Source organism: Homo sapiens, chromosome 13, assembly GCF_000001405.40.
Source record: "Homo sapiens chromosome 13, GRCh38.p14 Primary Assembly".
In the NCBI taxonomy this organism is placed as follows: Eukaryota; Metazoa; Chordata; class Mammalia; order Primates; family Hominidae; genus Homo; species Homo sapiens.
In genome coordinates, this window is record NC_000013.11 from 28680352 (window position 1) to 29763810 (window position 1083459).

Genomic DNA, 1083459 nt, shown 5'->3' on the forward strand with positions numbered 1-1083459 from the left:
CAAGGTAAGGGGGAAGGTGCTAGGAGCTTCTATGCCCTCTCCTGGCACACCACCCTCCGGACACCTCCACGTGTTTACCAACCTGAAAGTTCAGGGGTTTTGATAGAAGCCTCATCTTGTAGGTATGATCAATTATGAACTTACTCTCCAATCCCTCTCCCCTTCCTAGACGATGAGGTTGGTTGAATGGGGCTGTAGATTCCAAGCTTCTAGTCATGATATCACAGTCCTTGATTAAAATTTATTAATACTAAAAAGCATACCTAATGGCACAATCTAATTTTATATTAAGCCTTTTAATATATATGAGAACAAAGGAGTTGGTGGCTATTACCATCTGGAAGTGTTGGGGATTTGGTGTATAATTGAACACGCACACCACGGGATGGCTCTTGCACTAAACACAACTTTTCACTCTACAGAATGTAAATAACAGGCTTATTACTTTTTCTTAATTTTGCCCTTTACCATGGGTGTTATCCCTTTTTCTGGAGGACAGGGAATACATCTCAGTGCTCTTCTACATTGTGTTATTCCTTTGTTTATTTTATTTTTTAGAGATGAGGTCTTGCTATGTTTCCCAGGCTGGAGTGCAGTGGGTATTCACAGGCATGATTATAGCTCACCAAAGCCTCGAACTCCTGGGCTCAAGTGATCCTCCTGCCTTACCTTCCTGAGTGGCTGGGACTACAGGTGTACGCCACCATGCCCCCAGCTTGTTATTTCTTTGAATGCAGACATTCAAGAATGAGAAAAACGATCTGAACAAGTGCTTTTGAAAAATGGAAGAACTATGTGAAATATAATTCTTTCATTGGATTCTACAGTTGGATAAATGTGTTTATTCAAACACATGAAATATAAGTTAAATATAAGTTAAAATCAACTCATCTCTTCAGAAGTGTGGCCAGAGTCAAATTTAACCAAATTTTGACCTGCTGTTTCAATAAAACAAAAAATGCTGTGACACTTTGTTGGACTTACTTTCCTCATGACTTCAAAATTGAAATTCAATTTCCTTCATATACAAGAAATGCTTCATTAAGAACCTATACTTAATATGTTATAGATCTTTAAATATTCCTAAAGAATGAGAATATACTACTAGTTTTTGTTTTTGTTTGTTGTTTTTTGAGACAGAGTTTCACTCTGTCGCCCAAGCTGGAGTGCAGTGGCACAATCTTGGCTCACTGCAACCTCCACCTCCCAGGTTCAAGCGATTCTCCTGCCTCAGCCTCCCAAGTGGCTGTCTTTGTTTGTTTGTTTTGTTTTTTCAGGTTGAAAAAGTGTAATGGACTTTAAAACTTTTTTTTTTTTTGAGACAGAGTCTCGCTCTGTCGCCCAGGCTGGAGTGCAGTGGCGTGATCTCGGCTCACTCAACCTCCGCCTCCCGGGTTCAAGCGATTCTCCTGCCTCAGCCTCCTGAGCAGCTGGGATTACAGGCACCTGCCACCACGCCTGGCTAATTTTTGTATTTTTAGTAGAGACGGGGTTTCACCATGTTGGTTAGGCTGGTCTCTAACTCCTAACCTCATGATCCGCCCGCCTCTGCCTTCCAAAGTGCTGGGATTACAGGTGTGAGCCACAGTGCCCAGCCGACTTTAAAAACTTTAAAGATGAAAAATTAAGTTTTGAAAGTTTAGGATTTGCTTCCAGATTTGGAAGTTACTTCTGGAGCCAGTAGACCTGTTTTGTCAGCTGTACTTTGCTTTTTGCTGCTTTTCAATGTCTTGGCTTAATGGAGACAGGAAAAAGTTATATTGTTCAGCACTGTGACAAAATAGAGGTCACGGAGGATATGGCTTTGGGTCAGTGGAGGATCAGGTAGAATTCTGCTTTGACTTTTGCCACACTTTTGGAGAGATGAATTGATTTTAACTCAATACTTTTGTATTTTTAAAATTTCAAAATTAGAGAAAATCTAGAAGAATAATAACAAAAGCACCCATATAACCTTCATGTCTCTAACATATTGTCTTATTTCCTCGTGAGTAAATTCAGGAGAAACATTTTTGGCAGGACATCCACAGCGGTGGCGATGTCTGCTTCTTACTGCAGCTCATCAGGGGTCATACAATATCAGGGTGTCCCGCTTGCTGGTGATGCCAAGTTTGATCACCTGGTTAATGGGTGATGGCTATCAGAGATCTTTACTGTAAAAGTACAGTTTTCTTTTTGTAATCAATAAGTAGTCTGTGAAGCAATAATTTGAGACCTTGTGTATATCCTGTTCCCCAAGAACTTTTCACTGAGGTTTTAGTATCCATGGAAAATCTTTGCCCAAATCATTTATAACATGGTCATGGGGGTCAAAAGAGGGCTACAAAATCGTGGCATTCTTTTTCTACTTGTTTTGGCTGACAAGTTGTAAAGCAGAGTTTCCCCACATCTCTCTTCCTCTCCTCAAGTGTCCTTATGCACTCATGGATTCTTCTTAAATGCTTTAGAGTCTATTTCTACACAGTACCCTTTTGATGGCCTAAACCTAACCATTTTATTGAGCAGGACTTCAATTTGAAAATGACTGATGTCAAAATGTTAAATTTAATTTTAGCATTTTTCATTGTTATTTCAGAGTATCAAATATAATTTGAGATATTTTTGTTATCATAATCATAGATATTACGGCCAAAGAAATACCATGTTGGCCATAAGGGGAACAACTGCTGACCCTAACACTACCAATGTTCTGCCCATCACAGCATGAGCAAGTCGAGAGTGAGATCGGGAGTGGTGGTTCTTGCTCCATTCTGTGTGGTAGCTTTGAAGTAGGCACTAGGGTATGAAAATTTAAGAGAGGCTGGGCACGGTGGCTCACGCCTGTAATCCCAGCACTTTGGGAGGTCGAGGCAGGCAGATCGGGAGTTCAAGACCAGCCTGACCAACATGGCGAAACTCTGTCTTTACTAAAAATACAAAATTAGCTGGGCATGGTGGCGCACTGTAATCCCAGCTACTTGTGAGGCCGAGGCTGGAGAATTGTTTGAACCTGGAGCAGGCTAAGAAAGAAACCAGGAAGCAAAACAGCAGAGGGAGGCAGAGGTTGCAGTGAGCCTAGATTGCGCCACTGCACTCCAGCCTGGGCAACAAGAGTGAAACTCCGTCTCAAAAAAATAAATAAATAAATAAATAAATAAATAAATAAAATTTAAGAGAAGATAAGATGGAGGAAACTGATAAGGCACAAGGAGTGGTGCACATTTGTTCTTCTTAAACTTTTTACTATGGAAGTTTTTAAATATCCAGAAGTAGAAAAATACAACATAATCCCATGTCCCCATCATCTGTCTTCAATAATAATCATGTTTCATCTATATTTTACACCCATTGTTCCCCTCAATATTGCCTTAAAAGAAATTCTAGACATCTCATGTGTAAATATTTCAGTTTATAACACTAGCATAACCATAAAACTATTAACAGTAATTCCTGACAAATACCCATCGTTCAAATTCCTAATGGTCCAATAAGTGTCATATATAAATTGTGCCAATTGTCCAAATATATGGGTTCCACCTCCATCTCATTTTTCTTTGTCTTGCTAGTTGTTGAAAAAACCAAGTTGGTTGCTCTATAGTTTCCCACAGTCTAGATTTCACTGTCTGCCTGTTTGTGATAGTCTAACATGTTGTTTTCTTTCCTTAGTATTGCCTATAAACTGCTAGTTGAATCTACAATCTTGATAAGGTTCAGGTTCATTATTTTTGAAATAGTCACTTCATAGGTGATGTGTTCTTCCATAAATCTGCCTGCAGATAGTAGCTACCCACTCCAGGTCTCCCGCCCCTGCAGGCTTGGGAGTGCCTGCTCCTGCTGCCTGGCCTCTTGCTGCTCCCGGCACCTGCTCCAATTTCTGAGCAAAGTTGAGGCTGAACCTGGGTACTGTCACAACTCGGCCGGGTGTGCATGCTCAGGGTGGCAATGACATCCCACCCCCCTGCCACCTAGGCCCCCTCCAGACTTTGGGTGCCGACAAACGTGAGAGGGAGGCCAAGGTGGTGCTGAGGGTGGCTTGGCATGGGCCTGCAGGTGGCCCTCCGCACAAACAGCCTGGGCACCATGGATGACATGACTTACAGCAGCAGGACGCAGACAGGCTCCTGGGCAGAAAGGGGCGTGTCTCCAGTGAAGCCACACCTTCAAGTCAGGGATGGCCTGAAGCGTGGGGGCTGGGCTGTCAGTTCTGTGAGGAGTCTGCAGCCTGGATGGAGTAAGAACTTAATGGTGCTTTTTCTGGGCCGGCCCATGGCTGCCCATGGACCAATCAGCACACACTTTCTCCCTTCTGAAGCCCAGAAAAGCACTGGGTTCAGCCAGACTTGCAGAGGTGTAGGGACTACCTGCCTGCGGATAGGAACTACCAACTCTATATCTCCTCTCTGCTGAGGGCTGCACAGACATCGGGATAACCTGCCTGCAGATAGTGGCTACCCACTCCAGGTCTCCTCTCCATTGAGAGCTGCACTCATCCAGATGACCTGCCCGTGGAAAGGAGCTACTCACTTCGTGTTTCCTGAGAGCTGTACTGTCACTCAGTAAAGCACCTCTTTGCCTTGCTCACCTGCCAGTTGTCCACGTACCTCATTCTTTCTGGACATGGAACAAGAACTTGGGACCTGACAAATGGCAGAACTGAAAGATCTATAACACAAACAGGGCTGAAACACACCCCCCAACCCACTGGCCATGTTGTGAGAAGGAGAAGGAGAGAAGAGCTGTGGCCCTCTGGGAAGCCCAGACCTAAGAGCTCCCCGAGCCAGGGCTGTGATACCCTCTTTGGAACCCTGTGGTTCCTGGCATCTCCAAGCTTCCAGATGCCACCACATTTCTTGGATCCTGCAGTGGAAGCTACTTGCGGTATGCCTGGTCCAGCCACAGCCTCGCACAGAGCCAGTGCCTGTGCGGGTGCCTGGAGCTGTCTGCCCCGCCACAGCAGCCAGTGTGCCTGCCTGTGCACAGTGGCCAGACCCCGTGCTCGCTCACTCACGCACCCCTTGCCACACTGTGCCTGGCTTGCCCTTGGCAGGAATGGGATCTGGGCTGGTGGCACAAGCCAAGCGCAGCCTGCCAGGCCGAGTGGGCAGAATGAGCCCAGTGGGCCCAAACAAAACTCCCGCAAAGGCGCCACAGCCACAGAGGCTTCCAGCTGGAAAAGCGACACCCTAAGGATCCTGTGACAGTATAATTTGAAGTCCGGTAACTTTATGCCTCCAGATTTGTTCTGTTTGCTTGATATTGTTTTGGCCATGTGGGCTCTTTTTTGGTTCCATATGAATTTTAGGATTGTTTTTTCTAGTTCTGTGAAAAATGATGATGGTATTTTGATGGGAATTGCATTGAATCTGTAGATTGCTTTGGGCGGTATGGTCATTTTCACAATACTGATTTTTCCCATCCATGAGCATGGGTCATATTTCCATTTGTTTGTGTCATCTGTGATTTCTTTCCGCAGTGTTTTGTGGTTTTCCTTGTAGAGCTCTTTCACCTCCTTGGTTAAGTAGAGTCCTAGGTTGTTTGTTTGTTTGTTTTTTGCAGCTTTTATAAAAGGGATTGAGTTCTTGATTTGATCCTCAGCATGGTCATTGTTGGTGTATATCAGTGCTACTGATTTGTGTATGTTGATTTTGTAACCTGAGACTTTACTGAATTCATTTATCAGACGTAGGAGCCTTTTGGATGAGTCTTTAGGGTTTTCTAGGTATACAGTCATATCATCAGTGAATAGCGACAGTTCGACTTCCTCTTTTCCAAATTGGATGCCCTTTATTTCTTCCTCTTGCCTAATTGCTCTGGCTAGAACTTCTAGAACTATGTTGAGGAGAAATGGTGAAAGTGGGCATCCTTGTCTTGTTCCAGTTCTCAGGAGGAATATTTTCAACTTTTCCCCAATCAGAATGATGTTGGCTAGTTGGCTATGGGTTTCCCATATATGGCTTTTATTACTTTGAGGTAAGTCCCTTCTATGCCTATTTTGTTAAGGGTTTTTATCCTAAAGCGATGCTGGATTTTATCAAATGCTTTTTCTGCATCTATTGAGATGATGATATGATTTTTATTTTTAATTCTGTTTATGTGATGTATCACATTTATTGACTTGTGTATGTTAAACCATCCCTGGAGTGAAACTCACTTGATTATGATGTATTATCTTTTGGATGTGCTGTTGGATTCAGTTAGCTAGTATTTGTTTGAGGATTTTTGCATCTATGTTCATCAGGGATATTGGTTTGTAGATTTCTTTTTTTTTAAATGTCCTTCCCTGCTATTGGTATTAGGGTGATATTGGTGTCATAGAATGATTTACGAAGGATTCCCTCTTTCTCATCATTTGGAATAGTTTCAGTAGGATTGGTACCAATTTGAATGTCTAGTAGAATTCAGCTATGAATCCATCTGGTCGTGTACTTTTTTCATTGGCAATTTTTAAATAAATGATTCCATTTTGCTGCTTGTTATTGGTATGTTCAGGGCTTCTGTTTCTTTCTGATTTGATCTAAGAGGGTTATATGTTTCCAGGAATTTATCCATTTCCTCTAGATTTTCTAGGTTGTGCACATAAAGGTGTTCATAGTAGCCTTGAATGATCATTTGTATTTCAGAGGTCAGTTGTAATATTTCCAGTTTCATTTCTAATTGAGCTTATTTGGACCTCTCTCTTCTTAATCTCACTAATGATCTATCGATTTTGTGTATCTTTTTAAAGAATCAGCTTTTTTGTTTCATTTATCTTTTGTATTTTTTTTGTTTCAATTTCATTTAGTTCCGCCCTGACCTTTGTTATTTCTTTTCTTCTGTTGGCTTTGGGTTTAGTTTGTTCTTGTTTCCCTAGTTCCTTGAGGTGTGACATTAGATTGTCGGTTTGTTCTCTTTCAGACTTTTTGATGTAGGTATTTAATGCTATGAGTTTTCCTCTTAGCACTGCTTTTGCTATATCCCAGAGGTTTTGATAACTTGTGTCACTATTATCATTTATTTCAAAGAATTTTTAAATTTTCAACTTGATTTCATTGTTAACCAAAAAATCATTCAAGAGCAGATTATTTAATTTCCATGTATCTATATAGTTTTGGAGTTGATTTCCAGTTTTATTCCACTCTGATCTGAGAAGATACTTGATACAATTTCAATTTTCTTAAATTTATTGAGACTTGTTTTGTGGCCTGTTATATGGTCTATCTTGGAGGATGTTCCGTGTGCCTATGAGAAGAATGTATACTCTATAGTTGTTGAGAATGTTCTGTAAATAGCTGTTAAGTCCATTTGTTCTAGGGTATAGTTTAAGTCTGTTGTTTCTTTGTTGGCTTTGTCTTGATGATCTCTCTAGTGCTTTCGGTGGAGTATTAAGTCCCCCACTATTATTGTGTTGCTGTCTGTCTCATCTCTTAGGTCTAGTAGGAATTGTTTTATAAATCTGGGAGTTCCAGTGTTAGGTAAATATAAATCCAGGATTGTAGTGTCTTCTTGTTGGACTGATTCTTTTATCATTACATAATGTCCTTATTTGTCTTTTTTTACTGTGGTTGCTTTAAAGTCTGTTTTGTCTTATATAAGAGTAGCTACTCCTGCTCACTTTTGATTGCCATTTGTGTGGAATATCTTTTTCCACACCTTTACCTTGAGTTTATGAGTCCTTATCTGTCAGGTGAGGCTCTAGAAGACATCAAATATTTGGTTGGTGTATTTTTTTAAATTAATTCTCTGATTTTGTATCTTTTTTTTCTAATTCTTTTTTTTGAATTATAAGACTTTAAGTTCTAGGGTACATGTGCACAATGTGCAGGTTTGTTACATAGGTATACATGTGCCATGTTGGTCATTTACATTAGGTATTTACATTTACATTAAGTATCAACTCGTCATTTACATTAGGTATTTCTCCTAATGCTATCCCTCCCCCAGCCCTCCCACCCCCCAGCAGGCCCCAGCATGTAATGTTCCCCTCCCTGTGTCCACGTGTTCTCATTGTTCAACTCTCACTTATGAGTGAGAACATGCAGTGTTTGGTTTTCTGTTCTTGTGTAACTTTGCTGAAAATGATGGTTTCCAGTTTCATCTATGTCCCTGCAAAGAACATGAACTCATCCTTTTTTATGGCTGCATAATATTCCATGGTGTATATGTGCCACATTTTCTTTATCCAGTCTATCACTGATGGGCATTTGGGTTGGTTCCAAGACTTTGCTATTGTGAACAGTGCTGCAGTAAACATACGTGTGCATGTGTCTTTATAGTAGAATGATTTATAATCCTTTGGGTATATACCAAGTAATGGGATTGCTAGGTCAAATGGTATTTCTAGTTCTAGATCCTTGAGGAATCACCACACTATCTTCCACAATGGTTGAACTAATTTACACTCCCAACAGTGTAAAATTGTTCCTATTACTCCACATCCTCCCCAGCACCTGTTGTTTCCTGACTTTTTAATGATCACCATTCTAACTGGCGTGAGATGCTATCTCATTGTGGTATTGATTTGCATTCTCTAATGACCAGTGATAATGAGCATTTTTTCATAAGTTTGCTGGCTGCATAAACATCTTCTTTTAAGAAGTGTCTGTTCATATCCGTTGCCCATTTTTTGATGAGGCTGTTTGTTTTTGTCTTATAAATTTGTTTAAATTCTTTGTAGATTCTGGATATTAGCCCTTTGTCAGATGGATAGATTGTAAAAATTTTCTCCCAATCTGTAGGTTGCCTGTTCACTCTGAAGATAGTTTCTTTTGCTGTGCAGAAGCTCTTTAGTTTAATTAGATCCCATTTGTCTATTTTGGCTTTTGTTGCCATTGCTTTTGGTGTTTAGTCATGAAGTCTTTGCCCATGCCTATGTCCTGAATGGTATTGCTTAGGTTTTCTTCTAGAGTTTTTATGGTTTTAGGTCTTACATTTAAGTCATTAATTCATCTTGAGTTAATTATTGTATAAGGTATAAGGAAGGGATCCAGTTTCAGCTTTCTGCATATGGCTACCCAGTTTTCCCAGCACCATTTATTAAATAGGGAGTCCTTTCCCCATTGCTTGTTTTTGTCAGGTTTGTCAAATATCAGATGGTTGTAGATGTGTGGTGTTATTTCTGTGGCATCTGTTCTGTTCCATTGGTCTATATATCTGTTTTGCTACCAGTACCATGCTGTTTTGGTTGCTGTAGCCTTGTAGTATAGTTTGAAGTCAGGTAGCATGATGCCTCCAGCTTTGTTCTTCTTGCTTAGGATTGTCTTGGCTATGTGGGCTCTTTTTTGGTTCCATTTGAAATTTCAAGTAGTTTTTTCCAGTTCTGTGAAGAAGGTCAGTGGTAGCTTGATGGGGATAGCATTGAATCTATAAATTACTTTGGGCACTATGGCCATTTTCACAATATTGATTCTTCCTATCCGTGAGCATGGAATGTTCTTCCATTTGTTTGTGTCCTCTTTTATTTCGTTGAGCAGTGGTTTGTAGTTCTCCTTGAAGAGATCCTTCACATCCCTTATAAGTTGGATTCCTAGGTATTTTATTTTCTTTGAAGCAGTTGTGAATGGGAGTTCACTCATGATTTGACTCTCTGTCTGTTATTGGTGTATAGGAATGCTTGTGATTTTTGCACATTGATTTTGTATCCCGAGACTTTGCTGAAGTTGCTTATCAGCTTAAGGAGATTCTGGGCTGAGACAATGGGGTTTTCTAAATATACAATCATGTCATCTGCAAACAGAGACAATTTGACTTCCTCTTTTCCTAATTGAATACCCTTTATTTCTTGCTCTTGCCTGATTGCCCTGGCCAGAATTTCCAATACTATGTTGAACAGGAGAGAGAGGGCCTCCTTGTCTTGTGCTGGTTTTCAAAGGGAATGCTTCCAGTTTTTGCCCATTCAGTATGATATTGACTGTGGGTTTGTCATAAATAGCTCTTATTATTTTGAGATACGTTCCATCAATACCTAGTTTATTGAGAGTTTTTAGTATGAAGAGGTGTTGAATTTTGTCGAAGGCCTTTTCTGCATCTATTGAGATAATCATGTGGTTTTGTTGTTGGTTCTGTTCATGTGATGGATTACATTTATTGATTGGTGTATGTTGAACCAGCGTTGCATCCCAGGGATGAAGCCGACTTGATTGTGGTGAATAAGCTTTTTGATGTGCTGCTGGATTTGGTTTGCCAGTATTTTACTGAGGATTTTTGCATTGATGTTTATCAGGGATATTAGCCTAAAATTTTCTTTTTTTGGTGTGTCTCTGCCAGGTTTTGGTATCAGAATGATGCTGGCCTCATAAAATGAGTTAGGGAGGATTCTCTCTTTTTCTATTGATTGGAATAGTTTCAGAAGGAATGATACCAGCTCCTCTTTGTCACTTTGGTAGAGTTCAGCTGTGAATCCATCTGGTCCTGGATTTTTTTTGGTTGGTAAGCTATTAATTATTGCCTCAATTTCAGAACCTGTTATTGGTCTATTCAGAGATTCAACTTCTTCCTGGTTTAGTCTTGGGATGATATATGTGTCCAGAAATTTATCCATTTCTTCTAGATTTTCTAGTTTATTTGCATAGAGGTGTTTATAGTATTCTCTGATGATAGTTTGTTATTTCTGTGGGATCAGTGGTGATATACCCTTTATTATTTTTTATTGTGTCTATTTGATTCTTCTCTCTTTTCTTCTTTATTAGTCTGGCTGGTGGTCTATCTACTTTGTTGATCTTGTTAAAAAAAAACAGCTTCTGGATTCATTGATTTTTTGAAGGTTTTTTTTGTGTCTCTATCTCCTTCAATTCCGCTCTGATGTTAGTTATTGCTTGTCTTCTGCTAGCTTTTGAGTTTGTTTGCTCTTGCTTCTCTAGTTCTTTTAATTGTGATGTTAGGTTGTCGATTTTAGATCTTTCCTGCTTTCTCTTATGGGCATTTAGTGCTAAAAATTTCTCTCTCCACCCTGCTTTAAATGTGTCTCAGAGATTCTGGTAAGCTGTGTCATTGTTCTCACTGGTTTCAAATAACATCTTTATTTCTGCCTTCATTTCGTTATTTACCCAGTAGTCATTCAGGAGCAGGTTGTTCAGTTTCCGCGTAGTTGTGTGGTTTTGAGTGAGTTTCTTAATCTTGAGTTCTAATTTGATTGCACTCTGGTCTGAGAGACAGTTTGTTGTGATTTCTGTTTTTTCACATTTGCTGAGGAGTGTTTTACTTCCAATTATGTGGTCAATTTTAGAACAAGTGCAATGTGGTGCTGAGAAGAATGTATATTCTGTTAATCTGGAGTAGAGAGTTCTGTAGATGTCTATTAGGTCCACTTGGTCCAGAGCTGAGTTCAAGTCCTGGATATCCTTGGTAATCTTCTGTCTCATCAATCTAATATTGACAGTGGGGTGTTAAAGTCTCCCACTATTATTGTGTAGGAGTCTAAGTCTCTTTGTAGGTCTCTAAGAACTTGCTTTATGAATCTGGGAGCATATATATTTAGAATAGTTAGCTCTTCCTGTTGCGTTGATCACTTTACCATTGTATAATGCCCTTCTTTGTCTCTTTTGCTCTTTGTTGGTTTAAAGTCTGTTTTATCAGAGGCTAGGATTTCAACCCCTGCTTTTTTTTGCTTTCCATTTGCTTGGTAGATCTTCCTCCATCCCTTTATTTTGAGCCTATGTGTGTTTTAGCATGTGAGATGGTCTCCTGAATACAGCACACCAATGGGTCTTGACTCTATCCAATTTGACAGTCTGTGTCTTTTAGTTGGGGCATTTAACCCATTGACATTTAAAGTTAATATTTTTATATGTGAATTTGATCCTATCATTATGATGCTAGCTATTTATTTTGCCTGTTAGTTGATGCAGTTTCTTCATAGCATCGATGGTCTTTACAATTTGGCATGTTTTTGCTGTGGCTGGTACCAGTTGTTCCTTTCCATGTTTAGGACTTCCCTCAGGAGCTCTTGAAATGCAGGCCTGGTTAATGACAAAATCTCTCAGCATTTGCTTTTCTGTAAAGGCTTTTATTTCTCCTTCACTTATGAAGCTTAGTTTGGCTGGATATGAAATTCTGGGTTGAAAATTCCTTTCCCTAAGAATGTTGAATATTGGCCCCCACTCTCTGGCTTGGAGGGTATCTTCCAAGAGATCCACTGTTAGTCTGATGGGCTTCACTTTGCGGGAAACCCAGCCTTTGTTTCTGGCTGCCCTTAACATTTTTTCCTTCATTTCAACCTTGGTGAATCTGATCATTTTGTGTATTGGGGTTGCTATTCTTGAGGAATATCTTTGTTGTGTTCTCTGTATTTCCTGAATTTGAATGTTGGCCTGCCTTGCTAGGTTGGGGAAGTTCTCCTGGATAATATCCTGAAGAGTGTTTTCCAGCTTGGTTCCATTCTCCCTGTCACTTTCAGGTACAGCCATCAAACGTAGATTTGATCTTTTCACATAGTCCCATATTTCTCGGAGCCTTTGTTTCTTTTCACTCCTTTTTCTCTAATCTTGTCTTCTCGCTTTATTTCATTAAGTTGATCTTCAATCACTGGTATCCTTTCTTCTGCATGATTGATTCGGCTACTGAAGCTTGTGTATGCTTTACAAAGTTCTCATGCTGTGTTTTTGAGCTCCATCAGGTCATTTATGTTCTCTACATTGGTTATGTAGCAATTCATCTAACCTTTTTTCAAGGTTCTTAGCTTCCTTGTGTTGGGTTAGAACATGCTCCTTTAGCTTGGAGGAGTTTGTAATTACCCACCTTCTGAAGCCTACTTCTGTCAATTCGTCAAACTTATTCTCCGTCCAGTTTTTTTCTCTTGCTGGCGAGAAGTTATGATTCTTTGGAGGAGAAGAGGTGTTCTGGTTTTTGGAATGTTCAGTCTTTCTGCACTGGTTTCTCCCCATCTTTGTGGTTTTATCTACCTTTGGTCTTTGATGTTGGTGACCTACAGATGGGGTTTTGGTGTGGATGTCCTTTTTGTTGATGTTGATGCTATTCTTTTCATCTGTTAGTTTCCCTTCTAACAGGTCCCTCAGCTGCAGGTCTGTTGGAGTTTGCTGGAGGTCCACTCCAGACCCTGTTTGCCGGGATATCACCAGTGGAGTCTGCAGAACAGCAAATACTGCTGCCTTATCCTTCCTCTGGAAGCTTTGTCCCAGAGGGGCACCTGCCAGATGCCAGCCAGAGCTCTCCTCTATGAGGTGTCTGTTGGACCTTACTGGGAGGTGTCTCCCAGTCAGGCTACACGGGGGTCATGGACCCACTTGAGGTGGCAGTCTGTCTGTTATCAGAGCTCAAACACTGTGCTGGGAGAACCACTGCTCTCTTCAGAGCTGTCAGGCAGGGATGTTTAAGTCTGCTGAAGCTGTGCCCACAGCTGCCCCTTCCCCCAGGTGCTCTGTCCCAGGGAGATGGGGGTTTTATCTATAGGTCCCTGACTGGGGCTGCTGTCTTTTGTTCAGAGATGCCCTGCCCACAGAGGTGGAATCTAGAGAGGCAGTTGGCCTTGCTGAGCTGCGGTGGGCTCCTCCCAGTTCGAAATTCCTGGCGGCTTTGTTTACACTGTGAGCATAATACTGCTTGCTCAAGCCTCAGCAATGGTGGACACCCCACCCCCCAGCCAAGCTCCAGCGTCTCAGGTCGATCTCAGACTTCTGTGCTAGCAGCGAGAATTTCAAGCCAATGGATCTTAGCTTGCTGGGCTCTGTGGGTGTGGGACCCACACAGCCAGGCACTGGAAGGAATCTCCTGGTCTGCCGTTTGCAAAGAATGTGGGAAAAGTACAGTATCTGGGCAGGAGTGCACTGTTCCTCCCCGTACAGTCTCTCACAGCTTACCTTGGCTAGGAAAAGGAAATCCCCCGACCCCTTGCACTTCCCAGGTAAGGCGACACCCCACCCTGCTTTGGCTCACCCTCCGTGGGCTGTTCCCACTGTCCAACCAGTCCCAGTGAGATGAACCAGGTATCTCACTTGGAAATGCAGAAATCACCTATCTTCTCTGTTGATCCCACTGGGAGCTGCAGACTGGAGCTGTTCCTATTCAGCCATCTGGCTGGAAATCCCACTGTGTATCTTTTAAGTGGAGCATTTAGGCCATTTACATTCAATGTTAATATTGGGATGTGAGGTACTATTCTATTTATCATATTAGTTGTTACATAGATACTTTGTTTTTTTCACTGTGTTACTGCTTTATAGACCCTGTGATGCTTTCAGCAGGTTCCATTTTGGTACATACCAAGTTTTGTTTCAAGATTTAGAACTCCTTTAGCATTCCTTGTAGTGCTGATTTGGTAGTGGCAAATTCCCTCAGCATTTGCTTGTCAGGAAAAGACTATTTCTCCTTCATTTATGAAGCTTAGTTTTGCTGGATACAGAAATTAAAAAAAAGAAATTCAGGTGTGTGATGGAATAGACTTTTTTTTTTTGACTCAACACCACTTAATGAAGGAATAGATTTTGAATGTGCTTTTAGAATATTGTATAATGTCCTTATGTAAGATAATTCTAGACTCAAATATTTCAAGGAGCTGGATGTGGCTTAATACTTTGTAAAATTGGATTCACCACAGGCACACACTAAGTGAAATGGAGATGCCAGAAGTCCTTGACATAGAGTAGAGCATCAGTTCTCAAGCTTTTGTGTGCACCAGAATCATAGGAGGGCTTTTAAAAACACAGATTGCTGAACCCCACTCCTAGAGTTTGTGATTCAGAAAGGTTGAGTTGAAGCCTGAGAATTTGCATTTCTAACAAGTTTGTAGGTTATGGTAATGCTACTAAACTAAGGACCATATTTTGAAAGTCACTAGTATAGAAGAAAGAAATCAAATAACTTTGAGGGACAAGAATGTTGGAGTGCTTTGCCTACGTAAATCCCCTCTTCATTTGCTACCTGTCTTTCCCAAAAGGGTCAATATAATCTTTTGAACTTTATTGAGGTATAATTTACATAACACAGTATATTCATATATTTTGACAAATGTATATAACTGTATAACCAACATAATCAAAATAAAAAATATGTCCATCATCCCAGAACGTTCTCTCCTGTCACTTTTTAATCCCTGTGTCTCCTGCCCCAAGCCCCAGGCAACCCCTCATCTCATTTCTCACACTGTAGATTAGTTTGTGGGTTTTTTTTTTTTTCAAGAATTTCATGTACATAGAATCATACAGTATGTAATTGTTTTGTATTTGGTTTCTTTTGCTTTGTGTAATGTTTTTAAAACTCTTCATGTTGTTGAATATGTGAGTAATTTGTTTTTTTTTATTGCTCAGTAGTATTCACTGTATGGATATTTATATTTTGTTTATTCATCTATTGAAGGTTATTTGGGTCATTTCCAGTTTGGGGCTATTATAGATGAAGCATCTATAAACATTTATAGACAAGCCTTTGTATGGACATGTGTTTTCATTTGTCTTGGGGCAAATGACATAGGAGAGAGCTACTGCATCATATGTAAGTGTATGCGCGAATTTCCACTTGCTTAACGGTGTCATCAGCTCTTGGTATTGTCACACTTTTTAAACTTTAGCCGCTGTAGTGAATATGTAGTAGTATCTCATTATGGTTTTAATTTGCGTTTCCTTGATGACTGATGGTGTTGAACATTACTGTATTTTTTGTGTGACTTGTCCTTTCAAATACTTTGTCCACTTCCCCACACTCTTTTTAAATTTGTCTCATTGAGTTGTAAAAGTTTTTAACATATTCTGATTATTAAGCATTTGTCAGGTATATGTATTGCAAATATCTTCTGGAGTCTTGGCTTGCTTTTTTCTCTTTTTTCTTTTCTTACCTTTTTTTTGTTTGTTTGTTTTTGAGACAGGTTCTCATTCTGTTGCCCAGGCTGGCACATTCACGGCTCACTGCAGCCTTGACCTCCTGGGTTCAAGTGATCCTCTCACTTCAGCCTCTCATGTAGCTAGGACTACAGGTGCACACCACCATGCTCTGCTAATTTTTGTATTTTTTGTAGAGATGGGGTTTCATCATGTTGCCCAGGCTGGTCTTGAACTCCTGGGCTCAAACGATCTGTCTGCATTAGCCTCCCAGGATGCTGGGATTACAGGTGTGAGCCACTGCACCCACTCCTTTTTATTTTCTTAACTGTGTATTTCAAAGCAGAACATTTTAATTTAGATGAAATCCAATTAAGCTATGTGTATGTGTTTTACATCTTTGGGGTCCTGTCTAAAATCTTTGCCTAACCCAAAATTATGAAGATTTTCTTGTTATTTTCTTCTAGAAGTTTTGTATTAACTTTCATATCTTAATGTTGAGTCTTCTAATCCATGAACTCATATTTCTTTCCATTTATTTAGGTCTTCTTTAATTTCAGCAGTGTTTTATAGTTTTCAGCATACAGGTCTTGCACATATTTTGTTAAATTTATTCCTAGGTATTTTTTGTTTTTTGATGCTTTTATTAAATGGTTTGGTTTAACCTTAATTTTTTCAGTTGTTTGTTGCTAGTATACAGAAATACAATGATTCATACATATCGACTTTATATTTCACAACCTTGCTAAATTCATTTATTAGTTCTAGTAGTTTCTTTATCTTAATGAAGGTTCTTTAGAATTTTCTATGTCATATTATTTGCAGATAAACAGTTTTACTTTTTCCTTCCCAATCTATATCCCTTTTATCGCCTTCTCTTGCCTTATATCTAGGGCTCCCAGTATGGTGTTGAATAGGAGTTGTGAAACTGGATACACTTGCCTTATTCCCAATCTTAGAGGGAAAGCAGCCAGGCCTTTTACCATAAAGTATCATTAGCAGTAAGCTTTTAAAAAAATAAAATAGATGCCCTTTATCAGTTTGATCCCTAGTTTCTTGAGAATTTTTATCATAAACGGATGTTGAACTTTGATAAATGTCTTTTCTGCATCCATTGATATGATCGTGTGGGTTTTTTTCCCTTTATTCTGTTGATATAGTGATTAAGTAATTTTTAAATGTTGAGTCAGCCTTGCATTCACAGGACAAACCTCATTTGGTCAGTATATATAATCTTTTTAATATATTGCTTGATTTGTTAATATTTTGTTGTGAATTTTTTATTTACGTTCATGAGGGATATAAATTCATCATTTACTCTTCTTGTAACTTCTTTGGTTTCACATGAAGGTAATGCTGACCTCATAAAATGAGTTGGGAAGTGTTCCTTGCTTCTATTTTCTAGAAAAGCTGTAGGTAGTACTAATATGTTTATTCCTTAAATGTTTAGCAATGAAACCATTTGCGCCAGGTCCCATCTTGATCACACACAGCTGTGTCCATTTATTTATGTATGGTCTTTGGTTACTTTGTGCTACAATGGCAAAGTTAAGTAATGTGACAGACTGTATAATCCAGAAAGCCTAAACTGTTTACTCTCAGGCCCTTTACAGAAAATGGTTTCTAACCCCTGACCTAGAGTAGTGATTCTCAACTCTAGCCACATATTGGAATCACCTGGAGAATGTTTGAAAAAAAATACTGTCTGGCTCTCATACCTAGAAATTCTAATTTAATGTGTTTGAGCTGAGGCTAGGCCATTGGAAGTTTCAAAAGCTCCCCAAGTGATTTGACTTGGCAGGTTGAGAACTACTGGATGAGAATAAGAGTTGGTGTTATGTATTCATTTTACTTCCCACCCCAAAGCTGATTATTCTAATGTGCATTTAGGGTTGAAAATCAGTCATCTAGGGCAGTAGTTTCCAGGTCTGGATGTGTATCAGTCACCTGGGGAGGTTTTAGAAATACATTCCAAGACCTCACTGCAGAGCTACTGAAGCAGAATCTCTAGTACATGAGGCCAAGGATTTTTATTTTTACTAATTAATTATTTTATTTTTATTTTTAAATTCTTCAGATGGTTCTCATATGCAGGGATTTCTTTAAAAGAATACTGAACCCAGGCCATGCTATTCTATTGTCAAGATTCTTGGGCATTGAATGAGTAATTAGAAGATTATGAGAGGTGAAGCCAGCTGGACTTTCTGGGTCGGGTGGGGACTTGGAGAACTTTTCGGTCTTACAAGAGTATTGTAAAATGCACCAATCGGTGCTCTGTGAAAACGCACCATCTGTGCTCTGCAGCTAGCTAGAGGTTTGTAAAATGGACCAATCAGCACTCTGTAAAATGGACCAATCAGCAGGACATGGGCAGGGACAAATAAGGGAATAAAAGCTGGCCACCCCCAAGCCAGCAGCCACAACCCCCTCAGGTCACTCTCCACGCTGTGGGAGCTTTATTCTTTCGCTCTTCACAATAAATCTTGCTGCTGCTCACTCCTTGGGTCCATGCCATCTTTAAGAGCTGTAACACAGTGAAGGTCCGTGGCCTCATTCTTGAAGGCAGTGAGACCACCAACCCACCAGAAGGAACCAACTCTGGACACAATTATCTAGTGAGTATGGAAGTGGAGAAAAGGGATTTAGATGTATGAGGCCGTGCAATGCAGGCTGTGGACAATCCCATTGACTAGTCCTCTGTAATGATGAGAATCTTCATTTCTAGTAGATATGGTAATCTAACCCCCTTTGTACACTGCTGGATAACATGGAACATGTTTTTTCCTCTCTGGTTTCTCTTTATCTGGGCTCCATAAAGACCAGTCCTTCCATTAACATTCTTTCTTCAGATAATCGGGTTACATGATGGGAAATTAGATTTTTTTTTTTTTCATTTCTGTTTTGAGTCTATAGTTCCCCATCCCATCAGCTTGCATGGTTCTCTAGTCTCTTCAGCACCACATTTACTAATTGTCTCTTAGGCTAGACACTTTGGAGATGGCTAAGTTCATTTGTGCTACATTTTTGCCCTTGGCCACCTCAATCTAATCTCCTGATATACTTGCTACATCTCAAATAGAGTTTTTGCTCAAGTAATCATCTGTTAACCCTTCAACTGTATTACACAGTACCTCTTCAGTTCAGATGAGATGTGTAAAATCATGGAATGTTGAGCTGGAAGAGAGTTTATAGACCATCTTGTCTAAGCTCAAAAAAGATAATAATTATAGGCAGTTAGTTGGGTACAGTTTTTTGTTAATTTGTTTTTGATGAGTACATCATGCTACCCCTGTACAATTCTTGCTTTGGGGTTTATAATCTATTACTGCAAACCCTAGCTATGAAGTAGCTGGACTTCATTCAGTAGGGTGAAGTCCATTCATGTGTCATACTGATAGGCACTGAATAACCACGGTCCAGCCAAATCTCTGTGAGACTTATCTTCCTCTTCTGTAAAATGAGGAGAATGAATATCTACTTTATAAACTGTAAGATGCTTTTTGTTTTGGTTTGGGAAGAACCTTGGACAGGAAGGAAAACAAAAATGTATCAGTCAATCTGAGAATTAGTTATTACACGGGCTCCAAGCCCAGAAGATACTAGCTAAACCTAAAAGGAATGATCTTGGAAATAAGGATTTCTAGTATATTAAATTATGAGTGCTATTCACTAGTCAAGCAATCATTGATTTTCTTAAAGCCCTAAGCAATACTATAAAACAGAAGATTGTATCTACTTTCAAGAGATTACAATGAAGTTACTCATTTAGTTGCACGTTAGGGCATTTGTGTTATTATTTATGGTAACTTCGAAAATGGGAGGTATTAAAGGACCTATGAAAATACTGTAAATCAGTTTTAAAAGTGTATAAACTGGCATATTTTTCAATTTGTTTGCAAGGCTGGCTTAATGATTGGCATGATAACAGTGGTTACTCTCATAAGGCATTAAATATATAGCTCTAAATGATTTTTACAAGTAAAAATAAAATTTTGTAGTCATTTAGTTTAGTTCAACAAATATTTATTGAGGATATAATGAGTAATCAAAGGTTGTCCCAGTACTCAAGGCGATGATTGTCAGGTAGCAGAAACAATTACAAGTCGATGGAAAATGCTGGGATCGAAGTGCACACAAAGAGCTATGGAAGCCCTGTAGGGACTGGGGAGTGAGGAGGGATGTCAAGAAGGCTGCTATCCAGAAGAAGCAATGTTTCGACTGAGGCTTGAAAGTTTCAATGTAATGTGGGAGGAAGAGCAAATGGAACAGTGTGTGAAAAGACATGGAGGCATGAGAACACATGGTGTTTTTAGAGACCAAGGTGGACCTCAGGATGAGCGTAAGGCAGTAAGAAATGAGATGGGAAGGAGTCAAATCATGACTGGCTTGCTTGTTTGATCATTTTCCTATGAGTGACCGTGTTGACGGATTCAAATTTAAGGAGTACAAGATCGTATTTTAAAAATGCCCTTAGCAGTATTTATAATTGAACAAGGATAGACAACAGCTGGGTAAGAAAGACTAGAGGCAGAATTCTCAGCCAGGGATCATGGAATGTGAATATCCTTTTGCTGACACAAGGAACAAATGTTGGCTCCAAACATTAGTTACTTTATACCAGTATTAGCTGTTCATTCAGTTTTTTAACTTCTTTAGAGCAATTTTATTTATCATCTATTTTTTCCCAATTACCCATTACATATAGAAATATTATCATGCCTGTCACCGATGAAACATATTAAGAAAAGTGAAAAATACATATTCTTTAAAGTGCCTCCCTTTTAAGGATTTTGTATCAACAAAGCACTGATTGTGGAATTCATGTATAGTCTTCAGAAGTCACAGTATATAAGCTCCGACTATCAATAGCAGCTTAACAGGCTCTATAAAATAAAGCATTACCAAGTATAGGTAAAATCATACATATTTGAAACTTATATCATTATTTTCCTACCAATGAGTGATTCATCATAATTTTCATTATGCCTTCAAAATTATCCCTGAGAGAGGCCAGAAACCCATTCTGCTGATGAAGAAACTGAGGTAAAGATTTCTCTTTGGTCTCAGTGTAAGAGCCTGGAATATGTCAGAGAGATTATTGCTTTTGACCTTATCAAGTTTCTTGATCCCTCCTTACACCCTTAAGTTTTAATGTTTCTCTTCTAAGTCTAAAAGTGAGGCGTATTTGAAATTTGTTCTGTGTATTGCAAGTATATTGCATGATACGCACAAAGTGCTCAAAGTGCGTGGTACCACAAGAAGCTAAAGCCAGGAGCTGTCTCTCTGACTGTTCAGTTTAGAAGAAAAGATAGGTAAAATTGGTTCTCAGTGAAGCACTGATTGTGGAATTCATTTATAGTCTTCAGAAGTCATGGTATATGATATGTGCATTCATAGATTTTTTTTGTTTGTTTAAATCACAGTCACCTGTCTGAAGCATCTTCACTGGATTCTTCTTGTATAAGAAGTTCATAGCTTCCCTCATTCCAGCTGGTACACTTGACAACACTATAAAAGGAAACAAGACATTTTAAAGTTGAGATTAAGACAATACATAAATAAGTAATCTGTTTTCCAACTTTTTTTCCCAGTTACATAGCTTTTAATAAATTATGCAGATTATTAGGAGGAGTATCCTGGCATTTTGAATCCAGCTGACTCATGCATGGTGTTCTTAAAATAATTTTAAAACTGCATGATTTTTTTTCTCTTCTAGACCCCTAAGGTATCCCATCTGTCCCATGGTTAACTCTGTGTAGTCCACATAAACTAGTTATAACTAAAGCTATTACTGAAGTTCCTGTTCAATAGCTATAGCTGAAGCTCAGAAGCTTGGACATTTGGAGGTAAGACAGTATGTAATTTTGATTTTTAAAATATTGAGCAGTGTAAGGTTAAAAAAAAAGCTCAGAAGCCCATCTACTTTACCTTATTATTAAAAGGACAACTGCCTTTTATCTATCTGTTATAACAGAATTTATAAACATGTGAAGACTAAAATTAGAATTACCTATTATTCTACTCACCATGTATGCAATTCTTTTCTTTAAGTGTTATTTTCCTACTGTTTAAAAAAATCTGTTTTTTTTTGGTAAAGATGGGGGTCCCACTATGTTGCCCAGATTGGTCTTGAACTCCTGGCCTCAAGCAGTCCTCCTGCCTCAACCTCCCAAAGTGCTGGGATTATAGGTGTGAGCCACGGTGCCTGCTACAATTCTTGTTAGTTAAGTCATTTTTCATGAAATGGCTGTACCATCATTTACTTAAACATTCTCCCACTGTTGGACAGTTTGGTCACTTAAAATTTTTTTGCTGTAATTAACGTTTTTATATATCAATTTTTGACAAAATTACTCATTATTTGTTTAGAGTATGTTTCTAAAAGGAATTGCTGGATCAATCACTATGAACTTTGAAAAAAGAGCTTTTGATATATTCATGAATTGCTTTATGATACAGCTGAATAGTACTATTATCAACAATGTGTAAGATCAGTTGTCTCATGTGCTTACCAGCACAGCATGTATTGGTAATTTTGTTAATTCGATAGGTGAATAGTCTCTTTTTAAAAAAGATAACTAGTATAAATAACTTTTCATCAAAATTAGAGGAACTGCAAATACTGTTGTTCTCTGACACAGATCTAGGTATCAGAATTCAATAGAAACAATAAGTACTGAGCTCCTACTATAAGACATGAGCCAGCCCTTTAGGGAGTTTGCCATCTTGGCAGGATGCTTAACACCTGTGCTTATAGGCACTTTCCTCCCTAACTCAGAGCCTTACCCCAAAGTGCTTAGGAGAAAGCAGAGAAGGCCTGGCTTCTTGTGGCCCCATTGCCTTGATTCCCGTCACTGTGCTATGCTATCAGCCACATGAAATGCACAGAGCTCAGCAGAAACAGATTAATGAGCTCTTCATTAATGTGTCAAATAAATTTGCTTGGACGTTTCAGCAATCATTCATCTAGTTGGCTCACATTTTTTGTTAAATAGAAAGCAAAAAGAAGGCATAAATATTGCTTTTATATTTATGCTTCTGATCTATCCATTATATGTACTATTCATAAATGGAATTTTGTGCTTCTTTAATTTGAATATTTAAATTTAAAAACATTTAAACATTAACGTTTAAACAAGTCATTAAAACAAGACAAAGTCATTAAACAAGCCAACTCTGGAAAGAGAACTCAATAGTCAGCACATCCTATCTGCTTTTGTCATTTATACAAGAATCCATGTGAAAGTCAATCTCATTACAGCAATCTTTGACCATCAGGGGATATTGTACTCTGGGAAATCATAGTTTAAAGGTATACATCTCTAATTTTAGATGCTAATTTAATCAATGGTTTAAAGGTGGGGAGTTATAATGAACACAATCCTTCTTTTAGTTCTTCACCCATGTCACTCTCTTTTTCTTCCTAAGTCTCCCCAAATTATTGACAGATGCTTTCACGTATTTTTATTTATTTTAATGAGATGGGGGTCTTGCTATGTTGTCCAGGCTGGTCTCAAACACCTGGGCTCAAAATCATCTTCCCGTCTCAGTCTCCTGACTAGCTGAGACTTCAGACATACACCACCATGACCGGTTCTCTTTTTTTTAATTAAAAAAATTTATTTTATTAAAATATGAAACACTTCATGAATTTTCCTGTCATCCTTGCACAGGGAGCATGCCAATCTTCACTGTGTCATTCCAATTTTGTATATATGCTGCTGAAGCGAGCACTTCATGTCTAAAAGTTCTTGAGAAAAGCACGTTCTGAGGCAAAATTTCAACAGACCTATGTAATTTACTGGTGAGGTTAGGGAATTCACTTAATCCATATACCCTCTGATAAAATGATTAAAAATAATGACATACCATAGACTGATGGCTGGAAGTAGTAACAGACCAGCAGACAGCAGGAAAGTGAAGCCAGGGTACCAAGCAACAGTGGCTGAGTAAATTCCATTAAAAGTAGAAACTGCAGTGACTCCTCCAAGTGTTTCTAAGAAAGCAATACAAGCAAACAGGGTACCTGTTTGGAGTAGGGATAGAGAGAGAGGAAAAAAAAAAGGCAGAATTACAAAACAACAAACACAAACTAATGGAGACAACTGTTACTCATTGAAAACAGTAAACATGAGGGCACTGCTGGGTGAATGAAATGAAAGTTATTCCCTCAAAGTCCCTGAGAAGTCAGCAGCCCATTCTGCAGCTGAGGAAACTAAGGGAAAGGTTCTCCTTGGACTTGATGTGAGAGATGTTGGAAACTCCAAATAGCTGAGTTCCAGTGTCCACAGGGCAAAGCTAAAAAGACAGTGCAGCTGACTCTTTTGATAACTGCATGTCTCTCCTCTCTGCCACAGCCCCAGGCAAAGCCACACCTACCCCTGCTCTTCAGGATGCTGTCTCCCACCCTCCAACCCCATGCTAATCTGTGACACCTGAAAGCACAGGATGGCTCCTAACAAGCAATGCTTCCTGCAAGAGCCTTTTGAAAGGTAAAGAAAACCTTCTTATCTGTTCCTCAGTCTGGCAAGTGACAGCTGCAGACAAAGAGAGGAGATTCTTATACATTCTGCAACTGGAATTTTATCCCTCTTCAAAGTCACCAAAAAATCCCATCACTACTAGATTCTGCATGTTTGACTCATCAAATTAACCATCTTGTGCTCTAGTGAAGGTTTATGCCACAGTTTAATGTTAAGTGATTCTTTAAAACATATGTTTCCACCTTATTGCTTGCAACTGCCTCTGCCCTAAGGTGCCTTACAAGATGAAGAGTGGGGATTCTGCTATGGTCACACTTGCTATACACCAAAGTTGGTCAAGGGTAGGCCACTCAGCATTGTTCATGAAGTCTGCATGGTCAGTGCAAGCTCACAATCAGAGAGAAACAGACAGTATTCTACCTATGTTTAGTTTTGTCTGGAATCCAAGACCATGTCAACTGAAGAGTTAAACTTCCAAAAGACAGGCTGGCCATCTTCATGTGCTTTTCTTCCTCTTTGTCAAATTGCTCATCATCAGATATAAAATTTCATGACCATTTTCAGTCAGATTGACCTGGCTTTCTTGGTCTCAGTTCCTATATATGTAGCTTCTGCTTTCTGCAGATTTTGTCAACAAGTCACTATGCTTGTTCCCTACTTTGCCAAGTTTACTTTTCCATGAAAAACTGCAATGCATTTTTCTTACTGACAATACAAATCATGTAAATAATTGTGTTTGCTTGGACTGATAGGAAGGAAATGGCCAAGCTTGAGGGTTATCTTTCAAAGTTAGATATGGCTTATGTGTATATTCTAATTTTCCCCATGGTCTTCATCTTTTAGACTGTGTATTGATTTTTATCTATTTAAACTTTTTCATTTTATTGTACATATTCTCATATATTGCTTCAAATTATTCATTGAATGATAGGACAAACATTCATAAAACATACGTCTATCTCTGCAAAATATCGTGTGCTCACTTATGTGTCTTCTTTTGACTAAAATGAAAGCTTTGTCGATCTGCCTTGTACATCTGCCTTGCTCACAGCTGTATCCCTAGGGCTCAGCTGTCCGGGTGCATGGCAGACATTTAATAAATATTTGTCAAATGAATGAATCAAAGCTTAATTCAGGATCCCATTTACCAGTCATCAAGTAGCATGCAGACTTACTGCCTCCATGATTTATGATAATACATTAAGTCAGTTTAATTGGAAGGATGTTCTTCTACTTGTCTAACTACATTATTTTCTTTTATTTCTGATCTCTTTCTGCAGCCAGGAATAGTGCTATGGAAAACAGACTGCACAGTACTAGTTCTATTATGTAAGAGTTTTAATCTATTCTTGATGGGAAATAGGTCAGACACTGCACCATCTGTTCTGATGGAACCATACTATTATGAAGTAGCTTTAGCTTATTGCCCAACTTCTCTGAGCAGTTCGACTTGTTTAATAGTTGCCAGAGATAAAACAGGATTAAAGGATAAGTACAACTGAGTTCATCTTCTAAATTCTGTTTTTTTTTAATGCAATAGACCTCAAAAATCAAGTCTGTTTTACTGTCTCCCAATTTATAATAACAAGGAGTATATGGGTGATGCCCAGGTAAAATAGTCCAAGGCAGCTTCAGCTATGAGTTCACAGTGGTGCAGAGCGCAGAGATTGCAAAATAATTACCAGAATTCCACTTTCTTACCTTTCTTATTTAAGATAATAGAAATAATGAGAGCCAACTGAAAACTTCGGCAGTATTTCCCCACTCCTCTGATTATTTAAAGTGCCTAATATTTTCACAAAATGGCCAATTTAAATAATAATGAAGGATGCGAATACATTTAGTTATAGAAATGTTGACATCATCCAAAAGATTGTTTAGTTTGCAGTTAAGAACAAAGTAAGTATCCTAGAATAATGAAGTCACAATTCACAGTTACCGTAATTCAAAATAAGAAATGCCAAAATGTAAACATTTTAAAATATTACTATATTTAACAGTATGATATGACTTTTTTATTTTTATGTTTATTTTTCGTAGAGATAGAGCCTCCCTCTGTTGCCCACACTGCTTTTGAACTCCTGGTCTCAAGTGATCCTCCCACCTCGGCCTCCCAAAGTGCTGGGATTACAGATGTGAGCCACTGCACCTGGCGGAGATGACTTTTTAAAAGCCTTTATAAGGATATGAACAGACACTTCTCAAAAGAAGACATTTATGCAGCCAACAGACACATGAAAAAATGCTCATCATCACTGGCCATCAGAGAAATGCAAATCAAAACCACAATGAGATACCATCTCACACCAGTTAGAATGGCGATCATTAAAAAGTTAGGAAACAACAGGTGCTAGAGAGGATGTGGAGAAATAGGAACACTTTTACACTGTTGGTGGGACTGTAAACTAGTTCAACCATTGTGGAAGACAGTGTGGTGATTCCTCAAGGATCTAGAACTAGAAATACCATTTGACCCAGCAATCCCATTACTGGGTATATACCCAAAGGATTATAAAACATGCTGCTATAAAGGCACATGCACACGTATGTTTATTGTGGCACTGTTCACAATAGCAAAGACTTGGAACCAACCCAAATGTCCATCAATGATAGACTGGATTGAGAAAATGTGGCACATATACACCATGGAATACTATGCAGCCATACAAAAGGATGAGTTCATGTCCTTCGTAGGGACATGGATGAAGCTGGAAACCATCATTCTCAGCAAACCATCGCAAGAGCAAAAAACCAAACACCACATGTTCTCACTCACAGGTGGGAATTGAACAATGAGAACACTTGGACACAGGAAGGGGAACATCACACACCGGGGCCTGTCGTGGAGTGGGGGGAGGGAGGAGGGGGGAGGGATAGCATTAGGAGATATACCTAATGCTAAATGACGAGTTAATGGGTGCGGCACACCAACATGGCACATGTATACATATGTAACAAACCTGCACGTTGTGCACATGTACCCTAAAACTTAAAGTATAATAAAAAAAATTTTAAAAAGCCTTTATAAACTAAACCAAATATAAACAAAAATAAACTATACCTCTTGACAGCTCTATTTTAGCTCTAAGTCAAAGCAGGTAAATTTTTTTTCCCAATAGCTTTATTGGGATATAATTAACATCCCACAAACCTCACCCTTTTAAAGTCTGCAATTCAGTGGTTCTTAGTATGTTGCAGATTTGTGCAACCATCACCACTATCTGTGGAACATTTTCATCACCCCGAAAAGAAACTGTATACCCATAAGTAGTCATTCCCCTTCCCCAGCCCCAGTCAAGCCCTAATCAAATTTCTGTCTCTATGGATTTGCCTATTCTGCACATTTCACGTAAACAGAATCATATTTAAATGACAATATGTGGCCTTTTGTGACTAGCTTCTTAAATTTGGCATAATCATTTCATAGTTCATCCATGTTATGGCATGTAACAGAACGATATTTCTTTTTATTGCAGAAGAGCAGTTTGCTGGATGGATAAACCACATTTTGTTTACCCATTTGTCAGTTCATGAACATTTGCATAGGTTTCACTTTTTGGCTATTATGAATAATGCTGCCATGAACAAGATTTTATGTGGACATATGCTTTCACTTCTCATGGTATGTAAGTAGGGGAGGGATTGCTGAGTCATAAGGCAACTAACTTTCTGAGGAACTGCCAAACTGCTTTGTACAGCTGCTGCACCATTTTATGTTCCCACTCGCAGTGTATGAGGGCTCCAATTTCTCCACATCCTCATCAACACTTGCTATGGCCTATTTTATTTTGGCCACCCCAGCCCACTCTGTGGTTTTGCTTTGCATTTCCCTGATGGCTAATGATATCCAGCATTTTCATGCGCATATTGGTCACTTGTATATCTTCTATTCAAATCCTTTGCCCATTTTTAAATTGAGTTGTCTTTTTGTTGTTGAATTTTAAGAGTTCTTAAATATGCTGGATACGAGTTCCTGCTCAGACAAATATAATTTGCAAATATCTTCTCCCATTCTGTGGGTTGTCGGTTGTCATTTCACTTTCTTTCTTTTTCTTTTCTTTTTTTTTTTTTTTTTTGTATTTTTAGTAGAGACGGGGTTTCACCATGTTGGTCAGGCTGGTCTCAAACTCCTAACCTCGGGTCATCCACCCGCTTTGGCCTCCCAAAGTGCTGGGATTGCACATGTGAGCCACTGCGCCTGGCCTCACTTTCTTGATGTTGTCCTTTGAAACATAAAAATTTTTCAAAGGACAAACTTTGAATGAAGTTTTTGGATGAAGTCTAATCTATCAATTTTTCCTTTGTTCTTGTGCTTTTGGTGTCATATCTAAGAAACTATTGCATAGTCCAAAGAAGCAGATAGATTTTTACATAGTTTATATAAATTTTTCCATTTGTTATTGGTTTTCAAAGCAATCATCATCACATCATCTATAAACAGATGTGTGAATATATAGCTACATCTTATGAGTGAAAAATAAGAGGCCGGGTGCGGTGGGTCACGCCTATAATCCCAGCACTTTGGGAGGCTGAGGCGGGCTGATTACCTGAGGTCAGGAGTTTGAGACCAGCCTGGCCAACATGGTGAAACCCTGTCTCTGCTAAAAACACAAAAATTAGCCAGGCATGGTGGCAGGAGCCTGTAATTCCAGCTACTTGGGAGGCTGAGGCAGGAGAATTGCTTGAACCCAGGAGGCAGAGGTTGCAGTGAGCCGAGATCACACCATTGCACTCCAGCCTGGGCAGCAAGAGTGAAACTCCGTCTCAAAAAAAAAAAAAAAGAGAGAAAGTAAAAGAAGAAATATATTTTTAATTTATTGAATTATGTAGCCTTCTCCAGTATTGACTAAACTGGTAAAAATACAACAGCATAATTATGAATTATTCATAAATCAAATAAGTACATTCACAGCACCGGGCTAACATATGACATTAAAGAAAGTGCCAATGTCTAATAAGATTCATATGATACAAAAGGGAAGGAGGACAAGCCCATATGCCTGATATCTAACTAGTAACTAGTTCTCAATGGAAATTTAATTTTTGTCTTTGCTGCATCCTGGTTATTCTCTGCCTGCCCCTTCAACTGTTTGACTTTGTGTACCCTGCTCTGTGCTTTGGAGGCTGACCCCACAAATTATATGACTTGGACTTTCTTGCTGGCCCGAGTTCCTGCTGCACTTGGTTAAAAGGATGATGGGGGAGAAAGGTTATGGTGTTTCTTCTCTGCTTCCTATCTGGGGCATCTCTCTGGCTGCCTCGACAATGCCCACTCTCTATAATGGCCTTCATGAAAGTTTCTTGATTGAACCAGCTGAGTGGGGCCCCGTTTTCTGCCAGGACTCTGAGTCAGGCCCAGCTGTGACAGTTGTAGGGGCCAGTGTAAGAACATTATCAGAGGCCTATATATTATATTCTTAGGATTTAAAAGTGGTCAGTTATTTGAAATCTGGCCAACAAACTGTTAACTAAAATATATTATGCCTTCCTACTGTGAAAAATATCCCTTTGTAATGAATGATCTAGGAGACCCGCACACACTTAGGATTCTCAGACGTTTTCAGAATTCCACGTAGGAACAGGGTAGCCCAGGGTGAACTGGCCCTCAGCCCTTGGTGCCCAGCTGGAGCCCACCCCCATTCTGCTCTACCCCTTGCACCACCCTGCTCAGAAAGGGTCATTACAGGGTGTGGAACAGCCCCACCCTGTGATTCCAAAGTCCAGCCACACCCTTTAGAAGGAGTCGCCCCTTGGCTCCTTCCTTGGTCTACAGGTGAGCACACTGGGCACAGTCCACCCTCAGGAGAAGGTGGCTGAGGAAGAGGATCATCCAGGCCCTTACTGGACATAAGCCCAGAACTGGGCTGGGAATTGCAGGGACCCAGGTGGGCAGAGTTCAGTCTAGAAGGAAGGAGATGTGGTGAGCTCCCAGTGGGCATCTCCCACTTGGCCCTGAGAGCTCCTTTCTTCTTAGGGCGGGGCACGGCCCAGAGCCGAGGGAGCTCTCTAAAGTACAAGGCCCTAGGCAGGGGCTCCCTTGCAAGAGTGTAAGCCTTTCCCTCACAGAGCTTACCACTTTATTCAAAAGGAGATCCGTGCATAAAAAGGGCTGTAGAATATTCTGAAGCATTAAACATTGATTGTACACAGATTTGAGTTTGTAAAGATGGTAGATTCATATTTCTTAAGCAAATTAAACTCACCTTGTTCAGTCGAACGAACCACTTTTGACAACATGGACCGTAGAACAGAGAATGGCACAATAGTGAAAAGGAACGGCACCCTGGCTGTGAGAGAAAGGATTCAAAATCACTGGCTGATTCTGAAAGCTAATGGCCAATTTAAAATAGGAAACACTTTCACTCTGTCTAAATACTTCCTTTTCTACAAGCATCCTAACTCATTGTATCTAAAAATTGAATTAATTAATTGTAGAACTCTGTTTGATGAATTAAAGTAGACTATGGACAGGTCAGTTTAAGGTTACTTTACTCTAGAATTCTTATTCCAGTACAGAGAACAAGAGTTCATGTAATTTTTAGGTCTAGATCTATTTATATAATCTGCCGATTAAGACTGATCTGCTGGCCGGGCGCAGTGGCTCACACCTGTAATCCCAGCACTTTGGGAGGCCGAGGAGGGCAGATCACCTGAGTTCGGGAGTTCGAGACCAGCCTGACCAACATGGAGAAATCCTGTCTTTACTAAAAATACAAAATTAGCCAGGCGTGGTGGCGCATGCCTGCAATCCCAGCTACTTGGGAGGCTGAGGCAGGAGAATCACTTGAACCCGGGAGGTGGAGGTTGCAGTGAGCCCAGATCATGCCACTGCACTCCAGCCTGGCGACAGAGTGAGACTCCATCTCAAAGAAAAAAAAAAAACAAAAAAAAAAACTGATCTGCTTATTTTCCTAATTATATATTAACCTCTTATTTAGCAAATTGAGACTGCTAATTCATTTTTGTTTGTGCTTTTTTCAGACTTGGCACTCTTAGTGTTAGCATGCCTTTATTATATTGATTTATTTATTGGTAAACTGGTTCTTTATCATCTTGCCTGTTCATCTTTGTGGCAGAATAACTTCATAAACACAAATTACCTCTGGTCTTCAGTTATGACCCTTAATAGTCAGTAGTTTTAATTACATCATAAAATAGTAAAATATGACATTAGCAGACCACTTTACAATTCTCAAAGTGTTTTCACATAGATTAACTTACCTGACCTTGGCAGCTCTTAGGGAGACAGGGAGAAAAACTGGCTATTATTGAATAGTAGGGATTGTGCCAAGCGAGTGCTTGACAGCTACCTAATGTTCACTGTAATCCTCTAAATTAGGTAGTACCACGCCCATTTTACAGATGAGAAAATGAGGGCTGAGAGTAGTTCAGTAACTTGCCCAAGATCATCTAGTACTATAGATGGAAGTTAGGCCCAATTCTATTTGGTCACACTGCTTCCCTGCAAGATAGTAAGGGGTTAACACTTTTATTAGAGAAAAGAGTAAATTGGACCTTTCCCAGAGTCTCATTTTATAGTTCCACAGCCTTTTTCAATGCAGTATCTCATTTGAATCCTGCAAAAACAGTTATAAGGTAGGTAGTTAAGGAAGCAGTCTAATTTGCCAACCAGCAATTCATCAAAAATCAATTTATGAAATGGCCAATTTGCTGAAAGATCAATTTGCAAAACCTGTCTTTAAAAAATTTCTTCTTGAATATATTAAATTGATATAGTTTTTTTCTTATAAGTATTTTTAGTATACTTTATATCATTGTCCTAAATATTTTTATGGGAAGTAGTCTTATTAGCAGCATTTTAAGAAATCTTCACTTTAATGAAAGCTATATTGAAGAACTGATTCATAAGAAGAATGTTCCTCAAAACAATTTTGAGGCAAATATACACATTTGGGAAATTGTGGTTATTCAGTGGATTAAATTTTTAAAGTGAATTCGGCTTTTGGCTTATTGACTCCTGGCAAACTAGTTATTACCCTTTAATTGAACTAGAATGGCTTAAATAGAGGGCTTTAGATTAAAGTTTCTCCCCCAGTAGACTAAATTCATTTTATATGAATATCAAATACATAGTTAGTTCTAAAGCTACACTTGGAACTCACCTAAAAACATCATCAGTGTTGTACTGGCAAACGCGGTCATAGCCATTCCTGTCATCGTGGTAAAAATCCCAATGAAGGCCATATGAATATCTTCCATACAATAAGAAAAAAGCCATATTCCTAGGAAACTAGTCAAAAAAGAGGCACTACCCAAAGCTGATCCATAACCTATAAAAACTTCATTCCAGCAGAGTGGTGAATCCAATTCATAAAGGATAAAAATTGGGGCAATGCCAATTACCACAAAAAAATAAGTGATTACTGTAAAAAGTAACAAACAGAGCAAAAATCGTCTCTTACCAGAAGCATTCTTAAAAAGCATGTAAGTTCGGTAAAATAGGTTTTTGAAGCCTTCACTACATGACATAGTAACATTCTGAGATGAACACTCTTTCACTGGATCTCCGAGAAAAAATAAAATATAGATCAAATTAACAGCAAGAGACACAGCAATAATTAGAAACGACCACTCAAAACCTAGCTCTCTAATAAAATAGCCAGATGACAGTCCTGTTAGTCCAGTAACAAGTCCAAGTAGAAAGTCAATGATAGCTATTCGAATTGTTTTTTGTTTGTGTTCTTTACACTGATCAACTATATAGGCAAAGCAAGCTCCCCAAAATGTGGTATAATTGCCACAAAATGCACCAATGAAGGTAGATGCAATCAAAAGCTGGAATGGAAAGGCAAAATAGCAAAGCAAACAGAGCCAAACGCTGGTTGCAAGAGCACCAACGGAAGACAAAATCATAGGGAATTTTCGTCCGTAGTGATCACTAATAGACAAAAGTATGAATGTAGACACTAGACCAGGAATTAATCCACTTATGTCCATCTGCAGATTAAAACGTGACACTTTTTTCTGAACTTCCTGCAAAGAAATATAAAGAAGACAATGTGTTTACAGTAGTTAACACAACGTGTATAAAAATATCATGGTGCATATGCTTTTTTCCCTGTGGCCAGTAGGTTATGGGTGGGGAATCTCTGGTGGATGGGCGGGACTAATAGAGCTTACATTTTCATCCAGTTTATAAAGCAATGCAGACTGAGTATCCCTTATCTGAAATGCTTGAGACCAGAAGTATTTCCGATTTTGGATTTTTTCAGACTTTGGGATATTTGCATGTATATAATGAGATACCTTGTGGATGGGACTCACATTTAAACACAAAATTCATTTATGTTTCATATATACCTCATACATACAGCCTGAAGGTAATTTTATACAATATTTTAAACAAATTTGTGCATAAAACAGTTGCCATTGAGTACTTGTGTGTGGAATTTTACACTTGTGGTAAAGTGTGGTGATCAAAAAGTTTCAGATTTTGGTCGGGCGTGGTGGCTCATGCCTGTAATCCTCATATTTTGGGAGGCTGAGGCAGGAGGATCACTTGAGGTCAGGAGTTTGAGACCAGCTTGGCCAACATGGTAAAACTCTGTCTCTACCAAAAAATACAAAAAAAAAAAAAAAAAACCTTTATTTAGGGAGAGCTTGGCTGTTGCCCTTATTTTTTTTTTTTACCTATGTCTTCACAGATAGATTAGTGAGAAACATCTTCCTTTATTTACTAAATAAAAGAATTTAAAATAAGATAAAATTGAAAGAGGAGACTTACACTGTCTACAGATGGTAGCATACCGTGGCTGAGTGTGGTGGCTTACGCTTATAATCCCAGCACTGTGGGAGGCCGAGGTGGGAGCATCACTTGTGCCCAGGAATTTGAGACCAGCCTGGGCAACATAGCGAGACCCTGTCTCTAAAAATAAATTTAAAAAAACTAGGCCAGGCACGGTGGCTCACGCCTGTAATCCTAGCACTTTGGGGGGCCAAGGTGGGCGGATCACTTGAGGTCAGGAGTTTGAGACCAGCCTGGCCAACATGGCAAAACCCTGTCTCTACTAAAAATACAAAAATTAGCCAGGCGTGGTGGCGTACGCCTGTAGTCTCCGCTACTTGGGAGGCTGAGGCAGAAGAATTGCTTGAACCTGGGAGGCAGAGGTTGCAATGAGCTGAGATTGTGCCATTGCACTCCAGCCTGGGTGACACAGTGAGACTCCATCTCAAATAAATAAAAATAAAAAGTAAATAAAGGTGGTAGTATGTCATGACCTGAGGAGTAAGATAAACTCAACTTCCAAGGACCAAAATGACAATGACAGATGACATACACACACAGATTGGAAGATGTGTCAATCATTACACTAGTTACTTGATGGAAGAAATTTTGCATGATCTTAAAACATTTTTTGCTTGCCATTGCTCTGTATTTTCCAAAGTCAATATAAAAAGTGTGTGCCATTTGTATACTGGGAAATGCTAAGCTGATTTAAAAAACAGATGTAAACCGTTTTTAGTCATTGAATGAATCACTGAAGGCGATGGTGGTGCCTCCTGGGAAACAAAAATGTTCCTTTGTCCTAAGGAGCAAACAGAGAGTAGGCCACCACTCCAGCGTGGGTGGCAGGTGAGGGTAGGGGTGGTTTCTGGTTCCCAGAGGTCTAAGAGCACCAACTTTAAGGGAAGGGATCTAGAGTAGTAGGTTCTCTTGAATATTAATCCAATTAAGAAACAATAAATGAAAAAGTCAATTTGAAAATTCGGCAAAAATCTTTGACATGAGACCACTGCTGTGGGCAGTAGGGGGCTCTCAGCAGCTGGGCCAGGCTGGAGGTGGGCCAACACTTGCCCCCTGTATGGTTGCAGAAGCCACCAAGCTGGCTGGACCAAGGCCCGTCTTCCCTCAGTCCAAGAGGGCAAGAGCAGCAGACTTTCCCAGACATTCTTGTCCTCTCCTCCCTGGTCCCTCCCACTGCAACCAGGGGGCCTGCTCCTACAGGTCAGCCAAAAGAAAGCACAGAATCAAATACAGAAATTGATGAGCCTGTAAGAAGAAATTTGTTAAAGGATACAAAATTACAGCTAGACAGGAGGAATAAGTTCTGGTGTTCTGTAGCACCACAGGGTGACTACAGTTAACAGTAATATGTTATATAGTTTCAAATAGCAAGAAGGAGGGTATTGAATGTTCCCAACACAAAGAAATGAGAGATGTCTGAGTTGATGGATATGCTAATTAGCCTGATCTGATCACTATACATTGTATGTATCAAAACACCACTGTATACTCCATGAATATGTACAATGATTATCTGTCAATTAAAAAAATAAAATAAGACCGGGCACGGTGGCTCACGCCTGTAATCCCAACACTTTGAGAGGACCAGACAGGAGGCTCACTTGAGGCCACGAGTTCAAGGCCAGCCTGGGAAACAGAGGAAGACCCTGTCTCTACAAAAAAAAAAAAAAAAAATCAAAAATTAGCTGAGTGTAGTGGCACGTGCCTGTAGTCCCAGCTACTCAGGAGGCTGAGGTGAGAGGATCCCTTGAGCCTAGGAGTTCAAAGTTGCAGCGAGCTATTACCACGCCACTCCACTCCAGCGTGGGCAGCAGAATGAGACCCTGTCTCAAAAAGTACCATACATGCATAAATACATAATAAACAAAATAAAATAAAAAACACTTCAGGTGATTCCCATGTCCAGTCAAGGTTAAAAAACACTGTGTTAGAGGTTCCAGGATGGGATTCAAGTATGTATATTAACAAACGTCTCCAGAGCCGAAATCTGAAGAGCATCCCTGCTGTAGGACCCCAACTTTGAAACTAAGAGGATTTGTTAAACTCTATTCTGTTTATGTGTGTTTTTCTCAACCTAGAGAGACTCTGGGCTTCTCGGGTTCAGAGCCGTTTTGCTTATCCTTGTCACCACAGGATAATGTGTGATAAACATTTGTTTAATGCATGAATAAACACTTACAAAAAGAAACTGTGAGCCGATCGAAGCTTCTCACTCCCGGGAATGACCTAGGAGACATTCTTGAAGGGAGATAAGACCGCTGGGTGAGACTCAGGGCCCTTTTTTTTTATGACCTTACTCTACGCCAGAACCTTGATGTCTTCCAGGCTGCTCAGAAATAATCACTCCCAAGAAAACGTTTCCCATGGGAATGAGGAAATGAGTAAGATTAGGGATTGTGCCAAATTGCCTAACCTCACCCCAGCAAGGTTCCACCTGACACCTCGGGAAGTGCTAGAACCTTGCCTCTGGGGCGGTTTGCCATTTCCTCCTTCTCAGGCTCTTCTCCCAGTCACAGAGACTCACAGAGCCAGCAGGAGGTGACTCAATTCCTTTTAATTCATTTCATCTTTCACTGGGAAGGCAGCACCACTCCTTTACAATCACAAAATATCCCCCAGAAGAAGAGTTTAGAGTTTACAGGTGTGATTTGTTTTTGAGGCATTGTAGGAAAAAAAAAAAAATTTCCAAACCTGGATACTATCTCTTTGCATTTTGAAATGGTAGACTTTTGTCAAAAACTGCCCAAGGGACCAGGAGAATGGTGAAGTGCCTGCCTCCTGTTTTACACACAAAAAAACTGGGGAGATTGCTGGAGAGGGAGGAAGAAAGCCTCCTTAATATCTGGCTAAACATCTTTGGTGTCAACGGTGGGTACTCCCCACTCCAGATGTCCCCACACAGCTGCTCCTCAACACGTGAGAGCCAAGGCTGATTTGATACCACCACCAAATAATAAATGCTCCTCCACCCCACCCTGTGACAGACACTGGCTCACAATCTTCAGTGATGGGCCACTTTCTAGAGTCCCTGAAAGCTGGGACATGCAGAAACAGTAAAAGGATTGGGGAAGAATAGAGCAAGTGAGAGACAGAAACACCATGTTTCAGCCACCCCTGTCCACCAAGTAGCTCATTCCAGCCTGCCCTGCCCCAATTTTCAGACTTTTTTTTTTTTTTTTTTTTTTTTTAGGACAAAGCAAGGAGACAGCCACAGAAGAGATGACACTGTGGTGAAATTTTCCGAGAGAAAGGAGAAGAGCTAGTGTCACAGAGCAGGAGGGTGTTTTAAGAAGAAGAGGCAGATTTGAAAGGTGTCAGGAAACTTCAAATGAGGTGAGTTCCCAGTAAAGGCCATTAGGTTTGGGATTTAGGACTTTGATGGCCGCCCTAGAGAGACCAATGGATGATGAGTTCACGGTCCTCTTTAACTCAAAGCCCGGTATACATTCCCATTTTATTAAATACTATGGATATTGTAATTTCTTACCTCCTGGAATGCAAAAATTGGGCTGCTTTTGTTTTTTTCACACTCAGAAATATTGCTATCAGATGAAAAAGTGTAGTTGCCAGTTTCTTCCCATATTCTCCGATAAACATATTGCGTTGTCAGTGGACCGGTCAAAGTCATAGCAAATGCACTAAGGAAAATGGCAGGTTCTACAAATAAAATCTTCATATTGCCTGGGTAGGTAGCTGTATTCTATAAAAAGTGAAAACGGAGAAAGATCATCTGTCTCATCCCAGAGGCTAGATATTCAAAGATGGGTAAGTTTGAGCAATTTTGTGGAGTAAATGTTTAAACAAGCAAACTAGAGAACAGAAAAGGCAGTAAGCACTTTCTCAGAGAATAACTTTTACTTTGGAGTAGAGTACTCTGTAACAACCTGAGGCTGCCATGCTTTCCATTTTTATGAGTAGGACATTGTAGGACTCAAGCCGCCTTTGAGTCTTTGAAATCATAAACTGTCACCCATCTTGGTTAGCCAATGATCACAGTACAGTTCCCACACTGTATATTGCCAACTGATTTTTCGTAAGTTCAACAATGAGGTTCCTTTTGGGAAGCGACAGTTGCACAATTGTTATTGTTATTTTGCTGCGTATTAAAAACGGACAGGGAGGGGGCGTTTTAAAAAGCAGCTCCCAATCGAAAGGGCCTTATTTTTAACTCACCCCACGATTACAGTCTTCCTGCCAGGCTGGGTACAGGTCGGGCCGTGCCAGGGGCTGTCGCCTCGGATGCCCTGCGCTCGTGCGCGCCCGGGTTCAAGGGCAGCCTCTGGACTGGGGCAACAGAGGACGCGCCGGGGACAGTAACCTCGGACTACGCGGCCGGCGCTGGGGTGGGGAGAGTACTTTCCCGTCGAACTCGACCAAATTACGCTTGTCGGGGAGTCTCAAGCGTATTGTAAAGCAAACCTCGGCAAGCGCACTTCCGCGTCCCGAGTGACACCTGCAGGGTTCTCCGGCAGCCCTCGGCTTCCCCGCGGCCCTGCGGACCTCGGCCTCAGCGCGGCGCGGCGGGGCGCGGAGCAGCTGCTCCTTCTGCGCAGTGGACAATCGGCCAATCGGCGCCTCCGTCGGTCGGTCAGCGGCCCTGCCAGCGCTAGGCGATGACTCGGCCGCAGCCAGCTGAGCATCGCTGTCCGCCGAGGAGGCGGGGTCGGCTGCCGCGGCGCTGTCACTGTTCTACCCGGCTCTCCTGCGATTGGGCCCAGCGGTCGGTGCCCCAGCGGCGATTGGTCCACCCGGACGTCACTCTCCCCTGGAGAGTGGCTAGTGGATCGTGCACCCACCCTCGGAGGCCCGGAGTGGATCCCGCGCGACCGAGCAGCCACTCAGCACCGCTGTTGAGTGGTGGGCCGCGCCGCAGGCTCAACAGCTCTGGAGTTGCAAAGCATTTCTGAATCCGAATATCCTTTCTCATAGAAACACATAAAACAACAGTTGGAAAAGTAACATGTTTGGGCTGTAGCCCCCAGCAGGATCCCGGTCGGCCCGCAGAAGAGGGGAATGGGCGCAGGTGGAGGGCATAGGAAAGAGAGTGCTCAATGCAGAGTTAGCGGAGGGTTGGAATGTGGTCGCTGGCTTTTCCTGGGGAGGGGAGGGGGGACTTGGGCAAATCGTTAAATTTTCATGAACCTCCATGTCTTTATCTGCCACGTGGGGATGATAAGTCTTACAGGGTTGTCTAATTAAACACTCAGCATGTATACACAACACAGCCCCTGGACATAGGAGGAGTTGTCAGTGCTCTCCAACACACCCACCAGGAACAACTTGTAGTAAAAGAATTGAGCTACTACTTCTTGAAGCCAGGAGAAATGCATGCATGAGGAACCGTGGGGGCATCTCAGTAAGAAGGTGTTAGAATTTACTATGGGCTTGCGTTATGTGATTTTGGGAAGAGTTCAAGAAAGCAAGGCCTTACTCTGGATTGGTTGCTGTCAGGAAATGGCAGTAATTCTATGATTGGGTATCTTAATAAGTCTTATTTAGGAGTCAAGACTAGACAGAGGCTAAAGCCATGAATGATAAAGAAGCAACAGTCACACATATTTGTCATTTTTGTGGTTTAGACAGTGCCTAAATTTTGTCCGTGTTCAGACAAAATTATGACGTGGTCTTGTTTTTGTCTTGATCATGGTTACAGAATGCTCTTGTCTGACTTTGGTGTTCCGTGAAATTGTTTTCATTCGACAGAACACCATGGTCCAGAAAAGTTCTTAGCAACACCAAGGCCCAGCTGATAGTTCCAGCACCTGGATGTCAGAGCTGCTTTCTCTTCCTCAGCACTCCTTAAATGACAGTTGTGTCACTGAATGCAGAGTTAAACGTCTTAGGTTTGAGTCCTAACTGATACTTAGTAGCTGGTAACCTTGGACTTGCCACTTAATCTTACTTCCCAGCTTCTTCAAATCAGCATTTATGAAGCACTTGTTATGAGTTTCAAACAATGGAGCATGGATATTGGAAAGAAGATAAACAAACATGAGTAAGATACAGTTTGCAAGGAAGACATAATATTTTAAGTTGCAGTACTTTGTACTAAGTACTATATTATTCTAAACGGCACTTAGAAGATGTCCTTTTTTTTTTTTTTTTTTTTTGAGGTGGAGTCTCGCTCTGTCACCCAGGCCGGAGTGCAGTTGCAGGATCTTGGCTCACTGCAACCTCCGCCTCCCGGATTCAAGCAATGATCCTGCCTCAGCCTCCTGAGTAGCTGGGGTTACAAGTGTGCGCCACCATGGCCGGCTAATTTTTGTATTTTTAGTAGAGACAGGGTTTCACCATGTTGACCAGGATGATCTTGAACTCCTGACCTCAGGGGACCTGCCCACCTCAGCCTCCCAAAGTGCTGGGATTACAGGCATGCGCCACCGTGCCCTGCTGAAAATGTCCTTTCTTATGGGGCAAAAATAATTAATGTCCAATATACTTCCACGCTTTGCATTCCTACTCTTCCACACGAAGAAGAAAGCCAGGTCTTCTTAATGAGTTCTGCTGCTGATCGCTATGGTGACAACAGTCATTTTTTTTTTGTATTTTTTCAAAGAGAATTTTAATGTGAAAAATTAGCAGAGTTTCTGCCTTCACAATTAGAGTTTAACATGAGTCTTCCAGTGTTTTAAAAAGAACTGTAATATACGTAAAGCAAAATATTTTGGCATCATCTAGTGAAAACAGACAATGTGGTATTTTTTCAGCCATCTCATATAGTTAGGCCCTGAGTTATAATTTGAGATAAGTGATTCCTAAACAGAATGTGCTTTACAGAATGTGACCAATTATATTACTCCCAAGGACCTTGTTTCAGATTATATTAAAACCAGAGTTCACTGATCTCACATTTTAAAAAGAAAAAAAGTTTGTTAACTGTTTTAATCAACATAAGTAGTAACAAACATCCCTAATTGGATTCTAGAGAGGAAGCAGGGAGGGCCAGGCATGTGGCTCATGCCTGTAATCCCAGCACTTTGGGAGGCCGAGGCGGGTGGATCACGAGGTCAGGAGTTCAAGACCAGCCTAGCCAAAAGAGTGAAACCCTGTCTCTACTAAAAATACAAAAATTAGCCAGGCGTGGTGGCAGGTGCCTGTAATCCCAACTACTCAGGAGGCTGATGTAGACAATTGCTTAAACCCGGGAGGCGGAGGATGCAGTGAGCTGAGATCGCGCCACTGCACTCCAGCCTGGGCGACAGAGCGAGACTCCATCTCAAAAAAAAAAAAAAAAAAAAAGAGAGAGAGAGGAAGCAGGGAACAACTGAGCCAAAACAAAATTATCCCCTAAGGACTTGACTTTGGACTTCCACATAAATGTGACCTTGAAGACCTAGATACATATTTATCAGGTAAATATGTAATTATTTCGTAATTAGATCAAGATACATGAGCAGTTTTTGGCATTAATAATTACATTATTTTTAGGAAATCTTATCAAATATGGTCCCGGATCTCTTAATTTCCTATATTCAGTGATTTTAGTTAAAATTCCAAAGGATATTTTTTTTCTACAACATCTCCATTTCTGAGTATCATCATACCAAAAGAATTAGTATTCTCTCATTCAAGGCTTTAGATGTTCAATTATTCCCTGCCCTTCCATCCTCACCCACACAATAATTGCCCAGATAAATAATAACCTGAGGTTTCCAAGTATCTCACCGGGATTTTTATTCTTTATACCTTGCAGGACTAGTCCAAGATTTGAATACCCTGAACTTATTTGGCAAGAGCTAAGAGTACTCTTAAAATTACTACCTGGAAATTATATTATTTAGAATCTGCCAATTACCTAGATCCTCCTGAACAATTGTTTTACTAATGAACTTCCTGAAAGCACATGTATAAGTATCATAGCTATTAGAAAATGTTTCAAATGCTATTATATTTGATAGAACCATTCAGTTAACAAAATACTAAATCATAAACTGGCTTTTAGAATTACACACTCAAAAAAAACAGTACACTACAAGAGTTGTTTTGTACACTTCATTCTCTTCGAATGCCTTTGTGGCTTACAGTGATGATCACATATATTGGTTCCTTGCAACCTTTTTCATTTTGATCTTCGTTTGTAATGGATAAGTGGGTTTTCAGGGGTGTGAATCATAGTTGTATAATTCACGATGGGAAAATATCCATCAATGAGATCAAATTCATATAAACGAAGCATAGTGGACCAAATTGTCTTAATTTGAACATAGGCAAAATTTTCCCCAATTCAACGATGACACCCAGCTCCAAATGGCACATAGGCAAACTTTTCCCCTGATGCTGGGTTATCCTGTAAGTAGCAATCAGGATTAAAGTCCAGGCGTTCTACCCATGAGTCTTTAGGTCTTTGATTGACAGTGGGAGAAACACACACCTGATGTCCTGGAGGAATGGTATACCCTACCACAGTCTGAGGAGTTCTGGCCATTCTCATCATGATCATTATAGGAGGTCTAAGTCTTAATGTTTCTTTTATACAGCGATCAAGTAAATTTAGATCCTTGAGTTGGTCATAAGTTAAAGGAGGCAGATTCTCTCCACAGACTGTTTTCTGTTCTAAATAACATTTTTCTTGAAGTGTTTTGTCTCTGGCCAAAAAGAAGTCCATCCAAGCACTAGTAGTTGAGGATGAATGCTGCCCTGCCAAGAGTAATCCAATAAGCATCCCTGCTACTTCATCATCAGTCAAAGGACGCCCATCCTTGTATGTAGCATCTAGTAAAGTTTGGAGAATGTCATCAATTTTTTCTTGAGACTGTCTGCGTTTCTGGATTGCCTTATAGAAAATATCCTTGATTTCCCAATGAGCTCTGTCCCTGCATCTGAAACTAGGCAAAGGCAGCCAACCTGGTAAGAGCCAGGCTGCATGGCTGAAACCTCCATCCAAATCTGCATACAGCTGTGCTACCTTTTCATTGAGTTGACTTCTGATTTCCTTTCCATGCAAACAGTGGCTAGCTGTTAAAATTATGAGCTCAGAAAGAGCTTCAAACACATTTTTTTCTCCACTTTCTCCCCAACTCTGAAAGTACTCCTTTGTTTCTTTTTCTTTTTTTTTTTTATTATACTTTAAGTTTTAGGGTACATGTGCACATTGTGCAGGTTAGTTACATATGTATACATGTGCCATGCTGGTGCGCTGCACCCACTAACTTGTCATCTAGCATTAGGTATATCTCCCAATGAAACATGCTGTTTAAAGTGGGCTTTGTTAAGGCCACTTTTTAACATTTTCTTCTGCTCCAAGAAAACTGGATTAGGCACATCGTATGCAACTCCCTTCCCAAACACAGGTGTCGTCAGGTGACTGTAGACATCTTCTGCATTCAGGTCTTCATTTTTACTATTAAAAAGCAGCGCAGCAGCATCACTCCCCAGAAGGTAAGTAAATGTCTTGCCTACCATGGTAAAACTAAATACAGGTCCATACTTCTCATATGCATTTCTAGAAATTCAACTGGACTTTTCCCAAATGCTATGGCATGCCCAGGGAATGGAACTGGGGAGAAAACGTATGGAGGACTTTTCGCCCCTGCGGGCAGCTGGACCAAGTGGCCGGCGGCCAGACGGAACAGGTAGACCAGGCTGAGGGTGAAGGTGCAGGCGATCAGCAGCATGGACAAGAGGTTGCCTCCTGTCACCTTCTCCATCGCCTGGCCCAGCACCGACCCACCCCGCCTGCAGCAAGCCCAGCAACATCATCCCCGCCGCTGCCGCCATTTCACTTCATTGGAGACACTGAAGGCCGAGGTCGCCACCACTCCTCCTAATCGACGGAGCGAGAGAAGCTGGCGGATGGTTGTCCACAGGCGGCTCCGGCCCCCAGGTCTCCTACTAAACGACAACAGTCATTATGGAAGCCTTTTTTTTTTTTCAAGTAATATTAAGTGCTTGAGTATGTATCAAAGAAGCCTTGACTGTTAATTGTCACTCTATTGGGCACTGTGGAGTAAAAGCAATTCTAAAACCAACTACATGGAAACCATCAAGACCTGTCACTCCCGTTTCTCCACAGCTATTGTTGCTCCTCACAGGTTCCCACTCCAGCCTTCTTCCTTCAAAGACCCTGAGAGAAGAAATAAAAAATAAAAGCAAGTGTGCAAGGAGCAGTGGCCATTCACCAGACGTGATCTCCCTGGCCGTGTTTCTGAAACGTAGATCAAGAGGTGTATTCTTCGGGAAAGGGGTCTCCAGGATTTTGAAATTTTATATTTTCATTTAAATGACCTATAAATTTTAATGTTAGCATATTATGAATTGTTTTGTAATCAAGTACTGACATTTTATTTGTGTTTATATTTGTATTTCTGCTTATGATCACATTGGCTGCAAGCAGCCGTACCTAAATGATGTCAGACTAATGAGAAAAGAAGTGGACTAAATATGTAAATGATACGCCCAAACTAAGTGAAGACCAAACAATGTCATATCATGCTGTTCAAGAGAAGTTTCCATCGTATTTCAATAAGAGGTATGGTTGGGAGACTGAAGTCATTGCCTTACACACAAATAGACATACTGAACTCAGAAGAACACATACTGTGCTGGGCAGTGCCATGGTCAAATGGCAAAAGCCAAAGTGGAATAGAGTAGCTATGAGATTTTGTTGGTTTCAAGAAGAAAGTGGCTTGTTTACTTCTGATCAAATCAGCAAAGTAAGATGTGATGAAAAGACCTCAATTATACCAATTTCTGCTTAGTAGATGATTGTCAAAATGGCTCTGATAAGAGTAATGTGATACAACTCTAAGCACAAATTGTGGAAGGGAAATATGATCTAATCATATGACCTTGGTTAATAAGTTTCCAAAATAGGCCTCAGTAGGTCTTATCTACTTGAGAATTTCATAATCTGATGTCAGCCTTGTCTTTCTTGACCTCTGTTGCTTTGGATACTGTGAAACAGATTCCTCCTTCTGGAAATCTTTTCTCCCTTTGGGTTCCATAACCTGATGGTCTTCCTGCTACCCTGAGAGCTCCGTCTCGGTTTCCTCTGTGAGCTTGCTTCTCAGATGGTGCTGTGCCTCAGGCCCTATCTCAGCTCCGACCTTTTCCCAGTCAATTTCATATACACTTATGACTCAGCTACCATAAATATGCTGACCATTTCCAAATCTCTTATCTCAAGCCCACCCTCTTCTCTTGAACTTGACACCCAGAACTTCCTTTTATTTGTATTAACAAAAGAAAAAAAAAACCCAAACCCCATAAAACTGTATACTTTAAATGTACAAAGCAGATCTCATCTTCCTCATACATCTGATACCCTCTTATAATCTTTGTTTCAGTCAGTGACATCACCTATCCAGTTAACAGATACGGAGACTTAGGACTCATCCCTGACTTTTTGGTCATTAAATGCATTGCAAATATTTTACATCATAAATATAACTAGTATTATCTATACCTTTTTCAGGTGTGTGGCTGTAAGGAAAGTACATCCCTGGTTTTTTAGCATTCAGACCGAACATCTCTTTTTTGGCTTGGCTAAGGTGATGAGCTCTGTCTTGCTATTGGTCTATTGCTGAGTGGCATTTGAAAGTTGTTGAAGAGGTGAACAAAATGCAAAGCGATCAAGGAGTTCCCTTGTAAATCAGAACTCCTTACCCTTTCCCTCTAAGGTCTCAAGTTATTACAACACTTCTGATGGCCTGGGATGGTCCTAAGAAGTCTCAGTTGTCAGAAATGTACAATAACAGCCCTTAAGGAGGAATCCACCGTGTTGGTGGTGACAGTGGTGGTGGAGTTGGTGGTGGTGTCTTATCCTGGGGGAGGGTCAGTGAGGAACAGAGTCATGTGATTGCATCACAACCTGGTCTACCACCTTGGACCGTGGGGTTTGTCAAGAGAAATGGCTGATTAACTGTAAATGCAACTATCTGTCACTAGAGTTGTAACCAGGAACCCAGTGTCCTATGGTGTGGAGTACCCATTGCCACAACCTTTATGCCTGGGAGCTGAACATCTTGTTTCTGGTACCAGCCTCACCAGAGCAGTGGTTGGAACCTTAGGCAGAGTGACTAGACTTCTCAGTTTCTTTTCTGCGTAACGATAGTAAACAGGACTACCTCATTTGGACTAAGTAAGCAGCTGGAGGATTTTACATTTCAAGGAAGGAAAAGCTCAGAGAATGAAGAAGGCATTTCTTACAAGCAGTAGGATGGAAGCTCTAATTTGATTTATCTGTGTACTGACTTAAATTTGGCTTATTTCCTATAGCAGCAGGTAAAAGCTCCTAGAACAGGGGATGGCAATTGGTGGGTATTCAATAATGTGTGGATTTGAATCTCATTCTTGCTTAATCAGACACACCTCATACTATCTTTGAGAAATTATAAATGACAAGCCGGCCACCACTCCAAACTGACATTTCCCCTGCAGAAGAGTCAGTCCAACCTTAACAGGCTTGGGAATAGCAGGAAGAAAGGGTTTAAAGCCAGCAAGTAAATTAAATACCCATGCATGTGACTTCACAATATAGCCCTTGTTTAGAAGGTTAGCCCACCTGTTTCCACCTCCAGCTCCTTACCCTTATCCTAAGCCACCACTGTTTCTCACTTGCATTCCTCACTGTTTCCTACCTGGGCAATACAACATGATCTTCTTCTGAAACCATCAATGGCTTCCCCATTGAATTCAGAGTAACACTCAACCTCCTCACTATGACCTGAAAGACCCCTAAGGATCTGGCCACATCTCTCCTGCAACCTCAGCCCGCCAAAATCCCTCCCACGTCAGGATTGCCACACTGCTCCCTCCCTTCCTTTAGGTGTAGCTGAAATGTCACCTTAAAGTATTCTCTGACTGTCACACCCAAAGCAGGAAAGTGCTATTCTCTAGCTCGATAACTTCTTGTTTGATTTTTTTTTTAACACTTCACATTCTATATTGTTTTATATTTTTGTATGTTTGCCTTTTTTGGTCATCTGTGCCCTGTACTACAATGAAGCTCTGTGCATGCAGGGACCATGGCTGACTCTTGTATGACTGTGTCATATCTAGAATTGGGGCTGGCATGCAGGAAATCTTAGTCAAATGGATGAAATGAGGTGGTTTTGTTCAGTACTCCCAAATTATGGAATTATACACCTAATCTACCCTTGGGAACCACAGAGAATAATTGTTTGATGCATTTGTTTTTTTAAGAAGCTGAGTTTATGACAATAAGCTCTGTCTGGCTGAATCACTTAAAATACATGTGTACCAGAACATTCAGCAAACTATCATGACAAACAATTTTGAAATATGATATGTAATAACAGAAATGGAAAAGGTTTTATTTATAAAACCAATCTAAAATGTGTCACTCCCAGACTAATTGTAATTCTATCTGAAATTTCATTCTCAACCAGAAAGAGGGACAAAAATGTCCAACCTCACTAGTAATCAAATAAACACATACCAGGATAACAATTAAGGTATAATCTTTCATGTTCAAAATGAGCAAATAGTTTGTTTTTAAGATAAAATTAGCTTAAATTACAGTAGTTTGTGCCTATAATCCCAACTACTTGGGAGGCTGAGGCAAGAGGATCGCTTAAGGCCAGGAGTTCCAGACTAGTCTGGGAAACATAGTGAGACCCCATCTCTCAAACAAAACAAAACAAAACTATATGTGTGTATATACATACATATATATGTGAACATATATATTCATTTGGCCAGCCTGAAGTAAAATGAACAAAATGTCATATTTTGCCAGTAAAAAGTGAATTGGTAAAACTTTTTTCAGAATCATAATTTAACAATATACACTAAAATCGTTATACATTGTCTGCTCAGCAAGTCTTACTGATGAAATAATAGAAATTTTCATAGCAATTTAGCTATTTAGATTTTTATCTGGTTGTTTGTAATTTGAAAAAAATCTAAATATATACCAAGATATAACTATAACTATATATATAAAAACCATGTGTTCTGTGACATGGAAAAAAAGAAGATATATATATATATATATATATATATATGATAATAGGGGAACAGTGCATACATATAGTTTTATGTTGAGAAAGGCCATTATATTATTTTCGTAGAATATTTAATTATAAGGAAAAATTTTCAGGTCATGATATTGAGTGAAAAAAAGGCAACAAAACATATTTGGCATAGCACATCCTAATTTTTAAAAAATAAATACATGTATAAATGCATAGAAAAAAGCCTATTAAGTAATATATCAAATGGTACTAACAATTGTCTCTGAGGGGTAGGATTATTAACAATTTTTGTTTGCATATTAAATACCATAGACAGTATGACTTTCTATATTGTCCACATTTTTAGTAATGAATATGTATTAATTTATAACCAGAAAAAGTTTAACCAAAAAGAAATGAGAGGAAAACAATAGAACAATTACATGCAAAGTCATTGCTATTTGTTAAAAAGCTTTAGTTTCCTAAAACCTAGAACTTCTCAAAGGTTGATATTTTCCAAGTGGTTCTACAAGCTTTAACGTTGAATCAGTAACCACATGGCAAAGTGACCTTCTGGGACTGCCATAGGTAGCCCAAGATAAGAGGATAGTGGATGTTAACTACTCACTAGCAGTCAAGAGTCCTTTATCTAGAAAAGTAGAGTCAAGAATGGAGAAATAACTGTTCTGAAGTACAGGGAGGAACTGAGGGGAGCTTTTGTACTGCCTGGATCAATCTATTTAAAACCAGACTCAGAAATCAGTAAGACTCACGGCAAGTGGAAATCTGCTAGTCCAGCCCTCTCACCCTACCCATAAGAAAACACAAGCCACAGGTGAAATGACTGTGTTATCCTCCACGGAACACATTGCCCTGACCTAGGCCTGTGCCCTAGGATGGAGTCCTCCCTGGAACCCAGGCCCTGCTACCACCCATCTGTCCACCTTTGTTTTCCTAACAGAAAGTGGAGTTTTGTTTGTTTGTTTGTTTGTTTTTGAGACGGAGTTTCACTCTTGTTGCCCAGGCTGGAGTGCAATGGAGCGATCTCGGCTCACCACAACTTCTGCCTCCCAGGTTCAAGCAATTCTCCTGTCTCAGTCTCCCAAATAGCTGGGATTACAGGCATGCGCCACCACACCCAGCTAATTTTATATTTTTAGTAGAGATGGGGTTTCTCCATGTTGGTCAGGCTGGTCTCAAACTCCCAGCCGCCTCAGGTGATCTGCCCACCTCGGCCTCCCCAAGTGCTGGGATTACAGGCGTGACCCGCCGCACCCAGCCAGAAAGTGGAGTTTTTAAGGAGCAGTTTAAGGAGGCAGTTAAGAAGCTTAAGAAGTTTTGAGAAAGAGGAGCTCAGATTGCTGCTCATGCTGCAGGAAGGTAAACTGCCCTCTCTTATCTTTCCACTCCTACAGCTGCTCCCATGTTACTCAGTTTTTACCACTGGTGTCCTCGAGGTCACTGCACTGCCCAGGGTTATGAAAACAGGACAGTCACCAGCTCAGGGAGGGAGAACTGCGCCCTTGGTTATCTTTAAATTAGGGGAGATGGAATTTGTCTGGTCAGCATTCATTCCAATTCTGATCAATTATGGTTCAGTTTATTTCATTCTCCCTGCAGCCCTGATGATAGATAGGTTTGCAATATGCAGGAAAGCTGTAGGTAATCAGAGTGGAATCTATAAGTATTTCCTGCCATGGAACTTGTAAGAAAAGGAAAAAAAAAGAAAAAGAATCTGCAAGTATTCAGAACACAACTAAGCAAAACGCTCCAATTTTTCTTTTCTTTTTAAAAATTATTTTATTTGGCCAGGCATGATGGCTCATGCCTGTAATCCCAGCACTTTGGGAGGCCGAGGCGAGTGGATCACGAGGTCAGGAGATCGAGACCATCCTGGCTAACATGGTGAAACCCCGTCTCTACTAAAAATACAAAAAATTAGCCAGGTGTGGTGGCGGCTACCTATAGTCCCAGCTACTCAGCAGGCTGAGGCAGGAGAATGGCGTGAACCCGGGAGGCGGAGCTGGCAATGAGCTGAGATGGCGCCACTGCACTCCAGCCTGGGTGACAGAGTGAGACTCCGTCTCAAAAAAAAAAAATATTTTATTTATTTATTTCATTCGTTTTAAAATAAATAGAGACAAGATCTCACTATGTCGTCCAGGCTGGTTTCAAATTCCTGAGCCCAAGTGATTCTCCTGCCTGGGCCTCCTAAAGTGCTAGGATTACAGGCGTGAACCACGACACCTGGCTGTCTTTTTCTTTTAAAAAAAATTTCCTTCCCCAAATAATCTGCTATCCCACAGTATTCCCTATCTAGTGTTCCACAAGCTGTGGCTATGATGGATTTTCCTGAAGACTCGAGAGTCAGTTTCCTAGGGCTGCGGTAACAAAGTACCACAAGCTGGGTGACCTACACAGCAGAAATGTATTCCCTTCAGTTCTGCAGGCCAGAAGACAGGAATCAAGTGTCACCAGGGTTGGTTCCTTCTGGAGAGTCTGAGGGAGAATCTATTCCATGGGCTTCTCTTAGCTTCTGGTGGCTGCTGGCGATCCTTGACATCCTCTGGCTTGTAGCATCACTCCAATCTCTGCCTCCATCATCATAGGCTATTCTCTCTGTGTGTCTGGGTCTCGGTGCCCCTCTTATAAAGACACCAGTCATATTGGATTGGGGCCCACTCCAATCCAATGAGGTCCAGTATGACCTCATCTTCACTCATTATATCCTGTAATGACACTATTTTGCAAATTTTTCAAATGAGGTCATATTCTAAGATACTGGGAGTTAGGACTTCATCATACTTTTTTAAGGACCATGATTCAACCATAATACCCTACATCTTCTATATCTGCTTTCTTTCTTATTTGATGGTTTACTAAGGGCAGGGAAGCAGGAGTGTTCCGCCCAGGTACAGACAACAAGAGGCAATTGTCTGTAAAGGATGTATAAACGTAATAAAAATGACTAAAGGATCCTCTGCTTTTTATTATCTACTTGGGCCAGCAGTTCTAAACAACATCTGTGAATAAAATAAGCACCCTCACCAAATCTGTTAGTTCTAAATAATTGCTGTGTGCGGTAGTTTAAAAATATATATAGAAATTTTTCCATACTCTTCCCTTCCAATTCCACTCTCTTGAATGTGGGCTGGACTTAATATTTTTCTTTGGTAAAAATTTATTATTTTTATTAATTGCTTTAAACTCAAGAAGGAATCAAGCAAACAAGCATAAAATTAAGTATAACAATAAAATTATTTTTAGTAATTACTGAAAATAGTTTTGTTGTTTACAGCCAAGGAGGCGTGGAAGAACGATTTGGTATGGTTGTCAAATATGCTACGCATTATGCCACTGCTTTTACAGCATTGAAACTTGAGACTCAGAAAGAATTCTCTGAGACAGTATAAAATTTCTAGTATCTAAGGAAGACCACCACATTTTCTTCATCATGACTCTTTCTGATGTCAGAGAGTTAAGATCATCTAAAGACTGAAATTATATCCCTCCTTTGGCTGATGAAAAATTTCTTGAGTACCAAAGATTTCTTGAGTACCAACTATGCGCTTAGAACACATCTATGGACAAAACAGACTTCTGCCTCGTGAGGGTACCTTCTAGGGAACGGAGACAGCACACCAAAAGGTTAGAAGTAGCTGAGCAGGTGGCTCACACCTGTAATCCCAGAGACTTTGGAGGCTGAAGTGGGAGGATTGCCTGAGGCCAGGAGTTTGACACCAGCCTGGGCAAAATAGTGAGACCCCATCTCTTAAGAAAAAAAAAAAAAAGGTTAGGGGAAGAAAAAGTCAAAAAAGGACCTGAAGGATGGGCATGCTGAGGTGGGTTGGAGTGGGCGGGCTGTAGGATTACGCAGTTGACTAGGGCAGCTCTCACTGAGGAGAGAAGCTTGAGCAGAGACTTGCCGGAAGCCAGGCAGTTTGCCATCCAGATAGCTGGGAAAGCATTCCAGGAAACAGACCAGTGAAGGTATGGCCTGTGTGGATGTGTACCTAGCATGCTGGAGGAAAGGCAAGGAAACCAATGAGGGCAGGAAGGAGAGGGGAGACACTGCCCAGGAAGAGGGCATAAGCTTGGATGAGGCAGCTCTCTTCCATGGGGGAGTGCCTGTAGACCAACTCAGCTGAGAGCCCTAAGGCCCACACTCCCAGCAGCTGGGAAATGAGGCTTCAGCCCTGAAAAAAGTCTCAGGGCACCACTCCCAGCATCCCCTACAGAGCTGGATTTATAGGAGTCATTCCATTTGGATAGGGAATTAAAGGAGTGTCCAGGTTTGGAAGAGAAATTATATTTAAGAGGGGAGCAGGAGCGGTAGGAGCGGTGGCTCATGTCTGTAATCCCAGCACTTTGGGAGAGCGAGGCGGGCAGATTGTTTGAGGCCAGGAGTTCGAGACCCGCCTGGAGTAACATGGTGAAACCCAATCTCTCTAAAAAAAAAAAAAAAAGAAAAAAAATTAGCCAGGCATGGTGCATGTGCCTGTAGTCCCAGTTACTCGCAAGGCTAAGATGGGAGGACCATCTGAGGCCGGGGAGGTCAAGGCTGCAGCGAGCCGAGATTGCGCCACTGCACTTCAGCCTGGGTGTCAGAGTGAAATCCTGTCTCAAAAAAAAGAGAGAGGTCACCCTCCTCCTCATCTATATCCTATAATTTCTTGCACAGCCTATTCGTTATCCTTAACGCAACTATTTAATTATTCTACACATTTCCTGGGAGTGGAGGGTACACCCCCGGGAAAGCCATTGTTGGGTGTGGAGTTAAGATGCCCTTGGGGTCCCTGCGCCTAGCTCAGGGCTATGCCGACCATTCTGGGCCCTGCATTTAATGTGCCATCAGTTTCTACTCTCGTTGTCATTGACTTTTCTGTAGCCTCCTTTAATTTAAACAAACAAACAAAAAAGCCAGGCATGGTGGCTCACGCCTGTAATCCCACCACTATGGGAGGCCGAGGCGGGTGGATCACGAGGTCAGGAGATCGAGACCATCCTGGCTAACACGGTGAAACCCCATCTCTACTAAAAATATGAAAAATTAGCCAGGCGTGGTGGCGGGCGCCTGTAATCCCAGCTACTCAGGAGGCTGAGGCAGGAGAATGGCGTGAATCTGGGAGGCGGAGCTTGCAGTGAGCCGAGATGGTGCCACTGCACTCCAGCCTGGGCGATAGAGTGAGACTCCATCTCAAAAAAAAAAAAGCATTTTTTTTTTTGAGACAAGGTCTTACGCTGTCACCCAGGCTGGAGCGCAGTAGTGTGAACATGGCTCTCTGCAGCCTTGACCTCCCAGGCTCAAGCAATTCTCCCACCTCAGCCTCCCCAGGGACTGGGACTATAGGCACATGCCACCACCATGCCTGGTCAATTTGTGTATTTTTTGTAAAGACAGGGGTCTCACCATCTTGCCCAGTCTGGCCTTGAACTCCTGGACTCAAGTAATCCCCTCACCTTGGCCTCCAAAGGTGCTGGGATTATAGTTGTAAGCCACCGCACCCGGCCTGTAACCTCCTTTTATTACTACAGATCAATTCTGCTTTGGAATTCAGTATTCTTGCTTAACCCTGCCTCCACCCACCTCTCCTTCTACTTTTACCTGCTATACATGATCAATCCCATATACCAGACTTACCAACTGGGAAAGTACTGTTCTCCAGTGAATTAAGCACTGTTTGCCAGGGATTCTAGGTTTGAGGAAAAAGTAAATTTGAACACTTCTAATAACTCATCCAACTCCAAAATGTTATGGTATTAAGTCCTGAAAATGACACTAGGTAATGTAACATACAGTTATGGACTGAATTGTTTCCCAAAATGCACTGGTTTAAGAGCTTACCTCAAATGTGACAGAAATACTTGGAGAAGGGCCTTTAAAGAGGTAACTAAGATTAAATGAGGTCTTTAGAGTGGGTCCTAATTCGAGAGGACTGGGTGTTCTCATAAGAAGAGGAAGGCAGGCTGGCATGTTGGCTCACACCCGTAATCCCAGCACTTTGGGAAGCCAAGGCAGGCAGATCACTTGAGGTCAGGAGTTTGAGCACAGCCTGGCCAACATATATGAAACCCCATCTCTACTAAACATACAAAAATTAGCTAGGTGTAGTAGTATACGCCTGTAGTCCCAGCTACTTGGGAGGCTGAGGCGCAAGAATCTCTTGAACCCGGGAGGTGGAGGTTTCAGTGAGCCGAGATTGTGCCACTGCACTCCAGCCTGGGTGACAGAGCAAGACTCTGTTTCAAAAACAAAACAAAACGAACGAACAAACAAGAAAAACAAAAGAAAAAAAAGGGAAGAGACACCAGGGGCTCGTGTGCACAGAGGGAAAGAGGACAGTGAACAGACAAGACATCCCTGCAAGTCAAAGTAGACATTTGCAAGCCTCAGCAGAAATCAAACCTACTGACACCTTGATCTTGAACTTTCAGCCTCCAGGAGTATGAGAAAATAACTCCAAAGGGCCATCATGGCCCCAGAGCTCCCTGGAGGCCCCCTGAGGCCTTGGTTGTTGCTGCTTCTCCTGTGGCCTTCACTCCTCTCAGGCGTCCACCCCAGGGCCTCCTCAGTGCACTTCCTGTGCCCGTAACTCCATCTTGGAGTGGGCTTCTGGGCTTCCTAGGAACCAGACCTATGACACGCCCTCTACCTTTCCATATTTCTCTTCCGGGGAAGAACATTTTGACAGCATATCAAGAAGGTGCCTCTTACTATTACAGCTTCTTTGAAGTACAAAACTTAAAAAGTGACTCATACTGGAGGGTATTTGGGTGGAGGTTAAGGGGTCTGAATAGACGTTTTCATAGGCCCTTTTTATAGGACTTGCCTGTTCTAACTCACTGTCACCTGATAGTTCTTCCTTAAATAGTCAGAGGGCTTAGAGGCTCAAATAAAAGCAAAAATTACATGTCATGTGCCCAATTCTGTTGTTCTCAGGCCAAATTTAGCTTCTTTCCCAAGCTTCCAGAAGCCCCAAACAGTTTCACTTTCAACCTGCTTACCTTTCTTGTACAAACTAAGAAAAGATTTGGGGTCATCACAATTTTCATTTCATTGCAGAAATGAAAATGACAATGGACTGAATTTTTTTCTTTTTCTTTTTTCTTAAAGTAGAGACAAGGTCTTGCAATGTTGCCCAGGCTGGTCTCAAACTCCTGGCCTTGAGTGATCCTCCTGCCTCAGCTTTCAAAAGTGTTGGGATTACAGGCATGAGCCAATGGAGTGAATTTCATTGATAATTTACTCTTTACCGAGCATCTATTCTCTGCTGGATACTCTACCATGAAATACAAAAAAAGGTAGACGAAAAATCCTTGCTCTAAAGTGATTGCAAAACAGACAGGTGAATTATATTAAACAGAAACTTGTCATTGTCACTGGAGACATGCGCAGAGGGAGGCCATTGGCCATTTTAGAGAGGACCTGATGATGGCAGCCTTGCTTCTGGAAATCAAAGTGAAGTCCAGGTCTTGTGACCCAGGGGAACGTGAGCCATGGGAATCTCTCATCATTGACATCAGATAAGGACCTGTAATCATTTGTTCTGACTCTGCAAGACTTAGCCTTGAGTGAAACGCAGGAGAAGGCTGCATCTCCAGCTGCCTTGGAGCGAGGTTTCCCACACCAATCTTAGTGTGGACTGTGGGGCGGAAACCTCTTACAAATTGAAAAAGTCTTTTGAGCTCTTCAGAAACAGATATGGCGTAAACATAAAGACTATGTTTGTGATATTCATACAAAATGGAGTAACACAACTCCCAGTTGTTCCATTTGTACCAGCAACTGCTATTATTCACGGAACCTATAGCCTCAAAAAAATGTTAGTATATTTATGTCTGTCTCGTTTCCTCTAGGAGTCCTATGTCCTTAAAAAAAAATCACATTGAGCCAAATATGTAACTTAGGTAATGAGTACAGGAAGCGCTCAAAGATTTAGAAGAAAACCTCCTCAAAACCACATAGAGGAAAAACACCAAGATTTAGCTGCAGAATCCATCTCCTGCCTTCTGTCAGCTCCTAGGGGGACCACAGCTCAGCAGCATACATTGTGTCTCTACTCTTCTCTGGGAGTGTCATCTACAGTGAAATGTCAAAGGAGAATTAAGCATCAGGCAGAGATTTATATGAAGCCTAATACAAGACCATATCTTGTACTTGGTATGAATTTTGAGACAGTTCTGAAGCCAAAACTCTGGAGGCTGTCACTGGGCGATGCCAGTTTGCATAAACCTACCATCACTTTCTCTTGTTTTTGTCAAGGGTTACGGCTTTAGGGTATGGGGATGTTCTAGAAGTCCACTGGGGCTTCTTACTAGCACTAAGTGTGATTTGGGCTGAGTTGGGCTACATGCTTGGAAGTCAACTTAAAACTTAAAGAGATCCCACAGAGACTATAAATTAGCCTTTCACTTTAGGATTCCCTAAAGTAACTACAATTCTGGCATGGGATTTGAAGTATGAACTAGATTTGTCCAGCAAACTCAAGACTGGCTGATTGGTTATGTATGAGCAGGTTCAGAACCCTCCTTTGGCATGCTGCATTGACTTAGATGCCTTTAATCCACTTGCACTGCTTTACAAGTCAACACAAACCTTCCCTAGTATTCCCTAGGTAGTGTCTGGATCTTTGTAATGTACTCGACATACACCTTTGACAATTTTATACTCTGTTGAAAATAATTTCAAAATACATCCAATTCTTTTTCATGACTTACATTTGTCTGTATGTCCTTTGTTATTAAAAGTTATTTTCAGCCGGGAAGGTGGCTCACGCCTGTAATCCGAGCACTTTGGGAGGCTGAGGCAGGCGGATCACGAGGTCAGGAGATCGAGACCATCCTGGCTAACACGGTGAAACCCCGTCTCTACTAAAAAAATACAAAAATTATCAGGGCATGGTGGCGGGTGCCTGTAGTCCCAGCTACTCGGGAGGCTCAGGCAGGAGAATTGCTTGAACCCAGGGGGCGGAGCTTGCAGTGAGCCGAGATGGTGCCACTGCACTCCAGCCTGGGAGACAGAGCAAGACTCCGTCTCAAAAAAAAAAAAAAAGTTTCTTTCTTTCTTTCTTTCTTTCTTTCTTTCTTTCTTTCTTTCTTTCTTTCTTTCTTTTCTTTTCTTTTCTTTTCTTTTTTTTTTTTTTTTTGAGACAATTTTGCTCTTGTTGCCAGGCTGGAGTGCAATGGCGCCATCTTGGCTCACTACAACCTCCATCTCCTGGGTTCAAGCGATTCTCCTGCCTCAGCCTCCCGAGTAGCTAAAATTACAGATGCCTGCCACCGCACCTGGCCAATTTTTTGTATTTTTAATAGAAACGGGGTTTCACCGTGTTGGCCAGGCTGGTCTCGAACTCCTGACCTCAGGTGATCCTGCCTCGGCCTCCCAAAGTGCTCATTACAGACATGAGCCACTGCCTAGCCTATTTTTTTTCTTTTAAAAAATGTTTATTTGTTTGAAAGTCATTCAAGAAGTGATTTTAATTTTTTTTGGAAGGTGGGTACTTTTTAACATCTAGGGGAAAGTAGACTTTTCTGCACTTTGTAGTAAATTCTGTGAGAAGGTATGAGTGCAAGCCATTCATTAAATGATGCCTAATGAAAATAGAGGCTAGGCTAGGCACAGTGGCTCACACCTACAATCCCAGCACTTTGGGAGGCCAAGGCTGGAGGACCGCTTGAAGCCAGGAGTTCTGAGACCAGCTGGACAACATAACAAGATCTTGTCTCTACAAAATTTTTTTTAAAAAATTAGCCTGGCATGGTGGCATGCACCTGTAATCCCGGCGACTTGGAAGGCTGAGGCGGGAAGACTGCTTGAGCCCAAAAGCTCAAGGTTGCAGTGAGCTGTGATTGTGCCACTGCACTCCACCTCAGGTGAAGGAGCTCATCAATTGACATTCATGTCCCTATACTATAGTTTTCTTTGAAATTTACAATTTCATGTACATACACATATGCTCATCAATTTATACATGTCTCCACATACACAATGTTAACACTACATCTTTCGTATATATACACATACATATATTTAATAACTACATCTTTTTTGTTTTTTGAGATGGAGTCTTGCCCTGTCACCCAGGCTGGAGTGAAACGGCGTGATCTTGGCTCACTGCAACCTCTGCCTCCCAGGTTCAAACGATTCTCCTGCCTCAGCCTCTTGCGTAGCTGGGATTACAGATGCGTCCCTCCATGCCAGCTAATTTTTGTATTTTTAGTATAGATGGGGTTTCACCATGTTGGCCAGGCTGGTCTCAGACTCCTGACCTCGTGATCCACCCGCCTCAGCCTCCCAAAGTGCTGGGATTACAGGCGTGAGCCACTGTGCCCGGTCACAGCTACATCTTTTATATATGCATATTTATCTGGTTCTACATGTGTATTTATATAATGTCTATTTACATCTATAAAATCAAATGATGATTGAGAATAATCGTGTTTTTGTTTTGTTTTGTTTTGGTTTTTTTGGTAGAGACGGGGTCTCGCTCTGTCACCCATGCTTGTCTTTAATTCCTGGCCTCAAGCGATCCCCCCACCTGGCCTTCTCAAAGTGCTGGGATTACAAGTGTGAACAATTGCACCCAGCCAGACATCGTTTAATGTTGAATTTGAAGTGATCTGTTTCCTTAATTGCTAGTTTTAAGCTACATTAAACAAACTGGGTAACTACTTGTGTGAGCTCCTTGGGACAATCACTTCTCCAAAATCTACTTCTCCCCTTAGACCTTGGGATTTTCTTAACCATCCCAGAATAGGGATCTCTATCCTGCTGAGAGGAGAAGCTACTTTTCACTTTCTAAAGCCTTGTGCACTCTCAAAGTAAAAAGAGAGAGGTGATAGAGAAAATCTTGAGGTGCTTGGGATCTCTGACAACTATGCCACCTCCTCGCTGGGAATCTGCAAACTGAGTGGAAAGTAAAAGGGAGAAGGGGTAGAGCTGTGGTGGCGGCTGCTATTCACCAGGGCCAGGGTCCCCTGAGGGCTGGGCTCCAGCTTGGGCATGCAGTGGTGTACTCAGAGTATTTAACACCAGGTGTTTTCTACACACAAAATTACTTCCACTACTGGTCATGTAATAATCAGTAATAATCATTATTCTCTCAATTTAAAATGATACATTTTAATTTTAGAGATATTATTTAGTAAAATATTTCAGGTATAAACTAAAATTGCAATTGCCAAACCAAAAAATCACACTTCATAGGTGGCACTCAGTTTCACTCTTTTACATTTTAAGCACACAAAAAGTTCCAGCTGGGTGAGGTGGCTCACACCCGTAATGCCAGCACTTTGGGAGGCTGAGGTGGGAGGATTGCTTGAGGCCAGGAATTCAAGGCCAGACTTGACAGCGTAGTGAGATCCTATCTCTACAATTTTTTTTTTTTCCTAAAGCCAAGCATAATGGTACATACCTGTAGTCCCAGATACTGAGGAGGCTGAGGTGGGAGAATCACTTCAGCTCAGGAGGTCAAGGCTGCAGTGAGTTATGATCATGTCATTGCACTCCAGCCGGGGTGACAGAGTGAAACTCTGTTTCAAAAAAAAAAAAAATTCCAACTGTGTTAGGGTTCTCTAGAGGGACAGAACTAACAGAATAGATGTATGTATAAAGGAGAGTTTATTAAGGAATATTGACTCCCATGATTACAAGGTGAGGTCCCACAATAGGCAGTCTGCAAGCTAAGGAGCATGAAGCCAGTCCAAGTCCCACAGTTGAAGAACTTGGAGTCCGATGTTTGAGGGCAGGAAGCATCCAGCATGGGAGAAAGATATAGGCTAGGAGGCTAAGCCAGTCTAGTCCTTCCACGTTCTTTCGCCTGCTTTTATTCTGGCTGTACTGGCAGCTGATTAGGCTGTGCCCACCCAGACTGAGGGTGGGTCTGCCTTTCCCAGCCCATTGACTCAAATGTTAATCTCCTTTGGCAACACCCACACATACACACCCAGGATCAATACTTTGCATCCTTCAATCCAATCAGGTTGACACTCAATATTAACCATCACACAAGTCATCACATAAAATGATAAAATCAAAGTATTGCAAGTTCTGCTTCTTCATCTTCACAATCACTGCACTCTCCTCATTTATTTCAAATCTGCCTTAGTCTCACTCTATGGCCCAGGCTGGAGTGCAGGGGCACCATTTTGGCTCCCTGCAACCTCCACCTCCCAGGTTCAAGGGATTGTCGTGTCTCAGCCTCCCGAGTAGCTGGGATTACAGGCACCCGCCACCATGCCTGGCTAATTTTTGTATTTTTAGTAGAGACGGGGTTTCACCATGTTGGCCAGGCAGGTCTCAAACTCCTGACCTCAAGAGATCCACCTGCCTTGGCCTCCCAAAGTGCTGGGATTACAGGCGTGAGCCACTGCACCCAGCATTTTAAACAGAGTAGGAGATGGTACCACAGGGTTGGAGCCAGGTAATGGGCTGGAAGCAAACTTGAGTGATTCCAAAGTGTTACCAATTTATTCTGAAAACACCTTTCTGTGGATGAGTCCTGGTAAGCCAGAATCACTGAGGATTCTCCAGAGTAACTTCTGTAAGTGTAAGACGATGATTATGAGAGAATAAGTAATTCAAGTGTGTTAATTGGAAACTTACATATGTACTAGTAAAACTCACCAATAACTGCAGCAATTGTTTAGAACTTACACCACAAAAAGATTTCTCAGGAAGGTGCATTTTGTGTAGAATCGCTAGTACCATTGGTTTTACGATTTTTTTGTATGTGTGTCTACTTGTGATGCATCCCCTGTTGCCTACACGTGGCTCCCTCTCCCACTGTTCACTCTCTTCCTCAGGGAGTGGGAATCTGGACTTGGAAGATATGGACGTAGTGTTGGTGTATGACCTTGAGAAATTGACCAGTATTGTGGTTGCTGACTTCTTAGTAAAATGGAAATGATGACACTTCTCTGCTGACCTCACATAGCTGTCACAGAGATTCCAGAACTATGGGCCTGAAACATGATCTACATATGCTAATCTGTACTCAGAGCCCAAGACATTGCAGTTTGCCACAGTAAGAGCCTCTCAGGCTCGTCTTGGGCATTCAGGGTGCACCTGCTGCTTCTGTCTTCCAGGATGGCTCCTCTCTCTGTCTGCTTACTGAACACAGTGTGGGCATTTCCCCAGCTTCTGGCTTTGGCTCTGGGCTCCTCTCACTTCCCCCTTTTCTGCCTCTTTTCCTCCTTTCTTTCCCTGCTGAGCTTACCCACTTATTGCTCTTACTAATTAGCCCAGCAACAGCTCCCAAATCCACCCCTCCCATGAATGCCAGGCCAGCATTTCCAACAGACTGCTGTCTTCTGTCAGTCAGATGAACAAATTCAAAAATGGAACCTTCTATCTCTTCCCCTTCCACTTCACAGCAGCATCCTCCCCTGAATGTCCCACTTTTGTAAACTGAAACCCTGTCTTTCAGGGACCCAAACCTGAAACATCAGAGTCTGCATCACACTCTCTTTTTATTAGTCCTTACACCCAAACAGAAATGAATGACAGTGGGCAGAGGGGACAGCTGTGGAGGAGCCATGGAGTCAGCTGCCTGGATTCAGATCCTGGCTATACCATGTCTGACCTTGAGAAAGTTTTTTTAACGTCTATGAATCCTAGAGTTTTTGTTTGTTTGTTTGTTTGTTTGTTTTAAATAGGCAGGGTCTCACTCTGTTGCCCAGGCCCAGGCTGGAGTGCAGTGATGTGATATTGGCTCACTGCAACCTTGGCCTCCCAGGCTCAAGTGATCTTCCCGCCTCAGCCTCCTGAGTAGCTGGGATTACAGGCGCATGCCACCACGCTCAGCTAATTTTTGTATTTTTTTATTGAGATGGAATTTCACCGTGTTGTCCAGGATGGTCTTGAACTCTTGTGCTCAAGCAATCCGCCTGACTTAGCCTCCCAAAGTGCTGAAATTATAGGCGTGAACCACCGCACCCAGCCTTAAAAGTGAGTTTTAACTAGTATTTTTCCATCTCCTACCTGAAAAACAGTCACTGAGATAATAATTTATTTTTTGTGTAATGTCCTTTCCCTTTAAGGGGTATTGAATAGTTTTTTAAATTATTTTTTAAAATCGTGGTAAAACACACAGAACAAAGTTTATCATCTTAAACATTTTTTAAGTGAATAGTTCAGTGGCATTGAATACATTCACATTCTTGTGCAACCACCACCAGCCGTCTCCAGAACTCTTTGTATTTCCCCACACTGAAACTCTGTACCCATTGAACAGCTCCCTATTCTCTCCTCCCCAAAGCCCCTGGCAACTACCATTCTACTTTCTCTATGTGTGAAGTTGACCATTCTAGGTACCTCATATAAGTGGAATCATACAGTATTTATCCTTTTGTGACTGGCTTACTAAACGTAGCATAATGTCCGCAAGGGTCATGCATGTTGTAGCATGTGCCAGAATTTCCTTCCTTTTTTTTTTTTTGAAATGGAGTTTCGCTCTTGTCGCCCAGGCTGGAGCGCAGTGGCGCGATCTTGGCTCACTGCAACCTCCACCTCCTGGGTTCAAGCGATTCCCTTGCCTCAGCCTCCCGAGTAGCTGGGATTATAGGTGCGCACAACCACACCCGGCTAATTTTTGTATTTTTAGTAGAGACAGAGTGTCACCACGTCTCTGAATCAGGCTGGTCTCAAACTCCCGACCTCAGGTGAGGAGGTCAACCCACCTTGGCCTCCCAAAGTGCTGGAATTACAGCCATGAACCACCGCACCCGGCCGAACTTTCCTTTCTTTTTAAGGTTGAATCATTGCATGGATGGACCACATTTTGTTTCTCCACTCATCCTGTCAGTGGGCCCTTGGGTTGCTTCTACCTCTTGGCTATTGTGAATAATGCTGCTAGGAACATGAGTGTGCAACTGTCTCTTCGAGTCCCTGCTTTCAAGTCTTTTGGATGTACACCCAGAAGTGGAATTTCTGGATCATATGGTAATTTTATATTTAACTTTTTGAGGAACTGCCATACTGATTTCCATAGCGGCTGCACTATTTTACATTCACGCCAGCAATGTACAAGGGTTCCCCTTTCTCCTCATCTTACACTTAATTTCTGTTTTTAATACAATTTTTTTTAAATATGAGGAATTAACTAGGTTTAGTCAGTGTTTCTCTAAACTTATTCTGAAAATCACTACTCAGAATCATCTGGAGGGGCAGGTGCTTATAAAAATGCAGACTCCTAACCCCACCTCAGACCAAGTAGGACCCCTGAGACTGGGGTCACAAAGTGTGATTTTGTGTGTGTGTGTGTGTGTGTGTGTGAGATACAGGGTCTCACTCTGTTGCCCAGGCTGGAGTGCAGTGGTGCCATGACTGCTCACTGTAGCCTCCAACTCCTGGGTGCAAACAATCCTCCTGCCTCAGCCTCCTGGGACTACAGGTGTATGCCACCATGCCCAGCTAATTTTTAAATTTTTTGTAGAGATTGGGTCTCACTGTGTTGCCCAGGCTGGTCTTGAATCCCAGCTTCAAGCGATCCTCCTGCTTTGGCTTCCCAAAGTGCTGGGATTACAAGCATGAGCCACTGTGCACGGCCTGAAGTGTGGCTTTTAAACAAGCTCCTATAGGCACTACCGCATTCACCCACAGGAAGGCCTCCTGCAGGTGGGGTTCTGGACATTATTAGCTGAGGGGAAGAGGGATAGGAAGGGGAGAGGAACTTCCTGGCCCCCTAAAGCTCCAGCACATAGGAGAACTCAAGCCACAGTCATCAGGATAATCTCATGTGTATTCAAAAGACACAGAAATTAAAGATTGCAATCATCCATATTGTTTCATCAAGTCTTCAGTCTTTTCAGTCATGATCTACCAAAAAAATCAGATCGAGGTCTGGAAGCATGACATTTTTAGCTGAGGAAGTGCTCTTGATCAAAAACCAGATTTTGACTGGCGATACTCAAGTGAAATACCCTATTATCAGCTTCCTACAGATCTCACCAGAGCCATTCTCAGGCATTAGGGAAGCAATCTCCATGAGGGCCACTTCCCCGGCCACAGCGCCTACTGTGAGATGAGTCATGCCTTTTGTCTTGTGCCTGGAATTTGGGGATGTTTATGAAAAGTTGATGTAAATACTAGTCATAATTCCTCTCTTCACAGATTCTTTATTTCAGAAAGTGAGTATTTCATCACGTACAAACGTCATATCACTTCCAGCTCCATTGCCACCTGGAAATGTTCTTTCTACTGTTTTACTAGGGATTATTTAAAGGCTGTTGGGAACCCTCCAGAGAACACAGTTTCTGGGATGTCATCAGTAATATTGAAACACACATTCACGTCAACTGTACTGTAGGGGAAAAGGGATATTTTTCCTTCCCATTATGGCTGAGGCCCTTACAAGAAAAAAAGACAGATCAATAAGAGAAAAGCATCCAAGTATGTTTGATATAAGTTTTACATGATGCAGGAGACTTTATAAGGAAACGAAGACCCAAAGAAACTAGTAGACCTGTGTATTTTTTATGTTCATTTTGATGAAGAAGTAGATAGTCATGGAGAAGTACAACTGAATAAAAAACAAGTATGGTCTGGTGGTAACGCAGTGCGAGGGGAACTCGGCAGAGTCTGTTCAGATTCCTCTCTGTGGTCCTGTGTCTTCAGAGATAAGGAAGTTCCTTTGCCTGGGTAGAGGGAGGGCACCTCTTGAATAACAGTCTTAGGTCTGCCTTCAGGGGAAGGCCTGAGACGCTTTTGCTGGTGCTATGGCCTGCTTCAGGGGAGAAGAGCGAGAGGAAGGTGAGAAGGACCTTCCTGTTGCTGTTGTCTCCAATGCCAAGGTGCCATGTTTTGGGGTAGTATGTTTTGGGGTTGTGTGTCTTGAACCCCATCATTAGCAATTTTATCTTTTGAGGGCCGAGTGGAGATTCTTGAGGTTAAGAAGTAAATGCTAATGAAAAGCAAAGTATCTTTTTTTTTTTTTTTGGCAGGTTCTCGCTCTGTGGCCCAGGCTGGAGTACAGTGGCACGATCACAGCTCGCTACAGCCTCAATCTCCTGGGCTCAGGTGATCCTACCATCTCAGCCTCCCAAGTGTCTAGGAATACAGGCACATGCTGCTATGCCCAGCTAATTTTTTAATTTTTTTGTAGAGATGAGATCTTGCTATGTTGCCCAGACTGGTCTCCCAACTCCTGGGCTCAAGCAATCCCCCTGCCTCAGCCTCCCAAAGTGCTAGGATTACAGACTGAGCCACCATGCCTGGCCCCAAAGTATCTTTTTAAATGCAGCCTCCTTGAGTTTGAGTACAACATCTATTTACTTACTTCATTTAAATTCTCAAAGCAGATGAGACATAATTAACACATACATCATGATGACATTTCCCATAGCACAATAAAACTTAACTTTCAAATTAAGCCACTCTGCTATTGAACATTAGCGTTTTAAGGTAAAGCATGATGGTTCATACCTTTTAAAAAAATAGAGAATGGGTCACATCAGCTTTCTCCCCCGGTGGCATCTCTCGGCATTCTACTGAATCCCTCAGACACAGGCACGAGAGTAGCCCAGATGAATGTACTCAAGCAGGACATAGTCCAGACTTCCCAGCTAGTCTCAAACAAAACAGCAGAATAAAAACCACAACATCCCATGGAATTTCTGTAAACAGACATAATGTTAAGCAAATGGCCATCTAACCTATGTGGTACTTGGCCAGTTGTTACAGGAAAGGGGTCCTGATCCAGACCCCAAGAGAGGGTTCTTGCATCTCATGCAAGAAAGAATTCAGGGTGAGTCCATAGAGTAAAGTAAAGCAAGTTTATTAGGAAAGTAAAGGAATAAAAGAATGGCTACTCCATAGACAGAGCAGCCCTGAGGACTGCTGGTTGCCCATTCTTATGGTTATTTCTTGAGTATATGCTAATCAAGGGGTGGATTATTCATGCCTCCCCTTTTTGGACCATATAGGGTAACTTCCTGACATTGCCATGGCATTTGTAAACCGTCATAGCATTGGTGGGAGTATAGTAGTGAGGATGACCAGAGGTCACTCTCATGGCCATCTTGGTTTTGGTGGGTTTTAGCTGGCTTCTTTTTTGCAAACTGTTTTATCGGCAAGGTCTTTATGACTTGTATTTTGTGCTTACCTCCTATCTCTTCCTGTGACTTCGAATGCCTTCACCATCTGGGAATGCAGCCCAGTAGGTTTCAGCCTTTTTACCCGGCTCCTATTCAAGATGGAGTTGCTCTGGTTCACATGCCTCTGACACAATGGTGATGGAGAAAGGAAAGGGAGTTAGAAATAAAATGATCGTTTTTATAGAGAAACCCAGTCCCTACAAACAGCATCCTGTTTTTGGGAAAAGCCCTGGGGGACAATGCCATAAACATTTCCCTCTCATTTTTCTTCCCATATTTCTGGTCCTGCCTGCTGCTTTATTTCACAAAAAGCATTAATTACATTTTGTCAGGAGTGAAAGGTCATTTTGTGCTGGTGGCCTGGCATGGAGAATATCAGGGACTGTGGAAATTCAGTGAGTCAAAGATGAAGGCGAAATTGATAGCCTGGGAAAAATAAGTGTACTGTTTATGGAAGTAAGCATTTAAAACTGATTTTTTTTAAAAAAATTGTACTTTTAGGAGCTATGGGGACATACTGAAATAGACTTACCCTTTTTAAGTACAGTTTCATTCATATAAACACATTGTTTTATAAAGGCTTGGAAGCAGATGAATTAATACTTGGGCATTTGGCGCTAATTTTACTGTTTAACAAGAGAGAGAAGGCAGGCTGGGAGGAGCCTGGATTCTCCTTTGTTCTGTTCATTAGAGGGCAGTAGCAATGACTTCTTTCACAGAGGATCTAAAACTCTGGAGAACAGGGTCTCTCAGATTTTAATGTGGCTGCATATCACCTGGGGACATTGTCAAATGTAGGTTTTCATTTAGCAGGTCAGGATGGTGCCTCAGATTCTGCATTTCAGACAAGCACTGGGCATCGCTGCTATTGCTTGATGGAAGGACCACACTTTGCACTGTGCTGTCTTGTTGTAGCATTACTGAACAAGTTGAATTTGCACCTCATTAAAATGACACTTGTGCTAAGAAGCAAACAGGTGCTTTGTATCCTCTTAGAGCTGCAGAGCAGAAAGCCCTGAAGGACAGGAAGACCAGGCCTTCTGGGCTGTTAACCTGCTTGGCTCTCTTATCAATTAACTGGAGTCCTTGTTTGGTTTGAGACTTAAAAGTGTGCTTTATACTTTCCAGTGAGGTTGCAGAGTGGAAACAAGGCTTGGTATGGATGGTTGATGATTCAACAGCTTCTCAGACACATTAGTGTTCCCCTTTTATTTTTTCTTTCTTGAGATGGAGTCTTGCTCTGTCACCCAGGCTGGAGTGCAGTGGCACGATCTTGGTTCACTGCAACCTCTGCATCCCAGGTTCAAGCAATTATCCTGTCTCAGCCTCCCAGGTAGCTGGGATTACAGGCCACCATGCCCGGCTAATTTTTGTATTTTTAGAAGAGATGGGGTGTCACCATATTGGTCAGGCTGGTCTCGAACTCCTGACCTCAGATCATCCACCTGCCTCGGCCTCCCAAAGTTCTGGGATTACAGGCATGAGCCACCGCACCTGGCCAGTGCTCCCATTTTATAGAGAAACACAGTCCCTACAGGCAGCGTCCTGTTTTTGGGAAAAGCTCTGGGGGACAAAGCCATAAACATTTCCCTTTCCTTTTTCTTCCCATATTTCTGGTCCTCCCTGCTGCTTTATTTCACAAGAAGGATTAGTTAAATTTTGCCAGGAATGAAAGGTCATCTTGTGCCAGTGGCTTGGCATGGAGAACACCAGGGACTGTGGGCATTTAGTGAGTCAAAGATCAAGGCCAAAGCCATGAAGTCCCATGTAGAGAGATTGCTACCAAATCTCAAAATCTGCCAGCACTGAGCTTTCATCTTTGCATAAGATCATTTTCTTTATTACTGGATGTTCATAAAGAGTCACAGGGCTGTGGACAAAATAGTCTCAAGTATTTTCTCTTCCTAAAATTCAAATATACCACCCTCTCTGTGACCTCGAGACCCATAGGCATCTGGCAACTTCAGGATCCAGTTGCAAGTTCTTAAACTGGAAACAGCATGGCAGGTTTCTGTTGTCCTTGTCTCTGTAGTCATTGGCCACTCACTGCCAGTTCCATCTGGCCCTTTCCCCATGTGCACATATACCTACTAAAACATTACCAATGTGAAAAGATAAATTGAGGCGCTTTAAAATCTTAAAGGGTGTATTTGTCTTATTCATAAACAGGGAGCTCCCTGTTTGTGGGGCTCTTGCAGTTTGGGGCTCTGGCAAAGGGGTAGGGGTCAGAGGTGGGGGAGAAGTCTTTTACAAGACCAGTTCACTCAGAAGCAAGACAAAAAAAAAATACTTGATTTGTTGAAGTACAGTAATAGCGTCATTTGGATTATTCCAGTGAAAAGTCCCTGGTTAGAGGTTGGTTGGTGGTTTCTGATTGGTTAACCCAACCATTGACATTGAGTTGGGTTCTGGATTGCTCACCTAGGAACCCAGGGCATGGGAGCAACCCCAACTTAATGGCCTCCTAATTAATTATTATTATTATTATTTTTTGAGACGGACTTTCACTCTTGTTGCCCAGGCTGGAGTGCAATGGCGCGATCTCAGCTCACTGCAACCTCTGCCTCCCAGGTTCAAGTGATTCTCCTGCCTCAGCCTCCCGAGTAGCTGGGATTACAGGCGTGCACCACCACACCCAGCTAATTTTTGCATTTATAGTAGAAACAGGGTTTCACCATGTTGGCCAGGCTGGTCTCGAACTCCTGACCTCAAGTGATCCATGTGCCTTGGCCTCCCAAAGTGCTGGGATTATAGGCATGAGCCACCACTCTCAGCTCTAATTAATTATTTTTAACACCTGTCATCATTCTTGAGTCCACTTTATGCAGGTCTTTAGTCTGAGGTGCACAAAGTTAAAAGGGGCCATTTTTGGTGACCCCATGCTTCCATATTCTAACATCCAATTTCCTTTACTCAATGCTATTTACTCAATGTCATAGTCATTAGGGCCACACTTAAGTGAATAGTGCAGTCTTCCTTTATCCTGGGCACATACTGCTCTGGCTTAGATGTGGTTTATCCCCACCAAAACTCATCTTGAAATTTGATCCCCAACATGGTCGTGTTGGAGGTGGGGCCTAATAAGATCTCTCTTGAATAGATTAATGCCCTACCAAAGGAGCGAATGAGTTTTCTCTCTCCACGGAATGAATTAGTTCCCACCAGAGTAGTGTTTGTTTGTTTGTTTGTTTGTTTGTTTGTTTGTTTTTTAATGAGACACTCTCACTGTGTTGCCCAGCCTGGTCTTTAATTCTTGGGCACAAGTGATCCTTCCACCTCAGCCTTCTGAGTAGCTGGGACTACAGGTGTACACCCTGTGAGAATGGGTTGTTCAAAAAAGTCTGGCTTCCTCGGTTTGTCTCTCTTGCTTCCTCTCTTGCCATGTGATGTTTTTGCACATGCTTGCCCCCTTCCACTTTCTGCCATGAGCAGAAGCAGCCTGCGGGCCTCACCAGATGCAGCTGCACAGTCTTGAACCTTCCAGTCACCAGAACTGTGAGCCAAATAAACCTCTTTTTAAAATAAATTACCCAGCCTCATGAGCTTAGACATAAACTAAGTTTGCATTTTGTTGTCTTTTTAAAAAATAAGCATATCATACCACTTGCTTTGGCCAATGAAATGTGCGTAGAAATTATATGAGACTTCCAGGAGGCAACATGAAGAGCCTGTGAACAATTCTGTTCTCATTCTTCCAGCATCGTGGGAGCATTTACCTAAGGGGACCCTCTGTCAGCCCATCAGAGTCCTTGGATGGTTGCAATGAGAAGAGTGCTCCCATCACCCATGAAACCTGTAATTCACACTGCATGTGGTCTGTGAGCCTTGAATAAGTGTTGTGTTAAGTCACTGAGGGGTGTGTGTGTGTGTGTGTGTTGGTGTTACAGCAGCCTAACCTATTTTATTCCAGCAAATCCACTGGCATCCAGCTGGTGGTGTAATCAACCATCTGTGAGTATACTGCCAGGAAACTACCCACTGGCATAGTCTTTATTTTCTATTGTAGTGTGGGGAGTGTTTAGGAGGGGGTGAGTTTTTCCAGGTTAAGGAAACAATGATCATAACCACCATGAGACATGATTTCCTCATCTTCTCAAACAGCTGGCAGTTCAGTCAAGAGCTGGAATGAATTCTTGTGCATGGTAAGGACTCCATAAATATTTGTTTATTAAAAAAATTGACGTTAACTGTCCACAACGCATTACTGCTCATTCCTCCAACACCTCCCTCAAGGGCATGTAGATACTGGATAGAGACCTAGCCAATCTTCAATGAGAGCTGGTAAAAGACTGCCAAGTATAGTTAAGCACAGAGTCAGATAACACCCTTCTGTAAAAGGAGGATAAACTCAAGAGCACAGGGGCTGTGTTTTGTTTGTTGGTTTGTTTTGTGGGAAGAATCAGGTACTTGACAATGTGGTGTTTTATTGTTTCTGTTCCACTCGGTCATTAATCTGGATCCCAGGCTGGTGCAGAAGCTCAGGCATTGTTTGGCTTTTTTCTTGTCAAGGCCCTGCCAGTTCTTCCAGTTCTTGACTTTCTGACCCGAATCCTCCCCCACATTTTCTACTCACCACATCTCACTTCTACTGCTATTACCAGGAGCTGGTAATGACAAATCTGGGCTTCACGTGGGCATTTTCTGCCATGCCTTTCTTCAGTCCTTCCTGAACTTGAAATTAATGTGAATAAAGAAAATACTCATTTACTCATTTTCCCTATTGTTTAACATTGTTGACTTATTTGCATAGAGTGCAATTCAGAAACGACACACGGCTGGGTGCAGTTTGGGACCAGCCTGGGCAACATGGCAAAACCCTGTCTCTACAATCAATATAAAAATTATCTGGGCATGGTGGTGTGCAACTGTGGTCTTAGCTACTCAGGAAGCTGAGGTGGGAGGATGGCTTGAGCTAGGGAGGATGAAGCTGCAGTGAGCCAAGATAGATTGTGCCACTGCATTCCAGTCTAGGTGACATAGTGAGACCCCGCCTCCAAAAAAAAAAAAAAAAAAGAAAGGGGAAAAAGGAAGAAAGGAAACGACATAACGATATATGTAAGACTGAAACTTTCTTGCTGCATGAGATATGGTATTGTGAAATGATTCAGATTTTGGCTTCTGAGCTCAGATTGCCTAGGTCCAAATCCCACTCTGGCACATAGCTGGGTGATCTTGGACAGCTCCCTCAGCCTATTAGTTTCTTCATCTGTAAAATGGGATGCTGATCGTGTATCTTTCATTGGCTATTGCTGTGTGCATTAAATGAGTTAGTACCTGTAAAGTCCTTTGAAAGGTGCTTGGGACATTGCAAGTGTTAAAAGCATTGTACCCTGCATAGGCCAGAAAGAAGGCATCAGAGCAGAGCCGACGGTACAGGCCATGTTGTCTGACCACATCTGTGGCCTCAGGCAAGGAAATGTCCTCTCTATGCTTCTGTTTCCTCATCTGGCAATGGGGACAATACCAGTACTTCCTTCAGAGGAGTTTTGTGAGGCTAAAATGAAATTGCATGTGTAAAGCTCTTAGCAAATAGTGTTGGCACATACAAAATGCTCCGTTGATACCAGGTATTTTATTATTATGATTTAAAAAATTCTCTGCATTTAAAGAAATCTGCCACCTCCTTTCCAAACACCCTATACTTTCCTCTTCTTTTGGAAGTATTCCTCTCATAGTTTGAAATATTTAATTCTTGATGTTGTCCAGTTTTTCTTTGAAGGGCTAGTTTCTTTGATCCAGGGAGATGCAGCATTTATGTTGGCTGTCAACAGGGCAACGCCCAGGAATTATTATTTTTCTAATGACCTAACGTCATTTTCCAGAAATTCTCTAAAAAACAAACTTCTTCGGGGACAAAATAAATTTGAGACTTCCATTAGTTCTTGCAAACACTTTATAACCCATCTCTCAGATGCTAACATTTTCCTGCGCATTCTGACCGGGTGCCAGAAATCCTATGGCTCTGACATCTAAAATGAGGATTGTTTGGCTGTTCTCAGTACATTCTATTTGTTCTGAGGTATATTTTGTACTGAAAGTTTAAAGGAATTACCTTGTATCTTATATTTAGCCTACCGTAACTTGTTTTTCTCTTCTATATATTTATTCAGGTTTGTTTCCTACTTTATTTTACAGTTATCACAAGGACACTACAAAGTCTCTTTTGTGAAATCGCCAAATGTTTCAGAATTCAACAGACATTATTAACTGTTCTTTCACCCTCCAAGAAACTCTACATTCATCTCAGTTCCCTGTATTGAAAAAGTCTCTGAAAAAAAGTATGTGGACATTTATTTATTATGAGGAAATCAGCATTTCTATTTATCTCTTAATTATTATAACATTTAATCATATTTGTTGGTTCAAGGTAAGTACTAATTGTGCTTCTCTCAAAGTATGAGCACTATATTTCTTCAGAAATAATGCTAAGCCTAGACAACAGGGCAAGACCCCATCTTTAAAATTTGTTTTTCTTCTTTTTGAGACGGAGTCTCGCTCTGTCACCCAAGCTGGAGTACGATAGTGCGATCTCAGCTCACTGCAACCTCTGCCTCCTCGGTTCAAGCAATTCTCCTGCCCCAGCTTCCCTAGCAGCTGGCATTACAGGTGCCCGCCACCACGCCCAGCTAATTTTTTGTATTTTTAGTAGAGATGGGGTTTCACCATGTTGGTCAGGCTGGTCTCGAACTCCTGACCTCAGGTGACCCACCCACCTTGGCCTCCCAAAGTTCTAAGATTACAGGCGTGAGCCACCACACCTGGCCAAAAAAAAATTTTTTTTAAGTTAGCTGGGTGTGTTGGTGCACACCTGTAGTTTCCAGCTACTTGGGAGGCTCAGGCCAGAGGATTGCTTGAGTCCAGGAGTTTGAGACTTCAGTGAGTGACGATGGTGCCACTGCACTCCAGCCCCTGGGCCACAGAGAGAGAGAGACCCTATCTGAAAAAAGAAAGAAAAAAGAAAAAGAGAAAGGAAGGAAGGGAGGAAGGAAGGAAGGGAGGAAGGGAGGGAGGAAGGAAGGAAGGAAGGAAAAGAAAGAAAGAGAAAGAAAGAGAGAAAGAAAGAAAGAAGGAAAGAAGGAAAGAAAGAAAGAAAATATTGATGGCCAGAGAGAGAGAGAGACCCTATCTAAAAAAAGAAAGAAAAAAGAAAAAGGAAGAAAGAGAAAAAAAGGAAGAAAGAGAGAAAAAGAAAGGAAAGAAAGGAAAGAAAGAAAGAGAAAGAAAGAAGGAAAGAGGAAGGAAAGAAGGAAAGGAAAGACGAAAGAAAGAAATGCTGAATGTTACAGATATTGACACAGACATTCCTACATTGGAATGCATATTCCCTCTGGGCTTTTACAGTTAGGGAAGTGCTGAGTCACTGCCTGGCGTACTCACATGCCTGTAGTTTATAAGCCAGCCACATGCTGGCAGAAACAGTGTAGAACCAGTGGGCCATGTGGACCTCTTGCCACCCACAAGCAAGGCGGGTGACAGGGCAGAGAGCTCCTTAGCAGTTACTAGCAATGGCTCGCTTGGTTGAAATAATTTTTTGAAGCTTTTGACAAATAATATAAAGATTACTAAGAAAGCCTGGCGGTTTGCAGCAAAAATTATTTGCTTGGGCAAACTTTAGTCAGGCTCTGGAATCTTCTCCTAGGGCCTTCTATGCACTTCCTTGTAAAATCTAGTTTTAGCAAAGAACCCTGCTAAGTCAGTTAAGCAAGAATCCCCCACCTACAATATCTGATCACCTTCATGTCTGATTGGGTTCTTCTCCCTCCACCAGCCCCCAGGCGATGTCTGGTTTCCTGGCCTGTCTTCAACAAGAATCCTGTTGTTGGTTTAGCTAAAGTCTTTCTCAGTCCTGAAGTTCCCTCTTAGTGATTTTCCCTCCACCGACCCCCACCCTGCTCCTTGGCTATACATTCCTACTTGCTCATGCTGTATTCAGAGTTGAGCCCAATTTCTGTCTCCCACTGCAAAATCTAATTGCTTGGTGGTCCCTATACCTATAGCGATGGTCCTGAAGAAAGTTGGCCACACCATGCTTTAACAAGTATCACTGGGTCATTTTTTTCTGTAACAGTGACTACATCACATGGCCTCTGACAGTCGCCGGACTCCTTAGAAGGGAGCTCAGGAGAAAGGGGAAACACAGGGCAGCTGGGTTCACTGGGATTAGGAATAGAAGCAGCGTGCTGGGCATCTAAGGGCAAAGATGAAGCTGGGTATGTAATCTACCCAGGAGCCTCTGTGTAAAATATGAAAGAAGAAAGACATGCCAGGGAAAGGGTGGAGCCGGCTAAAGGCCATGGGAAGTTGGACATGATGGCGTGGGAGAAAGTAACTTTAAGAAGGATGCATTGAGATACAGCGGCAGCTAGCGTATTTTGATAAGCAGTCTGATATTTGGGAAGATAGAGTGTACGTGTTCAGGAAGCCACAACTCTGCACGTCCATTCGAGATAGACTACCCGGTTCCTCAGGCCCACGGCTCCGAACTGCCCCCGTGGATGGTGCTTCGAGTACGCCTCCACCAGTGGGCAGTGTGGTCCACGAGGATCAGGCCATTCTAGCCAACGGTAGGTTCTTCCTGTGGAGCCCTGAGCAAAACGGGACGGTTTGAGAAGGGTTTTATTTCTGGGTCTCTGTTCTGCGGTGTTCGGTGCCTTAACTGGATGCCCCCGCATCCCAGAGCCAGCCGGCCATCTTCTGCAGTGATGCTGTTCCCCGGGGGAACGGAGCCCAGCCCTGAAGCTCAGCCGCAGGAACAAACGCCCTGGCTCCTGCGTGCCATTTCTGCCCTCTGCTGCTGCAGTGGCCTGAGGTCTTCGGATGGCCGCCTGCACTCCGCCTCTTCTTCCTGCCGCCTCCTCTCCTCAGGCCCTTGCTTCAAAGTCCTCCTCCCCTTCCTTTGCGCTGATAACATCGAGCAGAGCCGGCTCCATTTCTGGGCTTTTTACTGCCTAACTGATCCTCTACACTGTGCTAAGGAGAAGCTATTTATTTTTTTCTCAGGAAACCTCAATATCTAGGTGGGAAAGGGCAGGTTTCCTGGAAGAGCACTTCTAGAAAGAGCACCCCCTCCTAAGAAACAAAACAAACTTTTAATCTAGGTACTTCCTGTTTCCTCCGTTTAAAGCACTCCCCCATCTGGCCAGAGCCTTGTAAAAGTACTTCAAAGACTCAGCTGGCCGGGTTTGGACTCTAGGCTTTTTCCTTTTAACTCTTTGTGGTTTACTTTAATTGGGCTTTTAGTTGTCCTACTAAATGGTTTGTGGCTATTAAAGGAGCAAGGTTATGAAATCCTCGTCAATTCCGCTAAAACTCTTGTACGTATCCAATCTTGACGCATATATTATGTCATGCAGAGGGGAACACGTGGTGTGTCCAGATGTTACTGGGGCAAAAGGCACACAGTGGATGCTGGGGTCACTTGTAAATGTAAATATTTATATTTATTTATTAAAATTTCCAAAATGCATACCCATTCCACTTTACTTGAAAAATTATGCTATTTTCTATTTCTCCTTGTAGTTATTCTCCTTGGGAGGCACAAACCATGATGGCACATAAGAGTCTCAAGACGACCAGGCTGGCCAACATGGCAAAACCCTGACTCTACTAAAAATACAAAAGAAAATTAGCTGGTGTAGAGGCGCAATCCCAGCTACTTGGGAGGCTGAAGCAGGAGATTTGCTTGAACCCGGGAGGCAGAAGTTGCAGTGAGCTGAGACTGCACCATTGCACACCAGCCTGGGCGACCCAGCGAGACTCTGTCTCAAAAAAAAAAAAAAAAAAAAAAGAGTCTCAAGATTAGGGAATCACTTCTTAGATACAAATGTTGCTTTTTTTTTTTTTAATTCCACTTTATAAAGTGAATCTTTCTTGGAGGGAACATGTGACGGAACTAGCCATCAGGTAAACCTCATTATAAATTAGTCTATTGGAGATTGGAAAGATCTTGAAAAGAGACATGAGAAAGGTGCACCTTTATGCACCTGGGCAGATTCCTGCCTCACAGCGCCTCATTTTCCTGTAGAAAAGTGGGAAGGATGACTATCTCACAAAGGTTGAAGATCAAAATCCAAAGGAGATGATGAATGGGACAGTGCTTCATCAAACTTGGATGCGCTAACCAAAGGTCAAGGCTATTATGGTTTTAACAGCAGCAGAGGAAAGAGGAGGCTGGAGAGAGGAGAATGAGCCTGGGAGTTCCACACCAGCCTGAGCAACATAACATAGAGACCTTGTCTCTACAAAAAAATTAAAAAATTATCTGGGCACGGTGGTGCACACCTGTGGTCTCAGTTTCTTGGGAGGCTGAGGTGGGAGGATTGCTTGAGCTCATGAGATTGAAGCTGCAGTGAACCATGATCACGTCACTGCACTCCAGCCTGGGTGATAGAGTGAGAACGTGCCTCCAAAAAAAAAAAAAAAAGAATAACCAAGTTTAACAATTTCTGTGGGGTCTTCATGTAAAGTCTTCATATAAAACTTAAATACATTTATATGCTTTTCTCTTGTTAATCTGTCTTTTGTTACAGGGGCCTCAGCCATGAACCTAGGATGGGTAGAGAAAGATATTTTTCTTCCCCTACACCTGTGTTCCACCTATTCATTCCTCCCTTCCTTCTCTCCTCTACTCTCACTGATTTTTTGGTTACTATTTTTAAAAACATATAACATGAAAGATACCATCCCAACCATTTAAGTGTACAGTACAGCAGTGTTAACTACATGCACCCTGTTGTGCAACAGACTTCTGAAATGTTTTTAATCTTACAACTCTAAAACTCTACACCCACTAAACAACAATGCTTTTCCCCCTCACACCAGCATCTGGCAACCACCATTCTATTTTTAATTTCTAAGAGTTTGACTACTTTAGATACACATATAAGGAGAATCATGCAGCATTTGTCTTTTCTTGACTGGCTTATTTCTCTTACCATAACATCCCGACAAGTTTCATCCATGTTGTAGCATATAACATGATTTCCTTTTTTGAGGCTCAATAATACTCCTTTGTAGGTATGTACAACATTTTCCTTATCTGTTTGTTCATTTATAGACATTCAGGTTACTTCTGTATCTTGGCTATTATGAATAATGCTGCAATGAATAAGAGTGTGAAACTATTTCTTTGAGATCCTGTTTTCAGTTCTTTTGGAGATATACCCAGTAGTGGAATTGTTGGATCATATGGTAATTCTATTTTTAATTTTTTAGGAAAACTTGATATCGTTTTCCATAGTGACTACACCATTTTACATGCCTACTAACAGTCCACAAGGGCTCGAATTTCTCCAAGTCCTCACCAACATCTGTTGCTTTCTGTTTTCCTGATAGTGGCTATTCTAATAGGCATAAGGTAATAACTTAATGTAATTTTGATTTGCATTTCCCTAACAATTAGGATGTTAAGTATATTTTCATGTGCTTGTGGGCCATTTGTAGTTCTTCTTTGGAGAAATGTCTATTCAAGTCTCTTGCTCATTTTACATCAGGTTATTTGCTTTTTGTTGTTATTATTGAACTTAGGGCTTCTTTATATATTCTGGATATTAATCCTTCATCAGATACATGGTTTGAAAATTTTTTTTTCCATTCTGTAAGTTGCCTTTTCATGCTGTCAATTATTCCCTTGCTGTGCAGAAGTATTAAAGTTTGATGTAGTCCCATTTGTCTATTTTTGCTTTTGTTACCTGTGCTTTGGTGTCATGTCTAAGATCCTTGTAAAATCTAACATCATAAAGCTATTCCTCTATTTTTTGTTGTAGAAGTTTTATAGTTTCAGGTGTTATATTTAGGTCTCTAATACATTTAAGTTAATTTTTGTTTATGTTTTAAAGTAAGGGTCCAACTTCATTTTTTTACATCTGGATATCCGGTTTTCCCAGGACCATTTGTTGAAAAGACAATCTGTTCTCCATTGAGTGACTTTGGCACCCTTGTCAAAGATCATTTGAGCATATATGTGAAGGTTTATTTCTGCATTTTTCTGTTCCTTTGGTCTATATGTCTGTCTTTATGCCAAAACCATACTGTTTTGATTACTGTAGCTTTGTATTCTGTTTTGAAATTAAGAAGTGTGAGGCTTCCAGCTTTGTTTTTCTTCTTCAAGATTGTTTTGGCTATTCAGGGTGCTTTGATATTTCATATGAATTTGAGGACTTTTTTTTTCCATTTTTGCAAAAGAGGCCATTGGGATTTTGATAGGGATTGCATTGAATCTGTGGATCAGTTTGGGTAGTATGAACATTTTAATAATATTAATTTTTCCAATCCATGGACACAGGATATCTTTCCATTTATTTGTGTCTTCTTTAATTTCTTTCAGCAATCTTTTGCAGTTTTCAGTGTACAAATCCTTTGTATTTTTAAGTTTATTCGTATTTTTTTCTTTTTGATGCTATTGTAAATGGGATTGTTTTCTCACTTTCCTTTTTGAATTGATTATTGTTTAGTGTAGAGAAACACAATTCCTTTTTGTATCCTGCAACTTTGTTGTATTTTAAAATTACTTCTAATAGTTTTTGGTGGAATCTTTAGGATTTTATACATATTAAAATATATCATCTGCAAACAGAGATTTTTACTTCCTTCTTTCCAATTTGGATACATTTTATTTATTTTTCTTGCCAGATTGCTCTGGCTAGGAATTCTAGTGCTACGTTGAATAGAAGTGATGAGAGTGGGAATCTTGCCTTGTTCCTGATCTTAGAGGCAGTTTTTCACAATTTCTATGGTGTTAGTTGTGGCCTGTTTACATATGGCCTTTATTATGTTGAGATAATTTCCTTCTCTTTCTAGTTTGTTGGGTGTTTTATCATGAAGGGTCTGAATTTTGTGAAATGCTTTTTTTCTGTATAAATTGAGATGATTGTGTGGTTTTTTTTGTCCTTCATTCTTTTAATATGGTGTGTTACATTGATTGATTATCATATATTGAGCCATCCTTGCATTCCACAAATAAATCTCACTTGGTTATGATGTATAATCTTTTTTTTATGTGTTGTTGAATTTGGTTTGATAGTTTTCATTGAGAATTTTTGCATCAATATTCATCAGGGATATTGGTCTGTAGTTTTCTTTTCTTTTCTTTTCTTTTCTTTTCTTTTCTTTTCTTTTCTTTTCTTTTCTTTTCTGAGTCTGAGTTTTGCTCTTGTTGCCCAGGCTGAAGTGCAATGGTGCAATCTCAGCTCACTGCAACCTCCACCTCCTGGGTTCAAGCGATTCTCCTGCCTCGGCCTCCCAAGTAGCTGGCATTATAGGCATGCAACATCATGCCCTGCTAATTTTGTATTTTTAGGAAAGATGGGGTTTCATCATGTTGGCCAGGCTGGTCACAAACTCCTACCTCAGGTGATCCACCCACCTCAGCCTCCCAAAATGGTGGGATAACAGGTGTGAGCCACCACGCCCAGCCAGTTTTATTTTCTTATAGTATCTTTGTCTGATTTTGTTATCAGAGTAGTGGGGTCCTGAAAAAATGAGTTTGAAAGTGTTCCTTCCTCTTCATTTTTTAAAGAAAAGTTTAAGAAGAATTGGTGTTAATTCTTTCTGAAATATTTTGTAGAATTCTCCAGTGAAGCCATCTAGTCCTGGGCCAATGTAATTTTTTGATATTGGATAATGCAATGTGTCTACATTTAAAAGGTCTCTCTATACTATTGAACTAAATTTTCCAACTGACCAATGAATGATGTTATAAAATCATGCATGGGCAAAAGAGTCCTTCAAAGTGCAAGATAGACCAACGAATTTTAATGTAACAGAGTATAAAAAGTTCATTCATATAGTTTCTTTTTCTTCTTTTTTAGCTTCTACCTTGCTTGCTCTAATATATAGTTTAGTATCAAAAAAGTTTAGTATCCAAAAAGAATACCCAGATTTATCTGAAAAGACTATTACAAATTATTCTTTCACAATCACCTATTTGTGTGAGGCTGGATTTTCTTCATGTACTTTAACCTGAACAACAGATTATAACGGATTGTGAAAACAAGGTATTGTAATGTTGAAGAAGGCAACATTACATGCCTGTAATCCCAGCACTTTGGAAGGCTGAGATGGGTGGATCACCGGAGGTCAGGAGTTCAAGACCACTCTGGCCAACATAATGAAACCCCGTCTCTACTAAAAATACAAAATCAGCCAGGCATGGTGGTGCATGCCTGTAATCCCAGCTACTCAGGAGACTGAGATAGGAGAATGACTTGAACCGGGAGGTAAAGTTTGCAGTGAGCCAAGATCATGCCATTGTACTCCAGCTAGGGCAACAAGAGTGAAACTCCACCTCAAAAAAAAAAAAACGTAAATAAATAAAAGTAAGACTTAAAAAACCCTTGCCTAAAAAGTGTTGTCAAATAGAAACTAACAATTTATTCTCATCTTTCTGTAATGCCACATGGCTCGTGTTTGTGTGTGTGTGTGTGTGTGTGTGTGTGTGTATGTGTGTGTGTCCATTCATTCTTTTGCCCTTGTTATCTTATTACTAGGCATATAGTCTAAGAAACAGATTCTAAGGAATACTAAAAGACCAATAGGAAATTCAAACAAATATGTTTATCATAGCACAATTCATAATAGTGAAAAATTGAAGCAACCCAAGTAACCAATGAATAGCAAATGTCAAGCAGACAATAGTACATCAGTATAATAAAACACAAAGTAACCATGAATATGGAAGTCTACAGATGATATTTAAAAAATAAGCACACATAATAGTTCATAGTATAATCATTGATTATTCTAACACTATAAAAATTCATGTTTGAATATAGATCAGAATGAGAAATATTTTAGTTAAGTAGATGTTTTTTTTCCTTAAAGTAGTTATGTGCACATTAACATTTATAAATGACAGACAACCAGTGCAAGAATATTAAATTCTGGATACCAGAAGGGCACACAAACAGGCAAGGTGAACCATTTTAGTGTTGGCGGAGGCCTCTCTGTCTCCACTTTGGCCTCCCATTTCCTCAAAGTCTGGCCAGGGGGAGTAGGAGGGCAGTGCAGTTGTGGGGGTCGACAGGCAAAGGCACTGACTGGGGTCCATGAAGAGGAGCAGCAGAAGTTGGGGCACCAGCCAGGGATGCTTGGTTGACTTGGCAGTACATCAGACTTCATCTGGTCTCCCTGCTTCTTCTTGGATTGGCGGGGCATAGGGGTTTGCAATCCAACCCAACCAGATTAATCACACATTTATTGAGTGCCTACTGTGTACCAGGTACTCTACTAGGCCTTGGAACCAAAGGTTGACTAAGACATGGGCCCTGCCCATAAGCAGCTCTCAATCTAGACGAACATAGCCAGATATCAGGCAATCTCTATGAGCCGTGAGTGCCTGAAATGGGCAGGCACTGATATTTTTAGATACTTGAAGACAAGACATCCTGAAAACCCCCACTGATGAATAAGTTTCAAAATTTTTAGAATAATTGACTCAAGCTGCTCACAGGTGGCCCTGCATCTGTGTCTCAGTGACTCACTCCATTCCAGAGCACCTCGGATGGAAGCCTTTGAAGAGGCTCAGAAGGGGGAAAAGACCAATGCAAACCAAAACAGCAACAACATAAACAGGGCAGCTTCGTCACAAATTGTATGACCTTTTGGAGGAAGATGAATGAAAATAATTCTGTTTCTGAAGGGAAATGTGATGATTTGTCTTAAAATTGTTGTTCATCCTGCAACAACAAAAAAATGAAGATAGTGCCAATGAAACTATTTCAAGGTCATCTTTGGGAGCCTAAAAATTGATGCACAAGCATGGAAGCACACAGAGCAAGGAGAGAAGTCTGGGTTTTAAGCTCTTCTCTACTAACTAGCTGTGTGGCCTGGGGGAGCCACTTCCTCAATTCCCTGTTGTCAAATATTATCTTCCTCACTGGAGAATTGTGAGAATACATAATATGGGATTGTGAACTGTAAAACAGAACAAAAGTGTAGAATGGCCATTGCAGTAGCAGAGCCTATAAAGTGTTCTGTAGTGATGATAAAAGCAATGGTCATCTTTCCAATGCTGTTTTTCCTAAGACTCCTTGCATGCTGTTACATAAAATAGCTCAAACCAAGCACAAAGCTTTCAGTAAGCATTTTGGACTCTGCCCTAAATTCTAATTAATCCTGAGTCTTGGCACTTGGAGGGAGTGATTCCAAGTTTTCTGGGTGAAAAGTAGAACAAACTCATTAGCAAGTGCCAGATATGGTCCTCAACCCCGTCTGGTGTGGTTTGCTAGAGGGCGCTGATGATATTTCTGGTGTGTTTGATGCTATGAAGAGAGTTGTCATTAGGAACTCCTGCCCAGGTAACAGAGGCTGACACCTGGAATGCAGATGCAACAGGAAAGATGAAGGCGGGATGAGGTGGTGTTGGAGGGATGGGCCATGCTAGTGACTCACTCACTCTGACATCCTTAGCAACCTGGGACATCCCAGTGAGGGCAATAGCTGCCTGGGGTCTCCCAGCCCCTCAGTGTTGTAAATAATGCCACAGGTCTCTGAGGAGGAGCGGGGAGGGGAGGGTAAGGACTGTCGAAGCAAACTGAGAAGTCAGGAGCTTGTCCCCGTGCCGACTCCTCTGTCCATGCTGGCCTAGACACCCACAGCCTTCCATGGGGCAAAGGTTCTAGAACCAGGAGTGTGGCAGCTTTGAGCTCAAACCTTCTACTGGTGTGTGCGTGTGTGTGTTTTGTGTGTGTGTGTGTGTGTGTGTGCATGCGTGCACGCACGTGCATGTGCACGTGTGTGTAGGGGCCTGGTACTCACGGGAATCCAGTTAGGAGACTAGGCATTGGCTGAGAGGAGCTCCAGAGTGAGGTCAGCATGCCCAGTCTGCCCAGGGTGGGCAGAGGTTTCAACAGGCTGGGCAGCAGCCTGAGAGCCTGGCAACAAGTCCTGACGGGGAACAAGTCCAGATGCGGCTCCAGAACAGGCCCTGAGACCTGGGCCAGGCTGAGAGGGGAGACGGGAGAGGTCCTCTTTCTATTCAAGATAATTTATAAATTTCCAAATTCTTGACCGCATCATTCCAGTTGTAATGTGCATGCCCCCAGAAGGTGCTTAAGGTGGTGTTCTTCAAGGGACAGCCCCCAGATGCAAGCATCAGAAGCACCCGGATAACCCCGATTAAAATGTCTACTTTGATTTTGAGGGTGTAGGGTGGGGCTCAAGCATGCGCACTTTAAACAGGGACTCCAAATGCTTCTTTTTGCATAAAGACTCCCCCTGCAGATAAATATCTTAAATGTCAAGACAGGAAGATGGGCAGATATTTTTTGACCTAGCTTTTCAGTATTCCTCAAGTTACACTATATTAGTTGTTTACTCCATCAAACCTTGAGAGAAAAATATGTTTGAGCATGGTAGAGAGTTGCATAACATTTCTCATTTCCTTTTCCCTTCTCATATTCAGTGCAATTCCTGATTTTCCAGTGAGAATTCCTAGCTTGGAGTCATGGATATCACCTGCCCCACCTCCGTCATCTCCCAGCAGGAAACAGAAACTTCATCATCAAGCATGTATTAGTTTTCTACACTGTGTAGCAAATTACCACAAACTTAGAGGCTTAATGCTCCCCGCCATTTATCATCCCACCATTTTCATGGCTCAGGAGTCCAGGCACGGCTTAGCTGGGGTTCTGTACCACAGGCTGCAATCAAGGTATTAGCCAGACTGTGTTCTCATCTGGAGCTCAGAATTCTCTTCCAAGCTTTCATGATTGTGGGCAGATCTCACTTCCTTGTGGTTATAGAATGGAGGGTCTCAGCTTCTTACTTGCTTGTGGCTGGAAGCCACCATCAGATTCTAGAGGTGCCTGTAGTTACCAGTCACATGGTCCTCTCCATAAACAGTCCACACCATGGCTGTTTGCATCTGAGACTAGCAGGAGAATTTCTCACTATACAGGCAGCTAAGACGAGGTTTTATGTAATATAACCTAATCGAGGGAGTGAAGGCACATCAGCTTGGCCGTATTGGTTATGTATTAGTTGGCCAGGGCTGCCATGACAAAGTAACACAGACTGGGGGGCTTACACAATGAACATTTATTTTCTCACACTTCTAGAGGCTAGAAGTCTGAGATCAAGGTGTCGGCAGAGTTAGTTTCTCCTGAGGTTCTCTCCGTGGCTTGCAGTGGGCCACCTTTTCCCTGTGTCGTCACATGGTCACCCTCTGTGTGTGTCTGTGTCTGAATCCCTTTTTCTTTTGCTTTTTTCTTTTTCGAGATGTAGTCTTGCTCTGTTGCCTAGACTGGAGTGCAGTGGCATGATATCAGCTCACTGCAACCTCTGACCACTGGGTTCAAGCAATTCTCCTGCCTCAGCCTCTCGAGTAGCTGGGATTACAGGTGCCCACCACTAAGTCCAGCTAATTTTTGTATTTTTAGCAGAGATGGGGTTTTACCATGTTGGCCAGGCTGGTCTCAAACTCCTGACCTCAAGTGATCCACCGTCCTTGGCTTCCCAAAGTGCTGGGATTACAGGCATGAGCCACTGTGCCCAGCCTGAATCCCTTTTTCTTATAAGGACACCAGTCACATTGGATTAGGGCAAACCCATATGGCTTCATTTAACCTAAATCACCTCTCCAGAGGTCCTATCTCCAAATACAGCCACATTCTGAGGTACTGAGGGTTAGGACTTCAACATACGAACGTTGGGGGAACCCAATTCATCCCATAACACAGAGTAATGTGGGATATATGAGAAAAGAAAAAGTGCGGTAAATGCGACAGTAAGGAAAATACAAGATGCCTTGGGGAAATTCCTGGGAGGATGGTCAGATCCAGACTTAGGCCAGGGTCAGATCCAGAATTTAGCCTTCCTGGAGGAGCTGAAATCTAAGCTTGGACATGAAGCATCAGAAACAGCTAACAGGATAAAGAGGGAAGGGACCAAGTGTCCAGGCAAAAGGAATAACATCCTGACAGTTAGGAATGATTTTAGATTCAAGTAAGAGTATATCGCATTGATTAAAAGTGACTTGAAGCAGTTGGAGTCTATTTTCATCACATCCTAAGGAGGTGGCATAGGAAACTTCTGGCCTTGGTTCAGCAGACTGATGTCAGGTGGCACCCCTGTGATTCTCTTGGCATGTTCCTTACAGTCACAAGATAGCTATTCCTGCCTGATTATCATTTCTGTGTTCAAGGCACAAAAAATCAGGGAAAGTTATTAGCAATGTCTATCCTTTTAATCAGGAAAGCAAAACCTGTCCTAGAAGCTTCCAGGAGACCATGGCTTAACTTCCATAGGTTAGACAGTGTCACAAATGGCTCCCTTAGCTTCAAAGAAGGCTGAGAGCAGGAGTGTTTTGCCATCCCAGACACTGTTGTGGAAGTGGAAGGGAGATAGAAGCTGAGAGTGAATGTATCAGTCCATCAGGGTGGCCATAAGCATTGAAAGGGCTGAGTGTGAAGGAAAAAGCCTTGTTTAGTGAACTGACAGTGGTTAGTAGAGTCAGAGGATGGACTCAAGTGGGAGAAATGGCAAGTGTAGGGATGGGGTCATGAAGGAGAGATTAACAAGTTTGGATTTTTACCTTGAAGACCTCAGAGGATGTCCCAGTTATCTATTGCCATGTAATAAACTACCCCAAACTTAGTGGCACCAAACAGTGACCATTTTGTTATGTGCAGATTCTGTGAGTCAGGAATTCTGACAGGCACAGCAGGGATGGCTTGTCCCTGCTATATGGTATGTGGAGCCTTAGCTCAAAGACTGAATGCCTGGACATGGCTCAAGTGGCTGGGGACAGGGTCATTGAAGACTTCTTTACTCACCTGTCTGGCGCCTGGGCTGGGATGGCCTGAAGGTTGGAATCAACTGGGCTGTGAACTGGAGACCACCATGTGGCCTCTCCATGAGGTTGACTTGGGCTCCTTCCAGTGTGCTGCTGGGTTCTGAGAGTAAGTGTCTGGAGACTGGGCATATCAAGAGACCCAGGCTGAAGCTGCAAGGCTCCTTCCACCCTAGCCTTGGAAGCCACAGAGCACCATTTTGGTTCTGATGCATCCTCTTGGTTATGTGGAAGCCATTCAGAGGCAGCCCAGATCCAAGAGAAGGTGAATTAGCCTCCACCTCTTGAAGGGGGAGAGGCAAGATGACATTGTAGAGCAGCATGTGGATGGGAGATGTGGCAGCCATATTTTGAAAAGCCCATATGCCCTCAGGGGTGACTGAAAGGTTTTAGGCAAGGGTAATAAGTTTAGACTGTGCTTTTAGAAAAATCATAATGTCTGTAGTTTGAGAACTAGTTGGAATGGTCAAAGACTGTAGGTGGGGAGATGTGGTAGGAGGTTGGCCTCAGTAAATATGGTAGGTGTTGCATCTGGACAGCCTGGAGAGCTATTTTGCAGGTGGAATCACCAGGACTTAGGACTAAGTAAATGAGAGGTTTGAGGGAGAGGAGGAGTCAAGGTTCAGGATTAAGCAGCTGGTAACCGGTGCCTTTAACCAACACAGGCACACAGGAATAGGGCAGATATGGGAGAAGACAGAAGGCTCAATTGTGAACATTTGACTTTTGAGTTTCTGTGAGACATCCAATAACAGTTTTCTAATCATTGGTTATATGGGTTTAGTGTTCAGAAAAAATTTCTGATCTAGAGATATTGATTTGAAAATCATTAATTTAGAGTCAGTAATTGAGATGTTGAGAGAAAATGAGATTTACCATGGATAGAGTATAGAATGAATGAGAAAAGAAATGAGGGTAAACAGAATTCTGGGGGGCACCAACATTTAAAGTCCAGGGAAAGAAGTCTATAAAGGAGGTAGGTGAGTGGTCAATGAGGTAGAAGAATGTAGTAGGTTGATAATAGCTTCCAAAGATAGGTCCAAATTCCTAGCATGTTACCTTATTTGAAAATGGGTGTTTGTAGATGTGATTAAGGTAAGGATTTTAAGATGAGGAAACTATCCTGGATTTATGGATAGACCCTAAATGCCATGACAAATATCCTTATAAAAGAGAGGCAAGAGGGAGATTAGATATGCACAGAAGAGAAGGTGATGTGAAGACAGGGACAGATTAGAGTGATGTAGCCACAAGTCAAAAAATGCCTGGGGCTACTAGAAGCAGGAAGAATCAAAGAACAGGTTGTCCCTAGAGCCTTCAGGGGGAAGATGGTCCTGTTGACACCTCGATTTCAAACTTTTGACCTCCAGAACTGTAAGAGAATAAACATCTGTTGTTCTAAGCCACTTAGTTTGTGGCAATTTGTTACAGTGCCCCTAGGAAATTAATGAAGATGGAAATCAGGACCGTGTAATACCATGGAAACCAAGGAAGAGAGGATTTTAAGAGGACGAGTGGTAAATTCATTTAACAAATAGTTTTGGGAATACTGTATGTAGCAGACCCTGTCCAAGATGCTGAAGATGCTGTCCTCATGAAGCTTACATTTATTATTATTATTATTTTAAAGTGAAAACGAGCATATTAAGAAATTAAAGGAATAAAAGAATGGCTACTCCACAGGAAGAGCAGCCTTGGGGGCTGCTGGTTGGCTATTTTTTATGGTTATTTCTTGATTAAATGCTAAACAAGGAGTGGATTATTCATGAGTGTTCACAGAAAAGGGTGGACAATTCCTGGAACTAAGGGTTCCCCCAACCTTTTAGACCATATCGGGTAACTTATGGCATTTGTAAATTGTTATGGCACTGGTGGGAGTGTCTTTTAGCAAGCTAATGCATTATAATTAGCGTATAATGAGCAGTGAGGACGACCAGAGGTCTTTCATTACCATCTTAGTTTTGGTGGGTTTTGGCCGGCTTCTTTACCACAGTCTGTTTTATCAGCAAGGCCTTTGTGAGCTTACCTTGTGCCAGCCTATCTCATCCTGTGACTTAGAATGCCTAACCTCCTGAGAATGCAGCCCAGTAGGTCTCAGCCTCATTTTACCCAGCCGCTATTCAAAATGGCATCACTGTGGTTCAAACACCTCTGACATATTTCCCCCTTCCCTTTTACAAGGGAACCCTTAATCCTAAGGGTTGTAGAGAGACAAAGATCCATCTTCTGTAACTTCTTCAGGCTAGAGAGGGGTGATGATATTCCTGCCTAACTGTTAGGGTCTCTTGTATTCAGGGTAGAGAGGAGCTCAGTCAGAAAGCATGGGTGTGTCGAGGACTGCTCATAACTCTTGAGTTCCAACAAAAGGTGATATCTGGAAGATTAATAATTGTCCAATTTAAGAGAACATTGAGTAAGCTTATCCTGCATTCCTACACATAGAGTACAGCAGCAATATATTTTACAAGAGTAAAGCAAAATAAGTAAAACTATCCCAAATAAACTAAATAAGAACGCTTTCCATGAACTGGGTAACTGTTGGAACCAAGCTGATATGGGGTTGCTAGCTGATTCCAATATGTGTCCAGAATTAGAACACTAATCCAAATTGTTACATTACCAATTCCTCTGACTTATTCTGAGCTGCAGTCAGAGATCACTGATTGGTTCACAGGAATAAGCAGGGTCAGTCTAAATTGCAGGAAAAAACAGAAAAACAACTAATTGGACTATAATCTAATAACAAGTGTACCATAGTTTTTGAAATGTATTTTTCCTCTCTTCAGTCTTCCATTTTTACTAAAGACACATCATGGTAAGATCAGTTTGCTTTATTATTCTTGGCCTGATTATTTGCATAAAGTGCAGCAAAAATAAGTATTTTTCACATAAGCTTTTAAAATGAGCTTTGATGAAACTTTGTTCCATAGAGGAATCACAAATAAAGACTTTTTTTTGAGAGGTGCAGTCTTGGCTCACTGCAACCTCTGCCTCTCGGGTTCAAGTGATTCTTCTGCCTCAGCCTCCCGTAGGTGGGATTACAGGCACCCACCACCATGCCTGGCTACTTTTTTGTATTTTTAGTAGAGATGGGGTTTTGCCATGTTGGGCAGGCTGGTCTCAAGCTCCTTATCTCAGGTGATCTGCCTGCCTCAGCCTCCCAAAGTGCTGGGATTACAGGTATGAGCCACTGCGCCTGGCCAAAGACTTTTTTTTTTTTAAAGCTGAGCCCACCATGGGTTTGTACCATAAATTCCTCTGCCCTTGAGGTCCCAAGATAACTGGGACTTTCAGAAAGTGACATTCTTTAATTATCACAGTTCAGAAAGCCTGTACAGAGACTGTGCAGACAGGTATGAGGCCAGGTTTCCCAAGGGGCTTTTATTGGCTCTATAAGTCAAATTTGATTCCTTAAAGAAAAGTATACCATTACAGGAAAAGCCTTGCTAAAATAACCAGTTTCTCAATTGTGTCCTATTGCAAAAGAAAACAGATTCTTACTGCATTTATGTAATTAACTATATTGCCATAAGTTAAGAATACTCACAAATAGTTTTTAAATTCTGAAGAAATCAGGTAGAGAGAAAGAAATATGCTCCAAATTTTGTTCACTCAATTGTTAAAAGCTGTCAGTAGCTCAAAAGAAAAGTTTCCTTGACTCTGAAAAACAAAATGAAGGATCAGCAATGTTTAAAGCAAAAAGTCAAAAAGATTACTTCAGTCTTCCATTAGTTCAGTCCATACAGTTAACTCCTGTTCTGCTTGACATTCATAAGTATTACAGTTCTCCATGAGAGTCCTCAAAATTTTTTCTCCATTCTAATGTCACAATCTCCAAAGTTATCAGAAACCTGCTTTAAGAACACCTGTTAAAGTCCTATAGCTGTCTTTAAACCACCTTTTAAAGAGGATTACAACAAGACAACAATTGTGGATGACACAACATCTTAGTTAGGACAGCCAATATTAAAGCCATAAATGACAAGAAAATTTTGGTTACTTCTGTGGCATACAACAATTTTACATAACAATCATAAACATTAATAACATACACTAAGTCATATCAGAATTATAGGAATTTCCCATAATTTTGGAACACACACCAATAACATATGTATACAAATAAACCCCAAAGAAAGCCTAACACCATTTCATATTTGACAATGTGTTTCATATTTGACAATGTTTCCTGTATGATTTTATGCCAAATAAGCCAAATATGTCATTTTTGTACTTTAGGGGACTTAATACCTAAAAGATTAATTAGGTCAGAAAAGACAAAATTTATTTATTTTTTTAACTTTTTATTTTATTTTACTTTAAGTTCTGGGATACACGTGCAGAACGTGCAGGTTTGTTACATAGGTATGCATGTGCCATGGTGGTTTGCTGCACCTATCAACCCATCATCTAGGTTTTAAGACTGGCATGCAGTAGGTATTTGTCCTAATGCTCTCCCTCCCCTTGCCCCACAGCCCCTGACAGGCCCCAGTGTGTGATGTTCCCCTCCCTGTGTCCGTGTGTTCTCACTGTTCAACTCCCACTTATGAGTGAGAGCATGCAGTGTTTGGTTTTCTGTTCCTGTGTTAGTTTGCTGAGGATGATGGTTTCCAGCTTCATCTATGTCCCTGCAAAGGACACGAACTCATCCTTTTTTATGACTGCATAGTATTTCATGGTGTATATGTGCCACATTTTCTTTATCCCGTCTATCATTGATGGGCATTTGTGTCGGTTCCAAGTCTTTGCTATTGTAAATAGTGCTGCAATAAACATACATGTGCATATGTCTATAGTAGAATGATTTATAATCCTTTGGGTATATACCCAGTAATGGGATTGCTGGGTCAAATGGTATTTCTGGTTCTAGATCCTTGAGGAATCGCCACACTGTCTTCCACAATGGTTGAACTGATTTACGCTCCCACCAACAGTGTAAAAGCATTCCTATTTCTCCACATCCTCTCCAGCATCTGTTGTTTCCTGACTTTTTAATGATCACCATTCTAACTGGCATGAGATGGTATCTCATTGTGGTTTTGATTTGCATTTCTTTAATGACCAGTGATGATGAGCATTTTTTCATATGTTTGTTGACTGCACAAATGTTTTTTTTCTTTTTTTGAGAAGCATCTATTCATATCCTTCACCCTCTTTTTGATGGGGTTGTTTTTTTCTTGTAAATTTGTTTAAGTTTCTTGTAGATTCTGGATATTAGCCCTTTGTCAGATGGATAGACTGCAAAAATTTTCTTCCATTCTGTAGGTTGCCTTTTCACTCTGATGATAGTTCCTTTTGCTGAGCAGAAGCTCTTTAGTTTAATTAGATCTCATTTGTCAATTTTGGCTTTTGTTGCCATTGCTTTTGGTGTTTTTAGTCATGAAGTCTTTGCCCATGCCTATGTCCTGAATGGTACTGCCTAGGTTTTCTTCTAGGGTTTTTATGGTTTTAGGTTTTACATTTCAGTCTTTACTCCATCTTGAGTTAATTTTTGTATAACGTGTAAGGAAGGGGTCCTGTTTCTGTTTTCTGCATATGGCTAGCCTGTTTTCCCAGCACCATTTATTAAATAGGGAATCCTTTGCCCACTTCTTGTTTTTGTCAGACTTGTTGAAGATCAGATGGTTGTAGATGTGTGGTGTTATTTCTGAGGCCTCTGTTCTGTTCAATTGGTCTGTATATCTGCTTTGGTACCAGTACTATGTTGTTTTGGTTACTGTAGCCTTGTAGTAGAGTTTGAAGTCAGGTAGTGTGATGCCTCCAGCTTTCTTCTTTTTGCTTAGGATTGTCTTGGCTATACGGGCTCCTTTTTGGTTCCATATGAAACTTAAAGTAGTTTTTTTTATAGTTCTGTGAAGAAAGCCAATGGTAGCTTGATGGGGATAGCATTGAATCTATAAATTATTTTGGGCAGTATGGCCATTTTCATGATATTGATTCTCCCTATCCATGAGCATGGAATTTTTTTCCATTTGTTTGTGTCCTCTCTTATTTCTTTGAGCAGTGGTTTGTAGTTCTCCTTGAAGAAGTCTGTCACAGCTCTTGTAAGTTGTTTATCAGCTTAAGGAGTTTTTGGGCTGAGATGATGGGGTTTTCTAAATATACAATCATATTGTCTGCAAACAGAGACAATTTGACTTCCTCTATTCATATTTGAATACCTTTTATTTCTTTCTCTTTCCTGATTGCCCTGGTCAGAACTTCCAATACTATGCTGAATAGGAGTGGTGAGAGAGGGCATCCTTGTCTTGTGCCAGTTTTCTAAGGGAATGCTTCCAGCTTTTGCCCATTCAGTGTGATATTGGCTAGGGGTTTGTCATAAATAGCTCTTATTATTTTGAGATATGTTCCATCAATACCTAGTTTATTGAGAGTTTTTAGCATGAAGGGGTGTTGAATTTTATCAAAGGCCTTTCTGCATCTATTGAGATAATCATATGGTTTGGTCATCAATTCTGTTTATGTGATGGATTACGTTTATTGATTTGCATATGTTGAACCAGACTTTCATCCCAGGGATGAAGCCGACTTGATCGTGGTGGATATGCTTTTCGATGTGCTGGTGGATTTGGTTTGCCAGTATTTTATTGAGGATTTTTGCATTGGTGTTCACCAGGAATATTGTCCTGAAATTTTCTTTTTTTGTTGTGTCTGTATTAGGTTTTGGAATCAGGATGATGCTGGCCTCCTAAAATGAGTTAGAGAGGAGTCCCTCTTTTTCTATTGTTTGGAATAGTTTCAGAAGGAATGGTACCAGCTCCTCTTTGTACCTTTCATAGAATTCAACTGTGAATCCGTCTGGTCCTGGGTTTTTTTTTTTTTTTTTTTTTTCTGGTTGGTAGGCTATTAATTACTGCCTCAATTTCAGAACTTGTTATTAGTCTATTCAGGGATTTGAATTCTTCCTGTTTTAGTCTTGGGAGGGCATATGTATCCAGGAATTTATCCCTTCTAGATTTTCTGGTTTATTTGCATAGAGGTGTTTATAGTATTCTCTGATGGTAGTTTGTATTTCTGTGGGATCAGTGGTGATAACCCCCTTATCAGTTTTTATTGTGTATATTTGATGATATCTCTTTTCTCTTTCATTAGTCTGGCTAGTAGTCTCTCTATTTTGTTAATCTTTTCAAAAAACCCACTCCCAGATTCATTGATTTTTTGAAGGGTTTTTATCTCCTTCAGTTTTGCTCTGATCTTAGTTATTGCTTGTCTTCTGCCAGCTTTTGAATTTGTTTGCTCTTGCTTCTCTAGTTTGTTTAATTTTGATGTTAGGGTATCTATTTTAGATCTTTTCCGCTTTCTGATGTGGGCATTTAGTGCTATAAATTTTCCTCAAAACACGGCTTTAGCTGTGTCCCAGAGATTCTGGTACGTTGTGTCTTTGTTCTCATTGGTTTCAAAGAACTTATTTATTTTTGCCTTAACTTCATTATTTACCAAGTAGTCACTCAGGAGCAGGTTGTTCAGTTTCCATGTAGTTGTGAAGTTTTGAGTCAGTTTCTTAATCCTGAGTTCTAATTTGATTGCACTGTGGTCTGAGGCTGTTTTTTATGATTTCTGTTCTTTTGCATTTGCTGAGGAGTATTTTAGTTCCAATTGTGTGGTCGATTTTAGAATAAGAGTGATGTAGTGCTGAGAAGAATGTATATTCTGTTGACTTGGGGTGGAGAGTTCTGTAGATGTCTATTAGGTCCACTTTGTCCAGAGCCGAGTTCAAGTTCTGATTATCCTTGTTAATTTTCTGTCTCATTGATCTGTTTAATATTGACAGTGGGGTGTTAAAGTTCCTCACTATTATTGTGTAGGAGTCTAAGTCTCTTTGTAGGTTTCTAAGCACTTGGGTGCTTCTGTGTTGGGTGCATATATGTTTAGGATAGTTAGCTCTTCTTGTTGCATTGATCCCTTTACCATTATATAATGTACTTCTTTGTCTTTTTGATCTTTGTTGGTTTAAAGTCTGTTTTATCAGAGACTAAGATTGCAACCCCTCCTTTTTTCTTGAGATGGAGTCTTGCTCTGTCACCTAGGCTGGAGTGCAGTGTTGCGATCTTGGCTCACTGCAACCTCTGCCTCCCAGTTCAAGCAATTCTCCTGCCTCAGCCTCCTGAGTAGCTGGGACTACACATGTGTGCCACCACGCCTGGCTAATTTTTTGTATTTTTAGTAGAGACAGGGTTTCACTGTGTTAGCCAGGATGGGCTTCATCTCCTGACCTCGTGATCTGCCCACCTCAGCTTTCCTAAGTGCTGGGATTACAGGTGTGAGCCACTGTGCCCAGCCCAACCCCTGCTTTTTTTTTTTTTTTTTTTGCTTTCCATTTGCTTGGTAAATATTCCTCCATCCCTTTTTTTTGAGCCTGTGTGTGTCTTTGCACATGAGATGTGTCTCCTGAGTACAGCACACCCATGGGTCTTGACTTTTTATCCAATTTGCCAGTATGTGTCTTTTAATTGGGGCATTTAGCCCATTTGCATCTAATGTTAATATAGTTATGTGTGAATTTGATCTTGTCATTATGACACTAGCTGGTTATTTTGCCTGTTAGTTGATGAAGTTTCTTCATGGTGTCGATGGTCTTTACAATTTGGTATATTTTTGCAGTGGCTGGTACCAGTTTTTCCCTTCCATATTTAGTGCTTCCTTCGGGAGCTCTTGTAAGGCAGGCCTGGTGGTGACAAAGCCTCCCTGCATTTGCTTGTCTGTAAAGGATTTTATTTCTCCTTTGCTTATGAAGCTTAGTTTGGCTGGATATGAAATTCTGGGTGAAAATTCTTTTCTTTAAGAATGTTGAGGCTGGGCACGATGGCTCACACCTGTAATCCTAGCACTTTTTGAGGTTGAGGTGGGCAGATCCCGAAGTCAAGAGATTGAGACTATCCTGGCCAGCATGGTGAAACCCCATGTCTACTAAAAATACAAAAATTAGCTGGGCATGGGGCACACACCTGTAGTCCCAGCTATGTGAGAGGCTGAGGCAGGAAAATCGCTTGAATCCGGGAGGCAGAGGTTGCAGTGAGCCAAGATCGCACCACTGCACTCCAGCCTGGGCGACAGAGCGAGACTCCATCTCAAAAAAAAAAAAAAAAAAAGAATGTTGAATATTGGCCCCCTTGGCCCCCACTCTCTTCTGGCTTGTAGGGTTTCTGAAGAGAGATCTGCTGTTAGTCTGATGGGCTTCCCTTTGTGCATAACCTGACGTTTCTTTCTGGCTGCCCTTAACATTTTTCCCTTCATTTCAACCTTGGTGAATCTGATGATTATGTGTCTTGGAGTTGCTCTTCTCGAGGAGTATATTAGTGGTGTTCTCTGTATTTCCTGAAGTTGAATGTTGGTGTGTCTTGCTAGGTTGGGGAAGTTCTCCTGGATAATATCCTGAAGAGTGTTTTCCAGCTTGGTTCCACTTTCAGGTACACCAGTCAAACGTAGTTTTGGTCTTTTCACATAGTCTCACATTTCCTGGAGGGTTTGTTCATTCCTTTTCCATTTTTTTTCTCTAATCTTGTCTTCATGCTTTATTTTATTAAGTTGATCTTCAATCTGCGATATTCTTTTTATGCTTGATCAATTTGACTATTAATACATGTGTATTTGTTCTCGTACTGTGTTTTTCAGGTCCATCAGGTCATTTATGTTTTTTTTTTTAAACTGGTTATACTAGTTAGCAATTCGTCTAACCTTTTTTCAAGGTTCTTAGCTTCCTTGCATTGGGTCAGAACATGCTTCTTTAGCTTGGAGGAGTTTGTTATTACCCACCTTCTGAAGCCTACTTCTGTCAATTCATCAAAATCATTCTCCATCCAGTTTTGTTCCCTTGCTGGCGAGGAGTTTTGATCCTTTGGAGGAGAAGAGGCATTCTGGTTTTTGAAATTTTCAGCCTTGTTGCACTGGTTTTTCCTCATTTTTGTGGATTTATCTATCTTTGGTCTTTGATGTTGGTGACCTTCAGATGGGGTTTTGTGTGGACGTCCTTTTTGTTGATGTTGATGCTATTCCTTTATGTTTGTTAGTTTTCCTTCTAACAGTCAGGCCCCTCTGCTGCAGGTCTGCTGGAGTTTACTCCAGACCTCGTTTGCCTGGGTATCACCAGCAGAGGCTGCAAAACAGCAAAGATTGCTGCCTGTTCCTTCCTCTGGAAGCTTCGTCCCAGAGGGGCACCCCTGAGATGCCAGCCTAAGCTCTCCTGTATGAGGTGTCTGTCAGCCCCTGCTGGGAGGTGTCTCCCAGTCAGGAGGCATGGGGGTCAGGGACCCACTTGAGAATCAGTCTGTCCCTTAGCAGAGCTCGAGTGCTGTGCTGGGAGATCTGCTGCTGTCTTCAGAGCCGGCAGACAGGAACGTTTAATTCTGCAGAAGCTACACCCATAGCTGCCCCTTCCCTGAGGTGCTCTGTCCCAGGAAGATGGGAGTCTTGTCTATAAGCCCCTGACTGGGGCTGCTGCCTTTCTTTCAGAGATGTCCTGGCCAAAGAGGAGGAATGTAGAGAGGCAGTCTGGCTATAGCAGCTTTGCTGAGCTGCAGTGGGCTCCGTCCAGTTGGTACTTCCTGGCAGCTTTGTTTACATTGTGAGGGGAAAACCACCTACTCAAGCCTCAGTAATGGCCAACGCCTCTCCTCCAACCAAGCTTGAGCATCCCAGGTCAACTTCAGAGTGCTGTGCTGGCAGCGAGAATTTCCAGCCAGTGGATCTTAGCTTGCTGGGCTCCGCGGGGGTGGGATCCGCTGAGCTAGACCACTTGGCTCCCTGGCTTCAGCCCCCTTTCCAGGGGAGTGAACAGTTCTGTTTCACTGGTGTTTTTGGCGCCACTGGGGTATGAACAAAAACCTTCTCCAGCTAGCTCGGTGTCTGCCAAAATGGCCACCCAGTTTTGTCCTTGAAACCCAGGGCCCTGGTGGTGTAGGCTCCTGAGGTAATCTCCTGGTCTGTGGGTTGGGAAAAGTGTAGTATCTGGGCCGGAATGCATTGTCCCCCATGGCACAGTCCCTCAGGGCTTCCCTTGGCTATGGGAGGGTGTTCCCTGACCCCTGCACTTCCCGGGTGAGGTGATGCCCTACCCTGCTTCATCTAGCCCTCCATGGTGTGCACCTACTACCTAACCAGTCCCAGTGAGATGAGCAGGTACCTCAGTTGGAAATGCAGAAACCACCTGCCTTCTGTGTTGATCTCACTGGGAGCTGCAGACTGGAGCTGTTCCTATTCAGCCATCTTGCCAGCCACTCTGCCTTTTCTTTCTATAATTCTTTTATGAGCTAAATGATAGGCAATTTCCCCCACAGTCTAGGGCTTGTTTCACATTCTCCTAACAGAACATTTTGAAGAGGTTATGTTCTTAATTTTAACCATGTCCAATTCATATTTTTTCTTTTATAGACTCTGTTTTCTAAAAAATATTTGCATAACCCAAAGTCACAAAAGTTTTTCCTTTCTTTTTTTCTAAAAGATATAAATTTCTAGGTTTTACATTTAAGTTTATGATCTACTTGCGTTAGTTTTTGTATATAGTGTGAGGTGTGCCTTGAATTTTTCTTTCTTTTCTTGCTTAAGGATATGCAACTCATTTCTATTTTTTTAAAATAATAAAGACACTATTATTTAAAAGAAGAATAAATATTTATGCAAACTGTGAAAGTGGAGGATATGCCTGCCTCCTGTTCCCAGGGAGAAGGCAGAAGTGGGCGGGCAGGGGAAAGGTAAGGGTTTTGAGAGCAACACGGTCTCTTCAGTGTGGGCTCCACAGGCTAAGGAGAGGCGGGGCTGGGGCTGGCAGAGCAGTAAGCTGAGACAGTGGGAAGTGCCCTGGTGGGGTCAGTGGCTCCTGTGGGGGTAAAACAAGGGTCAATAGGATGAAGCAGTCTGGAGGCTCAGGAGAAGGTGGCAGGGCCCTGACTCTGAGCCCGGCTGCAGGCTGGGTGTGCTCAGAGGTGCATGGTCTCCCCTGGGCGGCTCCTTGGTGTGTAGGAAGGCCCAAGACACCGAGACATTGCTGCACCTACTCCTAGAGCTCCCGCGGTGGCTCTGCGACTGGGCTGTGGCCGGGGTACTTCCTGCAGTAGGGCAGGCGGCAGGCTGGGGGAAGGCTGCTTCTCCTGGAAGACACTGTTGCTGGAGAGTGGAGGCTTCTTCTGAGCGGCCCAGGCCTGGACACAAAGGCGGGGACCTCTCCATGTCTCCTGATGGGCTTGAAAGCTGATAGCCTGGGTGACGGGCTCTGCTTGGTGTCTGGGACCTCAAACCAGAGTGGCTCGTCGAATTTCCTTTTTCCCTTGTTGCACTGGCTGAGGGCCTTCAGCATGGTCTCCCTGGCCCAGGGAGCTGGGGCCTCGGGGGGAGGTGACGCTTGTATAGGCTCCCCTCTGTGCTCCGGCGGGGCGATTTTCACGGTCACCAGGCTGCGGACGGGCCGGGGGTGCTGGGCCTTCCAAAACCACCGCTTCATGTAGGCCAGGTGAGCCTCGGAAAAGTCTGGCCCAGTGAGGCTTAGGAGTGGTGGCCTGTTGGGAAAGCACCTCCAGGCCTCTGGGACCATCTCTCTCCGGGTGCGGGCATAGTCCCAATCGAGAGGAGCGGTGGGGAGGGGCCGGGTGTGGACCCCGAGCTTCCCATGGACGTAGACAACTTTGCAGCAGTCCTGGACCTGGGAGCGGAGGACCGGCCTGGACGGCGGGGACCGGTGCTTCTGGGCTCGGGGCAGCACCCTGGCCCGGGGCCAGCCCAGGAACCAGCTCAGGTAGTTGCCCATGACAGCAGTGCAATGGTCGGGACCTTCTGTTAGAAATTCGGCTTCCAGAAGTTTCCGAAGTCTGCCGCCAGGGCCAAGTGTGCTGAGCTTGGTGACCGCTGGCCTCAGGACGCTACAAAGCGCGCAAAACATCGCGCGTTGGGCACCCTCTGGCCATAGGGTCCCGCACGGGCCAGGACGGCACCTCGTGGAATCGGGGACGTCACAGGGCGCAGCTGCAGTGGGGGAGGGCAGCACCCAGACGATCTGGGAGACCAGGGAAGCTCAAGCCTCCGTCCTTCCCACTGATGGTCCCAGTCACTTGGCTCTGAGCAGAGGGGCCCAGCAGCTGCCTCTACTTTTGTGCCTGACCTTTCAAGGTAGAAGATAGAATTTCTGCCAGGTCCTGAAAACTGCAGATGCCTGTTGACAGAAGGGTGCTGTCTTTGATCAGTGTGAAAATGAACACAATACACTTGGATGCTCTTTCAAGGAAAAACAAATCATTTACTCATATCAGTAAAGGTGATGTGTGTTTCATTCTTCTAGGATGGATGTTAATGTCACTTTTTGCAATTTTGCTCTTAAGAAAATGGAGTCATCAAGTTTTGTTTTAGGACTGGCAATGTTGATTTTATGTGGATTTCCTATAATTTCCAGCCTTCGTATATCCATGAATAGATTGTCTATCTCTGAACATTAATGTCATTTCTCTCCTTTTGCTTAATTTATTTTTAAGAATTATTTCAGTAGTCTTTTGGGGAAAAGGTGATGTTTGGTTACACATGTAAGTTATTTAGTTGTGATTTCTGAGGTTTTGGTGCACCCTTTGCCCCATCAGTGTACCCTGCACCCAATGTGTAGTCTTTCATCCCTCTCTCACCTCCCATCCATTCCCCCAAGTCCCCAAAGTGCATTGAATCATTCTTATGCCTTTGCATCCTCATAGCTTAGCTCCCACTTATGAGTGAGAGCATACGATGTTTAGTTTTCCATTCCTGAGTTACTTCACTTAGAATAATGGTCTCCAACTTCATCCAGGTTGCTGCGAATGCCATTATTTCATTCATTTTTAAGGCCATTTAGTATTCCATAGTACGTTTGTACCAAATTTTCTTTATCCATTCATACGTTGATGGGCATTTGGGCTGATGCCATAGTTTTGCAATTGCTATTTCTGCTGCTATAAATGTGTGTGTGCAAGTATCTTTTTCATATAATGACTTCTTTCCTCTGGGTAGGTACCGAGTAGTGGCATTGCTGGATCAAATGGTAGTTCTACTTTTAGTTCTTTAAGGAGTCTCCACACTGTTTTCCATAGTGGTTTGTACTAGTTTACATTCCCACCAGCAGTATACCAGTGTTTCCTTTTCACCACATCCATACCAACATCTATTTTTTTTTATTATGGCCATTCTTGCAGGAGTAATGTGGTATCACATTATGGTTTTTATTTGCATCTCCCTGATGATTAGTGATGATGAGCATTTTTTCTTATGTTTGTTGGCTATTTGTATATTTGAGAATTACAAATTGTCTATTTATGTCTTTAGCCCACTTTTTGAATGGGATTATTTGTTTTTTTCTTGCTAATTTGTTTGAGTTCCTCATAGATTCTGGATATTATTCCTTTGTCAGATGGATAGTTTGTGAAGATTTTCTCCCACTCTGTGGGTTGTCTGTTTATCTGCTGATTATTGCTTTTACTGTGCAGAAGCTTTTAGTTTAATTAAGTCCCAGCTATTTATCTCTGGTTTTATTGCATTTGCTTTTGGGTTCGTGGTTATAAAATCTTTGCCTAAGCCAGTGTCTAGAAGGGTTTTTCCGATGTTCTAGAATTTTTATGGTTTCAGGTCTTAGATTTAAGTCTTTGATCCATCTTGAGTTGATTTTTATATAAGGTGAGAGATGAGGATCCTGTTTCATTCTTCTGCATGTGGCTTGCCAATTATCCCAGCACCATTTGTTGAATAGGGTGTCCTTTCTCCACTTTACGTTTTTGTTTGCGTTGTTGAAGATCAGTTTGCTCTAGGTATATGGCTTTATTTCTGGGTTCTCTATTCTGTTCCATTGGTCTAGGAGCCTATTTTCATACCAGCACCATGCTGTTTTGGTGACTATAGCCTTATAACATAGTTTGAAGTCAGGTAATGTGCTGCCTCAAGATGTGTTCTTTTGCTTAGCCTTGCTTTGGCTATGAGAACTCTTTTTTGGTTCTATATGAATTTTAGAATTGTTTTTTCTAGTTCTGTGAAGAATGATGGTGGTATTTTGATGGGAATTGCATTGAATTTGTAGATTGCTTTTAGCAGTGTGGTCATTTTCACAATACTGATTCTACCCATCCATGAGCATGGCATGTGTTTCCATTTGTTTGTGTCATCTGTGATTTTTTTCGGCAATATTTTGCAGTTTTCTTTGTAGGGGTCTTTCACTTCCTTGGTTAGGTGTAATATACTCCTAAGTGTTTTTTGTTTGTTTGTTTGCTTTGCAGCTATTGTAAAAGGGCTTGAGTTCTTGATTTGATTCTCAGCTTGGTTGCTGTTGGTGTATAGCAGTGCTACTGATTTGTGTATATTGAGTTTGTATCCTGAATTCATTTGTCAGTTTGCTGAATTCATTTATCAGTTCTAGGAGCTTTTAGGATGAGGCTTTAAGGTTTTCTAGGTATACCATTATATCAATGGTGAACAGCAACAGTTTGACTTCCTCTTTACTGATTTGGATGCCCTTTATTTCTTTCTCTTGTCTAATTGCTCTGGCTAGGACTTCCAGTACTACGTTGAATAGAAGTGGTGAAAGTGGGCATCCTTGACTTGTTCCAGTTCTCAGAGGGAATGCTTTCAACTTGTCCCCATTCAGTGTAATGTTGGCTGTGGGATTGTCATAGATGGCTTTTATTATCTTAAAGTATCTCCTTTCTATGCTGATTTTGCTGAGGGATGCTGGATTTTGTCAAATGCTTTTTCTGTGTCTATTGAGATGATCATGTTATTTTTGTTTTTAATCCTGTTTATGTGGTGTATCACATTTACTGACTTGCGTATGTTAAACCATCTTGCATCCCTAGTATGAAACCCACTTGATCATGGTAGATTATCTTTTTTGTATGCTGTTGGATTCCATTAGCTAGTAATTTGTTGAGGATTTTTGCAACCATGTTCATTGAGGATATTCGTCTGTAATTTTCTTTTTTTGTGATGCGCCTTTCTGGTTTTAGTATTAGGGTGATACTGGCTTCATAGAATGATGTAGGGAGGGTTGCCTCTTTCTCTATTTTTTGAAATAGTCTCAATAGATTGGTACAATTCTTCTTTGAATGTCTCACAGAATTCAACTGTGAACTTGTCTGGTCCTGGAATTTTTCTTGTTGGCATTTTCTTTTTTAAATTACTATTTCAATCTTGCTGCTTATTACTGGTCTATTCAGAGTTTTAATTTCTTCCTGGTTTAATCTAGGAAGGTTGTATATTTCCAGGAATTTATCCATCTCCTCTAGGTTTTCTTTCCATGTTTAGTGCTTCCTTCAGGAGCTCTTGTAAGGCAGGCCTGGTGGTGATAAAATCTCTTAGCATTTGCTTGTCTGTAAAGGATTTTATTTCTCCTTCGCTTATGAAGCTTAATTTGGCTGGATATGAAATTCTGGGTTGAAAATTATTTCCTTTAAGAATGTTGGATATTGGTCCCCACTCTCTTCTGGCTTGTAGGGTTTCTGCAGAGAGATCTGCTGTTAGTCTGATGGGTTTCCCTTTGTGGGTAACCTGACCTTTCTCTCTGGCTGCCCTTAATATTTTTTCCTTCATTTCAACCTTGGTAAATCTGATGATTATGTGTCTTGGGGTTGCTCTTCTTGAGGAATATCTCTGTGGTGTTCTCTGTATTCCCTGTACTTGAATGTTGTCCTGTCTTGCTAGGTTGGGGAAGTTCTCCTGGATAATATCCTGAAGAGTGTTTTCCAACTTGGTTCCATTCTCCCTGTCATTTTCAGGTACACCTATCAAATGTAGATTTGGTCTTTTTACATAGTCCCATATTTCTTGGAGGTTTTGTTCATTCCTTCTTATTCTTTTTTCTCTAATCTTTATTTCAATCTCGCTTTATTTCATTAAGTTGATCTTCAATCTCCGACATCCTTTTTTTCCGCTTGATCAATTCGGCTATTTATACTTGTGTATGCTTCACGAAGTTCTTGTACTGTGTTTTTCAGCTCCATCAGGTCATTTATGTTCTTCTCTAAACTGGTTTTCTAGTTAGCAATTCATCTAACCTTTTTTCAAGGTTCTTAGCTCCCTTGCATTGGGTTAGATCATGCTCCTTTAGCTGGGAGTAGTTTGTTATTACCCACCTTCTGAAGCCTACTTCTGTAAATTCTTCAAACTCATTCTCCATCCAGTTTTGTTCTGTTGCTGGGGAGTTGTGATCCTTTGGAGGAGAAGAGGCATTCTGATTTTTGGAATTTTCAGCCTTTTTGCTCTGGTTTCTCAACATCTTTGTGGATTCATCTACTTTGGTCTTTGATGTTGGTTATCTTTGAATGGGGTCTTTGAGTGGTTGTGCTATTCCTTTCTGTTTGTTAGTTTTTCTTCTAACAGTCAGGTCCCTCTGCTGCAGGTCTGCTGGAGTTTGCTGGAGGTCCACTCCAGACCCTGTTTTCCTGGGTATCACCAGCAGAGGCTGCAGAACAGCAAAGATTGCTGCCTGTTCTTTCCTCTGGAAGCTTCATCCCAGAGGGGCACCTGCCAGATGCCAGCCTGAGCTCTCCTGTATGAGGTGTCTGTCGGCCCCTACTGGGAGGTGTCTCCCATTCAGGATACACGGGGGCCAGGGACCCACTTGAGGAGGCAGTCTGACCATTAGCAGAGCTCGAACGCTGTGCTGGGAGGTCCGCCGCCCTCTTCAGAGCCATCATGCAGGGACGTTTAAGTCTGCTGAAGCTGTGCCCACAGCCACCCCTTCCCTCAGGTGCTCTGTCCCAGGGAGATGGGGGTTTTATCTGTAAGTCCCTCACTGGGGCTGCTGCCTTTTTTTCAGAGATGCCCTGTCCAGAGAGGAGAAGTCTAGCAGTCTGGCCACAGTGGCCTTGCTGAGCAGCAGTGAGCTCGGCCCAGTTCAAACTTCCCAATGGCTTTGTTTACACTGTGAGGGTAAAACCGCCTACTCAAGCCTCAGCAATGGCGGACACCCCTCCCCACACCAAGCTCGAGCATCCCAGGTGGATCTCAGACTGCTGCTCCACTGGGAGCAAGAATTTCAAGCCAGTGGATCTTCGTTTGCTGGGCTCTGTGGGGGTGGGACCTGCCAAGCCGCATCACTTGGCTCCCTGGCTTCAGCACCCCTTTCCAGGGGAGTGAACAGTTCTGTCTCTCTGGAGTTCCAGGCACCACTGGGGTATGGCAAAAAGAAAACCCTGAAGCTAGTTTGATGTCTGCCCAGATGGCCTCCCAGTATTGTGCTTGAAACCCAGGGCCCTGGTGGGGTAGGCACCAGAGGGAATCTCCTGGTCTGCAGGTTACGAAGACCACTGGAAAAGTGCAGTATCTGGGGCAGAATGCATGGTTCCTCTGGCTCAGTCCCTCATGGCTTCCCTTGGGTAGGGGAGAAAATTCCCTGACCGCTTCACTTCCCGAGTGAGGCAATGCCCCACCCTGCTTCGGCTTGCCCTCCATGGGCTGCACCTGCTGTCCGACCAGTCCCAGTGAGATGAACCGCGTACCTCAGTTGGAAATGCAGAAATCACCTGCCTTCTGTGTTGATCTCGCTGGGAGCTGCAGACCGCAGCTGTTCCTATTCGGCTATCTTGCCAGCCAAATGCTTCCAGCTTTTCCCATTCAGTACGGTATTGGCTGTGGGCTTGTCGTAAATAACTCTTCTTATTTTGAGATACATTCCATCAATACCTAGTTTATTGAGAGTTTTTAGCATGAAGGGTGTTGAATTTTATCAAAGGCCTTTTCTGCATCTATTGAGATAATCACGTGGTTTTTGTCATTGGTTGTGTTTATGTGATGGATTATGTTTATTGATTTATGTATGTTGAACCAGACTTGCATCCTAGGGATGAAGCCGACTTGATTGTGATGGATAAACTTTCTGATGTGCTGCTGGATTTGGTTTGCCAGTATTTTACTGAGGATTTTTGCATCGATGTTCATCATGGATATTGGCCTGAAATTTTCTTTTTTTGTTGTGTCTCTGCCAGGTTTTGGTATTAGGATGATGCTGGCCTCATAAAATGAGTTAGGGAGGAGTCCCTCTTTTTCTATTGTTTGGAATAGTTTCAGAAGGAATGGTACCAGCTCCTCTTTTTGCCTCTGGTAGAATTCAACTGTGAATCCATCTGGTCCTGGGTTTTTTTTTTTTTTTTTTTTGGTTGGTAGGCTATTAATTACTGCTTCAATTTCAGAACTTGTTATTGGTGTATTCAGGGATTCGACTTCTTCCTGGTTTAGTCTTGGGAGGGTGTATGTGTCCAGGAATGTACCCATTTCTTTTAGAATTTCTAGTTTATTTGCGTAGAGGTGTTTATAGTATTCTCTAATGGTAGTTTGTATTTCTGTGGGATCAGTGGTGATATCCCCTGTATCATTTTTTATTGTGTCTATTTGATTCTTCTTTCTTTTCTTCTTTATTAGTCTGGCTAGCAGTCTATCTATTTTGTTGATCTTTTAAAAAAATCAGCTCCTGGATTCATTGGTTTTTTGAAGGGTTTTTTATGTCTCTATTTCCCTCAGTTCTGCTCTGAGCTTAGTTATTTCTTGTCTTCTGCTAGTTTTTGAATTTGTTTGCTCTTGCTTCTCTAGTTATTTGAATTGTGATGTTAGGGTGTCAATTTTAGATCTTTCCCTCTTTCTGATGTGGGCATTTAGTGCTATAAATTTCCCTCTAAACACTGCTTTAGCTGTGTCCCAGAGATTCTGGTATGTTGTGTCTTTGTTCTCATTGGTTTCAAAGAACTTATTTATTTCTGCCTTAATTTCATTATTTACCAAGTAGTCATTCAGGAGCAGGTTGTTCAGTTTCCATGTAGTTGCAAAGTTTTGAGTCAGTTTCTTAATCCTGAGTTCTAATTTGATTGCACTGTGGTCTGAGAGACTGTTAGGATTTCCATTCTTTTGCATTTGCTGATGAGTGTTTTAGTTCCAATTATGTGGTCGATTTTACAATAAGAGTGATGTGGTGCTGAGAAGAATGTATATTCTGTTGATTTGGGGTGGAGAGTTCTGTAGATGTCTGTTAGGTCCACTTGGTCCAGAGCTGAGTTCAAGTTCTGAATATCCCTGTTAATTTTCTGTCTCATTGATCTGTCTTGTTGACAGTGGGGTGTTAAAGTTTCCCACTATTACTGTGTGGAAGTCTAAATCTCTTTGTAGGTCTCTAAGAACTTGTTTTATGAATCTGGGTCCTGCTGTATTGGGTGCATATATATTTAGGACAGTTAGCTCTTCTTGTTGCATTGATCCCTTTACCATTATGCAATGCACTTCTTTGTCTCTTTTGTCTTTTTTGATCTTTGTTGGTTTAAAGTATTTTATCAGAGACTAGGATTGCAACCCCTGCTTTTTTTTTTTTTTTTTTTTTTTGAGACAGTCTTACTCTGTCACCTAGACTGGAGTGCAGTAGTGCGATCTCGGCTCACTGCAACCTCTGCCTCCCAGGTTCAAGCGATTCTCCTGCCTCAGCCTCCCAAGTAGCTGGAACTACAGGTGCATGCCACCACGCCTGGCTAATTTTTTGTATTTTTAGTAGAGATGGGGTTTCTCTGTGTTAGCCTGGATGGTCTCGATCTCCTGACCTTGTGATCTGCCCGCCTTGGCATCCCAAAGTGCTGGGATTATAGGCATGAGCCACTGTGCCCAGCCCAATGCCTGCTTTTTTCCTTTTGCTTTCCATTTGCTTGGCAAATATTCCTCCATCCCTTTATTTTGAGCCTATATGTGTCTTCGCACCTGAGATGGGTCTCCTGAATACAGCACACTGATGGGTCTTGACTCTATTTAATTTGCCAGTCTGTATCTTTTAATTGGGGGCATTTAGCCTGCTTACATTTAAGGTTAACATTGTTATTTGTGAATATGATCCTGTCATTATGATGCTAGTTGGTTATTTTGACCATTAGTTGATGCAGTTTCTTTATGATGTCAATGGTCTTTGCAATTTGGTATGTTTTTGCAGTGGCTGGTGCCAGTTTTTTTTTTCCCCCCCACATTTAGTGCTTCCTTCAGGAGCTCTGGTAAGGCAGGCCTGGTGGTGACAAAATCTCTCTGCATTTACTTGTCTGTAAAGGATTTTACTTCTCCTTTGCTTATGAAGCTTAGTTTGGCTGGATATGAAATTCTGGGTTGAAAATTCTTTTCTTTAAGAATGTTGAGGCTGGGCGTGATGGCTCACACCTTAATCCCAGCACTTTGTGAGGTTGAGGTGGGCGGATCATGAGGTCAAGAGATCAAGGGTATCCTGGCCAGGATGGTGAAACCCCATCTCTACTAAAAATACAAAAATAAGCTGGGCGTGGTGGCATGCACCTGTAGTCCCAGCTACGTGAGAGGCTGAGGCAGAAGAATCGCTTGAACCTGGGAGGTGGAGGTTGCAATGAGCCGAGATTGTGTCACTGCAGTCCAGCCTGGTGACACAGCGAGACTCTGTCTCAAAAAAAAAAAAAAAAAAAGAATGTTGAATATTGGCCTCCACTCTCTTCTGGCTTGTAGGGTTTCAGCAGAGAGATCCACTGTTAGTCTGATGGGCTTCCCTTTGTGCATAACCCGATCTTTCTTTCTGGCTGCCCTTAACATTTTTTTCTTCATTTCAATCTTGGTGAATCTGACAATTATGTGTCTTGGGGATGCTCTTCTCGAGGAGTATCTTAGTGGTGTTCTCTGTATTTCCTGAAGTTGAATGTTGGTCTGTCTTGCTAGGTTGGGGAAGTTCTTGTGGATAATATCCTGAAGAGTGTTTTCCAACTTGGTTCCATTCCCTCTGTTACTTTCAGGTAAACCAATCAGACATAAATTTGACCTGTTCACATAGTCCCATATTTCTTGGAGGCTTTGTTCATTCCTTTGCAATTTTTTCTCTAATCTTGTCTTCATGCTTTATTTCATCAAGCTGATCTTCAATCTGATATCCTTTTTTCCACTTGATTTGACTACTGATATTTGTGTATGCTTCACGAAGTTCTCATGCTCTGTTTTGCAGCTTCGTCAGGTCATTTATGTTCTTCTCTAAACTGGTTATTTTGGTTAGCAATTCATCTAACCTTTTTTAAGATTCTTAGCTTCCTTGCATTGGGTTAGAACATTCTCCTTTAGCTCAGAGGAGTTTGTTATTACTCACTTTCTGAAGCCTACTTCCATCAGTTCATCAAATTCATTCTCTCTCCAGTTTTGTGCCTTTGCTGGAGAGGAGTTGCAATCATTTGGAGGAGAAGAGGCATTCTGGTTTTTGGAATTTTCAGCATTTTTGTGCTGTTTTTTCCTCATCTTCGTGGATTTATCTACGTTTGGTCTTTGAGGCTGATGACCTTTGGATGGGTTTTCTGTGTGTGGAGGTCTTTTTTGTTGATGTTGATGTTATTGCTTTCTGTTTGTTAGTTTTCCTTCTAACAGTCAGACCTCTCTGCTGCAGGTCTGCTGGAGTTTGCTAGAGGTCCACTCCAGAACCTATTTGCCTGGGTATCACTAGCGGAGGCTGCAGAACAGCAAAGATTGCTACCTACTTCTGCCCCTGGAAGCTTTGTCCCAGAGGCACCTGCCAGATGCGAGCCTGAGCTCTCCTGTATGAGGTGTCTGTCGACCCATGTTGGGAGGTATCTCCCAGTCAGGAGGCACAGGGGTCAGGGACCCACTTAAGGAGGCAGTCTGTCCCTTAGCAGAGCTCGAGCACTGTGCTTGGAGAACCCTCTTTGTCAGGATCCACTGCTCTCTTCAGAGCCGGCAGGCAGAAATGTTTAAGTCTGGTGAAGTTGCGCCCACAGCCACCCCTTCCCCCAGGTACTCTGTCCCAGGGAGATGGGAGTTTTATCTATAAGCTCCTGACTGGGGCTGCTGCCTTTCTTTCAGAGATGCCCTTCCCAGTGAAGAGGAATCTAGAGAGGAAGTCTGGCCACAGCTGCTTTGCTGTGCTGTGTTGAGTTCCACCCAGTCCTTAACACTGTGAGGGGAAAACCACCTACTCAAGTCTCAGTAATTGTGGACGTCCCTCTCCCCACCACGCTCAATTGTCTCAGGTTGACTTCAGACTACTGTTCTGGCAGCAAGAATTTCAAGCCAGTGGTTCTTAGCTTGCTGGGCTCCGTGGGGGTGGGACCCGCCAAACGAGACCAGTTGGCTCCCTGGCTTCAGCCCCCTTTCCAGGGGAGTGAATGGTTCTGTCTTGCTGGGGTTCCAGGCACCACTGGGGTATGAAAAAGAAAACTGCAGCCAGCTCGGTGTCTGCCTGAACAGCCGCCCACTTTTGTGCTTGAAACTCAGGGCCCTGGTGGTATAGGCACACAAGGGAATCTCCTGGTCTGCAGATTGCAGATATCATGGGAGAAGCATAGTATCTGGCTGGATAACACAGTCCCTCACAACTTCCCTTGGCTGGGAAAGGGAGTCCCCCATCCTTGCCCTTTCCGGGTGAGGCAATGCCCCACCCTGCTTCTGCTTGCCCTCTGTGGGCTGCACCCACTGCCTAACCAGTCCCAATGAGATGAACTGGGTACCTCAGTTGGAAATGCAGAAATCACCCGCCTTCTGTGTTGGTCTTGCTGGGAGCTGCAGACCAGAGCTGTTCCTATTCAGCCATCTTGCCAGATCCCCCAAAGACATAATTTATAATTTGATTTTGGAAAGTTTGTCAAATCTCAAATGTTTAAATGCTTTATATTTTAAAGTAGAATTTCAGGTTACCGTAAGACATTCATTTAGCCAAAACGATAACTTAAAATTTTTTCAAAGGCAAAAAACTTTAGTCATTAATAGAGGGAAGACAGCTTTCAAGTTTTATGTCTCTTTTCTTTCCCTTCTTTTTTCTACAGTTTATTCAAAAGGCAAACAAAAATCTTTCTTTTTTTTTGATATTACATGAAAATCTTGTTCAAGAGAGAAAGCCAAATCTCATCCTTGCATTAGTGTGCTATTGATTTCAAAACCAGTTCTTAATAAAACCTTATAGACAAATCTATCCAATCTTAATCGGTTTGACCATAAGGTAAGACACCATAAACCTTTTGTACCCCTTTTCAAATTTTTGTGAAAGAGAAGATCAGTGCTCTATGAAAAACCCATTGTGCTTTTATTCCAATGTTCAATTTATGGAAAAGCTGAATAATACCCCTTTAACTTCAGCCTGTATGTTCACACACAGAATTTATTTTACAAGATTAATTTTTCGCAAACCTTCCACAATGTGCTCAAACCTTCAGCTTTATCTTATCTAACTTAAAACAATTCTTTAACCCTTTAATCTAGGCAAAAGAAAAAAAATCCACATTCCCATGGCATGTTATAATCTTTTACCAAAAACACATTTCGCTTCCCTTATACACTCTGCATGTAAAACTTTTCTTATTTCCCAAAGATTACTTAAGTCACATGAACTAAAAGGCATTACACTTTTTACTTTTCTGACAAAATATTTGATTTAAGCACTTATTATTTTTAAACCAATTAATCAAAGCTCTTTCTTACTACACACACAACACACATAAATACACAGACAGAAGATCCAGTGCTTGTAAGATTTTTCATTTGCCAGTTTCTTAATTGGATTACTGGCTTCAGGGTGGAGCCCTTGGAGGAACAGGGCCAGGAAAGCATGCAGTTTCTATGGTCTAATTAGCAGGCACAATTGGAATGCGAAAACAGAGCCCCAAAATTAAGGGTTCCATTTTAATACCGAATCCTGGATCCCTCAAAGAGAAATGCTACAGAACAACAATCCCATGATTTGACCGTGCATTTCATTGCAAAGCAACCCAAAGCCCATCAGCCCATTCTGTGATTAGCCCATCCCCCATGGGAGTCTTATCTCTCAGTTGGGGGTGGGGGGAGTGGAGACCTTTCCATAACTTCCAGGTGACCAAGAGGATGCTTCTCTGATCCAAACATGCAAAGAGCCGAGTATCCCCCCATAACTGCCATTAGCTATCCCCAAAACTATATTTCCTACATAGTTATTAGACACCAAAGCTCTCTCATAATGCGAAGTAATTTCTGATACCCCCAAAAGTCAAAACCATCAGTTAATGCAGTGCAGAACAGAACAGAACCTTAGATTTTGAGAGGGCTCGATCCACTTTTAATTAAGTTGACCTTTAACCATCGCGCTTTTTAAAGAAAAAAAAAGTTTTTAGATCTCTTATTACCCAATTTTAACCATGCCAAACTGCCAATATTTCTGATTTTTAAACTTTACCAAAGGTTAACTCCCAGGTGAAACCAGTAAATCTGAACGAAGGCTATGACTTAACCACGAATGCACCAGGTCAAGCTCCCAAGGACATAAAACAAGAAGAGAGGGAAACTTCATCCAGTTTTTTTCGTTTGTTTCGGGGACCTCCTACCAGGAGTTTCACCATGTGGTCTCTGGGCAAGACAGTCGCCCTGAGTAACAGAAAAGATAGGAAAGGGAAAGGAGAGAAAGAGAGAGAAAGCATTACCTGTGGTGAGGTGGGGAAGGCGAGCAGCTCAGGGAGGCCAGAGAAAGACCCACCCATTGCAGCAACACTGAAAAGTTCAGGTGGCCGCTTGTCAGTCGTGAAGGGATCTTTTCCAGCAGTCCCATCTGCTCTCAAGTTTCCCCTTTTAGGTAATTCTCTCTGCAGGTGAGCATCTCTTGTTATCCAGTGGAAATCTTGCCAGCTGTATGGCCTTCAGCAAGTTGCCTAACCCTCTAAGCCTCACCTTCCTAATTGGTTAAATGGAAGACCAAAGTAGTACCTGTCCCGGGGGACTGTACAATCACATAAGAAAATGTGTGCAAATCACTTAGCACAGCCCATGCCTGATATGCAGTAGACGGTCACTTCCCATCAGCTATTATTAATGAGCATCTCTGTTGGGGCTTGTGATGTAAGACACAACTGGCACTTCTTCTGTAATACAAGTCTTTACTCAAGATCATCTCTGCAGTTTACTAAGGCCTCCATAGCCCCAATAATTAACATTTTGTTTATCTCATATGAGGGAGAAGGGGAAGAGTCTGTGCGCATCTTATTGTTCTTATGTCTTCAATATTCACCCAGTTATCTGTTGTCAGCAAACACTGGTCATGAGCATCCTATCAGCACAACTCTTCTCCTCCTTATTGTTTATCTTCACTCCTTTTAATGGAGATTAGTTTTAGGTCCACATTAAATCCACCCTGGATTTGATAGCAGGTACAGAAATGCAAAGTCATATTTATATGGATCATTTCCACTCAGTTACTTTTGTCCCTGGCTTGCTGGACTGGGAGGTGAGTGGTGTGGGAGGCATTACTGTGACCACAGCAGCTATATCCCCTCTCCAGAGATTTACTTGCTCTGAGGAAGAATGAGCTGAACCATCAACTCTGTCACAAGGGCCTCTCCACCCATGGCCCACCTGCTCAACTTTGAGGCTAATTGGGCAGGAAATATTACTTGCACTTAGTTAATGAGGATCAGATTTTAAATACCTCTGTAAGACTTTTCCCCCTTTTCTGACTTTGTGTTCTTAAATGAGTAGATTAAGAAATCTTATTTATTTAATTTATCATCCCTAGGTACTTGGCATTGACAACTGGATTATTATTACTATTATTAAATTTTTTTTTTTCATAGAGTCAGGGTCTTGACTTGTTACCCAGGCTGGTCTTGAACTCCTGGGCTCAGGCAATCCCCCTCCTCAGCCTCTGAGTGTTGGGATTGTAGGCATGAGCCACTGGGCCCAGATGATAACTGTATTATTTAGGGAATTGGGTATCAGTCATTCATTCAACATATATTTCTTGAGAACTGCCCATGTTACAGACACAATTCTTGATTCTGGAGTTCCAGCAACAAACAGGGCAGACAAGATCCCTTTCCTGATAGAAAAGGGTGAGAGGCAGAAAACAGACAAGAAAACAAATATACCAGAAAATATCAGGCCAGTTGTACCAGGTATAGATTTTACTTAATAACAACAGAAACTGGCTTTAACAAAAGGCAAAAGAAGGATTTTACTGGGAGGATACAGAGTTGTTCACAGAATCAAAGAAAAGGCTGAAGAACCAAAATTTGGAAGTTCCAAAACCAGAATAACTTTGAACATCTAGGAAACTAGAAGTGACTGACTTTCTTTTTAGGACCGCACTGGAATCAATGAGCTCCTACTAGTACTTCCTCCTGGGTCAGGATGCCAGAAAGAGAAAGAGTGAGCAGTTGGTTGGTCTGGCTTCAGTCACTTAACCGACTCTTGGCCAGAGTAAGACATACCATGTGCATGAGCAGTTTCTCCATCTCCATCTCCAGTGGAGAGAGTGGTAATTTTCCAAAGCCAAACTGTTTCTCAGTTGCAGAAGAAGAAATGGATACTGAGCAGTCAAAAAGGACAGATGTCCCCTGATTTTAAGGCAGTTTACATAGAAGAGGCTTAGGGGTTTTAGTTTTTGCAGGTGTTCAAAAAATGGGTGTGATTTGGTTTGCATTAATTAAATTCACCTGGGTTTCAAGCAAGCAAAAGGTGATAAACCCATAGTTCCCTAAAGTGGTGAGAATAGAATTGAGAATTTAAGTTTAGTAATTTTGAGAAAGACATTGGTAAATTGAAATATATCAAGGGCAATCAGGTAATCAGAAGGATCTGGAAAACTTTATCTATGAAGAGTAAAGAAACTGCTTTAAATACTTTGGAGCCTCTGAAAGAAATATTAGCTGTCTCACTATTGTCATGTATTCTAAATAAGTTAAATAGTAAGCTTCATTCCCTCTTTAAATTTAATTTATTATAGAATTTTATTATGTCAAAGACTTCATTGTAGAAATTACTTTAAAATAGGTATTTCAAACTGAAAATTTGTTATTTCTGAATTTTTGTTTATGCTTCTGTAAAATGAATTTGAACCAGATCGCCTTTGGAGTCTCTCCTAGTTTCAAAATTCTGTGTTCTACAAATCCTCTCATTTTTACCAATCTGTTATAAAGCAACTATGTTGTAAATAATAATATTATTAACATGGTACTTTTGCTTGCCAAAATGTATACTATAATATTTTTGTTTTTTCTAACAGTGTTAAATTAATCTTCTTAATCTCCTTTTAAGTCAATAAAAGTCAGATGGAATTTCTTCCATTTTAGAGATTAGGAAATGAGAAACAGTGGTTCATGACAAGGAGAGGATACATTTCATTTTGTCTAGTGACCCTGAAGTGTATTATTCTTGTCCCTTTTGTAATCATTATACATCTACTATTAGATAATCATGTATCCAAAAGTTATCTGTGGTGCAAAGTCTACTTGGTTACTTAGTTGTGGCAAGGTTTTAAAAACAGTTAAAATAAAACTTGAGCATAGGAACTTGACGATAAAATCTAAGATCTTCATTTCAAGGGGAAGAAACAATTAGAATTTGGAATTTAATTAGGAAAACACAATTAAAGGGATGCAGTGTCTATTCTCCTGCTGAATATTAAAGTTCAACACAAAGGCAACCCTTACGTGAAATGTAGTTGTGGCTAATTAGCTGCGGTAATGGGCTGGAACAAGTGACTTGTTCACAGATAGACAATGAACTCTTCAGCGGCCAGAGATCAACGATCATTTAGGAAGCAAATGCTTAGAATCACATGGCTTAGAATATGCTTGTCTGGTGCAATGTTTCACAATACATAGTACACTCCCTATGTTTTCTCTCCATATTCGATATGCAACTGCTAAGAAACATTATATGCTTGGCCTTATTAATAAAGAATTATTGATATGCTAACCCTGAACTGAAACCAAAGCAAAGCGGACTGATCTCTGGAAACAAGCTGAGTAAACTCCCAAGGTCTTGGGCCACTAAGTAGAGTTGCTAGAGACAGTAGGTCTCTTCTGCTGCCTCCTGACCTTGAATATAAAACTACAAGCTCAGGTTGCAGACCACATGTTCAGAAAAGAATGATCTCTGAAAACAGCACAGGATAAAACTCAAAAGAGCCTTGGGTCTTGTAGTTTTGGCTCTGCCACTATGAGCTGTGTGACGTTCTGTAAGATCTTTACTTCTCTGGGCTTTCTGTATTTTACCTGTAAATGGCATGATTAAGTCACTCTCTAAGGGTGTTATAAAAATATCACAGCTTAGGAGATGGGAAATATAAAGATACTATGTGAAGCTGGCATTCTTTATTAGGGCAAATCTGCAAACAAGTAAAGAGTTCTTTCCTGTACCAGCCACTCAGTGACTTACTTACTTAAGTCCTGCTTGGTAGCAACCCTGTCCTGGTTCTTCCTTGGTCTCATTAGTAGGCACCTTGCCATCAGCCAGTAGGTTATCAAGACATTTATTCTCACTTCAACATTTGAGTGTTTACACATACTAGCAGTGGTTCTAGGAGCTGCAGATAGTCATGAACAAAAAAACTCCCCCACAAATCCTGCTCCCATGGACAGTCTATTATTAGTAGTAGTAGTATTTTTGTAGAGGCAAGATCTTGCTATGTTGACCAGGCTGATCTGGAACTCCTGGCCTCAAGCGATCCTCTTGCCTTGGCCTCCCAAAATGCTGGGATTACAGGCATGAGCTAAGGTGCCTTGCCAGACTGTCCAGTCAGAGCAGATAGACCAAAAGCAATCAAATAAATACACAAGACATCAGGAACGGATGATATGCGATATGAGGAAAAATAAAGCTGGTTAAAGGGTGAGATGTGCCTGGAGGGGGTTGCTATTTTAGCTGGAGAAAGCGTCCCTGATCTGAATGAAGGGAAGGAGGGGTCCTCATAGTCTCTGGGAAGGAGCAGTCCAGGGAAGCACACAGTTAAGGGCCCTATGGGAGAGCAAGCTTGGGTGTTCCAGGAACGTGGTGGAGATCAATATAGCCAGAGCCAGCAGGCAGAGAGGAGATTCTGTTCCTGATGGTAGTGAGCATCCCGGGGTGTAACAACCCCTTCTCTTCCAGGAACTAGAAAGCAGGCAGGTGACAGCACAGTCTGGGCTTAGGTGTACCAGCTGGTTGGCGTTGGTTAGGCTCAGAGAGTAACCAACCCTCTGGACAGGTGTGTGGCGAGGTACGCCGGCAGGGCCCCACGCTCTTAGGGGCCCCCCAACTTGGGCTTCAAGGCTCCATGGACACCATCTTGAAATTCTCAACACAGTTATCCTTCCTTTTGTTCTGTAAGTGAAGTCCGGGACAATGGGGCTTGTTCCCCAGGGCCTGGAGGCTCGGCTCCTGTGCGGTCCTGCCTCCTGCCTCCTCCCCACCTCGCGGACTTGGGTCTGGGTCACCTGTTCCTGCTCCTGCTCCTGCTCAGAACTGCTGCTGCCCTTCATCCTGAGAGGCCCGACACGGTGCCCCTGCCGCCCTCCACCAGACGGGCAGGGCAGGGTGGGGGCAGGGCCAGGCATGACCCTCTGCACGCCTAACCACAGGGCGGGCCCTTGGTGCCCTAAGGGTCTGTCCCCAGCCTGCCAGCATCTCTGTGCGTGAGGGAGTGTGACATTAAATAGCAAACAAAACATCTGGACAGGTCAACTGAGAGAGACTGCAGAAGAAACGCTTTTTTTCTCTTTTTTAACAAGGGACCCGCATTTCCATTTTATGCTTGTCCCTGGGTGATCTTCTTGACCAGGAATGATGTCACCCACCCCTTGGCCGCCGCTTTCTCTCCGTGGACCTCCGGTGAAGTTGGCTTTTTTTTTTTTTTTTTTTGAGACGGAGTCTCCCTCTGTCGCCCAGGCTAGAGCGCAGTGGCGCGATCTCGGCTCACTGCAAGCTCCGCCTCCCGGGTTCACGCCATTCTCCTGCCTCAGCCTCCCGAGTAGCTGGGAAGATGGCTTTTAAAGCGGGTGAACACTCTTGCACTTTCCCGTGGGGGCTGTTGCCCTCTGCTGGGCAAACCAGGAATTAGCTCTACCTCAAAATCTGTGAAGAAAATGCTCCCTATTCCAGTTTCAAAACCCAATTTGAGACAATGGTTTGAGCATCAGTTTTCTCCATCTGCACTTTTGAAGGCTGCTGCAGATTTGAATAGCCAGTTCTAAAGTGAATTACCTTGTAAGCAGGTGACTTTTGCTTAAAACCAAGCAGTCACAAACTTTAGTATCCAGATCTACCATGTAAAGTACAGCAGAAACACAACATGTTGAGCAGTTGGTTCCACTGTTGAATTGTGCCATCATATAACCTTGCTTACTGTGTGTGAAGTATTCTTCATAATCTTTAAAAGTTATTGGAATGGGCCTACACCTTAATGGTACTTTTGTTCAGGGCTTAAATAATGTAATCAGGCCAGGTGCGGTGGCTCACGCCTGTAATCCCAACACTTTGGGAGGCTGAGGCGGGCGGATCACGAGGTCAGGAGATCGAGACCATCCTGGCTAACACGGTGAAACACCGTCTCTACTAAAAATACAAAAAAATTAGCCAGGCGTGGTGGTGGGCGCCTGTAGTCCCAGCTACTCGGGAGGCTGAGGCAGGAGAATGGCATGAGCCCGGGAGGCGGAGCTTGCAGTGAGCCAAGACAGCACCACTGCACTCCAGCCTTGTCGACAGAGTGAGACTCTGTCTCAAAAAAAAAAAAAAAAAAAATGTAATCACTCCCATTTCCAAGTTCTCAACATGTGGTGACTTTTAATTTTATTGGACATAGGGAGAATTACCTGAGAAATAGTACTTTAATGATTTTAAGGCATAAAGAATTTTATATTTAACCATTAAATCACGGACTCTATGATAACCTTTCTTTTCTGGCAATGATGGTACCAAAACCATAGGAAAATACTCTGTTAAACCTGGTGGACTTTTGCTGTCTTTTCCCTATTTCACTCTGTGTGTGTGTGTGTGTGTGTGTGTGTGTGTGTGTGTGAGAGAGAGAGAGAGAGAGAGAGAGAGAGAAATTGTAAAGCATAAGTAAAAACTGAAAGATGGCCAGGCAGTGGCTCATGCCTGTGATCCCAGCATTTTGGGAGGCTGAGGCAAGTGGATGACTTGAACCTCTGGAGTTTGAGACCAGCCTGGGAAACATGGTGAAACTCCATCTCTACAAAAAAATACAAAAATTAGCTGGGCATGGTAGTGTGTGCCTGTAGTCCCAACTACTCAGGAGGGTGAGTGGGAGGATCACCTGAGCCCACTGAGATTAAGGCTGCAGTGAGCTGTGATTGTGCCACTGCACTGCAGCCTGGGCAACACAGGGAGACCCTGCCTAAAAAAAACTGATGAAAGATGAGCTTCCTCTGTGTATAAGCACAGGAGTGTGATTTACACCACGGAAGTCCCTGTCTAGACTCTACTGTGTGCTAAGCACAGTGGCATGCGCTTCATACATTTTGTCTCATTTAGCAACATTGCAAGGCAGATATTGTATTTCCCGTAGAAAACTGACAATCAGTGAATTTAAATAATGTGCCCTAGGTTGTTAAGCTAGAAACTGATATTTTGCCCTCAATGCCAGATCCACCTGACTCCAAAAACCCCTGTTTTTCCACTGTGCAATGTGGTTGCCTAATGAATGATTCTAACCCTGGTTAGTTTTGTAGAGAACTAAAGCCCTAAGCAGGTGTTCAGGGGAAGAGCTGGACTTGGACTCCATGTTTCCTACCCTAATCCAATTTATTAAATTGCTAGAATAACTTAGCTTTAGGAAGTGGGGATGATCCTTTAAAATTCCCCCTTTCTTATCTCCTATGTGGTGTTTGGGTCCTCCAAAAATTATCTAGATTGAGAGATATAAAAGAATGACCATTTTGGCCAGGAGTGGTGACTCACGCCTGTAATCCCAGCACTTTGGGAGGCCAAGGCAGGCGGATTGCTTGAGCCCAGGAGTTCAAGACCAGCCTGGGCAACAGGGCGAAACCCTGTCTCTACCAAAAATACAAAAGTCAGCCAAGTGTGGTGGTGGGTGCCTGTAATTCCAGCTACTCGGGAGGCTAAGGAAGGAGAATCACTTGAACCTGGGAGGTGGAGGTTGCAGTGAGCCAAGATCACACCACTGCACTTCAGCCTGGGCTACAGAGCAAGACTCTCTCTCAGAAAAAAAAAAAAAAAAAAAAGAATGACCATGTCAACAACAGTTGAAGTGGATTATATATTGATCTTGGTCTAACTGTTCTGGAGAACAGAAGCTAAGCAAATAGGCCACCCACTTTAACATCAACCAGTGTAACCATCCAATGAGTTGATCAATCAGCCAATATTTATTGAGCATCTCCTATGTGATAAGGACCAAGATAGGTATTAGACAACTGGAAATAAATAAGGCATGAGGTCAGCCAAAGGGGACGAACAAACATGTAAACAAAAGTACATTGCAATGCAAGTTCTACACACACACAGCTACGGGACTACAGAAGGAAGAGCAACAGATTCCACCTGGGAGAATGGGGGAAGGCTCCCCTGACGGACACTCACCCATGCCAGCATACCTTCAATATGGAGAAGCCATTTGCATGACATGTTTCTAGTTCTTTTAACAACAAAGTGTATATTCTTCCATTCCAGATTGTACAGGCAAGAGATTTCATAAGATAATCTAGAAACTGGAAATAGTAAATTTTTTTGAAAGCAGCTTCATTATTTTGGCTAATAAGTAACAGAGATGTGAATTACTATGAGGTTCTAGTAAATTTAGATTCTCTAGAGAAATTGGGCAGCAAATGAAAGCTTAATTTCAACTTGGTTAAACACAATGTAATTGGAATAGTTGCACTTTGGGAGGCTGAGGCGGGCAGATCACGAGGTCAGGAGATTGAGACCATCCTGGCTAACATGGTGAAACCCCGTCTCTACTAAAAATATAAAAAAATTAGCCCGGCGTGGTGGCAGGCACCTGTAGTCCCAGCTACTCGGGAGGCTGAGGCAGGAGAATGGCGTGAACCCGGGCGGCAGAGATTGCAGTGAGCCAAGACTGAGCCACTGCACTCCAGCCTGGGCGACAGAGCGAGACTCCATCACCAAAAAAAAAAAAAAAAAAAAAAAAAAAAAAAAAAAAAAAAAAAAAAAAAGAATTGGCATGCTAATTTAATTAAAAACTTAAGCCAGGTGCAGCGGCTCATGCCTGTAATCCCAACACTTTGGGAAGCTGAGGCAGGAGGATCACTTGACCCCAGGAGTTCAAGACCAGCCTGGGCAACAAAGTGAGACACTGTCTCTACAAAATAATAATAATAATAATAATAAATTAGCTGGGCATGAAGTCTGCTGGTTACACTGGAGGCTGAAGTGGGAGGATCACTTGAGCTCAGGAGTTCAAGGCTACAGTGAGCTGTGATTATTCCACTGCACTCCAGCCTGGGTAACAGAGCAAGACCTTGTCTAAAGAAAAAAAAAAGAAAAAAGAAAAAAATGAAAACAAACATGTCAGTTAAAACGGCAACTACTTGTATAATCTTAATGAGTTTTCAATTTAAACATTTTCCAATTAGAAATAGGATTAATTTTAGGGCTTTCATATGTATTATATTTTGAAGACTTCTTTAAAAATGACATAGGCTGGGCACGGTGGCTCATGCCTGTAATCCCAGCACTTTGGGAGGCAGAGGCAAGTGGATCACGAGGTTAGGAGTTCAAGACCAGCCTGACCAACATGGTGAAGCTGTGTCTCTACTAAAAATACAAAAATTAGCCGGGCATGGTGGCATGCACCTGTAATCCCAGCTACTCAGGAGGCTGAGGCAGGAGAATCGCTTGAACCTGGGAGGCAGAGGTTGCAGTGAGCCAAGATCGCACCACTGGACTCCAGCCTGGGTGACAGAGTGAGACTCCGTCTCAAAAAAAAAAAAAAAAAATGACATAAAGAAAATTAAAGTCAAGCCACACTCAGGAGAACATATTTTAATACATATCACCAACAAAGGATTAGTATAGTGCATACGCAATGATCTATAAATCTGTAATATATGACCACACAATTGAAAAATAGGCAAAAGAAATGAACTGGTATTTCACAAAACAGAAAATATGTATGGCATATAACCATAAGAAGAGATGCTGTGTCTCACTAGTAATCAAGGAAATACCAAGTAGAACCACAGTTAGATATTTTATACCCACTAGATTGCCAAAATTTAACAACTCTTACCATATAAAGTTTTGAAGAGGATGAGAACAAATGGGAAATCTATATTGCTGGAGAGACGGGACATTGTGCAGCCACATTAGAAAAATGTTTGGCATTATTTTGAATACTTTTTTGATACACGAAGCGACTTTTATGAGATGTTCATATGGATTCATATTAACCAAAACTAGAAACAACCCATCAGGGAAATGATGGATTATTGTATAGCAGAGAAAATGAGTTGACATCAATTGTGTGCTACAACATAGATGACTCTTAGAAACATTATACTGAGTAAAAATTGCAAGTTGCAGAACCTTATTAAGGATGATACAGTTTTTATAAAGCTAAAAAGAAACATCACAAGATATTATTCAGTTATCCATACATATGTGATAAAATTATTTTAAAAGACAGAAAGAATCGACCTAAAATTCAGGATGAAGGTTATGTTGGGGGGTGGCATGAGGAGGAGGAGGCGAAGGGAATGGGATAGAGGAGGAGCCCATTAAGGGATGCAGGCCTTGGCTTGGGTCATGAGTTCATGTGTTATTTTGTTTTATAACCTACATATATGTTACATAAATTTCTCTGTATTTTTCAATGTTATATTAATATGATGAATGATAAAAGAAATTTGATATGATTTTTATTGACCAGATTTGCAAGACTTTTAAACGGAGATTAAAATAAAGGTGAAACAATAGGCTTTCTTGTACATTGATGTTAGGAGTACAAATTGGTGCAGTCTTTTTAGTTGAATCTCTCTCTTTACACACAACACACACACAGGTGTGTATGTGTATATGTGCATAATATGCACATACATATATGTATGTATATACAATCTATTATATATAGCCATAAGTATGTTAACTTCTGTATCCCAATAATTCAATTGTGAGGAAATAAAGGCTTTAAAAAACCTGTAGTTAAAAAAAGATACAATTAGTGAGTTCTTTTTCACGTCAGGGAATTGTCACTTTCCTTCCCTCTGCCTGGAAGACAGTGCTGGAGACTCACAGCCAAAGTACATACTCAACCCTTCCAAGTTTTTATCGTAGGATCTTATTTATTTTTTCCATGGTCCTTGCACAATCTGAAATTGCCTAGGATGTGAATTTCCTAAGTACAGAGACTATGTGTGATGTGTTTACTGCTGTCACACTGTGCTGGCACAAAGTAGATGATCAGTGAACACCTGTTGAGAAATGAATGCCTAGGAAAAAAAAAGAAAAGGACTTTCTTGGGCCAAACTGGCCAAAATATGGAAGGCTCAAAGGAATATAAGTAATGTGTGTACCAGCATTCTGCAATTTTACAATCATATTCAGATTTTGGGGGTTAATATTTACTACTTGGCAGAGAAATGCCTTTTTGAGATCATAGGTAAAATGCTAGGGGATTGTCATTCTGCTAAGAAAGCCTCTTGCAAGGTCTTCTGTGATGAGGACTTTAGATCTTTAACATAAATAACAGGTAGGGAAACATCAGAAAAACTAGTTTGAATAGATCAGGTTTCCTGAAAAGGATTCTTTGTGTGCTCTACGGCAAATTCTGTGGTAAAATCCATGTGTACACTTTCCAATAGGCTTTGCCATAATAACTAAAGTTTAATCCACTATTAAGTATATAAAAAAAGCAAAGGGAAGCAAATAACATGTTTTTTAAAATACGGAATTTTAGTTATAGCCCTAAATTAATGTCATATTCCCAAGGGACTTATAATGCATTTGAAATTTAAATAGCACAAAGAGGGTTGCAGGCATTTTATTTTACTAATGTTTTCGCCACAGCAAACATAATTGCCTGGGGGAATTTACCACAGGTCTAGGGACAGAATTTATGATTTTGTTTCATTTCCCATAATTTTTGCCACTAGAAAACAAAAAGCAGAGCAATCTCAAATCTCAGTAAAAACAGACTTTCAAGGCAAACTTACAAAAGGAGTGTGCATTATTGAGACAAAAACAGCCAACGCAGTTTATGCCTTTTTTTTCTTTAGGGTGTTAGCTATAGTACTCCAAATTGTAACCAAATTTTAGAAGAACAAAAAGAAGTCCTTCAGCTCTTGAATATTAAAGCCAAAAGTAAATCATAGGCCATTTTCAAGAACGGTAACCAACTATGTAATCTACATTGGAGGAGGCGGTGTTGATGGTATTTAGTAACTGCAGGCAATGTGTCATGAACCCTGCTAAGGGAGGAAAGACAGTTAAGGCTGGCTCTAAGCAACACGGCCAGAAGCTAGAGTGGTCTGCCTTTGGGCCTTTGGTTGTTCTGTTCCATTTTCCCTGCTCAGGATGAAAGGATTACCATTCTCCCTGGAACCAGGTTGGTGGTGGCAAAGCAGCAGCGGAAGGATGAGGAGAAGCTGGGCGGTCCTGAGCCTCTGTATGTGGAGCAGGACTTATGGGGCACACGTACCCAGGAGCTGGGCAGTGTGTTTGAAATGGGGAGGTATGGCTCCCCATCACTGGATGGAGATGCCTGCACACACACCCCCAGCCTTACGCAGATCCAGGACAAAACGCCTAGGAAGACAAAGATCCCATTGATCCTTGATGCCGTGGGTGCTCTTGTGAAAATCGCCCCTTTGCCTTCTATATTATTTCAATCCCTGGTTACGTTTCTAAAAATTATGGTAAAATACACATAAAATTTACCACCGTAACAATTTTTAAACAGTGTTAAGTACATTTACATTGTTGTGCAACAATCACCACCATCCACCTCCAGAACTCTTTCCATTTTGTGAAACTAAAACTTTGTACCCATTAAACATCAACTCCACATTCCCCCTGCCCCCAGCCCCTGGCAACCACCATCCGACTTCTTGTCTCCATCAACTTGACTAGTCTAGGTACCTTGTATGAGTGGAATTGTACAGTATTTGTCTTTTTGTGACTGGCTTATTTCATTTAGCATAATGTCCTCATGGTTCATCCATGTTGTGGCATGTATCAGGATTTTTTTTTTTTTGGCTGAATAATATTCCATTGTAGGGATAGATCATATTTGGTTTATCCATTCACCCATCAGCAGACACTTCGTTGCTTTTCCCTTTTGGCTGGTGTAAATAATGCTACTATTAACATGGGTGTGCGTATATCTGTTTGAGTCCCTGCTTTCCATTCTTTTGGGAATATACCCAGAAGAAAAATTGCTGGAGCATATGGTAGTTCTGTCTTTAGTTTTCTGGGGAGCCTCCACACTGTTTTCTTCAGTGGCTGTACCATCTCATATTCACATCACAGTGCACAAGGGTTCCATTTACCTTGCTTCTGGTCACATTTTATGTGACTGGAACACGTCTGCTTCATTGTAAAGAATACTATCACATCTGGTTACTTTTTTCTCTCTCCTCGAAAGCATCCATCTCATGTCAATTTTTTTCTTATCAACAGCCCAAGTCTCAGTGTGGGTTTTGTTCTGGGAGTGCAGAGGACAGCCAGGTCACCAAGAATATGCCTTAATGTTTATAATTATCATAAATTATATATGTATGGCATTTTTCAGTTTATAAAACACACTTGCATTTATTACATCTTTGATTCCTGTCCTACAAGGGAGGTGACACAGTTTTTCTTATTCCCCTTCCTTTTTGATGGAGAAACTGTGCCTCACAGAAGCTAAGTAACCTGCTCAGGTTATATAGCCAATGTAAGACCAGAAAAAATATCTTCTGGCTTTGACATATTTGGTGCTTTTCCCATCCCACTGTGAGACTTCTCAAGCCAACTCCATAGACACATGCACAGAGACTAGTGTGGTTATTCTCCTTCCAGATTTAGAGAGACTGCATATTCTAGGAAAAAAAAAACTCCTGACTTAAATACTTTAAAATACTATAAAATATCCAATGAATAGCTGTGATGGATGCTGCTTGTGAGATCTCTGCAAATTCCCTTGGTCCCACTGTTTGTTCCAGCTGCTGTTGCAGCAACCGATTTCAAGAGGCTTAGACCAGCCTCATGCCAGTGTAACCAGGCAGTACCCTCACCTTGATTATGCCCTGTGGATCTCTCGCTTTCCTCCCTGAAGAATCTCTGGCATCATGGCATGGGGTACCTGTAGACACTTCTCATCTCTCACACATGCACACTCTAGCTGAGTGGGTGAGTTAAAACTCCTGCACCGCCCTTGACCAATAGAAAATGGAAGCCAGTGGCTAAAAGAGTGTCCCCTTTCATCTCCCAGGAGGATATTTCTGAGACGCATTTTTTAATCTTCCCCAATTTAAATCTTCTAATTTAAAAGTAAACTTTACTGTGGAAAATGCAAACTTGAGGAGGGCAGAAAGATCACACACAAGGCTGCCACTTCACACCTGGAGGGTTGCACAGCGGCTGGGCAGAGGCGCTCCTCACTTCCCAGGCGGTGTGGCCACCAGAGGGCGCTCCTTATGTTTCAGACGGTGCCGCCACCAGGCAGAGGTGCTCTGAGATGCGTTTTATAACATGTTCTTTCAAAGGACCTGGAAAGATCCGATGCCATTCACCTTCTGAGTGGCCAACTCAATAAAGCATCCAATATTTTACATGACCTCCTTCCATGTTCTACAACTGCCTTCTATATAGCTGCTTTTTGGGATCATTTACCCAGTAATCTACTTGAACATGAACTTCCTCTTACACCCCCTCGTTCTCTGCTTTTAGGGCAACCTGTGCTAAGACAGTTCTAGAAGTAGCTCTGGAAAACAGCCCCTCAGGATGGGATTTTGGCTGGATCACTTTCCAGTCAGACAGCAATAAGGACTCCATTGCTAGCATACATTGAGAGTGATAATCCTGGTACGCAGTGGCACCAAAATTAATAAGATTCTCTTGGCCGGGCGCAGTGGCTCACGCCTGTAATCCCAGCACTTTGGGAGGCCGAGGCGGGTGGATCATGAGGTCAGGAGATCGAGACCATCCTGGCTAACAAGGTGAAACCCCGTCTCTACTAAAAATACAAAAAATTAGCCGGGAGCGGTGGTGGGCACCTGTAGTCCCAGCTACTCGGGAGGCTGAGGCAGGAGAATGGCGTGAACCCGGGAAGCGGAGCTTGCAGTGAGCCGAGATTGCGCCACTGCAGTCCGCAGTCCGGCCTGGGCGACAGAGCGAGACTCCGTCTCAAAAAAAAAAAAAAAAAAAAAAAAAAGATTCTCTCATCTGATGGATTAGACTGAGGCAAAAATGGAAATGAAAGCATTGAGATTTGAAGTATGTTTAAAATGTAACAGTTTGGGGAAAATAATTATAAGGATTGTGGCAGAGCTTCCCAGGAGACTGATGGCACAGCCTCAACTGGTCTCCCGTGTCAGAATCAGGGCTCTGATACAAGACAAGAAGGTCCTGAGGTCTTGGATAGGGATGTTAGGGCTGACAAGCCTGAGTATTTTGAATCCCTAGATTTCCTTGAACATCTGGGCTGGTAGAAGCAGGTCATTCCCTCTTGCTAGAGGAGAGAAAACTCCACTTGCTTGATTTCCTGTGTAAATATCACCTAAGGCTTATGCCCCATGACGTGGTGTTGTGCTCTTCAAGATCTGCCCACGTGGTCCCGCCATTGCCTCCATGCTGGTACCCAATGTTGGCTTTCAGCTCGGCCTGAGCAGAAAAATACAGACCCTCCTCCAGGAATAAGAAGCTTATACATACACTCACAAACCTGCATGCCCACACACGTATATACATATATTTTGTGGCAAAACCTTCTCAGGTATGTGTGCTAACCTATTGGCTAATGTGGTGCTGTGTGGTCAATAGCTAAAATATATTGGTCCAAGAACCACAGAACAGAAGAAGGAGTAGGTCCTCTCATCAATACTCCCAGTGACCCACTCATAATGTGTGCTTCCTCTGAAACCTTGGACTTTGCTGGATTAGAGGCTCTGATCACTGCAATAGTTCCAAAGAACTTGAAGGTACAACTACCATCTGGTCACTTTGAGCTTCCCATGCCAATAGACCAGCAGGCAAAGAAAGTAGTTATTATTCTGGCAGGAGATGTTGATCCTGGTTATCGTGAGGAGCTACAATTGTTGCTGCGCAAGGTGGGCAGGAGTATGCCAGAATGCAGGGGAGTGCTTCCATGACCAGCAACAGCAATGAATGGGCAATTGAAGAGGTCATGGCTAAACAGAGACAAGGCCACTAAGGGGCCAAGCCCCACCTGACAAGTAAACTAGCCTGGCCAAAGTCTTGGCAGAGGTAAAGAAAATCTGGAATGGAAAATAGAGGAGGAAAATGTTCATTATCAGTTACCTTCTAGGCACCAGGCACAACAGAAGAGGCTGTAGCTTGGTCCTCTAACCCACTGGTATTAAGGCTTTTTAGAGATTACTGCTGGCTGCCACTGAGAATGGAACTATTTTACGAATTGAGTTTAGTAGGAAGCACAAGAGATATGAGCGACGCAAGGAGATGTATCTGTGATGCATTTTATAAGAGCCCAGCAAGATCAAGCATAAGTCATCTGGAGCAGTGGCTAACTTGATAATGAATTTTAATATTGTTTTTCCCCCCTTCACTCATGTCTTTTTGCTGTTCCCTGGGATCATTTCCCAAATAAATTACCTGCACATAAGATTTTGTCTCATGGTCTGCATTTAGGAGAACTCAGGCCATAATGACACATTTAAATGCATAGCTAAATTCACAAGAAAGTAAGCCAGGCACTAAAAGAAAAAGAGAAAGATGAGGCCAGAGTGGTAAGTAAGTGGGTACAGTACTCAATAAATAGATGACCTATAAACTAGGGTTTTGATGTTTTGTGGGTAGAAGATTAGATCTTTGGTTTCTACAACCGGAGATGTCGGAGCTAAAATCTCTGCATAAAGCCTTTAAGGGCTGCATCATCAGTAAAAGTGTGGATTATAAAAAGACCAACCCATCAGTAAAATGAGTCCAGGAAAAAAAAAAGATCTCTAAATAAACAATTGCAAATATATTAGGAAATATCCCACAGTGTGAGAGTCAGCAGAAAAAGTGTTACAAATTGATATGGTGTAGATCTGTGTCCCATCAAATCTCACGTTGAATCCCCAATGTTGGAAGTGGGGCTGGGTGGGAGGTGATTGGATCATGGGGGTGGATCCTTCATGAATGGTTTAGCACCATTCCTTTGGTGCTGCTCTCATGATAGTGAGTGAGTTCTCACAAGATCTGGTTATTTAAAACTGTGTAGCACGTCCCCGCTCTCTTTCTTGCTATTGCTCTGGCCATGTGAGATGCTTTTCTCCCCCTTTGCCTTCTGCCCTGCTTCTTGAAGCTTCCCCAGAAGCAGAAGCTGCTATGGTTCCTGTACAGCCTGCAGAACCATGAGCCAATGAAACCTCTTTTCTCATAAATTACCCAGTCTCAGGTATTCCTTTATAGTAATGCAAGAATGGACTAACACAGAAAATTGGAACCAAGGAGTAGGGCATTACTATAAAGACACTGGAACATGTGGAAGTGACTTTGGAATTGGGTAACAGGCAGAGGTTGGAAGAGTTTGGAGGGCTCAGAAGAAAACAGGAAGATGAGGGAAGGTTTGGAACTTCCTAGAGACTGGCTAAATGGCAGTGATCAAAATGCTGATAGAAATATGGACAGAGAAGGCCAGGATGAGGAGGTGTCACATAAAAACGAGGAACTTATTGGGAACCAGAGCAAAGGTCAGTTTTGTTGTCTTAGCTGTGAACTTGGCTGCATTGTGCCCCTGCCATAGGGATCTGTAAAACCTCGACCTGGAGAGTGATGATTTAGCCTTCTGGTGGAAGAAATTTCTAAGCAGTAAAGTATTCAATATTTGTCCTGGCTGCTTCTAACAGCCTATGCTCATATGCATGAGCAAATAAATGATCTAAGGTTGGAACTTATATTTAAAGGGGAAGCAGAGCATAAAAGTTTGGAAAGTTTGCAGACTGACCATATAGAGAAAAGAAAAGCCCATTTTCAGGGGATGAATCCAAGCAGTCTGTGGAGCAAGCATTTGCTAGAGAAATTTGCGAGACTAAAAAGGCAAGTGCCAATAGCCAAGACAAAGGGGAAAAGGCCTCAAAGAGGACTTTTGAGACCTCACATTTCAGAGACCTTGTGGCAGCCTCTCCCATCACAGGCCCAAAGGCCTGGGACAAGAGAATGGTTTAGTGTGCCAGGCCCAGGGACGTGCTACCCTGTGCAGCCTGCTACTGTGTGCAGTCTCAGGACACTGCTCCCCATATCCCAGGCACTCTAGCTCTAACTCCAGTTGTGGCTCAGAGGGGCCCAAGTGAAGCTTGGGCCATTGCTTCAGAGGGTGCAAGCCATGAGCCTTGGTGACTTCCATGTGGTGTTAAGTCTGTGGGTGCACGGAATGCAAGAGTGGAAGTTTGGAGCTTCTGCCTAGATTTAAGAGAATGTATGGAAAAGCGTGGATGTCCAGAGAGAAGCCTAATGCAGGGGTGGAGCCCTCATGGAGAACCTCTATTAGGGCAGTGGGAAGGGGAAATGTGGGGTAGGAGCCCCACAGAGAGTCCCCACTGGGACATTGCCTAGTGGAGCTGTGAGAAGAGGACCACCATCCACTAGACCCTAGAATAGTTGATCCATCAAGTGCTTCCACCCCGCACCTGGAAAAGCCACAGGTGCTCAACGCCAGCCCATGAGAGCAGCCATGGGGGTTGAACCCTGCAAAGACACAAGGGCAGAGCTGCCCAAGGCCCTGGGAGCCCACCTCTCATACCAGTGTGCACTGGGTGTGAAACATGGAGTCAAGGAGATTATTTTGGAGCTTTAAGATTTAGTGACTGTCCTGCTGGGTTTCAGATTTGCATGGGGCCTATAGCCCCTTTCTTTTGTCAGAGTTCTCCTTTTTGGAATGGGAATATTTACTCAACCCTTGTACCCTTATTGCATCTTGGAAGTAACTAATTTGTTTTTGACTTCACAGGCTCATAGGTGGAAGGGACTTGTCTTGTCTCAAATGAGACGTTGGACTTTTGAGTTAATGCTGGAATGAGTTAAGACTTTGAAGGACAGTTGAGAAGGGATGATTGTATTTTGCAATGTGAGAAAGACATGAGATTTGGGGAGACTGGCTTTGGATCTGTGTCCCCATCCAAATCTCAAGTGAAATTGTAATCCCCAGTGTTGGAGGTGGGGCCTGGTGGGAGGTGGTTGGATCATGGGGGTGGATTTTTCCATGTATGGCTCAGCACCATCCTCTTGGTGTTGTTCTCATGATAGTGGGTGAGTTCTCACAAGATCTGGTTGTTTAAAAGCATGTAGCACCTCCCCCCATACCTCTCTTTCTTCTGCTCCTACCATGTGAGATGCCTGCTCCCCTTTGCTTTCCACCATGATTGGAAGCTTCCTGAGGCCTCCCCAGAAGCAGAAGCCACCGCATTTCCTATACAGCCTGCAGAACTATGAGCCAGTTAAACCTCTTTTCTCATAAAATACCCAGTCTCTGGTATTTCTTTATAGCAGTGTGAGAACAGACTAACATGTACATTTAATGTGCTCTTCCAAAATTTGTATGTTGACATATAACATCCAAGGTGACGGCATTTGGAAATAAGGCCTTTGGGAGGTAATAAGGTCATGAAAGTGTACCTTTCATAAATGGGATTTGTGCCCTTATAGGAAGAGACATGAAAACTAGATCACTATTTTTTCACCATTTGAGGATATAAGAAAAGGCTTTAGCCACCTGCAAAGCTGAAGAGAACCCTCACCAGAACCTGACCATGCTGGCACCCTGATCTTAGGTTTATAGCTTCCAGAGCTGTGAGACATATGTTTCTGTTGTTTATAAGCCATTGAGTTTATGATATTTTATTATATCAGCCTGAGCTGATTAAAACAAAAGGCAGGCCGGATACGGTGGCGCACGCCTGTAATCCCAGTACTTAGGGAGGCTGAGGCGGGCGGATCACGAGGTCAGGAGATCGAGACCATCCTGGCTAACATGGTGAAACCCCATCTCTACTAAACAAAATACAAAAAAAATTCTCTGGGCATGGTGGCAGGCACCTGTAGTCCCAGCTACCCGGGAGGCTGAGGCAGGAGAATGGCGTGAACCTGGGAGGCGGAGCTTGCAGTGAGCCAAGATAGTGCCACTGCACTCCAGCCTGGGTGATAGAGCGACACTCCGTCTCAAACAAAAACAAAAACAAACAAACAAAAAACAAAAAGCAAATAATATTATTAGACCCTTGAGGGCTTCAGGTATTAGACTAATCAAATGTAAAAATTAAAAAAAAAAAATCCCAACATGTTCACTAAAATTAAACACCAGTTTCAAAATATGAGAAAAAAAGAGATTATAAAATGGACAGGCATATTTGAAAAAGAACTGACTGAAATGAAAAAAGAAACTATAAGAAATGAAAAAGAACTAAAACGAATGTCAAGACAAGTTTAAAATGGGGTAAACTGATGATTAGGCATTACAGATTTAAAAATTAGTGAAATGGGCTGGGCGCAGTGGCTCACACCTGTAATCCAAGGACTTTGGGAGGCTGAGGTGGGTAGATCACTTGAGGTCAGGAGTTCGATACCAACCTGACCAACATGGCGAAATCCCTTCTCTACTAAAAATCCAAAAATTAGCTGGGTGTGCTGGTGCAGGCCTGTAATCCCACCTACTTGGGAGGCTGAAGTGGGAGGATTGGTTGAACTTGGGAGGCAGAGGTTGCAGTCAGCCGAGATGGAGTCACTGCACTCCAGCCTGGGTGACAGAGGGAGATTCTGTCTCAAGAAAAAACAATTAGTGAAATGGAATAAAGATGTGAAGAAGTTATCCAGAATGTAGAGGGAAAGAGAGAATGAGAGACTAAGACAGTGGGAGACAGAAGGGAACAGAGAGAAAAAAAGGAAAATAAGAAAAATTGATTAAGGGACATGGAATAGAATAAGAAAGTACAACGTGCATTTAATTGGAATTGCAAAAACATACAATGGGGAAAATCAATATTAGAAGATAGTATTAGAGAGTTTTCCAAAATTGATAAAAGACAAGAATTCTTAGATGTAGGAAGCACAATAAACCATGAGCAAAAGAAAGAAAAATAAATCCACACATAGACACAAAGAGGCAAACTTTGAAATAACCAAGACAATGGGAAAATCTTATAAGCAAACATAGAAGAGATAGATCACTTCCAATGGCATAATTGGATTGGTAGCTGACTTCCTAGCAGCATCACCTGAAGTCTGAAGACAATGGGAAAACATTTTCTAAAAGCTGAAAGAAAAGTAATTGTTAACTTAGAATTGTAAAAGTGGAAAACTATCACGCAAAAATGAAAATGAAATAAAGACATTTTTAGAAATACAAACTGGAGAGTATTTCTAACCAATAAACATTCACAAAGGAATTTTTGATGATGCACTTCCAAAAAGAAGGAAACTGATCCCAGAATGAAGATCTACGATTTAAGAAGGAATGATGAGAAAACACTCACTATAAAATAGTAACACTCACTATAAAATAGCCTAATTCTCAAGGTAAAAGAACCCCACTAAAATATTTCCTGATATAATGTAGAACAGGTGGAGAATCATTGGTGTATAAGTGCTCAAAAGTTGTTTTTTTTTTGTGGGGGGAGACACAAGACGTAAAAAAATTAGAATTTGGCTGGGCTCAGTGGCTCACGCCTTGTAATCCCAGCACTTTGGGAGACCGAGGCAGGTGGATCACCCGAGGTCGGGAGTTTGAGACCTGACCAACATGGAGAAACCCCGTCTACTAAAAATACAAAATTAGCCAGGTGTGGTGGTGCATGCCTGTAATCCCAGCTACTCAGGAGGCTGAGGCAGGAGAATTGCTTGAACCTGTGAGGTGGAGGTTGTGGTGAGCCGAGATCGCACCATTGCACTCTAGCCCTGGGCAACAAGAGCGAAACTCCGTCTCAAAAAAGAAAAAACATTAGAATTTCCAGTTACTACATGTTACAAGTTTAAATATAACTACTGGGAGAAAAAAATATAGTGTATAATTTTTAAAACAGAGAATAAAAAACAATGGAAAGTTTCCCTTAGTCAATCCAAGGAAGGTAGAAAAGAAGAAAAGATGCATTGAAAAGCAGGACCAATAGAAAGCACAAAATTGTATGGCAGAAATAGGTTCTATTATATAAGTCGTTGAAATGTTTTAAATGGGGCAGATCCACAGGTTAAAAGATAAATGTCGTCAGACTGAATAAAAATAACCAGATATTGCAAGCTTACAAGGAACATACCTAAGAAAGCACAGAAAGGTAAAATGATGGAAAAAGATATATGCCTCTTATTTACCAAAAGGAAGCTTCTGTAGAAATGCTTACAGGAGAAGAAAATATATTTTAAGGTAAACAGTTTTAAGGAAAGAGTCACTTCATAATTATAAAATATATTTTACCAAGAATATATAGCATTTCAAAACTTATTTGCCTCTAGTAACGTAGCTTCAATACATATACAAAGCAGCAGCTCACAGGATTGCAAAGAGAAATTAACAAATTCAGCATCACAGTGGGGGATTGTAATACTCTCAGTAATTGATAGCTCATGAAGACAAACTCAGAAAAGATAGACTACTTGGATGAAAAAAATTAAAAAGCTCAATCTAAAAAGTCCAATGTAGAGCCCTACACCTAAATTAGAAGATACACATTCTTCTCAAGAATGTGCAGTATTTTTGAGTAGGCCGCAAAGCAAGTGTATATCTATTTCAAAGAATTTGTATCAAAAAGACCATGTTTTCTGGCCACAATTAAATTAAATTAAAAATAGCAAAAAGATATCTAAAAAAGCCTCATGCATTTAGAAATTAACACACTTCTAAAATAATTCATGGGTCAAAGAAGAAATCACAACGGAAATTAAGAACTTTATAATTTAATGATATTGAAAGTACTGTAGCTAAAAATGTGTGGGAAATATATATGTGCAAAAAAAGACAGGAAATATATATGTGCAAAAAAAGATTGAAGAATCATGAGCTAAGTTTTCAATTTGGAAGTGAGAAAAAGAATAGAATAAGCCCAAAGAACATAGAATAAAGGAAAAAATAATAATCAGAACAGAAATTAGTAAACTTGTAAAGAAAATACAGTAGGGTCAACAAAGTCAAAAGCTGGTTCTTTAAAAAGACAAAAAGGAGACAAACTTCAGGCTTAATGAATTAAGAAAACAAATATTAAGAAAAAAGTCACATCTAAACAATATTAGAAAAAAATGGCTGTAACTATAGAAGTAGCAGGTATTTAAAACGAGTAAGAAAATACTATGAAGAGAGCACTGCAATGACGATATATATATATAAACAACTCCATGCTAGTTGTGAAGGATACAGAACTGTCCCTTAAAGGAAGGACTCGCCTCAGCTCTTGGCAATGCTGTGAGCAGATTGTCTTGGGCCGTCTACTCCTTGTGTTTGCCTCACCTGCAGAGAGCCCCCTCGCCCAAGAATACACCTTCCCTGGAAAGTCCATAGCCAATGGTGGATCTGGTAGGGACATAGAGACCTTAACCATTCAGCCCACCCTGGGACAATTCTGAATGAGTCCTACATGTAGCAGTGTGCATGTAAATGTTTAATAACGGGCTCCTTTAAGGAAAACATCCTGATTTGCAGTGTTTGCTAATTTCTGTGGTGAAAATACATCCTCCATAGATGGTTTCAAGCTACCAAAGTAGTATCACTAAATGTGAAGTTGGGAATAGATGCAAAATAGTACACTACTACATAGTATTTCCATCATACAGCTATGCCAGTGGTAAATAAACTCAACACTGGCCAGGGGGAGGTGGCTTACACCTGTAATCCCAGTACTTTGGGAGGCACAGGTGGGAGGATCGCTTGAGATCAGGAGTTCGGGAGCAGACTGAGCAATATAGCAAGACCCGGTCTCAATTAAAAAAAGAAAAACAAAAAAACCTCAACAGTGTACTTTACTGCTCATGTAGTAATTAGGGAAGGATGAGTTTTGAGTATTCACTTTGTTTTCAATAAATAAATGTAATTGTAGGTTTATATAATTTAATCTTTAATAATGGCTGTTTTAACAACCAATTCACAAAAATTTAACAAGTGATGCTCAGGAGCTGGTAGGAGCAGGCTCAGCACACCACTCTGTATGTGCTCCAGGACTTCTTGTGGTTAGGACAGCGGCTTTGTTGGACTTGAATCATGGTTCAAACTCTCCCTCTGTCCAATCCTGGCTCCCATCCCTTCCCAGAGGCCCTGACCCCTAATACCTACCTTGCTCTCTGGTACATCAGTTGGCTACCCAAGTGTTATTCATGACTTGCAAACGCCACTCTATTCTTTCTTCCTCAGGCTTTTCCCACTGGCATTTCATCATTTTGGAATTTCACAAGGCAGATGCCTCTGTTCTACCCACATGCTCCTCAGTCTAGTAAGGCCCTGGGAAAAGGCTCCAGCAGACACCTGTGCTGCCCTGCACATCTCCTTGGCTCCCTCTCAGCCATAGTTCTGATGGGTGCTCCCTGTGAGTTGACAATGTCTTATCTCAAGGATGCGGCTATGGGTCACTCTGATTCTCTGCCTAGAGCCTTTTCTAAAGCACTAGGCGCCTTTGGGAGTTAAAGCTCCACAGGCAATTCCAATCAATGGAGAACAGGAGCCCAGAGGGTAAATGCTCGGCCCTGTGTCTTTGAAATGACCATTGTAAGCTCCTCAGAGATCCAAGTGGTATTATGTCCTTGTGTGCCTGTTACATATAACAGTGGCCTTGAGAATATACTTTTAAGTTGCCTTTCATACTTCTCTGTCTTAACATCTCAATTTCATCATTCCTGCTTCCTGAGATCACCTTCAAAAATAAACTATCTAGCTGGGCGTGGTGGCTCACACCCGTAATCCCAGCAGGATTGAGAGGCTGAGGTGTGTGGATCACGAGGTGAGGAGTTCGAGACCATTCTGGCCAACGTGGTGAAACCCCATCTCTACTAAAAATACAAATATTAGCCGGGCACGGCGGCGGGCGCCTATAATCCCAGCTACTCAGGAGGCTGAGGAAGGAGAATAACTTGAAGCCGGGAGGTGGAGTTTGCAGTGAGCCGATATTGCACCACTGCACTTCAGTCTGGGCAACAGAGCAAGACTCTGCCTCAAAAAACAAACAAACAAACAAAAAACAATAACAATTAACTATCTGTATCCAAGTCATTCTACCAGTCTCTGCTTTGGGAAGGAATCTACACTACGATACTTGATACACTATGATACTTGCTGATCATATATATATATATATATATATATATATATATATATATATTTAATTCAAGAGAACATTCTACTCTTCCTTTCACAGCTTTTTTTTTTTTTAATTTAATTTGGCTGGGCGCGGTGGTTCATGCCTGTAATCCCAGTACTTTGGGAGGCTGAGGCGGGCGGATCACTTGGGGTCAGGAGTTCGAGAACAGCCTTGCCAACATGGTGAAAACCCATCTTAACTAAAAATACAAAAATTAGCCTGGATATGGTGGCATGCACCTGTAATCCCAGCTACTCGGGAGGCGGAGGCAGGATAATAACTTGAACCTGGAGGTGGAGGTTGTGGCGAGCTGAGATTGTGCCACTGCACTCCAGCCTGGGTGACAGAGTGAAACACCATCTCAAAAAAAATTAATTTTATTTTAGATTCAGGGGGTACATGTGCCTGTTTGTTACATGAGCATACTGGAGATTGGGCTTCTAGTGTACCCATTACCCAAACAGTGAACACTGTACCCCATAGGTAATTTTTCAGCTCTCGCCCCCTGCCCACCCTCCCCTCTTTTGGTGACCCAGTGTCTATTATTTCCATCTTTATGTCCATGTGTACTCATTGTTTAGCTCCCACTTATAAGTGAGAATGTGTGGTACTTGGTTTTCTGTTTCTGAATTACTTCACTTAGGATAATGGCCTCCAGCTCCAGCCCATGTCACTGCAAGAGACATGATTTCATTCTTTTTGATGGCTGCATAATATTCCATGATGCATTAATATATGGACCACATCTTCTTTATCCAGTCAACTGTTCATTGACATTCAGGTTGGCTCCATGATTTTGCCATTGTTCTTTTCACAGTTTCTAAATACAGCATAACCAACTGTTAAAATAAGACTTATCTTGGAATGCTGCCAGGTGGGCCAATAGATAACTATGACAGTTTGGGACCTCTGAAAAGCAGATGTCAAGATAGGATTAGATGTGCCAAAATATTTTAAAGAAAACACCTGTGCAGGATAGTGCAGGAGGGAGAAGGAGCCTGGCATGCAGGTGAGGAGTGCCTTCTGACTGCAATACAGGTCTGACACTTGTGAATGGAGAGAGGGAAGGGAAGAAGATTGGGTAGGAAGAGCTCCAGACTGCAGCACATTCTGAGAAAGCCCTGGTAGGGTGGTAGGAATTCCAGAGCAAAGACTGCCCACTAGAGGCAGAAAGGGCATAGCTCTAGCGCTCTCACCATGTTCCGTTGTGAGCTGGAAACAGCTGGGGAATGTGTGACCTTGGTATGAGCTCTGTGGTGGATCCAAATGTGTGACAGCTGAAGGCTGTCAGTTGCTCAAGCTTCCAAGATCTCAGGGGATCACCTCCCTCCATGCCACCACACAGATAGGTATCCCCACACATAAATCCATATAAATGGAGGTATTGGACCATCTTTGTAGGATTTGCTAAGTTGGGGTTCTGCCACCTTCAGACCAAATTGAAGGAAAGGAGAGAGCAATCAAGGGAGAAGATGAGAACGACACGGTGCTGACAGGGAGAAGGAGGACCCACCCACTTCATGCAAAGAAAGGCATGCTTCCAAAGAACTACTTGGAGAGCCTGGCATGTGTCACCTGGAGTGTGGGGACATGCATGAACCCAGAGATGGCTGAGAAGCTTCAAGGAAAGAGGCCGGTCAGAGTTACCTGTGACCAGAGAAGAAGAAAAGAGAACTGCAGTGACAGTGGCCTGCACTTCTATAGCGTGATGGGCCAAATGCCAGTTGGTGTCCGTGGGTCAGCACGCACGTGGTGGAAGGTAGCTGGGACTGACTGCCAGGGCATGGTGCCTTGCAGAGGGCCTGAATGAGGCTGACCACCAGTGAAGCTGAGGCTGAAGTTGCAGGGTCAGAACCCCACCCTGCCCAACTTGAGAAACCAGTGTTTTTTTTTTTTTTGAAACGGATCTCGCTCTGTCGCCAGGCTGGAGTGCAGTGGAGCGATCTCCGTGAACTGCAACCTCCACCTCCCGGGTTCAAGCGATTCTCCTGCCTCAGCCTCCGAGTAGAGGAGCCTAGAGGCATGTGGCACCATGTCCAGCTAAACTTTTTGTATTTTTCATAGAGACGGGGTTTCACCACGTTGGCCAGGATGGTCTCGATCTCTTGACCTCGTGATTCATCCACCTCGGCCTCCCAAAGTGCTGAGATTATAGGCGTGAGCCACCGCATCCGGCTTCTTTTTTTGACAGAGGCTTGCTCTGTCGCCCAGTTGGAGTGCAGTGGCATGATCTCGGCTCATTGCAACTTCCACCTCCCAGGTTCAAGCAATTCTCCTGAGGAGATGGAATTGCAGGTGCACGCCACCACACCCAGCTAATTTTTGTATTTTTAGTAGAGACAGGGTTTCACCATGTTGGCCAGGCTGGTCTCGAACTCCTGACCTCAAGTAATCCACCGGCCTCAGCCTCCCAAAGTGCTGGGATTACAAGCGTGAGCCTCCGTGCCCGGCGGTGGAACCCGTCTTCACAGAGCTAGCTGGGGAGAACACAGAAGCAGGAAGCGAAGGTCGTTTTCCTCCTCCTTGCAGGCTTCTGAGCTTGGGTCAGGTTGGGGTCTGGTGGGTGGTGGGAGGCTAGTGGGGAAGGCTTGAATGGATTGCGATTAAAGTTTTGATTTGGATTGGGCTGGACTTTTTATTATCAGCAAATCTGACTGTTTATGAACACCTGAAAGTGACAGGAAAAGCTATGAAATTTGCCCCAGATTCTTCCAGGGGAGAAGGGAGAGCTTCTGGAATAATTTTTAAAGACAGTGGTCTGAAAAAAAAAAGTGCCATTTCATGATTTCCCTTCACCAAGTAGTCCAGTTGGTTAAAAAAAAAAATTAACTGTCATAAAGTATTGGTTAACACAGTGGTTTGGAAAGACATCCCCTAAAAACAAAAAACGCCAACCTAAATAGTGCAAAGACCAGCAACATCGTTTCATCTTTATAATGGTAAATGTTTATTCCATTGCTGTTTGAATCAGTCTGCAGAAGTCCTCTGGTTTCGCTTGCCTTTTCAAACCTCCAGGTGCACCGCGTGAGGGAGTCTGAGCATTTCAGGTAGGACTGGAAAAAGGTCTTTGAGAAATCATTAATTAATCTATTTACCTTACCATAAGAGCAGTCAAGGCTCGCTGGAACCCCTCGGACAGTGGGGAGGCACATTTGGTGCTCATTAAACATAGAAATAAGCTTGCTTCTAGAAAGAAACGCCTGCCTTTTGCGCAAATCTTTTCAGAGACTGGCTTTGGGCTCCTATGAATCAGGCACCCTAGCGTCCTCCAAAGTTCTTCCCGATGCTGAACCCCAATGCCTCCTGCTGCGCCTAATTCGAAGCGGCTCCCTCTTCTGTTCTGAGCGGAAAACAGCGGAACCCATTCCTGGAGGCCTGCCCTGGAACGGCCAACTCATTCTTACTCCTTTCTCCTGGGGTCCGATGCTAGGGCACCACGGTGACCAGCCGCGCAGCGGGCAGCGGCCCGCGCCGCGCCCACCGCCTGCGGAGGCTGGGTCTGGGTCTGGGTCTGGGGCTGGAGCTGGGGCTGGGGCTGAGGCGGGAGCTGGGGCGGGGGCGGGGGCTGGGGCTGGGGCTGGGGCTGGGGCTGGGGCTGGGGCTGGGGCGGGCAGGCGCGCGCGCAGGAGCGGGCGCAGGGGCCGTCGGCAGAGGGCGCTACGGCTCCCGGCTGCGGAGCTGCGACGCGGGGCGCGGGGCGCGGAGCGCGGGCCGGGAGGAGGCGCCTGGGTCTCGGCGAGTGCGTCTCCGGGCGGCCGGGAGGGGGTGCGCGCATCAGCTGCCCCGCGCCGCCTACCGCTCGGGCCCGCTCGCCGCCCGGCCACTGTCACCGCGGACGGCACCTCGCGGGCGAGGCGCGCCGGCTGCGTGGCGCGCTGCGAAGGTTGGGCTGGGCGGCCGCCGGCCCCGCGGCTTCTCTTTGTCCAGGCGAGGCGGCTGGAGGAGCAGCCGCGGCCGCGGCGGAGCCGGGAGCGCCTGGGCGTCGTGCGGGCGGCTCCGGTCCCCGGCTGCGCCCCGGCCCTCGAGCGGGGGCGGCGGCCTGGGCGGTGCCTGCGCCGAGGTGAGTGCGGGGGCGCGGAGCGGAGCGCAGCCGCGGCGCGGGCGTGGGCGGGCAGAGGTGATAGCGAGCGCCGGCGGCTCCAGGTGCGGGGGCGCCCCTCGCGCTCCACCTGCGCCGCCGCCGCCGGCTCTCAGGGCAAGTTTATCTCCCCCCTTCTGCGGAAACCCTTGACCGCTTAGCGGAGTACAGACCTGTCGGTAAATAGAAAACTCGAGCTGGAGAGGAGGAGGAAGCAGCGTGGCGGAACCCGGCCCGAGATGAGCGTCTCCGTGAGGGCAGTGGTGGCCTCTTGGACATTACATCTTTCTTGGCTCTTTTTGACCCAGGTGAGCGAATCCTCTGCTGCGCGGTCCGGTGGGGTCGGCTGGCTCTGCTGCCGCCCTCTGGACCCGCCGGAGACAGGTGAGCGGAGTTGGGGAGCGCGCAGCCGGGCTCGGGGCAGCGCCGGGCTGGTTCGGCTTCTCGTCTCCAGAGCGCTGATGCTTCCTGCCCACATCACCTGCTCTGGCTTAGGGACTGCAGCTCTTTTGGCACCTTCGCTTGCTGCCAGGTTCAACACCCACTGCTTTAGAGGCGTTGGTAGGTTAGTTAAGGCGAGTTCTCCCCTACCCACCCCCAGCTTTGGATAATTTGGTCTGAGTCTTCGTCTTAATTTAGTATGAGTGTGTTATTTCCTTCAAGCTTTATAATGGTAAAGCAGTGAAGCGGCTTGCTACATCCATTTTTTTTTTTCATTCTGTGCCTGTGCACAGAAGGAATTACAGGCACACAAGTGATGTTACTACCATTCTATTTTAAATACAAACACGGAAAGAAGTACTCTTGGCAGGATACCAAAGGCGCCTGTACTCTCTGTTATATAAATGCTTAAAAAAATTTGCTCATTGGTAAAGTTATGTGTGATTACCAGAGCACCTAAGAAGAGAGTGTCATGCTTTTAGTTTACTTGGAGATAAGCAGTGGTCTTAGCTTGAGGTACCCTTTTAAGATAATATAGGACCCTATATTAAAAAAGTCATTAGGTATAATTGTAAAGCATTAAAAAATTGGTTTTGTAAAGTCTATTAGGAATTGGTGAGAATTCTTTGACTACTTATTGATAAAAAGATCCTACATGTATACTTTCTAGTTTTCAAACTATTGAATGATTTTATTTTTATCTCTGATGGAAACTTAGTAATTGTGAGTTGCCAGTTATTAAAGATGTGTCTCTCTTTCCCTTCCCTTTCCCCAGGCCCCAAAACCAGTACTCACATTTATGGCTATTTTTTTCAGGTAAAAATACAAAAGTAGAAAACATCAGATATACTGATGGCTGGGAACAGCCCTTGTCCCTCCTCCACCCAGTATTCTGTTCTAATTGGTCTGGGCTGATACCTTGATACCTGTAATGTTAAAAAGCTTTCCTGGTGATTCTAACGTGTAGCCAGGGGTGAGACCCATTGTGGAGCATTGTATTGTCACTTTCTGTAGCCTATGGTGTTGCTACAGTGGTTTAAGGTAAGTCAAAAATACGTTGTTAGAAACATGGGAAGAAAAAAATGGTATTGGAAAGGGGACACATCAGAGAATTACAGCATGTAGACTTTTGTGTTTTGTCTAAATGCTCTTTCTTGATTTTCCTGCGAAGAGTAGTTGATGTTTATTAGGGACCCATAATTCCATGTAGAATACTTACGGGAATCTTAAGTGATATATTTCATTTGCAGAAGTACCAATGAAAGTTGAGTAGTAGTGGCAGGATATTCATTTATGTTTACACGGTAAAGTAAGTCATAGGAAAGATTATTTTCCATATCAAATTAAAAACTTTTACTATAAACTAGTAAATTAAGTGCAAAAAGTTTTTATTGTTTTTAAGGTCAGAAAGAAACCTGGCCTCTGAGTCAGTGTTTTCTGTCTCCCTTATGTAATCCCAAATATCCAAATCTAGGAGCAGATCTTATGGATGGTTTATGAAGGCTTATGTAAGAGCTATGACTGTGCTTTTGGTACTCCATTAAACTCCCTGTTTGGGCTATTACATAATTGACACGGAACTAGACTGTTAAAGCCAAAATCCAGGAGGATGCCGAAACCCACTCCGGCATACGCACTTTTATAATGAATTGCTGTTGCCAAATTGGAGGGAACAGCAGGGATGGTGGTTTGTGAAAGAGAGGTAAGAATAGCATCTGGGGGATTGATGTAATAGAAGACTGTTATGCTTAGCGATTTTCTAGAGATTTGAATGCTGTGGCAGAAACCTCTCTAGTCCTTTCTATCTCCAGCAGAGGCAGATCGACTGGGGAGCTAATGAACCTAAGCCTCAGGTCCCTCCGTCACAGAGGCTTCTTTGGAGCCCTCTGGGAGGGGCACTGGCAGTGTGTTCATGTGGTCATCCCTGAGTTTGTATTTGTACTTTTGGATTTTTTTTTTAAATAAGGAGAGTACTCTTTCTATATTCCCACCCCCCAATTATATAAACCCAAGGTTCCACAGACCCTGAATCTATCCCTGTCTTCAAACCTGTGTTCAAGTATTAACTTATAAAATTGCCTATTCTTAGTTTAATTTTTGTCATCTGAAAAGATGAAAAAAATCTGTACAATATCATAGTTGACTTGCTGAGAAAATGCAAACTGCTATAACCTAGGGCTGTATAGAGCCACTGAAATCAGGCACATACCTGGAGAACTAGCTCTTTGCCTCGTGATCGCACACACATGGGATTGTTTTGGATCAGTGTGTGAGCTGGAGGTGGAGAAGAGTGGAAACGGGTTGGGGAAGGGAGGAAAGTGGGTTAAAGCTCTTCCTCCTCTCAGAGGCAGGATGCCAAGGGGAAAGGAAGGAAAACTATTGAAAGATGCTTCATTAATAAAATGTTAATAGGAACAGATAGCATCAGCTCCATAGGAGATCCTTCTGTAAGCTCAGGATTGGTCTCTAATACGAATTTTCAACAGTAAGCAAACAAACTCATTCCTCGAAAATATCCTACAGGAAACAAATGCAGGTTTGGAAGGACTAGATGAGTATCTGCTTGTTCCCATTAGCAGTTTTTATGAGCAAGTGGGAGGCTTATAATATCTACCACACACATGTTTGAAACGAGTTGTTGAAAAGAGTCAAGGAGTTTCCCCTTTTCTCTGAAATGATTTCTACTTCCTATGTGAATTTGGATGCCTTTAGATCTTATCATCTTGACCCTTCCCACCAACGGGTATACCTTGTCTATCAATTACCCATCCATCAGTCATCTATCTACCATCCACCCACCCATCCACAGAGACTCTCTTTTTGACCAAACTTTAGTCAGGCTCCCCTGAGCCCTCTTCTCAACTGGGCCTCAACCTTGGCCCGTAAGAACTGCAGCTTTCAACACAAACAATTTTGTCTGTGCTCCCACCCTCCAACGGATTTGAAAACACTGTAGCATGGTGTATTAGCCTGTTCTCACCTTGCTGATAAAGACATACCCAAGACTGGGTAATATATAAAGGAAAGAGGTTTAATTGACTCATATAGTTCAGCATGGCTGGGGAGGCCTCAGGAAACATAGAATCACGGTGGAAGGGGAAGCAAACACGTCCTTCTTCACATGGCAGCAGGAGAGAAAAATGAGCAAAAGGGGGAAAAACACCGTATAAAACCAGCAGATTTCATGAGAACTTACTGTCGCGAGAACAACATGAGGGTAGTTCCCCCATGATTAAATTACCTCCCACCTAGTCCCTCTCATGACACATGGGGATTATGGGAATTATAATTCATGATGACATTTGGGTGGGGACACAGCCAAACCATATAACATGGCATCTAGCAGCCTAAGGCCATGTGTCTGGGATCACCCAGCCTCACTTGCATTCCTACCTAGAAAAGCTCAAGGCTGCCCCAAAGAATTTATCTTTTGTTCTAGCCCACACAAATGATAATAGGCCCCTGACTTTCATTTTGTTAGATCGTTTATTAAAAACTTACAATTGTAATTCTTTCTCTGTGCCTTTGAGATATATGTGTATCTCCTACCACCTGGAGTGTCTTCCTCAGTGTCTGTGAGCCATTCCTTTGAAGTGTAATCATCAGGGAGGATAGGGCTCTGTCCTCTAGTCTCTGTAGATGGGTAGGAGCCTAACTTTGACAAGTGCCATTTAGCAGTCACAGATGGCCTAGTCTCATTGGCAAGCCCCCTTGCCTGATTGCTGTAATGTTCTGTGTCCTTGACCCTGCTTGAGCCCCCACACATTCTCATTTCTCCTCCCTACTTCCTTATTCTCCCTTTAAAACACCCAGTCACCTCTACCTGAATTGGAGTTGAGCTCAGTTCTATACTGAAGTCTCTTTCTCTCACTGCAGTTGTACTGGGTAAAATCTGTCTTTACTGCCTTTAACCAGTGTCTAGCTTTTTTTTTTTTTTTTAAACACCATCCAACAAAAAAGTTTGAGTGTCTCCATAGGCCAGGCACTTTTACATATTAGGTATAGAGCAGCAAATAAAACAGACAAAAACTGCATCCTTGAGGAACTTACAGTGTAATGGAATGAATCAGATGAGGTTAAGTACTTAATATATCAGGTATGGATACTGCTATGGAGAAAATAAATCAGAGATGGGGGAGCAGGAGTGGGTTATGGGGAATTGCTATTTCAAGTAGTGTGGTCAGGGAATGCCTCACTGAAAGGAGATGTTGAGCAGAGCCCTAAAGGAGATGGAAGAGTGAGCCACCTGACCAGAGTGCAGCTGGCATTTGTGGGGAGCACAGGGAGGCAGCTGCAGGCCGCAGTGGGGGAATCTCATGCTCATGGCCAGCTTTTCCTCATGACAGCAGCCCCATCCCCCACTCCAGCCACCTGAGGCTGCCCACGAACACTGGTGTTGTTCTTGGGGCCTTAGTGGTATGGTGGCTTGGAACTGAGGACCTCTCAGGGCATCGGAATCCAGCCTAGACCATACCTGAATAGGAGTAAGGAATGAGAGTGTATGTTTTCAATGATGGCTCCCACTGGTTTGTCATAGGAAAGAGGCTGGGGGCAAGCTCACTCCAGCCTGGATTCCCTGCAGTCACCCTGGGAACAAATGGAACTATGATGTATAAAAGATGTGGACAGTGGAAACCACACGGCTCTTTCTCGAGGAATGTCTTAATATCAGGAACCTAGAACAACTTTCTGATTTGAACTGAGCCTAGAGAGAATCCCCAGCTTAAAGGGAACTGGGGTTGGTTAGGGTTTGAGGAGGGGAAATTACTCAGTCATTGACCGAGGCTCCTGCATGCCCAGATGGCTGCTCAACATCTGCTAACCAGAACAACACACACACACACACCCCTGGCAACAGGCTGTCATGAATTTCTCCATGGAGAAGGTGAAGAAACCATTGGGGAGCAGCAGCCAGGGCCTGTCTGCTGGTTTTTAGTTACAGCCTTTCTATACTCATGGGGACAGGGGTATGGAACCAGGATGGGATAGCTGTTTCATTTTTTAAGCTGTTAGCTTGTAACCATTTTAAACTCTCAACAACCAAAACACAAATCTCTCATATAGAGGTTCCTTGGATTGTTTGCTGGTGGGTAGGGAGCATCACAGCAGCTTGAGTGAGCATATGCAGCTGGCATTGGGGAGGTGGCATTTATAGGAGTCTGGTGTTCCTGACTCTTCTCTGTGCCTGTCATGACTTCATGTGGTCTCTTACTTTGCAAGCTTCTCTCACGTGCCCTATTGTATTTGGAAAATGGGGAACTTAAGGTCATTCCTGGGTATTTGATACTCCTCTTTAGCTTTTGTAAGTGGGCCTTCTTCTAATTGGTTGTATATATTCTATATGTTGGTTGTATTACATATAACCAATAATTGATATATAGAAAGCTATTCTAAAATGTAATGTAACCAAGCACTTTTCAAGCTCTTATTAATTATAACCTTGTTTTGTGGTTATTTTCCTTGGATTTTCCAGATAGATGGTCATATCATCTGCTAAATAAGTAAATAAATCAATAAATTTAAAATACATGGTTAGATGAATGAATAGATAAAAAATGATTACTTTGGTCTCTTTATTTCTATTTTTTATTATCAGACTAGATAGAAGACGAGACTGTTTATCTGTTGAGAGATTTTAAAAACAAGATTATTGTATTTCAGCCAAATGTACTTCCCTTGTCCCAGAGAGGATAGGCTATATGATCTCTGAGGTCCTCTCCTTATTAGTCTTTTTACTCTGTTTACTGTAGACCCATTGTACCAGTATGTTCAGTTCCCATAGAAAAACAAAAGAGTGTTTACACACAGTCATTATAGATAAGCCAGCAGTGTGTGTGATTAGGGCCAAACCAGTATTGATGATGGCCTGATACTGACTTTAGAAAGTTTGACTCACCTTGCAGAAATGAAAAGCCAACATAATGCATTAGCGTCTATGAAGACTGTAATAAGGCAAATACATTTGTCCAGAAACAGGCTGATATTGATACACTGATTTTAAGTGCTTTTCCCCAAAAGTACAATAGAGAAAGCCAGGAATATATAGCCTTGGATTACAATAAATGATAATAAAACAGCAGAAGCAAATAACACTTAATAGGGAAGTTTATTTTCCACACTTCATCAGATTGCTACTGCAGAGTACTAGTCTAAAAATTTAATATGAACACTAGCTCTGTAAATACGGGAGAAGTAATCTCAAATCATCCTGAATTAATTATCTTTGTGCTAAGCTGTTTGACATTACTCATTGAAAATAGCTTCTCAAGACAGGCAGTATTTTTCTACACACAAATAATTGTGTTCTCAGGTTGGAAATGTTGCCACATATTAAGCCAAACACATTTTTTTGCTTCTAATTCTTATATTACTATCAGTTTATTTCAGGGAAAGTTAATTTGAGAATTGAAATCATGTAGCAGAATAATTTTGGTTGAAATTGATGTTTCTAAGCCTGATGCATTTTCCATTAGTGTTACATGGTATCATTGGAAGTTTGTACAGTGAACATGCCAAACATTAGGTTTAGTTTTCTGAAGACTCTAGCAAGTATTCTTTTTTTTTAAATCCACATTGTATTAGTTTAACTGGCAGGTAGTAATTAGTTTTATATTGAGTGAGCTAATTTGCCACTACTAGCAGATTTTGAAGTTATTTTAATATAAATACATTGTCCTCTACCCCCAAACTTTATACTGAAATTTTTCTGCTAAATTTTAGGATTATAATTTTGATAATGGCCCAGGATATTGGAATAAAATATAAATGTGAGTTAGCATTAATATCTCAGTTTAGAGAATAACAATAAAAGCAGGAATGTGACCTGCAGCCACATTTCTTCAGTATCGGGGGAAATTCAGCCCCCAATATTTGACGTGGGTCCTTTTCTATTTTCCCTAAGTATTGGCCGGTCTGAGAAATAAAGGGAAATAGTACAAAAGAGAGAAATTTTAGAGCTGGGTGTCTGGGGGAGACATCACATGTTGGCAGGTTCCGTGATGCCCCTCAAGCCGCAAAACCAGCAAGTTTTTATTAGTGATTTTCAAAAGGGGAGGGAGTGTACGAATAGTGTGTGGGTCACAGAGATCACATGCTTCACAAGGTAATAAAATATCACATGGCAAATGGAGGCAGGGTGAGATCACAGGACCGGGGTGAAATTAAAATCGCTAATGAAGTTTTGGGCATGCATTGTCATTGATAACATCTTATCAGGAGACAGGGTTTGAGAGCAGACAACTAGTCTGACCAAAATTTATTAGGCGGGAATTTCCTCGTCTTAATAAGCCTGGGAGCGCTACGGGAGACTGGGGCTTATTTCACCGCTTATCCACAACCGTAAAAGACAGACGTTCCCAAAGTGGCCATTTCAGAGACCTCCCCTTGGGAATGCATTCTCTTTCTCAGGGGTGTTCCTTGCTGAGAAAAAGAATTCAGCGATATTTCTCCTATTTGCTCTTGAAAGAAGAGAAATATGGCTCTGTTCTGCCAAGCCCACAGGCAGCCAGACTTTAAGGTTATCTCCCTTGTTCCCTCAACATTGCTGTTATCCTGTTCTTTTTTCAAGGTACCCAGATTTCATATTGTTTAAACAATTTGTGCAGTTAACACAATCATCACAGGGTCCTGAGGTGACATTCATCCTCAGCTTATGAAGATGACAGGATTAAGCAATTAAAGTAAAGACAGGCATAGGAAATCACAAGAGCATTGATTGGGGAAGTGATAAATGGCCATGAAATCTTCACAATTTATCTTCAGAGATTGCAGTAAAGACAGGTGTAAGAAATTATAAAATTATTAATTTGGGGAACTAATAAATGTCCATGAAATCTTTACAATTTATGTTCTTCTGCCATGGCTTCAGCCGGTCCCTCCGTTCGGGGTCCCTGACTTCCTGCAACACTCCAGGGTCAGCAGTAGAGAGAGGCTAGTTGAGCACTTGCCTCAGGTACAAAATTTAAGGGACACCAAGACACTTAGTAATACAAATAAATATTTTATGCATTTTAGAAAATCAAGATTAATGCAAAAAATCCATAATGAACAAAATATCAAAATTTTAAAGGAAGACAGGATCAGTATTACTGAGTTTTCCTTTTGTGTCAGGCTCCAGTTTGGTTTGTAATAGCACTGTTACTGATCCTATCTATAAAGTTTTAATATTTCGTTCATCATGGATTTTTTACATTAATTTTGATTTCCTAAAAATATTGCATTAATATATTATTTATCTTGGAACACATCTGAATTATTGGAGTAAAGACATTCTGAAAAGTCTCTCCTGCACAATAACAATGAAAGCACTGGCAAAAATATCAAAATAAACCATTTTAGAATGGTGGAAATTAACGAAGGGTTTATAACAATCTGAGGAATATTTATTCAAGAAAAAGGACTGAATCTCAGTAAGAACAGTGAACTTTGTCATTTTTAAACTTACCTTATTCCCATTCCTTCATCCGCAGCTCCATTGTAGCCTTCAAAACTAATAGCCTAAGTCAGGCACAGTGGCTCACACCTGTAATCCTAGCACTTAGAGAGGCTGAGACAGGTGGGTCACCTGAGGTCAGGAGTTTGAGACCAGCCTGGCCAACAAGGTGAAATGCTGTCTCTCCTAAAAGTACAAAAAAAAAAATTAGCCAGGCATGGTGGTGTGTGTATGTAATCTCAGCTACTTGGGAGGCTGAGGCAGGAGAATCGCTTGAACCCGGGAGGTGGAGGTTGCAGTGAGCTGAGATTGCGCCACTGAACTCCAGCCTGAATGACAGAGTAGGACTCCGTCTAAAAAAAAAAACAAACAATAACTAATAGCCTAGAAGCCACTGAAAGGGACAAAACAGGTTTAGAGCCCTCTAAGATCCCCAGTCTCAGAAAATTGTCACTATATGATTGCTCTAGAAGCTTCTTAAAAAACTCCATTCTCAAAGCTTGTTTTGCAGAGCCCTGTGGCATTTTTGGAAAACAATCAGCAGTAATTGTTTAACCTCTCAGCTGCCTGAGGCAGTGACACCAGTTGGGGTTAACAAGAGGTTAACCAAAAAACTTAAAAGGAAAAATTGGAAAAGGAGCTACCTATGGGGGCTTTAAAAACCTTTGATGTAGTCTTTGGAATCTAGAAGTCCCATGTCTGTATGTCCAGGAAATACTTAATAAGGCCTTAATCTGTCATCTCAGACTAACAATGAGGCTTTGCATAAGTAAAGTAGGAAGAGAAGACTAAGAGTTGTAAACTACCTGCTGGAGTGTTAAAAGCATGTACCCCACCCCCCAACACGCGTAATCCCTCAGCAAAGACAGAAATCTCTGTACCGTCATTAGCTGACCACTGAAGCTAGACTTCAGCAGCTGCACATGATAAACAAAGTAGACTTTACATAATTAGTCTGGGAAATAGCAATAGAAACAATAGTAGCAACAAATATAACAACAAACCTTTATGCAGAGTGGAATCTTATTTCTAGGTTGCCATATTTTTTTAAATCCAGTTTTCAACATAAAATTTCCACACACACAAGCAGTAGCATATGGGCCATAACAGGAAAAACAAAAGTATCCCTGAGAAAGTCCAGATACTGGACTTAGTAGACAAACATTTTAAATTAGCTATTATAAATGTGTTCGAAGAGCTGAAGGAAACCTTGTCTGAAGAATTAAAGTAGAAAAATGATGTCTCTTCAAATAGAGAATATCAATAAAGGGGGAAATTGTTAAAAAAGGAACAAAATAGAAATTATGGAATTGAAAAGTACAATGATTGAAATGAAAAAATTTACTAGAGAGGCTCATCAACAGATTTGAACTAGCAGAAGAAAGAATCGGCAAACTTGAAAATAAATCAATTGAAATTATATACTATGAGGAACAGAAAGTCAAAGGAATGAAGAGAAATGAACAGAACATCAGATTTATGGGACACCATTATGAATACCAACATATGTATAATTGAAATCTCAAAAGGAAAAGAATGAGAGTAAGGGGACAGAAAGATTACTTGAGGAAATAATGGACAAAAACTCAAGCAGCAAGAGAGAAGTGAGTAATCATGTACAGAGGATCTTCAATAAGATTAACAGCTGACTTCTCATCAGAAACTGGAGGCTAGAAGATAGTGGAATGATGTATTGAAAATGCTGAAAGACAAAAAAACTGTCAATCAAGAATTCTATATCCAGCAAAACTATTATTCAAAAAAGAACAAAAGATTAAGATGTCTCAGAAAAACAAAAACAGAGAATTTGTCACTAGCAGACTGTCCCTACAAGAAATATTAAAGGTAATCTTTCAGTTTGTAACTAAAGGACACAAGTCAGTAACACACATCCACAGGAAGAAATAAAGAGTAGCAGTAAAGGTAATTATATAGGTAAATATAAAAGAGTACAAACCACTAAGAAAATAACTAAAAAATGTAAAAGAAACGGAATGAAAATGATATATTGAAAAATATCTATTTAACACAAAAGAGGGCAGTAGTGGAGGAACAAAAAGACATCAGACGTAACACAACAAATAGCAAAATGGCAGATGTAAAATCCTGCCATTTTTAGTTTTTACATTAAATATAAAGGGACTAATCACTGTAGTCAAAAGGCATAGGTTGGCAGAATTAATAAACATGAAATAAACATGACTCAACTATATGCCATTCACCACACTCACTTTATATATGAAGACACAAATACTGTGAAAGTAAAAGAATAGAATAAGATATAACCTGAACATAGTAATAAAAGGAGAGCTGGAATGGCTATACCGATATGAAGTGAAACAGATTGTAAGTCAAAAATTATTGCAGAAGACAAAGAAGGTCATTACCTGTTGTTAAAGGGATCAATTTCTCAGGAAGTCAAATATGAGCATGCATGTATTTAACAATAGATCCCCTAAATATGTGAAGCAGAAACAGAATTGAAAGAAGAAATAGAAAATTCAACAATAGTATTTGGAGATTTCAATACACATTCCCTCCCTCCCTCCCTTCCTTCCTTTCTTCCTTCCTTCCTTTTTTATTTATTTATTATTTTTTTGAGACAGAGTCTCACTCTGCTGCTCAGGCTGGAGTGCAGTGGTGCCATCTTGGCTCACTGCAACCTCCGCCTCCTGAGTTCAAGCGATTCTCTTGCCTCAGCCTCCCAAGTAGCTGAGACTACAGGTGCATGCCACCATGCCTGGCTATTTTTTTGTATTTTTTTTTTTAGTAGAGACAGGCTTTCACTATGTTGGCCAGGCTTGTCTCAAACTTCTGAACTCAGGTGATCTGCCTGCCTCAGCCTCCCCAAGTGCTAGGATTACAGGTGTGAGCCACTGTGCCTGGCATCAATACCTCATTTTCAAAAATGGGTTGAAACAGAAGATCTTATTTTCTTGCTGAAGATCAGCAAGGAAATAAAAGGCTTGAGCAACTTTATAAGCCAACTGGAATTAACAGACACCTAAAGAACACTTCACCCAGTGGTAGCAGAATATACATTGTTCTTAAATGCCTGTAGGAAATTCTTTAAAATAGACTATGTAATAGGTCACAGAATAAGTTTCAATGAATTTAAAAGGGCTGAAATAATACAGAATATGTTCCCTGACCACAATGGAATGATATTAGAAATCAAGAATAGAGGGAAATTTCAGAAATACAGAAAATGTGGAAATTAATATACTCCTAGTGGATTAAAGAAGAAATCAGAAGGCAAGTTAGAAAATAGTTTGAGAAGAATGAAAACAAAAACACAAACTTCTGAGATGCAACTAAATCAATACTTAGAGGGATTTTTTTTTTAGCTGTTAATGACTGTATGAACAAAAGAAAGATCTCAGACCAACAACCTAACTTTACACCTTAATAATGTAAAGAAAGAAGGGCAAACTAAATAAGTATGCTAAATATATAAATATATATAATATGACAATATATTAAAATTGTATATATTTAAAATTATATATTTATATAAATATAAATAAAAATAAGTACACAATGTAAACTATAGTAAGGACTAGAACAGAAGTAAATGAAATAGAGAATAGAAAAACAATAAAATCAATAAAAACAAAAAGTTGTCTTTTGAAAAGATCAGCAAAATTTACAAATCTTTACCTAACTGACTAATAGAAAAAGAGAGAAGAATCAGTTATTAAAATCAGAATAAAAGAAGGAGAATCACTACCATTTTAGAGAAATAAAATAAGAACATTTTAAATAAATTTATTTCAACAAATTATATAACCTGAATGAAATGGGTAAATTCCCAGGAAGACACATACTACCAAACTGACTCAAGAAGAAAGGGCAGATCTGAAGTGACCTATAATGAGAAAGGAGATTGAATTAGTAATCAAATATTTTTCCATGAAGAAAAGCCCAGGCTGGGATGGCTTCAACGGTAAATTCTACCAAATGTTTATTTAAAGAATTAACAGCAGTTTTGCATAATGTTTTTCAAGAAGGTAGACAAGGAGGGAACATTCTTGGCTCATTCTTTAAGGCCAGTAGTACTTTGATACAAAAGCCAAAGACATCACAAGAAAAGTATCGCTGTTATTCTGTATGAATACAGATACAAAAATCTGCAAGAAAATACTACCAAACAGAAATCAGCAACATATAAAAAGGTTTGTATACCGTGACTAAGTGGGATTTATCTGAGGAAGGCAACTGGTTTAACATCTGAAAATCAATCAATTTAATATACCATATTAATAGAATAAAATACAGAAACCCCATAATCATCTTAATAGAAACAAACAAACAAAAAAACCACTTGACAAATTCAAACAGCACTTCATGATAAAAATACAAAACTAGGAATGGAAGGAAACTTCCTCAACCTAATGAAGGGAATCTATGAAAAACCCACAGCTAACATCGTACTTGTGAAAGACTGTTTTCCTCTTAAAACAAGGAACAGGCAAGGATGTCTACTGTTTTCACATTTATTCAGCCTAATACTGGATGTTCTAGCCAAGGCAAGGAAAAGAAAGAAAAATCATCCAGATTGGAAAGGAAGAAGTAAAATTATCTCTTTGCAGATGACATGATCTTGTATGTAGAAAATCCTAAGGACTGTATACACAGACTGTGAGAACTAAAAAGTTCAGTAAGGTGGCCATATGCAAGATTAATAAAAGTCAATTGTATTTCTCTGCACTTACAATTAATATGAAAATGAAAATTTCCATTTGTAATAGTATCAAAAAGAATAAGATATTTAGGAACAAATTTAACAAAAGACATTCAGGACTTGTACACTAAAAACTGCAAAACGTTGTTAAAAGAAATTAAAGATAATGTACGTAAATGGAAAGACATCCTGTGTTCATGGACTGGAAGACTTAATATTATTAAGGTGACAGTGCTTCCCATATTGATCTGCAGATTTAATGTAATCGCTATCAAAAACACAGAGGTCTTTTCCTCCCAATAAATTGAAAAGCTGATCCTCAAATTGATATGGAAATGCAAGGGACCCAGAATAGTCAATGTAATCCTGAAAAAGCAGAACAAAGTTGAAGGAAGCACAAGTTCTAATTTCAAAACTTAACACAAAACTACCGTAATAAAGACAGCATGGTGCAGGCAAATTATATCCTTATAGATCAGTGGTATAAAATTGATCCATAAGGCCCAGAAGCAAACCCTTGCATTTTTTATTAATTGGTTTTCAAAAGAGTGACAAGATAATTCAATTCAAGAAAGAATGAATGATCTTTTTAATAAATGGTGCTGGAATAACTAGATGCCTATGTGTAAAAGGATGAAGTTGGATCCTACTTCATACCATATACAAAATTAACTCAAAATGGATTATTGACTTAAATGTAAAATATAAAACAATAAGTCTCAGGAAAAAAAGTAAGAGTAAATCTTCATGATGTTGGATTAGGCAATATTTTCTTATATGTAACAAAAAGCAGGAGTGACGAATATATAGGTTAGTCTTAATAAAAATTACAAAATTGTTTCCTTCAGAGGATATCATCAAGAAAGAGAAAAGACAACCCAAATAATGAGATTAATTTTTTGAAAATTATGTATCTAATAAGGATCTTGTATCCAGAATATATAAAAATGATTTCATTCAGCAGTATAACTTTTTGGGGGTGATAAAGACAACCCAATTAAAAATTCAACAAAGGATTTGAATTGACATTTTTCCAAAGAAGATATACGAGTGGCCAGTAAGCATATGGAAAGGCAGTCTACATTAGTCATTAGGGAAATGCAAATTAAAACCACAATAATGTATCACTAAGATGGCTAAAATTAAAAAGACAAAATTAAGTGTTGGTGAAGATATGGAAATGTTGGAAGCCTGGTACTTGCTGGTGGGACTGTGCAATGGTACAGCCATTTTGGGAAACAGTTGATAGTTACTCAAATTATAGGCATAGAGTAACAACATGACCCAGAAACTCTCTTCCTAAGTGTATACTCAAGAGAATTGAAAACTTACATATCCATATAAAAACTTGCACATGAATGTGTACATAGGAGCCTCAAACTGGAAACAATCCAAATGTCCATTAACTGATTAATAGATAAATAAGATATGGCTTATTCATACAATAGAATATTATTCAGCCATAAAAAGCAGTGAAGTACCGATTTCTGGTACAGATGGCTGAACTTTGAAAGCATTTTGTTAATTGAAAAAAGCCAGACACAAAATACCACCTGTTATATGATTCTGTTTATATGAAGTATTCAGAATAGGCAAATTCAAGTGACAGAATGGATTACTGGTTGTCAGGGACTGGGCTGAGGAGGGCTGTGGAGTATCTGCTAATGGTCTGGGTTTCTTTGGGGGGTGATGAAAATGTTCTGGAATTTGATAGTGGCGATGCTTGCATGACCTTGCGAATGTGATAAAAACCATTGAATTGCACCTTTTAAGATCATGAATTTTATGGTATCTGGGCTACATATCAGTAAAGCTGTTATTTAAGAAATTGTTTATCTTCATTTCTGAGAGTTTTAGTTCCCCCCAAGGCAGGTGCTCTGCCTTGCCCTGGTCCTGCTCAGATTTCAGTAAAATATCTAGATTGGAAGATTAGAAACCTGAGAAGTTACATGTGAAGTGCCAGCAGCTATGGTAGAGTAGAAACTTAGTGGCTCAGTAGAACTCTGAAAAAATATTCTGTGAGCTTTTCGTGTAGGGACAAACTCTGTGTGTTTAGCAGGGCCATGCTGTTCAGCACTGCAGTAGTCTTTGATGCTCTGGCTCTATGTCATTCGGAAAGGCTAAATTATGCTTAGCATCGTGTTAATGGGTTTATTAATAAGGAGGAGTTAAGGTACACTTTATAGGGTATATTTCTGTTCAATAGAAATATAATGTGAGCTGTATATGTAATTTTCTGTTTTCTAGTACCTGCATTTAAAAATCAAAAAGAAACATGGAATTTAATATATTTTATCTAACCTAAAATATTTAAAATACCATTTTTCATGTGGAAATATTTTACATTTTTTCATGTTGAATCCTCAAAATAAAGTATTTCATACTTACAGCACGTCTCAGTTTAGGCTAGCCACATTTCAAGTGCTCATTGGCCACCCCTTGCTGAGTGGCTACTGTCTTGACAGTGTTAAGAGTGATTTTCATGAAAGTAGATGCAAAGCTTTCAGAGACACAGCATGGTATACTGGTTTTGAGTTGGATCCAGATTCAAATTCTAGCTTTGGCTGTAGTGCTGCATTTATTTATTCTTAAAATATTTACTGACATCTGTTCTCAAAAAATCATAGTCTGTTTCTACATAGGGTCAGTCGTATGAATACTGGAGAGAAGTATCATGTTTTATTGTGCTAATTATTGCAAGACCCAAGGAAGGGAGTGGTCAGTTCTATCTGGGAAAGAGTTGGTAGTGGTCAGGAAGGGCTTTGCAAAGAGGAGAGGCCTGAGCTCCATCTTGGAAGAGGAGGTAGATGAGGACAGAGGCATTCTAGGAGGAGGCAGGAGCAAGGGCAGGGAGGCTTGCAACAGCACTGCCCAGGAGATTGCTTATAGCTTGGTTCACATGGAGCAGGAATGGGTGGTTGAAAGGGTGGTGTGGCTGAGCTGGAGCTGAGGGCCATGTTATTTGAGGGCACCTACAAGGGGCTTTAGAATGCATTTCATATTAGGCAGTGGACACCCACAGAAGAGCTTCAAGAAGTAAGTGATGAGGTGGGATTTGATCTTTCTTGTGTTGTTACCTTGGGCAAGTTATTGACCTTTCAGATCTGCCCCCCTTAGTCTCCTATTCTGCAACATTGGGTGATTGAAATCTACTCAGGCTGTTGCTATGAGGATTAAGTGAACTAGTATGTGAAGCATACCTGATGGTCCAGCTCAGACTCCTGCTGAATCGAGAGACCGCTTCTCTGGTAGTGTCCATCTGTTGCCCTAGCTCCTGTTCTTCATTGTAGTTGTGCTCCAGCAGTACCCAGGGAAAGCTTTCAAGAATATAAATTGTTGGAGCACAACAATCAGCCTCAGGGTGGTGTCCAGGAATCTATGTTTAACAAATCTATGTTTAACAAATTCTCTTTGTGGTTATTATGCAGCCACCTGTTTCGGGTTTGCATACCAATGTGCAGAGTTCACGTCCTCAACTCTTATCTAGGATTCTGGGCCATTCGGTAACATCAGCTCTTCCTACCTCTTACATCAGCTTCCGTGTACTGTTTCCTGGCCGGTGGTCTGTAGACCCTAGTCTGATCACAGTTGGTAATTACCAGTGGCCTAGGGCTACTCTGTTTGAGGTTGACCAGTTGGTTCTTAGGTGGCTCTTCATAGATTGGCCTCATTGAAATGGTACCTGACATCTTCTACACATGTATATATCTACTTCACAGACTTTAGCCAGTACTCCTTAATTTTGTTCACACTCTTATTTAATATCTGTATTAACATAAAGTCACGTTCTAACTCCTTTCCACAATGTGAAGTATAATTCCAACTTGTCTGTTAATTCAGAGCTGTTCTATTTGCAGCTCTTTATCTATGACCATACCCATTATAATAATAATGACAATTTTCTTTTTTTTTCTGTTACAATTAGTACTATCACTGCCATCATTGGTACATTTACCTTCAACCCTGTAGTGGTCCACAGTAGATCCAAATATCTCTGTTTAAAGGGGAAAGTCGCTATTGGAACAACACAGAGTGCCTCTGAATGTCAGATTTACTTTGCTTGCATTTCATTTCATGGTCTTATGTGTTTTTAAGATTCTGATTGGATGTGAACAAAATGACAGGTTTCATCTAGCATGTCAACTTTGACTTCGTCACCACCATTCTGTGACCATGTCACAGAATGCTGATTTTAATCTTACATCTTATCCTCACATAATTAATCTAAAAAATAGGGAAAGAGAAATGGGTGGCACTAAAAGGAGATTAAAAAGTTTATTTTGCAGCTGGCTGCTCTTTCATGCAAAAACAAAACAATTTATAGTAGGCTGCTGATTTAATGGGTCTCCTAGTGGGAGGGAAAATTATTTAAACCCTTTGTTATTCCTTCTCAGAAGAAAATGCACTTTGGGAACTTGTGAATTTTCTATATCTGGGGTACCCAAATGGCCTTGATTCCACTAGCTTTTACTTCCATTAGTGTTGTGCATGCTTCGAATTAACATTGTGTTGGGGTGGTTGTGATGCTGTTGTGCTGGTGGTGGTAGTTGTGGTAGGTCCTAAAATAGATGGGTTACTACATTTATTACAAGACAGAAGTAAATGTTCCCTTCATTGCCCCATGGACTTGGGCTTGGACCTGTGTGGGATGCTGCTCCCTGGCCATGCCTGTCCTGAGCTAGTGGGCAGCTCTTCCCCACGCTTCCCTCTGCATCTTATTCCTGCATCCATCTGCCCCCTGCATCTTGTCCCTCGCTTGCTCTTGCCTGCTTTCCCTTTCACCTGCCCCTGTTAGAGATCAGCATGCTCCCTCTCACCTTTTTGTCTTCCAGCCCTCAGCTTTTCTTTCTGTCATATCTATGCTCTTGGAAAAGAGTCTTATGTTGCAAGGGGGAAGCCGAGGGGGTTGGAAGTAATTGGGGACTGGGTGGGAAGAAAGAATTGAAAAGATACACATAAGCCCTTCCAAATGCTGGAGCTAATTCCTTTCCTTTCTTATCTTTTAGATACCATTGATGGTAAGTTAGAATGGAATCAGTTACTCATACCCAAACCATTGTTGCTCAGAAAAATGATGTATGTTGAGCAATAGGTAGTTTAGAAAATGTAATTGTTTCATAATCACTGGGGTTTTCAATCCTGATTTTTTTTTTTGTTTGGAAAAATTATGAAATTGCGATATGTGTAGGTAAAAAAATGGTTGAGTATCAGCAATTTTGTATAAGTCAACCTAATAATAGCAGGCATTCTGTGGTGTCTATGCCTCCACATTTGGGAGGAAAATTTGTCTCTTTTCTACCACTAGCAACTAATCTTCCTGTTGGACAATTTAGAGAAGAGAGTAATTTGCTGATTTTTTGAATTGAAATTTTCTTAACGATTTAATTAATATTAATGTTGTTAATACTGTAGGATTCATAGCTACTCTGGTTTTTTATTGCTTCTGAATTAGAAGAAAATAAGCATGACAGTATAAATTTGGTACACAATATGAAAATTAAGATCTACAAAATGGACGTGATTATTCATATATCAGAGGTATTCTTCCCCTGACAAAAGCTCTGTCTTAAGTCCTTAAGATACTTCATTTATATGGTTTATTTAAGAATCAGTTTTCAGATCATTAACTACTTGAGGGATTAATATAGAAAGAAAACTGAAGTCATGTAATCCACTGAGGATTAATCTGAAAATAAGATTAAGTATCTCTAAAATCCTAGACTCAGCTAATGGAAAAAATGGTGAGTTGATGAAGCAACTCCAATTATGAAGAGTTTGTGGTATAATTGTTGCATAGATTCAGGGACTTCTGAACTAACTTTATGTTTTGGTGAGAAGACCTATTATAATAAAATTACTGTTAATGCTTTCCTGAATCTTTCTCCTTCTAAATTTTCCTGTATCTTTTTCTTTTTAAGGTTTCCACAGCTGGATTGTTTACTAGGGCCAATTGTCACCAATGGCAGTAAAACTCATTTTCTGGGGAATAGGGTGAGTTCATGTGGATTTCTACCTGATTTATTATTCCATTCTATTTGGGCCTGTGATTGTCTCTCAAATGTTGTTTACTTCCTTATACTCAAGGTAAATAGCTGGTGGTAGTTTTTTTTTTTTTTAAAGTGATATTATTAATGAAAGAAGTCAATGAAAATAAATTATATGAAAGCTTAATTTTTTTTTTTTTAAAGCTGTGAGGAATCTAGTTAGATATTGACTGAGTTCAAGTAACGTGTTAGTGATTTTAAATTTGTAGGGGGTGTTTAGAATTGACACCTCTTACTTAGTAGTAATTAATCTTCAGTAACAAAGGGTCATGTTATTGTTAGCATGTGTTTAGTAATATTAATGGACAGACATAGGACATGAGCTTTAAGTAGGGGATGTGCCTGATAACTGAAGTTACTGAGAGAAGACGACCAGACTGGGAGGAAAAACGTGAATGCAGTGCAAACAGTCCATTAAACTAAGAGCAGAAGCTTTAGTAAACAGCCAAGACCACAGAAAGCTTAAAACATTTGAGGGAAGCTTTTCTGAGGGCTGCTGCTAGCCCATATGACGCTTTGTGCAAATTAGACAAAGGCACCCCTCTGTAAGACATTCACTTCCATCTGATGGGAAATTATTCAGCTATACTGATTTTTAGAACAAGACATTTTATTGCCATGTGCTGGAAAATTGTAATATGAATAATCAAATTACCCATCTTTAAATCAGCAAAGTTTTAATAAAAATACAAACAACTTTTAAACGAGTAGAGAGATGCTCATGATGAGCCCGATGCCTCCGTAAACATGGTGCTCTTCCACAGTGCACAACCTGAGCAACTGGGAAGTTGGCTCTGCCTTGTTGGGATTCAACTCATGATAGACTCTAAGGAAGGGACACTTTTTGTTAAGGTCTGGTCATAGAGGACAGAAGATAGAAACAAGAGTTTGAGGTTTGGCTTTGATTAGAAACTTGGGTGGCTCAAAAGAAACTTACCAGAAGCACAGTAGCTGTAGGTTTGGGGTCCCAAAAGGGTAGCCTGAGCTTTTTAGGGCTAAAACTGGGAAAGAAACACCTAAACTGTGCTTTAAACTAAATTTATGACTGAGTTTCTGCCATGTGGTGATTTATAGTATGTGCTTTCAGATTCGCCCTACTTTAATCATGAAAGCTTCATTCTATAGACCACCACCTGTGTGATGTCCTTGTTCTCAAAGACGATTTAAACTTGGACTGTTTTTCCCAGTAAAAGAGATTTGCTTTCAGAATGTCGAGTGTATTCATAATGGATGGTTCTTCATTACTTACAAATTTTTGTAATTAATCTTCTGATGAAACAAAAAGCTATGATGTTGCTGTTAATGTGTATTTGATAGATATTGGTTGACAAATGCAGGCTAAATGGGATGTGGCAATACTTTGGGGCCAGATTTAGGGGCTACGGGTGGAGTATGTGACTGGTGATTGGAAAGTTATTGAGGAAATTAGAACAGATAGGGGAAAAAGTCATAGGGTAAGTAGGTGGATGTGGCAGTCATGGTAGTTGGAGGCATGGTGAAAGTGGTGCAGGTTGTGGGGTGGTGAGGATGGTGGTGGCCGCTGGAGCGGCCGGAAGGTTGGTAGTGGAGAGCTGGCAGCTGCCACTGTGGCGCTGAAGACACATGAGAAGGAAGAGATGACATGTGGAAAAGATGCCATGCTGTGGACACAAAGTATGTGGCCTAAGTAAAAGCTTTTGGTTTCTTGGGTGCTGGAGACAAATTGACAAGAGGGATATTCAAGGGGCCTCCTCTTTGTGGTGATGCAAAGTTAGTTCTTTGTGTGTGTGTGTGTTTTTTTTTGTTTTTTTGTTTTTTTTTTGATACGGAGTCTCACTCTGTCGCCCAGGTTGGAGTGCAGCGGCGTGATCTCCGCTCACTGCAACCTCCGCCTCCCAGGTTCAAGCGATTCTCCTGTCTCAGCCTCCTGAGCAGCTGGGATTACAGATGCGTGCCACCACGCCTGGCTAGATTTTGTATTTTTAGTAGAGACGAGGTTTCGCCATGTTGGCCAGGATGGCCTCGATCTCTTGACCTCATGATCTGCCCGCCTTGGCCTCCCAAATTGCTGGGATTACAGGCGTGAGCCACCGCGCCCGGCCAAAGTTTGTTTTCTTATTGTATCATTTACCCCCTTCTCCCCCATTCCCCTCTATGTGTATGGTGGAGGATTTGATACTCTGAATACAGAAGCACAGAAACATGATCGATTACAAACACCATTCATGAGATTTAGTGCAAAAGGCCCCAGTGTTGTTTACATCTAAAACGACCTCTCCTCTGCTCCCCCAACACACAAATGATCTATGTTTTGAAGAAAAAAATGTGGATTTTTTTTTTAATGAGTGGAGGAAGCAGAAGGAAAAAGGGAAACCAGATAAAGAAGACTTAGATCAGTTAATTCCTCCCACCCCTGCAGTTGTTTAGCTGTCTGTTCTACTTTGTGGACATTATCCTTGACTGTGGAACACCAAGGGGAGTGAGAATATGAAGACACTTTGGATCTGATGTTTGGCAGCTGTGATACTGAGCTAATAATTTTGAGTTTCATGTTTCCTTATCTTTCAGTAGAGAGAATGATATTCCTTATTAGAAAACACAGACGGAATATTTGTGAAAACACTGGCTTAATGAATATTAAAATGTAACAGAATGATAGGTTTGATGATGATCTGGTATTCTCACTGTCCTGAAACTTCATGATTTTTGGATTGAAATAATTTATCGCTGTATGGTCCACATAGTTGTCCTCATTATTTTAAAGAAGAGATCCTTTATGATGATTCTGTAAAGATGTATATACTCTGCAGCAAGAGAGATTTAGGATAGCATAGCTTTTGAAAAAGGGGAGTTAGTGGGTTTTCCTGCAACGAATGTTAGATTAGGTATAGAGCACCATGTGCTTGATGTGTGCTTAATGGGATGGAATGACTTTACCCTGTGCAGATGCTAGTAGCAGCCACATACAGTGGGTGCTCCTAGTTCAGTACTGTGCTGAGCCCAACACTCATTATCTCAGTGGCTCCTTAGAACCCCCTCTGGGACAGGTGCTGCCATGGCTCTTATTTTACAGCTCTGAGAGGTGAAGGATGGAGCTAATGTAGCCAGACATGCCTGTTGCCACTAGGCTTTCCAGTCTCCTTGGATCCGGACTGGCTCTACTCTTCAATGTCTTTTTCATTTCTCAAATACTATGCATTTTAGACCAGCCTGTCTCATCCCCCAGAGCTGCTTTAAAATTGAGCAGAGAATTCTATCATTAGAGGACACCAGCTGAACAAGGCCAGGGGAATCCTAGAACTAAATTTGTGCCACATAATGAGATGTGAGGGGATTGTTGGTTGCAATTGGTTTCCCAGAGACCTGAGAGATTCCTGAAGGTTATTTTTTTTTTCTACATGTGATTCAGAAGTATCTATATCATTGAAATATCCTCAGATTTCGAGAATGTGAAGGAACCCAGCGGTGTGTACATCTTATTTTTCTGCTTTAAAATTATCCTCAAGAATAGATTGGAAGCACCGGGGTCACAAAGTCTGTTTTTTGAGGCAGGGTAAGGTTAATCCTTTCCCTAATTCATCTTTTTCCTTAGGCAGAAAACACAGGAGGAGAAAAAAGACCAAACACATGTTAATATTTAAATTCATAGATCCAGAGCCCAGAATTTTAGTATGTTGGTTATTGGGATAAAGGGACTGGTGGATTCAGTAAATGTCACATGGGCAATTCTCTTAAGATGATAGAAACCATATAAGCTTCTTTGTTGTCCTTTATTAAATGATGCATAAGACTGTGCAATTTACCCTGCACCAATCTCTTGTATGTACTGTTATGTAGCTGCTGTAGCCAGGAATTAAACCTGTGATCTGTTTGATATGAGGCCAGATTTTATTAAACTAGGTCATCAGGGCACACACGGGGGATGGGTCATGCTGGCACTGTGTCGTCTTTGGAAATTAACTGGGTAAGCATGCCAGTAGGCAAACGAAATGGCTTTGCTTCTGCTATTAGAAGCAGATAGCGGGGAGCTGTGTAATATTTGAACATGCATCCAGTTAATGAGGAATTACAATGAGAATCCTGGAAAAGTTCCTGTGATACTCATATTATGTCAAAGGAGTTCATCATATTTGAAATTATCACAGGAATTACAGAATAATTCAAAATGAATAGGTAATTATTCAAATGTTGTATGAGTTATTGCTTCAATGTGCACATTCTTAATACAATGTGGATTTCTGCCCTCTCCTTGTAGAAGCACTGAGAACCTGAGCTCACATCAGCCATTTGGTCGTGATTTCCTGGGGCAGAAGCTGGGGAGTTTGCATAGGGAGATCATTTATAGTTCTTTTGAAGGTTGAGTTTGGTTTTGTCTAGGAGATAGGAGAATGAATTAAATGACATTTTAAAAATGGCTTTTTAATGTCTGCTTTTGCCTGAAAGGGATTTTGTATTTAATTCTTTGTCATATTTATGTAGTTGTTATTCATTGTACTTAGCGTCCAGATTTTTAAAATGCTGTGTGTGTGTGTGCGCGCATGTGTGCGTGTGTGTGTATTTAATGTTCAGTTGCTAATATGGGGATATTTCTCTTAGATGCCAGGATAGGAGAAAGGCCTTTTCAGAAGTACTCGTCCACCCCACATGGCTTGGGGAGCAGCTTTGGCACATAGGGAGGGAGGAAGGGGTCTGCAGCATTTGTGTGTGAGTGTGTGTGTGTGTGTGTGTGTATGTGTGTGTGTGAGAGAGAGAGAGACGGAGTCTAACTCTGTAGCCCAAGCTGGAGTGCAGTGGCATGATCTAGGCTCACTGCAACCTCCGCCTCCTAGGCTCAGGTAATTCTCATGCCTCAGCCTCCTGAGGAGCAGGGACTACAGGCGCACGCCACCACACCCATCTAATTTTTTTGTATTTTAGTAGAGACAGGGTTTCACCCATGTTGCCCAGGGTGGTCTCGAACTCGAGCTCAGGAGATCTGTCTGCCTTGGCTCCCCAGAGTGTTGAGATTACAGGCATGAGCCACCATGCCTGGCCAGCATTTTCTTTTTTAAAATTTTAATTTAATTTACTTGTTAATTAATTTATTTTTTAGAGACAGGATTTCACCTTATCACCCAGGCTGGAGTGTGATGGTGTGATCATAGCTCACTGTAACCTTGAACTCCTGAGCTCAAGCAGTCCTCCCATCTCAGGCTTTTGAAGCTAAGACTATAGGCAAGTGTCACCAGGCCTGGCCAGTTTTTTTTTTATTAAATTTTTGTAGAGATGGCATCTTGCTGTGTTGCTCAAGCTGATCTCAAACAACCATCCTTCTGCCTCCGCCTCCCAAAGCACTGGGGTAACAGGCGTGAGCCACCGCTCCTGGCTAGCAACATTTTCTAATCTTTCTGCTGTAAATTTCACTTGTCACTAGAATGTAAACTTCACAAGGGTGGGGATTTTGTCTGTTTATTCACTACCATTTTCCTGACACTTTGACCAATAAATGCCTAACATGCATTGGACACTAAGGAAATGTTTCTGGAATGAATGAAGCCATTTGAAGCTTGTGTCTCTGGGAAGTAGAATTCTTTTTCTTTCATCTCAAAGGAAAACAAATTTACCTAGTCTTTTGCTTATTCTTTCAGCAGCACAGAGACATATTGAGAGATCAAGGAGAGACACTTCATTTAAGAAATTGGAAGGAAAAAAATTATCCTTTATGGTGTAATACTTATTTAATGGAAGGACTGGCTTCGTGGTAGAGGTCCCTGTTATGTTCCCTCTCTGTTTTGTTTGTTTTTTTTTTTTAACCTAGACAACTTGCTATACATGTTGCTCAGAATAAGAGGGTACGTAAGTCATCAGATAGCCACAAAGAAGGACGATGTAGACTTTGGTGACACTCTGGGTCATGTCTCAGCTCTGGCATTTTTTAGTGTGTGACTTTACTTATGTTACAGTTTCCTTACCTTAAAAGGGGATGGTACCTGGCTTGCAGCTCTGTAAGGATTACATGAAATGAGAAGGGAGAGCACTCAATAATATAACAGTGCCTGCCACAAAGTAAATGTTGCTTCTCACTTCCAAATGAAGCCTCATTTAAGTCTCCTTTAAGAACTTGACATTACTAGACTTGCTAATTTAACTGCTTTTCTTAAAAACATATATGCAGTCTTTTTCTTAAAAAAAAAATATATATATATATATATATTCCTCCTTCAGAATAGGGCATATTAAACAGAGTCCTGTAAGAAAGTAGAGCTGCTTGAGTTATAGCCTGGCACTGTGGATCGTGTTTAGGCATTTACATAACTGCACTGATCTGAACTAGTTTGTTAATGAACGAACATTTCTTAAATATGGAACCCACGTGAGAGACCACGGGGGAAATCTAAACTAAGTTTTTGAGGTCTCCCAATCCAGGGCAGCTCTCTCTTTGGAGTTTAAAGGAATCGTCAGGTCTCTGTAATAACTAAAGAACACGAAAGAATTATATTGAAAACACTTGGCTAATTATAAGTTCTAAGAGGCATTTCAGTTCACTCAAGCGTTTTAACATCCACCAGGACATACAGATACACTTCTCAGTCCATCAAGTCAAAAGCTGTGTGTGTCTTTTAAATGTTTTAGTTGTAGTTTTCTTCTTTCCTCTTTAGGAGAAATTATCAGGGCAGGTTAATCTCCACAGACTATTATAGATGTGCAAATAATATGCCACTTACAGTGCGTTTTTAATAGACTGCTTGTCAGAAGAGCTCATGTTTTCTTCTGCTTCATGTAGAAGCAGTTCTTGTATATGCATTCAGAAAACAAAGTAGTCTTTCATTTAGGAAGAAAATGCCCTCTTAAAGAAACAATGAATCTTAATAGAAGAGGGTATCAGGACTCATCTTCCTTCTCAAAGGCAAACATAACAAAATTGATAGTCTATGAAACTCACTAATTTGTCCTAGCTCCGTCGCGATTTTTCATACCTCATGCATCCCTGTACCTTGTATTATAGTTATTTGTGAACAGACATTATTTCCTTACTGGGCTGTATGCTTCTTCAGTGGTGTAATCCATGTCTTATTCATTCCCAATATTATTTGGCAAAGTGTCTTACACGTAATGGGGATCCATAAATACTTGGTGAATCAATGAGGATTTTCTGAGCAAAGTACAGAGGGCTGGGTTCATTGTTTGTGGTTCTCATAGTTTTAATTGGGGGTGATGTGGAAGAGTTCATGTCCTCGTCAGGTTCCTGCTGAGCCAGTGTGCTGTATTGTATTTAGGATGGCAAGAGAAGCCTGCCAGAAAATCACCTAAGGTAATTATTTTTGACAAAGTGGGAAGATATTCAAATAGGCATGAACAATATAGAGTTTCTGACAATAAAGTCAATATCACTTGAGGTTTTTTTTTGGTTCCTTGGATTCTTCTTGGTTCCAGTGCAAATGAGAAGGTGAGGATGAGGGTGGAGTATAAGTTTTTGCCTCCCAGATAGAGGGACACAGGGCATAGGAGCTCTGATTTTGGATTTCTCAGTGCAAAGGAAGAGGGAGGGGAGTAGTCCAAAGGCAAAGGCAAGAGGATCTCTAGAAATGGGGCTCAGTGGGATGTCAGGCCTGGATTCGTCTAGAGGACACTGAGGATAACTTATTGTGATTTTGTACCTCTCCCCCTTGCCTATCAATTTCCGCTGCATCCTCTGTCTTGTTGTGGCTCTGGCAAATTGATAAGGAGTTGGCAGGGTGGTTTTGCAGGGAAGGCCTCATTTCCTTTCCTGTGTGGCCTAGTTCTTCCATCTGTGACTCTCTTGATAGCATCTTCCTAGACTTTGTTTCATCTTGGCTTTTTCAGCACCTCCCGGGCCCATCTCCTGGCTGGTCTCAAGTCTTGCTAGGGCACTGTCCAAGGAAACCATGCAGCAGCCCTGAAGACTGATGCTGTCTCAGAGTTATACTTCCTGATGCTGGATGGACCTCACATAGATGCAGCCTCTGGGCGCCAACGTTATGCAAAGCTCAGACTTGGGAGGAGAGCGGGAAGGAGGGGAGTAGCTAGGCCTATTCACTGTCACAGGTGGGCTTTTACCAGGGCTTTCTGCCTTGGCCAGGCTCAGCCCTCCTGTCATCTGACCTCACTATACACTTATCTGCAGGATAATGCCCCGATTTCTTAGCAGGAATATAAGACCTGTCCCACACTCTATGTTTTATCCACATTTCCTGTCACACCCTCCTTTTCTAGTTCAGGGATATATATATATATATTGAATGCCTGCTTTGTGATAATCACTGTGCCAGATGCTGAGAACGTCAAAAGGAATAAACTTTGGTTTCTGCTTTCCAAGAATTTACTATCTTTCCAAGAATTTACTATCTATTGGTATAGCCCAATATACAAACAACTTCAAAAAAATAGTTTAAAGGAATGTTAATGGGGAAACACAGAGGTGGGACTCACAAGCCCCTTTTCTCCATCCTTCCTAAGCCACTCATGGTTCATATGTATTGGGGTCAGCCAATATTGGTTTGATTGTGATGTTTTATATCTGTAGTATTGTATGACAATAATTGCTGTTCTGAAAAATAGTGTTAGATACCCTAAGAATGATAATAGTCAAAAGGATTACATTATACGATAAATAATAAAAACAAACTTGTTGGAATGTTAGTGGTACCTGGTGTGTGAGTGGTATCTAGTGTGGTAGGAAGAGAGATGAATATTTCAGAAGTATTTTCAGTAACAAGGGGTGTGATTATTGAGTTTCAAAGAAAATTAACTTAGAAGAGTCTTTCAGTAAACATTCCCGTTATCACTTTATAATAATAATTGATATTTCTAGCCCCACCCTATTCCCTGCCAATCCCGCTGCTGTTGACGAGGAGATATTTTTGGCTCGAATGGTCTCGATGTCAACCTACAAGGATTTGCCCACTCTCCCAGTGGACATTTGGCAATGTCTGGAGACATTTTTGGCTGTCATAACTGGGGACACTGTGCCACTAGCATCTAACAGATAAAGGCCAAGGATGCTGCTCATCATCCTGTAATGCATAGGATAGTTCCCCACAAAGGATCTTACCACCCCAAATGCCAGTAGTGCCAGAGTTGAGAAACCCCAGTCTGGATGAATAGCCTATATTGCTGCATGGTCTTCTTATAACAGCCTTGTTATGATTTAATCCATCAGATGAATAGTTTCGATGATCACTTAGCATGTTTTGGAGAGCTTTACTAATGTATCCCCAGTGTCTAGCACAGACCCTGTAACCTAGTCCACAATTCATATGTATTTGTTTGTTAAATGCATAAGTGCATATATTCCTGAAGATAGTAGCATTTTATTTGTTTTCCAAACACTCCTCTTGTACTTTCAGAGTTAGATAAATGGAAAATATGTGCCGGAGTTTATGAGAGTTATTTCAAAGATTCAAAGCAAGTGTTAGGTCAGTAAAAATAAGACACCTGGATCTCTAAGAGGGAGAAGATAGAAAGTTATCAACTCTAGCATCAGCTTTTTTGCAGAGCTGAACAGGCAAAAACACAGCAGAAGTTCATGAAAGCCCAGTTGGTCTACAGCCACAGAGGAATATGCTCTAAGCAAACAGCTGCACCAAAAAGCAAACTCAACACAAACCTCTAATAGGAAAATAAGTGGGCATCATACAGAGTCCTTAGAGGAACTAGAAACTGAGCTTCACAGCAGCACTACCTGAGGCTAGGGGCACAGACAGATATAACTACAGCCAGCTCAGAAATTACCTTGCACTGCCCCATGGACGCCATCTGTGCTGGCTTTGCTGGGAAAGCCAAGTGCTTGACTTCCCAATTTCTCTCTCACCGTTTTCCTGCTTGAACCCTTTGCTCCAGCCAGACTTTCCTGCTTCTCCTCTAAACATGCCTTGTGCTGCCTCTCTCTCATTGCCCATGACGTTCTTCTGTCTAGAATGCTGTTTTCCCTCTCCTCTCTACCTCTGAGTTTTCCAAGACTCAGCTCAAGTTCAGCAGCCTGTATGAAACCCTTCCCAAGTTTTTCCTGCATAAAAAGTCTTTAACAATCTTATTTGGCCCTCTCTTACCCCCTCCAAATCCAGGAAACAAGGTAGTGTCATGTTTTATCAGATTCCATTCTATAGAAACCTCAGGTGCTTCGAAACGATGAATGGGACAAATGCAGCTTTTCATGGTTGGTGGAACAGGCCGTAAGGATGGGAGAGCATCTCCCTTTGGTTCATCAGGGCCCACTGGATGGACGCCTGTCACAGGCTGTACACAACAGTCTGCTCGTTGGTATAAGGTCCTTTGAAGGTTCTGATAGTACTTACCTGGACAAAGAAAGAGACCTGAAGGAGTACTTTTATATTGTCCGCAAACTCAAGAAATAGACAAAAATGTAAATGTCATCCTGACATTAGACAGATACATTCCCCTCTGTATAGGGCCCCATCCCAGTTTTTGGACAGCCCTGTTTTCTCAGGGTTCAGATACAACATGGAAAGTGTGTGTGTCTCTTGTTGTGCTCTGATCTTGGCTCGTGGCAAGTTCAGGGAGAGGGGCCAAGCTTGGCTAATTGGCCAGCGACAGCCCTGCTGGGCTAGGCATTCTGTCAGTCTCACCAGGCACCCTCTCTCTAGATTCAACCCAGAACTTTGCAATATTGTGTAGAATTCCCAGCAGCAGTGAGTTCTGATCAACTCTATTTACAAGAGCAATATTAAAAACATAAATTGCCCAGAGGGTATGCTTAACATTAAGGTGTTAAACAGTAGAGGGAGAAGGGACTTGTGAAAATGAAGTTTAATTTTGATACAGAGAACTTTCATTCTTTGTGCAGGATGTCTTAAGGATGTCTCTAAACCATCCTGGAGACTGGTCTTTAGACAGTTGATTCATTTTCTAGCAAAACTCAGACAGATATATTAAAATTAAAATCTCATGGTGGGTATAAAATTTCATTATTATACCTGTTCTTATTACAATCACTTGTTTTCTATTCATATGAGATCATTGGGTAGAGAAAATTTACCTTGATTTTTGCATTCAGAATTCAGTTGCCTGTTTACCATGGTTTCATTTATTTTTAGATGAAAATTTCCCCTTTTTGTGTGCAGCTGAGTGTATCTCTCGTTTGCCAGAAGGGAGGGGAATATCGCTGTTAAATGAGGATGATCATTTATTTGCAAGTTAAAACATATTCTGAAAAGGATGGAAGCTTGTTCTTGCCTGAAGCTGTTTGTTCTGTGAGGCTTTGAGGTGTCTCTGAGGGCTGTCTCTATGCTCTATTTTGTCTTGTTTCTTAGCAGTAAAGCCTTTACTTATGTTGGTATAGGAAGTAGAGATAAGTGATAAAAATATCTGGAGTGGACCTAAGAGAAATAAGAGATCTGTAACATTCACATAATTCAAATGCAGGCCTGGTGATTCTGAAACATTCAAAATTATGTTTTTAAATGCCATTATGTAAGCACATACATTTGTCCATTGACCGTGATGGAATTCATTGTAAGTGACCAGTGGTTCCCAAAGCCATGGCATTGGCTGATCTACAAAGAAAAGGAATCAGAGTACCTGTTTCAAAAACAAATCATCACATGTATATGCAAATAATTAAGAAAACATGTACTGAGTGACTACAACATAGTGGGCACTATGCAGATGTCAGAGATACGAAGATATATATGATATGGTTCTTGCCCTCCAGGCACTTAGAGTCTAAGAGGAAATATAGATGAGTATAGATCCGGTACTTCTGGTACCTGCTGACAAGGACTCTGACCAGGGTCCTGAAGCACGCACAGTTCCAGAGGCCCTCCTTAAAAAATATACAAAATTACTAAAGGAGCACCTGGTAGAGAGATGAATGTGTATGTTGAAGGGGCTTGTGCAAGTGAGGATCCCCGAAGTGTCAGTTTCCGCCCCGGCCCTGTGGGATGTATCTGAGTGGGTAGGAGCACTTGAGCAGGACTTAGCGCCCAGCTTGGCCTGGGGCACCGCTTCCTGGAGCGGGTGGCATTGTAGGTGTGTGCTGTTTCCACTCTTCCCTCCTGGAGTCTACTCTCCACACAGTAGCCAGCGTGAGTCTTTAAAACCTAAATGAGATGATAGCACTCTCATGTTCACACTTGCTTTCCATCACACCGGGACTTGAACCCCACATCTATCTCCCTCCCCCTCGCTCCTGATGCCTCCTTGCTGTTCTTAGACCTTCAGTCACTTTCCTGTCTCAGGGGTTGCACTTGCTGTGCCCTCTGCTTGCAGGATTACTCCCTCCTATTTAGCACAGGGCTGGCTCTTCTCCACCTGCTCAAATGTCCGTCCTCAGAGGGGCCTCACCTGATCACACTATCTGGTGCCCCTCTGTGTTCCCTGCCCTCTTTATTCTGACTTATTTTCTTCAGAGCATTCTCCGTACATTACATACTCCTTTGTTCATCTGTCTCTCCAGTTGGATTGGAAGCTCTGGGAGGATGACTGTATGGCTCTTATTCTCCGTTATTTCCCCACACCTTGGATGGGGTCTGGTATACAGGAGGCACTCATTAAATATCTGTTAGAAAAAAAAGTGAGTGAAACTAATACAGACATGGTGGGACAGTAGCTGGGAGGTCTGTCTTCAACAGTTTGTGAAAAGGGAGGCTAATGGTCTTCCAGGACTCTATTTTGAGAGGCTAAAAATATATTTGTTTCTGAGCAACACTAACTTACAGAATTTTAAAATTCCTTGGAAAAAGGCTGGGCACAATGACTCATGCCCATAATCCCAGCACTTTGGGAGGTCGAGGTGGGTGGATCACCTGAAGTCAGGAGTTCGAGATCAGCCTGGGCAACATAGTGAAACCCCGTTTCCACTAAAAATACAAAAATTAGCCAGGTGTGGTGGCACACCCATGTAGTTCCAGCTACTCCGGAGGCTGAGGAGGGAGAATTGCTTGAACCTGGGATGCAGATCACGCCACTGCACTCCATCCTGGGTGACAGAGCGAGCCTCTATCTTAAATACGTACATACATACATACATCCTGGGTGACAGAGCGAGCCTCTGTCTTAAATACATACATACATACATACATACATACATAGCGAGCCTCTGTCTTAAATACATACATACATACATACATACATTCATTCATTCATTCATTCCTTGGAAAAAACTTTCATGCAAGATTCCTATGGATGGATGGCATCTGATGATCTGAAAAAGGTCTGAGATTGTATTCTAATCAACAGTTACTTAAATGTTCTGTTGTCTTAAATGCCTTCATGTTGGATCTGGTTGGAAGAGATTTAAATCTCGAAAAGTGGGAAAGGGAGGGGACAGTTCAATGTATGAATGTGTGGTAGGCGGGGAGTTTAATTTTCAAGAGGTAAAAAGTCCCATCTAAAATGTTTTCTCCACTGATGATATATTTGTTAACTTTATGAAAATGTATTGATCCTGAAAGCAGCAGCACATTGAATTGTTAAAGTGATCTCTTGTTCTCCATGTTCCTACTGGTTACATATTCCTCTTCTCTAGAACGGCAGTGGCCGGAGTGGATGCCTTGGAGGCTCCTAAAATTCTGCTGGGGGTGGCTGATGAGACAGAAACTAAGGTTTTATTATATTTTGCTATAAGGACTGACACAGATGGCCTCACTTGGGCAACCTGTAAGGCTCTGAACCGAGGTGTCTTGAGGCAGCTGGTGGAAGTTCCATTGTGTGGAGTGGAAACAGTGACACCTTCATACCCTTGTCCTTTTTGCTGCATATGTGTATGGGATTAAGTAGATTTACAAATTACATTATCTAGTTATAACCAAATTGACCTTCACAAAATACAGAAGTGGCTTAAAAACCAGAGATTGACCATCATGTTAAAAAGTAAAAGTGCAAATGAGCATCAAAGAGGTGGCAGAATTTATATTCCTTCTGCTACTGTTTGTGTGAGAATTGCCTTAGCCAAATAAAAACAGATGATAACTTAATACTACTATATAAGAAGTTGGCCAAGGAGTTCAAGATCATCAAGAAGATTATTTGAAATATGGATTCATAGCTAGTATTATAACAGTGTATCTTGTGCTATCTGTATAGGATGGCTTGTTATAGTAGTTACTGGTCAGAATACATGTAATCTACAATGCATGAATAAACAAGTACACTTGTATTGGGGGATGCATGCTCAAAGCTTCTTACAGTTAGGGGTGTCCACTCAAGAAAGCTTAGTGTCCACTGCTTGAGGGACTTGCTATTCAAAGCGTGGTCTGCAAATGAGGCATCAGCTGGGAACCTTTCGGAGATGCAGAATCTCAAGACTTACCCTAGACCTCTGGAATCATAATCTGCATCTCAACAAGAATCCCAGGTCATTTGTATGCACATTACAGTCTGGGAAACACTCCTTTAGGGAATATTTTATAAGGATGCTGCTTCTGTGCATCTGAAACCAGGAAGTCATTTCTCTCCACAAGAAATTGTGGAACTAAAGATGTCTGATTTTTACTTCTAGTTATGTTGCTTACAAACTTGGCCTTGGGCAGCTTAATGACCTGCTGAGATTCTGTTCCCACATCTGTAAAACAGAGACAACAATCCTTGCCTCCCAGAAGATTTATAAGGGTTGTCTGAATGTGAAGCCCTCTCAGGAACCACCGTTCAGTTTTGCCTTTTCCCCTCTGCGTTGTTAGTCCATGAACACATTGAGGGAGGGATAGCTCTTCTCTATCTTTGTATTTCCCAGCACAGAGATCTTTAAACTTTTGCTCATGTACCTCTTAAAAAGCCTTGAAAAATAATATATACCCGCCCATTTTTAAAAGTTCCTTTGGTTTATCATAAATTTTAAAAGTTACAAAGTAATCCCTAGGTTGTTGTAAACATTGACATTTAAGAAATAAAACCAGCTATATTCCGCTTTTCAGTCTAGCCAGTAGAATCTGATCACTGGGTAATTTGAGAGGCTCTCAGTGGGAGGAGCCAGAGAATGTCTTCCCTCCCACTCTCTGACTTCCGTGGCGTGTCCAGTAGCAGCTTAGTATCCTGGCAGTTCTAGCTCCCACTGGATGGGCTCATGGTGGTTCCATCTCCCTCCTGGGGATGCTCTGGTGACACATCCCCTCCTTTTGTCCCTTTAGCTCAGGGGTGGTGCTAGCTTCCAGCCCTTACTTATCTTGGTGTTTCTCCGAGGTTCCCAGCTGGTTTACCAGCTCTTCCTTCATTGGTTTAGTCAGTTCCCTGCAGTAATTCCCTCTGTGCCAAATAAAGTAGACTCATTCTTTTTTGGTTAGATCCCAACAGATAAATATACCAGTTTTTATTGATATGCCGATACGAATTGTGCTTTTGTCACTGGAAGGTTTTTTTTTTATTTTAATAGATTATTCTTTAGTAGCATAATTCTATCATCTCACAGGCACTAGTCATTTTTTTAAATTAAATTAAATTTTAAGTTCCAGGATACATGTGCAGGATGTGCAGGTTTGTTACATAAGTAAACGTGTGCAATGGTGGTTTGCTGCATCTGTCAACCCATCACCTGGGTATTAAGCCCAGCATGCATTAGCTATTTATCCTGACGCTCTCCCTCCCCCTAGACTGCCCCACTACTGACAGGCCCCAGCGTGTGTCGTTCCCCTCCCTGTGTCTGTATGTTCTCATTGTTCAGCTCCCACTTATAAGTGAGAACATGTGGTGTTTGGTTTTCTGTTCCTGTGTTAGTTTTCTGAGGATAATGGCTTCCAGCTCCACCCATGTCCCTGCAAAGGACATGATCTCATTCCTTTTTATGGCTGCATAGTATTCCATGGTGTATATGTACCACATTTTCTTTATCCAGTCTATCATTGATGGGCATTTGGGTTGATTCCATGTCTTTGCTATTGTGAATAGTCCCGTACTGAACATACACATGCATGTATCTTTGTAATAGAATGATTTATATTCCTTTGGGTATATACTAGTAATGGGATTGCTGGGTCAAATGGTATGTTTGGTTCTAGGTCTTTGAGGGATCACCATCCTGTCTTCCACAATAGTTGAAGTAATTTGCATTCCCACCAACAGTGTAAAAGCGTTCCTATTTCTCCACAGCCCTGCCAGTATCTGTTGTTTCTTGACTTTAATAATCACCATTCTGACTGGCATGAGATGGTATCTCATTGTGGTTTTGATTTGCGTTTCTCTGATGATTGTCACTGGAAGGTTTTATACCGCACATCTATGTACCCTGGAAAGATTCAGGATGTGTGAGGGGTATTCTTCTCTTTAAGAAACAGAAGAAGGGTAGTTGTGAGAGAAAAGATGTTCCCAGGCAGAACAATTTTAGGAAAAAGTACAAATAGAATATAAGGTTCTGTAAACTAATTCCCTTAAAATGAGCACCTTTGAAATGTGTCTGTGTGCTCCAGTTTGAAGACTGCTGCCTTGCAAAGCTGGACACATTGCACATTTAGGCACACTAAGTATTGTTTGAGTAAACGGATGGCTGCATATGTAGGGAAGTCCCAGATTGTGCATAAAATCTTTTTTAGCAGTGGTGAGGCCCAAATGCAGCCAACAATGTGGGATGCATGCTCAGTCTGACACATCCTGAGACTGCAGTTCATAGCTGGTCAGACTGGGTGTCTCCGAGGGCCTGGCGCTTGGCTGAACAGATAGAGCCACTGGGAAAGCAGGCAGGATCTTGGAAGCCCAAGCGATAATGGGCCATCAGCTGGAAACAGGGCTTCTGTTGTCACTTTGCCAGCAACAACAGCAGTGGTGCTGATGTTTGCAGTTGTGTGCATCTGCAAATTTGCAGAACTCTGCCGCTTATCTGGGGAAATCTCTCTGACAGATTTGTTTACGGAATATCAAGTTGTGCATTTACGGCTGGCTAGCCAACAAAACTGAAAATGGCCTAAGGAGGATTTAAAAAATGACTACTTTTCATTGGCTGTAGAACAGAAGCCTCCCTACCCCGCCAAAATAAAGAGTCCTATTTCGCATCTTTGTTTGCTTTTTGCTGTGATTTTGTTAAGTTGCAGTATATCCGTACAACCTCTCCCACAAGAAACTCCACTAAAACTCCAAACCAAAAAAGCAAGACACTTGTGCAGAGAGAGACTCCTGTCATTTATAGTGTTGCTAACACAACTTCGTAGCCACTGAGTCAAAACATCTGAGCGGTTGCGCACATTCACCCCAGACACTCTAAGGAAGTGAGGAGCTGGTGTTTCCTGAAGGGGCTGATTGCCCATTTGCCTGGTTTACCTGGCAAGGGAAGACCTCGGCATTGAGTGTATTAAGACAGGTTAAATTTAATTTACAGTAGCTATTAATACTGTTTCAAAGAGCCATCTCGAGTATAGAATGGGTGGCTTCTTACAGGGAATGTTGTACCAACTGAGAAAATTTATGAAGATGATAGATCTAGAAGACAAAGGCAAGCCTTCTTAAATGTAGAAACTTGACCATCCAACTAGTGATTCGTCTTTTTAAAAATCTGAAAGGCTAAAGTCATAGGGTCCGTGAACTTCCTAGAGGGATGGAAGATCAGAGATCAGTCTTTAGGAAGATATCATGTGGGAAATGGAGTAGAGACTCAGATAAGAACAAAATTGGCTCCTGAAAGAAAAGGTAAAGATACTGCACACGTGGAGTGGGGTATCCAGGAAGAAAGAGGGTTTTCATATCAAGAGGCAGCAAGTGCCAGAGAACAGGCTGCCTTTGGGGAAAAGGCAGAAATAGATAATTAATGGTTTTGAAAGTCAAACTACAGAACTGCCCTTTTCAAGTGTTTTAATAAATACTGAAGGGAATGGAAATACATTTGACATAATATGGAAGCAGTGAAGGACATGTTAATGGAACTTTGATGATCACTATGTAAGAAAGTACTTAGGGAATCAGAATATAAACAAATCAAGGTCAGGAGAGATGCCTACTTATGTTCAAGTTTGCTCCAGTGTTCTGCGCAGAATCTTACCTTACGGGTTCACTTCGGTATTTCCAGCATTACCCATCATCATCTATCCATCCATCTACCTTTCCATTCTTTCCAGAGATCCTTTTGAGTCTCTGCTACATGCCCTGAGTCCTGGACTGGGCACTAAGAACACTGTAGTGTATAAAGCCATGCTTGGCCCCTGCTGTTTTAAATCTCATTAAAAGCACAAGTGTACGATTGCAACAGCACTGGGTACCATGCAGGAGAGCAGTGTGGTGCTCTGGATATAAAGTAGAGGGATTTGACCTAATTGAAAAATGAGAAGGAAAAAGCCCTTGAGTGGGAATGTGCCTTTCCCTTAGAGGCTAGGTCTTCATATGCTTGGGAGTTTCAGGATGTGTAGATCTTCCCTTAAGTTGAAATTATCTTATAGGAAGGATTCTTGAATGAAGGTATCTAGGATTGAAAGACTTTTCTACCTTGCATCAGATTTTTAGTTTATGTAAGTGTATTATACTGGGGTTATGGCTCAGGAATTAAACCCATGTCTAAAGAAAAAAGCATGGAATTGCAAATTTGTCTTTTTCACTGACCTGCTGGAGAAAACTATATTAATTGCATAGCAATTAATAGTTGGCTGAGTTCTTTCATATAGTTATTTAAACTTGTATCTCTACTCTGTCCCTGGCTCTCCTTCCTCCCATTCTTCATCCACTACCTCCCAGGCAGGTAGGACAGGCAGAACATTGTTGTCATTATCTATGGCAACATCAAATGTGTTTTGAAGGTTTGCTGCATTGGAAGTTGACAATAAAATTACAGCACGTGCCCACCATCTATCCCCCACCCTCAAACTTAGCACTTAGAGAGGGGACATATACTTTAAAATAGAATGCATTAATTTCTCCAGAGGCATGTACAAGGCTTGTTGGAATATGAAGGAGGAACCCCTAATTCAGACTGTTGTGTGGAGAGGGGACAGGGAGTAGGGTGTATGTTTGTCGGGGAGCTTCCTGCAAAATCTGGAAGAACAGGGAAGATTTAGCTGGATGAGTGACAGAGTGGGTGGGGATGAAGTTCAGATAAGGGGTGAGCTTTGCCAGATGAGGAAACGGGACACCTAGAGTTGAGGCCAGATCTGTCAGTTCCTTCTCCAGTGCACACTCCCTGAACTGAGCTGCCACTCAGGTGGAGAGAGGAGTGGGAAACGGTAAAGACAGCCAATAAGTTGGGTAACCCAGGAAGGGAAGCAAGAATAATTTGGTAGCAGGAGACGGCAGGTACTCAAGACAGGCTGCTTTTTGGGAAAGGGGCAAGTAGATAATTACATGGGAGGCCCTGTGCAGTCATCACATTTGCTCTCTCCATAACATCCTGAATTAGGTGTTGCTAGCTGCATTTTACAGAAGGAGAAGTTGAGGCCTAGTGGGGCTAGAACCAGGTTGGACTTGACCCTGTGTTGCCCTGTTCAGTGGTCAGTACTACAGGGGTGGCTGGGGCCCAGTGGGAACTGTGGGCTGCTTGTGGCATTGTCCCTGGTTGGATGTCTGAGGACAATCCCCATAGTGGGCAGGCATGGCTGGGTTCTTCAGAGATGTAATGAACAAAAGAACTTTGGGGACTAACTCATGGACCTCATCCTTGCGGTCCAGTGACTTCTGTGGAAAAATGTGTTTACATCCCCATTCGTAAGCTGGCCCTATCTGAATCCTCCTTTACTTTCTAGGACTGGGGAATTAGGCATGTGCTGGCTGCTTAGGCCCTGTGTGTGTGGGCATCTGCCAGCTTTCTAAGCTACAGTAATGAAGGCTCTCATGACTTTGCAGAACTCAGTGTCGTGTAGAGTAGAAGTATCCATTATTAGACTTAAGGACAGAGGTACATTTGTATTTTTGCAAAACATATTTAACTTATGCAGGATGATGGGGTAGACCATCCTGTGACTGATTTAAGAAAGGCTGTGTTTATTTAAGGAGCTGCACAGAGAAACATACAGGAGAAAGGGTAGAATATGGGAGATTTGTATGTTGTTCAGGGACAAAGTTTGTGAGGGATGACCAGGATCCACAGACGGGGGTGGGTGGAGGCCCTTCCTGTAGCATCTTCCCCTGAGGCCTGACGAGAGAGAGAGAGGCAGATTGTAGGGTTTTATTTCAGAATTAATCTTACTGATCAGTACACTCCATCCTGCCTACTTTCATTGCAGAACCTTGTGCTTGGGTTGAGGCAGTGTTGAAAGGAGGGATTGATTTATATTACATTTAGTTGTGATCAGTTAGACAAAGTGGTAGATAATCTTTGGCAGGATGGATTTAGAATTTGCTTAATTGCCATGTGCTATGATGTTCTGCCATCTGCAGGGAGAGCTTCCATTTGGAGATAAAATCAAAATACAATTTCTAGATTTTATTGAGGGTCGTCCTCCCTTAAACAAATACTGTTGTTTCTTTTTTCCTGATAACTATTTTCATTTTCTGTGAAAACATGCAAATGACTCAATTGCTAGAGGAGAAATGAGGCAGCATTTCTAATAGTCACTCTTTTGCCAGCTTTTTGTAGGAATCAGGTTGTTTGACTTTCTTCCCCCTAAGAGGTTAGTATCTGAAGTGATGTGAGCAGAGAACCCCTGAGATGTCAGGTACCATCACCAGGCCGGAATGTGGGATTTGGAAAGGAGACCTAGGTCTTGGCTTTTTCAGACTCCTCATGTGAAACCAGTGGAGAAATCCAGTGTCATGTGGAAAATGCGGCTAGGAAGGGGGCTATCTGGCCTTCAGTCAAGGCAGTGGCGGCAGTGGAGTGCACCTTAGCAAAACATCGCCACATGCTGCATGTCAGCCTAGTGGGGGACATGCACGAGGCTTATCCCTGGATGTTTGGAGTCTGACTGACCGCACCCTCCTTGCTCCCATCCACCTCAGATGTTTCCCTGTGTGTGCTGGATATTGGAGGAACTAGGGCAAGTCATTCTTACAGTGCTTTCAGAGAAAATTCATATATATGTCAACTCTCCTCCTGTCACGCTCAGTTTTTGCAAACACTTGGGGTTACATGTTTGGTACAGTGTGACAGTGTATGTCCCTCGTTTTGCATTGTACCTGTTGTAGGGCTGTGCTGGACACCCGTGGCTTGGCCTGAGAACAGAACCTCGCCAGTGTCAGGCAGACAGTCCCTTGCTAGTTCCATCAGTAACAAATGCTGTTCTTATCATGATGGTAACCAGTCTGTTAGGGAATCTTATCAGCCTGCTGGGGAGAGCCAGCAGGCAGAGATGGTTAAACATCTGCAGGGCAGGGACCAGGCTGGTAGAGGGCAGGGCAGCTTGCTGGACAGTGTCTCTGTGGGACCCTTACAGGGGCAGTTTCCCAGTGTTGTGGCATTAAGTAGAGAAATTAGCCCTCTGGAGTTAGGATGGTACGTACAATGGGAAGTCCTATGTGATAGAATGTAATACTTTTAAAATGTTCGTGTGAGAGTATATAGATTAATTGTCCATTTAACAATGATTGCTGGAGTTAGAGAATGAATCACAGGTAGTCAGCACATCCATGTTAATCTCTGCAAAATTATTGCTCTGCATGTAGTTGAAGGCTGTGGGGCCCGACAGGCCTGGCATGGGTACAGTTCTGTCATTTAATGACTTTGTGTAGGCATGTAGCCCTTCTGAGCCTCTGTTTTTTTCTTTTTTTTTTTTTTTTACCCTTAATGGTGTTAACATAGCCCAGGGATTGTCTTGAAGATTAAACGAGATGATTTTGCATGTATGTGAATAAAGAAGCAAAATGCCTGGCATTTAGCAGTCAGTCAGTAGGCAATAGTTGCAGTTACTTTAAGGCCACAATGTAATCTTTGGGAATATTTGTCACCAATCAGGAGTCTAGGGTCTTTGTTCAGTGGTGTTTTTACCGAGCCTACAACAGTGCCTGGCACATGGTAGGCACTTGGTTGGTACTTACTGGCTGTGTGGAGCAATAGGGAAAGTGAGGCAGATATTCCCCGTATCCAGCAGCCTGAGGAGTGCCTGTGTGAAAGGGAACTGCTCTGGAGGCGTGAGTGGAGGTGGCGACCCTGTGGAGTGTTTGAGTGGGAAATGCCCTCCTGTGCCTGGTTTCCCTGACCCGTCCCTAAAGATTCCCTGGGAACCCCCATACGCTCCTTCCCTTCAATTTTTGCTGCAATCTTCTACCCCATATATACCCAACTCCCAAAAATGTGTGGGAAAGAAAACCCTTTTTAGTTTTCACCCTTAACATAGGAGAGAGAGAGGCTAAATTTATAAAGGAACTTGGAAGCTGACCCTAACACATGCATGTGTGTATACCCCTTGTCTATAGATACCCCCTTGGCCTCACACATGAATAGAAAATGTGTGCATGACAAAGGAAATAGCACAGATCAATCTGAATGGGCTTATTCAACAATATTGTCACATGGTTGGTTTGAAATTTGGGAAACATTTATGTAGGCTGATACCTGATAGGATATACCCAAATTCTGCATGATTACATAGTAAATTAACAGCAGGAACGCAATCAAACATTAGAAAAGCCAGAAGAAAACAGAATTTAAATGGCTGGGCATGGTGGCTCACGCCTTTAATCCTAGCACTTTGGAAGGCCGAGGCGGGTGCATCACCTGAGGTTGGGAGTTTGAGACCAGCCTGGCCAATATGGTAAAACCCTGTCTCTACTAAAAATTCAAAAAAATTAGCCAGGCATGGTGGCGCACACCTGTAGTCCCAGCTACTTGGGAGACTGAGGCGGGAGAATCACTTGAACCTGGGAGGTGGAGGTTGCAGTGAGCAGAGACTGTGCCACTGCACTCCGGCCTGGGCGCGGCAGAGCAAGACTCCCACTCAAAAACCAAACCAAACCAAACCCTCTACACACAAGTTGTTGATTGTAGCTTTATTTATTGTAGTGGAAAATTGGAAACATCTTATGTGCTCAGAGATTGGGGTATATTCCCTTGGTGAATTCTCCAGTCATTGAAAGTGATCATTTTGAAGATTATTATAACATAAAAAATTGAACATGATAGTAAAGGAAAAATTAGAATAAAAATTTTATATACAAAATGACTTCAATTAAACATGTATGAAAAAGAAGAAATACATCATAATAGATATTTCCCAGTAGAGTCATGGTTTTGTGAGTGATTCTTCCTTTTCTCTATTTCCCAAATGTGCAAAATTTTTGTTGTTTTATATTTTCAGACATTATATACTTAAGTGATTACCTTTAGTCTGCTGAGGGAGATCAAAATGAAGAAATTATAGAAAATGCAAACATTTGAAAATAACTCACATGCTGTCTCATCTTTTGTTTCGAAACATTCCAGTAATGTGCAGGAGAGCTTTGGTGATTAAGCTTCATCTTTATCCAGAGAAAGTTATAACAGAGCCACAAGCTCATCAAATTCAGGAACTTTCTTCTGCATTCTTTCCTACTTCTAGCTTTCCTTGTGTTTCCTAAGCAGTTGGCTTCCAGGGCTCTCAGAAGCTGGTCTACAGGCTTTGTCCCCAGGAAAATAGATTGTTCCTTATTAAAATCCAGACGCTTTTCTGTTTCAAACCTTTCAGGTCCTCTGCTAGCCTCCCACTCGGTTACAATTTGTTGGTTCCCACCATGAGCCTTTATATAAAAACACACAGTGTCATTAAAGGTGTGTCAAGCCTTGTCAACGTTCTCATATAGCCCGAGGCTGAGGAATTCTGGCCTTAGACGTAAGAGGGTATTAGTAAACACCGTTTCTTTCTGCTCCTTGCCTGCGAGTGAGCTTTGTATGCCTGTCTTCCTAGGTTTGCCTGGAGGAGGCTTACCAGTGAGGAAAAAACACATCTTAGCAGAAGAATGTCTCACAGGTGCTGCAAAGTGCTTCCGCATTCTTCTGAAAATAGATGTTTTTAAAATTTATTTTAAAAATTAATTTATATTTTTGTATTTAAAAATGTTTTTAGAGATAGGATCTCACTCTGTCACCCAGACTGGATTGAAATGGTGTCACCTTTTCTTACTGCAGCTTCAAACCCCTGAGCCCAAGTGATCTTCCTGCCTTAGCGTCCTGAGTAGCTGAAACTACAGGCATGCACCACCACACTTGGCTAATTTTTATTTTTTATAGAGATAGGTTCTCACTATGTCACCCAGGTTAGTCTTGAGCTCCTGGGCTCAAGCGATCCTCCTGCATCAGCCTCCAAAAATACTGGGATTACAGGCACGAGTCACTGCGCTCAGCCCCAGATGTGTTTTAATATAAGTTGATTTTCAGTCCTCTGCCTCTGTGCTGTTGCTTTTCTGGGATTCAGAAGCTGTGGGCTAGGAATCACTAATTACATCCCTGCAAATTGGGTTCTCCTCTTCTACCCCTTTGCCTACTTGAAAATCTATGAAGATTCATTCAGGTGAATTTCTAACCATCTGTACCTCCTCCCCTACACATTAGCAAACACAGGATGCTCCCTTAGAAACATACCAATTGTGAGTTCATACTATAAAGGTTGTTAACTACATGCTCATCATAGCAAGTATGTTATAAGGGTCCATGAAAAATAAAAGGAAAGTGGGATTGTTCTCTACCCTATTTTATGGGGTAGGCAAGGTTGACCTGATTTCAGGATATCATGTTAGGCCATAGTGTGGGAATGTGTTGTGGCAAGAGACTGACACCTGCAGCTCTTGAAATTCTCAGGCCTCCTGGCTCATCATGTCGGTGAGGGAGGAGCAAATGAACAAATTTCAAACAAGTCATAATTAACAGAAGTTAAAACACATTAAATTAATAGCTGAAGACCATGAATTTAAAAACCCTATGATGATAGCTTAACAGTGGCCAAGCTAAATTAAGAAGGTTAAAAAGGTGTGGGCCTGAGACTGTGCTTGATCAAGAAGTTGTACGGTTTTAAGTTTACTAAACAAAAATACCCCACTCAGATTCTTCACACCTAAAATGCTAGGTCATTACTTAGTTCTGTTGGGCATTTTCACTTCAGTCCTCCCTTGGGGAAAAATTGGGTGTTTTCCCAGAGAGGGAGACCCATACATTGGTGACTGGTAAATGTGAACCTTGGTTCCAAGTCTGTGATCACTAGCTTATTTTCATGAGTATTGTCCTTTTTTGTTTTTTTAATATTTGATTTTGCTCCCATATACATAATTGACAGCTTTCAATAGTTGATGTTTTTTGTTTAGTAGAGACATAGCAGCTCGCTCTTGAAGAATATGAAACCATATTTGTACTTTTGACTTAAAGTTTGAAATAACATCTAAAATTCTTTCAAGTGACTGCAAATGCATGTGTGTCTGTGTATATGTGTGTGTGTCTATGTGTGTGTCTGTATGTATGTGTATATGGGGGTGTGTATACACACACGTGTGTGTGTCTATTCAGCTGATCTACCTGTCTGGGAAGTAGATGACATGTATGGCTCCTACGACCCTTGAGATTCTGGTTGAGTAGCTCTGGGCTGGGGTTCAGGATTCTGTGTCTCTAATAAGCACTGTTAAAGATTGGGCTGCAGGTGGTACAGAGGTCCATGATTTAAAGAAACATCGCTTCAGAGTAATGAGCATGGTGCTAATGGAGTCCTTTTTATTTTCATGGTGGTTCTAGCTCTTTCCCCAGTTCTTTGGGTCAGGCCTGCACTCATATGTCAGAAGCAAATTAAAGTGATAAAACACCCAGAAAATACGAAATCATCATATTAAGTTGGCAAATTGCCATGCTTTTCTCAGCCATTTGTGCTTCCAAGCGTGACTTTATGATTCCTCTGTAAGTGCTTGATAATGAGAGGCCGAGCTTAGTTATGCAAATTGTTTTAGCATCAAGTATCCATCATGGGCTGCACATTTTAAGCAGGGAGAAAATACAACTTGTCCTGTGTAACAGTCAGGGCTTTGGCTGATGGTGGAATCTTCTGCACCATGGATGGATTATGGCTTGTCTGGGGGTATTTCTCTTGAAATTAGCCCATTGATTGAACCAGCAGAGAAGGAGCAGTATTATTGGGAGCCAGCTATCGGGTTTTCCCTATGATGACATTCTGGGTTGACTGGCCACACTAGAGTCTCTTGCAGGCTCAGCTGTTGCAGGTCTTTGTAATTGCTTTTCTCTTATGATTTCCTTGATGAGTGAGACAAACTGTTCTCTGGAAAACAATACTAGAATCAAACCATCTGAGGCAGTTGGAGAAATCTGCCTAGAGTTTGGATTTCTACTTTTCTTCATTTCAAAAGCGAATAGAATGTTTTTTAGGTTTCTCACTTGTCTGTAAAAGGCCAAGTATTCATACTTGGGGGAGGGCTGTTCACTGATGCTGTATTTAAATTTTCATGAGGACAGGATTTTCGTGCCTCCCTGGGTAGGTGGTTCTGATGCTAATTAGCGAGAAGGTGTTTGCTCTATGCATGGGAGCACATGTGAGCACGGAGCTTGTGTCTGGTACGACACGGTGCCACATTTCTGGTGCTGATTACTGCACTATCTCGTTGTTTTGACCCTGTGAGCTTAAATGTCAGTTGAACCATGGATCACCATAAGCTGTTTGACTTTTTCTTCTCTCTTGTGAAATTCAGGTATCAGAGCATCCTTTTCCTGACTTTCAAGTAGTTGGTAAGCACAAATGCTTATACAGGTGTCCACGGAGAGCATGATAGTAGCGAAGAGCTGTGTGCCGCCTCGAGCTTCTTGTTGTGTGGTCTTTGTGCTTTTTATTATTGGTGCTTATGGCATCTGTGCTTCTTGGGTTAGAAATATTCTGTATCTAAATACTAAAATGACTGATTCTTGGTTTTAAGCCAGGTTTCAGAAGTTATTCTGAAATGGTTTGAGATAAATACTTACATTTATTATGAACTCTTTTCATGTAGTTATCTTATCTTAAAGATGCCTTTGTATAAGATTTAGAGCACGGTTGCCAAGAATGGGTTTTAGATAAAGTATATGTAATTTTCATGTTAACTTGTAGTAGTTTGAATTCAGCCTTTATTTTTGGTTGAGTACTAGACAGGTTCCTCTGTCTTGTATTGTTTGATTAAAGGATGCCCTTCTGTATATGTCTACCATACCTGCATTTTAAAGTCACTACATCCTCCTCGAAATATATATATTTAATAATATATTATGAGGATTGACTAAAATTATAAAATGAATTTAAAAATTCTGATAAAGTTTTTAAGGACAGCAGTAGGATCGTGAATAAATCACAATGCAACATCTTACACTTGCTACCTCAAGTAACTGTTTAAGTTGCATAAATAATTCCTAAATCCCTGCTGAACCATAAAAACATTAGGGAAGTTTTAAATCATACTTACCCTATTTCACTGGCAGTTGGTAGACATGGAAGGGTGGAATCATGGTGAGAGAATGTAAGCTGGTCTAATCTTGTGCAAGAGAGTTGCCAAGAATGGCAACATTTTTAGCTTCTGAAGGAAGGACCTGTGCTCTTTAATGTTAAGCAAATACTTCTATCATTCTTACTACTAAGCAAAACTTGCTAATGGCTTTAGCCCTTGGGAATATGTAACCAAAGCTCTTTTTTTCTTCTCTGTTTCCCCTCATACTTGATTTAATATAGATTTTTAAATGTAAGAAAAAAATTATAAGAAAAAATATGGAGAAGAAGGCATTGTATTAACCAATAATACAAAGTGAAATTTCTAGACCCACTGAATGTACTAGGGGCTTCCGGAGAAGAATGTAATTTAGAACCTCAGTAAATCTCTTGAGCAAAGTTTCACTGCTGGTTTTCTTTTCTGCCAAATATCAGCTTGTATTGCTTAAAACATATCCAAGGGAGGGAAAGATTAAAGCTTTTCATATTAGAAGACTCACATGTTTAAACTCTATTACAACTCTTAATCTGTGGGTATGGGTTTTCTTCTGTAATAATAATAAGAATATTGGAAGTTACTATATCTAGCAGAGAGTGCAGCATTTTATTGTAGGTCATGAGTCTAGGCAGTGTGACTTGGCTCAGCCATCATGAGGATGTTGGCAGCTTTCACACCTGCATCCCGTGCCTACTGTTTGCCAAGTGGCTGACTGTTGCAGCTCCTGTTCTTTTTTCTGAAATACTGTACAAGGATCCAGGGCAGTGATTGCATTGCTGAGCCTTTTCTGCACAGCCATCATCCCCAAGATGTGTTGCTTGCTCAGACTCTAGGGCCCTGATGGTTTAATGTCCTGAGATAGCTGTGATTCTTTGGGAATCCTGAAAACACCATCACAAATAATTAGACAATTGCATTGTTTCTTGTCTACTTCTAAGGAACTCAGAACACTTTCTGGTCAAATCATTCATCTTTATCTGCTTATAACAAAGATGAAGGGATTACAGGGCTGCTTTAAAGAAAAAATGGGAGGAAAAAGATGTCAGCAGCACTTTCTCACCAATTCAGAACCTAGAGGATTTTGGATGTGCATTTTATCCTATTCAGGTGAAAATTCACATCGTGATATAGTAATTCATAATTTATTACCTTATAATAGTGTTATTCTTCGTGATAGGTTTATCCATCTGTTTCTTGCCTTGGAACCTTTATTTCTGCAGTGGTTTAGCTCTCACCCTGAGTTATCAGAAGTATCATAGTCAGTGGCAACACTGGTGTTTTTTCTTCGTTAGTAAGCTCTTTCTCAGCCTGCTGGGTTGGCGCCACAGCCTCCATGTTATATTGCAGATTCTGGTCACATCTGCCCAGGGTGTTCCTTTTGTCCAGTTTGTGTCTGTTTATGGTGCTCCTCTCGACGGACTTTCATCAGCAGGAGAATTCAGGCCTTACAAAGGGAGGGATGGGAATAGATGAATGCATCCTTAGATTTTTGGATTTCAGGAACCAGATCTTCCTGGGAAAACTACCCCAAATTTATTTTGACAATCCAGTGGTTTTAAAATAGCCTCAGTATCACCTGCCACCATCAGTGTCATTCTCTCCACGTTTTGTTGCCCATAGTTCATAAAAGAAAAGACATTTTAACTCCAGAAAAGCAAGAGAACTATAATTTTAGACTATCAGTCCTTTAGAAATGGAATAAATTCAGTTTTATATAAGGTCCCTATCTGCCATCTTTTAAACATTTCACCGTAGCCTGAGTGATAAAAAGTTCATGTCAGACTAGACTTTGGGAAGCATTGGGCTGAGTCAGATCCCTTGTGCTCCTCTGAGTGATCCCATTCCATGGCTTGTGTGTGTGCAGGAGGTTCTCAGTCTCCCTTTACTCTTAGGTGCAAGCACGAAGGAGAAGGTTGGCGGACATTTAACTTGTATCCAGAGCATTGCCAGAAACTTCTCTGGGATTTCTTTTGAAACCACTCACCTGTAATGTTTACACAGGGTTGATTTGATAATCTGCACCCCATTCACAAAGAAGAACCATTTGGAGCTGTTGAAGAGTTCTTTGAAATCTTGACCCTGGCTTCCACTCCTACACTCGTTGGACCTAGCTCTTTTAACCTGCTGTGGGTTTCTGAGTTCTTAAAGCTAAGTAATTAAAGTTGGCTCTCTCAGGTTCCACTGAATTTAACTAGATAACTCATTGTTCAAATGACTTCACATTGACCTCGATCATAGGGCCTTTTCAAAGCAGTTAAATGCCAAGTCATTTTTACCGTTATTTAAAGTAATTCTACAAGGGATAGATTTTGGTCCATTTGTAAATCAGTTATTATTATGAAGAAAGACTCTTTTTCCTTTCAGGAATATTCGTAAAGCTTTGTTAAAAGTAGGTAGTAAAGGCCAGGCACAGTGGCTTATACCTGTAATCCCAGCACTTTGGGAGGCTGAGGTGGGTGGATCACGGGGTCAAGAAATAGAGACCATTCTGGCCAACATGGTGAAACCCATCTCTACTAAAAATACAAAAAATTAGCTGGGCGTGGTGGTGCGTGCCTGTAGTTCCAGCTACTTAGGAGGCTGAGGCTGGAGAATCACTTGAACCTGGAAGGTGGAGGTTGCACTGAGCTGAGATCACGCCGTTGCACACCAGCCTGGTGACAGAGCGAGACTCTGTCTCCAAAACAAAACAAAACAAACAAAAAAAGTAGTAAAACCAAAAGCGAAGTGAGCAGACCCCTATATTTTATGTGTCTGTCTTCTGTGTAATACATAAATTTTTGTTACTGTCAGATATTTAAATTAAGATGTTAACTTTTAAGTGGATGCAGACTCTTAATTTCTTTCTTTTTTGAATGTTATGTATAAAATTCTTTTATATGCATTTTCTGTATTTTTAAAGTTGACAATAATAATTGCACATATTCATGGGTATGGGTCATACAGTGATATTTCAATATATATCATGTATAGTGATCAGATCGTGGTAATTAGCATATCCATCACTTCAAATATTTATTGTTCCTTTATACTGGGAACACTCAATATCCTCCTAGGTATTTGAAACTATATAACACATTGTTGGTAACTATCAGACTCTGATTTCCTCATACATATTAGTAAAAAGGTGTGTGAAATAGTATTAGATTGAAAATTAATGAAATTTTTACTTTAAAATACCTTAGATCTTAAGAAGGAATCCCAATGAAATATCTCTTACTGTTTCAGTAGTAAAACAACAACAATCTTGATATTATATTCATTATCCACCTGGCTGGACAAACGGCTTTGCTTGGTAAGGCAGGCAGATGACAGAGTATGGGAGGGGGAAGGAGACCCATTGGAGTGGGACTCCATGTCACAGCCTCTCCTATCATTTTTTCAGTGAAGTTCTCTGGTTGGCCCATTCCCCATCTCCTTACATTGACTGCCCAGGTTATGGATATCTGTGCTTCTGGTGGTTAAGCTTGTTGATTAGTTGATAATTATTTTGTTTGATTAAATTTGCAGTTGATCAGGTGTGGTAGTTAGAAAAGAGTTTGTAGGAGCAGGTCCTGAGAGAGATAGTAAGTTGTTTTGAAGCCAGAGACTAACTTGGATAGTCTGGCTGGCAGTGGAAGAACTGCAGAGCTATAATTTGTTTAAGTATGGGAGACCAGTAAAGTCACTGGACTTGTTGATTTTCTGAGAGGAGAAAGTGGATTGCTTTGAAATCCCCCTCTCTTCCTCCTCCCCATGAATGACACCCAGTTGTTCAGTTTTAGTTCTTGCCACAGCTTGCACATGGAAAGAATTCTGCCTCTATTTATAAATTTATGTCATAATTTCTATCATGTTCTAGTTGCTTTTGATAGCAAAGGAGGGAATTTTGGTGCATCATTATCAAATATCTACTGAGCACTGGGCTAAGTGTTGGGAATAGAAAGGTATGAGAGACATGGCCCCACCTACATTAATGATGTAACACATGTTTATTAAGCACCCTCAATGCTACAACTACTGTCATGTGCTTTATCTTGTGTAATCCTTATAGCTTCATGCCAGATAAGTTAAATAAAATTAATAGGACACAGTATTTATTTTTAATTTTTATAATTATTAAATATTTCTTAACTTCTGGAAGAAAGGACACAGTGTTGGTAGCACTGACCCACAAGCCCTTCTATCTCCTTATGTTATTTCAGCTGGAGTGAAATTTTTATGTAAGTGGGAGGGGAAAGAAAAAGCTGGAAGGTTTTGACGTGTCCTAGTTATGAGGAGCTTTTCATGTCAGGTGTGGGCATCTGGACTTTATTCTGGGATTATAGTGGCTCAGTGAAGTTTTTGAATAGGGGCTCATAGTAATGAGCACTTATTTTATAAGATGATAATGGATAGGAGAGAAATAGAAGAATGAGAGAGAAATTACAGTGGGCATCTGTTTCAATGAGATTACATTCATTCATTTACCCCATAAATGTTGAGTGCTTACTATATACCAACTACTCTATTAATCACTCAGGATATAGTAGTGGGCAAAAAAGACAAAACCCCTGTCCTTGTGGAGCTTTTATTTTAGTGGTAGGAGTCAATCGTTAACAAATAGTCATGTGAAAATATTTTATGTAGTAATAACTACTATTAAGAAAGTACAGCAGGATAAGGAGATAGGATTGCTGAAGTGGGGGGATTACTTTAGAGTGGTTAAGGAAAGCCTCTCTGTAGAGTTGACATTTGATCAGAGACCTGTGTCATGCAAAAGAGCCCACCATTCCAATATCTCAGGGGAGGAGTGGCCCAGGTAGACAGAAAAGCAAGTGCAAAGGCCCGGTGGAGGGATCAAGGATCTACAGACTGGTGAGTTTGGCCAGACCAGGAGGGAGGAGGCCGAGAGGGAGGCAGGAGGCAGATCACAATGGCTTGGGACCTCATGCTAAAGGATGGAGTTTATTCCACATGTGGCAGGACATTGGAGCTTTGTAGGAAGAGAGGGAAGCATGTGAGCTGACTCATGTTTTAAAATGTTGACCATGGTTATAAGTGGGTATTAGACTGTAAGGAGCCCAGCTGGGAGGCTCCTGGAGAAGGAGTCTGGGTAAGAGACAGTGGTATGGACCTTGGTGCTGGTGGCTCAGTGGAGGAGGAGTGGATAACTTAGAGGATGTTTTAAAAGATATGTTGATGAATTCATGGGGGGTGTAAGGGAAAGAGAGGAATTGAACAGCACTCCTAGGTTTTTGTCCTGAGCATTTGAGTAGATACGATGGCTTTTACTTCATTGGGGGAATACTTGGAGAATAATAGGTTTTTGGGAAAAAACCAAAAGATTTGTTTTGGATAGACTGAGATCCGTATTAGGTGTCTTGGTTCATTTTGAGTTGCTATAAAGGAATACCTAAAGCTAGGTAACTTATAAAGGAAAAAATATTTATTTGGTGCATTATTCTGCTGGATGGAAGACTGGGCATCTGGTGAGAGTCTCAGGCAGCTTCTCCACATGGTGGAAGGTGAAGGGGAACTGGCATGTACAGAGATCACATGGCAAGAGAGGAAGTAACAGAGTGGGTGGGAGGGAGCTGGTTTAGCAATCAGCTCTTGTGGGAATGAGTACAGTGAGAACTCACTCACACATTGCCTCCTCTCCCCGGGGAGGGCATTAATCTATTCATGAGGGATTTGCCTAACATCTCCCATTAGGCCATACCTCCAACATTTGGGATCACATTTCGACATGAGGTTTGAAGGGGACAAATATTCCAACTATAGCCATCCAAGGAGAGAACTCTGGGGCATAAGCAATGTTTGATGAGATTATGGCTGAGAATTTTCCAAATCTGATGAAAGATATGATAGATTCAGGAAAATTACAAACCTCAAATACACAATTCCTTCAACAGACTAACAGTAAATCTGACAGCTGACTTCTCAGGAGAAACAATGAAAGTTAGAAGGCAATGAAATGATGTCTTTAAAACTAAAGGAAAGTAACTGCCAAACTAAAATTCTATAGCCAATGAAAATATCATTCAAGGATAGAGGCAAAATAAATATATTTTTAGACAAATGAAAACTGAAAAGCTGTATTTCCCACAGACCCAAATGGAAGTGTGGAGATGTGGGATTGAATAATATATTTCGGTGACACATGTTTGAGTTCCTTGAACATACCATGGGGGAAAATTTTCTTCCTGCCAAGAGTGTTTGAGGCACATTCTGTTTACTCTGTCTGATGTTTTTCTCACATCTCTTTGAGAAGTTAACCCACTCTCATCATTTAGATAGAAGCACAAATGCCACTTCCCTGAAGCCTTCTCTGAACCCTGTCTAGTTTAGAACTAAGTCAAGTCCTCTTGTAAAGGGTGTCATAAATATCCAAATATTACTAGAGTGTTACACACAACATTGAATAGGGCAGTTACCATAACATGAATATTTGTGAACTGACAACATATAAAATTAGTTCCCACTCAGACTTTTTGCCTTAACACTAGTGTTTATCCTGTCAGTGTCTTGTATCCATTAATCTCTAGTGGATAGTTGGATGTTTACAATAATGCAATACAAATGGGTTTCAAAGTAAAATCACACATATTGCCAGCTATGCAGAATTTCTTGAATTTTGGTGACAGTGATGTTGAACTCCTAGAATCACATGCATTGGTAATGACTGGTAAAGATCTGGCAGAGTTATTAATAATTGAAGAAGCCAGAGTGGACATTTAATAGACAATAATTTGGAAATTAAAGAATTACAAAGAGGCTTTTGGGAAAATTGATTATTTTTACAAAATTACTCTTTTATAATCCTGTAAAAGTTCCAAGTGACAATAAGTATTTTGTGTTATACTATCATTTGGTAATGTTATCCTGCTCTCTAATCAACACTTGATTAATATTTTCATTTTAAGAATGATTTTCTTAAATATTCTTAAGTGTTGGATGAGATGAACTTAATTTTTTCTTTTTTTGAGATGGAGTCTCGCTCTGTCGCCCAGGCTGGAGTGCAGTGGTGCAATCTCAGCTCACTGCAACCTCCGCCTCCTGGGTTCAAGCAATTCTCTGCCTCAGCCTCCCAAGTAGCTGGGATTACAGGCACCCGCCACCATGTCTGGCTAATTTTTGTATTTTTAGTACATCTTGGCCAGGCTGGTCTTGAACTCCTGACCTCATGATCTGCCCCCCTCGGCCTCCCAAAGTGCAGGATTACAGGCATGAACCACCATGCCCCGCCACTTAATTTCATTTTTAGCCATCTTTCAAGATAAACTATTCAATTTATTTAATTCAGTATAATAAATCCTACAAAAACTTAATAGCTTAAAACTATGGGAATCTTTTGTTGTCTCTCATGGTTTCTGTTAGCCAGGAATTCAGGAAGGACTTGGCTAGGTGGCTCGCTTTTAGGATCTCTCAGACAGTTGTAAACAGCAGTCATCTATAGGTGTGGCTAGGCTGGAATGGCTCACTTATATGGCTGGCTGTTGGCTTGGGGCCTCAGTTGCTTCCCATGTGTGTCTTTCTGTGGGGCTGCTTGAGGGTCCTCAAGGCATGGTTGCTGGCTCCCCAGAGAGCAAACCGTCCAAGAGGCCAAGGTAGAAGCTGCAATGACGTAACATCAGAAGTCACACTGTCACTTTTACCAACTTCAGTTCACACAAGGAGCAACCCTAGTTCACTGTGGGATGGAGCTATGTAAGGACAGGAATACCAGGAGTCATGGATCATTGTGAATAATCTTGAGGGTTGGCTGCCACATAAGTTATCCTTTCTTTTTCATCATTTATTATGAAAATTTTGTTTTGTTTGAAGTAGATTCCCTCTAAGAGGTCTTGATTTGGTATCAATTATCATGAGAGAAGTAGGATCTCCTACACCAGTCTTTTGTTCATATTCTTACCACAGTTGTAGTTCATGTATACTGATGGAGGTATTTTGTTGTCTCCCCTTTAGAAAAATGGTTTGTGAAGGCTGGTCCAAGGCAGCACCAGCTAGCACAGTACTTGGTACATAATGGATGTTCAGTAAAAATGTGTTAAATGAATGAATAAACAAATCTAGTAGATAAGCTATTGGTTCTTGATTAGAGAACCTCCAAACTTAGATAAAGCACCAGATAGCACAGTACTTGGTACATAATGGATGCTCAGTAAAAATGTGTTAAATGAATGAATAAACAAATCTAGTAGATACTGTTGGTTCTTGATTAGAGAACCTCCAAACTTAGATAAAGCACCAGCTAGCACAGTACTTGGTACATAATGGATGCTCAGTAAAAATGTGTTAAATGAATGAATAAATGAATCTAGTAGATGCTATTGGTTCTTGATTAGAGAAGCTCCAAACTTAGATAAAGTGGATTTGTTTTTTGTTTCGTTTTGTTTATTATCCTGGCTATGCCCTTACATTGCTGTTGTAGTCAACCTATGTCTTCAGTGTTCTGTATTCATGTTAATGTTTATTTTTAAAAGAACTGTTAGTATATGTGCTGTTGTGGAAGGGAAAAAACAGCCCACATAAGTAAATCTGCACTGTTGAATTGTATGGATTTAGCCTCTTCCCAGGGAGAAAGTTATTCAGCTGAATTCTGTAATTGATCATTTGGTGTTTCTCAAGAATATTGATGACCATTTTCAACAGCTTGGGATGAGTAAGGAAGATAAAATTATATCTTTAAATAAAAAATGGTTTCTATTTATTGATGTTAAGGATATATGGGTAAGAATTATTCTTACTAAAAAGACAACAGTTACTTAAGTGATCATTTTGTAGGTTTGCTATTTGTAATGTTCTAGAATTTGTTTTATTCATGATTTATTTTGTCTATTAAAACCCGTTTAAAATTTTCTTTTAATTTAAACATTGATGAGACTTGGCTGGGTAGCGGAATGCCAGAAAGGGCCAAATTCCTGCAGCTGCCTGCACACCATTATTCTGAAATGCTGCTATTTAAATGGCTTAGCTAATAGCTGAAACATGACTCTCTGAGGAGGGTGGTAGCTCCTCTAATTTTCTGCCTTTGCCTCTGCCTTTCTTCTTTTCCTCTTCTTGGAAGTTGTATACTGAGTGTTAGTCAGTGCACAATTTCCTTATGGATTCCCAGTTGGAGATGAGTGAATACCCTGGTGAGTTGTGGACACAGCATCACAGAGAGCCTAATACTGAATATTGGGTTGGGGTCTGTGTTCCTCCCTAGATTAGAGATTCTGAAGCAAAGAGACCATGTATAACCTTCAGAGGTTGGTTTCAGATGTTTACACAGCATATCCAGTAAAGATTGGTTAAAGAATGAGATTTATTGGCACACATAAATATGGACACTGAGCAGTACGGCAGGGTTCCCGCATGACATCATCTGGTGGGTCCAGATTCATTTCCATGTGACTGTCCTGGCTCTCTTCTCCACATCCCCAAGCCATCCTAAAGATGGCTGCAGCAGTTCCAAAACTCTCTTCTCAACACACCGTCTAGAAGAAGAGAGAGTTGTTTCTTGAAAGCTGCAGAAGATCGAGGAAGATCTTTTCCAAAAGTGTCCATGAAAGTTATCACCCTCTTTGTGGGTCTTTGGCCTAGGTTGGGCCACATTCCTGAACCCATCACTAGTGATGAATATGGAATTACCCTTGGATCGGTCAGACCCACCCATGGAGTGAGGGGAAGCACTAGAGGAGAGGTGAATCCCTGAACAGAATCAGGGTTTCATTAGGAAGGAGGGAAAACACGCTGGGTAAATGATCAAACAATGTTCCTTATCCTCTTTGTTATGTCCCCCATACTTAGAACAATCCCTGGCACATAATAGGTTGTTGATAAATATTTATTAAATTAATTTTTTATCTTCTGATTTAATTTCTGAGTTCTATGATTGCTCGTTTCCTGAGAGATAAACATTTATACGTTGCTTATTGTCTACTTTTAAGTGAACTTTAAAAAATACTTATTTAAGGCTGGGTATGGTGGCTCACTCCTGTAATCCCAGGATTTTGGGAGGCCGAGGTGGGCGGATCACGAGGTCAGGAGATCAAGACCACCCTGGCTATGATGAAACCCCGTCTCTACTAAAAATACAAAAAAAAAAAACAACAAAAAAATACAAAAAAAAATTAGCTGGGCGTGGTGGCGGGCACCTGTAGTCCCAGCTACTCAGGAGGCTGAGGCAGGAGGATGGCATGAACCCAGGAGGTGGAGCTTGCAGTGAGGTGAGATCGTGCCACTGCACTCCAGCCTGGGCGACAGACTGAGACTCCATCTCAAAAAAAAAAAAAAAGAAAAACAGAACTTATTTAAGTAGCCCGTTGTTATTTCGCTATTAATGGAATTATTAAAAATAATTTATAATAAAACAACTTGGTAGGTATATATTCAGATAACTTTGCTTGCATATTACAGTCCAAGGGTTTATCCTTAGGAAAACTAAGAAAGGAAATCTGATTCATTATTTATAACTTGTAAGACAGTAGAAGTATAACCGAGAATGTCATATTATAGTCATGGCATATGGTAGGAGCCATAAAACCTCACATTACTCATCGAAACTTGTTCAGTTAAAAGAAGTGAATTTGGTGTGAGATTACTATAAATCCTGTGACTAACGTAGTGATGATGATGCTTTGTTAAATGAATCCATAAGAAGATACTCAGAAGCTTTCATGCTGATCCATAGTAATATGGGATATGTATATTTTATCTCTTGATGCCATAATCTGTAATTAAATTCTTCTATTGCTGGTGCCATCGTTGGTTTACATTGTTGGTTTAAATTTATGTAAAATAAATTTAGCATCTGGATTCCTTAGCTGATTCTCTATGCTGGTGTTTATTGTTCTGCAAGTAGTTCAGAACTCAGAGGTGCTGGCTTGTTTGTTTTATCATATCCGAAAAATGTGTTCTTTTGCATTTGGAAATGAAGCTACTGACCTCCTGAGTTCAGGGCATGGGCTGAGGTATTTTCTTCCATTATGATGCCAAGTTGAGCGTTTGAGTAGTGGCTGGTGGATTAGGGTGCATGCTTTGTAATCTCTGTAGCTTTAATTGATGTGTATGAAGATCAAACTTTTTGGTGACGTTTAGTCTAATTTGGTGACATTTCGTCTAATGGCCCCAAATACTTTCAAACATTGAGCTTTGTGGCTTAAAAAAGAATATATATATATATGTGTGTGTGTGTGTATATATATGTATATATGTGTGTGTGTGTATATGTGTATATATGTGTGTGTATGTGTGTACACACACACACATACACACACATATACATTTTTTGTTTTTTCTTCAACTCTTAAGTCCTGGGGTACATGTGCAGTATGTGCAGGTTTGTTGCATATGTAAACATGTGCCGTGGTGGTTTGCTGCACAGATCAACCCATCACCTATGTATTAAGTCTTGCATGCATTAACTGTTGTTCCTGAGGCTCTCCCTCCCACCACTGTACTTATAGGCCCTAGTATGTGTTGTTCTTCTCCCTGTGTCCATGTGTTCTCCTTGTTCAGCTCTCACTTACAAGTAAGAACATGTGGTGTTTGGTTTTCTGTTCCTGCATTAGTTTGCTGATAACAGCTTCCAGCTCCATCCATGTCCCTGCAAAAGACATGATCTCATTCCTTTTTATGGCTGCATAGTATTCTATGGTGTATATGTACCACGTTTTCTTTATCCAGTCTATCATTGATGGGCATTTGGGTTGATTCCAGGTCTTTGCTATTGTGATAAATGCTGCAGAAAACATACATGTGCACGTATCTTTATAGTAGAATGATTGCTGTTCCTCTGAGTATATACACAGTAATGAGATTGCTGAGTCAAATGGTATTCTGGTTCTAGATCTTTGAGGAATCGCCACACTGTCTTCTGCAATGGTTGAACTACTTACACTCTCACTAACAGTGTAAAAGCATTTCTTTTTATTTGCAACCTCACCAGCATCTGTTGTTTCTTGACTTTTTAATAATTGCCATTCTGACTGGCATGAGATGTATCTTGTTGTGGTTTTGATTTGCATTTCTCTGGTGATCAATGATGTTGAGCTTTTTTTCATGTTTGTTGGCTGCATGAATGTCTTCTTTTGAGAAGTGTCTGTTTGTGTCCTTTGCTCACTTTTAATTTTTTTTTCTTTTAAATTTGTTTAAGTTCCTTGTAGACTCTGGATATTAGACCTTTGTCAGATGGATAGATTGCAAAAATTTTCTTCCATTCTGTAGGTTGTCTGTTCACTCTGTTGATAGTTTCAAAAAAGAATATGTTTTCCTTAAGTGCCTGCTGGTGGATAGGAAAACTCAAGTGAGAATGACCTTTTCCTCAATCATTTATGAAACCAGTGGGAAGCAATTTAATTACTACCCTCTTTTAATGAACCTGAACGTAAGGTCATAGTATGTGGTAGGGCAGGGCCTGGTGGGGGGGCTCCATTTTACTTTTTAGAAGGTGTATTTCATTGGTTGCCAAGACTTCTGACCTATTATTTTGTGAGCTGGTTATGTGAACGGCTGATGTTGAAATCTTGACCTGGGGCCTCTCCTTGTTTGAAAATATTCTTGAAACATCATTGCTGTAAATTTGAGAGAGTGAATTTCTCCTGAATAGGATATTTTGCTCTATCTGCTTTAAGAGAGAGTTTTAAATGATTTCCATCAAATAATAAAGCCCCTTGATGATCTAGCAGAGGTTGCAAATTGATGGGAGGGAAAACTCTCTAAAGTGAGGTCAAAGAATTTCCTTTTAGGGTTGAGTGTGCAACTGATACTGATATTAGAGATGTATCTAAGTGTGATTGGCACAGTTACATGGCTTTCAGGGTCAATGTTCAGTAACCCAGGTAGAAGTGGTTGAATTGATCCAGGTCAGAGAGATAAGGAAGCAAGAAGTTGAGGGTATTTGTGCTAATAATATCTGAAGTCGTGAGGTTGAGGCAAAGAAATAAAGCTAGAAAGGACCTGATATATTGAGAGAAGACAAGAGATTCAGCTACTGAAATACTCCATTCACCATTTCATTACGTATCTTGTCAATTTTTGTTGATACTTCTTTTCACCAACATGTTGTCTCACTGTTCTATTCAAAGCATTTTGGTTAATAATGTGATTTAAGGAAGAAATCTGTATTCATTATGCTGAACTCACACCAACTCTCTGAAAAACATGAAAAAAGCATTTACTGTTGGTGAAGTTGAAATCTCATTTCCTTCCTGTCTACTGGTTATTGTTTCTTATTTGCATATCACTCCAGGCTAATGAGGAAAAAAATACATTTTATTAAGATCAGAACAAATCAAGCAAGGTCGATTCCTGAATATTTATGAAACACAGCAGTAAATGAATAAAGCAAAGCATGAATCAAGTTTGTTGTTCTATCTTGGATTTTGTGAAGTGGAAAAGGAAAGTCCAGGACTCGTGGTAAACAGTGGTGTATTCATGCTAACAACTTAGATGGTAACACAGTGTTTATCCATCAAAAAGCAAAGGTTATAATAAAAGGAAAATTAAACATTGAAGATCAATGTACTTAGAAAAAACAAGTCATAATGTAACATATGCATACTTTGGAAAATTTGGGAAACTGTAAAAAGGAAAACCTAGTCATCACTAGTCACACTACTCAGCTGTAACCACAGGTAATATTTTGAGTATACCAGATTTTGTTTTTCCATGTACATATTATTTTCCTTTTATTAAGTGTTAGGGATTATTTTTAGTAGGTTTCAGCTATTCCTGTCACTTGAAAAGATGAGGCAGACACGATTTTACCCATGGTTAACAGTACAGCATGGTCTCTTTTTGAGAGAAATCTTATAAAAGGTGGAGTTCTAGAATAGATTATAGTTAATCATTTGTTTTTATGAGTATTTTTGATAGAACTATGTATGTAAATATGAGGTGTTTATGGAAACACAGAGGACCTAGAATCACCAAGATACTTTTGTTTTCATTTCTTTATTTTTAATTTTTAGACTTGGGGGGTTTGTTACGTGGATATACTGTGTAGTGGTGAGGTTTTGGCTTCTAGTGTACCCAGCAGCCATGTAGTGGACACTGTACCCAATAGATAATTTTTTAAGCCCTCACTGCCCCTGCCTCAACTTGGAGACCCCCAGTGTCTATCGTTGCCATTGTTATGTCCATGTGTACTTACTGTTTAGTTCCCACTTGTAAGTGAGAACATGCGGTATTTGATTTTCTGTTTCTGAGTTATTTCACTTAGGATAATGGCCTCCAGTTGTATTCATGTTGCTGCAAAGGACATTAGTCCGTTCTTTTTAGTGGCTGCATAGTATTCCATAATGTATGTACCACATTTTTTTTTTCTATTCAGTCATCCATTGATGGACACTTAGGTTGATTCTATGATTTTGCTGTTGTGAATAGTTCTGCAATAAACTATGAATGCAGGTATCTTTTTGATAAAATGATTTCTTTTCCTTTGGGTAAATGCCCAGTAGTGGGATTGCTGGATCATATGGCAGTTCTATTTTTAGCTCTTTGAGAAATTTCTATACTGTTTTCCAAAGGGGTTGTACTAATTTGCATTCCTGCCAACAGTGTATGAGCATTCCCTTTTCTCTGCATCCTTCAATATCTGCTGTTTTTTTTATCTTTTTAATAATAGCCATTCTGACTATTTAAAAATTATAGCTCATTGTGGTTTTAATTTGCATTTCTCTGGTGATTAGTAACGATGAGCATTTTTTCATGTTTGTTTACCACTTGTATATCTTCTTTTAAGAAATGGCCAAGACAGTTTTGAAAAAAGATGACAGTTTTGAGGACTTACGTTACTGAATATGGCCGTAGCCAAAGGATGGACATAAAGATCAATGGAACAGAATAGAAAGTCTAGAAATGAGCCTACATATTTATGGCCAATTGGTTTTTGACAAAGGTATCAAGGTATTGCAATGGAGAAAGGATAATCTTTTCAACAAATGGTGCTAGGACAATAGGATATCCATGTGCAGAACATTGAGTCTTCAATCCTTCCCTCACACCATGTGTACAAAAATTATTTCAATTTTTTTTTTTGAGACGGAGTCTTGCTCTGTCTCCCAGGCTGGAGTGCGGCAGCATGATCTCGGCTCATTGCAACCTCTGCCCCCTAGGTTCAAACAATTCTTGTGCCTCAGCCTCCTGAGTAGCTGGGATTACAGGTGCATGCCATCCACCTGGCAAATTTTTATATTTTTAGTAGGGGCAGGTTGGCCAGGCTCATCTCAAACTTCTGACTTCAAGTGATCTGCCTGCCTTGGCCTCCCAAAGTGCTGGGGTTACAGGTGTGAGCCACCACGCCCGGCCAAAAATTATTTCAAAATTGATCATAGACCTAAATGTAAGACAATGTCTTAGATATAACACCGAAAGCATGGCCCATAAAGGAAAACATTAATAAAACAGACTTTTGGAGCTTGGTGCAATGGCTCACACCTGTAATCCCAGCAACTCAGGGGCTGGGGTGGGAGGATTGCTTGAGGACAGGAGTTTGAGGCCAGCCTGGGTAACAGAGTGAGACTCTGTCTCTACAAACAAAACAAAACATTACCTGGGTGTGGTGACATGTTTCTGTAGTCTCAATTACTCAGGAGGCTGAGGCAAGAAGCTCACTTGAGCCCAGGAGTTTGAGGCTGCAGTGAGCCATGATTGTGCTATTACACACCAGCCTGGGTGACAGGGTGAGATCCTGTCTCTAAAAAATTTTTTTTTAAATAGACAATCAAAACTAAAAACTGCTTTTCAAAAGACGTCATAAAAAAATGAAAAGGCAAGCCACAGTTAGAAACTTTTGCTCTAAAAAGCAAAAAGAGGATGAAAAGACGAGCTACAGACTGGAAGAAAATGTTTGTAATCCATACGTCCAAAAATAGACAGTATCTAGAATATATAAAGAACTCTCAAAACTCAGTAATAAAACAATCCAATTTGAAAATGGGCAAAGACATGAGCAGACTTTACAGACATTTCAGTGAGTAGGATATACAGATGGCAAATAAGACACGAAAAGATGTTCATATCTTTACCCATTAGGGAAATGCACATTAAAACCACAGTGAAATATCACTGCACACCTATCAGAATGGCTAGAATAAAAATAGCGAGAATACCACATACTGCTGAGAAATCAGAAATCCTGGATCACTGATGTATTTCTGGAGTAATGTAAAATAGTACAGCCACCTTGGAATCCAGTTTGGCACTTTCCTGTAAAGCTAAAAATGTACTAACTACACAACTCGGCAATTGCACTATTGAGTATTTGTTCCAGAGAAATGAAAACTTATTTTCATACATGAACCTGCACGAAAGTGTTCATAGCAGCTTTATTCAGAATAGAAAAATAATGGAAACCACCAAAGTATTCTTTAATGAGTGGATAAACAACTGTGATACATCCATACCATGGAATACTATGTAACAATGAGAAGGAATGAGCTGTTGATACATGCAGCAACTTGGATGGATCTCCAGGGAATTATGTGGATTGAAAAAAAGCCAATATAAAAAGGTTAAATACTATATGATTCTGTTAACATAACACTTTTGAAGTAACAAAATTATAGAGATGGAGAACAGATAGTGGTTGCCAGGGGTATGGAATGGGGGAGGGTCTGGCTATAAAGGGGTAGCAGGAGGAGGCAGGAGATTTGTGGTGATGGAGCAGTTCAGTATCTTGATTGTGGCCATGGTTACATGATTCTAACTAAACATGTTATCAGATTGCACTGAAGAGATGCTTAATATCACTAATCATTAGGAAAATGCAAACCAAAATTGTAGTGAGATACTTCTTCACACCCATTATAATGGCAATTATTTAGAAAGTTAGGGAAGTTAGGGAAATAAAAAGTGTTGGTGAGGATGTGGGGAAATTGGAACTCACGTGCATTGGCTGGGGGGAATGTGAAATGGTGTAACTGCTATGGAAAATAGTATGATGTTTCCTCAAAAATTAGAAATAGCTGCTATATGATTTAGCAGTTTCACTTCTGGATATATACTCCACTTCTGGATATATAGTCTGAATGGAAAGCAGGGATTCAAATAGATATTTGTACACTCATGTTCATAGCAGCATTATTCACTTTAGACAAAGGTAAAAACAACCCAAATGTCCATTGATGGATGGATGGATAAACAAAATGTGGTATATACATATGATGGAATATTATTTAGCCTTAAAAAGGAAGGAAATTCTGACCTATGCTGAGGTATGAACGAACCTTGAGGACATGATGCAAAGTGAAATCAACCAGTCACAAATGCACAAATATTGTATGATTCTACTTACATGAGGTACCTACATTAGGCAAATTCATAGAGACAGGAAGTAGAATGGTGGTTGCTAGGGGCTGGGAGGAGAGAGGAATGGGTATAGACTTTGGCAAGATGAACAGAGTTCTGGGGATGGATGGTGGTGATGTCTGTACAGCAGTGTAAATGTACTTAATGCCACTGAACTGTACACTTAAAATAGTTTAACAGCTTAATTTTAAGAGTATTTTACCACAATAAAAATTGCATAGATCTACACACATGAGTACACACACGGCACACACATATACACACTTGGGAGCGGGGAACGGGAGTGAGTGCATTTGAAGCTAGTGAAATCTGAATGAAGTTTGTAGATGTACCAATGCAGTTTTCTGGTTTGATATTTTACTGTAGTTAAGCAGGGTGTTCTCACTGGGAGAAGCTGGGCGAAATGTACATAGGACCTTGCTGCATTTTTTGTTACTTCCTGTGAATGAATGTATAGTCATTTCAAAATAACACAAATAACACATTTTTTTTGTTTATTTTTGAGACAAGCCACAAATTTTCCTGGTATACAGGAAACAGAAAAAACTAACTGCAGTTATTGGGAAAGTTTACCAATTGTTGGGAGAGTTTATCATTTTGTCAGCGTCCTCACCTGTGTGTGTGTGTGTATAAAAATTAATTGCACCTTTTAAGTTTTTTTTAAGGTAAGGGTCCACTTTTTGAAATTTATCATCAATCATTTTGACTCCTGGTCATTAATCCCCCCAAGTAAATAAATAAATTTCTGAATGGTAGCTTTATCTTAACAGATTTGATTTGGGTGTTTTAGGAAAAGCATCATTCATACTTTGCTTTTTATCTTGCTCTGCAGTGATTCTATTTTGTTTTATACATCATCTGGTAAACATTAGTGAGAAAGTTTGGCGAGAATACAGACATATGTGTTCAACTAGATTTAAAAACGTTCTTGGCAACTCGATACCAAGAGGTCAGCAGGGAGGAGTGGCTGGGCAGGGGTTACTTCTGTGGATAAAGGGAAGGAAAAGAAGCTGACACTGATTGTCAACATTTATGGAAACCTGTTCTGCAACTACTGTTGTACTTTTATACGTGCCTTATTTAGGGGGATTAAGTGTTCTTTACAAGGGAAAATTGAAGCCTGGAAACACTGAGTACCTTTCCCAAGGTTAGACAGCTGGTGAATGCCCAAGTTAGGATCCAGACTTATTTTGGAGAGGCATCAAAGTATGGAACCATGAGTTCCTGGGGTCAAATTTAGGAAGACGCCAATTTTACTACCTTTGTTGATCTTTAGCTCTGGATGGCCATGGTTTATAAGCAGGAAGTGTTTACAACACATGCTTGTATGGACCAATCTTAAAGGTGAATATTCAACACTATTTCTGAGAGTGAATAGCTGTTGATTTGATATATATCCAACAAATATTTATTGAGTTTTTAATTATCCCAGGCAATGTTTTAGGGACTGAGGATATAGTAGTGGACAAAACAGATCAAAATCAAGGAAAACAAGTAAAATATATGTTAAGATAGTGATAAGGTCTATTGGAAAACCTTTAGAAGGGAAGGCTGTAGGATGTAGTGCAGTGGGTTGATATTTCATCAGGGAGAGCCTCACAGGGTGGGTGACACTGGGCCACCTGGAGGCAGTGAGGCTTGTGGAGCAGTTGGGGAAGGGCATTCCCGATAGAGGGAATAGTGAGTCTCCAAGCCCCAGATTGGAATGTGCCTGGTGTGGCACAGAACAGCAGAGGCCAATGAGTCTGGGCAGAGTTGCTGGTGGGGAGAGGGGTGGTCAGGAGTGAGGTCAGAGGGATGTAGGGGCCATACCAAGAAGGGCTTTGTAGGCCATTGTTAGGACTTTTGCTTTTACTTTGCGAGATGGGAAGTGGCTAGAGGGTTTTGAGCAGAGGAGTGCTGTCATCTGACTTAATTTTGAAAGGATCACTCAAGGGGTTTGCTGAGAAGAGATGGAAGGGGGCCAGCAGGGGAGCAGGGAGGCAGGTTCAAAGCCATCACAGTAATGCAGGCAGGAGATTATAGAGACCTGGGTCTAGGGTTAGTGGTGGAGGTGGGGAGAAGTGGTCGAAATCGGATTTTACTTTCCAGGCTGAGCCCACAGGAAGTGCTGATGGATTAGCTATGAGGTATGAGAGGAAGAGAGGATTGAGAAGGACTGCAAGTTGTTTGGTCTAAGTAGGGAAAGAGATGAAGTTGTGAATGCTGTGTGTTGAGATGGGGAAGAGTGTGGCAGGGCAGATTAGGGGCTCAGTTACGGATTAAGTATGAGAGTGCTAAGGGGAAATGTGTGTTGCCTATGTGCAAATCATCATGGTAGCACTTTTGAGCAGACAGAAGTGTAAAATACTCTCCAGGAATGTGCTCTCCAGAAACTCACTGATAAGTAAGGGGGGATAAAGTATGCACAGACTTACAAAGTACACGACGTTTATGGATGATAAACCATTCATTCATTCTCACCATTGAGACCAAAGCTGCTTCAGCACTTCAGATGCAGAATGATGGCCATGGGCACAGCAGTTTAGGATTAGGTGAACTGTGATGAGCAGTTGGTGCTTTTCCTTGATTTTGAAGCGCCTGTAGGGCTTGGCAGGTTGGAGCGCTAGGAGGCCAGTGTCTCTGGAGTGGTGCAAGGTACAGAGCAAGGTACAGAGCTAGTGCAAGGTACACAATAAATTGTGTTGACAACGTGAGGTTCGAGTTGGAGATCAGCGGAGGTTAAGGTTGGAAGTACATCCTGCTTGAGGAAGGCTCTGGGTGCTGGCTAAGGAAGTTGGCCTTCATTTTGTGGATAATTGGCCATGATTGAAAGGGGTTGATTTGGGTAGTTGACCTGATTGAACTACTGCCTTGGGAAGTTTGATCATTCCCTCAGGTTTCTTAGAAGTAGGCCTCTTTGGTGTATAATCATGCTTATTCTCTGGGCAGCTTTGACATGGCTGACTGCTGTCTTCCAGATACCCTCGCCCCTTTCGGCTCCCTGGACGCTACTCGTTTCTGACGCACCTCCCATGTCTCTGACCACAGCTGCCCCATCATTGACTCAGGAGATACTTAGTGAGAGTCTGCTCTGTGGCAGCCCTCATGCTGGGCACAGCGGGTGAGGCAGGCAGGGTCTAGTGGAGAGCAGACATTCCATAAATGGTCACACACACCACTGCATGGTTTTGGGTTTCCTAAGCCCTGGGAAGGGAAACTACAGAGAACTTAAATAAGGGCTTTGAAGCTGAGGAAGAGGCTTGTAAGCTGAGCTCTGGACTTCAGTGGGCCAAAGGGAGGGAGGAAGAGCATTCTGGACCTTGCAGGCATGTGCCAAGGTGGGATGACCTTCATGCACTCGGGCAAGAGCAAAGGCCCATATGGCTGCACATGTGAGGAGGGTCCCTTGAGGTCTGCTTTAGGACCTTTTTCTTCTCCCATGCCACTCCCTGGGGCTATCATCTCTTCCCTTGATCTCAGCTATCCTCTGGGCAGTTAGTTTCTCTTCTTACCTCCTTCATGACATCTAGACTGCCTCTCTGTTACCTCTGCCTGGAAGTCCCAAAGGCATGGTTAACTTCCTCTGTCCTAAACTCTAAGAAGTATCTTCCCACTTTGCCATTTCTACTTTCCTTCAAGCTTTTCTCCTTGTCTCAGACACCTTTTCTACCTGCTGTTGGCCATCCAGTCGCATAGCTCTAGTACCACTCTTCTGTGAAACCTTTCCTACCTGTTTATTCCTGCCTGTCTCCCTGGCAGAACAGTTTAATCCTGGGACCCTATAAAACACTGTTCATTCCTCTCTGTCCATTATTTGTTTGAACTGTTGACTATTGTATATTTGTCTGAGTTCTTAATGGATTGAATGCTTCTGAACCATGTATTGCTGGGGCTTTGCATGATATTTGGGTCTCAGAGTTTTACTAAATAGCATTTTATGAATACAGTAAAAATAGCTATTGAAACACTGGTAAAAATGTTTTAAATAGGACAGTGAAAGTAGAGAGAACAGAAAGAGTGATGCCTCATACAGAATGAGAATATATCAGATGGAGAAGACCCCATCTATCTGGTTTTCCTCTTGGCATCTTTTTTTTTTTTTTTTTGATAGATGGAGTTTCGCTCTTGTTGCCCAGGCTGGAGTGCAATGGCATTATCTTGGCTCACCGCAAACTTTGCCTCCTGGGTTCAAGCGATTCTCCTGCCTCAGCCTCCTGAGTAGCTGGGATTACAGGCATGGGCCACCACACCCAGCTAATTTTTGTATTTTTAGTAGAGACGGGGTTTCTCCATGTTGGTCAGGCTGGTCTCGAACTCCTGACCTCAGGTGATCCGCCTGCCTCAGCCTCCCAAAGTGCTGGGATTACAGGCATGAGACACCGCGCTCGGCTCCTCTTGGCATCTTAATCAAGGGATGCTGTTGATTATTATTCTGCCTGCAAACCCCATATTGATCTTGTAAAATCTGAAAAACAAGAGATATTTCGAGAGAGAGAATTGGTCCCTTGAGATATTGCAAGCAACCTTTGGGTTGCATCCTTTACATTTAGAATTGCATTGTCAAGTGTCCAGGGCAAAGGGTAAGGGACAACCCAAATCATTTGGAAAGATTAAAGGATAAGAAATAAAATTGTATGCTAGCATGAACCATCCCCTCCACCCCTCTCCCAGGAAAAGTGTAATTGATATTGAAGTTCCGACAACCAAGTATCTACTTGGAAGTAATTAGCATTTACCGAGGGTGCTTCATAGAATCCATTTGTTTTAATTTCTTTTTAATTCCTTGTGATGATGGTGGTGACAGGTTCATTGTTCATTTGTTCTCAGCTGTTCCCTGGAGGTGTAGCTCTTCACCTGCTCCTGGTTCTGTGTGGCAGGCTTCAGAAAAAAAAGAAAGGATCTCATGTTGGTTCCATTGAAGGGGAAAAAAAGTTGGAGGCATTTCGGGTTCACTTACTTGCAAAGATGAATTAAGATAAGCATTGCCTACCCCAGAGTAATTAAACTCATTTCCACAGTAGCATTTTCTCTTCTGTGCTCGTGTCACGCTTGCAGGTACATGTTCATTATTTCAGACTTTCTAATTATAGCAGTCATCACAGACTTTGGTGAGCTACCTTGTCATTAGGTAATAACTCTCTGTGTCGTTGGGCTTGCATCTGAAGTTGTGATGAAGGGGAAGTGTGCACTGAGCATGGGTGTGTCTCTTTTTCAAGGATTCCACGTGTTCCCTTGGTTTCTGTATCTCTTGCAAACACTTATAGAGTGGTGCTTTATGACGCATGCTGAAATATGCATTTCAAAAGAAGAGGGATTTTTTTTTCCTCTTAGAAGGTAGCCATGCCTGGGGAAACATGGACAAAACACTAAACTCTGAGATGCTCTAATTTTGTGATTCTAAGTGATTCCATAATAATCAATAGCAATAAGGGTAAGAGTCCCTAAGAGTAGCAATTAGAGACCCAGGCATGACCCCCATAAGCTCCCACTTAGTGTATGCATGTGTTTTCTGCTCTTAAGTGGAGTTTGGGCATGAGAGGGCAGATCTGTTCCACTGTAATGCAGGTGTGTGAGGCTGAGGTGAGGGGATGCAGGATGTGGGGTGCCCCAGTGATACTCGGTTAAGGTCTTGGCTACATTTGTCCACACCTGCATTCCAGTGTTTGTTTTGGAGGGCATAGCAAGAAAGTTTCTATGCAACATAGCAACTTTTTATTAGACTGTAAAGTGCAGTGTTGTCCCTGGAACATCCTTATTTTGGCAGTGTAGCTTCACTTGTGATGGTTTGTACTCCATGATCACAGAACTGCATGAGTTATTAGAGCTCTCAGTGATTACATCATAATTCTATAAGATGGCTCGGAAGGGACCTTACTGAAACATCTAGACAAGTATGTTTCAAACACCAGTGATTTGAGTGTTATTATAGCCATGCTTTTTGCTGTATATAAGAACTACCATTATTAGTTACGTCTCTCTGGATTCTATCCTGTTTGGCTTAGCCTCATCTGAAGCATACTGTTTGGATTTGATAATGTTGCAGCTAGGACTCTGGAGCCAGACTACCTGGGTTCAAATCCTGGCTCTACATCTTCCTGGTGTGGCAACTGGGAGCACGTCACTACATTTCTTTGTGTCTCTGTTTCCCTGGGTGCAAAATGGAGACAATAATAATCTCTGTCTCCTAGCGTTTTTATGAGAATTAAATGAAAAAAGTAAAATATTTACAGTAGTGCCTAGCACATAGTAAGTGCTCACAGAATGCTAGTCTTCTTAGTTATATATTTTTATATATAGAAATATGCATAAAACCATTGAAATAAAAAGTTACTTTCATGCTACTTACAATTAGATTTTATTAGTGGGATATTTTTATGCTACCTAAAATTAGATTACATTTTATTAATGGAGTATGTATTTTTCTGTGAGAAGCATTGATCCTGTCATCTAGTCTCATGGCTTTTTGGTGTTTAATTGTTGCCTACATTGCCCTAGACCGAGGCCTCCAGGGATTCCACTTCATTTGAGCCAGCTGTGTCTGTTAGAATAGCTTTTCATGGGGCAAGCTCCATGGCTTCCTTCCATCCATTGCATTTTACCCTTTGACATCAGAGACCAACTCTAATCTCTCTTCTCCATTACAGCCCTTTGCATAATTGAAGAAAGCTGTCATGTTTCCCAGAGTCTCCTCTTCATCAGCCCTACAAAGTGTCAGTTTTCCCCTCTGGACGAGCCCCTGCCTGCCTTGCTTGTATAAGTCAGCCCTTTGCAGGGAACGAAGCTATGGGAGAAGAGATTTGTCTGAGGACATGTGGGATACGTTTTGCTTGTACTAATTAGTGCTCGTAAATGCTATGAGCACCTGGAAGCTGGAAGCAGCCAATGTCTTCTCAGATGCAAAAGTTGCAGGTGGAACCAGTGGATCCAGCCAGTATCCCTGTAAAGAGCCAGAAACGGTAATTTAAAGAAGGCTTGGAAAACTGGTGCTTGTGGTTGCCTCTTGAAAGGGAACTGGGTGGCAGGTGAAACTTACTTTTCACCATCTACTCTTTTATGTTTCACATTTTACACCATACAATGTATTGCCTATTCAAAAAATCATACACACACATATTGAAAAAAGGCAGAATCGTAGGCCGTTGAACTGAAAGGCATTAAAAAATAGTATGAGGGAGGAGCTTTGTAAATGTTAAGTTCCTAAGGGAACAAAAAGATAATAGGGGCAATGTGCTGAAAGGAGAAGATGAAATAAATAAGAATAACAACAGGCTGGGCACGGTGGCTCATGCCTGTAATCCCAGCACTTTGGGAGGCCGAGGTGGGCGGATCTTGAGATCAGGAGGTGGAGACTACCCTGACCAACATGGTGAAATCCCATCTGTACTAAAAATACAAAAATTAGCTGGTTGTGCTGGTGCGTGCCTGTAATCCCAGCTACTCAGGAGGCTGAGGCAGGAGAGTCGCTTGAACCAGGGAGTCGGAGGTTGCAGTGAGCCGAGATCACGCCACTGCACAGAGACTCTGTCTCAAAAAAAAAAAAAAAAAAAAAAAAGAATAACAACAAAGGACAAAACCTTATCTCTAGGCTTTTCCCTTCCCTGATATACTCTATTTGGTCTAGCTTCTCCCCTAAGATCCGGCTCAGCTGCTATTTTCCCCGGGAAGCCCTCCTTAACCCTCTAACCCCTTCACCAGCCTGGCTCTAGGGCTTCCCTTCCTGTTTCTCAGCAACTCCCACAGCCTTCTAGGCTTGTAAGAGTCTACTTAATACAGATACCATTATTCATTTACTTCTCAGCCTTTTTCACTCCATATTCCTGGACTCCTTGAGGGATGGACTGTCTCCTTAGTATTTATATACCCTGTGTTATGTCAGTGAGATGCCCGGCATAGTGAATGCGTGGGATGTATCTGTACTGAATGATCACATGTGTGCGGGTGGCGCTTGGGGCTATGGGTGAGGTATAGGAAGGCTTCCTGGGGCAGCTGGTGCTGGAGCCATCCTGAGGTCTTGGTAAGCATTTGCCAGGCTGAGAAGAAAGAGACAACCCCCTGGGCAAGGTGAACAGCAAGTTCAAGGGCACAGAGGCATGACTGAGGTTATCCTTTTAGAACAACCCATTCTAAAAGAAAAATGTTTTAACCCAAAACACACCTAACATTTTATAGCAAGACATACCTAATATTTACCCACATTATTAAAAAAATTTGTGCTATTTTGCTTTTTAATTTTTACTTCAGATTGAAGATGACTCTGGGTTCATTGAGTGCATTTTGAATCACCTGGTGGGGTTGGATGAGAGGTTATCTGGATTGGGCATTTTTTCCTTCTTGACACTTCTCTTTCTCTCCTTCTCATTCTTCTCTTTCCCTTATCTCCTGATTTCTGTAAGAATCTACTATGTAAAACACATTGCCCAGCATGTGGGGGACCTTGGTGAAGAGCTTATGGCCTTGCAATGAACCTCAGGTACAAGACTCTAAAACAAGGCAGAAAGTGATGCAAGCCACAGGAGAAAACCTGTTGGTGTCTATGAGAGTTCACAGGAAGGAGGACTTCTTTCCAATGCAGAGAAGACCAAAGAAGTCTTCATGGTGGGAATGATTTTTTTTTAGCATGTGGAATTTAGATGTGAGGAGTCTTGGGGTGGTAGGCATTCATTGGGGAGAAAACAGCAGAAGCAAATGTCTGCAGACAGGATGGCCTTCCACATGGTTGGAGAGGAGGAGCAGCAAGAAATAACCTTGGAGGGTTCATTTTCAGGTGTATATGGAGGTTCTTACTGCAAGTGGAGAAGTTTGGACTTTCTTCTTTAGGTAGACGGGAGCCAGTGAGATTTTTGAGCATGCAGTTGATGTATCAGAGCTGTAGGCAGAGTCAGGTGTCCTAGCCAGACAGAAAAACCAGCTTGAAAAGCTATTTATTAAGCCAGCTGGGAAGAGGTATTCATGTAGGGAAAGAAAACCAACAAAATCAGAAGGGAAAGTAGTTCTGGCACATGGTGCTTTGACGAGATCATTAAGGATTCATTCTGTCTCCAGTTTAATACAGAAAGTGGCACAGGGCAAACATAGACGGGAAGTGGCCAAGGAAACAATAAGAATGATGTGATCTTTTCCTGAGTGCCGAAGGTAAAGCCATTGGTCAACTGATGTGATTTGTGGTTAGAAGAATCTTGGAGCTGCCAGGCACAGGCTATATTATTGGTTCGTTATGTACGTTTCTATTGGGATTGGAATGTCTAGTAATTATCCTAAGGTTTCATCATGAGTAATTCTGAAACTTTCTGAAATATAGGAACAGAAGCATCCCATGAAGATACTGTGCTTTGCTGGTTCCCTGGAGGAGCTGGGATTTTAGCAACATCAGAAGCAACATTGAGATACCCTCCACGTGGTTTTTAAAGCTACAGCTGACTAAATGAGAAGACAGGTTAAACAGACATTCCATATGAATAGAACATGATTATAATTATTCTTATCCTTGAGTTGTGAGTCTTGGTTTCTGTCATGTGCAGATTTGCAAATTTTTATGACTCAAAGAAATATGTTGTAAAGCTAGGCACCAGATCGACATTGTTTTGGTTTTGCTAAAGATTTGAGATTTTGCATGTACAGCAAGTAAGTCACACTTTGTTTTATAGTGATGGGCAAAAGGCACATAGAGTGAGTTTGTTGTTGAGAACTTAGAGTTGTATCATTTTGCTCTTCAGGGTCTGCCAGGCTATCCCACGCTGTTTAACTTCCCTCTTCATCTCTTTTTCTGCTATGGACTGAATTGTGTACCCACTCCACCTTCACCCTACAATTCATATATTGAAGTTCCAGCTCCTAACATGATGGTATTGGAGATGAGGCCTTTGGGAAGTAAGTAGGTTTAGATGAGGTCACATGAGGGTGGGGCCTCTGGGATGGGATTAATGTCCTTATAAGAAGAAGGAGAGTTGGTGGGGGGGGGGGAGAGAGAGAGAGAGGGGGGGGGGGAGGGAGGGAGGGAGGGAGAGAGAGAGAGAGAGAGAGTGAGAGTGAGAGAGAGAGAGAGAACAGAGCTCACTGTCTCTGCTATGTGGGGACACAGCAAGAGGTTGACCATCTGCAAGCCGGGAAGGGGGTACCCTCACCACAAACAAAATCTACTGGCACCTTGATCTTGGACTTCCATCCTCAAGAACTGAGAAAATAAATTTCTGTTGTTTGAGCCAGCCAGTCTGTCCACTCCGTGGTGTTTTGCTGTGGCAGCCCAAGCTGACCAATACAGTGCTACCATGTGCAAAACTTAGGACAACTGAGGGTTTAAGGTCATGTGTTTATTACATAGAAATGCTATACCATTCCTTAGACTGTATTATGTAATGCATTTTGGCATATAAATGTCTGATAGAGACAGGCCAAGATGAAAAACTGGGGTGGGTTTGTGTGACAAATTTTGGTAAAGGGTAGGGCATACTTTGCTTAAGAATCAGTAAAATCTTTGCAGCCAGGGAAAATGTATGCTCTAAGTATGGACTCTTGGAGCCTTTTGTGTGTTTTACTAGCTTCATGTAGAAATATAGAAGTTCTTGGATGTATAGTCAGATTAATGAATTGGCTAATTTATGATTAATATCAATTTTGGGGACCACAGTAGCAATAAAAGAAGTACGTAAGATGAAACAGTTTAAAACAGAAAAAGGATTAAAGAATGTATTTCGAAGATCTCGAAATCCATCTGTCAGTTTTAGCTCTTCTAAAAATCATTTGTTCACAGTGGCTGAAGGCCAGCCTCATATATGCCAGGTTATATTTAGAAAAACAAAAGGGGAAGGGGAAGCTCGTATCTATTTGTGGAAGTAGTCCCAGCTATGTTTTTATACCTCCCAGATCCGAAATACAGTGGGACTCCCTTAGAATGCAGTTTCATGGGCCTCTGAGACAGCATCCCTCTTGGAAGAGAGCATGTCCTCTAAGCATTTTATTGTACTAGGCTGATATAGTGGCAGTATTTCATGGGTTTTACTTGACTTGTTTTTCATGCTAATTTGTGTAATAATGAACTGTGCTTGTGATGGACTTTTAGGATGTAGAAAACTATTTTGAGGAGTTCTGTAAGTCAAAAAAATTATAGTTGAGTATTGTGAATTTGGAACCACATAACTCCCCAATATTAATTCAGACAATTAGAGAGTTACATTCATTCTTTTAGATTAAATAGTATTATTAGATAGTGTGTATCTACCAGGCATAGTTCAAGCAGTGGGGAGATTTAGTATATAATCTTTGGAAAACTTGTGCCCTTAAAATATGGTTGACCGTCTGTAGGTCCATGAAGATGAGTATTAAGTTCTTGGGAAATCACAATAACTGAGTTGTTCATTGTACACACATCTGCACCAGTGCCATGGAAACTGCAGAGAAGCAGTAGCCCTCCACTGTTGGATATGGTAGCCACTAGCACCAGTGGGAATTTAAATGTAAATGAATTAACGTTAAATACAATGCAGAATTCCATTTCTTAGTTGCACAGCCACATTTCACATACTCATTTGCCAAAACAGCTAGTGGTAATTCTGTGAGATGGTGCAGATGTAGGATATTTCCACCGGCTCAGGAAGTTCTATTGGATAATGTGGTGTGGGAACATTTTTTTCTGCCCCTGATTAATTTTAAATCTATTTTAAATCTGGAATAGAAAGATGTGCAGAAGGAGAGGATAAAAGAAAACATAATTAACATTTTTATCGGCAGTGTCTCTGGGCAGCATGTGATTGATTATTGGAGTAATTGTATAGATAATAAATAATACAAGATGTTAGACTGAGATGATTAGGGAAGAGTTGTAACTTTTACTGGATTTTCAAATAACCAGTGGGATTCCAACAGCAGTGATGAAGTGGGAGGCACTCTATAATCAATGTGCAAAAATCACAAGCATTCTTATACACCAATAACAGACAAACAGAGAGCCAAATCATGAGTGAACTCCCATTCACAATTGCTTCAAAGAGAATAAAATACCTACGAATCCAACTTACAAGGGACGTGAAGGACCTCTTCAAGGAGAACTACAAACCACTGCTCAATGAAATAAAAGAGGATACAAACAAATGGAAGAACATTCCATGCTCATGGGTAGGAAGAATCAATATTGTGAAAATGGCCCTACTGTCCAAAGTAATTTATAGATTCAATGCCATCCCCATCAAGCTACCAATGACTTTCTTCACAGAATTGGAAAAAACTACTTTAAAGTTCATATGGAACCAAAAAAGAGCCCTCATTGCCAAGTCAATCCTAAGCCAAAAGAACAAAGCTGGTGGCGTCACGCTACCTGACTTCAAACTATACTACAAGGCTACAGTAACCAAAACAGCATGGTACTGGTACCAAAACAGAGATATAGACCAATGGAACAGAACACAGCCCTCAGAAATAATGCTGCATATCTACAACCATCTGATCTTTGACAAACCTGACAAAAACAAGAAATGGAGAAAGGATTCCCTATTTAATAAATGGTGCTGGGAAGACTGGCTAGCCTTATGTAGAAAGCTGAAACTGGATCCCTTCCTTACACCTTATACAAAAATTAATTCAAGATGGATTTAAGACTTACATGTTAGACCTGAAACCATAAAAACCCTAGAAGAAAACCTAGGCATTACCATTCGGGACATAGGCATGGGCAAGGACTTCATGTCTAAAACACCAAAAGCAATGGCAACAAAAGCCAAAATTGACAAATGGGATCTAATGAAAGTAAAGAGCTTCTGCACAGCAAAAGAAACTACCATCAGAGTGAACAGGCAACCTGCAGAATAGGAGAAAATTTTTGCAATCTACTCATCTGACAAAGGGCTAATATCCAGAATCTACAATGAACTCAAACAAATTTACAAGAAAAAAACAATCCCATCAACAAGTGGGTGAAGGATATGAACACATGCTTCTCAAAAGAAGACATTTATGCAGCCAAAAAACACATGAAAAAATGCTCATCATCACTGGCCATCAGAGAAATGCAAATCAAAACCACAATGAGATACCAGCTCACACCAGTTAGAATGGCAGTCATTAAAAAGTCAGGAAACAGCAGGTGCTGGAGAGGATGTGGAGAAATAGGAACACATTTACACTGTTGGTGGGACGTAAACTAGTTCAACCATTGTGGAAGTCAGTGTGGCGATTCCTCAGGGATCTAGAACTAGAAATACCATTTGACCCAGCCATCCCATTACTGGGTATATACCCAAAGGACTATAAATCATGCTGCTATAAAGACACACACACACACATGTATGTTTACTGTGGCACTATTCACAATAGCAAAGACTTGGAACCAACCCAAATGTCCAACAATGATAGACTGGATTAAGAAAATGTGGCACATATACACCATGGAATGCTATGCAGCCATAAAAAATGATGAGTTCATGTCCTTTGTAGGGACATGGATGAAGCTGGAAACCATCGTTCTCAGCATACTATCACAAGGACAAAAAACCAAACACCGCATGTTCTCACTCATAGGTGGGAATTGAACAATGAGAACATGGACACAAGAAGGGGAACATCACCCACTGGGGCCTGTTGTGAGGTGGAGGGAGGGGGGAGGGATGGCATTAGGAGATATACCTAATGTTAAATGACGAGTTAATGGGTGCAGCACACCAACACGGCACATGTATACATATGTGACTAACCTGCACATTGTGCACATGGACCCTAAAACTTAAAGTATAAAAAAAAAGAACAGGTTGAAGTTTTGTTTGGGGGGCTGGGGAGTGGGCAGTATAAGATGTGTTTGATGCAGGAACAGCTGTATAATTTGGAGGACCCAGTACAAAATAAAAATACGGGGTTTCCTGTTAAAAAATTCGTAGGTATTTGTAGTCCATGACAGAAGAGCTTTAAACCAAGCACAGAACCCTTCCAAATCATGGGGTAGCATGGCATGGTTTAAAGGCTGGTGAGTGAGCCAAATTGGCTAGGTTCTGATGAGTTCTGAAGGTGAGTAGTAAGAGATACATGGCCAAAAACACTATCACAACCTAAAAACCTTTCTTGTCTCAGCTTCACCATATCAGAGCATGGTATGTTCCTCGTGGGTTGTTGTTTGGGGCCAGAGCCCTGCTCTTTCCACAGTGGTTTGTCTTTCCATCCTGAACATCACACCGAAGATAGCATTATTTTTCTGAATCCATTGTAAAGCAAGAGTACATGATGAACTACCGTATCCCTGCTGATTGTGAACATTATCTCTTCAAATAAAATAAATGATGTGGTTTAGAAAGTACCATCTGAGTGCCACACTAGCTGGGGGCTTGGCATTCATTAGTTTGTTAGCTGACAATTACACCAGAACTTTCTCTTTCATTTTGAATGTCTCAATGGGAATCATTACTGCAAATAAAAAAGCAAAATAGAAATCATTGTGGAGACATTAATATTTTTATTTTAGACATACTTAGCAAATAATATCATGTAATGGGCTGCGAATTTTTGGCATTTAAATGCTGATTTCACATGAGCTATGATGTGTGGATCATCTTTAGTTAAATGTGTGATTGAACTGTGCATAGTGTTTGCCTGCCATATGGGTGCTTAAGGAAAATAAAATAACACAAAGACTCGATGAAGATGCGTACCTTTTATTTGGCAAATAATTCAAATTCCCTTTCCTCCCACCTTTTTTCAGTGTCTACCACAAACCACGCTGGCTTGGCAAGGAGGATGTCTCAGTTTTTCTTCTTCAGGCAATAAATACATTTACCCTTGACATTATTTAGTTTTCTGTTTTGAGGTAATTGTAGATTCACATGCAGTTGCAAGAAATAATAGAGATCTCACGTACCGTTTTCCTCAATAATAATATCTTGTAAAACAATAGTAAAATATCACAATGTTAAATCAAGTTTAGCCTGAAACTGCCTCCTTACATATTTTAAGTTCAGCCAAAAGATTTCTCTGTATATCGTGAACTGTAACCTAAATGAACTTGTAAACAGAGTGTAGCCAACTCTTGTGCCAATCACCAAATTTTGGCCAAAGGTGGCCAGCTGTTCAAATAAGGCAAATGCGAAGCTGTAAGAAATCGAGCTGTTTCTTTTTCTTTTTTTTTGAGACATAGTCTCACTCTGTCGCCCAGGCTGGAGTGCAGTGGCGTGATCTCGGCTCATTGCAAGCTCCGCCTCCCAGGTTCACGCCATTCTCCTGCCTCAGCCTCCTGAGTAGCTGGGACTACAGGCGCCCACCACCACGCCTGGCTAATTTTTTTGAATTTTTAGTAGAGACGGGGTTTCACCCTGTTAGCCAGGATGGTCCCGATCTCCTGATCTTGTGATCTGCCCGTCTCGGCCTCCCAAAGTGCTGGGATTACAGGTGTGAGCCACCATGCCCAGCACAATCCAGCTGTTTTTATATCTGACTTCCATTTTCTCTCTGTCACTTTCTTTTTTCTGTCCATAAATCGTCTTCTACCACATGGCTGCACTGGAGTCTCTGAACCTGCTAACGTTTTGGAGGCTGCCCGATTCATGAATTGTTCTTTGCTCAATTAAACTTTTTTAAATTTTATTTTATTTTACTTTTTTTGAGATGGAGTAAAAAAGTACTCCATCACCCAGGCTGGAGTGCAACGGCAGGATCTCGACTCACTGCAACCTCTGCCTCCAGGGTACAATCCATTCTCCTGCCTCAGCCTCCCAAGTAGCTGGGATTACAGGCATGCACCACCATGCCTGACTAATTTTTATATTTTTAGTAGAGACGGGGTTTCACCATGTCGGCCAGGTTGGCCTCGAACTCCTAACCTCAAGTGATTTGCTCACCTCAGCCTCCCAAAGTGCTAGAATTACAGGCGTGAGCCATTGCGTGCAGCCCCAGTTAAACTCTTTTGGCTAAAGTTTTTCTTTTAACAACGATTACAATATTGGCATTGATACAATCCACTTACCTTGTTCAGATTCTCCCACCAGTTTTACCTGTAGCTGTGTGTGTGTGTGTATGTGTGTGTGTTCCATGCAGTCTAATCAGTGTGGGTTCATGTATCACTACCACAGGCGAGATTCTGAATTCCTTCACCACCAGGATCCCTCATGTTGCCCTTTTATAACCACAGACACTGTTCCCCCAACCTGCTCTCTGCCATCATCCTTAATCCCTTGCAACTGCTGATCTGTTCTCCATTTTTATAATCTTGTCATTTGAAGACAAAATAAATGTAACAATACAGTGTGTAACCATTAAGATTGACTTTTTCCCCTCAGAATAATTTCTGAACATTATTCCAAGTTGTTGTATCAATAGTTTGTTCCCTTTGACTGCTGAGTAGTAGTAATGATATAGAGGTACCACAGTCCATCTAAAGGACATCTAGGTGGTTTCTCGTTCTAGGCTGTCACAAATAAAGCTGTTACGAACATACATTGTATTAGTTGACTAGGCTGGCATAACAAAGCACTACAAACTAGGTTAGACAACAGACATTTAGGAGTTCAGCATATGAATCTGGAGTGTGAGACTCAATTCAGCGCTTAACATTCATGTGCAGGTTTTCCTGTGAATATCACTTTTCATTTCTCTGGAGTAAATGCCTAAGACTGCAGTTTCTCAGTAGTATTGTGATTGCATGTCTAGGCTTTTAAAAAAGTGCCAAGCTGTGTTAGAGAGGCTGTACCAGTTTACATTCCCACAGTACAAGTGAACCTGTTTCTCCACATCCTCAGCAGCATTTGGTGGTGTTGCTATTTCCTATTTTTGCCATTTTGATAAATGGTATCTTATTGTGATTTTGATTTGCATTTCCCAAATGAAGAATGATGTTGAGCATCTTTTCTTGTGCTTATTGCATCTAAATATCCTCTTTGGAGAAGAGTCTATTCATGTCTTTTGCTCATTAAAAAAAAATTTTTTAAGTCTTGACTTTTGAGAGTTCTTTATATATTCTGGATAGTAATTCATTTTCAAATATGTGGTTTGCAAAGATTTTCTCCCAATGCGTAGCTTCTCTTTTTATCCCCTTGACAGCGTCTTTCACTGAGCAAAACTTTTTAATTTTGGAAAAGTGCAATTTAATGTTTTCTTGTATGGATTATGCTTTTGGCATTAAGCCTAGGAACTCTTTTTGTCTAGCCTTAGATCCCAAAGATTTTCTCCTATTATTTTTTAAATAAAATTTTCAGGTCTCACATGTAAGTAGTCCATGATCCTTTTTGAGTTAATTTTTGCAATAGGATATAAGGCTTAGGTTGAGGTTCTTTCTTATGCCTATTGATACACAACAGCTCCAGCACTGTGTGTTAGGAAGGCTCTCTGTCTTCCATCGAATTGCTTTTGCTGTTATCAAATATTAGTTAGGCATATTTTTGTGAATCTATCTCTGGGTTCTCTGCTGTGTTCCATTGGTCTGTGTGTCTATGCCTCTACCAATACCATACTATTTTGATTACTGTAGCAATAAAGTAAGTCTTAATAGATAGAGTAGTTCTTCCTATTGTGTTTTTTCCCAAGATTATTATGGTAGGGTTTGTGCCTCTTCATATAAATTTTAAAATAAGCTTGTTCATCTGCAAACAAACAAAAACCTTGATGGGATTTTGATGGTAATTGCATTAGATTAGTTTGAGAATAATTGACATCTTTACTATGTTGAATCTTCTATGAAAACAATATGCCTTTTTATTTAGATCTTTGATTTCTTTTATCAGAATTTAAAACTTTTCAGCTTGAAGTTTCCGTATGTGTTTTGTTAAGTACACACTTAAGTATTTCATTTTTTGTGGAGAGATTATAAATCTTGTGTTTTCGATTTTGGTTAATACTTGTTCTTATAAGCATATAGAGACATGATTGATATTTACATGTTGATCATGTGTCCTGTGAATTTGCTGAACTTATTATTTCCAGGAGATTTTAAAAAATAGTTTTCTTGGGAAATTCTATGTAGCAAATTATATGCAAACCAGGATAGTTTCATTTTTTGCTTTCTAATCCAAATGTGTTTCTTTTTCTTGCCATATTTTGCTGGCTAGAATTTCTAGTACTATGTTGAATAAAAGTGGTGAGAGTGGATCACCTTAACTTGCTCCTGATCTTAGGGGAAACATTCAGGCATTAAGAAATGCATTTCACTTAAATATAATGTCCCCTGTAGGTTTTTTGTAGGTACTCATTCTTGAACAAGTTAAGGAAGTTCCTCTTTACTCCTAACTTGCTGAGAGTATTTGTCATGAGTGGGTGTTGGATTTTGTAAAAAAAAAAATTTTAACATTAATTGATACAATCTTGCTTCTTTAGCTAATATATATAGTGGATTACATTGATTGATTTTCAAATGTGGAACCAGCCTTGCATACCTGGATTAATCCTAGTGTGTGTAATTCTTTTTATACACTGTTTGACTCAATTTGCTAATATTATGTTTAGGATTTTTTGTGACTAACTTCATGAGAAATATTGATCTGTGGACTGTCTTTTGTATTATCTTTGTCTGGTTTGGTCAGGGTAATAGTGGCTTCTTATTAAATAGAATGATTTGGGAAGTGTTTTCTTATTTTCTGTTTTCTGGAAGATATTGTATAAAATTAGTGCTAATTCTACTTTAAACATTGGTGGAATTCTCCAGTGAAATCAGCTGGGCTTGGAGATTCCTTTTTGGGAGGTTTTTACCTGATGAATTAAACTCTTCAGTAGTTTATAGGGCTGTTCAAATGATTTCTTTCATATGGATTGAGTTGTGGTAATTTGCGGTTTTTGAGAAATTGGACCATTTCATCTAAAATTCCTTCTATTTGAAGAACTTCCTTTAGCCACTCTGTGAGGATAGGTCTTTTAGAAATATATTATTTTAGTTGTTCTTCATGTGAGAGTGTCTTTATTTCCCTCTTTATTCCTGAATGAGAGTTTTGCTGGATAAATAATTTGCAGTTGACAGTTCTTTTCTTTCTTATTTTATTTTATTTTACTATTATTATGCTTTAAGTTTTAGGGTACATGTGCACAATGTGCAGGTTTGTTACATATGTATACATGTGCCATGTTGGTGTGCTGCACCCAGTAACTCATCATTTAGCATTAGGTATATCTCCTAATGCTATCCCTCCCCCCTCCCCCCACCCCACAACAGGCCCTGGTGTGTGATGTTCCCCTTCCTGTGTCCATGTGTTCTCATTGTTCAATTCCCACCTATGAGTGAGAACATGCTGTGTTTGGTTTTTTGTGCTTGGGATAGTTTGCTGAGAATGATGGTTTCCAGCTTCATCCATGTCCCTACAAAGGACATGAACTCATCATTTTTTATGGCTGCATAGCATTCCATGGTGTATATGTGCCACATTTTCTTAATCCAGTCTATCATTGTTGGACATTTGGGTTGGTTCCAAGTCTTTGCTATTGTGAATAGTGCCGCAATAAACATGTGTGCATGTGTCTTTATAGCAGCATGATTTATAATCCTTTGGGTATATACCCAGTAATGGGATGGCTGGGTCAAATGGTATTTCTAGTTCTAGATCCCTGAGGAATCGCCACACTGACTTCCACAATGGTTGAACTAGTTTACAGTCCCACCAACAGTGTAAAAGTGTTCCTATTTCTCCACATCCTCTCCAACACCTGGTGTTTCCTGACTTTTTAATGATCACCATTCTAACTGGTGTGAGATGGTATCTCATTGTGGTTTTGATTTGCATTTCTCTGATAGCCAGTGATGATGAGCATTTTTTCATGTCTTTTGGCTGCATAAATGTCTTCTTTTGAGAGGTGTCTGTTTATATCCTTCGCCCACTTGTTGATGGGGTTGTTTGTTTTTTTCTTGTAAATTTATTGGAGTTCATTGTAGATTCTGGATATTAGCCCTTTGTCAGATGAGTAGGTTGCGAAAATTTTCTCCCATTCTGTAGGTTGCCTGTTCACTCTGATGGTAGTTTCTTTTGCTGTGCAGAAGCTCTTTAGTTTAATTAGATTCCATTTGTCAATTTTGTTGCCCTTGCTTTTGGTGTTTTAGACATGAAGTCCTTGCCCATGCCTATGTCCTGAATGGTATTGCCTAGGTTTTCTTCTGGGGTTTTTATGGTTTTAGGTCTAACATGTAAGTCTTTAATCCATCTTGAATTAAGTTTTGTATAAGGTGTAAGGAAGGGATCCAGTTTCAGCTTTCTACATATGGCTAGCCAGTTTTCCCAGCACCATTTATTAAATAGGGAATCCTTTCCCCATTTCTTGTTTTTGTCAGGTTTGTCAAAGATCAGATGGTTATAGATATGCAGCATTATTTCTGAGGGCTGTGTTCTGTTCCATTGGTCTATATCTCTGTTTTGGTACCAGTACCATGCTGTTTTGGTTACTGTAGCCTTGTAGTATAGTTTGAAGTCAGGTAGCGTGATGCCTCCAGCTTTGTTCTTTTGGCTTAGGATTGACTTGGCAATGCGGGCTGTTTTTTGGTTCCATATGAACTTTAAAGTAGTTTTTTCCAATTCTGTGAAGCAAGTCATTGGTAGCTTGATGGGGATGGCATTGAATCTATAAATTACCTTGGGCAGTATGGCCATTTTCATGATATTGATTCTTCCTACCCATGAGCATGGAATGTTCTTCCATTTGTTTGTATCCTCTTTTATTTCATTGAGCAGTGGTTTGTAGTTCTCCTTGAAGAGGTCCTTCACGTCCCTTGTAAGTTGGATTCGTAGGTATTTTATTCTCTTTGAAGCAATTGTGAATGGGAGTTCACTCATGATTTGGCTCTCTGTTTGCCTGTTATTGGTTTATAAGAATGCTTGTGATTTTTGTACATTGATTTTGTATCCTGAGACTTTGCTGAAGTTGCCTATCAGCTTAAGGAGATTTTGGGCTGAGAAAATGGGGTTTTCTAGATATACAATCATGTCATCTGCAAACAGAGACAATTTGACTTCCTCTTTTCCTAATTGAATGCCCTTTATTTCCTTCTCCTGCCTGATTGCCCTGGCCAGAACTTCCAACACTATGTTGAATAGGAGTGGTGACAGAGGGCATCCCTGTCTTGTGCCTCTTTTCGAAGGGAATGCTTCCGGTTTTTGTCCATTCAGTATGATATTGGCTGTGGGTTTGTCATAGATAGCTCTTATTATTTTGAGATACATCCCATCAATACCTCATTTATTGAGAGTTTTTAGCATGAAGGTTGTTGAATTTTGTCAAAGGCCTTTTCTGCATCTATTGAGATAATCATGTGGTTTTTGTCTTTGGTTCTGTTTATATGCTGGATTACATTTATTGATTTTCGTATGTTGAACCAGCCTCGCATCCCAGGGATGAAGCCCACTTGATCATGGTGGATAAGCTTTTTGATGTGCTGCTGGATTCAGTTTGCCAGTATTTTATTGAGGATTTTTGCATCAATGTTCATCAAGGATATTGGTCTAAAATTCTCTTTTTTTGTTGTGTCTCTGCCAGGCTTTGGTATCAGGATGATGCTGGCCTCATAAAATGAGTTAGGGAGGATTCCCTCTTTTTCTATTGATTGGAATAGTTTCAGAAGGAATGCTAGCAGCTCCTCCTTGTACCTCTGGTAGAATTTGGCTGTGAATCCATGTGGTCCTGGACTCTTTTTGGTTGGTAAGCTATTGATTATTGCCACAATTTCAGAGCCTGTTATTGGTCTATTCAGAGATGCAACTTCTTCCTGGTTTAGTCTTGGGAGGGTGTATGTGTCGAGGAATTTATCCATTTCTTTTAGTTTTTCTAGTTTATTTGCGTAGAGTTGTTTGTAGTATTCTCTGATGGTAGTTTATATTTCTGTGGGATTGGTGGTGATATCCCCTTTATTATTTTTTATTGTGTCTGTTTGATTCTTCTCTGTTTTCTTCTTTATTAGTCTTGCTAGCGGTCTATCAATTTTGTTGATCTTTTCAAAAATCCAGCTCCTGGATTCATTAATTTTTTGAAGTGTTTTTTATGTCTCTATTTCCTTCAGTTCTGCTCTGATTTTAGTTATTTCTTGCCTTCTGCTAGCTTTTGAATGTGTTTGCTCTTGCTTTTCTAGTTCTTTTAATTGTGATGTTAGGGTGTCAATTTTGGATCTTTCCTGCTTTCTCTTGTGGGCATTTAGTGCTATAAATTTCCCTCTACACACTGCTTTGAATGTGTCCCAGAGATTCTGGTATGTTGTGTCTTTGTTCTCGTTAGTTTCAAAGAACATCTTTATTTCTGCCTTCATTTCGTTATGTACCCAGTAGTCATTCAGGAGCTGGTTGTTCAGTTTCCATATAGTTGAGCAGTTTTGAGTGGGTTTCTTAATCCTGAGTTCTAGTTTGATTGCACTGTGGTCTGAGAGACAGTTTGTTATAATTTCTGTTGTTTTACATTTGCTGAGGAGTGCTTTACTTCCAACTATGTGGTCAATTTTGGGATAGGTGTGGTGTGGTGCTGAAAAAAATGTATATTCTGTTGATTTGGGGTGGAGAGTTCTGTAGATGTCTATTAGGTCTGCTTGGCGCAGAGCTGAGGTGATGGGGAGAATGGAACCAAGTTGGAAAACACTTTGCACGGTGTTATCCAGGAGAACTTCCCCAATCTAGCAAGGCAGGCCAACATTCAGATTCAGGAAATACAGAGAACGCCACAAAGATACTCCTCGAGAAGAGCAACTCCAAGACACATAATTGTCAGATTCACCAAAGTAGAAATGAAGGAAAAAATGTTAAGGGCAGCCAGAGAGAAAGGTCGGGTTACCCACAAAGGGAAGCCCATCAGGCTAACAGCAGATCTCTCGGCAGAAACCGTACAAGCCAGAAGAGAGTGGGGGCCAGTATTCAACATTCTTAAAGAAAAGAATTTTCAACCCAGAATTTCATATCCAGCCAAACTAAGCTTCATAAGTGAAGGAGAAATAAAATACTTTACAGACAAGCAAATGCTGAGAGATTTTGTCTCCACCAGGCCTGCCCTAAAAGAGCTCCTGAAGGAAGCAGTAAACATGGAAAGGAACAACCGGTACCAGCCACTGCAAAAACATGCAGAATTATAAAGACCATTAAGGCTAGGAAGAAACTGCATCAACTATCGAGCAAAATAACCAGCTAACATCATAATGAGAGGCTCAAATTCACACATAACAATATTAACTTTAAATGTAAATGGACTAAATGCTCCAATTAAAAGACAGAGAGTGGCAAATTGGATAAAGAGTCAAGACCCATCAGTGTGCTGTATTCAGGAAACCCATCTCACGTGCAGAGACACACATAGGCTCAAAATAAAGGGATGGAGGAAGATCTGCCAAGCAAATGGAAAACAAAAAAAGGCAGGGGTTGCAATCCTAGTCTCGGATAAAACAGACTTTAAACCAACAAAGATCAAAAGAGACAAAGAAGGCCATTACATAATGGTAAAGGGATCAATTCAACAAAAAGAGCTAACTATCCTAAATATATATGCACCCAATACAGGAGCACCCAAATTCATAACGCAAGTACTGAGTGACCTACAAAGAGACTTAGACTCCCACACAATAATAATGGGAGACTTTAACACCCCACTGTCAACATTAGACAGATAATCGAGACAGAAAGTTGACAGTTCTTTTCTTTCAGCACTTAAAAAACCATTGTGTCACTTCCTTCTGGTCTCCATGGTTTCAGGTGAGTAATCTGAATTGTGTTTCCCTGTGGGCCGTCTGTTATTTATCTTTGGCTGCTTTCAAGATTTTTCTTTGTATTTAGTTTTGAGATGTTTAATCGTGTTGTGTCTTGGTGTGAATTTTGGGGGGTTTATCCCATTTGGAATCCACTCAGTTTCTTGATTCTCTAGATTTATGTCTTTCACCAAATTTGGGATATTTTCAGCAACTATTTCTTTCTTTGTTTTTTTATTATACTTTAAGTTTTAGGGTACGTGTACACAACATGCAGGTTAGTTACATATGTATACATGTGCCATGTTGTTGTGCTGCACCCAGTAACTTGTCATTTAACATTAGGTATATCTCCAAACGCTATCCCTTCCACCTCCCCCAACCCCACAACAGGCCCCGGTGGGTGATGTTCCCCTTCCTGTGTCCATGTGTTCTCATTGTTTAATTCCCACCTATGAGTGAGAACATGCAGTGTTTGGTTTTCTGTCCTTGTGATAGTTTGCTGAGAATGATGGTTTCCAGCTTCATCCATGTCCCTACAAAGGACATGAACTCATCATTTTTTATGGCTGCATAGTATTCCATGGTGTATATGTGCCACATTTTCTTAATCCAGTCTATCATTGTTGGACATTTGGGTTGGTTCCAAGTCTTTGCTATTGTGAATAGTGCCGCAATAAACATACATGTGCATGTGTCTTTATAGCAGTGTGATTTATAATCCTTTGGGTATATACCCAGTAATGGGATGGCTGGGTCAAATGGTATTTCTAGTTCTAGATCCCTGAGGAATCACCACACTGACTTCCACAATGGTTGAATTCGTTTTAGACATGAGTCCTTGCCCATGCCTATGTCCTGAATGGTATTGCCTAGGTTTTCTTCTAGGGTTTTTATGGTTTTAGGTCTAACATGTAAGTCTTTAATCCATCTTGAATTAATTTTTGTATAAGATATAAGGAAGGGACCCAGTTTCAGCTTTCTACATATGGCTAGCCAGTTTTCCCAGCACCATTTATTAAATAGGGAATCCTTTCCCCATTTCTTGTTTTTGTCAGGTTTGTCAAAGATCAGATGGTTATAGATATGCGGCATTGTTTCTGAGGGCTGTGTTCTGTTCCATTGGTCTATATCTCTGTTTTGGTACCAGTACCATGCTGTTTTGGTTACTGTAGCCTTGTAGTATAGTTTGAAGTCAGGTAGCGTGATGCCTCCAGCTTTGTTCTTTTGGCTTAGGATTGACTTGGCGATGCGGGCTTTTTTTTGGTTCCATATGAACTTTAAAGTAGTTTTTTCCAATTCTGTGTAGCAAGTCATTGGTAGCTTAATGGGGGTGGCATTGAATCTATAAATTACCTTGGGCAGTATGGCCATTTTCACGATATTGATTCTTCCTACCCATGAGCATGGAATGTTCTTCCATTTGTTTGTATCCTCTTTTATTTCATTGAGCAGTGGTTTGTAGTTCTCCTTGAAGAGGTCCTTCACGTCCCTTGTAAGTTGGATTCGTAGGTATTTTATTCTCTTTGAAGCAATTGTGAATGGGAGTTCACTCATGATTTGGCTCTCTGTTTAAAACTCTCAATAAATTAGGTATTTATGGGATGTATCTGAAAATAATAAGAGTCATCTGTGAGAAACCCACCGCCAATATCATACTGAATCACAAAAACTGGAAGCATTCCCTTTGAAAAGTGGCACAAGACAGGGATGCCCTCTGTCACCACTTCTATTCAACATAGTGTTGGAAGTTCTGGCCAGGGCAATCAGGCAGGAGAAGGAAATAAAGGGTATTCAATTAGGAAAAGAGGAAGTCAAATTGTCCCTGTTTGCAGATGTCATGATTGTACATCTAGGAAACCCCATCGTCTCAGCCCAAAATCTCCTTAAGCTCATAGGCAACTTCAGGAAAGTCTCACGATACAAAATCAGTGTGCAAAAATCACAGCCGTTCTTCAGCAATTGTTTCTTTTTATTTTTTAATTTTTGTGGGTGCATAGTAAGTATATATATTTATGGGCTACATTAGATATTTTGATACAAGCATGCAGTGCATAATAATCACATAACAGAAAATGGGGTATCCGTTCCTTCAAGCATTTATCCTTTGTGTTACAATCCAGTTATACTCTTTTATTTTTAAATGTGCAATTAAACTATTACTGACTGTAGTCTGTCTGTTGTGCTATCAAATACTAGGTCCTACTCTTTCTATTTTTATTTTATATCTATTAACCACTCCCATTTCCCTCCATCCCACCCGTTACCCTTCCCAGCCTCTGGTAACCATCTTTCTACTCTCTATTTCCACAGGTTTAATTGTTTTGATTTTTAGCTCCCACAAATAAGCGAGAACATGTGAAGTTTCTCTTTCTGTGCCTAACTTATTTCACTTAACATGATGATCTCCAGTTCCATCCTTCCATTCTTTTTTTGTTCTTATTCTTTTTTTGTTCTTATTTTTTTCCCCACCTTTTAAGTTCCAGGGAAGATGTGTAGGATGTTCAGGTTTGTTACATAGGTAAACGTATGCCATGGTGGTTTGCCGCGTAGATCAACCTATCACCTAGGTATTAAGCCCAGCAGTCATTACCTGTTCTTTCTTTTCCTGATGCTCTTCCTCCCCCCAGCCCCCCAGCAGGCCCCAGTTTGTGTTGTTCCCCTCCATGTGTTCTCATCGTTAAGCTCTCACTTATAAGTGAAAACATGCAGTGTTTGGTTTTCTGTTCCTGTGTTAGTTTGCTGAGGATAACAGCTTCCAGCTCCATTCATGTCCCTGCAAAGGACATGATCTCATTTCTTTTTATGGCTGCATAGTATTCCATAATGTATATGTATCACATTTTCTTTATCCAGTCTATCATTGATGGGCATTTGGGTTGATTCCATGTCTTTGCTATTGTGAATAGTGGCTGCAATGAACACACATATACATGGCTTTTTTTTTTTTTTTTTTTTTTTTTTTTTTTTTTTTTTGAGATGGAGTCTTGCTCTGTTGTGCAGACTGGAGTACAGTGGCGTGATCTCGGCTCAGTGCAAGCTCTGCCTCCCAGGTTCACACCATTCTTCTGCCTCAGCCTCCTGAATAGCTGGGACTACAGGCATCTGCCACCACGCCTGGTTAATTTTTTGTATTTTTAGTAGAGACGGGGTTTCACCGTGTTATCCAGGATGGTCTTGATCTCCTGACCCCGTGATCTGCCCACCTTGGCCTCCCAAAGTGCTGGGATTACAGGCATGAGCCACTGCGCCCTGCTTTTTTTTTTTTTTTTTTTTTCAGATGGAGTCCTGCTCTGTCACCAGGCTGGAATGCAATGGCACGATCTTGGCTCACTGCAACGTCCACCTCCTGGTTTCAAGTGATTACCCTGCCTCAGCCTCCCAAGTAGCTGGGACTACAGGCACGTACCACCATGCCCAGCTAATTTTTTGTATTTTAGTAGAGACCAGGTTTCACCATGTTGGCCAGGATGATCTCCATCTCCTGACCTCGTGATCCACCCGCCTCAGCCTCCCGAAGTGCTGGGATTACAGGCGTGAGCCACCTTGCCCGGTCATATTTTTATAATATAATAATATATTTTCCTTTGCGTATATACCCAGTAACGAGATTGCTGGGTAAAATGGTATTTCTGCCTCTTAGATTTTTGAGGAATTGCCACACTGTCTTCCACAATGGTTGAACTAATCTACACTCCCATCTACAGAGTAAAAGCTTTCCTTTTTCTCCACAACCTCAGCAGCATCTGTTGTTTCTTGACTTTTTAATAATTGTCATTCTGACTGGTATGAGATAGTATCTCATTGTGGTTTTGATTTGTATTTCGTGATGATCGGTGATGTTGAGCTTTTTTTCATATGTTTATTGGCCATATGAATGTCTTCTTTTGAGAAACATCTGTTCATATTCTTTGCCCACTTTTTAATGTTTTTTTTTTTTTTTTTTGTAAATTTGTTTACATTTTTTGTAGGCCCTGGGTAGTAGACCTTTGCCAGATAGATACATTGCAAAAATTGTCTTCTATTCTGTAGGTTGTCTCTTCACTCTGATGATAGTTTCTTTTGCTCTGCAGAAGCCCTTTAGTTTAATTCGATTCCATTTGTCAATTTTTGCTTTTGTTGCAATTGCTTCTGGAGTTTTTGTCATGAAATCTTTGCCCATGCCTGTGTCCTCAATGGTATTTTCTAGGTTTTCTTCCAGGTTTTATTTTTTTAATAGTTTTGAGTTTTACATTTAAGTCTTCAACCCATCTTGAGTTAATTTTTGTATATGGTGTAAGGAAAGGTTCCAATTTCAAATTTTTTGCATATGGCTAGCCAGTTCTCCCAGCACCATTTATTAAATAGGGAACCCTTTCCCCATTACTTGTTTTTGCCAGGTTTGTCGAAGATCAGATGGCTGTAGGTGTACAGTCTTATTTCTGAGTTCTCTATTCTGTTCCATTGATCTATGTATCTATTCTTGTAGCAATATCATGCTGTTTTGGTCACTGTAGCCTTGTAGTATAGTTTGAAGTCAGGTAGCGTGATGCCTCCAGCTTTGTTGTTTTTGCTTAGGATTGTCTTGACTATATGGGCTCTTTTTTGGTTCCACATGAATTTTAAAACAGTTTTTTTTCTAATTTTGTGAAGAATGTCAATGGTAGTTTAATGGGAATCACATTGAATCTTTAAATTACTTTGGGAAGTATGGCCATTTTCATGATGTTGATTCTTCCTATCCATGAGCATGGATTGTTTTTCCATTTGTTTGTGTCCTCTCTGATTTCCTTGAGCAGTGGTTTGTTGTTCTTCTTAAAGAGGTCCTTTACTTCCCTTGTTAGCTTAGCTGTATTCCTAGGTATTTTTATTCTTTTTGTAGCAATTGTGAATGGGATTTCATTCATGATTTGTTTCTCTGTTTGCCTATTGTTGGTTTATTGGAATGCTAGCGATTTTTGCACATTTTTAAAAAAAATTTTGTTATTATTATACTTTAAGTTTTAGGGTACATGTACACAATACCTAATGCTAAATGACGAGTTAATGGGTGCACATTGATTTTTGTATCCTGAGACTTTGCTGAAGTTGCTTATCAGCTTAAGAAGCTTTTGGGCTGAGACGATGGGGTTTTCTAGATATAGGATGATGTCATTTGCAAACAAAGATAATTTGACTTCCTGTCTCCCTGTTTGAATACCCTTTATTTCTTTATCTTGCCTGATTCCCCTGGCCAGAACTTCCAACACTATGTTGAATAGCAGTGGTGAGAGAAGGCATCCTTGTCTTGTGCCAGTTTTCAAGGGGAATGTTTCCAGCTTTTGCCCATTTAATATGATATTGTCTGTGGGTTTGTCATATATGGCTCTTATTACTTTGAGGTATGTTCCTTCAATACCTAGTTTATTGAGAGTTTTTAACATGAGGGAATGTTGAATTTTATTGAAGTCCTTTTCTGTGTCTATTGAGATAATCATGTAGTTTTTGTCTTTAGTTCTGTTTGTGTGATTTATTACATTTATTGATTTGGATATGTTGAACCAATCTTGCGTCACGGGGATGAAGCTAACTTAGTTGTGGTGGGTAAGTTTTTTGATGTGCTGCTGGATTTGGTTTGCCAGTATTTTATTCAGGATTTTTGCAGCGATATTCATCAGGGATATTGGCCTGAAGTTTTCTTTTTCTTTTGTATCTCTGATATCTAGTTTGGTATCAGGATGATGCTGGCCTCATAGAATGAGTTAAGGAGGAGTCCTTCCTTTTCAATTGTTGGGAATAGTTTCAGTAGAAATGGTACCAGCTCTTCTTTGTACCTCTGGTAGTATTCAGCTGTAAATCCATCTGGTCCTGGGCTTTTTTTTGGTTGGTAGGCTATTTATTACTGCCTCAACTTCAGAACTCATTATTGGTCTATTCAGGGATTCTGTTTCTTCTTGATTCAGTCTTGTGAGGGTGTGTGTGTCTAGAAATTTATCCATTTCTTCTGGATTTTCTAGTTTATGTGCATAGAGGTGTTTATAGTATTCTCTGATGGTTGTATTTCTGTGGGGTCAGTGGTGATATCCCCCTTATCATTTCTGATTGTATCTATTTTATTCTTCTCTCTTTTCTATTAGTCTAGCTAGCAGTCTATTTTATTAATTTTTTCAAATAACCAGCTCCTGGATTTATTGGTTTTTTTGAAGGGTTTTTTGTGTGTGTGTCTGTATCTCCTTCAGTTCCACTCTGATCTTGGTTATTTCTTGTCTTCTCCTAGCTTTGCGGTTCTCTAGTTCTTTTAGTTGTGATGTTAGGAGTTTAATTTGAGATGTTTCAGCTTTTCGATATGGGCATTCAGTGCTATAAATTTTCCTCTTAACACTGCTTTAGCTATATCTCAGAGATTCTGGCATGTTGTCTGTTTGTTCTCATTAGTTTTGAAGAACTTCTTGATTTCTGCCTTAATTTCATTATTTACCCAGGAGTCATTCAGAGGAAGGTAGTTTATTTTCCATGTAGTTTTGTGGTTTTGAGTGAGTTTCTTAATCTTGAGTTCTATTTTGATTGTGCTGTGGTCTGAGAAACTGTTATGATTTCACTTCTTTTCCATTTTCTGAGGAGTGTTTTACTTCTGATTGTGTGATCAATTTTAGAGCAAATGTGGCAATGATAAGGATACATATTCTGTTGTTTTTGGGTGGAGAGTTTTGTAGATATTTATCAGGTCCACTTGATCTAGAGTTGAGTTCAGGTCCTGAATATCTTTGTTAATTTTCTGTCTCGATGATCTAATATTTTCAGTTGGGTGTTAAAGTTTCCCACTATTATTGCATGGGAGTCTAAGTCTCCTTGTAGGTCTCTAAGAACTTGCTTTATGAATCTGGGTGCTCCTGTATTAGGTGCAAGCACATTTTGGGTAGTTAGTTCTTCTTGTTGAATTGAATCCTTTACCATTATGTAATCCCCTTCTTGGTCTTTTTTATTTTTATTTTTTTAATCTTTGCTTAAAGCCTGCTTTGTCAGAAACTAGTATTGTGACCCCTGCTTTTTTTTGCTTTCCATTTACTAGGTAAATTTCCTCCATTCCTTTATTTTGAGCCTATGTGTGTCTTTGCATATGAGATGGGTCTCTTGAAGACAGGATACCAATGGGGCTCGACTCTATCCAGCTTGCCATTCTTTGTCCTTTAAATGGGGCATTTAGTCCATTTGCATTTAAGGTTAATATTGTTATGTGTGAATTGAGGATCTCATTCTTTTTTAATGGCAGAACAGTACTTCATTTTGTATGTGTACCATATTTTCTTTATTTATTCATCTGTTGATGGACACTTAGGTTACTTCCAATCTTGGCTATTTTGAGCAGTGCTGCAAGAAACATAGGAGTGCAGATAGCTCTTCAATATACTGCTTTCCTTTGTTTTGAATATATACTAAGCAGTGGAATTGGTGGATTGTATGGTAGCTCTATTTTTAGTTTCTTTGAGGAAACTCCAAACTCTTCTCCATAGAGGTTGTACTAATTTACATTTCAACCAACAATGTATGAGGGTTCTCTTTGCTCCATATCCTCACTAGGATTTCTTATTGCCTGTCTTTTGGATAAAAGTCATTTTACCTGGGGTGAGGTAATATCTCATTGTAATTTTGATTTGCATTTCTCTGATGATCAGTGATGCTGAGCACCTTTTCACAAGCCTGTTTGTTGTTTGTAAGTCTTCTTTTGAAAAATGTTGATTCAGGTCTTTTGCCCATTTTAAAATCAGATTATTAGATTTTTTCCTATACAGTTGTTTGAGCTCCTTATATATTCTGGTTATTAATCCCTTTTCAGATGGGTGGTTTACACATATTTTTCTCCGATTTTGTGGGTTCTCTCTTCATTTTGTTGTGTTTTGTTTGCTGTACAGAAGCTTTTTAACTTGATATGATCTCATTTGTCCATTTTGCTTTGGATGCCTGTCCTTGTGGGTTATTACTCAAGAAATTTTGCCCAGGCCAATGTCCTGGAGCATTTCCCATATGTTTTCTTGTAGTAGTTTTATAGTTTGAGGTCTTAGATTTCTAAGTCTTTAATCTATTTTTATGTGATTTTTGTATATGACAGAAGATAGGGGTTTAGTTTCATTCTCCTGTGTATGGATATCCAGTTTTCCCAGCACCATTTATTGAAAAAAAACTTTTTTCCCCCATTGTATGTTTCTGACACCTTTGTGAAAATGAGTTCGCTGTAGGTGTTTGGGTTGTTTCTGGGTTCTCTATTCTATTCCATTGGTCTATGTGTCTGTTTTTATGCCAGTAACATACTGTTTTTGTTATGATAGCTTGGTAGTATAATTTTAAGTCGGGCAAAGTAACTCCTTCAGATTCATTCTTTTTGCTCAGGATAGCTTTGGCTATTCTGGGTCTTTTGTGATTCCACAGACATATTAGCGTTGTTTTTTCTGTTTCTGTGAAAAATGTCGTTGGTATTTTGATAGGGGTTGCATTGAATCTGTAGATTGCTTTGGGTAGTATGGGCATTTTAACAACATTGATTCTTCTAATCCATGAACATGGAATATCTTTCCATTTTTTATGTCCTTTTTAATTTCTTTCATCAGTGTTTTATAGTTTTTATTGTAGAGATCATTTACTTCTTTGGATAATTTTTAGATGTTTTATTTTTGGCTATTGTAAATCAGATTGATTTTAAAATTTCTTTTTCAGATTGTTCAAATACTGGCTTTTGTATGTTCATTTTCTATTCTGCAACTTTACTTAATTTGTTTATCTGTTTTAATCGGATTTTTGTGGCGTCTTTAGGTTTTTTTCAAATATAAATATGTCATCTACAAACAAAAATAATTTGACTTCTTTCTATCCAATTTTCATGCTCTTTATTTCTTTTTCATGTCTGATTGCTCTAGCTGGGACTTCCAGTACTATCCTGAGTGACAATGGTGAAAGTGGGTATCCTTGTTGCATTCCAGATCTTAGAGAAAGGCTTTCAGTTTTTACCCTTTCAGTATGATACTAGCTGTGGGTGTATGACATACAGCCTTTATTATATTGAGGTATGCTCTTTTTATCCTCAGTCTTTTGAGGGTTTTTATCATGAAGGGATGTTGAATTTTATCAAATACATATTCAGTATCAATTAAAATGATTATATGATTTTTGTCCTTCATTCTGTTGAAATGATGTATCACATTGATTCACTTAGGTCGAACCATCCTTGTATCTCAGGAATTAATCCGACCTGGTCATGATGATGATCTTTTTAATGTATTGTTGAATTTGGTTTGCTAGTATTTTGTTGAGTATTTTTACATCAATTTTCATCAGAGATATTGGCCTGTGGTTTTCTTTTTTTGTTGTATCCTTATTTGGTTTTGGTATCAGGGTAATACTGTCCTTGTAGAATGAATTTGGAAGTGTCCTCTTATCCTCTCTTGTTTGGAATAGTTTGAGTAGGATTGGCATTAGTTCTTCTTTAAATGTTTGATAGAAGTCAGCAGTGAAGCCACTGGGTCCTGAACTTTTCTTTACTGGGGGACTTTATTGCAGTTTCTGTCTCATTATTTGTTATTGGTCTGTTTGGGATTTGGATTTCTTCATGGTTAAATCTTGGTAGGTTGTGTATGTCTAGGAATTTATCTCATAGTAGCCACTAATGATTCTTTGAATTTCTATGATATCAGTTGTAATGTCTTTTTTTTTTCATTTCTGATTTTATTTGTTCGGGTAGTCTCTCTGTTTTTCTTCATTAGTCTCGCTAAAAATTTGTCAATTTTATTTATTCTTTCAAAAAACCAAGATTTTATTTCGTTGTTCTTTTGTATTGTGTTCTCCATTTCAAATTCATTTATTTCGCTTTAATCTTTGTTATTTAGTCTACTAATTTTGGGTTTGGCTTGCTCTTGCTTTTCTAGTTCTTTAAGCCATATTGTTAGGTTGTTTGTTTGATGTTTTTCTTCTTTTTTGAGGTAGTTACTTAAAGCTGTAAACTTCCCTTTTAGTATTGCTTTTGCTGTATCCCATAGGTTTTGGTATGTTGTGTTTCTATTACCATTTGTGTCAAGAAAATTTTCAGTTTCCTTCTTAATTTCTTCACTGGTAATTCAGGAGCATGTTGTATAATTTGCATGTATTTTTTATAGTCTCCAAAAGTCTTCTGTTATTGATATTAAGTTTTATTTATTTTCGAACGCTGTAAGACTTGTTTTGTGACATAACATATGGTCTATTTTTGAGAATGAGCCATATGTTTAGGAAAAGAATATGTATTCTGAAGCCTTTGGATTAAATGTTTTGTACATATCTGTTAGGTTGATTTGATCTACAGTGCAGATTAAGTCAGATGTTTCTTTGTTGATTTTCTGTTTGGAAGATCTGTCCAGTGCTGAAAATGGGGTATTGAAGTCTCCAACTATTATTGTATTGAGGTCTATCTCAATCTTTAGCTCCAATAATATTAGCTTTATATATCTGGGTGCTCTATCACTGGGATATTTGTAAATGTTATATACTCTTGCTGAATTGACCACCTTATCATTATATAATGACCTTTGTCTCTTCTTACAGTTTTTGTCTTGAAATCTATTTTATCTGATTTACTGGCTCTTGTTCTTTTTTGGTTTCTGTGGACATGGGATATTTTTTTCCATCCTTTTATTTATTTTCACTCTGTGTGCATCTTCATAGGTGAAGTGTGGTTTTTTTGTGTGTGTGGGGAACAGATAATTGATTCTTATTTTTCTTGCATCCATTCAGCCACTCTGTCTTTTAATTGGAGGGTTTCATTTACTGACATTTAATGTTATTATTTATAAAGTAAGAGCTTACTCTTGCTATTTTGCTGTTTGGTTTTTGTTTTTTGCTTTGTGGTCTTCCTTCTTTCCTTCCTTCCTGTCTTTTAGTGAAGGTGATGTTCTCTGGTAGTATGATTTAATTTCTTGCTTTTTAATTTGTGTGTATATGTTATTTTCTGATTTGAAGCTACCATAAGGCTTGCAAATAATATCTTATAGCCTATCATTTTAAACTGATGACAGCTTAACACTGATTGCATAAACAAACAAGCAAAAAGAAAACTAATAAAAAACTTTATGTTTTAACTGAATCCCTCCCATTTTTAAACTTTTTGTTGTTTCTCTTTGTGTCTTATTCTGTGTTGTAAAGTTTTTGTAGTTATTATTTTTGATTGGTCCATTGTTTAGTCTTTCTACTTAAGGTAAGAGTAGTTTACACAGCACACTTAGAGTGTTAAAATATTCTATGTTTTTCTGTGTGCTATTACCAGTGAATTTCATACCTTCAGATGATTCATTATTGCTCATTAATGTCTTTTTCTTTCAGATTGAATAACCCCCTTTAGCATTTCTTATAGGACAAGTGCAGTGTTGCTGAAATCACATAGCTTTTGTTTGTCTGGGAAGGTCTTTATTTCTTCTGCTTTTTTGGTGGATATTTTTTGCCAGATATACTATTGTAGGGTAAAAGTTTTTTTTCCCTTCAGCACTTTAAATATGTTATGCCACTCTCTCTCGCCCTGCAAGGTTTCCACTGAGAAGCCTGCTGGTAGACATATTGGAGCTCCATTTTATATTATTTATTTTTCCTGCTGCTTTTAGGATTTTTTTCTTTATTTTTTACCTTTGGGAATTTGATTATTAAATGCCTTGAGGTAGTCCTCTTTGGATTAAATCTGCTTGGTGTTCTATAACCTTCTTGCACTTGAATATTGATATATTTCTCTAGGTTTGGCAATTTCTCTTATATTATCCCTTTGAATAAACTTTCTACCCCTATCTCTGTCTCTACTTTCTCTTTAAGGCCAAAAAACTCTTAGATTTGCCTTTTTAAGGCTATTTTTGTAGATCTTGTAGGCATGCTTCACTGTTTTTTATTCTTTCATTTCCTCTGACTGTATTTTCGAATCGCTTGTCCTCAAGCTCACTAATTCTTTCTTCTACATCAATTCTGCCCTAAATAGACTCTGATGTACTCTTCAATATGTCAATTGCATTTTCAGCTCTAGAATTTCAGCTTTGTTCTTTTTAATAATTTCAATCTCTTGGTCAAATTTATCTGATAGAATTCTGAATTCCTTCTCTGTGTTATCTTGATTTCTTTGAGTTTCCTCAACACAACTAATTTGAATTATCTGTCTGAAAGGTCACATATCTCTGTTTCTCCAGGATTGGTCCCTGATGCCTTATTCAGTTTGTTTGGTGAGGTCATGTTTTCTTGGATGGTCTTGATGCTTATAGATGTTCATCAGTAACATTGATGAGTTAGGCATTTATTGAGTTAACATGTCTGGGCATTGAAGAGTTAGGCATTTATTGTAGTCTCACAGTCTGGGCTTGTTTTTGCCAGTTTTCCTTGGGAAAGCTTTCTAGATATTCAAAAGGACTTGGGCCTCAAACCCAATAACACTGTGGTTCTTGCAGACACATAGAGGTGCTGCCTTGGTGGTCTTTGATAAAATCGGAAGAATTCTCTGGATTCCAGGCAGAGTCTTGTTCTTTTCCCTTACTTTCTCCCAAACAATCAGAGTCTCTGTGATGAGTCACCTGGAACTAGGGGTGAGGGGACACTGTGCCCCTTGGCTACCACCACTGGAATTGTGTTAATATGGACCTGAAGCTGGCACAACACTGGGTCTTTCCCAAGGCCCACTATAACCACTACCTGGCTACCACCTATGTTTACTCAAGGTCCTATAGCTCTGTGATCAGCAGTTGATAAACCGAGCTGGGTTTGTGTCCCTTTCTTCAGGGTGGTGAGTTTCCTGATGCCCTGAGTGGGTCCAAAGATGCTGCCTGGGAGCTAGGGATTAGAGTCAAAAAGCCTAGATATTTAGTTCTGTTCTACTGCGGCTAAGCTAGTACTCAAACCACAAGACAAAGTCCTTCCTGCTCTTCCCTTCCCTTTCCATAGGCAGAGGAGCCTCTTCTTGTGGCCACCAGCAACACCACCACAAGGGAGTTTCTCTCAGGCCACCACCGGTGTTCTCTTAAGGCCCAAGGACTCTCCAGTCAGCTTGTGGTGAATGCTGCCAGGCTTGGGACTCACCCTTTAGGGCAGTGGGCTCCCCTCTGGCCCAAGGCAGGTCCAGAAATGCTGACCAAGGGCCTAGGCCTGCACTCAGGGACCCCAGGGGCCTGCTTCATTCCCTACTCCACTGCAGCTGAGCTGGTACCTGAGGTACAAGACAGAGTCCCTTTTACATTTCCCCTTGTTTTTCTCAGGAGTCTTAAACCATAGCTCCCACAGCTGAGAATTTGCTTGGTTACACCTGAAGCCAGCACATCTCAGAGCCCAAGGCCCATGGCCTATCACCTGGGTATGGCTGCTGGGTATTTAGGGCCCAAGGGCTCTTTAATCAGCAGGTGATGAACCTGCCAGGGCTGGGTCCTTGCCTTCAAGGCAGTGGTTCCCTTTTGGCCTATTCTGTCTCTAGAAATGTCTGTTATGAGCTAGAGCCTCATGACTGCCTGGTGCCCTATCCTACTGTGGCTGAGCTGGTATCCAAGATGTAAGGCAAAGTCCTCTTTGCTCTTCACTTTCCTCTTTTCAAACAGAAGGAAGGGGTCTTTTCTGTTGCTGTGAGCTGCACTGCCTGGAGTTGAGGGAGGGGTGGTGCAAGCACTTCCTTAGCCACTCTGTCTAGTGTCTCTTAGGTCATGTGCCACCCTAGTCTACTGTCTCTAAGCCCAGCTCAGCATAGGCGTTACCTATGAATTGCAGTCCTTGTGTCCTAGACTGCCTTTCAAGTTCACTTTGGACCTTAGAGCATTTTGGCCTGTGCTAGTGAGGCTTGTTGAGAAACTCAGGTTCCACCTGCTGGGATGGGTGGTTCCTCTCTGGCTAAGTCTGGTCCAAATGCTCCCTGTGTGTGTGGGTGCTAGCTGAGCCCAGCATGTCTTTGCTCTCCAATATAACAGGACAGCACTGAGATCAAAGTAAAGTCTCATGATTACGGTGCTTTCCCTCTCCCAAGTGCACGGATTTCTCCACACCATGCAGCCACTGCCAGGGGATGGGGGAGAGGTGGCACAAGCACAACCTGGCTGGTTGGTGTCTCAGTAGGGCATGTGATGTGGTTTAGCTTTGTGTCCCCACCCATATCTCATGTCAAATTGTAATTTCCACGTGTTGGGTAGGGACCTGGTAGGAGGGGATTGGATCATGGGAGCAGATTTCCCCCTTGCTGTTTTCATGATAGTGAGTGAGTTCTCATGAGATCTGGTTGTTTAAAAGTGTGTAGCACCTCCCCTTTGCTCTCTCTCCTGCTGCCATGTGAAGATGTGCTTGCTTCCCCTTCACGCTTCCACCATGATTGTAAGTTTCCTGAGGCCTCCCTACCCATGCCTCCTATATAGCCTGTGGAACTGTGAGTCAATTAAGCCTTTTTTCTTTATAAGTTACCCAGTCTCAGGTATTTCTTTACAGCAGTTTAAGAACAGACTAATACATTGTGTGGCCCTGCCGAGGCCACTGGCTCTGAATCCAGCTCAGCACTAGGACTTGCCTAGGAATTGCAGTCCTTGTCACCTAGATTTCTCTTTAAGTTTACTTAGGGTCCCAGAGCCACTTTAGCCTGCACTGTCAAGGCTTGCTGGAACTCTGGCTCCATTTGCTGGGATGGCTGATTCCCATCTGGCTATGCCTGGTCCAAATGCTCCCTCTCTGGGTGGGCATCTGCTGGGTGCGCTCCTGTTATGCTTTCTGCTGTGACAGAGAAGCATTGAGTTCAGTTTAATGTCCCCCAGTCATTGCGCTCTCCCTCTCCCAGGTGCGTAGATTCTTCAAACCAGGCGGCCACTGTCAAGAGATGGGAGACGGGTGGCATTGGCACTTCAAGACTGTCTTTCCTACCCCCCTTCAGTGCCTCTTTCAGTGATATGAAGTTAAAACCAGGTACTATGAGTGTTGATTTTTGGTTGTTGTGATAGTGCTTTTTGTGTGTAGTTAGTTAAAATATGGTGTTTCTGTTGGGGGAACAAATCGTGTAGACTTCTATTCGGCCATCTTGCTCTGTTCCACCAACATTTCTTAAAATACTCTTTTAGCCCACTTTCCTTTTCCTTTCCTTCTGAAACTCCAGCGATACAAATGTTGGACCTTTTTCTGTTGTCGCACAGGTGCTCTGTTCCTTTTTTTCTGGTTTATCTTTTCTCTATTGTTAAAATTGGGTAAATTTTATTGATTTGTTCTAAAGTTTATGTATTCTCTCCTTTGTCATTTCTGCTTCCTTATCGATCCCCGAATTAAAACAAATTCTGCTGTTGTGTTTTTCCTTTTTATTTGTTTTATTAGAATTTTTAATTATTTGTTGAAACATTTTTATCATGACTGCTTTAAAATCCTTGTCAGAGAATGCTAACATCCGATTCATCTCAGTGTTGGTGTCAGTTGTCTTTTCTCATTCAAGATGTGATTTTTCTGTTTCTTGGTATGATGATTGAGTTCTGATTGTGTTCTGGACATTTTGGTTATTCCATTGGGAGCTTCTGAGTCCTGTTTAGATCTTCCATTTTAGAAGGCAGTCACCCTGTATAAGTTTAGTATGCAGGACCTGGCCTACATTTGTGGGTTGTGATTCCAAAGATAATTTAATCTTTAAGACTGTTTGGTGTATCTCATGCCATTGATGCTCCCTCTGGTCCCTGCTGGTGCTGGCCGATGGGGTGGAAGTAGCTTCCCACAGGCCAGGACGCCTTGCCCCTCTAGACGGGGAAGACTGTCTGCTGACCATAGAAGAGTCAGTGAGGCTTTCTGTGTCCAGCTGCTTGTTGTGTTGAGATCTCTCTTAGTGGTGCTGTCCAGTGCTTCTTGATGGGATAGGGGAGTCTTTGGCACCTAGGAACATAGCAGCTTCCCAACCTAGTTCACTTGTGATGAGCTCACCTTGCCTGTGGGGTCCTAGAGCACCTTCCAGGCTGGTTACTTATTGTGGGAGGATCCTCTTGCCGGTGCTGCAGGTCTCCCTGGTGCCTGTAGGTCCTTAGGGTCAGACCCTGGATACTTTCTGTGGTAGAATTCCCCTTGTTAGAGCTGCCCTTCTCCACCCTCCCCACCGTGATTCTCAGTGGAGGTTAATACTTTTTCCCAACTGGGAGCAGAGTGATTCCCCTAGTCACTTATTGTCTGCAGGAATCCCCATCAGTCCCAGTGTGGCTCATATGTATTGTCAGTAGGATTCCAGTTTGATTCAGGGGAGGAATGAGTCACTTCTCTTGCTTGGTTGAGGATCAGAAAATGGCAGGCCTGGGTTGCTTTCTGCTTTTGGGAGGGGGGTCCTAAGCCACCGTGCTGCTTATACAGTCCTAGGTAGGTCCCTGACTATTCCACCATTCTCTTTACACCTTTCAGAATCCTGCTTTGGCTAACTTTTGCTTTATTTCCAGGGTTTATAGTTGTACTTAGCATGGAGGAGCAGGGAAAAGTGAGTCTGTGCCGTTTTATTCAGAATTGTGTATTTGTTGCTGAGCTTTCATTACCTTTCTGGATTTGTTTTCATTTCCCTTGTCTTGAAAAGCTTTGAGAATGATCCTGCAATCAAGCAGTATCCTCCCGCTCTTGAGTACAGATGTACAGTGCTCTGCTGTGTCTGGCCAAGGTCAAAGTCCCAATAGGCTGAATTAATGTTGCTGGTGTGGAGTCATGTCATTCCATTAATATAAAACAAAAGTTTAAATCTACGTGCATAGGGAATAAAGGCGGGGAGCTGCTGCTGCCCCTCTGTGTGGATGATGCACAGAGCTGGCACTGCCCTTTCCTCTCTGGCTGTGTGACTGTGGTCAGCGCTTGTCCCGGCTGATGGGGAGGGTTCTGGCCATCTGGCCTCCCAGTTTCAATCCCTTGAAGCAGTGCCCAAGACCCTCAGTCAAGGAACTATCTTTGGATTGTCTAGAGGTTATTCCTGTATTTTAGGCACTGAAAAGGAATGGAAAAAGTGTGGAAATCACTTTAAGATTAGTGAGTATTAGTAGAGAAGCAGATGAGATCTCTACTAGATGGCGGTTTTTCCTTTGGAAAAGGGTACACACATCGCCTTCTGCTTGGAAAGATAAACCAGCATCAAATTCGTCTTGTCAGGCAAGATGTGTTCCATTAGTAAGACTGATTCCGTTGTACACTAAATTGCAAAAGAAATAATTTAATTCCTGCTCCCTGTCTTAGATCCTTTCTCTAATGCTAAGAGGACAGTGAGATGCCCTGTTTGCCTTTAGGCCGTGGAATGGTTTGGGTTAAGCAAGGCAGTTTTGGATCATTTCACTTTTGCATTTTACCTAGAATTGGAATGTTGCTCTTAATTATCTGACACAAGAAGCTGTTGATCATTTCTATCTTGCAGGAGTCAGTGGAATTTAAGTTTACTTAAAGAACTTGAAACATTGATTCTGGTTCTCCTCATGTAATGATTGAACAATTAACGAATTCCTGGTTAAGTTCCTGTATTTTTCTGTTTTATGTAGGACTAATATTTTCATTGAGTACATGAAAATGAATTTGATGCTAGTAGATATGTGGACATGTAATCAATTTAAGTATTTTAAACTAATACTTGATTATCCTTTATGAAGAAATACTAATCATTAGCTACTTTTAAGCAGTTTAAACATTTACTAAATTTCTAGTACTATCTTTTGAAAATCTTAAGTGCCATTTGATTGACTTGGTGGGGCTCACATTTCTCTGTGGAGTGGTCACATTGGTGAGAGAAACTCTACCTCATGGTTAAGGACCCAGGGCTGAGTTCACTACGTGTGTTTGTATCCTGGCTGTACCATTTACAAACTTTGGGCCGTGGGCAAGTTAACTCACCTCTGGTGTCTCAAATTCCTTATATACTCACTGGGGAAATACAGTACCACTGTACGAGGTATTGTGAGTACTCAATGGAACAATATATGCAGAGCATTTAGAACAATGCGTTGCTTATGGCAAACACATAATAGCTGTTAGCGTTTCTTGTGGTGGATGGTTGCTCTTATTATGAAACCAAAAGAAAGTAGATATGACTATGGGAATTAGAATACACACTTAAAAATAAAACAACCTTGGCATTGGTATCTATCACCAGGGTCTTGAATACCCTGTCCTAGTAATAAAAATGCTGTACGCTTATATTTAGCTTGAGGCAACGTTACCCTGTTTGAATGAACAGTGCTTTGCTTCAGCCTCTTCTGATCACCCCCTCTTCCTTATTTAATCCCAAGGATGGGAATTTTCCTCAGCTTCTCATTATTATGTTCTTCATGGCAGTCAAATTGGAGGCAAGCTATTGAAGACACAAATCCCAAGCTAATCTGTTTCCAAAAGGTATGGACTTAAAAATAGTCTGCATTTGTGTTGGGTAATTTTGTTGTACTTTGTTATTAAGAGAAGATGATGTTAATACCAGATGAGTAATAAAAAATCAATTAAAATCCTTTAGGGAAATTAAAGCGCTGACAAATTCATAATAGCTTTTCTGGTTGTTAAATGAGGTTGACATGGATTAACAATTGGTGGTGGACAGAAATTTGCTGAATTTACTGAAGTATATACCCATTAAAATGACAGCTGTGTCTAAGAGCCTGCACCAGGGCATTTAGTTCCAGGACCTGAGTGTGAAGGAGAGAGCTAATCAAATAAGACAACTTGTACTTAATTTTAATTAAGTAAATTCCCCGTCACGTTTTAATCACATAAACTCAGTCATGGGTACTGCAGGAGAAAGAGGCCAGCCATTTTATTGTCTAACTCTGATTTCTTTTTCAAACTTATTTATTAAAAATAAACGTACAGGCTTAATTTTGGTAGTTGATTGTGCATTCTGATTTCATCTCTTTATTGAGAGTAGTTTATCAATCATCTTTTCATTATTAGAAAATTTTCCCATAAATCCCCACAAATCATTTTTATAAAAATGTATTTAAAATTATATAATACAATTTGCTATGTAGTATGTAATTTCATGCAAGGGACTTGTGTCAGTGAAGTTGTTTAGTTGCTGAAATAATAATAGTTAAAAAATAATGAATTTTGAAGACCATTAAAGCCTTTTTATTTTGATGTGTGTTTGTTCTTGGATTTTTTGGCCAATGTGGGCATAAATGGGACTCTAATATTTGTTAGTTTGTTAGATTCTTGCTTCCCTGGGGAGTCAGGTGCAGAAAGGTAGCACAGCATCAAGATTTTGTTACACTTGTGGGATATAACCAGGTGCTATAGCATTTATAGTAATCAGATTTTCTTCTACTTAAACGTACAGTGTGTATAGCCTAAAATTATTTTTTTGGTTGATGTAAATAGAAACATAATTTATGAATTTTGCAGCAGCCTATGACACTTGATTCAATAAACACTTTTTATTCATTGCTGTTTGCAAAATGCTGTGTTCAGCACAAGAAAGATACAAAAAATAGCTTGTATTTGCAGTGCTTTGGGGGTTTGAGGTGGAAGAATCATTTGAGGTTGAAGGATCATTTGAGGTCAGGAGTTTGAGACCACCCTGGGCAACATAGCAGGACCCTGTCTCTAAAAAAAAAGAAAAGAAAAAATTAGTCAGGCATAGTGGCATGCACCTGTAGTCCCAGCTGCTCAGGAGGCTGAGGTGAGAGGATGTCTTGAGTCCAGGAGTTGGAGGCTGCAGTGAGCTGTAATTGCACCACTGCACTCCAGCATGGGTGACAAAATGAGACCTTGTCTCTTAAAAAATGAATTACAAACAAAATGCCTGCTTTTAAGTTCTCTACAATGGAAGAGATAGACAGCCAAGCAATAATCCTAGAAAATCAGTTCTAAGTAGAGATAAAATTATTTCAATTGATGTTATACACAGAAATTTACAGATTCAATGAAATCCCTATCAAAATACCAGTGACATTCTTCACAGAAATAGAAAATACAGTTAAAAATTTATATGTAACCACAAAAGACTCTCAATAGCCAAAGCAATCCTGAGCAAAAAGAAAAAGCCGGATGCATCACATTACCTGACTGGAAAATATACTACAAAGCTACAGTAACCAAATCAGCATGGTACTGGCATAAAAACAGACACATAGACCAATGGAACAGATAGAGAACCCAGAAATAAAATCACACCTTTACAGCCAACTCGTTTTTGACAAAGGTGCCAAGAACACACAATAGGGAAATAAATGGTGCTGGGAAAACTAGATATCCATACGCAGAAGAATGAATCTAGGATTCCTATTTCTCACCATATGCAAAAATCAAATAAAAATGGAATAAAGACTTAAATCTAAGACCTGAAAGCATGAAACTACTAGATGAAAATGTTGCATAAATATAGCAGGACATTGACATGGGTAAAAAAAAAATTTTGTGTAAGACATCAAAAGCAGAGATAACCAAGGCAAAAACAGACAAACGGGATTACAGCAAGCCAAAAAGCTACTGCATAGCAAGGGAAACAAGCAACATAGTGAATACATAACCCCCAGAATGGGAGAAAATATTTGCAAATTACCCACTTGACAAGGGATTAATAACCAGAATATATAAGGAACTCAGACAACTTAATAGCAAAAAACAAAATCCAATTAAAAACTGGGCAAAAAATCTAAATAGACATTTCTCAAAAGAAGACATACAAATGGCCAGCAGATATATGAAAAAATGCTCAACATTACTAATCATCTGAGAAATGCAAATCGAAACCCCAATGAGGTATCTCACTTCAGTTAAAATGGCTTTTATGTAAAAGAAAAATAATGCTGCGGAGAATGGGGAACCCTTATATGCCATTGGTGGGAATGTAAGTACGGCTACTATGGAAAACAGTGTGGCAGTTCTTCAAAAAACTAAAAATAGAACTAACATATGATCCAGCAATTCCACTCCTGGGTATATATCCAAAACAAAGGAAATCAGTATATCGAAGAGATATTTGCATTCCCATGTTTACGGCAGCATTATTCACAAAAACCAAAGTATGGAATCAACCTAAGTGCCTACTAATGGATGAATGGATAAAGAAAATGTGATATATATGTATATCACCTGGAGCCCCACAGATATGTGTGCGTATGTGTGTGTGTGTCTGAAACACACGTGTACACATGCACACATACATATATACACACAATGGAATATTATTGAGTTACAGAAACAAATCCTGTTATTTGTAGCAACATGGTTGGAACTGGAGGTCATTCTGCTAAGTGAAATAAGCCAAGCACAGAAAGGCGAATATCACATGTTCTCCCTCATACGTCAAAACCAAAAATGTGGATCTCATGAAGGTAAATAGTAGATTGGTGGTTAACAGGAGCTGAGAAGGGGTGGGGGAAGGGTGGGTTGAAGGAGAGGTTCATTAATAGGTAGAAATGTACAGTTAGCTCAAAGAAATAAGAGCTAGTGTTTGATAGGCCAGTAGGGTGACTATAGTTTATTATAATCTATTGTACATTTCAGGATAGCTAGAAGAGAATAATTTGAATGTTTCCAGCATAAATAAAAGACAAGTATTTAAGGTGGTAGAGATCCCAATGACACTGATTTGATCTTTACAAATTATAAGTATTACATTATCACATGTACCCTGAAAATATGTACATCTATTATGTATCAATAAAAAACATAAAAATATTTCACTTGAAAAATCTGAGAAGGCCTGAAACTTGATATTTGAGCTTGGCCTGAAATATGAAATTTGATGGGTAGGAAGTGGCTGGAACCATGACTTCAAGCAGAGAGCCAGCTTGAGCACCGCTATGAAGGGGAGAGTCCACACTGCATTCAGGGAATGACTGGAGACCTTTGGCAAAATCCAGGGTGAATGAGGGAGGACTTTATTTAGTAGGGAATGAGTCCGGAAACCTAGGTTTATTTACCCAACAGCAAACACTTCTTAGCACCTGCTAAGTGTCAGGTGTGTGCTGCCTGCTTGGTCTACCTTGGTGGTCCTGGCAGTCACAGCCCCTGCTCTCAGCAAGAGCTGAGTGTCTGGAGGGGACCCCACTGTGTAGTATATGATCATTTTTGAGGATGAGAGTTACACAGTCTGGCAAGTGTTTTAAGAAGAAAACTCTGGTGACCTGTGGAGGGGAGGGTTGGATAGAGGAGGTGGGGCTGAGGCTGCAAGGAGGGAAAGGGAGGCCTGAGGACATGGAGATGTGCAGGTGAGGAGGAGAGGGCAGAATCCCAGATGGCACTGGGATTTATTTCCAAAGGTCTGGCTCAGTCATGAGACATCTCTTTTTTATGTGATAACTTTTTCAAGAAAAAAATGTAGGCCACAGTCTTTCATTTTCCCTTCTTCAGAATTATTCTTTAGCCTCACATAGTAAAATTAGGTATGCTCATAATCAAAATTATCTTTTAAATAGAAGATTCTCTATCAGAAAAATGATGTTATGTTTTCGCCACTAAAATGTGATTGTTCAGGCATAATTGGTCATCGGCAGCCTCGAGGCAGCTCTCCTACCATTTTTTCCAAAGGTAAACTGAGCACCTTCCCCAGAAGCTGCATGGTGGGACTGCCCGGGTGCTTATCTCTGGGTCGGCTTGTGTGTGGTGGGGTGGAACCCTGCCTGTCTTCCTCTGTTCCATTGGGCTGGGAATGGGAGCCAGGCATTGGTCCTCCATAGCACTTCTGTTTCCTTACTGGGTAGATTTAAATGTGTGGGTCCCTCTCTTTTGGTGTGAATAGAAGGTAGAGGAAAAGTGTGTAGAACTCAGTGCATAGGGCAGTGGTTAGCATTTCAACAAGAACATCTCACATATCTAAGATTTGTTTAGCTCTTCAGGCACTGATAGGAGGTTTTAATAAGATCAATGATTTTTAGTTTAATTGGGTACTTTCCTTGTTCCCCTGGTAGAATCCCACCTGGAAAATCTACTATAGCAGAGTAGAATTTGGAACATTTTTTCTTGGTCTGATACACTTAATGGTGGTTAGTGTTAGTCCCCAGCACACCAGAGGGAGGACATTCCTATTAGTAACCCTAGAGCTGTTACGTATAGGATTTGTGGGGTATTGGGATGGGTTGAAAAAAGTACAGGTAATTGCAATAACTCCTACTAGTGGAGTTGAGAATAATTGGCCTTTTATAGCTGTTTGTTTTAGAAGAATTAGAATAGTGGAGTGGGCAGACCTGGAGTCAGGTGGACCTGGGTCATGGTTTTAACTAACCATTCCATGACTTTGGACAGGTTCCTTGTTACAGATTGAATCATTGAGCCTAGTTTTTCACCCTCTGTTATGGAATTCTGTTCCCTGGCCCTGGCCTCACGCTCATTGGAGCACACTTCCTTGACTTTGGGCATGGCCCCGTGACTTGCTTTGGCTGATGTCTGTATCCTCGGGTTCTGCATCCGTGGATTCAATCAACCACCAATTGAAAATATTTTTGGGAAAAAATAAAAAATAGCAATACAATGATAAAAATAATACAAATAAAACAAAATACAGATGATATGGTTAGGCTTTGTGTCTCCACCCAAATCTCAACTTCCCCAGGTGTTGAGGGAGGAACCTGGTGGGAGGTGATTGGATCATGGGGGCAGTTTCCCCCATGTTGTTCTTGTGTGAGTGAGTATTCACAAGATATGATGTTTTTATAAATGTTTGGCAAGTTGTTCCTTTGCTTGCTCTCTCTCTCACCTGCCACCCTGTAAGATGTGCCTGCTTCCCCTTCCACCATGATTGTAAGTGTCCTGAGGCCTCTCTAGCTGTGTGGAACTGTGAGTCAATTAAACCTCTTTTCATTATAAATTCCTCGGTCTCCAGAAGTTCTTCCTAGCAGTGTGAAAATGGACTAATACAGCATAATAATGACTGTTTATATTGTATTAGGTATTTTTTTATTATACTTTAAGTTTTAGGGTACATGTGCACAACGTGCAGGTTTGTTACATATGTATACATGTGCCATGTTGGTGTGCTGCACCCATTAACTGGTCATTTAGCATTAGGTATATCTCCTAATGCTATCCCTCCCCGCCTCCCCACCCCACAACAGTCCCCGTTGTGTGATGTTCCCCTTCCTGTGTCCATGTGTTCTCATTGTTCAATTCCCACCTATGAGTGAGAACATGCGGTGTCAACCTACACACATCTTCCCATATATTTTAAATCATCCCTGCATTACTTATAATACCTAATGTATTATAAGTACTGCAGGTCACCTCTGTGGTGAATATGCATACATTCCCATTTCATTAGTTCAAATTGACTAACAGCCATCTAAGCATGAAGTCAAGGAATCATAAGTCATTTTCCAACAGAGAATCCCATATAAGCTGCAGCTCACTGACCAATGGCTATTCTCATCTAGGAAATGGTCTCCCTTGAGAGGCAGCACAGAGAGTGGAAATAGTAAGGTCTTTGGAACGGACAATTGTGTGACCTTAGTTAAATACCTTATGACCCTGAGCGTTTGTTTCCTTGTTTGCTGAATGGTGGGAAATAAGGTTCATCTTAATGTATTAGGTATTGTAAGTAATGCAGGGATAATTTGAAATATGTGGGAGGATGTGTGTAGGTTACATGCAAATACTACACCATTTCATGTCAGAGACTTGAGCATCTGTAGATTTTGGTATCTGTGGGGGTCCTGGAACCAATACCCCACGGTACTGAGAGACAACTATATTAGCAAATGTGATGTAAGAGGAGGCTTGATTCTACTTGTGTGCCTGGGCTTGTGCTCAGGTGATTCAGGCTCAATAAAAATGTGCCCTGGAGTTACTGTCCCTTTATCCAGGGCTCCACGGGGTGAGAAACGGGACAGACCTGAACCCACCTCAACCTGGAGCCCTGCAGGTGAGTGCAGCCTGGACCAGCTGAGCTTCAACCCATGTGCAGACTCATATGTGAGAAAAATAAATGTAGTTATAAGCCACTGAGATTTTGCATTTGTTATGTAGCATTGTGGTAATAGAGAACTAACACTGTGCTTGTCTTCCCTTCTGTAAAACAGGAATCTGATCTTCCCACAGGGGGTTCTGTTCTAAGGCTTAAAATAAAATAATCCTGTTAGTGCAGTGCTTGACTCTTAGAAGATGATATGATATAAATAAATTGCAGCTATTTTAAATAATGAAAATATGGGATATACATCCAAAATAAAGGGCATAGTTTCTGCACAGAAGGGAATTAGCCAAATAAAGAGGAAAAAAGGTAAGGTTCTCACATTGTGTTGTGTGTCTCCTGGAAATTTGTTATTGTTCTGAGTGCTTTCTGTTTACTCATTCAATGTATATATTAGTGTAGGTTCTCTGGAGAATCAGAACACACACACACACACACACACACACACACACACACACACACACAGATTGATTGATCTGTTAACTTATCTATTTATCAGCATTGGCCCACATGATTGTGAGGGCTGGCAAGTCTGAGATTTGTAGGGCAGGCTGGCAGGCTTAGAAACTCAGGTAGAGTGGATGTTGTAATCTTCAGTCTACAGTCTGCAGGCCAGGAAGGCTGGAAACTCAGGCAGGGTTTCTCTGTTGCAGTATTGAGGCAGAATCCCTTCCAGATTGGGAAACTTCAGTCTTTGCTCTTGAGGCCTTCCACTGATCGGATAAGGCCAACCCACATTATGAAAGGGTCATTAGCTTTACTTGAAGTCAATTGATCATATGTGTTAATCCCATTAAAACAATACCTTCACAGCAACATCTTGACTGGTGTTTGGGCGCTATAACCTAATCAAGTTGACACTTAAAATTAACCATCACAACATATATTAATGGGGTTGCCTGCTCTATGATTGGGCGGGCCCACAGTGATGACATGATATAGACTTTGCCCTTGTGGGGCTTAGCGTCCAGTGACTGTTGTTTTGTTTTATCCTTACAGAAGCCCTGTAAAGATGAACCTTATTTCCCACCATTCAGCAAACAAGGAAACAAATGCTCAGGGTCATAAGGTATTTAACTAAGGTCACACAATTGTCCGTTCCAGAGACCTTACTATTTCCACTCTCTGTGCTGCCTCTCAAGGGAGACCATTTCCTAGATGAGAATAGCCATTGGTCAATGAGCTGCAGCTTATATGGGATTCTCTGTTGGAAAATGACTTATGATTCCTTGACTTCATGCTTAGATGGCTGTTAGTCAATTTGAACTAATGAAATGGGAATGTATGGATATAAATTTTAATTGCAACAAATTCTGAAGGACTTTATATGTGCACATTTTATATTATCAGATTACACTTCCCAGGAGTGGAGTTAACAGAATTAGTTCTCACTCTCCTACCAACTACCACAATTAAGTGAAGGCTCTTGCCAGAAAATAAAGTAAATCTATTGTACATGCTTGTAAACAATAGACAAATTGCGTAGTGTAACACAAAAGTCAGCCTAATGTTTGTACATGGTGGAGATATTGATTAGTTAAAGTTTATTTCATGTATCCCTACTATTGCATTGGGTTTTCATATGTTTCCTTCTTCTTCTTGTGTGTTTGTTATTCTTATGTCTGGTTCCAGTTAATACTTCTAGAGAAAAGTTCACTTTTCTAGATTCACTCACTGTTACATAAATAAGTGTATAAGGGCTTAGGTACTGTTTACTAAAGGCCATCTCTGTGGTGAATATGCTGTGTGATTTACTTTATTTTTATTTTTTTACCTCGGAGAAGTTCTCAGAATGATATGCTTTTTTAAACGTTCACTTTATTTTATTTATTATTATTTTTTGAGACGGAGTTTCACTGTTGTTGCCCAGGCTGGAGTGCAGTGGTGCAATCTCAGATCACTGCAACCTTCCCCTCCCGGGTTCAAGCGATTCTCCTGCCTCAGCCTCCTGAGTAGCTGGGATTATAGGCATGTGCCACCATGCCTTGCTAATTTGGTATTTTTAGTAGAGATGGGGTTTCTCCATGTTGGTCAGGCTGGTCTTGAACTCCTGACCTCAGGTGATCTGGCCGCTTCGGCCTCTCAAAGTGCTGAGATTACAGGCATTTACTTTTGTATTCAGTTATAACTTATATACACTAAGCATACATATCTTACATGTATAACCCAATGAAATTGACACACATACAATACTGTGTAACCACCATCCCCATCAAGTTATATAATATTTCCAGCACCCCAGCAGCTCCCTGGTACCCCTGCCAGCCCTTTCCACCCGTAGGTGACCACTTGTTTCATCTCCATAGCGTTTTTTTTTTTTTTTTTTTTTTTTTTTGCCCATGCTTCTTGTTTGTGCAGATGTAATCATTGATCAGGTGCACTTGTGTGTCTGGCTTCTTTTGCTGTACACTGTCACTTCAGCACATGACATTTTGTAGTTCTTTTCTTCATTGCTGTGAAGTGTCCTATAGTATGAATAGCCCACACTTTATCCATTCTACTGTTTAGGGACATTCGGGTTGTTTCTAGGTTTTTCAGCTATTCTGCATGATGTTGTTATGAACATTTTTGTCCATTTCTTTTGTTCTAAACAGGAGTAAAATTGCTGAGTCATAGGATGTACATATGTTGAGTTTTAGGAGAGATTGCCAAACGTATGTTGAGTTTTAGGAGAGAATTCCAAAGTTTTTGCAAGTGGTTGTACCAATTTACACTACTGTGAGCAGTGTTTGTACTTCTACTTGTTCTACATCCTCACCAAAGCCTTTTTTTTTTCTCCTTTGGTTTTGAAATATTGCAGACAAGTCCTCTGGAACACATTTATAGTTCCATTATACACATATGTATAAGTGACTGTACTGACAGCAATAATGATTACATGCTGTCCTCTCGTGGTTACTTTCTGGGATTATATGCTGCTCCTGGCAAGCCCCATCCTTGAGTCTCCATGGATTATTGTCTGATGAGCCTGGTCTTAGGGCACTACCCAGAAGGAAAGCAAATGCAATTATAAACATTTTAACTCAGCCTCAGGGTGCAAACATTCCAAAGACCAGGCTCATTTTTTTTTTTAAGAGACAGAGTCTGTCTGGGTTGCCCGAGTGCAGTGGTGTGATCATAACTCACTGCGGCCTGGACCTCCTGGGCTCATGATCCTCTTACCTCAACCTCCTGAGTAGCTGGGACCACAGGCTTGTAGCACCATATCTGGCTAATTTTTAAACTTTTTGTAGAGATGGGATCTCGCTCTGTTGCCCAGACTGGTCTTGAACTCCTGGCCTTAAGTGATCCTTCCGTCTTGGCCTCTCAAAGTGCTGGGATTACAGGTGTGAGCCACCAGGCCTGGCCCAGACTCGTTTTTTGAGGCAAGATTTTGTATTAGGGAAATAAAGAGGTACTCTGAATTGAAATCATGCCTCACCATGTTCTTTTACAGGCCCTGAGCAGGAGGGACTTCGTTAGTTGCCATGATGTTTGCATGATTATGTGATGTTAGCGGGAAAGCAGGTGTCATGCCAGCATGCTGGTACCTTTGTCACCTCGAACTAGCACCCCCTACCCCTGCACCCTAAGCCTTTGAAAGTCAACTTGGTTTATAAGTTTTCTTCCTTTTACAATTGTAATATGGATTTATTTTGACTGCATGTTTTACTTGGAGATAAAAATGCTTTATCTGACTTTAATCCTGACCTAGTTTTACAGGGCCTTCAATTGCTCCTTATCTCTAGGAGTCTCTAGGGGTGCCTGTGGCTCACAGCTAAGGCAGCGGTGGTGCTGGCCTCTTTGCTTTCCTGCGGTGCCTGTGCCTTTTGGTGAGCTCGTTGGATGGGACTGAGTGTCTGGTGTGGCTTGGGGGAAGAACATGGAGTGCCTTCCTCTGGAACCTGCAGCTACTCCTTCCTGGCTTCCCCTTCCACCTCAGTACGGAGAATCTGTCCTGTCTGGCAGCGTTGGAGGAGGGCGTGTGGGGTGTGACAAGTTAGCCTTTTTCTCATCAGGCATTTCCGGTGTCCCCTGAGGCTTTGAAACCCAAAAGCCAAGAATTGATTGGGTTGTCTTCTGCTTTCTTCTGAGATGTTGATCCTGAAGAGATGGTGCCGAATGCTCAGTTGCCTGAATGAAGACCTTGTGGTGGAGGAAAGTGTGCAGTGGGCAGGGGAAGCCTGTCTGTTAATATTCAAAATGGTGTGTGGCTTCTGCTACTTGGGAGTTCCGGTTTGTTCCTTTGTGCTGTAACAACATGATGTGACCTTCTGTATGGGATGTACTTTTTACTTCTTAAAGAGAACTGCTGGGGTTGTGGAGGAAATAGGGGCAGAATTTGATTTGAAGGATTATTAGGGGAGTCAGTTCTTGTGGCTATAGACTGAAATAACAGTGATGCTCAGAAGGAGGAGGGTGATTTTGAGAGGTGAAGCCAACTGGACTTCCTGGGTCGAGTGGGAACTTGGAGAACTTTTCTGTCTTACAAGAGAATTGTAAAATGCACCAATCAGCACTCTGTAGCTAGGATTGTAAAATGCACCAATCAACACACTGTAGGTAGCTAGAGGTTTGTAAAATGCACCAATCAGCACTCTGTAAGATGGACCAGTAAGCACTCTGTAAAATGGACCAACTAGCACACTGTAAAATGGACCAATCAGTGCTCTGTAAAATGGACCAATCAGCAGGACATGGGCAGGGGACAATTAAGGGAATAAAAGCTGGCCACCCCAGCCATCAGCGGCAACCCGCTGAGGTCCCCTTCCACACTGTGGAAGCTTTGTTCTTTCGCTTTTCACAATAGATCTTGTGCTGCTCAATTTTTGGGTCCCTGCTCTCTTTAAGAGCTATAAGCGAAGGTCCCTGGCTTCATTCTTGAAGTCAGGGATACCAAGAACCCACTGGAAGGAACCAACTCTGGACACAGTTTCACACCGCCTGATGGACTTCCTAGCTCTCTGTCATGGCTGTCATCCTGGCACAAAGCCCAGGTTTCTGGCCACTTTGGGACAGTGTAGGTGGGTCCTGCGTGTCCTCAGAGCATAGCCTAGAGTGTCCCTGAGTGGGGTGCAGTGACCTTCTTGGTGCCATGGTTTCTGTTAAGGGGACAGTGACTGGCTCCTGTGGCTGGTGGGGCCAGTATTTGGGTCAGCTGACCTCTAGGTCTGAAGACAAAGACTTGAAGAAGGAAGACACTGAGCCTAATAGGCCGGAGCTTTGGTACCCTCACTCCTTTAAAAGAAGAGCAACTTATGGAGATTCCTAACCACTGACCCACACTTTCCCATTTATCCAGAGGTCCTGCATGCCTCGGAATGAGGATGCTTCCCTAATCCAATCCCTTGTGCATGCAGGCTCCTGAGAATATAACAAAGTGTAATTTATTGTTAAACATCGCTGACTTTATTAAAAATGTCTTGGCCGGGTGCGGTGGCTCACGTCTGCAATCCCGGCACTTTGGGAGGCCAAGGCGAGCGGATCATGAGGTCAGGAGATCGAGACCATCCTGGTCAACATGGTGAAACCTGTCTCTACTAAAAATACAAAAATTAGCTGGGCATGGTGTCGCGTGCCTGTAGTCCTAGCTACTCAGGAGGCTGAGGCGGGAGAATCACTTGAACCCAGAGGTGGAGGTTGCAGTGAGCTGAGATTGTGCCACTGCACTCCAGCCTGGTGACAGAGTGAGACTCTGTCTCAAAAAAAAAAAAAATAGTCTTTTTGATTTCCTAAAGAATTTGCTAAAAAAGAATATATATAGTCTTATGATTATTGTTGTGTTAATCAGAATGATAAGAATATTTTCTTGCCCTCTTTCAAATCAGTAGTGGATATATACTGCAAAGAAGGTTAGATTTTTTAGGGGTTATAGTCTGGAGGAAACATTTTATATTAAAAATAATTTTGCCTAATTTTTCTTGCTTACTAACATGTGGTACCCAAGTATGAGATGCCCCCAAATTCTCTGTATGGGATCTTTTAGTTTTAGAAATAGAAGGGAACTTATTGGAGAAATTGAGATTCACACAGGCACAAAAAGGACAAATGTTTTACTTTAACTCTACCAGTCACCTTCCTTACTAAAGACTAAATAAGCCAGCGAGTTAAGTGCTTCGGGCGTACTGAGACTTTAAATTTAAGACATTGTAAGGCATATGAGATAGCTGTATTTACTTTAAAATGAGAATCCATAAAAGTGAACATCGTTTAATACTGTGCTTTTCAAATGAACTCTCTGCCCTTAATAGCATAGGTATGTGATAGTAGGTGGACTGTGCAATCAGATTTCTACACTTGTAATTTCTTCATTCTGCTTCACATTTCTAGACTTTTCAGGAATTAACCAAAGTAATCTGATACTTCAGCGCTGTAACCACTTTCTCTTCTTTGTTGAGCAAGTCTATTTTTGTATTTCCATTTCAGTTTCCTCTCAAACTTTACAATGTTTCGCTTTTTACATTGAGCTTTCCTAGTTCTTAAGCTCAGTTTTCTCTTTTGGGCCGGAAATTTGGGTTGCTTCTGCCCAACTGCTGCTCTTCCTTGTATTGAAACATTGTGTCTTTCCTGTCAGATGCTAACTTTTAAAAGCCAGTATCTTTACAGCCACTGCAGAACGTTTTTAGTGTGGGAGCAACAGGTAGCTAAAGACTAGGGGCATTTTTAACTGGAGAAATAAAAGGCTAAATACTCAAGACTGTTTGTTTATATTTTGTGTGTAAAAGGGAATTTTCATGTTTTAATTTGTGTAGCATATGTCTCTGGGGCTGAATTGCTTTTTGCAATACTAATTGTTTCTGTATTTAGGCCTAAGGAAAGTTTGGGTAATATTTAAGAAGCATCAACAAAACAGTTTCCAAATGTTTGCCATGCTACATAAAATTGAGTGTTTGCTTTATGCTCCAAAATAATTTTTCATTAGTTATTGGTTCAGGATCAATTTTTTGCTATTGCAATTTTTCCAAATAAAATTTTAATTTTAGTGTTACTTCTGGAGATGGTGGACTGGTTTCTTGCAAACCAGTTCACCTGCTGAAAAAACTAGGAAAGGTGAAAAACAAACAAAAAAAAAACTAAGAGAACGTAAGTGTCTTAGTCCGTTTTCATGCTGCTAACAAAGACATACCCAACGCTGGGTAATATATAAAGGAAAGAAGTTTAATGGATTCACAGTTCCCATGGCTAGGGAGGCCTCACAATCAATGGTGGAAGGTGAAGGAGGAGCTAAGTCATGTCTTACGTGGCGGCAGGCAAGAAAGAGCTTGTGCAGGGGAACTCTCCTTTATAAAACCATCAGATCTCATGAGACTTACTCACTATCATGAGAACACAATTGAAAGACCTGCCCCCTTGACTCAGTTACCTCCCACTGGTTCCCTCCCATGACACGTGGGAATTACGGGAGCTACAGTTCAAGATGAGATTTGGGTGAGGACACAGCCAAACCATATTAATAAGCCAAAATAACACAGAAACCTATGTTTGTGCAGTCATGTTCACAGCAGTGCTTAACCACAGCCAAAAGGTGGAAACAACCCAGATGTTCATCAACAGAAAAAGGGGTAAGTGAACTGTGTTGTGTACATATGATGGAATATTATTAGCTATAAAAAGGAATTAGGTACTGATACATGCTACAGTGTGGCTTAACCTGAAAAAGATGCTAAGTGAAAGAAGCTGGAAATAAAAGGTCACATATTGTATAATTCCATTTATATGGAATATACAAAATAGGTAAATCCATACAGACAGCAAATTGGTGTTTACCAGGGTTTGTGGGGAGAAGGGGCGTGGGAAGTAACTACTTAGTGGGTTGGAGGTTACCCTGTTACTGGAGTTATCAAACCCAGACTTTAAAATAACTTTGACTACTATATTCAGGCAATTAAATAAGATGGAGAATTGGACTAGAAATAGAACTATAAGAGAGTAGAACTGGAAACTGTAAGAGTATAAATATTCGAATATTAAAAAAAACAGAAATTGAGAGTTCAATAGTGAGTTTAAGTACAGATTAGATATAGGTAAAGAAGGAAATAGTGAACTAGAAAATAGATTAATGTCCAGCTGAAGCATGGACATAAAAAGGAATTAGAAAACTACGCCAAACAAATCATGAGAGACACATGGGACATGGTAAAAAGATCTGTGGTAAGTGTATTTAGAGTTCCAGAAAATGAGTGGGGGATGGAGGCTGGGAGGAGAGAGAGAAGTAATGTTTGAAGAGATAATGTCTGAAAACATGTACCATAAAAACATTAACCCAAAAAAAGCTAGGGTAACTATACTGTTACCATCTAAGTTAGACTTTGAGGCAAGGATCATTACTGGACATAAAGAGGGAATGATAGCTATACTAAATATGTAGGTAACTAATAGATTACTACAAAGCAAAAAAAAAAATTCAAAATCATAGTTGTAGATCTTAACACCTCCTCTTCAGTCATTGTTAGAACAACTATACCAATAATTTTCCAACTTTTTGGTCTTAGGTCCCCTATACACTCTTAAGCATTTTTGAGGACTACAAAGATCTTTTGTTTATGTGGGTTATATTTATATTTACTGTATTCATTAATGTGGGTATATTCTGTCTATATTTACTGTATTTACATATATTCTGCATATGCTTACTGTATATATGTGTTTATACACTGTAATGTATATGGATAATACACTACAGGAATTTAAGTTAGGAATTTAAAAACATTTATGAATATAATACGTAAATATTTAGAACAATAACAAATCAAGACATGCTTATGTTAATTTCTATTTTATAAACAAAAACTTAAAAATATCTTTTTATATTTTTGCAAAATTTGCAAAATTTGTCTTAAAATTTTAGTATTTTATATTTTTAAATATTTTTGAAAATTTGGTGAATGTTTAGCTTAACAGAAGATATAGCAATAGAAGACAACATTTCTGTTTTGATATGTTATTTTGGTTGACGTATATGAAGAAAATTAGCTTCACAAAAGTGTATAGTTAGAAAAGGAGGACTATTTTAATAGCTTCTTCAATCATTGTGAATATTCTTTGGTACATCAAACTTGGAAAGTGGTAGTTTCTTAAGCTTACCTGCAAAGTAGAATCTGGAATTATACCGATGAGCTTTTAGTGCTATATTACATTAAAATTCATTGGGCTATCTTGCACTTTAAATTATTTTTTACTAGTGCATGGTTTTCTAACACTATGCATTGGTCATTTGGAAAATATTCATTCACTGAGTTATGCAGATCTTTCGTCTTTCAAATGTTGATGCATTTCATTGTATGATATAAAAACTCATGAACATCAATCTCATCAGAAAATATTGGACTACATTAAAGTGAAGAATTGTTTATCAGGAAAACATCACTGAGTATGAAATGGCAAGATAATGATGAGAAGGTATTTGTAATACATGAAAGTAACAAAGATCTTACATCTATAATATTTAAATAACTCACTTAAAGCAGTAACAAACAATTCAATAGAAATATCAGCAAAAGAGTTGACATGCACTTCACAAACGAGGATATCCAAATGGCCAATAAATAAAGATGCTCAACCTCATTAGTCATCAGGGAAATGCAACGAAACCACAATGAGATACCAGCACCCTGCCACTCCCCAAGAATTACTGGAATTAAAAAGATGAAAATAGCAATATTGACAATATTGGAGAATATTATAACTCATACTCTATTGATGGAATGTGTATTTGTACACCAGTTTGTAAAGCTGTTAGTTAAATATTATTTGCATGCCTTATAGACTAGTAATTACATTTTTAGGAATATAACTAACAAATATGGCACATATTAGCATCAAAAGACATATACAAGAATGTTCATGGGACCAGTATTCCTAACAGCTCCAAACTGGAAACAACCCAGATGTCCTTCAGTAAGAGAATAGATCAGCAGCCTGTGGTGTATTCTTACAATGGAATCCTATACAGCAATCAGTAGAGCTGTTGTTACATGGTGACATGGATACATCTCAGTGTTGAGTGAATGCAGCTAGACACAAAAGAGTAATGTAGTATATGATTTCAGTTTTTATCAAGGTCAGAAACAGGCAAAACAACTCTGGTGTGTTAAAGGTGAGGTTAGTGGTTATCTGTAGAGAGGACAGCAGGGAGGAGGGAAGATGGGAGAGCACACAGGAGGCTGCCAGGGTGCTGGTAATGTGCTGTTTCCTGATTCCAGTGGTAGTTTCATTAAGGTGTACTTCATGTTGATTCATTTAATTATTTAATCATTTTTCTGTATATTTTAATAAAAATTTATGAAACGATATATTAATACTAAGAAAAAATGTGAGTTAGAAGGTTACCATATCCTTATCACAAAAAGCTTGAAAACATAGTTAAAAGAACACAGTCCCTCAAGCTGACATTCCTCTGGCATTATGCTTAGTATCCCTTCTCAGACATTCCTATGAATGTGATCTGGGGCAAGTTGCTTAGTTCCTTAAGTTCCTCATCAGAAAGCTAAGGAATGTAATAGTGCTTATTTCATATTGCTATTTTTAGAGCTAGTTAGGTAATATATGTAATGTGCCCAGCATAGTCTTCGGTTCATAATTAGCACCTTAAATTATTCATTGGATAAACATTTACTGAGTTTCTGCTCGTGTATCTGGCATTGGGCTAGTGATGGTGATACCAGGAAAAATAAGACAAAGTGAACCCCATCAGGATTACTGTGCTGTCTAACCTGGTAGTCCTTAGCCACAGATGGTAATTAAATGAAAATTAAACAGTTCAGTTTCTTAGTACACTAGCTGCATTTCAAGTGCTGAGTTGCCAAATGTGGCTAGGGGTGACATGTTAGACTGCACGTTTACAGAACATTTCCATCATTGCAGCAACTGTTTCTGGACATTGTTGGGCAGGGCAGGCGATGGGTGACAGAGGTGGGCATTGCAGGGTCCTGGTAGAGAGGTGAGACTTGAGCTGCTCAGAAAGAGGAATTTTCAGGTGGAAGAATGAAGAGTTGGCCATTCCAGTTGAGTGAAAACACAGTGAACCAGGGCTTTGAGCTTGACTCAGCTGGAGATTGTAAGCAGTTCAATATGGCAAGAGCACCGGATGCATAGGGAGGAAGCTGGAGGGGTGGCTGGAAGGCACAGTGGGCCTGGGCTCTGGAGGGCAGGGAATGCCACATTGAGGAGCTATTCTAGGGGATGCTCAGGAGTGCTTTTATCCATTACTTGCTTACCTCTTAAGACTTAATGCTTCTTTTTAAAAAAATCAATTTACTTAACAAAAATAAAACAATCATATTTGCTAAAAATATTTTTTCCTAGTTTTTTGTTTGCTTTTTTTTGTAGTGTATTGGTGTTAGATTTTTACGTAGGCAAGTCTGTGGTTTTTTTAGAATTTCTAAGCATAGAAGATGTTACTTCTAGAGACTAATTTTCTTTTTTTAATATATAATATACATATTTTGGGGGTACATGGGATACTTTGATACAATTTGATACATTCATATAATCAGGGTAATTGGTATATCCATCACCTTAAATATTTATCTTTTCTTTATGCTGGGAACATTTGAATTATTGCTTTCTAGCTATTCTGAAAGTATGACAGATCAATGTAAACTATAGTCACTTGACTGATCTATCGAATACCAGGTCTTATTTCTTCTAAGTGTATAGAGAAATTTTCAATTCTGTTTTATTTTTTTCTACACTTTTATTTTTATATATTTAAGTATAAAATGGTGTCAGGGTAACTTCTGTGTGCTTCAAATGGATTGTCTAAATTTTAGGTATAGATATTACAGAGTGCTAGCTAGTAAGTCCCAACCATTTGTTCAATGTTTCCCATTCTTTGTGATGAATCCTTTGTGGTCTTGTATATAATGACATTTACTTCTGAGTTATTAGTTGTATTCTATTGCTCTTTCTTATGGTAATGTAACATTGCTTATTTATGCCACAACATTTATTAAGTATCTGTGTTTTGTAAATTAAAACTTGTGATGACTTAGTTCCTCTTTTTATATTTGAAAATTGGAACTCATCCTTGGGCTGTGGGAGTGGTCTGAACAGGCTAAATCACACAGCTTGTCATCGAAGTCCACACTAAGCACTGTATTTACTATAAACACCATTCGTGATAGGTACATCCTTTTTCTCTTTTACTGTCTTATAACAAATTTGTATTAAGGGGCACAAGTGCAGTTTTGTTACATGGACATACTGTGTAGTGGTGAAGCCTGATCTTTTAGTGCAACCATCACCCGAATAATGTACATTGAACCTATTAAGTAACTTCTTATTCCTCACCCCCTCCCACCCTTAAAACCCTTCTGAGTCTCCAGTATCTATCATTCCACACTCTGTGTCCATGCATACACATTATTTAGCTCTGAGTGGTGAGAAATGCAGTATTTGACTTTATGTTTCTGAATTATTTCACTTAAGAAAATGGCTTCCAGTTCCATCCATGTTGTAAAAGACATGATTCGTTGTTTTTTATGGATGAGTAGTATTCCATTATATATATATATATACACCACATTTTCTTTATCCAGTCGTCTGCTGATGGACACTTAGGTTGATTCCATATCTTTGCTATTGTGAATAGTGCTATAATAAACATACGAGGGAAGGTATCTTCGATATAATGATTTTTTTTTCCTTTGGGTTTCAACCCAGTAGTGTAGAGTATTTGGGTAGATACCAGTAGGTAGTTCTATTTTTAGTTCTTTGAGAAATCTCCATACTGTTTTCCACAGAGGTTGTACTAATTTACATTCCCACTGGCAGTGTATAAGTGTTTCCCTTTCTCCACATCCTTGCCAACATCTTGTTATTTTTTGACATTTTAATAACATCTGACTGGTGTAAGATGATATCTCAGTGTGGTTTTAATTTGCATTTCTGATGATTAGTGACGTCCAACATTTTTTCATATATTTGTTGGCCATTTGTATGTCTTCTTTTGAAAAATGTCTGTTCATATCCTTTGCCCACTTTTTAAAGGGGTTATTTGTGTTTTGTTGTTGTTGTTGAGTTGTTTGAGTTCCTTATTGATTCTGGATTTGAATGCATAGTTTGTAAATATTTTTACTTACTCCATAGGTTGTCTCTTCTTTCTGTTGATTATTTCAGAATTGACTATATAGAAACTTTATAGTGTGAGTCCCATTTTTCTATTTTGTTTTTGTTGTGTTTGCATTTGAGGTTTTAATCGTGATTTCTTTGCCTAAGGCAATGTCCAGAAGAGTTTTCTGGTAGGTACTCTTTTGAAAATGTATGTAGTGGTCTTTTAGGACTCTGAAAGACAGCTTTACCTCATGGATGATGATGTATTCAGTAGTGCATTTAGCACACAGCTATAGATATGTAAAAGGGAGTTTGTGTAGCAGTGTTGTAATCTTTTAAACTTCACAGTTATATAGTTTAATATAACAATGGTAATCTGTAAGTATTAGCTATAGGAAAAAGTTCTCTTACTGACATTTTGTTAATTGGAAGACTCAGAAAGCTAGAAGTAACTAGCATGTAGAAGGCCCTTTAAATTCACCAGTCTAGCAAGCATTTCCAATGGTGCTTTTACTTTTCCTGGTATCTCTCTTTCTGTCTGCGTGTGTGTGTGTGTGTGTGTGTGTGTGTGTGTGCGCGCGCACATACCTGCGTGCAAGTGTGCATGTACACACACACATGTGAGTTCCTGCTAAGGAGTGGGATTGAGGGGTGCAAGGGAATAGGACTTTTGGAAGCTGAGGTAATTCACAAATGTAATTTTTCGGTAGATCCTAAGGAAAAAGTCATGGCATAGGTGTTTGAGGGAGATGGCTTGATCAGCATCATAAATGCTCATCAGATATGCCCAATAACAACAACTATTATGTAACATCATCCTGGGGGTTCCTATGATCTTCCTTCAGGCATATCAACATGGATAGAACCGAAAGTTGTTTTTCAGAGGTTGCTTTAAAGAATAATTAGTAATTTTCTCAAACAATTTGAAATTCAGATATCACTTAGCTTAGATGGACTGGCATTCACAAAAATTAGACAACAGGGTTTTTTTTTTCTTTTTGTGGAGATGGGGTCTCACTGTGCTGCCCAGGCTGGTCTTCAATTCCTGGCCTCAAGTGATCCTCCTGCCTTGGCCCCCCAAACTGCTTGGATTCCAGGTGGAGCCACCACACCTGACCAGTCACCAGTTTTTAACTCTTGCTCTTCATTCATTTGATGTGAACTATTTCCATGTAGAAGTCATTTTCCTTTGTAGAGAGCTTTAGCATTCCCAAAGCACCTTTCATATTTCGTATATGATGCTTACAACATACCTGTGAGGCAGGTATTCACATTAGCCACAGTTTACAAACATTACAGCCCAGATGTAGAGAGTAAGAAGGGCCCCCAGGAAAGAATATTTTTACTTAACTGTGCTCTTTATTGTGGTTGAGTTCACTCTCCTTACTGTGGCTTACATAAGATTTTATATTACTTTATCCGACTGCCTCAATTTGAGCCTTGAATTTACTAATTAAAGTTTTACTGGGCTTTTATGTTTTGGCTGTTAAGAACTGCAGCTGAAAAGAGTGTCGCTGCTTGAAAGCAGGGGATGCTTTCAAAGGTCTGGTGCTTAGTAGGTGCTTTGTGATGGCTGTGCAACCTGGAACTGAATTAAAGATTAGGGGCTGGACCATTGCTTTGGAATGCATGAGCGAGTGTTTACTTTAGAAAAGAATAATGCTTGAGAAAGCATTTAAATTGAATTTTATACTTTTCTTTTGATAGACATTAACTTTTTTGTATTAATACCTCAATATGTTTGCGAATGACATATTCATTTACACGGGGTCTTCAAAGTGTCTACCAAAGCCACATGAGATCTTTCGGCTTTTGCAAAAAAAAATGCTTATTGCTGTTAATGGAAACAAATTATAAGCGAGCTCCTCTTTTAGACCCAAAGCAGCTTCGTAATTATAGGTATTGACTTCACCCCACTCAGTATGTAAAGAATCTAACTGTAGCACTTGTATCTCCAACACCTTTCAGGTCTTACCCAGTGCTAGTTAATTCACATTTAAAATGTTACACTTAAGGAAAATATAAGTCATTTTTTAGTCTAATTTTAATTTTCATGCCTTTCCTCAAAGAAAGGAAAATAAGTAATTGTGTGTATGCTACTCTTTCTTTGATAAATATTTGAGGATGCTTTTAGAAATAGAGCCCATTAAAACTTTTTAATACATGGGATGTTTGGCCACATGGTTATTTTTTGTGGTTGTCAATTTCAGTGGCTTGCTTGAGACTGTAATTGGTTTTAAGTATGTTGTTTATGCTTTGAAGGAAATTTTCTTTAGAAATTCAAACCAAAATTCACAGGTTGTCTTTTTCTTGTTCAAAGATGACAGATCATTTTCAGAGCTAGCATATTTATGCAATCAAAAATTACTGAACACGATGTAGCTATTTTTCACTAGCAAAATAATTTTGCTGTTAATCTGACTTCCAAAATCTAAACTCATTTAGGGTAGGAACTTTGTGCCTAAGTGTTCATTAGCCAGCTGTTTACTCACTTGTGTGACTTCTGTATTCCTCCAAGCAAATAATGTTACCTCAGGTGGTCGATAAATGTGTTTTCAAATGATCCTAAATCACCTACATAATTTTAGATAATCTCTCAATTTTAAGAAACTAAGGCTCAGGCCCACAGGTAGAAGTTACAGGAGGCATTTATTGGTTCTGTATAAGAAGGAGCTTTATAATCCTTTAGGGCTGCTAAAAAATAGAATGGACTATTTTGCTAGGCAGCGACATTCTCTGCATTTAGAAATATGCAAGCAGATGGCAGGCACCTGCCTGTCTGAAGTTCTGTGCGTGAGGTTCCTCTATTACTTAGAAAATTAGTCTTCTTGATTTCTAAGATTTTTCCCCCTTATTCCAATATAGGTTATTTCTACCCTCTCATAAAATAGATGCTTGCAATCTGTTGAAATATCAGAGGAGGCTTAATAACCGTGTTGGCAACATATTCCAGAGCACCGTGATGGAGTTATAATGTATGGTAATGTTCGCATTGCTTGTTTCACAGGTATGTGTGTGGCAGCAGGGGAACAGGGGTGGGGAAAGGAAACAGCATGTCTTGGGCCCCCATATGGCTGTATACACTATAACAGGTGTCCACTCCCCCGGTCTTATAAACTCAGTTCAGATCTCAAGTACGGGTTGGTGGTCTTCCCTACTCCCATGTTGGGTGTCCAGTGGGTCCCCCTTTGGACTTAAGGTTGTTCTGGGAGGGCTACCAATTTGTAAATCTCAGAAGTTGCTTAACATCTCTGAGCTTCATTTTTTCTTTTACCATATCCAGTGTATTTTATATGTAGTATATAAAAGGGAACATGTGTATGTAGGAGAACATAAATGTTTAAATTTTTTTTTCCAAATTAAGAAGAAACTTGTTTTTCAATCTTTGTTGCACAGAAAGGGATTCTTTTGCTCATTTTATGGGAGGCTGACCCTCCTTAGGGAAAATAAACATCTCTTCTCCCGTTCATTGAGCCAGGCTTTGACTTTGAGCCACAAGAATCGGTTTTTCTGTTGTGTATGGTTTGGGCACCAGTTTAATGGGCAGCTAGTTTACCCTGAATGGTAGCCAGTGGCCTGCCTTGGGGCTCTGGCTTTTAGAATGCTTTTGGGTTTGCTTACTTGTTTCCAGCTTCTCTCTGTTTCCAGCACAGTTTCTTACCATTACTTCGCCTATCTTGCTATCTTTTAATTACAATATCCAATTCTCATAATGTTTTGAAAATATTTTAATTGTGGTAAAATACACCTAACATTTACCATCTTAACAATTTTTAACTGTATAGTTCAGTAGTGTTAATTAAATTCACAGTATTGTGTAACCAATATCTAGAACTCTTTTTTTCACCTTGAAAAACTGAAACTATATCCATAAACAACAACTCCCTATTTTCCTCCCAGCCCCTGGCCACCACCATTCTACTCTGTCTCTATGAATATGACTGCTCTGGTACCTTATGTAGGTAGAATCATACAATATTGATCCTTCTGTGTCTGGCTTATTTCACTTAGCATAATGCCCCCAAGGTTCATCCATGTTATAGAATGTGCCAGGATTTCCTTCCTTTTTAAGGCTGAATGATATTCCACTGTAAAGATATACCACATTTTGTTTATCTGTTGGTGAACACTTGCACTGCCTCTGCATTTTGGCTATTGTGACTAATGCTGCTGTGAACATCCATGTACAAATATTTCTTTAGGACTTTGCTTTCAATTCTTTTGAATATGTATCCAACCCAGAAGGGGAATTTCTGGATCATGCAGTAATTCTATTTTAAATTTCTTGAAGAACTGCTGTACTATTTTCCACAATGGTTGCTCTATTTTACATTCACAACAGTGCACAAGGGTTCCAATTTTTCCACATCCTTGCCCACACTTGTTATTGTCTGTTTTTTGATACTAGCCATCCTTATGGGTACCCGGTGACATTTTATGGTTTTGATTTGCAATTTCCAAATGATTAGTGCTGTTCACCATCTTCATATTCTTGTTGGCCATTTGTATATCTTCTTTGGAGAAATTTGTATTCAAGTCCTTTGCTCATTTTTAATCAGGTTATTTGTTTTTGTTTGTTGTTGAGCTGTGGAAGCTCTGAAGGGCATTCGGGTATTAATCGTTTGTCAGATATGTGATTCGCAAATGTTTTTTCCCATTCAATAGGTTACCGTTTCACTATGTTAATGACAATTTTTGATACATAGAAGTCTTTTAGTGTAGTCAGATTTACCTATTTTTACCTTTGTTGCTTGTAATTTTGGCATCTGTCCAATAAATTCTTCCAAATCCAGTGTCATGAAACTTTTCTGTTTTCTTCTAAGACTTTAGCCTTACATTTAGGTCTAATTTCGATATTGTTATGTCTCAGGGAATAGGGAAGCCCAAAGCGAGAGAGAAATATGGAAAATGACCAGTCAGTGGAGCAGTCAGAACAAACATATTTATCAATTAAGTTTGCCATCTTATATGGGCATGGTTCATGGTGCTCCCAAAACAGTATAATAGTAACATCAAAGATCTCTGATCACAGATCACTGTAACAGATATATTAATAATGAAAAAGTTTGAAATATTGTGAGAATTATCAAAATGTGACATGGAGACATGAAGTGAGCACATGTGCCATTAGAAAAATGGCACCGATAGACTTGCACGATGCAGGGTTGCCACAAAGCTTCCATTTGTAAAAAACACAAAATCTGTGAAACGCAATAAAGTGAAACTCAGTAAAACAAGGTGTACCTGTAAAAGACATCTAAATTGAGAAGGAAGTAAAATTATCTATTTGTTGATGCAATGATCTTATATCTAGGAAACCCTAAAAACTCCACTTAAAAATTGTTAGAACTAATAAATTCAGCAAAGTACCAGGATGCAAAAGAATCACAAAAAATCAGCTGCATTTCTGTACACTAATAATGAACATTTCAAAATAAGAAAATTCCATTTACAATAACACCAAAAATAATACTTAGAAATTAACCAAGGAGGCAGAAGACTTACACACTGAAAACTATTTTGATAGAGATTGCATTAAAGCTGTAGATTACTTTGGATAGTATTGACATCTTAGTAATATTAAGTTTTCCAATCCATGAACACGGAATGTCTTTTCATTTATTTGTCTTTTAAAATTTCTTTCAGCAACATTTTATAGTCTTTCACCACTGAGTATGGTGTTTGCTGTGGGCTTTTCATATGTGATCTTATTATATTGAGGCAGTTTCCTTCTCCTCCTAGTTTTGTGAGTGCATTCTCTTAATTAAAAAAAATTAAAGTCTTGAGGCTGGGTGCAGTGGCTCACACCTGTAATCCCAGCACTTTGGGAGGCCACAGTGGGTAGATTACTTGAGGCCAGGAGTTTGAGACCAGCTTGGGCAACATGGTAAAACCCCATTTCTACTAAAAATACAAAAATGTGCTGGGTGTGGTGGTGCACGCCTGTAGTCCCAGCTTCCTGGGAGGCTGAGGCACGAGAATTGCCAGAACCCAGGAGGTGGAGGTTGCAGTGAGCCAAGATCACACTACTGAACTCCAGCCTGGATGACAGAGTGAGACTCTGGCTCAAAGAAAAAAAAAAAATTTAAAGTCTTGCATTTTATCCCAAGCACGATGATTAGGAAACCAAGATGAAGCATCTGACTTGGTATGATATCTGTTAGTAGGTGATGCCAGGTGACAGAGCTTCTGGTACTGGCCAGGGCAGGGTGGCATTTGTTGAAGGGCAGGGCTGGTGATAGAGTGCCTGTGTGCAGCATGCCCGCATAACCCATCTTTGTGTGGAAGTGCACCAGTGGCAAATGCCTGGATGACCTTTGAAAAAAAATTCATGATGCATATTTTATTTCCTGTCACAATTATTACTGTTTCTCCTTTTCTAAAAAAGAAAATTTCTTTATTTGATACTTTTAGTTACGGAAGTAATATATATTTGCTTTACTAAGTGAAGCAGCTTGGTACAAAGATACGTAGGTAAAATTAGTGATGTAAAGCTCTTTCCAATCCAACACAACTCCCTGAGACAGTCAGTGTTAACAACCTCACACATAACTTTCCAAAACATTCTTGCTCCATCAAATATATGAGCTCATTTGTACATACACTGATATTCCATTTTTATTTGAACAGAATAATATTTTTACTCATTATTCTGCAATTTGCGTTTTCAGTTTAACAATGGATCATGTACATTCCTGCAAATTAGTAGATGCAGATCTAACTGCATCTCTTTTTTCCTAATATCATATGCATGGGAATCATACACATATTGGGTGTTCTTTCAGATTTTTTTCGTTTTCCCTTACTTTCTCTTCTGTCATCTTATCTCTCATCATGCTTGGTAACCCACGTGAATTACTTGGTGCATATCTTTTTATGTTTTCCTCTATCCCCAGGTAACCATATGTGAACATATAAACATAAGGGGTTGAGAATATTTATTAACTTTTATTAAATGGTATATTAAACACACTTTTCTGTATCTTAGTTTTTTCATTAAACAAAACTTCGTAGAAGCATCTCCAACTCAACTGGCCATAGCTCACATTCATTCTTTTATGGCTACATACTGTTCCATGGTATGGACCTCTTATTATTTATTCAACTGTCACCTTTTGTTTTCTTTTTTGCCATTAGGAATAGTGGTATAATAAACGTATTTGTACATTCTTTTTGTACTGGTATTTTTACTTTAAAAAGTGTTACAGTGGGATCTCATTAAAATGTACCTTTAGCAATAGCTATTGCCAGATTGCTTCTAAAATTTTTTTAACAGTTGCCATTAGCAATTTGTGAGAATGCCCCTTTCTTGACATCTCTGTTAGCAATAAGTGCTAATCTTTATGATTTTTGCATCTGGATGGAAATGTTGAGTTTGAGCAGCTTTCTATACACTTGGTCTTTTTGTTCTTGACTTTGCTGGGAATTTCCTATTCATTTTTTTTTTTTTTGCACATTTTTCTACTGAGTTGCTTTTCTATCAACTAAGAGCTCTAGGCTGGGCGCAGTGTCTCATGCCTGTAATCCCTGCACTTTGGGAGGCCGAGGTGGGTGGATCGCCTGAGGTCAGTAGTTTGAGACCAGCCCGGCCAACATGGTAAAACCCCATCTCTACTAAAAATACAAAAATTAGCCGGGCATGGTGGTGTGCACCTGTAATCCCAGCTACTTGGGAGACTGAGAATGGAGAATCTCTTGAAATCTGGACGTGGAGGTTGCAGTGAGCCGAGACCAGGCCATTGCACTCCAGCCTGGGCAACAAGAGTGAAACTCTGTCTCAAAAGCTCTATTGATATCAGCATTTTATTTAAAAATGTTTATTGCAAATATTTTTAGGCCTTTTATTTGTCTTTCAACTTTGCTTGTGATATCTTTTGCTTTTGCAAAATTTTAAAATTTCCATATAGCCAAATATGTATCTTTAGTATTATGTTTATATGTTTTGTGGGATAAGCTCTCCATGCATTCCTAGGTTGTACATATAGTCCCCTCCCTAGATTTTCTTCTTAAGAGCCTATTGGCTTATTTTTGACATCTAGCCTTTCCTTTTATGTATTTTAGTAAAATTACTTTGTGTAATTTTTACATATGGGGCAAGTAAGAGGACCAAATTAATTTTGTTCCAAATAGACAGCCAAAGGTGTCAGCACCATTTATTTGAGTCCCAAAAACATACTGAAGGGGGCGTTAAGGCTTCCCTTGTCAGATGTTAAAACATACTATAAGGGCTACTATAATAAAATCAATGTGATAGACAAATGTGTCAATGGAACAGAATGGAGACTCCAGAAATAGATCTCAGTATAAGTAAAAGTTTAAAATATGACAATGCGGTATTTAAATTCTGTTGTTAAAAGAGTAGTATATTTAAAATATATCTACTTTTTAAAAATTTCAGGGGAAAAAAGAATTTGCAGAGTGTGTTCATTTTTATCAACAATGCAGATAAATATTCATGGCATTTGCGAATAAATTCCACAGAAAAATGCAGAATCTTTGCTGAAGAATTTCTCAGTGGCGGCTCATTTTGGTGTATTTCAGTGACTGTGACAATGACAGTCAAGTCATTTGCTGACCTCACACCATAAGTGCTGACAAGTCTGAGGGAATATCCCAGTGGGTCACTTCTTAATTTCAAGGCACTACAGATGACACAGATGGTACAAGATTAATTACCTAAAAACAAAAGAAAATTGTGACCTTCCATTAGTTTCTTCTCTCATTAGTCCATGCACACGGGGCATTTCCTAACCGAATGCAGCTGGGCAGAATTAGGAGGGAGGGTGTGTTCCTTTATTCAGGAATGTATTCATAGTGGCCCATATGGGGAGTGGGTGTGGGCAGTGCTAAGAGATTCTGAGGAGGAAGGTGGTGGTGTGGGAGCATCATTGAAGTGGAGCCGTGAAGCAGAGGTAGGATTTTAACAGGTGGAATGGAAAAGGTGGCCTTCCAAGAACGTGTGTGACATAAGCACACACGCATGTGCAATAGTTTGGTGAAGTGGATATGTGAGGAGAGAGGGGAATGATCAGGTTAGGAGTGATCAGCCCTACATGATCAGAGGTGGGGCCTCCAGCATGGGAGACTTACGTATAGGGCTGAGTTTGTTTTGGAAAGGTCACTTCGAGGGGTGGTTGGAGTAGAGTCCATTCAGAAGTCTCTTCATAACCATGACCTTATTTGGCCTGTGCTCTGTTGACTGCCCCCAGACAGTTACCATTTACTGAGCAATTCCAGATGCCAAGGTTCATTAGGCACTTCCCATGCAAGAACACTGTGGAGTCAGCAATCGATCCTGGTCTTACAGGTAAGAAAACTGAGTAACGAGACCAGTTTTCACTGGGTTATGTTTATTGGCAGAGCTGCTATTCAGAGTCTGGTCTGATAGGATCCAAAGACTTTGCCCTTTCTAACCTATGACACTGTCTTTTACCCACATGTTACATCTGCGCCCCTGCCACCTGCCCACAGTAATACCAGCCTGACATTGCACGATTTCTGTGAAGTTTTGCGTAATGCAGCTTGCATTATGGTTAATGCACCCCATGCATAATTGAACTGACTTTAAAGAATAAAATATAAATACAAACTAAAAGCAGATTTATAAGTATCTAGAGGCAGCTTTTGTGTGGTACAGCATTTAAGGAAAGCCTTTATCTTGTTGTCAGCATATTGCCACATTAGCCAGAGCCAGCCAGATGGGAATGTGGTGGCCCACTTAGGTCCTCTTTAATTGCTCACTATAAATAGCTTAATGATGCCGCCATAAAAGGTCTCTGATGTAAGTGAGGGGCTCAGTGTGACCCATATATGTGATGGTTTTCTAGGTGTCTGTGTCTGGGAAAATGGATGGCCGTGTCTGAGATGGTTTTCACTGCTGAAATGAAAGCTTCATTTGTAAGCCAATCCTTTCTTACTCCCCCTCCCTTCAGATGCCATTGTCTCCCTCATTCCTTTCTGCTGTCATCTATGGGGAGGTTGAGGTTGACACTTTATCACTCTCACATGCCAGATAGAATTCCAGCACCCACTTGACCTGGCACCAGGGAGAAGTGCCTGCCTGAGCCAGTCCTGATCTAAGAGGGGCCACTGCAGGCCTTCATGGCATGCCCCTTTCTGCTTGGACCATCATGGGAACTTTAGACACCTTGCTTTGCTCCAGACATGGATGAATTTTCTTTTTTTAAAAATTTCCAGAAGTTATTGGGACACAGGTGGTATTTGGTTATGTGAGTGAGTTCTTTAGTGGTGATTTGTGAGATTTTGGTGCACCCGTTACCCCAGCAGTATCCACAGCACCATATTTGTAGTCTTCTGTCTCTTGCCCCCCCCCATCCTTTCCCCCAAGTCCCCAAAGTCCATTCTGTCATTCTTATGCCTTTGCGTCCTCATAGCTTAGCTCCCACATACCAGTGAGAACATACAATGTTTGGTTTTCCATTCCTGAGTTACTTCACTTAGAATAATAGTCTCTAATCTCATAGACATGGATGAATTTTCTTGATTCAGTCACAAGATCATTTCCGCCATGGTTGTCACTAGCTTTTTTCAGTCCCCACCCTCACCCTCACTCCTATCCCCAGCACCGGGTAGGAGTCTCCCTTAAGGTTCTCGCCTGCCACAGGTTGTAGATGGTGCCACATCAGTTCAATAGGGCGGCAGCAACCCAGTGCTCCTTCTGGTCTACCTGCTCCACCCCCACTGGAGGTTGGCTTCCCACCTTTGTATGAAACATCCCAGTAAAACTTGGTTGGCTTCCCCACCAAAGCCTCTTTTTTCAAAAAGGATAGAATCCTGTAGAATTGGAGATATGAGAGGTCAGGAGGGTTGCACTGAAAGCAGAGGGGGCTACTGGGTAAAGACCATACATAATAAAGACCCAAACTTCAGGGGAGTGTGTATAGCTGGAAGAAACAAAAACACCAATGAAACAAACACTGTAACTTGGAGGATTAAAGGGAGATAGAGGGAGTGAGGGAGCAGTGGGAGGCAGTCCTGGGGAGGTTGTATGGATAAGCTGGTGGGAAGGAAGTGTGGCGGGGACAGAGGGAAGAAGGCTGCCCTAGAGATGGGTGAGCTGGCGGAAAGGAAGTGTGGCGGGGACAGAGGGAAGAAGGCTGCCCTAGAGATGGGTGAGCTGGTGGAAAGAAAGTGTGATGGCGACAGAGGGAAGAAGGCTGCCCTCGAGATGGGCGATCTGGTGGGAAGGAAGTGTTGGGGGACAGAGGGAAGAAGGCTGCCCTAGAGATAGGTGAGCTGGCGGGAAGGAAGTGTGGCAGGGACAGAAGGAAGAAGGCTGCCCTAGAGAAAGAGCAATGCTTTCATAGTCTGGAGCTTGCACCTGCCTTTCCACATGTGCTAAAAGATGTATCACAGTGTACAAAGAGCTCTGGACGTGGAGATAATGGTTGGATTCTCACTGGAATAGAAACAACTTGGTACTTTGGCCCATTAGCATGGGTGCTAATCAGTTGGTGTTAGTGTCTGGTATCCTTTCCCTTTATGAAGAGGTGATCTTTTCCTTACACATAAAAAAATTAATACCAGTGATGACATTTGCCATTCATTCAATACCCATGTTTCCTTTGCACCATGGTTCTTCTCTCCAAAGTTTATCATAAGTCAGTAAAGCGGGGGATACTTTCCTTATTCTATTACATTTTGGTCTTCTGTATCCCTTGGTTCCACATTAATGGATTCATCCAACTGTGGATTGAAAATATTCAGAAAAAAGGAGGATTGCATCTATATTGAACATGCACAGACTTTTTTTCTTGTCACTCTTTCTTAAATAATACAGAATAACAACTATTTATCTAGCATTTACATTGTGTTGGGTATTACTAGTAATCTAGAGAGGATTTAAAGTATACAGGAAGATGTGCTCAGGTTAGATGCAAATACTATGGCATTTTATGTCAGACACTTGAGCACCCACAGATTTTTGTATCTGGAGGGGGGGGTCCTGGGACCAATGCCCTGTGGATACTGGGAGATGGCTGTATTCAGGTAACTTGCCAAGGCCACAGAGGTGAATTTAGAACTCTCTGATTCTAAACTCACACTCTTTCTTGGGAACCACGTCTTTTCTCTCAGAAGCACAGATGTGCATGAACCCTGCAATATGATGCCAGGAATTGGTTCTATTTGCTATGGAATTCAGGAATGTAGCATTCTATGTTTTGTGATAGGCATGGGATAGGAGACATGTGACAAAACTGTAAGGTGGACCTTTAATGAATTACTAGCCTAGACACCTTGAAAAACCACATGCCTGGGGCATGGTCTCCGAGCACAGCCATTTTTTTCTGAAATGAACAGGTGCTGCAACCCGTTGTGCTGGAATTGTCAGCGTTGGCTGTGCTCTAACAGTAATAAAGTAAGAAAAAATGTCCAAGTGCTTATTAGGCATCTGAATTTAACTTGTGCCTCCTGCTTAATTAGCATAGTAGTTTGGAATCCTCAGCTCCCAGCCTATCTGTGATCTCCGGCTGCCCCGGATAGTGGGTTTGTAGAGCCACCAGGCGGAGGGCGTTTTCCCAGCTGTCTGTACTTGGCGTGGGCTGCCTGTTTTCCCGCAAGCCTACTGCTTGCTTGATTTATCTTTATTAACGTAAAATGAATCTATAAGTACGGTGGCACTGCATGCTATTTAAGATCATTTATATCCAACTTCAGCTAACTGAAGATGGTGAGGAAAATATAAGTAAGCCTAAAGGATGTTGGAGCAGCCTAAATTGATGTTGGGAAATTTGTATATGAAGTGAAGAGTCTGTTATTCTTAGTCTGTTTACTATTGTTTAAAAATATCTCCAAAAGATTTGACTGTCTGGTGTCTCAGGCTGCACGCTGGTAAAAGTAGCAGATTAAAAGGTGTGGAAATTCTCTGGAGGCAGCCACATTGACAAGAGCTAGAAGTAGAAAATGGAACAGGCAATTACAGGAACTTCCAAAATTGGGTCAACAGGTCCCATTTAACATGACAGCAAATGGAAGAGTGCGCATCACATAGCAAACTCCAAGTGAATCTTTTGGAATAAAGAAAGCTGTAGCTGTGGATGTTTGCATCGTTGAGCTTGTCAGCAAGGTTAAATTCATTTCAGTGGCCTGTGTTTCAGAAGGATAAGGCAATGCATAATTCACTTTAAAGCTATGTGTATATTTAATATTTAACAAATTTTTAAAAAATTAGTATTTAAAAAAACAAGCTGGACTTATGCTTCTGGGAAGAGGGTAGGCTTCTGAGAATATAAGTGAATACTCCTAGGCAGACCAGCTAGAGACCTCAGGACTTGAGGAGGAACACAGTGGTGGGGGTCCCTGGGCTTGCTTCTTGCCTCATCTGTCTCAGAGTGGGAGCAGAAGCAGCTGGTAACCCAGAAGAGCCCATGGATACAGAGGAAAAAGCCCCAACAACAGCCGGCTTTCTCTAGCCAGAAGACCAGGAAAGGAGCAGTTCAGTAAGACAGGAAACTTCTCTGATCACCTCTCGACTCCAGCTGAACACCACGGAAAAAGTGTGCCGCCACTTCCACCTGTGCCGGTGAATGTCACATGGAGAGCCTAGGCTCCCCATCTTCTGAGATTGTAATGACCCACTGCAGTGGTGTCAGAGAAGGCCCAGTGGAGAGGCAGGACTTCATCACCCCACTAGCAATGAGGTCGCATACCCCTTCCATGGTTCAGTGGAAGCCATATGGGGAGCCTGGACTTCTAGCCCTGTGTTAGTCTGTTTGCATGGCTATAAACTGGGTAATTTATAAAGAAAGAGGTTTGTATGGCTCATGGTCTGCAGGCTGTACACAAAGTATTAGTGTCAGCATCTGCTTTTGGTGAGGGCCTCAGGAAGCTTCCACTCATGGCAGAAGATGAAGGGGAGCTGGTGAGTCACATGGTGAGAGAGGGAGCAGGAGGGAGAAAGAGGAGGTGCCAGGCAATTTTAAACAACCAGATTCCAAGTGAACTCATAGAGTGAGAACCCACTCATTATTGCTAGGTCAGGACCAAGCCATTCATGAGGGATCTGTCCCCATGACTCAAACACCTGCCACTAGGCCTACCTCCAACATTGGAGGGTACATTTCAACATGGGATTTGGAGGGGACAAAACGTCCAAACCGTATCACACCACCTGTCAGTAATGTGATGGTGCAGCCCCCTTCCCCATTTCTTCTGCCAGAGCATTATCAGTTTAAAGGAGTCAGCATCTCATAACAAATAACATAATATGCAAAATGTCCAGTTTTCAATAAAGAAGAATTTGTCATACCAAAAACCAGGAAAATCTCAAAGCTAATGAGAAAAGACAATCAATAGATACCGATATTGAGGTGACAAGTGTTAGAACTATCTGACAAAGATTTTAAAACAGCCATTATAAAATTGCTTCAATAACACACAAAAAAATGCTCAATGCCATTAGGAAAATGCAAATCAAAACCACAATTAAATACCACATCACACCCACTAGGATGGCTATAATAAAAAAGACAGGTGATAAGAATGTTGGCAAGGATATGGAAAAGTTAGAACCCCCATAAATTGCTTGTGGGATTATAAAATGGTACAAAGAATTTGGAAAGCAATTTGGTGGTTCTTCAAAAAGTTAGATATAGAGTTATCATATGACTCAGTAATTTTAGTCCTAGGTATATATCCAAGAGTGTGAAAACATACATGCACACAAAAATTTGTACACAGATGTTCATAGTATTGTTCATAACATTCAAAAGTAGAAACAATACAAGTGCATACACAATATATCCTCATACAATTGAATGTTATTCAGCCATAAAAAATGAGGTATTCATTCATACTATAACATGGATGGATTTTGAAAACATTATGCTGAGTAAAAGAAGCCAGACACAGAAGGTCACATGTTGTATGATTCCACTCAAACATGAAATGTCTAGAATAGGCAAATCTATAAAGACAGAAAATAGATTAGTGGTTTCCAGGGACTGGGGAGAAAGGGAGATGAGGAGTGACTGGTGATGGGTATGGGGTTTTATATTGTGATACAAATGTTCTGGCATTAGGTAGTGGTAGTTGTTGCACAACTTTGTGAATATACTGAAAACCGCTGAATCATATACTTCAAAAGGATGAATTCTATGGTGTGTGAATTATATCTCAATAAATATACACAATGTTTCAAAAGGAAATTACAGGCACACTTGAAAAAAACGAAAGTCTCCACAAAGAAATGGATGATATAAAGAAAAACCAAATGGACATTGTAGAACTGAAAAATATAATAAATAACTCAATGGATGGGCTCAACAGAGGAATGGAGGAGACAGAGGAGAAAAAATCAGTGAGTTGGAACATAGGATAATAGAAATTATCTAAACAACAGAGAAAATAAATTAACAGAACATCAGGAACCTGTGGGACTCTAACAAAAGATTTTTGTTGACATTCATGTCATCAGAATCCTGGAAAATGAGGAGAAAGAGGATGGACTTAAAAATTACTCAAATAGTGGCTGAAAACTTCCTAAATTTGTTCAAGATAGAAACTTTCAAGAACTTTAAGATTCAAGAAACCGAGAGAATCTGGAACAGGATAAATCCAAAGAAATCCACACCAGAACATATTCTAATCAAACTTGTGAAAACAAAAGACAAAAAATGTTGAAAGTAGCATCATAGAAATGACACCTTATCTATAGAGGAAAAACAATTAGAATGACATTGGATTTCTCATCAGAAAGTGTGGAGAGCAGAGCAAAGTGAAACCTAGACACATTCTATTGTACTCCGTTATAATTACTTCCATCAACTCTTCCTTCCCACCATTTGGCTACAGCTTAAAATTTTAAATGATAAAACCTCTGATTATGAAAATAAAATTTAATTATTGATAAATTGGGATTAACATAGCTAAAATGCAAATCACTCATAATCCTACCACCTGGAAATTTTGTCAAGTTTTTCATGTGTTTTATATCCAGTCTTTTTATTGTACACTTTACAAAACTGGGATCATCTAAGATACGTAGTTTTGCAGTGTACCTTTTCATTCAACTTTGGATCATGTGAGTTTTTCCACTTTGTTAAATAGTCTTCTAGGACATGATTTTTCATGGTTGCATAACATTCCATACTCTGAGGGTAAAATGATTTATGTTTGGTTATTTTGGTGGTTTGCAAATTCTTGTTATTTTAAATAACACTCCCATGTCCATCATTGGTTATCAGTCTTTGGCTGTACCTCTGATTATTTCTTAGGATAGGATTTTGGGAGTAGAATTCTTGGATTGCAGAGAATAAATATTTAAAAATCTCTTTCTATACATATATATTTTATATACATATTTATACATATAAAGAGATTTTAAAATATTCTCTATATACATATAAAATGAAGATATTTAAAAATATCTGAAAAATATACATTTTTCAGATATTTTTAACAAATTGTTGTCCTGAAAAATTGTACTAGCTTACATGATGGGAAAAGCGTGTATGTGTATATATATGATTCTTATAAAAATATCAAATGTACTCTTCCACCAGTCAAGTCAAGAGTCTAGATGTGTTTTCATCTCTCTTCTCTCCCCTCTCCCACACTGTTCCTGGCCCCAACTCCTTGATATTTCCCATATTATAAATTTCTGGAATATTGGTTTTAGAAAGTTCTTACTTTTTTTAATAATAAAATTACCTAGACAAATATAAGTTTACTGGTATATTGGCTGTATTCTCTCCTGAATTGCAGCCTTCAACCTTTTGCAAGGTTTTTTGTTTTATATATCCTCTAGGTATATCTTTAACATAGCTTTGTAGATGGCAGGTCACTCTGAGGAATTAGTGGAAATGAAGTTTCTTTAAAAGAAAACAGAAAAGCCAGTTTCCTGTTTGCAGCTGGTGTATGCCATTGGCCATCCTAGCTCCTGAAACTCTCAAGATTCTTTTGTAACCTTTTTTAGGTCTCCTTTGCCTCAGTCTTAGATTCATTATTATTTTGTGGGCTTAGTAAACCAAGATTTGGGAAGGTTACAGAGTCCTCTCTACCCAGGACTTGTTCTGGGTGTCTCAGAGGTGCTGGATTTAGAGCAGTGTGAGAACTTCCAGAGCCTTGTGGACACTGAGTCTGTGTGGTGCAGTCAGACCAGCCCTGATCAGTGTCACTTTTGGGACTGGTGGGCCAAGCTTGCAGGAGAAATGCCCTGAGAATTCTGATGGGTCCTCTATCCTGCACCATCAGTATCCCCCCTTTCTACTCTATCATTTCCAAACAACTCATAAACATACTGTAATTGAGCCTTCCTTTCTTTTTTGTAGAAGTTTATATTTCAAAACTCATTCTTTTAATTGAAATAGAGTATCTGCAGCTGGGCGCAGTGGCTCATGCCTGTAATTCCAGCACTTTGGGAGGCCGAGACAGACGGATCACGAGGTCAGGAGATCGAGACCATCCTAGCTAACACGGTGAAACCCCATCTCTACTAAAAATATAAAAAATTAGCCGGGCGTGGTGGTGGGCGCCTGTAGTCCCAACTACTCGGGAGGCTGAGGCAGGAGAATGGCGTGAACCCTGGAGGCGGAAGTTGCAGTGAGCTGAGATCGTGCCACTGCACTCCAGCCTGAGCGTCAGAGCGAGACTCCATCTCAAAAAACAAAAACAAAACAAAACAAAAAAAGAAATAGAGTATCTGCATATGTGTAAATAATGCAAAAATTTTATAATCAAAAGTAAATGTCCCTTTCACACCAGATACCCACTTTCTTTCCGTGAAGACAAAAAATGGTCTGTTTAAACACAGCATAAACGTGTGTGTATATGCACATGCATGCCTATATATAGTGTATCTCTGTGTATGTGTATGAGAGTGTGTGTGTGTGAATATATCCTTTCTTTAAAAACAAAACCAAAACCCCTTTCTTGGCTCTACCACTTCTTTCATCCATTTCACACAGTCCCCTATGCAGAAGCACTTTTTGAAAGAGTTGTCTGTGGACGCTTTCTTACCTTCTCCTCATTCCACTCCAGTCAGGCTTCCATCCCGTCACTCCATGGAGACTGCTCTTGTCAACTTTACCAGAACTTTCATTTGGCAGCTGCAGTGGTCACTTCAGTTGTCATCTTATCCTTTCACGACCTTGGCACAATGGCATTCACCCTCCTTCTTGAAATGCTCTTTCCCATCTCTTGCCACTCCTCTGGCTTCACTGCTTCCCAGTCTCCCCCCAGCCTGACCTTTGAATGTTAGATTGTCCTGCAGCTCAGCTGTGAACTCTTCATCCTTCGTTTCTACTTTCCCCATAAGTCTTCCCCAGGCCCTTGCTATGAAAATGATATTTCCAAAATTCTAACCTCTAGCCCTAACCATTCCACTGAGCTCCAAACTTATTAGGCTAATTGTTTAATTGATACCTGTACTTGGGTGTCTAATAGGGGTCTCAGAATTAACATTGCCAAAGTAGTTTTCCTAATTCTTTCCTCCCCAACCTGTTCCTACCTGGTCATCTGCAGTCTAGTAAATGGCAATACTGCTGACTCTGCTGCTAAGTCAACAATCCTGGCAAGTCCTATGACCTCTTTTTTCAGAATGTCCTTGCTGTCTTTCCTCACTGCTCCTACTCTAGTCCAAGCCACTGTTCCTTCTACCTGTTCCTCTCATCTGGTCTTTATTCTGTGATTAAGAGAAATTTGAAAATGTAAATTGGATTGTGTCATTCCTTGCACAGCTTAGAATAAAATTCCGACCCATTAACACCACCAGCAGCAACGCATCTCTATTTGTCAAACCGGCCAGTCTTGTCTTGTTCACTGGCACAGCCACTGCACCTAAACACTGCCTGGCACTTGAGAGGTACGCTGAATTATGAAGGATGGTGATTGCAGGTGTGTCTGCAGAGTTGCAAGTGACATTGGGGATAAACAGATCTGTTGCTGCTTTTTGGGCATTGCTTTGGGGACCTCAAGTGAACTGGGTCATTGTTTCAATGAACTGGGTCAGTGTTTCAGTCTGTCTGAGCTTTAGTCATGTACAAGAAGCTTTTTTGTGTTTTTAATGCCTGGGTCTTGGGTTAGAAGAACCCTAATGCCCAAAGTCCCATCCATACCTTGTGGTGATGGCTGGCCTTTCTCGATTGCACATTTCTGAACAGCATCTCTGCGTTCCCGAGCTCAACTCTGCTCATCTTGGCAGGGTCTCCTGCTGTGCATGTATATCTGATAGTCCCATATGCTCCCTGTTTTGATGGGGCTCCCATTTTAGAAACATGCGGTTTGTGTGCGATTGCTCCCTTTAGCTGATGAGCAGCGCAGTAATTGCAATCACCCCATGGCATATGTGTGTCACTTTCCATTTTGGTAACATAGTGGAGAGAGTCTCTTGTTTTAACCCGTGTTGTCATAATGAAGTTCACACGGATGGTTGTGATTTATGATCTCTCTTCTAGCTCTTCCTGCCAGTGGCACATTTCTTTATAATTTACAAAGTTCTTTCAATAGCCTCATCGTATTTAGAGCCTCCTGAGGTAGGCAGAAGTGGTAGCAGGTGCCCCATTCAACACAAGGGGAAACTGCGTGGAAACAAGTGGCCTCTAAGTCACTTGTTTAAGTTCCATCGTTTGTAATCAGTGGGCCTAGATCTTGAATCTCAGTGTTTGGATTCTAAAGGGGGCTTTCTGGCATTTCTCATTCCTGTCTACACGGTTTTAGGTGTGCAGTGATTCCTTTAATAGGTTGTAACACTGGTTATGAGAGAGAACTGCCTGGAAGCCTCTTTGTATTGAATGTTAAGAATTCAGAAATGTGTGCCTGAGCGATTGGTTGTATTAGAGCTCTTCAGAGAAAGAATCATGGAGCAAATAGAATGTATACGCTATATATGTATATATGCATAACATACACATATATACATATATGTGTGTGTGTGTATATATATGATAAGAGAGGTTTATTTTAAGGAATTGGCTCATCAACTGTAGGAACTAGCAAGTTCAAAACCTGCAGGGTAGGTGAGCAGGTCAGCGACCCAGGAAGGGCTGATATTGCAGCTCAAGTCCCAAGTCAGTCTGGAAGCAGAGTTCCTTCTTCCTCTGAGGACCTCAATCTTTTTCTCTGAAGGCAGTCAACTGATTGGATGTGGCTCACCCACATTATGGAGCATAATCAGCTTTTCTCAAACTCTACTGATTTGAATGTTAATCACATCTAAAAAAATACCTTTACAGCAACATCTAGATGGATTTGCCTAAACAACTGGGCACCATGGCCTAGCCAAGCTGATGTATAAAAATTAACCATCACACTGGCTAACTAAACAGTGCTCAAAGTGGCATCTTTACAAAGAGATTTCTGGAATATCTGGTAAAAATGAAATGTTTATATTTTCCCTACCATTGTTAACCAAATAATAATAGTGAAATAAAGTAATAATGAAAAGCTAGAGCCTTTAATCACGGGGTTATTTTATGATACCCTCCAAATAATACTTAGCAAATTAAAGATATGACCTCCCCCTCTTTTGCATTAGCACCAACATTGCAAAAAAAATGATTAATTCCTAGGAAATTCTATAGCAGCTTGCAAGAATAGATTCTAATTATCATAGCCTTTTATTTTAGAGACTTGTTTAAAGATATTCAGTTTATTTGCACATTCTTTGCTTTGGAAATACTTAGATTTTGCACAAGTTCTTATTAGATAATTTTCTATTCATGTTTATGCCTAATTCAAGAATTGGCTATCGGCTGGGTGCAATGGGTCACACCTCTAATCCAAGCACGTTGTGGGGGCTGAGGTGGGAGGATGGCTTGAGCCCAGGAGTACAAGACCAGTATGGGCAACATAGTGAGAACCTTTTCTACAAAAAATTAAAAAGCAATTAGCTGGGCATAGTGGTACATGTCTGCAGTCCCAGCTACTTAGGAGGCTGAGGCAGGAGGATGGCTTGAACCTAGGAGGTCCATGCTGCAGTGAGCTGTGATGGTGTTACTGTACTTGAGCCTGGGAGACAAAGTAAGACCCTGTCTCAAAAAAAAAAAAAAAAAAAAAAAACAAAGAACTGATTATTATTTTTTGAACATTTCTCAAACTGGGAAGGTTTAGCGTTGCAAACCTGGGCTTATACTCCATGAAAATAATACCCATTTTGAAATATTAAGGAAGTTTACAATTGTACAGTGTTTCTTGATTTGAGGGATAATCTTCCTCAGAGGAAATTTGTACAAGCTGAATTTATTGAGAATAGTAGCAAATTTTCCCTTGATTAAGTGTGGTAAATGTGAGTATATCCTGACCACTGTTACCACGATCTGGCAGTAATAGTACTGCGATAGCAATTTCATACACTGGACATCATTAACTACCTCATGAAACTGCCTACAAGACTTACCAGGCACTATACTTGCAATGTGTGAGTAAGTTCAAATAAGTTCTTGCCACCTTAATTCCAGCAGGGGGAGGAGTCATATGGAATGGTCAGTAGCATCATTGAAGATGAGTATTATACAAAATAAATTTAACTTCTTTTGCTTTGAACATGTAGCACACCCTGGGCCTGACTACTATATTAATATTCCTTGTGCACCATTTTACTATTTATATTGCCGGGGGGAGAGGCATTTCTGAAATGATCTACTCATCAGGAACTTTCCAGGAAGGTTAAAATTAACAAAGTGTAATTATAATTTACTGCATATTGGACTTACAGTGTGTCTTCTACCCCACCTATATCCCTGTAGTCTTGCCAGTAAGAAGAAATAAAAAAGCTCTGGTCTGTTAAGAGACTCTTGATTTACCCAACAGAGAACGTGCTGTAGGAACTAAAGCATCTGTGCTGTTATTGTCATCATCATTGTCATGGAAAAGCTTCTATCAAGTTGTTGGAGGCCATTCTGAATGTTATTCACCAAAAGTACTGTCTGCTTGGGTCATAGCATTAGACACTGGTGTCAGTGGAGGCAGGATCTTGATTTAGAGCTCCGTGGCCCTTCTCATTTCCCCCTTCTCAAGTCAGCCACCTCACACACACATGCCCTTGTTACCCAGATGACATGATCTGTGCAAAAATTCATCATCCCTGGAAGAAGTAGCCCAGCATATGTTCCAGGAGCCATGAGTCTGTGTATATAGAGAGAGCCATTTGTTTCATATGGAGTATATGGCTGTAGTTCCTGTGTGTTATAAATATCACATAAAAACATGTATGAACGTGAAAATGTTGGAGATGTGGACAGAACTACACCCTGTTATTATTTCAATAGCGTTTATTTTTATAGTTCTTTAAATATTGTTTACACAATTGAAACATGCAATAGATAAAAATTATTCATGATGTCACCATTCAGAGATATACCTGCTAACATTAGACTGCAATACCTTCCAGTCTCTCCAATTTGCCTTTTGCTGCATGACTGTATAGAAAGTATCTGCAGTAGTGATTCTGATTTTTTGAGGTATCATTGTGTCTCATTTTTTTCATAAAAGTTAGTTTTAAAAATTTATTTTTAACGTTTGCATTTTTTAAATTATTTGGATGAACCAAAATATATTTCATACTGTGAGGCTGGCCAAAGTACAAAATAAAGGCCCACATATCATATGCTTAGGTATTTAAAGGTATACATTGAGTTAACAAAGTGTTAAATAAAATGTATTCTGTTTCCCTACCTTGGCAAATACGTCATTGCAATGGCAAAATTTTTAAAAAGTGTAGTTATGATTTTTATATCAGTGAATATCAGAAAAATGTCAAATGATTGAATTTATTATTTTGCACTATTATTAAATGCAGAAAATGGGCCAGTTTTGTAATTAAATCTTGATTTAATAAGGAATCTAAAGTTCCTGGGATTTCAACTTAACAGGTTAGAACTTGGACTGGATGAGATACTTTTCTTGTTCAATTTTAGTGTTTTGCTCAGTAATTCAATCTTCATTAAATAAAAAAATTTTCATGTCCTATTTATGAGTTTTATATGACTCGTGCCTTACAGAGCCTGCTCACTTTTAGTTTTAATAGTAAAAATTTTAAGCAGATTGCTTCTTTGAAGATTTTTAACTTTTTAAACTTTGTCTTTTCTGAATTCTACTTTCATAATTTGTTTCTAAAACATTCTTCACTTGTACTCATTATCATGTAAAGGATTAAAAAGTAGTGAAATTTTATTCAAAGTATACTAAAAATGTAAATAAAAGTAAATGTGAAGTTTAAAATATTAAAAACTTTCTCTTCAAAATTATTCAAAAATTATACAGTAAAACTAAAAGGCAAAATATAGACTACAACTGATGATATCAAAATTTTAAATAAAGTTGTTTTTATAAAGCTGCAATTTTTTGTATAATTTTGTTAATTTTTTATTTAGAGATGGGATCTTGCTCTGTTGGCCAGGTTAGAGTGCAGTGGCATGATCATGTCACACTGCATCCTTGAACTTCTGGGCTCAGGTAATCCTTCCACCTTAGCCTCCCAAATAGCTGGGACCACAGGTGCAAGCTACCGTGCCTGGCTAATTTTTGTATTTTTTGTAGAGACATGGTTGAACTGTGTTGCCCAAGCTGGTTGCAAACTATTTTTTTAATTGCCAAAGAATAATTATATATATTCATGGGATATACAGTAGTGTCTCAACATATACAGTGTATACTGATCAGATCATTAGGGTAATTGGCAAATCCATCATCTCAAACATTTATCATTTTTGTGTTGGAAACGTTCAGTATCTTCCTTCTAGTTATTTGAAACCATGAAATATATTATTATGATGATTATTATTTTTGAGATGAAGTTTTGCACTATTTATTTTATTTATTTATTTATTTTTTGAGACAGAGTCTCACTCTGTCACCCAGGCTGGAGTGCAGTGGCGCGATCTTGACTCACTGCCACATCCGCCTCCCGGGTTCAAGCCATTCTCCTGCCTCAGCCTCCCAAATAGCTGGGATTACAGGTACGTGCAGCACCACGCCCAGCTAATTTTTGTATTTTTAGTAGAAATGGGGTTCTACCATGTTGGCCAGGATGGTCTTGATCTCTTGACCTCATGACCTACCCACCTCGGTCTCCCAAAGTGCTGGGATTACAGGCGTGAGCCACTGCGCCCGGCTGAAGTTTTGCTCTTTTTGCCCAGGCTGGAGTGCAATGGCACAGTCTTAGCTCACTGCAACCTCTGCCTCCTGGGTTCAAGCGATTCTCCTGCCTCAGCCTCCTGAGTAGCTGGGATTATAGGCGCCTGCCAGCATGCCTGGCTAATTTTTGTAATTTTAGTAGAGACAGGGTTTCACCATGTTGCCAGGCTGGTCTTGAATGCCTGTCCTCAGGTGATTCGCCTGCCTTGGCCTCCCAAAGTGCGGGGATTACAGGTGTGAACCACCACACCTGGCCAAAACCATGTAATATGTTATTGTTAACTATAGCCATCCTACAGTGATAAAGAACACTAGAAGTTTAATAGTTAGAAAATTTAGTTTTATTTTTATGAAAATGATTTTTAAAATAATTCCAGTAATACCATTGTCTATTTGTCAATGTTTAGTATTATGCTTCATGCATGCTTTGTCTAGATCTTTATATGTACAAATGTAGAATAATATAAATTTTTTATATTGTAAAACATTCCTCAGACACCATTGGAACTTGTGAATAATGTGAGCATCTCTAGAATAGGGGTTGGCAACCTATGGCCCATAGACCACATCTGTCCTGCCACCTGTATTTGTGAATAAAATCTCACTGGAACACAACCACCATCGTTCATTCATGCGTTGTCTCTGTCTTCACACTGCAACAGCAGTTTAGTTACAACAGGGACTGTGTGGCCTGCAAAGCCTGAAGTATTTGCTCTATGGCTGTTCGTAGAAAAAGTTTGCATCCTTCTGCTCTGGAACCATAAATTAGAACAGGAAGAAAAGTAAGAAGATGAAGGCTTGACCTTACTGTGAAACAATATCTTTTATGCAAGAAATGCTTACATTTGTGCTCTCTGAGAAGAAAGATTTGAAAACTTAGTTTTCCCGGCCCTCAGATGCCATATTCCCCTCCATCCCCCTCCATCGTGGCAGCAGCACAGCCTGCAAACCTATACAGTGTTCCTGTCATATCAGGGCCATGGAGCAAGAGCTGTATAAATGTGTTTCTCCAGAGCATGCACATTGTCAGTGACCAGAGGAGACGCCGCACTCAGGGTTATAGGGTCCACCGTGCTCATGCTGAGGGCAGGATCCAGTGTGACAGAGGCATCCACGTGGTATTTTATCCTGTGGATTTGTGATTTGCAAGAGCAGCTAATGCAAACAGGTGTAAAAGCAGTACTCGATAGTTATTAAATCGCCTGTGTTTTATTCTAAATGTTGCTCACAAATCAGTATTATATGCTCTTCATCCCTGGAACACACATTGAAAAATCGTGCCAGAAAGTAGAGATTGGTGTTGGATTTGGGATTTTTCAAATACTATGGGAAAGCTTCTTCATTTCAGTCACTTGAAAACATTTTAAAAATATCTGGATTTAGAGTATTTTAAAAAATAATCATAATATCCTGACTCATTACTGGTAGTGTTGTTCCCTTGATATTGGTGACTTAAAGCCAGCTATATGGTTGGGGGCCACTGAAACACAGCAAAATGAGCTGTTTCACAAGGAAAACAAATGGTATGATTTTGATATGGAACTCCATGGTCTGGTGAGCCAAGTACCTAGGATATGTCCGAAGGAATCCTCAGGCTCTCATTTTGAGAAATAATCTGAGTACCTGTTCTCTCAAGCTGAAAAAGAAATTGTAATGAAGAATTCAAGTTAATAGGTGAGAGAAATACTATACCCATTAGGACTTCAACAGTAAGAGCTATATAAAAATGGAATGGGCCACAGTGAACAAATATGGAAATAGCAGTCCCATTTATGGATTTTATTTGCATTATATAATGGGGTGCAGACATTACATTCATTGCTATTACCACTAATAACAGCACCACCTTACGTTTTCATAATGCTTTCTATTTTACGCAGGGCTTCCCACACACTTGAGCTCGTTTACTTCTCATATAAACATGTGAGAAAGTGTAGACAAAGAAACTGAGTTTCAAAATGGTGACAGCACTTACCCAAGGTCAGAAAGCTTCCATGTGGCCAAAACAGGACACAAATTGAGATGTTCTTGTCCCATTTTTCATGTTTTCTGCCATGCCAAAGCTTGCCTTGTAAATAAAGTAACCGATGCAATTCATGTGCTGCATGCAAACAGCCATGCTGGACAATTCATGGTAACACTGATTTAAAGTGCTAATAGCCAAGGGTGAAAACAAACATATGATTTATGGCTTTAGTATTAATGAGAACTTTCAAATTTCACAAGATATAGATGGCATTGAGTCTGGGGGTGTTAAAACTCTGCACGCAGAACAACTATTGAGGAGAAAGAAATATTTTGCGTAGATCAAAGCCATTTTGAATACTTCTCAGCATCTTAGATCTGCACAAATAAAGCTGTATTTGGAAGGTGAGGAGGGTGGCAGGGTCCACACCCTGGGTGGGGGAAGATGCAGCCCTTGGCATCACAGCAGTCACAGGTACAATAACAAATGGCTTCTCTGATAAGTGACTCTCCGGTTCTTCCGGGACACTTGACTGCAGAAAACAGTCAGCATTATTAACCTAAGAAATAATTGGTCCCCACAATGTCCTTCTGCACTGTGTTCGCAGGTGGCCCTGTGAGGAGTCAGCTAAAATCATGCCTGCTCAGCACCAGGCAGCATTCTCAATCACCGAAGCTTCAGAATAAACAGTATGCATTTGGACCTAGGACCTTTTAATGTTCAGAAACCCAAAACAATCTTAGTTTCTCAAAGGGTCAAATTGTAAATAATACTGAAAGCACAGCCACTTAGGTTAGTTTTACCCTTTGGCCCAAGGTACAGTAAAACCTAAATACTAATGTCGCAGCCCCGAGTTCTGAGAGCTGCAGGGTGTTTGAGAATGGCTTTCCCGTTCTTCAAAGCTCAGTTCCTGTCTTATGGGAGAAAGTGTACCTTGAAAAGGTAATTCTTTAAAAATTACTTAACAATTTTTGTTTTGTGAATTATTTAAACACAAAAACACAGAAAATAATTCACCTTTATGTACATCCACTTCTAAGAGATGCTGATTTTTTTGCATTTGCTGCAGACTTTTTAAGAGAAATGTTCAGGCAGAGATAGTTAAGCCCCTATCTAAATTCTTTCCCTGTGCCCCTTCCCCCAATAAAACTGCTAGTCTGAGTAGATATGAACATTTCCTTGCATGATTTTATCCTCTTATTATATATGTATATATCAAAAAATATATATAGTTCTATTTTGTATGTTTACAGTGGACATACACTCTGTATGTAGCTTGCTTTTTTAGAAAAAAATCCCTAGCATTATTTTTTGAGATTAAAATAGATTTTATTTATTAACTGCTGTAAATTTATTAGCCTGCTCTATGATATGAATAGGAAGTTGGATGTAAAATTTAGTTTTTCCTGTCTGCTGTTGATAGACACTGAAATTATTTAAAATTTTTCACTCTTAGCAAGAGTAATGAAACAACACTTCTGACAGGTAACTCCATGGACATGAGAGGTATCCTACAGGCTGTCTTGAAAACTGTCATTATTGCATATTATAAGGGTAAGTTTTGTTTAGTTAAACTTTTTTCCATTAGATGTTTATATATGCAGGTGCACTGGGCTGTGATGTAAAATATATTTCTGAGGGTCATAGTGAAAAACTGGAAGCTGCCTCACTAGGGCATGTACCTAAGACCTACTGTTGGGTCACAGGATATATGCATCTTCGGCTATCCTGAATGTTGCCAAACTGCTTATGAAAGTGACTGCATCTTATTTGCAGGGCTCCCTCCTATTTTACCACATTTTAGCACTAGGCTTTTGTGACAAGGGTTTCTAACTGTAATCATAGTTTGCTTTTCCCTATTGCTGGTGAGGCTAAGAATAAGTCAGTTCTAAGTGTTAGAAATCCATTTATTTGAAGGTTTACATTTTGTAATTTTATCACAGTATTGGATAGTCACAAGAAAAATAAAGCATGTGGAAAGGAGAGGCTGGGATCTTTCTAGGTTGATTGGAAGAAGGCAGGCGAGAAATAGCTAATATTTTGATACCTGATGTTACAGACTTCAGCCTTAGAAAACGACTAGAATTGATGGTGCTCTCTGCTGTCGGGTATGTGATGTGTTGCACTTAGGGCAGAGGGTGAAAATGTAGGTGCCTTCAGCAGCCTGTGTTTTTATGTAAGTGAGTAAAGCGTGCTGGGTGTAACATGTTTGCACATTTAATGCATGGAACAGTTCTTCACTCCTTCAGACGTATATTCTCTCTCCCAATTTTCTTGTTATACTGCCCTCTTTGTCTTTTATTTTCTGTCTTTGATGCTTGTGTGGACGCAGAGAGCTAACTGGACGGTGAGTAGTTTCTTATGGTAAGTTTCCGTGGTGGGCTCTGCAGGGACAGCTGCAACTCTGCTCTAGGGGAGTTTTGTTTTGTGGGAATTAGAATCCAATGTTGCTAGATATTTTTATGCGTTTTCCAAGAGAAAGTGGAAATATTTTTAAAAATTAATTTAATCTTGTGAAGTCTCTTGATTTAGTTTTTAAAATACTGAGCCACGTTTTTAAAAACACAGTTTGGGCCAAACAAACTGTATCTGAATTTAGACTGTGAGCCACTGATTTGAAATTTCTATGTTAAGGGAACAGAACTGTGAAATGGCTAAGTTTTTAGAAATCATGAACACCAATGTTGATTCCTTATGACCTAATTTGTCATTTTGCTTGTTTCCTCCTGGGTGTGTAAATGAGTGCTGAAGGAGCTGTGAAATTCTGAATAATACTCATTTGTCTTTGCTCCTCAGCACTTAATACAAGGCTTGTTATATAATAGGTTCATAATAAATGTTTGTCCAATCAATGCATAAATGAATGATGAAAACATACAGCTCCTGTTCCTTTAGAATTGAAAATCTGAGTTAAAAAACATACTTGCTGTTTACCAGTTTTGTGTTATTTTCTCGGGGCTAATAGTAAGAGGAAATTTCTGCTGTGCAAGGCTTTTCCACATGTCAAATCCTGACAGTTTTACTGTTCACCAAAATGCCACATAGCTAATTCATGATTTATAAAGAAAGCTCAGCACATTAATAGATTAGATAGTCAGTAGAATGAATAATAAATGGCAAAGCTATGTATACAAAGAAAATATGCATAGCTCTTGGAAAATCATATAATGAGGGTTGGTCCATCTGGAGCCTTTTCTTCCTAGGGGAAATGTAAGGATCGAGTGATAATCCTTCAGTTATAAAAGAAGAAAATGAAGTTCCATATGGGTATTTGATCAAGCCCAGGAAATTGCAGTGCTGAGGAAATTCTAGAACAATTAAGGCTCTTCCGCACTTAACCCAGTAGGCAGCCCGATTGGATCCATGGCAGCAGAATGCTATTGAAAATGTTAGTGTGGAGTGGGTAGGAATTTGATCATGATCCTTTCCATCCCTAGCAGCCAGAGCCATCAAAGTCTTATTTTAAGTCTCTTGATTCTAAAAATCACTTCAGAGCTGTCCTTAGTTCTCCCTGCTTCCCGACTTGCTTCTGCCTGGCCTGGGCCACAGAAACGCGGCATGGTCAGTGGGGTCTTTGCCCGGCCCTGAAGTCCTGTTAGAGTTCTCCTGGTCCCGGCTCTGACTCTCCACAGTGGCTTCTTCGGCAGTTTACTCACTGGGCGTTTCCAATCTCGCCTGCGGCAGCATCGCCCTCCCCTGCGGCAGCATCGCCCTCCCCTGCAGCCCCCTGCCTTCAGCACTGTAGGAAAACCCATCAGAAGACCACCTTGACAGTGTGGTCAGTCAACCAAATGTCTTTTCTCCATCCTTCCTCTCCTTCTGGACATAATAACATCTGTTGAGTGCATTCCATTTGCCAGACACTGTTGCAAATATTTGATGCATTTTATCTCATTTAATCTTTGCCAGAAACCATGAGGACAATATTATTTTTATCCCTAATTTTTGTGGTGAGGAAACTGAGGCACAGGAACATGTTGATTATCTTTGCCTTTTTGAAACTCAGCTTATTTTTTGCTTTCCATACCAGTTCATTTCAGTGAACATTTATGACCTACTGTATTTCCGTTATAAAGATGAGCAATGCAGGATTCCTTCCCTCTTGGAGCGTACAGTGGAGGAGATGAAAAATTCCACTGTGACAAGCAAGGGAGGACTGAGGTGGGCACAGGCAGCAATGAAAGGTCATTGTCCATTCTGAGGGATAGAGACCACTTCCTGAGGGAGGTGGTGGCAGAGCTGCCTTGGAGGCAAAAATATAAAAAATAGGCAGGTGCGGTGGTGCACATTTGTAGTCCCAGCTACTCAGGAGGCTGAGGTGAGAGGATTGATTGAGCTTGGGAGGTCGAGGCAGCAGTGAGCCATGATTGCACCACTGCACTCCAGTTTAGATGACAGAATGAGACCTTGTCTCAAAAAAAAAAAAAAAAAAAAAGAAAAGAAGAAAAAAAGAATTAGAGAAATAAGATGGGAGGGTGTTCCAGGAAGAAGGCACAGCATGAGTTGAGGCAGAGAGGTATGAAGCAACCTAATGTTGTATGAGAACTGCAAACAGTTTGATATTACTAAATTAATGTGATGGCAATGGGTGGAACATTGTAGGAGGCATGTATAATGTGCTAATGAGCCTGGCTTTCATCGAGTAAGTAGTAGTGGCTGTTTTATTTTAAGCTTGGAACAGGTGTGGACTGGAATATAATTCAGTAGATTGCAGTGCATTTTGGAGGATGAATGGAGGGGAAGGTAAGAATCAAGGGAGATCAATTATGTGGCTGTTGTGATAGTCCAGGGAGGGATGAGGAGCTACAGAATAAAGCCATTTGGAAGTACAGTAGGAGGAGATGAGAGAATGGATATGAGAAACATTTAGAAGTTAAAATAAGTAGGACATTTTTTGTAACAGTGATTGGCAATATCTAAATGGGCTGTGGTGAGGGAATGATTATATTATATGTATACTAGGGTGCATGATCAGCTGTTAGGAAGCATCAGGAAGCTTTATGTAAATGGCATGGATGAATTTGAAACATTGGAAGTGAATGGGAGGAATAAGATACAAAATAATCTGCATGCTATGCTAATCATGACTGTACAAAACAAATTTGCATAGACTAACTCTGGAAGGATGTGTGAGTTATCTCTGCAGAGGACAATTAGGTGGTTGGGGGAAGGGATAGAGAGAAGGGGCTTAGGTTTTATGATATACCCTTCCCCCCTTTGAGTTTGATGCCATGGGAATATATGACCTCTTTTTATCAAATCTCTGCTTGTGAACTGGATATGGGGAGTGAAGGAGAGGAATTAGTTGTACATAACCCTGGGTTCACAAATGCAGGTGAGGGAGTAGGTTTATCTGGTGGGGTCATTGCGGGGGAGAGGGGATGATGAGTCAGTTGTAGATACATTTTTCACAGTGAATTTAAGTATGATTGATGAATCGCATCCTGGTGTCTCTTTTTCATTTAAAATTATTAAAAGCATTATTTTAAGGTATTTCAACCCAATTGGCCTTTATTTAGACCAATTTTAAGAGAGTAGGAATTTTAGCTTAGGAGAAGGAATAGGAAATCTTTTCAATGACCAGAACTCAGCAGTTATAATCAGCTGCTAACAGGTTCAAATGACTTTGGGAAATAAACTGGGAAACTTACTACCTTTTATATTTTTATGGGAGACTATTTTCTCAATTCCCAACAACTTCCTCCTAAACTTTCTGTAATATAACCTACGAGGTAATTGGTTTTCTTATGTGCTTCTTATTAAGCAATTATCCGACAAAATAGAGTTTTGTAACACACATTTATAGGCTGTTAGTAGCTTCACATGTACATCAATCATCATAATGTTACTTCGCTGTATTATCAGGTGGAGATGAAAGCCTTTATGATAATCAAAATAATTTAAAAATTTTCCCTTCACTGGGGTGAAGACAGAAAAAAAAATATTATTAAAAAGCCAGCACTCTACTAATTTGGTTTTCAGCTGGTGGAGTCCAGGATTTATTCATTTATTTTTAATAGGAAATTCAAGTCTTAACTCACCTAGAAAATCATCATCTTTGCCTGTTTAATGTTTTCAGTTTTGAAATACTAATTTACAAACCTAACCTCTCTCAGCATCACACTTTTTGCCAGCTGTAATACATACACTGTCTCTTTCCCGGACTACCACAGCCCCCTGCAAGAGATTTGTAGCCATGCCATGGTCACAAAGATAGAAAAATGACTTATAATTACAGTACTGCACAAAGTACATGACATTGCTCTTTGAGATAGAATTTATCTGCCAAATTAAAGAACTGTATTTTTTTCTGCTACATTTACCTTGCCACATGTGTTCTTTCTTTCTTTAACCACTTTTATTGCACTTGACATTCATTAGAATATATTAAGAATATAGAAAGTTAAGTGAAATAGGCAAGTGTCTCAACTACCTAGTGGTGAAAAATTTCCCCCTAGATTTAAGATCTTCTTACATCAAAAGGATTTTTCTAGTTCTACAAAACAGTTCATTGCAATAGACTAAGCCTTGACCCTTCACTTTGTAGAGACAGTTTTGATTAGGGAATAGGATAGAATATCCAGAGAAGCAGTCAGGAATGCAAACTTTGACTATTAGATTAAGCAACATAAAGGGCATAAACAACATCATTTGCAGGAAGAAGAATGAGAAGGGGGATATCATTTATACACTGGTTTCCATTTTAAGATGTAGAAATAATATACCTTTCCTTATGTAAACTCTTACAGTGTTCTTATCTGCTTAGCAGGCCATCTTTGTTATATTAGAACTCAAACAAGATAGTGATCTCTAATTCATTGGAAATTACTGTGATGTGATGGTTGTGATTATAGTTTGTTTTAAAATACAGATTTAGATGTACTGCAGGTATGTATGTCCTGTAGAGTGTAATTCCTCATGATAACATCCTTTTGTTGTAAGACAGCAGCACATCTGTGGGCCCCAGTGACCTAACAGGCTGCATTCATGGCTCTGGCCTTGTGACGACGGGTCAGTGGACTCTACACTATCTGCCCAGGTCTTGCCAGTGGTGCTATCAAAGGCTGTTAGGCTCTGACAGCTAAGATTGGTGGAGTACAACCAGCCAGTGAGGCTCTTTCCTGGGATCTACCGCTCCATTTCACTCAATATGACCTTCCCAAAATGACTGTCTCTGCATAGGGTTGTGGAAAGCAGCCCCGTGGATCATTCAGAAGAGAGGCAAGTCCCCTTCTACACTCCTCAGAGACATCTGTAACCTCTGCAGTCAGACATTGCAAAGAGTTCCAGTGAACATTTTAGAATAACTACCAGATTCCAAGTGGTTTCCTTCAGGAGCTGAAGTTTGGAAGAAAGCTTGATTGAGAGAAACTTGTTTTAAGTAGGTAGCGTGACCAGCCACAGTTGAGGACTTAAACAAAACTCTTTGTTAGGTACTCTGTGTTGAGAGGTCTGACTTCCATGGCCAAATTGTTATTGATTTCTATTTATGCTTGTAAATTCTACCAGAATGCTGCCTAATTAGAGCTGCTCTATTATTTTTCAGAAATCATTGTTATAAACAAAAATTATTGAAAATTAACAATGCCTTTTCATCCTGAAAACCATTTCAGGCCCTTTCCATTTTTAAGAATAAAATTATGGAAATTAAAGAATATACTGGATTTCTTTAAGGTGTAGAAATCCAGCATATACTTTTCTCTTGCTTTTCTCATCCTAAAACAACCCTTTGTTTTTTTTCTAAAAAGATTTAGTTATATTATCTTGAGGAAAAGATTTAGAAATAACAAGTTTGAAATTAATAGAAGAGTTAAATGGTAAAACATGTAGTCACCATGAGTTTAGGTTTTTGTTGCTATCTTGGAGTCAGTTCCATGAGGTCTGAAGTGATTCCCAGGTTCAAAATGGAAAGGGAATCTGGGAGAGTAAGAGGCTCTGATGAGAGTCTGAGTTTAGTGCCTCAGAAGATGCCCAGTTTCCCAGAATACACTGCAGCATATCTTAACGTTAGCATTAAATGTTAAATGCTAACATTTAATGTACACATTGAAATGATATTACGATAATGTTTTAAAATTTGGAGCAACCTTTTTTGGGGAGGGGGACTTTAAAATGATTCAAGTTATCAAGAACCAGTGCTCCCTTAAAAGAAGTAAACATAACACCCAGAAGAGAATTAGGGAGGTACTCTCTTGCTTTTGGGATGACATGTTTAAATTTAAAGCAAATCATCAGAAGGAACTTTCTTATGCTTAGGCCAACTACATGATGCGTTTTGAAAAGGAATAATTAGATGATGAATTTTGAAAAGGAAGTCACTTTCCTGATACTTGAGGGCTTTTGAATACATTCATTGTTTAAAAGGTAAATGTATTGATTTTGTGAATATCGAAAATAAATTGATTACAATAGAGTCCATGCATTAAACTTGGCAGTTCTTTTCCCAAGAATGTTTCCCCCTAGTTTTTCTTTTTAATTAATTGTTTTTGAATAGGTAATACATTTGTTTACATTGTTAAAAAAGTTAAGAGAGACATTAGAAGGTATGCTTTGAGAAGTTTTACTGCCAACCCTGTTTTCGTTTGCCTCATCCCACCCTTCTGCCCCACAGGCCAACATGCTAGTTTCTCTGTATTTTCCCAGGATCTTTGGAGGCAGTTCTTTTTGCAAATATATGTTGTGCTTCTCCCTACTCCCCTTTTTACATAAAAATAGCGTAGTATATATGTTGTCCTTTGTTTTCCTCACTTAAGGGTACATCCTAGAGCGGTTTCCATTATCAGAAAACAGGGAGCTGCTTCTTTTAGCTCACGGGGATGGCTACTTGGATTGTTTCCAATGTTTTTCTTGTACAAACACTGCTGTGATATTTTATATGCATGTATAGGAATATCTGTAGGATAAAGTCTCACAAATGAGATTGTTGGATCAATATTTGTAATTTTGATAGATGTCAGGTTATTCCTCAGAGTGTTTTTGTCGTTGTTGTTTGTTTGTTTTTTAGAACAGAATTTTGCTTTCTCACCAGGAATGTTTGAAGGAAACTATTTTCCTGTGGCAAGCATGGCCATGTAATTTTTTTGTCTGAACCGTGACACTTCTGAGAGTGAAAAGTGGCTTATTAATAACCACACTAGGGCAACAGGCATAAGCCGGGACTTTGCCAGGTAATCTGGGACATGTCTTGACTTAATGTTAGCTTTGCTGACAGAATATGCCATAAGACTTTCCGATTTTTCTCAGGAGACCTTGAATGGAATTAAAATTCAAAAGTAATCCTTTAATGAGGCCAGCCTTTAAAAGTGAAGCCACTGATGATTGCACAACAGTATGAATGTATGTAGTGCCATGGAACTGTACACTTCAATGTGATTAAAATGGTAAATTTCATTATGTATATTTTACCACAATATAAAGCATAAAAGTTAAATAAAGATACTACTAATATATGAACCCACATGGATTAATCTCAAACAAATTAGATAAAATGAGAAAAAGGAAAAAGACAGTCTCAAATGCTACATATTGTATGATTTTATTCATAAAGATATTCTGGAAAAGGTAAAACTATAGAAACAGCAAACGTGTAGGTAGTTTCCAGGGGCTGAGGGCACAGGGAGGGTTGACTACGAAGGAGCTGGAGGAAATTTTGGAGGGTGATGGGACTGTTCTATATCTTGACTATGGTAGTAGTTACAGGATTTTGTGTGTTTTTCAGAACTCATAGAAGTATACACTTAAAGGAGTACATTTCGCTGCATGTAAATTATAGCTTAATAAAAGAGAAATGAAAAAAGTGATGGAAAAAAGTAGAGTTCCCAGTATTGTTTCCCTTGAGCTCTGGGAAAGATGTCTTGCCTGGTCTGGCTTCTCTTCTGGGCAAGGGCAGCATGAGCTGAGTGGCGCTTGGCAATGGGCCTCCTGCCCAGTGACCCCTGTGCCACTTGCACTTTTCTAGCTGTCATCGGTGGCCCTGCCGCTTCAGGAAACTGTGGTACTCTAACGCTTCATCTGGCCTGTTTTAGGGATCTTGCAGATGCTAAGGTCAGGGGTTCAGGATGAGTGCGGCCCACCATTGTGTCACCCCGAGGCTCAAGTGGGTATGAGCGTATCTGGTTCCGTTTCACCTGGAGGGAATGGGGAAGCCTGATAATTGCTTCCGAGTGCCCCAGCCTTTCTTGAATGCCCTAGGGATTCGCCCTTGTTTCTTCGTGGCATAGGGAAAGGATTCTTACATGGTGAATCAATCTTGGCTGTGACAGAGGATGCCAGTTAATGGCCAATGTAAATGTCTGCTGCATCTGGACCAAGTAAAAAGAATGTTTAGATGGGCAAGAACAGAAGGTTCCACAGGTAAGTAGGGTGCAGGGTCAGGAAGACAGTGAAGACAGATGGAAAAAGGCACATTCTCTGGGTCCAGGATGGGAGGTGGATGCGAAAGTCAGCAGAGGTCAAGAGTCAAAATCAGAAGAATGCTCAACATCACTAGTCATTAGGGAAATGCAAATCAAAGCACAGTGAGCTACTACTTCACACCTATGAGGATGGTTATTATTTAAAAAAAAAAAAGAAAATAGCAAGTGTTGATGAGAATGTGGAGAAATGGAAACAGTTGTGCACCATTGGTAGGAATGTAAAATGCTGCTGCTGCTGCTGTGGAAAACAGTATGGTGGTTCCTCAAAAAATCAAACATAGAATTATCATCTGATCCTGCAATCTCACTTCTGGGTTTGTATCCAAAAGCAGTGAAAGCAGGGACCGAAACAGGTATTTGTAGACCTCTGTTCACAGCAGCATTATTCACAATGGCCAAGAGATAGAAGCAACCTAACTGCCCACTGACACTTGGATGAATGGATAAACAAAATGAGGTCTGTACATAACAGTGGAATATTATTCAGCCTTGGGAAGGAAATTCTGACACGTGCTACAACATGGATGAACCTTGAGCATATTAGCGTATTATGTTAAAGGAAATAAGCCAGTCATAAAAAGACAAATACTATGTGATTCCATTCAGATGAGGCACCTAGGGTGGTGAAATTCATAGACGAAAAGTAGAAGGGTGGTTGCCAGGGGTTGGGGATAGCAACATGGGGGAATTGTTTAATAGGTATAGAGTTTTAATTTTGCAAGGTGAAAAGAGTTCTGGAGATGGATGGTGGTGATGGTTGCAGAACAATGTACTTACTGCCACTGAACTAGTGAATACATTTTAAAATGATTAAAATGGCAAATTTAATGTTTTGGATATCTTACCATAAAACCATAATCTTAAGAAAAATTCAAGGGGTGTGAGCTAAAGCCAGCAGGTTTTTTACCTGCAAATCCGAGGCAGGGTGGCTGTCATCTCCTTCAGGTGAGTGTGAACAAGGCACCTATGCAGTGGGTGATTCCTCACACAGAGGTCCCTGGCAGGTCCACCTCTCTATCGCTCCAGAGTGGCCCGACTTCTCTCATATGCCATCACTTGCATGACCATCAAGCTAATCTGCCTGCTACATGCATTGTCATTCACTTACAGTGACCATCTTCTGTAACTTCTGTCCAGGACAGTGGCCAGAAGCCATGTGTGGCTGTTGTGCACTTCCAATGTGGCTCATCCAAGTTGAGGTGTGCTGTAAATGTAAGATGCACACTGGATTCTGGAGCCTTAATCTGAAAAAATATATGATGTAAAATACCTTGTTAATAATTTTATATTGATAGTATGTTGAAATAACATTGGGGTCAATGAAATGTATTATTAAAATTAATCTCACTTGTTTGATTTGAATTTTTTTGTTGTGGCTACTAGAAAATCTAAAATTTCATGGATGGCTTTCATTGTATTTCTGTTGACTAGCATTTTTCTGGAGCAGCAGCACCATCTGAAAATGTGTTAGAAATGCAGATTCTTGGGTCCCACCCCAGGCCCTTGGAACCAGAAACTCTGGGGATGGAGCCAGCAATCTGTGTTTTAACATCTGCTCAAGTTTGAGAGCCAGGGCTCTAGAGCACTCTGTCTCAATCAGTTTAACAACTACTAACACTAAACTAACAGGCTGCTTTATCACTGCTGCCAAGCACCTTGACCTTTAATCACAGCTTACCGCAGGAAGGACTGACTGCAGGTGCAGATTAGCACAGGCACTCGCAGCTGTTTGGGCGCTCTCTTGCTTTGCTCTGGATTCTCTGTCTCTCCACTCTCTGCTTATGTGGCTTCTCACCCACTTTGTTTCTTTACCTGTTTCCAGCTCTATGTTCAGTGGGCTTGACAACAGATTCCACTTTCCCTTCTCCTCGCTCCCTGGGGACAAAGGGAGTCCTTCTTGTCAGTTTCTGCTACTTGATGCACTTGAGTTAAGGACGATAGCTGAGCACTCATGTGAACTTTGCTGAATTCTGCATCGTGTCTTCATTTTGCTCAGGCAGGAAGGGAGGGGAAGATGTGAAGAATTAGGGGAAGGGTGCTAAATTATCATTGGTTTTGGAAATCTCATGCAGTTGAGAATCTCTTGGGAAAAATGAGACTCTAAATTTGTTCCTCTCTCCTTCTACCCCTCCTTTCCTTTCTTCCTTCTGGGGGAAATTTTGGTTTCTTCCTAGTATCCATAAAAGGGGTCTTTATGAGACTTCTGCATCTGGTTTTGATGAGACCAGATGTGTTTGAGCAAATCATTCACCTTCTCAGTGCTTCTACCTCCTGGTCCTTAAGGTAGAATTAACGGCTTCCAGTGCTGCATCACAGCTTGCAGCGCACTCTCTGTCATGGAGTGAAGGTCAGCGTGCCTACGATAGAGTTGTTTGGAAGCCCCGTTCTGGCACTGACATCTGATGGAGCTGTATTTGGGCTCTTTTCGAACCCCTATGACGTAATTTGTCAAATGAGGATAAAGGAGATCCTCAATACTTTCTATAAAACCATCTGGGCCAAATATGTGCATGAATTTGCGCTTCAGGTTTTAAGATTGTGCCTGTGTTGTATATAACATGACATTCCTAAGGAAGGGCTAGGGCAGCGCCCTGTATCAGATACGTTATTTCTGAAGTGAAACATGGGCATTCACACTAAATGAGATTTCTCAAAAAGACTATAAATAGCTTCATACATTTGGGTTGTGTTTTCCTGTCAAATGAGTTATAAAAACAACCTCACAGCTTTTAGATCTTTTGGCATTCAGGATAATGGATAAGGGATTGTGGACTTTGGTAGTGCCTGTGTTGTCTGAAATAACAGAATAAACCCAGATTAGCAAATGTGTGGCTTTTATTTTGGAATGGCTGAGGAATGCCCCAGATTAGGAGAAGATTCCAAAGAGCTGATTCATGTGTCAACCTTTTGGAGTTGGTATTTTTGCCAACAACCTGAGAGAACTATATGTCAGTGTCCAGAAATATATATGGACATTCCCAGATATCGGAGCTTAATGTTAAGATTTTAACATTAAGACAGAAAAAGATTATCCAATTCAGACATATCTTTGAATCTGGCTGTATATGCATGCTACACAAAGTTTTATTTCTTTGAAAGCAGAACACAAGGTAGTTGCAAAAATCCACCACAGTGTCATAGGTTCATTGTGATGACTAAATGGGATACTGTACTGAAAGCAGTTAGCACAGAGTTTGGTCTTTAAAAATTCAATAAGTGATAATTTGGTATATTGTTATAATAACTGGGGATGTTAATAAGTAGCATTGTCTGTTGTCATTCCAGTTATAAATGCATTTTATCAAAATTTGTTCCTTATATTTTAAAATATTTTAGCAATCGAAGAAATGGTATTCTTTTTTTTTTTTTTTTAAAAAGCTTTATCTTTGGTTTTTCTCTGGTTTTAATTCAGTGCCGTTGTTTAAGTCACTTCACCTCTGTGATGGTTAATTTTATGTGTCAGCTTGCCTAGGCCACGATGCCCGGATATGTGGTCAAAGATTATTCTGGATATTTCTGTGAGGGTATTTTTGGATGAGATTAACATTTAAATTGAAGGATTTTGGGTAAAGCAGATTGATCCTCCATGATGTGGGTGGGCCTCATCCAATCAGTTTTAGGCCTGGATAGCCCTCTCCTGAGCAAGAGGGAAGTCTGCCTACAGACAGCCTTTGGACTCCAACTGCAGCATTAGCTCTTCCCTGGTTTCCAGCCCGATGGCCCACCCTGCAGCTTTTGGACTTGCCAGCTTTCATAATTGTGCGAGCTAATTCTTTAAAATAAATCTCAATCTCTTTCTCTCGAGCTCTGATGAATGGACCTCTCTTGACCTTACTTGGTTTTTCTTCATTTATAGAAACGGAACATAGGAGATGATGGCTTCCAAAGTTTCCTTTAAGAGTGTGAGAAGTTATTTGGGTCTGAAGCAGCATCTAGGATGGCCCAGGCTTGGGTGGTTGGGAGGATGGGGGCAGGAAGGAGAATGGGCCTTGGGAGCGGGCATAGATGGCAGGCTTAGTTGGGAGCTGTTGGGGCCTATGGAGATCCATATGGAGGTGTCCAGTACACATCTGGATGACAGTGGTCTTGAGGGTGATGGTGATTCATGGAGAGGTGTTAACAGACACAGGATGTAAGAACTTGCCTGCTGTGTAGAGCAGAGTCCCTGATGCATACACTAGGTGGGCACTGGCTTCCTGGCTTCAGAGCCCAGAGGGAAACGCAGCAGCTGGGACTCCCACTTAGTTGTATTAAACATGCTACCTCCAGTGTCCTGGAGACTGTGGCTGCATGCCTGCTTTCTCACCAGATGCAAAGAACTAAGACAAAACAACTCCTTAATGTTCACCGTGTCCCCTGATGAATTTTGGGCTACTCTCCCGAGCATAGAATCCTCTAACAGCACCAGGCATCAAGTTTGGCTGAGATCTGTTCCTGTAGAGTCCAAGTCTTAGATGGAGGCTTGAGCTGGAACAGCTTGGTATTACTATTCCCTTTGTGAATAGTGACAATGTTAATAGCTGTGTCTGCTGATGTGTGTTCAGTGTTCATCACTCCAGAGCTGTGCTATCCACTAGGGAGCCACTGGTCCCATGTAACTATTTACATTACAATTAAAATAATTAAATTAAGAATTTAATTATTCAGTCACAGTTGCCACATTGCAAGTGTTCAGTGGCTGCATATACCTGGTGGCTTCTGTATTGGACACCACAGATGTGGGACATTTTCATCCTCACAGAAAGTTGGCTGGACAGCCATGCTCTAGTCCAGAGCTTTGTGTACATTGTTATATACTCCCATGGTGTTTTGGAGTGGGAATTATTATCCCCAGTTTGTAGATGAAGATGTTGGGGCTTAGGCTGAATAATTGACCCCAAATCACAGTTTTAAGTGACAAAGCTGGGAACTCAAAGCTGGACCCCTCGGACTCTCCTGGAGCTCTGGACTCGTCCACTGGATCTGGACTTGTCAGCCTACAGGTGGTAGTGAGCCTTGAGTGTGCAGGAAATCTTCCCTCCCTGTGGCAAGAGGCAACCCTGGGTGAAAAGATGGAGAAGAGTGGAGACACACAGAGGGTGTGGACAGAGGCTCCAGAAGGATGCAGCACATCTAGTGCAGCACAGAGAGATCGAGTCGCATTGCACAGTGGCACCATGAGGTCATTGGTCTTTGCGAGGGCTGTTTCAGCCTACTAGAGGGGGAGAAAGCTGGATATCACGGCTTTGAGGAGTAAATGAGAGATGAGGGAGAGGAAGGAGATGGGGGTTGGGCAGCTAGAAAGAGACATGAAATGAAAAGACAGGACACTTTTAGGCTTGAGGAAGCTCGACCCTATTAATAGACTAAGGTAAAGACTGTGTGGGAACCAGGCTGGAAGCAACTTTGGGGTGGGGGCCGTCCCTGAGACACATGCCCTGCCTGGAGGGGGCCACCACCATCCTGTCCCAGCTGATTGCTGCTGGGAGACCATATTAGCTTTCTGTTGCCAGAGTCCACACATCTGGATTTTTATGTGAAATGTGCCAAATTCTAAACACGTTTAAAATAACATGTGTTTCCATAAAAAGCACACATCCCGTTGCAGAACAATGTGAATGTCTTTAATGCTGCACAACTGTACACTTAAGAATGGTTAAAATGGTACAATTTTTGTGTTTTTTACCAAAAAACAAAAAGCACATACCACTGGGCCACTTTGGCACACAAGCTGTGAGTTTGTGACTTCTGGGCTAGGGGAATAGATCCTGCATTACTCTCTGCCTTGGCTGTGCAATAGAATCCTAAACCCCAGGCCATACCTTGGAACAATGAAGTCAGAATGTCTGGAGGAGGGACCCAGGTAGCAGAATTGTTTAAAATGAAAAAGTGATCTCATTTTACAGCCAATGTTGAAAAGGTGAAATAATTAGCAATTAGGATAGAGACAGGAAGAAACAGCATAAGAATCCATGTGTAGGGAACTTCTGTTTCTGGGACTGGAGGGACAAAAGTGAGGATGTATATGGATTATGCTAAATTAGGGGTGTGAGGATACCACAGCAAGATTAATGGAGAATTTCATGATGTCCAAGACTTGAGCTCAGCTATTCTTTAACTTTTCTAGTTGCAAAGTGGGAATGATATATGCACCTACCTGGCTATGTCATCATGTCTTTGTGCTTCTGAAAATCTGTTTGTTCCCGGGGAATTCATTTTGTACAGATGTGTTGTAAAGCAAAAGAGTCATACTCATTAGTGATAATCTTCTAGGAATTACTTTACTTTTCAATTTCTATCCCTACTGTTCTACTAGAGAAGTTATTAATTCATTTTGGAGAAAACAGAAAATTAGAGAAATGGATTTGTGAGCAAACAAATCAGGAAAAACAATGAAATCTAAATGTATACAGCCACTAACAAAGCTTTTAGTAAACTGAATGTACAAAGTGTTCACTGAGTATAGACAGTTATTTCAGAAAATGTAATTATCCCTTTTAACACGAAAATGTTAAAAGTCCATTAATTATCAAATATTCAAAGAGTTGCCTTTGGAGTAGACAAAGACCTGAGGCATTCTTCAGAGGAAGCATTTTTATTAAAGAAGAGATTATTTATGTATACTAAAAACTAGAGAAGGCTTTGAATAATTCAGGGGGGAAATAAAGTTCTATTTCCCCCCTGAATTTAATGTAGCTTGAAGTGATGTAAGCTCATGTCTAAAATATTAGTTTAATATGAGAACAAGCCTCTTTCCAGCAGGAAGATGTTGCTCATTTAGCTTTCCTTGTAAGCAAAAGCAATTGTTTGTAAACCAGCTTGGCTGCACTTTGAGTCAATTGGTTTTGGACTAGCTTCTAATCAAGAGATGCAAATGCTTTCTTGTCAGCAGTTTCATTGGCTTAGACCTGTCTGCTGAGGGAGATTTATATTGATTCCTGATAACTTAAGATGCTCTGTTGGGCATGCTTTATAAAATTTGTGAAGCTAGTGGAGTGCTGGGAGCTGAGAATCTGTTGATATGTGAAAGAGCCACAGAGTCCAGGCAGGCTCAGGAAAATGGTTGCTTAGTAATTTGGGCATTTGCAGATGAATTCTCATCTTACCCAAGACCCAACCAGTGAAAGGAGCTTATGAAAATGAGGCCAAGATAGTGACACCTTTTTCGATAAGGGATACATGTATGAGGAAATTTTAGGGGAGCATATGTAGTTCAGACATACAGCTAAGACACTGAATACAAAATTGGCCTCATTAACAAAGTCCCTTGCCAGCTTCCCAAGCCCAGAAAAATATCCCTCAGCAATCTCTAAGAAGGAGGAGGTCGCAGGTTTGAAGAGGCTTAGATTTGACTTGTTGGGGATGGGAATGGAGGAGTCTATGAATCTGGGTCACAGTTTGGTGAGGGTTGGGTCTTCTGCTCCAGCAGTCCTCTCTACAGGTGTCCACAGGGCCCACAGGAGGCTGGATGGGGAGGATGAGGGTGGACGGCAGCCACCTCACTCCTTCTGCTGGGGAGACAGTATGAGGGGTGAGGATGGGGTGAACAGGGAAGCACATGCGAATCTTAAAGAGAGCCAGCTGCTGCATGGGACTGCAGGGCCATGTATGCCAGGGTGTCTCATTCTCTAACAAGTCAGGCTTTGGGCCTTTTTTTTGTTTTGTTTTGTTTTTTTTTTTTTTTGCAGAATTGCCTGATTTGTGCATGTTGATAATGAGTTCAAATCATGACATTGTGAGGGGCAAATAAAACACCTATGAGGGTCAGATTTGGCCTGTGTGCCTGGCCCCTCTGCCCCCTACCCTACTTTCCTAACCAGGGCTTATATGGAAGGAGGTAGTGGAATCTTCGGCTGCCTGGGAGGTGTTGTGAACTGGCAGGAGGATGTCTTGTGGATTGGGGCTTCACTGAGTGAGTCACTCATTCAACATGTATCTATGAATTGCTCTGTGCCAGGCACAAGATGTTTTGGAGGTGTGGGGAATTACAGGCCAGGGAGATGTTGGAGGCCTGGGACTTCGGAAGGAGCTGTGTTTGTGGAGTGACTCTTTTCTATGCAATTAGGGACAGAGTCTATGTGAGAGGATGGGGGATGGTATTGGCAAGTTCAGTCCTGGTTGGAGAGTGAAGGACTTTACAGTTGCTCAGGAGTGTGGATTTTGCTCTAAGAGTGAGAGGTGAAGCCAGCTGGACTTACTGGGTGTAGTGGGGGCATGAGAACTTTTCTGTCTAGCAGAAGGATTGTAAATGCACCAATCAGCACTCTGTAAAACCACACCAATCATCAGTCTGTGTCTAAAGGATTGTAAATGCACCAATCAGCACTCTGTAAAAATGTACCAATCAGCAATCTGTGTCTAGCTAAAGGATTGTAAATGCACCAGTCAGCACTCTGTAAAAACGCACCAATCAGTGCTCAGTGTCTAGCTAAAGGATTGTAAATGCACCAATCAGCACTCTGTAAAATGGACCAATCAACACTCTGTAAAATAGACCAATCAGCAGGACATGGGCGGGGACAAATAAGGGAATAAAAGCTGGCCACCCCAGCCAACAGCGGCAACCCACTTGGGTCCCCTTCCAGGCTGTGGAAGGTTTGTTCTTTCGCTCTTCAAATCTTGCTGCTGCTCACTGTTTGGGTCAGCACTACTTTTATAAGCTGTACCACTCACTGCGAGGGTCTGCGGCTTCATTCCAGAAGTCAGCGAGACCACGAACCCACTGGGAAGAACAAACAACTCCGGATGCGCCACCTTTAAGAGCTGTAGCACTCACCACGAGGTCTGCGGCTTCATTCTTGAAGTCAGCGAGACCAACAACCCACCAGAAGGAATAAATTCCGGACACAAGAGCAAGAGGGAACCACTTAGCAGAGAACTGTCGTGATCACATTCGCATATTTACAAGCTGCTGCTGCTGGGCAGAGAAACAACATGAGGCAGGGGACCCAGTGCATGCTTGAGGGCTAGACTTTTAAGAATTTTTGCTCATTTAAGACTGCTGCTATGTTAAGGTATGCAGTTAGGGTCCCTGCTGCTCTTGATCATGTGGGATAGAATGTGAATAAACATCACAGAGTCAAATGTGTGTAGGTTAGACTTGTCTTCCCTGTCCAGCTGTTTTCTTTATTTTCTTTCCATTGAGGTAGTGTACCAGTTATGAAACTCAGGTTTGTCTCTTCAATTTTTTTTTTTTTTTTTTTGAGACGGAGTCTCGCTCTGCCACCCAGGCTGGAGTGCAGTGGTGCGATCTTGGCTCACTGCAAGCTCCGCCTCCCGGGTTCACGCCATTCTCCTGCCTCAGCCTCCTGAGTAGGTAGGGCTACAGGTGCCCACCACCACGCCTAGCTAATTTTTTGTATTTTTAGTAGAGACGGGGTTTCACTGTGTTAGCCAGGATGGTCTCAGTCTCCTGACCTCATGATCTGCCTGTCTCGGCCTCCCAAAGTGCTGGGATTACAGGCGTGAGCCACCGCGCCCGGGTGTTTCTTCAATGTCTTTAAAATTTAATTTAATTTAGACTGTGAGCCTTTTTCCTGCTCTGGGCTGGCAGGAGCTTTAAACCTGGCTACTTCTTATCCTTTTTCCCTCCTTCCCCTTTGTTTAAAGGTCCTGGGTTGGAGGCAGCACCCAGGTAGTAGAGACATCCCTCTGATCCTGTGTCTCAGGTCCACAGCAGTTACCTCTGAGATGTCAAGGGTTTCTTAGGATCAGCCAGTGTGATTCTGTCTCTGTACCTGGGAACTTGTGCAATCCTGGAGCCCAGCCTAGGCTTGGCTGAAGCTGCTCCTCCCTTTCTAGGCTCAGCTGGCTTTGAGAGCAGCCAGCACAGAGCCTGCCTACCTCTAGGAACTACAGTCTGCTCCTTTGTGGGCCTGGGAAATTTACTTTGGGGGACTCTCTCAATCTCCCTTCTCTTCTCTGTAGTTCCCACAGTGACACCTCTTCTGGCCTGAAACTTTTTTTCCCCTCCATGGGCTGAAGCATTTGGAAACCAAAACCAGGAAGGGAAGTGTCTTAGCAGCAACTCCTCCTCTGCAGTCACAAAGCTCCCCAGGGAATCATGGAGCCTGCCTGGGGGAGGTAGATGGAGAAAGGGAAAACAGAAGAAAGACATTGCTATTTCAACAAATGTTTTTTCCATGGTGGCAAGTTGATATTAGTGTTTGGTTTCAGAGCCAAAAGACAGCAGATAAGAGGACTGCCGGAGGGAGGAGGAGGTGAAGGAGGGAACGAGCACTTGCCTAGTCTGAGCAGCCTTTTCCAGCTGGTGGGGGGTAAGAAGAGATGGTTTTGACGGCTGCACATGGACTAGAAGCAGGGAGATTTACAGCATTGCATACTGTGAGCATATCCCACACTTGCATACTTCCAGGAAGGTACTATTGACTATTTCCTTAATAATTGTATTTTCAGTGGTTCATGGCCACTTCCAACAGCTTGGGTTATGCCTGACCATTTCTAAGACTCAGTTTGGCCATCCCTCGCATGCTCCCCTGGGCCCTTGGATAATGAGTCCTAGTTGCTCATATTTAAAATTTTCTTTTTATTGTGGTAAAATATACACAACATACAATTTTCTGTCTTACCCATTTTTAAGTGTACAGTTTAGTGGCATTAACTACATTGAACCATCACCACCATCCGTCTCCAGAAGTCTTTCATCTTGCAAGACTGAAACCGTCCCCGTTAAAAAACTTTCCATCTCTCCCCACAGCCCCTGGCAATGACCATTTTACTTTCAGTGAATTTGGTGACTCTAGGTACCTTATGTGAGTGGAATCATACAGTATTTGTTGTCACCACCAGTATGTGTTTTTTCATTGATCTTTTTCTCTTAGCAACATGTCCTCAAGGTTCCATGTTGCAGGATGTGTCAGAATTTTCTTCTTTTTAAAGGCTGAATAATATTTCATTGTATGTATATATCACATTTGTTTATCCATTTATCCATAGGGGGATATTTGGGTTGATTTCACATTTTAGCTATTGTGACTAATGCTGCTGTAAACACAAGTATACCAATATCTCTTTGAAACTCTGATTTCAATTCTTTTTGTGTATACCTAGAAGTGGGATTGCTGGATCATGTGGTGATTCTAATTTTATTTTATTTTTTGAGGAATTGCCGTACTGTTTTCTCTAGCAGCTGTACCATTTTATAATCCTACCAACAATGCACAAGTGTTTCAGTTTCTTTACATCTTAGCCAATACCTGTTATTTTGTTATTCTCCTGTGCATTGTCTGTTTACTCTATTGATAGTTTCTATTGCTGTGCAGAAGCTCTTTAGTTTAATTAGGTCCCTCTTGAGGGAAGGGTGTGTCCTAGGTTTTCTTTTAGGATTCTTATATTTGAGGTCTTATGTTTAAATCTTTAATCCATCTTGAGTTAATTTTTTTATCTAGAGAAAGGTAGGGGTCCAGTTTCATTCTTTTGCATATGGCTAGCCAGCTATCCCAGCACCATTTATTGAATAGAGACTCCTTTCCCTGTTATCTTTGTTGACTTTATTGAAGATGAGATGGCTGTACATGTGTGGCTTTATTTCTGGGTTCTCTATTCCATTCCATTGGTTTGTGTGTCTATTTTTGTACCATATGTTACTGTCTTCTTTTTTGCTTGGTTGATTTTCTTTGTAGTGAAATATTTTAGTTTCATTTCTTCTCATTTTCATTTATGTATATTCTATAGTTTATTTTAATGTTTATTTTTATTTTTATTTTTTATTATTATACTTTAAGTTTTAGGGTACATGTGCACAACGTGCAGGTTTGTTACATATGTATACACGTGCCATGTTGGTGTGCTGCACCCATTAACTCGTCATTTAGCATTAGGTGTATCTCCTAATGCTATCCCTCCCCCCTCCTGCCACCCACAACAGTCGCCGGTGTGTGATGTTCCCCTTCCTGTGTCCATGTGTTCTCATTGTTCAATTACCACCTATGAGTGAGAACATGCAGTGTTTGGTTTTTTGTCCTTGGGATAGTTTGCTTAGAATGATGGTTTCCAGCTTCATCCATGTCCCTACAAAGGACATGAACTCATGTTTTTTTATGGCTGCACAGTATTCCATGGTGTATATGTGCCACATTTTCTTAATCCAGTCTATCATTGTTGGACATTTGGGTTGGTTCCAAGTCTTTGCTAGTGTGAATAGTGCTGCAATAAACATACGTGTGCATGCGTCTTTATAGCAGCATGATTTATAATCCTTTGGATATATACCCAGTAATGGGATGGCTGGGTCAAATGGTATTTCTAGTTCTAGATCCCTGAGGAATCGCCACACCGACTTCCACATGGTTGAACTAGTTTACAGTCCCACCAATGGTGTAAAAGTGTTCCTATTTCTCCACATCCTCTCCAGCACCTGTTGTTTCCTGACTTTTTAGTGATCGCTATTCTAAATGGTGTGAGACGGTATCTCATTGTGGTTTTGATTTTCATTTCTCTGATGGCCAGTGATGGTGAACGTTTTTTCATGTGTTTTTTGGCTGCAAAAATGTCTTCTTTTGAGAAGTGTCTGTTCATGTCCTTTGCCCACTTTTTGATGGGGTTGTTTGTTTTTTTCTTGTAAATTTGTTTGAGTTCATTGTAGATTCTGGATATTAGCCCTTTGTCAGATGAGTAGGTTGCGAAAATTTTCTCCCATTCTGTAGATTGCCTGTTCACTCTGATGGTGGTTTCTTTTGCTGTGCAGAAGCTCTTTAGTTTAATTAGATCCCCTTTGTCAATTTTGTCTTTTGTTGCCATTGCTTTTGGTGTTTTAGACATGAAGTCCTTGCCCATGCCTATGTCCTGAATGGTATTGCCTAGGTTTTCTTCTAGGGTTTTATGGTTTTAGGTCTAACATGTAAGTCTTTAATCCATCTTGAATTAATTTTTGTATAAGGTGTAAGGAAGGGATCCAGTTTCAGCTTTCTACATATGGCTAGCCAGTCTTCCCAGCACCATTTATTAAATAGGGAATCATTTCCCCATTTCTTGTTTTTGCCAGGTTTGTCAAAGATCAGATAGTTGCAGATATGCAGCATTATTTCTGAGGGCTGTGTTCTGTTCCATTGATCTATATCTCTGTTTTGGTACCAGTACCGTGCTGTTTGGTTACTGTAGCCTTGTAGTATAGTTTGAAGTCAGGTAGTGTGATGCCTCCAGCTTTGTTCTTTTGGCTTAGGATTGACTTGGCAATGAGGGCTCTTTTTTGGTTCCATATGAACTTTAAAGTAGCTTTTTCCAATTCTGTGAAGAAAGTCATTGGTAGATTGATGGGGATGGCATTGAATCTATAAATTACCTTGGGCAGTATGGCCATTTTCACGATATTGATTCTTCCTACCCATGAGCATGGAATGTTCTTCCATTTGTTTGTATACTCTTTTATTTCATTGAGCAGTGGTTTGTAGTTCTCCTTGAAGAGGTCCTTCACATCCCTTGTAAGTTGGATTCCTAGGTATTTTATTCTCTTTGAAGCAATTGTGAATGGGAGTTCACTCATGATTTGGTTCTCTGTCTGTTTTTGGTGTATAAGAATGCTTGTAATTTTTGCACATCGATTTTGTATCCTGAGACTTTGCTGAAGTTGCCTATCAGCTTAAGGAGATTTTGGGCTGAGAAAATGGCGTTTTCTAGGTATACAATCATGTCATCTGCAAACTGGGACAATTTCACTTCCTCTTTTCCTAATTGAATACCCTTTATTTCCTTCTCCTGCCTGATTGCCCTGGCCAGAACTTCCAACACTATGTTGAATAGGAGTGGTGACAGAGGGGATCCCTGTCTTTTGCCACTTTTCAAAGGGAATGCTTCCAGTTTTTGTCCATTCAGTATGATATTGGCAGTGGGTTTGTCATAGATAGCTCTTATTATTTTGAGATACATCCCATCAATAACCTCATTTATTCAGAGTTTTTAGCATGAAGGGTTGTTGAATTTTGTCAAAGGCCTTTTCTGCATCTATTGAGATAATCATGTGGTTTTTGTCTTTGGTTCTGTTTATATGCTGGATTACATTTATTGATTTTCGTATGTTGAACCAGCCTCGCATCCCAGGGATGAAGCCCACTTGATCATGGTGGATAAGCTTTTTGATGTGTAGCTGGATTCCGTTTGCCAGTGTTTTATTGGGGATTTTTGCATCAATGTTCATCAAGGATATTGGTCTAAAATTTTCTTTTTTTGTTGTGTCTCTGCCAGGCTTTGGTATCAGGATGATGCTGGCCTCATAAAATGAGTTAGGGAGGATTCCCTCTTTTTCTATTGATTGGAATAGTTTCAGAAGGAATGGTAGCAGCTCCTCCTTGTACCTCTGGTAGAATTCGGCTGTGAATCCATCTGGTCCTGGACTTTTTTTGGTTGGTAAGCTATTAATTATTGCCTGAATTTCAGAGCCTGTTATCGGTCTATTCAGAGATGCAACTTCTTCCTGGTTTAGTCTTGGGAGGGTGTATGTGTCAAGGAATTTATCCATTTCTTCTAGATTTTCTAGTTTATTTGCATAGAGGTGTTTATAGTATTTTCTGATGGTAGTTTGTATTTATGTGGTATTGGTGATGATATCCCCTTTGTCATTTTTTATTGCGTCTATTTGATTCTTTTCTCTTTTCTTCTTTATTAGTCTTGCTAGCGGTCTATCAATTTTGTTGATCTTTTCAAAAAACCAGCTCCTGGATTCATTGATTTTTTTGAAGGGATTTTTGTGTCTCTATTTCCTTCAGTTCTGCTCTGATCTTAGTTATTTCTTGCCTTCTGCTTTTGAATGTGTTTGCTCCTGCTTCTCTAGTTCTTTTAATTGTGATGTTAGGTGTCAATTTTAGATCTTTCCTGCTTTCTCTTGTGGGCATTTAATGCTATAAATTTCCCTCCACACACTGCTTTGAATGTGTCCCAGAGGTTCTGGTATGTTGTGTCTTTGTTCTCATTAGTTTCAAAGAACATCTTTATTTCTGCCTTCATTTCGTTATGTACCCAGTAGTCATTCAGGAGCAGGTTGTTCAGTTTCCATGTAGTTGAGCAGTTTTGAGTGAGTTTCTTAATCCTGAGTTCTAGTTTGATTGCACTGTGGTCTGAGAGACAGTTTGTTATAATTTCTGTTCTTTTACATTTGCTGAGGAGTGCTTTACTTCCAACTATGTGGACAATTTTGGGATAGGTGTGGTGCTGAAAAAAATGTATATTCTGTTGATTTGGGGTGGAGAGTTCTGTAGATGTCTATTAGGTCTGCCTGGTGCAGAGCTGAGTTCAGTTCCTGGATATCCTTGTTAACTCTCTGTCTCGTTGATCTGTCTAATGTTGACAGTGGGATGTTAAAGTCTCCCATTATTATTGTTTGGGAGCCTAAGTCTCTTTGTAGGTCTCTAAGGACTTGCTTTATGAATCTGGGTGCTCCTGTATTGGGTGCATATATATTTAGGATAGTTAGCTCTTCTTGTTGAATTGATCCCTTTACCATTATGTAATGGCCTTCTTTGTCTCTTTTGATCTTTGTTGGTTTAAAGTCTGTTTTATCAGAGACTAGGATTGCAACCCCTGCTTTTCTTTGTTTTCCATTTGCTTGGTAGATCTTCCTCCATCCCTTTATTTTGAGCCTATGTGTGTCTCTGCACGTGAGATGGGTTTCCTGAATACAGCACAATGATGGGTCTTGACTCTTTATCCAATTTGCCAGTCTGTGCCTTTTAATTGGAGCATTTTGCCCATTTACATTTAAGGTTAGTATTGTTATGTGAGAATTTGATCCTGTCATTATGATGTTAGCTGGTTATTTTGCTCGTTAGTTGATGCAGTTTCTTCTTAGCTTTGATATTCTTTACAATTTGGCATGTTTTTGCAGTGGCTGGTACCAGTTGTTCCTTTCCATGTTTATTGCTTCCTTCAGGAGCTCTTTTAGGGCAGGCCTGGTGGTGACAAAGTCTCTCAGCATTTGCTTTGCTGTAAAGGATTTTATTTCTCCTTCACTTATGAAGCTTAGTTTGGCTGGATATGAAATTCTGGGTTGAAAATTCTTTTCTTTAGGAATGTTGAATATTGTCCCCCACTCTCTTCTGGCTTGTAGAGTTTCTGCCAAGAGATCAGCTGTTAGTCCGATGGGCTTCCCTTTGTGGGTAACCCGTCTTTTCTCTCTGGCTGCCCTTAACATTTGTTCCTTCTTTTCAACTTTGATGAATCTGACAATTATGTGCCTTGGAGTTGCTCTTCTTGAGGAGTATCTTTGTGGCGTTCTCTGTATTTCCCGAATTTGAATATTGGCCTGCCTTGCTAGATTGGGGAAGTTCTCCTGGATAATGTCGTGCAGAGTGTTTTCCAACTTGGTTCCATTCTGCCCGTCACTTTCAGGTACACCAGTCAGACGCAGATTTGGTCTTTTCACATAGTCCCATATTTCTTGGAGGCTTTATTCATTTCTTTTTATTCTTTTTTCTCTAAACTTCTCTTCACGCTTCATTTCATTCATTTGACCTTCCATTGCTGATACGCTTTCTTCCAGTTGATCGCATCGGTTACTGAGGCTTGTGCATTTGTCACGTAGTTCTTGTGCCATAGTTTTCAGGTCCATCACGTCCATTAAGGACTTCTCTGCATTGGTTATTCTAGTTATCTATTCGTCTAATTTTTTTTCAAAGTTTTTAACTTCTTTGCCATTGGTTCGAACTTCCTCCTTTAGCTCGGAGTAGTTTGATCTTCTGAAGCCTTCTTCTCTGAACTTGTCAAAGTCATTCTCTATCCAGCTTTGTTTTTTGCTGGTGAGGAGCTGCGTTCCTTTGGAGGAGGAGAGGCACTCAGATTTTTAGAGTTTCCGGTTTTTCTGCTCTGTTTTTTCCCCATCTTTGTGGTTTTATCTACCTTTGGTCTTTGATGATGGTGATGTACAGATAGGTTTTTGGTGTGGATGTCCTTTCTGTTTGTTAGTTTTCCTTCTAACAGTCAGGACCCTCAGCTGCAGGTCTGTTGGAGTTTGCTGGAGGTCCACTCCAGACCCTGTTTGCCTGGGTATCAGCAGTGGTGGCTGCAGAACAGTGGATATTGGTGAACCGCAAATGCTGCTGCCTGATCGTTCCTCTGGAAGTTTTGTCTCAGAGGAGTACCTGGCCGTGTGAGGTGTCAGTCCGCCCCTACTGGGGGGTTCCTCCCAGTTAGGCTACTTGGGGGTCAGGGACCCACTTGAGGAGGCAGTCTGCCCATTCTCAGATCTCAAGTTAAGTTCTGGGAGAACCACTACTCTCTTCAAAGCTGTCAGACAGGGACATAGTTTGTTTCTTTGTGGTTTTCATAGGGCTTACATTTATTTATTTAATTCTTGAAAGTTTTACTTGTAATTGACAAATAATATACATATTTATGGGGTACCATGTGATATTTCAATATGTGCATAATTGTGTAATGATCAAATCAGGACAGTTAGCAAATCAGTCACAAACATTTGTCATTCCTTTGTAGTGAGAAGATTCAAAATTCTCTCTTCTAGCTATTTTGTAATATAGATTGTATTATTGTTAACTGTAGTCACCCTACTGTGCAATAGAAATCAGAACTTATTCCTCCTAACTGTAACTTTGTACCCATTGACTAGCTTCTCCTCATCCTCTTCTGCCCCATCCCCCGCCAGCCTCTGGTAACCACTATTTTACTCTCTATTGCTATGAGACCAACTTTTTTAGATTCCATATATGAGTGACATAATGTGGTATCTGTCTTTATGTGTTTGGCTTACTTCACTTAACATAATGTCCTCCAGGTTCATTCATGTTGTTGCAAATGACAGTATTTCATTCTTTTTAATAGCTGAATAGTATTCCATTGTGTATATCTACCACATTTTCTGTATCCATTTATCTGTTGATGGATACTTAGGTCGATTTCATGCCTTGGTTACTGTGAATAGCACTGCAGTAAACTTGGGAGAGTAGATATGTTTTTGACGTATTGCTTTCATCCTTTGGGTGTATACCCAGTAGTAGGATTGGAGGATCATATGGTAATTCTATTTTTAGTTTTTTGAGAAATCTCCATACTGGTTTCCATAGCAGTTATACTACTTTTAGCATTTCTTGCACGGCAGGTATAGTGGTAATGAAATTCTTTGACTTTTGTTTATCTGGGAATGTCTTAATTTTCTTCTGACTTTTGAAGGACAGTTTTGCTGCCCATAGGATTCTTGGTTGACAGTGTTTTTTCCTTTTTTTTCTTTTTTATTGAGTTGGAGTTTCATTCTTGTTGCCCAGGCTGTAGTGCAGTGGCGTGATCTCAGCTCTCTGCAACCTCCACCCCCTGGGTTTAAGCAATTTTCCTGCCTGAGCCTCCCAAGTAGCTGGGATTATAGGTGCACGCCACCACACCCGGGTAATTTTTTTTGTAGTTTTGGTAGAAACAGGGCTTCGCCATGTTGTCCAGGCTGGTCTCAAACTCCTGACCTCAGGTGATCCACCCATCTTGGCCTCCCAAAGTGTTAGGATTACAAGCATAAGCCACTGTGCCTGGCCGACAGTGTTTTTCTTTTAGCGCTTTAAATATATCAGGTCCATTCACTTAAGTTAGGACCTGGATGTCACCCTTGACCTCACATCTGAGCCATCACCAAGTTTTGCCACTTCTCCCTCCTAAATAGCCACAAATATTTTTACTCTCCTTTCCGTCTGCTGCCATTGTCTTCTCTTTACTGCATACCTCTGATAGCCTCCCAGTCCTTCTCCTTCCTTCTACGCAGCCCACTCTAACCTGTCCTCAGGCTGCAGCCAGAGCTCTGTTCCCAAAGTGCAGAGATGGTTGTTCCCCAGTTCCGCTGAACACTTGTCAGCAGCGTTCTACAGTCCTTAGGGTAGGATCAGGCTATTTAATGTAGGGAGGGTGCCAGCCCTTGCCCATATGCACATGCTTATCTCTCATTCCCTCTCACAGTCATTATTCAGGCCACACTGAGCAGCATTCAGTTCCTGGAAAACTGCTCTTCTTGCCCTTTTTGCTGGGATGCTTCTCATAAGAACTTTGGCTTTTATTCTCAGTGAGCTGAAGAGCCACTGGAGGGTCTTGAAGAGAGGAGTGATATGATCTAATTTCCAGTTTTAAAAAGATCCTTCTGGCTATAGGGTTCATCATAAACCACAGGATGGGATCTGGGACATTGTTCCAGGGATCTCACTGAGGAAAGATGGTGGCTTTGATGGTGGTGGCTATGGAGGTTGGGAGAAGTAGTCAGATGCTGGATCTATTTTTAAAAAGATACCTGACAGAACTAGATGACAGGTTGCACGTGGAATGCGAGAGAAAGGAGGAGTCAGGGGTGACTCCAGGCTGTTTGCCCTGAGCAAATGGAAGGATGAGCTTGACATCAACTGAAACGCAGGCAGATATGGGTAGAGCAGCTTTGGACAGAGGTGGTGGGAGTGAGCAGAAATATCAGCAGTTTAGCTTTGTGCAAGTTAAGCTTGAGATCTGTTCAACATCTGTGCTGATGTGGCAGGCAGAACAGTGGCCCCCCCAAAATGTCCATATCCCAGTCCCTGGAACCTGTGAATATGTTCCCTCATGTGGCAAAAGGGACTTTGCACATGTGATTAAGGTAAGGATATTGAGTTGGAGAGATTATCCTGGATGATCTGAGTAGGTCCAATGAAATCTCTAGGGTCCTTGTAAGAGGGAGGCAGGAGTGTCAAAGTCAGAGGAGGAGATGTGATGATCAAAACAGAAGCTGGACTGATGTGCTTTGAAATAGAAGGAAGGGGCTACAGCTAAGCATTCAGGTCGCCTCTGTATCTCACATTTTGTGAGATACATTTCTCCAGCTTTTTGATGGAAGAGGTATGGAAATGGATTCTTCCTGGAGTGTCCAGAAAGAATGCGGCCCTGCCAGTGCCATGACTTTTGTTTTTTAAGACCCATCTTGAACTTCTGACCTCCAGAACTGCAAGATAATAAATTTGTGTTGTCTTGAGCCAGTAAGTTGTAATTTGTTACAGCAGTTATAGGAAATGAATGCAGTGAAGATATTGAGTGGGCTGTATTATACATACGTCTGGGGCTTAGGGAGAGCCTACCTTCCTTCACTTCAGCTGTCACTCATCACTCAGCAAAATGACCGTGTTCTTTTGGCAGCCTCAGCTGTCTTAATAGTAAACATCTGGGAACAGTTTTTAGAAGGTAGGCTAAGTGGATTTCCCAAAATGTACAGTATATGTTTTCTGCTCTTGGCTGGTGTTTCCTGCTTATACCACAATTGATACACTATATACCCATATATACTATATACTATATGCTTTTCAATTTATACAGAATTTGATTATCTATTACAAAGTGGTTTCAGATGATATGAAAATAGGAAAAGTTCTATTCTGAAGCAGAAATAGTGATAGTTGCAGGATGTAACAGTTAATAGCAGGGACAGATGCAGGGAAAATTAAAGTAAAAAGTGAGATGCAAGGGCTTTCATACAGTCATATTTGAGCAAATAGTTTAGGAGCAAACAGATCTTTAAATCTAGCAGTTAATCCCTCCATTAGATCGTCATGCTGAGTTCAGTGACCAATGTTCAAAATGATCACCTTAAGTCACTGTGAAAATATTAGATTACTTTTGATGCACTCTTTCAGAAACTAGAAAATTCTACAGTACATTTTACAAGCTCCCTCTTGACATAATTCAAACTTTAAAGTGCATTGGCTCTTAAATATGCTTCAGTTGCTAGAAAATCAGTTTATCTGGTACACTTAGTTCCCCAGTGATGCTAGGTAATAGAGCACCATTGAACTTTAGCAGTGGATAAATTCATGAATAAGAATGTAAGATATTCAAAGATTAGACTCCAATTGCGCACCAACCCTATTGTGAAAGCCTTTCCCTATAGAACTATAAACAACTAAAAGTACAGTTAAAATAGTTCAAGAAGAGCAACACACTGAGAGTTCACGCCTCAAGTTAGACCCGAAGCAACAGCTTTGCTATAGAGATTGGAATGGATGGGACTTTTTTTGTTTTAATGTTTTAATTTAAGAAACAGTTACATGCCGCTTACTGTGTGCCTAACACTTCTAAGCCTTTTGCATAAATTAATGATTTAGTTTTCATGAAGCAACTCTGAGTAAAGTACTATCATTGTTCCCATTTTACAGATGGCAGAACTGAGGCACAGATAGATCAAGTAACCAGCTCAAGTGCATCCAGCTGGCAAGTCTGGATTCAAGTCCAGGGAGTCCATGCCCTTAGCCATGCTCTGTGCTAGCCTCACTGGATCTTTTCAGCTTATAGTCTTGAATTCCCTCTCCTATATGCTTCTTCCACTTTTAAATGTAGTTCAAGCATGTTAGTGGGATTCCTCTGGAACACTTCGTGTCCTAATTCAAGTCCTGGTCTGGGCCAGCTATTTATTCTGCCCCAACTGTTTCTGGTCTCTAATTCGACATATCTAGTACTGTATCACCAGATGTCATTCTTCTTGTTTAAAAATATGCAGTGTTTTCCCATTTCCTGCAGAATAGGGGCCAGACTCCTTAGCATGATATTTTTGGTTGTGAGCAAGAGAAGTCTTCTCAGGTCACTTTGTGCAGAAAAGGAAGGCCATGGATGATACCCGGGTGATAGACAAGAGCAAGGGAGTGCTGGGCATGGGCAGTGGGAACAAACTAGGCAGAGTGCTCCTGCGGCCCTGGCACAGCCTCCGTGGATGGCTCTTCTGCCACTCTTTGTTGCAGCTGCTGCTCACAGGTGCTGTCTCTCATCTAGTCTCACCATCATCATAGTCTTCATGTCATGTGTTTCAGATTCAAAGGCTCAAGTAAGAGCACCTATTTAGCCAACACTGGCTCACTTTCCCAGGGGAAAGAAAGGGTGAGGAGCTCCCTCATTTTGCTACTTTTATGGAGTGTAGGTTTCTTGCCTCCACCAGGACTGACCACACAGAATTACCCAAAAGTAGGAAGTTGGTTTGGTTCCTGCCAGCCCGAAACAATGACAAATAATTCTACAATGTGGCTTTGACATTTTCTGTCTGCAACTCAGAAAGGATATATGGGCACGCACATGTATTGTGCATGCATGCATGCATGTACATGCATTAACTGAAAAAGATTTCAGAAAACAATTCTTATCCATGTAAATGTAATAAATTGATGGTTTGTATATATTCTCATTTAAAAAAATGCTGGCCGTGACTCACTAAATTGATTTGAGTTTGAAAGTCTTGTCCTACAGCATTCTCTATATAGTATTATATATTCAAAATAACTCCCAATGCGTAGTTGTAGTCATGAAATGCTTATTTATATAGTAGACAAACCTTTTTACAATTCTGGTCTTTAAGTGAATGTTTGTAAGATAGATTCTTGAAGTATGGGATTTATTACCTTGACAACAAAGCAGGCAAAAATGAGAAGAAAACATGGATCTTTTGTGTAATGAAAAGCAACACTTGGTAGTTTCCAGACTATGTGTATCATCAGAAGTTGCCCAATATAATATTTTAGCATGTTAGTTTAGCTTGCCAGAAAAATAGTTTGCTAGAATGTGATGGGTTTTAATTTCTGATGCCTACTAAACAAGCATGTTTCTTTCAGCAAATACAAACTGAGAACCTGCCATGGGTGAGGCCCTTTGCTGGGTGTTATGAAGGATATGGAGGTAAACTGGGCTGGGATCCTCGTCTGAAGGAGCTGGAAGCCTAGTACAGAAGAAGAGACAAGCCTATAGCAAATAGTTGTACAAGGTAGAAAGTGATGAGGATCATGGGAAGGGAATAAATAAAATGCATAGGAATTCAGAGGAGTGCAGTTGTCGAGTGCTTGATGAGCAGGTTCTGCAGAGTAAAGGAGGACTTCAGGGCTGCTCTCTAGAGGGACTTCACCAACACCTCGTGCCTGCCATGGTGCAGCCAATGAGGCCATGGAGATCAGCATGGGCTCACAGACCCCTTTCTGCAGTAGGATTCTTGTCTTAGCATGTCTTTGTTCCTACAACCCCGGCCACTTCTGCCATCAGGTCAATGCTTAATGTACGTAGGGTGAGTGAGTGGACCTAGTTTTGGCAGCAGAGCTCCTGTGGACAGTGATGAGTACTCAGCCACCAGCATTATGGTCGAGGGCCCCACACAGGTTTCTGTGGGCCAGAGAGGGGCTTGGGAGTTCTTAGGGGAAGTAGTGCTGGCCCAGCAGCTGGAGAGGGGCAAGAACTCACAAATAGGGCTTTGATCCCAGTGTTTGCCCATCTCCAAATTGTAAATGGTGATTTATCTATGAACTTGGCAAAGTTCTGTTGAGTGTCTGTTACATGAAAGTTCTGGTACAGAAAGGGATCTGCAGATGCTGAATGACAAGGACCCTGCCCTCTAGAGAAGCCAAGTCCTGGGAACAAAGCAGGGTGGAGAGGAGTCGGGAGGAAGCATATACAGAAATAACCAATGGCAGTAAGCATGGAAAGGCATTAAGTGCTGTAAGCGAGGCACAGGCAGAGAAAGTGCAGCCGTCGTCTTGGACACAAGGAAGCAGGGAACTCTGTACTGACTTTAGCACATGTGAACCAGGCACATTTTTGTCTGTTGTTATTCTTTAGTAATGATACGAATATCTTGCAAACCTGCTTCTTCCTCACAAAAAGTAACCTGGTATTGTTAACCTAGGACATAGTCTGCGCCAAAGTACTTCTGTGTCTTGTAAGGCTCTGCTGAACACAGAATCTGCTCTCTAGGAATATGCTCCATGGATGTAATGTTGAAAAGGAATAGTATTGCCGTTTGAGTTTTGAAGATGAAACTATTTCCATGTTCTGGCAGATGGCCCATTGTAACAATTCTTTTCTTATCTGATTGTAGCTAGCTCTTTTAAAGATGCAGTTCTGACTCAGACACTTTCACCAGTCCCTTACTATGTAGGGATTTGGTTTCTAGAACAGAGACTAAATATTTCTCTTGTATGGAGGGGCTGTGCAAGTTCCTGGAGAGGGGAGTAGGGCAAAACCAGAAGGTAGGTGGACGTGGAGCAGCTGTAAGCTGGGGTTGAGAGTGGGTAGATGAAGGGTGAGGTACCAGTGGAGGATCTTCCCAGGTGCTGCAAAAGTTTAGTTGTGGGCACAGAGCACTCTGCACCAGATGCTGTTAGGAACACATAAAAACAAACAGCAACAAAACTCCTTCTTACATCTCTGGGCATTACTCCTTTCTGTGGCCCAATCAACAAGGTACATAGCAATGAATCTGAACATATAGTTTTTTAATGCAGTGACATAATATATACTCCGTTTATTTAGTAACCCCCCTATGGAATAAGTGTGTTATATACATTTTTTCCTAGTCCTCCAAACAAAGCTACAAGCCTCTATTTTTAGGTCCATTCGAATGCTGATAAGGACACAGGATGAGATTAGTGAGTTACCACATAGCCACAGGATGACAGAACCATGATCCAAAGCAGAGGGTGCCACATTCCAGCACCTCCTTTACCTCTGCTTTGTATGGATGGTGGCCATTTTGAAGGCATCCTGAGAGGCCTGACAATAGGCAGGTTTTTGTTTGTTCATTTGTTTGTTTGTTTTTGTATCTCTTTATGACAGGAGGGCTGTGTCTTCTAGGGAGCACACTACCTGATAGAACATGCTGGATAATTCAGAAACATCCTGAGTTGCCATTCCACAGGCAACTGGACAATCTTTAAATCTGTGACTCTCTTCTGATGCTGCAATTTAAAGTAGCTCAGCTTTTCTTGGAAATCCTTCATCCATTGAACTCAGGGACAGGTGGGGATGTGGTCTCATCTGCCTGCTCAGCCCCTGGTGAATCTGGGGTCTGCTGGTCTCTGAACACACAAGAAATATGTGTCTTTCCTCCCACTGATTCAGCTTCAAGTTCAGATGTCCTGTTATTTCAGCAAGAACGTCCAATCTGTTGTGTTCCTAGACATCCAATACAGTGATCCTCTTAGATTCCTTAAATTTAAAATTTCAATTTAAACTTGGAAAATCACAAGGTAGATTTTTTTAATGGGTTTGTAGCTTTAATCCTTCATTAAAATTATCTAAACCTTCACACTTTGCTATAGTTTCCTTTAATTGTATCATAAGAAAACAGTTGTTTTAAATTTTTAAATTTTTATTATAGTGATAAAAGGCTTATTATAAGAAATTGCAGTCCTCTGTCTGCCCACCCCTCCCATTTCAACTCCTACTCCCCAGAGGCAACAGATATCAAATAACTTCACTGATTCTTCTGATACCCAGGTCCACCATTCTAAGAAGATGCTCTGTCTTTTGATTTCATCAATTTTGGATATTTATCTTTACAGCAGGGGAGAATTCAGATGTCTTACTGCGTATTCTTACTAAACATATCCCTTTCTTCAGACTTCCAAAATTTGGGTAAATTAGCAGTAACTATTTACTTTAACTGTGTGAGTCTACTTACATTTGTTTGCATTTTCTTCTGCCTCCGCCACTCCTGAGACAGCAAGACCAACCCCTCCTCTTTCTCCTCCTCCTCAGCCTACTCAACGTGAAGATGACAAGGATGAAGACCTTTGTGATGATCCACTTCCATTTAATGAATAGTAAACATATTTTTTCTTCCTTGGGGTTTTCTTAATAACATTTTCTTTCCCTCTCGCTTTACTTTATTGTAATAACATAATATATAACGCACATACAAAATATATGGTAATCAACTGTTTATGTTATCCATAAGGCTTCTGCTCAGCAGCAGGCTATTAATAGTTAAGTTTTGGGGGAATCAAAAGTTATTTGTGGATTTTCAACAGCACAGGGTTGGTGCCCCTAACTCCCACGTTGTTCAGGCGTCAACCATATATGATTATTATTTGTAATTTGTTGATATTCTTATTAGTGTACCATGATGATCGGTTTCTTTTGTCATGAAACATCCCCCCCACTGGAGTTAGTAAATGCCGCATGAGGCTGGTATTGCTAATTGCTGCCCAATAGCCATTTCCTCTTTCTCATTGCTGGCTGAACTCTGATTTTGTTGTGATGTTCGCCCCTTTGCCACTTGATTCAGTAACTCCTGATTGTGCCAAGTCAGTCAACAGAGCCCCATCTCCTGCCCTGAGGGGAAAAGCCTGCAGGGCTTTCCTCTGGAAGGTTTCTTTATCTTAGAGAGACAAACAAGGAAGAAACATCCTCTCTGTCACTCAGAGAAGAGTTCCAAAACCCCTTGGAACACTTAATAAATGCAATCAACCAAGCACCTCAGGACCATCAGTCACATTTTTCTCGCTGGATCTACTTTCCACCGCCTTCTGTCTTTCTGTTCCAATCTGAACTGGTTCATCTCTGGGCCTGGCCACCACCCATTTCCTTTTGGTTCATCTGTCCTGGCTCCCCTGTCTTCTTCATTTACATAGTCATTTTGCAGAAGCATATTCTTTAGAGGTTTGGGGAATATACATATGTTTGAATTTTTGCATGTTTGAAAATGTATTTATTCTGTATTCACCCTTGATTTGATAGTTTAGCAAGATATAGAGTTCTAGGTGGAAATCGTTTTTTCTTGTGGTGTTACCAAATACTCGCTTTTACTGTTCAGAAATCCGTTGCCAGTGTGATTCCTTTTATATGTGATTTATTTTAAGTCTTTTGAGGATTTAGGGCTTTCCATTTGTTCCTAGGACACTGGAATTACTTGATGCTGTGCTTTGCATATTGTAATTTTTTTTCTAGACTTTTGGTGGGCCCTTTTAATTGGGAGACTTGTGTTTTTCAGTGTTGAGAATTTTCTTCTTTTGTTTCCCTGGTAATTTTCTCCTTTTGTTTTCTCCATTCTTCTTCTTCTTTTTTTTTCTGTGTATCTGTTAGAATTTAGAGCTCCTAGGTTGATCATCTAATTATTTTATCTTTTCTCTCTTAGTTTCTTTTTTTTGGTGGGGAGTTCTAATTTCTGAGAGATTTCCTTGACTTTAATGCCTTCTTTGATTTTTACATTTTAATTGTCATATTTTTTATTTCTATAAGAACCTATTTATTCCCTGTCTCTTTCTATAGCACCCTATACTTGTTTTATGGACACTCTTATCTCTCTGAAAAAATTACTTGGAATTTAAAAATATTTTCTCCTGTCTTTCAAGTGGGGAATACACAATCTATGGCACAGCCATATAATGGAATACTACTCAGCAATAAAGAGGAACAAACTATTGGTACATGTGACAATATGGATGAACCTTGAATGCAATATGTATTGTACACTATTAACTATAATAAATATATCCAACTACTTTTATTAATGATATATCAAAAATATTAATAATATAGTATAATATAATCTAGGTTTATCCATATTAAAAATGAAAGAAGCCAGACTTGAAAGGCTGCTTGTTGTTTGGTTATATTGATATGACATTCTGGAAAAGACAAAACTATAAGGATGGAGAATAGGTCATATTTGCTAGTGGCTCGGGGAGAATAGCTGATTACAAAGCGGTAACATGAGAGAAGTTTTTGGGGTTATCAACTGTTCTGTATCTTAACTGTGTTCATGGTTTCTCTGTGTATATGTCAAAACTTACAGAACTATAAACCAAAATGAATGAATATATTGTTGTGAATGAAAATCTTTTTAAAAGGTTTTCTTATGTTTTCTTTATTTTTTTAGTGCCTTTTTTCATTTCAAGTCTTTCTTACATATTTGGTCATTTTTTGCTACTCATTCATATTTAAGAATCAGGCATTAAAAAGCTGATTGAAATCTAGGGCCACATATTATGTGTTGTATGCCTTTGCTCTAATAGGTGTTGAGAGTGTGGAGGATAAAAAGCTATAAAGGCCAGGCACGGTGGCTCACTCCTGTAATCCCAGCACTTTGGGAGGCTGAGGCGGACAGATCACAAAGTCAGGAGTTCGAGACCAGCCTGGCCAATATGGTGAAACCCCCTCTCTACTAAAAAATACAAAAATTAGCTGGGCATGGTGGCACGTGCCTGTAGTCCCAGCTACTCAGGAGGCTGAGGCAGGAGAATCGCTGGAACCCAGGAGGTGGAAGTTGCAGTGAGGTGAGATCGCACCACTGCACTCCAGCCTGGGCGACAGAGCAAGACTCCGTCTCAAAAAAAAAAAAAAAAGCTATAAAATGCTTACTGACACACACATGCACACTTACAGTCACACGCAGAATGCTTCCTCTTTCCTAAATACATTATCTTTTTCTACTTTAATACCTCTTGAGTTTTGCTCTTCTTTTTCTTCTCTCTTTTCCTCCAGCCTCCTTGGAACCAAAATCTGGCTTTTGGTGGGGAATGGAGTCTTGGGATAATTTGTCCAGCATTACTTTATTCTTTTCACATTAATCAGAGGACTTACCATCTCAAGGGTCTCCCTTTCCTTGCCACTTTCCTAACACGTCCTTGGCCTACAGGGCTCTGGCCTTTTCTAGGCTAGGACCCCTTTCCTTCTTTCCTTTGGGGTTGAGAAGGCCGCCACATGCGGACCACACTCTCAGCCTGTCCGTCTGCTTGGGAAGTTCTGTCCCCCTGCTGTGGGGAGGTTTTCTTCCTATTTACTTGCTCTATCACAATCCCTGTCGACATCAGTGAGTGCTCCCATTGAGAGCTGAAAACTGTGTTGATCAGAAGTCCTGGTTTCTCCTACCCCATCAGAACTGTCCTCACACTTTAGTTAGAAAGACCACCTAACAGTAGACTTGAAACAGATTTATCTGGTCAGGAGAAGGGGAGTCAGTGTATAGCTATGCTAGTCCCAGCAGTCAGATGGTGGAGGACTATGTGGGCTGCTGCTGCAGTCCTGGAGAGCTGCCCCTGGGAGAGGTGCCCCTGGAGTCAGGAGCCTCCCTGGAAGCTGTCAGGACCACCTGCCAGAGAGGACGCGTTAGCATCATTGCTCCCCTTCCCATGCCAAACACTTATGCATACATGTTGTACATGTAAGAGGATGTGACTGAATCACTAAACCGAATTGACCAATAAGCTTTTTAACTATTTTATTTAAAAAATAAGAAGCATGAGACCTATGGAATTTCTTTGAGCGTCTTTGATTAAAATGGATGTGTTTGGGTATTTAACAGTGAATTTCTAAAGCGATTTTTATATATTTAAAACATGCCCATGAAAATTCATACTTACTCAGGTTTGTGCTTTTGAGAATGTTTGATTTTTGTTGCTTTGAGAAATTGTCTATTCTGATAATGAAGATGTGTGAAGCCTAAACGCCATCCTGAAAATGCTAGCAAGACAGTTTTCCCCCCTTGCATTATAGATTGGGTGCTATTCAAACGCACATCAACATGCTACTCTTTTAAAAAATACTCTTAAATTTTGTTGGGAATATAAATATCTTTTACTATTTTTCTTCAATCTTTGGTGAAATATTGGAGGATTACTACAAGTTATCCAAAGCAATCTTACTCATTTATCTCAGTTGAACAGAAAAACCAGTCATTCTCCCCAGCATATATCATTTATTTTTCCTTCATGTTTCTGGGCTGAGTTGGTTCCTAACTGAATAATATGGTTTTTCCTTTTTAATTTATTTTCATTTCCTTATCTCTTCCTTTAATATATTCCAAGCCTGCTGATCCAAAATGCTTTCTTCATTACAAAGTCTAACTAATGAAAATACAGAGTCTTTCCAGACGGGCCCTGGAACATGAAAGTGTATACCTTTCCATTTAGTTGGAGGGTTTTGCACTCACCTGTGCAGTTTATTTAATTGCTTTCTGGTTGCATCATGGTGTCACATATTCAGCTTCATCCTTCTAGGGATCTAGTTCATTTGACAGAAGAAAGGATATGAGCTTCTGATGAAAGATAAAAGAAATTCACCTTCAGGATAAAAAGGAATTTGAAGGAGCCCTGTGTAAAGTGACCTGGTGCAGGCTTTTGAGCTGTAAGTGAACCTCACTTCACTCCTGATGATGTTAGAATGATGTATTTCTTCCTTTCAGATAGCAAACAACCCCTGAGGTTTATAGCCTGCAGTCCTGTAGATAAGGGAGGGTCCTGTGCCACCTCCATCCATTCCGTGAGTCTAAGGCGTATGGAAGAGAGTCAAGGACGTGCAGCTCAAGCGTGCCTCCTGCTCTGAAGTAAACCCATGTGGCGAAGCTTGGTGGAGAGTGGCCTAGCAGAGGAGCTTGAGTAACTGTCCGTGCTGCCCTTTCAGTTTGCACCAACCCGACTCACGCCCACTCCCGGGAATCAGCTGCCCTCCCTGGAATTAGCTTTTCTCCCCACCTACTCAGGTGGATTTTGGGATTCTCCGGCAGCTACTCAGTCCAGCGTGTCCACATTGCAGAGGAGAATAAGGCCATCGGATTTGTGGTAGGAAGGAAGAAGTGGAGAGGGTTTGTTGGGAATATTCATATAAGGCGTTTGTGGTTAGAAATTAGGAAGGGAATAAATTAGTGAAATATTACAGTGCTATATTAATAGGTGACTACTTAGAAAGAGATATGCTAAAAGAGTGGGTCCAGCCCGGGCGGGGTGGCCCACACCTGTAATCCCAGCACTTTGGGAGGCCGAGGCGGGCGGATCACGAGGTCAGGAGATTGAGACCATCCTGGCTAACACGGTGCAACCCCCATCTCCACTAAAAATACAAAAAATTAGCCGGGCATGGTGGTGGGCGCCTGTAGTCCCAGCTACTCGGGAGGCTGAGGCAGGAGAATGGCGTGAACCCGGGAGGCAGAGGTTGCAGTGAGCCGAGATCGCACCACTGCATTCCAGCCTGGGTGACAGAGCGAGACTACATCTCAATAAAAAAAAGAGTGGGTCCAACCTCAGTTGCGTTCAGGTGCCAGGCAGGTAGCAGAGGCTATGAAGCAACCAGGTGTGAGTTACTAGGCCAAGTAGCCACTGCAGAAGGGAAAAGTGTGTGCCCTGCAAACATACACTTGAATTCCATTTTTAAAAGCACTGTTGCCTACTCCTGTGACAAGACAACAAAAACCTTGTGTGATTCAGCTCTTGAGGTGCCAGTTGAAATGCCTATAGGAAAAATACATTGTCTTTTCTGTGATTCGGGGTGTTTCCTTTTCTCTTCGTTTGGAGTCCGTGTCTCCTTTTTTCAGTCTTCTGTTAATGAACACAAGCACATAACATTGGTATTGGAGCAGTTTGGATCTTATCTGTTATTTTGTAGATGGCATGTTAATCTTCAGTATGTTGGCTTTTCAAACCTGTCTCATGAAGCAATGGCAGAGAATTTGTCACCGACTCTTGGTGGTCAAAGCCAGTGTTCTTGTTGCCATTTGAAGCTGCCAGTGTTTTAAACTAAATTTAAAAAAATTGCCTTCCTTCACCAGAACAGATAACGCTCAGTTTTTCTGGTAAGCAGATAGGGTTGCAGATAATTAAAGTCCATAGATCAATCCCATGCTTTATTTTAGGTATTATTTTACCCTCTTTCCTTATGAAATCATTTTTTTAGAGCAAACAGTGTTTGACAGATTTGAGTTTCCCAGTGGCTTCTTTTCTTTAAGACTTCACCACCGGGCAATAACAAGGAACTAAAAAGGAAATGGGTAGCTAGGGTTAAAGGGGACATGTAACTCTGGCATCACTTACAAATCCTGTACTCAGACCTTGAATGATACAGACCTTCCATGTGTGTGAGTGGCCGCAGGCCAGCCTGATACTTTGTTAAACTATCCACACACACACACATACGTGCACAGGCACACGCATACCTACATTGCAGGAAGACGCAAAGATCTCATTTCCCCACCCCTTCAATTGGAATTTCTGTCTTTTTCTTACCATTACATGGTACTTCATATTTCTATTCAATGGCATATTTTATTATATCCTGTCTAGCTTTTATTAGTGATTAACTATATGTACGTCATATCATTTTCCCTCAGGAGATAGCAATTTCTCCAAGGATTAGGACCCTTCTCTTTGTCTTTCATTTCCTATTGCTCCTTACACTGTGTGTTTTAAGCCATTCGATGCTCAGTAAATCAGGTCCATCTCAGAGCCGTTGTGTTGCTTTTCTCGCCTCCCTAACCCAGGAGGCCTTGTTCCACACAGGCTGCAGTCTGTGAAGGGGAATAAGCAGCAGACTGGGGCTGAGGAGCCAGGCCCCACCCTGCTGTGACAGGGCCTACCTGTGGGACTTTGAGTAATTCACACAGTTGCTCAAGACTGTGGTTTCCTCATTTATAAAACAAGAGGGCTGAACTAATAATATCTGTTTCTTCTCACTTCTAACATTCAGTGATTAATATACTCTTAGCAAGACATGACCCAGAAAGCTAAATAAATTAGGAAAGCTTAATGATGACACCATACTAATTCATTCAACGGATATTTATTGAGTGCCTGCAGTGCATGGAGTACTAGCCTGGTCACTGGGATCTGTGGTGAGCAGGACTTACCATCCTTACCTTTATTCTATTGGGAGAGGAAGACAATGAACCAATAAACAAACACATAAAATAGCTGTTAAAGGCTGGGAAAGAAATGACAAGGGGCTTTGACTGAGGGTAGAGGAGGACCATCCAGGAAAGCCCCTCCTCAGAAGGGCTAAAATGTTAGAGTGGGGGGAGTCAGGCATGGCACATGCAGAGCTGTGTCGACAGCAAGGCAAAGGTGGCTAGAGCTGAGAGTGAGGGAAGTTTCACAGTGCCATGCAGGCCAGGTTAAGGCTGCCAGTGGGGATTTTGTAGCCAAAACATAACCTGATCTGATTAACCTGTCAAGATGTTCCCCTCGCTGCCACGTACAGGGAGAATGGCTCGTTAGAGAAGCAAGAGCAAAGTCCGGGAGCATGGTAGGAGATGTGTGGCTTCCATGGGAGATGCATTCTGCATGGACTCTTCTTCCTCCATAGAAAGGAACAAACCACTGATGGACACAGTGCCCGGGATGACTCCCAGGTGCACTGTGCTAGGGGAAAGAAGCTAGACCTAGAGGCCACCCACTTGCTGTATGGTTACATTTAAGCGACATTCTGGAAAAGCAATGTTGGAGGAACAGAAATCAGATCATTGGTTGCCGTGGGTTGGAGGACTGTTTGGAGATGATAGAACTATAATTGAGGTGGTGGGAGTTGCAAGACTGTGTGCCAAAACTCGCAAAACTGTACAGTAAAAATGGTGATAACTGTGTGTAAATTATACTTTAGTAAAAAGCAGAATAACATCCTGAGCAAGAAAAAAGTGTTCCAATTTGAATGATGGTCATTCTAATTAGGTGCTCTGATCATTCTAATTAGGAAGAGTTTTTCAAGAAAAGGGATGGAGCGGGAAGTGGGGAAATGGAGGGATAGAATGAAGAGTGGCATGTTTTTCTCTTGAGGGTAGTAGGTATTTATTCAACAAATAATTACAGAGTACTCATTCTGTGCCAGGCGCTGCTAGGCACTGGAAAAGTACTTGCAAATGAAACAAAAACCCATGCTGGAGCTTAAGAGTTCTGTATAAAGATGCAAATGTGCATACCCGTTAACACAGGGATTTTGCCTTTAGGAATTTATCTGAAGGAAGTAAAAGGTGTCATAAAGTTGTGCATTCACTGATTTTCTGTGAAAAGTTATTTAACAAGACAAAAACTGAAGACAACCTAAACTCTAACAATAAGGGGAACTGGTGAATAGATTATAGTGTAATTGATTATTAAACATGATGAAGTATTTATTATATTACATGTATTTATATGGGAGGAAGAACATGACATGCAAAGTGAAAAATTGGGGTTATAGAACTCATTCCATGTGTATAAAAACAAAAAAACAAAAATACTATATTTTTACTTTTTCTTTTTTTTATAGCTAATGAAGATTCGTTCTTCTTCTTTTTTTTTAGATGAAGTCTCGCTCTGTCTCCCAGGCTGGAGTGCAATGGTGCCATCTCGGCCCAGTGCAACCTCCGCCTCCTGGGTTCAAGCAATTCTCCTACCTCAGCCTCCTGAGTAGCTGGGATTACAGGTTTGCGCCACCACACCCAGCTAATTTTTGTATTTTTAGTAGAGACGGGGTTTCACCATGCTTGTCAGGCTGGTCTCAAATTCCTGACCTCATGATCCACCCACCTCAGCCTCCCAAGATGCAGGGATTACAGGTATGAGCCACCATGCCTGGCCAATTCATTTCTTTTATAATTGGCAATGTAAGTAGTTCCACTTTGGAAAAATATCATCCAAGACAAAAACAAAACAAAATAAACATTAAGCACAATAGGCAAGGAATGAATGCTCTTTATTTTCTGGGTGGAATTCTCCCCTGGAAAGGACTTTTTTTTTTTTTTAAGGGTATGCTTGAAATGCTTTTTGTTGGCAAATGTGAATGAAACTTCTTTTGGAGAAATATGCAGCATTTTTATTGGGGGAGATTTTAAATATCAATGAACATAATATTTTGTTTAAATATCACCTTGGTCTAAACTAAGAAAAACCATTACCCCCTTTCCTGGTCCTCTGTAGAGGGGAAATAGCAGCATATATCATTTATGTATATATTCTTCTTTATTCTTTCTACTCATGTATATATTCTTCTTTACTCTTTCTACCCTACTCTTCTTTACTACTTTCTACTCATTTTATGTAAAATAAAAATAAAATAGCCTCTGCTACCTCAATAAAAAAGATATTCTGAACACAGTCCTGTTTATATATTAGAATAAAATGCGATATGCTACCCATGTTATGTACATAAGATAAAGAGAACAAAGCAGGCTCCAGAGAGCTATTATATTTTGTGTTATGTGACACCATACATAGCTGCAGAGTCCCTGAATATGTATTTTAGCATCTCCCAAAGAATAATTCAGTTTTTAACCATATTGTAAGGACACTGTACTTGTAAGTTTCATTTAGTGTGCAGAGCATCAAGTGTTAGATTATAATTGTGCCTGATGAGAATAAACATACCCAACATTATGAAATAAGACCAAGAACCTGAATGTTCCTAAGTAATTATAACTGCAGAAAACATGGAGGTATTATTACCAGGAGACTTTCAGATGAATACATTGACTTGTACATAAATATGTAACTACATATACAATTATCCTATTAAATGTGGCAAAACACTATAGGCACCAAACACGTACCCAGTAGAGATGCCAACTAAACTTTGAAAGCTAGGATTTTGGATTTTTTTGCATTGTTATATTTACCCTTGAATTTTGGGTTCATATTCTGTTCATTTTTCTGTATCCTAAAGTTCTACAGGGTAACTTATTGCATGGCAGGAGGTGTAGTTGGAGCTCCTTTGGCAAATAAGTTTTATGAAGTCAGATGAACTTGCATTTACATTCAGAGGCATGGTGGTTGAATGTACATATGAAAATTCACAACTGATAAAGCATTACACAGCAGACCTGGCAGCTAAGGAGAGCTGTACAACCGTACTTCTCAATCTTTCGAAACCCATGCCTCCTTTTAATAACTTAAACATCCCCCAAATTTTCTTCAGTTTATTTTCAAAGTAAAGTATTATGACAAATACAAATCAAACTGATGATCAGAATATACTTTTCTATCTACTCTTACTTGGATATTCTGATATGGCCCTCTTGGGAGGACGTCTAACCAGTTGCTCAGTTGGGAAGGGTGGCTTTACAATTTTCATCTTGAAAGATTGAAAAAAAAAAAAACTCACATTGTAGTGAACATTTCACCTTTTTGAGCTGAGGTTAGGATGAGATTACCTCATCTGGAGTGCCTACTATGTGCAAAGTGCTGTCCCAGAAATTACATAGCAAACAGAAGTGCCTGTGGCATTAACCTTCAGCCTAGCGAGCTCATAATTTCATAAAGGGAATAAGACACATGTAACGATAATAATGAGTCACATATAACTGTAATAAAAAGACACACTTAACTATTTTAGATGTACGTGGCTATGATTAAAAAGCATGATATGACAGTTCCAAAAGGAAAGATCTGTGGATTCAGGACACAGAGAGAAAATACCTAGTTCCACCTCTACCTGTTTGGTGGGGGAAGGGAGGAGAGGAGAGAATTTACGAAAGGTTTCATGAAGTAGGTGGGCTTTGAGCTGGACTTTGATGCTTAGAGTCTGCAGCTCTTGGGTAGGAGGATGATTTTACAGGGCAAATGTACTTTAAGTAGAAGAGTAAAGGGGATTAAATCTGGAAACATGTAGGCCCAGTGCTCATTGGACCTTGAATGTCAAGCCGAGAGGTGTCACTTTAGCCTGTCATTGGGCTGGGCCACTCAGGGTGATATTCTTGGATGGCACCGTGGTGGATCCAGTGAGTTTCCCTTCATTCAGGAATGCCTTTCATGCTGTATTGCACCAAAAAAACATGGGTCACTGGAAATCAAAGCCTAAAATGGATGAAGAAATTCTATATGAGTGTGTAGATGCTATCATTTCACTTCATGATTTAGAAATGTATGTGCATTTGGCCGGGCCCAGTGGCTCATGCCTGTAATCCCAGCACTTTGGGAGGCCAAGGTGGATGGATCACCTGTGGTCAGCCTGGCCATCATGGTGAAACCCCGTCTCTACTAAAATACAAAAATTAGCTGGGCGTGGTGGCGTGCGCCTGTAATCCCAGCTACTCAGGAGGTTGAGGCAGGATAACTGCTTGAGCCCAGGAAGCGGAGGTTACAGTGAGCTGAGCTCACACCACTGCACTCCAGCCTGGGTGACAGAGTGAGATTCGGTCTCCAGCCCCTCCCCCCGCCCCCGCCCCCTGCAAAAAAAAAAAAAGAAAAAGAAATGTATGTGTATTCACAAACCATTATCAGAGATTGTGAGCTCAGGAGAGCTGAAGATGTGCCTGATTATGAAAGATGGGCAGATACAATTTTGTTTTGAGCAAGGAGAGCATGTGATACTCTGGCTTCATGCTAGCAACCCTGATGCTGAGCCTTAGGTTTTTTAAAGCATTGATAATTGGTGAGTTATGAGTACTATGAAAAATAAACAATGGCCCTTACACAACTGTAGGTTACTGTGTAGGACCGGTCATGGTACTTCAGCCTCATTTTCTTGTCTTTCTTCACTTTCATTTTCTTTATTTTTTCATGAGAGGCAACGTTACAATTACTAACATTTCAGCGTCATGATTGACAGAGTTTCTTATGATGCTCTCGTGGACAAGATGGAGGCACACACAGTGGCTGCAGGGACTGGTGGGAAGAGGGGTGCCTGAGGAGTGCTGATCAGATGAGCATTGTGGAAGCATTGCGGGATCACATCCTTTTGGCACCGGGGGCTGCTGTTTTGTCCCCTGCTGTGTTCTGCTAACATTGGTGTCGATGAATGACACCAGTGAGTGATTTATCAGTGGATTATCAATGAATGATAATGTAGAAGGAACTCTTAGCTTTTCCACGATAGTATGGGAACAAGAATGGATTGCAGATATTTTCGATGAAAAATTAAGGATGGGCTCCACAAGTTTTAAAAGGATAGAACGATGCATTGAGACCAGCAAGGTGATGTTTGAGAAGTATATTTTTATGATCCCACCCATGGGTGCTAAAACCAGTTACAAATGTCTCGGATTGGGTCAGTGGAGTTTAGGACAACTTATATGGTACTTTGGTGTTTTAATTAATGATGTGGAACTAGAGGGTGATTTATATGTCCATGAGGAGGTCATTCTTAGAATGCGTGGTTAGAAGTAGAAGAGAATGGAAGGCTTGCTTTCTTATGACTCTAGATGGTGCAGTTAGAATTGAAGTATTGTGCATAGCTCTGGTCACCTTGTTTAGGAGGGACTTCAGGTTCCCTGGTGCTACACGGTGTACTTAGAGGAAAGCTGTTTGGATGGTGGGAGTTTTCAAAAGCTAATCCCACAGTTGGGAGAATCTGAGTTCTTTGACAAGGAGTAGAATAGGTTTTGGGAGGAAGGGAGCATATAGCTCTTTGTAAATACCTGAAAGGTCATCTGGTGGAAGAATTGCATCATTCTGCTGTAGAGAGGCAGAGCTTGCCAACAGAGACCCTGCCCAGATGTGTGGTGAGTTTTCTGGCCCTAGAACCAGGGGAAGCCACTTAGAAGACTCTTAAGCATCAGGTAGGTTATAAGCCTAGATCTTTACATTCCTTTCAAACTAGTACTGAACTAATTGATTTTTTTCAAGATAAAATATCAATTACTTCTAAGGCCATTATTGTTAACTTTTTGTAATAATAGATCTGAGGCATATGAAAGTTACATGTCTCACTCTGGGAAAATGCACCTCAACTAGGGGTTTGTACCATTGGTTGACCTATTTGCATATTTTATTTAATCACACACAGTCTTGTATTATGTACAAGTTTGAACTTCTGTGATCATGTTATATATTCTGTGAAAACGTTTATCTTAGTAGAAGGCCTTGGATTGAAATTTAGATCCGGACAGAAATTCGTGTTTGTGTTTACTTTGCCGCTGTCTTATGGCAGGATGAGGGAGCTGGAGTGAGGGAGACGCGTGAGGCCACATAAGGAGGAGGGAAGCTGACAGGAAACATGACTTCCTGTATATAATTTTGCCTGATAAAATTGAAGAAAGTTTTTAAATTTGCTTTTCCTGTCTTATGTGAACTTCCACGTGTTGGTTTCTGGTTTTGTTTTTCTATTCTTGTTCTTACAATAGTTTGTTTTCCTTTTGTTCTTCCTGTGTGGTGTATGATTCCATTCATGGGCAGCTTTTCTTCTTTACAGCTTCTGCTTTCTAAATGTGTCCCAGCTCTGCCACTCATGAGCTGTGTGACCTTGGGAATGTTACCTTCTCTGTGCTTTCATTTCCTTACCAGGACGTGGGAAAAAAAAAAAAGCAAGGGGATGTGAAGACCTGTCTCTGGAGGCCTGCTATAAATATTATTAAGTGTCCTAACTTAAATTAAAATTGAATATTAAAGACTTGTAATTGTGTAATTTTAATTTAAAATTAAATTTTAGGCCAGGTGCTGTGACTCATGCCTGTAATACTGGCACTTTGGGAGGCCAAGATAGGAGGATCACTTGAGGCCAGGAGTTTGAGACTAGTCTGGTCAATGTATCGAGACCCTATCTCTACAAAAAATTAAAAAATTAGCCAGATGTGGTGGTGTGCACCTGGAGTGCCAGCTGCTTGGGAGGCTGACCCAGGAGGATCTCTTGAGCCCAGGAGCTCATGGTTGTGGTGAGCTATGAACGTGCTACTGCACTCCAGCCTCGGCAACAGAATGAGATACTGTCTCAATTTTTTAAACAAATTTGTATAATGGCTGAGAAAATACTGGGCCCCTAGGAGGTTCCACCTTTCTTTCTGTCCCCTTACCAGTGAGTACCAGTTGTTTACTGACAAAGATAAAGAACATTTATGATGTAGTTCCTTAAAAATTAAAATACAACTCTTTCTAGCATGACATTGGTTTTATATTTCTTTGTCACTTTCTTGCAATCATGTTACATGTTGTGGACTTTGGTACTTTGTTTTTGTTTGTCTCTGCTGAGCAAAGTTTCTTTCTTTCTCCCAGCTTCAACAATTCAAACCGAAGAGGGCTCTTGGCTGCATATTTATACTTCTGCCCACAGAAAATTAGAGGCAGTTCCCTTCTGTGGATGGCCTATATTTATGAACTTTCTTGCCCTTCTTGACTTTGCAAGATACCCGTTTCTCATCCCAGAGAGCACAGCATTCTTTTAAACTGTGATCTTATTGATTTGCCTACATGCTTTTTGTATTTGTGCTTAGAGAACATGTGTATCTTCAAGGGAAACGCTTTTAAAATTGAATAAACAAAGACACAAGGGTTTGTTGAGAATCCCCTCTGTGTCAGGAAATGAAGACTGTGATCAGGGTATGAGCAACTTGGTTGAGGGCTATATTGGGGTCAGGCTGCACCAGGGGGTGCTACTGGCTTAGTGGAGATAAGGCTGGTAGAAGATGGAGAAGGAGAAAAAGCATGAGAGCGGGGAGGATGAGGACAGTGAGGGAGTCGTGGAAAGAACAGAAGAGCAGTGTGGTACGGAAATGCAAGCGCACATGCACATGTATGACTCTGTATTTTCCCATGATCATGCAAACATGGGGAAAGAAATGGAAAGATCTAGATGTTAATGTGTCTTGGGGTATGGGCTAGAAGAGGCAAATTTTAAAAAATGGAACAAAAACCAGCTTATAGGAAATGATCTTATGTATGTAAAAAAGTTTACATGCTTATGTATAGACGCAAAAGAAAAGAGATCTCTAAGTTGGAAACACAGAGGGCTTCAGTGAGGAGGAGCATGAGGATGGCTGCAAGGTGTCCTTGGGTTGGGTGATGGGCTGTCACGTGTTATATTATTTTGCTTTGTAACATATACATTTTATTAAATAGAGATAGGGTTTTGCTGTGTTGCCAAGGCTGACCTCAAGTGATCCTCCCACCTCAGGCTCCCAAAGCGTTGGGATTACAGGTGTGAGCTACTGTGTCCAGCCCTCATATTCTTTTTAATATATGAAACAACATATTAACAGGGATAAAGGGAAAACAAGTGGGTGGCCACGTTGCCATGTAACCTGTTTCAGGAGAAACATAACAGTAGCCTCACATGTGGTGTGCACGTGTGCTTGCACATTCTTGATGAATGAGGAGGAAAGTGTGGAAGGCTTCAAGTCTCCATTGGGGGAATTGGTGACGGGGCAGAACCTTGTTGCTGTTAAAATCCCCTATCCCCAGTGCCTAATAAAATGCACTCATAATAGTGGATGAAACAATGTCAACCTTGAATAGAATGGTTTAGTGGTGATCTGTGAGTCTACTTTAACAGAAAAGCATATCCTGTGTAGATTTTAAACTCTTTGGGGGCAGAAATAACGCTGATCTTCCTCATCATTCATTTGGACATTTATTCATTCATTTGTGCTGCAAATACATAATACGTGCCTAATATGTATGCCAGGTATTAGACAATATTTATTTTCAGTGTCTAGCAAATCTGAAAGTCTTTTTTTAATTCTTCAAAGTGAAAATACAGGATACTACAAATCCATCATTATAGGATGACCTAGTGAGGAACGCTTCCTGGAGGAAGTGGTAGTTATGTTGCATATTGAAGGATGCAAAGGACTTGTAAGATGAGGTTGGGGGAGGATTCCACATTCCATGCAGATGGAAGAGTATGCGCAAAGGCCCTGAGGCAGAGAGTAATGAACATGGTACTGTGAGGAATGAGGCCAATGTGGCTGCAGCCTGCAGAGCAGAGGGTGAGGTGGGGTTGAGGCCAGAAAGGTGTTCAGGGCCTGATCATGCAGGCCTCGAAGGCCAGAGTAAAGCATTTCCCCCAAGTTTTTATTTTGGAAAATTTCAAACCTATAGAAAAGTTGCAGATGTAATAGAATTATTACCTAGATTTTCAAATGGTTGACTTTTGCCAGTTTCTCTCTTTTACTCTTTCTCCTTCTCATATGCACACACACATACATACACGTTTTTCTTGGTCGAATCATTTGAGAATAAGTTAGAAAAATCATGACATACTACCTCTGAATTCTAAAGCATGTATATTTCAAGAACCAAATTAATCTCTGGCATAATTATAGCACGATTACACACCCAAGAAAATTAATTATAAAATACCTGTACCTTATATACAGTCCATATTTAAATCTCTAATTGTCCTAATAATATCCTTTGCTAACATGTTTTGAAAATCCAGGCTCCGCTGACATTTTTTGGGACCAGTTAGGCCAGTTATTTTGCAATACATACCTCAATTTAAATTTGCCAGATTATTGTCTCATGGTTAAATTCTGGTTGAACATTAACTACTGCATAGGTGATGTGTGGCCCTGAGAACTAACTAATATCAGGAGTCCGTAATGTCAGTTTCATTACTAGTGATGTTAAATTTGATCACGTGGTTAATGTGGTGTCTACCAGATCTCTCCATTGTAAAGATAAAATTTTCGTTTTGTAAGAAATGAAGTAGCCTGGGGGAAGATACTTTAAGCATCTATGAATATCTTGTTCCCCAACAATCTTTTACCCAATGTTTGTACCTTTGGCATCCCTTGTGTAAGATAATTATGAATGTAGCGATTGCAAAATAGTGATTTTTCAAATTCTATAATTTTTTTCTACATTCGTTGATATTCTTCTGTAAAGAAGAGCCCTTACTTCTCCTCCATCCTTTTAAATCAGTATCAGTATAGACTTGTGGATGTTTAAAATTTAGATTTAAGATCTCACATGCATTTATAATCCATTTCTAACATTAAACATTTTGATGTTTAATTTTTGTATTTGGCCAGGAGGAGCCCTGATCAGAAAGGTTTTTTGAGAAAACTATTGATTGAATGAAATAATAATATAGAAATGACAAATAAATCTGTGTTTACCACTTTTTTCTCCTGAGAAGTTCTATTTGTCAATCTAATGTGAATATATTTTTATTTCTCTCTAGGTCTCATGGACTGATTGGCTCTCATTCAGCAGGAACCTAACAGATAAGTCTTCCTGCTGTATATCAAGACAATGCTTGGTTTTCAAGCTGTTCTGAGAATGATTAAAGCAGTGTCGCAAGGTGACATTGTCAGGGGAGAACAAGCAGCTTGAGAATTTCCTCTTAATCTGATTGCAGCTTGAAGGCAGCCCATTTCCATTAAGTAGGACTGCATGGCAAGCAGCCCCACCAAAGGGTTGACAATGAGCGTCCCAGTGGCTCCTAAGAAATCATGTTACACTCAGTTGCGGGACAACAGAAATGCAGCAAGAAATAATAATGAAAGCATCTTAAGTCTGGGAGATACGAATGCCAATCAAATCATGTTGGAGGTCAGCTCCTCTCATGACGAGTCCAAGACATGTGACCTGGGAGATGAAATTGGAAATACAAATTCAAGTGAGCCAGAAAACCGTACCCATTTCCATAAGGAATTTCACCAACTTCAGGGCTTTGGGAAAGGCTCTCAGGCTGGCTCTGCCAGCCTGAAAGATTTTAGACTTTCTTCAACCATTCAGAGGGAACTCAATGAAGAGCACACAGTGGAGAGAGGCACAGATAGCCTGCAGACCACGCGGAGTATTCAGGGACCAAGTCTGTCGAGTTGGAGGAATGTGATGAGTGAGGCCAGTCTAGACGTTTTGGCTAAAAGGGATGCTGAAATTCCCCGGCATGTTCCCAAGGATAAACTGGCAAAGACCCTTGACAATGAGGAACTGAGGAGGCATTCTTTGGAAAGAGCAAGCAGCTCTGTAGCTGCAGTCGGGAGCCTGACTCCGCAGCATCCACAGCCTCTATCCCTCGACTCCCGGGAAGCACGGGGTCAGATACCTGGGGGTGGGGAGGGGCCACAGAAGACATTGCCAGACCACGCTGTCCCGGCAGCTTTCCCTGCAACTGACAGTACCTCAGAGGGAAAGAGTGTGCGTCATCCTAAACCATCTACCTCAGAAAGCAAGCAGAGCACTCCCTCAGAGACCCAAACAGTGGGGGCACATGTACTGCAGGTGTGCAGTGAGCACACATCACATTCCGCCCATCCAGAGCCTGCTCTGAATTTGACTTTGGCATCGAAGGAAATCCCAAGTAAACTGGAAGCACAATTAGGTCAGGGAAAGGGAGAGGCCAAGCTGGATCTGAAATATGTTCCTCCCAGGAGAGTTGAACAGGAGGGAAAGGCAGCCCAGGAAGGGTATCTGGGATGCCACAAGGAAGAGAATCTGTCAGCCTTGGAGGGAAGGGATCCATGTGGGGAAGCACACCCGGAAGCCACCGATGCACTTGGCCATCTGCTGAACAGTGACCTCCACCACCTTGGGGTGGGAAGAGGCAACTGTGAAGAGAAGAGAGGAGTCAACCCAGGGGAGCAGGATTCTCTCCACACCACCCCCAAACAGGGCTCTGCTTCCTTAGGAGGGGCTGATAATCAGCCCACTGGCAAAATTTCACCATGTGCAGGTGAGAAGTTGGGTGAAAGGACATCCAGCAGCTTTTCACCAGGTGACAGTCATGTGGCTTTTATTCCTAATAATCTGACTGACAGCAAGCCCTTGGATGTCATTGAGGAGGAAAGGCGGTTGGGCAGTGGGAATAAGGACAGTGTTATGGTTTTGGTGTTCAATCCTTCTGTTGGAGAGAACAAGACGGAGGTGCCTGAGCCCCTGGACCCTCAAAGTGGCCGCTCAGAAGCACGGGAAAGCAAAGAGGTCACCACATCTGTTGCTGAAAACAGGAACCTTCTAGAGAATGCAGATAAGATTGAAAGCACCTCAGCAAGAGCAGATTCAGTTCTCAATATTCCAGCACCCCTCCACCCAGAGACAACTGTGAACATGACCTACCAGCCTACAACACCCAGTAGCAGTTTTCAGGATGTTAGCGTGTTCGGTATGGATGCGGGGTCCCCCTTGGTAGTTCCACCCCCTACTGATAGTGCACGCTTGTTGAACACGTCCCCCAAAGTGCCTGACAAGAACACTTGCCCCAGTGGGATCCCCAAGCCTGTCTTCACACATTCCAAGGACACACCTTCCTCGCAGGAGGGAATGGAGAACTATCAGGTTGAAAAAACAGAGGAGAGGACAGAAACTAAGCCCATCATTATGCCCAAGCCCAAGCATGTGAGGCCCAAGATCATCACCTACATCAGGAGGAATCCCCAGGCCCTGGGCCAGGTGGACGCCTCGCTGGTTCCAGTGGGGCTTCCATATGCCCCGCCCACATGTACCATGCCTCTTCCCCACGAAGAGAAGGCAGCAGGTGGTGACCTGAAGCCATCTGCCAACCTCTATGAGAAATTCAAGCCAGACCTGCAGAAGCCAAGGGTCTTCAGTTCCGGATTGATGGTGTCTGGAATCAAGCCCCCGGGACATCCTTTCAGTCAAATGAGTGAAAAGTTTTTGCAGGAGGTAAGAGAATGTCATTATGATATGGTCTATAAGTTGACTGTCCCAATATCTGTGACATATTTTCAATGAGTTATGAAAGTAAAATGTCCTCTTTAAGTGAATTACAGATTTTCATGGATACACTTGTGAAGAAATGGAGTTTTTGACTAGAGGAGATTGTCTAGAGAAATGACCATTTTTAACTAGAAGAGTCTGATTATCTTAATAAGATGTACCCAATATCTAAGGAGACCCATTTAAATTTCACTTGCTATAATTCATATGAAATTAGATGAGTATGCCTTAAATAGGCTTCCATGTTTAAATAAGTGAATATAATATAATATAAGCCAGGTTAAAGGAAGAAAGAATGCAAAATTACTGTGTTCTTCAAATAGATCAGACTCATTCCTCAATGGGGAGTATTTTCTACCTGGGAGTATCTCTTATTCGCATGCGTGAAGAACAGCAAATGAGCAGAAAACGGTGTGTTAGGCATGGACTCTTTCTTTAAAATAAAAGTAATAATTACAACTAACATATAATTGAGGGCCAGCTCTACACTGGGCCCATATAATACAGCGTTTGATCTTTGTTAATCTTCACTAATCCTTGCAGTAATTCCCTGAGGGTTGGTATTGCAGTTTTTTGTTTGTTTATGTTTTTTTTGGCTTTTTCTTTGTTTTTGAGATGAAGTCTCGCTCTGTCGCCCAGGCTTGAGTGCAGTGGCGCGATCTCGGCTCACTGGAAACTCCACTTTCTGGGTTCACGCCATCCTCCTGCCTCAGCTTCCCTAGTACCTGGGACTACAGGCGCCCGCCACCGCGCCTGGCTACTTTTTTGTATTTTTAGTAGAGATGGGGTTTCACCGTGGTCTTGATCTCCTGACCTCGTGATCCGCCTACCTCGGCCTCCCAAAGTGCTGGGATTACAGGCGTGAGCCACCGCGCCCAGCCGGTATTGCAGTTTTTATCACCGTATAGATACAGAGACAGACAGAGAGCTTTAAGTCACCCACCACAAAGGAAGGAGAGCTCTGAGAGTCTCACTCAGGCCTGTGCAGTTTCAGACTGCACTGTGCTGTCCTTTTTAGCTATGGTGAGTCATCCTTCGAGACCTCAGAACTAAGATTTGTCTCCTGAAGGAGTCTCTTCATGACAGCTGAGTGATCAGTTAAAAGTAAGGCAGGAGCCAAGGACAGCGGCTCACACCTGTAATCCCAGCATTTGGGAAGCCGAGATGGGCAGATCACAAGGTCAGGAGATCGAGACCATCCTGGCCAACATGGTGAAACCCCGTCTCTACTAAAAATACAAAAACTAGCTGGGTGTGGTGGCATGTGCCTGTAGTCCCAGGAACTGGGGAGGCTGAGGCAGGAGAATTGCTCGAACCCAGGATGTGGAGGTTGCAGTGAGCTGAGACCACGCCACTGCACTTCAGCCTGGCAACAGAGCGCGACTCAGTCTCAAAAACAAGGGCAGGATGAGATCATCCTGTCTCTAACACCTTCCAGGGCTGCCCAGGTTGCTTGGAACACAAGCTGGAGCCTGTAGGATGGCTCTGCCTTTAGGATGGGATGTGCTCACTGGGGGTCCGTCAGCTACCTGCCCTCCTCTCCTTCCACTCTCCCTTTCTCACTCTGCTGCTTCAGGACCTTTGCACCTCCCTCTGCTTGGAATGTTCTCCCAGTTATCCAGATGGCTCTCTCCCTCACTCCCTTTAGGTCTGTGTTCCAATGTTATCTCCTTGGGAAGGCCACCCATCTTCTCTCTGAATCCCTTTTCTCTGATTTATTTCTTCCTAGCACCTACCTCCACCTGCCATAAATACTTTTTTAGTTTTCCTGAATTGACTATAATGTAAACTCCATGAGGGAAGGGATTGTTTTCAATATTTTGTTCCCCGTGTTCCCAGAATTTAGAATGGTGCTTCTTATAAGTATGTGCTCAAAAAATGTTGAGTGATAACTGAATCATGAACTCCATATGTGTTGGAACTAAACAAAAGTGTACCAAGGGTTTCTAGAGATAGGATGATTGAGTCCAAATTTGGACTCTAGCTTGGTTAGATATATTGGCATATTTAAAGAATGCATCAATCACAACAGAAGTTGTCATATCTAGCACAAAGACAAAGTTGAATCCATTCTCGGCAGCAGACATTGACTTAGGCAATCACTGACGAGGTGCCCCAACAAGCCGACCAGCTGTGCTGCCTTGCCGCAGGTCCTTAGCAACCAAATCACACAGCTTGCTCCCTGTGTTCTGACTCTGGGCCTGCCAACAGGCCTCTGATTATAACGGACTTCCTACCTCACATCTCTAGAGAGAGGATTCTGGCTGGAGAATTCAGGGGTCCAGTCAGCTTGGCAGGGGTTTGTCTTGCTGTGCGGGGCTGCATGGCATCTTGTTTATAAGTGGCTTCTTACTCTGTGCCCTGCAATGAGAACGTGTTCTGGCTAGAGGACACTTGAGTCTGGCTTTAGGCAGTGGTCTCCAATTAAAAGTGAACAAATTGCCCTTCTGGATTTTTACGTCAGTCTCTGAGTTTAGTTATAGTGAGTCATTTTCAAATTTCTAAACATTCATCCACCTGGGCCTCTGAGGCTCAGGGTCAGGCTCTGAAGCTTTGCTCTTCTATAAGGCAGGGAATCACTGCAGAGGTTCCATGAAGAGACCTGTCAGTCCATTTGTGTTGCTATGAAAGAATACCTGAGGCTGGGTAAATTATAAGGAAAAGAGGTTTATTTGGCTCATGGTTCTGCAGGCTGGAGAGGAAGCATGGCACCAGCATCTGCCTATGGTGAGGCCTCAGGCTGCTTCCACTCAAGGGGGAAGAAGAAGGGGAACCACGTGTGCATTGATCACGTGGTGAGAGATGAGCAAGAGGGGAGTGGAGGAGGTGCCAGGCCTCTCTTTAAGGACCAGCTCTCATGGGAACTAATAGAGCAAGAACTTGCTCATTACCAAAAGGAGGGCACCAAGCCATTCATGAGGCATCTGCCCCCATGGCCCACACACCTCCCACTAGACCCCACCTCCAACATTGGAGATCACATTTCAACATAAGAGTTGGCACAGACAAGCCAACCATATCCAAACCATAGCCAGAGCCTAGATTTTTCTCTATAAAAACAAACTCATGAGGGAAATTGATTTGGATATGTAGGCCCAAACCCCACATTGTCTGTAATTCTTTCTTTGTGCCCTTCTATATTTTCGTGTATATTTCTTTTCTGTGTTGTTCTGCTTCCTCCAAGAATAGTTTATATATTACATGCATAGTTTTCCCCAAACTATTTTCTCTACTTCATTATCTAGGCACCACGTCAAGACTCAAGGAAATGGGATTGTATGGACATTGTGTGGCTTTGGCGGTTCTGAGGGGTTCAGAGAGACCCCACTGGTGTGGAGAGAGCATCATGGCCTCGCACCTCGAGCATCCCAAAGTCTTCTTCAAAGAATTTATTTGTTTTTGGGCCTCGACTTTACAAGTTCGTTTGAAATGTCAGTTTCCCTCCCTGTATCTGGGGACCATTTTCTGCCATCATCAGAACGAGACCCAGGCCTCTTCTCAGGTTGCGCTGGGCTCATTTCTGTGGTAACCTTCTTTACTCAAAAGTGGGGAACAGGCTGGTCCTTGGCCACCTGCTACAGCTATGACATGATGTAACCCAGCGAGTCCCCCTCTTGTGTTTGAGCTCAGTGCAGGGAGAAAAAACAGCCGACTTCTTCTGCCAGTGTGCCCCAAGCTCATCATGGGGTGGCTGCAGTCTGGTCTCTAGGAAAAGAACACATTTTTGATAATGTGTTGCAATGGAAGTATTTTTCAGTTATAGAAGCCAGATTTTTTTTTAAATAAAATGAGAACCTCTTAAAAATAAAAACTCAAACCAGCTTCAGACTCTTCCATCCTTATCGACAGATCCCTGCTGGTTACATAGCATGGGTAGAAGTGGAAAAATCAAGAGTAAGCACTCTTCTGAGAGAGGAACTCTTTTCCCAATTGGCAGGAACAGCACAGGCATTTAAAACTTCCAGAAGTGGCTTCCAAGATCATCTGGGATCTAGTCATGTCCAGGTATTAAATATGTTTACCTAAACAGGTGCCCTCTGCCACTGGCTCTCCTGAGGTCTCAGGGACACTCCCTCCCTCCAACAACTTGGGAGCCCTTTTTATTTTTGGTAAAGGGAGGTGGGAAGAAAGGGGCTTGGCTGAGAGGATGGAGTGAGGCGATGTGCGTGCAGTGTACAGAGGTGTGATCCAGGGCTGCTCTCCTTCCTCACTGTCTGCTGCCACTCATCTCTGGGGGGCACTGCATCGATTGGGGTTTGCCAGACAAATAGAACTAATAGGTGTGTGTGTGTGTGTGTGTGTGTGTGTGTGTGGTGTGTGTTCACAGGTCTATATTCATCTATACTTATGTCTCTCAATATATATTATCTATATATGTTTCAATATATATATCTCATATGTAGAGACAGATATAGATGTATATATAGAGAGGGTACATCACATAATCTCTATATATATATATAGAGAGAGATTGATTGACTGATTGATTTTAAGAAATTGGCTCATGATTGTAGAGGCTGGCAAGTCAAAAATCTGCAGGGCAGGACAGCAGCCTGGAGACTTAGGGTAGAGTTGGTGCTGCAGCTTGGGTCTGAAGGTGATCTACTAGCAGAATCCCCTTTTCTTTAGGAGGAGTCAGTCTGTTTTTATTAAACCCTGCAACTGATTAGATGAGACTCACCTACATGCTGAAGGGTCTGCTGCTTTATTCAAGGTCTGCTGATTTAAATGTTAATCTAATATAAGAAATACTTTCATGGCAGCATCTAGAATGCTTGACCAAATATCTGGGTATTGCAACCCCACCAAGTTGACACATAAAATTAACCATCCCAGACACCCTTCCCCCACCACTATCCCAGTGGCTTGTTAACAAAGCCTTCACCTGTACCCTCTGTCTCCACGGCACACTATCCCATTGAGGACAGTGCAGGGCAAATAGGAAGAGGGACAGCCTGGTAAGAATGTATTTGTTCATATGCCTTGACTTAACGAGTTTGTTTGAAATCATAGGGTTCTTTTGTTTGCTTTCAAAGTGAGTTCTCTAAAAACCCTCCATTGGGATGGAGGGAGGGGAACAGCAACGTTTGGGGTTTCCAAACGTTGTTTTATGACTGTGCAGCATCACCTGCTGTATTCTGTCAGTAAAGATGAAGGAAAAGAGTATGAAGCTTTCTGTAGATTCCCTTGTTTAATTAAAAATGCACAGACTAGACATCAAAGGCGCAGTTTTCCCCCTTTTAAAGAATTTGCGATCTCACCAGAAACAAATTACCCAACAAAATGACAGGCATTGAAGTTACTGAAATCCTTAAGATCATTGTTGAGAGAGAATGTGGTGAATTTTAATCCCTAAAAACAACTCAGTTTCAAGGCACTGAGTAACTACTAAGATCAGCATATTGCAATCCTAAAACCTGACAGATGTAGTTTGGAAATGATATTAATTTCTTCATAAGAGCACCTGCTCAAAGCAATGTGCAATGGGACCCAAAATTTAGAAACTAAAATTAAAAAAGGGTATATATGAGAAAAACCAGAGATTGATAGTGAGAGTAAGTAGAGAATGGTAAAAAATTTATCAGAGTGCAGATGTAGAATGTTCTTTCATAGGAATATAATTTGCTATAGCCAAGGACTATCTACTATAACAGTCATGCATATTTTACAGTGTGATTATGATAAAACTTTAAAGGCCTAATCTTTTGTTTCTACAATGTCAATTTGAAGGAGGACTTTGTATCTATTTCAACATTAAATGAGTATCAATTTAAGGGTTTATCTCTTCAACAGCTTGGATCAAAGCTTTTATAGCCCCCATTAAAGAATACTGTTAAATGCTTATGATTCCTGAGATATAAGTTTGACACATAAAATGTGCTGTGATTTAGAACAGAGTTAATTAACAGATGTATCTTTTCATGCATGGCCCTTAGCACTATTTTTTATTGTAACTTAAAGGAATAGTTTATTTAGTTCTCTCTCTTTTTTTCCTGTTTAATATTAATAAAACACTGATAATATGAACAGACTTAGTGAGTACAGAATTGCATATATAAAAGGTACTGCCCACAGGTTGTATTCTAGGCCAAACTGCTAGCTACAGGAGAAAGTGACAGTAACGTTATGTTATTATTAAACTTAGGAAAAAATGGAAACATGATTCTTCAATAAATATTTATTGACTTTAGCTATGTGCTAGACATTGTTTTTGGTGCTATGAAGTCAGCGGTTGATGAGATTGTGCCCTAGAACTTCCATTCTGGTGAAACTTGCTCAAACCTTCCTGGGAGCATCGCCTCACTCGAGCAGACGACCAGAGGAGATAACTCAGGCTCAGGTTTTTAACTAGGTAAACACATAGTACAGATCTGAAAATACATTTTCCATTAACTTCCCTATTTTTCTGGAAAATGTTTCCTCCTTTATTAACAATGCAATTTTTTGCTTCCTAAGTAGCCCAGTAAAGATCTAATATAAATGGACACAGTTTACCTAGTGAGTCTAAGACTAGGTTATCATACAACTTACAGCTTTTTTCCCACAGGTATAATAAAACTTTCATAATTTTATGAACATTTGCTAAATGCTTTCTTTGCTTTATTGACATTTATAGTTTGGCTACTCACTCAGATTCTAGTGATTTTGTAACAATGGAATTAAAAAAATCTTATCCAGTGAGTTCTTTTTAACTCCAGTGAACTATAGATTCTAGAGTAGTAGAACTGGAAGAGACCTGAGAGATCATCCAGTGTGTTATCAATCAGGAGACGAAGACACTGTGGCCCGGGGAAGGTAGGGGACTTGTGATCAAGCAGCTAAGTGGTACCAGAGTGGTCATTGGTTCAGCCTCGGTCTCGTGGTCCTGTATAGAACTCACACTATGATGTGAAGGTCTCTGATTGAGTTTTTGTTCATTTATCATAGGTTACAGACCACCCTGGAAAAGAAGAGTTTTGTTCTCCTCCCTATGCTCATTATGAAGTCCCTCCAACTTTCTATCGGTCAGCCATGCTCCTTAAGCCCCAGCTAGGATTGGGTGCAATGTCCCGTTTACCATCTGCAAAGAGCAGGATTCTGATTGCAAGTCAGAGGTCTTCAGCGAGCGCCATCCACCCACCAGGACCCATAACAACAGCCACCAGTCTCTACAGTTCCGATCCTTCAGGTAACCGATCCAACAGTTTCTGCCTTTTCCTGCTGTACGTTTAGATAGTCATCATGTAAGATGGTGATAATTGTCTAAAATATGAATGCCTTTCATCCTTTAAGGAGAGCCTTTTTCTGTTCTTCCATATGTCTGTAGATGCAGACATTTGTGAAACTCATCTGTGTGCAACTGTCATCCTTCATGTCACCTTTAAACTGATGGCCCTTGTTACTACCATCCAGCTTTTCATAATTTCTTGCTTCTCTAATATGCCCTATAAAACAAGGCTCAGAAGTTGTTTTCTGTCAAGGGCCAAAGAGTAAATATTTTGGAGTATGTAGGTCCTAAGGGGTTAATGTCATAACTGTTTAGGGCCTTGGTCCATTTGGTGTCGAGACAGAGAGAAGGTAGAGCCAAAGAAGTTCCAGACTCACTGGGCATGGGCTGCAAGAGAGAAAGCCATGGAGGAGAACTCCGGGTTTCTGGCCTGAGCAACTGGAAGAATGGAGTTGCCACATAGAGAAGTGCGTTTAGAAAGGCAGATAAGAGTCAAGCAAGGACATGAGAAGTTTGAAATGTCTTTGGTCATCCGGCAGGATACAGCATGGGATTTATGGGACTGGAGTTTAGAGGACAGGACCTGGCTAGAGATGTAAAAGCGTTATCTGTAGGCAGAGAGATGATATTCAAAGCTGTGATGCTGTCCTTCACCAAGCTACCATTGCTGTCCCCCACCACTGCACCTTCATCAGGATGTTATAAATTTGATGTGAACTTGAATTATGCACCTTTGAAATAGTATGATGTGACAAATGTTCACAGTTTTACTTTATGCACAAAATATGGAAAAACTTCAAAGTTATAAAAATAATCTTAGTTGAGTTTGTTTTGCAACAGTCAAGGTTTTAAGACTATACTACTGCATAAAAATACCACCGTGATACAGACAGGCAGATCAAATTCTTCTGAGGCTGGCTCATTCATATTTACACATTTTTGTAATAAGGGTGTCACTTCTTCAAACTCAGTTCAGTCCTAGAAGTACACATATGAGGGGCTGCCTCCATCCTACTCCTTCAGGACTCAAACACTTTTCCTTGGGTTTGTGGGTGTCTTAATTTAGAGAACAATGTATGTTCCCATGGTTGATCATTGGACACCCAGCAAAACTAGTAACACTGATGGGTATCACTCCTACAGGGCATGGAAGATGTCACATGCCTTCTTAGCGCTGCTGGGGGGATCACCTGCCAGAGGCTCTGGGACAATGAGAGGTTCTTAATTTGGAGACCAGGGAGCTTTAGAGGGCAAGGACTCAGCTCCCTTGGCCCCTGAGCCCTTGAGCCAGGCCAGTAGCTCTTGGCTTGGCCTGGTCACTTGGCCGATTGCAGGCAGCAGGCCCTTTCCCTTGTCAGACAGCTTTGCTAGAATCCCTGGTGCCTCCATCTTCAACTTTGGCAATATGCCTTATTAATTCTCTTCTTTTCTTTCTGCTGAAACCTTTCCATTTTTCTTCATGTTGTCCTCAGAGATATTCCCTTGCTCCTCAATCCCTGTTTTCTTTTTATTTCACAAGAGACTTAGATGGTTCACTGAACACAGAGCCAAAGCCATTATCCACCAAACACTATTGATAGTTTCCCTTAACTTGAGATCTAGGAGGCTTAACTTTCAGACTGTCCCAGGAAATGAAGAGAAATACCTGGAATAAAAAATAACTTCTGGAATAACAAAGAAAAAGAAAAAGAAAAACCAGGCTTGGCGTGGTGGCTCACGACTGTAATCCCAGCACTTTGGGAGACTGAGGTGGACGGATCGCTGGAGGCCAGGAGTTTGAGACCAGCCTGGCAACATGTGGAAACCCCATCTCTACTAAAAATACAAAAATTAGCTGGACTTGGGGGTGTGTGCCTGTAATCCCAGCTACTCTGGAGGCTGAGGCATGAGAGTCACTTGAACCCAAGAGACAGAGGCTACAGTGAGCCGAGATCGCACCACTGCACTCCAGCCTGGGCCACAGAGTGAGACTGTCTCAAAAAAAAAAAAAAAGAAAGAAAAATAAAAGAAAAACCCAACAGCTAAGATTCCACATGGAGGCACTGTGAGTACCTTCCCAAGGCCACTCTCAGTTTGTTCCTCCATTACAAAAAGTCCTCTGACGGAAGGGAGTGAGAGTCACCTAAGACTCAAATTCAGAAAGCTGTGGCGAAGAAGAAACAGTTGGCACTTTTTGATAATTATGTATTGTACATTTACCATGTTTTAGCCCAAATCTCAAAGGTAAACAAGGACAGATTTGTTTACATCTAACCTCCTTACAATTATGTGGTCAATTTTAGAGTAAGTGTGACATGGTGCTGAGAAGAATGTATATTCTATCAGATTGGGGTGGAGAGTTCTGTAGATGTCTATTAAGTTGGCTTGGTCCAGAGCTGAGTTCAAATCCTGAATATCCTTGTTAATTTTGTCTCGTTGATCTGTCTAATATTGACAGTGGGGTGTTAAAGTGTCCCACTATTATTGTGTGGGAGTCTAAGTCTCTTTGTAGGTCTCTAAGAACTTGCTTTATGAATCTGGGTGCTCCTGTATTAGGTGCATATATATTTAGGATAGTTAGCTCTTCTTGTTGCATTGATCCCTTTACCATTATGTAATGCCCTTTTTTATCTTTTTTGATCTTTGTTGGTTTAAAGTCTGTTTTATCAGAGATTAGGATTGCAACCCTTGTCTTTTTTTTTGGTTTCCATTTGCTTGGTAAATATTCCTCTGTCCCTTTATTTTGGGCCTATGTGTGTCTTTACACGTGAGATGGGTCTCCTGAATACAGCACACTGATGGGTCTTGATTCTTTATCGAATTTGCCAGTCTGTGTCTTTTAAGTGGGGTGTTTACCCCGTTTACATATAAGGTTAATATTGTTATGTGTGAATTTGATCCTGTCATTATGATGCTGGCTGGTTATTTTGCCTGTTAGTTGATGGAGTTTCTTAATAGTGTTGATGGTAATTACAATTTGGTATGTTTTTGAAGTGACTGGTTACTGATTATTCCTTTCCAAATTTAGTGCTTCCTTCAGGAGCTCTTGTAAGGCAGGCCTGGTGGTGACACAATCTCTCAGCATTTGCTTGTCTGTCAAGGATTTTATTTCTCCTTCGCTTATGAAGTTTAGTTTGGCTGGATATGAAATTCTGGGTTGAAAATTCTTTTCTTTAAGAATGTTGAATATTGGCTCCCACTCTCTTCTGGCTTGTAGAGTTTCTGCTGAGAGATCCACTGTTAAGCTGATGGACTTCCCTTTGTGGGTAACCCAACCTTTCTCTCTGTCTGCCCTTAACATTTTTTCCTTCATTTCAACCTTGGTGAATCATATAATTATGTGTCTTGGGGTTGCTCTTCTTGAGGAGTATCTTTGTGATGTTCTGAGTATTTCCTGAAATTGAATATTGGCCTGTCTTGCTAGGTTGGGGAAGTTCTCCTGGATAATATCCTGAAGTGTGTTTTCCAACTCGGTTCCATTCTCCCCGTCATTTTCAGGTACACCAATCAAATGTAGGTTTGGTCTTTTCACATGGTCCCATATTTCTTGGAGGCTTTGTTCATTCCTTTTCATTCTTTTTTCTCTAATGTTGTCTTCATGCTTTATTTCATTAAGTTGGTCTTCAATCTCTGATATCCTTTCTTCCACTTGATCGATTCAGCTATTGATACTTGTGTATTCTTCACGAAGTTTTCATGCTGTGTTTTCAGCTCCATCAGGTCATTTATGTTCTTCTCTAGACTGGTTATTCTAGTTAGCAATTCATCTAACCTTTTTTCAAGGTGCTTAGCTTCCTTGCATTGGGTTAGAACATGCTCCTTTAGCTCAGAAGAGTTGGTTGTTACCCACGTTTTGAAGCCTACTTCTGTCAATTCATCAAATTCATTCTCCATCCAGTTTTGCTCCCTTGCTGGCAAGGAGTTATGATCCTTTGGAGGACAAGAGGCATTCTGGTGTTTGGAATTTTCAGCCTTTTTGTGCTGGTTTTCCCTCATCTTCATGGATTTATCTACCTTTGTTATTTGATGTTGGTGATCTTCAGATGGGACATCTTTTTTGTTGATGTTGATGTTACTGCTTTTGCATGGGCGTCCTTTTTGTTGATGTTGATATTATTGGATTCTGTTAGTTTTCCTTTTATCAGTCAGGCTCCTCCTCTGCAGGTCTGCTGGAGTTTGCTGGAGGTCCACTCCAGACCCTATTAGCCTGGGTATCACCAGTGGAGGCAGCAGAACAGCAAAGATTGCTGCCTGCTCCTTCCTCTGGAAGCTTTGTCCCAGAGGGTCACCCTCCAGATACCAGCCGGAGCTCTCCTGTATGAGGTGTCTGTCTGCCCCTGCTGGGAGGTGTCTCCCAGTCAGGAGGCATGGAGTTCAGGGACCCACTTGAGGAGGCAGTCTGACCCTTAGCAGAGCTCCAGCGCTGTGCTGGGAGATCCACTGCTCTCTTCAGAGCCGACAGGCAGGAATGTTTAAGTCTGCTGAAGCTGCACCCACAGCTGCCCCATCCCCCAGGGTGCCCTGTCCCAGGGAGATGGGAGTTTTATCTATAAGCCCCTTACTGGGGCTGCTGCCTTTCTTTCAGAGATGCCCTGCCCAGACGGGAGGAATCTAGAGAGGCAGTCTGGTTACAGCCACTTTGGGGTGCTGCGGTGGGCTCCGCCCAGCTCGAACTTTCTGGTGGCTTTGTTTACACTGTAAGGGGAAAACCACCTACTCAAGCCTCAGGAATTGCCCCTCCCTCACCAAGCTCGACCACCAGGCTGCGGGCGGGCCTGGGGTGCCGGGCCTTCCAAAGCCACCACTTCATGTAGGCCAGGTGAGCCTCGGAAAAGTCTGGCCCGGTGATGCTCAGGAGTGGTGGGCTGTTGGGAAAGCGCCTCCAGGCCTTGGGGACCATCTCTCTCTGGATGCTGGATAGACCCAGCCAGGAGGAGCCTTGGGGAGGGGCCAGGTGCGGACCCAGTGCTTCCCATTGACATAGAGGACTTTGTAGCGGTCCTTGACCTTGGAGCGGAGGACGGGCCTGGACCGCATATCCTGGTGCTTCTGGGCTCGGGGCAGCACCCTGGCCCGGGGCTAGCCCAGGAGCCAGCTCAGGTAGCTGCCCATGACAACAGTGCAGTGGTAGGGACCTTCCCTTAGAAATTCGGCTTCCAGAAGTTTCCGAAGTCTGCGGCTGGGGCCAAGTGTGCAGAGCTTGGTGACCATTGGAATCAGGACGCCAGAAACTGTGCAAAGCATCGCGCGCCGGGCACCCTCTGGCCATAGGGTCCCGCAAGGGCTAGGCCGGCGCGTCACGGAATCAGGGACGTCACAGGGCGCAGCTGCAGCGGGGGAGGGCAGCACCCAGACCATCTGGGGGACCGGGGAAGCTCAGGCTTCTATCCTTCCCACTGATGGTCCCAGTCACTTGGCTCTGGGCAGAGGGGGCCTAGCAGCTGCCTCTACTTTTGTGCCTGACCTTTAAAGGTAGAAGATAGAATTTCTGCCAGGTCCTGAAAACTGCAGATGCCTGTTGACAGAAGGGTGCTGTCTTTGATCAGTGTGAAAATGAACACAATACACTTGGATACTCTTTCAAGGAAAAACAAATCATTTACTCATATCAGTAAAGGTGATGTGTGTTTCATTCTTCTAGGATGGATGTTAATGTCACTTTTTGCAATTTTGCTGTTAAGAAAATGGAGTCATCAAGTTTTGTTTTAGCACAGGCAATGTTGATTTTACGTGGATTTCCCATAATTTCCAGCCTTCCTACATCCATGAATAGATTGTCTGTCTCTGAACACTACTGTCATTTCTCTCGTTTAATTTCTCTTTATTTTTGAAATATTATTTCAGTAGTTTTTGGGGGAAAGGTGATGTTTGGTTATATGTATAAGTTCTTTAGTGGTGATTTCTGAGGTCTTGGTGCACCCATTATTCAAGCAGTGTACACTGCACCTGATGTGTAATCTTTTATCCCTCACTCACCTCCCACCCATTCCCCAAGTCCCCAAAGTCCATTGTATCATTCTTATGCCTTTGCATCCTCATAGCTTAGCTCCCACTTATGCGTGAGAACATATGATGTTTACTTTTCCATTCCTGAGTTACTTCGCTTAGAATAATGGTCTCCAACTTCATCCAGGTTGCTGCGAATGCCATTATTTCATTCCTTTTTAAGGCTCATTAGTATTTCATAGTACATTTGTACCACATTGTCTTTATTCACTCGTTAATTGATGGGCATTTGGGCTGATTCCATATTTTTGCAATTGCGAATTCTGCTATTATAAACGTGTGTGCAAGTATCTTGTATAATGATTTCTTTTCCTCTGGGTAGATACCCAGTAGGGTATTGCTGGATCAAATGGTAGTTCTACTTTTAGTTCTTTAAGGAGTCTCCACACTGCTTTCTATAGTGATTTGTACTAGTTTACATTCCCACCAGCAGTATATAAGTGTTCCCTTTTCACCACATCCACACCAACATCTATTATTTTTTGATTTTTTGATTATGGCATTCTTGCAGGAGTAAGGTGGTATCACATTGTGGTTTTGATTTGCATCTCCCTGATAATTAGTAATGATGATCATTTTTTCATATGTTTGTTGGCTATTTGTATATTTGAGAATTGTCTATTCATTTCTTTAGTCTACTTTTTGATGGGATTATTTGTTTTTTTCTTGCTTATTGGTTTGAGTTGCTCATAGATTCTGGATATTAGTCCTTTGTCAGATGCATAGTTTGCAAAGATTTTCTCCCACTCTGTGGGTTGTCTGTTTACTCTGCTGATTATTGCTTTTACTGTGCAGAAGCTTTTTAGTTGAATTAAGTCCCAGCTATTTATCTCTGTTTTTTTTCCATTTGCTTTTGGGTTCGTGGTCATAAAATCCTTGCCTACGATAATGTCTAGAAGGGTTTTTCCGATGTTATCTTCTAGAATTTTTGTGGTTTCAGGTCTTAGATTTAAGTCTTTGATCCATCTTGAGTTAATTTTTGTATAATGTGAGAGATGAAGGTCCAATTTCATTATTCTTGCCAATTATCCCAGCACCATTTGTTGAATATGGTGTGCTTTCTCCAGTTTATGTTTTTGTTTGCGTTATTAAAGATCAGTTGGTTGTAGGTATTTGGCTTTATTTCTGGGTTCTTTATTCTGTTCCATTGGTCTGTGAGCCTATTTTCATACCAGCACCATACTGTTTTGGTAACTTTAGCCTTATGGTATAGTTTGAAGTCAGGTAATGTGATGCCTCCAGATTTGTTCTTTTTGCTTAGCCTTACTTTGGGTATGTGGATTCTTTTTTGGTTCTATATGAATTTTAGAATTGTTCTAGTTCTGTGAAGAATGATGGTGGTATATTGATGGAAATTGCCTTGAATTTGTAGATTGCTTTTGGCAGTGTGGTCATTTTTACAATATTGATTCTACCCATCCATGAGCATGGCATATGTTTCCATTTGTTTGTGTCATCTGTGATTTTTTTCGGCAGTGTTTTGTAATTTTCCTGGTAGAGGTCTTTCCCCTCTTTGGTTAGGTGTAATATACTCCTGAATGTTCTGTTGTGTTTATTTGTTTGTTTGTTTTGCAGCTGTTGTAAAAGGGGTTGAGTTCTTGATTTTATTTTCAGTTTGGTTGCTGTTGGTGTATAGCAGTGCTACTGATCTGTGTATATTGATTTTGTATCCTGAAACATTGCTGAATTCATTTATCAGTTCTAAGAGCTTTTAGGATGAGGCTTTAGGGTTTTCTAGGTACACCATTATATCATTGGTGAACAGTGACAGTTTGACTTCGTCTTTACTGATTTGGATGCCTTTTATTTCTTTCACTTGTCTGATTGCTCTGGTTTGGACTTCCAGTACTATGTTGAAGAGAAGTGGTGAAAGTGGGCATCCTTGACTTGTTCCAGTTCTCAGAGGGAATGCTTTTAGCTTTTCCCCATTCAGTATAATGTTGGCTGTGGCGTTGTCATAGATGGCTTTTATTACCTTAAAGTATGTCCTTTCCGTGCTGATTTTGCTGAGGGTTTTAATCATAAAGGGATGGTGGATTTTGTCAAATGCTTTTTCTGTGTCTATTGAGATGATCATGTTATTTTTGTTTTTAATTCTGTTTATGTCATATATCACATTTATTAACTTGCTTATGTTAAACCACCCCTGCATCCCTACTATGAAACGCACTTGATCATGGAGGATTACCTTTTTTGTATGCTGTTTGATTCCATTAGCTAGTATTTTGTTGAGGATTTTTGTATCTACGTTCATCAGGGAGATTGGTCTGTAATGTTTCTTTTTTGTGATGTTCTTTCCTGGTTTTAGTGTTAGGGTGATACTGGCTTCATAGAATGATTTAGGGAGGATTCCCTCTTTGTCTGTCTTTTGAATTAGTGTCAATAGGATTTGTACCAGTTCTTCTTTGAAGGTCTCATAGAATTCAACTGTGAACTCGTCTGGTCCTGGACTTTTTCTTGTTGGCAATTTTTTTTATTATCATTTCAATCTTGCTGCTTATTACTGGTCTGTTCGGAATTTAATTTCATTGTGGTTTAATCTAGGAATGTTGTATATTTCCAGGAACTTATTTATCTCCTCTAGATTTTCTACTATGTGCATGCAAAGGTGTTCATAGTAGCCTGGAATGATCTTTTGTATTTCTGTGGTAGCAGTTATAATATCCCCTGTTTTGTTTCTAATCTAGTTTATTTGGATCTTCCCTCCTCTTTTCTTGGCTAATCTTGCTAATGGTCTATCAATTTTGTCTATCTTTTCAAAGACCTAGCTTTTGTTTCATTTATCTTTTGTATAATTTTTTCTTACAATTGTATTTAGTTCTGCTCTGATCTTTGTTAGTTCTTTTCTTCTCTGGGTTTGGGTTTGGTTTGTTCTTGTTTCTCTAGTTTCTTGAGGTGTGACCTTAGATTGTCTGTTTGTCCTTTTTCCAATTTTTTGATGCAGGCACTGCTTTTGCTGTATCCCAAAGCTTTTCATAGGTTGTGTCACTGTTATTCAGTTGAAATAATTTTTTAATTTCTATCTTGATTTCATTATTGATGCAACAATCTTTCAAGAGCAGGTTGTTTAATTTCCATGTATTTGCCTGCTTTTGAGGGTTCCTTTTCAAATTGATTTCCAGTTTTATTCCACTGTAGTTTGAGAGAGTACTTGATATAATTTCAATTTTCTGAAGTTTATCGAGACTTCTTTTGTGGCCTATCATATGCTCTATTTTGAAGAATGTTCCATGTGCTGATGAATGTACATTCTGTAGTTGTTGGGTAGAATGTTCTGTAAATATCTGTTAAGTCCATTTGTTCTAGGGTATAGTTTAAGTCCATTGTTGTTTTGTTGACTTTCTGTCTTCATGACCTGTCTAGTGCTGTCAGTGGGGTACTGAAGTCTCCCACTATTATTTTATTGCAGTCTATGTCATATGTCATTTTTTTTAGTTTTAATAGTAATTATTTTATAAATTTGGGAGCTCCAGTGTTAGAGATATATATATATATATTTAGGGTTGTGATATTTTCCTGTTGGACTAGTCCTTTTATCATTATATAATCTTCCTGTTTGTCTTTTTTTAACTGCTTTTGTTTTAAAGTCTGTTTCTCTAGACTTTAAACAATAAAGTCTGATTGTTTAAAGTCTGATAGACTTTATATCAGATAAACAATTAGCTAGAATTAACATTCTAGCTTCAAGTGATATTATATCACTTTGTATATGGTGTAAGAATCTTACAAAAGCATATTTCTATGTCTCTCCTGGCATTTGTGCTATTGTTATTAGATATTTTACTTCTAGATATATTATGAATCTATACTACATTGTTATTGATTGTCAACACTCAGTTTTCTTTTAAATAAATTTAAATAAGAAAAAGTCTTTTGAGTTACTCATTTAATTGCCATTTTTAATATTCTTTATTTCTTTGTGCAGATCCTCATTTTAATCTGGTATCCTTTTTCTTCTGCCTGAAGGACTTCTTTTAACATTTATTGTAGTGGAGGTTTGCTGGTTGTGAATTCTTTTGGTTTTTGTTCACCTATACTTTTGATAAATATTTTTGCTTTGTTCAGAATCCAAGCTGGCATTTTTTTTCTTTAAATATTTAAAGATGCTGTTTTAGTAATTTCTAGCTTGAATGGTTTCTAGTGGAAAATCTACTGTTCTTATCTTTGGGTCTTTGTACATAGTGTGTCGGTTTTCTCTGGCTGCCTTAAAGATGTTCTCTTTTTCATGGGTTTTGAACAGTTTGTTTACAATATGCCTTGATGTTGTTTTCTTCATGTTTTTGTGCTTGAAGTTTGTTGAGATTTTTGGATCTGTTTTATATGGTTTTCATCAAATTTAGGGTGTTTTGCCCATTGTTTCTTGAAATATTTTCAGTCCTAATTCTTCCTCTTCAGGGACTCCAATTACACATATATTAGGCCTCTTGGAGTTGCCCTACAGCTCCTGTTCAAAGTGTTACTCTGTTCATTTCTTTGAGTATTTCTTCTGGTTTTCATTGTGAATAGTTTCTCTTGCTATGTCTTCACTACTTTCTGTTTCCCTTTCTTTTTCTTAAAATAACATTTATTTACTAACTCACAATTCTGTGTGTTAGACATCCAGATGTGGCTTAACTTGAATTCTCTGCTCAAATTATCACAAGGCTGATATGAAGATATCAGCCAGGCTGAGTTCTTGACTGGAGGCTCTGGAGAAATATTTGCTTTTAAAGTCATTTAGGTTGTTGGTAGAGTCTATCTCATGTGCTTGTGGTACTAGAGTCCTTGTTTCCTTGCTGGCTATCAGTCAGGGACCACCTTCAGCTCATAGGGCCACCCACATTCCTTGCCATGTGTCCCCCTTTATCTTCAAAGCAGTAATGGTGTGTTGAATCCTTCTCAGACTTCAAATCTCTGACATGCTCCTCTATGACCAGCTGGAGAAAACTCTGCTTTTAATAAACTTACTTTATTAGGCCAGGCTCTCCCAAGATAATCTTCCTCTTAATACGTAATATAAGATAGTCATGAGAATGGTATCTCATGATGTTCCTGGTTGTTATGCAGTTGTTTTAGTCTGCTTTGGCTGCTATAACAAATACCATAGATTGGGTGAGGCTGAGAAATCCAAGATCAAGGTGCTGGCTGATTTGGCTTCTGGTGAGGGCCCTCTTCTTTGTTTGCAGATGGATGCATTTTTGCCATAGCCTTACATGGGGGAGAGATAGATTATTGCTGTCTTATTTCCTCTAAGAGCACTAATCCCATTCATGAGGGCCCCACTCTCAGGACCTAATCACCTCTCAAAGGCCCCACTTACAGATGTCATCCCATTGGGAATTAGGGCTTCCATATATAAATCTTGAGAGGACACAAACATTCAGTTCATAGCAGCAGGGTATGTACATGAAGGGGCAATCATTGAGGGCAAGTGTAGGGTCTTGCCACCACAGGTGGAGGTGGATTTCAAGTCCTAAAGAATGGCAACCTGGAAATGCTACATAACCATGGTGGAGAGATCTGGGAGGGACAGTTTTGCTTTTTCCAAGATCTTCATTTCTTTTTGATGATGATGCTTCTTTTTTCAGATTACTGAATATCAAAGAAAATCAACTGAAATGGTTAGTGCCTCCATCGGGCCTTTGGGCCTTCAAATGACATCTGGCCTAGGAGAGAAGCTTTCTGGGTGGCTCATTTAAGGAGGATTTCTCTCCCCTCCTGGGCTGTAAATTGAATCATGGCAGGAACTATATTTTCTGTAATCTTTCCCATCCCCAAAACAAAACAAGCCATAACAGCAAACATCCCCTGACACATTTTTTTATATTTCTGACACATGTTTCTCCCCATCTGGACACCCAGGCTTGAGAAAGAATTGTTTATGTTCCCCATCCCAGTCCCCGTGCTTACAAATGACTCTACCTGCTGCCATCTAGACACCCCACTATTCTACTACAAAGGCCACTACTGATTTCTTGGTTAGTAAGTATTTTTTTTTTTTTTGAGCCAGGGTCTTGCTCTGTCACCCAGGCTGGAGTGCAGTGCGTGATGTCAGCTCACTTCAGCCTCGACCTCCCAGGCTTGAGCAATCCTCTCACCTCAGCCTTCCAAGCAGCTGGGACTATAGGCGTGCACCACCATACCTGGCTAATTTTGTTTATTTTTTTTGTAGAGATGAGGTCTCTGTATGTTGCCCAGGCTGGTCTCGAACTCCTGAGCTCAAGCTGTTGTCCTGCCTTGGCCTCTCAAAGCGTTGGGATCACAGGCATGAATGAGCTGCTGTGTCTGGCCTTAGTTAGTCTTAACAGTTATGTTCTGTTCCTTATCTTAGCACTGGCATTTGACATTATTGATTACTCCTTTCTTTCTGAAACTTGTTCCTTCGTTTACTTCTTTGAACAAACCCATCTGCCTGTTCTCTTTTTGCCTGCATGTGCAAGTGTTGATTCTTAGTTGCCTTCACTAGAAACCCTTCCCCTGCATTTTCTAAATCTTGCCAGCTGATACTGGCAGAAAATAGACTTGTGGGATATGGTGAGGTTTCTCTTCAAATAACTGGATCAATCTTTTATTCTTTGATTCATAGTACCCCTCCCCCACCTCCTTTTGTCCTTTTTCCCTTTTTGCCTTTGTTAGATGCCTAGGCACGCCGCAGTACCAGGCATTATCAGTACCAGCTCACATTCCTTTCCTTATTCGGAAAGAGGACTAACTTTCTACAGACACCCCTTCCCCTTTCCTCTCCACTTTCTTTTACGTGCCCACCTTATCTAAAAAAATCAAATGTTTAGCCAACTGGGATTAGTTTAGATTGTATGACCTGACCCCAGCCAATGGGGAAAGGGTACAGAGGCAGGACTTGCGTCAGGAATAAAGGCTCTCGTGCCCCCTTGTTCAGGTGTGCTCTCACGGTGACTGGCCAAGGAGGCACCCCTCTGCGCAGAAGTAAAATTGCTTTGTTAAGAATCCTTTGTTTGAGTGTTCAATTTCCTTAGGATTTTGAGCATCATTCGTAACAGACTGAACTGAGTTAAATCCTGATTTGGTGAATGTTGTGTAACCTTGCAGAAATTATACAACTTCTCTCTCAGTTTCTTCTTCTGTGAAATGGAAGTTTTACCCATGCTGCAGGGTTATGGTGAAAGTGAGTGATGTTGCATGTAAAGCACCAACACATCAGAGCTCTCAGTCTTCTGTAGCTCCAGCCTTCGTGATAGCAGAGACCATATTTTAAAGATAGGACATTCTGATGCAGCTGTTTTGATGCCGGCATTTTGATAAAATGCCAGCCAAATATCCCCATGTCTAAATTGGCCTATCAAAATATCCTTATTGAGTGTTTTTTATTAGTTGAGCTATAGTTCACATACCATAAAATTTACTCTTTTTTTTTTTTTTTTTCTGAGACAGAGTCTTGCTGTGTCGCTCAGGCTGGAGTGCAGTGGCGCAATCTCGGCTCACTGCAAGCTCTGCCTCCCGGGTTCATGCCATTCTCCTGCCTCAGCCTCCTGAGTAGCTGGAACTACAGGCGCCCGCCACCTCGCCCGGCTAATTTTTTGTGTTTTTAGTAGAGACGGGATTTCACTGTGTTAGCCAGGATGGTCTCGATCTCCTGACGTGATGCGCCCACCTTGGCCTCCCAAAGTGCTGGGATTACAGGCGTGAGCCACCACGCCTGGCCAGAATTTGCCCTTTCAAAGTGTACATTTCAGTGATCCCTGGCAACCACTAGTCTTTTTTTGTTTTATGGACTTAAACTCTGGAAGTTTCATATAAATGGAATCATATGCTTTAAGCCTTTTTGTGTCTCTTTCACTTAGTATAATGTTTTTAATGTTCATCCATGAATCAGTATTTTATTTCTTTTGATGGCTGAATAATATTCTATTGTATGGATTTAAAACAATTTGTTTATCCATACATTAGTTGGTGGACATTTTGGTTGTTTCACTTTTTGCCTACTATCATTAATGCTGCTATGAAAATTTGTGTCACTAATCTTTTCTTATGCAGTATCTAATCTACTCTTCATCCTTTCAGTGTATTTTTCATCTCAAACATTGACATTTTTTTCTCTACAGTTCTTATTTAGGTCCTTTTTATGTTCCTTGTCTTACTTGACATGTTAAGTTATTCCTCTAGCTTCTTAAACATATGAAATATAATACCTGTTTAACTGTCCCTGTCTAGTAATTCTATCAACTGTGTCATTTCTTGGTCAGTTTCAATTGATTGCATCTTCTCATTATGGGTTGTATAACCCTGCTTGTTTGCATCCCAGAGGATGTTTTTTTAGATGACAGGCATTGTGAATTTTTCCTTTATGAGTATTGGATGTATTTGTATTGCCATGTAATTTTTTGAGATAGGGTCTCACTCTCTTGCCCGTCACTGCAGTGGCAAGATAATGGCTCACTGCAGCCTCAACTTCCCTGGCTCAAACGATCCTCCCACATCAGTCTCCCAAGTAACTAGGACTATAGGCATGTACCACCACCCTTGGCTAATTTTTTTAGGTTTTTGTAGAGACAAGGTCTTACTGTATTGCCCAGGCTGATCTCAAACCCCTGGGCTCAAGCAGTCCTCTTGCCTCAGCCTTCCAAAGTTCTGGGATTACAGGCACACACCCCTGCACACAGCTAATTTTTGTATTTTTTATAGTGGTGGGGTCTTGCTGTGTTGCTCAGACTGTCTTGCTGTGATGCTGTAAATCCTGGGCTCAAGCATTCCACGTGCCTCAGCCTCCCAAAGTGCTGGGATTACAGGCATGAGCCACCATGCTTAGCCCCCATAGTATTCTTGAGCTTTTCTCTGGAGTAAAGTTATATCACTGGGGAAGAGTCTGATCATTCTGGGTTTTGCTTTTCAGCCTTATTAGGCGTGTACTGATCAGCAATTCTTTCAAAAACATGTACTGTCTGACCCGTTAAGAAAAAGAGTGTTGACCCTCTCTTTGCATATTGTCAGGTTACTATTCAGAATGGTGCCATTTAGGCTGAAAAAGCAAATGGCAGATTTTGCAACTCTTTGGCCAGTGAGAGTCTAAGTATGGAAGACAAGGTGAATTTAAATGTTATTAATGGATTCTTCTGAAATCTATTCACAAGGACATCCTTTTGTTTGCTTGCTATTTTTATGAAGAGCTGTCCCATCATAAGGCATTGGGGACCATGCTGGAGTACTAGTGCCAGGGAGGCTCCCATGAGGCCCTTAGGATAGCGGGGGGCTGTAGAGCTTAGGGAGGCTGAAGTTTACCCATCTCTGACAGGCTGGCAGGATCACAGCTGTGGAGCTGTCAGTCATATGCCAAACATCATCTGGACAAACTCAGCCCTTTGGCTGAGAGGTTTAGCAATGAAGCTAGAGACTGGCCATTAAAGGAATGTCGAGGACTGTTCTCCTCTCTCGTTCCAAAACCCCTTAAGGTTTTCTCTTGAGATGATTTTAAGAGAGTGGACCTAAGAAGTCTGTCAAATGCAGAAAACACCTAAAGAGGATGCCTTCAGCTGTGGGTCTCAGGACAGGTCAGTGGAGCCTACAGAGCAGGAGGCTCGCCCTGCAGGCCGGGACTGGGAATCCCACGTTAGAGCAATGGGGCCGAGTAGATGCACAGGAGGCAGGAGTATCCACAGCCCTTGTGCTCCCTACCACAGAGCAGCAGGGAGGCAGCAGAATGACATAACCTGCATCTTTACAATAGTCAACCAGTGAGTGTGGTGTCAAGAGACTCTAAAATACAAGCAGCTCCGCAGCTGCCAACTTCATTTGTCTGGAGATAAGCCCAGGTTGAAAAAGAGCCTGCGCCCCTCACACATACCTCAGGTCCTAAGGAGCTTCCCTGTGAGTAGCGAGATTTCCCGCCAACATGGAACCCGGCTCTAGCCCTTCCTGCATGAACCTCATGCAAACAGCTGGACAGGAAGAACTGCCCTCTGAGAAGATGAGTAAGGGTCAGAGTCTCCACCTCCCTATTCCCCTTTCTCTCCTTACCTACACACAACTGCTAGGCCCCAGATTCAAGAGCCTGGGTCCCTAGGAAACCCAAAAAGTGTTTTCTTTTTCTGTTTCTCTCCCTTTCTCTTATATACTTTTATTACCATAAAATGTTAGGGAACTAGATACCCAATCAGTTTTACCTGTTATGGTCAAAATGAAGTACAGAGACTGGAACTCCCCCTTATGCAAGTCCTGGGGCCTGCATGGACTCATCTCAACAGAGACATTTAAGAAGCTTATTCCAGCCACCAAGAGAAAATAAGATATTCCAATCCACACCTGGTTCTTACAAAGCAAGTGACCCCATCCTCACCACTCCAAACTCTCACTTTCCTTTTGTCTCCTCATATCTCCTATCCTGTATATTTTCTGGAGCCTGTCTCTTTCTCCCTGATTCTCAAATATGCCCCAGGGGTGCTCTCCCTCTCCCTTGGCATCCACCTCGGTCACAACCATCAGCGTCATCTTACCCCCCTCTTCACACCCAGCTTCACCACCAGTGAACACAGGGTAACTGCCTGATCTTTCACTCTGGTTCTACCCGTGTCCTGTGTTCCTGCAGAGAAGGACAGGGAAGCTCTGGACTTTCTGCCTCATGTCTTGAAAAGCTTTGAGAATATGCCATGTTGGTTTCCACTGGACTCTCAGCTCATCTCATAGTACGAGGTCTTCCTGTCTAGCTGTTTGCACAAGTAGTACGTTCCAGGCAGAAGAAACAACACACACAAAAGCCTTGAGGTGGGAGTGAGCCTGGTGTGGTCAGAGAACAGGAATAAAGCCAGTGTGGGTGGAGTAAGTGAGAGGAGGAGAGTGAGAGAGGAAGTAGGGAGGTGGGTGATGTACAGATCACATGGGGCCTCCAGGCCCGGGTTAGAAGTTTGGATATTAATTCCAAAACCCCACAAAAGTTTTAAACATCATCTGATTTATGTTTTTACAAAGATTATCCTGGGTAGTCTCTGTAGAATAGGAGAGGTAATGGCAGAAGCGGAGAGGTCAGTTGTGAGCTGTTAGAGTTTACAGATGAGAGTTACTGTCAGGACAGCTGGGAGGATGGAAGGAGAAAGGGGTGAAATTATTGGGATACATTTTGGAGGTAGAGCCAATAGGATTGGACTCTGAGCACGGGTGATGGGGAAACAGAGGAACCAATCATGACTGCTAGGATTTTGGCTTGAGCTACCGGAAGGATGGTGATGTTATTTATTCATGTAGGTTGACTAACCAGGTCAACTAGGGAGGGACTAGGCCTGTGCAGAAATATGAAGAACTCCCTTTTGGGAATTCTTGTGGAGTTTTCACAGAGGTAATTATGAGTCAGGGGTTCTTGAAGAGGTCAGGGCTGGAGATTGAAATCTGCGTCTCACTAGATGCCAAGTCAGAGGACTGCAGCTAGGGAAAATGTGCCCCAAGATGGGCCCCTACAACATTCTGACATTTAAAGATCTGGCAAAGAAGGCTCAGCAGCAACAGCTAGTATAGAGGGTGGAAAACCAGAAGAATATGGTGTCCCGGAAGCCACAAGAAGGAAGTGCCTCAAAGAAGCAAAAAATGGTCAATAATGTTGAATGCCACTGGGCAGTTGGAGGGAGAGAAAGGATCAGTGAATTTGGCAATATGGAAGACGTTGATTCTCTTTACAAGAACACTTTAAGTGGAGTCATGGAGACCAATCCTTATTAGCCAGAGAGAGGGAAGTTGACACCCAAGTGTAGCCACCTCAGGCTTATGAAATATAAGGGGCAAATAGCAAAAATGGCCAGACAAGACTTGGAGCTCTTTCATTATTCAGGAAATGAGAATGATTCTGTTATGGTCAGGGTTTCTGAAAACCACTTAACAATAATTTGACAACACTCACATGCAGAACTTCCTTGAAAATCACTTCTCTACTGACCTTGGCCCAAATAGACACAGCACTGTCAGCTGTCCCCAAATGTGTTCGGGGTCACAAAAAAGTCTATTAACTTCACAAGTAATTGATACTTTAATTTTATTGCTGTAATTTTACAAAATATTGTCTGCAGTCATTTTGCAGTCCTTTTGCTCAGCTTTTTTCTTAGAAAATCAAAACAGGCCTGGCACAGTGGCTCACGCCTGTAATCCCAGCACTTTGGGAGGGTGAGGCAGGCAGATCACCTGAGGTCAGGAGTTCGAGACCAGCCTGGCCAACATGGCAAAAACCCGTCTCTCTGAAAATACAAAAATTAGCCGGGCATGGTGGCAGGCACCTGTAATCCCAGCTACTTGCAAGTCTGAGACACAGGAATCACTTGAACCTGGGAGGCGGAGGTTGCAGTGAGCCGAGATCACACCACTGCATGCTAGCCTGAGCAAAAAAAAAAAAAAAAAAGAAAAGGAAAAGAAAAAGAAAATCAAAACAGCTAGCAGCTAGAGGATATCCTAAAGAAGCAAGGGCAAGGAAAATGGTCCAAGCAAATGGACAAAGCCTCTGAATGGCTTACTGCAAGAAATTTCAGAGGATAAATAGAAGTTAAGTAAGCTATTGTCCCAAACAATGAAAGATGCCTATTGTAAGACTGTGGGGAGAAGAGTTACTCTGACATGCTTCAGGGAAAGTAATGACTTTTTTAAAGGCTAAACTTGTATACAGAATTATTTCAACAACCTAAGTATAATGATGATTGATATGGTGCTGTATCCCCACCCAAATCTCACCTTGAATTGTAGTTCCCATAATCCCCATGTGTTGTGGGGAGGGACCAGGTGGAGATAATTGAATCATGGGGGTGGTTTTCTTATCCTGTTCTTGTGATAGTGAGTTAGTTCTCATGAGATCTGATGGTTTGATAAGGGGCTTCCCCCTTCACTGGGCACTCATTCTCTCTCCTGCTGCTCTGTGAAGAGGTACCTTCCTTCATGATTGTAAGTTTCCTGGCCTCCCCAGCCGTGCAGAACTGTGAGTCAATTAAACATTTTTCTTTATAAATTACCCAGTCTTGGATAATTTATTCTTCATAGCAGCGTGAGAATGAACTAATACAATGATAATGATACTAATGTATCATTATAAATACAATGAAGATAACTAATGTGACTATTCAGAGTTATTATATGTATTTTATATAATCTGCCAACAAGCCTGTGAGATTGTTCTTTTGTTTTCTTCACAGATAAGGACGTTGCTTTACAGATGAGGCTCAGGGTGACTAAGTAACATTGACAAGATCACAAGTCTAATAATTCAGAGTAGTAGTACCCAAGTGGAGATCCATGTGGGCACTAATTCATGTTGTTTATCAGCAAGATGACAGAGCATTGCCATTTAGGTGCAACTGGAAGGCCCAGTTCACAGTGTCCCCTTGGGCAAATAGGAAGGTTCCAGTTTGGGGAGGTTTGCAAGTTAAGGTCAAACCTAGCTGAATTAATAAGACCTTTCCATAATCCCCTGAATTTCCCTTTTGCCCCTTACTAGACAATTCCCAATCCTACTACCTTATCCCAGGTGAATATTCATCTGCTTTTTGATGCTATAAATTATATCATATTTTCTAGACTTTTGTATAAATGGGATCATACAGTATGTACTGTTTTTGTATCTGGTGTCTGTCACTCATCATAATGTTTTTGAGATTCACTCATGTTATTACATGCATTTGTAGTTCATTCCTTTTATTGCCGAGTATTGTATGGATGTACATACCACAATTTGATCATCTATTCACCTGTTGATAGACATTTGGGTTATTTTCAGTTTTTGGCTCTAACAAATGAAGGTGCTATGAATGTTCATGTACAAGTCTTTCTGAGGGCATATGGTTTCACTTCTCTTGGACAAATACCCAGGAATGGAACTGCTGGGCTATACAGTAAATGTATGTTTAATTTTATATGAAACTGCCAAAATATTTTTCAAAGCAGTTTTCCTATCTTACAGTCCCATGAGCAATCTATGAGAGTTACAGTGGCTTCACAGGCTCACCAGTGTCTGAAATTGTTAGTCTTTTTAATATTAGCCAGTCCAGTGGGCATGTGGCAATATCTCATTTTAGTTTTAATTTGCATTTCTCTGATAATGAATGATGTTGAACAGCTTTTTTTGTGTTTATTTGTATTCATATATCTTCTTTGGTGAAGTGTGTGTTCAAATCCTTTGATCATTTAAAAAATCTGTTGTTTTTTTCCCAAGTATTATTTAGCTGTAAGGGATATTTATATATTCTAAATACAAGTTTTTGTTTAGATATATCTTTTGAAAATATTTCCATCTGGTGTTTGTCTTGATTTTTCATTACTTAACAGTGTCTTTCAAAGAGTAGACTTTTAATTTTGATAAATTCCAGTTTTCATGTACCTTACTTAAATAAGGTACCTTGACTAGGCAAATTCAAATTTAGAGATAGAAATTAGAATAGCAGTTGCCATGGCTGGAGAGACAGGGGGAGTTGTGTTATGGGTACAGAACGTCAGTTTTGCAAGATGAAAAAGTCCTAGAGATTAATTTCACAACAGTTTAAGTATACTTAACACTGTTGAACTATATAATTAGAAATTATTAAGCTGGTAACTTTTATGACACCTGAATTTTACCACAATCAAAAAAATTCCAAGGTATTTTATGTTTTCCTATGCTACTGGCAATATTTAAAATATTTTAATTTCTAGGTACACCTTATGGATCTAGGATATGTATTTTTGTTATCTTTCAATTGAGAAGATTTTCTAATTTCTCTCATGACATATTTGGCCCAGAGTCTATTTAGTAGTATGTTGCTTAATTCCTCCAAATTTGGGGATTTCTTAGATACTCTTCTGTTGATTTTTGGTTTCATTCCATATGTTCAGGGAACACGCTTTGTTTAATATGAATCTTTATAAGCTTATTGTGGCTTCTATTTTATACTCACAAGTATGGTCTGTGCTTATGTTTGGTATACTGATGGATAAATGTCAATTAGGTCCAGTTGATTGATAGCGTTATTGCAGTCCTTTACATTTTTATTATTTTTTAAAAAATTTGTTCTATCAGTTACTTACAGAAGAATGCTAAAATTTCTAGATGGAAATTTGGATTTAAAACACTATTTCAGTAATACCAATTTTTGCTTCACATTTTAAAGCTCTATTATTAGGTGCATAAACTCATTTGGGATTTTGATGTCTTCTTACTGAATTTACTGGCTTTCATTATGAAATATGCATCTTTATTCGTGGTAATATTCCTTCTTCAGAAAACCAATTTCCTATGCTATTAATATAGTACTCTAGCTTTTTGCCTTTAATTTTAATTTTCTAATTTTATCTTAGGTTTAGGGGTACATGAGCAGCTTTGTTATATAGGTAAATTGTGTGTGGTTTGGTATACAGATTATTTCATCACCCAGGTGATAAACACAGTAGCCTATGGGTAGTTTTTCAATCATCACCCTCCTCCCACCTTCTACCCTCAAGTAGGCCCTAGCGTCTGTTCTCTTCTTTGTTTCAATATGTACTCAATATCTAGCTTTCCCTTATAGATGAGAACATGCCATGTTTGGTTATCTGTTTCTGCAAAGGAAATGATCTCGTTCTTTTTTATGGCTGTGTAGTATTCCATATGTATTCCCTTTTCTCTGCAACCTCACCAGCATCTCTTACTTTTTGACTTTTTAGTAATTGCCATTCTAACTGGTGTGAGATGGTAGTTCATTGTGGTTTTCATTTTCATTTATTTAATGATTAGTAATGTTGGGCATTTTTTCATGGATTTGTTGGCTGTGTGTATGTCTTCTTTTGAAAAGTATCTGTTAATGTCTTTTGCCCACTTTTAAATGGGATTGCTTGTTTTTTTTTCTTTTGAATTTGTTTAACCTCCTTATAGATTCTGGATATTAGACCTTTGTAGGATGCATAGTTTGCAAATATTTTCTCTTATTTGGTATTGTCTGTTTACTCTGTTGATAGTTTCTTTTGCTGTGCAGAAGTTCTTTAGTTTAATTAAGTCCCATTTATCAATTTTTGTTTTTGTTGCAATTGCTTTTGGTGTTTTTGAAATGAAATCTTTGCCAGGTCCTATGTGCAGAATGGCATTTCCTCCTATGTCCAGATAGGCATTTCCTAAGTTATCTTCAAGGGTTTTTATGGTTTTAAGTATTACATTTAAGTCTTTAATACATCTTGAGTTGATTTTTGTATGTGGTGTAAAGAAGGGATTCAGTTTCCATCTTCTGCATATGATTAGCCAGTTACCCCAGCGCCATTTATTGAATAAGGACTCTTTCCCCTGTTGCTTGTTTTTGTTGACTTTGTTTTTCCTCCTCAATTTTTTGGAATAGTTTCAGTGGAAATGATACCAATTCTTATTTATACATTGTTTAGAATTTGGCTATGAATGCATTTGGTCCTGGGTCTTTTTCGGTTGGTAAGCTTTTTATTACTGATTTGATTTCAGAACCTGTTATTCATATGTTCAGGGATTGAATTTCTTCCTGGTTCAATCTCAGGACATTGTGTGTTTCTAGGAATTTATCCATTTCATCTAGGTTTTCTAGTTTGTAAGGGGTTTTGTATTTCTGTGGGGCCAGTGGTAATGTCCCCTTTATCATTTCTTGTTGTGTTTATTTGCATCGTCTCTCTTTTTTTAATTAATCTAGCTAGTGGTCTATCCATGTTGTTTATTCTTTCAAAAACTAAACTCTTGGATTCATTAATATTTTGTATTAATGTTTTACACATCTCAGTTTCCTTCAGTTCACCTCGGATTTTGGTTATTTCTTGTCTTCTGCTAGCTTTGGGGTTGGTTTGGTCTTGTTTCTGTAGTTCCTCTAGGTGTGATGTTAGGTTGTAATTTGATATCTTTCCAACTTTTATGTGGGTCTTTAGCACTGTACATTTCCCTAACACTGCTTTAGTTATGTCCTAGAGATTCTAGTATGTTGTATTTTGTTCTCATTAGTTTCAAAGAATTTCTTGATATCTGCCTTAATTTCATTGTTTACCTAGAGGTCATTCAGGGGTAGGTGGTTTAATTTCCATGTAATTGTATGGTTTTGAGCTTAGTATTGACTTCTGTTTTTATTGTGCTGCGGCCTAAGAGTGTGTTTGTTATGATTTTGGTTTTTAAAAATTTGCTGAAGATTGTTATATGGCTGATTGTGTGGTCGATTTTAGAGTATATGCCATGTGCAGAAGAGAAGATTGTATGTTGTGTTTTTAGTTAGAGAGTTTGGTAGATATATGTTAGGCCCATTCAGTCAAATAATTGAGTTCAGGTTCTGAAAATCTTTGTTAGTTTTCTGTCTCAATGATCTGTCTAATACTATTAGTGGGGTATTTAAGTCTCCCACTATTATCCTGTGGTTACCTAAGTCTCTTCATAGGTCTCTAAAAACTTGCTCTGTGAATCTGGATGTTCCTGTGTTGGGTGCATATGTATTTAGGATAGTTAGGTCTTCTCATTGAACTGAATCCTCTGCCATTATGTAATGACCTTCTTTTTCTGTTTTTGATCACTGTTGGCTTAAAGTCTGTTTTGCCTGAAATTAGAATAGCAATCTCTGCTTTTTCCTGTGTTTTCTTTGCTTGGTAGATTTTTCTTCCTCTCTTTACTTTGAGCCTGTGGATTTCATTACATCTGAAATGGGTCTCTTGTAGACAGCATACAGTCAGGTTTTAGTCCTTTATCTAGCTTGCCATTCTGTGTATTTTAATTGAGGCTTTTAGCCCATTTACCTTCAAAATTAATATTGTTATGTACAGGTTTGATCCTGTATTTGTGGTGTTAGTTGATTATTATTATGCAGAATTGATTGTGTGGTTGTTTTATATTGTCAATGGTCTATGTTCTTTAGTGTGTTTTTGTGGTGGCCAGCAATGGTGTTTCCATATGTAGCACTCCCTTAAGGACCTCTTATCTAGTGGTAACAAATTCCCTTTGCATTTGCTTGCCTGGAAAGGATTTTATTTCTTCTTTTCTTATGAAACTTAGTTTGACTGGATATTAAATTCTTGGTTGGAATTTATTTTCTTTAAGAATTTTGAATATAGGCCCCCAGTCTCTTCTGGCTTATAGGGTTTCTGCTGAAAGTTCTGCTGTTAGCCTAATGGGGTGAGCTTCTTTTTCTCTCTAGCTGCCTTTAACATTTTTTTTTTTTTCATTTTGACTTTGGAGAATTTGATGACTATGTGTCTTAGGGATGGTCATCTTGTATAGTGTCTTACGAGGGTTCTCTGAATTTCCTGAATTTGAATATTGGCCTCTCTACTGAGGTTGGGGAAATGTTCATGGGTGATATCCTCAAATATGTTTTCCAAATTGCTTGTTTACTCTCCCTTTCTTTCAGGGACACCAGTGAGTTATAGATTTGGTCTCTTTACACAGTTTCACATTTCTTGGAGGTTTTGTTCATTCTTCTTTATTGTTTTCTTTTTATTTTTGTCTGACAGTTATTTTGGAGAACTGGTCTTTGAACTCTGAGATTCTTTTCTCAGCCAGGTTGATGCTTTTTTTTTTTTTTTAATTATTATTTTTTTATTTTTTTATTATACTTTTAAGTTTTAGGGTACATGTGCATGTGCCATGTTGGTGTGCTGCACCCAGTAACTCGTCATTTAACATTAGGTATATCTCCAAATGCTATCCCTCCCCCCTCCCCCCACCCCACAACAGGCCCTGGTATGTGATGTTCCCCTTCCTGTGTCCATGTGTTCTCATTGTTCAATTCCCAACTATGAGTGAGAACATGCGGTGTTTGGTTTTTTGTCCTTACGATAGTTTGCGTTGATTCTGCTGTTAATACTTCTGGTTATATTATGAAATTCTTGAAGTGAATTTTTCAGCTTTATCAGTTCACTTTGGTTCTTTCTTAAAATGGCCATTTCATCTTTTATTTCCTATATTGATTTATTGTATTCTTTAGAGTCCTGGGATTGGTTTCAGCTTTTTCCCAAATCTTGACAATCTTCGTTCCTGTCCATATTCTGAATTCTATTCCTGTCATTTCAGCCTTCTCAGCCTGGTTAAGAATCATTACAGGGAAACTAGTGCTGCTGTTTAAAGGTAAGAAGACACCGTGGCTTTTCGAATTGCCAGAGTTCTTGCACTGGTTCTTTCTCATCTGTGTGGGCTGATTTTCCTTCAGTCTTTGAAGTTGCTATTCTTTGGATTTTTTTTTTTTTTTTTTTTTGCTTTTATCTTCTTCGATGCCTTTGGGTGTTTGATTATGGCATAAGGTGGATTTAGTCAACTGGCTTCAAAGCTAGTTTGCTCCTACGTCTTGCAGGAGCCCCTTCCAATTACTGTCTCCATGACCACATTTCTGGTCCACAAGGCTCCCTGATGCAGGAGTCGCAGTTGGCAGACAGGCCATATCCTTACCAAATCAGCCCTAATCTACTCTCTGAGTGCTTCCTGGTAGAATGTAAGGTTGCATCTGCCCACAGAGTTCAGGCAGAAGTAGGACTGCTTGGCTGGAAGCTCTAGCAGGTGTGGCCCATCTGGCTGTGAGAGGCGAGGGTGGGTGAAGTTGCCTGCCATGCCATCCAGGTGTTTCCAAGGCAATAGGAGGCTGTGCCACTTGGCAAATTCAGGTAGAAGTAGGACTATTGGGCTGAAAGTGCTAGCAGTCATGGCTTGCCTGGCTATGAGAGTTGGGGTCGGGTGGAGTCATCAACTCTGCTGTCCTAGCATTTCCTAGGAAAACAGGAGGCCATGCCTGCTGGCTAAGTTCAGACAGAAGTGGGACCGTTTGTCTGTAAGCTCTAGCATATGTTGCCCATCTAGCTACCACTGGCAAGGGTGGGGTTGTTTACTTTGCCATCTGGTGGCTTCCTGGAACAACAGGAGGGCTGTGCCTGCCAGCTGAGTTTCCACAGAAGCAGCACTCCTGGGCCAGAAGCTCTAGCAGGCATTGCCTGCCTGGCTCCCAGTGGCAGGGGTGGGTTGGGTCACCTGTCCTGCCATTTGAGTGCTTCCTGGAACAACAGGAGGCTGCAGCTGCCAGCCAAGTTCAGGCCAAAGCAGGACTGCTGGGCTGGAAGCTGGTGCTGAGCTTTGTCTAGCAAGGGGGTGCAGCAGTCTTACTGCTCCCAAGCACCATGACTGTGGCCTCTATTGGGGCTACGGTGCTGGTGCTAGTCTTCTCTGGGGACCAAGGCTTGTGGTGGTCCCCTTGGACTTGGGAGTTGCCCCCACAAAATGTCCAGGTGGCTCTCTGCCTCAATTTAGAAGCATAGGGGTGGGGCGGGGTGTCAAGGGGATTCTTCTGTTCCCAGTTTTCTCCAGTTCCTTGTGGAGAGTGTGAATCCCCAGGGGCTCTCACTCACTCACTCTTTCCCAAGTTGCTGGTTTTTTGCAAGTCAGAGAGGCTCTCTTGGCTCCATGTTGAGCCCAGAGAAGCTGGTACCCAGCTTCACCCCTCTCCGCTGTCTGTGTCCACCTGCTGCCTTGGTGGATCCCAATGTGGTTTCTCCTAGCCCTTCTTTTTTTTTTTTTTTTTTTTTTACTATTTACTTGGTAAATCACTTTTCGGTCTTTTACTTTTAATCTGTTTGTATTTTTCTATTTAAAATAGGCTTTAAAAATCTAATCCTCCAATTTCTGCCTTTTAATTTTAGACTATTTACATTTAATGAAATTATCAGTATGGTTTTAATATGCCATCTTGTTATTCGTTTTCTATTTGACCTATTTCTTCATTCTTTTTATCCCCTTTCACTCCTTTCATTTGGATTAGTTGACTTTTTTTTTTTTTTTTGAGCCAAAGTCTTGCTGTGTTGCCCAGACTGGAGTGCAGTGATGTGATCTCGGCTCACTGCAAGCTCCGCTTCCTGGGTTCAGGTGATTCTCCTGCCTCAGCCTCCTGAGTAGCTGGGACTACATGTGCCCGCCACCACGCCTGGCTAATTTTTGTATTTTTAGTAGAGACAGGGTTTCACTATGTTGGCCAGGCTGGTCTCAAACTCCTGACCTCCAGTGATCAGCCTCCCAAAGTGCTGGGATTACCGACGTGAGCCACTGCGCCCAGCCATGTTTCTTCTTATTTCTAGTAATTTTGATTGGATGTTGGACATTGTGAATTTTATCTTGTTTGATACTGTATATTGTTCTATTTCCTTGAAGATTATTGAACTCATTCTGGCAGGTAGTTTAGTTACTTTTCAATTAGTTTGATTCTTTCAAGGCTTAAAGTTCTTTTAGAATATCTATAAAGTAACCTTTCTTCTAGAGCTGATTTCTGAAGTCTCTGTTGAGTACCTGTGTATTCAACAAGATGTCTCCATTTTGGCTGTAGTGAAGTGGAACCGTTATCAGCCTGTGTGAGTTCTGGGAATTGTTTATCTTACAGCTGCCTCATAGCTGTTCTTTCCTCAAAAGTTGTTCTTACTCAGTCTTTGGGGTTTTGTTAAATTATGCATGCAGATTGATATTCATCCAAAGGGTTAATGGGACTCTTATGCAGGTTTTTGGATATTTTGTGGGCATGTCTCCCTCCTCTCTGTCCCATACATTCTAGCTGCCTTGACCTCCCCAAACTTTGGTCTGTATCTTCAACTTACCATGATGGACAGCTTCTATTTGAGTTTCTCCATCCTGTGCTGTGGCCAGGAAACTTCCTCTAGGCAGAGAGATAGGGCAATGACTTGACACACCTTGTTTGTTTTCCTTCCCTGAGGATCATAGCCCTTTGCTGGCTATTGTATACTTTCTGAAAATGTTAGCTTCATATATTTTGTTTGTTTTTTAACTGTTTATGGCTATTTCCATATAAGTTAATTCTTCATGTGTGAACTTTCTCTTACATATTCATCAAAGGTTATTAGCATCAGATAGTTTTTGTTGTAGCTGAAAGAAACTAACTTTTGTGTTTATACTTTTAGTTCCAGGCTATTTTTTATGATTGTTTTACTTTGTTACTGTTTGAAGAATGCTTTATTTTTTGAGATAGGGTCTCCTTCTGTTGCTTAGACTTGAGTGCAATGATACGATCTTGGCTCACGCTAACCCCTGCCTCCAGGATTCAAGCAATTCTCGTGCCTCAGCCTCCCATGTAGCTGGGACCTCAGGTGCGCATCATCATGCCTGGCTAATTTTTGTATTTTTTGGTAGAGACGGGGTTTCACCATGTTGGGCAGGCTGGTCTTGAACTCCTGAATTCAAGAGACCCACCTGCCTCAGCCTCCCAAAGTGCTGGGATTACAGGCATGAGCCACCATGCCCAGCCTCAAGAATGCTTTAAAAACATGTTAGTATGTGGTTGTATGTGTATGTTTAACAGGTGTCACATACTCACCAGGTTAGGATTCTGTGTAGGTCTTTGGTGCGAATAACTTCTGTGAGAATAACTTTGGCTATTCTCATACCTTTATTTTACATGGTCACTCAAAGATCTAAGTACCATCACACTGGCAAATAAGAGCTGGAGACAGAAACAGCCCGTGATGCTGTGCCCTGAAATTTAGCATTTACATATTTCCAACCTCAAGTGATTTTCTTTGTTCTGAAACCTAAGACCTGGTTTGATATGTAAATTACACTCCATTTTTTTTTCAGTTCTCAGATAGGAAACCTCTTAGATTAATAACAGGCCAGTATGCTGTGACTTAGATATCGGGAATAATTTCTGGTGTTTCCCTCCTATGTTGATCCTGTAAGTATCACTAGGTTTACGGTGGTCTTAAAGCGGCCTAAAAGAACTGGACATGCAAGAAATACATGCTAGTCTACAATGAGGATCCTCCTAGTGTTTCTGTGTCATAAATGAATGATATTTCCTAAGACCCTTGAGTCTTAACAGATCTTGATGTGACTGTATCTTCTGGAGAATAAAAGAATCTGAGCACTTCATTACATCTTACATCATTTTCGTGTTTTTGAATCCAGTGTTCTTTGACTTCGTAACCATGCTTAAAACTTTGAGTTTGGACTGTCGTCAGGTCTGGGTATGAAACACAAGATCTTGTTTGAGTGCTCAAAATACAGCAGAACTATTACCTCCCTTTAGGTGAGCATGAAATTTTTATTAGTGAAACCTAAGATCGTGTATTTTAAAAATTTGTTGTTAGAATCCTCATTTCTAAGAAGTAAAAAGGCAGTACTTTTCTACACTGCCTTTTTAGTAGATTTTTATGTGTTTCATGTTCTTTCTTCAGAAAAACCTCCTTAATGGCCTAACACATTGTATAAAAATTGTTAACCTGTACAGTGTACAGAATGTCAGGATGTAATTTGTGCATATGGTAAATGCAACTAAAATAAATATACCCAGTTGTACCTGAAAGCATAATGTTTTTGTGTCAGACTATGCAACCTGAAAGAACTGTAATATTTTTTGATAGGAGCAGTTGAAGTGTCAGAATAGAAGTTTTTAAAGGAATAGATGAGAGTACTGCATTCTATAAATAACCAGAGAAATTCAATCGTGTAAGAAAAGTTGGGACAGTTCTTCTCAACATACATCCAGTTTTGTTATGAATTCTGCTTATTAAAATAAATTTTATTTTAGAGTTTGACATACTGTGTAAAGTTTCCTCTTTGGTCATTTTTTTAAATAGGATGAATCATACCAAGTTATAACATGAAGACCGTGAAATTATTAAAAAATCTTAAAGAGCAGGTAAACTTGATTGGAACAATCTAAACAAGCACAGTCTGGGCAGCCATGATAATGTTAGAAATTTATCAAAGTGTACACATCTGCTCAGTATTTCTGGTATAAGAATTCTGAAAATATGACAGTTTTTTTCTCCATGACTTTAGTCTCTTTGGTAGCAAAGCATATGGTAGTTCTCAATCTTCTGATTTGTATTAGATGACTAGTTTTAATTTTTAACAAATTTAAGCGGGTGCAGTGGATGTTAACATCAGATCCTATGGGTGCCCTTCAGACAGCAGGAGGGGCTTCTCCACCTCTTCACATTCTGGCAGAGCTCAGTGATAGAAAGCATGAGGCCTGGGGGCGCATTGATTCATTCTGTTAACCTGCTCCTAGCGCTGGCTCTGCACAGAGCACTGGGATGTGTTGTGGAAAAGTGTTATTAAAGGGGGAAGAATGTTAGCGGGCAGCTTATCCTGTATTAACGAGGGCTTCATAGAGTGGTAGCATGGGAACTGGGCCTGGAATAATTTATTAGATGGACTAAGTGAAACAGCGAGGTCCATGCGGAAGGAACATGGCAGAGGCATGGAGATTTGCAGCTTCTTTAGGAAACGGGCCAGTTTTATGGATAGATACAGAGTGTGTGGGTTGGTTGTCACTGAAAATAAAGCCAGATGGGTAGGTTGGGGCCAGATTGTGGGGGGATTTCAGCGCCAGTCTACGTTTGGAGGTTTTTTTTTTTTTTTTTTTTTTTTGACAGAATTGGGTATCTTTAGGTTTTAAAATAGAGAATTGACATAATTTTATATTTTGAAGAGACAGTTCTGAGCGGCACTGTGGATAAGTAATGTAGGGAGGCCAGTGAGGAAACTACTGTTGTAGTGTAAGCACAAGATAATAATGTTTTTACACATTGTCATATTTTCCAGATTTTTATAATGCTATATATTGCTTTTGTGATCACAATAAATTTTTTAAACTTTTATTTTAGGTTCGGGGTACATGTGCAGGTTGTTATATAGGTTAGCATGTGACAGGGGTTTCTTATACAGATTATTTTGTCACCCAGGTACTAAGCCTAATACCCTACCCAATAGATATTTTTTCTGCTCCTCCCCACCCATCCCTCACCCTCAGGCAGGCTCCAGTGTCTGCTTCTCTCTTTATGTCCATGAGTTCTAATCACTTAGCTGTCACTTGTAAGTGAGAACATGCAGTATTTGGTTTCTGTTGCTGTGTTAGTTTGCTAAGGAGAGTGACCTCTAGCTCCATCCATGTTCCTGCAAAGGATGTGATCTCATTCTTTTTTATGACTGCATGGTATTCCACGGTATGTATGTTCCACATTTTCCTTATTCTGTCTTCCACTGATGGGCATTTAGATTGATTCCATGTCTCTGCTGTTGTGAATAGTGCTACAGTGAACATATGCATGCATGTGTCTTTATGATAGAACAATTTATGTTCCTTTGAGTACATACCCAGTAATGAGATTGCTGGGTTGAATGGTAGTTCTGATTTTAGCTCTTTGAGGAATTGCCACACTGCTTTCCACAGTGGTTGAGCTAATTTACATTCTTACCAACAGTGTGTGTAAGTGTTCCTTTTTCGCCACAACCTTGCCAGCATCTCTTATTTTTTGACTTGTTAGTAATCGCCATTCTGACTGGTGTAAGATGGTATCTCATTGTGGTTTTGATTTGCATTTCTCTAATTGTGAGTGATATTGAGCTTTTTTTTCATAGCTTGTTGACCTCATGTATGCCTTCTTTTGAGAAGTGTCTGTTCATATCGTTTGCATGCTTTTTAATGGGGTTGTTTGTTGTTTTCTTATCAATTTGTTTCAGTTCCTTATAGATGCTAGATATTAGACCTTTGTCAGAGGCATAGTTTTCAAATATTTTCCCCTGTAAATTTGTCTATTTACCTGGGAAAAAATAAACAGACATAGTCTGTTGTCTGTTAACTCTGTTGTTAGTTTCTTTTGTGGGATTGCAGTAATTTTTAAGTTGACACTGTAGAACTCAGGAGGAGCAGATGGAGAGGCTGTGCAGTCTCCTAGTCAGTCCTGGTGCTCTGAGTCTCACCCCAGATTCTCTATTTATTACTTAATCTATACCTCTCTTAGCCTCACTTTCTTTATCTCTAAAAATGAGAATAATAGCAGAACATAAAGCACTTGATTGTTAAAAGTACTGAATGAAAGCTCTTAGAATAGGGCCTGGCATTCAGAATATAATCAACAAATTCAAACCCCCCCCCACCTGACATGCAAAGCCCCCTGGGTCAGGTTTCCTCCCGCTTCCTCCCTTGAGCCTGTTTGTGTCTCTTTCTGTCTTCTCACTACGCATAACCCACAGTGGCCTCGATTCAGTTCTTCAGGCATGCCACCCTCTTTCTGTCCTAAGGGCCTTTTATTTGCCACGTCTTCTAGAATGTACTTCAACTCTCTCCAAGGCTGGCTCTGTCTCCTCCTTTGGGTCTCAACATAAATGTCTCTGCCTCAGAGGGACAGGATGCCTTGATCACCCTCTCTCCAGTGACCTCTTCTCAGCCAGATGCTGTCTAACACACCCTGTGTTTTCTTCACTTTCTTTATTGTGATCTATAATTTTCTTATTTTGCTTTTACACATTTATTATCTCTCACCCCGCTGCAGCATATAGTCTGTGATAACAAAGGGATTTAAAACATCAAGATCTCTTGAATAAATGTTAATAATAGCAATGCAGTGGTAGTAGTTATTGTTATTTTTCCTATAATTATCAAGAAGTGATTAGGTCCTGAGATGTTTTGGAGCAGGGGTGGGTTTTGTTGTCTCTGTTGCAACTACTCACCTCCGATGTTATAGTGCAAAGGCAGCCACAGACAATATGTAAATGAATGACATGGCTGTGTTTCACTACAACTCTTTTTACAAAAACAGGTGGCTAGTCCATGGGCTGTAGTTTGCTGAATGATCGCTGTTTTAGAGAATCACCTTTGAGATGATCAGATTCATTCCTTTATTCATTCAGTGATTTTCTGAGGACCTATTATGGGCCAGATGCTGGTCTATGTATGTAGAAGGCACAGATTAAATGCATAGTCCATAACTTAATGGGTATATAAAGAGATAAATCAGTAATTCATTAGGAAGAGATGAATACTTGATGGAGACATGTGCAGAATGCACAGGAGGAGAGGAACCCACTAGGCTTGGGCAGAGATGTGCTCTGGAAAGTTTTCTAAGCCAAGTTGTGTTGGATTTTGAAGGAAAAATACAAGTTTGCCAGGCTGAGCATGGGCAAAGGTAGAATATAGATCTGTCAAGGAGGGAGGCTGTCAATTTGGGTTATTAGGATCCCTTAAAGGGGCCAGTTACTCAGTAGGGGAACACTGGGGTATGTTTTATAGGATTGGGGGTGGTGGAAGATAGTTGTTTGACACATGCAGAGTTTGAGGTTCCTAAGGGACATTTAGGTAGAAATTTCCAAAATGCTGAAATTGGAGCTAAGGAGAAGTCTGAGCCAAAGATACAATGTGGTGTCATTACCCCATGGATGTGAGTTGAAGCCATGGGAATAGATGAGCAGATTCAGAGAGAGGGGGGAGGATAGAGTAAGGAGATGATCAAGAAGGAAACTTTCCATCCATATTGAAGGGGTGAGGAGAGAAGCCAGCAAGAGACAGAACACTGTAGGGTGGGAGTGGGGAGACACCAGGAAAATGTAGTGTATGAGGCTAAGGAAGAGGGAGTTTCCAAGTAGAAAGTGGTCAAGACTGTCTCATAGACAAGAGGACCAGTAAAAATACAGAGAGGCTGTTGGGATTGGAAATTAGGAAGCAGTTGGTGACCTAGTTTTGAATGAGCAATTTTAGTAAAACGTGGGAGTGGAAGTCACATATTAATTAGTAGGTTGAGAAGTGAATGGAAAGTGGGGAAGTAGAAGCAATGAGAATAGACGGCTGTTTCTAAAAATGTGCTGATGGATAAAAGAGCCACGGGTGCTGACTGGAGGGGGAAGAAGAGTTGAGTTTCATTTTATGTTTCAGAGCATGGTGGGAGAGATTGGAAGGAATGTGAAATAGAAGTGCTACAGTGGCCTGTGGAGAGAAGTTGGTGAAAGGTATGGGGGTGATAACTGTTAGACAAGGCCCTCCAGAGAACAGGAAATGAGGGATTGAGGTCACATGCAGAAGGGTGGATCCTGGAATGTAAGTGGAACACTGATTCTTCTAAGACCAAAGAGGGAAAAAATAGGTGAAAAACAGAGTGGGCAAAGATTCCTGTGAGAAGAATAAAAACAATTAATTGATTGGCATCACCTCAGTGCCACTTCACTATTTTTTACCACTGTTTTACTTAATTTTACAACTATACTTTCTACCAAGGAAGTTTAAATCAAATGGGAAAATATCCCCATAAGACAAACTAGTGAATTACTGAGATGGTGTAAAAGAGAAGATGGTCTTATTATAATTCCTTTGGGTCTTAATGATACCATTGACCTTGGAACTTATCTTGGAGGCTGCAAAAGAACCATTCAATTTGTTCTGATATTTAGTATATATCACAGTGTTACCCATTTCTACATATTATTGAAATGGACATTGGCAATGCCTGTATTTTCACTGTGCATTCAACAAACAAAATTGTCCTATCTTTGGCTTACTTTCATTGCAACTCAGCATGCCTAGTAATGTCCTGAAGAAACATTAAAAATCCAAGTTTCCTCCGTCTACACCCAGAGAGTCAGCTTCAGTGGCTCTGGAGTGTGAAGCACAGGTGTAATAAATATTTCTCAATTTATTTGGAGAAACACTATCTTTAATCAGTATTTACTGAGCACCTACTGTGCATCAGATATCCTCAGGCACTGAAGACAGAACCATAAACCAGATAGAAGAGGTTCCACAGTCAATTATGATACCATGTAATTGACTGTTGTGAGGCAGAGTGTCTGAGATCAGAACATTGGAGATGAATTCAACCCCCAGTTGAAGTCCAGGAAGTTTATCAGGTATAGTGTAGTACGAAGGGCAAAGGATTTGAGGTGTGAGGGTGAGGAAATGGCAGGAAAGGAAGAAAGGGTGCTTCAGACAGAGGGAATGGTATATGTAAAGATTGGCACAGGTAGATTGTAGAGTGTCAGGGGAAAGATGAGAAAAGGGACTGGAGAAGATTGTGACACCACTGTGAGCTGCTGAGGAGTTTGCCTTTTATCCTAAGAGCAAGATGGTGCCATTGTAGGGTTTAAGCAAGGGATTGATACGATCCTCCTTCTTTTTTAGAAACTTTAGTTGGACTGAAGTTTGGAAGACAGGAGTGGAGTAGGGTAGGGTAGGAAGGATTGGACATAAAGAGACCCCTTAGGAGGCTGTTGCAGAATACCAGAAAGGACAGCCCAACTTAGGTAGTGGGAGGGTAGGGGATGGAGAGAAGTAGATGGGTTTAAGGAGGTGGATTTAATTAAATTCCTTTATTAGTCAGGGTTTTTCAGAGAAGCAGAACCAATATGAAATAAGAGATTTAATGTAAAATATTGGCCTATATGGTTATGGAGGCTGAGAAGTCCCATGATCTGCTGTCTGCAAGGTGGAGACCCAGGAAAGCTAGTGTTTCAGTTTGAAGACCTGGGAGCCTGAGAGCCAATGGTATAGATTCCAGTCTGAGTCTGCAGCCTGAGAACCAGGAACATCAAAGGCAGGAAAAGATTGATGTCCTAGTTCAATCCGTCAGGTTGGGCAGAGTGTGAATGTAACCTTCGTCTACCTTTTTGCTCTTTTCAGATTGTCAACAAATTGGATGGTACCCACCCACATTGGGGAAGGCCATCTGCTTTCCTCAGTCAACCAATTCAAATGCTAATATCTTCTAAAAACACCCTCACAGACACACCAGAAATAATGTTTAACCAGATATCTGAGTATCCCATGTCCTACTCAAGGTGACACATAAAATTAACTATGACACCTCCTGACACTGTGAGCCACATTCACATAAGAATAATTTGAAAGGGAAAAGAATTAAGGAAGAAAAAGCAAGGAAAAGCAGCTCTAGCTCAACTCTACTGGCAAAAATCCATAACTAATTCGAAGAGATTTAGCTGAAGCGTATGGCCCTTGCAATGACCTGATTCGTCTGTAATTGTGTTTGTTTTTTAAAATGGATAGTAAAGATGAGGATGAATAATTTGGATTTTTTTTGTCCTGTTACTTTTGACCTTTGGTTGATATAAAATCTCAAAGTATCTGTCCTGTTTATCATTGTATATGAGCTCCTAGCACAAAGCTTTCTTCTGGATTTTATAACAAAAAGGGGATGTATCCTATTTTCTACACTCTTCCCTTCATTATTCCAAAACCATATAAAAATCATGACTTCAAAGCATAGGCTGAGAAGGTGGACAGTACTGAGTGATTTGGGTAGATGGAATCTCATGCTGGAGAGAGGGGATGGAATCATGCAATAAATATTTACTGGACACCAGCTGTGCTGGGCTTTCTATCTCGGGATGGCTTTTCCTGTTTCTCCTGGTGCCTGCCTCTGAAATTTTCAATTCTGCTCTTTGTTTACCTTCTCAAATGTTCCTCTGGAACCTCTACTCACCTTTCTCTTGAGGGTTAATCCATGTGTTTCTCCTCTCTGGTTTACTTATTTATTTTGCTGGAGTACATCCTTGGTAATTTCCTAAGAGAGAGTTCAAAGAAAGCAAACTTGCAGAATGTTAATATTTTTGAAATCATCTGTAGTCTGCATTTACTAGATTAAAAATCATTTTCTAGGTTGAAAAGAGTTTTCAACTATAGAGACTTCCAGTGTTGTTCAAGAGAAACGGTAACACCAGTTGGGTAAATATTCTTTTGTAGGTGATCTGATTTCTTTTTTTTCCTCCTTGAAAGCTTTAGAATCTTCTCTCATCCCTGGTGTTTTAAAACTTTTTAGTGGCATTTGTGTGTGGATGTGTGTATATGCTCGTGAGAATGTGTGTCAGAGAGAGAGAGAGGTTTATGTTGCTAAGGATTTGTTAAACTGTTTGAAACTTGTCTCTCTGTTTGAAACTTGTCTCTCCCTTCAGCTCTGGGCAATCATCTTGTGTTCTTGTTAGTTTCTACCTCTCTGTTTTCTCTTTCTTTCTGGAATTTCTGTTATTTGCTTTTGGACTTCATAAAGTGATTACCTGTATCATTACCTTTTTCTGGTGTGATTTCTCTTACCTTATGTTTTCCTTCTGCATTTTAGACAATCTTACTTGACTTAATTTTCTAACCCTTCAGTTGAATTTTTGTTTTGGTATTTTTAATTTCTAAGAATGCCTTCTTGGCTTCTGATTGCTTGTTTTTTTTTTTGGTTTTTGTTTATTTATTGATTTATTTTTTTGAGACAGAGTCTCATTCTGTCGCCCAGGCTGGAGTGTAGTGGTGCTATCTCGGTTCACTGCAACCTCTGCCTCCCGGGTTCAAGCGATTCTCCTGCCTCAGCCTCCTGAGTAGCTGGGACTACAGGTGTGCGCCACTATGCCTGGCTAATTTTTTTTTTAGTAGAGATGGGGTTTCACCATGTTGGTCAGGCTGGTCTCCAACTCCTGACCTCGTGATCCTCCCACCTCAGCCTCCCAAAGTGCTGGGATTACAGGTGTGAGCCACCGTGCCCAGCATCTTGCTTGTTTTTATAGCACATTGTTCTTTATTTTATTGTTGCAATATCTTCCCAAATTTCTCTGAGGATACTAATTAGATTTTTTAAAAGATCTCTATGTTGCTTGAATTTTTTTTTTTTTTTTTTTTTTTTTTTTTTTTTTGAGACAGAGTCTCCCTCTGTTGCCCAGGCTGGAGTAAAATTGGCATGATCTGGGCTCACTGCAACCTCTGCCTCCCGGGTTCAAGTGATTCTACTGCCTCAGCCTCCTGAGTAGCTGGGATTACAGGTGCGTGCCACCATGCCCGGCTAATTTTTGGTATTTTTATTAGAGACGGGGTTTCACCATGTTGGTCAGGCTGGTCTCGAACTCCTGACTTCATGATCCGCCCGCTTTGGCCTCCCAAAGTGCTGGGATTACAGCTTGAATTCTCTTTATATTCTTCAGGGCAGTTTTTCTTTGCTTTTTATTTGTTTTATGCTGGAAGATTTTCTCAAATTCTTTGTGATCTTTTATTATTGAGTTGGATGAGCTTGAGTTAATTTGTTCAAATTCTTCAGAAGTCTGTTTCCTCCAACTCCGAGGTGTGGCAGGGGGTGGGAGTAAGAGGAAAATGTATGCGTACTGGGTGCTTACCCTATGCCCAGAAGAGGAGATGGTGGGTGGGGGTATATAGTTCCTGCCTCATTTCTCAGCCCATTTCTTCCTCCATCTTCCCTTGGATCTGTATCTTGGAGTTTCTGGGCCTCCAGGCTGGTAGGTCAGCAGGTTCTTCTTCTACTGCAGCATTGCTGTCTCATCTGCTGCAGGCTGTGCATCTCTTCCTCTGTTCATCAGTTTAGGGCCTCCATCTGTGTCCTGTTTCCAGAAATTGTGACATATCTAGCTCAGTAAGTACTTGTCTCTTTTCTCTTTTTTTGATCTAGGTTTAAATATGCAGAGTGCTTAATAGAAAGCACTCAGTAAATGTTGGTTGTTATTTTTAATTCTACCTCTTACAATTGAATTACTCTCATTTTCAAGCATCTTTGATTAGAGAGGATAAAAATACCTGTATTCTGTCTCATCTTGTGCTGGCAGTCTCGCCAAAATCTAGTCAACAAAACATTGACTAGATTCTCTTAAATCCAGTCAATGTTGTTGACCAGCATCTCTGAGGGTGCTTTGCAGTATTGTAAAATGAGGGCATTTCAACTGTATTGTAAAAACATTATGAAAATGCGTTTTAAGGGCACTCCATAGAAAAGACTTCTTATGTCATCATACTACAGTTTTCTGAGTTGTTTCCTTAGCAAATAGAATACCTGCTTTAATTTTACTTCCATTTTGAAATGCTAAAGCCACTGATCAGAAAACATGATTCAACTGAATTTGCTCACAAAAAATATTGTTTCTTTTAATTTGCTTTTGGACCTCTGATGTTTCTCCTGAAAATCACTGTTATGAAGGATCCAGGGGCTTTAGCAATCCATATTTATAACATAACAGTTGAGTAGCATTAGTAGATTTAGAATCAGTTAAAAATCATTGACCAACTCTTCTAATTCTGAAAGATATTAGTACAAGGTCACTCAGTATTTGACGTATCTTTTCAAACAGTGTCTATTTATAAGCAGATCTGTCCAGCAACAAAGCCTGACATTTGCAGCATTTATATATGACTTGTACCTTACCTTTTGCTAATTTCCTTCTGTTGGTAGCACTTTGTCATGTTCATTCCACAATCCTTCACTTTCCATTTCCCTTCTATGACATTGGGTTAACTCTCTCTGGTGGTCGTTTTATTCTAATCCGGTGGAAAAGATGTCACTAGATATTTGTGAATGTCTGGGTTATATGCAGTCACTTTCAATGATACAACACGACCCAAACAGAAGTGCAAATGCAGACACTCAGGTCTTTGGATTATTCTAATAACCCAAAAATGCTTAACCTCAATTTCTTAGGTTGTTGAAAGAAAGTCACCTCAAGATTTGAACCTCAATTAAAAACACACTGCATGAATAGGTTTATTTGGTTTTATAGTTTCTTGCTCAGTTAGCCTCGTGTTTTGTATTTACCTTCAACCAATCTCTTCACAACTCCAAAAACATTAACAAAATAGAACAAAACAAACAACTTTGACTAGTTTCTCTTTCTGGCCTGGATATTAAATAATGCCAGGGAACCACAACTATCTGATGAGTCTTTCTATTATTGCTCATAATTCCCAGGTTGTGTACACATGTGTAATGAGGTTAGTGAAAGGCGGGTGTGTGTGTGTGTTTGGGGGTGGGGGGTTACCCTTTACCTTTTGCTACATAGATTTTTAAAATCAAAAGCATGAGGTCTAAGCTTTCCTCCATCTGTTTACAGCCTTGCCTGTGCAGGCACCATGTGTACATCTTGCCCTTCTTCATTATTCACCTTTCTGGGGCTCACTTTGCTGATCACGGGGAGTAACCCTACAGGCTGACCACTCTGTAGGAGAGCCTCCCATAGAGCTTTTCAGACCAAAGTTTCCTAAAGTCCCTACAAATGATTGTATTTTCAGGTGTGCATGCTCTCAGTGGGACATGGTTTAACTACAGTGGTTCCCTTGGAGATCTTTCAGGTATGTAGACCTTTTCTCATTCCTATAACAAAGAGGATTACTCTTTGCTCACCCCCAAGCCTCTCAACTAATCATTCAGCAAGACCTGCGAATTCTGTAACTTAATCCATCCGCTCAGCCCCGTTCCTGCTCTCAGAACACCAGGATTTCTCTCTTTATTGGCTGCCTCCCAACTGATTTCCCTGTCTTCAGCCTTGCCCCTCTCCAGCCCATCTTCCACATAGCAAATCATACCCAGTTCTCCCTCCTTTAAAATTCTTTGTTGGCTCCACATTGCTGTCAGAAGAAGGGCCAGACACCTTAATGTCAAGCAAGACTCTTCCAGCTGACCTCTGCAGTTTCTGCTCCCCTAAAATGCCCTATTTCTTCTATAGTCCTAACTTGACTAGCTCCTTTTTATCCTTTATGACTCAGGTCAAGTTTACCTCCTCCAGTAACCTATTCCTTGCTTAGTCCGGGTGGTGCTAGGGATCCCCTCTCCTGTGTGCTCCCACAGCTCTGGGTCCATGCCTCCGTCATGCCACTTAGCACCCTTTAGTGTCATTTTTCTGCACATGTGTGTCTGATAGCAGGAACTGTGCGTCATTTTTTAAAATTATTTCATAAGAGCTGTCATGGCACGCGGTGTACATTCAATGATTATTTCTCAAACTCAGCTGAACTGAGTGAAGGCAGAGGATATGTCTTCACTGTTCTCTTCCTTCTCCTACTTCTTCAGCTTTACTGTCCCTGAGGTAATTTTCATTTTCTAAGCTTCTGTGCTCCTCTCAAGTGACTGCAATACTGACACTACGAGTGCTTCTATTTTAGTCACCTATCTCCTGGGTTGAGAGGGGCTGATCTTGTTCCCAGTTTTCTGTATCTTTGATCTTACTTCTTTATTTTCCTTTCCCGGAACTAGTTAACTAGCTAGCTAGCTCTAGGGCTCTCTCAGTGTCTGTCTCTGACTTTCTGTCTCTCTTAAACCACAGTTTTATTGAGATATAATTCACATATTTCACTATATATTTCCACCATTTAAAGCATAAATTCAAATATTTTAATCCTATCCACAGAGTTGTGCAACCATCACTACAGTAATTTGAGAACATTTCATCACCCTAAAAAGAAACTTATCAATATACTGTCGCTCCAGATTTCTCAAGCCCCAGCCCCTGGCAACTACTAATCTACTTTCTGTCTCTATACATTTGCCTATTCTAGACATCTTATATGATGGAGTTATACAATCTGTGTGACCTTTTATGTCTGGCTTCTTTCACTTGCCTTAATGTTTTCAAGGTTCATCCAGTTTACACCATATATCAGCATTTCATTCCTGTGTTAATCTACTCAGGCTGCCCCCTCCCATTTGTAAAAGAGACACAACGGGAGGCACACAGGGTTCACTATCCCAGAGCAGCTCTGAACACACGTTGGTACGGCTAAGTTGTTCCACTGTCTAAGTGATTTTTCATGGCTCTGGACTCTACCATCTGGACTTTTGATTCTGCCCTCTTTGTCTACTTTCCTTTTTTATAAAAGTTTTGAATCCTAAGAGTGTTCTTAGCCTGTTTTCTGCCTGCAGAAGTTTGGTTGTCTCAAGATCTCCTTTCAGTTAGTATTATCTCTGACTGTTTTAGTCTAAGCTGACTGTTTCTGCTAATATAATTATCTTAAAAAGTTTGTGAGTCTGCTATGAATATTACTGGATTCACTCCATTAGATAAAAGCCACATCAAAAAAATCACTTCAAAATAAAGCCTTTCTCTACCTTGGGCTTCCACTGAGGTTACTGAGGGACAACAACTTTATGTTTCCTAGAATCCTATTGATTACCAGTCATTTAAGACACTGCCTTAGATTTTTCTGGTCTTAACCCAAGGATTTTAGTCACACCTTTAGCTTCACCATTAGACCATATTTTCCTGTTAGTGTCTGAACAGGATCATTGCCTAGAAGTCATTTCTTAATTTTGGTATTATTTACCATCTGGAGAGGCTTGGACTTTTCAAACCTCTAACAAGTCCTACCTCCTTTACATTTAGCAATTGGTTTATATTGAAGTCTTTAGCTTATCCTTCTACTCTTACACTTTACCAGAAGAGTGAGAAGAAGATAGGTAGCATCTTCAAAACTCTACCTGGAAATCTGGAAATCTCCTTAGCTAGATTTTTAAGTTCATAAGTTACAATCTATACGTTTCGTATTATAGAAGGTAACATTGTTGCTCAATTTTCTGCTATTCATTAACAAGAATTCACTTCCCATTAGTTTCCTCAGCTTCCTTTAAGCCTTCACTGACAGCTTCTTCATAAAGCTTCTTCTGGAAGTCTCTTTGAAGCTCCTTAGGCTTTCAGTAATGCTTTCCTCAAGTTCCTTACAGCTTCCACTCATTGCCTGGCTTCAAAGCCACTCTTACAGGATAAGTTTTTTATTATGGTATTAATAGCACCCTCTTCCAAGTACCAAAATCTGCATTAGTTATATGTTGCTAAATAACAAATCACTCTAACGCTTAGATGCTGAAAACTGCAACAATTATTTATGATCTAATGGTTTCTGTGGGTCAGAAATTTGAGAACAGCTTGGCTGAGTGATCCAGTCTTGGAGCCTCTCATGAGTTTGCAGTCAGATTTGGTTAGTTCTACACATCTGAAGGCTTGATGGAGGATGGAGAACCCTTTTCTGAGATGAAGTGATTACTCACATGGCTGACGAGTTGATGCTGGCTGTTGGCAGGCCTCAGTTCCTCCCCATGTGAACCTCTGGACGGGGCTGCTTAAATGTCCTCATGGCATAGCTGGCTTCCCCCTCGATGAGCAATCCAAGAGCCCAGGGAAGAATCTGCAGTATCCTTTATGACCAAGACTCAGAAGTCACACACTTCGCTTCCTCAGTATTTTACTGGTCAGCCCTGATTCACTGGTGTGAGGATCACTGGAGAGCCACCATCTTGGAAGTTAGCTCCTGTGCACCTTGACCTATGTTCTATTTTTCCTTTTGGTGGAAAGGTGCTTTTGCAATTACAGTAAGAGTGGCATTAATGATAGCAGCAATAGCAATGCCTATCATTTGTTGGGTGTTTATTATATGTTAGGCAATATGATAAGCATTTTAGATGCAATTTCTTTTCTATCATTGTAATGAATAGATGGTTTTATCCTCATTTTTCATGTGAGAAAACTGAAATTCAAAGAGTTTGAGTCTTTCTTGAGATTATACACTTGCTAGTAATTATACAAAATGCAGATCTGTAATACAGTTCTGAAATGTGCCACTTCTCTTGCTTTGTTTAATTGTGTCTTTCTTTTCTCCTTTGGGAGAGCTGTAGCCCTAATACTACAGAGTTGTGTTTAAAGAGGTTTGTCCCAGTGTGAAGAAAGCTTGATAAAAAACAGCTGCTGTTTGTTTATGTTTCCAAGCAAGGTGAGAGAGGAAGAATTGCTTCTCAGCCATGTGAACAAAGCAAACCACCTCTCTAACAAAGTATCTGTGAAAGGAGAAACTGTAAAAACAACTAGGAAGAACTATGGTAAAATTAAAAAAAAAATGAGCCCAAACAATATATTGCCCTGTACATATAAATGTACCAGAGAAAAACTTCAAATATGAAATTATAAGGAAAACATGGCCCTTGAATAAAAACACTGAATCATTCTGCTTGATGTGTTTTGCTTTCATTTAGTTTTTTCTTCCCATAGCACTTACTCTCACCTCTATTCCGGTCCTGTTACCCACTTTATCTTAGGCTGTGGTTATCAGTGAGCCACAGTGCTCCAGCAGATTGTCAGCCCTGGTAGGGACTACTCCTTCTTTGTTTCTGAATTTTCCAGAACACCTTGTGAAGTGTCTTGACAATGGTAGGCATCTGTGAATGCGTATTGAATTGGATTAATATACATTTACTTTCTTAACTTCTTTACTGGTTGCCTGGAATGTCAAGAACGTTTGACAATGTTGGATGGATCTTTATCAATATAATAGTAAAACTTAAAACGCTATGATTTTAGTTGATTGAGATATTTTTGTAACATTACAGAGTCATTAAAAGGAGAATCAATACAAAAAGGGAAAATGGCAAAACAAACTTAATTCTTCAAGTTTCATCAAAATGAGAATATCTGGTTTTTTCAAAGGATTTATCTTTTAAAAGAAAAATGATATTATTTTGAAAGAACAACACATCTTTTAAAAGTTCAGCAGCAGCACAATCTTTTTTGTTGTTCGAATAGAAATTTTCATCTTTTTTTTGGGCAAAATCTTGTCAGAATATAATGATAAAAATGAAAGAAATGAGTCCACTTCAGCTTCTTTGCATGAGATTTGAATATTTGATCTTAGGTTTTTATTAAAAAATGTTTATTAGCTTCTGGATTTATTTAAATTAATTTCCCTATTAGGATTTTATTCATTTAGAAGAGTCTTTGATCTGCCATACAAAACATTTATTCCACCTGCATGAGAGGAGTGTTTTTGTAGAGGACATACAATAACAGACCAAGTTTTCTATCTGACACAGGCCCTTTGAAAGTGAAGATATTTATATAGATTGGGAAAACAGCCATAGCTCTGTCTTAATGTAAGCCTATTCCTGAGCTGAAGAACTTTTATTTACCATAACAGCTTTGTTGAGATATAATTCGTGTACTATATGCAATTCACAATTTAAAGGATACAATTTAGTGGTTTTTAGTATATTCACAGAATTATGCAAATATCACTGCAATTTTATAACATTTTCACAGTCCCAAAAAGAAAGAAATCTTGTATCCATTAGCAGCCACTCCCTCAAGCCCCAGTTCTGGGAAACCATTAAGCCATTTTGTCTCTATTTTGGGCATTTCGTGTAATGGAATCATATAATATGTGGCCTTTCAAACTTCATCCACATTTCAGCATGTATCAGTACTTCACTCCTTTTTATAGCTGAAAAATATTCCAGTGTATAGGTAATCCACTTTGTTTATCCATTCATCAGTTGAAGTATATTTGCATTCTTTCCAACTTTTGTCTCTTATGAATAATGTCAAATTTATGTGCAAGTTTTATGTAAACATATCTTTTCATTGGAATATACCTAGAAGGAGGATTGCTTGGTCACATTGCACCTCTGTATTTAATCTTCCAAGAAACTGCCAGGCTGTTTTCCAAAGTGGCTGCACTATTTTACATTCCCACCAGCTATATGTGGAGGGCTCCAGTTTCTCCATATCCTCACCAACACTTGTTATTGTCTGTCTTTTTAATTATAGCTGTCCTAATGAGTGTGTCATGGTATCTGATTATGGCATTGATTTGCACTTTTTCTGATGGCTGAAAATGCTGTGCATTTTGTCATGTGTTGCTGGCCAGTTAGTTGTACATGTTCTTGGGGGAGATACCTATTCAATTTATTTGCTAATTTTAAAATTTGGTTATTTTTCTTTTCATTGTTGTGTTGGAATAGGTATTTATACATGTTGGATATTAGACACTTATTTGCAAATATTTTATCCCATTCTTAGGGTTTTTTTCTCTTTTTTGATAGTGTCCTTTGAAGCACAAAAACTTTCAGTTTTGATGAAATTCAACTTACCTAAATTTTTCTTTTGTTACTTATGCTTTTCATGTCATAGCTAAGAAACCATTGGCTAATCTGGTGTCATCAAGATTTATACCTATTTTTCCCCAAGAGTTTTGTAGTTTTTTCACACACCTTGAAGCTTTTAATTCATTTTGAATTTTTAAAATATAGATGAATAGGGGTCTAGCTTTCTTTGGAATAAGTATATTTAACACCATTTGTTGAAAAACCTCTTCTTTATCCAATGAATGGTCTTGGCAACCTTGATGAAATTTAGTTCACCACAAATATTGGGTTTATTTCTGGAATGTTAATTCTGTTCTACTTAGCTATATGTCTATCTTTATGCTAGTACCACACTGTCTTGATTATTGTAGCTTTACACTAAGCTTTGAAATGGGGGAGTATGAGCCCTCCAACTTTGTTCTTATTTTTCAAGATTATTTTGGCTATTCTTTGTCTTTTGAATTTCTATATGAATTTTAGGATTAGCTTGTTAATTTCTGCAGATAAGCCATGTGGCATTTTACATAGGAATTGCATTGAATCGGTAGATCAATTTGGGGAGTATTGCCATCTTAACAATATTAAGACTTCCAATCCATGAACATGGGATGCTTTCTAATTATTTATGTATTCTTAAATTATTTCAACAATATTATATAGTTTTCAGAGTAAAAGATTTATACTTCTTTTGTTAAATTTATACCTGTTGTAGCTGCTCTGTGGACATAGGTGGATTCGTATCTCAATTTTGTTTGGATTCTCATTTAGTATTAGGAAAATATTTAGGTAATTTGAATTTGTAGTAAAGCAAAGTGGAATATTATAGAGTGGCCTTTTTATAAAGTAGTTTGGTATGAGTTAAAATTAATACAGAGGAAAAAAACCCCAAACTACTCTACTTTGGTTCTTACATTAATTGGAACTTTAGCAATGAGGTGATTCCATGGTGTATTAGGGTTATCCAGAGGGACAGAACTAATAGGATAGATGGATATATAAAGGGGAGTTTATTAAGGAGTATTGACTCACACTGTCACAAGGTGAGCTCCCACAATAGGCTGTCTGCAAGCTGAGGAGCAAGGAAGCCAGTCCATATCTCAAAGCTGAAGAACTTGGAGTCTGATGTTCGAGGGCAGGAAGCATCCAGCACAAATGTAGGCTTGGAGGCTAAGCCAGTCTGGTCTTTTCTTCTGTCTGCTTTTAATCTGGCTGCACTGGCAGCTGATGAGATTGTGCCCACCAAGATTGAGGGTGAGTCTGCCTTTCCCAGTCCACTGACTCAAATGTTAATCTCTCTCTCTCTCTTTTTCTTTTTTTGAGACAGAGTTTCACTGTTGTCACCCTGGCTAGAATGCAATGTCACAATCTCAGCTCACTGCAACCTCTGCCTCCTGGGTTCAAGTGATTCCCCTGCCTCAGCCTCCCAAGTAGCTGGGATTACAGGTGCCCACCACTATGCCTAGCTAATTTTTGTATTTTTAGTAGAGATGGGGTTTCACCATGTTGACCAGGGTGGTCTTGAACTCCTGACCTCTGGTGATCCTCCCATCTCAGCCTCTCAAAGTGCTGGATTACAGGCATGAGCCAACGCGCCTGGCCCCAGATGTTAATCTCCTTTGGCAATGCTTTATTACTGACATAAATAAAGCAGGGCAGTCCTCTCAAGCAGATTGAAAATGTCTTGAGAGAGCACTGAAAGGAGATTGGCTTGGAGTTTTTATTGAGGTTAGGGTATAGGGTGGGGCAAGGGTTTCTGTACATAAACAGGAACTTGCCTGGTTTGACTTTCCCACAAGCACCAGAGGAGGGAGCATCTAGGCTTTGTGATCAGTCCAGATGTGGGCCATAAGGGGAAATGAGAGCAGTGAGGCTGAAAAAGATGACAGCTTCAAACATCAAACACAGGAGTCTTACTATTACAATTCACCCTGATGTCTAACTGACGACTAAAACATACTATATATTATTTTATTGAATTTGAGCTTGTTTAGTAAGCCCTTATGGTGCTCTATGAGGCTTATAGCCTGAGGCCAATAAGGAAGACAAACATTCCATTGAATCCCTTGTTCAAGAGCCCAGCATTGTGTGTTCTGGGAAGCAAAACGTTTCTTGTACTATCAGTGTCTGGAACTCCAAAGTGTTAGGTTGGTGCAAAAGTAATTGCAGTTTTTACCATTCAAAGTAATGGCAAAAACTGCAATTACTTTTGCACCAACCTAATAGATAAGGAGTGTCTTGATGAGACCTTATATTGTGGCTTGGGCATGTGTAGAGATATGTGTGACTTTAATTTATATTTTGGGTATCTGTAGGGCGAGAGATTACCAGAGGTTTGGTTATTTTTGTTTTGTTTTGTTTTGTTTTGTTTTTGTTTTTGTTTTACCCCAAGTGTGGCAACCTTGAACGAGAAATTGTTGTGGTCTTTGACTAGACCAGAGTGTCAGACTACTGGCAATGACCCAAGAATATAAAAATATGCAGATGGAATCAACTTTTGGCCGGAGTATCCAGTGTTACACGACTGCCTGAAGTTTGTCCGATTGTGGTGACCCTTGGTTTCAGTTATGGACTGACTGTTTGTGTCTCCCTAAAATTCATATGTTGAAGTTCTAACCCCCAATGTGATAGGAGTTGAGGCTTCAGGAAGCAATTAGTTTTAGATGAGGTCATGAGGATGAAGCCCCCATGGTGGGAGTACAAGAAGAAACACTTGAGTTTCCTCTTCTGCTGTGTGAGGACACAGCAATAAAGCTGCCATCTGCAAGCTAGAAAGAGGGCCTTTACTGGAACCTGACCATGCTGGCACCCTGATATTGGACTTCTAGCCTGCAGCACTGTGAGAAATAAATGTCTGTTGTTTAAGCCACCCAGTCTGTGGCATTTTGTTATGACGGCCTGAGCTGACTAAGATAGGTCCCATCTTGTATCAGCAACATATTGATTAGGGGATGAAAAGTAGCAGCTCTCCAGTGAGCTCCGTCATGCCTGATGGTGATATTTTCATCTGTAAAATGTATGAACTCCCATTGCTGTTGATTAGTTGATTGCAAGTGGCTCCTTACATAGCCAAATCTTAAAGGGGTGACCTCCTCCAGCACTGTGGCATCAGGCAAAGGTCTGAGGAAAGGGGAGGCCCTCCTTTCATCCTCCTACAACTTGGCAAATAGAATATGCGAGAGGGCCCACGTTTGGCCCTGTCCTGTAGCAAAGAGGCCTCAATAGCTATGCCAAGCTTGCAGGGTGCCACTTGTATGACTCAAGGCATAATGGAGACCTGGGTATGGAGGGTCACGGGTTCAGAGAACAGAAGTTTCTCTTCTCAGGAGAGATCAGCACATGGCCAGAATTTGGTATTCTTATATTGTATACAGCAGGGCCAAGGGGGTTCAGTTTCTTGTATCAGAAGTCCAGGGGTAACTTATAGCCATTATAAGTGGTCTAGAGACTCCAGGAAGCATGAGAGGAGGTTACTAAAGCTTTTATAGTGAGGAGTCTCTGAGGGAACTAAAGGAAATGCATGTTGATTGCAGTTTGGACAGATTCTAGAGGCGGTTGTTGGAGGGAAGCCCATTGAAGATGGGCTTCAATAAAAATTTACAAAGGAAGGATATTTTGCTTCCTGAACCCAAAAAAGCCTAAAAGACCCTGGGCTTCCCTTACTATTTTTGGTGCTGATACAATCATTAGCTATTTCTTAAGAGTCAGGGGATGGAGTTCCCTGCAGTTTACCAGGTAATTTTCAGGAATTTAGCATGGTGGCAAGACGTTGTACTATGCACAAGGCAATGGCCCATTTCTCTTCTGTGAACTCCTTGGTGAGTTTTTATTTGTATGTCCTGAACGAGTGTGTCGAATGTCGAATGAATGCCTTCAGAAGAGAATGTCATCAATATAATGTCATGCCTGTACTCTTGGAGAAAGTTGAGTGCAGTTAAGACCTTCCCTGCAAAGGCTTGTGTATGATGGCAAGGCTGTTGGGGTACCCTGTGGGTGGCCACCAGCTAAAGATAGGTTGTATTCCTTTAGAGGTAAAGGAAAGTTTTGACTAAGAAGCTGTTGAAGTGGGAGCTGAATGGAACATATTAGCCAAATCTATAATAGCAAAATACGTTGCAGTTGCTGATTAGATGGAGTCAGTCAATTCAATAATATAATGTCTGGGGGCCTTACTGGGTAGCACTATGGCATTAAGGTTACATAATCCACTGTGTAGTGTCATTCATTCCAAATTTAAGAACAGGCCAAATTGAGTTCTTATATGAAGGAACAATGGAGGCATGTGATGGATTTCAGTACTTGTAAGTTTCTGTTTAAATTTACATTGAGCCATACTAACTGGTTTTACTAGGGGTATGGTCCATGGGGTCTCATTTTGCCAAGCCAATTTTGTATATGTCAAATTCTTAATTATATTTAAATGTATTGATCATTAGGCCAGAGTGTCCATGCTCACTATGGGATATTTTAGGACAATGAATGCTATGATACTGGAAAATTTAGACAATAATTCCTGCAGTTAAGGTGAAACATACTTATGTGCCCTCTATTTTTTGTTCAGTAACTCCCCTAAGATTATAGCATGTTAATCTGTAAATGAAAGACTTATAAATTAGATCTATATTATAGATTATAATTATAGGGGGTAATTTGTTTAAATTTAATGAGATCCCAGGAATAAATGTAGTTTGAGCCTCAGTGTTAAGGCCATGAAGATTTGCCTGTTGGTGCATTCAAATTGTGTTAAAGTTAATTCAGAACCTATGTTGCAGAAGTACAAAAGCCAGTTAGTGCCCTTTTAAATCTTACGTTGTATAAATTCTTTTAGTAAATTTTGGATTTCAAATTGGGTCCAACTGTGGGCCTCTGTTTCACTTTTTTGTTTCCTGTCTCATATCTGGTTGCTTTCTCCATCTCTTTCTTCTTCCCTCCACCCTCCTTAAAAAAAAAAACAAAACAACTGTTGTTGTTACTGAGCATTCTCTCTACTTTGCTTAGATTTATAAGTTCCATCCTCCAGAGAAGTTCAAATCAGTATTGTCAGGGTTAGGGGCTCCTCCATGCAATGGTCTCTTTCTCTTTTTCCTTTCCCCTCCCCTCCCCTCTCCCCCCCTTCTTTTCTTCTTTCCTTTTTTGATGGAACCTTGCTCTGTCGCCCAGGCTGGAGTGCAGTGATGCAATCTCAGCTCACTGCAACTTCTGCCTCCTGGGTTCAAGCGATTCTCCTGTTTCAGCCTCCCTAGGAGCTGGGACTGTAGGTGCATGACACCACACCCAGGTAATTTTTGTATTTTTAGTAGAGGTGGGGTTTCACCATGTTGGCCAGGCTGGTCTTGAACTCCTGACCTCAGGTGATCCACCCCCCCCCCTCACCGTTGGCCTTCCAAAGTGCTGGGATTACAGGCATGAGCTACTGTGCCTGACCTCAGAGGTTACTTTATAGGGTTTAAGAACACTGGGTTTAACTAGTGATATGGTTTGGATGTGTGTCCCTCCAGATCTCATGTTAATGTGATCCCTAATGTTGGAGGTGGGGCTAATGGTGTTGGATCATGTGGGTGGATCCCTCATGTATGGCTTAGTGCCATCCCCTTGGTGATGAGTGAATTCTTGCTCAGTTCGTTCATGCAAGGAGATGCAGTTGTTTAAAAGAATCTGGGACCTCTCCCTTCTTTCTCTCTTTCTCCCTTTCTTGCCATGTGACATGCAGGCTTCCCTTTACCTTCCACCATGAGTGGAAGCTTCCTGACATCTCACTAGAAGCAGAGGGTGATACCATGTTTCTCATACAGCTAGAAGAACCATGAGCAAAAGTAAACCTCTTTTCTTTTTCTTTTATTTAGTAACTGTTATTTATTTTACTTTTCAACTTTTATTTTAAGTTCAGGGGGTACATGTGAGGTTTGTTACATGAGTAAATTGTATGTCACTGAAGTTTGATGTACAAATAATTTTGTCACCCAGCTAGTAAGCATAGTACCCAATAGGTAGTTTTTAGACCCTCATTCATTTGTCACCCTCCCTGCTTAAGTAGACCCCACTGTCTATTGTTCCCACCTTTGTGTCCATATGTACTCAAAGTTTAGTTCCCATTTACAGATGAGAACATGTGGAATTTGGCTTTCTGTCCCTGTGTTAATTTGCTTAGGGTAATGGCCTCCAGCTCCACCCATGTTCCTGCAAAGGACATGATCTTGTTCTTTTTTTGTGGCTGTGTAGTATTCCATGGTGTATATGTACCACATTTTCTTTATCCAGTCCACCATTCATTGGGCACCTAGGTTGATTTCATGTCTTTACTATTGTGAATAGTGCTATGATGAACATAGGCATGCATGTATCTTTTTGGTAGAATGACTTTTTTTCCTTTGGCTGTATACCCAGCAGTGGGATTGCTAGGTCAAAATCAGTTCTAAGTTCTTTGAGAATTCGCTAAACTGCTTTCTATAGTAGCCAAACTAATTTACATTCCCACCTGCAGAGTATAAGCATTCCCTTTCATCTTCAGCCTTGCCAAAATCTGTTATTTACTGATTTTTAAAAAAGAGCCATTCTGACTGGTGTGAGATGGTATGTCATTGAGGTTTTGATTTGCATTTCTCTGATGATTAGTGATGTTGAGCATTTTTTCATATGCTTGTTGGCCGCATGTATGTCTTCTTTTGAGAAGTGTCTATTCATGTTCTTTGCCCATTTTGAAATGAGGTTTGTTTCTTGCTTGTTGATTTGTTTAAGTTCCTTATAGATTCTGGATATTAGGTCTTTGTTGCATACATAATTTGCTAACATTTTCTCCCATTCTGTAGGTTTTCTGTTTATGCTATTGATAGGTTGTTTTGCTGTGCAGAAGATCTTTAATTAGATCTTACTTATTTATTTCTTCTTTTTGTTACAATTGCTTTTGGAGACTTTATCATGAAATCTTTGCCAAGGCCTATGTCCAGAATGGTATTTCCTAGGATTTCTTCTAGGGTTTTTATAGGTATTACATTTAAGTCTTCAAGATTGTAGGTGTGTGGTTTTTATTTCTGGCTTCTTTAACCTGTTCCACTGGTCTGTGTGTTTGTTTTTGTACCAGTACCATGATGTTTTGGTTACTATATTCTTGTAGTATAGTTTGAAGTTGAATAGTGTTATGCCTCCAGCTTTGTTCTTTTTGCTTAGGATTGCTTTGGCTATTGGGGCTCTTTTTTGGTTCCATATGAATTTGAGAATACGTTTTTCTAGTTCTGTGAAAAATGGCATTGATAGTTTGATAGGAATAACATTGAATCTGTAATTGCTTTGGGCACTATGGCCATTTTAACAATGTTGATTGTTTCTATCCAAGAGCATGGAATTTTTTCCATTTCTTTGTGTCATCTATTATTTCTTTCAGCAATGTTTTGCAGTTTTTGTAGAGATTTTTCACCTCCCTGGTTAGCTGTATTCCTAGGTATTTTATTCTTTTTGTGGCTATCATGTTCTTGATTTGGTTCTTAGCTCAAATGTTATTGGTGTATATGGTACTGGGTTTTATATATTAATTTTGTATTCTGAAAATTTACTGAGGACGTTTATCATTTCTAGGAGCCTTCTGAAGGAGTCTTTAGGGTTTTCTAGGTATAGAATCATATCATCAGTGAAGTGGGATAATTTGACTTCCTCTCTTCCTATTTGGATGCCTTTATTTATTTCTCTTGCCTGATTACTCTGGCTAGGACTTCCAGCACTATGTTGAATAGGAATGGTGAGAGTGGACATCCTTATCTTGTTCCAGTTCTTAATGAGAATGCTTTCAGCTTTTGCCCATTCAGTATGATGTTGGCTGTGGGTTTGTCATAGATGGTTCTTATTAGTTTGAGATATGTTCCTTAAATGCCTTGTTTGTTAGAGGTTTTTAACATGAAAGGATGTTGAATTTTATTGAAAGCTTTTGCTGTGTCTATGAGATTATTATGTGGTTTGTAGTGTTAGTTCTGTTTATGTGGTCGATCACAATTACTGTTTTGCATATGTTGAACCAACCTTACATCCCAAGAATAAAGCCTACTTGATTGTGGTGGATTAGCTTTTTGATGTGCTGCTAAATTCAGTTTCCTAGTATTTTGTTGAAGATTTTTGCATCTATGTTCATCAGGGATATTGGCCTGAAGTTTTCTTTTTTCATGTGTCTCTGTCAGGTTTTGGTATTTGGAATTTTAGAATACGTTTTTCTAATTCTGTGAAAAATGGCATTGATAGTCATTAGCTGTTGATGCTGGCCTCATGAAATGAGTTAGGAAGGAGTCCTTCCATGATTTTTGGGGTTGTTTTGCTCTCATTTCTCCAGTTCCTCTGGGTATAATGTTAGGTGGTTAGTTTAAGCATTTTCTGGCCAGGTGCAGTGGCTCACGCCTGTAATCCCGGCACTCTGGTAGGCTGAGGCAGGCGGATCACAAGGTCAGGAGATTGAGACCATCCTGGCTAACATGGTGAAACCCTGTCTTTTCTAAAAACACAAAAAAATTAGCCAGGCGTGGTGGTGGGTGCCTGTAGTCCCAGCTACTTGGGAGGCTGAGACAGGAGAATGGCATGAACCTGGGAGGCGGAGCTTGCAGTGGGCTGAGATCATGCCACTGCACTCCAGCCTGGGTGACAGAGCAAGACTCCGTCTCAAAAAAAAAAAAAAAAAAAAAAAAGAATTTTCTAACTTTCTGGTGTAGGTGTTTAGTCCTATAAACTTTCCCCTTAATGCTGCTTTAGCTGTGTCCCAGAGATTCTGGTATGTTGTATGTTTGTTTTCATTAGTTTCAAAGACTTTTTTATTTGTGCTTTAATTTTTATTTTTTACCCAAGTCATTCAAGAGCAAGTTGTTTAATTTTCATGTAATTATATGGTTTAGAGTGATCTTCTTGGTATTGATTTCTAATTTTATTGTGTGATCTCAGAGTGTGGTTGGTTGGTAGGATTTTGGTATTTTTGAATTTGTTGAGAATTGCTTTATGCCTGAGTGTGTGGTTGATCTTAGAGTATGTGCCATGTGCAGATGAGAATAAGGTACATTCTTACATTGTTGTGTGGAGTGCTCTGTAGATGCCTGTTAGGTCCATTTGTTCAAGTGTTGAGTATAGGTCCCAAATATCTTCGTTAATGTTCTGCCTTGATTTCTAATGTCAGTTAGGTGTTGAAGTCTCCCACTATTATTGTGTGGTTATCTAAGTTTCTTTATAGGTCTTTAATGAATCTTGGTGCTGCAATATTGGGTTCATATACATTCAGCATAGTTAAATCATCTTATTGTATTGAACCCTTTATGATTATGTAATACCCTTCTTTATCCTTTCTCATAATAGTGGGCTTATTAAATCATAGTCTATTTTTTTCTAAGATAAAAATAGCAACCCCTGTTCTTTTTGTTTTCTGTTTGTTTCATACATTTTTCTCCATCTCCTTACTTTATGGGTGTCATTGCATGTGAGATGGATCTCTTGAAGACAGCACACAGTTGGGTCTTGCTTATCTATCCAATTTGCCACTCTGTCTTTTAGATGAGATGTTTAATCCATTTACATTTAAGGTCAATATTGATATGTGGTTTGTTCCTGTCATCATGTTGTTAGCTGGTTGTTATGTAGACTTGATTGCATAGTTACTTTATATTGCCAGTGGGCTATGTACTTAAGTATGTTTTTGCAATAGCAGGTATCAGGTTTTTATTTCCATATTTAGCCCTCCCTTTATGGCCTCTTCTAAGGCAGATCTGGTGGTAACAATTTTCCCTAGAATTTGCTTGTCTGAAAAGGATTTTATTTCTCCTTCGCTTATGAAGCATAGTTTGGCTGGGTATGAAATTCTTTGTTGGAACTTCTTTTCTTTAAGGATGCTAAATATAGGGCCCCGATCTCTTTTGGCTTGTAGGGTTTCTGCTGAAAGGTCCACTGTTAAGCTGATGGAGTTTCCTTTGTATGTGACCTGCCCCTTATTTCTAGCTAACTTTAAGGTCTTTTCTTTCATATTGACCTTGGAGAATCTGATGACTATGTGCTTTGAGAAAGGTCATATTGTCTAGTATTTCACAGGGGTCCTCTGAAGTTTTGGATTTATATGTCAACCTCTCTAGCAAGGTCAGGGAATTTTTTGTGGACCATATCCTCAAATATGTTTTCCAAGTTGCTTGCTTTCTCTTCATCTCTCTGAGGAATGCCAGTGAGTCATAGGTTTGGTCTCTTTAGATAATCTTATATTTCTTGCTGGTTTTGTTCATTTTTAAATTCTTTTTTTTGTCTGCATGGATTCAAAGGAGCGGTGTTCAAGCTCTGACATTCTTTCCTCAGCTTGGTCTATTCTGTTATTAGTGGTTCCTATTGCATTATGAAATTCCTGTAGTGAATTTTTCATTTCTGGAAGTTCAGTTTGGTTCTTTCTTAAAATGGATATGTCATCTTTCAACTGTTAGATTGTTTTACTGGTTCTTTGAATTAGGTTTCAGCCTTCTCCTGTATCTCACTGAGCTTCCTTGACATCCATATTTTGATTCTATGTTGTTAATTTCAGCCATTTCAAACTGGTTAAGAAACATTGCTGGGGAGCTAATGTGGTCATTTGGATGTCTTAAGACACTCTGGCTTTTATGGTTGCCAGAAATCTTGCCCTGGTTCTTTCTCATCTCTATGGGCTGATATTACTTTAATCTTTAAAGTTGCTGTTTTTTGGGTGAAACTTTTTGCTTTTATGTTCTTTGATGCCCTTGAGGTTTGACTGTGGTATAAGTTGGGTTTGGCTGACTTTGTTTCTGGATGCTTTCAGTGGGCAAAGGCTCAGTCAGTACTCCTGGGCTGCATGCTCTAACCCTGGGGACCTGAGACCAGGCTTTTGGTTTTGTTCTCTGGCCCCTTGAGGTCAGGCATCTCCTGTGCTGGAAGAGCCGAGATGTTCCTAGTTCTCTGGAAAACAACACTCTGATGGGGGCTGCCAGCAAAAGTGCTCTGGTAGGGTAGTGGAGTGCCTGTGGGAGAGTTCACTGTGCTGGGGTCGTGGGGGCTGCAGGAGAGTACACTGTAGTCAGGGGGCTGCAGGCGAGCCCACACCAGTGGAGTGACTGGGGGAGGCTGCAAGCAAGCACATGCCAGTGAAGGAAGGCTGTAGCTGGTTGCACACTGGTGGCAAAAATGTTCCAATGGGAAGGCAGGGGCTCCTGGTGAAAGAACTATGGCAGTGGCTGCCAGCAAGCATTTCAGCAGGGCATTTAAGGCTGTACTGCATGTGGGCATGGGTAGGCAGGGACTGCAGGAGAGGCCAGCAGACAGGGGATGCCCATACAAAACTGGTCATGTTCTGTGCAGGAGAGCCCTGCTCTCTTTAGGTCTGGTAGCTAATGAAGGCTAAAGCCACTTAGAGGATTCTAACAAGTCTTTGGGGATGGGCACCTATGGCTGTGCTCCACTGCAGCCATTCCCATGCCAAACCCTTTGGGACCCATGCAGACTGGAGTTCTGTCTCTGTCACCTCTCCAGGCAGTTCTCCCCATGAATTCAAATATATCTGTGGGTTTCGTGGAGTATCCTGCAGCTAGGATCCTGGAGGTCTGTGGAGAGAGTAGTCCACTCTATTCTTAGCTCACTCACCCCTTCTCTGGTTGCCACTTGGGACCCACAGTGACTTCTGGTACTCAGCAACTTTGTGCAGGGTTCCAACCTCCTCCTCATCAGCCCCAGGGTCTGTATCCTTCCTCTATTGATTCTGGATGCCTTCTTTCTGAAGATCTGCTTGGAATATGGCAGTCTACTCAATAGGTTCTGTCTCTCTAGGTGGGAGAAGCTCCCCCAGCTGCATCTAGTCAGCCATCCTGCCCCTTTCTCTTTTGTTTGTAAATTACCCACACTCAGGTATTTATTTATAGTGACACAATCAGACTAATACAAGTAGAGTCTGAATTAACCTCTTCAGTGTGCCACAAGGGTGCCATGGGTGTTTTTCTCTATAAGCTTGAGGGTCAGGATTTTTGTGGCTACAGAGGTCTAGGCAACAGCAACTAAGATATTTAAGGTCCTGTGGAGTTGTCTGCTTCTAAGGAATGCCGATCTCAGTACTCCACATTATGGCCTTTGTTTCTTTTTCCTTTTTTTCCATTAATGACCACTCTTTCATGAGCTTTTGCCCAGTAGGCTTATATCTTCACATGATCCAGTCTTCCCCTTAGTGCTCTATAGATCTGGAGCCAATACCTAGTTGAGACACATAACCAGTTGTCACAGGGTAATCTTTCCTTGAGCCTAGCATAAGTCACAACTTCATTCTTAGAAATACAGATAGGTCCAGACTGAGACACATGCCTAGGGCCAGCTTAAGAAAGCCCTACCCCAATCTCATAATCTTATTCCAAAATCAATTAATCATTGAATCTTCCAATTTAGTTCAGCATTATCTGTAACAGAAGCTCTGTAGGACTCAACAGTGCAGCACAGAGCAGCACAGCTCAAAGCACAAGAAGCCAAGAAGGAACAGTGCAGAGTACATGCTTGCTAGAAGGCAGCAGAGCCTGTTAACAAGCCAAAGCCTGAGGAAAGACCCCGGTGGAGGTGGTCATTGTCTCAGCATCCTGATCCGGCACCTGTTGTTGTAGCCACCCTGAAGAGGTAAGATGAACCTCAGCCAAAAATTTGGTTTAGATGTCAAGAGTGATTATGATAGCAGCAGGAGGCAGTCAAATGCCTAGGCAGATAGGGTTGGGTTCCCAGTGAAACCACACCTTCAAGCCAAAGCCAATTTAAAGCCTGAAAGCCAAGCTACAAGTCAAACCCATGGAATGGACTGAGAACCTCTCTTTCTGTTTGGTGTGCGTTCCTCTGATTGATTCTAACCCTTCACCCATTTTACATATTCCTACTCTTCCCTAATTGTTTTTTTACACTGTCATGCCCACCTTTACATGGTGCCTTTGTTTTAGCCTTTTTTTTGCATACTAACAAACCAATCAGCATGTACTCACCCATTCTAAGCCCATACAAGTCCCAGACCCAGCCACGCTGGGTGGGTGACCACTTGACTTTGGGTAGGGACCACCCTCGCATCCCCTCTCTGCTGAGAGCTATTCTTTCACTCAATAAAATTCTTCTTCACCCACCTCACCCTTCGATTGTCAGAGTAACCTTATTCATCTTGGATGTGGGACAAGAACTTCGGAACCTCTGAATGCGGGTACGAGCTGGGCCAGGGGCACACCTGGCCCAGTTGTAGGCTGAGCATGGGATCCAGGCTGGTGCACAAGCCAGGCATGGCCCCGCCAGACGAGTGGATGGGGCACCTTCTGCAACAGGCCCAGGGCCAAGTGAGGCCCTGGGCAGAGACGTCATTGGCCATGGAGGTCTCTGGCTGGCAAAGTGACAGAAAAATCATGTATCAATTATTCCACACACAAAGCAAGAGGGTTTGAAAAGTTTTATGACTTACATAATTGAAGTCTCTGGGAAGAGAGGACTGGCCTCTCATACATTTGAAATGGCTTGAGAGCACAAGGAAAGAATGCTGGCTCAGGATTTTTATTATCATTATGGAGTGGGGCAAGTGTAAGTGTTCTCATGGAAGTGGGACGGAGTTTGTGAGGTTTTGATCTAAATTACCACCCTCACTCCTGTCCCACTTCCTAGCATCAAAAGAGGGTGCATTGGGCTTTCTTAACAGCTTTCCCCGATATGGGGCCAAAGGAGTGGGGATTGAGGCTAAAAGCTGTTAGCAGTCAAAGTGAAAACAAACAAACAAACAAAAAACTATGGAGTATTGGCTGGGTGCTGTAGCTCATGCCTGTAATTCCAGCACTTTGGGAGACTAAGACGGGCAGATCACGAGGTCAAGAGATTGAGACCATCCTGGCCAACATGGTGAAACCCCATCTCTACTAAAAATACAAAAATTAGCTGGGCGTGGTGGTGCATGCCTGTAATCCCAGCTATTCGAGAGGCTGAGGTAGGAGAATCACTTGAACCTAGGAGGTGGAAGTTGCAGTGAGCCGAGATCATGCCACTGCTCTCCAGCCTGGCGACAGAGCAACACTCCATCTCAAAAAAACAGAAAACAAAAAACTATGGAGTCTGATCGTTTATGATAATTCCTAAGTATTTTATTCCTTTTGGTCTACTGTAAATACAAATTGTTATCTTAATTTTATTTTTTGATGATTTATTGTGAATGTGTAGAAATACAGTTGATTTCTGTATGTTGAATTGTATTCTGTAAACTTGCTAAACTCATTTATTAGTTATAATAGTTTTTTAGTGGATTTCTTGGGATTTTCTATATATAAGATCATGTCATCTGCAAAGAGAAAGTTTTCCTTTTTGTTTCCAATCTGTACATTTCTTATTTTATTTTCTTGCCTAATTTCTCTGGCTAGCACCTTCCATACAATGTTAAACAGAAATTGTGAGAGCAGACAACCTTTTCTTGTTTTTAATCTTAGAGGGGAAGGATTCAGTCTTTTACTGTATTAGCTGTAGGTTTTTCCAATAAGCCCTTATAAGATTGAATATATTTTCTTTAATTACCAGTTTAAATGTTTTTATCATGTGGTTTATCTGAATCAATTAAGAAGATCATATGGTTTTTCTTTATTAATATGGTATAGTACATGGATTAATTATGTATGTAAAACCGATCTTGCATTCCTAGCATAAATATCACTTGATCATGGTATATAATATTTTGTATATGTTGCCAGCTTCAGTGCGCAGTATCTTGGTGAGGATTTTGAATCTATAAGAGTTATTGATTTATAGTTTTCTTGAGATGTCTTTATCTGGTTTTAGCATCAAGATTATACTGGACTTATAGAATGAGTTTAGAAGTATTCCCTCTTCTTTTTTTGGGTGGGGGGTGTAATTTGTGAATAATTCATATTAATTCTTCTTTAAATGTTTGATAGAATTCACTAATGACATCTGTGCCTGGATTTTTCTTTGTGGGAATTTTTTTTTTTATTTCTAATTCAATCTCTCTTTTAGATTTTCAGAGTTTCTATTTCTTCTTGATTCAGCTTTTATAGTTTGTATTTCTGTGGAATTTGTCCATTTCACTAGGTTGTCTAATTTGTTGAGATGCAGTTGTTCATAGTACAATATTCCCATATGATCCTGCAAAATAAGTGGTGATGTTCCCTCTTTCATTCCTAATTTTAGTAATTTGAGCCTTCTGTTTTTCTTGGCTGGCTCAGCTAAAGGTTTGTCAAATTTATTGATAATTCAAAGAACTAGGATTTTGTTTTCATTGGCTTTCTCTCCTGTTTTTCTATTCTCTGTTTTATTTATTTTCACTGTAATCTTTATTATTTCTTTTCTTCTTTTGGTTTAAGTTTAGTTTGCTCTTCTTTCTTCAGTGTTTTAAAGTCAAAAATTACTTTATTGAATTGACATCTATCTTCTTTTTTAATGTAGGCATTTACAGTTATAATTTTCCTTTTAAGCATTGCTTTAGCTGCTTCCCGTAAGCTTTGGTATGTCATTCATTTTTATTCATCTTAGTATTTTCTAATTCCCCTTTCAATTTTATCTTTGACCCAGTGGTTATTTATGTGTGTTCATATATTTGAGAATTACCCAAATTTCCTTGTTATTGATTTTTAATTTCATTCTGTTATGACCACAGAACATACTTTATATCATTTCAATCCTTTTTAATTTATTAATGCTTGTTTTATGGCCTAAGATATAGTTTATCCTGGAGAATATTCTATGTGCACTTGAGAAAAATATGTATTCTGCTTCTCTTGGGTGGAATGTTTTATAGAGGTCTGTTAGGTTTAGTTAGTGTTCAGATCTTCTATTTTCTTGTTTATCTTCTGCCTCATTGTTCTATTATTGAAAGTGAGGTATTGAAGTCTCGAACTATTATTTTGAATTGTTTATTTCTCCTGTCAATTCTGTTCATTTTTGCTTGATGTAATTTGGGTATCTGTTGTTAGGTGTATATACGTTTATAATTATTGTATCTTCCTAATGCATTGACCTTTTTATCATTGTGAACTATCCCTCTTCATTCTGGGTTGACAGTTGTTTTTCTCTTTACCTTTCTACACTTCTTACTATGGTGTATCTAGGTGTGGATCTCTTTACATTTACCTTATTTGGTTTTCCTTGATCTTCTGATGTATACATTAATAATTTAAATAAATTTTCAAAGATTTGGACTATGTAAATTTTTTTTCTGCTTCTGAAACATCCATTCTCTGTATGATGTTGCACTTAATGATGGTCCACATCTCTCTGAGGCTCCACTTATTTTTCTTCATTTCTTTGTGCTGTGTTCCTTGGATTGTGTAGTATGTATTGATCTATCTTCAAGTTCACTTTTTTTTTCCTGCCACTGCAAATCTGTTGTAGAGCCCCTTTAGTTAATATTTCATTTTAGTTATTTTGCTTTTTTAACACTAAACTTTCCATTTGGTTTTTATAATTTCTCTCTTTATTGTTATTTTCTATTTGATGAAATATTGTCGTCATAGCTCCTTTACTTCTTTAAGCATAGTTTCCTTAGTTATTTTATTATATTTATAATAGCTCTTTTGAAGTTTTTGACTGCTGGGTCTTTTCATAGGCAGTTTCTGTTGCCTGCTTTTTTCTAGTATCTGAATCACCCTTTTCTGTATTTTTTTCTTTTGTGTGTCTCATTTTATTTTTGTTGTAATGAAACTTTTAGATAATTATGTAGCATCCTTGACTACTAATTATCTCTCTTCCTCTCTGGGGCTTGTTGTTTGCTTATTTATTTGTTTAACAACTTGGTTGATCTACTTTAATGAAGCCTATTTCCCTTGCACTGTGAATTCACTAATGTTGCTCCACAGAAGACATAGCCTTGGGCATGTACACAATCACACTAAGAATGTTTTAGCAGGGCTGTCTCTCCCGGATCTGTGTTACATTGTCTTCCTCCCTTTGGTATCACATTCAGCTGTCAGGTTCCACTAATTACTGACTGATTGCTCTATAATTTTCTACAGTGTCCTGGGGCATACATTATTCCACAGTCTGATCCAGTTAAATTCAAGCTCCTTTTCAAGGGTAGTTTTTAAAGCCACTCTTTGAGGTTAGTTCTGACCCCTGGATAGCTCTTTTCAGTTATTTCCTTGGCTCTCTCTAATAAACTACCTTGTCTATGGTTTATTATTTTGCTTCATGGAGCTACCAGCCTCCTCCTAATTGCTTACCATCAAAATCTTTATTGTTTTTGAGATTGCCGTTAGGCCCAAACTTCCCTCACAGTTTGTTCCAAACAAAGTTAATTCCTTTGTAGAGGACTCTGGAGATCTCTGTTCTTATGGCCTGCCTCTATGATTGGGCAAAATCTCTCAGTCACCATTCTGAAGCTGGGGTTGGGGACAGTGGACTGCTTCTCTTGGATTGACACTCCTGGTTTATAAGCGAGGTGCGAGGTAGGGACAGTAGCTTCTAGTCTTCTCCCTTTTTCTCTCAAGTGTTGAACTTCTAGCCTATGGTGAGCCATAGGTGATTGGGAAATGGTGATTGGGGCCCCAGTATTGTTTGGCTTGCTGTGCCTGGGGTAGTACCTCTGTCTTATATGTTTGGGCCAAGTGAAGGAAGGTTCCCTGACCTTTTGACCACTCTCTCATGTAATTCAGCCTCTACAACATGGAACTGGGGGTGGGGTTGGAGTGAGAATTGGTGGTGGCCTGCCCATCCCAGGAAGATACTATAGTCCTTGACTCTAGGAGAGGAAACCCATCCTTTTGGCCACACACATCCAGAGTAGAGCTTTCATATATTGTGATGATAGTAGGGGAGGAAGAGAGTGGATTGTGGTTCAAGTGCCACTGACTTTCACTGTTCTTACTGGATTTAGTAGAGTTTCTTATATAAATGTTTCTTTAAGTGCTACATGTTCATAGAACAATTTCTGGAAACTTTAAATGGTGGTTGTTATTTTAAATGTTATTTTACCAGTTATGTTTGTTTCACTGGGAAGAGTGTCCATGGAAAGCCTCATGTCACCATTTTGGAAGTTGTCTTTTTTATGTGCCACCTCAGCTTTCCTGTAATATTTATAGCTATCATTTGTTTATTGAAGGCTTATTATGCACTTGTAACATTTGTATTTCTGTCAAAGTCTATATTCTTGAATAGTCCAAGAACACTAAGTACTTGGAAACATATATTCCTCTAACATGCTAAATGTCTTAGTTCCAGCCGTATAACAAAGTACCATAGACAGTGTAGCGTATAAAAACAGAAATGTATTTCTCACAGTTCTTGTGGCTGAAGGTCTGAGATCAGGGTTGCAGACCACCATCTTCTCATTATATCTTCACATGGTGGAAACAGAGGGAGCTCTGTTTCCAGCTTCTTTTCATATGGGCACTTAGGCACTAATCCCATTCACAAGGGCTCCATTCTTATAACCTAATTACCTCCTAAAGGTCCCACCTCTGAATATCATCACATTGGAAGTTAGGATTTAAACCTGTGATTTTGGGGTTGGGGGAGACAGACATTCAGTCCATCCATAACACTGGACTTGTTTGAGAAATAGTAAGTACTATATATTTTTATAAATATGTCTTTCTTATGAGACACTAAGATTAAATTAAGATACATTCAGTCAGAAGAGCTGAATGCAGTTATTTCACAGGGTGAGTTGGCGTATTCTGTTGAAGTTTTCAAAGATCCAGGGACCACCTGAATCAGAATCACTGACGTGATTGTTTAAAAAGCAGACTCTTGAGCTCTACTCCAGACCAACTCTCATGCAGAGACTAGTTGAGATATTTGACTTATACTGTGGGCTAAATTTGTGTGGTACAAGCTTGGCTAATGTAAACTTCAACTAAATATTTATCAAATACATTGTGGAAACCATTGTGCTAGGAGCTGGTGGTATAAAAGGAATAAGACTTGCTTCTGCAAACCCTGAAGGCGTGTATGATATTCATGAGCTTAATCTGCTAGAAGGAAAGACCATTATATAGTAACTTAGTGTATGATATAGGTACCATTAGATTTACAAAAATTGTATGCGCAGAGAGTTGGGGCAAGGTATACTTTTGCAAGTCATCTAAACACACACACACACACACACATGTGCGTGCATGCACACACACACAAACACACAGCCCATGTGTGTCTTTATTAAAATAAAGATCTGGACTATGGGAAAGGGAAACCTAGAAAACAATTTAGAGACTGGCTTCCTGTGTGCTTGGGATCTTGTGCTGCTTGTCCTCCCCGTCTCTACATGTTCCAGTGCTACTTTTCTACTGATGAAATCAACAATAATGGAATATAAGTAAGTGCAGAATAAGATAAATTTCTTTTTGAACATGTTCAGTGGCTTGTCTTATATAATGATTTAACAAACTTAGTTTTCATTCTTGACTAAGTAGTAAATGCTTACTGCATGCCTAGGTACTCTGTTAAAAATTCTGAGTTTAACTTTTCTTCCAAAATATAGTTTGTTTTTCAGAAAAATTATTTTGTTCATATTCTCCTCACTCGATTTTGCATAATTATTGATTAACTAGGTTAGAAAGGAGGTGATAGATAACTTAAAATAGTATCAAAGTGTAATGGATTTAGAGTATACTTATTGTTGAAATTACATCTGATGTTTAGCAACTCTTTTCCTGTTCTACAGACATCGTCCACAATCAATTTGTCGTAAATTCACTGTGAACATGATATCTGATATATAGGGATATTTTCACTGTTCTGGGGATATGAACTAAAAGTATTCAAAATAATGTGAGAACAACAATGTGAAGTCATTAAACGTGGCATAAATTGCTGATACAAACGGGCCATTACCACTTGTTAGTGTATTGTTTCTTCTTTTTCATAGTTGAGGTTTTGTTTTTTGTTTTTTGTGCTTTTCCCAAGCACTAGGACAGGCTTGAGTTGGGAATATTTGCAGCCCCAGCTCTTTGCTTCTTTTTCCTTTTGCACTTACTCGGTTCCTCCCCATCCTAGTCCTGACTCAGGCATCAGGAACCCACAGCTGTGCAGCTTCTGCCTTTACTGGACACACGGCTCTCCATAGCCTCACTTTCGGGGGAGCTGCTGGCAGAGGAAGAGGTACTTTTCTATGTACCATTTAGACCCAGTGTATCATTTATTGCTGCTCTCTTATTCCCACACATAGATGCTTTCTAATATGTGGTTTCTTCATGGATTTATAGACGTGGAATTTTTTTTTCAAATGGGTCATTTAATCTAAATCCTCGTTTACTCTGAAACCTGGTTAATATTTTACTGGATAATGAAGACTTGACTAGCATAAGAATGCCACTGAATGGGCAGTATATAGGCACTCATGGTAAATATGCCTGCTGGTGAACGTTGTTAAAGGAATCAATGAGGACAGTTATACAGCACTACAGCACGTGAGGAAGCTTGGGCCTTTTAGATTTCCTATTAAAGAGCATTTGTATATTGACAATATTGTGATTCTCTCTGGTGCTGAGCGCCTTCTCATAGTGTTGTGATAATCATTGCAGTTGCTATTGCTGGAGCCTGGCTCAGACTTAGAGTATGGGGATGCTGAGATGCTAGATTTATAACTTGATGTTTTATTATTTCAAAACAAGCTGACTTTGCACATATCTGGGAACTAATTCTGAAGTTTGGACTAACATAACAGATAGTGTAAAAAGGAGAAAAGAAATCTAACATCAGTTTGAGCACATATCAAGTTCTTGTGGTATAAGCAGTAATATTTATACTAGATTTGCAAAGTCAGTGTTATCATTCCCAGTCTTCACATGAAAGGAAACTGTGGCTTTAAGTGTTAGGACAAGGGCTTGAGGTTACACAGCTCGTCATTGGGAGAGCTGATATTCCAGCCTGGCTAGTTCCACAGTCTGCACTATCTCCTCCTCATTCCTGCACCCAACAGAAGGTTAGATGATTCTTTGTACATATTTTTCATAAGACTTATTACAAACTGCTTAAAATTACTAGTGAATGTTCACCCCAATGGTTCTTTGCCCATTGTATGTCAAAATTTAAGGTGTATCTCAATTTCACGAATCTGGGGTAACATGCAACAATAACTATTCGCTTTCACTCATTGTCTTAAGCACTTGATACCTTTTCTTATAGCCTTAAAATAGAGTTATTTGTCTTCCTCAATTCATCTGCCTAAGTAGACGGTAAATTTGTCCAGGCTGGGGCTGCACCACCTCCTCTCTGAGTTCTCTGAGGCACCTGACCCACAATATAAGGGGCCTTTCTCTTCCAAGGTCCATTTTAGATGTGTTGAATCAAACCTTGCAAGATTAATTTTAGTCTGTTTATGATAGAACTGGGTTCGAATTCATAATCTGTAGAATTCATTATCTCATTATGAACTGAGAATAATTTTTTAATTTTATTTGGGTTCGTTTTAGCAGATTTAAAGAAAGCTTCCAGTTCAAATGCTGCAAAATCCAATCTCCCGAAATCTGGTCTCCGTCCTCCCGGATACTCACGTCTCCCGGCAGCCAAACTGGCGGCATTTGGCTTTGTCCGGAGCTCCAGCGTCTCCTCAGTCTCCAGCACCCAGTCCGGGGACAGTGCACAGCCAGAGCAGGGCCGGCCAGCCACCCGTAAGTGGGGTGGGGCAGGGTGGGGTGCCTTCACTGAATTAAAACCGGCGCGCCTGTGTAACTGTGTGTCATTTTCTTTGCATGATTATTTAAGAATTTGCATCACCTCCCTTAGCTTCCCATTGTTGTGTTATTCATCTACTGAAGAAAAATAGCCCATTTGACACCATCAGTTATGGGGAGTTAGTGTGCCAGGAAAAAAAGATTGTAACCACCTCTTAGGATGTAGAAAATGACTTATCCAGAGACAGATTCCAGCAGCCCTTTGCTTTGCAGATTCTAGGTAAGAAGTCAAAGAAAGATCCAAGAAAGGTGTTACCTACATTGTGCTGTCATGAAACATACTAGATATTTAATATTAGCTGAAAGAATCATTTAGTCGCCTGTGATTACCAGTAATGCCTTCACACTGCCAGAGCACTTGACTGGATTTCTGAAAGTTAAATAAATGATGTTAAAAGTAGCAAAGCACTGCCAAGCTTCTTCAAGTCCATGCCCAGGAAGATCTCCATTAGCTGAGATGGTGCTGTTGCAGGCCCATTTCCTGAGACTGGTATTGTAGACTGCATTTTAAAGTATGAATGAATAACCTGCAGAGCATGTTACAACAGCTGCTGTCCCTGAGGAAGATCTGGAGGTTGCCCATTCAGCTGTGCCTTTGATGACCAAACCCCATCTCAGTCACCACTTCAAAGTCAATGTTATTGGATGGGAAACCATGACATCTCAGATGTTGTTTTCAAGACCTTGCCAGGGGCCCAGGAAAGTCTTAGAGGTTTCCACGTAGAGAGCTGTTTTGAAGGGGTTATAGAAGTTGAATCAAGCTGGAATAATTCGAAAGAGAGAGAGAGAGATCGATTGATTTGTTATTTTGTCAATTTCTTGTCCAAGCTTGTTTATTCTCTGTTCTTTCTTGTGTTTACAGAGATGATGTGTGGAACATTTGCGTAGTTCTAAATTTTGGTCTACCTAGTTATTTATAAAAGTAATACATTACATTTCCCTTTGTCTTGATGTGTTTGTAAGCAGTTTCTAAGGGTGTTTTATTTGCTCTGTTGGTTTCCTGAAGGTGCCGTAGCTGAGGCCTGCTTTCACACAGGATACATTTAAGGAATATCACTGTAATTAGTGATTACATCATTACACAGTAGGGGTCTCAAAATCTGAAACATGAATGTAATAAAGAACTGTTTGCAAATGTGTAATTCATGTTTTGAGATATGCATGTGCATATTAGCAGTCTGATGATTTGAAAATACAGGAGCAACTATTTATCATCATTTTTATTAATAAAATTCCTGATGACGTGTTTCTTTTTTAGAGAAAGTAGTATGAAGGAAAAACTTATCATATGATATATATCTTTCCAACAAAGGAGTTAAGATTTTGATGTCTTAAAAAAAATTAACCTCAAGGCAAGATGAGCCATGTCCACATGACAGCAGCTTTTGCTGACAGAGAGCTGACAGGTCTGGACAGAATAATTGCAGGTGCGCTTAGGACATTTCTTCTCACCTCTGCTTCAGAGGATACTAGAGAGGGACCCCTGAGCACCCAGGGGATAAGAGCTGTATGTGCCAGAGAAAATAACTCCCAGTTTAAAGACTTCATACTAAAAGTCACACTTTTATATGAATGTCTATCCAGAATTGTTTTCTATTTTAAGAAACATATGTTAGAATTGATTTTTAATTATCTGCTACCTACTATATATGTAATTTTTACTTCACCAATAAATCACAGAAAAACCCCCCATGAATTTGATTTGTCTAAGTACTACTAATCATTATACCTATACTTGTTATTAGATGTAATGTCAATAAATATTTTGTTTCTGTTCTTTAGCGAAGAGATGATGCTTTGATGACAGGGAATAAATAAAATATGAAGCTCTTGAGAGAGCTAAAAGTCCTTAGATCAACTTCTCATATGGTATATATCTTTCCAACAAAGCTTTCTTCTCCAAGCTTGTTCATTCTCTGTTCTTTCTTGAGTTTACAGAGATGGTGTGTGGAAAGCTTTGCTGGAGCAAAGCTTTGCTGGTTCAGCTCATGGAAACAGCCAATGTGGTATCAGAATCGGTCCTTTTTTCTTCTTCTTGGAAAGCTGGTCTTTTTGCAGACATTATTTTCACATAGGATTCATTTAAGGAATACTGCTGTAATTAGGGATTATGTCATGCAGAGTAGATGTTTCAAAATCTGAAACATGAGCATGATAAGAATCTATAGTCACACATTGCTTAATGACGGGGATATGTTCTGAGAAGTATGTTGTTAGGCAGTGTCATCGTGGCGCAAACATCATAGAGTGTACTTGCACAAACCTAGATGACATAGCCTACTACACACCTAGGCAATATGGTATAGCCTTGGCTCCTAGGCTGCAAACCTATAGAGCATTTACTGTACTAAATACTGTCGGCAATTATAACACAATAGTGCGTATTGGTATATGTAACAATATCTAAACATAGAAGAAGTATAGTAAAGCTATGGTTTAAAAACTAAAAATGCTGTTCCTGTATAGGGTACGTAAGCACGAATGAAGCTTGCAGGAGTGGAAGGTGCTCTTGGTGAGTCAGAGAATGAGTTGTGAATGAATATGAAGGTCTAGGACATCATTGTACACTTTTATGTGATAAACCAGGGCTATCCTGGAGGCCTGGTTTACACCAGCAACACCACAAACGTGAGTAATGTGTTGTGCTATGACATTACGGTGGCTAAGACGTCACTAGGCAATAGGAACTTTTCAGCTCATTTATAATCTTACAGGACCACTGTCCTATATGTGTTCTGTTGTTGACTGAAGCATCGTTATGTGGTGCATATGGTATTTGCAAAGTATAATTCATATTTTTAGATGTTTGTGCATATTAACAGTCTAAACAATGTCCACACTGACTGTGGCATGCTATATTGGGACACTTTTAAGTGACTCATTATGAATTTATGAGTGTTTCCTAGGCTAGCCTGGCTCTACTGAGACTCTTCCTTGCTGTTTCCCTGGGTCCTGAGGGGCAAGTGATGATGAATGTGGAAACGGGAGCCCCATGCATCCCCCTGGACATGAGATGGCAGGACCATTTGGGGTCTCAGCTGTTCCACATAGAGTCCGCATCCACCCTGGGCTCAGGCTTCAGGCCATTAGCCCAACCCCATTGAGCAGAGGCTTTCTAAGTCAGGTGCTCTTCTATGTCTTTTTACCTTTTCCACAAGGTTGTGGCAAACAAGACAGGCACAGGGAAATGAATTATGTTCATAGGTCCTCAGAACTTGAAGGTATCTTACCATCCAGTTTACCACCCATTTTACAGCTGAGCAAACTGAGATCAGGTTGACTTGCCCTGGGTCCTGGGCTGGTGTTCTTTCTACTCTATTTCCTTCTTAAAGCTGCCATATACAGGGAAGATATATGCATGATTTGAATATATTTTCTTTCTATTAGTAAAGCAAATCTTAGAGTCAGAGCTGACTTGAGAGGCCCCTCAGGCTTCCCAGGTTGTCAGCCAGCCCCTGCGGGAATGCTCTTAAGAGCTAGAGAGGGTTCCGCTTTACGCAGAAGCCACCTCTGAGGCTCTCCTTAGGAAGTGCTCTCTATGAGTTCAGATTGCCTCCTTGTAATCTTCAACAAGTAGCCACAGTTCCTGTGGACTCACACAGCACCTGCATGTGTATCGTGCCTCCAGGATAGCCCTAGGCAGCTCCCTTCATTCCCTTACCAGTTCGTCACATGAAGATTACAAGGTTGGCCCATTTAGAGCCTCAAATTAGTGACCCATAGCTTTTCAAAAAAATATTTACATTGAAAGAGGGAACGTAATTTTCTAACTTAGAAATTAAGCGTAAACTTAACATATCGGTCTGACCCAGGATGTGGCTCCTTAGTTCTTTTATAATGTTCAGAGATGAAAAAAAGATCCCAAATATACTTTAGGTGATAGAAACTTACTGATAAAAATAATGACCGTACTATAGAATTTAGTGTCGGAAACATACTATTACCTAATGTGTATAGGTTGTGCATCCCAAATCAGAAAATCTGAAATTCGAAATGCTCCAAAACCCAAAATTATTTTGAACACTGACACGATGCCCATGGGAAATAGTCACTGGAGCATTTTGGATTTTGGATTTTGGGGTTTGAGTTGCTCAACTGGTATAATAAAAATATTCCAAGATCTGAAAAATTCCAAAGTTCAAAACAATTCTGGTCCCAAGAATTTTGGATAAGGGATACTCAACCTGTACTTCGTTATCACATTAATCAGTAATTAGGTATAGACTTGATTTTCCAAGTGGGTAGGCAGATGCGACTTAAAGTCAAAATCTTTAGGAACATGTGCGGAGGGAAAATAGGATGACTTAGGTTTCATAAATTAATCATTAATGAAAATAGATCATATCGCCCAAGGATAGAATAATTTATGTGGAAGATCCTATGTCATTATGTATTCTGAATAGCACTTCATTTACTGGGTGCCCAAGAAACAGAAAATAGCTATCAAAGAAGTACATGAAGAATATGATATTTGCAGCTTTCCTTTCCAGTTTCTCCTCTTCTTCCTCTCTTTTCAAATACTGCCATGTTTTCTCCATGGGATAACCTAAGAACAGAAATCATGGGGCAAAGAATTTAAAAAACAAGTAAAAAAAAAATTAGAAGTTTTTCTCCTGTTTTTTTCTTTTTTTCCTGGTGCACAGAAGTATTCAGATGATAGGGAAGTAGGGATACAGCTGGGGAGGTGGGCAGAGAGGCTGACGTTCGCATAAATAATCCTGGCAAAGGATGTATGTTTTCGGAGCCTGAAAAGTGTCATGAAGTGGAGGGTTAATTTCTGATGAGGATATCAGGTTGTTTCTCAGAAGGGATTGTAAGCCAGACAGCCTTTTGGAAGGTGGAGATGAACTCTAGGAGATCTTTGGTAGGGGAGCGGTGCTGTTGGTGCATTCAGAAAACTTCCTGAATCTGAGGAGTTGCCATTCCTGGTGCAGCCTGCCACTTCATCGTGGCGCTGTTTGTCTCCTGGGTGCTAAGCCTACATATTTGAGCTCCCCAAGATTTGTTCTCAGAATGTGTCTGTTCAGGTCTCCTAGTCTTCACCTTGTCATCTGATCTACAGTTTCAGCCCTTAACAGTTTGGACACAATGCTCATATCTGTATCTCTAGCTCCGATGTCCCTCTAGAACTACTCACCTGCATTTCAAATGAGCCATCAAGTATCTCTAACCCGATGGCCCAGCTCACTGCAAACTGAACACTTTTTCAGAAAACAAATTCTTCGTTTTTTAGTACAAACCAAAACCTTCTCTGGAAGTTGCTCTATCTTTTAATGATATCTGTGATCACCTGGCAACCCAGGTTGGGAATTTCAAAATCAGCATTATGTCATGCCTGCTGATTTTTTGGAGACGGAGTCTTGCTCTGTTACCTGGAGTGCAGTGGCATGATCTCGTCTCACTGCAGCCTCTGTCTCTTGGGCTTAAGCAATTCTCTGCCTCAGCCTCCTGAGTAGTTGGAAATACAGGCATGTGCTACCACACCTAGCTAGTTTTTGTATTTTTAGTAGATGGGGTTTCACCATCTTGGCCAGGCTGGTCTTGAACTCCTGACCTTGTGATCCACCTGCCTCGGCCTCCCAAAGTGCTGGGATTACAGGCATGAGCCACCGTGCCTGGCCATGTCATGGCTGCTTTTTGCCTTCTTTTCTGTTCACTCATCATTTCTGGTGAATTCTTTCTCTCTGGCACTTACCACATCCTCATTCTTCTCTCTCCTCATCTCTGTTAAAACTGTGGCAGTGCTTTCTAATCCACAAGCACATGGTCCTTGGTAATTTTCCCTTTGACCCCGTTTCAATTGCTGCATGGTGCCCCTATGCCTGCTTCACCTGTCAGACTTCCCAGGTCTTCCATGACCTGGCCCTCCCACCTTCCCTGCATACCATCCTGACATATACTCCCAACTAGCCAAATGTGAGTAACAAAAATGTGTTGCTCACATTTTTCTATGAGGGCTTTGTGCTTTCCTGCCTTTTGGTTTTGATTTAAACCATTCATCTCTGGAATACACCTCCCCCGGCCTTCTATCCCTACCCGCACCACCTGCCATCTCTCTCTGCAGATTCTATCACTTTTAGGTACATTTCAAATTTTACTTCCTCTAAAAATCCCTCAATGTGATTTTTTTGTTCCTGGAAACCCCTAGGGCTCTTGGCTTGTATCACTTTTATTACCTACTAGTTCTTGTAGTTATTTGTTTTTATGTCCTCTCTCCCCTACAGACTATAAGCTCTTAGGGGGTGGGGGCTATGCCTCTTAATAATTTTAGTATCTCTCACACTAAAGGACACTGTCCTTTACAATAGTAGAATTTTAAGGGAAGTTATCTCCCAATAGAAACTTTTTCTCTTATGTAAGGGTATGGAAAAAGATTTTTGAGAGTAACTTAGGTATCTTTGAGAGTATTTTGTATTGGGAACATATTTTTACTTTATGCATGGATTTTCATAGTTGATGAAGCTCATAATTATGGCTCTCACATTCTTCTAGGACCTCTAAAATGTTATTTTTATTGACTGTGGTATACATAGAGATAATTTACATAAGCCAAAGAGTAGAAAACCCTTTGAACTCTAAATATATTCAGAGATAAACATCATAAAGACTGACTTAGTAGTCTCACAAGTATCCAGTAACCTATATATCTCCTTGGATATACTTAATTGTTTTTAAAGAATTGGGCTAAAACCCTACCTTTGAGGCTATTCGTGAGAGAATTTCAAAGTTTCCAAACTTAGATGTCTCGTTTTGAGGAGGTTAGATATTCTCATTAATCACTTCTCAGCCTTTTGGCTAAGATCAAGTATAGATATTCTTATTAAATTCTAGAGTTTTATTTCTTGTTTTAATATATAAAATAAGTAAATGTTCTTTTAATTATTGAATAGGATTTGGGTTCTGGGGATAATTATCTGAAGTGGAAAACTGCTAGCCTTTTGGAAGGTTAATCAATGAAAATGAGGGTTAATATGAAAGCTTTTTGCAATGTTAACTTTAGGGTTTACACTGATGAATACTATAAAATACATTTACATACATAACACATTTGATTTTCTACGTCTGACATGCATTTTAAATAAGATCAGGGTTGACAAGAAATGTTATTAATAACTTACAGAAACAGCCATTAACCCATCTCATGTTCATCGGCAATGAGAGAGTCATTTTTTATTCATGGAAAAAGCAGCCAAAGGTGGCTTGTGAGGTCAGACTTCAGAGAAGCTATTGCCTGTTTGATGTTACTCTTAATGATGTCTTTGTTCATTCTCTTCAGAAGCACTCAGACAATGATGAGTTGCACCCAGAGATAGGATTAGATTGCAAGCATGTTTTGTTTTATTTTTAAGGATGTTGACCATTTCTGGTTATAAGATAAACTGAAGGTTTGGGGAACATTTTTATTTATAGTACAAATAATGTCTAGTTGAACTGCTTCAGTGTTCTTGGCTGGCTTGTTTTATGAAGATTAGATTATCTGCTTACCCTTTCCCGATTCTACATTCTTTCAGCATATTCTATGTGGTAAGCATAAGCTCAGCGCCAGGGCTGCCATGACCTGGACAAGGGTGAGTCCTCACTCACACTTGCAGGGAATGGGGAGACAGGATTATGCACATAAAGCCATGCAGGGAAATGTTAGCATGGCTATGATTGAAGACCACACAGCATTTGGTGGGCAGGGGAGGGAGGAGGCACAGGAAGGGGGAAGTATCCATGCATCCTGAGTGAGGTGAAGAAAGACCTCATGCCCTGCAGGTCCTCTCCAGGCTGGCTCAGCACTACTGCATTATGTCTTCAGATGGAATTCTTCCACATTGGTTTTAGGTAATTGACAACCTTCTGAATTTGCTTATAAAATACTCCACCAAAGGGGAGGAAAAACAACTAGAGGTGGGAGAAGATAGGTGAAAAAAGATTGACAAATATTTGAAAATATTTGAAGCTGGATGATGGAACCATGAAGATTCATTGTACTACTTCACTTGTTGTGTATGTTTGAACATTTCCATAGAAGGTTAAAACCCCACCTTCTCTCTGTATTAGTTTTTATTTATTTTTTGTTTTATTTTATTTTTACATTTAGTGGTCCCTAGAAAGCTCTTAGACAACCGTTCTTCTTCTAACCTTTTTGAAGTATAACAGACAAATAAAGATTGTGTATATTTACATTATGATGTTTTGATATACATATGCATTGTGAAATGATTACTACAATCAAGTTAATTAACATATCCATCACCTCACATAGTTACCTCTTCTGTGTATATGTGTGTGTGTGTATGTGTGGTAAGAACATTTAAGATCTATCTTCTTTGCAAATTTCAAGTATACAATATAGTGTTATTAATAATCAACCCCATGCTGTATATTAGATCTCCAGAACTTACTCCTCCTGAATACCTGAAACTTTGAACCCTTTAACCAATACCTCCCCATACTGATGAGATGACACAGTAGTGGTGAAGAGTACAGACTCTGGAGATACATTGCCTGGGCTCACATCCCACCTCTGCAGTTTGCTAGCTTTGTGACTTTGGGCAAGTTGCTTAATTTTTCTCTGTTTCCTCATTGTAAAATAATAATAATATTAATAATGATTAAAATAAGTTAAACCATCAATAGGGTCGATGGGAGCATCAGATGGAATTAATATCTGCAAAGTACTTAGAAAGGAGATTTGCCCAATAATAATGATGTTTCTGTGGGCATTTCCATCCATTGGCCATGTGTGTAAGGATTCAGAAACTCAGTTAAAAGATGACCATGATGGATTAATGTATCTGTGATGGAGTAAAGAAAGTGCTTCTGCTGACATCTGAGTCAGGCAGACGACATATATTCTAGTTTTGAATTTTTATAACAACCTCACACATATATGGTGAATAACCTTCTGAGTGAGTGTTAAGCTAAAAACATATCGTTTTTGAGACATGAAAGTGGAGGTTGATCATTTGATTTTCATGGCAATCTCTTTCTTTTGAGTTGTAAACTTGTGGTGGTTTGGACATTTACAAAATACAGACAAGGAAAATCATGATTTCTTTATTTAAAAAGGCTATGGCGTGCCTTCAGCACATTATCATTTTAGTTAATATATTCACTTGGCTTCCCTGTAAATGAAACATACTTATGCGAGGTGACTAATACATTAATCTAAGCTGATGGCATTTAAACCCTCTGCTCAAAATAGAAAGTGAGAGTTGGATCTGATTTTATTTCTGTGCCTTTTCAATATCTGTTGGAAGAATGGGAACATTTGATTTCACAGTACTTAAAGGGCTTTGCACAGCTTCTCATTTTGCTAGAGCCTAATTTCCATTGTACTAGGGCTTACTTTGTCAAACATCTCAACCCAATTTGGGTGGGTGAAAAAGAGAAGAGTGAGAACAAAAACTAAAATAAGCTTCTGATTTCCTCTGGAAATGCGGAAGTCAAACAAATGTCACTAATGGATTTAAGTATCTAGTTCCCTGGAATCTGTAATTATGAAATTTAAAGTATTCTTTACAAGAAAAAAAATGGAATCATTTTTAGTGAATCTTGCTGTTAATCTTCCCAATTATTCCCACACATTCAGTTCTTTCTCTTTCCTCTTTTCTTTGCTTCCTTCCCACACATTTACAAAGGAGAACATTTTTTTTTCTGAGTGTTTTTGAGCATTGCCTTTAAGTGAAAATATTTTCTTGATTGCTTCAGTAACTCCTAGTTTATCCACCTTAACTCAGATATCTGGATCTAACTTAGAAATCATATTGTTTCTCTAGAGGTTTATAAAGTTTATAAGTGCCATATTCTAGGATGTTCTAGCCCATTCAATATGTTTAATGAAGAAAAGATACCTGGAGCTATGGAAATCGTATTTTAGAAAAGAAATATGACATATTAGCATGTATAATATGCATAAACCCAGCATTTTCAATAATGGAATGATCTTTGGGAAAGTCAGTTAACCTCGCTGGACTAAGATTTTTATCATAAAGTTCAGAGGGATTGGATTAAATGAATTGACCAATTTGGGCTCTCAAGAGCTGGTATTCTATGACTTTATTCTGTATAAAAAATGGAACCACTTATGGTCTTAAGTAAGGAATAGTAGAATTGTGTTCAAGGAAAATTAATATGATAATGGTGAATAAAGTAGTTTGGAGAAGGGAAACTGGGCATGAGACATCTTGGTTCTTCCAAAATTAATGATGCTTTCCCTCTGGGCCAGACTTTACTTCTGTTATTTTTTCTCTGTCTTAATAAGATAAAAATTTTAGAACAATAACAGAGAACAGTGCAAAGGTTTTACTGCCTTGCTTTTTTCTGTAAAATGCAGAGCTATGAGATGCTTGGGAGTTATTTTCTTGCTCTTACCCTCTCTCTAATGCCGAGCATCTTGGATTATTAGTCCAGTACCAGAACAAAGATGAGGAGATGCAAGGAGGTGGAAAGGAAGAGGAGGAGGAAACATTTTCATACATTTTGTTGCTTTTATCTTAGCAGAAACTCTAGGTCAGAGGTCACATTTTGTCACAACTCTAATTTCACTTGAGACTATGGCAGAGTGAGAATATCAAAAAGCAAGCAAACATAGCTTCTAGATGAATCTTGCTTCTCATGGGAACTTTGCCAACAGTATGTGCTTTCTTGCATTGTTGTAACATGCATAGGCCATCTTCTGGGAAGGTTCGCAAAAACCCTTGTGGTATTTTTCCAAAGGCAGTAGACAGAGCGAAGAGATTGATATATTTTTTTTTTTGCAAGGAGAAATAAAATAATTTATATGGTTATGTCAGAGGGTTTTTTGGGCTCCTGTAACAGGCAGCAATTAGCAGGAGAGAGTTAATGGGAGCCCAAACTAGGGGGTTACAGTGGGAATGATAAAGTAAGAAAGTGCCATTCCACACTGTGTACAGGAAGAGAAGCTTATTTGTGAGGCTTTGATGAGTTTGGGTTTGGTCATGTTGAGAAGCATTCCTATAACTACATCCAGCAGACATCCATCCTATAACTACATCATACATCCATTCCTATAAGTACATCCACAGCAGCATACTTCCCTTCCTATAACTACATCCAGCAGATTTGGGCTGAAAATAAGGAGAACAGCCATGGAAAATAAGTGATGTTTGGAATTGTGACTGACATCATTGAGGGAGTGCATGCAGAATGAAATGGGAAGAGGGAAGCTGACACATTGTGTAGGGAGTATCTGTCTAGGTTGCAGGGGCAGGAGATAGGAGACAGCCGGAGAAGGCTTGGTCAGCGAGGCAGAGGAGTGTCAGACACGACCAGCATCACCAAAGCTGAGGGAGAGAGGTTCCTGGAAAGAGATGGCTGGTCAAGCCATCTGTGCTGTGGGGCTGAGATGTTTTGATATTGAGGAGAATGGGTCTGCAGACTGTCATTAAGATGTCACTGGTAGCTTTGAAGTGAGTTTAACAAAATGTATGAAGGCAGAAATCAGGTTACAAGGGGGTAAGGAAGGTAAAGGTGGAGAGTGTCTACTACTGTTGAGAAGTTTGGTGAGGAAAAGGGAAAGAACCGTAGCAGGAGAAGTTGGTTTGTTATGTGTTTGCTCTTTTTTTTAAGCACATAAGAATGCTTATGCTCTGAGGAGAAAGATCCAGTAACCAGGGAGAGATTGAAGATGAAAGCAAGTGAGAATAGTAGATGGAGCAATTCCTGGGGCAAATAGGAGGGAATGCTATTTAATATACAAGTGGAGGTACAGCCATGAAGACAGAAACAAAGGCATAAGGGATGAGTGCTGAGAAATTTTGGACAGAGAAGAAAAGACTTCAAGGAGGTCATATCAGGTCGCCTCATTTGTCCCAGGTAATTAAGAAGTAGAGTTTTTGCAGAGAGTAACCATGATGGAATTGGACATGGGATTACATAAAGAGGCAGGTAATGGTTCTTTGAGTAATACACTGAGTCAGTAAGAGGTGCATGGGGGAATTGCAGAGTTGCACAGAAGGCCCATGTGAGGTTGGAAAACATGATTTTATACCGGAAACAATCTGATGGATTTTAGGGCCGTCTCCAGTGATGTGGTGGTAGATCCCACGTCTCTCCAATTTTTTTCCCCATGCATGATAATTTATAGCAATTAAAACTCCAAAGTGAATATATAATGTTTCTCAGGAGCTTGGAGTCAAGTGATACATACAACTCTATGGAAGCAGAGGTGCTGGTTGAAGAGGGATGTATGCAGCCCTGAGCCTGCTCTGTCTGCCTTTCCCTTTCCTGTCCTTTCTACCTGCACCAGCCACTAAGGGACTCCATGGAGCACAGTTGAAAATTGCTGGCTTTAGGGCAGGTATGCCCACTTGCCTCAAGAATTAGAGACAGAATTCGCTACTATAGTCAAATTGCCAAGAAAGGCATTTTCTTATTGCTGGTTTGTAATAGGGCCCTCCTGTCTCTTTAGATCAGCTGTGCCCAATCGAAATTTCTGCAGTGTTCATCTTTGCTCTTGATACGGTAGCCACTAGTCACATGGAGCTAATGAGCCATTGAAATGGGGCTGGCATAACTGAGGAGCTGAGTTCTAAATCTTATTTAATGTTAATGACTTTGTGTTGCCATGTGTGGCTAGTAGTTCCCTTATTGGATAGTACAGTTCTAGACTGGATTATCGGTTTGGATTTTTTTTTTAAAGATATAACAATACTTCTTACAGCAGCATCTTCAAGATTCACAATGGCAGTTATTTCTTCCTTCATGTGGAGCTGCACCACATGAATTCCTAAAGACTGGAACTTTAGGGTCCTGGGTTGGTGATACGGTTTGGATGTGTGTCCCTACCTAAATCTCATATTGAAATGTAATCCCCAGTGTTGGAGGTGGGGCCTGGTGTGAGGTGATTAGATAATGGGGGCGGTTTTCTTAAATGGCTTCGCACCATCCCCTTTGGTATGTCCTTGTGATAGCAAGTGAGTTCCCCCGAGGTCTGGTCATTTCAAAATGTGTGACACCTCCCCCTGTCTCTCTTATGCTCTTGTTCGGACTGTGTGAGATACCTGCTCCCCCTTCACCTTCTGCCATGATTGGAAGCTTCCTGAGGCCCTCCCTAGAAGCAGAAGCCACTATGCTTCCTGTACAGCTTGCAGAAACATGAGCTGATTAAACCTTTTTTTTTTTAAATAAATTACCCAGTCCCAGGTACTTCTTTATAGCAATATGAGAACAGACTAATACAGTTGGTGACATAGAGCTAATGAAGATCTCACGTTTTCACTTTAAAGCTTTGTATAGGAGTTGGGACTGGGGATGCTTTTCTAAGACCATAGATGCTGTCTTTATCCCCACTTGTTTATTTTACAAGTTCATACTGTTGATCAGAAGACTAGTTCATAGAAGATGGAATAAATCATCCATTGTGATCAGAGCCATATCCATCCTCATATGTAAGAGCAGCAGAGCAGATGTAATTTGACATTTTGTTCAAGATACCTTCATAGTGTCTAAATATAATAGTTTCACTCTATGTAGGTAAAGGTGGACAGTATCAAAACTAGAAGGAAAAGTAGGAGGGGGAGAGAAATATATTAAATCAAAGGAAAGATGGAGGAAGTAAGGAAGGGAAGTGAGGGGCTTGAGGTGCAGATAGTAAGATGGCCATGGTAGGGAATAACTGAGAAGGGAATAAGGAGCCATTGGTGCACTATTATCCTCTTCCTGGTTTTCTTGAAGACCTCCTGTCCAGCTGCTCGCTTGCCCTGCCCTCCCCAGGCAGGGATGCAATGAGGGTCAGAGCTAACGCCTCAGCTTGAGGCAGTTCTTGGGATCTCTTAAGGTGTGGAAATTTGTATTTTCAATTAAGGGCAATGCCAGATTACTTCTGAAATACTGTTTAAACAGAAAAATTTTTTAAGTAGGTGCTTAGATAAAAAGGTAACTTTATTTCTGTGGCATACACATCTTACCCCCATGAATTTGCCATGCAGATGATAGAGCTATTAAATTACTGTAGGCACCTGCATTGCATATTCTTGAGCCAGAGCCACCTGAATAGAAAGTAATGCAAGATGTGAGAGAAATGTACAGGATAAATGAAATGAAATGTAGATTTTTTTTATCTGCTGGCAGGTACTATTAAAATGAAATATTACAGACATTGTGATTAAGAATGTCTAGATCCCATTAATGCGATAACTGCCATGAATATGTCTAGTCTGCCAACAGACTAGGTGAATGTGGTAAGTTGTCAATGCTAAGCTGATGTATTCTGTTGAATGTTCTTATGCGGTTGAATATATGCAGGTCGTACATTTGTGAGACAGTTTTGGCTCCTTTGGCGATGTCAATAAAATAGCTTTCCCAACTGGAGTTTGAATATCAAGGAGTCCTATGTGCATGTGTGAATTTGGCATTGGGATCTGAAGGTTCCTTTCTGGCTAGTTGTTAAGGGTGATTTTGACCAGGCCATATGTCAGCCAGCCACATATTCTGGAGTAACCAATAACCAGACTCACTAAAGACTAGGCATTGTTGTTTCTTATTTTCATTTAGACTTAGTTCATCTTGTCAAAAATCATAAGAAAAAGATAACTGATTTAAATATTGTAAAGATTGTATGCATTAAAGATAACGTATCTTTGTATCTAATAAGTCATTCATAATTACATACGAAAATGTAATTTATTGGTTTCCTTTAACTTCACAAGGTAGTGAAACCTAAGGAAGGAGAGGTGGACTGGTAGCCAGGACCACTGGGCCCTCTTAAAACTAACTGGCTGGGTGGCCGTAGGCAAGCTAATTAATTTACTTGTTTGGGCCTCAGGTTCTTCATCAGTAAAAGGAAGCATTTGAACTCAGTGATATTCAGTGTTCCCTCCAACTGATTCTTTAAAAAGAAGTCTTACACATGTTAAGCTGAATTACAGAATGTGTGTGTTTATTCTACTTAAGGGTGGTGGGGCCATAACAGAGCATGATATCAACTAGACCAACCAGGCATTATAGGATTGTTGCTGAGTCTTTACTGTGTTGGCATGTAGATATCTGTGAATAATGTGCTGTTTTAACCTGGAGCATACCGAGACATAAGTAAAATATGAGTCAGCTTCCATAAATCTGCTTCCATGCCTGGCCCCTAGGCCCCATGTTCTCTATTGTGCTAGGGGCTATATGGGGTTCAATTCAGATATCTGTCAAGCAAGTCAGAACTTTATGAAGACAAAAGGGATAAATTGAGAATAACTAAATCCATAAGATAGAATTAGATGTATTTACTATGTATTATTTTTACCCTAAATATATGCAATAAATTTAGATTATGTGTGGTAGGTTTTGTCTAGTTCTTCCTAAGGAACTGGTGAGAACTTTTTCTCACTATAGCCAAGACATTGAGATTTTACTTTCTTATATCAGGGGACTTAGTCTATGGTTCTATTATGTACATCAATTCTTCCTTATCCATTCCTAGGGATGAGTTCCAAGACCCCCAGTGGATGTCTGAAACCTTGGATGGTACCAAAGGATACATATACCGTGTTTTTTCCTATACATACATACCTAGGATCAAGTATGACTTACAAATTAGACACAGCAAGAGATTAAGAACAATAATAATAAAATAGATAATTGTAATAATATGCCAGCCCGTCACTCTTCTTGCACTTTGGGGCCATTCTTAAGTAACATAAGGGTTCCTTGAACACAGGCACTAAGACGCCGCCACAGTCCATCTGATCACTGAGATGGCTATTAAGTGACTCAGGGTAGGTAGGCAGGGCTTACAGTGTGAATCTCCCAGACCAAGGGATGATTCCCATCCTGGATGGGACTGAACAATGAAGCATGAGATTTCATCTTGCTACTCAGAATGTTATGCAATTTAAAACTTATAAATTGTTTGTTTCTGGAATTTTTCACTTAATATTTTTGGACTACAGTTGACCCTGGGTAACTAAAACCATGGATAAGGGGGGACTACTGTACTAATTTCAAGTTGACTGCAAGTATAGTGTTTCTTCCCAGCATTGCTAGGTAGGGTTACTTCTTCCAAGAAGTTCTGAAAGATTAACTCAGGCCCTTCTCCTTCTTTGGGAGTATTTCTTTACCGTGTTCATGATACTTTCTCTAGTTTGAGTACTTGGTTCTCTCTTTGTGTGCTGAGGTTCTGTGAGCAAAGAATGAGCTATTTTACAATCCTTTCCTTTCTTGATAGCCCCTCAGCTTGGATCTGAGGTTAAGATGGATGGGCTTCTCTGGATGCTGCAGCCACAGCATTTTGTGTCTCCCTGCCTTCTGCGACCCATGTGGACTTCCAGTTAAGCATGCCCTGCCCTGGCCTGACCAGGTGCTGGACCCCTGTCATTCTTATCACCTGTGCATGAGGACAGAGGGCCACCAGCAGCTTCAAGAGCTGCCCTCCTCCACATCTTTTAGTGGCTTCCATGCTCGCGTTAAGTATTAGCAGATGCTGGTGTCCCTCCCCACCCACTCTCCTTGGTTTTCAGGGTTGAGTACTAAAAACACGACCACAGTAATGCAGGGCTCCTCCATCCCATTCCTGTGCATGAGTGTTTATGCATGGATGTAACTGTGTCTACATGTACACACTCCCCACCTCTTGCACAAATAAGTGGGACAGGAAAGCGGCCACCCAAGGATCTCCCACCATAGCCGCTGTGACAGAAAGCTGAGGGGTGAATTATTTTTCCAGCACCATTTATTAGAAACTCTGTGTGGCAAGGAGTTGACACATCAGACAGCTGCAGCCGTCAACTGCCAACACCCATTTACGCTGACCCCTTTGATTAGAAAATGAAAAATGCCACCACACTTCGGGCCCTGTCAGCCGTGAGGTGTGCCTGTAAGGTTGGCGCCAACACAGGAGACTTCTGTTGCCACTTGGAAGATTTGTTAATGAAGGAAATGAGCCAGGGCGGACCCTGTCCAGATGGTTTCACTGGAGAAATGCGCTAATTAGGCTGGAGGTCAAAGAGCTGCTGCTGTTTGAAGCAGGTGCTATTAGTTTTGTGTGCACCAGTGGCTTTGAAGGTGCATGAAAAATAGACCACGTCTCCCTGGTTTTTATTACAATTAAGGAAAAGATGTGTTCTCTGCCTGGAGCCTGGTTTCTCACCCAGGAAATGTACGTTGCCTTGAGAGAGTCCTGTGTATCTCTTGGGCTGTCTTCATAGTCATCACTAGCTTCCTTCTTCCCAAGCCCTTGTTTACCATCACGGAAGCCTAGAATAGTGATACTGGCACCCTAGATATTATCCAGGTGACCACATAACATTCCACAGGGGAGGAGATGGATGCCAGGAGAGGTGAGATGATTCTTATTACTCTTCCAGGGTGAGGTTAGTGATGGACACTGGGCTGGAACCTGGCTCTGATGTCCTCATCCCGTGATGCACAGCAGGGTAAGAGGCACTGAATGTAGCACCATGGCTTATTGGAGGGAGGCATCCATGTGTAGCTTGAGTCTGAGGATGAGATTCTATTGTTGAAGTCCTACAACATATTAATAAATTGGCAGCCAACTAGACTCTCACAGTTTCCTATGGTCTTCCCTCTGCTGAGTGCTCGTGGGAAGCTGAGTTCAGCTGCCTCACATTTGTGGGAGTCTGTTAGCAGTGTGTAGGTACTGGCTGAGGTTCTGTGTGAGTGATCCCTGGAGAGCAGTGGGGGTGGTGTGAGTGTTTGTGCTGAGCATGGAAATTGGCATGGCCTTGTGCTCCTTCTCAAAGTCTCAAGAGAGGCAGCAAGCTGGGCAGGACAGTGACTAGGACTATAGGAGAGTGGGCATCTTGACACTGACTTGTGCTGTCACCTTGGACAAATCACATAATCCCTGTGGGTGACCAGTGTCCTCCCTGGGAAGTGAGGGAGTGGACGGTGAGTCCTGAGATGCCTTCATGGATCCCAGTTGTCTGGTCCTGTGACTCCAGAGCTGAAGATTTGCAGGATGTTTTAGCACCCCTCGAACACAAGTTTGCTTCTTCTCATGTTTTTATTCAGAAACTCTAAGGAAAAGGCTCCTAATATTTCTTGTACGTTTTTCTCTGATCACAATTGGAGGACATACAAGATACGTTTTCTATGTATAATATTATTGATAGAAATTCATAATTGCAGAGCTATATATCTAAAACATACACATATTGCATTTTTCTCATTTAAGGAAATCTAAACTCTTATGGTAGTGCTAACAGGATAAAATCCTGAATCTCAGTACATAGATACACATTGGACCTGATTAACTGAGGAATAAATTCCCCAAAACTAATTTTAACAATCTAAATAGTGGTAAGGTTATATTGCTTTCATATAGTTTGTTTTGTTGCTGGACCTTGTGGACACTGCATAACAAAAAAAAATGATAAATGGCTTAGTAAATAGTAGAAAGCAGTTAGAGATCTATTATTAGGAATTTTAAGTTTGAAAGCATATATGACAAAAAGTTTTCATATATTCTTTTATGTGATATTTTGAAAATACCTCTTTTGTGAAATTTAGTAACTTAAAAACTTTAGTCCGTTAAGCATTATAAGTTTGATATATATAAATTATCTGATTATGTAATTAAGGTAAAAAGTCAACTAAAATTTGCAGGGAAAGATTCCGGTCTGATTCTGAAGACCTGAGCACCAGGAGTACTGAGGGCAGGAGAAGATCCCTGTTCTAGTTCAAGTAGTCAGGGAAGAGAGCAAATTCAACCTCCTGTAGCCTTTTTATCCCATTCAGGCCCTTAAAGGATTGGATGGTGCCCATCCACATTGGGAGAGGCCATCTGCTTATTTAGTCCACCAATTTAAATGCTAATATCTTCCAGAAACACCCTCACAGACACACCTAGAAATCAAGTTTAATCAGCTAGCTGGGCATTCTGTGGATCAGTGAGTTTGACACAAAATTAACAATCACAAGAATATGTAAAGAACCTTTACAAATCAGTAAAAAGAATACATAAAAATAGGTCATGTTCAATTGCAAAATGGGCATAGGACATAAATAAATGCACATTCATAAGAAAAGCAAAGCCAATATCCAACAAACTTATGATAAATTTTTTGCCATTACAATTGATATCATGAAACAAATTAACCAAAATATTAGACTGACGAAGATTGAAAAGGATAGTAATACATAGAGTATTGGTGAGTATGTGGCAAACTGGGCAGTCTCATACACTGAGGTCAAAATCACAAATTGATATTATATTTAAGGAGATACTTTACTAATATTTAAAAAAGAAACCTTAAAGGTATTCATATCATGAATACCTTTCTTTCAAGTAATTCCACATAAGAAATTACCTTGAGAAAATAATCAAACAGATATATTTAAAATAATGCTCCTTCATTCTTGTTGTAATAGTAAAATATATTTTCACAAATATCCATGATTATTTAAATGGAAAAAATCAGAACAGTATTATGCATGAGACTATTTTTATACTTGTATATTAAAATATATAATAAAAGATAAATTCCTAGATTACTTTCTATTTTCATGTAAATAGTTGGGATTACTGGAGACTTTAAAACATGTTTATTTGCTTATATTTTCTAAACATGGAGCATGAAGTAAGAAAAGAAAAAAGAATTTTTTGGAAATATATCGCCACTTAAAAATAAGAGAAGAATAAAAAGAAAGGGACTAATTCACCTGTAGTTACCAGGGACCAGAGAAGGAGTTTAAATTTCAGTGTGAAGTGAGGCAGGAGCCCTCCACTAAAGGATGGGCTGATCCCCTTGGGGTCCGATGTGCATTGCAATTCCCTCTATTATTGAATTCAGTTCATTCTTGCAGTGGAGATCAAAGTCAGGCTGAAACAATCTCTACAACATTCTGACAAAAATTAAAAGATGAAAGAAGGTTGTATAAAATCATTGATATAGCAAGAAAAAGCAGAACCTGCTTATGTTCAGAAAAGATTTTGATAAAAGCCACTTTTATAAGTCATGTCATGTTTTAAAATTGACAGTACATGGAACAAAATGCCACAGCACTCCCCTAACAAAGTGTAAGAGCATTTGAAATTTTGCCATCTTCCTGAATTTCTCAAGGGAGTGTTATTTCAGTGGTCATAAAATTCCCCGTAAGTCCTTATTACTTTTTTAGAGGTAACAATATAGACATTTTATGGGACAGCTATAAGAAATAAATCTCACTTATCCCTAAGGAAACTATCTTAGGATGAGCTCAACAGATGTCATTAGGCATGGATCCCTGAAAATGTCTTTGATTGCTCTCATACTAAGAATAACTACAGAAATATTAATTAAGAGCCCATTGCTTTATTGCTTTTATTCTGTGCTGGACACTTGAGTAACAAGGCAGAAACAAACATGGATGATGAAGATCTGGGCGTTAAAGAGCTTACTTTATATTGCTTAAGAAAAAAGACTCCTTATTTCCCTATATCAAATTAATTTTATGTAATGAAATACACACACACACACACACACACATGCAAGAGATAGAGTGAGTGAGCACAGGCAGTGTCATGTAGATAGATATGGGGAATTTTAAAAAGATATATAATAATGAAATTGAGTTCCATGCAAAGCCTTTTCTGGTGAATGCCAGGAAAGAGCACAGAACTTCCAGAGAGAAGGCCTAAGTTCAAATCCCTGCTCTGCTAGTCACTCACACTTTCACTTTTTCACTTTTTTTTTTTTTTTTGATACAGAGCTTTGCTCTTGTTACCCTGGCTGGAGCGCAATGGCATGATCGCGGCTCACCGCAACCTCCGCCTCCCGGCTTCAAGCAATTCTCCTGCCTCAGCCTTCCGAGTAGGTGGGGTTACAGGCATGTACCAGCACACCCAGCTAATTTTGTATTTTTTTTTAGTAGAGACAGGGTTTCTCCATGTTGGTCAGGTTGGTCTTGACCTCCCAACCTGAGGTGATCCGCCCTCCTCGGCCTCCCAACGTGCTGGGAGTACAGGTGTGAGCCACCACACCCGGCCCACTTTTTCACTTCTAAAAACCTCACTTCTCGCTGTATTGTCAGAATAAAAACATGTAATTGAGGTTCCTTGTAGGCTAAAGGTTATCAAGTGTAGTACAAGTAGGTATACTTGTTGTATAACTAAATCTTGAGCAGAAAGTTGTACTCTTTACTGATGCAAAAACAGCCCCTGGATTGAGTCCCCTGAGTAGGGGTCTGATATCCTAGGTAAGCAGTTGAAGCTTTGAGGAGGGAGAAGGGGCTAAGTTTCACTTGGGCCTTAAAAGACAGGAGGCTTTGGGTTGGTGGAAATGATGCTGTATTAGTCTGTTCTCATGCTGCTATGAAGAAATACCCAAGACTGGGTCATTTATAAAGGAAAGAGGTTTAATTGACTCACAGTTCCACGTGGCTGGAGAGGCCTCAGGAAACTTACAATTATAGCGGAAGGGGAAGCAAGCACCGCCTCTTTCACATGGAGGCAGCAAGAAGTGCCAAGCAAAGGGGGAAAAGCCCCTTACAAAACCATCAGATCTCGTGAGAACTCACTCACTATCATGAGAACAGCATGAGGATAACCATCCCCATGATTCAGTTACCTCTCACTGGGGCCCTCCCATGACATGTGGGAATTGTGGGAACTACAATTCAAGATGAGATTTGAGTGGGGATACAGCCAAATCATGTCAGATGGGGAGAGCATTCCACTGGGACCAAGTCACTATCTGTCTAAATCAGCCCTCACCCTGTGGGTTCTATCACCACCTATGACTGTTTGATTACCTTTTAGAGATTCTTATAGGAATTGAAATTTCTACCTTCTTGATCAGAAACAGAAAAAAAGACTAAATGGTGCTACTTTATTTAAATAAATTCACATCCCTGTCCGTATCACTGGCTCTCTCCTTCAATCCTTTTAAACTCTGTCAGAAAAATAGATCATTCCAGGAGGGAATTTTTAAAATGTAGCTTTTGTGGACAATTTCTAATGATCAGCCACTATCTATATTGTCCCCAGTGCCTAGTTCCATGCCTGGTCTATACCAGGTGCTAGAAAGTGTTTAATAATTGGAAATAATTTAAAAACTATGGTAAAGAGCAAAATTTAAATTTCTAGCATGTTTCCTTTTCTTTATCCCTGACGTTTCTATGCTTCAGATTTTAAAAAAGCTTCCTGTTTTGCATTAATATTCTCTCAATACTTGAAATTTTTATTCATTTACAATCAGCACTTGTTTTAGTTTCTCTAAATAGTATCCCTTTTGCTTCCTTTCACTGTTCTTTTTTTAAATTATTGTTTTCTGTTTATAGTAGCTACTGATTTTATTTTTTTCATTTTTCATAGGTAGTTTAAATACTCTGTGATTCATTGTGTTTATAATTTTCATTTAAATTTTTTCTTCTCTGAGAATGTAATTTTCATTTACATTTCATCTTCATTTGTTGACTTACCACATTGATATTTCTATTTTAATATTTAAAACACAAACCTTTGGGTGGGTGCAGTGGCTCACTCCTGTAATCCTAGCATTTTGGGAGGCCGAGAATAGCGGACCACTTGAGGTCAGGAGTTTGAGACCACCCTGGCCAACATGGTGAAACCTTGTCTCTACTAAAAATACAAAAATTAGCTGGGCATGGTGGTGCATTTCTGTAATCCCTGCTACTCAGGAGGCTGAGGCAGGAGAATCGCTTACACCTGGGAGTGGAGGAGCCAAGATCATGCCATTGTTCTCCAGTCTGGGCAACAGAGTGAGAGTCGTCTCAAAACAAACACACACACACACACGCATACACACACACACTTGAAAAACATATTTTTCTGAATGATGTATTGAGAGCCCTGGATAAACTGGGAGTCTCCTTAAAGGGTAAAACCCAAGTGTTCTCAGAACATGGTGGTAGTGTCCCCGGGCCTCCCGCCTCATTCCCTAGGCTGCCATCCCCCTGCAGATGCCCACTGCCCTCATTCCAGGGGGTATTGTCCAGCCAGGTAAGTGGACTCTGTGACTCTAGTTGCTTAGGTCAACACACCATTGCCAAATATTTGACTATGTCATCCTTTTACAGAAATGACAAATAATTCTCTCCCTTGTTAATAAGGTAAACACATTAGCTTGGCATTCAGGATTTTTCTCAGTCTACCCTGAACTTCTTACCCGAAGCCTCATTATTCCATTGGTAATGAGGAATGGAACAGATATTCAGGAAACTTCTATTTTAGGACTAGGCATGTTGTTGCCTGTTTGAATTAGAGGGTATTTAAGATGAAGAAGACTTGGTTCTTTCCATTACAGGTCATAGATTAGTGGAGGAGGATACTGATATTCTAATTTAATGTAAATCATTACAATATAGTGTAATTTAATTGAATGTAAATTATTACAATATAGTATAATACTTAAAGAAGTAGAGATATGAAAAAATAAAACACATAAAATCTGGTTGCCATTAAGTTGGCTACTATTTTTTTTAAAAAGCCCAGAAAATAACAAGTGTTGGTGAGGATGTGAAGACATTGGAACCCTCATGCATTGCCGATTGGACTAGAATGGTGTACCCACTATAGAAAACAAGATGACAATTCCTCAAAAAATTAAAAGTAGAATTACTGTGTCACCCAGCAATTCCACTACTGGATATATACCCCAAAAATGTGAAAGCAGGCTTGTGAAGAGATATTTATGTATCCATGTTCCTAGTTGTATTATTCACAACAGTCAAGAGGTGGTAACAGACCAAGTAACCATTGATGGATGAATGGATAAACAAAATGTCATTTATCCATATAGCAGAAGACAATTCAGCCTTAAAAGGAAAAGAAATTCTGACACATGCTACAACATGGGTGAACCTTGAGTACATTGTGCTGAGTGAAATAAGCCAGACACAAAGGACAAATAAATACTGCATGATTCCACTAATAGGAGGTACCTGGAGTACTCAGATTCATAGAGACGGAAAGTAAAATGGGGTTGTCAGGGGCTAAAGAGAAGGAGGAATGGGAAGTTACTGTTTAACAGGTATAGAGTGTCACTTTGGGAAGATGCAAAAATTCTGGAGATGGATGGTTGTAATTGTTGCACAACAATGTAAATGTACTTAATACCACTGAACTTTACACTTAAAAATAGTAAAATTATATTATGTGAATTTTACCACAGTTAGAAAATAAATTTTAAATGTCCAATGTCAGCCAATTATTTAGTTGTTAATAAAGAAATAGAAAACTAAATCAAGTGGGCTAAAATGTCACTTTGATAACTATAGGACAGCTTGTAGGGCCAATGGGGTGTAGGTGTTTACATCCAATAGTGGTAGCATCTTACAAATAAATCTCTTGCATCAGTGTGAGTGATGGGGTATGTGATAGGCATCACATTGAACTTCTTGAGCAGCTTCCTTGGTTTAAAATGAGTAGCTGCTTGAGTCGTTTGCAATTCAACCCAAGAAACACTTAAGGTTGCCAAGCAACATGACTGCTGTCAACAGAAGCAAATCTAACATTAATTTCGTATCTCCTAAAATGAAAGAAGAAACGTTGAATCTAAATGTTTTCATTTCTAGCTACTTTATTGAATAATATGAACACTTTGTCAAGAATATGCTGTGCTGTTTCTACATGAACGGTTTCATGCAGCCACTCCTGTGTTTTGTTTTCTTAGCCAAAGCACCTTAGGTTTTTCAAGAGCCCAGAGGCAACCTGCCGCAGGATTTACACTCTGAAAACTAATAGCTTTACCTGGGAAGTTATAAAAATCACTCAGTAAAATGAAGTTGTTAAAAGGCAAACTCTTTATTTCATGATGATTTTTTAAACCCAGAGGACTTCTTTTTGGTTAAACTTAGCAAACAAAGACAATAGTTAGATTACTCAGTTCACTTCCTGCACAGAGCCACAGAACAGACTTAAATGAGACAGCTTTCTGTTTGAGGCATCCCCTTACTGAATTCTGTGATCCACAGAAATAAAGTCAGTGGCAAATGTACAAAATTGAAATGATTCCACTGGATTGGCCAAAGGATAGCCATAATTGGGGATTCTCTTTTCTTCTGAAGCAAGAACTGTATATTCTACTCAGACTGCTGTGTTCACTGTCTTTAACAGACTATCTGGAGTAGACAGTGAGGAGAGGAATATAGCTATGTATGTGAACTACTTTGACACGCATTTAACTTCTCCATATACCAAAAATGAGGTTGGTGGGCTGTCCTCATACCTGCACTTCCTCTTTCCCTTAACTCCTGCCCTTTACTGAGAACCCACGGGGAGGAGGTCTTTTCAGTTCCTTACCTCTATGACTGCAGTAACCTTCAATCCCATGTGAAGAGTTCATACGTGTAGTCACATCCTGTGCCTTGTCAGCCTCTGAAATCTTTGTTCTCTGTGCTAACCTACAGCCGTATTTCCCATTCTTTCATTTCTCGCCTCATTTTCCACAGTGGCTACTCCAAACCTCCACCACACTACAGAATTCCCATTTTACTGCCACTTACCCCTCTCGCTCTACCTGTCTTTAGCTCTGCTTTCCTGTTTCTATCCAAAGCTAAAGTAATTTCTTCATCTCTGCCCTTTACTTCGAGCTTGTCCAACCTGCAACCTCCTGGCTCCATGCAGCCCAGGATGGGTTTGAATGTGACCCAACATAAATTCGTAAACTTTCTTAAAACCTTATGAGATTTTTTTGTGATTTTTTTTTTTAAATTTTAGCTCATCAGCTGTTGTTAGTATATTTTATGTGTGGCCCAAGACAATTCTTCTTTCAATGTGGCCCAGGGAAGCTACATATTGGACACCCCTGCTCTACTTCATCCTACAACCTGAAGACCTTAGAATGCCTATGTTGGGGTCCTGCGTCTCTACTCAGGAGCTGGGAGACCTTGGAAAGTTCACTGGCCACTTTGTACACCAGTTTTCTCATCAGCACATGTGGTTAATGGTACCCATATCACAGGGCGATTGTGAGGATTAAAGAGAAAATGCATGTAAAGCACACTGGACAGTGGTGGGCATGTGGTCAGTGCTCAGTCAGTGTTCAGTGCTCTGATCACCAGCCTCTGCCCCAGGTGCTGTCTTGGGTGCCCTCTCCGTCTGGGCTCCTGGGTGTCTCTTGTGTACCCACATGCGTCTTGCTCACCTGCTCCTGGCCCCAGCCATTGAGCTGCTCCCACACCACCTAACTTGTTCTTCAGCCTTAAAACCTTAGCTTTAGTAGCACTTCCTCCAGAGATCCTTACCTGATATCATGCCCCCTCCCCCTGCCCAAGTGTGAGTGAGAGGTCTCTGTCCTGTCCTTCCACACTCCCTGGATTTCCCCTCTGGGTTGGTCAGTTTTCTGTGTCAACATGGCTAGGCCTGAGTACCCAGTTATTCACTGGACACTCATTTAGGCCAGAGTACCCACTTATTCACTTGGATGTGAATCTAGATGTTACCATGGAGGTATGTTGTAGATGTCCTTAACATCTATAATTTGCTGACTTTAAGAAAAAGAAGTTATCTTCTTTAGCCTGGGTGAGCCTCATCCAATCATTTCAAAGGCCTTAAAGAGCAAAACTGAGGCTTCCCTGAAGAGAAAGAAATTGTGCCTCAAGACTGCAACATCAGCTCCTGCCCCCAAGTTTCCACCCTGTAGGCTTGCACAGTGGATTTTGGCTTTGTCAGCCCCCATAATTGGGTAATCTCATTTTTTGAAATCTCTGTGCATGTGTGTGTTTCATATTCTGCTGATTCTGTCTCTGGACAGGGCTGACTGCAGCCTCTCACAGCTTGCACATGGCTGCACCGGGCCCCGCTTGCCCTGATTCTCCTCTGATCCGATAGCTGCTCACTGGCAGGAGCCACATTTCTCCATGTGCTTGTCCCATAGCTTAGTTAATATTGAATACTTCCATTTTTCCTGCTAAGCAGCGTGGTTTTACAGATTAGTGTATTCAACAGATGTTTATTGAATTTTGGGGGTATGGCACATACCTCGCAAAGTGCTATACGTACAAACCTGAAAAGAACCTATCCCTGCTTTTCCAGAGCTGCAGGCTGGTGAGATCAGTGTTGAAGCAAATGTTGATGTGATGCGTAATGGAGGTGCGTACAGAGGAATTGAATGTATTAGAAAGGTGTCTAAGTTTGAGACATCAAAGAAGGCAGTAGAAGAAGAGACAAATTTGAAGGATCAGTTGAGTTTGCAGGTGGGACAGACAGACAGAATAGCCATGTGAATTTGTAGAGGCATGACACATTGCAGCAGCGAGATGGGATTAGACCTCCTGGGCCACTGCTGGGCAGGCAGGCCTTTCTCAGGCCGTGAAGACATGCAGCGGGACCAGAAAATAATGTTCAATGAGGAGTGAGTTGGATTTATGAATTAAAGACCACATAATAGGCGGCAAAGGGAGTGGGTTAGAGAAGGTGAAACTCAAGGAGAGGAAACCGGTTAGGAATCGCCCAGAGACAGATGATGCAGAGGGACTCAGATGGCGACAGGAAGGAGAGGAAAGGATGGGCAAAAGAGGTCTTCAGGATTATTTCGCATTATAAATACCAGAAAATGTGAGTGCATATACATTAAATGTCAATAACATGATTTTGAAAATCTTACGGAAGGTGAATTATACACCTCAATGAAAAGGGAAATAAAGAACTGGCAATCTTTACATGAGCAAGGATGAAAAATATAATTTCCCAAAGTCAACAGTGAATATTTATGAATGGTGGCATTTGGGGTAATTTTAGTTTTTTTCTTTATCTTCTAATCATTATTTAAAATTTTTGATGCTAGCCATGTGTCACTCATGTTGTTAATTCAAACATAAAAAAAATGCCAGGTTGCCTTCAACTGTATTCCTCACTCTGTGCCTACTTTCAGTTTTGATCCATGTCTGGGTGTTTTGATCAATGCCTGGGTGTTTCATATATATAAAACTGAACAAAGTCTAAATGTATTCGGTGATTACATAAAAAATAAGATAATGAGGAAAACCTTCATCTTTGATGCCTTTATATTGTGCATCAAAGGATGACCCTAGTTTAAAAGGAAATTGTAAATGATAAAACAAAGGTTTAGTTCAAACCATTGCCCTAAATGTCGGGCCTTGTAGAACATTTCTTTAGATTTCTCTAAATGTGGTGGCAAGTGCATTTCTGTGGAATTGCGGACACTCTGTGCACTTTCTCTGGTTTATAAATATTTAGTACTATGATTACTCATATATTCAGGTATTGGAATGGAACTGTTTTCCCCTGGCAGTCTTTTTTTTTTTTTTTTTTCCCCATCCGGAATGACATTCCAGATTCAGAAAGGACTGGCTGTCATTTAGCTCTGTTATTTGAGAGAACTGTAATTCTGTATTTCTGTCATTGGGCCAGAGTCCAGATTCTGTATGCTGGTCTTTTTTTCATAATTGCATTTATAAAACGAACATTTGGGCTCATGATGGCAACCTTTCCCGAAGGTTGGATTCCCTGTGCAAAAGACTGGAGGGTGATCTTTCCACTTAGAATATGTTTCCCAAGCAAATCTACCTTGTCTTCTTCATATCATTGTTGTTTAAACAAAGAGGTTCAGCCTATTTAGTAAAGATGACTGTTTTCTTTCCATTTTCAAACTTATTTTTACTTTGTAGTTTTTTTTATTGATATATTTGTTCATATTTATGGGGTACGTGTGATGTTTTGTTACATGCATAGAATGTGTAATGATAGGAGGAATCAGTTCTAAAGATGACTTTTTATTTTAGGTGATGATACGTGATTGTGAGTGAAAGGACAACAAAATGAGTCATGGCTGGTGAGGAACTGCCTGTGCCCAGCATGCTGGTTCTCAGGGGCAGCCTTGGTACTTCAGTATGGTGTGCACTGTTGGGCTTGGGCTGTCATCATGAAGCAGAAAATAGTCTCTCTTCAAAAAAGAATGGTGGGGGCAGGGTGAGGTGAGGGTTCTTGGTCCATTAAGGTCAGAACATTGAGGATTAGTTTTATTTTTACACTTAGGTGAAACCCCAAGACCTTTCTCGGTACTGGGGAGGCCTTACTGCTGTTTGTCAATCATTGCTGTCATGGAGCCTTCACCCTTTGTGTTTTCAGAGTGCTTTATAGCCAAGAGCTTTGAAAGAGCAAGGTTAGGGTTTGTCTTGGTCATATGGAGGACAGAATGGAGTGAGTCCAAGAAGAGAGAGGATTTGGTCATGCCTTGGATATCCTTACTGAAGGGAGCAAGAATATGTGTAGATTTTGAGTATGTCATTAATTAACACGTTTAACTCAGATCAAATTTCTCTCCACTCCAAAATCTCCAGCTCTTTCTTTGACTCAGAATAAAGCCCAAGTCCTTATTATACTGGACACCACAGCCCCATGTTATCTGGTCCCATTCTTCCCTGACCCTTCCTTTGCTTCCCCTCCTCACTCTGCTCAAGCCACTCCAGCCTCCTCGCTCTTCCTTCTGCCCAGGCACCGGGCTCACCCTTGCTCGAGACCTGAAATGCTTGTCCCAGATAATTCTTCCTTCTAGCCTTTGCCCAATCTCACCTTCCCAGTGAGGCCTGCTCAACTGCCCACATTAATGACATGACAACCTTTGCCTTCTGCCCCTGCACACTCAGCCCTCTTCTATTTTTTTCTTGCACTTTTCACCTCTAGCACACTTATTCATTATGTGTATTCAATTTCTACACATTTATTTATTTATTTATTTTATTTATTTTTGAGATGGAGCCTTGCTCTGTTGCCAGGCCGGAGTGCAATGGTGTGATCTTGGCTCACTGCAACCTCCACCTCCTGCGTTCAAGTGATTCTCCTGCCTCAGCCTCCCAAGTAGCTGGGACTACAGGCATGCACCACCATACCCAGCTAATTTTTGTATTTTTAGTAGAGACGGGGTTTCAGCATGTTGGCCAGGATGGTCTCAATCTTTTGACCGCGTGATCCGCCTGCCTCAGCCCCCCAAAGTACTGGGATTACAGGCGTGAACTACTGCAACCAGCCTATTTATTTTTATGTGTATTGATATTGATTATCATTCATCTCCCTCTGCTCCAGGAAGGGAGAGATCCTCATCCCTTTTATTCACTGATGTATCCCAAGTGCCTTCAGCTGTGTATGGCACTCAGGAGGTCCTCACATAGGTGTTGAATGGAATTGACAGAAGATTCAATGGGTCAATTTTTCCACTGGTCTAAAATGATACTCCTTGTGTCTATCATGGGGATGCCTTGAACAGAGAAGCATCATGATGTTTTAAAGTCCTCTTACCTTCTTATGACATGCCAGGCCTTGAGCTAATCTCTTTATAGTCATAGAGGTAGCTGTCATCCTTAGTTTGTAGTTAAGAGAAGCTGAGCCCTAGAGGTTTTGGAGATTGACAGAACCTTGTTTTGAATCCCAGTCTTACTGACTCAAAAGCTGATTGTCTTGACCACTATGACATACTGGATATGAGACAGCTAACTTAGAGATGCCCTGGTTACCTCCTGGCTGGAATGATGTTACCCCTGAGACAGCAGCCAGTGCTGCCAACAGATCCCAGACAGCAGGTGGGGGCCATTGAGGCCCAGCTCAGGAGGACTTGGCGTGGGCAGACAGCTGCCTTCACATGGCCATGGCAATGGTGGGGCAGAGGCATTGTCTTTTTCCACAAGGAAACAGGACAGCCTGAGACATCTGTAGGTCAGCATCAACGGCTGGTCCAAGCCTGCTGGGAGCTACAGGGATTAATGCTGTGAAAGATGAGAGGCTGCACTCTTTAGCTAAAGAAGCCTGGCTTCCTGCTCACCTCCACTTGGCTTAGCCATCCCTCTAGATGGCTTTAAACAATGTTTAGTTGTCTTATTTCATCACAAAAGCAACACATGCTCACTGTGGAGAGTTTGGAAAACACCAGTTTGTTCCCAGTATCAAATGAAAGTCATCCCTAATTCTACCATCCAGAGACGTTGATGATGACATGATTTTGATTGAATCCTTACGTGTTGTGGTGCTGCACTAGCATTTAGTGCTGATTTCCCATTTTAAAAATCTTGACCACAAGTCTGTGAGGTAGGTATTATTTGCTCCATTTTACTGATGAGAAGCAGAGCAGTTAAATGACCTCCCAAGATGACACTGCTGGGAAGTAGTACAGCCAGGTTTCAGCCCAAATATTGACATGACCCCAGAACTCTGGAATGAGTACGTTTCATATACTTGTGTCTGTGTGAGTGCATGTGCATGGTGTATATACACATACATATACTTTTCTTTTTTTATGGGATAAAGTAAAATCTTTACTGAAGGAATAGAACTTAACCTGGAGAGATACAGCCTGATCCTGGGTGACTCAACATTATGCAGATTCCTGTTCTCTTCAAATTCTTCTATAAATTACTGTCATTGCATTCAAAAACCTAATTAAGCTTTCTATAGCTTTTTTTCCCATGTTTGTTATTGTGGTAGAATACACACGACAAAATTTGGCATCTTAACGATGAAGTGTACAGTTCAGTGGCAGTAAGTACATTCACATTGTTGTGCAACCATCACCACCACCCATCCACAGAACTGAAACTCTGTACCCATTAAACAACAACTCTGCATTTCCCCCAACCCTCCAGCCCCTGGAAACCACAATTCTGCTTTCTGTCTCAATGAATGTGACCACTCTAGATACCTCATATAATTGGAATCATACAGTATTTGTGTTTTTGTGACTGACTTATTTCACTTATATAATGTCCTCAGGGTTCATTAATGTTGTAACATCTGTTAGAATTTCCATTCTTTTTAAGTCTGAATAATATTCCTTTGTATGCATAGACCATATTTTGTTTATCCATTTGTGAATGGACATTTTGGTTGCTTCCACATTTTAGCTACTGCAGTTAATACCACTGTGAACCTGGGGGTACAAATATACAAATATCTTTTTAGGACCCTGCTTTCAGTTCTTTTGAGTATATATCCAGAAGTAGAATTGCTAGATGATGTGGTAATTCTATTTTTAATTTTTTGGGGAGCTGCCATACTGTTTTCCGTAACAGCTGTACCATTTTACATTTTCACAAGTGCACAAGGGTTCCAGGTTCTCCACATTCTTGACAACACTTGTTATTTTGTGTTTTTTTTTTTCTTAATAGTAGCCATACTAATGGTTGCGAGGTGCTATCTCATTATAGGTTTGATTTAATTTTCATAATGATTAGTGAGGTTGAGCATGTTTTCATATGATTATTGCCATTTGTATTCTTCTTTGGAGATCCGTCTCCTCCAGTCCTTTGCCTGTTTTTGAATGGTATTGTTTGTTTTTTGTTATTGAGTTTCAGGAGTTTTCTGTGTATTCTGGATATTAATCCCTTATCAGATATGCAATTTGCAAATATTTTCTCTCATTCTGTGGGTTGCCTTTTAATCTGTTGGTAATGGTTTTTGATATACAAATTTTTAAAATTTTCAGAAGTCCTCAGATTTTCTTTTATTGTCTGTGCTTTCAGTGTCATATCTAAGAAATCATTGCCAAATCCAATGTGGTGAAGCTTTTGTCCTGTTTTCTTCTAAGAGCTTTATGGTTTTAGGTTTTACATTTAGATGTTTGATCCATTTTGAATTAACTTTTGTATATGATGTTAGGTAAAGGCCCAACTTTGTTGTTTCACATGGAAATATCCAGTTTTCGAAGAATCATTTGTTGAAATGATTTCCCTCCCCCCATTGAATAGTCATGGCACCTTGTTAAAATCATTTGACCATAAATGTAAGGGTTTACTTTTGGATTATTTATTCTACTTCATGAGTCTGTATGTCTATCTTTTTGCAGTACCACACTGATTTGATTACTGGGGATTTGGAGTAAGTCTTGAAATTAGGAAGTGTGTCTCCTCCAGCTAAATGTTAGTCAATTTGTTGATCTTTACAAAGAAACAGCTTTTGGTTTTATTGATTTTCTCTATTATTTTCTTATTCTTTATTTCCTTCCTGTACTCTGCTCTACCCTTTACTGTTTCCTTCCTGTATTAGTTTTGGGTTTAATTTGTTCTTCTCATTCAAGTTCCTTAAATTGTAACATTAGGTTGTTGATTTAAGATCTTTCATGTTTTTTATTGTAAGCACATATGGCTACAAATTTGCCCTTTGGCACTGCTTTTGTTTATTCCCTAAGTCTTGTTATGTTGTATTTTTATTTTTTTTGTCTCTATTTATTTTCTAATTTCCCTTGTGATTTCTTTTTTGATTTGTTGGTTGTTTAAGAGTGTGCTGTTTAATTTCCACACATTTTTGAATTTTCACTTTCCTTCTGTTACTGATTTCTAATGTCGTCTGGTTGTAGTAAGAGAAGAAAATTTGTAATCTGTCTTTTAAAATCTATTGAAGCTTAATTTGTGGTCTAGTATATGTCTAGGTTGGAAAATTTCCCATGTGCACTTGAAAAGAATGTGAATTCTGTTATTGGGTAGAGTACTCTGTATAAATCTAATTGGTTTATTGTGTTGTTCAAGCTCTCTATTCTTTACTTATCTTCTGTCTGGGTTTCCTGTAGGTTATTAAGAATGGGGTATCAAAGTCTCCAACTATTACTATAGAATGATTTCTTTCTTCAGTTCCATCAGTTTTTGCTTATATATTTGATGGTCTGTTATTAGATGTTTAAATGTTTATAATTGTTATATATATCTTCCTTCTGTATCACGCTTTATTTTTTTGTTTTTTGAGACAGTTTCACTGTTGTCACCCAGGCTGGAGTGCAATGGCACGGTCTTGGCTCACTGCAACTTCCGCCTCCCGAGTTCAAGCAATTATCCCGCCTTAGCTTCCCGAGTAGCTGGGATTACAGGCATCCGCCACACACCTGGCTAATTTTTGTATTTTTAGTAGAGACGGGGTTTCACCATTTTGGCCAGGCTCCTGATCTCAGGTGATGCGCCCGCCTTGACCTTCCAAAGTGCTGGGATTACAGATGTGAGCCACCGTACCCGGCCAACACTTTTTATTAATATATACAATAGTCCCCCTTACTTTTCATTAATATAATATATACAGTAGGCCCCTTTATCCATGATTTTGCTTTCCGAGGTTTCAATTACCTACTTCAACCAAGGTCCGAAAATATTAAATGGACACTTTCAGAAATAAACAATTCATAGGTTTTAATTATTGTATGCCCTTCTGAATAGCGCAGTGAAATCTCACACTGTCCCACTTTGTTCCACCCACGTCAGAACCATCCCTTTGTCCAGCATATCTATACTGTGTGCACTACCCACTTATTAGTCACTTAGTAGCCATCTCAGTTATCACGTTGCAAAAACAGTGGTTTCAGGCATTCACTGGGAATATAGGAATGTATTCCCCACAAATAAGGGGGGACTACTATAATGTCCTTCTTTGTCTCTTATAACTTTTTTTGATCTAAAGTTTATTTTGTGGTAGTATAGCCAGTTCTGCTCTCTTTTGGTTACTGTTTGCATAGAACATATTTTTCTATCCTTTCACTTTCAACCTATTTGTGTCCTTGGATTTAAAGTGAGTCTCTTGTAGGCAGCGTATAGTTGGATCATGTTTTTGTTTTTTATCCATTCTGTCAGTCTCTTTTGATTGGAGAGTTTAATCCATTGAATTTAAAGTAATTACTGATAAGGAAGGACTGAGTTCTGCCATTTTGTTATTTGTTTTCTATATGCCTTATAGGATTTCTGTCCTTCACTTCTTGCATTACTATCTTCTTTGTGTTTAGGTGATTTTTTTTTTAGTAAAACATTTTAATTTCCTTCTCATTTCCTTTTGTGTATTTTCTATAGTAATTTTGAGATTACCATTGAGATTACATTTAACATCCTAAAGTTATAACACTCTAATTTAAATTTATGCTAGTTAAACTTCAATAACATACAAAATCTCTGCTCCTTTAACAGCTTTGTTTCTACCACTTTCTGTTGTTGATGTTACAAAATTACGTCTTTATTTGTTGTGTGTCCAAAAACATAAACTAATAATTTTGTAATGTATTAGTCTCTTAAATATGTAGGAAAAAATGAGTTACCAACCAAAGTTATGATAAAACTAGCTTTTAGACTAATAATTGCTTTTAAAAAATTGTATTAGACTCTTAAGTCCCATAGAAAACAAAAAGTTGAGTTATGCATCATGGTTACAGTAATACTAGCTTTTATAATTGCCCATGTTACTACCTTTACTGAGATCTTTATTTCTTCATATGGCTTCAAGTTACTGTCTAATGTCCTTTCGTTTCAACCTGCCCTCCTTTTAGCATTTCTCGCAGGGCATGTCTGTTGATTAGGAACAAACTCCCTCAACTTTTATTTGGGAATATCTTAATTTCTCCTCACTTTTAAAGGACAGTTTCGCCAGATATAGAATTGTGATATTGTGAAATATATATGTGGTCATTGTCCCTGTTTACTGGCATATAGCTCCTAAAATCCTTGGAATCTCCTGAGCGATAAGAGGGTCTTTTGCATGTTAATGAGATGACAAGTGGCTGGTGGCCCCTTAGATAGCTTCAGGATGGTGTCTGGTCACCCGAATGACCAAGGCTTCATCAGGAGGTTGGGACTTTCAGTCCTACCCTGCAGCCTCTGGGCAGGGGAGAAGGGCCAAAGGTTGAGTTTGATCACCAGTGACTAATGATTAAATCAGTCATGTTTGTATAATGAAATCTCCATAAAAGTCCAAAAGGACTGGTCTCAGGGAGTTTCTGGATAGCTGAACACATGGAGATGCCTAGAGGTTGGCTGGCCCAAAGAGGACATGGAAGTTCTGTACCCCTTCTCCCTTACCTCACCCTATACATCTCTTCCATCTGGCTATTCATATGTATTTTTTGTACTGAGTTTTGTGAGCCACTCTAATTTGTTAATTAATCTAGCAAATTAATCAAAACCCAAGGAGGATATCATGAACCCTCAGTCAGAAGTATATGTGACAACCTAGTACTTGGCAACTGGCATCTGATATGGGAACCAGTCTTATGGGACTAAGTAAGCCTCAGCCTGTGGGATGTGATGCTATTTCCAGGTAGACAGTATCAGAATGGAATTGAAGGATACCCATTTAGTGTCTGCTGAAGAATTGATTGGTTGCTGGTAGAGAGAAATCTCCCCACAATTTGGTAGTCAGAGATGAAATATTCTGTGTTGTGTAGACTGTGAGTGGTTAAGCAGAGGAAAAACATTTTGTTTTTTTCTGCTGCATCCTTATAAGAACTCTTGGTTGACAGTTTTTTTTCTTTTATCACATTGACTATATCAACCCACTGCCTTCTGGCCTCCAATGTTTCTGATGTGAAATCTGCTGATAATCTTATTGAGGATCCCTAGTATGTAACCATTTATGTCTTACTGCTTTCAAAATTATCTCTGTCTTTTAACAGTTTGATTATACTGTTTCTTGGTGTGGGCCTCTTTGAGTTCATCCTGCTTCCGTGCTCATCCTATCTCCCTGCTTCTTGGATGTTTATATTCATGTTTTTCACCAAATGGGGATTTTTGGCCATTATTTCTTCATATATTCTCTCTACCTTTTTCCCTCTTCCTCTGGGACTACCGCAGTGTATTGCTGGTTGACCTGATGGTGTCCCACAAGTCCCTTAGAGCTCTGTTTACTTTTCTTCAGTCTTCTTCTTCTTTCTTCTTTCTTCTTTGTTCTTTCTTCTTCTTTCTTCTTTCTCCTTCCCCTCCTTCTTCCTTCTTTCTTCTTTCTTCTTTTTTTTGAGACAAGTCTCACCCTGTCGCCCAGGCTGGAGTACAGTGGCGTGATCTTGGCTCACTGCAACCTCTGCCTCCCAGGTTCAAGCGATTCTCCTGTCTCAGCCTCCCAGGTAGCTGGGATTACAGGTGCACACCACCGTGCCTGGTTAATTTTTTTTTTTTTTTTGTATCTTTAGTAGAGATGTTCTCTTGAACATGTGCTCCGAATTTCTAATCTACCCCATATATATGGTTGCAGTTGAATGTCCTAATCTTTGATGTCTACCTCCCAAAAGAGAAAAAAATGAAAGAGGTTGAAAGAAAAAGGCATTGGCCTTTCAATCCTGTGGAAGTTACTTCAGGATGAGCAGGAGGGGGAACAACATAGGGAGGAGGTGGAACATCGGTGCCTCTTTTTCTGTACCTCTGTGATAAGAAGAAGTAACAGGAGTGGAGCACAGATCCTTGACATTTGGAAGACAGAGTCCTTTTACTCACTCCAGCTCCTGCAAGTTGTGTTCAGATTGCTCTAGGAATGCACACAGCTGCCTGCTGTGGGACTGGGGACTGGGGGATGGGTAGCTGCTCCTTGGAGGTGCTAAGAGGGGAAATTGACCAAAATTAACTACAATTTGCTATCCTCACCCTCCCCAGGAAGTTGTAAGCCTTCAATAGACTCCAGAGTTCCAAAACAGTTACATCAGACAGATTCTGCCAATGTAATTGTTGTCTGGGTGGGGAGGCAGATTTCCTGTACTTCCTACTTTGCCATCTTCTCAGAATCCTCATATGCTTTTATAATACCAAATATATAATATAAATATTATACATTATTTATATAAATAAAAGATATGTATATAAATTATATTTATATATTTTTAATATTTATATTTGAGTTATATAAATATAAACTTTATAACTCAAGTACATTACTGGAAAGACTATATTAAAAATTAATAGATGGATGACTAGAGTGGGATGACTAATGAGTGCAGGGTTTCTTTTGGAGATGACAAAAATGTTCTAAACTATAGCGATGGTTGTACAACTCTGTAAACATAATAAAAACCATTGAATTGTGTTTTTTATATGGGTAAAATTTATGATAAATAAATTTTTTCTTAAAGCTTTTTTTTTAAAAAATAACTCATCCAAAGTCAACATAAAGCCATTTTAAAATGCCACTGCATAGGCAGTTTTGCTGAAAATGAGCCACCACCATATGAATAATATTTTAGAATAAGTTGAGTGAAAAATTATCAGTTATTTAATAAGGTATTATTATAGTAAATTTCTGAGTCATTTTAATTTTTTAAGACAAAGCACATCTCCCATCTGCTTTGGAAGCTGGTTTCTCCCCTTTGCCCCCAGTGATATGGAGTAAGTACCTGTTTATGTTAATATGTTAAGTTCAGTTTCCTCCTGTCTTTTTTTTTTTTTTCTTTACTAACATGCATTGAGTGTTTTCCACGTTCCCAGCCTTATGCTAGGTACTTTGCATGTATTATCTCAGGCACTTATGCATGTAAGCTGTATTCACATATGTGCTGACACACAGACAACCCTAATGAGAGGTTCTTTTATTATACCCCATCTTACAGTGAGAAAGCACAAGCACAAAATGGTTAACTCAAGCTGATGATTACATATTTGTATTTTTTCTTTCTTGGATTTTGCACTGGGATAATGCTCAGAAAGCTCTTCTTTACACTATGCATTTCTGTTTTCCTCTAGTGCTTCACATCTTTATATTTAAATCTTTAAGCTATCTAAAATTAACTTAGGGCCACAGTTAGGCAAGACTTTCATTTTAACTTATAATAAATAGTTTGGTAGTGGTTCTAAAACAGTATGTAAAACTATTCATTTCCCCCCATTTGAGATGTTTATTATGATGCTAAATTCTAATATCTAATATAATACTAAATTTAATGTCTGTTGATGGACTTTGTTCACTTTACTTAGTCCAATTTGAGACAAAGAATTTTGTACCCTTTTACTATCTCGTTATCTTCACTCTACGGTTTGGTCTTTGTGATTTCAGATCTAGGTAATTATTGCATTGTCTTATATTATAAGGAAATGGCACTGTTTTGCAAAAATATACAATGATTATTTAGAGTCATATTTGTTTTAACTGGTTTTAACACTTACCACTCATCCTTTTGTGCCATGATTCCTCATTCTCGTGCTCTTAGACTTATGGTTGGTGAAGATTCTGGGTCTCTGAGACAGCAGGCACATGGGCAAAGAGGAATAACTATCCTCCCCTTCCTCTGGCGCTCTCTCCATCAGCCAGTGTTTCCAGGATTGGTTTTCCTCTATTAATCATCACCTGCCCTGTAGTCAGCAACGTTTTTGCAAACCTTTAATCGAAACACGAGGTTGTCTTCAGTCGTGGTTGTCAGCGTTGAGAATTTTCTTCTTTCTCTGAGTTTTCACGGATGAGAAACTGCGCTGAGGGCTGCTACAGATGTCATTTAAAATTTTTAACTTTTCTTCATCAACATAGAGAGATTTATTTATGAATATAATGCATAAAATCTCTCCTGATTTTGTCAAAATAAGCAGTTTCTTAAATGAGGAGAATATCTTCATTTAGGAATAAATGAAGAAAAACGTTTAAATTTAGAGTCTTCAGACTTTTAGGAATAAGCCATGAAGAGGTGGATACCCACAGGATGGGAAGGTGATCTTCTCACAGGGGTGACCTGCTCCTGAAGAATCTCAGGGCTAAGCAACACAGTATTTTCTGGCACTGCTTACAAACAGTTGTGGCCAATGCAAGCATGACTTTGCTGTGAGGTTGGCTTCTCTGCAGTCTCACGTCCTGTCAGACAGCATGCCAGCGTAGTGAAGGAGAACAGAAATCAGTGCTAAATGCCGCAGTTATTTCTGGAATGTCTTCCTGTTGTAGGAAACCAAGTTGCTAGTGTTTGGTGGTGTTCTGAACAAATTGTTCCTCATTCTAAGTGATGGTATGAGGGCTTACTGGCCTGGAAGATGATCACCCAAAGGTATTTGTTCATTCGTTTGTTTTTTTCACCTCTGCCTGCCCCAGTTCTCTGGTAGGTGATTAGGAAACACCAATCACTAGAAAATCACCTCTTCCTCTGTTGAGTTTGGTGACTAGTCATTAGCCGTATTTTCAGGGAGCTCATCTGGTGGACATTCAAGAAGGCTTCCCTCATGGGAAGTAGGCATATGCAAATGACTGTGTGTCTGCAGGTGATACTTGAAAACACAGCAAAGTATATGCTCATGCTCATCCCATGCCTGGCATTCTATTTCTAGATTACTGGTGTACCTGCTGACAAAAATCGGTGTCGATGTGCACTAGATATTAGGAGGGGTAAAGAAATAGCCTTAGGGGTCCCCTGACCCCTTCCACCATCAGAGACAAATTTACATTCTTATTCTGAACTAAATTTGTCATTAGCATAAAATATATTAATGTTTGGTTATTTGAGGAAATTGAAAGATAGAAAACTTAATTACATTAATACCAAACTTTACCCACTTATATTTTTCCCAGTCCACAAATGTTGAGCACCAATTGTATGATAAGCACTGGAATACAGCAGTGAGAACCCGGACCTTACAGTGCAGTGGAGCAGACAGACAGGTGGAAATTATTTCAGAATGCAGTGTGGTAAGTGCCACGATCAGGGTAAATAGAGGGTTGCCCAGGAGCACAAGAGAGGAGTGTCTTACAATATTGGGGGTCAAGAAGCTTCCTGAAGGTAAGCCTTAACAGATACATTGGAAATATCCAGGCAGATAGTGAGTAGAGGACGTTTTCGGGCAGAAGTTACAGCCTAGAGATGCTGTTGGAGAGGTGCAGATAATTCAGTTTGATTGCAGCCTTGTGGTTACAGAAGCACATAGGAGCCCCAGGAGATGGGTCATAGAAGTCTAACCTCATGGAGCCCCATGACGACAAGCTTTGGGTGCAGAACTAATTTAGTCTTCCTAACCTTAATCAGAGCTGCAAATACATACTTAATAAGGATAATGTGCTATGTTTACTTTATTTTCTTTGTGCTCCTTTGGTCAAAGGTGCTTAAATAAACGTTAATGAGTCAAGATGGGATAAAGAAATGTGGCATTAGCCAAATATGTGTAATGAGCATAAAATTTGTGCAAAACACTGTTCTATGTGCTAAGGTGGTTTAGAAAAACAATAATAGTTAAATTTTATCACATTTCCTGTTATCCAAAACAGCTTGAAGTCTAAATGGGGATCTAATTTTTTTTTTTTTTTTGAGATGGACTCTCACGCTGTTGCCCAGGCTGGAGTGCAGTGGTGTGATCTCGGCTCACTTCAAGCTCCACCTCCCAGGTTCACACCATTCTACTGCCTCAGCCTCCCGAGTAGCTGGGACTACAGGCACCCACCACCACACCCAGCTAATTTTTTTGTATTTTTAGTAGATACGGGGTTTCACTGTGTTAGCCAGGATGGTCTCGATCTCCTGACCTCATGATCCGCCCGCCTCGGCCTCCCAAAGTGCTATGGGGATCTAATTTTTTTAAGTATTATTATTTAGGTAATTATATGTGTATATATATTTTAACTTATATATTTACATACACCGATAAATTGGGGGTTGTTACATGTTAAAGTGCATTAGAATTACATGATGGGTTTGTTAAAACAATTTGAGGGGCCCACCTTTAATATGTCTGATTCAGTATATTTGGAGTTGAAGCCCAATAATTTGTGTTTCTAATAAATTCCTGGGTAATGCTGATGCTCCTGGTCCAGAACCATTGATAGGAATGCAAGCAAATTAAAGAAGTTCATGAGACTGGGCGTGGTGGCTCACGCCTATAATCCCAGAACTTTGGAAGGCTGAGGCGGGTGGATCACCTGAGGTCAGGAGTTTGAGACCAACCTGGCCAACATGGTGAACCCCCGTCTCTACTAAAAAAATACAAAAATTAGCTGGGCGTGGTAGCCGGTGTCTGTAATCCCAGCTACTCAGGAGGCTGAGGCAGGAGAATCGCTTGAACCTGGGATGCAGAGGTCGCAGTGAGCCAAGATCGTGCCACTGTACTCCAGCCTGGGCAACAGAGTGAGACTGTCTCAAAACAAAAACAAAAACAAAAAAAGAAGTTCAGGCTTATGGGAGCCAAAGCCTGAAGGCCCAGGTAGAGCTGGATAGAGTTAGTCATCAGGTGAATATTGTTCTTGTTTTTGAAAAAGGGTAGGGCAGTTGAGTTGTCAAACATAAGCCAAGAGGGCATGTTGACTTGAAGGGGCAACATGTACATAAAGCAAGGCAGCATGTACAAAAGTGAAGTTTTGCTTAAGTGAGCAATAAGCTAGTTACTTTGTGTAGAGAATTTCTGGTTATGAAATAACAAACAAAAACCAGAGAAGATTGGATTGGGAAGGAAGGTGAATGAAGTATCTACCAGGGTCTTTAACAAAGCCAACATGTTTGTATATTGAACAGTGGGCGCCAGGAATTCACTGTAGGATGCTCAGCAGCAATAAATCGAGCTTAGCAAGGCATTCTCTAAGTCCTGTGCTGGATAAACAGGGTCGGGATGAGCCCAAAGCACACAGAAGCCTATTGTATTTTACTAGGTGTCAGGTAGGGAAGGCTTAAGCCTAGCTTTCTTATGTGGAAATACTAGTAGAAAAAAATAAAATGGAAAAAACACAGATAAAACTGTAGGAGTCTTTCAATTTCATAAGGCAGACAAGACAGATCTGTTTTCCTTTCATTTTTTCTAAATTTGGTGCTCCATATATGTTCAGTGCTTAATACATTGTTCACAGAACAAATAAAAACCTTGCTCCAAAAGCATTTTTCTGCCTCAATTTTCTTATCTAAAAAATGGGGGTTATATAGCATGTCTACTTACAAGCAAAATAATTGGTGTAAAGTACTTTGATCATCCAAAAGTATGAATATGATTATTATTGCTAATGACAGAATGAGAAATCAAGTTCTCATTTAGATTTTAATTGGTTCAGAGAAAGGATATTTGTGCAGATTTCCTCATAGAATGGAGTTGATGGGGTGCCTCAGGAATTGGTGCCTAGTATATGAAATATTTAGTTGGAGAAAAGTAGCTAGCTCATTGAAGTAACTGATGACACAAAATTATGTAGGCTGGTAAAAACCATAGAGAATTCTATGAAATATTCCAGAAGGAGTTAATCAAATGGTATGACCAGAAAATAGGACAGCAGTTCCATTTTAATGAAGATAAGTGACTTTCTTAGAAAAGGAAATAGTTTTCATTTTCTCAGCATGTTGATTAACCAAGAGATATTAGAGGGAAAAGCAATGTGTCATGGTGCTTAACACATTTATTGGAATGCAGAAGTGCCATAGTGCCATATTTATTTATTCATTTATTCATTCATTTGCTGGACTCTATTCAGTACACACTGACCATCTGTGTGTCAGACAGTTGTGCTAAACAGCAGGGTGAGTAGGGAACAAAAGTAAATGAAGACGCAGTCCCTCCCTTTAAACTAGCTGACAATCCAGAAAGAGGGACATAAAAGTAAACAGATGTGGCTGTGAAACTGCCAAATAAATAACTATTAGTTTTCCATTGCTGTGTAGCAAATTACAGAAACTCAGTAGCTTAAAACAACCCACATTTTCTGTTTCTGTGGGTCAGGAGTCTGAGCGTGACTTAGATGGTTTCTCTGTTCAGGGTCTCAGAAAGCTGCAGTCAAGGTGTTGGCTGGCTGCATGCTCATCTGGAGGTCTGACTGGGGAATAATTTTTTTTTTTTTTTGAGTTGGGGGTGTTGCTCTGTCTCTTAGGCTAGTGTGCAGTGGTGCAGTCGTGGCTCACTGCATCCTTGAAGTCCTCAGCTCAAGTGATTCTCCCACCTCAGCCTTCCAGTTTGCTTGGATTACAGGAATGAGCCACTGTGGCCAGCTCAAGAATCCATTTTTTATGGTCATTTGAGTTGTTGGCAGAAGTGATTTCCTTGTGCTATATAACTGAGAATCCCAGTTTTTTGCTTGCTGTCATCTGGAGGTCACCCTCAGTTCCTAGAGGCTACCCTTGCCACATGGGCTTGCTCAACATAATCCCTTAGTGTTCCTTGAGTTAGCAAGATGAATCTCTCACTCCAGTCTAAAATGGAGATTTATATCAAATAACCTAATTATGGGAGTGATAGCCCATCATCTTTGCCATATTCTATTGATTATAAATAAGTCACAGGTTCCACCTGCACTCAAGACAAAGAGGTTACACAGGTCATAAACAATAAGAGTTAGGTAATATGGGAGTGTGGTCACACCTTACAGTATGTCTGCCACAGTCATATACTATAGACTGCCTCATGAAGAACACATCTGAGACAAATTTAGGAAATTATCAGACATGTTATTCATCCATTTCTCTTGGTACTTTTGGCTACATTCTTGAATCATTTAAGGTTGCTGGATGACTTTATAATTGGATCTGCCAGGGCTGCCCTTATTAAATTGCCCTTTAGTGTTGTGCTATTGACTTTTATCAAAGTTCACATATACTAGCAATAACAAATTACTATTGTAATTATTGGTCAGAAAAGTAAGACAAAAAGGACACAATTTACATATGTCTTAAATATTTCAGTTTAACCTAAAATTCATAAATGAGTAAGGACACAGTGGCTCACTCCTGTAATCCCAGCACTTTGGGAGGCTGAGGTGGGTGGATCACGAGGTCAGAAGTTCAAGACCAGCCTGGCCGGGATGGTGAAACCCCATCTCTACTAAAAATACAAAAATGAGCCGGGCATGTTGGTGGGCACCTGTAATCTCAGCTACCGGGCAGGTTGAGGCAGGAGAATTGCTCAAACCCGGGAGATGGAGGTTGCAGTGAACCGAGATTGTGCCACTGCACTCCAGCCTGGGTGACAGAGCAAGACTCCATCTCAAAAAAAAATTCATAAATATGACTATGTCAACATTATAAGACCAAGGCCATTTCCAATGTTCAGTTTAGGTTTGTTTTTAGTTGATCAAACTGTTGAAGACATGTGTGAGGTAGTCCAATTGAAAAATTGGACTTAGAGTGTTACCCCACCCACCCCTGCCACCCCAAAATCTTCTAAGATTCCCAGAAATATTTTTCTGCAGCTTTCTATTATCATATGTTTTCAAAGCATTCCACTTCTTCATAGAAATATTTCTCTTTGCACACTTGTATTTCAGCTTATGGCATATTTTAGTAGAACTGCATAATTACAATAGCAAGAATGATGAGTGTAAATAGTTTTGGAAGCAAGCACAACCAATTCATGGAAGCACATAAAACACACCTTCAAATGGTAAAGAAAGCTGGACAAAAGTTATTTCTTTAAGGGACAACATGGGTGCACCTGACTCAGCCAACACTCTTACCCATGTGCCTACTATTGTTATATGACTTTTTGCTTCTGTATTTGTTGTAAACTTTTTTGCTATTGATGATGGTGATTCTTTATATATCTTGGTTCATTACATAAAGTGCTTTATCAAAATTTATGTTTAAAATAAAGTATCAAATAAAGCTTTACCCTCTCCCAAAGAATGTCAACACCTTTGTCATAAAGAATACATCATAACTTCTGGGAGTCTCTCCTTCACCCTGGCTGGAGTAGTGTGCAGGCACAACATAAGATACAAATATTCTGGACCTATCTGTATTTTAGAAATTGAGAATTTAGGTGTCTGGTTTCTAATACTGATATCTATACATGGCCAGCTTGTTGTCTGATTTAAAATGATGTAACTTTAAGAACAAATTTGAGAAGTAAATATTTGAGAAGCAGTAACTATAATTTAAAACAGAGTTACACTCGCATTTCTTAATCCAAAGATTTCAGCTCTTTATACAGATGTTTAGAACAACAATGTCTGAACAATTCATACTACAGATTACTAGGCATCCAATTTCAGCAGCTGCCATCATTGTTTTATAGTTAATAATTTGTCATTTTTAAATCCCAAATCAGACCTCCTTATTAATATTTGGTAAACATGCCAGGAGAAAACTATTTACTTGACACTTAAGATAAATAAATTATCCAACAAGAAAGGCTACCTACTACCTATGCAAATATGACTAAATGCCAGTATAAAGACTTGTGATATTTGGCTTGTAATCTTCACATTGTCTTGGTGAAGTTGAGTATATTAATCCTACATAGACCTGAGTTAACTGGTCTTCTACCTGTGACATGGGAAGCACAATATGTTGCAGGATTGTTTTAAGGATGAAAGATAATTTATTTAGAGTGCCTAGGATGGCACAGGATTTATTAAGTGTGCAGTACATGTTTGTTGCATGAATGAATAAAGGATGATAATTGTTGTTGTGGTGTCAATTTTCAGTCAGGATGAAAGAAACAATGAGATATCACACTAAGGACTAGTGAGTAACAGCAGTTGTTGCAAATATTCTTGTGAACTTTAGGTGGCTGTAATACCCATTGTATGTAAAAGAAGTTCAAATAAAGCCTATAAGTCATGTCAAAGCCAAATCAATTACTCAGTTCATTCTAAGCCACATTTTTTTTTAACCATCATTGAGGAAAGGAGATAACGTTCATTTGCCAAGGCTATGATATGAATGAGGTTAAATTCATTGTTGGAACCTCCCAACACCCACACATCAACTCCTTTCCTTGGAAAACTTCTACAGTTGATACAATGGAAGCCACCAGCTAGTTGGTTATATATGATTTTAGCAGTCATAAGTATCTGTTAGACCCAGAATTTGAAATCAGAAACTTCCTGTATTCATGGTCATAGATTATTTAAAAGAAGGATTTTGTATGTGCAATGCTAAAATTATGCCCATTTTAAAAAATTTTAGCTTTACTTTTAGATTGAGGGGGTACATGTACAGGTTTGTTACATGGGTATATTATGTGATGCTGAGGATTGGGGTTTGATTGATCTTGTCCCCTAGGTACTAAGTTTAGTACCCAATAGGTAGTTTTTCAACCATTTCCCTTCTCTCTCTCTCCCCGCTGTACTAGTCCCTAGCAGTCTATTTTTTTCATATTTATCTCCATGTGTACCCAGTGTTTAGCTCCCACTTAAAGTGGGAACATGCAGTATTTGGTTTTCTGTTCTTGCATTAATTCTTTTAGGATAATGGCCTCCTGCTGCCTCCATGTTGCTGCAAAGGACATGATTCTGTTCTTTGTTATGGCTGCATAGTACTCCGTGGAGAATATGTACCACATTTTCTTTGTCCAGTCCACCATTGATGGTCACCTAGGTTGATTCCATGTCTTTGCTATTGTGAATAGTGCTGCTATGAACATATGCATACATGTCTCTTTTTGGCCAAATGAATGATTTATTTTCCTTTGGGTATGTTCCAGTAATGGGATTGCTGGGTCAAATGATAGTTCTGTTTTCAGTTCTTTGAGAAATTTTGAAACTGCTTTTCACAGTGGCTGAATTAATTTACATTCCCACCAACAGTGTATAAGCTGTTCCCTTTTCTCCACAGCCTCACCACCATCTGTTGTTTTGTTACTTTTTAATAGCCATTCTGAACGTTGTGAGATGGTATCGTATTGTGGTTTTGATTTTTTTTTCTGATGATTAGTGATGTTGAGCTTTTTTTTTTTTTCATTTCCAACTTTTATTTTAAGTGCAGGGGTACATGTGTAGGATGTGCAGGTTTCTTAAATAAGTAAATGTGTGCGATGCTGGTTTGCTGCACCTAGGTATTAAACCCAGCATCCATTAGCTGTTCTTCCTGATGCTCTCCCTCTTCCCACCTCCACCCTCTGACAGACCCCAGTGTGTGTTGTTGCCCCCCCATGTGTCCATGTGTTCTCATCATTCACCTCCCACTAATAAGTGAGAACATGCTGTGTTTGGTTTTCTTTTTTTTTTTTTTTTTTTTTTTTGAGACGGAGTCTCGCTCTGTCGCCCAGGCTGGAGTGCAGTGGTGGGACCTCGGCTCACTGCAAGCTCCGCCTCCCGGGTTCACGCCATTCTCCTGCCTCAGCCTCCCAAGTAGCTGGGACTACAGGCGCCCGCCACCACGCCCGGCTAATTTTTTGTATTTTTAGTAGAGACGGGGTTTCACCGTTTTAGCCGGGATGGTCTCGATCTCCTGACCTCGTGATCCGCCCGCCTCGGCCTCCCAAAGTGCTGGGATTACAGGCGTGAGCCACCGCGCCCGGCCCTGTGTTTGGTTTTCTGTTCCTGCCTTAGTTTGCTGAGGATAATGGCTTCTAGCTCCACCCATGTCCCTGCAAAGGACATGATCTTATTCCTTTTTATGGCTGCATAGTATTCCATGGTGTATATGTACCACATTTTCTTTATCTAGTCTGTCATTGATAAGCATTTAGGTTGATTCCATGTCTTTGCTATTTTGAATAATGCTGTAGTAAACATATGTGTGCATGTATTTTTATAATAGAATGATGTATATTCCTTTGGGTATGTACCCAGTAATGAGACTGCTGGATCGGGTGGTAATTCTAATTCTAGGTCTTAATCACCACACCATCTTCCACAATGTCAGTTGAACTAATTTACATTCTCACCAACAGTGTAAAGGCATTCCTATTTCTTCACAGCCTCACCAGCATCTGTTGTTTCCTGACTTTTTAATAATTCTGACTGGCATGAAATGGTATCTCATTGTGGTTTTGATTTGCATTTCTCTAATGATCAATGATATTGAGCTTTTTTTCTTATGTTTGTTGGCCGCATGTATGTCTTCTTTTGAGAAGTGTCTGTTCATGTCCTTTGCCCACTTTTTAATGGGGTTGTTGTTTGTTTCTTGTAAATTTGTTTAAGTTCCTTGTAGATACTGGATATTAGTCCTTTGTCAGATGGATAGATTACACATTTTTTCTCCCCTTCTATAGGTTGCTTGTTCACTCTGATGATCTTTTGCTGTGCAGAAGTTCTTTAGTTTAATTAGTTCCCATTTGTCAATTTTAGTTTTTCTTGCTATTGCTTTTGGCATCTTTGTCATGAAATCTTTGCCCATGCCTATGTCCTGAATGGTATTGCCTAGATTTTCTTCTAGGATTTTTATAGTTTTCAGTTTTACATTTAAGTCTTTAATCCATCTTGAATTTATTTTTGTATATAGTGTAAAGAAGGGGCCTGGTTTCAATATTCTGGCTAGCTAGTTCTTCCAGCACCATTTATTAAAAAGGGACTCCTTTCCCCATTGCTTGTTTTTGTTAGCTTTTTCAAAGATCAGATGGTTGTAGGTGTGGGGTCTTATTTCTGGATCCTCTATTCTGTTCCATTGATATGTGTGTCTGTTCTTGTAGCAGTACCATGCTGTTTTGGTTATGGTAGCCTTGTAGTATATAGTTTGAAGTTGGGTAGTGTGATGCTTCCAGCTTTGTTCTTTTTGATTAGGATTGCCTTGGCTATTTGGACTCTGTTTTGACTTCATATTAATTTTAAAATAGTTTTTTCTAATTCTATGAAGAGTGTCAATAGTAGTTTAATGAAAAAAGCATTGAATCTATAAATTGCTTTGGACAGTGTGGCCATTTTCATGATACTGATTCTTCCTATTCATGAGCATGGAATGTTTTTCCATTTGTTTGCACCCTCTCTGATTTCTTTGAGCAGTGGTTTGTAGTTCTCCTTGAAGAGATCCTTCACTTCCCTTGTTAGCTGTGTTCCTATTTATTTTATTCTTTTTGTAGCAATTGTGAGTGGGAGTTCATTCATGATTTGGTTGAGCATTTTTTCATATGTTTATTGGCTCCTCGTATGTCTTCTTTTAAGAAGTGTGTGTTCATGTATTTTGCTTACCTTTTAATGAAGTTATTTGTCTTTCACTTAAGTTCCTTATGGATTCTGGACATTCGACCTTTGTCAGATACATACCTTGCAAATATTTTCTCTCATTCTATAGGTTTCTGTTCACACTGTTGATAGTTTCTTTGCTGTGCAGAAGCTCTTTAGTTTAATTAGGTCCCACTTGTCAATTTTTGTTTTGGTTGTGATTGCTTTTGAAGACTTAGTCATAAATTCTTTGCCAAAGCTGGTGTCCAGAAGGGTATTTCCTAGGTTTTCTTCTAAGATTTTTATAGTTTACATCTTACATTTGAGTCTTTAATCCATCTTAAGTTAATGTTTTTATATACTGATATGTAGTGGTCCAATTTCATTCAGGTGCATATGGCTGGCCAGCTATTCCAACACCACTTATTGAATAGGGAGTCCTTTCCCCATGGCTTATTTTTGTTGACTTTGTCAAAGATCAGTTGGTTGTATTAATAGGTGTGCAGCTTTATTTCTAGGTTCTCTATGGTGTTCCATTCGTCTACATGTCTGTTTTCATACCAGAATCATGCTGTTTTGGTTACTATAGCCTTGTATAGTTTGAAGTCAGGTAGTGTGATATCTATGGCTTTGTTCTTTTTGCCTAAGATTGCTTTGGTTATTTGGGCTCTTTTTTGGTTTCATATGAATTTCAGAATAGTTTTTTTCTAATTCTGTGAAAAATTATATTGGCAGTTTGATAACAATAGCATTGAATCTACAGATTGCTTTGGGCAGTATGACAATTTAATGATATTATTTCTTCCAGTCCATGAACATGAAATGTTTTTCCATTTGTTATTATCATCTATGATTTCTTTCAGGAGTGTTTTGTAGTCTCCTTTTAGAGATCTTTTATCTCCTTGGTTAAATATATTTGTAGATATTTTAATTTTTTGTGACTATTGTAAGTGGGATTGTATTATTGATTTGGCTCTCAGCTCAAATGTTATTGATATATAAAAATACCACCGGTTTTTGTCTATTAATTTTGTATTCAGAAACTTTAATGAAGATGTTTATCAGTTGTAGGAGCCTTCTGGAGTAATGTATAGGGTTTTCAAGGTATATGATCGTATCAGTGAAGAGGGATAATTTGACTTCCTCTCTTCCTGTTTGGATGCCTTTATTTCTTTCTCTTGCCTTATTACTCTGGCTAGGACTTCTAGTACATGTTGAAAAAGAATGATGAGATTAGGCATCCTTATCTTGTTCCAGTTCTCAAGGTGAATTCTTCCAGCTTTTATCTATTCAGTGTGATGTTGGCTATGGGTTTGCCATAGATAGCTCTTATTATTTTGAGGTATGTTTCTTCAATGCCTAGTTTGCTAAGGGTTTTATCATAAAGGAATTTTGGATTTTATCAGAAGTTTTAATGCATGTATTGAGATGATCATATGGTTTTTGTTTTTAATTCTGTTTATGTGATGAATCACATTTATTGATTTGCATATGTTGAACCACCCTTGCATCCCAGGAGAAAAGACTCTTGATGGTGGTTAATTACCTTTTTGATGGGCTGCTGGATTAGGTTTGCTAGTGTTTTGTTGAGGATTTTTGCATCTATGTTCATTGGATATTGGCCTGTAGTTTTCTTTTATTGTTGTGTCTTCGATCGATTTTGGCATCAGGATGATGCCGGCTTCATAGAATGAGTTAGGGAGGAGTCCTTCCTCCTTGATTTTTTTTGGGGGGGAATAGTTTCAGTAGGATTGGTGTCAGCTCTTCTTTGTGTGTCTGGTAGAATTCACACTATACCCAAATTAATAGCAATGGTTTGTTTCCAATCAATTTTCCTTTTAAAATAGTACTAAATAATCACCATAATAAATGTCTTCTGAGAAATTAAGATAGAGAGGAGTTCCCTAAACATATGCTAAAAGTTCTTTCATTTAAAAATAATCTGGAATATTTAATATGTGGAGTAAAACTACCTGTTAGATTTAGGAGACTAATCGGTGTGTGACTTAGAAATATGTTTTAGTATCTACTGCTGAATAACAAGTTATCCCAAAACTTAGAGGGATAAAACAGCAAATACTTATTACTTTACACAGTTTCTAGGGTCTTGAATTCTGGTGCAGCTTTGCTGGCATCCTCTGGCTCAGGATCTCTGTGAGATTGTAAGCTGTCAGACAGGGCAGTGGTCTCATCTGAAGGTTCCTCTGAAGGAGGACCCACTTTCAAGCTCACTCACATGGCTGCTGGCAAGATTTGGTTCATTGACAGTTGCTGGACAGAGACCTCCCTCAGTTTCTAGCCGCATGGACCCTTCTGTAGAGATGCCTCAAGATGTGGCTTCCCCGAGAGAGAGAAATCAGAGAGAGAGGGCCCCAAAGATGGAAAACACAAGCTTTTACAATCTCATCTCAGAAGTGACATCCCATATGTTCTGTTGTATTCTGCCATATTTGTCAGAAACCGCAATGAGTCCAGCCCACACTCAAGGAGAGTGGATTACATAAGGACATGTCTATCAGGAGATGGGGATACTTGGGGGCAATCTCAGAGGCTGTCTACCACAGATAGGGAGGAATTTCCTAAAAGTGTGATAAAGATTTTTTCTATTTTCTTTTCTGGGAGGCTTAATGTGTGAAAGGAAAGTACTTGATGGACTTAGGAGATCCTGTGACCCTGGAGAAATACCCTAACCCCTCTGAACTTCAGGTTAACATGCACAAAATGTGAGTTGTGCCAGATGAACTCCATGATGCCTTCAAGCTAAATTGTCTTGAATTCTGTCTGCAAGCCTCCTGATTTTGGTAAAGCAGTGGTTTCTGATGGCTCTTGACACTTCAGTCCAAAGTGAAGCCCAGCTTCCTAGCAAGACAAGACAGTGCAGGTCCTGTTAACCTACCATCAGGCCTAGAGAGACCTCAGAAGTTAAAAAAGAACCTCACATTCCTGGTGACAGACATAACAGAATTTTTAACTAACCACCCACAAATCCACAATAATATATTTCACTTAGAAATGAATTAGCGAATTCTACTCTCTCCTTCTCCTGGCTGCCTGGCACAACCCCTCCTCTGCCTGTTTCTCAGCATCCCTACCTGAACCTCTTCTCATGCAATATTAGCACTGCAAATGCTTTAAGCGAGGAGGGGGCAGGAACCTCCTAGTCCATGATTCTTTCCCATTGTGTGCTTCCGTCTCCAGGAGGGGAAGGATGGCTGGCACTGCCTCCAGCTGTAAGAGAACCCTACTGGGCTTGTCTGTATCCACCATGCTATGGGCTCAATTACACACTGCCCATCTCCAGTTCTCCCCTTGGCTCTTGCTAAGTGACCCTCAGTATCCCCAGACCTCCTCAATTCTCTTCCTCCTGCATCCTTCTTTTCCTCCTACTTCTCTTTATTTTCCTCTTTTATTCTTCCTATTTGGTTTTATTTGACAGTGTTTCACTTAAGCTGAAAAAGCATCAGGTGACACTGTATTTTTTAACATTTTAAAGTCTTCACGTTTTATTTGGTGGGAAGGATAATAGAAGTATGCAGCTGTTATATGTACCTCTGTACTCCCTGTTGCTCAGTAAGGAAGTTTTGAGAGTCGAAAGGGTATTGAGGTGGCTCAGAGAAAAAACAGTCAGGGGCATCCAAAAGAATCTACTTGTCCCTGTTCAGAAGGTGTTGGAGGGTGGTGCATGGAGGCACACTTGGCTGTTGGAGTTCGATTCATTGTTACTGTGTTGTTCCAGCCCTGGCCTTGCTGTCTCGTAGCTCACCGGTAGCCAACTAGCAAAATTAGAGAAAGCAAAATGTTACTACATTTCATAGATTAACTTAATAGAAGATAAATTCTTAGTTGAGAACATATAAGATTTATAGGAAAACTAAGTTTTAAACTCTGGATTTTCATCATGAACTATGTCATTGTGAAATATCTGAACTCATGTATTTGGTTACTCTTCAGTTTTAAAATGCTTTTCAAGTGTTTAAAAGCAACACCAAAGAATCATTTTACATACCTTTCCTGTATTATTGCAGAAGTTCATTGTCTTCCTGGAAATATAAAAGAATTAAAAGGCCATCATCTCATACATTATTAAACATAACAAATCCTACTACTGGCTAAATCAATGAACCATTAACCTTCTCACAACACAGTGTGTCGGGAATCAATTTCATAAATAATAGACTTTTGCAATGATAGTGCAAAATGGGATTTCGGCACAGCTAACACTGGAATGCCAGACAAAAAGCCAAAGTGTTGGGACATTACTTGATCCTTCTGCCAGGAGAATCAATGCAGGAAAAGAACTCAAATTACCTGTCATCATACAATGTGCTGCATCTTTTGCTTACATAATTGTTTGACAGATTTATACCTCTTGAAATTATTTCATATGGCTAAGCTAGATTGGATTTCATGTGTTAGCTATGACACAGGGAAACATTCAGTTGTCCTGGTGGATTTGCTTCACAATTCATAACCTCATTAGTTTTGCTTATATTTTGAGTCTATAATTTTTTAAGAAACCAGTTACTTCAAAAAAAGAGAGTAAAGTAGCTATTGGCACACAGACATAAGTCACAGTAACATTGTCCCTTTTAACAGGGTAGTGGAAAAGAAGGTAAGTTTAACTGATGCCGCCTCGGCTGCTGGAGCCTAATGCCATGAGAGCAACCTGAGCTCATAGGCGTCTGTACCAAGAAACCCAGACCTAGTTTTTAACGTTCAAGTTTCATTTCTCTGAATTGTAAGGATGAATTCTCATGGTTAGGAAGGTTGATAAAGGTAAAATATAGTACCGTTTATATGATTTGAAAGGTTTACCTGTATTTGATGAAACTGGACTCTCTCCGATAGCGCTAAGCATGCTTTCTCAGCCTTGAAGAGATGCGTGGGTTTTTGTAACACCCCAATGGGGGAAATAAGACTTGAGTGAACTGGGAGATTTCAGAGGATCAGAATTTCATTTAAAGAGGCTGATAGCATTTGGTCTTTCCATATCACTGTATAATTTGCTGTACCCTTAGCAAAACAGAAACATATAAAATAAGTCCAGTGCATTTGATCTCATCACTGAAGACAAAGTGGAGCTGTTGTGTCTCCTCATTCAACAATGCATCACACTTCACTGCCTCAGCACAGAAGCCATGCCCTCATGGGAAGAGCAGGGTGGAGAGAAAGTGCAGGAGAGGATCATGAAGAGGCAGGCTCAGGATGGATATGCTCTAAGATGTGCTCTAATACCCCAGTATTCAGTCTGTAAATTATAATATCCATAGAAGATTGTGGAAAATGTATGATCTAGAGAGGAAAACACCAGAAATTCTGTATTTCTAACTAAATATATGTGTGTATATATATTTTCATTATATATATAAGCAGAAGTTGAATTATATTACACTATGATTACAGTCATAGAGATATGTATATATACATGTATACTCATCTAGATTATATACATGTACATACACACATGTCTCTGATTGTTAATTATAATATCATTAACTTCTGCTTGTTCCTGCTTAATGTTCTATCATTACGAGGATAATCTTAAAAATATTTAACAACTAGTATAGCACAGATATTGACATAGGAGGCAGGGCAGTAAATAGTTGGTCTGAATGGACAGTAACCATAAACAGCCGTTTGCCCATACCCATGCACACTGGCTAAATATTGACCTTGATTGAAAGTACTCTTACCTATTGTTGCAGAGTCTATGAGTAAAGCATTAATGACTTCATTAAACATAATCACCTATCTCTTGCCCTACTGTTAATTATTTAGGGTGCTCCCATTTTCTAGTGTTATAAATAATTGTGCAGTGAACAAATTATGTCATGTTAAGATGTTTGTAAGAATTGAATTATAAGTGATTATAAGTCTGATTCTTAGTTCCAAAAACTGGAAAGTTGACAGCATTTCAAAAGAATAAGTCACAGTTGAGTCAGAAGTTCATGGGTGTCAGTATAGATCCAAACACTGCTTTGCTGTGTGATCTTGAATGTATCACCTATAAAAATAGCTTTATCTATATTGGTTTTCCAGCCTGCCAAGTGAAAATCGTGCCCATAGTTGACAAAAGGCTCCCAAGGTTGTGCAATAAAAAGCCCTGACATGTTCATTACAAGCAAAGATGTCTGGAAAGATGTTGGATGATGAGGGGAAGCAGTGCCAAATCTGGAGTCTGGGTCTGAATCCTGGCTTTGCCTCCTACTTGCTGTGTGATCTTCAGCAAGTCACTAGACTCTCTGAGCTTCTTTCGTCAAATTGTGGCAACGTATCCCCTGCCTACTTTGGAGTTACTTGGAGGATATGGTGTAAGTGGCAAGTCTCATTAACTCCAAAGGACTTTTGGAATGGGAAGAGTTATTCGTTTATATGAAAAGATACCTATATTGATATCTTTTAAAATTATTCTGAAGTTTTCCAAATATTCTGATACTCAACACTCAAAATGAATATGAATTTTTCCCGCTTTGTTACCCTCCCAGTCCACTCCCCGACCCCGCCTCAGAGCCATGTGCAAGTGGTATACATACGCATTCTGTGCCTGCTGTGAAACTTTTACCATGGAGAAGATAATGTGCATCTGTGAATAATATATAGTATTGTCTTTAGAGTCTTTAAATATTAGATAAAGATACCAAAACTCTCTGTATTCTCCTGTAACTCGTTCAACATTTATAAGATTCATCCATGTTCATATACGCAGCTCTTATTCATTCATTTTTATTGCTGCCCAAACTCCATTACATGCATTCTCTGCCATGCTCGTGGGTATCTCGGTTTGTTTCCAATGTGGAACTATTGCAAACTAAGCTGTGAGGAGCATATCTGCACATATCTTTTGTGCACCTGTCTAATGTTTCTCTAGGGCTAGAAGTGGAATTGTTGGGTCATGTGCACACCTCTACCACTAGTAGAGTTAGCAAAATGCCGTCAAAGTAGTGCTAACAATTTGCACTGCTCTCTCCATCAGTGTGTAAGAGTCCCCAATTCTCCACATACTCACCAGCCCTTGGTGTTTTTGACTTTTTAATTTTAATAGTATCTAAATGAACATGAGTAAATATTCATGGGTCTATGAATAAATATTAGAATTTGATTCAGTTTAGCAAGTGGTGGTAATTCTGTTTGTGTCAACGTTGACCCATGTTAACCAAAGTAGATACCTAACATAAAGAAATGGAAAGTACCCAGGACCTTGAGCTCTGAGGATGAGTGAAACCCCAGCACTGCCTTTCCTAGCCGTGGCTGCTATGGGCTTCCAACATCTCTTTCTGTCCTGGAGAGACTGAACTTTCCGAAGTCTCGGGAGGAATAAGTGAAATGCTGTATGTGGCCACTAAGTCAGAATCACCAAAGCTAGCGCCAAGAATCTGCATTTCCAACACACTCTGTAGCAAATCTTTATACCTAGGTTAGGATATATATATATAGATAGATAGATATAGATACAGATATAGATGTAGATATAGATATAGATATAGATATAGATCGATCATGATTCATCAAACAAGGTAGAAAAGCTCAACACTGGGCATAGTGTCAGTCAAGAGTAATGCAAAAAGTTGGTTAAGTGGGTCTACGTGACAAAATAGAAATGGAGAAAGGAATTCTAAAGAAATATGGAAAATCAGGTGAAACATCTCTGACTTTTAAAAATGTAACATCGACTTCTGGCATGAGTGCCTTCTTGGGATGTGTTTTGTAATCGTCTCCTTACTGACTGCTGCAAATAATCTTCACACAGGCACAGTCAAAGCTCTTCACTCCAAGGGGACTGTCCCTCCCGGACTCCCTCAAACGTCTTTGCTTCTGGGATTTTGAGCACTTTGATTTCTGGAAGGAATGCCCTAAGAATAGATGAAAAGATTGCCAGTTCTGGAGGACCTACCAAGTGCAGGCACTGAGTGACTTTCATGTACTTTCGTATTTACACCTCGCCACAATTCCACGAGATAGGTCATTCCCCGCCCCCCACCCCCCAACCCCCGTCCACCCCGCTTTTTTTTTTTTTTTTTTTTTTTGCTAATTAGCAGGAAATGTCCAAGTGTCAAAGCCAGGGCTCAGCCCAGGCCAATCAGGGACACTTGAGTTCACTCTGTCTCTCCAGAGCCTGGCAGTATCAGGACCACAGTGAGAGCTGGACCCAGAAAGAACAGACTATAGCAATTCAAGAGAGCTGTTTTTCATAGAGCAAGGAAGACATGGAAGAAAAAATACCTTCTTGGCTTCTGTCACCCTCAGAGAGACTGAAAGGAATAGGGGATGCAGCAGTTGCTTCTACCTCTGTGCTTATCTCTCAAGAAAAGGAGACAGGTGGAATGAGAGAAAAACAAGTCCTTCTAGCTGGATGCCTCTGAGATCTGTCCCAGTGTCTTCACCCTAACCTGCTTCATTTTTCCCTCTGGCTTTTAGCGAAGGAGTTTTGAATTATTTTAAGATGCTCAGGGAACCCACTGTTCAAGGATAGCAGCAATGAGAAGGAGCGGGGATGGAACCAGGGTCTGGTCTTCGGAATGTCCAGCTGCCTCCAGAGAAGCCCACCAGCGGGAGACTGGCATAAACCAGCAGAGCCCAGGAACGGGAGGGCTCAACTTGATGGAGCAGTAACTTGGAAACAGCTTAAATGACCTCTAAGAGCAGATTTCCTAAACAGATTGGAGTTAGTTGTGCAATGGAATACTGTGCTGCTTTAAAAATGATGTGAAAGAAAGTTACCGTGGAGAATGTTCGTGATTGATACTGAAAAATTCAGGTGGTATAATACTAGTTTTGTGTTTTAAAAAAGTTTATATATACATGTGTTATGTGTATGTATGTGTGCATATAAACTTTTACAATACAGATCTATAAATATAAACTTTATAACAAATCCAGGACTTGAAAGACACGTACTAAAATTAATAGGTGATTTTATAAAAAGTTTTGGACTTATTTTAATATTCTCTCTCTATGTGCATGTGTGTCTAGGTGTGTGTATACTATATATACACATAGACACATACATACGTACTCTGGACTTAAATGTGAAACATAAAACTTTTAGGAAAAAGAATAGGAGGAAAATCTTCAGGATCTAGGACTAAGCAAAGAATTCTTGGGTTGGGTGTCAGAAGCATGATCCGGAAAAGAAAAAAATTAATAAATTAGATCTCATCAAAATTAAAAACTTCTGCTTTGCAAAATACCCTAAGAGGATGAAAATATGAGCCACAGACTAATAGAAGATATTTGCAAACCACATATCTGACAAAGGACTAATATACATAAAGAACTCTTAAAACTCAGCAGTAAAAAAAAAAATCCAATTAGAACGTAGATAAGAGATATGAGCAGCCATCTCACTGAAGAAGATGTACAGATGGAAAATAAGATATACAGATGTTCAACATCATTAGCCGTTTGGGAAATGCAAATTAAAACAACAATGTGATGTCACTGTATATACCTATCAGAATGACTGAAATAGAAAATAGCGACATCACCAAACGCAGGTGAGAATGTGGAAAAACTAGGCTCCACCTGTGTTGCCGGTGAGAATGTGAAATGGTACAGCCACTCTGGAAAGCAGTTTGGCAGTTTCATGTAAAACTAAACATTCCATTACCATGCAATCCAGTGATTGTATTCCCAGGCATTTATCCCAGAGCAATGAAGACTTACGTTCACACAAAAAATCCTATACACCATTGCTCACGGAGGCTTCATTTGTAATAATCCAAAACTGGAAATAATCCAGAAGGCCTTCCGTGGGCACATGATTAAACAACTGTGGCACATCCACACCACAGACTGCTACTTAGCGGTAATCAGGAACAAACCACAGTTGACCCTTGAGCAACACAGCTTTGACCTGCACAGGTCCACTTATATGTGGATTTTCTTCAGCCTCTGCCATCCCTGAGACTACAATACCAACTCTCCTCTAGAAAAAAGTAAATCTCTTTTTTCTTCTTTGTGACTTCCTTAATATTTTCTTTTATCTAGCTTACTTTATTGTGAGAATACAGTATATAATACATATAACATAGAAAATACATGTTAATCCATGAATTATGTTATCAGTAAGGCTTCTGGTCAACAGTAGGCTAGTAGAGGTTAAGGTTTCAGTGAGTCAAAAATTATATCTGGGGCTGGGCGCGGTGGCTCACGCCTATAATCCCAGCACTTTGGGAGGCCGAGGCCGGCAGATCATGAGGTCAGGAGATCGAGACCATCCTGGCTAACATGGCAAAACCCTGTCTTTACTAAAAATACAAAAAATTAGCTGGGCATGGTGGTGGATGCCTGTAGTCCCAGCTACTTGGGAGGCTGAGGCAGGAGAATGGTGTGAACCCAGGAGGCAGAGCTTGCAGTGAGCTGAGACTGGGCCACTGTACTCCAGCCTGGGTGACAGAGCGAGACTCCGTCTCAAAAAAAAAAAAAAAAATTATATCTGGATTTTCAACCACGTTGGGGTTGGCATCCCCCGCCCCTGCATAGTTCAAGGGTCAACTGTACTGATAAACACAACAACCTTGATGAATCTTCATTGATTGAGTGCAAAAAGCCAGTCCCAAAGGTTACATACTGCATGACTCCATGTATAAAACCTCAAAATGACAAAATTATAGAAACGGAGAATAGTAGTTCAAAGGGTTATGGATGAAGTAGGGTGGGATGGCTGGAGGAAGGTGAGTGTGGTTTTAAAAGGGAAGTGTGAGAGACCCTTGTGGTAAGGGAATTGTTTTGTAACTTGATTGTGGTGGCAGATGCCTGAAACTACATGTAGTAAAATTGCATAGAACTAAATATGCGTGCACACACGTGCATACACACAAATGAGTTTAGGTAAAAACAGGGAAATTAAACAAGATCAGCAGATTGTATCAATGTCTGTATCCTGATTGTGATATTGTATTATAATTTTCCAAGATGTTGCTACTGGGGGGAACTGAGTGTAGGGTGTAGAAGATTGCGCCGTATTAATTTCTCAAAATTTCATGTGAGTGATATAATTGAAGGAAAAAAATAATTTTAAAGTTATGATTTTTTGATTTGTATAAATTATATAATGCATAATTATATAACATATATTATTATAATATATAGTATACGTTATAGCTTGGTATTTATAAGAAATAAATTAATTAGTAATACAATCACTGAAGGACTTAACCAGTTTGAAATTTTCGACTCTTTTCTTGCAAGATAAAATTAATAACTTGCTCCCCGCAAGATAAAATTAATAACTTCCTCCCCTTTTCCGTAAAACTCTATGAAAGCATTGTCTATACTCATTGCACCCAATTTCTCTTCTTCCATTCTCTCTTTAATTCACTTTAATTAGGATTCATCTCCACAGTCTTACCAAAAGGTATCAACATCACCAGTACTAACTGCGGCGCCAGTTCTCAGCCCCTGCTCCCTGACCTAGCAGCATCCTCTGTCATGGCTGGCAGCGTCCCTCTTGCTGTGTTTTCTGTGTGTGGCCTCCTGGTTCCCACTCTCTGCCTCACCTCTGACAGCAGAATGCCTGCTCAGTGGCTGATCCTCTGCCCCAGTCTGCCTGCACATGCTCTCGTGGCTTTAACACCATCTGTGTGTCTGCTACTCCCACTCTTATATTTCCAGCTCACTCCTTTCTCCCGAACTGTGGATTCATTTATCTAGCTGCACACTTGACATCTACATCTCCATTTAGATATCCGCCAGACACTTCAAAATTTAGCATCCCTCCAATCACTGCCTCTGTATTCACAGAGGTCCCTTCTCTCTGTGTGTGTCTCTGTGTACAAATTTCCCCCCTTATTATAAGAACACCAGTCATATTGGCTTTAGGGCCCACTCTAATCCAATATGACCTCATCTTAACTTGATAACATCTGCAGAGACCCTGGATTCAAATATGGTCATATTCACAGGGTCTGGGTGAACGTGAATTTTAGGGGGACACTATTAACTCAGTGTACATACTCTATTAATTATATAAGTGATTTGTTTTGTTATTGTTTGACTCTTGGTTCTAGAATGTAATTTTCTTAGATGCAGGACTCTTTTTTTTTGGTCCTGATCATATCCCAAGTTCCTGATGCTTTGTCTAGCAAAGAGCAGAATCTCACTAAATTAAAGAGTGTGTTTACATCTGTGATGAATTATAATACAATGACACCCTTTTAAGGGTAGTACATGTGGACATGTCAACTTCTTTGACCATGTTTTTGAACAGATAGACAAATACAAAATACCAAGTGATCAGTTAAAACAGAGACCTTCTTTAGCCATTTGGAATAAACATCATGTCCTCTAATTTATATTCTTGCTGTATTTAAGTGACAATTTTGCTGTGTTTGATCGTATTTCTAGAGATAAAGAACCACATGAGTCTAATTCAGAGCATCCGTGCACTTGCTAACAAAGCACTTTCAGTGACTGCTGCTTCATTTCTCGCTTTCTGATGGACTGCTGAGTCACTGCAGCCAGATCATCCTCTGAGAATCTAGGACTTCGTATGCCCGAGACTTGCTGCTGCTCATTGGTGCAGCTGAGTTTGATCATTATCTGCTGTGGGCTGCAAATGGGCAGTGGCCCCAAATGCACTCTGAAGGTCAGGAGAAAATTAACTCTGTGTCTTGTCTCTAAAAGTTAGATCTTGTTCAGTTCTAACATGTGTGTGGGCATGCATATATGTATGTGTGTGATGTGTGCGCATGTATGTGTGTGCTGTAAGGAGTGTATATCACAGGGTGGAGAATAGGGTGGGGTGAGTGAGGCTTTCACAACTGGGGCATCAAAAGTCTCAGTAATCAAGATAAATAATATTTTAATGTCCTATTTTTAAAAGTTAAAAATAACATTAAAATTCACAACAAATCATCAAATTTTTAAATGAAAATGGGCTGCTGTTTATTTTATGACACTGTATTATAGTCATCAGGAACAGCCAGTGGGTCCTGGTCCTTGTGGCTGGGCTCCCGTCCCCTCGGCAGGGGTTTTCTGAGGGCTGACAGTGGTGTATGAGCAGATTGAGCCATGTGGGTATTATATATAGTCATGTTTTTATTGTATAGCTTTTATTTACTTTTTCCACTTGGTTCAAAATATGGGAGGATATTCTGACAAGTGTCTGTAGGAACACACATTTTTTTCCTTTTGCCTCATGTTCCATCATGGGTCAGCACACCCGTGTGCATATGTGTTCACGTGTGTGCATGTATGTGTTGAGTGTTCACTTGTCCATTCTAGGGGTTGGCTCTGGAACATCTATGAATGGTTAGGTGGTTGTTGGTCAGATTCAGTTAAGAGGACCCCCTACAGTTTGACTTCATTTCAGTCCCACTAGCAGATCAGGGCTATTCTGGCTGATTCCAAGGTGGTCCAGGGCACTCCTGAGCGAGCGCATGTAGGGATGTGCAGCCAGGGCTCTCTCATCCATCCTGAGTGACATTGCAACCTATGCATGAGACACTTTTTGGAGTTCACAGTGCATGCAGTCATACGTGTTAGAAAAAGCCTTTCAAACTAACCTCCATGATGTCTTCCTACACTCCAGAAATCTGGAGCCCTGATGCCCTAACAGGGTGCGGACCCCTTTGCTTGACCTTGCTTGCCCACAGCTCGAGCGCCCTTTTGCTAAACGTCGCTGAAAACTCTGCTACACGCCCTTTCTTAACTGGCTTGAAAGTGGCTCAGAAGAGTAGGAGAAAGTCCCTACTGTGCCTGTGGTTCCCGAGAGAATAGAAGATCCAGAAAGAATTGTTGTGCGGTATTTCCCCTTTTCCACACCATAAAACCTACCCAAACCTGCTTATGGGCAGTTAGGCTAGATGACTAGAAAATAAAACAGTGTGCACACAGTGCTCTGTAACCCCTCACCAGGAGCGGCCCTGTGCCCGCAACAGGCTGGAGGGCTCCCTTCTCGCTCTGCCTTTCCAGGCTCCAGTCAGCATCATTTGCTTTCCTGGCACGATTTTTGCGGTCTGCTCATGTTGTTTACATCATTATTTCTGTCCTGAAGTCAGCAGCACTGTGCATTGGGCTTAGATTTTTGACAGCGATTTTGGCAGATGTGCGCTACAGTGGGAAGACATGTAGGTATCTTACATAAATCTTAATGGTTTCAATGATTGTAAATGTCTGTGGCACTCAAAGTTGACTTCTTTTTAAAGATTGGTTATTGACAGGGTTCTTGGGGAAAAGCCTTTTTAGTTTCAGTCTATCATGTGATATAATTTGAGGTATTCTGATCCTTCATCTAGGGATGATGTATATGTGAATTAAATTCACAGCACTTTTGCACTAGAGTGGGAGCCCACAAAGAGAAAATGACTGAAGATAAGATCCTTCTTACAGCATATTAAAAAGAGTGTGCTTTCAAGGAAGAAAAATGGTGGGTGATTTCTGATACCACAAATAATTATGTATTAGCCATATAAAGTAATTTCAAGTGGGAAATAATTTCTGTCCACGTTAAGTAAAACTGTTTTAAAATCAGATGCTCTACTATTAGTAGTAAATGAAAAAAATGAAATAATTAGATAGTTTTTTCTGCCTAAGCACTGAAATTATGGGAAAGGGCTTATTTAAGGTAGAAATGTATTGTTCTGAAATATTTTAAAAATTTCTTAGAAATTCAACTCTAAGAATAGGTATTTCTCTAGACCCAGAAAAATGTTGAAAAGCTGGAATCTCAATGGCTTGCTGTGGCCCTTAAAATAGAAACTGCACTACACAGCAGGAGCTATGGAACTGTGGGCTCTTCCTCCTCCCTGCTCTCTGGTGTCATCACACATCAGTAATCCCTCACTCTCTTCACTGAAATGGCCCTGACCAGTTTTCAGGTACTTGTGTCTGAACTTCTGTCCTGCCACTGGGCCTTTGCATATTCTATTCTCACCCCAGGGCCATCCTTCCCTCCATTCTTCACAGATCTCGGCTAAAGCAACCCATCTTCAAGGAAGCTTGTCTTGACCTTCTTAACTAGATAAACCTTCGCCACCATCTCACCACACGTAACACCCTCATCATGTCTCTGTCCATTAGCTCTTATCAGAGCTGCATTTTTGTAGTTACATTTAAGATCATTCTACAGTAACTCTTGACCTCTATGTAGCCCATAGTTGCTTAAGAGCTGGGACTTAAGCCCAGTTTTGCTTATCATGATATCTGCTGTCTTTCCTGACACCTTAATATAAATTTTGGGAGGAAGTGAAAACAATGTGTGGGGCCAGTCCTTCTTTAATGGCTAATTTAAATATAAGGTAAGTAAATTGCTTTTAAAACACTTGCTGTGTTTTCAAATAAGGGTTTTATGTTTTGATGCAGTAGACGATGTTGTAGAGAAATCTTCTGTATTTATTTGGCTATCATTACAGTTTCTGCTATTAATGCAACATTAACATGTCCACTGTGTTCTGAGTGGAAGGGAAATGTTAGGGATGCAGCTCTTGTTGCTCTGAAATATTTTTTTCCTACTGTGGATGGTGGGGAATAATTAAATGCCATGAAAATTGAATTTCCACAAAATTGATGCAGTGAGGAAGCATGTCTTTCACCAAAACACTCCAAATGACAAAATGATAGAAATGCAGAATAGATGAGTAGTTCAAGAGGTTATGGACGAGGCTAGGGTGGGATGGCTGGAGGAAGGTGAGTGTGGTTTTAAAAGGGAAGTGTGAGAGATCCTTGTCGTAAGGGAATTGTTTTGTAACTTGATTGTGGTGGTGACTCATGTCAGGTTGCAGCTACTGGTGAAAACAGAACTATGCTTCCACTTTGGAAAGGATGACCTGACCACTCATTCTAAGTAGAATGAGGACACAGGACATTAAGTTCCTTGCAATATCTATTTCTCTAGGACTAAGATTTTACATGTATAATATTTACTTCTGGATTGGAAACACAAGTTACGGGATCTTTGAAACATAGTTTTACTGATCCGTAGACTTGAGGACGAAAAACAGGCCAACATGGAGAACTGACAGAAGGTTGGAGTAGAATTCCAGATATGAACCCTCTGACCAAAAGAACCCTTCAACACACCTTCTTGAACAGGCCAGCTCTTAGTCACTGGAACATGGGTACTCTTGTTCCAGCAGCTCTAGACAGAATGAGCCATGAGGCTTCTTGCTTCTGTGGATGGGTGTCAGCCCCAGACCCATTATCTGTCTCTGCCTTTCTGAATCCTCTAGTAATTCTCAGCAATAGATGTTCAGGATTTAACTGGATACAGTTTTGTTTCTAGGTTTAGAACATACTTAAATGGATAGATTTTTATTTGCCCTGGGAAGTCAGACTAGTAGCTGTTTGCATTGGTAGTTTTTATATGTATTTACATTTAGACTTTCAAAATCAACACAATACATCTTTTTAGACTTTAGCTTCCTTAAAAAGTTGTTTGAGAATTTTGCATTTAAATACTTGCCAGGTCAGTAGCCTACCATTGTTAATCATAAAATTTAATCTGTTCTTGAAGTAAAGATGTATTGTCTTGAAAAAAAATTAGTTTTAAAATAAAATTCAGCTCAATTGATCATGTTTTTAAAGTAAATGTATTTCGGTTGCTTTTCAGTATGCTCCTACTCATTCAGTTTTTCCAATAATGTAGTATCTGTGGCTGTATGATAGGAAGAACAGAAGTATCTACCAAGCCATGTGTTTTACTTAGTGTCACAAATAAGTTCTTGTGTTCTTAAGATATAATTCTTGAGTATTCTCTAGAACTGATCATTAGGCTTTTAAAAAATGAAGGATTTCTGGCTGGGCACGGTGGCTCACGCCTGTAATCCCAGCACTTTGGGAGGCCTAGGCGGGCGGATCACGAGGTCGGGAGATAGAGACCATCCTGGCTAACACCGTGAAACCTTGTTTCTACTAAAAAATACAAAAAATTAGCCGGGTGTGGTTGCGGGCGCCTGTAGTCCCAGCTACTTGGGAGGCTGAGGCAGGAGAATGGCGTGAACCTGGGAGGTGGAGCTTGCAGTGAGCCGAGATCTCACCACTGCACTCCAGCCTGGGCGACAGAGCAAGACTCTATCTCAGAAAAAAAAAAGAAGGATTTCTAATAATGTAACCACTTTTTTCTTTCTTTTTTTTTTTTTAAATAAATTACTTTCTAAGTCATTCTAGCTTAGTGGTTTATGTAAGTTGAATTGTAATGCAATCACTTCAATTGTTGAAAACTAAGAACATCTTGAACGGCTTCTAAATTTGATCATTAGAAGATAATCATATTTTTTAAATTGTCTTATTTAACCAGAAAAGTTAAAATCAAAATATATTTTATGAAAAAGGTCACAGCAAAGGACTTCATAAAGTAATACAAGTTGAGCATCCCAAGTTTGAAAATTTGTAATCCAAAATGCTCCAAAATCCAAAACTCTTTGAGCATCAACATGATGCTCAAAGCAAATGCTCACTGAAGCATTTGGGGTTTTTCAGATTTGGGATGCTCAGTCAGTAAGTATAATGCAAATATTCCCAAATCCTCCAAAATCTGAAACACTTCTCTTCCCAAACATTTCAGGTAAAGGATACGCAGATATTGTATGTATTATTCATGTATGCATAATACTGAAATAAATAGGAGTACATGACAGGCAAGAGGAAAGCAAAACCAATGTTTTTACGTCCTTTTAACTAAAATACAAAAGGAACAATGTATAATTTTGTTGAACTGACATCATTTTAAATTATATCAGCTGACATTTCATGTATCTTTTTTGACACATTTAATGTTTATATTAATTTTGAAACAAGCCAAAATAACTTACTAAATCTCAGAAAATATAGAGGAGGATATATTCTGAACATTAGCTGAATGTTTTCTATGTTACTCAGATGCCTTCCCTCGACGTTAGGTTATTAAACAAGAAACTGCTGACTTTTCAACACGTTAGCCCTTGAGTATGATTTGTGCTTGTTATGGACGTTGATGATGTTTCAGATTTCCGCTGAGCTCCACCTGCTTAGAAAAGCACCTTGTTCCATAGCCCCTAACTATTTATTAATGTTCCATCTAACATTAATAAATAATGTGAGGTGATGGCTCTGTACTTACAAAAATCTTTGGATTTTACAACCTAGCAGTCAGTGTTCTTTTGTGAATTATCTCTTCATATTCTCACAAGGAAGAGAACTGCCATTGACTTCATCTTAGAGTTGAATAGATAAATAACTAACAACTACAGTGTCAGAGCAAAGGTCGGCATTCACAATTCAGAAATCTCTCTCTATGGCTTTGCTTACTTAATTTTACCAAATGTCTGCTAATTTCCAGAACAAACAAGGAGGCCCTCATTTTTGGGCAGGAAGATGGGATAGGCGTTCAAATGTGACACTACTGACAACTGGAATATTTTATTTCTAGCCTTGTGAACAAATTTGCCCCTTCTTTATTCCACCCGAAGCCCTTAGTACCAGTATTCCAGGATCACTATGTAAGTTCTAAGGAGGAGGGATTTAAACCTGCAATTTAAGCCTGGCCCCAGGGGGAGAATGCTACTGTTTTGCAGACACCACAACACACATTTGTCTCCTTTCACTTTATGAATCTGTGTGTGTGTGTGTGTGTGTGTGTGTGTGAAGAATATGTTATAATGCCAGTATCATTTCTAGGTCATGTACAGGTCAACTCTGCCCTTATATTCACAGCTGAATCAGATGTTTGGAGTGACCACCAATGAGATGACTTTTCTTTTTAGGTTGTGACCTGCCCAAAAACTTTTGATAGGACAGCTGCCTCAGTCTTGATTTCTGTGTCCCAGGCTTGCTGGGGTACAAAAGCAAATGAAATCAAAATTAGGCCTTACTAATTTTCATAAACTGCATAGATGTTGAAGAGACTGAAATGTAATGCTTGTCATTTTATAAAAGTGAGATTTAGTAATAAAGCAAAATATTAGCTGAAGGATGGAGCTCTCTATAGACTCTCTAGTGAAATATGCTTATATTTTATAGAATAAAAAGAAGCACATTGGTAGTATGATTTATGCGTAGGTAAGACAGCTTCTTAGAATTTAAGAGTAAAATAAAAATAAAAAATATAGTTGTTTGGAAGAGAAAATGGTTCTGAGTGTGTGATTCATTCTTTTTTGTATTGGAATTTAAGAGGTGGTGCTTGCGGCAGTGAGCTTTTACCAGAAAAATAAGTCTGGCTTTTAATTTACGTGTGTGTCAGAGACATTAATCAAGTATTTGCATTATATACAGGAGACTCTTCTGGGGCTGGGTAAACATTTCAGACAGATATAGATGATATGATATATGTGTATATATTTTATACATATAAATAGAATGCCATACTTCATTCTCAGTTTAGAGATAGTCCTCCTCTTATCTATCACTTTGCTGTGCAAGTATTTAATTTTTTCTTATCCTGCTGAACTTTGATGAGCGCTTAAGGATTTTTCCAGCCAGTTCTCATGTGTGAAGCTTCAGGGTTGCCCTCTTACTGCATAAGGGCCGTGCAGCCACACCTACAGGAGGTAAAGGTGATGGCAAGCGAGTTGCAGACAAGCCTAGGACAAGGATTTGACATTTTGCATCTGCCTTTCCTATTGCCTCGCCTAGCTAAGTCCCCCAAACCTGTCACCTCTGTTTCTCTGTTGAGGGACCCCATGACCTGTCATTGCCTGACAGTTAGCAAATGGTTGTTTGCTAATGTTGATATATTAGCAAAGGTTCAAAGAAAAATCACAGTAGTGGTTGATGAGAGCATGGAGAAAGAAGTGAAGGCCTGAGAAGAATTGCCTGCAGACATGAGAACCATGGTGGAGGGACAAAGACCCTTGGGAAGGAGGATACTCAAGTGTGAGAGGATCAACTGATTTAGAGGAGGTGGAGGAAAACATACAAGAATGCAATGCATCTGATAAAGGAGGAACTTAGGATAAGGGCAAAGAGAGCTTTGCTTAGTGAGAGGAAGTGGCCACTATTACTGTTACTATTCTTGTTCTTATTGTTATTGTTCTATTACCCCCATGAATATTAACTTTACCCTCATGAGAACTAGCAACCTGAAATGAAATTGTGTGAGCAGTAACAAATTAGAGCTTAACGCCTATTCAGAGTTTCATCAACATTATGCTTCTAGTAACAGGCCACTTTTTATTAGCACTTCTGATAAAAAGGCCACGTCTGCTTCTAAGAGAGCTGTGGGGTGAAGGAAACCCTGGGGATGAATATTTTAATCAGATGACATGATTTATATAAAAATGCTGAGTGAACTGTAAAACTGAATACAGATGTTAGTAATTTAAGCCGGTTTCCAGCTGAGCCAGACCATCTGGGTTTCCTTGCTGCCCTCCACCCAAAGGTCTCCCAAATGGGGCGGGGCATTTGCTGTCAAGTACACATGTGCCTAAATGAGTCTCACACCTGGTGTTAGGGCCAACAGACAGCTTGGAGAAATGCTACCAACTCCAAATTTTCCTCCAGCCCTGGACAGTGACAGATATTCTACTTCCCATAAAGTGTGTGTCTCTTGTTGTGGTTGTTATTCAGTAATGTTGTTCTTTGAAACAGCTTTCTACATTTAGACACCATTGATAAAAACATCTTTAAAAAATGTGGCAGCCATCCCAGGCTTGAATGGCGAGGGAGTGTGGCTTACTATTTCATGAATCCTTGCATCAGGAAATAAGGTGCTCACTGACTGGTAGCCTGACTCTTAGAAATTTCCTGTACCTTTTCCAACTGTTTTCTCTGTGTTAACTGAGGATCATTGTGCATATTCTTACAAAGATAACCTGGAAACACAGGATCTCATTTAGCAGGAAGGCTTGGTGAGTGAGTGAGAGAGAGAGAGTGTGTGTGTGTGTGTGTATGTGTGTGTGTTGGGTGGGTAATTGTAGCGAATTAAATTTTCTGGTTAATGTAGGGCTAACAAGAACCATTTTTTGTTCAGGTTCTAGTGAAAATCTATTCTTCAATGCTTCATGGTCCTCCATTGCCTGATAAATATGGAACGTTGAGCACAATTGAATCCCAATTAGTGAATAAGAATCCAGCAGGACCTGAATACCTGTGGACTTTGTAGGTTGTTACACAGAAAGCACAGGTGATCAGGCCAAAATAGGATCTGTACCGGAACTTACTTTCCTGAGTCAGCAGTAATGAGACCTCACAGATGAGATGGGTCAGACAGGGACTTGTTCTGATTTATGAGAAAGATAAAGTAGACCTATTAGTAGTGGTGGAGGTGAGATCTCCAAGTAGATGAAGTCAAATGGAGGAAAAGATAAGGCATGTAAGTTACATCAGTTAGGGTCAGGTTTGTCTGCACGTGACACAAAATTCAAAACAATTATGGTTTGAACAAGATAGAATTTATTTTTCTCTTGTGTAAAATAAATCTGGAGATAGGTAGTCCAGGGTTTATATGGCATGGTGTTAGGGACCCAAGCTCCTTCTATTATATTTCTCTACCAACTGTAGTTCAATGCTTCTACCTCATAGTCCAAAATGGCTGCTTGAAATCCAGTCATTATGTCAGCATTCCAGTCAGTAGAAAGGAAAAGTAGCCAAAGAAGAGCTAGTTCCTTTTTCAAATAGCAGTTTCCAAAGTATGCACACTATAGTTCTACTTACGTCTCCTGAGTCAGAACTTAGCCATGTAGTCCCATCTAGCCGCAGGGAAGGCTGGGAAAGGTCCTGTTTCTTCCAGGTGGCCACATGCCCCACTAAAGTAATTGGGTTATATTAAGGGGAAAGGAGAGAGTGCACACAGGGAAACAACCAGCTGTCTCCGCTGTGAAGCTTGGAGAGAAAAGGTGATTGTGGTATCATGGAAACAACAACTATTTGTAGGAGTCTATGTCTGGAATCTCATGATGGCTTTGCTACTGACTCCCCATGTGACATTGGACAGGTCTCTTCAGTTTACTGAGCCTCAATCCCATCATTTTTAAAGCATGGATGCAGAACTTGACAATGTCCAAGATAACTTCCCCCTCAAACATGCTGGCTTCTATTCTCCTGAAAGTGGGTTGTCAAAACAAGACTAAAGTGATTCATGATTTTCGTTATTTGGGGTTTAGGTACATCAAGGACTGACTCTTGTTCAAGTGAGTGCAGTTTGGCCTCTGAGAAGAAAACTTTCCCAGCAAATTGAAGCATTTAATGAACTGAAGAAAATGGTGTAATGAATTAAAGGATTAGGCAGACCTGATATTTCATGGAGAATTAAATGTTGGCAATATCCAGTTCAATGTCTTCTTCAATTTAGGACTCTTGACTCTGGCTGAAATTAGCATTATAATTTATTATAATAAAATTGAATTGCACACTCAAGCTTGAAACCCTTCAAGAAGATAAAATTACAAAGAGAGACCCAGACATGGGGACTGTTTATCTCAATTAAAAATTGAGTATCTACCAAAGGCCAGGAACTAGATTAGGGACAAGGAGACATTACCAGGCTACTGTGGAGTCACAGACAAGTACATAAAACCATGTGAAGGTGTGATCATGCAGTGATTAAAATGTGTACAAAGTAGAGAAGGAAATTTTAAAAACTTTAAAACAAGGAGTCCTGCATTTTTACTTTATATTGGTCCTGCAAATAATGTAGTAGTCCTAGGTAAGACCAAATTAATCATCAAATCACTTTCTAAAAATAGATTTTTCCTCTTCATTCTTTCATTCATTCTTCCATCCAACATATATCTCGTGTACCTAGTATGTGCCAGGAACCTTCATATAGGCACCAAATTCTGATATCTGGGACTTGTTTGTGCTGGTTGTAAAATAATTGCACCTGCTTTTTTTATTGTAAACTGTTCTATAATAACTTATTTTTCTTTTCTTATTGATATTTGGTATGTTAAAATCAATATCTCTGTGTCCTCAATATTTCCTTTTTTGAGTCATCTGTTCTACTCTAAGGGTTTGTTTATGTTCACAAAGAGAAATTGAGAAGGGATGCTGTTATTTGGCAATTTCAAGTCCCAGGTTATGTAAGTCATGAGGCCAAAAGTGCTTGTCTGCCTGAATTCTCCAATCACTTGTTTCGATTTTGAAGTCCATTTTGTTTTCTCTTTAGGTCTAAATGTTAATGATTTTAAGGAAATAAGCTACAATTCAGAAGTTTATGTGACACTAAATATTTTAGAATTGGTTTACCTTCACATTTCAATTTATGCATTTCCTTATAAAGTTCTGGTGGTTTGGTCTGTCACCCATCTGTAATTTTCGTATGTCAGTGGAAGGGTTTACTAATTCAAGATATTCGTACCTTTAGTACTGTGTTAAACATCTTTCATTTCTTTAGGAAAGAATTATAGTTCAGGATGAATGATTAGGGTGGAAATAGCATATTGATTCTCTCCTGGAGATGGCTAAGATGATGAATTATTTGAACCCTTCTGAGAAGACTATCAGTGGGTCAGTACTACAGTCAAAGAAATTATATTGCTCTTCTCACTTTTATTTTGTACCTTAAATAAACCTGCATTAAAAAAACTCCCCTTATCTATTTCCTGAAATAAAAATCGCAAAAACACATCTTTGATATGAATTAACCTTCTAGGCTTAAACTTAGACTTAACATAGACTTAAATTCAAATTTTAATTGAGATTTTAAAATCTCTCCTCCCTATATGAATATTTAGATGTTTAGGTGGCATTTTCCTGTTCTATTCTATTCAGGAAATATGGACTCCTACACCCTGTAGAAGGCATATTGTGACATTGTGCTTGCAAAGGGAGTCTGATTTCATTTGATTTTATATTAATTATTAAAAAACACACCTATAAGTTAACAGTTGTTCCTTCGTGTTTCCTCCTTAAATCAGCCTTTCTTTATTGGAAAGTGTGCTTCATTTATCCCAGATGGTTCCATGCTACCTAGAAATACAATGATATGCCTACACCATTTATTTTGCGTAAGGTGGCATATTGCATGTTTGGGTGCACTCTTCATGTATTCTCTTTACCTCTGAGATGATCAAGAAACCAATTTCCTGACCACAAAAGAAGGAGGGTCCCCTGGCAGTTTGAGCATTTCTATTTACTGTTTTACCCTTGAGAAATCCTTCACACTATTTAAGCCTCAACATTTAAAAAACCAGTGAGCCATCAGAACCAGAACAGTAGCTTGCATGCTCTATTCATTAGTGTTTGTCATGGTTGTCCATACTGAATTACGGAATTTGAAGGTATATTATGCCACAGAAACAGGGTCTGGTTTGGACTGTGAGAACAAGTGATGTACAAATAAAAGATTAGCCAAACTGCATTCTGTTTTGCATTCTAAAATTACCCTCAATTTGCCTAATAAGTATGTTTTTCTCCATTGATTAGGGGCTTTATGTTTAATTCTGCTTACGGTAGTGGTTGCGGTTTTCTTATAATACCAACATAGTCCATACCATGTGGACAAGAATTTCCCCTCTGCGTAGTATTATAACACTTGGGTGGAATAAATGGAAGGGTTTGTCCCTTTATCCCAGCAGGGCACATGGTGATTATTTATGGCCAGTATTTCATGAAAAATTAAATTCCTTGAGACTTACATTTTATAAAGTTTAACTATTTGCAGAGTAAATGTAAAATGCCTGTGCCTGGCCAACATCTTTCCAGTCTAGAAATTGAAGCAGTTCGCTATTCCTTCACTGACAACCATTCAGCCTCTTCATGCCTCAATTATATTTTCAGCCAATAACATGTTCGTAAATCAAATGAATAGCTTGAATCTAAGGGGAATATTTAAGTCTTATACATAACCAGGATCTGAGAATCTTATTCTCGAGGCTCTTAACATATTGTTTAATTCTGCTTTTAGAAAATTTGCATTTTTTATTACAAGCTGGAAGTAATTTAAAACAGAAAAATTGACCCTGAAATCCAATATTATTTGTACACTGTAAATATAAAGTCTAAATTTATTCTTTAAATAATGAAAGATAAAAGAATATGCCTCTTTTGTAATGCAAAGACTAGTGGACAATAAAACATAAATATTTATGGGTCATTATAAAGGAATGGGATTTCATTCTATTTACTCCCAGGGGAAGGAGATTTGCTGTCTGTCCCTTCATAATCACAGTCATTTCCATCTGAAGCGTTCATAGGCAGTAACAGAGAAAAAAATAACAATACTCCATTGCAATAGCCATTAGACAACGGGTGTTCTCCACTTATACGTGGGCTAAAAATTGCTTTAGGATGGTAACAAAGAAAGCAGCCTGTGTAGATATCTGTCATTACTGCTTTGTGCTGACCATCAGTGACTTTGGGAAGCATTGTGGCATTTGAGGGCTACAGTATTTCCAGTGTTTTGTTAGATTGCTGAACATATTGATCTCACTAATGATTGCTTTTGGGCAAGACAATAGGGTGTTGCTAACAGAAACAGACCTTTGGCCTTATGTGGATGTGGCCAACAAATGCTGCCTGGAAATATAAGCTCTGTTATTTAGAGTCTCAACAATAGGTTTTCTTTTTTTTTTTCTGGAAACTCACAACAGAGGTTTGCTTATATCCTGTTGTGGCTGCTGAGCATTTATTTAAATATCACACATATTTTAAATTTATAATTTATTTAAACATTAAAGTACAACTGTAACAGAGACAGGCTGGCCTTGGAGTGAGCTCAACAGCCATATGTATTTATATGTTCTCTTTATGTATTTAGTGGGTTTGAAATTTACAGTCCCAACTTGGTCATAAAGAGGATTTTTTTTTTCATTCTTTCTATAGATAAATTCAACTTGGTCATCAGCTCACCGTTTCTGTGGATAAGAGAGAATATGATTTTGCTACTTCAAGGTAGCTCAGTTTCTGCAGGGTTGAAAATGTTGTCTTTTGAGTAAATATTCAATGAGTTCATTTTTTTGTTTCATTTTATTTCTGTACAGATTTCAGACTCCCTGACTGTACTGCTCTTTTTTCTCAGGTTTCCTCTTCCTTGCTCCCCATTGGCTCTTGGTTAGGAGAGAGAATTATGTAGCATCATGGTGGAGGGCAGGAGGACCTGGTTCATGTTCTGTCCTCCAGACCTCACAGCACTGAGAGATCTCATCCAGCTTAGTGTTTGGTTATCAGTCTTTATTGTCCCGGCACTCCCTACTGTGGTGTCCGTTGTGTGTTCTCTTGGAGCAGGTGCTATCTCGTGCGGCTCACAGAGCCTGTCCAGGGTCTTAGTCCACTTGGGCTGCTCAAACCTTAGACTGGGTAATTTGTAAGCAACAGAAATTTATTTCTCACAGTTCTAAAGGCTGGGAAGTCCAAGATCAAAGGCCCACTCTCTGCTTCATGACACCTCTAGCCATATCTTCAGATGGTGGAAGGGGCAAACAAGCTCCCCCAGGCCTCTTTTATAAGTTCACTAATCCCTTTCACGAGGGCTCCACCCTCATGACTTAATCACTTCCCTACAGGCCACACCTCTTAATACTATCACATTGAGAATTAGGTTTCAACATATGAATTTGGGGGCACCCCAAAATTCAGACCATGATAACAGCTCTTCGTGAGGCTTGGCCATCTCCACATCTCTGCCATCGTTGGCACAGCAGCCTCCCTGCATCCCTCCTCCCTCCTCTCTCTGGACAGTCACCCCTGAGCTTCTGCTATGGAGTCCCCGGCAGGCATGGTGGCTCTTTACTGTCAATGATCTCTGTTGCCGTAGAGAGATTGTAGGGAGATTTTGAGGTTTCTTCCATGCCAGTATACCTGGATGGGGAGAGATGGGTCATCTCATCCATCTCTCTTTCTAGACTTGCTCAGCCATCATTTTCACTCTCTTGATGGCCACCCATGTTGGTGCAGAGAACAGGTTGGAGGAGGACATGAGAAGTTTACTTTTAGCCTAAGATCTTACATTTGCGATATCTAATAAGCATACAGTGGAGCAGGCAGTTGCAGACATAGTTCTAGAATTTAGGGGAGAGTTCTGGGTTGGAGATAATAATTTGGAAGTCAGTAACCTTTAAGTCATACTTAAAGCTATGAGACTAGATAAAATCACAAAGGAAGTGTATATAGATGAAAACTAAGGAGATAAAATGGGTTCATAAAAAATACTGAAAAGAAGCTACTGGACATAATAATAATAATTATTTAAAGAAAATTATCATAGGCCCTAAGGCTAGATGGGACATTCAAGTTTTACCTGTGAAAGTTGTAAGGAATAGATCCAAATGGGCAGACATTTCTCCTTTTCCCCAAACTTCCCTAATTGATCTCAGAACCTTTTTCACCAGGCCTGGAACCCTTCACTAGTCGACACAGTGCTTTCTCAGTAGATTCAAACTGGAACATGTAATGAAACTTATTTTCCAAACAGATATAAATTTTAGGGTGAGCAAAGTAGCAATTGGTTCAAAAAAACAGGTAATCCTACTTCCTTCCTGGAAACTTCTTTAAAACACTCAGCCATGACCCACAGACTGGAATAGGTCTTCTCCAGTCAAGGACTGGATAAGTTTAACCCTTGGTACAGGACTGCCTATAGTAGCATCGTGGAGAAGCTCCAATGTGTGCTCAGATGAGGACCCTGAGCTACACCTTCTATGAAGGAATCTGGAGTCAAGGAAACCCACCACTGTTATCTCCCAGGATCCCTCAGATTCCCTGGTGCACTCTTGCTTGCTTTCTTTTCCAGGAAGAAAGAAGATACAAAATTTTGAATGTGATGACCATGGCTTTTTTAGGATCCAAGGGTCTTGGCAACACATAAAATGTCAAGTCCTAGAGCTGCATTGTTGTCTGCAGTGCCCCGGTGGTTGGCTGCAGTCCTTCATGGGAGCTCTTTCTACTCCCTTGGTTTGCTTAGATGGGCTCATATTTGTAGAATTTACAGCGAACTACCGGGCATTTGGCATATAGGTCTGATCACGTTGAATACCAAACAACAGAAATGCTATAAAATTTAAAGTTTAAAATTGTTTGACTAAAGCATTTGTATTAATGAAATTCAAATTTGTCGAATTTTGTTACTTTGTCAATTTTTGTTTGGTCATACCCTACTTTCCCAAACGACCCATTGCTTTTTTTTTCTCCCCAGATTTAAAGTGAATTGTAATGAATTTTTAAAAAGAATTTTGGAATAATCTTTGAAAATCCTCGGAGATATTCTATGAATTGCAGAACCAGAGTTAGGAATTATGGTCTAAAGCAGAGTTTTTAAACCTTAGCCCTACTGGAGTTTTGGGCAAGATAATTCTTCGCTGTTGGGGGCTGTCCTGTGAACTGTAGGATGATTAGCAACATCCCTGGCCAACACCCTCAGTAGCACTTCAGCCCAGTTGTGACAGTCAAAAATATCTCCAGATACTGCCAGATGTCCCTTGGGGGAGCAAAATCACTCCCAGTTGAGAATCATGGCCAAAAGGACAGAATTATTAAAAAAAAAAAAATTTTTTTCTCAATAGAAATGTATTTAAGACATTCTAATTTATATATGTAGATTTTAAGTCTCCCCAAAACCTTATCATTTTTCCTGTCTTTTGTGAGAGTGTTGTGGACTTGAGGATTTAATTGGTCAAATCACATTAGGCATGAAACATGGGAAAATCTGGTGGGATTTTAGAAGATTTAGTAAGACTACGTAAATTAAAGTGGAGCACCAGAATTTAAATGAAGTAGGGCTCAGCCACAGAAGTGGATTTTAAGAGAGATGTAGTGCAGTGATATGTGAACTCTCCAAGTAGAAGCTGCTTTGGCTGCCTACTTTCCACTGTTCAGTTACAGAAAACTGTGCTGTTGATTGAGAATCTTTACCCAGACATTCAGAAATTTCTGTAGAGCACTTTATTTGTGTCCATTGTTTTAATGTAACATAAGCCAAAGCTCAGAATATAGAGTAATAGATGGATGTTTATGGCCGATCCATGAAGAGACAGTCAGATCAGTTTTATTCCACTGGAAGGAAAGGTTAACACCCAAGAGGTTAGTAAGAAAAGAAAACACATCTCTGATTATCTTCCAAAAAATATCTCTGCGTTAACCATATGCAGAGGACAGTTTAACCTGAGTTAATATGGTATGATCCAAAGGAAATGTATGGAAATGGAAAGAAATGAACACACTTAAATATAAAGGGAGTTAAGATTTTAGGAGATCAATTTCTTGCCTACATTTTTTCAAAAGAGGTTTCGAGGACAATGCCATTGGAAATACATAACAGCAACAGTGGTAATATGGAGAGATTCCTCCCTAAAAGAAAGAAAGGGATGGATGACTGAGGAGGTGTTTATACCTTCTATTCTCAGCCAACTAAATGTTAGACAATGATGCCATGTGTCCTTAACAAATGGAATTTTCTAGGGAAAAAGCACAGGAAGTCAATATATTTCTTAAACAAATTAAAAACAAACTTTGAAAATTTGGTGATTTTTATTTTTATTTGAAAAATCTGAAAATACATTTGGTGTGCAACATTATTCTGGTAGGTACACTGTTGCCTAAAATTGTACTTATACTTTGTACCAGCTCATATATGTTTTCAGATTTTCTGGTTATCTCACTTGGTCTATAAAAACAGCTGAACTCTTTCATTTTAAAATATCTGAAGGAATTTTTTCCTTAGAGGAGAAATTTTAAGGATGGGTTATAAATAAACTCTTTAAGAACTAGTAACAGTTGTTGTGTTCTTAGGCACCAATTCTGTGTACGCATTTGAGGTGGACAAAACTTATCCAGAAATCAGAACATAAACTGTGTTAGGTGAAGCGAAAGCTTTCTCACTGCTAAATTTGGTTAACTACTTTGTCTTTGGCTGGTTTTCAAATAAAGATGTTCTTTAAGAAAAGTGATTTTTAATGACTTTGAATATTTCCCTGTAAAACCCTCTTCTAAGGGGTTGAATAATTTATGCATCTTTAATGTTAGAGAGGGAAGGTATTCCTTGAAGGCCAGCTTTTTATAAGCACTTTGTCATGGCTGATTGATCTCTCCACTCAGAACTACAATCTTCCATGAAACATGCAATTGAGTAGGTCACTTGACCCCAATACCTCCAAAGCGCATAAATGGGTTATGAACACAGACATATACACAATATTAATTTCAATTGCCAAACACAAGTATCATAAAGAAACAAGCAACCCTGAGATAAAGAAAAGTAGAATGTAGGGCAAAGATAGAAGCAAATTAAAAGCAAATTAATAAGTTGTAAATCTTACATAGGCAAATCTTAAGATGTTAAGGTCACTCAATTTGGAAAAGTACATGAACTGTTTCCTGGGAGAATTGGACATTTATGGGCATAGGTGGACATCTGTCTATACCCTCAGATAAATCTATAGCATGTGACACCGTGCTTCATTGATTTTCTATTTTCTTCAAGTTAAGGTTTATCCAAACTTATTGTTTTGCTCCAGGTCACAGGTCACTGGCTAGGCTATAAACTGGCTTCACTTGAGTCCAGTGGCCACCTCTGGTTCAGTCATTAATGAACAGGGAGTCAGAGTTGGTTGCATGCTTATGGGATTTGGCTCTTACAAGTGGGACAGCGCCTATGAGAGGGTTGTCCGGGGTAGCCTTTGGCCTCATCAGCACACTCATGCCCCGTCTTCTGAAGCAAGTATAATTTTCCACAAATTGTATTCTCTTCAACATAGAAATATTCCTAACAGGATTTTAAAGCCTAACTGAAAAACAACTGTATGTCCATTTGATTTTAAGTTATTTCAGAATATCCTGAAAAAAAAATTATCTTGCCTGTTGAACTCTTTCTATAGCATAGAGTTGGAAGGTGTTAAAATCTTCCAGAAGAAACAATATGGCAATTCTTCCCCTTTTCGCCATTTCAAAAGCCTTGGCGAATGAGCGTCAGGGAGAGAGCTGGTAGTGGGTGATGCTGTGAAACCACAGCCATATTCTCTCGATGGGCCCGGAGGTCACAGTGCTGCACTGGAACATCTGTTCCTTAGTACCGACTGTGTAACCCTATCAGCCACTGGTAGCAGCAGGCATCCTCCGATGTGCCTATCATCTCTGATGACAAGAGCAAATGGTCTTCCTCAGGGACCCACAGAACTGACAACCTGGCCACAGTGACATGAGGGCTGAGGTGGGGGCAGTTGCTGCTTGTGTCACCACCCACCAAGGTTTCTGGGGACCCCAAGCCTGCCCATTGTCACACTGGACACCAGCCTGGGTGCAAATAGATTGCAATTGCAGAAAGCTAGTTTCCTGATGCCAGCACTTTTTGAAGCTGTAGTAGGCAAAGCATTGCCATTTTTAATCATCAGAGAAATGGTTCTGGGGCAGGAGCTCCTCACTTTGCTTGCCTCGGGGTTAGGATTTAGCAGTTTTGAAGAGATTTGTTTAATATATATGATTAATGGATCAAAACAAACTTTTACTCGGTTACCAGGGTTGTTTACTCTAATAATAAATTCATATGAGTGATTTTAATAGGTTTTCTAATAAAGGATTTTAAAAGGCATTTTGAAATTTCTGTTATATGTAGAGCTTTTTCAGAAATCATTATAATTTATATACTACTGTGTGTGTGTGTGTGTGTGTGTGTGTGTGTGTGTACTGGAGTGTTTGATCAGGACATTTTTGATAAACATTTTTTTCTTGCTGATAATAGAAAATAACTAACAGATACTCTTCTGGTATGGTTAAATATTCCTAAGAAAGTGCTCTCACATTGTACATGTTTTTATTATACTGTAATGAGTTAAGAAGAATTATAGGATTTACTCCATTTTTCTCAGCCTCCTTTTGCCCCTGCTTAAATTAGTTAAATATGTGTATCTCTTTCTCCCTTGGATGCCCCTCCCTGGTGGCTACTGTTAGAGATATTCTTCCTAGTCCAATATTTCTGAAGAAGAAGGTTCAGATATCTATAGCTTGGAGTGGACTGAGCCTGAGGGTAAGTTCTAAGACAAAAACCTTGGAGTCATCCTTGATTCTCTCTCTTTCTCACACCCAGTATCCAATCCATGAGGACATGTTGACACTAACTTCAAAGTTTAGCCAAAACTGGGCTGTTCAGCACCAGCTCTGCTTAGCCTTCTTTATTTTCATCTATACAGTCTCCACTGATGACTGGTGCTTGCAAGGGACTGTCTGTAAAATATGCTTAATGTCTAAGGCATTCATAACTGCATGTGTAACATGTACGTAGTTTAGTAAAACTGCGTTGCATTACTCATCTGTAAGTCCTCCAGACCATCCCTGGCAGAATCAATCATTTCCTCCTCTGCATCACCTTTATACCTTGTACAATACATCCCTGTTACTCATTCAACAAATATTCCCTGAGAACCTACTATGTGCTAGGATCTTAGCTAGATTCTTAGGATACATCAGAGAGAAGAGAGGAAAAAACGTTTGCCTTTGTCAAGTTTACTTTCTAGCAGAAGATGACAAATAGTAATAAATATAATAAATAAGTACATGCTAGTGTGTGATATGTATGAAGGGAAAAGTCTGAGAGTATGAGTTCAGGAATACCAGAATACGTTGGAAACTTAAATTGGATGAGAGGGTTGAATTAAGTGAAGGTGTGGAAAAGGTGAAGGAATTAACTAACAGATATCTGGGAACAACCACTGTGGGGGACCCTAAGGTAGGAACAGGCTTAGTGAGTTCCAAGGGTAGCATGGAGGCCAGTGCAGCTGAAGGGGAGGGAGCAGGGGGAGAGTAGCAGGAGATGAGTTGACAGATGACGAGGAGGAACAATCTAGGATCTGGGACCCACCGAAGGCCCTTTGGCCTTACTCTGTGCGAAATGGGAAGCCAGTGGAAAGTTTTGAGCAGAGTATCACAGAAGCAGCATTATGTCTTAATCATATCCATCTGGCTGCTGTGTTCTGTAGTTTTATTGCAATAATATAGGCAAGATGTGAGGATGAATTGTACCACGGAAGGTGCAGAGGAGATGGTAAGGAGCAGCCAAGTTCTGGCTACACTTTGGAGTCAGTGCCAACAGGATGTCCTGATGATTGGATGTTGGGGTGAGAGAGAGAGAGAGAGAGAGTCAAGGAAGTCAACGATGATGACCAGGGTCTTGATCTGAACAACTGGAAGGATGGAGCTGTCATCAATGGAGATGAGGAAAACAGCAGGGGGAACAGGTTAGGAGATTCATTTGGGGGTAGGGTCAGAAATCAGAAGTTCTGTTTCGGACGTGGCTAATTGGAATTATCTATTAGACTTCTAAATGGAAATATCAAGTAACGAGTCTGGAGTTCAGAGGAGAAAGTTGGAGCTAGAGATGTAAAATTGAGAGCTGTGAGCCAATAGATGGAATTTAGCACCATAAGACTGGAAAGATCACCAAGAGCATGTGTATAGGAAAAGAGAATGTTCAAGGGATGAATCTTGGGGACACTCTAATGTTAAGAGATGAGGAGAAAGAAGAAGAAAAAGCAAAGGACACCAAAAAGGAACAAACAGTGAAGTTGGAGGGAAACTAGAAGAGTATAGTTTCCTGGAAGCTAAATGAAAACAAATTACTTAAAAAGTGATCGGTTGGATCAAATAAGGTTGATAGATTGACCTTAAAAATAATGTTATTTAGGTCTTCTGCATCCTTTTTTCATATTATCTTACTCATAATTTTACTACAGAAAGAATTTTCCAGGTCTGTATAAAGGAAGATAGGGTCTTTTACTACTCTTTCTTCCCCCGTAGTTTGTTATAAAAATATTTAAACATAAAAAGTTAACTGTACAGTTTTTGCCTATTTACTTACCATCTAGATTCAACAATTAACATTGTTCTTTATTTGCTTTATAAGCCATCAAGCCATGTTACGTTTTGCACATTTCAAAGTAAGTTGCAGGCTTTACCCCTAAACACTTCAGCAGGTATTGTGCATATCATTATCTACAATTCAATATTTGTTTGCTGTTTTTTTTCGGTAAAATTTACTGGTGGCTAAATGTAAAAATTTCAAGTATGCCGTTCAGCTACCTTTGACAAATGGATGTAACATATAACCCAACTCTATTAATATATAAAACATTACTGTTCCCCACCCCCTCCAGGGGCCTCCCTTATTTCCTCACCTTCCAAAGGCAGTCACTGTTCCACTGTTCTGATTTTTTTTAACCAGCAATTAGTATAGCTTGTTCTTGAACATCATGCTCCTAGAAATCTAAAGACCATGCTTCTACCTAGGGCTGTGTGCATTCTCAGGGCTATATTCATGTTCATGGAAGACCTGAAAAAGCCCCAAGCTCTCACTTCTATCCAAACTTGAAGCATTGGGAAAGCAGGACATGAAGGCTAATGTGGAGTTGTAGACTTCTTGGCTGAGTGTTGAAGACATGCACTAACTACACACAGAGCCACTTGGCAGACTGGGACACGTATTAGTTCCAGGTATTTAAGGCAATCTCTGTCCAATCATTAGCTGTCCTGTAAGCTAATTGGGCACAGACGTTAGTGGCACACGTGACAAAAAATATAGACTTTACAGAGTTAATTTAGAAAAGTCACTGAACAAACGGACGACAAACAGCAACAACAAACCTTGGGGAATGACAAAAATCTGATTTTCAAAATGCCAATTTATATCATTTAAAATGTCTAGTTTTTTAACAAAAAATTGATGAGACATGCAAAAATAAAGAAAGTGTGGCCAAAAAAATCATGGTGGCAGTAGGGAGACAGTCAAGAGAACTTCCTTGAGGAAGTCCATACTAGTTGGACATACAAAACAATGGCTTTAAAGCAGATGTTTTAAATATGTTCAAGTAACTAAAAGAAACCCTATATGAGAAATAAAGTATCAGAACAATGCCTCCCTAAATATAAAATATCAAAAAAGATACAAAAGTTTTTGTTTTAGAAAAGGAATAGAATAGAAAATCTAGAGTTGAAAAGTACAATGACTGAAATAAGAAATTTACTAGAGGAGCTCAGCAGCAGATTTGAGCAAGCAGAAGAATCACGTATATTGAAGACAGATCAATTGAGATTATCCAGTTGAAAAAACGCAAAGAAGAATGAAAAAAGATGAACAGAGCCTCAAAGGTCTATGGGACACCATCAAGCATACCAACATATGCAAATGGGCGTCCCACAAGGAAAGGAGAAAAAGAAAGGAACAGAAAGAATGCTTGAAGAAATAAGGGTGAAAACTTCCCAATTTTGCTAAAAAGCATTAATCTACACATTGTTGAAGAAGCTCAGCAAACTCCACATAGCATAAACTCAAATAGAACCATCTTAGACACATCATAATTAAACCATGAAGATCTGAATACAAGGAGAGAATATTGAAAAGAGAAGCAATTCATCACAAGTGCAAGGGATCCTCAGTAATGTTAACAGCTGATTTCTCCCCCCCAAAAATCATGAAGGCCAGAAAGCAGTGGGATGACATATTCATATTCAAAGTGCTCAAAGAATAACCTATCAATCAAGAATTCTATATCCAGCAAAGCCATCCTTTAATAATGAAGGAGAAATTAAGTATTTTCACATTAAAGGAAATCTGTCACTATCAGATATTTCGTACAAGAAATATTAAAAATAATCCTTTGAAAAATGACAAGGAATTAATATAACTAGAAGATATCTAACACAAAGCAGTTTGTGTTGAATAAAAAGGACATTATAGAAGTTGAATAAAAAGGACATTATAGAAGTTGAATAAAAAGGACATTATAGAATGTTAAGGCTAGGCCTGATGGCTCGTATCTTTAATCCCAGAACTTTGGGAGGCTGAGGCAGGAGAATCACTTGAGCACAGGAGTTTGATTGAGACCAGCCAAGGAAACATAAAAAGACCTCATCTCTGCTAAAAGTTAAAAAAAACTTAACCAGGCACGGTGGCACATGCATGTAGTCCTAGCTACTTAGGAGGCTGAGGTGGGAAGATTGCCCAAGCCAGGGAGATAAAGGCTGCAGTGAGCTGTTATCTCACCACTGCACTCCTGCCTGGGCAACTGAGTGAGACCTTGTTTCCAAAAGAATTTTTTTAAATTGTTAAAGATAGAATAACAAAATGGCAAACATAAATAATCATATCAATAATCATTAAATGTAAATTAATTAAACAGTCCAATTAAAAAGGAATTAAACACTGAATTAAAAAATGATCCAACTGTATGCTATCTATAAGATACACTTTAGATCCAATGTATACACAAATAGGTAAAAGTAAAGAATGGGAAAAATAATTCAAAAAACATGGGAAAAATGTAAACAGGATCCAAAAGATATTTAATGTGGTCATATTAATGTCAGACAAAATAGACTTTAAGGCAACAATTATCATTAGAGATGAGAGATAAAATAATAAAAGGCTGCTCTTTCAAGAATATATAACAATTATGAACATTAATGCACTTAACAACTAAGCCCCAAAATACATGAAGCAAAAATTGTCATAATTGAAGGAGGAAATACAATCCAACAATAGGAGTTGAAGATTTCAGTATTCCACTTTCAATAATAAAGCACCTAGAATGAAGGCAAACGAGGAGGTGGAAAACTTTAGCAATACTATAAATCAACTAGACTTAATAGACATATATAGAACATTCCACTAAACAGAAACAGAATGCACATTATTCTCAAGTGCACATGGAATATTCTTCAGGACAGACGAAAATGTTAGATTATAAAGTCAGCCTCAATGAGGGATTAAAATTTTGCAAAGTATGTTAGTCAATGACTGGAATAAAATTAGGAATCAATAAGTGAAAGAAATTTGGGAAATTTACAAATATATAGAAATTTAACACATTTCTAAATAACCATTGGGTCAAAGAAGAAATCACAAGGGAAAAATTTGAAAATATTTTGAGATGAATGAAAATGAAAACACAACATACTAAAACTTATGTGATACAGCTAAAGCAGTGCTTACAGGGATATACCTGTGAATGCAAATATTAAAATATAAAAAAGATTTCAAATCAATGACTTTTCACACTTAGAAATCAGAAAAAAAAAAGTGTAAACAAAATCCAAAGCAAGTAGAAGGAGGGAAACAAGATTAGAGAGAAAGTAAATGAAATAGAGAGTAGAAAAACATTATAGAAAATGAAACCAAAAGTTGGTTCTTAGCAAAGATCAACAAAATTGACAAACTATTAGCTTGACAGACCAAGAGAAATTAAAGAGAAGACTCAAATGACTAAAATCAGGTATGAAAGAGGGACATTACTACTGACCTTAGAGATATAAGAAGGGTTATAAAGGAATACTTTGATCAATTGTATACAAAGAAATTAGATAAGTGAAATGGATAAATTACTAGGAAGAAAACTGTTTTGAGCATTAAATGAGATGTTTGTGAAGCTATTATTTTAGGTTCTGCCCCATAGTTTGTCTTTTATTTCATTTCTGTACATGTATGGAACATGGCAAAATACTTTGCATTCCAGAATGACTCTTTATTTGTCATTTATCATTTGATTTTTCCTTATTTCCTACCAGATGAGGTCAAAATTATTCCTGATTAACAGGCACTCCCCAGGATGATTTCAGCCAAGCCTGCTTATCCAACCTGATGTCCTCATTGCCTCAGAACACACACCCAGTACAGAGGTCCAGACAGCTTCCTCACTGCCCCATAAACATTCTGTGTTGATTTCTGGTCCTCTGTCTTCATTCATAATGTGTCCCTTACCCAAACCTCTCCCATCTGTTCCCAAAGTACATTTGCCTTGTTTCAACAATGAAACAACCTGGGAAGTTCTTGACGGCAGATATCACTTCCACATTTCCCCATAGAAGCTACCAGGACCTTGGCTCCTAGCCTGACTGTCCATCACCTGGAGAATTTTCAAAAATTATAAATTACTGATTTTTACCTCCCAGGAATACAGATCTGGTAGGGCTGTTAGGGATCAGGAATCTGTAATTTTATCAAACACCTTGGTAACCCAGGTGTATCTTCTGTAGGACTGAAGTTAATGTTGCGGCAACAAGGAGAAATGGAATAAACACTAAGAAGGTAGTCAGCTCTTCAGACATGGGAACTGAGATTCATAGAAATGAAGTGATTCCATGGCAAAAGAGTGGGAGATTATAAATAGGTCCCTGGGTGAAATGATTTAAATATAAATTATACTATTTGGGAAGATATACATCTTGGAGCTCATTTACCCTAGTAGGCATGTTATATGAATGAGCCCGAAATGGCCTCTGCATATCAATCCCTAAATTGTTTATTTCTTACATAGCTGACTGGGATCCATTAGCTCAAAAGCCTGCAAGCACCATATTCAAATGTTTGCACATCCAAATTGTTTTAAACATAGTTTAAATAAGCAGAGTTTTAGCCATTTTGAGCCTACCTGCTTTGCATACCCCCAAAACTCTATCCAACATCTATAATCATACATAAGGTAAGCCCCAGGCCTAAAAGACCCTCAGGCCACTGCTGTGCTTCAGGGATCTCTGACCAGAGACTCCCTGCTCTGCTGGTGAGTAACACTGACATCACATAGAAACATACACATATAAGCTTCCCCTCTCAGTCCCTTCTTTCCCAGGAGTTCCCTTGCCTACCTCCCCTTCTGAGTAGTAGCCACCCCTCTGCAGTAGCCTCTGGTCAGTTACATGCAGTGAGGGACTCCCCCTGCACGCAAACCTGCCAAAGCCTTATCCAGTACAGCCTTGTGTGTGTTGCTGCCATTTCATGGTCATATCTTTTTTCCTTGATCAATCCCTAAATTCTTCAGACCCCCTACACAGGTACCATAGGGATAGATGAACAACATGTAGAGTCTGAAAGTCAGAAATGATGAGAATGGGAAGCACCAGTGACTGGGATAAGAAGTAGATCAGCGGTGACCCTGGGGAAGCTCCTCTGTGTCCAGCAGGGCAGAGCTCAGGAATTAGTGTTCCTAGAATTGCCAGAGACCCTCACAGAAGCCTAAGTTACTTGTCTGTTTTGTAAAATATATGTTGATCTCATCCCTAGAAGGTGTGGCACACAGGAGGAGAGGGAAGAGAATATTCAGGACTTTCACAAACATTAGGTTCAGGAATTCACACTTGTGAACTTTTAGAAAGTATCTTCAGGGGATAGAAAACCAAAATTAATTTCCTTTGTTGTGGACATCTTTTTTATTCCTAAAGAAGAGGCAGTTATAATGTTTAATATTTATCTTACATCATGGAGTGATATGCTCCCATGCATTCTTACAACAGCTCTTCGTGTTATCCTCACAGTATTAGGGCTGTAAAGCTATCTTTGCTTTAGTTAAGCTGTTAAAACTGGTAATATCCACCTAATATAAAACTAATGTTCTCTAGCTCAGGCAAAGGGACAGTAAAAAAAAAAAGAAATGAACCAGAAAAAAAAGACACTTTCACCTCTAATTATGCAACTTGCCAATGTACTTGACTAATCTCTTGCTCTTTTATACTGTTCCACCATGTCTTGTTTGTTTTACTTTATTTACTTAAAATATAATTTATTGCCCGTTGAATTAAACTAGGAAGCTCCACCTCACAGCTGAGGTGGACTTTAAGAAGTTACTCTTATGGCCTCAAAGTTTCTTCCATGATAAACCTTTGGAAGGTCTACTTGTTTTGTTTTTCTCCATTGTTATGGATGAATATGTGTCCCTCTACCCCCAAATGTATACATTGAAGCATTAACCCCCAATAGGATAATATTTGGAGGTGGGGCATTTGGGAAATAATTAGGCTTAAATTAGGAGATCATGAGGGTAGAGCTCCCACAGTGAGATTAGTGTCCTTAGGAGAAGAAGTGATGATAGATTGCTCTTCCCTTCAGCCATATGAGGACATAGTGAAAAGATGGCTAGGCTGTCTGCCAGCATGAGGGCCCTCACTAGAATTCAAGTCTGCCAGCACCTTGATCTTGGACTTCCCAGCCTCCAGAACTGTGAGAAATAAATGTCTATTGTTTAAACAACTCAGTCTATGGTATTTCGTTATAGCAGCCTAAGCAGACCGAGATACCCATGTACTCTAGTAAAAATAAAAATAACATAGCTAATACCTAACACTGGGAATACTGTGTAATACCTAACACTTGGAATTCCATGGCACTTGGAATACTAACAGCTTTTCATATAGTAACTCAGTCCTTCATTAAGCACTGTTTTAACCCTCTGATTGAGATGGGAAACTGAGGCAAAGAAAACCTAAGACACCTGCCCACATTTATAAAGCTGGCAAGTGGTGGAGCTGGGATGCACACCCAGGTCGCCTGGCTCTGGAACTGGTAGCCCACATGCTCAGCCACCTCTGCTAAGCCCCATGCTATGGAGGTGGTTGGGAACCTTGCCCGCCTCCAGATTGGTTTGGCCTTGTGTGGCCTTGGCAGTGATGCCCAGGGAAGCTCAGGAGCCTGTGGTGGTAGGCACAGGTGAGTGCAGGGAGCAACATTGTGTTAGTTAGGTGTGGTGCACTGACTGAACTGTGTAGAGAGAAGACGTACTCAGCATTTTTTCCTAATTATTGGATTGTAATTCTCAAGCTAGAGCATTGCATATATATAACTTAGTCTCTTTCAGTACTTTCCAGGCAGGATGATGGTATTATGGTCCTCTCTCAATAGAGGGCTGCTTCCAGGTCTGCTAGACAGTGAACCTCGGCCACCAGTTGACCTGACGTTCACTGTGACCTACATTACCATAGTAGTGAACTTGGGCAACTGTGTTTTTCCCTTTCTACCCAAGCAAGTGATTTACCCTGAGAAGATGCCATACTCTTGGCTTGCCCACATAGGCATGCTCCTTATAAGAGAGCCTTTTTGGGAACCCTGTGCAGAGAAGTGAGCGGCGTTACCTTACAGCTGCCACACAGCTGTATGAGGGAAGCCCAGGAGGTTTTGGCCATGGCATTGTCAGATATACTTGTCCGTCTTATTCTCCAGAGTCTCATAACGCTTCAGCTTGCCCAAGTTGTATTCATTTTTAGTCATGCTGCCCTTGGAGATTCAGAAATCAAGTCTGAGTTTGAGGCTGTCTTTTTTGATGATTGCAAGGAATGGAAATGGGAAAATGTCAGAATTTCAGTCTCTTAGTGGCTTCAACATTCCATCACTGGCACTAGAATCTCTGAGATACCATTTTTTTATATATATATAATTGGTTCACAGGGAAACTGATACAGGAGGAGAATTACAGCTATAAAAACAATGATGAGAAGCAGTTGTGCAGTCAGACAGGCAATAATGAAAGCAGACCCCAGAGCTTGTCTCCCTGGGCTCCACATAACTGAGATTCTGACATCGTGGCAACTGGGTGTGTGCCTTGTGTGCCCTGTGTTCTTGGAGCTCTTTTGCCGTGTTTGTGAAGGAGAGCCACTGAAGTGCAAAGATGGGCTGGGGAACATGGGGGACTGGGCTTCTGTGTCCAAGAGACCATCTGGGGCCGGATCAAGCCAGCACTGAATCCCCCTGGCCTCCTGCCAGATGCTGACTCCTGGAGATCTTGGGTGTGAAGCAAACTGTCAGCCCACCATTCCCTGGCTCATGACAGCCTTTGTAATCAGCCCCACGAAGAAAAATAAATAACTCAAGGCATATTTCCCCTGAGTGTCTCTCCCACTATTTTGGATGGCTAACATTATATAGTAGTTGATAATAACTGTGAAATTACACAATCATCAATTTCTATGCCTTCTTCTTTACCACAGTAAAGTCTCCATTTACTGTGTAAAATCAGACTTTGTACAGCACCTGTAAAAAGATATTTGTCAGAGATGTGGTGACTACAATGCAGTGAGTTATTTCCCAAGTGGTAAGTAAACCTTGGAAGAGATGAACAGTATAGAAGTCCGTAAGGAGGATGTCATAAATCTCAAAATTCACTTTGTGCTGAAATATTTTATTACAGCATTGATGATACATGGGCAAAACTTATTGAGTGGTAAATCATTCAAATTAAGTAATTTCAGTTTGTGTGTGTGCTGTTAAACTTCATCTAGGTCTTAGATATTTTGGTTAGATTTTCTGAGACTTTTTTATTAGAATTTAGTGAGGACATGTTTTGAAAAAGGTTTGGGTTACTAAGTATACAGAATACTAGGTATGTGACTCTGTTCAAAGCATGAAACTTCTTTGTTCACCAAATGTTCTCAATCATATGTGGAAACTAAAGAAAAGTTGATGTAGAAGTAAAAAGTAGAACAGAAGATACCAGAGGCTGAGAAGAGTTGGTGAAAGAGAAGGATAGGGAGAGATTTATTAAAGGACCCAAACTTATAGCTAGAGAGGAGGAATAAGTTCTAGTGTTCTGTAGCACTGAACAATTAATATAGTTAACAATAACATATTATACAGTTTCAAATAGAAGGAAGATAGTAAATGTTCCCAACACAAAGAAATGATAAATGTTTGAGATGATATATATGCTAATTACCCTAATATGATTACTATATATGTATTGAAACACCACTGTGTACCCCATAAATGTCATTATTACGTATCAATTAAAAATATTTCTTAAAGTTAAAAAAACTTATGATTCGCCTAAAAAAAGAAATATGTTTGTTAAAAATGCTATCTAGGCTGCTTTTCTCATGATCCACTTGAAATTTCAATAATTTATCTTTGAACCCAAACTGGTGTATTATGTCTTCCAAGGCCACGATCAGGTTGCCTGCGTTATACCTGGGAACAGCACTCTATGGTTTAAGTTTGTTAATTTAGGTCCAGAATGGATGAAAAGCAGGGATGGTAAATTATAATATAAGAGAATAACAGTTGGATGCCTAGAGGGTTGGTGGGGGTTAAAGGGGAGGACTCCAAACAATGCATTTTGTATTTTCATCCATGATTAACTCTGGGGAGACTGAGTCAATATCATACATTTACATTTTAGGTCAATGAGCAGAATGTTGAAAGAGGTTCATTTCCAGCCTCTAACTGCAGAAATGCTGTTAATATATACCTTGATGTTCTTTCTGTGGTCACTACACAGTGCAGGAGCTGGTGGGAGAGTGACCTCCCACTTTCTGACTATACTTCTTGTTTTCTTATACAGTGAGATTGGAGTGCTGAACCAGTTAGGGAGGACTCGAAAGGGGGAGAGTAGTAGTAAATATAGAACACACCATTCAGCTCAGTGAAGTGCCTGAGGGCCAGGCATTTCAATGAGTCTTAAGAGCTACAGTAGTCATGGATACTACTGTAGCTCTTAAGCAACTTCAGCAAAGTCTCAGGATACAAAATCAATGTACAAAAATCACAGGCATTCTTATACACCAATAACAGACAGAGAGGCAAATCATGAGTGAACTCCCATTCACAAGTGCTTCAAAGAGAATAAAATACCTAGGAATCCAACTTACAAGGGACGTGAAGGACCTCTTCAAGGAGAACTACAAACCACTGCTCAATGAAATAAAAGAGGATACAAAGAAATGGAAGAACATTGCATGCTCGTAGGTAGGAAGAATCAATATCGTGAAAATGGCCATACTGCCCAAGGTAATTTATAGATTCAATGCCATCCCCATCAATCTACCAATGACTTTCTTCACAGAATTGGAAAAAACTACTTTAAAGTTCATGTGGAACCAAAAAAGAGCCCTCATTGCCAAGTCAATCCTAAGCCAAAAGAACAAAGCTGGAGGCATCACACTACCTGACTTCAAACTATACTACAAGGCTACAATAACCAAAACAGCATGGTACTGGTACAAAAACAGAGATACAGATCAATGGAACAGAACAGAGCCCTCAGAAATAACGCCGCATATCTACAAATATCTGATCTTTGACAAACCTGAGAAAAACAAGCAATGGGGAAAGGATTCCCTATTTAATAAATGGTGCTGGGAAAACTGGCTAGCCATATGTAGAAAGCTGAAACTGGATCCCTTCCTTACACCTTATACAAAAATTAATTCAAGATGGATTAAAGACTTAAACGTTAGACCTAAAACCATAAAAACCCTAGAAGAAAACCTAGGCATTACCATTCAGGACATAGGCATGGGCAAGGACTTCATGTCTAAAACACCAAAAGCAATGGCAACAAAAGACAAAATTGACAAATGGGATCTAATTAAACTAAAAAGCTTCTACACAGCAAAAGAAACTACCATCAGAGTGAAGAGGCAACCTACAAAATGGGAGAAAATTTTCGCAACCTACTCATCTGACAAAGGGCTAATATCCAGAATCTACAATGAACTCAAACAAATTTACAAGAAAAAAACAAACAACCCCATCAAAAAGTGGGCGAAGGACATGAACAGACACTTCTCAAAAGAAGACATTTTTGCAGCCAAAAAACACATGAAAAAATGCTCACCATCACTGGCCATCAGAGAAATGCAAATCGAAACCACAGTGAGATACCATCTCACACCAGTTAGAATGGCAATCATTAAAAAGTCAGGAAACAACAGGTGCTGGAGAGGATGTGGAGAAATAGGAACACTTTTACACTGTTGGTGGGACTGTAAACTAGTTCAACCATTGTGGAAGTCAGTGTGGCGATTCCTCAGGGATCTAGAACTAGAAATACCATTTGACCCAGCCATCCCATTACTGGGTATATACCCAAAGGACTATAAATCATGCTGCTATAAAGACACATGCACATGCATGTTTATTGCAGCACTATTCACAATAGCAAAGACTTGGAACCAACCCAAATGTCCAACAATGATAGACTGGATTAAGAAAATGTGGCACATATACACCATGGAATACTATGCAGCCATAAAAAATGATGAGTTCATGTCCTTTGTAGGGACATGGATGAAATTGGAAATCATCATTCTCAGTAAACTATCGCAAGAACAAAAAACCAAACACCACATATTCTCACTCACAGGTGGGAATTGAACAATGAGAACACATGGACACAGGAAGGGGAACATCACACTCGGGACTGTTGTGGGGTGGGGGGAGGGGGTAGGGATAGCATTAGGAGATATACCTAACGCTAAATGACGAGTTAATGGGTGCAGCACACCAGCATGGCACATGTATACATATGTAACTAACCTGCACATTGTGCACATGTACCCTAAAACTTAAAGTATAATAATAATAAAATAAAATAAAATAAAAGTAATACAGGTTTAGTGTAGGAAACTTGGATATTATAGAAAGGTTATCAAGAAGAAAATAAAAATGGCTAAAAAATTCTATTTCCTAAATGACAGATGATTAATTTTAACATTTTGGTATATTTTCCTCCATTTTTTCTGTGCACATGAATGTATTAGCTATTTTCGTAGTTATGTGTTTTTGTAGACTAGTTTGAAATTTAACACATTTAATGTTAAAATAATTCAAGCTTATATATGTGCATTCCATCACAGATTAAAACTTAATTCTGAAAAAAAAAAAAAAAAAAAAAAGAGCTACAGTAGTCAGTACATCACAGTCCTTCCGGCTCATGTTGAAAGATGCAGAGAGTGTCAAGCACCAAAAGAAAGGAAAGCCAGACGCCCTGTGGAGGCCAAGGGAAGGGCGCCCCACCCAGCCTGGGCCAGTCAGGGAGTCATAGTGGTGAAGCTGAGGCCAGGGTTGTTGTTAGAAGAGTGTTTCATGAGGGGAAACAATCTCAGCAGTAACACAGAAGCAAAAACCAGTGTGATGTGTGCAAGAGACAAAAAGAAATTGGTATTTTTGGGAGCAGTAAATGATTTGGGGAAACTGGAAAATGAGGCTATATCCAGCCTCATGAATTTCTGGGCTTCATCACAGAAAGCCTGTGTGCCTGCTGTGGAGCCTGAAGCAGGGACTTTGAAGAAGGACTGATGCGATCAAGTTTATGTTTTAAAGAGATCACCCTGGCAACATTGGGGAGGATGGATTTGAGAGGTGCAAGCCCAGAATCACAGAGGCTGTCAGAAAAATCAAATTGCAATGACACAGGACTAAACTACTGCAGATTTTTTTTTTTTTTTTGAGATGGAGTCTCGCTCTGTCGCCGAGGTGGGAGTGCAGTGGCGCGATCTCAGCTCACTGCAACCTCTGTCTGCTGGGTTCAAGCAATTCTCCTACCTCAGCCTCCCGAGTAGCTGGGATTACAGGCACCTGCCACCACACCCAGCTAATTTTTGCAGTTTTAGTAGAGACGGGGGTTTCACCACGTTGACCAGGCTGGTCTCGAACTCCTGACCTCAGGGATCTGCCTGCAACTACTACAGGTCCAGAAAAATGTGCAGACCTACATTTTATTAGTTTCTTTAATCTCAGATTTTTAAAAATATTAATATTTTTCCTCAATTTTTTTTTTGACTGTGGGAAAATGCACATAACATCAAATTTACTATCTTAACCATTTTTAAGTGTTCAGTTCAGTAGCATTAAGTACATTCATAATGTTGTGCAGCCATCACCATCATCCATCTCCAGAACTATTTTCATCTTGCAGAACTGAAACCTTTTACACATGAAACACTAACCTTTCATTGCCTCCTCCTCCACTCCCTGGCAACCACCATGCTACTATGTCTTCATGATTTTGACTACTCATAGAGTGGAACATACAGTATTTGTTTGTTGTGTGTCTGGCTTATTTCATTTAGCGTGATGTCTCTAAGTTTTATCCATACTGCAGCATATGGCAAAATTTCTTTCCATTTTAAGATTGAATAATAATCCATCATGTGTATATACCACAATTTGCTTATCCTTTCATCTGTGGACACTTGAGTTGCTTTCACATCTTGGCTATTTCGAATAAGGCTGCTATTAACATGAGTCTACAAATATCTGTTTCAGTTCCTGCTTGTATTAATAGCTCTTTGGGGCATATACCCAGAAGTGGGATTACTGGACTATATGGTAGTTCTGTTTTTAATTTTTTGAGCAATCACCATAGTATTTTCTACAGTGGGTGTACAATTTTTTTTATTATACTTTAACTTCTGGGATACATGTGCAGAATGTGTAGGTTTGTTACATAGGTATACATGTACCATGGTGGTTTGCCGCACCCATCAACCCATCATCTGGATTTTAATCCCTCCATTCGTTAGGTATTTGTCCTAATGATATCCCTCCCCTTGCCCCCCATCCCCTGGACAGGCCCCAGTGTGTGATGTTCCCCTCCCTTTGTCCATGTGTTCTCATTATTCAACTCCCACTTATGAGTGAGAACATGCGGTGGTTGGTTTTCTGTTCCTGTGTTAGTTTGCTGAGAATGATGGTTTCCAGCTTCATCCATGTCCCTGCAAAGGACATAAACACATCTTTTTATGGCTGCATAGTATTCCATGGTGTATATGTGCCACATTTTCTTTATCCAGTCTATCATTGGTGGGCATTTGGGTTGGTTCCAAGTCTTTGCTATTGTGAATAGTGCAGCAATAAACATACGTGTGCATGTATCTTTATAGTAGAATGATTCTTTGGGTATATACTCAGTAATGGGATCGCTGGGTCAAATGGTATTTCTGGTTCTGAATCCTTGAGGAATCACCACACTGTTCCACAATAGTTGAACTAATTCACACTCCCACCGACAGTGTAAAAGCGTTCCTACTTCTCCACATCCTCTCCAGCATCTGTTGTTTCCTGACTTGTTAATGATTGCCATTCCAACTGGCGTGAGATGGTATCTCATTGTGGTTTTGATTTGCATTTCTCTAATGACCAGTGATGATGAGCGTTTTTTCATATGTTTGTTGGCTGCATAAGTGTCTTCTTTTTAGAAGTTCCTGTTCATATCCTTTGCCCATTTTTGATGGGTTTGTTTCTTGTAAATTTGTTTAAGTTTCTTGTAGATTCTGGATATTAGCCCTTTGTCAGATAAATAGATTGCAAAAACATTCTCCCATGCAAAAATTTTCTTCCGTTCTATAGGTTGCCTGTTCACTTGAATGATAGTTCTTTCGCTGTGCAGAAGCTCTTTAGTTTAATTAGATCCCATCTGTCAATTTTGGCTTTTGTTGCCATTGCTTTTGGTGTTTTAGTCATGAAGTTTTTGCCCATGCCTATGTCCTGAATGGTATTGCCTAGGTTTTCTTCTAGGTTCTTTTATGGGTTAAGGTCTTAGGTTTAAGTCTATAATCCATCTTGAGTTAATTTTTGTATAAGGTGTAAGGAAGGGGTCTGGTTTCAGTTTTCTGCATATGGCTACCCAGTTTTCCCAACACTATTTATTAAATAGGGAATCCTTTCCCCATTGCTTGTTTTTGTCAGGTTTCTCAAAGACCAGATGGTTGTAGATGTGTGGCATTATTTCTGAGGCCTCTGTTCTGTTCCATTGGTCTATATGTCTGTTTTGATACCAGTACCATGCTGTTTTGGTTACTGTAGCCTTGTAGTATAGTTTGAAGTCAGTAGTGTGATGCCTCCAGCTTTGTTCTTTTTGCTTAGGATTGTCTTGGCTATCTGGGCTTTTTTTTAGTTCCATATGAAATTTAAAGTAGTTTTTTCTAATTCTGTGAAGAAAGTCAATGGTAGCTTGGTGGGGATAGCATTGAATCTATAAATTACTTTGGAAAGTATGGCCATTTTCATGAAATTGATTCTTCCTATCCATGAGCATGGAATGTTTTTCCATTTGTTTGTGTCCTCTCATTTCATTGAGCAGTGGTTTGTAGTTCTCCTTGAAGAAGTTCTTCACATCCCTTGTAAGTTGTCTTCCTAGGTATTTTTTTCTCTTTGTAGCAATTGTGAATGGGAGTTCACTCATGATTTGGCTCTCTGTTTGTCTATTATTGATGTATAGGAACGCTTGTGATTTTTGCACATTGATTATGTATCCTGAGACTTTGGTGAAGTTGCTTATCAGCTTAAGGATATTTGGGGCTGAGATGATGGGGTTTTCTAAATATACAATCATATCATCTGCAGAGACATTTTGACTTCCTCTCTTCCTGTTCAGATATCCTTTATTTCTTTCTCTTGCCTGATTGCCCTGGCTAGGGAAATACTTTCAAATTTCATATGGAAACAAAAAAGAGCCATATAGCCAAGACAATCCTAAGCAAAAAGAACAAAGCTGGAGACATCATGCTACCTGACTTGAAACTATACTACAAGGCTGCAGTAACCTTCCAATACTATGTTGAATAGGAGTGGTGAGAGAGGGGATCTTTGTCTTGTGCTGGTTTTCAAAGGAAATGCTTCCAGCTTTTGCCCATTCAGTGTGATATTGGTTGTGGGTTTATCATAAATAGCTCATAGTATTTTGAGATATGTTCCATAAATACTTAGTTTATTGAGAGTTTTTAGCATGAAGGGCTGTTGAATTTTATCAAAGGCCTTTTCTGCATTTATTGAGATAATCATGTGGTTTTTGTCATCGGCTCTGTTTATGTGATGGATTAGGTTTATTGATTTGCATATGTTGAACCAGCCTTGCATCCCAGGGATAAAGCCGAGTTGATCATGGTGGATAAGCTTTTTGATGTTCTGTGGGGTTCAGTTTGCCAGTATTTTATTGAGGATTTTCTCATTGATGTTCATCAGGGATATGGGCCTGAAATTTTCTTTTTTTGTTGTGTCTCTGCCAGGTTTTGGTATCAGGATGATGCTGGCCTCATAAAATGAGTTAGGGAGGAGTCCTGTTTTTTTTCTGTTGTTTGGAATAGTTTCAGAAGGAATGGTACCAGCTCCTCTTTGTGCCTCTGTTAGAATTTGGCTGTGAATCCATCCTGTCCTGGGCCTTTTATCTTTGGTAGGCTATTAATTACTGCCTCAATTTCAGAACTTGTTTTTGGTCTATTCGGGGATTTGACTTCTTCCTGGTTTAGTCTTGGGAGGGGTGTTTGTGCCCAGGAATTTATCCATTTCTTCTAGACTTTTGAGTTTATTTGTGTAGAGGTGAGTATTCTCGGATAGTAGTTTGTATTTCTGTGGGATCAGTGGTGATATCTGCTTTATCATTTTTTATCGTGTCTATTTAATTCTTCTCTCTTTTCTTCTTTATTATTCTGGCTAGTGGTCTGTCTATTTTATTAATCTTTTCAAAAAACCAGCTTCTGGATTCATTGACTTTTTTTTAAGGTTTTTTCGTGTCTCTGTCTCCTTCAGTTCTGCTCTGATCTTAGTTATTTCTTGTCTTCTGCTAGCTTTTGAATTTGTTTACTCTTGCTTCTCGAGGTCTTTTAATTGTGATGTTAGGGTGTCGATTTTAGATCTTTCCTGCTTTCCTCTGTGGGCATTTAGTGCTATAAATTTCGCTCTAAACACTGCTTTAGCTGTGTCCCAGAGATTCTGGTATGTTGTGGCTTTGTTCTTATTAGTTTTTAAGAACTTATTTATTTCTGCCTTAATTTCGTTATTTACCCAGTAGTCATTCAGGAGCAGGTTGTTCAGTTTTTATATAGTTGTGTGGTTTTGAGTGAGTTTCTTTTTCTGTTTTTTTTTTTTTTTTGAGATGGAGTTTTGCTCTTGTTGCCCAGGCTGGAATATAATGGTGTGATCTCAGCTCACTGCACCCTCCATTTCCTGGGTTCAAGCGATTCTTCTGCCTTAGCCTCCCAAGTAGTGGGAATTACAGGCACACACCACCATGCCCAGTTAATTTTGTATTTTTAGTAGGGACAGGGATTCTCCATGTTGGTCAGGCTGGTCTCGAATACCCAACCTCAGGTGATCTGCACACTACAGCCTCCCAAAGTGCAGAGATTACAAGCGTGAGCCACATGCCTGGACTGGAGTCAGTTTCTTAATCCCGAGTTCTAATTTGATTGCACTGTGGCCTGAGAGACTGTTGGTTAGGATTTACATTCTTTTCCATTTTCTGAGGAGCGTTTTACTTCCAATTAAGTAGTCAATTTTAGAATAAATGTGATGTGGTGCAGAGAAGAATGTATATTCTGTTAATTTTGGGTGGAGAGTTCTGTGGATGTCTATTAGGTCTGCTTGGTCCAGAGCTGAGTTCAAGTCCTGAATATTCTTGTTAATTTTCTTTCTCATTGATCTGTCTAATATTGACAGTGGGGTATCAAAGTCTCCCACTATTATTGTGTGGGAGTCTAAGTTTCTTTGTAGGTCACTAAGAACTTGCTTTATGAATCTGGGTGCTCCTGTATTGGGTGCATATATGTTTAGAATAGTTAGCTCTTCTTGTTGCATTGATCCCTTTATCACTATGTAATGCCCTTCTTTGCCTTTTTTGATCTTTGTTGGTTTAAAGTCTGTTTTGTCATAGGCTAGGAATGCAACCCCTGTTTTTTTTTTTCTTTCCATTTGCTTGGTAAAAATTCCTCAATTTTTTTGTTTTGAGCCTGTGTGTGTCTTTGCACACAAGATGGGTCTGAATACAGCACACCAATGAGTCTTGACTCTTTATCCAATTTATCAGTCTGTGTCTTTTAATTGGGGCATTTAGCCCATTTACATTTATGGTTAATATGGTTATGTGTGAATTTGATCCTGTCATTATGATGCTAGCTGGTTATTCTGCCAGTTGATGCAGTCTCTTCATGGTGTCAGTGGTCTTTACAATTTGGTATGTTTTTGCTGTAGCTGGTAGTGGTTGTTCCTTTCCATGTTTAATGCTTCCTTCAGGAGCTCTTGTAAGGCAGGCCTGGTGATGATAAAATCTCTCAGCATTTGCTCGTCTGTAAAGGATTTTATTTCTCCTTCACTTTTGAAGCTTAGTTCGGCTGGATATGAAATTCTGGGTTGAAAATTCCTTTCTTTAGGAATGTTGAATATTGGCCCCCACTCTCTTCTGGCTTGTATGGTTTCTGCGGAGAGATCTGCTGTTAGTCTGATGGGCTTCCCTTTGTGGGTAACCTGACCTTTGTCTCCGGCTGCCCTTAACATTCTTTCTTTCATTTCAACCTTGGTGAATCTGACGATTATGTGTCTTGGGGTTGCTCTTCTCGAGGAGTATCTTAGTGGTGTTCTCTGTATTTCCTGAATTTGAATGTTGGCCTGTCTTGCTAGATTGAGGAAGTTCTCCTGAATAATATCCTGAAGAGTGTTTTCCACCTTGGTTCCATTCTCCCCATCACTTTCAGGTACACCAATCAAACATTGGTTTGGTCTTTTCACATAGTCCCATATTTCTTGGTGGCTTTGTTCATTACTTCTCATTCTTTTTTCTCTAATCTTGTCTTCATGCTGTACTTCATTAAATTGATCTTCAATCTCTGATATCCTTTTTCCTGCTTGATCGATTTAGCTTTTGAAACTTATGTATGTTTCATGAAGTTCATATGCTATGTTTTTCAGCTCCATCAGATCATTTGTGTTCTTCTTTAAACTGGTTATTCCAGTTAGCAATTCCTCTCACCTTTTTTCAAGGTTCTTAGCTTCCTTGCCTTGGATTACAACATGCTTCTTTAGCTCATAGGACATTGGTATTACACACCTTCTGAAGCCTCCTTCTGTTGGTTTGTCAAACTCGTTCTCCATCCAGTTTTGTTCCCTTGCTGGCGAGGAGTTGTGATCCTTTGGAGGAGAAGAGGCATTCTGGTTTTTGGAATTTTCAGCCTTTTTGCGCTGGTTTTTCCTCATCTTCATGGATTATCTACCTTTGGTCTTTGATGTTGGTGATTTTCTGATGGGGTTTTTGTGTGGACTTCCTTTTTGTTAATGTTATGCTATTCCTTTCTGTTTGTTAGTTTTCCTTCTAACAGTCAGGCCCCTCTACTGCAGGTCTGCTAGAGTTTGCTGGAGATCCACTCCAGACCCTGTTTGCCTGGGTATCACCAGCGGAGGCTGCAGAACAGCAAAGATTGCTGCCTGTTCCTTCCTCTGGAAGGTTTGTCCCAGAAGGGCACCTGCCAGATGCCAGCCGGAGCTCTCCTTTATGAGGTGTCTGTTGACCCCTGCTGGGAGGTATCTCCCAGTACAGGAGGCACGGGGGTCAGGGACCCCCTGAGGAAGCAGTCTGTCCCTTAGCAGAGCTCAAGCACTGTGCTGGGAAATCTGCTGCAATCTTCAGAGCTGGCAGACAGGAACAACGTTTAAGTCTACTGAAGCTGCACCCACAGCTGCCCCTTTCCGCAGATGCTCTGTCTCAGGGAGACGGGAATTCTATCTATAAGCCCCTGACTGTGGCTGCTGCCTTTCTTTCAGAGATGCCCTGCCCAGAGAGGAGGAATCTAGAGAGGCAGTCTGGCTATGGCGGCTTTGTGGCACTGAGGTGGGCTCCGCCCAGTTTGAACTTCCCAGCAGCTTTGTTTACACTGTGAGGGGAAAACCACCTACTCAAGCCTCAGTAATGGTGGATACCCCTTTCTCCACCAAGCTCCAGCATCCCACATTGACTTCAGACTGCTGTGCTGGCAGCGAGAATTTCAAGCCAGTGGATCTTAGCTTGCTGGGCTCCGTGGGGGTGGGTCCCACTGAGCAAGACCACTTGGCTCCCTGGCTTCAGCCCCCTTTCCAGGGGAGTGAATGGTTTTGTCTCGCTGATGTTCCAATTACCACTGGGGTATGAAAAAAAAAAAAAAAAAAAACTCCTGCAGCTAGCTCAGTGTCTACCAAATGGCTGCACAATTTTGTGCTTCAAATCCAGGGCCCTGGTGGCATAGGCACCCAAGGGAATCTCCTGGTCTGTGGGTTGTGAAGACCATGGGAAAAGCATAGTATCTGGGCTGGAATGCACTGTTACTCACGGTACAGTCCCTCATGGCTTCCCTTGGCTAGGGGAGGTAGTTCTTAGACCCACTAGCACTTCTCAGGTGAGGCAGCACCCCACCCTGCTTCATCTCACCCCCCATGGGCTGCATCCAGTGTCTAACCAGTCCCAGTGAGATGAGCCTTGTACCTAAGTTGGAAATGGCAGAAATCACCCACCCTCTGCATTGATCTTGCTGGGAGTTACCGAAGCTGTTACTTTTTTTTTTTTTGTCTGACACGGGGTCTCGCTCGGTCACCCAGGCTGGAGTGCAGTGGCATGATCTTGGCTCATTGCAACCTCCACCTCCCAGTTTCAGGTGATTCTCCTGCCTCAGCCTCCAAAGTAGCTGGGACTACAGGTGCCCGCCACCACGCCTGGCTACTTTTTGTATTTTTAGTAGAGACGGGGTTTTGCCATATTGGCCAGGCTGGTCTCAAACTCCTGACTTTGTGATCTGCCTGCCTCGGTCTCCCAAAGTGTTAGGATTACAGGCATTAACCACCATGCCCGGCCATGACTGGAGCTGCTTCTATTCGGCCATCTTGCCAGCCACCCTACCTTTTCTTTCTGTAATTCTTATATGAGCTAAATGATTTTCATGGTCACCAGGCTGCGGATGGGCCGGGGTTGCCAAGCCTTCCAAAGCCGCTGCTTCATGTAGGCCAGGTGAGCCTCGGAAAAGTCCCACCCAGTGATGCTCAGGAGCGGTGGCCTGTTTGGAAAGCACCTCCAGGCCTCTGGGACCATCTCTCTCTGGATATGGGCATAGTCCCAGCCAGGAGGAGCCTTGGGAAGGGGCTGGGTGGAGACCCAGCACTTCCCATTGAGATAGATGACTTTGCAGCCATCCTTAACCTGGGAGCGGAGGATGGGCCTGGACCACAGGGCCCAATGTTTCTGGGCTCAGGGCAGCACCCTGGCCTGGGGCCAGCCCAGAAACCAGCTCAGGTAGCCGCCCATGACAGCAGTGTAGTAGTCGGAACGTTCCCTTAGAAATTCAGCTTCCAGAAGTTTCCGAAGTCTGCAGCCGGGACCACGTGTACACAGCTTCGTGACCATTGGCCTCAGAACACTAAAAGCGCGCAAAGCATCGCTCGCTGGGCACCTGCTGGCCATAGGGTCCCTCATGGGCCAGGCCAGTGCCTCGCCAAATCGGGGACATCATGGGGTGCAGCTGCAGTGGGGGCACTACCCAGATGATCTGGGGGACCAGGGAAGCTCAAGCCTCCCTCCTTCCCACTGATGGTCCCAGTCAGAGGGACCATCAGAGGGGCCTAGCAGCTGCCTTTAATTTTGTGATTGACCTTTAAAGGTAGAAGACAGAATTTCTGCCTGGTCCTGAAAACTGAAGGTACCTGTTAACAGAAGGGTGTTCTCTTTGATCAGTGTGAAAATGAACACAATAAACTTGGATGCTCTTTCAAAGAAAAACAAATCATTTACTCATACAGTAAAGGTGATGTGTGTTTCATTCTTCTAGGATGGATGATAATGTCACTTTTTGCAATTTTGCTCCTAAGAAAATGGAGAGTTGTCAGGTTTTGTTTTAGCACAGGCAATGTTGATTTTATGTGGATTTCCTAAAATTTCCAGCCTTCATACATCCATGAATAGATTGTCTGTCTCTGAACATTAATGTCATTTCTCTCTTTTCGCTTTTGTTTATTTTTTTAATTATTTCAGTATTTTTTTGGGGAAAGGTAATGTTTAATTACATGTATAAGTTCTTTCGTTGTGATTTCTGAGGTTTTGGTGCACCCTTTACCCAAGCAGTGTACACTGCACCCAGTGTGTAGTCTTTCATCCCTCACTCACTTCCCACCCATTCCCCAAAGTCCCCAGAGTGCATTGTATCATTCTTATGCCTTTGCATCCTCATAGCTTAACTCCCACTTATGAGTGAGAACATGCAATGTTTAGTTTTCCATTTCTGAGTTACTTCACTTAGAATAATGGTCTCCAACTTCACCTAGGTTGCTGTGAATGCCATTATTTCATTTCTTTTTAAGGCAGATTAGCATTCCATAGTATGTTTGTACCATATTTTCTTTATCTACTTGTTAACTGATGGACATTTGGGATGATTCCATATTTTTGCAATTGCGAATTCTGCTGTCATAAACATGTGTGTTCAAGTATCTTTTTCATATAATGATTTGTTTTCCTCTGGGTAGATACCCAGTAGTGGGATTGCTGGATCAAATGGTAGTTCTACTTTTAGTTCTTTAAGGAGTCTCCACACTGTTTTCCATAGTGGTTTGTACTAGTTTACATTCCCATCAGCAATATACAAGTGTTCCCTTTTCACCACACTCCCACCAACTTCTATTGTTTTTAGATTTTTTGATTATGGCCGTTCTTGCTGGAGTAAGGTGGTATTGCATTATGGTTTTTATTTGCATCTTCCTGATGATTAGTGATGATGAACATTTTTGCATATGTTTGTTGGCTATTTTTATATTTGAGAATTGAGAATTGTCTATTCATGTCTTTAGCCCACTCTTGATGGGATTATTTGTTTTCTTCTTGCTGATTTGAGTTTCTCATAGATTCTGGATATCAGTCCTTTGTCAGATGCATAGTTTTCAAAGATTTTCTCCCACTCTGTGGGTTGTCTGTTCACTCTGCTGATTATTGCTTTTACGGTGCAGAAGCTTTTTAGTTTAATTCAGCCCCAACTATTTATCTCTGTTTTTCTTGAATTTGCTTTTGGGTTCGTAGTCATAAAATCCTTGCCTAAGCCAATGTCTAGAAGGGTTTTTCTGATATTATCTTCTAGAATTTTTATGGTTTCAGATCTTAGATTTAAGTCTTTAATCCATCTTGAGTTGATTTTTTTATAAGGTGAGAGATGAGGATCCAGTTTCATTCTTCTGCATGCGGCTTGCCAGTTATCTCAGCACCATTTGTTGAATAGGGTGTCCTTTCTCCACTTTATATTTTTGTTTCCGTTGTTGAAGATCAGTTGACTGTAGGTAGTAGGCTTTATTTCTGGGTTCTCTATTCTGTTCCATTGGTCTGTGAACCTATTTTCATATCAGTACCATGCTGTTTTGGTGACTGTATCCTTATAGTATAGTTTGAAGTCAGGTAATGTGTTGCCTCCAGATTTGTTCTTTTTGCTTAGCCTTGCTTTGGCTATATGGACTCTTTTTTGGTTCTATATGAATTTTAGAATTGTTTTTCTAGTTCTTTGAAGAATGATGGCGGTATTTTGATGGGAATTGCATTAAATTTGTAGATTGCTTTTGGCAGTGTGGTCATTTTCACAATATTGATTCTACCCATTCATGAGCATGGCATGTATTTCCATTTGTTTGTGTCATCTGTGATTTTTTTCGGCAGTGTTTTATAGTTTTCTTTGTAGAGGTCTTTCACCCCCTTGGTTAGGTGTAATATACTCCTAAGTGTTTTTTGTTTGTTTGTTTCTTTGTTTTGCAGCTATTGTAAAAGGGGTTGAGTTCTTTAATTGATTGTCAGCTTGGTTGCTGTTGGTGTATAGCAGTGCTACTGATTTGTGTATGTTGATTTTGTATTGTGAAACTGCTGAATTCATTTATCAGTTCTAGGAGCTTTTAGGATGAGGCTTTAGGGTTTCTAGGTATACCATTATATCATTGGTGAACAGCGACAGTTTCACTTCTTCTTTACTGATTTGGATGCCCTTTATTTCTTTCTCTTGTCTGATTACTCTGGCTAGGACTTCCAGTGCTTTGTTGAATAGAAGTGGTGAAAGTGGGCATCCTTGACTGGTTCCAGTTCTCAGAGGGAATGCTTTTAGCTTTTCCCCATTCAGTATAATGTTGGCTGTGGGACTGTCATAGATGGCTTTTATTAACTTAAAGTGTATCCTTTCTATGCTAATTTTGCTGAGGGTTTTAATATAAAGGGATGGTGGATTTTGTCAAATGCTTTTTCTGTGTCTATTGAGATGATCATGTTATTTTTGTTTTTAATTCTGTTTATGTGGTGTATCACATTTATTGACTTGCGTATATTAAACCATCCCTGCATCCCTAGTATGAATCCCACTTGATCATGGTGGATTACCTTTTTTATTTGCTGTTGGATTCCATTAGCTAGTATTTTGTTGAGGATTTTTGCATCTATGTTCATTATGGAGATTGGTCTGTAATTTTCTTTTTTGTGTGTGATGTTCTTTCCTGGTTTTAGTATTAGGGTGATACTGGCTTCATAGAATGATTTAGGGAGGATTCCCTCTTTTTCTGTCTTTTGAAATAGTGTCAATAGGATTGGTACCAATTCTTCTTTGAATTTCTCATAGAATTCAACTGTGAACTCATCTGGTCCTGAACTTTTTCTTCTTGGCAATTTTTTTATTATCATTTCAGTCTTGCTGCTTATTACTGGTCTTTTTGGAATTTTAATTTCTTCCTGCCTGGTTTAATCTAGGAAGGTTTTATATTTCCAGCAATTTATCCATCTCCTCTAGGTTTTCTACTTTGTGCATGTAAAGGTGTTCATAGTAGCCTGCAATGATCTTTTGTATTTCTGTGGTATCAGTTATAGTATCTCTTCTTTTGTTTCTAATCGAGTTTATTTGGATCTTTTCTCTTCTTTTCTTGGTTCCTCTTGCTAATGGTCTATCAATTTTGTTTATCTTTTCAAAGAACAAGCTTTTTGTTTCTTTTATCTTTTGTTTATTTTTATCTCAATTTTCTTTAGTTCTGCTCTGATCTTTGTTATTTCTTTTCTTCTGCTGCATTTGTGTTTGGTTTTTTTTGTTTGTTTGTTTCTCTAGTTTCTCGAGTTGTGACCTCAGACTGTCCTCTTTCAACTTTTTGATGCAGGTATTTAGTGCTCCGAACTTTCTTTCCTCTTAATGCTGGTTTTGTTGTATCCGAAAGGTTTTAATAGGTCGTATCACTATAATCATTTGGTTCAAAGAATTTTTAAATTTCCATCTTGATTTCATTGTTGACCCAATGATCATTCAAGAGCAGGTTATTTAATTTCCATGTATTTGCATGGTTTTGAGTGTTCCTTTTGGAGGTAATTTTTAGTTTTATTCCACTGTGGTCTGAGAGAGTACTTGATATAACTTCAATTTTCTGAAATTTATTGAGACTTCTTTTGTGGCCTGTCATGTACTCTATCTTGGAGAATGTTCCATGTGCTGATGAATGTACATTCTGCAGTTGCTGGGTAGAATGTTCTCTAAATATCTAAGTCCATTTTTTCTAGGGTATAGTTTAAGTCTATTGTTACTTTGTTGACTTTCTGTCTTGATGACCTGCCTAGTGCTGTCATTGGGGTACTGAAGTCTCCCACTTATTATTGTGTTGCTGTCTGTCTCTTTTTTAAAGTCTATTAGTAATTGTTTTATAAATGTGGGAGCTCCAGTGTTAGGTGTATGTATATTTAGGATTGTGATATTTTCCCTTTGGACTAGTCCTTTTATCATTATGTAATATTCCTCTTCGTCTTTTTTAACATTTTGCTTTAAAGTTTATTTTGTTTGATATAACAATAGCTACTCCTGCTCACTTCTGGTGTCCATTTGCATGGAATATCTTTTTCCACCCCCTACCTTAAGTTGATTTGAGTTCTTATGTTGTTTGGTGAGTCTCTTGAAGAGAGCAGATACTCGGTTGGCGAATTCTTATCCATTCTTCCATTCTGTATCTTTTAAGTGGAACATTTAGGCCATTTACATTCAATGTCAGTGTTGAGATGTGAGGTACTATTCTATTCATCATGTTGGTTGTTGCCTGAATACCTTGTTGTTTTTTTTTTTCATTGCATTATTGTTTTATATATCCTGTGAGTTTTATGCTTTAAGGGGGTTCTATTTTTATATATTTTGAGGATTTGTCTCAAGATTTACAACTCCTTTTAGGAGATCTTGTAGTGCTGGCTTGGTAGTGACAAATTTTCTCAACCTTTGTCTGAAAAAGACTGTATCTTTCTTTCATTTATGAAGCTTAGTTTCATGAAATACAAAACTCTTGGCTGACAAATTGTTTTGTTTAACAAGGCTAAAGGTAGGACCCCAATCCCTTCTGGTTTGTAGGGTTTCTGCTGAGAAATGTGCTGTTAATCTGATAGGTATTCCTCTATAAGTTACTTGTTACTTTTTCCTCACAGCTTTTAAGATTCTTTCCTTGTCTTCACTTTAGATAACCTGATGACTAGGTGCCTAGGCAATTATCTTTTTGCAATAAATTTCGCGGGTGTTCTTTGAGGTTCTTGTATTTGGCTATCTAGATCTCTAGCAAGGCCAGGGAAGTTTTCCTTGATTATTCCCTCAAATGTGTTTTCATAACTTTCAGATTTCTTTCTTAGAATCACCAATTATTCTTAGGTTTGGTCATTAAACATAATCCCAAACTTCCTGGAGGCTTTGTTCATTTTTTAAAATTCTTTTTTCTTTGTCTTTGTTGGAATGGGTTAATTCAAAAGCCTTGTCTTCGAGCTCTGAATTTCTTTCTTCTGCTTGTTTGATTCTGTTGTTGACACTTTCCAGTGTATTTTGTGTTTCTTTAAGTGTGTCCTTCATTTTCAGAAGTTGTGATTTGTTTTATTTATTTATGCTATGTATTTCTCTGGAGATTTTTTCATCCATGTTCTGTAACTTTGTTTTCTTTTAAGTTGGTATTCACCTTTCTCTGGTGCCTCCATGTGTAGCTTCATACTCAAACTTCTGAATTATTTTTCTGGCCATTCAGAGATTTCTCCTTGGTTTGGCTCCATTGTTGGTGAGCTAGTGTGATCTTTTGGGAGTGTTAAAAAATCTTGTTTTGTCATATTACCAGAATTGTTTTTCTGGTTCCTTCTCATTTGGGTACCCTATGTCAGAGGGAAGATCTAGGGCTCAAGGGCTGTTGTTCAGATTCGTTTGTCCCACAGGGTGCTCGCTTTATGTGGTGTTCTCCCTTCCCCTAGGGATGGGGCTTCCTGAGAGCTGAACTGTAATTATTGTTGTATTTTTTCTGGGTCTAGCCACCTAGCTGAGCTACCAGGCTCCAGGCTGGTACTAGGGAGTTTCTGCAAAGAGTCCTCTGATGTCATCTGTCTTCAGGTCTGTCAGCCGTGAGTACGAGCACCTCCTCCAGTGGAGATAGCAGGGGAGTGAAATGGACTCTGAGAGAGTCCTTGTTTGTAGTTTTTAGTGCACTGGATTAGTGTTGGTTGGCCTCCAGCCAGGAGGTGACGCTTTCAAGAGAGTCTCAGCCGCAGTAGTGTAGGGAGGATACAAGCTTGCCCTAATGCCACCTGGGTGGTAAGTATTTGGTTTCTTTGGTGATGGGCAGGGCCATAGAGTTCCCAAGAGATGGTGTTCTTTGTCTTCAGCTACCAGGGTGGGTAGAGAAAGACCATCAGGTGGGGGCAGATTTAGGCATGTCTGAGCCCAGACTGTCCTCGGTGGGTGGGCTTCCTGTGGCTGTTGTGGAGGATGGGGGTGTGGTTCTCAGGCCAATGGAGTTATGATTCCAGGGAGATTATGCCTGCCTCTGCTGGGTCACGCAGGTTGCCAGGGGACTGGGGGAAAGCTGGCAGTGACAGGCCTTACCCAATGCCCATACAGCCAGCAAGGCCAGTCTCACTCCCACCATGTCCCCCCAACAGCACGAGAGGGACATGCCCCAGGCTACAAGCCTCCCTGCTGAGAAAGCAAGCGGGACTTTCAGGTTTCACGCCTCCCCACCTGCAGCAGCTTCTGTGCGCCTATCTGTACTCCCAGATCACCTCCTCTCCAGACTCTGTCCAGGAAACTGCACAAATTGTTTCAAAGTTCAGCTGGAAGTTTCCTTCTCCCTGTGATCTTTCCCCAGTTCCTCTGGCACCCCTCCCCAAGAACTCCTGAGAGACAAAAGCAGAAATGGCTTCCCTGGGGTCTGAGAGTGCCCACGGAACTCTTCCCACTGCTTCCCCTACCCCTATATTTTGCTCAGCTCTCTAAATTTGTCTTAGCTCCCTATAAGGTCAAATCCTTCTCCCGTGATCTGGTTCTTCAGGCTCCCCAGTGAGGATGTGTGTTTGGGGGCAGTCGTTCCCCTTTCACACTTTAGACACTCATAGTTTGTCAGTGTGTCATGGAGCCCGCAGCAACAAGCCACCTCTTTCAAAGGGTCTGTGGATTCTCTCAGCTTTCCTGGTGTGTTCTTCAGTAGTTCTTGGAGCCAAAGTTCACAGTGTGTCTCCACAAGCTGCTCTGTCCATCTGAGTGGGAGCCTCAAGTTAGTCCTGCCTCCTGTCTGCCATTTCCCCTCACTTTCTAATTTCTATTCTTTTGACTCTTCTTCTGCTTATACTGGGTTTGATTAGTTGATGTCATTGGTTGGAGGTCTTTCTTTCATTGTGTATGTGTTTAGTACATAAATTTCTCTGTATATGTTGTAGTTACAGTCCACAAATTTTGACACATTGGGTTTTCATCTTCATTGAGTTCAAAATATTTTCAGATTTCCCTTTTTGATTTCTTCTTTGGTCCATGGTTATTTGGAAGTGTATTGTTTAGTTTGCACATATTTAGGGACCTCTCAGGGATCTTTCTGGTTATTGATCTCTAATTTGTAATTCTAATGTGGTTGGAGAACATACTTTGGATGATTAAAAAAAAACCCTATTCCTCTCCTCACAACACCTCTGACACCACATGTGTGGGGTTTCCACACCAAGCAATTCTCCACTTCTCTGTGGACACCACCCGAGTGTCCTACAATTTGATTCAAGTATAACACTAATTATGCAGAGTTAGCACAGACCATACAGGTTAAGGGCTCAATCTCACAAGACTGCCCCTCACTTTAGGTGCCAACTACAAGTAGTAGGTGTGTATGTGACCCACACTTCTGTCTGACTTGGCTACAAATTGGAGGTTCTCACAATCTTCTCCTTAAGTAATAACAGCTCACAGAACTCAGGGAAACATCTTACTTACATTTACCAGTTTATTATAAAGGATATTATAAAGGATACAGATGAACAGCTGGATGAGGAAGTACATAGAGTCAGGTCCAGAGGGGTCCTGAGTGTGGGAGCTTGTGTCCCCACAGAGAGAGGTTGCTCCACCCTATTGATACCTGGATGCATTCACCAACCCAGAAGCCCTCTGAATCCTATACTTTAGGAATTTTTATAAGGCTCCGTCACATAGGCATGACTGACTATTAACTCAATCTCCAGCGCCAGAGGAAGGGGAGAGAGGGAGCTGAAAGTTCCAAGCTTCTAATCATGACTTGGTCTTCCTAGTGACCAGCGCCTATCCCAAAACTATCCAGGAACCACCAAGAGAGTCTGTCATTAGAGTAAATGATGCTTCTGTTACCCAGGAAATTCCAAGGGATTTAGGAGCTTTGTGACAGGAACTGGGATCAAAACCAAATGTTAGAACAAAAGATTCTTCTAGCATCCATATCACTCAGCAAAGTGCAAGGCTTTTAGGAGCTCTGTGTCAGAAATTGGGGGCAGAGACCAAATATATATGTTTCTTATTATGTCACAGATGACTTGAATCCTTTTAAATTTATCGAGCCTTGTTTTATGACCCACAACAAAGTCTGTCTTGGTAAACATTTCATGCCTATTTAAAAACAGTGTCTACTCTGCTGTTTCTATGTGGAGTGTTCTACAAATGTCATAGGTCAAGTTGTTTGATAGCATTGTCAAGTATTCTATACCCTTACTGATTTTCTCTCTATATGTTCTTTCAGTAGCTGAGAAAGGGCTTGAAACATCAGACTATAATTGCAGACTTGTCTATTTCCTTTGTCAACTTTATCAGCCTTTCCTCCATATATTCTGAAGCTCTGTAAGGTATATAAAGTTTTAGTTTTATCATTTTGATGAATTGGCCACTTTATCATTATGAAATTAACTTCTTTATCCCTGGTAATACTTTTTTCCTTGAAATCTACTTTTTTCATTGTTAATAGAGCCACTTTGGCTTTCTCTTAGTTTCAGCATGGAATAATCTTTTCATACTAACCTTTTCATCTATTTGTCTATTGATTTTTAAGTAGGCTTCTTATAGGCCATATATAATTAGATCTTATATTTTTATCCCATCTGAAATCTCTGCCTTTCATATACATTTGATGTTATTACTGATTTAATTTAGTTTAAATCTACCATCTTGCTATATTTTCTATTCAACCCACATGTTCTTTCTTTTCTTTTGTTTTCCCTGTTTTACTGCCTCCTTTTGGCACTGAATAGTTTATGATTCCATTTTTTTTTGTTCATGTATTAGCTATCTGTCTCTTATTTTTGTGTTCTCAGTGGTTGTTTTAGGGTTCATAATATTAATGTATGTTTTTATCCTTTAACTTTCTAGCTTCAAGTGGTATTATATCACTTTATATATGATGTATGAATCTTACCAACAGCATACTTCCATCTCTTTCCTGGCATTTGTGCTATTGTGATTAGAGATTTTATTTCTACATATGTTATGAACCTATACTACATTGTTTTTTTTTTTTTGCTTTCCATTTGCTTGGTAAGTATTCCTCCATCCCTTTATTTTGAGCCTATGTGTGTCTTTGCATGTGAGACGGGTCTCCTGAATACAGCACACCGATGGGTCTTGACTCTTTTTCCAATTTGCCCCAGTCTCTGTCTTTTAATTGGGGCATTTAGCCAGTTTACATTTGCAGTTAATTTTGTTATGTGTGAATTAATCCTGTCATCATGATGCTAGTTGGTTATTTTGCACATTAATTGATGCAGTTTCTTCATAATGTCGTTGGTCTTTACATTTTGGTATATTTTTGCAGTACCTGGTACTGGTTGTTCCTTTCCGTGGTTAGTGCTTCCTTCAGGAGCATCTTATAAGGCAGGCCTTGTGGTGACAATATCTCTCAGCATTTGCTTGTCTGTAAAGGATTTTATTTCTCCTTCACTTATGAAGCTTAGTTTGCCTGGATATGAAATTCTGAGTTGAAAATTCTTTTCTTTAAGAATGTTGAATATTGGCCACCACTTTCTTCTGGCTTGTAGGGTTTCTGCAGAGAGATCCACTGTTAGTCTGATGGGCCTTCCTTTGTAGGTAACCTGACCTTTCTCTCTGACTGCCCTGAATATTTTTTCCTTTGTTTCAACCTTGGTGAATCTGATGATTATGTGTCTTGGGGTTGCTCTTCTCGAGGAGTATCTTAGTGGTGTTCTCTGTATTTCCTGAATTTGAATATTGGCCTGTATTGCTAGGTTGAGGAAGTTCTCCTGGATAATATCCTGAAGTGTATTTTCCAACTTGGTTCCATTCTTTCTGTCACTTTCAGGTACACCAATCAAACATCAGTTTGGTCTTTCCACATAGTCCCATATTTCTTGGTGGCTTTATTCATTTCTTTTCATTCTTTTTCCTCTAATCTTGTCTTCATGCTTCATTTCATTAAGTTGATCTTCAGTGTCTGATATCCTTTCTTCTGCTTGATGGATTTGGCTATTGATACTTGTGTATGCTTCACGAAGTTCTCTTGCTGTGTTTTTCAGCTCTATCAAGTCATTTATGTTCTTCTCTAAACTGGTTGTTCTATATAGCAGTTCCTGTAAGCTTTTATCAAGGTTCTTAGCTTCCTCATATTGGGTTAGGACATGCTCCTTTAGCTTGGAGGAGTTAGTTATTACCCACTGTCTGAATCCTACTTCTGTCAATTCATCATATTCATTCTCTGTGCAGTTCTGTGCCTGTGCTGGTGAGGAATTGTGATCCTTTGGAGAAGAGGTGTTCTGGTTTTTGGAGTTTTCAGCATTTTTTTGCTGTTTTTTTTTTTTTTTTTTTTTCCCCATCTTTGTGGATTTATCTACCTTTGATCTTTGATGCTCATGACCTTTAGATGGGGTTTTGTGTGCATGTTCTTTTTGTTGATGTTGATGTTATTTCTTCCTATTTGCTAGTTTTCCTTCTAACAGTCAGGCCCCTCTATTGCTGGTCTGCTGGAATTTGCTGGAGGTCTACTCCAGACCCTCTTTTTGTGGGTATCACTGGCAGAGGCTGCAGAACAGCAAAGATTGCTGCCTGTTCCTTCCTCTGGAAGCTTCATCCCAGAGGGGCACCTGCCACATGCCAGCCAGAGCTCTCCTGGATGTGGTGTCTGTTGACCCCTGCTGGGAAGTGTCTCCCAGTCAGGAGGCACGGGGGTCAGGGATCCACTTGAGGAGGCAGTCCATCCCTTAGCAGAGCTCGAGAACTGTGCTGGGAGATCTGCTGCTTTCTTCAGAGCTGGCAGGCAGGAACGTTTAAGTCTGCTGAAGGTGTGCCCATAGCCGTCCTCTTCCCCCAGGTGCTCTGTCCCAGGGAGATCGGAGTTTTATCTGTAAGCCCCTGACTGGGGCTGCCGCCTTTCTTTCTGAGATGACCTGCCCAGTGAGGAGGAATCTAGAGAGGTAGTCTGGCCACAGCCACTTTGCCACACTGCCGTGGGTTCCACCCAGTCCAAACTTTCTGGCAGCTTCGTTTACACTGTGAGGGGAAACTGCCTACTCAGGTTTCAGTAATGGCGGATGTCCCTTCCTTCATCAAGCTCGAGTGTCCCAGGTCGATTCAGAGTGCTGCTGGCAGCGAGTATTTCAAGCCAGTGGATCTTAGCTTGCTGGGCTCCATGGGGTGGGATCCGCTGAGCAAGACCACTTGGCTCCCTGACTTCAGACCCCTTTCCAGGGGGAGTGAATGGTTCTGTCTTGCTGGGGTTCCAGGTGCCACTGGGATACGAAAAGAAACTCCCGCAGCTAGCTCGGTGTCTTCCCCAATAGCTGCTCTATTTTGTGCTTGAAACCCAGGGCCCTGGTGGTGCAGGCACATGAGGGAATCTCCTGGTCTGTGGGTTGAAAAAACTGTGGGAAAAGGATAGTATCTGGGCTGGATAGCAGAGTCCCTTATGGCTTCCCTTGGCTATGGGAGGGAGGTCCCCAGCCCCTTGCACTTCCCGGGTGAGCTGACACCCCACCCTGCTTCTGCTCACCCTGCATGGGCTACACTGACTGTCTAACCAGTCCCAATGTGATGAACCGGGTATTTCAGTTGGAAATGCAGAAATCACTGGCCTTCTAAATTGGTCTCACTGGGAGCTGCAGACTGGAGCGTTTTCTATTCGGCCATCTTGGAAAAACCTCATGGCTGTACAATTTACAGCTCACCAGTTTTACAAATTCCCACCAACAGTGCACAAGAGTTTCAGTTTTCCCACACCCTCCCTAATACTTATCTTTTGCATTTTTGATAGTGCCCATCCTAGTGGGTGTGAGGTGGCATCAGTATGAGCTATTTTAAACAGAAGTACTACAAGCATCCATGTTTCAACCATGAAAGTTTAACATAATATTTTCCATAATTTGATTCTTAAGGAAATAGACGTTAATTACCCTTTAGTTGAATTTTTCTGTAGACCTCTACTCAACCCCAATGTCCTCTTTCATTCTGAATTTGCTACTTATCAGTTTTGTGCCTGTGTTTTATAATTTTACTATACATATTTGTACCTATACTTAAAATATAGTATTTTATGTATTTTTAATTTTTACAGCAATGGTATTATATTCTGTGACTTGCTTTCTTCATGATCCATTATTTTTGAAATATATTCATATTGATACATCATTTAGCTTGGGTTTTTCCTAATAACTATTACATAGGCATACCTTGGAGATACTGCAGATTCTGTTTCAAACCACTGCTATAAAGGTGAGTCATAGGACATTTTTGTTTTTCAGTGCATATAAAACTTATGGTTACACTATAGTCTATTAAGTGTGCTATAGCATTATGTCTAAAAAATATACATACCTTAATTTAAAAATACTTTATTGTTGAAAATTCTAATATCACTTGAGCCTTCAGCAAGTCATAATTTTTTTGTCGTGGTGGTTCTTGCTTTGATGGTGGTTGCTGAAGGTTGGAGTGGCTGTGGCAATTTCTAAATTTAAGGGAACATTGAAGTTTTTTACAATGACTGATTCTTCCTTTCACAAATGATTTCTCTGTAACACATGATGCTGTTTGATAGCATTTTACCAACAGAACTTTTTCTTTAATGGAGTCAGTCTTCTCAAACTGCTGCTGCTGCTATATCAACCAAGTTTATCTAAGATTTTAAATTCTTTTTTGTCATTTCAACAATGTTCACAGGCCAGGTGTCCTGGCTCATGTCTGTAATCTTAGCACTTTGGGAGGCCAAGTCAGGAAGATTGCTTGAGATCAGGAGTTGGAGACCAGCCTGGGCAACATAATAAGACCTGGTCTCCACAAAGAAATTTTAAAAATTAGCTGGGCTTGGTGATGCATGCCTGTAGTCCCAGCTACTGAGGCTGAGGCAGGAGTATTCCTTGAGTCCAGGAGGTCATGGCTGCAGTGAGTTATGATTGTGCCGTCATACTCCAGCCTGAACAAAAGAGTGAGACCTTGTCCCTCCCCGCCAAAACCAAACCAAAACAAAACAAAACAAAAAAAAAACACCTAAAAACCCCAGTGTTTACAGTGTCTTCATGGGGAGTAGATATTCAATTTCATGAAACCACTTTCTGTGCTCATCCAAAGGAAGCAACTCCCTATCTGTTTATGTTGTATCATAAAATTGCAACAGTTATACCTTCAGCCTCGCCTTCTAATTCTCATTCGTTTGCTATTTCTACCACACACAGTGACTTCTTCCACTGAAGTCCTGAACCCCTCAAAGTCCTCTATGTGGGTTGGAATCAATTTCTTTCAAACTGCTGTTAATTTGAATATTTTGACTTCTTCCTGTGAATTAGAAATGTTCTTAATGGTTTCTAGAATGGTAAATCCTTTCCGATAGGTTTTCAATTTACTTTGCCCAGATCCATTAAGGGAATCATTGTCTATGGCAGCTATAGCCCTACAAAATGTATTTCTTAAGTAATAAGGCTTGAAAGTCATAATTACTTCCTTGATTCAGGGGCCACAGAATGGATATTGTGTTAGCAGACATGAAAATAAGTGTCCTTTTTCATCTCCATCAGAGCGCTTGAGTGAGTGACCAGGTGCATTGTCAATGAGCAGTAATATTTTGAGAGGAATCTTTTCTTCTGAGCAGTAGATCTCAACAGTGGACTTAAAATATATAGTAAATCATGCTGTAAATAGATGTGCTATCATCCAGGCTTTGTTGTTCCATTTCTAGAGCACAGGCACAGACGATTTAGCATAATTGTTTAAGGCCCTAGGATTTTCACAAAGGTAAATGAACATTGGCGTTAACTTAAAGTTTCCAATTGCATTCATTTCTTTTTTTTTTTTTTGTCATATATATTTTTTTTATTATACTTTAAGTTTTAGGGTACATGTGCACATTGTGCAGGTTAGTTACATATGTATACATGTGCCATGCTGGTGCGCTGCACCCGCTAACTCGTCATCTAGCATTAGGTATATCTCCCAATGCTATCCCTCCCCCCTCCCCCCACCCCACCACAGTCCCCAGAGTGTGATATTCCCCTTCCTGTGTCCATGTGATCTCATTGTTCAATTTCCACCTATGAGTGAGAATATGCGGTGTTTGGTTTTTTGTTCTTGCGATAGTTTACTGAGAATGATGATTTCCAATTTCATCCATGTCCCTACAAAGGACATGAACTCATCATTTTTTATGGCTGCATAGTATTCCATGGTGTATATGTGCCACATTTTCTTAATCCAGTCTATCATTGTTGGACATTTGGGTTGGTTCCAAGTCTTTGCTATTGTGAATAATGCCGCAATAAACATACGTGTGCATGTGTGTTTATAGCAGCATGATTTATAGTCCTTTGGGTATATACCCAGTAATGGGATGGCTGGGTCAAATGGTATTTCTAGTTCTAGATCCCTGCATTCATTTCTAACAAGAGAGTTAGCCTGTCCTTTGAAGCTTTGAAGCCAGGCATTGACTTCTCCTCTCTAGTTAGGAAGGTCCTAGATGGCATCTTCTAATAGAAGACTGTTTCATCTACATTTAAAATCTGTTGTTTAGTGTAGCCATCTTCATCAGTTATCTTAGCTAATCATCTGGATAACTTTCTGCCGCTTTTCCATCAGTACTTGCTGCTTCACCTTTTACTTTAATGTTGTGGAGGAACCCACCTCTGCCAACTTGGAAGTTTTCTTCTGAAGCTTCTTTACCTCTCTCAGCCTTCATAGAATTGAAGAGAGCTGGGATGTTGCTCTGGATTATGGTTTGGCTTAAGGGAATGTTGTGGTTGGTTTGATCTTTTATGCAGACCACTCAAATTTCTCATATCAGTAATAAAGCTGTTTTACTTTCTTATCATTCATGTGTTCACTGGAACAGCACTTTTTTTTTTTTTTTGAGACAGAGTTTTGCTCTTGTTGCCCAGGCTGGAGTGCAATGGCACAATCTCTGCTCACTGCAACCTCCACCTCCCGGGTTCAAGCCATTCTCCTGCCTTAGCCTCCCAAGTAGCTGGGGTTACAGGCACCCGCCACCATGACCAGCTGACTTTTTTGTTTTTTTTTAAGTAGAGATGGTGTTTCACCATGTTGTCCAGGCTGGTCTTGAACTCCTGACCTCAGATGATCTGGCCACCTTGGCCTTCCAAAGTGCTGGGATTACAGGCATGAGCCACTGCACCTGGCCCTGGAATAGCACTTTTAATTGCCTTCAAGAACTTTTCCTTTGCACTCACAGCTTGGCTATTTGGTGCAAGAGGCTTAGCTTTCAGCTTATTTTGGCTTTTGACATGCTTTCCTCACTAAGCTGAATCATTTCTAGCTTTGGAGTTCAAGTAAGAGATATGTGACTCTTCCTTTTGACTGAACACTTAGAGCTCATCGTAGGTTATTAATTGGCCTAATTTCAATATTGTTGTGCCTTGGGGAATAGGGAGTCCCAAGGAGAGGGAGAGGGACAGGGAAGAGCCTGTCAATGGATCAGTCAGAACACATACAATGTTTATCAATTAAATTTGCCATCTTATATGGATATGGTTTTTGTGTTGCCTCAAAATAATTGCTGCAGTAATATCAAATGTCACTGATCACAGATCACCATAACAGATATAATAACAATGAAAAAGTTTGAAAGATTGTGAAAATTACCAGAATGTGACACAGAAACAAAGAATGAACATGTGTTGTTGGAAAAATGGCACTGAGAAGTAGATTACACCACAGGGTTTCCGCAGACCTTCAACTTGTAAACAATGTGATATCTGCAAAACACAAGAAAGCAAAGCACGATAGAATGAGGCATGCCTGTGTAGTGTTCTGGTGAAGTATATATTACAAACTATATATCAATTATCCTATTGATAGTCCCATAGTTATTCTACTTTAGACTATTTCCAACAATAGAGGTGTGAATATCCCTCTACATCGTTCTCTCACAGTCTTCCTCCTCCAGGGTTCCCTAGAGAATTAAGCCCTAATGCCCCATGTCACCCACTCTATGTAGGAATTAGCTTCTCACCTGCCTGTGCATCTAGAACAGCTATGAAACATCCTTGGGAGATTTGAGAAAATCCCTCAAAACGTGTTCTGAGTTTTATGGTTCAGAGGAGAACCACAGATTGTGAAAGTCTCTGAGTAGAATTCCTGGGTCATAGGGTTAGTATATTGTTCTTACCTTATGTTAAAAGGCAATGGCCAAATGCCATTCAAAGTATTTTCCAATTAACATTCCCCAGCACTGTGTAAGTAGTTTATTCTCCATTTTTGGTGATAGTTGTTATTCCCAGACTTTTTTTGTGCCAACTAAGCAGTGTAGATGGTATCTTATTGTTTTAATTTTCAGTTTCTGATTATTAGCCTGAGTACATTTTTTATATATATTTTTGGTGTTTGGGATTTCTACAAATTGCTGGTTTATATAATTCCCACATTTCTATTTGGGTTTTATCTTTTTCCTATTTTAGACTTCTTTATATATCCTGGTTACTAATCATGTGTTATGGATAACAAATATATTTTAAATTTACTTATGGTGCCTTTTTTAGATAGAAGTTTTTAATTTTATTTTTAATCAAATTTATCATTCTTTTTCATTATGATTTGTGTTCTTTTTGTTTCTTTAGAAATTCTTAAAGTTTTACTCCAGTTTACCATTCATTTCCATTATTGTTTGTGCTGTTTTTGTTTCTTTAGAAATCTTCCTTACCTGTGTTTTTTTCCCAATATATTTTCCATAAGGTTTCAAGTTTCACTTTTCATATTATAGTTCTTATTTCTCCTGCAACTGATCAACTGATTTTTATGGATACCATGCGATAGATGTCTCATTTTATTTTCTTTTTAGAGATAGAGTCTCACTATATTGCCCAGACTGGAGTGCAGTGGCTATTTATAGGCACCATCATAGCACACTAGAGCCTTGAACTCCTAGCTCAAACAATCCTCCTGCCTCAGCCTTCCGAGTAGTGGGACTACTGGCAGATGACACCATGCCCAGCTTAATTTTATTTGATTTTTTACAGAAATAACTGGCAGTTCAGGAACTATTTATTTAAGTTTGTCTTTGCACATGTCCGTGGTTAACTGCTGTGTCATTGATTTTACTTGTGTGTAGGCTTGTTTCTGAGCTCTCTATTCTATTGTAGTCTGTCTGTTTATCACTGTACTAGTACTGCACCATTTTAATTTTTATAATTTTAGCATAAATTTTGAGATCTGGCAGGGAGATTTCTGCCATTCTTTTTTCTTTATTATTCTCTTATCTGTTCTTGAACCTTTGTTTTTATGTATGAATTTTAGGATTAATTTGTGCAGTTGTTAGGATTTATATTAAAATTATTCTTCGAGTTAATAGAATAATTTTGGGATAACTGATATTTATGATCTTTTCTTTTTCAAGTGAATATGCTATATCTTTGTGATGGAGGTGGTGGCCTGTCTGGAGCAGACGCTGCCATGATGCCAGCTGCAGTGGGAGAGGCGTAGCTGGGGCTGCATGCTCCACAGAGCCAGCAGGAGCCAGGAACGGGTGAGAACCCCACCCCTTCCAAGTTGGAGGGGTGGGAGCCCCGCCCTCCTGGGTGCAGCTGCAGCTGCCCAACCATGGCTGTGGACCCAGGCATCTCTGCACTCTCAGGCCCAGGAAGACTCCCTTTCCTACAGGCTCAGAAGTGCCTGCTGTCACTGCCTGACCTCTCCCCTCTCCTGGCATCTGCTCCAATTGCGGAGCAAAGTTGTGGCCAATCCCCAGTGCTGTCACAACCCAGCTAGGTGTGCACACACTCAGGACATCACCAACATGCCAGCTCTGAGCTGTCTCGGCCCCCTCTGGACTTTGGGCACCAACGAACATGGGACAGAGGCCAAGTCAGGACTAAGGGTGGCTCAGTGTGGGCCCACAGACACCCCTTGGCACAAACAGTCTGGACACTGTGGGCACCATGGATGGCAGGTTAATGGCAGCAGGAGGCAGATGGGCTTCTGGGCAGAAAGGGGTGGGTCCCTAGTGAAACCCCACCCTCATGTCAGGGATAGCCCAAGGCCTGGGGGCCCAGGCTGCCAGTTCTGTGGACTGGAGTGAGAACTTACGGTGCTTTCTTTGGGCCTGTCCATGGCCACCCATGGACAAATCAGCATGGAATTTCTCCCCTCTGAAGCCCATAAAATCCCTGGACTCAACCAGACTGGGGCAGGTGACAGGATGACCTGCCTGTGGAGTGGAGCTACCCACTGTGGGCCTCCTCTTTGCTGAGAACTGAACAGATGATGGATGCCCTGCCTGTGGAGAGCTACATACTGTGGGTCTCCCCTCTGCTGAGAGCTGAGTAGACTTCAGGACAACCTGCCCGTGGACATGAGCTACTCACTGCAGGTCTCCCCTCTGCTGAGAGCTGATCAGATGTTGGGACAACCTGTCTGCAGAGAGTAGCTACCCACTGCAAGTCTCCTCTGAGATGTTCTGACACTCAATAAAGCACCTCTTTGTCTGGCTCACCCTCCACCTCTCCATGAGCCTCATTCTTCCTGGACATGGGACAAGAACTTGGGACCCATTGAATTGTGTGGCCAAAAGAACTGTAACACAAACAGGCTGAAACATGCCCCTTGCTCACCATGTTGGAGGTGATGAGAAGGAGAGAAGAAAGGAGAGAGGATCTGTGGCCCTCCTGGGAGTCCAGAACTAGGAGCTCCCTGAGCCAGGGCTGTGACACCCTCTTTGGAGTTCTGCAGTTCCTTTTGTCCTCAAGCTTCCAGGAGCCACCACATTCCCTGTGCCAGCCATGAAAGCTGCTTGTGGTACATCTGGTCCAACCACAGCCTTGCACGGAACCAGCGCCTGTGCTGGCACCTGGAGCTGTCTGCCCTGCTGCAGCCACCATGCCTGGCTGTGCACAGTGGCTGGACCCCACACTCTCTCACTCACACATTCCTTGCTGCTCCACACCTGGTTGCCCTTGGCAGGAATGGGATCCAGGCTGGTAGCACAAGTGGAGCGCAACCTGCCAGGTTGAGTGGGTGGAACGAGCCCAGTGGACCCAAGCAAAACTCAGGTAAAGGTGCCACTGGCCATAAAGGTTTCTGGCCAGAAAAGTGACACCCCAAGGATCCTATGACATTTGCATATGATCAAGTGCTCTCGTAGTACCTTGGCAATATATTGTAATTTACTTCAAAAAGGCCCTTCATGTCTTCTGTAAGATGTAGTCCTGAGTGCTTTACATTTTTCCAGCTATTATCCCTTCAAATATTTCTCTTACGCTTTATTTATTTTCCATGTTGCTTAGCTACTCTTTTTTTAATGTCTTTTTTTTTATACTGTTCTTCATTGCACAGTCCAGAGTTAATCCCATCTGGACTGTTTTTATTTATTTAAATGGCCAAATCTTTTATTTCCAAAAATTCTAATTATATCTCTCCTATATCTATATGTTGTTTTATAGCTGTTTTGTTCCATAATTTGGGGGTATTTTTAAAATGGGTGTACCTTAATTTATTTTCTAAGTATCCTAAATATTCTTATTTTAAAATCTTCATCAGTCTGGTCCATAAATTTAATTCTTTTGTGATAAATTCATGTAGTGCTTTTTGCTGTCTTTCTTAGCATTGTGTGGCTTAAGTAGTTTTGTAGCTTTTGTTCACAGGCTCATTTTGTTGTTGCTACTGTTTCTCTTTTTCCCACAATATTTGCCCTCCCTATTTAGTGGTTATGTCCACCAAGTTCTGGGGCCTCCAATCCACCAAGTTCTGGAGACTCCAATCCAGAATGAGGTCTTCACAGGCAACTTGAGCTCCTGTCCAATGATGATATTATTACTGATCCAATCACTGCACCAGGGTTTAGTGGGAGTTGAGGGGCTGCGGTGGTTCCTGGTCACCAGGCTGTGTCTGCTTCCTCCACCTTTCCTAGGGCTGCAGCCTCCCAGAAGCTGGGGCCCAGGCATCAGTGAGCAGCAGGCTTTGCTCAGCTTCCTTCACAAGACTGGCTCCTTGTCAGCCTACCCTGGGCAGCAGAGCACACCCAGTTCCTGCCTCCTGTAGGAGCCTGCCTGCAGCCTGGGAGCCTGGTGAGCTGAAGGCTCAAGCCCTTCCCTGTCTTTGTGTTCTCTTCCAATTCTGATTCTCAACTCTTTCTTCATTTGCAAGAGGACCATGGTTTCTTCTATTTATATTTTTAATCCGTTACTGGCATATGTCAGAGCAGAGGATATACATCATAGTGTGATCATATTTTGCCCTTTCAACCCATCCTCAAATCTGATTTAAAAAAATAATTTCCAAAGTTACGCAGTGTTATTGTAAGATTTTCCTATCACAACGGGGCAATTGTGTACATTTCAACCCCCTGCTTCTGTCTCTCTTTACACAATCATAGAATTGAGGGTGACATTCTTTTGGTAAATCATATCATGATCCACCAGCTGAAAGATTAATTTAAGAAAGATGATTAGAAAGAGACATCTGAATAGTTTATCTGAGCCATAAGCATGGACATCAGTGACAGGATTTAAATAGCTGAAATGAATTCTCTTTAGTTTCCTTGTCGTAACAAATTAGCATCAAAATGTTTTTACCAGTTTAGGTAAGGTGGTGTCAGAAAATCTGACGGTTTTTTGCTGATCATAAATTATCGCTGTGCTCATGTGCTGACCGAAAGAATATTTTCTGTTAATAGAATATCTAGTGTGTGTTTTGGAACAAGAATGATAATACAGTATTAGTATTGTCCTGGGATGTACCATACTCTGTGTAATTTTTTTCAACAATTTGTCAACAGTCTAAGTAAATAAGAAATTGCGCCTTCTCTTTAGTAAACTGTGTATGTTCATTACTTCAAGCTTATAGAACAACAATGGTAATCAACCTGGAATTGATATGTCCTTTAGAATTAGGGTTGTATCTCCAAAAATGCCATATTAAATTTTGGTTAGTGCTGGCCGTACTTTCTAGTGTTCTGCTGAGTTAATATTAGCCTGCATCTCATCTTCATCATTCCACCCAACCTTAAACCATGCCAGAGAAGCAGCCTCCCCCAGATTAAAAAGATAACATTACATATTCTTCATGGGGCTGTCAGATTTACATTCACTTTAGGTTAAGTTAAAAGATACATGTTTAAAAGATGAAAATGGAATAAAGATACTTGGAAATAGTTCATTGTAGGTTTCACCAAATAATATTTGACATGTACAGTGAAATTTAACTGCTAAACTTAGGTGGCTTTTCATATTCTCATTTATACTATCAAGAGAAGGGGATGACAGCATTTGACTTAAAATATTAAAATATCAAAGCTTTTCACTTAAAATATTAAAATATCAAAGCTTTTCAGATGAAGAATTCAGAGAGCTAGGCACCTTCCCTCAGTCAGAGGCCACCATCACTTGATACTTCAAGGAAACTTCATTTGCACTCCCAAAACAGGACCTGTATTTGTTGTTTTGATATTTTAAAATTTTAAATATTAGATAAATATTAATTTTTTTCTCCAAAGCTTTTAAGACTATAAAATTTAGTAGGGTTCATCAGAATTCTAAAATGTGGAAATAAATTCCTTAAAACTTGAATTACCTTTATTTATACTTGAAGTCTCTTTAATATTAAAATTTTTACTGAGGAAAAGGAATCTATGCCTTTGAATAGCCAAAGGAAAAATATTTGAATAAATAGAAATAATCAATAGCCATACATGTAAGCTTTGTTACTTTTAAAGCTTTACTTAAAAGCCAAAATTAAGCCATTGTAAAGATGTTGTTTGATCTCAGAATCCTTTCAAGAAGAGTGATTACAGGTTTCAGAATGATAGCAGGGTTCTCAAGTCTTCTCTTCCCTTCTTACATGTGTCCTGGACTTGAATCTGCATAGGGGCTGGGGGCGGTGGGTCATGCCTGTAATCCTAGCACTTTGGGAGGCTGAGGCAGGTGGATCTCTTGAGATCAGGAGTCTGAGACCAGCCTGCCCAACATGGCGAAACCCTGTCTTTACTAAAAATACAAAAAATTAGCTGGGTGTGGTAGTGTGTGCCTGTAATACGAGCTACTCGGGAGGCTGGGGTAGGAGAATCACTTGAACCTGGGAGGCAGAGGCTGCAGTGAGCTGAGGTTGGGCCACTGCACTCCAGCCTTTGCAACAGAGCAAGACTCCGTCTCAAAAAAAAAAAAAAAAAAGAAACTGCGTAGAGGCAGCTTCATCCTCAAAAAGAAAACCCGTGGTGTTATGTCATGACAAATTGAGAGAGGTTTGCCCCTCTTTGGGAGTTTCAGCTATTGATTAAATATCTCTTTGCCACTATGAATGTGTCTGTAGCACCCAGGCAAGTGACCCGAGGGGCTCGCTGTCTTAAGCTGCACCAAGTGACCTGAGCCCTTTGGCTTCTCTTCCTGCCAGAGAAGAAGCCAAGAATTAAATCAAGGCAATCTCTTGAATTTGCTTCTAAGACAGCTTCCATACCATCATACCAAGGAGAATCTGAGGGTTTTCTGGTGCTACATGGGTTGGCATTCTTTCCTTTTGTGGAAAACAAGGGAAGATGAAATTATAGGCAGGAATGCTATCTCTCTAACCTCTGAGAGGGAAGTTACTTTATCCTTGGAATAAAACTGTTAGGCTTTGCTGTTGCACACTCCACCAAACAAGAGAGTCATGTGCTACTCCTAGAAGTTACATACTATTTCTATTATGCAATCTAGGGCCTCTCAAACTTGGCAGTGAAAAGAAAACACATGCCATAGAGAATATTAAGGTGTGGATGGCTGAAAGTCCCATGTTTTGTTAAAGTCTTATATGTCTTCCAAACAATTATGTAACTTTTGTATTCTATTCCAAAACATATCCAGTTTTATATTAATAGAATTATAGTGTTTTTTCTTACATTTGTGAATTATTGCATCCTTTTTGGAAAGCAATTTGGCAGTATCTATTTTATATGTATGCTTTTTCACCCAGCAATCTTACTCCTAAGAATCTGTCTCACAGAAATAAAAGCATCAATACATGAAGATATATGCATAATGATATTTATGACCACATGTCATGGCAAAAATTGGAATGAAATGAATGGCATTCAGTAGGGGAGTGGGTGAATACGTGATAAATTGTGGAGCCTCCATGTCGTGGAATACTGTACAGACATTAAAGAGAATGAATTGGAAATCTGCCAGATGATTTGAAGGGATTCCCGTGAGTAAAGTAAAATGCAAGAAAGTGTAAAGAGCCCACCTCTTTTTTTAGATATGGGATCTCACTCTGTTGCCCAGGCTGAAGTACAGTGACGTGACCATAGCTCACTGCAGCCACAACCTCCTGGGCTTAAGTGTGCCTCCCATCTCAGCTTCCTAAGTAGCTGGAACATCAGGAGTGTGCCACCACACCTGGCTATTTTTTTTGTTTAATTTTTGTTAGAGCCTCACTATGTTGCCCAGGCTGGTCCCAAACTCCTGGGCTCAAGCAGTCCTCCTGCCTCAGCCTCCCAAATTGTTGGGATTGCAGGCATGAGACACTAGGCCTGGCCCTGTGTGTGTACATATATGCTTTGTAACTAATATTAGCATGAGGAACTAAGTAACTCACCAGGTTGTCTGAGGTGGAAGGGGTGCAGAGAGAGGAGAGGATGAAGGAAGCAAAAATGAAGAGAAAGGAGAAGGGGGGGAAGAAAACATCCCTTTTATATCATTACATAAAATTAGACGTGTGATATATGTAATACAAATTTTAGATAAACAAATTTTCTCCCTTCTTGTAAAATTGAAAAAATGCACAGGTTTGTGCTTTGCATTCTTCTTGACCCATAACAACATAGCTCTGGGAACAGCTATGCATTGGCTTGAGAAACGTGGACAAGACAATATCCTTAGGACAAAGATCCACCAAGGATAAGCCACTGCACTGCCTCCGGCTGCTAGCATGCCTGCATCCACGAAGGTCCTGTTGATTCTGCCATGAAGTTAACACTGAGGGGCTTCTTCACTGAGGCAGACTGTGATCATTTTAAAGGCCCCCGAGACTTTGATACCTTGATTCTGGGGTTGGTTTCTGCTGGCTCCCCTGTCTTTCATGCATCACCTGATTTGACCTCTAGTTTTCTGCAGTAATTCTTGGTTGTTTTCTGTGTTCCACCTTTGGTCACTGACTTTAACTTTGTTTTGACCTCTAGCTTTCGTGTAATTTCTGCATCTGAACCATTAGTTTCATTGTAAAGTACTTTGTCCTCAACATTTTCACTCATTTTCTTGACCTTTACTTGGAACAGTCTGTCTTCTTAATCCACTTTATCATGGTTCAGGGTCAAGGACACTTTTAATATGTACGATACTAAATGCAGATTCCTTTCCCATTGACATTTTCATGGAGCCATCCAAAGTAGCTATATTATTAACGACAGAGATTCACATGGACCTCTAATGTGTTTCATGTTGCTTTAAAAGTATGAATCCTGTAGTTAAATTTGGATGTTTGGGTTGGACTCGGTCTCAATTTACCATTTTAATTTCTTTGTCTTTAAAAATAAACTCACAATCTCAGTTTCAGGAGGAAATCTTAAAGGTATAAAATCCAACAATACCTCAGATACAGGAATCTTTTCTGAAACACTTCCACAAAGTGCTTGGCCAAAATTTCTGAACTCTTTCCTGTTATTATAGGAAACTCACTATCCTCAGAGGTAAACCATTTTCATTTGTGTACATTTCTTCCTTATTTAGATTAAACTTATATCTGGCCAGTGATTTGCTCATACTTTTACTGGCAGCCAGATAAAAATTATATTTTTTTATGAATGAAGACGACATCATCAAGAACCTCTAAAAAGTTTTATACACAATGTATAGCATTCGACTTTTAAAAATTACCAAGTATTGGGCCGGGCACAATGGCTCACGCCTGTAATCCCAGCACTTTGGGTGGCCGAGGCAGGCGGATCACGAGGTCAGGAGACCAAGATCATCCTGGCTAACACAGTGAAACCCTGTCTCTACTAAAAATACAAAAAATTAGCCGGGCATGGTGGTGGGCACCTGTAGTTCCAGCTACTCGGGAGGCTGAGGCAGGAGAATGGAGTGAACCCAGGAGGCGGAGCTTGCAGTGAGCTGAGATCACGCCACTGCGCCCCAGCCTGGGAGACAGAGCAAGACTCCGTCTCAAAAAATAAAAATACAAAAATAAAATAAAAAATAAAAATTACCAGGCATTCCAAGAACAAGGACCATTAAATAACTAAAAATCAAGAGAGAAGAAACTGATAAAATCACCTTGTGAGACTGCTTGGAGCTCTAGGTTGCTGCTTTCTTCTCTACTTCGGTATTCTGTGCTCCAAGTCAGCAAAGGACCCAAGGAGAAAAATCAGCAGCGAAGGCCTGGCTTACATCTTTATATGTTTTGCTTCATGCTGGCATTAACGTGCACAAATCCTAGCTGCTGTTATTGCTCTCTAATACCTTCAAGTAGCCTTGTGATTTTTGCTGTTTTCAGTGAGAGGGTTGGTCTGATATAAGCAACTTCCTCATAGTCAGAAGCAGGCTGAACATGTGATAATGAGAAATGTCAATTAAGCATTATTTATTTTCACAAACTTTGAAATCAGGTAACTTTGGAAGAGTTAAGGCTTCAACTTCACAATTTCAGGACTAGAGTGCAGGCCTTTATTTTTATTTCTGGAGACTGATTTCAGTATAGGAAAATGAGATGCATTGTTCATGCCAGATAACCTTACCAGTGAGTTCCTATATTTGTGTTCCCTTCTGAATATCTATGCAGAAGAGTATTTAGGTGGGTTGCAGCATCACACAAGAATGGCAAGTCTTTAATCCTTTTTTCACCATTGGATTTTGCCTGCATTACGGGAAAAAAGGATTTCTTTCAGTACTTTAGAAAATATCTTTAATACCATAATCTGATTTTATATAGCATAGCCAAATACCATGTTGTACATCTGATCCATCCAGCCAAGCATTGAATTGCTGTGGTTCAAGCCCCAAGCAGTTCAAACCATCTCACTCATCATTTTATTATGTGTGTTTTTAAGGTTTTAGTACAAAGAATTTCCTGGTGAATGATTCAATGAACTGACATAAATAATTTCTATAAAATGTTGTTATTGAATATTATAATATAAACATGTTATGTTTTATAGCACGTATGAAATTACCATCCCCAGGAGGAAAATTTTAGATATTCTTATTACATTAAGCTCCTTTAAAAAAGTTTTTTAAAACTTTTTCCAACACACAAAACTAAATACTTTCCTGCTGCTGTCTGTTTCATCGGCACCATGTCCACCATTTCTTCGGTCACACCAAATTTCTCATCACATCACAGATAGAGCTTACAGTGCTCACATCAGCTGTGATAGAAAATGTCACAAATAATTTATCTTTTCATGCAACTTGTCCTGCACGTTTTGCACTAATTCTTCAATACCCTGAACAACAGTGTTTCAGGCTACACTTATATTTACAAAAGGTTATTTCTGTGTGTTCAGGATACACGATTACAGCTACATTCAATAAACACTTTTAAAAACTCATCACCCCTAAAAGGCTTCATGTTCAGCAGTTCACTTAACTCATTATTTCACAGTTGCAACAGCTATTTGTTCACATTCAGAAACAAATCTTACTGAAGTTGTAGTTCTTTTTTCTCATGTTATTAAGTTTTCATCATAAATCTTGCCCTATGCCAGCATTTATTGTGGTTTATTTCAAAATGTCATCGTATGCTGTATTCCTTCAGTACAGATATGCTTATTTGCATGTTAAACACCTAACATATTTTTACATGGAAGTGAAGAAAATTATTTTCTCACATTTTTATGGCACATTCAGTATTTTGGATCTTTATTTTGTTGCTTTAATATGAGGATATAAGAATTTTTTTACTTATATTCAAATAAAAGAGAAATAAAAGCACAGTTTGACAACTAATGGTAATTTACATTTGGCCTAAGAGTTGTATAGGCAGTGGAGACTGTGGCAAAGGAATACATGCCCTGTCTAAAGGTGCAAAGTCTCTACCTCACTGCAGCTAGGTATCATTTAGTATTTCCAGATCTTCTGCTTTTATTAATAAAAGCCAGAAATTCAGATTTTTGTAGGAAATTCCTCAAGTTTGAATGTTGTTAATTAATAACATGATTTCCAAAAACAATGTGTAGGCCAAACAGAATATACATACATACACACACACACACACACACGCGCGCGCGCACACACACACACACACGCACACATACACATATGGGCACACACATGTATATTGTGCTGATTGGGCTTGTGTCAGTTTAAAACCTCAGTTTTATGTAATCATAAATTCCAAGAATGTGAGAGCTGGATGGAACTTTAGAGTATATGTAAAATAAATAGCCATTGGGGGGGAAGAGTAAGACCAGACTCTGGACTCCCGACTCCGAGTTCAGGACACTACGGGTTTCTAATCTGTTTTACAGAAAATATTTTTGATCTGAAAAGTTGAAAATCAAAGCAGAAAGAGTTCAAAGAATGATAGTTAGTTTGCTTAAGTGGCTTATTTTTTTACCTGAATTAACTGGGTAGTTCTATCTACCTTTTGCTCATTTTTAGCTTAATAGATTTGACTATGTGGAGAGAAGGGGGAGTTAGTACTGTCTGGGTTTCCTCACGTTACCTATGATTCAGAATTAATTACTGTTTGCTTCCTGCTTTAGTTCAGGTAGGTAGAAAATTCTGTTTTCACAACATGGAGCATTAGCTATTCCAGGAGAAATGTCTGTATTAAACGTTGTGGGAGTGAAAGCATTCCTCACAAGATTTAAAGTGTTTGAATTTAAAATTCGGCTGTTGTTTTCAACTGAATTAGGAGGGATTTCACAGTGAATGTTCCTAAATGTTCAGAGTCTCCTGTCCAAAAAGAAAACAAAAGGATTGGGCCTGGACATTAACAAAAAGAACAGCAAAATGACTCTGAAGTCATGTGAAAGCAGAGTTAGTAAATACCATGTGAAATTATTCCATCATGTGTTGGCCTTACTGTTGCCTTTTTGAAAAATAGGTTAATAAGGTTCACCTTTCTTTCCACTTCATTCTTCCGACTGTGATGTAGTTGGATGATTGCTTAGTGCTATTTATTGAGGGTTTTGGTTTTTGCATTTTTTAAGAAAAAAAAAAAAGTTTGGGGTAATGTAGAAACACCCTGAGCCTAGCACAGTTGGACATAGGTGACCAAAAAGTGGACTTGGCTTAGACAATCGGTGAGAACAGACTTGTGATATCACCAGGGGGGATGATCACACTGACCCCACAGGCATCTTGGGACGAAGTAGGGAAGTGTACCCACCGTGAAGTCTACCCGGAAGTATAACAGTAAAACTATCGTCGACATTCATGATTGATGTCATTTTATATTTCTCTTTATATAGGTTTGGTAGTCTGAAGCACGTAGCTGAATAGTTTTATTACCACTGGTAGTTAACAGCAACCTGCTGGAGATGCCAATAACAAGCTAAAATTCAGAACCTCGTGCTGGGAGAAATGTGATTTTGTATTTTCACTCACCCACAGACATTTTGTATTTGTGGTGATCCAATCTCAGCTTTTTAATTCTGTCTAAGAAGTTGCTATTTCCAGGGAAACATTTCTGCCATGATTTCGAAAAGGGAGAGGTAAATCTAACATATCACCTGGAGATTGACAGGAAAGGAAGGAAAACAACTCTTTTGAATGCTTTTGGAAGAAAAAAACCTGAGCCATTTTAGTCATTCCCATTTCAGAAGGTTATTCTCATCTGAAAAAGACATTTGAAAAGTTGAAATGGAATACTGCCACTGCCATACCTCACATGGCAAAGGGAAGTAACAGACAATTATTTTTGTAGCTGCTTCTCAAAAGAGAAGCTACGTAGGACTAAGCCTACATTTTTAAGAAAAAATGGGAAAATCAGCAGTTATTCAGTGAATTTCAGGTCAAGAGTCAGTCATGATTTTTGCCCTGCAGTACATAAATTGGCTTTTCTGGAGGGAAAATAGCTTCCAGTCCCTCTTCCATTATAATGATAATATGGTTTTATAATATAAAACAGTTAAAAAACATAAACACATAATAATTGATTTCGATTTTTCACTTCAAAGATATCTATTGAGCACCTACTATATTCTGTGCAGGCCAGGTGTTGGGGCTTCAGTAGTGTACAGACAGGCATGCTCTGGACCCTCTCTCACCATGCCTGAGGATTCCACCGAAGACTCCTCCACACGTGATATTGGTAAATGCACATAGACTTGTGAATAATTTTGTAAGAGATTATCTTACACAAGCATTTCTGCAGCATAATATGACCTATCCAACAGGTCATTCTTTACTGATGAATATAACCATGCACCAAACTCTTTAATGACTACATAGTATTCAGTTGCATGTTTCTACCATTATTTAGGTAAAGCTATCTTTTATTTAAAAAATTATTTTGATGGAAAGCCTGAAAATGAGGTCAAGCCTGATTTGTAGCCAAATGGCTAACCAATTGTACAAACACTTAGAAAAAAACTCCTTTTTTTCTGATTTATAATGCTGTTTCTGTCACCTGCTGAGATCTCCTTCTGTACCCTTCATTTCGTGGATTAGTCTGTTTCCCACTATGTAATAGTATAGCATTTAGGTGGTACACCCCCTTAACGCTTCCTCTTCTATTCCCCACAACCCCTCCTATTCTCACAGATTTATCCTTCAACATGGCCTTTGGATATCAGTTTTTCAAGGCCACTTCCCCAAAAAATAGGAGTTACCACTTTTTTTTTATTAGTCTCTTATGTTTTCAGTTAAATTTATATACAAGTTTTTATTTATTTGTAAATAATTTAAGTGGGATTTTTAATGTTCTTTCTTAAACTAATCAAGCTGTCAGTTGATCATTTAATTTAATGCATATTGTTAATGATATTTTCAGTGGATTATTTTTGGACTTAGTATGTTAATATCATCTGCAAGTAATGGTAATTTTTCAAATTTAATTTAGTTAATTAATTAATTAATTAATTTTTTTGAGACCTGGTTTTGCTCTTGTTGCCCAGGCTGGAGTGCAGTGGCACGATCTCAGCTCACCGCAACCTCCGCCTCCTGGGTTCAAGCAGTTCTTCTGCCTCAGCCTTCCGAGTAGCTGGGATAGGCATGCGCCACCACGCCTGGCTAATTTTGTATTTTTGGTAGAGATGGGGTTTCTCCATGTTGGTCAGGCTAATCTCGATCTCCTGACCTCAAGTGATCTGCCCTCCTCGGCCTCCCAAAGTGCTGGGATTGCAGGCATGAGCGACCGCACCCGGCCAATAATGGTAATTTTTATCATTTCTAATATTTAAACCTTAAAAAAAGTTCTCATTTTAACTGTACCTCTTAAATAATATTCAAAAATAGTGATGTTAAATTATTATCTCACTTGAGCTTTATTGAGGATGCTTCTAGTATTTGTTAATCTTAATGGTTCAGTTGAAACTATTAAACGTGTGGTCTGAAATGCATGCTTTGTTCATTTTAAGGAATTATCCCGATTCAGATTTTATTCAATCCTTTTTTTTCAATCAAGAATAAATGTTGAATTTTTTCAAAGGTTTATTTAAACCAATAATTAACAGACTTCTATGATTTTTATCCTTGACTCATTGACAGAATGAATTATTTAAATAGATTTTCTAGGATTATTTTTCTCTGTACTGTTGGACTAGGTTATTTGCATATTAATTCTTTATGATTCACTCATGACCATTTTGGCCTGGAGCTTATTATAAATCAATAACTGGCAACTTTCTCAATGATATTTTTTGCTTTTTAGCCTACTAAGGTGTTCCAATTAATATATACAACATTTTTCTACAAAATTACGCATTTCACTCAAGTTTTCTAATCTACTAACATATTGTTCTTAAAATTTTATCTGAATCTCTGTCTTCCCCTCCTATATCCAGTATTATATACTTGCATTTTTTCTTGATTAGCTAAATGTTTGTATGGTATATTGAGTTTTTTTCCTCAAAGAAAACTTTAACCTATTAATCTACTCTTTCTCCTCTAATTTATTGTTATTTTTTATCTTTAAATCCATCTTTTGGCTTGTCAGGGTCATTCAATTGCCGGGGGCAATTCTTTGGATTCTTTATAGCGTCTTCTGTTGAGCACTTACTTCATTTATTTTATTGTCTCTTAGCACAGTAGGTATATTTTACTCAATATTGTCTTGTATTCGATATGTTCTATTACATAATTAGAGTGAGATTTTTTTAATCAAATTATTTTTGGGAGTATAAGGACACATAATTCTGACCCCAGTCAGTCAACTTTCCCACAAACTCCCTGAAAACTCAAGCCCTAGTACAACCTAGGCAAGAACCTAGAAAGCTGGAGTGAACTGTGTGGAACACTAATTTTTCCTAGACAGAAGAGGTTGAAATAGCTTGTGGTGAAAGGCAACCATGCAGACTCTTCTATTTTACTTATTTTAATGGGCAAGCCCAAATCCAATTCAGTATTAGGATAGTTACAGTACACGACCACCAACGCTATGAGAAATGGAAACAGAAAGGTAATGCTGAGCAAGGAAAAGCTGTTAGTGCAGAATGTCTAGTGTCCAGCTCGTCTAGGCCATGGAAGGGTCTCCAGTGGAGGAAGAGAGAGAGAAAGGAGGTGAGATGCTCCTGCCTTCTTCCATGCAGGAACAGGTGCTATTGTTACCATCCTGACTTTCTGGAAGGGAAATGCAGAACATTCAGACCTATGGATCTATTTTTAATATTGATCACTAACAGATGTATCCCAATCTGAGTCCTGGAATGTGAGCAATTGTATCAATTCTTGTTCTCTGTTGGAAAGAGCAGGAGAAAGACAGGAAAATAAACACAGAGAAAAGAATCAACTTATCCCTAGTGGCCAACTGTTTTCATCTGTACCCATTAAATATTTGTTATTTTCTGCAGTTGTGGTTTTGATGCCTTCCTTGATCTAAGAGTTGTGTAGAAGACCATTTTTAAAATTTCCAGCAGATCTGGCTTACTTCTATTTTAGGTATTTATGTCTAGTTATATAGAAATATGATCACTGGAGGTGATTTAAAAGGGTTCTTTAACATTTTAGAATCTTTTGACTATGGGCTCATGTTCATTTGTGGTGGCTTTCCAGGACACTCCTGTGTGCTCTGGGCTAGAGAAGTATCCTTTACAGATGATTTTATTTTCCTACCAGAGCTCCAGGGAGCTTTCCCTAGCTGTGGGTCTGGTTTTTTTGGGTCATTTCTCAGCCTAGATTTCCTGAGTCCCAACATCCTCCTTGTCTCAGGCTAAGAGGGCTCTAGTTTTCTTCAGCTGATTCCACCACCCTGCCCCCAAGCAGATTTCACGCTTCTCTGCTGCTTCTCCAGGCTGAGGGTGGAATTCTCCAGGACCTGCATGTCCTGATTTTTGGTGGGTAAGTCTCTCCAGCTCCCTGTGATCTGTTATCTGGACCCAGTGCCCACAGGACTATCAAGACTCCAGACAATAAGGGTATGTCTGTTGTCATTTTGGCTTCAGCTTCTACTCTGGGATTACTTCTGTGACTTCGATTCTCTCTTGACTTTGTATACCTGGAGATTTCTCTTTCTTGATTTCAGCACAACTTTATAATTGAAAGTTATTTTGCTAAAATATAGGCAAATGACCTGAGTAGACATTTGTCAAAAGAAGACATACAAACGGCCAACAAGTATATGAAAGTGTGCTCAACTTCATTAATCATCATGGAAATGCACATCAAAACCAGAATGAGATAGCACCTCACACCCATTAAGATGGCTGTTATCAAAAAGACAGAAGATAAGTGCTCATAAGAATGTAAAAAAAAGAAAAAAAGAAAAGAAACATGTATACTGTTGGTTGGGATATGAATTAGTTCAGCCATTATGGATAACAGTATGGAGGTTCCTCAAAAAATTAGAATTACCATATGATCCAGCAACCTCATGACAGGGTATATACCAGAGGAACTGAACTTGGTATGTCGAAGGGATCTCTGCATTCCCATGTTCATCACAGCATTGTTCACAACAGCCAAGACAAGAAGACAACCTAATGTCCATTGACAGATACGTGAATTAAAAAATATAGCATACAATGGAATGTTGTTCAGCCTTTAAAAAGAAGGAGATCCTGTCATTTATGATAACATGCATTAGGGTTCTCTAGAGGGACAGAACTAATAGGATAGATGTATAATATGAAAGGGAGTTTACTAAAGAGTATTGACTCACACCATCACAAGGTGAAGTCTCACAATAGGCTGTCTGCAAGCTGAGGAGCAAGGAAGCCAGTCCGAGTCCCAAAACCTCAAAAGTAGGGAAGCTGACAGTGCAGCCTTCAGTCTGCGGCCAAAGGTCCAAGAGCCCCTGGCAAACCACTGATGTAAGTCCAACAGTCCTAAAAGCTCAAGAATTTGGAATGTGATGTTTTGAGGGCAGGAAGCATACAGCATAGGAGAAAGATGAAGGCTGGAAGACTGAGCAAGTCTGCTAATGCCACCTTCTTTTGCCTGCTTTTTTCTAGCTCTGCTGGCAGCCAAGGGGATAGTGCTCACCCAGATTAAGGGTGGATCTGCCTCTCCTAGTCCACTGATTCAAATGTTAATCTCCTTTGGCAACACCCTCACAGACACACTCAGGAACAATACTTTGCATCCTTCAATCCAATCAAGTTGACACTCAGTATTAACCATCACGGTGGATGAACCTGGATTACATTATGCTATAGGTAAAATAAGCCAGACACATGTGACAAATGCTGTATGATTTCACTTACATATGAAATCCATCAAAGTCAAACTCATGGAAGCAGAGAGTGGAATAGTGATTGTCAGGGGATGGAGGGTGGGGTAAATGGGGAGATCTTGGTCCAAGGATACGAAGTTTCGGTTATGCAGGATGAATAAGTTCTGGAGATCTAACGTACAGCATGGTGACTATAGTTAACAGTGCCATATTCTACACTTGAAACTTGCTGAGAGTCATCCCCAAGTGTTCTCACCACAGACACACAAAAAAGGTAGCTGTGTGAGGTGGTGAATGTATTAATTAGCTTGATTATTACATTATTTCATAATGTATACATATATTAAAACATCACATCACACAGTAAATGTATACAATTTTTGTCAATGATGCCTCAGTAAAGCTGGGAAGAAAGAACACATACTCTCTAAAGCCAAACAAAATTTATTTTGTTCTATTTTATTTAGAATTTGTACATTTGAGAAACAAAGGGGCGGAGGTGAGGAGAGGGTCCCTGTGTTCCAATTCCATTTACACTGTTGCCTGGGAGTCTGAGTTGACAGTGATACCAATACCATGGCTAATGGTTCAGTTCTGGGCCTCAGTTTGTATATAATTATAGGAACTATGCACAATATGTCTTCTTCTATTAATTTGCTTCAATTAAATTCAGCAAATACTTATTGGGAATGTATTACAGGGCAGTTATTGTGTTGGGTACTATGAGAGTTATGGTCTTGATTGCCAAGGATTCATGGTCTAGTGGGACGGGCAGATGGACAGAACTGTGATGTAATGGAACATGCATACACACATGTGTGGGGAAGGGCATATCTGACAAATAATCTGAAATGAGGGAGATGCAATAGCTGCTTTTTCTATTTTATGCTGCCCATTTATGTTGCTTTCATTTTATCCTTACTGTCTCCTGTTCTTTCCCTACTCCCCTGGCCCAGTAGAGCAGACAGAATATGCACTTTCTCTTGTGCTGGAGGTAATCCAGGAGTGAGGCCACTTGATAGATTCTGGGGGTAGAAACCAGAGTGGAGAGATGAATCCAAGAGGTTCTCAAGTTTTGGGGGCCTCACAGAATCCTTTGAAAATCTGGAAAAAAAACAACAACCCAGAAACTGATAAGCTCAATTCTCAGAAAAATACTTCTTTGTGCATGTGGTTTCTGGTTTCCTGAAGCCCCTCTGTAGACCTCCTAGGGTGAAGAACTGCTGAAGTCAATGTCAGAGAAAACCTCTTCAGGTTTTGATTGCAAGTCCTTCTGGAAAGAGAAATAATTTCGTTTCAACCACACAATAAATAAACAGACACATGGATGCCATGAGAGTCAGTTAACATGGCCACTGTCTCATCAGGACATAATTTACCCTTCCTAGCACTGTCTAAATATGGTTACCAGCATTAATACTAACAAACTATGGAGATGTTATGAACTCAGTCCCCATACGGGTAGAGTATGGCAACAACTGTGGTCTAATCAGCCATCTCTCCCAACTGTAAGAATTCAAGCATATAAAACCCCAGCTACCAGATGTGATGCTGTAGAAACCATCTGCAAGTTTAATGCTGTTGTAATGATGATGGAAAGACTCAGTGTGAAATCGAATATCTGATCCTTGTTTACAAAAGTCAAGTATGTTGACTCCCACTTTTGCTATTTCAATTGCCTTCACCCTGTGTGAATCACAGTTGTAATACCGACACATTACTTTTGTCAGTGTAAGATAAAAAATAAAGTATTATTTTTTCTTTAATTGGATTCTCAATGCACTATAAAAATTTCAGTGTGTTATCATCTGAGGGTAATTTGGTTCTGGGTAATCTCATATGATTAAAATTTCTAAACAGTGGAACCCTGATTGTGGGATGCATATTCTTAGCAAACAAATGCAGTTTTTACATTTCTTATGATTTTATTTATGAAGAGTATTTTTAATGAACTGCATTTGATTTTTTATCTCAAATCTACCCCTTTATTTTTGACTTGCTTTTCTTTTTGTTAAAAGTCAATATGTGTAACAGTTTTATGAAAACCTTATAAAATTCAACCTTATAAAAAAGAAAAATTATATTTCTTTTAAATGAGAAAAGATGCCTCATTTCTCCTTTCTCTGCCCTTATCAGCTTCTTTAATGACATTGCATATTTGTTTTTATGTTTTTAATTATTGACAAAGAAGAGAGGAAAAAGTAAAAACATATATTACATTTAATATGTATCAAATACATACTGCCCTAATGTGAAATTATGAAAAGGGGAAGACCCTTCAACAGAGTTGAAAGAGCCCCAGCCCTGGGTTACAGGGCTTAGAGGTTATTTCTAGCTCTGAGCCTAGTTTTCTGTACAGCCTTGAGCAAACCACTTACCTCTGTCCATTTCTCTTTTCTTGTCTTTAAAATTGACAGAACAATTTCATGGAGACTTTAAGTGAAAATCAAATGCCTGTCACAATATAGCACCCCTCCATACACAAACATCTTAGTCTTTCCCTTTCTCAGTAATTATATTATTTATAAGGAGGTATTCATTTATTTACTTGCGTAGTACCTTTTTGCTTTGTTGGGACGGGGTCTCACATTCCCAGCATCTAGCACAACGCCAGCACACTATACTGACTCTCTCATCCTTCTCAAGTCACCTCTCCTGGGAAGCTTTTTCAGAGCGGCCGCCCTCCCCCAGGTGGAATTGACATTTCAGTCTCTCTTCAAACCCCTGCCTACCCAGTACAGATTTCTCAAAAATCACATGCTACATTTGATTGCATTTGTTCTGTTTAAGTCTTTTTGTTCTTGCAAGTTCATCAAGGGTTTCTTGGACAAGAACCCCGTCTTAGTTTATCTCTGTGTACTGAGCATCTAGGATAGTGCACTGTCTACAGTAGATACCTGATTTTTAAGTGAATGAAAAACATTATGATGGTGGAGGTTGGGCTAGCACACTAGGTGAATTGACTTACGTTCTGGCAGTCTGTCCAATCCACCTTAGAAAGCCTTGCCCATTTCTGGGTGGGCAGGGGAGCTGTGGTTCTGAGAGGTGTGCTGTAGTTAGGGTTACTGTATGTGCTGCCTTGCCTGCCACACTCCCATTTCCTGCCCGCTCACCCTGGCATCCCATTCAGCTTTGCGTTCATCCCAGATATATGTTACTTTAATATTTAGAAAATGTTTAGAGAGTTTTAAAAGTAATTTCATAGGGCTGTATTATCATTTTCTTTATGCATAACTAGATATATTTTACATATCATAAAATTCACCAGTTTCAGAAGTACACTTCAGTGACTTTTTGTCAATTTACTGAGTGGTTCAACCATAACCATATCTAGTTTAGAATATTTTCATCATCTCAGTAAAAGCCCTCATGCCCATTTATGGTTAATCCCTATTTCTATCCCCAGCTAGTAATCTACTGTCTATCAATTTGCCTTTTCTAGGAATTTCATCTAAATGGAACCATGCAATATGTGGTCTCTTTTGTCTGGCATCTTTCACTAATGCTTCTGAGGCTCATCTGTCTTGTAGCAGGTATCATTCGTTCATTCCTTTTTTATTGTGAGTAGTATTCCAATTTATGGATATACTACCTTGTATCTATCCAGCTAATAGAACTATATTATAATTTAAAACCAATTGTTTGGTAATAAATATTTCAAAAACACTGTATACCTTATTATTTTGGTGTCCCCTGTCTCCTCTGAATTATCTGTTTGGATGGTACCAGCACCCTGGCTACAGCATAACTTATCCACAGGTAATTTCCAGTGTAGAGAACCCTTAGCCAGGTTGGTTTGATTTTTTTTCATATCAACATTTCTTGAGCACCTTTGTGCTGGATCCTAAAGATGAAAAAATAAGTAAGATATCATCCCTGCCTTTGAAGAACTTATAGTCTAATAACAACAGCTAACATTGTTGAGTACCTACTATTGCCAGGTATGGTTCTAAGTACATTACATGTATTATCTCATTAAATCCTCACGATAGCATATGAGGAAGATAGTACCATTTGTCATCTTTTATAGATTAAACTGGTTCAGAGAGGTTAAGTAACTAGCCCAAGTAACTTCCACTGGTTTAGGAGACTGGGTGTATGGTCGATGGTGGTGCTGGTAACTGAGATAGGAAACTCAGAAAATAATAATAGTTCTTAAAATGCAGGAATGGAAAAGGTACAAAGAGAGTTTGAGACAGATCGAATCTGAGATACTATGGGACGCTTGAGGAGAAATTTTCAACGGGTATTTGCATCTACTCATTTAAAGCTGGGGCACGAAATCAAAGCTAGAAATATAAATTGTCATTAGCATATAAGAGGAGTAAAGTCACAAGAAAGGATGCCACTCAGGGGAGAGTGTGTAGAAGGAGAAAAGCTGAAGCTGAGCCTTGGGGAGCACCAGTGTGCACAGGAAAGCGGGAGCAAAGCCACTCCACACCCAGAAGAAACATCGGGGATATGGGAGGAGAACCAAAAGATAGCTGGGCCGCAGGAGCCAATAGGCAGACAGATGAGGCAAGGAAAGCAGCAAATGCAGCATAAAGACCCAGGAAGATGACACCAAAAGTGTCTCCTCAATGTGCGAATGTGGAGGCTATTGATGACATTTGCTTTCAAAGACTGGCAAGGTCGGAAGCCAGTTGGTAGTGGATTTAGAAATTAATGGGCCATAATTGCAAGTAAGGGCTACTCTTTTGAGAGATTCAAGAACTAAAGCCTTGAAGCCTTAGAGCATTAAAGGAAGATTTTCTTTTCAATATGACAGATTTGAGAATACTTACACACTTGGGGTAGGGAGCCCAGAAAGGAGAAGTGTTGAAAATATTAATATAAGAGAGTAAGGAAACAATTCAGTAGTTCTCAACCCTGGCTATATGTGAGAACCACCTGGGCTGGAGAAAGCAGTTGGGGGGATGCCGTTGAAGAACAGAAACTCATTCAGCTGGTCTGGTAGAAGGGCTGAGGCATCGATACAATTTGTATAGCTCCCTAGATGATCCTAATTTATAGCCAGGGTTGAAAAGCACTGGGATAATTGATAGAATGGTATTTCAGAGGAGGTGGGAGTAGTTGGGATTAATAGCAACACAGAGGCATTGGCCTTGACCAGGAGAACAAGTATGTGAGTCTGTGAGACCAGGGGTGAACATGAGTATGTTTGTAGATAAGTTTACAGATGTAAAGGTAGGAAGTTGAAGTAGCACATGCCTATTCAGTATTCTCAGTTGAAGGGTGAGGCTAATAGGTGAAGGGAGTTGGAGCTCCATGGCTTGAGAAAGGAGATAAAACTTTGGAATACATTCTGGAAGGAGTAGGGTGGGGAGTTGAACAGTGGTCAGCTTGTGCAGATGGCCCACCTGTAGTTGGGGACACACAGTCCTAATGCAGTTCCAGTGTGAAAATAAAACCTAAAAGGGCCATTTCCTCCAGCAGTATGGGTGCAGAGAGGGAGACTTACAGTCATGATCGAGGGCTGGGGTTTTGTCTAGAATGGGCTCAGTAAGGACAGGGTGGTAGATTCTGAAGATCCCACTGATGGAACAGTACAAGAGTTTTCAACCATGGATCCCGGGAAAAGGAGAGAAGCAAGTGAGGGCAGAGGAGGCTGATTAGGAGGAAATGAAGGGCATGGAGACTGAATGGGCCACTGAGATCCAGGTGAAAGACTGGTAAGGTGAGTGGCATGAACACACTGGCAGGATGGGAGCTCATGGTTGGCGCATGCTATTGGAAGTTAGGCTAATATGGATCAGCTCCAAGGTGCAGTGCTTGACTGTGGTTAAGGTTGAATGAGGTAAAATTAAAAGTAAAAGTCTGGGCCGGGCGCGGTGGCTCACGCCTGTAATCCCAGCACTTTGGGAGGCCGAGGCGGGCGGATCACGAGGTCAGGAGATCGAGACCATCCCGGCTAAAACGGTGAAACCCCGTCTCTACTAAAAATACAAAAAATTAGCCGGGCATAGTGGCGGGCGCCTGTAGTCCCAGCTACTTGGGAGGCTGAGGCAGGAGAATGGCGTGAACCCGGGAGGCGGAGCTTGCAGTGAGCCGAGATCCCGCCACTGCACTCCAGCCTGGGCGACAGAGCGAGACTCCGTCTCAAAAAAAAAAAAAAAAAAAAAAAAAAGTAAAAGTCTGTTGAGTGGAAGATGTAAAGGACATATTAGGCTAGGGTATTGGATGTATCATTTGTCTGGAGATTGAAAACATCCTATAAAGGGTTAAGTTTGAGCTGTTAAAAGATGAGCCTGATGCCCATGTTTCTGATGAATAAGAGAGGACAATCATAGACATGCATCAGGATTAGTGAGATAAGGAGAGGTAGATAGATGTTAAGCAATGAGACTCAAAGCAGGGGAGAATTTTACCAGAAGGTGGTAGATAATTCATGGTTTTTGTTGGAATGAGGAAAGCAGAGATGGTAAAACTTTCTTCTAACTCAACTCCATAGTATTTAGGCCATGGAACAGGTGGCATTTTCCACCAGAGAAATCTGCAGGGAAAAAGGAATCCTGGGAAAAGATGAGTTTGGGGTAGGCAAGAAAGTGCAAGGTATGTTCTAATCAGGAGCTGGTGTGGAAGGGAGGTATTTCCCAAAGTCTGGCATTGAGTAAACAGCAACTGCACTGGATAACAGGGACCTTCAGCCTGAGAGCTGGATTCCTGCTTCAAGTCTCCTTCCATCCTTATAACTCATGAAAGAGAAAGTCTTCATATACGTTGCCATTCTTTGAAGATCCCTCTATCACTTGCTAATCTTGCTTTCTAGCAAAGACAGAGTAGGCCTTAGGCATAAAGCTGGATTTTAATAGGGTCTTGTTAGTATTTCATCTATTTTAATTTTTTTTTTTTTTTTTTTTGAGACGGAGTCTCGCTCTGTCACCCAGGCTGGAGTGCAGTGGCACGACCTCCGCTCACTGCAAGCTCTGCCTCCCAGGTTCACGCCAGCCTCCTGTCTCAGCCTCCTAAGTAGCTGGGACTATAGGCGCCTGCCACCACGCCCGGCTAATTTTTTGTATTTTTTAGAAGAGACGGGGTTTCACCATGTTAGCCAGGATGGTCTTGATCTCCTGAGCTCGTGATCTGCCCGCCTAGGCCTCCCAAAGTGCTGGGATTACAGGCGTGAGCCACCGCGCCCAGCCTCATCTATTTTAATATTACCTTTCTTCTAGAAAATGATCCCGGTCATAGAAAATGATCCTGGTATATTTATGTCATATAAAATCCTTTGTAAAATATGTATTTAAGTCTTTAAAAAGCAAGTTCATTTTTAAATATTCAGTAAATAATAGCAGAAGTGGCAAAAAAAATAGCAAAGGTGGTATGGGAATGACTGGGGTTTTGGAAGTTCTGACCCAGGGGGTGATTTATGAAGGACAGAATGCAGGGGAAGGATTTAAAAGGGACAGCAGGCAAGAACACTAGGGAAGGAAGGAAACTATGAGAAGATAAAGGGTCCAACATCCGAGGCAGACCTAGACCATTCGGATCTTCTGAGTTTCCTTAGGATAGTCCCCAGAAGCAGAAGAGGCCCATGGAGCTCCTCTCCCCGGATCTCCTGTTGCTGCTCAACACAGAACTCAGAGACCAGAGAGCCGGCTGAGCCAGGGCAGCCTTTGTGAGGCTGTGCTCCCAAGCAGTTAGTGGGAATTTTGTGTGCTTATTAATGAAGGTTCTTAATGGAGTCACAGGAAAAACCACAGACCTACCAAGTTGAACTCAAACAGCACCTTGCTATGGCTTCTTTTCTCCCAAGATGTAGTTCATTAGGAATAAGTTTCTGAATGTGTATAGCTGAGGGTACTTGGGTTTTAAAGCAATGGAGTCAAGCAAAGGCAATAGTGAGAGGTTTTTAGCCCTCCACAAGGAAAACTACAAGATGCTGTCAAAAGAAATAACGGACAACACAAACAAATGGAAACACATCCCATGTTCATGGATGGGTAGAATCAATATTGTGAAAATGACCATAACTGCCAAAAGTAGTCTAGAAATTCAATGCAATTCTCATCAAAATACCACCATCTTTCTTCACATAACTAAAAAAAAAAAAAAACAATTCAAAAATTCATATGGAGCCAAAAAAGAGCCTGCATAGCCAAAGCAAGTCTAAGCAAAAAGAACAAATCTGGAGGCATCACAGTACCTGACTTCAAACTATACTGTAAGGATATATTCACCAAAACAACATGGTACTGGTATGAAAATATGCACACAGATCAATTGGACAGAATAGAAAACCCAGAAATAAAGCCGAATACCTACAGCCAACTGATCTTTGGCAAAGCAAACAAAAACATAAAGTGGGGAAAGGACACCTTATTCAACAAATGAGGCTGGGATAATTGGCAAGCCACATGCAGAAGAATGAAACGGGATTCTCATCTCTTACCTTATACAAAAATCAACTCAAGATGGATCAAAGACTTAAATCTAAGACCTGAAACCATAAAAATTCTAGAACATTAGAAAAACCCTTCTAGAAATTGGCTTAGGCAAATACTTCATGACCAAGAACCCAAAAGCAAATGCAACAAAAGAAAGATAAATAGATGGGACTTAAAACTAAAAAGCTTCTGCTCAGCAAAAGAAATAATCAGCAAAGTAAACAGACAACCCACAGAGTCGGAGAAAATCTTTGCAAACTATGCATCTGATAAAGGACTAATAACCAGAATCTACAAGGGACTCAAACAAATCAGAAGAAAGAAAATCCCATCAAAAAGTGGGCAAAAGACATAAATAGACAATTCCCAAAAGAAGATACGTAAATGGCCAACAAACATACGAAAAAATGCTCATCATCACTAATTATCAGGGAAATGCAAATCAAAACTACAATGTGATACCGCCATACTCCTGCAAGAATGCCCGTAATCAAAAAATCAAAAAATAATAGATGTTAACATGGATGTGTGAAAAGGGAACACTTGAATACTGCTGGTGGGAATGTAAACTAGTACACCCATTATGGAAAACAGTGTGGAGATTCCTTAAAGAATTCAAAGTAGATCTACTGTTTGATCTAGCAATCCCATTACTGGGTACCTACCTACAGGAAAAGAAGTCGTTTTAGGAAAAAGACACTTGCACATGCATGTTTATAGCAGTGCAATTCACAATTCCAAAAATGTGGAACCAGCCCAAATGTCCATCAGTCAACAAGTGAATAAGCAGAATGTGACATATATGCCATGGAATACTATTCAGCCATAAAAAGGAATGAAATAATGGCATTCGCAACAACCTGGATGGAACTGGAGACCATTATCCTAAGTGAAGTAGCACCAGAATGGAAAACCAAACATCATATGTTCTCACTCAAAAGCGGGAGCTAAGCTATGAGGATGCAAAGGTGTAAGAATAATATAATGGACTTTGGAGACTTGGGGAAGGGTGGGAGGGGGGTCATGGATAAAAGACTGCACATTGCATGTAGTGTACATTCCTTAGCTGATGGGTGCACCACAGTCTTGGAAATCACCACTAAAGAACTTATCCATATAACCACCTGTTCCCCAAAAACTTATTGAAATATAAAAAAAAGAAAAATCCGTCATATCCAAAGTATACGATACCCTGTAATTTTCTTTTTAAAAAAATTTTTAAATATATTTTTTATTTTATTTTACTTTAAGTTCCAGGATACATGTGGTGAATGTACAGGTTTGTAATCTAGGTATATGTGTGCCATGGTGGTTTGCTGTACCTCTCAACTCATCACCTAGGTTTTAAGCCCCACATGCATTAGCTATTTGCCCTGATACTCTCCATCTCCTCCCCCAGCAACAGGCACCAGTGTGTGTTGTTCCCCGCCTTGTGTCCATGTGTTCTCATCGTTCATCTCCCACTTATGAGTGAGAACATGTGGTGTTTGGCTTTCTGTTCCTGTGTTAGTTTGCTGAGGATGATGGCTTCCAGCTTCATCCATGTTCCTGCAAAGGACATGATCTCATTCCTTTTTATGGCTGCATAGTATTCCATGGTTTATATGTACCACATTTTCTTTATCCAGTCTAGAATTGATGGACATTTGGGTTGGTTGCATGCCTTTGTTATTGTGAATAGTGCTGCAATAAACATATGTATGCATGTATCTTTATAACAGAATGATTTCTTTCGTTCGTTTGTTCGTTTGTTCTTTCTTTCTTTCGACAGAGTCTCGCTCTGTCACCCAGGCTGGAGTGCAGTGGTGCTATCTCGACTCACTGCAACTTCTGACTCCCAGCTTCCAGCAATTCTCCTGCCTCAGCTTCCCAAGTAGCTGGGACTACAGGCGTGCACCACTATGCCTGGCTAATTTTTGCATTTTTTTTAGTAGAGATGGGGTTTCACCATATTGGCCAGGCTGGTCTCAAACTCCTGACCTCATGATCCACCCACCTCAGCCTCCCAAAGTGCTAGGATTACAGGCTTGAGTCACCGCACCCAGCCAAAACGAATGATTTATATTCCTTTGGGTATATACCCAGTAATGGGATGGCTGGGTCAAATGGTATTTGTGGTTCTAAATCCTTGAGGAATCACCATACTGTCTTCCACAATGGTTGAACTAATTTACATTCCCACCAACAGTGTATAAGTGTTCCTGTTTCTCCACAGCCTCACCAGCATCTGTTGTTTCTTGACATTTTAATAATCGCCATTCTGACTGGCATGAGATGGTATCTCATTATGGTTTTGATTTGCATTTCTGTAATGATCAGTGATGTTGAGCTTTTTTTAATATGTTTGTTGGCGGCATAAATGTCTTCTTTTGAGAAGTGTCTCATCATGTCCTTTGCCCACTTTTTGATGGGGTTGTTTTTTCTTGTAAATTTGTTTAAGTTCTTTGTAAATTCAGAATATTAGACCTTTGTCAGATGGGTGTTTTCCAAAAATTTTCTCCCATTCCGGTAGGTTGCCTGTTCACTCTGATACTAGGATTTCCTATTTAATAAATGGTTCTGGGAAAATTGGCTAGCCATATGCAGAAAACTGAAACTGGACCCCATCCTTACACCTTATACAAAAATTAACTCAAGATGGATTAAAGATTTAAATGTAAAATCCCAAACCATAAAAACCTTAGAAGAAAACCTAGGCAATACCATTCAGGACATAGGCATGAGCAAAGATTTTATGATGAAATAACCAAAAGCAATTGCAACAAAAGCTAAAATCGACAAATGAGATGTAATTAAAGAGCTTCTGCACAGCAAAAGATACCCTGTAATTTTCAAAGTAGTTAAAACAAGTTTAAATAAAGTCTAAATTCTTTCTTAAAAAATAATAAAATAAAATAAAATGGATAAGGAAAACCAGGTGGCATATAATACTCAAACAGTGAAAAAGAAGGAATAACATGTTCAAGTTGAAATATTTTGATTATGTTGTGGTGTCATTGGCTCTCGTCTTTCTGCTGTGACCAGGGCATGTTCATTCAGTCATCAAAATCCCGAGGAGCTCAGTTGTATGGTTTGGAACAAGAACATGAGTTTCAGTATCAGCATGCCATCTTAATGGCCTCAGAACAGTGCTATCGATTATGACCATTCAGAAAAATATGATTCTTGCTTACTTGACAAATGAAGAGCTGCCTCATTGTCTTAATTCATCTTTGGAAATAATGCAAGCATTTCATCACTCTTGCATGGCTGAATTTGCATCCGAGATCATCTTGGAGCATTTCACAGGAGCTACACTCCGGAGGGAAATACTACACATAGAGGCAGAGAAGGCAGACCTGAGTATCACACCGTAAAAGTAGAATTCTCACCTTTTTGTCCACTCTCCGCATTTCACAGGGGAGAGGGAATGATTTTGATTCTATGCTTTCAGAAATTTTGGCTTACATACGACTTCTCATTTTGAAAAATAGCGATTAGTGTTGTCACATCTAGTCTCTCAGGATAAACTGCTTTACAAATTTAACATTATGGTTTGGAAATTTTCTTAGTTAAGTACCAAGAATTTCTAGTTTTTATTACCCGTAAATTTCAATTTAACACCAACCCGCAAAAAACAATAATCTTCAGTGCTCAGAAGATGTGCAGTCCCCATAGAGCAGAGCAGACTGTCTATATTGACCAAAGTTTTAAATACCAGAGCAGCACTGATACTGCTGTTGGGAACAGGTATCACCCAGAGGGTTTGTGGTTTATCAGACATTGTCACTGATTCTCTTGCTCCACATGAAATGCTCCCTCTTTTCATTGAGAGTTCAAAGTGTAGAAAAAGAAGAAACTGATCAGATGGTAATTTATAATATAAAGTTGTGATTGTGGCTTTAGTGAAGATTGCTGAGTGAATACGAGAACAAGATCATTTAGCATAAAATTAACAGCAGAAGCTTTGGGGTTAAAACCTTGAAGTTCAAATCCAAACTCTGTACTTATGTAGGCAAGCCCCTTAATATCACTCAGCCTTGGCTTTCTTACCTGTGAAAATGGGATGATGATAATAATAATAATAATAATAATAATAAATGCCTACCATCTGGCATGGGCATGAGGTTTTTAAACCATTTTTAAAACTTACATTTTGACCATTTTTATTAGATTGGTGCAAAAGTAATTGCAGTTTTTCAAAAACCTCAATTACTTTCACACCAACCTAATAAGTGTACAGTACAGTAGCACTAAGTACATTTACATTGTTGTGCAACCATCACCACCATCTACCTCGACGTTCTCATCATCCAAAACAGAAACTCTGTGCCATTAAACACTGACTCCCCATTTATCCCTCCCCCGCAGCTTCTGGCAACCGCCATTCTACTTTCTCATCTCTATGAACTGCTATTCTACTTTTCTCATCTCTATGAATTTGCCTACTCTAGGTACCTCCTATGAGTGGAATGATACAGTATTTGTTCTTTCCTGAGCATGGTATCTTCAAGGTTCATCCATGTTGTGGCATATGTCAGAATTTCCTTCCTTTTTGAGGCTGAATAATATTTCATTGTGTGCATATACCACATTTTGTTTATTCATTTATCTGTCAATGGACATTTGGGTTGTTTCCACCTTTTGGCTATTGTAAATAAAGTTGCTATGAACACGAGTCTACAAATATCTATTTGAGTCCCTGCTTTCAGTTCTTTGAGTATATACCTAGGACTGGAATTGCTGGATCACACAGTAATTTTGTTTAATTTTTGGAGGAACCACCATGCTCTTTTGAGTTTACAGTGAGAAATTAGAACAAAACACTTGGAATCTTTCTGAACTTTGCACTCAAGCTTGGCATAGAAATAAAACTGATTTGCCTTCCAGACGCCAGGGCCTCTTCTCCTGTCCAAACTAACTTTACAGGTAATAGTATTTTTATAATTACTATCTAAATACTATTATAATATAATCGTATCTTAATAATTACTATTAAGTAATCCCCTTTCTACAAATTAGTGGAGAAGTACTTCCAAGTCATGGCTCCTAGTTAGACCATGAAATACTCGTTCCCGTGGACTTATTATATTTTCTGGCTGAGTCATTAAACTAGGCCTTATTCACAAATAATATAACCAAATGATAATAAGATGTACCCATAACCCTTTTGGCCTCATCCTGATAGTTAACCTTTTCTGGAGTAGGTCTAAATGCGTCCTGGCCACAGTGAGTGAGGCGTTGCTGCAGGGATTGCATGTTTAGAAAATGTAGGAGGCAGGGGAGGACACATGGTTTTAGGTGCTGCCAGAAAACTCCTTCCAACATCTAGAATTTCTCACCCTAAAGCAGTGATATGGTTTGGCTGTGTCCTCACCCAAATCTCTTCTTGAATTTTGGCTCCCGTAATTCCCACGTGTTATGGGAGGGACCCAGTAGGAAATAATTGAACCATGGGGGCAGTTTCCCCCATACTGTTCTCATGGTAGTGAATAAGTCTCACGAGATCCCTCATACTGTTCTCATGGTAGTGAATAAGTCTCACGAGATCTGATGGTTTTATAAGGGGTTTCCCCTTTCACTTGGCCCTCATTCTCTCTTGTCTACCACCATGTAAGACCTGCCTTTCGCCTTTTGCCATGATTGTGAGGCCTCCCCAGCCACATGGAACTGTGAGTCCATTAAGCTTCTTTTTTTTTTATAAATTACCTTGTCTCCGGTATGTCTTTATCAGCAGCATGAAAATGGACTAATAGAAGTAGGGAGAACATTCTTCCAGTGGGTAACCTAGAAAGAGAATTGGATGTTTATACTAAAGGTGTCTCTTTGGGACTTTTCTGTCATTTTACATTTTTGGCCTTTTTTTTTTTTCTTCTCAGGGCCTCATCCTGGGTTATTTTCTCTCTCTAAAAATCACATCCCCGGCTGGTCACAGTGGCTCACGCCTGTAATTCTAGCACTTTGGGAGGCCGAGGCAGGCAAATCACTTGAGATCAGGAGTTTGAAACCAGCCTGACCAACATGGTGAAACCCTGTCTCTACTAAAAATACAAAAATTAGCCAGGTGTGGTGGCACACACCTGTAATCCCAGCTACTCGGGAGGCTGAGACAGGAGAATCGTTTGAACCCAGGAGGCAGAGGTTTCAGTGAGCCAAGATCATGCCATTGCACTCCAGCCTGGGTGACAGAGCAAGACTCCATCTCAAAAAAAAAATTAAAAATATAAATAAAAAAATAAAAATCACATCCTCCTGTGGCTTTATATACCATTTCTATTACTGCCCATTCTCAATTTTCCACCTCCAGCCCAGCGTCTGTCCTGAGCTCTTTTATTTATTCCTATATTTATTTGACAAATTTTATTGAGTCCTTGCTATGGGATACATCAGTGAATAAAATAGACAGAATTCCTGGAGGGTTTGCATTCTAACAGGAGGAGACCGTATTAGTCCATTTTCATACTGCTATGAAGAAATACCTAAGACTGGATAATTTATAAAGAAAAAGAGGTTTAATGGACTCACAGTTCCACATGTCTGGAGAGGCGTCACAATCATGATGGAAGGCGAGGAAGAGCAAGTCACATCTTACGTGGATGGCAGCAGGCAAAGAGAGAGAGAGAGCTTGTGCAGGGGAGCTCCTCTTTTTAAAACCATCAGATTTCATGAGACATATTCACTATCACGAGAACAGCACGGGAAAGACTTGCCCCCATGATGTAATTACCTCCCACTGAGTCCCTCCCACAACACGTGGGAATTCCTTCAAGATGAGATTTGGGAGGGGACACAGCTAAACCATATCAAAGACTAAGTAAATAAGTAAACATAATAAGCCTGAAGATGACATAGTGTGTTAGAAGGTGAGATAGGTTCTGGAAAAGAAGTGACACAAGATAGGGAAGCTGGACCATGATGAGGATGAGAGGGTTGGGTTGCAATTATGGCTAATTGTGAATAATTTTAAGTGTTCTTCTGTGTGTAATATCTTCCTTCTTAGATGCTTAGCTCCACTGGGGCTTACATTCTGTCCTGAGGCACAGAGGATGTTCTTTTTAATGAGATGTATGATTGAGTGAGTAAAGGAGGCAACGAACAAACAGGCACACAGGAAGACAGAGGCAGAATGGCCTGGACCTGTACCCAGGCTGTGGGATAGAGTGGGGAAATGGATTTCAAAAATACTTTCTGCAGGAACAGGCAGAGGCATTTGTCAATCAAGTTGACTTGATGGACCTTGGTACAGTACAGCAACAAGTCGTACCAACACTGAGGTTTCTGACTTGGAAGATGTGTGCCACGTGGCCGTGTTGCTGTTCTGGGAAAGCTAGATGCCAGAAACTCATAGCCTTCTCTGTGTTTCATTTGCATAGGCAGTGGGATTTCTATTCTGAAAACATACCATTAACGAAGAATTTTTCCAATCCCTTCTTGGCTTAAAAGTAAGCTCCTCTCCCATCTCATAAACCTCCAATTCATTTAGCTTTCTCTGCACCAATGATTCTTTACTTGTGACAAGAAATAGAGGAGCACTTCACAGAAACAGGAAAACACTGCCAGCTCTGATTACATCCACCTCACCTCTTCCTGCAGTTTTTCATCTTTTTGTACTCTTGATCCAGAAATATACAAGTGCCAGCCATGCTAGTAATCAACTCTACACAGATATGGACTTCTTGCTTTTTTGCTTTCTCATTCTTCCCTCATTCTGTACTTTTAAAGTTATAATTCCCACGCCATCGTTTTTTAAAAGCTTGTTTCTCTGAGTGGCTTACTTGAATTAAATGCACCCTGTGATTTTTTCCTGAAAGATGGCAAGTTCTGAATATCCCCTAGCTTATAAGCAAGTGATTTTTCCCAGCGGTGCACACATGCATCGGCAGTAAGTATCTCCCCGGTGAACATTTTCTGACAGCAGCCCCTGTAATTGCACCCCACTTAGCTGGAGGCAGATGTAAGCAGAAGTGGCCAAGGGAGCTGCAGCTCTCGTGTTCTGAGCAGAGCAGAGACGGAAGGGTTCAGATAGAGGCATGGTGTTATTTCTGAGATTAATCATGGGGTTTTTCCATTTGAGACAAGATTAAGTGAGGATTTCCTCCTCTGTTAGATGAGTTTCCACTGGGATTTTTTACAGCCCCCTCCGGTCCATCTGTCATTCTGTCATCCAAAATTGACATTTTGACTATTTACACACAAAACTAAAGAACTCACCCATATTAAATATTGGTTCTACATTTCCTTTGGCTCATTAGTGGCATTTTTCTATGGCAGTTTTACATTTGTCTGGAAAATAAAATCAAAGACTAAGTAACACTGTAAGAAACATACATAAGGACCAACTTTAAGATCCTAGGATTTACCTTTTGGAATTTGAGTGCACTTTCATCTTGCATTTTGAGTGGAAGGAGATAGGAGAGCACAGTTTCATGGTTTGCTGACTCGACTCACAACTCCTATCTATGAGGCTGAGCTGTTGATCACAGCCTGGGGGGTGGGGGAGGGGGTGACTGAAAGGTCATGGGAACTCCAGGAGCAGGGACAGTGCTACCTAGGAGGTGAACCCAGAGCTAATGGGCCCAGCCACTGGAGAGTCAGCATTCAGGAATAGCCTTCAGTTTCTGGACACGCTGCATTGAGTTATTGAAAGCACTCCAGCTTTGGAGCAGACAGACCTGAATTTGAAGTCTGACCCTGTATCTACTGCCTTTATTATCTGGCCTGGTTCAAATGACTCAGCCTTGGTGTCTGCTTTTATAAAATGAGAAGATTACACAGATTAAATGAGTTCATCTATGTAGGTGCTTAATAAAAGAGTTTGACAGGCATCCGTACTCTGGTCAATGTTAGTTCCTGTTTGTCCCAGGCCCCAGGCGGTATGACAGTGGCGTCATCTTAGAAGGGCACTGGAGTATTAGCATAATACCGACATGATAAATCAGACATGAAAAGAACTTGTTAGGAATCCCAGCTGTGTTGTCGTGATACAGAGCTTATCCCAATGGTGGTTGGGGCCATGAACCAAGGGGAGCTGGTGCCCAGTGTGGGCTGTCTGTGTCCCCATGCAGTGACTTGGAGAGAGGAATCTGGTGGCCAGGGTGGGGCATCTCATCCTGGGCTGGCTTATCAGGGAAGCGCAGTGGTCAGGACTGAGACACTGAAGGGGGCCAGGTGCCAAGCCCTGTAAGACGAGGTCTGTGAGATGAAGCTCAGAGCCAGAGGGGCCACAGAGAGGGGCGTGGGCTGAGCCCAGAGTGGGCAAGGAGGGCAAAGCACCACGGAGGGACAAGGGCAGGGCCTCCTTCCTATCGTCACACTTTCATGTCCTAAATCTCTTCAGGGTCTGCACATATAGCTGGCACTGAGGTCATTGTGAACAAGATAGACTCATATTTCATTGGCTAAAAACAGAGGAGAAAATAAATACAAGACTTAATTCTAATGTTTGAGAGTGTTTGCCACTTTGCAAAAACAAACAGCATCTCTAACAAGTAGTTTCTAATTGCTGTGGTTTGCTCTTCATTGATCCTACACCAGCTTGCTCTGCTTTAAATGAACTTTCTTCATACCTCATTCAGGACCCTCCATGACTTGGAGTTCCTCCTCCAAATCGGGGCTCATTAGCATATCTCAACCGTTAAAACCTTATCCAAGCAGGTATTCTCAAACCAACAATGACTTGTCAACAGTAGAATCAGCTCCTCTCACCTGCTTCCAGGTACTTCCTCCTGGAGGTTGCCTTCTTCTGGCCTGACCTACATTGTTGCAAAATAAAAGGTGGACCTCGGTATTCTTTACTATATACATATATGTATATTTGCTGTCGCCATCTCCCAGGTGCATTTCCCTGCCCTGGGACACTGCTTAGCTGGGACCCTTCCTTTGTCTCATCAACCTACTGGACCAGGTTCTCATTCTTTCCTTGCCCTTGGTCTTGCCCTATTCAAATCCATTTTCCCACTCTACAGCCCTAGTCATCTTTCCAAAATGTACACATAACCATGTCAGTCCTTTATTGAAAACTTGCGGTGGCTTCGTGTTGCCTTCAGAATGGAGTCCAAACTCCCTAATGCCACCACATGGGGTGTGGAAAGGCCATATGCTGTATGTGCAGAGGACTTTGGTGCCTCAGAGCAAGATGTCATCACCATCTTCTGCTACCTTCCTAGAATAGTTTCCTGTGGTTTTGATGCCTGAGCTGGATTTTAATGAATGAAACAGAGTTCACCTGGCAGGCATGGAATGCGAAAGGCATCCCAGGTAGAGCGAATAAAAAATCATGATATATTCACAGCATGATCAACAATCCAGTGTTGTTGGAACTTAACGTGAAGGAGGGAGTGGCCTTATTTGATCTTAAAAGGAGTTTGGATTTTATTTTATAAGAGATGGGGAATCATTGAAAGGTCGTCAACTGGAAATAATTTATATCTTAGAAAGAGGAGGTTGGCAAAGAGACTGAAGGAAGGAAGGTAACGTTCACTGAATACCTACTGACATGTCAGGGACTCTGCTGGATATTTTAGGTTATTTCTTTTCATTTTTACCAGAACCCATTTTGCAGATGAGGAGAAAACTTAGATTCAAAAAGATTCTGAAATTTTTCTGAGACCACCTAGCATATAGTAGTGGATCCATGTGCTTTCCACTAGGCAGATGGCTCCAGGGGGCCAGGGTGGCCTCAAGAGTCCATGAGCCACTGGGCACTGCAGGTTGAGGGCTCACAGTCTTGTCCCTCTCCTGCAGGTGCTCTTTGCCTGAAGCCACCTCTACTCAGCACTATGTAGGACCAGCACTGGAAAGAATTTTTAGGAGTTTTCTATTGCTGCCTAACTAATTAGCACACACTTAGCTGCTAAAAACACCTATTGAGTAGCTCACATGCAGAAGAGCTGAGTTCTCTGCTCAGGATCTCAAAGGCTGGAATCAAGGCATTGAATGGAATGAGTTCTCATCTCCAGGCTCTGGGGAATAATCCACTTCTGAGCTCATTCAGATCATTGGGAGGATTCACATCCTTGCAGTTGTAGGACTGAGGTACCCTTTGCTTGCCCTAGAGGCTGCCTGCATTCCTTGCTATGTGGTCCCCCACCTTCAAGCCAGCGACAGTGTGTTGAATTCTTCTTGTGCTTTGAATCTTCAACTTTCTCTTCTGCTTCCAGGAGGAAAAAAAAATGCTGTGCTTTTCAAGGACTCATGTGCTTAGGTCATCTCCCATTCTTAAAGGCAACTGTGCCACAGAACATAACCTAATCCCACGAGTCAAATTCATCATATCCACAGTCTTGGATTCTGCAGGGTGTGTCCACCAGGGGACATGGCTGTTTGGGAGACATCCTAGCATACAACCTACAACACGTGCCTTGATTACATGTATGTTCAGAATTTGCCATTATTTAAAATAAACATTTTCTTTTTTGGGGTAGCCCAGGATTTTGTTCTATCTGCTGCCTAACTTACCAGAAGTTTCCTTAGAGAAGAAGATCTTAGCAGATGTTGCATTTCATAAATATTTTAGGAAACAATTTATTTCTCTTCTGCTTAAGCCTGAGGGCTGCAGACTGACCCACTCTTTCCTTTCTGTGTATACAGCCTTGGTGTCTCACTGTTCAGGGTGGGAAACAAGGAAGGTTCAGGTTATCACCCCACTGACCTACCTGGGGCCCAAAGCCACCACCACTTAGTCAAGGAGCTTTCTCAGAATTCTCTGCCCTTCAGCCATGTGTTCAGATGAATAAAGAATCCAGACTAATAAAGGTCTTGCTATTGATTAAAGTGCTTCAGCATATCAACCTTAGTTTATGAGTTCTAAGTTCTATGAATAATAGATACTTTTACTTATTTTCCACTTACAAACATTCTTCAATTGCATGTATTTTTTAAAACAATAACAAAAACAAAAAGTGAAAAAGAAACTATTAGCCCACCACTGCTCAGGGTGGGGGCGGAGAGTGGAGAGAAGGTAGAATGTGTGTGATAGTTCTGCCCCCGCACAGCTGGTCGGTCACCCTGCCCTGTGGAAAGACAGGGTGACTGAAGTGTTTGCTTGTGCCTGGGTGGCTCCCTCATGATCAACCAGCAGGAGATATGCCTTTATTGGAGCACCTCAAGAAGAAAGCAACTGAAGAGAGAGAAGAGTGTGTAGAAGAATTCAAGTTCACGAGGGACTGAGCAATATCAGAGTCATAAAATTCAGAGGCAAAGAGACCCACCTGTCTCTTCCCTGCTTAAGACTTCGTGTTGAAGCTGCTGGCATCTTCCTTGGGGAAATTGCCCTCAGGAAAGGGATAAAGTTAAGCCTTTGTTTATATCACCCAAACATTTAGAGGCTTTAAAAAGATGGTAAAGTTTATTTATTAGCCTGTTTATGATAATTGGCCAAAATAGTTGGAATACTATTTGCTCAAATGATTTTATGATAGATTTTAAGATGTCTGCGATTTTATTTTGCATGGATGATAGCTGGGACAGCAGACACCCATCAAAGCGTTACTAATAAAAATGAATAAAAATAGGTCTCTTGATGTTTGACATTTTCTATTAAAGAAGACTTTCAAGGAAAAGATCATCATAAACTTTCAGAGGCCAGGAGAGGGGAGCCTAACCTTTCTTTAGTGTGTACCACGTGTCACATACTCTATACGTGATTTTTCAGTCCCAACAGTGCTTGCTTTTCTGATGTTACAAATGAGAACACAGGTTGAGGCAGGTCACGGTCCCAGAGTTGCTGTGTACCCAGTGCTGTGGCAGCACCTGCCATGGTGCCCGGTGACCATGGAACCCAGTGACCACACTCTGCTTTCATCAAAGCCAACAGCCGGAGCAAAGAAAAGAATTCACTTTGTTTTGATAGATGAGTCTAGTAATTTTAGCACTTTTAAAACTGTTTATTTCTCTATGCCATAGGATGCTTTCAGTGAATGAAATCTTCTCCACTAAACCATGATGATTTAAGTTGTTTGAAAGGCAGCACCATCTGTTTTCCACTGGGCTTCCCAATAGAACACAACACAATTTCAGTTGAAATCAGTTGCTATTTATGTTTTCAAGATATTTTTTCTTTGGACTTTAGTACAGCTCCTGAAGATTAAGGTTTTGGACCGAGGCTGTCAGAATCAGGCAAGTTCAGTCCCATTCCCCAGTTTCTGACTGAGACTGAGCAGAAAATAAATATGGAAAGCAGAAGAGGCACTACTACTGAACAGTCATGAACCCGTTTATGCCTAGTGTTCCATTACTGGAACGCTAAGCTTGTGGGAGTTATTTATATCCTATCGCTCAATGTCATTGCCAATGTCTGATTTTTCACACAAAAGAATTTACAGCCTCTGGCATAAATGGGTTAAAACATGGTTGAATATTGAAAACACATACCTATATAGTCCCCATGTAGCTAAAGAATTAACACTGAACAACAAAATGAGTGAATGCTTTTAGCAAGAAAGCTAACTCAGCAGGATTTTTTTATGCTACCAGTCTCGTTTTACACTGAGACAAGTAAGGACTGTATTTTGGATAAATCTTTCAGTCCTTTATTCAGCTAGAGCAGTGGTTCTTAATCGGGACAGTATTCCCCTTGGAGGACATTTGACAAAGTCTAGAGACATTTTTTAATTGTTACAACTTGGGTATGGAGAGAAAGGGAGATTGCTACTGGCATCTAGTGGGTAGAGGCCGGGGTTGCTGCTGAACCTCTTACAATACACAGGGCAGCACTCCTGCCCCCAGTAAAGAATTATCTGGTCCAAGATGTGGGTAGTGCTGCTGTTGAAAAACTCCAGGCTAAAGGGAAAGAGTCCTCCAGCTGTGTCTGGCAATAAAATCAGTGTGCTGAACAAGAAAAAAAGGAAGATTATCATCCGCCTGGACCCTGAAAGAAGAGAGGGAGTTTTCTAGCTCCCAAGAGGGGAGAGAAACTAGCTTCAAGTTCAAGGAATAAATACTATTTTGACTTACAAGTTGACATACCTCCTTAAGGCCAATATGCGGTCTATTTCCTAGGAGACTGTTCAATTTCTTCTCCTTTAAAGATTTCATATTCCCCAGAAGCTAAGTCAAAGGATTCTTTTTAAGAGTGCAAGAAATCTCAACCAGATGGTACAATCTGACTCCTTCTCGCAGTCCCTGAAGTGTTCATACATATACAGGAAAAGGGTTTAGGGCTCAGGTACAGTGATCCCCTTTTCAACATTTGACTTGGTTTCTCAGGATTTGAACTTGGTTTGCTTTCAAAAGTGGCTGACTAAAGCAGTATCTGACATGTAATAATCCACAAGTCCCTCAGAAGCTTCAATATAACTAATCAGATCTCTGACACAGAAGCAGACTATTTTAGAACAGAAAAAATCCAAGCTACAGAAATAGAGCACCTAAACTTTCTTATTGCTCTATTAATAAAAGCTACTATATAAGCCCTTGATCATTTCTATAATTTTATACCATATTAATAACTTCAGCAGAATTTAAATTGGGTTCACATCAGATGGTGTTATCTTTTAACAACTTCCACACTAAGCATATAATTAAAATGCTCCAGTTTAAATATTTTCCCCAAGGTATTAACTACTAAGATATTCAGACAATGATGAGCTAAAGTTAGAGTGTTCATGGATGATGGCTCAAGCTTTTAAGTACTTCAGATAGGGAAAAGGGATTTATTACAATGGGTCTAATTGATATAAAAGAGGAATGGTAAAAAGTTGCCTTTAATTACTCAAAGGTCTCTTGATATATTAGCCTTTGGTCTTTTAAGTAACTAACCTCCGTCAGTATTTGACTAAATTTTCTCCTATGTGAATGTGACTGGGCAAATATTAAAGAAAATTTCCCAAATCAAAAGAAAGCTTTAAGCCATTTATGTGCCAGAAGTTCAGAAGTCCTGGGCTGGCTGATGCTGGCTTTGATCTTCTGTGATTACTTCTATAACTTTGAGAGAGTCAGTGTTAGCACTCCTGGCCTTTGCCTTCTTCGTTAAGCAGCTCTGTCTTTCTTAAAGTAGTTCTGTTATCCACAGGGAAACTGAATCATAGAGAAGGTGGCATTTAATTGGGCTGTGAAGAACTGCTAGACTTGCCTGTGGTTGCAGAATGCCACAGCTCTCTCAGATTTGGGCCTCCTTTCTCTTTTACATTTGTGTCCCTGGACTATAAGTCTCATTTTACCAGTTCATCTGCACCCATATTTCCCCTGTTTCCTGAAAAGAAATAAGAAAGATGACTCTTTTTGTCATATATTAAAGTGGACTCCAGAGGAGATATGGAAGCTTCTCTGGAGTGTCTGGGTGGTTGAGGGAATGGATAAACAGCAGGAGAACTTTTTGTTCCCCCCTATAATGATTAAATTGTGATTAGTGTAAAAAAAAAAAAAAGTAAGTTTGAAGGAATTATGACTAGCTCTGGGACACTGAGATGCTGAGGTCCTCAGTCAGTCAGGCCCTGGGAAAACTACCCCCTAGAGCAGTAGAAGCTTGTGAAGCTGGGGAGGACTGTCAGTGTCAATACCTGCCACTTGCACAAATCATTTGCTTGAATTGTTCATCTGGTGAAGTTAGGGATGACTTGAAGATATTTCCATAAGGCTTGCTATAGGGGCTTGCATGAGACAGGATCTCATAAAATATGGTGCCATCTTGGGTCTTGTGGGACAGATGGGAATCTTGAAGAAATGACAGCTGATGAAAGAGAGCTGCTTCTGCTGGTGCTGGTACTGATGGTGTCAGCTAACATGTATTGTGTCCCAGGCACTTTGTAAAGTGCTTTATATGCACTTTCTCATTTAATTCTCAGATAAGTCTAATGACGGAAGGTAAACAAGCCATTTAACAAAAGAGGATTAATTTGTTTTCTTAGAAGAATGTTATTAGTATGTTTCAAAGCAGGAATGGGACTTGGGCAGAGCCTATGGTGTTTGACTGTACTATATGGCACTCTTATTACTGTTAAAGACTTTGCTTTCAAAGCCTGTCCAGAAGAGCTCAAGGAGACTAGACCCTATAGTAGGAATCCAGTAAGTTCCTGTGGACCTAGAGTTACCATCTTCTTCCCAGCCCCTGTCCTATAGAAGTATGTCTTCCTCTTGATCAGGGCATTAGGTATAGACAAGGGTGTGGTCTCTGGTCTAGGGCTGGAATTCTTTATTGGGCTCCTGGAGTTCTGTGTTGAGAAAGACCCAAGGCCACCTTCTGGCTTAGTTAGAAGTTAATATTTTCTCTGGATGAATGGGGAGTAGTGAAATGCGTCTCTGTTAGGCTGTTCTTGCATTGCCATAAATAAATACCTGAGACTAAGAAACTAATAAAGAAAGGGGGTTTAATTGACTCACAGTTCTGCAGGCTTTACAGGAAGCATGACACTGGTATCAGCTCAGCTTCTGGGGAGGCCTCAGGGAGTTTTTACTCACGGCAGAAGACAAAGTAGGAGCAGGCACATCACATGGCAGAAACAGGAGCAAGAGAGAGAATCGAGGGGTAGGGGTAGGTGCCACACACTTTTACAAAACAAGATCTCATGAGAACTCACTCACTCATCACCAAGGGGGTGGCCCAAGCCATTCATGAGGGATCTGCCCCCATGATCTAAACACCTCCCACCAGGCCCTACCTCCAACACTGGGGATTACATTTCAACATGAGATTTGGTGGGGACACAGATCCAAACCATATCATCCCACCCCTGGCCTCCAAATCTCATGTCCTTCTCACATTGCAAAATATAATTATCCCCTGCACATAGTCTCCCAAATGTCTCAACTCATTTTAACATCACTAAAAAAGTCCAAAGTCCAAAGGCTCATCTGAGACAAGGCACGTCCCTTCCACTGATGAGCCTGTAAAATAAAAAACAAATTATCGACTTCCAATATGCAATGGTAATTATAGGCACTGAGTAAGCATTCCCATTCCAAAAGGGAGAAATTGGCCTAAAGAAAGGGGCAATAGGCCCCACACGAATCCAAAACCCAGCAGGGCAGTCACTAAGTCTTAAAGCTCCAAAATAATCTCCTTTGACTCCATGTCCCACATCCAGGGCACACTAGTGCATGGGGTGAGCTCCCAAGGCCTTAGGTAGCTCCCCCACTGTGGCTTTGCAGGGTTTAGTCTCCAAGGCTGCTCTCATGGGCTGGAGTTGAGTGCCTGTGGCTTTTCCTTGCTGAGAGGTGCAGGCTGCCAATGGATCTACCATTCTGGGGTCTGGAGGATGGCGGCCCCCTTCCCATAGCTCCCCCAGGCAGTGCCCCATTGGGGACTCTGTGTGGATGCTCCAACCCCACATTTCCCATTGGCTCTGCCCTAGTAGAGGTTCTTCGTGAGGGCTCTGCCCTTGCAGCAGGCTCCCGCCTGGATATCCAGGCTTTTCCATGCATCCTCTGAAACCTAGGCAGAGGCTCCCAAGCCTCAACTCTTGCACTCTTCTATATACCTGAAGGCTTAACACCACATGGAACCTGCCAAGGCTTACAGCTTGCACCCTCTGAAGCAGCAGCCTGAGCTGTACCTGGGACCCTTTGAGCCAAGGTTGGAGCCACAGTGATTGGGATGCAGGGAGCAATATCCCAAGGCTGCACAGGGCAGCAGGACCCTGGGCCTGGCCCACAAAACCATTCTTCCCGCCTAGGCCTCTGGGCCTGTGATGGGAGGGCTGCCATGAAGGTCTCTGAAATGCATTTGAGGTCTTTTTCCCATTGCCTTGGATATTAGCACTTGACTCCCTTTTATTTATACAGATATTTCTAGCAAGTGGTTGCTCCATAGTCTGATTGAATTCCTCTTTACTTTTTCTCTGCCACATGACCAGGCTGCAAATTTTCCAAACTTTTATGCACTGCTTCCCTTTTAAATATGAATTTCAACTTTAAGTCATTTAGTTGCTCCCACATCTGGCAATAGGCTGTTACAAGCAGCCACGCTATACCTTAGACACTTTGCTGTTGAGAAATTTCTTCCACCAAATTCTATAAATCATCACTCCAAACTTCCACACATCCCTAGGGCATGAACAGAATGCAGCCAAGCTCTTTACAAAGTTGTAACATGGATGACCTTTGCTCCAGATTCCAATACATTCCTCATTTCCATCTGGGAGTTTGTCAGCCTAGATTTCACTGTCCATATCACTATCAGCATTTTGGGCACAGCTATTTCAACGGTCTCTAAGAAATTACAAACTTTCCCTCGTCTTCCAGTCTTCTTCTGAGCCTTCCAAACTCTTTCAACCTCTGCCTGTCAACCAGTTTCAAAGCTGCTTCCACATTTTCAGTATCTGTATAGCAATGCCCCACTCCTCAATACCAGTTTTCCGTGTTAGATTATTCTTGTATAACCATGAAGAAATACTGGAGACTGGGTAATTTATAAATTTAGAAGAAGAGATTGAATTGGCTCATGGTTCTGCAGGCTTTACAGGAAGCATGGCACCGATATCAGCTTAGCTTCTGGAGAGGCTTCAAGGAGCTTTCACTCATGGCAGAAGGCTAAGCGGGAGCAGGAACCTTACATGGCAAAAGCAGGAGCAAGGAGGGGGTCTGCTACAAACTTTTACAAAACCAGGTTTCATGAGAACTTATCTCCAAGGAGATGGGTTAAGCCATTCATGAGGAATCCACTGCCATGATTCAAACACCTCCCACCAGGCCCACCTCCACACTGGGGATTACATTTCAACATGAGATTTGGTGGGGCACACATCAAAACCAAATCAGCATCCTGTGTGTTTCTCTCTTTTTCACTCGGACTTAGGGTGCTGAGTAAAGACAGATGGAAAAAGCACCGCCATTCTCTAGGGTTGCCTCTTCCGAGCCAGACCACTGAGAGTGATCATAGTTATCGCCCTGGAAAGATACGAAGCCATAGGAGGACCAGTGGCAGGAAGAAAAGGGAAGTCAAAAGACTGATGGGCTGTGACTAAGGCTCCATGTTGTGTTAATGGGGGTGATATCAGTGGCATTACCACTGAGTGCTGATATGTTCCAGGCAATATTCTAAGCACTTTACTCTAATGACTCCTTTCATACAACAATTCCAATAATTAGGTACCACTTTTATCCCCATTTTAAGGATGAAAAATGAAGCACAGAGGGATTAAGCAACTTGTCCAAAGTCAGACACAAGTAAGAGACAGAGCCAAGATCTGAACCCAAGCAGTCCTAACCACTTAACTATCAGCCTTTCAAACTTTATCAAACCCAGAGATTAATGCTTACAATGAAGCCAAAGTAAAAACTAAACGATGACAGAAGAAAATTATTAGGTAAATGGCACCCTCTCTTGGGGGAAAGAGTAGTGGTGCTTTGGCAGAAATTATCCCCCCCACACACCAAATAAAACCATTAAATTTTGATAAACTCTGATTTTTATCTTCCTGCATATTGTTTTCAAAAATTTTAGAAAATGATCATACTATATTATAGATCATCCCTAACTTTTAAACTATACATGGCCCACCTCGGTCATGCCCACTGTGACTACATTCCCAGGAGCAGTTGCAAAAAGTGTGAAGCTTTTAGAGAGTCTGGGGTTCAAGAACTGGGAAAAATATGTGGCTATGATAGGAAGTGGCCCCCTGGGACAGATTTGCAGCCAGTAATTTATCTGCTTGGACAGCGGACGTCTCAAGCACAGCCTTGTATGAAGTAAGTAGGACAGGAAGCCACGGGATGGAATCCTACCTGCCTGGGGTTTACACTGTGCCTGATGTGGTAGCAGGAAATCAGATGGGAAAGATTCAGATACCAGAAAGAACAGTTTGGACTTTATTTAGAAGACTACGTTGAGTCATCTGTGCTTCAGACTGAATGACAGGCACAGGGAGGAGGAGGATCTAAATGAAAGAGCCGGGGAAGAAGAGCTGGTGGCATTGTCTCAGCAAGAGGCACTAAGGGCTAACCTGGTGCCCATCACAGGAGCAGAGGGGGGATTTATATGTGAAGTCCATGAGGGAAACAAGCATACTGACTTGCATTGGTATATACAAAGGGAAGATATGTTCAAGAATGATTCTGATGCTTTGTTTCTAGGTTTCTATAACGATATCAATAATGCATAAAGGAGGTGGGCGCAGCTGAGAGGAATGTTTGTTGTAAATGCCAACTCCTCCAAGAGGTCCTCCCAACCACGCCTTCCAAAGTGGGTTTCCCCTCGTCCACCCTTGAGTGCCTTCTCTAGTTCTGTCCCTTGTGTTTCTTTCATAACAAATCACAGTGTGTGGTGATTTTGTCTGGACTTGTTTGTGGCCTGTTACCCCTGCTGCAATGTAAGTTATGTGAAGACAGGCCCACATTTTCCCTGTGTCCCCTACCTAGGGCAGGGCCTGACCCAGAGCTATCAGCAGTTGTTTATTGAATAAATGCATGAATTGAATAAGTAAACATGTAGAGTTTGAAAGTTCACCAGGTTGTTCCAGCGGGCACATTACAATGTGGGACTGATTCCTTGAAGATGGGCTGGGATTCTCTATGACCATGTGGGAATCACATGGGTTCATGGTTGATATCACGAGATCTAAGGGATGAAGCCCCTAAAGGAGAGGGTGTAGGAAAAGAAAAGAAAGTCTGTGGACCAGCAGGGAGGCCTGCATCCGAGGGTTGTGGGGAGAAAGGACATCCAGTGAATGAGAAAGAAAGGGTGGTGGGAGACAGGAAGGGGCCACTGAGTCAAAGGAAGTGGGGGTGCTCAGAAGCTTCTGGTGCTGCACACCAGCTGGGAAAATGAAAACAGGTGAAAGACTGTTGTATTTGGTAACTAAGAGATCATTTAGAATCCTAAGGAAGGTAATCTGAAGGTAGACATCAGATTTTTTTAATATACTTTAGGTTCTGGGGTACATGTGCAGAACGTGCAGGTTTGTTACATAAGTATACACGTGTCATGGTGGTTTGCTGCACCCATCAACTCGTCATCTACATTAGGTATTTCTCCTAATGCTCTCCCTCCCCTAGTTCCCCACCCCCTGACAGGCCCCGGTGTGTGATAGGCATCAGATTTAAGGAATGAATGAGTAGCAAGAATGAGGAAGGGACAATAAGCTCTTTGAAAGTTTTTGTGAAATAGAAAAGAGAATGTTTTTTGAGATGGACAGCGGATTTGAGGAAGAGGCCTTTTGAGAAAATAGATAAAGGATGCTCAGCTCAGTTTTAGGAGGGAGTCAAGGGACAGGGAGAGACTGAGGGTCAAGCCGTGTCCCTCCAATGACTCCCGTTTTACTCTGTGTGTGTGAAAGTCGAGTCTTCACGATGCTCCCGAGTCCCTCCAAGTCCTCCTCATCACCATTCAGATCAAATGCTCTGCTTTCTCCTCCTCCTGTCTGTGGCAGCCATGCTCGTCCCTTTGCTGGCCCGAGCCCTGCCCTCATTCTTCTCTTGTCTTCTCCCTCACCTCCTTCCAGTCTTATCTTTCCACAGCCCTCCATGGTGAGGCCTTCCCCAGGTCACAACATCTACCCCACACTCTGCTTTGTTTTTTTTCATGGCATTTTGCACTGTATAGCATACTGTGGAATTCTATTCCGTAATGATTCTATTTCTTTCTTGGAGGCAGGGTCTCTCTGTGTTGTCCAGGATCCCAGGCAACAGTCCAGTTGTGCGATCATAGCTCACTGCAGCCTCAAACTCCTAGGCTTCAGCAATCCTCCTACCTCAGCCTCCTGAGTAGCTGGGGCTACAGGTGCACCACCATGCCCAGCTTTTTACATTTTTTATTTTTTGTAGAGACAGGGTCTCCCTATGTTTCCCAGGCTGGTCTCAAACTCCTGGCTCCAAGCAATCCTCCTGCCTTGTCCTCTCTTTATGCTATTTTATATTTATTGTCTATCCCCAACTACAAGAATATGAGCTCCAGAATTGGACAGGGGCAGGACAGGAGCAGAACAGTGTCTCAGGAACATGCTCAGTAACTAGTATAATAAAATTAATGAATATAGTCAGGTCAGAATTAAATTTGACAGAATATTAGCTTAACAACTGACAGTCATTCCCCAGTGCCCATTTGTCCTTAGGTCAGATTCATAACTCAATCTCTTCCTGGAGAAGAATCTGCCTTTCCCTACTGGAGAGTGGATAAAAGTCTGCTAATTTGTCTTAAGCCATCATTGCTCTTTCCTAAAAGGCAACTGAGATTTGAGGGATTGAGAATGTAAATCAGGGACAGCTTTATTGGTTTTACATTCCTCAAGTTTCAAAAAATAAAGTAAAATTTAAAAAAATAGATAAGGAAATCATGGGAAGAAATAACAAAGGTAAGAAAATGATACGAAGCCAGAGTTAACATCAGCACATCCAAAATGAATACCACACCACAAAGATAACATTTAACACCTGTTAGGATGGCTCTTATTAAAAGGACAAAAGATAACACATGTTGGTGAAGATGTGGAGAAATAGGAACCTTTGTATACTGTCGGTGAGCGTGTAAAATGGTGCAGCCATTATGGAAAACAGTTCACTGGTTCCTTGAAAAATTAACACTAGAACTACCATATGACCCAGCAGTCCCACTTCTGGGTATATACTCAAAAGCATTGAAATCGGGGTCTCAAAGAGATATTTACACTCTCATGTTCATTGTGGCACTATTCATAATAGTCACGATGTGGAAACGAATATCAACAGATGAATGGATTGTCTTTAAATGTGGTATCTACGTAAAGCAGAATACCATAGGGCCTTTGAAAAAGAAGAGAAATCTGCCATTTTTGACAACATAGATGAATTTTGAGGACATTATCCTAAGTGAAATAAGCCAGTCACAGAAGCACAGATACTGTGTGATCTCAACTACATGGGGTATCTAAAAAGGTCAAACTCATAGAAGCAGAGAGTGGAATGGTGGTTGCCAGGGGCTACAGGAAGGGGAGGTGGGGGTGCTGCCGTTCGTTGGGTATAAAGTTTCATGTATGCAGCATGAATACATTCTAGAGAGCTGCTGTACAGGTTTATGCCTCGAGTTAACAAAGCAGGATTGCACACTTGCCATTTAAGAGGGCAGGTCTGTTATTAAGTGCTTTTACCACCATTTTAAAAATGCCTACCACAGGGACCTGCTAGAGGCAGCCAAATCAAAGAGCAAAAAACCATGTGTTGAAAGATTCATGGTGCCCCTGAGGTAAAGCACCCCCCTCAGGAGGAGTCTGGCCCCAAAGGGAGGTCTCAGACGCGGTGGACAGCATCCTCTGCCGCATGCCTGTCACAAAACATGAGCAAGCTTCTAGCACTACTTCTCAGAGCCAAGCGAGTCAGAGCCAAGCACAGTTTAGTGCCGGCAAATCCCTGAGGGCTAAGCAGTTCAGCAGAGAGAAGCTCTCTGGGAAAAGGGATGGAGGTGGAGAGGCACAAATGGGAACTCCCCCTCTTTGAGGTCTCCCTCTGGCATTCTCTGAGTTTCTAGTTCTCTGAAGTTTCATCTCTCCCTATGGGGAGGAACAATGTGGACAGGCACGTGGGGCTGGTACCATGCCCCGAGCATGAGCACACGCTCCCTGTGTATGGAAGCTCGTGTGGCTGGCCCTGTGAGCTCTCAGCATCACAAGGCCCTTTCTGTCGAGCAGCTGCTGCTCCTTATCCTGCATCTGGTGGCATCTGATTGCTATTGAAGCTGGCACGGCCCTCTGACAGGCACACAGCCACCTGAGCAGATGGCGGGCACATGAGCCGCATCAGGGAGCTGTGGCATGCTCTGAGGGCAAGCCCGGGGATCTTCCTTGTTACCTGTCACCATCAGAGAGCGTCTTCTCTGTCCCTTGTAAATGTTATTGACTTTACCCAACTAAGTTTGTAAACTGAAGAGTTTCAGAGGCATTCTGCTATTGAAAGTAAAATTAGAAATTTAAAGTTAAAGATATCCTCTTCTTTATTTCAAATTCTTCTGGGGCCTGTAACCTTAAGCATCCTTCTAGTCTATGCCTTTAAAAATAGGACTGGAAATAAATCTTTGAAATGCATTCTGGCTTCCTGATCTCCTAGTAAAGGATTCCTCTTCTCTCGGTTTCTGCCAGCATCCACCATTGGCAACTTCTTCTAATTAGGGCCTAACTTGTACTTTCTGTCCCTGCAACAGCTTCTGAGTGAAGGTGGATGAGTGAGAGGTTATGAGAGGAGTCTGCTACTGTCTTCTTCCATCTATCTTTCTTCCTGAATTTTCCATTTTTCCTCCCGAATTTTACTCTTCAACCAAACCAGACTGCTTGCCAATCATGCACTTCCTTAATGCTGGGTCTTTACTCATGCCATCCCTTCTCCTTCACAGTTTTTCCCTGTCTTTACAGATCCAAGTCTCACCTAACTGTCAAAACCCACCTGGAGTGTCTCTGTTAGTACCTTCGCATATCCCCTTGGGCTGAGCTCTTCTTGTTCTTTCTTGGTGCTGTTAAGATATGCTCACTTTCTTCCTGTTTATTGGAGTTTGTGTTTCTGTCTTGTTCCTTTGCTGGACCAAGCAGCTCGTGTGTTCATCAGTGATTTGCCAAGTGCGGGTTTATAACAATAACATCAGCCAGCATTTGCTCGATGCTTACTGTATCTTTCCTGAATTTCTGCAAATAGACACAGTCACATGAAATATGAACTTCTGGGGATTATAGGCCAGACCCCTCATGTCCTTATCCCTGAGGTTTAGCACAGTGCCTCAAACATCAAGGGTGACCAATCAATGTTTTGTGGATAGATGATGTAAGGATTTATATAAGCACCAAAGCTTGCTGTGAGGGTTTATTGTGCTTAAGCCATCTTTTAAAACTTTCCCCTCACTCTTAGTCTTAATGCTTCCTCTTTGAAAGAGATCCAGAATTTGAAACTTTTCATATCTAACGTTTTCTCTGTGGTATCTCAACTTTTCTTAGTCAAATATTTCATTTTGAAAAAGAAATAAATAGCTTTGTGGCAATGGCAAGATCTCAGGTTTACTTTAGGCCTTTAATGTGAGAAAGAAAATATACACTTCGGTTAAAATATGCAGAATGGGGAAATAAAACATTCAGTTGATACTTTAATAATTAAACTAAATATTATCACCAAGTGATAAATGCTGCTAAGTCAATGAAATATGCATCAGTTAGCTAATCATGCAGCTGGAACATTATACAATTTGATTGCCTAGGATTGTTAAAAAAAATCAGTGAAGAGAGTAGTTTAATGATTATAATATTGATATCCAAAGTCAGCGAAACTCATTTCTTAGAGTTTGGCTATGATGCCATCTTCTTATTAATGACTGTTTTGCTTTTCTTCTGCAGCCTTCCTCTTCCTTGAGAACCTCATTTTGGTCTGGTTAGTGTTTATACCCTGTTGCCATTATTTCTTTTGGGAGTTTAGGCTGAGTTATTGGTATTCCTAATAAATGAAGTAGTGAAAAGTGCACTGAATATGGATCAGAAGCCCTAAGTTCTCACTCGAACGTCAGTCACAGTCAGTTATCCTTTTGAGGAGGTTGAGTAGGAATCACTCATTACTTTGTAGGGGGATATCAAGTGACCTATAAAACTACCTTCCTCCCCACAGTCCCAAAAATTTTACAAGAGAGTTTTCTTCCCTTAGCACAGGCTTCTCTGGCCTGAATTTGCATGTGTCTTCCTTTTTCAGCAGCTGTCTTAGTTTTCTTTGTGCTGCTATAACAAAATACCATAGACTGGGTAATTAATACAGAACAGAAACTTACTTTCTCACAGTTCTGGAGACTGTGAAGTCCAAGATCAAGGGGCTGACAGATTTGGTTGTCTATTGAGGGCTGCACCCTCTGAGGGGAAGAACTTTGTGTCCTCATATGGCAGAAGGAATGTGGAAACAGGGAGGAAGGTCCAGGTGCCAAAGGCAATATGAAGCCTCTTTGATAAGGGCCTTAATCCCATTCATGAGGGAAGAGCCCTCATAGCCCAATCACCTTTAAGCCCCCATCTCTTAATACTATCACATTGGCAACATCTGAATGTTGGAGGAGACACATTCAAACCATAACAGTAATGTAGGACCAGAGCAGCTCAGACTTACACCTGATTCTGCAGGAGTATAAGAAAAGTGAAGGGGTTTAAGGAGGAACTGAGTATCACCCTCCTTACATAGGAGCTTGGTCATTTTGCTTTAATGAATGGGATGCAATAGTAGGTTTCAGGAATGCTTTTTTAAGTATTATGTAAGAATATGTTATCAGAAGACAGAACAACCCTGGGACAGATTGGTTGGAATCCACTGTAGTCACAATGCAGGGATAGGGGACAGAGAATAGGAATAAACACTTCACCAGAAAAGAACACTAGGAGTCTCTCAGGGGAGAGGTGAAGAGCTGAATCACAATTTAAGGAACTTGTTCCAGCCAGGGGATCTAGAGAAAAAAATCTTTTGAGATTTTTCTTAAAGACATAATTCAAGTACCGTAAAATTTACCTCTTTAAAGTGTATAATTTAGTGACTTTCAGTATATTCACAAGGTTATGCAATATCACCCCTATTTAATTCGAGAACATATTTAATCACCCCAGAAGGAAACCCTGAATCAATTAGCAGTCACTCCACTTCCCTTCAGCCCCTGAAAGCCACTCATCAACTTTCTGTCTCTCTGTCTATTCTGGACATTTCATATAAATGTAATTATATAATATTTGTCCTTTTGTAAATGTTTTCAGGATTCATGCATGGTATATAGCATGTATCATTACTTCATTTCTTCTTATGGCTGAATAATGTTCCATGGTATGGATATACCATATTTAGTGTATTCATTCATCAGTCGATGGGGGGCCATTTGGGTAGTTTTCACTTTTTGACTTGTGAATAATGTTGCTATGAACATTCATGTACAAGCTTTTATGTGAACATATGTTTTCAGTTTTCTTGAGCATATACTTAGGAACAGAACTGGTAAATCACATGGTAACTCTATGGGGTTTTTTGTTCTGTTTGTTTTTTGTTTTGTTTGTTTGTTTGTTTGTTTGTTTTTGAGACAGAGTCTCGCTCTGTCACCCAGGCTGGAGTGCAGTGTTGTGGTCTCGGCTTGCTGCCAGCTCCACCTCCCAGGTTCACGCCATTCTCTTGCCTCAGCCTCCCGAGTAGCTGAGACTACAGGTGCCCGCCACAACTGGCTAATTTTTTGTATTTTTAGTAGAGACGGGGTTTCACCGTGTTAGTCAGGATGGTCTCGATCTCCTGACCTTGTGATCTGCCTGCCTCCGCCTCCCAAAGTGCTGGGATTAGAGGTGTGAGCCACCACGCCTGGCCAACTCTATGTTTAACACATTGAGAAACTACCAACCTTTTCTCCAAAGCAGCTGCACCATTTTATACTCCCATAGCAATGTATGAAGATTCCAGTTTCTCCACATCCCTATCAATACTTTTTATTGTCTATATTTTTATTATAGCTATTCTGCTGGGTTTGAAGTGGTATCTCATTGTGGTTTTGATCTGCATTTCCCTAATGACAAGTGAACACCTTTTCATGTACTTATTTCCCATTTGTATATCTTGTTTGGAGAAATGTTTATTCAAATCCCTTTCTCATTTTTAATTGGGTTATTTGGCTTTTTATTGAGTTTATAAAAATTCTTTTTGTTTTTGAAATGGGGTCTCACTTTATCACCCAGGCTGGAGTGCAGTGGTGTGATCACAACTCACTGCAACCTTGACCTCCTGGGGTCCAGAGATCCTCCAGCTCCAGCCTCCCAAGTAGCTGGGACTATAGGTGTGTACCACCATGCCCCAGCTAATTTTTTTTTAAATTTTTTGTAGAGACAGGGTCTCACTATGTTGCCTAGGCTAGTCTCAAACTCTGGCCTCAAGCAATTCTCCTGCCTTGGCCTCCCAAAGTGCTGAGATTACAGGTGTGAGCCATCATGCCCAGCCTATAAAAATTCTTTATATATTTTGTATACCAGACCGTTATCAGATATGACTTGCAAATATTTTCCCCAATTCTGAGTCCTTTTGACTTTTTAAATAGTGTCCTCTGAAGCACAAATTTTTTATTTCATTGCAGTCCATTCACTTCTTCTTAAGTTTTATTGTTTTTTAGATTTAAAAACTCTTTGTTAATATTTTTATTTTTAATTTTTGTGGATACATAGTAAGTATGTATATTTATGGGTTACATGAGATATTTTGATACAGGCATGCAATGCATAATAATCAAATCAGGTAAATGGGGTATCCATTATCTCAGACATTTATTCTTTGTGTTATAAACAATCTAGTTATACTCTTTTAGTTATTTTTAAATGTATAATTAAATTATTTTAATTATAGTCACCCTGTTATCCTAGTAAATACTAGGTCTTATTTATTCTATTTTTTGTACCCATTAACCATCCCTACTCCCTCTGCTCCCACCCACCACTACCCTTCCAGCTTCTAATAACCATCCTTGTACTCTTATCTGTATGTGTTCAGTTGTTTTAATTTTTAGCTTCCATAGATAAGTGAGAACATGGGAAGTTTGTCTTTCTGTGTCTGGCTTACTTCACTTAATATAATGACCTCCAGCTCCATAGCTGTTGTTGCAAATGACAGGGCTCCATTCTTTTTTATGGCTGAATAGTTCTCCATTGTATAGATGTACCACATTTTCTTTATCCATTCACCTATTGATGGACACTTCGGTTGCTTCCAAATTTTGGCAGTTGTGAATAGTGCTGCAACAAACATGGGAATGCAGAGATCTCTTCAATACACTGATTTCTTTTCTTTTGGGTATGTACTTAGGAGTGGGATATATGTCTTCTTCTCAACTTGTTTGAGCTTTAGGTGTCACATCTAAGAAACAATTGCCTAATCCAAGATCATTCACATTTACACCTTTGTTTTCTTCTAAGAGTTATATATTTTTAGCTCTTACATTTAGGTCTAAGATCTATTTTAAATTAGTTTTTGCTAATTTAAAACAAATTATGGTGTGAGGTAGGAGTTCAACTACATGAGATTTTGATAGATGCAGTTGATCAGCTCAGGGTGTCCACACACTGTGAGGAATGAACTGTAGGAACTGTCCCTGGAGGAAGAATAAGATTGCATTCCCCGAGGATTTGATGCTGAAAGAGCATTTTGTCCTAACAGTTTAATGAGAAAATTGTAGAGAGATTCGGTTCATGTATTGAACTGGACCCAGCTGGATTCTGTAATCATGCGGAATATATAACCTTGCAATTTTTCAGTCATATATATACCTTTTATTTTACTCTAATGAAGGGATCTTACCTTGCAAATGGTAAGTTGATGATGTGATGATTCAGATATCTACAGAAGATGACCACTGTTCAGCAGTGAAGCAAGAGGCTATAGTCCTTTAGTTCCTGTGAGCAGTGGAATACCTTCATCCTTTGGGGAAAATGGTGTGATGGAAGTAGAGTGTCCCGCTGGCATGGGCACAGGAAGGGAATTAAGGAGAATGAGCTGGCCACCAACCAGCTCAATATTTAAGAATAGTATAGGGGGCTGGGCACGGTGGCTCATGCCTGTAATCCCAGCACTTTGGGAGGCCGAGGTGGGTGGATCACCTGAGGTCAGGAGTTCAAGACCAGCCTGGCCAACATGGTGAAACCCCATCTCTACTAAAAATACAAACATTAGCCAGCCATGGTGGTGGGCGCCTGTAGTCCCAGCTACTGGGGAGGACGAGGCAGGGAAATCACTGGAACTCAGGAGGCAGAGGTTGCAGTGAGTCGAGACCGTGCCACTGCACTCCAGCCTGGTGGACAGAGGGAGACTCCGTCTCAAATAAATAAATAAATAAATAAATGAATAAATAAATAAATAAGAAAAAAGAATAATATAGGGAAATTCTCTCAATGACATATGATTGTTTACTGGAAATGCCTCTTCTCCCTACTTCATACCCTTCAACTAACAGTTATTAATCTCTGTTCTCTATGGTCTCTTACATTTCTGCATGTCTTCTAAACAGAGGTATTGACAGTGCCACCCACTAACTGCCAGCCTTGCCTCAGTCCAAAATATCCTCATAAATGTTGATCCCCAGTGGAGTAGTGCTGCCCCTCTTTGGAGACACTTGTTTTGATGTTTATTTTTTCATGATACTAAGCCTTCTTTGTATCTCTATCATGTAACGTGGTCCTAGGGTATAATTATTACTCAGCATGTTTGCTGATTTTACATCTGTGCTTCCTTTTCTTTCAGTTATGTTGCAGTCGGAAAAAGAAGACTTAATTGTGTCCATTGAAAATGTTGACATTTTTCATGGAACTTAACAAGCTGATTCTGGAACTTATATGCAAAAGTAAAGGGCCAAAGATAGTTAGGACAATTTTTAAAGTAAAAGTTCAAGGTTGTGATATTTGTCTTATACAGGTTTAGTATACCAGGACTGATCTTACATTGTAGTGAATAAATGCAGTATGGCATTGGCACGGTGATAGACAAATAGACCAATGAAACGGAATAGAGAACTCAGAAATGGAGCCTCACGTGGCAGACAGTGGATATTTGTTCATCACACCACTCCCTTTTCCCCTGGACATAAACTAAAGTACATTTCCCAGCCTCCCTTGATGGCTTTTGTGACTGAGTTCCAGCCAGTAGACTGAAGGCAGGAGTGATACACGCCACTTCCAGGCATGGCCCATGAAATTTTCCTGTGAACGGTTCACTTTCCTCTGTCTACCAGCTGACTGTTAAGTTCTCAAGAGATCTAGAGTAGGGCAAAAGCTCAAGATGAAGAGAGCTTTGGTCCCTGAATTCATCCAAGGAGAGCATGCAAGGCAGCAGCCCATCCAGAGCACCTGCAAAAGATGATTCATGATCACAAATTAAACTTTTGCTATGTTAAGTACTGAAATTTTGGGGTTGTTTATGGGTCTGCCCCAATAAATCATGTTTGAATGGAAACTTGGCATATAACAGCTGGCTTGGCAGATAATGCAAGGAACTTAGACTATTTAATATACAGGCCTGGGACAGCGGGCTGCTATATAGAAAACAACACCAACAAATTCAGTCTCTTCCCCATGTAACATTCTAGGTGGATTGATGATGTAAATGTGAAAACAGAACTTTAAAATTTTTCAAACAGTACATAGGAGAACATCTTTATGATTTCAGGAGAGAGATTGAAAGTCTAAGACAGGCAAAGTACAAATCAGGAGGGTTGCATTAAAATGAGAAAGTTCTCAATAAAGGCACCATAAGTGTGAAGACAAGCCAAAGACTGGGAGAGTATTTGAAATATATCAGTATCCAATATACTGATACCCAATACAGAATCCAATAAAGAATGTGTCCAGATTATTTAAAGAAGTAAGGCTAACCACCTCAATTATGGGCAAAAGTTATGAATGGGCATCTTATGGAAGAGAAAAACTTGAGTAGCCAATAACTATGTGAAAAAAATCTCAGCCTCGCCACCTGTCAGAAAGGTATAAATTAAAACCAGTTAATAAAATTAAAACAGTTGCCAAAATTAAAATCCAGTGATGCTACATTTACTATCTCTGGTTAATGTGAATCGCAACAAGCAATTTGGAAAGCAATTTTGAATATCCAGGAAACTGAGCAAACTTCCCTGTGTCACAGCAGTTTTTCACTGTCAGTGGAATTGATGATGTTTCATACTTCTTAAGCTTGATGGTCAATTGTGTTATCCTCACCTTTTTGTATGTCTGAAATCGTTTATCATATATTTTTAAGACAATCATACTCTCACTCTTCTCTTTAGTCTTTCATCCTACAGGTATTATCAGATTTACCTCAATCCTTTCCTTTCTTCTCACGTCGAGCAGCCCATCTGATATTAATCCTTGAATACTTTCCAAATGGTTTTCCCATGAAAAACTGACTTGTTGTAATAACTTAGCCCTAGAACTTAAAATTAGCATGTACATTAATAACTAACACATAGAGCATACTATATATCAGATACTAAGTATTTTTTCATAGCAACTCTTACATTAACTTTTTAAAAAATTTCCTGGCTTTAGCTCCTTTAATTCTCACAACAGCTCTGTGAGGTAGATTATCACTATCCCCGCTTATGAATGAAGAAACTATGATGCAAGAGAGGTGGTAGGTAGAGGAGGTGGTATTCAAACCCTAGCCATCTTGCTCCCAGATCTGCACCATTAACCACCTTGCTGATGTTTCTTCTGTGCTGTGGTCAAGTGGAAGGGTAGGTAAATTTCCTGGGTTGTTCAGGCTGGAGTCGGTTCAGATTGGTTGGGAATGAAAAGACTGAATTAGCCATGTGAACCATTTCCACTGGCTGAATTCTCCAGAACATTTTTCTGGCTCACACAAGCAGTTTATTTCCAGTTGTTTTCTTCCTCTTACCAAGCAATGGTTTAATGTTGTCAGCATTATTGTGAAGTACTGGGAGCATTTATAGAATTGAACAGCCATTTCCAAATTCAGAGTATTTTTCATTTACTGAATAATGCATCTTTAATTACCAGCCAACTTAAGCCAGTTTTCAAAGAGTGGAACTGTTTATTGCCAGCTGTCTCCCATAATAATAGATAAGAATAGTGTTATATATTATTTTATTTTTTGGTAATTCAAGCCCTCCCTCAGAGGGAAGTACATAGTTCCCTGATACTTGTACTTCAAACAGATGAATTACTTCCCAGCCTGGAGAGCAGCCAAATCTCTAAATTGACGTGTTCACAGAATAATAAATTTCATGTAAGAGAATGATGCCAGATGCAAGAGGATTTGATACAAGTGCATTTGAACTCTACAGATGATACAAAATATTTCTCTTCTTAAGAAATTTTCATAAACTGTTAAATAAAAGACTGTGAGAGATTTTGCGCTCAATTCAGCTTCTGCTACACATTTCAGTGAACAGATTATTCTGGCAGTATGTCAGCAGGAGGCTAGACATTAGATAATTACTTGTGAAATATTTCTAGTGGTTGAGCCATGCCCCATGTGAAAATATCATTCAATTCCTGAGAGAGTCTCTGAGTTCTAGCACTGGACTGGTGCATCCACTGGATAATTCAGAAGCTGAGGCTCACTGTTTTTGCAAGTTCATGGTGTTGCTTTTCCTGGTTAGGTTTGCATCAAACATATTTTTTATCTGCATTATTTTTTATCTGACACCCAGGATACAGTGCAGATCCTTTCAATGGAGTTTCAATGCATTTATTTTCTTTGCATAGATCAAATATATTCTGTTAGTCCTATGCAGAACTATTTTAAAAACCTTGCACAGCACTTTAAAAGAACTATAGGGCATAGGTCCTGTTTTAAGAAATGGTGCATTCTTTGATTTCTTCCTAAATATGCTTTTCTTTAGAAACAACAGAAATCTCCACAATTTTAAACAGAATTTCAGGTGTTAAGAGAAAGAAAAAGAATAATCTCTTACTCTAAATGGTTGAATAAAATGCCTGGATGTTAGGAACACTAAAGCCATTTTAATAATATTATCATTTTTATGCAGGCCTTATCTAAATACAATGTTTAGACTAACCTTTGAAAAGGATGAAAACAAAAAATTTAATCCTTTACTAAAATATTGTATACTTCTTCCAGCTGTCATGGCTTATTTTTCATGGTAGATGGTCATATTCCTACCACTGGACTGTTTTATTCCAAACAAGTGGTAATCTCCGTGCATTCAGGCTCTCTGAATTAATAGATTAGCCTCACAGCTGTACTCAGAAGTATATTAGAAAGACTTACCCTTTAACAGAGAATAGATAGTGATGTCATTGTCTTTAAGAGATTGAAAATGTATTAACCACAAGGTTTAGAAAGATATAGAAGAAAAGTTTAGGCCAAACAACTTTGCGTATTTAAATTTGACACAAACACAATCCCAGTATGCCATATCTTCAGAGTCTCAGAGCAGTGGATTATAAACAAAGAGGCTCTTTCTAAATTGACTAGTAAACTGCAATTATCAATAAATGTCTTCTACCTTGGAAGTAATTCAGGGTCCTCACAGTTTGGTGAGGCCTCAGCTTTTCAAACAGAAAGCCTGCTTGAGTTTCAGAGAGATTCTCTCGTCCCCATGCTCTCTACCCCTCTACCTTCATCCCAAGCCTCCTCTTCTGGAGGTGAAATGAGCGAGATTTCAGGGATCTCTGAATAAAATTCCTGGGCTCATGGTACATGTGTATATTCCTATTCTCACTTCTCCTGGGTCACTCACGCTGTATTTCAAAAATAAAAGGCTCTTCATTCTGAGTTATCAAATAAGTGTTTATTATATACACATACATTTGCACATACACATAAGCGAACTGTGTGTGTGTGTGCATGTATGTATGTATGTCTGTGTGTGTGTGTGTGTGTGTGTGTGTGTGCATGCAGGCTGCTCCTGGCTTTTGTGGAGCCCCGTTTAGTGCACGGGATTTGTGTGACAGATATTTATGCAGTGACTAAAGGGAGTTCTTTTCCACATAGGGTTCCAGAAAAATACTTTTCAAGGTCACTCACTAAGAATCAGGTCAAGTTCTAAAGCAGATGACGGCAGTAGGATTGGTTGGCAAGTGCAAATGGTGAGGGCTCCATCCATTTTTCATGAAGTTATAATTAACACGCTGTCTGCCTCCCACAGGTTCAACCTTTGGGAATGAAGAACAGCCAGTTCTGAAGGCATCTCTGCCTTCTAAGGACACACCCAAGGGGGCCGGCCGGGTGGCCCCTCCAGCATCCTCCAGTGTGACAGCACCCCGCAGGAGTTTACTTCCAGCGCCAAAATCCACTTCCACACCCGCTGGTAAGACTTTGTGCCTTGGAGAGGCTCCATGGTGGAGTGCCCTTTCTGCATTAATAAAAAGTCTTTTGAAAGCCCCTGTGTACATCAGTTATTTAGAAGGGATGATTGATTAAATGATAGTTAGTAACAATAATACCACTGCTTTTAAGGCACTTTCATATATTCATGTTTAAATTCTCGTAACTGCCTCTCACTCTTCCCATGACTGGTAACCCTTTGAATCACACAGTTTCCGTTTCAGAAAGCAAGAACCAAGCTATTTTAAGCAAACTGGCATTTGGCTCAGGGAAGTGGGTGCTGACGATATCATCGCAAGGACTGTAGGATAGCAAGCTTCAGGCTGCGCCTCCAGGAATGAGCCCCAGAACCCCAGAGAGAAGTGCTGCCTCTGCAGCAGTCCAGGAGTGCCATGCTCCTGCTGGCTCTAGGCTCACATCTCCAAAGCTAGGATCCAGGGATGGATCCACTACTCCCATGGTAGGGTTGGCTCTAGAGCCACACTGGGCCTGCCAGATTCAGTCCAGCAAAACTGATCCCTGTGCCCCACCTGTGCATACCCACAAAGCTAGTGACTGGACATGCAGAATTCAGCTGATTCAAAGGTGTAACTAGCACAGGTGCTTGTCAGCAGAAAGTGCCGAGGCAGCATCAGTGTGGCCCCTGCTATGCTTCTCCTCCCATCCCTCCCACAAGTGCATCTATTTGCCTGCAGGGATGTTTGTGTATCTTGTTCCTAGCTTTTCTTTTTCTACATTATAGAAGGCAAATTTATCAGGATGGTAGAATGAATGTTGAGCCCTAATTCACCATAGATGGCTCATCCATACCAGTGTTTATTCCTCCATATTTTTTCTATGCTTGTATCAATGTATCATCATATCAATGTATATATATATGTAAACATACGGGTTTTATAGGTATTTTTAAATGAGACTGCATTATATCAATTTTTCTACATGTTGCTTTCCTTACTCAATGTAGGTCATAGAAATACCCTTGGCAATGGTAGGGCTCATTCTTTTCAGTGGCTGCATGCTGTGGATATGCCATGATTTATTCAATCATTCCTTCACTAGTGGGTATTCATTTTGCAACCAGTATTTGCCACAACAAACAATGCTGCAATAAACAGCCTTGAGTGGGTGGCATTGTTTCTATGGGATTAGTTCCCTGGAGTGGTGTTGCTTTGTTTGATGCATTAATAGATATGGATAGATTGCCTTTCAGAGAGGCTCCACCCATATCCCTGCTAGGAATAGGTGTTATCCCTTTCTAGAATTTTGGTCTGCTTGATGGGAGTGAAGTATTATCCCAAAGTTCTTTTACTTTGCATCTCCCTGACCACTAGACTAGCTGGAACCTCTTGCTCTAGCAGCACCTTGCAGTTCCCTTTGTTAAGACTTAAATTGGCTCATTTAATTTTGTTCTTCCTCAGGGGAAGGTAAGCTTCTGGGGGTGGTGACTGTGTCTGTTTTAACACAGCATCCTCATTGCCTGCCACAGTGACTGACTCACAGTAGGTATTTAACATCTATGGGTTAATTATTGAATCAACAAATGAATGAATGGATATCACATGGCATTTGAATCTTTCAGCTACAATTTATTAACAGTTTGGCCTTGGTTTAATTAGAAAATAATTAGACAGCCCTATGGTATGTTAAAACACGGTGGTTGAATCAACCCTATAGCCCAGTGTTTCTCAAGCTTTAGTGTATCAGTGTCACCTACAGGGCTTGTAAAAACACACATTACTGGACGCTATCCCCAGAGTTATTGGTTCAGTAGGTTTGGTTTGGGGCTCGAGAATTTGCATTTCTAACAAATTCCCAAGTGGTGCCTCTAGACTAGGGATTACACTTTGTGAGCCACTTGTAGAAAAATGGGTTAGGAATTTGAAAAGACAGTTCTTAGAAAAAGGCAAAGGGCTCTTAGCCATATGAAAGGATAATAATCGGCCTCACTGATAAGAAAAACGTAAGGTGAAACTACAATAGATTATGATACCCTACCAATCATACTGGCAAAAATCCAAAAGTTTGACAACATATTCTGTTTGTGAGGCTGCAAGCAAACAGGCATTCTCATACATTTTTGGTGGGAATATAAAATGGTACAAAGAGGAAGAGGAGTTTGGCAGTATCTAACAAAATCATACATGCATTTATTCTTTGACATAATAGTCTCACACCGAGGAGTCTTTCCCAAAGGTAGACTGACAAGAATATAGTACATGGAGTGATTCACTGCAGCACTCTTTGAAGTAGAAAAAGACTGAAAACAACTCAAATGTCCATTAATAGGGGGCTCACTGAACAGATTGTGGTATATCCACAGGATGCGGTACTATGTAGCTGTTACATGAATGGGGAAATAGCTCTTTGTATCAACATTACTAGAAAGTGATTTCCAGGAGGTCATTGAGCAACAAAAGATGGAGGAAAAAATGTAGTCGACTATGTTTTATCTAAACAATAGGAAAATGTTATATATGAACTTATATTAAGAAAAAGCAATAGAAGAATAAGCTATTTTTTAAAAAAAAAAAATGATGGCCTTCAGGGTGAAAGAAGGAATAAAAGGAGAGACTAAGAGGTACAGGTTACTGATACATTTTGAATGCACCTTGTTTTGTAGATGTAAAATTACATAGACATTTTACACAATTATACATTAAATGTTAAAAGATAATATCTAAAACTCAAAAATGAAATTAAACAAATGGAAGTAATTGCATAGCCCGTTGATGGCATAACCACACAGAGAAGTACATTCCCAATGGTATATACCTCAGATTCAGAAAGAATTGCAACGAAAATCTGAAATTATTGGTGGTGGTGTTAGTACTGTGATTCTGTATCTGCTGTTATTCTGAACATGTGTATTATGGGATGAATGGGATTAGGGGTATTATAGGATAAAGTCAGAACTCATCTGAAATTTATCTTTAAAACAATATTCTCAGCTCTATCTACTGGAAAGTTGTAAGTGGTGACTAAACCAGTCATAATGAGCACTCCTAGAGCCCAGGTTGTGATGTCTGAATGGACTTCCCAGTAGAGGGAGATAGGGATCCTTGAAGAACCAGCTGTTTCAGGTCTAGGACAAGAAATGTAGATCCTAGAACATCTTGCCATGCTAGCTGGCTAAGAAGAATATAAAAACTATGAGGATTCTGTTGAAAGGACCTATGGGGTCAACTTGAATAAGCTCCTACTGGTAAAAAAGAAAAAAAAAAGGAAAAACTGAAAGAGTTTGAATATCAATAAGATTAGTATTTACAATGGATGAATACCCATCAATGAGGGCATATGATAAAAAACAAAACCAAAAAAAAAAAAAAACCTCCAAAACTAGTCACATTGGAGGATGCTAGGAAATGACCTCATTATTTTAAAATCTGGTAAATAAAGGAAAAGAAAAGCCTTTTAGTAATTTCTCCTACTCAGTCTGTATCTCAAGATAACCAAATAGCTGGTGAGGGGGAAGTTTCTCTTTATAAAAGTATTCCAGCTAATACAAAACACATGATAAAACATCCCTTTTTGCCTCTTCTGATGAATGAGTTGATAAAAGCAATGATCATCAGTATGAGGAATCACCAGACTTTACGAACTGTCCAGATGGAAATATATACAGATTACCTGGGAATTAGTCTTTGGGGGAAAAATGGATTTGGTGCAGCCTCTGGAGTTAACTACTGATTTACTAGAAGTACAAAGGAATGCAGAGAAGCACGTTAAAAACACCATGAGGATTGAATCAGCAAACCTAGACTCTGGGAAGCTCTATGGGACACACCCTCTGATGTACTCGGCAAGAGCAACAACAACACAAAGTGTGACAAATAAAAACCAAACATCTTTGGGGAAAATGAAGAGGGCATGGGAACCTGTAGATTACAAAAAAATGTAAACATATAGGCCAATTTTGGAGCTAATTTTAGATCCTAATTCAAACAAACATTTGAACAAAAATTTGAAATTCAAACAAAAATTCAAAAAAACTTTGGAAGATATTGGGAAAATGTGAACACTGGCTATATGGTGATATTAAGGAATTATTGTTAATTTTTTGTTTAGACAAGTCTCTCTCTTTTGCCCAGGCTGGAATGCAGTGGCGTGATCTTGGCTCACTGCAGTCTCCACCTTCTGCTTTCAAGTGATTCTCCTGCCTTAGTCTCCCAAGTAGCTGGGATTACAGATGCGTGCCACCATGCCTGGCAAATTTTTGTATTTTTAGTAGAGTTGGGGTTTCACCATGTTGGCCAGGCTGGTCTCGAACTTCTGACCTCAGGTGATTTGCCCGCCTCAGCCTCCCAAAGTGCTGGGATTACAGGCATGAGCCACCGCACCCGAATTATTGTTAATATTTTGAGTTTGATGTATTTGTGGCTATGTTTTTAAAAAGAGTCATGTTTTAGAAATTCACATATATGAAATGCTATCTGGTATTTCCTTCAAAATAACCTAGGATGGTGGTGAGCAGAGTCTATGACATAAAAGATGAAACAACACTGGCCACACGTAGCTCTTTGTTGAAGCTGGGTAATGGAATACAGTAAGTTAACTCAGCTAGTCTCTCTAGTGTCTGTTTAAAGAGTTATATAATAGCATGGTAAAATGTGTAGAGAGAGTGGCTGTTTTCATGGAAGTGAAGTTAAATGGAAATAAGGTATTTCAAATGTTGAGAAGAGGAAAGGCAGGTAGTGTGACCATAAGTTTCATTGCTTTTCCAAGTGTTTCTGCTACATGAGGGATTTCTGAAAGCCATGCACTATCTATCTGTCTGTCTGTCTGTCTGTCTGTCTATCTATCTATCTATCTATCTATCTTACTTATTTGAGACAGAGTCTGGCTTTGTCACCCAGGCTGGAGTGCAGTGGCACGACCTCAGCTCACTGCAACCTCCACCTCCTAGGTTCAAGTGATTCTCCTGCCTCAGCCTCCTGAGTAGCTGTGATTACAGGCGTGTACCACCACACCGGGCTAATTTTTGTATTTTTAGTAAGGACAGGGTTTCATCATGTTAGCTAGGCTGGTCTCGAACTGATCTCAGGTGATCTGCCCGCCTTGGCCTCCCAAAGTGCTGGGATTACAGGCATGAGCCACCAAGCCATGCACTCTTGATAACAATTTTCTTCCACTTTGTATTACTTTATAAAACACTAATATACAGAATCTAATTTGGTTCTCACAAAGACCCTAAGAGGTAGGCAGGGAAATTATTACAGATGCAGCAAGTGAAACGAGTTGTCCAAGGTCACACAATGGCATCCAGAAATAAATGGATGTTGTATATGTTCCCAGTCCTTTTCTTATAATAATAGTATAAATATCCAGCTAAGGACTATCAGAATTCCATCTGTGGGCTGCAATTTGTCCATTACCAATAGATTGCATGTGTGTGAAGGGGGATGGTGTGAAGCAGGGCGATGCCCAGGGCTTTGTGCTTCAGGCCAGGCTCTCTTTGAGATTACCCGGTTAGGAGTTCCAGTGGGGATGCCTTAACCTCTGTGTGGTCCTTCCCTATTCTCGCTCGTGGTGGAGCACACCCCACACTATTTGCGTTTTCCATAAAAGAATGCATTTTTGAGAAGTGTGCTCCTTTCCCTAAAAGCTGACATCACTCTGTATGTGTGTGGTGTGTGTGTGTAAACATTCACCCAGTCCTCCCTCACTGAACACATGTGTGTTACTTTCTCCAGAGGCAAAATTTTAACTCTGTAAACTTGCTTGTCCCTTCTTATGATGAGCTATCCCTTTCTTTGTTGAAAACTCAAACATTCTTTCAAGCTGCCCTACAGGCATCTGATATTTACTAGACTTGCTTTCCTAGGTATAAATTTTTATGAGTGTAATAATTGCTTTTCTTCCTATTCCAGACCAAAGCACATTGAATAGTTTCTCCAGACTTACCAATTCAGTGATGAGGTTAGCGGGTATTATGTTGTGGGATAGGATGTTCTGGAGATGTGCAGATGAGTGAGACACGATTCCTGTCCCCACAGGGTTCACAGGCTGATGGCGGAGAAGCACAGAGAAACAATTATTAAAACGTTGACCGATGTTTAAATGAGCTGCTATACAGCCTGACGTGTCAGTCCTGGTCAGGAGGCTGCAGGCTCTCTCACTTATACAACTGAATGGCTAATACTGCCCTTAGTGACTAGACTGAAGGCAAAAGGAGGACAAGTGTAGAGGAAAGACAGTAAATCTAGCTTTAGATGAGATGAGTTTGAGGTGCCTGGGAAACCTCCATCTAGCAATGTCCAGTAGACAGCTGGAATAAGCCAAGAGCTCTAAGGAAAGTTTTAAGTTGGAGATTTCCATGTGGAATTCATGGGCTTATCCTTGTGGCTCTGGGAATGGAGGCAATGGGGATGTGAGTTTGCTTGGGAGGACATGGAAAGTGCAAAGGTAACTGCGATTGCCACCTTGCTAATACCAAAATGGGAGCAGCAGATGAAGAAGGCTCATCTGGAGAAAGAAGAGCTTTCAGAGCACAGAGCGGGGCAGCAGCTGAGGAAATGGAAGCCATGAGCTCAGACTGTTCTTTGAGGAATGGAAAGGGGAAGGGAAGGAGAATAGGATGGTAGCTTAAAGGGGAAGTGGGCAAAGGAAATTCTTGCTTTTTAGAATGAGTGACACTTGCCTCTGTGTATAGAAATGTCAAGAAAAGGAGGGAGTAAAGGTGAGAAAAGTAAAGAATTACTGGAGCCAGGCCTGTTAGGTGGTGGGGGTGGCACTAGGGCAGGAAGCCAGGCCCTGCAGCATGGGATGAGGGGGCTGATATTGGAAAGGAGCTGCACCACCTTGTCTTTGTCTAAGGCTGGAGGCTCCACTTGACTTGGGAGATGGATTCTGGGGGAGTTTTGGCAAAATGGTTAACTCGCATTCTGCCCCTCCACTACCTACTGATTCACTAGTGAGAATGTGAGAACAGCAGGGCACTCCATAATGCCTGTCCATCATCACAGAGTAGCACCTACACCTGGTCTCAGCGTTTCACGTGCTGCATTTTAAGCGGACTCAGAGACTGCAAAACAGCCAAATCTGCTCTTTGTCCCAGGGTTGTTTTGCAACACTACTTTTTCTGGATTGACTTTGCATATGCAAAAACAAATCTAGCTGGGTTTAAAAAAAAATCCTTTATAAAAAATAAATAAGTGTTCTCCTATTTTTGTATAGCAAATTGAAATACCCTTTTTTCCTACCATGTAACTGTAGAAGATTTTGGTTCAGGGGCACTGATGCTCATCAGAGCTCCAGGACTAAGTAGTAATTGAAGCATGTGATATAAACTGTTTTAGCTTTTACAGATATGTGACTAAACAGCCTTATATCTGTAAAAACAGCAAAGTTCAAGTATGGACTAATGGATGGGATGGTAAAGATGCCTCACTCCTGCAGAGAGGCTGGGTGGACACCAGTCCAGCTCCGCCTGTCTTAGCCACTGGACTTGGGACAAATCAACATTAAGGAATCTTTTCATATTTCTCAGTCAGTTAAAAAATGTGTGGGGATAATAGTTCCTACTCCATGGGGTTGTTCTGAGAATTAACATAAATGAAAGGACATAGAACAAAGTAGGCATTTCTTTTTTTTTTTTTTTTGAGACGGAGTCTCGCTCTGTCGCCCAGGCTGGAGTGCAGTGGTGCAATCTTGGCTCACTGCAACCTCTGCCTCCCGGGTTCAAGTGATTCTCCTGCCTGAGCCTCCCAAGTAGCTGGGATTACAGGCACCCACCACTGCACCCGGGTAATTTTTTTTTTAATTTTTAGTAGAGACAGGGTTTCGCCATCTTGGCCAGGCTGGTCTTGAACTACTAACCTTGTAATCCACCCACCTCGGCCTCCCAAAGTGCTGGGATTACAGGCTTGAGCCACTGCGCCTGGCCCAAAGTAGGCATTTCATAAAGGCTATTTGAGTTTTAGAGGGTTAACTGGAATGTGAAGAAATTTTAGAGGGTTCAGACCCCTTCCAGTCTCTCATAGGCAGAAGATGGGTTTTAATGAAACCTACCATGTACTCTCCAGAATTGGTGTTTATTGATGTTTTTGCTTTACCCCACCTCCACACCCCACATTCTGCTCTGCCCATGATCAAATTTCTTTTTCCCCTGAATTTCCCCCTCAGAAACCTGCATTCACTAGTGCAGAGGAAAACCATGTTGCCATGAAGAACTTACCTGTCGTTCTACATATCTTCAATAAAGATGCCTGTACAATTCCAAAGTTAGGGGAGAAAAAGTGAAAACTGAAAAGCCCCTGTAATACTTTCGGTGCCTTTCTCTAAGGGATTATTTTTCCTGCCTTTGTCTATAAACCCATAATATTTACTTACCAGTTAAAAGGTAGCTCTTTCCTAGGTCATGTTCCCTTTAAGGTGGGAGTCCTGAAAACAGGCTGCATCTTGGTTTCCCTTTCCTGTAAGTGTCTCTGCTAGGAACATCTGTTTTTGTTTGTTTGTTTGTTTGTTTTGAGATGGAGTCTTGCTCTGTCTCCCAGGCTGGAGTGCAGTGGCGCGATCTCAGCTCACTGCAACCTCCGCCTCCCGGGTTCACGCCATTCTCCTGCCTCAGCCTCCTGAGTAGCTGGGACTACAGGCGCCTGCCACCACGCCTGGCTAATTTTTTTGTATTTTTAGTAGAGACAGGGTTTCACCGCATTAGCCAGGATGGTCTCGATCTCCTGACCTCGTGATCCGCCTGCCTCGGCCTCCCAAAGTGCTGGGATTACAGGCGTTAACCACCACGCCTGGCCAGGAACATCTCTTACACCCCATTCCCTCCCACACAACCTGTTCCCTCTTCCTCTCCTTTCTCTGGTGACACCTGTCTCTCCTTCAGGTCTTGACCTAAATGTTGCCTGTTCAGGGCTCTTCCCCTTGTAGCTCTGCTCACGAGTTTAGTTGTCTAATGATGTCTGCAATTGGCTGAAGTCTCTCTGCCCCATATGTGCAGTCGTGGCTGTTGTACTCATCCCCAAATCCTTAGCACCAACAATGGGCCCAGCACAAAGCAGGCTCTCAACAAATAGCTGCCGAATAAATGAAAGTTGCAATTCCCCTAGTGATTTGAGAGCACTTGCCACAATGAGTGCTCAGAAAGTACCTGTGTCTTGTTGCAGATGGTCACATAATAAAGCAACAAGACAACCAGATATTTAAGATAAATGAGAGACGTGCCCTTTGCCTTTCTGTTAGTATGGCCTCCAGCAGGTACCCGAGAACCCAACTGTTCCAAGCCTCTTGTGGAACTGTCCAGAGGAGGTTGCTTCTTAGAGACACTGATAGCAAATCACAGAGCCCGCCTGGTAGAGGCAGCTCACAGCAGCCCCCAGCGCACCTCTCTCCTAGTTTCGTCTCTCCACTGTTGTTAACCCTGTGGTCTCCTCCTCCAGGGCCCACAGTGAGGGGCAGCCCCAGCCACTGGAGAGCCAGTGAGACACGCCATGGACAGTTCCTGAGTCTTGGCCCAAATCTACCAAGAAACTAATTTCAATGGTGTCTTAAGCCTCCATTTTTGTTTTCAAAAGGCATAAAACGTTGTATACATTTTTGCATCATTGACTCAGAGGGGAGGTACTAGGGTGTTTTAAACAAACATTTGTTTACACAGCAGAGAACCCCATGCCAGCCACTGGGCAGACCCTCAGCTGTGGCTCCCTGGGAATATTGCAGGTGTCCAGCAACCCCTGGTGGCTCTGCCTTTTCCAGCCTTTGAGCTGAGCTCACAGGTGATCACCTCCATCAGCCTCGGTCCTGCTGACCTCATGAGATGGTTGAGGTCGTAGGGCTCGCTCGTTTAGAATATGTCTTGTCCTTCTTTTTTCATTATCAGGAGACTAAGATCCATGAGGGAGAGGCCTTCATTTTGTTTCCCAGCTCAGATAGGAGGCCACACACATTGCCTAAAAACCCACAGAAAATGGAATTGAGTTGTCAAGGCAGGACATAGTTGGGAAAACAAAGCAGAAACTCATTTTAAATGTAACCAGGACTTTCTTTTCTCAGTTTCATCCAACTCTAACATCTAAGCCCTCCTTGCATTTCAAAATCATTTCTGCTAAAAGGTAAATTTTATTACAGAATTTTAGCTTTGCATGTATCCTGTTGGTTTTAAATAAAGTCCAGTTTCTAAAATGAGATCTAGTTTCACATTACCTTGTTCTGTTATCAAGCCAATTAAAAAGCAGAAGGTAGGCATGCAGATTGTAGTTAAATCCCAAATAATTGGATTTCTTGGGACTGTGAGGTGTTTGAGTTATTTTAATTACTGAGATAACACTAACTCTTACTGTTTTAACCCTTGTTGGAAACACTTCTCAGCTGTGATACTTTGCTTCCTTCCCTTGGTGGCTCTAAGCTGATGATGGCTGAGCTCTTGCATGTCAACGTCACCTGCTCAATTACCGTCACCCCCTGTTGTCCACTCAACGTGTACCTACAATAGAATGTACCCTGGAAGTACTTGGGCTGTTTCCTTTAACCTAGATTTCTGATGTGAGTTTTTGGTGAGTGATTCTTTTCTGGTTCACTCATTGAACAAACATCTGAGTGCTTGCTTTAATTCACAGGCGACTTGGATTCAAAGATAATTAGAACAGTCTTAACCCTTGAGGGACTTGTAAGTAACTACACGGATTTGTAATCTAGTAATTAGAGTGAGAGTGAGAGGCCTATAATCTTATTATCTGGACTCCAGTTAATTCTAGCAGATCAGGAGTTCACGGTACGATGGATTAAGAAAAGAATGACCTGAAAAAAGTTTAAATTAAATATAGTAAGTTTTATTGAAGATTTATTTAATCACTTTCTATTATTTGTTTAATTGTTTTCTAATTTATTTGTCATTTACTCATTTTTTTCATTTCGGAAAAGATCCAGTGTAGTTTGCAGTAAAGGGCACAGGATTATAGAGATAAAAATCTGAGTAATAGAAGAGAGAAGCATGACAAAACTAGGCTTAGAGCTTCTTGGCTAAAGGTAGAAGAAGAAACACACTCAAGGGAAAAAAAGAGCCTGCCATTGCATCAGGAGAGAGAAACTTATTTCCTAGCACAAATGTTAAAGACTTTAATTCTGTAAATTTTAAAAAGTTGTATTGAGCAACATAATTGACAATTACTTTAATTATGTGTCTTAATTTTTTTCTGACAATGAAATAATTAGTTTAAAATGTGGGGATATGGAAAGTCTTTTTTAGTATGACATAAAACCTAGAAACATTTTTAAATGACAAAATTACATAAAATCACATAAAAATTTAAAACTTTCTACAATGAAAGACATCATAGAGTTGAGGAAGATGATAAACTGATAGAAAATGCTGCAACAAACTGTGAATATACATGCAGTTTAAACAACCCCTGAAAATCATAAGCAAAAAACAACTTAATTTGAAAAACAGGTAAAGATATGAATGCATATTTTACACACTAGAAGTACAAAGTGGTCAATGGCTATAAACATATGAAAAGATATTCAAATTTACTAATAACTAAACATATTCCCTTTTTAGAATGAGATACAGTCTTTTTAATACTGGATTATAAACCTTTAAAAAGATTTATTACATCCAGCGTTGGTAAGAATGTGGTACACAAACACTCTTGTAGTGTTAGTGAGAATATAAATTGGTACACTCTTTTGAGAGCAATTTGCCAATAACTATGAAAATTTATGTGACAAGTAATCCAGTATTTCTACTTCTAGGACCCTCTCAAAAACATCCTTGTTCAAGCAATAATGATATATGTGCAGGAACTTTCTATGCAGCATTGGTTACAATGCTAAAAAAGTTGGAAACAATCTAAATATCTGTCAATATGGAAATATGTAAATAAGTTATGATATAGCCATTTAATAAATGCTTATGTAGTTATTAAAAAATGAGATAGATCTACATGAATTACATGGAAAGATGTCCATAACATGTCATTAAAGGTAGAAAGCTATAGAACACAATCTCATTATTATAAAACTGAAATAAAATAAATCATTTTATGTATGCCTTTTTGTAAATTTATAGAAAAAGTTGGAAAATATCATTTAAATAGCCAAGAGCCATTATCAGTGTGGTGTTCAATTGGAGGAAAAGTTGTAATGAGGAAAAAGAACTTTCATTTTTAAATTTTGTTCTTTCTATATTGTCAGAATTTTTCCAGACATGTTTCAATTCTTGCTATAAAATATATACAGATAATTGAATAAAAAGGATAATAATTTGTTCTAAGGAAAGAGCATGAAGGTTACAGAAAAAAATGAAACAAAAATATCTCAAAGCCTCACAGTTTATCATTAGACACTAATAACATATATTGGTATATTTCCTTCCAGTCTTTTCTCTATATGGGTATGATTTTTTTCATACCTCAGTTATTCTTTATGTATAGTTCTGTATCCTGCTTTTACAGTTAACGTTATATCCTAATAATTTTCCAATATCATGATAAATATGTGAAAAGGTTCTTTTTAATGATGTTGTAATAACTGCATATTGATTAACCATAGTTTGGAGAACTGCTTGTCTCCTGTTCATTTAGGTTGCTTTCAGTATTTCACTATCATGAAACAATGAAGTACAATTAATTTAATAAATTTATTTTGCAAAATCATATTTGTTAGGGGTTTTCAAGACTATTTTCAGGCTTGATGATTTCCCTAGAAGGGCTCATAGGACTTAGAAGTTGGTATATTTATGATTATAATGTATTACAATGAAAGGATACAGAGTAAATTCACCAAAGGGAAAAAGCTCATGGGGCAAAGTTCAAATGAAACAAGGCACAAGTTTCCAAAAGTCCTCTCTCAGTGGAATCACACAACATATACTTCATATTTCCAGCAATGATGTGTGAAAACATGAACAGATTTTGCCATTGAGGGAAAAACATCTGAGCCTGATTGTCCAGGGTTTTTGTTATGGATCAGTCACACATACACACAGCATCTTTTCTATGTGTAAACTAGGCAAATTGATGCAGTATGGCTCAGGACCTTGGGCATGCAAAATGCTCTTGTGAGTTAGAACATTTAAAAGCCCAGCTCTCAGGAGCTGGCCAGTGGCCAGTCATGAAACAGGCTCTTCTTGGAAATGTGCAGGGTTTAAGCAATTCAAGCCTGCTTAGTTATTCCTTTCCTACACAATGAGGCACAGGTTTCCCATATGTTCTTAGGATGCATTCTTAAAAGTGGAAATGCTGAGTCATCTGAAGTATGTCTTTGAAAATAACGTATTGACTGGCTGTTGCCTTTTTTTTTTTTACTTTTATTATTTTTAATTCACACAATTGTATGTATGTATAGGGCACAGTGTGACATTTTGATACATTATACAGTGTAATAATCAAATCAGAGTAGTGTATTAATCACCTCAAATATGTATCATTTCTATGTGTTAGGAACATTCGAAATCCAATCTTCTAGCTATTTGAGAATATCCAGAAATTGTTGTTAATTACAGTCATCTTATAGTGCCATAGAACACTAGAACTTACTCCTCCTATCTGGATGTACTTTCGTATCCATTAACCAACTTCTTCCTATACTCCCCTACCCCCTACCTTCCCCACCTCTAGTGACCACTATTCTACTCTCTCCTTCTATGAGATCAACCTTTTTAGCTTCCACATGTTAATGAGAACATTTAGTATTTATCTTTGTGTGCTTGGCTTATTTCACTTATAAAATAATGTCCTACAAGCTCATCCATGTTGCTGCAAGTAACTGAATGTTGTTCTTTTTTATGGCTACATAGTATTCCATTTGTATACATACCTGTATTAGTCCATTTTCATACCACTATGAAGAAATGCCCAAGACTGGGTAATTTATAAAGCAAAAGAGGTTTGTTTAATGGACTCAACAGTTCCCCATGGCTGGGGAGTCCTCACAATCATGGTGGAAGGTGAAAGAGGAGCAAAGGCATTTCTTACATGACAGCAGTCAAGGGAGTGTGTGCAGCGGAACTGCATTTTATAAAACCATCAGATCTCATGAGACTTACTATCATGAGAACAGCACGGGAAAAACTTGCCCCCATGATTCAATTACCTCCCACCGGGTCCCTCCCATAACATGTGGGGATTATGGTAGCTACAATTCAAGATGAGATTTGGGTGGGGACACAGCCAAACCATATCATTACCACATTTTCCTTATCTGCTAAATGAACACTTAGGCAGATTTTATACCTTGGCTGTTGTGACTGGTACTGCTGCCATAAATTTGGGAGTGCAGATATCTCTTGAACATACTGATTTCCTTTCCTTTGGATATATACCCAGCAATAGGATTGCTGGATCATATGGTAGTTCTATTTTTAGGTTTTTGTTTGTTTGTTTGTTTGTTTGTTTGTTTGTGAGACAGGGTCTCACTCTGTCACCCAGGCTGGAGTGCAGTGGTGCGATTATGGCTCACTGCAGCCTGGACCTCCCTGGGCTCTGGTGATCCTCCCACCTGAGTGGTTGGGATTACAGACACACACCACCATGCTTGGCCAATTAAAAAAAATTTTTTTTTTGTAGAGATGGGGTCTTGCTACATTGTCCAGGCTGGTCTTGAACTCCTAGGCTCAAGCAATCCTCCCACCTTGACCTCCCAAAGTGGCATTAGCCACAACCCCCAGCCTATTTTCAGGTTTTTGAGAACCTTCCATACTGTTTTCCATAGTGGCTATACTAATTTCCATGCCCACCAAGTGTGTAAAAGTTCCTCATTCTCTATGTTCTCACCAATGTTTGTTACTTTTTGTCTTTTTGATGATGACCATTTTAACTGGGATGAGATGACCTCAGTGTGGTTTTGATTTGCATTTCCCTGATGATTACTGATGTTGAACATTTTTTATATACCTGGTGGCCATTTGTATATCTTTTCTGAGGGTTGTCTATTCAGCTCATTTGTTCATTTATTAATTGAATTATTTTGATGTTTACTGTTGAGTTGTTTAAGTTCTTTTTATATCCTGGATATTAATCTCTTGTTGGATGAATCATTTGCAATTTTTTTCTCCCATTCTGTAGGTTGTATCTTCAGCCTGTTGATTGTCCCATTTACTGTGCAGAAGCTTTTTAGTTTTACATAATTCTATTTGTATATTTTTGCTTTTGTTGCCTGTGCTTTTGAGGTATTCGCCATAAAATCTTTGCCCAGACCAATGTCCCGAAGTATTTCTCCTATTTTTTCTTCTAGTATTTTCATAGTTTCAAGTTTTACATTAAAGTCTTTAATTTATTTTGAGTTTATTTTTATATATGGTGATGGGGTCTAGTTTCATTTTTCTGCATATGGATGTATAGTTTCTTAATATCATTTAATGAAGAGACTTGCATTTTACCTAATGAATGTCCTTGGCATCTTTGTCTTACATGTAATATTCTGTTGACAATTGAAAGGATGCATAAGTATTTTAGATACCAGGCATATAAATAACAAAAATATTTTATGAAAGTCGTTTCTTATTTCCTTTTTAAAAAAGATACGTTTGTTAAGAACTGTATGCATCATGCAGTATTCTTAGGGCTTTGTATATTCAACTTCTGATGCTCAAGGAAGCTGTAGTTTAGAGAAATTAAGTAACCCCCACACCCCTAGTCATACAACTTCTTTGTAGCAGGAATCAACCTAAGCCTGTTGGCCTTTAAAACCTATAGACCTAACTTCTGCTATTTAAATATTCTTACTTCGATGGAAGCCAATTAATTGCATTTTACTGAAGTTACCTTGATTGAAAAATATGACTTAGAGACTTAGTTATTCTTGCTAGTTACCTTACATATAGTTTCCCAACTCCCCTACAGTAATTCTGAGGTCTGTTTACACTTGTCCCTCTTAGGGGTTTCAGATGCAGGCGAAGAGCTAATGCCCTGTCCTAAACATGTTTGAGGTATATGATCCACTCCTATAATATTGATTTCCTGTAAGTTCATAATGATCATTGAGATCAGTGTGATAACAATGGAAAGTGTTGCGGATTTAGTGCTAATGAGTATATGTGTACACACATACACACACACACACAAAACATGCTATTCAGTGCTGTGTAAAAGAAAGGCTCTCAAGTATTCCTGAAACTTAGTTTTAGTCATGTAGTGGTTCTTCCTCTCAAAATTTTTATGAAAAGTTTTTCTGCTGTTCATATGTCAAATACAAAATCTCTTCAGTGCATTGATCCATATAATTTTACACTAATAGTGGGGCTGTACCTGTTGACTTTTCTAACTGGCTTGCACTGTTGTAGCAAATAGGAAAATACTTGCAGCTGCAAATATTGATTTGAAGATGAATTCTTGTCAATATGCCCTCTGATTCTGTCATATTGATATGATGCGTTGTAGAAAATAAAATTCCTTTATTCAGACTAAGGTACAGAAGGATTTCTAGTAGTTGTATAAAAAATGAGTAACTGATACATTATTATTTGAGTTCCTCTCTACCTAAGGAAAAACATTCCCTGGGAATAGGCTGCTACTCAGTAGGCTAAAGAAACTCTACTTGTGTCATAAAAATTAATTTTGCTTCTTGAAAAATAAATTGTTATTGATTTCACACATTTAGGGATTTCTGGTCATACTGTAATTTGATAATATAAGTAGCTTGTTAACATCATCAAAATGTGTTTGTTGAGCACTTTGATGATGTGTACATGTGCCAGACAGAGCTGTTCTACCATGTTCTCCCTGCCTTCGTCCAGTCCTCTCAAGTATCATTTTCTCTTTCTGTGCACATCTTTAGTGAAGAAAATGAGGAAGACCTTGCTAAAATAAAATATTCAGTCTTAGGAAAAAACAAAGTAAGAAATAGGGTCACTTGATGGCTACTGGAATTGTGGTCCTAGGTGATTTGTGAGCTTATTCTTACTGTAGCATATGATATGCATTCCTTTAATGTAAATAACTCTAAAAGCATGTTATTTTCCAGTAATGAAAGAATCATGGTGCCTCATAAGCTCTTGTTCGCTTGGGAGTGTTCAGGAATCTCCCAGATTTGACACCAGAAGAGGCAAGGTCAAAGCAATTAGGCTGCACTGGTATCTTCAGTGAAGATGCCCTTACTGCCCTATGCTGACCGTGGTCTCCCCAAGGCTGAGTCTAGATTGCTGTCACACTGTCAACTTATTTGTCATTGTGAAGCCAACAGGGAAGTGGCAATTAGTTTGGGGGTAGAAGAGTTTGTAGGAGAATAGAAGCATTTAAAAGAATCTTTGTGGGAGAATAATAAAGATAATAAATATGAGCTCCATTTCTTTGCATGAGATCAGAGAGACAGGAAAATATAATGGAGATGATGTATACAATTTCTGGTTGAAGGATCTGTCTACTTCATCATTTGGAGAGCCACATGAGTGCATGTCTTAGATGGTCTGTCTGCTGTTCTTTCTGGCCAGAAGAAGGAAAGCCAGGAAGCACTGGGAATCACAGGCTGTGACACCAAAGTCAACTCTCAGACATCCCGGGACTAAGGATCGGTGAACATTTGGATGGGCCTCCATTTGTTCAACATATATTAATTGCGTACCCTCTTCAAGCTGAACGCTTTGTTAGATACCTGGGGAAATCATGGTGAATAAGGTGGACACAGTCCTTGTCCCTGTGGAGCTGATGGGGGTCACAGGAGAGAGCAACATGAAACTTGTACTTACACACCTAATTATTGAGTTACGTTTATGCTAAGTGCTGTGAAAGGGAAATGAGTGTCCCAGAAGGCCATATGGTGCAGAGACATAACATAGTGCACAGAAAACATGCTGGCAGAGACCTGAAGTTTCCATAGAAGTGGCCGGTGATGATGGGGAACTGCATTCCATTCAGGTTAATGACATGAGTTGTTTCTTTGTAAAGCTAGAGGTTTCTCAAGCCTTGCTCCCCTTGAAATCTTGAACTACGGCTGCTAACAATTAGATACCTTGTAAATTTGAAAATATATGCTCCCCCATTTTTTTCCAAGCCCTCTATGGAGAAACTTGCAAGCTGTGAAATGGTCTAAAGACAGCATGAAAAAAAAAATTGCACAGAAAATTCACAGCAGTTTAATTAGTCTCTAATTTTACTGGGCAGTCCAGTAAAATTCATTGGAACAATTTGAATTTTGGAGGGGGGGGCACTTGATTTTAAAACCCTAATAACCTCATCCTCTATTACAAATTAAGTGGCTCAGGGTGCTATTTAGCTATTGTCATTGAAATGTCACAGAAGAATCCAAGTAAGGGAAAAGATCCATTTATCTTTCTCTGCTATGCCTTTTAAATGCTTTCATCAAAACAATAGCAAGAATAATATTTTAGGTAATTTTAGATAATATGGAAGACATTACAGGACATACCTATAGTGCCAGAAGAGAATTTATAACACTCTTGTGACCCACCTTAATATTAAGCCCCCTGTAGGCTGGTCTGAAACCTTTTGTGGATGCTCTTCAAAAGTAGGACACTAAAACCCTAATTTTCATTTAAGAGCATATACACATATTGTATTTAAAATGTTGCACACCTGGTATTTTGCCCACCCTGCTTGTCAGCCTTGAGGAGCTATGGGAGCTTGTCCAACAGTAATTAATGCAGATGGTCTTTTGGAGCTGAGTTTTCCATTGTGATTTTCAACATTTGTATGTTTCAGAAATCTGCCTACTGTACTATAAATGCATTCTTATGCAAATTGCTACCATCATATGGCCCAATTTCTTAGTATGAGGAGCATGAAACTTTTAATTACATGTCACTGTTTTAAAACTTTCCATTTCTTTTCAGACTTATATATTCTACTAGCTATATTACATTGAAGAAATGCCAAATACTAAGAGTAGTATTTGATGTGTTTGAAGTGAAGTCTTCAAGGGGTGTATTATTTGAAGACAGTAGTTCTTCATGGGGTGTAGTAAAAGACGCAAGAATAAGAAGGAAATGAATGCAACCTAATTCATCCATGGCTGGATTCACTAGCACAGAGCTTATCATCCACAGGCTTTATCTTAGTCTATTCAAGCCACTATAAAAAAATTAAGACTGAGCGGCTTATAAACAACGAACATTTATTTTTCACAGTTCTGGAGGCTGGAACATCCAAGATCAAGACACTGGAAGAAGGAAACAAATGCCAGTCATCAATTCTGTAAGATAACTGGAGAAGAGTGACATATTTATTTGGCATTGCAGAGCCTTCACATCTTTCATCTTTAACCCACCAGTCAGCAAATTTCTGTTGAGAACCACTTTGGGCCCACACTTTGCTAATCAATAGTCACCCAACCAGCCTAGCTGATGTGAGGGATGAGGGGAAAGCCCTCCAGCTTGCCCCCCACCCCGAACTGTTGGTGGTAGCCTTTCATCTTTCAAATGCCAGCCTGGGCCTGTTATTCTCTTGCCTAGGACCCTGCAGCAGCTCTCATTGCCCTTTTGTGTAGGCCTGGAATGGGGTGATTCTGATGGTGATGGCCCTCTTTACACAGCTGCTGTGGCCCAGAGTCACCCAGCAGAGGCCCAGCCTGCCTTAGCTGCCAGCATGCACTGCTTTGTGCCTACAACCTGGGAAAAACATGGCAAGTTGTAGACTCTTTTTTAAAGAGTGGTCTACACATTTTTGGGTTAAAAGCCACGTTGGACATATTTCTTTCTCTACATGATTTGCATTCAAAGGAATGGAACAACTTTATTAATAATCTACAGTGTGAATTGTTAGTTTCTATCACAGAATTTGGATGGCATGGGGAACAAGGAATGAGCTTTGAAGTTAGACCGAGATTACCACTAATTGCTGTGTGACCCTGATTCAATTATTTAACTTCTCTGATCCTTGAATTCCTCATTGGAAAAAGGAAAATAACACCAACTTCATTTGTTAATGACTGGATACACTAGTACAGTGCGTATAATCCATAGGTTTTATCTTAGTCTGTTCAGGCTGCTTTAATAAAATACCATCAACTGGGTGGCTTATAAACAATAAACATTTATTTCTAATAATTATGGCTGGGAATTCCAAGATGAAGGCATGGGAAGATTTAATATCTGGTAAGAGACCATTCCTCATAGATGGTGCCTTCTTGCTGTGTCCTCACCTGGTAGAAGGTGCAAATGAGCTTTTGGGGGCCTATTTTATAAAAGCACTAATCCCATTCCTGAGGGATTCACTCTCATGATTTAATCACCTCCCAAAGGCCCCACCTTCCATACCATCACATTAGAAATTGGATTTCGGGGATGGATCCAAGATGGCCAGTTAGAAGCAGCTGCAGTCTCCAGCACTCAGAGGAATGAAAAGGGGCAAGTGAATTCAGCACCTTCAATTGAAATATCCAGATTCTCACAATGGGACTGACTAGGCAAACAACACAAACCAGAGAATGAAGAAAAGCTGGGGCTGCTGACAGCCCACCCAGGAGTGGCACAGAGCCAAAGGAACCCCCACCCCCAGCCAAGGGAACCAGTGAGTGATTGTGCAACCCCACCTGGAAAACCATGCTTCTCCCATGGGTCTTTGCAACCCAAAGATCAGGAGATCCCCTTGTGAGCCCATGCCTTCAGGTCTTTGGGTCTATACACAGAGCTGTGTGGAGTTTTGGCAGAGCAGCCACTCAGGCACACACACAGTCCCAGGAGTGTCACATACTCTAGCCCTGGGATCCCTGGGAAGATGGGAATTCCATCCATACATATCCCTAGGAAGGGAGCTGAATCCAGGGTGCCAAGCAGTGTCATTTTGTGGGCCCCATTTCCATGGCACCTCACAACTTAAGAATCACTAGCTTAGAGTCCCAGTCAGCCCAGCACTGGGTTGGAGTCTCCCTGAGATGGATTCAAGTTCCTGTGGGAGGAGGCAGCCACCATCTCTGTGGTTCAGTTGACTCAGCTATGCCAGCCTGCTGACTTTGGAGAAGACAGGCGGTCCAGATGAGGAAGGGTCCCTCCAATGCAGCACACTTGCTCTACCAGACAGCAGCCAAACTGCTTCTTTGGGTGGATCCCTGATACCATTCCTCCTGACTGGGTGAGACCTCCCAACTGGGGTCTCTGGCCACCTCCTACAGGTACATGAAGGCTGGCAGTAGGTCAGTACCCCCTGGGATGGAGCTTCCAGAGGAAGGAGCTGGCTGCCATCTTTGCTGTTTTGTGCTCTTCACTGGTGATAACCACATATGGGAGAAACTGAGGCAACTAAGGTCTGGAGCAGACCCCCAGAAAACCATAGCAGCCCTACAGTAGAATGGCCTGACTGATAAAATAAAAACAAATAAACAGAAGACAACAACATCAACAAAAAAGACCCCACAAAAACCTCATTCAAAGGTCAGCAACCTCAAAGATCAAAGGTAGATAAGCCCACAAAGATGAGAAAGAATCAATGCAAAAATGCTGAAAACTCAAAAAGCCAGAGTGCCTCTTCTCCAAATAACTGCAGCACCTCTGCAGCAAGGACACAGAACTGGGCTGAGGCTAAGATGGCTGAATTGACAGAAGTAGGCTTCAGAAGGTGGGTAATAAAAAACTTAGCTGAGCTAAAGGAGCATGTTGTAACCCAATGCAGAGAAACTAAGAATCATGATAATACTGGAGCTGATAGCTAGAATAGCCAGTTTAGAGAGGAATATAATTGGCCTGATGGAGCTGAAAAACAACATGACAAATTCACAATGTAATCACAGCAGAATGGACAGAGAGGAGGAAAGAATCTCAGTGCTTAAAGATTATCTTTCTGAAATAAGACAGGCAGACAAGAATAGAGAAAAAAGAATGAAAAGCAATGAACAAAACCTCTGAAAAATATGAGATTATGTAAAGAGAGAAAACCTATGACTGATTGGGGTACCTGAAAAAGATGGGGAGAATGGAACCAAGTTGGAAAACATACTGCAGGATATCATCCAGGAGAATTTCCCCAGCCTAGCAAGACATGCCAACATTCAAATTCAGGAAATGCAGAGAATCCCAGTAAGATACTCCATGAGAAGATCAACCCCAAGACACAGAATCATCAGATTCTCCAAGATTAAATGAAAGAAAAAATGTTAAGGGCAGCCAGAGAGAAAGGCCAGGTCACCTACAAAGGGAAACCCATCAGACTAACAGTAGACTTCTCAGTAGAAAATCTACAAGCCAGAAGAGTTTGGAGGCCAATAGTCAACATTCTTAAAGAAAAGAATGTCCAACCCAGAATTTCAGATCTGGCCAAACTAAGTTTCATAAGTGAAGGAGAACTAAGATCCTTTACAGACAAGCAAATGCTTAGGGAATTCATCACCACCAGGCCTGCCTTGCAAGAGCTCCCAAAGGAAGCACAAAATATGGAAAGAAAAAACCAATACCAGCCACTATGAAAACACACTGAAGTACACAGAGCAGGGACACTATGAAGCAACCACATTAAAAAAAGTTTGAAAAATAACCAACTAGCATCATGATGACAGGATCAAATTTACACATAACAATACCAATCTAAAATGTAAACATGCTAACTGCCCTGATTGAAAGGCACAGAATGGCAAGCTGGATAAAGAGCCAAAACCCATCAGTATGCTGTTTTCAAGAGACCCATCTCACATGAAAGACACACATAGGCTCAAAATAAAGGGATGGAGGAAATTTTACCACACTAATGGAAAAAAAGAAAAAGAGCAGAGGTGGTAATCCTAGTTTCTGACAAAACAGACTATAAACCAACAAAGATAAAAAAAGATGAAGGGCATTACATAATGGTAAAGGGTTTAATTCAACAAGAAGAGCTAACTATTCTAAATATATATGCACCCAATACATAAGCATGCAGATTCATAAAGCAAGTTCTCAGAGACCTGCTAAGGGACTTAAACTCCCACAGAATAATAGTGGTAGACTTTAACACCCCACTGACAATATTAGACAGATGATCAAGACAGAAAATTAACAAAGATGTTCAGGATCTGAACTCAGCCCTGGATCAAGTGGACTTGATAGGTATCTACAGAACTGTCCACTCAAAAACAACAGAATATACATTCTTCTCATCACCACATGGCACTTACTCTAAAATTGATCACATAATCAGAAGTAAAACACTTCTCAGCAAATGTAAAAAAAAACAACAAATCATAACAGTCTTTCAGACTACAGCACAATCAAACTAGAATTCAAGATTAAGAAACTCACTTAAAACTTAAAAACTACATGGAAATGGAACAACCTGCTTCTGAAAGACTCTTGGGTAAAAATGAAATTAAGGCAGAAATCAAGAAGTTCTTTGAAACTAATGAGAACAAAGAGGCAATGTACCAGAATCTCTGGGTTGCAACTAAAGCAGTATTAAGAGGGAAATTTATAGCACTGAATGTCCATGTCAAAAAGCTAGAAAGATTGTAAGTTAACAACCTAACATCTCAAATAATAGAAATAGAGAACCAAAAGCAAATAGACCCCAAAGCTAGCAGAAGACAAGGAATAACCAAGATCAGAGCAGAACTGAAGGAGACACAGACATGAAAAAACCTGTTAAAAAATCAACAAATCCAGAAGCTAGTTTTGTGAAAAAAAAAGTAATAAAGAGACAGGCTGCTGGCTAGACTAATAAAGAAGAAAAGAGAGAAGACTCAAATAAACAATCAGAAATGAAAAGGGGAATATTACCACTGACCCTACAGAAATACAAACAACTATCAGAAATACTATAAATATCTCGAGGCACATAAACTAGAAAATCTAGAAGAAATGAATAAATTCTTGGGTGCATACACCCTCCCAAAACTGAACTAGGAAGAAATTGAATCCCTGAATAGACCAATAACAAGTTCTGAAACTGAGGCAGTAATAAATAGCCTACCAACCTAAAAAAACCCGTGACCAGATGGATTCACAGCTAAATTCTACTAGATGTACAAAGAAGAACTGATACCATTGCTACTGAAACTATTTCAAAAAATTGAAGAGGAGGGACTCCTTCCTAACTCATTCTATGAGGCCAGCGTTATCCTGATACCAAAACCTGGCAGAGATACAGCAAAAAGAGAAAACTTCAGGCCAGTATCCTTGATGAATATTGATGCAAAAATCCTCAGGAAAATACTGGCAAACTGAATCCAGCAGCACATCAAGAAGCTTATCCACCATGATCAAGTTGGCTTCATCCCAGGATGCAAGGTTGGTTCAACATATGCAAATCAATAAATGTGATTCATCACATCAATGGAACTAAAGACAAAACCCTCATGATTATCTCTAATAGATTCAGAAAAGGCCTTTAATAAAATTCAACATTCCTTCATGTTAAAAACTCTCGATAAACTAGGTATTGAAGGAACATACCTCAGAATAATAAGAACCATATATGACAAATGCACAGTCAATATCCTACTGAATAAGCAAAAGTTAGAAGCATTGTTCTTGAAAACTAGCACAAGACAGGGATGCCCTCTCTCACCACTCCTATTCAACATAGTATTGGAAGTTCTAGCCAGGGCAATCAGGCAAGAGAATGAAATAAAGATTATTCAGATAGGAAGAGATGAAGTCAAAGTATCTTTGTTTGTAGGTGACATGATCCTATATCTAGAAAACCCCATCATCTCAGCCCAAAAGTTTCCTAAGCTGATAAGCCACTTCAGCAAAGTCTCGGGATATAAAATCAGTCTGCAAAAATTGCTAGCATTCCTATACACCAACAACAGGAAAGCAGAGAGCCAAATTATGAATGAACTCCCATTCACAATTACTACAAAAAGAATAAAATGCCTAGAAATACAGCCAACAAGGCGAATGAAGGACCTCTTCAAGGAAAACTACATACCACTGCTCAAGGAAATCACAGAGGACACAAACAAATGGAAAAACATTCCAGGCTCATGGATAGAAAGAATCAATATCATGAAAATGGTCGGCTCCCTGCTTCTCCTGTTCGACAGACAGCCACATTTTCTCTTGCATTGCCAGCCGCATCCCTGAGACATCATGGTGAAGGTGAAGGCCAGAGTCGACAGATTTGGTCATGTTAGGTGTCTGGTCACCAGGGCTGCTTTTAACTCTGCTAAAGTAGATATTGTGGCCATCAGTGACCCCTTCATTGACCTCAACTACATGGTCTACATGTTCCAGTATGGTTCTACCCATGGCAAATTCCATGGCACTGTCAAGGCTGAGAACAGGAAGCTTGTCATCACTGGAAATCTCATCACCATCTTCCAGGAGCGAGATCCCTCCAAAATCAAATGGGGTGATGCTGGCACTGAGTACAGTGTGGAGTCCACCAGCATCTTCACCATCATGGAGAAGTCTGGGGCTCACTTGCAGGGAGGAGCCAAAAGGGTCATCCTTTCTGCCCCCTCTGCCAACACCCTGATGTTCGTGATGGGCGTGACCCATGAGAATTATGACAGCAGCCTCAAGATCATCAGCAATGCCTCCTGCACCATGAATTGCTTAGCACCCCTGGCCAAAGTCATCCGTGACAACTTTGGTATCATGGAAGGACTCATGACCACAGTCCATGCTGTCCCTGCCACCCAGAAGACTGTGGATGGACCATCCAGGAGACTGTGGTGTGATAGCCATGGGGCTCTCCAGAACATCATCCCTGCCCCTAGTGACGCTGCCAAGGCTGTGGCCAAGGTCATCCCTGAGCTGAATGGGAAGCTCACTGGCATGGCCTTCTGTGTCCCCACTGCCAACTTGTCAGTTGTGGATCTGACCTGCTGTCTTGAAAAACCTGCCAAATATGATGACATCAAGAAGGTGGTAAAGCAGGTGTCAGAGGGCCCCCTCAAGGGCATCCTGGGCTACACTGAGTACCAGCTTGTCTCCTCTGACTTCAACAGCGACACCCACTCTTCCACCTTCGACGCTGGGGCTAGCATTGCCCTCAACGACCACTTTTTCAAGCTCATTTCCTGGTATGACAATGAATTTGGCTACAGCAACAGGGTGATGGACCTCATGGCCCACATGTCCTCCAAGGAGTAAGACCCCCAGACCACCAGCCCCAGTGAGAGCACAAGAGGAAGAGAGAGGCCTTCACTGCTGGGGGACACTTAGTCCCCCTCCACACTGAGAATCCCCCCTCCTCAGAGTTTCCATGCAGATCTCCTGAAGAGGGAGGGGCCTAGGGAGCCCCACCTTGTCATGTACCATCAATAAAGTCCCCTGTGCTCAGTCAAAAAAAGAAAAAGGAAATGGTCATACTGCCCACAGTAATTTATAGATTCAATGCTATCCCATTAAACTACCATTGACATTCTTCACAGAATGGAACCAAAAAAGATCCTGAATAGCCAAGACAATTCTAACCAAAAAGAACAAAGCTGTAGGCATCAAGCTGCCCGACTTCAAACTATACTACAAGACTACAGTAACTAAAACAGCATGGTACTGGTACAAGAACAGACACATAGACCAATGGAACAGAATCATATACTCAGAAATAAGACCACATGCCTCCAGCCATCTGATCTTCAACAAACTTTACAAAAGTAAGCAATGGGGAAAGGATTCCCTATTTAATAAATGGTGCTGGGAGTGCTGGCTAGCCATATGCAGAAAAACGAAAATGGACCCCTTCCTTTCACCATATACAATATTAACTCAAGATGGATTAAAGACTTAAATGTAAAACTCAAAACTATAAAAACCTTAGAAGAAAATCTAGGCAATACCATTCAGGACATAGGCACGGGCAAAGATTTCATGATGAAAACACCAAAAGCAATTGTGACTAAAGCAAAACTTGACAAATGAGATCTAATTAAAAAGAGCTTCTGCACGGCAAAAGAAACCATCATCAGAGTGAACAGGCAACCTACAGATTGGGATAAAATTTTTGCAATCTATCCATCTGACGAAGGTCTAATATCCAGAGTCTACAAGGAACTTAAACAAATTTATAAGAAACAACCCCATTAAAAAGTGAGCAAAGAACATTAACAGACACTTCTCAAAAGAAGACATACATGTAGCCAACAAACATATGAAAAAAACCTCAACATCACTGATCATTAGAGAAATGCAAGTCAAAACCACAATGAGATACCATCTTATGGCAGTCAAAGTGGCTACTATTACAAAGTTAAAAACAAAACAAAACAGGTGCTGGTGAGGTTGTGGAGACAAAGGAGCACTTTTGCATACACAGGTAAACATTGTCTGGGAGGGTTGGGTGGGAGGGTAAATTAGTTCAACCATTGTGGAAGACAGTGTGGCAATTCCTCAAAGACCTAGAGGCAGAAATACCATTTGACCCGGCAATCCCATTACTATATGTATACCCAAAGGAATATAAATCATTCTATTATAAAGATACATGCATGCGTATGTTTATTGCAGCACCCTTCACAATAGCAAAGACATGGAGTCAACCCAAATTCCCATCAATGATAGACTGGATAAAGAAAATGTGGTGCATATATATACACTATGGGATACTATGCAGCCATAAAAAGGAATGAGATCATGTCCTTTGCAGGGACACAGATGGAGTTGGAAGCCATTATCCTCAGAAAACTAATACAAGAACAGAAAACCAAACACCACATGTTCTCACTTATAAGTAGGTGCTGAATAATGAGAACACATGGATACATGATGGGGTCAACACACACTGGGGCCTGTGGGGTGGAGGATGGGGGGAGGGAAAGCATCAGGAAGAATAGCTAATGGATGCCGGGCTTAATACCTAGGTGATGGGATGGTTTGTGCAGCAAACCACCATGGCATATGTTTACCTATGTAACAAACCTGCACATCCTGCACATGTACTCCTGAACTTGAAGAACAAAATAATGAAATAATATGAACATTTGTTGTGTAAAAAAATTTAGATTTCAACATGTGAATTTTTGAGTGACACAAACATTCAGACCACATAGTAGGTTCTAAATAAATATTTATAATAATATTGCTAAGAAATACCATTTTGCATGCTTAATAAGGGCCTGGCATTATGCTAAGCACTTATTTTTAATTTTTGTGTGTACATAGTAGGTGTATATATTTATGGGGTACATGCCATGTTTTGATACAGGCATACAATGTGCAATGGTCACATCAGGGTAAATGAGGTCTCCATCACCTCAAGCATTTATCCTTTCTTTATGTTACAAACAATTCAGTTATCCTCTTTTCATTATTTTTAAATATACAAAAAATTATTGTTGACAGTAGTCACCCTGTTGTCCTATCAAATACTAGATCCTATTTATTCTATCTAACTATATTTTTGTATCCATTAATCATCCCCAATTGCCTGCAACCCCACTACCCTTCCCAGCCTCTGGTAACCTTCATTCTGTTCTCTATCTCCATGAGTTCAGTTGTGTTAGTTTTATGCTAAGCGCTCTTAATCCACAGTCCCATTTTATTCTCACAATAACCTTGTGGAGTAGCTACTGTTGTCACCTATTTTACACAGGAGGAAACAAATGCTCAGAGAGTTCAAGTAACCTGCCTCAGGTCACACAGCTAAGGACACAGTAAAGCTGAATGTCTGGGCCCTTAATCATATGCTGAACAACCTCTTCATTGTGTCTTTTACCTAATTCCACCTCCAACTTGAAAATAATTGATATTCGTAATTACCACTTCTACTTTTTAGTGGCTACTGTCTCAACTGTGAATTATGATTTAAACAACTAAGTTAGTATTTAGTTTACACTTGGAAAAAATAGTGTAGATGAATATTATGAAAGATGATAAAGCTTTAAAAAGGTTACATATTGCAACCCTTACAAGTGAGTGCACAAAAAGGCAGACAAAAAAGGAACAAAAAGATTTGGTCAACACTCCACAAAAGTAAAAAAATCAAATAGCCAATAAGCATATTTAAATAGTGCTGACCATCATCAGTAATCAGAAGAATGCAATTCAAATCACAGCGAGGTGTATATCCATTAGAATGGTGACATTTTAAAAATCTGACCTTTTAAATATTAGTGAAGATGTACATGGGGAACTCTCATACAGTGCTGGTGGGAAAGGAGAAATTGACACAGCCACTTTGGGAAATAATTTAGTGTTGTCTAGTAAACTTCCATGTGTGCCATAATTTAGGGTTTCTGCTCATAGATATATGAGAAATTCATACATGTGTATCTAGAGACATGGACAAGCCTGTTCAAAGCAGCATTGTTCATAATGGCCAAAAACTAGAAGTGGGAGCAACTCAAACTTTCATTGATGTTAGAATAAATGAATCTATTGTGATGTATGCACACAATGGATCATTATTTGTCAATGCAAATGATGAACTGGGGCTACATGTGGATGAAAATTACAAGTACAATGTGTAGTAGAAATTGCAAGACCACAGAATCCAGACAGTGTGGTTTCATCCACGTCAAGTTTGTAAACAGACTTCAGGATATTGTTACCGCCACAGGTGAAGTGGTAAAACTATGAGGAAAAGCAAGACATGATCACTACAGACTTCTTGACAGTTGTTTCCTCGAATGGAAAGGCGGGGTTGAGACCTGACATCCCTCTGGCTGCCAGTGATCTTCTATTCCCACTCCTCACCTGGGTAACAATTGCATGGATGTTTGTTTTATAATTATGTGTTAAACTGCACAGATAAGTGTTAAGTATTGTATTTTATAATAGATATGTTTAAAACTATATTATAGTAGTTGATTAAGAAAAATATGTGAATGAATATGTATAATTTGGTTTGAAATAATGCATTTAAATGGTTATGGCTGGTTGAGAATATGATGCAAATGAAGAAAAAGTGTATTTTTTGTACTTCTCTCTAATGAATACGTGTCCTTTTATAAGAAAGGAAATAACTTATCTTAATACTTATGTACCTTGGATGGCTGAGTCTCAATCTGACATCCTAGCCAGATAACTTAGTTTAAACCATAAGCAATAGAAGCCAAAGACAGTTTAACATATTGTTTACTTTCTATTTGTTTATTAGTCATTGTTTCCATTCAGTGGCAACTTCAATCACAAAGTTTCCCATTTATAAAAAAGAAGGCAAAAAATTGTTCAATTACTATCTAATCAAAGGTAGTCTTATTTAGCCTCCAGTTGGAGTTTCAGGGGAGTTCAGACTCACTGGAGGGAAACTTAGTAAGAATATTTGCCTTGGTCTAGTGAAGTGGGACATCATAGAGGGCTAGAGACAATGTAGGCTGGGCTCAAAAACAAACCTCCAGCCTCATTCCCTACCCTGCTCTCCCTGACCTGCTGTCCCTTCACTCCGGTACCTTTGCACGTGATCACTGCCCCCACATCCCTCCAACCCCACTGCTCTGCAGCGCCCTTGCCCTCTTGACAAGTCTCGCATACTTCATGTCTCAGCTCAAACATAACCTTCTTCACTGAAGCCTTACCTGGCTCCTCCTCCATGCTCCCAGAGAGAAATCTTTGCCCAAACCTCTGGGCTGGTGCTTGCTACAATATCTTGTCATTACTTATTTACATGTCCCACTAATTGGTGAATTCCTAGAGCTGAGGATTCTGTCTTTTCACTTTGAAATCTCCAACAGCTAATACCATATCAAGTACGATGTAGCCAACCAATAAATATATGATAAATGAATGAATAAAGGAATGCTTGAGCTCTTTCAAGAAAATGATATCTCCAAAAATTTTTAAAAGGATGAGGCAGGCTTTCAAGTAAAACTACAGGATCTAATATGAGGACACTTAATACTAAATAGACTACATTAGGGATTTTTAAATTTATACGGGGAGAATGTTAGCTTTAAAAAGGGCACAATTTTATTGTGCTTTTGAATTAATGGTGAAAATAAATTATTGGGTAGAAAGAGACAAATAATCCAGATCATTTCTTTTATTTGGCTTAATGAAAACTGCCACAGTGAATAAAATTCAAACATCTACCTGTGTAGCTTTAAAAATGCAAAGTATTTATTACCACTAGTTACTTATTCACATGCTCTCAGTATCTAATAGATCATGCAAAGTCCTGATTCCCCAAGAGAACTGGATTATTTTCTTCCTACAAATCCATCATATTCAGAGCTTTACTCATTTTGTTTCAAGCAGTATGTACAGGGATTTCTCATTGATCATTTACAACATGCCTGTTTATTATGTGGGGATAGAGAGGTACTAGGAAGAAACAAGAAAGATAAAAAGCTATTTCAAAATGTCAGGAATTCACCTAATCTCAAGGTTCATGTTATTTTCCATGGGGGAAGAATGTGATTAGTTAGTAATAATAACCAACTCATTTATTTACAAATATTTACTGAGTGGGCAATGCTTGTGAAGTGTATTGTCTAATGGGGAATATGGACAGGTGAGAAGGCATTCAACCCATAGTGTAGTAAAGCTGTGGCCCCAGAGCTTTAGAACAGCAGGCTGAGGAGTGAAGGATGTGTTGGAGTAGAGGGAGGAGGCTGCTGCAGAGCTCTCCCTACAGGAGGCATGGCACTGGTGTGAATTACGAAGTTGCAGTGACTGTGGAAAAAAAAAGTGGACTAGATTTAAGACAGACAACAAGATGTATATTTCAAAAGATTTGGCATTTTATTGAGCATAAAGAAGTGAGAGAGGGAGGAGATGAAGGCAAGATCATTATTTATGGCTTGGGCAAAAAAGCACATTTACCAAGTTAGGGAAGCTAAAAATGAAAAGAGGTTTTGTTAGGTGACAGTGAGTTCAATTTTGGACATATGGAGTGTGATGTGCATGGGAGATATCCGAAGAGAAACATTCATCTATAGGTTGGAGATTATATAGAGAGATAAGATGTATAATAAGATATATGTCTACATGTATATGTGTATACACATATATGGAACACAAATATTAGGAGTTCCATAAAAACAACAGAGAAATCAGAGGAGAGGTAATTATGAAGCAACATATCAAGAAAATTTCCCAGAACTGCAGAATGAGAGTTTACAGATTAAAAGGCCCCCTAAGTGTCCAGCATAATGGATACAAAAAGATCCAGAGCAAGACACATCAGCATGAAATTTTACAACGCTGGGGAAAAGGAGAAGGCACCAAGAACTTCCCAAGAGAGCAGACAGATCACACACAAAAGGCTGAGATTTAGAATAGCATCAGTAGGCTTATCAGTAGCAACCCTGGAAGTTAAAAGAGAAATGCCTTAGCATTTCTGGGGGAAATGACTGCCATGTGCCACGTTAAAATTCCACACTCAGCCAAGCAACCAGTTGGATGAAGAAATCTTCAGCTTTGGAAGCTGTCAGGTAATTTACCTCATGTATACCTTTCTTCAGGAACTTAAAAAAAAATGTGCTCTACCAAAGTAAGGAAGCAGACCAAGAAAGAGGAAGGCATAGGAACCTGAAGTAGGAAGAAAGCAAAGGAATTTCCCAGAATGATGATGTGACTCAAATAACAGCCATGCCACAGCCCTAGAAATGACCAGTCTAGAATGAAATGGAGAATTGAGGGCTCCAGGAAGAATGGCTCTAAGAAAACAAAACCACACTGAGGTATAACCTTACATGTCATAATTGTGAGAGGAAAGTTATATGCTGATGGAGAACTTGTGGGAGAATTAGCAATATATACATAGAAAACTGAGCAAACAAAAACCAAGGCAGCTATTAAACCCAGGGAAAACAAAAGTCAGACAAGAAGATGGTTCAGTTGTAAATAATATTTATATTTGGTTTAAACAAGGTGAACTGAATTTTGACGTAACCAAAAATGGTACAACTGTATTGCAATGATGGGGGAGGTAGTGTGGAAGGGAGCCTGCAGAGAAAGAAAATTGTCATTTGCTGTAATAAGAAGTTACTGAAATATATGTAAAATGTAAATATCAAGAAGTAGCATTATAAACATGTTACTTATATCTATGGAGATGAATAGAGAAAACAGCTTAAAATGTGGAAGTGATGAGTATGAAAGCGTATGGAGGGATAAGACAAGATACTACTGGGTGGTTTTTGTTGTTGTTTAAAACCTTGCAGAATGACCTTTCAGAAAGGTATCAGTACAGAACTTTGTTTTAAAAAATAGTTTTCTACCATATGATCTAGCAGTTCTACTACTGGGTATATATCCAAAGGAAAGGAGATCAGAACATTGTAGAGGTATCTGGACTCTTGTGTTTATTGCAACACTATTCACAATAGCCAAGATGTTGAATCAACCTTGTCCATCAACAGATGAATGAATAAAGAAAACGTGGTACATATACACAATGGAATACCATTCATCCATTAAAAAGAATCGAGTTTTATCATTTATGGCAACATGGATGAGCTTGGAGGACATTATGTTAAGTGAAATAAGCCAGGCACGGAAAGCCAGATATCACATGTTCTCACTTATATGTGGAATCTAAAAAAGTTGATCTCTTAGAACTAGAGAATAGAATAGTGGGTACTAGAAATTGGGAAGGGTAGGGAGGAGAGACAATAAGAGATGAGTTAATGAATGCAAAATTACAGTTAGAAGGAATCAGTTCTAGTGTTCTATAAAACTGTAGGGTGACTCTAGTTAATTATACACTATTGCATATTTTCAAGTAGCTAGAAGAGAGGATCTGGCATGGTCCCAACACAAAGAAATGATCTATGTGTGAGGTGATGGGTATGCTAGTTATCCCAATTTGATCACCGCATATTGTTTACATGTTCCAAAATATCACTCTGTACCCCATACATATGTACAATTACTATGTGCCAATTAGAATAATAAAAATCATTTTTTAAAAGGTATGCAAAGAATGAAAAGGAAAAAATGGAAGAATTAATTGCTGGACTGTGCTGTGGCCACAGTGATACCTGGTGACTATAAATTTGATGTCCCTATCTGTGTCATTGTGTGCTCAGCTGGGCTAGAAAAGGGTGACAACTGGATTGAGCTAGGGTTGGGTTCTGCAGACAGTTCTGACCATGGTAGTGTCTGTTGTCTCTGTGAAATGAGAGCAAGCATGTGACTAATAAGGTAGTAGAAGTAAAGGAATCTGGTGTAAACTTTAGGTTGAATAATAAGTGAGGTGAAGACAGAAGGAGACTGATGGTGTGGGGAAAGGGATTATAGTCTGAGTTGTAGATATGAATTGATAGAGAGGCAACAGCATAGTGAGATGGCAAGGGGATAGAAGGTTGTAACCAGAAAGAAGGATATGTGAATTTCAGAGGCGAAGTTTAAGGTGATGACAAGGTCCATGGTGATGCCCAGGGTCTTGATTCAGGGTGCCTCTTGGGTTGCAGGTGTCAAAGAACTGAAAGCTGGCATGCTGGATGAGTCATGCATTGGGGATTGCCACTGTCAGGACCTGAGGGTAAAGGGGAAGACTGCACCTGGGGGGTGTGAGGGACAGTAACCATGCTGTAAGAATAGTGTTCAATTAGCCAGCAAGAACCTTGGAACCTCAAAGGAAAGGTACTTTACACACGTGTGGGGCCTCATGTTCTAGTGGGGTATTTGAGAGTTTGAAGGAGACCTCCTGACCAGGACATAGTTGGATGTGGAGGAAAAGCACCAGTGGCAACCATTTGAGAAAACTGCTCTGAGAGAGATTGAGGACAAAGGTAGGGGATGGAGATTTTTTTACCAAAGGAAGAAGGAGTTCCACATAGTATGGAGGAAGCATCAGAGGTAGAAAGGTTGGGGCCAGGGATGGAAAGAATGTTGGGATTTGCTGGCCCCCAGCATTTGAAAACAAATGGCTTAAGCCATTTCCTGGTCTCTTAGTCACCGCCTTCCTGCCCTCTCCCCAACACCCCGACTCTCTTCTAAGCTTTCTCACCCCTGCCCCTTGCTTCTTTCCTTCAAATGGAATCAGACTCTACTTGGATCCATTGTGCTTCTATGGGCAGGTGAGCAGGCAGGCAGTAGAACTTGTTACTTCTCAGGACTCACTGAGGCCACTGCAGTGTAGTGAAATGCAGGCTAAGTAGGGCCAGAAGTTGCAGGTTCAGGCACATACTGGTAAATGCAGATATGTTACAAACTCCGTACCTTCAGTTCCTTCATTTGCAAACCAGTAATACCAATAATACCCACAGAGTTTGGACAGGTGTCAGGTGAGGTAACATACACAGAAGCAACTGCAACCTGGCATCTGCTGTTTATAAATGCTTATGATAAATATTTCCCCCAAAAGTGTAACTTCCGTTACAGCTCATACCTGTGTCTTTCACTAGGACAGTGCCTTACAGGTTATTTGTGCTTAGTAATGAATTGATCAGTGAATTTATTGGGCTTGGGGGGGAATTTACAAAGCTTTTACACATACATATATTTCAAAAACCACTTGTTCACTCTTCTGTCCTTATCTTTTCATAATAATCTTCAGAATTAATTATCCCTTAGTCTTATCCAGGTAATAATTAGGCTTCTAATGGAGGCCTAATTTTTCTAGGCCTCTATTTGAATACAGAAACCTCCCTATTCTCCCTTAAATTCCTAGCTACAATTTCTACCTTCATGCATGCAGTACATGTGTGTTGAAATGGAACAAACCTTAAATAGGTTAAAATCCACCTTCCCAGTATTCAGATTGTTTCTCCTATTAACTTTAGTGCCTCAATATCAGATATTCCTCTTAATATTTAAAAAATTACTATTGGCAGCTGAAAACTGATTTCCTTTCCTCTAGTCCTTGCATCTAACTCTCCTGAGTTCGCTTGTGCGCGCGCTCTCTCTCTCTCTTTTTTTTTTTTTTTTTGAGACGGAGTCTCGCTCTGTCGCCCAGGCCGGACTGCGGACTGCAGTGGCGCAATCTCGGCTCACTGCAAGCTCCGCTTCCCGGGTTCACGCCATTCTCCTGCCTCAGCCTCCCGAGTAGCTGGGACTACAGGCGCCCGCCACCGCGCCCGGCTAATTTTTTGTATTTTTAGTAGAGACGGGGTTTCACCTTGTTAGCCAGGATGGTCTCCATCTCCTGACCTCGTGATCCACCCGCCTCGGCCTCCCAAAGTGCTGGGATTACAGGCGTGAGCCACCGCGCCCGGCCTCTCTCTTTAGTTTATAACTCATCCAGGTTTCCTCTTTTATTTGATATATTCTGATCGAGATAATGTTTCCTTTCTTCATTCTATCCAATCCCTATAAATCCTACCTTGAACTGTTCCCATTCAATTCATCTTACAAATGGCATCAGAATCTGTCTTTTCTGATTACATCATTCATGTTTTCTGTTCACCTCCTTCCAGTTACACTGGAGTGATTATCATCACTTGCGTTGTGGCCACCTTTGCTTTTCCCTCTTCTTGCTTTGCTCCGTCTGCGTCTGCAATCCTCGTGTTCCCTGTGTGGGAGCTGATCTGTGGGGCCAGGGCAGGGTCAGCCCCGTGGCATGTGCTTTCACAGGCAAGTGGAGGGAAAACTTCAGATACTTAGGGGATAAAGTCTGTTGCTGTATATATTTCTTTATCCTTTCTGTTTCTTATCTTTTCTTACTTATATTGAGATTTACTTGCAGGAATTTGCAGCCTATTGTATGTGAGATTAAGAGCCTATAAAAATGTTTTAGGTTTTTTTTTTTTTTGATGTGCTGATTTCTTTTTATTAAAAAAAGTATATAGCATTCTCTTAAATCTTGTTTTCCCATTGAGATGTGCTCAGTGAGGATCCTGAATTAGCTATTATCATTTGTTATTTCTTTTTCTTTTTTTTTTTGAGATGACAGCCTCGTCCTCAGAGTGAGCCGTTATTCTTGTTTATGTTCAGGGACTCAGGGGACTAATGGAGACCAAGCAGTTAGTGACTTTCTGGTGAGTAAAAAGAGTTTCCTCATTTTTTAAAATCTATAATTGACACATTGAGCCATCACTCTTGATTGGGCAGCTTTAGGGCCCACAAGTCATGTTTTCATGGCTCCTTTGCAATTGGTCTTTGTTTTAAGCATTTGTAATAAACAAGTTGTAAGTCACTTTTATGATGTCCGGTTCAGGAATAAAATACACAATGGTGCTTCTGCCAGCTGTTGTCGAAGCCACTGATAGCATTGTGGAAGGCCCTTGTCCACGGGAGAAACTGAGCTTTTACACTCTCCTTCTCTTTTCTGAGACACTCTCTATGGATTGCTAGGCAGCACCCACCCCTGTAGGCTTTTGAGATGCTTCTTGCTACACTATGGCGAAACAGTCTAGGACCATCTGGGTTTGTAGTGATTGGCATTGGGTGAATATAATCAGTGCCAGTATTTCAAATTAAACTTAAGGGCTTCTCTTCTGAGACCAGACTGAGGCTGGCATTTCTTTCCCTCCTGCTGCCTTCTTCCTTCCCGGCAAAAGCCCCAGTGCTCTGGGGTTTGTGTACAAACATTCTTTCATGTAGCTCTGAATCTCCGTATAGATAAGGCACACGAGGAGCCTTCTTGACCAACATACGGCCCCATGAGAGAAGAGCCTGTGCATTTATTGATTAAGGAGCTATTTTCTCTGGCCGGCATTGTATTATTCAGCTCTTTTTTGGTTTCATATTAGAGAAACCTAATTCAAACTGCCTTAGGCAACAAGAAAGCAAAAGGGCAGAGGGATTTTGGGCTCACAGAACTGAGAGGTTCCGGAGGTCATGGTGACGTGAGGCACGACTGTCCCCCAGGGGGGACTTCAACCGCAGCGGCAGGAATGCATTTTCATCTCCTGGCCCCTTGTTCCCCTCTCTTGGCTCATCCTCAGAAAGGCTCTCCCCACATGGGAACAAAGATGATCAGCAGCTGCTCCAGGCCCATATCCTGCCAGCTTGGGCATCTATCGAGTAGAGAATTTTTGTCTAGTAAATCCAGCAAAATTCCCGAGGTAGGGCTGTCATCGTCCCAACTCACATCTTGTTTCATTCTCAAGCCAGGATACTGTGTAACACCAGAGCGGTGCAGAGCTCTGATCCAGCAGGCCTGTGTTGTACGCCCCCTCCAGGCCCTGGTGCATCAGGCCGCTACTCTGACCACATGAAACAAGAGGAGGGAAGGGTTGATTCCCCAAAGGTCAGCAGGGGTGCTGTTCAAAGGAGCTGTCAGGCCTAGTACGAGATGCCCGCTAGCCTTAGCCGCACAGAGTCTGCACTGGGGGAAAGAGATCAGGGAAAGCTGAATAGGGTCTAAGGAAATACTGCTATTCAAGAAAGCTAAAAAAAAAATAAGGAAAAACTTCATAAATAAGTGTCAGGGACTCCAGGGACTAATAGAGACCAAGCAGTTAGTGAGTTTTTGGTGAGTAAAAAGAGTTTCGTCATTGAGCCATTCAGTTAGACAGGGAAGCTGCAGTACGCTGAATACTGGCCCCTGAATATGTCCATGTATGAATCACCAGAACCTATCAATGTTACCTTATAGGGCAAAAGGGACTTTGCATGAAGTTCAGGATGTTGAGATGGGGAGATTATCCTGGATTACCCAGATAGAGACAATGTCATCATAAGCATCCTTGTAAGAGAGAGGCAGGAGGAATTAGAAAGACATGATGCAGGAAGCAGGGATCGGAGTGATTGCTTTCAAGATGGGAGAAGGGGCCACCAGCCAAGGAATGAAGGAAGCCACGAGAGGCGAACAAGGCAAGGAAACGGACTCTCCCCTGGAGAGTCTAGAAGGCACCAGCCTGGCCGACCCCTTGGCTTCAGCCCAGTGAGCCTGATTTCAGACTTCTGACCTCCAGAACTAGAAGAGAATAAACTTGTGTTGTCTGAAACTGCTAAGTGATAATTTGTTACAGTGGTAATGGGAAAACTAAAACAGAATGAGCTGAAATTGAAGATGACCTGGAGTAGGCCAGGCAGACAAGGGAGAGGCTGAGCACTCAGCCTCCGTGAACAGCACAGGCTGAGACACCCAGGGTCACATGGAAACAGCAGGGGCACCTGGCAGAGGACAGGAGATCCTGGAGGATGCTTACCCCACACCATGGAGTTGGGACTTCCTACTGAAGCCCAGGGTAAGCTTTGGAAAGGTTTTAACAGTAAAATCATGGGATCTTGTTAAAGGCTTAAGGTCTTTCTGGCAGTGCTAAGGAGGGTGAGTTAGGTAAAGATGCAGAGGTTAAGGCACAAGACAGAAATTACTGAAGAGAATTTTGTAGTTGTCCCAACAAGAAATGAGGACTGAGCTGAGGTACAAAGTGAGAATGAATCAGGGGCCAGACTTAGGAGCTACTGAAGGTCAGAAAGACCTCATCACTGCTAGATATGGTAGGATGAGGAAGAAGACTGACTTGTTTCTGGTTTCAGTGACTGGGAGGACAATTGACTAGGAGAGAAAATATAGGACAGAGAATAGGTTTGAGAAGAAGTTAACCAGCTCCATTTGGGGAACAGTGTTTTTTGTCATCAAATAGATAAGCAGTAATGTCTATTTGGCAGCTGAAAACAGGTCTGGATCCCAGGAGAGGTATCTGGGCCTACCTGGATTGGAAATCACAGATGTGGTCATCAGTGTACATAAGTTGGTGATGTGAGCCTGTTGAATGGATAAGCTCACTCAGAAGACTGGACAGGAGAAGGCTGAGGCTGCACTGGGGATACCTTGGTCCAGGTCTAAGGAAAGAAGACAGAGTAGCCAAGAAGGCTGAGACAACAGCCGGGAGGCAGTAGGAAAACATGAGACCAAAGACCACACTAGCATTTCTAGACACTCAGGGATCTCATTGAGTGAAACGAAAGCTTACCGTGTATTTAGAAGACATTTAGGCTGAGTCTAGATTGTAAAAAAAATGGCAAGAAGAACAGAAGGTCTTGATTCATCTCTGTAATTATCTGTGCTATCAAGAATTCCCAGACCATACAAGAGTTCTCCAGGTAGCCTTGTGTTCCTATGGTAAGTTTTGCCAGCAAAGGGAGGGTAAAACTTTCGATTTGAGTTATTCCTATAGGACTGCTTGGACTAGACTTATCTGTCCTTATCCTTTTATGGATCAGACAAATTATTTTCATTAGTGGTTTGGTTTCTCTCCTTTTTGCTTATTAGTTATTATACAAGTAATATGTGATGATTACAAAATATGGAACTAATGCAGAAGCATATTAAAATAAAAAGTAAAAGCTCCTAAATCCTACTGATTAGAAGTAACCATTATTAAAAGTTTGGTACCTTATCTTTCAGATATTTTTACTTATTTCTAAGCATAATACATATGACATTTTGTGTTATGAAAATGGGGTAATTCCATGCATGCTGTTCAACTAGCTTTTTAATTTATCATGGGCAGCTTTCCATGCCAGTACAATATAGAGCTATGACATCCTTTTTAATGGCTGCATAGTACTCCCTGGTTTGAATATGCCACAGTTCATATAACTTATGTTATATATGTTATAATTTATGTTTTTGCATACTTGTAGAAGTGTTTCCAAGAGAGATTTATAGAAGTGGAATTGCAGGGTCAAAACTATCAATATTTGCATTTTTGATAAAATTCAAATTGTGCTCCATGAAAGCTGAATGGAAAACACTGAAAGGCTAAATAAATAATTGTATTTTGTTTTCCTTTAAGCACAAAACATTAGGTTTAGTGCAGATTTGGGGACTTTAACATTTCCCTTCTCAGCTTTCAGGAGTCTTAGTGTCTTTCCATATTTGTTGATACCTAAAATCAAAGCCAAGTGAAGGAAAAGAATGGGGAGCTTAGCCATATAGTGGGTACCCTGAGGGGTACCCGTGACTTCAGCAGAGTGCAGTGGCTGGGCTTTCCATACCTGGAAGGTCCAGCCTTCTGTGAGCCCTGAAATGCCTGGGCAGACCTCCTGGAAAGAAGCCCGGAGGAGAGCAGGGGTTGGAGGGGTACACGCTTAGACCCTATCTGGGTCAAAGTTTGTGTTCTGGTGGGGACGGCAGACACTAAGCAAACAGGTGAGGATAGAATAGATTGTTGGGCAGTGACAAATGCTGTGAGGAAGAATGAAGCGGGTGAAGGGGAAACTGGCAGGTGATGAGAGGGCCACAGTAGTTGGAGCACCAGGCATGGTGAGGAGACCTTGCTGTGCTGAGACCTCCTGAATGGATGGATGAGCCATGCTTAAGGGCTAGAGGAAGAATATTCTGTGCAGAGGAACTCAAGCCACAGGAGGAAGCATGGCATGTTTGGGGACCAACAAGGCTGGCATTGTGGCTGGCAGATGTGGGCAGGGACAGTGACAGCAGTATGGCTGTGAGGTCATCTAGGGCTACACTATCTGATATGGTGGCACATATCAATTAAATGATTGCTTAACTAAATGAATCGATTAAATGATTGAGACTTCAGTGTCAGTAGGGCATGGGGCATGTTGGAAGAGCTGTTCTCAGACACTGTTTGTTGGGAATATGAATTAGTGGATCCTTTTGTTGACAATTGGACTGTGCATAGCAATACTGCAAATGAGCAGACTGAATCCAGCAAAAGCAATTCTGTGCATTTGTCCTCTGAAGATCCTGGTCTGTGTGTACAAAGAAACAAGTAGAAGCTATTTCAGTGGCTAAACTTGTAACAATCTAAATGCTCATCCATAAGACGATGGTGAACTGAATTACAGTATGTCTTTGTCCATTTGTATGATGTGGCTTTTTTTTTTTTGAGACAGAGTATCACTCTGTCTCCCAGGCTGGAGTGCAGTGGCGTGATCTCGGCTCACTGCAAGCGCCACCTCCTGGGTTCACGCCATTCTCCTGCCTCAGCCTCCCGTGTAGCTGGGACTACAGGTGCCCACCACCATGCCTGGCTAATTTTTTGTAATTTTTAGTAAAGACGGGGTTTCACCGTGTTAGCCAGGATTGTCTCGATCTCCTGACCTCGTGATCCGCCTGCCTCGGCCTCCCAAAGTGCTGGGATGACAGGCGTGAGCCACCACGCCCAGCCTGATATGGCTCTTTTTAAAAAAATCTGTAAATACACTGATAAGAAAAAGATCTCCAAAAATGTGGGTAGGTAAAAAGAAATTGCAATGTTTATTTCATATATTTATCTAATAGCTGTATTTGTATATGTGTGTATATTTATAAATACCTAGGAAAAAATCTGGGAGAATAAACACAAAATTGCTAGTAGCAGTTACCTCTGGAAGGAAGAGTGAGGTCTCAGGGTTTGGGGGTGAGCATGGGGGTGACATCCATGGCCTGCATCTAAGGAACAAAAGCAAGCTTTGTTTTTGAAATGACCTAACAGTGTGCTGAAGCCAAGGCAGGTTTGGGTTAATCTAGGTCTGTGTGATTTCGCTAATCTCACATCCACTGCTGTTTGACTTTCTGACAAACGTGACGTGAAGGTGAGCACTGTGCCCGGCACACAAAGGAGAAGCTGCACTGTGCCCTGGGTATTGCTGGACACAATATGAGGAGCGTCCACATGCTTTTGCTGGACCAGCTCTGGCAGCAAGTTCCACGAAGGCTTAGCTGCAGCCAAGAGAGCTAAAAGGCTCTCTAGGTCACCTCTGTGGACCCGCTGCATGGAAATTAATTAGAGTCAGACCATGTCCCCCGTGGCTTGGCTCCGGGTAATGCCGAAGTCATTAGCAGCTATGCGCAGCTACAGCGTCCTTCCCTGTCTTCTGAAAATTTGTTATGGCAGAGAGAGGCAGGCAGACTAAATTGGTGGCTGAGGATGTAAAATTTTAATTCCCAGATAGTTTGGTCAGGGTCATTGGGGTGGCAGTGACCTTCAGAGAAGGGGGCGTTTTTCATCAAATCAGAGACAGCAGTGTCCTTACTTCTCCCCTGACCACTCAAAACTAAATTCCCTTTCCTATAAAGAAGTGTGTCATTCATCAAGCACAGGGGGTGGTGACCATAGCAACAAATCACCCAAATATTTCTTTTGTTGATATGTTTGACTTTCTTGAAGCCACCCTTTCCACAACTTATGTTGCCATTTCAATTTTAAGTAGCTTACTTTCTACCTATTTCTCTTTTCCAACTATACACAGGAACAAAGAAAGATGCTCAGAAAGATCAAGATACGAATAAACCTGCTGTTTCATCTCCTAAGAGAGTAGCAGCTTCAACCACCAAGCTTCATTCACCAGGTATGTAAGAAATATGATGTGTTCCTTGGGGGAATGACTTGAACTTGGAATTTATCTTATTCAGATGTCATTAATGGAGCAATGCCAACCCATGTGATTTACTCAATTGTTCCAGAGCTTGACATACATATGCTGATGTTTTCTGACTCTAGATGAAATGAACCAGCTGTTCACATCATTTAATCTTAAAAAACAAGATGTTATGCTATGTTTCAGTGGGAGAATCTTCTCTGTGTAGGGGTATCTGCCATTCCAATAGCAAGTAGAAATAATTTACAATTGAAAACACTTTAAAGATCTAACCTTAAGAAATAATATTGTCTAAAAGGAAGAAGAACAGAGATAATGGGTATCAAATGATTTGTTAGTCTGTCAGCAAGGAAACCATTTATTTGCATTCAGATATGAATAAACTACATAAGGTTGCTTGAAAGTCAAAAATTGCTTATTATGAATATTCCTGGCCAGGCGTGGTGGCTCACGCCTGTAATCCCAGCACTTTGGGAGGCCAAGGCAGGTGGATCACTTGAGGTCAGGAGTTCCAGACCAGCCTAGCCAATATAGCGAAACCCTGTGTCTACTAAAAATATAAAAAATAGCTGGGTGTGATGGCTTTCGCCTGTAGTCCCAGCTACTTGGGAGGCTGAGGCAGGAGAATCACTTGAACTCGAGAGGTGGAGGTTGCAGTGAGCCGAGATCACGCCACCACACTCCAGCCTGGGTGACAGAGTGAGACTTCATCTCAAAAAAAAAAAAAAAGAAAAGAAGAAGAGGAAGAGGGAGGAGGAGGAGGAGGAGAAGGAGGAGGAGGAGGGAGGAAGGAGAAGAAAAGAAGAAGGAAGAAGAGGAAGAAGAAGAAGAGGAGGAGGAAGAGGAAGAAGAAGAAGAAGAAATCCTATTGTAAGACATTCATGCCATTGTAGAACAGTATGTAACACAACTTCAAAAGATTTTCTTTAAGCCCAAAAATGGTGGCCATAATAGCAGCTAATGTTTGAGCTCTAACTGCATGCCAGGTACTGCCCTGTGCTCTTTCAATATCTTAATTGATTTAATGTCCACAAAAACTCTGTGAGACAGGTTGTATTATTGCCCCTCTCTTTACATGTGAGGAAAGTGAGGCACAGACATTTCATTAATTTGCCCAAAGTCACAGGTGATAAGTAGTAGAGCCTTGGTTTTAACCTAAGCAATCTGTGTCCCGGACTTACATTGTTAGTTGCTACACTGTTAACCCAGCAGCATGGAGAATAGAGAACTTATTAAAATTGCTGATTAATTTAAAATTTATGGAAAATAGGTCAAAGCCGTAAATGTGAAGGACAGGAGACAAAGCCTGGTAATTGGGTGAGAGATCTGAGGACCCTGCATAAATCTGGAATTTCTAAAGGGTAACACCTTGGCCAGATGCACAAGGAAGGAAAAGAAAACTCACCCTGCGGGAGACTGACTGATTGCAGCTCCAGCTCTGAGGGAAGCCGAGGATGGGGAGCAAGCCCTCCCCCAGGAACCTTTGACCACAAGCCAGCCCCACTGCAGTTTAAGAGCTGGAGTCTGTGCTGCCACTGTGCTCTGAAAATCCAATTTAAAATGCTGCAGTGCTTATGGCTACTTAGTCGACTAAGATGTGAAATCACACACACAAGGAAACAAGCCACCATAAATAAGGTCCTTATATTCTAGAGAAAGAGTAAAAATAATATGTAATTTTAGACTTAACCATGTTAAAATATCTGTTAAAATTTCTAAGATGAGCAATAAAATACATATATATTGTTCTGAACCCTAGATGGGAAAATATTGGAATGAGGGGTTAAAAAAAATTCAATCAATATAAAGGAAGGAAAAAGAAGGAAAGAAGGAAGGCCAGGAGGGAGATGAGAGAAATTGAAAGAATACAATAAGATATTAGAAATGAACTCAAATATGTCATAATGACTTACATGAACTATACTCTCTAAACTAACTCAAAGATTTAGATTACCAGAGCCAGGCGTGGTGGCTCGTGCCTGTAATCCCAGCACTTTGGGAGGCTGAGGTGGGTGGATTACCTGAGGTCAGGAGTTCGACACCAGCCTGACCAACATGGTGAAACCCTGTCTCTGCTAAAATACAAAAATTAGCCAGGTGTGGTGGTGCGTGCCTGTAGTCCCAGCTACTTGGGAAGCTGAGGCAGGAGTATCATTTGAACCTGGGAGGCAGAGGTTGCAGTGAGCCAAGGTCACGCCACTACACTCCAGCCTCGGCAACAGACTGAGATTCCTTCTCAAAAAAGAAATAAAATAAAATAAAAATTTAAAAAATAAATTACTAGACTGTGTTCCCTTATTAAACAGTCTAAAGGTATGTTTCAAGTGCGTTTTTATGCTGTAAAATCTAGCTTTAGATCGTTTCCAAAGTACACTCCTAAAATATAAAAATATTAAAAATGTATAAGTAAAAGGATGGAAAATTAATATTTATACCAAAAAAACTAAACCGAAGAAAGTTTGTGGCATTATAGTTGTAAAACATATCTATTGTGGAATAATGAACAAATACTAAACTACCCTATGCTTAAAGTATAGAACTTGGTAAGTTTTGCCATGTGTACGCAGCTGTGAAACCATCATCCCATGCAAGATAACACACATGTCCACCAACCTTCCAAGTTTCCTGGGACCCCTTTGTCATACCACCTGCCTACCATTCTACACCCCCACCCCAAACCCCAGACAACCACTGATCTGTTCTGTCACTAGAGATTAGTTTGTATTTTCTAAAATTTTATATAAATGGAATCATTTAATATGTATGCTAGTTTTACTGGCTTCTTTCAACATAATTTAGATTCATCCATCTGGTAATAACCAATTCCATTTTACTAGTGCGTAGAATTCTATTATATAGATATCACTATTTATTTACTTGTTGATGGAAATTGGGGCTTTCCCCCCAGAACTTGGCTGTAATAAGTAAAGCCAAATCTTTGTACAAATGTACAAGATTTGTACAAATCTTGGTATGAACATCTGCTTCCATTTCTCTTGGGTAAATATCTAAGAATGAAATGGCTGGGTCATATGGTAGCTACATGTTTAACTTCTTAAAAATGCCAAACTGTTTTCCAAAGTGGTTGTACCATTTTACATTTTCAACAGTTGTATATGACAGTTCCAGTTTCTCCACATTCTTGCCAACCCTTAATATAATCAGTCTTTTTTTATAGACATTCTAATAGGTGTGTCATGATACCTCATTGTGGTTTTAATTTGCCTTTTGCTAATAACTGATGATGTTATAATGTTGACTATCTTTCTATGTGTTTGACAGCTGTATATGTTCTTTGATAAAATATCTATCCAAATATTTTTCCATTTTTTAAATTGGGTTGTTTTCTTATTGAATTTTGAGAGTTTTATATTCTGGATATAATTCTTTCTTATGTTATAAATTACTATAAATTTTATTAATTTACAAAAATAGTATTCATTTTCCATATATGAAAATACATTTGATAATAGAAAAATCCAAATTCTGCCAAAATATGTTTAAAGAGGTACATTTTGAGTCAGTATGAGTGACCATGGCCCAGGCCACACAATCTCAAGAAGTCCTGATAAAGTGTGCCTGAAGCAGCCAGATTACAGCTTGATTTTATACATTTCAGGGAGACATGAATTGCAGGAAAATCATAAATCAATATGAGGAAGGCATACATTGGTTTGGCCTTAAAAAGGCCAGACCTCTCAAAGCAGAGGGCTGGGGAGATCATAGGTGGGTTTTAGGGATTCTTTAGTTGACGGTTGGGATAGTTAAGCTAATGTCTAAAACTTGAAATCAGTAGAAAGGAATGTTTGAGTTAAGCTAAGGGGGTTGTGGAGACCAAGGTTCTTAGTATGTAAATGAAGCCTCATATGTGGCAGCCCTCAGAGAGAATAGATGGAAAATGTCTCTTTAAAGATTTCAAAGCTCTCAGGCTCTCAGTTAATCTCTCCAGATCTGAGAAAGCCTAGAAAGGGAGAGGTCTGACTACATTAATGGAACATTAATCTGATGCAAATTATTCCCACAAAAGACAGCTTTGCAGGGTCATTTTAGTCTGATGATCCTGTGGCAGCCGTTTCAAAACACGTTAAAGAAATATACTGTGGGATAAAATCTTTTTTACTTCTTTCAGCATCTGCTATCTGTCATGTTATGCTGTGTACCAGAGTCAGGTTGGAAAGCAAGCTACATTATGTAGGGTTCATAAAACCTGTCTGATGAGATTTTATGGTTTGTAGGGTGTGACTCCCCCAGGCCCTTAGATAGGAATTTGGGCAAGAGAAAAAGAAGGTCATAGTCCTCACATTTAAAAACTATTATTTTATGTTGCATGCAGCTCATTATATTTGTAAGTGGTAGATAATTACAGATTTCTATTATAATATTTTAATATACCCTTTTTTAAAATTATACTTTAAGTTCTGGGATACATGTAGAGGATGTGCAGGTTTGTTACATAGGTGTACACGTGCCATGGTGGTTTGCTGCACCCATGAACCCATTACCTGCATTAGGTATTTCTCCTAATGCTATCCCTCCCCTAGCCCCCCACCCCCTGACAGGCCCGGGCTTGTGATGTTCCCCTCCCTGTGCTCCCTGTGTCCATATGTTCTTGTTATTCAGCTCCCACTTATGAGTGAGAACATGTGGTATCTGGGTTTCTGTTCCTGTGTAAGTGTGCTGAGAATGATGGTTTCCAGCTCCATCCATGGCCCTGCAAAGGACATGAACTCATCCTTTTTATGGCTGCATAGTATTCCATGGTGTATATGTCTCACATTTTCTTTATCCAGTCTATCACTGATGGGTATTTGGGTTGATTCCAAGTCTTTGCTATTGTGAATAGTGCTGCAATAAACATACATGTGCATGTGTCTTTTTTTTTTTTTTTTTTGAGATGAAGTCTCACTCTGTTGCCAGGCTGGAGTGCAGTGGTGTGATCTTGGCTCACTGCAACCTGTGCCTCCTGGGTTCAAGCAATTCTCCTGCCTCAGCCTCCTGAGTAGCTGGGACTACAGGTGTGTGCCACCACACCTGGCTAATTTTTTTATTTTTAGTAGAGATGGGGTTTCACCATGTTGGCCAGGCTGATCTCAAACTCCTGACCTCAGGTGATCCACCCATCTCAGCCTCCCACAGTGCTGGGATTACAGGCGTGAGCCACTGCGCCTAGCTGCATGTGTCTTTATAATAGAATGATTGATAATTCTTTGGGTATATATCCAGTAATGGAATTGTTGGGTCAAATGGTATTTCTGGTTCTAGATCCTTGAGGAATCACCACATTGTCTTCCACAATGGTTGAACTAATTTACACTCCCACCAACAGTATAAAAGCGTTCCTATTTCTCCACATCCTCTCCAGCATCTGTTGTTTTCTGATTTTTTAATGATCGCCATTCTAACTGCTGTGAGATGGTATCTCATTGTGATTTTGATTTGCATTTCGCTAATGACCAGCTTTTTTTACATGTGTTTGTTGGCCACATAAATGTCTTCTTTTGAGAAGTGTCTGTTGATTTCCTTTGCCCACTTTTTGATGGGGTTGTTTGCTTTTTACTTTTAAATTTAAGTTCATTGGAGATTCTTGATATTAGCCTTCTGTGAGATGGATAGATTGCCAAAATTTTCTCCCATTCTGTTGGTTGCCTGTTCACTCTGATGCTAGTTTCTTTTGCTGTGCAGAAGATCTTTAGTTTAATTAGACCCCATTTGTCGATTTTGGCTTTTGTTGCCACAGCTTTTGGTGTTTTAGTCGTGAAGTTTGCCTGTGTCTAGGTCCTGAATATTATTGCCTGGGTTTTCTTTTAGGGTTTTTGTGGGTTTAGGTCTTATGTTTAAGTCTTTAATCCATCTTGAGTTAATATTTTTGTAAGATGTAAGGAAGGGGTCCAGTTTTCAGTTTTCTGCATATGGCGAGCCAGTTTTCCCAACACCATTTATTAAATAGGGAATCATTTCCCCATTGCTTGTTTTTGTCAGGGTTGTCAAAGATCAGATGGTTGTAGATGTGTGGCATTATTTCTGAGGCCTTTATTCTCTTCCATTGGTCTATATATCTGTTTTGGTACCAATACCATGCTGTTTTGGTTACTGTAGCATTATAGTATTGTTTGAAGTCAGGTAGCGTGATGCCTCCAGCTTTGTTCTTTTTGATTAGGATAATCTTGGCAATGCAGGCTCTTTTTTGGTTCCATATGAAATTTGAAGTAGTTTTTTTCTAATTATGTGAAGAAAGTCAATGGTAGCTTGATGGGGATAGCACTGAATCTATGAATTACTTTGGGCAGTATGGCCATTTTCATGATACTGATTCTTTCTGTCCATGAGCATGGAATGTTTTTCCATTTGTTTGTGTCCTCTCTTATTTCATTGGGCAGTGGTTTGTAGTTCTCCTTGAAGAGGTCCTTCACATCCCTTGTAAGTTGTCTTCCTAGGTACTTTTTTCTCTTTGTAGCAATTGTGAATGGGAGTTCACTCATGATTTGGCTCTCTGTTTGTCTAGTATTGGTGTATAGGAATGCTTGTGATTTTTGCACATTGATTGTGTATCCTGAGACTTTGGTGAAGTTGCTTATCAGCTTAAGGATATTTGGAGCTGAGACGATGGGGTTTTCTAAATATATAATCATGTAATCTGCAGAGACAGTTTGACTCCCTCTCTTCCTGTTCGAATATGCTTTATTTGTTTCTCTTGCCTGATTGCCCTGGCTAGAGCAATACTTCCAAATTTCATATGGAACCAAAAAAGAGCCACATAGCCAAGACAATCCTAAGCAAAAAGAACAAAGCTGGAGACATCACACTACCTGACTTCAAACTATATTACAAGGCTACAGTAACCTTCCAATACTATGTTGAATAGGAGTGGTGAGAGAGGGGATCCTTGTCTTGTGCCAGTTTTCAAAGGGAGTGCTTCCAGCTTTTGCCCATTCAGTGTGGTATTGGTTGTGGGTTTATCATAAATAGCTCATAGTATTTTGAGATATGTTCCATAAATACCTAGTTTATTGAGAGTTTTTAGCATGAAGCACTGTTGAATTTTATCAAAGGTCTTTTCTGCATTTATTGAGATAATCATGTGGTTTTTGTCATTGGTTCTGTTTATGTGATGGATTAGGTTTATTGATTTGCATATGTTGAACCAGCTTTGCATCCTAGGGATAAAGCCGAGTTGATCATGGTGGATAAGCTTTTTGATGTTCTATGGGGTTCAGTTTGCCAGTATTTTATTGAGGATTTTCTCGTTAATGTTCATCAGGGATATTGGCCTGAAATTTTCTTTTTTTGTTGTGTCTCTGACAGGTTTTGATATCAGGATGATGCTGGCCTCATAAAATGAGTTAGGGAGGAGTCCTTCTTTTTCTGTTGTTTGGAATAGTTTCAGAAGGAATGGTACCAGCTCCTCTTTGTACCTCAGGTAGAGTTTGGCTATGAATCCATCCGGTCCTGGGCCGTTTTTCGTTGGTAGGCTATTAATTACTGCCTCAATTTCAGAACTTGTTATTGATCTATTCAGGGATTCGACTTCTTCCTGGTTTAGTATTGGGAGGGTGTATGTGCCCAGGAATTTATCCATTTCTTCTAGATTTTCAAGTTTATTTGAGTAGAGGTGTTTATAGTATTCTCGGATGGTAGTTTGTATTTCTGTGGGATCAGTGGTGATATCCCCTTTATCATTTTTTATTGCGTCTATTTGATTCTTTCTTTTCTTCTTTATTAGTCTGGCTAGTGGTCTATCTAATTTGTTAATCTTTTCAAAAAACAAGCTCCTGGATTCATTGATTTTTTTGAAGGGTTTTTCGTATCTCTGTCTCCTTCAGTTCTGCTCTGATCTTAGTTATTTCTTGTCTTCTGCTAGCTTTTGAATTTGTTTGCTCTTGCTTCTCTAATTCTTTTTTTTTTTTTTTTTCGGACACAGAGTCTCGCTCAGTCGCCCAGGCTGGAGTGCAGTGGCGCGATCTCGGCTCACTGCAAGCTCCACCTCCTGGGTTCATGCCATTCTCCTGCCTCAGCCTCCCGAGTAGCTGGGACTACAGGCGCCCGCCACTACACCCGGCTAATTTTTTTGTATTTTTAGTAGAGACGGGGTTTCACTGTGTTAGCCAGGATGGTCTTGATCTCCTGACCTCGTGATCTGCGCGTCTCGGCCTCCCAAAGTGCTGGGATTACAGGCGTGAGCCACCGCGCCCGGCCTTCTCTAGTTCTTTTAATTGTGATGTTAGAGTGTCGATTTTAGATCTTTCCCGCTTTCTCCTGTGGGCATTTAGTGCTATAAATTTCCCTCTAAACACTGCTTTAGCTGTGTCCCAGAGATTCTGGTACGTTGTGTCTTTGTTCTCATTGGTTTCAAAGAACTTATTTATTTTTGCTTTAATTTCATTCCTTACCCAGTAGTCATTCAGGAGCAGGTTGTTCAATTTTTCTGTAGTTGTGCAGTTTTGAGTGAGTTTCTTTTCTTTTCTTTCTTTTTTTTGAGATACAGTGTCACTGTTGTTGCCCAGGCGGGATTGCAATGGTGTGATCTCAGCTGACTGTAACCTCCACCTCCTGGGTTCAAGTGATTCTCCTGCCTCAGCCTCCCAAGTAGTGGGGATTATAGGCATGCACCACCATGCCCGGTTAATTTTGTATTTTTAGTAGAGATGGGGTTTCTCCATGTTGGTCAGGCTGGTCTCTAACACCCTACCTCAGGTGATCCGCATGCCTTAGCCTCCCAAAGTGCTGGGATTACAGGCTTGAGCCACCGCAGCCGGCCTTGAGTGAGTTTCATAATCCTGAGTTCTAATTTGATTGCACTGTGGTCTGAGAGACTGTTTCTTAGGATTTACATTCTTTTGCATTTTCTGAGGAGTTTTTTACTTCCGATTATGTGGTCAATTATAGAATAAGTGTAATGTGGTGCTGAGAAGAATGTATATTCTGTTGATTTGGGGTGGAGAGTTCTGTAGATGACTATTAGGTCCGTTTGGTCCAGAGCTGAGTTCAAGTCCTGAATATCCGTGTTAATTTTCTGTCTCATTGATCTGTCTAATATTGACAGTGGGGTGTCAAAGTCTCCCACTATTATTTTTTGGGAGTCTAAGTCTTTTTGTAGGTCTCTAAGAACTTATTTTATGAAGCTGAGTGCTCCTGTATTGGGAGCATATGTATTTAGAATGGTTAGATCTTCTTGTTGCATTGATCCCGTTACCATTATATAATGCCCTTCTTTGCCTTTTTTGATCTTTGTTGGTTTAAAGTCTGTTTTATCAGAGACTAGGATTGCAACCCCTGTTTTTTTGTTTTGTTTTGTTTTGTTTTTGCTTTCCATTTGCTTGGTAAATATTCCTCCATCCCTGTGTTTTGAGCCTATGTGTGTCTTTGCACGTGAGATGGGTCTCCTGAATACAGGACACCAAGAGTCTTGACTCTTTATCTAATTTGCCAGTCTGTGTCTTTTAACTGGGGCATTTAGCCCGTTTACATTTAAGGTTAATATTATTATGTGTGAATTTGATCCTGTCATTATGATGCTAGCTGGTTATTCTGCCATTTAGTTGATGCAGTTTCTTCATGGTGTCAATGGTCTTTACAATTTGGTATGTTTTTGCAGTTGCTGGTACCGGTTATTCCTTTCCATGTTTAATGCTTCCTTCAGGAGCTCTTGTAAGGCAGGCCTGGTGGTGACAAAATCTCTCAGTATTTGCTTGTCTGTAAAGGATTTTATTTCCCCTTCACTTTTGAAGCTTAGTTTGGCTGGATATGAAATTCTGGAAAATATTTTCTTTAAGCATGTTGAATATTGGCCCACACTCTCTTCTGGCTGGTAGTGTTTCTGCAGAGAGATCTGCTGTTATTCTGATGGGCTTCCCTTTGTGGGTAACCTGACTTTTGTCTGTGGCTGCTACTAACATTTTTTCCTTCATTTCAACCTTGATGAATCTGCTAATTATGTGTCTTAGGGGTGCTCTTCTCGAGGAGTATCTTAGTGGTGTTCTCTATATCTTCTGAATTTGAATGTTGGCCTGTGTTGTGGGAAGTCAGGGACCCCGAACGGAGGGACTGGCTGAAGCCACGGCAGAAGAACATAAATTGTGAAGATTTCGTGGATATTTATCACTTCCCCAATCAATACTCTTGTGATTTCCTATGCCTGTCTTTACTTTAATCTCTTAATCCTGTCATCTTCGTAAGCTCAGGAGGGTGTATGTTGCCTCAGGACCCTGTGATGATGGCGTTAACTGCACAAACTGTAGAGCATGTGTGTTTGAACAATATCAAATCTGGGCACCTTAAGAACAGGATAACAGCAATGTTCAGGGAACAAGGGAGATAACCTTAAAGTCTGGCTGCCTGTGGGCCAGGCGGAACAGAGCCATATTTCTCTTCTTTCAAAAGCAAATAGGAGAAATATCGCTGAATTCTTTTTCTCAGCAAGGAACATCCCTGAGAAAGAGAATGCGTCCCTAAGGAGAGATCTCTAAAATGGCTGCTTTGGAGATGACCATATCTTTTACGGTCGTAGATAAGGGATGAAATAAGCCCCGGTCTCCCATAGTGCTCCCAGGCTTATTAGGACGAGGAAATTCCTGCCTAATAAATTTTGGTCAGACCGGTTGTCTGCTCTCAAACCCTGTCTCCTGATAAGATGTTATCAGTGACAATGTGTGCCCGAAACTTCATTAGCAATTTTAATTTTACCCTGGTCCTGTGATCTTGCCCTGCCTCCATTTGCCTTGTGGTATTTTATTACCTTGTGAAGCATGTGATCTCTGTGACCCACACCCTATTCGTACACTCCTTCCCCTTTTGAAAATCACTAATAAAAACTTGCTGGTTTTGCGGCTTGGGGGGCATCATGGAACCTGCCAACATGTGATATCTCCCCCAGACACCCAGCTTTAAAATTTCTCTTTTTGTACTCTTTCCCTTTATTTCTCAGACCGGCCAACACTTAGGGAAAATAGAAAAGAACATATGTGAATTATCGGGGGCGGGTTCCCCCAATCGGCCTGTCTTGCTAGGTTGAGGAAGTTCTGCTAGATAATATCCTGAAGAGTGTTTTCCAACTTGGTTCCTTTCTCACCATCACTTTCAGGTACAGTCAAACATAGGTTTGGTCTTTTCATGTAGTCCCATATTTCTTGGCAGCTTTGTTCATTCCTTTTCATTCTTTTTTCTCTAATCTTTTCTTCACCCTCTACTTCATTAAGTTGATCTTCAATCTCTGATATCCTTTTTCCCGCTTGATGGATTTGGCTATTGAAACTTGTGTGTTTCATGAAGTTCTTGTGCTGTATTTTTCAGCTCCGTCAGGTCATTTATGTTCTTCTCTAAACTGGTTATTCTAGTTAGCAATTCCTCTAACCTTTGTTCAAGGTTCTTAGATTCCTTACCTTGCCTTCTGAAGCCTACTTCTGTCAGTTCGTCGAACTCATTCTCCATCCAGTTTGGTTCCCTTGCTGGCCAGGAGTTGTAATCCTTTGGAGGAGAAAAGGCATTCTGGTTTTTGGAATTTTCAGCCTTTTTGTGCTAGTTTTTCCTCATCTTCATAGATTTATCTACCTTTGGTCTTTGATGTTGGTGACCTTCCGATGGGGTTTTTGTGTGGACGTCCTTTTTGTTGATGTTATGCTATTCCTTTCTGTTGTTAGTTTTCCTTCTAACATTCAGGCCCCTCTGCTGCAGGTCCACTAGAGTTTGCTGGAGGTCCACTCCAGACCCTGCTTGCCTGGGTATCACGAGCGGAGGCTGCAGAACAGCAAAAATTGCTGCCTGTTCCTTCCTCTGGAAGCTTTGTCCCGAAAGGGCACCCGCCGGACGCCAGCTGGAGCTTTCCTGTATGAGATGTTTATTGACCCCTGCTGGGAGGTATCTCCCAGTACAGGAGGCATGGGGGTCAGGGACCCACTTGAGGCAGTCTGTTCCTTAGCTGAGCTCCAGCGCTGTGCTGGGAAATCCACTGCTCTCTTCAGAGCTGGCAGGAAGGAACAACATTTAAGTCTGCTGAAGCTGCACCCACACCTGCCCCTTTCCCCAGATGCTCTGTTTCAAGGAGATGGGAATTCTATCTATAAGCCCCTGATTGTGGTCACTACCTTTCTTTCAGAATTCCCTGCCCAGAGAGGAGGAATCTAGAGAGGCAGTCTGGCTACAGCGGCTTTGCAGCACTGAGGTGGGCTCTGCCCAGTTCAAACCTCCCAGCAGCTTTGTTTACACTGTGAGGGGAAAACCACCTACTCAAGCCTCAGTAATGGCAGATGCCCCTTCCCCCACCAAGCTCAAGGGTCCCAGGTTGACTTCAGAGTGCTGTGCTGGCAGCGAGAATTTCAAGCCAGTGGATCTTAGCTTGCTGGGCTCTGTGGGGATGGGTTCTGCTGAGCTAGACCACTTGGCTCCCTGGCTTCAGCCCCCTTTCCAGGGGGGTGAACAGTTCTCTCTCACTGGTGATCCAGACACCACTGGCATATGAAAAAAAAAAAACTCCTGCAACTAGCTCTGTGTCTACCCGAATGGCCACCCAGTTTTGTGCTTGAAACCCAGGCCCCTGGTGGTATAGGCACCCAAGGGAATCTCCTGGTCTGTGGGTTGTGAAGACCATGGGAAAAGCGCAGTTTCTGGCCCAAATGCACCATTCCTCATGGTACAGTCCCTCATGGCTTCTGTTGGCTAGGGGAGGGAGTTCTTAGACCCCTAGCACTTCCCAGAGGAGGCAGTGCCCCACCCTGCTTTGTCTCACCCTCCATGGGCTGCACCCACTGTCTAACCAGTCCCAATGAGATGAGCCATGTACCTCAGTTGGAAATACAAAAATCACCCGCCTTCTGCGTTGATCTCGCTGGGTGCTGCAGACCAGAGCTGTTTTATTTATTTTTTATTTTTCTATTTTTTTTTTTTTGAGATGGGGGTCTCACTCGGTCACCCAGACTGGAGTGCAGTGGCACAATTTTGGCTCATTGCAATCTCTGCCTCCCGGGTTCAAGTGATTCTCCTGCCTGAGCTTCCTGAGTAGCTAGGACTACAGGTGCCTGCCACCACCCCTGGCTAATTTTTTGTTTGTTTGTTTGTTTTGGTTTTTTTTTTTTTGAGACAGAGTCTCGCTCTGTTGCCTGGGCTGGAGTACATTGGCACAATCTCGGCTCACTGCAACTTCTGCCTCCCAGGTTCAAGCAATTCTCCTGCCTCAGCCTCCCAAGTAGCTGGGACTACAGGTGTGTGTCACTATGCCCTGCTAATTTTTTTTTTTTTTAGTAGAGACAGGGTTTCACCATGTTGGTTGGCCAGGATGGTCTCGATCTCTTGACCTCGTGATTTGCCCACCTCAGCCTCCCAAAGTGCTGGGATTACAGGTGTGAGCCACTGTGCCTGGCCATGACCGGACCATCTTGCCAGCCACCCTACCTTTTCTTTCTGTAATTCTTATATGAGCTAAATGATACACAGTTTTCCCCGATAGTCTAGGGCTTGTTTCACATTCTCCTAACAGTACATTTTGAAGAGGTTATGTTCTTAATTTTAACTAAGTTTAATTCATGATTTTTTTCTTTTGTACACTGTTTTTGGTATTATCTAAAAAATATTTGCAGCCAGAGGCGGTGGCTCACACCTGTAATCCCAGCACTTTGGGAGGCCCAGGCAGATGGATTGCCTGAGCTCAGGAATTGAAGACCAGCCTGGGCAACATGGTGAAACCCAGTCTCTATTAAAATACAAAAAAAAATTAGCTGGGCGTGGCGGCGTGAGCCTGTAATCCCAGTTAATTGGGAGGCTGAGGCAGGAGAATCGCTTGAACCGGGGAGGCGGAGGTTGCAGTGAGCTGAGATAATGCCATTGCACTACAGCCTGGGCGACAGAGCAAGACTCCATCTCAGAAAACAAAAAAAAACAAAGTTGCATAACCCAAAGTCACAAAAATGTAGGTTTTACATTTAAGTCTATGATCCACTTGAGTTAGTTTTTGTATATAGTGTGAGGTGTGGCTTGAATTTTTCTTTTCTTGCTTAAGGATTTGCAACTGATTTCTATAATTTTTTTAATAAAGACACTATTATTTAAAAGAACAAATATTTAACTATGCAAACTGTGAAAGTGGAGGATATGCCTGCCTCCTGTTCCCAGGGAGAAGGCAGAAGTGGGTGGGCAGGGGAAAGGTAAGGGTTTTGAGAGCAACACGGTCTCTTCAGTGTGGGCTCTGCAGGCTAAGGAGAGGCGGGGCTGAGGCTTGCAGAATGCTCAGGTGAAGCAGTGGGAAGTGCCCTGGTGGGGACAGTGGCTCCTGTGGGGGTAAAACAAGGGTCAATAGGATGAGGCAGTCTGGAGGCTCAGGAGAAGGTGGCAGGGCCCTGACTCTAGGCTGGGCTGCAGGCTGGGTGTGCGCAGAGGTACATGGTCCTCCCGGGGCGGCTCCTTGGGGTGTAGGAAGGCCCAATACAGACATTGTTGCACCTACTCCTAGAGCTCCCAAGGTGGCTCTTCAACTGGGCTGTGGCCGGCGTACTTCCTGCAGTAGGGCAGGCAGCAGGCTGAGGGAAGGCTGCTTCTCCTGGAAGACACTGCTGCTGGAGAGTGGAGGCTTCTTCTGAGCGGCCCAGGCCTGGGCACAAAGGCGGGGACCTCTCCATGTCTCCTGATGGGCTTGAAAGCTGATAGCCTGGGTGATGGGATCTGCTTGCTACGCTTGGTGTCTGGGACCTCAAACCAGAGTGGCTCATCGAATTTCCTTTTTCCCTTGCTGTGCTGGCTGAGGGCCTACAGCATGGTCTCCCTGGCACAGGGATCTGGGGCCTGGGGGGAGGTGGCGCTTATACAGGCTCCCCTCTGTGCTCCGGCGGGGCGATTTTCACTGTCACCAGGCTGCGGACGGGCTGGGGGGTGCCGGGCCTTCCAAAGCCACTGCTTCATGTAGGCCAGGTGAGCCTCAGAAAAGTCCGGCCCAGTGATGCTCAGGAGCGGTGGCCTGTTGGGAAAGTGCCTCCAGGCCTCAGGGACCATCTCTCTCTGGATACGGGCATAGTCCCAGTTGGGAGGAGCGGTGAGGAGGGGCCGGGTGCGGACCCAGCGCTTCCCATTGACGTAGACGACTTTGCAGCCATCCTTGACCTGGGAGCGGAGAAGGGGCCTGGACCGCAAGGCCCGGTGTTTCTGGGATTGGGGCGGCACCCTGGCCCGGGGCGGCACTATGGTCCGGGGCCAGCCCAGGTACCAGCTCAAGTAGTTGCCCATGACAGCAATGCAGTAGTCGGGACGTTCTCTTAGAAATTCAGCTTCCAGAAGTTTCCGAAGTCTGCGGCCGGGGCCAAGTGTGCTGAGCTTGGTGACCGTTGGAATCAGGACGCCAGAAAGCGCGCAAAGCATCGCAAGCTGGCACCCTCTGGCCATAGGGTTCCGCACGGGCCAGGCCGGTGCCTCGCGGAATTCGGGACATCACGGGGTGCAGCTGCAGCGGGGGAGGGCAGCACCCAGATGATCTGGGGGACGAGGGAAGCTCAAGCCTCCCTCCTTCCCACTGATGGTCCCAGTCACTTGGCTCTGGGCAGAGGGGCCTAGCAGCTGCCTCTACTTTTGTGCCTGACCTTTAAAGGTAGAAGATAGAATTTCTGCCAGGTCCTGAAAACTGCAGATGCCTGTTGACAGAAGGGTGCTGTTTTTGATCAGTGTGAAAATGAACACAATACACTTGGATACTCTTTCAAGGAAAAACAAATCATTTACTCATATCAGTAAAGGTGATGTGTGTTTCATTCTTCTAGGATGGATGTTAATGTCACTTTTTGCAATTTTGCTCTTAAGAAAATGGAGTCATCAGGTTTTGTTTTAGCACAGGCAATGTTGATTTTTTGTGGATTTCCTGTGATTTCCAGCCTTCGTACATTCATGAATAGATTATCTGTCTCTGAACACTAATGTCATCTCTCTTTTTTTGCTTTTATTTTTTAAAATTATTTCAGTAGTTTTTGGGGGAAAGGTGATGTTTGGTTATATGTATAAGTTCTTTAGTGGTGATTTCTGAGGTCTTGGTGCACCCATTACTCTAGCAGTGTACGTTGCATGCAATGTGTAGTCTTTCATCCCTCACTCACTTCCCACTCATTCCCCCAAGTCCCCAAAGTGCATTGAATCATTCTTATGCCTTTGCATCCTCATAGCTTAGCTCCCACTTATGAGTGAGAACATACAATGTTTAGTTTTCCATTCCTAAGTTACTTCACTTAGAATAATGGTCTCCACCTTCATCTAGGTTGCTGTGAATGCCATTATTTCTTTTCTTTTTTAAGGCTGATTAGTATTTCATAGTACGTTTGTACCACATTTTCTTTATCCACTCGTTAATTGATGGGCATTTGGGCTGATTCCATATTTTTGCAATTGTGAATTCTGCTGCTCTACACATGTGTGTGCAAGTATCTTTTCTGTAAAATGAATTCTTTTCCTCTGGGTAGATACCCAGTAGTGGGATTGCTGGATTAAATGGTAGTTCTGTTTTTAGTTCTTTAAGGAGTCTCCACACTGTTTTCCATAGTGGTTTGTACTAGTTTACATTCCCACCAGCAGTATACAAGTGTTCCCTTTTCACAACATCCCCACCAACATCTATTGTTTTTAGATTTTTTTGATTATGGCCATTCTTGCAGGAGTAAGGTGGTTATCGCATTGTGGCTTTGATTTGCATCTCCCTGATGATTAATGATGATGAGCATTTTTTCATGTTTGTTGGCAATTTGTATAATTGAGAATTGTCTATTCATGTCTTTAGCCCACTTTTTGATGGGATTATTTTTTTCTTGCTGATTTGTTTGAGTTTCTCATAGATTCTGGATGTTAGTCCTTTGTCAGATGCATAGTTTGCAAAGATTTTCTCCCACTCTGAGGGATGTCTGTTCACTCTGCTGATTATTGCATTTACTGTGCAGAAGCTTTTTAGTTGAATTAAGTCCCAGCTATTTATCTCTCTTTTTATTGCATTTGCTTTTGGGTTCGTGGTCATAAAATCCTTGCCAAAGCCAGTGTCTACAAGGGTTTTTCTGATGTTATCTTCTAGAATTTTTATGGTTTCTTTAATTTTTGTAGATTTAAATCTTTGATCCATCTTGAGTTGATTTTCTTGTATAAGGTGAGAGATGAGGATCCAGTTTCATTCTTCTGCATGCAGCTTGCCAATTATCTCAGCACTATTTGTTGAATAGGGTGTCCTTTCTCCACTTTATGTTTTTGTTTGTGTTGTTGAAAATCAGTTGACTGTAGGTATTAGGCTTTATTTCTCGGTTCTATATTCTGTTCCATTGGTCTATGAGCTTATTTTCATATGAGTACCATGCTGTTTTGGTGACTGTATCCTTAAAGTATAGTTTGAAGTCAGGTGATGTGATGCCTCCAGATTTGTTCTTTTTGCTTAGCCTTGCTTTGGCTATGTGGACTCTTTTTTGGTTCTATATGAATTTTAGAATTGTTTTTTTCTAGTTCTGTGAAGAATGATGGTGGTATTTTGATGGGAATTGCATTGAATTTGTAGATTGCTTTTGGCAGTGTGGTCATTTTCACAATATTGATTCTACCCATCCATGAGCATGGCATGGGTTTCCATTTGTTTGTGTCATCTGTTATTTTTTTTGGCAGTGTTTTATAGTTTTCTTTGTAGAGGTCTTTCACTCCTTAATTAGGTGTAATATATTTCCAAGTGTTTTTTTGTTTGTTTTGCAGCTATTGTAAAAGGGGTTGAGTTCTTGATTTGATTGTCAGTTTGGTTGCTGTTGTTGTATAGCAGTGCTACTGATTTGTGTATATTGATTTTGTATTCTGAAATATTGCTGAATTCATGTGTCAGTTCTAGGAGCTTTTAGGATGAGGCTTTAGGGTTTTCTAGGTATACCATTATGTCATTGGTGAACAGCGACAGTTTGACTTTCTCTTTACTGATTTGGATGCCCTTTATTTCTTTCTCTTGTCTGATTACTCTGGCTAGGACTTCTAGTACTATGTTGAATAGAAGTGGTGAAAGTGGGCATCCTTGACTTGTTCCAGTTCTCAGAGGGAATGCTTTCAGCTTTCCCCCATTCAGTATAATGTTGGCTGTGGGATTGTCATAGATGGCTTTTATTACCTTAAAGTATGTCCTTTCTGTGCTGATTTTGCTGAGGGTTTTAATCATAAAGGGATGGTGGATTTTGTCAAATGCTTTTTCTGTGTCTATTGAGATGATCATGTTATTTTTGTTTTTAATTCTGTTTATATGGTGTATCACATTTATTGACTTGCATATGTTCAACCATCCCTGCATCTATAGTATGAAACCCACTTGATCATGGTGGATTACCTTTTTTATATGCTGTTGGATTCCATTAACTAGTATTTTGTTGAGGATTTTTACATCTGTGTTCGTCAGGGAAATTGGTCTGTAATTTTCTTTTTTTGTGATGTTCTTTCCTGGTTTTAGTATTAGGGTGATAGTGGCTTCATAGAATGATTTAGGGAGGATTCCCTCTTTGTCTTTTGAATTAGTGTCAATAGGATTGGTACCAGTTCTTCTTTGAACGTCTCATAGAATTCAACTGGGAACTCATCTGGTCCTAGACTTTTTCTTGTTGGCAATTTTTTATTATCATTTCAATCTTGCTGCTTATTACTGGTCTGTTTGGAGTTATAATTTCTTCCTGGTTTAATCTAGGAAGGTTGTATATTTCCAGGAATTTTTCCATCTCCTCTAGGTTTTCTACTATGTGCATGTAAAGGTGTTTATAGTAGCCTGGAATGATCTTTTGTATCTCTGTGGTATCAGTTATAGTATCTCCTGTTTTGTTTCTAATCAGGTTTATTTGGATCTTCCCTCTTCTTTTCTTGGTTCATCTTGCTAATGGTCTATCAATTTTGTTTATCTTTTCAAAGAACCAGCTGTTTCATTTATCTTTTGTATTATTTTGTCTTTCAATTTTATTTAGTTCTGCTCTGATCTTTGTTATTTCTTCTCTTCTGCTGGATTTCAGTTTGGTTTGTTTTGTTTCTCTAGTTTCTCGAGGTATGACCTTAGATTGTCTGTTTGTCCTCTTTCAGCTTTTTGATGCAGACATTTAATGCTCCAAACTTTCTTTCCTTGTAGCACTGCTTTTGTTGTATCCCAAAGGTTTTAATAAGTTGTATCACTGTTATCATTTGGTTCAAAGAATTTTTAAATTTCCTTCTTGATTTCATTGTTGACCCAATGATCATTCAAGAGCAGGTTATTTAATTTCCATGTATTTGCATGCTTTTGAGGGTTCCTTTTGGAGTTGAGTTCCAGTTTTATTCCACTGTGGTTTGAAAGAGTACTTGATGTAATTTCAATTTTCTGAAATTTATTGAGACTTCTTTTGTGGCCTATCATGTGGTCTATCTTGTAGAATGTTCCATGTGCTGATGAATGTACATTCTGCAGTTGTTGGGTAGAATGTTCTGTAAATATCTGTTAAGTACATTTTTTCTAGGGTATAGTGTAAGTCCATTGTGCCTTTGTTGACTTTCTGTCTTGATGACCTGTCTAGTGCTGTCAGTGGGTACTGAAGTCTCCCGCTGTTATTGTGCTGCCATCTTACCTCATTTTTTTAGGTCTAATAGTAAATGTTTTATAAATTTGGGAGCTCCAGTGTTAGGTGTATATACATTTAGGGTTGTGATATTTTCCTGTTGGACTAGTCCTTTTATCATTACATAATGTTCCTCTTTGTCTTTTTTAACATTTTGCTTTAAAGTCTGTTTTGTCTGATATAACAATAGCTACTCCGGCTCATTTTTGGTGTCCATTTGCATGGAATGTCTTTTTCCACCCCTCTACCTTAAGTTTATGTGAGTCCTTATGTGTTGTTAGATGAGTCTCTTGAAGAGAGCAGATACTTGGTTGATGAATTCTTATCCATTCTGCCATTCTGTATCATTTAAGTGGAACATTTAGGCCATTAACATTCAATGTCAATATTGAGGTGTGAGGTACTATTCTACTCATTATGCAGGTTGTTGCCTGAATACCTTGTTGTTGTTTTTTTGTCATTCTGTTATTGTTTTATACATCCTGTGAGATTTATGCTTTAAGGTGGTTCTATTTTGATGTATTTTGAGAATTTGTTTCAAGATTTATAACTCCCTTTAGCAATCTTGTAGTTCTGGCCTGGTAGTGGCAAATTCTCTCAACATTTGTTTGTATGAAAAAATTCTGTGTCTTTCATTTATGAAGCATAGTTTCATTGGATACAAAACTCATGGCTGACAATTGTTTTGTTTAAGGAGGCTAAAGGTAGGACCCCAATCCCTTCTGGCTTGTAGGGTTTCTGCTGAAAAATTCGCTGTTAATCTGATAGATGTTCCTTTATAAATTACTTGATACTTTTTCCTCACAACTTTTAAGATTCTTTCCTTTGTCTTCACCTTAGATAACCTGATGACTAGGTGCCTAGGCAATGATCTTTTGCGATAAATTTCCCGGGTGTTCTTTGAGCTTCTTGTGTTTGGCTATCTAGATCTCTAGCAAGGCCAGAGAAGTTTTCCTTGATTATTCCCTCAAATGTGTTTTCCAAACTTCCAGATGTCTTTCCTTTCTCAGAAACACCAATTATTGTTACATTTGGTCATTTAACATAATCCCAAACTTCTTGGAGGCTTTGTTCATTTTTTAAAATTCTTTTTTCTTTGTCTTTGTTGGAATGGGTTAATTCAAAAGCCTTGCCTTCGAGCTCTGAATTCCTTTCTTCTGCTTGTTTGATTCTATTGGTGACAGTTTCCAGTGTATTTTGCATTTCTCTAAGTGTGTCCTTCATTTTCAGAAGTTGTGATTGTTTTTTATTTATTTATGCTGTTTCTCTGGAGATTTTTTCATCCATGTCCTATAACATTGTTTTTTAAGTTGGTATTCACCTTTCTCTGGTGCCTCCATGTGTGGCTTCATACTCAAACTTCTGAATTATTTTTCTGGCAATTCAGAGATTTCTTCTTGGTTTGGCTCAATTGCTAGTGAGATAGTGTGATCTCTTGGGGATGTTAAAGAATCTTGTTTTGTCATATTACTGGAATTGTTTTTCTGGTTCTTTCTCATTTGGGTAGCCTATGTCAGAGGGAAGATTTGGGGCTGAAGGGCTATTGTTCAGATTCTTCTGTCCCACAGGGTGCTCCCTTGATGTGGTGTTCTCCTCCCTTCCCCTAGGGGTGGGGCTTCCTGAGAGCCGAACTGTAGTTATTGTTATATTTTTTCTGGGTCTAGCCACCTAGCTGAGCTACCAGGCTCCAGGCTGGTACTGGGGAGTATCTGCAAAGAGTCCTCTGATGTCATCTGTCTTCAGGTCTGTCAGCCGTGAGTAACGAGCACCTCCTCCAGTGGAGATAGCAGGGGAGTGAAATGGACTCAGAGAGGGTCCTTGGTTGTAGTTTTTAGTGCACTGGCTTAGTGTTGGTTGGCCGCCAGCCAGGAGGTGGTGCTTTCAAGAGAGCCTCAGCTGCAGTAGTGTAGGGAGGATACAAGCTTGCCCTAATGCCACCTGGGTGGTAAGTATTTGGTTTCTTAGGTGGTGGACAGGGCCATAGAGCTCCCAAGAGATGGTGTTCTTTGTCTTCAGCTACCAGGGTGGGTAGAGAAAGACCATCAGGTGGGGGCAGATTTAGGCATGTCTGGGCTCAGACTCTCCTTGGTAGAGGGGGCTTCCTGTGGCTGTTGTGGAGGATGAGGATGTGGTTTCAGGCCAATGGAGTTATGTTCCCAGGGGGATTATGGCTGCCTCTGCTGGGTCACGCAGGTTGCCAGGGGACTGGGGGAAAGCTGGCAGTGACAGGCCTTACCCAATGCCCATACAGCCAGCAACGCCAGTCTCACTCCCACCATGTCCCCCCAACAGCACGAGAGGGACATGCCCCAGGCTACAAGCCTCCCTGCTGAGAAAGGTTTCACGTCTCCCCACCTGCAGCAGCTTCTGTGCGCCTGTCTGTACTCCCAGATCACCTCCTCTCCAGACTCTGTCCAGGAAACTGCACAAATCGTTTCAAAGTTCAGCTGGAATTTTCCTTCTCCCTGTGGTCTTTCCCCAATTCCACTGGCACCCCTCCCCAAGAACTCCTGAGAGACAAAAGCAGAAATGGCTTCCCTGGGGTCTGAGAGTGCCCACGGAACTCTTCCCACTGCTTCCCCTACCCCTATATTTTGCTCAGCTCTCTAAATTTGTCTTAGCTCCCTATAAGGTCAAATCCTTCTCCCGTGATCTGGTTCTTCAGGCTCCCCAGTGAGGATGTGTGTTTGGGGGCAGTCGTTCCCCTTTCACACTTTAGACACTCATAGTTTGTCAGTGTGTCATGGAGCCCGCAGCCACAAGCCACCTCTTTCAAAGGGTCCGTGGATTCTCTCAGCTTTCCTGGTGTGTTCTTCAGTAGTTCTTGGAGCCAGAGTTCACAGTGTGTCTCCACAAGCTGCTCTGTCCATCTGAATGGGAGCCTCAAGTTAGTCCTGCCTCCTGTCTGCCATTTTCCCTCACTTTCTGATTTCTATTCTTTTTACTCTTCTTCTGCTTATACTGGGTTTGATTAGTTGATGTCATTGGTTGGAGGTCTTTCTTTCATTGTGTATGTGTTTAGTACATAAATTTCTCTGTATATGTTGTAGTTACAGTCCACAAATTTTGACACACTGGGTTTTCATCTTCATTGAGTTCAAAATATTTTCAGATTTCCCTTTTTGATTTCTTCTTTGGTCCATGGTTATTTGGAAGTGTATGTTTAGTTTGCACATATTTGGGGACCTCTCAAGGACCTTTCTGTTATTGATCTCTAACTTGTAATTCTTTGGTTGGAGAACATACTTTGGATGATTAAAAAAAAAACCCTATTCCTCTCCTCACAGCACCTCTGACACGACACGTGTGGGGTTTCCACACCAAGCAATTATCCACTTCTCTGTGGACGCCACCTGAGTGTCCTACAATTTGATTCAAGTATAACACTAATTACCCAGAGTTAGCACAGACCACACAGGTTAAGGGCTCAATCTCACAAGACTACCCCTCACTTTAGGTGCCAACTACAAGTAGTAGGTGTGTATGTGACCCACACGTCTGTCTGACTTGGCTACAAATTGGAGGTTCTCACAATCTCCTCCATAAGTTGAATAATTTATTATAACAGCTCACAGAACTCAGGGAAACATCTTACTTACATTTACCAGTTTATTATAAAAGATATGATAAAGGATACAGATGAACAGTTGGATGAGGAAGTACACAGAGTCAGGTCCAGAGGGATCCCAAGTGCAGGAGCTTGTGTCCCCACAGAGAGAGGTTGCTCCACCCTATTGATACCTGGATGCATTCACCAACCCAGAAGCCCTCTGAATCCTATACTTTAGGGATTTTTATAAGGCTTCATCACATAGACATGACTGATTCTTAACTCAATCTCCAGCCCCAGAGGAAGGGGAGAGAGGCAGCTGAAAGTTCCAAGCTTCTAATCATGGCTTGGTCTTTTTGGTGACCAGCCCCTATCCTGAAACTATCCAGGAGCCACCAAGACAGTCTATTAGGGCAAATGATGCTTCTGTTACCCAGGAAATTCCAAGGGATTTAGGAGCTTTGTGACAGGAACTGGGATCAAAACCAAATGTTAGAACAAAAGATTCTTCTAGCATCCATATCACTCAGCAAAGTGCAAGGCTTTTAGGAGCTCTGTGTCAGAAGTTGGGGACAGAGACCAAATATATATTTCTTATTATGTCGCAGATGACTTGAATCCTTTTAAATTTATTGAGCCTTGTTTTAAGACTCACAGCAAAGTCTGTCTTGGTAAACATTTCATGCATACTTAAAAACAGTGTCTACTCTGCTGTTGTTATGTGGAATGTTCTACAAATGTCATAGGTCAAGTTGGTTGAAGCATTGTCAAGTATTCTATACCCTTACTGATTTTCTGTCTACATGTCCTACCAGTAGCTGAGAGAGGGCTTGAAATCTCAGACTGTAATTGCAGACTTGTCTGTTTCCTTTGTCAATTTTATCAGCCTTTCCTCCATGTATTCTGAAGCTCTGTAAGGTATATAAAGTTTTAGTTTTATCATTTTGATGAATTGGCCACTTTATCATTATGAAATTAACTTCTTTATCCCTGGTAATACTTTTTTCCTTGAAATCTGCTTTTTTCATTGTTAATAGAGCCACTTCAGCTTTCTCTTAGTTTCAGCATGGTATAATCTTTCCATACTAACCTTTTCATCTATTTGTCTATTGATTTTTAAGTAGGTTTCTTATAGGCCTCATGTAATTAGATCTTACATTTTTATCCAATCTGAAATCTCCGGCTTTCATATGCATTTGATGTTATTACTGATTTATTGAGATTAAATCTACCATCTTGCCGTATTTTCTATTTAACCCATATGTTCTTTCTTTTCTTTTCCCTCTTTTACTGCCTTCTTTTGGCATTGGATAGTTTTTTATGATTCCATTTATCTCCTTTGTTCATGTATTAGCTATCTGTCTCTTATTTTTGTGTTCTCAGTGGTTGTTTTAGGGTTCATAATATATGTCATTAGTTTTAACATTCTAGCTTCAAGTGACATTATATCACTTTGTACGTGGTGTAGGAATCTTACAACAGCATATTTCCATCTCTCTTCTGGCATTTGTGCTATTGTGATTATATATTTTGCTTCTACATATATTATGAACCTATAATACATTGTTATTATTATTGATTATCAACACTCAGTTTTCTTTTAAAGAAATTTAAATAAGAAGAAGTCTGAGTTACTCATTTAATTGCCATTTTTAGTATTTTTTATTTCTTTGTGTAGATCTGCACTTCTATCTGGTATCATTTTTCTTCTGCCTGAAGGACTTCCTTTAACATTTATTGTAGTGGAGATTTGCTCGTGGTGAATTCTTTTGGTTTTTGTTCACCTATACTTTTGATAAATATTTTTGCTTTGTTCAGAATCCAAGTTGGCATTTTTTTTCTTTAAGTACTTAAAGATGCTGTTTTAGTGATTTCCAGCTTGAATGGTTTCTAGTGGAAAATCTGCTGTTATTCTTATCTTTGGGTCTTTGTACATAATGTGTCTTTTTTCTCTGGCTGCTTTAAAGATGTTCTCTTTATCTTTGGTTTTGAGCAGTTTGATTACAATATGCCTTGATATTGTTTTCTTCCTGTTTTTGTGCTTGAAGTTTGTTGAAATTTTTGGATCTGTTTTTATACAGTTTTCATCAAATAATAGGGTGTTTTGTCCATTGTTTCTTCAAATATTTTCAGTCCTAATTCTTCGTCTTCAGGGACTCTAATTACACATTTATTAGGCCTCTTCAAGTTGCCCCAGAGCTCCTGTTCAAAGTGATATTCTGTTCATTTCTTTGAGTATTTCTTCTCTCTGTGTTTCATTCTAGATAGTTTCTCTTGCTATATCTTCACTACTTTTCCTTTCCCTTTCTTTTTCTTAAAATAACATTTATTTACTAACTTACAGTTCTGTATGTTAGACATCCAGAAGTGGCTTAACTTGAATTCTCTGCTCAAATTATCACAAGGCTAATATGAAGAAATCAGCTAGGCTGAGTTCTTGGCTGGAGGCTCGGGAGAAATATTTGCTTTTAAAGTCATTTAGGTTGTTGGTAGAGTCTATCTCGTGTGCTTGTAGTACCAGAGTCCTTGTTTCCTTGCTGGTTATCAGTCAGGGACCACCTTCAGCTCATAGGGCCACCCACATTCCTTGCTGTGTGCCCTACTTTATCTTCAAAGCAGTAATGGTGTGTTGAATCCTTCTCAGACTTCAGATCTCTGACATACTCCTCTATGACCAGTTGGAGAAAACCCTGCTTTTAGTAAACTTACTTGATTAGGCCAGGCTCACCCAAGATCATCTTCTTCTTAATACGTAATATAAGATAGTCATGAGAGTGGTATCTCATGATGTTCATGGTTGTTATGCAGTTGTTTTAGTCCGCTTGGGCTGCTATAACAAATACCATAGATTGGGTGACTTAAACAACAGATTTTTTTTCTCATGAATCTGGAGGCTGAGAAATCCAAGATCAAGGTGCTGGCTGATTTGGATTCTGGTGAGGGCCCTCTTCCTTGTTTGCAGATGGATACATTTTTGCTAGCCTTACATGTGGGAGAGATAGATTATTGCTCTCATATTTCTTCTTATAAGAGCACTAATCCCATTCATGAGGGCCCCACTCTTGGGACCTAATCACTTCCCAAAGGCCCCACTTACAGATGTCATCACATTAGGAATTAGGGCATATATATATTTCATATATATATATATATATATATATCTTCAGAGGACACAAACATTCAGTTCCTAGCAGCAGGGTATGTACATGAAGGGGCAATCATTGAGGGCAAGTGTAGGGTCTTGCCACCACAGGTGGAAGTGGATTTCAAGTCCTAAAGGATGGCAACCTGGAAATGCTACATAACCATGGTGGAGAGATCTGGGAGGGACAGTTTTTCTTTTTCCAAGATCTTCATTTCTTTTTGATGATGATGCTTCTTTTTTCAGATTACTGAATATCAAAGAAAATCAACTGAAATGGTTAGTGCCTCCATCAGGCCTTTGGGCCTTCAAATGACATCTGGCCTAGGAGAAGCTTTCTGGGTGGCTCATTTAAGGAGAGTTTCTCTCCCCTCCTGGGCTGTAAATTGAATCGTGGCAGGAACTATATTTTCTGTCATCTCTCCCATCCCCAAAACAAAACAAGCCATAACAACAAACATCCCCTGACCCTCATGTTTCTGACACATCTTTCTCCCCCTCTGGACATCCAGGCTTGAGAAAGAATTGTTTATGTTCCCCATCCCGGTTCCCGTGCTTACAAATAACTCTACCTGCTGCCATCTAGACACTCCACTATTCTACTACAAAGGCCACTACTGATTTCTTGGTTAGTAAGTTTTTTTGTTTGTTTTTTTGAGACAGGGTCTCCCTCTGTCACCCAGGCTGGAGTGCAGTGCATGATGTCAGCTCACTTCAGCCTTGACCTCCAAGGCTCGAGCAATCATCCCACCTCAGCCTTCCAAGCAGCTGGGACTATAGGCGTGTACCACCATACCTGGCTAATTTTGTTTATTTTTTTTTTTTTTTTTGTAGAGATGATGTCTCTCCGTGTTGCCCAGGCTGGTCTCAAACACCTGAGCTCAAGCCATCGTCCCGCCTTGGCCTCTCAAAGTGCTGGGATTACAGGCATGAGTGAGCCACTGTGCCTGGCATTAGTTAATTCTTGATAGATATGTCCTGTTCCTTAGCACTTTCATTTTACATTATTGATTACTCCTTTCTTTCTAAAACTTGTTCCTTCCTTCGCTTCTTTGAACAACCCCATCTGCCTATTCTCTTTTTGCATGCATCTGCAAGTGTTGGTTCTTAGTTGCCTTCACTAGAAACCCTTCCCCAGCGTTTTCTAAATCTTGCCAGGTGATATTGGCAGAAAATAGACTGAACTGAGTTAAATCCTAATTTGGTGAATCATGTGTGACCTCCTGGAAATTATACAACTTCTCTCTCAGTTTCTTCTTCTGTGAAATGGAAATTTTACCCATGCTGCAGGGTTATGGTGAAGGTGAGTGATGATGCATGTAAAGCACCAACACGTCAGAGCTCTCAGTCTTCCGTAGCTCCAGCCTTCCTGATAGCAGAGACCATATTTTAAAGATAGAACATTCTGACGCAGCTGTTTTGATGCCAGCATTTTGATAAAATGGCAGCCAAATATCCCCATGTCCAAATGGGCCTATCAAAATATCCTTATTGAGTGTTTTTTATTAGTTGAGCTATAATTCACAAACCATAAAATTTGCCCTTTTCAAGTGTACATTTCAGTGATCCCTGGCAACCACTAGTCTACTTTTTTGTTTTATGGATTTAATCTACTCTGGAAGTTTCATGTGAATGGAATCATATGCTTTGAGGCTGTTTGTGTCTGTTTCTTTCATTTAGTATAATGTTTTTAATGTTCATCCATGAATCAGTGTTTTATTTCTTTTGATGGCTGAATAATATTCTGTTGTATGGATATAAAACAATTTGTTTATCCATGCATTAGTTGGTGGACATTTTGGTTGTTTCACTTTTTGCCTACTATCATTAATGCTGCTATGAAAATTTGTGTCACTAATCTTTTCTTTTGCAGTATCTAATCTACTCTTCATCCTTTCAGTGTATTTTTCATCTCAGACCTTGGAAATTTTTCTCTACAGTTCTTATTTAGGTCTTTTTTGTCTTCCTTGTCTTACTTGACATGTTAAATTATTCCTCTAGCTTCTTAAATATACGAAATACATTTACAATAACTGTTTAACTGTCCCTGTCTAGTAATTCTGTTATCTGTGTCATTTTTTGTCAGTTTCAATTGATTGCATCTTCTCATTATGGGTTGTATAACCCTGCTTGTTTACATGCCAGGGGATATTTTTTAGATGACAGGCATTATGAATTTTTCCTTTATGAGTATTGGATATATTTTTATTGCCATAGTATTTTTTTTAGACAGCATCTCACTCTGTTGACCATCACTTCAGTGGCAAGATAATATCTCATTGCAGCCTCAACTTCCCTGGCTCAACCGATCCTCCCACATCAGTCTCCCAAGTAACTAGGACTACAGGCACATGCCACCACACTTGGCTAATTTTTTAAGGATTTTGTACAGACAAGGTCTTACTATATTGCCCAGGGTCGTCAACCCTGGCTCAAGCAATCTTCCTGCCTCAGCCTCCCAAAGTGCTGGGATTACAGACACACACCACTGCACACAGCTGATTTTTGTATTTTTTATACAGGTGGGGTCTTCCTGTGTTGCCCAGATTGGTCTCTAACTCCTGGGCTCAAGCAGTCCACTCACCTCAGCCTCCCAAAGTGCTGGGATTACAGGCATGAGCCACCATGTCTAGCCCCCATAGTATTCTTAAGCTTTTTTCTGGAGTAAAGTTATGTCACTCGGAAGGAGTCTGATCATTCTGGGTTTTGCTTTTCAGCCTTATTAGGCAGGTACTGATCAGCACTTCTTCCTGGCTAATTTTTCTACACTACTGAGCAAAACCCTTCTGAGTGCTTTACCTGATGCCCCATGAATTACGAGGTGTTCCACGCTGGCTGCTGAGAACAGGAATTATTTGTGGCCTTTGGTGGACTCTAAGTATTGTCCCACTAATCCTTGGCAGAGTTCTGTCCCCATCCTGAGATCCTCTCTCCACAGGCAGGTATGCACTGATCAGAATCTGGCTGAAAATTTGAGGTCACTCTTCAGATCTTCAGAATTCTCTCTGTGGAGCTCAATCCTCTGTGGTATCCTACCTTGTACGCACTAACTCCTGACCTCCCTGAGCCCCTAGATCCACTTTCTCAACTCAGAGAAACCTCCAGGCTCCACCTGAGTCCCCTGATTCCCTGCATCACAGTTTGAAAAGTCACATGGGCAATGAGCTTAAGCAACTGTAGACTCACCTTGTTTGTTTTCTGACTCTCAGGGATCACTGTGCTTCAATATCTATAGTTTAATGTCTTGAAAACCATTGTCTTGTATATTTTGGGCATTTTTTTTTTTTTTTTTTTGCTGGTTTCAAATGAGAGGGTAAGTCTAATCCCACTTACTTCATCTTGGCCAGAAGTAGCCATATTTGAATGTAAATATTTGGCAATTGTCATAACACTATTAAGCCACTATTTTTCACCCTTGGAGAAAAAAGGGATTCAGATTTACCTTGATAAATAGCACCTGTACTTCTTGTAAATCACAATAAGTTTCCTAAAGTTGAAAATACTGTATGCCACGTTTTATCTTGTCTAGAGAGTGGGTTATATGAACAAAGTGTTTATTGTTAGATCTGGAAACCCTGATTGTAGCTTCCTGTTTTTCTGGTTCTTCTGTACATCAAAATAAAAAAGAATCTGCTCCTACCTTGGGAGTACCTTGCTCCTACAGGGCATACTTATGGGATGGCCTGGTGCTGCCCAAATTTGTAATTTCTGCCCCGACCTGTACTTAAGACCAGCTGGAAGGAAATCCCCACCCACAAGCCATCTGCTCAGCTTCTCCCCACCACCAGCTCACCCCAGCCAAGCCATTGCCAGTACTAAGTAGGAAAATAGTGGGCCACTGGGCAAAATTTTTTGAAATAAATTTAGATTGGTTTGATAAAAATAAAGCCTGTCCAAGTCCATGAAGAACTCAGCGCAGGGACTCCCTAGAGTGTCCTGCTGTCTGTCACGATGCTGACCAAACCCGTGAACTGCTTTGTCTTTAAGTGGGAAGCTATCAAAGTTCTGTCCTATAATTCTTTGCCTTCTTATCTATGGTGTGAAGGTCATGGGCCATCTCTGATGTTATAAATATTGAGGTTCCCGTGCTGCACTATTTGTTATTGTGTCAGTTAAGCTTTCCAGCTTTAAAATTAAACCAAGCTTTTTCATCCATTACAATCCTCTGGATAGGGACTGGATGGCTGCCGATGAATTTTTAATATTTTCTTTCCATTTTCAAGGGCCGTGTCCTCTCCAGTGCTCAGCCTTTGCACGCAACGCCTAGCCTTTGCACGCAAACTGTTTGCATCCACCTTTGTGCTGTAGAAGGTCACCAGCTTCTCCCTGGAGACCTCACAGTTGCCAGCTGCCACTGAGATCAGCATGGATTCTATCTTCTCCTAACCAGAGTTATGTAGCCAGTAGGACCAGCTACAAAGAGATTATGATTGGGGTAACATTTAGATGGCAGGAGGGTGTTCTAGATTTAGAGTATGCACCCAAACCAGCGAGATCTGTTAGAGATGTTGTAGAGTGGTTCAGCAATGTGCTTAATTGGTAAGAGCCCTGGGCAAGGTGGTCAGAAGACCAACAGCCAGGCCTGGCCAGGCTCCTACAGGACAATGGATTGCCTGAGGGCAAGGACTGGCTGTATTTCTTATCATTTCCCACTGTGCCTTGCACAGTCTTATTCACAGAGTATGTGCTGAATAGAAGGTGTCAAATGTTTTTGTCGCCAAAAACCACATGACATGAAGCATGCATGTGAAATCAGCTTTGTGTGTAGGTCATGACGAAACACTAATCTAGGTATTTCTGCTTGTATATTTCACACAGAAAAGGAAGTACATTGGAGATAAAGCTCATTAACAGTTCGGTAGTGTACTAGGGCCAGTCAGTAAGAAATTGGCAATTCTACTCTATTTTCCCTTCATTTAAAGATTCTGAATCCATTGATAAGCCCTGTGTTGAAGGCCTCTATTCACTAATATCCATTTCCTAGTTCAGCTGGGTGGAAATCAGAAAGACATTGTAGGGGACCAGAGTGTTGCTTCTTTGGAAAGAGTCTAAGTAGGTTCTGGCTGCCTGCATGGTGAGGTCAGTGGCATGCCTGCCTGCTTTGCTGCTTTGAACCTTAGACCACCCCAGAAACAATAGAAATACTTCAAGCAGTGGGGAAGGAGGTGATGACAAAACACTCCTACATCTAAAAGTGTCATGGGGGAACATGACATGCCCCTCCTTTAAAGCCTGCATGGTGGCTCTTCCTGAGAAATATGATGGGAAAGAGGTCAGGAGTGGGTCACCACCACACCAACACCACTTCTCATCCCAGACCCACCATGTGCCCTGTGAGCTGTCTGTGACCACCACCCTCCAGAAGTTGGCCATCTAATTATCCGATACAAACCTGGTACTTCCTAAGCAGATGTGCATTCTAGCTTCACTGTCTGCCAGCTCTTGAGAGAAAAATGAGAAGCAAACACCTGTTCTGAAACAGCTGAAGCTGGCCATGTCAGTGATCTTCGTTCAACATAAGCTCTCTGTCCCCAAGGTGGCAGTGAGCCTGAGCTGCGATCTTTTTGTTTCACCCTGGGGACGGTATGACATGTGGGTGGACAGGAAAGGGGGTGACAGACAGTACATCAGGGAATCAGCTATAGAAGTAGTAACAAAGATTGACAGCACGAGAAAGAATACTGTTTTTAGCGAAGACAAAAGACTGCCAGTGACAGTACGATGATTATTAGTCCTAGGCAAAGTCACGCTGGATATGTTTAGAGAATGGCAGGACCCTTTTCAACTTAAAGCAATAGAGAACTCTACAACCAACTTTGTTTCTCAGCTTTTTCTTCCTAAAGTCTTAGCACTGGTGCCGGAGCCTTGATCTGTGCTCTGACAGTGATTGAGTGCCACCAGTCCTGAACCAGGATTGGTTTCACAAGGTAGTTTGGTGTCACAGAGCGGCTAAACTTTCACTTGGTGTGTTGATCCCAAAAGTGGGTGTTGTCAGAGGAGCCTCTGTCTTAGCTCAGAATGCGGGTTGTTCGCTGGCCCCAGAAGAAGAGGTGAGCTTTTTGCACTGTTGTTCAGTAGAACACTGGAATTTTGAATAGGTGAGTAAAAGCAATATAATAATGACACCAATATCAAAGTAAGTGCCAAGAATAGAATTTCACTGAATCCTTTTATATTCTCCATTTACCATTGAGTATAATTTCTAACATGATGATGATGATGATGATGATGATATTATTATTATTGTTATTAAAGGTGGTAGTTCTTAGGAGCTATCCTCCCCAGAAATAAATCTAACAGCCAAAAATGCGTGACAGTGTGAGCGCCTGCTAACGTCCACAAGCTCAGAGGTGACTCTCTGTACCATAGGTTACAATTAGCTCTAATTCACTGAGCTGGAAATTGTTTTATTATTTCCTTTAGATTTCTAAAAGAAGTGCCTTCTATTGTAACAGTGTCAGGCACCTGGTACCTCAACAAATTAATTAAAGCACTGAAGTGTTTTATAAAATCACGAGCCACAGCAATAAAATGGAAAACAGCAATTGTGGGGAAAAAAATATCTATCTTTGGTCTTAGGCTGTGTCTTAGAGTTTAATGCAGGCAATAAAATCTCTCACCTTTTCTTGATGATGTTTAGTTGGTAGTCATATTTGTTTTGTTTTCAGCACTGAGAATGTTGAGATAAAGTACATATTCAGGTTGATTTGCCTACAACAAGCAAGTGAGTTTTCTGGAATATTATGTATTCTGCTATCATAAACACAGTTTCTATGAAGCAGTGATTTCACATTCTCCTATTCCATTAAGTCAGAATAATTTACGATATGCCATATGTGAGGTTACATGGCAATCTCTGATGACTTTTTAGGAGGAGAAGGAATTAATTAAAATTAGCATGGTTACCCTTAACCACTAGAAGCATTTAGGTCAATTAACCACTTTCCCCTTAAAAGATGAGGCCACTTGCACGTTCACAAACCCATTACTCTGCATTGTCTCAGTACACCAGGTACTGAAGGGGCTACCATTTTCTGGTTTGTTTTATATGTTGCTCCCTGGTATCTCGGAGAGGAAAACAGAAGAGGAAGAAAACATTTGAAATATTAGTGGATTTATGATTGTGCTGGTCAGTGTCTGTGTCATGTCCTCTAGGAGTGTAATCTACTAGAGTGAAGGAAAGAACGTGCCTTTGAGATGTAAGCCCATTGTCAATAGCAGGGGTTCTCCGACCGCCTGCACATCCCAGGTCTGTCTGTGCCTCCTACAGAGGGACCAGAGGAAGACGCCTGCCCATGCACGGGTCTTGGACTGTGGTGGAGTGCTTTCCTCTGTGCTATTTTGGGGGACCTTGCCTTTTCTTTTTTGAGCTTCAACCTAAAAATCACCTCTCCTTAATGCCCAAAACCCTGTCCTCAACCCCAGGCAGAGCTCCTTGCCCCGTCTTCTGTGGCCCCACAGCCCCTCACATTCACCTGGCAGGAGCCAAGTCACAGAGGGCTTTGCCGGCCATGGTAAGGTGTGTGGACTTCCTATTCATCGTGAGAGAAAGTGAGCAGAGGGGTTCACACAAGTGATGACGTGCCTCACGTGTGCAAAGGTCATTCTGGCTGTGGCGTAGTGAAGGAAGAGAGGAAGCAGGGCTTCCCATCAGAGAGTGAGAGGGGATGGCGGCTCAGACTACACCTTTAGCCATGGAGGAGGCGTCAAGTCACATTGGAGGGATGTGTTGCAGGAGACCTCACAATACATTGGTGCTATAGGAATTTAAAGTCAGGAGTTGCTAGAGCAGCGGTAGCCAGGGCTGTGACTTGGACGTGACATTGAAGAAAAGGGTCACTAGAGCAGCCTCTACGGCGAAGAAAGGGGCATCGAGGTGTTATTCTCTGGTGCCCAATTAAAAGGTTGCTAGACGATTATAAGTCTGACTTCTATCTGGATTGATTGATTAATTTCCCATTAGACATTGTCAAAGAGTAATCTCCTTTAAGAAAAAAAAAAAAAAAGCTTCTCTCTCTCCAAGCAAGCCTAGAAGAAGTGTCGGAAGCTGGAAGGAATTTGGCAATTTTGTCTGTTATCCTTTTTCCAAGCACGAAACCTTGCACTTAACAACCACATTAATGGAACAATAATTTTAGTCCCTGACTGTTTTTTCTTTTCAATCCTTAAAAATGACAAACCGTGGGCAATTTCTTCTCTACCACTTGAAGAACTCCTTGTGTAATAAGAAGCCGTTGTCACATGTGTACTGAGTGTTTTTTCACAGGTGACCGGGGTTTGGTTTTCTTTCTCACAGGATACCCAAAGCAGAGGACTGCGGCAGCTCGAAATGGGTTTCCGCCCAAGCCGGACCCGCAGGCCCGTGAGGCTGAGCGGCAGCTGGTGCTGCGGCTGAAGGAGCGGTGTGAGCAGCAGACCAGACAGCTGGGCGTTGCGCAAGGGGAGCTGAAGAGGGCCATCTGCGGCTTTGATGCCCTCGCCGTGGCCACGCAGCATTTCTTTAGAAAGGTGAGGCCCCATTTCGTGAAGGTCCAAGGGCATTTTGGTTGGAGGAGAGTGTGGTGATGGTGACGGTTGTTTGTGTATGTTGCTGTTTTGGGTTTGAGTTTTGATCAGAGTGGAGTTTGGATTTTCAGGAGTTCAGGCAGAATCTCCTGAGGCATCCCATCATCTTTGGGGAGCCACGTTTATCCTTAGGTGTGAAAGAAATACGTCTGGGAAGGATCATTAATAATCTTCATTCCAAAATACGAAATTATGTAAAAAATGAAAGGAAAGGATATACAGGAACATTTTTGAAGGTGGGATCTTTGCAGGAAATGGAGCGTGTGGTAGTTTGCATTTTCGAGGGGAGATGGTCACTTTCCGACATTACTGCTCACATCACAACAAAGGGAGACAGGGCCCCAGTACCGTTCACGTCGGCTGTTGATGGGCAATGGAATGTGCTTGGCCTGGGACTCTTCTCAAGGCCATGCTCACAGTTCCCAGAGCAGCATGGGGTGAGGTTCGGATTCTCCTTGTGCCCTCAATTTTTCTGAAAATGCAGGGAGGTTGGTTTCTCCTCTGCAAATGTCTGGATCTGTGTGTGTATACTGAATCTGTTATTAACCATGGAGCAGATAAGCATCCCAGCCTTTCCCCAGGGAACAGAGGTGGGAGCCTAGTGTCCCACTGCATTTGTTCTCCACCTTGAAGTCACCAAGGTGTGCTTGGGGGAGAAAAAGCATAAACATAAGTGCACATTTTTGAGATGCACATATGGACCTCCTGGTATCTATACATGGGAGGAAGTAAAAGTGCTGTATAAATGCTCTCCAAATAAGAAAGTGAATTAACGAAATATCTGGTCAATTTGAAAAGAAAAGCAGAAGAATGTGAAGTGGCTCCATGTCCCCTGGCAGCTCCTTTTTGGCCTTTTATGACATCCTTCACCTTCCCCTCTACTCCAGTATAGAAGCCTGAGCTGCTCTTTTTTGTTGTTATTATTTTTGTTTGTTTAAAGCTTTCAACAGAAAGAGCCATTTATCAATCTGTTGTGGTATTAAATGACAAGATGAGTAGACAGCCCTGAAATTTCCATTTTACCAATAGTTTCAGCCTCCTCCCCAACCAGAATTTTAACCCCAGCAGAAAATGGCCAATGTGAATTTCATACCTTCCTTTCTGGTCTAGTCACGATGCATGACGTGATCTGGTAAGCTTGCATAAAGTAGCCGAACACCCCCCCCCCCCCGTAAGAATTAAAGTTACAAACACGTCTTCAAGGAGCCCAAGAGGCCTGACTGGCCATGGTCAAGATGAGCATTTTTGTAATTAGGGAAGGTGATTCGTCGTATTTCCCACTGACTGTCAAGTTGTACCTAAAGAGGAAAACAGGGCTGTTCCTTGAAGTTCAGTGACCCTGTTTTAGTCACACTGCCTGCTCTGGGACTCTGCCTTCCAGACATCATCCAAAGAGTCAGAACAAGCCCTTGATAAAGGTTTCATATGATGGACAAAGCAATAGATATTGATATAATATATTGATAATATGTTCCGTGTTTTAGAAGTTGGAACTTTTAGGCCCCACTTTTGGGATCATGGCAGGGGAGAGAGTAACTGCCAAAATTAGGGGTCAGTTCCCTGTAGTTATGCACTTCCATGTTCCAGGAAAATTCCTTGTTGGCCTGCAGACCAGGAGTTTTACTTCTCTGTAGCATGCATGTGGCTCTCAAACCAGAGACCAACAGCGGCTGGCAGGTGATTTGCAGGCATCTCCACTGGACCTCTCTGCTACTACAGCTACACTTGGCATGACATTTCAGCAAGATGGATGGTGGACATGAATTTCATTTTCTTTTCAGTAAATCACAACCAGTAACTCCAAATGGGCTTCAAAAATGACCGTGGCATTTCACCTCCCACACAATGTATTTTTTTCTCTGTCTTTCTGATCTCTACGCTATCTTTCTCTCCAGATAAATGCCAGAAGAAAAAACAGAAGATAAAATGTTTTTTTTTTAAAAAGTTAAAGTCCTAATTGAACATAATCAGTGGCTTTTATGCAGGCCGTCATGCATGCCATGTAGTTTAAGGTGATGGATTTGAGAATTTGCTAGTAATACTGAATTAGACCAGGAGGTGTGACATGGGGTGGAGAACCTGGGAAAATAGAGGCAAAGCAGCCCTGAAACCTTCAACAATGGAGCCCTTTGAAGTTACCAGGTCAGGAGAACCCAAGGTACCCCATGTCACCCTTGTGAGAAACCCATGCATTATTATTGTGAATGAGATCTTGTCTGAGCCAAGCATGCCAGCTTTGAGGAAGCATGACCTGTATAGCCTGAAAATGCATGATCTCTTTGTTCTACCAGTTAGAAGGCCCTGCCAGAATTCCATCCTGTAAGGAATGCACGTGTATCTTTTGTACACTGTAGCATATTTATCTGCACAGCATGCTCTGGTGGAGAGAGGACGCAGTGCTAACCCAGAGTCAGTTCCATCTCTGCCCCTATCCAGTGGTGAGACCTTGAGCAAGTTCCTGCCTCTGTGCACTTCGTCATCATCACTGTAGGAATAACATCCCTGTCCTTGTTCTCTTTCCCCCTGGCTGAGTCATTAACTTTGAATCTCAGTTTTCTCCATTTAAAATAGAATTCATAATAACTCTTCACAAAGTCATTGTGAGAATGTAGTGAATTAATGTGCAAAGATGCTTTATAGAGATGGGTCTCACTATGTTTTCTAGGCTGGTCTCAAACTCCTGGCCTCAAGTGATCCTCCTGCCTCAGCCTCCTAAAGCACTGTGATTACAGGCATGAGCCACCATGCCCAGCTGGCAAAGGCACTTTTTTAACAAATATTCAATCAAACATTCTTTTCTGAGTACAAAGAAATCTGTCAGGATCTACCTCAAGGATTTTACTCTCAAGTGGGAGAAGGTGAAAACACAGTCAAAGCCCTTGAAGAGCTTGGCCTGGAATGTACTTTAAAAATAATTTAAGAAAATAATTTTCAGTGGCCAGGCTCGAGCAGCCTGGCCAACATGGTGAAACCCCATCTCTACCAAAAATAAAAAAAATTAAAAAAATTAGCCGAGTGTGGTGGCACGTGCCTGTGATCCCAACTACTTGGGAGGCTGAGGCAGGAGTATTGCTTGAACCCAGGAGACGGAGGTTGCAGTGAACCGAGATTGCTCCACTGCACTCCAGCCTTGGTGACAGAGGGAGACTCCATCTCAAAATACATTTTTTAAAATGAAAATGAAAATAATTTTCTAGTATAGCTCTTCAGTTGCTGCTATATATTTTTACCTGAATATGCTGATGCCATTAATTTAAATATGTGTTGGAAGTAAGCCTCACCACTAGAGAAAAAGAATTAGAAGCCCAGATAAGAATCTCCCTTTTCTGCCCCATGCTTTATAGCTCCTGGCAGAGTAGCTGTGAAAGTTGTCAGCTCTAACACAGCCTCAGCCCAGCGTCCAGGGATTCTAAGATGCCACACTTAGGTGCCAACAGCAGCCTCACACTTGTGCTGGTTGCAGGCAGCTCTGCCCCTGCAGCAAGGTATGTTCCTCACCACGGGCCAAACAGATCTGCTGTATCCATGCTCCCAGACCCCCAAGTGGTGTAGTAATGAGTGTGACTCTCAGGGACGGACTCGCGCTCCTTAGGGTCAGGTTGAATGGTGTGATGGTGCTTTTGCTGTGTGGTTCCCCGTAATGCTACTCTTTAGCATCCCCTGGTGGCTCTCCCATGAAACAGTCCACAGGATGGTCCTCACCCTGCAGCATGGAGTTTTATACACATTACCTGAGGGTACATGGATTTTCATGTTACTTTTAATAAGATTTATTATACTTATTCAGTATTTTTCATATCTATTCTTGTCTTCTTTGTTAACTTTATGAATGTGATTGTAGATGATGGTTTTGAATTTTTTTACATGTTATTAAATAGTTTAGGCATAAAAGACCTCAAAATGAATATGTCAAGCATTTTTGGACTTTCTAAACTTACTAAAAAATTAATAATTCACCAACCTCCTTCTTCTCAGAGTGTGTATATATTTTAAGGCTTTTATTATTTTACCTTTTATCACAAAAAAAATTTAATATAGAATAGTGGAAAGAATAAAACCCAGATACCCCATAATCCATATTTAACATTTATTAACATTCTGCCATATTTGCTTTATCTGTGTCTTGTTGTTGTTAGTTAGGGGTATGTATATTTTTTATATATTTTGTATATTTGAACTTCAACCTTTCACCTTCAGTTCACATATATTAGTAGACAATCTTTAGCAACTCTGTCTCTACCATATGGGGTGGGTAGGTAGGGAGGATTCAAAAAAGTAAGAGGCAGAACTTTAACAATAGAGCTCTTATTTATTGACCATCTACTATGTCCTGGGCACTTAACAGGCATTATTTTAACCCTCACAACAACCATAGCTGTTGTAGATATCATCCTCATGTGATGCCTGGGGAAACTGAGGTTTGGGGAGATTGCATAGTCCTCTGAAGACAACATAATTAGAAAGTGATGGAGCCAAGATACAAATACAGGCCAGGCCACACCCAACACTCATGTTTTTCCACTATATTATGATGCTACTTCTCCCTCTCTTCACAATCATCAAGGTGCTTTTTATGTATTAAGGGGGGAAACGCACAATTGCAAAACAGGTGAAACAATAATCTAAAAGTTAAACACACAGAAAATGACCTAATGGTTTAAGCTGTTGCCATAAAAAAAATACTATGTGCTCAAGTGGAAGCCTCATCCTTGATAATGGGAAGGAGTCTTGGAAGAGCAGGATGGAGAGAGGAGCAGAATGTGGGGTGAGCAAAGAGGAAGGAAGAGCGTATTGGGACGAGAACACCCGATGCCTGCTGTCTGCAGAGTGCCCCCGCTCCCTGCATATCTTTAAGCCCTTGGTAAATTAGTTAATGACTTCTGAATAGAGATTTAGGCCCTGGGGAACTGTTTTTAAAAGTGCAGTGATTGCTCTAGCATGGATTGCAAACTCCTCATAGTGAAGCTGGCCCCAGCTCACCTTGAGTGCTCCATAACACCTGGTTGATTCATGGGTCAGGACAGGGTGTCTGTTAAAGGGCAGGAGAGAAGAGACAGCAGTAGAACCCCTTTGGAAAATAAAGGCTTGCTAGCTTTATCTGTTTAATGCATTCAGATTTTAAATTCAGGGATTCATCAGAATGAATGTTGCCCTTGAGCTAAAGCAGTAGAGAAGCTATTACGTCCACCAGCCAAAGGACTTCACATTTCAGAGATTTTCCCACTGAGTGGAGCTCTCAGAGCAGTAATTATACCTTATCAGAATTGAAAACATCAAGCTCTTTGTTGCTTCCTAAATCCAAAACATGGTCATTTAAACATAGTGTTTTGTGCCTCTCCCACTTATAAACGATGCTCTGCGATTATCTTCTCTTCCCTTAATTTTATCTTGAATAACCAAAGGCTTAAAGAAAATGTGAGCACTTAAGGTGGCATTTCTGACAGCTATTCAGCACATAACACAGTAGAGAGTGCTAGTGAAGTGGTAAATTCAAGGTAAATTAATGGTTCCTATGGTTGTTGTTCTGAAAGAATATTATGTGTCACAAAAATAAGTGCCCCCACAGTGCTTTGATAAAAGAACCATGAGCGTCTGTATGCTTTTACTCATAGGACTTCAGCTAAAGGAAGTTTTTAGCACAACCCCCAAACATCAAAATATTCCCAATATCAAGGGACAGAATCCTCCAGATATGCCAAGCAGCTCTTTGAAGTAATAAGAACCCTTGGCCTGTGGTGTCAGTTGTGCAAAACATCATGGTCAGTGGAAAATGAAACTCAGAATAGCGAAGTCTTCTCAACATTCATGGAAGATCCTTGATACTGAAGCCTGATAAAACCCACCTCTATTGATGATAATATACATTTCACAATAAGGTGCAATAAGATGAGAACAGATACCTGACCAAGGTGAAAACTAATTGCCCCATTCAGCTCATCTCACTTATGCTTTGTCATCAATACGTTTTTTTGTTTGGGTTTGTGTGTGTGTGTGTGTGTAATTAAATGTCACTTTTTTGAAGGCAGATAGGTGCCATGGGAGAAGAAAGGTGAATTTCAGCTGCTGCTTTGCAGAAGAGGCCTGAGGTTTTCCCCAGATCCTGGTGGGCAGTTGGTTAAACCTGGTCTGTAGTAAAAGTGCGTGCCTTTAAGATATTCTGGGATACAGAATTCAGCATAGCCTTCCTGTAGCCAGAGAGGCCACAGAGCAGATGAGGTATGGAATGTCACCTGGCCATCCCACTCAACCTTTCTAGACCCATGGCCTCTGGCAGATACCAATTCTTCACTTAAATGTCACTGGCGACTTATTTGAAAATAAATGCTGTAAACTCCCCTCCAACTAAACACAAGTCAAAGGAAAGACAATATTCAAAAATCATGACTCTCTAACAAGAGGAGATATGGTTTTCTCAGCCCCAGAACCTCTTCCCTGCGAGAGATGAGTTTATTCACTTTCCTAGACCTCAGTTTTTCTATAAAATGGAGTTACTAAGGGTCCAGTTTCAAGGACAAGACTATAATGAAGGGGCTGTCAGGCCCAGGCTCTGTGATTTAATTCAGTGCCTCTGACTCTGTGGGTTGTTCTATTAGTCCGTTTTCATACTGCTGACAAAGACATACTTGAGACTGGGCAATTTACAAAAGAAAGAGGTTTAATGAACTCACAGTTCCACGTGGCTGGGAAGGCCTCACAATCATGGCAGAAGGTGAAAGGCACATCTCACATGGCGGCAGAGAAGAGAAGAGAACTTGTGCAGGGAAACTCCCCTTTATAAAACCATCAGATCTTGTGAGACTTACTATCACAAGAATGGCATGGGAAAGACCCACCCCCATGATTCAGTTACCTCCCACCAGGTCCCTCCCATAACATGTGGGAATTGTGGAAGCTACAATTCAAGATGAGATTTGGGTGGGGACACAGCCAAACCATATCAAGCGTTATCATTTAAATACCAGAAAATCATCGCCCGCTAGCTCAGTTGGTAGAGCATGACACTTAAGCACCAGAAAGTGCTCTGCCCTTCCTCAGGGGGTAGAGTATGCCTATTGATCCCTGCGGCCCACTCTAAGCATACCTGGTATGGGACCATCACGGTTTTGAAAATATAAGTTAGATTATTCTCTTTGGGAAAAATCATTTAAATAACAAACCTTTGTGGAGCATCTGAATCATGAGTCTGTTTCTAGCATATTATTCCTTGGGGACACCACCAAGTGCAAAGAGAGACAGGGAGAGAGATAGCCCTCCAGTAGTTGCCTGTCAAGGCTGAGCCCTCTCCTTGGTTCCTTTGGCGTCTGGTTTCTAGCAGGAGTTAAGAGACCTGGTGGCTCTTGGAGTACCTTCTTATGTGGGCCTAAAACCAGCACCTCATCTCCTGTAGCAGTTTGTGATGTGAGCCTCCCTCCCTGTGTCTGCATCCCTCTGCCTCCTCCTTAATACACACACACTCTGAATCATCTCCAATTCCAAAGATAGGGAATGGTCCATCCTAATCATTCTGTCTATGGTCCATCCGCTTGGTAAATGGATGACTTGAAAACCACATCTCGGCCCCTGAGTTCCAGTTCTGGGAAGAGATGCTCACTGAAATCATGGACAACAGAGTGGACTGTGAAGCCTGTCAAGCAGGCAGGGTACCTGGGGTAGGGGCGCCTTGAGAGAGGAACGTGGCTTGTGAAATGGGCCAAGGATCACATAGGACCTCAGCAGGCAAAGGTGGAGGAATTGGGCCTTCCGGGACAGCAGGAAGAACTTGAGCAGAGAGCGGTGCAGTGTGGGGAGAGGGCAGGACCACTCTGTGGAAGGTGAAGAGTCTAATTTGCCTAAAGCTTTGGTGATGATGATGGTGGGGAATGAGGCTGAAGAGTTCAGGGCCTTGAATCTTAAATAAAAGAGAGGAGGCACTGGTGGAGGCAGGCAGGAGGCCCTGAGTTTTGGACAGCAGCTGCAGCGCTGTGTTTTAGGAAGATTAACGCAGTTTGAGATGGATGGCAGCAAGAAAACCCCAGGTAGGGAAAGCACATCTCTGCCAGTGGAATAAAAATCCAGGCAAGAGGTGAGAAGGGTCAGGGGGACCTGGGGTCCCGATGGAAAGGAGAGGGCAGATACAGAGCCTGAGGCTGTGAACCTGACAACTAAGTGGATTCAAGATGCCCAGACGATAAAGGATGAACCCACCCCACCCCAGCCCCAGCAACACCCACACAGAAATCACAAACTGCTGAGAACCTAGGAATTATGTGCATATACAGCTCAGAAATGTTTAAAGGGGTCATGGGTTCCTTTGAAGAAATCTGCTCCGGAACTGTACATTGTATGCATCAATGAGCCCTCAAGTCCAGGGAAAAATAAAGCAATGCCAAGGGACCTGTAGCTTTTCTTTTTTTTCCTCCTAGAATCTACTTCTTTTTTTTTTTTTTGAGATGGAGTCTCACTCTTTCACCCAGGCTGGACGGCAGTGGCGCTATCTCGGCTCTCTGCAAGCTCCACCTTCCGGGTTCACACCATTCTCCTGCCTCATCCTCCCAAGTAGCTGGGACTACAGGTGCCTGCCACCGCACCCGGCTAATTTTTTGTATTTTTAGTGGAGACAGGGTTTCACCATGTTAGCCAGGATGGTCTCGATCTCCTGACCTCGTGATCTGCCCACCTCGACCTCCCAAAGTGCTGGTATTATGGGCGTGAGCCACTGCACCCAGCCCCAGAATCTGCTTCTAACCCATGTATCACCTGTCCCACCCCCTGGGACAGCAGGTGGGACACAGTACCCTGTGTCCCACCCATCCTCTCCAGGAAGTGCAAGGTGGCTCTGAATTGCTGCTTCTTTTACATTAATTTAGTTAATGCTTACAGTTAGATAGAAAGAATCAGTTCTAATGTTTGATAGCATAGTAGGGTGACTGTATTAACAACAATATATTGTTATATTTCAAAATAGCCAGAAGAGAAGATTTGAAACATTTCCACCACAAAGAAATGATAAATGTTTGAGGTGACGAATATCCTAAATTCCCTGATTGGATCATTAAACATTCAATGCATGTATCAAAATATCAGATACACCCCATACATAGGTATAAATATGTATCCATAAAAAATAATTCAAAAAAATAATGTACTTTATGCTTCCTACCATCCTGCATCCCTCCAGAGCTGGTACAGCCCCCTGTGTTGATTTCTGGGACTCTTTCTCTTTGGTAATGCTGAGATCTCCATGAGGGAATTAAGCAGAGGTGTAGATGTCAGGAGAGAAAAGGGAGGCTCTAGAGAAGCAAGCTCGGGGTGGTTTACATACAGTGATGTGAAAGGGATGAGATTCACAGGAGGGTGTATGCAGAGGAGGGAAGCTGACCTGGGACAGCATCTTGGGAAATGCCTGTGCATCCTTCATGGGGCCAGGTAAGGAGCAGTAGGCCTGGCAAGGAGAGAGAGGAGCTGGTGAGAGGGGTTGCAGGAAAGGGGAGAATCCCACCTCTCAGAAGCCAAACGGAGGGGGCATCTCTGACAGGTGAGAGTGATTTACAATACCAGGAACCAGACAGCAGAAGAAAAGGTTACAGATACCAGGTACCAGGCAGCGGGAAAAAAAAGGTTACAGAATGAGGAAGTACCCTAGACTTTGGCAGTTTGGCAAGAGTATCTGTAAAGAGGTAAGGACAACCAGCTTTTCCTGGTTCCTCTATTATCAAACGGTTTATTTAGCAAAGTTCTGCCTCGTTTCAGCCCGTAGAGAAGCCCGTTCTTCTACCCTGTGAGGAGTGGCAATGGCACCATCTACAGGACATTGTCTAGAAATGAAAATCTGTGCCCGGAGAAAAGAACTCATGTCAAGTATTACCTTAAATTCCAGAGAGTTTTACAGAAAGCAAATGCCGCTCTCCTCCCTTTGGCTCCCTAAAGTGTCAACTACAGTCCTGCCTATTCCACAAACCTGATTGAAACGAGGTTTGAAATTAAGAACACACAGCTCAGCTCCTTTCATTTTTCATTTTATTCCTGACCATCAAATCACTAAAACAGCAAGAATAAGATTTATGTGGTACACTGCAAGCAGTTTGCCTATGAGGTAATTCATAAAAGCAATTATATATGGCACAAACCTAACAGTAAAAGTGTATACCTGTGATCCAGTCCCTGGAGAGAGTAAAAACACATCACTTCTGCCCTCCCAGGAGAAGAAAGAAAAACATTTAAAATCCAAAATAGTGAAACTCTATTACACGACAGTATTCTCTTGAGAACAAAGATTTATCATAAGTATTATGCTGACAAAATAGATAGGAGGTGATATTATTTCTCAAATTCTTCTTCAATAATATTTCCCCAATTTTTGTTTCAGGTTAAAACTCAGGGTCAGAATTCTGTATTTATTTTAAAAGCATGAAGGAGGAAGAAAAAGAAAGGAAAAAAGAAACAAACAAGTGCAATAAATAGAAAATAATTACAAAGATGGTCAATAGTAATTCAAAGATATCCATAATCACTTTTAATGTGAATGGTCTAAACAGCCCCAGTTAAAAGATAGAGATCTGGCTAGGCATAGTGGCTCATGCCTATAATCCCAGCACTTTGGGAGGCTGAGGTGGGTGGATCGCTTGAGCCCAGGAGTTTGAGACCAGCCTGGGCAACATGGCAAAACCTCATCTCTAAAAGAGAGAGAGAAAATGGTTTTTTAAAAAACGTGCTATGGTTTGCATGTGTCCCCCAAAAGTTGATGTATTGGAAACTTAATTGCCATTGTAACAGTATTAGGAGGTAGGGCCTTTAAGATGTGATTCGGCTGGGTGTGGTGGTGTGCATCTGTAGTCACAGCTACTCAGGAGGCTGAGGCAGGAGGATCACTTGAGCCCAGGATGCAAGGCTATAGTGCTCTATGATTGCACCCGTGAATAGCCTCTGCACTCCAGCCTGGGCAACATAGCTGGAGACCCTGTCTCTTGAAAGAAAGAAAGAAGTGATTAGGCTACACCCTCATTAAGGGATTAATGGCATTATCCTGGAGTGGACTCTTGATATATTTGGCTCCTATCTTGTCCCTCCGTGTCATGCATTCACTTTTGCCTTCCATCCTCCCTTCTGCCATGGAATAAGCTACACCAGATGCCAGTGCTATGCTCTTGGACTTCCCAGCCTCCAGACTGTGAACAAAATAAACTTCCTTCCTTTATGGGTTACCCAGTCTGTGGTATTCTGTTATAGAATCAGAAAATGGACTAAGATAACACCCAATTATATATTGTCCACCAAAATAAAAACCAATTTGAATATATAGCTCAAATTAGAAGTAAAGGGATGGAGAAACATACACCATGCTAACACTAATCAAAGGAAAATTGGAATAGCTCCATTAATTTCAGACAAGGCAGACTGTAGAACAAGATTACCGCAGATAAAGAGGGACACATAATGATAAAGGAGTCTGTTCTTCAAGAAAACATAAGAAACATGAAGGTAACTATTGATATTTTAGGCTGATTCTATTGGGTTCCAGTGACTTGTGTGCTCAGGTGATGTTCAATTATTGCAGTTCTGAGAGTCCTGTTTCTTCAACCTCAAAAATCTGCTGAAAAGCTTCCAGGATTTAGAGGAAAAATAATTGTAAACACCTGATGTATTCTGAGCACTGATATGCTTTTTATTTTTTAATGCATATTATTTCATTTAATATCTTCACATTAACCACCCCCCCCCCCTTTTTTGAGATGGAGTCTCGCTCTCTTGCCCAGGCTGGAGTGCAGTGGTGTGATCCTAGCTTACTGCAACCTCTGCTTCCTGGGTTCAAGTGATTCTTCTGCCTGAGCCTCCTGAGTAGCTGGGATTACAGGCGCCCGCCACCATGCCCAACTAATTTTTGTATTTTTAGTAGAGATGGGGTTTCACCATGTTGGCCAGGCTGGTCTCAAACTCCTGACCTCAGGCGATCTGCTTGCCTCGGCCTTCCAAAGTGCTGGGATTACAGGCGTGAGCCACTGTGCCCGGCCTCTTCACATTAACCTTTTGATGAAGGTATTTTGATACCCATGTTATAGATAACTCAGGTTGCCTTGATCAAATAATATTTTATTATTTTATTCATAAAATGTTTCTGAAAAACCTGGTAGTTCTCCAAATAATAGAATGGATATGACATAGGACTTCCCTTTAAGAAAATTCCAATCAAATATCCCACCTAATTGTTTCAAAACACCTCCTTTGATCTTCTCAGCACTGCCAAAAGATAGGCAGGAGAACTCTTAGTATTCCTGTTTTCCAGGTAAAGAAACAGAGGAAGAGAAGTTGTTCCTTGCCATAGGTCTCATGATCAATAAGCTGTAGAATCAAGACTTTGTGCAGATAATTTCTGGAGGCCTAATGTTCAGCATGGTGATTACAGTTAATAATTCTGTACTGTATACATGAAATTTGCTAAGAGAGTAGATCTTAAGTGTCCTCAACCCCCGCCCCCCCCCCCACACACACACACAAGCACAAAAGGTAACTGTGAGGTGATGGATGTGTTAATTAGCTTGATTGTGGTAATCATTTCACAGTGTAGATGTGTATCAAAATAGCACTTTGTACACCTTAAATTTATAGAAATTTTATTCATCAATTGTACCTCAATAAAGCTGGCTGGGGAAAGACTTCACGAGGGTCCCCTGCCTCCAAATCTAGTGTGCACCTGCCACTTTTCTTGCTTTGGTATTCTATTGACAAAGACGTGAAATTGATTTATCACGTCTAGCAGCACCAACAGACCAAAATATCAATGCAAAATAGCATCTTGACCTCATGCTGAGATGTCTGACTTGTGACAATGAAGAACAGCATTCAGTATCTGCAATGATAAGCCAAGCTCCATTGAACAATTTGACACCATGAGTGAAAGGGCATGGACTAGTACCTTGTTGATTTCTTGCTGCCCTAAATTACCAGATCCTAGGTAACAATTATTATATGTTAAGATTAACTATAAGGTTGACCAGAAGATCAACACTCTACCTACACCTGGTGACAAACACCCATCCACAGAAGAACATCCACCATGCCCAGATAAAGCCATGAAAGATATTCAGGTGTTACAGCAGGTGGTTATTAAGTGACAGCCACAAGCTGCTATGTTTCCCTCAAAAGTGAAGGCCAAAGCTAATTTTCATACCTAAGATAACCCAAATATTTTTCTTCTTTATATGATCTGGATTTTTTTTCTTCTTCAGATCCATATGTATGTTATCATCAATAGAAGCTCCTCAGAATGACCATTACTTATATGAAGACCCAACACACAAACTAAGCAAGGGATCCGAAAGATCTCAGTTGAGTTCCAGTTCAGGGTAAGAGGGAGGAAGCACACTCCACCCTTCTTCTCCCACTAAATTCAGCTACAAACAACTGGACCAAATGCATCAAGCAGCTATTTGAGAACTTAAAAGGATATGCAGTGGGCAGATTAGAAAGAAGAGTTGAATTGAAAGTATCATAAAATTAGTGGTGAACATACAAGTTTTTCTTTCCAGTATTCTCTGACTTGAAGTCAGTTCAGCTTGAAACCTGGAAGTGGTCACCTGGACCTGGACAGAAAGAGCTCCAGGAGAAACTTTTTAGGTCTGACTCGAGAAGTGGGAAAGGGAACTCCTAGAACTCAGAGACAGCTAATGAAGTCTCATTTTTCTTCTTCATTTCCCCATACCCTAATCTGTGTAGCCTTGCAGTGGTGGTAGCACCAACCTGCCAGAGGGAAACTGTAAGGGAAGGAAACTTTCCCATTTGCTTGCAGGAGCTGTGGTCCCTGTTTTTATTATCTCCATGTACACATACCATCTGTCCACAAACAGGAGTGCAGTTGTGAAAAGTGCATAGAGCAGGGTAACTAAAGGCCCAGCTTTTTGGCTCGAGGACTAACAAGGGGGGCACCCAGGGAACTGGAAAGGATAGCAGATATTGAGGCAAAGGAGGAACGTGGGAAAATGACCCCTTAAATTGTTTTTGAACCCCTGGGCTCACCCCTGAGCTGTATGTGAATCTCATCCTAACAGCATACACGGACTTTGAGAATTGAACTACAGAGCAAACCATCACCAGAGTGCTAGACTGGCCATTGTGGGAGGCACATGAGGTATGGATCCTAATAGTACTTCAAAAGCTTTGAAAACGGAGCTAACTTTGGAAGCACAACTTACAGAAGGCTGGATGGAACTGATAACCTGAACTCTACCTCACTGACTGCCTGCTGCTGATTATTCATTAGATTTAAGCAAGGCCCAGAGGAGTCTTATGATGTAATATTCAAAATGCTTAGAACACAATTTAAAACTATTTAGCATACAAAGAATCAGGAAATCCTCAGCTTATATGGGAAAAGCTAATCAACAAACAGTAAAACCATGATGACACAGATGTTGCATTTATTTGACAAAAAATGTTAAAAGTAGCTATTGCAGAATGCTTCAGGAAGTACAAGCAGTTACCCTTGAAATTCTTCAAAGAAAGATGTATCAAAGGAAGAAAAGATACACAGAAGAAACAAGTGGAAATTTTAGAGCTAAAAAATACAATAACCAAAATAACTGGATGGAAATGATGGAGAAAAAAGTCAGTGAACTTGAAGATAGATCAGTAGAAATTGTCCAATCTGAACAACAGAAAGAAAATAATTTTTAAAGAACAGAGCCTCAGAAACCTAACAGACAATTTTAAAAAGGTCTAATATTTTTGTAATAGGCGTTCCAGAGAGAAGAAAGAATGTGGTGCAGAGAAAATATGTGAAGAAATAATGGCTGAAAACTTCCCAAATTTGTTGAAAGAAATAAACCTACACATTCAGGAAGCTCAGTGAACCACAAACAGGATAAGCCCAAGGAAATTCATATCTAGATATATTCTAATTAAACTGCTAAAAACTAAAGACAAAAAATACTGTAAGCAGTCAAAGAAAAATTACACATTACCTATCGGGGAACAACAATTCAAATGACTGCAGATTTCTCATCATAAATTATGAAGGCCTGAAGACAGTGGCACATTTTCAAAGTAGTGAAACAAACATCAACCCACAATTCTATATCCAGTGAAAATATACTTTATAAATGAAGATGAAATAGGCCGGGCATGGAGGCTCACGCCTGTAATCCCAGCACTTTGGGAGGCCAAGGTGGGTGGATCACCTGAGGTCAGGAGTTCGAGACCAGCCTGGCCAACACAGGAAACCCCATGTCTACTAAAAATACAAAAATTAGCCAGGTGTGGTGGCACACACCTGTAATCCCAGCTACTCGGGAGGCTGACCTGTAATCCCAGCTACTCGGGAGGCTGAGACAGGAGAATCACTTGAACCTGGGAGGAGGAGGTTGCAGTGAGCCGAGATCATGCCATTGCACTCCAGCCTGGGTGACAAGAGTGAAACTCTGTCTCAAAAAAAATAAAATAAGAAGATGAAATAAAGACATTCTCACATAAAGAAAAGCTAAAAGAATTCACTGTCTGCAACCCTGATCTAAAAGAACTGTTAAAGAAATTGCTAAGATATGGAACCAACCTAAATGCTTATCACCTGATGAGTGGATAAAGAAAATGTGGTTTTAGATTGGTGCAAAAGTAATCGTGGTTTTTGCCATTACTTTTAATAAGAAACTCACTGGGTGGAAATGACAGAGAAAAAAGTCAGTGAACTTGAAGATAGAGCAGTAGAAACTGTCCAATCTGAACAACAGAAAGAAAATAATTTTTAAAGAACAGAGCCTCAGGAACATAACAGACAATTTAAAAAGGAGTTTTTAATAGGAGTTCCAGAGAGAAGAAAGCCATTACTTTTGCGGTTTTAATGGCAAACCCGCAATTACTTACTTTTAATGGCAAAAACCGCAATTACTTACTTTTAATGGCAAAAACCGCAATTACTTACTTTTAATGGCAAAAACCGCAATTACTTACTTTTAATGGCAACAACCGCAATTACTTACTTTTAATGGCAAAAACCGCAATCACCTTTGCACCAGCCTACTATATATATATATATATATATACGTGTATATATATATATATACGTATATATATATATACATATATATATATACGTATATATATATATATATACGTATATATATATATATATATATATATATATACACACACCATGAAATACCACTCAGCTATAAAAAAGAATAATGTCTTTTGCAGCAACTTGGACAGAGCTGGAGGCCATTATTCTAAGGGGGGTTACTCAGTAATGGAAACCAAATACCGTATGTTCTCACTTATAAGTGGAGCTAAGCTATGGGTATGCAAAGGCATACAGAGTGGTATAATGGACATTGGAGACTCAGAAGTGGAGAGCGCGGGAAAGGCACGAGGGATGAAATACTACATATTGGGTACAATGTACACTACTCAGGTGATGGGTGCACCAAAATCTCAGACTTCACCACTTTATAATCCATTCATGTAACCAGAAACCACTAATACCCCACAAGCTATTTAAACATATATGTGTGTGTGTGTGTATGTATGTGTGTGTATATATATATATGTGTGTGTGTGTGTGTGTGTATATATATTTATTTATTTATTTAATGGGAAATGATACCAGAAGAAAACTTAGAATAACAAGAATGAAGCAATAGAAATAGTAAATAACTGAGTAAATATAATAGACTCTTCTTTCCCTATTGAGTTCTTTAAAGTATATTCAAGGTTAAAAGCCAAAATTATAACATTGTCTGATGGAGGTTGCACGTAGATATGATTCAGAAGATAATGACTACATGTGGAGAGGCTAGAGGGATCCAGATGGTTCCAAGTTTTCTACATCCACTTGTGGTGGTTAGATATTGACTCTAACTAGACTGTGAGAAGTTTGCCTATCATAATTCCCAGACCAACAACTAAAACGTTATTTGAGATGTAGTCAAAAATACAATAAAGCACTTAAAATGGAATACTAAAAAATGTGCAAATAACCCAAAGGAAGGTAGGAAAGGGGAGACAGAGGAACATAAACACAGAGAATAGAAAATAATAAAATGGTAGGTCTGAGTTCAAACATATCAATAATTACATTAAATGTAATGTAATGATTTCAACCAGGGGTGACACATATTTCAATAAAAATATAAATTTATTTTTGTAAGTAAAGTTTTATTGCAACACAGCCACATTCATTACTTTGCTTATTGTCTATAGCTGCTTTCTCACAACAGCAGAGTTTTGTAAAATGTTATATAGTACACAAAGCCCAATGTTATCTGCTGCTTTCAGAAAAAGGTTGCCAACGTTATCTAAACAAGCCAATTAAAAGATAAAGATTGTCATAGTATGTGTGGCAATAATGACTATAAAAGCATGATCTACCTATATGTTGTCAACAAGAAACTGGCTTCAAATATAATGATATACGTAAGTTCAAAGTGAAAGGATGGAAAACGATGTAACATGAAACCACAAATGAAAAACTGGAGTAGCTATATTCATAGAAGAAGAAGTATGATAGAAGAAGTATCATAGAAGAAGAAGAATGATGAAAGGGTCCACTCACCAAGCAGATGTAACAATCCTAAATGTGTTTGCATCTAACTACAGACCTTTAAAGCACATCAAGCAAAAACTGAGAGAACTGAACAGCAAAATAGGTGAATCCAAATTCTGCTTTGAGATTTCAACACCCCTGGCTCAGTAGTAAACAGAAGTTGTAGGCAGAAAATTACCAAGGATATGGAAGAACTGAGTAATACCAACAGGATCATCTTGATGTTTGTAAAATACTCTACCCAACAACAGCAGAATACACATTCCTTTCAAGTGTACATGGAACATTTGCCAAGAGAGACCACATTCTGGGTCCTAAAACTAACAAATTTAAAACAATGAAATTGTACAAAGTATGTTCTCTGACATACTTTGTTGTACAAAAAAGATTTTGTCTCATTGATTTGTGAGTTAAACACAAACCAATAAGACAATAATAGGAAAATCTTTAAACACTTGGATGTTAAATTACACACTTCTAAGTAAACCATGGGTCAAAGAGGAACTTTTGAGGAAAATTAGAAAATATTTTGAACTGATGGAAAATCAAAATACAACATATCAAAATGTGTGGCATATGGCTAAAGTAGTGCCTAGAAAGGTATTTATGGCATTACATGCACATAATGAAAAAGAAGAAAGACTCAAATCAATAAGCTTCTACTTGAATGAAGTAGAAACAGGAAAGCAAAACAAACCCAAAGCAACTAAAGGAAAGGAAATGAAGATAGGAGGAGAAATTAATGAAATGGAAAACATAAAAATCAAGGAGAAAATCAATGAAACTAAAAGCTGGTTCTTTGAAGTGGTCAATGAAACTGATAAACCTATAGTAAGACTGACAAAGAAAGAAAAAGACAAAATTGTCAGCATCGGCAATGGAAGAGAGGCTATCCCTGCAGATTAACAAAGAATGGGCTGTTGGTATACAGAACAACTTGGATGATTCTCAGAACATGCTGAGTGAAAGAAGCTGGTCTCGAAAGGTTACGCACTGTCTGGTTTCATTTATATAAGATTTTACAAAAGAAAAAACTATAGTGACAGAGAACAGATTAGTAGTTGCTGGAGGTTAGAGATGGGGGAGTGTGTGCAAAGGGAGGTTTTAGAATAGTGAAGCTGTTTTGTATTCTGATTTTGGTGTTATTTATATGCATCTGTATATGTGTTTACATTTATAGCCCTATACACAAAAAAGTCAATTGCACACAAAGCACAAAGTCAGTGTTACTGTATGTTAATTTTTATAATAAATTAAAAAAAGAAAAAAGCGATAATTCATATGGTTGTTTTCTTATTGTCCTTTGGGTGTTATTGGCTTGAAATTTACAGGAACGTTAAACATATTTGTGCTCCGTGGGATGAGGGTCTCACTTGTTTGTGGGAACTGATTGTGTCTGTAGCGGGCTAGTTTGCAGTGCTGATTTGAAGTGAATAACTTTCAGAGCACTCCCTGCCGTGCTCGTGCCCCCTCTGACTTGGCCAGCAGGCACACAGGCACCTCCCCATTAAGATGGCCCAGAGCTCGGCAAAAACTCCTGTTCTCAGCTTCACTCTGAAAAGGCTGCAAGAAAAAGATTTGAAAAAAACAGTGAACCTGGGCAGAAATTAATCTTTAGTCTCTCATTCACCTTCAGTTAGATGGAAATGATCCATGCTAGGAAAGGGAATCACAAGAGTTCAGCATTAGTCTGTTTTGCACCTCCTGCCTCAGGCTGAGTCCTGGAGGACTCAGTGGAACCCCCATAATTTGGGAGATTTCAGAGTGGTGGGGACCCATGCCTTGCTCACTTCATGCTATGGTCTAGCTCTGTGTCCCCACCCAAATCTCATCTTGAATTGTAATTGGAATTGTAATCCCCATGTGTTGGGGGAGGGACCTCATTGGAAGTGATTAGATCATGGGGGTGGTCCCCCCATGCTGTTCTCATGATGGCAAATGAGTTCTCACAAGATCTGATGGTTTTATAAAGGGCTTTTCTCCACTTTGCTCTGTACTTCTCCTTCCTGCTGCCATGTGAAGAAGGACGTGTTTGCTTCCCCCTCCACCATCATTGTAAGTTTCCTGAGGCCTCCCCAGCCCTGCGGAACTGTAAGTCAATTAAACCTCTTTCCTTTATAAATTACCCAGTCTCAGGTATTCACAGCAGCATGAGAACAGACTAATACACTTCACTTGGACTGTTGGTGATTATGGACTTCATTGACTTTTGGTCATAAGCCACAGTGGGAGAGTGGCAGAGCCAAGGCTGCTGGAGTGGAGAGGTAGCATGAGTCTCCTGGAAGACTCAGAGGGGATGGAGAGCTATGCTGGTACCATCCTCATGCCTGGAGAAGGGGCTGGGGGAGCCATTAGACCTATAGAAGAGTGGGTCAGAACAAGATGGGACAGGGGACCTACATGGACCTGACCACCAAAGGCCACCTACAGGACGCTGCGAGAACACAGCCAAGGACCATGATTCCCACAGCCTGGCTGTGCACTGTGGCCGTGGTGTAAAAGGCAACTCCTCTGGGTCCCTCCAGATGAGCAAAATGCAAAGGCTGGCAGCCTCAGGAGTGGGGTGGAAAGAGTCCCCTAATACCAGAAGGGAACAAGTGCCTGTTCTTACCGTCATCATACATGTCCTCTCAAGCAAGGAATCCACTCAGGGTGGAGAAGGAGAGAAGAAAAAACCCAGGAGAGAGCTTTCAAACTGAAAAGTGGCTGGCTTATGTAAGCCTGAATTGAGAAATTATTGAGAAATTATGGCATTTTACTCTTTACCTAAAAGCAAAAAGATCACGTTTCCCAATACTGAGGAGAAACAGACATAAGGGTAGAGATTAAAGGTAGTCAAAGAAAAATAAAATTGTACTTTTGAAGTTATGAAGTTCATACATGTCACATGCCTTTTAGAAAAATGTAACTGAAAATAGAAGAAACTGGTGGTGTGAGTGTTTTTTGACTGGTAATGTGTTCTGGCCTCCAGATGAGGCCCCAGGGCTGTAACAATAACTGTATGTGAGACAGTCTTGCAGATGGAAATTGGAGCTCATTGCACAGCTGATGAGTGGCAGCACCAGGACTGGAAGGTGGCTGACTGTCACCCTGTGCTCCTTGTCCCTCTGTTCCACACTGCTTCTCACACCAAGAAGGAATAACGAGGGTGGTCCAGTCACTCAGTTCTCAAGGCACCCCTGCTCCATGGCAGGCAGGTAGAGACACCTTCCATTGGGGAACACTGGCTCAGAACAGCCAACACTGACCCTTATGCCAGACAGCCGTGAATCTCAGTGACATTACAGAATAGTTTCAGACTGTAAACTCCCTTGTGCTACTGTGAATTTTGTTATTTGAAGCAACATATGTAAACACTTGCTTCATCTTTAAAGACAAATAGTTTGAAGTGGGGAGTTCCCAAGAAGAAGAGGATTCCTCTGCCCTACTCATTTCTCTGGGGGTTTGACTTGGCATAACCAGTGAGTCGTGATGTGTTGATTGTCTCACTAACTTCCATTCCTAATAGATTGAATTGTTCAGCTAGAAGAAGGAACACACGAGAGGAGATGGGTTCATGGGTCAGTCCCTTTATCAGTGAAGATAAAAGACATCAGCTGGCCGGGCGCGGTGGCTCACGCCTGTAATCCCAGCACTTTGGGAGGCCGAGGCGGGTGGATCATGAGGTCAGGAGATCGAGACCATCCTGGCTAACAAGGTGAAACCCCGTCTCTACTAAAAATACAAAAAATTAGCCGGGCGCGGTGGCGGGCACCTGTAGTCCCAGCTACTCGGGAGGCTGAGGCAGGAGAATGGCGTGAACCCGGGAAGTGGAGCTTGCAGTGAGCCGAGATTGCGCCACTGCAGTCCGCAGTCTGGCCTGGGCGACAGAGCGAGACTCCGTCTCAAAAAAAAAAAAAAAAAAAAAAAAAAGACATCAGCTTTGGCTGCTGACTCTCATGCTGGAGGGCAGCTGTGACTGTCAGCTTGTGCATGCCCCTCTAGGAAAATCTACATTGATTTTAGGAGGATGATGCTGTAGCAAGGGAAGAAAGAGGTGGAACAACCCAAATGAGACTTGAAGCTGCCTAGGATCCTTTCTGCAGCTGGGAACCTACAGCTGGGCTCTCAGGGGCATGTATCTGGGCTTCTGCCCAGATACAGATGCTGGTATTGAGGAGGAGAGAGGAAGCTCTGTGCCAGGAAAAAACTTAGGACAGATAAAGTAGACTAGATAGAGTGAGAAGAAAGTTTGCAACTGTGGCAAGCAAAGGAGGAAAATGCCCAAAATTCCCAACACAATAAAGCAAGGTTTGATATTGTGTAAAATTAGAGGCTATAGTGCTTATAGCATATAGCGTAGTTACAGTATAGAAAATAACCTGTCAAAATATAAGAATTACTTATAGGTATTGCAACTAAGAGGAATCATATACTGTTTATTCATTATTTTTATTTGCTAACATTTACATATGTTTACTATGTGGCAAGCACTGGAGTAAGGCTAACTGTACATTTCCATATTTAATTCTCATGACAGCCTTGTGTGGGCACTGCCATTAGCTTCGAGAGATGAATTACTTTGCCTAAAGTCACACTATTAAATTGGAACAGGGCTGGGATCTGAAGCAAGGTCATTCCAACATCAAAGCCCACGTTCATCATGACGTTCTGCTGCCTCCCAGTCGTTTAGGTTTGCAATGATACGATCAAGTGAGAAAACACAATGTAGAGGAAGCACAGAAACTTGTCTCAGCTCTGACCCTCATCTGCACAGACCCTTTCTCTGTTTCATGGAGCCTGGAAAAATGTACAGAACCTCTCCCTATTTTGATCACCTCATGAGTAAAGTGAGAATATAATGAGGGTGACGTGAGATAACAGACATGAAAGTTGGAAATACTCTATCACGTTGTGCTGATGTCCATCATTCAAGAAATAATCATTGCGTGTCTCCTGGGCTGGAAACTCTGCTCAGAACGGGGAATACAACAGAGAGCAGAACACGCATGCTCTATGCCCTCACAGAGCTGGAGGTGTGTTGGAGGAATCGATCAAGTCACCATGAACATAAATATAAAAGGCAGTATCAGGGACTGTGATCCAGTCCAAGAGGTCAGGAAACAATATTGCCTGCAGGTTGGGTGAAGGGAATGGGAGGAACTATTCTGGGGAGATGGTTGACAGGTCGGGCCTTGCAGCACCTCCTAAGCAGTGGTGGAGACCCTGGCCCTTATCTAAGAGCAAAAGCGGATCCTCTGAGTGGAGGGTGATCTGAGAAGACTCACACTTGGGGGACAGATAGGCAGGGAGACTGAAGAGCAGACCATGCAGTAGTCCACATGGGGGAGGGTGATGGGGGCCTGGACCAGCATGGTGGAGATGGCGTGAAGTCGATGGGTGGTGGAAGAGATAATTGGGAGGTAAGTTGCCTAGGATTGGTGGTATGTTGGAGTAAGTAGGGAGTAGAGAAAAGGTAGCTACAAAGGATGAGGTCTAGGTCTTTGGCCCAAAAGAGTGGAATCCACAGAAGTTTACGAACTGAGTTCTTAGACTGTACAGTTTGTGGTGCCTTTGAAACATCAAGTGAAGGTGTTAAGTAGGCCAAATAAAACTGGCGCTCTTAAAACCACTGGCCAGCACATCTTGTCAACATTTGCTTTAAGAAGTCACTGAGCACCTGCTGTGAGCCTTCATATGCTGGGTCCGAAAAGATTCTGCCTTCATGTAAGACACAGCACTTTCCTTTACGGAATTGGCCTCGTTTGTGAGATTAAATGAACACATGACACAATGGGAAGATTTAAGTCAGTGTGTGATTAATTACCAAAGATCACAGTGCTCTGGAAATGAGTGGAGAGGCTTCCTGAAAAAAAAATAGGCTCAAATGAGAGAAACCTGGCTGACTGAGGGACAGAGGAGAGAGGAGGCAGTGATACAGCAACACGAGCAAGAGAACAGAGTTGGAATAAACACTAAGCCGTGTGGGGACGCAGCGAGGTTGTAGATTGAGTGTAGATTGCAGTGCACCTATTTGATAATATTGGGCCACAGAGTCTAGCCACTTAACACAGACATGTATTTAATGATGGATATATATTCTTTGTATTTTTGGCTGTTTCCTTGGCTTCTTCTAGTCTTGTTAAATGACATACAAGTCATAGCAAATGGCAAACACAAGTTTAAATGATAGGAAAATTGAGTGTGTGTGTGTGTGTGTGTGTGTGTGTGTGTGTGTATTTATTTTTCTCATGCAGGTCTTTAGGCAGTGTAATGCCTACCAGCCATCTTAGTAAAAATCATATTTTAAAATAGATGTGAATACTAAAGGAAAAGGAAACATGTGAGGTCTATTTTAAGTTCATGGTCATCTCAAGTATGGGCAGTAGCAGGGTGACCCAGTGAGCTCCTCTGGAGGCCCTGCAGCAAGAGAGAATAAACACTGTGCCTAGCGAAGGCAGGGACGTGTTTCTAAGGCAAGGATGACTAAGTGACTCTTTTCAAATTTTGTTTCACATGGGAAAATGTCTTCTGATTTGAGTAAAAAGTGTGTCTGTGTAGGGAAGATTTCTCATCCTGGGGCTTTCAGCTTTGCATTCCTGCCACACCAGGCCTGCCACCTTCCCTCCCTTTTGCAGGGCAGAACCAGCCCATAGCATGTTAGGTCCCATCAGAAGGTGCACGCAGAAGCCCGGCAAGAAGGAATCTCTCTCTGCCAAGAGCACGGACTGTGCCAAGGGAGGGCAGGCCATTCAAATCTGCTGGAAAAGGAGATGCGGCACCTGGAGATGCAGCATCTTCCAGTTCCATCTGCTTATTACTGTCCTGGATAACCATCCACAGGCCACTTACATAGAGGAAACATTTGTCTTTAGCTTCTAACTGTCCACTTTTTCTCAGTAATAGGAAAACTTACTCAGCAAAACATATAAAGTAGTTCAGGGACAGCCACTTTGGGGCCATTTAAAATAAGTTGACCTATATTGTATATAATGAAACCTGGAGTGGGGTTGCATTTTGAAAAATACCTTTAAGCTAATGAATGCTTTTTCAGTGCATTCAGCAAAATCCCCAAAGGGAGAAAAAAAATCTGTAGTTATTTATAAAATACTCTATTTCTGTGAATATATCTGGAGAAAGGTAGACAATAAGGGGAAATATTACAGCCAAAAGAATAGTCTTCTATGGGAAGAAACTTTCGTAGTGCAACAAAGTAATGATGAGTTCCATTTACTTATCCAAGCCCAGGGGAAATCCCGTGTCCATTAGATTTCTGATATCATCTGAACTTTCTGTTAGAATTATAATTATTTATGACCCTTACTCAATTAAAAATACCAGCTTTTTGTAATCCAAGATCTGACCTGTTACATTCTGTTCAGAAGAAAATAGCCTCAGAAGCAGGACTTTACCTGGTGCACGCATTCATGATCTGGATGCTGTTTCAGCATGTAGAGAGGAAACCCAAACAGGCCATGAGAGAAGCTCAGGCCAAGCTGGATTCTGAATTCCCATGTCCTTTAGCAAAGTCTGGGTCTCTCAAGAGCTAAAGGATTAAGATAAAGGCCTCTGCTACTCATGATTACCAAGGACCGTGTTCTGTGTGGTTTGTTCCTCTTATCTGCAGTCCTGACAACAGCTTGGGTACATGAGACCTGTCTGCACAGCTGCTGACATCTCCCCAGGGTACACACTGCTGACGTCCAATGCTTTAACGAGACACAGGCTTTCCTGCCAGCCTGGATATCCTTCAAACATGGCAGCCCCCAGCCTGGGACTCCAGCCAACAGTGCCCCTAGCCTGTCTTAGTTTAAACTGCTTACCTTTAACAGTTATTTCTAGCTGAAAACAGACCACAGCTCCTGTTCAAGCCATGCTGGTGGCCTAAAAACACCTAGCTATGCTTTGAAAAGTACAGTTGTGAGGACTGCTATATCAGTTTTTAATGCTAGTGTTGGGATGCAATTTTAATCCTGATCCCATTCACATTTGTCTGTTCGTTACATTTGTCGTGAGGGTCCAGGGTGGACCAGCCACTCTGCTGGGCTCCAGAGTTCAGCAGGGAGCAAGACCAACACAGGCTTCCAGGCTCCAGTTGTTGGTACAAGATAAAGTCTCAGAAGCATCATAAGGCTGGCTGAAAATGTGCCGACATTTGTGAGAAATACTAGGCCGTGCTACCACAATACCAGCACAACCCATGTTCTTTTATGGTCCAACCAGAAGATCATGTCTGATTTCATTGTCCCTGTGGTCCCTAGGGTAGCTCTGTGGCCTGTCCCTGCTCTCTGAAGAGCGATGCTCAGAGCAGCACTGGGTGCTCGGTGTTTCACACCTGCAGATTCCCAGGATGTCCTTGTGACCCAAATGCCCAGGCACAGAGGAGGCCAAAAAGTAGAGATGTCAGGACCACAAGAAAAGGTCCATGGAAGGAAGCAATTAGAACGCTCCATAAACCTTTTCTTAGGTGTCTTCCTCTACCCTTCAGAAAGGGCACAAATGGGGACAGGGAATTCCTTTAGCCTCCCTGCCCCATCCAATCCATCCTTGGCAGTTGCCCCATATTCCCCAGTCTGAAGTCTCTAATGCAAGTTTGCCTGTTGCTGCTGCTGCTGAGCCCTTCCTTCCTGGTTGTTGTCTGTCCTTTTTCCCCAGCTTGGGGACAAATGATTGTCTGGGTAGAGCTGCAGTGTTCTGAGCCAATCAGGGATAGAACCACCCGCACCCAGAATTCTCATCATCTCTTCCAAGCATGAGCCAAAGTGAGACATTTTCTTGTTTGCCAAAATGGAAGGACTCCTACCCACTGGGAGAAAGATATGACTCATTTTTCTGATAAAACCTTTCCTAGCACTGTCCCACATGGGATGAAGTGAACTGTCTCTCTGTCTCAAACAGGGAATCTCATTTCAGTCCATGTAGCACATTTTATAATGAAGCCTATAATAGCACAGGGGCCCTCAGCTTCTTGGACCCTCAGTAAATGTGGGAAAGATAAAGGAGTTACCTACACAGAATGCTCTGAATAAATGAATGAATGAATGAAGAAATTTAAAATTAATTTTGAATAATGCATGGAGAGAATGCATTACTCAATCCATGCAAAGTGTCAAGGTATAAGACCCTCATCAGGAAAAATCTTTCCTTTTGTTAGAGAAAAAAAGTTATCCTGACACTTGTTAAAACTAAGGTAGACTTTATTCAGGACTATTGTGATCAACATCAAGACTTTTGCAATAGGAGAGGGAGATGGGACTCAACTGTGAATACTACAAAGACAGCCAGTGACTTATAGCCCATGGGCACGGCGAAGGGTCAGGGGATGGAACATTTCTAAGAGGAGACATCAAGGGTAAGGGATTTGCACTAATCTGACTTGACAGGTTTCTTGCTGAAGGTAGGACAGGGTGATCAGAGATCTAGGTGAGGGATGAGGACTTTGATCAGCAATGGAGAGTGATCAGATAACAAGGGCAGGGGCGATTCTCACTAAAATGAGTTAGCCAGATTCTTGCTCCAGCTGGACTGGGCAGGTGGAAGACATGCCTCAAGGAGGAGGCCTGGTTGAAAAGAGGCTCAGAGGAGTCTAACCAAAGTTTGGTCAAGGAGAGAGACTTTGTCACTTTCTATTTGTCAACAGATTTTTTAATGAGTTAATTTTCTTCTGTATTTATTCATGTATATTATGTACATTGTTCTAGAGCAGTGAGTCCAACTGCCCAGTTACTCCCCATAAGAGTAACTCCAATTAGCCTACATTCTAAATAGCAGAGATTTTAGAGATGGAAATGCATGATGGCTCCTCCCTGCTGGGTTTGCAAAGGTCAGAGCTGAGTTGGGAGCAGACTACAGATCCTGATAAGGCCTGCTCTTTCCACTCACGGAGGGGAGGGGTTCAAAGGCAATTCCTCCAGCCTCGCTATTTGTGTCTGGGTAGATTTACCACTCTAAGGGTTTAAAAGTATAAAGGCCCAGAATCTCAGAGTTTTCATTTGTTCATTCCACAGATCTTTACTTAGTGCTTACTATGTGCTAGGCAGGATGCTAGGCACTGGGGATTGAATTGGGGGGCAGGGTAGCAGCTCCTGCCCTGACTGAGTTTACATATAACCTGAAAGATATGCGTAAATTCAGAACTTTACAGACGTGTCATAAGTGGCTCAGGAGAGAGGCCCACTGCACAGTGGCTGCACATGGAAGGCAGAGCTGACCTTGAAGAGATGAAGGAAACAGTTCTAAAGAAGTGACCACTGAGCTGAGAGCTGAACAATCCGTTGGGCAGACGCAGAGGTAACATGATGCGGATTGCAAGTGGCGGGAGCTTCAGCACCAAGCCCTGCGGTTGGAGAAGGCCTCTAAGAGCCTAAGCAGGAAGGATGGAGAAGAGACTATCAGGCTGGACTAGGCAGGGGCATAACAGGTGGGCAGGTGAATGAAGGCTCTTCCCCTAAGAACAAGAGAAAGCCAGTTAAGCTGTGGGGCAGACATGTGACAATCTAGGTCATGAGCCCCTGAAGATCACTCTTGTACAGAACAAACAAAGGAGGGGAGAGGCTCTGGCCAGAGTGAAGTGAGGGAGACCCGCGAGGGGCTGTTAAAGGAACAAGGCGAGAGATGATGGCGTCCTGGACAAAAGTAAGCAGGAGCGAGGCGGGTGACGTTAGGAGACACGTGTGTGGGAAAAACCAGTAGGCCTTGGTGAAAGATTAGTTATGGGGGATGTTTGGGGAAGGTGTTTAGGGAGACCTTGGCTTCAGATTGCTTAATGCTCGCATGGCAAAGCCACTTACTGAGACTGGCAGCCTCCATTCCACCATCTAGTGATCTGAAGTCCCGTGAAAGGCAGTCAGCATGTTACAACCATGTTAGACCTATTTACAGTTACTCAAAGGAAGACTAGACACTCTGTTAGCCTTTCACAACTAGATATCCAGCACATATACACAATTGGGCCATCGCTTCACTCTGAACATGTGTTTACCAGAGCACAAAACTTTGTGTTGCAATAAGTGCCTGTTTACCGCACACCTATGGCTCTGAGGACCCAGCATGGCCCCTACCCCCAGAGCCCAAGAAGGACTGTCCCCCAACTCCAGTCTCCATGGAATTAATCCAGGTGTTTGGGCAGATGACCAGGATGGGGAGGTTGTAACCATTCCAGGTCTCTTTGACCCAATCCCCATGTATTTACCAGAGTTGATTTTCAGTTTAGCACCGTGACAGGTACCATGAAGTTGCTAATATCACCAGTGGGAAAATAAAGATGGAGTCGGGGAGGTTGGCTTTGTTGTCTTCGTACTTTTTTGTCGTTTACCTGATTAATTTTGTGGGTAAAATGAGTCAACACTTGATCGAATGTAGCAACTTGAGTGTTTTAAACATAGGAATCCAGCAAAGTAGCATCTAGTTGCCCTCATTTGTAATCGACCTAGACAGAATGATTACTGAGGCTAAACTTCCTTCTCTAGGGGCCCAAGTCTGGCCTCCATCTACATACAAGGAACTTGGATTCATTTATTGTTTTCTTTTGGCTCCCAACTTAACAAACAGCTGAAAGTTAACATTGTTTATAATTGTCAAAGTCAATTTAGACTTTCCTGCTGGGAATCATTTTATTTTAAAAATAAAAAAATAATTAAGTCACCTTTTAAAAATAAAATTAAAATTTAAAAAAATTTAAAATAAAAAAAATTAAGCCAACTTACAAAGCAGGCATTGTAAGTTGGGCTAAAAAATTAGAGAAATATCTTAAGGCTCGTGTTCTGTCAGTGACTTATATTGGATTATCGCCTCTTAGTAGAATTTGAGTTTGGCTCCCTTGGTACATGATTTTTGATGGGCCCATTCTCAACTTTTGTGTCCATTTGAACTGAAAAAGGCATATCTATATTTTATGTCTCATTGTACGTATATAGCTTGCCCCAGGCTGTTGTCTTGCCCCCAGCAGTATTTCCTAATGGAACTGCCATTATATGGGCCCACCCACATCCATCCACCCCCTTCTTTCCTCATAGCAGTGATAATCTGTAAACTCCGCTAATTAACATTTCATAAAGAATGTTACATACTTGATGCCTTTATTCTCATTGGAAATGATCTAAGTTGTTTTAATCACAGTTTTCCTGACAGAGAGGAGAAACCAAAGATTGTTTTGACTATATATATATCTATATATCTATATAGATATATATTTTTTCAAATATATGTATGTATATATGTATGTGTGTATATATATGTATACACATGTGTGTATATATGTATATATGTATACACATATGTGTGTATATGTGTATATATGTATACACATATGTGTGTATATATGTATGCACGTGTGTGTATATATGTATGCACGTGTGTGTATATATGTATACACGTGTGTGTATATATGTATACACGTGTGTGTGTATGTATACACGTGTGTGTATGTGTATGTATACACGTGTGTGTATGTGTATATGTATACACGTGTGTGTATGTGTATATATGTATACACGTGTGTGTATGTGTATATATGTATACACGTGTGTATATGTATACACGTGTGTATATGTGTACATATGTGTGTATACGTATACATATGTGTGTATACGTATACATATGTGTGTATATATGTATACACATATGTGTATGTATATACGTATATATGTATATGTATATATACATATATGTATGTATATATGTGTATATGTGTATATGTATATATACATACATATGTGTGTATATGTATATACATACATATGTGTGTATATGTATATACATACATATGTGTGTATATGTATATACATACATATGTGTATATATACATACATATGTGTATATATACATACATATGTGTATATATACATACATATGTGTATATATACATACATATGTGTATATATACATACATATGTGTATATATGTATGTATATGTGTATATATGTATGTATATGTGTATGTGTATATATCTGTGTATATACACATACATGTATGTGTATGTATGTATGTGTATATATACACATACATGTATGTGTATGTATGTATGTGTATATATACACATACATATATACACATACATATACACATACGTATATGTACACATACACATATATATACACATACACACACAAACATATATACTGACTATATATATATACACACACACACTTGTGTGTGTGTGTGTTTATGAATATATATTTTTTCTAATGGAGTGAAAGGACTAGACATAAGTAAGAGTAAAGATTCACAAGGCCCAAATTATTTATAGGATCAGGAGTGTATAAGAGGGTCAAGGGTGGCTTATGAGTCAAATCAACTTACATATTGGAAGAAAAGTGGATTTGTAAGATTCATTTCCATTAAGTTTGAAAATAATGTGGCCGGTTGCTGTGGCTCACACCTGTAATCCCAGCACTTTGGGAGGCCGAGGCAGGTGGATCACTTGAGGTCAGGAGTTCGAGACCAGCCTGGCCAACATGGTAAAACCCTGTCTCTACTGAAAATACAAAAATTAACAGGCATGGTGGCACGTGCCTATTATCCCAGCTACCCAGGAGGCTGAGGCAGGAGAATCGCTGGAACCCAGGAGGCAGAAGCTGAGTGAGCCGAGATGGCATCACTGCACTCCAGCCTGGGTGACAGGGCGAGACTCCATCTCAAAAAAAAAAAAAAGAAAGAAAGAAAATATGTATTAGGGTCCCCGTTGGGGTAAAATCGGTGTTGGTTTAGGAACAGAACAACTGCAGATAGTCCCACCAAATGGTGATGATGATGATGATGATGATGATGATGATGATGATGATGATTGAGATGTAGTGTCGCTCTGTCACCCAGGCTGGAGTGCAGTGGCACGACCTTGGCTCACTGCAACCTCTGCCTCCCAGGTTCAAGCAATTCTCCTGCCTCAGCCTCTGGAATAGCTGGGACTACAGGCGCACACCACTATGCCCAGCTAATTATTGTATTTTTAGTAGAGACGGGGTTTCACCATATTGGTCGGGCTGGTCTCGAACTCCTGACCTGCACACCTGCCTTGGCCTCCCAAAGTGCTGGGATTAGAGGCATGAGCCACCGTGTGCCCATCCCAGATTATTATTATTGTTATTATTATTTTGAGACAGAGTCTCACTCTGTCACCCAGGCCAGAGTGCAGTGGCGTGATCCTGGCTCACTGCAACTTCCATGTCCCGGGTTCAAGTGATTCTTGTGCCTTAGCCTCCCAAGTAGCTGGGATTACAGGCACACACCACCACACTCAGCTAATTTTTGTATTTTTAGTAGAGACAGGGTTTCACCATGTTGGCCAGGTTGGACACCAGATTACTTCTGAGAACTATCTGAGGGGCTGTTTATATTTACAGTGGGCTTCAGGCTCAGTGGACCCCTAAAGACTCCGGTTACAACTGTAGTGGATGTTCACCATGTAAATGGTACCATCTTCCCCAGGGCATTGCAGTGCCTGACGGGAATTCCACTGGAGTAAGGAGCTGCATGTAATGCCCAGAAGGAGAAGTCAAATAGGTCTGATTCTTTATTCCACATGGCTTCAGGGGCAATATCTCAGAATGGTGATGCTCTTGAGAGATTTAGGGAATCTTCCTTTCTCACACTCTTGATCTTTCTTTGGTCTTTGTTTGCTTTTTTAAAATGTTTTTTTTTTTCAGTTTTAATTGTGGCAAAATATAAATATAGTAAATAAATGATAAAATAAGTAAATAAAAACTAAACATAAATACACAACAAAAGCTACGATTAAAAGCTACGATTTTAATCATTTTAGGTGTCCAATTCAGTGGCATTTCATACATTCATATTGTTGTACAGTTGTCACCATCATCCATCTTCAGAACTTTGTCACCTTTGGCCGGGCGCAGTGGCTCACACCTATAATAGCACTTTGGGAGGCTGAGGCAGGCAGATCACCTGAGGTCAGGAATTTGAGACCAGCCTGGCCAACATGGTGAAACCTGTCTCTACTAAAAAAAATTAGCCAGGTGTGGTGGCACGGCCTGTAATCTCAGCTGCTCTGGAGGCTGAGGCAGGAGAATCACTTGAACCCAGGAGGTGGAGGTTGCAGTGAGCCGAGGTTGCACCACTGCAATCCAGCCTGGGCGACAGAGCAAGACTCTGTCTCAAAAAAAAAAAAACAAACCAAAAAAAAAAAAACCAAAAAAACACTTGTTATCTTTCCAAACTGAAACTTTGTACCTATTGAATAATAACTCCCCATTCCCCTCTTCCCGCAGCCCCTGGCCACCACCATTCTATTTTCTGTCTCTAGGAATTTGACCTTCTCTGGTGCCTGGATTCCTCATAGAAGTGGAATGACAGTGTTTGTCTGCTTGTGACTGGCTTATTTCACCCAGCATAATGCCTTCAAGGTTTGTTCAGTTGCAGCACGTGCACTTTCAGCCTTTGGGATCTGTGCAGAGTGCAGGCAAAACAGAGCTGAACTCCCGACTCACAGGACACACAGCTGAGGAGACATCTCCTCTCATGCCCTGTCTGGACGGCTCTTGCCCTGGGGAAATTAAGGAATGAATTTGTTTAAAGTCAGGCATATTGAGGAATTGTTTACCTACAGTAAAATTCACACTTTCTGGTGTATATTTATATGAGTTTTAAGATAGTGATGTTTTTAAATGCTCCTAGCTCAGCAACTGGTACAACTGATAAGTGGACATAGGGAGGTCCCTAGAGTAGTCAGATTTATAGAGAGAGAAAGAACAAGGGTGATTACCAGGAGTTTCAAGGAGGGAAAAATGTCCAGTTTCAACCTGGGATAATAAAAAAGTTCTGGAGATGGATGGTGGTGATATCACACAGCAATGTGGATGTAAAAATGCCACTGAAGTGTACTTAAAAATGGTTACAATGGTAAATTTCATCATATATGTATTTTACCACAATAAAAAATTAACTTAAAAAACCGATAAGTGGCATCTATGCAATGATATCTGAAACTTGGGAATTCAGAATGATTTTAACCAAAAGAAGAAAAGACATCTATTTAATTTAGTAAACTGAACTAAAGAAATCCATACATGAGACTGTCCCAGCACTCCCCCAAGAAGCAGGAATGAAGGTAGCATCTCTCAGTACTGCGCCAGGGCCAGCTGTGAGCAAAGCAGTGACAAAGACAGAATAAGTGGCTTGCAGTCCAGCAAAGCCTCCAGAGACCTCTGTTATTATTTTTGTATGTTGTAGTTTCTACTGATTCTTAGGGTTCGCCAGAACACTGCTGGGCAACCTCTGATCTGAGAAGTAGCACAGTGAGTCCAGACACCACATGCCATTTGTTTTTCCTTCTCTGACAGTAATTTCTGGAGTGACCTTGAGCACATCTTGTCGCTCCCGCTCCATTTCCCAGCTCCCAAGTGGAACCATTACCTTTAAAAACTTTTACTTTAGCGTCCTCTCCCAAAATGGACCTGCAGCTACCCCATAACTTTCTGATGAATAACACCTGGCTGGCTGTTCTCTTGTCAGGGAGGTTCTGTGCTCAGAACCCCAGCAAGATGCTGAGTCCTTCCCTTCCCCTGCAGTCAGGCAGCCACCAACGCAGAAGCCACATGGGGAAAAGATCACAGTTCTCAGTGACACTGAAGACAAAACTCAGGCTGTGTTCTGTGAACCCTGAATATCTGAGACAAGTCTCAGTCAATTTAGGAAGTTTATTTTGCCAAAGTTAAGAACGCATGCCCGTGACACAGCCTCAGGAGGTCCTGACGACATGTGCCCAAGATAGTCCAAGAACAGCTTGGTTTTATATATTTTAGGGAGACATGAGCCATCAATCAATAAATGTAAGATGAACATTGGTTGGGTCTGGAAAAGGCGGGACAACTCGAAGTCGGGAGGGGGCTTCCAGGTCATAGGTAGATAAAAGACAAACGGTTGCATTCTTTTAAGTTTCTGATTAGCTTTTCCAAAGGAGGCAATCAGATATGCATGTATCTCAGTGAGCAGAGGTATGACTTTGGACAGAATGGGAGGCAGGTTTGCCCTAAACAGTTTTCAGCTTGACTTTTCCCTTTAGCTTAGTGATTTGGGAGCCCCAAGATTTATTTTCCTTTCACAGCTCCTATATGATTTTGTCCACAGGGTTGATACTACAGTGTCAAAGAAAAAAGTCAAACTTTATAAAATATTTAAAGAGGTTTATTCTGAGCCAAATATGTGTGACCAGGGCTCGAGGCACACTCTCATAATGTCCTGAGAACATGTGCCCAAGGTGATTGGGTTACAACTTGATTTTTATACATTTTAGGGGGACAAAAGTTACAGGCAGACATCCATCAATACCTGTAAGGTGTACAGGTAATCATTGGTTTGGTCCAGAAAGGTGGGACAACTAGAAGCAGAGGGGAGGGGAGGCTTCCAGGTCTTAGGTGGACGATTGGCAATTGGTTGAAAGAGTTTAAGTTACTATCTAAAGATGTGGAATCAATAGAAAGTAATGTCTGGGTTAAGGTAAGGGGTTGTGGCAACTACAGTCCTTATTATGCAGGTGAAGCCTCCAGGAAGCAGGCTTCAGAGAGAATACATGGTAAATGTCTCTTATCAGATCAAAAAGGTTCCAGACTCTTAGTTAATCTCTCCTGGATCAGGAAAAGACCTGGAAAGGGAAGGGGATTCTCCCCAGCAGGGATCCCCAACCCCCTGGCCACGAACTGGTACCCATCCTGGTTCTGTGGCCTGTTAGGAACCAGGCTAACAGCGGGAGGTGTGCAGGAGGTGAGCAGTGGGCGAGCGCAAGCTTTACCTCCTGAGCTCTGCCTCCTGTCGGATCAGCAGCAGCATTCGATTCTCATAGGAACACAAACCCTGTTGTTAACGGTGCATGTGAGGGATCTAGGTTGCGCCCTCCTTTATGGGAATCTAATGCCTGATGATCTAAGGTGGAACAGTTTCATCCTGAAACACCCCCCACCCGCCTGTCTGTGGAAAAATTGCCCCTTTCACGAAATCAGTCCCTGGTGCCAACAAGGTTGGGGGCCACTGCTCTACAGAATATAGGTTGTTCCCACAAGAGACAGCTTTGCAGTGCCATTTCAAAATATGTCAAAGAAATATATTTTGGGATAAAATACTTTGATTTCTTTCAGGGCCTGCTATCTGTCATGAGATGCTATACTAGAGTCAGGTTGGAATTTGATGTCTTATTGCTACAAAGAGTCTGTTTTTCCAGTCTTAAGATGTCTATTTTAATGTTAATGCTGGTCAGTTGTGCCTGAGTTCTGAAGGCTTGAGGGTATAATGGGTCATGTCTGACCACCTTGTTCAGTCTGGAGGCTGTTGGTGTAACCCAGGTGAGAGCCCTGCTGCTTTCGACCAAGGTGTTGGCGAAGGATGTGGTGAAAGATAAAGTTGGGATGTATTTTGAAAATGGAGCACTCAGTGTTGGTGGATTAGATTGTAGGGAGGCAGTAAAGGGAAAGAGGAATCAGAGACGTCTCCTTGATTGTCAGTCTGCACAGTGAGTGAATTGTGGTGCTGTTAACTGAGATGAGGAAAAGAAGAGGGAGATGTCAGTTGAGAAGGTAGGGTCTCCTCACTCAAAGGGTACCTGCAAAGTCACAGCCAGGGTTTGCTGTATTAAGCAAATCTGCTGCACTTATGCATGGCAAGGCCAGGATTATGAATCAGAATGCCTGAAATCCATATTTATAATCAGTCCACTAGGCTTTGCTGGACTGCAACTTAACAAACCCTTCTGGGGATCTGACTTGTTTTGCTTAAATAGCTGTTATGAGAAGACAAGAACATAACTGTTTTTGTCAGAATTCATCAATATATTCATTATGCTAGGGGCACACTGTCCTGTTATGCTTTTAGAATATGATGTCTTTCTAGTCTTTTTACGAAACTGGTACTCTTCAAAATTTATTATCAGTACACTGAGAAAGGGAAGGAAAAGAATCCTTTTTGCAGTCTCATGCTGTCAGGTTTGAAATGAAATAACACTGAGCAAGTACTCCTCTACAGAAACAATTTTGGGCTTCATGAAACAAATCACAGTTGTTTGTGGACCAAAAAACTTGTATTTTTATGTACATGTGCTCAGCTGTGGTTAAGATGTCACTAAGTCACCGGCATTTGTTGGACACCCACTGGGGGCAGAATTTGGCCAGTTGTGATGAAAAGAAAAAGACTTTTTAAAAAGAATTGTCACGTGGTCTGCATCATCTTTATAATCATCTTCTAATCCAAAAAGAAGGAGTGCCACCTCCCAAGACATGCAAACATTCAAAAGCACCAACACACTGAACATATAATTAATATGTAATAACTCCTTGTATGTATTTTTTCAGTTTTCTGGCATTTAAATATGTAGAGGTAAGTGCTGTGTTGAAAAAAATTCCAGAGTCACTATCAGCTGAGCCTAGACTAGTGCCTGGCATATAGTGGGCATTCAGTAATATGTGTTGAATAAATTCATGCCTTGAAAAGAATGATTTATAACATACGTCCAAAAATGTAATATTAGAAATTAAGATTGTGACTATCACAGTGCTTGGTTAATGAAATTAAATTCATTAGGATTTATTGTGTAGCTACCATTCTGCCTGCGTGGTACATGAGAAGGGAATCCAAGTCCACTGCATTCTTGTCATATAGTGTGGCTTAGGAGGCTTGTAGCACCTCCTGTCAAAAATATTTACTCCTATTATGTAACTGCATGTCTGCAATTCCTTACATCAAATACTTCTAGGGTGCTAATAAGCCAGTAACAAGGGAGCAAAACAAGGTTTTCATCCTTGTTCAGCCCACTGTGAGCCAGGATCATGGGGGCAACCTCACTGTTGCTTTTAAGATCACACAGTCACTGTGTAGGACCCACATCCAGTTAGGATACTTGAGGCCAGTGACATTGAAACATGGTCTTCATCCCTGCAATCCCTGGCCATCAAATAAAAGACAGTCTTTCTCTTTGCCTGTGGGTACCTCATCCCTCTTATGAACTTCCTTAGAGGCAGAGTCCAAGACAGGGTTCTTGAAGCACATGAATTATTGGGGAGTTGTGCTCTAGGAAAACCTATAAGGGAGTAAGGGAAGCAGGATAGGGAAATGGCAGGGCTGTTTGGACCATATCAAAATGACTGTAGGTTTCACTAGGTTGACAGCCCAACCAACAACTTACAACTGACCCTCCAATCCTTGACCTTCTTAACTCCAGATCCCTTTACAGCTCCACTTGATCAGCCACTCCCAAAGTTGTGGGCTAGATTCTGTCTTAACCCAGACCTGCCCTACAACAGATCCTCTAAGCTGTCATGCCTCACTCTCTACCACTCTTTTTTCTTTGCCCAGCTCTCATCCCTTCCTCCTGCAGTCCCTCTTCAATGCTTCAATGTGTACAGACCTACTTCCAGTTTCTTGGCGCCTCTATTTTCTTCTACTGTGCCAAGACCCTTCTTATCTCATTCCCCCCATAACCAGTACCACTTGGCTACTCCAGGGGGAGTCTCCAGACCAGCAGCATTGGCGATGTCTGGGAACGTTTTGGAAATGCATGGTCTCAGGCCCCATCCTAGGCCCAGTCAGTCAGAATCTGCATTCTAGCAAGAGCCCCAGGTGATTTGTGTCCACACTAAATCTGAGAAGCACTGCTGTGAATTACTTTACTGGTAGTTTTCCTAATTTTTTGTCCTTCTGCTGGACCCACAAAGCAGACCTCCAGTCATAGGTGGACCCTGCAGTGTGGGTACCCACAATTGCCAGCCATTCCCAACCTGTGCCTCCTACTGCAGTTGATCTCTCAGAGCTCTTTATCAACCCTTTTGTCATTTCCTTCCAGTTTCTCTCCACAAGTATTCCAAATGCTTACCTTTTCCTGTACACCCTGACTCAAACCAGTAATCCTCTTTATAAATTAAACCAGGTTTGTTTAATATATATTAGAGTAAAATCATTATATTCTTTCACATTTCAATCTTTGAACATAATTGTTGTATTTTGTTAATGTGAATTGACATGTATGTTTTTCCAAAAAACAGAGAATCATAAAATAATCAGAAATTAGAAAGAGAATTGTAAACAAATAGAGCAAAAACCATCTGTTTTATGTTGGTATTGTAAATACACATATCTGTTATATTACTTGCTATACTTCTCTGTGTGTTTGATATGACTTATAATTTCAAAATAAAATTTAAAAGGTCATGCTGAAGCAAAGAAAAAGGGCCAGGCATGGTGGCTCATGCCTATAATCCCAGCACTTTGGGCGGCTGAGGCGGGTGGACCACCTGAGGTCAGGAGTTCGAGACCAGCCTGGCCAACATGGCGAAATCTCGTCTCTAGTAAAAATGCAAAATTTAGCCAGGCGTGGTGGCAGATGTCTGTAATCCCAGCTACTTGGGAGGCTGAGGCAGGGAGAATTGCTTGAACCCAGGAGGTGGAGGTTGCAGTAAGCAGAGATCACACCACTGTACTCCAGCCTGGGCAACAGAGTGAGACTCTGTCTCAAAATTAAAAAAAAAAAAAGAAAGAAAAAGAAAAAAAAAAAGAGCGAAAAATTAAGAGTTTCCCCTGATAATCTGTGTCCACTGCCCAGCCCAGATGTCTCTCATTCTACTATTTACCTGGTCTGAAAAACTAAAAGCAAAAAATCTAAATTGGAAATAAACTTGGACCTGAAGTACTGCTGCAGAAGGAATAAAAGGAAAAGCTCCTAGAGGAATGGATTCTCAAACCAGACCTCAAAGGTTTCCCACACATAAAGTGCTGAAAAGAGAAGCACACAATTTTTTTAAAAAATCACAAAACACACACACAACCCACACATAAACAGCCCAACATTAGGGTCAGTAGAGACAACAACAGAACCACATGCAGAAGACTTCTGAAATTAGAATTATCATAAATTGTGCTCAAAATAAGGATCTATAATAATGGGTTTTTACAAAGAGAAGTATTACAGGAAAGGGGTCTAGATCCCCAAGAACCCAAGAGAGGGTTCTTGGATCTTGCACAAGAAAGAATTCAGGGCGAGTCCGTACAGTGAAGTGAAAGCAAGTTTATTAATAAAGTAGAGGAATAAAAGAATGGCTGCTCCACAGACAGAGCAGCCCCGAGGGCTGCTGGGTGCCCATTTTTATGGTTATTTCTTGATGATATGCTAAACAAGTGGTGGATTATTCATGCTTCCCCTTTATAGATCATATAGAGTAACTTCCTGACGTTGTCACAGCATTTGTAAACTGTCATGGCTCTGGTGAGAGTGTAGCAGCAAGGACGACCAAAGGACACTCTCGTCTCTATCTTGGTTTTGGTGGGTCTTGACCAGGTTCTTTACTGCAACCTGTTTTATCAGCAAGGTCTTTATTACCTGTATCTTGTGCCGACCTCCTGTCTCATCCTGTGACTTAGAATGCCTTAACCATCTGGGAATGCAGCCCAGTAGGTCTCAGCCTCATTTTCCCATCTCCTATTCAAGATGCAGTTGCCCTCGTTCAAACAACTCTGACAGAAGGAATCCAATACACGGTTCAAAGATTATCAAAAATTATCAAAGAATCAGAAATTCAAGAACTTGGAAATAGAACTGAAATCAAAACTTAATGGAGCTCAGTTACAGAATAGATAATTCATGAACTGAAAATTTGAAGAAATTACCCAAAGTGTAACCCAGAAAGACCAAGAAAGGAAAAATATCAAAGATGTTAAGAAACTCCAAGGATAGAATGAAGTGGGCCAACGTATGAAAGTTCCAGAAAAAAAGAACAGAGAGAATTGGAAGAGGCATTATTAAAAACAATAGTGACTAAGAATTTTTCAGAATTAATAAGTAAAACCCAAAGGAGAACAAATGGCAAGTAAATGAAAATTAAAGCCATAAACAAATCAACAGGAAATTCATAAGTAGCATGAATACTCGGAGTTAAAAAGGAATAATGAAGCAAGGTGAATAAAGAGACATTCATACCTAACCACCGTGTGGTGAAATTGCAGAACATGAAAGACAAAAAGAAGGCTTGTATATTAATCATAGAAAAGGAGTATCTACAAAAGGAGAAGCAGATAGGCTGAGAATGAATGCTGTGAATGAATGCCTTACCAACAACAATGGAAGGGAGAGGATGGTGGGGAAAAGAATCTGCCAGTCTGTAACAGGACTTTCAGTGAAACCAGCTTTCAAAAATCAAGAGATTTTTTAGACAAAGATTTAAAGATTTACCCACCCACACACTCTCCTTAAAGGAACTTGAAAATGAGGAAAATAATCTCAGAAAGGTCTGAGATAGAAGGAATGTTGCATCTGGAAGTGGATATATATCTCCATGTTTAGTTACACATGTATCTATATAAGTGGTCAGCGGTGTACAGCATGCGTGAAGAGCTCCAGTGACATGGTGGGGGGCAACAAAGAAGAAATAAAGATGAGACTTTGCCCTCGCAGCATTTATGAATCAGTTGAGATCTTAAGAGCATCTCTAAGCAGCACAGAAATTGTGAATTGATAAAGACCTGAAGTTCTGGAAAAGATGAGATGGTGTATATGCTTACCATGATATTTGCTCAACAAATTGAAAACACCTAATATCTAATCAAAGAAGAAGACAGTAATCTGTTCTGGAAATCTGTCACATCTGGCCTTTGTTCCCTTCATGGACTGAATAGAGGGTCATCAGATGGCCCTATGTCAACAATAACCAGGGTTAATAACCAAAGTGTCATTAGCTATTCATTCCTATACGTTTAGCAAACCCTCTCCCCAGGAAATACGCTTAGGAGTTCAAGGATACACATGGTAATTTGGCAGAGTGTATATAGGTATACATTTTTCCCCTAATCATTAGAACCTGTGAAAGTTATACTTGTTAAGAATGTCAAATCTTTGCACTATGCTATTCCTCAAAGAGAGAAAGCACTTCCCATCCCCTGCTCATTCTTTCCTCCTCAGATTGTTCATCTTTTGCATATTGATTTGTGATAAATTACGTATTAGAGAGCCTAGCGTTGTGTCTATTGTATGTGTTGCAAATATTTTCTTTTCTTCTTCTTTTTTTGAGCTGGAGTCTTGCTCTGTCACCCAGGCTGGAGTGCAGTGGCACAGTCTCAGCTCACTGCAAACGCCACCTCTCAGGGTCAAACAATTCTCCTGCCTCATCCTCCTGAATACCTGGGACTACGGGCACACACCGCCGTGACTGGCTAATTTTTACATTTTTAGTAGAGACGGTCTCACCGTGTCGGCCAGGCTGGTCTCAAACTCCTGGCCTCAGGTGTTCCACCAGCCTCGGGTGACGCACCCACCTAGGCCTCCCAAAGTGCTGGGATTACAGGTGTGAGCCACCATGCCCGGCCACAAATATTTTCTTTATAGATTTTTTACTTTGATTATGCTGTCTTTTAACATATATAAGATTTTACTTTTATATAGTGAAATCTATGACTGTTCCCTTTATGTCTTATGGGTTTGATTCATACTTAGGTCCTCCCAAAGATTATGATACTCTTAGATATTTGCCTCTGATACAGCAAAAGTTTTCGTTTTTCTGTTTACATTTTGGCTCCATATGAAATGTATTTTGGTGCATGACTTGAGATAGAGGGGTTTTTTCCCCATATAAGTAGGCTGCTGTCTCAACACCACTGATTGAATACTCCAGCATCCCCCATGGATTTGAAATGCCACCCTTATTATAGCATTAAGTTCCAAAATATGAACGGTTCTGTTTCTGGCTCTTTTTTTGTTCCGTGGATCAGCTTGTTTATATCTGTGCCAGAACCCCATAGTTTTATCCACTATGGTTTATAACAAAATTATCTATGTCAAGTATTTGCTCCTCGCCATTGTTATTTTTGAAACATTTTCATAAATATTCTCTTACATTTTCTCCTCCAGTTGAAGTGTGAAAACAACCTGTCAAATTTGAAAGAAAAGCTCATTGGGATTTAAATTTTAATTGCACCGGATTTGTATATTAATTTGGAGACAATTGGCAGCTTTGGAATATAGGGTCATTGAATCAGGAACAAGAAATGGTATTACCTCATTTACTCAATACTTGAGTTGTGTGTGTGTGTACAGACACTTATATACATAATATATATGGATGTATATATACATATTCATACTTTTTTCATATTAGTTCTGTGCATTTCTGGATATGAAGTCTGTGTACAGACTTGTTACTCCATTCAACTCTCTGTCTACAACTATCTATATAGGAGAGTCATCTGTGATCCTTGAGTGCCCTTTGATGACGTCACTGTGCTTAGTCCCCAGACCCCACCACTCTAGGCTCTACAAATTTGACCAGCAGTTAACACAAGAACTCTACCAAATAGCATGCTCTGTCCTGGAGAGTGCCTGCTTGAACCAAGCAGAGCCTCTCTCTTAGGGACTTGGTTTTTCAGATGTAGAGTGTCAGCAGATGGTAGTAGAGCCAGAAGCTGAGAAAGAGAAAGCAGTAAGCGAAAGCCAAGAGGCAGTAAAATTCATGGTAAGCATAAAACACGAGAGATAAAAGACTACAGAGATAATAGTGGGCAGCAGCCACAGAAAAACAAACAGAAGATACAGGAAGAAGCTGAATCATGCCGATGGCGGAGTTGCAGGGGTGGGAAGCAAGGAACACCTGTTGCTGGAGGAGGATGACCTCAGCAGGGCCCCTGCTTGAATCATTCATATTATTAAGTTGCCAGAGCTATTTTGTCTCCTTATAATATTCCAGTTCTCCATGAGGTTGGTCTGCAGTACTGTTTTTTCACTTCCCTGTATTTCCTTCCAATACATACTTAAGATCTTTTTATTTATGTATGTATGTATTTTTTCAGATGGAGTCTCGCTCTGTCACGATCTCACCTCACTGCAACCTCCGCCTCCCAGGTTCAAGCAATTCTCCTGCTTCAGCCTCCAGAGTAGCTGGGATTACAGGCACATGCCACCACGCCCAGCTAATTTTTGTATTTTTAGTAGAGATGAGGTTTCACCATGTTGCCCAGGATGGTCTCAATCTCCTGACCTCGTGATCTGCCTGCCTCGGCCTCCCAAGGTGCTGGGATTACAGGCGTGAGCCACCGCGCCCAGCCCCAGTACTTAAGACTGAACTTCAGGAGGGAAGGAGGGGAGTTAGATGCATGTCCTCAGCCCATCTCACTTGCTTCTCACTTGTCTTAAGGGATAAATAGCCCTATCCTCCAATTCAAATTAAGTATAGTATCTTCCCTTTGCCCCTGGGCCCTGTGCACACAGACTTGTGCCTTGATAAGAACTGGCCACTACTTTTGGGTCCCTGTTCCATTACCACTCCTCTTGTGTGTTTCTTCAGCAGCTCTTACCCTCCTGATTCCTTCCTGCTCCAATCTTGTGTCCCTTCCCTCTCCAGGCCCCTGTCCACCCTGTATCTGCACTATTCTTTGTATTTTGGCACCACGATCACCTAAACTAGGAAACTGGGAATACTCTGTGATGGCAAATTTTGCACATTTTGATTAGGCCATGGGTGCCCAGACATTTGGTCAAACATTATTCTGGTTGTGTCTATGAGGGTGTATCCAGTTGAGATGAACATAGGATTTGGTGGACTGAGTAAAGCTGATTGCCCTCCCAAATGTGAGTGGCCCTCGTCCAATTAGTCGAAGGCCCTAAGAGAACAAAAAGGCTGAGGAAGAGAGAACTGGTTCTACCTGACTGCCTGTGAAGTGGGACATTGATTTTGTTTTTCCTGCCTACTGGCTCATATTGAAACGTCGGTTCTTGCTGAGTCTTCAGTATACCAGTTTCAGCCTGGAGCTAGACCATCAGTGCTCTTGGGTCTTCAGCTTGCTGACTTCAGATCTTGGAACTTCTCAGCCTCTACAATTATGTAAGCCAATTCCTTATTCTTTCGATCCATCTATCTCCCTACCTATCTATCTGGTTTCTCCTGCCTTCCTTACTCTTCCTCATATTTTTCCCATCTTTGTATACCTATATATATATTTATCCTTCCAGGACATTCCATCTAAACTCTTCCTCATATTTTTCCCATCTTTGTATACCTATATATATATTTATCCTTCCAGGACACTCCATCTATACTCTTATTTACTACATCCATCTACTACAGTGGTTTCAAGTCTTGGTTGCTTCAGAGAAAGAACTGCCTAAAACACCGATCTGACCATGTCCCTCCCCTATTAAAAATCTTCCAGCAACCAGCCTGGCCTGCATGGTAAAACTCCATCTCTACAAAAAAAAAAAAAAAAGTACAAAAATTAGCCGAGTGTGGTGGTGTGTGCCTGTAGTCCCAGCTACTCGGGAGGCTGAGGTGGGAGGATCACCTGAGCCTGGAGAGGTCGAGGCTGCAGTGATCTGTGATTGCGCCACCGCACTCCAGTGTGAGTAATAGAGTGAGACCCTGTCTCGAAAAAACAAAAACAAAAAGTTAGCAGGGCATGGTGGCGGGTGCCTGTAATCCCAGCTACTCGAGAGGCTGAGGCAGGAAAATGGCTTGATGCAGCTTGCCAGCCTCACAGGGTCAATAAGATAAAGGGCAAGCTCCTTGACTTGAGATTCAAGACCAGTATTTGTCCCCCGTCTCCTCCCTAACCTCATCCCTCTCCACAGATACAATTTTAACATTGTTCTTAGAGCCACAGGTGGATTTGTGGCTTATTTTCCTCAAACCGAGGTCACCTAACTGGTAAATTCAGTCTCGTACTCACACCTCTTCACTTCAGCGTTCCTGAACTACCTCTAGAGCTTAAACACAAAGTATAAACAGAATGAAGAGGCATAAAGGGTAAAGATGTGCTTTATCCCTTACCCTAGAGAGCTTGGCCTCATGATAAAATAAATGAGACAGAAGTGTTGTTTAGTTGCCAGAAAGAAGATAGGCTCTAAGTAGTAGTCTGAGCTAACTTAATAAGCTAAGCTAAAGAAGAGGAAACCTGGGTTTCCTTCTGCTGTGCCTGAAAGTCATTATCCTGGGATCCTCACATCACTGTAAAAGAGAGGACACTGGAGACGTGCAGCGATGACAAGTTCTTTTTATTTAATTTTAGGCATAGTTAGTAAGCCTCAAGAAGCCTTTCTTATTGTTTGCCTTTCCTGTATTGATTGTAGAGCTAAAGTATGCCTAATCTTTCTTTAAATACTGACCAGTAAATCTGCTGCTTTCCTATGCCCTGGAAAAGAAAATAATCCAGCAATTCAATGAAAGAGTAGAATCACCTGTTCTTCTTGACACTGAGGAGTAACTTAATGTCCTTGGAGAATTTGCGACTAATGAATTTCAAATTTGAATAATCAGCACTTATAATCATGTTAAATAGCTATGGCTGGAGCATTTTGATTTGCTTCTTAATTAAATCATTTACCAGAAACTAAACAGCATTCTTCAACTTTCAATCATATTGACAACCTGTTTTTGACTTCTTTACTATCCAAATATGATGGCTTTTAGAAAGTTCATAAGCATCACAATTTTTAAATAAAAAGATGAAGTCCAGTACAGTTTCTCATTTATTGTAACGGAAATCCAAATTACATAGCACAGCCCACTCAATAAAAGTCAGCTTCTGAAGTTCTATATTTTAATTCAGTGTAAATGACGTAAGAACCCTTTCCAAAAAGACTTGGCATGTTTGGTAGTGAGAGAGCAGAGTCGCCCACTGCACGTTTGCCATGGCAGTGGGGAATGTCTTGCTACCAGCGAGATGCAACACTTGCGAAGCTCTGATGTGTGTGTGAGATATTCCAAGCAGGCATAAAATTATAAAGAATTATATTATGACGACCATGGGCTAATTAACTACTTTTTTTTTTTTTTTGAGACTGAGTCTTGCTCTGTCGCCCAGGTTGGAGTGCAGTGGCGTGATCTCGGCTCACTGCAACCTCCGCCTCCCGGGTTTAAGCGACTCTCCTGCCTCAGCCTCTAGAGTAGCTGGGGTTACAGGCGCCTGCCACCATGCCTGACTAATTTTTGTATTTTTAGTAGAGACGGGGTTTCACCATGTTGGCCAGGCTGGTCTCAAACTCCTGACCTCACATGATCCGCCCGCCTCAGCCTCCCACAGTGCTGGGATTACAGGCGTGAGTCACTGCGCCTGGCCTTAACTATGTTTAATAAGCCTTAACATCTTGCCATATTTGCTTTAGATATTTTATTTTTAAAATAACATATTTCAGATAGAGGCATAGCCTGCTGTGCACCTCTCCATGATCCTGTGACCGTCCCTTACAAGAAGAAACCTACCCTGTCTTAGTTATCTATTGTTGCATAACAAATTACCCCCAGCTGAGCAGCTGAGAACAACAAACACTTACTACCCCACTGAGGGTCGGGTATCTGGGAGAGACTTAGCCAGTAGAAGCTGGCGATTCTGGCTCAGGATTGCTCACAAGGTCAGGCTGTTGTCAGAAGCTGCAGTCACATCAAAGCTGGACTGGGGCTGGAGAATTCTCCTCCAAGTTCACTTACCTGTTGGCAGACCTCAGATCCTTGCTGGCTGTGAACTGGAGGCTTCAATTCCTCACCACAGGGGCTTTCCCTAGGGCTTCCCTCACCCCCACTGTACCCCCAGCAACAGATCAGAGGGAGAATGAGAATGAGATGCTTAGGATGGAAGCTACAAGTCTTTTAATCTAACTTGGAAGTGACATACCATCACCTCTGCTATATACTACTGGTGACACAGACCAAACCTCATATGGTGTGGGACAGGACCACAACAGGTGTAATATCAGAAGATGGGAATCACTGGGGCCATCTTCAAGGCCACCTGCTGCATTCCCAAGAATGTTTTTGTATTTTTACCAGATAAATATTGGATAACATAAAAAAGTATAGGTGTTTGCCTATTTTTACTCTATATAAATATCATGCTGTAAGCATCATCCTACATACAAACTTATATCTTTGAAATGTTTCTAGGTTGATACATTTAGATCTGATTCATCTGTTTTCTCTGCTGTATGTTTCACTGTATCAATATGCCATAATTTAGGGATCCAGTGTTTAATTGAAAGACATTTAGGCCGGGCACAGTGGCTCACGCCTGTAATCCCAGCACTTTGGGAGGCCAAAGCGGGTGATCACTTGAGGTCAGGAGTTTGAGACCAGCCTGGCCAACATGGTGAAACCCTGTGTCTACTAAAAATACAAAAAATTAGCCAGGCGTGGTGGTGGGCGCCTGTAATCCCAGCTACTCTAGAGGCTGAGGCAGGAGAATTGCTTGAACACCAGAGGCAGGGGTTGCAGTGAGCTGAGGTCGTGCCATGGCACTCCAGCCTGGGCAACAGAGCGAGACTGCATCTCAAAAATAATAAGTAAAAGATATTTAGATTGTTTGGGTTTTCACTATTAAAAATGAGCTGAACATTTTTAAACATGTCAAGTTGTGCACCTGTGCAAAAGTTTCTCTCTAAAGTATATATTTAGACGTGGAATTACTGATTCAAAGTGTGCATATAGCTTCCATTTTCTTATATTACCACATTATTCTCCAGAGTGATTGTACTTATTTATTTATTTATTTATTTATTTATTTATTTATTTATTTATTTTGAGATGGAGTTTCGCTCTTGTTGCCCAGGCTGGAGTGCAATGGCGCGATCTTGGCTCACTGCAGCCTCTGCCTCCCAGGTTCAAGGGATTCTCCTGCCTCAGCCTCCTGGGTAGCTGGGATAACAGGCACCCGCCACCACACCCAGCTAACTTTTTGTTTTTTTAGTAGAGATGGGGTTTCACCATGTTGGCCAGGCTGGTCTTGAATTCCTGACCCCAAGTGATTCACCTGCCGCAGCCTCCCAAAGTGCTGGGATTACGGGCATAAGCCACCACGCCTGGCCCTGATTGTACTAATTTATACTTCTACCAGCTATGTATGAATGTACCGTTTACTCCACGTACTAGCCAACTGAGATATCATCAGACCCTAACTTTTGCCAATCTGTTGGTTTGAATCGGTGTCATATTGTGGCTTTTATTTGCATTTCACTAATTATTATTTAAGAATTATGTTTTTGTATGTTTATGGATTATTTGCATTTCTTCTGAGAATTGCTTTTTCATATCCTTTGTTCTTTTTTCTATCGTGTTATATTTAGCTTACCAATTAGAAATAGTTTCTACATATTCTGGATACTAGTTTATTTGTGGATTATACATATTACAATCATTTTCTTCCAGTTTGTGACTTACCACTTCATTTTTAGTGTCTTTTCTAAACTAAACTTCTAATTTTAACGGGTATATAATGTATCATTATTTTTCTTTATTGCTTGTGCTTTTTTTGTGTCTTGATTAAAAAAAAACCCTCCCTAAACAGGGCATAATGATATTTTGTTATAATCTTTTTAAATGTTTTAACATGTTTAATTTCAGGTTTAAAAAAAAATTATTTTGACACAGGGTCTTGCTGAGTTGCACAGGCTGGAGTGCCATGGTACAATCATAGCTCACTGCGGCCTCCATCTCCTGGGCTCAAGCGATCCTCCCACCCCAGCCTCCTGAGTAGCTGGGACTATGGGCACAGGCCACCATGCTCAGCTAAATGTTTTTTATTTGTAGTAGAGATGAGGTCTTGCTGTGTTCTCCAGGCTGGTCTTGAACCCCTGAGCTTGGGTGATCCTCCCTCCTTGACCATCCAAAGTGCTGGAATTACAGGTGTGAGCCACAAAACCTAGCCCATGTTTAAGTTTTTAATATAACTGGAAACAGTTTTTGTTATGGGGTGAGGTAAATCATGACTTTTTTTTTTTCATATAGATAACCATTGTCCTAGCCTCATTTATTGAATAGCCCATTCTTTTCTCATTTGTGTGCAATGCAAATCTATGTCATTTAGCAAGTTTCTACACGTGTGTATCTGTCTACTTGTATATATACTAAAAACATGAGTTCATACTGAGACCTTGAATTCCAATCCAACACCACAGGGTTTGTTCTAGTGTGTCCAATTTGCTTATTTTTAACGCAATTCCTCAGCAGTGAGAAACTCTTCTTTCTCCAACAATGAAAAACATGGCTATTATTACACACAATATACTTACTCTTTTGCTCTATCCTAAACTAAGCACAAAGTAGTTTCAATTGTTCATCCACTTATAGCTGGGCATGGTGGCTCACACCTGTAATCCCAGCACTTTGAGAGGCCGAGGCGGGTGGATCACCTGAGGTCAGGAGTTTGAGACCAGCCTGGCCAACATGGTGAAACCCTGTCTCTACTAAAAATACAAAAATTAGCCAGGTGTGGTAGCACCTGTAATCTCAGCTACTCGGGAGGCTGAGGCAGGAGAATCACTTGAACCCAAGAGGCAGAGGTTGCAGTGAGCTGAGATTGCGCCACTGTACTCCAGCCTAGGGGACAGAGTGAAACTGTCTCAAAAAAAACAAAAAATCAAATTGTTCACCCATTTGTGTATAGTTATTATTATCTTTAGCCTTATATGCTATATAGTTAAGATACTGTTTTCCAAAGTTACTTAGGTTAATTTTTTTCTTCCCCATTTGCTTTAATGTCATTAATATAATTCATTTGTTTTAAAAAAACAAGTTAGATTCATTGTATTCCCTTTTGGATTCCCCATACATCTGGGTTGATTTTAATGATTAGTTTGATGAGTATGTGACACATTGGTTCTCCTATTGTTTCTGTTTCATTCCCATCAACCCTCTGTAGTGGTGGGATTAGCTGGTCTATCACCCCTATCCAAAGGAGCAGATTCATGTTTATTTCCTTATGCTCTTTCTTACACAAAAGATAGGATACTACAGTGTGAATATTATTTTACATCCTGCCTTCTTTGCTTTACAATATACTCTGGAAATCATGCCAGATAAGTTCATGGACATTTTCTTCATTCGTCTTTTTTTTTTTTTTTAACAACCATAGTACTCCATTGAGTGACTATACCATAAGTTGTTGGACCATTCTCCTAGGAAGGGGCATTTAGGTTGGATTTTAATATTTTGCAATTACAAATGCTATAATGAATGACCTTGTGTATTGTTAAAGATATATCCTCAGGGTAAAATCCTAGATGTACAATTTCTAGATTAAAAAGAAAGTACATGTATAGTTTTATTAGATTTTGCCAAATTCGCCTACAAAAAATTGGATCAGATTGCATTCACACCAGCAACGTTTAAGAGTGACTGTTTCCTCGAACCCTTGCCCATCGAATATGCTGTTGTACTTTTTTTTTTTTTTGAGACAGAATTTCATTCTTGTTGCCCAAGCTGGAGTGCAATGGCACCGTCTCAGCTCACTGCAACCTCTGCCTCCTGGGTTCAAGCGATTCTCATGCCTCAGCCTCCCAAGTAGCTGGGATTACAGGTGCCCGCCACCATGACCGACTAATTTTTTTGTATTTTTAGTAGAGATGGGATTTCACCATGTTGGCCAGGCTGGTCTTGAACTCCTGACCTCAGGTGATCCGCCCGCCTCGGCCTCCCAAAGTGCTGGGATTACAGGCGTGAGCCACCGCGCCCAGGCTGTAGTTTTTAGTTGCAGCCAAGTAGGTGAGAAATGGTATCTCAATGTTGTTTTAGTTTGCATTTTTCTAGTTATATGAAACTTAGAACAATTTTTATATGTTTAAGGGCCATTTTATATTTCTTCTAAGTTGTTAATTTTTCTGTTGGGTTTTTGATCCTTGGTTTTGTCATTTTGAAAGAGTTTTTTATATATTACAGATATTACCCCTTTATCTGTGACACATGGTGCAAACATTTTCTCCTAGTTTGTCAGTTATTTTTTTGACTATGTCTATGGTAATTTTCCTCATCCAAACTTATAAAAAAATTATATAGTCACATTTATTAGTTTTTTATTGCATAGTTTTTTTAGTCATAGTTATAAAGTCATTCCCACACTATTGGTTTTGTTTGTTTGTTTGTTTGTTTGTTTGTTTGTTTTGAGACAGAGTCTCACCCTGTTGCCCAGGCTGGAGTGCAGTGGCACGATCTCGGCTCACTGCAGCCTCTGCCTCCCGGGTTCAAGCAATTCTTGTGCCTCAGCCTCCAGAGTAGCTGGAGTTACAGGCACATGCCACCACACCCGGCTAATTTTTGTAATTTTAGTAGAGGTGGGGTTTCGCCATGTTGGCCCAGCTGGTGTTGAACTCCTGACCTCAGGTGATCTACCTGCATTGGCCTCCCAAAGTGCTGGCTCATGCTCACAGGCTTGAGCCACTGTGCCCAACCCCACACTATTGTTAAAAGAGAAATTCACTCATGGTTTTGGGGGTTTTTGTTTTCTTTTTGGTATTTTTGTGGTTTTATTTTGAAATTTAGATCCCTTATCTATTTGGAGTTTGTTCCGGGGCACAAGGTGTAATGTAGACCTAATTTTATCTTTATTCAAATGGCTACCCAGCACTACTTATTAAAATGTTTATCTTTGTCTCAGCGATTTAAGATGCCAGCTTTATCTTATAATAAATTTCCATATGTCCTTAGGTCTATTTCTGAGCTTTCTGTTCTATTCCACCAGTCTATGGTATACACATAAGCCAGTACCACATTGTTTTAATTATAGAGGCTTTGTGGTATGTTTTAATGTCTGATAGATCTAGACCCTCTGCATAAATGTTCCTTAATTTTTCTGGATATTCTTGCACGCATGTTGCTTTTGCCAAATGAACTTTAGTATCAATATGTCTAACTCCATAAAACACAGATTTGTTGGTGTTTTCACAGAGATTACATTAAACTTACTTAACCTAGTGAGAACTGACATCTTTATTTGTGATGCTGAGTCATCCTTCCAAGAACAGGAAATGATTTCCATTCATTTGTCTAAGTCTACTTTTGTGTCTTTTCAGACTCATTTAAAGTTTTCCTCAGAGAGATGTTTTGCATATTTTTGATGAGCTTCTTCCTGTGTATTTAATGTTCTTTGCTGCTTTTCTAAATTGGACTTTCTCTTCCATTGCGTTCTCTAAATAATTCATGTTTGTGCATATGAAGGCTATTGATTTTTGTTACTTTTATATTTTGCTACCTTATTGAATTATTGTACTGTGTGAGTCAGTTTTATCATTCACTGTTGATTTTGTAGGGCTTTGTAGTTACATTGTCATATTATGTAAAAATAGAGACTGTTTTACTTTTTTACCAAATTGTATGCCTCTAATTAATTTCTCTTTTCTAATTACATTGGCTTATACCACTAGTATGATATGAATAGTGGTGGCAGACAGTAGGAATCCTTGCTTTGTTCCTGATTTGAATGTAAATTCTTCTATTGTTTACACATTCAGTAAAATAGTGGCTTTAGAACTAAGGATTTTTATCAGGTTAAGGTGTTTTATCAAGTTAAGAAAACACTTCATTTCCTGTTTTCTTGAGTGCTGTTAACTGGAATGGATATCAAATTTTTGTTGAAGACTTTGTCAGCATCTATGGAGATAATAATATTTTCCCCTTAGATCTATCAGTATTGGTTTTCTAATATGGAACCAACCTTAAATTACTGGCTTAAGTCCCAATTGGTCACAATGTATTATTTCCATTCTGTGGTGTTAGATTGTGTTTGCTATTATACAGTCGTTTGCATCTGTATTCATGAGTGACATTGGTCTCCAGTTTTCCTTTTTTCTACTCTTTTTGTAGAGTTTCATCAGGTTTAGGTATAAAAATTAGGTCATACTTAATTATTAAAAGAATAAGGAAGGACAAGTGCAGTGACTCATACCTGTAATTCCCAGAGCTTTGGGAGGCTGAGACAGGGGGATTGCTTGAGCATAGGAGTTCGAGACCAGCCTGGGCAACACAGCAAGACCCTGTCTCTTCAAAAAATTTTTAAAAATTAGCCTGGCATGGTGGCTTGTGACTGTAGTTCTGGCTACTCCGGAGGCTGAGGCAGGAGGATTGCTTGAGCCCAGGAGTTCAAGGTTATGCTGAGCTATGATCATGTCATGTATTGGCAGGTTGCATTCATTTCTGGAGGCTCTGGGGCAAAATCCACTTTCTCGTCTTTACCAGCTTCACAGGCTACCCATATTCCTGGACTCATGGCCCAGTTCCATCTTAAAAGCCAGCAACGGTTGAGTTTTTCTCATATTACATGTCTCTGACACTGATTCTTTCCTTCCCTCTTCCATATTTAAGGACTATTATAATTACATGGGGCCCTCTTTGATAATCCAGGATAATCTCCCTAGGTAAATTCAGCTAATCAGCTAATCAGAACCTTAATTTTATCTACAGTCTTAATTCCTCTTTGCTATACAACATAACATACTTATAGGTTCTGGGGATTCAGACTTGGGCATCTTTTAGGGGAAGGGGAACATTATTTTGCCTTCTGCATTTTTAAAGCTCAAGGGCAATTTATAGAACACTGGAACTATCTCATCTTTGAAGGTTTGGTAGAAGACTGTAGATTTAAACGTTAGACCTAAAACCATAAAAACCCTAGAAGAAAACCTAGGCATTACCATTCAGGACATAGGCGTGGGCAAGGACTTCATGTCCAAAACACCAAAAGCAATGGCAACAAAAGCCAAAATTGACAAATGGGATCTAATTAAACTAAAGAGCTTCTGCACAGCAAAAGAAACTACCATCAGAGTGAACAGGCAACCTACAACATGGGAGAAAATTTTCGCAACCTACTCATCTGACAAAGGGCTAATATCCAGAATCTACAATGAACTCAAACAAATTTACAAGAAAAAAACAAACAACCCCATCAAAAAGTGGGCGAAGGACATGAACAGACACTTCTCAAAAGAAGACATTTATGCAGCCAAAAAACACATGAAGAAATGCTCATCATCACTGGCCATCAGAGAAATGCAAATCAAAACCACTATGAGATATCATCTCACACCAGTTAGAATGGCAATCATTAAAAAGTCAGGAAACAACAGGTGCTGGAGAGGATGTGGAGAAATAGGAACACTTTTACACTGTTGGTGGGACCGTAAACTAGTTCAACCATTGTGGAAGTCAGTGTGGCGATTCCTCAGGGATCTAGAACTAGAAATACCATTTGACCCAGCCATCCCATTACTGGGTATATACCCAAATGACTATAAATCATGCTGCTATAAAGACACATGCACACGTATGTTTATTGTGGCACTATTCACAATAGCAAAGACTTGGAACCAACCCAAATGTCCAACAATGATAGACTGGATTAAGAAAATGTGGCACATATACACCATGGAATACTATGCAGCCATAAAAAATGATGAGTTCATGTCCTTTGTAGGGACATGGATGAAATTGGAAACCATCATTCTCAGTAAACTATCGCAAGAACAAAAAACCAAACACCGCATATTCTCACTCATAGGTGGGAATTGAACAATGAGATCACATGGACACAGGAAGGGGAATATCACACTCTGGGGACTGTGGTGGGGTCGGGGGAGGGGGGAGGGATAGCATTGGGAGATATACCTAATGCTAGATGACACGTTAGTGGGTGCAGCGCACCAGCATGGCACATGTATACATATGTAACTAACCTGCACAATGTGCACATGTACCCTAAAACTTAGAGTATAATAAAAAAAAAAATTAAAAAAAAAAAAAAAAAAAGAAGACTGTAGTGAAAATATTTGGCCCTGATGTTTTTTGTATGCAATAGTTGTTTAATAATTGTTTTTGTATATTATGGGAAATTTGCTCTATTTAAACTTTCTCTGATGGGCTCAATTTTGGGAACCTATGTCTTTAATATAGAATTTCAAATATATCTTACGGTTGTTAATTATTTTCTATTTTCCCTTGTCATTTATTATTTTGTTATTTGTGTTCTTTTTCCCTGTTCAGGTTGGTTAGCAGTTGCTATTTTGTTAATGTTTTTCAAGTAAGTCTACTGGTTTTCTATTCTTTACTTTAATAATTTCTGCTTTTATCTTTATTATTTCCTTCTAATTGCTTCCTTTTGGTTTATTTTGTTGTATTCTAGTTTTTTAACTAGGTATTTAAGTCATTTATTTACTTTTTTATATTTTACTTATGAAAGTGTTTCATTCTATAAATTTTCCTCTGATATATGCTTTAAATGTGTCCGATATGTTTCGGTTTGGGGGGTTTTTTTGGTTTGGTTTTTTTTTTTAGAAATTCTTTAATTTCAGTTTGCATTTTCCCTTTCACTCAAGAGTTGTTTAATAGGCTTCCTGAATTTTTCAGGTGGAAGATCTTTTTGTTTTTAGTTTTGGTTAATAATTTCTTTTTTTCCTTTTTGCATTGTGTTCAGTATGTTGTTTGTAATATTTCTAACTCATGGAACTTACTAGTATTTTCTTTGTGATCAATTTTGATAAATGGTTTCAAGGCATTTGAAAAACAGGTATAGTCACTATTATCAAAGTATAAAGTTCAATATATAGCTATAAGATTTACATAATGGATTATGTTGAGGGTTTCTTAATCCACTTTATCCATTTTGAATCAAGAGTAGAAAAACTCCTTCATAAAGTTGGCTACTGTGTTTTTTGGAGCATAAATATTTATAAGTGTTACATCTTCATCACGATTTTGGCTTTCAGCATTAAAAGGTGCTAATTTTTGTTGTGTTTAACATTTTTAGTCTTGAATCCTTATTCGTTGGATATCAGATTGCTACCTCTGCTTTCTTGTTGTTTCCATTTTCCTGGAATTGCTTTATCTATCCATTTATAATTTGCCTTCTTAATCACTTTGTTTTATATATCTTGGATGTTGTATATAGTTGAGTCTTTTAAATTGTGAGCTGAACAGAAAATGTGTTTCTTTCCAATGGTGATTTTAGTCCATTAGATTTATTGGTATAGCTGATATGTTTGGTCTGAGTCTACATAATGTTTTATAATTATATATATTATGCATATTTCTTGTGTTTCTTTTATCTGCTTTACTCTTCAATTATGAAAAATGAAATTTAAGAAGTTTGTTGTTGTTGTTCTAGTGGTTATATTTGCACCTTTTTGAATGTCCATTGTCCCGTTTTCTTAGTTAACCTTTGAGCACCTAGCTTGCCAGATTTTATTTTATTTTATTTTACTTTAAGATGGAGTTTCACTCTTGTCACCCAGGCTGGAGTGACACGATCTCAGCTTACTGCAACCTCTGCCTCCCATCAAGTGATTCTCCTGCCTCAGCCTCCCGAGTAGCTGGGATTACAGGCACTCACCGCCACACCCCACTAATTTTTTTTTTTTTTTTTTGTATTTTTAGTATGGACAGGGTGTCACCATGTTGGCCAGGCTGGTCTTGAACTCTTGACCTCAGGTGATCCACCCGCCTTGGCCTCCTAAAGTGCTGTAATTACAGGTGTGAGCCACCATGCCTGGCCACCAGTTTTTAATTGTATCTTCAACTCCCACCTGTTGCCTCTACAACAATGAATGAACTTATTTTACTCTCTTTATTCTGTCTTCCATCCCTTAGCCAGTTTTTAATTGCATTATTTCTATTTGTCAAGACATATAGCATTTGTACATTAGTCTTCAACCTTCAATTTGACTTTTTGTCTTAGATCTATAATTATATATAACATATATGTAGCACATATATATAGCATATATATAGCACATATTATGTATAGCATATATATATAGCACATATTATATATAGCATATATTTATATATGCTAATATCAGTCCTTTTGCTGAAAAATTTCCAGTCACCTATCAGGTGAATAAAGCTCATACACTATCCAATGCCTCAAGAAAAAACTCACAGTTTCAAGATTCCCTAAGGTTTTGTGTGTTTCACACTTTGCCAGTAGCCTTGATACTTGGACAACTTAACTTTATATAAAATGAAGATCTATATTTTCTTTCGTTGAGCTTTTTGTCTGTTTGTTTTTAAAATACTGCTCTATTTGTTGTCTTGCTCTGAATATCGAATACTTTTGCCCTTATAATTAAGTGACCTTTTTGCCTAGAGGTTTTGTTTTGTTTTGTTTTGTTTTGTTTTCAGTCTCTGAATTCTAACAGGTTTAATAAGTCTTAGAGTTGCTATCTCTGGGTTAACTTTCCCAAGTACCCAGTGGGCCCTTTCAATAGTACGTTTCAATTATCTGAAAAGTTTTCTTATATTATAGTTTTAAGCATTTGTATTGGTCCATTTTGCAATGCTGTAAAGGAATACCTGAGGCTGGATAATTTATAATTTAGAGGTTTATGGCTCACAGTTCTGCAGGTTGTGCAAGCATGGCACCTGCATCTGTTTCTGTTTGGCTTTGGGTGAGGACCTCAGAAAGCTTACAATCATGGTGGAACGTGAAGGGGGAGCCAGTGCATCACATGGAGAGAAAGGGGGCAAGAGAGAGAAGAGTGAGGTGCAGGCTTATTAAATGACCAGCTCTCATGCAAACTCCTTACCATGGGGAGGGCTTCAAGCCATTTATGAGAGATTCTTCCCCATGACCCATACACCTTCCACCAGGTCCCACCTTCAACACTGGGGACCACATTTCAACAGGAGATTTAGAGAGGGTGAAATCCAAACTATTTTAGTATTGGTTTATTTTTTCTTTTCAGATAGTCTAATTATGTATTAATCCTTCTTTATCTGTTTTCCATTTTCTCTGTTTTCCCTGTGACCTTTGGTATTCTTTTATTTTTCTCATTTTTATGTTCTTGGTTGTTTTCCTACCTTTTAAAATGCCCCTTAGTAAATTTTCATGTTAGTTTATCTTACTCTGGGCACCTTGTAATTTAATCTTCATTTTTGAGATAACTTTGTCATTTTCTTTCATTGCTTTCCTAAATTAATCAACTCTTTATTATATTTTTGTTCTTTGTCCATTTATATTATTCATTTTGTATTTTTTATTCAAGATCTTTTTTCATATCCCAAATGCCAGTTTTAGTACATTTAACTCATTTTGAATGTTCTTGCTTCATGGCTATTTTCTTGGAAAAAAATTTCAACAGTTGAGATGTGTTGGATCTTATTTTCTAGTTCTTTGTAATAACTCTGTATCTGCTTATTCAGTTTTTTCCATTTATTTTTGCAGTATTGGTTTGCTTCTTAAGAGTCCTAATTTGGTGCCTTTTGTCTTGGAACAAAGTCCAGACTTTTTAGTGGAGTTGGGGGGTAACTGGAACAAGGGATTTGTATCTTTTGATTTTTTGGTACTCTTTTGTCTTGCCTACATTTCCTGACCTGAGCTAAAACTCTGTTGATCACCTGACCTCCGTAAGCCCCTGCTCTAACTGGTAAACCACAGCAATGTTTGGGGTCTCGGGCATTAGTGTCAGTTTAGAGCCAGTGCCCAATAGTCCTTGAAAAATATGATTATTTCTTTTCTCCCAGTGAACAGTTACCTCGGTAAAAGGCAATAGGTCCCCTAGAGGCTGGAAAAAAGATTACATTTTTCAGTAGAAATTTTCAGTAGTGTCTTGGGGTCCTTGAGGAAGGGATTTCCTCAAGGATATCCAGCTTCCCCTTCATTCAAAGGGTTCTGAGTCTGTAAACTGGCCCAAGTCTGGGAATTAATTGAGTGGCCATGACTCTCTGTCTTTATGGTTAAGGTTAGACTTTGTTCACTTGACCCAGAACTTTTCTGCTCATACAGATCAAGTAAGAATTTAATTGGCTTCCTATCTATTTCACTTCTAGGAATATCATGATCAGCTAGCCAACTTCCGTAGTTCTGCATAAGTTAGATTATTCAGATTGCTGTTTGGACTCTGCTGTCTATGACAGTAACCATACATATCTTGCCTTTAGCAGTTGAGTGCCTCCACCTGGCCCCGCTTCCCTAGGGTTCAGATACCCCCGCTGCATTTAGGTTTCCCAGTCCAGTTACTGTGAGATCTGACTTACATAGAAGAAGGATCACAGAGTTCTTCTAAGATGTTGGAGCTCCCTTCACAAATTTATTTCTCACAGTTGTGGTGAAATGTCCGCGTTCTAGACCCTCCCCGTGTGGGTGGGTAGGTCTCAAGTGACAAATCCACTCTGCCATGCCATTCTCTCTCAGCTTTTGAATCCCTTTCTCTACATTAAACCAAGACATGGCCAGCATGTTCAGTTCACTCACTATGGCTACCTTTTGGTCTGTGTTTCAGCCAGCCAAACTGTTAGAGCCCTTTTGGACTCCTGAAGCTGCAACATTAAATCAGAATCTCTGTTTAGTGAGCCCAGATCAGTAAATTCAGCCTGACCTAACTTTTTGTTTCTTTCACCGTTATTCCATACACTTAGTGTCCATCTTTACACATGTTGCTTGGATTTCTGCCTGTATAAATTAGAAAAATCCAGTAGTTCCTTTGGAATGTCATGCCCCTCCTCATGGGTCATACATTGTACCTCATCTTTAGGCACCTGCTGGGACTCGAGTCTCATTACAGGTCTAGAAGCAAAGAGGAGTGGCAGGGTGGATCCTGGGGAGAGTCAACGTAGTCTTGCACAGCATCTGCCTCAGGAGAGACCATTACAGTTTCCTCAGGTAGTGTGGGGTTAATCCCCTCAGAACAGAGGTGGAAAGACTGGAGGTGGAGAGGTTGATACCATTGATACCACTGAAGGTGGGAAGGCCATTTCCTCTGGGGTTAGGGTGGCCACTTCCATTGGAGGTGGGGAGACCAGTTCTGCCAGGGCTGAGGAGACCTCTTCCACTGGCAGAGAACACTCAGCAGAATCCATGTCCTCAGTTTCATCAGGGCCTTCCCACATGTCTCCATCCCAGTTCACGGGCTCCCATTCTTTCCAAAGCAGTGCTTTCACTTTAACAGTAGACAATAGCTACTGTTGCTGGGGTTCAACTTGTGTTGTCATTCAGCCAGTGGCAGAATGAAATTTTGTGTTTGAGTTTCAGCAATGTCAGCCCTGCAGTTAAAAGGATAAGGGTCTTCTTCAGGACACATGTAGAAGTTCTTACGTTATTTAGGCAACACTTGAGCTGGGAATTTGAATCCCTGAGATCATCCTTTTCTTGCACTGCTGTGTCTAGTGACATTAGGAGCAACCAGCCAACATCATTATGTTCATTAATTAAACAAAAAATTGAAACTGTCATGTACAGAAGCAGCCTTGCTTCTTTTAAGTGACTGATGAGTATCCAATGCTGATATTTTGCATCTTCCCATAAACAGTTCAGCTGTGGACTATCAGTGCTCTCTTTTCTACTGAAAATAGAGTCATTAGCATCTTCAAATTTAATCAAATTAGAAAACCATTCCAGAAACCTTATATAGTAGATAGTTTTATCTCCATCTTATAGAGAAGAAAACTGAGGTTCTGAGAGAGTTAAGTAACCTACCCAAAATCACCCAGCTGAAAATCAAACTGAAATCTATCCTGATATCTATGTTGAAACTGCTCTTTTTTCTTCCTTCCTTCCTTAACTTACTTTCTTTCTTTCTTTCTTTCTTTTTCTTTCTTTTCTTTCTTTCCTTTTTTTTTTTTGAGACAGAGTCTCACTCTGTCACCCAGGCCGGAGTGCAGTGGTGCGATCTCAGCTCAATGCAACCTCTGCCTCTTCAGTTCAAGCGATTCTCCTGCCTCAGCCTCCCAAGTAGCTGGGATTTCAGGCCCCCGCTGCCGCGCCCAGCTAATTTTTGTATTTTTAGTAGAGAGAGGGTTTCACCATGTTGGCCAGGCTGGTTTCAAGCTCCTGACCTCAAGTGATCACCTGCCTTGGCCTCCCAAAGTGCTGGGATTACAGGTATGAGCCACTGCACCCAGCCTCCGTTCTTTCTTTATAGCAAGAGTCACATTGTTTGTTGACTGATATTCAGCTTATGGTTCACTGGGATCATTCTTTCTATTTAACGTATGTCAAATAGACAGATGCACTTGGGGTCTCTGCCAGCTGCTTCCCATCCCTCTATCTGATTTTACCTATCAGTTGTCCAATATTGTCCAACCTATTCATCTAGCTAGTAAAGATAATTTTGAATTTCACTTCTCTTATGAGAGTAGTCAGCTCCTCCAAATATACAGAAACTTAAGGAGGCTGCCTCTCCTGTAATCATCCTAGTCACTGACTTAAAAGGGAAAAAAAGGGTACTGTCAAAAACTAACAGACAGGGAAAAAAAGATTATCTTACATCAGTAGCAACCTTCCTATTTGGGTATTACAGAGAAGTGAAATTTTTTTAGTTCTCTTTTGACAAGTATCTGAGAACATATCTCAGAGCAAAAACACATATGCCATTTCTCTCTTCTTTTTTCTCTTTTAATTTTCTAAATCCTGGTTATTATATCAAAGGTGCTTCAGAGCATCTATTGTCTGTGTGTGGATGATCGTAACTACCCATCATTCCCAGTTTAAAAATTTCTGTTTTCTATTTTTCCTTTGCAGCCCATTCCCACCTCATTAAAATCTAGATGGATTGTGTTTGGTAAAAGCTACGCATATTTTCCTGGCCCTGGCAGTCCCCTTTGCTAAGATCCAGCCCTAGAGATCCTGCTCATATTTTAGATGCATGGAAAAAGGAGGGGTCTGGATGGAGGAACCCAAATAAACAGATGGTTGCCTTGACAATTTGTAAGAGATTCTTTCATGATCATTTTTCATGGTTTTCTCTTGAAATAAATAGTGAGACTGCGATACAATTTTTAACTCTTTGACCTCCTGCAAATGGTACCAAGGTTCACAAACTGCATAGAACACCAAAATGCCTCTGCCACAGAGCCACCTTCGGCTTTGACTCCTTCAAGGTCCCATCCTGCATTGCCCTAGGAAATGTTCATAGAGACCTATCTTCAAGGCAGGTCATAGGTGTCCTGGGTGTAAACATGAGTGTGGCATAGCAAGGAGGCTGTGATACTTTGTAGAAGACAAAGATAGACAATTATTATGATATCAGGCAGGAAATCCTGGGGCAAGAGCATATGGAATGCATGAAATCACAGAGAAAGAGGGAATTCACTCCAAATTGGAGGGTTGGGCAGAGCCCTGGAGGAGGTGAGGTGGTGCTAAGGAGTACTGGGGAGCAGAGTTTAAGCCAAGGAAACTTGAGCCTGACTACAATGACGGAGGGCAGGGGAGGGAAAGGAATTCCAAGTTTAAGGAAGACAAAGAAACAGAACTAATAAAATTGAACATTTTAACATTGACCTGCATGTTTCTACTATGTCAGTTTTTAGGTTGTTTGTATATTTGTTTGTAAATGTACTTTTTATAAAGCATTGACATAGAGGCTCTTGCTCTAAGATAGAAAAATATGGGGCAATTCCATTTATATGTCTGAATTTCCTTTTACATTTCCCTATGCCCAGATTCCTTATCCAGGTTATCACACAAGCCTGAAGTTCTACAGGCCTTGTAGATGGAAGGCTTCCAAATTACAATGCAGTTAGTAAAGCGTAGTGGCTTAAGACATAAGCTTTAGAGTTAGATCCGAGTTCATGACCCCTCATAATCACTTCCTGGCTTTATGTACACCTGACAGGCTGTGCAACCTCAGAGCCTCATTTACTCATCTGTAAAATGGAGATGATAATAGTGCTTATCTCACAGAGTTTTGTGAGAGTTACGTGAGATACAGTGCACAAGCCGTTAAGCACAGGGCCGGGCATCTGTTGTCGATCAGGTAGGTAATGCTTATCATTAGTTATTGCTCCAAAACACAGTGTTCATAAAGTTTTCTCCAAGGAGACCCACCATTAGGCTTTCCTATGACTTTTCTAAATGTTTGTTGCTACTTCAATGCAAGAAAATATGCCAGGAGTAAAAATCACCGCAAACTTTTTTAAATATTGGGAGCCAAAATGTCCCAAATTTCATAAGCCTGTGATGTCATGATTTCTTTTCTTTTTTTTTTTTTTTTTTTTTTTTTGAGATGGAATCTGGCCCTGTTTCTCTGTTGCCTGGGCTGAAGTGTAGTGGCATGATCTCAGCTTACTGCAACCTCTGCCTCCTGGGTTCAAGCAATTCTCCTGCCTCAGCCTCCTGGGTAGCTAGGATTACAATTTTTAATAGAGACAGGGTTTCACCCTGTTGGCCAGGCTGGTCTCAAACTCCTGACCTCAGGTGATACCTGCCTTGGCCTCCCAAAGTGCTGGGATTACAGGCGTGAGTCACCACGCCCAGCCCATGGTTTCTTTTTATGCCAAATTACAACAGTCTAAACCTTCATTGTATTTGCCTTCAAGTTTAGTCTTTTTTCAGGTATCCAAGCATTTGGGTGAGTCCCTGGAGAATTTTTATTCAGAGGGGACCTCCCTACATGGCCCTTAGCTTGCTGCCATATTATCAGGACCAGTTTATCTCTCTCAAAATGAATTTCACTGAGTATTTTTCCTCTACCTGGAATTTAGGCCCCAGCCTCTGAAAGCTCCAAGAGAAGGAGCTGCTTCCTTCTCAGCCTAGCCCAAGGCCCCATGCTGATTTATTCAGTGATTTCTTCAAAGGACATTTTGTCTATGGGAAGGCTCACTTCCTTCAAAAGAAATCTCGCTCCCTTCAAGTGGCTCTCAAAAGACAACAAACAGCACCCATTGTTTGTGGTACCTAATTGTCATTGCCAGCTAGAAGGAACTAGGGCTCCTAGCAAGGATAGATGACTGCACAACTGGAGGAGGAAATACATAAGATGAGCCTAGGATTTCTTGTGTCAGGAAGCAAGGAAGGTAGACGAGTGAGTTGTGCTAAAAGGACAGAGGGACCAAAAAGAAGGGCTGCAGGCCAAAAAGGGGATACACTGAGCATCAAAAAACAGTAATTAGTGCAATGGACTAAAACATATTGTGTATGTCAAAATAAAAACATGAGTTTATAATTTATAATGATGTTTTTAAAAGGTGAGAGGAAACAAACAACAATCTCAACAACAACCTCATTGGGTACCATTTCCACAGTCTTTATTCAGGAAATTGGCATGTAAAAGATGATTAGGCATTTATCCTGTCCTTCCTGTACAAACTATATTGCAGGAAATTAAAATTGCCCTAGTTGTACAAACATATAGTTAGATAGAATAAGTTCTAGTGTTGGATAGCACAGTAGGGTGACTGTAGTTAACAGTAATTTTTTTTTTTTTTTTCTGAGATGGAGTCTCACTTTTGTCGCCCAGGCTACAATGCAGTGACACGATCTCGGCTCACGGCAACCTCGGCCTCCAGGGTTCAAGGGATTCTCCTGCCTCAGCCTCCTGAATAGCTGGGATTACAGGTGCCTGCCACCATGCCTGGCTAATTTTTTTTTTTTTTTAGTAGAGATGGGGTTTCACCATGTTGGCTGGGCTGGTCTCAAACTCCTGACCTCAAAGTGATCTGCCCACCTCGGCCTCCATAAGTGCTGGGATCATAAGTGTGAGCCACCATGCCTGGCCAACAATAATTTATTGTATATTTCAAAATAGCTAGAAGATAAGATTTAGAATGTTCCCAACACAAAGAAATGATAAATGTTTGCAGTGATAGATATCCTAATTACACTGATTTGATTACTACATATTGTATGCATGTATCAAAATATAACGTACCCCATAAATGTGTACAAATATGTATCAATTTAAAAATGTATATCAAAGAAGTCACCCCAGTTGAAGAAAAATTCTTTTTTTATATAAAAATTCCATCTAATAAATGCAAAAAGACAAAAATAATCAGAACATTATGTTGCAGTCCCCAGTGAAATAATTGATTCAGGTAATAATTATTAACAAATGAAGCCATTATATGAAAGGTTGATGGGGAACTTAACAGTGGAGATGAGGCTATCACATCCTGATCCACTCTAGCTCACTAAAATTGGAACACCCAGACACAGTGTGCTTCCCGACAGAATGAAACATGAAGCACACAGCATCACCTCTGAGATGTTATCCCCAAAATTGAACTTGAATCTAACCCAGATTTGAGAGCTAAATTTCACTTAAAAGGATGCAGGAACAGGTGAAGTGACATTACAAAGAAACAAAGAGGCAAATCCAGCATGTAGGACATTCTACAGGGCGGCTGACCCAGTTTCTGAACAAGTCAATGGCATGGCAGCAAAAGGAGAGGAGGGGTGGGGATTGCTGTTCATAGGAGACCCAAGATACTTAAAACCTGATGTAATACATAGACCTAGTTTGGATCCTGATTCAAACAAAGAAACCAGGAAAATTTTTTTTTTAGAAACCAGCAAAATTTTTTTATGAGCTAGGTATTGGATACCAAGGAATTATTGTCACTTTTATTGTTTTAATGGCATTGTGGTTAGGTAAGAAAATGTTCATAATTTTTAGCAATGCATACTACAGCATGTAGGGTTTTGCTTAGAAAATACTTTAACATAGAAATATTTTAACAGACCAGGTGCAGTGGCTCACACCTGTAATCCCAGCACTTTGGGAGGCCAAGGTGGGCAGATCACTTGAGGTAAGGAGTTTGAGACCAGCCTGGCCAACATGGTGAAACCCCATCTCTACTAAAATACAAGAATTACCTGGGCGTGATGGCACGCACCTGTAATCCCAGCTACTTGGGAGGCTGAGAATTGCTTAAACCTGGGAGGCGGAGTTTGCATTAAGCTGAGATGGCACCACTGCACTCCAGCCTGGGTGACAGAGTGAGACTCTGTCTCAACAAACAAACAAACAAACATACAAAAAAAAGAAAGAAATACTTTAACAAAGAAAAAAGAAAGACAAGGGACAAGTGAAAATAAGGTAACAGTCTTGGTAATTGCTGAATTGGGGTGATGGGTATATGAAGAAAAAGTAAAAAAATAGAAGTAAAAAAGGATAGATGAAACAAGTGTGCCAACACCTTGATGACGGTTGAACCTGGAAATAGGGATATGAAGACCTTTGGTATTTACCTCTATTTTTCAGTATGTTTGAAATTTTTATAACATGTAAAGAAAACAAGGCACAATTCTACAACATGAATACATTTCTCAGAATCTGGGTCATGTGCACTGAGATCATAGTACATGTGCGATTTCACCAACATAGGAAGGACTGGACTACGGAAGTGCCGTGCCCTTCAGTGCCCTCTGTGCCCAAGAAGAGAAGCTGAAAATGGCCTCTCTTTGTGTAGATCCTCCAGTCTCGTGCTAATCTCCTGTGAGCAACTGGTTAGCAAGGGCTCTCATACATCTCCTAAGAATAAGAAGTAATTTTCTAGTATAGAGCACTCTAAACTCTAATTTAGAATAAAACTGTTTCCTAAAGGGAACTATCTGCAGGAAGACGACTGAGCTGGAAGAAAGCATTCTTTAAATCAATGTAGGGAGTTTAGTTAGCTTTGCAGGCCTTCCCACCCCACCTGGCTCTGTCCACAATAGGGCTTTGCTCTGTCTTGATTTAATCCATACCTGCAGCTCAGGAGCTGTTTGCCTCCGGATAAATGCAAGCTACCACTTCTCTTTTAGAAAAACTGTGATAAAATATAACAAAAGATTCGCCATCTTAACTATTTTTGAGTGTACAGTTTATTGTTAAGTACACATGATCCTCAACTTACAACAGGGTTATGACAATGCACTTTCAACTTAACGGTATTTTCAGTTTACGAGGGATTTATCCTGCTTTAGCCCCATTGTAAGTCAAGGAGTTTTCTGAATGTGTTACGCCATCGTAAAGTGGAACAGTCATAAATGGAACCATCATAAGTGGGGAACAGTCTGTATATTCGCATTGTAGTGCGAATCCAGAATTTTTCATCTTCTAAGACTAAAACTCTGTATTCATTCAACAATTCCCTACTTCTCCCTGTCCCCAGCCCTTGGCAGCCACCATTCCACTTTCTGTCTCTGTGAATTCGACCACTCTAGGTACTTCATATAAGTGGAATCGTACAGTATTTGTCCTTTTGTGACTGGCTTATTTCACTTAACATGATATCCTCAAGTTTCATTCATCCTAAGACGAATTTAGATGAGTTTGGCTTGTTTTGTAGCACGTGTCAGATTAGTTAGGCATGTTTTGTAGCACCTGTCAGAATTTCCTTCCTTTTTAAGGCTGACTAATGTTCCACTGCATGCATACACCACATTTTGTTTATCCATTCTTCTGTTGGTGGATGTTCTGGTTGCTTCCACGTTTTGGCTATTGTGAATAATGCTGCTATGAGCGTGGGGGTATACTAAGCCACCACTTTTTGCAACATAAAGTTTTTCTCACAGATTTCAAAAGCCCTAGGAACAGCTTTCAGCCCAGGTTTGAGCTCAAGGTACTGTGAGCTTCTTTCCCTCTGAGGTCTGCCCAAGCTCACTGCCAAGGAGCATTAGCCCAAGTGAGCAGGAAGGAGCTCTGGACCTCACAACATCACAGAGCCCAGATGGGGGTCCCTGCCTTTTCCCTGGCACACTTTGTTTTAAAACAGTAAAAATAAAACATGCTCACGAGAGGGTAAAAAGTGGACATTCACTCCCTCCTGTTTTCCATTCCTTAAGGGTCGGCTGCTATTCCATGAATGTGTGAATCTTTCCAAAGCTTTATTCCAAACATATGCAAATGTGTATGTTTGCTTTGTTTTTTTATAAAACTTTGCTTTCTCAGTCAACAATGTATATCATCTTTCCATATAATAGAAAGGCATTGAAAATCTAAAATATTCCACATTTTTATGCTGTTACCAACGATGCTGAATTGAAGATCCTTATGCATACAAGCTTGTGTATTTATGTGAATATTATTATAGCATAGACGTGCAAATGTTGGGTCAAGGTGTGCGTACATTCAATATTTTGATAGGTACAGCCAAGTCGCCTTCCTGAAGGATTATGCTAATTTACCTGTTAGCTTTAAAGAAAGGTTTCCGTTTATTCTTTCAAGTTTAAGGCAAACATTCCAGTCTGTTCCTATGTGATCACTAAATACTTGCCTTTCTCTGAGCCTATACTACTTAATTAAAATCTGCTTGGAAAATCTCAGTTAAGTTAGTAAAATCATCTAGTTCTAACAACTATTGTCTGTTTACAGCCTTAGGCAATTTAGTGGGCAAAACTGTAATTGTGTATTTCTAAACATGAGAAATTTCAAGATTTCTCCTCTGAGGGGTATCAGGGCATATAAAATCAATCATGTAAATATTTGCTTCTTTTACTTTCAGGATTACACAAATATATTTTTAAATACCAAGTCTTTTTTGAGAAAACAAAAACAAACATTTGCTCCCTGATTCTTTCCTTTTCTGATTTTTAACTGTGTGAAAAACTAGAAAGATCAAGTCCTTCAAGGCTTTTATGCCAGTTTGCCTAGGAGAGATACCTGCCCCAAGCCCCAATTTTAATTACTCAAGCCAGTTGAATGGTGTGTGTATGTCAGCCTAGGCAAGCGACTTCACAGTTATATTTTAAATATGAAGATTTCATCAAAGAAGGCAAAAAAAATTGTTCATGGCATGCAAATTAGAAAATGAGAAATTGGCGGTTCCCATTAGCAACAAATATTCTGAGAAGAGTTTCATGGGAGGAGAGGCCATATACATCACGTTTATAAATATTTTTACTTCCCAGAAAAATAGGAGCTAGGATTGCAGCAGAGCCAAGCCCTGGCAGCCCTTTCGGGCGTCCCCAGGCAGTGCCCTGAAGCCCAGGCTCGCCTTTTGTGCTTCCTGCGTCCGCTCCAGGCGTGTCTGCGCGGTGCGGAGGCGCATCCCCGCCAGGGGAGGGCTGGGAGCGGCCGCGCACCCAGAGGAGAGCAGGCTGTCCTTTTAGGGAGCCGGCATTGGTAAATGCTCTGTGGTTATGCGACTATTGATTTGCCTCACCCTGAGGACTCCAGTGGCAAAGTGACCCTCCCTCCTGCCTGTCCCCTCCCTTCCTGGCTCCCGCCCGCCCTCCCTCCCGCAGCAGCAAGATCTGATCGCTGCTGCCCTGCTCTCCTCCTCCTCTCATTCCTCTGCCTCCTGGATTCCTGAAGTTTAGGAGAAATAAGGTAGCCAAGGGAACCACATGGAAGTTGTGACAGCTCCCAGCGGCGCGCCCCTTTCGTGTGTGCCGGTACCTCGGCTTAGGAGTTGCCCGCTGACACCTTGAATGAAGGAGGTCCCCTTGCCAGCCAGCCTGCCGGGATGGGCCATTGCTGCTGCAAGCCTTATAACTGCCTTCAGTGCCTGGACAAGACGGTACTTTGCCTTCCCTCTCTCTTCTTCCCCCTCCTCCTTTGCAAGGGCAGAGAGAAAGCCGTGAGCCAGCCACCTCGGTGCCTGTCCCCCTAGCATGCGTGTGCGCTTTGTTGGTGAACAGGAGGCTCCCTTTACTCGTTCCAATGTGCTGAATTGTGAGTGGTGTTCACAGAAACATTTGGTCTCACATACTCTGCAGTGCCTTACATAATTCTGTATTCCTGCAGTCTCAAATGTAACTGTTGCATTTTCCTGAAATAGTAGGATTCTGCTCCAACATCTTGAAATCAGAACTGCCAAGAGATCTTTGCAATATTCTTAATGCATTTTAATGTACCTGTGAAACCTAAGACGTTCCACTGGGGAATTTAGATTAGTTAGGCATGTTTTTCTTCGCCAAGTGCTAACTTTGAAAGTTTACCACTCTTTTTTCAAAACAGCACTCATTCTTGTAATTTACATTCTTCACATCAGAGAAGAAAGCACACAGTATAGTTGTTCTCTCTGTACTTCTTTGCATCACAGAGAGATGAATAAACATAGAAGTGAAAACTTAAAAAGCCAGAGAGAGTCTGAGGGTGTGTTCAAGTCTTCACAGGAGAAAAATTCACAGCCAGGGAACTGAAAATAGAGTATGCATGAGAATTATATAGCAATTCCAACACAAAGCCTTTCTTTGCTTTTGACATTTGCCTACTCTTGTGAGCTAGCAGAGGGATTAGGATATGCTTTTAATTTCATTACTAGAAATCTGTTGGCAAGAACTCTTGTCTCTGTGAGATACTTTATTGTCATGCATATTTGGATTTCTACAAGATGCATGAAATGGGATTTCACAATTGAATTGTTGAAATTGCCTTCTTCCTACTCATGTGGACATCAGCTATCTAGATAGCTTGAGGTATGTGACCAGGAGAAGGAAAATATATGGCTTAATATACATGCTCATCAAAAAGCGGTCACTTGGGAGCATCTTAGTTACCAGTCTGCTTATGAACTTTGACCTAAAGTAGGGTTACTTACCACCTAGGAAAATTAAACTGATACCTTAAAAGTCACTTACTAGTTTTGCTCTAATAGAAATAACTACTTCAGTGGATTTGGCTTTGCTACCATGAGTATGAACTAAAATATTTATATACACATTTATGTGCTTTTAACAAAAAGAAATATAAAGCATTTGCGCTCAATTGTCTGCACATCTAACACTGAAGTGATTAAGCCTTTTGCGAAGTGGTCACAAAAGAGTATTGAAGACTTACAACAATAATTACAATAAAAGGGAAAGATTTGCTACATGTAAAACAGTATTATAAATTTCATATTTCTAAATCCTAATGCAAAAGTTTTAGAAATAGAGGCTGTAATATGGAGGACTTTTGGTTTGAGAAAGTATGTTTCGAAAGGAGTCTGTTTCCCTATTTTGTTTTACATTGTTTCCCTATTTTGTTTTAAATCAAGTTCTTGAAAATGATTATCCCTATGTCATTCTTGAATTCAGAGATTTTGGAAGATAATTTAATGTTACTTCATCTCTTTAGCAGTATGATGTTTAAGTAACTTTCCAGTGTTTTAGCTTTGAAACTTCCAGTTCTATACAAATTATTTTTTACTGATGAAAACTTTAAAACTTACACTGCTTTTACCAGCTTTTTCATTATGTTCACACCTACATTTCTTGTCTTTTCTTTGCTATATTTCAGAATAGTATTCCCATTTGAAGTTTTATACATATATTTTCACAGGTGCTCTTTTAATGAATTGAGGACTTTCTTTTTAAATTAAAAAACACATTGTTTTATGTAGTTGCCTACTTTGCAGAATAACTTCACAGGCAGTATGCCAAAATCATTTATTTAATTGATAGTTACCTATTGGGCCAGGTATTGTATACTAGGAGCATGATAGGATTCCATTCCAACTTCAAACTCTAGAAATCAGAATTCCCAAATCCCACAACAAAGTTCTTCAATCTGTTAATCAACTCTAACAACCCCAATAATGTTGATACACAGTTTAAAAGAGGCCTGGTAAAATTGTTGATAGAGTTGTTTCTGATTACCTTAACCTAGCTTAATAAACGTTAAAACAATAAATATCTCCTCAGAACTTCATATAGATCAAAATAGCAAACTTCATTTTGAGAAATCAAAACAATTTAACAGTTTGATCATAGTGCAGCTAAAGCTGTTCTGAAAAACATGGTGGGACAATTAAAGATACTTTTAAAGTAATCAGTTTCAGAGATCTGACCGAAAACTGAATATCAACTAAAAATTATGAATATGAGGATGCTTATTTAGCATTAATTTATTAGGGGAAACTGGAATCTTGCCTAGAGTATATAATGAAAAAAATTAAGTGAACAAATTGTTTAAAAGTTGTTTGTGCTTATGTATTTCCAACTTATAAAGACCTATCCATTGGAAATATTTATTACTGGTTTACTCTGTGCTTTGTTACTATTGGGACCATCAAATAATTCTTAAAAGGCATGGCCGGCCCTTATGTAGTTTACCGATAATTGGTTTGGTTGTATTTCTACCTTTTCCAGAGAACTTATAAGTGGGTAGGCAACAATAACACACACAGAACAATTAAACATTAGCACAAGACTGGAGTATAATTAAGTGAAAGTTATGCGGTACTGACCATACCTGTTTCTGGAATTTAGTGAAAGGAGAAGTCAGGCTAGAACCATAGGCAAGGTTTCTTGGCAAAAGTGGAACATGAATTACCCTTTGAAGAATGGGTGGAATTTTATTAAACTAAAGAGAAGGAATGTATTCCAAGCAAGGAGCACATAAGGAAAGGTCTTTTAGCCTCATTTTATGAAACATGAGAGGGGCAACCTCATGGTAAACACAGTGGGAGATATGGTGCATAGGGAGTGTGGGGAAATTTCCAGCATGAAAGCCAGACCCAGGTTTTTTGTTGGTTGATTTGTTTTTTGTTTTGTTTTGTTTGAGATAGGGTCTCCCTCTGTCACCCAGTCTGGAGTGCAGTGGTGTGATCATGGCTCACTATAAACTTGAACTCCCAGACTCAAACAATCTTCCCACCTCAGCTTCCCAAGTAGCTGGGACCACAAGTGTGCACTACCACGCTCAGCTATTTTTTTTTTTTTTTTTTTTTTGGCAGAGCTGGGGTCTCGCTATATTGCCCAAGTTTGTCTCAAACTTTTTGGCTCAAGTGATCCACCCACCTCGGCCACCCAAAATGTTGGGATAATAGGTGTGAGCCACCATGCCTGGCCAAAGACCCAGGTTTTTAAACTTGAGCTAAATAAAAAGTAGGGATCTATCTTGGGCTTTTGAGCAGAGATGCAGTCTGTAGAAAGACTCGTCCACAGGTATTTGAAAGGAATGATATGACCCAGATGGATCCCAAAGGGCCCATTCACCTACAGACTCAACCTGATCCAGGATGAAGCCAGGAGCTCTACATGCACAGAAACTCCTTATCCATAACCTTCCTGAGCTGATGATTGTTAGAATTGTTGAGTTATTAAGAGGAATAAACTAGATGTATAAACTATAATACGAGCTTCCTTTTTAACAATACGAAATATAACTGACAAGCAAACAATAACAAGCCTGATAAACATGTTATTTCTTTTTAGAGTCAAAAGTCTAGCTCATAAGAAGCCTTGATGCGAATGGAATCTGAGCCAGCGAGTTGCTCTATAAGAATCTGGTGGCCTCAAAAGCCTTCTGGGCTCATCTCCCATATCCCCGCTCCCCTGAAATGTTCCTGGCCCTGGTGACTGCCTTTCCTAAGCTCCCTTCACTGTCCAACTCCTCTTGTAATGGACCTGTTATTCCTCAGACCATGTTATAGATTCAGTCCAACAGCAACACTTGCTGGTTTAGGTATGGTCCTGTCCCTTTAGGGGTTAATTTGCATATCTCTACCCTAGCCTTGATTCTAATCTCAGAGGCTAGTCTTATTTACCTTGTCTCTAAATTCTTGGCAGGGGTGGGAGTTGGGAGAGGCACCTCACTGTTCCTCCCAGGTATGTGTATGTGCTCTGACAGTAATAAATTTGGGAGGGTTATTAGAGGAAGATAGAATCCAGAAGGATCAAGAAACTTCTTAAGTGATACACAAATGGATTAAAACGCAGGCAACTGGCTAATTCTCCCTTCTCCTGCACTTACTCTGAGACCAGAATTTCCCAGCATGACTTCTTTGGATCAGCATTTCTTCTCCTTGGCCCCATTAATCTCTGTCCTTTGCCATTGTTCATTAGTAATCCAGGTATGATGTGATATTCCCTTATTAACTACAGCCTCTTGGGAAAGCTAGATGTCTTTTTACCCAGTGACTCTTCCCCACATGCACAAAGGCAAAGGCTGAAATTATGCATTTGTAATCATTTTGATTTCTTCTAATACACGGTATGACTTTGCTCGTTTTTCATACAAGTAGACACTGAAATGTATTGAAGAGTATTAAATGGGAAGGATACTTTGTTTCTGACAAGCCTATATGAAATTTCATTTCACAGCAGAAAAGCAGATCATTATACAAAAACACAGAGGCCCTAGTGTTAATTATATGTGGAAGAAATAATACTTATTGATTAACTCAAGGCATGCTATCAGTGCTGCTTTAAAGCTATAATAACTGAAATGAAAAACAAAAGGTCAATCCACCTCCTATGGGATTTTTCCACAGAGCTATTATATATTATGGATCTGGCCAATCTTCATAGTATTAGTATTGAAAACGAGTGCGATAGCCACAAAAGGTGGTATGAAAACAACTCAGATACTTGTATTTTGTTGCTGTTTCCTTGCAGCTGGTTCATTTTGAAATACAAAAGAGAGTGTTTTCCTATGAAGATGAAGTTCTACCATGTTGATTTTAAACCCTAATTTAAACTCATAGAGCCCTACGTAAAAAAGCAATAATGTTTCTGAGAAGCGTAAAAAAACCTTTAACCTTTTTGCAATTTAGTGTGCATGTGTGCCACATTTGAATTTTTTAAATTCACAATTTTAAAAGATCTGGAGGTTTCATCAAATACCAGAATTCTATAGCTCTCTTATTTAATTTCCTGTTGTGGTTCGATGGTTTAGCTTGGGAAAAAATGGCCCAGCTCACAGGGTTGGATTTTCCTGATCCACACGGATTTCAGAGCAGGCTAAAAATATAGGAAAGATTATTTGGAAGTCTTTGGGCTTACGTGTATATTTTTAAATTTACATATATATGTATTTTCTTTTTTAAAAAAAATCAGGTGGGGAAGAAGGAGCTGATGAAAATGCTCAAATCTGCAGTGAGTTTGATGAAATTGTCCTCAGTACCCCATGTAGCCAACCAAGAATTCCTGCAGGGAATTTCATAGACCAGAGGCAGAAAGTTAGAGGGAAAAGGGGCCCATCTGATGGGCTGAGAGAGGTTCCCAAAAAGTCCCAGGTGCTATTTTGCCTGGGGTGCTCTCTGCATATGCTGCTGCTCTCAGTTTAAATCTCCAAGACAGCCTTGCCCTGCTGGGTTAGATCACAGTGTTCTGTAATTGTTCATCCATTTACTGACTCTCTGGACGTCAAGCTTCTTGAGAGCAGAAATGTCTGCCAGGCACATAGTAGGCACTCAGTGAGTATGTGTTATTTGGTATACATTTCCTATTTCTGGATGAACTGGGGTGAAAGCACCTCAGATTTACCCAGCGTTCAGTTTTAGTAGTAAATAGCTGTTCTGTTGGTTTCTAATTTGAGGAGTGGCACAGGTGGCTGATGCCCAAGCAGAGAATCACACGGATGATGCTAACAAGGACAGGCGTTTTCACTTCCCATTACCACCAGCTTCACGGGGTAGCATCAACCATCAGAAGAGATAACGCCCATTGACCACACATGTTAAAATAACAGAGTATGGCAGGCTTGCCTGGGCTTTGGCCACACATCTGATTGCTTGAGGTTAATGGGATGATTAGTGGGTTGTCTGCTTTGCAAGGCTGCTCTAGCAAGGAAAAGTGAAAGGCAATATCCCCGCGAGTTTGCAAAAAGTCTTAGATTGGGAGCCATGTCTAAAAAGAAGTGTAGGCTTCACTGTAGCAGACTTGCAGGGGTATGTTTAAGGCAAGATGTACAGGGAGTGAGTTGGATGTTTCATAGGAGTAGCTTGTCTTGCATTCCATCTGTGAATAAGAGATAGACCACACCAGAATGAATGGAGAACTCAGCGTGCAAAGGAGAGCGGTACATGAACAAATGAAAGAGGTAGCTAAGAAGAAACAGCTGCTGTTTTGGGGCTTAGATAAATGTTCTTAAAGTGTCAGTTTCCAGTGAAGCCTGTCATAGAATAAACAGAATTTTAGAGGAGTGGCCTCGTTAGGCTTTGCAATTTCTGGACTATATCACCAGGACAGTTTGGATGATTAACACTGAGTTCTATTTTTAGCCCTCTTGAGTGAAAACAGGAGCTCATGTACTTGGCACTCATTAGGAATTTTCCACTCATCCCCCATTTAGAGAGGCACTGATCTAACCCTGGGCCCTTAGAGGAGGCCTTGATCATATTTCAGTCAACCCACAGTGTCATCACCCAGACCAGGCATAGTTTGGGGAATGGAGGGGAGTAATGACTTGAGATCCTTTCCAAGGGAGTCCCGGGTGTTCAACAGAACCTAAGGGCCTTGCAAGATCACACTGGATTCTGTTGAACCTTGATGGATGGAGGAATAACTTTTTGAGGCAAAGAGCAGTAAATGGAAGATTCCTTTAAGTTCACTCTTGCCTAAGGAACAGTGTTCCTGCAGTCACAGCTATTGACTCATTTCATTGCAGGGTGGTACTACGTCATTCTGGTTTGGCTTGCAGGAAGCAAAAAGTAACTTACTTTATGCAGAGGATTCATAAATTAGAAGAGTTGATATCATTTCAAAAACAAGCACTTATGGAGGAAGGGCTGTCGCCAAACTGCGCAGGCTGGCCTCAGCGAGCCAGAGCAGAGCTGTGCCAGCATCTTCAGCAGCAACATATTCAGAGGTCATCAGACAGCATCCTTCTAGAAGCTGGTGGGGAAAACTAAACAACTACTCTCTCAGAAGTTATAGCCCAAGTAAGCGATGCTGAAATGGGTCCAGACGCTGGAAACAGACTAATGTGCAACTCACAAAACAACACCCAGGACACAGACAGGCAGTTCAGGCTGTGGAGTGGGATGTGAATGCAGCCAGGGCATTCTTTCATTGAGACAGAGTAGTCAGGAGCGGACCCTGCCTCTCTCCCAGTCAGACATGAAAAGCTTCATGGTAATAAGTGCTCAGATCCAGGCCGAGGCTCAGTGCAATTTGGATCTTGTTGTTGCATCTATCTAAGCATGGCTAGGAGGGGAAATCTTGGTGTGCTCGTGTTTGATGAAGAGTGTGGACGATGGGTGGAAACTCCTGCCTTTGCCATTTCCTGGTGGGTTGTGCAGGGGCCAGCCACTTCACCATAGAGTCCCAGTTTCCTCCTCCATAAAGGGAAATAAGACCCGGGATGCTCTGGACAGTGTCTGGAGGAGTAAATGACATAAAGGGCTTACCTAACATTGTGCCTGGACTACAGAGAGTGTTTGGTGGTGGACAGCATGAATCACCTGTAGTAATTAGTAAATAATACTTAGCCAGAACTTGCCAGAGTTAAGTTATTTTCCTTGACATTTGAGTCATCAGGTTTGTTGCTTATTTTGGCAGCCAACCCTTCCTTGAAAAGCCATCTAATGACTATAGTTTGGAACTGGCTGGTTTTAGAGCCTGAACTTGCAAAAGGGTGGATGGGGTCATTTTCATTGGGTCTTCGTGATCTGTTTTAATAGCCTCTGCTTCCCCAAATGGAGATGGTACAAGGTCTCTAATCTCACTTCTATCTCCTTTCCACTTCCTTGCCTCTCTCTCTCCCCATCCCCTTCCTTCCTTTCTTTTCTTGCTTTTTTTTTTTTTTTACATTCTCACTTGGTTTCCATCAATCTTATTTGTGTTTCTCCTAAAGCAACAGATGGACAGGGAAGGCCTGACCACAAAACATCAGCATTAGGTTTTCACCAAAGTGATACAAGTCTGAAGGTCTTCATCAGCAGTCTCCCTCATAGTCAGCGCCATACCGAAGAGGCCTGTCCCTCTCATAGGGCCTTCCAGCCACTCCTTCCCCACAGGCCTGATTCTTCTGTGGCTGGGAGTGTGGACTGATTTGTTATGATGTGAGAGATCCCTAGGGCATGACTCTGATAACGTCCAGCAGGGGCCATGACAGGGAGCTGGGGGAGATGTTGGCTTTCAGTTAGAAATTAGAGTTGATTTGTTGTTTTTGTTATTTTCTGATTGTTCACTGCCTGGCCCAGTCTAAGTCTTTGCAACTCTCATTACTCTGAGAGTGAACACTGTATAATGCTATTTCTGGACTGATAAGCATACTATTTCAATTCTCTGGCTGTGTTTAGATAATTATTTAGGAACGTGTTTAGGAATTAGAGAATATGAGTATTCAGAACTATTCTTGACAGTAAAAGCAAGTTGGTTTTTCCACTAGGTTAAGATTATTTCAGGGTCAGTACCAAAATTAGTGCTCTCCAAAATACCAAATTTGCTTAACCTACAGGAACACATTGATTGTCATCTGGTCATATTATACTGCTGTTAGAATGAGTATGTAATCCCTGTGATCGGTCTGATTAGAACATGTTCCCTGTTCTGGCTTCTCCAATCTCTGAACCACGTCAAAAATTAAGCAAAATCAGGGCAGACCAGGAAGGTGCTTACAAAAACAGAGCATAAGGCCAGGCACGGTGGCTCACACCTGTAATCCCAGTACTGTGGCAGCCACAGATTGGACAGATTGCTTAGGCCCAGGAATTTGTGACCATCCTGAGCAACATGGTGAAACCTCGTCTCTACTAAAAATACAGAAAATTAGCTGGGCATGGTGGCATGCACCTGTAGTCCCTGCTACTTGGGAGGCTGAGGTGTGAGGATACATTGAGCCTGGGAGGTAGAGGTTGCAGTGAGCCATGATTACACCACTGCATTCCAGGCTAGGTGACAGAGCGAGATCTTATCTCAAAAAAAAAAAAAAAAGTATAAGACTGATATGCAAATTCTAAATGCATTTAGATAATTAATATGGAAAAGCACCTATTATATATAGGGTGTTATCCAGTTGCAAATGAAATAAAAGGAAACAGAAATATAATAACAACTTACACTTGTATGAGCTTGCTAAATGCTGGACACTAACTACATCACATACATTAATTTAATCCTCATGACAACCCTGCACAGTGGGTGTAGCATTAGAGTAGGAATATTGAGATACAGAGTAGGATTATGCAATAAAATACATGCTCTCAGATGTAGTTGTTAACTCTGAAATTCAGGGAAAACAAGGATGCTATGGGCTGGGATGGAAGGAGAGAACTTCAGAAATGAGATGGGAGGTGTCCGTTGGGTCTGTCTTAGTGTCTTTGGGATGCTGTAACTAAATGTTATAAACTGGGTGGTTTATAAATAACAGAAATTTATTTCTCACAATTCTGCAGTCTGGGAAGCCCAAGATCTAGGCTCCAGCAGTTTCAGTGTCAGGTGCGGGCCACTTTCCCGTAAACATTAGTACCTTCTGGCTGTATCCTCACACGGAGGAAGGGGCAAGGCAGCTCCCTGGGATCCCTCTAATTTTATTCCTGAGGGCTCCACCCTCATGACCTGATCACTTCCCAGAAGCCCCACCTCCTAATATCATCAGCTTGGAGGTGAGGATTTCAACATGAATTTTAGGGGGATTTAGGGGGACACATACCTTCAGACTATAGCAGGGTCCATTTCCCTCAGGGACAGATCTATTGCTGCATTTTCTTAAGGAAACTATTAGCTAATAATTTTTGACTCCCACAATGAAAATAGCTCTCAGTGTATTATGAAATAGAGTTTTATTTTTGGCATGATGAATATTATGACACAGCTTAGCAAATGCCCTCTGGATAACCCGAGACCCTCCCACCAACCCAAAGCAGCACACTTGTTCCCTGCGTCTAAAAACAGCACACCAGAAACAATATTGTGAGAACTGTCTGGTCACATTCCACACACGTCCTTCAGAGGTGCTGAAACCAAAGGCAACGGTGGTTAAGGAAGAAAGAACATTCTCAAGGCCCCGATGATACTCATGCTAGGTATTCGGTCCACATTTTACTCAAAATTCCCTCCCCGGAAATCACTTTGCTTCGAGAGTCCATGCTACAGAATGACAGAGACTTTCTTTGAAGGCCTGTAGTTTTGGTATCTCAAACTTGAAGAGAATTTATATAGCACATCTTTTCTGGTAATTGTGAGTAATAAAATCATAATATGCTGTTTATAGTGACTCAATAACGCAGATTACAAATTCAGCACATCTTCAACTACTTCCCTACTTTATATCAGAGGATGTATTTGATTTGAAAACAACTTAGCAGTCATTTAGTTATACGGGGCATTTTTTGCACTAAATGGTATTTCAAGCCTGAGATTTCCTTTTTTCATCTATTGATGCTGACAGTGGAACAAAAAACTTGGAAACCTTAAATATTGTTGTTGGTGGTATTACAAAGAGAAATGTTTCATGCTAAGCCTTCTGCCCTGATCTTTATTATTGATTAAGTAGCTAATCATGTATGGACAAAAGGGTAAGTTTAAAAAACAGTTGGTAAAACAAGCATTTGGCCCTCAGAGAAATATGGCACAGACTTTTTTAATGGTCGGAAATCTCATAGTAGTGATAATAATAAACACTGTACAATAATATATGGCAATAGATTAATGGGTGGGACACAAATTTGCAAAGAATTAATGCAGGATGATATACAGGAGTGTAATCTAGACAAAAACACAACCACGGGTATTATTAATATTATGATGCAAGCTTTGCCATTTGAATGGGATACAAATGAATGAGTCAGACTTGACTTTGTAAGTTTTTACATGCTTATATAATGTGAAAATTATCTCCTTAAGGACTAGACTTATAAATATTTGCTTAATACGATTCATTAATTAATCATGTGAAAGTGCTTATCTAGCATAAAACTAGGGGACTCTCGGTATCCGTTTTTGTTTTTTCAGAATGAAAGTGCCCTTGTGAAAGAAAAAGAGCTGTCAATCGAACTTGCAAACATCAGGGATGAAGTTGGTAAGTAGGGCATTGACAATGAGGAGCATAAAGAATGTCTTTTCCTGATTCCTGTGAATGTGTACCAAAAGCAATTATGCCTCCTGTAATAAGCCAGTGCAAACCTGCCTAGATGAATGAAGTATCTCACCCAGCACAGTGGTGGGCTGCTGTAGCCTTAGCGGGGAACCATAATTTTCACGTCTCCGTTGTTATAAAGACAGCTTCCTAACAGTTCACAGTGGAACTCATCAGGTCTTGACTGTGCTATTTGCAGATGGCAGCTCATACATCAGTCTGCACTGATCTATCTGGGTCCCCTCTTATAAAACGAGGTGCTGTCTGCAAGATGCAGATGTTCCATGGCTTCCTGCCACTGTCTACCCTGTCGTGAAATACTCTGTGATCTAGAACAAGGTCAAAAGCACAAATCTGGTTGGATTAAAAATACGAGAGTTCATGTTGAAATTTCTAATATTTGGCTGATGAAACGGTTTGGTTCAGTCTGGACCACGGAGACCTTACAAATAAAATGATCCCCAAACCCTGGGGATGTGGCTTTCACCGTAGGTCAAGGACAGGACCAGGTATTTGCCATATTCTCATTGCTTGATCCCATCTTCCCTCTCGACCATCTGTTATTCTCTTTCCCCAGGAATCAGTCAGCAAAGCTGAAATACACATGGTCTGTTCCTATTGCCCGCTATTCTCTTTACCAGTGAGCACTCCTCCTCCATCTAGTGTGGTCCTGGGAGCAGCCCACCATGTGCAGGTGTGGCTTCCTCCGTGAGTGAAGGGATTGGAGCAATCCCAGGTGTCCTTGGCAAGTAGCCAGCCATGCGGATAGGCAGAAGGCTGAACTTCCCCAGGGACCACAGGCCCTCAGGTGTGCAGTGGACAGAATAGTGAGATCCAAGCATAGCTTTCCCCAACCCTTTGTATTCCTCTCTCCCTTTGTTAAAATGTTTTCTTTTTCTCCCCTGTGAGTTCTGTGACTTCTTTTAACATTAAAGTAGGTCTGCAATGGTCTCTTCTCCTCTCTAAGGACAGCAGATGCTTGTGGGGAAACAACAAATAACAGGCCCCTTCCCAGACTTGCTAGTGTGTGATCCGGAGCAGCAGGACCCTGCTACTGCTGCAGGGACACCTACACCCGGACACCCCTTCTCCCCCACCAGGAGAAGCCCAGGGGTTGACGCCAGATGTAGGCTTCTTCCAACAGTCGGCTAGGAAAGGCAGGGTGTGAGGAACCCTGGAAAGCTGAGGTCCATGGGAGCCATATGTGACCTGGCTGGAAAGAGGAGCGGGAGGGGAGAAAGTGGCCCCACTCCCCGCAGACGCTTGCTGGAGAAGTCTCATCCTTCCTCTTTGCCATTGTTGTTGTTTTTATGGAGATTGAGCCTAATTTCTATTTGTTGGGTATCACCCCAAGCAGCATTCACAGTGACAGCTGCAGTGATGACCTCATTGCCAAGGCCTCCATGATTGAAGCCTCTGTGTCCCCATCTGTTTCTTCACCAATGTGGCCACGCCTCATGATCCAGATGCCCACATCTGGCCTCAAAGACCCGTGTTGAGAGTGGCCCCCACTTTTTCCTGAAGGGAAGCTCCTGGTACACTCACTGGTGACCCTGCCCAATGCCAGGGACTGTTTCTGTTCTTCTCTAAGGAAGGACTCACCACCCTTCACCCGTGGAGCCATGGGTCCCATGTGATTGGCTGCCCTCCCGTGCATGCACACATTGTACATGTGTGCACACACACATGCACACATGGGAGCCATCCTCCTCGATGACTCCCATGGTTCCTTTAAAAGGACCTTCTGCCTCCTTCCCCACTGATGGAAACTACCTTATCAAAAAGGATTTTTTTTAATCAAAAAAATCCTCACCTGATGAACTGCAAAGACCCCCTTCTCCACTCACCGGCTTTAGGGCCTGTCCTCAGTTGGAGGTGACTCTGAGGCCTCTCCTCCTGAGCGAAGCTGCCAAAGAACAGGTTTCACCTCTGCTGACCTTCAGGTCAGTTCCCAGGGGATGTGGAGGTGGAGACAGCTGGGAGACCTTGCCTCATCCCCTTCTGGAATCTGCCCCTCCCCACCTTGTAGAGGTAGAGACCCTTGGAGATGGCCCCTGATGACACTGTGGGGGCAGCTCAGAGGCCTAGGGTAGAGGTTCCAAAATTCTCAATTCACAGCGACCACAGTGTCTCAGTAATTTTTTTTCACAGTATCAAGGCCAAATAAATACCTCCCAGCTCTATTTAGAAAGGAGGTAAGTCTAAGCCACTTAAGTGTGTATGTTCTAACAACTTTGTGGCCGTTTGAAAAACTGAACATAAATGGAAAGAAAACAATATATTTTTGTTTTATTCTTAAGGAACCACAATGACTTGCTTGTGATTGGGCCCCACACAACGTCTCAGACCTTGGCATCTGATTGGATAAGGCTATCCTTGCATCTTGTTTCACACTGATTTTCACTGCATACTTTTTATCACAGCAGCAGCCAAAACCTCAGCTTTGCAAAGATATGATATCATGAAAGGGGATGAAGTGTGAGCTAGTGATGAGCTAATGTCAAAACTCTGAATCCCCCAAACCAGCACAGGGAGGCAGCATTGGTGTGTTTCCCTCGGAAGTATTGATAGAAGAAACCCTGCAGTGCCCTGTGATTTGCTGCAGTGGCCCAGGGTGCCTCAGCACACAGTTTGCAAACCACAGGCTTGAGGACACTTCCCTGCCCTCAGTGGCCGAGAGACTTGAGCATGAGGAAGGTTGGGTCTTCAGAGACTCAGGAACTGAAAGATGCTTATGAGTTATAGTTCAGCTAGAACAATGTGCAGTGTTACCCCCTGTAATTTATAGCTCCTGCTGCCTTTCCTCCTCTTTTAGCAAGATATGTTGGTCTTAGTTAAGATAGAAAAGCATTGAATTATATGAGGGCTGTCAAGTCTGTAGCCCTGAAATGCTATAAGCCAATCCCAGAGTATGCTTCTCTATGAAATAGATGAGTTTCTAGGGGGTTCCAAGGCTTGGCAGTTCTGAGCATGGGCTTTAGGTTCAGGTGGGGCGAGCTGGTAGACCTCTCTGTCCCACAAGTTCCCCTTCATAAAATGGAAAGTCAATTAAAGAAGATAATGCCGATGAAGCAGTCTGTAAAGGTGACTCTCATAACTATCCGGTGTGTAGCACCTTGAAACCAAAGATAAAAGATGGAAATTTCCACTCCAGGGTGAATTTCTCCCTAGAGAGACTTCTGCACTCCCCATGGGCAAGCTTTGGCTCTGGGGGCCCTGTGTCCCCTGATGCAATTGGGTTGGGTGCCGGGTGTGCCAAGTGCAAGGCTGCTTCTCTCTGTGCTTTCCTGAAGCTTCTAAATGCAGCAGGCGCTACACAAGGATTACATTGAGTTTTGGGTTGAAATCTTATTTGATTTCTGCCTAAGTGCCAAGAATAGAACCAGAATTACCTGCCAGATGAAAAAGCTACTGGAGGGAGGGCGGAAGGCCTTGGCAGCACCACCGCCTGGTTCCTTCAGCCCAGCTTTCATCCCTGGCACACACTTCAGCAGCAAGCACCCAGTCTGCAGCTGAGATTGCATTGGTGAGAGAAGAAAGACGGAGGGGAATGTGGGGATCAACTGTCAACCGTAAAGCGCATAAGCTCTGGCTTCTAGACATGCAGTGTATTCTCTTGATGGGAGAAGAGCATTGAACATGCAAACCTGGCTTACAGGTGGCCCAGAGAGGGTAGTATGGCCAGTCCCTTCCCCTTAGCACCAGTCCTGTCCTAAGTTAAGGCTCTTGTCAGCTGAGTCTAATGGGAGCTGGACGTGGAGGGATGTGGGGGGACATGGGGGAGATGGAATTTCTAAGGCTCTGAATTCAGACAAGGAAGAAGGGAAGAAGGTGCAGAAAGTCAGAATAGTTAGATGTATTTATTGCACATTCCAGAACAGGGCTGCCCTGTCTCCCAAATCTAAAAATTGCTGCTTAAACTGTTTCATATCCATTAAACTGCTGCCCTAAATTCCACCAATATCTGTTAATAAATACCCATCCATTGTCCCAACTTCTGAGGTGAATAAATGCAATCCAAAGCTTTAGCATCTGGACTGAGCACAGCGGCTCACACCTATAATCCCAGCACTTTGGGAGGCTGAAGCAGATGGATCACCTGAGGTCAGGAGTTGGAGACCAGCCTGGCCAACGTGGTCAAACCCCATCTCTACTAAAAATAAAAATTAAAAATTAGCTAGGTGTGGTGGTGGGTGCCTGTAATCCCAGCTAGTGAGGAGTCTGAGGCAGGAGAATCGCTTGAACCCGGAAGGCGGAGAGGTGACAGTGAGCCGAGATTGCGCCATTGTACTCCAGCCTGGGCAACAAGAGCAAAACTCTGTCTCAAAACAAACAAACAAAAAAAAGCCTTTAGCATCTGGTCAGAATCAGCTTTGTCTGTGTTCACAGGCCTGATGCATGTTAGACTCACCTGCAGTGCTGCCCTAGGCAACAGAATCAAAATATTTGAAGGTGAGGCCTGGGCCATTTTTTTTAAAGCCCCCTTATTAAGTACAGTGAAGTTGGAGATTCAATGAACTACACTGAAGGAACAGGGAGTTTGATTTGGGCCAGGGACAGGGTTGAGGCAGGGAGTATATCATTTGGGATAAGCCCAGGAGGGCAGGATCCCATCATGGGGGGCCCTGGGCAGCAAGGCAGGCCAAGGGAGAGTGGCACAGGTGGGTGGGGAAAAGTGCAGAAAAGGAAGATGCAAAAGACAAATTGTACCTGTTTGGAAATTATACAGAGGCTGGCCTGGTTTCTGAGAAATGACAGAGGATATCCCCTTCCTTCACTCCCGCCTCCTTCCTTTGCCTTTGCCTGTCTGCCTGGGGGACTCAGTCTTCTCAAGTCAGCTACCCTCCTGGTTAGATGGACTTTGGGGAGCTAAGCATGGAAAGTAATCCCCAGTACATTTGCAGACACTGCCCATTTATACCTTCCCATTTGTGACATCTCTGGTGGTATCACGACTGTATCTTCTAGAAGGTCTGTAGTTTGCATAGTGCCCTCTACCAGAGACTTGACTTGTGTCCTCACACACTGGAAGATAATCTCCAATAGTTTTTAAGTAGGAATTTCCTGGCAATTGATTTACAAATAAACCTTGAGGACATGCCCTAGTGAGTGCTGTTTTCTGATGCCCGGGGTGTGGAGGGTTTCTCCATACTGATGGCCAATTCTTCCTCATCAGCTGAGTGTCCAGTGATTCCATTCAGTTCTGACACTAAGGACCCAGTGTTAGTATAGACTCCCAGGTTGAGGGCTCAGTCCCACAAGACCACCTCCACCTCAGAAACCAGTCCTAAGTCTCAGTGGCCACCCAAGGTTCTGTCCAATCTGCTATAAACTCAGAGGTTGCCATAACTGCCTCCTTAGGTTTGATAATTCACTAGAATGATGCATAGAGCAAGGTATATGGCAGGGGGTGAGGTGGGGAGTTTCCATGCCCTCTGGGTGCACCATCTTCCCTGCACTTGGTATACTCACCAACCCTGAAGCCCGTTGAATCATGTTCAAGAGTTTATATAATTCTGGCCAGGCACAGTGGCTCATGCTTATAATCCCAGCACTTTGGAAGGCCAAGGCAGGTAGATCACTTGAGGCCAGGAGTTCAAGGCCAGCCTGGCCATGGCGAACCCCATCTCTACTAAAAATACAAAAAAAAAATTAGCCAGGTATGGTGGCAAGCACCTGTAATCCCAGCTACTCGGGAGGCTGAGGCAGGAGAATTGCTTGAACCTGGGAGGCGGATGTTGCAGTGAGCCAAGATTGTGCCACTGCACTCCAGCCTGAGTGACGGAGCAAGACTCTGTCTCCAAAAAAAAAAAAGAGAGAGTTTATATAATTCTATCCCCAGCCTCTTCCTCTCCCTCTGTCCCTGGAAGTTGGTGGGTGGGACTGAAAGTTCCAATCCTCTAATGACTTGTTCCTTCTGGTGACCAGCCCCATCCTAAAGTCAAACAGGGACCCTACCCTAAGTCATCGTTAGCATAAACTCAGGTGTGATTGAAAGGGAATCATTATGAGTCACAAAAGGTAATCCTACCACTCGAAAAACTCCAAGCATATTAGAGACTTGTGCCAGAAACTGGGGAGAAGGACCAAATATATTTTATACCACACCCAGACCAGGTCCTACAGTCATGGAGAATGATTCACTCATTTAGCGAGGTTCTGAGCACCTTGTATGGAGCAGGCAGAGAAGTCATAGGGTTTTAGGGCTGGTCCAGACCAGAGTGACAGTACCCTATCCATTTCATTTTAGGGATCAGTCTACAGATTTGTTTCAAAGATCTTGGCTAAAGCTGGGACATGTGCAAAAAGCACCAGAGGAAAAACTTTGCACACATTTCTCTTTCTATATATCAGAGTCTTCATACTTGTCATTTCATAGCCATAAAATGTTCTATAGTGCTGACAAACTACAGTAAGTTCCTTTTCTTTGAGCATTTGGATTTTTACCATTTTTTGCTGTTATGCAACAAGTATAGTGTTTGCAAATTACTTTTTACCTCTTTTGTTATTTTCTTGGGAATATATTCTCAAAAGCACTGACTGATAATTTTGGGAGGATTTTACATTTGTCCCAAGTGTATCTGTAATGCAAAACGTGTTGGATATTTATTCTGTAAATCAAGATTATGGTGGATTTCATCTTAGTGTTGCTAGGGTTGCCTTATAAAGAGGAAATTAAATTTTCTCTCTCTCCCTCCCATGCACACACACATACACACAAATGAGAAGAGACACATAATATCTAAGTGTATATCAGGGTGTGGTTTAGGACGGAGCTTTTATGGTTCAAGAGTAGAGTCCCTATGGAGTGGCTGAATTTGCTCATATTTGTGTTACATTGTACATGTTGATTATCCACAGTTCAAAAATCCAAAATCTGAAATGCTCCAAAATCCAAAACCTCTTGAGCACCGACCTGATGCTCAAAAGAAATGCTGATTGGATACTTTCGGATTTAAGATTTTTAAATTAGGGATGCTCAACTAGTAAGTATAATGCAAATATTCCAAAATAAAAAAAAATCAGAAATGTGAAATGCTTCTGGTGCCAAGCATTTCAGATAAGGTATACTCAACATGTGTTTCCTTGGAGACAGGGCACTCTGGTGTCAAAAATGAAATCAGATCAAGTTAGATTTTAAAGAGTATATGATGCATACAAAAGAATACGTCATGAACCGGGAGACCTCAAACCAAAAAATGCCACTACGGCTCAGTTTTATAGCAGTTGCAGCAGTTTCTAGAGCATAAAGGGGGAGTATTTTGACTTTTTTCATGATTGGCTGTCATATATTCTTTTTTAAGGCAAATAGAGCTATTTGAGCTGATTCATCTGTAGCTGATTGGTTTGATTTCATTGAATCATGCTTATAAAGACCAAAAGCTTACTTGTGTGTTTCGTTTAGGGCTAGGATAATTACCCGTTTGGGGAAATCAGGGTGACTTAAGTTTTGGTTACCTGGCTCTAGGTGGTTGGCCTTGGGGTATCTAAACTGTTGTCTCCATTTTTTTTTTTTTTTTTTAATGCTGGTCATAAAGTATCTCATCCTCAACTCACCCTCCATGGGTGATGGCTCTTGTCTGTGGGGTTTACGGGAATTGGGTGTGTCCCTGGAAAAGGCTTCCCCAGGTGGTGGTGGTTGTGGGGATTAAAGGGCATTTTGGATCCCCAGGAAACCAGAATCCAGCACCACACCCAGGGAGGAAAAGCAGAGATGCTAGAAATATATTTAATATTTGATTTTTTAATCACATTTAAAAATGTTCCAGAAAATAAAATATGACCCTTGATTTTTCTGATGGAACACCACACTCCAAATTTCAAAGTCGAATATTGAATAATTGAAGAGCACTGATGTATTTGTAAGCACTGAAATCGGTTTATAAGATGCTCTTCCTCAGAAAGGATTATCTCCTTTCGAGATCATATGCCTCAAGTTTTGTTTACTGCCATCAGGTAGATGTTTAAGGTTCTCTCCCTAGCCAAGCTGAGAGAGAAAATGACATCACAGTCACATTGTGACTGCCTTATTAGAAAACCTGAGTCTTAAAAATCAACATGAATTAAACAAACTCCACCAGACAGAAAACATGCAATGCAGCGGTGATACAATGGAGCCTTCTGGCTGGCACCCCTAGCTAACCCTGCTGCCCTGCCAGCCAGACTGGAAGGCCTGTTGATGTGAATGAACCAATGATACTTCCCCAGCAAAACACCTGTCACGCTCTTTCCTGGGGCTGCTCAAAGCTGTGACTATCTGAATGTGGTGTGAAATTGGCTCTTAACTTTGAAGTTCTCAATCACCCCAGCTGCTGGCTTCATTGGCCAGAACTAAGTCACAAGGCAAATTTAGCCACAGTGGAAATGGGGAAATGTCTTTTTTTTCCCCTTGGTGAGCTTGCCCAGATATTGCCCAATTCACCTGCAGCTGCCCCCAGTCCCCAGTACTGCTGGACAAAGCTGCCTCCTGTGCCTGTACCCCTTTCAGAGCTTGTGACAGCCTCTGTTCTCGGTGTCCCCACCCAAGCCAGGCCACTGGTTTTCATCTTCCTTCTGAGTTCAGATTTAAGATGGACTTTACTTTTTTATGTTTTCTGAACACTTTAAAAATACTTAAAATGAAATACAGTTGAAAAACAGAGTGCTCTTTTTTTTTTTTTTTTTTTTAAGATGGAGTCTCACTCTCACCCAAACTGGAGTGCAGTGGTGTGACCTCGGCTCACTGCCACCTCCGTCTCCCGAGTTCAAGCGATTCTCCTGCCTCAGGTTCCCTAGTAGCTAGGATTACAGACACGGGCCACCACGCCCGGCTAGTTTTTGTATTTTTAGTAGAGTTGGGGTTTCGCCATGTTTGCCAGGCTGGTCTTGAACTCCTGACCTCAAGTGATCCGCCCACCTCGGCCTCCCAAAGTGTTGGGATTACAGGCATGAGCCACTGTACCTGGCCTAAAGCACTCTTTCTAGCAGAGTTTCTCAGGTATTGTACAGAAATCCAAATAGTTAAATCCATGTTTTGATTAAGGTCAGTTTATTGAACTATAGCAAAACAATACCTGAATGTTTTCTATAATATAAAATAAAGATATAGAAAAAAATTTTGAGAGCTTGATATTAACGTATGGTAGGAATATAAGTTTGCGGCAGTGAGCACTGAATTGTTATTTATTATGTTCTTAAGTTATTAACTAGCATGCATTTTTCAGTATGCTCTCATTTATGACTAGTAGCCCACACATACACACACATACAGTGGAAGGTATTTGTGAGATGATTTACCATTCATGGTTATCCAAAAAAATTATCTTCTGGTCGTAATGATTATAATCTCTTATAGTTACACAGTGCTTAGTACCTCCAAGCTCTTCCATATGACATGTTTTATTTATTCAAACAGTAAAGGAGGTATTGGTATCCATATTTTATACATAAGAAAACTGAGGGTCAGAAAGAGTAAGTGATTTCCTAACAGCGTACAGCTGGTGTGGGACAAAAGTCTTAAATTCTTCCCACATACAGTATCTAAGTATCTATAGCATTCGCACCCTGACCACCAAGTGGTTTTTTTTTTTCCAATTTTTAATTTGGTAAATTAAAATATCAGATAAACAAAATAAAATAGTTGTTACTCCTAACTCCATATGACTTCTACATAAAACCATGATAGATGCTAGTATAAATCTGTCCAAACATGGATTATAACACAGTGTGATTTAATTGGTCCTAGACTATATCCATTAGGATTGGGTTCAGGCATGAATAACAAAATCCCGAAACAATGGTAGCTTAAGGCAGCTGTTCATTTCTCTCTTACATAAGAGTCAGAAGGTGAGCGCTGAGGAGCAGCTGTGGTTCTGCTCCCCGTCCTCGGGGACCCAGGCTCCTTACAGCCACTGTCCTATGACCGCAAGGTGGAGGACCATGATGCCCCCCGACCACGGTGCAGTGTGACACTTGGTGTGACAGTCATCACATCTATATTCCAGGTGGCAGGCTGGAAGAAGGAATGAACAAAGAAGCAGAGAAAGTGGGTCTGCTCTCTCTGGGGGGAAGTGTCCAGGAACTGCACTTGACTATACATCTCTTTGGCCAGAACTAAGTCACAAGTCAAATTTAGCCACAATGGAGCTGGAGAAATGTGCTTTTTTTCTCGTTGGTGACCTTGCCCAGATATTATTTTATTACTATGGAAGAAGGGGAGAATGTGACTAGCACCCTATGTCATAGGTCCTCAATTGCCTCAACACTTAGATGGGGATAGTAGTCCTGTCGTATGTAAGTATGAGGTAGGTGAGGGCAAAGGATCTAGCAGAATGTTTGGAAGAATAGTGGGTGCTCAGTGTGTGTTAATTCCCTTAAATTTCAGATTAGATTCTGCTGTTTCCTCTCTCGCCCAGCTTTAAAGAAGCTGACTCAAAATTAAGAAACCAAGAAACCAGCAGAAAAAATAACGAACCTTGGGATCACAAAAAGAATGTACGTTTTCTGATTCATAAAAATATCTGTTCTAAGCACACCAACTAAAAGACAGAGTTTGTCAGATTGGATAAAAAAAGAAAAGCAAGACTTGGCTACATGCTGCCTAAAATAAACCTGCTTCAAATATAAAGACACAAATAAGTTAACAGTGAAAGGATGAAAAAAATATATACTATACTAACATCAATCAAAAGAAAATTGGAATGTCTATATTCATATCACACAAAGTAGACTTCAGAGCCAGGAATATTGCTAGGAATGAAGTTGGCCATTACATAATGAAAAAGAGGTTCATTTACCAAAAAGACATAACAATACCAAATACCTACATACCGAACAATAGAGCTTCAAAACACATGAAGCAAAAATTGATAGAACTGAAAGGAGAAATAGACAAATCTACAGTTATGATTGGAGACTCCAGTACTCCACTCTGAGTAACAATAGAAAAAGCAGGCAGAAAATCAGTCAGCTGTAGAAGACCTGAACAACGCTATCTTCCAACTTGACCTTACTGACGTTACAGAATGCTCTATCCAACAGCAACAGAATACACATCTTTTTCAAATACATGTGAAACATTTGGCAACACAGACCATATTCTGAGCCATAAAACAAACTTCAACAAATATAAAAGAATTCAAAGTATACAAAATGTTTTGAACTATAATATAGTCTATAAATCAATAACATAAAAATATCTGAAAAAAAAACCTCCAAACATTTGGAAATTAAACAACATCCAAATAGCACATAGGTCAAAGAGGAAACCACAAGATAAATTAGGAAATATGTCAGATTAAATAAAAACACAACATATCAAAATCTGTGGAATGCAAAATTCTCTCTGATTAGCAGAGTTGGATCTTCTCATTCAATTTGCCCAACAATATTTAGAGGGCACCAGAAATATATACCAAGCTCTTTCCTAGGTAAGGTGATGGTGAGGTGAGGAGTATTATTTGAAAGAAGGTTTAGATTTAGTAGGTTTCGTGTACTGTCCAATTTTTTTTTTTTTTGAGATGGAGTTTTGCTCTTGTTGCCCAGGCTAGAATGCAGTGGCACAATCTCAGCTTACTGCAACCTCCGCCTCCTGGATTCAAGCAATTCTCCTGCCTCAGCCTCCCAAGTAGCTGGGATTACAGGTATGTGCCACCATACCCAGCTAATTTTTTTTGTATTTTTAGTAGAGACAGGGTTTCACCATATTTCTCCAGGCTGGTCTCAAACTCCTGACCTCAGGTGATCCACCCGCCTCAGCCTCCCAAAGTGCTGGGATTATAGGCATGAGCCTCCATGCCCAGACTACTGTCAGAAATTTGAGAGTGACAATATAGCTTCAAATAAAATTACTGATTTCCTTGCACAATGGACCACTCAGCATGACTAGGTCTGGGAATTACCTGCCCCTCTTATAGGAAAATAATATCAGTTCTAAGCTGGGAAAATTTCAAACCAGTGATGTCAACTGCCGTGATTAGATTTTATGCCAGTAAATATAATTTTCTAAAGTCATTTTAGTTTCTATCCCAAACAGGTGCTTACCCATGCATAGTAATATCAATACTGCAAACTCCCTTAAATGTACCAGAGACTGGGTTTGGTTGCCATGGAAAATACATTATCAGCTACAATTTCACAAAACTGCTACACTTTGAGAAAATAATTCATTCCAGTTGGCAGCAACATATTTTTTGATATTTATAAAATTCTTTTACATCTATATGCATAACGCTTTCTGGTTATTTTATGTGGAGGTGTTTGTTTTGTAACCCTTTAAAATGTTTACTCTTTTATGAATAAAGATAAAGATAACTTTTTTCTGATATATGCTATTATTTTTGAGACAGAGCCTTGCTCTGTCACCTAGGCTGGAGTGCAGACGTGCAATTGTAACTCCTGGGCTCAAGTGATCCTCCTGCCTCAGCCTGCAGAGTAGCTGGGACTACAGGTGTATGCTACTACACCCAACTGTGTATATATATATATATATGTGTGTGTGTGTGTGTGTGTGTGTGTGTGTGTATATATATATATATTTTGTAGAGACAGGGTCTCACTGTGTTGCCCAGGCTGGTCTCGAACTCCTGGACTCAAATGATCCTCCTGCCTCAGCCTCCCAAAGTGCTGGGATTACAGATGTGAGCCACTGTGCCTGCTAATGTTAATATTTTTAAATCTGTGAGTTTAATCTTTAACTAACCTGAACTGACTGGCTAGAATAGCTCCAATACCAAGGGCAACCCCTAAGTCACCCTGGGGACAAGCAGCTTCTGGAAACAGAGTCAGCTGCCTCCACTGGTTTGGGACTCCATAAATCTAATATTTAAATAGTGGTGTATAGTTTACAAAGCTCTTTCACACATTATTGCATTTGATCCTGACAACAACAGTAGTAGATAGGCAAGGGAGATAATACCACCATCAGTTTCACAGTAAATACATCATGGCTATACAGAATAGAAGCAAACCCCAAATCACATACCTATTAAGAAGAACAGAGCTGCATCCTTATCTCTTCCCACCATAACCATATCAGGCCATCTTTGCTTTGTAAGATCTAAATTGGTGTCTGAGAGAAGATAATAAATAGCAAGAAAAAGACATAACGTGTTACAGATATAACCTGGAAATGGCTGAAGAGCATTTGCAAAATATATGTTGTAAATTACAGACAATCACATGCAAATTATGCAAACATAATCGACTCAGTTGAGTTTCTCGTGAACCTCTTATTTTTCAGGATATGTTAAGCCTCTGGCCCAGGGATTAGCACAATGAATGTGGGGAATTCAACTGCTTCATTTTATAAACTTGATTGAACACAGATGTACCCTTTGCTATGCCAGGAGGAAAAGAAAGATGTGACCAGGGCTCTGAGCTCCTGAAATGCCTGTGTATTGGAGAGACAGACACATAGCAGGTCATTCATATCCAGTGTAGGGAGCAAGGTACTGGTGGTCTGGGAGTTCGGAGGAGGGTTTGTAACCCAGTCAGGGGTTCAGAAAAGGAGGTAGGGGAAAAACAGCTTAAAGGAAATGTAGGAGTCAGTGAACAAATGATTCTTCCATACACTTGATCAGTTTCAGAGACAGCATTAATGACAACATTGACTTAATCTCTCTACTGGGAAACAGGAAAAACAGTGAAGACAGTTCTGTTTCCATATGGCTATCTCTAAGCAGGAGGAGTAGAGCAAATGAGTTCATGTTTATGAAACTTACTATTGCTTGCATAAAAAGCAGGGCCGGTGTCTGGGATATGAGGCTCAAATGATTCTTGGCAGATTTTTTTAACATGTGATTTTTTTGTGTCATGTCTAAGCCATTAAGAATTAGCCTGATTCACTCAAAGAACCACTGATACCACCAGGGCCATGGTTAGGTATTAAATGTACTATCAGTCTATTTGCTTAATTTGGCAGATGATTTGAACAAATATATAAACTGCAGTGTATGTTTATATAGTAGTCAAGTCTCTTTTTGATAAGAATTGCACTTTTTCTTTTTCGGTCAAAGGACGTCAATCTGTTGAACAAGATGATAACTTGACCAATTCTGCATTGCAACTAATCATGTAAAGACCTAAGTAGGTGACTACTACTGAAGCCTAAGTTTCGGTATGAATCTGATGAAGAGCCAGGGCTCTTCAATACAGCTGTTTTCTTTTTACAAAGGTCCTGATGAAGAACATGGTCAGAGTTTAGCCAGTCAGAAAGATGATTCCAGGTGAGGTGTCATCTGGAGAGACCAGGCTGGCAGCTAAGTGCAGGCGCTTACCTTAGTGGATTCCCTGTGGTCCAGCTTTTTAAATTTTCCTTGTTAGTACACCAGGAATGGTTCTGACTTTCAGGGAAATACTTTTAACTAAGTTTACTGGAGCACGATGTAGAAAATCAAATTGCCAATTTATTAATTTACAATAAGAAATATGTCTCTTTGTAGGCAGATCTACCTGGGAGCAAGGTGATAGTGGTCTAGGAGTTTAGAGGAGGGTTGTTACCCAGTCAGGGGTCCAGAAAAGGCCGTAGCAAGGAAACGCAGGAATCAGTGAACAAATGATTCTTCCCTACACTTGATCAATTTTAGAAAGCCAAAATTGTAATCAGTGGCTGCTCAGTGGACCAAAGTCAGTCGTGTGCTGTATAAATACTAATGGCATCTTGCCGAGATACCCCTGAGGAGCTATCTGCATAACTATTTCTTTTCTAGTTCCTCAGTCTTTAGACATCCCCATGGGAGGAGAGGGAATCCTATTAGAATCACCTGGAAGCTTGTACCAACTCTTCATGCCCTGTCTTCTGCTTCTAGCCATAATAGCATAACTGTTACTGGATGTGATAACCACCAGTACACAGCTATAAAGCAGACCAAACATGAGGCAACTGTTTCTAAGCACTGCACATTTGACACCATAGCCTGTAATCCTTGGGAAAAGGGAAGCACATGAAATGAGTCAGCTTACTGCCTGGGGCTACTCACCAAACCTGGGCGTGGGAGGTGTCCAGGTAGTGGCTGCCATCTTGCTGGGCCGAAGAGGTAAACACCAGAGTACAGGGCAATTGAAGTGACTGGGAATTCCTCTAGCTACTAGTGGGGTGAGCACTGGACAGGAGTAAGCTGAGCAAAGGAGAGCCCCAGGGATTACATGGGGGGTTTCCCGTGTGATCTTAGCTGAAGGGTAGGCTGCACATATTCAGAGGGCCTGCAGGGGGCAGCTGAAGCAGGTCTGAGCACTGAGTGGAGGTTCCTCTGGTTGTGCAGTGCTGGGAAATACGGGAATTCCAGCCCAGTCAGGGTGGGAAGAGTCTCACCAAGTACTGTGAGCAATCAGTTGAGACCTGAGAAAGGCCAGTCTGTAGAATGACCATTATCTAGAACAAGTGTCTGTCTAGCGCGAAAGACAAATAAAACCATGTGTGACAGAATCAAAGGAATCCAGTAAGTTAACTGCCTGCCAGAACAACACACTCAATGCCCATTAAAGGAAGACAGTGTCATACCAACTCCCTGCAATACATCATCCACAATGTTGAGCATGCATAAACAAAAATAGACATACAAAGAAGCAAGGCTATAATCAAGGAAAAAAGTAGTCAGTAGAAATGGGTATTGAGGGTCAGGTATGTTAGCTCACACCTGAAATCCCAGCACTTTTGGGGGCCAAGGCAGGTGAATTGCTTGAGTTCAGGAGTTCGAAACCAGCCTTGGCAACATGGCAAAACCCCATCTCTACAAAAAATACAAAAATTAGCTGGGCATGGTGGTGCACACTGGTAGTCCCAGCTGCTCAGGAGGCTGAGGTGGAAGGATTGCTGGAGCCCGGAAGGTTGAGGTTGCAGTGAGCTATGATTACACCACTGCACTCCAGTCTGGGCAACAGAGCAAGACCCTGTCTCAAAATAAAAATAAAAATAAAGTTGTGTAAAAAAGAGAAAGAAATGGGTATTGAAATGCTCCAGATGTTGTAATTAGCAGATAAAAAAATGTAAAAGCTATTATAAACACGTTCTAGCACTTCTAGAAATAGAGGAATGTTATGAGTAAACAGGTAGAGAAGCACAACAGAGAAATAAAAACTATTATAAAAGAACCAAATAGAAATGTTAGAACCAAAAACAGAACCTCTGAAATAAATCATTCACCGATGGGCTTTTAAGCAGATTGGAGACTGCAGAAAAGAGTCAGTAAATTGAAGATAGATCAACAGATATTAGCCAATCAGAAGAACAGAGAGAAAAAATGCTTAAAAAATGGACAGTCCCAGTGATCTGTGGGACTATAGCAACCAGGTCTAACAGATGTGTAACTGAGTTTTCAGAAGGACAAGAGGGAGGAGATTGAAGGGAAAAAATACTTGAAGAAATAATGGGCAGAAATATCCTGAGTTTGATTTTAAAAGAGCAACCTGAAGACCCAAGAAGCTAAGTGAAACCCAAGCAGGATAAATGCAAAGAAAGCCACACCGAAGCACACCAGAGCCAAGGGGCTGAAAATCAGATATAAAGAGGAAATGCTAAAAAGCACCCAGTGAAGACACACATTACATGTAGGGGAACAAGGATGTAAATGACAGTTGGCCTTATCAGAAATGAACAGAGCCCAGAAGGCAGTGGAATGACATTTGTATTAAGTGATGAAAGAAAGAAAAAAAACTGTCAACCAGAATTCTATATCTTGAGAAAATATCCTTTAAAAATGATGGAAACTTAGATGTATAGGAAATAATTAAGATGGTCAAAATGGTAAATATGTGGATAAATATAAAAGACTAGGCCGGGCACGGTGGCTCACGCCTGTAATCCCAGCACTTTGGGAGGCTGAGGCGGGCGAATCACGAGGTCAGGAGATGGAGACCATCCTGGCTAACATGGTGAAACCCCGTCTCTACTAAAAATATATTAAAAAAAAAAATTAGCCAGGCATGGTGGCAGGCACCTGTAGTCCCAGCTACTCGGGAGGCTGAGGCAGGAGAATGGCGTGAACCCAGGGGGCGGAGCTTGCAGTGAGCCGAGATCGCGACACTGCACTCCAGCCTGGGCGACAGCGAGACTCCATTCAAAAAAAAAAAAAAAAGACTATTCTTTTTGTTGTTTTGAATTTGTTTATTTTTAAATGTTCAGTTTGAGAAGTTTGGGCTATGAATACATCTATGTAATCACCACCCAAAACAAGATATAGGATATTTACATTGCACCAGAAAGTTCCCTCATGCCTCTTTCCAGCCAAGCCCCCCTTCTTCTAAAGCAACTCCTTTCTTATTTCTATCACCATACATTAGTTTTACCTGTTCTTGGATTTCATATGGATAGTATATATTCTTCTGTGTCTGGCTGCTATTGCTCCACATAAGAGATTAATCCACAGTGCTGAGTGTATCTGTGGTTTGCTCCTTTTTATTGTTGACTAGCATTCCATTTGCATGAGTAACTATACACCACAATGCATTTATCTGTTCTTCTGCTGGTAGACATGTGGGTGGTTTCCACTGTCTTGCTATTATAAATAAGGCTGTTATGAATATCCTTATTACAAGCCTTTTGTGGACATACATTTTCTCATTTCTCTCAGGTAAATCCCTACATATAGAATTGCTGGTCATAGGTTAGATGTGAGTTTAACATTAGAGAAAACACCAAACAGTTCTCCAAAATGGTTGTACCATTTTGCACCCTCCCCAGCAATCTTCGAGGGCCCCAGTCCCTCTACATTCTTGCCAACATTTGTCAGTAATTTTCTTGTTGTTGTTTTAGTCATTCTAGTAAGTGTGAAAAAGTATCTCATGATGGTTTTAACCTGCATTTCTCTGGTCGCTAATGATATTGAGCACTTTTTTTTAAATGTAGATTTTTAGTAGAGAGAAGGTTTCACCATGTTAGCCAGGATGGTCTTGATCTCCTGACCTCATGATCCGCCTGCCTCGGCCTCCCAAAGTGCTGGGATTATAGGCGTGAGCCACTGCACCTGGCCGAGCACTTTTTATGTGACAACTGGCTATCTGTGTATCTTCTTTTGTGAAGCATCTGTGGCCCATTTTCTATAGTGCTATGTGTCTTCTTATTGAATGGCACCTGCTGCCTTCACCCCAGCCCTTGGGCTGTCTCATGCTTGCCACATGTCCCACCTGGCCCACCTCACTCCTTTGTGTTTCTGACCTGTCTTCTAAATCTCAGCACTTAAAGACTGACTCAGAATGGCCTAAGTCTACAGTCATGAAATGGAAAAATAGAAAGTAAATCTATTGCCAACATATAAAGTATTTTAAAAGTGCTGTTCTTAAGATAATTTTGAATGTCTGTTCCGCATAAAAGTATTCTAGGGGTTTTATTCAGGGATTCGTAAGCTATAATTCATGAACCCAGAGAATTTATAATCAGGTGAGAAAACATGCATGCCAGCAAAAGATTGTAACAGAAAATGAGGTAAGTGCTTTTTCCTTAAAATATTTGTCCTAGATGCTGTCTTAGGCCTTCACTTTCCATGATCTCTCTGATGATCTCATCTACCCCTACAGCTTTAACTACCACCTATAAACCACTCTCTCCCAATCTCTAGCCCTAATCTCTCTCTTATGAGCTCACCTCTTGGTGAACCACAGGCAGGACAACTCTCCATAGTCAAAAGTCTTATTTCCACCCACTGCACACTCCCCACCTCAAAAGAAAACAGAATAAAACATATCTCTGCTTCTCCTCCTATATGCCTATGTTAGTTCAAGTGCAGACTAAGCTTCTGTAACAGAAACCCCCAAACATAATGAAATAAATGATATAGAGGGATATTTTACTCCCATGTAATAGTCCAAAGTTGAGAGGCCTATGGGTGGCCGTGCTTCTCTGCTCCACAACGGCATCAGGGACTCATCGCCACTGTCCCTAGGTTGCTGTCCTCATGGATGGCTGAGAGTGATGCCCACAAAGGGCATATTTCAGCCTAAGGGAAAGAGAAAGAGAAAGCAAAGGGCCAGAAGTTTCCCTGTATGATCTAGAAGTTGCACACGTCACTTCTTCGCATCGCTTGGACCCAAGCGGAGTCACTTGCCTGCACGAAGCTTCCAAGGAGATTGGAAAATGGAGCCTCTAGTGGGGAAGCCATTTTGGTTAAAACTTGCAGACAATTATTCACAAAATAAAGAAAGGGAGATGAGGACGGCGGGGGTATTTAAAAGTTGAACCACAACTTTGTGGCTCAGTTATTGACATGCCACAATTTACAGAATAAGCTGATACTTGATCAGGGAGTCATCATCAGCTCTCTCCCTCCTCTCCTTCATACTTTACATCCAACAGGTCATCAGTTTGTTGATTATAATTCGGAAGTGTGTTCTAATTCTGCTTCTTCCTCGTTATTATTATAGTGACTTAGTCTTTCTTACTGCAAAAGCCTCCTCACTAGTCCTTACCCCTACCCTTGCCCCTAAGTCTACCCTCCTGACTGCCACCACTGGGGATACATTTGAAAAACAAATCTGACTTCCCCTCCCTGATTAAAATCTGTCAGTAACTAGAAACATGTTTTCCTCCAGCAGGAACACCAGTTGTCTAGCTGGAGGGTCTGGAGTGAGAGGGAAATTTACTTTTTATTGCATTCACTTTCATAATGCTTGAATTTTTTTTAGCATGCAAAAAATAAAAATCAAACCACTATGATAAAGAGATCCTTCTGTGACTTTCTATCATTCATAGGTTAGCTAGAATTCAGGCTTTTTAGCACAGCATCCTCAGACTGCTGTCTGCCCACCCACACACAACTCCTGCTACTCCCATAAGATAGCCACATGCCCCTTGGAAGTTCTGCCAACTTCTCCTGCCTCTTCCTAAACTGTTCTGTCCCTCTCTTCACTCCACCAACCTCCCCAGGCTTCCTGGAAGACTCAAGTCCACCATCCCCTCTGTCACACCCTCCCTGGGCCATTCCGCAGATGCTTGCAGACCACAGGTATATCATTCATAATCAAAGCTGCCATTTACTGAATGCCAATGAAATATCAAGGAGCATAAATGCATAGTTTCTGATGTTCACAATAACCCTGCAAGTTAGGTCATGTTATCTCTGTTTTACAGATGAGAATATTGAGGCTCAGAGAAACAGTCAATTGACTTGCCCGAGGCTAGAAGTTGTACAGAAGGGGGTTGACTTGAGGGTTATCAGGCTCCAAAACCATGCCTGTTTTTCCTACAAGTGCTGTGCCTCTCATGCATCCTCAGAGTTTTTGTTTTGTTTTAAACTCTGTTTCTCCACTCCAATCATAATGGCTGCCAATATTAGGACTGGATTTGTTGGTTCTCCCCCAACCCCCAATCCCGCCCATTACTCCCAGAGACACTGTCCTAAAGCGCAGGCATCAGCAACTTGTTCTTGTTTTTCAGCTCTCTCCTCCTGACAGGCTGGGCATTCAATGTTTAGGTCCAAGTTTACTTTCCTTCACTTTTTTCTTCCCATCAGAGCTTCACTGCAAAAGCCTCCATTTCTGCTGTGCCATCCATGTTCTCTCCCTTTTCTATCCTCAAGTCCTGTTTTTCCTTCTTAAATCATTCCCAGCAACAATGAGTTTATGAAGGGCTTCATCTGTCGTGTTGAGAAATGTATCCTCTGTTCTCAGATGATGTGAACGCACGAAGGACTTGACCAGATGGGGCCAGATGCAGACACACAAGGCCCAGGAAAGGCTCAAAGTGTGGTCCTTCTTTACAGTTACTCAACTTTTTTTAGTGAGATCAGGGGATAGACTGATTTTTTTCTTACTAAAAAATATTCACAGACACATTCATAGACTTAATATAGTTCCACTCCTTGAAGGAAAGTCAACAATCTAAAAAAAAAAAAAAAATTGGCAAAAGCATTTTGTATTTTTCTGTGGGATTTTTCTCTTTTCTTTAGTGAGTTTCTAAACCAGGTAGTTTCTTAGGGGTGTCTTAGTCCATTTTGTGCTGTTATAATAGTGTCTGAGACTGGAATTGATAAAGAACAGAGATTAATTTCTTACAGTTCTGGAGGCTGGGAAGTCCAAGGTTGAGGGCCTGCTTCTGGTAAGGGCCAACTTGCTGTATCATACCATGGCAGAAGGCAGAAGGAAAAGTGCAAGAGAGAGAGTGAGGGCAGGACAGAGAGAGAGAGAAGGGAAGGGGGGGTGAACTCATTCTTTTATCAGAAACTCACTCCCATGATAACCCTCTCCCATGATAATGACATTAATCTATATATGGAGGGCAGAGCCCTCATGAGTCAATAGCCCCTTAAAGGTCCCACCTCTCAACACTGTTGCATTGGGGATTAAGCTCCTAATACATGCTTTTTGGGGTGATACATTCAAGCCATAGTAGGGGGTCATTTAAAGGGTTTTATTTTAGATAACAAATCACTCCATCCCAGGAAGCAACCCTACAGTATACAAAGATACATACAAATACCTCACACATATACAGACAAAGTGCATATCAAAGTACATTCAACAGAAAGCAGTTGGAATGACAAGGAATCTTCTTCCGTTCCACTCTGTTCTCACTGGTGGAAACAGGACAATTTGCTTGTGGCCACATTTGCATGGAGTTGTGTGTAGACCCCAGAGTTCTCCAGAATATCAGGCAGAGTACTATCAGCAGGCAGAAACCACACCAGATATTCTACCAGTGAGAATTTAATATAAAGAATTGTTAATTAGGCATTTGAAAATCAAGAGAACTCTAAGTTATCATGAATGTAGCTGTAAGAAGCAGCTGGGATACTCAGGAAGAGGTTGGAATTATTTAATATTAAAACTTAGAAGCTTGGCTAAGGCGCTCTATGGACTGAATCTCAGACTGACAAGGGGCTATTGGTCTGCTGATGCTCATGTCTCTGAGCCTGGGGGAGGGATTCCAGGGGCTCAGATCCAGACCCAAAAAGAAGGAGCCAGGTGTCTGCTGAGGGAGCTGGGAGAAGGGATTTCCATGCAAGGAAAATCACAAGTACAAAGGCCCTGAGGCTCTTAAGCATCAGAACCACTTGGAGGGCTTGTGAAAATGCAGATTCCTGGGTCCCACCTCCAGTGTTTCAGATTCAGGGGAAGAGGGTGGAGCCCAAGAATTTGCATTTCAACATGCTTTCAGGTGCTGCTAATGTTGTTGGTCTGGGGATCCTCTTTTGAGAACCACGGGCTTAAAAGTGTTCAAGAAATGGCAAAGTGTGGCTGGAGCAGAGTGAACAGAGGAGAGGACCGAGAAATGAAGTCAGGAGGCTACAGAGTCCAGATGGTGCAGGACTTGGCGTTGACCTGAGGGAGGTGAGGGCTTTAAGCAAAGGAGCAACATGCTCCATCTATAGTCTTCAGAGTCGCTTTGGCTGCTGTGCTGAGATTAAATGGTACAGGAGACAAGGACTGGAACAGTGGAGAGAAAACAGTTGGGGCCATTGCAGTTATATGGGTGAGAGATAGTGGTGGCTGCAGCCAGGGTGGTGGTGGTGAGGAGGGGAGATGTGGCCAAATTCCAGATGTAGTGAAAAGGCAGAGCTGACATGGCCTGATTGCAGTAATTTGAAAGTCAGTGGGAGATAGGGAATTTGAGGCAGGGACAGGAGACCTGCGTTTGTTTTGTAAGGAAGACTATAAAGAGGGAGAGAAATGGAGGGTAACCACATAGCTAGAGGACATCATAGGAAGGAAGGCTGTGCTTTTGTGTGGTCTTGTTCTGCTTGAGAAAGATGAGAGAGACACCACCATTTGTAGAGGCTGTGTGTATGGAGACCGAGTGAAACCCCTAGTGCCAGAGGGAATCGCAGGGAATGAGGTGCAGGAGAAATTGAGAAGGTGCACCAGGCTGAACGACATCCCCGATGATGTCCTCGTTCTAGTCCCCAGAGCCTGTGTTAACCTCCTGTGGTTAATGGACTTTGCAGGTATGATTAACTCAAGGATCTTGAGATGGGGAGAGTATCCTTTGGGGCCCACTGGAATCATAATGCTTCTTGTAAGAGGGAAGTTATAGGCTCAGAGATGGAGAAGAAGGTGTGAGGATGGAAGCAGAGGTCACAGAGAGATTTGCTAATTTGCAGATTCTGCACTGTTGGTGCATCTGATGGAGGAAGGGGCCATGAGCCAAGGAATACAGGTGGCCTCGAGGGGCTGGAAAAGGGGAGGATATGTATTCTCCTGGGAGCCACCAAAGGGAGCACACCCCTGCTGACACCTTGATTTGAGCCTAGTGAGACCAGTTCAGGCTTCTGACCTCCAGGACTGTGGGGTCATAAAGAGGAGTTGTTTTAAGCCCCTAAGTTTGTGGGAATTTGTTAGAGCGGCCACAGGAGACTCCTAGAGAGGTCACAGGTCCAAGAGTGTGAGAAATGGTCATCAAGGAATATCACCTTGAATAAGACACTTCTAGAAGGAAGATTTTTTTTAGTTTCAGAATGAGGAACAGGAGAGCTTTGTGCCTGTTGACTTCAGTTTTCCCAGTGAAGTAGGCTCCAAGGGCACACGCCCTATTGGGGCATTTTGTAGCTGAGGAAGTTGAGGCCCAGAGCTAGGTGACTTGCCCTAGGTCACAGCCACCGAAGACCAGAGGTAGATTCAATCCCAGGTGCTCTGCCTCCTGAGCCCACACTGTTGACCACTTCACCACAGAGCCTCTTCTGGGCAAAGAAAAGGGAGCCTTCAAAATGATAGATGGGGTGGCTCATGCCTGTAATCCCAGCACTTCGGGGGGCCGAGGCGGGCATATCACTTGAGGTCAGGAGTTCCAGACCAGCCTGGCCAACATGGCGAAACCCCATCTCTACTAAAAATATGAAAATTAGCCAGGTGTGGTGGCACGTACCTGTAATCCCAGCTACTCAGCAAGCTAAGGCAATCGCTTGAACCTGGGAGGCAGAGGTTGCAGTAAGCCAAGATCGCACCACTGCACTCCAGCATGGGTGACAGATGAGACTGTGTCTCAAAAGAAAAGAAAAGAAAAGAAAAGAAACGATAGATGTTGGCTGGTGGAGATGGCGTGGTAGAGCCATTCCTGCAGACTCTGGAGGTCCTGGCTGCTGGCTGTGGACAGGATCTGAAGGTTGTGGTGTTGAGCAAGCCATTCTTGCAGATGTGGAAGGTGCCTGCAAGGAGGCTGGGAACAGGTGTGGAGAGGACGGCTGTGAGCAGGTGCCTGAGAGCAGAAAGGGATCACTCTGTGACTCTAAGAGATGTGGAGGATGAGAAGCTGAAGGCGGAAGCCTGGAAGCAAATTCAGTAACCTGAGACTCCACTAGCCAGGAGGGCACAGCCTCGGACCCAAGTGTGAACAAACAGTTCTAAGGCCAGGAGTTGGGGCTTAAGCCAGGGAGAGAGAACAGGAAGATCTAGAATTCAGACATGTAGGAGAGTCAGTGTGGCAGCCCTGGGCAGGTCCCTGTAATCAGTGATAGGGCACTGTCTGCCCTCTGCTCTGTTTTTAAGCAGCCTTCCTGGCACAAGTGATAAAGGCTGTTGGTATTTCACACACCAGAGCTGGCAGGGCTCTGTGGTCCTGAGTCCTGAGTATGGAGACCTAGGGCCTTGTGATTCCAAGGGTGGTCCCTAGGGCAGCAGCGTTACTATACCTGGGGGCTTGTTTGAAGTGCAGACTCTCAGATTCCACCCCAGCTAATTCACAACCTGAATTAGCGTCTGCATTTTAACAGGATCCTCCGATAATTGGTATTGCAGCTTAAGAAGCACTGTCTGCTTACAGCAGTGATTCTCAAAGTGTGGCCTCTGGACCAGCAGCATCAGCATCACCTGGGAATGTGTTAGAAATGCAGATTCTCAGCCCCTGCTGAATCAGAAACTCTGGGTATAAGGCTTAGAAATCTGTTTTAAGCAGCCATGCTAATTCTAACGCATGCTCGAGTTTGAGAAGCACTGGCTTGGGACAGGATGATGCGGCAGTTAAAGGCATAGATTTGAGATTCCACAGATTCAGGTGGACTTGGTTCTGCGCCCAGATTCCTCTTTTTTCATTTGGGAAAATTAAGCAGGAATCACACCTACTTCACAGAACTTTTGTGACGTTCAATAACCCTCTCTACACAGAGGACACAGTAGAGCAGCCGGCACAGAATGAGGGCTCAGTACCCATTAGCTGTGAAGCCATCAACAGTGAATGCCTCAGCTAATATTTATTGAATTACTAGTAGAGGCCAGGCATGGTGCTGAGCACTTACTATGAATTATCCCATTTAAACCTCACGGTAGCCCTAGGAGGGAAGTCCTGGTGCAATCCTCATTTTATAGATAAGGACGGTGAGGCTTAGAGGGCTTAACTCCCTGCACAGGAGCATCAGCTGGTAAGCAGTGAACAGGCCTCAAGCTCCAGTGCATTGGACACGAAAGCCCATGCTCTTAGACACTTGTGCTTTACTTACCGCAGCACTGGGAGAAATGCCATAGCTGGAGGCATCCCCGGTAACGCATTTAACACCAGGTAATCGCGTAGGCTACCCTTAAAATTATAATCTTTGCACACTAGTATTTCCACCCCATTGAGGATTTCCATGTCCAGCCCTGTTTCCTGCCCTGGGGTCTGGGTGATGCCTCATCTGGTCCCAACTTGTTGCTGTTTTTCCTCCAACTCACCATTCTTTCTGGCCTCACGTCCCAAAACTCCTCAGTCCCTGCTTGTTCCACTTGACCATCAGTGACCTTGGCAAGGGGCAGAGCCAGCCAGCCGGCATGCTGGGGGCTTCGTGAACATAAATACATTTAATCCTGGCCTCTGCTCCATAAGGTTGCATTACCTTCATTTTCTAGTTAAAGGTCGCTTCTCTAAATGTCCACTCTGTCTTTGTTACTAAGTTAGAACAGTCTGCCTGCTGGCAGGAAGCCAGGGCTGCATGGAGAAACCGCAACCATGAGTGCAGCAATTCCCGTGAATGCTGTTCTGTTCTAGATGCATTCCAGGAGGAGACAGTTACCAATGAAATGGGATTCACACCTACAGTAGGGACACACACCCATTAGCCAGGACATCCAGCATCTGAAGGTTGGACACTGTCCTGGAAGGGGTGTGGCTTTCCAATGCCGCTGTCTCAGACAGGCCTGCCCTTTGGGAACAGGCCACCTCCCACCTTTTGAGGACTCTGCAGGAAGGTATCTCCTTGCTTTGTTTCAAGTCAGCACATATTTATGGAAATGTGCCATATGCCTGGCATTGCATCAAGTGATAGGAATCTGTAGTTGAAGGCAGCCCAGCTGAGGTCTAGCCAGGGCAGTGGACAGACATTTTTATTAGCCATTGCCATCAACACACTCTTGGGCTATTGATAACTGCCTGAAAGCCTTGCTTCTTCTGTGTCTATGCCTAAAAGTTCCTGGGTGGAAACAATTCAAGGTGATCTCTTTTGTTCCTAGGAATCCGTTTGATGTATTTGGTTGTAATCAGGAGAAGCTGGGATGAGTTGATAAGGAAAATCATGCCTTTCCTGTTTAAAGTTAGGTTCTGTAGATTTAAAACATAAATCCATTCCTGTGCAAAATTAAAAGCCATAAACTGATGAGTAATAAAGAAAGACAATCATACGGCCAGGTGTGGTGGCTCACGCCTGTAATCCCAGCACTTTGGGAGGCTGAGGCAAGTGGATCACTTGAGCTCAGGAGTTCGAGACCAGCATAGGCAACATGGTGAAACCCCATCTCTACCAAACTACAAAAAATTAGCCAGGTGTGGTGGTGCGTGTCTATAGTCCCAGCTACTAGGGCAGCTGGAGTGGGACGATCACTTGAGCCTGGGAGGCGGAGTTTGCAGTGAGTTGAGATTGCACCACTGTACTCCAGCCTCAGTGACAAAGTGAGACCTCATCTCAAAAAAAAAAAAAAAAAAAAGAAAAGAAAGAAAGAGAGGTGCCTTCCACATCCTGTGGAAAATATGCTTTGCATTTGACAACCTAAAAAAAAAAGGAATAAAATTTTGAACCTATTACCATCAAATGCATTTAGATTTATTATCTAGCAGCCATTTGGTCTCCTACTCACCTAAGAGCAAATAAGGTCACCCAGACTATGGGATAGAGGAATGAAGTTAGCAACAGGCTGTGGAAAGAGGCCCTCCAAGCTGTGAAGCTTATTAAATGATTGGGTCACGGGAGTTCATTTTTTAGAACCCCACAGGGCAATTCTACATAGCGAAGAGTGGTCGCAAACTTAAAACTTTTGCCTGTGTTTAAACATTTTTCAGTCATTTTTTAAAAGCTCTTTCTAAAAGGGATGTTCAACATGGAGATGATGGTACCTTACAATTTATGTAACAAATATTCATTTGAGATAAAATTAAAAATCATTTTTTAATGCCACTTTGCACAGGAAAAAAAGAATTAAAACTAGAAAATGACCACTGCAATCACAGGGAGCTATTATCTGGCCTTTCCACTGCCCGGGCCTTCTGGATGGCCCCCATGTAGTGTATTATATGAACCGGTGCCGTGGAGATCTGAAAACTCTGCAAGCCCAAATTAACCTGGAGGAGAGGAAGAAATGGGCTCTCTGCAAAACCATTTCCTATTAAAGCCATTTCCTGTTTATGGGCAGTAGTGTTATTAGTTCTCACTTGGACAGCATTTTTTTTTCTTTGCAAAAACTCATAATTATAACCATCCTCTTAAATCCATTTCCCCTTTCTTCCTTTGCCTCCATAAATCATTCTTGTATTTTTCTCCTCTCAGACCAAGAAGGTTATAACCTTGCAATTATATTCGCACACAGGATCAGTCATTATCCATTTGTTGAAATGCTTATCCTCTAGTTTAAGAATGCATAAAATGCGGCCAGGCGCAGTGGCTCACGCCTGTAATCCCAGCACTTTGGGAGGCTGAGGCAAGTGGATAGCTTGAGTCAAGGAGTTCAAGACCAGCTGAGGCAACACTGAGAAACCCTGTCTCTACAAGAAAATACAAAAATTAGCCAGGTGTGGTGGCGCACACCTATAGTCCCAGCATCGGTGGTGGGAGATGAGGTGGGAGGATCATGTGAGCCCAGGAGGTGGAGGCTACATTGAGCTATGATCACACCACTGCACTCCAGCCTTGGTGACAGAGGGAGACCCTGCCTCAAAAAAACACAAAAAAATCCCAAAAGAGTACATAAAATGGCCAAGTATTTATTACTAAAAAAGAGCTTTAAACTAATCAGGATTTTTATTCTGCTTTTCCTTATATTTCTTTGTTTCCTTTCTTCCAAAGCATATGGCAGAATAACAATATTTTTATTCTTCAAAAGAGCATTACTGAGGCTGGGCACAGTGGCTCACGCCTGTAATCCCAGCACTTTGGGAGGCTGAGGTGGGAGGATTACTTGTGGTCAGCAGTTCTAGACCAGCCTGGCCAACATGGTGAAACCTTGTCTCTACTAAAAATACAAAAAGTAGCCAGTTGTGGTGGCGGGCACCTGTAATCCCAGCTACTCAGGAGGCTGAGGCAGGAAAATTGTTTGAACCTGGGCTGCACAGAGGTTGCAGAGAGTTGAGATTGCATCACTGCACTCCAGCCCCGGTGACAGGGTGAGACCCTGTCTCAAAATACACACACACACACACACACACACACATTACTGAGATTTGAACACCTGGACTGAGTCCTGGCTTGTCTCTTTCTAGCTGTGTTAGCTTAGATGAGTCACTGAACCCCTCCAAGCCTCTATTTCATCTAGTAAATCAGGGGGAAAATGCCTGCTTCACCCATCTTTGCAATATGCAGTGAAGGTTAAACAAATTAATATTGTGTGTTAAGAACCTTTATAAACTATGAAACTCATACAGATGCCAGGCATTGATATTGCTATGAATTCCTCATGTCACTGGGACATGAAGTGATTCTGCAAAAGCATGTTTGTCCTGTAATTGAAGCTTATCTCTTCAGGGGCCCATTTTGGAAGGAAATTATAATAAAAACTGGTACACCTTTCCCTGTTAGCTTTAACAGACAATAGTGGATGTAATAGATACCCCTGCATCATCACAATACCCATAGAATTTTAGGATGCTAGGACAGAAAGGGGCTGAATACTGAAGGTGCCCAACCTCCTCGTTTGACGGATGAGAATGCTGGGCCCCTGAGAGGCCTGTGCCTTGCTGAAGCTCCCATGGCTGGTGTGGACGGAGCCTGGGCCAGAGGCTCCTGCCCCGCCTCTCCTGCCTGGCTTCTGCTTTGTCCTTCTCCCTCCTGTGACCACTCCCCTTCCTGGACTTTTCACTTTTTCCACCCACCCCTTCTAATCTCTCTTTATCGGGAAACTCTGACCTGCAGGATTCAGCGTACAGTAAATTCTTTAAGAAAGAAGGCGGCCAGGCGTGGTGGCTCACGCCTGTAATCCCAGCACTTTGGGAGGCCGAGGCTGGTGGATCACGAGGTCAGGAGTGGAGACCATCCTGGCTAATGCAGTGAAACCCTGTCTCTACTAAAAATACAAAAAATTAGTTGGGCGTGGTGGTGGGCGCCTGTAGTCCCAGCTACTGGGGAGGCTGAGGCAGGAGAATGGCGTGAACCTGGGAGGCAGAAGTTGCAGTGAGCCAAGATCGCGCCACTGCACTCCAGCCTGGGCAACAGAGCAAGACTATGTCTCAAAAAAAAAAAAAAGAAAGAAAGAAAGAAAGAAGGCTGGGTGCAGTGGCTCACACCCATAATCCCAGAAATTTGGAAGGCCAAAGCGGGAGGATCGTTTGAGCCCAAGAGTTACAGGCTGCAGTGAGTCATGATTGTGCCACTGCACTCCAGCCTGGGTGACAGAGCAAGACCCTGTCTCTAAAAATTAATAATAAAAATAAATAAAATTTAGTTTTTTTAAAAAAAAAAGAAAGAAGGGGTGAGATTTCAATGCAGCACTCCTGACATGGATTAGGGGATCTGGAGGCCTCTGTAGTCATCCAGTTTGGGGTCTGTGTTCTCAAAGTTTGGCTCACAGGGAAGGAAAACATCAGTGCCCTTTAAAATGCCACCTTGATAAGAAATATTTATGTATTTTTTACATCCCATCCCAGACTCCTAATGCCCAAAATGCCCTTCACCTTAGTACAGCCAAATCTCAAATATCCTTTCACAAACTGTTTACAGACCCTCAGGGAGAAAAACACAACTATTAACCTACCCCACCGCACTGGGGGAGTTTAATAACTAGAGTCCATCCTGAGGCTCCATGCTTTTAATAACTCAGTACTGTATAAAATACACCACAGCATGTGAACCAGGTGATACTATCACTAATCATGAAAGGCTTATCAAAATTTAGCAGTCTTGAATTTTATATTTTTCATACTAACTGACAACCTCTAACATCCAGAAACGCCCTTCCTGAGGATTGTGACCCAGAGGGGAATTCCACTGTAAGATTACTGTCTGTCCTGCACCTCCCTCATCCCATCCATAAGCAAGTCAATTTGTCTTTGCCTCCCAAATGCATCCCCCATCAATCCATTCCTCCCCATGCAACAGCCTGAGTCCAAGTCATCACTGAATCTCACCACCTGGGCTCCAAACACATTCTCCTCACTGATTGCCTCGCTTCCATCCTTGCCTCCTACAGTCTGTTCTCCATGCAACTACCAGAGGGATTTAAAAGCTTCATTCGTTCCTGTTATCCCGTTTGATACTCTCTGGGGACTTTCCACTGTTACCTGAGCATAACCCTAACTCTTTTGAGGGGCCACAGGCCCTGCATGATAAGTCCCTACCTTCCTCTGGAACTTCACCTCCTTCTGCTCTCCTCCATGGGCACTCAGGCCCCACTGGTTGTCTTTCTCTCCGCAGTATGCTAGAATTTTTCCCATCTTAAGACCTTGGTACTTGCAGTTCCTTCTAACTGGGACTCCCTTTCCCCATCTCTCCACATTCTTCTCTGTCATTCAAGTCTGTTTGAATGGTGTCTTCTCCGAACAGCCTTCTTTATCCACCCCAGCTGAACTTGCCTTCCCCTTTCCCCGGTCTTTCCCTAGCCTTGCTTCTATTTCACTTTCTTTACTGCACTTATCTAAAATTTTTACTATCTGAAATTTTGCTTCCTGGCGGGGCGGGGTGGCTCACACCTGTGATCATAACACTTTGGGAGGCTGAGGCGGGCAGCTCACTTGAGGTCAGGAGTTTGAGACCGGCCTGGCCAACATGGTGAAACCCCATCTCTACTAAAAATACACAAATTAGCTGGGCTTGGTGGCGCGTGCCTGTAATCCCAGCTACTCGGGAGGCTGAGGCAGGAGAATCGCTTGAACCCAGAAGGCAGAGGATGTTGTGAGCCAAGATCACATCACTGCACTCCAGCAACAGAGCGAGACTCCATCTCAAAAATAATAATAATAATAATAAAATAAAATGAAATTTTGCTTCCTACATTTTTTGCTCATTTGTTTGCCCGCCATGACAGCATCTGTTCTCCACTATGCCAAGAACTATGCTTGTCACACAAGAGATGACATAAAGTCAACGCCAGTTTATTGACTGTTGGCCTGCCTATCTGAACACAGATACAAAAATGAGGATAGCAACTGTCCTTGCCCACTGCTGCGGGAGACAGACAGGTAAAGAGATGTGTTGCAGTTTACAACAGTGGTTGTTTTTAGGAAGCTATGGTGAGGCATTGTCCTCCCTCCCACTATTACCACACGGGTGCATCATGGAGGCCCCCACTGGAGGCGTGGACAAGAGGAGAGGCTTCAGCTTATGCTCCAGCCTCTGCTCTGCAGGCCCAGCCCCCCCCGACACATTGATCTTAGGTCACTTAGTTCCTCTTTCTGAGCCCCTGCCTGCTCTTTGCAAATGGATTAGGCTACTTACGGGACCCCTAGTAGGCTTACTGTGGGTAACGGTATGAGGCAGGTGCTTGGCACCCAGGAAGCACTCGCAGATGCCACCTGTGATTTTCACAGCGCCAGCTCCCTTTTGGTCACCAGGCCCGAGAGATGCTGCAGGGACCTGCAGAGATGACAAGAGTCCCAGTGACTCCTGTTCTTTCACTCTTGGTCCATGAACTTTCTGTTGTTTTTCTTTTTGAGATGAAGTCTTGCTCTGTCACCCAGGCTGGAGTGCAGTGGCATGATCTCGGCTCACTGTAACCTCTGCCTCCCGAGTTCAAGCGATTCTCCTGCCTCAGCCTCCCAAGTATCTGGGATTACAGGCACGTGCCACCAAGCCTGGTTAATGTTTATATTTTTAGTAGAGATGGGGTTTCACCATGGCCAGGCTGGTCTCCATCTCCTGACCTCAGGTGTTCTGCCTGCCTCAGCCTCCCAAAGTGCTGGGATTACAGGCGTGAGCCACCGTGCCCAGCCATGGTCCATGAACTTTCATCCTTCATTTTCAGCCGTTCCTTTCTCACTTCTTAACATTGTCATCAAAAATCAGTAATTAGAGAGAGTAGGGCTCTACAGGGTAGTGTGTCCGGGATCCCAGGCAGCTGTGTTTCATGCAACCCACCCTGACCACCTTGCGGATGTTCCTGTGACCTAACGGGTTTGGACAAAGACATTTGCCACCAGGGGGCATTTTTCAGGCAGCATAGCTCCGCCTGGTGGTCACAGGTTTGTTACAAGGATCTGTGCCACCAAAAAAGAAAAACTACACTGCATAAAGATGCTCATAATATCTAATCCCATGTAATTTTACACCTAGGAATGTATCCTAAATGAAAAAAGCAAAATGATATATGGGTGAACATGTTTGTTGCATTTGTCTATAATGGCAAATCTTGGAAACAAACTAATTGTGCAATAATGAGAGAATATAAATTGTGTTACACGAACATGAGAATATAAAGTAGCCATAAAATGTTAGGTAGGAAGACATGGGAAATTCCTAACAGGATATTAAGAATTCACACCACTGAAATGCTATGAAGGGATTACACAATTTAAATTTTCATTTTCTTTGTGTAGTGACATTAAGGGTAATTTTTTAAATTAAATTTTGTCCTTGACAGTTATTTTGTCTTTTCAATTACTCCCAATCTCTTGAAGAAACAACTTAATCTTTTATCTAACTGTGGTATTGTCTATCATCAGTATGTAATGATAGTGACTATTATAGTGACCTAAATATGTATAATGTGCATGTAAATATGTAAATAATATATACTATATGTGTGTATATATAATGGTAACATGTATATATATTATATATACACACAAAGTATTGGTTCATCATTTATTTTATAGCTATTATAAAGCATTTGCTATGACCTAAAAGGCCACATAATATTCTTATTTAAGATTTTATTACGAGCTGTAGAGCCAGATAGTTCTCTTTTGTTTCAGTCTAGTTCCGTAACCACCTATTTTGGCTGCCTCTTTGGAAAACCAATGTAAAGTTACAATTATGCAGAAGACACTTGGGACAGTCGTTGAGAGCAAATTGATCTTACTCGCTGAGTGTTCTCCTACTCAATTTATGAACTGTGGTTGAAATTAAGCTTGTCTTATAAATGGTTCCAACAGCAATTTTACTCTGCTGTTGTTTCAAGGATCACACTACATCTTACTGGTTTACACTAAGAAGTTGGTAGATTGATATCTTTATATATTATATATGTCGGAGGATGTTCAGAATGCAGTTTTAATAATATTTTAGGTATTTTTATATCAGATGTGTGTGTATTATTCATTGTCAATAATCATCAGTTATTTAAAACTGTACAACAGATTATAATCCTACTTTTGCTTTTCAAATCTATGCTTATAAATTAGAAATGATATATTCTCTTGGCCAATCATAATCTGATTATTTGAATATTTATTTTCTCAGCTCCCTAGATTGTAGGGGTTTATGATAGTGGTGTCTGCCTTTCACTCTAAAGGATTAAATGTTTTTACGTGAGTAGAAATAAATAATGAAAGTGAAACTCCAGGTGTTGTCTAATGCTATTAAATTAGCTTACATTAATCTCTGTCTGAAAAGTGCCCAAATAGATAGACTTCTGAAGGTTTACTAGAGGCAACAGGATATTTATTTCTTTAGGGACTCCATTATTGGAGCCATTTCCCCTGGTGCCAGCTGCTCTTATTATCCAATATTTTCTACAGGCCTAGGGCTTACAACAGAGAGCCATTGGAAGAATGTAAGCATCACCTCTCATTTTATAATAGCAATTGGGAATTTGGGGATTGGAGCTATATGTGCAAAAAGTGATTACTTTGCCACTTTATAGACAGCAAAACTGAGGTGTACCCAGTTTGTGATTTATTTAAGACAACAGTGCAGTTCAGGGACAGCCCTAGAATGAAACCCAATCATTTCTGAGCCTCTAGTAGAGTGCCTGGTCCATGAATCGTCCTATCACTGACATGGATAAAACTAAGTGAAATTGAACTTTTACCAGAACTTTTGAAAACCCAGACTTCTCTTTAATTATGACAATAATTTTAAAAATCTTTTTACTTCTAAGTCATGCAAACAATAAACAGGGATTTAATGAAATATATATCATGACAGGAATTCAACATACAGTGAATCCCTGTACCTTGGCACCCAACCTCCCAAAGGAGAAAGAGTAGAAATATAGATACACTTTTTATCACAAATGTAATTTTACAATTACACTGTTTTGCTTGTTGCCTTTTCTTGGTTTAACAATATATTACGGAGGTCATTCCATGATACTACAAAAAGATTTGCCTTATTTTTTTTACTGGTTATCTATATCCCATTGGCACAGGATTCAACCTACTCATCATAATTTGAGTAGCCCCCTACTAGTTCCCTAAGGCAAATTATGCTATAGTGGTTGTCCTTGACTCAGATTTTTGTGCACTTGTGAAATTATTGTATTAAAAGATATGTGTCATTTAATTTTTTCATCAATGTGAATAAGTTGTTTTTATTCATTTATATGTGTTCTGTCTGTTTTATTCCACCTACACAAGCCAACTTATTGCCTTGATCTTCTGGAGTTAAAGCTACTGATCTTGGCACGTGATAAATAATTTTTTCCCATGCAAAACAGTACTTTCTAAAAACAAAATAAATGATTAGCATTTTTCTTATTATTTTCATTTGAGTTTTATGTGCTCAATGTATCTCTAGCTAAGAAGTGGTAAGAATGATTCCTAGGTTCCATGTACAGCCATGCACCACATAACAACATTGCAGTCAACAACAGACCTCATGTACAAAGGTGGTCCCACAAGATTATAATGCAGCTGAAAAATTTCTATCACCCGGTGACGTCAGAGCCTCATAGCACAATGCATTACTCACATCTTTGTGGTGATGCTGGTATAAACAAACCTAATGTGCTGCCAATCGTATAAAAGTCTAGCACATATAATTATGTTTAGTACATAATACTTGATAATATAAATGACTTTGTTACTGGTTTATGTATTTACTATGCTATATTTTTATAATTATTTTAGAGGGTGCTCCTTCTATTTATTATAAAACAAAATTTACTGCAAAACATCCTCAGGCAGGTCCTTCAGGAGGTACTGCCGAAGAAGGCATTGTTTTCCTAGGAGATGACAGCTCCATGGATGTTACTGCCCCTGAAGACCTTCCAGTGGGACAAGATGTGGAGTTGGAAGATGGAGATATTGATGGTCCTGAGCCTGTGTAGGCTTACGCTAATATATGCATTTGTGTCTTAGTTTTTAACAAAAAAGCTTAAAAAGTAAAAAAGTAAATAAAAATTTTAAAAATAGAAAAAAGCTTTTAGAATAATGATATAAAGAAAAACCATGTTTGAACAGCTTTACAGTGTATGTGCATTTTAGGCTAAGTGTTATTACAAAAGAGTCAAAAAGTTTGAAAAAATCAAAAAGTTTGTCAAGTAAAACGGTTATGGTAAGCTGAAGTTAACTTATCTTGAGCACAGAAAAATTTTTTTAAATAAATTTAGTGTAGCCTAAGTGTATGGTGTTTCTAAAGTCTATAGTAGTGTACAGTCATGTCGTAGGCCCTCACATTCACTCATCATTCACTGACTTACCCAGAGGAGCCTCCAGTCCTGCAGGCTTCATTCATGGTAAGTACCCCGTGCAGGTGTACCGTTTTTTATCTTTTATACCGTATTTTAACTGTACCTTGTTAATGTGTAGATATGATTAGATTCACAAATACTTAGCATTGTGTTATAACTTCCTACAGTATTCAGTACAGTAACATGCTCTACAGGTTTGTAGCCTAGGAACAGTAGGCTACACCATATGGCCTCGGTGGGTAGTAGGCTATGCCTACACTCCATGATGTTTGCACAATGATGAAATTTCCTAATAAAGCATTTGTCAGAACGTATCCCCATCATTAAGCAATGCATGACTGGATATCCATATATGTATATATGTATGTGTGTTTGTATATACAACAGTGTTGTGGTAGGGTTTTCATTGTTTTATTTTGCCAGCATTTATCTTCACCATTGTTATCTAGAGTTTTAAAATCAGAATATGAACTTTCCTTCTATAAAAACATCTAAATTTATCCTCTGAGATATATTCCATGTTATGTTAGTTTTTTAAAAATGTTCTTCCTCTCTTTTGGTAAAAATTTTATTGAGATATAATTCACATACCATACAACCCACCCATTTAAGTATACAATGTGGTGGTTTTCAGTATATTCCGAGTTGTGGAAAACTGTCACCACAATCCGTTTTAGAACATTTTCATCACCCCTGAAAGAAACCCAGATTCTTTATCTCCCACCCATAATGCTGCCATTCCTGTCATTTCAATTTTGAAAGATATCTTTTCCCTCCAAGGCAGCTGGATTAGTTATATTTCACCTGGAGTCCATCGAGTGACAGTTTCCTTATACTCTTCCTGTATTATCAGAACATTTCATCTTTATCAGCCTTGCAGGTGAAAAATGATTGCCTGCTTCCATCTGCAAGGGCACTGACCGTCTTTTCATGTTCTTGGCCGTTTGTGTCGCCTCTCAGTGAGCTTCTTGGTAAACCTAAATACAAGCAAACACATCGATGTCACTGCTTTAGTTATCCCATCCACAGGTACATGATACGTGAGGCAAAAGCCACTATGAAGCTACTGCACATTGAATTTTAGAGGAAAGAGCACTTTGCAGACAGGCCCCGTGCACTGGGAAGTCCACATGGAGCTTGTTCCCTGGGCTGCCCTAGTGAGCAGCAGGAGCCTGTGTTTTTGTCTGTAGGGTGACTTTGTGCTTTCTCTCAATGTAGATAAAATTCTTGCTTCTCTACTTGAATTAATTTGACTTTGTGTCAATCTGTCAATCACCGTTTTTTAATTGACATTCTATGGTCTTTGTTCTATTCTCTCAACACCCAGTCATCTCAGGATAAACCTATCTTTATATATCTACCTCTTACCTCTTCTGTGATTCCTAAGAGCTTTGTTCGCTAGCTCAACTCCCTGGTGGAATCCTGATTACTTTTTCTTAGTTGGAGGGTCTTTAGGGAGAGCTGGAGCTCAAGTAAGCTGGGGTCACAGAACTCCTGGGAACAGGCATGTCCTCACCCCTGCCACCACACCTGAGCCACATTGCCTATCAGTCATTGTTCATTAAGTTCCTTGTGTGGGGACTGTAGCCTCCAGTGATCAGAGGAAGGGGAGGACCCTGGGGGTCCCCTGCCACAACCTCAGTACAAGGTACCACAAAGTCTCTGACCAAGTCTGCCTTTCATACTAATAATTATTAGCAGACAAGCAAAATGTCAGCTTCCTACCTGTGCTCTGAAGCTTGGTGCATTCCATCTCTTTGTTCCTTAGAAATACCTCACCTAAAAGATCTACTTGCAGCAGATGTGACAATTATATATATATATAATTGGTCCATTTTGGGTATCAAATTGGACCATTTTTAACACCTTGTCTTCTATACCACAAAATTATTTTCAGCATCACCATGTAATAATCAGTAATACACATTATTTTCCTGACTCACTACATAAATAATTTAAAAAGAAGAAATTTCCATTTTCACGATAATATTTAAATTTATTAATTGAGAAGAATTCAGTGCTACTTCTGTAATATTCCTGCCAAACAGGCATAAGCTCAATGGGATAAGAAGAAAACATCAGATGCACTAAATTCAGAAACATTCTACAAGATTCCTGGCCAGTTATCTTTAAAATAGTGTCCAGGTTCTAAAAGTCAAGGAAAGACTGAGGAACTGTCCCAGCCTGAAGGAGACTAAGGAGACAGGAGCCTCCTTTGGTGCAACTTGTGATTCAGGGCTGGATTCCTTTTCTAGAAAGGACGTCATCGGAGTAACTCGTGAAACTGAAGTAGGTCTGAGCACTGGGCAGCACTATTGTAGCAATGTTTCTTTCCTGATTTTCATGACAGTGCGGTGGTTAAGTTGGGGAAAGCCCTTATTTGTAGGGAATGTACATGGGGAGATATGAGGTTCATGTTCAGCAGGTCAGCATCTTACTCTCAAATGGTTCCAATTATACAATAATGTCCTTGTACTGTACTTCTATGTTTTCTCTGTGTGATTTAAAAAATAAAAAGCCCTCAAGAGTTCAAAAACCTGAAAGGTAAGTCACTGTAGCAATTGTTCAGAACTTAGAGCAACAAAAGCCTTTTTTGAGGAGGAGTCTTTTTCCATCAATATTGTTTAGAATTATTGGTGCACGGCGCTAATCAAAAGCCAGGGTCTTTTAAAGTCAGTTTGTTTTTCGCTTGTAAATTCTCTACCTACAGCGCATCTCCTTACTGCCTACACATGGAATGGAACAGCTCCAACCACTCTGCCCTCGGTGGGCCCTGATTGCATTGGGAGATCAGAGTCCTCCATTAAATGATGGGATGTGGGACACTGGCCCAATGGAAGCCCTCGGGTAGGATAGGAAGACCACTGGGGACAGTGTTAGGCTGCTGGGCTGTGTGAAGGATGTTAGGACACACCCTTCACACAAGGGCAAGGTGCCTGTGTAATATCTAGCGAATCCATCACTTATTTCACCAGAAGAAGAAAACGTTAACATCCCTTATGCTAATTAAACTTTTCAGAGCCAAATGTGGCAAAGAAGCCCTTTAATTAGCTGCCTCTATAGCGTGGGACTTCTGATTAGGGTGTTTCAAATGCTATCTAGCAACCTTGGATGCATATTCCTGTCATCAGTAACCACCACTAGGGTGTGGATTACAGCTAATCAGCACCTGTACCTGCTCAACTCTATTTTAACGTAAATGCCAATGTCTCCCCAGTTCGTAGCACAGAGCAGCGAGCATGGTAGACCTTTGTAGAATGTAAATGATGTGTCTGTGTAGCTCGGCATTTGCATTTGGGTGTGTGTGGAATCGGTTCCATTTGACCTAGATGTAGTCGATTGTCAAGGTCTTGGAAGCAGGTGTGCAGCTCAGGGAGAGGTCTTTAGAATGGAAGCACTTGGCTTTTGCCCACAGCACAGGGGAGGCACAGACACTAAGACAGAGCAGGCTTGGAGAGTGAGCTCAGGCAGGAGCGATGGTGGCCGCTGTCATTGCCTCATGCCCTGTTGTCAGCTGGCACACCTGAAGCAAACCATGAATCTGTGATTAGGGGTGGAGTGTCTATGCAAAAGAGATACCGAGTAGAAAACTTCAGGGTACCTGAAAGGAAACCCCCACACCTGCTCTGAGATCATCCTGTTTGGCATTTTAGCTAGAAGAGAATAGCCTTAGGCGCCAGGCCCTATTCCTATCTCCAGCTTCCATAGTGTGCAGCTCTCAAGTCTTGATGGACGTAAGAGTCACCCAGGGGTTTTGCTAAAAGTTGAGATCCTGAATTCCTGCCTCATGGGCTCTGATTCACCCAGGGCGTATTTCAGAGTCTACATTTTTACCAAACGCCCAATATTTTTTATGTCTGTGGACCACGGACCTTGTGACAACCTGCCCTAGAGGCCTTGCAATCAGAAAGCCCAGATTTGCCTTCCCAGCTCCTTCTCCAGCCGCTGGATGACCTTGGGCAAGTCTCCAGACCTCCATGAGGCTGCAGCTTCTCAACATCCAGGGTCTGTTGTGAGGATCTAATGGGTGGAAAGGAAAGCACTTTACAAACTGTGTAGCCCTGCAGAAGTCAGAGGACCTCGCCCTGTTTATTACGCCAGCCTTGATGATCTGACCATGGAGGCTGAGTCCTTCCCATGCCTCCTACGGCCATTTTTTAAAGAAAGATCTTGTGCTTTGCGCCCAGCCTTCCATACAGCAAAGTGCGAGAAACTACAAAAGGAGAAGGAGGAGCTGGAGAGGCGGTTCGAGGACGAGGTGAAGAGGCTGGGCTGGCAGCAGCAGGCCGAGCTCCAGGAGCTGGAGGAGCGGCTGCAGCTGCAATTCGAGGCGGAAATGGCGCGCCTGCAGGAGGAGCACGGTGACCAGCTGCTGAGCATCCGGTGTCAACACCAGGAGCAGGTCAGTCTGCAGTGCGGCTCGAGCTCTGCTGTTGGGTGATGCAGGTGGCGGGCGGCGGGGATCCAGTGCCACATTAGCAAGAAGTCCTATTCAGTAGGTGAGCTTTCTGAACAGTTCACTTTCTGAGTTGCTTTCTCCTTTCTCCCCGCTCCTCTCTTCTCCTCCAGCCACTGTGGCCTCCTTCACTCTTCCTCAGGGTTTTCACACTTGCTGTGCCCTCTGCCTGGAATGCTCTCCCTCTAGACAGTGCATGGCTGCCTCTTGCCCTCCCTTCCAGACTTTTCTCTGTCACCTTGCTCAGTGAGACCTTTATCCAAAATTATTATTCCTCCCCCAACCACATACACACTCTTTCTGTCCCCCTCCCAGTATTAGTGTTCCTTCAGCACTTATCACTAACACATACATTTTTGCTTTTCTACCTTATTTATCATCTTTCTATTCCATGAGGGCAGAGAGAATAACAAGCAAACATGTATGTAGCACTCGTCCTACACCAGACACTGCTCTAAGCTCTTTACAGGAACTGACTCATGTAGTCCTCACAGTTCCCCTAACGAGGAAGGTACCATTCTTATTCCCATTTTACACGGAAGAAAGCCAAGCCCCCATGGTTCAATAATTTGCCAGAATTCACAGAGCTGGCCATGGAAAAGCCAGGGTTCAGCCAGTCTGGTTCCACACCCCTGCTGTCAGCCACTAAGTTAGAATTGCCTGCCAACTCTCCTGCTGGATCCTGGCACCTGGATCCATGCCTGGCAGAGTACCACACAATATCCATTTGCTGAATGAAAGAATGAATGCCCATGGTTAACCTTCGCCCAGAAACCTTACTGGAGAGGAAAATGCATCCATGGACTAACCAGAGGATAATTCCCAGGGAGCTTGTCAGTATGAAAGCTAGAAGGAGGCAGGTGCTGCCACCCCCACGGCAGCTATCTTGTCCATGACTGCCGTTAGCGCTGATGAGAGGCAGGCGGACGATTCAGTGTACCCCCCACCACCACCCCCGCTTCCATGAGCACTGCTGCTCCTTTCTTTTCTCTTGTTTCTAAGTTCTCCAGCTCCGATGGCTTCGTCCCCACCCTCTAATTGGTGTGTTGCTTTATATAGTGTGCTTATGATATGCTTAAGGTAAGTTGACATTTGTGAAGAGCACCCTTTAAATCTCACTTGACATTCAGGTTAGTGTCGAGTGGCCTTCATTGTCCGAAACCCTTGGGCTACCCTCCTCGGCTGCTTCCAAATGGACATCTCAGACGACAATACCCACCCAGCCCTCCCACTGCCCCAGAAGAGGCTTGTGAATCTTAGGGGACCTGGGAGAAATTTCAGAGTAATACTAATTACTGTCATGGTAATAAAAACCTCTCTTACTTTATGGCATTTTGTTCTACACAGTATCTCAGGTTAGTCATTCTTCTTTCCTAGAGGCCTATAAAAGCCAGACACACCTCCCTGTTTGAGGTGGGTTAGACCATAGAGACTATGAAACAGAATAGGTTACAGCTGAAGTTACCTGTTGGTGTTAAGATGAGAAACTGAACCCCCGGTGTCGTGCCTCCCAGCCTGTCTGCATGTAACTCCAGTCAGTAGACATTTGCACGTGCTGCTGTCTACAGTCTTACTCATTTTACGGCCGCTTTATACATCTCAAACCTGGTATGAATACCAGCTTGTTCTGTGCCTCTGTATCTATGGGCTATTCATTCCCAGTTTTACACAGAACACGTTTATACCCATATTTACCAAAGGCCTCTGATCTGAAGGTCTGAGTTGGTTGAGACGACACCAGAAGGTGAGGAGGAGACGTAAGAGGTGGTCCGCAGGCAGGAGACCCTGAACGAAGCCTCTCGTGATGGTGCCCTGGAGCTGAGGCACGGCTGAGGGGAGCATCTCCACTCAGGGGCCAGGACGCCTCGCTGAGGCCTCACCTATGCAGAAGCATGTGCCGAGAGATGTGCTTCACCTCTTTTTAAAGCCGGGACACGGCGGCCTTTTAGAGATTTCAAACTGGAGCGATGAAAGGAAAGAAGCCCTTGACTTTTCCACACGAAAATGACTTACATAAGCTACCTGGGCATAATTCAAACACGCTCTGTTGTATGAGAGCCCTGCGCTCTGTTCATGATCCTTTATGATAGCAAAAGCCATTTATTTATTTACTCATTCACCTGTGCAAAGAATATCTATGGAATGTGCATTGTATGTACGCAAAGCACCATGACAGGATACTGCAAGAGATACTAAGATTTATAAAATGTGGGCTTGCTTATCTATCCATTGAGGAAGCTTCGAGATAAGTGCCCAAGGAACTGTCACACAGGTGAGAAATGCAGACAGGGTGTGGAGGAATTGAGAGTTTCACATCTTATCCTCACAGCTGGAAATGTCAGAAATCATATCTGAATGCTTTACATTTGACTGAATCTTTCCAACACAAACCCATTGGTTTGGGGGAACCGGAGAGTGAAGCCTGTGAATTATTCAGGCCCCTGATTCTGCTCCTGCTGCAGAACGTTGGCTGTTTCCCCAGGCTTCAGTTTCCCTAGCAGAGAACATGCAGGAAGTGAGGAAGATGAAATGCACCCCAGGCCAACAGTCTAACTACCAGATAGAATCAGTGTTTCTGTTTAGTGGGAGAGGAGACTCAAGGGTGTGACTGAGATGGAGATTAGGATGATCCGTGGTTTCAGGGTCCATGGTGGACTCTCCACTCTTGGGGCCTCCTTCTCAGGGACGGTTGCATTGGGCAATGCTAACCCCACAGATAACGACATCTCTGTCCTTCTGGAACCTTAAAAATCAGGTTCACTGGCCTGGCATCTCCTCATGACCCAGTGGCCCCCAACATCTGGCAGCAGGGGCAGGTGCTGCTTCAGTTCTGACACGCAGGATTTTCTGAGGCCGCAAATATCACTTTACTCAAATTGGGACTCGCCGGCCGAGGCAGGCTGACCTCCGGCTTTGCAGCAGCACCTCCGTCGTGACAAAGCCAGCCAGAGCTGCTTCTTGCTTGGCCCCCCGCCATCTCACAGGGCATGGGCTGGCTCTCTGCCCACGGCATGTGCTCCGGCTACACAGGTGGGTCACTTGGAGAACTGGTTAGAACACCGCTTCTCAGCCTGCCCTGACACTAATTGAATCAGAATCACTGATGAGGCCTGGCAGCGGGTTGTTTTTGGGCCCTCCCAGGGAATTTCTGTGTACAGCCAGGGCCCAGAACCGCAAGCATCACGGGAGCTGCAGGACCCTGCTGGCTCGAGTTAAGGACCTGAGGGAGGGGCGCTGAGGGGGACCTGAGGGGGTGGTGTTGCCTCTTGGCTTTCTTAAGTGAGTTTAAAGACAAGGTATAACTCTTATTTTAAAGGTGCAATTATAAAGGTGTTTAACATGTGAAAGCCAGCTCTCCTTCTGTAGCAAGCTGCACATTAACAGATGCCAAATTGCCACAGCTTCCCTTTGTCAAAGCACGCAAAACAGACTCACTGTAAACACACATGCATTTTCCTTTTTTGCCCCAAACATGTTCGGCCCAGCTTCCAGCCCTAGTTTCTGGGCTGCCTTTGGCTGTCCCCACACATAGGCAGCCACAGAGCCTGGCATGCAAAGATCAGGCTTGTGACCTTTGACCCATTCCTCCAAGACCCTAAGTTTGTCTTACTCCACAACTTGCTCCAGAGCCACTCACTTCAGGGACTGCCAGTCTGGATGCATGATGATTCTGCTCCATCAAGTCTCAGCAGAGATTCCTCCTCCATAGGGAGCAGCAGAGCTCAGCCTTTGGAGTTTAAATTTGCTTTGTCTCATATCCAGGATACACCTTCTATGCTTTCGTAAGGAAATCATTTTAGACTAAATGACTAAAGGAAGAGCATCCCAGGATTAATCCAAATTCACAGAGGCCACTTTGTCCCTCATCTGCATTATGCCTCCTTAGCCCTCCTGCAGAGCAGGCTCATAGCTGCCATGCAGCGGAAACCACATTCTCTCTAATCAAATAGAAAGAGATCCCTGGGGGCCCTTGTCTCTCAGCACCAGAGCCTGCCATCACAGCCCAGAGGTTCCATGCTCCGGGAGGAGGCGGTGCAGTGGAGATGGCGCCTCTGTCAACACCTGCCTGTGTGGAGGGCTGCAGAGGGGCAAAGGCACAGCCCCGCATGGGATGACAGCAGACTGGGAGCTCTGGCATGGCTCTGAGCCGGTGTCCAGGATACTGTAAGCCTGGACCAAGTGAAGGAGGGCCCCCTCGTTATCTAAAAAGGAAAGTCATTAAGAGCGTGGGAGAGAGTGGGCCTGGGCAGCCTCCCTCTCTCTCATCCCATGTAGGATGGGCGCAAATGGGAGTTTAATCTGGTTTGGGTTTAATGAGTAAAGCTGAGACAATGTAAAACACACGTTTCTTCATTTGAAATCTAAGTCTTCTCTAAGTGACTTGCCAAAGCCCTAGATCATTGCATTTTGTAAATGGCTAAATGAAGTCAACCCACAGCTGTATTCTTACCTGTCTGAGAGGGTGGTCTTCCAACCCTGTGCTCTGCTGTCCGTCAGCCCAGCTGAATAGCAGGCAGCTGCGGGAATGGAGTCGTGTCACAGGGAACAGCTGGTTTTCCATAGAACGAGGACTACTGCCGTGTTGACAGACACCTCCATGGCCCAGCCCAGAACTCTGTCTCTGAGGAGGGAGGAGGACAGCCCAGTGGTGGTCTAAGGGGCCTCACCAGGGTTCTAAATGGAAGAGAAGGATGCTTCAGCCAGCCCGAGTTTGCCATAGGCCATAATGGTCGAGCACTTTTATCTTTGATTTGGTGATCTTCAATGCATAGAAAGATCTTGTGCTTTCCTTGGGTCAGCTTGTTTAAATCTCCTCCAATTCCTTCTGGTTCCAAGGTCCTCTCAGGCTGGGAATTCTTATTGGCTGCTTCATAAATGTGAACCTGTGCTGTAGAAAGAAGCCAAGAACCATAGGAGAAGACGTTATATGGATTAATACTATGACAAGAAAGAGGATGGCCAACAGTAGACAGCTCCTTCCTCTTTGAGATAACATTTTTTAAAAACCATAAAGTTGCATGAAACCTGAATTACTAAAGAGCGGGGATTATTGTGTTCAGATTTTTTGACTCATGGGCTCCCATTAGTTTCCTTCCTAACATACTGGGCATTTCTCTAATTCCATATGAACTTTTGGAGTTAAGAGGTCAGTATTTCATTCATAAAAGCACCTCGGAAAGGTTGTAAGGAATATATCATGCCATTACATTACCCTTAATACAATGGGCGTGGTATTCCATCACCAATGACTCAAAGGCATACCTTCCAGCAAGCCAGAATGGCATACATTGATGCCACAAACACAGTGTAGTACTGCCAGTCAGGGCACATCCACCTCCTGGGACTCATGGGACTCTTCTGAAACTTAGTTCTTCCATCTGTCTGTCTTTTCTGAAACCACTCATGATCATTTGTGTAAGCACCGAATAAATTAGAATCACGCCAAGGGCCGATGAAAGGTTTTTTGCTCTCCTGAACTGTGTAGCAACCCTCCAAACAGTGTGTGGGGTGGGGGCGGGGGAAGCGGGGGCCTGTGTTTTTACAGTGTGCCATGGCCTAAGTGACACCTGTAATGGAGCAGAAAGAAAAGATATTTCCTTTTTTAAACCAGTGATTTATTTTTCCAACAGATTGAAAGGTTTTGGACAAAGATTCCATGAAAACCTCCTATAAACAGGAATTGGACAATTAAATACTGTTGTAATCAGCCTTTCTCCTGGTGGGTTCATAGCTCTGAGCTTCAAGTAAATACGGTTTGATCAAGAATGGCCTTTAAATGGGAGTGAGCCATTGTGCACCACGTCCGTTCTCACACTGCGATGCAGCTTTCCTAATGCCATGGGTCTGCTGTAGGTTTTGCTCAGTGATATTTGTTTTAGTGGATGAAGTTCTCATTTACCATAAGAGAGAGAAGTCAGGATAATTGTTTGATGAAATTATAGTATGCAGAATGGGAAACCACCCTTTTTTAAAACAAATATATCCTCACGTGTCAACTTCACAGTCAGGCTTCCTTTCTTGGGGAGAGCCCTTTCTCCATTCAGATCAAAGGTTAGCCTGTGAATTCTCCCCCAGAGAAATGTGGGAGCCCAGAGGTGGCTGAATATGACCAGCTAGAAGCAATGTCTTCTTAACTGGGCCACCAAGGAGCTTCAAGACCAGTGCACATTTTCTAGTTCAGTGGTTTTCAAATGCCAAGTTTTGATGCATTATTAGCTTGTGAAATAAATGTAGTGGCCTCTAACTAGCGTTTTGTAAAACAAAGTAAAATAGAGGAAACATTTTTAAACCAGATTTTTCCAAATGGAAGGGGAAGTTTTGTTTTTGTGAAACTTTGGTTTTGGGTATGGTTGTGTGTGGGTGTGTGCACTGTGATATTGTGTACAATGGTGATTTTTACAGTGGATCACTGACAGAGAATTTGGATAAACACCGTTGTAGTGCATCCAGGAGAGATTTGCAATCATAGGGAGAGGTCGTTTTAGACAATTACTCCTGCAAGTCATACATTTGAAGTTAAAACAACAGCCACAATGACAATAACAAAAACAGTAAACCTGGTAGGCAGGCAGGTGAGGGGTAGGGGAGGGGGTCAGGAAACATGAAAATGAAGAATCCTGGACTGGACTGGCTGCACTACTTGCGATTAAACTGCTAGACGTGTTCCTGCAGCTGGGAGGCAGCAGCCCTTCCCAGGAGCACCACATTGCCTGAGCAGAAGGTCCAAGTTATAATCTGGTGGGCAACCTTATGTTTAAAAACAGACACACAGACCTGCCAGCCTCACCTGGTATTGGCGAGAGAATCCTAAGGTGTTCGTTGCTAGTCTTGCTTGGGGGAGGTGAACACAAAACAACAGTGCATTAGAAAGAGCCTCGCCTTTGGAGTCAGACAGACCTGGGTCTCACTGTTAGCTCTGCCATTTATTAGCCCTTGGGCAAAACGTTTCATATTTCTCTTAGCCTCAGTTTCCACATCTGTCAATTGGGCATAAAAAGATATACTTCATAAGGTGGCTCTGAGGGTTAAGTAGAGTAGCCTATCTCGGACAGCCTAATAAGTATTCGTTCCCTCCACTTACCTTGTGTACCGTAGCTCCCCCTGCCACTGGGAAACAGACCACCTCGTAGGGAGGACGCTTTTCTTTTCCTTTGCCGTCATCGCTCATAGCGGTGCAAGCGCGTGGACAAGCAGTGGGAAGGGGATGGTCCAGGAGCCACACTCAGGACTCTAAAGAGGTACCTCAGGCAGTGATCCCCTGCCTGGAGTTGGACCCCCCTACAAAGAGCCAGGTTGTGGCAGTGACCTCCCCGTGATTCCGAGGGCTGCCACATCACCACCAAAGTCCAGCTCTCCTGCTTCGGCACAAGGCTGTGACTTGTCATTGATGTTTTGGGTCACGGACCTTTTCCACTCACGGAATTCCACTTCTGTTCTCCAAGCAGCTCTCTGTCTAACCAGTAACTGCGACTCTCCTCCAGGTGGAAGATCTCACCGCCAGCCATGATGCTGCTCTCCTAGAGATGGAAAATAACCACACAGTTGCCATCACAATCCTGCAGGATGACCACGACCACAAAGTCCAAGGTAGCTCCCAGCCTCGTGTGCAGCAGGCAGGGGTGGGTGGTGCAATCCGAGCCTTTCCTGCTGCAGATGTGTGGAGCCCCCCTTCCTCTCTTGTCCCTCCTTTCCTGTCTTTCCCTCCTGGTGCATTTTTTCCTGTTGGCTCCTGGGAAAAGAAGAGATAGGAATTAAGGATCCAGGTAGTTAGCTGCTTCTTTCCTCCAATGCAGTTATCCTCAACCTTGATGAATACTGGAATTCCCCGTCCCCTGGGGAGCGGTAACAAAAGACCAATGCCAGCCTCAGTCCCACCCCAGGGATTCTGATGTCCTTGGTCCATAGTGCAGTGTAAACATCAAGATTTCTTAAGACTCCTTAGGGGATTCTAATGTGTAGCCACACTTGAGGGCCACTGTCTAAAGCAGGCATGGAAATCGTGCACTTTTTTTTTTCCTCTTTTTTTTTTTTTTTTTTTTTGAGACAGAGTCTCACTTTGTTGCCCAGGCTGGAGTGCAGTGGTGCGATCTCAGCTCACTGAAACTTCTGCCTCCTGGGTTCAAGCGATTCTCCAGCCCCAGCTGGAGCCTCCAGCCCGAGTAGCTGGGATTACAGGTGCCCACTACCACACCCGGCTAGGCTTTATGATGTTTATTGCCTTATAAAAACAAATGGAAGCCCCGGCATGGATACACTTTCTTCATATTTATGATGTTCTCCGGGCCACTGCAGCATCTGGTTGGATCGGGGTATCCAGAGCTTACACTCATAGACCACATTCACCGTGGGTGTGCGTTAAGTCTCCAGATCTTTCTTTCTACATTTTTGTAACTTTGAATTATCTTTGGGTTTTACGTGGGTCATAACAGCATCATTACTAAGTTCCAGTGAGATTTTCCTTTGTGAAAGAGGCAGCATTTTACACTTTCACATGCATTTACATTAATATGTACAGTTTATTTTTCAACTTTCTCTCGCTTTACTTTTCCCTCCCAGTCAGCTGGTTGTTAAAGTGTGTATTAAAGGCCGGGAGCCGTGGCTCACACCCGTAATCCCAGCACTTTGGGAGGCTGAGGCAGGTGGATCACCTGAGGTCAGGAGTTCAAGACCAGCCTGGCAAACATGGCAAAACCCCGTCTCTACCAAAAATACAAAAATTAGCCAGGCGCGGTGGGCTGGCTACACGGGAGGTTGAGGCAGGAGAATCGCCTGAACCCTGGGAGGCAGAGGTTGCAGTGAGTCAAGATTGCGCCATTGCACTCCAGCAACAAGAGCGAAACTCCGCCTCAAAAAAAAAGTGTGTATTAAAAGCAATGACAGTTAACAATACATTGATAAACTTTTACAATTTGAGAATTAGCATCAGAGTTTTTATTATTGTTAAAATGTTCTCTGTGAACAAGACCCAGTGTGCCATAACCAAGGTCTGTGTTATTGTCACCCTCAAGCACCACCCCCACTACCTCTGGGAACTATTAGTAAGTGACCAAGCTGGAGGCAAGGGATGGTATTTTCCTGGGGACTAGTTAAATGGATTGCCTCGGTCCTGGTAGTGTGTTTCACACTGAGAGTACTGGTCTCTACCCTCGGCTACACATTGGAACCACCTGGAAGTTTTTAAAAATATACTGATGTGTGGCTCTTACCTCTGATATTCCAATTTAATTGCTCTGGGGTGCAGCCCAGGCATCAGAAGGCTTTAAAACTCCCTAGGTGATTCTAATACGCAGGAAAACTTGAGGACCATTGTGTTAAACACCGTATTAAGCGTGAGACAGTGTCATGAGCTTGAAATAAAGAAATACATGATGAAGACACAGTTAGCAATGGTTTATGTCATCTTCAGAATGGATACTGCCTCTTCTTTTCCCTTGGGGCATTGGGATCCTTTGAAAACGCCCTGAAATCTGTCACTAGAGGAAGCTGGTCTCACAAGAAAGAACGTGAGTGGAAATGGTGCAGTGAGCCATGGTGTTGCCTTTTCTTTCTGGATTTTCACATAAATCTGGTGGATTTTTCTGACTAACGAAGTCTCACTCAGACACCACATTCCAGGTCTTTGAATTATAAATGATGTCAAGGCCATGTGCGTGTAGGTAATGGTAGCTAAAAAATTTATTATTATGGTCAGGATGCTGCTCTCGATGACTGTAACACTAATCATTTAGTCAGAGGCAGGCAGACCGGAAAGGCCATATGGTTCTCTATCAATGAAATCAACACAAACATTTCTTTTCCAAATGTAAACGTCAGCTATAACAACTGGATTTCTTAGTGACCCTTACCACCATTAGTTAAAAGATTTGGGTCAATGAAAACCACAAAGTTTTTCCTAATTGCAGCACACGCCACCCAGAATGGTAATTGTCGGCCTCCAGTACGCTACCATTCTGAGCATATGATGCAGGCCGATTAATGAGACCCTCTTCCCTCTCATTATAACATGAAAACAAATTGCTTGTGTAGCCAGAATGAGATGGGCTTCACCCAGCTAATAAGACTCTTCCCATCAGGAGGAAAACAGAATCCATTTGCTTAATAACTCTTACATGACATCTCTTTCTGCCTAACTTGCAAATTATTGCTGGAATGACACTTTTCACGGAACAGAATTGTTTCAAACCCTCCAAGAGGAAGCAGTCCAAGTAGTTCTTCCTTGCATCTGAGTTGTCTTAACACCGAATCTTTGCTGAAGCAAATCCCAGGGACGTATAGTTCTCCGAGTGCAGCCAAGAGGCTACCAAGGTGTCCGTGTAGACACAGCACTGAGCCTGGCTGGTAAGCCCGGCTGGCAGGATGGCTGCTCGCAGCTCCGCTGCTTTCCTCAGCCCCAGATGGCTGCTTCGCAGTGGGAAGGAAGAGTGATCCTGGGAGGGGAAGAAAATAGGATTTAATGTTAATTACCTAGTTATTTTGCCATGAGAACAGTTTAGAGAATCAATGAATAACGTGAACAAAGGATATGACTTGGGCAGGATGGTGGTATAGCTGAATGTAGAAGTGTGGATGTGTGTGTGTGTGTGTGTGTGGTGTGGGAGGTATGGGGGGATGCGGGTTTGTGTGTGTGTGTGTGGTGGGAGGCATGGGGATGTGGGAGTGTGTGTGTGGTATGTGTGCGGGTGTTTATAGTGTGTGCAGTGTGTGGGTGTGCATGTGTGTGTATATGTGTGGTGTGTTTATGGGGAGTGTGTGGTGTGTGGTGTGTGTATGTGGTGTATGGTGGGGGTGTGGGTATGTTATGTACAAAGGTGTGGGTGCTGTAAGGATGGGGGAGGGCATGTAAGTGTGTCCTTGTGTAAATGTGTATGGATTTGGAGGTGTGCAGGCGTGGCAGGTTATGAGGGTGTGATTAGTGTGTGTGGGTGTGTTATGCGTGTGTGGTAGGTGTGTATATGGTATATATGTGTGTGGTGTGTGTAGTATATATATGTGGGGGTGTGGAGGAATGTGTGTGGTGTGTGTGTAGTGGGTGTGTGGTGTAGGTTTGTATGGTATGTATGTGGGATGTGTGTAGTGTGTGTATGTGGGGGTGTGGGAGGCATGATGTGTGTGGTATGTGTGGGGGTGTGTGTGTGGTATATGTATGTGGGGGAGTGTGTGGGGGTGTGTGTGACAGGTGTGTGTGTGTGGCATATAGTGTGTGTATGTGATTAGTAGGTGTGTATGTGTGTGTGGCATGTAGTGTGTATGCGATTGTGTGTGGTGTGTGTGGAGTGTGGTGTATTCGTGTGATGTGTGTGGTAGGTGTGTGTGGGGCGTGTGGGGTGTGTGTGTGCGTGTGGTATGTGTGTGATGTATGTATGTGCTGTTGTATGTAGCGTATGTGATGTGTGTGGGGTAGGTGTGTGTGTGTGGTAGGTGTGTGTGTGTGGCATGTGCCATGTATGTGATGTGTGTGTGGTGGGTGTGTATGTGTGCGTGGCGTGTAGTGTGTGTATGTGATGTGTGTGTGGTAGGTGTGTGTGTGGCATGTAGTGTGTGTGTATGTGATGTGTGTGGTAGGTGTGTGTGGTGTATGGTGTGTATGTGAATGTGTGTGGTAGGTGTGTGTGTAGTGTGTGTGTATGTGATGTGTGTGGTAGGTGTGTATGTGTGCCATGTGTATGTGAATGCGTGGTAGGTGTGTATGTGTGTGGTGTGTGTGTGTATGTGATGTGTGTGGTAGGTGTGTATGTGTGTGTGGTGTGTATGTGATGTGTGTGGTAGGTGTGTATGTGTGTGTGGTGTGTATGTGATGTGTGGTAGGTGTGTATGTGTGTGGCATGTGTGTATGTGATTGTGTGTGGTAGATGTGTGTGGCATGTGGTGTGTATGTGATGTGTGGTAGGTGTGTATGTGTATGTGTGGCATGTGGTGTGTATGTGACGGGTGTGTGATGTTTGCGTGTGTGTGTAGTGTGTGGTCTGTGTGTGTTCATATGCGTTCTATCTGCCCCCATCTTCTTTTTCCCTCCCTTTCCCCAGTCCCTTCTTTCTTTCTCTCTCCTGAATACTAACCTGGTCATGACATACAATTTCAAACCAGTGGAGGAGTCCCCTTAGGCTTGAATCTGCTATACGGGAGTCATTTATTTACCTGAAGTCACAGGTCTTAAGTCTGCCAAAAGAGCCTTGTTTTATCCTTTTCAAAAGAAAGACCAACTTGACAATTTAATGTCTTCTTTCCAGAATTGATGTCCACTCATGAGCTTGAAAAGAAAGAATTGGAAGAAAATTTTGAAAAACTGCGGCTGTCATTGCAGGTTAGTATTTCTTTAATTTTCTTACCTGGTATCGAGATAATGGCAGCATCATTATTCCCACCCACAAACATTCATTCAGCACCTACTGTGTACTAAATCCTGTACTAAACAATAGAATATAAGGTAAATAAGTCATACTCGCTACTCTTAAGAAATGTGCTGTCTGCTCAGAAAGCTGTGATGCAAATAGTATCAGACAACAGGTAACACATACTTGCACCAAATGAATAATACAGTTGGTGAATGCTACAGACATTCAGAGAGATTACTCTGCACTTGGTGTGGTCTGGAGTATCCAAGGAGTAACTGAGCTATGTTCAAAGCAAGAGGAGGACTGGGGGAAGAGAGTGTTCTAGGCAGGGGTAACGGTGCAAGGAGGGTTGTGCAGGTCAGAATTCACAGAACGTGCTCTGAGACTTATAAAAGGGGCTGCAGTTACCTGGAGGTGGCTGAGACGAAAAGCACCTTCTCTTCCTCTCACTGCCACCTTTAGGAAACGCTGGTCTCAGATGCCAGAGGAGCTGCCTGGTGTCCTGCAGGCCTCTAAGGAGAGAATGCAGGTGTCCCAGATCACCTGTGTCTCCTTCCTGCCTTACAGAGACCGAGGTAGCTGCCTCTGTGAAAAGACATTGACAACCCCCAGCCCCATGGAAGAGCTGCCTGGGAAGCCAGGGGGACGCTAGGGGCCCTGCTTCCATTTCCAAGTGTAGCAATTCCAATCACAGCAAAATTATTTTTTAAATGTTAGGCACACTCTCATCTGGAAATTGTGGGAGGTGAATCCCATAGCTGTAACACGTAGGCAGGAATTCTGCTTCTTCGATGGCTCACTTTCCTCTGGCAACATACGTGGCACTGAGCCTGCCCCATCAAGAGTCCAGGATTGTGGAGAGACCCAGGGTCACACTCTCCAGTGTACTCTTCAAAAACTAAAATGTGTTATGCCTGCACAGTGCTTGTGTGGTTTGCCGTTGGCCAATGAACCCCAGACTGCCTTCCTCGTATACACATCCTGCACCAATAGTTGCGCTATCCTTAAAGGAACACAAATCAGGAAAGTGACGGCCATACAGCGATATCACAAAAATCCCATCCAATCCCAAACCCAAAGAAATGAGAGTTTTGTCTTGTCTGGGAGTCTGCGCCCTGCCACTGACACCAGATGGTCCTGAACTGGGCATATGTTTGTTGTGACTGTCCAGCAGAATCCGTTTGGGCTGGAGGTTATTTGGTGCAAGGAGGGTGGAATTGCTCAAGCCAACCTCCTTGGTCTACAGGCACCTGGAGAAACAGGTTTGGTGGTTAGAGATTTGAGTTTTTGTTTAAATCCCCGCTGCACTAGCTCTTACTAGCTTTCACATCTTGGAGAGTTATGTAGCCTCTGTAAACCTTAGTTTACTCTTTAAAATAAGGATGATGACAGTATCTTTCTCAAGGTGTGAACAGATTAAGGGAAATAACGTGTGAAAAGTGGATAGCCCTGGGTTGGCTTAGATCACTGCTAATAAGTGGCAGCTGTTGTAACTATTGTAATAATAACAAGCATTGTTACATTTATTGTGATTATTGTCATGCTGTTGGTTGGCTCCAGCCAGGTCTTTGTGCCTCTTAGCATGACATAAAGAAGCCAGCCCAAGTTAGTTGCAATAGCACACTCTGTCCCTGTAGATCTCTTTTGAGTGATGGTGAATAAGGCAGAAACATCAGTTTGGTATTTTAGATCCATCCTATGTTGTAATTGCCTGACGAGTTTGCTGTTGTTTTGTTTTTTTAATGGAGGGAAAGAGGCTTAAAAGAAATGCTTTCTCTGGCAGCACTGAGGAGGTTTGGTGTAGGAGCCATGGAGGGAGAGTCATTTTTATAGTCAGTGTAGCAGGTGACCTGTGCTAGGTCACCTGCTACACTGCCCAGGCTGTGATGAACATTTCAGCTCATAGGCGCGCAAGCCCCCACCTGCGGCGTACTGCACTAATGCACCGGCATTTGCATTTCATGGCACTGTGGGAACTTCTATTTCTTAAAAATAAAATGGAAGTAGGCTGGGCACGGTGGCTTATGCCTGTAATCCCAGCACTTTGGGAGGTCGAGGGGGGCAGATCACCTGAGGTCAGGACTTCAAGACCAGCCTGGCCAACATGGTGAAACCTGTCTCTACTAAAAATACAAAAAAATTAGTCGGATGTGGGTCAGGCACATTGGCTCACGTTTGTATTCCCAGCACTTTGGGAGGCTGAGGCGGGCAGATCACCTAAGGTCAGAGTTTGAGACCAGCCTGGACAACATGGTAAAACCCTGTCTCTACCAAAAATACAAAATTAGCTGGACGTGGTGGTGCATGCCTGTAATCCCAGCTACTCGGGAGGCTGAGGCAGGAGAATCGCTTGAACCCCGGAGGCAGAGGTAGCAGTGAGCCGTGATCGCGCCACTGCACTCCAACCTGGACAAGAGCAAAACTCCGTCTCAAAAAAAAAAAAAAAAAAAAAAAAACTTAAGTCAGATGTGGTGGTGGGGGCCTGTAATCCCAGCTACTTGGGAGGCTGAGGCACGAGAATCACTTGAACCCGGCAGGCTTAGGTTGCAGTGAGCTGAGATCATGCCACTGCACTCCAACCTGGGTGACAGAGTGAGTCTTTGTCAAAAAAAAAAAAAAAAAAAAAAAAAGGAAGTAACTGGAAAAGAGAACAAAAAAGAGGAAAAGAAACCTACTCAGGGAGGTTTGCAGAGAGGGTCCTCCACCATAAGAAAGCAAGCAGTCAAGCCCAGCACTTCGCATGTTAGTGTCACTGTGTGCACTTATTAGCATTCACAATATCACTTCCTATTATTTGGTGGGATGATACCATTTCTCTTGCCAGAAAAGTTCATGGGAGGCTAGGAATGGTGGCTCATGCCTGTAATCCCGACACTCTGGGAGGCCGAGGTGGGTGGATCACTTGAGGTCAGGAGTTCGAGACCAGCCTGGGCAACATGGCAAAACCCCATCTCTACTAAAAATACAAACATTAGCTGGGTGTGGTGGTGCACGCCTGTAGTCCCAGCTACTTGGAAGGCTGAGATGGGAGGATCACTTGAGTCTGGGAGGTGGAGGTTGCAGTGAGCCAAGATCATACCACTGCACTCTAGCCTGGGCGACAGAGTGAGACCCTGTCTCTGTCTCTGTCTTTGTCTCTCTTTTTCTCTCTCTCTCTCTTTATATGTGTGTGTGTGTGTGTGTGTATCTATATATCTATATCTATATCTATATATTTTTTAGAAGAGTTCATGGGAGACCCTAGTTTCTGTGTTTTGATATTACAGAAATGGTCCTGTGCAAAGAGCTTTGGACTGGTCTGCATGAGTGAGACATGAAGGGTGAAGGTCTCCTTGGGCATCAGTGGTCCTTTCCCAGCCTGTGGTCCTGAGAGTCATGGCCAGAGCTGAGTGGGGCAGGGTCAGTGCAGGTGCATCTGCCCTGGGACCTGGGGAAGGGGTGCAGTGTCTCCATAGACATGCCTGTATTCCTTCAGCCTGCAGGTGGAGAGCAGCCAGCTGCCTGCCTAGCTGACAGGCATGGGAAGGTTGAGGGCTGGGAGCGCCAGTCTGGCCACGGGGCAGGTCTGAGCAGGGAGGAGGAGACTGTGTGGACTCAGCTTACGTGGCAGCTCCTATTAAGGACATGCAACCCAGTCCTGAGGCCAGGAAGACTGTGTGGGAGCCAGAGTGAAGCGGGAGTGAGAGGGAGCTGGCTGGAGGTAGGCACTGCCAGCAGGAGAGCTGGCTGCGAGAGGAAAGGGAGGCAGCGGGGCTGGGAGGATGCTGTGTTAGGGAGTGTGCACTGCACCTTGAGGGCAGTGGAGGAGGAGATAGGGGAAGGACAGGTTCCGGTTTGCACATTAGAAAGAGTGCCTGACTGCAGTGTGAGGGCAAAAGAGTGGTAATTCAGAGAAAAAGAGGAACCGTGCCAGGAAGGAGCCGGCAGAGTGGCCTGAGCTCAGGGGACTCTGTGGGTTCTAGGGACATTCAGGAGGCAGGATGGCAGGAGTTGATTATGGACTTGGTGATTAGAAGGTTTGTTGATGTGGGAGGGGTCCCAAGGGAGAGAAAGAAGTCAAGGAGGGTTTGAAGGGATCTGAATTGAGCTTCCTAAATGAGAATACATCTTTGAAATACATTCATCGCGGTCCTTCCCAAAGCCAGGGGCTAGGTGCCTCCTGGACAAGAGGCACCTCTGAGGATTCTCTCCGAGGACTGTCTGCCTCTGTGGGGTCAGATGTTGTGAAATGCCTCCAGTTCAGTGTTTTTGTGGTGTCTTCCTGACAAAGCACTAAGAAGGAGGGAGCCGAGGGCAGGCGTTGGGGGAAACCATCCTCTGTTGTGTGGTTGTGGGGGCTCTCCTTTGGCACCTCTTTCTTCAGCCCCAAGGGAAACACTCTGAGGATGCCCAGGGCACAGTGGTGGCCTGCTGATCACAGCTGCCCAGGCTGTGGTGGCTGCTGTCTGTAGTGGCCCCAGCTGGACTCCTTGTATCATTACTTGCAGGACCAGGTGGACACGCTGACCTTCCAGAGCCAGTCTCTGCGGGACAGAGCCCGCCGCTTCGAAGAGGCCTTGAGGAAGAACACAGAGGAGCAGCTGGAGGTCGTTTCTGGATTCCAGGCTTCCAGCCCCGCAGGAACCCCGCCCCAGCAAGGCCGAGGGACTCCCTCAGCAGTCTCGTCCCAAGACAAGGCCTCTCTGTGAATCCGCTGCTGAAGTGACAGCTGGTCACGACCTCCCCTGGATTTTTAAACAATTCCTGTCAGCAGCTCTCCCCTGAGACAGACAGCAGCTGTGGGTTTCTCCAGCTACGTGTTATTTTTGCCAAATTCCACAGCATTCCCCAGCTGGAGTCGTGGGGCTCCTATGATAAGCATGGTCTGGAAACCCCCCTCCGCTGGCCTGACCACCCCTTCCAGCCCATTCTCCCGCAACTTTTTAAGCTGACATGGGGCAGCCTTGGCTGCAGCATGCGTTCAGTTGAGGGGAATTTTTTCCAGAAAAGCTGGCAAAACTCCTTCCCTCTAACATGGGGTTGCCAAATAAAATACAGGACACCCAGTTAAACTTGAATTACAGATAAATAAATTTTTGAGTATAAGTATGTCCCATGCAATACTTATACTGAATTTTTTAAAATGTCATTTATCTGAATTTGGATTTAACAGGACACACTATATTTTAATTTGTTATATCCTGCAGCACTACTCCAACATGACTTTTTCTAAAATGGCTTTTCTGCTTCTTAAACCACTTTGCTCATTTCCTATGCCTGAGCTTTTTATGGGCATAGGTGGGACCTATAAGAGTCCCAGCTACCTGGTGAATCAAGTCGGCCGGGTGAATGTTAAAAGCCAGTGTTGGGTTTACTCTTTCTACCCCATGAATTCCCTGCTGGGCACAGGCTGGCAGCCCCCAGCAATTCTGGAGTCAGACTTGCCAGTGGTTGATGGCCATGTCTCACCTGTTCCCCCACAGAACTGGATTTTAGGAGGGTTCTCAGCAGGAAACTAGCAGGGCCCCTTTATCAGGGAAGGCTGTGAGCATCCTCTCTCTTTGGTGTTGCAGTTGCCATCAGGGCGCTTGTCCCAGGAGGATAGATTTAGCTGGATTCGTGACATTGGTTAATACTGGGTTTTGCCGGGAATCCTGGTCAACAGCTCATGGCTCTCTGCCTCTGTAGATTGCATTGGCTCCTTATCAGCACTTGGAAGAAGACATGAAGAGTCTGAAGCAGGTATTAGAAATGAAGAATCAGCAAATACACGAGCAAGAAAAGAAGATTCTTGAGCTGGAAAAGCTGGTGAGTTGGTCTGTTTGCTCGGGAGAGTAACCTCCATGACATTCCTGCTGTCATCACTGATGTCATCGTTGATGGTGTTCAGCCAGGTGTGTCCCTTACCTGCCCATTGCTTACACCCAAGCAGAAAATCCCACAGCTGGCCTTTCCCAGGAATCCAGGAGCTCTCATAAGGAATCTTGGAGGTGGCCTCACCTTGTCCAACTCTGGAGCCTTCCTGATGGGCAGTCTCTTTCTGCTTCGCCCTGGTTTTCCCACAGTTGTGCTGTCTTCTCGCCCTCTCTTGGGGACGTGTGGGGACCCAGCACAATGCAGCATCCCTGATGCCCAGACACTGCACGGAGCACTTTCCCCGAGCCTGCGCCTAACTCCTACGGCTGCCTGTGGAGCAGCTGCCGCCACCAGCCGCTTTACAGATGCGGAGATGGAGCTAAGGAGCCCTGGCCCAGTGCTTCCAGTCCTCACAAGGCAGAAGGGGCCAGGGATCTCCCTGGGGCCCTTTTTATAAGGCTATTAATCCCATTCACAGGGGCTCACCCTCAGGACCTAATCCCCTCCCCAGTTCTCTGCCTCCTAATACCATCACTTTGGGGGTTAGGTTTCAGCACAGGAATTTGGGGGGACACAAACATTCAGTCCAGAACAGAGTCCTAGCTCTGACCCACACTCGCCCACCTCAGCCCACCAGCCTGGCTCCTGCAGAGCTAGCAAAGGGCACTCCCTAGGGGGCACAGAACACCCAGGATTTCACCCTCTACCCTGGGGCACAAGCCCCCAGCCAGGGCTAGAGTCCCAGAAAAGTGTGCAAAGGGAGTGGAGGAGAAGCCTCCTTCCAAGGGCAGCCCATCTTGATCTGGAAATTGGCCCCAGGATCTCAGATTCTTATTTTTTCCCTTTATTATTGTTACTTTAAAAATAAACTTTTGATACTAACAAAAGTAAATATGTGTACTGTGGAAAATTATGAAATAAGATAAACAAAAAATAAGCAGATTATAACATCATATTCCTACCAGTGCTTATACTTTCCAGAACTTTTTCTCTGTAAGGTAGTATCTGCGTGCACATGTGCACAGGCACACACCCACCCACCCACATGGCCAACATATTATACTGTATAAGTGTTTTATATCCTTAGCTTGCCATCTCAGGCAGGAACTGATCATCTCATCGAAATTCCCCATTTGTGAAATGTCCCTTGCATCTGTATAACCAAGCCAGGGGCTGATCTAGGGCCACCCATTGCATTTGGTGGCCATGTCACCTCTCTCTCTGGAAGCATCCCTTTTTGCAGACATCTCTTGCTGCACGGGTGCAGTTAATGGGGGCAGACCAGATGATGCTGGATTGTCGCCAAGATTCTGGGCGATGCTGACCACTCTGCACCCTCCAGCAGCCCAGGACTTCCCAGCTCAGGCCAGGCCTAGGGCTGGCGGGGAGCTACAGGACAGCGCCTGCCTCAGCTGAACCCTGCCTTGCAGCCTTGCCAGTGTGGGGACCAGCTGTTCTGAGAGCAGCCACCCATCTTCCCCCTCCTGGCTTGGCCATTTGCATTGGGTCACCAGCAAACCTCTGGGTTTACTTGGCTGATTTTAGCCATCCTCCAGGCTTTCTGCCTGCCCATATGGCTTCTCATCCCAGAAACCTTTCCAGGCAAAAAAGAATCTACTCGATCACTTCATCTCCTGGGAGCAAAAGTGAGGGCTGGGTGAGGTGTCTTGCTAAAGAGCGGGGACAGAGGCCAGTCCTGTGGCTAGGATTCCTAAGTCCTGTTCATGGAAAAGGGACAGTTTTCTTTAAAGATTAACTACATTAACAGTGAACTTGTCACATTCTTTTCAGGAAATAATTTATTTCTAAATTGGTCTTAGAATCAAACTGTACTTCAGCTAGGTCTCAGGCCCTCGAGGACACGCTAACAGAGGGAAAGGCATCAATTGCCGGGGAGTAACAGCCATGGGATGATGGGATTTGGGGATAATGTACCCAGCTGCTCTTGCGCTTTGCATTCCTGGCTGCCTGTAGCCTCAAAAGGAAAAAGCGTGCTTACATTATTTAGATTTCCTCCCTCCATTGATTCAGAATGTAATGTCGTGCACGCAAGGCTGGCCAAGGATGCTGCTGCAGTGTGGTTGACCCTTTGGGAAGAGCCATGAGACCCAGTAGTCAAATGAGGTCCTAGTGGTATTCATGGCTTATCTCTGACAATGGCAAGGGCCTGAGGACATTCACTATAAGAAATACATTTTACATCAGAAACACACACACACACACACACACACACACACACACACACACACATTGATACATAATATATATAAAATAAAAATATCTGAAATTTGCTACCTACAGTGCACATGGGCATTTTCTATTCTGTTTCATTTAAAGAAGAAATGCTGGTCACATTCCTCTGACCTGATTTTAAAACCCACTAAAGCATTGCGAACTGATGTTTGCAAAATGCTGTTCTTGATAATCCTCCAATGCCCAGAGCTGAGGGCACCGGTTTACTCCCGATTTTATGGCCTTGCTAGAACCTCTTAAACACTGTTTCCTTTGTAGGCAGAAAAGAACATTATCCTAGAAGAAAAGATCCAGGTTCTCCAACAGCAGAACGAAGACCTCAAAGCAAGGATTGACCAAAACACAGTTGTCACCAGGTAGGTGGGCTGGGTGTCACCTACAAAGTGACTTTCCTCTTGAGCTTCTTTTTGTTGCAACATCCAGTTTCCCTCACTCTGGCCTGTGAGTCTTTCCCCACAGTCTCTTGCTGTTTTCCCCAAGACCTGAAGAACAAGAACAAACCCCTGCGGCCATCTTGCCTATTCCTGGCCACATATCAACGGGCCCCACCTTGAGAGAAATGAGTGAAATCAGCAAAAGTGTGCAGCAGGGTCCTCCTGCAGCACTGGGAGGGGAAGGGGTTTATTTTTGGAAGAGATTAGGAGAGGAGGGCCAGCTGGGTGTTCCCAGGCTAAAAAGAGAGCCACCACTGGCTGATACCCCAACTTCCAGAAATTCACAATTTCCATCCAGGTCTCGCCTGTCCCTGTGGGGCCACGCTCTGAGGTGCCCCAGCTTTCAAGGAAGGGTGTTCAGGCTCCTCCCTCACACAGCACAATGCGGGGATAAAGCAGGGTTTTGGCTTCATCAGCTGCTCTCCCATGAGGGCTGAGCCATATCAGTAAGACCCAGGCCTGAACCCTTGCCCACTCAACTCAGCTAGGCTCCTCAATGCTCACCCATGGTGTGTTACCCTTGCACACATAACTCGTGCATATGCATACACTCACATGCACTCACACAGGCACTGCTCACTCACACACACACTTGCATATTCCCACTCAGGCACACTCTCATACACTTACGCACACACTCATATACTCATACAATCCCTCACACCTATTCACATGCCCTGTTTGCACACTCACACGTGCATGCTTTTCTTCACATGTACATGCTTATTCTCACATGTACATTCTCTCACATACATACGCTCTTGCACACATGCATGAATGGACACACAGCCATTGCCCCCATAACTAAGCCCCTAGTGCAGGCATTTTGTTCTCACCTCAGAGGCACATAGGAAAGGCTGTGCTGGGGGCAGCAAGCTCTCTTTGCTCCGGAAGCTGCAAAGGTGCCCTTGTCAGCAGAGCAAGTGCAGACTTTATCCAACAGAGGTGATTTTTCTGGACTTCAGTCTGTCCAGCTTTAAAATGCATATGTACTTATTCCTGTCAGTTCCTCAGAGGTGCTGTCATTCTTCAAAAATGCAACAAAGCAAGCAATTCGGATTCATTTTTTCACCCACCAGCCTTTATCGGCAAACATTAACTGAGCATCTGTTACGTGCCTAGCACCAGCTGGATGCTGGGAGTTCAGCATGCAGAGCCTTGGCCTCTGTCCTCCGGAGCTCCCAGTCTAGCAGGCAGACACAGACCCCTAGAGCAGCATTTCCAGCAGGGGAGGACACCTGCCATCGTGGAGGCACAAGCCTGGGGCAGGGAGGCCAGGAGAAGGCACCCCCAGCTTCCTGGCAGTCTCAGGAAGGCCCGCGGCTCTTCACTGCTATTGTGCTGTTGTCATTGTCAATTGCCAGCTGCGCGGCTGTCTCTCCTTTCGGAGCTTCCGGGCAGCATACCCACTCCAGCTCTCCGCTTCCCTCCTTTCAGTCGCTGGCCTTTGCTCTGTCCAGTGGACAGCCAGTGCCTCCCCTGACCGGGCAGAGGGCCTGTGGGATGATGGGTATTGGCCAGAGAGGCTCTGGGAACAGATGTGTCATTGGGCCAAATGGAAATCATGATTCAACCAAAGTTCTTGGTCACTGGGTCACCCTGGTCCCTGTTCTCCCTGCGGTCATCATGGCCTCCTCCCTTTGCCCTGCACCATTGTCCTGACCTCAGGTTCAGTGTCCACTAGCATGATTGCTACTTATTTGTCATTGTGCCCATGCAGACAGCTGTCGGAGGAAAATGCTAACCTCCAGGAATATGTTGAGAAGGAAACCCAGGAGAAGAAGAGATTGAGCCGAACCAATGAAGAGCTGCTTTGGAAGCTCCAAACTGGGGACCCGACCAGTCCGATTAAACTCTCGCCCACATCTCCCGTTTACCGCGGCTCCTCCTCGGGGCCCTCCTCTCCGGCCAGAGTCAGCACAACACCCAGATGACGCCACTACACGGCCTGCGGGAGCTCCGGCTTCTCGTCCTCCGGTCTCCACCCTGAGGGAGCACCGACCCGGTGCCGCCGGAGCTGGCCCTGTGCGCATGCTCAGTAGCTGCGAATGCATCCTAGGCGCGTCCTCCTCTGATCCCCGTGTAAGACTGCCCTGGTGTCGGCACTTAGGAATGTGTAAATGGTAAAGTCTGATGTGCAAACGTTTTACCATAGTTAGAGCCAAAAGAAAGACACTTGCAATTGTTCTTGAGCAATGAACTTTCACTGCAGAATTTCAGGTTAGTTACAAAAAGCTCAGTTTTCAATATACATTGAATAATCATTGTGTACTGCACCGATATGTGTGTATATTTAGATATACGTATATACACATGCTGCGGTTCTGAATTTCATTTTTTATAACATGAAGTGCTGACATATTTTAGTGAAGGTCAGCAGTTTTCTAACTTGTGCCTAAGAATTATTGGGAAATGAAAATGCATTTCTATCTAGCTTCCCAGGAATATTTCTACCCAAAATAGAAAAAGGAAAAAAAAAAAGATACAGAGAAGAAGCGCCTTTCAACTCACCACCAAGTGGTACTCTCTTTAACACGAACACCAGCTATTTGTGAACGGTAACTGCCTTTGGAACAATCAGCTTCTCAGTCAACATGATGTGAGATCACTATTATTCCATTCGCAAGTTTTAATTATTGATACTCCTGTCATGAGCGGATAAGGGAGAGCAGTGGGAAACCCTAAGGGGGTTTAGCAGTTTTGCAGATGTTACCCATGACAGTGACTCATCTCTGATAGTCTTGTAAACACAAGTTTTGCTTTTTTCCTAAATGGCATCTCAGACTCGGTCATTAAGCTATTGTTGCACCCTCCGGAAAACATGGCAGAGCATGACCTTTGAGTAAGAGTGAGGATGACCTTGCAGATGACTGTGCCCATTCGCGCTCCATCCTCATGAAGGAAATTGCTGCCAAGGTCTGTATTTTGACCAGGCACAGAGGGGGAACATCACTCCAGCTTTCCATGTGGTTCACTCTGATGCGATGCTGTAAATGATCAACTCTTTGAAATAGGACCCTCAGGCCCCCATTTCCTAGCAGCCCCCCTTCAGTTTGGTTCTACAACTCAACCCCTTCACTGCACATTGAGATGGCTCAGGGGTTCTAGCAGGGGCTTCCAGAAAAAAAAAACACCATTTCTGTCCCGGGGGACCAGTTCTGAGCTGTGCTAGATCATCACACGACCACCCAGAAACCCACTTGCACTTCCTGCTGGATGATCAGGCAACGCTGCTGCTGACCGTGCTCCCATCTTAGACCCAGAAGGTTCTCCCAAACAGAGGAGCCCAGTGAAACAGCCAGCCAGGGGGCACCAGCTCCTGGACTGGCATCTGTCTCTAAAATGGTAGAATTAGGATATGAACAGTACTCATGTAGTGGTGTGGAAGATTAGGAGCATGATACACAAAAGGAAGAAGTAGTTTTAACAGATATGGTGATGATGATGATGCCCTTGTTTCCTGTATGTGACAAAGACCCTGCACTTTCTCCCTGAGACCCCCCCAAAATTGTCCTGAGCACAGGCCTGTCTTTGAGCGTGCCCAAGGCGAGAAGAACCATGAGGGGGTCCTGCAGGGGCCGGAGCCATGGAACGGGGAAGAAAACAGCCCGCGGACGGGGTCGGCTTGTCCAGGGCACGCCTGCTCGGCACACGTGTTGCCAACGTGAAGGCAGACATGGTCCCTGGCCCTAGGATGAGTCCACGCTGGGCTTCCGGGCCTCAGGTGCATCTCCAGCCAACCTCCAAGGGTCTTGCTCCTTCTGGGGACGTACACAGTAAATCCACATGGAAACACCACCATTTCTCTTTGCTTTAGTGGCTCTGCATGATACTGTGATATTGAGTTGGGCATTCCATTAGAGTAGATCTTGCCACATTGACTAAATACACAAGTATTTATTCTAGTAGCAGGCACAACCTGCAAACACAAATTCAGTTACAGCTTAGCTGTCCGAATTAGGAACCGCTTACATAGCCGCACCTGCTAAATGCAGTTACACAGCAATACTGACTTCCGTGTGATGCTAGAACGTGGTACAGTGTATTAGGCTGCTGTGGTCAGAGTTGTAGCATCGTTAGCACTAAGTAATTCCTCATTAGGTGGACTTCGGTGAGAGCTTTGCCCTAACCTGCCCTGACCTTGGGTACTTGAGCTAATTTCCACGTGGCCCTGGCTTCGTGGTTTGTTTGTTTTTTTTCTTTTGTTACGGACACCCATCATGTATGGCTCCTCATCTGAGCCATCACCGCTCCCGAAACACATGGGGCGGCAGCTGCTGTGCCTCCTTCTCAATTCTTCCACCCCCCCACACCATCAGAATTCGGATTTCTCTCCACGTGGCGTCTGCCTCTGTCCCCTTCCAGGCTGGAGCGACGTTTCCACGTTCGGATGCTGCAGCCTCTGCACCTGCCTCAGACAGACCCACCAGATACCACCTGTCTCTTCGTGGCATTTGGGAGATGCGTGGGCGGCCTGCCCCCCGACCGCCGCCCCTGCCCACCACATGCTGGGACAAGGTTCTGGCTGGATGTCAGAATGGATGGGGGTGGGGGCAGCCCTGGCCGTGATTAGTTGAATGAATGGGGTCACAACATCCCTTTTCCTGCCCCTACAGTTTGTGTTGCATATTTGTGTTTAAAGCCTATTAAAATAAACTTGAGGGACTTTCTGCGATATCTACTTGATGTAACTGGAGACCTGTCCCTCTCAGGCTGGGGATCCCAGGCAGGGAGGCAAGGGGGGTGGCGTTTGCAGGCTGGACCCCTTTTCTGTGTGTGCCGGGGTTGGGTGATGGTCCGTGAGAGAAGTCTTGTAGAGACCCCCTCTCCCCTGACTCCGCAGGTCCCAGGTCCCTGCGCCCACCCCTCCAGCCTGGGGGCTTGAGCAGCCCCTCCCCTGGACTTGGGAGCTCAGTGCCTCTGCTCTGCAAGGCCGGGTGCGCTGGAGTTGGCTGGAAGGAGGACATAAAAGGTCATTCACTCATTTCAACCTGAAAGTGCTTGCTCCCCCCATCCCGATGGCCTTCAGTTTGGGCTGCAGCCGGTTTAGCCAGCTGGACCTCGAAGTGTCCCACAGGTGTCTGGCACCATCACAAGGGAGACAGCTGGGTTCGCAGGTTCCCTGTGGTGGTTTTGCAGGGTCTGTGGGAGTGGCAGCTATTTCAGCGAGATCAGCAAGTCCCTCCTGAACAAGTAGTGAACAACAGACCCTTTGGAGACACAAATTCACTTCCGGACCTCACAGGGAACACCCCAGGGCCACCTCTGGGTCATCCCAGTATATCGATGGCAATCTAGTTATTAATAATCTATCTATCTGGCCACGTGTCCTAACCTGTTTGTTTCTTTTGGGGTGTCTTGAGCACCCTTCACTTTCATAATGACCCCCTCCCATTGTCCTTACCCCACCTTATGCGGTAAACAAGGCAGCTGGCAGCACCTCCACATAACAAAGGAGCAAATGGGTGGCAGCCACCAACACGAGCAGGAGGTGAGATTAGAGCCAGCTTTCCACTGTCCATGGAGAATGGTGTCCCCTTCCACGGCTCATTTGCAGTAGGCAGAGGAGACTCTGGAAGTCAACTCACTCACTGACCTCCTCTGTGCCAAGGAGCCCTGAGAGCTGGCTCTCCCTTCGTGGGAGACTTGCATCCCCCTAGCAAGAAGGGAGTTACGGAGTTAAGCACAGGTGGAAACCAAATGGTTGGACAGCTTCCCACCTGCGATTGAAGTTGAAGGATGTTCTCAAAGCCATTGCTGCATCAGTGTGTACACTTCGAGCAATGACTCTGGGATTGCACCCTGTCACCTCATCTGTAACCACCAAGTGGTGAGAATCCTGCCCACGTGAGAGTCTGTCAAATGCTTACATACACACACAGATACACACACACTACACACAATCCCGAAGGCTGGTAAGCCATTCTGGTGGTTAAGACAGAGCATGTTAATTCACTTAAATTAAATTTGCTAAATACATTTTTGTTAGCCAGTCTGCATCTTTCAAACCTCTTGCCCCAAACCTCATAAAATAAAACCAAGACAGACACCTGGTGTTTCTGAGGCCAGGCTTGGGTCACTCCCACCGCAGCGTGATGATGCAGGCCAATCTTCCTCACTCACTAAGTCGGGAAGCTTTTTCCAGTGCCAGCGCCAGGCAGGGTCGGGATGCCCTACAGCTCCGAGCTCAGACAGCCCTGTCCCTTGTATGTCTGCAGACCTCCTGGGTGCCCATGCCTCCTCCCTCTAAGGCACTCACACCACAGACACGAAGAGAGCACCTGCCACGCAGCTGCTGACTGTGCATAGCGGCTTCTCACATGACTGCACCGCCAAATTCACGCGGCAGGCACTGGGCTTCGTCCCTCCTCCTGCACTGTGGGAGCAGCGGTTCAGAACCAGCTGGCACTCATCATCAGGTGCATTGTTTTAAGGAGAATTTAAAAGCATCCATGGCAAAGTCCCACCCAGCACAGCTTTTTCTTCCCCACGCAGTCTCAGATCCACTGGGATTAAGTGCTCAGCCACACCAAGAGCCAAAAAGCTGTTCCCCTCATCAGCAAACATACTGCCTGTTTCATTCCTGAAGACTTTTCCTCACGTTGTGTTTTTTAAATGGCTGTATTTATGGCTGAGTGGACAGGCTTAATTTGGTAAAACTGAACTGTTCCCTTTGAACAGGGGTTGATGGGATTATCTGTAGTTGGTTCCAGCCCTCCCTGCTGCAGCCTCAGACCCTGCCCAGGTCTGTGTGGTGTAAGGGCTGGGCTGAAGTTGGAAGCCAGGCCAGCACCCCAGGCCATGGCTCCACAGGCTTCCTTGTTGCTGCGAATGCCATTTGGAGGCAGCTTTTGAATGACCAGAGGTGCTTCATAACCAAAATGTGCAAGGGAAAACTTTCTCCAGGTGGTACCCCTCAAGCCTACAGCCTGGCATCGCCCCACAGGACCTTGAGGAGCCACCGGTCAGGATTTTCGAAGAGAGTGCTGAAAGACTTGGCATGGCCTTTTCAAGCTGTCTGTGCGGCACCAAGCAGTAGCCACTAGGTGGCAGTGTGGCGCTGCAGGAACTGGGGTCCACCTTGCACTTGGCTCAAAGTCATCCTTAGGGACCAGAGGACACATACAAAAATCCAGGAACAAGGCATGCCCCATGCTTATTTCCCAGTTCTGGAATCTATCAGGCTCTCTGGGCTGCTTTGCGAAGCTGGCCCCTTTTGTGAATCAGGTTCTGCAGCAGCAGAACCTCCCGCAGTAATTACACTGGGCCAGAAACCACGCCCAACCTGTGTCCCAGGGGCACGCTGCACGAGCTTGCTTACCCACCACGCAAGCTCTGTGGTCTGGCTTTCTGTGTGGCCAAGGAACACGAAATGTGCATGATGCTTTCAGGTGCAGACGCTCATCACATATTCCAGATCATAGGCACGCTGGGGCCCGGAGAGCAGCTCGCCTGCCTTCCTCTCTGCACAGCTCCCTGGGTGTCTGCTTTCAGCACCATCCATCAGCTGACAAAACTCAAAGGTCAAACCTTATCTTCTGGGCAGCAGATCTTCTGGTATAGCTGCTGTGAATCACTGCCTTTTACTGTCTGGGAATTAAGGCTCACTTGACTGAATTTGCCTCTAGTGCAAAAATGGATCCTTTCTCAAGGGAGTTGAGGGAGTGAGATAGTAACAATTACCAGGATAGCTACACTCCCCGACAGCCCCTCCGCCCTGCATGCACTCTGCTCCCTCTAACAGGATAGTGTATGTGCAGGCCAGCACAGACTGGGGCGGCAACAGGTGAGGGCGTTTTGTTGCCAGAGACCAAGTCCTTCAGCAAATGCCTGACAACTGGCAGCCTCTGAGCTGCTTTATCCCAACAGCTTGGTTGGAAGGAAGACCTCTGTGGCCCCAAAGCCAAATAAATCTGCAGACAGTATCAGAGATCCAAAATGGGGGCTCAAGGGATTCTCTGGTTGAGGCTCAAATTGTTGGAATAAGGATTTTCCCCAAATGGCTACAGGAAAGTGAGAAGATAGGACTAAAGTCACGGGCTGTGGGGAAGCAGAGCGGGATCTGGAACTCTCCATGGGGCACTTCCAGGCCTGGGTCCCAGGAGAGACCCACTAGGATTCTTGAGATCACACCATGCACATGGAAGCCATAGAATTTATTCGAATTTGCAGAAGCATGAGATAATGTACCACAAAAGAGTTTGATTTTACAACATAAAGTATGGTAGGAAGTGGTCAATGTACACAGTGTTGTCAGCAAAAAGGGGAGGCAGGGCAGTTTCACATTTTTTGAAAGGTGGTGGACGACAACTACACTTGTCCTTAAAGTAAAATAAAAGCAGGAGAGACCCAGCAGAGACCAACCTGATTTGCAGTTAGCATCAGAATCTAAATCTAGTATCACAACTTTAAGAAACTAAAAGAAAACTATTAGAAAAATAGAACATCAAACAAGCAAAAAAATATACAAATGTACATAATAAAAAACACACAACTCTTAATAATGGCTCCATGTTCAGTAGAAGAAAATATTTACTGGAGAAACCACAGCTATTCAGGTTTGATAATAAACCAACCCTCATTGGTATCATTACCCTTAGTGCTCCTTAAACTCATTGAAGCTGAAAGGCACAACTTAAGCAGGAAACTTATCATCTTAAATATATATTATAACTTCTCAAATGGGAAAATAAGTCCCAAACTTAATAGTCTGTCATCAAGAAACACAAAATCATTTGCCTTGTTAATAAATTAACAGTCTGAGTGCATCTTTCCATCCTGCTTCCTGACCCTGCTGGACACACTAATAAATACCCTGAGAAAATCTTCTCTTTAAGCTTGGCCAAGGTACTCCATCTCCTGTGGGGTTTTCAGCTGGCACTCAGCACATTTGTAGAATGACCCAGGAGGGCTCCATGGCAACTGTGCCCCGAGACTCCAGGCCCAGCCGGGTCCCGATGGCGAGAGCGTTGTGGCTCAGTGAAGCACTGGCACAGAAAGGCTGGACTCGAGGAATCGAGGGGTGAAGATGGAGTCGGCTGACATTTTTTGCCTTAAAAATACATTAGGAGTCATAAGCGTGATGACACATGGAGTGTAGCTTCTTGCACCACTGGATCAACAGTAATCAATTTCATGACTCGGATAAGGTCCCCAGGAGCCTGGCAGAATGTACATCTCCCTCTCCCTTCAGAGCCTTACATATAATCTTCTCATGACGATGGCAAACAGATATATTTTAAATTACACGTAACAATTATACATAGTGTATATCCAGATCCGTCTGCAGGCGAACTCTGCATCAGTTCCACATATAAGCCTCACGCCCCCACCACCCTGCAATTTCCCCGTCCTCGGAACTGTCTCACGAGACCACCAGCGCACAGACACGAACATGCCTCTCACACACCCCAGAACGCAGCTGTGCTGGAGTTGGGCACAAAGGCCCCTCACTCCCTGTCTTCATGGTGTGGGTTCTTGGCTGCCAACAGAACTGTCAGCCTTTATTAAGAAGGAAGGGTCTGTGTAAAAATGGGATGTGTGAATCAGAAGAGGGGCCCTGGCACAGAGCCAGGCAGGCTTGCTTTAGCATTGAGTCCTGCGTCGCGCAATGCCCAGGACCTTGCCTGTTAAGTCTGGGTGGGGCCCCTATGGGGCATGTCCACGTGCCCCCCACCAGACTCATTGCCCTGTCTCCAGTCTCCACTGTGGGTTGGGCTGGAGGCCATGCCACGTGGGACTGCAAACACCAGCCAGTTCACAATGCCTGCTCCGTGGCAGGGGCACGGCAGGGAGGAGCTGGTATCATCAGCGTTTCCACCCATCTGAACAAAGGTGAGCGGGCCATGCACCCTTCCAGCTGTGCACAGGGATGTGCTGAAGGTGCAGGAGGCAGTGCGTCAGGGCCTTGGTGGCTGGGGTAGGTGGAGAAGCCCGCTGCCCCCACCATCCTGCGGTCACCCCTGGACTCGTATTGGATCCTGGCCACTGTGCTAGAGTCAGCACAAGGGACCAGGTGGCTGGCTGCCTGAGAGAGAAAATAAGTCACAGTGGAAAGAGTTTTTACTGCTGCAAAAACCAAAAGTGGGGGGAGATCTCAGCAATTCTGACAACAGTATACATTTAGCGACCTTTCTGAGACAGCCTGGGGAAAATGCATCTATCACTGTCCTCTTGATTTGGAAAAATAAATCCGATGCATAAAGCCTTGGACAAGGGTGTGTGAGCAGGGATGATAAGTAGAGTGGGGGGTGTGTAGAGGCCTGGTCTCCTCCGGACGGTGCCCCTCCCAACTGCAGAGCTGCCCTCCTGTAAGCCGGCTCCCGAGCCAGCTGCCAACAAGGCCCCCACTGCCTCCCTGGAGACCCACTTCATCCCCCTCTTCAGCAGAGGTCCTGAGGCAGGGGGGTGGAGATCTGCTGGGTTTGCTGCTTCATGAATTTGGGCCTTCGGAGGTCATGAACACATGCAGGGCAGTCACAGGGGTTGTGGGAGACAGGAAGGGATGTTTACCCATCACAAATGGGTCTTTCCAATGTGGGTATTTGTGGCTGGTGCACAGATAAAAGTAGACACAATACTCCTTGGTGGGTGTGCCTCTAGTAATGTGTAAGTTCTGACTATGTAGGAAAATCCTGGCCAGTGGAACTAAGAATATTCTTGTTTGGGCAAGGGAACTAAGAGATGTGAAACTATCATTTTTTTTTTGCTTGTGTGTATTTTTATTTCAGGGAAAGAAATGAGGGATATGATAAGAAAAAGTCTATTAAAATTGTAAGGCTTACTCCAGACACCATTGCTTAAATCACTCCCCTCTCACACAGAGAGAAAACCCCTGGCAAGTGCACAAAAACACTACTCATAAAAGCACGGTGACCAGTGAACTATTATGCAAGGCACCCCCACGTGTCCTTTCCTAACCAGGAAGCCCGTCCTCTAAGGAGGGGGCATGGGTCCCATCCCTGCCCAGCCTAGGCGTGCTTCTGTGTCCAGCTTTAAGGCCTCTGCGTGAGGAAGGCCACAGACTCCCAGCTGTCAGCACGCTGTCATGATGAGACTTGGAGCAGGGGAGACGCACCTTCTCAATCTACAAAATGAGCCATGGCGCCCATTAAAATGTCAAATGTCAACTCTAAATAGTCTATTGGGTGCTGTCTTGCACGGAAATCTCAGCCAGAAAGAAAAACTAGAGAAAAGAAAAAAAAGAAAAAAGCAATTCTCTCCCACCACTTCACTTTTCTTGGAGACTGTCTATCCCTCGAATTCTCTTTGCCTATGTAGAAAATAACGGAAAAAAAAATCAAGCAAATAACTACCAGGTCCTAAGACAAGAGACAACCAAAACCCCAACAAAATAAGTTAGTATTTATCAAAATATGTTACAACACCAATCTCCATAAATGTCAATATCACTCTTTGGAAATCGGAGCTCTGGGCTCTTATGATGCTCCCTCTGGAACATTCAAAATGAGATCAGAATAAAGCTCCCAGCAAGGTGAGCAGGCCTGATACGGAGGCTCAGCCCATGGCCATCCACCCGCCCTCCACCGCCGTGTTCACAAATTCTTGCACTTCTCTCCAAGAACCTTCTGGGGGCACAGGGAGGGTACAAGTGCCCTCAATTTATCAGGCTTCTTTCTACCAGATTTGTGTCAAAGGCCAGACTAGGAAGAAATGGAAAGGAAACTAAGTTTTGAAAGCAGCATTTCCATTTCCCCTGGTGTCCAAAATGCCCACATCCCTCCTCCTCCCCCATCAGCATGGGCCTTCTGTCTCCTGAAGTAGACTCAGTGGAACGCTCCACCCACGTTCAGGTTTCCTCTGGCTCCCATCTACAAGGAGTGTGTGTGAAATGGTGCTGGCCGCAGGCCCCGACCCAGGCAAGACGGGGGTGGCGTGCACTGGAGCTATGGGGGTGGGGAGGATGCTCGGGTCTCTCCCACTTGCAGAGGCGTGGGGTCCGAAGCATCCGGATGACAGATACACAAAAGGGACAGCAATATGCCTAGAAATCACCTCCCCTGCGACCCACGCATCTCAGCTATAGGACAGCCGCAGGGGTGATGACATGGCCATTTCCAAGTTAATGTTATGCCCTAACTTAATCTGGTGGAGTGTCACAATTTCATGGACTGTGGATTGATTTCAATTTCATCATGTCACAGAGAGGCCAGACAGCTTATGTCAGGGCCAGAAACGCATGACCCCGACATGTCCTGACCCCAGACTGAGCTGCCACCAGCCTTGAGAACCTTACAGGAGCCACCAGACTGGCTCCAAAGCATGGGAGGGCAAGACTGAGTGAACGGTGGCGACTCACAGGAAACAGACTTCTGACTCGGCCACCATGGGGCCAGTCCTGCAGATACTGTCTCATGTTCCAGTTACTCAGGACACAGCCAGTCGGGGGAGACGGCAGGAGCAGCAAGAACTGGCCCAGGCCTGGAGGCCGTGAGCTGAAGGTCCCTGGTTTACATGCATGTGCACACACATGCATAAGCAAAGCAGGCCCTAATGGGAGTGATCCCTTCTTCCTCATTTGAGTGGAGCCAGCTGCCCTCAGCCCCGGGCAGCTGTCATGGTGTCAGAGCAAAGCCCTGAGAAGCCAAGGGGCAGGCAGGGTCCGGCCCTAATGACCCATCTGAATGCAACCGGAGAAGGACAACAGGCCTGATTTTCCTTTTTAAGTGCACTACTGTCATTTGGCTCTGGGGTGGGGAGCTGCTGGGGACACACTGTTTTGTGGTACTCATCTGGCTTGATTGCTGGGTGTCTGGGGCTGAGCGGGAAGATGGCTGCGAAAGTTTGGAGTATGCACAATTTCAATCCCAGAACAGTCCCCGGGAGGAAGGCCTGGTTCCCAAGATAAGGAGAGAAGGTGACCTCCGTTCTGCCTGAGGCTGCGGCAGCTCGGGGCTGAGCTGGTAGGGGAGGAACTGCTTTGTTCAGAGAAGTGAGGAGACACAGTGGCCAGCCGCAGCCTAGTGGCCCCGGCCAGGCAGCTGTCTGGAGGTGACCAGGGCCCGGAGAACCGGCTGCAGAGCCGAGGGTGGGCTGGGGCTGCAGGTCAAGTAATTGCACCTTTGGCTGCAGTGAGGGTGTGGACGCAGGTGGTTTCTGTTGCACTGGTGGGGAGGGTGGGGTGCCTCCCGGTCCTCTGGGGGCGTCCCTCGGGGCTGCTGCCACCTCCGGGGGGCGGGGCTGTGCGTCACTTGCACTGGTCCAAGTTGCCGTCAGGAGTCCTTGCTTGGTCGGCATCCAGGGACGCCTCCTCGCTGTGCCACAGGCCATAGCCAAAGTAGATGATGAAGCCTGCGGGCCGACAGCAGAGACGGGCGTGAACAGACCGCCGGTTGCACCACCGCAGGCAGGGCTCAGAGCCCAGGGCGGTCCCACAGCAAACCCTCTCAGGCGGCCTGCCCCTGCCTGGCATGAGCCCGCAGCCAGCGGCCCCTGTGACCTTTCCACATCTGGAGCAGCTGCCACACGAAGGCCACTGTCTGCTTCGACATCTGGCAAAGCCCTACGTTCCTCTGGACGGCCTTATGCTGCGGTGTTTCCTGAGCAGACAGAGCAGCTGGGCCAGGGCCACCAGAGGCCATCGGGTCCTTCAGCTTAGCCCCCTGATGCCCCCGGAGGCCACGAGAGTATCGAGAATGTGCACTATGGAGATGGGGTTTCCCGCAGGTGCTGGAGGTCTCCAGGCTCTCAGCCTGGACAGTCCCACTGCCCATTTCTCCACATAACTGAGCGTCAGACTGCAGGAGACACTGAGCCCCAGGAATGGACTTCACATAGGAGTCCACAGCCTGTTCCTGCACACGGGACTCCAGGGTGGGTCCAGGACCTATGCTTCTTACCACCTGCCCAGGGGCTGGGGCCACCTTGTGTGGCTGACACAGGAAAACAGGCCTTAAAGCAAGGACTCAGCCACCCACAGCCCAGGAAAGGAGCTCAGGCTCCTGCACACAGGGACTTTGACAGGGATGCTGGGAAGAGGCGCCCCTCTGCCTTCACCAGGCCTGGAGGAAGTGGCCAGTGAGCTGTGAGCAGCTTTTTCTCAGAAAGGCTCTAGGAGACGTCTGTCTAACAGGCTGGACTTTGCAGGGAATGAGGACCCACCCGGCTGCCAGCAGACAGTGGGCCGCAAAGTATTTCCTGGAGGAAAAGCACCCCTCGAGGGCCCTGGGAGATGAGGCAGCAGCCATCTGCCCGTAGCATGCAAACTCAGGGCTGCGAGGCTGTAGGGACATGGTCCTGAGGGGCAATGGCCAGGGCCACTTTCCTGGCTATCAGCACTATGACTCAGATGCTGAGGGGAAGGAAATGAGATCCTCCCCTCCAGCCCCTGGGGTGAGATGCCCAGAGGCGTGGGACTACAGGCTGCACCCACCCCTGGTGATCTATCTCATGTGGAAGCTCCCCACCCTAGTGGCATCTCCCATAGGCTCCAAAGCACTCTCCCTCCACAGAGAAGACGCAATCACAGAGGAGCCCATGACATCCACCCTGCCTGGGCCTAGTGCCCGTACCAATTTGGTGCTGGGCAGGCCAGGGGGCCAGGAGGCACAGGCCAGACTTTCCTGTCTGGGGTGAAAATAACTGGTACCTTATCTGCAGCAGACTCATCACCTTGTTCCTGTTAATATCAAGGTCTTGCCCAAAAGAATAAATAGTTTGGACAAGAAGCAATGGAAACAAAAAGTATCTAACAGGGAGGAGAGGACTCACAGCCTACCAGGGATTCAGCATTATCTTCGAGAAAGCTGCTGACTGGATGTGCGTCATTCTGTTATGAAATCTGAAACAAGGGAGACCCCCAGGGGAAGCCAGGATCTTGGACGTGCTGGCAGCAGCATCACATACCTATCAGCATCCACACAGCAAACCGGACCCAGGTGCCCTGGTCCAGCTGCATCATGAGATAGACGTTCACGAAGATGCTCAGGATGGGGAGCACTGGCAGGAAGGGAACCTGAAGAGACAGGAGGTGGCTTCAATCCATGGCAGTGGCGCCGGTTCCAATAGTTCAGTAAAACTGTCTAGTAAAGGCAGCACAACTGAGAGTGACAGGGACCGTCGGGCGAGTGTGGGGAAGAGAGAGGGAGTGCCCACCCCCACTCCCACACCCCACACACAGCCCGCACCCAAACACACACACAAACACACCCAAGGGTACATCTTAGTAGGTGGGGATTTGATTCTAAGCTCTGAATGGCCAAATGAACTCCATTCTCATTTTTCTCTGTTGCGATTCTCCTGCTAAAGAAAGGACTAGAAGACGGACCTCCACTTTACCTCTAAGGTCAACAACCTTTTTTATTATTTGTGTAATCTAAAAATGCAGAAGCCTTGCCCGTCTCCAAGGCTTGGAAAACTCATGCATCAACTTGAGCAGACATTTACGAGAAGCATCCCACCACCCCGGAGGGACTGCTCCACTGGGTCTGCTATTATGTATAAACTTAGGGGCAAGTGGCTTCATGAGCAGCACCCTTGATACTGTCTGGGGAAGAGGCAGCACATTTCATAAAACACTGATCACAAGGGACATTTATTTTCCAGAGAATTCAGAAATAGATGCCGAATATCCAGGGACTGGCGAGGTCTCTCTTGGCCTGTGTCATGCAGGAAGGTGTCAGCCTGCCCTTGACTACTCAGGGAAACGTCCAGGGGAGAAGGGCTGCTGCCTCCTTCCAGGGTCTGGTCCTCTCTGTGCCTTCAGGACCCCTGCCCCATCTTACCTGAAGCTGGCTAGCAAAAACCTTCCTCGGGAGCACCCAGGCCCGGCTGAGCCCACGCAGGGCTGGCCAGGCATCAGGAGGGCCAGGGTCTGTGTACCAGGGTTCCTTCCCTAGGCCGAGCTGCTCACCTTAAATGAGAGCTTGGTCTTGCTCTCGGGCTGCCTCCAGATGACGCCCGTGACCACGGCACAGAGGAGGGCAGACCCTGCGAGCAGAAAGACTGCCCACAGCGCCCCTTTGGTGAGAGCCTCCCTTCCAAGCACGGTCACAATGCAGAAGGTGATGATGAGAACAGCTAAGGGGGAAGGAAAAGACAGCAAGCTGCAACTCAACCATTTCCCAATTTCCCACAGGCATCCACTGTTCTCCCCTAAACTTGTGGAGAGAGAGGCTCCATTTCCGAAGGCACAACTACAGTTAACACAGAGTAACTATGTCCCAGTCCAGGAGCAAGACAGATGCTCATCTTCTCTGGCACCTTCCCCCAACTCCAGCTCCACTGCCTAGAAACCATGCAATGCCAACAAGCAAGGCCCCAGGGAAGGGCTAGCTCTTACCTATGAGGCTGGTTGAAATGTTCACAATTAGCCCAGAGATTTTGGAAGGCTCCATGTTTTTGGGTGAGAGTATGGTTTTCAAAGAGAACATCTCTGCCTCTGGTAAAAAGCCCAGCTGGGAATCATTGGTGCTTGCCAATTCATTTTGGTCTGCTGGATCTAACTCGTCGGAAGTACTGGCCATCTGGTATACCAGGTTAGGCTGCTCTGGCTGGTACCTGGGAAGAAAGGCATTGCGTGACCGCCACATCTGCTTCAAGCAAAATGACGTGCACCAACTCAAGTTCTCAATAAGCCTCCAAAGTGAGCTGCCCGGGACACAAGGTATAAAATGGGAAGGATATAGTCAAATGCTGCATTGTAGATAGACGAGGAGAGACCGGGAACACCACCTCCCGCTGTTGCTTCTGGGGAACATCCTCCATGGTCTCTCCTTCGGGGCGACATGACCTCCACCATGAGCAGCCCAGAGGAATACCCTGAGAGGATCTCTCTTGCTCTGAGAAGTGGCAGCGGCCCTCAGATGCTAAAGATACTAGGCCACTTCCCACAAAATTACTGCTGTAGGGAGCAAAAGGGAAGGAGAGAAATAGGAAGCAGTAATGCCAGGATCCTATTTGGCACAGAGAGCCAGAGAAATGTGGCTGCAGGCTAGATGGATTTGAGAAATTCTATTTGTGTGACTTAATTGGATCAATTTATTTTAAAACTCCAAGTACCTTAGGGTAAATAATTCTATGTGGCTTGTTGGAGGGCCGAGCCTGCAGCGTGATTTCCAAGACATGAGCTACCTGCTAGTGGAGCATCCATTCTGAATGAGGTGCCTTATCTTCCCACCCGAAATGAACAGAGTGCAAATCTTTTCCACCAGCTTTGAAACACAGAGTTCTGTATGAATTATTTTGCATATGATCAATTCTAAGAGGGAGTATAAAGATATTAACCATTTTTGTATGGATTCACTTGTGCAACCCCACTCGGTCAATTAAGAAAGTGGGAGACCTCAGAGAATATTCTAGCATTGGGCCCCTTGGGAGGAATAAGGGGTCCCCAATAGTCTTAGCTGATTCTAAAGAGCTTCTGCTAAGGCTCAGCCCGGGTTTTATGTGCATCAGCTGCTGAACACCTTGGAAATGCAATCAATGGCCTTGCAGGTGGGAATCCCTGAAAAGAAATGAGGAGGCTCTTGAGGGGAGACCAGTGCTGAGCGTCTCCATGAGCACAGGTTCTCAGGATGGAAGCTGCGCAGGGATGTGCTTTGGGAGTGGGTGCTGAGGCAGGTGAGAACACCGAGACACCAAGCCTAGGCCCAGAGCAGCTTTACTGTGACTGGGAGAGGCTTGCCTGGCCCCCACCAGGCTATAACAAGCTGACTCCACAGTGTCTCTGAACATCAACCTAGGGCACGCCATGCCACATAATGGGATTCATTCCTCCAGCCACAGCGCAACGAAGCTGCAGAAGCATTATGCTGAGCTGGGTTTCACAGGCCTTGGGTTTTCCTAACTCCTACCAGGGCAGCCCTCAATCCTCTCTGTCCCAAGAATCTGAACCAAGTTGCAATCAGTCTTCAAACCTTCTGATCCCAGGATCCTGGCCTAATAGTTGGACCGAGAATCTGTCTCTATCCACCCAACATTTAGCCATAAAAATGAGGGCACATGATAGAGGGGGGTGAGGGGCCACCCAACTCTTGCCAAGGACGTCCTCCTAACTGGGCTCTCAACCCAGGTCCTCCCCTCTCCTTGGCAGCTCCCAATGGAGCTATCACCAACCTAAAAGTTTCATTCATCACATAAACCATAGCTGAACTGTGAAAAGGCTACCAGGTGCATCTGCATTTCTGTCATGAGACCCCCAAAAGCCATACATACCGTAAGACCAACACACAGGCAGCCACCAACGAGTAAGCCAGGAGAGTGCCAATGGACATGAGGTCCACCAAGTCCTTCAGGTCAAAGAGGAAGGCCATCACAGCTGGGAAGAGACAGACACCAGGATCTGTGGAGGGCCATCTGCATGCAATGACAACCAGGACCACCACTGCCGCCCACCATCCAGGGCAGCGAAGGGGGCTGCTTTTACTCCCACCCCCTCCCTGGCCTTCCCATGGAAAGACACAGCTTAAAGGGAAGTCAAGCTTCCCTTTAAGCTTGTGATTAAATCACAGACACAGTCCTCAACAGACAGTAATCATCATTAACATTTGTATAGAGAATCCCTTCATTCTTGTGATTTTAATGGCAACTTTGTAAGCCATCCCTACATTATAGATATAAACATTCACAAAGGTTAGGAGACTCATCTAAGGTCACACAGTTCACAAGCATAGGGTATAAGGATGTGAACTGGGTTCTTATGACTCTGAGTCCTGTGTGTCTTCCTCTAGACCATGCTGATTCACAGACTCATGTGCATCCATCCATCATCCATCCTATCGGTCCATCCATTCTCCATCAATCCATCTGTCCACCTATCTTCCATTCATCCACTCACCATCCATCCATCAATCCATCTCATCCATCTGCCCATCTCCCATCCATCTCATCCATCTATCTATCCATCCATCCATTCATCCATCCGATCCACCCATCCATCCATTCAGCATCTATCCATCTACCCATCTTCCATCCATCCAGCTCCGGTCAGAGTGTGCCCATCATTGGGTTCTAGGTACTCACTATTGAACAGGGCAGACCACAGTCCCCAGCCTTCCTGAGTGTACCCCACCAAGACACAGGCATTAGTGGACAACAGTGCTGGGTGATAAAGAAGGGCAAGTCTGGTGCTCTGGGAGGACTCACAGGAGGTCCTAACCCAGGCAGGCGGGCAGGAGAGCAGAGTTCTTCACATGTGAAGTCACTTCACGTGGAAGAAATCTGAAGAGTTGTTCTCAAACAATATAGTATCAGCCCCTTCACTGTGTCCCTTGCCTTTAAAATGAATTAAAACCTGCACCCTTATTTGAACATCTTTTGTGAGCGTTGTGAGAGTATACGTGTCTATTCACATGGGTGTGTATGTCAAGTACTCATTAAAAAACAACTTGGCTACATCTGCTTTGGGATATTTTCAAAACACATGCAATCAACACAAGCTAAAATATAAACACAAAGCCATTATTTTTCCACAAATATCTCTCAAGCCCCTCTAGATCACTGCAACTAAAACAAATTTAAATGGAGAATAAAACACAAAATTAAAGAGCAATGAGGGAGGGCCTTTTGGATAATCAGAACAGCGCCCAACTGTGCATGCCACAAATGCCGATGTTCCTACTCACGGGAAACTTGAGACTAATTTCTTCCATGTGAGGTGATTTTAGAAAACCAAATACTTATTTACCACTCCCACCAAATGAAAAGGGTAAATCCTGGATTTTGTGAATGGCATGTACTTTACAGTCACTTCAAAGAGCATGATTTGATCTCCCTCTATCAGCAGGGGAAGGAAATTAAGGCCAGTCTTTAATATGATCAAATTCCACGTAAAGCCTGAGAAAACAATGACTATTTCCAAGTCCTTAATCCTGTAAATATACTGGTCACATTCTGATGTATAGTGCCTCTCAATCTGACCACTGTGGTCACTCTCAAGAGCATAGAATCACATAAGAAAATGTTTCATAATTTAAAAATAGGTGTGTTTTATTATACAATATTAATCCACAAAACTAAGCACAGTTTGCTAAAGGCATAAATGCTAATAAAACTTAGTGAATAATTCATTCATTTAAGAAGGTCAAGTGCCTTACCAATGGCTATTTGACAAGTCGCTGTGTTAGAAACTGTGACTGATCTCACATGCCCTAATTTGCCAAAAAGACCCACTGCTCTGCTCAGACTCTGGAAGGAGCTTGGCTACTTTGGCATAAAAACAACCCTGGAATCACAAGGCCGCTCCACCGCCCTGGGTGCACATCCTCGCTTCACCTCCCTGGGCCTCCACTTCTACATCTGTACAGTGGGCTGACGTCTGCCTTTTGGGGCTACGAAATGCAATTGCGAAAGGGGCGGGCGTCTGCCTCTCGGGGCTATGAAATGCAATCGCGAAAGGAGGAGACATAGACCACAGGTACAGTGTGCACACGAGCTTCCTTGTAGGTTCTCCTTTCCTTCATCTGGGGCCCTGGAACACCTACACGGCTCAGATTAGTCCACTGATTTCATCCATCAAAATGGTCCTCTCAGCGATGAGGCTCATCTGACAAGATGAAACTCCACTGGGTCTGCTATTACGTATAAACTTAGGGGCAAGTGGCTTCATCAGCAGCACCCTTGATACTCTCTGGGGAAGAGGCGGCACATTTCATAAAACACTGATCATAAGGGACACTTGTTTTCCAGAGAATTCAGAAATGGACGCCGAATTTCCAGGTACTGGCGAGGTCTCCCTTGGCCTGTGTCATGCAGGAAGGTGTCAGCCTGCCCTTGACTACTCAGGGAAACGTCCAGAAATGGGGAGAAAAGGTTTTCGAATACTGTGTGTTCTAAGCTCCGCCCATTGAGATGAAAACCAGAGTGCAAACTGTTCAAAAATTCTCTCCCATCCTCTGTCAAACGGGCCTCTGCCTTTTGTCAAAAGGTCAGTCAACTTTCAATGAACCAGGCTCCAAGTATAAAAACCAGGAGTTAAAAAGACCAGTTAAGATTACTCACAGACCAGAACTGCGCAAGACGTCTCCCTAGGGAGTAATGACTCCATTGTTAAAACATTTCCATGTGAAATGAGTTCTAGTACTCACCAGCAACGGCACCCGAGGCTAATGTGGCGATTATTGGTGTTTTGGTCCTATCATTGACGTTGGCTAAGAATTTAAATAGCAGTCCATCCTCAGCCATGGCATAGATAACCCGAGGCATGGGAAACATGGAACCTAGAAGACTAGATGGGGAGAGGCAAACCGCGTGAGTGAACCTGGCTCATAAGGGATAAAGGCACCACATCCAGCCATGCTCGGTTTACCACGGAGGAGAGGGAGTCTGAGCTCACCAAGAGCTGCCGTCCCTCCACGCTGGGTGAGGCCTGTGGCTAAAAGACTTGGCATTTAATAAATCAATCCCAGAAAGAGCACACACTGTGAATAAGGATTAAGGTAAAGAATAGGGAACATCTATCTAACATACACTAGCATGAGACCCAGTACAGTCTTTACAGATGGAAAACTGTATTTATTCCTGCAATTATTTCTAGCTGAATCAAACAGAAAATACAAGCATCACTGCATTCATGAAGATTTCCCTGTGGTAAATCAATATTTACCAAATAGCTCTGTTTATACAGGCTAAGAGGAAATACGATTGGTGAAAATGTTTCTCATTAAAAGGCACTTATTCCCTTCATCAAAGTAGCTTCTGCATGACAGCTAAACTGAGGGCCAAAATATGGTGTTCAAACAGCGGGCCTGTTCCAGTGGCCAGATTTAGGGACAGAGAACCAGTCCCTTGCTAAGCAGATGATGCTGAAAAGCCAGCCTCAGGTTCTTCTCAATAACACAACTCTTGGGATGATGAATACTGGCCAACAAGGGAAAAGCCACATGATCAAAGCTGGGTTGGGTACTGGGTCTATTTCAAGGGTAAAGAATGCTGGCAGCCGATGTGTGTCTCGCATGGCTGTACCTGGCCTGCTATAGCCTAACCCCTGCTGGTGGTTCCACCCCTAGGAGCAGCCACCACAGAAAGGCCTCTCACCTGGCGGAAAGAGCGCAGAGGGAGCCCACGGCCACTGCGTACTTGGCACCTTCCCAGCCCACGTGCTTAAAGGCGTCGGGCAGGGGGCTGTTATTGTCCAGGCAGAAGTAGGGCATCATGAGCGTGAGGGCAGCCGACACCCCAAAGTAGGCGATGAAGCAGATCAAGAGGGACGCCACGATCCCCACGGGGATGGCCTTCTGTGGGTTCTTCACCTCTTCACCTAGAAGCACAAGGGGTCAGCGGAGGAGGGCACACAGCAAGAGGCAGTGTATCTGCCCACATGACACCCAAGGCCTCTCAGTGCCCCGGAACCCACGTGACCCTACGAGAAACCTCCCTCCAGCACTCAGCCCTGTGGGCACTGGGGCCTCCTGTGCTTCCGGGAGCAGAGGGGTGGTGCTCAGGAAGACACATCAGACAGCCCATGGCCCTGCAACAGTGTTCTCGGCCTGAATGTGGTGATGCAGCCAAGGAAGAGACTTGTTTCCTTTGGCAGAGAAAATCTGGGAGGCTCACTGAAGCCTGGCCTATTCAGTCCGCCAGGATGACAATGTTGTGAATAGCCTCACTCCTCCCGGAAGACGCTCAGATATGAAATCAGGCCACAGCCACACAGCTATGATCCCATTCTAACAGCGGAACCTTAGCCTTATTCAAGATCCAGCTTTCATCAGGTGTTGACAGTTGGGGATGTGATAATGGTTTGGGGGTGGGAGGGCTTGGCAGGAAGCTACAAATCTACATGTTGCTCATGTGTGAAAGAGCGGCGACTGGACCGTGCCAGCAAGGAGGGAAATGGCAAGCATTGGCTTGTTTGCCCAGGGTGCAGGAGGACCCGGGACCGCAGTGGCTGGCGGACATACCTGTGGTGGCGATGCAGTCAAAGCCCACGAAGGCATAGAAGCAAGTCGCTGCCCCCGACAGGACACCAGAGAACCCGAAGGGCATGAATCCACCAACACCGGGCTTCCCTTCTTTTGTGTCACTAGAAAAAAGAGCCGCAAACAAATGTCACGTCACTCGCTGCGCAGTCTGGCGTAAGGAGCTGTGCTCATCTCCTGATATGAGCGGAACCTGGCAGTCAGCCCTCCCTGTTACCGCTGCCAGGCCCTGGGCTTCAGACGCTGAGTCCAGCCACTGCATGCTAACTCCGTGTGTGCAGGCCTCCCTGCTGTTCGTGGCCCAGGGTCACAAGGGTGCAGAGTATCGCCCCTTCCAGAAGCATCTTCTAAACAATGACTAGGGTAGGGAGACGTGGGGACTATGAGGCAGGGGTCCAACAGGAAATGGGGGAGAAACCAGCCACGCGGCCAGTCCCACACCCTTCTCCCCAGGGCCCCTCGGAGGAAGGATGCAGAGCCGCCAGCCAGTCCTACCCCGGGTCCCATATTTACCAGTAACTCAATCTCAAAACAAACAATTCCAGAGAAACTAAGGCTAAAATAAAAGTCTTTGTCAGCAAAGGCATTCCTTAACTGCCTGTATGCACAAGGTGGAGTCCAGGAGGGCGCAGCTTTTGCCAGGTGTGTGGGGCCCGGGCACAGCTGGGCACTGGCCCACGGGAGGGGCTCAGCACATCTTTGCTACACTGATGAACGCAAAAGCAAAATAAGCACAGTTTACAAACTCAGGAGTCCAGAAGAAGCAGGCTGCTTAAACATTCAGAAAACAGTCCCATAAATCTGACACCTGTGCCGAGACACGGTGCCCAGGTTCAGTGTGGCGCTATGGCCCCTCCCAGGGCCCTGTCGGGGGTCCTTCAAGCCCTTGTTCCCTGATGTACAAAGCCCTGGCCTGTCCCCCCACATGCTGTGTTCTGGGGGTGCACCATGCAGTCAGTGCAGGCGGCTTCCCTGGCCACTGTCCCCTGGTCAGGAGGCACATAGCCCCTGCTGGTCACCAAGTAACCCTAAGCTTTCTGCATCCAACCCTCTGCTGCCACCCGAAAAGCAATTGCACTCCTTGTGGTTCAAGAAGGGCAGTCCCTACTCCCACACCTTTGCCAGCCCCAGGGCCGCAGGCTTTCTGTCCTGTGCCAGGGTCCCACTGGCTGGCCTGGAGCCCAAGAGGACGCTCACCACCCACCTCTGTTGCCCCCACTCAACCATATTGACAGCCACCCAGCTGCACAGGACAACCTGCCCTAAACCTTGTCAGCATGAAGAGAGGAACCCTGTAGGATGCTCCCAGTCCTATAAACACTGACATCCCTCAGGTTGGCTGGGCAGCCCATTTGGTGAACTTTGCTTTCAATGGGATTTACTCACTGGCTGATAAAACAGACAGACAGACAGGATGGACCCAACTACTTTCTAATGGGGATTAAGCCTTACTAATTCCTAGAGGATCATCACAGCTCTCAGTTACAGAAACTGCCATGAAGACGCTGGAAGTACATGCATGAGAAAGCTCATGTAGATGTGGGGTTTACTGTGGTCCCATAAACAGTAACGAGAGGAAACCCCCAGAAATGTACAAGTGATGGACGCAGGAAAAACTGTGGCCAAACAAAATTTTAGTTTGTTGTGTTAGAGTATGACTAAAACTAGCAACCCAAGTTCAAAACCAAGCATCCCAGGACAGACAAGTCAGCAGGGCCGCAGGACAGCAAAGGGCTGGAGTGGAGCTGTGCCCAACTCATCCAAATCCCCTCGCCTCTCAGGCCAGAGGCCCCGCCGGCCACCCACTCCCACCCTGGCAAACGGCTTCTGTTACTCAGTGGCCTATGCTGAAGACAAAGCAGGTGACAACCAAATGGCTCAAGAGGGGGAGGATGAGGCCAAGGGAGGAGGGGAACTCAAGAGTCAAAATGGCTTCTGTGGGCCCCACTTTGGTGCCCTGTGGCGGCCAGGGTGACAGACGGGCAGTGAAAAGCCCCCAGATCCCCACTCAGCTCCTATGACATCAAGAGCTACCAACATGGCCTTGCGTTAAAATAAATGCATGCCCACTATGGGAGGCCGAGGCGGGAGAATCACCTGAGGCCATAAGTTAGGGACCAGCTTGGGCAACATAGTGAGACCCCATTAGTACAAAAAAAAAATTTTTTTCTGATTAGCTGGGTGTGGTGGCATATGACTATAGTCCCAGCTACTTGGGAAACTGAGGCAAGAGGATTGCTCGAGCCCAGGAGTTTGAGGCTGCTTTGAGCCATGATTGTGCCACTGCACCCCAGCCTGCGCAACTGCACCCCAGCCTGTGCAACACAGCAAAATCCTGTCTCTAAAATAATTTTTAAAAATTAAAAAATAAATAAATAAATGAATGCTATCATGGATAGATGAGCTTTAGGCAACCATGAGGCAGAGGCACCTAGAAAGGTCCTGAAACCTCCATTTCAGGGCAAGTGGAAAGTGCAGGGAACTGCATACATGATTAAATCCCAGAAAGAGATGAACTCACAGAAGGGGACTAAGAAGGGCTGGAATGTGTCTTCCTCACGCAGACAGGTAAAGCACACACAACAATAAAAGCATGGAGAGAAGGAAGCAAGGGCGATGGGTGAGCGCAAAGCGAGGAGGCAAAACAAAAGGCATCCTCCCCGGCTCCTCAGGACAGTTGCAGAAGAGACTGGATAATCCTCCAGGTTACAGAATGGGGGTGAAGGCACGTGCTGTGCTGCGCCAACTCCAGAGCTGTGTGCAACCGTGAGCATCCGTAAACCTCCCTGCTGACTGTGACCCTGCCACACCTGCTCCTCGTACTGCGCCGCTACACCTGACCTCAGGAGGACCCACAGCCGACTTCAGGAGGACCCGGGTGCCGGGACCCTGGGCAACCATAACAATGAACAAGGGCCTGATTAAAAAAAAAAAAAAAAAATCTGCAGGGCATGCTAGTAAGCAAGAATGCAAGGTGCAGAACAATATATACGGAGTGCCGCGTTTTGTGTAAGAAAACAGAAATAAAATATACATATTTACATTTGCTTGTGCTTACACAGGGAGAAACTGGAAGCTTACACACACACACACAATTAGAAAGTTTACCTGTGGGGGTGGGAGATGAGGTGGATGAAGAAAGGAACGCATTGTAAATCTTTTTTAAAGCGTTATGAACCACGTAGTATTTTACCAACTCAAAAAGTTAAATTCCACCTTTAAGAAAAGATTGGGTGTTACTGATGCCAGTGGCAGAGTATCAACACAAAATAACCACAGAATCCATTCTACAGAGGCGCAAACCAAAACGTAGAGATATTTACTAAGGGTCTCTTTCTATGTAATCAATAATTAACCTTTTACATGCGTGTGGCAGTTGTGTTCACTCATCATCTGGCAACTCACATGTGAAAGAGAGGGGCTGCCAAGAGCCCTCACCCAGCAAATGTCGCCCCGAGACAAAGTGAGCTTGAGTCCTGGTCTCAGCTCAGCGCTCCCTGCCCTGCAGCCTTTGACCAGCCCTTCTGTGTTCCACTCAGCTGGTCGCTCAGAAGCAGCAAAGACAATGCCTGGCATAGAAAGGGGTCAGGCCCGAGGGTCTCCCACTGCATCAGTGGTGAACTTCCTGCAGCAGGGCTCCGCCACCCTCACACCAGCCACCCTGACATCAACTGTTAGTTGTGCTCAAAAGCCACACTCCCCTGTTCTTCTACGTGGTAATGGAAACTTTAATTATTTCAGCTGGACATATGAGCCTTAAGAATCAGGACTGTGTGTTTCCCAGAGTCACTAGCTGCAAGGAGTAGCCATCTGGCTAAGTTCTGATGGAGGATGTTTGAGCAGAAGTGGTGTCTGCATCTGCTGAGAAATGTCCAGGAGACGAAGTGGGGAGGGAGGGGACCCTCTGCTGTTCCCTTCTCCATCCCGCTGACTGGAGCTGGAGAAGCCGCCTTCAGCCCTGGGGCGCCTGGCCTGGATTCCTGGCTGGGTGAAGCGACAAGCTGGACTGACCAACCCCAGAGGTTAACCAAAGAAAACCAAAGCCTTATCTTGTTGAAGCCAATGTTATTTTGGGGCTTCCATCCTAACTGGCAGACACCATCCAACAAAACCTTCTCAACAGGCTTCCATGCAGGGTTGATGCTTCACTATTGCTATGTCCACAGAACACTGGATGGGAATGCCAGCGGCAGCCTGAGTCAAAGGCACGAAGAGCCATCCAGACTGCAGGGTAACTAACACTCCTCTTCACAGACCAACAGACAGACCGACCTAGTTCCTGGGGGCCTTCCCAGGCGGCTAGGAGACAGCATCCTAAAATCACAAACCCATGTGGTCTCACGGCCTCCCATGCAAGCGGAAGCTCCTGCATGTTATATGGATTGGTTGGGCAGTGCCCTACTATTTCAGAGGAACCAGCAATGTCATGCAAGACTACATGGCTGTTGTCAGAAACACAAAGCTACGGCTGGAAAAAAAAAAGAAAGAAAGTTGCTTAGATATTTTAACAACATAATAGAGCATGCCAAGGAGGCTCCAGTCCTGCAGAACTCCACCTCCTAACATGGCCGATCCCCTGCCGTCCCTGTGGTCAGGGGGCTGGGCCCTGGCAGTGAGGCCGTCAGATGTAGCTAAGGGGGCCCCACCTATGATCAGGGATTGGGGCAACAAATGCTGCTTTGTCTGGGGGCCGGTACAGCTAGCTCATCATTACTAGGGTACCAGCATGAGGATGACCAGTGAAAGTAAATACCATTGGCTGGCACAATCTCTTCATAAAAATAATAAAATTAAATCTCGATTGGCAACCAGTTAACAAGAGGTGCCCTATATATTTCATTCCTGACCTATAACTAGCAACCGGTCGAATATGCTCTGAGTTTTCAAAGGCTACACGTTACTTCAACACATATTTGGAATTGGCTTCACTCCACCCTAGATTAATGGACACCCATAAATTTGGCATAAATATGACTCTGAAATGCTCGGGATGACATATTCAAAGGCCTCAGTTCTCCATAACAGAGTTTAGGAAAGCAGTTTTATTAGAACTGCTAACCACAAAATATTAGTGTTAGTGAAGTTTCGTGCACCGAATGCCATAGTTTCCTGTTTCCATTCAAGTAGTCACACATCAATGCCTGCCCACTGGTAACAATACTGGGCGACATGGCTGGCACCTGGCCCTGAACCAGTGACCAACTGGGCATACGTGACTGCTAAGATTCCCAATGTGAGATAGTGCTTCTCAGCCTCCCTTGCAGCTCTATGTGGCCCCCAGTGGACTCTTGCCAATGGAATGTCTGTGTGTCTTCTGGTCTGTCCTGAACAGACCTGAGCACTCTCCTCTACGCTCTCTTTTCCCTTCTGGAAGAGCTGGGTCATGCTCGTGCCTACAGCCAGCTCTGACCAGGCAGATGAGGACAATGTCCTGGGGGAAGATGGAGCAAGACAGAAGATGTCTAGGTCCACAGAGGCCTGTGGCAAAGCTGGCCAGCCAACGCGGACTGCTCACTTCAGGACTGGAAACATCTCTTCTTTAAAGCCACACTCCATTGTGGCAGTTGGAGGGGGTCTCTTTATCATAGCAGTTTCAACCTTCAGTCTTAATGAAGAATCACACACAAAATCCAAGTCCCCATTGTCCATCCTGAGACCTAAAGAATTACATGGAGATCTGACAACAAAGATAAAAAAGATATGACTGTTTGGCTTTTTTTTCCTAGGTTATCTGAGCTTTCAATGAGGGCTGGGCGAGAGACCTGAGATGGCACAGGGTGGAGCTGTCACCTCCAGTTCCGGATGTCTGTGTCAGAGACATGAGGGTGATGGGGCCACTGTCGCCAGGGCTTGAGCAGCACAAGTCAAATGTCGGCGAAAGACTATTGTGCTCACATTCTGACACTTCAGTCATTCTGAAAACCTTCAAAAATAGTTTCACCTATTTCTCTTCCCTCTACATTATTAATCTAATAGGAAGGTATTTAAAGGTGAAGTGAGGTCACCACGGCACTGCAGAGAAAAATCTTTTCTGAACACAAAATTCCAAAGTTGGCCATCAAACAGAATCTGGGGAAAGAGGGATCATTTAATGAGTCTGACAAGAATCCTGAATGATACACAATTTGGAATTAGGGTGATGATTTTCTTTTCCTCAGTCTTTCTTGTCATACAATAGTCTTTCCATTTCAGGGGAATAAACCTTCACACAAACTTGATACATACAAAATACCCTCAGCTACTTCACTGCAAAAACACAAAACAATTAACAAAATATCCTCAAATAATGTTTTCTTAAAAGCACATGCCATCCTAGCCAGTTATATCCCCCATACAATCTATGTCATTAAATGTCAACTAAGAAAAATGGTCAGAAGCAGCAACTCACTTGTTCAAACAGAGACGGCCTGATGTGTTCCCAAAATCCTCCTCCGTGAGCTGCCAGTTTTTAACCGATCCTTTCACAAATCCTGACACCATTATGAAGCCCAGGACCAGGACGTTAATACAAGTGAATATTTTGTTGACCATGGCCGACTCTTTCACACCAAGAGTTAAAAGTCCTGAAAAAGTGCATAGACACAAAACTTTGTCTGAGTGTTAACCACAAACTGGGAAGGTCCTTCCTGGATGGGGATAAGAAGGCGACTGAAAAAGAATCCAAGTGCATCGAGCCTCTGCAGACCTCTGTGAGCCTCTGGGAATGGGGTGGATTAATTATCTTTCTGGGGGCGGGGATCAGGGGTTTAAATCACCAAGGTTGTGGGTGCTTCCCAGGCCCTCCTAGGTGACCTCCAGATACCCTTGGGAACTGAGAAGCCCACCCAAGGGGCACCCGAGAACTGCAGAGATCTGGAGCATGAGCCCCTCTCATAGGGAGGGGAAAGCCTGGACCCGCACACCAAGCCGCTCCCTCTCACTAAAAGGATGCGTTGCTGGGAAACAACCTCTAGGAACAATTCCAGGAAGAAAGACTTTGCATAGTTTCCTGGGAGAATGGACATTTTTCAGAAGAGGAAATTATTCTGGTTGACTTTGGGATGTTAGTGATATTAACAATAACAACTAGCTATGGTTCTGGAACCACTAACACACATGGTTCTTCGTTGGACTCAGTGCATATAAAATAACATCTGAGCTAGGCTAGCTCTAGCTTGCAAACTCACGTTTTTTTTTTAAAGAAAACTATAAGTAATAAAGATGCCCAGGAACCTCTGACAGCACTGCCTTTGAGGCACATGCCCCAGCACCACCTTAGGGTGAAGAGGTCATTCGGGTACTTCCATAGCTGAACTCTCTGCTGGGCAAGAAAAGTGGCACAGAAGGGGTTGGTACCACTCGAACACAGCCAGGATTTGAGACCACTGCTCTGCCATGGACGCCTCTCATCGTTTTAAAATAAAAATTGGCTAGGTGCGGTCGCTCACGCCTGTAATCCCAATACTTTGGGAAGCAGGCAGATCTTTTGAGGTCAGGAGTTCCAGACCAGCCTGGCCAATATGGCAAAACCTTACCTCTACTAAAAATATAAAAGATTAACTGGGTGTGGTGGTGCGTGTCTGTAATCGCAGCTACTGGGGAGGCTGAGGTGTGAGAATCGCTTGAACCCAGGAGGCAGAGGTTGCAGTGAGCCAAGATCGCGCAACTGCACTCCAGCCTGGGTGACAGAACAAGACTCTGTCTCAAATATAAAATAAAATAAAATAAAATAAAAACTGCTGTACTTTTGAGATTGAATTATAAAGTACAGATGTTAGAAGAGAATTGTGTAATTAATCACAGGGAGAACACCTCAACAAACAACAATATATTGTTTCTTTAGTGTCCCTCCCTCTCAGGTTTATTAAAATGAAATCTCACTAGTGCAGACTTACTTTCTGATGCATGTTTCTGCCAGCTGGACCAGAAATACTGCTGAGACCAGCCTGAGTGAAGTTATTTCAATTATGTGGTGTGTAAAATAAGGCATGTCATTTTTAAAACTCATCCAAGATTTTCTAACCCCAAATGAGAATTTATCTGCATTTCAGCTTCATGTTTATGGAGCCCCACAGAGCAAAACTCGCGCTGCACTGGCCAAGACACGCACAAATGTCACTAGCAAGAAGTTGCCATCAGCTGTGTTCAGGCAGTCTCTGGGATTTTTCAAATTCTGTAACCACAACTCTGTCATGAAACTTATTTACTGAAAGGGTGTTTTGATGGTTGTTAGGTGTAAAAACCATCCAAGTCATCTTCAGACGCCCCAGGCACACATTAGTGTTCCAGACGGAGCTCATTCCTCCACATTTTCCTGGCTGATGAATGACAGTTTTGCTTTCCAAATGGTCATCCACTGAGTCAAAAGAACTTTTATTCCCAGGACACTCACACAAAAAGCCTGCAGTGCAGACAAAATCTTATTCCACAAACAGCTAGGCTAAACACCTAAGATTCTCTTTTAATGAAATGGCACACAATTCAACAGCTATGAAGCAGGCCGGCCCTATCTGAATCTATAAGAAGCAATGAAGACAGGAACAAATAAAGATGCCTGCATGCAGTACAAAAACAAAACAAAAAGAAATGGGGGTTATGGTTAAAGAGATAAGTAAAGAAAGGAACTTAACAGGAGCCTCTCACCAAACCTTTGCCCATCACTCTGACCCGATCTCTTTTTAAGTGTGGGCTTTACCTGTCAAGATGAGAATTATGATCACTGCGAATATGTCGGGGTTTTCAGCCAGCACGCCGGGGGCGTTCAGAGTCATGTGTGTCCGTGAGAACTCCCCGATGGGTCTGCCTATCAGCTCGTCGAAGGTGGCGCTCCAGGCCCTCGCTACGCTTGAAGTACCTGCCACAAAGCACACACAACAGAGGAGATGTGAGGACAACTGTTAGCCAGGTATTTGTAGTGGAGCTCCATGTTGATAACATCATTGCAGGAGTCACCGACGGTGCACTGGAATCTGGCAGCAGCAGCCAGACCACAGTGTATGCTGAGCCAGAAGTGACGGTCGACTAGTGCTAAGTGCGAGAAGGCTTCTAGGGCCTACAGAGGAATGCACTTCACATCCTACCCAATATACACAGGTGTATTCTATCAAATATATATATCCGAATAAAAAGTTCGCAAAACGAGTGTTACCCTTACCACCTGAGAGGCACTCTGATAATATTTAATGCTACCTACTTTGTTTCATTAAAAAAAGTAAACATTGATGACAACTCATGAAAAATTGATTTCATAATGCACTCCTGGGGTGCAGCTGGCAGTCTGGAGGAATGCTGCTTAGGAAGCCTCTTTTCTAGGAACCCCTTGGCTGCAGAGATGATGGTGCCTGCACCATAATTCTTCTCTCAGCAAGAAGAGGGGCCCTAGGAAGTCCTTGAAGGGGCTGAACTCCATCTCAGGGACAAAGCCACTTGCTCATCTCAGTGTTGGCATCAGCCACCTCTGCCACTTTTTGCCTGAACCTGATTCGGAGGCCACAGCATCCCCAGAGTGCAGGACAGCAGACAGACCCCAGCCCTCCTCGTTCTCCCCTCAGCCTGCACCCTCCGGTGCCGAAGAACACCAACAGGGCAGCACTCAAAATGCCAACAATAGTTGGCTGCTGTCTTTCACTCTCATTCTCTCCTCTCACATAATTCTAAAGGGTGTCAGAATGTGTTTCCATTGGTGTTTCTCAGGAAATGTCACTAAAATTCCAGCATTTTCATAGAGCGTTTTCCTTTATTTTCAAAGCGGGCCTTGTCGGTGACCATGGTCCTAATTATCCACAGCATATTGCCACAGTGATCTGCAGAGATTCAATTTCACTATTTGGTCTTATGATAAGTAAGTATCTTTCCAACAACTCAGAAGTTTAACCACATTTCTTCCTCCTAAGCAGCCAATCTATTATGAATTCTGTAAAAATGGTCTCACCATCTCCCTGTCACCCCCAAAGCAGCTGGCTTATGGCAAACGTGGCTCCCAAACCCTGTCCTGCTCAGTGACAGGGGCTACCCCAGCCTTTCTTCCCAGCCTATCCACTCCCAATTTCTGAATTATGCCTTTTAAAAAAATGTTTGCTGGAAAAACTGCCCTTCCCAGCAGCTAAGGCTGAGAACACATTTTTATAATGCATGCAAATGGTTTCACACAAGCAAACGGCACTCTCGCAGAGCCTTACATTTGTTGGTCTAGAAGCTGCAAGCATTTCATGCTCAATGTATATTTTATGCTCAGGTAAATCCTCTGGAAACATAACGGTCCATTTACAATAGCTACATTCCCAGTGAGAGACTTCAGCTTGTGAGAACCATGTGTGGTTGTTAAGTTTTGATGTGGCATTGAAAGAAAACATTGTGAATTTTATTTTAGAACCCAGAAGACTAAGCTATGTTGGCTCTCAGCAGATACTGCAGCTGCTGGAAAGAAAGAGAAGGTGCTGCTCGGAGAATGTGAGTGTGTGCCCTCCCCCAGCTGTCCTGGTGAAGGGGGAGTGATGCCCCCCATGCAGAGATAGGGCTGTGGGGAGCCCAGGGCTGCGAGGATCCCAGCAGGCAGCATGTGTGGCCAGGGAGGGTGTGGTGGGGTCCAGTGGGAGCTGACACAGAAGCAAGGCGGAACCCACATGGCTCAACTTAACAGGTCTTACTGTTTTTTCGCTATTACCAAAAAGTTTGAGAAAAAAAAAAATAAATGGCATGTTGAGTGGCCGTTTGTACCCTTTGCTTCTGAGACTTAGGTTTTTGTTTCTTTTAAGTTGATGTGTTCAACTTCAGTTGTAATCAAAATACAAAAAAGCATAAAGAGAAGCAAAGCGTGTTTACCTGGCAAACCGGAAAGATTTTCTACATTTGCTTCCTTATTTGCTGGGTGGATGTGTTACAGGCCGATGCCCAGTGCCCACACTGCAGGGAAAGGGGCCCCTGGCTACGTGGAGGATCACAGTCAACAAAGGCCTTAAAAACACGCAGACCCACTGACAGCCATTCTGCTCCTTAGACAGTTTTAAGGAAAAGAATCATGGCTAAGCCCAAAGACATAAAGTAATTAACTGTTAATAACAACAGCAACAACATAATGGAAACAATCTGAACATCCCATAAAGACACCAATACATTACGCTGTGTATATAAATCTATACAATGGTAGGCAAGCATTAGAAATGTTACTGTGGAAAAATAGCTAATGATATGAGAAATGTTTACTATATATTGTTTTATAAAGAGATACACTGTAGAAAAATACACATTTAAATTCACAAAAATGTTAACCATAGTTGTATCTGTAGACAGTAAACTTCTGAACACAGAGTGTCTTATGCCTTCATGGGATCCCTAGTATCTAGCACAATGCCCAGCCCAGAGCAGGTACTCAATGAACATTTATTAAAAGAATGAATGAATGAATGAGAGAATTAGTTTCTCCATGTTGTCAGGCAGGGTATTTCTACTTTCTTCTTCATGCTTTTCTTTATTTTCCCAATTTTTCTCTATCAGTGATGCATTTACTCTAGTAATTTAAAAACCTACTAAAAGAAACTAAATACCTCTAAATGAATCAGAAACATCCTATTAATTCTGTGCCTCTCGTGTTAACAAGAATGACCTCCCTGTGGGGCATCCACCCACACTTTGGAGGTGGGAACAAACAGAAAAGTGGTAGAGGGCACGAGCTCCGGACCCCTGGGACCTACCGATGATGTAGGAGAGGATTAAGTTCCAGCCGGTGATGAAGGCCCAGAGCTCTCCAACGGTGACATAGCTGTAGAGGTAAGCTGAGCCCGTCTTGGGGACCCGAGCACCAAACTCGCCATAGCACAGGCCAGCCAGCACTGAGGCCAGCGCAGCGATCAGGAAGGAGATGACAATGGCAGGGCCTGCATTCTCACGGGCCACAGCTCCAGCCAGGACGTAGACACCAGCACCCAGTGTGCTGCCCACCCCGAGGGCCACCAGATCAAAAGTGTTCAGGCAGCGAGACAGCCGCGTCTCCTCCCGGCTACAGTCCACCACCTTCCGCCGCAGCATCTGCTGCCCAATGTTGAGCAGGACTTTGCACCCCATGTTGCTGTTCAGAGCTGTTGAAAAAGAACAAAGATGTTTCCTGATTGCTCCTCATTTCACCCATTACTCTAATCTTATCACATTATGGAAACACAGACAGTGATCAGGTCCTTCATAATCATTTCCTGCTAAAACGCTTTAATTCGTAGAATTCCACCATCAATTGTCAGAAGCACGCAGACTTCTCCAGTTTCACCAGCACATACAGAATTAACCCAGCAGGCCAACAGATACAGATGACTTCATTTCGAGGTCTCTGAGCTTCCACATTTGTAGCAGGTCCTCTTAATGGAGACTCTTCCATGGGTGGAAATTATGCAGTAGAGGAAACACACATTAATGACATTGTTCCTACACTCAGTCATCAGATAATACACCAGGAAAAACAAGGTGTTAGTTCAAGTATGCTGTAATAGAAAGCAAACCAAACCATATCTTAATTTCATTACTAAATTAAATTATTAAATTATTAAAACTCAGAGGCCCTGAATGGCAATAACAATGTTTTTCTAGATCTTTCTAGGATCCCCTGAGGGTAAGGAGCAAGTTGTTTTCACTTTTAAGGTAACACAGAGGTAGGTCGAAGCAGAAAAATGTTGAGTTATTACAAGTGAGGGCTTTTCGTCACTGTTACTACTACAGGAAGCACTTTTCTTCTGGGCTGAAATGTCAGCCCAATGTGCTCTGTGGTATATGATATATATGCATATCTGATATGCTCTTGGGCACTTATCATGAGAGGACATGTATTCATCCATCCCACCCTCACATGGGACATGCCCCATTAGGGCCCAGGACACCTTGTGCCTTGTGGGATGGCTCTGAGATTGCTTTCCTCCAACCTACGGGCCCACCTTGCCCGACCAGATGCGACAGGTGAGCCCTTGGCAAGGACAGGCCAGCAGCCACCCTCAAAAAGGGGGAGCTTTGCTCCCCACATCTGAAGGGAAGAGACTTCCTTCCATAGAGTCCAGGATGGAAGGGTGGGGGTGGGAAAACAGATAAACTCTTCAGTGGAGAAACCCGAGGACCACCGCCTGCGGCAGGTGACCGAGGCCAATAACAGTGACAGTCATGTTGGCAGAGCGATGTGATGAGAGGGGCACTTCATCTCCACAGTCTTTCCCCCAAAAACCCACAGCCCCAGGCTAACCATGGGAAAACCACCGGACACATCCTGTTCTACAAAATACCTGACTGGTTCTGTCAAGGTCATCAAAAACTAGGAAAGTCTGAGAAATGTCAGAGCCTAGAGGAGCTAAGGAGATGTGAGGACTAAATGCAATGTGGGATCCTATATGGGATCCTGGGACAGAAAAAGGACACCTGGGGAAAATGAGGGAAACCTGAATCAAATATGGATGTCAGTTAGTGACAGCACATCAATATTGATTGTAACCAATGTACCCACCAAAGTAAGATACACGTTCCTAATGGGAAATGGTGAGGGGCACATGCAAGCTCTGTACTCTTCACAATTCTTCTATAAATCTAACACTATCCTAAAACAGAGTTTATTTTAAAAATCTAAGACAAAACAACAGCATGTGCACAGATATGCTATCGTCATGACTTTTGGCTACTAAGGTACACACAAAAAATCACCAATCGTTCATGTTGATCATCAGTTGGTATTTATTGACCTAACTTGGCTGCAATTAAATCAATTGAGATAACAAGTCTAGAAAAGTCCGTGCCTAACGACTTGAACACTTCCCTGCCTGCCCACACCTTTGCACCCTCAGCTGCCGGGCGGGCGCAGTGCAGCAGGGCCTCCCCACACTGCAGCTCAGGGCCCCTCAGCAATGGTCGCATCACTGATCAGCTCCAGGTCGTGCAGCAACTGGGGATGGTGCCTGCTCTGTTTTATCTGACAGGCCAAAGGAAGAGAATAATCTCAAGACTCATAAAATTTTGAGCTAGAATGGGGAATAAAAATCATCTGATCCTATCCCTTTGTTACATAGATGGGGAAAACAGCTCAGAGAGCCAAATGTCAAACAGGGTCACAGGCTCTGCAGGCGCAGTCCTCCTCTGGAGTTCCGGCAGTATCACAGGTAGGAAGGAAATGATATCATGGTTTAGCAAGTGGGGCAAAGTGGGGAGGAAATGAGGAGGGAGCGCTGCTTGTGGAACAGTGATGGAGTGGGAAAATCAGAACCTAGAGTTTGAGAAGAGCAGGAAAAGGGCCCCTGAGGCCAAGAGAAGAGCAAGCAGAGAGATGGATGGCTTCCCAGGTTGCTTTCAGCAACACAAGGGACTGCTTCAGCAAGCTCTCATGCCAGAGCAGTTCTGAGGTGTCTCAGCAACACAGGGATGCCTGCGGCTTCCTAGGCAGTTAAGTGAGAGCCTCCGAGTGGCACTAGGGAGGAGGAGGAGCAGGAACCAAGGACCTAGTGCTGCTGGGACCCCAGGATCTGCAGGCTCAGGGAGTGATTTCTCCTGGAAATGCCTTTTTCTTTTCTTCCTTTTGGGGAATTAGCCAGATTTATTCAAGTCAAATTGCAAAGCACAACAAAGCGTTTAGTAAACAATTGCGTGGATAGTAAGTTGGAAGGGAAAATGCAACATTGCAACATAGCCCTCAGCTGAAAAGCCTGTGCTGGGAGATGTGCAAAAATTGCTGCGAAGTCACTTCTCAATATCCCTTTTGGCAGGGAGGGAGTCGTTTAAGTAGACGGAGCCTTGAAGAGAAACAGGGTGTGAAAGCTCTTGTTTCGGATCTGGCTGGGAAATGTGGCTAGGGGATGCACAGACAGTGCCTGCCTGCTCCCAACCTCTCCCAGATGTCACTTCTGCTCAAGAATAAGCAGATTCTCTCCATAAAACACTAAAGGCCAAGTGCAAGGGAGAGACAAAGCTACTCAATAGCATTTTCTTTCCTAGGCCTCACAGGATAACATAACCTAAGCGCGCCCAGAAGGTGAGAAGGGGTCGCCCTGCCTTTCTCTGTCCTGGGCTTTTCAGGAGGGCTATTTCCTTTTTGCACTCCTTTCTCAAAAACGTGCTGTTGTCCTAGGCAGAACCAAAGCCACAAGAGGAACCAAACAGATTCTTGGCAAGGAGCGCACCAGAGCCCAGACACACTCCAGTTAACATAGTTCTGGGCCTCTGTAGAACGGAAGGCGAATGTGAGCCGGCTGCTCGCATAAGAGGACAAATGACGTCCATGGAGGTGCGCAGATGCAAAGCCTATGTGCACACATGCACGTATGTCACCACAGCACAGATCACTGCTGCCAGTTGAGAACCCAAAGAACCAAGCAACTTATGCTGGGGGGACCTCTGAACCCCCTTCAAAATGAAGGGGCAGGTTATTAAATTACTGTAAGCTTAGATACAGATAACGGTTTTCTAACATAATGTGAAAAGGGACTTTCTGGTGAGACACCTGTGCACAGCTGCGCTCATTTCCCCTGAATAGGTACGCAGCGGCCCGTTTTATCCGGGTATAGTTCTTGGCCTGTTTCCCCCACACCAAGCCCAGGGAAGTGCTGGAGGGAAGTGCTTGGGTCTCAGTGGGGTGGGGTGGGGACAACTGGGACCCCTACAGGAGATTACTTTTACCTTGGTTACTTCTTAAGTATTGCTTGCTATCTAGGGAGAGGGCAAACTGAATTCCTTTGGAAGACACTGGAACAAAGATGCAGCCAACTGCTGCTGAGAAGCCCAGGGCTGATAATCTGGAGAATGTAAATGTCTCAGGCTAGGTGTTCATTCCTACTTCCCAGGGTAGGAGAAAATGAGACACTTACTCTGTCCTGGGTTTATTTTAAGAAATATCCTGTCTCCTTGGAAGTAATGCAAAAACCTGTTCTCCAAGTGGTTTTATCTGTCAGCATTTTGTACACATTATACCAGCTCTTACATTCATGCCAGGACTCCAAAGCTGGTTGTTCAACCAACAGTGAGGCTGCACGAAGCTACTCCGCACAGACTTAGCTAACCATTCCAACCCCAGCAAGCAAAGTCAGGTTGGTAGAGACTTCCTGCTGTTGGGGTTTACACAGAAAGTTGCCAGAATACTTTGAGAGCATCACCTGGAAATTAGGTGGGGAGGAATTTATACAACAGTTGATGCCTCCTTTTATTTGAGGGTTTGATGGAAATCTTGCAAGCCCAAGGGTCTCGGATCCCTCTTGCTCCCTGTCATTTATTATCAAAGAACACTTACCTGAGGGGTATCCTCAGAAAAGCACGTTTCCCACAGGAATTCTAACTCTGCATTCTATTCTAGTAACCACTACATAACACCAGGAGTAAAATGACCCAATGAGTCAGAATTTGAGATAAAGACTCTCTTATGTTCTATTTTAAAGATTTCTGATACAAGTGACAGGGTGAATGGTGTGACGTTTTCACCTTGAATTTAACGGATCATTCCACCACTGATACATTCCAGCTTAATGGCTTCCCTGGGGGCCAGGAGGAGTCAAAAGCAAGCTGTTATACGACACTCGGAAATGCCCTTCTTTCAAGAAAATCTTCATCTTGGGATCTTTAAGAAGCCAATGCTTTTAGCTTCCCCTTTCAGTGGCCTTCAGAATGGCCAGGCCCCAGTCGACCCCTTTCTCCAGGCACCTGGTGGGAGCCATCCAGAGGGAAATCTTTCACCCTCGCAGGAGAAAGACTGTGGTCTACGTTTGTATCAGGCTAAGGAATCTCTGTCTTTATTAGGGTGGTATTACTATTATAGGATATCATGAATGGGTGGGCATAGTCAATGGCGTCTTTTCAGCTTTCCTCAACAAGAGTGGCTGGTCAACCTCATGGCTGGCATGTGGGCAGCTGCTCAGCAGTCAAGGAGTGTTCCAGACTGAGTGTGCACAGAAGGGGCAGGGCTCACACAGCTGAGTGAGCTGCAGCCACAGGTGGGAGAAGGGGATGCTGGCCACGATGAGAGAGGACGTGGAGTCTCAATGACAAGGGCAAAACCTGTGTGGAAGGAAGTGATCTCAAAGCAGGATCCACTTCCCCCCAGATGTTAGGAGGCCCAGGTGCAAGAACTTACATTTTGAAAAACAAGTCAGATCAGATGGGACTAGCGGACACTAAGGATGGAGACGGAAGGAGGTAGGCATGGTGTTATAAAAAAAGAGGTAAGGAAGAGACAGAACTGAACACGGTCTTGAGAAGGAGCAATGGAGGTCCCTTAACAGGCAGAAAGAGACTCAGAACAGAAAAGGAAATTAACCGTGGTCAGTGCCTAAGACCATCAGAGGACAGGTCATAACTGACCTAACAGGGACTCATTAATCCCAGGTGAACTGAGTCTGGTACAATGGTAGACCACAGTCTTTCTCCTGTCGTCAGAAGCCACTGCCAATTTGGGCGTGAGGGGCAGGGAGCAGATAGGAGGATTGATCTTAACAAGTTTAGTACATAGCAAAGGGAAAACCCCTATTCATAAACATTCAATTCACGTACAATGTATAGAAGACTGACAAATAGAGACTAGCATAACTGGGAAAATCATGAGTAACATGCTCACTAATGTTGAATACAGTTTAACATCATTCTGGATGTTAACATGATGTCACTAAGAGAAGTGGAAAAAATGAGAAAAACCCTTCCCGTCCAAGAGTAGGAAAAATTATGAATAACTTGTAATAAAATATGACAAAATAATGTAGCCATTAAGAATGTCTTTCTAGACTATGTATGGACAATGAAGAAATGTTCATGACAGGTTCACAGAAAAATACTACAAAAGTATATATTTTTGGATAAACAAAGTACATATGTATTCTTTAAATGCCAGATAAAAAGTATATCAAAATATTAGTAGCAGTAATTTTACTATTCACTATCATAATACTTTTCAAAATTCTCTTTAAAAATTCTATTTTATTTTTATCATAAAAAAAAACACATACAATCTTTCCAAAGTCATTCTGCATTGCAGAAGGCATGTTCACCTACGGGGAGTACAGGCAGAGAATACCTTTCACTGTGCAAAGCGTCACTAAAGACTACATGAACTCGGCCAGGCGCGGTGGCTCACACCTGTAATCCCAGCACTTTGGGAGGCCGAGGTGGGTGGATCACCTGAGGTCAAGAGTTGGAGACCAGCCTGGCCAACATGGTGAAACACCATCTCTACTAAAAATACAAAAATTAGCTGGGCGTGGTGGCAGGCGCCTGTAATCCCAGCTACCCGGGAGGCTGAGGCAGGAGAATTGCTTGAACCTGGAAGGCAGAGGTTACAGTGAGCCGAGATCACGCCATTGCACTCCAGCCTGGGTGACAACAGCGAAATCTGTCTCAAAAAAAAAGACTACGTGGGCTCATTCGAAACCAGCCTGGGCCACATGGCAAGACATCATCTCTACAAAAAATTTAAAATTAGCTGGGCACTGTGGTATGCATCTGTGGTCCCAGCTACTCAGGAGGCTGAGCCAGGAGGATGGCTTGAGCCCAGGAAATCAAGACTGCAGTGAACCGTGATCACACACCGCACTCCAGCACTCCAGACAGAGGGAGACCCTGTTTCAAAAAAAAAAAAAAGACTAAATGAGCTCCACGACCATAAGAAAATTGAATTGGAGAGAGTAAATCAAAGAATCCTCATACTCAAAAGTATGAGGATGGGAAGGGTGGTTCAAAATTATGCAGCTTAAAAAAAAAACCAATCGTCCACTTGTGCAGTGAGCGGCAGAGAAAGAAACAACGGCACAGTGCAAGGCCCCAGTCTCACTGGGCAGCGGCTCTGCCTACAATGAAATATGACTTCTGAGCTTGGACTCTTTTAAAGGCCCTGGGGTCTACATCTGGCTGACTCCAGGCAGCTAGTGACACGCTAAGGATATAACTAAATTCCACCCAAAGTGACTGATCCCATGCCTGTTATGTGCAAAGCACTGTGACAACTGGGGTTTAAGAGAAATGGGCAAACCCCCAGTCCTTATTCTTGGAAAGCACAGAGTGGTGGGGTTGCGGGGGGTGCGAGGCTATGAACATACACTCCTGGAGCACTAGGGTCCCAAAGGAGAGTGTGGGACAAAGAAAAGGTCTGTCTCAAAAGGCCACTACTTTCATGGGGGAAAAAAGGTGGCCTTCCATCAAGAAGTACAGAGGCACAGAGCCATTTGGGCACTTCCATATATCGAGCTGGAGGCCTTGGTTACAAAGACACTTTACACTCTTCTAAAATCCACAAGCTGCAGGCAATGTGACTGCTCAAGTCTGGCACAAGGGGGCCCAAGGGCCAGGGTGATGACTCAACCAGGGGTTTCAGTCCTTCAGGCCTCCCTGACTTCACAATCAGAAAGCCTGAGAGCCCTGCCTCCCCGCCACACGCTTCTGCCTACTGACTCAACAGGGCTGATGGCAGAAGTTCCCAGGGACCTCTGAGGTCCCATAGACAAAGTTTACAGCCCACCACTCTAAGTCTTACAGCAAAAGCAACATTACATGGAGAGGGGTGCGGAAGGAGGCAGGGATCAGAGGTTCCCCAGGAGGAGGGAGAAGGGTGGGGAGGAGGCAGGGATCAGAGGTTCCGCAGGAGGAGGGAGAGGGGTGGGGAGGAGGCAGGGATCACAGGTTCCGCAGGAGGAGGAAGAGGGGTGGGGAGGAGGCAGGGATCAGAGGTTCTACAGGAGGAGGGAGGGGGTGGAGAGGAGGCAAGGATCAGAGGTTCTGCAGGAGGACAGAGTGGGGGAGAGGCGGGGACATGCGGGGAGGAGAGGACATGAGGCTCTACCACAGGTGCCATTCCTTGGGCTGAGCAGCCACCAACTGCAGAACAGCTTCCAGGCACAGTGGGGAAGTTGCCCAGCCAAGAACAACTGCCAACAGAGGCCCCAGTGCAGGCATGGCAAAGACCACAGCATCGGGCCTCAGCCAGGTTAAAGCAACATGGGAGCGCCGGGATCCCACCCACTCACACCACGAAGAGGCCCAAACAAATAAACAAATAACCCACAGGCCGAAAGTAGACAATGCTGTCTCAGGAAGGAACCCAGTGCGATCTTTACAGCGTGAATCTGTTGCTGAAATGGTTTGCAGTCAGTAAACCGTTTTCAACTTTTAATGTCATGAGAAAACATCAAGTCCAAAAGAACATAATATAATACCAATGAGTACGTATGTGGGTGTAAAATCCTAAAATATTAACTGAGATTATACGCATGTTTTTGTTGTTATTTTCTTCTTTTCCATCATTTGCTGTGTAGTCTAGAATGACATGTCACGCTTTCAATGAGAAAACAATAGTAATAACTAAAAACACCTAACATCCTGGAGCACCAGCCAAATGAAAGTCCTTTACATTTTACTTCATCTTTTCGCCCCCTTATCAGGTAGGCAATACTTTGCATTCTAGAGACAAGGAGACGCAGGCTTGATTACAACTCAGTAATTCTCAATGCTGGTTGCACATTAGAATCATCTGGGGAGATTTTTTTAAGTAATAATGCCTGGCCCCAGCACAAATCAAATAACTTCTATAACATTCTCCCAAGGAACGTCCCCAAGGGCATTTGACCAATGAAAGGTGCAGTTGGGGTTCAAGTCTCACTGCCTCCAAAGCCTTGAACTGCTCTCTGAATTAGATCAACAAATTCTGGGGAATGGCATGGCGGCGAGGGCAGTGGGGAGAGGGTGTAAAATACAGAAGAGGGCACAGATGGCACTGTGCCCTGTCGTAGGGGGCACAGGTGACATCGCACCTGCCTCATCGGGGGGGGGGGGCAAGCTCTTCCCACTGACTCAACTCGGCCCCCTCAAGATGCTCCCCCAGGGCAAGGGCTGCATCCTGATCATCCTTCTATGCCCCTGGCACCTAGCAGGCACCAAATAGTATTGACAGGACCACAGCACACGCAGCAGTCAGTAATCACCAATGACCTGAAATTCAGGAAGCTAATAGGGCACCCACTTTTGTCTCAGGTAATCATCACCATGACCATCAACAACTTGTGAGGGTCTTTCTATCAAAAGAGATCTTATTAGCTGAATACTGAATGGTTTCATTCACCAACGAATAAATTTGTTTCTCTAAATGAATATAAATATAAAAAGATGCTAGTTACAGATTAAAATCTAAAGCAACAGTCTTGTCTAGGAAGCCCTCTCCAAGCCCGTCTCCTCACAGGTAACCTCTGTCACAGGCTGCACCCTCTGCCCACCCCCTTCACCCCAATCAGACTATCGCCCCCATGCCACTGTGGGGACCAGCTCAGGTCCCTACCACTCTTCCTGTCCAGGTTTCCATAGGCCCAAATTCATTGTGTTCAACAAGGCACAACGTCAAGGTCTCTGTTTCTACGTGTGTAAAATGGGGATGGACAGTCCTGCCACTGCAAGGTGCTGTGAGGCTCACATGAGACAATGTACTAGGAAACGCCCAGAAAACAGAACTCGCTGCTCTTCAAATGCAAAGAACCATCAGCATCACCCCATGAGTAGCTATTAATTCCTCATAATAATATTTTTCTTTTAAATCCCAATTACAACCTGTTGGTCACCTGTCTCTGCCTCACAGAAGCAGAGGGCAGACAATCCCCATCAGCTTAAGGTTCCCGTCACCAGGGTTTCCCTTCATCGAAACTTTGCCACAGTCACTGTAAGTACCACCTACTCCACTCAGCTCAAGTCTTCCAATTCTGTTTACTCAAATCAAAGATGACATAAAAAACGAGAAGCCAGTGGAAAAGCTATCAAGGACATCTTCACAAAAACCAGAGAACACCCGAAAAGTGTTTCCTCCTGAAGCCAGCAGGATGAGTGGAGAGTTGATGTCTTTCGATGTGTTTCCATCATCACTCGGGAGGGCGGTGCTTCATCAGGAGAGACGCCCACGCCCTGTGTGCAGAAATGTGTTACAACAAAAACAGGTATCCTATCCTATCCTATCCTATTGGAGCCAGGGCTCCTCTGACACGTGCCTTTTCATCACACTTGGGCAGCATGGAAAGAAAACATCAGTCTGCACAACCTGTGGGCAGGTCCGCAGGGAGACTCTCCACTGCCTCGCAAGTGCAGCGTCAGTGAGCCAGAACCAACCAGGGAGCTGGCCCTACACAGTGGGAGCTTCCACGAAACAGGCTTTAAGTTCCCTGCCGGCACTGCATTCGGGCCTTGGAAATGGCTATGGAACTGGCTCTCACATCTCAGAAGAAACTTGTTCTTTAAACAAATTTGTTCATTTATTTAAAAAGAAATGTTTTAAACAAAGTTCCCCCAAGATTAGAACACTGGCACTTTAATTTTCTGAGCCTCTAAGGTTTCCTGGCAGTTAAATTAGTTTTCTTTCCCTCCTTCTAAATATTTCCTCTTCCAAAAGCAAAAGGAGAATCAGCATTGCAAACGAGAGCAAAGCAGAGGGTTCCATGCCAACCTAACTTAATTTTCACTGGACATTCACAGACTGATATTTTCCCACTCACTCATTTATTCACTCAACAAACCTTTAATAAACTCAGGCAGTCCACCAATTCACACATAGGCCTGGGAACACCTTAATCCATAAACTCCTGGAAATTTTCACTTCTCCCCCAGTCTCCCCACCATCACGAGCAACTTTTTTTTGTGAAAAAAACTTGGAACTCCTAGAAAATTCACTGGTTCGAGAGGAGACAAAGAAAAGCTATGAACAATGGGGCACAGCCCAGGAAATGACCTGAAGAACAGCCTCACAGTGAGCGGGGCCTGCTAGAAACAGCCAACATCACACAACACCAGCTCCACGCCACACACATGCACTGCTGCATTAAATCCCCACAAGGAAGCAATCGAGTCACAATTGCTAATCCTCTTGTAAGAATAAGAGCGCGGAGTGTAGCTGGCAGATTATATTGCCTGCTGTCACGTAACTTGTAATAGTGAAGCCAGGATTTGAACCCAGGTCATCTAATTCCTGAAACCCTATTCCCTGCCAGGTGCCAAACTGACTCAACTTTGACCAAGCTCATTCTCCCTGCTGCCTGATAATTCTTACTTTATTTGTTACCCTGTCTGAAATCCTACAAATATAAAAGAGTCATGAGTTAAGTGACAACCTCTTCTTAAATGTGATACCCCTGTAAAAATGAAGCCCATTATTATTCATGCCGTGGAGTGAATCAACGTAATCCATCCACTTCCCATCCAGCCAGCTGCTAGCCAAGACCCGCTGGCTGTGAGGTAACAGGAACTTTATCTGGGACTGAGGAAAAGTGGGTAATTTTGGCTGCAGGACCCAACCGGGGCTTCGGCGGAAAGTTGTGGAAAGGATACAGATAGCAGAGGCCTGGAAAGGGTATGTGGAAGGAAGTGGCAGATAAAGCAGATGGATTACGTGTTACATTAGAGAAAAAGTGTCAAAACAACATTATAGCAATCCTTAAAAAAAATTATAACATAAAAATAAGTGTATACAAAGAATTGTAGTGCAGGAAGAAGTGAGGCATTTGTCTCTAGACAGAAGATTATGAGTGGTTCCTTCCATATTTCGACAATTTTTAAATAATGAGTATGTAATGCTTCTGAATTAAGGGAAAGAAAATCTCTTGTAATGAAACCAACAAAGAGGGAGAACAAAGGAAGGCATGAGGGTCCCAGGACAAGCCAAGCCCACCTCGAGTCTGTCTAGGAGAAGCTGATAAGCGGGTACACGGGGCTTCATTATGCTTTTCTCATTTGTGCATGTTTGGAAATTTCCAAAATTAAATGTAAAAACAAAGGACTTCGTCTGGGGCTGACCCAAAAAACACCGAGGAAACTCCACTACCTGCACCAAGTACCCTACTCCACAACCCCAGTGCCAGGACAGCCCCAAAATGCTGTAAGTGACAGCCACATGTTAACTAGTTAAAGCGTCTTTTATATGGGATTAGGTTGAGCCCTATGAAACTGTCAATATTCAGCCATATTTGATAATGACATAGAAAAACAGCCAAGAGTCACGGAAGTGTAACAGGCAGACCTGTCCTTAACTCTCCCGGTGGTGTCCTGAGACACTTCTCTGGGCCTAAGTCTGAATCAATGGCAAGTCAGACTGAAAAGCAACCCTCTCTCACCCGATAGCCTCCACCAGAAAAGCTGATATGAGTACCAAAGAACAGACTTAGGAGTAGTTCACAGGCTATTCAAAAGCTGGTGCTGTCTAAAACGTTAGGCACACACGGTTAGGAGCTATACATTGGAAGGAACGCAAGTGAATTTTGCGGTTCACCCCTTCCTTACCTTTTGACAGGTAACAGCCTCACTGGGGAGATGGAACCCATGCCCACTGGACAACAGGTGGCATGTCAGTAACCGGGCGAGGCTGGCACCCTGGTCTGTGATCTGTGACTTGGGGCAGGGCAGGGTGGCCCCTTTAGGGGTCTTCAGTGGCCAGCTAAGGGATTTACACCTTTATTTAGAAGCAAAAGTTTTAAGCAAAGGAAGAGCATCCATAAAACATGATCTTGGGCAGACTAACCTGGTCTATGTAAGAAACACCGGAGGGGAAAAATACAGAGCACGAGGACTTCCAGCTTCTCAAGGTCCAGCCTTCTCCTTTTAGGTAGGAAATCAATATGCTTGCCTTACAGCACAATATTTTAATCCAACTAATATAACACCTTTGCGTAAGCAAATGCTGTGACCTTTCATATTGATCTATTTGTTCCCCGGTCCCTGTTTTATTCTCAAAGAGCCCTGACACACACGTAAAACACACACCCGTAGTTACCATGGGGATTATCTACGCAGTTCATGTCATGCATAAGTAATTCCCACCAGGAAACGCCACATTTTATGGTAGGTCTTCCTGCCCTACTCACAACCACACTTTTTCACTGGTGACCAGAATTTCAGACACTCACTCCAGAAGGAACACACTTTTAATCTGACTTCTAATCTGAAAGGAATGTCACAGCCTCTTGGCCTGGCTGACCACCTTGCCTGTCTTCAGTCTTCAACAAGTACTGGTTGTACTTTTCTAATGAGGAGGCCTCCTCTTTACGTGGAGCGGACGTGCTAGTGGGCACTAAGAGAATAGCCTCTATCAGAGAGGAGAATGCAATTCAATTTACCTGAAATTCCTTTCAGGTATCTGGAAACAAATGGCCAATTGCCCGCATGCTCACCTGAATGATCAAAGACCAGGAGAAAACCGTACCCGTGGACCAGGAGGAAGCCAGCGAAGAACAAGGCAGCCCAGGATGCGGGACCAGTGCCATTCCTTCCCACCGCATGAGAGTGCCAGAGGGGGTGAAGGGTGGAGTGGCCCTTTCAGCACACCACGTGGTCCATATTTTATCATCTGTCACAGGCAGTGCCACCTGCATTGCTTTCATCGAAGGCACCAGACCAATACCATGACCACACACTGTCACTCTGGAGTGCCACCCCAAATTGACCCCAGAGCCAGCCCCTCAATATGCCAACATTCAACTCAAATATTCCAAACCGGGCATAATCAAAATTGTTCCTTTTTTGGTTATGGCTTTGTGACAGTCAGACTCTACATTTTCACAGAATCAGGAGAAAAGGAGAGCACAGGTTACATCTATTGTTTGTTTGTTTTCTGAGATGGAGTCTTGCTCTGTAGCCCAGGCTGGAGTGCAGGGGCACCATCTCGGCTCACTGTAGCCTCCGCCTCCTGGGTTCAAGCAATCCTCCCACCTCAGCCTCCTGAGTAGCTGGGACTAGAGGCACACATCACCACACCCAGTTAATTTTTGTATTTTTTTAGTAGAGACGGGGTTTCACCATGTTGGCCAGGCTGGTCTTGAACGACCCCAAGTGATCCACCCACCTCAGCCTCACAAAGTCCTGGGATTACAGATGTGAGCAACCATGCCCAGCCACTTCTATTGTTTTTTAAGGAATTCTTAAAGGCTGAAAAGAGACATTTTAACATATGCCCCAAATAATATTCTCTGCAGTCTCCACTGCCACAGAAAAACCTACTGTAAGGACCTCTTGCCTGCTAAAAGTTCACTGACATGCCAGTCATCTGAGACCCAAGACCACATTTTCGTATACAAACAACATGACAAAACTGCAGTTAAATTCCAAGGCAGCTCACAAAAAGCCATTTAACCCACCTCGCTCCTAAAGTCGGACTGGGCACTCCAGAGCCACCCACCAGCCAGCAGGGCCAGTGACGGCTCAGGGCATCCATGCTGGCTGCAAGGGTAAATGAGTCCTGTGGGGCTGTGACCCTGTAGAAGACTTAAAATCAGGGACAAATGTAGAAAAAAAATCAAGGAGCAAAATAATTTCTTATAAAAATAGACAGCAGATGGAAATCACTTTTCAACTCCCCCTTTCAAGGATTAAGGAAAGGTGACCTGTGCTGGGCTGGCTTGATGAGACAAGCAGCCATGCTGGGGAAGCCCATGTGACAACCAACTGCAGATGGCTTCTGGGAGATGCAGGCAGCTGCTAGGAACTGCGAGTGGCCTCTGGGAGCTGACAGCAGCCTGCATGTCGGCCAAAAAGAGGCCAGGACTCAGTTCTACAACTAGAGAACGTGAATTCAGCCAACAACCTGAGGGAATGTGGAAGAGGACACTTCTCCAGTCAAGCCTCCAGATGAAAACCAAGCCCAGGCCAGCATCCAGACTGTAGCCCTGTGAGACCCCAAGCATAGGCGCCAGCTGAGCTCTGACTCCTGCTGATTCCTGGCCCACAGAAACATTGAGAAAGTAAGATGTGTGTTGTTTTAAGCCAGAGAAACAGATGACTAATAAATGGTCCAAACACTCTTGTGTGATAATGAGTGAACTGGTGTTCATTTGCTCACTGAATCCTTGGGGGGCTAAGAACCAGAGCAGCAACCTTTCTTTAATACATTGCTTCAATGGTGGGGATAACCACAACTTCGCCTGAAGCTATTTCATCTTAATGGAGTCTGAATGATTTGAAAGTAATTTCCTCCTCCTGGAAAAATGGCATACATTAAGTAGCTGTTATTTCATTTTTTTAAAAATTGGGTGATCTTCCTTGGGCCATGGTCGTAGGAAGTTATGGGAGCTATAAAGATGAGACCACACATCGTCCCTGCCCTCAGAGTGCACAGTCTGGAAAGAAAGAAGCAAGCAAGTAACTGTTCACAATGATCGATCCATGCAACAACCACCTATTATGCACCTACTGTGTGCCCTCCCTCTTTGCAGAGGCTGAGGAAGAGCAGGGAACAGAACAGAAGAGAGAAGACAGAATGTGATAAACCAAACAACAAGCGTGGCCAAGACCGAAAGGCCTCCAGGAGATGTGGCAACTATGTTACCATCTGGCACCTGGCCTGATTCTCTTCAACAGGAAAAGATGACATCATGGCGGTGCCCAGTAAGCCATAAATTCCCCCAATTCAGACAGGGTTCAAGACTTGTGCCCCAACACCACCCAAGGGCTTCCCCTCACACCTTGATAATGCACTGCCCAGCCCAAGAAGCGGAAGACTCTGACTTAGGCTATTCACTCAGGTGTCAACGCCCAGCCCCAGTGTTAGGTAACACCAGAAGATGTTCTAAAATAGTCTGTTAAGACAGCAGAAACACATCTGACTGGGGCGGCGCGGGGAAGAATGCAGAATGAACTCACTCTAATTTAAGTCATGCTACTAATTAAGCACCTAAACAGGGAAGGAAAGAAAAGGGTGCTCAAGGCTCACATACCCCAACACACAGTGGCTTCTGGCCTGTGCAGAATGTCCTCCCACTTCCCTGCTGGCCAGCAGCTAATTTTACCCACCGCCTTTGGGAAGGTGCACCTGGTAATTCTGCACCTTTGTTTCTGACATTTACAAGGTAGTAGCAGCCTCATAAACAAGGTGCTTACTTATAGCCTAATCCTCCCCAGGAACTTGAAGCTTATGGGCAGCCCCTCCTTCCTCCTTAATTCTTATTTCAAGGCAGGCTGCTCAAAGTTGCTTACATGTGGCAAAGGTCACTGGCTATATCCCCCAGAAGTCCTTCTGATTAAGAACTCTGTGTGGGCTGCTGAGCCTAAGTATGTGTGCATTCCTAATATAGCCATAGTCTCAGAATTAACGATATGAACTGCCTCAAATGACTGTTAAGAATGTAAGAGAGTGGGAGACAAGTCAGGTGAGGGTCATTACACACACACACACACACACACACACACACACAGACACACACACACACTTTCCCTCAACTGAAGAGTTTTCCCTCTATTTTTTGTGATAAAATATCAATGATAATGATGAAGACTCCATACTCAGTAAACATTTTTAGTTTAATGGAAAAATGACCAGAGCAATTAGTTTAAAGTATTTTATAGTGGAACTCTTTTTCCCAAATGTTGGGAACAGGCCCCCAAATCTGGCCAAAAACTGGCCCCAAAACTGGCCATAAACAAAATCTCTGCAGCACTGTGACATGTCCATGATGGCCATGACGCCCACATTGAAGGTCGTTGGTTTACCGGAATGAGGGCAAGGAACACCTGGCCCACCGAGGATGGAAAACCGCTTAAAGGTGTTCCTAAACCACAAACATTATCAAGACCGATCTGTGCCTTAAGGACATGTTCCTGCTGCAGATAACTAGCCAGACCCATCCCTTTGTTTCCCGTAAGGAATACTTTTAGTAAATCTATAATCTATAGAAATAATGCTTATCACTGGCTTGCTGTCAATAAATATGTGGGTAAATCTCTGTTCGAGGCTCTCAGCTCTGAAGGCCGTCAGCCCCAATTTCCCACTCCACATTCTATATTTCTGTGTGTGTTTCTTCAATTCCTCTAGCGCCGCTGGGTTAGGGTCTCCGACCAAGCTGGTCTCGGCACCCAAACTACATGCTATGCCAAACCCAAATAGAAGAATCAGATAAAAATGAAGCTACTCATATTTAAAGAGAGTTAGGGGACAGACAGCCTCACTGGCCAGCCTTGACCGCCCCCCTGCCCCACTTGGCTCTTATGCCCACTTGGAATTAACTCTCAAGCTGCAAGGAACAGCCTGAAATACCACTGCCCTAGAGCAGATGGTTACAGCACCTAAACCAAGAACGAGTTACAGCAGAATTCCTAAGTAAAAGGGAGAGAAAGAGGAGTAAGGAGAAGAGTGAGAAGAATGGGAGCAAGATGAAAAGTTCTGGGGCAGGAAGAAAACTGGAAGCAGCCCTTGACCTTGAGAAGTGCAAAGACTCCAAGAGTCACAGAGAGAAACATGGCAGGACGCATCACAGCCGCTGTGCTGCAAGCCAGTGCCCAGGAGCTGGGTGGCACACAGAGCACGAGACACAGCGCCCAATGTCCATGCCAGGAATGATGAGGGACAGCTCCAGGCTGATCCTTCCCCAGAGCCTACCCTGGTGACCAGGCCTCAGGGACGGAAGGCCTGGCCAGCCGTAGGATATGAAGAGTTCTGTCTGAAGGAAATGCAGGAATTTAAGGAACACACTAAAGTGAGAAGACAAGCTTGTTTTCTGCTGGGTCAATGGGTCTGGACAGGTAGCCACATGAGTCTGAAAAATTACAGCATTTGGAAATCTAAAAAAGAAGACAACTGGGGGTTTTAGTTGACAGTTAACTTAAAAAGTCAACAGACAACTAGCAGTCTAAATGAATAACATATTCTAGTACAAAACAGAATAACATATATTCTGCTGTCGTGCTGACAGGCAGACTGTACCTGGAATATGACGGGAAGCCTCACCACCTTCTCACCAGAGGACAGCCTCGATCTTGCAGCAAAGATGTCTCAGGAGGGATACAAGGAAGGTTTCAGAATCCTGAAAGGCAAGGAAGAGCCATCAGATATGTTCAGTTTCAACCTCAGAATCTCTAAGTCTGTGGCTGGTACAGTGAAAACGGATTCAGCTCAGCCCTGCAGCGGGAAGCACATGCCACCTTAACAGCAACTGAAGACAGGGTTGACGGCAAAGGGGCCCACCATGGGGCATCATCGGGGGAATTCAGGGAGAAGATGGGGAGCCAGAATAGATGCCCTCCGCACCAGAGATTCCACCGCTTTACCTCTGAAACTGACTCTCATATTTCAAAGAGGAAGATAGAAAAGCGTCACACCGGCAATTTCCACAAATCTAGGGCATAGTCGTAGGCATGCAAAAGCTCTGAGGCCCCGGTCAGGCGCCATGAAGGGGAACGAGTCCGCTCCTGACACTGGTATTGACCAGCAAGGCCAGCAGGGGCAGAAAACCTTAGCTGGTGTCTTCTGAAAACACTTGGACTCCAATTCGTACAATCGAGAATTTAGTGATGGAGTTCTATGGGTACTATTAACAGCTGCCATGGCAGCACAAAGCATACACGTGCCCGTAACACCAAGAGTCTCAGCATGGGCAGAAGGTTATCCTAAATCTGGGATGCAGGACCTTGTTGCCTTGGAATGGAATCGTGCTGGCCAGTGACTGGGAGTACCTGGTATGAACGCAGCCTGAGGACACGCTACGAAGAACCTCATAGATGCATGGCATATAAAGTCCTTTGTTTTCTAAATCTTACCATTTACACTCTGCACAGATTCTTGCACTCACCCAGGAGCTGAAGAGGTTTAATTAAGCTGTCTGAAATATGATTTGCACCTAATGTGAACCCAGACAAGATTATCATTACACAAAAAATGCACATAAAGATGCTAATCAACAGCTACAGTTTTATAACTTAGACAGCAGCAAACCAGATTTCCCACAATTGGAATCTTATTCTATTCCCACCTACATCGTCTTTCATACATTGATAATTCATCCCACACTGATATTTCATTCCTTTTCACTTTCTATGTTGAAAATGTCAAACCTACAGAAGTTGAATGAATACTTACTCTTTATCTACACTTCCCAATATTTAATGTTTTGCCATATTTGCTTTATCCCTCTTTAGACAAATATATGCTTTCCTCATGACCATCGTGATAAGCAAGCTATAGCCACCATGACAACTGACCTCTACATATGTCAATAAGTAACTGCTAAGAATTACATTGTGGGCCGGGCGCGGTGGCTCACGCCTGTAATCCCAGCACTTTGGGAGGCCGAGGCGGGCGGATCACGAGGTCAGGAGATCGAGACCATCCCGGCTAAAATGGTGAAACCCCGTCTCTACTAAAAATACAAAAAATTAGCCGGGCGTAGTGGCGGGCGCCTGTAGTCCCAGCTACTTGGGAGGCTGAGGCAGGAGAATGGCGTGAACCCGGGAGGAGGAGCTTGCAGTGAGCCGAGATCCCGCCACTGCACTCCAGCCTGGGCGACAGAGCGAGACTCCGTCTCAAAAAAAAAAAAAAAAAAAAAAAAGAATTACATTGTGTTACCAAACTGTAATGCCATGATCACACCAGTGGAACTGAACATTAATTCAATAGTATTTAAAACACAGTCCACAACCAAATGTCCCTAACTGTCAGTTACTGCTATTTCTTGATGCTCTATCATGTACCATGAGAGCACCGAGAACCATGAAGGTTGATAAAGTCAGGCTCACAGCCCACCAGGGACACAGCATCCTGGTGCCCCACTGCAGGGTGGCTGCCAAGGGGCCATGATTGGGATTCGTAGTTTAAAAAGTTAACTCTGGAAAAAAAAAGGGGGGGCGGGCAGAATCTAGAAGGGAAACAACTGACAACATTTGCTGCGAGTGATAAAATTTGAACTTTCAAGAAAAAAATGGGAATTTCAGAAAACTTGTATTCGTCACCAAGATGTGGACAGCTCCCTAAAAGTTGAATTTTCTGATGACACTGGGGGTGATGTTAACAAATGGGATATTTTAAAAATATATGATGAAATGTGCCAGCATTTGGAAGATCCACGTAATTCAGTAAAACAGAATCCTAAATGTGCAGACTGATTTGAAGTGCAGGACAGACCCATTATTTTAGAACAAAGAGCTTACCGAGATGGCTTCAGATTCCACAGCGGAACCCACGATTGCCTGTGGAGTTTTAATATAGTATCAAGGAAGAATATCTACAATTACCTGAAAAGGCCACTAAAGTGTTCCTCCCTTTCTAGGTACATCCCTGTGAAGCCATATTTTCCTTATATACTTCAACTAAAACAACACGTCCAAACTGACTGAATGCAGAAGCACATATATGAATCCAGCTGCCATAAGCTAAACATTAAAGACACTGGCAAATATGTAAAACAATGCCACTCTTCTCACTGATTTTTTTTTTGTTCTGGAAAATAGCTATTTTTCATAAAAATGTTACTTATAGTAACACAAAATGGGTTAATCCTTGTTATTTTAGGTAAATTAAGACATTTATTTCAAGTTGTTCTAAATTTTAATTTTCTTTTTTTTTAGACAGGGTCTCACTCTGTCACTCAGGCGACAGAATGCAGTGGCACAATCTTGGCTCACTGCTGCCTCGACCTCCCTAGACTCAGGTGATTCTCCCACATCAGCCCCCCAAGTAGCTGGGACTACAGGTGCACACCACCACGCCTGGCTAATTTTTGTATTTTTTGTAGAAACAGGGTTTTGCCACATTGCCCAGGTTGGTCTCAAATTCCTCAGCTCAAGCAATCCACCTGCCTCAGCCTCTCAAAGTGCTGGGATTACAGAGGTATGCCACTGCACCCGGCCAAAATTTTAATTTCCAATTCATAAGTATTGATAGACACAACCCACATAAGGAAAGCTTCTTGGAGTCCTCCATACTCTTTAAGGGTGTCAGAGGGGTTCCAGACCCAACAGTTTGAGAACCACTGCTTGTAAGGTTGCCCAGTGAAATGAACACAGCCAAGCTTAATATATGCTCAACAGGAAGAACGCTGCTCTCCTGCCTCTTAGGCATGAATTCAGCAGCCTGCCACAGTAACGCTTGCTCCAGTCATAGTCTCCTGTCGTGGTATAAAAGCAGTTCATGCTAAACTTAAAAGTCTAAAGAAAGGCATGCCATATGTTAAGCCAGGATGAACTCATCAGGATTAATGGGACTGGAATGCATAGCAAATAAATTCATTAACACTGCTTTTCTTTAATCCAAGAATGTTCCAACCAATTTATTGTAATTTTTGAGATTTGAAAATTCCTTTGTTAAAAGCAGAGTAATGCAATGCTACGCCTCAGACGTAAAGAGTTTAATTCCATTTGTTTCATAAATATCGCAAGCAGCATTCCAACACTACTCTTGATGGGCTTCCAGGGGTACGTGGGGACTATAAAAGTGTGATTGTGACACCATGTGGCTATATTATAATACAGTCATGTGTCATGACTTAATGATAGGGATGTGTTCTGAGAAATGCACCTTTAGGCGATTTCATCCTTGTGTGAACATCCTGGAGTGTACTTAGAGTGTACTGACAGAAACCTAGGTGGGATAGCCTACTGCACACCTAGGCTGCATGGGATAGCCTTGGCTCCTAGCCTACAAACCTGTACAGCATGTTACTGTACTGAATACTGTAGGCAACAGTCACACAATGGTAAGTATCTGTGAATGGAAACATAGAAAAGGTATAGCAAGAATAAGATACAAAAGATAAAAATTGGTACCATGAACTTACCATGAACGAAGCCTGCAGGACTGCAAGTTGCCCTGAGTGTCAATGAGTGAGGGGGGAGTGAATGTGAATGAGGGAGAGTGAATATGAGTGGGGGGGAGTGAATGTGAATGAGGAGGAGAGTGAATGTGAGTGAGGAGGAGTGAATGTGAGGGAGGAGTGAATATGAGTGAGGGAGGAGTGAATGTGAATGAGGGGGAAAGTGAATGTGAGGGGGAGTGAATGTGAGTGAGGGGGAGTGAATGTGTATGGGGGGGAGTGAATGTGAGTGGGGGGAGTGAATGTGAGTAGGGGGGAGTGAATGTGAGTGAAGGGGGAGTGAATGTGAGTGGGGGGAGTGAATGTGAGTAGGGGGGAGTGAATGTGAGTGGGGGGAGTGAATGTGAATGAGGGGGAGTGAATGCGAATGAGGGGGAAAGTGAATGTGAGGGGGAGTGAATGTGAGTGAGGGGGAGTGAATGTGTATGGGGGGAGTGAATGTGAGTGGGGGGAGTGAATGTGAGTAGGGGGGAGTGAATGTGAGTGAGGGGGGAGTGAATGTGAGTGAGGGGGAGTGAATGTGAGTGAGGGGGAGTGAATGTGAGTGAGGGGGAGAGAATGTGAGTGAGGGGGAGTGAATGTGAGTGAGGGGGGAGTGAATGTGAGTGAGGGGGAGTGAATGTGAGTGAGGGGGAGTGAATGTGAGTGAGGGGGGAGTGAATGTGAGTGAGGGGGAGTGAATGTGAGTGAGGGGGAGTGAATGTGAGTGAGGGGGGAGTGAATGTGAATGAGGGGGAGAGAATGTGAGTGAGGTGGAGAGAATGTGAGTGAGGGGGAGTGAATGTGAGTGAGGGGGAGAGAATGTGAGTGAGGGGGAGTGAATGTGAGTGAGGGGGGAGTGAATGTGAGTGAGGGGGAGTGAATGTGAGTGAGGGGGAGAGAATGTGAATGAGGGGGAGAGAATGTGAGTGATGGGGAGAGAATGTGAGTGGGGGGAGTGAATGTGAGTGAGGGGGAGTGAATGTGAGTGAGGGGGGAGTGAATGTGAATGAGGGGGAGAGAATGTGAGTGAGCGGGAGAGAATGTGAGTGAGGGGGAGTGAATGTGAGTGAGGGGGAGTGAATCTGAATGAGGGGGGAGTGAATGTGAGGGGGGAGAGAATGTGAGTGAGGGGGAGAGAATGTGAGTGAGGGGGAGAGAATGTGAGTGAGGGGGAGAGAATGTGAGTGAGGCAGAGTGAATCTGAATGAGGGGGGAGTGAATGTGAGTGAGGGGGAGTGAATGTGAGTGAGGGGGAGTGAATGTGAGTGAGGGGGAGTGAATGTGAGTGAGGGGGAGAGAATGTGAGTGAGGGGGAGAGAATGTGAGTGAGGCAGAGTGAATCTGAATGAGGGGGGAGTGAATGTGAGGGGGGAGAGAATGTGAGTGAGGGGGAGTGAATGTGAGTGAGGGGGAGAGAATGTGAGTGAGGGGGAGAGAATGTGAGTGAGGCAGAGTGAATCTGAATGAGGGGGGAGTGAATGTGAGTGAGGGGGAGTGAATGTGAGTGAGGGGGAGTGAATGTGAGTGAGGGGGAGTGAATGTGAGTGAGGGGGAGAGAATGTGAGTGAGGGGGAGAGAATGTGAGTGAGGGGGAGTGAATGTGAGTGACGGGGAGTGAATGTGAGTGAGGGGGGAGAGAATGTGAGTGAGGGGGAGTGAATGTGAGTGAGGGGGAGAGAATGTGAGTGAGGGGGAGAGAATGTGAGTGAGGGGGAGTGAATGTGAGTGAGGGGGAGTGAATGTGAGTGAGGGGGAGTGAATGTGAGTGAGGGGGAGAGAATGTGAGTGAGGGGGAGTGAATGTGAGTGAGGGGGAGTGAATGTGAGTGAGGGGGAGTGAATGTGAGTGAGGGGGGAGTGAATGTGAGTGAGGGGGAGTGAATGTGAGTGACGGGGAGTGAATGTGAGTGAGGGGGAGTGAATGTGAGTGACGGGGAGTGAATGTGAAGGCCTAGGACATGACTGCACACTGCTGGAGACTTGAGGAACACTGTACACTGAAGCTACACTAAATGTGTAAAAAATATTTTTCCTTCTTCAGTCATAAATTAAGCTTAGCTTACCGCAACATTTTTACTTTACAAACTTTTTTGTAACTCTTTTTTTTTTTTTGAGATGGAGTCTCGCTCTGTCGCTCAGGCTGGAGTGCAGTGGCGCGATCTCGGCTCACTGCAAGCTCCGCCTCCCAGGTTCACGCCATTCTCCTGCCTCAGCCTCCCAAGAAGCTGGGACTACAGGCGCCCGCCACCGCGCCCGGATAATTTTTTGTATTTTTAGTAGAGACGGGGTTTCACCGTGTTAGCCAGGATGGTCTCAATCTCCTGACCTTGTGATCCGCCCGCCTCGGCCTCCCAAAGTGCTGGGATTACAGGCGTGAGCCATTGCACCCGGACCTTTTTTTTAAAACTCTTACTTTTTCATAATAACACAGCTTAAAACACAAAACATTACACAGAAGTACAAAAATATTTTTTATGTCCTTATTCTATAAGCTTTTTCTATTTTGAATTTTTTTGTTTTTTTTTACTTTTTCAACTTTTTTCTTAAAAACCAAGATGCAGACAAACACATTAGCCTGGGCCTACACATAGCCAGGATGATCAATGTCACTGTCTTCCACCTCTACGTCTTGTCCCACCGGAAGGTCTTCAGGGGCAGGAACACACAAGGAGCTGTGATCTCCTGTGATAACAATGCCTTCTTCTGAAATACTTCCTGAAATACCTGCCTGAGGTGATTTTACAGTTAACTTTTCTTGTAAGTAGGACTACACGCTAAAATAACGATAAATAGTATAGTAAATACCTAGTATTTACATATATACATAATATATACATACATATATTACATTAATTAATTATATTACATTAATATATACATATATATTACTATGTATGTATGTATTACTATTACATAGTAAAAACCCAATAACACAGTCATTTATTATCAAGGATTATGTACTGTACCTAATTGCATGTGCTATACTTTTAGATGGCTGGCAATGCAGTATGTCTGTTAACCCCAGCACCACCAAAAACACATGAGTAACGTGTAGCAGGACAATGTCACAAAGGCTAAGACATCAATAAGCAACAGGAATTTTTCAGATCTATTATAACCTTATGGAACTACTGTCATAGATGAGGTCTACGATCAACCAAAACATCATTATGGGGCTCATGACTGTATATTTACAGTGGACACCTGGCAGGCCAAGAGAAAATCCGGGCATAAAATAACCCCAAAATATCAGAAAACATATCCCACTGAACGATTTATAAATCAAAAGGAGTCAGGTCTTTCCACTAAGTACACTTATAAGAACCACTAAAAAAATCTTTATATTTATTTTATTAAACATAATGCCCAACTTTTTGGCAACTTACAAAGCGGTTTCGCCTGTTCTTATCCTATTCTTCACTCAACAGTTATGTACTGAGTGCCAGGTGTAGTTCCAGAAACTGGGGATGCAGCAGTGAACTAACTAGACCAAAATCCCCATCTTTGAGGAGTTAATGTTCTATTAATGGGAATGCCTCTTCAAAAACTAAGAACGGACCAAACACTAATGACGGCAGCACACTTCTCATCTCCTAAAGTAACTGCATGAAACAAGGAGAAACAGAATGAACCCCAACTATACACACAGGTGCTCCTTCCCAGCAGGAGGTCGACGTCACAGTTAGTGGTGACGCGCTGAGGGGGTATCAAGAATGAAGCTACAAGGGACCACAGTTCAAGGCAGTGGGGAGAACTCTGTGAAGTCAACCAATAGCTACAACCAATGATTCTGGTGACAGTCAAGCCCTTTGGGATGGCCAGATTCCTGTGGAACAGCCCAGGCAGCTCCCGAGGGGATATGTCGGGGGTGTCAGAGTGTTGTAAAAAGAGGGGGTTTCTAGTCTGAAAAGGCAAACTACAATTAGTTTAATTTATCCTTTGACATAAATATTGTCTTGAAATTTCCATGAGTTTTTTGTTAAAAGCATTGGGCTAAGAGACTGAAATAACTTTTCTGTTCAAGGAGAGTGATGGAGGACAGAAATCAAAACCTAATGTGCACAATAAAGACCTCAGCGTCCCTGGAACCACAAGGGCAGGCCCCAGGCATCACCGAAGAATCCAGAACTGCCCTCTGAGGCTCTCGAGGTCTGAGGCCCTTCTGCCCCTTTTGTGATGGGCCCCACACATGGCACCACCGGACTGCATCAATGGCTGACCATCCCAGCGGCTGTTCTGCAGACACACTGAAAGCTGCAATTCCCAAAGGGTTTTCTGGACCACAGAAACGGGGGCATCCCCTCTGTCCTTGAGCCTTCCAGTCCTGAAAGTCCAAATCTTAGATTTATCCAGACTCTTGTTAACTGCAGTAATACAGAGTAATGGCAAGGCTCACAAATGGATGGTACTAGAAACCAAAACTGTCAAGTATCACGTTCCCCTGCATTCCTGACGGACCCACACTTCCTGACTTCCGTAGTTCCATCCCAGCATAGCATATTCTCAGCCTGCCAGTTTCCCAATGATCACGCCCTGTCCTTCACCTGATGACAGTGAATGTTCCAGCTGTTACTCAACAGTTCCCAGGCAAACTCATAGAATGGATTCGTCTCCACGTGAGAATGTCAATAGTTCTTCCCCTACTTTCTTTAAGATTATTTCATTTTATATTTCACATTGACAGACAAAATTGTATGTATTTACTATGTACAACATCATATTTTAAAGTGTATACACAGGTTGGGTGTCTCTGATCCAAAAATCCAAAATCTGAAATGCTTCAAAATCTGAAACTTTGAGCACCAACATGATGCTCAAAGGAAACGCTCGCTGGAGCATTTTCAGTTTCAGACTTTTTTGGATTAGGAATGTCCAACTGGTAAGTATAATGCAAATAGTTCAATCTGAAAAAATCCCAAATCCGAAATGCTCCTGGTTCCAAGCATTTTGGATAAGGTATCCTCAACCGGTACACTGTGAAATGACTGAACCTGGCCAACTAACATATGCATTACCTCGCACAGTTATCATTGTTGTGGTATTCTCCTAATTTCTAATATCTGTCATGGTTCCACTGTTATTTGGAACCTATACCAGTTCCTGTCCAATCCCTGAGGCAGCAATAAAATGTAAACGCAAAAGCTGTTGAAAAGACCACACAATCTATATAATATTTGTGGTTCTATAATACTTACAAATGCTAAAGGAAATGTGGTCAAGGAAGAAACAGTAAGATATTTATCCTACCTCCAGCCCTTCAATAATTAAAATTACTCCAGCTCATTTTGCACCCAGGAAAAGACCATTTGGCTCAAAATTGCATGATTCATCCTTCCTTTGAGATGCAAAATACTCTGAGAAAAGGCTACAAACTCCTTCTGTGCTGTGCACTGCAAAAGGCTAGAGAAAGCCATTCTAACCAACTGGTGTAAATCTAATGATGGCTCCAAAAGGGGCAACGAGAGAGGCCGGGAGGACAGAGTCGGGGGCTGCAGTGCAGTGGCTCTCAACTGGGGGTGACTCTGTCCCTGAAGGACATCTGACAATGTCTGGAGACATTTTAGGTTGTCGCAATTGAAGGATGGTGGTCAACTAGCAGGCAGAGGCTAAGGATACAGCTAAATCCTACCATGCACAGGGCAGTTCCCTCAACAAAGAATGATCCATGATGTGCCAAGGTAGAGAAAGCCTGCCTTACCGTGTGCAACGGTGGACGGCAAAATGTTCTACAAATTTACTTAAGTGGGTTTTTTGATGTTTCACTATTTAAATTGTAATATTAAAAATTACAAATATTGTCTGCAAAATAGGCACAAACATATTTACAGGAAAGCGAAACTCTGTCATCACGCCCCTGGAGAACACCCTCGATGTCCCTGAACCAGATAGGAGAATAACTAAGAAGAAACAGGGGAAGAACAGCAGTAAAGGATGAAAAGACGTAGGAGACGAAGACAAGTTTCCCATCGCAATGAATCCAGGCTCTGGTTTCTAAGAGTGAAACTGACAGCTTGTCCAACTGTTGGGGATGCCTTCGCCCTGCAGGCAGCATGGAGAAGATGGGCAGCTTGAAGAGACGGGACTGCCAGCACTACCCTGTGCTGTCCATGGGTCTCCCAGCACATGCAGGGATACCCATCCCCACTTTATGGATGAGATGCTGATGCTCAGGAAAGGTAGCTCAACTCTGAAACTAAGGCACCACTGCCAATTTATTAAAAAGTCCTCCTGTCACAAAAAAGACAGGGTTTTGGTGCTCCTGGGGGAAGGCCATCTTGAGCCGGTGAGAGGCAGTTTTCACCATGGGGAGGGCAGCTTCTCTCCAAGTGATGCTCTGCCGGCCAATGAGAATTTAAAAACACCAAGTCCTAAGCTCGGAGAGCTGGAAGGACCACACAGTCACGGAATGCCAGAATCCTCTCAAGATGGTAAAAGGAAAACCATGACTAACACAGGAAAATAGTGGGGAGAAAGAGGAAGGGAGGACAAGGGCTGGAGGAAGGGGTGGTCTGGAAGAATACACTGATTTTCCACTCAGTCATTTCCCGCCTTCCATTTGACATGCTCTCACCAACTATCCTGCACAGCTCACCTCTGGCTCAGCCAACAATAAATGCACCCGTGAAGTCAGTTATAGGCCCACTGACAATAATAATAACAAAGGCTAACACTGCTATTAAGTGCCTACGATGCACCAGTGCCCTCTCCTAAGGCACTTCTTCTTAAATGAGTATGTAATCTCATTTAATACTTAAGCCAAGCCTTTGAAGGTTATACAGCTGTTACAATTGCTTCACATGTGAAAAAACCAGCTGCATAAAGTAGGTTCTATGAAGCGGAATCTCGGCTCAAACCTCAGTGTGTGCGTCTAACTCTAAATCCACGATGCTCCATTATTTTCAATACTACTGAAACTCTATGCCAGACTTATAATAGCTCCCCTAGGGCAAGAGCCATAATGAAATTATAGTACAAGTTTAATTAGATGCAAGGACGATCCTCCCACTTAGCAAATGCAGTCAGAGGCAATGGGATGAGGAGGCACAGGTCCTGAGGAAGACATTGATATCAATCCCTGCTCAACCATGGACTAGCTGAATAAGCCTGGGCAAATTACTCTGAATCTCAATATCCTGCCTTCTCCAATGCAGAAAATACTGCTACATTCACAGAATTATTTAAGAAAATAAATAGAGATTACATATATAAATATATTAAGCACTTTTCAAAAGAAATACATTCTTAGATAATTTCTTTGAATAAATGACATGCTTCCAGAAATACTTTCCCTCCATTACATTCTGTTCTTCAACTGCACTGGCTTGTAGCTGGCATTCTGAAATTTCTCTGCCAAATAGCTAATAAACTACACAAAGAGATAAATGCAGCCAGGGGGAGCTGCTATTTAAAGAAATCCTCTAGTTTAAGTGAAGAATTGTTTGATGTGTGAATAATCAGCTCTTAATTAATGGTTTGTCAATATTTTTAAAGAATTATCTAATTAATGAGCTAACTGGGCAGACTGTGGCATCCATCCTGAATTAGGATATTGATGTTTCTGTCTGCCAGTGACTTAACCCAAAAGAGTATAAAATACAGACCTTTCCAGTGAGGAGGTGACTATGTTACTGAGAAGATAAGAGAGCTGCTCATGAAGATGCATGAGTACAATACAAACAATACAAATACAATACAGCAGGGTAATCTCAAGATGGCCAGCAGAGAGAGAAAGGAGGCCTGGGGAGTACTTCAGGGCAGGGCCAACAGACCCAGCAGGCGTTCCCAGAACAGGGCCTGGAGGAGCACAAAGGGTTCAAGGAGCACCAGGGCATTGGCCTCCCAAGAGGTGGGGAAGAGGGGGCCTGCTGTTGATGGTCTAGGCCCACCTTCTCCAGGACCTCTTATAGGTCTATGACGGTCTTCCTTAAACACACTTACACACTTTGGTCCACACTTGTACACTCTCCAGTGACTCAGTAAATCTGATCCACATACCTTTATACTCAGGATCCCTTTCTGCCATCTGCCAGGACACAGGTGGATCTCAGTCCACCACACACAAAAAGAAGCCTCTGTGCACCTACTTATGCCCTGGAGAAAAGCCCGGGAAAGACAGTGTCCCTCAAACATGCCCGGTGGGCTCCCCCAGGATGCAGACAGTAGCCCACCTTACCATTTCCCTGCTCCCAGTTCTCGGGCAGCCTCTTCAAGTTATCCCCATCCTGCTCCTCTTATCCAAAGCTTCCTAACGCAGCAGCATCTATACAGAGAAGGGATCCTGCGGTTCTGGGCCAAGGAACCATCACCCTGTCTAGACTCTCACACCTCTCAAAAGGCAGTGAGTTAGATCATTACTAACCCACCTCTTTGCTGAGTCAAAGCCAAAGTTATTTATCCTTTCTGGGGCCTAAGAGATGGTGTGGACTGTTTCGCCAAAACCCAAGAAAAGGATGGCAGCAGCGATGGTTGTACAACAATGTAAATGTAGTTAATGTGATTGAACTGCACACTTAAAAATGGCTAAGATGGTAATTTTTGTTCTGTGTATTGTCCCACAATTAAAAAATACTTACAATTCAAAACGGAAGAACAAAACAACTAAGAAGATTCCTCAAAAAGTGCACAGAGGTACAATACAGCAATTCCATTAAGGTCAATGCTCAAGATAAAGGAAAGCAAGTGTCCACATGAAAATGTACACCAATGTTCACAGTAGCATTATTCATAATAGGCAAAAAGCAGAAACAACCCAAACGTCCATCGACTGCTGAATGGATAAACGAAATGTGGTACATCCAGACAAAGGAATATTATTCAGCCATAAAAAGCAATGACATTCTGACATATGCTGCAACACGGATGAACCTTGAAAACACGATGCTAAGTGAAAGAAGCCAGACATAAAGGGTCACATTCCGTGTCATGCCACTTATATGAAATGTCCAGGATAGAGATAAAAAGGAAATAAGTGGTTGTGTACGGCTTGGCTACGGGTGGGGAATGACTGTTAATGGGTACGAGTTTCCTTTTAGGGGTGACGAAAATATTCCAGAATTAGGGCGATGGCTGCATAATCCTGTGAATTTGCTAAAAATCACTGAATTTATACTTTCAATAGGTGAGCTTTATACTATGTAAATCAGATTTATAAAACTATTTTTTGTAAAAAAAGTCAAGAGGAGCCCTATCCAAAGGGACCCCAGTATAGTTTTCCCACTAACCATGACAGGCAGATTTGAACTTGAACTTCTATTCAAGTTCGGTTGCTAAGGCAGCACTTTCTCCCACATACTTTAATTCTGCTTCAAGTCAAAACTCTACCACCCCACTCCCCTAGAAATCAATCATCATGGCTCCAGTTGCCGTTGGTAAGAGGCTCTCCACTCTACTTGCACAAGCTATTTATTACATGTAACCGTCATTCTGCTTTGAGAGTTTCACGAGGGTGAAATTAGCTCCTATTTGATAAACTCTCCCTACAACTGCCGCCTCATCTTCTGGTGTTCTGTTACATTGCAAATACAAGCTCCTGTTTTAATACGCAGCTTAAATATTTCATGGTGACAGGGCGCAGAATAATAAAAATGGGGCAGGTTGCAGCATTTTTTGGTTTAAATAATGCCATACACGTGGTTTTTAAGCTTTTAGGTCAAAACAGGGTGTGGGGGAAGGGAAGCCCTCTCACTCTGTGGATACCTATGGTCCAGGATCTCAAAAAGAATAGGGTGGCTTACATAGGTAAGCAGAAGAGTAAAAGCTCATCAGGCAGTCAAAATGGAACAGTCTGTTAGCCCAGCCCAGTATTTCCTAAGGCCATCAGGGCTCACTACCAGGGCAAAAAAGTCATCCGGGAGGATAGGAAAAGACATGCCCAACTCAGTGAGTGGGAGACAAATTTTGGGATGCTTCCCACACTGAATGTTCGGAATGCTCAAAGGGCTTGGCCGCAGCCTTTTCTCTGCCAAGGCACACCTGACAGGTAAGCTCCTGCCACACTCCTGGGTGTTTACAAGCTGCTGGGTACAACTCCCTGCAGGCGGGCATCCCTCCCACGGATGCAACCCGGACAGTGCGGCAGTTCTAAAGAAGCCCACAAAGACAAATAAGTCTCGGGTGTGGCCAGGAGCTCGGGAGAGCAGCACAGGCTCAGGCTCAAGGAGACTGACAGCCAGTAATTACCAAAGGGAATTAAGCAAGCTCTTGCAAGTCTTGGCCTCTTTTTTTTTTGGACTTAATTTGTTCTCCTGGGCCTAAATCACTAGCTGTGTTGCTGGAACGTGCATGCCCTTGAGGGTGAGGTGGCCCTAACTTCTAGGAGGGATTGACTCCAAAGAGCTCCCACCCAGGGGACAGCTCTTCACAGAGGGGCAGGGTGGGCAGGCACCCCACATGCCTGGCACCTGCCAGTCAGGACTCCATCGAAAAAATGGCTCTGCCCTCTTGTTTTCTCCTCTAAACTTACACAAAACTTCTCAAAGTGCTGAGAATATTTTCATCAATGTGAAATGCTCCCAACAGGCTACATCTAAAACGTGGGATAATCAAGGAATGTGGTGTTGGGGAGGAGTGAGCTGATCTAATCCACTCCAGACCACAGTCTACCCCGTACCTCTTCTGTGAGGTTCTGCTCTGTGTGGTATGGACACTGTCCCTTATAATATTTCTCCTTAAAGGAATCCATCTTTTAATAATTTAGGCAAATTTTTAAAAAACCACGACGATGTATTACTCTCATAAATGGAGCACCACCAAAATTACCTGGAATCAGGTCTTAAAACTCACATCCACCACTCAGCCTGCGAGAGCCAACTGTTTCCTGGAGGGCCCCGCGTAGCTACAACTATGGGTAGTGAACTCTTAAGGTGCTAGTCATCTATTTTTCCTAATACACATTAGAACTCACATACCATTAAAATAAAAACGCATGTGCATTCCCTAAAATCACCTTGCACACAGCAGTGCACAAAGCACACAGGGGAGTGACGATCTAGTCCAGGAGCTGACACACAATGGCGCTTCGCCCACTTTTGTATTGACCATGAATTATGAATGATTTTTATTTGTAAAAGATTGTGTTTTTAAAGAAGGGGAAGGAGAAAAAAGAGAAAGAAGAAAAAGGAGATGATGATCATGAGACTGAGACCTTGTGTGGCCGCAAAGCCTAAAATATGTGCTACCTGGCCCTGTAGACCACTTGCTTGATAAGCCCTGATCAAGTCCGTCCCTTTATTTTACCACAGGGCAACTCAAGTCCTAATACACCAAGTGACTCAGACGCGCCTGAACACAGGTCTCCAGGCTTCTAAGCAAGCGAAGGAAGATTACCCAACAAGCCACCAGCTTAAATTCATCAAAACGGGTCTCTGTCCAGTCACTTTGATTCCATTTTAAGAACGGACTCCTATCTAAAGCAAAGAAAAATGTGGGCTGCACAACTCATCTGACTTGTTTTTGTCCTCAGCTCAGCCGAGGGCACCTGGCTCTCTGCCCCATGTCTGAAATCGCATCCTGTTTGCCCCCAGAGCCACTCCCTGCCTTCCCCACTACGAGGCCCACCTGTATGCATCCCGAGCTCTCTGGGCACTGGCAGGGAGGAGTGAGGCGAAGGAGGACCCTCTCTGCGGGCTGTCTCATTGGAGATCGGCCCTTCACCAAGCCAGGTGCAGCCTCAAAACCATCCCTTCCCCTCAGGTTGAGGGTGTTAGAAGTGGTTAGGGCCCCCTCACTACTCCAGGCTGTGAACCCCCTGCCCTGCCTTTGTAAAAAGTCACTTTATTTAAACTCACCTCAAACTGCCCATCCTGAGAATGCACTCTGCTCCCTGCAGGGCCCCTGATGGCAACAGCCTTAGGGGCAGTGAGCTCTGGATGTCTGCAGCTACCAGGCCCACTGCAAGTGTGAGGGCTTGACCTCATGAGGCGGGGGCTGCAATAATCACATGATAGCCCTCCTCCTTCTAAATCGAGCTCCTAAGGACACCAGATTAATCACCACTAGCCCATTCTCAAGAGTACCCACAGTGAGTCTAGTGATAGGTTACAACAACACATTGCACTATCAAGACAGATTTTTAAAAAATTCTTCAATGTAATGCAATAACATCTGAGCAGCTGGTATGCAGCAGACACTGTGCTAGGTCTTTCACATACCTAGAAAAGCAACCATCAGTCCTCATTTCATAAATGAGAACACTGAACCTCAAAGAGTTTCAGCGGTGCTTATCAGAGCTCTAGGAGGCTGAGGCAGGAGTCGCCCCAAAGGCCCGCAGATCCACCTCCATGGCTGGCCAGGCTCCAACCAGCAAACAAAGCACACGGCTGCTGGCTAGCCTGGCCACAGACGTCCTGGTCACATTACACAAATTAAAAGAAAAACAGAACCAGAAACAAAAGTTTTCTAACATCATACAGAACTCCCTGAATGCCACATTCACATAATCACATTACCTGGGTGGGCCAGCAGGTGAAATTACCTAGCAGCTCCCCACCTGCCTGTGAATCCTGGGGAAGCTCATTCACATGTTCCTCTGGCATTAAACGAATGGCTGCTCTGCTATGTGCAGTGGTCCCTCTGCTGAACCTCCTCTGCCCCGAACTCAGCATGGAGGAGGAGGCCACGGCCTGCCACGTGCCTGGGTACAAAGGCCTAGCAGTTTGCATCAAGCAACGTTATTGACTTGCCATTGAATAGAAAAATTCTTTCCATGTCCCATTTCATATTTGCTCACGGAACTGATGAGGAATCAGAAGCCCTGCCCTCGCTGTGTGAACTTGAACAAGTTACGCTATGTTGCTGTTTCAGTTCTACCATCTGAAGCGGGGATAATGACAGTGTCACCCACACCCGCCCCCCTACCTCCATCTTGTTCCTCCTGTGAGGCTCAAGAGACAGTGAGACAGATAGAAGTTAAACTCTCAGGTTAAACTGGATTCAAAACATGATGGGACCGGGCACGGTGGCTCACGTCTATAATCCCAGCACTTTGGGAGGCCAAGTCAGGCGGATGGATGGCTTGAGCCCCGGAGTTGGAGACCAGCCTGGGCAACATAGCAAAACCAAGTCTCTACAAAATACAGGAAAAAAAAATTAGCGAGAGATGGTGGCTTGTGCTTATAGTCCCAGCAACCAAGGAGGCTGAGACGGGAGGATCACTTGAGCCTAGGGAGGTAGAGGTGGCAGTGAGCCATGATCATGCCACTGCACTTGGGTCTGGGCAACAAAGAGAGACTTTGTCTCAAAAAAAAAAAAAAAAGATGGGCAAGTTATTTAATTTCTTTGAGTCTCCCTTTTCTCCTTTGCAAGATGAGGAGGTTTCAATGAATTTATATATGTAAAGCACTGCAGAGCACCTGGTGCATAGTATGCGCTATATGTTAACTATATTACTATTATTAGTTTCTTAATGTATAAGACATCTCATTAGTAGCCAACTTATAAAGTGCTGTGAAGATTAAGTACCCAAAATGATAACTGTTTTTGCCATACCATATGAAGGTATTAGGTTGGTGCAAAAATAATTGCAGTTTTTGCCATTAAAATAGCAAAAATTGTATTTTGTAATCACCAAAGTACTATACAAATATACAGTTTAAAAAATAAAATAAGGTTATTGTTTGATGTATTTCCATCTGCCCTGATTCAGATGGTGGAAGACTTGAGGGCTGTTGCCCAGAAATATTAAAATTGACTTAAAACTATTACAAACATAAACAAAATGGGAAAATTATAAAAACATAACATAATGACATTTTATGGCCGATTTTAATTTTAAAACATTTAAACATGTAAAGGTCCCAGGCTCTATAGCATCAACCACCAAAGCCCTTGGCGGTGCCTGAATGCAGGGTGGTGAAGAGCTGGCCATGGCTGTGGCCTTTCTAGATCGCAATGAAGTGACCATCAGACATCTGCCGGGGGGTCCTCACTCATGGATAGTCCCGCTCACCCAGAGGCCTTTCCATCTCAGTTTGGCTTTTGGGCCAAATTTGGAAGCATTACACTTCATTAAGGAAATGAAAGGCTTTTGCTTTACCTATTCCACCAGAGGGGCGGCTTCTCCAATTTCTTCCACTCTGAACTCAGGCGGAAAAGGATTGCCCAGTCCAGAGCCGCTTTCCTCCTTCCAGGAGGTCTGGACACTCACAAAGCCCAGTTATTTGTTTTGCAAACTGTGTATACATTGAATGGAAATGTTTGTTTTCCATATCCCGCTTTACGTCTCTAAAGACAAATGATTAAAGAATCATTTCAAGGGCATTTTTTGTTTTGCTCATCCCCTCCAACCTGCTTGTATTAAGCAGCCTCACTTCCTGCCTTTTAACTTACATTTCTGTCCACCTATCATCCACTCTTCTTTGTTGACCTTTGCGTGTACAGTGTTGCTTCAAAAACCTTCAAAGGAAAGGTCAAAGTGAAATGTCACAAGGGAAGCAGGCCTGATGGCCAGTGGCCAAGGAGGCACCAATGCCCAGGTCTGAGGCTGCCTGTGGCATGCATGACACTGCCCCAAAACGCAGGTGGTGAGGGTGCAGCGGCCGCCTGTGGGTCCCAAGCACGACTCCAAGTGCGACACGCTGTCTAGGCCATCTGGTCCCACACCAAGTCACATCTGTGCCCAGAGAAGCCCAGTGGACCAGTGCGGGCCCCCCAGCCCTCAGGGCAGAGCCAGGACGCTTCACACAAGAGTCACTCATTGGATTTTCTACTCCACGCACACGCTGTCAATAATGGCAGGCGCCACCTAAAGGGGCAGGTGCCAGTGTAATTTAACAGGGGAGAAAAAGTACAGAGGCCACCCAGGAGGATGCTGGAAAGACAGAGGGTGGGGAGTGGGAAGAAACACTCAGGACCCGCGGCACCAGGGCGTGGGACTAGAACGAAAAGCAAGAAGACCATGTGAGGGGCAGGGGAGGAAGGACTGGCCGGATGCCATCAGTTATCATCAATATGAAGGGAATGAGCCCAAGGTAACTCTGAAATCCTAAACTTGGATTTGGAAGCACTGAATCTGAGCTGAGGGTGGCCCTCAGTAAGGCACTGTGGCCCTACCGCTCTGGTTCCCCCAGTCGTTCTCTGCCCTAGTTTGTAATCTACAAAGTGATCAGAAGCTCATAAAACATGGGCACGAGCACTACAGTTGACCAGCACTGGGCGGGGAAGGTGATCCTGGGAAACCTGCATGGGACTGTGCACACCAACCACACCAACCAGAAGCAGCCAACACACACAACCGCAAGGGCCAACTCAACATGGTAATCAACATCTAAAGCTGCACAATTTGATGGAGGAAAACTCCACTTGGAAGGGATAAGTGGTCCAGGAGAAACAGAGACAGAAGCTCAAAGCTGTCAGATCTGCCACAGACAAGTGGCTGGTAAATACAAGAAACCTTTCTTGAAAATGCAGATAGCAAATAATCTATCCTGGAGAGAATAATGTCACGAAACATGAAAAATGTAAATGGTTTATTTGTGCTCTAAAAACACAATGATTTAAACTGAAGGTCACTCAGGACAATATTGTCATCAAAAAATTCTTTGGTGATGACATATATCTGATAAAATATTTATATTCCTAAATGACAGTCAAAATATCCTCGGATCAAAAAGCAGTCTTGCCACATGTCCTGTGTCCAACAGAACAGATAGAACTATCTGGCAAGCAGGTGGGGCTGTGAGAATCTGAAACGAGGAACTTGGATGTGGAGCACACCCAGAGGCACGTGTTGCCGGGAGTGAGATCCCTGGGAGAAAAGAAGGCAGCTGTTACCAGAATCGCGGGGAACACCACACTCTGGCAGCTGAAGGAGGAAGTAGCACACAGATGATGGGGAGGTGCAATTCTAGAGTCCAAAGGCAGACGGACTTCTCTAAAGCCAGAGAGTGTCTGACTCTGTGTGTCTGCCTTAAGGCCCACATCGTCCCCTTTCAAAGTGCACCAGGAGCCACAAAAGACAATGTGACTGGATGGTAACTTAGCAAAGAGCTGTCAGATCAAATACAGGACTGCCCAGTTAAATCTAAATTTCATGTGAATGACCAATAATTGGTTAATGTAAGTATGCCCCAAATATATCACAATGATGTCCCAAATATTGCCAACAAATAATCTTTTAGTATAAAAAAGTTATACTAAAAAAAGTATCCATTGCTTATTTATAATTCAAATTTAACTGGGCATCCAGTATTTTTATTGCTAAACCTGGTAACCCTGGTTTGGTACTGACAGCTCAGGCCTCAGGCCTGAACACCTCCCCTTTGCCCAGCACCTTTCTAGCCGCAGACCATGAACCCTGACTTCCACAGGCATTTCTGCGTACCCAGCTACTAACAAGCAATGACTCCATTCTTTGACAAGCTCTCTCACATGCTGAAAACAAAGAAAGCCTCCTTCAACAGACCCAGAAAATTAGAGAATCTGTAGAAAGGAATGGCCAATCGTATTAAATGTTTCAGAGACACCACAGGGGGTGAGGACTGAGACAAAATCAGGATATTGTCTAATTCAAGAGAGAGGAAATTGAAATTGTGAGCAGTTTTAGTAGAATAGTAGGAGCTTAGTTTACAAAGGGATGAAGATAGATGGTAAGAGTGTGACATTCTCTTTCATTCACTTAATCATTAAAAAACAGGGTTCTTGACCAACTGCCTGTGTTATCACTCTAGCTGTGGGAGATGCCTTGCAACTTCCAGAAAGGCCTACAGAGCTCCCCATTCAGAGCTGAAAGTACATTTTTTATTAATTTTCACCAAATATCACTGACGCTTAATGTTGCCTAGTGCTCACGTGAACAAGAACACGAACTCATCTGTGGGAGTTATGGCCCATAAGGGCAAGAACCTGGGAAAGTCAGTGCCAGCACCTGTAGGAGCTCACCCAATACCTGTGGAACACATGAATACATGAATGGAGGCTGTCTTCTCAAAGAGCCTGTTTTGAAATTTGAAATCTTACATAAAAATGGAAAGCCAAGGTCTAGGGTAAACCTTAACATTTCGTAGCACTCACTGGAGCAGCTAATGCTTTTTTTTTTTTTTTTTTTTGAGACGGAGTCTTGCTCTGTCACCAGGCTTGAGTGCAGTGGTGCGATCTCGGCTCACTGCAAGCTCCGCCTCCTGGGTTCACGCCATTCCCCTGCCTCAGCCTCCCAAGTAGCTGGGACTACAGGTGCGCGCCACCATGACTGGCTAATTTTTTTGTATTTCAGTATAGACGGGGTTTCACCATGTTGGCCAGGATGGTCTCGATCTCCTGACCTCGTGATCCACCTGCCTCGGCCTCCCAAAGTGCTGGGATTACCGGCATGAGCCACCGTGCGTGGCCAGAGCAGCTAATACTTCTTTACTTTTTAACCAGTCTGTCAGCAGAGGATTATTTGCAGCACAAATCACAAGTATCTGTCCTGGGCCCAAACCAAACAAATGAACAAAAACACCTGTTCTACCTAATGAAGCATATGCTAAGATTCACAAAAATAAAGCAGAGAAGAAAAGCTACCACCTCCTAAACTCAAGCTAATCTTGTTCAGAAGGCACTTTTTCTAGGCCCCTTTGTGTTACCGTTGCAACTGTTCTTTAGTTACAGGAGCATTTAATCAAACAAACACCTAAGAACACCATGATTTTCTTATTTATATATAAAGGTATTATTCTACCCGGTGCCAATTTCTCTTGCTCTGTGCTGGAAGAATGCCCAGGCAGATCTTCTCAAAACAGTAAACTCAAACAACAAAAAAAGAAGAAGACATAGTTTTAAAAGCCGAGTGCTGTATACTGCCTCTAACTTATGATAAATCCCCAGTATATTTTGAATTTTTAAAGAGAAACCTTTACTTGTTTTGCTTCTGTAAACTTTCCTTTGTGCTAAAGGACTCAACTTTAGAATTTACAAACTTAAATAAGAGTCTGAACTAAAGATGTATTTAGCTCTTGGATATGCTATTAAGTATTACTTGCCATAAAACAAATGTGCCATACTTCTGCCCCCGAATCCCGTAAAATATCTACTTTTAGGTATTTTATGACACAGTTAACAGTGAGCCTAAAAGTAAGTTTACGTACAAACTAAACCAAAGGTTTTTCATACCAATGTCTAAAAAGTTTAGATTCCAAATGTAGTCTATTTTCAATACAGTACAAACTTTTTCAAAGTTGGCTCAAAGAAAGAGATTTCTGTCCCTGTTTGAGGGACATGAGTGCCCACTGTGGTCACCTGCCTCTGCCCTGCAACTTCCAGAAAGGCCTACAGAGCTCCCCATTCAGAGCTGAAAGTACATCTTTTATTAATTTTCACCAAATATCATTAATGTTTAATGTTGCCTAGTGCTCACATGAACAACAACATGAACTCATGGCTTGATAACTGGTGGAATTATCAAGAAATTTAGGCCACGTGTGGTAGCTCATGCCTATAATCCTAGCACTCTCGGAGGCTGAAATAGGAGGATCCCTTGAGGCCAGGAGTTTGAGAATAGCTTGGAGAACATAGCAAAGCTCTGTCTCTACAAAAACTATTCTAAAAAATTAACCAGGTGTGGTGGAGTGCACCTGTAGTCCCAGTTATTCAGGAAGCTGAGGCAGGAGGATTGCTTCAACCCAGGAGGTCAAGGCTGCAGTGAGCTGTGATCACGCCACTGCACTTCAGCCTGGGTATCAGTATGAGATCCTGTTTTTTAAAAAAAAAAAAAAGGAAAGAAAACAAAAGAAATTTAAAGCTTCCTGCAGGTAGGAAGAACCACACAAACTATATTCAGATAAGACTGAACAATTTTCTAACAGCAGAGAACTAGCTAATGCAACTGACATGGTGTTGAAATTGGGAATCAGTTACTTGCATTGTATCACTGTTTCTCAGGGTCATACACTCTCCCTACATTCCAAAGGCTGACACCAATAGTACCAAGTTCAAATCAAACCTATACTTGGTGGAGCTGCAGAAAGTGAGAGAAGGAGGGGACAGGACAGGATGTCTGGGCCATCCCGATGGTCCACTTGGTCTGTTCATTTGCTGAGCGGCCTTGTTCCGTGAGTGCCCTGTGGGCTTCCAGGACAACAGATGCACCATCTCTAGTGCCATTTGAAACTAAATGAAAGAATGAGGAGGAAAAAAAAAAGGAAACTGGTATCTGCTGCCCAACTGATAAATGCGCAGCTCTGTACTGAGAATTGGCCAACCATTGCCTCGATTCTCAGACACCCTGGAAGTTGGCACCTGGCAAGTGGGCAGAGGAAGGCCTGCAGCAGGTTCCTACAGCCGGTCAGCACCAGAGACCAGGCTAGAACCCAGGTCTGTCTGGCGCCAACACCTCTACTCCTCTTCCCATTCAGGTAGCTCTGGGTCAGAGGGGCCCTGGTCCTAGCCTGTCACCTCCATCACTGGTTGTCTTTTTTTAATCACCTAAATTTAAATACCATTACAGAAGTTTACAAATTGCTTTATCCAGAGTGAAACACAAGGTGAATTCTAAAATTCAAATGAAATTTGGCATAAGGTCTTTTACTGTAGCCTGAATCGGCAAAAGGTACAGTGAACTCAATGGTCGGATGGGGCAGGGGCTTCCTCTCCCTGCACCTCAGTAGCCACCTTCTCTCCCAGCCACTTTGTTGGTGAAGACGTCTGGGGCTTTTCTCCACACCTCAAGCTGGTGGCCAGGCTGGCATCCAGCTCTGACTCTGAACTCCCACCCAACTAGGTCAGGGTTAGCCAGAGCCAGGCGCCAGATTCAGCAGGCTCCCACAGTTGGAGCCAAATACACGAGTCAGCTCCAAGTACCTCGCTGGTGAGGGGGTTGGTGAGGCTGTGGAGGAAGCTGGATGCCCAGTGTAGGAGAAGTGACACTAACTGAAGAGTGGCAGTGTCTTCTGGGCGTGTGGCTCTGGGAAGTCCCAAGTAAAGGGGGACAGGTGGAAAACACACACTGGAGAGAACAGGGAAATCTGAAATTTGTCTCCAAGAGAGTTGTGTCCACGCTGGGGCTGCAACTTGCTTTGCAATGACGTGCAGAATGCAAGCCAGGCAGCTCTGACGGGCCTCTTGGCCACCAAGTTGTCCTGCTCCTCACTGAAATGCCACATAGCCTGTACTTGGACGGCCAAGATCACAAGAAATAATATCTTGGTCAACCTTAGTCGTCTCTGGCCGAGTGTCCTGTCTTTGGAGGAGCTCACAAAGCAGGCTTTGTGGGCTGGCATGCCCCATGACAGCATTTGCAAAAGATTTGTGATCACCCCAAGCACCGCTAGCCCCCGCGTGCTGGGCAACCAAGGAGAACCACGTTCTTCTGGAGCTCGAGACCCTCTCCTCCTCCACTCCCTCTGCTTGGGTCAGTTTGTCACCAGCTGTGGAAAGTCCTGTTTGCTTTTCATTTGTTCTAAAACATTTGCAAGTTCTGAGAAGGAACACGTGCTGACTTCTAGAGCTGGTCACTAAGTCCGTGGTTCTCCTTGCTGTGGCCTGTGGCATTTGAGACTCTGAGGGCATTTCTTACTCTCATTTTCGGGATCTTTCAGTCAACCCTCTTAGGAAGTCCTTGCCATCCCCAAACAAAAGCCAAGCCTTCTTAGGGGCTGGCAAATGAGATTTCCCCTCTCCTGTAGCACAACCCTTATCAGATTTCTGTCCGGAGAGCAGATATTTAAGACATCTGAACTTGGGCTGCACAACTGAAGTTTTTTTTTTGTTTTTTGCAAATCGAACTCTTTGCCATCCTTTGTCCTACTGCAAACCTTACGTGAACTCAGTGGCACAGCTGAGTGTGCTCTGTTCAATCCAAGGGCGTGTTATTTTAATACACACACATCTGCAAGTGTAGATAAGAATACCCTGTCATCGGCAGGATCACATCTGCTAAGGCAAACCTAAAGGACCTTGGGCAAACGTTGTGAGGCCCAAGAAAGGTGCCGAGTGTCCACCGTCTGTCCCCAGCTGAGTCTGCCCAGAGCCCAGCCGTGGTTCAAAAGCCCTGGAAGGGCTGCAGAGAGGAATGCAAATCTGGCACAATCTGTCCTGAACTATTTCTCCCTGGAGAGGACACGGCAAGCTACTGGTTCAACCGGGCACCCCGGGTAGCTCTTGCCCGGTGCCTTTTCACTGGGTACTCTGAGAGCTCCAAACCCACTAAGGATCCACCAATGCTGGAAAAGTGATCCCTCAATACCCCGGCTCCCTGTCACAGCCTGTCAAAAGCCACAGACTTTAATGAGTCCTCTTGTTCTCAGACCCAAGGCCTCTTTCCACAGCCCTGCCCTTCTCTCCGCAGGCGGGGCCTGGCAGCAGGCAAGAACTCTCGCTCTCACACATCTTTCAATATTGCCTTTTTCTTCATTCCGCTGGGGAAAAGTATGTCCCTCAGGAGGGCAGAAGAGAAACAGATACAAGTGGTGCCACCATGAAGGGTTTTCTACAAGAAACCTTTCAGGCAGCAGACAGCTCTCTCTAGATATCTCAACACAGAGCTTCGGCCAGACTCTGCTGTGGAAATGCTTCATCCTCAATTCAAGCTGGGTCTCTTTCCTTTGATGAAGCCTGTATATATTTTGATGTGTATGGCTCACTAATCCTTTTGAAAAATAACTTCTCTCAGGCTTCCTCCCTGGTGAGATAGTATGGAACTGAAACTTCTCATGGCCTATCCCGACATTCCAAACTCCACCTGAGGCGCCCCGCACAACAGGACACCACGGCCAGGGATCTGACACCAGGAAACGGCTGCCCCTGTCATGAATGGATAAGCATCCACTAGCAATTTTTTTTTTTTTTTGAGATGGAGTCTCACTCTGTTGCCCAGACTGGAATGCAGTGTTGCAATCTTGGTTCACTGCAACCTCCGCCTCCTGAGTTCAAGCGATTCTCTTGCCTCAGCCTCCCGAGTAGCTGGTACTACAGGCACACACCACCATGCCTGGCTAATTTTTTTATATTTTTATTAGAGACAGGGTTTTGCCATATTGGCCAGGCTAGTCTCAAACTCCTGACCTCAGGTGATCCACCCGCCTCAGCCTTCCAAAGTGCCACTGCACCTGGCCAGCATCCACTAGCTTTTCATCAGACCATGAAATGTTTGGTCCACGACTGCTCACTCTTTCCAGAGCTGCACTGGAAATACACTATTCTGAACGGCCCAAGTTCCTCCGGAGTATTCCTCTGATGGGGCACAAACCTGGTGGACCACAAGCATGCTGGTACCAAGTGCTTTTTATTTTTACAAGAGCCATTCTGCTCCTTCTGGTCGAACCGGTGCCCTGCTCCATGTTTCTGGGCTAACACAGGCAAAGTAACACTTCTCTACTAGAGGTCTCTGTCATCGTCCTCCTACCAGACCCATTGTTCCTACTAGATCTGATCGTGGTTGTTCCCACTCAACATCCACTTTCACAGCATGGTCACCAAACTGCTCAGAGCTCTTTGGCGGATCCATAATCATGGAATGTCCCTGACTTCCTGTTTAGGGCTGGAAACCTCACAGAGGGTAGCATCTTAGTGCAAGCTCTTCAGACCCCCAAGGCAAAAAATGTGGCCTGGAGAACCTGCCTCTTGCCCAGGATCACATGAGTCCATGGCTGAGCCTGTGGGGTGAAGGTCTCTCTAACTCCAGGCCGTGACTGCTGAGGGGCCAGTGCATCCAGGAACTGCCATGCAGCAAGTGTGATAAGTCCCCAGGAGGACTCCCGAGGCCAGGCAGGAGGGGACATGTCTGGGTTCTCAGGCTCCAAGGTACTTCAAGCTCTGTTAAGAGTCCAGGATTCCTACACCGTGCTTCCTCTCTGCTTTTCTACATTTATTTCTCAGTGGCTTCATAACTGCCTCCCCGTTTTGAGATCTATTCCATGTTACCCCTCTTCATGCCCAGACAATACATAAACACATGCGGAGAACACACTTTCAATGGCTGGCAGAGCCTCCTCCTTCATAGGCCTTTTTCACACCTGGAAACAAGTCTTAATTTCCTCACGTGGCTGCTTCACTAAACAATCAAGACATGTCTCCTTACCTGATTGATTTTCCCTCTCCAGCAAGGTGATGAGTGCTATAAAGCAGAGAGACTATTCCTGGGCCCAACTGCGAAGTTTCACCCATGGAATATGTTGTTAATCTTAACGCCTGCTGAGGCAAATGAATAATATGCCAGTTTCTAGAGACTGAAGGTGATTAAAAGCTACCCTCTACATTCCTGCAAGAGGTACCATACAAACGAAATCAGATTTCCCCAAAGAAGCAATGCCATGATGGGATTTTCAACAAGGCAATACACACACGGCTCAAAAATTCAAAAGCTACCCAAAGTCACAGGGTAAACTGCAAGTGCCCTCTATCCCCTGAACCCCACATTCCCACCACCGCCAGAGCCTCCCGGAGAAGAGCCAGCCTTGGCTCACATTTTACAGAAGTGATCTCAAGTTCTGAGTTTTAAAGAAAAATGTAAATGACATGTTTCTATGCTATTTAACAGAAATAGGATATTTCTAATGAACTGTTTAGCCTTCTAAGGGAGTTTATGAATTAATGAACCAGGCAACAGAGAAAAATAAAAATCACATACAACTGAGCTTAAGAACGTTCCATTCCCATGACATCCCGACCCTGCCCCCACCCTCGCTTCTCTCCCTGTGAGAAGGTACAAGAAAACCATTTTGATCAAGGAATGTTCTGGGAGTTTTCACAGGCGTTTGCAGAAAATACAGAAGCTTGGGACCCCTTCAAAGCCTTCCGAGAGACCCATCTACTTTGCTCTCTTCTTCCTTACTTTCAATGTCCCTGTGCAAACCCCCGTGCTAGGCATAAAGCTCTGAAGTAAACATAGGTCAGACACAGCCAAGGTTTCCCTGAATACTCGTGCCCAGCACCTTTGGGGTGACAGAGATGTGTGGGAGCCATGCTTCAGCACCCCGTTACCTTTAGCCAGCCACTTCTAAGACTTTTAAAGAACCAAATATAAGTCAGCTGCAAAGAGGCTTAAACACTACAGCATACAGCCAAGCATGCGCTGTCCCCTCTAAGTGGCATTCTGGTTTAAGGTCTTACGGGCAAGGGTCCCTGGAACTTCACCCCAGTGCTAGCTCTGGCAGCGCCATGCCTGCCCCTGAGGCACACCCCCAAGACAGGTTCATCTCCCACCTCATCTGCCCATTAATTAGAAAGCTCCTGACATCTGCCTCTTCCATTAAGAATTTCCTGAGGATGACGAACAAGTAGCAACCTCTCCTTCGCCCATTTCACCACCCCCAGCCTTCTGGAGGAATCACTTTGCATGTTAATTTACACCTACTCCTTTAGCGGCAAAATACCAACACATTTATGTGCAACCTCAGGAATGGGATTTTTCTTCTCGGAGAAACCTCCCTGAAGGCTGGGGCTTAACCCTTTACACACCAATCCTAATTGCAACTCATGTTTATTGCCCTCTCGTGCTAAGCCTGGCAAGGCGCTAAAAGCTTCAATCCTTAATATAACCTACAAGAGGGGAACTGTAAGTTTCTCCATTTTTCAAATGAGGAAACTGAGGCACAGAGTTGCATGTGGGTGTACAACACAGACCTCTTGAAATGAGGAGGGCTGCTTGCCACTCGGCTAATTATCCCTGATGGCAGTAGTTACTGAGTTCTTCCCTCTCTTCCATGGGTGTTCTGTCCTTGTCCTCACTGCCAAGCCCTCAGCTATCACTCCTTGCCGGTGCCAGAAGCCCCGCCTCTGCTGCCAAATTCACACATCCTATCTGCAGACGGCTGTAAAGCGATAACCAAGCTGGGCCGAAATAAGTGTACAGGCTATGACTGGGTCGCCACACCCCTGCCGTCCCAAGGCCACTAACGTAAACGGACTCTGGGACAGCAGCCTCTTCAGTTCAGTTGAAAAGATCATTTTGAGCATCCACTTCCTAGCAGGCACTGCTCTTGGTACAGGAGGCACAAAGACACATGCATCCCAGACCCTCAGGGAGATGTGGTCTAATGGGCAGATCAGGTCTCCCTGCAGTTGTTCCAGGTTCCAGCAGTTTTGGAGGTGCTTGCTACTCCCAGTGACCCTGAGAGCTGGTTAGAAATGCAGTCTCTCAGACCCCCTCCCTGAGCTCCCAAATCAGAATGTGCATTTCAGGAGATCCCCAGGGGAGGATTTGTATGCACGTGTGGTCTAGACAGTTTAAAGATACCCACAGTATGACCTTAGGATATGAAAGGCACTATTACATTATGCCAAGTACTTAACTTGCACACTCACTGAGATACGTTCCTTCTATCCTTACTGCCCACTCCTACTGCCACTTCTGCCCAATCCATATGACCTTAGCTACCTACACGCTCTTTAGATAGCAATGAAGGAGTAACAGTCATAATGAACAGGACTGTTACAAAATGCACCCAATGTACACAACTACAATGGAAATGTTTCCTGCTTTGTGTGCTACATTTCCAGAAACAATACGCTCCAGTTAGTCTTATCCCCAGGTTTAACTTTTCAACTTTTTATTTTACACAGCTTGCATCTTTAGGTGCAGGTCCCTCATTAGGTCTAGACCTGGCAGCGATGTGGCCTTCAGGCCCCACCCCAGAACTGTAAAGGAGCCCACACCCGTGCCCGCATGCACAGTAAAAGTGTGCCCCCACAGTTCTGTTCCTTCAAGGAAGTCTAGGAACAAGGGCAATTCCCAGAACTCAAATGTTTGAGTCACTGCTCATTTGGATATGGGGCAGTATTGCTTGCTCCCACAAAGCATCCGTGTTGAGAAACCCATGCTTTCCCTCTGTCCCTGCTCCCAAGTACCTCCCCAGGGTGGAATCGTGCTTTCTTCCTTCACACAGCAGGACACTTTGCTGGAAAGAGACTCTTGCTGGGACCTCTGTGGGTCAAGGCCAGCAGCTCTTAGTAGACTTCAACTCTTCCAGCAACTCAAACTCTATGCAGGGTGACTCAGCAAGACCTCCCTTGCAGATGCTCCACACAGGACCACTCATGGGCAACCAGGAGCCGCAGGAAAGTGACTTGGATTTGTGCAGAGAGCTTTCACCTCCCCTGGCCACTGCCCTACTCCAAATCACCCAAGAAACATGAGACGGCAATGCCCTCACCTTGACTCATCAGACCACAGAGTCTTTCAGTAATTAGGCCTGAATCCCAGCACAAATTAGATCTGATAATTTTCTAAAATTCTAATTGTATCAAACTCTGAGACCAGCAAGACAGACATTCTTCCCAGTTCAATAAAATTACTCACAGAACTAATGAGTGCTCTTGCTTAATTTCTCCCAAGATTGCCCTCTGGAAAGAAAGCAATCTGAAAAAAGAAATGTCTTCCAACAAAAGTTAAAAAAACAAACAAACAAACAAAAAACCTAGCTGCTGAAACTGTGAGGTTATAGATTTGTGGGGGAAGTGTGGTACACTTGCAATAACAGAGTCATCATTTATTTCAAACGTTAACATATATAACAGCATCAGATCAAGTTCATGAGGTTTCTTCTCAAATACCAACAATGGTGATGGTAATATTTGTAACTTTTTTTTTCTTTTTTTTTTTTGAGACGGAGTCTCACTCTGTTGCCCAGGCTGGAGTGCAATGGCACGATCTCGTCTCACTGCAACCTCCACCTCCTGGGCTTAAGTGATTCTCCTGCCTCAATCTCCCTAGTAGCTGGGACCCAGCCCTCTGCTAGGACTACAGCTACTCGGGAGCTGTACTGCGCCACCATGCCCAGCTAATTTTTTGTATTTTTAGTAGAGACGGGGTTTCACCATGTTGGCCAGGCTGGTCTCAAACTCCTGACCTCAGGTGATCTGCCTGCCTCGGCCTCCCAAAGTGCTGGGATTACAGGTATGAGCCACCACACCTGGCCAATATTTGTAACTTCTATATGAATTTTTAAGAGTACTGTAAAGTAAGCACTCTGAGTTCTCACAACAAATTTATTTTTATTGAGAAGCATAGTAAATAAAAGAAACTTCCCAAGAACAAGGACAGACATTTGCACATTGTTTCAATAAATGAGGCCATTTATCTTGTTCTAGTTCTGTTATGTCATTGTACCTTTGTTAGGCAGAGTCAATTCCCTTGATTTACAATTGTTTTGTGAATTATATACACAGACTTAAAGACATTTATTTTCTAAGAAAAAAAAAGAAAAAACATTCAAGCATTTCTTAAGCAAAAGTCCATCCAACCTTTTCAAGAAGAACTATTTAATGGTATGGCTGCTATTGTTAATATAGTTTCAATACCGTTCGATATTAACCCATAAGATTTAGTCAAAAAATAACATTTCTATGAGTATCTTTTCTCACTCTTCTTCCCCAAAATCCTTAACTCTTTCAGACAGGTTCTTCGTCGCATCACGCTGAATAAAATAAACTCAAAGAAAATCAGAGCACTGAAATTAACAAATGTATGGCCCATTTCTAAAAACTCACATACAGCCTGACCAGGCCACCTTTGGGACACCACTGTGTCAGGTTAACGAAGGACAGATACCCCAGTATGCAAAAGCAAACCACACTGGGGAATTCACACAGGTCTGCCCTGAAAACCTACTCACTTTCTTGGGCATCATCACAGAGAATAATGTCCCCTTCAGTCAGAAACTCCTAAATCACCACAAAAAGAAACCTTGACTCTTCAACTTTCTTTGCCCTAACTGGTCTGGATGGAGAATTGACTCCCATCCCCTAGTGCCAGCAGTGAACATGAAATTCAGGACAATGTGGTGGAGTTGCAGGTGAGGTGTGGCTCATATGTCTAAACCTAGTGTGTTTTGCAAACTCCAAGTTGCCACGAGGAATTTTTCTTGTAATGAAATAGAAAAGAATAAAAATTATCTCAGCGTATCACAGATAGTAAAAATGAGTACTGTTTCATAAAAATTTTCATTTTATCTATATATCAATATGTGTGCCTCTGTGTGTGTACTTGATTACAATGTAAATTTAGTTCTTATTGTAGACTGCGGTCAAAGAAGTTTAAAAGCCGCCATCCTCGGGAACACCCAGTGAGTACCAGTGTGTGCGGGTAACCAGTAGTCCCATCCCAAACAGCCCAGAGAAAGGCTTTCCCAGCACCGGGCTTCCAGAATCCTGTGCTAAGCTGACAGTACAGAAGAGGCAGCCAACAGGGCTCTGAATCCCAAGTGCCTGAAGGAGGAATGAAACAATCTCACCAGAGAGGAAAGGACAGCTGTGACAGTCACCCTCCCTGAACAAGACCACTGAGACCAGGGATGGACATCTTCCAAGCTAACCTACAGTGCAGGTAAGAATGGGAAGCTGCATTTTTAGATAACTATCCATTAGAAACCAGGACGACATATGAACAGTGTATCTTGGTAGCCTTGGATGCTCAAGGATGAGAAACCCTGGGCAAACCAGGCAAAAATTCTCAACCACAGGACAGGACAAACTGGCCCAAAGGTTCCTTAGTTACAGAGTAAGTAAGAAGAAGCTGTAATTCTACCCCATCTGGGAACATTAGGAAAAAGACAACATCTGATACTCTGATTTCAGTAGAACTGGATTCTTCCAAAAATATAAATGTCAAAGTCACCCATTCACAGTATAATTTGTACCAAAGTGCAAAATGGGGTATGTATGTGTGCCAAAGAACAAAATCTACCAGAACTGAGCTGCTAGGGCAAAATTACAACAGAAACTTAAAATAATATATTGTCCCATCCACCTGCCAAAACATTAGCTCAAAGACATTCCTCCTTTAAATACAGTTTTACTAATTATAAGAATAGTCATTCAATAAATATTTCTTGAGCACTATTTTAGGTGCCACAAACACTGCAGTGAGAAAAACAAAGTCCAATTTTTCCAGTCTTTTCTTTCTGTGCAAATACATATATCTCATTAAGCTAACACGGAACATGGGAAATTGCACCCAGATGGTTTCACTTTTAACATTAAAGTTTCTCCCACAAAATCAAATGTTCTTTGAAAACGCCATTCTTACTGGCTACATAGTATTCTAACATGGAAATGGTATCATGATTTACTGAAAGACACTCCCAAATGCTTACCACAAGATAAAAACACAAAGGAGAGACATCATTAAATAGAACGTTAGACCTAGATTCAGAGCCTTAAGGAAAAAGAAGAAAAAAAAGGAAAATACAATCTTACAAATCTCAGAGACCCCACTATTTTCCTCCACAGGGATGAATATTCACATCCACACCACTGGCCACATCAAGCTCTAATTTGTGCATCTCCCTTTATAAGCCCCACTCCCTCTTTGATCGAAGAGAACATTGTCTGCACAGAACAATACGTTTTCATTTCAATTTCCCTTCTTTTCAGGAAAGGAAATGTTTGCACTTCAAAGGGTTTCTTTGAAGAGTAGCCCTTCAGCTCTGGCCCGTCCAGGTTGGGCGTTACGTGGACTCAGCAGGGTGTGTGGAGTCTGGGCGGCTGCCCACCGAAGTCACTCTCAAGGCCAGCTCCTTCAAGGAGAGGGTCTGGGGCCGGAGTAGAAAAAACAAACACATGGAAAAATACTCAAGGCTTTTGATCATGACCTTCAGAGGCCCATTTTCACACATAACATAGACTTACAGCTCAGGGAAACTGAGGTACAAATGATGGGGAGCTGAGGACAATGACGTAGTAGCTTCTAAGAACAAAATCCTTCCAGAAACCAGACTCGCTTAGCAAAGACCCGTTCTGGGCCAGGAAAGGGGAGAGCCACTCTCAGTTCCAGCTGTTATGGCGAATGGACCACCTAAGCGGACAAAGCAGGGAAGCGAGATCCAAACTTCACTACCTGCACCAGTTTTAAAACCTTTCCCTAGGAACTTTTGAGAAGCACAGTCATTGGCAAACAGCAAACTTCACATGGTAAAATTTCACATTTTATTTCTTCCGTAGCCCACTGGTAGGGGCCAAGAGGCTCATTAAAAGGCAAGTCTAACAACCACATGAAGCACCCAAGAGCTCACTGATATGGGGCCAGTGCTGTTTCCCTCAATCACGCTCCAGGCCCCATCCTTAACCTCTGCCAAGTCCAGGAAGCAAGGGGTATAGACCAGACAAGAGTGGGCCTGCAACATTTCTTTTCAAGTCTCAAACAAGTTCTGGATATTTATTAACGATCTCCACCCTTCCCCACCTGGAGGATATGCACCACAAAGGCACCACCAAGGCTGGTTAAGTCTGCCTGCTCGGTGGGCACCTGCCCAAGGGGTGGGCAGGAGCATGAAAGACCGTCAGCTCCAGACAGGGGCCGGCTCCTCCCACAGCCCCAGGACTTGGCTGCGGGGCTCCTGACTAGTGTGTGGGTGGTGGAGGGATCACGAGTCTGTGTGGCCAGGTCACCAGAGCTGAAGGAGCTGAGAAAGTCTTTCCACCACCTTTCTGGTCGATCACTCAGCCTCTGAGCTGGAATTATGAATGGGTTTTATTTTCTCCTTCTTTTAATTTTCTGTAGTTTCCAAATTTTCCACAACAAACATTCTAACTTTTAGAAACACTTTTTCTTAAAAAGGCTTATGAGGTAGAAAATCACACCTCTTTTGAAAGAACCCCCACACTGCAAAACTCCTTCCCCAAAAATACTTAGCTATAAAGGACATTATGTGGACGACTGCAAGTCAAATATGGACTGTGGCCTAGATCGCAGGGTTGTATTAATGTTAAATTTCCTGACTTTGCTATTGTACCATGGTTATGTGAGAGAAGAGCCTTGTTCTTAGGAAATATACACTGAAGTATAGAGGGCAAATAAAATGGCATGACGTCTTCAGCTGACTCTCAAATGGTTCAGAAAAAAATGTATGTGTCTGTGTGCATGTGAGTTTGTGTGGGGTGGAGAGAGAATAGAAGGAGGCAAAACATAACCCACCTGTGCATCTGAGAGACGGTACCCAGGAGTTCCTTGCACTCCTGCAAATTTTCTTTTCTTTTCTTTCTTTTTTTTTTTTTGAGACAGTATCTCACTCTGTTACCCAGGCTGGAGTGCAGTGGTGTGATCTCGGCTCCCTGCAACCTCCGCCTCCCGGGTTCAAGTGATTCCTGTGTCTCAGCCTCCCGAGTAGCTGCAACTATAGGCATGCGCCACCAACACCAGGCTAACTTTTGTATTTTTCGTAGACATGAGTTTCACCATGTTGGCCAGGGCTGGTCTCAAACTCCTGGCCTCAAGTGATCTGTTTGCCTCAGCCTCCCAAAGTGCTGGGATTACAGGCGTGAGCCACCATGCCTGGCCTCTGCAACTTTTCTTTAAGTTTGAAATGTTATCCAAAAACTGCTGAAAAAGAAAAGGGGAAAAGGAGAAGGGCAAAAGGGATGAGGGAAGAGTTCTCCTAACTCTAACTGCCAGTCTTTCCCAGGGGCCTTCACTGGGTCCCAGAAACTGCACCCTAACGCCCCCAGCTCCTAGACCAGGCCTCATCCCAAGGGAGGGCAGGAGGTGTCCCTGACACTGTGGAAAAGCTGCGGGCCAGGAAGACTCTCCCAAGTCACTTTGGGGAAGACGGGCCCTTGCTGCAGGCCCTGGTGTGGACAGCTCCTGCCCCAGCCTCTCTGAGAGTGTTAAAGATGCATCCTCTAAGGAAAGGGGGCACCTCCGCAAGATATTGTAGAAATCAGCAAAGCCAAGCCAAGGGCAGGATGACAGCGGCCACTGGCCTTAAGAAGGATGGAACACAGAAAAGGAAGCTGACTTTCCCCTACGAACAGTCTCTGATTTCCACAAGACCCCCTGCAAAGGGGTCTCCCCAGGTGGAGATGGAGGTGGAGTGTGGGCGTGGCTGGATGGTGATAAATCAAACAAGGCTCCATTGTGGTCTGGGCAGGAGGCATTGCATCCAGCCAAAGGCTGGTGATGTAAATGCCAAACTACTGACCCAGAAAGAATGCAGCCCAGCCTCCGTCACACACACCGGCTCCTGACACTGGCCACGTCCCAGCGCAGCTGCCCCAAGGACCCCAGGGCTCCAGCTGTGCCAGGTGCCTGGACTTGGGAGGGGGAAGACCCACTTTCAGAGACAGCAGAGGGAAATCAGGGCAAAGAGAGGGGAGGCAGGGTGCCCTCCAGCGTTGGGGCGGGTGACCGGTGCCAGCACCACCTGGACTCAGCCAGAAACAGAGGGACGCAGGCAGATGGGCTTCAGATCTGTCTGCCTCCCACTCAGTGTACACAGGGCAGGCCAGGCCAGGCCTATCCCGAGACAGGCTGGAGTCCAGGTACAGGCAGACATCTGGGTTCCAATCTTCACTCTGCCACTGACTGCCTACCTGTGTGCCCGTGGGCCACCTGCCTTCCCCTCTCCCCATCAGTCACACCAGAAGGGCCGATCCCACTGGGTGGTTAGGAAGATTCAAATGAAACATAGATAAAGCGCAGAGTACATGGTGAGCACTAAATAAGTGCTTGCAATGATTGATCTTACCTAGCCCCAGGGCCCCTCCCTTCCTTCCTACTTGGCCTAACAGACTTTGGCTAATGGCACTCAGTAAGCAGACAAGATGCAGAGAAGGACACTTCGAACACGTCCATAACAGATCAACTCCAGCCACTTTGTGGGGAGGATGAGCCCCTGCCTTCTCACTGCTGCCCCCAGGTGGGTGTCGCCCACCACCCCTGTGCTGTATGGAGACATCCTATCCTACAGACCCAAGCACGGGATGAGTGAGGTGGGAAACACGGCCCAGAGTTTCAGCTTTTCAGCTTTGCTTTTTCTAAAACCCAAGGGCTTCGGAGTAATTTGAACAACATGTTTGGGATGACTGTAGCCAGGGCAGTCACTCCCGTCCTGCCCCCCACCAAACACACACACATACATATACACATACACATACACATACACATAAACATACACATACCCACACACAGCAAACACTAAGAAAGGGGCTGAGAGCTCTGTTTCCCAGGAGTCCTAGAAGTCACTGAGCGCAAGGTGCATGGGTCTGAGTCCTAAGCAAACCTGCACCCCATGCTCAGGGAGACATCAGGATTCCAAAGAGAGATGGCTTCAAGTCCATCCAGGCAGTCAGAGCCAAAACAGCCCAGAGACTATTGTTCCTTCCCTCAGACCTGGGACCAGATGGGATGGTGAACCTGTCAGCAGATGCCTCAGAGGCCCGCATCCCTCCTCCAGCACCCTGGGACTATGTCTGCCCCTTCTAATTTAGAAACCCACCCAAGGAAAGAGCACAACATTTTAATGCCTTGGTAAAATGAGAGAGCGAAATTAAGTTGTTGTAAAAATTATTTTTCTCAGGGCTAGGCTAAGTGGCTCACGACCATAAACCTAGCACTTTAGGGAGGCGAGGCAGGTGGATCACTTGAGGCCAGGAGTTTGAGACCAGCCTGGGCAACATAATGAGATCCCTTCTCTACCAAAAAATAAAAAATAAAAATTAGCCGGGTGTGGTGGTACACACCTATGGTTCCAGGTACCTCAGAGGCTGAGGTGGGAGGATCGCTTGATCCCAGGAGGTGGAGGCTAATACAAGCTGTGACTGCACCACTGCACTCCAGCCTGGGTGACAGAGTGTGACCCTATCTCAAAATATATATATATTTTTCTCCCACACCTAAATCAAGGAACTGAGCCTTCTTTCCAGTATAATAGTTAACACTTACATGCAACATTTAGACTTGTGCCAGAGGCTGTGTTAAATCCATAACATGGATTATCTCATTTAAATCCTCTCAGTCCTATAAAGTAGGCACTAGAAGGCAATTATTATGCAAACAATATGAAAAAGAATTTAAATGTGGTTCTGAGGAATATCTCAGAAAAGACACTGACCCCGTAAGTGGAACCCACTCTGGGGCTCTGCTCTTTCTGCCAGTAGGGATCATGATGTCTCCTTTGACCCCACAGCGTAGAAGCCCCATAACCTCATGTTGCAGAGGCCCCATACCGAGCAGAGGCCACTCCCTGAGTCACCACTGCTAGATGGTTTCTACAATGCAGAACTCACTGTGCAGGACACGGCAGTGTGGGATCCACTTTTAAAGAAACAGGAAAGCAGCTGGTTGCCCTCACAGCCAAGAATCCGATCTGAACAAGTATTCTGAAGAAAGCACTGCAGTAGGAATATGGAAAGCTAGGAAACAAAATTGCCATGCCCTCTGTGCCCCCAGAAAAGGGAGGGGGGCAAGGGGACAATCAGAAAAAAATGGAAAGACAATGTAGCCAGACATAGTCCTACCAGAAGAAGGGACATCCTCTCCCACCTCCAAATAAACCCCCAGGTTTCCTCGCGCTTGATTTTTGGTTGCCACGGTCAGAAATTTTTGGTTGCCGTGGTCAGAATTGCAGGCTGCTAACAAAAGGACTGATCTCAAGAGAGAAATGTAAATGCATGGACTTGGTGCCTTGATTCTTTCAAAGAACACTGTGGACTCCATGCTTCCTAACTTCACTACTGTGAGGCTGAGAGGGACAGGCTCTCCCAATATACAGATGGAGCCAGTATGTAAGGTTCACGAAGTCTAAATTACTTCAGAGAGAAGCAAAGCCAGAGAAGCCAGGAGCGGTGCTGTTCCCAGTATTGGTCCCAACTCCCCTCAAAGAAGCATCCTTCGTTTCAGGGCAGATAATCATCCCATTCTGCATTGAAGCTGTGAAGGCCTCTTCCCTCAGTCACACGGCTCTGATTCCAGTTATCCAGTGTGTTCACCAAATGCAATACCTGCCATTCCCCACTGTTCCTGACAATAACTAGAGGAAAAAAGCCCAATGAAAGCCACTGGGTGTGGCAGGAGGGGCAAACCACAGACCAGCCAGAATCTGGTCCAAAGCCCAGAAACATCTTTTCTGAAGCCCAAGTTCCTGGGATGACCAAATCTCGACCAGTGGGCCAGGTAAATGGCATCCCCTGGGTCTGCCAACACTGCACATCTGAACGAATGCCTTGGGAGAAAAAGGAACACGGCTAGCAAGCCACCAAATCATTTTCCCAGTTTGATGCCCATCCTTCTGGTAATTCCATTTGGAAATGTACTAAGCCTGGATTGACAGATCATGACCCACACTGAACCACAGGGGTGGTTATTTTCAAGGCTGCTTTGTAGATGGGTATGGGAGTGGGGGAGGAGGCAGATTATGGCAAAACAGAAAGGGAGGCCACTAAAGTTTATCACAAGGCAGATAATCTGCCACAAATGAAGCTACTACTCTGTTCCCTCACGGGAAGAGAGGTCTAAACCCTGGGGTGGATAGCAGGTTGGCCAGGGATCTGATGCCTCCCCACCCGAGGCCTGGGAAACCTGAGGGTAGGCAGATGTCCTGAAGATCCAGGAATACCCCAGGACCTTTGAACCCCATGTATGGAGGGTCTCCATCCCACAGGACAAGTCCACCACCAGGCGGCCCACTAGAAGGCGGCAGGGGAGCAAAGGGAGGCCATGGGCAGCAAGGAGACAGAGGCTGAAGAGACCCCCCAGATTTGGCGAGAGGAGCCAGTAAAGCTAGGTGAAGGGGAAGGAGGCCAGCAGCCTGGACGGGTGGCTGCAACACACAGGCAGGCACCTGAGAGGGGCCCCAAGAAGATACATCTTCCAGCCCTGACCCTGGGGATAAGAGTTCTAAAAAGGTCAGTTGTGACTTTCAAAAAGTCCCTCTTCCATCCAACACGTTCTTTGCTCAGCCTTCCCATCTCATTAATACAGCAACTCCGATGTGCTTGGAGTCATATTTGACCTTTCTCGTCCTTCCATGAATCCACCGGCCAATCCTATTGGATCTGCCTTTAAAATCTATCCAGGTCTGCAGGGGCCAACTATACAGAAAAACACCACATCCTATCGGAAGGTCTTGCTTGGAGTGAGGACCAAGAGGCAGGTGGAGTGATAGGCATCTCTGAAGATGCCTCTGGAAGAGATAACTCCGAGACTCAAGTATCTCCAAGGTTAGAGGGAAACAATATTTTTCTCCATAACAAGGATGCACTTATTCACATTTCAAATTTGTCCCTAGGATTAATAGCAATCCCTCCAAATACATGGTTGATAATGAGAAAGGATTAATTTAATTGGACATAATTCTGAGCCCTCCAACATAATTATCTATTTGTATGGACTTTGGTTAAAATAAACTACAGACCAGAATAATCAATCAACACGTATTTAATTCCATCAAAGAATGAGTTCTTCTACCAAATAGAAAATTGTAACTCCCTGAAGTCAACAGTCTTGTCTTTCAAGCCTTTCTTTTTTTTTTTCACCTAAAGCAAGTAATCATATGTACAGGAGCACGTGGCTCTAGGATCCAGACCCAGACAAGGGAGTACATTTCTGATCTACTTACTAAGCCCTTTCCTCTTTACTCAAAACTCCTTTGACATCCTTTGAATTTTACCTTTATAATAATTAAACATGATCGTAATATGCTAAACCTATTTTTAAAACCATTTTAATCTATTGTTGACCTTTCCCCTAAGTTTCTATTCTGTTCGTGTGACTTAAATAAGACCTTTTGTTTTAATAACAGGAGGGTGTGTTCATATAAAAATCATGGTAATTTCCACTGAGATCAACTAAAAATACCAGAGGAATAAATGTATCATGGTTTCCTATTATCTGAACCAAACATAAAGGGCAAGAAATGTTAGGAAAAATCCCAGATAAATTATAATTCGAATTAAATACAATTAGGGCATTCGGCCAGAGGCCGACATACACAATTCTACTAGTCGAATGTAAGTAAGATAAAAGGCACATTCTTTAGGGAGATACACCTGGGATTGAAATCTCAACCATCTGGTAACTATGTCTGGACTAAAACCCAACACATGAGGGCATGGCGGTGATGACGTGAGTATTGGGAAATGTAGGTTATTTATTTATTTTTTTCCTGAAGGCACATGTCTGACTATCCTAGTCACACAAGTCAAACACAACTGCTGTCTGGTTCCCCCATCCCCTGGAAAGGGTCAGGAGCTGAACCAGCAGGCTGTTGTAGTACTACAGTGCAGCTGCCGCTCTGTGTACGCGCAGGTTTTAGAATGACTCTGACCTGCCCATGCCTGGGAAGTTTTCTACTACGCAGAAAGGAACACCCTGAGAATACGGTGTCTTGCTAAAGGCGGAAGAACTTCCTCTCATTCCAAACCATGTGGAGGGCTTGAGGAACCCGGCCTTTCCAGGCCACACTGGGTCACAAGGAAGCCCACCTAGGGGAGACTTCCTCAAAGCAATCTTGGGGACCCAGACGAGAGGTGCAGGCGGCGCGTCCCGGGTTCTAGGGACAAGCGGAGAGCCAGGCGCCCTAGGTCAGGGCGGCCACCGGGCGGGGATGGCAGCAGAGTCCCTGGGCCGGCCACCTGCCGCGGGACCACCCTCCGGGCGGCCGGGCAGAGTCCCCACCCACGGCTGATGACACATCCCCGGACCTCGTGGCGGGGCGGGGTGCTCTGCACCGCGCCATGTAAGGGAAGGTCTCCTCGCCGCCGGCGGGCTCCGTGTGCCTCCCAGTCTGGCCCCCGTGCCCGCCGCCCGCCTACGCACCCCGACCACCCCGTGCGTAGCGGCGCGCGGGTCCCCGGACAGGCGCGCGGAGCGGGCATCGCCAGATCGCCCACGCTTACTCACTCGGTGTTGCATCATGCACCACGCCGCGGTTTCAGGGAGCCAAAATGGACTCCGTGGAGGCGACAGTCGCATGGGCACCAGCCCCGCTCGCCCACTCCGGGGCCCGCCCGGCCCTGGTCCTGGCCCTTCCCAGAGGATGGCAGCGTTCCCGGCGCGGGGGCCCTCGCCACTCCCGCGCCGCCCTGCCGCGGCCCCACGCGGCGCCAGGGCCCCCTCCGTGATGACCCGGGCCCAAGGAGCTGCCCCCTGCGTTGGCGGGGCCGGGCACTCACCAAGCCGGCGGCGGCGGGGCTCCGGCAGGATCGCGAACAGACAGACTGTCGGACGCGCTCAAGGACCAACGGACGCTCGGCCGGCGAGACCGGGCGGGGCGGGGCGGGGCGGGGGCGCGGCGCGCGGGGAGAGGAGTGGAGGCTGCGGTTAGCGGGAGCCCGCGGCCGCGTGCGCGCCTGCCAGGTAGTTGACCCGCTGCTCACACCTGCCTGCGCGGACTGAATGGGCGCCGAGGGCTGGCGGGTTCCGGCGCCAGGTTTCATCAGCAGTGCGCCCGGCCCCCGCCCCTCGCGCTCCGCGCCCCGCGCCCCACGCCCGCCCCCGGACCAGGCAGCCCCGGCCCGCTCGGCCGCGTCACCGCCGGGCACCAATGGGAGCGCGGCGCGGCGGCGGCTGCCAGCCCAGAGGCTGCGGCCGGGGACCGACGCGCCCTTGGTGGGCGGGGCGGCTGAGTCTTCGCGCGCCCAGCGCCCCAACCTGGGGTTCCCGCGGCGGGCGGGCGGGCTGCGCCTCCGCTCGCCTTCTCAGTAGCTCCGTAGGCGTGTGGCCGTTTCTCCGCCAATCTGAGCGCACCGCGCCACAGCATCCTGTGGTCCCCTGCAGATCCCACAGCGCCCTGGCCAGAACTAGTGCTGCAGGTCCGGCCGTGCCAACCCCCTCCCGGCGGGCCCCAGGGAGCTCACACGGAACTCGAGACCAGTTTTCCTTCTCCAAAATAAAAGATTTGGTATGCACTTAAAAGGTTTAAACTGTTTTCTTTTCATTTTAGAGACAGGGTGTTACTCTATTGCCCAGGCTGGAGCGCAGTTCACCTTAACCTCGAAATCCTGGCCTCAAGCGATCCTCCCGCCTGGGCCTCCCAAAGCGCCCTAGGATTACAGTCCTGAAACACTGCACCGGCCTAAAAATTATTATAAATCTTCATGTCTTTGTTATTGGATTATTTTATTACTATTCCTTTGCCCTTGCTAATACCTTATCCTTGCCAGTTGTCAGAAGAGCCCCAAAGCTTGAATCTACCTGTGCCCCCTTGGCAGTGGCAAATGCACAAACGGCTAGTCAGAACGGCTCACTTTTGCAGTTACCCCCCAGGAAGTGGCAGAAGCTTCAGTCCTGAATCACACCGTGCTCACCTTTTAAGCTCCCTCCTTGTCTCCTTTTGTACCAAAAGCCAAGCGAGAATCATAATCTTTAAAGATCCAGTGATCTGGGACTTGGGATAGGTAAACAGGGCATAAATTAATAATGCCATCCTTCTTCTATCTTATAGGAAAACAGAAAAACAGTGGACGGTGTCCGTGGTCTTTGAATCCTTTCTACAGGTCCTTCTCAAATATCAGCTGCTGAACTATTCCCTTGGAATTAGACTAGCAATTTATAAAGTACATAACTGCATGGTGCTAGCTTCAGAAAAAGTGTTCTGTTGTTGTTGCTGTTGTCATTTGTTTGTTTTTTAGAGACAGGGGTCTCACTCTGTCACCCAGGCTGGAATGCAGCGGTACAATCATAGCTCACTGGAACTTCAAATTCCCAGGCTCAAGCCATCCTCCTGCCTCAGCCTCCCAAGCAGATGGAACTACAGGCTTGTGTCATCACGCCTAGTTAATATTTTTTCTACATATAGACACGGGTTTTTGATATGTTGCATAGGCTGGCCTCAAATACCAGCTGTCTAGCGATCATTTTGCCTCAACCTCCCCTAGCATCGGGACTACAGGGATGAGCCAGAAAAAGTCCCCAGAAAAAGTTTTAATGAACACATGCAGATGGCTTAGCAGTTGTAAAATGTGTTTTTGTCTTTGTTTTAGAGAGTGGGTCTCACTCTGTCACCAAGTTGGAGTGCAGTGGCAACATCATAGCTCACTGCAGCCTTGAACTCCTAGGCTCAAGCGATCGCCTCACTTTAGCTTCCCCAGTAGCTGGAAATATAGGCGAGCACCATCCTGCCCAGCTTTGTAATGTGCTTTGAACAGTGCTTGACATCATAGTAAGCCACCATATATGCTTTGTTTTAAAGCAACAAATCTGGCCTGTCACGGTGGCTCACGCCTGTAATCCAGCACTTTGGGAGGGCAAGGCAGGCAGATCATGAGGTCAGCAGATTGACACCATCCTGGCCAACATGGTGAAACCCCGTCTCTACTGAAAATACAAAAATGATCTGGGCGTGGTAGCGCACGCCTGTAGTCCCAACTACTCGGGAGGCTGAGGCAGGAGAATCACTTGAACCCAGGAGGCGGCGGTTGCAGTGAGCCAAGATCGCACCACTGCGCCCCAGCCTGGTGACAGAGCGAGACTCCGTCTCAAAAAAATAATAATAAAAATCAATAAAAAATAAATAAAACAATGTATCTTAGTTCAATTGCACAGTGGTGAAATGATGCCTTCCATTCACAGAAGATCTCCCAGATCCCACGCAGCCTACTCTGTCTGCTGAGGCCACAGTAAGCATGTCCCCTTCTCACAGAGAGAAGCCTGGTAGGATTAAAGACCACCTGCTTTGCCCTTGGCACCAGATCAGGATTTGAATCTGAACTCTACCAGTTCATTTGCTGTGAGAGCTTCTGCAAACTATTTCACTCCTGTTTGGAGCTTGTAAATCTTATATTCTTAAGAAAAAAATCTATCCCTTGGTGTTTGAAATATGACTGTGGAATTTTCTCTTTCTGCCTCTCTTTCTTTCTTTTTCTCTTTGCTGACTTCTGGCAGTAAAATAGAATTTCATAAATTGTAGAGATGCTCTCCTTGGGCAACACAGAGCGCCAACATGAGTTAATGTTTGTAAATTCTGAGAGCAAGTGCTCCAGGCCCTGATGGGAGTATGGTGACATTTAACCCAGGAGATTTTTAGCACTGTGCTCCGTTTAGCAATCCCACTCAGCAAGGTCCTGTCTTCAAAAAGACAATAAGACAAGCCCCATGAGCAAGTGACTTCTCAGCAAAAAGGATTCAGTATGAACCAGGGAAAAAATAGTTACGCACAAGATCTCAGCAAAACATTAGAGGATGCTGATAAAGAGGGCTACATGTTTTAAGCAAAGCCAGTTTTTAGGCAGGTCAAGACTCACATTACAGGTTCAGAGAAACCGTGAGTGACAGGCAGCCTTGATTACAATCAAAGAGCAGCTGCCCAAGATTCCAGCAACCATTAAGAAAGGGAGATGCTACAATTTAGGCCCTAGAGAGCAACATCTAAGGTTAAGGTTGACATACTAAGTCTCTTTCTAGCACCATTAGGCACCTTGGGGGCAAGGAAAGTGCACAGAATCAAAGCCAGGCAGATGTGGGTTTCAATTCTAACCAGCTGCTGGCCTGGGGAGAGGGGCCCTGCTCACTCTGTGCCTCAGTTTCCTCATTTTCGAAATAAGAATTTTACTACCTGCTGGATACATACGAACTTCATGGTAAGGATGAAAAATGTGTATAAAGATGAACAGAATATAGAGCTCAGAAATAGACTTAGTTTGTTTTGTATTGCTATAATGGAATACTCGAGTCTGGGTAATTTATAAAGAAAAAATGGTTTATTTGGCTCACAATTCTAATGGCTGGAAAGTTCAAGATTGGACATCTGCATGTGGAGAGGGCTTCAGGCTGCTTCCACTCATGGCAAAAGATGAAAGGGAGTGTGCGTGTGTGCAGAGATCACATGACAAGAGTATAAGCAAGAGGGAGAGGAGAGAAGGGCCCGGTTCCTTTAAATAACCAGCTCCAGAGTCATCTAATAGAGTGAAAATTCATCTCCCCGTCCCACCTACCCCCAGGAAGGACATTTCATGAAGGATCCACACCCGTGAACCAAATACCTCCCATTAGGTTCCACCTTCAACATTGGGGATCAAATTTCAACATGAGGTCTGGAGGGCACAAACATCGAAACCCAAACAGTAGCCTAGACCCACACAAATAGCTGATCCAGAGTGGCTAAGACAAGTCAATGGAGACAAGATAGTCTCCTCAACAAATGGTCCTGGAACAACTGGACCTGGACCGCCACATGCAAAAAATAAATCTAGACACAGACTTTAACATCTTACACAGCAATTAACTCAAAACAGATCATAGGCCTAAATGTAAAACACAAACCTATAAAATGCTTAGAAGATAACATAGGAGGAAATCTACCAATGGCTTTTTAGATACAACAGCAAAAGCATTATCTATGAAAGAAATGATTGCCAAGTTGGCCTTCATTAAAGTTAAAACCTTCTGGTCTGCAAAGACAATGTTAAGGCAATGAAAAGACAAGCCACAGGCTGGGAGAAAATCTTTGCAAAATACATATCTGATAAAGGACTGGTATCCAAAATACACAAAGGACTCTTAAAACTGAGTAATAAGAAAACACCTCACTTTAAAAACACAGCAGGGCGCGGTGGCTCACGCCTGGAATCCCAGCACTTTGGGAGACCGATACAGGTGGATCACCTGAGGTCAGGAGTTTGAGACCAGCCTGGCCAACATGGTGAAACCCTGTCTTTAATAAAAATACAAAAAATTAGCCATGCATGATGACAGGCACCTGTAATCCCAGCTACTTGGGAGGCTGATACAGGAGAATCACTGGAACCTGGGAGGTGGAGGTTGCAGTGAGCCAAGAGCACGCCATTGCACTGTAGCCTGGGCGACAAGAGTGAAATGCTGTCCCAAAAATAAATAAATAAATAAATAAATAAATAAATAAAAATAGACAAAAGATCTGAATAGACCCTTCATCAAAGACAATACACATATAACAAATAAGCATATGGAAAAATATTTAACATCATATACTATCGGAGAAATTGCAGATTAAAGCAAAGAGATACTACTACACAACTATTGAATAACTAAAATCCAAAACATTGGCAGCATCAAATGCGGGCGAGGATATGGCGCAACAAACTCTCATTCATTGCCAGTGAGGATGCGAAACAGTACAGCCACTTTGGAAGACAATGTGACAGTTTTTTACAAAACTAAACATAGTCTCACCACACTATCTAGCAGTCAGGCTCCTTGGTATTTATCCAAATGCATTGAAAATGTATGTCCACACAAAAACCTGTACAGCGATATTTATAGCAGTTTTGTTCATAATTGCCAAAACTTGGAAGCAATCAAACTGTCCTTCAGTAGGTAGGTGAACAAACTGTGGTACATCCATACAATGTATTGAGCCACGAAAGGACATGGAGGAAACATACATGTTTCTAAGTGAAATGAGCCAATCTGAAAAAGCTACATACTATGTGATTTCAACTATATGATGTTCTGGAAAAGGCAAAACAGTGGAGACAGTAAAAAGATCAGTAATTGCCAGGGGCTTGTGAGGGGAAGGATGAATAGGTGGGGCACAGGGGATTTTTAGGACTGTATAACTTCTGTATGATAATGTAATGGTGGATACATGTCATCCAGCATTTGTCAAAACCCATAGGACGTACAATACAAAGAATAAACTGTAATGTAAACTATGAAATTTAGCTAATAATAATGTATCAGTATTGGCCAGGTGCGCTGGCTCATGCCTGTACTCCCAGCACTTTGGGAAGCCAAAAGGCTGATCACCTGAGGTCAGGAGTTCAAGACTAGCCTGGCCAACATGGCGAAATCCCGTCTGCATTAAAAATACAAAAATTAACCAGGCATGGTGGCAGGGACCTGTAATCCCAGCTACTCGGCAGGCTGAGGCAGGAGAATCACTTGAACCCGGGAGGCGGAGGTTGCAGTGAGCCAAGATTGTGCCATTGCACTCCAGCCTGGGTGACAAGAGCGAAACTCCATCTCAAAAAATAAAAATAAAAAATAATATATCATTATTGACTCATCAATTGTAATGAATGCACCTCACTAATCAAGATGTTCATATAACAGGAGAAACTGGTGGGGGAGGGCTGTGATGAAGGGGGTATATGGAAACTTTATGTACCTTCTGCTCAATATTTTTGTAAACCTAAAACTGCTCTTAAAAATTCTATTAAATAAATGTATGTATATATGTATGTAAAGTACCTGACATAGTTCTATGTATAGAAAGTGCCAATCAAAAATAGGTATTATTAAGAAGATTAAGCAAATGGAGCCCTCCATTTTCTGGAGTGTTTTAAGGCAGTGTATGGGATAGGTTAAGCATGTGGGCTCTGGAGTTGGAGTACATGAGTTCAAATCCTGGCCTTGCAGTTTCTGAGCCACATATACTTAGGCAATTACTTTACCTTTCTCCAAGGTTCAGTTTGCTCCTTTGTAAGACAGAGCTATCAGTTCCTGTGATGTATAAATGACAATATTCACATAAAACATTTAGTGCCACGTCTGTCCCATAGCAAATGCCCAGTGAACACGGTTATCATGCATGACACTAGACTGATTTGTGGGGTGATATGAAATGCTAAATGCTTTCTTTTTCTTCCATAAAGGGATATTCTTTGGCCTTCACAATGAACAAGTCTTTGCAGGGAAGAGCGGTCTGTAGTTAGCCCTGCAAGGATTTAGTGGTAAAACTTCACCATCCTAGCTTTCTAGGGGTCCAGGTGGGGAGGTAAGGAACACAACTGTCACTGTGTTCTTCGGGGGTCCTTAATGTTGACCATTAAGCTCCCATCCATTCTCTTGGAGCCAGTACTACTTTCTCTTCTGGGAAATTCTGCTCTTGAATTTCCCTACTAGTTAGTGTGACTTCAAGAGGAACTTCCGTCTCAAAAAACCCCATCTCCACGGCATAGAAATTTTGTTGGGGGTAGAAAGCTCCTGGCTGACCATCCCCTGGCTGTAGGGAGGGCCCTCAGGATGGACAAAAGCCTTCCTTGCCGAGGACTTTTGGAACTGGAATAAGAAGTCTCTTTGATCCCCGTGGACAGTGCTGGGCAGACATCAGCCAGGTGCTGCCAGCATCTTCGGTTCCGGCCCCGGGGAATAAGCCAGTCTGAGAGAATAAAGTGGACACAGACAGAGAAATCAAAGAGGAGCCACAAAGTGAGAGTTAGTAGCCCTCGATCCCTGTTCCAGTGCTCACTAGCCACCACCCCGTTTTTTGCTGACACCACTTCATCTTGGGTTTCTGTCACTTATGTCCAAGAGTCTTGATTCACACAGCTTTCCCATGCTAGGAACATTCCACCCATGTCAGAGAGGAAGAATTAGAAGCACCTTGAGAAAAGAGTGCCTCTAAAGGATTGCAAAAAAGACAGAGAGCAACAACCGACAAACACTTGGATTTTTAAAAGTGTAGCTGTTGGGCTTAGAGGATTTGACTACGGTCATTTAGTACAGAATAAAATTTAATCCTGCCAAAATTTTGAGGAGACCTTCGAAACCAGCTGCATGCATGCCTGTGGGATGGCAGAAAGTGCTTTCTCTCCAGCATAAACAATGTACTCTCAAGAGAAGAGGACTTTCTCACAATATACATCTTTGTAAGAAAATACAGTGTATTAGGGCTCTCCAGAGGGAGAGAACTAATAGGATACATGTACATATGAAAGAGAGTTTATTAAGGAGAATTGACTCACATGATCACAAAGTGAAGGCCCACAATAGGTCATCTGCAAGCTGAGGAGGCAGGAACCCAGTAGTGGCTCAGTCCGAGTCCCAAAGCTTCAAAATTAGGAAAGCTGTGGCTGAAGCTCCAAGAGCCCCTGGCAAACCACTGGTGTAAGTCCAAGAGTCCAAAGGATGAAGAAGCTGGATTCTTATGTTCGAGGGCAGGAAGCATCCAGCACGGGAGAAAGATGAAGGCTGGAAGACTCAGCAAGGCAGCTTATCCCACCTTCTGCCTGCTTTTGTTCCAGGTGCACTAGTAGCCGATTGGATGGTACTCACCTAGATTGAGGGTGGGCCTTCCTCTCCCAGTCCACTGACTCAGGTGTTAATCTCCTCTGGCAACACCCTCACAGATACACCCAGAAACAATACTTTACCAGCTATCTAAGCATCCTTCAATCCAACCAAGTTGACACTTAATATTAACCATCACACACAGCTATAGGAAAATGATGAGAGATGCTCACAAAGGTTTAGATACATGTATGTCTATCATGGGGTCACTTATTGTAGCAAAAGAGGAAATTTCAGATACCCACAAGCAAAGGGTTGGTTAAATACATTAAGATGCTTTTGTTGCCAGAAAAAGGGGTCCCGATCCAACCCCAGGAGAGGGTTATTGGATCTCGCACAGGAGGGAATTCAAGACAAGTCACAGAGTGCAGTGAGAAGAGGTAGCTTATTGAAGGCTACTCAGCTGCAGGGTAGGGCATCCTCAGAAAGTGTCTTTGTTTTAAACTCTTCTTACACAGGGGTCTTATCTACGTAAAAGCTGAGTTATGTCTACCTGCAGATGGGCCGACAGTGAGACAAATTTTAGTAATTTGCTGATTTTTAAAAAGTTATCTTTGACATTTTTGTGTGTAAGTACATCAAAGCATGACTGTAATTATTTTAAAAGCATATTTTGTTATGTGATATTAGGACATCTGGGCATTTCGTTATCATAGGAGTTTGTCCTTGCGGGCATTATTAGGCTGCTTCTTTAGTTGTAAACATCTTATGACCATGGGTTGTGACTGGCAAGGAATGTGCCTTGCTAGTTTCGAGACAGAGTTGATTTTAACATGCTGTCACCCTACCTCTCCTATGCTCTTGTTTCCCTACCACCTTCACAAAATGGAATATAAATATTAAACAGCCATTAAATATCATGTTTTCAAATAGTATTTAAAATGGTGGAAGGGACTCAGACTATAGTATGAGAATGGGGTATAATATTTTGTCTGTAATATACTTCCAATTTTTATATATACATACTCATATGTACATGTCCACAAATATAAGCCTATATTATATTCATGCATATATGTAGTATACATAAACAGGGCAGAAACATATACAAATGTTGTCCCTACAGGAAGTTTTAATTCTTTTGTATACTTACCTCAATTTTCTACATTGAAAATTTACAATAAACTCAATAGATGTTATTAAAAATTAGAATTTTACCAAAAAACAAAATTTCATCTTCAGCCTCATTGTCCCAAACAAATCTATACAAGCCAAGGAACATCCAAGCCTCCCTTCTCAACTCCTGCTGTCCCTTGTTGTTTGTTAGGAAAGGGCTCAGGCCTGGCATCCAACTGTTGACAAGATTTTCAGGCCATTGGCACTAGGTAAGAAGGTAACCAGGGTAACAAGCTCTGAAAAGGTAATAAGAGCCTATCCTCCCCATAAGTAGTTGAAAATAAAAATACTGTTGACCCTTGAACAATGTAGGATTGAACTGGGCAGGTCCACTCATACATGGATTTTTTTAAATATAAAAGTTACACCAAGGGTGCCTGCCTCTCCCGCCTCCCTTTCCACCTCCTGCATTTCTTCAGCCTCTGCCAGCCCTGAGGGAGCAAGACCAACCCCTCCTCTTCTTCCTCCTCCTCAGCCTACTCAATGTGAAAATGAGGATGATGACCTTGATGATAATCCACTTTCACTTAATGACTAGTAAATATATTTTCTGTTCCTTAGGATTTTCTTAATGATATTTTCTGTCCTTTAGCTTACCCTATCGTAAGAATACAATCTATAATACAGGTAACACACAAAATATACGTTAACCAACTGTTTATGTCATCAGTAAGGCTTCTGATCAACAGTAGGCTATTAGTAGTTAAGTTTTGAGGGATTATACATGAATTTTCCATGTGTGAGGAGTTGGCACCCCTAAGCCCCACATTGTTCCAGGGTTAACTATATTAAAATAAGTGTGAGGCAGTCCAACAAATTATTTTTTCCCCAAGCTGCCTTGATTCCCTTCAGTGCTTTTTTCCTTTCGTATCACATTTTCCAACAAATGTCTTCAGGTTTCCCCTGTTTAGCTGGAGATTTAGGCACAGGCAGCTTGCCAGGTGAGCATTCGAGCCCTGATGGTGACCTCTAACCTGGGCCTTGGTCATCATTATCACCAAGAGGATGCTTCCTCACTCACCTTTCCTTAGTTTCTTTAGTGTTTAGAAGTTTTTTGTGTGCCATGAAACAAGTGCTTAACTAATTTCCCATACCTTTGCTACATTTTTTAGCATATGAATGTTATAGCCATTGACACTTAAATTTATAAAGCACATGAGAACATTCTGGAACATATGGTATGTTATGGGCTGCACTGCATCCTCCTCAAAATTATATCTTGAAATCCGAATCCCCAATGTCTCTGAATGTAATTGTATTTGGGGATGGGACCTCTAAAGAGACAAACAAGCTAAAATGAGGTCATTAGGGTGGGCCTTAATCCAATCTGACTAGTGTCCTTAGAAGAAGAAGAGATTAGGACCTGCAGAGACCAGGGAGGCTTACGCACAGACCATGTGAGGACACAATGAGAAGACGGCTGTCTGCAAGTCAAGGAGACAGGCCTCAGAACAAACCAAACCTGTAGGCATATTGATCTTAGACTTCTCTTCTCCAGAACTATGACATAGTAAGTGTCTGTTGTTTAAGCCTTCCAGTCTGTGGTATTTTGTTATAGAAACCTGAACAGACTAATATAGTGGAAATCATATTTAAACAGAAGATTGACTGTCAGAGCTGAAAGAGACAGGACTAACAATGGCCCAAGCAAACCTCTGGTTTTTCAGCTACACGGGGCGCCCCATGCAGCCCTCAAGGTCACAGGACCCAGCAGAGGCAGAACCAGGCCCTCTTACTGACAGTGCCAGGCTCCTTTCACGACTTAAGGCTGAAGCTTCCATTTGTTTATTTATCAATTTGTTGCTTTTAAGGTGTTTCCTGCAATTGCTGTCCTCCCTCTTGGCTCCTGTGCCCAATGCAGAAAATAGGAAAGCCTTCGAGAGTCTCCACGTCATCCTCGTCCCTGTCATTTGCAGTTCAGTAGATGTGCTGCCAACACAAGCAATCCACTTGCTCTGACTGATAGGAGCACAATGCTATCAGCTCCCAAAGGCTGGGACGTCCCACTGTGAGCAGAGTGGCAGAGAGGAAAAAAAGCAGAGCTTTTGGCATTGGACAGGCATGGGTGTGAATCTGAACTCCCTCATCAACCAGCTATGTGACCTTGGTCAAGTTAGTGAACCTCTTAAAGTCTCCATAAAGGAGGACAACAGTGTTTAGCCTTGACCGATCACTGTGAGGATGAGATGAGATGAGTGCGTAAAAGGAAACGTCAAATCACTAGCTCCCTCCTCCCCTCTCTTCTTTCTTCTATCCTCTGACTCTTCCTTTCTCTCCCCTTCTTGTGAAAAGAAAGGAAATCAAAGAAAGTGTAGCAAGGCCTGTACTAAGATTTCTGACTCTCTTCCATGGCCATTTCCACTAAAACACATGTGTCTCTCTCAACCAGGGAACACCTGCCTGTAAACCGTAGGGCTCTCGGTGGCACTGGAGGTGGCTCACCTGATCAATGTGTTTTGTGGGGTTTAGCTAATGTCTGCAGGGATTTGATTTGACAGAAGCCATCCCCTTCTTTGGATTTCTAGAAGGGTGTGCCACATGAGTGATGTTCCATCCTGGGCCAAGCCTAACCACAGTAGTTCTTTCATCTGAAAATCCTCATCACAGATAAGGCTTTCTTGCTGCATTAAGAGAGAAAAAGGCATAAGAGATTTCAGCTCACTTGAACACTTCAGAAGCTTTGACTCTATGAAGCATAAATATAACCCGTATATATTATATATGAAGACATTTTGGACTTCTAAACAGTTTGCCCATTCCTTAGACGTCCCATTCCTGCCTTGAAATACCCTAATCTCACAGCCTTGGAATTAGGTCTCTTCCGTTTGCATTTGACACAGAACATTCCTACAAGAGTGGGCTATCAGGGGTGCGTGGACAATACAGTGGCTGAGAACACACATAGTAGAGACAGAGTGACTTTCAGCAGGTCACTGAACTCTCTAGGCCTCAGTTTCCTCATCAGAAAAATGGGACATCTAACGAGCTTCCGCAAAAATTGAGATAAAGCCTGAAAGCTCCTTAAGAAGTGCCTGGCATATAATAATAATAACTTCATAAAAGCTACCTATCATTATTGTTGTTACCATAAATAATTTTCACCTGATGCATGCTCTGCTGATATAAGAAAACAACAGCAGAACACCTTTATCGGTGCCTAGCCATTTTATTGTTTGACTAGTAGAGTTTAGTGTGGAAAAAAGCCACAGGAGCAGTGGTATTTATAAATGGCTTCTTATTGTGAACTGATGGCCCACCCCCAAGATGATAAACTGATAGGACTCTGCCATGAAGACTATCTTGTAAAGGTTTGCTGTGATTCACAGCATGGGAAGCTATTGCTCATGCTAAGGGTATCACCAAAAGGAGAGTTTCCCAACCTCACTACTAGGAAAATTTGGGACAGATAATTTTTTGTTGTTGTTGCTCTGAGACTTGTAGGATAGTTAGCAGGATCCCTGGCCTCTACCCAGCAGATACCACAACCAAAAATGTCTTCAGACATTGCCAATGTCCCCTGGAAGGCAAAATCAGCCTCCACTGAGAGCCACTTGCCCAGAGGACTATCTGGTTGTCTTGCAGTAGATATCGGATACTGTCTCTTGGATGAATAGAGACTACCTGATCCCAACCAGCAGGGCTGAGAGTCAGTTGGTGAGCACAATTTCAACTGAACCATTGCTTATAGCTCAGCACCTGTTTTGATTGGTTGATGCCTGTGCCATATTGGCTGTTAAATATGCTTGATATAAATCCTGCATTCTGGTGAGCCTTTGGTTGAGGTCTCTTTAAGGAAGTAAAGATTAAAGCAGATCTTAGTTGTTCATGTAGCAAAGACATAGTTCACTCAAAGAGCAGCATGGTGGCTAAAGGTAGTCAAATGGTTGTTACTGTACCTGAACAGCATCCAACAATGCCTCTATATGGTCTTTTCAAACATTGTTAACTTCTCTTCCATCTTTCCCAATCATACTACAGAATGAGATTTCAGATGGCTTGACCCTAATGATGACCACAAGCCTCAGACTCTTGAACTCAAGCAATTTTCCCACCTCTGCCTCCTGAGGAGCTGGAACTACAGACATGTGCCACTACACCCAGCTCAGTGCAGGTTTTAAGAGATGCTTTCCCTCCAAATGCTTCTGTAAATAGAAATACAGCACTTCTGACACTGTGTCCTTATGCTGAGGAGTGGTGCATACATACCGTGTTTCTCTACAGGATGGTTCCAGACTTTGGGTCCCAGAGCACTCACGGTGGGGATGGTGACCTGTTATTAAGTGAAAGACATCCAGAAGTGTAGCCACTGGTGTTTGATCTATGCCCAGAAGAGCACTCCAATAGGACAACAATGAAGAAACAAAACAAACAAAAAAACCCAAGTGACTGGAGTACCAACGAATTCAGGACCAAGGGAAAGGTTGCAGATAAATTAGGTTGGCTGATCTCTCTAAAATTAGCCCACTTGCCAAATAGAGTCAGCCAACTGCAACAAGCAACATCACAATTATTGCAATGTTGTTAAAACCATGAGAATAATAGGTCATACCTAGCAGTCTTTTTCAAAAGATCAGTTTTAATCAAGGTATACTTTTTGATCAGAGCATTGGGTCATGTTTCTAGAAATGAGCCAGGAATTCAGTGCAGCTTATCATCCAGATCCTTGGCAAACTGCATGTGCATATGAGTCTCTGAAAACAATACTCTGAAAGTACAGTCAAGACAGTGGGGAAATGGGCTTGCTGACATCTCCAATTTGCAGAGCACCTTGTCCTCCCATAGTCCAGGCTATGATTCCTCAGTGATTCCTCTGGGTCTGTCCACATGCTATTTCTCACCTGGATCTTTCTTTCCTCCCACTAACCTTACCCAACACCCTATTCATTTACTACCTATAGGGCTGTGAATATGTTCTTTAACTTCTCTGTGCCTCATTTTTATTTTCTCTAAAAGGGACAAAATACTGGTTTTTATTTCAGAGGTTGTGGTGAAGATTAAGTGAGTTAATATATGTGAAGTGCTTTGCACAGTGCCTGGCACATAGCGAGGGTTCAATAAACATTAGCTATTGATATAAGAATTCAGCCAGGCATGCTGGAAAGTGCGCCTGTAGTGCCAGCTACTCCAGAGGCTGAGGCAAGAGGATCACTTGAGCCCAGGAGTTTGAGGCTGCAGTGAAATATGATTGTGACACTGTACTCCAGCCTGGGCAACAAGTGAGATTCTGTTTCTAAAGGGAAAAAAAAGAATGATTACTCAATCTTCACATCAGCTTCCTCTAATAAGTCTCTCCTGATGCCCTACAGCAGGATATTTGCCCTGTTATGTGTTCCCATAGCTCATGGTATAAAGTATGCATAACATCTTTAGGGGATGTCCCTAAAATCTTTAAGAACACACCTCCTAGATTCTTAGTGCAGCCTTGGGTTCACCTGTAAACCAGACAGCTGCAAATAAAACCTTTAATCTCTGGGCATAATATTGATCCAGTGGTGGGCATGGACCAACTGAATAATTGAAGGATTGCTATGGAGACTGGGAGAGAGAGGATTTCTTTTTTAAGAGATCTCAGGATCTCATTATACTTAGGATAATGAATTTCTGGAGTTGCCAGGGGCTATCTTTGCCAGCAAGAAAGGCTGCCTGAGAATAAAGCAGATGTAGAAGAAAGCAGAGGTCAGAGAGACATAAAGATGGGGGAAGAGGGAGACAGGATTACACCACTGGTGTGCTGGATCCAGCCAAACCTGAAGACATCTGTACCCAGGGCTATTATGCAGTCAGTAATAGCTTCTTTTTATTTAAGCTAGCTTGAATTTGAATTCTCTCACTTGTCACTAAGAGTTGATTAATACAGTCAACTACATTAATCAAATACATTAATACTGTCTCATTCATAACACATATCACATTTCATCATTAATTGCTTGTCTATCTTTCCCATCTAGGCTATAAATTCCATAAAGGCAGTGTCCTATCTTCCCACCATTGTGTGCCATGCAGAATGTCAGCCTGGAGCAGGCACTCAGACATTGCATGGATGTGTGAATGCTGAATGGCCTGATGAAAATGACAGGTTCTACATGAAACAGTGATGTAAGGATAAAGCCACACTGTCTTCTCCCCAACTCCTCCCTAACTGGATACAGATCAGAAATCTCATTATCCCCAAAAGACAGACAGCTTCCATTTCATTAACTCCTATTCCCCTCATTTCTTTTTTCTTTTTTTTTTTGGAGATGGAGTCTCACTTTGTCACCGAGGCTGGAGTACAGTGGCACGATCTTGGCTCACTGCAACCTCTGCCTCCAGGGTTCAAGCGATTCTCCTGCCTCAGCCTCCTTAGTAGTTGGGATTATAGGTGCTAACCACCACGCCTGGCTAATTTTTGTATTTTTAGTAGAGATGGGGTTTCACCATGTTGGTCAGGCTGGTCTCGAACTCCTGACCTTGTGATCCGCCCACATTGGCCTCCCAAAGTGCTAGGATTACAGGCATGAGCCACTGCGCCTGGCCCCATTCCCCTCATTTCTGGATGCCCTGGGATCATTGCAGGCTGTTGGAAATCAGGGTCCCCTATCCCCTGCTATAAGGCTCCATTCCAGAGAAGGGAGACACGAATACTTGAAGGAAGCACTCCTGGACACGTGGGATTCACCGGTCGTCGTCACTTTTTAAAATAATTTTCAGACAAATATTTATATACATATTAAAAATTTCCCTAGAACAATTAGAGATATTAGGTGTAAGACTGAGGAAGGGGTGATTTGTTCTGCCTTCTTCCTCTGAGATATGTGTTTCCACAGATCACAGCTGCTCACCGTTTCAAATGGTCAAAAACAGAAACAAATAATCCTTCCTCTATGTTAGTCAGGAGTCGCTCAATTGTAAGTCATCCATAAGATTAAACAAGGTGTAAAAGAATTTCAGAAATTTTGAAATTTCATCATTATGTAACTGAAATGTTTAGGATTTGAGCCACGTGTATATATGGCTGGAGCCGGGTCCTCAAAAACTGTCTCATTCTCTCCATCTCAAAGTTTCCCTGGTGACTTTATGATTTTCTGACAGATCTCTCCATTGGTAGGAAGAATGGTCTTTACAGATTGCATCATCGATGGAGACCCCTTGCAGCCATCATTTCAGCCCCGCGAAAGGCCTCCGATTGGCTCTGCTAGGGTCCTATGCCCAAGTCTGTGCATCTCTCACGATTCCGGTAAGAATGGTATTCTCTTGTTGGTTAGCCTGGGTCACATACCTATCTCTGTGGACTATGAGGGCTGTCGGTGCTGGGGGAGATTGGCAGCTCCATAAGCATCCAGGGATAGAGGAAGAATCAACTTCCGAAGGAAGGAAATGTGAGCAGACAAGGAATTATCAGGTATCCACTATGTATGCCACACCCTCACTCATTCAAACATCTCCCGACACACTCCCCGAGGGCCCAAGAGGATCTGTACCACATCCACAGTTCAACCCCAGTCATCTCTCCAGCTATGTCTGCCCTACGCTCTGGTGTTACTCCAGGTAGGGAAAGTAAGCTTCATGTCCAGTGTGGCCAGTTGTGTCGCACAGCCACACAACACCACGCATCAGTGCTGCCTGTGCTCTCACCGCCTGGATAGACTTGTCATGCTTCACTCTCTCTCATTTTCTTAGTCTCCTCTCCCCATGAGTCCTGGGAACTAGGCTGAAGGACACAATATGAGCAACCGGGCTATCACCAGGAACGCCCTTCCCCCTTGGTGCTAGCCTTGAACCAGACTGTGGACTTAGACTTTTTCCCCTAAGGTGGAGTTTCTTCTCAAGGGTTCCAGTTTCTGCATCAGGTAGACTATCCCTATGTTCTGCAGCGGTTCTCACTAGATCAGGCTCGATCATTCAGCATGGCACAGAGCTGGGATCATTGCTGTGCCTGTTTTAAGAGACTATTTTATTCTTTTTTTTCTTTTTTCTCTTTTTTTTTTTTTTTTGAGACGGAGTCTCGCCCTGTCACCCCAGGCTGGAGCACAGTGGCACCGTCTCAGCTCACTGCAACCTCCACCCCCCGGGGTTCAAGTGATTCTCCTACTCAGCCTGCTGAGTAGCTGGGATTACAGGCACGTGCAACCACGCCTGGCTAATTTTTGTATTTTCAGTAGAGATGGGGTTTCATCATGTTGGCCAGTCTGGTCTCAAACTCCTGACCCTAAGTGATCTGCATGCCTCATCCTCCCAAAGTGCTGGGATTACAGACATGCCCAGCTGAGGTTATTTTACACTTAACTAGACTTTCTGCTTTAGTTTTGATCAGAGAGAGTTATTTGTTAACTGTCCTGAACAGTGTATCATCTCATCATCGACCATCCATCAGGTTGGCTGAGTAAAATTTTAATCGGCTATCGTAAGGACCAAAAATACAAATTTCTCCCCCTGGTTGGTACGTTCTTTCTTTGAAGGTTTTGATTTGCTTATTTCTGTTCTCATGTGAGAACCCTTGAGGTTTTTAAAGATCTGTACATAAAGCATTGATGTAATAGTCAATGTAACTGCTGATTTGCTGATTGATTCTGAGTAGAATTTTAAAACTTGAAGAAGAAAGAACTTAATTGACTCTATAGTAGCCTAGGTGTGCTTGCAGTGGTTCCTGACCTTCTGTTCATACCAAAAATCTCTTTCCATTCATGAGACACATTGTCAATTAAAAGGAACAATATATGCCAATAGATGTTGGCAGATACCATGGGCAACATTCCAACATCTTCTTGGGCTCATTCATCCATATGAACGTGCAGACTCATGTTATGGCTGGGCTCTCATTCTCTCACTTAACATGTATCCTTATCTCCTGCCTTCTAGTATATGTCAACTCTACCCCTAATCTGCACATCTGTCCTCCCAGTACACATCTTTCTGTCCCACTCATTTCCAGCATTGATTTCTATCTGCCTGTCACAGTAATCACTCAGGGAACAACTCAGGAGCAACCTGCACCAACAGAGACACATGTTTCCTCACAATGAGCCAGCCTTTATCAGACTGACATTAGCATTCCAAGCAACATAAAGGAATGAAACAGGTAATTTAGAAACCTTGTTTATCTCTTGCAGTTATGACATTGTTGTTTTTCTGGTGCTAGAATTTATGCATAGACAAAGAACCGAGGCCTAACGCAAACATTTGTCAGATTAAACCAATGACAATTGAGTGGAGAGAACTGGAAGACTTTAATTCTGACAGTACATCTGTTCTACCTTTTTGTTTTGCTGCAGCCAAATATATTGCAATATGGAAATTGCTAATTTTGCCCATTATCTTGTATGTAATACACATTTGATCATAAGGATTAATAAACTGGTTCTCATATCCACAGGTCAGGAGAGGCAGGCTGTTGATCAATACTGATTGGAATATCTGTGTTCACTTGCCTTTGCCTTCTCTACCAGAACCCTGGGGCCCATGCTGGGAACTTTTCCTGTGCTTCACTCCTCCACACCCAACAAAAGAATATATACATTTATTTGGGGCTTTGCCATTTGTCGGGAAATTCAACAAATGAGTCTTAGGATGTTAACAGAGGATAATTCATTATATGTGCATTTTGAGCAAGGCTTCTTGGAGAAATGCTTTAAACAAAATAATGCCCACCATTTACTTATACTTTCTATGTCCTTTATACACAACATTGCATTGACCTGTCAATGGAATCCCATGAGGATTTTAATTTCCTCTCCTGTAGAAGAGAAAACTAAAGTACTGAATGCTTAAATGAGTTGGCCAAATGACCTTCTAGCCCGTAAGAGGGAGGCATTGTAAAGCTCAGATACTTCAAGACTCTATGCTGTAGAAGGATATATTTATTTCGATCTGAAAATCACACACAACAAATAAGGAAGAAACAATGGCAAAATTTTTTTGAATTTGATTTTAAAAATCTACTTATAAATCCGAGAAGCTTAGCAAATCAGAAGCAGGACCAATAGAAAGAGAAGATATCTAAGGGGCCATAGTCAAACTGAAGAACACCAAAAAGATATTTTTGAAAGCAGACACAGGGCAAAAAAAAGACACATCATAAACTGGGGGAAAAACCATTAAGAATGATTTGTGAATTCTCATCAGAAGCAATGGAGGCCAGAACACAATGGGATGGCAATAAAAAAAAAACTCCAAAGTATCAACCCAGAATTCTATATACAGAAAAATATCTTAAGAGGGAAATAAAGTTATTTTCAAATAAAAGAGAACTGAGAAATTTGTTGCCAGCAGCCTTGCACTATAAGAAATGCTAAAGGATGTTCTGCAGCCTGCAGGAAAATTATAACAGATCAAACTTGGATCTGCAGGAAATAACAAAAAGCATTATGTCCTCATCCTTGTCCAGGTTACCTGACATGCTTCTGATACTTGGAGGCAGCATTTTGAGGGCTGTATAAAAGAGTTTGGTTACAAAGGATAAACTAAAATATTTTGATGTAATGAAGCAATATCATATGGTATAAGGATAGAGAGAGTGTTTGCTCCCTTTTTTCACATTGTTTAGAATTTTTCCTGAAGTGGAAGCCCCATCCCTAGGGGAAGCAGGGAGAACACATCAAGGGAACACCCTATGGGATAGTAGAATCTGAACAACAGCCCTTGAGCCCTAGATCTTCCCTCTGTCATAGTCTACCCAAAAGAGAAGGAACCAGAAAAACAATTCTGGTAATATGAGAAAACAAGATTCTTTAACGCCCCCAAAAGATTACACTAACTCACTAGCAATGGATCCAAACAAATAAGAAATTTCTGAATTGCCACAAAAAGAATTCAAAAGGTCAATTATTAAGCTACTAAAGGAGGCACCAGAGAAAGTGAATACCAACTTAAATTTAAAAAAATGATACATGATAAGGACAGAAAAATCTCCACAGAAATAGATAGCATAAATAAAGAACAATTACAACTTCTGGAAATGAAAAACACACTTAAACAAATGCAAAATACACTGGAAACTCTCAGCAATATAATTGAACAAGTAGAAGAAAGAATTTCAGAGCTCCAAGATAAGACTTTTGAATTAACCCAATCTGACAAACAGAAAAAATAATTTTAAAAAATGAACAAAGCCCCCAATAAGTTTGGGATTATGTTAAACGACCAAACTAACAAACAGACTTTTCCAGACAAACAAACGCTGAGAGAATTCTCCACCACCAAGTCAACACTATAAGAACTGCTAAAAGGAGCTCTAAATCTTGAAACAAATCCTCGAAATACATCAAAATAGAGCCTCTTTAAAGCATAAATATCACAGGACCTCTATAACATTAACACAATGAAAAAAACAAGATCTTCAGGCAACAAATAGCACAATAAATAGAATAGCACTTCACATCTCAACACTAACATTGAATGTAAATGGACTAAATGCTCCACTTAACAGACACAGAATGTCAGAATGGATAAGAATTCACCAACCAAGTTTCTGCTGTCTTCAGGGGACTCACCTAACACATAAGGACTTACATAAACTTAAGGTAGAGGGATGGAAAAAGATATTCCATGCCAATGGACACCAAAAGCAATCAGAAGTAAATATTTTAATATCATACAAAACCGACTTTAAATAAACAACAGTTTAAAAAGACAAAGAAGGACCTTATATAATGATAAAAGGACTAGTCCAACAGGAAAGTATCACAATCTAAATATATATGCACCTAACACTGGTGCTCCCAAATTTATAAAATAATTACTGCTAGACCTAAGAAATGAGATTGACAGCAACACAGTAATAGTGGGGGACTTCAGTACTCCACTGATAGCACTAGACAGCCCATTAAGATGGAAAGTCAACAAAGAAACAATGAGCTTAAACTATACCCTAGAACATATTGACTTAACAGATACTTACAGAACATTCTACCCAACAACTGCAGAATATACAGTCTATTCAGCATCACATGGAACATTCTCCAAGAAAGACCATAAAACAAGTCTCAATAAATTTAAGTAGATCAAAATTACATCAAGTCCTCCGACCACAGTAGAATAAAATTGGAAATCAACTCCAAAAGGAACCCTTAAAACCATGCAAATATGTGGAAATTAAATAACCTGCTCCTGAATGATCATTGGGTCAACAATGAAATCAAGATAGAAATTTAAAAAATTCTTTGAACTGAATGATAATAGTGACACAACCTATCAAAACCTCTATGATACAGCAAAAGCGGTGCTAAGAGGAAAGCATTGAGTGTGTACATCGAAAAGCCTGAAGGAGCACAAATAGACAATCTAAGGTTACACCTCAAGGAACTAGAGAAACAACAAACCAAACCAAAACCCAACAGAAGAAAAGAAACAACAAAGATTAGAGCAGAACTAAATGAAATTAAAACAACAAAGAAAAACAATACAAAAGATAAAGTAAGCAAAAAGCTGGTTCTTTGAAAAGATAAACAAAATTGATAGACCATTAGCAGGATTAACCAAGAAAAGAAGAGGGGAGATCCAAATAAGCTCAATTAGAAATGAAACAGGAGGTATTACAACTGATACCACAGAAATACAAAAGATCATTCAAGGCTGCTATGAACACCTTTACACACACAAACTAGAAAACATAGAGAAGATGGATAAATTCCTGGAAGCATACAACCCTCCTAGATTAAACCAGGAAGAAATAGATACTCTGAACAGACCAACAGCAAGCAGCAAAATTGAAATAGCAATTTAAAAAATTGTCAACAGAAAAGTCTAGGACAAGACAGATTCACAGCTGAATTCTATCAGACATTCATAGAAGAATTGGTAGCAACCCTACTGACACTATTCTACAAGATAAAGAGGGCATCTTCTTTAAATCATTCTATGAAGCCAGTATCACCATAATACCAAAACCAGGAAAGGATATAACAAAAAAAGAAAACTACAGACCAATATCTCTGATGAACGTAGGTGCAAAAATCCCTAACAAAATACTAGCTAACTGTACTCAACAGCATATAAAAAAGATAATCCATAATAATCAAGTGGGTTTCATACCAGGGATGCAGGGGTGGTTTAACATATGCAATTCTGTTTACGTGATACAACACATAAATAGAATTAAAAGAAAATCATATGATCATCTCAACAGACACAGAAAAAGCATTTGACAAAATCCAGCATTGCTATAAGATTAAAACCCTCAGTAAAATCAGCATAGAAGGGAAATACTTTAAGGTAATAAAAGCCATCTATGACAATCCCACAGCCAACATTACACTGAATGGGGAAGAGCTGAACACATTCCCCCTGAGAACTGGAGCAAGACAAGGATGCCCACTTTCACTACTTCTATTCAACATAGTACTGGAAGTCTTAGCCAGAGCAATCAGACAAGAGAAAGAAATAAAGAGCATCCAAATTGGTAAAGAGGAAGTCAAACTCTTGCTGTTTGCCAATGATATGATCATATACCTAGAAAACCCTAAAGATTCATCCCAAAAGCTCCTAGATCTGATAAATTAATTCAGTAAAGTTTCAGGATACAAAAATCAATGTACACAAATCAATAGCACTGCTATATGTCAACAGCGACCAAGCTGAGAATCAAATAAAAAACTCAACATCCTTTACAATAGCTTTGAATAAAATAAAATACTTAGGAATATATCTAACCAAGGTGGTGAAAGACCTCTACAAGGAAAATGACAAAATACTGCTGAAAGAAATCATAGATGACACAAACAAATGGAAACACATCCCCCACTCATGAGAGGGTAGAATCAATATTGTGAAAATGACTATACTGCCAAAAGCAATCTACAAATTCAATGCAATTCCCATCAAAATACCACCATCACTCTTCACAGAACTAGAAAAAACAATCTTAAAATCCATATGCAACCAAAAAATAGCCCGCATACCCAAAGCATGACAAAGCAAAAAGAACAAATCTGGAGGCATCACATTACCTGACTTCAAACTATACTATAAAGCTATAGTCACCAAAACATCATGGTACTGGTATAAAAATAAGCACATAGACCAATGGAACAGAATAGAGAACCCAGAAATAAAGCTAAATACTTACAGCCAACTGATTTTCAACAAAGCAAAAAAAAAAACGTAAAGTGGGGAAAGGACACCCTATTCAACAAACGGTGCTGGGATAATTGGCAAGCCGCATGTGGAAGAATGAAACTGTATCTTCATCTCTCATCTTATAAAAAATCAACTAAAGGTGGATCAAAGACTTTAATGTAAAGCCTGAAGCTATAAAAATCCTAGAAGATAACATAAAAAAACCTTCTAGACATTGGCTTAAGCAAAGACTTCATGGCCAAGAACCCAAAAGCAAATGCAACAAAAACAAAAATAAATAGATGGGACTTAATTAAACTAAAATGCTTCTGCACAGCAAAAGAAATAATCAGCAGAGTAAACAGACAACCCACAGTGGTGAAAATCTTCACAAATATGCATCTGACAAAGGACTAATATCCAGAATCTATGAAGAACTCAAACAAATCAGCAAGAAAAAAACAAACAATTCCAGCAAAAACTGGGCTAAGGACATGAATAGACAATTCTCAAAAGAAGGTATACAAATGGCCAACAAACATATGAAAAAATGCTTGATACCACTGATTGTCTGGGAAATGTAAATCAAAATCACAATGTGATACCACCTTACTTCTGCAAATATGACTATAATCAAAAAATCAAAAAATAATAAATGTTGGCGTGGATGTGGTGAAAATAAATATTTTTACACTGCTGGTGAAAATGTAAACTAGTGCAACCACTATGGGAAACAGTGTGGTGATTCCTTAAAGAACTAAAAGTAAATCTGCCATTTGATCCAGCAATGTTACTTCTGGGTATCTATCCAGAGGAAAAGAAGTTGTTATACGAAAAAGATATTTGCACACATGTTTATGAAAGCACAATTCACAATTGCAAAAATATGAAAGTAGCCCAAATGCCCATCAATCAATGAGTAGATAAAGAAAATATATATATGGAATACTACTCAGCCATAAAAAGAACAAAACAATGGCATTCACAGTCACTTGGATGGAATTTGAGACCATTATTCTAAGTGAAGTAACTCAGGAATGGAAAACCAAACATCGTATATTCTCATTCATAAGAGGGAGCTAAGCTATGAGGACGCAAAGGCATAACAACGATACAGTGAACTTTGGGGACTCAGGGAAAAGGTTGGGAGGGGATGAGGGATAAAAGACAACACATTTGGTACAGTGTGCACTGCACATGTGATAGGTGCACCAAAATCACTAAATTTACTGCTAAAGAATTTATCAGTGTAACCAAACACCACCTGTTCCCCAAAAACCTACTGAAATAAAAAATTAAAATTAAAATTAAAAAAGAATTTTCCCTACAGTTGTTGTTAGCTTTAAGTTGTTATGTCTTTTGCTGTACAGACTTTTCATTTGTATCTAGTTATCTTTCCTTTTGTTATTTCTCTAATTGCTTCCATCCTTAGAAAGTTTTTTCTGACTAGAGATTATTCATTCATTCATATAAAATAAATTTTACAGGTTCTTGTATTTTCAGTTGTTTAATTTATGGCAAATTTACTCCAGTGTATGCAATGAAGTAAGAATATAAATCTCAGTTTTATATTTTACAAACACCATTTGCTGAAGAATCAATTTCTTAATGACTTGTGATGAGTCATTTATCATACATTAAGGTTATATTTTAGGGTTTACTCTATTTAGGCTCTTCCATGGAATTATTGTTAATTATTGTATCATTTTTCTTTGGACAACTTAGTGATGTAGCTTGCTGTCAAGTAGGTAAATTCTTCTGTCTTCCCATTCTTCTTTCTAAAATTCTTATTTTTCATACTGATTTATTCTGAGAATCATTTTACCACATTCTTCCCTGCCATACACAGAACTCTGGAATGTTGAATGGAATTACTTTAAGACTACACACTAACTGAAGAAGAATGTATACCTTTGCTGTAGTCCTTTTTTCCACTGGGAATATAAAATATCTCTCAAATTAATTAGGTCCAGGCAAGGAAATAAAGCTGAGCATCTACTAAAATTAGTAAATCTGTAAGATTTACTCCTATAAGGAGATACCCACTTCTGCATTTAGCTGGGACCCCAAGGGCAACATTTCATGATGGGATGAAAAAGAAATAAAAACTGATATGCAAATGGAAACAATGGAGAAACCTCCTCGTCTTGAACTTGATGCTTGTTGGAGGGGTAATAGCAGTCTTTATTGAGAATTCATCATCTCAGTCTGGACCCCACATAAATTTCGGTACAAGTTCATATTGGTAGTGATCTGAACAATCTCAAGCCAGGATTAAATTTAAAGAAGTCTCATATTGGCAGTGCCTCCTAGTTGCTGGCAAAAGCAAACACAAATCTTATTTAGAAGAATGTACCTTCAAGCAAGGGTACGTGGGAAAAATTCCCATGAATAAATGCCTAAATAAAATGATCAACTCATAATTTTAAATCATCTAAACACAGACTAAAAAGGCACCATCAGTGAAATAATCAGTAACAGACAATAGAAACAGATGTGCAAAACTTCAGATAGAGAAATATCACACCCAGATATAAAATAACTATCTTTAGCAGTGTTAAATAAATAAAACAGATGTTTGAAAAAAATGGAATAGAACTCTAGAAATGAAAAAATATAATAACTGAAACTAAAACTCAATTGATCACACCCATTATGGTGGCTATTACCAAAAAAAAAAAAAAAAAAAAAACCAGAAAATAAGTGTTGGTGAAGAGAAATTAGAATCCTTGTGCATTGTTGGTGGGAATGTAAAATGTTGCAGCTACTATGGAAAATAGTGTGTGGTTTCCCAAAATATGAAACATAGAATTACTATATGGTTCAACAATCCCCTGTCTGGATATATACCCAAAAGAAATGAAAGCAAGGACTCAGTTACAATCATGTGTTATTTAATGACAGGAATATGTTCTCAGAAATGCATTGTTAGGCAGTTTATCATTGTGTGAACATCATAGAGTATACTTACACAAACCTAGATAATAGAGCCTACTATATACCTAGGCTACAAACCTGTACTATATACAGCATGTTTCCTTACTGAATACTGTAGGCAATTGTAACACAATGGTAAGTACCCAGATATCTAAACATATCTAAATATAGAAAAGAGACAGTAAAAACATAATTCAGAAGATAAAAAATGGTATACCTACATAGGGCACTTACCATGAATGGAACTTGGGGACTGGAAGTTCCTCTGAGTGAGTCAGCAAATAAGTGGTGAGGATGTGAAAGCCTAGGACATTACTGTACTCAACTGTAGACTTTAGAAACACTGTACATTTAGACTACACTAAATTTATTTTTAAAATAATGTTGGCCGGGCTCAGTGGCTCACGCCTGTAATCCCAGCACTTCGGGAGGCCAAGGTGGCTGGATCACAAGGTCAGGAGATCGAGACCATCCTGGCCAACATGGGGAAACCCTGTCTCTACTAAAATACAAAAAATTAGCCTGGCGTGGTGGCATGCGCCTGTTGTCCCAGCTACTCAGGAAGCTGAGGCAGGAGAATCGCTTGAACCTGGGAGGCGGAAGTTGCAGTGAGCTGAGATCGCGCCACCGCACTCCAGCCTGGTGACAGAGCAAGGCTTCATCTCAAAAAAAATAGAGTCATTGTGCTACAACATTATTATGCTATGATGTCACTTGGTGATAGGAATTTATCAGCTCCATTATTATCTTATGGAACCACTGTTTTACATATAGTTTGTTGTTGACTAAAATGCTATTATGGGATGTATGACTATATTTGGACATCTATATTCATAGCAATATTATTCATAATAGCCAAGAGGTGGAAGCAACCCAGTTGTCCATCAACAGATGAATGGATAAGCAAAATGTGGTTTGTACATACAATAAAACATGATCTAAACTTAAAAAAGAAGGAAATTCTGACACATACTGTAACATGGATGAAGCTTGAAGACATTATGCTAAGTGAAATAAGCCAGTCAAAAAAAGATAAATACAGTATGAGTCCACTTATATGAGGTACCTAGAGCAGTCCAATTTATAGAGACAGAAAATAGAATGGTGATTGCCAAGGGCCAGGGGAAGTGGGGAATGAGGAGTTATTGTTTAATCGAGTATGGAATTTCAGTTTGGAAAGATAAAGAAGTTCTGGAGATGAATGGTGGTAATGGTTGCACAACAATGTGAGTATTTAATGCCACTGTACTGTACACTTAAAATGGTAAATTTTATGTTTTTTATATATATTACCGTGATTTACATGTAAATAAATAAATAAATAAATATTTAAAAAACTAAATTAAGGCTTCTGGTAATGATAGACTAGGTTATTCAGACCTCTCATTCTGCCGACTATAAGGTAGCCAAAATAAAAGGTATCTGCTTGAATACAAGCAAGAGAAAGTGAGACAGTGAAAAGTTGCTAGCCCATGTTTTAGGAGGAAAAGGGGAGGCTAGGAAGAGGAACCTCCTTTTTCTCTTGACTTTGAGGCTGCTTTTTCCTTGGAAGCATTTTTCAATTTTAGATGGAGGCTGCCGAGAGGCTGAGAAGGTCTCTTAACAGTACCAGAGGCAGATGAAATAAGGATTGGGGTCCAGGTGCTGCCAAGATTGAGGGGGAACTTCGGTGAACTTCTCTTGTTTTGAGTCGCAACCTTGTGGGCTGAATCCTAGAAAAAGGGTAAACTACAAGTAGAAAGATCCTTTCAAGGACCACTGTTCATATTTGAATTGTATCAATTCCTGAAACTACACTAAAATGATTCCAGATTGTTATTACTCCCAGGCAGCTGGCAGAAGCAAACATCAAATTATCTACAAAATAGTTTCCAAATACAATCTCCAGCACTCAATGAAACATTTTTAGAATATAAAGAGAAACAATAGCATGATAGAAAATCACCAGAAACAGCAGGCCGGCAAAATCAACAGTCCACCAATATAAAATCATGGTGATATCAAATATTAACTGTAAAATAACCAAATTTACTATATTCAATAAAAGATAGAGATTTTTGACAGAGGATTAGAAACTGAAAAAAAAAAAAGAACCAAATGGCAGTTCTAGAACTGAAAAAGACAATGACTATATTTTATAATTCAATGGGTGAATTTGACAGGAATTTAGACTGAGAGCTAAAGAGAGAATTAGCGAATTGAAAGACAGACGAGAAAAAATGATTCATGTATATGCATATCTAGCATGATGAATATGAAACAGAAAGGACAGAAAATCCAGAAGAAAGAGTGAGAGAAAAAGAGGGTATGGTGAGAGTATTCAGTTGAAGTCCCAGAAGGAAAGAAGACCCATAATGAGGTCAAAATAATACTTGGGCTGCACATAGTGGCTCATGCCTTTAATCCCAACATTTTGAGAGGCCAAATGGGGAGGATTGCTTGAGACCAGGAGTGAGAGACCAGCCAGGGCAACAAAGAAAGACCCTGTCTCTCCAAAAAAAATAAAATAAATAAATAAATAAGAAGAAAGAAAAAAATTAGGTGGGTGTGGTTGTGTGCCTGTAGTCCTAGCTACTTGGGAGGCTGAGGCAGGAGGATTACTTGAGCCCAGGAGTTGGAGGCTGCAGTGAATTCTGATCATACCACTGCACTCCAGCACTCTCACAACAGTGTGAGACTCTGTCCCTAATGATAACAATAATAATAATATTTGAAGAGATAATAGCCAAGAAATTTCCAAAACTAATGAAAGACATCAATCACAGATTGAGAAAAGTCTATACATATTCAAAGCAACATTAACCAAAAGAAAACTATGCTTAGGCAAAGCATGTAAAACTGTTAAAAACCAAAGGAAAACAGGAAAATCTTGGAAATCACCATAGGAAAAAAAATTACTTCAAAAGAGCAATAATTAGACTGGCATCTCACTTTTCAGTGAAATGGAATAAAAAATGACAATGGAATTAAGTTAAATGACTAAAAGTTAATATTTATCATCTTAAAATTTTTTCAATTCTAAGATATTTTGTGAATTCCAAGAAATTCCAGTGAAAATATCCTTCAAGAATGAAGGAGAGGCTGGGCGGGCATGGTGATGCATACCTGTAGTCCTAGCTAGTCTGGATGGTAAGGCAGGAGGATCACTTGAGCCCAGGAGTTCAAGCCTAGCCTGAGCCACATAGGGAGACCTCATCTCTTAAAACAAACAAACAAACAAAAAAGAATGAAAATGAAACAAAAATAATCACGCGGGAGGCGGACCAAGATGGCCAATTAGAAGCTTCAGTCTGCAGCTCTCACCGAGAGGAGTGAAAATGGCAAGTGAATTCTGTACTTTCAACTGAGGCATCCAAGTTCTTTCTTGTTCTAGGCAGACAGCTTGACCCATGGAGAGCAAGGAAAAGCAGGTTGAGGCGACAACCCACCTGAAGCAGCACAAAGCCAGGGAGACCCCACCCCCAGCCAAGGGAAGTAGTGAGTGACTGTGAGGCCCTGCCCAGGAAACCACTTTTTTCCCATGTATCTTTGCAACCTGTGGATCAGGAGATACCTGAGCCACCAGAGACTTAGGTCCGAAGCAAAGAGCTGTGTGGAGTCTTGGGGAAGTGGACACTCACGCATGCACAGAGACCCAGGAGTTTTGTGTACTCTGGCCCTGGGGATTCTGGTGAGGTGGGAGTTCCATTCGTGCATTCCCCTAGGAAGGGGGCTGAATCCAGGGAGCCAAGCAGAGTTGTTCTGATGGCCCCACTCCAATGGCACCTCACAATTTAGGACACACTGGCTTGGAATTCCAGCTGGCCAGTGGCAGTAGGCTGGAGACTGCCTGAGACAGACTGAGTTCCCCAGGGGAGGGGCGGCTGCCATCTCTGTGGTTTGAGTGGGCCATTCTAGCATGCTGGCTCCGGGAAGTCCAGGCGGTCCAGACCAGAACTCTGATCTCTTCCTGTGACAGAGCCCCAGGGGAAGGGCCAGCCACAGGCTCTGTGTTTCAGCTGACTTAGTCTTTCTAGCCTCTGGCTCTAGAGAGTCTAGGCAGTCTGGACAAGGGGGCTCCCCCCACAGTGCAGCGCACCTGCCCTGCCAAGGGGCAGCAAGATTGCTACTTTAAGTGGGTCTCTGATCCCATTCCTCCTGATTGGGTGAGACTTCCCAACAGGGGTCTCTAGACTCCTCCTACAGGAGCGTTCAGGCCAGGATCAAGTTAATGCTCTCCTGAGATGGAGCTCCCAGAGGAAGGAGCGGCCTGCCATCTTTGCTGTTTCACAGCCTTCACTGGTGATACCTCCAGGTGTGGGAGGGATAGAGGTAACTAGGATATGGAGTGAACCCCCAGTAAACCACAGCAGCCCTACAGAAGAGTGGGCTGACCAATTAAAAAAAAAGAGAGAGAGCAACAACAACAACATCAACAAAAAGATCCTGCAAAAACCCCATTCAAAAGTCAGCAATCTCAAAAATCGAAGGTAGGTAAGCCCACAAAGATGAGAAAGAATCAATACAAAAATGCTAAAAACTCAAAAAGCCAGAGTGCCTCTTCTCTTCCAAATGACTGCAACACCTTTCCAGCAAGGGCACAGAACTGGGTTGAGGCTGAGATGGCTGAATTCACAGAAGTAGGCTTCAGAAAGCAATAATGAACTTCACTGAGCTAAAGGAGCATGTTCTAATCCAATGCAAAGAAGCTAAGCATCATGATTAAACTATACAGGAGTTGGTAACAGAATAGCCAATTTAGAGAGGGGCATAACTGATCTGATAGAGCTGAAAAACACAACACAAGAAATTCACAATGCAATCACAAGTATAAATAGCAGAATAGACCATGCAAAAGAAAAAAATCTTAGAGCTAGAAGATTATCTTTCTGAAATCAGACAGACAGACAGACAAGAATAGAGAAAAAATAATGCAATAGAATGAGTAAAACCTCTGAGAAATATGGGATTATGTAAAAAGACTGAACCTACAACTGACTGGTGTTCCTGAAAGGGAAGGGAAAAATGAAACCAAGTAGGAAAACATACTTCAGGATATCATCCGGGAGAACTTCCACAACCTAGCAAGACAGACCAATATTCAAATTCAGGAAATTCAGAGAATCCTAGTAACATCCTCCATGAGAAGATCAACCCCAAGACACATAATCATCAGATTCTGTGAGGTCAAATGAAGGAAAAAATGTTAAGGGCAACCAGAGAGAAAGGCCAGGTCACCTACAAAGGGAAGCCTATCAAACTAACAGCAGACCTCTCAGCAGAAACCCTAGAAGCCAGAAGAGATTGGAGGCCAATATTCAACATTCTTAAAGAAAAGAATTTCCAACCCAGAATTTCATTACCAGCCAAATTAAGCTTCATAAGCAAAGGAGAAATAAGATCCTTTTCAGACAAACAAACACTGAGGAAATTCATCACCACAAGGTCTGCCTTGCAAGAGCTCCTGAAAGAAGCACTAAATATGGAAAGGAAAAACTATATTATCCATTACAAAAATACACTAAAGTACACAGACCAGTGACACTATGAAGCAACCACATAAACAAGTCTGCAAAATAACTGGCTAGCATCATGATGACGGGATCAAATTCACACATAACAATATTAACCTTAAATGTAAATGGGTTAAATGCCCCAATTAAAAGACACAGATTGGCAAGATGGATAAAGACTTAAGCCCCATTGGTATGCTGTCTTCAAGAGACTCACCTCACGTTCAAAGACACACGGAGGCTCAAAATAAAGGGATGGAGGAAAATTTACCAAGCAAATGGAAAGCAGAAAAAAGGAGGGGTTGCAATCCTAGTTTCTGACAAAACAGACTTTAAACCAGCTAAAATCAAAGAAGACAAAGAAGGGCATTATATAATGGTAAAGTGTTCAATTGAACAAGAAGAGCTAACTATCCTAAATACATATACACCCAATACAGAAATACCCAGATCCATAAAACAAGTTTTTAGAGACCTACTAAGAGACTTAGACTCCCACCAAATAATAGTGGGAGACTTTAACACCCCACTGACAATATTAGACAGATCATCAAGATGGACAATTAACAAAGATATTCACGGCCTGAACTCAATTCTGAATCAAGTGGACCTAATAGATACCTATGGAACTCTCCACCCAAAAACAACAGACTATACATTCTTCTCATCACCACATAGCACTTACCTAAAATTGATCAGACAATTGAAAGTAAAACACTCCTCAGCAAATGCAAAACAACTGAAATCATAACAAATAGTTTCTCAGACCACAGTGCAATCAAATAAGAGCTCAAGATTAAGAAGCTCACTCAAAGTCACACAACTATATGGAAATTGAACAACCTGCTCCTAAATGGCTCTTGGGTAAATAATGAAATTAACGCAGAAATCAAGAAGTTCTTTGAAACTAGTGAGAACAAAAAGACAACATTCCAGGATCTCTGGGACCCAGCTAAAGCAGTGTTAAGAAGGTAATTTATAGCACTAAATGCCCATGTGAAAAAGCTAGAAAGATCTCAAATCAACAACCTAACATTACTACTAAAAGAACTAGAGAACCAAGAGCAAACAAACCCCAAGGCTAGCAGAAGACAAGAAATAACCAAGATCAGAGCAGAACTGAAGGAGATAGAGACACGAAAAACCCTTCAAAAATTCAACAAATCCAGGAGCTTTCTTTTTTAAAAATTAATAGACCACTAGCTAGACTAACAAAGAAGAAAAGAGAGAAGAATCAAATAGACACAATCAGAAATGATAAGGGGGATATCGCCACTGATCCCACAGAAATGCAAACAAACATTAGAGAATACTATAAACACTTTTATGCACATAAACTGGAAAATCTAGAAGAAATGGATACATTTCTGGACACACACACCACCCCCAAGACTGAACCAGGGAGAAACTGAATCCCTGAATAGACCAATAAAGAATTCTCAAATTGAAGCAGTAATAAATTGTCTACCAACCAAAAAAAGCCCAGGACCAGACAGATTCACAGCTGAATTCTACCAGAGGTACAAAGAAGAGCTGGTACCATTTCTACTGAGACTATTCCAAACAATTGAAAAGGAAGGACTCCTCCCTAACTCATTTTATGAGGCCAGCATCATCTTGATACCACAACCTTATAGCAGACATACAACAAAAAACCAAAACTTCAGGCCAATATCCCCAATGAACATCGATGCAAAAATCCTCAGTAAAATACTGGCAAACTGAATCCAGCAGCACATCAAAGAGCTTATCCACCATGATCAAGGTGGCTTCTTCCCTGAGATACAAGATTGGTTCAACATATGCAAATCAATAAATGTATTTCATCATATAAACAGAACAAAAACCACATGATTATCTCAATAGACACAGAAAAGGCCTTTGATAAAATTCAACATCTTTTCATGTTAAAAACTCTAAATAAACTAGGTATTGAAGGAGCATACCTCAAAATAATAACAGCCATATATGACAAATCGACAGCCAATATCATACTGAATGGGCAAAAGCTAGAAACATTTCCCTTGAAAACTGGCACAAGACAAGGATGCCCTCTCATCAATCCTATTCAACATAGTATTGGAAGTTCTGGCCAGGGCAATCAGGCAAGAGAAAGCAATAAAGAGCATTCAAATAGAAAGAGAGGAAGTCGAAGCCTGGGTAACAGAGTGAGACTCTGTCTCAAAAAAAAAAAAAAAAAAAAAAAAAGAAAGAGAGGAAGTTGAATTATCTTTGTTTGAAGATTATATGATCCTATATCTAGAAAACCCCATTGTCTTAGCCCAAAAGCTTCTTAAGCTCATAAGCAACTTCAGCAATGTCTTAGGATACAAAATCAATGTGCAAAAATCATAAGGATTCCTATACACAAACAATAGGCAAGCAGAGGGCCAAATAATGAATGAATTTCCATGCACAATTCCTACAAAGAGAATAAAATACGTAGGAATACAGCTAACAAGGGAAGTGAAGGACCTCTTCAAGGAGAACTACAAACCACTGCTCAGGGAAATCAGAAAGGACACAAACAAATGAAAATACATTCCATGCTCATGGATAGGAAGAATCAATATCATGAAAATGACCATACTGCCCAAATTTATAGATTCAATGGTATTCTCATTAAATTACCACTGATATTCTTCACAGAATTAGAAAAAAACTATTTTAAAATTCACATGGAATCCAAAAAGAGCCCGAATAGCCAAGACAATCCTAAGCAGAAGGAACAAAGCTGGAGGCATCATGCTACCCAACTTCAAACCATACTAATAAGGCTACAGTAACCAAAAGAGCATGGTACTTGTACAAAAACAGATACATAGACCAATGGAACAGAATAGAGAACTGAGAGATAAGACCACACACCTACACCCACCTGATCACTGACAAATCTGACAAAAAGAAGCAGTGGGAAAAGGATTCCCTATTTAATAAATGGTGCTGGAAGAGCTGGCCAGCCATATGCAGAAACTGGACCCCTACTTTACACCATATACAAATATTAACTCAAGATGGATTAAACACTTAAATGTAAAACCCAAAACTATAAAAACCGTAGAAGAAATAGGCAATACCATTCAAGGCATAGGCACAGGCAAAGATTTCATGCCAAAAATGTCAAAAACAATTGCAACTAAAGCAAAAATTGACAAATGGGATCTAATTAAACTAAAGAGCTCTGTACAGCAAAAGAAATTATCATCAGAGTGAACAGACAACCTACAGAATGGGAGAAAAATTTTGCAGTCTATCCATCTGACAAAGATCTAATATCCAGCATCTACAAGAAACTTAAATAAATTTACAAGAAAAAAACAACCCCATTAAAAAGTGGGCAAAGGACACGAACAGACACTTCTAAAAAGAAGACATTCATGCAGCCAACAAACATATAAAAAAAGCTCAACATCACTCATTGTTAAAGAAATGCACAAAAACCTAAAACCAAAATGAGATACCATCTCATGCCAGTCAGAGTGGTGATTACTTTTTTAAGAGGAAAATAAAGTTTATTTATGACACTTTTTAAAAAAAATTATACTTTAAATTCTGGGATACATGTGCAGTATGTTCAAGTTTGTTACATAGGTATACATGTGCCATGGTGGCTTGCTACACCCATCAACCCGTCATCTACATTAGGTATTTCTCCTAATGCTATCCCTCCCCTAGCCACCCAACCCCCAACAGACCCCAGTGTGTGACGTTCCCCTCCCTGTGTCTGTGTGTTCTTATTGTTCAACTCCCACTTATGAGCGAAAACATGCAGTATTTGGTTTTCTGTTCCTGTGTTAGTTTGCTGAAAATGATGGTTTCCAGCTTCTTCCATGTTCCTGCAAAGGATATGAACTCATCCTTTTTTATGGCGCATAATATTTCATGGTGTATATGTGCCACATTTTCTTTATCCAGTCTATCATTGATGGGCATTTGGGTTGGTTCCAAGTCTTTGCTATTGTGAATAGTGTTGCAATAAACATACATGTGCATGTGTCTTTATAGTAGAATGATTTATAATCTTTGGGTATGTACCTAGTAATGGGATTGCTGGGTCAAACAGTATTTCTAGTTCTAGATCCTTGAGGATTTGCCACACTGTCTTCGACAATGGTTGAACTAATGTACAGTCCCACCAACAGTGTAAAATTGTTCCTATTTCTCCACATCCTCTCCAGCATCTATTGTTTTCTGAGTTTCTAACGATCGCCATTCTAACTGGCATGAGATGGTTTCTCACTGTGGTTTTGATTTGCATTTCTCTAATAACCTGTGATGATGAGCTTTTCTTTCACAAATCTGTAGGCTGTATAAATGTCTTCTTTTGAGAAGTGTCTGTTCATATCCTTTGCCCACTTTTTGATGGGGTTGTTTTTTTCTTGTAAATTTGTTTAAGTTCCTTGCAGATTCTGGACATTAGCCCTTTGTCAGATGGATAGATTGCAAAAATTTTCTCCCATCTGTAGGTTGCCTGTATAATCTGATGATAGTTTCTTTTGTTGTGCAGAAGCTCTTTGGTTTAATTAGATCCCATTTTTCAATTTTGGCTTTTGTTACCATGCTTTTGGTGTTTTAGTCATGAAGTCTTTGCCCATGCCTATGTCCTGAATGGTATTGCCTAGGTTTTCTTCTAGGGTTTTTATGCTTTTAGTTCTTACATCTAAGTATTTAATCCATCTTGAGTTAATTTTTATATAAGGCATAAGGAAGGGGTCCAGTTTCAGTTTTCTGCCTATGGTTAGCCAGCTTTCCCAACATCATTTATTAAATAGGGAATCCTTTCCCCATTGCTTGCTTTTGTCAGGTTTGTCAAAGATTAGATGGCTGTAGATGTGTGGCATTATTTCTGAGGCTTCTGTTCTGTTCCTTTGGTCTATAAATCTGCTTTGGTACCAGTACTATGCTGTTTTGGTTACGGTAGACTTGTAGTATAGTTTGAAGTTAGGTAGCGTGATGCCTCCAGCTTTGTTCTTTTTGCTTAGGATTGTCTTGGCTATACAGGCTCTTTTTTCATTCCATATGAAATTTAAAGTAGTTTTTTCTAATTCTGCGAAGAAAGTCAATGGTTGCTTGATGGGGATAGCATTGAATCTTTGAATTACTTTGGGCAGTATGCTCATTTTCACAATATTGATTCTTCCTACCCATGATCATGGAATGTTTTTCCATTTGTTTGTGTCCTTTCTTATTTCCTTGAGCAGTGGTTTGTGGTTCTCCTTGAAGAGGTCCTTTACATACCTTGTAAGTTGTATTCCTAGGTATTTTGTTCTCTTTGTAGCAATTGTGAATGGGACTTCACTTATGATTTGGCTCTCTGTTTGTCTATTATTGGTGTATAGGAATGCTTGTGATTTTTGCACATTGATTTTGTATCCTGAGACTTTGCTCAAGTTGCTTATCAACTTAAAGAGATGATGGGGTTTTCTAAATATACAATCATATAATCTGCAAAGAGACATAATTTGACTTCCTCTTTTCCTATTTGAATATACTTTATTTCTTTGTCTTGCCTGATTGCCCTGGCCAGAACTTCCAATACTATGTTGAATAGAAGTGGTGAGAGAGGGCATCCTTGCCTTGTGCTGGTTTTCAAAGGCAACGCTTCCAGCTTTTGTCCATTCAGTATGATATTGGCTGTGGGTTTGTCATAAATAGCTATTATTGTTTTGAGATACATTCCATAAATACCTAGTTTATTGAGAGTTTTTAGCATGAAGGAGTGTTGAATTTTATCGAAGGCCTTTTCTGCATCTATTGAGATAATCATGTGGTTTTTGTTATTGGTTCTGTTTATGTGATGGATTACATTTATTGATTTGAGTATGTTGAACCAGCCTTGCATCCCAGGGAAAAAGCCAACTCGATCATAGTGGATAAGCTTTTTGATGTGCTGCTGGATTCGGTTTGCCAGTGTTTTATTGAGGATTTTTGCATCAATGTTCATCAGGGATATTTTCTTTTTTGTGTGTGTCTCTGCCAGGGTTTGGTATTGGGATGATGCTGGCCTCATAAAATGAGTTAGGGAGGAGTCTCTCTTTTTCTATTGTTTGGAATAGTTTCAGAAGGAATGGTACCAGCTCCTCTTTCTTTCTTTTTCTTTCTTTTTTTTTGAGACAGAGTCTCGCTCTGTCCTCTGTCCCCCATGCTGGAGTGTAGTGGCACAATCTCGGCTGACTGCAAGCTCTGCCTCCTGGGTTCACACCATTCTCCTGCCTCAGCCTCACGAGTAGCTGGGATTACAGGCACCCGCCACCATGCCTGGCTAATTTTTTGGTATTAAAAATACCAAAAAGAGATGGGATTTCACCGTGTTAACCAGGATGGTCTCGATCTCCTGACCTCGTGTTCTGCCCGCCTCGGCCTCCCAAAGTGCTGGGATTACAGACGTGAGCCACCGCACCCAGCCACCAGCTCCTCTTTCTAACTCTGGCAGAATTTGACTGTGAATCCATCTGTTCCTGGGCTTTTTTTTGGTTTGTAGGCTATTAAGTACTGCCTCAATTTCAGGTCTATTTAGGGATTTGACTTCTTCCTGGTTTAGTCTTGGGAGGATGTATATGTCCAGGAATTTATCCATTTCTTCTAGGTTTTCTAGTTTATTTGCATAAGGGTGTTTATAGTATTCTCTGACGTAGTCTGTATTTCTGTGGGTTCAGTGGTGATATCCCCTTTATCATTTTTTATTGTGTCTATTTGATTCTTCTCTCTTTTCTTCTTTATTAGTCTGGCTAGCAGTCTATCTATTCTGTTAATCTTTTCAAAAAACCAGCTCCTGGGTTCACTGATTTTTTTAAAGGTTTTTCGCGTCTCTATCTTCTTCAGTTCTGCTCTGATCTTAGTTATTTCTTGTCTTCTGCTAGCTTTTGAATTTGTTTGCTCTTGCTTCTCTAGTTCTTTCAATTGTGACATTAGGGTGCCAATTTTTGATCTCTCCTGCTTTCTTTTGTGGGTATTTAGTGCTATAAATTTCCCTCTAAACACTGTTTTAGCTGCATACCAGAGATTCTGGTATGTTGAGTCTTTGTTCTCATTGGTTTCAGAGAACTTATTCATTTCTGCCTCAATTTTGTTATGTACCTGGTAGTCATTCGAGAGCAGGTTGTTCAGTTTCCATGTATTTGTGTGACTTTGAGTGAGTTTCTTAATCCTGAGTTCTAATTTGATTGGACTGTGATCTGAGAGAATGTTTGTTATTATTTCAGTTCTTTTGCATTCACTGAGGAATGTTTTACTTCCAGTTATGTGGTCAATTTTAGAATAAGTGTGATGTGGTGCTGAGAAGAATGTATATTCTGTTGATTTTGGGTGGAGAATCTGTAGATGCCTATTAGCTCCACTTGGTGCAGAGCTGAGTTCAAGTTCTGAATATCCTTGTTAATTTTCTGTCTTGCTGATCTAATATTGACAATGGGGTGCTAAAGTCTCCCACTATTATTGTGTGGGAGTCTAAGTCTCTTTGTAGGTCTCTAAGAACTTGCTTCATGAATCTGGATGCTCCTGTATTGGGTACATATATATTTAGGATAATTAGTTCTTCTTGTAGCCTTGATCCCTTTACCATTATGTAATGCCCTTCTGTTTTTGTTGTTGTTGCTGTTGTTTTGATTCTTGTTGGTTTAAAGTCTGTTTTATCAGAGACTGGATTGCAACCCCTGCTTTTTTTTTTTTTTTTTTTGCTTTCCATTTGCTTGGTAAATATTCCTCCATTTCTTTATTTTGAGGCTATGTGTGTCTTTGCATGTGAGATGTGTTTCCTGAATACAGCACACTGATGGGTCTTAAATCTTTATCTAATTTGCCAGTCAGTGTCTTTTAACTGGGGCATTTAGCCCATTTACACTTAAGGTTAATATTGTTATGTGTGAATTTGATCCTGTCATTATGATGCTAGCTGGTTATTTTGCCTGTTAGTTGATGCAGTTTCTTCACAGTGTCAATGGCCTTTACAATTTGTCATGTTTTTGCAGTGGCTGGTACCAGTTGTTCCTTTCCATATTTAGTGCTTCCTTAGGAGCTCTTCTAAGGCAGGCCTGGTGGTGACAAAATCTCTCAGCATTTGCTTGTCTGTCAAGGATTTATTTCTCCTTCACTTATGAAGCTTAGTTTGGCTCGATATAAATTCTGGGTTGAAAATTCTTTCCTTTAAGAATGTTGAATATTGGCCCCCACTCTCTTGTGGCTTGTAGGATTTCTGCAGAGAGATGCACGGTTAGTCTGGTTAGTCTGATGGGCTTCCCTTTACGGGTAACCCGACCTTTCTCTCTGGCTGCCCTTAACATTTTTTCCTTCATTTCAACCTTGGTGAATCTGACAATTATGTAGATTGGGGTTGCTCTTCTTGATGAGTATCTTTGTGGTGGTCTCCATATTTCCTGAATTTGAATGTTGGCCTGTCTTGCTAGGTTGGGGAAGTTCTCCTGGATAATATTCTGAAGAGTGCTTTCCAACTTGGTTCCATTCTCTCCGTCACTTTCAGGTGCATCAATCAAATGTAGGTTTGGTCTTTTCACATAGTTCCATATTTCTTGGAGGCTTTGCTCATTCCTTTTCATTCTTTTTTCTCTAATCTGGTCTTCTTGCTTTATTTCATTAAGTTGATATTCAGTCTCTGATATCCTTCCTTCCACTTGATCAATTCAGCTAATTATATTTGTGTATGCTACATGAAGTTCTTATGCTGTGTTTTTCAGCTCCATCAGGTCATTTACATTCTTTTCTAGACTGGTTATTCTAGTTAGCAATTCCTCTAAACTTTTTTCAAGGTTCTTAGCTTCCTTGCATTGGGTTAAAATGTGCTCCTTTAGCTCGGGGGAGTTTGTTATTATCCACTTTTTGAAGCCCACTTCTGTCAGTTTGGCAAACTCATTCTTCACCCAGTTTTGTTCCCTTGCTGGCGAGGAGTTGTGATCATTTAGAGGTGGAGAGGCATTCTGGTTTTTGGAATTTTCAGCCGTTTTTGCACTGGTTTTTCCTCATCTTTGTGGATTTATCTACTTTTGGTCTTTGATGTTGGTGACCTTCAGATGGGGTTTCAGTGTGGGCATCCTTTTTGTTGATGTTGATATTATTCCTTTCTGTTTGTTAGTTTTCCTTCTACCAGTCAGGCCCCTTTGCTGCAGGTCTGCTGGAGTTTGCTGGAGGTTCACTCCAGACCCTCTTTGCCTGGGTATCACCAGCAGAGGCTGCAGAACAGCAAAGATTGCTGCCTGTTCCTCCTCTGAAGCTTGGTCCCAGAGGGGCACTCGCCAGATGCCAGCCAGAGCTCTCCTGTATGAGGTGTCTGTCTACCCCTGCTGGGAGGCGTCTTGTTGTCAGGAGGCACAGGGGTCAGGGACCCACTTGAGGAGGCAGTCTGTCCCTTAGCAGAGCTCGAGCACTATTCTGGGAGATCTGCTGCTTTCTTCAGAGCCAGCATGCAGGAAGGTTTAAGTCTGCTGAAGCTATGCCCACAGCCACTTCTTCCCCCAGGTGCTCTGTCCCAGGGAGATGGGAGTTTTATCTATAAGCCCCTGACTGGGGCTGCTGCCTTTCTTTTAGAGATGCCCTGCCCAGAGAGGAGGAATCAAGAGAGGCAGTCTGGCTACAGCAGCTTTGCAGCATTGAGGTGGGCTCCGCCCAGTTCGAACTTCCCAGTGGCTTTCTTTACACTGTGAGGTGAAAACCGCCTACTCAAGCCTCAGTAATGGCAGACAACCCTCCCCCGAGCAAGCTGGTGCATCCCAGGTCAACTTCAGACTGCTGTGCTGGCAGCGAGAATTTCAAGCCAGTGGATCTTAGCTTCCTGGGCTTCCTGGGGGTGGGATTTGCTGAGCTAGGCCATTTGGCTCCCTGGCTTCAGCCCCCTTTCCAGGGGAGTGAATGGTTCTCTCTTGCTGGCTTTCCAGGTGTCAATGGGGTATGAAAAAAAATCTCCTGCAGCTAGCTCTGTGTCTGCCAAAATAGCTGCCCAGTTTTGTGCTTGAAACCCAGGGTCCTCATGGCATAGGCACATGAGGGAATCTCCCTATCTGTGGGTTGGGAAGACCATGGGAATAGCGAAGTATCTGGGCTGGATAGCACAGTCCCTCATGGCACAGTCCCTTATGGCTTCCCTTGACTAGGGGAGGGAGTTCCCCAACCCCTTGTGCTTCCCGGGTGAGGCAACACCCCACCCTGCTTTGGCTCACCCTCTGTGGGCTGCACCCACTATCTAACCAGTCCTAATGAGATGAGCTGTGTACTTCAGTTGGAAAAGCGGAAATCACCCACCTTCTGTGTTGATCTCACTGGGAGCCGCAGACCACAGCAGTTCCTATTTAGCCATCTTGCCAGCCACCCAGAGTGGTGATTATTAAATAGTTAAGAAACAGCAGATACTGTCAAGGTTGTGGAGAAAAAGGAATGCTTTTACACTGTTGGTGGGCATGTAAATTAATTCAAAAGTGTAGGAGACAGTGTGGTAATTCCTCAAAGATCTAGAAGCAGAAATACCATTTGACCCAGCAATCCCTTTACTGGCTATATACCCAAAAGAATAGAAATCATTCTATTATAAAGATACATACATATGTATGTTCATTGTAGCGCTATTCACGATAGCAAAGACATGGAATCAACCCAAATGCCCATCAGTGATAGACTCGATAAAGAAAATGTGGTATATATAAACTATGGACTACTATGCAGGCATAAAAAGGAATGAGATCATGTCCTTTGCAGGGACATGGATGGGGCTGGAGGCCGTTATCCTCAGTAAATTACTGCAGGAACAGAAAATCAAACACTGCATGTTCTCACTTGTAAGTGGGAGGTGAACGATGAGAACACATAGACACATGGAGGGGAGCAACACACACTGGGGCTTGTCAGGTGTGGTGGGGGTTGGGAGAGCATCAAGAAGAATAGCTAATGGATGCTGGGCTTAACAGCTAGATGATGGGTTGATCTGTGCAGCAAACTACCTATGTAACAAACCTGCACATCCTGCACATGTAACCCAGAACACAAAATAAAAGTTGAAGAAAAAAATAAATAATTATGGAAACAAAAACTGAGATAATTCATCATAAGAAGATCTGAACTAAAGGAAATGCTAAAAGGTATTCTTCAGGCAAAAGAAAAATGATCCCAGATAGATGATAGAAATTCAGAGATGTAGGAAGAAATGAAGAGCAGTAAAAAAAAAAAAAAAAAAAAGTAAGTGAAAAACAATGTTTTATGATTTTCAAATATGTACAATTAAAATATAACAATGGCATAAAGGTATGGATGGGGGATGAATAGAGTTAAATAAAATATTTGAAAGTCCTTTTGAAAGAGGGTGAAAAATAACCAAATAATCAAGTAGCATATTTATAATAAAAATACAGCAATTATAACGAATGTAAAAGATTAATTTTTTGATTAAAGGTTAAGACTGCCAAACCACATTAAGATAAAAACAATATCACCTTTTTACTGCTTTTTTTGTTTGAGATATGGTCTCGCTCTGTGGTCATACTGGAGTGCACTGGCCTGACCATGGTTCACTGCATCCTCAACTTTCTGGGCTCACGCAATCCTCCCACCTCAGCCTCTTGTGTTTACTGCTTTACAAGTAAAGTATAGAAAACATCAGGATGGGAAAAGATGTAACATGCCATGCAAACATCTATCAAAAGATTAACATAGTAGTAACTACATTAGTATCAAACAGACTTTAAGGCAAAAAACATTACTGTGAGTATAGAGAGAAATTCCTTATGATAAATGAGCTAGTTCACCAAAGAGCTATAATAATTATATATCTGAACATATGTAATAACACAGCTTCAAAATATGTAAGGGAAAAATTGACAGATCCTAAGAGGAGAAGTTCACAACTATAGTAGGATACTTTGCGCACCTCTTCTAGTCAATGGTAGAACAAGCAAACAAAAATTCAGTTGGGATACAGAAAATCTGAACACAATAATGAGTCAAGCTGATCTAATTGTCAAATATACAACACTCATGCTCAATAATAGCAGACTATCTGTTATTTTCAAATGCACATGAAATATTTATAAAAAATTGCTATAAGTGAAATCAGAAATCAAATATTGACACGTGTCAAAGAACTTAAGTCATACAAAAAATTTTCTTCTATTAAATGCAATTAAACTAGAAACAACAAACATAACTAGAAAATCGCTACATGTTTGGCCATTAAGACATAAACTTCTAAATAACCCACCAGTCAATGAAAATATCACAATGAATATTTTAAAATATTTTAAATTGAAAAATGTCAAAAATGTTACATTTCAAAACTTGTAGGATATAGCTAAAATGTTGTTAGAGGGAAATCTATAAGTTTATATGCATATGTTTGAAAAGAAGAAAGGTGGACATTCAATTATTTTTACTTATTGATTTATTTTTGAGACAGAGTCTCACTCTGTTGCCAGGCTGGAGAGCAGTGGTATGATCTCGGCTCACTGTAACCTCTGCCTCCCGAATTCAAGTGATTTTCCTGCCTCAGCCTCCCAAGTAGCTGAGACTACAGGTGTGCACCACCACGCCCAGCTAATTTTTGTATTTTTAGTAGAGACGAGGTTTCACCATGTTGGCCAGGATGGTCTCGATCGCTTGACCTTGTGATCTGCCCGCCTCGGCCTCCCAAAGTGCTGGGATTACAGGCATGAGCCACCGTGCCCAGCTCAATTATTTAAATAACTGTCATGAGAAAAAAAAAAGAACATTAAAGTAAACTCCAAAATTATGTAAGGAAGAAATAATAAATGTAGCCACAAGACTTAATATAATAGAAAATAAAATAGAGAGGAATGACAAAATAAAAGATAGATTATTTGAGAAGACTAATAAGTTGATGAACCCATGGCAACATTAAGAAAAAAAGAGAAAAGATGTAAAGAATCAATGAAAAATAGAAAAGTAGAAATACCACAGACCTCATAAACATGAAAACACCATGAGAAGATAGCATGAACAACTTTATTTACTTATTTTAACTTTTATTTTAGGTTCAGGGGTACATGCGCAGGTTTGTTATATTGGCAAACTTGTGCCATGGGGGTTTGTTGTACAAATTATTTCATCACCTAGGTACCAAGCCAAATACTCAACAGTTATTTTTTTTCTGACTGATGCTCTCCCTCCTCCTACCCTCCACCCTCAAGTAGGCCCCAGGGTCTGTTGTTTCGTTCTTTGTGTTCGTGTGTCCTCATCATTTAGTCCCACTTACAAGTGAGAGAATGTGGTATTTGATTTTCTGGCTGCGTTAGTTTTCTAAGGATGATGGCCTCCAGCTCCATTTGTGATGAACAACTTTAAAACAATATTTTGAAAATTTAGAGGAAATGTTTAAATTTGTTAGATAAAAGTATAACTTACCAATATTGGGACAAAAATAGAAAATCTGAAAGCCACATAAGGATTAAAGAATATGATCTATAAAACCCAATAGCTTTGCCAATATATTCTTCTGGACATTTAGGAACGCAATAATGCTAATTTATAACAAACTCTTACAGAGAAAAACCAAAGTAGGAATACTCTACAACAATTAGGTCAAACCTTCTGAAAAGGCTGTTGGTGTCAATCAAAAATGATTGAATATCAGCGATTGCATATGGGTCAATCTAATAGTTTTATGATCCATCACAAAATTGATACAAAATCCCAATGAGGATATTTTAAGAAAGGATAATACAGCATGACCAAGTTCGGTTTTGTTGAGGCCAAGAGAGAACTCTGAAAATCAACTGACAGAGGCAGATGAAGAGGAGAAAAGGCATATGAATATATTAATGTGCAGGGAGGGGGAGCCATCCCAGAATGATTAACCCACCACACAATAGGCCAAAGGGGTACAGATGCTTACATACCCTTCTTCTTAGGGGAAAGGAAGATAGGAAAGTGTGGATGATTTTAGGGGGATAGTAAATGATTTTTAGGGGAATTCAATGAGACTGAAAAACGTAATGGCCTGGGACAAAGTTAGCTGGGCTTGCAGAGCACATAGTGGTTTGTGACAAGTCTGTTCAGGCGTGTTGACAGACTTCAGTGTTTCTTCCTGCAATATAAGTTCAGTTTATAAAACTCAGGGAAGGGAGCAGAGGTCATTGTTTTCTTCTTCGGTGAGCCCAGACTTTAGGCAGATAAGGGAAGTTCAGAGAACAACTCCATCCTGTGCTTTGGGAGAGACAGAGGATTGAGAGACAAGATGGGGGAAGCCCAGAGAGGCCTTGAGGCTTCTCGTTCAGTTCAGCATTTCAAGGCATCATATTTTGGGGTATCAGTTTCTGAGCCCCAACAGTTTGTTCTAGAAAGTTAACTTAAAGGGGGTAAAATCTATGTAACTTACAAAATTAGCAACACAAAGAAGAAAAATGACACAATCAACTCAATGGACTTGGAAAGGGTATTTGATAAAAAAAACACTTATTCATGATACAGGAAGGAAGTGGGGGAAAAACTCTTGGCAAAGTAGAAATAGAAAGAAACTGATAAGTTGTATCCACCAAAAACCTACAGCCAATATCATACTTATTGGGCAAGTGTTGAAAGCTTTTGTTCTGGTATCAGGGATCAGACCAGGATGCTCATCATTAACTATTTCTATTAAACATTTTACTGGATATTCTAGTCAGTACATAATGTGAAGAAAAAGAAACAAATTATAGAAAGAAAGAGAATTATCATTATTCAGAAATAATATAAAAAAATTATATCCCTAAAAAATCTAAAATAATCTGTATTTAGAACTAATGTTCTAATAGTTCCACTAGAATGATTAGATTTTATCTAATATATAGTATGTGTTAGATTATATATCATTTATTAGATTTTATCTAATGTATATAAAATATATCTAAATAGATACAGGATCTTAAGGTTGAAGGTTTGGATATTGATTTGAGAACTACTTTTTTTTTTTTTTTTTTTTTTTTATTATACTCTAAGTTTTAGGGTACATGTGCACATTGTGCAGGTTAGTTACATATGTATACATGTGCCATGCTGGTGCGCTGCACCCACTAATGTGTCATCTAGCATTAGGTATATCTCCCAATGCTATCCCTCCCCCCTCCCCCGACCCCACCACAGTCCCCAGAGTGTGATATTCCCCTTCCTGTGTCCATGTGATCTCATTGTTCAATTCCCACCTATGAGTGAGAATATGCGGTGTTTGGTTTTTTGTTCTTGCGATAGTTTACTGAGAATGATGGTTTCCAATTTCATCCATGTCCCTACAAAGGATATGAACTCATCATTTTTTATGGCTGCATAGTATTCCATGGTGTATATGTGCCACATTTTCTTAATCCAGTCTATCATTGTTGGACATTTGGGTTGGTTCCAAGTCTTTGCTATTGTGAATAGTGCCGCAATAAACATACGTGTGCATGTGTCTTTATAGCAGCATGATTTATACTCATTTGGGTATATACCCAGTAATGGGATGGCTGGGTCAAATGGTATTTCTAGTTCTAGATCCCTGAGGAATCGCCACACTGACTTCCACAATGGTTGAACTAGTTTACAGTCCCACCAACAGTGTAAAAGTGTTCCTATTTCTCCGCATCCTCTCCAGCACCTGTTGTTTCCTGACTTTTTAATGATTGCCATTCTAACTGGTGTGAGATGATATCTCATAGTGGTTTTGATTTGCATTTCTCTGATGGCCAGTGATGATGAGCATTTCTTCATGTGTTTTTTGGCTGCATAAATGTCTTCTTTTGAGAAGTGTCTGTTCATGTCCTTCACCCACTTTTTGATGGGGTTGTTTGTTTTTTTCTTGTAAATTTGTTTGAGTTCATTGTAGATTCTGGATATTAGCCCTTTGTCAGATGAGTAGGTTGCAAAAATTTTCTCCCATGTTGTAGGTTGCCTGTTCACTCTGATGGTAGTTTCTTTTGCTGTGCAGAAGCTCTTTAGTTTAATTAGATCCCATTTGTCAATTTTGTCTTTTGTTGCCATTGCTTTTGGTGTTTTGGACATGAAGTCCTTGCCCACGCCTATGTCCTGAATGGTAATGCCTAGGTTTTCTTCTAGGGTTTTTATGGTTTTAGGTTTAACGTTTAAATCTTTAATCCATCTTGAATTGATTTTTGTATAAGGTGTAAGGAAGGGATCCAGTTTCAGCTTTCTACATATGGCTAGCCAGTTTTCCCAGCACCATTTATTAAATAGGGAATCCTTTCCCCATTGCTTGTTTTTCTCAGGTTTGTCAAAGATCAGATAGTTGTAGATATGCGGCATTATTTCTGAGGGCTCTGTTCTGTTCCATTGATCTATATCTCTGTTTTGGTACCAGTACCATGCTGTTTTGGTTACTGTAGCCTTGTAGTATAGTTTGAAGTCAGGTAGTGTGATGCCTCCAGCTTTGTTCTTTTGGCTTAGGATTGACTTGGCGATGCGGGCTCTTTTTTGGTTCCATATGAACTTTAAAGTAGTTTTTTCCAATTCTGTGAAGAAAGTCATTGGTAGCTTGATGGGGATGGCATTGAATCTGTAAATTACCTTGGGCAGTATGGCCATTTTCACGATATTGATTCTTCCTACCCATGAGCATGGAATGTTCTTCCATTTGTTTGTCTCCTCTTTTATTTCCTTGAGCAGTGGTTTGTAGTTCTCCTTGAAGAGGTCCTTCACATCCCTTGTAAGCTGGATTCCTAGGTATTTTATTCTCTTTGAAGCAATTGTGAATGGGAGTTCACCCATGATCTGGCTCTCTGTTTGTCTGTTGTTGGTGTATAAGAATGCTTGTGATTTTTGTACATTGATTTTGTATCCTGAGACTTTGCTGAAGTTGCTTATCAGCTTAAGGAGATTTTGGGCTGAGACGATGGGGTTTTCTAGATAAACAATCATGTCGTCTGCAAACAGGGACAATTTGACTTCCTCTTTTCCTAATTGAATACCCTTTATTTCCTTCTCCTGCCTGATTGCCCTGGCCAGAACTTCCAACACTATGTTGAATAGGAGTGGTGAGAGAGGGCATCCCTGTCTTGTGCCGGTTTTCAAAGGGAATGCTTCCAGTTTTTGCCCATTCAGTATGATATTGGCTGTGGGTTTGTCATAGATAGCTCTTATTATTTTGAAATACGTCCCATCAATACCTAATTTATTGAGAGTTTTTAGCATGAAGGGTTGTTGAATTTTGTCAAAGGCTTTTTCTGCATCTATTGAGATAATCATGTGGTTTTTGTCTTTGGCTCTGTTTATATGCTGGATTACATTTATTGATTTGCGTATATTGAACCAGCCTTGCATCCCAGGGATGAAGCCCACTTGATCATGGTGGATAAGCTTTTTGATGTGCTGCTGGATTCGGTTTGCCAGTATTTTATTGAGGATTTTTGCATCAATGTTCATCAAGGATATTGGTCTAAAATTCTCTTTTTTGGTTGTGTCTCTGCCCGGCTTTGGTATCAGAATGATGCTGGCCTCATAAAATGAGTTAGGGAGGATTCCCTCTTTTTCTATTGATTGGAATAGTTTCAGAAGGAATGGTACCAGTTCCTCCATGTACCTCTGGTAGAATTCGGCTGTGAATCCATCTGGTCCTGGACTCTTTTTGGTTGGTAAACTATTGATTATTGCCACAATTTCAGAGCCTGTTATTGGTCTATTCAGAGATTCAACTTCTTCCTGGTTTAGTCTTGGGAGAGTGTATGTGTCGAGGAATGTATCCATTTCTTCTAGATTTTCTAGTTTATTTGCGTAGAGGTGTTTGTAGTATTCTCTGATGGTAGTTTGTATTTCTGTGGGATCGGTGGTGATATCCCCTTTATCATTTTTTATTGTGTCTATTTGATTCTTCTCTCTCTTTTTCTTTATTAGTCTTGCTAGCGGTCTATCAATTTTGTTGATCCTTTCAAAAAACCAGCTCCTGGATTCATTGATTTTTTGAAGGGTTTTTTGTGTCTCTATTTCCTTCAGTTCTGCTCTGATTTTAGTTATTTCTTGCCTTCTGCTAGCTTTTGAATGTGTTTGCTCTTGCTTTTCTAGTTCTTTTAATTGTGATGTTAGGGTGTCAATTTTGGATCTTTCCTGCTTTCTCTTGTAGGCATTTAGTGCTATAAATTTCCCTCTACACACTGCTTTGAATGCGTCCCAGAGATTCTGGTATGTGGTGTCTTTGTTCTCGTTGGTTTCAAAGAACATCTTTATTTCTGCCTTCATTTCGTTATGTACCCAGTAGTCATTCAGGAGCAGGTTGTTCAGTTTCCATGTAGTTGAGCGGCTTTGAGTGAGATTCTTAATCCTGAGTTCTAGTTTGATTGCACTGTGGTCTGAGAGATAGTTTGTTATAATTTCTGTTCTTTTACATTTGCTGAGGAGAGCTTTACTTCCAACTATGTGGTCAATTTTGGAATAGGTGTGGTGTGGTGCTGAAAAAAATGTATATTCTGTTGATTTGGGGTGGAGAGTTCTGTAGATGTCTATTAGGTCTGCTTGGTGCAGAGCTGAGTTCAATTCCTGGGTATCCTTGTTGACTTTCTGTCTCGTTGATCTGTCTAATGTTGACAGTGGGGTGTTAAAGTCTCCCATTATTAATGTGTGGGAGTCTAAGTCTCTTTGTAGGTCACTGAGGACTTGCTTTATGAATCTGGGTGCTCCTGTATTGGGTGCATAAATATTTAGGATAGTTAGCTCCTCTTGTTGAATTGATCCCTTTACCATTATGTAATGGCCTTCTTTGTCTCTTTTGATCTTTGTTGGTTTAAAGTCTGTTTTGTCAGAGACTAGGATTGCAACCCCTGCCTTTTTTTGTTTTCCATTGGCTTGGTAGATCTTCCTCCATCCTTTTATTTTGAGCCTATGTGTGTCTCTGCACGTGAGATGGGTTTCCTGAATACAGCACACTGATGGGTCTTGACTCTTTATCCAACTTGCCAGTCTGTGTCTTTTAATTGCAGAATTTAGTCCATTTATATTTAAAGTTAATATTGTTATGTGTGAATTTGATCCTGTCATTATGATGTTAGCTGGTGATTTTGCTCATTAGTTGATGCAGTTTCTTCCTAGTCTCGATGGTCTTTACATTTTGGCATGATTTTGCAGCGGCTGGTACCGGTTGTTCCTTTCCATGTTTAGCGCTTCCTTCAGGAGCTCTTTTAGGGCAGGCCTGGTGGTGACAAAATCTCTCAACATTTGCTTGTCTATAAAGTATTTTATTTCTCCTTCACTTATGAAGCTTAATTTGGCTGGATATGAAATTCTGGGTTGAAAATTCTTTTCTTTAAGAATGTTGAATATTGGCCCCCACTCTCTTCTGGCTTGTAGGGTTTCTGCCGAGAGATCCGCTGTTAGTCTGATGGGCTTTCCTTTGAGGGTAACCCGACCTTTCTCTCTGGCTGCCCTTAACATTTTTTCCTTCATTTCAACTTTGGTGAATCTGACAATTATGTGTCTTGGAGTTGCTCTTCTCGAGGAGTATCTTTGTGGCGTTCTCTGTATTTCCTGAATCTGAACGTTGGCCTGCCTTGCTAGATTGGGGAAGTTCTCCTGGATAATATCCTGCAGAGTGTTTTCCAACTTGGTTCCATTCTCCACATCACTTTCAGGTACACCAATCAGACGTAGATTTGGTCTTTTCACATAGTCCCATATTTCTTGGAGGCTTTGCTCATTTCTTTTTATTCTTTTTTCTCTAAACTTCCCTTCTCGCTTCATTTCATTCATTTCATCTTCCATTGCTGATACCCTTTCTTCCAGTTGATCGCATCGGCTCCTGAGGCTTCTGCATTCTTCACGTAGTTCTCGAGCCTTGGTTTTCAGCTCCATCAGCTCCTTTAAGCACTTCTCTGTATTGGTTATTCTAGTTATACATTCTTCTAAATTTTTTTCAAAGTTTTCAACTTCTTTGCCTTTGGTTTGAATGTCCTCCCGTAGCTCAGAGTAATTTGATCGTCTGAAGCCTTCTTCTCTCAGCTCGTCAAAATCATTCTCCATCCAGCTTTGTTCTGTTGCTGGTGAGGAACTGCGTTCCTTTGGAGGAGGAGAGGCGCTCTGCGTTTTAGAGTTTCCAGTTTTTCTGTTCTGTTTTTTCCCCATCTTTGTGGTTTTATCTACTTTTGGTCTTTGATGATGGTGATGTACAGATGGGTTTTCGGTGTAGATGTCCTTTCTGGTTGTTAGTTTTCCTTCTAACAGACAGGACCCTCAGCTGCAGGTCTGTTGGAATACCCTGCCGTGTGAGGTGTCAGTGTGCCCCTGCTGGGGGGTGCCTCCCAGTTAGGCTGCTCGGGGGTCAGGAGTCAGGGACCCACTTGAGGAGGCAGTCTGCCCGTTCTCAGATCTCCAGCTGCGTCCTGGGAGAACCACTGCTCTCTTCAAAGCTGTCAGACAGGGACACTTAAGTCTGCAGAGGTTACTGCTGTCTTTTTGTTTGTCTGTGCCCTGCCCCCAGAGGTGGAGCCTACAGAGGCAGGCAGGCCTCCTTGAGCTGTGGTGGGCTCCACCCAGTTCGAGCTTCCCGGCTGCTTTGTTTACCTAAGCAAGCCTGGGCAATGGCGGGCGCCCCTCCCCCAGCCTCGTTGCCGCCTTGCAGTTTGATCTCAGACTGCTGTGCTAGCAATCAGCGAGATTCCGTGGGCGTAGGACCCTCCGAGCCAGGTGTGGGATATAGTCTCGTGGTGCGCCGTTTCTTAAGCCGGTCTGAAAAGCGCAATATTCGGGTGGGAGTGACCCGATTTTCCAGGTGCGTCCGTCACCCCTTTCTTTGACTCGGAAAGGGAACTCCCTGACCCCTTGCGCTTCCCAGGTGAGGCAATGCCTCGCCCTGCTTCGGCTCGCGCACGGTGCGCACACACACTGGCCTGCGCCCACTGTCTGGCACTCCCTAGTGAGATGAACCCGGTACCTCAGATGGAAATGCAGAAATCACCGTCTTCTGCGTCGCTCACGCTGGGAGCTGTAGACCGGAGCTCGAGAACTACTTTTTAATGTAGGTTTTTACAGCTACAAATTTCTTTCTGACCACCACTTTTGTTGCATTCCGTAAGTTTTGGTATGCTGTGTTTCATTTTCATGGCACACAATGTTTAATATATATATAAAATATATCTAGATATATATATGTCTATTAGATTATCTCTAGTTTCATTGCATTTATATACACTATCCATGAAAAATCATGTAATAACATCTTGTATCTTTGAACTAATTTATTAGTTCTAATAGTGTGTGTGTGTGTGTGTGTGTCTTAGCACTTTCTATGTATAAGATCATATCGTCTGCAAATAAAGATATTACTTTGTCTTTTTCCACTGGATATCTTTTATTTCTTTTTCTTGACTACTTTGGGTAGAACCTACAATACCATTTTGAATAGAAGGGGTGAAAGCAGACGTCTATGTCTTATTCCTGATCTTAGGGGAAAGGCTTTTAGTCCTTCGACATTACGTATGATGTTGACTGTAGATTTTGCTCCTTTATTAGGTTGAGGACGAAGTTCCCTTCTATTCCTGGTTGGTTGTTTTATGATGAAAGGCTGTTGGAAGTTTTTCAAATGCTTTTTCTTAGTCTATGAGATGATCACATAATTTTTGTTCTTTATGAATTTTCACAAGTATTTCACTTTAGAAATAAGTCCTACTTGGTCAGTGTGTATAATTATTTTTATTTCTTGCAGATTTAGTTTGTTACTATTTTGTTGAGGATTTTTGCATTTATATTAATAAAATATATTGGATATAGGTTTATTTTCCTGTGATGTCATTGCCTGGTTTGCTATCAAGGTAATGCTGGCTTCATAGAATTAAGTTGGGAAGTGTTTCCTCCTCTTACATTTTGGAAGAGGTCATGAAGGATGGATGTTAATTTTTCTGTAAATGTTTCGTAGAATTTACTCACAGAGTCTTCAGTTCTGGGCTTTTCTTTTTTGGAGGTTTTTGGTTACTGATTTAATCTCTTTACTTATTATAGGTCTATTCAGATTCTCTATTTCTTCTTGAGTCAGTTTTGGTAGTGCATTTCTAGGAATTTGTCCATTAGTAGGCTATCAAATTTGTTGACACACAATTGCTTACAGTAACCTCTTTTTATCCTTTTTATTTCCGTGGTGTTAGTGGTAATGACCCCGCTTTCATGTCTGATTTTAGGAATTTGAATCTTCTTTCTTCTTCCTCATTCTAGATACAAGTTAGTAAATTTTGTTGATCTTGTCAAAGAACTAACTTTTGGTTTTGTTAATTTGGGTTTCACTTTCTCTTCTTTTTCTAGTTTCTTAAGGTAGAAGGTTGGGATATTGATTTGAGATCTACTTTTTAATGTAGGTTTTTACAGCTATAAATTTCTCTCTGAGCACTGCTTTTGTTGCATCCCATACATTTTGGTATGTTGTGTTTCATTTTCATTTATCTTAAGGTATTTTCTAATTTTTATTGTGATTTATTCTAAAACCCATTGGTTATTTTGGAGTATGTTGTTTAATTTTGACATATTTGTAAATTTCCCAAATTTCCTTTTGTTACTGACTTATAGTTTGGCACCACTGTAGTCAGAGAGCATTGTTTGAATTAAATTATGTTAAATTTATTGAGTCTTGTTTTATGGCTTGACATAGTTTATCCAGGAGACTGTTCTACTGCCACTTGAGAAAATATATATTCTGTTGTGGTTGTGTGGAGTATTCCATTGATGTTTATTATGTCTAGCTCACTTATTTTATACACAGACACACACATTATATATATAATATATAAAATATTTGGCCAGGTGTGGTGGCTCATGCCTGTAATCCCAGCACTTTGGGAGGCTAAGGTGGGCAAATCACTTGAGGTAAGGAGTTCAAGACCAGCCTAGCCAACATGGTGAAACCTATCTCTGCTAAAAATACAAAAATTAGCAGGGCATGATGGCATGTACCTGTAATCCCAGCTACTCAGGAGGCCGAGGCAGGAGAATCGCTTGAGCCCAGGAGGCAGAGGTTACAGTGAGCCGAGATGACATCATTGCACTCCAGCCTGGGCAAGAAAAGTGAGACTCCATCTCAAAAAAAAAATTATATATATATAATTTAAAAATATGTATATAATATATATATTTTTATATAATATATTATATATATTATATAAAATATAATATATATATAATATAATATATATTTTATATAGTATATATAACATATTATATCTATTATATATATTATATAATATATTTTATATAGATATATATAATATATTATATAATATATATAATATAGTATATATTATATATAATATAGTATATATTATATATAATATAGTATATATTATATATAATTATTATACATATTATATATTATATATTATATAATTTATATAACTATATTATGTAATATATATTATAGTTATATATTATATAATATAAAATAGTTTTATAAATATATTTATATATATAATTGCCATAGCCCTTGTTACTTCCTAAGAGACTAAAGCAAATTAAGGTATTTGGCCTCTTGTCCTTGGTTCCTTAAGCAGCTTTGGAGTGCCTCAGAGTAATAAAGGTGAAAGAGTCTTTTGTTATAATGTTGGGGTGCTTTATGCCTCAGAGGAAGACCTTGGAAAGCAGAATCTCTCTCTGACCTTCTGCCTTCCTTTCGCCTGTCCTTTATTCTCTCCAAGGGAGTAATCTTTCCCCACCTTTCCATCTTGTAGCTGACCATGAAGAAGTTATCTGCTCTACCTTGGTTGATTGTGGGTCATAAGACCCTTATTTCAGAAAGGGTTCTGCCCTATGATGCACAGAGAGGCCAAGAAGAATCTGAACACATAGACCTGCCTGGGTTTGCCCACTTAGTCTGTTAGTATTAGATCATAACTTTTTGTTCAATCACATTTCTACCTGGTTGTCTGTGCTTCAATTGTGCCTTTCTAATGAAGTCTCCATAAAAGAGGCAGGAGGACAGAGTACGAGGAGCTTCCAGACAGCTGAACATATGGAGGTTCCTGGAGAGTGGCATACCGGGGGAGGGCATGGAAACTCCACACCCTTTTCTATACCTCACCCTATGCATCTCTTCATCTTTATCCTTTATAATATCCTTTATAACCAATTGGTAAATGAAAGTGTTTCCCTGAGTTCTGTAAACCACTTTAGCAAACTAATGAAACCCAAGGAGGAAATTGTGATAACCCTGATTTATAGCTAGTTGGTCAGAAGCACAGATCAAAAACAACCTGGGGTTTATGATTGGCATCAGAAGTGGGGGGCTGTCTTGTAAAACTGAGGCCTCAAATTGTGGGATCTGATGCTATCTCCAGGTAGATAGTGTCAGTATTGAACTGAAGGACACCCAGCTGGTGTCTGCTGCAGAACTGATTGCTTTCTTGCTGTGTGGGGGAAAAAACTTCATACATTGTATTATGAGAACAGAAGAAATGCAGTTTGTGCTTTTACTTCACAGTAATATTGTTCAAGTCTTCTGTTTCCTTGTTGATGTTCAGTCTAGTTGCTTTATCTGTTATTGAAAAGTGGGTTATTTTTATCTCCAACTGTGATTGTTGAATTGCCTGTTTCTCTATTCAATTCCATCAATCAGTTTTTACTTCACGCATTTTTGGGCTTTGTTGTTAGGTGCTATCTTTGTGCTGCTGTAACAAAGTACCACACACTGGATAATCTATAAATAATAGAAATTTATTTCTTACAGTCCTGGAAGCTGGGAAATCTAAGATCAAGGTGCTGAAAGGCTGCATGTCTGGTGAGGGCTGCTTTCTGCTTCCATGATAGCGCCATATTGCTGCATCCTCTGGAGGGAATGAATGCTGTGTCCTCAACATTGCTCTCATTATCTTGGATCCCTTTTATAATGGTGCTAATCCCACTTGTGACGGTTGAGGTGACTTAATCACCTCCCAAAGGTTACAGCTGTTAATACTGTTGAATTGGAGGTTAAGTTTCAACATGAATTTTGAAGGGGACACCACCATTCAAACCTTAGCAGGTACACATATGTTTTAATTGGTATATCTTCTTGATGGATTGATCTCTCCTTTTTTAAAGGGACAAAGTCTTGGTTCTTGCTCTGTTGTCCAGGCTTGACTGTAGTGGCACAACCATGGCTCACTGCAGCCTTGACCTCTTGGGTTTAAGTGATCCTCCAACCTCATTCTTCTGAGTATAGGACTACAGGCAAACAACACCATGCCCAGCTAATTTTTAAATTTTTTTTCTAGAAATGGGGTCTTGCTATGTTATCTTGGCTGATCTCAGACTCCTGGGCTCAAGGAATCCTCCTGCCTTGGCCTCCCAAAGTGCTGGTGTTGGGATTACAGACATGAACCACCACACCCAGCTGGATTGACCCTTTTAACATTATAAAATGTCCTGTGTTGCCTCTAGTGCCAAATTTTGTTTTAAAGGTCTGTTTTGTCTCATATTGGTATACCCACTCCAACTCTCTTTTGATTATCATTAACCCAGCATATTTTCTTCCATCCTTTTTCTTTCAACCTATTGTGTCTTTAAATCTGAATTTTGCTTCTTTTCAATAGCATATACTTGGATCATATTTGGTTTCTTAAAAAATCTATTCTTCTAATTTTTATGTTTTGATTGGACTGTTTGGTCCATTTATATTTAACGTAATTACTAGTAAAAGAGTTTTTGACTGCCATTTTAAAATTTATTTTCTTTGAGTCTTACATCATTTTTGTTTTTCTGTTTCTCCATCGCTAACTTCTTTTGTGTTAAATAGATATTTTCTAGTATGCCACTTTATTTATTATTTTCCCCATGTGTTTTTATTTTCTTAGTAGTTGCCCTGAAGATTATAATAAAATCTTAATTTAAGACAATCTAATTTGGGTTAATATCAACCTCATTTCACTAGTCTAGAAAAATTTTCCTCCATTATACTACATTTCCTCCTTCCTTTTGTACTTTGGTTGTCATACAAATTACATCTTTGTAAATTATAGGCCTAACAAGATAGCTTTATAATTATTGCATTGTACATTTATCTTTAAATCAGGAGATAAAAAGCTCAAACCAAAACATGTTTATGCTGTCTTAGTATTATCCACATAGTGTCCTTCTCTGGTGTCCTTCATTTGTTAACTTAGACGTTAGTTACTGTCCCATCATTTCATCCTGAAGAACTCCTTTTAGTATTTCCTGTAGGTCAGATCTGCTAGTGATGAATTTTCTCATTTTTTGTTTAACTCCTTCATTTTTGAAGGACAAATTTGCTGCATATAAAATCATTAGTTAACAGTGTTTTTCTTTCAGCACTAAGGAAGTTTAAAAGAAAAAAAAAAGGCCTGGCATGGTGGCTCATGCTTGTAATCCCAGCACTTTGGGACCCCAAGGCAGGCAGATCACTTGAGGTCAGGAGTTCGAGACCAGCCTGTCCAACGTGGTGAAACCTGTCTCTACTAAAAATACAAAAATCAGCCAGGCTTGGGGGCGCACGCCTGTCTCAGCCTCCCAAAGTGCTGGAATTACAGATGTGAGCCACCGTGCCTTGCCTGATACTACACAATATTAATGTGGATGTGAAGACATAGTCACTCTCATTCACTGCTAACGAGAGTACAAATTGGTAGAGCTGTTTGGAAGGCAATCCGTCAGGATCTAACACAATTTCAAATGCACGCCATTCTAATGCAGCATTTTCACTTCTAGAAATGCAGGCTGCAGAATATTTTCACATACACAAAAGTACACGCACAAAAGTGTATATGCTGCTTATTGCAGTACTGCTTGTGAGAGTAAAAATCTATGGACCTGAATGTCCGTAGTAGAGAGAGAGGGGGAGAGAGAGAGAGTGTGTGTGTGTGATGTGTGTGTGTAAAGAGTGATGGAGAGAAAAAAGAGGAGACTGTAATAATTGAATATTCAAATTGCTTTGCAATTACTTGGGTAATGACCTTTTTTCTTTTACTTTTTTTTTTTTTTGTGACAGGACAGCTTGGCTTTGTGGGTAAATATACCACAAGAGGGCTTTTATGTTTTATAACATATACTTCTGTACTGTTTACACTTTCCAAGTCATTTAAGACAACAAAAAAAGCAGGCTGCAGTATTGTGTAATGTGGTCTCATTTGTGTAAAATAAGTCTACAACACAAACAGGTACATATCTGTTACATATTATAAACATCTAAGAAAAATACACACTGAACTGTGAACAGTGGCTGCCACCTGGAAGTGGTGGGAAAGGAGACTGAGGGATCTTAACTTACCTACTACAGTTCTGTTTGATGTTGCTACAAGCTTGGAGCTTTAGCAATTTATAAAATGAGTAAATGAATAGGCACTTGCCAATAAAGGGAACGAGAGAGAAAGGCAGTAGCTTTCAAACTCAGAGGGGAGAAAAGGAGGTGTTTTTAAGGCTGGGGTAGTGTGAGCAGACAGAAGAGGAATGGCTGCAAGGCGGTGGAGAATGCAGGGAATCAATGCTGCCACATCCTACAAGGGGGTGGGGGAGAATGCACTCAACTGCACAGTGGAGGAGAGATGTAAGGAACAGAGAGTGAGAAGAAATGACGATTTTGACACTGGCTATCTGTGAGAAAGCAGACAAGAGTTGGTTAGCAGCTACTAAGGGCAGAGGGTATTGATTAAATACTATAAGAAATTGAAGAAATTCTCATTTTTAGATGTGTACTCCTAATCTCTATTGGTGATGCTATTTCTGTAAAAACCAAAATTTTTTTTCAGTTAGCAATATGTTCTTTAAATCAGGGGTCCCCAGTCTCCAGGCCACGGACCCGTCCATGGCCTATTAGTAACCAGGCCGCACAGCAAGAAGTGAGTGGTGGGCGAGTGAGTGAAGTTTCACCTGTATTTATAGCCACTCCCCATTGCTCACATTACCACTTGAGCTCCACCTCCTGTTACATCAGCAGCATCATTAGATTCTCACAGGAGCGCAAACCCTATTGTGAGCTATGCATGAGAGCGATCTAGGTTTCATGCTCTTTATGAGAATCTAATGCCTGATGATCTGTCACTGTCTCCTGTCACCCCCAGAAGGGACTATTTAGTTTCAGGAAAACCAGCTCAGGGCTCCTACTGATTCTATATTATGGTGAGTTGTATAATTATTTCATTATATAATACAATGTAATAATAATAGAAATACAGTGCACAATAAATGTAATGCACTTGAGTCACCCTGAAACCATCCTCCCTACCCTGTCCATGGAAAAATTGTCTTCCATGAAACAGGCTCCTGGTGCCAAAAAGATTTGGGACCGCTGCTTTCAATTATGGCCACATGCCACTTGTACCTCAGCTACTGTGACTCATAATGACTGACCCTTCAAAGCAATGTAATCTCTGTATCATTTTCTTTTTCTGCAGTAGGGCTTGGGATTAGCCATTGCCATAGAATGGAGTGAATAACAGAGAAGAGAAACTGTGACTAATTTAAGAGTGATAATCATACAATTGCAATTTGGAGAAGATTGACCTGAAAGAACTGCAGAGGAAGCATGCTCTTTGTGTAAGAAATCCTTAAATTCCACACAAAATCTATATAGTCTTCCTGGACATGATGCATAAGGAAATCCTAAGACTGCATGCCGAGTTTAACCAATTAAACTGGAATAAACTGGAATGAATTTGCATTTGGGAAGTAAAACACTATCCAAGGGGCATAAGAACAGCTGGGCTCCTACTGAAGGAGACACATATGGTGTTCATTGTGGGGTTTTGCTTCTTATTCCCTTTGAGTAAGAATAAAATGATCTTATTTTTTGCTCTTCAAAAATCTTCTCTGGTTATTTTTCTGGTGTCATTGGCTGGCATATTCCGATCCATAGGAAGAAGAAGGGAGCAGAGATGAAGTCTTCCTCTCCTACTGCCTCTGGGCAGAGGTGAAGAACTTTTGAAGGCATGCACCATGGGGTTATGAGACCCACTCAGCTAGACATATGTTTTGGAAGATATGTGTGTTACAGCAGCTTCTTAGGTAACTAACTAGTAGCGAAAGCCTTGCACTTTGGGGACTATTTTGTTCTTATATGTATCTGTTCAACCACAAACAGGCATAACTTGATTCTCTAAAAAAGTGGACATTTGAGGTTCTAAACTAGGGAGAGCCAGTCGAGGTGGCAGGCGTCTGTAGTCCTAGCTAATTGGGAGACCAAGGTGAGAGGATCACTTGAGTCTAGGAGTTCAAGACCACTCTAGGTGACAAAATGAAACCACTGTCTCAAAAATAAATAAGAAAAATTTAAAAATAAAATTTCAATGAGAAGAACTCAGTGAGTCTCTATTAAGCAAATCTGGATATCAGTGCATATCAAAGCACTAAATATTTGAGGTGTATCTTGCAGGAACCTAATACATAAAATTAGTAATCTTGTGTATTATCTGTTTTCACACTGCTGTAAAGAACTACCTGAGGCTGGGTAATTTATGAAGAAAGGAGGTTTAATTGACTCACAGTTCTGTGGACTTAATAAGAAGCATGACTGGGAGGCCTCAGGAAACTTACAATCATGGCGAAAAGTGAAAGAGGAAGCAAGCGCCTTCTTCACATGGTGGCAGGAGAGAGAGAGAGTGAAGGGGGAAGTGATACACACTTTTAAACCATCAGATCTCATGAGAGCTCAATCACTATCACAATAATAGCAAGGGAGAAATCTGCCCCCATGATCCAATCACCTCCCACCAGGCCCCTCCTCCAATTCGACATGAGATTTGGTCAGTGACACAAATCCATATCATATCACCTTGATAATGAAGACATCATATTGCCTAAAATTTTAGAGTCATAGTGGATTATCCTTCCTTTTTTTTTTGATACGGGATCTCACTCTGTAACCCAGCACAGTGACACAGTCTTGGCTGACTGCAACCTCTGCCTCCCAGGCCCAAGATGGGACTTGAGCCTACCTCAGCCTCCCAAGTAGCCGACACAGGCAACCACACTGGGATAATTTTTTGTAATTTTTGGTAAAGATGGGGTTTTATCATGTTGCCCAGGCTGGTCTCAAATTCCTGGATTCAAGCGATCTGCATGCCTTGGCCTCCCAAAATGCTGGGATTACAGGCATGAACCACCACACCTTGCCTATCTTTCCTTTTAAAAGGTAGATTTTCAGGTAGAAATTTGCTTCTATGAAAGGCGTGAATCTGAAAACTGTTCTACCAATAGATGGTAACAATTTACTTTGAGATTTTGACATGTCCTCTGACTCTCTAGGCTTCAGTAATCTATCTTTCTTTCTTTCTTTCTTTCTTTCTTTCTTTCTTTCTTTCTTTCTTTCTTTCTTTCTTTCCTTTCTCTTTTAGATGGAGTCTTGCTCTTGTCACCCAGGCTGGAGTGCAATGGTGTGATCTTGGCTCACTTCAACCCCTGCCTCCTGGGTTCAAGGGATTCTCCTGCCTCAGACTCCCACGTAGCTGGGATTACAGGCACCTGCCACCATGACCAGCTAATTTTTGTATTTTTTTTAGTAGAGACGGGGTTTCACCATGTTGGCCAGGCTAGTCTTGAACTTCTGATACCAGGTGATCCACCTGCCTCGGCCTCCCAAAATGCTAGGATTACAGGTGTGAGCCACCACGCCTGGCTGCCTCAGTAGTTTCTAATGTCCATTCCAGCTTAAAAAATTTTATTTCAATAGCTTTTGGGATACAAGTGATTTTGGGTTACATGGATGAATTATATAGTGGTGAATTCTGAGATTTTACTGTCCTTCCTTGATGAACTTGATCTTGTATGTGAGCCGAGCATAGCAAATTAAGCAACACAATTTTATTCAACAGAATTGTGACAATGAAAAGTAATATTGGCAAAGGCTCAGTTCTGGAAGCATTCTCATGTATTGCTGGTAGATGTTTGAACTGTACAAGTGTTTTCGGAAAGCAGTCTGACAGTATTTATTACACTGATTAACTCATATGTCATGAAAAAGCAGCACACCAGCGGGTGCAGGCAGAAAGTGCCCCCTCCCATGGGCACTTCAAAGCTGTCTTATGGTTTCCTTTTTTGTCTCCACCTAAAATCCCAGGCAGTGTACATAACCTTTCCCATCACTATTAGGTTTTTAGAAATCATCACTTTTATTCACAAAACAGTCTCATGTTGACATTTGTAATGTCCAGTCCTGGTGTAAACATCAAAACTCTGGGTTCTACTTGCAGCTTCTCCCAGCCCAGGCTGGTGCTGGCCAGAGACAGAGAGTGGGCTTGCTTCTCCACTCCTGCAGCCTGGCCCAGGTTTCTGATGCCTCTGGATTAGGAAGTCAGGAAACGATTTGCTTGTTTGGGACAGTTATGAGCTGGGGTTGGACACACTTTGGATTCTGTGGGTCTTTAGAGTCAGCTTCACCCCACCCCCCAAAATACCTTTTCCTTGGGGTTTTACCACTAGGAGCCCCCAGTTGCTATTTCTGTGATGTGCCAAGTGCTGCCTACATGGCCACTTTTAATTTCTTTCTCTGCATATATGGGGTTTTCCAGAAACACTCCCTGTATTTGGATCCATCTCTCTCCAAGAACTTATTTTTTTTTAGTTTCCAACTTTTAGTTTAAGTTCTGGGGTACATGTGCAGGATGTGCAGGTTTGTTACATAGGTAAATGTGTGCCATGGAGGTTTACTGCACAGATCAACCCGTCACCTAAGTATCAAGCCCAGCATCCATTAGCTATTCTTCCTGATGCTCTCTCTCCCCCCACCCACCTTTCCAACAGGCCCCAGTGCGTGTTGTTCCCCATCCCCCACAATGTGGTCTCATCATTCAGCTCCCACTTATAAGTGAGAACATGCAGTATTTGGTTTTCTGTTCCTGTGTTAGTTTGCTGAGGATAACGGCTTCCAGCTCCATCCATGTCCCTGCAAAGGACATGCTCTCATTCCTCTTTTTGGCTGCATAGTAGTCCATAGTGTATATGTAGCACATTTTCTTTTTGCAGTCTGTCATTGATGGGCATTTGGGTTGATTCCATGTCTTTGCTATTGTGAATAGTGCTGCAATGAACATATGCATGCACGTATCTTTATAATAGAAAGATTTGTGTTCCTTTGGGTATATAAGTAGTAATGGGATTACTGCGTCTTATGGTATTTCTGCTTCTGGGTCTTTGAGGAATCGCCACACTGTCTTCCAAGATGGTTGAACTAATTTACACTCCCATCAACAGTGTAAAAGCGAGGAACCTCTTGAGTAAGATTCACAATTGCTCCAGGCCACCTCTGTCCTGCATAGACTACTTCTAGTCCACAGGAAGCACCCACAGTTTCCTGTCCCCTGCATCAGTGGAAGTGTGGTGCAGGCCAATACAGTTTTTCACTTTGCTGCCTTAGGGGACTGCAGTCAGCCCCTCACCTGGAGAATTATTTTGGGGGCAAGAGTTAGAAACCCTTTATTGTGATCTCAAACTTCAGGGGACACATCTGTAGTTCTCCCTATGGTCTCCTGAAGCTCTTCTCACCAGTTTGAGATGGGGGGAAAGGGCCCTCCTCCCTGCCTCCTTGGGCCATGAGAAGGAAACTGCCACAACCCTCCAAGAACTCTCTCCAAAAAAGCCTCCCTCAGCCCCAGCCTCTTCTACCCTCTGGCTCTTAAGTGGGTGTTGCCCTCTGGCTTTTGAAACCAGCTGTTAATCCATCCTTTGCAAGCTGCATATTCTGTTGCAGGACCCTGTGGAATGGGAAAAGCATCACCACTTCTTTACTCTGACTCCTGGAACCTCAGGTTAGAATTGAGCCTTGTTTTGCATCTTGTTAATTTAGATTCTCCTTACTCAGTCATCCCACTTTTTTCAGAATCTATTTTATAAAAATAAAAGTACTGGTATACAAAGATATTTACAGAGACAATATTTGTAGTAACAACAACAACAAAAAGGGCTGGGCGTGGTGGCTCACGTCTGTAATCCCAGCACTTTGGGAGGCCAAGGCAGGCAGATCACTGGAGGTCAGGAGTTCAAGACCAGCCTGACCAATATGGTGAAACCCCATCTCTACTAAAAATACAAAAGTTAGCCAAGTGTGGTGGTGAGTACCTGTAGTCTCAGCTACTCAGGAGGCTGAGACAGAAGAATTGCTTGAACCCAGGAGGCAGAGGTTGCATTCAGCCAAGATTGTGCCACTGCACTCCAGCATCGGCAACAGTGAGACGTCGTCTCGAAGAAAGAAAGAAGAAAGAAAGAAAGAAAGAAAGAAAGAAAGAAAGGAAGAAAGGAAGAAAGGAAGAAAGGAAGAAAGAAAGAAAGAAAGAAAGGAAGGAAGGAGGAAGGAAGGAAGGAAGGCAGGCAGGCAGGAAGGAAGGAAGAAAAAGAAAGAAAGAAAAGAAAAGAGAAAGCAAGCCTAACTCTCCATCTATAAAGGAATGGTGGATGTGCAATTAACCCATGGTGTGTTCATACAATGGACTATTAGGCAGCTATTACACACAATGAGTTACACTATCTGTATTACCTGGAAGGATATTAATTATATACTAGTTGCAGAGAATAAAAGAAATTGCAGAATAATGTTGTTTGAAATGCTTGTTCCCCAGTGCTGTAAAGAAACAGCACTTGAACATTAAATTTAATTTGCTCGGCAAGGCCATTTTTATACTTTCTGCAGAAAGGGTACACTCGCCAGCAGTTTTGCCATGAGAGTACACTGAACAAAGGAGACAGGGTCATTTATAACCTGATGTGTCCACTCTACTGCTGTGTCTGGTTTCCATTGGCTGGAACAGGACCTCACATTCTGTATTTGTCCCGATTGGCTAGCAACTTACAACTTTTTAAAAGAGGCAAAGGTAGAGGAGAACAAAGGAAGGAGGAAGTAACTTGTGGAATGCTGAGAAAGGTAAAAACACCTTCAAATAAGGAAGAGGAACAGGCTATGACCTAATGCTGGCTTGGACTAGTATAAGCATGACAGGACAAATATTTAAGCTAAATTGTGGGAGCTAAGAACTAAAGAACGTTGATTTCTTTATCATGGCTAGCAGATATTTAAGAATGTTAGCACAGGTCTTTGAATAAATTTTGCTTCTAAAAGAAGTTACTATTTATTCCTAATTAAATGGGGAGGAAAGTCTTTGAAGAGGAACCTCTACTTTACTTTTTACAATGTGTATAATGTGATCCATTAAAAAACACACACACTTTACTTATTTGTGTACATTTGAATGAGTGTGGAGCAGGGTGGGAAAGGATGCACCCAAGATATCAATATTGGTCATCTTAGTGGATAGTAACACAGCAAGAACAAGGAGAGCATCTTTACTTTGTATGTCTACTTTAAAGTTGTTGTGCATATTACTGCATGCATTTTGGGGGATTAAAGAATAATATAATAAAGAAAAAGTAAAGGAAGAAAATGAAATTTGATAAAACTGTAAGAAGAAATTGCTCAGAAAGTGTTGGGTTCTAAAAATTATTCAAGGAAGAGATAATTCCAACATTATAAAAACTATTACAGAGTAGAAAAAATGGAAATCTTCTAACATAATTTTTGGAGGCTAGATTTACCATGGTACTAAAACTAGAAAGGAAAACTAGAGGCCAATTTCAATCGCAATTGACCGTCCCTTCAAAAAAAATCCAAAATAAAACATTAACAAACTGACTCAAGTTATTAAAAAGATAAGACAAGGTAGTCAAATTAAATTATCCAGTAATTGAAGGTAGCTTCACATTAGAAAATCTATTAATATAATACTAACCTTAACAGATTAAAGGAGAAACTATAAATGCTGAAAAATAATTGTATAAAATTCAACAATTCCTTTTTTTTTTTAAAGAAAAATAAAGGCTCTTTAGTAAGTTGGGAATATACAGACCCTTCCTTCAACTGATGTACCATGCTGGCTGTATTCCCTGGGCCCGTAAGTTCCAGTTTTCATTCATCTGCAGAGACCCTGGCAAAGGTTTCTACTCTCCTGGTGGGTCCTCTGGTTTCCTCCTGAAACTAACAGGAACCTCACCAAGAAGCTGGAGGAAAGAGGAGAGTGGGTCAGGGTATTTGTTTCTGGATCTCCTCCCTGCAAGGTCACCTGAGTAGTTGCTGGAGCTCTCAAGGCAGTGGACTCCACAGACTCTTCCTTCTGCGTTCTGGCACGTGTTCCCTCCTCAACCCTCTCCCTTAGAGGTGTTGGAAGTGCAGCTGCTCCTGAGCCCTGGATTGCTTCTCTATCCCTTGTGGTACCCTTTACCTGAACCTTTGTCAATACAGCAAATTCTTGTTATTGGAGGTAGATGTGTACTACAAAATCATTACAAACACTGAATTAACAAATACCAAATCATCACTCCTAGAGGAAATACAAGGTTAGGTACCTGTGAGCCTCTGGTCAAATATTTTCATTAACCAATTGATACATAACCTTGCTTTCTATGTGTTTCTTACACATATTTAATCTATATCATTGACTCATTAACATTGAACTTACAGCCAACAGCACTATAACTCATGCCTGAATGAAGCTTCTCCAACACACCTATTTTCTCCTTAAGGCACATCATAGCCTTTGAGGACTAAACTCTGACTTTTTTTTTTTATCTTGCAGAAACTCCTATCTAAGGAGTCTGGGGAATCATGTCCTACAAACCACAAATTCTCATCAGATGGGTTTTATTTAACCTTGTATATCGTGATTTATTTTCCAATGTAACTCTGGAATAACAAGAAAGAAAATCAAAATGTTCTATTCCAAAACATGTTTCTCTGCCATATCTTAAACTTGCCCTGCAAAGTGTCTTGTGGGAAAATCTACATTCTATAGAGAATCCCCTTTGTTTTCCTTCCTTCCTTTCCAAATCCAGGAGATAATCAACCAAGAGTCAGGCACGCTTTTAAGTCCAATAAGAAACATTTTACAATCTGCTGTCTCTAAAGTCTGCTATCTGAGAGCTTCCTCTGCACAACAAAACTTGGTCTCCACAATCCTTTATCTTAACCTGAACATTTCTTTTCTATTGATCCCAGGTCTTCCAGTAAACTCAACAAATTGTCAACCAGAAAATGTTTAAATTTACCTATAGCCTGGAAGCCCCCACTTTGAGTTGTCCCACCTTTCTGAACCAAACCAATGTATTTCTTAAATGTTTTGATTCATGTCTCATGCCTCCCAAAAGTATATAAAACCAAGCTATACCCCAACCACCTTGGCACATGTTCTCAGGACCTCCTGAGAGCTGTGTCATGGGCCATGGTCACTCATATTTGGCTCAGAATAAATCTCTTAAAATATTTTACAGAGTTTGACTCTTTTCGTCAACAACTTCTTTCACTAAATAGACAGCACCTCAGCAATGTGTTTCGGGGCCATTTTAAACAGAAAAATCACAAGAAAAAGCACAGAAATTCAAAACATGTGGTACTAGATAAACCACGAAAAAATGCATGCTTACTTATGAGAGCTTAAACAACAAGGCAGATGTCGCCTTGTTTGACATCAGCTAGGAAGATGCACTTTGGTGACTCCATTTGTTTTTCACCATTCTGTGTATTAATGTTCATGAATTACTGAGAAAGTAAGGTGGTTATTGGTAATAGGGTTACAAATAAATTTTAACAAGTAGGTAAATTTGCAAATATAGAATCGTGAATAATGAGGATCTACTCTTTATAAACAAACTCTTCTCAGATTATGCTATTTCAAAATGTTATCAATTTCTTATTTGGAGTCTGATGTAATAGGTATATATGACAGAAACCTATTGCAAATACCATAATAAATGATGAAAAATTAGAAGCATTACTATTAATGGAACAAGGAAAGGCTGCTGCGTCATTCACTGTGCTGGACATCCTTGGCCAATGTGATAAGGAAAAAACAAAAACATGAATATTGACAAGAAAAACCAAAAATGTATTTGATTTAGAATGATATAATTATCTACCCATGAAGTCCAAGAAAATAAATTAAAACCCTATTTAACATATAAATGTGAATGTGAATGCATATAAAATCAACATATGAAAAGTAATAGCTTCTCAATTTGCTTACCAAAACCATTAGAAATTGAAAAAATAATTGCATTTACACCACCAATAAAACCTCTAAAATGGCCGGGCGCGGTGGCTCACGCCTGTAATCCCAGCACTTTGGGAGGCCGAGGCGGGTGGATCATGAGGTCAGGAAATCGAGACCATCCTGGCTAACAAGGTGAAACCCCGTCTCTACTAAAAATACAAAAAATTAGCTGGGCGCAGTGGCGGGCGCCTGTAGTCCCAGCTACTCGGGAGGCTGAGGCAGGAGAATGGCGTGAACCCGGGAAGCGGAGCTTGCAGTGAGCCGAGATTGCGCCACTGCAGTCCGCAGTCCGGCCTGGGCAACAGAGCGAGACTCCGTCTCAAAAAAAAAAAAAAAAAAAAAAAACCTCTAAAATTCCTAGGAATAATAAGCAAAATATAACACTCATAAGGATAAAAAAAACTTATTAAAGAAAAAACTGAATAAATGGAGAGTTATATCACGTTCCTAATTTGGATGACTCAATATTTTAAAAAGGTCAATTGTCCCCAAATTAATCTATAAATTCTTTGCAATACCACTCAAAACCTCCTCCCCATCTCAAATCTTACAACACATGTCAAATGGTTTTACATTTTTATTTGGAAGAGAACATGTACCAGACCAGCAAAGTCTATTTTGAAATAGGAGACTAAGGAGGCTATCAAAGTACACTATAAGTTATAATAATTTAAAAAGTGTGACATAAGGGGGGAAATAAAGAAATCAATGGAACATAATTTAGAGTCTAGAAACAGACCTATGTATATATAGAAATTTAGTAAATGACAAAGGTCGCACTTGGGACCAGTAAGTAAAAAATTCAATAAATGGTGTTGGAAAATAAATGGTGCAAGAAGGTATTTGCAACATATATAATATGAGACTAAGAATGAATATACAGAATATATAATCAATTCCTACAGATCAGTAAGAGAAAATGCAAAAGAAAAGTGGACAAAGATTCTGAAAAGACAATTTAGAGGAAAACATGCAAATGACCAGCAATGGAAGGAAAAGATCCTCAATTTCAAAGCAATCAGAGAAATGCAAATTAGAGCAGCAATGAGATATCACTTCCACCCATCAGTTTGGCAAAAACGGAAGAGACTGATCTTAGCAAGCATTAATGAGGAAGTGGGGAAACAGTATTTTCCTGCATTATAAGTGGCACAGCTCTTTTGAGGTACAACATGGCAGTAGAAATTAAAATGTTAAATATACATACCAGATGATCCAAAAATCCACTTCTAGTTATCTAATGTGGAGAAATACTTGCATATAAACTTGAAATATTGATTGTAGCAGTGAAAAAATTGGAAACCAACTTAAATGTCTATTAAGAGTGGTTAAATAATCTGTTATACTTTTATACTATGGCTCATTGTGGCAATTTTTAAAAAGCTTGATCAATATATATGAGCACTGAAATATATCTAAGACATATACTGTTAAATTTAAAAAGCATATTGTTGGGAAATACCATGTTATGTAATATACTATGCTAAATTTAAAAATCTACACAAAACTGTTTACTTCTATTTTTGCCTATGTTGGTATCTATGTAAACACATTTTAAAATATCTGTAAGAATACACCCCAGACTCCTGGGCAAGATGGCCAAATAGGAGCAGCTCTGGTCTCCAGCTCCCAGTGAGACCAATGCAGAAGGTGGGTGATTTCTGCATTTCCAACCGAGGTACCCAGTTGATCTCAATGGGACTAGTTAGACAGTGGGTGCAGCCCATGGAGGGTGAGCAGAAGCAGGGTGGGGCATCACCTCACCTGGGAAGCACAAGGAGTGGGGGAACTCCCTCCCATAGCCAAGGGAAGCCATGAGGGACTGTGCCATGAGGGACTGTGTCACCTGGCCCAGATACTATGTTTTTCCCAAGGTCTTCCCAACCCACAGTCCAGGAGATTCCCTCAGGTGCCTATGCCCCAAGGGCCCTGGGTTTCAAGCACAAATCTGGGCAGACACCGAGCTAGCTGCAGGAGTTTTTTTTTCATACCCCACTGGTGTCTGGAATGCTAGCAAGACAGAACTGTTCACTCTCCTGGAAAGGGGGCTGAAGCCAGGGAGCCAAGTGGTCTTGCTCAGTGGAAACCACCCCCACAGAGCCCAGCAAGCTAAGATCCACTGGCTTGAAATTCTCGCTGCCAGCACAGCAGTCTGAAGTTGACCTTGGAACTGGAGCTTGGTGGGAAAAGGGGCGTCCACCATTACTGAGGCTTGAGTAGGCAGTTTTCCCCTTACAGTGTAAGCAAAGCTGCCAGGAAGTTCAGACTGGGTAGGGCCCACCACGGCACCTCAAAACCTCTGTAGCCAGACTGCCTCTCTAGATTCCTCCTCTCTGGGCAGGGCATCTCTGAAAGAAAGGCAGCAGCTCCTGTCAGGGGCTTACAGATAAAACTCCCATCTCCCTGGGACAGAGCACCTGGGGGAAGGGGCAGCTGTGGGTAGAGCTTCAGCAGATGTAAACTTTCCTGCCTGCCAGCTCTGAAGAGTGCAGCAGATCTCCCAGCACAGCTCTCAAGCTCTGCTAAGAGGCAGACTGCTTCCTCAAGTGGGTCCCTGACCCCCATGCCTCCTGATGGGGAGACACCTCCCAGCAGGGGTCTACAGACACCTCACACAGGAGAGCTCCTTCTAGCATCTGGCAGGTGCTCCTCTGGGACAAAGCTTCCAGATGAAATACCAAGCAGCAAACTTTGCAATTCTGCAGCCTCCACTGGTGATACCCAGGCAAACAGGGTCTGGAGTGGACCCCCAGAAAACTCCAGTAGACCTGCAGAACAGGGGCCTGACTGTTAGAAGGAAAATTAACAAACAGAAAGCAATAGCATCAACATCAACAAAAAGGACGACCACAAAAAAACTCCATCCGAAGGTCACCAGCAGCAAAGACCAAAGGTGGATAAATCCTCGAAGATGAGGGAAAACTAGTGCAAAAAGGCTGAAAATGCCAAAAACCAGAATGCCTCTTCTCCTTCAAAGGATCACAACTCCTCGCCAGCAATGGAACAAAACTGGATGGAGAATGAGTTTGACAAATTAACAGAAGTAGGTTTCAAATGTGGGTAATAACAAATGCCTCCGAGCTAAAGGAGCATGTTCTAACCCAATGCAAGGACACTAAGAACCTTGATAAAAGGTTATAGGAATTGCTAACTAGAATAACCAGTCTAAAGAAGAATATAAATGACTTGATGGAGCTGAAAAACACAGCACGAGAACTTCGTGAACAATACACAAGTATCAATAGCCAAATTGATCAAGCGGAAGAAAGGATATCAGAGATTGAAGATCAACTTAATGAAATAAAGCAAGAAGACAAGATCAGAGAAAAAAGAATGAAAAGGAATGAGCAAAGCGTCCAAGAAATATGGGACCATGTGAAAAGACCAAACCTACATTTGATTGGTGTACCTGAAAGTGACGGGGAGAATGAAACCAAGTTGGAAAGCACTTCAGGGTATTATCCAGGAGAACTTCCCCAAGCTAGCAAGATAGGCCAACATTCAAATTCAGGAAATACAGAGAACACCACAAAGATACTCCTTGAGAACAGCAACCCCAAGACACATAAGCATCAGATTCACCAAGGTTGAAATGAAGGAAAAAAAATGTTAAAGGCAGCCAGAGAGAAAGGTTGGGTTACCCACAGAGGGAAGCCCATCAGACTAACAGAGGATCTCTTGGCAGAAACTCTACAAGCCAGAAGAGAGTGAGGGACAATATTCAACATTCTTAAAGAAAGAATTTTCAACCCAGAATTTCATATCCAGCCAAACTAAGCTTCATAAGTGAAGGAGAAATAAAATCCTTGACAGACAAGCAAATGCTGAGAGATTTTGTCACCATCAGGCCTGCCTTACAAAGCTCCTGAAGGAAGCACTAAATATGGAAAGGAACAACCGGTACCAGCCACTGCAAAAACATACCAAATTGTAAAGACCATCGACACTGTGAAGAAACTGCATCAACTAACAGGCAAAATAACCAGCTAGCATCATAATGACAGGATCAAATTCACACATAGCAATATTAACCTTAAATGTAAACGGGCTAAATCCCCCAATTAAAAGACACACTGGCAAATTGGATAAAGACTCAAGATTCATTAGTGTGCTGTATTCAGGAGACCCATCTCATGTGCAAAGACGTACATAGGCTCAAAATAAAGGGATGGAGGAATATTTACCAAGCAAATGTAAAGCAAAAAAAAAGAGCAGAGGTTGCAATCCTAGTCTCTGATAAAACAGACTTTAAATCAACAAAGATTAAAAAATACAAAGAAAGGCATTACATAACAGTAAAAGGATCAATGCAACAAGAAGAGCTAACTATCTTAAATATATATGCACCCAATACAGGAGCACCCAGATTCATAAAGTAAGTTCTTAGAGACCCACAAAGAGACTTAGACTCCCACACAATAATAATGGGAGACTTTAGCACCCACTGTCAATATTAGACAGATCAACAAGACAGAAAATTAACAAGAATATTCAGGACTTGAACTCAGCTCTGGACCAAGTGGACCTAATAGACATCTACAAAACTCTCCACCCCAAATCAACAGAATATACATTCTTCTCAGCACCAGATAGCACATATTCTAAAATGGACCACATAATTGGAAGTAAAACACTCCTCAGGAAATGCAAAAGAACAGAAATCATGACAAACAGTCTCTCAGACCACAGTGCAATCAAATTAGAACTCAGGACTAAGAAACTCACTCAAAACCGCACAACTTCATGGGAACTGCACAACCTGGTCCTCAATGACTACTGGGTAAATAAGGAAATTAAGGCAGAAATAAATAAGTTTTTGAAACCAATAAAAAGAAAGACGCAACATACCAGAATCTCTGAGACACATAAAGCAGAGTTTAGAGGGAAATTTATGGCACTAAATGCCCACAGGAGAAAGCTGGAAAGATCTAAAATTGACACCCTAACATCACAATTAAAAGAACTAGAGAAGCAAGAGCAAACAAATTCAAAAGCTAGCAGAAAACAAGAAATAACTAAGATCAGAACAGAAGGGAAGGAGATAGAGACCCGAAAAAACCCTTCTAAAAATCAATGAATCCAGGAGCTGGTTTTTTGAAAAGATTAACAAAATAGATAGACCACTAGCCAGACTGATAAAGAAGAAAAGAGAGAATAATGACATAGACACAATAAAAAATGATAAACTGGAGATCACCACTGATCCCACAGAAATACAAACTACTGTCAGAGAATACTATAAACACCTCTATGCAAATAAACTAGAAAATCTAGAAGAAATGGATAATTCCTGGACACAAATACCCTCCCAAGACTAAACCAAGAAGAAGTTGAATCCCTGAATAGACCAATGTCAAGTTCTGAAATTGAGGCAGTAATTAATAGCCTACCAACCAAAAAAAGCCCAGGACCAGATAGATTCACTGCTGAATTCTACCAGAAGTACAAAGAAGAGCTGGCACCATTCCTTCTGAAACTATTCCAAAAACTAGAAAAACAGGGACTCCTCTCTAACTCATTTTATGAGGCCAGCATCATTCTGATACCAAAACCTGGCAGAGACACATAAAAAAAGAAAATTTCAATATCCAATATCCCTGATGAACGTCGATGTGAAAATCCTCAATACAATACTGGCAAAACGAATCCAGCAGCACATCAAAAAGCTTATCCACCATGATCAAGTGTGCTTTATCCCTGGGATGCAAGGCTGGTTCAATATATGCAAATCAATAAATGTAATCCAGCATATAAACAGAGCCAAAGACAAAAACCACATGATTATCTCAATAGATGCAGAAAAGGCCTTTGACAAAATTCAACAACCCTTCATGCTAAAAACTCTCAATAAATTAGGTATTGATGGGACATATTTCAAAATAATAAGAGCTATCTATGACAAACCCACAGCCAATATCATACTGAATGGGCAAAAACTGGAAGCATTCCCTTTGAAAACTGGCACAAGACAGGGATGCCCTCTCTCACCACTCCTATTCAACATAGTGTTGGAAGTTCTGGCCAGGGCAATTAGGCAGGAGAAGAAAATAAAGGGTATTCAATTAGGAAAAGATGAAATCAAATTGTCCCTGTTTGCAGACGACATGATTGTATATCTAGAAAACCCCATTGTCTCAGCCCAAAATCTCCTTAAGCTGATAAGCAACTTCAGCAAAGTCTCAGGATACAAAATCAATGTACAAAAATCACAAGCATTCTTATACACCAACAACAGACAAACAGAGAGCCAAATCATGAGTGAACTCCCATTCACAATTGCTTCAAAGAGAATAAAATACCTAGGAATCCAGCTTACAAGGGATGTGAAGGACCTCTTCAAGGAGAACTACAAACCACTGCTCAAGGAAATAAAAGAGGATACAAACAAATGGAAGAACACTCCATGCTCATGGGTAGGAAGAATCAATATCGTGAAAATGGCCATACTGCCCAAGGTAATTTATAGATTCAATGCCATCCCCATCAAGCTACCAATGCCTTTCTTCACAGAATTGGAAAAAACTACTTTAAAGTTCATATGGAACCAAAAAAGAGCCCGCATCGCCAAGTCAATCCTAAGCCAAAAGAACAAAGCTGGAGGCATCACACTACCTGACTTCAAACTATACTACAAGGCTACAGTAACCAAAACAGCATGGTACTGGTACCAAAACAGAGATATAGATCAATGGAACAGAACAGAGCCCTCAGAAATAATGCCGCATATCTACAACTATCTGATCTTTGACAAACCTGAGAAAAACAAGCAATGGGGAAAGGATTCCCTATTTAATAAATGGTGCTGGGAAAACTGGCTAGCCATATGTAGAAAGCTGAAACTGGATCCCTTCCTTACACCTTATACAAAAATCAATTCAAGATGGATTAAAGACTTAAATGTTAGACCTAAAACCATAAAAACCCTAGAAGAAAACCTAGGCATTACCATTCAGGACATAGGCGTGGGCAAGGACTTCATGTCTAAAACACCAAAAGCAATGGCAACAAAAGACAAAATTGACAAATGGGATCTAATTAAACTAAAGAGCTTCTGTACAGCAAAAGAAACTACCATCAGAGTGAACAGGCAACCTACAAAATGGGAGAAAATTTTTGCAACCTACTCATCTGACAAAGGGCTAATATCCAGAATCTACAATGAACTCAAATAAATTTACAAGAAAAAAACAACCCCATCAAAAAGTGGGCAAAGGACATGAACAGACACTTCTCAAAAGAAGACATTTATGCAGCCAAAAAACACATGAAAAAATGCTCATCATCACTGGCCATCAGAGAAATGCAAATCAAAACCACAATGAGATACCATCTCACACCAGTTAGAATGGCAATCATTAAAAAGTCAGGAAACAACAGGTGCTAGAGAGGATGTGGAGGAATAGGAACACTTTTACACTGTTGGCGGGACTGTAAACTAGTTCAACCATTGTGGAAGTCAGTGTGGCGATTCCTCAGGGATCTAGAACTAGAAATACCATTTGACCCAGCCATCCCATTACTGGGTATATACCCAAAGGACTATAAATCATGCTGCTATAAACACACATGCACACGTATGTTTATTGCAGCACTATTCACAATAGCAAAGACTTGGAACCAACCCAAATGTCCAACAATGATAGACTGGATTAACAAAATGTGGCACATATACACCATGGAATACTATGCAGCCATAAAAAAATGATGAGTTCATGTCCTTTGTAGGGACATGGATGAAAGTGGAAATCATCATTCTCAGTAAACTATCGCAAGAACAAAAAACCAAACACCACATATTCTCACTCATAGGTGGGAATTGAGCAATGAGATCACATGGACACAGGAAGGGGAACATCACACTCTGGGGACTGTTGTGGGGTGGGGGGAGGAGGGAGGGATAGCTTTGGGAGATATACCTAATGCTGGATGACGAGTTAGTGGGTGCAGTGTGCCAGCATGGCACATGTATACATATGTAACTAACCTGCACAATGTGCACATGTACCCTAAAACTTAAAGTATAATAATAAAAGAAAAAAAAGAAAAAAAAAAGAGAAATAAGAGATGACACAAACAAATGGAAAAATATTCCATGCTCATGGATAGGAAGAATCAATATCGTGAAAATAGCCATACTGCACTCAAAGTACTTTATAAATTCAATCTTATCCCCATCAAGCTACCATTGACTTTCTTCACAGAATTAGAAAATAACTACTTAAAATTTCATATGGAACCAAAAAAGAGCCCGTATACCCAAGACAATCCTAAGCAAAAAGAACAAAGCTGAAGGCATCATGCTACCTGACTTCAAACTATGCTACAAGTCTACAGTAACCAAAGCAGCATGGTACTGGTACCAAAACAGATATATAGACCAATGGAACAGAACAGAGGCCTCAGAAATAACACCACACATCTACAACCATCTAATCTTTGACAAACCTGACAGAAACAAGCAATGGGGAAAGGATTCCCTATTTAATAAATGGTGTTGGTTAAACTGGCTACCCATATGCAGAAAACTGAAACTGGACCCCTTCCTTACACCATATACAAAAATTAACTCAGGATGGATTAAAGATGTAAACATCAGAACTAAAACCATAAAAACCCTAGAAGAAAACCTAGGCAATGCCATTCAGGACATAGGCATGGGCAAAGACTTCATGACTAAAACACCAAAAGCAATTGCAACAAAAGTCAAAATTGACACATGGATCTAATTAAACTAAAGAGCTTCTGCACAGCAAAAGAAACTATCATCAGAATGAACAGGCAACCTACAGAATGGGAGAAAATTTTTGCAATCTATCCATCTGACAAAGGGCTAATATCCAGAATCTACAAGGAACTTAAACAAATTTACAAGAAAATAACAAACAACCCTATCCAAATGTGGGTGAAGGATATGAAGAGACACTTTTCAAAAGAAGACATTTATGTGGCCTACAAACATATGAAAAAAGCTCATCATCACTGATCATTAGAGAAATGCAAATCAAAACCACAATGAGATACCCTCTCATGCCAGTTAGAATGGTGATCATTAAAAAGTCAGGAAACAACAGATGCTAGAGAGGATGTGGAGAAATAGGAACATTTTTACACTGTTGGTGGGAGTGTAAATTAGTTCAGCCATTGTGGAAGATACTCTGGCGATTCCTCAAGGTTCTAGAACTAGAAATACCATTTGACCCAGCAATCCCATTACTAGGTATATACCCAAATATTTTAAATCATTCTACTATAAAGAAACAAGCACACGTATGTTTATTGCAGCACTATTCACAACAGCAAAGACTTGGAACCAACCCAAATGCCCATCAATGTTAGACTGGATAAAGAAAATGTGGCACATATACAACATGGAGTACTATGCAGCCATAAAAATGGATGAGTTCATGTCCTTTGCAGGGACATGGATGAAGCTGGAAATATCATTCTCAGCAAAGGAACAGAAAACCAAACACCGTATGTTCTCACTCATAAGTGGGAGCTGAACAATGAGAACAGATGGACACAGGGAGGGGAACATCACACACTGGGGCCTGTCGCAGGGTCGGGGGCAAGGGGAGGGAGAGCATTAGGAGAAATTCCTAATGGAGATGACGGGTTGATGGGCAAATCACCATGGCACATGTATACCTATGTAACAAACCTGCACGTTCTGCACTTGTATCCCAGGACTTAAAGTATTAAAAAAAAAATACACTCCAAATTGGTAAGCTGATGTTACCTGTGGCGATGTAAATGCGAATGGAAGGTGGTCATGAAACCCTTACCTTATTTTTTCTTTTAAAATTTAAAACATTTTAATTGTGGTAAAAAACACATAAAATTTACCATCTTAATCATTTTCAAGTGTACAGTTCAGCAGTGTTTAGTGTATTCACTTTACTGTGCAACAGATCTCCAGACTTTTTTCATTTTGCAAAACTGAAACGCTGTGCCCGTTGAACAACAAACCCAGGCCGGGCACGGTGGCTCATGCCTGTAATCCCAGCACTTTGGGAGGCCGAGGCAGGTGGATCATTTGAGGTCAGGAGTTCGAGACCAGCCTGGCCAACATGGTGAAACTTCGTCTCTACTAAAAATACAAAAATTAGCTGGGCATGGTAGAGGGTGCCTGTAATCCCAGCTACTCAGAAGGCTGAAGCAGGAGAATCGCTTGAACCTTGGAGGTGGAGGTTGCAGCGAGCCAAGATGGTGCCACTGCACTCCAGCCCGGGCCACAGAGCAAGACTCTGTCTCACAATACATACATACATACGTGCATAAATACATAAATAAATAAAAAATAAAAAACAACAAACCCCAATTTCCCCCTCCCTCCAGCTCCTGGTGACCACCATTCTACTTTCTGATTCTATGAATTTGACTATTTTAGACATCTCATATAAATAGAATCACATAGTGAAACCCAGACCCCATCCCTAATCTTCCTAACACATAGTATTTGTCTTTTGCTGGGTGGCATATTTTACTTAGCATAATGTCTTCACATTGCAGCATGTGTCAGGATTTCCTCCTTTTTTAAGGCTGAATAATATTTCATTGTATGGATACACCACATTTCATTTATTCATTCATCTGTCAATGGATACAATAGCCCCCCTTTGGCTATTGTGACTAATACTGCTATGAATTTGGGTGTGCAAATATAAGTTTGAGATCCTGCTTTCACTTCTTTCGGATCTATAGTAATCCCTGCTTACTTGTTCCTTAGGATACATTGCAAGACTCCCAGAGGCTTCCTGAAACTGCAGATAGTACCAAACCCTACTGTGTTTTTTTCCCTGTACATAACATACTTATGATCAAGTTTAATTTATAAATTAGGCACTGTAAGTGATTAACAGCAATAACTCATAACAAAACAGAACAGTTATAACCAATATGTCAATATTACTACTATGGCACTTTGGGGCCATTATTAAGTATAATAAGGATTAAACACAGCACCACCGAGATGGCTATTAAGTGACTCATGAATAGGGAGTGTAGACACTGGACAAGGAGAAGATTTATGTCCTGGGTGGGATAGAACTGACCTAGCGGGATTTCATCACACTACTCAGAATGACAAGTGATTTAAAACTTATGAATTGTCTATTTCTGGAATTTCCCATTTAACATTTTCAGACTAAGGTTGACCATGGGTAGCTGAAATCACAGATAAGGGGAAACTACAGTATAATCGGTACTGAGATTGCTGGATCATATGACAGTTCTACTTTTAATTTTATGGAAACCACCATACTGTTTTGTTTTGTTTTGTTTTGTTTTGTTTTGTTTTGTTTAAATTGAAACGGAGTCTGGCTCTGTCACCCAGGCTGGAGTGCAGTGGCACAATCTAGGCTCACTGCAAGCTCCACTTCCCGGGTTCACGCCATTCTCCTGCCTCAGCCTCCCGGTGTAGCTGGGACTACATGTGCCCCCCACTGCGCCTGGCTAATTTTTTTGTATTTTTAGTAGAGACAGGGTTTCACCATGTTAGCCAGGATGGTCTCGATCTCCTGACCTCGTGATCCACCCCCCTCGGCCTCCCAAAGTGCTGGGATTACAGGCGTGAGCCACTGCGCCCGGCCATGCTGTTCTTATTTTATTTTTATTGTTTGAATATTTTACAACAAAAATATATTTATGCATTATTTATGTAATTAAGGGTAAAGGAAAAAATTAATCTAGACAGATGTAGTTCAAAGCAGACCAAGTACCAACTAAATAGTGGTTTTGGTGACAGCTAGGAATAGTCAGGTTTGGTGGTCAGTGGTCTACCAAATGGCCAGTGAACTGGAAGTGCTCAATACTAAAGACCAAGCATTTAATTAGCATTACTAATTGTTTTGTTATTCACAAATATCCACTATCCTTGCCTGTGGGAGGCTTATAAGTCCCCACCTAACAGTGGCCATATGAGTTGCTTTGGCCAATGAACCATGAGCAGGAGAGCCTTGCACCCATTCCAGGGAGATGTTTTAGGAGCAGGGCCATGATTTCCATATCCTCCTTCCCCTCTGCTGAGTTAACCAGCCATGTCCCACACACAGGCTGTGATGGCAGTCCCAGGCCCAAAGGGAAGGTGCGTTCAACAGAGCTGCAGCCAAACTTTGATGCACAGGAAGTGTGAATGAGAAATCGAATTTGGTGGTTGAAAATGACTGGACTGGCTGGGGGCGGTGGCTTAGGCCTGTAATCCCAGCACACTGGGAGGCCGAGGTGGGTGGATCCTTTGAGCTCAGGAGTTCAAGACCACCCTAGGCAACATGGCAAAACCTCGTCTCTAAAAAAAAATACAAAAATTGGCCGGGTGTGGTGGCTCACACCTGTAATACCAGCACTTTCGGAAGCTGAGATGGGCGGATCAACTGAGATCAGGAGTTTGAGACCAGCCTGACCAACATGGAGAAACCCCGTATCTACTAAAAGTACAAAATGAGCCAGGCATGGTGGTGCACGTCTGTAATCCCAGCTACTCAGGAGGCTGAGGAAGGAGAATCACTTGAACCTGGGAGGTGGAGGTTGCAGTGAGCTGAGATCGCACCATTGCACTTCAGCCTGAGCACACAGCGAGACTCCATCTCCAAAAAAAAAAAAAAAAAAAAAAAATTAGCCAGGTGTGGTGGTGAGAGCCTATAGTACCAACTATTTGGGGGGCTGAGGCAGGGGGATTGCTTGAACGTGGGAGATCAAGGCTGCAGTGAGCCAAGATCAAGCCCCTGCACTCCAGCCTGGGTGACAAAGTGTCTCAAAAAAAAAAAAAATTATGGACTTATTTTTTTGATCCCACAGGACACTCTGGTCTGCCTCATGCAAGCTGTCTACTCAGACCTTCTTATCTCCATGAGGACTGTGAACTCGGAGTGGGAAAAGGGATCTGTAAACCAGAGGTCTCCTCCGCTCCAGGAGCTCTCAGTCTTCTGAAGGTGGGTACACGTCACCCCCAGGCCAGGAAAAATTGCCAACACCATAATGTGTCCACATGGCATTCCAGGGATGCGACCTCACTGCCCATGACTTGGCCTCTCAGAAATTATCCAGAGCCCTGTCAGCCTGAAAGGGACAAAGAGTATTGCCCTGAACACTCCCTGGTATGTTGAACACTTCCTTGTATGATCACCAGGACAAGCTTCAGACACAGGAGGAATACAAGGAGTATTCTAGAGGAGGCTACACCCCATTCTCTCCCATCAAAAACCTTCTCAGGTTAAGGCAGAGAAGTAGTAGCTCCGTCTCACGAACTGTCTTCCAAAATGCAGTGTTGAGAGAATTGACCAATGTGTGAGGCTAGAAAGGGCAACCAACCCATTGTCTCCGGAGCAATGGCAGGCACAGCGTGTGGCAGCCGCTTCCAGAGTGCCCTCTGTCAGGAGAAGAAGGACGATCAGCTTCGTTCTGGTAGAGCGGCATCTCCCTGCTTTGCTTGCAGTTTTACCTGGTTGGCACCAGTCCCATTAAAGGGGAAGGTGAAACTGGGCTCTGAGTTTAGCCTCATCCCGTGGAAATGGCTAAAAATTTCCCTTTCTATTCATTTGTTGTCTTAGTATTTTTTTTTTTAACCAGAGAACTATGCAAGAAAAGTATTTTAGACAAGCTGTGGCAAAAGAAAACTGAATCATTATAAGGATTAATCATCACTGGCCAAAAAAAAAAGCCTGATGTTAACTCCATGAAAGCAGGTATGAAATCAAGGGCATCAGGCTCTCCTGGCTAATGTTCTCATTTTTCTGGCCTATCTCCGGCTGGCCTGAAATGGTGACACAATTGCTAAGAAACGATGACAGATCCAAACATGGTGCAAATCCATAGGACTTCCGGTTTTCTGAGATTCTGTGAAACGGACATTTGTTAAAGCAAGTGTCAATTCTCAAATCTCGGTAAAAACATTCTAAGAATATGGTTTTACTGTCTCTAATGAAATGTACGATGTCAAAGCTGAGGCCTATGAGGTGGGTGTTTTCTCCTGACACTCGATGCCTGTAGGCAGTGGGGGGAGTTCCCCTACGTGCACTAGTCAATTAGCCCTTCCTTAATGAGCATTGTCCAGTCTCCCTTTGAAGACAAGGGTGCTCTAGGGAGGAGAATGGTGCCCGGGTGCAAGGAATTCAGAATTATGCACTCTGACTTCAGCATTAAGGAATCTTGGGCAAGTTATAGCATCTCTGGCCTCATTTCTTCTGTCTATAAAATGAGGGCAAAATAATTATGGCCCATATATTATATTATCTGATTTGTTAGGACAAATGTCATGACCACATCGGCATGAAAGGTGGATGAGACTGAGAAGTACATCAGAGACACTTAATCAGGATGGTGAAAGAAGAGAATGATTGGAATTGGAGCAGAAACACCTCACCCCCTGCTCTCCTGGCCAGCCGGTGGGGAGCAGGGGCAGGGAGCAGAGATTGGTGGTGGAGCCATTTTGAAAACATAACTGTTTTCAAACAGTTCAAACATGAAATGTACGGTATATTTGGCTATATCTATATTGACTTTTTAGTGAATTGCATAATATATGTATGATTCTAGATGCCATATATTATGATTTTAGATAGATAGATAAAGAATATGTTTCAGTTGTTCTTACTTGATGCTTTTATTGTGTTTAAAATTTTTCAAGTTAGAGGAATCCTGTGGATGGTATTAAGGAGAAAAACCCAAACTACATGGGTCTGCTTCTGATATTTTCATTCATGAATTATTTCCAATCTCCATCCTGGTGCCTCAATGTGGGGAGCAGAGCCAATGAGCAGTTCTCTCTTTAAACATGGGGAGATAAGAGGCATCATTCTGGCATGGGTTAGCCATCCCTTTGCATCGGAACCTTTTCGAATTGACACATAAAGCTGATGCTAGCAGTTAGCAGAGTGCTGCATCCTTGTAAAGAGAATTTCTTTTTTTTTTTTGAGACAGAGTCTCTCTCTGTCACCCAGGCTGGAGTGCAGTGGCCCAATCTTAGCTCACTGCAACCTCCACCTTCTGGGTTCAAGCGATTCTCCTGCCTCAGCCTCCTGAGTAGCTGGGACTACAGGTGCTTGCCACCACGCCCAGCTAATTTTTGTATTTTTAGTAGAGACGAGGTTTCACCATGTTGGCCAGGATGGCCTCAATATCTTGACCTTGTGATCCGCTCGCTTCGACCTCCCAAACTGCTGGGATTACAGGCGTGAGTCCCCGCGCCCGGCCCATAAAGAGGATTTCTATGCCATTCTAGGTATGACTACAAACTGAGAGGAAGTACACGCTTTCACACCTGGCACCAACGTACAGGTATATGAACATACTGTGCATTATTTACATTGCATTTTTCCAAGAAAACAAACAATAACCACAAAAACCTGAAGGAATAATTAGCAAAAACAAAAGTGTGTGTATGTGTGTGGAGAGGGATGGGTCATTGTCATTTGGAAAAATCTTAGTGCGTTTCTTATGTATACCCATTTGTGAGCATTCTTTAGCTTATCTACATTAAATCAACTTGGGCTTCATCAACTCTGCTGGAAAAAGAAGATGAAACACACCTTGTGACCACCAGCAAGGGCTCTAGGGGGGACAGATTTTTTAACTACATCATTAATTTCCAAAGACACAGCCATTGTTCTTGAACTCACCAAACATAAAAATGCACTAGAGAAAAGGTAATTTCAAGTGCTAATAAAAAGAAAACAAAAGGTTTCATTCACCAGCAATCTCTGCTTCCTTTGATTTACAGTTTTCAGAAAGCAACAGTGTCATTGAACTACAGGGTCACAGAGCCGCCTCCCGGTGGAACGCTGATTAGATGGCCTTCCCTGACGTACATTCAGTAAATGAGTGGATGACAGCCAACTCCTCATCACCCAGCCACAGCGGACCTGGTGATCCTGGTGAACGTGTTCACAGGAAGTAGAGCCAATCACTGCATGGCTGGTGTGGGTCTGCGGCACACAGAGCACTTGGCTGATTTTATTTCAGACATCCTCTCAACTGATACCCTCTTGCCAAAGGAAGAAAGCATTACTGCAGATAACACAAAATGGTAATTAATCAGCCCAAGGCTTTCCTTAAATCCCTTCTCTCTACTTCCTGAGAGGCATTTTCTGGAATTTCCATCTGCATCACACAGGACAACTGCTACATTAGTTACTGGGTTGGCCACAGAATGACGAAGAGCAGTTCTCACTTCTCTTGGAATTATGGAGTAGACTCCACAAGGGAGGAGTTCACAGGGCACTTCACTGTACTGGCCATGTTTTATAGCTTGAGCTGGGTGATGAGAACATGAGCGTCATGTTATTCCCTAGCCCTTTTCTTACATATCTTAAATATAGCATAGCATATTCTTTCTAAGAAAAGTAGACTCAAATATGAGGGCTTTGGGAGCTAATTCAGTTCTCATAAATTATTTATGTCCGTATGCCCTTTTTTGCTCCAGACAAGAATTATTTCATGCAATTAAAATTTTCTCCACTCATAGAAGTATTTCTTGCTATAATTTAAATGATAAAGATATACATAAAAAAGAAATAGTAAGAGGAAAGCACTATTTTTTTTTTTTGGCAGGGGCTGGGGGGGTGTGATCCCTGTTCCAGCTTCACGCCCCTCATCAAAGATAGCCAATCTCTCTGGCTGAGTGTATCTTCTTCCAGAACATTTTCTACTCCTATAGGTACATATATTTCCACATTGCACTTCCGAATGTAATGTGAGTTTTTACTCATGCATCTTGTTCATCTTTTCTGGGCATTGATCACTTAAGGTGGGCAAGAAGCAAGGACTAACGTCCTGGGCTAGAAGGGACAGGAATGTTTGGAAGGAAAACTTCCATGATTAGAGAGACAACTATGATCTTAATGGAAAAATTTTGGTGGGAATCGCGACGTGTTAAACTTGCCCTAGAATCATGTGCCCAGAGACTTGTGCAAGACATTCCAAGTGTGGGAACAGAAGGGTGACAGTCACCAGCTGGGGTCCTTGGGACCTTTTTGTTAGTTATGCCTGGAGAACCAGCAGGTCTCTTGGCTCGAGGGCTGAGTGCTGAGACAAGGAGCTAAATGGGCCAGCACAAACAGGTCAAAACTGAGCAATGGAGCTGGTTTTATGATTTAAGCTGACTCCAAAGAGGCTGCACATGTGGTTCGTTTATAACTGAGATGAAGTAGATTTTTCTAAGGGCCATTCATCTCAGAGCGTCAGGAGTTGGGTGTTTCCCGGCTGAGCAGAAGCAGGGTCACATGTGAGGAACAGAGCTGTGGTCCTATGGTCCTGACCTAAAGAGGGGTCCCTTTTTATCCCTTGGGTAGTCATGGAAGATATAAGTATCAAATCTTGGCAAGCCTGCCACTTTATGGCTGCTTTGAGACAAAAGCTCTTTTTCTACAACTCCTTGGGAATGAGAATCTCCAGCAGAAAGTGGGACTCATCATCTGCCCCAGTGCATGCTTGGACACTTGCTGTGTGCGGGCACAGGGCACTGAGAGTCAGGCTGCCCCTTGTCAGGCTGTGAGCATCTCCCATCACTTGGTGCTTCCTTACTCTTCCTCCACACCTTTCTTTTCCTTCTTTGTGTGTCTCACATGAAATCCTTTTGTGCAGATTTTTTTTCTCTTACAATCTTTTAAAATTGAGGATAATAATTCACATGCCATAAAATTCACCATTTTAAAGTATATAATTTGGCCAGGTGTGGTGGCTCACACCTGTAATCCTAGCACTTTGGGAGGCTGAGGCGAGTGGATCACCTGAGGTCAGGAGTTCGAGACCAGCCTGACCAACATAGTGAAAGCCCTTCTCTACTTAAAATACAAAATGAGCCGGGCATGGTGGTGTGCACCTGTAATCCCAGCTACTCGGGAGGCTGAGGCAGGAGAATCACTAGAACCCAGGAGGTGGAGGATGCACTACACTCCAGCCTGGGCAACAAGAGTGAAACTCCATCTCAAAAAAAAAAAAAGTCTATCTTTCAGAGATCTTAGCGTAAACTCATTCCTTCAGCAGAGCCTGCTTTTCTTTTCGGTGCTGCATACTGTTCTCTGCCATGGCTCTTTTGGGGTGCAGTGTTCTTCCTGCATTTGTTTCCCTCTGACAAAGATGAACTAGAACAAAGCAGGAGCTCTGCTTTCCCTCCAGCTGCCTCCGTCCCCATCTGCAGTTGGCAAGGATGCCCCTGCCTGCAGTCCTACCATTGATTGGCATCTGACTGCCCACTGGCTCTCCATATGCTAAGAGCACACTCCAACCTGTCTCATGATATTTGAGGGAGGGAAGGCACTAATAATTCACATAGACTCCATTGATTTTTGCCATCTTCTCGGTTCCTCTTACTCCCTCTTTTTCCCTAGAGACGCTGTTAGGAAACTAGCTAACAGTCCTTGAAGCCAAACTGAGTTTCTGAATTTATTGCATTCCTAAAATAGTGGGAAAAAAAATCAAGAATTGGGCCTCAAGAAAATCACATACTAGCAAATTATGTTCCTGTCTGATTGTGTTGTAGAAAAAACCGGGTTCTTGTCACACAACCAGGAAAATTTAGACTCAGGCACCTTGTAGTGTGAGTAGGGCAGGGTTTATTGGGTGAAAAGGAAAAAAAGAAAGAGGAACTCTCAGCAAAGTGAGAGTCCTGCTGGCAGGCCCCCACCTTACAGATTGAATCCCAGGCCACCACACAGGACCCCAAGAGGCCAGGCTCCTCCCCCACTGTAAACAGGGTGAACTTTCCCTGGCTCCATCCTCTTCCCCCAGCACGCAGGTGGGCATTACATAGAGAGCATCAGTCGGGAAAGGGCGGGCTTCATCCAGGACCAGCAGTTCGGTTTTTCAGCCTTCAGGCTGTTTTAGGCTTGAAGGTGGAGTTTTGCTGGAGACGTTGACTATCTCCTGTCTCTATCAATAGTGAAGCAGTCTGGCAAATCCACACCTTCAGGGATATGACGTGTGCTGAGAAAAGCTATTCTTTGATGTTAAGAAAATAATGGGATGGCCCAAACAAGTGAGTATCTTTCTCTATGAGAATAGAGAGTTCAGGAGACATAGCCAGGCAATATCTGGTATTTGTCTGATTTCACTGCACAAAATGATCATCCAATGGCCAGAAATAACTATGGGTGCATACAACTTTATGAGAATACAATAAAGAGAATTCCAAACTCACAAAATATTAAGAATTAAGGAGTATTCATTTTCCAAAAACAATGATGCATTTTTGTGCTGCTGAAATTTTGTTGTACTGGATGTGGCTGACAGCAAATGGGTCAGAGACTGCAGAGATTTCCCTGCTGATAATTTTTACACTCGAATATGGATACCTCAGAATGTAGAGTAGGATGAACCCTCAGAAACTCAGGACCATATGGTTGTGTGATTACCCACGATTATGGGCAGGTCAGAGTGGATTTTTGTATTTTAAATTGATGTTGCTGGAAACTTCCTCCATAAAGGCTAATGAAAATCATATCTCCTGGAATTCTAGTAAAGTTGAGAGGTGAAGAAAGATGGCAAATTAGCTTGACTAGTTCAGACAGCTGCTTCTCTACCCACAGAACCCTGAAAAACCACCAGGCAGGAGACTTCTGCTCACACAGCCTCATAAATGATGGCATGTTGTGAATCGCCTTCCCCCGGCAACTTAGGAAAAGCAGAGAGGGCAGGTCCCATCCTAAGCTCATTCAGCAGGTCTTGAGTTGGATAGAAGCCTCTGAAGTTTCCAGAAGCTCCCCAATGATTCTGAACCTCGAATACAATACACCAATATTTCAGAACCTCGAATACAATGAAAACAGTTTACATTTGAAATCAAGTAGGCATGAGTTCAGCTTTAGAGTCCTGCACTGGGTGACCTTGAGCAAGTTGCTTCTCTCTGAGCTTCAGTTTTCTCTACATTACCTGTCTTGCAGGGCTATTGTGAGGATTCAGTTAATGGATGCATTAAGTGTTGTTCTCAGCACTTGCCACCTCGTGGTTGATTAATAAACATAGCTCCCGTATTAGTCTGCTTGGACTAACTACTGTGACAAAGTACCACGAGTAGGTGCCTCAAACAACCACAATTTATTTTCTCATGGCTCTGGAGGCTGGGAGTTGAGGATCAAGATGTTGGCAGGGTTGGTTTCTCCTGACACCTCTCTCCTTGGTTTGCAGATGGCCACCTTCTTGCTGTGCCTCATGGGCTTTTTCTCTCTGTCCACATCCCGTGTCTCTTCCTCTTCTTATAAGGGCACCAGTCTTATTGGATTAGGGCCCCATCCTATGACCTCATTTAACCTTAATCATCTCCTTAAAGGCCCTGTCTCCAAATACAGTCACATGGGGGTTAGAGCTTCAGCCTATGAATTGTGGGGGCCACAGCTTAGTCCATAACATTTTCCTTCACCCTATCCTTTTTCCTATTCTCCTTCCCATTCCCATTAGCATCTGCAGTAGTTTATGAATGAAGTATCTTTAATTCAAAGGAATTCTTTTATAATAATTATTTGATAAGAGCTCTGATTGAAGGTAAGAGTGAGGAGGGGGTAGGGGTATTTTGCTCAAGGCACGGGCTTTGTGGAAAGCCAGACCCCCAAGCCCTCCAAGAGACTCAACTCTTACCTAAAGGATTTGATTACTCTTGCTAGTTCAATTTCTTTTGAACTAAAAGAAAATAGAGATGGAGAAGGCACAGAATTCTCCTCTGTCTGAATTCTGAGTCCTTGCATTTCCAGATTTTGAAGGTTGGTTTGTTTTACTCTCTTATGATACATCAGAGCAGAGTAAAAGAAAAGTCCTTTCACATTTCCTAAGTGGAAAGCATAACTTTGTGGCATATTATTTCTTGACAGAGTGGTTACTGAGCACCTATTTTTAGAGGCTGTAATATTCTGTTTCAGACATGTGAGTCTCTATCCCAGGCATACTGTCTCTCCCTTCCCTGTCCCCAAATGTCTCCTTCGTGGTTGCATGCAAAGTTCCATAAAGGCTGGCAGCCTCAGAATAGAATTTGTGATGTGAATTGTGTTCATTCTGATGTTACATGGCAGCACCTTACTGTCTCAGAATCCATCCTTTATATAACTGGCAATGCACTGAAGTGATTCAGTCTATGAATCACAACCACTGCATTGTTCTCTTATTCATATTAGAATGAATTAAGTTTTCTGGCTGACTATGAATTTTACTGCTTTTCTAATTTCTCACCTTCCTTGGCTGTTTGTTTTTTCCCATGAAACTGAAGCACCCTTCCAGAAATATATGCATTTATCATATATATATATATTCATATTTCTCTGCTTGATTTAAAATGTGCCACTATGATTACTCTGAATTGTAAATGACAAATTGAAAGGAGAAGGCTGGGAAAAGTTACTTATTTATAGTAATGTAATGCGTATTTTTCTGTGATAACTTAGGCAGAGATTAAGGCCTAAGGTATGGCATTAATTAAGGCCTAATCTCTGCCTAAGTTAGGAGCACTTCAGATGCATTATCATCCAGACAGTTCCAATCACTCTAGTGGCCTACAGCAGTTGAAATAACCTTACTCTTTGCTCCTCTCATTTCTTGTTTGCCCCATACTTGGGGAAGGGGTTATATGGTTAAATCCTAGAATGTCAGAGCCCGAAGAGCTCTTAGCATCTCTGAATCCAATCTCCCCTCTTTCCCTCAACTTTTAATTAAACCAAAGTCAAACCACATCATTTTCCAGCACCCCCTACCCTGCTGTGAAGCAGGTTGCAATCTACTGCTCTTGGGTTCAGTCGTATGACTTGCTTTGGACAATGGAATGTTAACAGATATAGTGTGAGGAGAATCTTGGAAAATGCTTATGTAATTGGGCTGCTCTCCGGTACTTCCGCTAGTGCAAGGAGAATGTGTCCGGGCTAGCCCATTGATTTCAGGGGGGATAAATGAGACATATGAGCAGTATTGTCAGCAAAGCTTCCTTAGCCCAAGACTAAGGCAGAGCTCCCCAGCTGACCTGCAGATAATTGAGTGAACCAAGCCAAGATCAGCAGAGCCACCTAGCTTAGCCCAGCCCAACCTCGATCCACCAAATTCCAGACAACTCACAGATACGTAAGTTATAAAAATAAATGGTCACCATTTACAAGTCATTAACTTTGGGGAGGCTCATGATGCAGTATTTTTGTGGCAATGGCAAATACATTAAGTTGTGTCACTTGTTTTCTCTTGTCATCTGCCAGATCTCTCTGTTTGAAAAGTTCTTTTCACATTTTGTAATTTATAAGTAATATGTAGGATGATACTTCTAGACTGTGTATATTCATTCACATTTTATTCAATTATTTCAGCAGCTATTCATGATCCTTATCTGAATTATTACATTGAGAATTGCAAACTGCTGATTTTTCTATTATTCCTTCTGTATTAATCAGCTAAGTGTGCTTTTGTAAAGAGCATTTCCTTGCCCACTTTTTATTGTAGTACAAGTAAAAGCTCATGGGTTCTCTTTTATTCAATAAGCTGTAATCCGTTACTATAATCCATTGTTATTAATCCATTATTATTCTTTTTGATGCTCAAATTGTGTCAAGTTTGGCCAGTGGGAGCTCCTTCAAGTCAGCTTTTGGGTCCTTTCCACATGTTCCCTTTAGTCTTTAAGCACTTTCTGCCTTTTGGCAATGTGAGATACCCTCTGTTGCGGGATTTAATTTGCTAGTCTTTTGTTCAGGACTTTTGTATTGGTGTTCATGAGAGAAGCTGATCTGTAGTTTTCTTGTAATGTCCTTGTCATGTTTTTGTATCAAAGAATTGGCCTCACAAAATGAATTGGGTAGTGGTTCCTTCCTCCTCTATTTTCATAGAAGAACTTGTGTAGAATTGGTATTATCTCCTCCTTACATATTTGGTAGAATTCATCAGGGAAGTCACCTAGGACTGGGGTGGCTTTTGTAGAAGGGCCTTGTCCTTCAAATGCTTTCTCTTTGTAGTCTTCATTTGATATTAAGGATTCAGCCGCTGCTCCGTTTTTGCTTATATTTGCACAGTAAATTTTGTCTGTCATTTTCCTTTTAACCTTTCCCAGTCGCTTGGTCTAATAATGTCCATTTTGGGCAGTATATGGTTGAATTTTACTTTTTGCAGGTTATAACTTCTTGTGTTCTCTGGGACTTTGGCTTCTCTGTCATTGCCTGAGTTCTGTCTTGAAGTCTCATCTATGTTCTTCCCAGCCTTGTTAGTTCTTCTAAATATGCATTCCCAGTTGGTGGTCTTTTCCTCTCTGTCCCTGACAGCCTCAAATTACCATTAGCTCCACCTGCACATGGCCCCACTGTTACTAGCTTATTCAAAATTAATCTCAGAGCCCATAATAGGGCCCAGCCCACAGGTAGGTGTTAATAAAGATTTATTTAATGAATGGTGATAACTATGGCATTAATTATGATCAAGTTTATTGGTTAAAAAAAATAGAAAACCCAAATATCAGTGGCTTAAAAGGATGACTTATTCCTTCCTTATATGAGTCTTTAGGCCTCTAGGCATTTTGTCCAGAGGTTGGTTCTATAAATCCTCAGAGACATAGGCTCCTTCTAAATTATTATTCTGCCATCCCTAGAGTATACATACTTCTCATCCTCATAGTCTAAGATGGCCCACATCTGAGGCCACAGGATGGAAGAAAGAATGAAGAACCAGCAGAGGTCATGTTCCAGGAGTCTGTTAGGGAAGGTTCCTGGAATCTGTCACATACACAGCACTTCGACTTAGGTATCATTAGCCAGAATTTAGTCACATGGCCACACTTTCTACGAGAGAAGCTGGAATGTGTTGTCTTAGTCTGGATAGCAATGTGCCCAGCTTAAATTGTATTACTAGAGAAGAGGGGGAAATGATTTCCTGGGGAATCCTTAGCAACTGGAGAAGACTAAAGACCTGAAGAGGTGTAGCATATTTGTGAAAACAACATGAAGTGTGATGGTGCGGGATCATAGCATGAACGAGACAACATGGTAGATTCACTAAAAGGATAGGGAGGGGCTAGACTTAGACAATAAGGCTTAGACTTTGGATATTATCCTGTGGACCTTTTTTATTAGTCAAGGTCTTGAGGGAAATAAATGGCACTCTTGAAAGGGGTGAAATGTGTTTAACGAAGGGACTATTTGAAGAGTGGGCAGGATTGAGAAAAATGAACAAGGGATGTGAAGTGCTCCAGGGCCAGCAAAAGCAGGAACTGCCAGGACTGCCAGGGCACATGGACAAGCGGTTACTGGAACCCAACAGGTGTGGTTGTAGGAAATGGGTCTCAGATAAGAGCTGTGCCTTTGGGAAAGGAACATTGTTACTGCAACATATACCCTGAAAGCAGAAATGGTGACATAACTTGCAGGGCCCAGTGCAAAATGAAAACGAAGGCCCCTTGCTCAAAAATTAGTCCGAGTTCCAAGATGGCAACAGTAGGCGGTTAAACCAAGTGTGGAGCCTTTCTGAGCGTGGGGCCCTGTGCAACTGTACAGGCTGAGTGACCATGAAGCTGGCTTGCCTGCCAGGGAAGATGCTGGAGGAAAAACACCCTAAACGACTCTGTCTTCCAGCCCTCTGACTCTTGCCAATGGCTCCCTTTGCCCATACCCAAGTAGTAGTCAAAATCGAGGAGCCTGATTGAAGCCCTCCATGATGGTCAGGTGCCGGAGGGGAGTGAACAGTGCATCTGGAGGAGCTGGGGAGATCTAGCTCCACTATGGAGGGCCATTAGAAATTTTTAAGCAGAATGGCATGTCCAATTTATTTTTAGAAAGAGCTTTTTGGCAGCAGTGTGGAGGATGGACTGCAGAGCCTGGAGGCAGAAAGACCAATTAGGAGGCTATTATGATAATTCTATAGTTTTTTTTTTAAAAAAATCACAACTCACAGAAAGAAATTCATTTTATATTTATGTCAGTAACCAGTGACAGATACATACATATCAAGGGAACACAAAGTCTATGAAACAACATAAATCCTTACTCAATGTAACAATACTTAACCTTATTAGAAGCAAAGTGCTCTGGTTTTGTTTTTTAAAAAATGCTGGTTCCAAATCACAAAATTGATTCTATGAATCAGAGCTTTTGATTTACAAAATATTGGTCTAAGTAGTGCACTAAGCAGAATAATGCCCTTCCTACAAGATGTTCACGACCTAATTCTTGGAACCTGGAAATATTTGAACACTACATGGTTGACTTTTATATACATAGCAAGACCTAATAAGTGAAAATGTTACTTCATTTGGCAAAGGGATTTGGCAGATTTGATGATGTTAAGGACCTTGCCATGGAGGTTACCCTAGATTATCCAGGCAGGGCCAATGTAATCTCGAAGGTTCTTACAGGTGACAGAGGGAGCCAGGAGAGTCAGAGCCAGAGAAGATGTAATGAAGCAAGCAGGGTCCCAGTGACACAGCAGGCAATGGATAACTTGGATGAAGCAGAAGGGGATCGGGAGCCGAGGAAGGTCGGCAACCTCTAGACGGCAGAAAATGTAAGGGAACGGATTCTCCTCTGGAGGCCCCCAAAGGAATTCAGCCCTGCTGACACCTTGGTTTTAGCCCAGTGAGATCCACAAGACTTCTGACCTCCAGAACGGTGAGATGGTAAACAGGTGTTTCTTTAAGCACTCAAGTTTGCAGTGATATGTTACGGTAGCAATATGAAACTAATACGTGGAAGGAGATGAAGACAGCCGGGAGAAGGCAGTGTCAGTGGTGGGAGGGATGGAGAAGAAGGGGCCTAATATTCCAGCAGGACTTTTTCCTTTTTTTTCTCTTAAGATCAAGGACCACAGCCCCAAGACAAACCATGGTGTTTCTTCCCTTCAAGTTTTAGATTCTAGGGAAGTTAAAATGAGTATCAAAGACTTAGAGGGGGACAAAAGTCTGTTTTAAAACTGTCTTAGTGACATGAATGTATGGACTAAGGGCAATTAGCTGAATGTGCAGTACCTGTGAGCTAATCTGGAAAACAGAAGGAGCCACCTACGTGTTTTTTTTTTTTTTACTTAATTTTAGCTGCTTGAGGAAATGAACTGAATCAGCAAAGCTCTCACAGACAGTTCTATGTAGAACCCACAAAGCAAAGCAAACATTATTGATTTTTCCAGAAGTGAAAGAAGAAACTGCTACCATGTAGAAGGAGTCATCGGACCCACAGTGAAACTAGGAGATGAGTGATTAGTAAAAGGGGCAGATGAGCAAATGAGTTAGCACAAAACTGGTTGTATCTATTGTTGAACGCAGGACAAGCAAATCAACAATTGAATCTGGTAATGATGTGCTTCTAGTAAGGTTATTCATATTTATAAGTGTAATGATCAATTCATAAGTATAATTGTTCTGAAAGCACAAATCATCTGAAAAACAAAACAAAACCAGAAAATATAATTTAAAATAAGAAATCATTTACAATAGCAAGAGAAAATATAAAGTACTTAAGGAAAAAAATCCAAAGATGTCCAAGACCTTTACCTGGAAAATTATAAAACTTTATAGAGGCCACACTCAATGGCTCACATCTGTAATCCCAGTACTTTGGGAGGCTGAGGTAGGAGGATTGCTTGAGGCCAGGAGTTTCAGACCAGCCTGGGCAACACGGCAAGACCCTGTTTCTACAGAAAAAATTTTTAAAAGTTAGCCAGGCTTGTGGCACACACCTGTAGTCCCAGCTACTCTGAAGATGGAGGTGAGAGGATCACTTGAGGCCAGGAAGTACAAACTGCAGTGAGCCATGTTTGTGTCACTGCCTTCCAGTTGGTGACAGAGAGAACTCTTGTCTCTAAAATTAAAATAAAGGCAACTTTATAGAAAGACATAGCAAGACCTAATAAATGAAAAATAAGTTCATGTTTGTGGATGGGATGACTACTGCAAAGATGCCAATCTCCCTCCAAATTATTCTATATGTTCAGTGCAGTAGAATTCAGTGAGTGTGAGTGTTGAGTGTGTGTGCACTTTAACAAGATGACCCCACACTCCATGCCAACCAGCAAAGGCAAAAAATTTACGGCAAATATTGGAAGCACTGACCTTTCAGATGTCTCCCTTTTTCTAAGGCTCCGTCAGTAGGACTATGGCATAGAGGCAGGAAAAGGTACACAGACTCACAGGACAGAGAGCAATGGACCCTGCACCTGAGTAACCTTGATCTATGACAGAAGTGACGTTATAGCTCAGAAGCAAAGAGTGGACTATTCAGTAAGTAGCAATGGGACAACTGACTGTCCATATGAAAAAGCATAAAAATAGACCTAAATGTGAAAAACAAAACTTTAAAACTTTTAGAAGAAGACTATAGGAGGATATTGTTATAACATCAAGGAAGGGAATAAAGTCCAAAGCATATACACAAAACAAAAAGGAAAACATAGATCCATTCGATTATACTGAAATTTAAAGCTGAAGTATAACAAAAAACACTGTAAACACCACAAGAAGGCCAACCAAGCCTGGGAGAAAAATTGTAAATACAGATAACTAATCATGGAGTACTGCCCAGAATATATTAATAACCCTACATATCAATTCCAGCCAACCAACCCAAGAGATAGGTGGGCAATGGGTGTATACTGGCAATTCACAGAAGAGGAAAACTAATAGATGGTAAATATACAATGACATGCTCAACTTCACTAGTAATTGAACAAACAAAAGCATATAAGAGATGTTATCCCACTGTCATCAGTGTTTCCACTTTGTATCCCACTCTCGTGTATCTCATGTGTATGAGAGTGTATCCCACTCTCATGCAAAAATGTTTAAATGTGACAGTATCAAGTGTTGGAGAGAATGTGGGAAACAGAAACTTTCTTGCTATCCTAGTAGGAATGTAAATCAGTACAAACATTTTGGCAAACAATATGATGGTATCTAGAGAAGTTGAAGAGGTGCATATTCTATAACCCAGCAACTCTGCTCCTAGAAATGTTCCCTACAGAAACTCAAGCATGTGTACAAGGAGACTCATACCAGCCTCATTTCAGCATTGTCTATACTGGAAACAACAAAATATCCATCATTAGGAGAATCAATAGTGACATATTCATCCAAAGAAGTACTCTAAGGTAGTCAAAAATGAATTAACTAGGGCCTTGTGCATGTTAAGTCTTTTTTTTTTTCTTTCTTTTTTTTTTTTTTTTTTGGAGACGGAGGCTCACTGCAACCTCTGCCTCCCAGGCTCAAGCAATTCTCCTGCCTCAGCCTCCCAAGTAGCTGGGATTACAGGTGCATGCCACCATGCCCAGCTAACTTTTGTATTTTCAGTAGAGAAGGGGTTTCACCATGTTGGTCAGGCTGGTCTCAAACTTCTGATCTCAAATGATCCACTGCCTCAGCCTCCCAAAGTGCTAGGATTACTGACGTGAGCCACTGTGTCCAGCCTCAACAATAAGTCTTAAAAAACATAGTGTCGAACAGAAAGTAAAACTGTAGTAAAATACATATTAGTAAAATAGCATGCAAAACAATCCTGTATTGTTTATCTATACAAACACATGTGTGAAGATCATGAAAAACATCCATAAGAATGGTAAGGCCAAACTCAGAACAGAAGTCAGGTTCAGGAGGAAGGGAGAAGAATGGAATGCAGGTGGGTGGGAATACACAGGAGGCTGATCTGTAAGGTTTTATTTACAGTTGATACTCATTATTGTATTTTATGCTTGTTACTGATACTTTTTTGTATGTTTGAACAATTTTATTTTAAAAGCTCCAACCCTCTCGTGTGGCAACAAAGCCACTCACCATCTTCCCCTCTCTAAGGCATCTTTGCCAACCTTTGCAGGCTCCCGCCTACTGCTCCCCATGTACCACTGGGCTCTGGATGTACCAAAGTTTTGGGTCATTTCCTGAGTGTGTCTCTTTTCTTTATGCCCTTGCTTACTGCCTCCTCTCCCTCTAATGCCTTCCCTCTAAACCCTACCTGGAAAGCTATTCCTCCTAGATTCATTTCATGTGTCATCTCTGGAGTGAACGGTGCTTATTATTCAATGTCATGTCTCTTGAATGTGCACAGGACTCATCTGGAGATCTTATTAAGTCTGGTTGTGGTTGCTCACGCCTGTAATCCCAGCACTTTGGGAGGCCAAGGTGAGAGGATCGTTTGAACCCACAAGTTCAAGACCAGCTTTGTCAACATAGCAAGAGCCTGTCTCTGCAAAAATAAAAATAATAAAACTAGCCAAGTATGGTGGCATATGCCTGCAGTCCCAGCTACAAGCAGGAAGATTGTTTGATCCCAGAAATTCGAGGCTGCGTGAGCTATGATTGCCCCACTGCACAGCAGCCTGGGTGACAGATTGAGACCCTGTCTCAGAAAAACAAAAAACAAACAAAAAGAAAAATGCAGGGTCTGAATCGGTAGGTCTGGTTGGGGTCCCTGATTCTGCATTCCTAATGAGCTCTCCAGCAGTGCTGATGGGGCGGTTTGTGAGCAGCCAGATCCTCATGACCCCACCTTCTTCCTGGACTCCCACCCGCTCCTCTGTATTCCCTCCTTGCAACATTCATTGTGTTGCTGTGGGTCTGTTTTTTGATATCTGTCTTTTAAATGAAACTAGTAAGGATAGTAACTCCAAAGAGTAACATTTCTGCCCTGCACTTCACAGTATTACCAGCACCCAATATTCATTTGTCAAACGTTTGAAACATTCCAGTGTTGAAAGTACAATTGTATTTTGTGCCTCAGGTGAAACCTTATTAAATCTCTTAAAACAGTTCTGTTTAAGTTGCGCTTTCTATCCCAGGCCAGTGGGAACAGGTATGCAGAGCTGTCAATGCATATTGTCTGCAGATCAGGTCTGAATAAGTTCCTAATTACAGTGCTCACTGGGAGGGGAGAGCTGGAAAAATGTTCTGAACCCTAGGGCAGAGATACCTTCGAGTTCCGGGGATTTAGTGACTTAGTCACAAGCCAAGATTTTGCTGTCAGCACTAAGATAGCTTATAGGAGGTTTGCAGACCTGCTGTAAGTATAATAAAAAATAAATAAATAAATAAATGAAGCGGCCAGAGAGAAAGGGCAAACGAAGCTGCCTGAAGATGAACTCCAGTGGCCTGGCCAAGGTTCTGCTCCTGCAAGCCCTCTCTGTTGTCTGAGAGCCCAACCAGCTCCACCTGTGAGAGGCGGCACAGCCAGGCAGGGTGGAGCCAAGTGCAGGCTCTCACCTGCCCGGGAGTCCAATTCTGGCGCTGCCACTTGGCGGCTAGGACATCTTGGGCAACTTGTGTCACCTTTCTGGGCCTTCGGGTGCCAGATTTAGAAAACGAAATATTGCATGAGACGTATGTATACCAGCAAAGTGTTACTGGCTTGCCTGAAATTCAAATATAACCGGATATCTTGTATTTTATCTGGCAAGCTTATCTAGACCTCACTCCCTTCGTGTCTAAAATGGACATAGTATAGTACCTACCTCCTAAGGTTGTGAGGATGAAATGATTCTATAGATGTAAAGTGCTCAACATACAGCGTGGCTCCAAGGAAATGCTCAGAAAGGTAACTTTCCTACCACTTCCTCACCTCATGATCGACATCTGTTGCCAGAATTGTTCCTACAAGTTCTGTCACCCTAATTCCAATTTCTCCTCCCTTTCACTTCTTCTCCGCATGACTGCCAGAGATAACATTTGAAAAGATCAATCTGGGCCAGGCACGGTGGCTCATGCCTGTAATCCCAGCACTTTGGAAGGCCAAGGAGGGTGGATCATCTGAGGTCAGGAGTTCAAGATCAGCCTAACAACATGGTGAAACCCCATCTCTACTAAAAATACAAAAAATTATCCCGGTGTAGTGGCATGTGCCTGTAATCCCAACTACTCGGGAGGCTGAGGCAGGAGAATTGCTTGAACCCGGGAGTCGGAGGTTTCAGTGAGCTGAGATCGCACCACTGCACACCAGCCTAGGCAACAGTGAGAGTCTGCCTAAAAAAAAAAAAAAAAAAGAAAATATCAATCTAGTTGTGCACTTTAAATGCTACTCAAAATCTTCAAATGGCCCTTACCCACAGGATCAAATCCACACTTCTCAGTCTAGGGTGGCCTTCAAGACTTGGATTCCCTCCCCTTTTCAATCCCTCCCTTTTAAATTTTTTTTAGAGATGGGGTCTCATTCTGTCACCCAAGCTGGAGTGCAGTGGTGCATTCACAGCTCACTGCAACCTGGAACTCCTGGGCTTAATGGATCCTCCTGCCTCAGCCTCCCAAATAGCTGGGACTCCAGGCACCTGGCTCCCATTCTAATCTCTATGCCCACCACCTCTCCTGCTGAGATCCCATGCCATGTCTGTCTGTAACCAACTCTCTCCTGCTCTCTGTCCTTCCTTAGTGGCTCCCTGTGCCTAGAATCCCTTTCTCCCCTTGGCCCCTGAGAAACATCTGTCCATCCTTTGGAGTTTTGCTTCAGATTGGCTCCTCTAGAAGCTTCCCTAACACCACCACTGAGAGCCTCACCAATTCCTCACCCGGCTCCGCCTCTGGGTTCTTAGAGTGCTTTTTACAGACATTTGCTCCTATCATTGTATTTGAATTATTTTAATTTTTGTGTTATGTTTCTCTAACAGTATAACATGTGTGTGTCAATTTTTATCAACAACCTGGAGCTTTTAGTTAGTATTTGAAGAATCTTAGTCAGGAACCCATACATGAAGAGTGGTTAGCAAACATATGAAAAGCCCTAAAAGGAGTCCACAGCCCAGACGGGCTGCAGCAACTTCAAATATCCTCATCCGAATCTGCACCAGAGGACCTGCTCTTTGGGTAAGGGATGCGGAAAGTAATTTTCCACTTACAGAATGGGCGGAGTTCAAGCTACATGGTGGGCCAGAAAGACTAATACAGGCATCTCTGCCCTTTCATGGGTAGAACAGAGCACGCTCAAGGTCTAAACTCGGCTCGTCCCTGGGCCTTCCACCTACAAGAAGCTTCTGCCATTGATTTGATTTAGTTGACCTACTGTCAGGATACAGTCGCATTTGCCTTTAGTGAAACTTTCCTGCAGGGTGTTTGTTGGAGGGCCTGAAAGAACAGAGATTGAAGTCACCAAAATAACAGAACAGGTTGAGTGACCAGCTCTCTACCTGCTTGCTAATGAAAGTTGATTCATGTTGTGGAATGGGGCCTATAATTTGCTTTCATTTTAACGCTTTACTTTGTAGTGAGGCGGTTGGACCAAGGCATCTGAGGGATTCCCCTAATCATTGAAAGCCATCATCATCCACCAAAAAGGACCTGACACTCATAAGCCAAATTGGTTTAGATCAGTTTCTTTTATCTCTCCAAGTAAAGGTGAGCTGGAGAGTAGGGGCCTGTATTGATCACCTTTGTGACTAGCTCCTGGCACTGCCCTTGCCCCACTGGAGGTGCTCGGCAAGTGCTTGTTGACAGAACAAGGGCACCCTTGAAAGACAGAAGGCCAAAGACCCTTTATTGCTGAGCCAAGCTTTGAAACATTGAGGACAAACTCAGACATCTGATTAGAACCATCGATGATCAGGCTGAAAACACATAAGATAACAAAGGATACGTGAGAAAAGTTCCTTTTGATAGCTTTTCATTGAAATTTATTCCATAAGAAATAGCTTTCCCTCTTGAGAATTCATAGTGCATATCATCACATTTGCATTTAAAGGCATTGAGGTATTTTTGTGGTAATATTTATAATAGCACAAATATGGAAACAATTTAAATGTCCAAACATTTGGCTCAATTGTGGACCATCCATTTAGTGTATTATAGAACCATTAAACTTATTGGGAGCTGAGCTTCCCAATGGCAGTGGTTCTCTGCTCTGCATGACCCCTTTTTGAATTTTCTGCTTTCTTATTAAGAGCAAGATTCCCCTTTGCTTCTAAAATAAATCCAATCAGTCAAATATTTACCTTTACTTTAAACTATATTTCTTTTTAATGTTTTTATTATTATTTATTTTATTATTATTTTTTATTATACTGTACCAATGTTAATTTCTTGTTTTTGACAAATGTACCATAGTAATGAAAGGGGTTAACATTAGTGGAAACTGCATGGGAGGTATATGAGAACTGTGTGTACTCTATTTGCAACTTTTCTGTAAAATTAAAACTATTCCAAAATAAAAAGTATATTAATATTTTAATTTATATTTATTAATATTTAATTTTAAAATTTTATTTTAAAAAGAAATATATTATTAATATATTTCTTTTTAAATAAATATATTATTAATATATTTCTTTTTTAAATAAATATATTTCTTTTTTAAATAAACTTTTCATTTTGGAATAGTTTTAATTTTATGGAAAAGTTGCAAATAGAGTACACACAGTTCTCATATACCTCCCATGCAGTTTCCACTAATGTTAAACCCTTTCATTACCATGGTACATTTGTCAAAAACAAGAAATTAACATTGGTACAGTATCATCAATGAAACTTCAGGCATTATTTGTATTTCACCAGTATTTCTACTAGTGTCCTTTTTCTGTTCCAGGATCTCATCCAGAATCCCACATTACATTAAATCATCACGTCTCCTTAGTCTCCTCCAACCTTCTCAGTCTTTCCTTGTTTATCGGCACCCTGGAAGTTTTGAGTGCTGGCCAGGTATGTTGTAGAATATCTCTCAATTTGGGTTTGCTTGATGTTTTCTCATCATTAGACTAAGATTATGGGTTGTGAGGAGGAATACCCAGAGGCATAATCCTGATTCTACATTGTCGCACATTTGTTTACAAAATTTGACACTGCAGAAGCAGCCTCCAAGATGACGAACACCTCCTGGAACTCACTCCCATGTACAGTCCCCTCGCATGAATTAGGATTAGTCTGTGGTTCTCATAGAATACTGTGGAAGTGACAATGTGTGATAGCTGAGGCCAGGTCATAGAAGGCATTGAAGCGTCCTCCTTGGTTTTGCAGGTAGGATTTGCTCTGGGGCAAGTCAGCTGCTGTGTTGTGAAGACACTCCAAGACAACTGTGGAGGGGACCCACCCTGCCAGCCACGTGAATGAGACTCCCTGGAAGCAGATCTTCCAGCCCCAGTTGAGCCTTCAAGTGACCACAGCCCTGACACGTCTGACTGATCCTCATGAGAAATCTCAAGCTAGAGCTATCAGTCCACCTGTTTCCAAAGTCCTGGCCCGCAGAAACTGTGACAGAAAAGAAGTGCTTATTATTTATATAAGTTACTAAATTTGGGGATAATTTGTTACACAGCAATTAGATAATGAATACAGAAACACTCAGAAAAGTATTCGAAAAAACAAAACTTCAAATTTTACAATTCCAAAATAAACTCATTATAACTTGAATATAATCCCTTCTTTTAATGCTTAACCGTACTTAAACTATGTCTTTGTATAATTTAAAAAAATAAAACTGGGATCATAATTTATTTCACTTTTATATACTGACATTTTCCCCACTTAGTGTGTAAATAAATTGTAGATAATTTATCCATGTTATTAGAAAATTCTTCAGAAATGTAAGTTTAATGGTTCTATAATATACTAAATGGATAGTCCACAATTCAGCCAAATCGTTGGACATTTAAATTGTGTGAATTTGTGCTGTTATAAATATTACCACAAAAAATACCTTTGAAAGGGACAATACAGGAAACTGCTGGGAGCACAGGTTGGAAGCTCGTTTTGTGTAGGCATGTTCTAATTCTGCCCCTCCCTAGCTCTACGGCTTTGAGCAAGTTCCTTGGTATCTGTGCCTTGTTTTCCTCTCCTATAAAATAAGGAATGAAGTACCCTTGCTGGTATTTACTATTATTTTTTGTGGTAAAATTTACATGACATTTACCATTTTAACCCTTTTTAAGTGTACAATTTAGTGGTATTAAGTACATTTTCATTGTTATATAACCATCACCACCATCCATATTAAAACTCTTTCATCATTCCAGACTGAAACTCTATACCCATTAAATAGTAACTCCTCATTCTCTCCTCTGCCCAGCCCCTGGTAACCACTATTTTACTTTCTGTCTTTATGAATATGACTAATTTGAGTACACTATTTGTCCTTTTTGATCTAGCTAATTTCACTTAATATAATGTCATTTTTAAAATGCTGAATAATATTCCATTATATATCTTGTTTCATATATTATAGAACTATGTATATATAAATTGCATAATTATAAAAATTATATACAAAGGGAAAATTATATGTATAAATATATATATAAAATATGATATATATACCACTATATATTTATACCACACATATATATATATATATTTATACCACTTGTGTGTGACCTCAGCTATCTCCATTGCCTGCATCACCCTGGCTAACCAGGATTCCTGAGTCTGTACACGTGACCAGTTCATTCCTACCACAACCAGCATTTGAGAAAGCCAGTGCACTAAGACTATAACCAAGGAATCTCACAGAGTCTACATCACTCTCCTGCCACCCTTGTCAGAACTGGTGCTGGTACCCACTGTTGAGAGACTTGAGGACAGATCACATCTCTGGATCCCTTGCAGGCATTCCCCAACACCAGCTTGGAGTGTGACAGCCCCACTGGGCAGCTAGACCCATAGGAGTAGCAATGTTTCCAGTAGTCTGGCTCTCAGGGACTCCTACTTCTAGGGGAAGGGGGAATGCACCACATCAAGGGAGCAACCTGTGGGACAAAAGAATTCAGAGAGCAAGCCTTGAGTCCCAGAATGTTCTGCTTGCAGAAAGTTTCTTTTAGTAGAGGCACAGGTGCAGTGCTGGGCTCAGCGGGAAAAGTCTGTGATTTTTATCCTAGCAGTCAGGCAGTAAGGCTGAATCAGTAATTTTTTAAAAACTGCAAACAAACAAAAGAAAAGCCCAGTTTCAGATGGATTCACAGCCAAATTCTACCAGGCCTTTAGAATTGGTAACAATCCTACTGAAACTATTCCAAAAGATTGAGAAAGAGGAACTCCTCACTAACTCATTCTATGAAGCCAGTATCACCCCAATACCCAAACAAGGAAAGGACATAACAAAAAAGAAAACTACAGACCAACATCCCTGATGAACATAGATGCTAAAATCCTCAACAAAATACCAGCAAACTGCATCTAATAGCACATCAAAAAGACAATACATCATCATCAAGTGGGTCTCAGCCCAGAGATGCAGGATGGTTTAACACACATAAGTCAATAAATGAGATACATCACACAAGCAGAATTAAAAACAAAAACCATATGATCACCTCAATAGGTGCAGAAAAACATGTGATAAAACCCAGCAAACTTTTATGATAAAAACCCTCAACAAACTAGGCATAGAAGGAACATATCTCAAAATAATGAAAGCTGCATATGACAAACCCACAGCCGACATCATACTAAATGGGGAAAAGTTGAAAGCATTCCCCATAAGAGCTGAAACAAGACAAGGATGCCCACTTTCACCACTTCTATTCGACATAGAAGTCCTATCAAGAGCAATTAGGCAAAAGAAAGAAATAAAGGCATCCAGATTGGAAAAGAGAAATTCAAACTATCCCTGTTTGCTTAATAATATGATCTTATACCTACAAAACTCTAAGGACTCCTCCAAAAAATTCTGAGATTTAATAAGTGAATTTAATAAAGTCTCAGGTTACAAAATCAATGTACACAAAGCAGTAGCACTGCTATACACCAACAACAATCAAGTTGAGAATCAAATCAAGAGCTCAATCCCTTTTACGATAGCTATAAAAAAATGCCTGGAATATACTTAACCAAGGAGGTGAAATATCTCTATAAAGAGAACTACGAAACACTGCTGAAAGAAATCATAAATGACACAAACAAATGGAAATATATCTCACGGTCATGGATTGGGAGAATCAATATTGTAAAAATGACCATACTGCCCAACGCAATCTCCAGATTCAATCTAATTCCTATTAAAATACCAGTACCATTTTTCAGGGAATTAGAAAAAAACAATCCTAATAGCCAAAGTGATCCTAAGAAAAAGAACAAATCTGAAACAATCACATTACCTGACTTCAAATTATACTACAAGTCTGTAGTTACCAAAACAGCAAGGTATTGGTATAAAAATAGATACATAGACCAATGGAACAGAGTAGAGAACTCAGAAATACAGCCAAATACTTTGTTGAACTGATCATCAACAAAGCATACAGCAACATAAATCAGGGAAATGATACCCTATTCAATAAGTGGTGCTGAGAAAACTGGATAGCCACATGCAGAAGAATGAAACTAGATCTCTATCTTTCACTTTATACAAAAATCAACTCAAGCCGGATCAAAGACTTAAGTCTAAGACCTGAAACCATAAAAATTCTAGAAGAAAACCTAAGAAAAACTCTTCTGGACATTGGCCTAGGCAAAGAATTATGACGATGACCCCAAAAGCAAATGCAACAAAAACAAAAATAAATACATGGGACCTAACTAAACTAAAAAGCTTCTGCACAGCAAAAGAAATAAGTAGTAGAGTAAACAGACAGCCCATAGAATGGGAGAAAATATTTGCAAACTTTGTATCTGACAAAGGACTAGTGTCTAGAATCCACAAGGAATTCAAAGAAATCAACAAGAAAAAACCCACAAATAATCCCATCAAAAAGTGGGCAAAGGACATGAATAGACATTTCTCAAAAGAAGATATACACATGGCCAATAAATATAAGAAAAAATGCTCAACATCACTAATCATCAGGAAAATGCAAATTAAAGCCACAGTGAGATACCACCTTATCACAGCCAGAAAGGCCATTATTAAAAAGTCAAAAAACAGTAGATGCTGATATGGATATGGTGAAAAACATGTACACAGCTGGTGGGAGGGTAAATCAGTACAACCATTATGGAAAATAGTATGAAGATTTCTTAAAGAACTAAAAGCAGATCTACCATTCAATCCAGCAACCCCCCTACTGGGTATCTACCCAAAGGAAAATAAGTCATTATATCAAAAAGACATCTATATGATATTTATCACAGCATAATTCACAATTGCAATGGAATCAACCTAAGTATCCATCAACCAATGAGTGGATAAAGAAAATGTCATATATATATATATGTATGTATATATATATGTATGTATGTATATATATATACACATATACACACACACACACATACCATGGACTATTTTTTACTTTTTTTTTTATTTTTGAGATGGAGTTTTGCTCTTTTTGCCCAGGCTGGAGTGCAATGGTGCGATGTCAGCTCACAGCAACCTCCGCCTCCCAGGTTCAAGTGATTCTCCTGCCTCAGCCTCCTGAGTGGCTGGGATTACAGATGCACATCACTATGCCCGGCAAATTTTGTATTTTTAGTAGAGACAGGGTTTCACCATGCTGGCCAGACTGGTCTCAAACTCCTGACCTCAGGTGATCCACCTGCCTCGGCCTCCCAAAGTGCTGGGATTACAGGCGTGAGCCACCACGCCCGGCCAATACCATGGACTATTACTTGGCTATAAAAAAGAACAAAATAATGTCTTTTGCAGCAACTTGTATGGAGCTGGAAGCCATTATTCCAAGTGAAGTAACTCAGGAATGGGAAACCAAAAATGGTATGTTCTCACTTAAAAGTGCGATCTAAGCTGTGGGTACACAAAGGCATACAGAGTGGTATAATGTACTTCGGAGGCTCAGAAGTGGATGAGGTACAATGTACACTACTGGGGTGACGAATGTACTAAAATCTCAGACTTCAACACTGTACAATTCATCCATGTAACCAAAAAACATTTGTACCCCAAAAGCTATTGAAATAAATTTATATACATATATAAAATGTAAAAGTTCTGCTCATCAAAAAGAGCTCAAGAAAATTAATAGGTAAACCATAAATTGGAGATATATATGGGACAAACACACACACACATATATATACTTATCTGACAAATGATTTATATTTGAAACATACCAAGAACTCTACAACTCAGTACTAAAAATATTAACAACCCAATAAGTGAATAAGTAACATCACTGTGATCCTGGGTCCAGGTTCAACTTACGTCTCTGGAGGCTAAAGAATGAAAGTTGAACTATACTGTAAGAAAATCTGCTCCATCATCAGCAAGGCTATTTAACGTTTTTCAAAAAATAGCCATGTCAACTCAAAGTACAGTATTGCTATTCCAGTAATCTTTGGTTCATTCTCAATGGGTCTCCAAAGAACTTTACAGATATTAATCAGATAATCTTCCCTGTTTCCTTAAGAGTCAGATGAGGGAGTGAGCAGCCTAATCCCATAAAAACAGAAAACCAAGGAAATGCCGGTCGCTGAGATGCAGCTGGAGGCAGAGCCAATAACCCAACTCTTGGCCCCTGGCAGATGGAAAAGATGCATTCTGTGAGTTGAGCAATGGATCAGCACTGTGATTAAGTAAGAGCTGTCTTTCCACCCTTCCTGATGCACGCACCCAGCCTCTCCCTCTGCGGACAGTTATTATATAATGCCTCCCTCTCAGGGAGAGTCGGGGCTTGCTTTACTGCGGGATCTGGCTTAAAAGTTTCGCCCTGCCGACTGCCTCTGGGAGCCTCCAGTGACTCATTTCCTGCTCCCGGGCTTGTGCTGTAGCTCGCAGCGATGACCCCGGGGTCTCCACTCCTTCGCCATCGCTGTTTCCTGGCCTCCCACAGGCTTCCAGGACTCCACCAAAACCCTCCTGGGTGCATTCCTCATCCCCGTTCCCATCCACCCTGGGCAGGACTTGAAGTTGCCAGAGCAGTAGCAGTCAAGTCTCATTGCCAAGGGCCAGTGTCATCACTCAGCATTGACGGTCTCACCAACATTCAGGCCTCCGAGCTTCGTTTCTGCTGATACCCTCACCTGGAATGCTCTTCCCAATCCTCCTCAGCTCCCCCAGTAACGTCATTCACCAGCCTCAGCATCCAGGTCCTCCCTCTCCTCCTCTGCCTCCTGCAGACCCTCTTTATTAGCGCTTGGGAACTTGACAATGTGCATACCTTAACAGAGCCCTTTGACCTCCTGGGAAACGAAAACAGGCAACAAACTGTAAACACAGAATAAGACCATATCAAATACAGAGAAGTGCTATGAAGAAAACAAAACAGGCTCATTGACCAGGGAAGGAGTGGGAGTATTTATTTAGACCACATAGCCTTGGAGGAGGTGATGTTTGAGTTGAGACTTGAGTGAGGAGATGGATCCAGCCCTGCAAAGGTCTGAGAAAAAGTGTATCTGACGGGAGGTGGAGGTTGTTCAAAGGCCCTGGGGTAGAAATAACTTGGCATTGGAGGAAAGGGAGAAAAAAGCCATCTGATGGGGGAGGAGGTGCGTGAGGGGTGAGTGGATCAAGGCGAGAGGGTTTATTCAGGACTGCATGGGAGCTGATGACAGGGAGGTTCCACGCCAATTGCTTTCTGTTGGTGGAGTGAGGATCAGACAAATGCCTCGTGCGCTGGGTCCTGTTACGTTGCAGTAGTGAGGACGTCACTTGCAAGAAGCATTTGGTCCTTTCTTCCCCAGTCCCCAGTTAAGCTCTCCTGGCTGGGCCTTTTGTCAAGTATTCTGTGGGCTGCACTGGGCTCTTTAGTTGGGTAGCAATTATTAATAGTTCCTGTTCAGAGCACTCTGCAAGAGAGTGGCAGATTGAGAAGGCAACGTGTAGCTTGAAGCTCTTCCAGACCTCCAGGACTACTGGTAGGAGACAATGGCAGAGCCCGTCATCATAATTTCTTTCCTCCTGGCTCCTTAGATCTAGAAAACCAACCTTGCATTATTTTACACAAATTAGACGATCAAGGCAAAGTCTCTGAGTGACTGAAAATGCATTTGCAATGACAAGAGAGGTGAGAAAGTGCAGGAGTTCATGGGGTGGAGGTGACTATTTCACAGTTCTGTTTCCAATCCATTAGCCCTGGGCTTTGAGGGATCTGATAAAGGGGTGGAATTGGCCAATTTCCTTCCTCTTAATAATTAGAACAGCCTTAACAAAGAATGCTTGCTGAACACACACCGAGAGCCAGGCACAGAATGTTCAGCAGTTTACCTGGGAAACTTGTTCAGTCTTCACAACTGCTCACTTTTCAGATGAAGCTCAGAGACAGTAAGGAATCTGGTCACTGTCATATCACTGGCCAGTGGCAGGTCCAACGTTTAAACCCAGTCTGAATCTAGATTTTAAGGCCTGACACACTGTGTGTCCTGCCTCTAAGTGGCTATTACCGTTCCTTATCTATTCCTGGTTGCCAGACACTCACTGAAGCATGGGCTGAAGCACTTTGAGCTTCTTCCATGCCTGGCAGCTGCTCTGAGGCTGAGCCTGTCTGTGCAGAGCTGCTGTCCCTGGAGGTGCTGACCTGCACTGTCAGAAGGAAAGCCAGAGTGGAAGGCAAATCCAGGATTGGCAGAGCCGGGACAAGCCCTTTGTATGTTCCCCTTGGGAAAAAAACATGAGGATATTGCATTTTTTAATAAATGAGTTTAGCCAAGCCTCTTTTTTTACTCCATATCCAGGAATACCCAAAGTTCTCTAGATGCTTCTTGACTGCAGAAGGGGAAATTTCCCAGACGTTTTCTGAAAGTTGACTCTGTCTGTCATGTGACGTGCTCCTCAAGGCTGAGCATTTGGTTTGCAGGCAGTGGGGACCAGCTAGGGACAACTTCACGGGTGCATTTTCGCATGCAATGACAGAGCTGAAGTGGTCAGCAAAATTAGCTTAAAATAAGAGCACGATGCTACAACAAGGGGCAACCTTGATGAAGGCAGTTTGCCCCGCACAGTTCCATGGGTTGGCTATCCCTGTGAAAATGTGCATCCCCCAGAGGCTGACCTAGCATGGCAGGCCTGGGACACTGATGTGGGTCAGTGTAGTGGGTTGAATCATGGCCCCCAAAAAGATATGGCCAAGTTCTAACCTGTGACTGTGACCTTATTTAGAAAAAGTGTCTTTACAGATGTCATTAAGTTAAGGATCTTGAGATGAAATCATCCTGGATTTAGGGTGGGCCCTAAGTCCAATGACAGGTATCCTTATTAAGAGAAAGTTGGGAGAGATTTGATGCACAGGGGAGAAGGCTGCCTGAAGAAGGAAGCAGAGACTGGAGTGATGCAGCCACAAGCCAATAAGCCTGGAGCCACCAGGAGCTGAAAGAGGCAAACAGGGATTATTCCCTAGAACCTTCAGAGGAAGTGTGACCTTTCTGATACCTTGATTCCCAACTGTTGACTTCCAGAACTGTGAGAGAATGAATTTCTGTTGTTTTAAGTCACTCAATTTGTGGTCATTTGTTACAGTAGCCCCAGAAAACTAATAAAGAGAGCACTGCTCTTGTCTTGGGCCTGTTTTACTATTTATACTTCCCCCACCCCAGAGTAACAAGTTATGCACTTACAGTGAGAAATGCACTGAGAAGGGGAGGCCACCACCTGCTCAGGGCATTCTGCCTCTGTAGACAGTTCCAGGGCAGAAAATCAGATGCTGGTGTTGGTCGACATTCAGAATGTTCTCCTGGCCCAGGTGCTGGGAGGGAATCTCCCTCCTGACTCTGGGGACAGACTTGCTGGGTGGCTTCTGGAGGTTTAACCAGCACCCCAGCTCCCTGTGTGTGGGGAGAAGGGGAGGTGAGCCTGGCTTCCCTGACTTCCACCCTTTTCTCCATGCCTTTGGCCTACAGAGCAAGCCATCCTGTGGATTCTCACTGCCCTTCTCCAAACAGGGCATGGCTAGGACCCCTCATACTCTATTATCACCAGAGGCTGCATTTCCTCCTTGAGTCAGCTTGAGTTTTGGATGTTTCCAATGTCTTTGGTGACATGTTTACCAATAATTCTTCTTAGTTATTTCTCACAGATGGCTAATCCTTTATGGGTAAATTTTTCTAGTTTCACTCTAAGAACATTTTCCAAGTCCTTGAGAAGCAAGGGAGGCACCACATGGCCAAGACTCACACTCTCTGGCAAGAGGGCTGGTGGTGCTCAGGGAACTCGACAGCCACTGGGAGAGCTGGGCCCCTAACATGAGCTGCAGAGCCATAAACAAGATGCAAAGCAATGGCCTTTGGTTGGTATTTAATATCAGGAAGATTCATCCTTACTACTCTTTTTTCTCTGTGTGAGTGGATAAGTGAGTATGTGTGTGTGGTGTGTGTATTGAGGTGTGGGTCAGACACTAGCCACCACAGTGTTTGGCTTTCTCCAGCTGTAAATATAAGGAAGAGACTTTGAAAGTCTCATTGTTTTTTCCTTTCCATTCTAAAATCCTAAGATCCTATGGAACATGTCTCAGGAGAATTTAAAACAAAAAATAAGGAATTCACAAGCACTTTCAACTGTTCAAGCTTATGCGGGAACTCTAAACCCACAGGAAAAAGAAACTTTTCAACTCCTCCTCATCAATTCACTGTTATAACACCCGACCCTCTCAGCAGAATGTGCTACTGTGAGCGACTCGCACTGGACAACATCATAAGCTCTTTTGATTTGTCCTTACAACATTTGTCCTTGAGCAACCTTGCACGTGGCAAGACTGCTTCCCACAGAGGGGATGCCTGCGGATGTGTTAGTGTTTCACCGCCAGCCCTGGGTGGTAGTTGCCAGGCTTCGTCTTCTGAAGAACAGCATTCCCTTGTTTGTCTGGCTCTCCCATTGACTCCTAACTGCCCTCTTTTCCTGCTGATTTCCTTGCACACAACGAGTATTTCCTTGCAATAAAGGGAAAAATAGACAAGTATGTGAAACACAGAAAACTATATGACGAGCAGCTCAACAGAAGATGCATTCAGTTCCATTTCTTCCATTCCTGGATTCACCTGTGGCCCCAGCAGCCCCATCTCTGACTCTCAAAACATCAAATGGACACTCTCACCTGAAGACATGGTGGCCTAAAGTGCTGGCCCTCTGTAGGAGGGTTTTGATCTCATTTTTGCTCTGTTCCTTCTTTGCTTTGTCTCCTCTGTTTTTGTGGACTTGGTTTGGGGAATGGGGTGGTGTGAAGAGGTGCAAGTTCCTGGAAATTGTCCTCTCTGCCAAGCTAGTGAGACCTGCTTGGGCCTTGTCCGTACCTAGCTCTATCCGGCTGAAAGACCAGGCCAGGCACAGACTCCACTGTGTGGTGTACAGGAGTTCATGTGTAACTCTTGTTTCCAAGACTCACTAGGCAAAGGCCAGAGATAAAGCCTCAGAACACTGTGGCCCCGCTCCTGTCTGGTTTTCCCACATTCCCTCCTACTCTCACATGCCCTCTCTGTCCAGGCACTGTGTGCAGGCCCTTGGGGATAGACCAGTGAGCAAACCCAACACAGATCCTATCCTCTATCCACTCAAGGGGTTGGTTTTCCTTTTGTGATGCTGGGGAAATGCCCAAGCAGGGAACAGGTTTGTCTCCTCCCTTCGCTGAATGTGTGGATACTGGGGCTCAAGTCCTGCCCCGGCTCCACCTCTGTCTGCAATGAGGAGAGAACTCCATCACCTCCAGAGAGGCCCCGGCCCCAGACCCAGCCTTGTTCTGAAGGTGTCTAGCACCCTCTGTTGGTGACCCAGACCAAATGCCCTGGGCCTTGGGTTGGGACACAGGCTACCCCAGGGAACCTTATCAGCTCATCTGAACCCTGTGTGTTGTGCATCTGTCCAACCACATACTCCTGAGCGCCAGACTCTGTTCTAGGGGGTGAGGATATACAAATGTGCAGGGTTAATGTTTAGTTTCCTCACACGTTTCAACTCCCTTCTTTTGAAGGAGGATCCCAATGCTGGGAGATGGATCAGGAACAGGGCTCATTCTAGGTCCCATAATCCCTTTCAAAGCACTAGGCTGAGAGGTCTAAGCATCAAGAGGCCCCTCAGTGGCTGTCCTGTGTTCCCTAGAGTTCCTGACCTCAGAGGGCAGATCTGGCCCCACCCCTGTGCTACCTGCGGAATCATGGGCTCAATTCCTCTGGGGAGGCTGAAACTCCTGCTCCCCCCCACGCCTACCTTCACACACATCCTATAACTCCTCTCTTCTTCTCCCTAAATGGGAACTCAGTGGCATTGGACATGACTGGGCAAGGGTGAGTCCCTATCAGAATCCTCCGTCTTCTTCCTTCCAGCCAAGCCGTCATTGCTGGGCTCTTTATGTACCTGATGTTCCTGCTGGTCCCCCGGCCAGCTCCCCTGCCATTTAAAGGCCAACGCACACACCTTGATGTTCAGCAATGACTGTGGGAAACTCACGCTCCCTTTCTTGCTCCAACAAGGTCATAAAAATACAGTTGTATGCAAGAGGCTGGCCCTGCAGATCCCCGCATGTGCCACCACATCCTTCAAATGAATCAGCTGTTTCAGAGGGACCAGCCCTGAGAGGGTAGAGTGCTCATGAGCAGAAAGACAGAATGCAAGCTTTTTGTTTGTTTGTTTGTTTTCCCTTTGTGGGATTTATGTAGTTTAACTTTTTTTTTAACTTTTGTTTTAATAGAACAGCTTTGTTGACCTATAATCTATGTGCCATCCCATGTGCCCATTTAACATGTACAATTCAATGGTTTTTAGGATATTCACAGAGTCATGCAGCCATCACCACAATCAATTTTAGAACATTTCTCTCACCCCAAAAAGAAATCTCATACCCATTAGCAATCATTTCCCATTTCCCCCAGGAACCCCCAGCCCCTGGCAACCACTAATCCACTTTCTGCCTCTATGGATTTGCTTATTCTGGACATTTCATATAAATGAGATCACACAACATGTGGCCTTTTGTGTCTGGCTTCATTCACAAAACAAGATTTTGCTCCTTATTTTCACTGCACTTTAATCAGAGTGACCATATAATTTATCATCCAAGCTGGGACACTTTTAGAGGGAAAGGGATGCTCTTAATACTTATGCTGTGACAACCAGCATAAACCGGGGCTGCCCGGATGAGAACTTACTTCCTTCTACTGAAATGGTTAATAATCCACACCTCCCACCCACTCTGCAGCTACCTGCCTTCCCCTCCCTAAGTCAAAATCAACAAATAAATCACTCTCAGTAACCTCAGGTCTTGCCAATACCCGAAAGTTAATGTACTTCCAGAGTTGCTAATGCTCTGTTTACGGCTGAAGCATGCTTATGATTTATGGGAGAAATAAGACTAATTTCCCCCAAAGAGACGAGAACTAGCCGTTTTATTTTTCATTTTGGAAGCACGAAATTTGACTGCATGGGGTGCAAACTGTGAAAGAAAGCGGATACAGAAAACAAAGCTGTTATAACAAATGTGGGAAGGATGTTGTGAACTATGGGCCATCAGAAGGAGACTGCAGGAGGCTTAATTGGACGGGTCATGCGTCGCAGCTCTGAAAAGGGCAACGTGATTATTTATTGTTGTGCTCTTAATGCACCTGGCTCAATGTCACCTCTCACTGCGATGCTCTCTCCCAGGCTGTTTTTGACACTCTGAAAATTGCTTCAGTGTTTGTAAGTAAATACAAAATGTATAATTTTTTAATTATAGGTATCTGTCGGGTGCAGATAGAAGTTAAGCCTGCTTGGCAACACCCTCTGTCACTCACCGCCGGCAAATGAGCCTGAGAAGCAATTCAGCAGCAGACATTTTTAACTATTGATTCCCTCCTGGATGCAGCAAGGCTTGATCAAATAAGGAAATCTCTCTATCACCAAACATAGTATTGAGGGCCCACCACATGCAAGATACTCTACCACACCCTGCCAGCACTGCAAACAGAATGTATTTAGGCTGCCTTGGAATGGCACCGTGCAAAAGGAAAAATTATATATAGCAACCAAGAAATCATCTTTCCCTAATCTGTCTCTGATGAGACCTCTGCATCAGCCTTGAGCCTAAATTCTCTAAGAAATCCACTGATTTTTCTATGAATTGTTTGTGTTCTGAATTCACTAATAAAGCCAATTTGGACCACCTATCCCAGTGTGGTCAGGGATTGCCCCATGTGGAAGGTGGTTGGGTTCTTGCTGTTTAGGGGCAGGCTCTGTCCTGGGAGCTGGATGTTGGGTCTAGACAACTCCAAGCCAAGGAGACTCCCTTGTGACTGCCCTGTTCTGGACCCCAGATGCAAATGTGCTCTGCTGGCATCCCAAGCAGCCTTTGCTTGTGTGTGTTTTGTGTCTCAGCTTATCCATCTGGCTCCCCTTCTGCCACCTTTTCTTCTATTTACACCCACCATTCTCAATTTGTCTTCCAGCTCTTTCTGAACCAATTATGCTATAGATACATTTAGTCGATTTCCAGGCCAGATGCTCAAATACATCCTCTTCTGCATTAAAGATCATCAGAGTAGGCTCCCAGCCAGCCACAGGATTTACAGATCCTTGGAATTCCAGGAGAAATCCTCAGAAATTTTCTGATTCGGGTACTATTCCCAAATTCATTCATTGGGGGGAAAATGGCCATTGATTTACTAACAGCATGGAAAATATCTTACACGCAGGTCCTAGGAGCCAATCTCTCCCACAGTCAAAAGATCTGGCCTAGACTAACTGTTGCAGGTATGTCCTGATATGATATTCTGCACAAGCTCGGCCACACACCACTTCTAGTAACGGTGAGCCATGTAGGAGAAGCCTCTCAGCATTTGGGCAGATCCATGCCTCTAGCCTAGAAAACTGGATTTTTCTCATCAGCACTATTTTCCACACTTTCTTGCTGGTTCAAGTTGTTGTTGAAAAAGCCAAACTCTGTAAAATAATTTGAAGGGAATTATTCTGAGCGAAATGTGAGGACCATGACCCGTGACATACAGCTCCAGGAGGTCCTAAGAACATGTGCCCAAGGTGGTAGGGTTCTAGCTTGATTTCCTACATTTTAGGGAAAGAGAAGTTATAGGCAGACATCATTCAATACATGTAAGGTGTACGTTGGTTCGGTCTGGAAAGACAGGACAACTTGGAGCAGGGGCTTACAGGTCACAGGTAGATTCAAAGAGTTCCTGATTGGCAATTGGTCGAGAGAATTAAGTTATTATCTAAAGACCTGGAATCAATAGAAAGGAGTGTCTCGGTTAAGATAAAGGGTTGTGGAGACCAAAGTTCTTATTCTGTAAAGTCCTATAGGTAGCTGCCCTTAGAGGCAATAGATGGCAAATGCTTCCTACTCAGACTTTTCAAAGATGCTAGACTCTCAGCTAATCTCTCCAGGATCAGAAAAAGACCTGGAAAGGGGAGAATGTAAATTTCCCCAAGAGACAGCTTTGCAGTGCCGTTTCAAAATATGTCCAAGAAATACATTTAAAGGGAAAATACTTTGATTTTTTTCAGGGCCTGCTATCTGTCATGTGATGTTATGCTAGAGTCAGGTTGGAATTTGGTAACTTATTGCTACCAAGAGTCTGTTTCGTTAATCTTAAGATCTTTGTTTTAATTTAATGCTGGTCAGTTGTTCCTGAATTCCAAAGGCAGGAGAGTATAATGAAGCGTATCTAACCACTGCCCCCCTTCCCATCATGGCCTAAACTAGTTTTTCAGGTTTACTTTGGAATCCCCTTGGCTGAGAGGAGAGGTCCATTGAGTCAGTTGGGGGGCCTTATATTTTATTTTTGGTTTACAGGGTGCTATTTGTACAGAGTCCTCCGTATTTTCAAGGTGTGTAGCATGTTTAAGACCGTTATCTCTTGCCTCATCTTAAAGGTCCAGGAAAGGCAGCAGCACCAATGAAATGGGTATGGCATTTTAAGGAGGAAAAGCTGCTCCCTTCACCCCACCAGGGAAAGAAACAAGCCCCTTAGCTGGGACTCAGTGGAGTCCTTACAGAGCAGGTGTTCTTGCCACTGGGGCAAAAATACAAGTGCTCCAGGGTTCCTTGCTCATGGGAAAGTTGCCCATCACTTCCAGAGCCAAAGGCAGGTACCTCTTTGCCATTCATGCTCTCCCAAAGGGATCCCTGGCTTCCTGCTGAGAAGCAAGTCTCAAAATTCAGTATGCAAAAGGGCTATCTAGGCTGGGTGTGGTGGCTCATGCCTGTAATCCCAGCACTTTGGGAGGCCAAGGCGGGTGGATCACCTGAGGGCAGGAGTTCGAGGCCAGCCTGACCAACATGGCGAAACCCTGTCTCTACTAAAAATACAAAAAATTAGCCGGGCGTTGTGGTGGGTACCTGTAATCCCAGCTACTTGGGAGGCTGAGGCAGGAGAATTGCTTGAACCTGGGAGGGAGAGGTTGCAGTGAGCTGAGATTGCACCATTGCACTCCAGCCTGGGCAACAGAGTGAGACTGTCTCACAAAAAAAGGTGGGATGGGGGGCTCTCTAATCCACTTCCAGGGGTCTTAATTCAATGAGTCCCATAAAGCCACATTTTAAACAAGCACCCAGGTGATGTCAATAGAGGGCATCTCCAACTGCCAAATGCTAGCCACCTGGTGGCATGGTCTCCCGTTATCTCCAGGCTTCTTGGCTCCAAAGACAAGTGCTCTTCACACTACCCCATAGGTTGCATGCAGACTGCTCCACCTGGTTCCCAGGTATGAAGAGTCCAATGAAAGTCCAGGGGATCGAGGAGAGGGAGGAGCCATAGAACCTGGAGGCCAGATGGAGCACTCTACACGCATCCTGTGGGCAGCATGAAGAGCCCCTGGTCAAACCTGAGGACAGAGAGGACAAAACCAGTCTCACCTTGACCGAAGTCACCCCAGAGGAGCCATTGGTTTGAAGGCCTGAGTAAGAGAAGGATCCAATGTCACCAACAATTGTCCCACCACCATAGGTTAACCCTGAAGGTCAAGCCTTCTAAAACTCCCTCTGCTTTATTCATGATCAACATTACATTAACTATATTAAATACTACAGGTAGTACATAATGAGTGTGGAATCAAAAGGAAGCCAGGCTAAACTCGTTCATAAAAAGTGCAATTTCCTCCTCTTTTTCCCCAAGGGGAACATATAGAAAGGTTTTGGTCTGGCTCTGCCAATCCTGGATTTGCCTTCTGCTTGGGCTTTCCTCAGACAGTGCATGTCTGCACCTTGAGGGACATAATATACATTTGATATTGCTTAATAAACTTTTACTCTGTGCCACAAAGTGGGGACCCTCCTTGTGGGAGGCAACAGCATGTGTGAAGACCCTGGATAAGACAGTGCTCTGATCACTTGCTCCTGAAAGTCTGTGGGGTTCACGGACTAGCAGCATCACCCGGAGCATGTTAGAAACACAGATTCTCAGCCCTCACTTCCCAAATCAGAATCTGCATTTAACAAGATGTCCAGGTGACTTGTATGAGCATGAAAAATTGAGAAGCTCTGCTTTCTTTCTCACAAACCCCTGCAAGCTCAGATTCACGGAGGCTTAAAAGGGTTACATAACTTTGGTTCCTAAAGTAATATACTTCTGGATTTTGTCTTTATGGTACGTGTGCCTCAGCCCATGCCTTTTCTTTTTCTTGTAAAGACAAGTATACAGATTTCTATTAATAAATGAATTCCAAATTAAAGTGATTTCTGAAGTCAGAGCTGGCTGTGCACTGCTGCACTCTAGTGGGGAAGATCTGGAATTGCAGGTAAATGCTGACTCCCATGCAATTCAGAAGGAATTCCTGTTAGCCAAGCCTCCTGGACTCCTCAAGGGAGTCTTTAAAAATCGTAAGCACACTTCTTACACCTCACATGCCTCATACCTAAACTGTGTCTGGGTTAATAAAATGGCTTTCAGACCTCAGGTACCTGCTGATCAGTGTTAACTTTGGACTGAAGGAACAGTCACAGTCAATGTTTCTTACTGTAGCCTTTGGGCATAAGCATTTGGCTCTCTCCGGTCCCTGCCACCTGTGAGGCTATACATGTCTCTGGTACATCAGCCTCTGCTACTCAGGGTCCTCAGCTCCATAGCAAGGGCCACTTGAGAATGACCCCTGCATTTTCAGGCTTTGACCATGGGAGAAAGCAAAATAAGAGAAATGGTTTTGCCTCACTGCCTGGGCTTGGCTGAAGTGAAGATGACTGCTTAGGCATTTCAAGGGGAATCCTCGGGGACTCTTTCCCAGGATAATTTTCAACACCCACCCCAGGGTCCCCTGGCTACCTCCCCGACCTGCCCAGCCAGAAGCAACCTCTCCTATTCCTGAGTGCTTGAAGTTCTTTGTCCTCAGCTCCTTGCACCCAGAGGTACCAGATTTACCACGAGTAATGCGAGAAGGCAGTAATCGTTCCTGCCTGCTGTCCTGTGCTTGGCAGTAAGCCTATGGGGAGCAGGGATCATCTTTGGTCACTCGGGGCAGGAGTCAATGATGTACAGAATCCTAGAGACACATTTTGTAAATGGCCAAGTCTATCCCCTTATTAAACTGCAGCCACCAGCACGCCCAGCCATAGAACTGTAAGGCCTGCAATCGCTGACACCGTGGTTGGAGGCCTCCTCTGTTGGGGAAAGCCAGTCCTCTACACTGCTCTAAATATTTGTGCATCTCCTGCCAAAGTGCTCAAGGCTGATAGGGGGTGAGTGCCCAGGATGGAGCCACCGGCTAAACTGTGACAAGATGACAGTCTTCCAGACTTGTGGCCCAACATTTCATCCAGAATAAAGCATATCTGAGATTTTACTGTCTCCCTGAAGAACAATCACATGGAGTGTGATTGATTGGTTGAAGTGTGAGCTATAAGCTGGCATGGGGCAGGCCTCACATCAGCTTCAGAGCTGGAGCTCTTGGGCCTCAACCATCAGTCCACACTAATGCCATTCTCCTGGGCTTCCCAGCTGTCCTATCGAAGAGTGAGGAACCCCGTGGACTTCCCTATTCTGGACTCTGGATTTTAAACACCTTCCTGTGGCTTTAAGGAATGTCCTTCAGTCTGAATACAGTCTTGCTTAGTCTGGGTTTCTTTTGACTGTGAGCACTCTTGGAATAGTGTAAGTCGTTGTCAGGAAGCAACAGGGAAGAAAGAGGCTTGTCGACAAAACCATCAGTGTCAGATGTAGAAACTGCTGCTGTGGGAAGTGAGCCTGGAAGACCTGTCTTGAGTCTTAACTCTGTCTTTTACTAGTGTGAGTCCCTGGACAAATCTTTTACTCAGCCTTCAGTTTCCTCATCTGCAAAATAAAGACAATAATAACTATCTCACAGGGCTTCTTTGAAGAATAAATGAGAAAACGTAAATGACATTGCCTCCTGCACATTAGGCAAATGTTTGCAGGATCTGGAACCTGGCTGTTTATCACTGTGTAGAACATGGATCAGGAAGGATCCATCTTGAAGTCAGTCCCCAAGGGCTGATTTCCTGGAGCTCCATGTGGATATCATTTGAAGGCCATTTGACCCAAAGGGTGATTGTATTCTGATGTCTTTACAGGAGATCCTTGTGCAAGGCAGAGCATGAACTCCCTCAAAGAGAGTCAGCAGGAGACTCATGGAAACTCAAAAGGAACCATATAAATTCCTTCTTGCCAAGCTTTTTCTAAACACAGAAACCCCTTAATTGGTCTGAATCTCATGTAAACCGATAAAAGGCAAACTATTGGTCATGCCCAGCTCTTAGGGTCTCTGTGGTGGGTGTTGTTGGGAGCAGATTAGAACTCCCTGCAGCCTGGCTACCAGGTTTTAGTTAAAGCAAATCTCAGATCAAATTCTGCTACATGTTTGCTTTTTAAAAGCCAAACATTTATGAAAAAGGAGGCATAAAAGATTTCATACAATCTGTTTTGTAAGTTTGTTGATGTCTCAGCTCCCTGTAGTTCAGATGGACCCACCTTGTGTGAAAGAACCCCAAGGCACACACAACACCACCCTGATGCAGGCTCTTACTTTCATAGTCAGTATCAGACACTTTTGGGAGGGGTGCTCCCAAAGCCATGGCTAGACACAGGGCTCTTTATGGATTGAGCCTGAGTGTCGTCTGTGTGAGTACAGGCTCCAGATGTCACTAGATTTCTATTCTCTGTGCGGGGTGGGGTGTATCTTTAAAATATTTTCACCAGCTCATACTTCCTGAATGCCTTTATTTTCAACAATGAGGCCCATTTCTAATATTTATAACATTAATCAGTTAGCAACTAATTTTGCTCATCAATATTCTTTCAGACATTTGCCATATTTATTAATAAAGCCTCAAGTATTGCTCGAGAATTGGGTATCAGAAGCATTTGTTGCACCTGCTTCTGGAGAGTGTCATTTCTGGAGTGTGGATTCTCGAAACTACCAACTGACTTCTCTAGAATTGAAGCTTTCACTAACCAGCAACTGCATGATCTCATAGAGTTTATGCTGGAGTGTTTTCATGTTGATTACAGATACCAAAACAAAAGGATGGGTCCCATCATGAGCGATGGATTCTATAAAATACTGAGTACTATTTGTACTGTGTGGCTAGCACCATGACAAGCATGGTGGAACTTAAAAGGAAAGTAGGAATCACTTGCCTTTAAATCACGTATGAATTAGTTGAAAAGATATACAATCTGAAACAGAAGAGTGAGAGAGAGAGTACACAAAGCAATCTTCAGAGATGGGGTCATTACTGAAGACCTGGGCAACCAAGGGCAGAGGTCTTGAATTCATCTTGGGCAGTGGATGACCTCTGGACAGGCAGATGAGGCGAACAGAAAGATGCTCCAAGTTTGATGTGTGGATAGACACAGGAGGCCACCCTGCTAGTCTTCCTGTTGGAAGGTATGGCCTAAGGAAGGACCAGTTCTATGGACAACTTGGAAATTTCTCATGGTCAGGTTTGTACTGCATCCTTTGTTCTTTTGCTTTTACAGGGAACAGCTGTCTTCCCATGCCAACCCTTTCCCAAAGCACCAAAGGGCTGGCCACTCCCAAGGCTGCTTGGCTCTGTGGGGTTACTAGATGCAGCTAGTGGTGACTGTTTAAGATAGATAATTTCATTCCCATGATATATGTGTAAGGATTGACATTCATTTTGCAAGCATTATTTATTTAGAAAAGTGTTGTTTATTAGACAACCAATGTGCCTAAAAAGAAAATTAAGTACATTTTAATTATAAAATTACTATGAAATGCTCAAGGGAATTTAATTAAGTTCTAAAGTCTTCTGGTAAACTATGAATATAATATTAATAGATTTAGGCCAGGCGCGGTGGCTCACGCCTGTAATCCCAGCACTTTGGGAGGCCGAGGTGGGCAAGTCACCTGAGGTCAGGAGTTCGAGACCAGCCTGGCCCACATTGAGAAACCCTGTTTCTTTAGTTGAAATACAAAAAATTAGCCAGGCGTGGTGGCACGTGCCTGTAATCCCAGATACTCGGAAGGCTGAAGCAGGAGAATGGCTTGGACTCGGGAGGCGGAGGTTGCAGTGAGCCGAGATGGTGCCATTGCACTCCCACTTGGGCAACAAGAGCAAAACTCCAATTCAAAAAATAATAATAATAATAATAGATTTATAAGTAAAATAATAAGATTTGTTAAATTTGACTTAAAAACTTGAGAAAACCTGGGTTTTAGAATATGTTGCTTTAAAAAAGTGAATAATAATTTTTAACACCAAAGCCATCTTGTCTGTGTTCCAAGACTCCTCTCAGGACCATAACCAGGAGAGACAGGGGAAACCAGGCAATAAACATCCCTAGGGGAAGATGTTTTTCTCACAGTGCTTCTCTGAGTCGTGTTCTCTCACCAAACCTGGCTTCCCCCTTTGAAGGAGAGAAGAAAAATTGTGAATTCAGTATGTTGGAGATGGCAGGTTTCACACGCTGACCTCTACTTTCCTCGTAGAGATTAATTCCTCCCAGCCTATCTCCTAGTAATAAATGACCTACTGTCTTGATTCCATCTAGCTGGGCTAGTTCATCTGCTCCTGGAGCCCAAATCGCCATGACTTCTCTTCCAAACGCTGGGTCCCTACTTCACCCACTGGAGGTCCCTAGGACAGCCTGCTGTCGTCTCAAATTCAACATATCCATTATGTTCTTCTCCTGGGCTTCCTTCCTCTCTATTCTTGTCACTTGGCTCAAAACCTCAGGCATTTTCAATGTCTTTGCCACTGTCTCCACTTTCATTTAATAAGTTAGTTCTTCCTTAGAGATTTTCTTCCCTCTACCACTATTTTCTGAGGTCAGTCTCTGACTTCTAGATCACAGTAATAATTTTTTGATAGAGAGGAGAGATTTTTAAAATTAAGATATAAATCTCATATCATGAAATTTATCCTTTTGAAGTGTACAGTTCAGTGTTTTTCAGTATATCCACAGATATGTGCAACCATCACCACTATCTGTTTCCAGAAGATTTTCATCGTCTACAAAAGAAACCCTGAGGAATGGCTTTTTAGTTAGTCTTGTCATTGCTGTTAATTTTTGAACTTAATAAAATATACTAAGAGGTGGCTTGAGTGGTAAGTGCTGCTTGGGCTCATATCCCAACAGTGCCTCATTGTCCTAAGAGCAGATGACTATGCAGTGGTTCAGGGATCCAAACCCCAGCTCTGCTATTTTTGCAACCTCAACATTGCCAGTGCCAACTTTTATCATTTATAAAATAAGAAAACAGTGGTACAGAATAAGACTAAATGAACTACAGTGGATAAAATAGCTGACATGATTGGAGCAATCAAATAAGTTATAATCTTATAAACTTCTAACTCAAATACATAACTAGAATGCATCTTTGTAAAGTTTTAATTTTGAGATTTGCACATGAAGTTGCAGGAAATCATACAAGGGAGTATTCAGTCCCCTCCATGCTATCGTCTTGCAAAACCATTGAACAGTATCACAACCAGGATATTGGCATCGTTGCACTCAAGATAGGACATTTCCATCACCACAAGGATCCCTCATGTTTGGTTTTTACAGCCCCCACCTGCTCATTAGCCCCTGGGGGAACTCTACTCTGCTTTCCATTTCTATAATCTTGTCATTTCCGTAATGTTAAATCAGTGGAATCATACAGTCGTTACCTTCTGCAATTGGCTTTCCTCACTTGGCGAAGCTTGCATGAGGTCTGTGCACTGTTGTGTGCATCAACAGTCCATTTACTTTCATTGCTGAGTAGAATCCTGTGGTGTGGATGTAACACATTGTGTTTAACCATTCGCCCATTGAAGGACGTCAGGGTTGTTTCCAGTTTGGGGCTATTCCTATAGTGCGTATTAATTCAGACACCACAGTTTAGAAAAGACCCTTACATAGACCTCACCTCTTCCATGCAATCGCTTTTGGGAGACAGGGCATTTAATAGTTGTGAAAGGGGCTTCCTAATGTCACATAGGTGGTCTGCAGCAGGGCTGGCACTCAGATCTTCTGAATAAATACACTGGGCTCCTTTACCATATCCCTCTGCTTCCTCATATAAGCTCATTCAACAAATATCTCCAGGGTACCTGAGCTCTGGGGACACAGAGAATAGGCTGCTGTTCTTATAGAGCCTGCAGTAGAGTGGGAAGCCAGACATTTGAATAAACATAACAAAGAAAGATAATGACTGTCACACTCTGGTGGGACGTGAAGAGATGTGTTTGGTGTATTTTGGGCGACTGAGCACGGTGCCTGTATGTCCTGGGCATTGGGGAGCTGGGGACAGATGTGAACGCAGTGAAGGGCAGCAGTGTGGGTGCAGTGCTGTGTCGAGCAGTTCTGCTGGGCCCAGGACGGATGCACGCTGAGAACAGGTATCCTCATTTCTGTGACTATTCAAGTCTTACAGAGAAGCAGAGCCCTGTGTGCAGAGACCCCGAGAAACACCGCTTTCCTAAGATGGCCTCTGCAGGAGGAGGGAGGAAAAGGTGCTGAAGACATTCAAACCTCAGAGGCTGGAGATAAAGGAACTTGAGTAAATACGTTGTGGTTTAACTACCAGGCCAAAGCACAACGGCCAGACAGGAGGAATGGCAGAGGCCAGTGAGTGATCAGCACACCTGGGCAGATGCAAGGAGGTGGAGGAAGAGGACCGACGATGCAATGATGAGGCTCATCTGGATGTATTTGCAGTCAAACTCTATACCCAAGCTCTGGCAGGGGAAGGGGCACAGTAGGACATAGAGATGCTCATGGTGGCCACCAACGGCCCCCACTCATGGTCTCAGACATCCCTTTTCTCACAACTGGGGACATGGCAAGGATCAAGCCCCTCAGATTTCCCAGGCACAGATGCTGCCTCTCAGGTGGACAAGAAAGTGGCCCCAACAGCACCATGCACAGGTACGTTAGGAGGTCAGTGACTCTGACCTGGACTCATTTCCAGAAGGCGTTGCACTACAGCTGCTCTTGTAGATGATAAGGCAAGAAAGAGAAGGAGGTTAAGGTGAAATAGCAAGGCTGTGAGTGCGGCTGTCAGGAGCTCAGCTCCTCCGCTGGGGAAGCGAGGTCCAGGCAATGCAGAGCAAGGGTTTCTGCTGTCCTGAGGCTTCTGCCCTGGATCCCAAGGCCTGGGGCCCCCCTGAGCCCACTGTCCACCAGGGCCAAGTCCCCACCCTGTGCACTGTGCCTGCTGTATGTGGAATCTGCTTCCACTCCTTCCGAGAGAGGCAGCACCTTAACCAGGCTGTGTCCACAGAGGGAAGTGCTCCATGGCTGCTGGTCAAGGCACTGATTAATGCAAGCAGGCATTAAGTGCTTAATGAAAATGGATCAGTGATTAAGAAAACGGACTTTGGGGTAAGCTAGCTGGCTCTGATCTTGGCTCTCCTGCCTGCCAGCTGCATGTTCTATGACAAGTCGTCTAACCTTCCCAAGCCTCGGTTTTGTCCTCTGTGAATTGGGGGTGCAGCTTGGTTGAAATGCTCCTGGCATAGGGTGCTGTATTAAGGGAAATCGTGGGAGCTGCATGCTTCCACAGGGCCTGGCCCCTGGCTCGAGCTCAATGAGAAATCATTATGTGAGAACAGACATCTTTTCCCCTTCCAGAAGTGCCACAGCTGCCTCCTTACCCTGCTTGCCTTGGTCCACTCCAGGATCCTGTGCATGGTAGGTTTGTGAGACTCAGGGTCCTGCCTGTTTTGCTGGGTGCTAGACTGCATGGGAGGCCACGGCAGAGTGAGCGGCTCTGTGTGGGTGTCTTGCTGGAGGCTTATGGCTGCCACCCATGTCTCCTGGAGTGGGCAGCATTAAGCAGGACCTAGAGGCTCCAGGTGGATCAGTGGGTGCTCAGGGGCAAGTACGCAAAGCTTGCAGCCTTCCTGGAGGCATGTGGGCCACTTCATGGCTTTGCACAGAGGGGCTTGGGAGAAGCCTGGGTTGAGGAGTAAATACATTAGCATTCTCCAACACACTTGCTTCTGGGGGCACTGAATGGTGTGTATGTGTGTAACAGAAACATTGCTGATTCATCTGTTTCCCAAACATTTGTGATGTGCTTAGCAGGCCCGGGGTTCAGAAATGATTCCCAGGCACTCCCACACTCACAGAGCGGTGGCAAGCCAGTTACACATACAGTCTGCGCAGTGTGGTGGGGGCTGGGCTAGAAGCCGTCCCAGGAGCCACAGAACAAGTGCTGAGGATGCACATTCCACTAGAGAACCATCACGCAGGGCGGTGGTTCATCGGAAGGCACATGGGAAAAGGGAAGAGTGAAGGCTATTCGCAGCACAGGCTGGAAGCGTGCCGACCGCTGAGGCCCGCACTCTTCCTGGCTGGTCAGCACTCAAGACTAAGCAAGCAGCCTGGACTGCCCAGTGTGGTGGAAGCTTCAACTCAAGGGCACCATTGCAAGCTTCGGGCTTGGCAGAAACAGTGGCCCCAGTGCCAGGTGCCCAGGAGACAGTCAGGAGGGCTGACTTCCTCCCTTACCTCTATCCATCAGACACCGACTTGGAGACATTCATGGGCCAGGATGGTGGTAGCTGAGGGTGATGTTCAAATAAGGCAGTCACAGCCTCTCAAGGGAGATGGACAAGCAGGGGAGTGGAGACCAGGGTGAGGGTGGGGAGACCAAACAGACAGCGGCAGTGTCCCCTGTGGAGGGGCCTAGGGAAAACTCCATGGAGGTGACCTTAAGTGGATTCAGAGTCTGAATTCAGGCTGAAGCTTCCTGTGTACGTGGGCTTGGCCATGCCTGGCTGCCTGGAGTTCACAGAGAGCCGAAGGCCACCAGGGAAAGGGCAGCAGTGCCGTGGTGCCCACAGCCCTCCTGCAACCCACAATCTGCAGAGGCGGCTGCGTTTGCATAAGTTCCCCACACCCTGCTGATCAGTAAACAATGAAACTGTTCTCCCCTGATTCTGCAGAGGTTCTCCCTGCTACACACACCCAGTGTGTGTGGCTCCAGGTCTCATGTGTGGCCTGCAGTGGGAGACAGGCCCCCAGAATGAGTGGAGGCTCCTGAACAGCCTCACCTCCTGCCATCACCCCTGTGGGTCCCCCGGGATACTGGCCTTGTCCGCTCAGAGTCACAGGGTGGCTCGGGCACTTGCAGAGGGAAACGGTGTTTTGTTTTAGCAGCATCTTTCAGCAGGTTCTTTCATCCTCACTTGACTACTCTTCCCTAGCAAAGGAAGAGGTTGTGTGTTGGCAAAATCCTTCACTCCACCCAGTTTCAGCTTCAGCTGGATGGCAAGTCTGTTACCTTTTGGGATTTATGCCAAGAGGTGAGTCTTTTGCTTTTGTTTTTTTTAAAAAAAGTGCGGTTGAGGCACTCTACACTTACTCTTCTACCCTTTATTCCATCTGGAACCTGATACCACTTCTAATCTCATTCTGCCCCAAGTTTCTATCTCTATCCATCCATTTCCTTCCCTACTTCCCATGGTAACTCTATGTGGCAGCCACAGTTGATCACCTACTCAATAGCTATACTCCTTGCTAAGGGAACTCCATTTATTCCTGTATTGGGTGAAGCTTCCCAGAGGGTAAAGCTTGAGTAGTCTGGGATTAAGCCAATTATGGTAACTCCTGGTTTATGCATGGTCATGAGATGCACTTCTGGCCAATGAGGGGTGAGAAGTCAGCTGTAGGGCCTCTTGAAAAGTTCAAAAGGGATATGAAAAAGTAATATTCTGTCTCCCTGATTGGGACATGCGTGTTAGGATGTGATGCTTGGAGCTGCAGCAGCCATCTCATGACCATGAGGGGACTAGCCTGAGGACAAAACCTGCAAAATTGGAGATGACAGAGCAGAAAGGTGGAAAGAATTCATGTTCATGCTGATATTGTCGATCTATTGAATTAACCGCTTTCACTTCTTGTTACAAAATAATGTTTTCTCATTGTTTGAGTCAAGAGTCAGCAAACTATGGTGTATGGGCCAAATAGGCCTGCTATCTCTTTTTATAAATAGTTTTATTAAAACACAGCCATGCTCATTTGTTTACGATTGACCATAGCTGCCTTTGTTACAGTGGCAGAGTTGTGTAGCTGCTACAAAGGCAAAGCCTAAAATATTTTCTATCTGGCCCTTTACAAAAAAAAAAGAAAAAAGTTTGCCAACCCCTAATTTAAGCCATTTGCAGGGGGTGGAGGGGTCATCTATTACCTGAAGCCAAAAACATTCAAATAGATAACCCTGCCACTTAACATACGGTATCAATATCTTTCTTTGTTCTTTATTTTATTATTTGCCTTAAACATTCTGAGCTGCACTGAATTCAGTCATAAATTCAACAAATAAGTATTGAGGAACTAACAAAGCACTTCAAAATTTAGTAGCATTAAAAACAGCAATTTATTATTATCTCTCATGGCCTGTAGCCTAACTTGGGAGTCTCTCATGCAGTTTTGGTCAGGGGTTGGCTGGGGCTGCAGTGAGCTGAAGGGTCAACTGGGGCTGGACATCCAAGATGGTGCACTCACATAGTTGGTGGTTGATGCTGGCTGTTGGCTGTGGCCTCTCCGTTGTCTTGGGTTCCTCACCATGTAGTGGCTGGTTGAACAAGGAAGTCTTGAGAGCAAGTGTTCTAAAAGGCCTAAGTGGAATGCCAGGCTAGTTGAGGACTATGCCTAGAAGGGCACAGCATCATTTCTGCTGTATTCTATTGGTCAAAGCAGACACAAAGCCTTTGCCAATTGAAGGAGGCAAAGAGAATGTATCTTCACCTCTTGATGAGAGAGTGTCAAGTTTCACAATGCAGAAGAGTTAGTGGGATGGAAATACTATTGTGACCATCTTTGGAAAATAAAATCTGCTGTCCAGGAGTGGTGGCTCATGCCTGTAATCCCAGCACTTTGGGAGGCCAAGACAGGTGGACCAGTTGAGGTCAGGAGTTCGAGACCAGCCTGGCCAGCATGGTGAAACCCTGTCTCTACTAAAAATACAAAAATTAGCCAGGCATGGTGGTGGGCACCTGTAATCCCAGCTGCTCAGGAGGCTGAGGCCGAAGAATCACTTGAGCCCGGGAGGCGAAGGTTGCCTGGCAAAGGTTGCAGTGGGCCAAGATCGCACCACGCACTCCAGCCTGGGTGACAGAGTGAGATTCTGTCGCAAAAAAATAAAAATAAAAAAATAACAATTTGCCACAATCTGCCCTATGAGCACAGTAATTCACCTCCTTCCTCAACACTCCAAAAGCATAATCAGAATCAGATTGGAAGGCTAGGATCTTGTTATCTATATCAAGTCCATGTGCAAAGGAGGCTCCTCAGATGGGGTTTCTCAGAGTTTCCTGTCAATATGGGCAACTGGAAACTAAAAAGACTATCTGCCTCTTTCATATGTACTCAACATACAGTGGGGTAGCTGTGTGTTGAGTATAAGGTAGCTGTAATAGACACTGCTGTTCAAAATTGGGGAGAAATGGGAGACACATGGCAGTCATTGATCATAGCAATTCTGAAATCCAGCTAAGTATGTGTATGTCTTTGGTTCTAAATTATAGCAAGTTCCTGCTCTCAGGGAGTTATTCTCCATGGTTCTTTGTTTTGCCCCTGTAAGAAACACCTCTACTTGCAGCTGAATAGCGAACTTCCTTAGCCTGCTTCCTGCCCATGTGAGTTTGGAAGTTCAGAGGCTTCTTTCCATTTCTGAACCTTTTCTCTTGCATTTACTCCAAGCTGCAAGAGCAAACTGCAGCAAGCCAAATCTCATAAAAATGTGGATATTCTAGGAATAAGTTTGGTGTTAACACCAAAATTTGGTGTATTATTATATTCACAAATATTTTTGAGACAGAGCCCTGTATGTCTTTGAGTTAGGATGCTTTACTAATAACTGAGATTCTTAGAGGTCTTTTGACTGAGAGGTCTATGAGGTGTGCCCTAAATCCCTGTGAAGTCTTAGAATAGAGCCACATCCTTTTTTAAAATTCTAATAGTTTTTGGAGTACAGGTGGCTTTTGGTTATAAGGATAAGTTCTTTAGTGGTGATTTCTGACATTTCAGTGCACCACCACCTGAGCAATGTGCACTGTGCCCAATAGTCTTTTTTCCCTCACCCCCATCCCAACCTTCTCCGCTGAGATCCCAAAGTCCATTGTATCATTCTTATGCCTTTGTGTCCTCGTGGCTTAGCTCCCAGTTATAAGTGAGAACATGATATTTGGTTTTCCATTTCTGAGTTACTTCACTTAGTATGATGGCCTCCAGCTCATGCAAGTTACTGCAAAATACATTATTTTTTTCCATTTTATGGCTGAGTAGTATTCCATTGTGTATCTATACCACATTTTATCTATTCATTGGCTGATGGGCACTTATGTTGGTTTCATATCTTTGCTATTGTGAATTGTGCTGTAGAGCCACATCCTTAAAAGAGTCATTTACCTTATGCCTACTTACTCTGAAAATAGTTTGCGGGATAGGGAGGCTGGGAATATGAAACAGTTACATTTTGAACCCAGAAAGTCCTGGCTACTTTATGTTTTCTCGAAGTTGTATTTGAAAACAGAACTATTCCTTCTTTAGCTCACTTCTCTCTCCATCCCTTATCATACATGACTAGATGAAATCAGTTGATCCTTTCAACATTCTACCTGAAATCTCATTAGCTAAATCCTGTGTCTGTTAGGCACATTTTTTTATTTTCCACATTTCTGCAGGTGAAAGCTGTACTAAACCTTCTGCCACTACATCATGTCAATCTTTTTCTTTGGTTTCAGTAATCATCTCCTCACTATTCTTACAATCCCCAGTAATAACCATTTAGAGACTCTATAGGCCATGGCCTGTTCCAAAGCCAATGCCATATGTTTTAAGTTTTTAATGGTAACATCCTACTCCTGGTACCAATTTCTGTTCTACTTATCTATTGCTGCTTAACATACCATCCGGGCTGGGTGTGGTGGCTCATACCTGTAATCCCAGCACTTTGAGAGGCTGATGTGGGTGGATTGCTTGAGGTCAGGAGTTTAAAACCAACCTGGCCAACATGGTGAAACCCCATCTCTACTAAAAAATACAAAAATTAGCCATACGTGGTGGCATGCACCTGTAATCCCAGCTATTTGGGAGGCTGAGACATGAGAATTGCTTGAACCCGGCAGGGGTGGAGGTTGCAGTGAGCTGAGATCATGCCACTGCACTCCAGCCTGGGCAACAGAGTGAGTCTCCATTTTAAAAAACAAACAAACAGAACATACCATCTCAAAACTTAGTGCCTTAAGTTTTACTAATATCTTAAAACAACATTTTATTATCTCCCATTGGTCTGTGGGTTGACTAGTCACAGCTGAGTGGTATCCACTGAGGTCTTACTTGATTGCAGTTAGATGTTGACTTGGGCTTGTAAGTTAATGTTGCTGAGATATAACGTAGAAATATGAACCTGGAGATAAAGCTTGGGGTTGTATCTTGAAAGATTAGTATACCTGATTAAAGAATCTGAAATTTATAACATAGTCAATAGAGATTTCTGGAAGAATTCTGAGCAAGTAAGTTTTGAGCAAGAGTTATCAGATCTCTTATCAGAAAAATGATGAGAAGCAGTGTAGGGAAGGGACAAGAGAGGCCAGAGAGGCGGGGACTTGTTAGAAGGTCTGGAGGAAGGCAAAGGCAGTGAGGGTGGAGAGGAGAACTAAGTTTAAGGAAAAAAGTGACGTTGAGGCTTATCTGCTTCCTTCATCAGTTTTGGCTATCTTCTACTGTCAGGCTAGAACTAGATAGTTCTTCCTAAAGCATATTCAACAGTGATCAGAGTAGATAACAGTTTAAGAATATTTGGAAAATTGTTTAAAAAGTGTGTTTTAATGGCCATAACAGAGTTTTCTTATAGCCATGCCATACACTGAGCTTAACTCTTGTCTGCTGTAGTCACCTAACAGCTTGTCAGCACGATTCCCACTTTTAGCCATTCCCTTCTCCTTGAGACACTCTCTTCCTTTCATGTCCATGATAGCCCATTCTCGTTTGTCTTCTTCCTCTTGGGCTACTTGTTTTCTGTCCCTGTGTCCTGAGATGTATCTCCTCTGCTTGGCCATTACATGCTGTGGTCCTCAAAGCTCAGTCCTTGGCTCTCTTCGTGTTTCACTTGTCACTCCTTACCGTCTCATTGGAAACCTGATTTCAAATTCCATGGCTTCCAGGACCTCTCTGTTTCTGTGACTCTTGTTATAGTTAGGATTGAATTTGACTGCAGGTAACAGAAAACCCTAAATATCGGTAATATAAATACTATAAAAGTGTATTTCTTACTCACAAAGACAAAGGCAGGCCAGAGCTGGCATGGCAGCAATATGATGATTAGGGAACTGGTCTTCTGTCTTGTTGCTCTTCTGTTGTTAACATAGGACTTTTACTTCATGGTCCAAGATGACTTCTTGGGTTCCAGTCATCAAAATCACATTTCTGCCAGCAGGAGCAAGAAAATGGGCACAGTTGTTCCTTTAAGGATACTTTCTGGAAGTCATATATGACACTCCTTATATTTCATTGGTTAAAATTTAGTCAGATGACCACCTGAGCTCAAGGGAGATACGGTGACCAGTTAAAAATCACATGTTCTAATACTAAAGAAGAAGAGTAAGTGAATAAATGGTAGGGGACAACTAGTAGCCTTCGCCACAACTCCCAAATCTATACCTCCAGGCCAGACTTCTCTATAGCTTCTGCCACTTTGGTATCCAAAGGATTCTGAACCCAAATGTCTAAGGTTGAGCTGATGATCTCTCCCAAACCGGCTCCATTTCTGGTGCTCCCTTTCTCAGTGAAGGACACCACTATCTAGCTGTGCAAGCCAGAAACTCAGGAGCCATCCTTGATTCTTAAGACAGAAAGCGTTATTTGCTCACAATTCATCCTTGCCATGGCTTCCCTGGGTCAGAGTTTAATTCCCTCTGTCACTGTCTTTGGGCTATGCCATTTGGTGTCCTGTGGCTGATGGATACACAAAGACACTTTTTAGGCTTTGTCTTGCCAGTGACTTGGAATGGGCTGTGTGCTTCGGTGTGGCCTCTTGCCCTTCTTCTATTAACCATGAAGAGCTTGCCCTGTGTTGCTGCAGGTCCTAGAACAAGAGACACAAAGGGATGCCCTGAACCTCACTTGCAACCTGAAGCAGAAATGCCCCAGCCAACCTGCAGAACTATTAACAAGAAAAATAAATGATTATTGTAAGCCACTGAGAATTTGGAGTTGTTATTCAGCATTATAGGAGAGACCTAAGTAATACAATTATCTGACTCTCCTCCTCTGCTCCTTCATTAAACCCTATCTGTGGATCTCAATAACATCTTAAAATCCCGTCCTTCGCTTCATCCTCAGTGCCACCACCATCTGAGCCAAGCTACTGCCACTTTTTCTCTGGGCCACTGCAATGACCTCCTGCCTGTTCTCACAGCCTTTGCTCTGGCCACGTGGCACTTAGCTCTCCATCCAGCAGCAAGGGTGACCTTGGAAAGGAATTACATTAATAGCAGGAATGGGTCTGAATGCTATCTTAGCCCAGGGTGTTCTGTTATTCTCATCCACATACAGAAATGAGGGATCTCTTCCATCTAAAGCATCACTAGCCCATTTGGGTATGTCCTTGTTACTATTTTCTCTCTGGGAAGGGAATGTACATAGGTCATCAGCAATTTAATTGAGAGGATAGTTTGGATGGACTGAACAAAAAGGGGTGTTGCCTCTGCTGGGTTAGTGACAGCAAAGTGCAGGCAATTGGGAAGATGGCCCCTCAGCCCAGGCCACTGACAAGCCACATGCTTTCCCCCAGATATGGGCAGTCTGTGGCTGGGTTAGGGAAGCCTGGCTGGGTCCCCACAGACTCCCTGATGTTTTTGGGGGCAGAGGGTGAGCAGTCTCTCCACACAGGCTCTTCTTTGCTCTTGATGTGGTTCCCACAGGTCAAGAAGGCCCTCTGGCCTCTGTTCTTCTCCTCTTAGTCCACTCCCCTCCTCCTGCATTTACTCCAGCTGATCACTGTCTACTCACCTTTGAATGAACTTTGTTGCCCTGCTCTTTTCAGGGCTCTGCCTTTTGAGTCACTAAAAGCTCTGCTCTTAAAAATCAGAGCTTTGGTTATTTCTATGATCTCTGAAGTGGAAGTCGATGGTGGAACATTGACCCTGGCTCTGTCTTTGCTTTCCAAGAAAGCACCGTCTTAATTCACCCCAGCAAGAGATGCTCTGACTTACGAGTGCAAAAGAAGAAAAGCCCAGTCATGTGTGAATAGCTTTAAAACATCTCAGTGTGCACCAGCATCACTGCACCTCTCCCACTTGAAATGGCCCATGGCTTTCTATTGCGCTTAAGATAAAAATATTCAATATAGCCCCGAAGAGCTCAAATGGTCTGGTTTTTTCTTTTCTGTCCACCTGGATATTTGCACTGCAGCCACTGCAGCCTGCTTTCTGTACCTCAAATAAGCCATGCTCTCTCCTCATGGAATCTCCTCTCCCTTTTCTCCACCCTTAACTCCTTCTCTTCCTTCCTCTGGTAGACACCTCTCGACCTACCCAGCTTCTGTGGTTCCTGCAGGATGAACCCCCATATCCTGCCTCCCTTTATCTCAGGTGTTTCTTTCACTTCTTGGGTTAGTTGGTTACTATCTCTCTCTCTCCCTGATTCTGTAAGCTGCTGGAGGACTGACATGTAGTTCTCTTTTTCACCACTGGTCTTTAGCGAATGAATGAATGGAATAGATGGGTGAATGGATGGTAGTTCCTCATTGAAGACAATCTTGCAATATTGAAGTTTGCAATATTCTGGTGGTTTGATGCCAGGCTGTCTTTGAGGCTTTGCTGCAAATAGGGAAAAGATGTTCATCTGCCAAGGGGAGTTTAACTGGCTGGTGATATGAGAATCCATTGGGTCCTAATCCAATTTTATTCATCAACATGATCGATGGGTGGATAGAGCCTTCTGAATGGCTGGAATACATAGCTGCCTCTGGGATAATTTGAGGTGGGAGAATTAAGTCTTCCTAAGTCACCTGCTCCTCCCCTCTGGAAATGTTACCCCTCATGTGGGCTGCTCTTCAAGAATCTTCCACTAAATTCAAATAATTCTAGGAGGGCTCAGTCCTCATGAGCTACATTTTAGGCAGCTGAATGGACAGCTGAGCCCTGGAGATCAGGGGAGTGGGATGGGGAAGCAAGAGACAGGCAGGAGGAAAGAGAAATGGAGAGGTGGTCAGGAGGCAGGCACTGCGGATGAGACCCTGGCAGGGGAGTCAGGCATCAAACGTCGTCACCTTCCCAGATTTGCCACACTCTGGTCCTTTTACTTTCATGCCTCATGATTTGACAAAAATGTCATTTCTCCATTTTGACTTTTTTTCCACTTCAAGGAAGAAAGATACAAAAACAAACAGGAGAAATTTCTTCAGAGGTAAATGGAAGCATCTGGACATGGACATAGGATGTTTGGCATGTGAGTGTCTCCTCTGGAAAACTTCATTTAGTCCTCCATTTATTCCTTCAAGAAATGCTATTGAGTGTCTACCACGTACCAGGTACTGCGTAGGCTCCGGAAATAGAGAGTGAACAAAATAGACAGCTTTATGCCATAGAATTCTGGGAATTTCCCATGAAGGCTTCGAGAGAAAAAAGCATGCATTCTCCTGTGTCTGCCCAGACTCCCATGGCTTGGAACTGCCCGATGTGATGGGACGTGGGACTTGGGGAAAGTTGAGGAATATATTGTATTGTTGGGAGGCATAGCAAGCATATGAGCAAAAAGGAAACCCTTCTTCTTTCCCATCATGTTTGGGTTTTGGTGACAGGGCATGGGAAGATGAGGGGAAAGAGGGATGTGAGTTAGGTGCTGGATTCCAGGAAATGTCTTCACTGAAGTTTGAATATTCTGATATCCTGATGCCAGCCTGAGGCTTTGAAGTTTTCCTGCAAATAGGGAAAAGATGTTGGTCTGCAAAGGAGAGTCTAACTGGCTGGCGATATTAAAATCCATTAAATTTGCTGCATCTTACATTGTTTATTTCTTTTTGTTCCTGACACCCAATTTCTACACTTCTGCAGTTATGTAAGAGCTAGAATCTTCATGTCCTAGCATCCCACCCTTAATAAAATTCCCTTTATTCCTTTCCTCACATTTATTACACATTCTCCTCCCTCCCCAGGCCACTATAGTGGGCATGTAAAAAATAAAGCTATCCTGCAATTTCAATAAAAGCCACATAATCTCTTTCTAAAGCACTACTCTGCTTTGAAAAGTCAATATTCCTCCATTGGCAATTTCCCATAACGCGGTTAGTTTAACAAAATAAAATCTGAGAAAACAAAACATTGTGAGAATGATTGTGTTCCTACAAGTTCTTAATTTTCTACTCTGTGCCATTTCTTAGCATTTTTCATGTCCTACCTCATTGTTGGCTAAGTGAGAAAGCCAAGAAAAGCTGGCCTTGAGCCTTTTGAGAGGAAAGGGTGAATTCATTAGGGTCTCTTGCTTGAAAGTGATAGAAACTTAATTTGAGCTAGCTGGAGTCAAAAACCAGGTGGGGCAGGGGTTGGGGCTCATTAGCAGAAGGAGGGGGAGATGAATCCTGGGCAGTAGGATGAACAGGTGTCCACATGGAGGACAAAAGCAAGTGGTTCCTTCTCCTTCCCACCCACATCCAGACCATTAGGAGAAAGGTCAGGGGTGGAGGCAGAGGGAGAGGCTTCTGCCGTTTGGGAAAGGTGTCTAGCTGAGGGGTTGAAAGTGGTTAATTGGGAAAAGTGATTGTCCTTTTTTCCTGGTAGTGTGGGGCTCTGTTCTGCACCCCTTTGCTTGGCAAAAAGGAAAAGTTCTCCAAAGAGCTGTCTGCAAAAGTTGTGTGCCGTCTCACCAGCGCACTCCTGTAGAGCGTCCACCCACCCTGTACACCTACCTCTCCACTGAAGCTGTGCGGGACTAGATCACCAAGAGCCTCCATATTGCCAACTTCAAGGGGCGTTTTGGTCTTTAAGTTGCTCTATAGGACATACTCATCCATTCCTCTTGAAACCTTATCCTTTTTTGAGTATCTGGGCATCGCTCTTGCCCTCTAAGGTCCTGCACTCTCTTGGTTTTGCAGCTACTACCTGACCTCTCTCATTCTCCTCTGCGGGCTTCTCCTCCCTTTGCTCCCTAGCTGTTGAGCATCATCAAGGTTGGGTCCTGGTTTCTCTTATGGTGTCTGTCTATGTGCTCCCTTTAAGTAGTTTCAGTGATCAGCATTTCCATCTAGATGTCTTATAGACATCTCCAATTCAGACATGAAAACAGGAATTTTGAAGCCCTTCACTCAGTCCAAATCTGATCCTCCCCATATCTTCTTGTCTCTGCAAGAGGCACTGCCATTCACTTGGGTACTAGCGCCCCTAATTACTGCATACCATCCCGGACTCACATGTCTGTTCTCCTCTATCTAACCTCAGTCTAACCCAGTGTTAAGTTCTGTCGGCTAGATTTCAAAATATATCTGGTACAAGCCCATCTCTCTTTATCTCCACCACAACCATCCGGGTCAAAGCCACAGTCCCGTCTCATGTGGCCAGTGGCAGCAGCCCCCTCACGGGTCTCCCTACTTCCTCTTTTGCCACCTCCCACCATTTTCCACAGTGTTCTTTGAAAGGCAGATTATGTCACTTCCCTACTGAAATCCTTTCACTGATGTTCCACTGCCCTGAGGATAAAGGCCAACAAGCTTCTGCCTATTCAGGCTCCTCTTAACCTCACAGCCTCATCCCATGACTGTCTCCTGCTCTTTTGCTCTGCACCAGTCACATGGCCCCCGTGTTCTTGGACTACACATAGCTCTTCCCTGCCCTGGGGCCTTTGCACTCACTCTTTCCCCTGCTTGGAAACACTTTTCTCTAATTGCTTGGTGGTTCTTATCTTTTTTCTAATCATTTATGACTCAGCCTAAATATCACCTCCTCAGAAAGACATTTGCTTTTTAGCACTCAGCTATTTCTCTCCGAGTACAAATGATCATTTGTAATCATTTATTTGTTTAATTGTTTACTGTGTCTCACATTAGAGAGACTCCAAGGACAGGAATAAAAACATCTGTTATGTTCTCTAGTTCTCATTAATGGCTAGCCCAAGACCTGGCAGATAATATATGCTCAAGGAATGGTTTTTGAATAACGAGTACAAATAGCATCAAGATAACTAACATTATGTCAGTCAGTGCTCTAATTTTGAGTGCTGAACTATAAATGTTCTGTGGGTGAAACTTTTTTTGAAATATTTAAATGACTTGGAATTGAGATCATGTTATGTCTTAAGATGAACTCAGAGAATTCCATGCTGCATTTATTTTCTTTTCTTTCTTTTTTTTTTTTTTTTTTGAGACAGAGACTCACTGTGTTGCCCAGGCTGGAGTGCAATGGTGAGATCTCAGCTCACTGCAACCTCTGCCTCCTGGGTTCAAGTGATTCTCCTGCCTCAGCCTCCTGAGTAGCTGGGATTATGGCACCTGCCACCATGCCCAACTAATTTTTGTATTTTTAGTAGAGACGGGGTATTGCCATGTTGGCCAGGCTGGTCTTAAACTCCTGACCTCAGGCGATCCGCCAGCCTTGGCCTCCCAAAGTGCTGGGATTAGAGGTATGAGCCACGGCACCCAGCCTGCATGAATTTTCAAACAGAACAAAGCTACATTCCTTTGGTAGGTACAAGAGGAGGAAAATTTCTATGGCAAGACTCTCTCTTACTCTGATCAAAAATGTTCCTAGCAAATAGGATCTAAGTAGAATATTATTGAAGTGGATAGGAAACTGCCAAGGAATCTGTATCTACATGTGAAAAAAAGAAAAGAGTGAAAACAAAACTGAGATTCTTTTTTGGGAACAAAACTACAACTTGCCATCAAAAAGTTTCTGCTGCTGACCTGCTGACCACCCCACCCTCCCTCACCAAAAAAACCCCAAGAAGTTATTTAAAAAGAATCCTTCAGAGTTATCAAGCAGATGAGATTCCTTGAAGCGGGAGTCTAAGGAGATATTTAAAGTTATTTCCTCACAATGTCTCTAACTAGTGAAAGGTGAGAAAGCATTTTCTCAATGGTTGCAACATTTTCAATAAAAATATGTTCACCATTCAACAATGGCACCACTGAGCCACTCTATTATTTAAGATAAATTTATTTTTTCAGATGAACTTTAAAAAATATCAAATTATATTATTTTCAAATATTTTTTATTAAATGTTCTTCATTTTATGTGGATTTTGCTTATTTTTTGAGTATCTCATTTTTAATTAGTGTTTAATAATTTAGTGTTTGATAAAATATAACAATTATAAATGTTTTTATTGCTGTTTGTAACATGTTTATAATTTCTCTGATGTGTAAGGTATTGAATATTTGCTTTCACTATTTTTTTTTTTTTTTTTGGGACAGGGTCTCCCACTGTCACCCAGGCTGGAGTGCACTGGCATAATATCGGCTCATGGCAACCTCTGTCTCTCAGGCTCAAGCAATCCTCCCACCTCAGCCCCCCAAGTAGCTGGGAGTGTATTAGGCATGTTCCACCACGCCCAGCTGATTTCTGTATTTTTTGTAGAGATGGGTTTTCCCCATGTTGCCCAGGCTGGTTTGGAACTCCTGGGCTAAAGCAATCTGCCCACCTCAACCTCCCAGAGTGCTGGGATAATAGGCGTGAGCCACTGCACCCAGCCATTTTGACTAATTTTTAAAATAAATTCCACACTCATAAAAATATCAGTACCAGTGCTACTACTTTATTATAAATCTAAACAGAGTGGACAACATGACAGCTTTGTTGTTTTGTTTGAATGCAGCGATAGCCACCCTTGCCTGGCCCCAGCAGCCGACAGCTGATCTATCACAGGATGCTTGTGCCTGCCTATCACAGGATGCTACTTATCACAGGCACCCTGTCTATCACAGGATGCTTCCTGATGATCAAGGTTTGAGGATCAAGGTGTTCGCAGCTCATCTCCTCCAATCTGGACTGGGCTGATCCAAGTGTGCCTGATCCAAGCAGAGGTTCTGTGGTTACTCATTCCCGGAAACATGAGGACCCTGCATGGGACACGTGGTGTGTGTCCCTTTAATCACCACAGTCGTCCTACTGTGCCGGTAGCACTGGTACTATTTTCAGTTGAGGACACTAGGGTTTAAAGAGGTTAAATAATTTCCCCCAGATCCCACAGCTAGTGAGAGTGGGAGCCAATAGCTGAGCCCATGCCAGTCAGACACCAAAGCCTTTCCACTCTGCCTCCCTTCCTGATGCCAGGAGCCACCAGAAACTGCACTTTGGCAATAACCAGCTCCAGCGTCTCTAAGAGAGAAGGGTCAGGCGGCTTCGTGCTGTACTGGACCTGGGATAGAATTTCAGAGCCAAGTTCAAGGTTGTAAAAAGTGATCCCAACAAGGGACCAGGGAGGGCACCATGCAGAGCTGCCCTACCTTCTGTCACTTGCTCCTAGCTGAATATAAAATGGAGAAGGGTGGTCTCTTCCTTGCTCTTGCCCCAAGGGCACTTGACCGGCTAAGTGGAGAGAAGAGAACCTCCTTGATGGGAACTTCTATCGAGGCTTTCTCTAAGTTCAAATCCCTGGAAACACCAAAAATTCTGTACAATTTTAATTGCAGATGTTTTGTTCATTAAATTAAATAATCAGTACTCCTGTTATTACTATCAATACTACTACTGTTATTACTATCCTGTTATTGCTATCAGTAATACTGCTACTGTTATTCTACTACTGGTTAACATTTTCAGAAACCTAACTTGACTCTCCTCAACTGCAGCTTCTTAGCGAATTCATCATCTATGGAGAAACTGATGAAGCTTTGGAGGGAGGGATGGGAGTGTTGATGATGATTTAAAATAAAAGCTTTTACTGTTTTTTGTGCACAGAACCACACGGTTCATATTTTAATTGATGCCATAAGTATTTGAAAGAATTATCTTTAAATTTTATTTGTTTGTTTGTTTTGAGACGGAGTCTCGCTCTGTCGCCCAGGCTGGAGTGCAGTGGGGCGATCTCCGCTCACTGCAAGCTCCGCCTCCCGGGTTCACGCCATTCTCCTGCCTCAGCCTCCCGAGTAGCTGGGACTACAGGTGCCCGCCACCACACCCGGCTAATTTTTTGTATTTGTAGTAGAGACGGGGTTTCACCGTGTTAGCCAGGATGGTCTCTATCTCCTGACCTCGTGATCCGCCCGCCTTGGCCTCCCAAAGTGCTGGGATTACAGGCGTGAGCCACTGTGCCCGACCAAATTATTACTATTTTTAGTTAAGGTTGTATATTCTAATTACAATCCACTAGGTACTTATTAATAATATCAACTTGCATTAGGACATTTTGTATGCTGTTTGTCTCAAATTGATTTTTAAATAAAATTCCTAGATTTTCAAATTCAGCACACATCCTATCAGATTATTCTGTTTGCCTTTGCTTTCGACTTCAAATAAAAGTTACTCCCTGCTAAATTGGATGGGTAAAATGCCCGAGTAATAATTAACTAAGCAATCGTGACAATATTAGCGAGCTCTACAATGACGCACTCAAGCTTACCAGCACAAGTGTATCTGTAGGTGCATATTTTGAACTAGCTCAGCATTTGTTCCTGAGTCATGAACAAGTTGTGCAGTAACATTTATTTCTGGCTTTCACTCTTGTCTATAATCTTGGAGACCAAGATAAAGAGACCAAGATTTTACAGATGAAGTAAAAATCCTTTGGAAACAGATTAAAACAATTGTATGCACCCAAAGTATTGTAAAACACTTAAGAGTCAAATCTCTCAAAGGTAAAGACAAATCCAAGGGGCTGTCACATCTGGTATGTCACTCGAAGCCTGAAATAAATTATATCAGCCTTTCTTAGTCCAAGGGTTGATTTTAATTCAAAACAATTCGGACCCATACTAGGTTACAATAAAATGCAAATAGCCACCAGGCCTTGTACATTCTAAGTATTCTAGCTAAAGACTAAAAACGCAGAGTTGGCCAGGCGCCGTGGCTCATGCCTGTGATCCCAGCACTTTGGGAGGCTGAGGTGGGTGGATCACCTGAGGTCAGGAGTTAGAGACCAGCCTGGCCAACATAACAAAACCCCGTCTCTATTAAAAAAAAAAAAAAAAAAAAAAAAAGCCGGGCATGGTGGCAGGCGCCTGTAATCCCAGCTACTTGGGAGGCTGAGGCAGGAGAATCGCTTGAACCCAGGAGGCAGAGGTTGCAGAGAGCCGAGATCGCACCACTGCACTCCAGCCTGGGCCACAGAGTGAGACTCTGTCTTAAAAATAAAATAAAATAAATAGATAAAGAAATAAATAAATAAAACGCAGGGTCCCACCAAGCCTTGCAGGCCACATTCAACCCACATTTCAGGGAATTAAGCACTAAAAAGTCAGAAATACATTTAGGTTTGGGTGTAAGGTCTATGTGTTGGAAAATGTTACACTGTTTTATTGAAGTTTTTAAAAATTGAAACCATAAAATTAAGGAATATGGCTTTGCTGAATTCTTAAGAAACTGAGGACTTTGGTTATTTTTTCAATTTTCAGAGGCATGGAGTTTATTCAAAATAACCATTCTATTCCCCATGCAAGTTTAAAGAAACTGGACTATTTAAACCATCAACCATTCCTAAGGAGCTATTTTTTTAAAAATAGACTTCAATAGCAAACACTGGAAACAATTTAAAAGTACATCAATAAGGAAAATGTTAAAATATAGAAAGCCTCAGAGCTACATTACTCAGTTGTAGAATACTATGCACAATACCATCACATTCATTTTAAAAAGAATCCTATCTATGTATACGTTTGCACACTGCAAACTGAAACAGTGGCAACATGGGAGAGAAGAGGAGGTTTGGGCAGAAAGTGGATGTATTCATGTATTATTTTGAAGTTATACATTAACAAGCAAAACAAGACTAATAACAAACAAGAAACAAACAAACAGAAAGCCCACGAGGATTCTGAACTAATCACAGTATGTATTAGGCTACCATAGCAAAGTACCACAGCCGGGTGGCCTAAACAGCAGGGTTTTATTTTCTCACAGTTCTGGAGGCTGGAAGTACAGCATGAAAGTGTTGGCAGGTGTGGCTTCTTCTGCGGCCTCTCTCTTTGGTGTGCAGAAGGCCATCTTCCCCAGTCCTCATACGGCCTTTCCTCTGTGCATGTGCAGCCCTGAGCTCTCTTTTTTCCCTGTGTGTCCTCATCCCCATTTCTTATAAAGACACAATTGGCCAGGTGCGATGGCTCACACCTGTAATCCCAGCACTTTGGGAGGCCAAGGTGGGTGGATCACAAGGTCAAGAGATCGAGACCATCCTGGCCAACATGGTGAAACCCCCATCTCTACTAAAAATACAAAAATTAGCTGGGCATGGTGGCGCACACCTGTAGTCCCAGCTACTTGGGAAGCTGAGGCAGGAGAATTGCTTGAACGCAGCGGGTGGAGGTTGCGGCAAGCTGAGATCACGCCACTACACTCCAGCCTGGCCACAGAGTGAGACTTCGCCTCAAAAAAAAAAAAAAAAAAAAAAAAAGACACAATCATATTCCATTAGAACTCACCCTATATTTTAACTTAAAAGACCTTGTCTCCAAAAATGGTTACATTCTGAGGGACTAGGGGATGGACTTCAGCATAGGAATCTTAGGAGCACAATTCGGCCCCTAACACAGTGTTTCCGTTTTCAGTTCTAACCTGTTTATGCTCCACAGTGTATTGGTTTTAACGACAACTGCGCAGCTTTGCACTATAGGTGGGCACGTGACTTTGAAAATGTATTCTCAGAAACTAAATTTTAGATACAAAAATCCCCCTCAGCATCACTAGGATACAATGTGAAGGTTGTGCCTGTCAACCTAGTACTCAAATGCGGCTTCTCTAAGCCTCTCCTTCATGCTCGCATGGAACTTCATTCATGGTTCCATTGCCCTGTCTCCTCTGTCTCTCAGCATCCACATGAGTTTGCCACATAGTAGGTATTACGGGTTGAATTATGTCCTACCAAAGTTCATACGTTGAAGAAGTCCTACCCCCAGGACCTCAGAATGTGACCTTATTTGGAAATAGAGTCATTGCTGATGTAGTTGGTTAAAATGAGGTGATGCTGGAATAGGGTGGGCCCTAATCCAAGGTGACTGGTGTCCTTATAAAAAAGAGGAGATGCCAGGCGCGGTGGCTCACGCCTGTAATCCCAGCACTTTAGGAGGCCGAGGCGGATGGATCAACGAGGTCAGGAGATCGAGACCATCCTGGCTAACATGGTGAAACCCTGTCTCTACTAAAAATACAAAAAAAAAAAAAAAAAAGAAAAAAAAGAAAAAAATTATCCGGGCGTAGTGGCGGGCACCTGTAGTCCCAGCTGCTCCGGAGGCTGAGGCAGGAGAATGGCGTGAACCCGGGAGGCGGAGCTTGCAGTGAGCCGAGATCGCACCACTGCACTCCAGCCTGGGCGACAGAGCAAGACTCCGTCTCAAAAAAAAAAAAAAAAAAAAAAAAAAAAAAGGGAGATTTGGACTCAGACACACACAGGGAGAATGCCATGTGAACACGAAATCGGAGACTGGGGTGATGTGTCTGTAAGCCGAGGAAAGCCAAGATGGCCAGCCAGCCACCGGGCGCTGGAGAGAGGCCTGGAGTCCCTCTCGGCCCTCAGAGGGACCAATCCTACAGACACCTGGGGCTCAGTCTTCTCGCCTCCAGTACTGGGAGACAGTAGATGTCTGTGTTTCAGCCACCCAATTGGAGGTACTTTGTTATGACAGTCCTAGCAAAACAATACAGTAGGTATCAATAAAGAGTGAGGACCAGCGCAGTGGCTCACGCCTGTAATCCCAGCACTTTGGGAGGCCAAGGCGGCTGGATCACTTAAGGTCAAGAGTTTGAGACCAGCCTGGCCATCATGGTAAAACCCCATCTCTACTAAAAATACAAAGGTTAGCCAAGTGTGGTGGCAGGCGCCTGTAATCCCAGCTACTGGGGAGGCTGGGGCAGAAGAACTGCTCAAACCCAGAAAGCAGAGGTTGCAGTGAGCTGAGATCACACCACTGCACTCCAGCCTGGGCAACAGAGCAAGACTCTGCCTCAATCAATCAATCAATAAAAGAGTGAAAGGGGGCACTGTTAACAGCTACACTCAGGCCATGGGCATCAGTGGGACATATGGCTCCCCTTCCTATAAATCATAGCTGAATTTGATTCTCTTTAGTTTCTTGTCCTTTTTTGCTGTCTCTCCTCCTGATAAGAATGTGTAGGATCTTGGGTGACAGAAATCAGGTCTGTTTCTTGCACTGCAGAATGTCCCATTCTACCTCCAATGAATCAAATGTTTTCTTGAGTGCTACTCAAATCATCATTTGCTTAAAGTAATGCAGATCAGTGAGAAGAGTTTGGATCAGAAGCAGCGAGCTTTGCATCGATGCACTCAAGCTTACCAGCACAAGCCTATCTGTAGGTGGGTGCATATTTTGAACTGGCTTAGCATTTGTTCCTGAGTCAGGCACAAGCTGTGCAATAACATTCTTTTCTGGCTTTCACTATTGTCTATGATCTTAGAGACCATTCTCAAATATTTACAGCTACAGTTCTTACCTTTTACTTGGGAGCTCGTCTTGGGGATCCCCATAGCAGTTTTGGGGAATTGAGACCAGGGACCAAATTTGCATTTGGTCCCTACCCCATGCACCTACCCCATCCGGTAGGGCTAGGCTCTACCTGTCCTGTTGCTTAAAATCCTGGCATTTTTGCAGCTGCGGGTCAGACAACACAAAGCCCCAATTTTAATGTTTATTTTCCTGTTTGGTGTGGATGCCCTGTCCATCTCTGCAGTGCACTCATGAACACATAAGCCAAAAATAGCTACAGTGGGTCATAGGTCAAAGCAATTCATCAAGATAAACTTTCTGAGAAATTTTCTATGAAAATCTTTTGCAATTATGGGATCACTATAATTATGTCCGATGTTTTCTACCACTCAGGAACTGTTTAATCTCCCTCCCTTGGGAAGAGGGGTCAAGATGACGTGGGTTCAGGTTGTAGGAGATAGGTGTCCAGGAGTAGGGGCAATATGTGGAGTGAGTGGCAATTACTAGAAAAAAAACCGCAAGGCAGTCCCAGGCCAGGGTCAGAATCAACCAGCAGGGCCAGGCCTCCCAGACACGTGAATCTGGGCCAAGGTTTTATGTGTGTGTGTGTGTGTGTGTGTGTGTGTGTGTGTGTGTGTGTAAGAGAAGGCACCAATGCACTGAAGAGAACAAAAAAGATAGAAATAGGATAAAAGTCTGGAGTCATTCCTGACCCCAAATTAGGCCACTTAAGTGCTTTGTTTGTTAAAGTAGCATCCATGGCTTCCGAGATGCATATGTAAGGTGCATATGAAGAAACGAGAGGCATTTTCCAGCTGGTTATTTTTTATGTCATCCCTTGATCAAAGGTAATTCTAGCACTTTGGGAGGCAGAGATGGGAGGATCACTTGAGCCTAAGAGTTTGAGACCAACCTGGACTACATAGTGAGACTCCATCTCTACTGAAAATAAAAAAATTAGCTGGGCATGGTGGCACAAGCTACTCAGGAAGCTGAGGTGGGAAGATCGCCTGACCCCAGGAGTTTGAGGCTGCAGTGAGCCACAATTGGACCACTGTACTCCAGTCTGGGTAACAGAGACCCCATTTCTGAAAAATAAAAATAATAATTTAAAAATAAGGATAGGCCGGGCGTGGTGGCTCACCCCTGTAATCCCAGCACTTTGGGAGGCCGAGGCAGGAGGAGCACAAGATCAGGAGATAGAGACCATCCTGGCTGACACGGTGAAACCCCGTCTCTACTAAAAATGCAAAAAAATTAGCCAGGTGTGGTGGCAGGCGCCTGTAGTCCCAGCTACTCGGGAGGCTGAGGCAGGAGAATGGCGTGAACCCAGGAGGCGGAGCTTGCAGTGAGCTGAGATCGTGCCACTGCACCATGCCCAGGTCGCCAGCCTGGGCGACCGAGCCAGACTCCATCTTAAAAATAATAATAATAAAAATAAAAAAAATAAGGATAACACTGGCCAGATGTGGTGCCTCATGCCTGTAATCCCAGCACTTTGGAAGGCTGAGGCTGGCGGATCACCTGAGCTCAGGAGTTCGAGACCAGCCTGGCCAACATGGTGAAACCCTGTCCCTACTAAAAATACAAAAAATTAGCTGGGCATGGTGGCAGGTGCCTGTAATCCCAGCTACTTGGGAGTCTGAAGCAGGAGAATCACTTGAGCCCGGGAGGCGGAGTTCACAGCCGAGATCACGCCACTGCACTCCAGCCTAGGCAATGAGAGTGAAACTCTGTCTCAAAAAAATAAATAAACAAATAAAGATAACACTGCAATCAAGTTCCAGGAAGGCCTTCCATAGTATGATTCAAATAATGCAATGTAGGGATGTAGCTCTTGGTAAAGAGTAGGCTAAGAATAGTTGGGACAAATGGGCATAAAAACTAACTGAGCGTCTCCCATGCCTGGTGAGTGGCGGACCTGCCTAGAGAGGCTTCTGGTGTGCTCCTTCCTGCCGCTCCGTGACCGTGACAGCCTCTGCAGTGGTGTGGAAATCAGCACATTCTCTTTCTTACTCCGAAGGAAAAGGCTGGGAATGATCTCACACCAAGACCTAATTGTTCTGCCAAGTCAATCACCCCCGAGGCTCCGAAGCGTTTGCTCCTCCATGCTGACTTTCGTGGAGCCTCTAATGAGGCCCAGCATGGCCCAGCGTTGTGTCCTCTGGGCCTCGTCATCTGCCTTTCTTGGAACGTGGACTGAGAGCTTGTTTTGGATCCTCACCAATCAGGCCTTCGAAATGGCCAGGAGGTCTCAGTAGACAAGCCGGGTAATTGAACATATGCAGGTTGTTTATTTTGTCCATAAAGCAGTGACCACACTCGGAGAAGAAATTGCCTTGTTAAAAAAAAGATTCTGTTCCTCATCACTCAATGCCTGGCTCTGCCAGCTGCAGGGACTTTCCAGCAATTAAAATAAACAATTCCACATGTGCACAGTCAACCTTGCAGAAAAAAGGTGTCAGGAAATAAAGATGTCACAGAATTTGAAATAAAATGTGTTTAAGAGCAGCCTGGCTCTCTTGAATTGGAAAGTGGCTTTTCTTGGAGCTGTAAGAGTCTTAACAACTTTAGAACTAGAAGAGAATGCAGTGTTCATGTGGTCCAGCCTCCAGGTTTGATGGCGAAGGAAACTGAGGGCTGGTTTTTCCAGTATTGCAATTGGACTGTGGAAGAGTCGAGACTATAAACCTGCACCCAACTCTCAGGGCTGTGCCTTCCTGTCCTTTGGAGATGATCAGTAGGAACAATAGGGGGTCAAAGAAAGCTCCAGGAGACAGATATGGCTGTAGATCTGGAATTAGAGGACCCAGTGGAGATCATTACAGGGCAGGGGCCAAATGAGAATGAGAGTGAAGGCCCAGGGGTGGGAGTGAACAGGATGTATTCCTGGAACCAGAGAGGAGACTAGCCTGATAAGTTTTGGGGGAAAGTGAGGATTAAAGTTGGATAGTAGAATACATTGATTGGTCAGAGATAATAATCGCAGGAACCAGATGCCAGGCTAGACAGTTAAAGCAGAAAGGGGTTAGCAGTATACGTTACTTGGACAATGGAAGGAAGAAACAAATAGTCTCTAGTCTCTAGGTTAAGCTTCCAAGAATGACTGTTTTTTTTTCTTTTTTTTTTTTTTTTGAGATGGAGTTTCACTCTTGTTGCCCAGGCTGGAGTGCAGTGGTGCAGTCTCGGCTCACTGCAACCTCTGCCTCCCGGGTTCAAGTGATTCTCTTGTCTCAGCATCCCAAGTAGCTGGGATTACAGGCATTGGCCACCAGCCCAGCTAACTTTTGTATTTTTAGTAGAGACAGGGTTTCACCATGTTGGCCAGGCTGGTCTCCAACTCTTGACCTTAGGTGATCTACCCACCTTGGCCTCCCAAAGTGCTGGGATTAGAGGTGTGAGCCACCGCACCTGGCCAACCAAGAATGACTCTTAACCACACTATAGAAGTGGTCACCAAGAGAGCGGAGGGTTCTGTCATGACCAGGCAGCTGCCACATTAAGAAGCTGCCTCCAGACCAGGAAGCCACTGCCTCCAAACCAGACCCTCTGCCCTTGTCGCAACCCACGCCGGCAAAATGGATGCTTCACCCCCCAGTTCTCTTCCACATACCTCAGCCTTGAATCAAAACTCACCAAGTGCATCTGACAGTCGGAATCTTCTCACAGCTGGGATTCTAGCTGCAGTAGAGTCAGAAAAATGTAATTTTTAGCTCTCAATTTGGGCAACTTGTGAAAGGAATGCTGGAAGGGTTTGGAATGGATGCTGAACAAGCCACTCCACAGTATTCACTGCATGTGGAGAGCTTGGAGCCACAGGACAGGGACCTGTGATCGGGAGCTTGGGCTTGCGTGGTCACAGGTAAGGAGCTGCTGATAATTTCTTGGCTAGAAGAGAGTCATGAAGAAAGTGATTTTGAAATGATTTCTCTAAAAATATTATGCAGGCTAGACTTGTCACCAGGAATTCTTGGATAAGGAGGAATGTATAGGAGGTGATTCCATAATATATGTAAGAGATAATGAAGGCTTGGAACATGCTGACAAGAGTAGAGAGGAAGAGGATAATAACTAATAGCAAATTGAGAAGATTTGGTGATTAATGAAATGAGAAATAAAATGAACCATAAACTCCATGAGCAGAGACTATGCCACTTGTCCTTGAACTGCAAGTATCTCTCCCGGTGCATGGCAAGTGATACGTGCCCAGTGAATGACTAGCAAATGAATGAGAAGGAAAAGTCAAAGATGGAGAGTGATCACCGAAAGGAACATTTTAAAATAACTATTTAAAACATGGAGAGTCAATAGACTTTGCTATTTTCCCCTCTTTGTGACCACCAGCCTGAGAAGTAAATAGAGCACTTTACAAAGAGTCAAAGAGTCAAGGGAGAGACTGGGGATACTGAGGGGCAGAGGAATGGGAGAAATGGTCAAAAGTGAAACACAGAGCTGACTCCCTAGCAGAAAGGAGGGTTCCAGGACTACGCCTAAATTGGGAGAACAATCTGAAGCCCCATGTGGGAATGTTGACATCTGCCATTCCCACCCCACCCCTGCAGCCAGGCGGAGTGATCCCAGGTTCCACACAGCAACACAGCAGCAGAGAGCGGGGCGCAGCTTCTCCAATAGGCTGCACATGGCCGCAGTCGAGCTTTCTGCCTTTTCCTTCTATTCCCCCACCCCATTTCCTCAAACTCCAGAACATTGGAATTAGACAACTAAAGTGCAGATTTTTTAAAAATCAAAGGACTAGACATAGCTGAAACCAAGCACAGTGGCACAGAAGAAAGATCTCCTGTAATCTCAGTGCACGCAAACGAAGACAACAGAAATGTTAAATCAGAGAGGAGAATGGATATGGTACAGAAAAGAAGAGAAACTGACATAAGAACAATCGTGTGTTCCTGAAGCAGAGGATTGAAAAGGGGTGGAGAAGATTTACTCAGAGATATCTACTTGGGCTCTCCCAGGCAGGATTGACTCTGAGATTAAAAGCACACGCCATGTTCTTGGAGATTTTGATACTCCAGGAGGTTCTGTGCCAAAAAATCTCCAGGCATCCAGAAAAACACAAGTCAACTGCAACAGAAATCAACTACAACAGAAACAAATTAGACCAGCCTGAGAACTCTTCACAGCAATCAAAGCCATAAAACAACGGAGTAATGTCAACAAAGTTCCAAAGGAAAGTGTGACCTGAGACTATTGTACCCTGTCAAGGTGCTGTTCAAATGGAAAGGCAACAGGCAGACATCTCCACACAATGTCATGAATCTTCTCGAAAAAATATTTTATGATAAAACGTTAGGAGTTCGAGACCAGCCTGGCCAACAAGGCAGAACCCCATCTCTACTAAAAATACAAAAATTAGCTGGGTGTGGTGGCACGTGCCTTTAATCCCGGCTACTCGGGAGGCTGAAACACGAGAATTGTTTGAGCTCGGGAGGTGGAGGTTGCAGGAGCCAAGATCGTGCCATTGTCCTCCAGCCTGGGCGACAGAACGAGACTCTGTCTCAAAAACAAAAAAAAAACAGACAAAAAAAACAAGCAAAAAAAGTTACCAATTTTAGGTGAATCATGATTTAAAAACAAACAAGAATGACAAGGAGTAGGGAAGCCCTGATAAAAGACTGACAAGTAAGTAGAACCCGTTTAAATATTGAATTAAAACTGAACGATTAGGAGAACACTAATTAAAAAGCACAGTGCAAGTGTTGGAAACCTGGAACTTTTTTTTTTTTTTTGAGACGGAGTTTTGCACTTGTCGCCCAGGCTGGAGTGCAGTGGTGCGATCTTGGCTCACTGCAAACTCCATCTCCTGGGTTCAAGCAATTCACCTGCCTCAGCCCCCCGAGTAGCTGGGATTACAGGCACCCACCACCACACCTGGCTAGTTTTTGTATTTTTAGTAGAGACGGGGTTTCACCATGTTGGCCAGGCTGGTCTCAAACTCCTGGCCTCAGGTTATCCACCTGCCTCGGCCTCCCAAAATGCTGGAATTACAGGCGTGAACCACTGCACCTGGCATGGAACGTTTTGAAATAATCACGTAACCTACAAAATATGGAGGGGGTTAGGTGGAAGAAGTATTAACATTTTCGTCTTTCATAGCGGGGAGTCAGTATTTTCTGAAATTGACATGTAAAGTATAATACAAACAAGAATGCCAGTCTCTTCTGTTTCCCTCATAATTACTCTTTTCTTAATCCTAGACAGATCTTTAAGAAATAATCCTCTAGTGGTGAAGACATTTTTATGTGACAGTCAGTGAGTCCTTTGGTTTCACTTCAGTTTCTTATGTTAAATTTAACTAAAATTAAATACCTAAAAATGGTAAGTGGCTGCAATTACATGATCCCAAGTTTTTAAATGTGATTTTGTTTATTAACCATTTCAGCTTTCTATATGAAAGAAAAATATTCAGTTAATATTCTTACTTAAGAGTGATGGGCCGAGTGCAGTGGCTCACACCTGTAATCCCAGCACTATGGGAGGCCGAAGTGGGAGGCTCACTTGAGGCCAGAAGTTGGAGACCAACCTGGGCAACATAGTGAGATCCTGTCTCCTAAAATTAAAAAAAAAAAAAAAGAGTGAGGGGCTTGGGGTAATGTGAAACATTTTCATCTCTTCATGTTTAGGACTGTTTGAATTTGTTATAGTAAAAATTTTTTAAACAAAAATTTATAATTTCTTACAATATAAAGACTGAAGGGAAATATGCCAAGGTGACAACCAGAGTTCATTCCGCGTGATGTGAATGTGGATGATACCTGTGCAAATGTCTTTGAAAAAAGCCCAAACTTCAAAGTCATTGGCAAGGCTTCCAAGGTTCCTCAGTCACATTCTTCGCTTACTTTTCCAGCCTCCCCTTTTTTAATTCCTCCCCATCAAAGTCATGTCTTCCATGCTCTAGCCATATGGAACTGCTTGTAATTTTCTGGTCAGTTCACTCTCCCCAGTTCCAGGCCTTTGCCCTTCTGCTTGCCCCACCCTTCTTCCCCCTCCCTCTGACTCTACACCGTGCTCCTTTTCCTGGTTCATGCCTACTCGTTGTTTTTTTATTATTTTTTTTTTTTGGTGGAAAAGTGCATATAACAAAATTTACCATTTCAACCATTTCTTTTTTAAGGGCTGGGATCTTGCTCTGTCACCCAGGCTGAAGTGCAGTGGTGTGATCATGGCTCACTACAGCTTCGAACTGCTGGGCTCAAGTGATCCTCCTGCCTCAGACTCGTAAGTATCTGGGACTACAGGCACGCACCACCATGCCTGGCTAATTTTTGTTTTTTTTGTAGAGATGGGGTCTCGCTATGTTGCCCAGGCTGGTCCCAAACTGCTGGGCTCAATCCTCTTGCCTTGGCCTCCCAAAGTGCTGGAATTGTAGGCCTGAGCCACCTCACCCAGCTCCATTTTGACCAGTTTTAAGTGTATAATTCAAAGGTGTTAAGTACATTCACAATGTTATGCATCCATCACCACTTTGAATTCCCAGAACCTTCTCACTGTTCCAAACTGAAGCTCTGTACTCAACAAACAACAACGTCCCATTCTTAGCCCCTGGCAACCACCATTCTACTTTCTGTCTCTATGAATTTACCTGCTCTTGGGACCTCACATGAGCGGGATCACACAGTATTTGTCCCTCTATGACTGGCTTATTTTATTTAGCATAACGTTTTCTAGGTTCACACATTTTATAGCACGTGGCAGAATTTCCTTCCTTGTTAAGGCTAATATTCCATTGTACCTGCTACATGTTATATATCCATTTGCATTTTGTATATAATGCTACGTTTTGTATATCCATTTGCATCTTGTATACGCTACATTTTGTATGTCCTTTGATGAACATTTGGGTCATTTCCACCCTTTGGCTGTTGTGAGCAATGCTGCTATAAACACTAATGCACAAGTCCTACTCATTTGTAAGGATTCCTGTTGAATATCATCTTCTGAAAGCCATTCCTGGTTTCCTTATTTGGGGTTGGGTACCTACCCATTGTGTTCTTGTGATGTCTTGTGTATATGCTGTCTTATTTGTTAGGTTATCCTGCAATTGCTGGTTTGTAAGCTCTGCTTGCCATCTTCCCCACTAGACTATGGGCTTCTTGAGAGCAGAGATCACTTCATGTGACTTGGAATCCTTACTAGCTCACCTAATGCTTAGAACACAGGCGGCAGTCAATATTATAGCAGAAAGGGTTTTACTGTCCAGTCCTGCAACATGTTATAGTAATACAGCCGGACCTCTGATGTCAGAGGATAAGAATCCCACAGGACAGGCATGGTGGCTCACACCTGTAATCCCAGCACTTTGGGAGATTAAGGCAGAGTTCAAGACCAGCCTGGGCAACATAGACACCCTATCTGTACAAAAATTTTTTTTTTAATTAGCCAGATGTGGTGGAGCATGCCTGTGATCCCAGCCTCCTACTTGGGAGGCTGAGGTGGGAGGATTGCTGGAGCCTGGGAGGTTGAGACTGCAGTGAGCCATGATTGCATCACTGCACTGCAGCCTGGGTGACACAGCAAGAGCCTGTCTCAAAAGAAAAATAAGATACCTCAGACAAAGCCAGAAAACCAAATAAACAAGGAAGAGTGAGGCAAGGTCTCTGAAAATGTCCTGTTCTCGGGAGCTATTATGGCAGGAGCCCCCACCCACGTTGCTGAATGTTTTACTTTTCATGAGAGTTCTCAGTTGCACAGTGTGTTAGTCAGGGTTCTCCAGAGAAGCAAAACCAACAGGATGTATACACAGAGAGAAAGGGAGTTATTACAAAGCACTGGCTCCCACAATTACGGAGGCTGGCAAGTCCCAAGCTCTGCAGGGGGAATTGGCCAGCTGGAGCCCCGGGAGAGACAGCAGTGCAGTTCCAAATGCTGGCAGACTTGAGGCCCGGACTAACATTTCAATTCGAGTCCAAAGGCAGGAAAAAGCCAATGTCAGGCAGGAAGAATCCTCTTTATACTGTGGAGAATCAGTCCTTTTGTTCTAGTCTAGCCTTCCACTGATGGGATGAGGCCCACCCACATGGGAAGGACAATCAGTTCTACTGAGTCTACTGATTTAACACTAACTTCATCCACAAAACTCTAACGGAAACACCCACACGTTTGACCAAACATCTGGGCACCCTGTGGCCTAGTGAAGTCAAACATAAAATTGACCATCACACATAGCTTCTCGAGTCACACACATGCCTTTTTCTGATCCAACATGAGGATAAAGCAGAAAATCACATTAAGAGGGTGTGAACCCCGAAAATCTGAGACAGGTCTCAGTTAATTTAGGAAGTTTGTTTTGCCAAGATTGAGGATGCACGCCCATGACACAGCCTCAGGAGGTCCTGACGACACGTGCCCAAGGTGGCCAGAGCTCAGTTTGGTTTTCTACATTTTAGGGAGACATGAGACATCAATCAACATATGGTTGGTTGAACCATATGTTCGGTTCAACCAATGTTCGGATGAACATTGGTTCGGTCTGGAAAGGCGGGACAACTCGAAGCAAGGAGGGGGCTTCCAGGTCATAGGCAGATAAGAGACAAATGGATGCATTCTGATTAGCCACTCCAAAAAAGGCAATCAGATATGTATTTATCTCAGTGAGCAGAGGGGTGACTTTGAATAGAATGGGAAACAAATTTGCCCTAAGCAGTTTCCAGCTTGACTCTTCCCTTTAGCTCAGTGGTATTGGGGCCCCAAGATATTTTCCTTTCACAAGGGAAACCACCCCCAAGAGGTGGAGGGAGCTGCCTTTGAAAGCATGGGTCCAGTGAGTCTACACTCATTGCTGTGGGCACAGGCCACCATCAGACTTAGGGACTGAGGATGAGTGAGCACAGCTGACTAGGAAAACACGTCTAAAAGTAGGAAACTGGCCAGGCGTGGTGGCTCACGCCTGTAATCCCAACACTTTGGGAGGATGAGGTGGGCAAATCACCTGAGGTCAGGAGTTTGAGACCAGCCTGACCAACATGGTGAAACCCTGTCTCTACTAAAAATACAAAAATTAGCCAGTCGTGATGGTGGGCGCCTGTAATCCCAGCTACTCGGAAGGCTGAGGCAGGAGAATTGCTTGAGCCCGGGAAGCGGAGGTTGCAATGAGCCAAGATTGCACCACTGCACTCCTGCCTGAGTGACAGAGCAAGACTTCATCTAAAAAAAAAATTAAAAAAAATAGGAAACAAAGTGCCCCAAGCCATGATCACTGCCTTGAAATCTTATTTTGAGAAAACTATATTCTAAAGTTGAGTAAGCAAAACTGGAGAAAAATGAGAATAAAGTAAGGCCATGGAATACAAGGAGCCCAGCCTTCTGTATGGAGCCTGGTTTATATACACCTTCTTTCCACAATATTTCCCTAGTCTTGGCATGTAAGCTTTGTCCAAGCCTCTACTCTGTAGGGAATCTTGGCTTAGACAATATACTAAGGGATGGTCACACTTTAGTTACAACAGGAAAGTGGTTCTTTGGAGAAACTGATGATGTAAGGAGTCTTTGTAATTAAGTACAAGTCCCAAGATCATCCTGACTTGTCAAGGAAAAACATACTAGAAAGGACATGGCAGGGAAGGGATGGGCTGCCTAAAGATGAAAATAGGAATGTGTATAGGCAGGAAAATAACACTGACAAAAGGAAGAAAGGCAGGAACTAACAGAGAAATTAAGGAGGGATGGAATCAGATTTGGAAAAGGTGCTTGGATGTAAACTAATTCATCCTTATGTCCAATACATGACTCTTCTCTCTCCTCCCTACTAGGCAGGGCATTTTTGCTTCCTGACAGCTTCTGCTTGAACACCTCCTGCGATGGAAACTCACTATCAAAAATAGCTCCTTTCCTTTTTGCACAGTGCTGAGCCAAACTGAATCAAATTTTGTCTACTTGCAAATTCTGCCCATTAGCTCTGTTCTGACCACTGCAGCGACTCTCAATAGGTATGATGCCTTTTGACCTAGCGGCCCTTCAAATATTTGAAATCCACTTCCTCTGACAGCCCCACCCTGACACCATTTCTAGATCCTACATGATCCTGCTCGGTCATCTGTGAACATACTTCAGATGTGTCAATCACCTTGAAATGTGGAACCTAGAACTGAACACAACGTTCCATGTCATCAGTGAAATTGGAGCACAACATTATTGTTTATATCCTGAGACTTATTGTCCTGTTAATAAAGTCTGAGATAGAACTTGCTTTTTGGCAGCCCTTCAACAATGTTGGGTCACACAGAGCCTAAAATCAGTTTTAAATTACTGCTCCATCTTCTGATCACATCATATATTCCAGGAGCTCTCTGATTATTTGGATTTTATTTCAACACTAAAAAATGTTGAGAACAACATAGCCTTATGTAAAAAAAAAAAAAAAAAGGTTCCAAGGAAGGATATTTTTAAAAGGCAAAAGATTGAAAGAAAATGACATCCAATGGATAGTCATATCTAATGTAGAGTTTAAGAACTGGTAAATATGTGGGCAAATATAAAAGCATTTTCAAAAGTCATCTTTTTATTTCTTTAAAAGATAACTGGCTGTTTAAAACAATGATTATACGTTCTGAGATTTATAACATACAAAGGCAAAATGTATGGCATGAGAGCACAAAAGACAGATATGGAGAAGTGGAAGTAATCTGCTTTCAGGTCTTGAATTACACGTGAAATAGTGTGATGTTATTGAAGGTAGACTGTGAAAACTTCAAATGTATATTGTAAGCCCTAGAACAGCCACTAAAAGAAAGGAAATGGTATAGCTATTAAGTCAATCGTAGAGTTAGAATTAAAAATACTTTGATATAAGCTTTCCATTTATAAATTAAAAAAAGAAAAATACTTGATCTAGAAAAGGAACAGATGAGACAATCTTTAGTTTGTCACAACTGGTTTTCACAATGTCAAGACATTAAACTGATATGTCCATAATTACATTAAATGTAAATAGTAAAAAGGCTAGGCGTGGTGGCTCACACCTGTAAACCCAGCACTTTGGGAGGCTGAGGCAGGTGGATTGCTTGAGGCCAGGAATTCGAGACCAGCCTGGACAACCTGGCGAAACCCCATCTCTACTAAAAATATGAAAATTAGCTGGTGTGGTGGTGCATGTCTGTAATCTCAGCTACTCGGGAGGCTGAGGCAGGAGAATTGCTTGAACCTGGGAGGCAGAGGTTGCAGTGAGTCAAGATCACACCACTGTGCTCCAGCCTGACAGAGCAAGACTGTCTCAAAAAAAAAAAAAAAAAAGTAAATAGTAAAAGCACTCCAATTAAAAGGTAGAGATTGAATAGTTCTTGTAAAAATAGTAACCTTCTATACACAGTATATAAGAAACATACTTTAAACACACAAATAGGTTAAAAATAAAGAACGAAAAAAGATACACTATGTAAGCTCAATAGTCATGAGAAAACTGAAGGGGTGATGTTGTGACCGCCCAATGGGCTCACCTTGCCCGCTGTCTAGACAGAGCCGATTTATCAAGACAAGGACTTGTGGTGAAGAAAGCGTAATTTATGCGGAGCCGGCTGTGTGGGAGACTGGAGTTTTATTATTATTCAAGTCAGTCTCCCTGAAAACTCAGGGATCAGAGTTTTTAAGGATAATTTGGTGGGTAGGGCCAGTGGGTCGGGAGTGCTGATTGGTTGGCTTGGGGGTGAAATCACAGGGAGTCAAAGCTGTCCTCTTGCACTGAGTCAGTTCCTTGATGGGGGCCACAGGACTGGTTGGCAGGTCCAGGCTGGGGACACCCAGTTGTCAGAAATGCAAAAACCTGAAAAGACATCTCAACAGACCAATCTTAGGTTCACAATGGTGATGTTATCTTCAAGAGTAACTGGGGAATTTGCCAGCTTATGACCTCCGGAATAATGTCTGGTAATACTGAGAATTCCAGTCCCTCTCATCCTTACTTCGTGGCTGGTGGCCTTTTATTTGTTTTGCAAGAACAGTTTCACTTTTGGGAAGGGCTATTATTTAAACTCTAAACTAAGTTCCTTCCCAAGGCTAGTTCAGCCTATACCCAGGAATGGGCAAGGACAGTTTAGAGGTTAGAAGCAAGATGGAGTTGGTTAGGTCTGATCTCTTTCACTGTCATAATTTCCTTAGTTATAATTTTGCAAAGGCAGTTTCAATGTTAGTATCAGGAAAAAATAGAATTTAGGAAAAGTAACATTGAAATAAGAGATGTGGCTCAGACACTGGACCAAATTGAGGACTAGCTAAAACAGGGACAGGGCAGAAACACCTTTCCATCATGCCTACCAGTGTGCCTGTCAGTTTACCATTGCCATGGCAACACCCAGAACTTACCACCCCTTTCCATGACAATGACTCAGCGAGCGGAAAGTTACAGCTCTTTTTCTAAACATGTCTGCATAATCTGCCCCATCATTTGCATATAATTAAAAATAAATATAAATATGACTACGAAACTGCCTCTAAACTACTACTCTGGACACAATGACTATGGGGTATCCCTCCCTCCGTGCCTCCCTGCCCTGCTCTGCAAGGAGCAGGCCCCTTTGCTGCTACCACGCACTGCCACTTCAATAAAAGTTGCTGTCTGATACTGCCAGCTCACCATTAAGTTTTTTCCTGGACAAAGCCAAAAACCTTCCCTGACTAAGCCTCAATTTTGGGGCTCACCTGCCCTGCATCATCATCAGAAATGAAGATAAATATAATGATAAAAGGAACAAAGAGGCTGGGCACCGTGGCTCATGCCTGTAATCCCAGCACTTTGGGAGGCTGAGGCAGGTGGATCACCTGAGGTTGGGAGTTCGAGACCAGCCTGACCAACATGGAGAAACCCCGTCTCTACTAAAAATACAAAATTAGGCAGGTGTGGTGGAGCATGCCTGTAATTCCAGCTACTCGGGAGGCTGAGGCAGGAGAATCGCTTGAACCCGGGAGGCAGAGGTTGCAGTGAGCCAAGATCACGCCATTGCATTCCAGCCTAGGCAACAAGAGCGAAACTCTGTCTCAAAAAAAAAAAAAAGAACAAAGAGATACAGCAATCCTAATTGTGTATGCGCCTAATTACACAGCTTCAAATGCATGAAGCAAAAGCTGGCAAAATAAAAAGGAGAATTAGAGAAATCCAGATTTATAGTTGGAAATTTCAACAGTTCTCTCAGTAATAGATAGAACAAACAGACAGAAAATCAGTAAGACCTGAACAACACTATCAACAAGTTTGACCTAATTGAGATTTATAGAAAACAACATTCAATAATAGCAGCATTCACTTTTATCCCTAATATATATCCTATTATAGGGCACATGGAATTTTTACTAGAATAGATCCTGTGCTGGGCCATGCAGCAAATTTCAATACACTTAATTAAAATTATACAGAGAATGTTTTCAGTCTGTAGTGGAATTAATTTGAAAATCGATAATTAAAAGATATCTTTAAAATTCCTACTTGGGACCTGGCGCTGTGGCTCACTCCTGTAATCCCAGCACTTTGGGAGGCTGAGGCAGGCGGATCACGAGGTCAGGAGATCGAGACCATCCTGGCTAACATGGTGAAACCCCGACTCTACTAAAACTACAAAAAAAAAAAAAAAAAAAATTAGCCGGGCGTGGTGGTGGGCGCCTGTAGTCTCAGCTACTCGGGAGGCTGAGGCAGGAGAATGGCGTGAACCCGGGAGGCGGGGCTTGCAGTGAGCCAAGATCGCGCCACTGCACTCCAGCCTGGGAGACAGAGTGAGACTCCGTCTCGGGATGTGGAATTAAAAGACTCAAAGCCTCTCAAGAGAGTTTGAAAGAAAAGAAAACTCCAGGGCATTCTCACAGTGGAAAAAGATGGAAGAAATATAACAAATGAAATGCATGATGCTTGATTGGGGAAAAACAGAAACAAAGAGCATTATTGGGACAATTGGGGAAAATTTAATATTGGCTGTATTTCAGATAATATACTTTGAATCAATGTTCAATTTTCTGAATGTGCACTGAAAAGGAGTGTCCTTAGTCTTAGGAAATATATATTTTAGTGTTTAGGTTTCAAGTGTCATGAGATCTGCACTTTGAAAAGACAGCTCTTGCCCCCAAATTCTGTCTCTATTACATCTCTCTCTCTCTGTCCATAGCTATATGGAACAAATGTGGCAAAATGTTAACAAATGCCAAATATATAGATGAAGGGTATGTAAGTTTTTATTAAGCTATTTTGACAGCTTTTCTATAGGTTTGGAAGTTTTCAAATACAAACTTGTGGAGATTTTTACATTTTACATCCTTCATAGAGTCAAGCATTTGACACTTTCCTTTACAATTTCTATTAACTTACGTGTGGAAATATTTGAAATGGTCTATATGTTCAAAATTAGGCTAATGGTTGAAGTACAGCAAGCTCAGAGGCGGCCTGGACTATTGCCAGTGGATTCCTAGTGCCTTGCATATTTCCTGGCACATGGTAGGTGCTCCTTAAATGTCCTTCTTTTTGCTTTGCTTTTGCTGAGATTTAACTTTATATATCCAGAAATTACATACAATAAACTGTACAAATATTAAGGGTACAGCTTTGATATAGTTTGAATATTTGTCCCTGCCCAAATCTCATATTGAATTGTGATCCCCAGTGTTGGAGGTGGGCCTGGTGGGAGGTGTTTGGGTCATGGGGGCAGATCCCTCGTGGCTCAGTGCTGCCCTCGAGATAGTGAGTCCACATGAGAGCTGGTTGAAGTGTGTGGCACCTCCCCTGGTCCACCTGTTCTCTCTCTTGCTACCACTTCACCTTCCACCATGAGTAAAAGCTCCTTGAGGCCTCCCCAGAAGCTGAGCAGATCCCAGTACCATATTTCCTGTACAGCCTGCAGAACCATAAGCCAATTAAACCTCTGTATAGATTACCCAGTCTCAGGTTTTTTTGTATTTTTTTTTGAGATGGAGTCTCACTCTGTTGCCCAGGCTGGAGTGCAATGGTGCGATCTCAGCTCACGGCAACCTCCACCTCCCAGGTTCAAGCGATTCTCCTGCCTCAGCTTCCTGAGTAGCTAGGATTACAGGCACATGCCACCATGCCAGGCTAAGTTTTGTATTTTTAGTAGAGATGGGGTTTCACCATGTTGGCCAGGCTAGTCTCAAACTCCTGACCTCAGGCGATCCGCCCGCCTCAGCCTCCCAAAGTGCTGGGATTACAGGCATGAGCCACCACTCCTAGCTCAGGTATTTCTTTATAGCTATGCAAGAATGGACTAATACAAGTTTGATTAGTTTTTATGTGGGGGTATTAATACTCCCACGGAACCACCATTCATTTCAAGATACAGGATATTTTCAGCACCCCAGGAGGTCCTCTCATTCTCTCTCCTGGTCAATAGCATCCCCCACAAAAAGTGGCCATTTTTCTGACTTCATCATCATAGGCTAGTTTTGCCTGTTTATGAACTTTATTTAGAGCTCATACAGTATATATTATTTTACGTCTTCCCTTGAAGTTTTTTCCCTTCAAGTTTCTTCCCTTGAAGCTTCTTTCCTTGAAGTTTTTTCATGTAGCAGTAGTGTGTTATGTCGCTTTGTGATATTTCATTGTATGAACACACACCACCATTTAAAAACCCATTCTGTTGTTAATGGACATTGTGTTGCTTGTAGTTTCTTAATGAAGTGGCTCTCTTGTGCTTGTCTCCAATGGACAGATGCATTCTTCATGCTGGATATTTATCCTGGGGTATAATTGTTACATCAGAGGGTATAAATATACTTTTAGCTTCGGTAGATACTACAAAAGTTTTGTGAAATGATTGTTCAACTTACATTCCACCTAAGAATATCTGAGTATTTCAGTTGCTCTGAATCCTGACACTTGCTATTGTCAGTCCTTTTCATTTTAGCCCTTCTGGCAGGGCTGTAGTGCTATTTCACTTGGTTTTAACATTAAATAGATGAAAATGGCATGCCTATAAAATGGAGTATTGTAGAGCTATAAGCAAATGCGTTTTCAAAGATTTAATATTCTGGGAATATGCTTGTGATATGTAAAGATGAAAATCACATACAAACTCTGTATATAGTACTCTTTTATTTTTATTTTAATGTATACATATTAATAAAGAGGACTAGTGGAAATTCACCAAGATATTAAGAGCTGATTTTGGATAGTGGGATTCATTTTTTTTTCACCTCATACTTTTCTGTAATCATGAGATTACAGTCCTACAATGGAAAAATATCAATTTTAAAAAACAGAAAAAAATTATGTCATATTTTTAAGAGTAGTCTTTGCGTGAGAAAATGAAACTTCAATGTTCAAAGAATAAATGGGACTTCTCTGGGCCTGTTTTATCATCTGTAAAATGGACCTACGTCACGACCACAGAACAGTGCTTGTCACTAAGTAAACAGTCAATAAATGACAGCCTTAAAATACAGAACACTCCCAGGATGGCAAAGGAGGCAGTGCCCTCAGGGGAGTCAGGGGTCAGAGCAAGAAAGTGAAGGTAACTTTCAGAGAGGAGGTCGAGGGCATATGGCAAGTTTCCAATGGAGCCTGACCTCCAGAGGCCAGTGAAGGGTTTCTGGAATGGGGGATGGTGTGTGACAGAAAATGGGAATAGAAAAGGGGATGTCCTGGGCCCACAGAGAGACTCCAGTGAGGACGCTGAGAGGTGACGTGGCTGTCTGCGGTTCCTTGTGGTCTCAGAGCAGATGATAATGGTGAGGTTGCGACAGAGTGCCTGGGGCTTGCCCTCCACTTCTGACAATGAAACTGGGAGAGGAACAGGTTACTCAGAGTGCATGAGGTCCTTTAGAACTCGGAAATATAACTTTAACTGGGTCTGGTGACTTGAACCAAGGTAGCTGGGCACCTGCTTCCTGTCTTCATCACCTCGGTTGGTTTCCAGTTCCACATTAACTGTTCTTATTCCCAGCTTTAGAGTGTGCTCCCTTCTAGGGCATCTGCTCCAAGCCATAGGTGTTCAGATTTAAGGTGGGTGGTATGAGGCCCAGGCATCGATATTGAAAAGTAAAAAATTATAACTCCCTAAGTGATTCTAATGTACAGCCACACTTGAGAACCATGGGATGTATCCCTGCTGTCTTTTGTGTGACCATAACAAATATGTAGTTTTTATTATTTTTCTGTCAACTCTAGCTCATCCCAGGCCTTTCCAACATTATTCTCAGAGGTGTTTGGCACTTATATTCATCCTTGATTTATATATCCAAACTCCCACTTTCTGTTCGTGTCTTTTAAAATTATGAGATTGGAGAGCTGACTTGTAGCCACAATGGTCTCTTTAGATACCTCTTTTCCCTTCATCAGAATAATTTGTGACTATATAGCAGATACTTATTTTTCAGAGATCTGAATACACAGAAGCATCTTCATATTTTATCTCATCTTTTTGTAAGCTTATTTCATAAGGTTTGGAGTAGATGTTGATGCCTAACACTGTCTTCTATGTATATCATGCTTTGAACTGGAAAAAGCGCCAATGAACAGACTACTTCTCAAGAAGTACAGAGCATCGGGCCCCACAATTAGCAAAGTCAGCAGCTCCTCCAATGTATAGATTCAATGGTATTCCTATCAAACTACCAATGACATTCTTCCCAGAACCAGAAAAAAAACTATTTTAAATCCCATATGGAACCAAAAAAGAGCCCCAATATCCAAGGCAATCCTAAGCAAAAAGAACAATGCTGGAGACATCAGAGGCATCATGCCACCTGACTTTAAACTATACTGCAAGGCTACAGTAACCAAAACAGCATGGTACTGGTATAAAAACAGGCACATAGACCAATGGAATGGAATAGAGAGCCCAGAAATGAGGCCACACTCTATGGCCATCTGATCTCCGACAAACCTGACAAAAACAAGCAGTGGGGAAAGGACTCCCTATTCAATAAATGGTGCTGGGATAACTGGCTAGCCATATGCAGAAAACTGAAGCTGGACCCCTTCCTTACACCACAAAAAATCAACTCAAGACGGAATAAAGACTTAAATATAAAACCTGAAACTATAAAAATCCTGGAAGACAACCTTGGCAATGCCATCCTGGACATAGGAATGGGCAAAGATTTCATAAGGAAGACACCACAATCAATCATAACAAAAGCAAAAATTGACAAATGGGATTTAATCAAACTTAAGAGCCTCTGCACAGGAAAAGAAACTATTAACAGAGTAAACAGACAAGCTACAGAATGGGAGAAAAATTTTGTAAACTATGCATCTGACAAAGGTCTCATATCTAGCATCCATCAGGAACTTAAACAAATTTACAAGAATAAAATAAACAACCCCATTAAAAAATGGGCAAAAGACATGAACACTTTTCAAAAGAGAACATACACGTGGCCAAGAAGTGTATAAAAAAAGCTCATCGCTGATCATTAGAGAAATGCAAATCAAAACCACAATGAAATACCATTTCACAACAGTCAGAATGGCTATTATTAAAAGTCAAATATTGGCTGGGTGTGGTGGCTCTTGCCTGTAATCCCAGCACTTTGGGAGGCTGAGGCTGGTGGATTGCTTGAGCATGAGAGTTTGAGACCAGCCTGGGCAACATGGAGAAACCTCATCCCTATAAATATAAAAAATTAGCCAGCCACAAGCCTGTAGCCCCAGCTACTCACGAGGCTAAGGTGGGAGGATCACTTGAGTCCAGGAGGCAGAGGTTGCAGTGAGCCAAGCTCACGCCGCTGCACTCCATCCTGGGCCAGAGTGAGACCCTGTCTCAAAAATAATGAAAGGTAACTAAAGTCAAAAAATAACACATTCTGGAGAGGTTGTGTAGAAGGGAACACTTATACACTGTTGGTGGGAGTGTAAATTAGTTGAACCATTGTGGAAAAGTGTGGCGTTTCCTCAAACACTTAAAACAGAAATACTATTCGACGTAGCAATCCCATTACTGGGTATATATGCAAAGGAATATAAATCGTTCTATCCTAAAGATACATGCATGCATGTGTTCATGCAGCACTCTTCCCAACAGAAAAGACATGGAATCAACCTAAATGCCCATCAGTGGTAGACTGGATAAAGAAAATGTGGTACATAGGCAGCATGGAATACTATGCAGCCATGAAAAAAGAATAAGATCATGTCCTTTGCAGGGACAGGGATGGAGCTGGAGATAATTATCCTTATGAACCTAATGCAGGAACAGAAAACCAAATGCTGCATGTTCTTACTTATAAGTAGGAGCTAAATGATAAGAACACATGGACACATAGAGGGGAAAAACAGACCCTGGGGCCTACCAGAGGGTAGAAGGTGGGAGGGAGAGGATCAGGAAAAATAACTAATGGGTACTAGACTTAATACCCGGGTGAAGAAATAATCTGTATAACAAACCCCTGTGACATGAGTTTACCTATATAACAAACCTGCACATGTGCGCCTGAACTTAAAAGCTAAAAAAGAATCAGCAGCTCTGCAAGGGCAGGTTTTTTCCTTTCTCCTCTACAGCTTCAATGTGCTGGCTTTGCCCTCAGGTTAGCTCCCTTCTGGGTCCAAATGTGGCTATAGCAGTTTCAGTCATCAAGTTCAGGCAAAATAATGTAAACAGGCAAAAAGAGTCTCTTGCAAGGTCTCCTTGGGAGTGAAGGAACTTTCCCCAGAAACACCCTCAGCAGAGTTTCCTCATGTCTCCTTTGCCAGGATGGAGTCCCATGGCCACTTCTAAAGCAATTACACCAAAGGTGACAGAGCTGGGATAACGTCCTACTTCCCTAAGCCACAAGGTGGGGGAAAGCAGTTACTCCTCAATATCCTGGCAAGGAAGCAGCAGCGATGCTGGAGAAGCAACCACCAGTGTCTGCCTTAGTCTCATCATTACTAACATTTGAGTGCACACCTATGTTCGCTGCAGGCTCCTAACATTTCCTCTAGAATCATTCTTTCCCACGGGGCCAAAATGAATCCCAGAGCAGCAGTTTTGTTACTTCTGGTAACCTAATGGGATGGCATTATCAGCAAGTCAAGAGTTAATCGGACTCTTAGCAAACAAGACACCCAGCAAGGTCTTTTATAGCCCAACTACTGCATCACTACCATGTCTTGTCTCTGTGTTTTCCTGTTGCAGATTCAGAACAGAAATCCATAGCCTTAATCTGATGAAGAAAAAGTACAATATAACCTGACAATCATATTTTTGTCTTTTTTCATTATTCACATACTCCTCATTTACTTTCCCTCTCAGGTCTAAGTTCCCTTTGTGTATTCTTGATATAGTTTCCCACCTTTATTAGACCCATTTCTTTTGAACAGTGTATTTTTGTACCCTAGTAACAAATAGCATCTCAGATTTTGACAGTTATGTTTATGTCCTTATGTTAACATGTCTAAGCTCTATGTATGACCTGGTACCTCGCATATACACATCTGAAGCTGTGTCATTACTGGGTCCCCTATTTTCCTTCTATTCCAGAGCTTATTTTTGAGATGTCCCCACTCATCTTCCTTTTAAATGAACACAGCATCATCCACATTTTCTCTGGCCTTTTCATAAGCTACTTCCATAAAGTTTAGAGTATACGTTGATGCCCAGCACTTTATTTCCAACATAAGGCCTTCTGACAGGTTTGCTAGCTTGCATGAGTTCTCAGACAAATCAGTGCTCTAAATATTTATTTTAAAATAAACCTTACAACCCTCTAAACTATGTGTTAATTTTTATAAATGAAAAAACTGAAGCTCAGATATTAAGTAACTTCTTCAAAATCACCCAGAACAAAGTCAGGCTTGACTCCAAAGCCCAGCTATTCTTGTGGTTTTCTGAACTCTGAGGACTGACGAACAGCATCAGTCAAAATGTAGATGTGTTAAAATTATCAGACTTAAAAAAAAATGCTCCTGAGAAACACTGGGGGAGTGGCACCCTAATGGAACCCAGGTGAGTGATGCCCACGGAAAACCATGTGGTAAGGAAGGACATAAGGGGAAACAGGTTCCAGCATGCAGGGAAGAAGAAAAACTATCTCGTCTGGCAGACAACTGAGAACTGGCCAACTCCCAGATGTCTTCCTGTATGTTCCTACAAGAATTCTGAGGGTCCCACTCTGCTGCGGCTTGTCCCGGTTCCCCTCCAGGTTCTGCTGCCTCCTTGTATTATTTAACTATAGCAAAGTTTCTCCCACTTCATTGTAAGACTTCCCTTACATCAAATAAGCTTCAAGAACATGTGTAGAAAATAAAAGATACCAAATAATGTTTGAATGTGTAATTACTACATTCTAAAACCAGCCAGACTCTTCTAAGACTTCTAACAACAAACCACTTCCAGAGCCATTTTAGAAAATGTGTTTACCCAACTCCTTTTTTATTGGTTGACTCACGTGGAAGAGATGGGCATTTCCTTTCCCCAAATGGGAATTTACTATGCCTACTCCATATTTCTTGAAAGCTGTCATTTTGAAAAAGAGGAATATGAAAAATATTAAAAGACAAACATCTGACATCACTGTCGAAGACTATAAAATAATGTAGTAAGTGAAATTGGTTTTCACATTTCAGTACTGCTTTAAA

The 1083459-nt window shown here is 41.6% G+C and overlaps 3 protein-coding genes, 6 long non-coding RNA genes and 4 pseudogenes across 30 annotated transcripts, besides 33 other annotated features; 6 read left to right on the forward strand and 7 right to left on the reverse strand.

Moving 5' to 3' along the window:
- Positions 13124-13656: an enhancer, noted in NCBI's record as "H3K27ac-H3K4me1 hESC enhancer chr13:29267612-29268144 (GRCh37/hg19 assembly coordinates)". NCBI's record gives its function as "activates a minimal SCP1, AML or CMV promoter by ChIP-STARR-seq in naive H9 embryonic stem cells {active_cell/tissue: H9 hESC(naive)}" and the evidence as "EXISTENCE:reporter gene assay evidence [ECO:0000049][PMID:30033119]".
- On the forward strand, positions 13405-27281 carry LOC124903143 (uncharacterized). The gene is made up of 3 exons (XR_007063738.1): positions 13405-13813; positions 24080-24214; positions 26246-27281. It is a non-coding gene; the product is annotated as an uncharacterized LOC124903143 (long non-coding RNA).
- On the reverse strand, positions 19729-38619 carry SLC46A3 (solute carrier family 46 member 3). 4 transcript variants are annotated; one of them, XM_005266361.3, is made up of 7 exons: positions 38391-38619; positions 37459-37671; positions 32329-33199; positions 30409-30492; positions 23592-23748; positions 21150-21230; positions 19729-20605 (listed from the first exon to the last, which is right to left on the reverse strand). In XM_005266361.3, the coding sequence occupies exons 2-7, from the start codon at positions 37645-37647 to the stop codon at positions 20596-20598; spliced, it is 1392 nt and encodes a 463-aa protein (XP_005266418.1). In that variant the 5' UTR covers positions 37648-37671; positions 38391-38619; the 3' UTR covers positions 19729-20595. The 4 variants fall into 4 exon arrangements, with proteins under 4 accessions (XP_005266418.1, NP_001129391.1, NP_001334889.1 ...); NM_001135919.2 differs by having other exon boundaries at positions 38145-38619; NM_001347960.2 differs by having other exon boundaries at positions 19729-21230.
- RNU6-53P (RNA, U6 small nuclear 53, pseudogene) lies at positions 23351-23456 on the reverse strand (annotated as a pseudogene).
- Positions 40517-43804, reverse strand: CYP51A1P2 (cytochrome P450 family 51 subfamily A member 1 pseudogene 2; annotated as a pseudogene).
- Positions 60846-60935: a silencer, noted in NCBI's record as "silent region_5218". NCBI's record gives its function as "represses an Ori minimal core promoter by ATAC-STARR-seq in GM12878 lymphoblastoid cells {active_cell/tissue: GM12878}" and the evidence as "EXISTENCE:reporter gene assay evidence [ECO:0000049][PMID:35858748]".
- Positions 63721-64015: an enhancer, noted in NCBI's record as "tiled region #8918; K562 Activating DNase unmatched - State 9:DNaseU". NCBI's record gives its function as "activates a minimal TATA promoter and a strong SV40 promoter by Sharpr-MPRA in K562 cells {active_cell/tissue: K562}" and the evidence as "EXISTENCE:reporter gene assay evidence [ECO:0000049][PMID:27701403]".
- Positions 72993-73738: an enhancer, noted in NCBI's record as "NANOG-H3K27ac hESC enhancer chr13:29327481-29328226 (GRCh37/hg19 assembly coordinates)". NCBI's record gives its function as "activates a minimal SCP1, AML or CMV promoter by ChIP-STARR-seq in naive H9 embryonic stem cells {active_cell/tissue: H9 hESC(naive)}" and the evidence as "EXISTENCE:reporter gene assay evidence [ECO:0000049][PMID:30033119]".
- Positions 98207-98586, forward strand: POM121L13P (POM121 transmembrane nucleoporin like 13, pseudogene; annotated as a pseudogene).
- Positions 139453-139802: a silencer, noted in NCBI's record as "silent region_5219". NCBI's record gives its function as "represses an Ori minimal core promoter by ATAC-STARR-seq in GM12878 lymphoblastoid cells {active_cell/tissue: GM12878}" and the evidence as "EXISTENCE:reporter gene assay evidence [ECO:0000049][PMID:35858748]".
- MTUS2 (microtubule associated scaffold protein 2) lies at positions 139612-825596 on the forward strand. 14 transcript variants are annotated; one of them, XM_047430227.1, is made up of 17 exons: positions 139612-139934; positions 159427-159499; positions 344106-346552; positions 353534-353774; positions 393464-393523; positions 420422-420619; positions 601353-601514; positions 644262-644360; positions 678911-679122; positions 759632-759698; positions 799799-800013; positions 807549-807654; positions 812295-812368; positions 816887-816985; positions 818067-818186; positions 820746-820843; positions 822642-825596. In XM_047430227.1, the coding sequence occupies exons 3-17, from the start codon at positions 344318-344320 to the stop codon at positions 822853-822855; spliced, it is 4200 nt and encodes a 1399-aa protein (XP_047286183.1). In that variant the 5' UTR covers positions 139612-139934; positions 159427-159499; positions 344106-344317; the 3' UTR covers positions 822856-825596. The 14 variants fall into 14 exon arrangements, with proteins under 14 accessions (XP_047286183.1, NP_001371534.1, XP_011533321.1 ...); XM_011535019.4 differs by lacking the exon at positions 139612-139934 and adding an exon at positions 139988-140260; NM_001384605.1 differs by lacking the exon at positions 393464-393523.
- Positions 139862-140362: an enhancer, noted in NCBI's record as "H3K4me1 hESC enhancer chr13:29394350-29394850 (GRCh37/hg19 assembly coordinates)". NCBI's record gives its function as "activates a minimal SCP1, AML or CMV promoter by ChIP-STARR-seq in primed H9 embryonic stem cells {active_cell/tissue: H9 hESC(primed)}" and the evidence as "EXISTENCE:reporter gene assay evidence [ECO:0000049][PMID:30033119]".
- Positions 139893-139962: a silencer, noted in NCBI's record as "silent region_5220". NCBI's record gives its function as "represses an Ori minimal core promoter by ATAC-STARR-seq in GM12878 lymphoblastoid cells {active_cell/tissue: GM12878}" and the evidence as "EXISTENCE:reporter gene assay evidence [ECO:0000049][PMID:35858748]".
- LOC124903144 (uncharacterized) lies at positions 437334-459987 on the reverse strand. The gene is made up of 2 exons (XR_007063739.1): positions 459416-459987; positions 437334-440485 (listed from the first exon to the last, which is right to left on the reverse strand). It is a non-coding gene; the product is annotated as an uncharacterized LOC124903144 (long non-coding RNA).
- Positions 482381-482675: a silencer, noted in NCBI's record as "tiled region #9111; K562 Repressive non-DNase unmatched - State 24:Quies". NCBI's record gives its function as "represses a minimal TATA promoter and a strong SV40 promoter by Sharpr-MPRA in K562 cells {active_cell/tissue: K562}" and the evidence as "EXISTENCE:reporter gene assay evidence [ECO:0000049][PMID:27701403]".
- Positions 482381-482675: an enhancer, noted in NCBI's record as "tiled region #9111; HepG2 Activating non-DNase unmatched - State 24:Quies". NCBI's record gives its function as "activates a minimal TATA promoter and a strong SV40 promoter by Sharpr-MPRA in HepG2 cells {active_cell/tissue: HepG2}" and the evidence as "EXISTENCE:reporter gene assay evidence [ECO:0000049][PMID:27701403]".
- Positions 530931-531430: an enhancer, noted in NCBI's record as "H3K4me1 hESC enhancer chr13:29785419-29785918 (GRCh37/hg19 assembly coordinates)". NCBI's record gives its function as "activates a minimal SCP1, AML or CMV promoter by ChIP-STARR-seq in primed H9 embryonic stem cells {active_cell/tissue: H9 hESC(primed)}" and the evidence as "EXISTENCE:reporter gene assay evidence [ECO:0000049][PMID:30033119]".
- Positions 542539-543038: an enhancer, noted in NCBI's record as "H3K4me1 hESC enhancer chr13:29797027-29797526 (GRCh37/hg19 assembly coordinates)". NCBI's record gives its function as "activates a minimal SCP1, AML or CMV promoter by ChIP-STARR-seq in naive H9 embryonic stem cells {active_cell/tissue: H9 hESC(naive)}" and the evidence as "EXISTENCE:reporter gene assay evidence [ECO:0000049][PMID:30033119]".
- MTUS2-AS2 (MTUS2 antisense RNA 2) lies at positions 559028-570203 on the reverse strand. 2 transcript variants are annotated; one of them, NR_185827.1, is made up of 3 exons: positions 570064-570203; positions 562178-562347; positions 559028-559607 (listed from the first exon to the last, which is right to left on the reverse strand). It is a non-coding gene; the product is annotated as an MTUS2 antisense RNA 2 (long non-coding RNA). The 2 variants fall into 2 exon arrangements; NR_046704.1 differs by lacking the exon at positions 562178-562347.
- Positions 626356-627623, forward strand: GAPDHP69 (glyceraldehyde 3 phosphate dehydrogenase pseudogene 69; annotated as a pseudogene).
- Positions 682566-682785: an enhancer, noted in NCBI's record as "active region_7518". NCBI's record gives its function as "activates an Ori minimal core promoter by ATAC-STARR-seq in GM12878 lymphoblastoid cells {active_cell/tissue: GM12878}" and the evidence as "EXISTENCE:reporter gene assay evidence [ECO:0000049][PMID:35858748]".
- Positions 682566-682895: a biological region, named in NCBI's record as "Sharpr-MPRA regulatory region 1517".
- Positions 682601-682895: a silencer, noted in NCBI's record as "tiled region #1517; K562 Repressive non-DNase unmatched - State 12:CtcfO". NCBI's record gives its function as "represses a minimal TATA promoter and a strong SV40 promoter by Sharpr-MPRA in K562 cells {active_cell/tissue: K562}" and the evidence as "EXISTENCE:reporter gene assay evidence [ECO:0000049][PMID:27701403]".
- Positions 742648-743200: an enhancer, noted in NCBI's record as "OCT4-NANOG hESC enhancer chr13:29997136-29997688 (GRCh37/hg19 assembly coordinates)". NCBI's record gives its function as "activates a minimal SCP1, AML or CMV promoter by ChIP-STARR-seq in primed H9 embryonic stem cells {active_cell/tissue: H9 hESC(primed)}" and the evidence as "EXISTENCE:reporter gene assay evidence [ECO:0000049][PMID:30033119]".
- Positions 754229-754328: a silencer, noted in NCBI's record as "silent region_5221". NCBI's record gives its function as "represses an Ori minimal core promoter by ATAC-STARR-seq in GM12878 lymphoblastoid cells {active_cell/tissue: GM12878}" and the evidence as "EXISTENCE:reporter gene assay evidence [ECO:0000049][PMID:35858748]".
- MTUS2-AS1 (MTUS2 antisense RNA 1) lies at positions 796164-807399 on the reverse strand. Its single transcript, NR_046378.1, has 3 exons — positions 807149-807399; positions 804518-804955; positions 796164-796588 (listed from the first exon to the last, which is right to left on the reverse strand). It is a non-coding gene; the product is annotated as an MTUS2 antisense RNA 1 (long non-coding RNA).
- Positions 803625-804144: an enhancer, noted in NCBI's record as "H3K4me1 hESC enhancer chr13:30058113-30058632 (GRCh37/hg19 assembly coordinates)". NCBI's record gives its function as "activates a minimal SCP1, AML or CMV promoter by ChIP-STARR-seq in naive H9 embryonic stem cells {active_cell/tissue: H9 hESC(naive)}" and the evidence as "EXISTENCE:reporter gene assay evidence [ECO:0000049][PMID:30033119]".
- Positions 804145-804662: an enhancer, noted in NCBI's record as "H3K4me1 hESC enhancer chr13:30058633-30059150 (GRCh37/hg19 assembly coordinates)". NCBI's record gives its function as "activates a minimal SCP1, AML or CMV promoter by ChIP-STARR-seq in naive H9 embryonic stem cells {active_cell/tissue: H9 hESC(naive)}" and the evidence as "EXISTENCE:reporter gene assay evidence [ECO:0000049][PMID:30033119]".
- Positions 816172-816251: an enhancer, noted in NCBI's record as "active region_7519". NCBI's record gives its function as "activates an Ori minimal core promoter by ATAC-STARR-seq in GM12878 lymphoblastoid cells {active_cell/tissue: GM12878}" and the evidence as "EXISTENCE:reporter gene assay evidence [ECO:0000049][PMID:35858748]".
- A 3466-nt stretch (positions 825597-829062) lies between the features above and the next one.
- SLC7A1 (solute carrier family 7 member 1) lies at positions 829063-915337 on the reverse strand. 5 transcript variants are annotated; one of them, XM_047430551.1, is made up of 13 exons: positions 915271-915337; positions 873410-873509; positions 855468-855851; positions 852473-852631; positions 850187-850361; positions 843781-843902; positions 842915-843137; positions 841966-842105; positions 839096-839198; positions 837222-837439; positions 836793-836959; positions 835787-835895; positions 829063-834232 (listed from the first exon to the last, which is right to left on the reverse strand). In XM_047430551.1, the coding sequence occupies exons 3-13, from the start codon at positions 855835-855837 to the stop codon at positions 834129-834131; spliced, it is 1890 nt and encodes a 629-aa protein (XP_047286507.1). In that variant the 5' UTR covers positions 855838-855851; positions 873410-873509; positions 915271-915337; the 3' UTR covers positions 829063-834128. The 5 variants fall into 5 exon arrangements, with proteins under 5 accessions (XP_047286507.1, NP_003036.1, XP_047286506.1 ...); NM_003045.5 differs by having other exon boundaries at positions 915065-915337; XM_047430550.1 differs by having other exon boundaries at positions 914793-915337.
- Positions 843619-844309: an enhancer, noted in NCBI's record as "H3K4me1 hESC enhancer chr13:30098107-30098797 (GRCh37/hg19 assembly coordinates)". NCBI's record gives its function as "activates a minimal SCP1, AML or CMV promoter by ChIP-STARR-seq in naive H9 embryonic stem cells {active_cell/tissue: H9 hESC(naive)}" and the evidence as "EXISTENCE:reporter gene assay evidence [ECO:0000049][PMID:30033119]".
- Positions 887340-887845: an enhancer, noted in NCBI's record as "H3K27ac-H3K4me1 hESC enhancer chr13:30141828-30142333 (GRCh37/hg19 assembly coordinates)". NCBI's record gives its function as "activates a minimal SCP1, AML or CMV promoter by ChIP-STARR-seq in naive H9 embryonic stem cells {active_cell/tissue: H9 hESC(naive)}" and the evidence as "EXISTENCE:reporter gene assay evidence [ECO:0000049][PMID:30033119]".
- Positions 893001-893120: an enhancer, noted in NCBI's record as "active region_7520". NCBI's record gives its function as "activates an Ori minimal core promoter by ATAC-STARR-seq in GM12878 lymphoblastoid cells {active_cell/tissue: GM12878}" and the evidence as "EXISTENCE:reporter gene assay evidence [ECO:0000049][PMID:35858748]".
- Positions 899792-900297: an enhancer, noted in NCBI's record as "H3K27ac-H3K4me1 hESC enhancer chr13:30154280-30154785 (GRCh37/hg19 assembly coordinates)". NCBI's record gives its function as "activates a minimal SCP1, AML or CMV promoter by ChIP-STARR-seq in primed H9 embryonic stem cells {active_cell/tissue: H9 hESC(primed)}" and the evidence as "EXISTENCE:reporter gene assay evidence [ECO:0000049][PMID:30033119]".
- Positions 908976-909972: an enhancer, noted in NCBI's record as "H3K27ac-H3K4me1 hESC enhancer chr13:30163464-30164460 (GRCh37/hg19 assembly coordinates)". NCBI's record gives its function as "activates a minimal SCP1, AML or CMV promoter by ChIP-STARR-seq in primed H9 embryonic stem cells {active_cell/tissue: H9 hESC(primed)}" and the evidence as "EXISTENCE:reporter gene assay evidence [ECO:0000049][PMID:30033119]".
- Positions 912133-912634: an enhancer, noted in NCBI's record as "H3K4me1 hESC enhancer chr13:30166621-30167122 (GRCh37/hg19 assembly coordinates)". NCBI's record gives its function as "activates a minimal SCP1, AML or CMV promoter by ChIP-STARR-seq in naive H9 embryonic stem cells {active_cell/tissue: H9 hESC(naive)}" and the evidence as "EXISTENCE:reporter gene assay evidence [ECO:0000049][PMID:30033119]".
- Positions 912635-913134: an enhancer, noted in NCBI's record as "H3K4me1 hESC enhancer chr13:30167123-30167622 (GRCh37/hg19 assembly coordinates)". NCBI's record gives its function as "activates a minimal SCP1, AML or CMV promoter by ChIP-STARR-seq in naive H9 embryonic stem cells {active_cell/tissue: H9 hESC(naive)}" and the evidence as "EXISTENCE:reporter gene assay evidence [ECO:0000049][PMID:30033119]".
- Positions 914001-914295: a silencer, noted in NCBI's record as "tiled region #7938; K562 Repressive DNase unmatched - State 1:Tss". NCBI's record gives its function as "represses a minimal TATA promoter and a strong SV40 promoter by Sharpr-MPRA in K562 cells {active_cell/tissue: K562}" and the evidence as "EXISTENCE:reporter gene assay evidence [ECO:0000049][PMID:27701403]".
- Positions 914001-914353: a biological region, named in NCBI's record as "Sharpr-MPRA regulatory region 7938".
- Positions 914224-914353: an enhancer, noted in NCBI's record as "active region_7521". NCBI's record gives its function as "activates an Ori minimal core promoter by ATAC-STARR-seq in GM12878 lymphoblastoid cells {active_cell/tissue: GM12878}" and the evidence as "EXISTENCE:reporter gene assay evidence [ECO:0000049][PMID:35858748]".
- Positions 914464-915703: a silencer, noted in NCBI's record as "silent region_5222". NCBI's record gives its function as "represses an Ori minimal core promoter by ATAC-STARR-seq in GM12878 lymphoblastoid cells {active_cell/tissue: GM12878}" and the evidence as "EXISTENCE:reporter gene assay evidence [ECO:0000049][PMID:35858748]".
- LOC102723345 (uncharacterized) lies at positions 967342-975127 on the forward strand. Its single transcript, NR_135320.1, has 2 exons — positions 967342-967373; positions 974719-975127. It is a non-coding gene; the product is annotated as an uncharacterized LOC102723345 (long non-coding RNA).
- Positions 975128-1014648: 39521 nt separating this feature from the next.
- On the forward strand, positions 1014649-1017575 carry LOC105370139 (uncharacterized). The gene is made up of 3 exons (XR_941804.3): positions 1014649-1015051; positions 1016763-1016875; positions 1017191-1017575. It is a non-coding gene; the product is annotated as an uncharacterized LOC105370139 (long non-coding RNA).
- Positions 1022134-1023333: an enhancer, noted in NCBI's record as "MED14-independent group 3 enhancer chr13:30276622-30277821 (GRCh37/hg19 assembly coordinates)". NCBI's record gives its function as "activates an origin of replication core promoter dependent on BRD2, BRD4, P300/CBP and CDK7 cofactors, and independent of MED14, by STARR-seq in HCT116 cells {active_cell/tissue: HCT116}" and the evidence as "EXISTENCE:reporter gene assay evidence [ECO:0000049][PMID:35650434]".
- Positions 1022307-1022844: an enhancer, noted in NCBI's record as "H3K4me1 hESC enhancer chr13:30276795-30277332 (GRCh37/hg19 assembly coordinates)". NCBI's record gives its function as "activates a minimal SCP1, AML or CMV promoter by ChIP-STARR-seq in naive H9 embryonic stem cells {active_cell/tissue: H9 hESC(naive)}" and the evidence as "EXISTENCE:reporter gene assay evidence [ECO:0000049][PMID:30033119]".
- Positions 1078720-1078769: an enhancer, noted in NCBI's record as "active region_7522". NCBI's record gives its function as "activates an Ori minimal core promoter by ATAC-STARR-seq in GM12878 lymphoblastoid cells {active_cell/tissue: GM12878}" and the evidence as "EXISTENCE:reporter gene assay evidence [ECO:0000049][PMID:35858748]".

Bases quoted from the DNA above. Each gene is read 5' to 3' on its own strand.
- SLC46A3 (XM_005266361.3), bottom strand. From the start codon at position 37,647: ATGAAGATTTTATTTGTAGAACCTGCCATTTTCCTTAGTGCATTTGCT. The intron at 23,749-30,408 runs GTGAGTTTAATT...TACTCCAAACAG, and splicing joins GGTTCGTTCGACTGAACAAG to GTACCCTGTTTGCTTGTATT. The intron at 21,231-23,591 runs GTATGTCATTAT...TTCCTTTTATAG, and splicing joins CTTCCAGCCATCAGTCTATG to TGTTGTCAAGTGTACCAGCT.
- MTUS2 (XM_047430227.1), top strand. From the start codon at position 344,318: ATGGCAAGCAGCCCCACCAAAGGGTTGACAATGAGCGTCCCAGTGGCT. The intron at 353,775-393,463 runs GTAACCGATCCA...TTGTATTTTCAG, and splicing joins CTACAGTTCCGATCCTTCAG to GTGTGCATGCTCTCAGTGGG. The intron at 812,369-816,886 runs GTTAGTATTTCT...CATTACTTGCAG, and splicing joins AACTGCGGCTGTCATTGCAG to GACCAGGTGGACACGCTGAC.
- SLC7A1 (XM_047430551.1), bottom strand. From the start codon at position 855,837: ATGGGGTGCAAAGTCCTGCTCAACATTGGGCAGCAGATGCTGCGGCGG. The intron at 852,632-855,467 runs GTAGGTCCCAGG...GCTTTGTGGCAG, and splicing joins AATCCTCTCCTACATCATCG to GTACTTCAAGCGTAGCGAGG. The intron at 843,903-850,186 runs GTGAGTTGCTGC...TCTTTTTTCTAG, and splicing joins GGCCGTCTCTGTTTGAACAA to TGACACAAAAGAAGGGAAGC.